This window comes from Balearica regulorum, chromosome 7 (genome assembly GCF_011004875.1).
Source record: "Balearica regulorum gibbericeps isolate bBalReg1 chromosome 7, bBalReg1.pri, whole genome shotgun sequence".
NCBI lineage: Eukaryota > Metazoa > Chordata > Aves > Gruiformes > Gruidae > Balearica > Balearica regulorum.
The window spans coordinates 35,054,664-36,113,105 of NC_046190.1; the positions used below are offsets into that span (position 1 = coordinate 35,054,664).

The 1,058,442-nt window shown below is 38.3% G+C and overlaps 15 protein-coding genes, 2 long non-coding RNA genes and 2 other non-coding genes across 64 annotated transcripts; 10 read left to right on the forward strand and 9 right to left on the reverse strand.

The window, feature by feature from the left end:
• Positions 1 to 91,603: 91,603 nt before the first annotated feature.
• On the reverse strand, positions 91,604 to 604,064 carry CTNNA3 (catenin alpha 3). 9 transcript variants are annotated; one of them, XM_075758849.1, is made up of 20 exons: positions 603,935 to 604,062; positions 599,366 to 599,583; positions 594,815 to 594,921; positions 587,388 to 587,580; positions 576,503 to 576,669; positions 564,852 to 564,970; positions 490,105 to 490,369; positions 483,630 to 483,833; positions 413,090 to 413,164; positions 310,377 to 310,457; positions 305,115 to 305,267; positions 276,121 to 276,213; positions 248,614 to 248,770; positions 221,353 to 221,553; positions 192,949 to 193,100; positions 164,856 to 164,948; positions 155,192 to 155,373; positions 114,701 to 114,806; positions 107,308 to 107,442; positions 91,604 to 93,925 (listed from the first exon to the last, which is right to left on the reverse strand). In XM_075758849.1, the coding sequence occupies exons 2-20, from the start codon at positions 599,388 to 599,390 to the stop codon at positions 93,638 to 93,640; spliced, it is 2,796 nt and encodes a 931-aa protein (XP_075614964.1). In that variant the 5' UTR covers positions 599,391 to 599,583; positions 603,935 to 604,062; the 3' UTR covers positions 91,604 to 93,637. The 9 variants fall into 9 exon arrangements, with proteins under 9 accessions (XP_075614964.1, XP_075614965.1, XP_075614966.1 ...); XM_075758850.1 differs by lacking the exon at positions 599,366 to 599,583 and having other exon boundaries at positions 603,935 to 604,064; XM_075758851.1 differs by lacking the exon at positions 413,090 to 413,164.
• Positions 106,636 to 125,995, forward strand: LOC142602647 (uncharacterized). The gene is made up of 2 exons (XR_012836405.1): positions 106,636 to 107,403; positions 125,139 to 125,995. It is a non-coding gene; the product is annotated as an uncharacterized LOC142602647 (long non-coding RNA).
• Positions 368,838 to 458,080, forward strand: LRRTM3 (leucine rich repeat transmembrane neuronal 3). Of its 2 annotated transcripts, XM_075758859.1 has the most exons (3): positions 368,838 to 369,358; positions 369,679 to 371,210; positions 456,079 to 458,080. In XM_075758859.1, exons 1-3 carry the CDS (start codon positions 369,355 to 369,357, stop codon positions 456,286 to 456,288), a joined length of 1,746 nt encoding a protein of 581 aa, XP_075614974.1. In that variant the 5' UTR covers positions 368,838 to 369,354; the 3' UTR covers positions 456,289 to 458,080. The 2 variants fall into 2 exon arrangements, with proteins under 2 accessions (XP_075614974.1, XP_075614973.1); XM_075758858.1 differs by lacking the exon at positions 368,838 to 369,358 and having other exon boundaries at positions 369,417 to 371,210.
• A 15,790-nt stretch (positions 604,065 to 619,854) lies between the features above and the next one.
• TRNAS-UGA (transfer RNA serine (anticodon UGA)) lies at positions 619,855 to 619,936 on the forward strand. Its single transcript has one exon. It is a non-coding gene; the product is annotated as a tRNA-Ser (tRNA).
• A 6,426-nt stretch (positions 619,937 to 626,362) lies between these two features.
• DNAJC12 (DnaJ heat shock protein family (Hsp40) member C12) lies at positions 626,363 to 638,856 on the reverse strand. Of its 2 annotated transcripts, none has more exons than XM_075758862.1 (5): positions 635,904 to 638,856; positions 633,199 to 633,277; positions 630,731 to 630,870; positions 629,336 to 629,438; positions 626,363 to 627,529 (listed from the first exon to the last, which is right to left on the reverse strand). In XM_075758862.1, the coding sequence occupies exons 1-5, from the start codon at positions 635,979 to 635,981 to the stop codon at positions 627,435 to 627,437; spliced, it is 495 nt and encodes a 164-aa protein (XP_075614977.1). In that variant the 5' UTR covers positions 635,982 to 638,856; the 3' UTR covers positions 626,363 to 627,434. The 2 variants fall into 2 exon arrangements, with proteins under 2 accessions (XP_075614977.1, XP_010296526.1); XM_010298224.2 differs by having other exon boundaries at positions 629,336 to 629,537; positions 635,904 to 638,654.
• A 2,618-nt stretch (positions 638,857 to 641,474) lies between these two features.
• Positions 641,475 to 663,088, forward strand: SIRT1 (sirtuin 1). Its single transcript, XM_075758861.1, has 9 exons — positions 641,475 to 641,985; positions 644,674 to 644,790; positions 646,187 to 646,428; positions 647,788 to 647,940; positions 650,640 to 650,787; positions 653,983 to 654,062; positions 658,226 to 658,412; positions 659,491 to 660,048; positions 660,977 to 663,088. Exons 1-9 carry the CDS (start codon positions 641,523 to 641,525, stop codon positions 661,297 to 661,299), a joined length of 2,271 nt encoding a protein of 756 aa, XP_075614976.1. The 5' UTR covers positions 641,475 to 641,522; the 3' UTR covers positions 661,300 to 663,088.
• A 6,989-nt stretch (positions 663,089 to 670,077) lies between these two features.
• On the reverse strand, positions 670,078 to 715,858 carry HERC4 (HECT and RLD domain containing E3 ubiquitin protein ligase 4). Of its 9 annotated transcripts, XM_075758868.1 has the most exons (28): positions 715,695 to 715,858; positions 715,530 to 715,591; positions 707,030 to 707,162; positions 705,039 to 705,205; positions 703,493 to 703,784; positions 700,578 to 700,737; positions 699,197 to 699,273; positions 696,620 to 696,841; positions 695,033 to 695,124; positions 691,566 to 691,696; positions 690,372 to 690,532; positions 689,906 to 689,982; positions 687,712 to 687,836; positions 687,141 to 687,200; positions 686,497 to 686,608; positions 685,963 to 686,152; positions 684,716 to 684,888; positions 683,230 to 683,346; positions 680,608 to 680,631; positions 680,003 to 680,101; positions 678,029 to 678,196; positions 677,776 to 677,919; positions 676,680 to 676,846; positions 675,793 to 675,859; positions 675,496 to 675,578; positions 673,036 to 673,219; positions 672,352 to 672,454; positions 670,078 to 671,438 (listed from the first exon to the last, which is right to left on the reverse strand). In XM_075758868.1, exons 5-28 carry the CDS (start codon positions 703,716 to 703,718, stop codon positions 671,230 to 671,232), a joined length of 3,171 nt encoding a protein of 1,056 aa, XP_075614983.1. In that variant the 5' UTR covers positions 703,719 to 703,784; positions 705,039 to 705,205; positions 707,030 to 707,162; positions 715,530 to 715,591; positions 715,695 to 715,858; the 3' UTR covers positions 670,078 to 671,229. The 9 variants fall into 9 exon arrangements, with proteins under 9 accessions (XP_075614983.1, XP_075614990.1, XP_075614985.1 ...); XM_075758875.1 differs by lacking the exon at positions 703,493 to 703,784 and having other exon boundaries at positions 705,099 to 705,205; XM_075758870.1 differs by lacking the exons at positions 715,530 to 715,591; positions 715,695 to 715,858 and adding an exon at positions 714,113 to 714,159.
• On the forward strand, positions 710,741 to 783,595 carry MYPN (myopalladin). Of its 4 annotated transcripts, none has more exons than XM_075758863.1 (20): positions 710,741 to 710,837; positions 734,990 to 735,928; positions 744,134 to 744,309; positions 745,690 to 745,741; positions 747,886 to 748,033; positions 749,544 to 749,615; positions 749,827 to 749,968; positions 750,915 to 750,938; positions 752,984 to 753,100; positions 753,833 to 754,202; positions 756,264 to 756,851; positions 759,155 to 759,302; positions 769,464 to 769,685; positions 770,216 to 770,365; positions 771,297 to 771,376; positions 771,893 to 772,019; positions 773,561 to 773,768; positions 774,475 to 774,640; positions 776,890 to 777,023; positions 779,087 to 783,595. In XM_075758863.1, exons 2-20 carry the CDS (start codon positions 734,991 to 734,993, stop codon positions 779,254 to 779,256), a joined length of 4,032 nt encoding a protein of 1,343 aa, XP_075614978.1. In that variant the 5' UTR covers positions 710,741 to 710,837; position 734,990; the 3' UTR covers positions 779,257 to 783,595. The 4 variants fall into 4 exon arrangements, with proteins under 4 accessions (XP_075614978.1, XP_075614980.1, XP_075614979.1 ...); XM_075758864.1 differs by lacking the exon at positions 710,741 to 710,837 and adding an exon at positions 723,871 to 724,328; XM_075758865.1 differs by lacking the exon at positions 734,990 to 735,928 and having other exon boundaries at positions 710,768 to 710,837.
• Positions 755,979 to 783,019, reverse strand: LOC142602648 (uncharacterized). Its single transcript, XR_012836407.1, has 3 exons — positions 782,896 to 783,019; positions 756,148 to 756,331; positions 755,979 to 756,047 (listed from the first exon to the last, which is right to left on the reverse strand). It is a non-coding gene; the product is annotated as an uncharacterized LOC142602648 (long non-coding RNA).
• A 6,083-nt stretch (positions 783,596 to 789,678) lies between the features above and the next one.
• On the reverse strand, positions 789,679 to 790,134 carry ATOH7 (atonal bHLH transcription factor 7). The gene has a single exon (XM_010301582.2). It carries the CDS (start codon positions 790,132 to 790,134, stop codon positions 789,679 to 789,681), a length of 456 nt encoding a protein of 151 aa, XP_010299884.1.
• A 16,954-nt stretch (positions 790,135 to 807,088) lies between these two features.
• Positions 807,089 to 825,634, reverse strand: PBLD (phenazine biosynthesis like protein domain containing). 4 transcript variants are annotated; one of them, XM_075758883.1, is made up of 10 exons: positions 825,123 to 825,634; positions 824,887 to 825,034; positions 822,526 to 822,625; positions 819,520 to 819,618; positions 818,876 to 818,985; positions 818,697 to 818,726; positions 818,071 to 818,159; positions 816,756 to 816,934; positions 814,897 to 814,959; positions 807,089 to 809,344 (listed from the first exon to the last, which is right to left on the reverse strand). In XM_075758883.1, exons 2-10 carry the CDS (start codon positions 824,968 to 824,970, stop codon positions 809,232 to 809,234), a joined length of 867 nt encoding a protein of 288 aa, XP_075614998.1. In that variant the 5' UTR covers positions 824,971 to 825,034; positions 825,123 to 825,634; the 3' UTR covers positions 807,089 to 809,231. The 4 variants fall into 4 exon arrangements, with proteins under 4 accessions (XP_075614998.1, XP_075614999.1, XP_075615000.1 ...); XM_075758884.1 differs by having other exon boundaries at positions 825,442 to 825,633; XM_075758885.1 differs by having other exon boundaries at positions 825,558 to 825,629.
• Positions 825,635 to 825,808: 174 nt separating this feature from the next.
• HNRNPH3 (heterogeneous nuclear ribonucleoprotein H3) lies at positions 825,809 to 832,450 on the forward strand. Of its 5 annotated transcripts, none has more exons than XM_075758877.1 (10): positions 825,809 to 825,937; positions 827,262 to 827,398; positions 827,919 to 828,057; positions 828,586 to 828,773; positions 829,170 to 829,256; positions 829,608 to 829,726; positions 831,097 to 831,232; positions 831,475 to 831,555; positions 831,640 to 831,726; positions 832,036 to 832,450. In XM_075758877.1, the coding sequence occupies exons 2-10, from the start codon at positions 827,281 to 827,283 to the stop codon at positions 832,110 to 832,112; spliced, it is 1,032 nt and encodes a 343-aa protein (XP_075614992.1). In that variant the 5' UTR covers positions 825,809 to 825,937; positions 827,262 to 827,280; the 3' UTR covers positions 832,113 to 832,450. The 5 variants fall into 5 exon arrangements, with proteins under 5 accessions (XP_075614992.1, XP_075614994.1, XP_075614995.1 ...); XM_075758879.1 differs by having other exon boundaries at positions 828,586 to 828,728; XM_075758880.1 differs by having other exon boundaries at positions 832,001 to 832,336.
• Positions 832,451 to 835,091: 2,641 nt separating this feature from the next.
• RUFY2 (RUN and FYVE domain containing 2) lies at positions 835,092 to 862,051 on the reverse strand. 6 transcript variants are annotated; one of them, XM_075758891.1, is made up of 18 exons: positions 861,918 to 862,051; positions 858,979 to 859,152; positions 858,375 to 858,492; positions 856,791 to 856,892; positions 855,378 to 855,501; positions 853,127 to 853,188; positions 852,442 to 852,507; positions 850,566 to 850,632; positions 849,277 to 849,378; positions 848,552 to 848,668; positions 847,772 to 847,939; positions 846,218 to 846,315; positions 842,169 to 842,288; positions 840,274 to 840,403; positions 839,602 to 839,696; positions 838,534 to 838,582; positions 837,508 to 837,585; positions 835,092 to 836,667 (listed from the first exon to the last, which is right to left on the reverse strand). In XM_075758891.1, the coding sequence occupies exons 1-18, from the start codon at positions 861,919 to 861,921 to the stop codon at positions 836,524 to 836,526; spliced, it is 1,818 nt and encodes a 605-aa protein (XP_075615006.1). In that variant the 5' UTR covers positions 861,922 to 862,051; the 3' UTR covers positions 835,092 to 836,523. The 6 variants fall into 6 exon arrangements, 4 of the variants coding, with proteins under 4 accessions (XP_075615006.1, XP_075615005.1, XP_075615007.1 ...); XM_075758890.1 differs by having other exon boundaries at positions 850,566 to 850,635; XM_075758892.1 differs by lacking the exon at positions 861,918 to 862,051 and adding an exon at positions 860,705 to 861,087 and having other exon boundaries at positions 850,566 to 850,635.
• Positions 862,052 to 863,411: 1,360 nt separating this feature from the next.
• DNA2 (DNA replication helicase/nuclease 2) lies at positions 863,412 to 884,458 on the reverse strand. 2 transcript variants are annotated; one of them, XM_075758889.1, is made up of 20 exons: positions 884,339 to 884,458; positions 883,282 to 883,461; positions 882,059 to 882,242; positions 880,549 to 880,694; positions 878,869 to 878,994; positions 877,801 to 878,020; positions 877,148 to 877,265; positions 876,677 to 876,842; positions 875,214 to 875,408; positions 873,998 to 874,228; positions 873,392 to 873,508; positions 873,184 to 873,293; positions 871,803 to 871,912; positions 871,069 to 871,293; positions 869,776 to 869,969; positions 869,580 to 869,669; positions 869,294 to 869,486; positions 866,365 to 866,454; positions 865,550 to 865,732; positions 863,412 to 865,422 (listed from the first exon to the last, which is right to left on the reverse strand). In XM_075758889.1, the coding sequence occupies exons 1-20, from the start codon at positions 884,347 to 884,349 to the stop codon at positions 865,222 to 865,224; spliced, it is 3,090 nt and encodes a 1,029-aa protein (XP_075615004.1). In that variant the 5' UTR covers positions 884,350 to 884,458; the 3' UTR covers positions 863,412 to 865,221. The 2 variants fall into 2 exon arrangements, with proteins under 2 accessions (XP_075615004.1, XP_075615002.1); XM_075758887.1 differs by having other exon boundaries at positions 863,412 to 865,425.
• A 3,629-nt stretch (positions 884,459 to 888,087) lies between these two features.
• On the reverse strand, positions 888,088 to 904,896 carry SLC25A16 (solute carrier family 25 member 16). 2 transcript variants are annotated; one of them, XM_075758894.1, is made up of 9 exons: positions 904,635 to 904,896; positions 903,610 to 903,702; positions 901,509 to 901,642; positions 899,748 to 899,811; positions 893,914 to 894,035; positions 893,313 to 893,379; positions 892,364 to 892,526; positions 891,421 to 891,489; positions 888,088 to 889,689 (listed from the first exon to the last, which is right to left on the reverse strand). In XM_075758894.1, the coding sequence occupies exons 1-9, from the start codon at positions 904,726 to 904,728 to the stop codon at positions 889,533 to 889,535; spliced, it is 963 nt and encodes a 320-aa protein (XP_075615009.1). In that variant the 5' UTR covers positions 904,729 to 904,896; the 3' UTR covers positions 888,088 to 889,532. The 2 variants fall into 2 exon arrangements, with proteins under 2 accessions (XP_075615009.1, XP_075615010.1); XM_075758895.1 differs by lacking the exons at positions 903,610 to 903,702; positions 904,635 to 904,896 and adding an exon at positions 901,857 to 901,980.
• Positions 904,897 to 912,619: 7,723 nt separating this feature from the next.
• TET1 (tet methylcytosine dioxygenase 1) lies at positions 912,620 to 986,854 on the forward strand. 3 transcript variants are annotated; one of them, XM_075758908.1, is made up of 12 exons: positions 912,620 to 912,932; positions 921,629 to 923,683; positions 930,945 to 930,995; positions 945,179 to 947,714; positions 948,961 to 949,051; positions 949,687 to 949,780; positions 962,587 to 962,795; positions 963,717 to 963,867; positions 967,369 to 967,458; positions 967,918 to 968,055; positions 976,336 to 976,675; positions 980,782 to 980,936. In XM_075758908.1, the coding sequence occupies exons 2-12, from the start codon at positions 921,752 to 921,754 to the stop codon at positions 980,796 to 980,798; spliced, it is 5,649 nt and encodes a 1,882-aa protein (XP_075615023.1). In that variant the 5' UTR covers positions 912,620 to 912,932; positions 921,629 to 921,751; the 3' UTR covers positions 980,799 to 980,936. The 3 variants fall into 3 exon arrangements, with proteins under 3 accessions (XP_075615023.1, XP_075615021.1, XP_075615022.1); XM_075758906.1 differs by having other exon boundaries at positions 912,624 to 912,932; positions 980,309 to 986,854; XM_075758907.1 differs by lacking the exon at positions 930,945 to 930,995 and having other exon boundaries at positions 912,624 to 912,932; positions 980,309 to 986,854.
• Positions 986,855 to 1,001,528: 14,674 nt separating this feature from the next.
• Positions 1,001,529 to 1,031,294, forward strand: CCAR1 (cell division cycle and apoptosis regulator 1). Of its 9 annotated transcripts, none has more exons than XM_075758896.1 (26): positions 1,001,529 to 1,001,661; positions 1,002,620 to 1,002,738; positions 1,009,518 to 1,009,690; positions 1,010,236 to 1,010,280; positions 1,010,955 to 1,010,987; positions 1,012,000 to 1,012,193; positions 1,012,745 to 1,012,859; positions 1,012,943 to 1,013,135; positions 1,014,304 to 1,014,436; positions 1,014,767 to 1,014,928; positions 1,015,373 to 1,015,598; positions 1,016,907 to 1,017,020; positions 1,017,914 to 1,018,080; positions 1,018,792 to 1,019,005; positions 1,019,808 to 1,019,888; positions 1,020,528 to 1,020,713; positions 1,022,354 to 1,022,545; positions 1,023,037 to 1,023,270; positions 1,023,599 to 1,023,710; positions 1,023,970 to 1,024,011; positions 1,025,425 to 1,025,507; positions 1,026,237 to 1,026,383; positions 1,026,784 to 1,026,904; positions 1,027,473 to 1,027,658; positions 1,027,882 to 1,028,087; positions 1,029,441 to 1,031,294. In XM_075758896.1, the coding sequence occupies exons 2-26, from the start codon at positions 1,002,666 to 1,002,668 to the stop codon at positions 1,029,498 to 1,029,500; spliced, it is 3,492 nt and encodes a 1,163-aa protein (XP_075615011.1). In that variant the 5' UTR covers positions 1,001,529 to 1,001,661; positions 1,002,620 to 1,002,665; the 3' UTR covers positions 1,029,501 to 1,031,294. The 9 variants fall into 9 exon arrangements, with proteins under 9 accessions (XP_075615011.1, XP_075615015.1, XP_075615016.1 ...); XM_075758900.1 differs by having other exon boundaries at positions 1,018,792 to 1,019,002; positions 1,019,805 to 1,019,888; XM_075758901.1 differs by having other exon boundaries at positions 1,010,961 to 1,010,987.
• LOC142602670 (small nucleolar RNA SNORD98) lies at positions 1,017,699 to 1,017,762 on the forward strand. The gene has a single exon (XR_012836435.1). It is a non-coding gene; the product is annotated as a small nucleolar RNA SNORD98 (small nucleolar RNA).
• A 5,676-nt stretch (positions 1,031,295 to 1,036,970) lies between the features above and the next one.
• STOX1 (storkhead box 1) lies at positions 1,036,971 to 1,057,896 on the forward strand. The gene is made up of 4 exons (XM_010309722.2): positions 1,036,971 to 1,037,053; positions 1,052,032 to 1,052,182; positions 1,054,108 to 1,056,427; positions 1,057,504 to 1,057,896. The coding sequence occupies exons 2-4, from the start codon at positions 1,052,050 to 1,052,052 to the stop codon at positions 1,057,541 to 1,057,543; spliced, it is 2,493 nt and encodes an 830-aa protein (XP_010308024.2). The 5' UTR covers positions 1,036,971 to 1,037,053; positions 1,052,032 to 1,052,049; the 3' UTR covers positions 1,057,544 to 1,057,896.
• Positions 1,057,897 to 1,058,442: the final 546 nt, after the last annotated feature.

The following is a 1,058,442-nucleotide window of genomic DNA, read 5'->3' on the forward strand; positions in this document are numbered from 1 at the left end:
TCTTTTAAGACAAAGGGTTTTGTGCTCTCCTTAGGTTAATCATCAACTTTTCAGTTACCACTAAGTTAAAATGAGGGCTGTGTAAATTGGAATCCAAAGGAGAAAGAAGTTGCAACATTGAATGTCTCATGTTGTTGGTTTCTACTTCCAACAACTTTCATCTGACTCATGCTTTCTGAATGGTCTCTTGCAGAGATCTTTCAGTGGGTTCTTTGTTTAATTTGTTTTTTAGCATTCTGTTGATTTATTCCTCTATTGCCATTTGAGTCTTACTTTATATGGCTTTTGACAGATGCTTCTGTTTTTAAGTTGCTGGAAGCTATGGTTAGTTTCATGTTGTACATTTCTCTGGTATTTCGTATTCTGGATTGCACTTTCATATTATTCCTTTTTGGTCTACTACTGCGAAGACACACATAATTTTAGCTTCAGTGTTATTAACTAGATGCATAAAACTTCACACACAGAAACAATTCCTCTATTTGAAGTAGTGGCTGTTTTTCCTGTAAAGTTGTCTGAATGATATCTTCAGATTCCAGACTAAATACCATGTATTTCATTGAACACTCTTCATACAACTCTTAATACAAGTAACATACAACTTTTATGATAGACTAATGTTGTTATTGTTCAAAAGAAACATTATTGTTTTGCTGTCAGTGCCTTTCTAATTATTTTTAAAATGATACCTGTATGCAATGCCATATACAATTTGATTTTAATGTTATCTAGGCTATAGTCAGGTAAGATTTGTTTAGTTACCTGAAAAAAGAATTTGGAAGTTCTAAGTTCTTCTGAAGTAATAAAAAATAGGTAGGGTTATTTTTTCTCTTCAAATCCCCTCAGACCTATGTAACCTCCTAGGATAAGAGCTGATGTTAGATAAAACTACAGCAAAAAAAAAAAAGACAGATAAATCAGAAGTAACTGCCCTTACTGATAATAGCTGTTGGTGATGGAAATTAAGAAAGCTTTTTCAGAATGCTGGACTCAGATGCAAGAGGATCAAGGAGTCTCTCAGTGACAACAGGTAGTTCTTGAACAGCTGACAAAGACAGCAATACTCCTGCCACATCACAATTCAGATCAAATATGTTTTCTGGGAATTGTGCAAGCAAATTTCCTGCTGTGGTGTATCTAGGTCTTGATGCTTGAGTTGAGCAAAGGAAAATGGACAAGAGAGACACTGATAGGTTTGCTAAAGGGATGGGACAAGATTTCTACTCATGTAACAATTAATTTCTTTTTTTCTGTAACAAAGTTATGAGGGCCTTATCTCACTGGTCTTTGCAAATCATGTAGATGAGGTGTGTTACAAGAACAATTAATTTTGTTGTATAGTCATGCTTGCCATATGGAAATGTAGCTGTAAAAAGGTCATGAGGGACAAGGGGACCCTTTCCTTATGGCCTTGGCCATATGAGTTACGGGTGGAGCTACCTCTTCGTTAAACTGTAATTCAGATACTTTTAACATGAAATCATCCAGATATAACAAAATATCAAGAAAGATATGATTTGGAAGCCAAAAATAAAGAAAAATCACATTTACAATAGAGGGATTACCTTAGTTTATAACAGCAGCGATATTTTGATCTTTTCATTTAATGATGACTCAACAGGGAAAAGTCTGTAATCGGACAGAGATAACACCAGACAAAATAGTAGACACTTAGGCATGAAATACATTGCATGCAGTGGTGGACTTGCTAGTGACCTTCAGAGGAAGTCAAATCCACATTTCTTTAGCGAAACTCTATGAATAGATGTTACAGTAATGGTCATAGAATATTTAAAAGGACCTTGCTTATGCTTTTTTTTTTTGGTGCTGATGTGGTCTATGACATAGGAGAATTTACTTCATATACTTCTTTTTAACCTTCACTTCAGGTTTAGATTGTAAAGTGCTTGGGGCAGGGCTGTCTCCTACTGTGCGTACCTACAGGATGAATGAAGCTTTGTTCACAGATAAGGCCACAAGGTACCAACTCACATTGGTAAAGAATGCAGGTACACTGGATAGAAATCAATGGTGTTGGTGCCCTCCTTTAGTGAGTCATGATTGCCTCTTGCTCTCAGCAGTTGAAGAGCAGAATACTACCTCTCTTCCAAGGACATTTTACAAAAATTCCTAAATTAACTGGATTTCATTATTTGTAGTTTTCCTATTCAGTTCATTATTCTTTAAATGTGTATTTCTATACTTGCGTATCTTAGCAAAAAATCAATTTGTCTAGAAAAATCAATGTAAGATCATCCTGGCAATTAACAGTTATTTATAGCATAAATTCCACCTATAATACGCTTTTACTGGATTATACTTAAAAATCATTTACTCGATAACTAATGCAAAAATGTATGTATACTTTGCAGTGTGCCTTGTTAGTTTATTATTTTTTTAATCTATTTCTTTCTCTTCTCCAAGGTTGCAAAAGTCTTAGAGAGAAGAAAAATATACATCATATGTAATCATTCTGTTGAGGGCTATAATCTTATAAATTGCTATACCATGTTATATTAAAAGAATATTAGGAGACTGGCATCTTCATTAAAACTGAATCCTGAAGAAGGAAGCTTCAGTGATTGTTTAAGCATTGTCAAAAAGGGCTAATGGAAGATAACAGTGGTAGTTGATGGCATAATAAATTATCGTATAATAAGTAATCACACTAAAAGATAAGACCTGGACCAAATTTGAAGAGGGTTGATTTGGTGTAGCAGTGTTTTTGAACTTAAGCTAGTAGAAAGAATGTAAGATTTAGGCCACAAATCAGAACTATAAAAAAAAATAATCAGGATTTCAACCATAATTTAAGTGGACCATAGAATGATCCGGTTCTTAGCAACAAATACTCAGATGTAGTAGGAAGTAACTTAAAAATTGAATTTATCTGCTAGACCTTTGATGACTTTGATTATTCTAACTGAAAATGCATTTTGGGATGTGATTTTGTGGTGTTGATTTGCATTTTTAAAAGTTTACAATTTGCAAGTGATCCTGAAAATTTAAAGTTTGTGTGGAGACATAGTGTCTTATATTAGATCAACAAATACAGATGAGAAAAATGAGGCATGCTTTCAAGAACACAAGGCTGCCTTTGAATCTGAAGAACCTGTATGTTATATTGAAGACATTGTTATCCTAGTTCACATTTTGATAAGTGTAGTGAAACATTTCTTTGAGTGCAGGCACATTAATGAGAACAAGCAAATTAAAAATGCTTGCCCAAAGAGCTCACAATTGTCTCATGTTTTCTTAATATTAAATTGATGCCATCTAGCAAGATTGGCACTAGCAAGAGCTTTCCAGCTCATTGCACTATCCTCCCGCTGCATCCAGAACAATTTCCTCTGTTTGAGCTATTCCTTTTCATTTTCTATTCTGTGTAACTGTATTTTCCATTCTCTGTCATTTATCATAGAATCATAGACTGGTTTGGGTTAGAGGGGACCTTTAAAGATCACCTAATTCCAACCCCCCTGTCATGGGCAGGGAGGGACATTTTCCACTAGACCAGGTTGCCCAAAGCCCCATCCAACCTGGCCTTGAGCACAGGGAGGGGGCATCCATAACTTCTCTGGGCAACCCGATCCAGTGCCTCACTGCCCTCACAGTGAAGAATTTCTTCCTAACATCTAATCTAAATCTACCCTCTTTTAGCTGAAGGCCATTCTCCCTTGTCCCATTCACTCCATGCCCTTGTAAACAATGCCTCTCCGGCTTTCTTGTAGGCCCTCTTTAGGTACTGAAAGACTATTAGAAGGTCTCCCTGGAGCCTTTTCTTCTCCAGGCTGACCAATCCCAACCCTCTCAGCCTGTCTTGACAGGAGAGGTGCTCCAGCCCTCTAATCATCTTCATGGCCCTCCTCTGGACTCGCTCCAACAGCTTCATGTCCTTCTTACATTGGGGGCCCCAGAGCTAGTACTCCAGGAATAGAGGGGGACAATCACGTCCCCCAACCTGGTGGTCACGCTGTCTTTGATGCAGCCCAGGATACGATTGGCTTTCTGGGCTGCAAGCTTTTCATCAACCAACAACCCCAAGTCCTCCTCCTCAGAGCTGCTCTCAATCCATTCTCTGCCCAGCCTGTTGTTGTTCTTGGGATTGCGCTGACCTACGTGCAGGACCTCGCACTTGGCCTTGCTGAACTTCATGCGGTTCGCATGGGCCCACCTCTCCAGCCTGTCAAGGTCCCTCTGGATGGCATCCCTTCCGTCCAGCATGTCGACCACACCACACAGCTTGGTGTCATCAGCAAACTGGCTGATTTTGTTTATGCTGATCTGCTCTCTAATTGCCACCTTGCTCAGAAGCACTGTCTTCTGAAGTCTGTGCTTTGATCCATATGAAGTGTAAGATCTCATGAAATAGCTATCTGGCTCTATTCTACCTTTTCTCTTCTAGATCTTTGAGTGTGTTTTCTCTCATCAAGACTTAATTTTTTTCTCTTTGATCTCTTCTGGGTTTGTTTTTATTCTCTCTGCTCTAAACAAACTGCCCTAAATTGCCCTAAAGGCAATTTTTCCTTCCTACTCTGCAGGATAAGTTTCCTGGCTTTGCACCCCATTCTTTTTTTGCTTTTTTACAGGTTAAGAATTATCATTAAAATATACATTCAACACAAAAACTGCACACACACTAATCACATCAACAAGGAAAAAGAAAAAAGAATTCCTCACACCAAAATCAAAACAACACCATCACAACACCAAACAAGAGTGGACAATACACACAGAATCCACCTCTCGTCCCTTCACCACTATTTCACTCTCAAGCTATGTTCAGTTCATGTTATCTTTCCAGCAATGTATTTTCTTCTGTGCCACAGGTTTAATATATTTGAAATTGTGTGTTATGGTATTTTTGAAAATAGCATGGTCCAAACCAATCTGGAAGGCATTCTTCTCAGCTGTCTACTCTTCCTCCTTATATGCCATGTGTTTTCTCTGTTTCTAGGCTTATTTCCGCCATTGGGGAGGGGACACAACAAAAAGCCCTTTTTCTTTTACTGTCCCACTGTGGTCTTATCTGTGGCATAATAGCTTAACATGAACCCTGTGAAAGTTACAGTCCAGGTTTCAGATAGTTTATTAGAATTTCCTTACCATTAGCAAGAGAAATGGACATTTGTGTTGGATAATTCAGTACATCTTCAAATGCATACAGACAGTTCAAGCAGGAGAGGTGAATCTCTTCCTGCAGATGTCTGTGATTGTTTACTAGAGAGGGATTCTAGCACAGTGTGTCTACTTGTTGTCAACTAGGCATCTACGTTAGTTACCAGAAATGAATTGTCCTCGTAATTTGCAGCCTGTGTACATGCAGCATAACTTCCACCAGAAGCTGTAAGAGAAGGTGAAATGAAAGTCATCAGTATTCGAACATGGGTAAATTTTCTTTCCTGTGTCCCTTCATGGAGAAGGGATGACTCTTAACTATGAACATGATATGATTTGTTCTCCAAAACAGTAAACTAATCTCACTTGCCCTACTGGAATCCATCAAAAACTGATTCCCTGTTTCTTTGCCTGTGTTAAATTTGAGCAAAGTTTCTCAAAGAGGCATAAGACTTGCAAAATAAAGAGCTCAGCTATCTCAAAGAAAGAGTCATGAACCAAACACCAAATTTAAGCAGGAATCCATCTTCATGTGAACAGCAAATGTCTCTTAATTTATCTTCTTTTTGGTTTTTTTTTTAAGGGAGGAGGAAAGCGAAATGAAGGGTGGTATAGGACATAATGCTAGTAAATGAAGGACACTTCATATTGAAGAAGAATGCCTTTTCAAGTTAAATGCACAGAAATAACCTCTTGTGGGCCATTTATACCATGGGTGACCAGCAAAGTACTTGAACTTTTGTAAGGTAAAGCCTTCTGTAATTGCCAATACTATGGAATTTGTATTTTTTTATAATAAGTATTACCAGAAATCTCATGAGTCATTTATTTATAGTTAGAAAATAACAGAAGAAGGGCAATCTCCTTTCTGCTTAGAAAAACACAAAAAATTAACAAACCACAGTGTAAGAGATCTTAGTTGCCATGAAATTCCTAGATTCTGAAAGAACTGTGATTTTCTCACCTTGAGCTTCCAGAGTTCATGTCAGGTAGGAGTGTTGAATGAAGGTTAGTCTTGTGAAATGGAGAAAGGGGATGGGAATTAAATGAGTAGATTGCTGCTTAATGCATTCTGGTGTTTGCTTGTAAAATATCATTATAGTTGTCTTACAAGAAGCTGCTTTCACATCAAGTGCAGAGATGATGCAGTAGTTGTATAGGCCTGCAAGACACACTACTTGGCAGAATAATGGAGATTGTCAAGGGAGAATGCAGCACTATGACACTTTCCTGCTGGATTTTCTTTTGAACAGTCCTTTCCTGTATCCAAATACATCATTGCAGGGACCCAGAGTAGGCCTGGACAAGTTGTCAAGTATGTTTTATGGGAATATTGCATTTATTTCAGAACCTGCAAATGCAGTGAAATGGAATTTTTGTTGGGAAATTATTGGTTTTCTAGTTGTCCTTTCAGTCTCTATTTCTGTGAATGCTCACCAACAGCAGGTTTTATTTGTTTAGGGCTAAACTCAGTGGTGCTTGAGCAGTATGTCTTGAGTTTGACCATCAGTGAACTGATTGGGAGAAGGAGGAGGGTTTGAAGTCAGATTTCTGCCTGTGCACTGAATGAGATGATGATTTTTGTGGAATGGAATTTGTGTATATGATATATCCTTGTTTCCTGTTAATCACCATCTGGTCTCCATGTAGAATACATGTATGTTTACACACACAAAGCTTTTTAAATTCATTACACAATGCTGAGTTACTGTTGAAACCATCTGGCCAGAGGCATGCCATTTAGCAGTTGGATTGATAAAGATGGTCAGGTTCAAAGCAAGTCAGGACTGAACATGTTGAAACACACTGTGCGAATAGCAAACAATGTGTTAAGACCATTGAGAGCAGACCAGAAGCTTTACCACTAGAGATCATCTTTCTCTCCATCAACTGGGAAGGAACAAAGTAAAATTTAGCCAAAAGAATAAAAGAAAATCTTCCAGATTTCCAGTAAAACCATCCCACATGGATTATTTATTATTTTGACTTAATTTTCCTGACATAACCAGGGCCTCAAAAGCTCATACTACTCTGCAGAATTGCAACAGTTAAATAGATGTATCTGAATAATGAGTTTTTAAATTTATATATTAAATATATACCTAATAGTAACTAGAAGAAATAATACCATATTCTTATTTTAGTGTCAAAATTTTCCAATGCTTTTACTAGCAGCTAAATTAATGAACAACCTCTGGAGTGGTATAAGTTCACTGGAAACTTTAGAAATCAGTGCAGTATATTAACAAACACTTATAAATGTGGGTCTATTTATAGACAAGTTTTGTACATGACATAAGACTAAATATAATAAAAAATTGTGTATCATTGTTCTATTTAGAATACTAAATAAAGTAGAATTTGCACTTAGCAATATGTTGGTATCTCTTAATAGATTTTTAAAAAGACCATTAAAATAATGTATTATATAGGTTTATCAATGCGTACTTGTTATGTAAACTCATTGTTCCTGTCCCTCAAATGTAGGCCTTTATTTATATAATATTTACATATTTAGTTATTTACATAACGTGCTGTATGCTTTCTTTCAGGAGATAGATCCCCTGAAAATTTGCATTTTAGGAGGTTACGAATTTCTTGTCAAAGCAATGCAGTTTGAGACAAATCATAGAAGCAGACTATTATTCAGGGGGTGTTGTGGGATTTTTTTTTATACCACTAAACCAGGTTTTGATATATAAGTATCACAGGGATTTTCAGACTTAAGCAAAATAGTCTAATGAACTATTCTGACACATAGGTTTCTCTTAATGTTTCTTAATGACAAAAAGCACCTCTTCTCTTAGACATCATGTATTAGAACCTGCATGCTTTGAAGAGTGTGATATCAAATATGGTTTTATTTTTTGAAGTTGCCAAGATACCAAATAATCAGCATAGATTTTATTACATCAAAAGCAATTAGCTGTCATCTACGGAGATGCAGTACCTTGTCATTGACATTGACGTGATAACACATGCATGCCCTGGGAGTGTTTAAATCAAAGAATAAAAGCAGTCTTTTGTTTTCATTAACTATAATTAATACTTGCTTTTTTGTTGTTGTTGTATAATTTAGTCATGGAGCTGTTAGTAAAAGATGCTGTTAAAAACTTCCACATTTTTAAATATTTTTGGGAAAATGCAGTCATCGGAACTACATGCTAGCTATGATATTGGAACTACAACAAATAACTACAATAAAACATTACTGCAGTGTTCTTACTGCTGGTGGTGTTCAATGCTGTGACTCAAACAGGAGTGTGAGACAGTTTGAGTCTATGATGCTATGGGGGCATCAGGTGCACCAAAAAAGCTGAACTGAACTGAACAGAGGGTGCAGGGAAGCCCCATTCTGCCTCTAGTCCTGGTTTGGTACTAGGTGAATACAACTATCAGTCTGACTTACTATAGAAATAAAGCTTTAGAAAGAATTGCATAGCAATCTGCACCTGCAAATTGAAGTTGGAATTTGTATCCTCTTTATCTAGGACACATTTGACGTTGTTTTAATATGCTACTTGCTTGAACTTAATAGATTATGGCCAGACCTTTTAAAGTCATATGAAAGGAGGAGGAGAGCTATGACCAAATGCTTTCCTGTGGCAAAGGTCAGACGCAATGTTCATTTATCCTGTGAAGATACTGACACGTGCTGTAATGTAAGCTCTGTGAATATCCTGGTAATTTCCATGCAACTACCAGCATGGTTTATAATTGAGAGCTTATGTATGTTCTTAGTGTTGAGCTTAATATGCAACTGGGTTAGTGGTTCTAGCTACCTTGGAGACTGAAAGTGTAAAACTTTGGAAGTTTTACTGAAAATTTATGTCAAATGTAAGAAGAAATACTATGAAACACCTATATATCAAAGTGCTTCTGAGTGATGCATGCATGTTGGAACTTTTTTTTGCAAACTGTGTTGAGTGATCAGTTCCAAAGCCATTATTGGATTTAGGCTTTTGTTAAAGAAACAAAACCCTGCAGTACAGATCTGTTGGGAACAGCACTAGAGACAGACCGCAATGGGCAGCTGAATACTTTTGACTGAACTAGTGTAATAAGCAGTTTTGACACTGGGTCCCTTTCTTACTTGCTTTCTAGTTATGTTTATATCTGACTTCTGCTCACTCTAGTTGGCTACTGTGCCTTGCACATATTCTGGAACTGCATGCTGGCAAGTCTAAGTGTATGTATAGGATCATAGGATACCTCAGGTTGGAAAGGGCCTCAAGAGGGCTCCCGTCTAACCTCCTGCTCAAAGCAGTGTCAGCTGTGAGGTCAGACTAGGTTGCTCAGGGCAATATCCAGTGGTGTCTTGGAAACCTTCCAGAAGGGAGATTGCACTATCTCTCTGGGCAACCTGATCCACTGCTTGGCTGTCCTCCTGGGGATAAATGTTTTCCTTGTAGGCAGGCTGAACCTCTCTTGTTCCAGCTTAGTCCTGTCGTCTCTCACCCTCCCACCATGTGCCACTGTGCAGAGCCTGGCTGCATCTTCTTGATGACCTTGTATTGGAGGGGCTGCTGTTAGGTGCCCCTGAAGCCACCTCCTCTCCAGGCAGAACAAGCCCACTTCCCTCAGAGTCTCCTCACAGGGCAAATGCTCCATGACTTGATGCCCCTCTGATGAACTACCGAACTTGCTTCAGTTGATCAAGCCTTTCCTGTATTGGGGAGGCCCAAAACTGGACACATTGTCTAGATGTGAGCCAAGCCCAAGGGGACAGTCACTTCCCTCATTCTGCTGGCTCTGCCATGGTTCATGTGGCCCAGGATACTCTTGGCCTTCTTTGCTACCAGGGCATGCTGCAGGCTCATGCCAAGCTTCCCGTCTGCTAGGACCCCCAGGTTCTTTTCAGCAGGGCTGCTCCCCAGCCAGGCAGCCCCTAGCCTGTGTTGTTTGTTACAAGGGGTTTTGCCTTCCCAGCTGCCAGACTTTGTATTTGTCTTTTTTTTTTTCTTTTTTTTTTTTTTTTAAAATTTCATAAAGTTCCTTACTGTTCTTTGTCCAGTCATGAATACTCCTTGCATAGATGTGATACCTTCAGGAAGGAAGAACTCTCTTTGATCTTCCTGTCCACCACCTGGAGTCAGTAATATTTTTCCCTTAGATAAATAGGACTAGCGAACATAATAGTCTCTTCATTAGGGATGATGACATTCATTGCTTCTGTTTTGAAATTTAGGCTAGTCCCTCAAAGTGGAGATCTTACAAGGTCCACGTTGCAAGAAAGCTTTAGTTTTTCTACTTTTTGACTTGTGGCAGCTGAAGAATAGAATAGATCCTTTCTTCCCACAGATATATTTAAAGTTAAGTACGAAATGTCACTGGAATGTATCATACCCATAACAAAGCAATTTCACTAGGAATAGTGAATCCGATGAGGAGATGTATAGCCTTCATCTGCCACCTGAGCTGCCTTCTGCTGTATGTTCTTTTTGGTGCAGCTGGAAGCTGTCAGGTTGTATGTGGGTTGTGACCACTCGCCCAATGGACACTAAGCTCGAAGTAATCCAGAAGCTTGCACCCAAAGTATATCTGTCAAGGACATGAGTCAAAGAACGGTATGTTCTATTCATAAACAGAACTTACCTGTTTGCTGCACACATTACCTTCATGTTGATACTCCAAAGAATTCTGAGTACTTCAAGTGCCTAGGATGATAGCCTTTATTTGGCATGCATACAAAAACTTCCCATTCATTAACTCAGTGCAGCTATGCTAATCAGTCCTTGAAAAGGTAGCCTTCTGTTTTTCTCACCCATTTGCCTGTCCAGTGCTGAGACTTATTTTTTATTGATATGATCTTTCCTAGCTTATTTATAACCCCTGATAGAGGAAGGAAACTTAATTTTAGCATTGTATCTAGCAATAGCAACCTTATTTTCTCCTTAATAAATTTCTGATGTTAAGATAACCAAATGATTTGTTTACAGTGGCTGGCCTGCCTCAGGAGGAAAATCCTGATCTAATTTTGGGGTTTGAAGCCAACCTGCCATAGAGCTGTTTGCTTCTAGGATCAGCAGTGTATATAGATGTGATGAACAGAGGTGGTTTACTTGAAACATTAAACTGGTAAAAACAGGCATAAGCTTAACAAATACGTAACTTTTCCCAAGAATTCTTCAAATACCTCTGAGGTGTTATTTCATTGCATTAATTCACTCATAGCACAAGCTTTTCAGTCATTATTTCAGCTGAATAATATTTACTCTTAACTGTATAATAAAGTTACTGAAGACTTTAAATTACTACTGTAAAGCAGAGTATTTCACTGTAAATATTGGAGTAAGTACTAGTCAGCATAAATAGCAGTTAGATATCTATGCTCTAATTATTCTACTGAAAATATTTTTACAAGCATTTAGCTAAGTTTAAAAAGTATGAATTTTTAATCTATTTAGGTAAATATCTACTTTTTCTCCATACCAGACATTTCTCTTCAATAAAAACGCACAAGCCAGTAACATATGCTTGTTTTGAAAACTCTTTTTTAAAAACCATGTTTCCTATTGAGAAGTACCATTTTTGTGCAAAGTAATGAACTATTCTGCATGCTGTAGTTTATTACATTGATTTGGGATAGGGGCTGTAACATGAACTTTCTTGACAGAAAGCTAAGTTGAAGTGGAAAAGAAAATTTACTGGATTCAGTATTGTTATCTCCTTGGAATGTGATGGAGAAGAGTATAAGGATAGTAGATGAGAAACTGTATATAGCTGGAAATTAATTTTTAATTGAGGCCAAATGACACGAGCGTCTTTTTCTTTCATGTGATAGCAGTGGAATAGGGGATGGAAGCAGAGGGTTGTTTGGAATACAAAGGGGCTCTTCTTACATTAAAGAGAGACCTTCATTTGCAAAACCAGAGAAAACTCAGAAGCTTTTAAATCTGAATGCTGAGTTGTAGAAATCAAATACCATTACTCAAAATCTAACTCGACATCTGTTAGGAGGTGAAATGTTCTGTGAGACTGCCATTTTGCCATCACGGACAGACATTTACTTGGTAGAATTTGTTTTGGAGAACAGAAGTTGTATTCTGATAATAGATAAGATGCTTTCAAAATCAAAGGGTTGTCAGGAAGTTTGTCATGTTTTGAAATATTAAATGCCATTAATCCATTGCTGAAATAATGGACAAAGACAATGGTAGCAGGGTGATCAGTTATATTGAGTTGTTTGGGTTTTTTTAATTATGCATTAGCTAGCTAATAGAAAATGTATATGAGAGCACAGAGGTGAGACCCACTTGTCGAAAGATTGATTTCTACTACAGTCATTCAAAATCTTAAAACATGGCAGGAGAATGTGTCAGGTATGTCCGTTTTGTGCTTAAGAACTTCATATATGGAAAAGCATGACTCCTGTTTTAAATAGGCTTTCAGTGGCAGAAAAAAGGGGGAGGCAACAACAAGGGGAAAAGATAAGAAGAAAAGCCATGCATATCTAGAGATTTCCTTTTCTAATCTTTATAATTAAATACAAAACCATCTGGATAACCATACCCAATCAACAGACTTAAATAAAAAACAAATATGCTAGATTCAGAAGGACTGTGCTTTTTTAAAATGTAATAAATTCATTTTCATGTCTTACAAAACACTGAGCATATTAATAGAACTCTCTAGGGAAAGTGTTAGAGAAAGTTTTAAATATATTTATGTTTAGGCCTTAAAGCCATGTTTCTACAATTTTCACTGGCATAATCTAGAGACATCAAAATTTATAACATGTTTTTAATCTGTATTAGATTCTATTGTTATATGCTAAAGAAGCAGCACAATCTGTCATTTAGGATTGACATTGTTGCCTGTGGAAATAATGGGTTTTATTCACTCTGTCCATGGTTCCAGTTAATTGCACGAAATCTCCTGGAAACAGAGAAAACTGGCTGTCATTAAGGCAAATCTATGTTTATCCTAACATCTATGCCAAAACTTTCCTTTTACTGTTTTTTTAAAATAAAAAATTCTGAGTTTTGTTCTCACCAGCAAGCCAGCTCCCGAGCAAGACTTCTCTATTAACATTTACAAATCTGGCTCCCCATGGCTCTGAGTCACTGTTTTATTTAAATTCAACTTGAGTTATCGCAGTAAAGAAGGCAGACATAGAATCTTTTTTTAAACTGCAGGTTAAATAATTGTTTGTTTGTAGAAAGAAATACTACTTAAGCATGAGAAAGTATGTCTGTAAACATGCAAAAATAGATACTAATGCTTCATTTACCCACCAAATGTAGAACAATGCTGGAATTAAACCTTTGGTTTAGCAACCCATCTCCACTGAACAGATATGTGGGCTTTAGTTCTGCTCCTGTTGAATTCAGTATCAAAATAGACATTGATTTTCTTGTATAGGATCAAGTGCTTGTATATTGTTGACAAGAGTACCTGATTTATATTTGTTGATCACAGTATACTTTGATACACATTTATTAAATTTCCTCTTCTCTGTGTGTGTGCAAGATGGCATATTATTATATGCCACATTTGCATATTTTACATGGGTTTTATGTTTTTTCATTCAATGAGGTGGACCTGCTTAAATGGATGAATCAAGGTTATGTACTAGAAGGTGTTTGCTATAGTCTAAGCCCTATTTCTTGCAGATATTGTAAGTTTTATAGTATATCAAAGAGAAGAGGAAAGGAGGAGGATCTCAGAGGTTGATTTGAGAGGTTGCCCTACTCAACCGGTATTTGGTTTTGTCCGTTGAACAGAGCATCTGCTTTCTGCAAATTATGTCACTTGGACCTTATTCTCACCCCCTGGTAGGGGACGTCAAGCTCAAGGGCAGCCTTGGCTGCAGTGACCACGAAATGGTGGAATTCAGGATTCTCAGGGCAGTGAGGAGTGCGCACAGCAAGCTCAACACCCTGGACTTCAGGAGAGCAGACTTTGGCCTCTTCAGAGATCTGCTTGGAAGAATACCATGGGACAAAGCCCTGGAAGGAAGAGGGGCCCAACACAGCTGGCTAATATTCAAGGGTCACCTCCTCCAAGCTCAGGAGCGATGCATCTCAACAAAGAGGAAGTCAAGCAAAAACACCAAGAGGCCCCCGTGGATGGACAAGGAGCTTCTGGGCAAAGTCAAACAAAAAAAGGTAGCCTACAGAGGGTGGAAGCGAGGGCAGGTAGCCTGGGAAGAATACAGGACACTGTCCGAGCAGCCAGGGAGCAGGTTAGGCAAGCCAAAGCCCTGATAGAAATTAGTCTGGCCAGGGATGTCAAGGACAACAAGAAAAGCTTCTATAGGTATGTCAGTGATAAGAGGAGGACGAGGGAAAATGTGGGACCCTCTGGAATGAAACGGGTGCCCTGGTTACCCAGGATATGGAGAAGGCTGAGGTACTCAATGACTTCTCTGCCTCAGTCTTCACTGGCAAATGCTTGAGCCACACTGCCCAGGTCGCAGAAGGGCAGGATGCAGAACCGCCCACTGTAGGAGAAGATCAGGTTCAAGAATATCTAAGGAACCTGAAGGTGCACAAGTCCATGGGACCTGATCAGTTGCATCCGCAGGTCCTGAGGGAACTGGCGGATGAAGTGGCCAGGCCACTCGCCATCATGTTTGAGAAGTCCTGGCAGTCCGGCGAAGTTCCTGCCGCCTCCATTTTTAAGAAGGGTAAAGAGAAAGACCCAGGGAACTACAGGCCGGCCAGTCTCACCTCCGTGCCTGGCAAGATTATGGAGCAGACCCTCCTGGAGACTATGCTGAGGCACACGGGAGATAAGGAGGTGATTGGTGACAGCCAACACGGCTTCACTACGGGCAAATCGTGCCTGACAAACTTGGTGGCCTTTTATGATGGGGTTACAGCGTCGGTGGATAAGGGAAGGGCAGCTGGCGTCATCTACCTGGACTGGCGCAAGGCATTTGACACTGTCCGCACGACATCCTTGTCTCTAAATTGGAGAGACATGGATTCGACGGATGGACCAGTTGGCGGGTAAGGAATTGGCTGGATGGTTGCACTCCAAGAGTTGCGGTCAACGGCTCAATGTCCAAGCGGAGAACGGCAAGGAGTGATGTTCCCCAGGGTTCGGTACTGGGACCGGCACCGTTCAACATCTTTGTCGGCGACATGGACAGTGGGATCGAGTGCACCCTCAGCCAGTTTGCTGATGACACCAAGCTGTGTGGTGTGGTCGACACGCTGGACAGAAGGGATGCCATCCAGAGGGACCTTGACAGGCTGGAGAGGTGGGTCTGTGCGAACCGCATGAAGTTCAACAAGGCCAAGTGCGAGGTCCTGCACGTGGGTCGGCGCAATCCCAAGCAGGACTATAGGCTGGGCGAGGAATGGATTCAAAGCAGCCCCGAGGAGAAGGACTTGGGGGTTTTGATTGATGAGAACCTCAACATGAGCCGGCAGCGTGCGCTTGCAGCCCAGAATGCCAACCGTGTCCTGGGCTGCATCAAAAGAGGCGTGACCAGCAGGTCGAGGGAGGTGACCCTGCCCCTCTACTCCGCTCTTGTGAGACCCCACCTGTAGTACTGCGTCCGGCTCTGGGGGCCCCAGTACAGGAGAGACATGGAGGGAGTTGGAGCGAGTCCAGAGGAGGGCCACGAAGCTGACTGGAGGGCTGGAGCACCTCTCCTATGAGGACAGGCTGAGAGAGTTGGGGTTGTTCAGCCTGGAGAAAAGGCGGCTCTGGGGAGACCTAATTGCAGCTTACCAGTACCTGAAGGGGGCCTACAGGAAAGATGGGGAGGGACTGCTTATCAGGGAGTGTAGTGACAGGACAAGGGGTAATGGGTTCAAGCTGAAGGAGGGTCGATTTAGATCAGATGTTAGAAAGAAATTCTTTACTGTTCGAGTGGTGAGGCACTGGAACAGGTTGCCCAGAGCGGTTGTGGATGCCCCCTCCCTGGAAGTGTTCAAGGCCAGGTTGGATGAGGCTTTGGGCAACGTGGTCTAGTGGAGGGTGTCCCTGCCCGCAGCAGGGGGGTTGGAACTAGATGATCTTTAAGGTCCCTTCCAACCCAAACCGTTCTATGATTCTATGACTAGACAACAGGAGGGGTTACTAATGGCTTGTACTTTAGTTTTGTTCACCAAACTTATCTGATTTTCGGAAGTTCCATCCAAATTAGGTTATTTACCCTTCAGTGCTAAGATGATTTTCACTCTTTTAATTCTTCTGTAAATTAGGGATAATAATTCAGTATTGTCTTATAGGGGTACATTACAGATTAATCCATTACTTTTTTTGTGAAGTTCTGAAACAATACAAGGATGAGAGACATGGAAAAGTTCATCCAGCATTAATCATTCTGTCTTTAAACTAATGGTTGAATAGCATGCAATAAATATTCTGACATGTTAACATGTCTTATAAAGAATAATAAGGATTAAACAAAATAATACATGCTGGGTGCTTAATTGACCAGCATTCACTCTCAGCAATAACTGAGGCTGGAGTTCTTTGGGAAAAACAGTTGTAATGAAAGATAATTACAACTCGCGCACAAGGGAGTGGATTATGTTTGCTGAGATATCAAATGCCAGAACTAAGATTATTTTTGCACCCATAGCATCTGGTCCTATGAGAAAGCAAATTAGACTAAATAGACTCTTGATCCTGTACAATGACTTTCTTATATTCTTATGAAATATTTTTAATCGGCAGATGTGGAATTCTTACTCCCATATGAAGAGAGTAATTTTTACGTGGAGCATCTGCCAGTCATTTAAGCGTCCAGGCCCATAGAATGCACATGAAAAGAGTCTCAGGAAATTTGACTTCTGGGATTGTAATGACGGATCTTAGGCCCATGCTTCAAGACATCTTTCCTAGATCAGGGTCATCCAGAAACTGATCTCTGGCTCAGACAGCAACAAAATGTACCAAGTCTTTTAATGCTTAGGAAGATTTACATCAGGCTCACAATCAGACCTCCTCTTATCTTAGGGTCAAGGTAACTTAAAAGTTGTCTCGCATCTGTCTGCATTTTTACAGTGTTACACACGATGAGATGGTATTCTTCAAAGTTGATTCCATTGCCCTCAGGCCAAAATACTGTTGGAGTGAGACTTCTTCCATGCCAGCAAGTACTCATAGGACTCAGCCACCTTTGCTCTTGGACTTATTTTCTCATACCAGGAGAATATGCAGCCCCTTCTTATCCCAGCTCTGCAGGATGATTAGCTGCACTGTAAACAAAGGATTTGCAACCAGGCATTATTTTCTATTCCATTTTAATGTGACTATGTCCTTAGAGTATACAATTTAAGTTTTAATTAGTTATTAACAGTAGCCATTGCAGTTAGATAATTCCATGAAGAAAAGGGAAAACAAATTACTTGCAACTAATCTATGTTCCATTTCAGCACCCTGAAAATGAAGGGTTGCCGGGAGAGCATGAGGGAGGAGGAGGGAGAAACACTGGTTGAATACACCCCATTTCCCCCCCCCGCAAATGTCAATAACAGCTTATTCAAATTTATTGTCTAGATTTCCAGGGGATTAAAAGTTTTTGCACCTGCAGACAGTACTGTGGTCGTCGGTGAAAGATGTGCCAGAAGAGGTTCATGTATATACAGCTAGACGTGGAAAACTATAATAGAAGGAGATGGAAGCTACAGGCTTCAGTTATGTAGTAGAAAAACACTCAGTCCAGAAGTTTGTTGAAATCTCTCCTTTTTCCACAGGAATAATAGAATGGTGAAAGTTGTTTTGTAGCATTGATGTGACATTGCTGTCTTATAAAACATGGTTTTATTTTTAGTGCCTTCTGAGAGATTGAGAAGCAAACTGTGTGATCCTCACTATAAAAAGATACAGATTTTTTAAAAATTCCTTTCCGTAAACATGCTATGAAAAATAACGTCCTGATACCAACTGGTATTGTATGTACTGATAAAAGAATTTTATTCAGTACTTTCATAAAACTTTGTGATGGAAACTGCCTTTTCACAGCCATAGTAAAGAAAGGCAGATACCAAGTGAAGCAGGCACCTGTAAGTTTGCTGGAAGAAAAGGGAGATCTGCTGGGATCTGTTAGGGAAATAGTTTTCCAGGTTTCCTATCAAAAATATTTTGGTTTATTTATATTGACTTACAATCAGCCTACCAAAAAACCTGCCTTTCTAAAATGCTCACTACATTCCTACACAGCATGTGAGTCCAGAGCCAGGTACAGAAGTGGTGGGCCATGCAAGTCAGCAGAGCTTAAGACCTGTTAGAAGTGAGATGCACCGATTAAAACATGATGTAGAATCTGCTATAGTGGTAGAATATTTTAGTCACAGTTTGGTACTCTGAGCTCTTCTTTCATCGTTAAATCTCTAAAAATATATATATATATAAGTTTTGCTTGGGTTTGGGTTGTTTTGTTTGGTTGGGTTTTTTTAAGAGAAAAGTAAATCGTTTTTTGTAGCAGACTGCAGGTCCCAAGGTTGGAAATACCTTGGGATATACTAAGTTGTACAAGCAATTGTGTAATGTAAACTAGGAAGAAGGTGCTTGTATAGTAGAAACTAAAACGTTCACTGTTGTATCTGTTGTGAAACAGGACTTTGCCTCTAGTCAAACACAGAAAACTGTCCTTCAGCTGAAGTAAATTGGCATCATTTGTCCTGAGCTGAATGTTCTATTAAGGTATTTGTCGTCTTTGATCATCGTGCTAATAGACTTCGGCGTTATTGAATCTGAATAACTGCCTGCTGCGTAACTCTGGTTTGACAGTGCTATGATTCCATTATTTTCAATGGAGCTGTATGATTTAAAAGTAATACTAATAGCAATTTGAGATATCTCCTGTATTTTTCCCTTCCTAACAGCACAAGAGGCAGCCTTTTACTCACTTCATTTGGTCATCTATTAATATATAAAATCCTTGCAATAGAAGACTTTCTGGAGTACTGTAATTATGATTGATTTATATTTCTGCTCTGCTCTTTTGAACAGCAGAAATTAGAAGAAGTTTTTTCAGTCTCAGTCATCTTTGTCAGCTCCTGGAGCTGAAGGAATTAGGACTCTTCTTCAAGTCAGTAAAGATTCATCTAGTGGCCTTCTCTGCCATGGTCTTGAGATGAGTTGAATCTCCATATTTTCAAATGCTATGCTTTCAAAACATACTCTCCTCCTTATTATCTACTTTCCCACAATATTTGAACCTTGCAGACTTTTAAGTTCTCTAGGACCAACCCTTGTGCTTCTGGGTACATTATTCCTTTTTTCTTCTTTGTGAAGATGATCACTATGACCTTCGATAAAGAGACGGGAGAATTTTCAGCTCGTAGGACTGGTCCCCAAACCTTCTGAAGAGTTTCCCTACACTCTCCCAAACCTCCTATACAAAGTTGTGTTAAGTCCATCGTAACACCCTGTATTTGAAGACAGACTCTGTACTTCACGCTCACTGAGTCTGTAGGACTCTCTTCTTTTCTCCACAGGTATAGGCTCTTTAGGAAGTCCCTCAGGCACGCAGCCTGCTTTCATTTTAATTGTACAAAGATACTGCAGCAAAATCAGACCTTTGAGAGCACTGCCATCTGACTCATGAAGAAAGGCCTAGTAGGAAGAAAAGAGAAATTTGATTGCTGTCTTATCCTACAGGGAGCTGAGGAGGCATACACACATGTTCTGACAAGAATGCGGATTTGCGGACAGATACCTGTTCACATTGTTTTGAATTTTTTTGTGGTTGCTGTTAATAGGGATTGTGTTTTGTTTGGTTTGTTTATATGGATTGAGATCAAATAGGAAAAAAATCAATAAAGAGAGGAGAGCTAGAGCTTCTTTTCTGTTAGAGTTGAGCTTACTACCCATTAAGTATATCAACTAGCTAGCAAGGAGGCAGAGCGCTGGAACCAAGAGGACTAAGGATATACTGCTAGCCAGAACTTAACTTTCAGAGTGAAAATGCTATTACTGGGACTGTGTGAATATGAAGATGATCTTGCATGTGAATGGTAATGATGTGAAGAAACTGGTAATATGATTTCTTTCACTGCAACTTGGTGGTGTATTTTGTAATTCTTAAGTTTTAGTGTCAGTGATGTTTGAGTGGTTTAGATTATTATTAATAATTGGCCTTAAGTGCCTCCAGTGAACCGCTCAATTTCTAATCTGAACTTAGGACGTATTTAATAATACTCTGCTGAAAAGTAGTGATGAAAAGAAAAAGAGCATATGCATCTAATCTTCTAATAAAACTTTTTTCTGCACAGAAAAACATTTTTTTTGAGTAAGTGTCAGTTCTTAATTAAATGATAAAATTGAGAAGAGGCATTTTATGGGCACTACATTTACATAGTTGTCTCACATTATTGTTTTTACTTAAATTAGCGTTCTGTCACCACCCGCTTGCCAGTTCCAGTGGTATTTTTGAAGAGAGATTTTCTCGCAATGTTCTTAATTAAAATCCAAGAAAGAAGAATTTGCTGCTTTGTGGTTGTTGTTTTGGTTATTTTTTTAGATGTTTTAATAGATCTAGCTGCAGCAAATAGGAAACATTGGACACAGGAAACCAGGTGAAATTTAAGCCATCTGAAAATGCAAATGAGTTATTTGTCCGGATCATGTAGAGTTATTCGCTGCAATGTCTTGAAGTATTCATTTCTAATGGCTTAGAGTGGTGTTAAAATTTTACAGAGACATTATGTGACCTGCAGGCATTAACCCTGGACTGCACTGATATTCCATGACTCAGTCTTCCATCATTAAAATAAGGGTAATAACTCCTTCCTTTTGGTTTTGGTTGTTTTTTTTTTTTAAGTATTTTTTTGTGGAGTTGTTTTGTTTTGGGTGGTTTTGGGGGTGTTTTTTTGGTGTGTAGCTTAAATTTGGAGGTCTACTTTCTCCACTGTGTGTGCTTGATCAGCAGGGTGGAATCCTTAAGTACTAGTCTTATACTAATCCTTGTAACGAATAATAGTTGTTACTTCATAAGCTGTCAGGATGTCTGTTCAATATTAAGAAGGTGATCCTCGTCAATGCATTTTTAATCAAACCCCATAGACATTTTTTCATTACTATTCTGCTCATTCCAAAAATCTGTTTCCTATACCTACTACTTTGGGGTTTTATTTGAGTTAAAGCTTATATTAGCTGACAAGACTTAGTAATTTCTTATGTAAAGCAACCCACCATTACTCACCTAGGTTTATTTTCTCCTACATTATTCTAACCCTTTCCCCTCCTCCAAAATCGAAAAAGTAGTGTCTTTGTGCACTGGCAAATGTATGACACTTTCTCAGGGGAATATTTAATGGTGTTAATTTTCAGAACCATAGAAATGAAAGATGCTTAGAGCTCCCATCATAAATATAGAAAGGTGGTTTTCTCATCAGCATGCATGCTGTCCTTAGGCTGTCAATTATGAAAGTTCAGACATAGACAGTAATTTCTGACCTGACTACTCATACTTGATATCTATCAGGCAAATAATCAGTGAAATATTTAAAGGTGCAGAGTACTTGCATGAAAAGTAAAATGAATGCTGGTAGTGTGAAGTGAAAATGATTTGTTTATGCTCTTTCACAGTAAAATATGTTTTAATTTTTTCAGCTGCATTGCTGCAGTGATTTGAAAGCCAGATCACGTTTACTAGGGGCATTATTACAAAACTGGAATTAAAGCTCAGCCTACTCAATCTATCTGTATCATAAAGCAGTCAAAAAAATGCTGATCACAGTTGAACTATGGATAGTTTATCAAGTTTTATGGACTAATGAAAGGTAGATCACCAGTACTTGTGTTAATAATGATTTTATAGTACTGTTTTTAAACAAAGACGTTGATTAAAGAATATCTGTTAAAGAATGTGTCTGATAGATGTCTAGAAAATACTTCTGTTTTTTTTTAAAGATCTTTTAACTGAACTATAGAAAAGAACTCTGAAATCTAGATGACATGCTAAGGAATGTATCTGAATGTGATACACAGTAGGATTTATTTACTATTTGTTTTCAGTCTCGTTTATATTTCAGAGGTAAATATCGAAGCTTTATGTCATATTTTGAACAGTATCCAGTGGTGTCAGTTTTCTAACTTGTTTTTTTCCTTTGCCACCTTTAAATCTATGATTGCAAGCAAACTGGAGACATCGGATGTTTTCAACAATTAGCTGATGTGATGCTGTCATCCTGGTGAAGCAGAACATTTATATTCCAGGGCAGATTGCTGTGCTTTCTGCACTATGTGGTACTCAAAGGTGCTCTCTAGCTTTGGGGAAACCAGTACATTAACAAAGAACCAGGTTCTACCATATGTTTTACACCATCCCTCCGAATTGGAGGGGCTGCTGTTAGGAACTATTAGGCTAAAGCCACCTCTTCTCCAGGCAGAACAAACCCAGTTCCCTCAGTGTCTCCTCACAAGACAAGTGGTCCAGTCCCTGACCATCCTGCTGGCCTTCTACTGAACTTGCTTCAGTTTATCCGATGCTTGCAGTTGTAGAATATAGTGAAGTATAATGCTGAGGCACATACAAGACCTGTTCAGTTCAACTTTGCTGTTTATTTAAGAATATAAAATTTTCTTTACCATATTAGCGAATACCTCAGGTTTCTCATTAGTAAATATGATAGCATCTTCTCTCAGGTGTGACCTGATGTTTGCTACCTCTCATAGTTAATCTTTTAAGGTCAGCCAGAGGGAGTTGCTAGGGCAGAAAGAGCTTTGCATTCCATTCACTGTTCTAATTTCTGATGCTGTAAGGATAGGACTACAGTGGAAGCAAAAAGATGAGAAGGAAAGAAAGATGTTTTAAGTGAAATTAACTGTTACTGTATTGAAATAGCTGAGTGTTATGAAAATCACCTTGTCCGCTTCCCTCTGGTAATAGATAAATCTTTTCTTTGTAACTTCACAAGCTGTGGAATAGTGCTTTTTCAATATTTTAAATCCTTGGAGAAAGATAATAAAAGGGATCAACTTGTAGCTATAAATTACATAAATAACAGCCGTTAATTTAAAGCTACATTAAATGGCAGTATCAATCTTCTCATAAGGTATGCATTTTGGATGTTTACTTCATTCTACATTTGCATTTAGATTCCTGTTCATCATGTCCTGCATAAGTCACAGATCTGAGAACTGAACCCATGTGGCAGAAAATGTCTTAGTATTTTTCTTTCTTCTGTGTTGCTCACAGCTAGAGAAAGGAAATGAAAAATCAAGTAGAAAACTCAGGTAGCCACAAGTAACCAAAAGTCCTGATCCTTCAAAGATAGAGAGGTTTTTACCGACTTCAAAGGATGCCTTGTGAGACTGATATTCAGCATGAGACAGAAGTCTCACAATTGTTGATGATGATATTCTCTAGAGGATTTCCTTGTGCCAATATCTGAAAACTAAGCCTGAACTAACTTATGTGATATTTTGCTATCAGTTTAACTTGACATAAGTGAAGAGTCAGTCCTACACAAGTCATTAAGTGCATAAGCCTATCACTGAGACCTCCAAACACCATATTTTGGTGATGCATAATCTAGGAAGTCTCTGACTTTCTCTCTGCAAGCTCCCTGGATGGTTTGACGTCTGATCACATCAGAGATGCCTAAATCAATGTTGCCAGCTCAGTTGGTACCTGGTGGGATATTTAAACCAGGTTTTTGTCCTTGTCCTTGACTTTCTGAGACCCAACAGCAACAATTCTCATGGAACAGTTGGTGATAAGATGGTTTACTACTTCTTTATAGCCATTCCACTCTACCCAGGGTCATAAAAAGTTGAGAAATGCATCTGGGAGAATAGAGGCTACCACTTGTAGGAAAGGGTGCAGATAGTAGAATAAGGGGTCATCTAGGTTGCTGGAGGTGAGTCCAGATGGAAGGCTGTACGGGGGCTGGAGTCTAGTACTTGGAAGACGTTTTCCCTTTTTGTTTATATTTTGAATTGGTTTTACTAGGTTAAAAATATGTTCTCAGGCTGTCTGCATATGAAACCTGCAAAGGTCTTTTTTTTTTTTCTTATCTATAGAGTCAGAATTTTAAGGACTGATTGTTGAAAGGGCATTAGAAACCAGGAGATAGATTAATTTTTCTCGAGCGGTTGTAGATATCTTTCTTGTGTTAAAGAAAGCTGACAATGAGAAATATTCAGCAAAATTTTGCAAAACCAGAGTGATACATGGATTGAGAAGAATCTGAGGATTTCTGTCCTTTAAAGGACTGCCTTCCAGACCTTACTGAATTCTTACAAGCAGGGGAATGCTGCCTGTTTGGATTCAAAGTTGCACAGCTCAAGCTGTTTGCCTGTAGTAACTCAATAACATTCCCTCACCTTTTATTCCAACCTCATGCGTTGTATGTTTCTTTATATTATACAGTAAAGTAACTGCACAAGTTTGGGGTTTTTTAGAAGTTTAGGTTTTTCACTCTGTACTGCTTTTTTATGCTTTTATAAGTTTTTTTGCCTTTAGTGTGATCTATGGACATGAATCAATGAAATGTAGATAACTCAGGATTGTATATAACTTTGGAGTTAACAGAACATGCTTGTGGTTTATTGATGTAATTCACGTAAGGTACTGAAGGTCAGTTTCTTATGGATTTATTTATGTTGGCTAAGTATCCAGCAGTTAATCCCAACAAGTTCAATTCTACCTTCACACCTCTTAATGATAGGTATTTGCTAAAGATCCTTAGCAGTAAACCTCTGCTAAGCAGTAGCACTGTTATGCAAGTTAGTATATTAAAGGTAACATAAAAAAAATGTAAACCAAGGAAAAAAGAATGTAATAGGATATGAAAAAACAACCTAGAAGTGATAGAAGTGTATTTAATGGAAGTTAATTGACATGGTATTTGTACATTAAGGTATAATGTCCCATGGATCAGGCACATCTCAGAAGTTATATGCGTCAATGCAAAGGATTTGAAGGTCATTTTTCTAATACTGAGGAATGAGACTAGGAAGGCTTTAAAGAACAACAACAAAGTCCCTACCTACCTAATTAGATGAGCTGCAAAGTTAAAATATCCAGCTTAGAGCCACTATTGGTGCAAAATTGGGTTTTGTTAACTGTTACTTGTGTGCACCTACTGTCATGCGTATCATCTGATGAAGAATGGCATCTTTTCTGTCATGCTTGTATTCTTTGTTATTAAAATCATTATCATCGCACAGGGCCAGATAGAATTAAGTCAACAGATACTTTTTCCTGGGAAAAGGCTTTCTGTTCAGAAGATGCTGAGATGTGCTATTGCTTCTTGTTCTGGTGGGGGAAAATCTGTTTTGAAAAATCTCTCCTTCACTATAAATGCCTAAATGGGAGAGAATTCTTGAAAACCTGGCCATATGAGTAATAGGTCATAAAAATCGCAACACCTGGAGTCAGTGCACCTTTCAGCATTTTGTTCTTAGTTGATATTTAACTGATCAAACAGAAAGTGCTGACTTGTTACTGTTTCTTATATTGAAAAGGCTGTTGGTGAAAGAGGAAGCATTTTCCATGCTTGGGTTTTGGTTAGTTTGGAGAAAGGCAGGTTGTGCTACTCTGGATATTTTCAGTAATTAAAAAAAAAAAAAAATCAATCAGGAATTTCCAAATATCCCAGAAAATGAGCTTTGAAGTTTGCAAGGCACAAGTGCCTTTCAAATGTCTTTATGTTTGTGAAAATGTTTCTTAGGGGGAGGAAATGCCTCAAGAATTTTAATTTCCTTTCATTGCTGTTAATGCAAATAGTCTCTTTTTCCTCTTTGTTCTTTCTCTCTCTCTTTTTTGTTTTGGGTTGTAAAGCAGTGAACTATGTTGTCTAAGGATTTTGCTAGTGCGAAGATAGTTTCTAGACCATTATCTCAAACCATTGTGATCAATATATTAATACTTTCTGGGGTCTTCCAAGCATGTGTAACTGAAGTGAATTTATTCCAGATGCAGTCTGATGCATATCATTCATCTTTATTCAAGTAATTTTTTCCAAAGGTGAGGATGCAGGTAAAGAAAGGTTTGCAGGGTTGACTTGGTTTTGTCTATCTTTTATTTCTACAGAGAAAACGTAATTCAGAATCTGCAGAGGAGGAAAATACTATAAACATTCTTTAGAGAATAATTTAACTACAGATGTTTGCTATTCAGTTATAGCTGTTTAAAAATAAGTAGCCAATCAAAAAAAGCTCACCATGTAGAGGGGAAGAAAAAGTGTATTTTTTAAAGTGGTAACATAGCCCTTTTTAGGCAATGAATTTGGCAAATATAGCAGGACGCTATTTTTATTCTCTTTTTAAATTTATTTTATTAAACATCTAGTAAATGTAATTAAAATGTAATCAAGCTTTCCTGTAGAATTTTCACTTTTATAATTACATTATGAAGATGCTAGTGTTTACTAACTCGACTACATTCTTAAGAGGAAAAGGAGTAGAAAAACTACTTTAATTAGTGTAAATTGTAGGACCCTTGCTGTTTAATTTCTAGTAAGGGTAAGTCTACCTCACTCATGAGTAGTTTGACATCTAGGAAAAACCCATAATTTATTGACTTCCTGAATAAGGGTCCCCTCATCTTCTACATCATTAAATAACAGACTTGATCAGGTGAAGAATTTATCTCCCAGAGTTGGTTTGACTGATTAACTTCTTTTCAGTGAGCATAGGCATATGAGTTGAAGAACATTGTAAATGTTCAACAATATAGAAAGCAGGAAGTTAGATGGTAAGTGCACTTCTTGTTATGAGAGCGTAAGAGCTCAATAGGAGAGAAGACACTATAATGGGACACCAAAGAATGAGAATCTGCTCTCATAGTGTATGTACCAATGTCTTATAAAGTTCTCTCTAAGGTTCTGATTTTATCTGTAATCTTATAGTTAAGTGACTTGCTTGATCACTTTTTCAGCTACATGGCTCCAAAAGTAGTGTCATTTGTCATGTAGTGGGACCTTTGGATTTCATGTTTTGATAGTAATGGAAAAAATGATGCTAGCAGAAAACAGAGGTTTCCTCTATGTTTGCCTATTGTAAGAAGCAGCTCATGGGAGGATAATACAAAAAGAGCTTTCCCCTACTTTACTTCCTTCAAAGACATGGCAAAATTTCAGGCTTTGAAATTGCAAATGATTTCCTAGTATCTACTGCTGTAGTGTAAAATTCAGTTTGACCTAATGAGCATGAGGATGAAGATGTCTCTTGCTCTTTTCTCACTCAATCAGGCCAACTGAATTAACCAGTAAAATTGTTTGCAACAAGCTGCACTGTTCAAAGTAATGTATTAACAGCATGATAGACTCTGTGCTGGGGAAATCTGTGAGAGCGAGCGCACATTACTTCAGGGTCAGTGAAACCCTGCATTTGAAAACCTTTATGATTTATAGCGTCTGGCAGGGATAATGAACCCTGTATACAGGAAATGCAGAAGTAAAGCAGTAAGGAGCCCACTTTTTGGAATTAGTTGCTTCACTGTATCAGCCGACACTTGGTAATGTGAAGAATGACTGGATTATATAATTACCAGCTCTTGGTAAGGCTGAAAACTCACAGAAACAATAGGGGGACAATTCATATAAAATTGCTCAAATGGTGCATGAGTTACCAGAGGTGTCTTGCTACATATACAACATCAATTCTTCTACTCTAAAAACTAGGCAAAATAATTATTAAGGAAGCTTCTGTATTTGATATTTGTATGTAACTGTTGGTATCTGTTACCAGTGCTCAGTTATGTGTTACTTAAAAGAATTGCTTTAGAGACCAAGTAATTAAGAGATTTTAATTACTATCTTGTGAATATTCACAGTTGTCTTACTAATTTGTTTGCATATTCTTGTTCAAACACAGTCTGTGGCAGTGAAATTGTTAGTACTATGAGTTTTGGTACTATGAGTACTCAAAGAGGTTCTGTTTGTTCTATTAGTAAGTACAGTAAATGTATATTAATAAATAAAATCGCAACATTATTTTTACTCGTAGCTTTTAGAGTCCTAATGTAATGTATGTTTTGTGGTTATTTTTTTTACTTTCTGCAGGTAAGGAAAATAAGGCACAAAGAGGTAACTTGGACCTGTTCAGCATTACAGAAAACATCACTAGCAGAACCAGCAATACTACTGAGTCCTTTTCATTATCAAGCAGGTAGGCCAGCTAGGTGAGTTAAGTATTGCTGTCATATGTCACAAATACGTAGTATGTTGACTTATCTTGCTCTGTCCCAAAAGAGTAATTACGCTTATAAAGCAGGATTTCAGTCTGTCAAAACAATCCATTACAATTTCACCATGTTCTGGTGACCCATCAAATAGTATTTTAGTTGTTAGATTTTTGTTTATGTATTCAGTGTTGAAGAAAGGTGAAAAAGCTTGGGAATGTTGAATGAATTAAAGTGGCTGGTTTTGAACATAATCTAACGGTACAAAGCAGAAAGACTGACTATTAAATTATTCAAGTATCTGCCAAAGGCTTTAAACAATGTTTGCCCCTCTCAAGGTTTGTTATGACAAATAATATGCCATTTGTGTACTATGAATCCTTGGAAAAGAAGTTCTGGCTCGTAAAATCTCCTAAGCTGGCCGACCCAGTTTTGGTTTAGCAAGAATAATTTATCTTACTCTGGCTACTGCCAGAGTAGACCAAATGTACATAATAACAGCACTTATATTACAGCAGCCACATATGGTGATGTTACTTATTAACTTGTCAATATAATCTAAGGAAACAGCTGAAACTGACTTGCTGGGTGCATTATTTCTTTGTATTTCCCTGAATTTCGTAAAAGTAAATAAATCTTGAACTGTGGAAATGCCCTGCTGGCTGTATAGTATATATGGCATTTATATAATTGATGAACAGACAGATTCTGTTATATTCATTTTTGTGGTTATATTAACATAAAATTCCCTATATTTGGCATTATTCCATATACATTCTTTTTTTTCTCTGCCACAGTAATTTTCCAGGGAGGAAACATCTCTTTCACTTCTAATTAATCAAATATTCTTGGCTTTTGAGATTTACAAATATTGTTTATTATCAGGAATAATGTTGTTTAATTTTTTTAATTCAAGCAGTTTGTATGCTGGTGACCTCCTACCTTTTCAGAACATTCTGTGTTTGTTTGATACATGACCATCAACAGACATAAAATCTTCATTGACATTGATAAAATAATGTCAATAGACACAATATAGGATTAATTACAGAGTTTGGCTTGTAGAAAATCAGTTTGTATACTCTTTCACTGTCTGCATTATCATTCTTATTGAGAACTACATGGGGCTGCTCGTAAACACTTGCCATTTGTAGGTGACGTACACTGCCAGTTTTTTCTGTATATGAGTTATCATTTATCCACATAAAGTTAAATAAATAATGTTCACAAACTTTGGAAACTTGACCCATTCAACAATGGGAAAAGGCAGTTACAGAATGCTCTGGTACACAGTCATTGCCTACTCCTGTCTTTCAGTACCAAGCATAGTTAAACTATTAGAATAACCAGCCAAAAGAGACGCAAATCCTCCTACATTGGCAATGTTTGAGTAAAGGTTGTATCCCTTTATTAAAGATATGCTCTTGCTTATGTAGAAGCTTACTGATGTGATGCAGAAAATGTTATGCAAGGTGACCTGCATTGTGCAGGAGATCAGAGTAAACTGTGACAGTAGGTCCTCCCGGCCTCAGATTGAATGAACCTTTTCTATTTCACCTGGGATATTGGAAATGGTAACAGGTGATGGTGAGGTGAGTTTAAAGCAAGCTGTTGCCAACAAGCTCTTAAAAAAACCCAACTTCCCCCCCTCCCCTGAGCCTGAACCTGAACCTGAACCTGAACCTGAACCTGAACCTGAACCTCTCTCTTTCAGGAGCACTGAAATTCATGATCACCCAAGGGGAGCTGATACTCTCTAGAAAGTGATGTGTGAGGAAAAGGGAAGACAAAGGTAATTATTTTTGTTTATTCCCCTCAAGACCAGAACATTATAATTTAGCAGTCATAGTGAAATAAAGAAAGAAAAAAAACCATGGAGCTCTCTGACAGTACTTTTACCACTGAGACTCTCAAACAGTAAAACACAGGAGAGCTAGAACTTTAGGGAAAAGAAAGGACTGTTTGGAAACAAATCACTGACATTCTGGGGGAAAAATGATCCCAAGTTTACAATATCCTAGGAGAGTCAATATAAACAAAATTGGGGAAAAGGAGACGATGATGGTGGGTGAATACCTGCTCCTACACCGAACAGACCTTGAGAAACATGCCTAGCTGTTCTAGTATAGCAGAGAGAATTCATTCATCCAGCTTTTATGTCTGCAAGTTCCTTTAGGGTAATATGAATAGAAGTGATAGCCTAATTTTAATACAATGGAAGAGACCAAAGGGTGACATTTTTAGGATCATAATATAAAGACCACTGTTTATTTAATACTAATTTCATTTTACTGCAGGTTTGCACAGTCAATGCAGTAGTTTACCCAGTATACTCCCTACACAGCACTCATGTTTCAACTGTAACTCTTCCTGGGGGACTGGAGCTTATTGATGGCAAGCTTCCAATGGTGTAAACAAATCACACAGAAACAGCATTTGTCACACATCCAGGAAATATGGCACGTGGTATTACAACATAATTTAAAAGAAGATAATAATAACTGAAAACTGTCCATCAGAATTTAGAGGCTTAATGGAGGATAAATGTTTTGTATCACAGAGATCTGGCTCCCATTTTGCTGTGATTTTATGTATGCAGCAATTCAGCCATGGGTGAGGGTGAGTTTGTTGGGGTGGAGAAGGGGAGAGTAATTTGAGTTTTAGAAAATATTTTATGTAACTTAAGATACTTTGTTAGACCAAACTAACTTTAAATAGATTTACAATCTGAAAATAATCTCTCACAGCAGGAACCTAATTTCAGTAATATGTTGGGGAATTTTCACTGTACTCATTGAGGTGAATTAAACACACATTTATGTTTTAAATATATTTTTAAAAAAGCATTGGACAGAGTTCTGCTGCTATAAGTGGTTCAGGTGGTGCTACAAGGAGTCTGCAAAGGTGCATCACAAGTTGATTCCTTTTATAGACTTGCAGTGGCACCAATCCTGTGAGCACTGGCGTGGGGTGCCTTAGCTCAGCATTGAGTCCATCCCCCAGTGCCAGCTCTGCTGCCCAAAGGTGGCCCCTGAGCACTGGCTTCCAGGACTTCTGCAAGACAATGCTGTGGCTGTTTCTTCTCTCATCAGCAAGGGAAACTTCACTCCCTTACAGGGAGTCCTTCCCTCTCTGACTTCCAGCTTCCAGCCAGGTCAACCCCTTCTGCAGTTGGGCCTTTTTGCCCTCCATGCCAGATCATTTCTGTGGTCACAAATTACCACTGGTGAGCAGTTAGAATTTGAATTTCCCCTTCAAATACTTCAGCAGTGATGCTAAGCCTGTATCTATATAAAGTCTCTTTAAATAACTTAAGTGAAAAAGGAAAAAGAAGTAAAGCTAGTACGTAGAACCCAAAGATAACCATCTAGCTCAGGATTTGGGGCTTATGGATGCATGCCCTTTCTATAATAGGTAGTGTTTACACTTTTTGTTAGTATTAAACCTGACAATAAAAATGAAATTAAGTTACATCAGGATACATGCATCCATGGTGTCTTAGGGAGGAAGGAAACTTGTTCAATTTTACTTCTAATGCCTTTTATCAGGCTGCTTTCATTTGAGTCTGCCTTTGCTCTGTATTTTATGCTTATAGCAAGATATTTGTGAATATTCATATTTCTAGGGAAGGCCTTGTTTGCCTTTGCAGCTCTGCATTGTGACCTAGTTGTATATCAGAATCTTAAGTCTGTCTGCTGGAAGCCTGTTTGCAGAAGTTAGATGTTACGATGTTGTCATTCTGAGAAGCTAACAGTGATACATACGGGATCTCCAAAGTCAGAATGACATCACTGATTATTCCTGAAAACTAGGTCAGTTTCCTAGAAATCAGGAAAACAGACAATAGGGGTCAATGAAAAGAAGGAGAAATAGGCATTGTCAGTTGCATATCTGAAAATTAAAACATCTGTCTTCCTTGTGACCTGTCTCATCAGATCTTGGAAACTACTTGGGTATTTTTCCCTTTTTTTTTCCTGCTCATTTCCAAGGTAATGGATTTCCTTGAAATCAGCCATGTCTTCTCTCCCTCTTCATGATTAACTGTGTCAGATTCAGTCATGGCCCCTAGAACTGCTTTGTAATCAATACAGAGCTGACAGTAACATCTGGAATATGAGGAGAAAAAAATGGCAGCAGTAGTGAGACCTCTGCCATACCATCCTGTGTAACTCTGTATGAGATACCACTAGTGACAAAGAATATGGTTTTGAGCTGCCAAGTCAGTTTCAGTTTTTAAGAGCGAAATATTTAATTACTGCAGGTTTCCATTCAGTAGTGTAATGCATTGTGGCCAAAAGCCAGTATGAAGCTCCTTTGTCAGGAGGGTGCTTGAAGATTGAGGCTTTCCAAGTGTCATGGGCTGACCCTGGTAGGCAGCTAAACCCCACACAGCCTCTCACTCACTAACCCCCAGTGTGATGGGGGAGAGAATGGGAAGGGCAAAAGTGAGAAAACGTATGGGTTGAGATAAAGACAGTTTAATAGATAAAGCAAAAGTTGCATGCACAAGCACAGCAAAATAAGGAATTCACTCACTACTTCCTGTCAGCAGCCAGACGTTCAGGCATTTCCAGGAAAGCAGGGTTCCATCACGTGTAACGGTTCCTTGGGAAGACAAACCCTAATGCCGAATGTCCCCCACTTCCTTCTTCCCCCAGGTTTCATTGCTGAGCACAATGTCATATGGTATGGGATATCCCTTTGGTCATTTGGGGTCAGCTGTCCCAGCTGTGTGTCCCCTTAGAACTTCTAGTCTACTCGCTGTTGGGGTGGCGCGAGAAGCAGAAAAGGCCTTGACTGTGTAAGCACTGCTCAACAATAAATACAACATGGTTGTTTTACAACACTGTTTTCATCACAGATCCAAAACGTAGCACCATACAAGCTACTATGAGGAAAATTAAATCTATCCCAGCCCAAACCAGTACACCAGGAAAGAAGGGGCAGGAACTAATCTGAGTTATCTGTTTAGAGGAAACCTGCAGCAGGAAATTTTACTCACCAAATCCATGAGGTTTCTCTTTGGATCTCTTGTTGAAAACAGCAGTACAATACATTCTCTGTGTAGCTCCCAAATTAGTGCATAAGACAAATCTGAGTTTACTTGTGGTTTCAAGCCATTCTCATCTTTTCCCACATCTTCTTTCTCCTCATAAATCCTTGACTCCTCTTTGTTAAAAGGGTGTTCCTTCAAACTGTATTGTTTTAGTACTGACACACCACATGCTGTCTTGGCTGAAGGAGGGTGTTGTCAGAAAATTCTTCCTGTAATTATCAGAAAGACTAGCAAACTCAGAGGATGTCTTCTGAAATAATTTCATTTTTAATGAACATTACGTATTACTAGTCTGTGCCTGCTTGCGTGTTCTGATAAAACATGGCATATTGAGGCTCCATCTGTTAAAGTTTTGATAGGAATTATTGCCTCTGAGGGTATACAGGTTTTTTCTTCAGCTATCCTGACTTCCTTATTAGTGTCACATTTGTCACAGAAAGAAGCCAAGCAACGTAGACCTTCTGTTCTCATCTACTGACTAAACTCTACTGTCTCCTGCCACTTCCCACTTCATCATTAATGTTCGTGTTGGCCACCATTTTTTAACTACTAGGGACCCTTTCAAGCCTCATTCCAGCAGGAATAAGAAAGACCCCCAGCATCAGACAGCTCAACATACAGACTTCATGGTTACTCTTCAAAGTAGGCATGGCTCCAAAATCACTGCAAGATCCACAGCTCCTGCTTTGAGAGGATACTTTTACCTTCAGATTTCAGGCCTCATTTTCGATGGAGCCCTGCCCCCCTTGAGAGGAAGAACCCATTTTGTTCCCAAGCACTTGAAGCACTACATTTTGCAGAGGCATCCTGTACCTTTGTTAAGACCATTAGGAATATTCCGAGATACTCCCAGGGAAGGATCCTTCCTACAGCCTTGCATTCTTGCAAACTATTTTGTTTCTCTGCCCTAGTCCCTTCTTATCATATGCTCCAGAAATTTTCCAGGAGTAAATAATGGTCTGCTGTCATCAGTCCTCAGCATCGAATACCTCAGCAGTGAGACAACTCTGCCAGAGAGCTGAAAGCTATTAATCCTACACACAGATCCACCACCCATAATTCCAGTCAAATGTCCTTTCAAGGATAGATTGACACATTTAAGTCCTGATGGCAGTCTATAAATTCTACAAGAGAGACTTTTAATATTCTAGTCTATAGCTATACTTTCTAATTCTTGAGAGTACTTCAATCTATTCCTCCTTCCCCATCCCCTTTCTAAGACACCATCATAGGATCTCAAAATCTTATCATTTTATCCAGGTGCTATAAAATTGATCCCCTATACACTTTGATGCAAATGAGTTTTTCAGAAACTTCTTCCCAGTTAAAAGAATGAAGGATAGAAAATGTTTTGAATTTTTTGATCAAAACCTACTCATTTGGAATGGTGCCTCTGGGCAGTAATTCTGCAGAAGGAGGAATCAATTTTCATTTCTCAGGCTGTAGGACATATATACATCTATATCTGCATCGGATCATTGCATTAGTTCTCAGCAGGTAAGAACCAGTATCAATCAGTTCAAAGCTCTCCTTTTCATTTTTCCATTTATAATGATTTTACTTCCTGTTGACAGACACCTGGATATCAGGTTGCATAGGACCTCCTTTATGTGCACAAGTGCATTATAACCAAGCATTGGTTCTGCCTTGATGCAGAAACAGTATAATGTTAGGTGAAGATCAATCATTGGACCTCTGCATAAATACACTAAAATTATACTGTACTTTTACCTTGCCATCTGTAACTTACAGGATTATTCACCTCTCAGTGTCATTTCCAGGCTTTCCCAACTCACCAGGTAATTTTACCACCAAGCACAAATTAAAACATCTACATTTGCTGGGAAGCAGCACTCAACACACATACTAGATGCTAGAGGATATGCTTACTAGCATCCCCAGTTGATCTGCTGACACAATATTCACACTCATATTTCGGGCATGTGTCCTGCATTATGTCTTCAACAGTGAAAAATTCCAGACATTGTCTACAAAAGATGTCTTTTCTTTTTCTTCTATCCAAACTGAAATCTCAGAAATATTGCTTGTAGGATAGAACACATTTTGTGTAGGCTAGAATACCTTGTGCAGAGCCCAGCTGCATCTTCTTAAGACCTCTCCTCATGGGTTTTGAAGGGGCTGCTGTTAAGTGCCTCTGCAGCCACCTTTTCTCCAGGCAAAACAAGCCCAAATCCCTCAGCCTTTTCTCACAGGGCAAGTGCTCCAGCCCCTGACCATCTTGATGGGCATCCACTCAACTCACCCAGCTGATCTAGTCTTTCATTTACTGTGGAACCTGCAACTGGACACAATATCTAGATGTGTTCTACTGGGTGCCAAATAAAGGGGGATAATTACAGTCTTCTGGCCCTGCTGTGATTCATACAGTCTAGGCAACTTTTGGCTGCCTTTGCTGCCAGGGCTCATGCCCAGCTTTGCTGTCTTGTCAAGATGCTTGGGTCCTTTTCAGGCAGAGCTACTCCTCAGCCAGGCAGCCCCTGGCTTGTATCCTTGCTGGGTGTTCTTCCTTCCTTCCTTCCAGCTGCAGGACTTTGCACACATCCTTCCTGAATTGCTTAACGTTCCTCTCAGCCTATTGCACTGTTTAATACAACTCTATGAGCCTCCTATAATTTCTATTAAAAAAAAAAATTTACCTTTATTTAGTGAGATCTCAAGAACTCAAACACACCTCAGGAGTATTCCAGTATAAAATCTAAATACTGTTATTCTGTTGTCCCACCTTGCTACCCTTAAATATATAGTTGTAAAATAAAAGGAAGCAAAATAAGAATTATTCTAAAAATAAGTGAGAGTGGAAAATAATTAGTGTAGCATTTGCATTTTATGAAATTAGAATATTTTTTTCTTCATTTAAATTACTTTTCCCAAACACTTTCTTGTCTAGCAGCACTTCCAGTTTGCCATTCAATTGCTACTTTTAGCATTTACTCCTTTTCAACCAGATCTAATTCTGCTAAACACTGTGCACATGAATAACATTTAAAATGTAGGATGACCAAGAGAAAGTGTGGGATTACATTAGTCCTGATGAATTTCATTACAAAAATGAGAAAGAAAAAAGGGGGGGGGGGACAGGGAGGGTGATAGGCTTTCACTTCCTCTCAATTATAACCCTAACCCAAGCAAAAGTTGAGCTTTAAGCAAGTGTCTCCCCCTGTCCCTGCATGCCCCTCCACCCCCCAATCAGTAGACATGAAAAAGCTCTCTCAGCCAAGTCCTCTTTGCAGTCTAACTTTTCCTTTGGCAGCTTCTTCCAAGCTCCATTCCAAATAGAGCTCTAGGCTTTCTCTTAATTCCAAACCTAACCCTAACTCTGATCCTCTTCCCAATCCTGAGTTGTAGGCTCATCTTTTGACCCTTTGCTGTGTAAAGAGGGAACCTAGGCAAGAAACTATAGCTGAAAATCTTCCCATGAGTTTAGTCATTCATCACCATCTAGCAATGCTCTGCCTCTGCTTGCTATTGCAACATCAGTACTGAATCTAAAAACATCTGTATACTCATTTGCCTCACTGCAAGGTACTTCTGCACCAATGCCCCAACAAGCTTTTTGTGATGCAAAAAGTTACTACTTTTGCCTCTGCACTGAAAAGTTGCCTTAGAAGTGGTGTTCCCATATTTATTACCATTCAGTGACTGAAGACCAAATGAGCTTTAATTAGAAGTATGGTTTTGTTTTTTCCACTTGCACCAGCACTGGAAACTGAGATCTGGGATCTGCATATCAGCCCCTATGTTCTAAACACCTGCAAAAACTGCAGTTAAGATACTTTGCTCTGGATGCTTCTAAATGAAAGATTCCTCAATCAAGATTGTATCTCCAGAAGTTGTATAAGATGGAAACATATGACATAGCCTGACATGCTCACATCAGCCCTTGCAGAAAAGCACCCATTTCCTCCTGTCAAAACACAGAGATATTAGTTAGAGTTATCTGTGTGAAAAGTCTTAGGGAACAGAGTTCTGGGCAAATAATTCAATTTATTTCTGTGAATATTCATTTGGATTTTTAAACTAATTAATGTTGAGTGCTTTGAAGTAATTCTGTATTTACTATTCATGTCTATCTGGGGAACCAATTTCTCCCATGCGAACTCTCACAAGTAGCCTGAGCAGGATCCAACTGTGAACTACAAAATGTGTATATCAAAATTCCCACTGCTCTTGTTATCATCTGAACTATTCAGTAAGGAACAGAATACCATTTAATTTCACAAATGATTGTAAAGAATGTGTTTGTCAAGATAATTTCTGAATTTCTTAAGCAAATTAATCTTGATTAATGAATCTATTGAATAATTTTTCACTATATGTGAGTTTTATCACATTTATGAAATTGTTCCTTTCAAATTCTAACATTTCCAGTAAGAATTCTTAGTATTCCAATAAAATCTTGCTGCTTAAGGCCATGGACTAGAACTTTGACCTCAGTCTTCCTGTGTAAAATTGGTCTTATCACTACCAGCTTTGTTGTAGGCTTCAGGTCAGGGCCAGTCTTTTATTCTGTGTTCATGAAGTGCATAGCGCAATATCTCTGTCTTCCACGTTATTCTTGTTATAACTTAGAAAAACAAAAAAAACCCCCAACACATTGAACAATAACATACTGTAAAATGAATAACCTATTTTGCCAGTACTGGTAAAAGCAATGCAGCTTATAGTAAATGCTTTTCCAAAGCATCTTTACATTTAAGAATGATAAATTATGTTATCATAGAATGATTTGGGTTGGAAGGCACCTCAGAGATCATCTAGTTCCAACCACTTTGCCTCCCTGATTGAGCAACCTAGTCTGACCTCACAGCTGTCCCTGCTTTGAAAGCAGGAGGTTGGATGGGAGCCATCTTGAGGTACTTTCCAATGTGAGGTATCCTATGATCCCAAGTCATTCGTAGTTTCTGAACTCAAGAGACTTGTTATGGTTTTGCTGAAGCTAATTATTTTTCAAACTTCCAGTGCACCAGAATCTCCGTAAATCACTATGATGCCATTGATACTGGTATTAAAACAGAGATAAATTTTTAAAGAATAGTTAGCTGAGAGTTCTTTCTCTTTCCTTCTATCCCTTTCTAAATGTTTCTCTCTCATTTTTTTACACAAACCTGTTTTTCATAGTTTTACTCTGTGGAGTTTAATACCTCTTTTACTTTACATCAGCATTTAGAGATGTATTTTTCATATGCAGAAGCTAGGATATGCCAAAAAAAAAAAAAAAAACCCAGCAAAAACTAACCCTCCAAATGTATTCCATTCTTTTTCTGACTGGTTAAAAGCACAGCAGTAGAAGTTAGCTGGCTGATAAGCAGAACACCTGGCAATCATTATGAAACCCTTAAAAAAACCCCCTTTAACTTTAAGGGCTTTTTTAGATTAGAGTTTTCATTTAGAGAAGTCTATAATTTATCTCTTCAAAATCAAATCAAAATTTAAAGGGAAAGAAATAAACAGTTAAAAACATGCTCTTAAAACCTGATTTTTAGCACTTCTAGTTTTGCTACAGGTACATCGATAGATGGAAAAAAAATCATTTCAAAGGACTGATGTTTAAGTAGAGTTGTGAAGGCAGTGTGATAAATAGGCTTGCTGTCTGTGTGTCCAACTGCTTTATGTTGTATACTGTAGAAACTGCCTCATACAGCCTTACTCTTTTTTGCTAGGACGGCTTTGTTTCTTTGTTGTGCTGTTTGTGTGCTTATTTAAGTATGTGCCACAGTACTTTTCTATTTATCATAGACTTCCTATTTAGGTTTCTGTTTGGTAGTTGAATATTCATACAGCACTTGGTATTTGGGATTACAGATACAGTGTTATCATAATGCCAAGTATGCATTTTTGCTTGTACTCATTCTTTTTTCAAAAAATATATACTTACTCAAACTTCTAGATTTGAGAGTATCTCCGCTAGATCTCTTAAGTATTGTCACATATTTTGCTATTTTTTAAACTTGTTTTCTGGTGATAGTTACTGTTCTCATTGTTTAAATCAAGATTGTCCTGGAAAAATTTAGTAGCCATTTGCTGATCATGTTTTTCAGCCCCAACACAGCAATTCCAACTTGGTTCCATGAAATTTTAGTTGTTTGTTTGTCCTGGGAATCACTGTGTGGGGTATGTTAAACATATACTCGCTAGCTCTTTGTCACTATTTATGTTGGCCCTGCACATGCTTTCTCTAGCTTTCTTGTTTGATTTGGCTGTTCCAAGGTGCCCTTTGTCTTTTTGCTTCAGTATTTTCCTTATCATCATTATTACACCTACAATTTTTGGACTTTAAGAGCACTGCTGAGATCCTTAAAGACTCATATTTACTAGAAATATGAGTAGAGAACATTGATCTTTTCCCTCCATTTTATAGTGTCATTACTTGTTAATTCTCATATTTATTGGTGGTTGTCTTCAGAGCACCCCAAATGCTGAAAGCTATAGCGTGTGATGCTTTTGTCAGTCATGTACATTTATCATTTGTTTGAGGTTAGTGGACTTGAATACTGCAAGTTTGATAATATACCTTTGACAATGTGCTTCCCATTACCAAATAGTAATCTACTTTCTTCAAGTTGTAGCCCATATTGAACAAAGGACTACAGAGGGAAATAATAGCCAAGCATCTGTTATCTAGGAAATATATTCTAAATTGACATGACAAAAAGTGACTTGACCAAGGCTGTAGAATATATATCTATGGCAGAGCAAGGCTTGCATCTGCTTCCGAGTCTTGGTGACAGCATTATCTTTTCTCCCAACAGTGTGCGAGATTGTGATCTTAGATTCTTCGTATTAACTGAAGTTTTATTTCATGAATCCCATCTCTACTACCAACCAGAGGAGAGGATGAACCACATTTAGGACACAGATAGATGGGTAGACTTGCATATAGAGTGCTTTTTTATTTGTCTAAGCAAGCACATAGGATAGTCACATCTCTTCATCAAATGAAACAAATAAAAAGATAATTTGATTAAACTGTTAAACCCAAGGTACTCCTAATATGACCTAAACCCAATATGGAATCATGTTTTATGGGATAGTTGCCTATGAAAAAGGCTAGAATTACTGTTTCTTTGTCAGTGTTTCTATTTAACTGCCAACAGTTTTTTGAAATACTTTCAGAACACATACTCATACCTGCCAAACAAACACCGCTGTACAACATTTAGGACTATTTCTTCACATTGACTTGAAGGATTCTAACTTTCCATTGCAAAGAAGCAATTCCATTTTTGCTTGTAATTTTTTAGAAGTGCTGTTAGCAATTCCATTTTCTTTAGTTCTGAGGTATTGTTAACAAAATAAAAAAAGACAGTAGTCCTCTCAAGTGGTGACCAAAATACTGTTAAAACCTGTATTCGTAAATTTTTGAAGAAATGCACATTATGCTCAGTAGCACTGCAGAAAACTGGCAATTCAGAACACCCTTTCCTCTGGAGACTGAGTGTTCTAAGTCTACAGTATAAACCAGAAAGATCATCTGATGCTGTTTACATAGGGGAAAAAAAAATACATTAAATCAAAAGTCACTCAGATGTCTTCTGGTCAGACAAAAAGTAACCTTCATTCCTGTTTAGTAACCATGAACGAAAAGCGAAAGTCTTGCAGAAGAATCATAAGCATCTGCACAATACAGCTAAAGAGTTTCCTGAGACAAGTGAAGTGAGAACAGGCATAGAAGTAAAAAATAATTTACAGAATTTACTGAGCAACTTGTCACTGGGTAAGATAATGGAGGAAGGTTTACACTACTGCAGGTTAGGAAGAATACAGATTTTATTTGGGCAGAAAGCAAAAAAGCAGCATGAAAGGGAAGCAAAAAATACACGTTCATAGTGTTACCTTTATAAGAATAATGGAGATGCCACACTTCCAGTATGCTCTCTGCCTCTGTGTAACCCAATGTGGTGGGTTGACCCTGGCTGAGGGCCAGGTGCCCACCAGAGCTGCTGTATCACTCCCCTCCTTCTCTAGACAGGGGAGAAAAAGTACAACAAAAAGCTTGTGGGTCGAGATAAGGACAGGGAGAGATCATTCACTAATTATCATCACGAGCAAAACAGACTGAACTTAGAGAGGGAATTCATCTAATTTATTACCAGGCAAAACAGAGTAGAGGAATGAGAAAAAAATCAACTCTTAAAACACCTCCCCCCACCCCTCCCATCTTCCCAGGCTCAACTTCACTCCCAGCTTCAACCTCCGACCCCCTCCAGTGGCACAGGGGGACGGGGAATGGGGGTTACAGTCAGTTGATCGCACGTTGTTTCTGCCGCTTCTTCCTCCTCATGGGGAGGACTCCTCTCATTGTTCCCCTGCTCCAGCATGGAGTCCCTCTCACAGGAGACACTCCTTCACAACCTTCTCCAACATGAGTCTCTCCCATGGGTTTGTCCTTCACAAACTGCTCCAGCATGGTCTCTTCCATGGGGTGCAGACTGCTCCAGCGTGGGGTCCCCCACGGGGTCACAAGTCCTGCCAGCAAACCTGCTCTGGCGTGGGCTCCTCTCTCCATGGGTCCACAGGTCCTGCCAGGAGCTTGCTCCAGCATGGGCTTCCCACAGGGTCACAGCCTCCTTCAGGTGCCTCCACCTGCTCCGGCATGGGGTCCTCCACAGGCTGCAGGTGGAATCACTACACCCCCTCATCCTCCCTCCATGGGCTGCAGGGGGACAGCCTGCTTCACCATGGTCTTCACCATGGGCTGCAGGGGGATCTCTGCTCTGGCACCTGGAGCACCTCCTCCCCCTCCTTCTGCACTGATCTTGGTGCCTGGAGAGTTTCTTACATCTTCTCCCTCCTCTCTCCAGCTGCAAAAGCTCTAACTGTTTTTTCTCTTTCTTAAATATGTTATCACAGAGGCACTGATTGGCTTGGCCTTGGCCAGTGACAGGTCTGCCTTGGAGCCGGCTGGCATTGGCTCTATCAGACACAGGGGAAGCTTCTAGCAGCTTCTCACAGAAACCACCCCTGAGGATTTAGTATGGGAGGGTGTGTCGTTGGCAGATGGAGATACCAAAGTGGAGGATACAGAGAGGGATATGCAGGAATATCATGAGTTCAAGGGTCTAGATGAGTATTCATAGTGTTTTGTGTAAGGATTGTCTAATCCTATCATCTGTGGTGGTTAAAGACAATAAAGGCAAGGGGGAAAGATGTGACTGCTATTTACAGTACTCAAACTATGACTGGTTTGATGTGGTACGGTCTCAGTACTAACGTCCTAATCAAAAGCAAGTTTTATGTAGAATTGGCTACATGTAAGAATTTGGAAACACCATAGAGAACCATATGGCCGCTGAGGCAGCCAGGCACTAATCCCATTTCTCCTCTAGGTAACATTGTGGGTCAGTTCTCACTTTTTGTGTGTGTCTAGGTTGTATCAGGTGCTGTTAAGTCTCAGGAGTAGAGGTAAAAGTCCTTGAAAGCTTTCTATTGTAAATAGGAGCATTTTGGCTTAGGCGTGTGTTACATGTCGCTAAATTATCGCAAATTAGCCACAGATACTGTCAGCATGTAGAAAGTTTGATCTAAAACCATTCCAGAGCATATTGGTTATGTCATTACCTAAACCTGCATTTTTTAGGTGAGACTGACACCAAAACAACATGCTATGAGGAAACTTTTACTAGAAAATGCACAGATAAGACATGTAAAATTTGAGCTTGCCTCCCATGTTAATTACCAATAAAGAATTATACTTTGATTAGGAAGATTTACTAAATCATTATTAACACTACATGAAGGTTATATTGGTAATGCATTTGATAAATAGGATGTATTTCTTGCTACTTGTTTGCAATGTGTTATTAGTAAGCTTAATCTTTGATTCCAAACCAACTGAAAATCATTTTCTGACCATATAAAAGAGTAACTACTTAATTTTTCTAATCTTAGTCTCTCTTTAATAGTTACTTTTATGGAAGGATTCATTTCATCATCTAGCTACTGGCTCTAAGTAATGTTTATTTATTTTCTTGAATTGGACTTAGAATTAAAGCAAAGGATGACAAAAATAAGTTTTGTGACTTCTTGTGAGCTTTCCATATCATGTAATTTTTATTGCAGCAATACATTAACCTTTCCTTCATACAGATTGCAGTAACTCAGTGTATCCGATTTTTTGCAGTCATGGCAATTTATCCAAATTTTGTTAGCTCTGAACATTCAGCAATTAAAGATAGATAATGTCACATACCTGAATACTTTAGGAAGCCTTTACTCATTGCTTATGTGTGTTCTGTTCAAGCTATTACTACTATCTAAATGTAGAAAGAAGTTTATCTAAAAGAGTTTTTTTTTCTTTCTATTCTAGTAAGTAATTCCTAGGTCTCATGCATCAAAGTAAAATGGTCAATTATTATAAAAAATATAAAAGAGGATAAAGAATAAACAAGGATTATTTAAAAATATCTTAAATGTAAAATATTTAACAATAAGAATTTTTAGTTATTTAGATTTTCATTCTTCTCTAGTGTTGGTCAGTGTTTTTCAAGATCAAGCATATTTTAACTTTAAAAAAAATCTTGAATTTCAAGTCTGTTTTCTTTTAGTATGGATTATGACTCTACCCTAATGCATTAACATTTCCAGTGAATAAGCAGATTTCATGTAGTAACTTCACCCTCAAAGAGCAGTTTTAGAAAAGATGATGCTAGGGAACATGCAACTTTGAATTTGAGGGATTTTATTTAATTGTACTGTCATTCAGGATCACTGTGGCACGTGCTGCAGAGAAGTTGAAGCTGACAAGTTGGCATTGCACTACAGTTAATAAACCCTTGTGAGAGGCAGGAGTTGTGAGTATAGACACAACACATCACTAACATGTTAACACTATTCTGTATTGACGTACCAGTCAGCACTAGCCTGACCTCTCTGCACTACTGTGCGCACTGCAGACATGCACTCAGTTTTGATTTGCTTTTTCAAAGTGAATTCCTAGTGGCTTTGGGTTACAAAGAGGCTTCAAGAAATTGTGGCCGAGACATCGAAATCTGGAATAGCAGCTTGAAAAGCTGTGACCTGCTTGTCCTTTTCCTTTCAGAGTGGTGCTAGCTCAGTTCCAGTGACATAGTCAGTACCATATAGTACCATTCCTTACAAAAGAAAATAATGTATAAAAGAATCACATGCTTGCATAAGGCTTGATTCTGGAACAAGAGAGGCCTCACAATAGCCTTACCACTGATCCAGCTCAGACAAATCCTGACAGTGAGGTAAGGTTAGATGGGAGAGAGCTAATTTAACCCTCCCATTCAGTTGAGTGTCAGTGATGCTCCTGTATCAAGATGGATCACAACTATTTCACATCTAAAATGCCCTGTACTAGCATGCAGGAGATCTAACAAAACTGGAACCAAAGAGACTATGAGCAGCTATTATACAAGAAATTTGTCCAGATAACACTCAATTGTAGTAGTTTAAATGCCTGATCTATGTAATAGAAGTTTGGCAGAAAAGGTGATGTGTATAGCAGTTTGAGAGAAATACTAACAATACAAGCAGGTTGCATTTCAAAGGTTAGAAGTGTGTGGGCAGGACAGGAATTAGCAAGAATCTTTGGTGATTAAGACAGCTTTCTCGAGAGATCCCTTCAGCCCCTCCAAATGACTTCCACACCAAAGGAAACAGAGATTGTGAATTAGTTCAACCAGAAGTTACAGTTGTGATGCAGGAATACTGAGTGAATTGCAGGAATTCTGTAGAAGACTTGTGAAGAAGGTCAGGCTAAATATCTAGCCATCTGGTTTTGGCATTCGAGTGTCCTGTGTGAAACTATTCATAGCTGTTAAGGTTTGGTTACAGACTGGATCATACCTGGTGAAGTAATCCATATTTCAGTAAGCTGAGTATGGTTATAAACTATGTTGTGGAAGCCATAGCAATACAGTATGGCTTGGGACTGAGAATTGTAGAGCTTGATCACTGTAATTAGCTTTTTAGTCATAAGTACTGTGGGGTTTTTATTGAGTTATTAGAAACAACAATAAAAAAACCAAGCTGCTATATATGTTAATAGATACACATCATGTAAACTGTGAAATTGAGATGGTTTTTACTCATTTACTATAGAGTAAATCATGTAGTGATGCTTAGCAAACCACTGTACGTACAAGTCTGCAGTCTTGTCATAAGTGAGCAATATGCAATGATAGCATAGCCTGTAAAAAACAAAGCTCATAGTAAGAACATATCACTTAGAGTTCTTTAGATCCTAGCTGACATGTTGTTGTGTTTTTTTTTGTTAGGAAGAGCTGTTGGATTAAAGTTTCTCAGCAATTTGCTAACTTTTCAATATTCATCCATAACTCAACAATATGAGAGTCTATAGTACAAGAAAATGTGTTCCATCAAAGAGTTCTCTATAAACAAACTCTGGACAGTTAAAGATGTCTTCAGAGAATCCTGTGAGCCATGTCCTTTACCTGTAAAAATAGTCTGGCTCCACTGAAGTTGCTCCATTTTACCTCATCACCTGTCTCTTGAGTGTCACTTGGCTGCAAGGGAAGGGAAGTTACTCCTTCCAGACCTAATGCTAGCCCACCTGCAGTAAACCAGAGTTCCTCCACTTCATCTACAGACACAAATAAGTGCCTCCTTTGTTGTTTTGTATCAAGTTTCTGAATGTTAGAAATTAGTATTGAAACAAAACAAAAACAAGCTAACATTGTTATTTGTTTTAGTACTGACTTTTTGAAAGCAAATGGCCACGTAGCAGTATTTGAGATAGCAGTTATTTTTCTGCATATTGCAAACCCTGTAGCACCTGAGATACCACCATGGGTAGCAGCCAATCCTGAGACACCTGTGAAAAGACAGGCAGCCTAATGTGGCCTCATCTCTTCACCTGTGCCTGGGTAGCTAACAGGAACCAGCTACATAACATGCACAGCCCACCCAGCAGCAGGTGTCTGAAGAACTTTTAGAGAAATTGTGACAGAAACAAAGAATGAACAAAGCACACTTCACACAGTGAGCAGGAAAAGGATCAGGGAAAAGCACTGAAGCAGGCTCTGCATTTGAAAGGCTAGTATAGAGCAGGATGGAGAGCCATGAGAACAGTTCTTCAAATTGCTGCTTGGACTGCCTGTAGCAGAAGTCACTCACAGTAAGGAAAAGAAAGGAGCAGCCCTTGTTGCAAGTACAGGTATTCTGGACTGGGACCTGGAAGAGCATGTGTAAGCCTATGGAAAACAAGGTAAGATAAACCAGAAGTAAAATGACACACACATAGGGACACAAGGACATGAAATAGCCCAAAATTTGTTTTAAACTTTTCATGAGGGCATGTTTGAAAGTTCCAGTAAGATATGTGGGAGATGCTCTTTACAGGTGTTTATATTCCTGATCATAGAGAAACAAGTCAAAGCAGTAGAAACAGTTTTGTCACCATAGCTATTTACAGTCAGAATTTCTGCTGATACTGTTATGGCAGGCACATATCATGCCTCATTACACACCTGACCTAACAGGGCTAGCAAAAACTTTATATTGTTTTAGCTTTAGTAACTATTGCTACCTGGCAAAGGATAGCAAACAACCCTGCCATCTTCTAGAGTAAGCTGATTGTGAATCGGAATGCGGAAATCTCATTTCTGCTGCACTGAAATATTCTACAGCAGGGAGTTTGTGATGTTGTATGTGTACACAGGATGCTATTTTGAACCAAATGAATAATAGTTAACTGTGTTGTTTCTTCCATCCCCTCCAGCTGGGGCTATTCATCTTATTGAAAGAGTCTGTCCTACAAGTGGTTAGTGCGCAAATGTTAGTGCAGCACCAGTCACTTCTGTACAGCTCTGTCTGCAGAAAATGTCCCCCTTAAACTGCCTTACATTTGCACCCTGAAAGCCATGTTCTGTTGGAGAAAGATTGGGACTTTTTTTTGAATACAGCTTTGATCACTAAAACTATACTTCTGTCAAGGGTTTCTGCTGGTACAAAATGCACATTTGTTGCAAACTTCTGGCACCACACCATAATGCAAGTCTGTATAAGAGGAAGAGGGGATGGAGCCAGAAAGTTACATAACATACAGCAATACTAAATATCACCTTATGTTCTACTGGGTGCTTACATCTGTGTGTGACACATCTCCTCTCACACATGCAAGGCCTAGCCTTGCAGATAGACATCTGAGACTCGGAATAACAGGCAAAACTATGAAAAAATTCATGGATTAGTTAGACTCCACAAGGTATGTGGCTTGAAATGGTAAGTAGTAGTTATATTCAAGTAATACTACAATCAAAAGCACGTCTTTACAGCAAAAATAGTATTTGAAAGTAAGAACTACTGCTGTTTAATCAAACTTCAAATTTTCTAATATTTGCTTTGTCTTTTTGATGTTTTAGATATAGGCAGTTTGGAATTGTTGTGTTTCTAAATCTACCACCTAATGTGGAGCTCAAAGGCTAACCAGCATTATCTTAGACTATGTTATGGGCACAATACACTTCAAAGTAATTTTCATGTAGGTTGGCTCAATAAAAATGGCTTTTACACTTTAAAAAGAAATGCATGTTCCACAATAACTCCTTATTTCTGTCATGATTAAGTTATATCAGCCAGATAAGGTAAAGTAAGCACTTTTGGAGACAAGAATTTATCATGGTTTATATGGCTTTGTTGCATATGACAACTACTAAAATTTCCCCAGGCTCATAATCAATAACACTGGCACTAAGAGAGAAGCAATCAGGAGAGGTAGCATTTTGCTATATGGAAACAAACCAAGATTGGTAAGGAGAAAGGCTACTTGAGGAAGAGTCATTTAAAAAATGAGGCAGCATGGGGACATTTTCATATTTTTCTCTAATACTAGAAGATGGCAGCTGAGAATGGACCCATTAGAGCTAAGAAAAAGACTTGTCCTAGGAATGACGGGGGGAGGGGAGGAATAAGCATTAACAGCTTAGAATTGGTAAGTTAATATTTTATACAAACTTTTTTCATAGCCTCAGTTGCTATGAAGGGATAAAATCAAGACTTCTTGCCACAAATAAAGTGTTTTGTAATTTTATTTATGATATCCTCAGCCTCCTTGTCGCTATCTGTAAGAGATATACAAAAGGTTTTACTGTTTTTTCTAGATTTCAGACAGCAGGACATCATCATTTTGTAACTTGGTAGCGTGGGGTCTTTTATTGTAGACAAAGGTATTATTGCCTTACAATTTTTTAAAAAAACATTTCTTTCATTAACAGTCTGCCTTAATAGACATTGTATTCCATCCAACTTTCTAGAACAGTGTTGAGAAAGCTTAGTTCTATTTTAAGCTAGACTTTTTAAAATACTGATTACTAGTACAAGTATGCTAAATTTTTAGATATATTTTATTCAAGATAACATAAAAGTTGTCTACAGCTGCTTCAGTAGTTAGGGTGAAACAGAGCAATCATCTGAAGTATTATAACAGGATAGCATTTGTCAGTGCACCACATCAGTTCTTTCTTACTTTCTTTTGTGCTTGGCAGGGCTACTAGAAGGTTTATTTTATCTTTTTTCAGTAGATTACCAATATACAATAAAGAATATTTAGTCCCTATCTAGAAATACCTGTATATTGGGGAAAGGTTGAAGTTCTTTTCAAACTCTTTAACTGTAGAGAAAGAGATGCCTGTGATGAAACATGGGCTAGGTAGCAAAACCAGAACATGTTATTCCCTTTACTACTACTACAGCAATAAAATCCAAGAAGAAACCAAATTACAGAGTGAGGGGAAAATTTCATATGAGAGTATAATACTAAAGTAGAACAGAAGTTCTACTGAGTTTTCAGATTTTTACTTATCTTTGTTTTTCAGAAATAGAAGCTAGAAGATACACTCTTCTTTTGTAGCATTTCTATTAGTGCTAAAGTACTCCAGTTGGTTGCTGGTTCATAGAAAGAACTCCTTCAGCTTGGTCAGTCCAACTTAGGAGTCAATAATAAGTAGAGAAAAGGGGAAAAGAAGGACCAAAAAAGGTATTATATCAACATTACCTTTCCTTTGAGCACACGCTGTTGTAATGGGATGAGAAGCAGTAGATACTAAAGCTGGACCCTGTAAATGATGTTAGCAGTAAGCACAGGAGAAGAGACAACATTCCAGCTAAATACTTTCTTCCTAATAGGCAAAAGTATTCAGCTGATGAACAGTACCAGCCTTCACACTTCTACCAAATTACTAATTAAATCCCCCCACACCCATAATTAATACAAAATTGCAGTCCAGAATCAGATGAATTCTATTAGTGCCTTCTAAATTACATCTAACAAAGAAAATACTCAGTGTATTAAACCAGCATTTATTATACCTACCACTCAGTCATTTGTCATTAAGTTTTATTCTTGGTCTTTTCTGCTCTCATCTGTTTTCTTATGTAATTGTAAAATCTGGTTGGTTAAAGCTGAACCATGAAAGCTTGAAAGTATTCATGGTATATTTGGTTTATTCCATAACTTTAGCCATATGGCAATTTTAATTTCAGCTCATAGTACTGAAGACAAGCAAATTATAATTTGAGGGAGGAAATGTTTTCAGTGTCAGATTCAGGGACTTGCTCATGGTTTCCGAATGAGAGAAATTTGAAGATACTGGTCTGCCACTATGGTTTCTGCCAAAAAGGCAGATGGAAAACTCAAATAGCTGGTCAGCCCAGGGACTGTAGCCCAGGAGCTACAGTGATGAGCAGAGATAGTTGGAAAATGCAGGCAACCTTGGAGTGAATTGTTTATGAAATGTTCATTTTTCAGACACCAGTACTTCTGTCTTGTTTATAGATAAAGTTAATTGTATCTGCTGTGGTCACATTTTCTTCTCAAACTAAGGTTATAGTTGCTCTTTCCTATGCATTTTTTTGCTAAAGTGCTTAACAACAAACGAGCCCCCAGAGTTACGAATGGAAGACAATGAATAGTCTCCCCTTGAAAAGTATAAGGCTAGCTGTGAATCATAGAATGGTTTGGGTTGCAAGGGACCTTTAAGGGTCATCTAGTTCAAATGCCCTTCAACTACATCAGGTTGCTCAGAGCCCTGTCCGATCTGACCTTGAATGTTTCCAGGGATGGGACATCCACACCTTCTCTGGGCAACCTGTTCCAGTGTTTCTGATATCCATACAGGCTAGGGGATAAGGGACTGAGAGCAGCCCTGTGGAGAAGGACTTGGGGATGCTGGTGGATGAAAAGCTGGACATGAGCTGGCAGCGTGCGCTTGCAACCCAGAAAGCCAACCGTATTCTGGGCTGCTTCAAAAGCAGCATGACCAGCAGGTCGAGGGAGGTGATTCTCCCCCTCTGCTCTGCTCTTGTGAGACCCCACCTGGAGTATTGTGTCCAGCTCTGGGGTCCCCAGTACAAGAAGGACACGGGGCTGTTGGACCGAGTCCAGAGGAGGGCCGCGAAGACGATCAGAGGGCTGGAGCACCTCTCCTATGAAGACAGGCTGAGGTAGTTGGGTTTGTTCGGCCTGGAGAAGAGAAGGTTCGGGGGAGATCTTGTTATGTGGGCAACTACATTTTTACCCAATTCTTTTACCTGTGACACTAAAGTCAGTGCAGTTACTGATTCAATTTTAGGAATAGTGTCTTTTTCTGTGTCTTTAAATATCTCTTCCTGTTTAATTTTGATTTGGAAAATTGTGTTACAGGTTTTGGAAAAGGTGGAATTAGAAGGCTTGTTAGCTTCAGCAAGAGACACTTTAGGTGGGGGTGGGTGTAACAACATGTAGATTATTTCTGTGGATACACGGCACATTTCAGGGAAGATTTTTTTTGGCTCCCTATTAACACCAATTATTAAAATAACACTCTTTTATTATGAAATTTATTAGGCGTGCAAATGCCAAGGGTAGGGTTTTTTTCCTGAATAAGCAGTTAAGTGATTTGAAACTATTTGTACAGTATAGACGAGTAAGAGGAAATAGTTTATATATGTATTTGCAAGACTGCTAGTTAGCATGTAAAACTTATTTTCAGAACAGTGTTCTGAATTCATCAATTGTTTATTGGGGAATTAATTATATAGGAGAACATTTCAAATGGAAATACTATGCCAATCATTATTGAGGCCTTTTGAAATGTTTTTCTAAATTTCTGTTTTTGGTTAAGGGATGTGTTTGTAAAACTGGCAAATTCACTGTGGTTGAAGCTTAACAGATATTTTAAACTTGGCTAGGAACAGTGTCTTTTACTGATGTGCATTATTAAAGAACTGCTCATTACACAGGCATATCTCTGACATTATGAAATTGCCCTTCCAGCAAAGCTTTATCCACACCACCAGCACAGTCTCGGTGACACTCTATACTACGGATAGCTACTGACATAGATGAGAGCTTTGCCTTAAACAGCCTAAAAAGCAGTTTTCTGTTCTGTACTTGAGGAACTGGCTAGTATACTCTTGTCTCATTTGTGGTTTATAAAATTGCACCAGAAATTCAATGCAGTTTGTTATTTTGCATGGAGGTGGCTCAAAGTTTTCCCATTAAATGATAAACACTGAAGAACTTTCATCCTGTGTTTGGTCTGAATCCCTCTTTAAATCAAAGCTCACAAATACTAGGGAATGCAAGTAGGCAGCTAGATCAAATAAATCATTAGCAACTGTCTTATAATTAGAGAAACAGGTGAATTCTGTGGTAAGCAACTTGGGTTTATTCCTATTTTGTCTGTTGGAAAGCAATCTGAAAAATAAAATCACCAGAGTAATGGGTCTAAAGTGGGTTATAAATGCACCAAATAATCAGGGCTTCTAATGAAGGAAGGGTCACTCCAAAGGGCCATGAAAGCAATTACTGTGCTAGGGTTATAGCATGCGACCAACAGTGGCCTGTGCTGGCACTAGGGACTGTGGGGTAATTTAAATCACTAACACGGTGGTGGCTTATTTTCTTGAAGTACTAGAAAATGAATTGCATGTTCCTTTCTTTGGCTTACTGGGTTACATAGTCAAGGGCCACATACTAAGATAACTCAGTGCTGATTTGATGGAGATGCATGAAACCATGGAGAGAGTAAACTGGGAGCAGTTGTTCACACTTTTATTTCAGTACAAGAATGAGGTGGATCAAGTGAAGGTGGTAAGAGCCAGTTTCAACACAAAGGGCAGGGTTACCTATGCAACAAGTAATTGAGCTGTGAGAAAAACCCTAGCAAAGAAGTTGTGGATGCTAAAAGCTTGGATGAATTTAAGAAATGAGTTATTGGAAGAAATGTCTGTGAAGGGATGCTAAATTAATAGAAACATCAACCAAATCAGGAAGTCCGTGGGACAAAAATAGTTGACAGTTAGAAGAGTGCTACTTTAAAAGCTAAAAGAATTAGAAGAGTTTTGCCTTAAAAGTGTTAATTGCCACTCTTGGAGGTAGGATACTGACTCTCTTGACCTTTGTCTGATATAGTACTGTCTTTCTGATGTTAAAATTTTATTTTCAGTTTGCAGCTTGTACTGTCAGAGGAGTTTGGGTCACTTCTGTAGCCCAGCTTATGTAAGATTTAGTATAAAACTAAGTCCCTTAGAGACCTGAGGGCTTGAAGTACCTGCCCAAGAAGGAGGAGGGAACTCATGATTTTTAAAAAAAAACAAAACCAACAGATGTGTTCTGATCTGGCTTATTTTATAACTATGATTTGTTGCCATTTTGCAGCCTCATCCACTCAACTGACCTGCTAAAATACATACTGAATTTCTGTCAAACTGTATGAACTTGGAATATTTTGTCAGCAGTTCTAGAATTTACAGCATCTTTATGCAGTTAAGTGGGAATTGGAATCTGGTTGTGCAGTTTTGCTAAGGTGTTGCTTTCATTGTTTTATTTCCTCACCTCTCCCCTTTCTTTAAGAGAGTAAAATAATCAATTTATGAGACCAGCAAGTTAGTCATAGGTGCTGTGATACCCAACAGATCTGAGTTTTCTTTGGCTCAAGAGTTACCTTGTTTTGGTTTGTGTCTTAATAAAAACTAGCTTTAGAAGTTGGAAGACTTCGGTGGCATAATTATACTCACTTTCCTGGTGCATATTTATTTTCGAGGGTAAGCACTCAGGTCAGGGGCTTTGTCTTACATGGCTATGCAGAGCATTTCCTGCTTTTACACTGGGGATTGTATAAATATTCAAGAATATAGCTTGTTCTCTATACAGGGTGCTGGAATGCTTTATATAAAGGTTAATGAAGTCCTCCCAACACATCTGAGAGCTGACATTAGCCCTATTTTAAAGTTCTGAACCAGAGGACATGTAGGTTAAACAGCTCACACAAAGTTGCACATTAATTCCGTGGCAGATCTAGGAGGTTTGGGCTCCCAAGATAACTACAAAGCTTTACTTTCAGTGCTAAGCAGCATGTACATAAATGTTAGTGAATGCAGTTAATACTTACCTAAAACAGTTTTGATTAAAAATAGTAGATTTCCCAGTTAAATACTCCAAATGAGCCTATAGGGATAAGGTTTCTTAAGCTCCAGAATAAAAAAGGATTTTTTTGTGTACCTATTTTTATTTTAAAATTAATGCTATGAAGGAGAAAACATAGATGCTTTCCACCCGATCAAGTTTACTATCACTGAACATTGCAGATATGGGGCGCTGAAGGGCTTGAAGTGCTGTAAAGTTCAGTTGTTCATTGGCCTAACAATCCTGAGAAGCTAGGGCTTAGATTCTGCTTTTATTTGAAGATTTGAAATTTAACTTTGGGAACAAATTATGACAGGTAGGTTATTTACATAAGTGCCATGCTTCTTATAGGCAACTCTGCGCACCTGGTTGAATGAGTCCAAGGTTTATGGTAATGTCTGGATACCTAGACACAGGAAGAGAAAGGATAGGAAATCTGCACTTTCCATAATGACTGCAATTGGTAAATACATGTTGTGTATGCTTATGCATGTATGTGGGTGCATGGATAAGTGGATGGCCATAGGTCATTTTCCTCACTGAGGAACAAATGTTATGCTTTTGGTTCCAGTGGAAACCAGCAGGAACATACGGATTCATCATATGCATACCCTACATTCAAGATCCAGAGCACAAGAATAATATCTGTCTGCTCTCCCTAGATGTTCAAAATCATAATCCCTGGGCAAAAGATTGAATGTCTATAACTTTCCTTAGTAACTAAAAAATCATCTGAGTAAGAGAGGTCCAGGCTTTGGGAATCAAGCTTTGTCCATTTTGTTATTGTTGTTTACACTACCAAAAAATGCCTGTGTGTGTAGAGATGGATTTACATGGAAATTCATTCTGATTTTGCAAAATATGGTCAGCTGAAAAAACTAAGATGGAAAAAAAAAGAGAAGAATGTGTTTGCTTATTCCAGGTTCACTGTTCCAGAATATAAGATTGTGGTACCTGGAGAACCTGTACTAATGCAAACTTGTAAGGACTTTAGGCAGCAACACTGTAAGTGGCAGCTGAGCAAGAGTTCTAGGGATTTACATTTTGGATTTAAGCACCTAAGTAATAATTAAGCCATATTTGCACGCCAAAATTCTCTACCAGATGGACAACATATATGACTAAGGTTAGCTTAACATTGAGGAGTAGCAAAGAAAAATATTGAAGAACTTGACAGAATCCAAATGCATCCATAGAATAGATGATTTTGTGGAGATGTTTTAAACAATGCTGAGAGTAAATTGGAAGCCCAAGCCATCAGAAATACTGAACTGCCCCAGGCAGAAGTGAGAAAGATGGACATTTTTGTGGGTAAGACTTGGATTTTTGCTGATGTCTAATAAATCAATAAGAGAGGAAATGCAACTTCTGCTTGTGTGATGGGAAGACACGTTTGCTGGTTTTCTTTGCTGTTTTCTTAACAGCTAGAGCTCTTTCAGAATTCAGTGAAGCATTCCAGTCCTAACAGAATTGCAGCTTGGTGCTGAAATCTCTCATGAGAAAGTCTTCGAGTCTCATAGTCCCCTTCCTCTTCCTCTATGGTGAGATGAAGGTGGCTTCTTTGGTGGCTGTCTACTCTGCTAGCTGAGCTCGAGATTCAAGTCATAACAACTCACCTTCTTTACCTGTTCTTTTGCTAGTGTCCCCTGTTCATTTATCAAACTATCAGTCAATTGAATTTAAGTCCAAAAACTCTTCAACTCACTGTATCCCTAAACCTTATGCTGTCTGAGTATAAAAAAAAATAATTCACGTCATATGTTTGGTGGTACTTTCCATTTCCATCTCTGTTGAACAGACATTTTGGGAGAGGCTTAACCTCTTTGTTTCCATGGCAGAAAGGCCATTAAGTTAACTAGACTCAGAGGCTGTTGCAGTGAATAGGAGGACTATATTAAGCCTTTTCTGCAGAGGTCAAGCTGCATCCATGACCTGAACGTTCTTCAGGAGAATACAGGCAACCTTAGAGCATCTCTGAGGAATGTCTTTGTTCCCAGGACTTGTCTGAAGTTTTGTACACACCTTTGCTAAGTAGTATGCTTTGTGGAAATTACCAGGCCTGATACAGCTCTCTGAAAGGTGATTTTCCAGTTACTGTTGTTCTGTTTATACTGGTAAGTCTCTCAGATGCCTATGTGAACAGTCACTGTGAAAAAAAGAGATAGGTTACTTTGACTTACCCTGACATTCTTCTGAGAATTCCGATCCCTACATGCATTTTTTTAGTGTCTTTCTGTTTTGCCTTGGAGTTCTACCAGGATATAATCCGGGGTCTAGGATTGAGCTCCGCTCATACAGGAGTGCACGTGTGATAATAAGATACCCACATTGTTCAGACAGTGCTAGGGCTAAAATGTCTCTAGCTTGTTTTGCTTTTGCCCACCTATGACATGAATGTATTGACAAGCTATGCATCCCAAAAAATCTCTTGATAATTTGGATTGCTATAAAACTATTAGTTGGCATTTATATTTTCATTCTAGCAACCACTGTTTTGAAGACATCATATCTATTATATACTTGAGGGATTGTTACATGGAAATATATAAATATGAAGATAAGGGCCATTGGTGTCACTAGAATAATTTTTCTTTAAATGTGTAAAATTTCTGAATTGTCAGAAGCAGGAATGTTTTGGTAAGAGGTGAAGGCACATTTGTTTTAGAAGAATAGGTAAAAAATGTAAACAGTTCATATAGTTTATTACTATCTCATTTTTACCTCATTCATTCTAAAAATGTAATAAAATCATCCTCTCTTTACTCAATTTTGTTGCTTTTTCATTTATAAAACTTTTTTTATCCTCCTGATGTTTGCTTTTTTGTCTCACACTTGCCTTGTCATATTTGCTCATTTTAATTTTAGGGCGAACGGAGAAACTCTTTTATTGTCTGTTTTCTTACCAGATCAGCTTCTTAGATTGTTGCTGCAGAATAGTTAAGGAATGCAGCTTTCATCTGACATAATTGACAGATTGTATCAATTCCTGGTTAAGGGAGAAAGGAAGTTGCACGTGCATATTGCACATAAATTGCTTGTAGTGTAAAATGTTCTTTGCCTGTATACTTCTTGGTTTAGGTATTTTCTGTGTTACTACTTTGATACAGCTGTACTTTCTAGAATGTATTCAGGATCCACTAGAGCTTCACTCCCCATCCATGATTTGCTCACGTCATTGAATGTCTTCATTCATGTCTGCATTCAACAGATAATCAAAGCATTCTTGAAGTGTTGCCATTTCATTTCTCTGTGCTTCTTCACTTATCTACTTGTCTCTGGTCCCAAATCAAGAATATGTTTAAAATGACTAGTATAAGAGGAGGCCCACAGAATTTAATGAGGCTATTAACAAACTTGAATCTAGGTAATTGCTTAAATACATTCCTGGATGCAGAGCTAACAAAATAAAAGGACTGTATTAATAGATCATTAAGAAGCAATTAATCTGTTTTTTTTCTTCTGACCTTGAGACCCGTGATTGTGATAGTATGTGTTATTAATTCCTTATAGCTAGCTTGAGATTCTGCCTATATGTGCTCTTTTCATATGATTCCATTCAAACATGATATTGAAGGTATGCTGATAATGTTTTCATGATGTACATACTATAATTCATAAGAAACTGTAACGCTAAGAGAGGTCACTAACTTTGGCATAGTTTATGGGCAAATTCCTGGTGTACATTCAACTTTAGTTACCCTTTTTTATATACCAATGTAACAATTTTGCTTCATTGGAGCTGTTCCAGATGCTGATGGAATAGAGGTTAGAATTTATTTGCCTAGCTATAAATGAATTGAATAGCCATGCTAAGTGTGAAGAATGGCTAAAACTCAGGCAAATTAGTACTCTAATAGAAAGTTGTCAATAAACATTAACAAGAATTCTTTCAATATGTTCTTGCTCCAAATACCTGACACAATTCTGATACAGCTGAATGTAATGAAGGAAAAACAACCTTGGAAGTACCACTTGTAATGGAGGAAATATGAACTGCTGTGGACCCGCTTATGATCACTATGAAGCACTATTGATTTAATTGAATTAAATGTTATTTAGCGGTTGAGTCTAACTTGTGGAAATGGATTTCCAATAATGAAATCATAAATTTATATATTTAAATATATATATGGATACATATAGAATTTATACATGCCTTAGTGAATATTTTGATATGCGATATATCTGTAGTCAAAGAGAAAACTACTCGGTTCTGTGGGTTTGAAAGAAAACCTGTGCATTGCAATTTTTTGATTGGTTTCTTTTACAAAGACTTGCACTCTGGTTAAACAACATAAGCCTCTTTAACTTTGTTGTCTTCTATATTTATATTCATGTGGGAAGTGCTTGTTTTGTTACATTGGTATGTTTAAATTTAAGTGCGAGACAGAATGACTGTCTAGTGCTGTCACTGGAAAGAATGAAACTTTAATTAAATTATTTAACTGAGCTTTACAGTTAAAGGCAAAGTATAGTATGTGCAACATCATAAAACTCATCTTTCCAGTGAAATAATAGTGTTCAACTAATCATTCTTTGACAACTTGTGGGATACTTACAAATTTCAAGGATCATAAAATGTTGAGATCTAAAACGTCAAATGATATACAGTCCTAGTTGTAAGAGCAAGATTAGTTGAAGCTGAGTGGCAGGCTTTAGGATTTAACTACTCTCAGAAAACTCCCAATATAATTTCGTTGTTTCCTTGCATATACTATTTTCTGTATTTTAAAACTGTATTTGTTGATGTAAAGTTTAGGAATATAATGAAGAACCAACAGGGAAAAACTAGCTAAAAGATAAAGCCAAAAGCAGTGCCTGTAAAAGAGCGCATCAACAGAAAATTGGCAGAGGATTTTCTTGTCCACACTGGTTTACAGGGGCTGCCAAGAAGCGAACTGCATTAACCCAAATAGGCCTCCATGCTGGCAGTGCTTTCCTGCTGGGAGTGTCCATGACAGCACAGATATATCTGCACAGCATTGAAGCCGTGTAATTAGGTCAACTGGATGACGAGGTTATGTTGTTTTTTATATCTGATTAAGAAGATTAAAGGAAAGATATTTCTTTTGAAAGACCTTAGAATTTTGTGAGGCTTCTATTTGAGGAATTTTCTTATCCATATGAATTACTCCTTAGCTTTATGTCATGATAACCAGTTGTTTTCCACACTTGTTTCTCTTTACCAGTCTTTTTGCTTGATTGTTTTGCAGTTAAACGCAGCAGTGTATATCTTATCCGTGCTTTTCTTGGTCTTCTTCTCTTCTTCCTCTTTTCAATACATTATTGAATGGTTATCTTCTTTGGACTGTTGCTTTTTTCTCCTCCTGATCACATGACTGTATTTTGTAATTTCTTCTGTTAATCATATTGACGGGGTGTTTTGTCATATCACTTTTTTAACATCCAGATTGTTGCTGAAACTGTAGTTACAGCAGCTCTGAAATCTGGGGTGGTTGTATTTGATCTAACATTACTAACCTCCCTCCCAAAATCTGTGTGTCTACTATTTTTCTGTAAAACAAGCAACATTCAAAATGCAATCTCTGAAGCACCCCTTTTTCTCAGCCTCTAACTCTCATAGGTATATGTTGCTTTTTATCAAGCTATCGTTTTCAAAAAGCATGGATTTCTGTTTTGCATGCTGACCTCTGTTTTGTTTTGTGGGGTTTTTTTCCAGGTTGTTGATACATTTGTCTTTTTTGGTTCTGTAGTACTTAATTTTCTTCAAGTATTATTTTGATGGGAATTATTTTGGTCAGTACTTGAGCCTAGATATAAAAACTCTTCAACCCACTGATGTTCTTTCTCCTCCATTAGAACCATAGAATGATCTCTTCTTTACTTAAAGAGATTAACTGACAATTGACACTCCTGTTATATATACCATGTTGACATGTTCTGTGGATCCTTGGACCAGCTGGTAATCAGTGTTACACAGTCTGCACACCTAAAGTCACAGACCTCCTCTCAAATTTTGTACTGCTTTCCTCTGTGCCATCTCTGCTACAATGCTGGATAGGATGATACACCTCACCTTTTCCTGTACACCTTTATTGTTTGAGAACCACTCTTACATTATTCTCTCTTCTAGTACAGCAAATTTATGACTGTGGTAAGTTTTACACAGTAGCTCGTCTGAGTGTGATAGAAAACCCATTTCAAGCATCATCAGCCATAACCGATCATTTCCCACTGAGTCAAATGCTTTAGTGAAGTCAACAAACAAGAGAGATGATTACTAAAATATTAGAACACGACTGATCATGGTCTTAAGGTTTGTCCCTTGTGCCTCTTCCAAGTGTGTGTCATACCAATTCACATAGATATTTTGAGGTTGTTTTTTTTAAATCTTTGAATCCTTTCCAGAATAATGACCTTGCTTCCATCCAGTAGCAATGAGATTGATTTGTAGTTGTATGTTTCTTCCAGTACTCTTTCTTGGGTCCTGGAATGTACATTGATCTTTTCCAAGAATCTGGCAGCCCTCCAGTTTCCTGTAGCTTCATGAGTATAGAAAGCAGCTTTTCTACTGCTGCTGTTCAAGAAGCTTTATTGGTGCATCATCCTGTCTTTGAACTTTTCCATTCTTCATTCTTTTAGCAGCGTGTGCTTCTTTAGCCTATAATGGTGGTGGTTCTGTTTTACCTGCTCAATCAATATCATTCATCTGCTCCTTATCCTTACATAGTTTCTGACAGTATTATTTCTGTCTGCAATTACTTGCTTCTACCTGGATTGTCACCTTTGACTGAGCACCTGTGATGAGAGCTCTAAACAACACTATAGTGACAGTGCTACAAATATCTTATCTGAGCCAACAGTTATGCTATCTTCTGATTTTTTGGTACACCTTTTGATCTCCTCATTGCAGTTTTTAAAAGTTATTATTTAATTTGTATAAATTATTCTCTGCTTATATTATTTTTTTCCTATCCTAATTAACCCTTAGTAGCTTATCTAGGAATGCTCTTTCTTAGTAATATTCTATTCTTATGTATTTGAAGACATTAGTAATTTTGTTTTACTAAAATTTGGTCTGTTACTTCATGTTTGTATCTTGCTCTTCTTTTGGTTTCATCAACGCTTAAAAACAGGCTTTAGTATCTTCTGTTACATACACAAAGTTGAAACTCAACAAATCATGGCCTTCTCTTCCTTTTACCTTTTAACTCTCAAATACAGCTAATGAAGCACAAACTGTACCAGAATAAATTCTCCTTTCATGCTATAGTGATCTCTGTCTGACTGAGTGTGTGCAGGTGTCCTTTTGATTTCCTGACTGTAGCTTTGGCAATGTCAGGGTATACACGTTTTGCTTGGACAGAGTCTCAATGCAGAATTCCACTAACTGCTAGCCCTTCCTTTTACTTTTCTTTTATTCTTGCCTATTCTTTTTCTTCTTCTTTCCCAACTTTGGTATTCATCACGATAAAATACAAGTATGTCTCCCTTTGAAAATATAACTGTATAACTCTTGCATTCATTCATAATACAGAAGTAGCCGTGTAGGTTATGATTTCCCCCAGTGGTATAAAATACTACTGTGTTCTTCACTGATACGTTTAAATTATTTTGACCTAGCTTGTGGCCACAATTCCCAGCATATCTGCTGTCTGTAATAGTAATTCTTTTAGGATTAATGCAATTACTGCAATGTAAGATGTTTAGAAGTTGATTTAAATTTTAAATTTCATTGATTTTGATTTTTGCACTCAGTAACCACAACAGCTGGATTTGGCCAAGTGACATCATAAAAGTGCTTTCTCAAAGTCCCTTCCATCACCAACCTGCTGATTTCATACTTTAATGAGAGAAGGAGAAGATTGAGGAGAATGTCAGTGATTTCTGCTGTATCAGGCAAAGTAGTTCAGTCTGCCCCAATGGAAAATTAATTTCCTTCACATTGATAAGCTTGTTGGAAAAGGCTAAGAATCTGCTTCTGCTTCTGTTGTGAAATCAGAAATTATTTCTCCTATTCATAGGTCTGTGTGATTTACAGCATGTATTTCATACACATCTAAACAGGATTTCTCCTCCATTAAGAGGATGTACCCACCACTGTTGTACTCCAAACAGCAATGTTTTTTTTCAGATTTTTTAAGTAAGGTGTGTTGTAAATACTCAAAATGTGCAATTCTATCCATGATATCGTAAGTCAGGCTGTTGGGCTAACAGTCTCAGCAAAACTTATTGCACATGTTCAGTACAGTACTTTCAGTATCTTTCAGTATCTTATTTTCTCAATTTAATGCCAGGATACTCTACATGTAGGTTACACAAATTGAAGTTTTAAACAGTAGCTTTTTAATAGCAGTAATAACAATAAAATTATGCCCCGAGTATATGAAAATGGAAAACACATTCTAAAATCTCAGATGTCTGAAAAGCAGCTGAATGAAATCTCATTCTGAGAACATTCTGAGAAGAAATATTTTGGTTTGAGGCTGTGTGTATGAAAGATTAAGTTCAAGAGAAAATATTTTTGAGCCACCTTGATGCAGAAGAGATGATGGAAGATAATTTAAAGCCATATTGATAGCTGTGCTGGAATTAGTATATGTATACAAATAGGTGTCTATAGACATTGACTTAAAAATCTTTTGTAGACCTCGTTCTGCAGCCTTAGAGTCACGGGTAGTCCTGTTTTTCTCAAGAAAATATTATTCAATGAATGTAACTATTTTCTCTTGAAACATTTATTTATCCTCTGAATGCGAGGGGTGAAAGATTTTAAGTACTAGAAATCTGGCCTTGTTTTATAGGTCGTATATTTCTGAATTACCACTCCTCAACATAAGAATTTATCTAGCCTTCTGAGCAATAGACTAGTGTGTGAAGCAGAGAACCTACATATGATTCGGTTTTTTCCAGGCACATAAGGGACACAAATGAGGAGAACTGAAAGAGCACAGAAGAGCAGAGCATCCCATATCACTGGGGTTAGCATCACAGATTACAGCAGGTCAAATGAAAAGTGAAATTGTATGTCCTCAATAAGTAACTGCCATCTGGCTGACTTTGGATCCAGATGTCACATTTCTTTTTAGCCTGAGAATGCAACAACTGTTTCAAGGTTTACTTGGGGGGGAATTCAGCCTGTATGTAGGAGGCAGATGTGAAGTAGACATAAAGATTTTGGAAAGTAATTAGAAAAGATTGGATATTCTGTTTTATTCTCTTCAGAGATTTGTTCCACCTGGTTTACTGTTATTACAAGCATTGGGAATATCCTTGAAATGTCAAATAAGACAAAAATGTTTATGCCTTTTTACTATATGTGCAAAGTGTTTGGATAAAAGCTCTTGAATGCTATAATTTTTTTTAATGCAGCAGTCTTTCTATAGAGCTGAAAAAGCAATAGTTACTAAACCACTTACTCCAACAGCATGCTTTAATTTTAGAGTATTTACAACATAAATGTTCACTGAACTGTTGATATCAATATAATACTTCATGTGACCAAGACCTAAAGACCAAAATTGGTATTACTCAAAGTCACTATTTTTCCCGGTGGGGGAGGAAGCCTCCAGGAAACCGCGTGATCATGCTGAATTCATTGCCCATCAGAATGTACTCTGCTTACAACAGAAAATGCCACTACACTGATTTGAAGTGTGGTTTATACTAATTTTTTCCCTGCTTACTTGTAGAAGTAGGGACTGGTGTTGATGATGATACATAAATGGATAACATAGACTTTGAAAAATAACACGGCATTAGAGGTATCGTAACGTCGATTCTGTAGCAGCATTGCAGACTAGAGGGAAAGGCATCTATTCTCTTCAGTCAGCCTGGGGCTAAACCTGAAGGTATCCCACCATCACTCTGATTGTTTTCATAAATTCTCTTTCAAGTTCTTGTTTGTATGTACATCACGCTTTGGGAACATCTACGCAAGAACTATTGATTGCAGAATTTTTTACTTCACCTGGATACACAGCACTGCTTTCTGAGCTTCCTCCCGTGTGCAGCATTTGGTCATTAAATGGGCAGAAAACATCACACACTTTCATTTCAGCTGCTGACTGAGCTAGACGTTCTTTTTTTTTGCTCATTGCAGTTGAGTCTAATTGCTGAATTTTGCTTTCAACTTTTATTGGTTTTAAGTCTTCTTTCAGTACCTTCAAGAGCATGTATTAGTGGGCTTTATTACGTTATGGGACCCAGGCCTTGGTTTCTTTTAGCATGTATGTTCTCATCTATGACAGTAACCTCTCCCACTAGTTCCAAGATCTGTGTCTTGAAAGTACTTGATGGGCATACATCCTCCTGTGCTCTCTAGAGGGAAACTTTGTACCTATATGATTTATTTCTTTAGTCTTCAAACGTAGGGCACCTCAGCACCGTGACAAAATTTGGAAATAAATTGCAGAGCTAAAAAAAAAAATATTAAAAATCTAATTCTTATTTCTGTTTGTTGCTGTTTATAGACACATATATTTTCAGGAATGGTCTGTTTTGTGTTTGTTTTTTTTTTTTTAAATTGGATTTTGCACCCTACAGTTTAAAAAAAAATGGATTTTGCACACTTACCTCATAACTTTTTATACTTCTATTATTAAAAATACACTACTCCCAGCCCTCCTTTCAACTGCCTCTGAGCCTCCCCTTCTTCCTTTTAGGGAATGCTCTTGTGAGAGTCTCCTATAGGAGGCCCAGTGCTAAAATGTTAAAGTCCTAAAACACAAAAGGGGCTTTTAGAGGTTTTCTGCATTCTAGCAAGAATAAAGGGTGGACAGCAATTCTGACTGAAAAACATTTGAGTCATTTTTATGTGAAAACAGAAGTTTGGGGTAGCAGCTTTTGTGCACAATCCATTTTTTCAAAAGGAAGATTGGTTTGCCACTCTCAGCCTGTAGGATGCTTACAACTGCACTTTGATCATCTCTTTATATGAGAAAAGTCTTTCTCTCTAGATAAATCAGATTCATTACTAATTCAGGGTCCTGCCTTTTGGTCTGTCCATTACTTCACCTAGCACCAATTCTTAGACGCCTAAGACGACAAGGCTTAAAGACTTTTCCTTACGTACATAACCAGCTCCTATAAGAATTCCTGTAATTCCCAGGTCCTTATTCCCACAAGACCACATTAAGGTTGTTGCACAGCCTGTCATATTGGCTGGTACAATTGATGTAATTGTTGAGAGAATAAGTGATATTCATGAGTTAGAGCTGGTAAATGGTGTGCTGCCTTTTTAAGAAGGGGAAAATTTCTTGTGAAGTATGGATTTCTGTTCAGTTTTGGGTGCTAAACCACATGTATGAAAAATCTGTTTGGTTTTAGTGATTGCTTCTTGGTTTGTTTGATTATGTTGTTTTAAAAATCTAACTGGTTTGCTCTCTGTTCTGAAACTTACTATCCTAGCAAGTCATTTACCTTTGGCTATGTATGAATCCCAGAGCCCTGGTTTTTCTACTCCATACTGGCCAGTGTAGCCTAAACTGTCAAATATTAGCCTCCTGCAAAGGCTGCCTTGAACTGAAGAGTCAGTTACACAATAGCAGCTCAAACTAAGACATCAGAAGGAGTGCAAAGGTTAGTCAGAAAAAGCAGTGATAGCATAAATTTAGCTACTCACAGATAATGCTGCCTGAAGATGCTGCTGTCTGAAGATAGGCAATCACTCATTGATATAAACCCAGCAGTCCTGATCCCACAGCCAGTTCCCCTGGTGGGAGGGAAAGAGGTCCACTGCAGAAAGTGGAGAGCTAGACTAATCCTTTGCTGGAGCCTCATCTCAGCCTGTGGGTGCCAAGTGCTTTACTGCCAGCGTCCTGGTCTTTGAAGTAGTTATGTCATCTCTCGTCTTGATTTGTGGAAGCTAACCCAGTGGTTCCTCTGCCTTACCAACCTTCCCATCTAATCTGCTCTTCTTCCTTGAAACTCCAGCAAAGAACATATTTGGTATGGTTTCTCTTCCCTTGCTCTAGTCTCCCTTCCATTGAATCTTACACTGTCACTTCTCTAGAGACTCAGGAACTGCATTACACACTTATTTAGAAACATCGACATGTTCTTACATATCCTGAAATCTATATGTTAACTTAAGGACATTTTGGGCCATATCCGTCAGCAGTATCATACATAGAAATTTAAATCTGACTGCAAGATGACTGTATGGAATTAGGCACTGTATAGTGCTTTAGAAAATAATATGTAAATCAATGCTTGCAGTGAAGATATACTTAATGAAAAATAAAACAATGTACTAGCTCTCTAGTACTTTGGATATATATAGCAGATCTTGTTACACATATCCATTGAATTTTTTGCTTACGTTAATTTTGTGTGTGATGAAGAGACCCAAGTAAAATTATTTGGAGCACTTGACATGCAGAAGCCAGCAGATGTGCGAAACCAGCTTGTTGGAAGGTTACCATATGGTCTGAATGTCCTTTGGAATGTTTTGTAGAAAGTTCAAATCCAGATCACATAGTCAAACTAATAAAACATAGATCTCACGTAAGTACTTTTTTAGAAATGCTTTGATAGAGCAGTCAGTGAAATATGGATAGCTCCAGGGGGCTTTTTTGTATAGAACTGGCAGAGAGGGGGGGGGGTCTGTGTTTGCAGTTGCATTATTTTTATGTTCTCATATTTTTAAACTGACCTAAACTCCCCAAAAAAATCTAGCCTCTTTGATCTGCTTGACCAGTTACTCGTAGTTCACTCCTTGCTGTCCTGTATCTATCCATGGCTTTACGTACTATTATCACTTCCACACGTGGTTGTGAATTAGACTTTGTTTTTCAGTTTTAGCATCTATTATGTATTAAGGTCATGGAATCACGTAATAGTGGGGGTTTTTTACTTCCTGAAAAAGTTTTTCATATAATTTTTGTCTTTTGGAACTTACCAAGCATTGATCTATAGTATGGTAATGACAGTCACCCATCTGTCGAGAGAACATTGAGCTAGGACAGAAAACCTCAATGGCTAAGCTTCGGAATCCAGTTCTGTTTTGTGAGCCTTGAAGTGCTGTCTTGGAATCCAGCAAAAAAATCAGTGAGTTAGAATGTTATACTTCATCTAATCAATGCAATGAGAGATACCAGAAGAAACAGAGTTATTTCATGGCCTGTATTTATTATTGGGTGTTAATTCCAGTATTGCTGCTTCCCCCTCCTCACTGGTACCTCTGATGTATTTTTATAAAGACAGACAAAGCCACAGGATCATACTTTTGTCTTGGCTGAGCCTCAGTGATCAGTTTGCACTTCTATAAAGTTAATGCTGAAGCTCCTACTTCCTCTCTGAGTAGGTGGGAAGGTAGATAATTATTCAAATATTAGTCCATTGTTGGTGGGTTTGTTTACATGAAACCTACAGATAGCAAGACACTGCAAACAGTATTTTAGTGCTACAGAAAAGAAACTAATGGTGTTTTTTTATTCACACAGCTGCCAACTTCATATCATTATGAGTACTGCTTTAATTATTTGGTATTTTCTTTTTCACTTGATGTGACATAAAGCAGAATAGCTCCAATTACATAAATACATGGTTAGGAGATTTTTAAAAAGCTCATTATGTACCATACATATGCATATTTTGCTACAACCGAATGTAGTCATGCCCTCAAAGCAGTAAATCAGTCCTTTCATAATCTCATTGACGACTTTTTAATCCAAGTCTTGAATATGTAGTCTGCAGGTGAGCGGTACACTATAAAACAAAATTACTTTTTTCGAACAATGATGGCCTACAGTGGAAGTATTTATGGCCTAGGTGGACTTATCTTAGTCTGTAGATTTTCATGCTGCTATGAATTTTTCTACCAGAGTATAAACTGCTGGAAACATAACTCCAAACTGTGGGAGCACTGTTGCAATATAGAACACTGCCACAAGATTATTCTTGTGAATGTCTCAAGTAGAATGTAATATAATTAATATTAGTTAAAAATTTGGCTTTGAAATACTGTGACACAAGGTCTAATCCTTATAGTTTGGACTGAATAGAGCTTTTAGTAAGCTAATTGGAAATTATTTTTTATTATTATTTTGTTTTAAAATGGCAGTGACTGAAATAAGTAATTCTTATGGATGTCTCTAGTGGCTAGAGGTTCTAAGATGGAACTGACTTTCCATAATTTGACCCATTAAAAAAACATCTTTTTTTTCTGCTTTGTTATTTTTATGTCAGCAATCAACATGGTTTTAGGGACATAAAAATCTACTGTCAGGACTTAGCAATGAAAGAAAAATGAAGTAATTTGGTCTCTATTTTCTGTGTTATTTTCATTTTGATAGTTTTTTCAACAAATAGGTGAAAAAGCACATGAACTATGCACCCTCTTACATGTGACACTGCCAAAGATATAACTGTAGGAAAGAAAGAGACACTAATCAATTAACTTTATCTGAAGACAGCTCAGAAGTACAGCAGCCAACCTGTACACTAAGAAACATTTCCTATATAAGACTTGATTGTACCAAGTTCCATGGCTCCAGAGGAGTATTTTACCAGATTTCCCTGAAGCCCTTGGCATCATTGAGAGCAAGTTAAACTTTGGCAGTAGAAAAATTCCCTTGTTGCCGTCTGGAGTAGGAAAAAATCTTAAGGGAAACAGGTAAACTTCATAATCGCTCAAAACACAGCTGCCTTCGGTGGAAGTAGTTACAAAATTTTCTGTATGAGTATTTGACCTGTGTCCCTGCTTCTGGAAAGAACTTTGATCAGAAAGCTCTGTGCCAGGAGAATGTGTTTTGTAGCTGTAGTTTGTGCTCCCAGGCAAGAAGCCTGCGAGAGGTCAGTGGTTCAGGAAGAAGTTTCATACTGTTTCCATTTCATAGCTATTTTATGTAACTACTTTATAAGCAGTAAGAGTCCAGCCTTTTTCTCATCTTCAGCTTTACTGTATGAATTCATAGCCTACTTGAATACAGGCATATGAAGACTACTACTTGAATACAGGGAAAATAGGAAAAAGTTCCCACTGAGCATGCATCATAAAAGTTCTCAAAGTTTTAACATTTTTGCTTTTTAGGGACTCCTTTTCATACACTTTTTACTTCTGCTGGGGGAGAAAGAATGAATAATGTGGGGCCAGAGAGAAAAGACTTAGTTACACGAGAGGAGCTGCTTTTGACACTGTGACTTAGAATCCAGTTTCAGTTTTAAGATATTTAATAAGCTCCTAAGCTGCGTTATGACCAACACAAATGAAATTCTTTAGCTGAATTTATAACCTACCGACTAGGTTAGCTTATTGCCACCTTTAGTGTTTATTAAGATTTATTAGTCATGGTATTAATCTTTTGATCTAATTTATTAATTTAATTCAATCAACATTGAGGCTAACCTATTGATGTATTAATTTGATCTTTATTTGATTTTTATTTAAATGTTCAATTGTATTATTCTTCATTACAGTGTGTTAGTAGTACTCAAGTGATGCTATTTGGGTGGTATATTTTAATTTGTTCAATTTTTTGTTTAAATTGTATTAAAAAAGCCAAACCCACCAACCTACTGCTTTCTTTTGTAAAGCTCAGTGGGTCCATACCCTTTGAAAATGTGGTTAGAAACATACCTGCCTCCTGGTAGTTAGCCTTTTGCTCTTACACAGGACAACTCAACATTTTATAAACTAGGAAGAGAGCTGAGGAAGAAAAAGTGTTACTAACTTTTCCATGCAGGAAAAAGTCTCATGAGCAATGAGTTTTAAGAATAAACTTAAGACTTTTCTCTGAGGAGATCATTTATTAAGATTTTAAAAAAGTCAGAATGGTTAACATTTAACCATTAAATGGTTAACAGGAGTAAGATGTGTATAATGGGATTCTTTGCTGCAAAGTGGGAAGGTATCCCTGAAAGAACTTAATTCTGAACCAGGGATTTGCCCACACATTATGTTAACATCTATGAGGCAATCCATTCTCCATTAATATTTCTCCTTTTTAACCCACTTACTTTTTTAGTTTCCACAACATTTTGTGACAGTATATTCCAACATTATATGCTGAATAAAACCCCTTTCCTTTTGTTTGTTTTGGACCTGTTACTTGGCAAGTTTATAATAAAATATTTTTATTAATATTGTGTCATTTATAATACATGCTATAATAGAAAATGCAAGTAGAGATTTTCAAATAGAGATGTCCAAAGTTAGATATCTGAATTAATCTTTGAAACTGCTTACGTATCGCCTTATCATTTCTTTCAGAAAGGCCTACATTTATTTTGAAAAGTGATGGTAGGTCAAGTGTTTGTTTCCGTTTCTAAAATTAGATGTAACAAAACAAATGTAATTGAGTTTTATTCAGTGGAAAAGTAATTTTCACTTTCTTCCTCACCAAAAAGAAGTACTGTTTTTGAAGTGGGGTATGCCCATTTCCGATGCATTAATTTTGATAGGGAAAAAAACAAATGAAGCATTTAATTTAAATTATGCTTCATCTGTTAATGGTATTTCAGCCAATTTTCAATAGCTAATTCTAGTGTTAATGCAACTTGATTTCTGAGCAATTAAGCAACACATTTCATCCTGGCAAAATGATTAATTGGGATCTTTTGTCGGGAAGCCAAAATAATGGCTGATACTGTGTGCGTGTTCATGTGCATGTGTGTGTAAAAGTCAAATGAAATACTGTAGTTTTATTAAATTCTCAGGCTGGACTCTAAATAGCTCAGACATTTGATAATGAAATACAGTGCCTTTCACCTTTGGGTGAAAGATGTCATCGCAGTCAGTGATAAAAGCAATAGTGATGGTGATCATTAGGGAGAGAGCCCAAGAACCCTACTGGATGTGAAGGCAAATGAACAGTTCCCTCATCCAGCAGCAATGGTTGCGGGCAGAGCAGCAGCACGCTGGAGAGGAGGAACACGGATGCGTTTGTTTGTGATCAAGCACACTCCAGTCTTTTTTTTAAGGAACATTGAATTCACCATGAAGTTGAACTGTAAAATTATTGTTCCCTTGAAACGCTGTGGTTCCAAATCTGCAGCCTTTTTTGTGTTAAGTAACATTGACCTATAAAATTAGTCTCCTCTGAAGGCAGTAGTCCATCTGATCTAAATGTGGTTAGAAAATCAAGTATGCTCAGAAACTATTTGTCAAGGCCTTGTTTTATCTATGGTGAATAATTGTCGCTGTCCTAAGTATAAAGGAAAAAGAAAGAGATTGACCAGCTATTGACCCTGCAACTTGCTAAAATACGCTGGATTTGAAGCCTGCCAGCACTGGATTTGAAGCTTGTAGAGTATGTAGTGGGGGTAACATTTGAAAATATTAGCTTCCAGGGTTGTCTCACTGGATAAGGAGCAAGAGAAAATCAAAACAGTCTGGGAACATTCATCTGGGAAGGGTAAATATGTAATATCTGAGAAAAAGAAAGCAATACAGGAAACAACATGTTTGTGTGTGTGTGTGTGGTTAGAAAGGGAAAGTAAAGCAAAGGAAAAGAAAAGGAGGGGGGAGTGGCAAAACACAGAAGCATTTAAAGTAAAATTGGCTATGAGTGAGATCTGTATTATCAGCTGAAAGATGAGCATGGTACAAAGAACATTTCTCAAAAATTCCATCTGCCACTATCTCTTACTGCAAATGTTCTTTGGGATGCTGCTTTTCAGCAGAAATCCTCTGCTCCATCACAGTGTTGCTAGTACAGCTCTGTGGCCTGAGACAGCAGGAAAGAACCATCAATTTTTCTGGGACCTGCAGAAAGAGAAAACTTCCATCAAAGGAGGTAAAGGAAGGAACAGTATCCAAAGATGCATATCAGTACCTGCCATTTACAGATATTCAGTCTTGGACTCAATGTACTAATGTGCATTTAAATACACATTGTTTTTTACTAGTTGGAGTGAGGCGGGGAGGGAGGAGAAAGAAGCAGTCAGGCACTAGAGAGAGATGTAGTTCCATTACAGAGGTAGTTTATCAAGAGCCTACAAGCTGAAAATTTAAATTGCCAATCTGCTCAGGGTAAACACTTGACTAATTGTTCCTTCTTGTTCCAGATACTAGTATTTTATTTTACCTTTTGAATTCCTTATATTATTCTTCTTTTAAAGTGCTACTTTCCCTAAATGGCATGAGAAGAAATGGAATTCTTTTTCCTAAATTGTTTCCCTAATGTTCCTCCTCAGTTACTCATTTTCCTACTTAGGTCTTTAGTCAATGGCCCAGAAGTTAGTCTGTCTTCTTTTTTTCTTAAGTGAATGCCTAATTTTTCCTCCAGTTCCTTTCCACTGTCCTCTCACTGCAGCTTCATGACTTAGTGTACTTCTGCATGTCTTCCTTGGCAGCTGCCCAGCTATTCCCTCTGGAGCTTCCTTACATCATTATGTGCAGTTTAGGTCTTGAGTTTGTTGGGTTTGAGCAGGGAGGGGTTGGTTTGTTTTATTTCCTCATGATTCACTTTTATAACCAAGTCTCAATCATATGTTAATCAAGTTAATCAATGTATGTCCAGAATCAATATATGTTTCAATATACAGTTTATGTCTAGAAATGACCAAACATCAAGTAGATTTGCTCAGATACAACATTACCGCTTTCAAGGTAGTGCTAGCTAGCACCTATACTTAGGAACAATACAGGTCCTTCCTTGTCCCTCTTTTAATTGTGAGAGATTGCCATTTGAGGTGTATTTACTTCTCTTGATGGTAAGGAGACAAACTTTCAGAGTTAAGTGCTGGCAGACTTCATTGGGATTCAGTAAATCCAGTGGAGCAATAACTAACCAGCGAAGTTATTAACCAATAGTTACTCAGGTTATTACAAATGAATGAAACATGCGCAGCCTTTCTGTGTGCCTGAGTTGTTCTGGGGCAGAATTCCCTTTGTACATTTTTCCACTGCCATTTCCATCCCCACCGTGCTTCATAGATGTTTCAGTCAATGTCCTGCACACAGAGAAACCTCTGCTGGATTCCATGCTCAAATGTAGTAAGTTTTGTCAGGACTCTCTTGGGGTTTTGAGAGTTGTGTTTTTCATTTCATACCTTTGATTTCCATTTTTATTTCCAGTTAAAGTATCTGAGGTACAGTGAATGTACTATGTTTAGTGGGTGATGCTTCCAGAATCCATTGAACTTTTAAAATGCACAGTAGTGCACATGTAGTAGACTTAGGTGCATTATTTCTAGCTTTCTGGTAATACATTTCTACATTTCTGCTTTGCTCTGTGGAACCAATTATTTAATATACCATGAAATGTTGCAGGTAAACCTGATGCAAGCATTCTGTGACTTCATTGCTAATGTATTCATTCTGAGATATATTAATCTGTTCTTCTACAAACACTACAAGCTTTCAGAGGTAATTTTAAGTTTAAACATTTAAAAAAAGGAAGTTTTCCCCATTGAGCTGATCTGGATATACAATCAGAGGCTGTGATTAACGTACTGCTTTACTGCCTTAAAAGAAATTTAAGTTACATATATGGTTATGAAATTTTATTCTTTACTACAGGTAATACTAAAAATTCAGCAAAATCTTGGGTATCTGCTTTTAGGTATTATAAAGAACCTAGAAATCTTTATTGTTTTGATGTCATTGATTAGCTGGCTATTCCAATTTATAATTACATAGGGTCATGGTAGAACATAAATAGTGCTGAAATATTCCGCTGTGAGCTGTGAGTACTGGTGAAGATGTTCCTCTGCTAAGACTTGCTTGATTAAATATTTAAGTAGTATATATAAGGATCTATATTTATGGAAGTGTCTAACCAGAAGGAAATTATTTCAATTTCCGTTCTTTAACAATCATTTAGTCAAAGAAGTGAGGTTGAAACTTGGCATTTGACCTGCTGAATTTCTTTCAATTAAACTTAAAGGGTGATTGATCAGGAAGATATAAAAAATTGGGGTTTATTTGGGCTATTTCTAAAGATACGCTGATGGGTTAGGAGTCATCTCAGCAAGCCATCTTAAATACTCATCCACAGGGAACATGCAGGGATAGATTAGGGTTATGTTTTCCACTGGGTGCCGTGATCCATGAGAGCTGGCCTTTTTTTTTTTTTTTTTCCAAATCTGAAGTTTTCTTCTTATATTGATCACCTTCTATTTTGCCAAACTCCACTTATGCTGCTATTTCCTGTGTTTAGTCTTTATTGCAGTTCAATAAATAGTACAAAAAAGTTTTGAGTATGGCATGCTTTTTAGCAAAAGGGTAGTTACAGAATAGTAATACCTTTCTCCTTTGAATATGTTCTAAGTGTAGTCCATTCATAAGCCTTGCAAAAATCACTGTTTTATAATCCATGCAACTTATGCTTTCATTGTCTGAGCTTTCCATCTGTTATGCTTATCTGTTGAAGCTGTTCCACTTTCTAGAGTAAAATGTATATACTCAGAGGAAAGAATTTGAATGAGAGCACACCCCAGAGTGTAATGCCCCTGTTACAGTGTTAAGTTTTGTTTGTTTATTTTAACATGATATGGAACAGCTTTGAGAAAACAGAGTAGCATGACCTCAGTCCAAATCAAACAGGAGAGAGCTGTGTCCTGTATTTTGAAGCAGTGTTTGAATTGGTTGAGCAGCTTAATTTACTCTCTGACATTGTCTTTTTCCTTTGCCCACCAAAAGAAGTCATAGAATCATAGAATGGTTTGGGTTGGAAGGAACCTTAAAAATCATCTAGTTCCAACCCCCTGCTGCGGGCAGGGACACCCTCCACTAGACCACGTTGCCCAAAGCCTCATCCAACTTGGTCTTAAACACTTCCAGGGATGGGGCCTCCACAACCTCTCTGGGCAACCTGTTCCAGTGCCTCACCACTCGAACAGTAAAGAATTTCTTTCTAACATCTAATCTAAATCGACCCTCCTTCAGCTTGAACCCATTACCCCTTGTCCTGTCACTACACTCCCTGATAAGCAGTCCCTCCCCATCTTTCCTGTAGGCCCCCTTCAGGTACTGGTAAGCTGCAATTAGGTCTCCCCGGAGCCGCCTTTTCTCCAGGCTGAACAACCCCAACTCTCTCAGCCTGTCCTCATAGGAGAGGTGCTCCAGCCCTCCAATCAGCTTCGTGACCCTTCTCCGGACTCACTCCAACAGCTCCATGTCTCTCCTGTACTGGGGCCCCCAGAGCCGGATGCAGTACTACAGGTGGGGTCTCACAAGAGCGGAGTAGAGGGGCAGGATCACCTCCCTCGACCTGCTGGTCATGCCTCTTTTGATGCAGCCCAGGACACGGTTGGCATTCTGGGCTGCAAGCGCACGCTGCCGGCTCATGTTGAGGTTCTCATCAATCAAAACCCCCAAGTCCTTCTCCTCGGGGCTGCTTTGAATCCATTCCTCGCCCAGCCTATAGTCCTGCTTGGGATTGCGCCGACCCACGTGCAGGACCTTGCACTTGGCCTTGTTGAACTTCACGCGGTTCGCACGGGCCCACCTCTCATGGCTCCTCATCAATCCCCAGGTGGAGTTCCATGCACTCCAGCTGGTCATTGACGTAGAGGGCAACGCCCCCTCCTTGCCTGCCCTGCCTGTCCTTCCTAAAGAGCCTGTACCCTTCCATCCCAACACTCCAGTCATAGGAGCTGTCCCAGCACGTCTCTGTAATGCCAATAATGTCATAGCCTTGCAGGCACACACACGTCTCCGGCTCCTCTTGTTTATTCCCCATGCTCCGTGCGTTCACATAGAGGCATTTCAGTTGTGCCCCCGATGAGGCTGACTAATTGGCTGGGGTGGCTGGAATTCTTTTGATGTATCTTCCCAGTGTTACCACTTTGGTTCCTGTTGCATCTGGAGCCCCCGGCTCGTCTCCTCTAGGCTTCACGCGTGCTGTAGTGCATCCAGCACATCTCTGAGCAGTAGGCCGAGGGCCCTTGCCAGCGCCCCGTCCCTCCAACCTGGGCACATCATTCCACAACATGTCGCTGGCAAGCCTGATGTTATCCCCCTCCCCCTTTGAGCCTAGTTTAAAGCTCTGTCGATGAGCCCCGCTAGTTCCTGGGCTTCTATGCTTCTACACTTGTTTAGATTATTGGTTTACATTAGATTTCTCTTTAAAATTCTATGCTTATAAAGACAGTTTGGAGTTAATTGTCTTGCACTCTTCAATGTCTGAAATAGTGTAAGAAAAAATTCTGTGTTTCATAATACTTTAAAACATACATATAAAGTTGCAATAATCTGTTTTCTTTAATCATAGCTTCAACATACAAATTGCCTTATTAAATATTTCTTATAGTCAGTCTTAAAGTTTTGAAGAAGGATTCTCAGCTGCAACTACTGTATCAGTGCAGGACGGAATAAATAAATACATAAATATTTTTGCAAAAAAGTAACACTAGTCTTTTTGCAGAGTTATAAATCTGCCTTCTGTACTTTTTCTATCTTCTCTCAAATGCACCATCACAAGTCAGCTTGTTAGGAACTAATGGTATATGAGAGTTTTCCTTTACAAGACTTCCTTTCAGTGTTTTCTCTCCATAGAGGAGACTGGTATTTGATGACCTTCTGAACCAGCAATTCTGTTTTCTGAAGCAGAAAATTAAGTTTTCTCTTCTTTACTGTGAAGAAGCCAATGTGTGTCTCATATTCATGCTAGATTGTCCTGACATACAAGCAGCAGAAAATGTGAAAATAGTGTGTCCAAGCAGCTAGGACAGCAGAACGCAGTTTTCCAGCAGAATCTATATCAGAAATGTCTCACAGGTCCTGATTCTTATTCATACTAAGATACCTTTAGATTGCTCTGGGAGTGCAAAGAGCTTTCCCGTGGATAAAGGTGTAATTTATACTCTTTGCACTGCCAAAAGACCATAGTGTAAATAAGAATCATATTCCATATCTATTCTCCCAAACAATATGGTATCCAGATTTCAGCAAGGCATCTGAATTTTCAAGTACAAACAAAGAAATGTCTAAGATAGTTCAGGTAAGAAAATAAAAATGAAATCAGATGCTGATCCTGGATATTACATGCACAGGTGCTTTAGGAAAAACTGAAAAGGGAGGGAGTGACAAAATTTATCCCAAAATGTCAGGTTGTGTATGATCACTGAAGGTGGTGAACTCATTTGCACAGGTGAATTCAGATGTTTACCAGGGCACCAGCTTACAAAGGCATCCTGGCAGAAGCACCCAGCCCTTTGCACTGGGATTCCCACTCAGAGGGAATGCTTCATCTTCAGAATCCTGACAATTGGGTTTTTCAGGTTATGCTGTGGATGATCAGCCTAAAATTTTGTCTTAGTGCTATTGGTAGTACTTCTCTAGATCCTGAATCTATTCTTTTATTAAAATAGAGTAAAATACTGGATCAACTCACAGTGTTATTTGTGTGGAATAGTCTTTTCTGTGGTCCTTCATTTAGCTATACTGTAAATTTGCCCAATAATGTAATTAATTTTTCCTGCTGAATGTTGTTCAGCTCCTCCTGTAATTTAGGTTGGAATAACAGGCAGAGAATAGTGCATCAGGCCCTGGAATACGGGCTTGCCAAGTGCAGGTAGTACACCAGCTGTGTGTCTCAAGTGAAAGACATAGAGGTACCTGTAAAACTTATTCAAATGCACTGTGTCCCAGTTTGCTTCTCAGTAGGTGGCACAGCCTTTCTTGTGTCTTACTTAGCTGAAGTAAATAAAAGAGATTATGCTTAGATTAGGCAGAATTTTGAAATAATATATATGTTGGTGCTTGCAGCAAATAGGGAGGAGAAAATATTATCTTTCTCCCATCCTGAACAGAAATGGAAAGAGAGCTAATCAAATGAGTGGAAATGGCACAGAAGAGCACTACACTCACATTAGAGATGGATTGAATCTTGTTATTCATGCTCTGTTTTTGGCAGATGGCTTAATGTATTAAAACGGACGAGAGCATTACAGACAGCATGGCATCATAGCAGTACAAATGGAGACTGTTCAGGCAGTAGCTCATTGCAGTTTGGGGAGTGACTGAGAAAAGAAAATGACTCTGTCACACTTAATTAGAAAAGTAGCAGAACAATACAGAGACAAAGCCCAGTGACAAGTATTGTCCCTGCAGATCAAGCATCAGATACCTTGCGCAGTCCATACAGTACCTTTCAGCTCCTTAGCTTACTGACTGTACAGGTGATAGGACTTTTTACTAATCTGACAGTCATAAAGAGAAAATGGCTCTTCAAGCAGAGATCAAAGGGAGGAAGACCTTGAAACTGGATGATTTCCTTCACTTCCTTCTTTCTTAGATAAATATAGGTCTGACTGCTGCTCTCACCTCCTGGATTTCAGTTTCAGTGCTTAAATGAAAGATGATTTCTTTATTTCTGTGCGTAACTGAATAGCAGAGCACCATTGTGAGTGCTTTCAGCAAGTTTTTGCTTATTTTCAGTGCAGGAAGCATTTTTAGAATCTTGTAGCTGCTAGGAGAAACAAGGGACTTCGTTTTTTCTTCCCTAACTTTCAAAAAAAAAAATTCTCCGTCTTGGCAGTAAGCTTTAATCATATTCAGCAGTGACTTCCTCTGCTTTAGAGTTCAAGTAAATTAATAGGTTTGAGATGTCAGGGGCATCCTTTCAGGTATCTAAGGTGTAGTGATTACATTAATGGATTTTCAGTGTGCTGTGATCAGTTTTTGGTTCATTCTCAGTATGAAGTGGCTTTGGGCCAGCTAGTGATTCCCAGCAGATAATTTCCCTTGTTCTGGCACCATTGTTGCATACATAGCATGGCATGGTCCCCTCCTGCGCTCTTTGCCCAGCCATACCCTGTTGCAGGCAGGTTGCCAGATGCAGATGGACAGGCAGACATAAGCTCTGCTGCAGTCACCAGCAGCTCCCTTCCCAGCAACGTGTGTGCACTGAACGCAGGGAGATGAGCCCCTCCCAAGTTTGGGACCTCAGCTAGCTAGGCTGGCTCTGTGGTTAATCTCCCTAGACCTGCTCTATCGTCATTCCAAAGACATGAGAGTGCTGCCACAGGGTAATTCAAAGCATACCGCTGTTGCAGGGGCTCTGAATTGCCCATGGGAGTTTATATCACAAGTGGAGATGTAGTTAGTTTGTGGTGTTAGCTAATTTAGGTGTCTAAAATTGGAACAATGTGAATACTTCCGAAGTTTCCAAGTGCTCTCCAGGACTCACCAAATCTTGAGGGATCATTCGCAGATGTAATCTTGGTGACTGCTGGATTCTGTAAGCTGTTGATTCCATTGGCCTGCAGAGCTTATGGTGATAGGGCAGTATATTATACCCAGAACTCTGCCTAAAACGGAAGTCTTCCAGGCTACATATTGTCCTTCTACAGCAGTGTGTCATGTATCCTACAGCAAAGGGGCTACACGGACATGAAACTTGAAGTTTTATCTTAAAGGTGTTATTGACTAAATAATTTTATATGATTTGAAAACTTTCTTAATCCCAGAAAACTTTGAACACAAATACAGTTTATCCAAACTTCTCAGAAATTCTCCTTTGTTCTACAGGAGCAGATCAGTGTTAATTGTCCATTCCCCTTCTGCCATTTGCCCAGTTTATTCCTGTTCAAGCATTCTACCTGCTGCTCCAGTTCATGGTCTCCCAAGAGGTTCCAGGCAGGTTCTCTACTGTTTTATCATATAAATAAATAAGAAGCAAAAAATATATTTGTTGATGTTGTTCTGTACAGCTGCCACCAAGATATGAAGTCAGAGTTGCTTTAGGATTAGCACAAAAGTAATTTTTACTTTTTTTACTTTTTCTATAAATTTTTTACCAAGTTTTATGAATGAGAATATGAAAGATCTGGAAGGAGAAGCCAGGCTTTAACTAGAAGACCTCTTCCAGAAGCGTATTTCCGATATCACTCATTGTTTGTTCTCTTCAATACCAAAGACACAAGACTTCTTTAGCAAGTTCTTCCAAGTAGTTGGGCAAGCTCACATTCAGCAGTGTTTTTCATGGGGCCCAATAGCATTGAAAGCATTGGCACAGTTATTTTTTTCAAGGCAAATTTTAATTTTTCTGGTTTTTTTTCTGATTGTAATGCAGTGTATCTACTCCATTCACAAAAATACCAAACGTTACACTACTGGCATGTAAACAAGATCTTAGATGTTGCTAGCATCTAAGATAACCTTCTTATCTTTACTGGCTTCAATTAACAGCTTTTACATAGTCTTGTGTATTTTACCTTTCTTTTCACTGTAGATAATCCAACTTTTCCATTATAAATCATCTTATGCATTTTTTAATTATCCATAGATAAACCATGTAATATTTCTGCACTTCATACTGCAGCAAAATTCCAGATGCTTTCATGAGGAACTTAGCTTGAATGAAGCAAATCACCAGTGGCCCAAAGACATTTAAGTTTGCAACTTCCTAGGGAAGTTTCTTATGTGTATTTACCTCTGTGAGACTTGCCAAGTCTTTTTTTTTTTTTTTTGTATGGAATCTTTAACAAATAGGGCATTTCCTCAGTATATTTAACAAGCAAATTCAACTCTCTTTCTAAACACTAATTACTTTGAATTCCTGCCATGTCCTTCTGCTTCTTCTCCGTCCTTGCATGTTTCTGTTGCAGTCTATTCTTCTGTATTGCTCAGAATTTACTCTTCACTTTTAAGAGCATTTCACTTGTTCTCCAGTCATCCGTGAATCAATAGAGTATGCAGACCTTCCACATCACATTAAGCTTGTCAATCATTGTTTGCATCTTACTTATGAGGAACTTTCATCTAAAGGTTTTGTTCTCTATGTTGCTGTTCTTAAGCTGAAATAAGTTCTATGTGGCTTTCTTCTGTTGTTTGTAAGCACTGTGTATGGAATAATGTTCATTTAATTATGGGGAGAGCTGAAAAAATGAGCTTGGTGATAATAGCATTTCATGGTGCTTAGTTACAGTAAACAGTTAAGGCATCCCTGCAATGGTGGGGTGAATACTAACTTTCGTGGAGAACTATGGAGAGCAAAACCATTTCCTATATACAGGCAGAAAAACTTGCTTTTTAAGGTGCTGACATACGGGGTAAAACCAAAACATCTGGTAAAAAATGGTTGCAATGTCAAAATCAATTACTATTGTGCTTTACCCTTTACATTTGATTTGAATTACTTTACAGAAGTTAATTACATACATTTTATAATTGCATCACTTGTGTTACTTCATAATAATGCTCAGAAAGGCCAAGTGACTTTCATAAGGTCATACATAAGAAACTGAGACATGAGTCTCAAATTATTGTATTCTGGAAAAAAATAAGGAGCTTCAGTGCAAAACCTTACTAAAGAATAAAATGTATCTAAAATGTGTGCATATTAAAGTTTATTCATAAAACCTACCATAGGTCCAGTTATTCTTTGTACAGCCTTATTAACTTGAAAATATGTGGATGTGGACAGAACACACACACATACACAAAGACACATTCATTCAAATGTCTCCCTCCTCCAACAATATTAAGCAGAATAAGGTGAATAAAAATTGCAGTTTTGCTACTGTACTGCCATGCTAGTACAAAAATAAATTTCTTCTGCTTTGGAGATGCCAGGTGCCTCCGCAATATGGTATTTAGTGATCCTGCTAAGATAGTGAAAAAAGTGAAAGAGACATCAAGAGAAAATGCATCTTTAGAAGAAAAATCAATATTTTTAATTCATTCCAATTTCTCATTCATTACATCCAATTCTATTATAAAAATCCACTCTCTCAATATGGCAAATAATTGGAAGAAGAAAGTTCAACTGGTTTTAATAATTCATTCGAGTCTTCAAATGTTTCTGTTTTCTTCAATAAAATATAACAAAATTATTGAAGATGATATTATCAGTCCAGATAAAGTCTTGTGCAAAAAAAAATTATCCAAATAATTCATTCTTGTCTGTACTTTATATAAATTCATACTAAACTAATTTGTCACAACCAAAACACAGCAATTTAAATGTTTGCAGGAGTTTATACATTTATAATACACTTACGTATTAGCTGTTCCTAATCCGTTCCTCTGTTTGAATAATACATGCTACGCTACAGAAGGTCATCGCTACTCAGGAAGCAAGGCATGGCCTGCTGCTTAGGTGGCCCAGTAAAATATGAAGTAAAATTGTCTGGATTTTGAAATGGAGTACATAAATACTGGCTTTGTTTTGTTGCCATGCATTTAATATGAATCCTTGTTATGATCTATATTTTACTCTTCTGCAATGAAATGTCCACAGCTGTCCCATTGTCATTCAGTTATTCTATTCCTGGGAGATGATACAGTTATTTTGCAGTGCATGCTGCCCTGAAAGCTGGGGACCCGGCCCCCTCAGGTGGCTGCCCCGTGCTGGCCCATTCAGTGCCTTCTTGCTCCTGGAAATCAGACCAGCCTGGGGTCAATTCTGCAGATGTGGGAGGCTGGAGTGAAGTTCTCCTGTGTAAGTTCTGCATCTCTGACACACATTCAGTCATCTCTCTTCCTCCTTCTGCTCAGTTCAGGCAGTCAGTAACATTTTGAAAGCTTCTTTCAGATGAGATAATCTTCCTAAACATGTTAGAGAAAAATGATAAGATTATAACATATCTGAGTCTGCTAGAGGAATGACTTCCCTTTCATAAAATAGACTGGGTCTGTTCACAGTAGGTTGCTTGACACGAGAGATCTTGGCAAGATTGCCTACGACCTATCACCATTGTGATGGAGAGCAATAGGCAATGGCCCTTTTTTCCATGCCAGATGTTTCTTGGAATTGCCCTGCAGTGTTGCACATCCATTACATTCCTTACCTACGTGGCTAAGAGAGAAATAAAATGGCTCCCTCTGAGATGCAGAAATAATTTAAAAAAAACAACAAACAAACTCTGATGGTCACTGTGCATCTGGGAAGAGCTAGACGTCAGTGATAACAGAATATTGAAACCAGTGTCCCTAAAACTCAGGCACAGCTACAGAAGTAAGCGGTGGCAGAGAGGTGGCTGAAGTCTTTGTGATAATTCATATTATCCCCTTTTTAAATGTAATTCTCAGGAGAGAGCAAATTTATTTGAGACCCTGTAAGACTAGCTTGTGTAACAAGGGATTGCAATGCAGTGGTTTCAGGAGTCCCATGAAGAATTCCTGTTTTTAAAGGAGAAAACTTGTTTTTCATCTCTCTTCTGTCTAAAATTCTTGTTTTATGACATGTGGTTTGCCATCTGTTCCCAGAGCACACAAGTTTAAGGATGGGAGTTTTAAAAAAATAAGGTAACCTTTTTCTAAACAAGGAAATACTATTGCTGTTGACAAATCACATTGTGTTTTGCAAAATTGGAGGGAGAAGCCTTTGTCCCCTGCAATTAGTTTGTTGACTTTGCAAGTGTTGCCTGATCTGTTTGCAGTCTAAGTTTTTGAGGTTTTGTAAGCTCCTCTGTGTGTGCTGCATTAATTCTTTAGTATTTTGCTACTAGTCCCTCTTTCATCCTTCGTTTAGATATCAGAATCTTTGGGCATCACAGAGGGCAATTAACACAGCTTGCTAAAACAGTTTGCCACTTCAGTAAAAAAAGTAAGTTGGATTCTTACTGCCAGGGAGGAAGTGTTGTGAATTATTACAATTAGGCTGAGGCTGTAGTAGAAGCTGGTCAATGACTCTTTTGTTTATTTATGGAGGCCCATCTGTAAGGGAAAAAAAGATGTGTTGAAAAAATATGAGGAGTTTATACCTATCTGCTTCTGCCAGGTTAGAAAAGCAGGAGGGCATGAGCAGGGCAGGATGATATAGATTAGACAGGAGGGAGAAAGACCTTTCACTCCAGAAGCAGGGATAGGGTTCAGGTAAGTACTGGATTTCTATAATACCAGTATTAAAACCACTGCAAAGTGGTCTGACTGCTGTCCCAGCTCATCTGCTTCTGGCAGGTTGGCCTGTTAGGATATTTGTTACATAGTATTTACAGATGCGTCAAAGAGTCCTTAATACTGCCTTTTTCCTCAGTGAACAGCAGTATGTCCCCTGAACCCCATTTTTAGAGAACAACTCAATGAAAATGAAAAGTGAACTTACTTAGGAAGGCGTTTGGTGATTACTTTCAAAATCCTTACTTTGTACTGATAATTGGTAGCTGCAAAGTGCTGAGCATAATGGGCATGTGTAGGAACTCCATACAAAGAAACTCCAGAGGCCTTTCTGGAGAAAAATAGTACTTTTTTCTGCCCGCTCGGGAAATGCTGACTTTACAATGGAATTATAAACCAGAAGTTTTCCGTGTTATGTAAATGACAGTTTCCTTCCTTCTCTCATTTTTTTTTTCCGTCAGGTCAGAAATGGGTAATGCATTCTCTCATGCAAAAATATTCTAGCAGCAGCACAGTGAAGACTAGTGATGGCTATTGGCACCCACACATGGTTGCTGGGTGGTGTCTGAATTTCACTAAGTGTTCTCCCAGACCATGGGCTCCACACTTAGAGTGAAGGCTGCTCAAAGAGCTAAGTGACTTGGAAGAGGGAGTGTGGCCAGCAGTGAAACCGCAAGGAGACAGTTGTGAGCAAAGTAGCAAGATGGTGAAGGTGAGACCAGGTGGCACACCAGCTGGAATTATTAGAGCTATGAGGGGAGGATGAGACTGTCTCCTTAAAGCTTTGTATTCCTTAGACACCAGGCTCCAAGGTATTGTAACAGAGTCTGGTTTGTGACTAGACTTCCAAAACCTCAAACTTTTGTTTCAATCACAAACTGAACCCATATATTGTGAAATCTATACCTAGTAATACCCAGTGACAGGCAGTGTCTTACGTACAAGCTAAAAGAATAGAGAAGAGCCTGGGACAAGAGAAATGAACACAGAATAGTTTGGCAGTTTTGATTCTTGAATTTCATTCCAATAACAGGGTTGCCTACACCCTGTGTATTTTTAGCCAAGATGATGGGTTTAATTCATAATAACTGTTTCAGATGAGATCTCTCAGGTGGATACACTTGCTGAAATGTTAGTACATTTGTACATGCTACATTCCTTCCAGAGCCCTGAGAACGAGGTTTTTCTGTGAGGAAAATACGGAAGAATACTTAGAGGATAGTATGCTGGGGGAAGTGAAGCATCTTAGTCATTCTTGTTAACATAACACCTATTTGACTTGAAATTATATTGGCTTGTGTAATGTTTGCAGCTAGATAAAAATGATTTCAGTGAAAATAGAGCTCATCGTTCGCCAAAATGTTATCTTGTTTCACTTTTTTATATTTTACCAAATATGAATATCCTATTCAAACTCTTCAGACGTTTGTAGACATATTTATTCTGTGCTCTGTTTTTAATTGCTGGGGTTTTAGGTTCCAGTTTACTTTCTGACTGACTAGATGCAGTTGCTATACTTTTGCCATAAGCCGCAGCTGATGTATTTTTGTCAGATTATTTCAAAAACAGAAAATTTAGTCTGAATGTGGAAATGCTGCACCTTTCTAAGGTTAAACATCCCCACGCTTCTGATAGTACTGACTATGAAAGCTATAACAACTTTAGTTTATCAATAGCTAAATATTATGTAAGTGTATATATATTAATAATGATATGTATAATATGTGAAATAATTACATTTATTGCGTGTTGCTAATATTTTATTAATGTACGCTAGTAATCATTACTGATGTTATGTATGGTACTACATATAATGAATAAGTAAATGATATAATTATATAAATAGGTAAATAATAGCAAAAGAGAGTTATTTTTCTGTCAGGCCAGAACAAAGATCAGCTAAGCATTAAGACAACCAGATAGGGTCAAATGGTTTGCAGTGTGTGCATGTGGTCTTTCTCTGTTTGTGTTTATTTCTGTATGAAAATTGTGGCACTTGTATAGTCCATATGTAAAGTAGCAGAGCTTCCCTGTAAGGTGAAATGCACCATTGGAGCTGTTTAACAGGAATGCAATCTCAGTCGTAAGCTACCACTTTATTTTCACATTTACACTTTCTGTAATAATCCATATAACTTTGGGCAATAAATGCTTCTCTTAGCAACCATACCTTGCTGATTCCTGAGCAGCATGGCTTTGATTCAGCAAAGCACTTACGTACAATCCTAAGACCAGACCTGCTGAACAGATCATTTAAGCACAGGCTTAATTATATTGTTTGCAATACTGGCAGATCCATGAGAGTTCTTTTCAGTGGAAATCATTGCTTATGCTCACTGTGATAAAATGTGATGAGGTATATTATATCAGTATGTGTTGGAAGGTAAAGCATGTTACCATTAATCTGACCAAATACTAGTAGCTGTCAATTCAGTGGCCATACCAAAGGTTACATTACTGTTTTTTGTTTTTTTTTTTTTAAAAAAAAGGTATTTCAACCATGGTTTCCCACACACACACTCAGTATCTTACCCAACGTATGCATGTTATAGGGAATACTACATCTGAAATGAGTAATTTCATTTTTCGTTACAACAAACTACATGAATGTATCAAAAAATACCAAGCCAACAAACAAGTGAGAAGTCTACCATATGCTATCTAATAACTTGGCATGATGCCTGGTTTAAATAAGTCTGTATCCATTGTCTAGGTAGCATATTGTATGTTACTTTTGAGTTTTTGTGAAGTCTGTTTATATAAAAGTCAAATACCAATGATAATGAGATTTAATTAGTTTGCAAAAGAAATACTAAATTGTAGTCTTTATGTTTCTAGAAGCTTTCCCAGCCCTTCTGCATTGGAAATAAACTTTGGAACCTTCAAATACTTGGTAGCAAATTCTGTGCCAAAGCTATTCTCATAGCTGGGTGTAGTTGGATAACCATTCTTCTTTAGATGATGCCTTATTTAAGGAAAAATAGATTGAAGTATCAGGGTGAAGAGTTTCTGGATAAGGAATTAAGATTTGGCCAGAAAAGGGGCTTTAAAAAAGGGGTTTTAAAAACTTCATGCAAATTGCTCCATTTAAAATATGGCTGAACATGCTTTTGTTAACAAAAAAAGACATACTGTTTTATCTGATGAGTAGCCAACCAAATTCACAGAAATCCCTTCCTAGAATGACATGTATCTCTTAATGCCTACATCACTGGTGAGGGATGCATTTCATGTAATATATACCTTAAGCAAAAACACAGGAAGAGCTGCTCACTTTCTCTCCTTCTATATCTTGAAAAATCAAAGTACATTTTAGCACATTCAGACCCTCAGAATTCACTTAGTAGTGAAAAAGTTAAATCTACAGCTGCTTGGAAGCTGAAATACAATGTTTCTGAAAAACAATATTGTAAGGGCTCTTATACTTAGGAACAATTTTCTTTCTATTCCTTCTTTTGCCCCATATTTTCTGATCTGTTATATTCTGCTGTTAATACTTTAGGAGGTGATGGGAACGTTTGTTTGTGCATGCGTTTTGCTTACACTGGACTCATGTATTATTGGCTGTCAGCTTTGCTTCTCAGCTGTTGGTGATGCAGAAAATTAATGGCGTCTTCAGCCCAGGCATTATGATAATACAGTGCTTGAGGATGTGCCATCAACACCCACATGACTCAATAGCTCATACTACCAATAAGCTCTTTGCCCTTTGGATTGCTGTATTAATAACCTTCATATTTTGTATTTTGGTATTTTAAAGTTGGCCCTGACATGCCTAAATAAAGACAAGTTGTTTGGAATGCAGCAAGAGGAAAGGGCAAGGAAGACATATTTTCTTTTGGGAAGCATATCTCTTTACTGGTGGTGTCCTGTCTGCCTGTTCAAAAGCAAACTCCAAGGTGACTGATCTGTCTTAGCCAACCTGAAGGAGGGATAGCATTTTTAGAGAGCTGCTATAGAGGAAGAACTACAGTAACTACTGTCAAGGGGACATTTTACCACTGAATGCAGAATAGCTGTGCCGATGTAGCCTCGCTGCTGAGCTGGCCACACACCGTTTCTCCTTGTTTTTTTGTTGTAGTGTTTTGAGAAGAAGTGAAACAGGATCTTGGGAAATAGAGGAGGAGGTGCTGAAAACCTGTATGCTGTCCCTTGGTTTAAAGAAGTTATAGTGTCCAGGACAGAAGACAGGAAGCTGAGGGAGAGCATAGATATCAAAATTATATGAAAATAGGGTAGATGGAACTTAAAAGGTGGATACAAGGGAATAGGGCAGGTGGGTTACTTTGTCACTGCATACAAATAATGGTAGGAAGTTATGGGGAAGGGATTCAGTGATCCTCTCCTTTCTTGGCTAACCTTGCAGAGAAGCAAGCGAAGCACCTCTGTGGAGCCGTTAAGGACCCACTCGCAATGAAATTCCTGAACACATATGAGCTGTGGCTCCTCTGAAGGACACAGAGTCTGCACAGTGTGTCAGATGGTGAGCAATAATAAAAGGTGTTAGTCCAAGCAAGCTCATTCCCACACCTGGTAGTAAAGGGCAACATACAGAAAGCTGTGAAAGCAGCCGCGTCCCAGATGAGCTGGACTTCAGCTACTCGTGCTTAAAGAGGCAGCCTGCCATGACAGCTTGAATCTTAATGTGTGATTAGGTACCATCTACATACAATATTACATCTAAAGTGCTGCTCCTTTTCTTCTAGAAGAGGAATGTGTTATGACTGTGTAGCAGTCCCTACTGAGCAGAGGAATGTGGTACAAATCACATAACATTTTTGCATGCAAAATATATGCACAAGTAGCAGTAGGAATGGCTTGTTGCCTGCTTCTCTTGGTTGCTGCCTGTCTGAGCTCTGAGAGACATCACCGAGGGTTTGGGCTTTGCAGCTTGCTGGGTGAGGTCCTTAGTACCTCAAATAAAAATAAGATGTTATCTGAAACAATTGCAACATACTGTTAGGAAGGCTTCCAGTATATGCATCAGTTGCTGTAAAATAACAGCTGGGTGAATAATGCAAAATTTATACTTAGATAATATGCAATTACGAGCAAGTTTAGGACAGAGAAAACAGATGACTAGATTTTGGGTTCCTAGAGGGAGTAGAAGGCATAAAAGAGCTCTTGCTGTTGTTTCCTTCATCCTTGTAGACCCTTGACTCCAGGGAAATTCTGCTTTCCTAGAGAAATCATTCCTTTGAATGATGGTCTTTCTCTACCGGAGAAGCTGAAAACACACAAAGAAGTTAGTTTTCTTCCTTTCTTGAGTCCCCTCAGCCATGCTGACTAGTTGGGCAAACAGAGCATGGTGCTCTGTTCAGTATTTTGAAAGCGTGGGAGCAATTTCCTATTGTGTTTCCATGTAATAAGGGAGCTCTGGGAACTAAGCAGACAAAATACCTACCAGCAGGCTTGCTGGAGCAGGTAGCACCCGCTCCCTTAACATCCTGCCCCCCTGCCTCCATGAAAGAGCAGTGCCAAAAAGGCACAGTCTGCCCCACAGCTAATGAGCTACATGACTATTTTCAGCTGCTGTTGAATCATTTGCTGTCTTCTATAAAAATAATCGAGAACTACAGCAGAAAAGTCAATGGCTCTAAAATGGCCAGAAGATTGAGAGTCCTGAGGAAACATCATCCTGCATGACAAGGCATCTCTGTAGTCTCCAGCCTGCTTAAATGCAGTCATTTTCACCATTGGGAAGTGGAATATGAGTATTTCCTATCCTGTAAGAAGCTCCTTAAAAATAAAATTGCTAGATCCATCTCTTGCACTGCAAGCTTTCATCTTAACTATTTCTTGTATGCCGGAGTCAAAAATTAGCCCCTCAGCTTTCAATTCTTTTGACCATAGCAGCAAGTTTCTCCTGTTGACAGTAGACAACAGGGGCTTTGAAGGATTTTCCTAGTTTGTTTTTACATGACTCTTAAGCTATTTCTGTTTTGGATATATTTTATTTCTCTTTATCCCAAGAAAGTTTCCACAGAGTTGTCGTTTATTCATTGAAAGGTGATATTTTTTATTGCAGCAATACCACTTTCAGTGTACAACACAAAATCCATAAGATTTTTTCGTCAACAGTGCTAGTGCATTTTTTTTCACTTTAAGAAATAGTTCTGCAATAAAACCAAGTCCACTAACCATCTTAGGAGAAAGAGTAAGCCAGTTCTAATGATCTCCCAGGGAAAACAAAAATGAAGTGTGTAGCATCATCTGCTTGATTTTAATTATTATTTAATTACTAATATTGCACTCTGATGGACAATTTCAGATGACTGCTTTTGTTATGTTAACTTTTTCTTCCCAGCAACCCAGTGGTTTTAGTGAGTTGTTAGAGAGGAAGCGGGTTATTCCAGTTGCATATAACGAGAGCTACCTCAGTGTTACAGGCAAAATTCAGTGGGATGCAGAGGAGACTCTGTAGAACAAGAATGGAGGTGGGAGCCCAGAAGAGGGCTGGGGTGAGTCCCTTGTGCCTCAAGTGACCACCAAGAGCTGCTGGCAAAGACAGGGAGGATGAGGGAGGTGAACAGTGCTTTTCAAGGGTGTTGGGATTCAGGGGGCTGCAAGGCTGTGAGGCAGAGAACAGGCACCGTTCACTTGCTGAATCCAAAGCGTGGCGCTCAGCTACAAGATCAGTATGTCCAGCACCATTTTATCAAGCCCTTCTATCTCTACAGTTTCAACTTGCATGTCCTCTGCCAAAGGTACCACCCCTGCTTACCACCCTCAGTTCTCCCCTCACTCCAGGGCCCAAGACTTATTTCCTCTCCTGCACACACACATATACCAGTCCCTCTCTCTTCCAATGCAGGGCATTGTTTTGTTTTGGGTTTGTTTTGTTTTTAAATCCAACCTGAGGGAATAGGATTTTATTTATCTCCTTATTTCCTGAGCCAAATATACAGGCAAGTCCCCAAAGTTTAATGAAGAGCAGTACACAAGGAATAAGTGGTACCTGGAAGCAAAAATAGCAGCTATGCCCACATAGAGTTTTACGGTCCAAAACTGGTAAAGACTTATAAATGTTTTCTTCAAAAAGAAAACTTCTAAAAGCTCATTAAAGAACTCGCTGTATAAACACATTTTTTCTTAAATGCTTCAATTGTTGACCCACAGAAAATAAAAAACACAAAATGTCTTTTCAAATGAGCTGAAGACCTTTTAAAACCATGTGGAACATCAGACCTGGATGATGTCAGGCTGCTTAGTTGTCTTCAGTAGAGATGCAGCTATAGGGCTTCACAAGTGATACCAGGTTAAGTGTAGTACAGAGAGGGTTACCACATCTGTTCCCCACCTTCCCTTCTCCCATTCACCTCCAAAAAAAAAAAGCCAATTATGTCAGAATAGTTACTGTGCACAAGAGCAGGACTCCAGGGGTGGGGAGAGGTAGAGGGACACATAGTTTTACATTTTCCTGAGGGCCCATGAGATGAAAGGACGCTGGTTACTTACCTGGAATGGCTCACTAAGTCAAGGCAATAATAAAGTAATTGGGACAAACTGCAGACTATGCTCAGCACATCTGCAGTGCCAGAAACTGCTGTTTACAAATTAGAATTGCTAAATACTAAAGGAAACAACATCAGCAGTGAAAGCAGAGTGACACAACCAAGTTGTTTATTAAAAAAAAATAAAATTCAGCTGCTTTGAGATTTGTGGCAATGGCTTGAATTGGCCAACTGGCTCTTGTACTAATGTACTTCAACAATGAAAAATACAATCAATCTCATTTTTTAGTGCTCCACTGAATTTTTTAAAATTGCCTTCAATTGTCCAGGAGTAAACTTCACCTTGTTTTCACTTGGGTTTGAACTTTAGCCAAGAAAAGCAAGTCTAGATATGATTAACTCATCATTCTTTTGGCTCTTCTCAAAAACCAGAAGTGGGTTGTAATTTTCTTGTTCATTTAGAGGGTTGGCGTTCATTTAGAGGGTTGTTGTGCATTTAGAAGGTTGGGTTTTGCCTAATAAATTCCTATGTAATAGGAATAATATTGAAAGTTGAGATCAAACTGGCTATTGAGTATGGCCAGGGTAAGAGAGTAGTGACTAGTATTGCAGGAAGAAATAGTAAATTAAGCAATAAACTGTGCTTTAGTCATTCTAATGCTAGAAGAATTCTCAGTTTAACCAGACTAATAGAGTACACTTGGTGTGCCGGAAGACTGGCACTCCTTTAAGCAAAGCTGGCAGGCTTTTGAACTGGCTGTTCACTAGTGTTGGAGAACAGTAAGGAGATACATTTAAAATAAAAAAAAAAAATAAAAAAAATCCCACAACACTAAAAGGTGTCGTCTTTGTAGTGTACATGCTTTTTATTAATAATGTGATAACAAGACATTAGTTACAAACATTTGATATTAAGGTGACCTATATCAGAGGTGTAATCCAGAGACATGAGGATTTATTAAGACACACCCCCCCCAAAACAAGGTTATGCCAACTCACCTGCTGGCTTCTGGACCTGAACCTCGCTGTGGGAGTAGGTAGTCTAAGGGGGTGGGCCAGCATCTGAAATACTACATGGAGATTTTGGCTTTAAGGTGTGACAATAACGTACGCCCTCCTGACCTCTGTGCCACACAGAATCTTTATCACAGCTCTGCTTAGTCTGCCAGCAGACCTACTGAAAGTAGGTTAGACAACCTGCTCTATATTAGCTCTGCCCACCCTGTAGCCCTAAGAGGACTATCAAAGACATGTACATGTTACTAAGATCTTGAAGCAAACATGCAGAGTGAATTTGAGTTGGAAAGAAGTATTTTTTCTTCCAAACTTCTTTTGTTTCATTTAACAAATAGTAAAGGTATGGAAGTTGGAATAGTGATCTGTAATTTTTTAAATTCATGATCACTGTAAGTTTCATGTGGTTTCTTAACGAACAGCCTAGAAATTATACTGCTCCACTGTCCTGAGCTTAGAAAGAGTGGCCCCCAAGAGGAAAAACAGTTTAAGGTTATTTTTGCTGCACTCATTGTGCTAGGTAGATGCACTGCTGTGCAAAACATGATAATAAATGACATGGAGGAGCAGCTTATATTCTGGAGCCACCTCACAATTGACACATCATGATGTTCTGGCATTTGAGGGAGTCCTTTCACCTTAGCAAATACAAAAAACATACCAAAGGATCTACTTAATTGCCAAGCAAAGACATCTTGAGGACCAAGTGGAGTCTAGGAAAACTTAGTGACATGTCAGGGAAGACAAGTTAGATTCTTTAAAAAAAATTAGTCCAAGTGGATTTCAGATTCAAACAGATTTAGAAAATTTTTCTTTCATTCTTTCTCTTACAGAAGCCTAGTGGTGGTAACAGATTAATAGCACTCATCTTCATTACATACTTTGAGGTATAGTGTGGCCATTTAGCAAGTCACTTACTGGCACCATCTTGCATTTAGGACTCTACTGTCATAAGAAAAGTAATTCAAATCACTGCAGTTACCTTGCAAAAATCTCATCATTCCTAAGATTCAAGATATGTGTATGTGTATTTCACATGCTGGTCTTAGAATAATGATGTATTTCATATTTGTTCTTTTGTGCAGTGATTAGAAAAGGTTTTTATTGCTAATAGCTGATTTATCTGACCTTCCAACAGTCAGCAGATTTATTAGGGCTCACAGAATAGAGTAGGAAGCTGAACACAGATTAATGTTCATGTTTCAAAAGGCTTTTAAAGAGCTGTGTATGCAGTCAATGCTTTTTTATTACATTATTACATCCACGTTGTTAAAACACTTTTGTTTCATCAAACATTTTCAAACTTACATTTCTGAGGCTGGGCCTTGGATGAGGGGAGATGTTTAGATCTTTCAATCTAGATACCAGTTAAGGGCCCAGACTCCCAGCCAGCATCAAGCAGTTCAGCTGATTTGATCACAGTGTAATGGTGCTGATAAAGCCTCTGACCCAATAAACACAATGTTTTAAAAGCTGTATGTCATAAAATACATGCAGTTTAGTGTTGGCCACATTCATCCCTGGTGAAGGATCGCCTAAGCCTAGTGAATACAGGACGACTTTGGGGAGGTTGGCACATTGCATCTTCCTTTCCAACTACAGCACAGTCCCATAATGTATCAAAGTGCTCTGCTGAAAACATGCCAGTATAAAGACATGATAGTTTCTCACAGCAAGAGAATGGATATTTTTTTTCCAACTGTGTGCTGCTAATTAATCCAACAGCATTTTCAAATAATTTAAGCAAGTGTTATCTTACAGATTCAGAGAAAAGCAAAGCATTAACATATATAATTATTAAATAAGTGAGGGAAAAGATGAAAAATCATCAGAAATTCACGATAGGAACACAAAATGTGGCAGAATATTAGACTATTTCTCTGCCTCTGAATTCGCTCATGACTTGAACAGGATGGATTCTCTTCTTTGCAGAACCTTTTCTGACAGCCGCATAGATTTCTTCTGGCTTCTCTCTTTTAATTAGGGGCTTCTTCTCTGGAGCCTTCATTCTCCACATCACAACAGGATGTCGTGGGCCAGTAGGACTCTGAATCTTGATAATCTTTGTGGATGCAATATAGGACATCTTCACTGTCTGCACCACAGCATTCATTAAATTTTTGGCAGCCTGAATTAGTGAAGTGACGCTATCCAACTGTAATAAGAAACAGAAACATTAGCCTAGGAAGCCAGTCTGCTTTTAATCACAATATGCTGAGCAATAAACAATGGTTAAAAAGGAAGACTAACATATCAAACCCTAATTTCTTTGTTTTCCCTTGGTGTGTTTGATCATTATATTCATGTTCCACTGCTCAGACTTAAAGTGATACACAGAAATTTGTGGTGGAATATATATGCTTATGTAGATGATGTTTCTTGTTTTCTTCTTTTAAACATGAATTCATAATGCTTGTCTTCAGGGTCTCATTGCAATTACTACTGACAGGTAATGAAACCACCTCAAAGAAGAGCTATGAAAACATGACCTGCTACTTCCTTTGTATCAGTATTAGGCGAAGTCTCCAGCTGCTCCCGTCGCCTTCCAGGCTCCCACACATGCTCCTGAGCAGTGCTGGGATACTGTGAAGTGACTGGCTTTGTCAGAGGTGCTGAACCTAGTCTCAGCAGCCAAGATTTTTAAGGGCAATTAAGAGCAGGATAGCACACAGAAATTGCAGTGACTGTGCAGCCTCTCGAACTGTTTAAGGAGTGCTAATGTAAGAGGCAGAATGCGTAACAAACTAGTCCCTATCACCTACTACCATCTTCAACAGCATACGACATAGGCATACTACCGTTAAAGCAAAGGCATTTTCCATCAACACTCATGGAAATAGGAAATAGCGCATTTAATTTGAACTGGAACAAAAATGAGAGCTTTAACAAGCGAGTTGGCTCTCCCATGCTGCTCTGTAGTGTAATACAAACTCACTGATTGCACTGCTCCCTTCATACATTTGAGGCCTACAGGCTGCAGAGGCTCTATGGGCTGAAAGTAGGGAGCGCTGGGGACACCTCACTGTCTTAGACACCTCCTCAGCCCTGAGGCCTTTGGCAGCCTAGCCAGAGGCTGACTCACTTACCAATGCTGCACAGGTGCACTGTGCAAATGGCAACCATGATCCTACGATGTGTGTCAAGCAGAGGCATTTTATTCTGTGTTTACCCCCTGCAGTGAATCTTAATTCGAAACTCTAAACACAAATCTGGTCCAACATACTCCAGAAAGAGATTTCAAGCAGGTTGGATGCAGAAGAGTTACTACTCTGATGGGAAGAGCCTATCTTGGGGGCTGTGGCTTAACAAAACCAAGAACGAGCACAAGTATTTGTCAAAAGGCCAACACTGGCAAAGAACTGATGCCTGGAATTGGCCATCACTATTACCTGAATCCTTGGAAATGAGAAAACACAGCCTGAAAAGGCTCATCCTTTCAGAAGCAATAGGGCCAACAAACACACAGAAGGGGAGGATGGGGGGTGTCATTCCATGTCTTGTGGTCTTAAGATCCAAGAGCAAAGAATTGCTGTGTGTGTATTTGCTACAGCTGTGCCTAATGTTAGGCACTGTGTGGCACCCTGGGCACTTCAGAAGGTATCACCACACGTCCAATGCACGCAGTCACATTTTAGGTGAAATGTTTAGGATTTTATTTTTGGTCATATGGGAAACTTTTTTTTGACAGGCTCGGCTAACAGCTGAATTAATCTGTGTTTCATTCTGAATACAGTGCTTTTTGCACCATTAAATTTCTTCTGGATGTATTTGCTTGAAATAAAGGCTGTCTTCCCCCTTCAACTTAAGGTACCTTTGCTGTTGTCATACTGCACTGAAGAACTGCGACGGACAAATACAGGGTATAAATCACCCTGGTGATCTAAAAGACTAGCTTTTTATTGTCAAAGAAAATACCACACTCCTACTTAATTACAAGGCTGACAATTTCAATTTGGAAAGGAATCTCCAGACTGAATACCTTAAGAAAGCCCTGGTTTACATATTTATTATTTATTTTAATATTATTTAGTATTTTTTATAGTTATTATTTGGAAATATTTGTTATATATATATTAAATAAATAAATTCTGCCTGAGCCGCCTGCCATTTTATGATATCCTCCCCGAAACAGGTGTTAAAAGTCAAATTTATATCAGTGTGCCAGGATGAGAACAGCTTTGGGTTTAGGACCATATATAAACTTCAAATGCGAGACAGTGTACTTTCTAGAGAGCGTGCGTATGCGTGCACAAGAATGTAACAGTATGCACACGTGTTTAGAACGTAATAGTGTGCACACACAATAGTGTGCTGCATGTTTTTCAGCAATGTTTATCACTTGCATATATGCTAGCAGTGAGGAAGCCCACTATGGTTTGGATGTAAAAATAGTAGGATTACTCTATGTTTCAATTTCTAACCATCCTCTTTGTTGAAACATTTGTCTTCTGTAAAAGCAATGAAGTCACTTCTCTACAAGGGCCATCAGTTTTAGCGGGAGAATTATCTTCAGCTTTGTCATCCAGCCTAAAAACCGTATAGTCTTTTGCAATATGCAGATTTGCAAACTGAGTTGTTAGGAAAGGTTTGAGGTCTTCTCCCCTTTGCCAGGTCAAATGAATTGATCAGGTGAGAGGAGTTGTTATTGTCTGCCTATATGTTGATTGTGCAACACTTTACACACCTTGCAAATAAGGCAATAATAAAAATGCAGCCAAGGGGCTGGATTTCATTGCATTTTTGGAAACACCTCAGAACTGGCAGAAAAACTCTCCAGTTAATATGGTGTTTACTGCTTCTCTCTCAAAGTGCCAAAAAACCCCTTACCAGCCCCGCCCCCCCTCAAGTTAAAATACTTTGAGGACTGGTTGAACACACACATATGTGTGATGGCAAACTGAAATTATACTCCTAGAAAAGGTGCAAAATTTACCAGATGGCCTCTAAAGTTCATTCCTTGCTGCAGCATGTGAGCTTTTTAGAAATGATTTGCAGTTTATAATAGTTGTGTAATCTTTGCATGGCAGGATTTTAACATAAGACAGTAGGTACACTTGGGGCCTGTGATTTATAAACTTAATTTTGGGGCCTGTAATTTTAAACTCAACTTTAGGGAAGCATGCTGCCTAGCCACTCTGCTAAGTTTAGCAGTACAAGATATTTTTTGTGATATTATTTGACATAAAGTTCAAAACACATAGTGACCTCCAAGCCTAAAGTTTATTTCAAATGCTGCTTTTAATCCAAACATTTTATAAACTTGCAGGCTGTCAGGAATGTGTTCTGCTCAGAGGACTGGGCCGTCCCCAGCATATCCCTTTATCTGGGGAGGCTGACTAATGGTGTAGCGCTAGCTCACCAGCAGATGAACTGCTGTCCTGTCTAAATTTCAAATTGCTGAATATACTCAGTCATAATATATATGTTTTGGTTTGAAGGAATGAGAAGGGGAGAGACACAAAGTTATGAACTTTTTTCTTTCATGCTAACTAGAGGAGAAATTGTAATTATGTGCACAGACACATGTACACACACAAGCTTGCATGCACACGCACATTTTAAATTATCTGTTGTTTTTCTAGAACAGCTGACACCACCATGACCCTGACAGCTTCTTAAGAGCTTTGAATAATCTTTTTTTCCCCCCACCGTGGTCAATATTGGTGGCATAATATGCACTCACTTTTCTAGCATTGGCTGTGTGGTAACACCACCATGAAGCTGCTGTGTGCTAGAGGGGGCAAAATAAAAGCTAGTTTTGGATCTATGGCAGAAGGTCTATGGGCTTAAGGGGCAAGGTGTTTTCCTGAGCGTGCTCAGTGACTTCGGTGTCTGTAATCCTACTTTTTTAAAGTTGCCTGGGGTTAGAGCCTTGCTAGGATGGCAGGCTGGGGAGCAAGCTGGGCCAGGGTGTCAGTGGCAGGTCTAGTGACTGCTGCTCTGGGAGCGGGGAGAACAGATCTGTTTGTAGGCCAGCTTCTCAAAGAAATTGGTAGCAACATCCAAGCAGGATATAATAAGGTTGTCCCAAAACCTCATCCAGTTTTTATTCTGACTCTAGTTTATACTGTGAAAAATGGATAATGATGTGGAATCCTTTTAGGAGACAATTACAACTCACTTGCTTTTCCTCTCCTGTGGAAACTTAACAGTTATCGCCTCATTCTGGTATCTGTAGCTCCTTTCACAAAATCGCTGTGGCTGTGGAACAGTCCACAGCTCCTTCACCACACCATTGTGATCAAGAAAATTGTATTTTTATTTCTTAAAGTATAATCATATATATCTACTATAAACAAATAATAAATAAACTTAATGGGTGTCTAATTTTGATGAGGTTGCAATTACAAAACAGTATGTGGCATGTTAGCCTCATAGTGTGACACAGTGGACACCAATCAGCTCCGACATTTTAAATGCTAAAAATCTGAAGACTGAATTATAAACCCAATTGTACAGCTGTACCAACCTGGAGTGGCTGAATTCCACTGCCCCCTTGCCATGCCAGAGGAACTGAACCTCTGCCATGTTATTTAGGCTGTACGGAAGATGCCCAGAGATACAAACAGGCTTGCAGAAAGAGATACCTAAACCAAAAATGTAAGAGCGCGCTGCTGTTTGCCTCCCTGTTGAAAAGCAATGACCTATCTACCGCTCACGTTGTTTAAATTAGGGGTTTTGCTGCAGTTGTTACCATAGTGGCGGGGGCGGGAGGGGGTAGGTGCTGTATGTCAGGACAGGCAACAATTGCTATTAATTTTACTTTGCTCTTCACATCTCTGCATAGGCAATGAAATACGGGGGCGGGGGGGAGTTAATGCTGCCCTTTAGGCTATATCCACGTTATTTGCAGTGTCTTACTGTCCACGTTCCCCCTCAGTCTTCTCTGAGACGATCTCACACTCGTCTTTCTTCTATACAGAAAATGCTATTTCTTAAATGCATTCAAAATTTTGGAGAAGATTTTAAAGATATTCTTGGATGCGTACTAAAGATGGTAAGAATCGGGCCATACACTTAGTATTTTTTTTTTGTCTCTAGAGAGCAGCTGTTTTTGTATTTCAATGCCAGTAACATTACGGAGTTTGATGTGAATCTACTGTTCTTCTATAAATCTACCATGCTCAAGGACTGTCTTCACTTGGACGCTTTTCTCTCAGATACTCAGCAGGCTCTTCAAGGTCTCATATCTAGGAAAACTGATGAAATGAAACTTGGCATAAATGAAAAATTGATAAAATAGTCTTTGAGCATTTAAGTTCGAGACGTGTAGCTGTATACTCTTCAATGTGTAGCAAGTGGTACATAAAGATCCACTAGCACAACAAACAAATAAACCACCCCCAAACTAAAAGCTGTTTTACTTTTGCGTGACTCCCACTTTGCTCTTTCAGCACTTTCTATGGAGACACAACATGACAGCCTGCACATTTCACAGGTCTGACTGTGTCAGTCAGGACAGTAACTCATTAAAGCATTTTGGAAAAGCATCCCTTGCCATATCTTTCCTCATTTAAATAGGTCATCTGTCCTGTGAGTGTTAGTATTTTGTTTTCATTGCAAAAGGAATACAGAATGATTCAATAACCACTGTAACTTCGCATCACCAAAAATCAAACTGGCAGCACTTATGCTGAAATCGCCTCTCTTGTCTCCAGCACTTGCATTCCTCTTCTGAAATGAGTCCTGTGTGCAAGTAAGCAAACTCTCCATTTGAGTAACAGAGCTGAAGAAAAGGGAGTTCAGAAAAAAAATTAATTTTGAAACTTTATTTTCAGTTTGTTTACATGCATTTTCACATTTGTAAAATAATTTAATGTCTTGGCAGTAGCAGCAATCCATTACTGAAGAAGTTCAGCAACATAATAACTGATATGGTCAGTTATTTTTATGTATTATTCAGAATGATTAAGAGAATCATGACTTAGAATTTAAACTGTTCCTCTGTCAAAGTATTTTTCTGTTAAGTGTACTATGAAATGCTTGCCTTCTCGTGTGTTTGTTAGTAGGAGTTGTTTCTGTAGCAGTTAAATACAGAATGTCCTTATTCTTAAAGCATGTGAACAAGTCAGTCTCCCACTCACATTCTTTGTGTAGATTTGTAGACGCTGTCTCTTCAACATAAAGAAGCGGCAGACAATTGCCCTCTGGAATAAAGCTATGAGACTACGCTAAACACTCACAAAACATTTCTTGGTATGTAATGTGCAAGTCTGCTAGAACCCCAGTTGTGGTACTCTGGATTGGTCTGTTGTGAGCATTAATTCTTTTTTTTGCAGGGGACTGAAGTTTTACTATTTGAGCACAGTTTTATCAATTGGCTGTTTACGATCTCCCAACTGCTATTTACAGTTCAGACTTTCATTTTTCATACAGGTGAAAACTAAGAATTGAGTATCATCAAATACACAGTTCCTTAATCAGGGTTTGAAGTCTGAACTTAAAATTCTTTTGGAAACAAGGCTCGTTACTAAAAATTTATCTTAATTGAACCACTATGTTTAAATTCTGTTCTGTGTGTTACCCATTTTTTGGGTGGGGAAATTGAATCTAATGAACTAAGTAACTAACCATTACCAGAATCTGCTTCAGGCTGTGTGAGATTCAAAGAACTGAAACTGAGTCCTATAATTAGACCAGGCCCTGTGTCCAAGTTAAATGATAAACAACTTAAGCACTGTAAAACTGTTTCCCTGAAACAGTATAATGAAACATGCTTAGACAGGCGGTTAGCTCAGTCCCTCCGAAGTACTGCTGCTTTCACTTGCAGGAAGGTTTTAAAAAAAAGGAAACTATTTTTTAAAAAACAGGTCCTTGAGAAAAAGAGAATAATGGTTTATTACAAATCCTTTCACTGCTGTTTCCAAGAGTTGCTTTAGTTCAGGAAGAAATGGAGTGCTTGTTGTAATAATCTTTTTACATGTACGGAGGCTGAGAACTATAAAATACATCCTGATTTTGCTAATTAGCAAAGTAATTATTATTAGGAACAGTTAACTGTCTCATAGTGTACATTACCAGTAATACTTTTGCTGCTTTAAATTAGTTCTCGGTAGCAGTTTAGAAAGCAATAGCAACTCAGTAACAGGAAAAAACATTGTTTTGCTACCGAAGGCCAGGAATTTTCTGTACATGCACCTACCAGCAATATGCTAGGCAAAAGCAGTGAAAGAGGTAGTGTTACTACATTAAAAAACTAAACAGTGAAACATTTCTGTCAACTCTCAGTAACAGAAAACTTTAAAATAACAAACCAGCTCTTAGGTGTTAACGTCAACTTTTAGAAAATAAGCATGTTATTATTTTCAGAATCAAATACTGATATAAGTAATTTTATGCATAGTGTAAGGCCCTACAAGTAGCCTTCCACCATTAGTTCAAACAAACTGAACTACAAGTTCCCAATGACGTGGAGAAATACCAGCAAGGAGAAAGAAACTGTCCGAACAAGGAGCAATAGCTGTACCTCTGGCACATGCAGGTGTCAGCTTTGTCAGAACAGCAGCTCTGGACTTAAAGCAAAGGAGAAATTTTTTCACTGAAGGTCACACAGCAGTAAAAGCAGGACAGCGGTACTGAAGTCAGTGGAACAAACTGTCTACCTGTAATAAATCAAGTGGGCTGTTACAGTAGCTAATATTTCAATATGATTGCCAGCTTGCCGCTTAGGCCTTTGTTCCCATTCTTCAGTCCTACAGGAGCTGCAGTTAGGAAGCCATTCTGCCCATCTTGACTTCTCTTTTAGGAGGAAAAAGCAAACCCAAACAGAAACCGTAACAGGAATGGAAATGCACTTTTCCCCATCCCCTCCCCTGCCAAAGGAGCAGCTCTTACTTAAAGAGTTCAGCAAAATGCCAGCTCTTGCTGTGTGGCTCCTCTCTAGCAGTAACTGAAAACCTCCAACTATAACGAAGGCGTTGAGCAGCTTGTCAGCTGCCACAGTCCTTGCATGTTGGCTGAGACAACATTTTCCTGGGCTATAGTTATCCAAGGATTGGGACTGTGTCAGCCAAAGGTGTGGCAGCTACAGATATCCTACCTTGTATTTTTCTATATGCCAGCTTATAACTTTGACTGTGTGTGTTTTTACCTGTGGTATAGCCTTAAAAGCTGAAACATGTTCATAGCAGTATCATGCAGGCAACTTTTGATTTAACTGGCATGGGAACTCAGTGCTAACTTGGTAAGTGAAATAGACATTTAAATCCAGCCCCGAAGCATGAAGTTAGAAGTATTAAAGCACCTACATTTGGCACAAATGTGGACTTATGTCCTGTTTACTTAAGTCTGGTTCTTGAGATAACAACAGGAAGAGTCAAAGATAAATCGAATGAGACATTTGCAGGAAAAGTAGAGTGAAACAGCCTTCAGTGCAGCAGTGAGGCTGGCTAACCTGAGAGATCCTTTCCATCCCATTTATCAAATTCTGTGAAGCTGTAACTCTGAAAGCTCGCTCTCTTCCAGATTTGTTTCCTTTTTAAGGCCAAAAGCTTTGTCTCCCTTGCCAAATACAATATAAAATTAAATACAAGAAGATAATGACTATAAATAGCACAAACCAGAATTGCAAGGTAGAAGTCAAGAGACCATGATGCTCACATATAAGATATGTTAATTTTTCTGCCCTGTGATATAATTCCTCTTATTTAAAGCCACTGTTGGGAAAAAAGCAAGCTGTTAATGTGGAAGCCTATTGTTGTGCAGTATTTGTAAATGAATTATCAGATTATCTACATAAATGAATGCAATTACTGTCAATCTGCATACTGCAAATGTTACTCCATTATTCTGTGCCTAAAGAGGCACAAATTTATTCTAATTAATAGAAGGAATTGTACATTTCCTGTTTAATCACACCTACTGAAGAGTTACTGAATCCTCGCCATTTTTACTTGTTCAGCTTACAAATTGGCAATGCTAGCTGCATTGTTAAAAAAAAAAGAAAGTATTTTATGGGAGCATGAAAGACTTAAATACTGATCAAGGAATTTTTAATGAATGAAAAAAACAAACCCACGGTGAATGATGAATTAGAAGCTAATGATTCATACATCTCTTCCTCTCTTTTTCTGTACATGACCCTTTATAACCACCACAACTCTGAGCATTCTTGTGCCACTGACCAGAATGAGGGTTCTGGAGCTCTGGGAAGGACTGTGAGAAAGGCAGGTGTCCACATAACTGTAGTAACAGACTACAAGATTATATGGCCCGAGGTCAAAAAGCCACTAATTGAGGAGAGCAGTTAGGAAGTCTGGCAGCTGGATACTCCTCAAGTGTGCCAGCTACCCCAGGCAAATTGGCCTATGTAACCTACACTAATGACACAGCAGGAGTATTCAGTAAGAAACTTTCCGGGGGGGGGGTTGTTAAGGGAGTGTTACAGGGAAGACAAAGACAAGGGCACAGGGGGACACATGAAAAACAACTAAAGATGATAATCTGATATAGACTGAATAACTGTGAGCTGCGTTTGTGGATTACAACATACTTTTTCATATGCATAATGCTCTGTTACTGTGGGAGTAAGTCCCAAATTGAACTATGCTGGCAGTCACCAGTACCTCCTTAGGTACAGTGCTTCTATAGATGAGAATCCATTTTCCTGTTGGAAATGAATGGAAATGAATATTCCAGAAATACAGGTGCCCTTATACTGTGGCATTGCTGACTACTGTTAGATAGTAGTAAATAAGGTTAATATGTAATTCCATTTTATGTCTACTTTACTTTTTCCTCCATAGCATCATCCAGAAGAAACTGGTAAGACAAATGATGTGTCTTAGCTGTGTTTCAAGATGATAGTTCTTTCTTTTACAGATCTACAAATATGTGATAGAGTAACACTACATTTTCTGCTCTTCATCCCTCTGTTCTTTCCTCTGACTTGGTCTCTAGGCTTCAGTAGAGGATTTTTAAATTTTTTTCATGAACCACTACTTGTGAGGAAAAAAACCCTTAAAATTGCTTGAGGCTGATTTAAATCCAAGATCTCTGTGCACAGCTCTTTCTTCCTATTGGATGATGGGAAGTGTGGGGTGGATGTAAGTGCCACATTACATCCATACAACTGTGCTTTTATGTGTGGATTTCTGGTCTGTCACTGGCTTTTGCTCAATCATTCTCACTTTGTACAGCAAAGTTGACTTGCCAGTGTGGAAGTTGGTATTAACCATCTGAATGTGGAAATCTGTAATTTCTCACAGGAGAGGAGCTTTCCTCCTCGGCTCTTCTGTTTGCATACACCTGAGCCAGAGAGGAGCCAACAGAAGGGAACTGTGAGGAGCCAACAACAGAGAGCTGAGGTATGACCAAAATTCAGGTAGTTCAATCTTGAACACACATGTACCTGGGTACAGAAGAGAGAAATCGCAGGGGAACAGTGAAAGCAAAAAATGGAGGAACCTGTAAGTATGACTATTTCCTAATGCCCTTTCTAATACACTTTTCCTATAGATCTTCACTATCCAGAGGACAGATAGAGTTTCAGATATTTTGAAACTCGTGACTTTTTTACTTAATACATAATGAAAACTTTCCTACCTGCAAGGGCATACACTCTTTTTTTTTCTTAATCATGCCTGATGTCGCTTTTTCTGATTCTCATTCTTTATTAACATAAACAGCTAAATGAGAGAAGATGAGGACTGGGGAGAATATAATCCTATTCCAACTACAGTTCTGACTCCTTGAAAAAAGAACTTTGCTGTTGATTTCGTGTGAACAAAATCTGGAGATTTAGTAGTGTTGCATAAACCATAAACCCCCTTTTGGCTAGAAGAGTGAAATTCAGCTGCCTGACCAGATACCTGACAGGTAATCAGGGCACAAATGTCCTGTCTGCCTATTTTCTATAGTTTTTTTCCTTACTACGCTCCCAGATCTCCTCGGGGCTGGGGAGGGGAAGCAAGAAAGAGAGAGCCTCTGTGCTTGCTTATGCAGAACTTTGTTTTGTCACTTGTTCCAAGGCCAGCTAACCTAACATGATCAAATTCTGAAGCCTCCACATGGACTTTTAAAGCCAGAATTTGCACCAGCATTAAAAAAAAAAATTCAATAATCAGCCTTTTTTTGTATCTGTAGTGAATTTCTCTCCCTTTCTGCTTATCACTTTATTGACACAACATATTCTTAATTCCTATATTCTCCTAAAATTGAATCAAGTCAAACACAAACAGTTCATTTACATATAGATTAGGACAAACCTTATAGGAAAGCCGTCAGAGTTTGGTTTGGTTGCGGTTTCACATAACCACAACTGTAATTGAAAAGGGACAGCTGAGCACAGTCAATGATGAATACCCTGTCCTTCCCAATAACAGACATTTGGACCAGCGGGCCTTTTTTTTTTAAATTTTACAGAATCTTTTTAGAACCACTGATACCCACCAGGTATGTCTCCACTGACTTTAAAAGGTTTTGTTTGGTTGAGAGCGTGGCTTCCTTGGAGCAGTGGCTGACAATTTTTCTCTCTTTTATAGGCTTAACTGTATCACCCATACTTAAAAAAAAATACAGTCACTGTTGGAACATTTTCCAAGATTGCTTTAACAGAACATCAACCAGAATTTACAGCATCTCACCTTGACTCCACATAACACTTCCACAACTGTCCAGAACTCTAAGCATGTTCTTAATTTCCACTGACTCCAAGCTAATCACCTGTTTAAGTGTGTTTATTGAACTGGGACTGAGTTAAGATCAGTACAAGTAACTGCTTTCCTGAACTGCAGTTTCTGGATGCACACAGTGTATGTTCTCATCCTCCTTTCTTGAAACAGGATTAAGATCTATAGCCATCTCTCTGGGATTACGAATGAAGTTAAGTTTGGGGTTTCCTTTTCAGAATTAACATTTTTGCACCAGGATTATGTACTTCCCCCTGTTGACATATGGTTGACACAATAAAATGGTAAAGAAAACAATGTGAGTATCATTACAGTGGGAGAAAAGATGAGCAAGAACCAAATTAGGCTTCCAAAATTTCTTGCAGTGAGTCCACCCATCGGTTGTGCTCAGTAATGGAAACAGGATGAAGATAATTACAGATTATATGTATCAGGTGGTATGCAGATTTTTGTAGGTCAGGGATCCATGTGAATCCAAATTTGCCGAAGTAATGGACAATTCAAATCAGAATATACAATGTGATGTGCAAGAAGCTCTATCTTCTAATTAGTTTTGCAAGCGAATAAGGTTTATTTATTTGTGTTGTGCATTCAATCACTTGTGAGCCCTCTGGTAACTTTTTAACTTCGAAAATAGCTGATCTCTAGCACTAGTACTCTAAGAAAGATGTAGTTTATGTGCAGCTGAGTCGGAGAATGAAGTACTGACACAAGGCCTCTAAGCACAGAGGGATACGTGGATTTCTGTTGTGTGGGACCACCAGAGGTAGGTTAAAGACAACACGGGGAAGTTGAGAGCACTGATAGCAGAGGACACATACACAAAGGGCATGAAACAATGAAATCAGGCTTTATTAACCCATGCTACTCATGGAACTGCTTGCAAAAAGGAAGAAGAAATAGATAATGAAGATAAACTTGATTAATTTACAACCCAAGTGAAAACAAGTATTTGTTTCAGAAAGTATACATTCAATTCAAAATTACTTAACTGTAGATTTCAGAGGTTTAAATATGGTCTCTGAATTATCATTTGAACAGCCAACAAAAAGATTCTACAAAAATCAGTGTTTCAAATCTCACATCAGCAATAGAGGCTTCATTGCTGATTAGCTTATAAACCACATAAAATGTACTAATAGTTTGAGAGAGATATATATATTCCAGACTATGTGAATGTGAAGTTAGCATAAAGACAGAAGTATTGAAATGGTAAGAATGTGGTGTGGGAGGCTTTTGTTACCTGGTTTCCATACCATTTATGTCTTGAAATCATAATCCCATGTGCTACAGGTAGTAACACTAATAATAAAGAATATGTGAAGGCATTATATGAATGCCTGTGATCAGATTTGTGCTGAGGACATATGCATAAAAGTCCCACAAAATCATAAACACTATCTTTTCTATGGCTAATGATACTTAGCTGTAATGGAACTAACGACTCTTAAATTAATGCAAAATCAAGACATCTACTCAAGAATCAAGTCACTTTGCTCTTTCCTTTATTGCTGTAGAGATGTAGAATGTCCTTCATCATTTCCTTGTGAACTAGAAGTACATCTCTGGGGATTTGCATACAGACTCACATACGTGCATACTCCATATATGTGAGTAAATGAACCACTATCTTAAAAATGGGTTACAGTACTTAAAACCAAATTACTCCAGGATAACAGTGAAGAATAATATGTTTTGAGAATTTAAAACAAAAAAACCCACAAGTGATTGCTATTCTTTTTAAGTCTTATGCTTCACTGTCTTAGATTCTCTATGTTAAGTGAGTGTAAAAAACAGTGGGGAATAAAACAAGATACAGGACTACACTGGAACATCTTGCAAGGAAAGCACAACTCAAATTAAATTTTATTTTGATTCACAGAGTAACTTACAACATTTTTCTACTTACAGCAGACATGATGAGCTCTCCACCTTGATTCTGGATTTCTGCTTTAACTTGACTGCAGATTTTGAGCTGATGGGAATAAAGCTTGATCTGTTCTAGGTAAGCCAACAAATCCTGTTTGCACGATTGGTCTGGACACTGAAGATTAGGAAAAGAGCAATTAATAAAGCACATCAGCAATTGCTAATTCAAAATGTCATCTCAGACATCAGATTAATACTTCACTGAGGAATATTCAGTTGTACATGAGTGTAGCACTGCTTTTCACTGCAGCTGTATCAGGTTGTGTAGTTCATTCCTCTTGTGAAGCTTTTCAACAATGTAACTGGAGAAGCTCTGAATAATCTGAAACTTCCCCGTATTCACTTTTTTATTTAACACCACTGCACTTGCCTTAGCAATATTTCTAAACAAATTCCTTAATGTAAGGAATAATTGCTGTCCCTTCAATTCCTAAGAGGTTATGATTTCAAGAGGATACCTACATTAACAGTGATACTTATGTGGGCAAATATAAACATAAATGCAGAGCACTGTTAACATTTATATAAAATTATGTTCTATAATATGATCTGTGGTTTTTTGTGTTGTATCCAGAGTTTATTCCAGCTTGATCTGCAGATCTTCTGTATCAGTGTGAACAGGAAAATAAGAATGTCTTACAAAAAATTTCACTGATTTCAATACTTGTAACACCACAGGTTTTTTAATAAAAATAGCATCTTTCTACTGTCACTTCTGTGAACTCCCAAAATACTTGGGAGTACTTGGAAGGGAAATACTGCTCTGTGAGTACCAGGCTAGACACCTAAAGCCTGGTATGCATGTATTCTAAAGCTGCTTTTCATTGCTCTGGCAGAATAAGGAGATATTTAGGTAAATGGTGAGTCCCTATCTTGTTACCACAGCTTTAAAAAGTGAGCGTGCTAAATAAGAAATAGATCCCTACAGTTTTTCAGAGATGTGTTTTTAGCCTCTGGGCTTTACTTACATTATAAATATGGTCACTTTCTTTTGATAGGAATTTGTGTTCAACTTTATATATTAAAAAAGAAAAGCTACATTCCTGCCAGCTGACAATCATCTATGGGTTTGTATAGTTAGTTATCCATTTTGTCTTACGGAATTGTGGTCAATGGATTTAAATCCAAACCTGACACAAGTCAGCAAAAGCACCTATTCTATTTTCCTAAACTACTGGCTTTGCTGAAGAAAGCTGATACTTTTTAAAATGCGAGCGTGACGATTCTACTCTTCATGACTACGCAATATGTATGGTTAAGCAAACAAGTTCATGTTTTAGACTTAGGAATGAATAACCAAGATTAAAGTGAACAATTCTGAATTAATATGAATTAATGTCAGTCCTTACCTCGTGTTCTGCTAGATCCCTTACTAAAATGTTTTCTGTACTCGGCATAGTTTGGAAGAAAAAGAGAAGTTTCTTGACGTTCTCTCTTTCGTATGTGTGACGTTTTCAAAGTGTTAGTGTATTACGGAAAACTATACTAAAATACGTCTTTGTTTCTTCCTTAATCAACACTGCTTTAAGAACTGCACAAACCAGTATTCAAATACTGATATCTCAGTGACTGTTTAGAAAACTGAAATACTCATTGTTTAATTTTAATTAATAAAAATTTGTCCTTCCAGTCAAAAGCAACTATAATCCCTTTAAGCATCAGAACTAATTATATCAAGACAGGGTGCATTAGTGCATTTCCTAGAACAAGATGCTTCTCTTCCATTTTTTTTCTTTTCTTAAAATACACTGTGATTTCCGCCCCCCCCCCCCCGGAAAAACTCAAGACATAGGCAGATAGGGTGCTGATATAGAGTCTCATCCCCTTCAAATAGTGACAATGTCAATTACAGAAGTTCAGAAACAAGAATAATTTAGCCTTATTATATAGTACTTTTTTATATAATAATATTGGCAGGCCAGTCACACTTACTGTCTTCCTTTTATATACCATTAGAGAAGAAATGTGTAGCACTTTAGGAATGCTGAAGATGAAATGCATCAAAGACTGGGAAATTGCCACTCAAGAACAAGACCTTGAGACTAAAGCAGTTCTGTGAAAACACTGGTTCAGTACTCAGTAGCATTCAAAAAGAGCAAATGCTAGGCATTATTAGGAAAAGACTTCTGAAATGTAATTATGCAACTGTACAACTCAGGGGATACACACAGCGTTACTACCCCATGTATATATGGTGCATCTTTCCCCTCCTTTGCCCACTACAAGGCACATAAGAAAATAGGAAAAGGACAACAAAGATTTTCATGCCGACAGGTATTCTTTCCTCCAATGCAAAACCAAAAGGTTGTTAAAAGTAACTAGTCTGAGTTCAAAACAAAAGGAGATGATTCTTAACACTGTGGTGTTAAGTTGCAGAAATCTTTGTTGCATAATAGTTACACTAAAAGCTTACATGGGTTAAAAGAGTTACTGGACAACTTAATGAAAAAATATCAAGGACTATTTAATGTATTAAGTGAATAAAAAAATATGTTTCATTAAGTAAAATTCTTGAATGGCTGCTGGAGGTTGGGAGACCATATTGTGGAAGTATCATGAAATGCATGCCATTATCTCACCAAGTTCTGTACATACTGATTATTAACTACTGTCAGCAACAGGGTATTGGCCAAAATGAACCTATGGTCTGACCAAGCGTGCTCATTTTTACGTACTTTACCCATACAACTTTACAAGACAATACAATCAAGGCAGGAACCAACACAATATAAAGAAGAGGCATTTACAGGAGTACAGAAAACATGCTACACTAAGCAGGATAAAGCACTACAAAAATTAATTAAAGCCTCATGCCTTATAGCATAGCTCAGTCAACCATAAACAGATGTTAGAAAGAAATGTACTCTGTTGAGAGGATACTCCATAAGGAATCCTCTACATACTGTTCAGAAGCACCTGGTACAAGCAACACTTGCTCACTAGTGAAACCAGACACTAGGCTGCAACAGAAGGACCATTAATAAATCCTGAGTTTAATCATCCCAAAGGCAATTGATGGTTACTAGTTCCGTGTCTCACATTCTCAGCTAGAGATCCTGGTAAATTAGGAGAGGTTCTTTCCCATACATATTGAAGGCAGTGAGGTGTTAACAAGGGCTTTCCAAAAGAACGGGATCAGAACTGACTTGCATCCAAAAGATGCAGTGGTGGTTTACCTAATAGAAATTATAGCCACAGAAACCTCCAAGTGATTTGGTAAATTATGCAGTGATTAAAAAAGACAGTGAAAACATTCATAATCCAAGTGAAAAGCATAGCAGTGGCACAAAAGATTAAGTAACACTTTGCGTTGCTTTAATTTCACCCCTTTGTTAACAAAGTCAGTAGCATTTCTCTAGAATCTGTCTTCCTGGTGATTAATACTGGGTACAATCACACACAGGCCCACTACCGTAAATATCAATGTATAATTTTTTTGTAACTATTTGTTAACTGTAAGCTTTTAGGTAAGAAGATCCTGTAATCAGAAGATATTTTTGGCACATTTGCTTGCATCACGTTTATCAGCTAATCATTTTAAAGGATGGCTTTTTAATGTTGTTTTCAGGAAAACTTTTCTAAAGTACATGGAATCAGCAGCTAAGTCAGGAGACTATCTGGTGCTATAGAAAGAGCTGTTTCATATTGGTAGGGATCAATTCCAGAAGTTAAAAGTAGTTAACATTTTAGTGCCTTGATGTATAATCCTGACTGAGCGACTACTGTACATTGAGGATTCGTGACCCACCCGAGTCAGGCCAGGCCTACTGCCATGCTCTGCTGCCTTCAGGCTGTGCTGTGGTGCACAAATCCCTTGGCTGTAGCATGCGCTTAGCTAACGTCTGGCAGCAGAGGAGCTTGTGGGCAGCTCCCCTTGGTTCTGGTGATTGGGACACTTGTGTATCCTTGCCTTTATCCAGGACTGCAGAAAGAAGTTCTCATGTGAACAGCCTGTTTGACAGTGGAAATTACTGCTTCCTTGTAAGACAATAATTTAATTCATAATAGCTTGAATGACCAAAATGGAGGAATCTCTTCAGTGGACAGGGTCTGCCCAGCATGCTCTGCACAGATCGGAGGCCTGTTTGATGCTACACCACCAGAGGTTCCCACCACTGAAAAGGATGTAAGATTAGCTGCAATAATCTTTCCTTACAGTGTTAGCTCTACAAATAGCATTTTAAATGACACCTCACAGAATCTGAGTGCCTTTCTTACTGGGATCGTAACGGACCAGCACCTCCTGGCGAAAACCAACAGGAATACTGAGGAGGCTTTTAATAAAGATCTTAATCGACAGCACAGTCCATTAAAATCAGGATGTACTAACTGCCCTAATTATCTTAGGGCTTTTAGGTCATGAATTTGACAATGAATGTGAAACAATCTTATTTTAAACTAAATTTATTATCAATGTACTTGTGATTAATTTGCTTAGGATTATGTTGATGCTCTACTGTGATTATTTTTCTCAGTTGTTAACTCTGAGTCATCTTAAAAGATGGAGAGGGAGTGTTTACAAGGGCATGTAGTGTCAGGACGAGCGGTAATGGTATTAAATTAAAAGAAGGTAGATTTAGATTAGCTGTAAGGAAGAAATTTTTTTACGATGAGGGTGGTGAGGCACTGGGACAGGTTGCCAGCGAAGCTGTGGCTGCCCCATCCCTGGAAGTGTTCAAGGCCAGGCTGGATGGGGCTTTGGGCAACGTGGTCTAGTGGAGGGTGTCCCTGCCCATGGCAGGGGGTTGGAACTAGATGGTCTATGATTCTATTATTAAAAGTGCTGTGAATACAGCATGAAATACAACTGAATTCTACTAATTGTACCACAGTGTGTCCCTTTCCTTCAAACGCAGGAAGAGGAGCTTATAAAAATCTGAAATGCAGAAAAAGGTATCAGAGAGGTGCTGTTGTGGCTGATGAGTTATACTGCAAACACAGTTTCGGGGTGGGGTGGGGTGGTGGTGTTTGTTGGGTTTTGGGGTTTTTTCCTCCCTACAGAAAAACTGTATGAATGATGTAATTCCACAGTTCTCAATTTTTAGTCTCTGAACTTACATGGAGTATGAACCAAAATAATTAATTTGAAAATGTTTTATGAAAAGGTCAAAGACATATGATTCTTCATTACGCAGTGATTGCTTCTTTTGGGTTCTTGCTCAGGTCTGAAACTAGAAGGAGAAAATAGAGCAAGATTTTTTTGCTTTTCTTCCCTGCATGTAGCTTTGAATACTGAAAATGCTGTCATACATTACGTGGTCCCGTTAACTGCAAAGACAGAGTAATAGTTGAGTCATGGGACAATTGTGAACAGTAAAGTGATCTGGCTTATTTAAATGCCAGTATCAGAAGTGTTGATACTTATTTATAGGGTAGTGTAAGCTCCATAGCAAGTAGCGGAAAAAGTGCCATGAAAAGTTTGTGCAGGAAGAAGGCAAGGAAATTGGTACAATGTAGGGCTATCTATTCTCACTTTTGAAGCAAATCATGCAAATCCATTTATACATGGAATAAAAATTCCACATAATTTAGATGTTACTAAAAGGCAACAGGTGAAATATTCCACTAAAAAGTATTAATACTGCTGAGAAAGGCACTCATAAAAACCTCATTTGAATTCATGTTTCAGTCTGGGCACCAAATTCTTGAGGGGGTTCCTTCAGTTTGGACCAAATTCAGAGAACAGCTACTAGGTAGCCCAGAGGAATCTAAAGTTTATTTTATTTTAGGACCCCAAGAGAGCAGGGCACAGGAAATTTGGCAAAACAACAGCTGAGAAAAGGAATTGCTGGTCTTTACAAATACCTTAACTTTCAGAGCTCTTCCCTGTGTTTTGTTTTTTTTTAAAGTTAAAGTATGACTTGGTGCAGGAAAAAAAGGTTATAGAAGTTAAAAGATTTCTAGCCATCTGAGGAATGAGAGGATCATACTGCACATCTTTGTAATAGGAGGAGTAAAGGCAAGATTGCTCTTGATGATAAGAGAGATGTGCTGGAAGAGCATCAAAATCAGAAATGGGGACTCAAGACATTTTACCTGTTTTTTTCCCACAAATCAGATCACAACTGTATAGATTGAGAATAAAAATTCTTTGTCTTGTTATCTGGAATTCAGAGACATATGAAAGAATACACTAACAGATTGTTGCTGCTTCATAGATATTAGAACAGCAAGCATTGTGTATGGGGGAAGAGAGACAGGACGTGAGGCTGTGGAAGACAGCTACCATGCTAACCTGAGCCTAAAAGGCAGTCACAAAGACTAGGAATGTAAATGCTTCAGATTTGATACTTGCACACTGACATGTCACTACGTTCTTTTCTTTGGCACTGTCTGACCCCAAAACAACCAGCCTTACTTAGTAAAGAGGGTGCATGTTATGAGTTGCTTGGTGTATTCATTTACTAAGCTACTAGGCAGGAAAACAAGCATGTGTGTTGATTTACATAGATCCTGGTTTGGTTTTTTTGGTGGGGGTTTTTTGACCTATCTGATGCTTTAAAAATCCAGTGGAAATAAAGTAGACCATATAGCGCTAACACTTTGCGTTTGATAATGATACATATTTCTTTTAAATGCTAAAAAAACCCCACCTCTGCAAGTATGCAGAGGCCAAAACTCTTGACTCATGGAAAACCATTTGATATCAATGCCCCACAGAAATGGCCAGTGTTGTGGGGAAGAGATAGGAAAGACAAGTTACAGGAAAAGCAGATTCTGTAACATACACACACAGAGATTAGAGTGGAAAACAGTTTTTAAAGTCAAAGAAGAAAAGTCAGTAACCTTACAAAGCACAGTGCTAGCACCTGGTCATGCCAATGTAACACCCCCCTGTTCCCACAGCTAAGCTGACTCACCTGAAACAACTCAAGTTGTTTCTGGGACTTTACCCAAGGACGTCAAGAATGGACTTGTGTCTAAAATGTCTAAAACACATCTAAAATATTGTGTTCATAGCTTAAAGGGACTATGAATGTATATATGTTTATATGTACATATATATTCATATATACTGCATCTCTAAAATGTTGCATTGATAGCTTAAAGAAGCTTACAAATATATGTACAAGTACATATGTAGATAAATATCCGTACATACCTATCTGTGATATATGTACACGTACCTTTATGTGTGTTTGTAAATGTATATAAACAGACATGTTGATATGTATGAAGAAGAGAATCTACACATACCATTAAGACAGGAGGTATGTATCCATCGCTTCAGAAATTGAGACCAAAAGGAAAATCAGACAGGTAAATCTAAAAATGTTACAAGCACTTTTGTAAGTGACCTTCTTAGGTTTGGAGGTTCTGTGGTTGGATTAATCTGTGACAAAGTTTAATGCATTGCTGCATAGATAACCTACCTGATTGGCAATCAGCCGTGCTAGGCTATCCATCCTTGATCCTGATTCTGAAATCATTTTTGCTGCATTAATTACATCAGATGTGTTTTTCAGTGGTCCTCTACCCCTTCAAATGAAACAAAGAACCCAATTACATTATTCAAAAACTGCAAATAAATCATATCCATGCAAATTAGGCACAGATGAGCTCAACTGAATAAAACAACTAATCCATACAGAAACAACATTAATTAAATCCCTCCCATTCCCCCTCCCAACTGTTTTGTTTTCATGTCCCACAAATTGGTATTTTTTTGGCATCAGTGGATGCAGAAGTACTAGAAAGATGTGACACAGATTCTTCATACTGTAGGCACAACACATGCCAAATCCTGAGGATGAGTACTTGTGCTGTTTGCTAGTCCTGTGGTTATATGAAGTTCCTTTCTCTTAGAGGAATTTTCTAGTAAATATGTTCAAAGAAAGTTGAGCAGAGTGATGTACTCTGAGAGTCATTATGGATGTCTGGTCAGAAAAACTAGGGTTTGGTGGGTTTTTTTATATTTAAGTGATGTGTACAAGCATGAGTAGAAATGTATGAACAGGGCTGCAATTAAAACTCATAAAGGTCATTCAAAATACAGATATACCATATCTCAAAGTACATTCCAAATACTTTCATAAATTGTTCAAAGAACAAATTTCAGTTTAGGAAAATTGTAAAGTTCTTGTGAACAGTTTGTCAAGAAGCCAACTTTTTTTTTTTTTTTGTACAAACGCCTCTCCCCACCCACCCCAAAAAAAAAAAACCCCAAAACCCAGCAACCACAAACCCTTTAGTTACATGAGACCATCTCTATAGCCTAAGAAGTAAAATGTGAATACTTAAAGGTAGGTAATATTGACAACCATTATCTTCACAGTGTCTTGTACTTCAGCTTTGTCCTGGTTTTGGCAGGGATAGAGTTAATTTTCTTCCTAGCAGCAGGTATAGTGCTGTGGTTTGGATTTAGGATGAGAATAATGTTGGTAACACACTGATGTTTTTAGTTGTTGCCAAGCAGTCCAGGACTTTTCAGCTTCTCCTACTGCCCTGCCAACGAGAAGGCGAGGAGGTGCCCAAGGAGCTGGGAGGTGACATGGCCAGGACAGCTGACCCAAAGTGGCCAAAGGGATATTCCATACCATATGACATCATGCTCAGTATATAACTGGGGGGTTGGACTGGGAGGCAGGGCAGCTTGAGAACTAAAGTATTGGCTTCAGGTGGTGAGCAACTGTGCTGTTCATCACTTGGTTTATTTTTATTGTTATAATTGCATTATTGTTACCATCTTCCTTTTCTGTCCTATTAAACTCAATCCATGAGATTTACTTTTTTTTTTTTCCCCCTTTTCAATTCTTTCCCCCATCCCACTGGGGGGTGTGTGTGTGTGTGTGTGTGTGTGTGTGTGTGGTGTGAGCGAATGGCTGGGGGGGGTGGGGTGTGTGTGTGCGTGCTGTATGAGCAAATGACTGTGTGGTTGTGTTAGCTGTGTGTTGTGTGTATTGTGCGTGAATGGCTGTGTCCATGTGTTGTGTCAGCAAATGGCTGCATGTGGGGTGCGTGTGTGGTTGTTAGCTGTATGTGCGGTATGTGTTCTGTGTGCAAAAGGCTGTGTTACCTGCGTGTGTCTGTGGTGTTTTGTGCTAGTGAATGGCTGTGTCTCTGTTGCCTGTGATGGGGGGGGGTTGGGTGGTATGTGGGTAGTGTGTGAGCAAATGGCTGTGTTAGCTCGGGGTGGGGGTGGGGGGGTAGTGGTGGTGTGTGAGCAAATAGCTTTGCATGTGGTGTGTGAATGGCAGTGCGTGTGTGTACTGCGTGCGCGAAAGGCTCTGTGGCTGTGTTGGGGTGTGCGTGGTGAGTGAATGGCTGTGTCTGGTGTGGGGGGGGGGAGGTGTGTGTGTGGGAGGTGTGTGCGGTGTTTGCGTGAGCAAATGGCGGTGTGGTTGTGTTAGCTCTGTGGGAGGTGTGTGATGCATGTGGTATGTGAGCGAATGCCTTTGCAGGGTGTGTGTGGTGTGCGTATTGTGAGCGAAAGGCTGTGTGTGGCAGTTGTGTGTGTTTGGTATGTGTATTGTGTGAGTGAATGGCCATGTGGTGGTGTTAGCTGTGTATGTTGTGTAAGCAAATATTTGCGTGTGTGTGTTGTGTAAGCAAATGGCTGTGGGCTCGTGGTAGCTGTGTGCGGTGTGTGAGTGAATGGCTGTGTCTGTGTGTTGCGTATGTGGGAGGTGTGTGTGGTGTGTGTGAGCAAATGGCGGTATGGTTGTGTTAGCTCTGTGTGGAAGTTGTCTGTGGTTTGTGGTTTGTAAGCAAATGGCTGTGTTCTTGTGTTAGCTCTTGGTGTGTGTGCGGTGTGTGTTGTGTGAGTGAACGTCTGTGTATGTGTTGTGTGTGAGCAAATGGCTGTGTGGTTGTGTTAGCTCTGGGGGTGTGTTGTGTGAGTTAATAGCAGTTTTTGTGGCCTATGAGTGAGCAAATGGTGGGGGGGGTGTGAGCGAATGTCTGTGTATGTGTTATATGTGAGCAAATGGCTGTGTAGTTGCCTTAGCTGTGCGTGTGGTGGGTTTGTGTGCGTGTGAAAAAAATGGCTGTGTGATTGTGTTAGCTGTGCTTGTGTGTGGTGTGTAAGTGAATGGCTGTGTCTGTGTGTTGCGTGTGTGGGAGGTGTGTGTGGTGTGCGTGTGAGCAAATGGCTGTGTAGTTGTGTTAGCTCTGTGTGTGTGGTGGGGGGGTGTGTGTGAGCAAATGGCTCTGTGTGTGGTGTGTGAGTGAATGGCTGTGTCTGTGTGTTGCGTATGGGGGAGGTGTGTGCGCAGTGTGTGAGCAAATGGCTGGGGGGTGTGTGGTGTGATGTGTGAGCAAATGTCTCTGTGTGTGCATGGTGTGTGTGTGAGCAAATGGCTGTGTGGTTGTGTTAGCTGTGTCTGTGTGTGGTGTGTGAGTGAATGGCTGTGCGGTTGTGTTAGCTATGTGTGTTCTGTGAGCGAATGGTTGTGTGTGGGGTGTGTGTTGTGCACGCTAATGGCTGTATCTGCCTGGTGTAGTGTGTGAGCAAATGACAGTGTGGTTGTGTTAGCTGTGTGCTGTGTGTGTGTGATATGTGAGTGAATGCCTCTGCATGGGGGTTGCATTGTGTGGGTGAATGGCTATGTGTGCGAGCAGGTGTGTGTGAGCTGTGTGTCTGAGCTCTGTGGTATGCATGTGGGGGGGTGTGAGCAAATGGCTGTGTAGATGTGTTAGCTCTGTGTGTGGGGCGTGTGTGTGAGCAAATGACTTTACGGTTGTGAGCTGTGTGTGGGGTGTGTGTGCGGTGTGGTGCAGTGTGCGTGTGGTGTGTGTTGTGTAAGCAAATGGCTGCGTGGTTGTGTTACCTGGGTGTGTGATGTGAACAAATGGTTGTGTGGTTGTGTTAGCTCTGTGTGTGTGTGTGTGTGTGTTACGTGAGTGAATGCATGTGTGGTTGTGTTGGGGGGTGTGTGGTGTGTGAGCAAATGGCTGTTTGTGTTAGATGTGGGGTGTGTGGTTGTGTTACCTGCCTGCCAAGTTAAATCACGACAAGCTGCTTCACTGCATAAACACTTCAGCCAAACTAAAAATCAACACTGAATTACACTTCACACAGGTATGGAGTGAGCAATCCTGCTCAAGCCAACTTTGGGTTTTACACCTTTGAGAAGAATAGTTTAATTATGTAAACAATTCCTGAAGGCCTCAGATCAATTTATAATCTCTGCAATGGACAAAGGAAATAGAAACGTTTAAAAAAATGACTATACTTCTTTGTTCAAATCAGAAGACTCTTTCCCTTAAAGTCAGTATGGTTTCATGTATAAAGAAAGCAAACCATCCAGTAAAAAACTCATTTGGCCTAAAAATATTTTCATATGTAGTTACAGAAACATTTCATTCAGTAAACAGACAGTGATGACAACACAACATGGCAGATAAGGTTTAATGTCTTCCTTTCCTGATTAAATATATTCCTTAGCAAGCAACGATTTGTTGCTCTTTGGGGGAAAAGCATACTTTACAAATTACAGTTCCTTATTCTCAAGTTTTGAAGCCCACATACCTAGAATCGGGTGTTCTATATGTTATTTTTCTAGAGAAACGTATCTTCTTGGTACGGAAAACCAGCAAACTGACCAGTTTATAGAAGAGTAATAGTGTACGTGGGGAATAAATTTGCAAGTGCAATCCCATGCATCCAGACTAAGTACTTCAAACTTCACCACACCCTTCACTTGCCCTTCCTGGTATTTTCCCTTCTAAGCCTTTGCCGCACAGCTGAGCTCTTACGAGCGCACACTGAGCCTTCCCACCACTTCGGTCCACTGGTTAGTTTTTCATGGTTATTCGTGTTCTGGCAAGTTCCAAAGGCCATAGCTACGTCAGTTGTTTATAACAAGTCCTTTAGGTGCTGTAGAAACTACAAGCAGTCCATACCCTCCTGTAAAGTTGCAACCCAGTCTACCAGTCAAACAACTGAAAAGGTTAACGTAATCCAGAGCTGAAGAAGCAGGAGAGATGGCTAATGGTGGAAGTAACTTCTGCTTAGGTAATTCTTCTATCAGCCAGCAGGTTTTTTAACATCTGAAGTTAATCTGGCCAAGTATTTTGAAGGTGAAGGTATTCAATTAAAGTAGCAACTTTCTTGTACCTGTGCAAGTCCCTCAGAGGATCTGGCTAATGAGAATGAAGCAACTGTACCCAAGAAAGATATTTCAAACAAATGAAAGTATTTCTTTCCACCACAAATACAGCCACCATGAGAGCCATTAGAGGAACACTCACCAGTGAGGACTGACAAGACTTCTGCTCCACTTGCCACCTAATTTGCACTGATGGTTCAAGTTCTTCTCTACTACATTAAAAAATGTGGGGCAGGATGCTTATGTGCTATAAATCACAGCTAAGTCTTGAAATAAATGCTTAGAAATATCATACAAGAATGCCTCAGGCTTATATTAAAGCATTTAAAACCCAGCGTGTTAAGTTAGACATACAAAGAGGGCTCCATTTCTGCCCAACCAACAAGAAGTATCTGTGCTCCTTTTTTTACCTTCACAAAAAATCCAGACCCATTTAAATAAAGTACAAGTTTAATTGCCTTGGGGTATGGCATAATGAGCCATTAGTCCCAATTTATGATGTTTGGTGATTCTATCCACTAAATACTTTTACAAGATTACTTGGGAAAGGACACCAAATCTGCTGACTCACCAGCCAAATGGAAGAAACAGAAAAAAAAAGGATGAAATTTCGATGAGGCTAACTGCAAACTCTAAATTTGGACATAAATAATCAACTGCATACAGAGATATAGCCTATATAGCAGATTTTAAAAAAGATACAGGAGTTATTAGTTGGTCAGTCTGCACAAGCGTCCATGAGGTAGTGCTGTTATGAAAATAGCAGATGCCACACCAAGGCACACAAATAGGTAGATACCGAATACAAGGTTTTTCCTTTTGCTTTTTCAGTTTTGCTAAGACTGCAGCTGCAGTTCGGGGTGGGTTTCCATGAAGAAAGTTTTGACATGATTGGAGACCGTGCAGATAGGATGATTAGACATGGGGTAAACACGACCAATTAGGAAAGACTGAAGGGTTTAAACCCGTCTGATATAGAAATTGCCAAGTAAGGAGTGGGGCAAAGGAGGAAGCATGAGCAAGAGAGGCTGTAGGACACACATGCTAACAGACTGCAAATGCATTTTGTGAATTCCCAGTTTTCCTGATTTAGCACCAGATCAGTCGATTTGGAATGCCACTAGCTCAGATTAACTCCCTGAATCCAGATGTTACAGACACAAAATGTCTATTAAATCATCTAGGTTGTTTTCCCTAGCCAGCAGACAGCTTCCTACCAGTTTTGTGTTTACTTGCATTTTTTCTGACAAATTTGAAGTATGAAAAAAACACTTGGCTTGGGAGGCTGTTTCCCTGAGCTAGCCATCTCACTGTCTGGAATTTTTTTTCAGATATTTCACTTAGCTCCCTCTCCATATCTCTGTACCAACGTCCCTTTCATTCTACAAATGTAGTCCATGCTTCTACCCACCAGGTGCTGAAGCATCCCTGCCTCATCTGTGAGACTACTGTGGTACTGGTCCAGTTGTTAAAAAATAACCGAATTACTACAAATATTAGTAAATATACATAATAACCAATTACTTTAGATAATACAGACCTGCATGCAGAACCTTAGGATGTGTAGCTCTGCACCTATAGCAGATGCTTAAAAACAGGTAAAAAAATACCTGCCCACCATGTACCATCTGCTGGTCAACAGCATCACAAAATTTCTCCTTCACGGAGTTTTCCACCTTTTTCCCTTTTTATAAGAGAAATACTGATTTCTTTGTTATGGTGTCCATGTACTTTTTAAGTCAGCCTTATCTTTTTTCCCCTGCTTCCAGTTCCTGTAGTTTTCAAAGCCAACACACACTCGGCTATGCATTTACTGAAATTTTTTCCCAATGATTTCATTGGGTTCACAGTCTATAGTTGGCTCTCAGTGCCTGATTTTGATTCATTGCATGAAGATCTACTACATCCGTTTTCCTCACACTGCAATATTTCCAAGCATAAAACCTTACTAGCTAAGTATGTCACAAAAACATTCAAGGCTGTGAAAACAAAGATGAGACAGAAAGTACTGTATTTACGAGCAATTATATGCCCCCAAGGTAGTGATGGATTGTTACTACATCTCTTTAATCACCTGCTCTATCCAATGAGGAAACTAGGAATAGATCATAAACAATTTGAGATGTCCAACTAAGTTCAGTTTAGAGTATCTCAACAAAGTTGTAGGAGGAAAAAAAGTTTCACAGAAATGTTTCTTGGAAGGTACAATCAGAAGAAGAAAATAGCTGGACCATGTTAACTGGTATGACTAAGAGTTTTGCAAAACTGTGAAAGAGCGATCTAAGCCTTTCAATCTAATCATTCTTGCTCCAAGCCACAATAAACAGTGTATCTGCAGAGTAACTCCATCCCCATCTGTGCAGATCTAACAACGATCAGCAGGCATCAGTATCCAGTATTATCTTCTTTTGTCCTTCACACTAGAATTTCACTCTGAAAAGTAACAACCGAAAACATTCTCTTCATTCTTAGATTAACAGAAACTTGTAGTCTTATGTCAAATCCTTTGCCAGCGCATTTTCCAGGAATAGAGTGTCTTTTGTCTCTGAGCAAAACTGAGTGGCTTACCCCTACTCACTATACTCACCTCGGCAAATGTTTTGTACTTCCCCTGCATCAGAAACAACAATAGGGAGCTCTACCAACTGGTCAGTCTCAAAAAATAAATTCCTACCTAACATACGTCTAACTAACACCATGAACTACCATCAAACATAAGCATTTCATAGCACTGCAAGCATTTCAAGGCGTGAACTTAAGCTTTACAACTACTGCCATCCCCAAAGCACAACCTGAGTGGTCTTTGTCACCTGAAATTCTTGAGCTTCAGCCACTGACCACTGCATTATCAGTCCTAATTACTAGCTCAGCAAATCCCAACAGCTCCCAATGTAATTCTGCTTTTGTGGAGACACTGCGGAACGCAGCACTGACTCCAAGCCAGTACAGACCAGCAGTACATCTATCTATTTGGTCCTTGCTGTTCCAACCAAAGCTCAGCAATGGATCCAGCCTGGCAACCCCGGCCGACCCCAGACCAATGTCCATCTGAGCAGCCCCAGCCTGCATCATCAGTTAGGGTTCAGGCTTGGCCTGGATGAGGCTGACTGTTGGCAAGGGCTCCTCTCTGATGGGAATGAACTGGAACAGCTCTTGACTTTGTGAAGAAGGTCAGAGCACTCATCCAGGTGATACGATGTTACTTAAGGTATGTGTCTACTCTTGGGGAAAGTGCATTAACTATATTGCTATCAGTTTGTTTAGTTTTATAAGGTACATCTATTATCTTATCCACAGAGATAGAAAGATATTCCTCAACAAATTAATTACATTTTATATACACTGCAGGATTTAGTTAATTCAGCTGTCACTACATTCTGTGGTTCCACTTGTGCCTTCTGTAGTTCCTCCCCAACGAAATACACAGTACATTTCTAATTTCTTCTACCTTCTGACTGCTGCTCTGGAAAATGCTTCTAATACTGGCATAGATAAGAAATCTGGATTCCCATCAGACATTCTGGTCTCTACTCCATTAGCTGTTTCTTAAGTTTTTCTTTTTCTTTGTTTAACCTAGCAATTGTGTGAAGTCCTGGGAGCAGGGATAAGGAAGCAGAATTCACACCTCACTCATTAGAAATGCTCTATTACCTTACTGAGTGAATCATTTTTTTTCTAGGAGAATTAATTTTGCAGTTTTGCAATCAATTCCTGGAGTAGCTTTGCTTCAGAAACACAAAGCAGGCACGCAATCAGAATTTACAGGTATAAGGCTCATGGCTAATGTGGATTTAACCCTCCAGGCTGAAAGGAAGAGAAACTCCCAGTTCCTGGGCAAACACCTCATCAATCCATCTCTAGAATACACTACTCTCCTAGCAGTATTTTTAAACAAATCTTTTTTCAACATTTTGCCTTTTTTTTTTTTTTTATTGTAAGGGATGACTGGAATGATACCTACTTACAGATCTCAACTGAAAAGAGGAGCCTAAACCGCACAGAAGGAGGGATGTAACCTCATGTTTAACATTTCTGTAGATCGTTTTGTCTCCTGCTCCCTGCTCAATGTGCACGGTTTTAGATGAAATTCGTGAAGTGCTTGGTGTTCAAGGGTGGAAAATGATGCCTCTTTGGAATCAAGGCTGTAAACAAAAACCCCTTTTATTACACCTGGCTGCATGTCTCTATCAGTTATACTTAGACAAGCAGCAGAGTTCCTCAAGAAAGTCAGTCAGGGAGAACAGAATTATTGATTGTACGGGTGGATCCTGGAGCTGACCATTACCATTTTATTACAGCTGTGCATGCAGGAGCAAGAAAGATACTAGTTTCAACTCAATTTCTATCCAAGTCTGAGTTTACAGGTTTGGAGGAGAGAAAAAAAACTCTTAATGCTAGCAAAACTGCTAGTGTAACTGATTAAAGGCCAAACCCACACTCAACATTTACAGATGCAATGGCTGAAGCAGTTCCATTAACGAAATAAATGTAATATAAATAAAAGTGTAGCCAGGTAAGAAAAAGACAGTGTGAAGAAACACTAAAAGGTATGAGGTAAATGACTGTAAACTCTCTGTATTAAATACTATTTTCTATCTATCTATAAATACCATTTGTGAGTAAAGGAATTTACAACTTACAAAAATATCTGGATTGTATGGACCCAACAATGGGTCAGTGCAGTTGCAGGCAATGTGAACACAGCACATATGTTACTAACTGTTCTATAATTCTGGAAATTGAGTTTAAAACAGAAGATTCTCTTCCCTCTTCTTTTTTGCCTTCCTGCCCTGGCAATGTATCAGGTCTGCATCTCCCTCAAAGAGGAATAAGGGAGAGGCGGTCCAAAAGGAGAGGTTTTTTTACAGCAAGAGTAGAGTGACATATATGAAACAAATATACTGTGTAAATGAGTATTAAATGGGCTGATCTGGCCAAGACTGGTTTTATTGGATTGGTACCTTTGAGTGTGTGGAAGTCAGCCACAGACCCTGTTGGAGTTCTGAGTGCTGCCCTTCAAAATCTCTTGGTAGAAATGTTGGCAGAGCAATCAACCTCATTTTTGTCTGTTGGTTCCAAACGGTGTCTGCTGGGAACCAATAAATCCTATCAATTCATAATCAAACAAACAAGCTGGAAGCATGCAGAATGTAACAAAGAGATGAGTAATAGTCAACATTTTTTCAAGGATAAATATTGTCAGACCAGTGTAAAATAAGCTTTTATGGCTACTGGAAAGATTAGAAGCTGTAAATACCATGCATCTTCAGACAGACTTCTGAAACTGTCTCCTGTTGTATTTTCATAAATTACCTAAAAAAAATATGTGGTCTAGACAAAGTAATTGCAAAGAAGATGCAAAATGAGAAGAAGAAACCTGGTTTTGCTGGGATCTGCCTTGGGTTTTGCACTGCTCAGTTCTTTATTTATGACTTCAATGAAGGAAAAGAGAGAATGTTTAACGAACTTAAACTTGATACTGATGTAGAAGGGGAAGGAAATAGGCTGGGAGGCCAGACTTGGAATTAAGAATTGAGAAAAGCATGGAATAAAAAGTAGATGCAATTGAGAAAGGGTATGTGCACTCAAGTAGGAAAATCAAATGCACAGATACAAGTGAAGAGTAAGTCCCTACACAACAGGAGAGTAAGAAGCAATTTGGAGTTTCAGTGGATCACAAATCCATCAGGAATGCTGTAAAAGAAAAGGCAATGGGAAAATGGTAAACACAGAGAAGTAACACTTCTGCTCTTTTTTACAGAAACAAGGTCTCTGTAGGAGAATTCCTGGGAAGACATAAGATTTAATTTAGAAAAGAGAAGACCAAGTGCCAACAGGATGGATTAAGTTTGGGTTTGCTTCTTAAAGCTTCAACTTATTATGGTGGAATAAGCAGTAAGGCTCTGTGAAAAATCTCGACATGGGAATTCCTCTTCAACTGCAGTCACTGGATTATGTGGCACAAGAGGATTATATGGCACTTACACACCCATATGGTTACTTGGTCTATCAACAATGACATCTTATCTTGCTTCATGCAAGTCTTATCCTGAAGGCTTCTATTCTGTCACAGCAGCCACCACCTGTTCCAGGGAACAGTAGGAAGTGATGCAGAATTTCTGGATGAACCTGTAATAATTAGCCCAATGAATTCTACAGTGCTAGCTTTGAAGAAACCAAAGAAGTGGGGAAAAATACTAAACATATAAAGAGTTCAAAAGTCCAGACCTTCCCTTTGAGTTAAACTGGCAGGAGGCCAACTCTAGTTCCCTCTTCTCCCAGACCTTTACAAAATGATAATGGAGCTGTGGCCAAACCAATATTGAACATGAAGGACAGTGTAATAATCCACAGGAGTAGTTAAATCCTTTACATGAGTGTGGTAGTTAAATGGGAATTGAAAGAAATGCTATTTACTGCAATTTTTTTTTACATCAATACAAGTTTATATCAGTACTATGATTTCTTTCATTTTCTGTTCTGGGACAGGTTCTACTATCTAGATACTTCATTGTTGATCTCATGTTGGTAATTTTCTTGTCTAGGTCATCCTTTTCCCCCCAAATCCCTTGTGCTTTCCCCAGGTTTACAGAATAAATAAAGCTATTATTTAGAAGGCTTTGCTCTAAGAGGAACCTAGTCTTTTTTTTTGTTTTGTTGCTTTTACTTCCTGTATTTTGCCACTCAATACTAAAATAGAGCAATCAAAATTTTTCTCAGCACTGTAGACAATACAGAAGTAGATTTTTTCAAAGGCCTTTAGTGTCTACCAATTTCAATTCTGATAGCAATATCCAAAATTCTCTGAATTTCACTAAAACCATGATCATGTCTTGTGGTCTCTGAAGAAAATCTGAGTCTTCTGGTAATTTCACGTAACATCATGAAGATTCCCGCAGTTCACCTTCGGTGCTGTGCCTGTGTAACGGTGATTATCATTCGCGGGTCACCACTGCCCCTCAGGCACTGCAACGCAGAGCAGCATGGCCCCGCCTCCCCCATCGCCCCTAGCAGCTTTCAAGTGGCATGGGCCCTGGCTACCAGTCTGCAAAAGCCTTCCCTGATGGCGCCTCTTCCTGACCTCTTCACATTTTTCCCAAAGCAGGCCATTTCTGACCCTGTAAAATACAATGTGACTGTCTAACAACAAACAAAATGCCCTTCATTTGTGTTAATATTTGATACTATTAAATTATTATTATGTTCTTAATGATCCACTGTGTTTTCTTCCTCTCTCTGCTTTGATTAATGAAGTAGGAATACAGCTACTTAAACATGAGAAGGGCAAAACGCTCTTGTTTCTACGCTCACATATCCTATTTTGCCAGATACATAAGCTTTGTTAGAAAAATCCAGGCACTGAAAACTTGGCTGTAGGGTCAAAGGTGAACACGACAGCATTGCAAAATAACTGTCACTAGAAGTGCTATTTCTGGTCTCCAATTTTAAAAAGCATATGGCTTAACACTGAGGAATTCTTGCTTCCTAATGTAGATCTATATAGCAGAGTGTTGCTCCATCATCCCAGTCATGACACTTCTGAAACTGAGAAATCCTGAAATAGTTAGTAGGGAAAAAATTCTGATACTACTTGCATAGTTACTGAACATTACATTACCTGTCAAAGATTCTTCAAATTTGGACCTACACCTTAAAACAGTATGGAAGAGAACATGAGGCAGAAGTCAAGCGGGAACAGAAGAGAAGGTATGTCAGGAGAGGAGCTGTATGTGTAGCCTGGGAGGTGGACGAGTAGCTGAAACCCTGACTACAAGTTCTTAGATCAGAAGTCTGACAAAACTAATCATAACAACAACAGAATGTGGGAAGCAAAGCATCAAAGCGACATAGTGGTACATGTCTGACACTGACGTGTATGTATATGCATTAAATATTTACATGTGCAACAACAAAACACAGAAGTGTCTGTACGTCTACATACACTTATAGAGATGAAAATCTAAGAACTGAGATCTTCCCATATTTACACATCTGCACACATGCAGACACCCCTTCCCTTTACCCACCAACCGAAAGTTTGGACTTCTCTTGGTAACCCTGATGAAATGCATTAATGAAAATGTACAATTTCTGTCCAATTTCAGCTGGTTGAGACCAGCTGCAGGAGGCGTATATATTAAAAAAAACCCAAACAAAACACCATATAATTAGATAAATACATATTTTTATATATGTAAAACAGTAACAATATAAAATTGTCATTGTAATCTGAAGATGAAAAGTACTTAGTGCTTCACAAAGCTAGCTGCTGTTACTAAATTATTTTATCAGTGGATTTTACACTGGACTCAAAAAAAAAAATCAGATCTCAACTGGGTATAAACTGGACACTTTGATGATGCAATTCAACAATAACTGCAAGAGAAGTCCAAACATCCAAAGGCGTCCATCTGTGTGCATATATGTAATTATGGAAAAAGCTTGCAATTCTTAGATTTTCAGCTCCCTAAGTGCACGTAAACATAGAAACACTTCTGTGTTTGGTAGCAGTTTATTAAAAATAGACATCAAATTGTAAGAAAAGCAGTGGTTTGTACAATATAGCACACCTGCATAAATTTGATGGTGTCATTACTGAGCAGATGCCATCCATGAAACACAATGATTTGTGTTTTGTTTAATTACGGAGGAAACAATTTACAGATGTAGAAACTGGTTCCCCATTAGCTATTTCATAGCCACTTCTTCCTGCGCCACCAGAAATCTCTCCCCAAATCTCCCTCCGATCTGCTTATCACACCCATACACAAGCACTGCTGGTACAATGTAAGAGAGTATCACAACATCACAAGCAAGTAAGTTCTGGATCTAAACCAGGCTGCAATTATTTCTCACCTCTTTTTCCTCTCATTATCTCTCGGATGTTTGTCTCTTTCTGCTTCCAAATCCAGCTTTTCAAAGGACACTTTTTTAGTTGCTAAGAAGGGCAGCAGATCTTACCAGTCATGGCCTTTAATTTGGACGCCTATCATTTTTAATCGCTATGTTACATATCTACAGTTACTGTTTTGTTGATTACAGGAAAAGTCTCTGCTACTTGCCTCATCAATCTCCTTTCTCCTATTTTCCCTGTCATGAACAGAAATTATCCAGAGACTTTAACATCTCTAAAATAAGAAACCATCCAACAGCCTCACAGACCGTATGTTTCAGTAATTTTTAAAATCCAAGCCTTTCCATAAGTAGAATCCGTTTGGTTATGAACAAATAACATTAAAATTGTACACGTACATGTTAATAAAGCACAGCTGCCTTGCAGTCTGACCTGGATTGTGCAATGAAGTAGACAATGCAAAAGAAGATGTCAAACCTTGTCCTTTACAAACAGGCCAGACACACTATGATATTCTGTAGGCACTGACAGCCTGTCTGCAGAGGCACGTAGGGTTGTCTCCTGTGAGAGCTGAAAGAGCAAACATGGAGGTGTCTGGCTATGTGGAATATGTTTCAAACGTAACAGCACTGCAGCTCCATATCTGCACCTTCTCAAAGCATAGAGGTGAATTACGGCCGAGTCAGAAAGTCAGCATTATCTCTAAGGCCTCCCACTGCAGACTGGCCCATCTGCTTCCCACTCTTGTGGACCATGTGTTGAATTTTCAACAGGAGTTATAACATGATCTAGAAAAAGCAAGTCTTAACAGCCTGGAAGCAGGAAAAAAGCCATCAGAGGGTTACTAATGAAACAAAATATGAATGTAAGCAGTACAGTGCAAACATAGCAATGCCACTTAACTAAGTCAATACTATCTTACAAAATCCTCTTGCTATGCTGTAATCTTTAAAAAACCGAAACATTCCTGTTGTTCTTCAAAGTGTATCTTTTCAGTTCTGCAATGAGAGAAAGCAAATGAATTGTTCTGAAAATCATTTTTTGCATCTGTTTTCTATTAACATTTTTCTTTAAAAGAATCCAGCCACATATATATCTGGACTGTCTCCTTACTGTTTTGGAACATGCCGTATAGCAAGGCCTGTTACAGCAAGTAAAACTCAGTGAATTCCAAAAGGTAGAGGTTAAAACTCAACCATTTCTGGATGGAGAAAATAAGCTAAAACAGAATAAATCGATGCAATTTAAAACCACAAACTACTTGAAGAAACTCATTAGGAACTCTGACAGATGCATAACTAAACACTTAACTTCAGAAGGGCTGAGCTAAAGGTTGAAGGTGCCAACTAGCCTCTGGACGTGGAGTTACAGAGAAACATTTAATTACATCATCACAAACCCACAGTAAAATATATGGTACACTTTACTTACTCCTGGGGAAAAGATGGGATGGTAGCAAAAGAAGATGTAGACACTGTAAAGAACTGTCTTCTAATGGATTTTTAGATTTTCAAACATGAAAGCAAACAAAGGAGATAGTAAATTCATTATCCCAAAATAAACATTAAAAACCTCAAACTTGGGAGTTCAAAGAGCTTTTTTATGAATATAAGACAAAAAGACTGTCATGAACTAGAGTCACAGAATGAGACCTCTGATTCGGTAATACGGGGTAATAGTGCCAGCTGTATTATATACCCAAATAGCTGTAATTATGCATTTATATATACTATATGACCAATCTGTCATTCTTGAGCTTACACTTTTGATCTGTGTCTTTCCCTAATCGAATTGACCGCAATCCCACTAATCAGATGACAGCAGAAATTTGAAAGGAAGGTAGATTAATGATTGCAGTTTGCTCTCACATATGTCACAGTTCACATCACTGAACACCACATATATTTTGTGGCAAGACAACTGGATACCTTTTGGAGTAACTGCCTGTACATGGAGCTACCTTGCAAGTATAAGTAGTCTATCTAGATTTCAATACCAGCCAAACAAACTGGAAAGTCTGGGAAACCTGTCTCGCACACACACACAAAACTGACCTGCTTTCTTAAGAAGTTTCTAGCTTTCATTACACCTCCCAGAATAACACAGCACACAGTACATAAATATATGAAATGCAGGATCCTTCTCCACTATCCACCACCTGACTTCCTTGGAAATATCTATGGCCAATGGATCAAACACAGGTATTTTATGCAGCTGGTGAAGACAAATCACGGTAGTCCCGCTCTGCCACAAACTCCAGCTATGAAACAAGGGTGAGGATAAGCAATGAGAGCTGGAGAATGTTCTCCATGCAATTCTCTGTATTCTAGCAGGCAAGGCACTATTAACGTGCCACCAGCTCACCTGTCAACTACCTTCAGTGCTTCCCTAGACCTGCTCATTGTCTGGGTGTTTTATTGACTCTGCATCTATTGCTGGGTGCACAACAGATACGCCTTGAATACACCACAGGCATTATGGTCCACTGCCATTTATGGTCTACTGCCATTTTCACGAAGAATTCCAATTTGGGGCTTTCAGGTATTTAGAAAACATGACTCCTCAATGGATGCTGGAGATAACAAAGCACTTTTACAAATTTAGGTTGTTTCTGTATTTAGAAGGTCATGAGACCCGTAAGATACATGTTTCCTGCTGAGGGTATGTCAGAGACTGCCTAAAGATAGAAAAGAAAGCCAGAACCTACATGTGCAATCCATCCAGGTGTGAACACAGCTGCTGAGAGGTCTTTTAACACAATTAAGCTAAGATGTATCAATGACATATAGTTTTAGTTCTGAACCCTTCTTATCTCAAATGTTCTCATTCCCCTTGACTATATCTTCAATCATAGTAATTAAAAACCTCACCCAGATTTCAAAAATCACAAGACTGGCCAAAAAGTATGCCACTCAGATTATTTTCAGCTTCTTTTATTTCTAAAGCTTAAGGTTGCACACTGGTCAGTCTTCAAGCTTTTAATCTTTTAAAGCCCAAACCATTTTACCTTTAAATAAAGGTTAAGGCTCTGTCCAACTCAAAACAAGGCCTTCCTTAGCATGGACAGCTATGATGAGTGGTTGCTCTTTACCAGGCCATCCTCTGCAGCATCCCTACTCTGCTGGGCAGTAGCAACCGGAGACCCTGTACTCACTGTGGACACCTCTGCAAGAACAGAGAGGAGAGATGATGGCTGGAAGAACAAAAAATATATTCACATGTGAAGCAGAGCCCTGAGAAGTTCATTTACCCACAGGTCTTCAGAAGCAGATACTTTAGGGAGAAAGAAACTCGTATTGCTAGATGCAGAAGAAAATTGGAAGAACTGGCAAAACTGATTAACAGTAGGGCTAGAAAGGAGTTCATGCTACAATCAGGTCTGTCTTATAGCATTATTTTATTCTATGCAGTTGGCCTCTGTAAATCTCTTTTTCACCTTCCCTCTTTCTTTGTATACTTTAAGCTGATTCACAGCACAATCATTTCACCTCTTTCTTGCCAACACTTCCTACTGTAATATTCTTTAATGAAGGGTTTCTCATTCCACTGAAATGTTGATTCCAAAACAAATCTTTCAGAATGCCTTTACTACATGTAACAGCATCTTTCTAATCACCAGCCATGCCATTTGCAGAGTTTACATGTGCTATCCTACTTCTGGTGTTAACATGTGCTATTAATAATATTTTTCAACACTTCTGCCCACAAGCTATCATTAATACTTTTTAAAGCTACTTCAAAGAACAAGACCTCTCAGTGGTACAACTATAATTTTAACCACCAGTATGTCACGACAAACGAATCAGTCTTCTGAAAAATCCCCAGAAAAATACAAATTAATACCAAAGTTTGATTCAAAAACTCACCTGGACTATCAGTAACCTGCTAACATAGGTGCTCAAAAAAGATGTATTTGACTAATGGTATATAAAAATACTGCAAAATTGTTTTTCAGAGTGCTCATCTGGTGTTTTGCAAAGAAAAAAATTCACAATGACCAAAGATTTTTCAATTATGATAAATGGATTTTAAGTTGAATGAAGTTTAGAACACAGAACATGGGAATGAAAGAAATTTTTGGAGTTAGGGAGTCAGTTTTCTGGTAGTCAAACTACTGTATCTTATAACTGTATTTATCAAGTTTTATCTTCAGAAAACAATGGCAATTTTTGCCTGATTGTGACATCTAACATTTAGAAAAGGCAGTCATGAAGTCGTACACTCTGCATGCCATGCATTATAAATTCAAAAGCAATTGGAATTAAAGATACTACTGAGCCTAGAGAGGTACCAAAATCAGGATTATCAGAACCAAAATGCTGCTCAAACCTGTAATGATAAGCTATAGGTCAGTAATGGAAGACAATAAAATTCACCTTTCAAAATTAGTTCATTCAATTAGCAGAGTCACATTTTAGAATGTATTAGAAAATTCTCCTCAGTTTTAAATAAAAAGCACTTTCAGAGTTGCAAAATGAAACAAATGGCATGATAGATAATGTAATTAAAACATTTTGTAGTAAAAAATAAGAAAGTACTCATCAAAAATTTACATTTTATGCTATATATACACCTAGCACATCTGCTATGCCATTTTGACAGATGTTTATTAATATGGATATCTAATCATATTGCTAGATTGCTAATGGCTCAGTAATCCGTCTTCTATATACTGCACAAGTTTCTGATTATATGTTGAACCAATTATCAAAATATTTCCAAAGAATTACTTCTTTACCTCTATGACCTCTGAAAAGCACCACTAACTTGCAGTTTTGTTTCAACAATATACAATTCTATCATAGCAGTATTTATGACATGTTGTGTTTATAATATGTATGTGGTAGGAAAGACTTACTTTAAAGACACTTCCTTTAACATGATAACTAGTACGAAAATCAGCTAAAATTAATAGAAATGTGTTTTGATATGAGAGATCTCTTGGAAGATTATGTTCTATGGTAAGGCTGGTGACCATGAAACAGGTGACTCCATTGGACAGTATTCCTGTGAGCTATCTTCAGGAAGGCATAGACCCTAAATACTACTTCCTCATGCATTAGCTCACCCTAAAACTTTTATGCCTTGCACCTGCAACCCGTTTTTTCCTCTCAGTTTGGTTCTTATGTCCACAGGAAAGGAGTACACTTCCCCACATCAAAATAGGATAGTGATTTTCAAATATTTTTCTCTTGTTCAACTTCACCATCTCTGAGTAGAAAATCTCACGTCTTCCCACCAGAGTACTACAGATCATGCACTTATCTGAAATGCTGGCATTTAGTTAGAGATTTAATTAGTTAGACAATTAGACAATTCAGTTAATTATTGAAATACTTGGTTACAGCTGAACATGAGTGTTTTAAGATTCCTCAAACTGTGGAAATAATAATCATTTATTAAATTAAAGATCATAGTATTCTTTTCTAATATCCCAGTCATTAAATACCAACTCTTAATTTTGAAGTCCTTATGAGTGTACAGATAGAGCTTACTTTATTACAAGTAAGTTCACAGCGATAAACAAGCTGGACTTGTTGGGCCTTAATTTTTGAATTCCCTTGATTTTTCTGATACTACTTTAGCCCCATTTATTTTCTACTAGATATTGTCTGGCCCACTGACAAGTTGCTGTTTCATGTGGCACTGCCACAGAATCAGACTAAAAGGCAACAGAAGCTCTTGAAAGTCTTGCCTTGGACACCAGGCATGATGAGAATCCTTCAGATAGAACTCTTCAGAGCTGAAACACCACCTAGCGTCATCCCACCTGTTGCATTTCAAGGGTTGGGGGTTTTGGGTTTGTTTGTGTTTTGGTTTTTGGAGTAAAAACAGTAAATATGGTTTTTTAGTTTTACTTCCTCCATATTACAATTGCCTAATGGGCATGACCAGCAGAAGCAATTTCAGTCCCATGTATTCTTCGTGCCTGCACAACTTGACTCTAACTGAAAAAGTACCGGACTTTAAAATGCTATGCAAAGAAGAAACTAATTTCAGATTTTTAGAATAAACACTTTGTGTAATGAAAAAGAACAGTTTTATATAAGACAGTGTTGTATTTTCTTTGTACTTTATCAATTTAATAATTTCCTTGTTCATGTTTTGAAAAAAGTAAACAAATTCTCATTTATACTGTTCACAACTCACCAAAGGGTCATGATGTTCCTATCCTCTCAAATCTCCCACGTTTTTCACTGTGGGGTGGGCTCTCCTCATCGCTCTTGACTAATGTAAATGCAGTGTAACATAGAGTGTGTGTGAATGAAATCTTTGTAGTGCCAGCCTCAAGCATTCAAATATCATGAGTCAGGCTCCAAAATATCACAGAACTGGAATAAATACCATGAGATCTGAAATAATAAATCTAAGGTTCTTTGTATTTACTTTGTGTTTTCCAAGCCTTCAGGGGTCACATTTTCAGGATTTGCTCAACAGCCAGGAAACTTATTTAAAAAGTGCTGGAGGTAAGTTTCACCTACAATAACGTATCTGAAGTGCCCAGACATGAAGTAATATGCATAGACAGATTTCTAATAACATTGTGAGTCATCAAAACGGACTATATGAGTCTAAGAAAAGAGCAATTAAAACATGGAAGGTCTTAATTTCTGTTCTGCTCATCAAACATCAGTAAGAAAGCTCTCTTGCAGCCACATGGTCTGAGAGAAGTGGTAGGAGGAGAGCAGGACATGGTCACTGGCTAGAATCCATCACAGATGCCATCCCCCCCACCCCCCACAAAAGAGCAAAGATTTGGGAAAAAAATATTAACATGGGTGCTGTTTGCTAGAATGTATACCGTCTGGCAAACAGTTATATTTGCTTATAGTGTTGTACAAAGCTGCTTAGCTCACGTTACTTTTTTTCCCCCTATGTTAAGAGTAAGGAATTTGCTACTGATTGGCAATAGAGAGCATTCATCATTCCTGCTGTAGAATGCTGGAGGTGAGCAAGGGACTTCCTTCCCTGCAGTGATGCAAGAACTCACCTGCTGAAATCCTTGGCTGCAGAGACTGCAAACTAGAGGCATAATTTGCGTTTTACCTAAGTCATTCCTTACTGTTTTGAACTGCCTGGTACTACCTCAGCAAGACAGGCCACTCCTAGTTGTATTAATTATGTACTTCAAAGGTTTTCTTACCAATGAAGAAGGCTAGAAACTTTTCTTAATGGACACAGAGTGTCTGCAGAAAATGATACTCAACACAATTAACACAATTCACTAGAGCAAGTTACTGGCCATCGGCAAGTGTCATTGTCACTTTGCTAGGTCAAGAAGAAAGCATTGGAAAAGATGTTTGGCACCAGGCTCTCTGGTAAAGGAGACTTAACACAGTAGTTGAAATTTCCTAGAACTGAAAGGGGAAGTTATCCTCTGAGAGTATTTCAGTTGAATACAACATGCCCAAAACCTAACATGATAGGCCTGAATAAAAACGCCACTTTGTTTTTTTCATCAGAGTTAAACCATACTTTATTCTAAGGCCTAAAACTATAGCTGCAGCTTGCTTCCTCAGCCTACAGGACTTAAAATTAAAGAGAACTTCTGGAGTAAGTTACTGCCTTGGCAGGCAATGCAATACAGACACCTGCTTGTTCTCTGAAATCCTGACAAAATTCTGAGGCTTGTGCTCTGTCCCAGATGATGAGAAGTTCTCTTTCTATATTAATAACCCCGCTGAGAAAAGCGGCTTTTATCACAGTTAAGCAACCCATTGACCAGCCATGCTTACTTATACATTTATCTTATATTTATTTATAATAGTCCTCTCACTGCATGAACAGAATTATGGGGCTGTATAGCTTTTTCGCATGGCTTGTCTTGGTTGGAAAGACAACACATTCAAATTTTGTTAAAGTACTAGTAATATTCACTCACTCAAACACTGCACAGCCTGACTTTAAAAAGGAAACACAAGATATAGGCTCCACACTGCAGCAAAGACATAAAGGAGAAGAATGGCACTGTAATTGAGAATCTTTGTGGGGACTTTCCTCTACAGTTTTTCCTAATTCTTCCATCCACCCACGTTCTGTTTGCCTTGCCTACTGTCAGCAGCCAAGGTAAGACCTTACCTGTGTGGTTCTCACTTGGGAACGTAGGAGAGCAAGGAGGTGATGTGCGTTCCCAATCTCAACAACTAGCTCTTTTTACTTTAAACATCAGCCAGACATCACATGAGGTCCACTGAGAGAGCTTTATGATTATGGTGGGGCCTCAGAGCCTGCCATATTGCAGACAAGAACTGCTCTTGGAAAAGAATTTGGTGGACTACTCTGAAAGTATCCTTTGAGGAAAAAACCCAAACAAATCCCACAGTGAGTTAAAAAAGGTGTAAGAAAAGAAAGATAAGATTCTCTAAGTAACTCATTGACTCTCTTATTAATCTAGACTGAACTGCAAGTCCCAAAAGCAAAATTATGGCTTCTGTAAAGAAAAGCTGCAAAAACCCCACGTGAGAAACAGAACACTCTTGACACAGATAAGCTGCAATGATTAATCTGGATATGGCCTACACATTTAAAGCTGCTGAATATTTAGAAATGCAAACAACACATTTTAGGCATAAAAGGAAAATTAGAGGAAATACTCAATTAACACTTGCAATACCCCTTCCAACAGCAGTAACTTCTTTGGCAGCAACTTTTTGTTGCCATATCCTGTGTTACCCACACCATGACAGCAAAAGCCCTTGGTGCAATATAGCACCAAACTCTCACAGCTGCTAGTAACAAACGTCCAGCATCTGGTGCCTGCAGCTCATGCCTTCCCATGTAAGAAATGAGAACTCTTTAAGGAAATCACTTTAGAATATTCATGTTATCCTCATCTGCTACCTGTGACTGGCCCACTTGAAAAGCAATATAGACAGAGAGCAGACAGCATTAATGAATGCACGCAAGAGAGAGAAATGGAATCATGTATATTCCAGTACAAAAACCCTGAAGTGCTAAATTAACTGGGAACTATGATCTGTTTATAACTATTTAGCAAAAAAAAAAAAAAAAAAAAAAAAGTTATTTAAAAGCAAAGCATTACAATATATCTAGCAATTACCACAGGCCCATACATACAGAAGAGGCTACTCAGCCATTATTCACTGAAGAATATGCTGCTCTGCATAGATGATTCAGCCAACAAGAAAAAGAGGATGTTTAAACCAATGAACAAAACTGGGAAAGTAAACCGCTGCCTAAGGCTAAATATAAATCAAAGGTGTTAGTGTAAACATCCAAAGTATTTTCTTAATTTTACTCCCAGCTTATACAGTGTACCTTCTTTCCCTAAGGGAAAGACAGACAGACCCACCTCAGGGTAGCAAGAGAACTAGTGATCAAGTCATCCAGGTGGAAGTGGGAAGCTGACCTGAATGGTGAAAAGCAGAAACTACATTCCTATACCTCCTTTTTCTCTGACACACCACTAATCAGAAGCACACTATCTCCAGAATACCATGCATTCCTGGGGGTAGGCATGTGGGACAAAGTGTGCTTATAACCCCCCTCCCCTCCTACTTTACAGCTTTCGTTGTATTTATTTTGCTTATCAGTATGTAGATGGCACGTGCCTTTCCATAAATCTAAAGACAACCTCAGTAACAATGTCAGCTACTTCTTTCAGGGGAATAACAGAGGTGCATCTGTAGGGATGATCTCAATGGTCTGTGAAACAAGTATGACTACAGTAGATATCTTTATCAGTAAGTTTACCAGCTTTTCAATAAGTTTACCTTGAAATGAAGATACCATGCTGACCTCTGAGACTCTTTCCATTAATTCTCACCCACCCAGGGTATACTGAACAGTGTCACCCTTTCCCTCTGCCATCCCAGAACACCCACAACTAGTGGAATTGTTTGATCTACTACTTGCTGACAAAAAGGATAGCTCTCAGATGACCTTAACAGTTCAGGATTGAGACAGGTATGGGAAAATATTGTGAAAGAAAATTTTATTTTTGCAATCTGTCATACAGATCCCTCCACATTTCTACCTTGTGCCATCTTCTACCAGGCCAGGTAACAGCTGTGATGTAATCTTTCAATAAAGAAATCATGGTATTACTGCTGGTGGGTGTATGCTGCGTGAAGACTGCATTTGTGTGACCTGGATATTCCCAAATACCCCTATCATGTTTACTCACATTAAGGTCACGCACTGTCTGTACCCCCAGATGCTGACCTCCAAGTGGTCAACCGGCTGTGATCATCCAAGGTAAATCAGCCTCAAGGCAGCAGTAATTCCCCTGGCCACATTGTCTGTGGCAGACAGAAGGGCACCTGCTCTGCTTGTACTTCAACTTGGCTGATGAAAACAAGATCTGGTGCAGGGAGGCAGCATCGTGCTCTGAGCAGGTCTTACCATATTTGTGTGAACATGCCTCACTGCAATAATGGTGACTGGTGGCCATCTGGCTTGCAGAAGATCTAGTGCTACAAGCCAGTCCATCCAAACACAAGCTTTGTCCATCATTTCTCGTTTGACCTTCCTTCCAGCAAACCAGAACACAGGCCATGACAAGGGAAATGCCACCTCTATACTAAGAAAACTGAAATCTGCTCTCAGCTGGTGTCAGGGCAGTCAGGAAATCCGGGCCAGAGGCTTGGTATGGGCATAACTCTTTCTGCCCTACAGTATTATGCCTCAAATGTGTCAAGAATATAGTAAGATGGAGAGGCAAAACTATTCGCTAACCTTTATGGACAGTAGTACTACATCAGCTCTGACGCATACTATGAGAAGCTGAATGCCACTACTAGTGCCATTTTAAGAAGAAAGACAGTTTTAATCCCCAAGGGTACCAAACCAGCAGCCACCAAAGGTACTGAATAAAAAACGTGTTAAAAAATGCTGTACAGTGTTGAAGAAATAAAAGCGTGAAAACCATTGGCAGGCTGTGTGAACCCTGAAAGGTCCTGGTTTAATTAAAAAGGTTGGAACAGACTCCAGTCATATTTTTAGCAGAAAACACAGCAGTTCAGCACTGGTTCTGTTGTTCACCATGCTCCCAAGGTGAGCATTTGTGAATAGTTTTTCTCAGAAATATGCATATTCAAAAAAGAAAACTAAACTAAAAGGATACTAAATAAAATTAATCATATAGAAGATACAGTAAGGCTGTTTGTAGCCCTGCAGCTTCTGGGAACGATTACATTTTATTAGATGGCAACTCCATCCCAGCTTGACTCTTGGCTATAAAAAAACCAAAGGTTCAACTGCAATTATTTCCTGTGGATTGATTGCTCGGACACAAGAGAGTCAGACATATGGTAGGGTGAACAGGGGGATGGGAAGAATACAGGTGATTTGATTTTATGAAGATAAAGGCCTTATTGCTCTGAAATAACCATGGCTTCATCTGCACAGAGGAAGGTGACTACAGAGAGTGCTACAGTATTGTCAAACAACTGGTCTATAACCCAGTTTAGGGAAGAGGGGAAAATCATAGTAAAATAATCCTTTAGGAAAGACTGAAGTCATATACTGAAAATCCTAACCATACTTCCTCTTCCCACCCTATAATGTACTTCTGATATATCAAACAACCAAAGCCAGTCACACAATTTGGAGAGCCTCTAGCTGATTTGGAAATGGCTGGGTACCCCCATAAAACCTGATTTTTAGAGTGTGCTGTGCCTTCACCTCATTTACGTGTTAAACGATATGGGATACGACCAGAACACAAATGGCCAAAGCCTAATTTTTCTCCAATGCTTATGACTTACTGTACATGTGAATGTAAAAGAATATAATTCGCTTAAAGTAATTGATTCTTATAAAAATATTAGAAAATCTCTTTGCTTCGGAAAATGTGACTTATGCTCTCAAATTTTTGTCATGTTTTACATTCTGATAGAGAAGCCTTGAAATACAAAGTTGATAGCATTGCTTCTATGGGTAAGGAAGAGGGAAGAAGATGGCAGAGAAGTCCCTGACTACAAGCCTTCCATGTTCCCCTTTCTCCAGACTGCCCACTTGCCTCCTCACTAAGATAACAGCAGCTGCCCAGAAAACAATACCCCTTTACTAAATTCATCTGATCCTGGTAATCATGATCAAACCTCTGAAGAGTATCTGCAAATTGTAGTGACCAGCACTGCAAAGCCTATGCAGCATCAAAAGCACTCCCTTTCGCTTTATGAAATAACATCCCACTGATCTGTTTCCTTTCTATTTCACTATCTGCAATTTCTATTTCCCTTCTCTTTTAACAGTGACTACTCGTTTTATGTACCCATATTGGGTACTAGCTGTATTATCAAGTTCACAAACTCTGCCTTGACAATTAAACTCCAGTCTTCCATTTCACAAACACCAGCCCAGTCAACAGGGCAGTAACTGCCATAAATCCCTTTTTTTCACCCTTGGACAAAAAATAGTGAAGAGAAGTGTAGGTGTACATCACACTCCGAATGTGACTGATGTCTTGTCCAAGTAAGCAAAACTTTCAGTTCAATCAGCATTAAATTCACAGGAAAAAAAGTAACTAATATTTTATGTCAAATCTCTGGTCATAATTAATTCACTGATGTGCCTACACTTCCAATGAAGGGGCTGATAACTGCAAAAGTTTCCAGTCTTTATTTCTTGGAAACCCTCCAAACGTTTAAGCTTCTAATTTCTGCTAATTAATTCAGCAGGAACCTGAACATATGGTGTTATAACAAAAAATATATAGCACGTACAAAATAAAGCAAATAAATTCCATAAAAATAGGCCTACATTTTCAAGAGGAAAAAAGCTGGGAGAGGTGCTTTGCCTTTTTAATGATTCTTTATTTCTCTAGGACACATTGCTGGGCGTTCTTACCCAACAACAGCTTGAGCAAAATAAACAGAAAAACAAGTCTCGCATCAAGCCATTAAAGTTCAAAAGGCAGGCTCAATGATGTGCAGTTGGAATGCTACAAAAACTATCCCTTCCCGGAACATTATCATAAGAACAGCAAATTCTAGTATGTCACTGATCATGATCTCATATCCATTTTGGACATTGTCTTCTTGGCTTCCCCTTCTGGGTCGCCCTGAGCCATCAGCATGGACCAAGAAAAGGGACAGAGAAGAAACAGCTCTCCTCTGCTCCAGCTGCCATGGCCCCAAGTGCACCAACAGGCCTTAACGGCCCTGAGCAGTCTCACCTGAGGCCTCCTCCCACAGCCTCTGCCCACTGGCCCCAGAGCACCATTTAAGCTCTGGCCTGCACCCCCAGCCCTGACCTGAGTCACAGGTATACCTGTGGCCAGTCCTGTTTCTAGCCATACCCTCTGGATGGACTTTGCACCTACCTTGCCAGTAGCTTATCTCCTGGATGGACTCCTGTATGCAGATGCTGGAGTTCGGCTTTGGCCTGCTGTCCTTTTGCTCCTGGATTGACCATACAGCTGCTCCACTGCTCACCCTGTCTGAGACAGCTGATGGATCTTGTTGCCAGCACCCAGAGCTCCTTGCTACACTTGGATGCTGTTGGATGGAGCTGGGCTCAGTGCAAGCTGTGTCTGCACTGAGATTACCCTTAGGGAGCAGCTGGCCCTTGCTGTTCCCTGACACTGGCCTATATCCTCACAACCAGGATCTCACTCCTGCTGCTGCGAGGACCAGGAGGAAGATGACCATGGATGGAAAATAAGCAGCCCCAGACAGAGTGGTGGTGCTGGTTGATCCTGTAGAAGCCTACAACTGAGCAGGTAGCTATCACCTCTGGGGTACTCTGCCTCCCCTTGCTAGGGAGCTGACATCACCTCTGTCCATCCCTGCTAAATGAATGTCTATGGAGCACAAGCTAAGCTGCTGTGAGGTGGCACTGCATCTGGCTTTATGCTGGGCCTAAAAAAACCCTGAAAACTGGCCTGGAAGCTGTTAAATTACTGCCTGAAGCCCTCTTATGCTCCTCATGTCTCTGCTGGCAGGAGCTAATGCTTCAGAGTCCTGAACTCATTTTGTCCTCTGAGTATAGTAATCCCTAAAGATAAAATGCAAGAGATGGTGCTCTCTGGCACAAGACTGTAGTTGACTTGCTTCTAGTCCTGGATGGTTTTATACTGATGGGCAGATAGATCAGTTTATCTGCCTTATTTGTGATTTTGCTGTATTTGAGTATATCCCTGTGTTATTAAGTTGTCTTTGGCTATGTACATGAGGCATGAACACTAGTTCCTTGTTAACCTCCTTGCCCAATGAACAATCATCTCTATCCCTTCATTTTTTTGCCTCAACTTTTATGGTAAGAATTGCAGGACTGGTATCAAAAAGTGCTAGGTACCTGGAAATAACTGTTAGACTACTTCCAAGATTGCTAAAAATGCAAGGAATTCCTTGAAATATTGCAGATGAGTAGAGGGTAAATAGCAAAATTGCAAAAAAAAGTTACTTAACTGGTTTCTTGAGGACCCATTGTTTTCAAGGAAATACTAGTTACATGCATTTTGAGACAGGGAGGTCTAAAATATTTTAGTGTTCCTATCAGTATATTGTTTTGTCCTATGTATACAATTTGTTTACCTATACATGAGGTATAACTAACATGTCAGCACAAACAAAGGATTTATACAGAAACAGTAGAATTAAGAGGCCCATTGTTTAAAATGGAACACATTTTCTTGGTGTTAAATTTATAAAATTTTTTTAGGATGTGAAGCATTTAATTGCTCTAATCAGAAGAATTAATCTTCACAGCTTCCATGACTACAAGGCATTCTACTGCATGAAAGAAACAATTCAGAAATGGCTTTGTACCATCCAGCAATAAGTCAACTAAAAATATCACAAAAGCAAACCATCACTAGAATTTTTAAGTTAAGGAGTTTTACATAGAATTTTAACCTGATGACTAGTAGAATTGTCTTTGAGAGACTATGTCTGAATTTCTGCCTTTATATATGAAATTTAAGAATTATTTTCTATTCCAGCTGGCAAGTCATTCTTTGTTTCCAATCAATTAAAACATTCTTTTAAAAGAACTCAATGTCTAAATGAAAAAGGCTCCATATCTGAGCCCTGCTACTTGTATCAATACCTGGTTTTCTTGCAGGAAAAATAAGAATTGAAGGAATGGTTTGCAAGCACTGGCAATATAAAAATTAAAATTAGGAAGGTCAAATGTCAAGCTAAAATACTCTTTTGCCACTTTTCCACCAAAACTCTGTGTTAAGCTCGATAATAAAAAACCATTGTTTTGATTGAAAGAAATCAAAGTTGCACAAAGTGTCTTTTTAAAAAAAAAAACAAACAACAAAACAATTGTTAAATAAAAGACCAAACTATGAATGGGTCACCTTTCCAAGGAAAGAGGCAATTAGAAAAACAGTGGAATAATTACACATACTTATAGTGTACAAAGATATCAACAAGGTAGGTAGTTCACCGAGAGAAGGAAAAAATAGTAACAGGACATCCTTCTGTCCTAATCTTCTGCTGAAGAGCTTGTGTTTTCCCAGTATAACTGCTCTCTCAGTGAACAACATGAGGGACTTAGAACTCTCCCTTTTTCCCCATACGGGGGAGAAAACATCAGCTCACACAGATCTAATAGTGATTCAATAGTAGAGCAGTTCCCACAAATTTTGTTAAATTAGCTTACCCCTAACCAATCCTTTCCATTAAAGGTATACTCTGGAATCATAACTTAACTCACATATCAGCATTTTTTCTTTCTTTCCAGAACTGGAAGCATAATAGCTTGAAGTGAAAATCAGGATTCAGAGAAGATATAAGCAACTGCCTATGCAGCAGTTTAATAGCCAAGAGTTACTAGGTAAATTATGTTAACTGAATTATTTGAAAGTTTAATAGTGTTCATGGGGGGAACTTAAGTACTGGATGTATTCTAGAAGCTTTTAGTTTTGAGTAACATTTGTAACTTAAAACTTTACAATGAACTTAAGAGTCTGGGAAGGAACAGTGACAATGTATGATTAAGTTTTCAAAAAAAGCAGAAGCTACTCATCAGATATCACTGTAGTATCTACCATGATCCTGACACTGTCCTGGACCCACTGGAGTACATGCTAGGCACCTGTTGCCAAAGAACTTGCAAGCTAACATAAAAGAAGAAACAACAGACAGCTCCAAGCTAGTCTTCAAGTTCACCTTCAAAAAGTTAAGGAGGATCTGCAGACCTACAGGCTAAGGCCTTGGGAAAATTATGGAGCAAGTCCTCATGGAAGGCTCTTTGAGGACAGGAATATGGTTAGAAAGCGCTAACTGTGGGTCTGCCAAACCAACTGCCTTTTGTGATGAAATGGCTAGTTCTATGGATGTGGGGACAGCAATGGATGTTGATCACCGTAACAAAGCTTTTGAGTCTCCTACAGTATCCTCGCAGATAAACTGAAAAGATGTGGTTAGAGAGGTGGACTACAAAGTAGGTGAAAAGCTGGCTGGATTGTTGGTCTCACAGTGTAATGGTCAGTGGCTCAAAGTTTAACTGATGAGTAGTTATAAGCAGTGTTCCTCAGTGGTTGATAGTGGGGCCAATGCTGTTTAATGCGTTCATCAATGAGTTGCATGATAGGACAGAATATACCCCCAGAAGTCTGCAGATGATACAACCAGTGGTGGTTGGGCTGCCGTTCAGAAGGACCTCAGCAAGCTGAAAGTATGAGCTGACAAACCTTGTGAAGTTCAACAAAATAAAACACATGGTCCTGTACCTGGAATGGAACAACTTCACGTATCCGTGCAGAGGCAGAACTAACTGGTTAGGTAATAACTTTGCATAAAATGACCTAACATGAGTTAGCAGTGTGCCCCTGCATAGTGAAGGCAAACCACATCATGGGCTGCATTACTAAAAGCGTAGCCAAGAGGATGAGAGAAGCGATGGCCCTGTACTTGGCCCTTGCAAGGCTGCATCTTCACTGTTCTGTCTATTACTGGGCGCTCAGTGCTACGGAGACACTGACAAACTGAAGAGAGTCCAGAGATTTGGGGCTGGAGCATATGATGTATGGAGTGGAGGCTGACAGAACAAAGCTTCAGCATCAAGAAAAGAAGATAAAGGAAGGGTCTAATCTGCATTCTTCTACTACCTGAAGGGGAGAATACAGAGGACACTGACTTTCTCCTCAGATGCACAGTGGGAAAAAAAAAAAAAAAGGTGCACGGGACACAAGCTGCAGCTAAAAAGTTCCTTTTAGCTGAAGATGGAAAAGTTCTTTACTGTGGGTGGTGAAACACTCACAGGACACCCAGAGAGGCTGGACATGCTGGAATCTCCAATCTTAAGAATTTTCAGAGCTTTACTGGATAAGCCCCTGAGCAAGTCAATGTATAGTAGAAATTAGTCTGCTTTGAAGAGGCTGGACTAGATGACCTCCAAAGGTCCCCTCTAACCTCATTTCTTCTATGAGTTGGTAGGAACAAACTGATAAGCAACGAGATGAGACAGGACTGCTGGATAGCAACTCACCCCAGCAAACAAACATGCCTGCCAGTGTCCATTTCTCAACCTGGAGTGTTTCTGTGATGTAAAGGTGAATGAGTTTCCACAGTACAGCACTGAAAGGAGCTGTTTAAAAGAGAAACCTCATAGGTGTTAAAGGAATAGGGTGGTATTATGAATGTTATGAGCAACTGGAGGCAGCAGCAGTACTGAGTGAGAGAGGTGTGCTTAAGGGTTTTGACAGTGAAGGCAGGTGCTTCATTTGATGCAGCAGAGGTGAGAATAGAAGTGTGTAAAAAGGGTGTCATTAAAGGAACAACAGAGATGATGTAAAAGAAACATGTAGCTGCAAAAATGCAGATTCAAAACAAAGCCAATGCATATAGACATGCATGTGTACCTACTCTCTTCCTACTTTGCTGACATGGAGCTTTAAGTTATCCATTCCCTTTAGTACCTCTAGTTCAGTTGTGAGCAATAGCAAGAAATTGTTTACTGAAGGTAGTTACACATGGTTTAGCTGTATTTTTTATCTCAGTAATGTTGCATAGGAAAGAAAGCATTGTTATGCTCATTATTTTGGTCATTAGCTATTCACTGTGTTGGCTTAAAGTATTTAACATGCTTTGTTAACCTGCAAAACAGCAAGCACCTTAACATTGTATTTGTTACTCTTCTCACCTAACCCCCTCTTTAGCTGCATACTGTTTATCCCTTTAGAACCTGTTTCTGTCACGGTCTAAAAGTAAATTCTGACTGTAATTCCTAACAAAAGTATCTAAAACAGACCATACATTCATGGTTTACCATGTTTGTTTAATAATACTACTGACATTAATTATGCATAATACAGGAAAAAATCCACTCAACTTGGCAAATTGGATATCTAAATACTTTAATACTCTAATAAAGAAACTGTTTAATTTTTAATTTTTTTTTTTTGCTTGAAACATTTCTCTTTTGGTTTTAAGACTTCATTCCACAAGGTGATTATTTTATACAACCATATATAACTAGTATGTTTGGATGTCTTTTTGTAAATATTTTTTAGAAATTTTACCATCAGAGGATGACTATTTTGCACTTGCCTTTTAGAATTATATTGAGGCCACCATTATATTGAGTGATTGCCATTTCTGATGAAATATTTGCTGATGTATGTCTTTAGGAATCACCTGAAACTCTTTTTACTATAAAAGTGGAAAAAGAGCATGCACATGAGTATCATAGGAACAATCACATTTTATGTAAATATCATTAATAAAGATATAGTAGTACCATGCATGCAATTCAGATGTCACTATCTCCTGAGATGGACAGAACAACAGATACTGGATTTTGCCTTAAATTCTCACTTATTTGTGAAAGTTGAATCTCTATACATTTTAGAAGCTCTGTGACATTCGGGAAGAGTAAGCAATATCAGCTGATTTTGTTACACGATACAATTTAACTTGACACATCTCAACAAGTCATCACAAATTTGAGAGACCATGTTTCTACTTGAGGGTAACAACTGCCTGAGGCTACTACATGTAGTTCTGGCAGGACAGTCAGTATCCTGCAAGTACTACAAAATCTTAAAATAACATTTACACTACTCTAATGCAATTCCGCTGCTCATTTTAACACTAACATTTATCTGCGTCATCTACTACGTTGTAGCAAGCAAATCCTGGTGGTTCTGCTCATAAAAGCATGCATGATAAAACACATGCAAATATGCACACACAACTAAATTGTACTTGCTTTAGAAATAAACTTTATCTTAAAGAACATCTTTATATCATCAACTCTAGTAAATGTTGCTCTTAAGACAAAACCCTAACATACTTTGCCCAAAGTGATTTTGTCCAAAATAACTCTGCCCTTTCTGATGACTAGGCTGGACAACATCACTGTTGACAAAACTTTTATAAACTTCAATTTTTGGGTGATTTTTTGATGGAATACATAATTTTAAAGTTATTTGCTCTCATACGCATCTTATGATGCATGTTCTTCTGGGATCTTATGATGCAAACATTAAGTAGCTATGGACTCTGACTGCTTAATGAAATAATGCTGACCTATGAATTCTCTGATATGAGCAATGAGGGGAGGGAAATGGGAAATTTTTATATGTATCTGAAGTTGAACTGTAGATGTAATAGTACGTAGTCAGTTCAGGGTTTTTAGTAATAAAGGTACCATTATTTTTTGTGGCAGTGACAGACTGGGTTGGTGACCAGGGAGAAGACTAAGTAGGAGAGCTGGGACATGCAAGTGATTTACAGATGTGTGAGAGGAGCTGGATGGAACAGATAGAAAAGGGGGGCGGGGGCAGCAGAAAAAAGACAAGGAAGTCTGTGGATTGTAGGGTGCTGGGGAAACGCTCCACAGTATTTCAGAAGCATCTGGCTGCTGAAGGGAAATTAGCAGGATCATGGATAACTCTGCAGTGGAAAGGGACACCAAGAAAGGTAAATAGTGAGTTATAATAAGGAGCTTCATGAATAAATGTGAATAGGAATAGAATCCCTCTCTTTTCCTCTTCCATTATCATCTTTTTGCCTCATGGTCTCTTCAAATCCCTTTAACTACAGAACTGACATCTTGACTTCCCATCTTTTTAGATCTCCCCCCTCTTGCTTTCCCAAGCAAAGATTAGAAGACCAGGGAGAGCAGATGAATTAAGGCTGAAGACTGTGGCTGTTATCAGGTGAGGAGACCTGCTAGATGGGGCAGCTGCACTTGGTCTTAACCAAGAGTACTAGAGAGAAAATTTTAGGCTAAGCTGCAGTCCTTGGAAGTACTAGAGGTATAAGCAGACTTATATTTAGGCTTACTGTAAGACTAAGGGGGACAACTTTTGAGGGATGACTTTGCCACATTTCTTTTTCCAAGTCTTATTAATTTGTTTTGCTATTTTTCTAATATTAACTCTGATATTTATGCCATTTAAGAAACAAATGTCAAGTATCAAGAGCAAATATGAGACACTTTCTGAACAGTTTGCTAAGAGCTGCACGTAGTTTTTGTTTGTTTTTTTTTTTTTTTTACAATAAAGTGTTTGTATGGCCCCACTTGGAATCCTAACAAACCTACAAAATGGGTAGGGGTAAAAGCCCAGTGATTATGATTTACTGTTTATACCACAGAAAACTGAAAGGAATTGTCATAGACACTTCAGCCAGGCCCTATGAATTCTGAATCCACAGACTGCATGCCATTGAGACCTGCTGTGAAAGAGTCTAGCAGAAGTCAATTACCGGAGCTGGTCTCTCCTTAGCATATCTTTAAAATCACCTCAGGGCAGCAAACTCTCCCATGTATGTCCGAATCTCATCTGAGGACCTCGTAGTATCTTTCCTATAAGCAAAGTGCTGTGAAAAACTTGCAGTAAAGATATCCTGCAGTTCTCTGTTACTATGAAGGAAATTTCCTTGGCAAGACTCCAACAGTAATGCTGACTGCTAAGCCTATTCTCAACAACTTCTTGACAGACCTTCCTTCCTGCTTAAACTACTGACTTTCTTGCTACTTTCTCAATATGAATTAACAATTGCAATGTTCTGACCCTAAGCATAGCTTGAAATAGACAGACGTTCCTTTATATGAGCAAAAGGCAATTTGTGTCTGTTCACTGGTAAATATGCTCAGTTATAAATCTTCTGTGGCAACAGAAAAAAATAAAATACCCTGTTCCATTTACACATACAGCTTAGGAAAAAGTACAATCCCAGGATTTTTCTTGTACATTCTTAGTCAATCAGCAGAGAAATTAAGACTATCTTCACCAAAATATTATTTAGACTATAATAGCAGATGAGGCAATTTCTTGCTATTTAACTCTACAGAAGACACAGCAAAAGGACAGAAGATTGACATGTGATTGTCCCATGTGATTAACCACATTTTTCGCAAAAAATTAAAAGCTCTAACTTCTTTTTAAACTGAGACATTTTAAATCAATGAATATTCATGCTTTTGTACCAGGAATCGTGGGAAAAAGTGACAGGACACAAGGAAAAAATTGAAATTATACAAGCACACATATATGTTTATACATACCAAAATCCCTGTTCTTTCACCCTTCCATTCCTTTTACAGGTGATTCTGCCTGTTGTACATTCCAAAACAGTGGCAGAGAATACAGATTATTGCATAGCAGCATTGCTCCGTAAGAATAATACATATATACACACATGTAACTCCCTCACCCAATGCTGTCTTTGGGGTATTTTGTCCACACTTTTTCATGTGTTTAAAAACACAATTCATGCCTATATTTATTTCAGATAAACATATAAATAAGCAGTTACTTCAAAAGCCCTGGAAGGTTTCTTACCAATAATATAATTTGACAATGGCTAGCAAGCTTAGAGGGAAAGGAAAAAAAAAAAAAAAGTATTTTCTTCTTGAGAATAAAAATGAGTACATTTGGGACACTGAATCAGTAATGTATCCAAGTCTGTTCATTAGCTACTTGTTCAGTTTCTGTAAAATACAGCTTTGAAAAATGCTAACTCTAAAAGTCAGAGGAGAGCTCTGAATTAATTGCTTAAAAAATGTAACCACCCTTTCTTAAGACAACTTTGAGTCATATGCTGGTAATACGCTAATGCAGTTGTTTGTAAGTGCTTCAGAGTTCCTTGTTCCATGAAACTCTGTTTAATGTCAAATCTTTCTAAGTTCTCTTTTGTTTGGGGTGAACCGACTGGTTCACAGGCTAAGATTTAAAACTAAAATACAGTGTACAGTATCTGCTTCCCAGATAGATCCTATGTCCTGAATCCAAACCAGCCTCCTCCTACTCCCCTAAAAGTCTGCCTGTTCAAATGCCAGTTCTGTTCTAATCTTTCATTTAGATACCACTCATCAATACAATGAAACAATGTCACATATACTGAAGTCTAAGTAGCAAGTTAAATAAATGCACTGTTCTATGTTTACATAGATTCTTTCCAGGAATTAATGTTCACTTAAAAGCTCAATTTAAAGGAAGAAAACTCATTCATTGCCAAGATGCAAAGCTATTCCTTTAAAATAGTATATTCCCACACAGCAGGACAGATTTGTCACTGCTGGAAAAGTGGAAACTCAAAACCAGAACAAACTACTATTTTTGAAACCAGTAGGCTTAAGTTTTGGACTGAGTTTTCAAGTCAGTAATGGTCTTTGTACAGCTATGGCATTTCATAGATCAGATACCTAAGACTACAAAGGAACTTAGGTGCAACTAAGTGAACATCACAGCAGTTACTTAAACACATCTTCAGCAATCATCACATAACACACACTGCACTGTTACACAGTGGGACACCCTGTAAATGAGAGTTAAGTAATTCAAAATGGGATCTACACGAAACAAAATGCTCATCATGAAGTCATCTAAGATGGCTATTAGGAAAAACTATGGACAGAGGAATCCTTATATCTCATCCTCACTCGGGAAACAGAAGCATTTCAAAAGCTGAACCCAGAACTGAAATCGTGCTTTCCCTTCTCCGTATCATAACCAATCAACACTCACCACGGTAGTAGAGTTTGGGCCACGCCTGACTACAGTGCATAGGAATATAAATCCATGTCTATTGCCACCTGCCACTATGAAATGTCATAATTGCTAGGCTACAGGGTACACTGTGTGTGAGGACTATAGAAATTATGGCTTGGTGGAAAGGAGGAACTTAACATTCATCTTCCTGCCCCCAAACTATCCAATGAGGATTTAATATTTAATAGACAAATATATATGCAGCTTTTGGAACAGGAACTGGAATCCCTAAACACTAGCCAAGCAAACTCCTCTTCTATATAGGGAAATATACATGGAATGGTGTTAAAGTATCTCCCACAATTCCCGTTAATTTATAGCCTGATACCCTGGAAGGTGAAAAGAAAAGTTTAAACTCCCTGTAGCGAAAGGTGTCCTGCTATCTTAAGTGAATCCCTAAGGTATCAGAAAACCCAGCAAACCCTATTCTGTACAGCTCTGCACAGCAGGCGTTCAAAGGAGATGCAGATAGGCACTTTGCATAGATCCTGACCCACTCAGGTGCTCTGAGAATGCCTAGCCCCTTTGAACAGAGAACTGACAAAGCACCTCTCCTGCATATTCAGAGGATGCCAAGTGACAGGCACAAGGGAACTGTCTCCCAGGCATTGCTCATTTCTGCATAAGGCCAGAGAGAGAAGTACAGGTTTCTGGTCAACCACTGGAGAAGCTAGCAGAGCCAAGCCAACATGGTATTTCATGAGAAAGGCAGGAATGGGGCTGCAGCTACACGCTGAAGACAGAAAACATCAGCAGACCCACTGATACCTCATTTGTTTCTCAGCTTCGCTGAATGCTGTTGAAGCCATGGCAATGTCATTCTTTTTGCCTTATTCACTGTAGCTCCCCCCCCCCCCCCAAAGAAACTAAAACTACAATCCACTTCATTGTCAGCAAAGTAAAATTCAGTAAAGAAACCTCTACCAAACTCTCTCATTTCTAGCAGCAAGAACTTTTAGCAAACAGATAGAATAAAATTGGCAGGAACTTCATATGTTATCCCTCAACAAGCAACAAGTCTGGTGGAGTCCAAACAGGAACAGGGTGCCACACTTTCAGCAGAGCAAATGCCTGTTATCCACTGCCTCCACCTCTGCCTGTCATGGCCAAAGCTTACTACTGCCAGTATGATGGTATTTTTACAGAATTTTTAACAGATTCCAGCAATCAATATAACCAGTTTTGCATAATCAGGCCTGATTTTTATGTTCGTGCTGCCGATTAGCAGCTGCTGCTAGCTGCTACAAACTTTCAACAATAGATTTCTGCTCTTGCTCAATTACTTTTCCATCTGTCAAGTATAAGTTTTCTATGACAACGATTTATAGGATGGTTCACTGCAACAAGGTTCTTCATCTAAGTTTCAGTAAGCTTATGCCATGTAGCACATACAAAGTTTAAAGAAAGCTGGAAAAATATGTGTTACATAAAATTACAGTAGCCTGGCCTAGCGTCTATCTGCAGAGGACATGCTCATGAATGTTCGGTAGGATAAGAATTGTTTCAAACGAGGTTCTGCAGGTCCCTTCTGCCAAGACTCAAAAAAAAGCAGAGGCATCTGCCTCTATAAACAAATAAGGAAGCTAACCCACAATAAGCTACTTCAGAGAGTTACTCTTTACACCAGTCCTAACTTCTGCTGAGCACTGACTATCACTGGCCTTCAATGAAGTCATAAAGTATTTTTGTTAATGATCAGAGGCATACACATTGATACTTTATGCCATCGTCATTCCCTTCTGTTTGAATAATGAGTTATTTTGATACCAAAGTTAACTTTTTTAGTTGAATATATTACTGTTGTATAAATGTTCAGGATATCACAAACACACTAAGACACCAAGATCACCTTGAAAAGCTTTGGAAAGCACTCATTGAGATGAAATAAAAATGGATGCAAGGTACTACCTTTGAAGAAAAACAGAAATCAGCTTGGGTACCAAGTGATTCAAATATGGAAATCTACTATTTGCTGAGTAGCCTCTGATCTAACAAATACAAAATGTCAGAATCTTTTTTTTTTTTCCTTCCATGTCCAAGAACTTGGAATTGACTGGAGAGATAAAACCTTAACATGAGCTGGTACTTGCTGTGGCCTCTGCACTATCCATCCTCACATTTTCAGAGAGAAGGAAGCAAGAAAGCCAGCTGTGTTCCTCACCACTTAACTGACACCTTTGATACAGCAACAATCAGAAGAAGAAGATACACAAGAGTTCACCTATTATTTAGATAGATACAAACCTACACTATACAAGACTTTGTATGGCATCATTAAAGAAGAAACAAAACTTGAAAACATATTGCTGAAGGACATATTCAAAACCAGCTTTCTAAAGATGTGAGGTAAAGTTATGTAAGATACACAAGTATCTTGCAAGACCATCATTGTACATACAGTGTTATGGGGTGACCCTGGTTTCTGTTACTAACAGTCCTAGAAACTGAACAAAAGACTTTTTTAGCTTGGTAGGAGAGCCTTACCCTCAAGAAACGACAACTTAAGCATCAAACACCTAATACAGTATATATATAAGTATACAAAGTTTATATATATACTTGCATATCTCTAATTATAGTCTAAACATCTATGAAGTAAGAAGATGAATACATTTCCTAAAATTTGGAAGAGAATAATCAAAAATCCATCTTCCAACAATGTAGTTCCCTACCATATTCTGACGTAAAGATTAACGCTTCCGCACTCTCTTCCCAATAGATTTTAATTTTACCTTCAAGTAAGTTCTTTTATCAGAGTCACTTCAGAGTTCTCTGTGGACTCTTCAGGTATCAGCAACACTGGACAAGAGCTGCTCTTCGACTCAAAACTGCAGATTATGCTGTGTTCTACAGAGAGCCACAGACACAAAACTATGAACCAGCCTTGTTAATCTTGATTAATCTAAACTAATGATTTAAAGAGTTTTGGTGAGGGAGGTGACTTTTAATTGTAAATACTGACTTTATGGCACAATATGTTCTTTTTCGAAGGTCTCAATACATATCATATACTCTTCAAAAGAATATAAGGATTGCAGAGTTCAACATACAGATCTTTAAATCTCTCTCACATGAAGGTGAATTTGGAAAGTGCTAGCATGAAAAAATGCAACAAATGCCTTCCCCAGAACAGGCCTAAGCAGACCTCAGCTTTGTTAGCTGGTTCAGCTCTATGCACCTCTGATAATTTACACATCTGAAGAATTTGTCCAAGAGGCTTGGATTTTTCTTCATACCTTGCAATGAAAGGACTTACTTTATGAGACATGAAGTGTCTTGCAAGACTGGTTGTATTTTAAGGCTTCACCTATCAGCAGCTATTTTATTAGTAACCAGGTGGGGAAAAAAACCCCACTAGTATCTCTCTTTGGTATAATTAATTTGATGAAATTTACTGAACGCTTATTCAGTGCATGGCAGAAAAAGCTCCTGAACTGAAGATTTGTTTCCCATATACAGGTGTCATAGAACATATACTGGCATCAGAGAGAAATACCAGCTTTGAAAACTATCTGCTATAGGACACTTCATTTTTTAAAACTACATATAGCAGCATGATACAGTTCTGATGAAAGCTACAGTAAGTAATGGGATGTAAAATATGCATGCATCTGAATGTGTACGTCCAGACATGCTCTGCACAGTATGTTTTATGCTTGACAGCATGGTATGGTACAAGTAGAAAGAACAACAGATCAGACAGAACTACAGCTTAAAATCAGGATTATTTTGTTACTTTTTTCCTTTCATTGAAAACAGAAATAAAGCGCTAAAAAATGTGCAAAAACCCCAACCAACCAAATGAATGAAAGAGGACAAAGAAAAATTACGGACAAGCATAGTTCAAAACTTCAAACCTCCCTTCAAACATTTCAGTACTACTAGCTAGTGTGGTAAATCTAACTACATTAGCTTAGCCACTCAATTTTATGAAGATGCTGTCACCTGACATTAAAACCTCAGCATTTCCTGCCGTAACAATATGACAATGACTTCCAACATTTATAAATATTGAAGACCGCTTTTTTTGCATAATTACCTTGTGAAGTCAGTCATCTCCATCATAATCACACACATCCTCTTGGCCAAAACAATGATGTCATTGCTGGTATCATCCCATATTTCAATCTCTGCATCAAGCTTACTCTTGACTTTTTTAAAGTCAGCCACTTGCTCAGCTATCTTCTCCTTTTCAGCCTCTGGCAGTTGAGTCATCTTGGCCTGAAACGCATCCACAACATCTATGTCACAGTGTTGTTGTTTTTTTTAAAAAAAAAGGTCACTGGATATTATATATAGCTTAAACACATTGTGTCCTGAGCCAACTGTTCCAGCCCGAGCACTTCTGAATTTCAAAATCTGTATGCTATCATTGGGTTGGGCCAAATAAATTACCTCAGTGTAATGGGGACAGTGGTGTCCATGAAACCATTAATATTAACGTAGTGAGAGAAGGAGTAATAAATTCTTCCAAAGAGCCTTTATGAAATATGACTGATAGATTTTCCTTTTTCTTAGGGATAAAGGAGCCAAACTGTTTTTAAGTATGATATATATGCAAGTTACAAAATGCAATATTCTTTCAAGTAGGAAACAAATGAAAAGGTTTAATTGTCCTAAAACTTTCAGGTATGCTTACCCTCTCTTCTGAGAAGGTTCTACCAACATAAATTTAAGAACTATGAAGTGGTCCAACTCTTGCACTGCAGGCCACCAGGAACTCACAGATACATACAGCAACTATTAACACACTGTAATTATGCTGCAATTAAACAATAAATATTTTGTGACTTACTCTTGTTTATAAAACATAATCTACCATCCATAAAATGGAAAGTTAAGGCAGTGGCTGTATTACTTATAATTAGTGTAACAGGTAAGCAGTTTAATATGTAATGTGTATGTTTTTCAAGCTATGCCATTTCAGAGATTTTATGCTCGAATCACTCCATCGCAAGGTTAATTTTCCCTTTTATATGAATTACTGGAAATGACAGGTCTTCCAAAGTATAACTAAGTTATAATTGCAGTCACAAAATTAGAAAGTGTAACTACTTTAAGGAATACTTTTCCTGTTTTGTTAAAAAAACCCACCCAACTAAAGAACACCAAAACACATTTTCCTCACGGCTGTAGGATAAGGTTGCTGGGAAAGGTAGGAAGCAGACAAAAATAAGAGCTGGGCTACAAAGTCAAAAGAACTTTTTATACCCCTTTTTATAATCTAATACATATTTGCTGGTTGGTGGTCGTTTTACGGTATTTCCTAGCGCCCAGCTTCAATACTGTTTTTGAGTTCAAGAACACAGGCCTAGATCTGGAAACCACAAGAAAGATGACATTTTAATGAGGGAGTTGTGACATACTATATCCTGCTACGTGCCAATAATGAGTTTCAGGTGGAATGAGACACATTATCCACTGGAACAAAGGGGCAAAGGAAACTAGAATTCTGACCTTGATTTTTCTTTCATTTCTCTTATACTGCTTTAAAAGCATGTACAGCAACAAAATAAAACAATTGTATACACAGCCTTTAAAGCGCAGGTATGATTTTGTATCAAAATAGACAACGTAATGGTAAATGAGAAATGAAGATCTAAACTGTTATTACATAAGTGCAGGTTTATATTGTCCACTAGGAGAGAATGATTTTTTCATTACTTCTAAGAGAAAATGTTTTTTATTGCAGTAGCAGATAATGGAGTTAAAACTTGGTGAGAGGAAACGTTATGTTTTTTATATTTTTCTTTCTTCTATTACAAAAAAACCCAGTATATATTTTTTTCTTTAATTTCTTTGAATTAACTCTTCAGAAGGCTATTTATCGCTGGTAGCTGGGGGTGTCCAGCACTGGGGTTGTTTACATCGTCCCATTTGCAACTTGACTTACCACGTGAGATTGGCATTTCTTTTCATTTCAGCCCCTTCCAAGTTTCAGTCAATTCGCTATGACAGATACTGATACTTTAAGGTAAGAACAAATTGTCCACATAATGATAAAAGTAGAGGACACATAGGGAGTAACTTCGTGGTGAAGATTGACTCTTCTATCACTGGTGTATTATTTGCCAATGAGATCTCAACCCAAAGAACTGGTCTTTTGCCTGCTTTTGTTCCTGGCTACTCTATGGAATTGACTTTCATACAAACTTATGATTATTCTCTCCAAGTCTTAGACTGACATGCTTTTTTATTTTCCTGATCCCCTAAAACGAATGACTGGCCAGATCCACACTACCAAAATTCTTACCGCTTACAGGGAGGAAGGAAGGAAAGAAAAGCAACAGAAAGAAGCACAATACATTCAAGCAATTGTTTGTGTGAGACAGAGGTGAGCCAGGAAGAACCTCCCTTTGAAAAGGATGTAACACTTCCTGCTTTGTAGGTTGCAGTGTGTCATGTAGCTATAGAGAAGGAAAGAGGAAAACTGTTTTTCTACAATTTTGTAGGTTACAAAGAAAACAAACCCCACTCTCTGGATGGAGCATATGAAAAACTTCTCAGAGCTTTTACAAGCAAGAATACAAAATAACATGCTCTTCACATTCTGTAGTTATAAGATAATGGCATAGATCCAAAAACACCCCATTAGTTGAGAGCTAAGTTTTTCATCCCACCACAGACTTAGCCACAAGAAGCCATCTCATTTATGTTCTTCCTCCCTGGCTGCAGAATCAGCTGAACATTTGGTGGAAGTGAACAAGATCCCTTCAAATTACTCAAAGGACAGTAATATATTTCAGTCAAACTTTTTTAAAAAGTTCCAATTGCGACCTTTAATTTTTTTTTCTTGGACGAACTTTGTAGATCACTGTCATAAAATACATCTGCATCAGCTGAGTCCATTTCATCAGGAAGGGGAGCGTAAGATAGGCGCTTGTAAAGACTATTACACAGATGTGTTTTGAACGTCACTATGGAAGTACATTTCTTGAATACAGCACAGAGTCAAAAGTGATTCTCTAAAAATGAGTAAAATGTGTTCATTAGCTTTTACAAAACGTCCTGCTTTTTCTGCTGAGTGAATTATTGCTCAAGTTTGGATAAAGAGGTGAAAGAGAGGATGGTAGATATTCAGCAATTCACGGCAAAGTGAATACACATGTTCCCCAGAGATGAACTGTGCAGGTGTGCGATACTGAGATTTGGCAGAAGCTGAATTTCTTTTGTTAAGTTTACTACCTGCTATCATCAGTTGACTTCTCCCAATTTTAAGAATTGTAGCATGCCAGCTGAAGTCCACCATTCTTTGAACCAGTTCAGAGAGTGTCTCATTTGTGCTGCCATGTCAATTCCTGTATATTTTTAGTTACGATATAAATGGATAAAGAGGTAAAGCCATCAGGAGATAACAGAACAAACTGTTTAATGCCATTTTTGCATCAGCCTTCACTAAAAAGGTTGACTTAGATGAGGCAATTGTGTCATATTAATGTAATTTCTCTTTTTCCCAGGCTAATAGGCCTACAGATGAAGCAGCAATATGTCATAAATCTGGGCTTCACTAGGGTTTTGTCGCCGATTCTCATGTCATCCTCATAAATAATCTAGGGAAATATGATTTAGATGTAATTGCCATTGGCTGGATGTGATACTGGTTAGAAAACTGCTCACAGAATACTTATTAAGAACTTATGTCAAACCGGAGGGATCTATCAGGCGAAATATTGAAGGGACCTGCCCTGACTCTGACATCACTCAGGATTTTCACTAACGGCATAGATGATAGAACCAAAAGTACACATCACAGATTTGCAATATAAGAGGCCTGGTTTGACATGTCAGAGTCCTGCTTTACAATTCAAAGCGATGTTGAGAAACTTGAGAACTGAGCTGAAAAAATAATAGGATGTATTTCAGCTGAGACAAGTGCAAGGTTTTACATCTAAGAAAAATCACCAATACGCACATGGAACTGAGACAAAACCGGTTATCAGCAGTTCTGTGGCTGGGGATTAGTAGCTCATCAAAATTATGTACTCTTGGCAAAAAAGCAAACCTCATACAAAACTCATTCTAAAGTATGCATATAGATGAAAATAGCGTAAACCTTACACTATTGTGCTTGTTGTTTAGACCACAGCTGGCATAAAGCATTTAGCAATATAAATATTCTGGACACAAAATTCAAGAAGCCATTAACCAGCTGAAGAGCATCCAGAGGAGAAGAAGAGAGCAAAAAGATATACAGAAACCATGATCTTAAAGAATAAATGAAGGGTATTGGCGTTATTTAATCTGGAGTTTAGAAAACAGACAGGACACAGAACAAGGATCTACAAGTACAAAAAAAATTATACACACACAAAGGAAAACTCACATCCTCTGTGTCCATTGCGAATAAGACTAGTACTAACATGCTTAACTGCAACATATGGGGTATAAAGAAAAAACTTTCCAATAAACAATCAATTCTAGTAACGGCCTAAATAGAGACAGCAGTTGCTCTTATACATATACGTGTCAGGAAGAAATTTATTTATTCTACCTTGGGCCAAATGGCTAGCTTGGCCTACTTCATGGGGTTCTTTCCAGTCCTACTTTGTAACAGTATATAGTATTATACAGCTACAACCTTGAGTCCTCCACTAACTTCATCTCTTCCCTTTACTGAAATTGGGGTAACTTAAGAATTAGCATGGATATTAAATGCTTTTGATAGATCATGAATCCTGACAGGGACTCTTTTATCATGTATTAAGTGTCAAAAACACTATTAATAGAACCTGCTCAAAATTATAGTAGTTATTTGCATTATGCTTGAATTTTTATCATCAGGATTTCATGCCTGTGTGTGGCTTTGATAAAAATTAAACTTACAAAATATTTTAAACTTGGCTTTTTTATTAACAAAATAGCATATGCTTCCTGTTAATGTATGCCAGCATTTACATTAATGTAGGAACTTAGATGTAAAATATCTGTTACTTGAATAAGAATAGCTGATTCATTTGCTGGCAAATTAACTTCCCTTCTAAGTATTTTTTTATGCAAGTATCAATAGGTGTTCTTGGTGTTTGCTCTTATATTTATTCTCTCTTCTTAGAGAGTTTGGTAACACATTTATATGGGCCTCTTTTCAAGGTGTGTTGGGTTTGCGTGGCAAGGTTTTGGTAGCGGGGGGGGTGGGCTACAGGGGTGGCTTCTGTGAGAAGCTGCTAGAAGCTTCCCCTGTGTCTGACAGAGCCAATGCCAGCCGGCTCCAAGACAGACATTGGCCAAGCCAATCAGCGCCTCTGTGATAACATATTTAAGAAAGAGAAAAACAGTTAGAGAGCGCTTTTGCAGCCAGAGAGAAGAGTAAAAAGATGTTAGAAACTCTGCAGGCACCAAGGTCAGTGCAGAAGGAGGGGGAGGAGGTGCTCCAGGCGCCCGAGCAGAGATTCCCCTGCAGCCCGTGGTGAAGACCATGGTGAAGCAGGCTGTCCCCCTGCAGCCCATGGAGGAAGGATGAGGGGGTGTAGAGATTCCACCTGCAGCCTGTGGAGGACCCCACGCCGGAGCAGGTGGAGGCACCTGAAGGAGGCTGTGGCCCATGGGAAGCCCATGCTGGAGCAGGCTCCTGGCAGGACCTGTGGCCCCGTGGAGAGAGGAGCCCACGCCAGAGCAGGTTTGCTAGCAGGACTTGTGACCCCGTGGGGGACCCCATGCTGGAGCAGTTTGCTCCTGAAGGTCTGCACCCTGTGGAGGAGACTCACGTTGGAGCAGTTCGTGAAGGACTGTCTCCCATGAGAGGGACTCCATGCTGGAGCAGGGGAACGATGAGAGGAGTCCTCCCCATGAGGAGGAAGAAGCGGCAGAAACAACGTGCGATCAACTGACCGTAACCCCCATTCCCCGTCCCCCTGTGCTGCTGAGGGGGGCGGAGGTTGAAGCCGGGAGTGAAGTTGAGCCCGGGAAGATGGGAGGGGTGGGGGGAGGTGTTTTAAGAGTTGATTTTATTTCTCATTCCTCTACTCTGTTTTGCCTAGTAATAAATTAGATGAATTCCCTCTCTCAGTTCAGTCTGTTTTGCTCGTGATGATAATTAGTGAGTGGTCTCTCCCTGTCCTTATCTCGACCCATAAGCTTTTCATTGTACTTTTTCTCCCCTGTTTAGTGAATGAGGGGAGTCATAGAGCGGCTCTGGTGGGCACCTGGCCCCCAGCCAGGGTCAACCCACCACACAAGGCTAAATATATTTTTAGACCTGTATTAACGATTGCTGTATTTAAGATGCAATACAAATACAAAAGTAAAATAATTCAGCCTGGATCTTCTCATTCACAATAACGCACAGAGTCAACTCTTCGCCAGCCCTGAATTGTTGCACAAACATAGTATACAACAAATCTGTATAAAAGAAGATCTTAGACGTTCTTGTCTATGTATTCACAAAACAGTCTGCAGAACTCTGAGGAAAAAAATGTGGGCGGGCAGCTGCCTGAAAGCATTTCTGCTCTTGTCATCTGTAAATGGATTATATATGAGCTACAACATTTTGCCTCTTCTTCAATATGAACACCTAACCTGTAGCAATAACTTTGAAATTAAGCTAAGCTGTTCTCTTCACTGATTCAATAACTCCAAACACTTGAAATAAATTTTCTCCTATCATCAGAATGTACATTGTCTTCTAAGTCTGAGAATTAACTGGGCAAATTTTTACTTGACCTTTTCTTCAACGCAAAATCATACGATAAAAAGCCACTAACTATCTCAGTGAAATTACACAGATCATGATGGCATAAATTTCCTCAAGCAAAATTACCGTGTGATAAACTTGCAGAGTAACTACACAAATGAGACACAAAACCCAGAGGAAGATCTAATTTTCAGCTCAGAAAAATTGCTTTACTCCTTGGATCCACAAGCATTACCTGTTTTTATAGTAGTTAAGGATTTGGTCCTAAGGATCATCTTCAGGGATATAAAAACACCCTACAAATAATAACCATTATTGCTATCCAGTTTAATTACTGAGAGATCTCACAGCACATTGCCCAAGGTAACCTGCATCCAGCAGTGTGGGACGATGCCATAAGCACTATCATATTCAACTCAGAGACAGGGAATTATCTGAAGGAAAGATCAAAGAAGTAACCTTTCCAAACTTACCTATATACTTGCAGAGTCAGGAACATAAATATGAGGTCAAATCTCAGTCCTGCTAATCTATACTCTCTAAATATAGAGACAGATTCTGAAGAAGTTATAATTAATAATATATGAATTTTTCCCACATAAGGAAAATGAGATTTGCTAGTTAGGTGTAGCCTTTGTTACAAGTGGCACACGCATATCACATCTGGTTTTACATGCTTTATATGCTGTGATAAAAAGGGAAAGAAAAAAAGGCACTTTCATAGGCACTAGTTCCCTGTTGGAGCAGTAAGAGATGTGAAAATACAACACTCTTGACAAAGCAAGAGGAATCAAAAGTGCTGTTATGCAGAACTAGTATCAAGACAGATATGTATAAATAAAATTGAATTACTATAGTGGAAATGCCCAAGAGAAAGAACTCAAGGAAGGGAAAGAAAAAAAAAAAGGTTACTCTGCAATCTTGCCACACCACTTCTGGAACACAGTCCTTCTTGGTGTTACCACTGCATGTAAAAGCCTCCACAACAGCACAGAAATTCACTGTAGAACACAAAACAAGACACTCCCTGTCTAAACCTTAAAATCTACCTTCCCTATACAGAGTCTTCAATTGCTGAATAGGTTCTAGATATAAATCTTCAAGTATCAATATCACTGCTATCTAGATCCCCCCAAAAGGAACATTTACAATAATTGTATTATTTTGGGGAGAAATGGAAGAAAAAATAGAAATGTACATCCTATACTGTTAAAATACTGTTTTTTCAGATGTAGTAACCATAGTTTATCTATAAATAAGGGTCCTTTCCACCTCTCCACCAATTCACTGACAGTGCAGATGACACATTGTGTAACACAAGGAAAAGCACATCCCAGAGACACCTCTCCACAGTAACAACCTATGCGTCTGGTTCTTGACGGCCAGCTCCCTACCAACAACAGTCTCTCAGCACGCACTTCTTGCTTTGCGTAGTCATCCGGAAGTATGTGTTATTCATGGTTTTCTTTCCAAAAAACATTCCCTTTAATGAAGTACTCTGGTTTATCTGAGAAGTGGAAGACCATGTGTGAAAATGTGATCTTTTAAAGCTTTAGTGGATCTTTTGTTACTACATTGTGATAGTAAACAAGCACAAACTACTACTACCGTTTTCCCAGCAAGAGAAAAACTTCAAATGCATTCATTACAGGATATGTATGAAAATATGCAAGCATACCATCTGTATCTCTTCCAAACAAATTCATAGCATCTTACATGCATAACGTTTTGAAGGAAAACCTTGCCTTTTAAACTACAATAGAAATTTTAGCCGGTAATGTAGGGAAATGTGCTGAAGTTGCAAAGAGTAATTTAAACTGAAAAGGGCAGCTAGTATATTTTAATTGCCAGTTATGTTTACTGAGTAACAAGATTGTATGAAGTGATCTTTCACACAGTTGTCACATTTGTCACAGTGTTTTAAGAATCAACTCACAGTTAATTAATGTATAACTAATATGCACATATGCAACACAAGTGAATAGCACTCATTTTGGCTGGTGTTTTTCGTTAGCGTTTAGAGTCTTAATAAAGAAAGTATTTGTGTTGAATAAAAAAAAGTGTTTCCTGAAAAACAGATGTGAATTAAAATGCCGTTTTCTTGACGTAATTCTTTTTATATTGAAAAGTTTTGCTGTTTCCCAGCTAGTTCTATCATTTGTAATTTCCATTATGGGAATAATACTAGAATCAAGTGTGAGAGAAGTTATTGCTCTAGGTATTGAGCAAACAAGTAATGAAGTAGACATTTCTGACCCCATGCATCTTTCCACTTCAGAAAGTTGTGAACGGGAGTACAGTTTTGCTGAATCATTATTTAAAATGGAAACAAAAAGAAGATTAATGTTAGCTTGCTAAATACATCAACTTTGTACTAAGAAACCTTTTGCTATCTCAAAAATGTTTTCAGGCTCTTAAAAATGTTTGAATGTCAACAATAAACAAAAAACCAGTAATGCAGTGAAGTCCTCAGGTTAAATGATGATACAACAGGAAAATCTGATTCGCAACATCCAGAAATACAGAAATTGTCAAATATTGTATTGTTTTTCATACTTCCTCATGAATTCACTAGTTAAACGATAAACTATAGAATAGGTTCACACATGAACACAGCAGGAAAAGTCTGTAAATCACACACTGCAGTGGCAAAGATTCCAGATATAGCCCTTTCTCTTCCGTGCAAGGGAACTTTCTATTATGTAGAGGTTATTTTTGTTTAATATGCATTGCAGGCTTCAGTAAGACCCAGATATAAAAAATTCCTTATTAACCTAGCTTCTATTAGACCAAGCCACATTTATGCACCTGTAGCCTGTTAGAATTTCATTCAGTAAGAATTTTTCTAATTTACATGTTCACCAAGTATTTACAACTTAATTACATTGTCTTTTTTCTCTTTCAGGTCATACACATCAGTTTTATGCCCTCTATACCTTTTCAGAAATCTATTTAGAGTTGAACAAGATTTTCATGATTCACCACGTGACTTTAAGTGGCTTCACAGTAACAGTTAACACAACAGCATTTTTTCCCTCATCAAACTGCTTTTTAAATAAACTAGTGTAATACATACCCTGTCAGTTTTCCCTTCAGTTTGAATACTTGTACGACTACGTGCATCATGGTCTTCTTCAAGGTCAGATACATCTTCTAACTCCTCAGGAGTCTGGAGAAAAAAAATGTGGAAATGGGTTATTCTCTTTTATGGTTAGTAACTTTGGTATAAATGTCAATTTATACCATATAATATGGTATATTATATTATACTATATATAATATACTATAATTTGGTCTAAGGTAATGTCTGACAAACGAAACTCAGTCCTGTTCTAGCATTGCACTGGTTACTAATTGCCAAATAAAACCAAATTGTGTCAGAGAGCTTTGACCTAGTTCAGAATAGCCATGCTTTAATTAAAGCACTGACTATTAAAGTTGGTACTTAGGGAAGTTATTTTGTATTTAAATATTGTGTTATTGCTGCTAGCAAAGGTGTCTTGCAAGAAACCTTTACACAACCAGAATGGATGTCACATTTTTAGAACCAAAAGATTTTTCTACTTCTTTTACAAGTCTTTCTACTACTTCACTATCCAAAAATACTCATATGCCCACTCTCCCATCTCCACATTAGACACAGCAGATCTAGTAGGCCTTCGAAAGGGTCTAATACTTTGTCAGTGGGTGTAAGAGGCTTCAGAATCCTGCTTATTTTTTATTGCTACGCTGACATCTAAGAATGCTCCAAGTCAGCTATGCGCTCTGGAAGGGAAAGAACACATCTTCCCCAGTTTTGAATACATCACTTCCCAATTCTATCAGGCAGCAGAAGTTCCTGCACTACAGGAAAAAATTAAGTGGCCCTAATTTGCTATTTGTATACATGGTATTTCATATGCCACTGTCTGTTCTTTCTGGTCACCCTAACTGCTGTTCAAGCAACACCAGTTTATTACAAGAATATACACACTTGCATTAGGACAACTTGCCATCCTTTTCTACTGATGTGATGTTTTCTTAGGGCTGTCTGGTTTTTGCCTTTAGGTGGATAGGAAGTAGTTCTTCTAGATATCAACTACTGATATCCAGCCATCTTCTCAACAAAGGAAAGTTAATCCCAACAGCATTAGGTAAATACATTTACACTTTATTCCGCATATAAGCCTTTCAAAAACCTTAAGCTATTATCCTTCAAAGAGTTATGTATGTTTGGTAAAAATGTAAATTCTGTTTTTAGCCTCCTCTCTTAACATGCTCTCCGAATTCTCCTCTTCTCTGTTCCTCTCCTTTTTTTTTTTTTTTTTTTTAAACTTCCCTCTCCCTCCCCCCACTCAAAAACATGAGTGATTTGGGCCAGTCTATGACTTTTACTGTGTATATTGTATGTACAGTAATGCACCCGCATACATTAATGTACCCACAGCTAAAGAATCTGTTTTGGTAATGTAGGTTTTGGGTACTAAGTTTTTCAACCATACACAACAACTCTATCAAAAAACACTGTTTAACTTATGACAAGAGCAATTTTCTATACGATCCATGTCTCCAGGTCTTCACGTTTATTTCTTCCTTCCCACTTACCAACACATTATTAAAAAAAAGAAGTCTTCATGAAGTCTGAATTTCATCATAAATAACTTAGTAAAAAAAGCATAATGAACATGGCTACATAAATGACCTCAAGAAAACAGACAGGCAATCAATTTTGAGGGCAAAGATGAACATAACGCTACACTGGTAAAGCAGAGAAAAGGAACATTTTCTTTTCAGGCAAAGACTAACAGTGTGATGAAGTCTTTCAGTTTTAGTCCTAGAATTATAGGTAATAAGAATTCCACAGTTGCCAAAAGCTGTTACCATGCGAAAGTTGTTTGAAAACCAGCATTGTGGAAGGAAAATCAGATTTTGTTGTGCGTGGATATCCATGAAATAAAAAAAACCAAACAACTTTCACAAGCTCACTTTAATTGAAACACTTACAAACAGTCCTATTAGAGGACCGATAACAGAAAAGGTATTAAACCGGAGTAACTTTAGCTTCTCAGGATTCACTGACCAGGGCCCTAAGGCAGGTAATAACCTTGATTCAGTGAGAGGCTTACCAAAAAAAGAAATCACACTCTTTTTAAAGCTATACGATACTTGGTTACTATAGAAATGCACTGTGATTCTTCGGGGTTGGTTTTTTTTTTTTTTTTTACACATTAACCTACAAATTTTTCCCCCAATGATCATAAAGTTGGATTCACAGTAGCAGGGCATCATTCCTTTCTTGGTGAACTTATACTTGTGAATGTCTGACAACCACACATTTCAAATATAGTTTGGGGTTTTTTTCTATAAAACATGGAATATAAGATGCTGTGACAGGGCAGAATGGTTAATAATTTTGAGACAGTGACATTATTTGTAAGTGAATTTTAGGTCATGTCAGCAAGAGCTTTACACCATCACCACCCCACAACAAATTACACGTATTTGCAAAAAAGTTTATTTTAGAAGACATTGAGTAAATTTTGTACAATTGTACTGATACTATTTTTCTGTAAAGTCAAACTGCATGAGTATTACCAGCCTGACTGTAGACACCTTAGAGAGCAAAGAGGACATAAAAACGACACTAGTGTAAGATATCTCTAAATGACAGTCTCAGACAAGCTTTCCATAGACGACAATGTCAATCTATTAATCTGGTAAGACACTTTCAAAACCACAAGTTGTAAAACAAAGATCTCTTTCCAGCTGCACTGACATAGGGATTCACTCTCCAATTCACCAGTCATAGGCAAAACACTGGATCAAAGTCTAAGTGCAAGTGGGCTCATCTTTGAGTCCCTCTTGGCCCAAATTTTGTCAGAAAACTATCTTTTTTTTCTTTTAATAATGCATGTGCCCTTTTCAGTTCAGTAAGATTTATTTGTGGCTGAGATGGTAAGTTTCTTCTACAAGCCCAATTTTCCTAGCCAGAGTAGTATACTCTCGGGTTCTTCCAAAGTCATTTTCTCCAAAGTCTAGATCTGCGAGGTTTTGAACTACAGAATTCAGGAAAAAACCTATCCAGTTATTAAAGACTAAGGACAAAGTTTCAAGCAGATTTATCAAACCTTACATCACAAAGCCGTAAACTACAGTCATTTTCAGACACCAAACATCCAAAATTGGGGAAAAAAATAACCCACCATAATTGCAGTGGGTTGACACTGGTCGGACACCAGGTGACCACCAAAGCCACTCTATCACTACCCTCCTCAGTGGGATGGGAGAGAAAATTAATGAAAGGCTCCATGGGTCAAGATAGGGACAGGGAGATCGCTCAGCAATTACTGGCATGGGCAAAACAGACTTGACTTGGGTCCCTTCCACGGATGCAAGCCTGTTTCTCTCACATATTCTCACTCCTCTCTCCCCGCTGCAGTTGCACAGCAGTTTTTTCCCCCTCTTAAATATATTGTCCCAGAGGCACTACTACCATTGCTGATGCACTCGGCCTTGGCCAGCAGCGGGTCTGTCTTGCAGCTGGCTGGCATTGGCTCTGTTGGACACGGGGGAAGCTTCTAGCAGCTTCTCACAGAAAATGGAAATAATCACTCAATTGTTTTCTCTCCTTGGTAGCTGCTACATGTAATTCAGTGCAAGATTTGTGATTTTTCATATTGCTTTCATGATCCACTATTTATTAAATACCTAACAGACATACATATCTACTTACATGAATATTTCATGTGTGAACACATGGATATTCCATATTGGGAAACTGAACATAATGCAACTCTCTGCTGGGTTTGAATTCCACACTCAGTTGGAGTTCTACAGTAAGAAAATGTTATTGCATGTTTGAACTGGTCTTTATTAAGAGTATGGACTACCAGGACTTGTAACACAAAATAGGGTGATATCCATAAATAGAAATTTTGCACAGAGGAGTTTGAGGACTGGAATAAGAAGAACGGAAGGAATTTCAAAGTACTGTTTAAGGTTGAGTATTTGGGGCTATATAATCAACCTCTGACATAAACTGGAGTCCCAGCAACTGCAAGTGACTGAAGAGGAAGTGACAGGATGTCACAGTGGTAAAAAGAGTTTGGAAATAAATTTAAAGAGGAAGAATTAGAAAAAGGTTTCCAGCAGCCAAAGGAGCAGAACTCTTGAATAGTCTCCCCTAGGGGTGCTAAAGGTGGGAAGACCAATTATAAATCAATTATTAGATAAAGGCTGAGCGGCCTACAAACAAGGTTATGCAACAGCTGGCTGGAAGAGCGGAGGTGTGGGATGGGACAGGATGAGATGGGATGTCTGCCCCAGCCTCCTGGGTCATGATTCTAAGAGAGATCTCAGTCATTTGGGAAAAGTCTTTGCTTACCCCAATGAAAATTCATTCAAATATGTCCCTACACATTTAAGATTATAATTACATTACTACTCCTGACATGTTTCACAAGCGAGCATGTATTTCTTCCCACATTTAAATGCTTGTAATAAATCTGCATTCTCATTGGTTTTGCTGCTGAAGTCTCTGACTATAGCCAAGTCTAGTATTCATGAATTTTACGCCTTCCTGGTATTCAACTTCAAGCCACAATACCAAGTCATTACTTTGCACATGGTTCATTTCCAGCTATGAATTACTTTCACATTTTCATTTATGAAATGAAAACCACTCTCTGATCACAAACCTTTTCATTTGCTCTTCTACTAGGCTTTTAAAGAGAATAATTAATAAAAACAAGGCCTGGCCTCCATCTTTAGATCTCTGCCAGCTTTTCCAAACTAGATGCAAGTATGTTCTTTGGCTTATTTGCTTTCTAATCCAAGCTTTGTAGAGCAATGTGTTTGACTAAGTTTTAAAGCATTTTCTCCAACACAAAGTTTTATATGCAAACCTTCCTCAAAAGTGATATCCAAACAACTTTATCTAGATCATTCATTTTTAAAGGTCACATACACCCGTGAAACCATCAATCCTGCAAACAAAGGGTCTCAGCTGTTAAAACAGAATGCAGAGTGAAGTCTAAAATCTTAAGATATACAATGTAAATGGACAAAGAGGCATTGTGATGTGAAAGAAGGAAGCTATCTTCACTTATCTAACATTCAATTAAATGCTGGCCTTTAAATTGTCCTTATATGCTCTTAGGCTTTATCTTATCTTCGTTTCAACACCCCCAATCAGTCATTCTTTTTCCCAAATGAATACTAAAATGCAGTGCAGACTAGCACCGTAACAGGAGCTAAATTGATGAGTGATCTCTTCATTATACTACTTCAAATACAGAGTTATTTGTGGTATGTAAATACCACAGCAGCAACAGAAATGCTTGTATGCACTCTAGGAGGATCTGAATTTGTCTATTATATTCTTCACTGAATACAGAATGGTTTAAAGAGATTATCTACTCTACTCTGGACATTTGACTAATGCCTGTATTTCAGAAATTGCATCACATCAAGCATCGTGTCATTCAGTGTAATGAACTATGGTAAACATGTCACAAATGGGCCTTCTGCAAATATTTAGCTAGTGTCCAGTATTTTTGTGTATTAGTCACAATATCACCGTTATCCCATAGTTAATTCTGCCAGATGACAGGCTGCCGGAGAAAGAATTTTGATGTGCTAGAGGGAGAACAAGAAATTGCAAGCATTATTTGTTTTTCCTGACTAATTTAGTAAGAATCTCATAATTGCTGCTATCTATTCTGTAAAAGCACTTTTCAGTTTTTTGCTAAAAGCAGTTATATTGAGTGTTATTTTGAAAACAATAAAACCCCACATTATAAAGGGCAAATTAAAATCTTATGTTCTTAATCTGTCAACATTCTGACACCTTAGTGCTATAGCAAATACCATCCCCCTTATTTATCATTAAAAATGATCATAGGTCTATTCTTCAATCTATACTTGGCACTTCTCTTAAAATGACATCTTTTGCATACTACTTTATTTGGGCTATTACGAATATAAAGCTAACAACTGATTAATTAAGCCAGAAATCAGAACTCTTGCCTTTGATAGAAGTATTGTCACCAACTGCTGGCAAGGAATTTATCTTCAAGTAACAGTAAAATCGTTATCCTGCCATAGCCTGTACACATTACAGATAGTTAATTTTTAAATGCAGGTGATAAACAGTTCTTGTTACTAACAGAGAAAATTGTGCAAAACATTTTTTATGTTCAAGCTGTAATTTCAAACCAGATTGGTGGCAAGAACATAAACTTTGGTGAAGATCAAACAGTTTAGTCAATGATGAGAATAAATTATAACCTTCAACACTGAAAGTATTTTCAATTAAATAAAAAAAAAAAGATTATGTTATATGGTAAAGAGTTGAGGTTTTAAAAATAATAAATGCTGTAAACTCATAGTATGGGGTAAAAGTTACCTTATTACTTCTGGATGCTAGGAGTTTTTGTTTGCTCATGTAACAATAAGTCAATTTATAACATTCCACTCCAGGAGATTAAGACAAAGAGGATAAGATTAATCACTATTAGAAACAGCTTAGACAGATCAATAGCCTGACTCCATGTGGCAATTCCTGTTTTTTCAGTTCTCACTGAGAATACATTAGGATAACAGTCTTCTCAAAAAATGGCCCCAGGAGATAGGATGTGAGCAGAGGGGTGTAATTGAAAAGTTTAAAGTGAAATTTTTGAGAACTGCCTTCTGAAAATCCTTCTAAAGTAAAAACTGTGAGGTTCTCACAGTTGAGTAAGTTGGCACAGAAAGTTTTAGCACCTATTTTCTATCCAAAGTTACACCTTTTTTGCTGGAAACATGTATTTCAGCCCTGTTTTCATTTTTTCTTGAAGTTTGGTTGTACCTCCTGAAGCACTGATGGTACTTTGTAGGTACGCCACTCTTGCATAATGCCCAGAACAATTCGAAAAGAGTTTTACTCCTGAAAATACTGACCTAGTTATGCTGTTGTAAAAGCACTGAACACATATTTAAATCTAAAAAGCTGGGGGAAATTTGAAAGTTGCATGAACATCACAACCAGTAATGGTATTGTAACCATAAGGGTCAAAAGATACAAGGAAGTCAGGTTTACAGAATAGGTAGCAGTTTTTATAAAATGAAAGAGCATGATCAGAAAAGAAGCTAAGATTTCAGGAGTACAAGTTCTTTATTGGGTACCCAAGGACTCACTTGGTAAACTGAAAGCTTGTTTACTTTTTTCCAGATAATTCATTTCAAGGAAGCACTTTTTAGGTATGACATTTTAAAAAATAATTTTAAATCCCAAATAGCAACAACAGAAAATAAGATCAATTACACACCTTTATTTGTAACCAAAGTCCCTGTCTTCACTCCATGAAAACCATGACAATGGATACACAGCTCCATGCAAAAGTGTATCCTTTGCTTCTGCTTATTAAGTTGGAAACTTCATCACATGGATTAGAAACTTCCATTTGAAACTCAGAAAATTAGTAATTAACAAGAATAGAATAGTAGGTTTTAATACAAGTGATTTGTTGTTTTGCTTGTCTAAAATATATCGCCTGTTTCCTCTGCTGGGTTGACATACATTTGCTCCACCTAGTGGGAAGCTAACTAAACATTTCGTTTATAATGGCAATACTTCTGAAGTTGTTTGAAGACAGATAGTGAAAAGCCAATTAAGCTGTTGTTTTCACTTTTGCCAGTAATCTTTATAAGGTAAATTGTATATGGCCTACCTATTTTATAGTTGTGATTTACACAGAAGACTTTACTTCTAAACATTTTTTGAGTATTTGAAAATAAAAATAGAACTTGTTCTCTCTACCACATCTGTATTTATTAAAAGTGGTCTAAAACATCATTACTGGGGGACTGGCTACCTCCAAAGGCAACCAAACAGATGCTTCGCATTTTGACTCTTCAAAAATTCATAATGGCTCCCATTTTCAAAAAAGGTCAGAAGAACAAACTGGGAAAGTACAGGTTGCCCAGCCTCTCCAGTCCCTGGGAAAATAATGAACTGCCTCCTCCTGGAACACACTTCTGGGCACAGTGGAGAGTATCAACAGTCATCATGGATTTCCCAAGGGTAAATCATGCCTCATCAACCTGACTACCTTCTCCCACATTTCTGGGTAAGGGAAGAACAGTAGCTATCATTTAGAAAGGCTCTTCATACCATCTCCCAGTTTCTGTAACCAAGTTTGGACATTAGATTTTGGATGGCTGAAGAATTAGATGGATAAAAACAGGTCAGATGATCAGGCTCAGAGGGCCATGGTTCATGGGTTGTGGCCCACCTGGTGGCTGGGAACAAGAAGAGTACCACAGAAGACTTATCTATACTAAGACCAGCTCTGTACGGTATCTTTACCAAGGGTCTGGAGGAGGTGATGGAGTGCACACTCAGCAAGCTTACAGATGACACCAGAAGGAAGGACCAGTCGATATGCTTAAGGGGAGGGCTGCCATCCAGAAGGATATATATGTTGTAGGAATGAGCTGACAGCAATCTTACAAAATTCACCAAGGATAAATGCAACGTCTGGCAGCTGGGAAGGGAGAACCCCTTGCTACAAACAACAAGCTGGGGCTGGGGAACAGATCAGCTGAAAAGGACCTGGGGATCTTAGCACCCAGCAAGCTGGGCACAAGCCAGCAGTGTGCCCTGGCAGCATGGGAACACCAACAGCATCTGGACTCTATGAACCATAGCACAGAGGGCAAATTGAGGGAAGTGACTATCTGCCTTTACTTAACACTTGTTAGACAGCATCTAGAATGCTGCATCCAGTTTTGGCCCCCACTCAATACATATAAGACACTTGATTAACTGTAGCGAGGTCAGCAGAGGACCACCAAGACGGTGGCTGGAACACTTGTCCTACAAGGAGAGGCTGAGGGGACTGAGCTTGTTCTGCCTACAGAGGAGGTGGCTTCGGGGCATCTAACAGCAGCCCACCAAAACCTATGAGGAGATCATCAAGAAGATGGAGCTAGACTCCACACAGCAGTGCATGGTGGGAGGATGAAAGGTAATAGGAACAAGAGAAGGTAAGTTGGAACAAGAGAGGTTCACCCTTGTCATAAGGAAAATCTTCTTCCCCATGTGGACAGCCCAGCAGTGAAGCAGGCTGTCCAGAGAGGTTGTGCAGTCTCCATCCATTGGAGGTTTCAAAGACAGAGCTAGTTATCACCCCGTGGATGGGACTGAGGAGTCCCATGGAAGGCAGGAAAACCCCCAAAGCAGAGGGCATCATTACAGTGAAGATCCATGTAGCTAGATCCAGTCACAGGTTCCAGGTACTTTCAACAAAAGCCTTTGCTTCCTTCCTCATCTTTCATGCTTGCTTGCTTTTGTTGGGGTTTTTTGTTTGTTTGTTTGTAGGCGTTTGTTTGCTTTTATGTTTAGTTTGTATTTTAATCTCACCTAATGGATAACTTTCCACAATGCTTCTTCCTTGTGATAGGGAGTAGTGAGGTGCGGTGAACAAGAGATTTGAAATTATGCTTTGAAAACATGCGATACAGCCTGCCCTCCTGCAGAAAGTCCCCTTCCTCCCTGGAAGACTCCATTTCTTGTGGAGAAGGAGAGTATATCCCAAAGTCTCACTCCCAAAGCCAAAACAAAACAACTGTTTCAAGGCAGACTGTCCTATGAAATGCAGATAAGAAAACTGAAACTGCTTTTGGAAAACATCAATATGTTAAAGGTAAAAAAGGTGCAGTGAATACCTCAAAGTTTGACTGTCTTAAAAAAACATTTCAGTGCTCAGACAGGACAAGTCACAAGAGACAAAACAGACAATTCAGAATTCCATAAGAAATCTAGGTTTATCAGATTAATAAAGTCTGAGCAATGGCAGCCCCTGCATCAAAGATTCTTCTCTAACATGCCAAATCCATCTGTTTCTGTTAAATGAATTATACTAAATGATCATACTAAAAAAAAAAAATAAAAAAAAAATTCTCTTTGATAGATGAATATATCCCTTAGCAGAAGATTTCTAATAAGTACATTTCTCAGACTGGAGGAGATGAAATTATTATCTACAACCTGAAGATCTGCTCAAGTCTCTTGAGTCTCAACCAACCCTCTCTGCTATCTGACCTGCAAGTAAAATATATAATCTTCAACAGAGGTACACAGAATAAGCCTGTCAATCAAAAACTTGCGCATAATTGTAAAAATATAGAATCTAATGCATAGCCCACTCCTGAATGCAAAGGTACCACTACCGTCATCCTGCCCACATATACCCACCTATGATTTATTTTTTGAAATGTAAACTCAGTTTTAGCAGATGTTCCTCCCAGACACTAAGACAGCGAAAATAAAATCACCCTGTGAATCCCATATCCATTACTTTCATTCCTGCTTTTAATTATCAAGAGGCTTCTGATGCCCCGAACATGCATCCACCCACATTTAGTCATTCAGTAACCAGTAAGTGTTCAACTGAGTGATCAGTGCCAGTTGACATGGAACTAAATAACCCATTAAGCACATCATTGTGCAAACCAGCCTTCATGTCACAAATCAGTAATTTGATTCTGCTTTAAGAGGCCTTTATTACTAAGTAGGCTCCCCAAGTGAAATGGAATTAAACACACACACACACACTCCTCCCAACCATCCCTCAAAGAACACTATTTCAGGTCTTGTTTCTTAACAAATGATTTCTACATGATTCAGTTGTAATTTCTAGAGCAGCTAAAGAGAATCATACAACAGCAGCTTTTTAGTTATATGTACACTGTCTGTTACGACTAACACATTTAACAGTCCATGGAAAATTCTTGGGTTTGTATGTGAAATGATTTCTTTAATTTGGGAAGGTTTCATGACAAAGTTATGTGAAATAAGGCAGCAAGGAATATCCCCCTCTAACACATCAAATAAGAAATTTATTCAGATTTATATTTCCCTTTGCATACTTTTTCACAATGTGCATCTTTGACAGCCTCTGCTGGCCAGTGAAATGGAAGGGGAGATAATCAACATAACTCTGTCACAGACTGCCACACATAAAAACGACACAGACACAAGTTCCTTAATATCTCTGAAAATTTAACAAAATCTTACTTATGAAATTTGGTTTTCCTAATGTTTAGCTGAATTCCCCCCCATATAGTCAGAGCTTATTCTCTTTGTATCCATTATGGACATGTAACACAGATTTTCTTTCTTGTGCAATATTTTATATAATTGAAAATAGCTATTGTATCCATGAATTGTAGTTTGTTCATTTATATTAATCTGCAACTCACAAAAGGTAAGGCAGCAGAACAGAGGTCTGTCCTGTGAACTGGGTGAACCTGTATTTTAAATTAAACAGTATACAATATGAAGCAGAGACTATGCTTCTATGAAATGGCAAAAGTCATACAGAGCAGTCTCTTCATCAGTGCTCATCTTTATACAGAGAGAATACGCAATGTGCTTTAATGGCACTTGCTGCTAAAAGAAAGGAAAACTTGAAAAGAAACAAGCTGAGTAACAGCAAACATGGATTTATCAAGAATAAATCATGGCAAAACAGTCAAACTTACTACTACATTGATGGGATAATGCCCCTTTGTGTATAGAGGAGCAGAAGTTTTTATACACTTTCACATGACCTCCTTTTAAGTAAGCGAGAAAAATAGGTTCTAGATGAACTTATGACAGTGTTTGTACATAACCGGCTAAAAAAAAATACTCCAAAAGTTACCAGAATTTGTCTGTCAAAATAACAGCATTTATCAAGTAGAATTCAACAGGCATCTGTATTAAGCCCAATGTTTTCATAAAAAACTTTGTACAATGGAACAGATCTGTAGGTGATAGCGAATTCCTGAGACTGTTATTATACAGCCAGTGTTAAAATGTAAAATAATCTTGACAAACAGATTGAGAGATAAAGGAAGATAGCACAGTAGGAACAAATGCAAAGTACTGAATTTAGGCAGGAAAAAATCAACTGTACAAATAACAAGATGGGAACTAAGTGGCCAAGCAGGAGTCTTACAGAAAAGCATTAAGAATTACAATGTATCACAGGCTAAACAGGAAGCAGCTAGGTCACATTCTTGAAAATAAAGGCAACCAGATTGTAAGTATCAGGAGGAGCACAGTCAGCAAGCCATACGAAATAAGCCTTCTACTCAACTCGGAGTTGAGGCCTCCACTGCAAGTACTGTATCTAGTGTTGGGCACCAGGAGGTACAGCGGCTGAAGGAAAAGACTGCCACAAGCATGAGCGTTTTAAGAAAAGAAACACTCCTGAAGTATACAAGAAGGAGGAGGAGACAGCCTGTTCTCCACATCATCGACGGATGAGACAAGAAGCGCTTTAAACTGCCATAAGGAGACATGGGGTGGATTTTAGGAAGAACTTTCTGAAAGGTAATGAAGGAGTTGAATAGATTGCTTGAAGACATCAAGGACTTTCCAGCTGTGGATTTTTTCTAAGAACAGGTCAGACAAATGAACACTGGAAATTATTTGAAGCTAACCCTGGTCTGCACAGGCAACAGTACTGATGGAGTACCACTGTGCTTGAACTGCTGAATTGTAACTGGAGAGGAAGCAAATATTATACAAGATTCAAGTTTATGAACACTGCTACCAAACATAGTTTTAAAAGCAAAAATACATTGTTATGCACAGATTACACTATAGAATCCCTGCCGTTAAAGTACAAGTAAGGTCTTTACAAGAATGATAAATTTAAATACAAATTTATATATTCAACAATGACACTTCGATTCTAATTAGTGTAAATCTTGAGAAATAAACGAAAAAACACCCAACAGTCACTGTGCATATCTCTTCATTAATGCAGCACACTGCTGTTAATTTTTTGTAGGAGTTGCTACCACTTGAAAATTTAGAATAGGACTTGCAATCCTTCATGTAATGTAATAAACAGACTTAGCCAATTCAATAGATTTTGCACATAATGGGTCACAGATCCTTGATTCAGAGGAAGATCACTTTTGAAAACAGTGATCACATAAATGATACACTAATTCATTTATATAAATTTGCCTTAATTTATATGTTGATCAGAAACCCAGTAAACTATTCAGAAACATTTCAATCATCCAAATTCTAAAACTTTCTCTTATCATGAATAAAAACCATAATGTACTCATTGATTTGTTTTTAAAGTTTTGTTATCTTTTATCGAAATACTAGCATATTAGTATGCACATATATGCAGGCAGTATGGATACTGTGTACTTATTTAATGCAGTGCGAGAAGATTTACTATTGTTAATTACTGAGATACCATGAAAAAACACCTCTGCTCAATAAATATACGGTAGGATCATATAATGACATATTATTCAGATACAGTGCATTAATTTTGCAGAGGGCCTCAACAGTGCTATTTACTAACTTTTAAGTGCTTGTTTCTAAAACATTCACAGGTTTTTACTATCATATTTTAATATAGATAGAGGCAACATAAGAAACAGAGAAGGGAATGAAATCAGGTGCAAACATCCAGATGAGTCTGAGAGATTAAGATTTAAAAGAGAAGAGGGAGAAAGCTTACTTTTGCAAATAAGAAATCCAATTCCACATCAGGGAGAACAGAATAAAAGATGACTTCAGAAAGTTAAAAGATAGGAAATAACTAGTCATGAATGCTCAAAGAACCATGCCATACCACAGGACCATGTGAAGACTCAGATACAGGCTGAGATGGGTAAAAGAGGTCTGCAGCTCACAGTGCTGGAATGGCCTTCATCTATTTCCTGTTCTTAATATGTTATCGACAAACTCTTATTTCTCTGTCATACAAAGTAATGTCAGACCTTCAAGCAGAGTAATTGCCACATTTTACCAATTTTAACATAGCTGCTCAATTTCTGTAAGCAGAAGATGTGGTCCATAACATCTACATCTATCAGTTCACAGTGGCCCACTCTTCAGTGGTGTGCTCCACCAGATGTGAAAAATACATTAAATTCCCTTGAGATTTCAATTTGCTTTCATGATATTTTTGATAAAATACATTTTTTACCAACTAGTTAGTTGGTAATTATTCTAGGTAATAGTACAGTAAAAAAATACCACCTAATGGCTTCCTTGGAAAAGCACGTATTTTGCTCAGATTTTCTGGAGTATATATAACAGAACAGAATAGAATAGTGTTTTCAGTTGGAAGGGACCTACAACAATCATGTAGTCCAACTGCTTGACCAAAAGTTCAAATATGTTAAGGGCATTGTCCAAATGCCTCTTAAACACTGAAAGGCTTGGGGCATCAACCACCTCTCTAGGATGCCTGCTCCAATGTTTGACCACCCTTCCTGGCCAAGAAATGCTTTTTGAATCAGATTACTGTATTATACAATTTCTATAAATAGTTTGGTATCTTTAAATTTTGTACTTGATTACAGTATTTATTTTACCCAAGATAAGAATCAGAGTTCATGCAGAAGTTACTCTTTTCTAAACAGACTAGCACCCCGTGGGAATTCCAGTTTTCATGCTTTACAAAAGACAATTCTTACACTACCTTAGTACCAGGCATGAGATTCTTCAAAGAACACTATCCTATGTCTTCACGGTAAGCTACTCATGCCAGTTGTTGAACAGTCTCTGACATGAATTTAAATTCTTTTACTTTCTCTTCGCAGAGGATGGTATTTTTTAGCAATTAATAATGCTCTCAACTTTTTTTTTGCCTAGGCAGTAGACAAATCTCTGAGCTCACCAACGTACCCAAGAATAAACAAAAAAAGAGCAGAGACGTATCACAGCTTAAAACCCAATTATGCCAGGTAAAAGCTGCCTGCCAAACCTCTGAGCTATCTGGCAATCCTACAGACTGCGTAAGAGTGAATCATTCTATCTCTAAATATCCACACTGCAGGTAATACTTGCTATTGAGTTTTCTGGAATGGAAAATATCAGGAGAAAATGAAGTTTTTTATTGATGAACTAAACACAGCCTAAAATTTCATCTGGATTTAACTCTACCAGCCAAGAAATGTGATAATTTCACAGGGAGAAAACAGCCCTATGAGTTATAAAGCTAGTATGTTCTAAAAATGTGTGATGCAATTTCATATTTTAAAAAACCACCAACACACAAACAAAACCAACAATACAGCAGCAACACTATCAGATAGGATAATCTTTTCATTCAGGAAAAAATAACTTCCTTCATGCAGATCCTTTCTGCAGTTAAAAGACAACTAGAATGAGTCATCTACTTTGTGATTTGTGAGTTTCTTATAAATGGCAAGAGCAAATCAAGCAGTCAAGCCTGAGATGGTGGAAGCTGTAAGATGCAAGGCTTAAGGCTATATTAATGGAATGGAACAGCAAAGGGGAAAGAAAGGGAAGCCTAAGTTTAGGCAGACACAATTTTAGGTTTCACCTCTGCTGAGGACTGGCTGCATTTCAGAAATAAGTGATTACTCTGCAAACTCCAACATATGCAAATGAAGGCACAGTTTGCACTGGTGCTGCTCTGTTTAAAATCGGGGTAAGTTCTACTTCTGGCTTTGCTTACCAAGGTGACAAGCTTGTTTTATTTGTTGGCCACTGACCAGTCACACCGAGTACATATACAGGCCCAGGGCACTGGCGAGATCTCACATCACTTCAAGCATGTAACTATGCTAAAAGGCATTTACCTTTGCTTGTGGTGGTTACGTCTTCCTCATTGAAAGAGCAAACATTTTTTCAGGTCTGTTCTTTATTTGCTGAATATTAATTAAGCCTCATACGTGTTTGTTTTTGTTTTGTTTTTGGGGTTTGGTTTTTTTACACATCTGGAGTCAAGCTTTCACAAACCCACAAACATTTTCAGAGCGTATTTGGTAGAACAGAACAAGCCTGTGGTGTCAGCCAAACTCACAGACATAGCATGGCATGCCATGTTCAGGTGGGATGCCAGACTGGTTTCTCATGAAAGCAAAAGGGACTGATTCCCATTTGTATAGCACATCAGCCACAAATACGAAGAATGTAGAGTTGTCTGACATCTGCTTATCTGATCTCCTCAGTGAGCAAATTACATGCTGATTAGGAAGAAGGTAAAAGGCACGCAGCTGTATGACTGATACAACAAATATAGGTGGAAGAACAACAGATGTCAGTTATCCATCTGGCTCTGACACCCATTACTGCAGTCAAGCATGTGGCCCTCACTGCAAGACTACACACAATCAGCCAGTGAATTTCAGTGTCCCTGAAAGAAGAGTGATATTCCCCTATCCGTTCTGGCCATGATCCCAGTGAAGAAAATCTGATTACACTGTAGTAAGGGGATGAGCTGCTGCTGGAATGGGGGCCATGCAGCTGCTCTGGGTGCAAGGGGGCTAACTAAGCAGTCATCTGTTGACAAAGCAATTCTCAGGGATACGTAACTGTACCTGTGTGCACCCCCAAGCTGTCACTGCCTCACTCTAGATAGTTACCATCAGCTCTTTATTCTGAGTACTTCACATGGATATGATTTGTTGCACCATAACATGAAAGTTGTTACTATTTTTGTAGGTGAATTTAACACTAACAAATTTCAGGATAATTCAAAGGCTAATTTGGATTAGCACATATGATCATTGTACAGATGATTATGATCAGTAAAAGCGATCTATGGCCAGATTTACATTGAGCAATGAAGATCTCTGAGCCAGAACTGGCACTAGCATTAACAGGGTTGATTTCAGAATAGGAACCATACCCTGAGCTATTAACACTATTAGGAGACTGCAGTCTCCATTTCCAGGCTTGCATTTCTCATACTCCAGTGAACCATGTGGCAGGATGCACACTTTCACAGAATATATGCGATTTGTAACATTTTGCTGTGCCTCCCAGTTTTAATTCCAGAAATTGAGTCCTTCCCTTTTAACAGAATAATATGTATTCCATTTCTCTGGGAATGTAGTTTATATTAGACAGCAAGCACCAAATAGCAAGGAAGGAATACACATCACTTTTCCTTGCTATAAGAAAAAAACCCTCAGCAAAGATTTTAATGTTCCAGAAAAAAATACTGCCTTGTGCTTAAGTTTCCAATGAGCCACTAAACTAGAGCTACCAAATCATTCTGGAAAGTTCTGTTTTCCTGAAAGAGAGGGGTAATTTTGTGAACAATTAAAAACATAAAAGTATGTGGCATAGATGCAATATAATTTAATCTTTAAACCTGGAAGACTTGAAATTCAAAGCAGTATGTAAGTCAAAAGTTCATGCCATCCATTTCTGTACAAAGCATACTGGCTTCTCTGTCTGAAACGGTAACCTAAGAGACTCTGATGGTAAGCCATGTAGCAATTTGCTGCTGAAAACTTCTTAATTCACAGCCTTGCATCATGCCTAAGGCTGTATAGCTTGGGCAGAAGACAATGCAGATTTGCCAGAATGGGTAATTGCAAATTTGTATTATAATGGTACAGTATGCAGCTGACACTTTCATTACTGGTCCCTGTAACAGTGTTTCTGAAATCATTCATTATTTTTGTCTATATATACACCCATAAGGCCTTTTTTTCTTCTTCCCCCTTTCTTTTTTACAAACCAACACATCTTTCCCATTACCTGACACTTTACAAACTGGTAACCTAAGGCAGATTTAAGAAAATTACATTTTTAAGTGGAAAAAGAATAAAAAAGAGAAGTGGGTCATACGGTCATGTGCTGAACGTAAACAAGCAGGCATAAACACAGTAAACAATGGTAAAAGTATTACCATCTAGTAGTTGCATGCAATGTAGCAAGCAGCATGCTTTTATAAACAAGATTTAGCACACATCATTGCTTTGTTTGCTGCATCAGTTCTCCATTACTGTCTTAACATTAATACATGAAAGAAAAAACAGATAGTAAAGTCAGACTTTGCTTGACAGGGCACTGCATAACACTGCTGTCAACAGGAGGTTGGACCAGATGATCTCCTGAGGTCCCTTCCTTCTCTGATCCTCTACACACTCTTCTCTTCTCTCTTTCCCCTCACTGACAAGAGTGTGAGACAAGTAAAATGTGTGACAGTGAAAAGTAAGGTCTGGTTCAAAAGATACTGCAGTAGTTTTGGTTTAGAAAGAAGGCTCAGCTAACCATAATGTTTTGGACAAAAAGAGTAATACCCAATAGCACTAAAAGAATTCTGAATAATGAAAATAGTAATAAATGTTACCAGACAGTAACTGAAAAGTGGTACAGACAGGCTTGAAAAGTGGTACTATCTCAGTGGTGAGCTCCTGACACTCCTTTCAAATATGTACTTCCATTTAGCCCTATCAAGTCACCTGGACGGCACATGTAAGCTGCTGCTTTGGAGGGGAAAGAAAATCTTCACCATCAGACCTGTACACAAGATGTAGCCCAACAACATCAAGTGCTTTCTCATATGCTTATATATGCAATTGGAAAAAGAGTCTACTCCTCCAACATATATACATAAAGCACTATGAAAATTCTACATATTCTTGCTCAGAAGGGGGCATCTGCTTTTGACACTCCTATACTACAGGATGACTTCTCTGTATAAATACATACACAGATGTAAAAAGAAAATTTTGGAATTGCACATATGGGGATACAGGGGGCACTTATTTTCCTACTCACTATTCATTTTATAATGTAAAAAGAACCTAGAATCTAAAATCAGAAATGTCCCTGTAAAAACTGAGCAAATGGCTGGAGCATGGGAACAGGGGCAGCAGTCAGAAGGATGTACAATGAACCAAAAGGTTAAAAATTGTTAGTATGAAAGGGTAGGAATATAAAAGCACAAAAGTCAGGTAGTTTCTCTTATCTTTTGTTAAAAAAAAAAAAAAAAAAAATTGGAAAAAAAAAAAATCTATCATTCCCCAACTACCCTGCTGACTCTAATTCAGTGGTTTAAGTAAAGGGGACCTGAAGATGTGGGAGGAGAAGGGCAATCCCTCCTTGGGTGAAATAATAATGCACCTGTGCTTTGGCTTCCACTCCCATGTCTGAGATGATTGAAAGGGTAAGCATCCGCTTTTTCCTCTTCTGTCTCCCTCCCTCCACCTGAGGTACAAACACACCATCTGTTTTTAAAAATCAATAATCTGTTTTTCTACTAACAAAGTTTAAATTTTTTTGTGGAAACACCTGAACTCTTAAGAACAGATACTTGTTATGGCAGTTGTGGCAACTCCAAACTCTAAAGATATTTCTTAGATAACAACCTGCCCACATGTTCAAGAAAGAAGAATGCAATTTTCAGGGGAAAATGAGAGGGTGAGTTTTATTTACAGATACACTCCTGAGCAGTTTTTTTGCTCTATAAAGCGGCAAAACCAGCAACATTATTACACAGAGAACTACAATGGTCATCTGATTTGTGGAAGATATTAAAGGCCATAAACGAATGAAATTGGCAGAAAATCAGACCCTTGAGAGTTTGTTATATGGTACATAAACATGAAATACAAGCAAAATGACATGTGTAGTTGTTTGCCAGAAAACAGAAATCGGCTTGCTTTATTTGGGAATACAAACTGCCCTGTTACTAAATAGAGATTAGCATTTTAAAAAACGTGTGTTAAATGGAAATGTATGCAGACTGTGTCCCAAAACTGTTACAGTACAGAGCATTTTTATAAGACATCTGCAAGGTAAAGTCATAATAATAATGACTGAGTTTATAATGCTAATACAGCTGTAAATACAAACAAGCAATTTCTACGCTATGAGATTACTTCCTAGGTATACTGTGGGGTAAAGAATGTAGACATTTTTGGAAAACATCTATGTAGATGAATTAAAATATGAAATGTAACCTATGTGGAATGGTGCTTTGAGTTAAGTTTTCCCCATAACGCTACCTTCAAGGTTGGTGAACGTGACTTGAGATGTTAAAAAGCCAAGTAACATGGCAGGGACAAATACCTGCCAGAAGCTTTTACTTGCAATCATGGCACTAAACAGTTTTAACCCACCTCTTACCTGGTTTCTGCAGCCCAAACATAACATTCCCCAGTAATACCTTTTAAGTGACTTGGGATAAAAACCTGAAAAGGAACAGGTATCCAACTGTCCTTAACAGATGACAGGCACTTCTTCTAGGCTCTTTTTTAAAGGAAATCAGATATTACATCCTTTTCCAGTCACATTGCATCTAGATATATCAATCTTTGGATGAGAGGACTGATAGAATAAGCAAGGAAAGCACCATTTGAAGAAGGTAGGGCATAGAAACATCTGCTTGGTAACAATCAGTACAGAGCACATTTCTTCCTGAATAACAAGGAAAGAAAATCCTCTCCTGGTTAAAAAAAGATGACAATGTAACAATGATTAACTATGTTTATACTGGAAGCCTAGTGTGTAAGGGAGCACAAGCAAAAATACCCAAGAAAGCTCCTGCTGTGTGCAAGCTGACAAGGAGCTGAGGGAAGGAAAGGTCAGCTCTGACCTACTTAGGTAAAGAAATGGGAAGAAAGTGATCAGAGGTGCAGGTCCAACTGGCTTGCTAACTACCATTGCAGAAGTTCTTCCTCTTGTGCAATTGGTGTAGGACAGAAAAATGAAGAAAAACGTACTTAACAAGCTTTCCAATATGTACTTGTAATGAGTTAGCATCACTCATAAATTTCAAACTAACAACAATAAAGTTTACCAAGACCATATGATTTGTTGTCTTTCCTCCCTGTGAGGTCTCAGGGCTCTCTTGGAAAAACAATTATAAGACTGCAGTAAATGTCTTTTTTCTCAAATGCTTCCCAGCTTTGCTTTGTTTTCTCTAGCTTTTAAATAGAGGTTCAATTCATGTGTGCTATTGCCTGCATCTGACATGATCTAACTCATTTCTACTGCAGAAGTAAAAACAGGTAGAAAACCCTGCATGTGTAGGATAATTCTGTCATTAATAAAAGCAAAGGTAGAATTTAAACTAGACGCTTATTAACTGGCTGAAAGAGAAACAGAGTGATAGGGAGGTTTTCAGCACTTGCTATCTTCCTTTCTGAGAAGTCCATGTTCTGAAAATTCCTGTAACTCTGCTGGATGCAAGAGATACAAGTCTGCTGTGATGTCTCTTATTGAGAGAAATTAAGGGTATTGAAAAGCTCACAAGCTCCATCATGCATGACCTCTTATATTTCTTTAAAACAGAATGAAAAACTACCCAGAATTTGCAACCAACAAAAGAAGAAAAAGGGAACCCATCCCAAGGGTATTCTGAGGTAGCCAAAACATTTTAAAAAGGGTCATGCTGTAGACATTTGAATGTGTAGCTAAGCTGAGTTTGATTTTGCAAAGGAAATTAAAACCCACAGTAAAAGACTATTAGATAAAGAAACAGGAAGATAAGGAATGGAATGGGGGTGTAGTGAGGATCTAGCTGAAATAAAAGTATCTAGGTATGATAGAAAACTAAAATGAATGCTTTGCCTCAGTTTTTTTGGGGGGGGGCGTGGGTGGAGATCATGTACAACATGGTGCAGAGGATGGATGCCCCACGGTAATAAAGTCACAATCTGTAAAAGAAACACTCAGAAAGCTTAACATCATAAGCTTCGAGAGAACCTGCAGTCTCCATGCCAGAGTTCTGAAAGAAACAGCACATGGAATATAAAATGAGCAGAAAGGATTTTTAAGAAATGCATCAAAATGATGCACGTATCAGATAAGAACTAGAATCTTAACATACATTTTCCACCTCTCATACAATTAGGGAACACAGGTTCCTCATTTGCTGCTTCCAGGAACACAGAGTACTAAAAGCGTTTTGAAGAGAGTATACGAACATTTTGCCCTCTTCTTCCTCTCTGGAAAACACACAGCAGTTCACTTGTTTATCCTCCACTAAGAACAAAGACTTCCATGAAATTTTGACTCGGTGAATTCTTTTCCACTATTCTTCGTGTGTTTTTTTAAGATGAGATTGAAAGGGTAAGCATCCGCTTTCTCCTTTTTTACTGCTATCAGTAGTTATTATTCATTTGAAGTCATTACCACCTTTTCCACTGTGTTTATTGCCTAATGGGATATTATTAGCTGTTACTTCAATCCAGCTGTCCCATATTCTTCAACAAACTACACCTTCATATAGAAGCTCCATTTTTTTTAAAAAAAAGAAGTTCTAGCATCAGTCTTAACATTATGCAACATTTAAAACATACGGTCGCAAAAACTGTCAATCTGTTTCCTTTGACTTTTACATGTATTTCACATGGCAGAATTCTTGTCTTTAATTCTATCTACCCTAATCTACTTCCATAACAGCAATATTCTGATTAAAACACTATCCTGATAATGCCCAACTGTTCCTGTGCAAAATCAAGCTCCCAAAGCCTCTAGAAGAGGCTTCAAGAGTCAAAAAAAGACTGAGGAACGTGGACACGTGCAGCTATACACCCCAGATCAAATATCTGATGATTTCACATCAACAGCCTCCACTGGATGAATTAATCCTTGTGAGTGAAACAATGAGAAACGTCTTAAGGAAGTGTCCTTCAGTTCCAGAGACATTTCTATTTCAGCTCATCAGTGCAGCACACCTTCCACTATTTAGTTGCTCTGAAGTGTTATTCACATTATACCTGCAGGACCGGAATGAATGTTTTATGTATCTATGGTTAAACTTCGACGTTGAAAAGCATATCTGATAATTTGCATTAACAACAGTATTTGGCAGCATTTTACAGTTAGGAGCTCTATTTTTACAAAAATTCTTTCTGTGTAATTACATGCTTGAAATGCTTCCTGAGGAACCGATCTGGAGAGTTTCTACTTCTACTTTGATGTTGAAAAATTGCCCCCTGTGAATCAGTGTCCTTGTTCACTTACACTTCTCAATTATATTTTGATCAACAATTTCTTTGCCTGATTCAGCCTTGCAATCCCCTGTAATCAGCAACGCATTGTTCTTTGGCACTGTATCAGTAAGCTCCTGTAAGTTGGCCACAGAACACTTCTTTCCGCACCCTGGCTGCTGTTGTAACAGCATATGTCTGAATAACCATCAGATGTACTAAAGCTTCTTACAGGCAGAGTGAAATGAAACTGGCATTGTCTGGAACGTATCTTATTAGGAATGCAAATACATCCTTACTCAAAAAACAAATGCCAGGGTTTCCTCAGCACTCTCTCTGTGCTGGCAAGTCAGTACCTATAAGGCATGGTGGAGTAGCTGACTATCATTTCACCAAACTTCAAAAAAACACCTCTTATGACAGTGTCTGAATAATGGTATTCATTAAGTAGAAAGCTACACAGGTCCTATTTAATGAATTAAAACTATTTTTTTTTTAAATCTCCTGTGCTTTTGTCAGGACTCTGCAATTGCTGGGCTGCTGAATACACTTCAAGCCACACTGACTTCTAAGGCAAACACACACACTGTCTAGGATAATGGCAGGTTCAGTATAGGTGGAGGCAGGCTCTTATCCCATTGCTCATAACTCCTCCAATTAATTCAAAGGAGGAGTACCTTCTCTTTGCTACCCACAGCTTCAGGTACTGCCAACAAGGTAATTTCTGATACTTTGGGGTTTTTGCTTTGTGAAATTCAACTTGCAAAGCAGAAGTGGAAGATGGCACTGATAGAAATCTTCCTATTAATGCTCTCCATTTAGGTGTTGTGCTATGACTTGCAATTTTACAGAGGTACTACGTATTTACATATCACTAGTACACACTGCACTTACTATGCATTATGCATATGTACAGTCTCTTCAGATGAAAGTACTTTCCCCTCATACTTCAGAAAGATGTACAGGGGATATAATATCCTTTTGTGAGTGACTGTCCACATACACACACACATCACAGAGGACTGTAAGAATGTACACTCAAGAATTTCCTGCAGAGCAGTGTCTCTATCTTCATAGAGACTGACTGAAGCTTTGTTACACTCCTCAGTGCATTTCCCAAAAATTAAAAACTCCATAAAGGAATATTCAGTCATGATCATCTGGAGTTCAAGCCCAAGAAGACTGGACATATAGAAGACTCAGATCTCACTGAGGAACAAATAGAAACAACTTTGTAATCTTAAAAAAACAAAAGTCCCCAAGTCACTAAGGGAAGGCAAGATGAGCAATGCAGACATTAAATAAAATTCAACTGACCTAGGGAAAAAAGCAGATGTCCTAATCAAAACTCTTAGCTTATGTTCACTGAATCAGGAACTGATCAGAAGGCCTAACAGAGGATTGCCCTCAATCTGTTTTGTTTTGCCAGATAAATCCAACTCATGTAAACTCCTCCTGCTATGGGCAAGAATCTTCTATAAAGTAAAGGAATGGAACCAGGGAGTACAACCCTGTAAAGTGAGGCATCTTGGGCCTGGGACAAGCACGGAGTTCTGCATTAGCAAATAAGGAGGGGTAGAGTCCAGAAAATTTGCACTGATGTGTTGGGTTTGTGTGGCAAGGTTTTGGTAGCGGGGGGGCTACAGGGGTGGCTTCTGTGAGAAGCTGCTAGAAGCTTCCCCTGTGTCTGACAGAGCCAATGCCAGCCGGCTCCAAGACAGACATTGGCCAAGCCAAACAGCACCTCTGGGATAACATATTTAAGAAGGAGAAAAACAGTTAGAGAGAGCTTTTGCAGCCAGAGAGAGGAGTGAGAAGATGTTAGAAACTCTCCAGGCACCAAGGTCAGTGCAGAAGGAGGGGGAGGAGGTGCTCCAGGCGCCCGAGCAGAGATCCCCCTGCAGCCCGTGGTGAAGACCATGGTGAAGCAGGCTGTCCCCCTGCAGCCCATGGAGGGAGGATGAGGGGGTGTAGAGATTCCACCTGCAGCCTGTGGAGGACCCCATGCCGGAGCAGGTGGAGGCACCTGAAGGAGGCTGTGGCCCATGGGAAGCCCACGCTGGAGCAAGCTCCTGGCAGGACCTGTGGACCCATGGAGAGAGGAGCCCACGCCAGAGCAGGTTTGCTGGCAGGACTTGTGACCCCGTGGGGGACCCACGCTGGAGCAGTCTGCTCCTGAAGGTCTGCACCCCGTGGGAGAGACCCATGCTGGAGCAGTTCGTGAAGGACTGTAGCCCATGGGAGAGACTCACGCTGGAGAAGGTAGTGAAGGACTGTCTCCCGTGAGAGGGACTCCATGCTGGAGCAGGGCAACGATGAGAGGAGTCCTCCCCATGAGGAGGAAGAAGCGGCAGAAACAACGTGCGATCAACTGACCGTAACCCCCATTCCCCATCCCCCTGTGCCGCTGGAGGGGGGCGGAGGTTGAAGCCGGGAGTGAAGTTGAGCCCGGGAAGATGGGAGGGGTGGGGGGAGGTGTTTTAAGAGTTGATTTTATTTCTCATTCCTCTACTCTGTTTTGCCTAGTAATAAATTAGATGAATTCCCTCTCTAAGTTCAGTCTGTTTTTCTCGTGATGATAATTAGTGAGTGATCTCTCCCTGTCCTTATCTAGACCCATAAGCTTTTCGTTGTACTTTTTCTCCCGTCTGGTGAATGAGGGGAGTGATAGAGCGGCTCTGGTGGGCACCTGGCCCCCAGCCAGGGTCAACCCACCACAACTGACAAAGACTGTCATATCAAAACTGATTATCTATCCTGGCATTTGGCTCTCCCTGAGTAGGTCGCACAGAATTAATTGGGACAGAGGAAAAGAATACAACGACCCTCCTAGTGTCCCAGTCATTTGGGATGCTGTCTAGCTTGCAGGTGAAAGGTCTGATGGTTTCTTCCTTGCGCTTGAGGCACAGAGCTTCACCCTAGAAGTACTTCCAGGCCTAGCAGGACTGGAATTGAACCCATCAAGTAGTATCTGCATACTGATAACATCATTCACAGCCTAAGCGCATGAAGTAGCTGAGGTCACCTGCAAGGATATTGAAGTTTGAAGGAGGCAGACTTTGAATTTGCTCTTGATCCACTTCCAAAACCTGCCTGCTCCCTTACAGAGAAGAGGACAGCATTCAAAACTCCACTAATGGCACAAATTGGAACAGCAGTGCCACTCATCACATCAATGTGATTCTCCTGGTAGATACTTGCCTTTCCTGTTTGATCCTGAAAGTATCTGTTGTAAAGCTTTTTTCCAGAGGTGTACAGAAAAAACATTTTATAATTCCCTGATTAGCAGAGAAATTACATCCTTTAAAATATATGGCTGTGCAAACACATCACCAAAAAGGCCTTTGAGCAGAAATGGTTCCAGCTTGGACTCCTCTCAAAAGGTACAGAGTTTGAAGGAGCAGCAAATTGAGATGTTGTTTCATCTTTGTTGTAGACATGTCCACTGCTGTGGGATCTGTAAATAGTGTCTGACCAAGGCAGGACAGCATGAAAAGTAATCACCCGGAAGATGCTGTGAGAGCAGAAGCCTAGTCAAGGTAACAGGGACATGCACAAACAGAAAGCAAGCAGATACATGATGATTCCTTGAATATATGTGGTAGAAGCCAAATAAAATTCAAATAGGATTAGGAAAATTCTAAATATATTTTTATTTCTTATCAGATTTAAAATGCTGCAGGATTGAAAATCAGCAAAACTGTAATAAAACTATTTCAGGTAGTTGCAATGAAATTAGATGGTACTAGCTGCATCCTGCATCATGTAGTTAGGTGCTGAACAAGACAAGCAGGCCAGACTTTAGTGAGCCTTCCAGATAAAGTATATCATTATCTAATTTTTTATGCCTGGCTACATGCACAACCAGATTAAAAAAACCTTCCAAACAATCACTTCAAGACAGAATCATTTAAGACTAACTTGTTGGCAACTAATCAAAAATCACTGTAGGTGAAGTGAAAGAAAAGTAAACTGTACAACAGTGTTTCAGGATCTCTCTTCACTATATAAACAATTTCGTAATTGACAACTGCAATAAGGATGACACATTTTAAAGATTTTGCACATCTGAATTCCTATTGAAACTGTTTAACTTACACACTGCAATTATGTTAAGACTAATACTTTCCTTATTAGAATCATAGAATGGTTTGGGTTGAAAGGACCTTAAAGGTCATCTAAGTCCAACCCCCCTGACATGGGCCAGGACATCTTAAATTAGATGAGGATAGTCAAAGCCCTGTCCTACCTGACCTTGGCTGCTTCCAGGGATGGGGCATCTACCACCTCTATGGGCAACCGTTGCAGTGCCTCACCACCTTTCACAGTAAAGAGATTCTTCCTTCTATCTAATCTAAATCTACTCTCTTTTAGTTTAAGACCATTACCCCTTATCCTATCACTACTAAAGTCTGTCCCCAGCTTTCTTGTAGGCCCCTTTTATGTACTGGAAGGCTGCTACAAGGTCTTCCTGGAGCCTTCTCTTCTCCAGGCTGAACAATCCCAACTCTTTCAGCCTGTCCTCATAGGAGAGGTGCTCCAGCCCTCTGATCATCTTTGTGGCCCTCCTCCGGACTCACTCCAACAGCTCCATGTCCTTCTTATGTTGGGGGCCCCAGAGCTGGATGCAGTACTCCAGGTGGGGTCTCAGGAGAGGAGAGCAGAGGGTGAGGATCACCTCCCTCAACCTGCTGGCCTCACTAGTCTATAATATGTTTTTGTATTTTAAAGAAAAGAAGACTCTGTTTCTTAATTTCTTCTCAACTGAAAAAACAATGCAGAAGATAACCTTCCTTTGAAAAATATATCTATATTTTTATAAATGTTTAATTTTATTTTAAGACAAAACTACTGAACATACAAGTATTGCAGCTCTGATGTTATATCATTTGAAATGGGATTTGTGGAGTGAAGATATTTTGGGGAAATTCTGCATCTGACAAAATTATCTTTCAAATTTAAAAAAAAAAAGCTGAAGTATTTTTTTGAACTTCAAGAAAAACAATAGGATAAGTACATTGATTGTGATTGTGTAAGATTGACAGAAATCAGGCTGTTAAGTCTTCTGGTGTAAAGCTGACAAAACTTCAACAAGATATTATTAGGATCACCTGAATATACTCTCCATTCCTGCATTCCACTAAATAAGGTTAAAGAGCTACAAGCAGATTTGGGTTTGTAGCCACAAAATGACCATTACTGAAGTGAATGAAGATCTTTATCAACCACACATAAATAAGTATTTTTAATAAATGAAACACATTTTTATGCAACACTCTGATCCGGCAGTCAACACAATTCTAGACTTCTTGAGTTATAATTATGTTTGTTTCATTGTAATCCAAATTTCCCAGATCAGTCCAATCTGGACATAAGCTTAGGGGCACTGTTCACATACACAATTCTAAATTCTCCTGAAAACGCACTGATCTCCTGAACTACCTTAGAAATTAGTATTAAATAAACAAAAAACTTACCCGAATCATCATGACTGAGCATCTGATGTTATGAATTGTATCATACACCTTCTTAGAAATGTCCACAAACTGGTTATCATCAAACAGATGCACTGTGTTCTTGCTTAAGCTCTCCAATGCAATATTTACTTGACTAATAAACTCTGGAATCACTATTTTAAAAAGAAAACACAAACAAAATTCAGTCATCATAAAAAGGATAAAACGTGATTTTTCTTTCTGGCAAATTGCCTCACATTGATTAAAACTTTATTTAAAAAAACCACATTATAGTAATGATTAGTTTTAAGTGGGAACACATTTGTAATTTGATCACTGATAAAAACGCACTTGGTGTTCACGTAAGCTGTGGGTGGTTATACAGTATAACGAAGAAGAAAGCTTTAAAAGGGGGGCCGGGAAGCAGTTGTGAAAACTTGCCAGTGATTTCAATAGCAATTTTACCCAAAGAATCAGGATGAATAACCTGGCTCAAAGTTGGAACTAATATTCAACAGACCACTATTTGTCTCCATTCAGATTGAAAGCAGATTCTGAAAACTACCAAAAGATTGATGCTTATTCTCCAAACTGAAAAGCCCCACAATTTTAACCTGGACTTACCGAGGCAGTTTACCTTGTTTGATTGAATCAAACAAATTGTAAATTTTGAGTCAGTTTGATATTAACCTGTGCTGTACCCAGAATGCCCTGGGAATTTTCTTCTGGTGCTCCATGGCTTTATTTTGCACGGCGACCTGGTACTACTCTATTCTTCACATCAATTCAAAGCAAAAGAATCCCAACACACAGAATTACAGCGAAGAGAGAATGCAGCCAAAAAATCCATCACACACACAAGAACTTCAAACAAGTACAGATCAAACCTATTTGCAACAACTCACTTCCTATCACTTGGAGACTGAAGACGCAGAAGACATGTAAAGTAAAGGGACAGAACTCAACTTCTGTAATATTCAATATCAATAACATATACGTTGTGGAACAGAAGCTTTTTTCAGGCAACGTGCTGGCTTCAAATACAAATATAATATGCTCTCCATCCCTTCCCCCAAAATTACATGCTGTGTAATTCATAAATTCATACATGAAAGCAACATTACCAATACCTTAAGTATGAATCATTTCAGGAAAATTTTGAAATATATAATACGTTCTTATGCAGACAAAGCTTTACCTAAAGTCAAAAGGACTTCTGAATTAGAAACCTGGCAACATATACTTTAATATTAGGAAAGACGCCACAATAATGCTTCAGACCCTAGCTTTACCCACATAATTCTTGGAGACATTTAAATTCACTCTTAAATTACAGTAACTTCACTGTCTTCAAGCTCAGCTGTTTCTCTCTAGAGTGCAGAACAGTTACTTCATGTGTCAGTTCTCAGAATAAACAAACTTCAGTTAATTCAGTGGTACAGGAAAGGTCCATTTTCTTCTGTAAAACAGGTCTTCACAAGTGTGAGACAAGCAGATGCCATTTAATTTGAAAAACAGGATGTTTAAAATCCTTTCTTCCCTCTTCAGATTATCACTTGAATTATCTTGCCTTCTGAAAAGGTCGGTGGAAAGAACAGATTTCTTAAATGGTGTAGAAAAAACACAAGGTACATTTTTCATTAGCAACCAAATAGAGTAATTAGGGAAAGCAAGTGCCTAATTACTTAGTACTTTTCGAAATTTTTATTTAAAGAAATACAAATATAAAATTGCAGAACATGTAATCTTTTTTTTCTGTTAAAGAAAGATCTTGGCCCTTAGACTATCAAAATGACTGCAAGCGTGACAATTTTGAACTAAACATTCACTTCATATGTTTACATAAAATTAAACATTCAGCACTTCACATCCGTGGCAAAAATGCTGCAAAGGAGAATATAAGAAGTTTCCAGGAATTCAAGGTTCCATTGGTATAGCCAAAACCATCAGGTGTTTTCCAGATCCTCCTACGTCCTTACTTCTGAGTTCATTGTACTTCATGTATTTTCACTGGCAGTACTGTAAAGCACAGACTCTCTACTTACCAGCAGCATTTTCAGTGGCTGCAAACTGCCTGCAGGCCTCTTCTACAGGACAGCCTATTTCTTCTCAGTTATCTATTCAGGCTCCATCCTTATTCCATATGCTTATTAATGGCCTTTTTACAGCTCCTTCCAAGGCCAAACTCATTATCACAGTGTTTTGTTTGTCTGAACAAATACATCACTTATGAAAAAGGATTTTACACAAATACATATTCTACAGCTCTTATGCTACTGATGGAGTCAGTGCTAAACCACAGGCTGCACTTGATTATAGAAATATGATCTCAGTGGTTTCCCTTTGATAATATTTTTAAGATGGTTGCTTTTCATCAATATCATTTTTACACAGACAATTAAAACACAAAACTAAACTGTAATTCTAAAACATGGACATAATCTGCTAAAAAAAGTATAAAAATACACTCGGGCTATTATAAGGTTATCAAATAGTTATTATTATTTGGTCATTTACCCTGTATCTGATTGGATAATTCCTTCAAATCCAAGCCTCCTTTCTTGACTGCATGTGATTTAATTTTTGAGTTTCCAGCCAAATTACTACTTACAAAGAGGTTTTGGTGAATATATGAGTTCTTATCCATGGATCACTGGCATCAAAAATACTTAAATTCATACACCCTCAAATGGTTCCGGCATCGCTCTGAAACACTGCATTAAGCAGACTAGAATTACATCAACAACATGCATCTTTGTTGTATTCTGCTTTAGTTTTCTAGGCAGCCTAAATAGAGAGAAGTGGATGCAGGTAAAAATAGGTTGGGTGAGATTGATTTTTTTCAATCTTTCAAAAGTGAAGAAAAGTTAAACAAGTTGTAAGTAAAATGAAAAATTTCAAGTGTTATAAACTGAGAAGTGTTATTAAATTTTTGTGATTTTAATATTAAAACATTTTTGAAGAAAACATGACAATTTTTATTTTAATTTTTGCCTTTTTTTCCCCCCTCAATGCAAATTATGAGCAAATTTCAACATGAACATCTGTAATCCTGCCTTTCCTAAGGGGGAAGGCATGGAAAGGAGGAAGATGTTTGGAAAATACCAATACTGCTCATAATTGTAATGCTGAAAGTCCCCAAACTAATTTACAGGATTCATGCCACCAAAAACACATTCTGCACTCTTCTTGAAATTAAGCTTACTTATTTTAAAATTCATCATGTCTTCCTCACTTCCTCTCCTGCTTTAAATAAACAATATTATTTGTCTTTCCTTGTAGGCCATGTCTTCTCAGAACTCTAATAATTTTTGCTTGATTTTGTCATCTTCAACCAAAACAAACTAATGAATCCTCTTTGTAGTTTAATAGCTGTCAAAGCCTTGCTCAACTCAGAAGCTACCACACCTATATGCCACATTCATACTAAGTAATATAGAAAAGTAAACTTCACTAATCACTTTACTCCAATTAGCAACTCTATGCCTGTTATTTTTAATAACAGAATCATCAGGACAACAGGTTTTCAACTTTGCAGGTGGCCAGTAACAACAGGTGAAAATGTCGGCCATTCTACTGGCATCGTTTAATGAAGTTGTGTTAAGTGATTAACATCACTTCATCAGCAATCAAGACAGTTTGATATTGAAAAAGCAACAGTCTCCACAGCTAAAACATTCACACGTATGCAGCACTCATGTAAAGAATGCCTTAACAAAATGAATATAACAGATATGATCTCCTAGAACTGATCAAAAAATAGTGACTTATCTTCAAAATATTTATGGTTTTTAATTGGGGGGTGGGGGAGGGAGAAAGGAAAAACCCAACAAAAACCCTATTTATTTGAGAAAAGAGGGGGAAAAAACCCAAGAAGTATCATCATAAAAAATGAAAACACAGCCTACTTATTTTTCACCATTCTGAAAATAAGACTGTGATACTCTGCCATCTCTGCAGGACAATCCCCAGGTCCCATTCCTTGTGCTTATGTTGGAATGATACAGGCAGGGTGTGGTCCTCCCTCTCAGTTCCTCTCAAAACGCCACAAGGCTTTCTCAAGGATGTCAAGGCAGAGCAGATGTAGTGGATTACTGAATGCGTATATGCACAGTCTATCTCAAGAAAAAAGAATTTGTGGTAAATAACCAAACTTTGACCTTTAAGGTTTATCCGTACGTATAAACACTGTGAGCAACTTACTGTATTGTGTAAATAGACTGGAAAAAGGTTCAAGACCTGCCACTAGAATGAAGACTGAAAAACAACTCTTTCAAAGGTAGCTTTGAAATGGAAAAGAAAACACAGTGCCCAGATGAATGAATGAAGCTCTGTGAGGCAGACCTACAGATCCCAGCTATAGGTAGACTCTGCAAGACTGCCACAACTGTTGCTTGAACTTAAGGTCAATGACCTTTCAACAAAGGAGAAGACTCTTTGTTGGGCAGCTGGCCATCCAGTGACATCATCTCTGCTCAAATAAAACAGTCACAGGATTCTGTGGTAGGAGATATAAAAACATGAGCAGCCTTCCTAAAAAGTCTAGTCAGCATACAAAAATACAGAATACCCAGCGTGAATAAGAAGTTTCAACTAATGAAGCACTCAGAACAAAGATCACATGAAGTTTAGTACCTAAACTGAACCTCTAATATCAAAGTGAGTAAAGACTGCAGGAGAACTTACGAATGGCGTAAGGAGGATTTGTGATAAGAATAGGAAACTCCATCTTCCACAGGTAGCTGAAGTAATTGCTACAAAAAAGATCTTTTTTTTTGAACAAAAAATGTAGGCAATACTGAGTGAAAAAAAAGTTTTCCTCCTGAAGATAGTAAAATCAGGGTCAGTTACTATTGATGAATTAGGATTACAACAGGAGGGAAAAGCCCCATGAGAACTTCCAAAAGCCCATAGTAAGACAGATTCTTAAAAAGTAAGGAAAAGCATGGTCCTGTAAGGCCTATAAAGATGCTGAATGAACCTAAGATGAAACTAGTAAGTCTGGAGTTTTTTCAGATCACAGAAATAAACCAGATTTGCAGGAAGGCAAGTTAAAAGAGATGAGTGCAACCTAGACCTATGTTAAGCCACACATTTCAACCACTAAGCCTAATACCATCGTTGTATTAGCCTCCAAGTAGGAAAGAACAGCTCCACTAAAATATTGAAAACTACCCACCATTTAGGCAGTTAGATGGCAAAAAACAGAGGCTCAGGTCTTGATAACGACCTCAGTTTGTTGCAAGAAGATCTGAAATCACAGGTCTCCAAGCCAAGAGACATACCAAGTCCTGAGACCAAAAATGTCTGGGTAATGCTGTAGCTCATACCAAAAATGCACTGTCTTCTGCCATCCAGAAGATAACTCCTGACAACGGAAAACCATTCCTAACTACAGGGCTAAGAGTGCACTTGCCAACAATCCTCCGAAGAGTCTTCTTACAGAGAAAAAAAAAGCTGTCATTTGTTGACTCAAAGTTAGGAAACTGATCTCAGGGCACCCATAAAACCTGCACAACAGTCTTCAGATCATCACTGTGTATCTCCCCACAGAGATAACAGTGGAAGTGGTCCACAGAAATCTCCCAAGTCTCCTACTTCAAAAATGAATTTGAAATTATTCTAGGCACCAAGAGCTCATTAGAAGTCATAAAAGTCAGAACCAGTGATCTTGTTTCTTATGTTACCAAGGAAATTATCCCTTGAAGATATAGTTAATCTCAAGATATGAATATGAAGAACGCTGCTTGAAGTGATTTTCTCTTCTCTTCTGAGTGTCAAGGACCTAGAAGGTCCGACCAACTCTGGAAAGCCCTTTCAAGTTGCAAGGTAAAAGATTATCTCATTTTCATTAAGTATTCACATTATGTCTATTAAAACTGACTGACATTTAAAGGAGAAAAAAAAATTCTGGTGACACTTTTGGTGGGCTTTAAATCTCCTGACGAGTAGTACTTTCTGTGCCAATGCACAACTCAATTTGCATTGCTGTGTAACACATACATATTTCAGTGTAACGCAGGTAACACAAAAAGGACATGACCCATACAAATAAGAGATGACATTCAGAACACTGCTCTCACACACTGCATACGTACAAAATGAATCACAACTCAAAGAATCATAGGAATTAGTGCCATTTCCTTTCAATAATCATGCATGGAAATTATTTTTTAAATGTCTCTGCCACATTCACCTCCAAAAATAGAGCGTTTATGTACTGTTCACCACTGTTTAAATATAAAGTATATTTAAATGTACACCTTATGCATTGTGCTTAATTGTACATATAAAAACACCCCTTTAGAGTGGAGGCCATTATTCACACATCAAGGTACCACAGTGAAACAGTATGAAAGCACAGTGTGTCTAAGTCAAAGAACAGTTATGAAATAAAAATAAAACCGCAAAAATACGAAAAAGCTTTCGGGAAAACAAAGGGTGTTGACAAAAAACCCCAATAAAAATAATCACTAATATTAAAAACTGTTCAAAAACACAACCCCACGTTTCTATTTAAAACTGTTGTAACCATGTTCTTTATTTTATTTACTGTTTAAATACTCTTCAATTGAACAATATGTATTTCTATCCAAAATACTCTCTAAACTAAAACATGTTTTTCCCAAAAGCATTGAATTTTACTCAATTGCTGGACACCATTAAGAGCATTTTTTCATAGCCATTTCAATAAATCCATTGAGCATTGACCCTGTTTTTAAAATATACCTTCTCTTATAGTTTCTAAACACCACACCCAATGATATGAAATACACTGGATTTATATTAAATCAGTTATCACAGAGCCAATGAGTTGGGTTTGCATGGCAAGGTTTTGGTAGAGGGGGGCTACAGGGGTGGCTTCTGTGAGAAGCTGCTAGAAGCTTCCCCTGTGTCTGATAGAGCCAATGCCAGCCGGCTCCAAGACGGACCCGCTGCTGGCCAAGGCCAAGCCAATCAGCGCCTCTGTCATAACATATTTAAGAAGGAAAAAAAACAGTTAGAGAGAGCTTTTGCAGCCAGAGAGAGGAGTGAGAAGATGTCAGAAACTCTGCAGACACCAAGGTCAGTGCAGAAGGAGGGGCAGGAGGTGCTCCAGGCGCCTGAGCAGAGATCCCCCTGCGGCCTGTGGTGAAGACCATGGTGAAGCAGGCTGTCCCCCTGCAGCCCATGGAGGAAGGATGAGGGGGTGTAGAGATTCCACCTGCAGCCTGTGGAGGACCCCATGCCAGCGCAGATGGAGACACCTGAAGGAGGCTGTGGCCCCGTGGGAAGCCCACGCTGGAGCAAGCTCCTGGCAAGACCTGTGGACCCGTGGAGAGAGGAGCCCACGCCAGAGCAGGTTTGCTGACAGGACTTGTGACCCCGTGGGGGACCCCACGCTGGAGCAGTTTGCTCCTGAAGGTCTGCACCCTGTGGGAGAGACCCACGCTGGAGCAGTTTGTGAAGGATGTCTCCTGTGAGAGGGACTCCATGCTGGAGCAGGGCAACGATGAGAGGAGTCCTCCCCATGAGGAGGAAGAAGCGGCAGAAACAACATGTGATCAACTGACCGTAGCCCCCATTCCCCGTCCCCCTGTGCCGCTGGAGGGGGGCGGAGGTTGAAGCCGGGAGTGAAGTTGGGCCCGGGAAGATGGGAGGGGTGGGGGGAGGTGTTTTAAGAGTTGATTTCTCATTCCTCTACTCTGTTTTGCCTAGTAATAAATTAGATGAATTTCCTCTCTCAGTTCAGTCTGTTTTGTTCGTGACGATAATTAGTGAATGATCTCTCTCTGTCCTTATCTCGACCCACAAGCTTTTCATTGTACTTTTTCTCCCCTGTTTAGTGAATGAGGGGAGTGATAGAGCAGCTCTGGTGGGCACCTGGCCCCTAGGCAGGGTCAACCCACCACAGCTAATTACCTAGTATCCTCCTAAGATTTAACCATGTCCTTGGCTCACCAACTCCTTTCACAGCATATATATTTTTATCACCATGAGGAAAACTCAAGGCATTTTGAACAATAGAAGACAGAACTTCAAAAGAATTGTTGTATCTCTATGAAACACCCTGAAAATCTGCACTCAGTTTTGCACTACTCTATCTTACAAAGCACCTACTGAACATTGAGTAGCTGTTCTAAAATCTGCCCATACCACAGGGGGCTCTTGCTTTGACCTCACTAGGTCTGGGATCACACTGGGATAGACACCATAGGTTGCAATAAGCTAACTCATATTCTTTCCTAAATAGAAGAACTATATTGTGATTCAAATCTGAAATTCCACACCTTTTCTAAGAGTAAAAATTTAACATTTCCATTTCAGAGAAATACACCATTGATGCTTTTAAGTTCTGTAGATAAAAATTATCAGGAGCTGTTGATTAGGATTATCCTTGTAACAGACAGCTAATAGATGGTAATTTTTTAACAGTCTCCTGACTCCCTATTTAAAGGAAGAAGCTTATACAATCCCAATAAAGAAAGAGTTGCCATGTATACTTATCCTGACACCAGGTAAATGCTACATGCAAGAAGCAAGCGTATAGGCATACCTTCCATCTCTGAGGTTAACATTCAAAGAAAGCAACAATGGTAATGCAAAAAAACCAAGACAAATTGGTTTGTAGAAAGAAAAGTAGAAACAAAAGTAAAATAAAAATGATGAAGAAGAAAAAAAAAGTAGTAAAGCAGCAAAGCAACAGTTACTTTTCCATCAGGAAAAAATAAATCTTTTTTTCTTCTCATGTGAGGTAATTCACTATTTCTTCTCTGTATGCCTTTTCATTTTCCTCTCTGCTCATCAGCATAGCTGGAGTTTAATTTTTACTGTGTTTGTCTAATTTTATTTAGCACTGAGAAAGCCACATAGTAAAAGGAATAAATGCTTGAACTCTACCCTCCTGAGGATGCTTTTCGACATCATATCCTAGAATTGTACACTATGTTAGACTGAATTAATCTAGAATTTAATCACAGGAATGAAAGATTTGCTTTACGGACATCCTTCATCTTTCACTAAGAAGTTCAGATGACTCCTCCTACGGCAGCATAAGCAGAGAGTTGTGGCAAGCGGTGTGTATCTCAAGTATTTTATTATCACCCATAATCTGATCACCTAGCATGAAAGTCAGTGTGATGCGTATAGATAGTTTGCTTTCTGAGGATTTAAACAGCTTTCCAGTTGCAGGAATTCTGCTAACGTAAAGCATAAGCAAACTATGGTTGAAAAGATTAAAAAAACCAGCTACCACTTAAATGCAGGGTTACTAGAGTAAGGAAGAAATCTAGTTAATAACTGCACAGTCTTTACTCAATACTTTTTTATTTCATTTCACTCTCTTGACATCAAAGTATAGTTTGCACCTCTTGTGATTTAAAAATATGCATTTCCAAATTTCTTCTGGAGTGGTATCTAAGAATTTCAGGTAGTAAGAACACTATATTCCAGTAACCCAATTTTACTGCTAAGTATTATGTCTATTCTTAATGTCATTTCAATCTAAAGTGGTACACAAAGAACTAGTAAATAAATCAAACAAAAACCACCTAAGCTAAGGCAACTGTGCTGGCCAAAGGCGTATCATCTGAAATACAAGGGCTTCTGGCAGAAGCTTGAGTTACACCACCCAAGGCATGCTACTTAGAATAAACTGTTTAATGACTGATGGAGACATCTTCATTATATGTGTTCAAAACCTCATTTAAATAATAATGGAATTACTGCAAAGAAAGATGATTCTGCACTCACTGCAAAAGGTTGAGCTGAGTAACATAAAGTTGTTTGAAACTCCAATCATTCATGACTGTTACAAAATCCACATAATACAATGCTAACATGAAGATCAAGTTGTTTCCAAATTTGATTTCACTATGGTACAGACACTAACTTCAAGCTGGTATTTTTGTGATACAATGTTAAGTTGGTGATATTTAATTATAACATTGTATCAGATGACTTGCCAAGACATGCCTATACATACATATATAATATGTATATTAGTGAGACCTAATTATTGGCAATGTGTATTACAAATGAATGGCAACCTAGTGAATTGCTGCTTTTAAGTTTGAAAAGGCCCTAATCTATCCCTCTTTTAAACACACCTATGATGGCAATACAACTTCCTACCTGGAAAACACAGAGTTATTTTCATTTGCACCAAGACAACTTAGACATACACAAAGTCACTGTGACTCTGTAAGACAGCAGACTGGATGGGGTCGGGTATGGGTAATTGCTTACGACTTTGGAACCTGTGAGCCTCTGGACTTTCCCCATCTCAAGCTCTCTCTCCACAGTCCTTGCACAGCCTGGCCAATGCACTAACACTGCAGCTGGGAATTAAGGCAGGGCCTGCCTACAATTAAGTATCACAGTTCAAGACTTCAGTGGTGACTTAAAGGGATCTTTTCCTCCCCACTGTACAAATATCCAGAAAAACCACAGAGAGAGGTGGTTTTGGTTTTGAGGTGGTAGACAGATTTCCCTGTATGAGGTATTAGAGACAGGTCACAGCAACCATAAGAGCAAAAAGATACTCTGAGATCATATCAATAAACTACCTTTTTTTGCTGCCATGCTCAAGGACAGACTCACCATGAGATCTCAGATGAGAAAGACATTTCACCCTAGGTCATACTGGCAAAGAGTTTCAGAAAACTTTTTTTTTTTTTTTGCATTTCTTAGTGGACAGTGTGGACCATGTGGGCCTGTCTTACCTCATCAGTTCCCTGCTATTGCAGGGCCTTTATGTGCTGTGGAAACATTCAACTCCTCCTGAACCAAGTTCACAGTACAGAACAGCATGACTTTCTTTTGTCTAAACAAAGTCACTGTGCATACTTTAAAGGCATCTACACTAAATATGTCTTGTGATACACATAGCTAAGACTAGTAACTACCCTAAGTCTGCATCTAAAAAAAACCCCCAAAAACCAACAAGAGCCCACAAGCACAATTACTTTTCAGAAGTGGATTTCATGGGGCACACAGAGGCTTCAGTTTACCTTCAGTCCAACTGCAGACTCCCATCAAACCTCCGCATGCGTGTCCTCACTTCAAAAGCAGTGATCATACAGCAGCATGATGACAAAGTTCAAAGAAGAGAAGCAGTTGAAGATTTGGGTTTTTGGTTGCCAAGCTAGTTTTGAGGTGATTCAGTATTCTAGTCCGACTGGCTACCAGGCCAGATAGTTGACATGCTAGTACTGATACAAGGAGGGTGGTAGGAAAAGGCAGATGGGGCAGGCAGGCACCACCACTCTCAATAGAAGCTGCATTTAGAGCTGTTTAAAATGTCTGTCAATTGCAGCCCCATTTCTATGACTAGAATTTGTTATCGCAGATTTCTAATGAAGTTTTTCATCACTGGCTTTTTATATCCAAGGTGAAATCTCTGCCAGCAAGAGCAGGGAGCTGACTAACATGAGGCAATTTCTAAAGGCTGCTGAACTAACACTCCTGAATTGGAATTGTACCAAAATGGACACAGGAAATGCAGTGCAAACCATTAAGAGGAAATGGAGGTCTTTCCTGCAGGGGAGTCCCTTCATTATACATAAGGGAGTCTATCTGAACAGAGAACAGCTGTTCATTAACTTAGGTGGGGAAGAGAAATCCTAAGAGTTTAATCTAAAAAAAAAAAACAAACAAAAAACTCTGTGAAACCCAGTTGTTTCTAGTGAATAAGCATTATGCTATATACTGCTTAAGTTAGAGAATGGTGTTAATTAGCAAAAAACCTAAACCACTCAGACTTCATGAGTACTATTACATGCTGGTTTTTGTTAATTTTATGTATGATAATTCTTATGAAAATTTGAAGTGATAAGAATATGCTTAAAGTATATAAAGGGATATTTTGGGTAAGTAAGACTATTCTAGTCTTTAAAAAGACTGACCTTTGAAAATGTCATTTAGAAGATATTTAAAATAATTTAAAGGCGTTCAAGAAGAATTACCTCTTTCGAACTATAATAGAAATCTTATTAAAGTTGATCTGGAGAGAAGTACTGAAAAGATGACAGAATTCACTTCATGCAATAAATTCACCATTGTACTACAGATTACGTATTTGGGAAACAGACACCCTGGAACACAGAATATATTCATACTTTGCCAGTTTGGGCTAAGGTTTTATACATTAACATTGCCATGACTAAAGTGTGGATTTCCTCACATACTCACTTATAAGTGCTAAGACTACCTGTAGACTGACAGTCTGCTTATTCCACATTTGCTGTTACATCCCAGAAATTACTGGTTAGCATTACCCAGGCCTATACCCTGAGCTTGTAACTCTTAGTGCATCTTCTCCTTTTCTTGAAGGCAAACCAAGCATCTTCAGAAGATCTCCAAAGCAATCAGGCTTCATCCAATAAAAAGGGAATTCCACAAAACTCTGTTGCTGGATAAGGTAGATCTGTTTGTAAACATACCAACTGTAGCATACCAACCACATTCCATATAAGCATTGTGTCCATAAATACCATGTTTTTTTAAAAAAGAAAAAAATATTGCAAAATTATTTTTTCACCTTTTGTCTGATAGATTTCAAGTTTTGAGTCTTAGAAGACTAACTTCATTTATTTTCTTGAGTACAACCGTATCATTTTCTCTACCATTTTGCTCTCCATCTCTGTAACTTCCTATTCGAGTGCATGAACGCTCTATGCACATACACACTGTCCTATCTATTAAAGACAAGACACACAAAACCAAAAGATTTGAGAGCTATTACAATCTCTTTGTCTTATTGCTTGCAACTGGAAAAAAGAAAAATGAAAACTGTTCTAAATCAGTCAGAAGAGAATTAGCAGTCTACAAGCATGGAGGATGATCTGGAGGGATGTTAAGAACTCTTTAACTAAACCGTTTCTAGGACCACATCCTGTTACCAAACATTATCAGTGTGACAGCAGGCTACTCTCACTGATTTTTCGCTGCTTTTATGTTAGGATAGACAAAGCACACTCTGATTTTTAATACTAGTATCTGATTTCATTTCCAATTAAAAACTGTTACAGTCAGTGGGATGTAACAAGTTACTGTTTTCACTTGGAGGATAAAGAAGATGGTTAATTTAAGCATGTACTGGAGAAAGCTAGCTAGAACAGTAAAATCAATGGAGAAACATTAACTATCTGTCACTAAATATATGTAAGCATATCTAAGCTCTGCTTAGTGAAAAGTCACAGAAAATCAACTGTATTTTTAAGGCTAAATTTATATTCTCATCCTATAAACTTCCCCAAACCACAGCTTATGCTGCATAAATGCCGCAGTGCCCTGAAAATACTAATATAAGGGGAATAGCTGATACATGAAAGAAGAGAGGGGGAAAAAAAGCCACAGGGCAAGGGGCAAAGGCTTGCCATGGATTAAAAGCTGAAAGTGATAGGAAAGAAATTTAAAATGAAAGGCATCTCCCCTGAGCAGCAAGGAGTTAAGCATACGGTGCTTCAACAGATCAGCAGGGGTGAAAACTATTATTCGTAGACACTTTCACATTCATAGCTTTAACAGTTATTGAGGCATGACAAGGAGTTGGTATCCTTCATTCTCTTAATGCCTTCAGCACAGATCAATGGACAAAAATACCTCCATCTGCTAACAGATACAGTAAGACTCATGGAGTTTAAAATTCATACTGTAGCTAACGTGGACATTTGTACAGGACAAAGCTAGACTCCTTCCTGTCATAACAAGTAATTAAATGTCTTCAAGACTGCAATAGTCTCCAGACATACTTAGACACTTGGGGGAAACCAGGCAGCACAATTCAGGACAAGTTTTACTCCAGTTAAGTTTAATTAAGTTTAGGTAACACATAGTAACAAACATGGCTGCCTCTCAAATGGGAAAATGGGAAAGGGAACAGAGACTCACATTAAGCTCAACAACAAGAATGGCACAGGGCTAGCTACTTTCTCTGTGTTGCCCTTGCTCTTGACACTCTGCCAAGGTCTCCAGAAACACTCTAAATTGCTATAGCTGCATAAAGACAGAGCAGAAACCAGAATGGGATTTAGCCATTTGTTACGTTACATAAATGTAATAATCACTGATAGTATATCTTCTGAAATAGTCACCTTTAGTTCTACCTTTTATCGAAAATAGGTAATAGGGCATAGCTTGCAAACCGTCCAGAAAAGGCTCTTCATGACTGTAAGAAACACAATGATGTGAACAGGACCTAGCATTTGCAAAGCAGAGGAGCATCTACTTTAAGGCACCTGGTGTGGGACTTGTCTTTTGTATTGAGCAGTGCTTATTGCATGGGAGTCCTAATAACAAAAATGAGTCACCATCTTCACAGCTGGGAAGCTTTTGTCACTTACACAGTGCCACAGAATGCTCGTTTCTACATTTTGCCATAAATCTGTAGACAGAGCATAAGAACACATTGCATCATTTTGGAAAGAAACAAGTCTAGCATCAGCCTTCTCTAGGCTTTGCTTACTGATCACCATATAACTTCTAATGAAGTCAATAGTGCAAGGATTTTGTTCTCGACTTCTCTATCTCAGCCTGGCACATGTCAGTTGCTGCACTGAAGGAGCACGCTACTTTCGTAAGCTGCAAAGTTGATTACTTCTACATTCTGGTCCCAATTACTGCACAACACCCTACCCACCTGAAGGAACAACAAGTGAATGCTTGAATCTAAGCATATTTGGTTTGCTGTATGAGAGTGGGTTTAAAATTCTATTTTTAAGGATTTCTTGAATCAGAGTTTCATTTATAAAGTGATCTAAAAAATTTGAAGATCATTCAACTAAACAAGGTCAGAAACTCTGAGACATTTCATCCCCTTTACAAAAGTAATGTTTCCACTGAACAGACTTTCTGAGGGACAACTATTGATGCAATTCAATGACAAACCGAGAAATCGAATTTCTCCAAATAATGTTTTAACTGAAAAATGTTTAAATTGTATTCTAAAGAAGCAATACTGACTGATACAATGTTATCTCATTTCTCCATCCTATTGTACTCCCTTTGGGGTATAACTATATAGACGCTTTTCAGGCCCTACTTTTATAGCAGGGCAAGGGACACCTCAATTTAGACAAAAGTCACCAAATACAGAAATAACAAAAAAATTAGGAAGAAACTATCTGATCCTGCCTCACTACTCCAAGAGGGACCCTCTGTCTAAAATGAGTAAGATGTTACTTAAGTTTGTAATACACACAGACAGGCATACATGTTTTCAGTAAAACACTGGAACTAAATATACAGTACTTTGACTAGTGGTTCATGCCATTACCTGTCACATCTTATTTCAGTTTGACTTGCAATGTCAAACTGCCAATGCAATCCTGCACTACTATATGTTTACTACAGCGAAAAAGGCAGAAAATCCATTTATTTCAAGGAGAACAAGTCTAGGTCACAAATGTGCAAAAGAACCCTTTGTACCATAACATATGCTCAGTTTGTATGATCCTTAACATTTCTCATTATCTAGCCACTTTTCTTTGTAGTTTTTACAACAGTTTGGGATTATTTTTTTTTTTGTTCTTATTTTACATCTAAAGGACAAAAGTTAAACATGTTTTTGTTTTTCCTTTGCATGCCACACTACGCTTCATGCAATTCATAAAATATGAAATACAGGAATGTAAAAGCAAGACCCTGTACCAAAAAAGCTATTTTTATTTCTATATTTGACGACTCATTTTGAGACACTGCACAGAATGCCTCTTTTGCAATAGAAAAAATAGTAAAATACCAGTGTTTCATAAACAATGTTTCAAGTAGAGACTGTGTTTTATGAAAAATGGCAAGAATTAATTTGTCTATACAGAAGCATTAAGCAGTGGGTGTGTACTGTCTTGAGTACCAAACATAATAGGCTCTTGAGCCAAATATACACCTCTAACAGAGGATCAGACTACATCCAGCACTCTCAGTTACTGAAAAAAGGGCCAGACCACGCAGAACGTGAGCAGTAACTACAGTCTTTCTATCTATCTCTTGCCAGAAGATTAAATTTAGAAAGGCACATGGGCATCAGAAATGAACACTTTTTTTAGGCAGAATCAGATAGTTTGTTTTTGACATATATGTTAGCAAATGACAAAAACAAAAAGGCAAAACTCCCTTTGGCAAAACGTGTTTCTTAAAAGGGTCACACTACTTTCTAGCACTATGTCTACTACAATAGTAACTTGGAATAACTAAAATAATCAAGAAGAATGGTATCTCATGGAAGATTGCTGACATTGAAAAAGCAAGTACAAGAAAGATACAGCTTGGTAGCCAAAATCCTCAGGTTCTTAATTACAGTGAAATACCAATAAATATGTTTTCTGCAGAAAAGATATTTTTCTGAAGGGTGTCAGAAAAATACTGACTCTAAATTTAATATTAATAGCTAGCCTCAAGTTGATTCATAAAATACACTTAGTTGCAAAGATAAACTTAGTGCATCTACTTCTTGTCTTTGCTGTAACACCTTAGTGTACTGTGCACTGGTACCCTACCTCTTCTTTATTGTTCAACACAATAGTGAACTATGGTAAAACTCAGCAGGTAAGAACTGGGACATATGGGTTTTGAGACATAATCAGTGGAGGTAATGGCAATCAATCCAGTGGTTTCAGTGGATCTGAAATTAAGTCCTAAATGCTAAAGCCCATGCTATAAGTGACCACACAGAAACTTTCATTACTAGAACATGGTATTACTGAAATTGTTTTCAATGAAAAGTGAAAAAGGAATGTTGGTATATTTAAGTATGTTCAATTATAGTATGTAAACATGTGAAGCCTGCTAGTTGCACAAAGTGAAATACTACTGGCTAGCTTGTTTGTGGCAAAGGTAATAAAAACTTAAGTGGTTCTCTCTAGACTTAAAACTAAATTTTATTACCATGTGTGGCCCTTTTGTTGTGTTATTCATAGGCTTTCTGCCTTTCTGAATTATTTTGTAATTGCCTTTTCCTTTAAAAAATGGAAATTTCTTCTAGAATACCTTATATCACCATATTGCAACTATGACTCACAGTCAGCCTTCACAATACTGCCTTCTGGACAACCATTTCTACTCCAGCAAGGTAAGACATGACTGTTCAAGCGGCAAATACTGTCCTAGCAACATTCTTCCAGTAGCCGTGCTTACTACAGAGCTTTGAGGCCAAACCACATTCATGGCCATGCGGGAAGACAAAGATGCGCTGGAAATATAGTTGCCAGCTTGAGACAGAGCCTGGAGTAGCTGCTACCATATTGACACAATCTATAGGAGGGTCCTCAATTTGAACAGCTTTGGGCTTCTCCTATTACATTCCTAAATACTCTGAAAGTATACATCATTCCCAAACTTACTTTGAACATTGCATTTTAATAAGTAAGGGTGCTACCTGTTAAGATCAACTATAAGAACATGAGTAAGCCTTACCCAAAATGTTTTATCTGGGTGGTCCTATTTGTAGTAGAGAGTAATTTTCAGATCAGGGACCTGCAATTAGATCTATAAGCAAATCAAATTGTTTGCACATACAAACACACTAAGCACATTTATCACAATCAAGCATCCAGCTATGTCGTAAATACAACTGTAAAACCAAATTAGCAATCCAGTCTCCAGACTCATAGATCTCTGTGTTTATATTACAGCCTTTAAAGACTTCCTGCCAGAAGTGTTGAAGCCTGAGCTCACCAACTGACTGAGCTAAAAAAGGAAGGCTGAGGAAGAAGACTTTATAACAAAGGAATGCAGGATGGAAATTGCTAGAATTCTGGGTATAATCTAAAACAGAAATTATCCTATCCTTCTCTTGCTGCAAGCAGCAGAGTAGCCCTCTAGACACACGGCTTCCATGAAGACTGAAGTTTTCAGTCTTGGGACACTCAACCATCTTGCCCACACTCCTCTAAAGAAAATAATGACAATTAGAGAGTTAGAAGAAAACACAGAACACCCTTCTCTTGTAGAAAACAATGCTGCTGTGCTTGAGCATCTTCTTTCACAAACAAACCTTAGGTCTAGATGAGGAAATTAAGAAACCCACTACTTCTGACTCCTGCTTGCTATGGGTTTGAGAAGGATCAGGTTCCCTAAATCTGTCTTAAACCACTCAGCAACATGAAATGAATAAAACCAGTCAAAGAGGCAGCAGTTTCAGGCCACTGAAACAAGCATCAGGAGGCAAAAAGTTAATTTCCTCTAAGTAGATGACTGCAAAAGCATAATAAGCATCAAAGTATGCATCAAAGGAGGGGCATCTCCAGGTGCTCTGCAAAAATTCTTACCTAGACAGTGCTCCAGGGAAAAATAAACCAACCCAAGAACTTGAGAAGTCATCTAGTTCACCTCCTGCTCAAAGAGGTACAAGTTGGGCCAGACTTTGTCTAATTGGGCTTTAACCAAAATCTCTCTGGGCAACATTTCAAAAGCTGTCACATACATTTGGATAGAACCTGTATATCTTTTTAAGTTATCAATACTAATTTAACTGTATCTACCACAAGGAGTACAGGTATTTTAGAACATTTTTAATATATCTAAAACCTAAAACCAAATGGGAAAGTCATTCTGAAATTTATTTCAAGTGGAAATTGAAGATAACCGAAAGCCCAAAAGATCAAGCATAGACACAACAGAGTGAGCACATGATCAGATACACAACGGCCCCCAAATCAAACAGTATTGATATGAAGAATGAAACTATTCACACAACCTAACAAAACTGCTTGTATCTTTCTTATTTTTATACTAAATGAAAAAGCGACAGAGAATATGATGCTCTCATGTACCAGTTCTCTTTCAAACACAGCAGGATGAGATACCACACAAAATAAAGGGGGGGGGGGGGGGGGAGAGAAAAAAAGGGTAGAATATTGAACTAATTCCCGTTGTACTATTCAACTTGGTCCTTCCCTTGATTCTTATCCCAGAGGTAAAAAAACATTCAAAGCAAGGATCTGAATGGGCTGTTTGCACTACTGACAATGATTGCATCTTGCATTACGTATTTTGCCCCATAACAGAAACCTTGCCTTAACCAATCAGCTACCAATAACATTAAGAAGAACATTCTTCAGTATTTACCTGAAACCTCTATATCAACTAGTGACTAATTACATTAGCAACATTTACAGATATTAGTGCTGATTCTAGTATTAGCAGCAGAAAGAAGTTCTTCAGGTAAGTTCCGTACAAGAACTCAGAGAAACAGAAAGAATAATTAATTATAGTTCTGCACATACAGTCAGGGTGAACTCCAACTGCAAAAGACTGCTGACAGACAAGAAAGTGATTGTCAATTAGATTTCCTGCTACTTTCAATTCTATGTAGAGAGTATGGAAAGGCTGAAAAAGTTCCAGATCTTTTTGTTCTTTACTTGTGGCTTAGAGTTTACAAAGGCTGACTACAAGAATACGTCCTCCTAACCTGCAATGCAAAACTAATTAACTTTTCTCTGAGACTCAGAATAGCAGACTTTAATATTCAAGAACGTCAGTTATCAACTCATGAACAATGGTTAGAAACCGAATAAAACTAACATTGCTTTAACACTATTAAGATAGAATCTCTGAAGGTGTTCTTACATACGGAGTGGTTGGGTACAAAGCAAGCAAGTGGCTGCGTGGTGCTGAGCTGCCAGCTGGGCAAACCCACGACAAGGTGCAAGACCATGAGAAAACTATTATGACAACAGTAATGGAAAAAAGACTGCCACAGAGGCTCTGGAAAATACATTCAAAATAACCCAAAAGGTTACAGAGCTGGAAGCAAAAGACAGACTACAGAATTACAAATGAAAGGTCCTTAACATTACAGAGGTTAAGGCACTTATGATCCTGTGCAAGAAAGTCACAGCTGAAACAAAAGTAATGGTTTTGATGTGGGCACACAGATAAAAACTGTCCAAGCTAGAGAGTCTGCTCCAGTTAAAAATACCTAGTACAAAGAGCAGTAGTAGTTCCCTGATCTTGTTATCAGCTTAAGGAAGGGCTGTCATTATGAATCGGCTCTACTGAACAAAACCAGGACAGTGATTCTTAAGATCTAGAAGAGAAAAATATATTAAAAGGGATAGATAAAGGTTATATACACATTGGAAAGTCATGAGTCATTTCTTAAAGTAGCCTCAAGTGAGGAGAAGCAGTGAAGATTTATCACAAAGTGTCACATATGATGAACACAGAATGGCAATTCTACTGAGGGGGAAAAAAAAACCCCAAAACACCAAGGAAAGAACAAAACAAATCCACCCAACAAAAATTGTCTCCTGGAACACACATAGATACAGATTTATTATACTGACTGGAGAAAAAAAAAAACCACCAAAACCCAACACTTACTGCACATTAGAATACTATCATCCTCACTTCACCTACAGGAATAAAAAACTAATTTTACTAAGGGCTTGTGGAAATTAAAGAAACAAAGACAACAGTGGTGTTCCTACTTTAAGGACGGCTTACACAAGTGTCCTCTGCTCCAGAATCAGACTGCAAGTAAACCTGGCTTCACCAGGGTACATGACAAATTCATTATCATGGGTGCAAGACTCAGAATTCACAAGAAATCCTCCCTTTTCCAATTTATTCCACAAACGACACTTAAACTGAGACTTTTCCGTTGACTCCCTTCCCTCTCCCTATATAACTAGCTGGAGCAAGACCACGTATGTCAAATCCGTGCTGGTAACAGGAATGTATTTACTATCCTAATTCAGGAAAATGATCTAACAACCAAAACCAAAATAAATCAAAAGTAAATTGGAAATTGTAAAAATAATTAGCTTATTCATAAACATAAATTTATTTTACATTAATGCTGTGTTTTAAATGCTACTCTTACTAACTTTTACCTTGAGAAGGAGGAAAGTTTTTGGAGACTCTGGGTTTAAGGACTAGTACCCTAGACAGTGAGTCTGCACTGGGCACTCTGAAGCTCCTACTGAACAAAGCCTGTTGGAACAGTGCACTGAATTTCTTCTCAGTACCTCAGATGATCATTAAAAGCAACAGCATTTTAAAGCAAGCAAATGTGAAGTTAAAGACATCTTAACTCCCGCACAGTGTTTATAATCAACATGGACATTACTAACAGTGAAGAAAAGCTATTTTTTTGAGCTACAGGACATGAAAAAAAAGATTGGTAAAACAAACAGCATGCTCAGGGTCATTTTTTCGTTTATCTGGAACATAAAAAAATTTAACGACATTTCCTCCTATTTTTCAGCAACACTCTTTACATTTGAAGCACATCTCAGTTTTTAAAGCCAACATTTTTAACATAGTTTCACAGAAGGATTAGAACAGAGCCTCACAGAAAAAAAAGCTAACTGCAGACTTAAGCAAATGGAGGTTATTGATGCTGTAATAGAGCAAGTCACAAGAATGAAGGGTTATTGCTTAAGTCTTACGATCATCACCTATTTATAAACAAAAATATTTTAGGCTAAGTCATGCAAACATCCTCACCATTTTTCTTAGTTAATGCTTCTTCCCCTCACAGCTCTTAAAATAATTCTCTGTTGAATAGTTTCTTACAAGCTGTTCCTTGTCTGAGTTGTACACCAATTTCACAAGTTCACCAATTCCATAAGCTTGCACACTCAAACCTCACTCCAGTTTTTCTATCAAATGTTTTGGGAATTTTTTTAAAATATTTTGCAGTGAAAAGACTCAGACTTCTTTAGCAGTCTTTGGGCTTCACAAGCAAAGGTAAAAATCTCCCGACACTAAGAAGACTCAAATCGCAAATATTATCTTTAAACCTCATTCTGAGGGTGATGAATGAGCAGTGGAAAATAGTTATTAAAAATACTTGTCTTTTAAATTAATGAAAACTTTTGATTTTGCATGCAGCACAGAATGAGTGAGAATCATCTGCCTCATTTTAGCTAAACCCAAATAAAACATTTAGAATAAAGTTGGTCATACTGGTATCTTTTATACTACAAGAAGAGGTAGGGAGCTTGAACAGCTGATTCATCCTATCTAATCTGAAGATGCTCTTAGGAAAAGCCAATGAAGTCTCTGGAGGTGTTTCTCTCACCCCATTTTGGCTTAGATGGCATACCAAAAGAGGATAAAATAAGTACCAAATGTCAGAGTGGGCAGGAGAAGACAGACCACAAAGCCTTCTTATGTTTCCTCCCTGGCAGGTGTCTTTGGGTGACAGAGAGCGTAACATTCTTGAACTGGATAAAACAGACAAGCCTTACTGGTAAAGACTCAGACAATGGACAAAGGAAACTGTCAGTCATCTCGCATAAGCTGTTGCAAAAAACCTGCACACTGTATTTGAAAAAGGCAAGTGAAGCAGCTAGGAAAATACAAAGTCATTAGCTTGTGCGCATAAGCATGCAAGAAATGGAAAAGCTAAATAAAAAGCAGAAGATGGAAGGAAGCTCAGAGCAGATAACACTACTATCTTTTATTGTTAAGATAAATTACTTTTTTCCCAGAGAAAAGCAATGCAGTAGATTTAATCCACCCTGCAGAATCATTTAATAAAGTACAGTACAGGAAAGCTCTGTTTCAGGTGGAGTAGATCACTATTAGTATGGAGGCTATACAACTGATCACACTGAAAAAAGCTATAAAGTGAGAGGAGACTCTGGAAGGTGGCCAAAGTAACACTCCTGAGACCAAGAAATAAACAAACTCATCAGTGACACTGGCAAACAGTATGATGTTAAAACATGCTGCCAGTATAGAACAGAACGACTTACAAATCCAACCTCTCTAGAACAGGTCTAAAAGTTTAATGTGTTTGGCTGACTGGGGCCAAGTGGTTTTAATCCAGGTGGAGGCAAAAAGAGTTGTGCACATTGACACAAGAACAAAATGTACAAAAGTGGCTGTGCATAAATGCTAGAAATGTGAGGAAAATCTTTAACTAGAAGCAATAGGCCTACAAAGCAATCAAGGAGATAACAGGGCCACAAATTGTCCTTGGTATCTCCTTACTATATCAAAGAATTATGATTATGTAATGCCCAAAATGAAGCTCCCTGAGCCTCTTAAGTCACGGGGACTGTTTGGATATGAGGTTTTTCCCTCACTGAAATGTCTAAAAACATGTACTCACCCAGATGATTACTCACTTAATAAAAAACAACTCTTACGTATTTTGTCCTTCAATCCCCAATTACAAGTAACATTGCTGGTATCACACCAGAAGAGTGGTAATCTCTTAAACTCTTAGATTTCAGTCAATTCAATTACTACACTTCATAGTCTATGAGTACAAATACCACATCAATAACAGTTTTAATGACTTTCAACGAGACTTACACAATTTAGGCATATGGGTATTTGTAAAAAATCTGACTTACGTCCCTCATATTGAGAAAGTATTTGGAATTCACAGTTACAGACACAGGTTTATAAACTTTTTCTGATGCAGGAAGAAATTTTCAAACCCACGTTCAACTTTATATTTGATATCGCCATTCTGTCTCCAAGATTAAATTCTGTCTTAACCCATACTTCAAGGGCAATGAAAACAGTATTGTGTGTCATACCAGTATCTGTCTCAGAACAATGCCTACAGCTGACCTTTATTTTGAGTACAGTTAAATTTGGTTTTCCTTCCAAATACAACTTCATTACTATTCCTAAAGTTAATCCCTGTCCCCATGTGAATTACAAGGTATTTCATAATTCTGGTTGTAAGAAACTGTGGACAATGGTTTGCTCTAATTCCATCAGCACTATTGGAATAAAAAAAAACATGGACTGAAAACTCCAGTGATTCAGAGAAAGATGCCTCCGCTAGTTCCTTAAGACAGTTAAAATACTTGGTCTCCAGCCTTTTCTATATTTTTTTTTTTACACAAGATCCTTAGATCTAAATAACTAGAGGATTTATATATGTGTATACATATACATATATATGTATATAGTATATCATTATACTTTGACATGAAAGCAAAATTGCAGACAAAATTTACAATAAATACAGGCTTTTTACTACATCAACAGGTATATGCCATAATATAAATTGTTTACTTAAATTCAGCTGCTGCAGATTCTGGCAGGCCCTAAAATAACAGAGTAGACTGATATTTGAAAACATAGTACAAGGTTACTCTTACAGTTCTGAAGTGGAAATACCTTAGGTTTTTATAAACAACGTCTCTGAAGATTTTATTTTGCTTTCATGCAACAGTTCACAAACCCTATCAAACTGTAAGAATCTGCATTTTTCAATCTAATCAACAGTACCACACATCAGGAATGTCTAATCAACAGTGCCAGACATTAGGAATGACAGAGAGGCACCAGTACTGTGTTGGGTTTGCATGGCAAGGTTTTGGTAGCGGGGGGGGGGAGGGGGAGGGGGTGTGTGTCTACAGAGGTGGCTTCTGTGAGAAGCTGCTAGAAGCTTCCCCTGTGTCTGATAGAGCCAATGCCAACCAGCTCCAAGACGGACACGCCGCTGGCCAAGGCCAAGCCAATCAGCGCCTCTGTCATAACATATTTAAGAAGGAAAAAAACACTTAGAGCTTTTGCAGCCAGAGAGAGGAGTGAGAAGATGTCAGAAACTCTGCAGGCACCAAGGTCAGTGCAGAAGGAGGGGGAGGAGGTGCTCCAGGCTCCGGAGCAGGGATCCCCCTGCAGCCCGTGGTGAAGACCATGGTGAAGCAGGCTGTCCCCCTGCAGCCCATGGAGGAAGGATGAGGGGGTGTAGAGATTCCACCTGCAGCCTGTGGAGGACCCCACGCCAGCGCAGGTGGAGGCACCTGAAGGAGGCTGTGGCCCATGGGAAGCCCATGCTGGAGCAAGCTCCTGGCAGGACCTGTGGCCCCGTGGAGAGAGGAGCCCACGCCAGAGCAGGTTTGCTGGCAGGACTTGTGACCCCGTGGGGGACCCCACGCTGCAGCAGTCTGCACCCCATGGAAGAGACCATGCTGGAGCAGTTTGTGAAGGACGAACCCATGGGAGAGACTCATGTTGGAGAAGTTTGTGAAGGAGTGTCTCCTGTGAGAGGGACTCCATGCTGGAGCAGGGGAACGATGAGAGGAGTCCTCCCCATGAGGAGGAAGAAGCGGCAGAAACAACGTGTGATCAACTGACCGTAACCCCCATTCCCCGTCCCCCTGTGCCGCTGGAGGGGGGCGGAGGTTGAAGCCGGGAGTGAAGTTGAGCCCGGGAAGATGGGAGGGGTGGGGGGAGGTGTTTTAAGAGTTGATTTTATTTCTCATTCCTCTACTCTGTTTTGCCTAGTAACAAATTAGATGAATTTCCTCTCTCAGTTCAGTCTGTTTTGCTCGTGATGATAGTTAGTGAGTGATCTCTCCCTGTCCTTATCTCGACCCGTACGCTTTTTGTTATATTTCTTCTCCCCTGTCTGGTGAATGAGCGGAGTGATGGAGCAGCTCTGGTGGGCACTTGGCCCCCAGCCAGGGTCAACCCACCACAAGTACTAACATTTTCACAGTCTTATCCATACCAAAATACAGTCTGAAGCTCAACCACTTTTGAACTTGTAAAATCAAGGTAGGAAATGTTGGTTTACACAATTGCCTGCACAGAGCATACAGACCACATGATTGAACACTCTTTTCTCCAGTGGTCTATAAAGATTTCATATAGACCCTGAAGCACTCATATCCAGGACACGATTCTCAATGCTGACTTCCAATCATGTCAGTGTGGTGCTCACTCAGATCCAGAGCTGGGAAGCATTCCTGCACCCCACAATTAGCTGTAGCCTCATGAACTTATATTGTACCACACAGGAACTCTGTACAGACAGTGGCAGTCCAAATGAACTATAAAATCATAGAATCATTTAGGTTGGAAAAGATTATTAAGATCATTCAGTCCAACCATAACTATCCTCACTATCAGATCATACATTCTCTTCCTGCAGTCTTCTGCTTCATTACTTTCCAAATCAACCCTATGGACATTGGCTTCCTTCAATATGTGACCATGGCATATGTCTAGAGCAGGTCCATCCAGTGACCTGAATTAAGCAGCTGTTTTGTAACATAACTGCGTATGATGACATAAATCATAATGCATGCCCACAGAGAGTGCAAACCAAGGCTACACACAACTTGAGTTCTGGTATTACCTAACTTCTAAGAGCTTGACTCCACAAAATAAGTGGTGCTCTTACATGGCCTTGGTGTTAGTTTGCTTGGGTTTTTCTCTTCTTGTTGGGGAAGGGGCAAAATGGAGGAGGATCATAACATAAGCCTGAGAAAGCAGATACTCCATTGTATGGTGCTGTAGAGATCCATTTGGCTGTCAACAACTTGTGCTAAGAAACTAAGTACCAGTTTTTAACACTCATTGTATGACAGTATTATGATGTTATTGAATAGCTCACTTTACCATCTCAAATATGTCTGATGTCTTCCAGCTGAAAAGACAGATTCAACGATCTTATGCTCTTTCCTTAAATATACAGTAATGTAGAAAATTTAACCTTTTTTTTTTCCTTGTAAATTACCTCAAGGTACATGTCGCAATTTAACCTCAGTCTTTGTTTTAACAAACAGTAAACGGATCTGTTCCATTTAACGCACAATTTCTCTGTCCTGTTATCTCCAATGTGCATTGTTCCCATTTCTGGCTCCCATTCTCTCTTTCATTTTCATTTCTCTGCAATTTCTGTGTACACTATTATTCTATAACTCTATTTTCACTAACTCTATACTGTGCCTGCAATAACTTCTCTTCAGTAACACATTACCTTTTCACTGGGCATAAAGGATGCACTTCACTGCCCTAGGTTACTCATGAAAGCTAACTTAAGAGCTAATGGCAGAATAAATACACAGTTCTCTCCTACTGAGGTGCACCTTGCAATCAGCTGGCTCCTGAAAGACCCAGCAGTGATAGAATGTTTTGGGTTACCTCTGAGAGTGCAGTCTACCTACATTTTCCCTGAAAGCTGAAACAGTTAAACAAAACAAAAGAAAATCACCAAGCAATCAAAAAACCTTGCATGATTTGATGTTTTTTTCATTGCAGATCATATAAATACAGGTAAGAATGAAAAGTACATGTTTCTGTTTTCCACTCCTATTGAATAATGTAAAGACAGTGGATTCCTAGGTTTGAAGTACTGCACAGACATTTAAGATGACACCATCTTGATGTCCCTTTGGACAGGCAAACATTCCAACCAAAACCAGTTTTATGTCTTCCTGTCTTTTGTAGATGGAAGGATTTACGTACATTATATATTACTGTCAAAGCAAGGCAACAGAACAGAAATCAGTGTCAACTCATAATGTGTTTAAACACTACCAGTTTCAAGAAAGAAGGGCTCAGCTTTTACATGGGAATCAAAACTATGCTTTCCTATAATTGCTGCTTCCCCTGGTATTTGTCATAGTACTTTCAGAAGTTATGAAAAAAAGAATGTCATATTCCAAGTTCTCAGATTTTCTCATCAAAGTGTCAGAAAAGATGATAAAAACCAGCAAGTCTATTTCAAACTCTTCTCACTATTCTGTCCCTTTTGCCACTTCATTGCGATGTCAGTTCACTCTTGTTTCACATGAAGACAGTTCTGTCCTAGATGTATTTGAACTGATTAAGAAAGAGCTCAAATCAAATTCCTGTCTTTTCTTGCAGTAAATAAAGTAAATGTCAGTCAAATGTAAGATTCTAGAAAAGTGTATACTCTCAGAGCTAGGATTTAGGCTTCTGAGTTCATGAAGCTAAATCCTATATTCCAGAGATGTACAGACTTGTCCTAAGACTTCTTAATGGCAATTTTTTAACTGCTCAACTACTAGACTTGCAACCACTGAAAACATGGAAGTCCTGGAAGCTCCACAGATAATTTTCTTTTTCAAGTATAAAATATGAAAGGTGAGAGATTCATTTATATGAACAACTGTTGTAAACATCAGAAACCATTTATAGAATAGTGCAGTTACACCCCTGCTGCCACTGCAGGGATATTGCAATACAGGATACCTTCTTTTTGAATATAATGAAAAAGGAAATGAACACTACTAACCATTTTAGGAAGTTCCAAATTTGCTTAGCAAAATTGAAGATAATTGGGGATATTTAACCACTGCTTAAAAGATCTTTAAGTGGTAAGTACAAACAAATCATGAACCTGCTTCTCCTTCTCCAAGTTTGCCTTTCATATGCTTAGAACAGATGTGATGAAGCCAGTAAAACAAAGTGCAAACCTGCTGCCTCATCAGTTACAAGTCTCCAAACGTTGTTACTTGCATTTATTTAAGAATTCCAATAAAAGTCTTCCATAACTTAAGAAACCTTACATAAATGATGTAATTCAAATACAATTTTGAAAATTACTGTATGCTATCATCATAATTGAATAGCATGCTGAAAGGAGATTATAGTGAATCATTAGTGCTTAGTGTATTAGATCAGAGAATCACAGGATTCACTTTAAATGTGGGACATAAAGGAAAGTTTATACCACTAAAGAAACTGAAAACTTAGCTTAGCAATCAGACTTACCGTTCTTGGTCAAATACTGAACATTTGTCATCACTCCTTCAGTGTAAGCCCCTGGTTCATAATTGTCCATCTCACCCGAAACAATATGAGCTACTCTTGACGCACGCCCTCGGATTGCACCTGCTGCACGATCTAAGTTGTCCACATTTTGCTCTCTCAGTGCAATGATACACTTGTTTACATCCTCAAGAATATGGCTTTCTGCAAATAAAACAACATTTCTTTTAAGATGGTACCTCTTACACAATCAGACCCATTTTACACACAGAGCTGATTGCATTTTTTTCTACCCTGTTGAAATGCATTGGCCAACACAGGCTTGGATAAAAAACCTACAATATGAAATCTAAACTGAACGGTCCTTGAAATCCTTAAAACAATTTAATGATTCCTTGAATTGAAAAGGACAATAATACTCTCCTATAACGAACAGTAATAATAAAATATTGAGTTAGAAAGTGCTAGAAAAATATGAAAGCCACAAAATCTTACATATTCGGTGAATATTTCCAGAATGAAGAAAAATTTAAAAGGATTAAACCTGTTACTTACTGTTGAAACCTTCTTAAGCCACTAACAAAAGGTTCCATGAGACGAATCTCTTGTCAACAAACAACTAAAGAGCTTAGTCCTATGTAAATAGAAAGATAAGGCTCGTCTCATCTCTACCAAGTGAAATCTCTATAATGGAAAAACATAGTTAACCGGTTATCTTGGATGATGTGAATCTCAAGTAAATTTAAAAAAAAAAAAAAATGTGCATGTGGCCTAATGGAAATACTGTATGAATTGAACTCATCAGGGAAAGCATTCAGTTTCCAAACCCTTCTAAGAGATGTTAAAAACAACACTTTCATGGAGAAAAAAAAAGCAAACTTGAGGCTAGACACTCAATGGAAATGCAATCAGACCTGTATGTTGTTGCCAGAGATCCCAATTAACTGCTTCTTCCCAAATTGGTAAGACTACTTTTAAGTCATTTTAGAATGTAACTATCAAAGCCTGTAATAATATCAGGGAATATAAATTAGAATGTGACATGTCCTTCCAGATAATGTTTTTCAAAGAAGACAAAGATGGACACAGATTTTATTAACTGGATATTGTCCATCCACCTTGTACTAGAAAAGATCTACATCATCTTTTTCTTGCTACATTCATACACTGTCACATGTAAGGGGTCACTTGAGAACTTGACAAATGCCATACTTACATCAAAAACTCACAAGCTCTTGTCAGCATGACAGAATGCACAGACAATAGGTGCACTCAATGAGCATAAACGACCTTGTCCCCACACAATGGTACTATACAGCGATAGCCTTTCTGAATATCCATAGACAACACACAGTCAGTCACAACATTCTAAAGCTCATCCCAGATGAGGTACTTCACAATCAATAAAACATTGCTTAATTTTCCCAAGGCACAAACAAGGTTTTACATTTGCCTTAGCACATCTAATGGATAAAGGAAAGAAACCAGCACTGATCACAGTCCAGCTGAGATTGTTTTAACCTGCATCTTTCTCACAGATGCTTCCTCCTCTTATTCAAAATGCATTTTGATTTTCATCCAAGTATTTCTACTTCCTAAAGGAGAAAAGGAAGATTAGAATGATGTACCATCTCTTTGTCATGAGTCAGAGTGTCTAGTATAGGAGTTAATTGTAACAGCAGATTGATAGATGTTTAAAGAAATTGTCAGATTGCCACAGTCACCACAGCAATTATCATGAGTAGAGCACTGTACCTTTTGATTTTCCTTTGGGATCCTGGTGTTAGTTGTACTGGCCAAAAATCATATCTCAGCTGAGCTAACTACTGGATAATAAAGCTGTCTTTGACAAAGCCATGACTCAGACTGTTTCTGGGACAAAATCAATAGCTCTCCCATTGCATGTCATCTGAAGAAAAAGACAGGTGATGCCCTTCCACTCCACTTGGCACTGATAAGGCCTCAGTTGAAGCACTTTTTATTAACGTTTCTCCACTCAGCTCAAGAAAATTGTGGACCAAATAGAGACATTACAGAAAAAAGAAAATTATTAGAAACTTAAGAAACACAGTATTATGAAGAAGCATTAGAAAACTCGGTTTGGTCTCCTGAAGACAAGGTGGAAAATAAAACATACTTTCCTGCAAGCCCTAAACCATAAAATTAGATGTAGAAATGTATGCAGTGACAGTTTAGCCTGACTAAAATGACTTCTTTTACCACCTGTTGGCATGTTGAAATGGGAAGCAAAAACCTTTGTATAAAAAGAAATCTTCCTTTTAGACCACTCCCACTCCCTGAACAGGGTACCTTTTAGTGCTATTCAGAAAAGGATTCCCAAGTTTTCCCATAATGGCACTACTTTCTATGGCAAAAGACTATGCTCCCATAGACTCATAATACTTTGGTGAACCTCAAAAATATATCTGAAAGCAAACTAAGTATTAGTAATATCCATACTTAGGATTTAGCAATTTCTGGCGCCAAACAAACAAGAGTGCTAAGTGGAAGATGCAAGTCCCAGTATACAATTCCCTGTTATCACTCCTCCTGTATTCAGACAAAAAAGTTGTTGTTTAATTCCCGTCTTTTTCCTACATGCCAAAGTTCAGAGAATACTCAAGGCTAAATCTCCATGAGCAATTTTATCAAATAGATTTTCTTGGAACTTGGGGCTCTTAAAATAGTATCTACATTCTACAAGCAAGACAGTGTTAGTCACTATTCAAAAAAGAAACCACTGGTAATCACTTAATGCTCAAAGCCCCTGGCAACTTCAACAGAAGAATTTTTAAATTAATAAGGAAGCAGAGAAAAAGAATTACTCAGAACAAGGAAAATAAATATCCTTTCTTCTCTGATTTTATTAACTAAATATATTTTATCTGCCAAAGCTAAGAAACTAGATGATAATTTCTATTATTTCTTGCTAATCTAGCTGACAACACTGTCATTCTGTCTCACACTAAGAGCGGTATGGAGAGGCGGGGTTCACAATGGTCTAATACTTACTCAAATGCACGCATGGTGCTTCCAAAACACTCAGTTTTAGGCACACAGAGCTATAATATAAAATGCACATAAATGTCTATTATTATGTCCATCTTAAAAAAGGCAAGGAGGAGGATCCAGAAAGCTATGGGCTAAGGCTTCACCTCAGTTCCCAGAAAAGTTATGGAACAAGACCTGACAGAAGGCACTTCAGGCACATGAAGGACAGGAAGATGATTAGGAACAAACCAGCATTGATTTACCAAAGGCAAATCAAGCATGGCCAAACTGACAGCATTCTGTGATGAAGGACTGGCTCTGCAGATGAGAGGAGTGCATTGCTTATTGCTTACTTCAAGACACAGTCTCCCACAGCTTCCTTACAGAAAAACTAGAGCGATAGTATCTGGGTGGGTGAACAACAAGATGGGTGAAGCAGTGGTCAGACCATCAGGCTCAGAGAGGAGTGGTCAGCAGCTCAAAGTGAAACTGGAGACCAGTTAGACAGATGCTCTTCAGGAAGGGCTAATGCTGAGGCTGATACCGTTTAACTTCTTCATTAACACCTTGGGCAACAACACAGAACAGACCCTCAGCAAGTCTGGAGGTGACATCAACTTGGTAGACCAGCTGGCTGGTACTCCAGAGGATACGGCTGCTGTTCAGAGCAACCCTGACAAGCTGGACAAATGCGCTGACAGAAGTACAGGAAACTTAGGACTTGATGTAAGGCAGGGAAAAACAAAACCAAAAAATCTTCATTATGAGCATGGTGAAACACTTGAACAAATTGCCTGTAGAGATCAGAAATGAACTGATGCAGAGAAACACTTCTGTTTTCAGGCGCTAGATAAAATAAATTATTATTACTTTTAAACAACACTGAGAAAGGCTGCCACAACTACAATCTCTTCATGAAAGGGGAATTATGATGCCAAGAGAGATCAAATTTGAAAAAGTTCATACGTGGTAAGTCTCCTGAGTTAACAGGTATGCCTCATGTTAATGGGTATTAGGCTGCAAGGACAAATTTTCCCGAAAGAACGACATGCCTAGAAAGTGTGCCAGAGTTCCAGGAAAGAGTGAGCTAACTTGGAGAAAGGTAAAAAAAGTGTCCGGTATCATGGGACATAAGGACAAAAATATGGTGACTATCTCAAACTGTGAGCTGGAGGCTGCATGACAAAAGCTACAAGACAACAGATCAATAGGGATGGAAAATGATGATAACTCTGGGCAGAGAAAAGAGGGGATGGCATAAAAGCACCCTCCTAGGCAAGGTACTGAAAGTCCTTCAAGATTTATTGCAATCTGTGCAAGTCACTATAGATGACTTTTGAAGGAAAAAAGAAGCAACACTTTAAATTGTGTAATAAATTTCTTGTGTATGTTTTCAGAAACTTCAACCTGAAGTAGTCTGAAACATTAACTGCAGTTTTGTTCACAGAAAATACTAACTGAAGTGTGTACTTCTTTCAGATTTTACCTTTGGGTGAACAAAGTATTGATTGAGCTGGCAGCCTCTCCTTAAGGTTCATTTTAATTCACATATGCACAAATGATTCCAAGACGTTAGCATTTAAACTCAAAAACGCTAAGAAGAAAACAAATCAACCAACCTCCCCCCAAAATCCCCCACCACATCACCACCAAAAAAGAATCTCTGAAAGTAAGAATGCTTCTTAAAGTGAGTGTCTATTGATTACAGAGTTGGCAGCCTGAAACAATCAGTTTAATTGGCTAATGAAGTTTCAGATTACCGAAAATTTCTCTACCTGCTTGAGTGAAAACGTTATAGCAATATTAATCCTTTCCTGAGTTTTATTTCTTTCCCTCTATCATTTTAACATGATTACAATAAGACTTGGTTGGTTTGAGATGCTAACTGCTTGTGCTTCAAGCCTTGTCCTCAATTCCTTGGGCACAAAATTCAGCCTACAGAGAGGTTCCTGGATTGTCAGCTTCCCCATTCAGCATCCAAATGTATTCCAAGATCCTGGAGAAATGAAGGAAGCAGAGTCTTAACTCTCAGCATGTTTAGAGCTGCTTTCTTAGAGCTTTACATGAGCCAGGCTCTGAGATCTCTGAAAACTGTAAAAGTATACAGGCCATCTTGATGTCTAGATAAGGACATGGAGAGAGGAAAGGCAGACAAAAAGCAGACCAGAAGCATGAACACCAAGATGGGCAAGAGATAGAGAAGCCAAAAAAAGCAGAAATGTACACAAACCCAGCTGGCTAGGGGTCACTTCTCTATGCACATGCTCCAATTCTCTCCTGGCCTACAAAACCAACCACTACCAAGGAAACACTTTCTTCCAGAAACATGCAGGGGTGACATGTGCTCATACAACTTGCCCCTAGCATCTTCATTGGGCCTAGTCATCTTAAACACACCATTCTTACATAAACTGAGAGAAATTACACGTTTTAGGGACAAAATGGAAATGTCTTCAACTGACTTGGGCCTTAGAGGTGCCCATTTCTCTCCTCTGGCTATAAAAAGCAGAGAATGCTTAGCTCAGTTTTGATTCTTAAACTTACAGGAGATGGCTCATACTCGCTTTATCCATGATAATGTAGAGAACAACAAAGAATTTTTTATGTATTAATACTCTGTAACATGATGCTGACTTTGTAGGACAAGAAAGGAAAAATAATGAATTGGAAACGGTAGGAAGACATAAAAGAATAAATAACGAGGAGGGAAAAGAAATAGTGTGTTCTTGTTTAATCCCTGAAAATCACCATAACCACAAATCATGTTTGCAGTATACCCCCTCGCCAAATGCTACTAACTTCCAGAACGTACACAGCAAATTTTACTCAGACTACCCATGTCTCTATGAACCTAGGTAACTATGTTAATAACCATTCTCTCCTAAAAGCATTCTCTTCACCAAAGTAACTATAACTGACAGAGTTTTTCAAAGAGTGTAATTTACCTTCCTAAAAAACAAATTCAACAACTTCAGCTTCACGAAGTACAATGGAATAAACCCCTTCAACTTTAATATGATCATGGCAAGTCCTGGTAACACAGACTAGAAGGCCATCTAGCCTAGACTATGAGACTAGGTAGACCTGGACCTTTTTTTGCCTCAACTACTTCAGACTGACTGATAGTTCAATGTGATGTTATTTGTATTAGAATTCTCATGGTACATGTACATCTCTTACATCTGATCACAAATGTGGGGACTGGCAAATGATCCCCCCACTTCCCTCCCCCAGCAAGTAGTACATTGGTGGACCTGTATTATACACCTAGGTTGGCTAAACTGCTCCAAAAAAGCGCCTCCACCATCAGTGCTTCCAGACAGATCCAAAAAGACATGAGTTAATCAGCATACATCCCTCATCTCCTGTATCACTTTTTAGACATTTTAGTGAACACGGCGTGCTGGAAGAACATTGCCAGGTAATCTTAACTCTGCATTAATAGATTCATTGACTGGTTGGAGAATGAAAGCTAACAGTCAAAATAAAAAGATCAGGATCTGAAGGGGAGGGTGGTGGTGTGGGGTGCGTCTAGAAATCACAGCAAGGATAACGAGGGTCACCAGACTAATGAACAGTTGCTCAGAGACATGAAATCTCTGTTCTTAGCCTGAATTCAGTGTTGGTCCAGCTGCGAGCAGTAGGATGAACTAGATCTTGAGGACCCTTCCAATCAGAATGATTTTATGATTCTGTGATAGAGGGGAAGAAACAGTAAGAACTGCCAGGCAAAAAGAACATGAGCAAAGGCTGACATATCCAGGCTTCACAAATTACTGAAACATGCCTTCTCTACATCAGCAAGTCCTTTTACAGATTTGGTCATAAAATTCTTCAGAACAGTTGCCACCAACTGTCAGCCTAAGATTTTTCTTCTCAGTTTGTTATCTTAGATGTAATAACTAGTTTTCACACTTCCCTTTAGCTACTGGATAATGGAGAATTACTTGCCTTACAAAATCATGTCAAATTTTCCTTAGTATGTGGCATCCGGTTCATAAAATACATAGGAAAACCACTTCCCTTCACATTTACACAGCAATGCATAACCAAAACATTTATTCTTCTCAAAAAATACAGGACTCTGTTTGTTTTTCTTCCACCTTTACAGACCTCAGGTAGAAATTCTGGGAGGCTTCTTTTTTCCAGTAGATGAACTACAAAAGGGGAGAGTTGTGTTCTTTGGGATTACCACCCCACTGTCCAATTTACTTCATTCCCATCAGCTTATCAGCAGTCTACTAGAACTGTCTCGGGGAGAGTTCTTAACTACAAGAGAGGATTCTCCTTCAGCATATGAGCAGAGGATTGTCTCATACACAAAATACTCCATGAGCCTTTGGTCTTCTGTACCCCAGCTGCCCCTTCTGAAGGCAGAGTTGCTTACACAGCAGATGAATTAAAGCAGATAGGAAGGAAGGAAGGAAGGAAGGAAGGAAGGAAGGAAGGAAGGAAGGAAGGAAGGAAGGAAGGAAGGAAGGATTGTGTTCTCAGTGATATGGAAGTAGAGATTCAATTTTCCATGCCATTTGCTCTGCCAAAAGAGAAGAACTGAAGTCTGCAGTTTTATGGCCTTAGGTGAAATATGATTTGGCCCTAAACAGGGAATAAATAAATCTGTTTGCTGCCCTTCTGTGGCTGGGAAATGGAAAATTTATTGTTGCTTTCTAAATTCTGCATTCAAAATCCAAATCTAGCTAAAATATTATCTAACTTCATGAAAATATCTCTTAAAAAACTCAGAAAGGCCTTGATAAATCATAAATCCTTAAGTCTAAAATGGCAAAAGCAATGTTTTCTGAATAACGGATTATCTAAAGGAATTAGTTTATGCCAGGAGTTACACACAGTTTTTCACTGAGCTCCAGTCTTATCTCATTGCAAATTATTATCTTTTGAACAGCGAAATAACTAGCCAGATTACAGGGAAATAGTTCAGAGCATCCATCTTAAAAATCAATGCATAGCTGATATCCTAGTTAATTTCAGGGCAGATGCTATAGAATGAAGAGCTGGCAATCTTCCTAGTTTGGACCAAACAGCACAAAAGAAATTTGCAATTACCAGGGAATACTCAAAGTCTGTCTTCGGATCAGCTGGAGGATTTGGTCAATTTATCACCTTCAGAAAGATTTAATTTCCTCTGGGAGGTGGGGGGGGGGTGGGGTGGGGGGTGAAGGGGGTGTACGGTGGAATTAACAAATATGAAAATGTATCATCTATTTCCTTCTGCTAGATTAGTAGTGTATAATTGGAGGCCTTTTGCATTACCTGTTTTACAATGTGTGCAACAAAGCAGACCATATTATGTTAAATGGTAGCTGTTTCATTTATGTCTATAAAATATTGTGAAAAGATAATAGCCATCTGCCATTCTTAGATAATTGTTCAGGTGAAAACACTGACTTTATGATAATACTCTCTTGTAACACCTTTATATTTACTATACTGAACATCTGATGAACACCTAATAATTCTGTTTGACATAATAGCCAACCCACAGATAGGGCAAACGTTAACAGATCAAAAACATTCAACTGACAAGAGATAATTTGGGGTAGGAAACGCCAAAGCCTCCTTACAAAAATGATAAATTCTAAACTATGATAAACTTGTCAATTTTCCTGGTGGAAGCACTATATCCACCTCCAAATTGCATTGTTTAGTGTTGAAACTAATTACCTCTCAAAGTATCAAACTTGCAGAAAGAAAAGCTGCCTTTTCATTACATCAGTTCTTCCACTGAAGTGTAAGCTAGTATCATTTTAAGGGTCAACACCACAGCAATGTAGCTAATGTAGCACACCTTTCCTCTGTTTATTATGCAGGAAGCCCTATAAGCTCACACAGCTGTACAGGCTATTTGCATAAGGCTACCTAGTATAATAGAAGTGCACAAAATAATTGGAACAGTACGATACCAGGAAATGTAGTTTGAAATTGTGAAACAAAAGTTAACTGATAAAGAAGAATGAGATAATGAGGTAAAAGGCTAATATTTACGATTTTAAAAACTGAAACAGAGAAGGTTTTAGTAATCAACAGTCTCCCACTGCTAAAAGAGAGAAAATTCAAACAAGTACCCAAGTTGTAAGCATTTAATACTTGATTTGACATTCCAAACAAAATCAATGCAATTTTAAAGGAACAAGAAAAGGCCTCCTGGCCCATCAGCTTATTATCCTTTTAATATTAAACCTCCCTGGTCATACTGTCTAAGCATACAATTTCAAACAGATTCAGCAATATTACCTTACCAACCATGCCTGGAAGGCCATCGCTGCATATTTAAGCATGCCTGTGTGAAAAACAGAGTTGCAGCATTTGCTCTGGTTTTGCTTTCCTTTATTGGTTGCAGTTTTTTTCCCATTGTTTTCATTAGGCAAAACATTAAATTCACTTTCCATTACTATGCTTACTTCAAAGTCTACTTCGTAGAACAGAAATCAATTTAGCTCACGGTGAAAGCCATAATAACCCTCTCCAATTAGTTGGCAAAAACAAAAAATTAAGAGGATTTTGATATTTCAGATAACTGTATTAAATGAGAGTCACTTCATCAGTAACATTTCATCTATCTTATCAATTCTGCCCTCCTCATCCCTACTTTTATCAGCATGTCACTGAAGATGACTAACAGAACTGGTTGCACAGTATATAACTTAAAAAAAAATAATCTACGGTGTGTGTTTACTAATGGTAACCACATGAATTACACTGACCAAACAAAATCTGCAACACAGAGACCCACTTCTGTTTCTCCTCATTTTTTGTTTTATTAATTCTTCTCTAGCTAAAAAAAAAGCAGAATTGCAAAACCAAGTTTAATACACCACCTTCCATACATGAGGCTTTTATCCCAGTGAGGTATTTATACTATGCAGTATTGAATGTTTACGTTTTACGGCACACCTCATAGGTATCCTGACTTGGCCATCTCTCTTCTTAATTACTTTACAAATACTTCTTAGGGACACTGACTTACCACTTCATCCACTATATAACCACACACTAGTTTTGGTGGTTTTGGGGTGTGGGGTTGCTTCATTTTTTTCCAGGGGTGGAGGTGGTGATGTTCATGACAAGGTATTAAACACACTTGTACAAAAAACTAATACATTTGGAAAAGGCCATGATATTATAGCTGCAATTCTCTAAGTACATATATAAGGAAATTGAAGGTACTTGCTCAAAGATACATAATGCCACACATGTAACGTATGTAAAACATACCATCGAACAAAGAAAATGAAGTATACATGTGTATGCACACATCTATATACATATGTATACAGAAGTTTTATACTGGAAGTAAGACTACTCCAGAGTACACCTTCTGCACTCACAGTATAATTACTGTCAGAAACAATGCCAAGAAAATAGTAAACCAACTTTCTGTGTCGTTGATTTGATTTTGATTTGATTTGGATTCCTTAGAAAATGTAGTATTTTCAGCCAACTGTGGGGGAACATCTCTTTATATTTGCCTTATTACAATCAGGATCCAAAATAACTCAATTATTGGTTTTATAATTTACATACAAATGATGGACAACTTATGCTGTTGCTTTTTAGCAGGGAGAGGTTGTTTTGTTTTCACCTTTTTGGGGAGTTTGGAGGGGGTAAGGTTTGGGGTTTTGTTTGTTCTTAAGGTTTTTTACACTACCACACACCACTTTTCTAGTAACAAATTTTAAAGTTATCTGCTAAACTTAATGCCAAGAGAACTTCAGACACATAAGTCAGAACTCTGTGCGACCCACAAACTCAGCTAGGCACTTTCCTTGATTTTGCTGTTCCCCCTCCCCACGTGCTAAGGACTCCCAGCTTTGTGGGAAAGAGATACATGTCCCGCCCAGCTGCTGGAGCTTCCAAAGGGCACACTGCCTTCTAATCATCAAGAAAACAAGCAGTAGGACACTAATGAGGCTATCAAGTTCACAAAAGGGGATCTTAAGGGAACATATCACATTTAACAATCAACTTTTGCCATCTTGTGCATGTACGTACGTCTGTTTTCTTAAGTTTCATTTTTAAAGAAAACATGGATTTGGCATGCTGCACACTAGCCTGGCTGGCTAACCTTCAGCAGTAAAAGCATACATACACCAGAAGTTTCAGCACTACAACACAACTGTGCAGTAAAACTTGCTCTCACAGATAAAGATTTTGTGTTATATCCTAGAAAGTCTAACATTCTGCACCATAGTAGCATCATCACTTTACACTCCTAGTGCCACTGATCAAAAATCTTCCTTATTGTGCTTATTTAGGTATCACTTGTTAGAACATTTGTGTATGTTTCCAGTAGGCCTCATTACAAAAAGCAAGCAAATCAATTCTTGTAAAGCTGCACAAAGACATTAGAAGCTACTGCCACAGCTGCAGCTGGAAAGCTATTAGCAACCAAGCTGTTAAGAAATAAACACACAAAAAGTTAATCCCAATCTGCATCAAACTCATGCATCTTAGACCATGCTCCAAAGGCTGGCAAATCCGAACTTGACCAGATCAAATACAAAGTGAATTCCAAATGCACTGGCCTTCAAAACTTTGGAAGACGCTAGTAGTTTGCAAAAGCTTGTGATGAGACACAAATATTGTGGATAACCTGGTCTCAACACCAACTTACTGAAATTCAGTAAAAAAGTGAGCAGGAATTCAGTATGAAATTTTAGTTTGGGGATGGAAACTTTAAATAATCCAAATCATTAAATCCACTGCTGTACTGCACTACCTAGCTCCTTAATCCTGCCTATTTAATGAACGACTTCACACATCATCTGATTTGCTTTTATCCTCTACAGCTACACAAGAAGTTCACCACTACAACGTTCCCATAACCTTAGTAATAGGTACAGAAAATCTTTAATTAGACCATGTTAATTTGAACTAACAGGTTTTCATGGGACAATGCTTGCCAAAATGGTTTCCCAAAATCAGCGTGTGATACGTGGTCCAATTCAGTGGCTGTGTATCACAAACTGGAGATTTTTAAAGGCACCAGCAAACAGTGGGGTGACTCATTTGGTATCAATAGACTGGATTTCCAAAATGCTTCCAAAATGGTCTTGCAAATATTATTCCTGGACAGCTCTGAGAAGCCATGGGATGACAGATTTTTCTTGGTGTTACTTCTTACAAACAGAAAACAAGGGATAGAAATAAGCAGAGAGTTTGCACAATTACTTAAGCCAGTGGTTCCACAGGGATACGCGCTGAAATTGTGATTCAATACTCTCAGGAATAACATAAAAAGAGAGTACTGAAGTACCAAAGGAGGGTTTTGTCTGTTCTCATTCAGGATAGTCAAAGCTGACAACAAAGAACTAAAGATGGCTATCACAATACCAAACAATCAGTCAATAAAACAGACCACATGCAATGTCAATAAACTCAAATTAATGTGTATAGTGAAAAAACAGTCCTAATAAAATACAAAATACTGAGCTGTAAATTAGTTACTACTATTAAGCATAGAAATTTCTGAAGCAAATTAAGAAAATTCTAGAATCACACTAGCTCAATGATGATTAAAAGATAAACAATGTTAGGATTTCCCAAGGAAGACCTGGCAGTAAAGAAAAAAGGGGTTTACTATGCCAGCATAATCCATATGCCAACATCTTACATGCTGCAAACAGTTCTTGTCCTTACTTCCATCTAAAAACATCTATTTCAGTAAGGAGCAGGACTAAATTAAAAAAAACCCCTACTTCTTCATAAAATAAATCTCTAAGTTGTTGCAACAACAGTTACATAATGTTATGGAAGACAAACAGGTTAAAAGAAAGCATAGGGGACAGCAGAGGATATGCCCAGCAAGGGCAATGTCTTATGACTTTGACAGAACTTTCAGAAGTTCAGACCCCAGAACTTGGGTCATCAAACTGATGAAAGCTACACCATCCAAAGTAAACTTTGCATGCTCAGTGACACACACAGAAAGCCTTTAGTCTTGAACAAAGTGAAATATTCAAAGCCATCTTCTTATACTCCAGGTGAGAGTCATGAAGCTTGACTGTTTTTAGCTTAGTGAATTCATATTTATCCTGAAGCATATTACAGTCAAGGCAAACAAACATGAGATAAGCCCTACTGAAAAACCCACTATGTAACTTACCTTCTTGTTTGAATACTGTTTCACCATAAATAAGCACATACTTAGATTCTTATGTTTATTCTCTTTCAAAAGCATGGCACGGTATTTTGCTATTGCACATGCCAAAAAACCAGCATGAAAACACTAAATTTAATCTTAAGTCTCTGGATAGCATATTGGTTTTTTCCCCTATCTCCATAGCTATGCTAAGAGTGAATCTATAATTGGCAATTTTTGTGATGCATTCATCTGTAAACATGCTACATAGACTGGAAAAATAGTTATACACTGAAATAGAACTTTGAACCACTGATGGAAAACTAATTATATCGAGAGATAAGCAAGCCAGAAATCTGAATCATTCCCATACTCCTTGCCCAAGTATTTACAGTATATTTTGCAGTTTACTTTGAGTGACTTCAATTGTTCAAACTGCCATCTTAATGATTGCAACTGTCCAAAGTAATCTGAAACAAGAGTCTGATCAAAATTTACTGCTATAAATACTTACAGACTGAGGCCTGGCCTTATGATTCATTGTGTTTGAGTGCTATTCATCAATTGCTTTAGAATAATAGAAGATGTAGCAACATTACAAGGTTAAAAGAAGGGCGATCTCAGCTTTCCAAACAAGCACCACAGAGCACCCTAAAACTCTTAATCCCAGAGTCACTATTGGATGAGAGCTTTCCAGTATCCATAAAGAAGAAATGGATGGTATTAGTCAATGGGCATTACAAAGTTTTTCTTTGTAAAGAGTAAAAAGAACATTCTCCCAGCCATAACTAACATGTTTGGTTGTTAAGGTTTGGGGGTTTGTTTTTAACTAAAAGCACTGCATTCTAGAACATGAAAAATGTTCTAGTGTGATTGCAGTTCACATTGCAGTTCAACAAGAACCAGAACAAGGGCTTCCCCTTCCTCCAGAAAAAAACCCAAATGTATTCACTATGATCCAAATCACCTACACAGGACGCACTGGACAACAAATTCAACTGTTTACCCATGACATGGGCAATAAACCCAGGAGCTATGAGGCCCCACTGACACTCAAAACTCACTCAGGAAGAGGTCCTTCTAACAGAGGCTTAAAGGCCTGCCACATTGCCCAGCAGCAGAAACCATCAGGGACAAGGAACAAGGTGGATTTTCCACAGCAACAGAATCAACAGGCCCAAGATTCTGTGACTTGTGCTTATGTGTGCACTTATGAAAATGAAGCAGAATGTCCTCACGCAGGGAAGTGGCATACAAATACAGCTACAAGTTGCCCAAGATTTTTAAATAAAACCTGCGTGTGGAATTTAAGGGAAGTACGCACATGATCCAACAGTGCATTGGCCTCTGCAGGCTTCAGCAAAGGAAAGAAATTTTAGTACACCCCTACAACTAGCTATAATGACAGAGACCTCTGATGGTCACAGGCCACCTCCACAGATGGACTTCATTCTACTACAGCCCACAGCAGAGTATTTTTAAGCCAAAGATAAACATACTCACCTATTACATTTGATACGGCATGAACTAATTTTATGCTTTTTATGATTTGATTTAAAAAAAAAAAAAAAGGCAAATCACCTTGTTTTGTTTTCCTTCAGGGCTTAATAAAAAAGCAACCGTAGTTAATAATTTCACCAAAGCAGGGTTCTGGGTTCATGTAATACCCATCTGCTCAATTACAACAGTCATAGGTGAAGTCAAACTACTACAAATTGAGAGCAATTAAAATTAGATACGAGAACACTTTAGCCACAGTAATTCAATCACACAGAAATGCACAAACATGCAATCACTCCTATAATTGCAGTGATGCATGACTTGAAGTCAACAACCTTAACAGTATTATTCATGGCTTTGATGAGTTCATAGTACTTTGTTATAGTACTACAACAGCAAAGTTACTGCAAATATCTGAAGCAGCAAAGTTTGACATGTTTCAACAGTCCTCACTCTCCCTACAATATACCTAACTATTTGCTGGCAGATACAGGTAGGAAATAAGTAACTTCTTCAGTGATGCTCCTCCCAAATCTACTGGGTGGTCTCTATGCAAGCTGTTCTTCAACGGAAGGAAGATTTCACTCATTAGACTTGCTCCTCTAAGTCAACAGTTGTTGCTCACACACAAGTTTTTAAATTGAAAAAAAAGCCCAAGAGAAAGCCATAACCTAGAGGAAAAAGGCAAAACCCCCAAGACAACGAAATAATGTGCCAATCTGATTATACTAGATTACACCCAACACTTTGTATGTGGCTTAAGCACAAATGCGTGTATCTTGGCAAAGACCGATTAACTAGTAAAGCATAAAAAGTTCTTTCTGCCTGGAGAAGTACCTGAACTGCAATAACCTCAGATTAGCACATTCCTTAATGCAGGCTTAGTGTAGGTGTTCAGAAAGATGAAAGCTAACATACATTCCTAAATCACTGAATAAAAACACAACAGAATAGAGTGCATCTGAAAGCAAAGCAGATGTCATGCACTATTGCTGTTTGCAAGTGGTTCCACTAAATTAGCAGACAAAACATTAAAGTTTTACAGCCTTACCTACAATGCACTAAAATGTTGCAGAAGTTTTGGGTTGGTTTTTTTTTTGAACATGAGAATTGAGTGTGGAAGAAGATGATTCTAGAGGTTTTAGAAGATAAACTTCAAAGGGACGAAGTTAGAAGATTTTTGAGTGGGAGGGGAAGGAAATGGGAAGTTTTCAGTGGAAATGCACAATACTATAGAACTGAAGAGATTTAGAAATGAAATGAGAAGAAATCACATATAAAATTGTTTCTAAATGTTGAACAACATTGAATATGTTTCAAAATTTTTAATTGAATTTCAGTAGTTGGCATTAAATAAATTTTCCAGTGCATCTAAAACTTCCAGTGGCATACAAGAGAAAAAAAGAAGTAAAGGTGAACAGGTTTTTACAGAGTTAGAGTACTATTTTTCAAAAGGCATCTGGACAATGTAGGGATTCTCTTCCACTAAACTTTCAAGACAGTTTCAGCACTTCTGAATGTTTTACCATTTGCCTCTATCTACGTATTTACAATGACCTTAATTATAGCACCTCTACAAAGAGCTCTTGCCACATCTAAGCTCCTATCTGTAGCAATTTTTTACAGGCAAAAATCCCAGATGATCAAAGCAGAGATCAGAGAGAAGACCGATTTCCAAAACTTTTTGGCAACATTAGTATCACAATTCAACAACACTGATGTCATCAGTATATTGCAGCAACTAGTTGTACAAGTTAAGAGTGTGCAAAGGATAAAAGTACTAGGTCTAACACATAGGATGCATTCTCTAGTAATGGCACAAAGACCACAAAAATACAGTCTATTTCCAGACACTGATTTAGTGAAGTGAAGGACAGATGATGCCATGAGAATTAAAACCTGCATTTTGGCAGGAAGGCATGATATACAAAGAGCTGAAAAAACTTTCATATCTAATCTCCATTCTCCTTCCAGTTGTCTCCTATCCAGAATTTGCTACCCAATTCAAACCAATGGGGTGGCAAGCAGTTCTTTTTACCGGCCAAACCTGGCAATTAACCTGGGGAAAATAACACCAGTTACTACATAAATCAACATGCCTCAGTCACTCCAAACAAAAAAAAAGTAAGCACAAAACAATTTAAAAACTTACTAATGAATACTATTCAGAAATTAACAGTGTGAACAGATAAGTTGTTTTCCCTTATATTAACTTGTTTATGGTACAATTTTTCTCTACTGCATGACCAACTTATTTATCGAACTCCATTTTTTTTAACAATTCCTGCAATTATGAAATGACTGATATATATTTAGAAGTGAAGAAATCATTCAGTGTGATTCCAGCATAACATGACCCCAACACAAAGAATAACCCATGTTTTATCACCTCCTTCCCTGTCACCCCTCAATCCATCAGCAGAAGAGTGCCTGAAGCTGGAACAATGACTGCAATTTTAGTTTGGATGCCAATTTCATTGCTGATCTGTGACGATCAGTGTCAGTCACCACATAGATCCTAAAAGAACCACGACCTCTGGTTAGCAGACAGAATGCACAGAGCAGGACAGGGTGAATTACGTTAATTACCTCTGGTGCTCAGCATCCTTCTCTCTCAACATGTCATCAATTAACCCAAGTTAAATCCTAAGCTATTTTCACCTTCAAGTTTGCTGCTTTTCTTTCAAACAAGAAAAAGGGGGGTTTATACTAAAAAAACAAAGCCCTTCAAATGTAACAAAAAAATTTTACCATCGCCTTCACATCTCCACTTGTTTCCATCCTCAGACTGTAATGGCTAGTATAAATTATTGTTTCAGATGATTTGAGGTCCCAGGAAAAAAAGAAAAAAAGCAGCACTGGGTAGACTATGACACAATCCCGGATAAATGAATATGATGAGATTAAAAGGACAGGCAGCATAAAGTTATTTCTTAAGAATCCCTTTATACAGAATGTCACACTGGATAATGAACAACACTGGTTCAACAGCAGAGTAACTACTATAGGGCAGAGATAAGGAAGAATATGTGACATTCGGAGAATATTAGAAAAAGTGGAAATGTAGTTACACATAATTGTATGTTAGGGATGTCAGAAGTCAGAGGAAGTAAAAGGATAGCATGACTTCTTTAAAAATACAGCTGAGTCAAAATCATTTTGGAGAAGTATAGGAAAGATGTGCTTTTATTGTGTGACATTGGATAACGCTAGGAATGTGCTACAGATTTGAAAAAACAAACTTCTAAAGTTATTAGAAACCTATCTACCAACAGGAAATACATCAGACTAGAAAATCAAGGGGAGAATTCACAAAAATTTCTGGTTTAGTCTCACCTCTACAAACTTTTCCTGTATTCAGGATAAAAAGACTGAATGATACAGAAGAACAACTGATGCTCTCCCAAATATCTATAAATGAGTATATCTCTGCCCACTGAGTACGTAAGGAAAAAAAAAGAGAGATTAAATTAAGCTTAGGAAATGCATTCAGCTGTAGATTCAAAAATAAATGCTCATCAGATTTTTGTAAATAAAGAATTAATTAAAAAATCACTTATTTAAGAATTGCTTTTGTTACAAACAGAGGTTCTTTACAAAGAGGGGCTTGATTTAATCCAGAGGGAACTATATGGAATGACTACGACTCCACAACTTAAGTCCTCTTATGGGTAAACTTTGGTAAGATTAACAGAACTGCTTAGTGAAATAAATTGCACTCATTAGTCTAGGGGAATGAGACAGGAAAGAATAGTACCAAACTTAAACCAACAATCTTCTGCAACCAATCATACAACAGAAATAAATAGCCTACAAGGAACACAATGCAGGCAGATAGAGTTGGGACACAGCAGTCCATCTCACACAGCTCTTCCAAAGGACATAAAAAAACCTTCCAAAATAGCACTTAAAAACCAAAAGAGCTTAGAGAAGAAAATTACCAAACAGAAACTGAGCTGCTATGAAATTCAGTCAGCAATGAGCCTAACAATCCAGGAGGTTTCTGCCAGGGACCTCTTACAGAAGTTTTCAACAACTCTGTTTTAGTACTACCGTTTCCCCCGCAGTACTTCAGCGATACCAGACTGGAACCCAAGAAGGTGAAGGATAATCACATGGGCATTTCAGAGCTTCCAAAATTACATGCATTTCGGTAAAAACAGGTAACTACACTCTTAAGAAAGAAGGCAGCCTACTTTTTTTCTGAAGCAAATTCTGAAACACCTATATACGGTCAAAATATTTTGAAATATGTTGTTATTTACATAACAACAAAGTTTTTTCTTTCCATCTGCTTAAATGTTTATTTAATGTACTGTAATATTTGAAAACAGAAGAGCTTTACAATAATGCTAATTGTAATTATTTTTCTATCAAAGAATAGTGTGCTCCTGTAACTTTCAGTTGCTCGGTTTAGTAAATATTTTTAAGTAAAAAAATTACAAATTAAATGCTTAGGTAAAATCTTTTCTAGTATAAAAAAGGGTGTGCTTTCTGACATAGATACATGGTAATTTTCACCACAACACAACTACTGCATTACCACAGGGCATCCACCCAGGAAGTCTTAGCTCCAGTCAGCATCATCGGCTTAGAAAAGCCATGCAGTAATTCACAGAGTTCAAATACATATAGTTATGTTTAAGTGTGCACGTGTGTGTATACATACACGGCCATAGACATGGATGTACACATACATACACATACATACACTTTTTCTGATTCATTTTAGTAGTGTGGTGGTTTCGATTTTAAAAAGGCACAGAGCTCCCCTTTCTACTTCTCAAAGAATGAGAGGTTTTTCCCAACTGAAAAATTAAACATGAAAAATCTTTTTTAAAGACCTATGCAATTTAATAATTGCTTTCAGTTTTTATAAGCAGTGTATTATTGCTGTTTTCTCATATGTATGAAATTGCATGTAAATGAAATAAAAAAAGTAGACACTATACCCTTAGTAGTATTTTGAACTTTGCCATGCTTTATATAATCCTAAAAACTTTGATGAAAATACATTTACATCAATCTACTTTAGTTGCTCTGACTCAGATGAATTGCATTCTTCTTTCAGTGATTCAAGTAACTTTTTTTAAATGTTATTGCAGTAGATGAATAACTGCTTAAATGTTGCATTGCTTAAGTTTTGCTGTACATTAATAATTAAGACCAAAGAAAAAACAAACTTGGATTACATGCAACAAGACATTTCAAATGACATTTCTGTAGGGAATTTGAAGTTTGTCCTGCTCTGCACAAGATGCTTTAGTAGATAATCCCCAGAGTTCTCTTCTAATGTCTTTTACTCTTTGATTCTATTCTCCTATTTTGCCATTTTGTACATGCTACACTGTGTTAATAAAGTTCACCTGACATCCTGCTTCCTAATCAACTATTAAAAATCTCTTCCAAGTGTAGAAACTGCAGTAGCAGCAGGGGCTTCAGATCTGAAGCTATAATGTTAGGAAAGAAGTGAAGCTGCATATTTGTGCTATCAGTAAATTACTTCCTTAAAACTGGGCCCTTGGAAAAACGACATAAAGTAAGTTTCTTTTTCACTGTTTATTTTTTTGCTAGTGTTAAACTGAGCAAGCTTCACTGAAATAAAGTAAAAGCTCTAAGATTATGGCAGCAAAACATGTGGCCCCTTAGCATCTTGTGATGGGGCCATAAGACCATTTGGACCCATGAAAATTGCCTTCTCCAGCAGTTTTATGATAATTTCCTATCTTCTGCTGCTTTCCATGAATTAAAAGTAGTTTCTGATGGTACAGGTTTACATTAAAAGGCAACTTCTGTTCTGACACTGTGGTATCTCACTGTATCCCATCTTGCTTGGAAAGACTTAACATAGTCTTAGGTTCCAAGGGAAGGATTAAGAGGCTGAAAACACATTTTAGCCTGCACAGTTTCAGATTTTTTTAAAGAATTCCTTGCACACTCCACATTTGGATGGTGTCTTCTCAATTCCATTCAGAGGGACAGCCGTGTCCCTAGATCTCTGAAAGTCTGTACACCACACTGGCACAAGAGTATAATAGGAAGGTGAACTATGACTCTCCTCCCTCTTGCCAGCAGTAACTGATTTGTGCCAATTCTCCAGTCAAAAAATTATTTCCTTTTGCCTTCTCAAGTAAGCTTGAATGATCTTCCTTCCTTATTACAGACCTTCCTTAGCATTCTCAGAAGTCTTTATCTATTCAAGACAGTTCAGTTCAATTTCTGTAAGGAGCTGAACTGGGGAGCACCTCTGTACACACTGTAGAATATCCTTCTGTTTACAATAGTAAAAGTGTGAATAATACTAAATCTTCTCTGGATTCTACTGAAGATGGATCTGCAGCTGTCCACATTTATCACTATCAGTTTAGCAGTGGAAACTGCACAGGGGAGTTACACAAACTCTTACCTGAAGCAAACATTCAAGTCATTCTACTCAGTATCACTCCATTAGGTAAAATGGCAAGTAACACAATTTCTGGTGGATAAGCAACAAACTAGACATCAGACAAAACCATCTCAAAGTCTAATGATCTATTACCCATTATTTTGAATTCATTTACCTTTAAAAAAAAATTGTTCAATTTAAAGTGTTGATGAGATTACAAGAGCCAAAATGCACTTTGGACAAATTGTATTTTAAGGACGTATCTTAAAGGGCAGACAGCAGAGACATCATTACACCAAGAACAAAACAGGAAAGGGTGTACGTTATTTGCATAGAGTATGTGAAGAAAAGGAGGATTTATTCATACATGAGGAGGGATGAGAAAAGACATGAAGGAAATGTTTTTATGAAAACACAAAACTTAAAAATTTGGCAAGAGCTAATATAATAAAGACTTAAGCACAGTGGTATTATAAGTAGCACAGACCAAAACTGAGAAAGTACGGAAGGCTGGAGAGAAGGTTCAGTAGGTGAAATAATCACTGTCCCACACGACATCCTTGTCTCTAAATTGGAGAGACATGGATTCGATGGATGGACCACTTGGTGGATAAGGAATTGGCTGGATGGTTGCACTCCAAGAGTTGTGATCAACGGCTCAATGTCCAAGTGGAGAACAGTGACGAGTGGCGTCCCTCAGGGGTCAGTACTGGGACCGGCACCGTTCAACATCTTTGTCAGCGACATGGACAGTGGGATCGAGTGCACCCTCAGCCAGTTTGCTGATGACACCAAGCTGTGTGGTGTGGTCAACACGCTGGACAGAAGGGATGCCATCCAGAGGGACCTTGACAGGCTGGAGAGGTGGGTCCGTGCGAACCGCATGAAGTTCAAAAAGGCCAAGTGCGAGGTCCTGCACGTGGGGCAGCGCAATCCCAAGAACAACTATAGGCTGGGCAAGGAATGGATTCAAAGCAGCCCCGAGGAGAAGGACTTGGGGGTTTTGATTGATGAGAACCTCAACATGAGCCACCAGCGTGCACTTGAAGCCCAGAATGCCAACCGTGTCCTGGGCTGCACCAAAAGAGGTGTGACCAGCAGGTCGAGGGAGGTGATCCTGCCCCTCTACTCTGCTCTTGTGAGACCCCACCTGTAGTACTGCGTCCGGCTCTGGGGGCCCCAGTACAGGAGAGACATGGAGGGAGTTGGAGAGAGTCCAGAGGAGGGCCACGAAGCTGAACAGAGGGCTGGAGCACCTCTCCTATGAGGACAGGCTGAGAGAGTTGGGATTGTTCAACCTGGAGAAAAGGCGGCTCCGGGGAGACCTAATTGCAGCTTACCAGTACCTGAAGGGGGCCTACAGGAAAGATGGGGAGGGACTGCTTATCAGGGAGTGTAGTGACAGGACAAGGGGTAATGGGTTCAAGCTGAAGGAGGGTCGATTTAGATTAGATGTTAGAAAGAAATTCTTTACTGTTAGAGTGGTGAGGTACTGGAACAGGTTGCCCAGAGAGGTTGTGGAGGCCCCATCCCTGGAAGTGTTCAAGGCCAGGTTGGATGAGGCTTTGGGCAACGTGGTCTAGTGGAGGGTGACCTTGCCCATGGCAGGGGGGTTGGAACTAGATGATCTTTAGAGGTCCCTTCAAACCCAAACCATTTGTGTTGGGTTTGCATGGCAAGGTTGGGGGGGGGGCTACAGGGGTGGTTTCTGTGAGAAGCTGCTAGAAGCTTCCCCTGTGTCTGATAGAGCCAATGCCAGCCGGCTCCAAGACGGACCCACCGCTGGCCAAGGCCAAGCCAATCGGCGCCTCTGTCATAACATATTTAAGAAGGAGAAAAAGTTAGAGAGCGCTTTTGCAGCCAGAGAGAGGAGTGAGAAGATGTAAGAACATCTGCAGACACCAAGGTGAGTGCAGAAGGAGGGGGAAGGAGGTGCTCCAGGCGCCCGAGCAGAGATTCCCCTGCAGCCCATGGTGAAGACCATGGTGAAGCAGGCTGTCCCCCTGCAGCCCATGGAGGAAGGATGAGGGGGTGTAGAGATTCCACCTGCAGCCTGTGGAGGACCCCACGCCAGCGCAGGTGGAGGCACCTGAAGGAGGCTGTGGCCCTGTGGGAAGCCCACGCTGGAGCAAGCTCCTGGCAGGACCTGTGGCCCCGTGGAGAGAGGAGCCCACGCCAGAGCAGGTTTGCTGGCAGGACTTGTGACCCCGTGGGGGACCCACACTGCAGCAGTCTGCTCCTGAAGGTCTGCACCCCACGCTGGAGCAATTCGTGAAGGACTGTAGGCTGTGGGAGAGACTCACGTTGGAGCACTTCGTGAAGGACTGTCTCCTGTGAGAGGGACTCCATGCTGGAGCAGGGCAACGATGAGAGGAGTCCTCCCCATGAGGAGGAAGAAGCGGCAGAAACAACGTGCGATCAACTGACCGTAACCCCCACTCCCCGTCCCCCTGTGCTGCTGGAGGGGGGGTGGAGGTTGAAGCCGGGAGTGAAGTTGGGCCCGGGAAGATGGGAGGGGTGGGGGGAGGTGTTTTAAGAGTTGATTTTATTTCTCATTCCTCTACTCTGTTTTGCTCAGTAATAAATTAGATGAATTCCCTCTCTAAGTTCAGTCTGTTTTGTTCGTGATGATAATTAGTGAATGATCTCTCTCTGTCCTTATCTCGACCCATAAGCTTTTCATTGCACTTTTTCTCCCCTGTCTAGTGAATGAGGGGAGTGATAGAGCGGCTCTGGTGGGCACCTGGGCCTCAAGCCAGGGTCAACCCACCACACCATTCTATGATTCTATGATAGTTTGGGCAAGGACATTGAGAAAAGGATAGCAGCATTGGGGTCTGGCAATCACGCTCTTCAAGGAGACAATAGAAAGCAAAATCACAGCTCCAGAAAATTTTGTATATATAAACACACTTCTGATGCTCTTACTATAATCCTGGTAGAAGTTAACTCTTCTCTACTGGTTTTCTAACACATAAGAATGTTAAAATACTTAAAAATTGTAATTAAGAAGTGATTGCAATTACACACCATCATCAGGAGAGGAAAACTATACAATGGAAGGAAATACTGGTATTTCAGTATTTCCACCTATATCCAAAAGGTTTAATTCATGTGATTTTGAATAAAGGGTATTAAAATAACACAGAAGAATCAACATTAGAAAATGAACGTCACAAACTATGTTTTCAGCCTAATTGTATCAGGAAAGAGACACTGAAGAGTCAGTTTACAAGAGCAGAGTTGAGGATAAAACTTAAGATTTACTAACATAAACAAAATTACAAGCAAATCAAAACTAGTTTCCTGGAAATTCATGCATCAAATGCAACAGCACATTTCATTTTACTTCCATGAATCCAAAAACTTCACGTCATGATGATAAATGGATGACAGTATTTGTTAAACTGAATGTCACTGGGTTATAAAGATTAATACCCACATTTTCTTTACATAAATTACCTATCCGAAACTGGTAAGCTGAGACTGATTCTCTGTTCATAGGAGGTACAACAGATCTATGAACAATGGTATCATCGTTTATAATGTTTCATAACTGTAACGACATTTTCCATACATTTCATTAGCTCTTGCTTTCTTTTATAAGGAACAGACCATCATTTGAACTGGCTATTTGCAATCAGACCTTTTTTTTAATTTGTGAAGACCTGATTCCATCTTTTTCTTGTCTTCTGTAGTGCTAGTTTTCCTTTGAACACAGTATCACATACAAATAAATATAAAAAATAAAGCACAACCGAAGCAAAAAAAGAAAAAAAAAATCCAATTTCATGACAGGTGAATCTGAAGAGACCAATACACTTAGAAAAATAATAGCATTATTAGCACATACAATAAAAGCACTTAATTAACACTTAAAAAAAGAAACAAAAAACCCAAACAAAACCCCCCAAACTTTCAAAAGCTCACAATTCACACTTTTTGATCTGCCACACAGTTCTCCTTCCCCCAGTGCTAAATCAGAGAATTATACATATCACAATGGGAGACAGACAATTTTCCTGTATGCATATGTTTTAGTTTCAGCAACCCCACAAGTGGCTTGCACAGAGTCACAAGGAGATCTTTTCACTGGGAGCTCTGTTCCTTCCCATCCTCTCAGCTATACCTCCCTTATTCAGCACATTTCAAGGACAGAAACATAACATCCAGGATTCAACAGAAAATAGGGACTAACCCACTTGCTACTGAGCTCTGCACAAAATTTTTGCATTGACTTTATTGGGAGTTACATCGTATCTTTAAAATGTCCACAGGAGTAACACAGCTAAAAGTGCTGAATTTACCCTCCAAATCATCAGTGACCCACAATAACTCACATTACTAACATTATTTTATAGAATAACTTGCCATCCAAGGCTCAGGTGACACTGTGTGAAAAGCAAATACACAATGTAAACCACAAAATAGGCATTCCAAACTCTTACCATGTTTGGAAAGCAGATTTTGTAGCTGGTAGAAAAATGTATCAAGCAACTGGAGATGCAACTTAAAATAAATTTTTAAGTAGGCAATTCTGTTGTATGATTTACAATTCTGAATCAGCAGAACTACCAGGGAAGATGTGTTTACTGTATTTACAAAAAAGTATACTGTATTTTTGAATATGATTTTAACACTACAGGAACTAATCACTTCCCTTGTCAACCTGGAAGATGCAGTCAGGGCCGCAAACTCAGCCATTCAACTCAAATGTGAGTATGTGACACTCTCAGCACAGCATCAATTTTGAATGAAGTATTTTATTTAAAAAACATTCCCCCCCCCGCCCATGACCATGATGGCATGTGCTGTGGAATACTATTTTCTGTAGAAAAAAACAGATCCATTATAGATCTTTTCTTTTCCCAGACCCTATAAGCAATAGGAAGGTTCATAATCACCTTCCATTAAAGACTAACACACATGGGAGAAAAAAAAAAATCCTCTGGTTATGTTTTTCTGTATTAAGATGCTGAGATACGCATAGGAGAGTAGCTCAATGAATAACCATCTTGTACTATTTGCACTAAATTCTTCTACATTCAGACCTAAATCACTTGCTAGGTGTAACAACTGAGCACTGTAAAGCAAGGAAAACATCCATGCTCTGAGGAAAAGTCTGTATCCAAGCACCTGGCAGACCCAGAAAGGGCCTCTGAACGGCCATCTCCGCTTACAGTTTTTGCACTGTAATATCCATGTCCTGATCACAAGAAAAAACATCACTCAGGTATGGGAACTCCAGTCCAGCAGCTCCCAGTTATCACAGTAAAGGAAGTATTTTTGAAGATATACAAGTAAGCTTTAGAGCAATGAATACCCAAGCTAAGGTCCCTTTTAGACAAGAGCCTACCCTCATGTTTAATGAGCAAAGAATAATTAGGGAAAATGAACTTAGATCTGACTTCATTTACAATGGTTTCAAACTACCAACATCTACAAAACTATTCATGTTCTATATTGCTGCATAAACCAAATAATCCTAACAAAAGGAATTAAGCCCAATGGAAATACCCAGAGAAGAATGGGCAAGCTCAGGGCCCACTGGCCATAAGGAAATACGAAAGGTAAAACACATTTAATGAAGATGAGACAATTTAGTCCTTCCTGTCCATGTTACACTAACGTAAGTCAAAAATGTACAACTGGGATCTTTAACCAGCAAGAACTAAAACAACTGTTTTCTATCTTCTGGTCAAATGTTGAAGACACTCACTGCTTCACTAAATAGCATTTACTGCTACCAAAGGCCACTTCAGTGAAGTGTTTTATACATACAATTTGCTTGAAAAATATTTTTTAACTTAAAATTCTGGAAATGCTACATTGCATCTTTTTTTTTTTTTATGAGGTGTTTTTAAACACATCAACTTGAAAAAGTAGCCCACGTGATTTCCCATTTCTGTGTCTATCACAGGAATTACTGTGGAACCAAGTTACACAGTAACTGGAACACAGGACATTGTGAGAATTTCCAGTCATGTGAATGCACACTGATAGGCACTTCCTTTTCTAGAAGGAGACTTCTCACAGCTGCAGAGAGGATTTTGAAACTTACGAGCTAAAGTAGCCATTCTGCTTCATGCACCTACAGCTTGGTCAAGTAACTTCTACTCAACTGTATGTTGTGCAGAGTATAAACACCTACTGTGTGGGGATGTTTTAAATAGCTGCAACAGCTTCACAAAACCTCACACAAACTAATCTTTGTTGGTTTCCTTTTGAAATGTTATAAAAAGTTTTCAAAGCATATAAAAGAATAATGAGATTCTGAAAATTATCATACCTGATACTGCAAGAAAATCATCAATACTTGTTATATCATCCACAGCTTCAGTAAGAACATGGACGTGATTCTCCCATGTACTCCTATACATCTCCATGTTGTTTTTCACAACTTGACTTTTTGGTCTGGCAGCAAGAGCTAAAGCAGCATTAATAACCTGTACCAAAAAAAAAAAAAAAAAGACACAAAACCCATCATCTAAATAATGTCTTCAGAAATAAAATGTTACATTTTACTTAAAATTGCAGAGCAGCATTTCTGTTCTCTAAACAAAAACATTGCTCAGCTTTTGTTTCTGTTCCCAGCATGAATACGAGTCAGATGTTATGTGGGCTAACTTCCATTTTAGCTTCATAAATTAAGACACTAATGGAATAGGACAGCAAAAATCCCAACATTTTATTTTTAGTTGGAGAATTCATGCTATTCCAGTTTGCAAGACATCAGGAATTTTTTACTTACATAAGGCACACACTTATCAGTACAGCACGCAGCACTTCAGTTACGAGTTTAAACTCTTTAACAACTGTTATCACAGAGCTTATTATGGAGTATCTTCACTATAAGAGATATTATCAGCCTCTGTCATGTGAAAGTGGAAGGTTTTGCCAGGACAACAGTTATCTCTCTCAGGATCAGTGGTATGGGACACAACACATGCTACATCTATATAAAAGCACAAGACTGATATTTCTAAATCAGCTAGGCCTAAAGATAGTAACTATGTTCACATGAAGAGTGTGGATTCCACCACTCCCAGGAAAGACTAAGTGAAAATGGAAACACTAAATCCTGAAGTCATTACTTCTATAGATACCTCTTCAATCACTTACTTAACTAGAGATGTTTTTTTCCTAATACAGCTTTTTGTTGATGCTATATCTATCTATAAACATTATATAAACTAATACATGTACCAGGTAGAAGCTGAACCTTACACTAACCTTTTTTCCCCTCCCAATATTGTTTATTTATCAAGGGGAGAATGGTTTCAAAAAGACAAAACACCATCTAAATCAAAAAATGGGAAGAATAAAAACAGTACCCCCACACTAATCCCCAGTGCTGACAGTATACATGCATAAAACATTCTTAATATCATGCCACTGTAATCAAGTGTGGGAGTTGACCCTGGCTGGGGCCAGGTGCCCACCAGAGCCGCTCTATCACTCCCCTCATTCACTAAACAGGGGAGAAAAAGTACAATGAAAAGCGTACGGGTCGAGATAAGGACAGGGAGAGATCACTCACTAACTATCATCACGAGCAAAACAGACTGAACTGAGAGAGGAAATTCATCTAATTTGTTACTAGGCAAAACAGAGTAGAGGAATGAGAAATAAAATCAACTCTTAAAACACCTCCCCCCACCCCTCCCATCTTCCGGGGCTCAACTTCACTCCCGGCTTCAACCTCCGCCCCCCTCCAGCGGCACAGGGGGACGGGGAATGGAGGTTACGGTCAGTTGATCGCACGTTGTTTCTGCCGCTTCTTCCTCCTCATGGGGAGGACTCCTCTCATCGTTGCCCTGCTCCAGCATGGAGTCCCTCTCACAGGAGACACTCCTTCACAAACTGCTCCTGCGTGGGTCTCTTCCACAGGGTGCAGACCTTCAGGAGCAGACTGCTCCAGCGTGGGGTCCCCCACGGGGTCACAAGTCCTGTCAGCAAACCTGCTCTGGCGTGGGCTCCTCTCTCCACGGGGCCACAGGTCCTGCCAGGAGCTTGCTCCAGCGTGGGCTTCCCATGGGCCACAGCCTCCTTCAGGTGCCTCCACCTGCTCCGGCATGGGGTCCTCCACAGGCTGCAGGTGGAATCTCTACACCCCCTCATCCTTCCTCCATGGGCTGCAGGGGGACAGCCTGCTTCACCGTGGTCTTCACCACGGGCTGCAGGGGAATCTCTGCTCGGGCGCCTGGAGCACCTCCTCCCCCTCCTCCTGCACTCACCTTGGTGCCTGGAGAGTTTCTTCTCACTCCTCTCTCCAGCTGCAAAAGCTCTAAGTGTTTTTTTCCTTCTTAAATATGTTATGACAGAGGCGCTGATTGGCTTGGCCTCGGCCAGCGGCGGGTCCATCTTGGAGCCGGCTGGCATTGGCTCTGTCAGACACAGGGGAAGCTTCTAGCAGCTTCTCACAGAAGACACCCCTGTAGCCCCCCCACTACCAAAACCTTGCCATGCAAACCCAACACATCTGTAAGCAACTGCAGACTGTGGCTATTCCAAGTGACTTTGTAAAACTGTAATAAAAAATACCAACATGCACAAATGAACAAACTAAATGAGGACAGGGCCAGCCCTAATATCCTTTCCCTTTCCTTTATCCCCTTTAAAATACACTGAGCTTTCAGTTCCTAAATACTGTTCTCCTAAGTGTAGACCAGAGGCACAAGTCCATCTTGTTAATGGCTAATTTTAACCCCCAGACATCGAAAATGAGAAAGAAAACATGGTGACTCAAGCCTTGCACATAGATCATGTTTTTAAAATAATTCTGCATTTGGTACTTCAGGAGTATCACTTCTGGTGACAGTACGTATCACATCCTTCAGCTCCTCACAGAAACTTCTGTGGAACACAAGAAACCCTATCAAGCTTCAGCTCAGTGCCCAAACCCCTTTGCTTAAGAGGCAATGCTGCCTGGGAGGCTCTTTCTAGATGAAGTTTAGAATACGCAAACAGGAAATTCAGTGTAGTAACAGTATACATCCATGTATGTTTTAAAAAAAAAAATATTAGCAGTTTAACCATTTTAGGAGCTAGTAATTTTAGGAATTAGTAGAAAAGTCTGTTTCCCTTGTCCTTGAGACAAGAGTCAGTGTTGGTTTTTCAAAGGTACAAGCCACACTGATAACCACTTACACTTACATAATTTGTCCTACTCTACCTTAAGCTTTACCTTCATCAACCAGTACACAGTAAGTCATGAGAAAAAAAAGAATAATTTCAGTAAAAACGCAGAACAAGAACTTATCAAGCAAGGGACATTCTTAACGTTGGATGCTTGTAACTATTCCAGAATATAATATAATGCCTAACTGAAAGGAGAGTTAATACGCACAAAAGCAGACTGTCCAGATAGACGCTAAACTCTCCATCACTGGAGATGTTTTAAGAGTAGGGTAGTTAAAATATCTGCCAGGAATGTTTTAAAGATCTAAACCATGGAAGAGCTGATCCTATATTAGTGGAAGAAAGAATAGAGGGGAAAGTGAACTACATATGACATCAATATGATGTCTCAAAATAGATCTAAAATGAAATGGTTTCCTGACTTGATAACAAACATTTGCTATATAGTACAGGAGAAGAGTGGAAGTTCTAATACTGCCAGTAAGAGAAGTCATCAAGGCTGGCATCAAACAGGCATCACCTACATATTGTGGGAGATTTTTAAAAGGGTTGGGATGATTAATTTGTAATTAATATTTTTTCAACACTAACTATAAACATTTGAAAATGTTATGAAGTAAATAATACTTGCCATTACTAGTTAAGCCTCAAAATTGAGTATTTTTTGTAAAGTATGTTTCAAGCAATGAGCACATAATTCTCCACAATTCATACATATTTTTTTTAATATGCAAAATACACCCAAAAAACAATTCACTGCCAATCCCTGTACATGCCAGGGATTTTACAATAAAGATTTTGAGCTTCTGTCAGGTGGATATCCAGCCTAAATTTTGATTCTAGGATATGGACTGCATAGATCTGCAGCAAGCAGGAAGAAATACTACTCAGCTAACACGGAAGGAGCAGATCTGTTCTCCCTTTGTCGCTCTGATGTTAGAACTGCTTCCTAAACCATACTGAGAGATGGGCAAACTTGAGACAGCTTTCAGAAAGAGTGTAACTGCTTTCTCTCACACTGCTGATGAGAAACATGCACTGGAGTCCTCACAAAACTAGGCTTTGCAGCACACAGACACAGACTTCTGAACAATTTGCAATTATTAGGTCCCCTCCTCCATCCACCTACATGAGCTAGTAATAAAGCATTGAGAGCACTGGCTATACAATTATTCCAGTGTCCACTGCCCAAAGGGTCCAGGACATGGGCTACAAAGCTCAAGGAATACTAGCACCCAGTTAAACACCCTCTGAGCTTGTTAAAGCAAACCAGGACCTGCACATCTGATCACATTTGGATATTCCACAATTGCCTATGAGAAATAATCTCTAGTTTCTTTATTTCAACATCAATATCAAAGATACAAGAGCTTTCCACATTCGGTGTAATACATGAAAGTCCATTTCTGTTTGGGTCTACAGCAGCTCCCCCAACACTCCTAAAGGTAAGAAGTTTGCAGGATTTGAGACTGCACTGTTTTCATTCCTATTATGCTTGACCCAATTTCACAGGATCAGTTTTCTGAACTAGGGGCTCAAAATTTCACCTCAATACTTCTTACATCACATTGGTCCTGTTTCCATTCACCAACTAAACAGTTCAGGTTTTAAAATGTGTTCATCACAACTGAAATACTACACATGTAATTTCTAACTTCTCTGTTCAAGCCTCCAAGAAGATATTATCTGAAAGTCAAAGCTTGCTTCTGATTGAATACAATAAAGTCTTTTTCTTCCTGTATTTTCTTCTTTGTTTTGGCGTATTTACCAGGCGGCTGGCTTTGCAAAAAATAACGAGACTATGTAAAAAGCTATTTCAGTAACAGAAGAACCATAAAATTTTTATCTTAGCAAATGTAGTGAGGAGATAAACTGCTTGGGAAGATTATCAAAACTGTTACAGAATGTAGTCTTTATTAAATAGGGGAATTTAGAAATTCAGATAACTCCAGGTATCTCCAGAAATAAAGTCCTGAAACCATGACTACATACAAATACTGCAGAGGCAGACATCCTCATCTAACAGTACAGAGATTGCACTGACACACAGACTGATGGACTCTAAGGCTACACAAATCATCTAGTCTGGCCACCTAAATACCACAAACCACAGCATTTACCTAAGGCTTCCCTCAGGAAGTTTACAGCTAGAGCTTAAATCAGTTACGTTCTACATAAAGGCAGTTAATCCTGAATTAAATATTTCAGGTGACAATACTCCTTATGGTTCCCCAAGGTAAACTGTTCTAATGCTCAACATCCTATTAAGAAAAGACTTAATTCCACTTTGAATAGACCTGGCTTCCACAAGTGTGATGATACCTACATTCCATAAAACAATTCAGATTGATATTAATGAAATAAAAATCCTGACATAAATAAGTTGCAGAGCAGGGTATAGACCATCTGCCTTTGTTTTGCCTGGGAACCATGTCAAGGTGAGAGACCTAAGTCTACGTATACTACTAGTTTTATTCTATCTGGAACTGCCCTGATAATTGGGAGCAGCAATCATGAAAGGCTCCTTTGTACAGACTTGTAAGTAGTTCCAAATCTGTAGTTATTAGAGTCTTTGCTGAACATTTCCAGTACGACTGAAAAAGGGGCCATTCACCATTCTGGTGCTCATGGTGTGGAAGCCTATCCACCTCAGATCCAATGGGAACAAAAACAGCAAGCAAGAGGCAACTGCCACTTTTGCTTATCCAAACAGTGCAATACAATGCTGTTCAGTAAGATCAGTCTCATGTTCTTTTTTTGAATCATATTATCCAATTATTATACTGCATTGTATTTCTGCACTACAAATCTCTCCGATCAGGTAAATATTACCAGAAAGTTATTTCTCCTGCTTTAGTGCTTGGGCGTATTGCCAGGAGCTAAATTCATAGTTTTCAAATATCTCCTTGCATTTCTGAGCAGAAGTTAGCTGAGGATAGCATTTATTATTATTATTATTATTATTACTGCAGTAACATACATATGTCCTCATCAAATATAGGATAAACCATACCCTACAGACTCCATTAAATGAAAGCCAGTCTCAAAAAGTTAACAGAATAGTAACAGAAGATTATACAATTTGAGGGAAGCTTGAGGATAGAGCAAAATTATGACTACAATGAGATAATCCTACATACCTTCTACTAACTAGCTTCTGAACAGCTGATGACTACATAAAAATACAGATAAGCTGAAATAAGACTTCAGGCATACACAGCAGATGTAGCTCTCAGGGAGCTACTCCTGTGCATAATGGGTTAAATTTAAAAAGGAAAAAACATAACAAACAAAAACCTAAATAAAAAAACCAAACCACCCTCCCCCCCCCCCCCCGCCAAAAAAACCCAAAAAACCCACACACCAAAAAAACTCACCAAACAAACATGAAAAAAAAACAAAACAAACCCCAAAAAACCCTAAAACCAACCTGGACAGCATTCATGGAGTAGCCTTAGACTATGGGACAGTTACTCATTTCTTTCAGAAATAACAGCTTGGAGCCCAACAGACATCAATCCTGTCACACAAGGGAGGGAAGCAATGTTCAATGAGATGGTTCCTTACGGTAACGACGAGTCATCCAGCTTAAGGTCAGGCAAAAGGAGACAACAGAAGAATCAGAAGCACACAGTAGGGCTGGAGTAACATTACAAGAAGATACTTTGATTCCGTGTTTTAATTAAATAAAACAAGGAAAAAAGCAGGGACAAATGTCTGATATGGTAGTGACTACAGAAGCAAACTAGAAACTTATTAGGAATAAAATATAAGGATATTGAGAATACTGAAAACTGTTAAGTCTCTCTACCCAAATCAAGAAAAAGTCTTGATTAATTGCTTGGGTTTTATTTGGTGATTATCTATTTTTGCAGTTGAATAGGAGCTAGCCGCCCAGCTTTAGATTCATCTGCACCTTCATCAGATGAATTTCCATCAAAATTAAGTGGCCAGATCCATCAACTTGACACAGTAACAGCAGAGCCAAATTCAGTCAAATATGTTTCAAAGATGCTACAGAAATTTACCTCCAAGAAAAGAAGGGTCAGTTCTGCCCTAATGTAAGCTGGTACAGTGTAGTTGAAGGAGCTGAAGTTGAAAGAGCTCACCCCAGGATAACATGGTTTAGCAATCAAATCAAAACAGGAACACGTATAGCTTTGGGAATAAATATTCTCAAATCATTTTATTCATCTGGGAGATTAGTAATACCTTTATAAATCTACATGTAATTACAGTCTAATTGTAACTGTGTATGATTTCAGGCGATGGGGGAGAGAGTGTATTTAAGCCTCCTCTCATTTATAACTGAATTCTCAGGCATCCATTTCATTTATCTCAATTTGTCAACATCTGTAACCAGCCTTTTGATCACCTACAGATTTGTAGGCCATTGTTACTCTTATAATCCTGCCTCTATAGAAGATTGCTACAAAGGTGAATGTGTCACAGTTCATCTGATGTACTAACAAACAAAAGTTGTTAGTCATTAGCATGCTGCCCTTAAGAATTACCCTACCAGAATTAATTCACTGTTTTCTGTACGCAGTATCTTCTCCAGTTACATGCAACAACATCTCAAAAGCAGCTACCACATTAAAAACAAAAACTGCAGAAATGTGTTTCTGAAATGGCAGTCTTTTCTATTCAGAACTCAAGTCACACTTTTCATAGTAAGATCTAAAGACTGGAGCCCCCATAAAAAGAGCCTTCTGACACTGAACTTACATTTCTGATTGTTTCACACTGTGGTCCTCATTTTGTTTTCTCCACTGGCCACGCTATGCCTCCTTTACTCACACTTAGCAGTAAACAAAGCTACAGTGTTTACAGTGACTAATATTTAAAACAGATTAGCGTGAAAAGCACAAACTCTAACCAAAGCATGGGCAACTTTGCTCTTCAGACTTTACTGTCGAGTGAGCAACTACTTCATTCTAGCCTTTAGAATGATGACATGTTTCATTTGCTGTGCATGGTTGGGGTGTTCATCTCTAAGGGAAAGGCATGGATAACTACACAGAAAAATAAGATCTCTCTATACAATTGTATGTATATGGAAAATGGACTGCACTCAAACCTAGTTCAGCACAGGTCTCATGGACTCAGCCAAAAGGGACTTTTAAGCACACACACCCCACACACACCTCAGAAGTGTAGTACTTGTGCATAGATTACTAAGATTTAGTACCAATCTCTACTGCAGAATTGTAATAAAACATGCTCACAAGGCAAAGTCCAGATGGGTACGCTGCCAATTTGTTACCTTCTGTAGTCTCACCAAACTGTCAAGTGCAACAGCCTGTAAAGCTGGCATTTCTGAAGAACTGCTACCGTTCACGGAAGATGTAAAAGCTCACAAAGTTCTCCCAATTTGCATGCAGAGCTGATGTCTCCAAAAATCCAATACATAATTGAGAACCCTGACCCCAAACATCAAACTCATGTTTTTAAGTATTAAAACTGTGCATCTATCAAATATATGTTAATATAATCTTTTAGGAGAAAGAATTATTTTGTGTCTTAATATTACAGGATAATTAAACGTAGTTGAAAACTGGTAGGTTTAACTAGCATCCTGCTCCCTGAAATACAGTAATAGGTCCATACCTGCTCCAAAGCAAAAGCTCCCAAAAATTTCATGTTCTGGCTGGGCTAAAAGGTTTTGAGCTGAATGTGGGCTGGAATTCCTCTGGAGCAAAAAGTAAGGAAATAGTCTCCAATCAGTTCTGCTATGTATAGAATAGCACTTATTCATGTAAATAAACATAAACAGAACTCAAAGCATCTGAATTTGACCACAGCTTTGTTACTAGAAAATGGAACTTTGTAGTTCCATATTTTTATAGCTAAAGTATAATGGGATGGTCATATTCAAGGTGAACAGTACGTCAGATGTGTCATTTGATTCTGTCACTTCTAGAGATCAGAATGCATGTCTTTGTTTAAAATCGAAATTATTTTGTACATCTTATATTAGTCCCAATTCATTTATGTAACGCGAACAATTTGTAAGCATACTTGACAGGATTCATTGAGGTATGTGCATTAATAACACACCAAAGTAACACAGAAAACAATTTTTTGAGCTTTCAGAAGGTGGATTTTTTCCAAGCTATTACTGAACTAATCATCTCATTCTACTTCACAAAAGGAATTGTACTGCTTGGGACAGTATCAGTAGAGAATAAAACTCATGTCCAACTATGTTTGATCTAAGAGAACCTAAGGTTTCTCTTCCTCCTTTCAAAAATGATCAACTGAATGTCTAAAAAACAGTCTTGCAGCTGGGATGGAATAACTACTTGTCATTATACAGTCTGGGAACTGACTGGCTGAGGAGCAGCTACACTGGTAAAGGACCTGCTATCTTGCTGGACAACACTTTAGAATGCATGTCGGCAGCATGCCCCAACAACAATGAAAGCTAACAGCATAGTGAGCCGAAAGGACAGGAGCATAGCTAACAGAATGAGAAAGGTGACACTTACTAGATCACATCTAGAAAACTGTGTCTGGGTGTCCAGTTTTGGGCCCTCTGATACAGGACAATCATCAATAAAGTAGAGCAAGTTCAGCAGAAAGCCATCAAGATGCTTAGGGGCTGGTGCTCTTACCCTGAAAGGAGGGAGAGAGAACTGAGCTTGTTCAGCCTGGGAAAAAGGTGCCTGCAGAGGGACCTAAGAGCAGTCCCTCAGCACAAAGGAGAAGATCACAAAGATTACAGAAATAGGCAGCAGCCATGCATGGTGCAAGGACATTCTGACAGTGGTCAGAAATTGAGGAAGGCTCTGATGAGAAAGAGTGTGGACATGCACAAGAGCACTTTCCACACCAAGGTCAGTCAAGCAATGAAGAGGTTGCTCAAAGAGTTTGTGCAGTCTCTGTCCTTGGAGATTTTTTCAAGATCTGATCAGTCAAAGTTTAGAGAAAGCCAGTTTGAAATTCAGCATTGAACTTGCTTTGAGCAGTAGGCTGTGGTATGGACATCCTGAAGTCCCTTTCAATCTGAATTATTCTATTCTGTTCTGTAATGCACAGTTACAGAATAATTATACAGTACGTACTTAATGACTGACTCCTTTTGCAACAAGAACGACTGACTTTGCAGGGATACTCTAAGGTAATAGAAATTTAAACAGATAATTATCAATAGATAATGCAGCAACATCATGAGATAGTATTTCCTGACACAAGAATTACTACTAAAGAAACCACAGGAATAAGCTGGCAGTCTAATTTTGTTCTTTTAACAGAAAATTGTGCAGAACTTTATTTCTGTCAAGCCGTGCCTTGTATTTCTCTCAAACAATTCAGTGGGGGAGCTTAAATATCCGGACATCCCCAAGCTCTGTAAAAAGGCATCTATTTTTACTACTAAAACAAAAGCCAAAATTGCACGCAAAAAAACCCCATTATTATGATAAAAATGCTCAGGGATATACCACCATTGCTTTGGCATCTGCCATAAAAATAACACACATATGAAAAACCACTAACAATTTAAAAGCTTTGAAAGCTGAGTATATTGTATATAAAATATTTAATCGTAAAATGTATTTCAGTCAATACAATTAAGTAAAATTGAGATTTTGATAATACAGCTCTAGACAACAGACAAATTCTACCCAAGAGATAAGTGCCTTCCAAAAGTAAATTAATTACTTGCTATGTTCATTAATAAAATCAACTTTAATTGTTCACTGAACTTAAAAGGTGTAATCTACCTGCATTGAAAATAGCTAAGAGGAGATGCAAAATTAGGGAAGATCTTTTAATCATTATATCAAAAATGACACATCAGTGTCAAAGCAAGATTGTACTTCCACAAGAAAACCTCCCTCTTCTGAAAACAGGAAGAGTTCCATCCATAGCACGCTGCTCTCTCTTACAACGTCCTGAAAAACTTCTCTCAGAAGCATTATCAAGTACTGGAAGTTATAAGGAGTTAGGTGTACAGGTGGTATGATAGGATAAACACATGACCGTAAGTTTTTACATTGCATTCAGAAAAGATTAAGACACCTAATGCTTCAGACAGAGACTCAAAAATTCCAGCAAGAAATAATGATGCAATAAGAAGAACACAGCAATCCCTAAAATACTAAATGGTTAAAATACTTAGGACTAATTATTATCCAACATTATTCAAAGCCCTATTTGCCATCTCTATTTTGGCAGAACTAGCATTTAAATAACTGAATGATTTTGTTTTTTCCTCCTTTCCAATAATTTAAAGCAGGAAGAAGAGTCGCATTGGAATCACTTGGTTTGACAGTGACACAGATTAGGTTTGGTAGTAAATTTTAGAAGTTAAATATGGATTTACTTCTTTGGAGATTATTACGTAACTTTAATGAAGTTTTGAGAAAAAGTCATTGAAAAAAAGTCAGTATATATTAACCCACTGTTCAAATCTAGCAAAGGCCTTCTTGATACCAACTTGATACCAACCAACCGACAGATTTCTACACTGTTATTTCTACAATTTTCTGTTATTTCTACAATTATTTCTATTTTCTATTATTTCTACAATTTTCTGTTATTTCTATAATTTTCTGTTATTGCAAGCTACTGGCCAAGAGTCTTGCAAATAAATTACAACTGCACAGCTAAAGCAATCCCTCAAGAATAAACAGAATTGTAGGGTAGGGGGTAAGCCAACAGTATTATGACCCTTATTGTTCTGATACTCCAAGCTTGAAATTAAATACAATCCTGCATAGCTTTATCCCCTGATGTCTGGGCAGTGGTTGCTAGTGATACACACAAATATGTTTATATTACATTGGGATAAAGTTTTTGTACTTTATTAAAACAATTTGTCAAGTTCACTCTAAAGCATACCCCCCAACACAGCTGAGCACTGCTGAGAGGCATTGTGCACACTTGGGGAAGACCCTACCAAATATAGTCCTCTAAAGCTCCCCTACCCTTGTACACAACTATGTCTTGGTTTTATATGGGGACTACATGCACTTTTTAAAATGCATTTGGAAGCCTTCTACAGGAAAGGCACACAAAGTTATCTTTAACACTTTAGGGACTGAGCAGAGATCCTAATAAAATATTCTGAGACAAGAAAATAAAAAGTAAATATTAACAAAGAGACATTCTCATTATTTTAGTTTAAAATGTTATGAAAGTGCGAAAGAACAGAAAATGCAGTAAAGCATTCAGCAGTCACATTTGAGTGGATAGTTTCTTTGCTTTTTTTGGAGACAGAGGACAAAACAGACCTAATGCTTAGAGACTGATTTTTAAATTGATCTGACAGTATCTCCATTCCAGAACTAATTCACTTGACCTGACAAGTGAAGCAGACAGCAGATCAGAAAATGGGTTGGGTTTTTTTTGCCGGTCAGATTATAGGTGCCTGATTTGCATGAAATCAGTAATTTCAGTTGTTAAGTACTTTAACTTTCTCTATTTTGTAATACTGAAACTGAACTAACCAGAGTAAACACACATTTCTGTTTCTATCTTATTGAATACAATGTCTGTAAATGACCCAGGGAATGTTTTGGATATGATATTCAAAGGTTTGGTGAGGTGGATTGCACAAATCCCCTAGTTTATTTCAAGAATCAAAGGTGTATTTTTTCCACTCAGCCAAAAAACACTGTTCCTCAAGCTGTACTTTTTGTACTAGACATACACACAGTATCCAGTATCTCACTTAGGATCAAGCAAATTGTAGCATGGTCAATTACTTTAAACAATTTTAGCTACAGTTTCAATTTTCTAACTAAAATTACTTTCTTGTGTCCCTGGTCTGTGCATGTGGGGGACAACTAGATTCTGCTCAGAAAGCACAGAACACTTAACAAAATTTTATCAAGCCTTGAGCAATGCATTCTCAAATGCAAATTTTAATTTCAAGAAAAGCAAATTATTGAAATGGAAGGCTAAAATAATCCTGAAGACTTACTGATATGTGACAATAATCAAACCATAATTCTGTTTATACTGTTTCATTTGTTATTGTACACTCAAAACCACAGTGGAAATCCTGTTTTCAACAGAGCTCCATCCAGAACTAGAGCTCCACTACCTGCAGTTCAGTATAAATATATTCAGTTGAGAGCAAAGCCTCTTCGTATAGCAACGCTTCTTAGAGATGTAAGCTTACAGTATTGGGACTTGATCTTGAAAGGCATTCAGCATTAAAATCCCCTCTGTCTGAATACAACACCCATAATTATCAGTGAAGTTAGTTACACACCAAAATGACAATATAAAAATGAAGCTTATGTTATTAACTTTCAGTTTACTGGATTTCATATATACATGTAAAACGTAACTGCAGTACAACTACACCACAATTACAGTCTTTGAATATTTGGTAAAATGAACACACATGTGGAATACGTTTATATACTAAGATTTAAAAAAAAAAAAAGACATCAGTAAAGCTCAACACGTATGCCACAACTGTTGCTTCATGTACATTTTGAAGTATATTATGCAAAAAACCCAATCAAAACAGCAACAAGAAAAAAAACAAACTTACGAAAAATGTATTAAATCCACCCGATTAGTTCCTCATTCCCTCTTGGGATTTCTAACAAAACTGTCACCATTACAGACAACCGTCTTCAATACTCATTTGTTTAAATGCCATTACCCTACACCTCCTGTAATACCTATGAGCTATGGTATGGCCTCAGCAAAAGAAATCAAGAGCTGAATACAACAGCGAGCTTTCAACTTGACACAAAAATGAGTTACTGAATAGACAGGCAAGCAGAAAGCTTTAGAAGAGTTACACAGAGATGGGGACATGGAGGTCAAAAATCCCTAAAATGCCCCTGGAAGGAATACGTAGAAAAGAGTCTGGTGAACAAGTGTGACTGATAGACATCCTCAAATATATTCCATGTCACTCACGCAGACAGAAGAGCCTCAACAGCTTCAACTTTTCACCTGTTGCTGTCACAGTCAAAGATCTAAGCTGCAGCAAGCCCTACCCTGCCCCTTCTGGTCCCCGGAAGTTTTTTCTGTCCTCCTGAGGCCTCACTGCATGCTACTTGCCCCTCACTGCAGGCTTCAAGGACATGGCTAGGCTTTCTCTCTCTGCTGCAACCTACAAACACTCAAACCTTCTTTTCCTGATCCTCTTACCCAGTTAATTTTTTAAGGGACCTAAAACAACACAACTGTGAACAGAAGAAAAAGCAAAAAAGCCCAGACCTACTATTTTCTTTCTCTCTCTAGTAGGATTGCTTCCAGAACATTTCAGGTGAGACACTTATCTTCAACAATAGCAGGACTGGCAATGGAGGGAGGCTGCTTGCAGTTAAGTAAGAAGAGTCAAGACTTGTAAGAAATACTTAAATTCTGATAGCCTATTAATTCATTGAAATGGTGTCACTAAAGCTTCAGCTACCACTGGTTTTACACATGAAGTCACATGGTTTTGTACTGTTGTTCTTTCTTTAGTCATGTGGTTAGAACATTTTCTATAGTACATCCTTTTACTGTTAGAGGTTAATACGGGTAAAAATCCTTGACCAGGATAAATACTACCTAATTTGAATTACTGGTTATCAGAAGTTATGTGCATTAACGGTTCAATATTTGAGGAAGTTGCCTGAAAGGGACAGTTAAAATTCAGAGAGGTAATTTGATGTCTATTTAATACCCTCGCAGGAAGAGAGGTGGACAATATATATGGAAAAAAAAAGTGAAAGCCAGCAACAGTAAGGTTTTCCTACAGGTCTTACCAAATCCAAAACATTCTATAAGTACACATCAAGTTAACATCAAGTTGTCTGTGTAGACTAGCAAACCCTAAGAATAGTCTTGAAAGTACTTCAATTGCACAATGTACATAATGGCATCGCCTCATTTGAAAAACTGAAATTTAATTCTCATCAATTCATCCTGTAAAGAGGGGAAAAAAAAGAGGTTTGAAAAACAACAAAGTAAACACTGAGAACAGTTGAAAGACACAGTAATATCTGGGAGCTAACAGATTAAGACAGCATCGTGAGCACTATGCAAATACATCACGACAAATCAGATACGTTCTATATATTCAGGAACAAGGGAGGACTCTAAAATAAGATAATTTTTTCCAGTAATATATTTTATATGAATGAAATTACCCTGTAAGAATCAGCATCACATGATTTTGTCAGAGAAGCGAAGATTTCAGTTACATTCCTATACATAAAGTGGAATACCATACCTTAAAGAGAATAACCGTTTGCCCAGGAGCATACAGCATACACTTCCATATGTAAGAGCATAAAACTACCACTAACACCTTGAAGATTTTACAATTTCCCTCAAAACAAATGTTACATCACACCACCAGATGCGTTACACTGAAGTAGCTGCGAAGTGAAGCTGATAAAACAAAACAGCTTCTTTGTCCCATTTGTAAACAACTGTAGTCCCAAAGATCCTCACTGCTTCATTGAGGGCTTTCTGTGTGGGGAGTTGTTTTTTCATCCCCAGTGAAATATCTCCCACAAAGAGAGTTTCAACTTTTTTCTAGAATTCTGTCGAGCAAAATCCTCTGCAGCCAAACAAACAAAAACCCCACCCTAAACCAAAAAGTTAAGAAAATTGTGCAAAGTGAAAACAATATATTGTCAGTATCTTAGCAGGTATGAACAACATTAAGGTAAGCTAAGCGTTTCCACATTTCCTCTGAGTTTTCATTTTCTGTCCTGTATTTCACATGCACAGTCTGTATACCTCATGAGCTGAGAGAAGTGCAAAAAACAACAGAAGACCCTTGTTACCTTCCAGAAGTGAGGATAGTTCAGGGCAGGTAATGAGAAATTCAAATAAAGAAAATCTTTCCTCCCCTTAGGAAAGAATCTTTATTCCTCCATTATTAAGAATCATTCCTGAAGCCCAAGTGCAGAGACTCATAATCATGAAATTAGGTCCATTCACATTATCATCCTGTAAAAGAAGAACCCAACACTACCTAAATTATATATCACCCACCATCAAATGACTATTTTTTTTTTTGCCCTGTTGTTGATATTTTTCTAGCGTCTTTAATCCTTTATTTTCCACGTGCAAAAACCCCAGCAGAATATTGACTTAAAATAGGATCAAGAAAGAAATTGCCTCCAATAGAAACATGTACAATTAAGGAAATGAGAAATGGGGTGATTTTTGAAGTGTCACTAATTATTTATATAACTCCATGATTTAGGAATGAATAAAACAAATGTCAGAAGGATGCAGTGCACTGTCCAGAAAAAAAATTCTTTATGAGAACATCTTTCCCAGAAAACTATGCATGTACAGGTAATAATTCTGCCTTGGAGATACAGATAAAGCATCAACAGAATCTATGTTCTTCAAGAATTTCGGTAATGCTAGAGTGGCACACAAAGTTAGTGTGACTGCAGTTATTAATTTAAAATTCATTTTGCATTTTCCCAGAAAAAGCGGAAAGGCGACAGAAGTGGTATAATGAGAAACCTTACCCCTAATTTTATGAATAAATGTGAACCAACTATCAATAGTGTTATTTTAGCTTCCTGCTTCAAGAAGAGGAACATGTTTCCTTGTCAACCTATGCTATTTACACCTATTACTGCACGCTGTAAGTATTTATATTGTTTGTTCTTTATTGCTGTCCTCCTCTCTCTCCAAAAAAACATGCAAAACTACATCTCTTAACAGTGGTATTATTTTGCTGTCTTGTACTACTCTAAGCTTTCCTACTGTATGACCACCCTCCTCCCTGGACTCAGTAGTTTTTTATCACATCATCTAATAATGATGTTTTATTGCCTTTCTTTCCTTCTCTGGCATTCTGCTCCAGGACTGTCACCAACAAAATGTGGCATCTCAGGAAAACTTCTAAATTCAGAAAAAAGGATGAAGTTGAAGAGATAAAAAAGAAATACCTCTCCAGGAAGAATACTTTCAAGTTTTAAAGGCATAGGGGAAAATAAATTGTTTATAAAACATTCATAACACTTTTGTGCAGTATGAATCTACAGCAAATGCCCTCCAGCAACTTTAAGAAACTTGATCATTCTCATGTCTTATGTCCACTAACTGCAGGTGGGGAAAGCAGAAGATAAAACAGAAGAGCTTGTGTGTTGCTACAGAAGTTGAGGCCACCCAGGGCTGGTATTTTTAATAGCACAAACTGAGAATTTGTTGAGGATTCTATTCTAACACAACAGGTGCTGGAAGATGAGAGTTAAGACTGAAAAACTCAAGGCATTTTGTAGTTAATTATTCTCTCTTGAAGTACTATCATAAAACAGCCAAGTGGTCGCAGCCAACATGAGACTTTCAGGGAAATCCTCCTTTCCCCTTCAAATTCTTTTTATTGGAAAAGTTCAAGCCAAAGCAAATATTCAGCTAAGTGTATTTGTCTAAGAACACAAAGCATGAGGCCTTCCAATACATTTTGGTAACCCACAGCTTTAGGATTCCATAGTACTCCAGCCATCTAAAAATACCACATGCTGTATAATCTTTTTAAAACAACAAACCTCAGTTTCCACAAACAGAAAAAGCTAACATCCTACAACTAGTAATGTCAGTGAATGATGCTAGAGGATATGAAAAAGGTTTTCTTCTTTGTATCATTTTCAGTCCTTGTCAGATACCCAGACTGGAAACTGGAACATGGCTGGTTTTGTATGTGCTCCTTTTCTGCAGATTGCCGGTCACATTAAGACTGCCGTCCTGATGGTATGAAGGATCATCCATCCAAACAGGATCATATATTATACTTGAGGACTAGACTAACAACTTTTTCCATGCAATGTCTCCTGGTAGCTGTTAACAACAGCTACCTACTAATGCTGAAAACAAACACTAACTTCTAACACCAAAGCTGCGCCACTGTCAGCTCAATCTGGCATTAGTCTGCATTGCCACCAAAAGCAGTGGCCTGCTCCTCCTTCAGACTTCTTTTTCCTCATTCCTTCCCTTGAGACAGCAAAGAGTGTTCACATAGCCATACAGCAAACTTCATCAAGCAACTGACTTGAATGAACATTAACCTTCTTTCTTAAAATCACAGAATTGTTCAGGTTGGAAAAGACCTTTAAGATCATCGAGTCTAACCATCACTCTAGCACTGCCAAGTCCACCCAGGTTAATTCTCAACTGCACCAGTTTCCTTGCTGTATACCTGTATGATTGCTATTGTTAGTCACAAGGGAAGGAGGCAGAAATAACAGCTTGAGAGTAGGGAGGGAAGTCAAGTCTCGAGCAGCACTGATGATGTATGCCAGATTAAACTGGTTGTGGAACAAAGGTGTAAGAAAGGAATTAAATGTAGGAATGTTCAAGCAGACTACCACAGCTATCAAGGTTGATGACAATTTCTTCATTAACTTCAGCAGCATTGTGCATGGACCTTGCTAACATGGTGAAAATCTACATGAAAAATGTATCACTTCCTCAAAATACCCTTCCTTTAGTTTCAGAAATATTATTATTAAGGCATGATATGTACTTTTAATTAATCTCTCAATTGAAAGGCTGGAGACAGTACTTAAGAAGATGTTAGAGAAACTAACATCTGTTTTATTTCTTTTAAAGCAGATGGTAAAGAACTCACTGATTTACCATGTTCTCCCCCATTACTTCTGCCCTTGCACAAGACTGCAGTATGTGAAGAAAATGGCATTAAGACAGATAAAAGGAGATGATGCCACACAGATGGTTCAACCAAGATGACAAAACAATTGTGGTTATTAAAGTGATATTGGTGAAGAGTTTTTATGAGGCTAATAAAAAACTTCCTCGGTGTATCCCACCATTTAATGTACCAGAGCAAATAACAAAATGGATGATTGGTTTTCTCTCATGAAAATGTAAATATATAGGAAATGTAAATCGCTAGCTTCAAAAATTCACAGCATCATAAAGGATATAATTAAACTCCAATACCTGAAAAATCTAACACATCAAAAGATGCTGCCCACTTATTAGCTATCAAGTCGCACTTCTGTGAAAGAGAATTTTCAGTTTTGTTCAATACAGTACCTACCTTTCTAGAAAATAACACAGAAGCAAATAATATCCATCTATCTGTATCAATCTGAAAGGGCTAAACAATTTAAGTGTAAATCAAAACATAGCTCAAAGGAAAGACTAAATTCCCCTGTTCATTTTTATAAAGGAAAAAACACACTGATAAAATGTTTAATTTTGAGAAAAAAATTTTATAGGATATTCACATTTAAAGCTTGAGCATAACTTACAGGAAGTATAACAAAGTTATGATGGTAGTTTTAAGAAAGAATGCAGAGAACATGCAAGCCTTGCTTGGAAATTAGAGCTTCTCAGTCAACTATTTGTACACCTGGGGCACAAGGTTGTAACTGTTAGGCTGCTGAAGGCTTCCATGATACTGTGCACCAAACTGTAGGTGTAATCAATATACTGTGGAAGAGGACAGAATACAATTGGCTTGTGGACTGGATTGGAGATGCTTTGTCTGGATCTCTTCTACAGACATACACACACAGTCTCCAGAAAACACTTGTTCCTCAACTCTTGGTTCCACAGTATTTCTGAATTTACTGATAAAACCAGACTACTTCACACACTCCAAAAAAACATGCAACAGGCTTAATACTGCCTACTAGAGAGATAAGAAAGAAACCATCACTGCAACAGCACTGAAATTACTAAAATTCAAAGAAAGGAAGCCTCACAGGCTGTTTTCTTGCAAGGAGTCTTGGCATTTTTTGCCATTCTCCTCACTGCAGGTACATGTGTCAATAGACAAGCAGATCCATAACATCAAAGTACAGCAGTCAGTTCCAGGCAGTCATGTTGGCATTGAAAAATGAATTATGTCGAACAAGCCAAATACAAAATGTTAAAGACAGCTGTCAGATCAGTATTTGAATGACCTGGAAATATGACATGTATAAATATATTCCCACTGATCAGCTCAGCATCTTGCTTACCCCAATACCTCTCCATGTTACTTGAACTACCACACTGATATATTTACAAACTCGCACAGCCAAAAATTCAGTTTCTATATTTAGTGGTATTTTAATAGCCACATACCAAGCAATATTAAAAATAACTAACAGTATACTAAGTTCCAAGCAGCAAGAAAAGATGGCACTGAGAATTAGAGCTGTATCTTCAACAAATGTGCCAAGTATTATGCTCTTTTCATTAGTGGGTTTGGGTTTTTTTGTATTGGTTTGGTTTTTAAGTACCGTAGCAGGGAAAAGAACAGCAAATATAAAAATAAAAACCAACTGCAACAATGAACCCAAGATACCATACACTAAGTATATTAGAGATCAGTGCTCAGGTAACACAGGTCAATACATACCCCACGATGTCTGTTCCAGTCTATGACTAGCAGGGTTGTAGAACAGCAGTCACTGTTTTCAGAGACAGTTATCAGCAGGACTTTTGACTGCTGGCCGTGTCTAAACTCCATTTTGGGAGTCAGCCATTTTATTAAGAATTTACTAACTAGATTATGATTTTACTGAATGGCGTTAAATAACATAATTCAAACAATTACTTAAAAGATGAAAGATAAACCTGCTTAGAAATAAACATTTTGATTTGGATTGTGAAAGTACTAAAATTTCACATGGAAAACTCTGCAGAGATAGGACGCTTACCAGAAACTTTTGCATACCTTAAACACTCTTAGTCAAAGAGTTCTCTCTGTGGCAAAGGGGAGAGCCCCCATTTTAAAAGTAGTAATTCTGTGTTTTATCTAATTTCTGCATTGAATTCTATATTGAAAGAAAAATTACATCTTAGCAAAATGAACCCAGCAAAGCCAGACACCCAAAACGGGTCCTAACACACTGCAAACTTTAAAATTGTATTTAGACCTGAATACCAACTAGGCTGTTTTCAGGAAAGAAACAAAAATAAATATGACCAAACATTTATCTTTTGTCCCTGACAGTTTTTAGACTGAAGGAAGATGAGTCTATACATGTATTTTTATGCTGTGAAATGTAAACAAAAGTGCTGGAAATTTCTGAGATATCCTTCAAGAGTGGGAACACACTTGAAGAACACTTTGTGTCCTTTCTAATCTATCACAAAGACAGAAGTCTCTCCCCCAAACCCCACATGACGTTGTGCAGGAGTTCATGAGTGAAATCACATGATTTGAACTCCCCTGTAAATAGCACTGAGAACTACAGAAGTATTAAGCAGTTTCTTACATTTTGATCAGTGAATTTAGGAGGCTGAATATAAACTGGACTCTTCTAATGGAATTTATGGGGCCCAATAAAGTCAGTTCATTCATCCTTGAAAACTGAAGTTGGAGTGAAACAGTAAAGTGTTTCTTTAAGAGGCATTTTAGTTTCAGAAGCATGGAATCTAACAGAGAAACACTCTTTTTTCGAATTAGATCTTCCAATATGGATATGTCATAATAATACAATTCTCCCATTCTAAAAGCTGTCAGAAATCCGGTGTGAGGTATTCTCAGGTTTTTGCAAGATCTCAAAACTAAGTCTGCTGTCATGAGTCATCACTTCAAGTCGCTAGAGTTTAACCTCAACTATTCTGCATTTCTCACTCCTTTTCATATACCTACAGAATTACAAATTTAGTTAGATACTAATTAGCTTTTTGGTGTTTGTTACAGCTTTTTCCTCACAGCTGAAACAGAAGTATTGTAGGAACAGGACCAACAAACTTAGGCCTCTTTTTCCAAGTATGCCAACTTAACCTCTTGCATAGTATTTTGCTAAGGCATAAGAACTCTAAGTGCAGATATACGAAACAGACAAGAGTTGGAGGGGAAGGGAAGTCTGGGCACTAAATGAACTACAGAAGACATTTCTACTGAATGAGAAATAGGATAAGGGAGAAACCAAACACACATATCCATTTCCTGAATATTACGAACTCAATAAAGCAGTATGAACAGGTAAGAGCAAAGCCTGTGACATGAAGCTTACTGACACTAAACGTTTTATTTCAGTAAAAAGTTCTGAACGAGCAGTGTGGGGCAGAAATGCTATCACAGGTATCAAACCCCACCTACAATTGGGCATTCCACTGTAGAACAATTTTAAGATTAGAAGCATCAAGGGATTATACACATCAAGAGAACTACAAAAGAAATATCATATCAAATCTCAAGTATTTGTTTCCAAACTGAGACGCTCTTCATACACTAGCAGTGAAGCTGATAGTCAAGACATGTTAGAAGCATGCAATTTGTTTTAAAAATAACATCTTCCCATTCACACTTTTCCTCAGTAATTAGTCATCCAGGCAAAACACTAGCCTCTACTGCTGTTACACCAGCATGTGAGAGAATACAGAACCAAATGTTGCATGCTTCTCAGAAGAAACAGGCCCTTAGAAGCTTCCTCTTAGTCCTGGGCACTCTATCTATCTAAGCAACAATAAATATTACACTAGACAAATTCTACCGTATTAGGATACAAGTCTTGGTCCTCAGCCTCCTCATGTAACACACACAGCATGACGTGTAGTTCTAGTGGACAGCCTAGTCCGTACTGGAAGTTGTCCTTTTTCAAAGCGAGATGGAAGGTGCTCTTAGCATCCTATCACAGGAGTCAACCACACCAATCCACCTGCATGCCCGAGAGCCATGAGGTCTTATAGTGCCTGTGTAGCTGATGCTCTGTCATTAAAGGTCCACTCAATCACCTCCCCTACTTCTAAATAGTTTCTTCAGAATGGTGTAGGGCTGTGGTAGGCAAAATGTAGCTTACACTGTGAACACTTAGAGGCAGCAAATAACCGGGTCAGGGGAAGAGGAACATCTGAACTCTTGAGCTCAAGCCTGCTACTAGCTAGCTGCAACTGCTATGTGCTGGTTTTAAATTCTGTTAACATCTCAACTATACAAGACTGCCATACAATTAATAAAGAGACACAAACCTGAGCCACCAATTAGGAGGTGGATGAAACTTCATGCTTCTGCACACACACTTACATTGGAAAAAATCAAGGGTCTAGGGGCCCAAAAAGAGGCTGATGAAAAATCTGGCTGGAGAAACAGTCCTAGAAGGAAGGAGACATCCTGGAGTTCAGGAAAATATGTGGAAACAAATACTGGGAGACACCCAGGGACCTTGGACAGTAAGGCCCAAGACAAGTGACCACAAGCAGATGTACAGGACAAAACCATCGTAACTTTCATCCCAACCTTCCTGGACTAGCAACAGTCTCCCCACTGGGAAAGACAGTCAAAACCTAGTGAACGTACCACCACCTAGTGAACGTAACACTGTGGGGAAAACAAATGAGCATGTGGTATCATGAAGCATCATAAAAACTCATGTCCCTGGTTCTTAAATAAATCCTAGTATCCAGACCTACTAGAGCTTGCAACTCTGTCTCACTTGTGACAACATTTCTGGCCTACCGCAAGGCATCCACTCTTCAACATATGGCACTACTTTTCAGCCAATAGTTTGAATACAAAGATAAGACTCAGGCAGACAGCATTCACAGAGCCAGTATCACTATCTGAGCATGTACACTTCACATCAGAAGTGACTGCAAATTTAAATGGCTCAGCATGCATTTCATATCCATTGAATCAATGTCTTCCATATAATACATTTTGCATTGACAATAGCTAGCTATAAAGAAGAACATGTATGTCTTTGCAAACTTCCTCCAGCGGCTTAGGAAGTAGTTCTGAAATACACTGTAGTATCTGGTTTAGGTTCTGATATATTCCTGGTTAGGTGCAAGTTAAGAAGAGAAATGAGGTGACAGCTTCACATACATTTAAAATAACTCAAGATGCAGACAGGTGGGGATTTTTAAGGATATTTTCCCTCATCTCCATTTTTATTTTCATTTTTTAAGCATAAAGAGCAACTCAAACTCTAATGGATTTCCTGTTACATAGATTTCCTTCTCATCTAATAGCTTTATAACTAGATGATGTCTATCTACCTCTCAATATTTAGAGAAAAAAACAGAACTCACTAAAAATACTAAGATCTGAGGTTCTGGTTATACCAGCATATACCTTGTCTTTTTTAAAAGATCTGATAAAAATATGATTTTTCAAGGTTTATTTATCACCAAATAAAGATTAAGCTAAACCATGAACATGCATGTATTTTTCCTGCATTTTGCTTCCCTGCATGATGTACCAGAACGGACATGGCTCACTGCAGAACTAATGACCCTGCACCATTTCAGTAACTAGCAGTAAGCTCTACCAAGATCTGAGTCAGCATGATCTCATCTTCAAAGGAAGTGAGCCTAAAACTCACTTTTTTGGGTATGGTTCTGCCAAAATAAGCCCAAACCTTCTGCTCCTTAAAACTCTCCAGAGATCTCTATGATCTCTACTAAAAAGTCTCTAGACAGAACCCTTTGACATGCTGAAGCTCTTCCCAGCTACTGCTTGAGACTAGCCACTTCTAATCTCCACTTTGAAACATATGTTTCAGCTTTCGGCTCAAGATCATTCTTCCCCTCAAAAATAGCAGCTCAGGGTCTGTTTGCATTAATGCTCTTGGCACTCCCTGGCTTCCATTCCCTCAGGGAGAAAAATATCATTATCTCTCATTATGTGCATCACAGTACCTCCACTATGTGTGTTTCTGACAAACACGAGTTTCAAAGAGAACAAGCACACCTTCACCTACCTTGGCTACTGTTCAATCTTGCTTCTCTGCTCTCCCCCAACACCGTATCCTTATCCCAGGTTAAGTCACATTATCTAAGGCCTTCAATTCCATCCAAGATCTCATCAATGGCTTCATTGATCAGATGAAGCCTCCTCTCTCCTTCAAAGCCTGTTGCAGAAGGCATCCTTATTCCTCAGGCTTATCCCTCAGCAGAGTTCCCCAACCCAGCAAAACCAGAGGCCTACCTTAAGAGAAGTAAGGACAGAGGACTCAGTACTAACACAGAAGCCAGGCCAAATCACAGGCTAGATCCTCCTTATATACACACAAGTTTTTCTGGGTCTTTTGTCCATTGTTCCTCTTGTTGGCCTGTTGTGCTGGGCATACTTGTTGAACCACTGGAAAGCTGATTATCCAAATATAAAAACCTATCAGGAATTTAGACAGAGAAGTCAGATCCCTGTCTGCTAATCTCTGGTTTCCTACATTGAGGGTATTTTTCCATCTCTGCATTGACAGATTTACCCTCTATGAGGTATCTTTGCCTATTCCAAGGATTAACTATTCGAGGAACCAGAGACTTCTTCAAATGTGCCATTTGAAGCATAAGGGGAACAAACCCAAGATCTGTATTAGTAAAACAGATCTACGGATTTATATCCTTGCTGTTCAAAAAACAGAATTAAGTTTGCTTTTGTGGGTTCTTTTCTTTCTCATGCATTTGATGAGGTCATGATTTTGTCTGCACATCAGGAATGTAACATGGACTCCCACACAGAACAAGTGACATTATAGATTTTACCTACCTGACAACACTCAAGAAAATTCTCCCAATCAAAAGCTAGTACCATGAATAGAAATAATTCTTCCTTCATCAAAACATACACTAGCAGCTTTTTAGTCTTTATTCTATTATTATTGATTTAACATTAAATATTCCTAAAATTCATTTCTCATGAAGTATTGATGCAATTTCAGGAATAGGCATTATGTGTTTCATATCAGCTGTAACATACATGCCCAGCTTATTTCATTTATTGAACAGTCAAAATATTTGCTAATAATCTCACTTGAGAAAAAAAAACATGGTCAGAGTTCAGAATCAGCTCTCTACATTTCAACTGTAGTACAGTATAAATAAGGTAACATAAGCATGTCCATGAATTCTAACTATTAAAAGGCTTTCCTCCAGGATTTGCCAATTCTGTATCTGCCTTTACCCGAGCACTACATGCAAAGCTTTGCTGGTCAAATCTGCAGAACTCCAAGGTGTTTTCTGTAGCTGTTGTTCTCCTTGCTGCTTTTTTGGTGGGTGTGTTTGGGAGGTTTGGGGGGTGGGATTGTTGGGGTTTTTTTCCTAATTCATCCACTTCAGATTTCGATCAAAACCACATGGTTCCCTTCAAGAAATGTATTTTTCAAAGCACGTAAAATCCCATTTTTTGCTCTAAATATTTAAGAACATTGGACAGTTCTAAATGCAAATTTCTCCATCCCAAACTCTAATTGATACATACTGCAGGGATCTTAAGAGATAATTATTTTCCCTGTGAAGAATTTTAAAATTATATGGCATAACCTGATTTACTGAAAAATGCAGGAGCTTTATTCTGCTATTTCCTACTTAGCTAAAATGCCAGTTACTGTCGCTGGGAATGGCCATTATCTAAGAAAGTGGCAAATCCTGCACAATGAACACATCGTTTATAGTACTATAATCTTATCATGTGCATACCCCATTATCTGTTTAGACAGATCTATGATCATCAACTAATTCACTGCTGTTTTACCTTGAGGTTAAAAAAAGGAAAAAAAAAAACCAACAAACAAGAAACTTCCATTTTATTATAAGAAATTAAAACCCTAGCAACTTAAATGGCTGTGGAGAAAAATCAATATTTTAGTCAAAATTAGATTTTAGGAGTTTCTGGTATCAGATGCAACACTGATAGTGTAGGTTTTCAATTAAAAAGCTACATCTGGATGCATAATAATGTATTATAAAGGTACACTTGTACCCCTGGAGGAACAAAGAAGCTGGAAGAAGATATTCATGAATTCTTACAACCCAGCAATCTTCTTACAAAACCCGTAACACATTAAATCAAGTAGAGTGGGAGGTGAAACAGAGAACACTAAAAGTTATAAAAATAGACATCGAAACTGAATGATTCAAGAGAAAACACTGATTTGTCATATTTTCAGAACATCACATTTCCTTGACAGAAGTTTCTTTTTCCCCAAGTCTTGCATTTATTCAACAGGCATAAAATGGACTTCTCAAGCTTGTAATTGAAGATATTATTAATATTTGCTCTTCAACTTCTATTTCAACTACATTTAGCATTCAAACACACAAAAGCGCCAAATATTTAGGCCACTGTGCAAACTACAGTGTTCTTCAAAGAATAAACGATCTTGAAATTATGCAGCCTCAAGGCTAAAACACTCAGATCAGATTCACACCAATCAGTAAAATCTTTGCTCTAAACAGATGTAACTGTGGAAGTTTTTGTATGGCTAATTCTGAACGTGACAAATACAGAGTGAATACATTTTTTTTAAGATATTAGGTACTAAAAATTTATCTGTAGCTTAGGACAGAAGCAACAGCTTTTGAATTAGTGATAATCAGAAGAACTCATACTTTAACATTCACACACACAAAGAACAAATCAAGTGGTAATAATACTTCAAGTTAAAGGTCAAAATATATATTGTTTTCTAAGAGTAAAAACACTCCCGATTTGCCTGTCATGTTACACTGTTCATTCAATCAGGTTTTAATTTCAGAAACAGAGCAGTAATTGTTTCTTCAATTGCAATTTTTACAGCTTTTTAAAACTCCCAATCAATACAGACTATTAACAATCCCTATGCTAACCATTAAGAAAAAAAATAAACTGAGTATTTGCCCTTGATTTATCATTTGGTCTCCATTTACTAGACTAAGCTGTGTGAATGGGATGTGAATGTAGACTTAAGGAGCATGACTAAACATCTATGCTGTGTGACAAAAATACAGTGTGTGTTTAGTGTGCTGTAATGGGAATTAATTGAAAAAGTCATACCTGTGGGCACAAAGTCTCGATGTGATTAGCTGCCATTTGGACAATTTTCATTCCATCTTCATTTGTTGACAATGAGCAAGCAAGATGAGCAACCTTAAACAAACAAACAAACAGTTTTGTAAGCAAATATTCATCCCCAGACTCTCAAACTTGCCAAAAACATCGCTGCTAGAAACCCTTCGTTATTTGGGGAAACTCATTTGTCAAAGAACATACCTGAACAAGGAAACACGGGGCGAAAAAGGAGCTGTGGAAAGGGGTCAGTAACAGGAAATCTCGTGACCTCTCCCCAGTTTAGGTTTAGCACGTAATAGCTGCAGAGCGGTGTTTAGATAACATCAGGAAATTTCAAAGATCCTAAGGCTTCAGCTAGATTGCTTGTGATCACGTCTGTTAATTTTTCAGAGCCCTTCAAATCATGTCCAGCTTTTTAAATTATTGTCTTAACTTACTTTTAAAACCTGGAAGATCAAATAGCATTTGTCTTGATTTGTTGTAATGATATACAGAATGATTCATGCCCTGAGCTATCCAAGGATGATTATTTTAATTTATTTTCTACTGAAATAGTCATATCAGTGCAACTTACACTGAAAATGTATAAGGAAACTTGAAATCTGGGAAAGAACAAGTCAATCTTCTCTTTTATTTCACTATACACCATGGAGATACAGCTTCCTTTATAGGAAAAAAGCTCCTCCATGACACTCCACAGTTCAACAAGTTTGCAGAGATGAAGGAAAAAGAGCACTCACTACAACTCAACATCAACAGACATGCTTGACAAAGGCACAAGAGAGGTTGGGATACTGGGATCCAATAGATCTTTTCATCCTACTGAAGTCACATAAGGTCCTTACCTAAACTACTACACACTTGTTAGTCTTCATAGCCTTCACTGAAATAGCTGTATTAGATATATATCACCCCAACGTTAATGTAGATCAAAAACTGCCTGAGAAATAGACCTCTGTAGCACTGCAAATACCAACAGATATCAACATAGATACGCATAGTTAATCTGTAATTATTCAAAACTCATGCACTGAGTTCTACCAGTCCAGCTGTTGCAAGATAAAAGCAAATCTTCATTTATCAACATTTTAGGACACTATTTCTAACAAAGAACAATAGTTCAATGATGATTTATTACCAACGGCTTTTATTATTCTTAATTAATATAAATAATTACAAGGAATTAGTCAGTGCACAGCCAAATTAATTACTTTTCCAATCCAAACTTCAGAAGAGACTGACACTTTCTGAAGAATGTAAGGGACAGAATGCATGGCCTTCCATGTATACCTATGCCTACAAACACTTAATGAACCTATCCCTGGTATTCCAGTACAACTCACTGGTTCCCCACCTGTGTGATGTGTTATCTTGTCTGCATAAAAATAAGGGTTAAGACTAAAGAAAATCCAAATTTCATAGATGCACTCAAGTTGTATTCTCTTTTATTTGAAGTCAACTGCCATGGTTTTTTTAACATGACAGTTGAGAAAAAAATGGTTTTGATCCTACACTTCCCCTCCTGACTCTTCAATTCTAAGTTACCTACCGATGTTTTGGTATCATCATAATACAACTCAAAGACATTATTTTCTCCTCTCAAAAAACCCCCCGTTATTTTTCTTTGGATCAAAGGTCAGGGTTTTTTCAATATTGGTTACAAAAACTAATTCACATTGGTTTGCATATTTTAATTTCTTTGCCCCAGTCACTGAGCTGCTTGTGTATCCCAAATGTAACACTGCATTCATTCACACTGCATTAATATATCATCATATGTAAAAAGAAGCACTCTACAAAGCTCAGTGCAAGTATTATTGATCTGTTTCTTAAACAGCTCCTCAACACCTAAAGCAATAACATTTCAAAGGTTAAAAAAAAAAAAAAAAAAAAAAAAGCAATACAAGCCATTCCGCCAGGACAAAACAAACTCTCTCAGAAGTTTTTTTCTCTTTGCCAAAATGTTCCTCAGGTTTTCCAATTTCATTTCACAGTTCTCGGAAAAATTTTACTTTCAATTTATTGGGATCTACTGCAAACATGTGCGATAGGTAGCTCCTGTTTATCAGTAAGAACAGTTTTAAGATTGAGTTCTCTGCTGTAAGCAATGTTTTGTCCTTCTCTTGGTGTGCAAGGCAGATACAAAGACAGCTTACAACAATTTTTTATCCTGTTTCCCAGTTGCACTGGCTGAAACATCTCGGTACAAATCCAGTCATCACAGTATAATAATTTAGGTTGGAAGACATTTCCAGAGGTCATGTAGTCCAACCCTCTGCTCAAATTATGAGAATGAACTCTAAACCAATCTGTGCCAATGGCTCTATGGAGCAGATCTGCACCAGGGGACAAATTATGTATATGTTACCAGATCACGTCAAAGATTAGAAGAGTAAAAAAGCGTGACTCTTCTCTGATAAAGCATGCTCAGGTTGGGAAAGATCTCTCAATCCACAAGTAGTCTTTTTTATTTGAAGTCAATAGCCATCGGGGGATTTTTTTATATAGAGAGAGGAAAAACTGCTTCTGATCTTATACTTTTCCTCCTGATTCTTCAGCTCAAAGTATTCCCTGGTGATGGCCAAATTCATAACAGTATTCTCAAAGCCCAAGCAGCAAACTAAGGATATAAGCATTAGGAATTTATGTTAAGCCACTTTACAAGCACAACCAGAGATGTGTCTTATTTAAATTAGATGTCTTTTAAAAATCAATAAAGTAAGTAATATTTGGCTACTTTAGTATAAATACATTTATTGTGTTACATTTCCATTGGGTATTTAGAATTCATACTACAGTGCTATACCAACACTGAATTTAGTCCTTTGCCTTTCATTTTGATCAACATTAGCAAATCTTTTGTTTCCATCAGAAAATGGATAGAATTTTCTTCCCCTGGCATTTAAGTAGCACCAGTTTTCGCCTAAGGGTTCTCTGCCAGTCTCAGTAGGTGATTAGACTAATAGCTGGTCCACCCAAAAGACAATCCAGATTCCAGTAAGTCATTAGCATGGTCTCAACCATCATTACACTAGCTGTTAGTATTTTTCTCACCAACTCCTGAAGAGATCTCCTTAACACAAATCCAAAACACAATAATCCAAATAAATCAAGTGGAAAGAGTCAAATGGGGGGGGGTGTGGTGTGTAATTCTTGCAAGCATAGGGCAGGACATGAGAAACTGAAGTCTCTCTGGAAGCCGTAATGTCACCAATAAAGATGACAAGCTCTTTCATCAAGAAAAATCAAGCCCTAGCTCACAGAAGACCTATAACCTTACTTTCCTGAAAGTATCATGCACATCTTGGAAGGTTTATCAAATAGCAAGAATCCTTTATTATGCTATAATCTCTCCCCTAAGCAATATAAGCTACACAGATACATCATACTTCTTTTGTGTTCTCAAAGAGAGATACTAGCTTCCCTTAAAGGGACTTCAAGCCCAAGTACACTGCAACTTCAGAAATAAATAAAATTGCAAAATGAAGAGACAGCAATTCCTCTCAGTCAGAAAATACTGATTTTAACTGCTAGTCTGCTCTCCTCCAACTATAAATGAAAAAAGGTACTTACATATTCTTTGCTTCTAATTTTGCCATATACAGAACTATCTTCTACAAGTTTATTACATATTCTTAGCTTCTCCCACTAGCTTTATTCATGAAGCCTTGAGAAAAATGACTGTTCATACAAAAAAAGCCATGGAAAAACTAGAAAGGTCAACAATAAGTGACAACTCTATATTTTTTACGGAAAAGGCTACATTGATGTATGTATGTCTCACAGCCATTGCTGCATTTTTATATGCATTTATGATTACTATGTGCATTTTTATGAGCTTAATAAAACTTACATAGACTAGAATATTTGTTTAGAGTGAAAAAACATATTCCTGTGGACTGAAAAACTTACCTCCAGTGGGCAATACAGTAATATCACAATGTTGCTTGGTTTCCAACCCATTTCTACCATAAAACTTAATTTCTTTCCAGATAAGTCAAACAGTAATACTGAGCTGACTCAGTCAGTAATACATAAGCTGCTGCCAAAGTTTGTATGTTATTTTTACATTGTTTATAAAAATGCTTTAGGATACTTCAGGTCAAAAGTTACACTATTCCTTTAATTTATTTTTTTTTTAGTTTTTACTTTTGTGGGAATAAAGTTAGAAACTATACTCAAAAATACATTTACGAAATATTATGTTGCTTTCCCTGTCTCTTTTAGCTTTTCACTTTTCACTCTTCCAGAAAGATTCTTGAATCTGCGAATTTAACTACTGTGGGGCACTACATATCTGCAAGCCTCTTCACTCATTTTTTGGTTCCTTTTGCACTTCTCCTAATTTTGCATGTCTCTATCTCTCCCATTTGCTGCAGAAATGAATTACATAGTACTGCATTAATGCCATAATCACTACTGATTCAACAAAATTAGCTCTACCTTGTACACTGGAGGCTTATCACTGCCCCTGTTCAACTGTAACTAACTACATTGTTAACATGAAGAAACTCCTTGCAGTATTATGTAACTTTAAATGTTTCCTGTAATGTTATTTGTCAAGCATGCTAAAGGTTCTATTTGTGTATTAATTAATAAAGGGTATTTGAATACCAATGGACAAGATTGTTCTTTTTTTTTTTTTTAACCAACATAAATGTAGAACAACCCACTGCAACTGGTTTATTTCAAGTTCCACATGCTCAAACAAGTCTTATCTCACACAAGTTCATTTAGGAGACTGTTTTGATAAACTGGGCCTCAACCAAAATAAAAATGGAAAATAAACTAAACAAACACAATACTCTGATGCAAAGACCACACCTGTGAGGGAGAATTCTGCACAGTAACATTTCAGAAATAATTTCCTTTTCAATAAAGGTGTCAGGCTTGAGGCAGAGCCCCATTAAGTTTTCTCTCACTGCTTTGGGTCACAGTAAAGACAGCTGAAGAACTAAGTTAAGGATTCCCTCTCTAGACCTCAGTGTGCCGAGCTCTGGTTACAACCAAAGAAAAGATTTGGATTACATTTGTGCTCTGGCAACCCAAGTTAGCTGAAGAGTCCGCTAAATAGAAACTGTCTGTAGGCATGACCTGTGTCTAACAGTTTCCCAAAAAATTTACCATCCACACCAGCACCAGACTTAAATCTACTGGAATAACTACAAAGTGGCCTTTGATATCTGAAGAAAGGTCCTTCCATGGGCCCAAACACAACAGCAGGTGAAAGATCTAAATGTAAACTACTTTATGAAACTTCTGCCTTAGCACCGTTTGCTGAAATGTTAGCAACAGGGCTTTCCAGCAGTACTACATGAGCACAGAAGTATAAAGACAATTACCCAAAAAGAAGAATAGGACAAGCAAAAAACTGACTAAAATCCAACTGGTTTACCACCTTGTCCCTACTTCTTCCTTCACGCAGAGAGAAAAAAAACGCCAGTATAAAGACAAAAATTTATTTTAGCAGTAGACAAAGATGTTGTATGTTATATTAAATCAGAAAAAAGCACGGTTTTCAAAAGGAGAAAGTGACTATCCAATTCTATAATCATGTAACCAATAACCACCTGTTTGATTTTCCTTATCTCAGCCTGGTAATAAACATGGCAAATAAGATGGCAGTTAACCATGGAGCAAGAGGCCATCAGTCATGGACAGAATTAGCCAATTCCATAAAATATCTAAGAGGAGTGATCAAAACTCAATGCACAGTCTTTAAGGGAACTGGGCACCATACACGCAGAAGTGCTTCTGAACAGATATGAGAGCTTAACTAGCCTGTCTGATGTTGACCTATCTGACACTAGCAGGATCTGATAAACATCTATCACCAGTGAAAGCCAGTAAGGATCAGTTCTCAAAACAAATACATCATCTCAAATGCCAAATATCCCACACATTCTCCAGTTTTTAAATAAAATACCATCTTATGAGAGGCAATATTTTGCCTGTTTCCCCCCTCCATCAACTAATTTTTTTGTATCTTCCTAGGTGGTTTAGTGTAAAACTTCCAAATATCTTTTCCCTTCTGCATGAACATTTCTTTTTTCCTTTCCTCCCTGCATGAAACTATCCCTGCACCTAAATAATAGAGTAATATACAACATATATAATAAACTGTTGTTAGAATACTCATGGTTTCAGGGCCTTTTCCTCTATAAAACAAAGGTAAGATCCAAACATATGCATGAATATATTCTCATTTATTTTCTTATTACTCATTATTCAAGTGTTCTACAAAACAATATCCATTACCCTTGTTTTAAAGATTTTTCTGTTAGACTAAATAACGTATGGTTTTGTCATACAAATACCCAAGTGTACTCGGGTGACCTTTGTTTCCCCGAGCCACAAAATCTTAGACTCTTCCTGTTGTCAGAATAAAAACCTTTACTTTGCCTGACTGGTTAACCAAGATGGAAATCAATCCCAGGAGATACAACTTATTTCCTCCAAGATGCATATGCCCTCTATTACTTAAATGAGTTTGAGCTACGAAGACTCAGTATGATAACAAAATGAAAGATCACAGCTCTCACTTAGCACTTCATAAATCTTAGTGGAGCAGGAGAGGAATGGACTTTTTTCCAGCAGTGTAATCCCTTAGTTACAATGCCAGAAAGTATTTATCTTTCATTTCAATGGAAATGTCTTCAATTTCTTTAAGTAGGACACCTGAGAATTTTTTTTTTTTGAATGAGAAACAAAAACACAGTTCATGTACCAGTTCTTAAAAAGAGTTCAAAATAGAAGCAGTCTCTACAAAGCCACAAAAATTAGTTACCTTTTACAAAAACAGCTATGATTTAAGCACACTGTTCTGATGTAACACCTGGACTGGTTTAACAGGCTACAGACTTATAATTTTATAAATAAAAGGTCAGTCATACTCAGCATAAATTAATTAAATTGACAATACATGAAAAACAGAATTTACCTCTGGAAAGTTAGAGAACAACCACTCAGAAATGTAATAAATACTGTATCACAAATACTTACCAAAAAATCGTTACATTGTCAACATCCAGGACACCCACCAACCAATCCACAGATAATCAAAGAAAATGAAAGATCAGTGCTACAAAAGATATCTTTAATTTATCTCAGGATCAGCCCTTCAAGAACTTTTGCCTCCACAGAAAGTATGGCAATTCATTTTACACCTAACATTAATACCAACCACCTGCTTCAGCAATATAGAACACATACAACAGTACAAGTTTCTGGAATAGGATTATTTTTGCACTAAAAAGCACTTAAAACTATATTCTAATTCATTCCCAACTATCATTAACTGCTGGTACAGAATTATAGGTGTGTGTTGTGCTTGAGCACTTAAGAGTCAAATCTAGGATGAGAATACTACGAGTAAACAATAACACATTGAGGGTTAGCTACAGCTGAATAAAGTTTGATGCGCAGAACGTTAACGCACACTACCTAGAAGCACAGATGAATACTGTCTTCCATGGTTGAAAAGAAACAAGACAAAGCGATACAACCATACCCTTACTCAAGAACACAAATTCAATTCACCAGTTTACCAGAAATAAAGCAGCTCACATCAGCCATTCAAACTTTGATATTAATTGTCACACATCTACCACTAACAGCACCTACTGCATTTTCTGCAGGACGCAGCACTGTCTCGCAAATTGAGCGCGACAAATTCAAAAAAAGTAAAACTGTTTATTCTCTAAAACTTACTACAAAATTCAGCATGTCCGATTTCTCTTGAAAAAGTAATCTCTTCTCGAGACAACAAACAAAATTTCATGATGAAGCACTGAGCTTTTGTTCACAGGGCTAAGAGTAAAAAGACTACCTTAGATCCTTAACCCTGAAATCAGTGCAGCAACTTTGTATTTCTCTGCAAACTACTAAAGAGAAGTTTAATGATATTAGCAACAATGAAAGGAATACTGAAATATATCAATGCTTAGGACAAGATGCTACTTTCACTTCCCTTGTACAAATCCCAAATACTATCACTGAATTTGGTTAAGATTTGCACCAAAAGGTGCCACTGACTTTCCAGTAACATGCTTTCCTCCCTACATATTTCAGTACTGCAAAATAAACACAAAAACCCATTCAACCATGTATACCAGCATATATGGTTACTAAACTGGGACAATACAGTTATCAATGGACGCAGTATTTGCTAACTTTTTAATGGTACAAATTGGTTAGCACTATAATGCTAATTATAAAAAAATCCATATAGAAAATCCAAATTAAAACACAGACAGAATGAATACAGAACAAAAATAGGAAATAGTATAAAGCTGTGTATCTTTTCATACTGCATGACAGGAAGGATTAGATATTAAGTTTTAGGCATTCTTACTGTCAATCCTGAGAAGACTCCTCCTGAAAAGGGAAAAAAAATGCTTTATCATAGAAGTAATTTTCCTGACATCCATGCAGAAGTGTGTAGCCGGAGGTCCTACTGCCCTCCAGAAAATGGGGGCGGGGGAAGAAAAAAAAAGAAAAAAATTATCATCCAAACTTTTTCAAGCTTGAGCTTGTGGCACTATCTGAATCCTAACACTTTGAAAGCCTTCCCAGAGCAAGTACAAGGTCCATCTCTGACTTTAAAAGAGGGTGAAATTTACTGAAGAAAGCAGATCAGAGCCTAAGGCACTGTACATGATGCAGAACCACCTCACACAAACACATTAGATGAGCTTAAAGAATTATTTTCAAATACTGGTTTTTCAGAAAAATTCCCATTTCAGAACTTGTCATCAGTTAAGTCTCTCTTTGAGTATTTCTGGAATCTTCCTCCAACCCAACTGTCTCCCTCCAACCTCTGGGACAGGACAGCACCAATTCAGCGCTAAATGGTGTGCAACCATCACAGCATGTTTGCACATACAAAAAATTATTAAACTTATTTTCAGAAAAACTTTTTGGTTTACATTTTACAATTAAATGGGTGACTCATTTTTTTCCACCAGGCTTTCCAACAGTTGAAATGCTCACAACTGCTGTTTCCTGGAATTAAAATAAAGGTGCATAACTCAGAGGAACCCTTACAGCAAAGGCTACTTCAATGATTACCAGAAAGCAAGGTACAGCCTTTCATATGGCCTCATTCAAGACAGGAAACAATCACAGAACACAGATGCATAAATTTATATCTGCCACAAACAAAAAATGCATTCATTTCACTGAGTTACACAGAATACAATAACCTTAATGCTTCCAGTGTTATTAGAAAGACCTTTAGTCTATTCATGTCCTGCTTCCACTGAACAGGCCTTGAAAAAATGACATCCAGAGAAGGGCAACTTTACTAGTCCATCACCAAACAGCTTTAAGGATAAAGATAATGCATAATAATTAAGTAAAAATACTGACCAAACTACTAAACTGGACTGTTTATCCCTCATTTCCACGGGCAAGCAGCTTCTCACAAAAGCGCTCCCAAAAGCTCATTATTGCTTAAATGCATCCTTCACTGAAAAAAAAATCCTAACACTCTGACTCCAAGAACTGAAACTGAAAATCCAGCAACCTAGGAAAAACAGTACTTCTTAATATATTGTCTTCTAGCTTTGCCTCACAGATTGGTATTTTAGATTTTATGCTGCAGAAAATTAGGTCTTAAAACAACAACCATTGAGCTTACTGCTTGCAAAAGCAGACCACCACCTCTTAACATTGACAATTTGATAAAGAGAAAAACCACAGACATTACTATTTTTTCGCAGCCTGCATGCTCTGGGCCGCACACTGCCCACCCGCGCAGTTTTCTCCTCAGCACTCCACAGCTCAACACTCCGAAATACCTCAGCCAGGAACGGCAGAATTGTCTTTCCAGAAGTCGAAAACGCACGTTTGGCAATCTACGTTAAAAGCTTGATAGAGAAATGTGCTACTAAACCCTTCTCCGCTGAGCAGGACCCGCCGCCACACACCCCATCACCGCCGAGCGTTCCGCCGCGCCACAATGGCCGGACGACCGTGGAACTTTCCAGAAGGATCGGGGCGGGGCGCCGCCGGGGGCAGGGCGCTGTCGCGAGACAGAGGCACGAGACGACAGCTGCGAAGGCCCCGGCCGGCCTGGCGGGAGGGGCGCACGCTCCGCCCTATCACACACCGCCATTCCCCGGCTGCTGCAGTACGGCCCCAGCGTCCCGTCGCCCAGCAGCGCTGAATGGGACGGCGGAGGAGCCGGCCGGGTGGCCCGGCCACCTCCCCGGAGGCGGCGCTCCCCCGCAGGGGTGCGGGAGGTCGCAGTGGGGAGCACGGCAGCGCCCGGCGCGGCCCCCGTGCCACCGAGGGCCGGGGCAGAAGGGCCCGTACCTGGAAAACTTGGGACAGCCTTTTCATTGAAAGAGTAGCTTCGTGAAAAGGCACTTTAATGCTCTGATTTCCTACTGCCGATGGTTTTGGCTGCTTCTCACTGAATACCGACTACCCATACAGGACAGGCATGAGGTCTGGGGGTGTGCTCACTGTATTCAAAAAACTTCCCCTACCAAAATGAATCGAAATTTTAAATTTAAAGCTGTAAACATGCTGAGGAAGCTTTTTATGAAATACTCAAGCCAACTGTATTTGTAGTGGCTATAAAGCAATCCATAATGCACTCAATGAAGTACATGCATGTATGTATAGTAGATAACTAAGTTGTCTGTAAAGCAAAATAAATGTTACACTGCTCCAGTGGTAAAAATCTAATCTGTGCCACAGGCACATAGTATATTCTTATGCATTACATTATGCCATTACTGCATTACAGTATATTCTTTAAGCATTCACTATAGGCTACCTTTCAAATATCTTGTGAAAATATAATTAAACCTCATTCATTTTTACCATTCCTTTATCCCTTAAATGAATATCTAAGTAATTTTTCTCAGGTTTATTAGTTTTCCTTCTCTTTGTGAATGGCATTGTGAGCTGCATTCCTGCAGCTCCTGTGAAAGCCATCTATAGACAGCGAATTCCAATTGCAGTGGAGCTGGAGGTAGTCTCCTAGCTACTGTAGTTTATATGGAATACATGTAGTTTATATGGAATAAATGTACTAACATAAAATGTGTCTGCAGCAGTGGAAGTCTTTATTTCACGTTAATTGAGTTTAAAGGTTCATAAAACATTTTATAAGAAATACTTGAGTCATTTTTGCAATGTGATCTCTGGTCTAGGAAAGGTAAAATTGATCACTAAGGAAAACACTAAAACTGTTTATAAGCCTTGCAACCAAAACTTACATACAAAATCATCCAGATTTCCAAACTGCAGATTGCAACGCAGTCTGAAGCATCGTGTGGGCTCGCTCTTAAGCGTGTGGATAGAATTCAAAGTGTAGGATTGTGAGCCTACTAAATGCACTGACAAAACGCCTATAGAGACTATCTCATTTACAGTACACTGGCCTTGAAAGAGGGCAAATGAATTCACTGTTAACCACTGTAAAGCAATGCACAGATGAGAAACAATCCTAATGCACAGTAGACATCTGTCCAACAACAGCAGAGATGCGAGGTTACTAATACGTTTCAAAGGAAAGGAAGTGTAAGGAAGTCTAGAATTATAACCTATAAATTATTTCTAATAAAGGGTTGACAGGGTACACATTAATTAAGCTAAAACTCAGAACGGTGACCTGAACTTCCCATCACAAAAGTACATGGGATATGGCTACTTCTGTTTGTCTGTCCCTTTACTGGACCAGTTGGGTAAAAGAGAGTTCACAGTGTCGTGACTGAGGACAGTTCATTATGAGAAAACATGCCTTCTGTTCTACTGAGTCTAGTAAGGAGGCTCCTGGTGTCTAGCAAGACCAGCCTCTGTTTTTCAGAAGAAGAAAGTTTTAGAAATTTGTCATGAACTCAATATTTTGAATCCTAGGCTACCAGTTATTAAAAAGCAGTTTAATGATGTTAAGATGTAAGCAACGTGATCTCCTTGGCAGTAACTATGTTACATTATTGCACATGGCTTGAGTTTGTTGTTCAGTTTCCTTTAAAGAGCTTCTGCAGAGGATGAATCACAGCAAAGGGAAATACCTAACAGTATGTGCCTTTTGACTCAGCCAAGTAGTCAAAAACAAAACCACCCAACTTCCCTGTTAAACAAAGATCACTTGCCTTCTTTATGATCAGAAATTCTAGTCTATGACTTCCCATAGTAAGTTTTCTTGATAATTTCCTTTTTCTTTTTTTTAAGGAGAGTTCAGCCACTATTTTATTTATGCGGTAAGTCTGTATTACAAAAGGATTTGTCCTACTTTTTGTTTTCTTGCCTCAAATACGAGATACTAGATAGCCTAATATTGCGCACAAACTGCATTTCAGAACAATAACATTTCTCAGTTATTTCAATATATTCAAGAATTCATGTTAAGTACAGTCTTGTAAAAAGCACCACGCTGGCAGTGGGGGAAAAAATATTAGTTCAAAAGCCATTTGACAGTGGTAAAATACCCAGAAAGATTTCTAAAGAAGTGATTAAACTGGGCAAACAATCATGTTGCCTGATCCTCTGGAAAATACTCTTAAAAATCGTAGAATGCTTTGGGTTAGAAGGGATCATCTAGTTCCAACCCCCCTGCCATGAGCAGGGATACCCTCCATTAGACCAGGTTGCCCAAAGCCCCATCCAACCTGGCCTTGAATATTTTCAGGGAAGGGCCATCCACAGCTTCTCTGGGCAATCTGTGCCAGTGCCTCACCACGCTCATCATAAAAAATGTCTTCCTTACAGCTAATATAAATCTATCCTCCTTCAGCTTAAAACCATTACCCCTTGTCCTGTCACTACAGGCCCCAGTAAAAAAAAAAAAAAAAAAAAAAAAAAAAAAAAAATCACTCTCCACCTTTTTTTACAAGCCCCCTTCAAGTACCAAAAGTCTGCTATAAGGTCTCCCCAGAGCATTCTCTTCTCCAAGCTGAACAACTCAGCCCATCCTCACAGGAGAGGTGCTCCACCCCTCTGATCATCTTCATGGGCCTCAAGTCTTTCTCATGCTGAGGGCCTCAGAGCTGGACACAGCACTCCAGGTGGGGTCTCATCAGAGCAGAGGCACAGAAACACCTCCCTTGACCTGCTGGTCACGCTTCTTTTGATGCAGCCCAGGACATGGTTGGCTTTCTGGGCTGTGAGCACACACTGCTGGGCCGTATCTAATTTTTCATATACCAACATCCCCAAGGCCTTTCCCATAGGGCTGCTTTCAATCCTCCAGTCTGTCTGTACTGATGCTGGTGATTGCCCCAAGCCAGGTACAGGACCTTGCCCTTGGCATTGTTGAACTTCATGAGGTTCACATGGTTCTACTCCTCAAACCTGTCAAGGTCCTTCTGCTTGGCATCCCCTCCCTCAAGCATATCAACTGCACCAGCTTGGTGTCATCCACAGACTTGCTGAGGGTACACTCAATCCCACTGTCAATTTATTAATAAAGATATTAAACAGTACCGGTCCCAATACAGACCTCTGAGGGACACCACTTGTTACTGATCTCCATTTGGACACTAAGCCATTGAATCCAACTCTAAACCCTTGGATGCAGCTATCCAGCCAATTCATTATCCATCAAATAGTCCATCCATCAAACTTATCTCTCCAATTTAGCAACAAGGATTTTGTATGGGACCATGCCAAAGGCCTTACAGAAGTCAAGACAGATGGACATCTGCCGCTCTTCCCTTATTCACCAACACAGTCACTCCATCACAGAAGGCCACCAGATCACGCAGGCACAATTTGCTCTTTGTGAAGCCATGTTGGCTCTCTGTAATCACCTCCCTGTCATCCATATGCTTCTTGACTTCTCTTAGCCTGCGGAATAACTTAGAACAGAACCTCATGTTTTAGGCTAGAAATCTGGTTTCCAAAGGATAAATTAATGCAAACCTATTCTCTATGCATACCTGCATATATACATACACACACATATATATGTTATACATACAGGTATGTTTCTCTGTCCTCAAGAACTTGAGATCCCATTGGCCAACTTGACCCAATACGGGCCAGATAATTTGACAGAAGGATAACAGCCTCTAATAGATTGACTCCTGACAATTTGCATAGGGGGTCGTGTAGAACAAAGAATATTCCGCACCTCCACAGACAAAAATAAACCTCCTCCTTCACCAGATATCACAGCATCAATATGCAAAGGGGTAAAAAAAAAGAAACCAAACAAACAAACAAAAAAAAAAAAAAACAAACAAAAAAACCTGAAAAACCAACAAACCCTAACAAGTACACACACTCAGAGAGATATTTGATATTTAAGAAGCACAAGCTTTAGTAAACTGATGTTAACATTTTGATGATGTGTGCTTTTTTTTAGCAGCTTCAGAATTATTCTTTTATAGGTGACTGGCTCATTACTTATCAGTCCTGTCAAAACTACAAGACTTCTGGGGACGTAAGATAGAATCACAATTATCATAACTTCTAATATTCTGAGGAACTTCTAAATCTGGTTTCATACAAGAAAAAAAGTCACTGCCACTGCACTTGTGTCGGCTGTCTTGACACTGTCAGCAAAAATGTTAACTGGGTGTATCATGATGAGGAGTCCATGTTGAACCAAGACAATTTCCCTTTTGGAGCTCACATAACTTACAGTACTCCCTGCCTCATCGTACTAGGTGGCTGACATTTCTAGCTGTTAAAATATGCCCCTCAGACGTATAAAGTCTGGTAAATCTTTGGGTTGTTTATCTTTTGTCCCCTTGCTTCACACTTATGCAATAAAGGCTATGATTAAGAGGATTAATGAAAATGTCACCTGAAGCTCAATCAGTACTAGCAAAGTTGGGCCTTATTTGATTAATTACATAAAGGTGCAAAAATTCTCATATTATGAATTCAGGACTTGCTGCAAGGTGCTGGAACTCTGTGAGGCTCAAAATAGCAAGGTTCAAAGTCTTAAAGTTTACATACACTTAGAGATACATGCTTGACTTTAAGCTAATTTTATTGAATTAATTCTCTTAATTCACTATTTTGACCACATTAGTTCTCCATTAAGCATCCATCTACCAGCCCCAATACATCGAGAACAAGTTACCTGTGTTTAAAGGCCTCCTTCCAGCTGCCTGCCACCTCACAATGACTGTTGCCAGGCTGCTTCTGTTAGAATTTAAAGCATTTTTGCATTTAAAGCATTTGTACATTTTTTCTGTGCTGCCTTTCATTTTAGAAATAATTTCACACACCCCTCACAAGTGCCATTGCCATCTTTAGGCTTCCTTTTTGCATGCTATCTGCAAACAACCAAATAGAGCAACACCTGATAACAGAGGGTTTGTAGACTGTAACCAGTAAGGCTGTCTATGCTGTTTATTGACAGCTGTCACATAATCTTGACAAGCAGGTCAGTTTTCTGAAGGACTTTCAGAACCTTCAGCACAGAAATGAATTCTGGCTGAAATAGGAAAGCAAGGGTTTAGACCTAAATCTTGGGCTTAATGGCATTAAATTTGTTTCAGACATTAAAAGTTTGATTTTTAAAAAAGTTGCAGAAAAAAGGTATCTGTAAATAAAATGAGCAAGGGTATTTTTTGGTTTTGTAGTTAAATTGGTATTGCTTGTTACAGGTCTGTCTAATCACAGATCTGCTAAAATTAGCAAAGTCAGCAGTCAGATTGCTAAAATGGATCCACTAAGATCTTTGGATTTAGCTGAACTGCAGTAATGAAGAACTTACGAGAAAGGAACCTTCACTGCCCATATCTCATGGATGTGCCGTTAACTAAACCCTGCCTGAACAGGCAGGCTGCACACTGGTCTGTCTTGAAAGTGAAGAAGTCAGACAAAAACAAGGGAGTGCTGAATAGGAATTCTGAATCACATAAACTGAGGATGCATAGAAATTAGCAAACTGAAGATAGTTTTCCTCTCAAAAACAAAGCATTGTGTAAACTAGCTAAATAAGAGTAAAAAAAAATAAAAATGCATGTGATAAGAGAGTTAATTTGTCAAGCATAGACTGATTCTAGCAATTAGTATAGCAATGTAATGAAAATCCACTTCCCATTCATAAATATTGATTGTGCTTAAAAGTGCTCATCTTATTTACAAAAAATGTCCTCCTAGTCTGCTGACAGTTACATTTTATTCCCAAAATGCTGACCAATATTCTGCATGCATATCTCTATACGCTAACTGCTTCATGTTTCATACTTAGATATATGCTTTTTCAAGCAGAAAACCACACTTAAGTTCTGTGCCTGCAGATCACATTGTACAATGGGATCCTGCATCCTAGTGACAGCTGCTATGTATGGTTATGTGCATGACTAATAGAAGTTAAACTGCAATGCAAAAATAGGGATGATGACATACTCGTCAACTTCAGGTCTTTAATGGCTATTTTGATACAGGTGTAATTATATGATGATATCACTGAAAGTGTACTATGGGTTAAAGAAGAATAGTAACAACAAATGTGCCAGCAAAAAAATCACAAGCGCTAGACTTGTATCTTATGTCTGGGGATAGAATTCCTTAGCATTGAACTGTCTGAAACTAAAAAGTGCTACATAATAGGATTCATGCTTTTTGTTTTCTGATTATGCTGTTAAGAAGAATGATAAAAGATTCTGCTCTCTTCTGATATCCTGAAAGTTAATAAAGATGTTCCATTAATCTGTCAGTTTGACCTCTACACATGCAGTTCTTGTGGAGTTTTGCCACTGTCGGAAGTAGTTTTGGTTTTCAATAGCTCAGTAAAATCAATACTAAAGAACTAGTAATGAAGCATTAAAATGTTATTTTTATTTAGTGTTTACCACTCTGGGATGAAAACCCATAGAAATGGGTGCAGTGCTGAGAAGAGTCAATTCTCCACTGTCCTTGAAGTGGTAGAAAGAAATTAAAATCTTCCAGTTGACAGTACTTTGTATTTATAGTACTTTAATATGTAAAGCAAAATTCATTAATGGATTATTAAATTCCATTTTAGATTAAGTAGGTACCTGCCAGGAAACTATGTAAGTGTTACTTGAGATGGTAAATTGGAAGGTTTTGTTGGTTTTCAGAATTCAAGTAGTTTTCTTCCCATGATCCTTAGCTCCAAGTAAAAGAAAAGTAATGTGAAGGCATGTAGCCCTTATGTACTGGATGTTCAGAGGTTAAACTAATAGCCATCACAGGCTGCTTGAAGGTTGGTTGTTGTAGACTAGACTCAGGAAAGCACAAGAGTAAGATGATTATTTTTAGGGGTTTTTTGCCTGCATCTTTCAGAGCTATGGTGACTTGCTCTCAGAACCCAATTTTCTGTGTCAGTATATTTAAAAGTTGACATAGAAAGATGTAGCAAATTACAAAGTGGCAAATAAGAGCTATCATCTTTTATATATATGTCAATAAAACAGATTGAAGTAGTGAGAATTTTTCCATTGTACTTGAAGAGAAATATTTACTGTTTGTATAGAAAATGAAAAGCAGCTTTTCACCATGAAGTTGCAGATTTCATGTTGAAACTGAATTTTGGCAGAGCTGTTTTCCACAAGAGGCAGACATAGAAAGCTTTATTTTAAGAGCCAGTGGCCCTGTGTTTTGCTTGTGAGAAAAGTGTTTTCTTGTAGTGTGCTTATTAAGTTTTTTGACTATCAAATACTTACTATTATTTCCACTGTGCTGGGTTTTGCAAACATTTTGATTAACATGTTTACCATACGTAAGTCCTTCCATACTGTTTGCCGAAATGACATTTTGCCATTTTGAAATGGTTTTCAATAGCTCAGTAAAATCAATACTAAAGAACTAGTAATGAAGCATTAAAATGGTATTTTTATTTAGTGTTTACCATTCTGGGATGAAAACCCATAGAAATGGGTGCAGCGCTGAGAAGAGTCAATTCTCCATTGTCCTTGAAGTGGTAGAAATGACATTGTAATAGCACTGAATGAAAAATAATTTTTATACATATAAAACCTCAATTTCTTTCTAGAATTTGCATCTATTAATGGCTTTCTAAATAGAAGGAGTTAACTCAGATACACCTTTACATAGACATTCTTAACTGAGTTTAATGGTGACTGATTTTGAGTTAGCTAAATTCACTTATCTCTGTTTTATTCCAGGCTCCATCACTGATCCACTTGACAGATTCATTCTCCCTTTCTGTCTCCTTCTGCAGTTTATCTGTCTCATCTGTTTTCCCAAATCTAGGGACCCAGATATTTCTTGGAGTCTCCAGAGTGCTACTGAAACACAAATGAAATAAATGCTACCTTTGAAGAACTAGTTTTAGAAGTGGCTGAAGTAACAAGAACAAGTAAGCTATTTTATTCAAGATCTGAATAATGTTTTTCATTAAGTAAATTAACATTAAGATTCTGTCAGTATTTGTATAGTTTGTTCCTATGCATCTTGTATCTTGTTCAACTTGTTCAAGTGACAAAAGAATTTATTTCTCTTTAGATATTTTTATAACTCAAGATTTTTTCTCCTTTACATCTTTTAACTTCATTTAAAAAGAATGATTTCTTAAGGAGAAGTCACCTTCAATAGATATGCTGCATTTCCAGCAGTGGAAATCTTTAACTGGCAAACTTGGTTTTTAACAACACCCCGTATGTCCTGCATGCCTTTGCTGTTCTATATCAACATATTAGAACACTGATGCACTTAAATATATGTGCTGTCTGTTAATGTCCATTGTTTGTAAGATTCAACCTTAGAAATCCGAATTGCTAGAAGCCAGCACTGTCATACTGCAACACAGTCAAAACTGAAAAAAACAAGAACAAGAATAAGGCAATAGGCTAAACCCTCAAGTTTATGTATCAGATTAGTAGATCTGAAATTAGTGTTATTAGATCGAACTACAGAGAATATTATATATTCGTGTACTGAGAGAAGAGATGAAGAACACAAAGTTCACTTCATCATTGCCTCCACTTCTCCTATTAAATCTCTCAGCCTCTGCTTGGTACAGCTGACCTTTAAACAGTGCAGTTGGAGATTTGCATCTGTGCCAAAAGAAAAGATAATCAGAGGATTCTTCCCTGCTCCCATCAAATTCCTTTTTTAATCTCAAGTTCACCCAGCCTATCACTCCTCCTCTCAGAAAGCATTACATCTCTTTGATAGATCAGCTCAGGAGAACAGCCTGTCAGCTTTCCCAAACAAGAAATTTCTAGTTACAGAGGACCTGCTTTTTCCTTTCTGTAGATGTGACATTTCAGTCTTCCTTTTTGCCTATCTTTTGTTCACTCTTTCATACTTGTTCTCTCAGTATCAGAATTTGTTTTGGTCTTTGGTAGAAGTGAACCACAGGTGAGAACACTATATTCGCTAAAAACAGATGTCTTATAAGGGACTATAAAGTACGACCAAGTCCCCTAAGGCTTTTCATTATTATTTTGTCACAATTTTCAGAATTTTAAATAGTGCTTATAATCAGATAAGAGCTAATTTTGAAATTTCCTAGAAGACAAGACTGTTCAAAAATGTTTCTATATAATCAAATATTTCAATTAGATTGGCAATTTAATTGTAACAGTTTAAATGAAAAGGCATTTCAAAGCAAAAACTAAATGTGTGAAATCTCAAAGCAGGTAATCTTCATTTTTTAAAATATTTCAATCAAAATTTCTGCATTATAATAATGAATTCCAATTAATAACAAGTATTTTCTAACAGAAAATTATCTTTCAGGAATTTATTTTAGCCAAGGCTCACAGACGACGACATAGAGTACAGAGAGAATCTTAACTCAAATCTGGTGGCTTTTTTCATTATACAACATATCCTGGTTTTTCAATGTCACAAAACCAATATTCAGACTTACACATATTTGATGCAGTATATGAGCAATATAAGGCACAGTAGCCTAGAATAACCTCCATCTGAAGAATGTTTAATGTGACCTTTATGGTACTCATGAAAATACTTCAGCTGCTGAGTCTCCATTTCATATGTGGGAAGTGTTCAGTATAGTTGCCAAAATGGGCAATTCGATGTTGTTTTTTTTTCTTTTTACTGTGTAACTAGGACTGTTTCACTTCCTCCATATATCTGAATATACTATTCACATCTACAACTAAGAGATTCTGTTTTGTGCAATTATTGTGCAGCTAGTGCAAAGGTGTTAACCAAGGTATCTCAAATACTTTGCCACTCTTTAAGCTTTTCAAATACTAGCACTATCCATAAAGCACCAGCTAATATTCCTGGTAAGTGTGGCTAACATCCCAAGTGTATGCATTTTTAACAGAAGCTAGAACCTCTAGGGGAAAAGCAGAGAGTAAACTCAGGAGACAGAAAACATAAGACAACAAGGAAGAATATATTACCTGTAGTTGCTACTACTTGTGGAATCATCATCGCCCCAGATCTGGTAGGATGTTCAGTCTTTCCATTTCACTGATGTTTTGTACTTTGCTAAATTTATGTACATACTTCTGAACTGTGTTATATTGTTATATCTTAAATCAGTTTTTAAAGGAAAGACTGTAACTTCCAAATGCTAATTCAGAAGAGAGATATTTGTAAGACATATTAATCCTCAAGCTGATTTACAAAGGTCAGTGGTCTATGAGGATATTGTTTGTTTCTTAAATTACCATATGAGCACTGAGACAGTGTAGTGGGCAATTTAGCTTAGCTCAATTAACATTTCATATTCAAAGAGGGGAAAAAAAAGTATGTTCTTTCTCAAGACCTATTATTTCTATTTGAGAAGTTTTCATTTTCAGATTAAAATAGAAACCACAGAAAATCTCTCTTGATATTTCAAGTAGTACTTCTAATTTTCACATCAAATTCATTGTTGAAGAAACCTTTGTGAGATGATGAATGTTTGTTTTTATAATGTTCAACTCAGTCTACTGTATTTACATACAAAGCAGTATCAGAACCTACTATTCAAACATCCTTGATCTTTCAAAAACAGATGCAAAAAATGCACCGAAAAATAGGATACACCTGATTAAAAACTGCTATACGGAGCATAAGAAAACGCAACATAACATATATCTCAAAACAGACCAACACTCATCTCTCAATGTACAATTCATCTCACCTCACTTTTCTAGAAATTAGACATCCAGACTAAACTAGTTATTTAGTCCAGGGAGAGACAGGCACTTAATGTAAACAAGATTAATCTTCTTTGGGACAACTTTATCTTGGGTTAAGAGTAAACAGGGTAAATAAGGTTTTAAATTGAAAAAAAAGACCAAAACAATCAAATCTCAGAATACCTACCTGACTTTTTCAACTTTGGAAAACAACAAAACAAGCAAAATGACAAGTGAAGGGATATTGGGGGAAGGGGAGGCAGTATTGTTCATGCATATTTTCGTAAGAGCAGACAAATAAATGCTTAAACTGGAAATAACATAAATATCAATCATTTGTTTTATTTAAAAATGGATTCACATTCTAATCCTGTAACATCAAAATCATTACATTATCTATCACTGTTGGACTTGCTGGCTGCAATACTAAAATCAATTTTTACGTGACTGGAGATCTGACTACACAAATACACAGGTCTTTGTGGACCAGATTCTGAAATTTATTTTGTACATTTCTGCAATCAAATGAAATATCTTGGAAGGAAAATTAAACACTGATTTTATCAATATGGCAACAACAGCATCATTTAAAACTGATGGAGTCATAGGATAACAAAGTGTATATTAACATTTACAAATGATATATTAGAGTAGGTAATAAAACTATGCTGATTCAAATTATGGCTCACCGATGATTTTAAGAATGCAATATCCTTTCTTTATTACAGTTTCTTGTCCTGTCTCCATTTTTTAACCGACATTATCAAATTCATCATTCCTGCAACACTAACATCATCACTCCAGCGCAACAATGTTGTTCTGAAGCCTGGTAGGTGCATGGGACACATTCAGCTGGAACAGCGCATTTAACAGCATAGAGCTCAGACACTATTTTTTAAAAAGGAGACTTAGTGAAGTTGAACTCATGACTGGATTAAGGAAAAGCTACATTTTTTAAAAACACTGTTTCCTTAGTTTGGAGAGAATTAAACTTCCCCAGTCAGTACATATAGCTGATTTCACAGCACATATCTCCAAGTGCAAAAAGTTACCTTTATATGATGAAAAGGAAATAGTCATAAAGCTTTCTTATGCCATAAATATCTTTTAGAAGAGCAATGTTAAAATCAAGCAGAAATGACCAGTTCTATTTCCACACATGGAGGCAGTGGAATAACGTCCTCCCTAAGGATGCCAAGAAAGAGCTAGACTATTAATTGTACTGTGTATGCAGTACTGAGATCCAGGCACGTAGATCCTACTCCTCCTCCAAGAACAGAATGAGGAGGAAATTTAGGGCTTTGCTAACAATTGGGGTGGCTGAGTAAATGGTAATTCTCAGCTGATACAGATAGATCAGCATCATTTTTTTCTACCTCAGGAACAAATCAGCAGGAAAGTGGGAGAAATCCATGAGCCAGAGATTTCCTTGTGGTCACAGTGTCTGCATTAAATTTTATTAATTTTTTTTAAGACAGCTTTTACACAGTTATTCAGAGTAGTAAACAAAAGAGCTAATGAAGATTTGCAAAAGGACTTCACGGTACTAGATGACTAGATGACAACACAGATGATGAAATTCAATCTAGAGAGATGCAAAGTGAGTAATTATTTGGGAAAAAAAAATCCAGTATTACATATATATGATGGACCTCAGTAGACTAGTACTAATCAGGAACAAGATTTTGGGATTATCGTATAAACTTTCTGTGAAAGTTGCAGTTTAGGGTTCAGCAGTCATCTGAGAAGAAACACTGCTAGGAATTAAATAGAAGTGGAAACAGAGAACATCATGAAAGCACCTGAGTATCTCAAATACAATGCACAGTTCTGACCTACCACCTCATGAGCTGGAGGTGCTGGAAAAGGAACAGGGAAGGTATCAAGGTGATCGTTTTATGGGTTCCAAACAAGGAAAATTTAAAGAGGCCAGAAATACTCAACTTGGAAAACAGACAATTGAAGGAGAATATGTCAGGGGTGCGTAAGTGGCATGGAGAAGGAAAATAGGGACTGGTGCTCATTTTCCCTTCTGATACAAGAATTCAGGGACAGCAAATCAAATGTTCATGTGGGGGTTTCACAGATATTTCTCTACATATGTGGTGGGTTGACCCTGGCTGAGGGCCAGGTGCCCACCAGAGCCGCTCTATCACTCCCCTCTTTCATTAGACAGGGGAGAAAAGGTACAATGGAAAAAAGAACTTACGGGTCGAGATAAGGACAGGGAGAGATCATTCTCTAATTATCATCACGAGCAAAACAGACCGAACTTAGAGAGGGAATTCATCTTATTTATTACTAAGCAAAACAGAGTAGAGGAATGAGAAATAAAACCAAATCTTAAAAACACCTCCCCCCACCCCTCCCATCTTCCCGGGCTCAACTTCACTCCCGGCTTCAACCTCCGCCCCCCTCCAGCAGCACAGGGGGACGGGGAGTGGGGGTTACGGTCAGTTCCTCACGCGGTGTTTCTGCCGCTTCTTCCTCCTCGGGGGGAGGACTCATTGTTCCCCCGCTCCAGCGTGGGGTCCCTCTCACGGGAGACAGTCCTTCACGGCCTTCTCCAACATGAGTCTCCTCCACGGAGTGCAGACCTTCAGGAGCAAACTGCTCCAGCGTGGGTCCCCCACGGGGTCACAAGTCCTGTCAGCAAACCTGCTCTGGCGTGGGCTCCTCTCTCCACGGATCCACAGGTCCTGCCAGGAGCTTGCTCCAGCGCGGGCTTCCCATGGGGTCACAGCCTCCTTCAGGTGTCTCCACCTGCTCCGGCGTGGGGTCCTCCACGGGCTGCAGGTGGAATCTCTACACCCCCTCATCCTCCCTCCATGGGCTGCAGGTGGAATCGCTACACCCCCTCATCCTTCCTCCATGGGCTGCAGGGGGACAGCCTGCCTCACCGTGGTCTTCACCACGGGCTGCAGGGGGATCTCTGCTCAGGCGCCTGGAGCACCTCCTCCCCCTCCTTCTTCACTGACCTTGGTGTCTGCAGATGTTCTTACATCTTCTCACTCCTCTCTCTGGCTGCAAAAGCGCTCTCTAACTGTTTTTGTCTTTCTTAAATATGTTATCACAGAGGCGCTGATTGGCTTGGCCTTGGCCAGCGGCGGGTCCGTCTTGGAGCCGGCTGGCATTGGCTCTATCAGACACAGGGGAAGCTTCTAGCAGCTTCTCACAGAAGCCACCCCTGTAGCCCCCCCCGCTACCAAAACCTTGCCACGCAAAACCAACACAACATACCACATAGTCAAGCTGTGAAATTCTTTACCACTGGATGTTATGGATCTCAAAGGTTTACAATGGACTCAGATCCACACTTAGAGTGTTTTACATTCAGAGGAAAAGGGTAATGAGAAAGTAAATATTTTTTTTCTTAGCTTTTGTTCTCCAAGACAAAAATTAGGGATTGCCAATATCTGAGCTGGTTTTCCCATCTCAATGCTTGCAAGCAGCTTTACTATGTCCTACGTTCCATAAAGGTTATTTGCAACTGACAAAAAAAACCCAAACTTTTTTCTTCTGATAAATAAAGCATTTTGTATTTACAAATATGGGTGATCTTGCTTGCATCACTGGCCTTTGCTGTATCTTTTGGTGCCCACAATCCATCCAACTCCTTGGACGTCACAACTACATATAGATGGTAAAACTGCATTCCTAGTTACATTACAATTGTCTGATGCCTCATCTACCTCACCTATGAGCCTTCTCTAGTACAGTTACTGTCATATGCCAATTTTTGGAACAATTTTTTCTTAGTTGTTTAGCTTTTAAAATATTTTACCTTGAGCTATTGTCTCTGTTAGTATTCCATATCCAGGTATATGCCACCCATGATCTTGCACTTCAATACCTGACTTAAGTTATTCTCAGTTGCCCACTTCTGCACTAGCGTATATGACTAGCTTTCCAGACTTCTGTTTCATAACCTGAAAGTTGTAAGGGGATTTTGTTTGCTTGCTTTTATAACAATGAAGGAAATAAATAACAAAGGAATGAATGCGAGGACTCACCTGCAAACATGCAAATCATAACTGTCATTTAAGAACCTTCTAATAAAATACAAAAATGCTTGACAGCTTTCTCATAAACTGGAAATGTTGCACAAGGTTAGATCTTGAATTAACCCATCATCCAACTCAAGACATTACAGATGCAGACAACATCATTTTATGAAACATATACCTGGCAAAAGGCTGGGCAGCTGTCCCAAACGGCACAAGTGATGTTTACACATCAGAAGCTTAACCAAGAAAAAGTAAATTCTTGTATAAATAAATGGATAATAGAAGTAGCAAGGATTCAAAGCTAACTCATCTCCTTTCCATCTGTCCTGTGCTTCTTGCAGGATTATGCTCCCCGATTTTGGTAGCACTTTTAGCGGTACCTTATTTCTATGGAATACCCATTACCCATGGCACCATGTTCAACTGGAAACCAAGCTCCATACATATTTGCCACTTCTGAGTTTCTCCAGTATATGTGTATTTCTGAAGCATGTACACCTGTGAAAACTAAGATTAGTAAGATCTAAATCTATCTATCTGTTATATTCCTGGACAAATTAAAGCAACAGTGCAGTGCTCTACTACTGTCAATTTAAAAAAAAATTAAATATTTACAGCTCAACAGATTTTAGGCCACAAAAACAATATATGCTTCCAATTTACAGCTCTAATGTATTTAAATGCTATTCCATTTATATCAATGGAATTGATATTACACTTTCCACAAAATAGCTGCCATAATTCTTCTTCTTTGATGATGCTGTTGGAAATGACTGAATTTTTCTTAAAAATCAGATAAATCTGTTTATATGTACAAAGCCCGTCTGTCACCACTTGCTTATTTTGTTTTACATCTGATAGGCTAGCAGTTGATGGATACAATGAAATGACTATCTAATTAATTTGCTGGAGAGTTTAGGAGTACAGTTTATCAAAAAAACACCAGTCAAGCTCTCACTTAGAGATATTGGTAAGTGCATTAAACCAATATAAGCAACTTTTAAATACGATACTTCAGTTCTAGTATATATCTAGAAGATAACTTCAATTTTATTTTATGTTAATTTTCAACAGCAGCATGTAAGCAACAATTTGGAACAACTAATTCAACTATAGGGGGTGGCACTGTGTACAGTCTCTGAAAGCCAGTTACTTAAAACACTTTTAAAAGTACATTTTCTTCACATATGTAGCCAGCATATTAAGTCACAGCATAAATATAAATACGTACACACACTATATATTTACACATACAGTAAGATCACTCTACCATGTAATAGAACACCTTTTACACAACAGTCATGAGACTTGCTTTTATCCCCTCACATGACTTGTTTATGATTTACTAATTTTCTTGCAAAATAAATATGTCTGATGTTCTGAAAATAATCTGGATAAATGAATCTCCACTAGTATTTACATTCATGAACTATAATCATACTTTCCCTCTTACACTGCTCTGTTTAATAGCATTTAAGAAGTAAGTTTACATAAAACCACAGGGTTCTGAAGTTAATCATTCAGTGAGGTGAATGAAGACAATCTCTGTAAGTTTTTGAGGCATCACTGTCTACTCTGGTTATCACTTTGCAAAAAGGACACTGCAAAATGAACTAGTAATGCCTTTTTTCCCCCACCCTTTCTAAGTAGTAACTATGCCAGAATCGCGAAACTTTGCTATAGTTTTTCCTACACCACTAAAGATAGCTATCTTCTAGGCACTTATGTCCACAGGCAGCTGCTACATGTCCTTGTAGATTTTTTAGGCAGTGTATTTAGGCTGTGCAGCCATCAGCCTCTTTAATCACAAACCTACCCTGATGGCCAGCTATTCCTTACATTGGGGAAACGAATTCAAACTCACAAAGGGAAATGAATATTGGATTTTTAGGTCCACATCTTCTAAACTGAATAATGATTTCGGTATTTCAGCTGACCTGGACTCCATTCCAAATTCAGTAAAGTTATCAGATCTTCAGAGATCACCTGTCCTTTCTAAAAATCAATACACTTCAGGCTGGTTTAGCCTCAGTATTAAAAGTCTGAAAAACTTTTAAAACTTTGGGTTTGTGTTTTAGCTTTCATTTGATTTTGCAGCATGGTCAAAATGAGACACTGCTGTGTATCGGAGAATAATAACTAGTCTTATTCTGTAACTAGATGACTATGAAGAAAAACATAAATGCTTTTACTTCAGCTGTTTATCTATTTGTCTTTCATTATCTGTAGATCACTCCAGACTAATGAATTCATTCTGACCCAAATAGTTTTCCTAAGTAAATTTTCAGCCACAAAGTGAATTCATTGATTTTTCCCATTTTTGCATTACTGCAGACAAAAGCACTAAAAGCTTAAAAAAATCCACAAAAAATTAGCAACGCATTCCTTACAGGCACTTGAGATAATATTCCTGCAAAATCTACAACTTTAGTATTCCTGCAGTGTTTCAAGCTCCAGTTTGAATGAGTTTAAGTCAGTGAATATTTAGTCACAATTACAGAACTGATTGTCCAACAAACTAAAAATCCTCCCTCCCCAATTCTATTTGCAAATTTCTAAGTAACAAAGAAGTATCATTTATAAGTAATAAAGAAGTATATCCTTTAGAAATTAATACTGAGTATACAATGCATGCAAGTTAATTTATTCAGCATATACACCAACATGCTTTCAGTCTGCAGAGGACCTTTATTTCTGGATCTTTGAGATTCAGAAGTCTGCTAGAGGGTTCATGGCTCTAAACTGTGTGTCAGAGCACCATTCCTATTCAGCATACTTTTGCACAGGCTATAAACTTTCAAATTGAGAAAGCTGGCAAACAACTAATGTTAATATGGTGTCTCATGTAGTAGTGGTAGGATTCTGAACACTATGAGCTAATACTCCCTAGAATCACACATTTGATCAAATTCCCACTAAATATCTTTGTGGAAAGGCTTACACTAATTTCTCAAATCAGAATTCCCCACCACCTAATTTCTATGCAGTGAATCACAGAATCATAGACTGGTTTGGGTTGGAAGGAACCTTAAAGATCATCTAGCTCCAACCCCCCTACCATGGCCAGGGACACCCTCCACTAGACCAGGTTGCCCAAAGCCCCATCCAACCTGGCCTTGAACACTTCCAGGGAGGGGGCATCCACAGCTCCTCTGGGCAACCTGTTCCAGTGTCTCACCACCCTCACTGTAAAAAATTTTCTTCCTTATATCTAATATAAATCTACCCTATTTTAGCTTAAGGGCATTACCCCTTGTCCTATCACTCCATGCCCTTGTAAACAGTCCATCCTCATCTCTCCTATAGGCCCCCCCTTTAGGTACCGAAAGGCTGCTACAAGCTCTCCTTAGAGCCTTCTCTTCTCCAGGCTGAACAATCCCAACTCTCTCAGCTCATCCTCATAGGAGAGGTGGTCCAGCTCCCTGATCATCTTCATGGCCTCCTCTGGACTCGCTCCAACAGGTCCATGTCTTTCTTATACTGGGGGCCCCAGAGCTGGATGCCATACTCCAGGTGGAGTCTCACCAGAGCAAAGTAGAGGGGGGAGAATCACCTGCTGGTCATGCTGCTTTTGATGCAGCCCAGGATGCGATTTGCGTTCTGGGATGCTAACTCACATTGATAGCTCATATTCAGCTTTCCATCCACTAGTAGCCCCAAGTCCTTCTCTGCAGGGCTGCTTCAATCCCTTCATCCCCCAGCCTATATTCATGTTCAGGATTGCCCCAACCAGGTACAGGACCTTACACTTGGCCTTGTTGAACTTAATGAAAACCAACTATCTCACTGCATACCATTACATAAAAAATGCAGTATGCTTACTCTTACCCTAGGCCATTTATGTATTCTTTCCTGAAATGCCAGGCTTAATTGTTTTATGATGTCTGGCAGCAAAGGAAATGTGCAGTGGCAAGTCACTTATTCCATAAATTGAAAAAAAGTGCAACTCCATCAAACATACCTCCACAAGCCTGCTGGTGTGTTCTCGAAAAATAGCAGCATATTCCTTTATTTCTTTTTCTCTTCCATTTTTAGCAGCTTCAATGAGAACTAAAAGTGGAACAGTGGTATCTAAGAAGGAGTCTGAGATGTGATCTATAATGGCTTTACGGAGCTGCAAAAGAAAGCATTACATTAGTATCTGCTAAGTGGTCTATTTATTAAAGTCTACTGTAATTCTTGTCCATTAGTATTTTATAACATAAACATGTACACACTGTATTCCTGCATTATTTGCAGGACTACGTGTCTGAAACCTACTGCAGCTACAATTTATGTATTACACAGACAACTCTAATTTTAGAGACAATTTTAATATACCACTACCTAAATATGTATGTGTGTGTGAGTACAAATACATAAAACATTTAAAACATGTACTAGTTCTGTTGAAATCAAGAGACTCAAAAAAATATTCATGTTCTTTGATGAACAGGCTCCGTAAACAATTCCACGCATGAAAAATTACTGTTAATGTCTCCTGGGTATTCTCTCTTGAAGTTTGGATGCCAAGATGCTATTTCACTTACAAAGAAAATATTCATTTAATAATGTTTGCACTCACAAAATACTCTATATCACAAGTTTTCATAATTGCAAAATTGCCCAAATATTTTCTACCTTGTTGGAAAACCCAACAATACAGTTTGATTAGCAAAATGGTAGCCTTCATGGTAATTTTATCAATGAGATTACTGATTATGCCACCTGATAATAGTTTAATAGAGCAAGAACTAGAAACGAGTGTGAAGTTCAATTTTCTCTATTTAAATTAATTGTTCTTGAACTTCTTAAATTGTTAAAGAAATGTAACAGTCTGCCACAAATTAGCTCTCTTAAATTGGGTTTCATGTAAGCTTATAACTGATCATTGGGACATTACTTCACCTCATAGGTTATTTTCCATGTTATAAACCTACACATGGCAATTCTTCATTTTAATCATAGAACACTATGAGAAATATACCAATTGTAAAAATACATGCAATGCAACTGAACTATCAAGTTCACTGAATTTCCTACTGCAAAAAATTATTTTTACAATATATAAAAAAGATATTGATTGGAACAGAAAAGAACACAAAAGGCTTTTAAGCTCTTACATGCTGACGGGTTTGTACCCAAAGGACATTTTTTCACTCGGCATTTTGCTCCAATATATCTATGTGAAAACTCACCAGAAGTAAAGACTCCTACAGCTAGAAAAATGCAAAACGACACAATCTTTTTGATGCTGCTGTCCTTCTAGGTAGGGCAGTGAACATGCATAGCAGAAATAACAGTAGAGAAATCTGTTGATTATCAAGACAAGATTTGGACGTGAATTCCACCACAAGCTTTTGGATGGCCTCACCATCTAAAGCCAGCTCTCAGTGACTCACCAGGCACATGGGACAAGACAAATCTTCCAAAAAAATATAGATAAGTTTACGTTTAGAATGTTTTTTTTGTCTTGTAACTTAGTGTAGCTTATCACAGTAGGATATACTATCTGGATACATTCTATGTTCTCAAAATTAATTTACAAAGACAAAGACTATGGGATTCCAATACAAAATTGCATTTTTACTGTCATGTTCACATTCCCAGCTTTACTCAGGCCAGAATTTTAAAAATTAAAAAGAGACAGATAAAAAAAAGTTGAACTACCAGGGACAAAATACATCAAACCTCCAGTCCTGCTAAGTTATCTGTTAAAATTTCTGTGATGGAAAAGTCTGACTGAAGAAAACAGACATACTCATCTGCTTAAAATTAAGTACATGAATGTGACCTTGATGAATCACAGTTTAAACATTAAGATTTCAGTATACAATAATCAGCAACAAAAAGCTGTGGAGCCATATCCATGGCGATTATTCGTTATCTCCAAGACAAATATTTCTGGGTTCTGCATAGCCCAGATTGTAGGACTTTTGCAGCCTTAATGTATTATTTGAGGACCAGTGACTGCAATGACCTTAGTCACATTTGTGGTGAGCTTGAGGCATCCAATTTTCAAGCCAGCAGCTTAATTTTATCTCTCATCATATAATTCTTTGCTGTTGCTTTTTACTGGTTTGCTTGGTTTAATTAACCTTTCACATACAAATTATCATTATTATTTTGTTCTAAGAAATCCTCTATCCTGCAATTAAACAAAGAGAAACACATCTTCAAAAAAGACAACACTATGTCTTTGCTGAATACAAACAAGTTTGAAATTGTGTTTCTGTTTCAGCTATGTGAAGGAGTACATGAAGCTGAGATTTTCAAAAGATGGCTTGTGTAGCCAAGAACAAATAAATACAATCTAGAACAAGGAAAGGAAAAAGACAAAAGAAAAAAGAAATATCCAAAGCAATATCTATTTGTCTTCAGCCTAATTATAACAATATTTTTTTTCCATGACTCAGTAAGTCTGTTTCTGACTTTGGCCATCTCTAAAGCGAAATGCTAAAAGCTAAGTAGCCATATAGGGAGATGTATAAACAAAGAACAGCACCGGTAGTGCTAGCAGGCAATACTAGGGAAGTTGTTGTGCTCTAATTAAAATTTATCTCATATTTCTAAGTGAAAGAGACACCATCAGAAGAGGGAAAGCAGAGGAAGGATGATGTCTGACAAATTGTTTTATTTTTAAGGTGCAAGGTCTTATCCTTAACTTTTGAATAGACTGTTACAGAAGCATAGGCAGGTTTTGTTTTATTGAAGTGCATTTAGAAATAACATAGAAACATGTTGTTTATAAAACATGGGGCATAAGGTTGTGAAAAACAAACAGTGGAGGGTAGAGAAGAAAATCCCAGCAGCAGTTTGCAACACTATTAACATCATTACCCTGATGAGTACAGAAACCTGTGTTTGCCTGTATTTGCCTATTGCCTCACAAGACTACACTGGCAAAAGTCCTGGAAAAACTAAAGATTCATTACTATTGAAGGATCCCTCTTTCCTATTTCAAAGGTATGTCAGGAAGGCAATCTCCTTTGTGTTCAGAAAAAGCTATCCATGATGAAAAAGCAACATGGAAATCTAACAATATCATCAGGAATAACATTTATAAAATAAATACTAACCAAAACTATGGAACAACCATAGGAGAAACATCTGTGCAGTCTATTCACAGTACACTGGGAAACAACTGGGAGGTACAAACTGAGTATGGTAAGTTCTCAGAATTAGAAATTGGAAAGACTAGGCAATTCCTTCCTAAATATTCATACAGCTCTAGTAGGCAACAAAGCAGTGATCTAGGTAAAACCGCACACACAGAAATGACATGCACATCTCTGGCACAATACAAGTAAAATCAAAACAAAATAAAATATGTTAAAATCCCCATAAGTACTGGCCAAGTTCTTGAAGTGAATACACATAATTTCATTTGAAAAGCCAGAAAATTTTACAACTTCCACAATACACCATTCTTGAGATAGATAGCTACTTTTGCCTTCATGTCTTGCCAGATACAAGCCTTTCTTCAGTTTTCTTACTGTGATCTACAAAGATGTTCCATAGGGGCCCATGGCATAGGCCATAATCAGGTGGTGACTGGGCCAGCACTTATATGATGGTTTTGTTCATTACGCACTATGCTGAAGAGATTTCAAAAATACAACTTCATAAGGTTTCATCTCCAAACCCAGTTTTGCAGAGGCAATCCCAGTAACTGACTGAAAGTAGAGTATATTGTACACACCATAGTCCCAAATCTGCTATGACAGTCTACTGTAATGCCAGTTATGCTACACAGTACCATTCAAAAAATGTTATTATAAAAGCTGTATGAGTGGAACAAATAACAATTTTCATGTTTCTCATAAAAGTGCTGGGAGACAGAATAATGAATGTTCATTAGTGAAAGCAAATAAGACTCTACTGCAACACCTGCAGGCACCGCACTCACAATTTCATGTTTCCCAGATAAGGAGTTAGACATGCAGTAAGCACTCTTCCTAAAACAATTCTTACGCAATTCACATGTATGAAGACAGAACTGGAGGAAGTAGATGAAATATTTCTCATAAATACCTTCCAGTGGAAAATGCCAAGAAACCATAGAGCTACTAGCAAAAACTACTGGTTCTAGATTGACTATAAATTAGGCATAATTACAATCAGCCTGAACATTTTAAAAAGGTTTATAGAACCACACAAATTGAGTTAGGCAACAGATTTTAAACACTGTTACAGAGTCAGTAAGCTGTTATAAGCTAGAGTTTAATTAAGTCATGGAAGAGTCTGTAGGACAGAATGGGAGAGTTCCTAGACACACTGAGCTTGTGATACAAGTCGCCAGGTTGAACAAGTCCAAGCTGAACACATTTTTGATAGAATGTGAGCAGAAATTGGATAGCTAGTTAGTTGTAAATACTATATTCATATTATATTCATCTTTCAGGGCTTCCCTTGGTTGATAATGGGAGACAGGAAGGAATTTATTCATCATCTTGAAGCACAGGCTGGCTTGTAAGACTGTACACAAAATTGGGAGGGATATTCTTCCACCAGACAGTTGATAAATAGCCACAGCTAGAGACAGGATGAAAGCAGCATGTACTCATGTTCTGTGTAGCCATAAATTTTCATATAGTTAGTTCATATACCTGGCTGAATAAACTACTGGCTTTTTAGCTCTCCTTTCTAAACTGGCAAGTTATATATTTTCAACATAATTTGCAATTTTTCTCAAAGCTATTCCTTGCAGAGAAAGGATGTAAACACAGCTGATGTCTACTGCTCACCTGCAGCACACTGAAGTTGTGGGTTTTGGTCCATGTCTTAGTCAGTTTTAGGATACTGGGATGTAAATTGGGTGGGCAGACTGTGGACCAGGTATTCCAAGGACCTTTTTCTGTTGTATGAGTTCTCACAACTGTACAGAACTAGACAGAGTGGCCCAGTGGTCCCTTCAAGGTATCTGTTCCAACAACCAATAATAATTCAAGCTTATTTAAAATAAAATTAATCTTGATGTCCAAAGTATATTACTGATCTATTTCTATAGCGAATATGTATTTAGGTATGTACACATGCAGAGTTTTGCCTATGTACATATATATATTCAGCCAAGATAATTTGGTAGGGATTTTTCCCAGAGTTTTCAAAATATGTATGTATATATGCTGTGGAACAGTGTAACTATCTGCAGTATTTTTTTAATATCGAAGAAATATTTATTCTCAAAACACCGTCCTAAAACCCCTGAAAATAGCAAACTCGGTAAGCGTCCTTTGTTTACCTGTCTGCGGAGGTCTCTTGTCTTCTTGCACATACTATCTATTGCAACATTCAAGGCATTACTTCTCTCTTTCTTGTCAGTCTGCAACAAATATGACAGAAAACACAAAAAGGGTTATTTGTGATCTCTTAGCAAGCATGTTCTTTGTGTCCTCAGTTCTTGAGAGCATTTGGTAAATCACACATGCTTAAGCATTTTTTTTGAATTTTAATGCATTTCAGGGGCCAGTACAGCAATATTCATAAAATGCCAATTTGTCAGGTTAAGCATAATCCACTGAATCAAAACATACGCTTTACTAGCAGCATATTGAAATTAAACACTTGTTATCTTCTGAATTGCTGTAATACTCTTTTTATAGTCCAGAGTTACTTATTATTATTGCCAATCTATTATCACCACATTCCTGTAAAAAAATCATGTTTTCCCTCTACAAGCAATTTATAAATTCAGATGTCCACAACGCAGTTTGGTAGTGCTTTAGTCTGCAGCATTCATTATTTTACTCCTGTAAAACAGAATGGGTGAATTTCAAAATGTCCAAGATGTTGCAATGCAAAGTTGATAAACATTGTCAATGAAAATGGACAATCTTTTCATTTAACAGCACCTTCACTCTCAGCATCAATAGAAGATTGAGCTCTTGAGATATTTGAGACATCTTAAAAGAATCAGTTGTATATTTGTCAAACAATCTTTTTATTTCTATCTGTAAGCAAAGTGCTTCTACCATTATTAGCTATTTGAAAAGTGTAGTTTACATTTTTATTGTACTGCCCAGCATTTCTTCTATACAGTATTATCATAGTAGTTCTGTGTCTACTAGTTGTTTTGAATAACCTTTTTTTCATGTTAGTACAGAAACTGTATGAAAATCCAAAATGTCTAATTGACCTTGTTTCTCTAAAGCAATCATTCATTACTCACTACCTTGGACTGCCCTGGTCCAAAGGAAAGAAACCACAAACAGTGAAAGTGTCTTTACACAAAGTCGTAAGTTAGTACACATAACATGTCCAGGGAAAGGACCAGATTCTCACAGATGTTAAAGAAATAGCTATGTATACTTATCATAACATTTGGCCTTCAGTTATAGTACACTGGGAAGTCTATATTACAAATATGACTGTCTCGCTTTGTAAATTGTACTAAAACAAATATTAGTGAAAACAAAAGTAGTAATATCTTGCTAGGCATCTAGGAGTATAATCGTGTTATATACAATATATCATACTTCAGAATTATTTCCTTGCTAAACAAAAATAATAATCTGTGAACAGAGTAATATGCTTAATATTAAAGCAAAGATTTAGAGATGATCAAGAAAGAGCTTGTACATTAAAAGTGAATAGGTAATGTAATAAATGTCTTTAAGTGATTAGTACATTCTCTAACAACTGAAAGAAACAATTACTTTAAAAATTTGAGCTTATATATTCAGACTGACTTAGAAATTTCCCTAATACTTTCAGTTTCCAAAATTGCTTACTGTCTTCACAAGGAATAGATGATCAAACACAGGTCTCTGAGAGAGGTCTGTACTTTACCTTGCAACCCTCAAGGAATCCCTAAAGGTAGATACTAACTTTCTATTTCACAGTAATGTGATCATTTCTCATACCAATACTTGCATAGGAACTGAAGTAAATAACGACTCTTACTGTGTTTTGCAAGCTGTTGTCAGCCTTGACAATAAAACAAAAATTGTTAGGTAAACAGGACCAGTAAAAACATTGTGGATACAACTCAGCTTGTGGCTATGCATTTTCAGATGACAACGATGCAGCTTCACATTGGCACGTCCCTTAAAAGCTTTACATTTAGAGACTATTTTTCTAAGATGACAGAATCAATGTAAAATATTGGGATTTTTTTAAAGTTCTCTAGTAAGCTGTAACTTCGAAGGTGGCAACTAATGATACAACTGGTGCTAAGCAGACCTAAATCTTTGAGGCAGCTAATATGAAATAACCTCACTCAGCAAGCGGCATAAACATATTGAACAGTGAAGAAGGAAAAAAATACTTTATTTGCAAATTCTTAACATAATTGTCAATAGTCAATGTCTAGAAAGCAAACCTAACTATATTGAGGTTACTCTTCACCTTGTGTTTTTCCCAAGAACTAAATACACTGTAAAACGTAGCTTCAGACTGTAGAATGTGGACAGGTCCAGAATGTGGGTAATGTCATAATTGCAGACTCTCATTCTTCCTTAAAGAAATATAAAACTCAAAAAACACATTACTGTTTGGATAAACTAAATAATATTTTTAAAATTGTGTACAGTCTGTTAAAGTCAGAGGAACACCTCACTACAAAGTCTACTGTGGGAGCAGTCTTAAACATCAACAGTCTTGCGTCGTGTTGTCCAGAGTCTGTAAGGTATTGTCCATTAGTCCCAAATACCCATGAATGCTGAATTACTCCTTTAAGTTAAGTTTATATTCCTCTGCAGAATTCCATCTCAAATATCTATGGGACAGTAACAGTTCAAGACCTATGCTAGATGATTACACTTTTTAATAGCTGAAAAACACCAGATTTAGTATTTTAAAAGTGTATATTAAAACAATGGTATAGTGAAACTAAACGTGATCTGAACATCTCTGTGCTATGTTCCACTCTCCAGTAATATAGCTAACACATCTGTATTTGCAATATTCTGCATCTGCTTTTTAATTAACATTCTTCTCGTGACTGCTGTACTTAAAAACAAGCAAGTCTATCCTGAAATAGTTTATTCTTGTACAACGCGACTGAATTAAGAAAAGGGCTAGGAAAATTATGCACATTATTCTAGGCGCTGGATTTCAAAAATTATGCATTTGAGCTCACCTCTTTCAGTCTTCCTGCACTCAGGTACCGTTTTATTCTGTAAAATATATTTAACAATGGCTATATGGCTCCCTTGTGAAGATATTACAAGCAATACCCAGCTCCTATTTCAATGCATTTTTAGCATATGAAATATTTTACAAGAACTAAGTCATATTGTTATTAATACTCCACTAAGTGAAAACAAGTATTTTTAGTTAACACCGTATAGCCTAAAGATAAATGCTGAGTATTGTCAATAATACAGGCCTATCTATTTCACACACTGGCAAACAACATTAGTTGAATGACTCAAAAGCCACATGTGCAGAAAATCTTTACTGTCGAATTTTCATTTAAAACAGCACATATCTAAGGGCAGATTCTCAGTTGAAACAAATCACCATATTTCCACTGTTTTTAATGGAGTTAATTTATATCAGCAGGGGATCATGACCTTCACGAGCATTACAGATCCTTCTGCACTCCAAGGTATGCGGATGCAGACTAATATGTTTGCATTAGCTACACAACCTTGAAGGACTCAAGAACATGTCTCCAGTGGAGTCTTTGGTGGGTATGTGCCAACAGTTAACAGTATTAACAAAGACAGCAGTAATTCTACAACCTTCATACTTCATTGAGTTGAAGAGATAGCTTACACAAAGGAATACAGTTATTCTGATAAGGTTTCTAATTTTGCTTTGTTTATACTTCTGAAGTGCTACAAATGTTTACGTAATAGTTGCAGTGTGTCTCCCATCTGAACACTGTTCAGTAGTTCATAAAGGAGATTTAGGCATAACTACTTAAATGATCATGTAAGCTCTTCAACTACTGAGGCTAATAGATATGGGATACATTTATAAAAAAATATACGAAAAAGGATACGTAAAAGGATACAACAGCCAGAGGTATTAAAACAGTAAATGCTATTAGTATTTATTACATGAGTGAGCCAGTTTATTTGGGTATGTACTGGTGATAAAGTATTCACAAGGATTGACTTAAATCTTGCAAGGCTCCCTTATAACCACCAGAGAAAGGAATCACTTCGCGTCACCTGTGAATGTCCTGAGCCTCTACTCACTGTAGAGGGTGCTGAGAGAGACCTAGTTTGGTAGGTTGAAGTTTTGTCTTGTGAATAGTCCCCAAAAATATTCATTTTATATTAAAAATCCCACAAACTTTTAAAAGTAAATTGTAATAGGCCTACATGAAGCACCTTGGATATTTTGGAAATATCCACCTGAAATAGGTATCAGGATTTCAAATATAAAATCATCATTTTTCCAAAGTAGCCATACATGTTCTAAAACACATCTGTAGACTCTAGCTTTTCAAGGTTGTGGAGTAAAAGGGAGCAATATGAATTTCGTTTATCGCATCCATGGTGAGATCAGCTGTCTTCTGAATTCTGTATTTCACAACACCTGGAGTCTTAGCTATAAAACTTTAAAACTATTTTACTTTAGTCCTAAAGGATTTCTTCAAGTATTTGTATGGCAACAACACAGTCAGGAGATACTATCCATACCATTATGCCACACTTCAAGATACAACAGCTGAAGTAGGATCTAGACTGCAAACAGCAGAAGTGGTCAGGAGTCCCCCATACAGGAAAAGCGATGTTGGAGTAGTGAATGCAAAACCTGGAGCTTGAGCCCCACTGAATTTTTAAGAGCTGTCCTCCTCAACCAAGTTGTCTCTAAAGGAATAAATATATGCAGGTACTGGGCAGTATAAGGTATATAAATAGACTACATCAATATAAGCCTAGTTAGATCCTACACATCTGTGTGTGCCATTGACTACAGAAACTACAAAGCAGTAAGTAATTTATTTTGAGAGGTATCCTGACTTTCCTTTCTTAAGCACCACTAAAAAGAGTTATTTGCAAACAAACAAAACAGGGTTGAGATTCAGAGCATTCCTGATGTTAGAAGACATTCAGATGCAAGTTCATCTTGTATTGCTGGGCTTACATATTGGTTTAAAATAACAGAAGTTAAAAGAAAGCAATGATACTTCACTGGAATGTTTAAAATTACATACATGATTAAAAACAACTTTATAACTTTAATCCATATGGTACTCAAAGGCTGTCCTGAAAATGGATTTCCATACTTAAAGGCCTATGGCCAGAAACTGAGCACGTGTTTTGTTTCCTGGGATGTGACTGTTCCCAAACACTCACTGTACAATCTTGGGAGGACTGAATAGAGAAAACAACAACAACAACAACAAAATCCAACCCACTAGCATGATTTTCATTGCTTATCTCCAGCAGCTGTACCCTGACTCTGTGATAAACATCTTTTGATTTAGTTCAAGGTATACAAGGACAATTTTCTTTTTAAAAAGACAAGAACATTTACTGAATTCAGTTCTCTATGGAAATATTAAAAAAAGTCAACCTAAAAGGTAAACACCAATCAATATGATGGTAAGTTAATAAATGTCAGAGCTCTAATTAAATGATTGATCATTTCAGGCTATGTGTTGACTGACAATAATCCTATACTCAATAATTATAGGGTCCTGTACATTGTACATTAATAAAAACCCCAAACCCTCACCCAACCTAAATAAGATATTAAATCAAAGTCACAATCCCTATAGAGATATCAGGCATTTTATGTCTGTTGTTACAATTCAGCATTTAACATTTACCATTTAGCATTTTTTTGGTATACAGTGCTTATAAATGTTCCCTCTTTTGAATTAGAAAGTCATTTTGAATTACAGACAAAACCATAACAGTAATGAAAAAAGTTGTATTTAGTATAAAAGCAGTTTCACAATTGTGTGTGTGTGTTGAAACAATGTTGCCATTACTTGGGAAAATCCCACACATGGATTTATTGTGCAAAGACAAAAATAAGATTTTCTTTCACATTCGGCTTATAGAAACCCTGATCTTTCAAATCTTGATGCACAATTCAACAAAGTAAAGACAACTGCAAGCATCTGTCTCAAAAAAAAACCCCCAAAACCATAAGCCTTTATAAGGGAAGATCCAATTCAATCCCGTTGCAGTCTTCATTTATATTAAAACAGATGATCTAATAGAGAAGGGCCAAGAGGTTTGTCAACTTGATTACAGTGCATTTACTTCTGCCAAAATTAGTTAACACCGTGCTTCAGCCATCAATAAGTAAATAAAACTAATTTCACTGCTTACATTCTTTGCTGGGAGAAGGCAAAGGACTTGTCGCCTTGAAAGGTCGTGTGAAGAGTGAAGAAATCTGAGACGAGTGCTTGGTATGAAACACCTGTGAGAAGTGCCAAGTCTGGGCAGCCACACCACAAGAATGATAACAGGGCCCCAGAAACATCCTGATGATGGGAACAACATAATACAGCATGGAAGGCCCAAAGCAGCAGTGTTTGAATAACCTGTCTTTTTCACAGTTCTTGTCAAAGTGAGGCCTCGGGGCAGCTATTTCCATATGGATAGCCTCCCTCCTTCTGACACCTCCTCTTGAGGAACAAGCAACCAGAACCATATAATCTAAACCATTCTCCCACCAGTGGGCCTTACTCTAGTCAATCTGCTTGCCACCAGGTTGCCACCAGGCTGCTGCATGAGTGAGCCTCCTCCCTGCCCCTTGCTCCCTGCGCTGCCCGTGCTAGCTGCAGAACGTGCACTGCCCAGCGACAGAAACGTCTCTGGCATTAGCCCCCCTGCAGTCCCTGTTTTTCTTGGGGCACTCTAAGTATACCATAACCAGATCATGAAAATCAAGCCTCAGCTGTCTTCTCATCAAACACCTCTTTGTACCCAAATGCATCTGGCTTCCTAGTTCATTCCAATATAAAGAAGAGACCGCTCAAGCAAGTTTTCTTTCTTACTACCTTCTTGTCTCATTTGAGACTGATAAATCCTTCAGCCCCATTATTGTTCAGTCCCTGTCCTACCGTTGTCAGCACAGTAGGGACAAAACCTCTTGTGATGAATAGGCAAATCAAAGGAATTTAAATGCTGTTAAGAACCTTCCTTGTACCAATTTGTTTATCATTAGGCCCTACGAATATTCACCCCTTACATGCAGAATTAATAGAAACAACATTTCACCCTTCAAATTTTCAACTTGCTCCTCAAAGTACAACTTCCAAGTATATCTCTCGTTAAATAAACCAAAGCTATGATCTTCTCCAAAGCTATAGATCTCAATGGACAAGTTTGTGTCAGATTCAAACACAAAAGGAAGCCAGTTGTTTACAGTTCTAGTTTTCAAGTATGTCTCATGCTTTTAAACAAACTTTTAAAAAGATTTCTTTGTTCCCCATCCTGGAAGTGGATAGGAATAACTTTTTGAGTGCAAATAACCTCATGGATACAATAGGACTATTTAGATGCATGAACAATTACATGCATGTTTTTCTATGGTTGGGGGGTTTTTTACAAAATCTTTAAGGATTCAGCAGTGCCATCTTATTAACTGCTGCATGAGAAATCTCTTAAATGAACATTTTAGAAGTTATTCAAGGAATCCTCTGACAAGACAGTAAAGGCAGAACTTGACATTTCTGACATTTTAAAGAACAAAAATTCTTTTGAAAAGCCAAAAGCTCCCAGGCCTTTTCATACAGCATTTCAAAGCATATTTTTACTGTACATCAAAAGCCTGCAAAAGGAAATTAATTTACAACTATATTTATTACCTTTCTTTGTTAATATAGGAAACACAAAGAATGAATAACCCACAAGTATTTTAAGTTGAAGATCACTACATTTACTCGGTAACACAAATTCCCTACTCTAATAAAACAAGTGTAGTGCACTTTTTTTTAATGACATCTGACTCAAGAAAACTTATTTCTGTAAAAAACAAGTCGGTATATTAAAAAAAAAAGGGGGGGAGGGGGAAGAAGCCAAGAAAAAAACCCAAACCCAAACAACAAGGGCATAGAAAATCATATGCAACTGAGCAAATGAGGAATATTTCATGTGGAACAGTTTCTCATTACAGATATTTTTTTCTCCTCAACCACTTCAATATGAGATTGTAATTTTTTTTCCTCTTCAAGCCATCATGGACAGCTCCCTATGGATCTAATGCCGTGAGATGTGCAGTACCTCATAAGAAATGAATTACCTCAACCTGTATCGATATCAATTGGAGTACCGAGGGCTCTCCTCACTGTGTGAATTACCCTTTTTCAATCAATATGCAGGAAAAGTCTTGAATTTAAAGCCTCTCAGTATAACTCTCTTTTAGCATTCAGTTATATCTAGTTCCTAATACTGCAAAACAAACTTAATTCTAAATGAGCATGCATAAGACAGCCTAAAAAAGCAACAGGAAAAATATTTAGAATCTATAACCCCTTAAAAAACCCCCAACAACCCAAAAAACCCAAAACACCAGAAATTTTCAGATCTTAATTAATAATAATTTCTCAGAAAGAATTATGTTGGTGGAATATGCATAATATTGCACATTCTAATCCACTCTCTGAAACATCGGTGTTGTTGGGGACGGTAGCCAGGGTGTCTCGAAGGACAGAGCTGGATCCCTGGTTTCTGGTAAGAGAATACGGATTTTAAATTCTCTTGAAAGTGACTGTGAGCAATCCAAGGGAAGGAAGGAGGAACCTATGCTGTTTTCAACTTTTATGGTTTCTTTCTGATATATAAGGCAAATATTTCATTATATCACTTTTTCTCTTACTTTTCACATTGACAATATTAGCAAATTTCAGTATGATTCCAAGGTAATCCTAAAAAATCCCATGGTTTTCTACTACTTACTTGCAGAAAAGAGTCACTGGAACTGAATGCATCATAATTGGTCTGTTGCAAAGCAAATATAATGATGACTGACTACTTCTAATGCAAAATCAAAAGCCACGGGTACTTCTTATTTAAAATATGTCAGTCTTTATACTTGACAGAGAAATCATAAAGGCCAATGGTACTTTATTTTGGTTTGTATTTCAACTTGAAAACTACTGAAGGAGTCTGCAGGGAGTAAAAAAGAAATTACATTTCTTTTAATCAGATGTTACTGTCATTCACTGCGGATGTAAGAAGGAAAGGCAAACATAACTAGAAACAGAGCAATATCCATACTATTGAACTGACAACAAGACGCATACTTAAGGTTAATCTGCTTTTTTTTTACTAAGAAGCAATTTTCTAAGTTCCTAGTACAGAAGTTTTTAATTGAATATCCATCTACCATTCACCAAAGTGTTCTGGCAGTTTTACAGCAGGAAAATAGGAAATTAGTTGGAGAAAAGCTCATCCTACAGCAGCAGCAGCATAAGACTTCCCTACGATGAACTATCATATAAATTGCTTGGAGATTATATGCTGTTATGAGAGGGAAGAAGGGGATGGAAGGGAAAGAAAATTCAGAATAAAATATAGTAGCATTGCTGAGACAGTCCTTCTCATCCAGATTGTTTAAAGGTCTTAGCTGTACTCTAAATCAAAAAGTTATAGTCTTAAACAGGAATCATAAACAGGTAAAAATGTCCAGTGCTAAGCCACTCGAATTCTTCCACACCTATGGACAGACTGAGTTGGCACAAGTTCCAAAGTGGTATTTCTGCAGCAAAGCAAAGGCACACCCTGCGTTTCTCAAGACAACAAAAACAATCTTACTGTGGTTTTAGATGTGGTAGTTTAATGTACCATGTACTACATAAACAGATTCCAATAGACTTAAGAGGAGCGTAACAGCATTCAAATCAATCAGCATAATATATATATACACACACACACACGTACACACACATGCACACACATATTTTTTAAAAAACCACACATATAATGTTTACAAATATATTTCTGAAAAAAAGATCTCTTTCAAGTCCTCATATCCACTCCATACCATCCAATATCATCACACTTTCCCTCCTCACATTCCCACTATATCAAAGAGTAACATGAAGAGATAAAGAAGGCAGAACAGCAAAACTAAGAAGGCAATTCCTTTTTTTTTCCTTTACGAAGTTTGCTATATTGACATATTTATTATTCAGAGATAATCTCTATGATACTATTCATGATCACGTATAGAACAGACATGCCATGATATTTCTTTTAACAGAAAACCAGCATACTCTTTTATCACCATGGACAGGTAATGAAGAATGACTTCCCTGATTCCCTTGATGTGAGATTTCAGCTATGCACATGTCCATAAACACAGAAAATTCCACTTGTCATTATTCTAAAAAAACATTTAGCTTCACTCACACATAACTCATACTCTGTAACATTTCTGTGGAATGAGTTGAAGGAAGCTGTTTGAGACAAACATGGGTGGAACCATGATAGAACTTGGTCTACAGACAGGTATCTTACAAAAATAGCTACTTGTCAAAGACTTCAGCTCTAAAGTAGACAAAGTTTGGTCATTTCAGCTAACATGCACGTTATGGATTTGGTTTTGTTTATAACCATACTTTTAAATAGAAGTTAAAGGCTGAAACCCCAAACAGACAAAAACTGTAATTCCATGTAATTATGTATTAAATGTGTTAGTTGATCCCTTTCTAATCCAGAGCAATTAATTTAACACCATACTGTGATGTTATATGTGAATCTAGGAGGCTGAGAGTCACTTAAGAACGTGCAGAGAATGAAAATCCCGCTTTTAGGGAGACGACTAAGGCAAGTGAGTTAAACATTTAGCTCTCAAATTTATAAATACTTCAATTAAACACTCATTAGCTTCCTGTACATATAATGAATCCAGATTGTATAAACTCCTTTATACGTGTCTTGTCTATACAGAAGACTACAAAGTAAGAGCTCGCAACATAGGATGTTTTGGGGATTGTCAGAGCAAATAATAGTTGATGCAATCACTTCACCAGGTGAATTCAGTACTATCAGTCACTCCTGAATAAAACGTACCATTATTTATAGCAACACAATGAAATGACTCCAAGGTGTTATTCCCAGAAGCTCGTGACTAAATGTTTTCAAAACTTAAATGTTATTTTAAAAAAATCACTATTGTTAACTAGAGAAAATCTATTCTACTTCAAATAGTTTCTGCTGTTAGCACGTACAGGGGAAAGAACATGAAAAAGATTGATAAAAGAGCACTTGAATGATCCTTTTACACTGACGACTGCCAGGAAAGAGGCCATTGCATAGCCATTTATTTAGCAGATTGATTTGGACAGTGAAAAACTGGAGCATTACTGGGGCTGTTGGATTACACTCTCAGTACAAGTTTGAAGGTCCTGGGTTTCTGTGCTACAAGAGAGAAAAAAAAGCAATTTGTAACATGTAGCAGCTAACAAAAGGAGCAAAGGAGACTGTATGTGATGGCATGCAGGGAAGACAACTGAAAATTAGAGTCTCCTACAGGGCAGGGATTTGCAGAATACTGCATGAGATCAAGAAATTCTGCTATTCAAGGCATATTCTGGTGCAGTTCTATGCAGAAATTCTCTATGCTTTTTCCCCTATTTATTTTTACACAGAAAAACTGTGGAAAAATTCAAACTCAGCATGCAACATTCTTGACATTCTAATGAAGTGATCATACATTATGTTGGAAGTTCTTTTTCTGCAGGACTTTTAATTTAAATATTGTAGAGAATTTTTTTCTAAAATAGATTTCCAAGTTTTATGTTTCTTTTTTTTTAACCATGTACATCCCTAATTAGCCAAAGAATGAATGTACTATAAATTAACCTAAATTTGCATACAACTGTCATCAGCACCATGAAAGAGTATAGCAAAAAAGAAAAGGAAACAGAAGTATCAAACTAGAAGAGAGTCAATAGAAAAGTAACTAAGAATTATGTTGGGTAAAGCTAGGAACAGAAAAAAGATTCATTAAAGGTTTAAGAGAGATGTAAGTTAGAATCCCGTGCTGATGCATTATTAAATGTACAGAGTAAGCTTTTAACTGACAGGCAGCAGTGAAAATGAAGTAAAAGGTAATGAAAACAGATTCAGATTTGGTTTTTAGTGGAGGATAACATATTTTAAAAGTAAGTTACTCATGTCTTTTCAAGAGATCAATAAAAATTACAAACCCAGGGTCTAGCAAAGGCTGTGTTGAAAGTAGGCAAGCATTCTGCATCTTTAAAACACTGTACCCACTTGGTATATCTTTATTTGTATAATACCAGAGATAGCATGGTACACTGTGACTAAACAGTAGGAAAAAAGGTGAGAAAAAGGAGCTTTAAAAAAATCAGACAAATATAATAAAGTTATTTCACCAATGCAGTAATATCACAGAGCTCAAAGAACATTTTTTCCATTCAGATATATACTGATACCTTCACTTTCAATGAAATAAATTAAATACATGGCTGAAATCTAATGAGTAACCTCTTCTTTCTATGAATGTGTGTTACTGATTTATATGTGAATTTTAATCAATGTTAAAAATGCACAAAGTCAGAAGATTAATAGAAAAAAGTTAAGTAGGATCATTGTAAATAATATTCATTAGTTGTAATGTACATGTAAATTCAGACAGATGCGGTTATATTAAGGAAACATTCAGGTTTTGTTATAATCACCTGTAACAGGGTCCTAAAAGATATGCTCTCTGTTTGCCTACTCTAAAAATGGGCACATTCATGCACCACTATGTAAGACCTGAAATCTTTCCTTATATCTACAGAGTGTTTGCTCTTGGACCTCCCTTATTGTTCTCTAAGATAGTATATGTAGGTGAGAGTAACTGCCACTAGTTCAGCTAGCTCTCAACCACATGACTGGCTCATAATGAAGAATAAGACAGGTGGAAGTCAAATATCTCCACAGACTGTAAACTTCAAACAGTTTATTGGTAAGAAAGACTTCTCTATTCTTTGCAAGTCCTTATATATACTCTACCACACAACAGCCACCTAAAGTTACAACCTCAGTCCAGCCACAGAAGTTTTTGAGGACTCTTACAACATGCTTTGACTATTGCAGGATGGCTCCTTTGAGCAGTTCATTAGCAGGCCCAGATACAGCTTGCTACTCACTTAAGTCTTCTTGGAAGTAGTTGGACATAAATATCTCCCAATAGTAAGCATTGGTAAATTCAAAAACTTCGGAAAGGGAACGTTTATGACTCGCTGTGGTGTATGAAACATCATTCATGTGAAGAAAACATAGTATTCAAGCACACATTTAAAGATTGTGCTAGTATGCATCCTGCTGATAGGACATGATAGGTGTGAAGGAGAATCTTAATTCTACCATCTCCCTGGTGCTTCAAGTTTTGTTGCTATTAACAATATAGCTATGCATTTGATGATACACATAGACATTACTCAAACACACCACAATAGACACACATACATATGCAAATATAAATACAGATAACAATATGTCAGACTGTATCTGGTTTACTTTATTAACACTCTTTGGATTGAAAGAACTGCCAATACTGCATGCTGATACGATAGAAATCTGAAAACACCAAGTGCACAAAACTGACTAACCTGACAGCTTACCATATTTGAGAACCACCTGTTCAAGCACTGCAAATCAAAGACAACCAAATTTTCTATTAATTTGAAATATAAATACAGTATAAGTTCTTCAAAATCTGTTAATAAATGCCATGGAAAGAGAGTTTAGTATATAGTAAAGTTGTGAATGAGATTCTGAGAATGAAGATAATGTTGACACTTATTAGATATATTTATCTTACTTCAGGTTTTCATGAATCAAATACTTTTTGCCATATTGTTCGTAGTATGACAGCAAGCAAGCTTTCTTCTGTAGTCCCTCCCACTCCACTCTTGTTGCACCAAAAGATATCCCTACATCCCTATTCCAAAACCACAAGGAAAATGATATGCCTATGTGTGTGTGTGTGGAAAGTTGAATTAGTTCAAATATCAACTGATTATGAAAGTATAAAACATATTTAAAAACTCAGTGCTGAAAGTTTAACTTCAGTTTGGCATCATCTTTTGTATGTAAATAAATATATTTTAAAATACATTTGTTACATCAACTACACTTCAGTGTTCTATGAAGCACACAACAAGCACTGCCTAAAAAACAAACATTTGTAGATATCTCCTTTATCAAACTACTTAAATTTATCACACTGAAGGTACACATTTAAACGTCTTTCAGGGATATTAAAGGGTGCATATGTTAATTTTTAACTAGTGTGTTCCAATGTAGGCAAAATACCTCTACAATCACATGACAGTATTATATATTAAAAACAACTAAAATAATAAGTGAATAAAAACACATTAATGGGATCCAAGAAAATATAAGAGCAATTGTACATGAAAGGGCTTTATGTCAGATTGTGCTGATAGCATAAGAGAAAATGGATGCTGTAGTAAACCCTATTACCTAAGGAGCAAATCTGATGTGACAGTGTGTCTGCCAAGAATGTTAATAAGAACAAAATCAAAATAAAGAGAGTGAATGGGACAGCTAAACAGAAAACACAGAGTAAATATTCCAGGCAAGGTTTGTTCTGTAATTATGAAAGAGAAATTAAATGATAAATTATGGAAGAGTTATTGTTTTCTACTCACAAGGCATGAGTGAGAAGGGTACCTGGAACTGAAATGAGATTGCAGACCTGGGGCTTGTTTCTTGTCAAACTCATGCTCGTGATTTTTTTTTTGATTTTTTTTTTAAGATTACTGATACATTTCTTTTATCTTCATCCACAACTGCAGCAAATTAAATATACAGCACATTTTTGCTACGCTCAGGAAACCTCAAATGGGAACTAACACAGAACTGCTACTACAGATATACACTGATGTATCTTAAACTCAAGGGTACTGAGATGAGAAAAACAAACAAAACACTCAAACATGAAAGTTACAAAGTTGAAGGCTTTTCTTATGAAAGACTTCGATCTTGGTGCTTTGCTAAGCTATGCTGAGTGCAGGAACTTGGGTGAGAAAAGCCAAAATGCTTCCAGATTACGTTTCTGCTAATCCAGGTTCAGAAAGACCTGGATCCTCACACAACATCTAATGAAACTATGGTAGTTAAAGAAAGCCATAAAGAACCATGCCACTGTCTGAAGTCAGAAGATGGCAATATATGACATGCCGTGATCCTTGTGCACTACTTCTCCTTGCCTAACAACATTAAGGCTATGGTAGCAGAGCAGGTGCTGACTAAAAGATTCTCCTGCTTTGGGGGAATCCCATTAACCTTCTCAGGGCAACTGCTTGTGGAGGGATCAAGAGAGAACAGAAGATAGAGCTACAGAGCACAGAAGCTATGTCTGATTTACGCTGCTCTGAGGAGACAATCCAAACCTGTTCTAAGAAAAAGGAAAAAGTAACTTTGTGTTTTAAATTACACAAACACGATCGCTTCACATATTCCATACTCACCAAGTCCAAACCCAAAAGCTGAAAGATGTCCAACGTAACAGTGATATCATTAAATCATCATTATTTATCAGTGGCAATCCCATGGCACTTTCTAGCATCTATGTCCTGGTTTCAGCTGGGATAGAATGAATTTTATTCCTAGTAGCGGGTATAGTGCTGTGTTTTGGATTTAGGATCAGAATACTGCTGCTAACACACTGATATTTTGGATGTTGCTGGGCAATGTTTATATCACATCAAGGACATTTCAGCATCTCACACTGCCCTGCCAGGAAGGAGACTGGGGGTGCATAAGAAGCTGGAAGGGGACATGGCCAGGACAGCCAATCCAAACTGGCCAAAGGGATATTCCATACCATATGATATCATGCTCAGTATATAACTTGGGGAAAGCTGGCCCAGTGGCTGGACTGCAGCTCAGGAACTAGCGGGCATTGGTGGCCTGTGGGTGGTGAGCAGCTGTGCTGTGCATCACTTCTTTTGTATATTCATTATTATTATCTTCCTTTTCTGTCCTATTAAACTGTCTTTAACTCAACTCACAAGTTTTATCTTTTTTTTTTTCCCCCCAATTCACTCCCCCATCCCAGTGGTGGGGGGAGTGAGCAAACGGCTGCGTTGTCATTTTAGCTGCCTGCCGGATTAAATCACAACAATCTAAAAACCAGCATTCTCTTCCTTAAATTAGTCACATTTGAAGAAAAACAGGTAGAGGCTATAGAGACTTGGACAAAAGAGAGCTTTTAAAACGTGTCAGTTAAATCCACCATAAGCAGCACAACAGCAATGTGCTCTGAAAAGTCCCTAACAATATATGGACAATGTGTACGTGGAGCTTCTGGATATTTTTACCCACGTTTCAAAAAGTTTGGAGAGAGAAGGAGGTTGTAGTATTTGCAAAAACATTGTAAAGTGCAGGTTTTGTTGAGAATACACAAGTACATACATACTCTACAAAAGTTCAACCAATGATGCTTATAGCCATGTTAGCTTTGTTACTGTTTTTGCAGTTAGCAGCCATCACTACTCAAGTGATAGAAATTAAGTGCCCAGGGTAGATTCAACTGGCTTAATGAAATACCCTGAATAGTATCCACTTCTTTCTCATACAATAAAGAGATAAAGATCCCATGATATGCAAAATATTTTTAACCATTTATCACTCTATTTATTAGTTATGGCACTTACTGAAAATGTTGCACTTTAAATTTAACATTATTTTAACATTATTAACTGTTTTAACATTACAGTTTGTTAGCAATTACACAGTTGTGAAATGTGCAACATACAAATAATTGCTATGCTTTTAACAAATTTCATCCACTAAAAAATTATCCTACATAATGGCATTCAATATCATTTTGAAAGATAAATACACTTAAATTTTACCTGTAACCTGAGCCTAAATAAAAACAAGACAGCAAAGCTGAGAGATTCAATGCATTAGTTGAAAGAGCTGGTAAACCTAAATAAACTGTAGGCGACTTTGTTGATAAAGCTAAAAAAGAAAATAAGAACAAGTTGCTAAGAAGCACAAACAACACTTTGCTTTCATTTTCATACATAATTGAAATACCAAAGAGTAGTATACTCAGAGGCTATAAATGATATATGATGAAAATCAGCGAAGAAACAAAAATCATGCAACTGGCACCCAGCATCAATCCTACAGAACATTCAACATAGGGCAGAGAATGACAGGAATTGCCAGTTCTTGCTAACTGTAAACTTCTGAGGTTGTTCCATGTCATCTCTGAATTTATAAAGTCCTAATCAGAATTAAAAAACACATCATCACTTCGAAGCCATTTCCTCATCCACTTCAAGTACAATATGAAGAGACATTGCCATAAAATGAAGCCATCCACCAACTCTGGAGACAGAGGCAGAAAATGAACAGCTTCCCACTTAGGGAGTAAGTTTAGTAATGGAAAATGGAAAGCTGAGCATGAACAAGCCAGATGACAGAATGGCATTGGGAAGGCTAACACAAGGAGCTCTGAAAACTGTATCTGCACTTTTCAACAGGTTTACCGTTGACTTATTAGGCAGCAATGTGGAATTGCAAAGCAGGGCTTTATCAAGCAGTTTCTTGCAAACTTTTGAAAGAGAAACTGAAGGTCAAGAAACAAACTCTTTGGTCCAAATATGTCTCTGTTGTTACAGAAGCAGTTCAATTAGCGTCCTCTGAGTTTCACTACAACAAACCTTTCAAAAAATATAGGTCATACTCCTTGCTACTTAATGATATGCACTGCTATAAAAGTTAAATTGTTGTAAGAAAAGACTGATCCACTTTTTAATCCATATTTAAATGAGACAAAAGTCTGATTCAACGCACTGATTAATAAGCCAGCAAATATCATAAATTTTATGTGTCCACAACATGCACTTACTTAGAGCACAAACAACATTGGTACCACTCTTGGAATTTACATATTTAAATGAATATAAAAGGTTGCTACACTGAAAAATGCTATCAAATTACTTCCCTTTATTAGCACATGTACAAATTTAGCAAAGTGATTGAAGTCATCACAGAAGACTCAGGCTGAAACTCTAAAAGCTGGTGATTGATACAGAGGATGCTAGGTACCATCTGTGACCTCAGGAAGAATTTAACTTCCACAAGTTTTTGCACCATTCACCACAGTTCTAACACCACGCTCCAAAAATCTCTTCAGTTTTTGGACATGTGCCAGAACAAAACTAAAACCTTTCTTACTCAATTTTGCTAACTGCAGAAACTCATTCACATTAGGCTCGATGATGACAACTTGATTCAATTGCAAATCACAATTAATAAGTTTTGTAAAGTACATTTTCTATCTGCAGACTGCAAAGCACTATGCTAAAAAAAATAAAGTTCTCTTTTTTAAACTTTTGAAATATCTAAGCCCCTCTTGTAGTTTAACAATATAAAAGCTGTAAACATTTCCAGACTCTGCTACAAGAGTCTGTTTAGATTCTGTCATTCTTTATAACTTAAATAAAACTTGGGTAGGTCAAAAGCTTTTGAAAACCACACCTTGTCATTAAGTGATTAATCAGACTCTTTAATACATATCTCATATGACATGGCCCTAGAAATATAGTGATGCTTGTTATCTGTGTCATGTTAACTAATAATTTCTTGCCAGATCCACATAGAGATTAAGGTAATAATAAAGAGAATGCCGAAGAACAGCTACCCCTAGTGATCAGAGAAATGGGAGATGAAGTTGAAAGTCTATCTTTGTTTACAGTCATTTCTCATTTTTCTCAACAAGCTTGTAGCCAGACACAGAACAAACACTGCACAAAGACAATACCTCAATGCGTATACACATATTTGGCAAAATCACTGAAATAATTTGACGAGAAACAGCTTTCTGAATAGGTTTGTGTCACATTATTACACCCAGGTCAGAACTCCAGCTTCAAATGCTAATGTACCTCCATCTGAGGAGTTAAAGCTCAATTTAAATTTCTCTGGTCTGATCCCCTGAAACACAGAATAGCAAACAGATCCTTCTCTGGGTCACTATGCAATATGAATGCACTTGAATGCACTAACTTAAGATCAGTCTTTTTTAAGTGCCTTGATCACTAAGCAAAAATACCTTATGTGGAGAGTCACACATGGCAGTGGTACTGATGGCAGAAGGAGAGAAAAAGGTGAGAATGCAGACTGGGCACCTGGGGCAGAAGTCCTCAGTCTGGTAACAGGAACACTCCAAACCAAATGGTGTAAGGGAGAGGACATCAATGTGTTTATACTGTACCTAGCAGAGTCCCAATTCACAACAAGAAAATCTAGATGCTACCACAGGAGAAATGTAAACAGAAAAAACTTAACATGAATGTTTTTTAGTGCAAGAACGTTATTCATCAGAAAATTTGGAGAGACTACAGCACATAGCAATCTTCCTGAATTTTTCTTCTGTGAGTGAATACACAGTGTGTAATCAAACTGGCTAAACATTGTCCATGAGAACGCACTCCTGATGGATAATTTAGTACAGGCAACACAGACTGTTTGGAGATGTTACTTCCTGGAGCTTTCTGAGCACTGTATGGGTTCTTAAGTTACACAATTGTATTACACAAGTGGGAGTTTGTCTGTGTTCATAAATATTATACAGTTACTTTAAAATATGCATAATACACTCTTTATAGACTCAATAGATGGATATAGGACTAGGAAAACAATTTTTACAAGGAAGCAAAGAAAAAAATTAGCATAAAGAATATTCATGTGGCAGGAAATTTAAAGCACACAAGCTGCAACCACAGGAAGAGATAAGAGTGAGGAAGAAATCAAAACTTCAGTGAAGGGAAACAAAACAGAGACAAATTACAAACACCATTATTTTCCATAAAGCAGAAGGCAAAATCACTACAGGTCTTGCTTGGAACAGTGCAATTTGCTATAAGCTTCACTCATCTTCTATACACATATCAAATCCTTTTCTGAATTGTATTTGCTTCAGGACAGTCCTGCTTGGGCATCTTCCTCACAGCTTCTCTCTATACACACACTGACTTCAGTCCTCTTTTATTCTCATAATAACCAAAGATGCTATACCAGCCTCCTGAATATCTGGCTTTTTTCAGACTGATAGTCTAGTTATTAGTACTTGTCTACCTTTGCATTCATTAATCATGGCTTTACAGAACTTTCATGTGGTAGACTCTGTGTAGGATCTTTGATGAGATTATTTATCTTAACATAACATGTAGCATTAGCTTTCTATGTAACGAAGAAAGAACTGCGTGAAAGGAGAAATTGAACATGTATGTGTGCAAGCATTTTGTTCTATACAACTCTCATCTTTTAAAAAAAAAAAAAAAAAAAAAAAATGTTTTCACTTCATACACCTTCTCTATGCCCCACAGTGAAATAAGTCAAGACAAAAAGAGCAGGTACACTACAGATGCATGATTTTCCACAGGTGCTCATCTCAGAATGAAAACACTCCTCTGAAAATAGCAGAAGTTAATAACATAGCATAATGGCTTTCAAATAAACAGTCTAATCCAGAATTAGCAAAAAATACTCCTCTCATTAACATTTCTGTTATATGATACCATCAACTCTCAGTTTATCTGAAATAAGGGAGAGAGATGTTTGAGAGCTCAAGCAGAGGAGAAAAAAGTTAATTATACAAAATATATTTAAATTATAAGAGAAGTAAAAGATAATGGGGGGGGGGGGAGGGCGGGGACGACAGAGAAGGTCATTATGTAACTTTAGAGTGTGTCTGCCACTGACCTGAGTGTCACATCCCAATGATCACAACAATTCTCCATTTATATCTCCTCAAAGGAAAGCCAGAAGGCAGGTAAGTGCTCCCAAAGTGCCAGAAGCAGCATGCAGCCAGCGCCAGTGAGGTCGTGGTATTTTTGACAGCACAAAGCTTGGTGCATGGAACCAGTCAGAGGCCTCCACACCTGACACACAGTAACTCTGCAGCCTGGACAACTCTCCTGGGAGTGACAGGGAGTTATCTTATGGTATTAAGTATGGACTATGATTCTGTGATTCTATGACTAAACTGAGAAATCACCAAAAAAATGTATAAAATGCCTGTTCATTTTAAAATAACTATTTTTGCAAATTATTTTCTACCAGATTAAAACCCTATTTCCATTCCGAAAGGGAAAAGAGATAAGTAAAGTGTGTTGGCCTGCTACAAAACAGGGAAGCATATTTTCATCTTTATCACTCAACAGAAAATAAGAAATAAATTTCAAGCATGGTCTGTGATACCTGCTCATCAGCAAGTATTAACTGGGCATATCTTAACATGAAAAAGGCAATATACGGATGGAGCCAGACTCTCAGAAACTCACTCTGAGTGGGAAACAGCTGAAATCAGGGAATATTACTTCTAGTGCCAAGGAAATGCATCTTCTAGGAAATAAAAGCAGGGTCAAGCCACAGATACAATCTCAAAAAAAAACCCAATTCAAATGTAACACTGTAGGTAATTTGGAAGCTGGCACAGGTAAACCCAGAACAAACAAGCTGGAAGACAACAGCAAACTGCCAAAGAGTGGACTGTATTAGCTATCCTAATGAATGTGTTATTATAGGACACATCACTGAGATGCACATACATCTGACCTCTGAAAGGGCCACCTTATATACAAGTGGAATTACCATCCTGCTTCGGTCTGCAGGACCACAGTCCGTCCTTTCTGAAGATTCAATGGTACCATGGCAAGCAAATTTGACTGATGAGTATTATCAAGCCTGATGGACAAAGTGTAGTTGCAGTTTATGTAACAAAGAGCCAATACTGTATTATTAAGACAGGATCAGCTGTCATATTAATTATGTTATTATCCTGGTTTTCTAACATTCATCTGTATATATTATGAACTCTGAAAATCCTTCTCATTTGTTTAGACACAATCAAATACAATGAGGCCCCTGATGGAAACAAGTAAGTGCTATGAAGGTAATAATAATTAACAGTAATGGAGTACTGGTATAAAAACGTTCTCATCAACTTTTATTGCACAGTAGTTAATGCTGTGAGATTTTCATGAAATGTTCATCTTTAGTCTATTGTAAAATACGGGTTATAATACTGATGTGGAAACAAAGAAGACTAGGCAAGAAAACAGTACATCTACAACTTGCAACATCTTTGAAAAGCATTTCTTAACTGATATACCAAATATGTTATAATAATAGTAGGAATAAGACTGTACCCTAAGTACTAGGTTTACTTTGAAATATTTATGCTTCAACATCACAGTTAGGTATTTCTTTGTAACTATACATCAAAATGGTTTCACAGGCTACACTGCAAGTGTTTTTATGTTAACTGGTAGCAAAGAACATTTATATATTCAAGCTGTATGTAGCAGGTTCTTTGAGATCCTTGAAAACTTGACTGGGTAATATTGGGCTTTAGCAGACAGGATGCCAAAATCCAGTGGGCCAGACTGTTGAACTCAGGAAGAAAATGTGACAACCATAACAATAGCCTATACAATAATAATAATAATAGCAGCTTCCTATGAAAGCAGATGAGATGGTGATACAACAATAAATGCATTAATAGATTTGGTCTCAACAATTTGGTAATACAGGAGTCTACGAGGGCAAGAGTAAATAAGGATTTGACATGAAACCACACCACATGAAAAAAGACAAAGTGCCTAGTCATATAAAACATCATGCAGTAGATTTAGCTTACCTGTTTAGTGTTTTATATCTGTGTTTATCAGCAAACAAGATTCACATGAAGACTCTTCAGATAAACATCTCTACTGTCTTGATGCTGTTTATCATATGGCACTAGAAGTTTACATGGAAAATACTGCAGAAACAGCAAGTGCAGTAGCAGTACTCTAGTACAGAGGCACTTTTTAGCATGGTTACACACCATAGCCAGTAGTTTGGCAATCACCTTTAGTAGAAGGAAGAATACAGGGTTTTGAAGATTTATTGCTATTCATTCTGCCAGTTTTTCAGTGATTTCTTTTACCAGTGCTTTGTGAGGAAGATCTCTGATATCCACTGTAAAGGTAGGAGTAAGAATCCTACCAATCATTCTCATAATGAACATGAATGAATTTGAACTCACTGAGCACTCTTGAAAACATTTCAGTCATTTCTGGCTCATCTTACAGACTCTCTTAAGACTTGCTGGACCTGATCTACTTGAAAGGGAGTTCTTTTCATGCAATTTTTGCAAGTTTTGCTGCATGATCTTAGTTTAAAGTCACGGGGATTTTATTTTGTTTGTATTTACATTCACATTATTGTTCAGCCACTTTAGCATTCTGCGGTTGTTTCAAAGTCTTCTCTGATAAGTACTACGTATTGGCTCTGGGCCTCTAATACGGTATATTTACACAGTCTCCACATAATTTTGAAAGATTTCATTCATAACTGATCTTTTTAGTTTCTTTCTCTTGTTTATTTTAATTCCTCTGTTCCAAATCGAGCACTAACATATCAGATGTTTTTACTTCTGCTGCTTCTACAAAGACGTTAAATAAAGCAGCTCTCCAAAAGGAACATTTTGATCTAAGTTAAGTGTGCCATTCAGGAAGATCTGAGGCATTTCTTCTTATTTTACACCTAAAAAATTACTGGGAGAAGGGCACACAACAAAGTCGCTGAAGAGTCAAAGAGATGCAGACTGCAATTCAGGAAATACACCAGCCTGTTCATGAACTCCATACAGGAAAAACAAGGGAGGGAGGAATTTGTGATATATCCTCAGGAGTGTTATGCTGCAGTCTTCAACAGCGTCAGCCGTATGTAAATGGGAGACTATTCCCATAAGAAACCTCTTTAGAAGTGAACATGGGTTCATTTATGGCTTCTCAAGAGGAGGTGCAATAGCACAGAAACCTGCCGATGAGGAAGCCAATGAGAGTTGCTGGTGAAGGAGTAACTCAATTTCTGCTCATTCTCATTTATCATTTGGCTTGTTTGACAAAACTGTCAATCAGTGTGTGACTTAGAAGTTTTCGAACATGGGCACCGTTGCTGTTTTCTGATCATTAAACATTTGATCAACAAAAAAATCCCTACATACACACACAAAGAGGAATCCAAGTTTAACATGGGCAGCACGATCATATAAGAGCAAAAACTGCGTTTGTTACAATAGCTACATTTCATCCACAAAATCTAACTGTGGTTCTTGCTGTTCCTGCGTAGTGTATTCTCATCTGCTATGAATTCATTTAAGAGGTACTACTACCACTTCTGCCTTTGCTTCATTAGTTTATAAATCGTTATTTAACTGTAATTTTTTAATGAGAATTAAAACAGGTAGATAATTATGTCAAAAGAATGATGCTATATCATAGTGCTTTTTATCCTAGCTAAAACTTCAGAATACAATGATATCTAACCTAGAAGGACTTAAGATTTTTTTTAAAAAACAGTCTTCTGGGTATCTAACTAAACCATAAATCTACCCAGACAATATGAAACAAGAACTTGGCCAGATTAGAACTATTTTTCACTATAGCTCTAATTATGAACTTTATTCAGTAGAGAGGTTTTATCATATGAATAATTCCATCTTTTTCACTGAAGCATGATAAAAATGGGCCTTTAAAATGAGCATATGCTTTAAGAGTCTGAAAGAAAGTCAACAGGATCCATTTCCATGGACTTCAATGGACAGACAGTAGAAAAGAACTAAAAAAGCCCAATGAAAAGAGGCAAGATTGCCCATGTTAAACACATATGTATAAGGCACTTCCGAATCAGAACAATTGCCATTATAATTCTTTACTCAGATGCTTTTTACTTTCAGTAAAGTTTACCTCTTTATACATCCATGTAGGTGAGCATGTGTGTACATATAATGGTCTCTCCCCTGTAAAATGCTTTCCTTAATATGTATTTAATGTTTAAAAAAAAATCATTAGTTTGCTGGAAAAAACGCCCCAAATCACCTAAAATCCACAGGAAGTGAATTCATAACTGAATTTCTCCGTGAATTCCTTGCATTTTCTAAAACAATTGCTAATCCCATTTTAAAGATGTCAATGCTTTTTCAAGAGTATTTCTGTTACAGACAATTTTGTATCATTAGTTTAAAAGAAAGGTATTTTTAAAGGCAAAAAGCCAAAAATGTGGATACTTTTGATATTCAGAGGCAATTCTATGAACTGCCTGATTTTGACTAGGCCATTCTTTACAATAAGAAAACAATTTAAGGATGTAAGTGGCATGTTATTACTCAAAGAGAAACCCCTCTTTGAGATACAAATCCACACAACACAAGCTTGTTCAGAGATAACAAAAAATACAGATACCACCTGCTACATAACTGCCCTAGCTTTACTAGGCATGACAACTGAAAATGTAAGGCAGCTTAGTCTAATACAAAGGCAGATCACTTTAGCTATGTTTACAATCAAAAGAGTAAGCTCAGTTGTACAGAAAGCCATCTCAGTAATAAAGGAGGGAGATGCACATACAATTTTAACATTGCTGTTAAAACCCACTCTAGTTAAAGGCTATGTAAACACAGTGTATCCACTTTGCTCCTACTTCTCTCATAACCTCCAAAGCAAATAATCAACATGAGCATAATCATAGTAACTAGATGCTCAGCAACATGAGATCAACGGTAGCTTTTCTCAAACTGTATCTTCTGATGCTTTTAAACACAGAAATGAGACAATTTTAAACACTCACCATCTGACAGACCCAATAAGCAGTGCCCTGGACTTCTCATTGAACACAGGATAGAAAACTACCAAGCCACAGCTTACAAAATGCATACAGAGACACTCCTGAGAGAGACTGTGAGCTCAGCCACTGATATACTACTTTGTTGCTTTATTTTACTCTTCCTGCAAAAGAATCAGATCTATAGCTAAAAGGTCTTCTGTGACTTGGGGGTCACACATTGACTCATCACTATTTATACTTCATTATTATGTCAATATAGTCTAATGTAATATATCGATATTGTAATGAGTACCACTGCAGAACTGTAAAATATAATAGCAATAATTAACTCTTACACTGAGCTTTTCTCAAAATGTTTTGTACAGAAAACAAGTACTCCTCCCTTATTGTCCCATGTGACAATTGAGGCATAGAATGGCAAAGTTACTTTGCCATTGCAAAGCCATAGGTAGAAAATAAAAAAAAAAAAGCAACCTTTAACTCAAGGGCTCACACTTGAAAGCACAACTGAATGCGTATATGGGGTAACCAACAGTGCAGACAATGCGACAGTCTTTGTTTCCTGTCACAAGACTCCCAGTGCAGGTCTGGATATCACCATACAAACTCAGTATTCACTGACACCAGTTGGTACTGTAACTTATTACTGTGAAGAAATGAAATACAGTATCAAATAAAAGTCTGCCGTTATCCAGCTAACAATCTTAAACTGAAGAGGCATAAATGGGAAACTAAATAGGCAGCCTCAATTTACCAAAAGCTGGATCACTTCGCCTGTGCATGTCCCTGGTTTTGTGCTTACAAAGTTATGTCTTAATCTTATAATGTTTCCCCCTTCATAAAAGCAAAAGTGTCTTCTACTTTTGCCAGTCTGACTTGATAAGTAATGGAGAAGTACCTTCCATGAGTTCAAAACAAGGTTAACAAGAAGGGAATCCCAACCTTGGGTTTTTTCAGTCAAAAATCTATCTAGGGCAATAATCAGTACAAACTTTTCATATTTCCAGGGAGTAATAAAAAGTTTCAAAGGGAAAAAAAAAAAACCAAACCAAAAACAGAGCTGTAGAGATGTCTTTTTACAGCTTATGGTTATCAGGCAACTGGAAAGTAAGAGCAGGATAACTACGGTAAGAATTCACTCTCTGTTGGAGAACAGTCATGCAAACTAGAAATTAATGGAATAGTTTAACCTGGATCTTGCTCTGTGTGGTATTATAAAAATGAATTAATTTTTAATTACTCATCCGAACAAGGACCCACAAATCAGATATATTTTCCTGAACTAACCCCTATAAATTCCAGAAGCATAATCTGCAAATGTTATGGAGTTGGGGCTATAGAAAGAATCTGAGTTGGCTGGAGTACTGCTGCACATTACAAACTAAGACACAAATATTACAGCAAAAGCTTAAATTTATCACTTCCAAGATGAATGAGTCCCTGCAAGTTGTTTCAATGTCTTCAGAATAGTGTACATCACATAACTGTATGAGCAGTGCCATCCTTGTCTGTCTTGGTCATCATTAAACAAGCAGTAGTGAAAATCACTTTCTGTTATTGTTTTGTTCCATGGATTTGGGGATGGATAAATCTTATTTAAGATCTCTAAAGTGACAGCTCAGAGTGTTTTGGATGAATAGCTCTTCGTTTAGCTATGAAACAGTCAAAAGGCAGGTCAAAGCACAGCCAGCTATCATTCATGATTTCTTCTTCTCTCACATTAGGGGTTAAGATAATAAACAAGGATGCCAGTAAATAAAAGCAAGCACTACCCTTCTGACTGCAGTTGATATAGCCTTTTTTCAGCAGACCAAACACTGCTGTATGTTTTTAAGTTTAAGTTTTCCTCCTATTTTCCAGGGACATACAACTTAACCTCAGAAACTCTTTTCCTTACCACTTATATCCTCAGGTGCTTCTACAGAGCAGTGGTGAATCTCCATTGTGAAAATGTGTGTATGCTGAGATCTGTCTCTCCAAAAAGAGGAAGGATGCACAACAAAGGACAAACTGTCTCGCTGTCCCTGCAACCTCTCCCTACACAGTAGCAATGGCACAGGGGAGGTGTATTAGCCTCCCAGGCTCTGGATCTGTACCCAGAAGGCTGCCCTAGCACCACCCTGCAGAACCACCGCACATAGCACTCACAGATAACAAATGCATCGTTGGAGGGGAGTCTGTTAGGAAAAAGAGAACAATGTCATGAAGATTTAAAGCTCTTCAGCTCTTACAGGGTTTAGAAGTCAATGGTACCCCTGAAATATACCATCAATACAAAAGCTGTCTGAGGACAGAAAGAGAACAGAGAAGTACTTTGTGGCTTAGAGAGACTGGTAAGAAGTGTTAACGCAGGATGCGTTAAGTATAGAATCATACGAAGTCTAAAAGGTGACAGAAACATCCAACCCAGGACTGAGGAGGCAGCCACTTGTACATATCCACTAGCTACCACAACAGCTAATCCATCCAGATTTTGATAGATTTATGAATCAATCTTTTGAATAGTCCAAACTATGATCATTGCTGTACGTGCACCAATGTTGAGCCTTCAGAGAGTAGGCACTTTTTGGTCACTAATAATTTGAGGATTCAAGCTACATCTACAAAAAAGCTGGGCAGTAAAAAGTTTATTAACTGTATTGTCAAGTCAATGCCTCCTCTAATTGAAAACATTTCATCAGGTGGGACATTCAGTACAATGACATCTCCTCTCCCACTACAGATCACCTGGCAGGAAAAAAAGTGTAATTCCATTATGCTGAGACCAAAACTGGGGTTTGCAACTCCAGAATGTCGTGGCTTACTACATGTCAGAAGTCAGGAGGGGCCACATGGATCCAGAAATGGAGCCAAAGGACTGTTGTGTCTTCATTTTCCAGTGAAGAAGCTGAATATTGAGGCTGTATAACCTGCTGTCATATCAAGACTGTAGAAGAAGCATCTGCAGCTGCTTTACAGGCCTGACAACTGGGATTGCCTTTCATCCCACATGCCTCTCTGGCTTTGCTATTCCACGGAGTAGCTTTGCCACAGAAGACTACAATCATGGAGGTAATAGGCCAACTTTTAACGCATTTAGTCATGATAAATACTCTGGACTAAAAGGCTGTTAGTATTATCCAGTTTACAAAGTGTACTTTGCAGTTGTGAAATCTTTATGACCAGCCAAGCCTTTCTTAATAACTCAGCAGGACAATCCTATAATGTAGAGTATCATATAATGTGAAAGGCAGAGTCTTGATACTATTCATACTTTGCTTCTGTATTCTATTTATGAGACATGCACATGAAATACTGTTTATCACCATTACAGGAACACAATTATTTGCTAAGTACAGAGAAATATCTCTGGACAAGATTTTGACTGGCTTCAGCATGAAAAAAACATAATAAAAATTCTCGGAAACCAGGAATCAATTACTTTAGAAGCAATAGCTATACAAATAAAATATAAAAACAAGCACCTTCAAGCTGTTCAGATTGCCAGGAAATACAAGGCCTAATTTAGTATTGATATATGCCTAATGGGAATTTACTGGTGTGTGTGTCAAGTAGATTTGCTTAAAGTAAGTAATTATTAAGAATGAACATATTTGTACGGTTTACTTGCAATGTCACATGGGATAAGGTTTTTTTAAAAAAATCCTTTTTAAGGTCTTTTTTTATTGTTCCTACAAAATGGACTTAACATTACAATTGCATTACACTTCACCATGATACAGTACCTTTATTACAGCCAAATTCCCTTTAATTTTCTCAGCCTTTAGGCCACAAATCTTATAGTGCTACACAGTGGTTATTTATTTCTTTTATTTGTTCTGTTTCTAACTTGGTATTCATTTTCCTCCACAGAGTATTTTGATTAGGTTCATAGTCATTCCAATTTGGATGAAATGAAAAACCCCAAGCTTTCACAATTTTGCACTTGACCACCACAAAACTTAAATTTATCTGCTTTCTTTTTATTTTAAAATGATTTGTGTAGAGTTCGCAATTTACGCCCAAATGGGCCTAGCTGACTGGTACGGTCATAGATCTTAGAAATATCAATTCCCTTTGAATGGCTTAAAAGCTGCACAGAATGTAAAATAGAAGGGGAATAAATGTTGCTGGACATCTAACATCACATTCAGAACTGCAAATTCATCTTTCTAAAACAAATTATCTTGTTTAGGATAGGCTCAACAACTCACATCTACTTTCCAGCTAGTTTATGAGACCTCAGAATTTACTGTTTGCATTATGTTGACAATATAGCATTTAACAGCTGGTGGGCTGAAGGGATGAAGTATATGTATAGGAATTTATGCTTCTGATCTTAAAAGTTAGTTATCTTCCAAATTCTATTCCAACCTCTTGTATTTTGATGAAGCTCATTGATCTTTAACAATATAAATTAATAAATTAAATTAAAAGTACTGATCTATTTTCTAGTTATTGTTGGTCAATATCTGAAAGACACTAGTGTATCAAATGTTTGCTACTTTAAATTTCAAGTCATCTCGTTTTAATATCTGGGTCTATTGAATCATCAACACCTGGCAATGCAACAACGAGAAAAGTCACACATGACAACACAGAAAAATCACCTTTCTTGCTCAGTTTAAATCATCTCACTTTTGGTATCTACAGTATTGATATCTACACCTGAATGAGTTGCTTTAAACTCTCACTGTGCCAGTGGAGACAGAATCAACACAGACAATGGAATTAAACTCAACCTAAATTTGTCATTTATATTTGATCAGACTGTAGAGTCCATTGACTATACTGACTCAGCCTCCTAGCACTACGATGGGAAGGTTAGATGTAGATCACTACACTGGAGATAGTGAAAATTAAGCAACATGAGTTCCACTCTGTGTCCAAAAAAGCAGAGGTCCATTTAGTTTTAGATGGATTTGATGATGTCATTATAAAAATTACTTTCACTGAATAATTTTAAATTAAAGGCTTCAATATTTTCTGTATTTCCTTTTTGCAAAGAAACATAAAAAGCGTGTCCTCTGAGTCAAGCAAACTTTTTATAGCTTCCCTAGGCACTAAATTAAAACACCTGAAATTGTTTAGCTATCAGCAAATCTGGATAAAAATGTACAAAACATACAAAAAATATTTCAAAAATTTGATAGAAAATAGTAGAAAACAATGCTGCATCCACTGAAGACAGCAGGAACAGTATCACTTGTTTAAATGGAAGCAGAACTGAATATGAACATTTTTTCACAGGAAAGTTTGAACTATTTTTAAACTAAAACACCTATTTTCAAAAAAATATATACTTTTCAGAAATATACATTCAATTTAGATTACAATTTTTTTTGGAGGTTTTTTTTTTTTCCAATTCAAAAGTACTTCTAAAATGAAAACAAAATGAAAACTGCAATTTCCTGCTTAAATGATTTTCAAATGAAAAGGGCTTTCTTAGAGAAATGTTACTGAAAAATCCATATTTTTCCTTTGTAAAAATTATACCAACATATTCTTTTTCAACAGTTCAAGCCAAATGGGAAGAGGTCATTGCACTACAACGACATGGAGAGGTTTGAAGTTAGAACACAAAAAAAGCCTAACATTTTATTTTCCTTCCAGTGCACTTAATAACTGGAACTATAGCTGGGATTCCATAGAAGACCTATGCATCTCCCTCACAATAATAAGAGAAGAGAAAACCCGTGCGCTGCACAAGAGGGAGCTGGATATCTACAGATACGTAACAGGAGGTGACTGTTGAGCCGAACAAGCTGATGCCTCCCTCCTTCCACACTGCTTACCTCAGCCTAGCTCTCCATCTGGTCAGTTATGCAAAGTAAAATATGCTCTTTTAATTTCAAAAGATGAAAAGCTTTCCCATGTGCTGGTGCTGGCAGCAGGGCTGAGAGGTCTCTGAGAGAGGAGGCTGGGGCTGCCTTGTGCTGGGCACAGCCGGTTCCGGCCAGTTCCGGAAGGTTCCAGAAGGTTCTGGAGCACTGCAGCCAGACATAGCTGAGGCCCTCAGCCACACTGGTGCTGCCCTGGGGAAAGAGACTTCATAAAGGGAAAAACCACCAGAACGAGAGGACTAAGGAAAAAATGTGAGGAACAGCCTGGTGAGCATGGGGGCAGGGGGAGGAGGGGGCGGTGCTGCTCCAGGAACCAGGGCAGGTACTGTACTTTGGGGTTTTTTAACACTGGTTTCCAAGACAGATTTCTGTACAAAAACCCCCCTCTCTCAGATCTACTGTGCTGGTTTTGGCTGGGATAGAGTTAATTTTCTTCACAGTATTTAGTTTGAGGCTATGTATCCCAGCCAAATCCAGCACATTTACAGATAAAACCTTCCCTTGTGGCTGTATATTCGTTGACAGAGACAAATATATTAAATTATCTCTAAGTTTCATAATAATTAAACTACAGGTACAATCTGTAACACTAGCCAAGAAAGAATATGGCAACTGAAAGCAAATATTAATTCAGTGAAAGCAGCAAATAATGCTTACCTGATAAAAAGCCAAAGATGAGTAAACAGGACAGAGGTTGATGCTTTGTACAGCCCTTAAATTCTGCTCACAAAGCTAATTCTAATTTTATTTCCTATCATAAATCCATTTGCTTTAAATCTCCCTTACTGCCTGTCATTAGTTTAGAGAAACGAGCATTTTTTTTGTAGCCAAATAAAAGCCTGTATTATGCACTAGACCAAGTCTAAACAAGAAATGCTAGCAATATACAGATATCAATTAGATGTGTGAATCTTAATAACATTTCACTGTTATACTTGCAAAAAACTGGGGGAGGTTTGGTATAATTTAATTCAAAGAACTAATTTAACACTCATTCTCTTTTTTGTGGTTATAGCTAAATTCTCCACAATATATCTTATAGTATTTCCTATAGATATTACCCTGATTGGTGTAGCTTAACGTAGAGCAGCTGGCCTAGATGGTTAGATTTAACCAATCCAAGGTATGAAAGAGAGAAACTGTGCCACTGTGTATGCAAATACACTGATATTCTAATCTCCTTGGTTTTCACTGCTCCTTTTGTTATTTTTTTCCAGCAGAATAAGCTCAAGAGCTTGGACTTTAATTACAATTAAAAACATGGAGTGAAAATATATGATAAAATTATGGCAAGTTATTTACCCTACTCCTCAGAATCAGCCTAATGCTTATATTCTGATTTTTAAAGATTAAATTCCTGGTTTAAAAGTGTTCTTTGCCTATCCTAAGTTTGGCTTTTTGGCTGTTTCAAATATGAAGTCTTTGAAAGAGAACAAGGACCTGACTGCCCTAGTGATGGACTAATCTTCTTAGAGAGAACATCTCCAATTGCGTCCCCAACAATAGCTGCAAGAATACAGGTGAGCAAAAGTCATTTCCTCAACTGAGGATGCTTGAAGACAGACAGCTCAGTGCTCAGGGAGCAGCCGAAAACTGCACTAGCAGCACATACATTTCTGTTTGTATCCAACAAGATACAACAGTACATTTCCCTTAAGACCTGAGCTGCTTCATTCTAAACCAGCATAAATAACATGTTTTTTCTACACAATTAAGTTAATTTTGCTTATTATTCAGAGCAAGAGCCCCGTGTACTCCACAAGTCACTCATGTACAGCCCCTCAACTGAACAATCTGAAGGAGGGGCTATATATTTATGCAGAGAGACTATAAAAATGGGGAGAAGTATAACATGATAGCATGTGCAGCTTTTGTTTACAATACATTTTACATTGATGGATTTCAAATAAACTAGCTATCGCTTCACCACTCACAGGAATAAAACAAAATGGCACATTACAGAGAAATGCTATCTCAAAACAACAGCTGTATGCATACTTTGGCTATGAATGTAACTGGCGCACAGTCCCGTAGCGTTGCCTATTCTGTCATCCCCCACAGGGAATCAAGGCCTGATTACATTTAGCATGGCCTCTCTTTTGCTACCTTCATTTCATCTGCTATGAAATCACGATTCTCTGTTTTCATTTCCTCCCCAAGCCTTCTTTGTCCCTGAATTCCTTGGATTACTAATTCCCTGTTCACAATCTTTGTATATCTTTTAAGAGCCAGAGCCCACACTGAAGGTCTTTTATGTAGGGTTTTCCCCTCCAGAAGGGGAAGGGGAGGATGCAGAACCTGCATCCTTTCATCACAATGACTGCAAAAAATCTCATTGCACCTAGTTTGGGGCCATTCCACTGCCTTAAGATAGTCACATGTCAATAAACACAATCAAAGTTTATTGTTCCGCCTTCACCCCTCATCTGGGAGATATGCAGTGACCACAAGAGTAGCCCCAGCCCCTGCATACCCCCTGTGAGGAAGCAGACTGAGCCCTCCAAATTTGGTGAGTCTGATCCCGTTGATGACTTCAAAGAGAACGCAGCAGAAGTTTCTTGTCACCCAAAAAGCTTCTTGAAGGCATCTGATGAACTTCCCCTTTGAAGTCATTCTAGATGCACCGCTGTCATTTTTGCATGCTGCAAAGGGTTTCAGAAACACCTTCGCAGTGCAATTAGAGGTGAGAATTAAGTAGGATATCAGGTTATAGAAGTCCTGTATCTGCGAAAGCCACTAAAGTTAGGTGACACTGCAAAGAGTATCCTGAGCACCCTCTCTTCCCCTCTCCCTCTCTCCCTCCCCCACCCTGCTGTATTTTATAAAAGCCCTGAGCCAGGAAAACACATTAAATAAGTTTCCAATTTTAAGTATGAAGAAGTCCAATCAAATAAGCAGTAGCATAGCAGAGGGCTTTTGAGTGCAGTAAATCTTTGCACAGCAACAAGTAAGAGAGCTCTCCTACTGGTCTCACTTTCTCCCACTACCAAGTGAAACCAGCACTGGAAGCCAATAGGACAGACTTAATTTAAGCAGAGACTAATGAGCTCGTGTCATTTCCTGCTCTGACGATGTAAATAAGACTTTTCTCCTTGTTTTTAGGTTTTCCTTGGTTTTATTTTGGAATATAGATTCTTTTTAACTGAAACAATGCATGCAGGATTGTTTTAGCACTCACACTAATCTATATACGTATATTTTTAATCTCAAGCTCAAACAAAATTTCAAGATGGGGAAAAATTGTTTTTGAGAGAGACTTCTTACGGATGACATAACCAGTAAAATAGGGCTTCACATTGCTCAGTAATGTAGCTAGAGTTGTGTTAATGACACTGCCTGCAGGAGTATACCATAAAATGTAAATAGTAGCATATAAAAATTACTTAAATTACTTTATACAGTAACCAATTATTTATAATACATATGAATAAACAATGTTAATGTACCATTAAAATGACATTGTATTTTTACTACCTTTTGCCCCCTTTTTCCTCTCAATTTTCAACAACACAAGAAAATGTAATGCCATGCAAAGAAGTTTACCATTTCTGTATAGGACATATACTGCATTTATGATGAAGTGTGGGAATAGACTGGTGTGCAGAAGCCTTTGACGAGGAAAGAATGGTCTTAAACAACAAATATGAAAGGAAAGATTCAAATGAACAGATATCAAACCTTTAGTATGTTGTTGTTACTAAGTTTCATTCATCCTGTTCAGCTACTCCAAACTATACTGAAAAATCATTTAAAAATACAAAATATTTTTATTACTTCCTGTTTCCCAGACTTCCAATTCACTGAATTTTCATATGACTTTCTCTCTTTTAAGAGTACGGTACATGTCCAATAAGAACCATTCACTTAGTTTATTATGGTAAAGTAGGCAAAAATAATCTTTGCCGTAGTTCAGCAGAAAGATCTACTTAATACAAAAGCAACTCTGTAAAAATGACCTCATGTATGATGTTTGTGCTCATGTGCAAAGCTTTTTCAGATGGTCCCCAAAAGATCAGTCCCAGTTAATTTAGTGTTACATTAAACCCAACCACATCAAAAAAGGTATATACACAAGCGTTTGGGATTTGATATAAATACAAGAACATGTCTAAGATATCAGACCACAGGTCCCCACTGCTCAGTATCCTATCTCTGACAGCGATCAACCAGGAACGGTTAGGGAAAGTATGTAGGACACACACAAAAATACACACCAATACTTTATAAATTATGTGCTCCTACCTATTTGCACTCCACAGCATAAGGGACTTTTTAAGCCAGAGGTGGTATCCACCTCTTACTACAAATCCACAGCTGCAGTGAATAAAAATGTGTCTATCTGCAAGCTACGCACAATTCATTACTCTTTAGTCATTGAATCTGAAAGCAGAAACCATACTCTGTGACCTAGGTGACCAACTGCACACCATGAACAATAAATTGAAAATAATTCAAGCAAACAGTTTATGCCCATGGGCTAATATTTGTTCACAAAATATTTCAACATTTGTGAATAATATATAAGTGAAGAGGAATGCCTGTTCATGAACAATTCACAAAGTAAATGCTACTTTAGCTAGATAATTCTTTTGTGACAAAGAGTTTGGCCAACTCCCATGCTCAGAAAACTGCCCATCTTTGGTGGTCTCCCCTTCTCTTCACCCCTCCAGGTCCAATTGGGGGAATGCCAATGATTGAGGGATGGTGACTACTAAATTGCTTGAAGTCTGTCTCATCATTCTGACTCCTTTACTCCCCCCCAACATGAGGCAAACAGAAATCAGCCAGAACCAGCTCCACAGCTAATGTTTTCTACCTACTGTAGCTATTTCAAAGAAGCTTCTCTTCTCCTCTTTCCCTTCAAGATGCCACCTACCATGAGAAGCAAAAAGACAATGGCATATATATCTCCTGCAATTTCTAACCACGTCTCAATACTAATATCTGAGAGAAAAGTGGACTACTAGAAACTATCTGCTGAAAAACATGCTACCTACTGCTGACACTGATGTTTCACTGATACACCAAACAGCAGAAGCTGCTTCTAAATGGTTGTCCCAAATTCCATGTATATCTTGTTAATCCCCTTAAATTTTCAGCATTTTCAAACTAGTTTTTAAAACAGCTAGAGGGTTTAACCAAATAATTTCTACTGAGTGGAGGGATAACCAAATTCATCCCTAAATACAGTATTCCATTCTGGACTGCAGATGGGAAATTTCAGACTGGATCCAGACACCCACATGAATTTCTCCAGGTAACTTCAATGCACAAAATTAGATGCCATCCAGTGACAGCACTCTACATTCCCTATATAATCAGTAGGGAGAGACAGCTAGTTCCCAGAGGGCAATTCACAAACATGATACACAAAAAGAACAGCTACCAGGAGGTAGCTAGCAGAAAGTAACAGAGTGTATCTCATTTCCCTCCTCACTCCAGAGATTGCTACCTGTCTCAGGATATCACACAACCTAGCCTGACATAGTTTCAGCTCATAACTCTCGCTTCCAGGCCTGACTACCAAACTACAGAATAGGTTAGGTAGGGAGGTGTTTTGTCCCTCACACTGAAGGAGGGTGACAATGCAGGTGCCATGGGGCCAGAGCACACTATCGACAGACTTCAGTAGACCACCTGGTCCCTGTTCACAGGACTCTCATCAGTCTTGAGGTGAAAAGCCAAAAAATTCATTAAGATGGAACCAGAACTCAGATGTCTCCTTCTTAAGCGTGCGCCCACAGACTCCACTCCTGCAGTCACTCCTCTGTGTGTTGCACCTACCTCACTCACCCCACACTTACAGATTCATTGTCTATGCATACGGAAACTCTGTGCTTTGGAGACTGGATTCACAATGGCTTTGTACTTCCAACATTTATCTAGGTCTCTGATTTAACTACTTGCTTCAGTAAAGTCAAGAGTCATCCCTCATTTAAATGCAGTGTACAGCTGTACAAGCTAAAAATTCCTTTTTGTTGGTTTTGTTTGTTTGAGATATCACATACATTGTCAGATGATTAAAATACAAGAGAAGGGGGGACTGATCCCATACTATTTGAGTTAACCAAATAAACTCCATGATGAGCCTTAGCTACTAGATATGTCATCACATTCCATAAGTTGTGTTTCTAAATCACCTGCACTGCTTTGAAAATTTCATATTGAAATACTAAAGATTCCTACAAAAGTCTCCTCCTCTATTATGAAGGACTAAACAATAACATAGTATACTAACTAAAATATACATTAAAAGAAATAGCCCACAGTAAATGAAGCCAGAGAAATAGAGTATTTCCAACAGGTCTGCCAGTTACTAAAGAAATTACACATTTATTCTTATTCTTCCAACTCTTGTTCACCAAAATAAACTTTGTAGAGGTTATCCTCTTTGTTTCACAGATCATGAAATGCGTATGCCATTGTAAGAGTATTCACTGTACATACCACTACCATCTTCAATCTTTGCCACATGACTTAATACAAAATATGAGTATCAGCAGAAAGCACATGTGTTTCTAAACACCACTTAGAATGAAGTATGTCTTAGTCCAGTAACAAATATACTGTCTTACACATCAGAATTCCTCAGTGTTTTGAATGGCAATGAAGACAAAAATATATCAGTGCTAATGATTTTGTCATCAGACCAACCATATTATGCCAAACACTCTGAAAATGACATTTTCCTTGGCCGCCTGGTCAGGGCAAATACAAAATGTGTGTGAAACACACACCTCAAAAATGTGATTTTTTTTTTTTTTTCATGAGTAAATAGCCCAAATACTTAACTATGAATCTAAATGTTTTTGAAAACACAAATGCATATCACCTGCATATCAGCAGATACACATGTCGTTTTATATGCCTGCTTAATGCATTTCCTGATAAAGCAAAGTTCTTAACATAGCTAATATTTGCCTTAACAGATATTTACACTATAATCAAAACTGAGATCTGGGAATTGTGAGAGGGTAGAAAACAGCCCTGGGAGGGCTATGAACAGAAAAGGAAGGACATATTCAGCAGTCCTGTGCTATAGGGAATAGAGGAGGAAGGATAGACACCCAGCTGTCCTATGGGGCAGTCATCTTTACACGTCCGCCTTTCCAAATGCCAAGTAAACGTTGCCCACAAATAATCCCTTCATTTCCCACCCTGTCTCCCAATCCATCCTGACCTACAGCCTTCACTTCTCAGTTCTCTTCCCTCAGAGTTTGGATCCCTCATGTTGGTGTTTTCAGTCCTCTGTGGTTCTCAGCTCACAAATCCACAAGCCCAGATGCTGTCTTTTCACTCCAAAACACTTCACTCTCAATTTTGAGACAGTGTCACATGCCTACTAGGGGCATCTAGAGGTACAAATGCTTTTGCTTTTGTTGCTGCCTCTCGTAACCGATATTCCAAGGATCTGACTTCACTTGAGAATGTGTTCATTTCTATAAAATTAATTTTAGTCATCACGTGTATATGTTGTCTCACACTTATGTCTGATTGTGCAAAAAATTAAAATCAAGTAATTGTGAAGTATAATTACTTTTGAAATGCAGAAACCTAAGCCTCCTTACGAAGAACATCTTATATTTTTACAGCCTGTTTCTGAAGTTCAGCATCTCAGCTCAAACTACTAGTAACATTCCCACAACTTACATTTCAAGTTTTGACTCTGGGATGACAATTCTGCAGAGTTGCAACATTTGTATGTTTATTTGCTCATCAAACCTAATGCTAAACACTGAAGCTAATATTTTCATACTTTACAGACTGCAATTACAAGTTTATTCCTATGAAATATAGTTCGGTTGTTAGAAATGTCTCATAAACTCTCGTTTTTTTCCTATAATTTCATTTCCAGCCCCTATGGTGAGAATCAGGCATTCAAAAAAATTATTGCTACTTTAAAACAAAGTTTCCAGACAACACAATGATAGACTTGGATACAGTTAAAACATCTAGGAAAATGACTGAGGAATAGAGACTTTAAATCTGGCATCCTAAACCTGATTAAACTCTTCTACAGTGCACAGAACTGCAACTATTTCTACTAAAAACTGAATTTGGCCCTGAGTGTGGAATAAGCATTTGAGAGCTGCTGTGGGATGGCTAACTGAAGGATCACAATTAATGCCCTCTGGCCCACAGAGGATTTAAGGAAAGCAGTTCACTGAAGTGACATAAATTTCTCCGATCATCTGAGCTTATATGGAAGATATAAAATACAAAGTTCTATTTCTCTGGCTTTCAGTGGAAATCATATGGCTCAGTTATTTAATCAATGGTAATTTGACAAACCAGTAAACCAAAATGCATTTCTACCAAAGCAGAAGAAACATAATTATTTTAATTTCATTTACAGCCTATCTAAAGGCAAAGGCATTAACCCAGTATTAATTTAACAGAGAAGTCTGCTCAACACAAACCATATAGTTCTGCCTACTCTGGTATTTACCAGTTGTAGAAGGAGTTGGGATTTTAAAACAGTGGAAGCATGAAGCTCGGCATACCTCCTTCCCCTAATTAGCTCCTTAAATACTGCAAATGCAGTATACCTTCAGGGAAAGAGTATTTGTCCAGCCCCATAAGCACACTGTGGATTAAAAATTGTACCTCATCACTGATTTCAGTATGTCACCTCAGCAGCAGCCACAAGCATGCCAGAGGTGATGGCTGCTGCTTATATTCAGGTCAACCAACCTTAAGAATTTTGCTAGCACTAGTGGCATTTAAAGCTGTAATTTTTTACCATCTGTAGGTTAATATGATTTATATTTATACCATCTTCCTTGAAAGAAAAATAAACCTCTCAGTAAAGAGACTTTTCTAAAGCATCCCTCACTTCAGCATCAAACCATTTGGCTGTCATTAACTGAGTCACATTTATGCAGATGAAAAATTTACCAATAAAATCTATGAACACGGTTATCTTGCTCTTTGTCTCTGATTTTCAGAATCTAAACAAAACAATAAAACTTCTGATTTCTTGTATTGTTATCAGACTATCAAATTTTGCAATAATGTTAAGCTGCTTGCAACCTCAGGGAATGTATGCATTTTCCAACATTATACATTTTAAAAGTCAATGTCATTTAACAGTGCTAATGCAATGAGTATAAAAAAGACTATTCTTTATATGCATTAGTTTTTATTAATTCCACATTTATTAGGAGTTAGTTAAATCCAGTTTGCCAATTGATTTTAAGGTAAATACCTTCCTATAGTCCTGAGGAATGAATTACCTTTTGCTGGAATAGCAAAACTCTGCAAGTAACATCTTCCTAACAGAACTTTTCTAATTATTTCAATTCAAATACCTTCCACTGTGGGAGAGAATTTGGCTGCCGTCTGAGAGTTGCATCACCACAAGCGTCCACAGAAATCACTTTAATACACACTCAGGAATGAACAAATGCTGTTTCTACAAGGTGTCATTCCCACTGAGACCAGACTGGCAGGCAAGTCTCTATGTTCCTATAACTCCATTCTTCCTCAGGGAACAATTTTTGCCATAAAAGTTTCATTCCCATTGAATAATTTTAACTTCACTTAAAAAGAGACCTTTTCTTGCTGCAAGATAAACACAATTTTAAAGATTCAGGACTGAAGCTTAACTCACTCCATGCAATGCCAAATACCGTCAGCCTATGTTACACTCCATCCACACAATGTATCTTGCTGGAGCCTGTTTACTCTCTTCCTCCTCTCTTTTTGTTATGTTTAATTGTTTTATGCAGAAAGACTCACCGTGCCTTTCCGTCTCCCAAGTTGTCTTTTCACATAAGCCTAACTACTGGGGAAGAAAACAAATGTGATGTTGGGTAGGACAACTATGAGAGACCTTCTAAAGGTGTGCAGTCTATACCCAATAAAGGAAATAGGTTAACACTCTTACATACTATCATTAAGTGAAACAGTGAGGATGGAGAAAGAAATGTGCATTTTCATTCCATAAACACAGTTATAACTCTGAAAAGAGAAGCAGTAATAACAACACTACTAAGTATTTAGCAAATTCAAAGAAATCTCTCACGAATCTTTCATCACTGTATGTGGACAACAATAGTTTGTGTTAAAGATGTAAATGTACTAAGACTGAAAACCAAAGTACAGTCAGATTTTCCTCTTTCTCTGTGATTCTCTATCTGTCTGTTGTCTAACATGTGTTTCCTATCTGTGCTAAGGTCCACCCTTCAGGTAAAGCTGGTAGATTACCCTGATTTATCAGTGTATAAAACACTATGAAACTGAAGCATTACAATTCTAACAGCAGTGAAGCTACTGTATGTACTTTCTGTCTGTTGTGATAGCTTCATAGCATTAGTTAAATAATGACCCAATTAATCTCAGCTTTCCAATGAATTCAATATAGGTCAATGATGTCAAACCATCAAGCTATACAGAAAGCCTATGCACAGATCTGAAAAGAACTACCCATCTTCCACTCTTCCGGTCTTTGGTAACACTTGTCATGTCTTTTCTCAGTGAGATAATAAACTCCTAGGGCTGGATTAACCCTTTCTGTATACTGTCCACTGTGGCTGCTCCAGCCAATAATTTAGGCATTAAAGACCTACACAGAATTTGTATTTTAATTTAAAATTAAGTGATACATCTAGAACCCTTTCATCCCTGAACACTCTCCGTTCAGCGGTCCTAAATGCAGAGCGCCAGCTACTCTTGCCTATAACAGCATCTCATTTTCTATTTTGTGATCCTGATCCACAATGGGCAGCCAAGCCTAATACTTAATACCTAGCAGAATAGAGTATTAAGCCAGAGACTTCAAGATCAAGCATTATACTTGACCTTTTGAATTTTGTTCCAATCAATACCTCAGAAATTGATTTTTCTCTTATTCCGTATACCCAAATGGTGTTATTAAACTGAAAGGTTACGTGACCTCCCAACAAGGAAAGGCCATCAGAACCTATTCTGTAGTCTGTGTGATATAAAAGCCCTAATCAACAACCAGTGAGTATCTGAGAATATCAAATACATCCACCTCAGTTATGATATGACAATCATACTAGCAGTGGTGTTCAGAAGAAATTATGTACAGAATATTAAATTATCAAATTTTTAGACTCGGTTAAATGTCTGAGAGCAGAACACACAGCTGGATTTAGACTGCAAGAAAGTACAACTTCAGCTATTACCAATTCATTGCAGCAAGGATGTCAGAAAGTTTTCTATATCCAAATGCATTCAAGGACATTGATACACCAACAAGTATATCCAATATCAGGTGACGACTTCCCCCAATTGCACTTTTAACCTAGAATAAATGAGGTAACCACATTACTGTGACTGTTAGGCCCAATCAGCTTGTAAATGCTTTACTCCTGTAGAGTCAGTGAGGTCCAAAGGATAAAGGTGATGTCAAGAATAGCCAACAGGGAGAATAAGCTTTATCATAGAATAATAGAATCATTTATGTTGGAAAGGGCCTTTAAAATCATTAAGTCCATTACTTGGGAGAAGAGACCAACACCCACCTCGCTACAACCTCCTTTCAGGTAGTTTTAGAGAGCAATAAGGTCTCCCCTCAGCCTCCTTTTCTCCAGGCTAAACAACCCCAGTTCCCTCAGCCACTCCTCACAGGACCTGTTCTCCAGACCTTTCACCAGCTTCGTTGCCCTTCTCTGGACGTGCTCCAGCACCTCAATGTCCTTCTTGTACTAGAGGCCCAAAATTGAACACAGTACTTGAGGTGCAGCCTCACCAGTGCCAAGTACAGGGAGACGATCACATTCCTAGTCTTGCTGGCCACATTATTTCTGATACAAGCCAGGATGCTGTTGGCCTTCTTGGCCACTTGGGCACACTACTGGCTCGTATTCAGCTGGCTGTTGACCAACACCCCCAGGTCCTTTTCCGCCGGGCAGCTTTCCAGCCACTCTTCCCCAAGCCTGTAGCATTGCATGGGGTTGTTGTGACTTAAGTGCAGGACCCGGCAGTAATACTTTCGTACTACCTGGACCCTGGCAATGGTCTAACAAATGGAAAGTCCTCCTCATCTCAAACCTTCCTGCCCTCATAATATCTGGATTTATGTTCTTCTACCCTAACCCACAATGACTATAATCCAGCACTCCATTTACGCTAGCCATCCTCCTTTGATCCCTCTTTCAGTACAGCTGTTTGAGTCCACCATACGCCTACTCCTTACCTCAATTAAGCAAATTAAGTTTTGTAGGGTGGGGTTGTTCGGGTGCAGGCATGCGGAAGAAGGGGAATGAAAGAACAAATTTAAAAAACTCTATCCAAGACAGCAATTATAAAAAAAAAAGTCTTTCCTGATGAGAGCACAGGAACAAGAAAATGCTTTGGAATTGAGTGGAGGAGAGGAACATTGCATGGTAATTTTCCCCAGTATTCATCCAAGCTCAATAGCAAATACCTCCATTTGTCTGTTTTCTACAGAAAAAAAAAAAAAGTCACTTTGCAAGATTTTTTAAACTTGTATTTCTTTAAATAAAATTAATCCTTGAAAATCTGAGTTAGGGTTAGCCTGGTGGAAAAGTGTGTGGACTTTTTCAAGCAGCTCTCAGAATACCAACCATAGAAAAATAATAAACAGAAATTTAAAAAAATGCAATTTAACAAATGCTTAATCTCAATGAATCACCAGTAAAAGGAGAAAAAAACCCCAACAAAACAAAATTTATTGCATGGCAACACCGAAGTGGTGGGAGTTTTATCTGGCAGAGAAGAAAGAAGGGAAGGAATATTAACAATTCTGTACCTTAAATCAAAGCTGTTCTTTTTTTTTTTCCCTCCCCCTTTTTTTTTTCTTTTTTTCATTCAAAACACATTTGTCTGATTACAAAGCTCTGGAAGATCCTAGATATGAAAACAGGCATATAATAGCATATACTATTTCTCAGTTTAACCTGCTATTGCCTTTTTTAATAAAGTTATGGCAATTACACAAAAATTCTTTGGCCATAGATGCTCAGATTTAATCTGAAGAGGGCATAATATTAGCATAGATAAGACAAACTCTTCTTTGGGTTGGACTAAGGGAAATACTCAAAGTTTTTCCCAAACAATGAATACCACTTGCCCTATCCTCACTCTGGCAGTACTGTTTAGATCAACCCCAAAATGGAAAGCTCCAATCTCTCCCTAACCCTGTCTACTTCCATATAGCTTCAGTAAATAATGAAAAGTCCATAAATGATGAAATGCCTCCTCAGTAAGAGCATTGATCTGCCTTGCCCCAACTCTACTACAACTCTGCTTCTGAACACTATTCTTAACACAAGAATCTGTAACTTTAATCCTCAGCACAACCCTACATTTGGCACATCTTGTCTGGGCCCAGATGTGACAGGCTGTGAAAATCCCAACCTCAACTATAACTCTAAAAAATATTTTATTAAAAATAACTGCAAGGAGTCTTTATGCTTCCATAATAGCCACAGAAGCCTTTAGCTGGATAAAAGACAAGCATATGCCAGTGTCACACAAAAAAAGTAAGACATGCCAAACTGGTCAGAAATTAGACCTTATTTTTAAAGTGGTAATGGCTGTTGCTTTGTGGAGGCTTGTATATTTACCGTAGGGAAAAGCAGGGAGAAACATCACGAAACTGAGCCACAAAATAATTTAAACTATCTAATCTCATCAGGTCCTGGGACTGCAGTACCCAGAAAAAACTAACAGAGTATGTTTTTCAGGCTGCAGCCCAGCTGAAAGGCACTTGAAACAATACCGAGAAGGCTTAACTCAACTGCTGTTTGATTCTTGCTGCGTACAGGGACACTGGAGTTAACAAAGAAGATAATCTTTGCCTCAACATTTACCCTTCCTCCTAAGCAAAGCTATTGGCAGAGCTGTAGCATTTGTCTACCTCCCACATCAAAAGGGATACCAATAGAGACATAAGCCCAAACATACCTAGAGCTGTGACTACTCTGAGGAAACACACTCTTACCTTTACTTCCTAGTCCCTATAGTTTCAAGAATACGTCTTGTAAATTTTTATTATATATAAAGAGAACAGCTAATTTGAAAAATGACTAAAAAAGAGAGCTAAAACACCCCCCAAAAAAATCGAACTAAATAATTCAACTTTCTGTCCCAAGATAAACAATAAATTACAATAATTACAAGAAATTATAGACACACCTAAACAATTTCTAGAGGTCAATCTCTAAAGACATTAATCTTTTTAAATTGCCAAAGCATAAAGCCCACCTACAAAATTTGCACAGACTGCAATGTTATCTACGAAAACTAGTTTTCATGTTGGCCTCTCTTTACCAACCTTTTTTAGATCAGTTTTATGTATCTAAAAACTCATAATTCTACGTGTATATGCACAATATCAATAAATTAGCAGATTAACTTTTTATCATACTTGTATTAAAATTCTCATTTATATAATCTGAAATGACTTGTGGGAAAACATCAGTCTGTATTTTTCATGTGTTGGAAGTTTTGACTCTTTTTACAAGAATCCAAAACCAAATCAGGCCAGTGGGTGAAAATGAAAACCATCCCAAATTCAAAGAAATTCAACAACTAACTAATATTTTAAGCACATCTTTAATAGAATTCCTATTTCTCTACATTCATGTATATTTAAATGATACATTTTTTAAATCATCAGCATAAAGTACTTCAAATAAACTAAACCAAATTTGTACTGATTTTGAAAATCATCACCTCATTAAATAAACCCTGAAACCTTGATTTTCAACCCATCTTGTAACTTTTTTAAAAAAGCAACCTTGAAAACGGGTAAACTTTCTCTGCCAATTTCTAATATATACAACACAAAATCTGATGTCAATTCACTAAAACAGCAGCTCCTAGAAAAAACAGTATTTAATTTCTATATGAATGCACCATACTGTCTAAGCAGTCCAAAAGCATGTAAAGAGGGTCACGGCTGGTGCTCCTCTGGGTGAAAAAAATCAAAATAAAAAAGCCAGATAGGGGAGAATAAATAAATGTAAGGAATGGAATTCTTCTTCAGAGAGAAGTGTTTATCGGTGATAACGCACTCATTTCACCTGTATTCTTGTTGATTTACTTCTTTGACAGTAACAAACGTTAGTGTTTAGACTCTCTGGCTTATTTGCACAAGTCCATGATGATGGGTAAGATAGAACCTCAGCCTCAGAGAGAGGAGACAATGCAGAGACACTGTAACAGACCTCTGGGACAGCAAGATGACCTGATATCAGTTGAAAAAATAAGTAAATCTCAGTTTCAAAATTCAGTGACTCCCTCTTTTCTTCACCAACTAAAGAAAGCACTGAGGAATTGCTACATGACTGACTATTGTCTTCAAACATGGAACGTCAGAAGTAGGAGGAAAAAACCCAAATCTTTACAAGGTTAAAAATGTAAGGACTGGAAACATAGGGTTATAGTTACTTCTTAAGTATGTTGTCCTTATTTGTAATAAGGATTTTCAAGACTTTAGAGAGGACAGATTTCAGGATTTTGAGTTAATTACATATGCAGAGAAATTTAATAATTTTAAATTAGTAAAATGTATTGCCTGTCCAGACAAGGGGGTGGGGGGGAAGCAGCTATATTATAGGTCTAAAGAATCTGTTCCCAGTTTAAAGCTGGTAACACTAAGGTAGGCTGACATACAACGGTGACCATCTGGACAGGAAATAAGATACTGTCTTATGGAAAGAAAGTTGAAAACATACCTTCACCTCATGAGATGGAAACCTGCATGGTCAGCAGCCAGCTAGAAAATCAGGTGGGTTTGTTTGTTTGTTTTTAATGGATGAAATGAGAATAGTAAAGTTCCTCAAGGTTAGAAAAGGTTTGAATCAATTAATAAAACTGATACCTTTTTATCTAGCTGCTCTATTTTCTTGCTGAGCTTCAAGCATATTTTTATTTTCATTTGCATTTCCTGAACAAGAAACGGATCCTGAAGAGACCGCAAGAATACCTAAGAACAACCTTTTTAGCAATCTGAAATTCACGATACTACTTTTTTTAAAAAAAAAATCTAACCTGTTAAACTCAACAGGTTAAAAATTAGACATTAAAAATAGAAATTTCCTTAACAACTTCTTCTGAATTTCTTATTAAGTATCCCATTGAACTGGTAAAAATAATTATATACCATAGGCTGAGATAAAGCCATTAAATATGGCAGTAAATATAATGCTATGCTTTGCTTTATGTAATAATCCCTATTTGGCTCAACTGAAACAAGAGGTCTGAGTCACAGGAAATGCATTACAGGGAAAAGTGCACTGAATTTTCATGAATGTTACATTATCTTGAAAACCTTTTTATGTTAATTTTTTGAACCATGATGCATGTTTCTACAATAACTTCAGTTCCTTTCCAGCTGTGTGCAGAGGAGCTTTGCACTTTTGAACAGCTCAGGAACAGCAGTGAAATTTACTTGAAAGTGGCACAAAACTGTTTATCTATACAGTGTTTGAACCACCTGAAGAAATGCTGTGAGCACAGATAGACCAACTGTCTTCAGAAGCATTCATTATTGTTTCAGCTATGATTAAATGGGAATGACAAGTATCTTGATAAAAGGATTATCGCATTTCCCTTGTAATCTTTTTCCAGAGCAATAACATTTTGCAACAGTCTTCAGAAAAATCAAAACACATCCCTTGTCTGTTATAGCAAAATTCCTATATATAAATATCAAATGGATGATTATTTACTACTATGTGCATTAGAAAGTGATTCAGCTTAGATTTATATATTGATTAAAGGGAGTAGCAGGGAGAAAGAAAACATCTCAAATCACAGAACACCACCACTGTCGCCACACTGTGATGAACCTGAAAGGCTGATACCTTACCAGCTGGTACCAGTACACTTGGATACACACACAGACTCACAGAAACTACTCACTTCAGTATAACGTGGATGAATATGCATGACTTAAACTGACCTTTAATAGTAGATCTAAGAAGGAGCTGAGACCAGTGGAACATGACATCCTATATTCTCATACTACTTCGCAGAAATGAACCTTGCAAACACAACTTTTAAGCAGTACCTGAGGGACTTTTCGCAAGGTGGTGAGAATCTGATTATCTCAGCCTCTTTCCCCGTGGAATACTAATCCTGAATAACTGGACACAAAAGCTCCCCTTTAGAATGTCAAATAAGTTATCTGCTTCAGTTCAAAGTTAATTAAGATGCAAATTGAACACACAATGTTACAGCATAGCTCCCTAACCCTAAATGAAGACATTTAACAGCATGAGGGACAGCTACTTACAGCAGAAGAACATTTTTCATGACAGTATATTTTGACTAAATGGTATATAAGTCTCGTGGCAACCAGAGCCAAGCAAAGCTTAACTGTATGGTGTCTACACGGCTCTTGACTTATGAAGGCAGTCTCCATTTAACAGACAAAGTCATACTGTGCTTTCTTCATATGAAATAATTCCCTTTCTTGGGGAAGCAAAGACAATGGGAGGCCTGTACAGCTGACTGATGAATGTCAAAACCCGTTCCATTAAATAAAGGTAATGACAAAACTCAGGAGAGGCAGCAGCACTTTATAGTGAGTTCTCATTTATTCCTTTTGTTTCAAACCCAGCAACAATTCCTATAGATTGTCTTAGACTCCAAGACCACAGAGTATTTCCATTTTGGATTTTATCAATCTTCTAAAAACATCACGTACAGCATACACAAGCATGTCTAACACATACTCACAAATTCTGTAAGAGTTATTAATGCTTAAATCAAAAATGCATTAAACAGAATCTTAGCATCAAATACGATAGATGAATCACCTTGAATATCAGGAGTAAAACCATCCAAACAGTGACTCTACATAAAATATTTACCTCTGACCCTTGTTCTAATCATGTAGAGTACAAATTAGAGACAAATAGTCATTAATTCCATAGGGAACAGAAATCAGCCAAACATACTCCTAGTAACTCTTTTGATAAAATCATGAATCTCATCACTAAGTTCCTAATAATGACCTCTGACAGACATATAAAACATGAAGGACACTGTTGTTCTGACCTACACATTCATATCTGACTGATACACCGATATGCCTATTCACTAGCACTCCTGCAAAGTGTTTAAATAGTATATCGCTCCATCTAACAAGGAGTAAAACTCTCCATAATTTTAAAATTCTTTTGAAGTTTGAGAACAAGAGAAACTCTCTAATGATTTCATATGTGGTTTCTACCTTTCGTGAATGGCAACGATGGAAACAATGGGAACTGAAACAAAGCAGATTCCTTTGCTGCTGCTGACTGCTTTTGCATTAAACTGTGGCAAGTAAAATAAGCCACTACTGACACACACGACACTTCCAGCCAGCCTCTGACAAGGGAGCAGCATACGGTACCAAGCAAATTGTGCAGAAAGCAAAAGATAAATACTAGCAGAGGGTGGCAGGGGCTGAAAACTTGTAAGGCACTGAAAGCATTTACTCTTTTTGAAATATATTCCAGGCACAGTGGGACATTCAGGATTTCATACATTTTTGCTGCAAGTGGCCTAAAGTAAAAAATACCAGGTAAGTGTCAATGTAAGCAAAGAATACAAATATACTAGACAAACACTTTAAAATAAAAGCACATAAAATAGCCATCAAGTACTTCCTCTAGTAGCTGTGAAAATGAAAGGCAACAGAAGAAAGGTCACTGGCATATCTATTAAATTATATGCTGAACATTTAAGAGGCTAATTTTACCAGACTTAAAAGGATCAGCACCTCCATCCCTTAATCTTTAGGATGCAACTTACTGTATTAGTTCATGATATGATATGGGATTAAATATTAAAAAAAAAAAAAAAGAGAGAAATATACCAACGGACAATCTTCCCCCACTGTGAAATTCTGCAGATGAACCACATCCATTATGTGATAATTAATACTGCCATCAGTTAAGACATTTGACTGTAAAAAACTGTGCTACAAAGAGTAGGAATTCTTTCCTTCTCAGTGTCACCTGATCTAATTTACAACAACCTTTTTTAAACAGAAGATCCAAGTTAGAAGTTTATCAGTACTATGCTAATTCCCACCATGTCGGTAATGGGTAATAGCAGAAGTAGGCTTCCACAGTTCTCACTAAAGGTACAATAACCGTCACAAGTGGATTTGGACTTTGTGCACAGACACAAATAACCAGAGTAATAACTCTTACTGGAAACCTTCTCTAAATCTGACTTTGGATAAAACTTGGTTTTATCAAAATTAAGGAGCTTTACAAAATCAAGTCTTGCTGTTCAACTGTTACAGAGCCTGGCATATTCACTCCTCTGTTTCTTTCATGTTTCTGTGTCTATGAAAGAGTGGAATGTTAAACCCTGGGCTTTACGTGAACATATGAATGATCAATTTCTTTAAAATGTTAATCTTTTGATCAGCAAGTATCTGATACAGAATTCTAAATATCATGGTATTTATACAAGGAGCAAATATACTCAAGGACATTTCTAGTTCTGATACAACTCCAAGACTTTTATCCATCTACAGATATCGCTATTCTAACAGCATATTTCTACTTGACTTTAAATCACACAGAGAAGAACATTGAAATTGCTATGTCAGATAAGAGCACTGGATCTCTTCCAGCTTTCTGTCTCAGAGTGGCAAGTACTGGGCATTTTGAAGGAAAATGCAAAGATCTTCATAGGAGACAGCTCTTATTCAGTAACATGACCATACAGTACCTTTTTTTTTTTTCTTTTCCTAACATCCATTAGTTACTTAAAACATAAGACGTTTTGTCTTTTAGCTTTTACTACCCTACGAGATTTTTTTTATGCGTGCAAACAGCACCAAGGTGTACCATCTGAGAAGGAATCCTACAGAAATTGTATTGTGGGGTTCAATTATCATAGTATAAACTAAACTATATAGCTGAAATGATGCATATTGATGAAGTAAAAAAAAAAAAAAGGTATATTCTATGATTCTATATCTAGCTTCCCCTGAAAAGTCCTCCTTTTCTACTTTTCCTATGAATTTCAAACTAAACAACATTTTGACATCACTCTATGATTGTTCTGTGGTTTAGATTTGTACACAGTTATCTTAAGTTTAGGGTCCTTTTTAGTTTTACATTGATGGAATAAAAGTACATTCCTTTCCTAGGAGCTTACAGTCTTACAAAGGAACACAGGAAACTGCTCAACACACAGCAGTAGAAATCCCCACAGGAAGTATTTTTGTTGTGTTAATTATATTGCTACGTTTCTATTCATGCTCTGGATTTCAATCTGGTCAATTTGTCCAAATGACAAATAAATGATGACACAAACATATGCTGTAAGATCAAATCAGCAAGCCATGTGATTTCCCTATTACACAGACAGAAGACTTTTCTGTCATGTATCTATGACAAAAGAGGTACCTTGTCAGAACAAGTGGACGGAGATGTGCCTGCTTCCTGTGTGTCTGGAAGCAAAATGTTTGGGTTTGAAACTGAGTTTATAAGTCCTCAATATTTCCTCCCAATTCCTGTTACCATTTCGGGACACAGAAATGAAGCTGCTGACTGACTCAGGTTCAGCTCTCCTATGTCTCCACTACGTGGGCTGACCAGAGTCTCTATTTGGTTTTCAATTGGCAGCATTTCTTGCTTTCTAACATTTTCTGTATGCAACTAAGCTGTAAGACAGAAAGGTGTTTCTAAGCCTCTTACCTACTTAGAAGATACAGAATACTGGATAGGAGGATTTACAGAATGCACAAACCACAACATGCCTTTCCCACTATTGTTGCACAAAAGAGAAGAAAGGGTGAAAACTCCAATTCTCCTCTTCATGTCAGCTTCCTCTCTTCCTCCTTGTGCCTGCAGCACTCTTCAACATTTTGGTCAATCAGAAGCTAACATTTTGCAGATATTTATTGCTTTACACTGTGACACAGCAGGCAAACACTATGTATAATATCCGAGTCCCTTTGAGTTGGTTTTGTCATTTGTTTGCTGTCCTGTCCACTGGGTAAAAGACATTTAGTTTTAATAAACAGTAGTGTATACTGTCACAGAAACCAAAATAGGTCAGCAGTAACCAAGACTTTTGTTTTGAAATTAATTATATGGGAGTCTGTTGCACTTTTGTAAATCACTTAAATATGCTGGGGTTTGGTTGTATGCTTATTTTTTTATTTAATCACATTTAATTTAAAACAATTTTCTTGGGTAGGCATGGCCTGAAAGGATGAGCTAATAAGTCATTTAAATCACATATGGTTTCTTCAGAGCTCTGTTTGCCAGACACACCAATGGGAAAAGAATAAGGAGGATGGCAAATACAGAATGGAACGGTCAAAACATACCTGCAACAATTCACCGTCTGTATTTTATTTTTTTAAACCAGAAAGTTCTGGTCCATCATTACTGGGCACAGCCAAGTGACCTCTGTGACTAAGTAGAAGCAGGTTACAGGCTGGTTAACTAACCAAGACTGCCAACATAATTAAGATTCTGAGCTTTCTCAGGAACACCAGCTACCAAAGCTGAAATCTGAAAAAACTGCTGTAGCTTGCTTAATTGAAAAAGACTTGATTGAATTATTAAAAGCAACAAAAATCTGAAACTTTTGATGAAAAAGAGAACAAACATTTTTTGCAGGAAAACGCCAGAAAACAGAATTAGGCTGAAGCCAGGGAAGGAAGTGACTAAGCATGCAACTGTAACCATTTGGAATAAATAATTTTTATGCTAGTCACAGTGTGAACGAACATAATTATATGCTTCTTAACTTTGTTCATGTTTTTCTCGTTCAGTTGCAAATCTGCTCAACTGTCATGTTTAGTTTTCTCTTCAAAATGTTACTAACACTGTACAGTAACACATCACTCTGGATCACAATCTCAGAATACCACACCTGTGTCCAAGCATAAGTCCTAACAGAGGTAAACTAGAATGCTTTTTTCTCTGTAGAGTTTTTCATGCATAAGCAAGTGAAAGGCAAAATTGGAAATTATTTTAGAATATTTCAACAGGTCAAATGAAATCAAGCTATTCTACACTCTTTAATTGCTTACACCTGTATGCTTCTTTACATTGAAGAGCAGTAAGACTAGGAAGCACAAGAATAATTGTCTTATCTACTAATCTGGGTCTGATCCTAAGAAATGCTACGTATACCTATCTTTCATTTCAACTAGCTGAAAAATGTTAGCCACCCATGACAATTTTTATATGGAAGATTAAAGGTAATATTCAGCAGATTTTTTTAAATAGTTTTCAAAATGGTACTCTTGTAACATCAAAAAGGTCCTACAGTGAACACAATTTGACAAGCTTATTAACCAAAGATTTGAGATAATTTTGCATTTTAAAAAGATACCTGTTTTCCTATATTTTTATGTTGTCCTCACATGGAATTTTGCTGTTTGGTCATTCTTGCTCAAAAAAATGCATCAAAATAAGTGATACCCATAGCAAGTAATAAAAATGACACGAGATATGGAATAACTTGTGTTGGAAGTCCAAAAAGATGGCTTAACTGACAGAAAAGACATAAGTTTGAAAATAACTAGCATCAGACAAGAAGTGAAGCAAGTCATCAGATTATAGGATAATTAAATGAACTATCCATCTCTTATAAGTGGAGACACTGAGACCCAAAGAAAATTAGGGTAAAAGCTGAAGTTTGGAAAGCAAGTTAGAAGATTTTATTTTTTTTTTTAATAAGATTTTGCACCTAATGTAGTCGTGTCTCCAGAGGAGGAGACTGAAGCACAGGCTGCTTGCCTTCAAACAGCTTCAAAATCAAAGGACAAAAAGTCAATCGGGGAACAGTTGAGGGTCCAATGCCTCATTAAGGATACAGGAGTTACGAAGGATCCAGAGTATCTAGCCACTGGATGCCATGAACAAAGGTTGTAAGCTTGTATGCAGCATTATCTACCCTGGGACAGCTTAGAGGCCCCTGTGACCTATCCACAATGCAGAGATTTAAACAGAACTGTACAGCTGGAAAAGCTTCATTATTCAACAGTGTGTAACTGTGCACAAGGAAAGCGATAGCCTGTGTTGCCCTGTGAACCATGGCAATGAGGAGATCCTCCGGGTATACACAAACTGACAGATGTGTCCCTGATGTCCTCTACAAGCAATCGGATGTTACGGAGGTTACTGACTCCTAGAAAGGGGGCATGACTCCTATTCAGCTTCAGATGTTCCTTCAGCTTTATCACAGAATTTGTAACACAGGATCCTTTCACCCTCACAGAGACCGCGGAGGCCTTGCAAAGCTAACTGTTCCTAGCAGGAGAGCAATGGGATATTTGCATTTATCCACCGCCCCCATCTACCACTTACCGCCACGGTCCTTAAGGTCAGTACTGACAAACGGCTGGGATAAGACCCTCCCTACTCTCAGTCCTCTTTCCCTGTTTCTTCAGAGCATTTTCTGTTGCCTCAATTTCCCTTGCATGCATGTTCCTTGAACATGGCTTTCCCACACTTCCCTTGCATTATGTCTGCCTTTGGCAAATCCTGCATCCTGAGTTTCCCTCTGTCTTCCCACGCTCTGATATTTACACTGGGAGTTATACTCCCCCAGCTCTAATCTGATCCTCATGGAACAGCAGGTTCATTTAATCACTGGCTCAAAAATTGCTAACACATTTTATTAGACTTATCTACTTTTAATGATACAGTGATAGCACACTACAGTACCATTTAGAACAAGCTACTATTGCTAACCCAGCTGACTCCTAGTTTTTTTATAGTGAAATAAAGTCAAGGGAAAGATATACATTGTCACTTCATAAACCCAAAAAGAACACAGTGCAGCACTTGTTAACTACGGTTCCCCAAAGGGACATACGATTACACACATAAAGGCACTCCTAGACCCAGGAGCTCTATGTGTGAACAGAAAAATGCTGTATCCAGAGGTCTGAATTCTGAAGTTTGTGCATATCCTGGTTTCGGCCGGTTTTCTTTCTAGTAGCTGGTATAGTGCTGCAGTTCATGTTAAGCTTTCCATAGAGAAGTTGCAGCTAGGTACAGAGACCACAGCTGGAATGAATGGAAAAAGAAAATACACTAGATTTTAACTACATAAGCAAAAACAAAATCAAACATGAAATTAAATTAAAGCAAATTACTGCAAAATCAGATAGTAATAAAAATTTATCTAGAACAATTTCCAGGCAGAAAACCTACTGAAAATTTAGTACCAAGAGAAAAACGTGGCCATCACTACCTTGGGATAGTGCATCATTTCCAAACAACTTTGAATTTCATTTATCTGTCATGCTGATGAAGAAAACAATGTGTTCATCACAGGTTCTGCCCAGCACACCGCTTTTCATCTGTATGAATGTTAAGACATATTTAGCACCACATTTGTCAATGTATTTTCTGACATATGCCATTTTTCCCCTCAGAAAAAGCCTGAAAAAACAAATTGAAGTTATCATGGAGGCATACAATTGAAAACTAATAAGCTTCCCAGGTTCTGTGGCATCTCAATTTATGTCTAAGGCTGAAATCCCAAAACACAGACTGTGTGTGAGAGTACATAAATAAATGAAATATTTCTCTTAAGAGTACCCGTCTTTGCAGAATTGCAAAAATGCTGTCTTCACAGGCAGAAGAGAAGGAATAACATTGTTCCTGAGCGCTGATACTCACTCAGTGTGAACTTCGACTTCCTGCAGAATGAATACCCATGAACTCACATGGAGTACAAGTTAAATTCACACCAAGCCTTCAACAAACTCCTGGATTTTAGGCACGCAGGAGTTGCGGTATTAGTTCTAATGAAAACTAGCTTATCCATAAGTTAACCAGTTTGGCCTTGAGTTCTTTTTTACTGATTACGTGAGTTAAATGGTAATGCAACACGGTTGCATAGATACATATGGTGTCGTATATACCATAGATATAAGACGGAGGTTAAACCACCTACAAAAGATGTCTACTTACCTAAAATGCAACTTTAACCTAATTCTCTATTTTCATAGTTTATAATGCAGCCAGACTGGTCTGAAATTTTGTATGAAATGTTTCATACTGGGAGCAGCTTTATTTCCACAATTTGAAAAGAACCCATTCAGCTGTATGAAGATACAGAAATGTAATTTAAAAAAACCTGTTTATCAGACACTGGCACTTTTCCTGCTTGTGTAATTCAAAAAGGATCTCAGTAAAGAAAATTGAATTTGGCAATCCATTAACATAGATTTGATGGTCTCTCTGTTCATCTCTTGATGTCTCACCCCTTTCAGAAAAATGAAAATAACTCACGGTAAAAGAGTGGCTGTTCCTTCTTATTTGTCCAGTATATTGGCAATTATTAAAACCTTGGAAAAGCTACTGAAGCTCTGCTGACTCATGGTGGCAGAGAAGTTACTTGTTAACTCCACAATGAAGATGGTGCAGGGAAAGAAGGGAAAAGATGAAAAGCCAGAGAACAGGCAAAGTTCGGGGAGAAGGCTGAGACTGAGCTGGTGTACTAAGTAGCACCAGCTTTTCAGGAGAAACAATTTGTATGTTATCTGAAGCTTTACATGCTGTGTTTGAATCAGGTGAAGATTTACACCTAATTTCATGCCATCTAAGTTTAGGAACCTAACTGAGCCATTTCAGTAAAGACTTTACCTGTCACAGACATCCTCTACTGTCAACAGAGGAAGAGCAGCAGTTCCAAGAGGCAAATTGGCTTACTGAAGGTCTGAATTGTCTTCTGACACTGCCAATCCTGCTCCGTCAAGTACAGAGAGCCCCCAAGGCAGTGATGGAGAACCTATAACGGGCACGTCAGGACTGGCACATGACACTCCTGTCAGCAGAACAGCTCCTCAGACTATCACAGTTCCCAGAGCAGTCTGTAGTTTGTCGCTGGCTGCTCAACCCTACAGATCAGATCTAAGAGCTGGAAACAAGCTCTAGTAGACAATGGCAGATGGTGACGGTGGCAGAGATTAATGGAGGAATTAACCCTTTCCCTCTCCCCAAATCTGACCCAAAGGGGAGAATTTTCACAGGATGTGCCTTGATGCAGGTATGTATTTCTGACTCCTGATGTGAAAGAGGTTCATAGTTGTTAGCCAGGGGCAACGGTGCTCCTAATTTAGGCACTATTGATAGGTGCATTAATACTAGCGGGATTACTGAAGTCATTCACAGACTAAGCACTACACAATGTTGGCATTTTAATGTGTGGAAAATTTCAGGTTTCACCTCATTTTAAGTTCTTCGATGCTCACAGCAGTGAATAATAAGGGAAAAGCCAAAGCACGTTATTCCAAGGGGTAAGGAAATCTGCCTCAGAAAGGAAAAGCAGTTCTCAGAGCTGTCTGGTTGCATTTGAGGGACTGTAATCTGTACTCCTCTTTTAACGAGCAGCACCCTTCTCTTCGGGCTCTAGCCTATTCTTGCACGACAAAGAGCCATGATTTTATGCTTCCCCACCATCATCTCTGATCGCGTATTTCTTGGTGACGGAAGACTGTCAGGTGCTGCATTTGCTGTAATGCCATCTTACCTTTGCTCTGCCCAGATAAGAGGATGTGTCCTTTCTCTACAGCACGCAGGAAAGAAGGGAAGAGTAAGGAAAGAGAAAAAGGCTCTTTATGCAAGATATGTATATAATGACTGCCCAGAGTCACACATCTAAAAAACTCTGCATATGGTACCTTCACATAAAATCCTGCCCATGTCGTAAGTTACAGTAAAAACAATTCACCTGATTAAGGTACTACACCAAGCCGCTTAGTCCCTATATGGTACGGGTTACAGAAGCCTGTGTTTGAAGTGTTAGTGTTGTGGAACGAAGTGACAGCAAGTTGGGAAATAAATGAGCACAATACTCTCTTCTAACCTCCTGGCACTGTGCCTTTTAACAGAGAAGAAAAAAGCAAAAAGGCAAAATGTCAGCTCCAAAACATTTTTCATGCTGTAAAATATAGTGTCCCCACTGAAACACTTGATAAGAGACACGCTGAGGGGGCTGATACTCCACTGAAAACCAGTGAGTTATTGCACAAAGGTCATGTGAACACATGGCTAATGCAGTAAGAAAAAAACCCCCAAAGACTGAAAATTTGTATCTATGTCCTACAAATGTCACGTTAGCCCGTCAGACAAAAGTCTCAGCAGTGCATGCTGAGCTATTAAGTTCCAGGATGCAAAACAGCTTTCACAAACAGCAAAAGAGGCTAAGAGGATTTGGGTATTTCAGCACACCTCACTAGTTTACACTGAAGCTGACCATTCGGCTTCTATCAGTCACTCAGAACAATCACTCTTTTCCCAGCAGAGCTTACTCATTTGCAAGATAAAAGGAAGACATTTCTGCACATGCCCATAATATTCTTCACCGCTGGGGGCAGCTTTACATAAGACTGCATTCGCCGAAACCAAAGCAACAGTCGGACGGAGCTTTCAGAATGACAGTATGCAGAAGTGAGCAGAGCTTGTTCATTGTACGGGCTTATTCCGCCTTCTATGCTACAAAGCAGCTTCCTAGCCGGATCGGGTACTAAGTGAGGGAACTGCTGTGCTATGGAATACAGATGTGTGAATTCAGATAGCTAAATGGTGCTTGGAGGAATCTAACATGCTTTCCTATACAGAGAAATTTTAAAAGCCAGGTTCCTAACTATAAAGATGCAAAAACGTAATATCCATGAAGATCCTATTACCTAGGAAGAATTTGACATTTTGCTGCGTATGCTGTGTTGGGATTGATTTATTCTTGGAGTGTTCTGCATGGCTGGCAAAGAATAATGTTCCAAAATCGGTCCATCTCCCAAGGGGTCCAATTTTTCTTCCTGGGTGTCAGCGAGCCCTGACTCACTACAGTGCAGCTGACAGGGGCTGCCATGCTTGTGGCACACTAAGCAAAAAACAAAAGACCTAAGGACGACCTTTGAACGACACAAAGGATGGGTATGTTTTTCATGTTATTTTTTTAACGTATAGTTCATAGCCACTGCATAGCCTGTGCTTTAATTACTCCATAGACTTACCTTGATGTGATTTGTTCTTACAGTTAAATTGCTTAGGGATTACACCTTTTACCCAACTGTTTTTCAGTATTTATATAAAGGCATTATTTTAAAAAAAATCTGAGTAAAGAAAACAATGTGAAAGTAGTTGAGTCGAGCTAGGGATTTTTAAATGATTGTTGAAATAAAAGATTTTAACATGATTGAAAGAAATGACTGATGTGTGGGGGGATAACTTTTCTAAGTTGTTTTTATTTCCAGGTTTCAATGTAATTAGGCTACTGAGCGGATCAGCTGTAGCTCTGGTAATAGCCCCTACTGTATTACTGACAATGCTTTCTTCTGCTGAACGAGGATGCCCTAAGGGCTGTAGGTGTGAAGGCAAAATGGTATATTGTGAATCTCAGAAATTGCAGGAGATTCCCTCAAGTATATCTGCTGGTTGTTTAGGTTTGTCCCTTCGATATAACAGCCTCCAAAAACTAAAATACAATCAATTTAAAGGTCTTAATCAACTCACCTGGCTCTATTTAGACCATAACCACATCAGCAATATTGACGAAAATGCTTTCAATGGAATACGCAGACTAAAAGAGTTGATCTTGAGTTCCAACAGAATCTCCTATTTTCTTAATAATACCTTCAGACCTGTGACAAATCTCCGGAATTTGGATCTGTCATACAATCAGCTGCAGTCTCTGGGATCTGAACAGTTCAGGGGCTTAAGGAAGCTGCTGAGTTTACATTTGCGGTCCAATTCCCTAAGAACCATCCCTGTTCGAATATTTCAAGATTGTAGGAACCTTGAACTGTTGGACCTGGGTTATAATCGCATCCGAAGTTTAGCAAGGAATGTCTTTGCAGGCATGATCAGACTGAAAGAGCTTCATCTGGAGCACAATCAATTTTCTAAGCTCAACCTGGCACTTTTTCCAAGGCTAGTCAGCCTTCAAAACCTTTATTTACAGTGGAATAAAATCAGTGTGATAGGACAAACTATGTCCTGGACCTGGAGCTCATTACAAAGACTTGATTTATCTGGCAATGAAATAGAAGCTTTCAGTGGACCTAGTGTTTTTCAGTGTGTGCCCAATTTACAGCGCCTCAACCTGGATTCAAACAAGCTCACATTTATTGGTCAAGAAATTTTGGATTCTTGGATATCCCTCAATGACATCAGCCTTGCTGGGAATATATGGGAATGCAGCAGAAACATTTGCTCTCTGGTAAACTGGCTTAAAAGTTTTAAAGGGCTGAGGGAAAATACAATTATTTGTGCCAGCCCCAAAGAACTGCAAGGGGTGAATGTTATTGATGCAGTGAAAAACTACAGCATCTGTGGCAAAAGTACCACGGAAAGGTTTGAATTAGCACGAGCTCTCCCAAAGCCAACGTTTAAACCAAAACTCACCAGGCCTAAACATGACAGCAAGCCCCCTCTGCCCCCAACTATTGGAGCCACTGAATCGAGCTCCGAGCCTGAGCACGACACAGAACACATCTCCTTCCATAAAATCATAGCAGGCAGCGTGGCCCTTTTCTTGTCTGTGCTTGTGATCCTGCTGGTAATCTATGTGTCATGGAAGCGTTACCCAGCCAGTATGAAGCAGCTGCAGCAGCGCTCTCTCATGCGAAGGCACAGGAAAAAGAAGAGACAGTCACTGAAGCAAATGACTCCAAGCACACAGGAATTTTATGTAGATTACAAACCTACCAACACTGAAACCAGTGAGATGCTGCTGAATGGAACAGGACCCTGCACGTATAACAAATCAGGCTCCAGGGAATGTGAGGTATGAACCATTGTGATAAAAGAGCTTTTAAAAGCTGGGAAATAGTGGTGCTTTATTGAACTCTAGGGACTATAAAGGGAACGTTTTTCTCACTTTTCTGGCACAGCTCTTCCATGTCACTTTTTTGTACATTCATAATACTGGTCATTTTACTCTCATACATAATCAACTCATTGAAATTTAAATACCGCAATCAATGTGAAGCCTGAGCTCTGGTTTAATACAATACCTATTGTACAAACCCTCTACTGATTTCATTAAAGTCTCTCTTGTTTTTAAATAGAAAACTTCTTTCATAAGTAATCCACTGCACCTGCAGCGACTGTGCCTCTGTTCAGGGAGAAAAATTACAACAATGAGAAAAAAAAAAATCCAACAGCTTCCCTCCCCCCTTGCCCCCCCAACATAACCCCAGCCCTTGCTCTGAAACTCACTTTTTGAACCACGAACAAACTAAAGACCCAGGTACTGTAGTGTCGTATGAATTCCGAGTTGTCTGAGGAGAGAGATGGTGCAGGAACAGCTCTGAAAGAATGCCTGCTTTCTGCCCAACACAAGATATAATAAAAAACCAGTGGGGAGTTAAAGTGCTGTCTTAGGACAGGAGGCATCAGACCAAAAAAGCAGAGCAGAGGGAAACCTAGGCTTAATAAAAATGTAAGAATAAAAATATACAATGGGATTCACTGTACTGCATTATAATACAGTGTTTCTAGGGCTGCTAACTATTAATTCAAACCTGTTTATGTGACTTCATACAAAAGGTGCCAGTGTTTATCCCTTACATCCAGTTGCCTTTCAGAAAGTAGTCAAAAGGCATTCATTAAATGAGGAGCAGAAATTCCTTATTGATGCAATTAGAGCAACTCAAATGTGCAGCAGCAAAAGCAAGACCACTTCCTGCACACATTTGTTTCAGTGCTCATTAGAAATTCTCTCTTCAAGACTGTCAAAGACATTAATGTAGCCGAGGAAACCATTAAATCTGTCATTTTCTTCTATTTCTTTTTATTTGCTGGGCTGAGCTTGTTAGGGTTTTGTGATGTGTTTTGCACACTGTCCCTCTAATAACTAAATAAAGCTTCATTACTTACAAAGCCAAACAGTGTACATTTTAGAAATACTACAACTGCAAAGAGCTTTCAGAGAAAATTGGTTACTCACTGATCTGAGAAGACTGCATCCAAAAAATCCTTAAAGAAATCACTGACAAATTATTTTTCTCTCTTAGCAAAACCCTAATGACATTACAAGAATTCACAGATACTCATTTTTAATATGTAGTCATTCATCAGTGGTTCTGGACAAAATACAAATATGAAACCCAGCTACTCCCTGCCCTCCCTCTCCCAAAGTCATGTATTTTTGTTGGTTGCAGAAGAATACAACATCCCCCATATTTCCAAATAAATCATACCTTCTATTTTGATTATCAGGAAGGGGAAAGGGGGGGATGTGTGTGTTCATTCTTGAAATAATGCAGCAGCACCTATAGAGAAGCAAGTCAGTAATTTAATTATCTCAATTTTGTAACTTGATTTGGCTTAGTAAACTGCACGTCTTCAATCACTTGGGAGGGAATGTTTCTACAAGCAGTTTCACTGCAGCAGATTAAAAAAAGCAAAACCTTAGAATGTTCTGAATTTTTACTGGAAAAAACCTAATCACAGCCAATCACCTTGAAATATGCTAGATACAATGAAAACAAAGCTAGAAAGCATCTCTTAAAAAAAACTAATACACTTGAAGGGTTTACGTTTTGTTGGGTTTTTTTCATAGAACGAAACCATTCTCATTTTCAAGGACTGTAGTGAGAAAACATCCGAGAGTAGAAATGTGAGATTATACTGGACCCTACAACACTGAGACCCCACAACACTGAGACCCCATTTTACTGAGTACAAAGAGCATCCCACACAATTAATAATGCACGTACTTGAGATGCTTTAGCACTGAGCTGACTCTGATTTTTAACCCGAGTTGTACCTTGAAAATTGTTACTAAAAAGTTAATAAACATTGAATTATCTTAGCTAGTACAGGATTCAGCTTTCTACCAGTAGGTCTCAGCTAGCTCTGTACTGAAGGATTACAGTTAGCTGTGAACTTCTTGTTAAGAACCATCTCTGTACTTCTACAGGCTTTAATGTCTGCAGTGGTGACTAACAGTAGGCACAGCCAAAACAAGAAAGATTTGGCCCCAAACATATGTATGTTCATATATACATATACACATATGAGTATGTGTATGTGCATATATATATTTAAAAGAAAAAAATTGCTATTTATTTTTGGGAGTCCTAACTACAATCAGAATATATTTTCATACTATTAATTTAGAATTTTTGCTATTTGAAAATGTTCAATACATCTTCTAAAACTTCTTAATGGACTGGGATTGTGAATGAGTTGTATATAACTGAGTTTGACTTTATACGCCTCCTTTTATGTTTCTTTAATGTCTTGTTCTAGCCATAACAATAGTCAGAAAGAACCAATCCATAACCTCCTTCAGAAAGCGATACCTGTAAAATTATTACTAGCTCCCTTTGAAAAATATTTAATTACAGACATGAAAAAGAAAATAAGACCAGTATGTCATTAATCATAGATGGAAAACAAAAATAATAATGAAAATCCAGCATGTCTATAATCAAGCACAGACACACTCAGATCAACTAATTCATTGATTGCCTGAAAAACTACAGATTCACTTTCCATGAATTTCCAAACACATACCAAACAGGTGAATGTGTAATTGCTGCTACAGTCATTGATAATGAAACCATTGTCTGATCACACAAAACAAGATGCTCGGTCTAACTCTTCTTGCACAGCCTGAGCAGAGTTGTTAAATCCCACTCTGGTAGCTATGGCTTAGAAAAGATTTTAAACCAGCTTCACGGCATGTTAAAACACATGACAAAACCCATGCCTTCATCTGTGCAAAGACTATATGAACTATGCTAAACTTAGCGTCACCATTGTCATATTAAACACTATAAAAGTGACTTGTTTTGGGCAGCTAGGCCACCAGAGTCACAAATTCTAATAATCTCGTAAGACACAACCTGGTCTTAGCTGAGCAGCTTTCTGTCCCTGTGAAAGGCTGCCCCTTTCCCAAATACAAGTGAAGTGTTAAAGCCTCAAAGATTCCAGAGCAGAAATTTCTCCTTTGATTCTCTCCAGTACAGGCAGCAGGTATCCAAAATTCTGATCCCACTTGGTCTTGGGTTTTAGATATTTTAGCGCTAGTCTCTCACAAAACTGTTAAAACTTTGCTGGGGTGATGCCGAGAAATCCTCAGAGGATGCGCAACAGCTACAATGGCTCTTACAAAACCCTAAGCCTTCATACAAGTATTTTAGGCACAAACTTGAGGAGAAGACGTGCCTCTCATGTACTGGCTATCCCTTAATGGATCTGATACTGCCTACATGTTCCAAGTTTAGGAGAGCAACAATGTATTTTTGAAGGTGTCTGGGGTTTGGTTTGTTGTGTGTTTGGGGGTTTTGTTTGTTTGTTTAAAATTAACTTCTATTCCTTTGCCTGAGTCGCACATAGTGTTTTGGGGCTACCACTTGAAGACCAGGGCTTTTCCAGACACAGACAGAACGCAGTACTCTTCCACGCCCATTTTCATTGGTTTTGCAGTCTTTTTTGCAATATTAATATTTATTTAAACAATGTTGAGACATATGTTAGCTGGAATCACCAAACAAGGTTTTTTCAGTTTATTGTAGCACCCCAAAAATCTTAAAAGTAGTCAAGACTTCCTCTGCTAGCAACTGTACAAACACCGTCCAACAATCTCTTACATTAAATATTTACAAGGGATGTTGAGAAGACTGACAGAAGATGGCAAATAAACATGACAGATTTGAGGTAATTTGCTTGAGATCACACACCAGCTGAGTACTGGGAACATAATCCAGTCTCCTCATACCAAGACATCCTCCTAGCCAGTGGACTACTTGGCCTCTCAACTAAATGACCTAGCTCCTGGAATATTCAAGTGGTATTTCAGAATAATAAACCACACAGAATGCACATCTTTAGAAAAAGGAAATAACTAATGTACTAAGCAAATTCAAGGAGACTGGTAATGTTCATTCACTGTGTTGAGATTACCTCCAGCAATTGCAGAGTAAGAGAATAATAATGAGAACAAGTGGCTTGAGTATAATGAATGCAAGCTTCTCTACTGGCTGGTAGGTTTTCATTACTATCTGCACTCACACAGTCATCACAGCTTAAGGTTTGGCAATGCTCTTTTTTTATTGTTATGAAATAGTGAACCTTGATATAAAATTCAATTGCAAAATTAACATAAATGTACAATATTCCTGCAAACACAAGTAGAAATTTTCAGTTTGCTGCAAGCTAATGGTCTTTGCAGTCAGCCACTCAACTCTAGATAAATATTCTCTTAGATGAATTTCTGTGGAACAATAGTGACATCCAGTGGGTAGTTAGCTTAATCACAGGTATCTATATTAATTCACATACAGATGTGTTTGCCTTTTTACTTTGCATTCTGCTGTATCACATGGTAGTAGTATCAAATCCTTTCAGCAAACTAAGTATTCAACTGTATTTTAACTTCATTTCTGTGTATAGGAGTCATAACCTGAATGTAATGAATAAGCGGAGAAAATAAGAGTAGATGAATGCTAGCAAGAAAAGGTCTACCCACTGTGTTAAGTCACTACTGTCAGTAAAAGGCAAGAAGCATATAATAAGTAAGCAAGGACAGGAGCTGTAACAAATTTGTGGCCACTGATTTAGAACTTATTACTTATAAACCACCACTAAGTGACTTTAAGATTCTATAAAATAAACTCAGACTGCAAACAACTCATTCAAGTTCCTAACAGCAGAAGACGTAAAAAAATTATATTTTTTCAGTTTATTTTTATGATAATGAAAGGTGTTACTAGACATCAATAGGAAGGGCATGCACCACCGGGGAACAAGTTAAAATAATAGCTTCATCTCGAAAAGACACAAGGTGCAAAAGAGACAAGAAGCAAATGATGAAAGATCAAATTCACAAGCAATAATAAAGCCAAAAATGGGAAACTCCCCAGTGACATGAATCTGCAACAACCTCTGGTATCTTTGCAGCAACTACTTTAGGCCTCAGAGTAACTCTATGCCAATGTTACTGGCAGTAATTTTAAACCACAGTGAATGACATAAGCCACCGAAATCAGGGTTATAGCTCTGTTGACAACGGACAGATTTCACTTCCCTTAAGAAAATGCACAAACCCTCATTTCACTCCACATTGAACGAAATACAGTCATATTTCTAACTTTTTATGTACTTAAGTGTCTTTGGAGGTCACCTTTCAGTCCATGATATGTAGCCTCTATTTTTATTCCTAGCTAGTCTTTCTAGAATAGGTGTTATCACAATGGTACAGTATAGGATTTTGATGTGATTCTCAGGGTTATAGCCAAACTATTTCTTGGTGTAATGGTGAATGGAACACAGTAGGGCACAAAAGAAGTAAAAAGTGATTGAGTTCAACAGCTATGAACAGATCGCCGAGGAGGTCGTAAAGTCATAAAAAGGAGTTTATTCAAGACACTCTGGGATGGCTAGCTGTGAGTTGATGGTCAACATTTTACCTACCAGAGAAATTGCAAATTCCATTTAGAATGAGCACAAACATCGTAAAAGCAATAATGAAAAAAGATTTGCAAGTAGTAGGTAGTAAATTTTATTTGACCAACCCATCATAGAAATCACATCTCCCTACAACTCTTGTCTTGCTCATATTGTTCGACTATCATGACCATAGCATTAGCATTCTAATGTAAGAACAAGCACTGTTTACTGAGAAGGGACAAAAGGGCAGTTCATCCCTATTAATTAACTTTTTCTTTCTAAACACCTTAATGAAAATTACTGATGTTATTACAGGAAATATTTTATATTCATGTGAAAAATCACAAGATTAGGATTCTTCATTACTGAAATCAACCAAACTCTTTAACAAAACAAAAGATTTCATTCTTTACTTACAGTTTCTAACTGTTTCTCACAAACTCTTTCACTTGTGAGGAAGAAACTGAATGACTGGAGACAATCTTGAAACAGAGTTCTCCAAAAAGCCCTCACATGTGTCGTCTTAACCACTAAACCCAATCACTTCCTGTGTTCCTGTGTGACTAACACACTGTGACCATGTGTCAGGGCTTAAGCTCTTGACTGAACGTTACATTTCTATTACTTCAACATTAGCAGTAGCATTGAGATCATGTAGGACTTCATAATTACAGTTCAACCTTGCAAATTCTCGAAGTGTTTTGTGGCAGCCAGACTCTATTAATACATCGTAAGGCCATATGAAAATAAAACATACTAATTACTCATCTACTTACACTCCAAACGAGATGTAAAATGCGTAAATGCATTACAAGGTTTATTGCTTCACTACACCATTGAGAAAATCATCTGCCCAGTTCTGTGTGCAGGTCCTTTTCTTCTTCAAACTAACAAAACATTTAACTAGCCAGGTCTCTCAGGAACCTAATTGCTTAATGCTGAAAGAAAAAAACTCAACAACTAAGCACCTTCATACTGGCAGCAGCCTGCAGAAGTTGTCATCATCAAGTTGGCCTTTATTAGTTGTTCCCCCTTGCAATCCAGCAGTACTTCCTATACTTGTCATGTATTATACCTGCACTATATTCCATAGTGTGAAGTACTAACTATATGAAAACTTTGCATTTCTATGGGCACTTCTGCTCATGTACATAATTATATTGAGAGATGGAAAACAGAAGAGACTCAGGAAAAGGACTGGATATGGCTTACAGTGCCAGTAAAAAGTCAGGGAAGGTCACTCAGCTTTTCCAGAAGTTAAACAACTGGTTTTAAAAGAGATAAAATCACATTCTAAAGCTAACCAGGAAAGTTAAATAAATTTTTGTGCATTTTTTAACAGTATCTTAAGCATCTATTTTTTAAAAATTGCTACTGTCTAGTTCTAGGTATGTTTAAACATCAAACAAAAAACTTCTCTAACTTTTATTTCACACCTAGCTTAAGGAGAGGGAGAAAATACCCACTTATAATGTAAGACACCTATATGAAGCTGTGGGACTGAGCTAATACGGGAATAATCAAAATACGTTTCAACTTACTATTTTGTTGTTTCTTATATGATTATTCTCAACATCTGTAAAAATGATACGATAATCCTAACTGGTAAGATGTACATTCTCCTGGCATTTATTTTGTGCTTCATGACAAATCATGAGTTGTATCGTTGGGTCTCACATGTGCCCTTTATGGTCAGGAACAACTTACTGAATGTTTGATAGTGTCTATAATAGTTGGTGCTGTAGAACTCATGGTTCTGATTTTAAATCAGGCACTTACATCTTCCGCTTTCTTAAAGGCTACAAAACTCACAAATCAGCTTCAGGATAACGTAATGAGATTAGCATCCCCTTCCTGGTTCAGCGGTAACTCAGGGGAGAAAGTGCACAAAATGTTCAAAGGTACAAAATGGAAGCTGGGCATCCTAATTGCCTTTATAATTCTTCTCTCCGTTGCCCTCAAGATTAAAAGTAGCTGTAGATGAAGGAAACATGAAGACTGAACATGTGTTTTGCTAGAGCGTAGATAATAAGCAATAATAATACATTAGTCATACAATCTCTGAGCCACTGAAAATACAACAATCATAAACAGATTCATTATTCCAAAATACAGACTTTATAATGTATATTCTAGCATACACATTGTTTCTTGGGGGGGTTTGGAGGATTTTTGTTTGTTTGTCTTTGGTTTGGTTTGGGTTTTGTGATTTTTTTTTTAAACACATTATGCAGAAGCATCTTTTTGGCTTGTGGTAAGTTGTGTAAAAGCCTCAGATGATAAAAGTGTAAAAAAGGGAATACAGTTTACAAAATGCAGACTGGAGTCAAACAGAAAAATACTTTAGACTTCATCTTAATTAGTGTTTTGTTACTAATTTTTCAGTTTCCTATAGGTTATCCTGTTTATTTTAAAACAGACTATAGGAAAGACTTTCAAAGCTGCAAACGGGAATTTAAACAACCAGATCCTAGCCACTTCTTGCAATAGTTGAGCACTTAATCTTTGTGACAGAACATTATCTCCTCTCCCCTTCTCCCCAGAATTTGAAATTTGAACAAGACCGTTTGTAAGGTCTACAAAGGGCTCTGACCAGCTTCATGAAGCTAGTCTAAAAAATTGCCTTCCTGGAGACTTTGGCAAGTTTTCTTGCAAGTGAAAGGAAGCAGCTGTATCGCAATGATGTGCAGATGGTGGCAGATGTATCTTATTAACATTGGGTGGGATGCATATTGAAAAAGGGTATATACTGGGAAATTGCCTTCTGACCTACTACAAAAGGGACTGCCACTAATTCCTGGCACACAGTTAAAATTAACTGACCTCAGAAAAATAATTACCTATGGTTCAGTTTAAAAAACAGCTACACATTCTGAGGTCTGTTCTTTAACCAGATGAGTTTATTCCCCACATTCCTCACTAATAACAATCACAGTAATCTTATATAAAAATATCTAGCCAAAGTTTGAGAAAAAGATCATCTTTTCCTCTTCAAAATGAATAACATCAAATAATCATTCGAGCACATCAGAGTTTTGTTAGCAGTGCACTATTACTTACAATATAACACTTTCATATCACAGCATTGGCCTTCCAGCCATCTGTAATATGAGTCATATCCTCAGAACAGCCCAGGCTCCGTTCTACATTGCTTCATACCAGCCAGCTTCTCCTGAGTCACACTGTACTATCCAGAATACATACGCATTCCATATAATAGCAATTTCCAATTCAAAAATTAATTTCATGTGATGTTACACCCATGACTCACAGTGTAATATTCTTACTATCCACCTTACAACAAAGGATCGGAATAGACAGGGATAGAAACCCTTCAGCTGGAACTTTTCCTAAGGCTAACTGTACTTATCATAGTCTCTGTACTTTCGGGACTAAATTTTTAGTTTTCCCTACCTTCATTTATCCTTAACAATAGCTTCCAGGCTACACTACTGATACAAAATGTGGGCCTGCAGCAAAAACTAGCAGTATTATTATACGAGCTCGGAAGCTCCAATTATTAGCCAATAACTTGTCCTTCATTAAAGAACAGATTCATTTCAAACACACGCAATGCTGGACAGCATATTTCTATTCATCTCTAGTGATGTTGACAACACAAAAATAGTTTTTCATTTTCTTAGTGAATTAGTCACAATCACAGAGAATATGGGAGGAAAATTTCTAACATTCTAAATCAGAATCCGGTATATTGAATCTTTATAACTTCAGTATTTTGCATAAGTGGCTTCCTATTTTTAAAATATGTATGTCAAAAATAAACTGTTTGCCACAAGGGAAGCAATAAACTCTGTGAGGCAGTCTGCATGTAATTGCCAGTAACCAAGTTCTTTTCACTGAGAGTTTGAACTTATACCCAGTGTTTATTTTACAGCTTAAGGAAGCCTACAGTACAGAGCTATGGCATCTCAACATTCTCTTTTTTATTAATTTTTGCATATGACCTTTCTTAGGACAAACATTGAAATATTTTAAAGTGAGAAGTTATTGCCTATCAGGCTGAGCAGAAGACAATAACATTGTAGGGGAAAAAGTGACTGAGTTGCCCTTAGTTTGCAGGTACTAAAATCCAGCAGTATTCATGGGGGTTTGGTTTTATGAAAGCTTAATAAAGTACAGTAACTTAAACAATTATGTACAATTCCTTGCTATCCAAAGGATACAGGTTTGTCTGTAGCGATAGCATATAATAGTAAGCTCTGAAGTGTAAGAAATATCTTGTCACAGTACAAAATAATGTGAAATCATAACATAATAAATTGCATTCTCAAATCTGAAAGCATGCTGTATATGGACTGTAACAGTATCCTAAATTAAAAACACCTATGTATCAGTAATAATAATAAAATGCATTTTTCCAAACCCGCAGAATTACTGATACATATGCTTTGGCTTCATGTATAAACTGACATGGCAAATTCTAAATTTAACAAAGCCAATTTCTTTTAAAGCCTCATCACACTAATTACATCCATCAAGTGTGTAAAATACATTTTGTCAGCTAAGAACAGAGGACTTCAATTAAATGTAAATCCTTATTCAGCACTCTAAGCTGTTAATGGCTCAAACTCATTAATGAGATGATGAAAAGAAAATGCTCCTACATACAGACTGTAATGAGAATTTATTACAAGTACTCATTATTTCCACCTAGTTCATACACTTAAGAAAGTGTCCCATATGTATGTCAACACTCCAATATCAACAGAAAAAGACACCAAAATAATCTTGTTTGTTTGTAAACGTGTGTGTAAACGTATTTGGGACTTGTCAGTCATTTCCAAGAGAGATGACCTTCTTCCCTAACCTAGAGGGCTCCCAGAACACCCAGTGTGACACACTAACCAGCTGTGATCTGCTGTTGATTCAAAATTCAAGACACCCTCTGCACAGAGCTTGCTATAGCTGTTTGTTAACTTTTTTGTGCAGTCCCAGCAGGTCATTTGAAAAAGTGTTCCATATTCCCAAACCTTTCCTCAGCCATCCAGTAGCATGGCTATCCAAAACTCATTAAAAAATTCACCTGGCAGGTACCAAAATTCTGCCTCAAAATCAAAATAAGAGAGTCCATCTTTTCAACTCTATGGGTGATAAGGCCTTAAGTAGGGGAGAGAAAACTGTCAAAAGGCTATTTTAGGCTAACTGTCCAGCATTTTAATTTTTCAAATAAGTAATATGAACACTAATGACAGACTACAAAGCATGCCTGGGCTTATAAATGTTTATAATGATTTTGGACAGATCCTCTGTTTGAATTAGTTCAGAAGAGCAGTGGAAAGAGGTTTACAGAACTACACGTGAAGTACTACAGTGGGACAGGGAGAGACAGGAGAATCAGAAGAACATACCCCTGTTCTCCAAAAATTGCAAATTTCATTTCGATTTAGCAAGATCAGGATTCATAAATTTTCATCCTTGTTGTAGATTGCAGGGTTTTCTGTATGTGCTTATATCCTTTAGTAAGGTTATTACAGGGATTTCCCAATTGCAGGACTCCCCTAGCTCAGACTTACTTCTCATAGAAAAGGAGAGTATTGTTATTTTGATTTCTTTTCCAGATTTCTCTCTCCCACTGCACTCCCTTTCTTTCCTCCAGTCTGGGCTCCTCTTTTGATTAACTATTTGCCAGAAATAAAAAGAGAATCCAAGGGCTAAAATAAGCATACCAGATGCCTTTGAATTTCTACCAAAGCCCTGCCCCTGCAAAGCCTTGTATACAAACAACCTCAGCTCCAACAGCAAGCAAGTTTTCAGCAACAAAGAAACATTAGAGACATTTTCACAATAGTTTTAAATTACCTCCCCCACTAGAGAAGACTCATTGATCAAATGACAAGTAAAATGAGATACAGTGAAGTGATTCATGCTCAAATACTAAGAAAAAAATAAAATAAAGCAGTGTTGAATATTTGTACCTTCTACAGGAACCCTATCCTATAAATCTTAAGTGAAAATTAACATAATGTTCAAAAATTGTTATGCATGAGAAAATAAAAGTTACCTCAAATTACAGGCCTTGCCATAACAGCATGCTGATTAGTCACAAAGAACTGAATTTTTTGTATCAATGCTTTATTTGGACACTATATGGATAAGACAGACAGGACATGTCCCTACACCGCAAAAAGGAAGCAGATTTGCCTAAGGTTAATTCCACACTAGCTTAATTATTAATTAATCTCTCCCAAATGCATTTTTAAAATGTACTTAAAATGGCCTTTGTAAATAGAAGTCCTCTGTTTATCGATAGGATAGTTTTCAAGGCTGACAGCTATGCTGCAGTATATAGACAACATTTCTTCAGCTGATCTGGTTAATTAAAATGCATGGTTATAACAGGCTCTCTTAGAACTGCAGCTGAATAACCCAGGATCCCTTTTTTCTCAGTACCACAGAACACTTTGCATCTATTTAATAGGGCTGTTTCAGGATTTAATCAAAGATTTCCAATCTACACTCTGGAACAAAGAGTCTTTCCCTTTTTAAAAGGTTTCAAATAAAACAGTCATTTTCTGAATATCTGTAGCCTGTGCCCCTTACCTGCACCTTCACTCAATTTAATGCTTGTTTTATACAATTTAACACCTCCTCTTCCACTTCTCTGCATCCCCAACACAAAGGAAAAACAAACAAGAGTATCACATCTTCTTTCCAGCATCAATCTGTAACCCACTTTTGGTGAATGAATCCAGGAGAACATGTTAACAGCTTTGAAGGGGGAGGGTAACTGGGAGAACTGCAAAAGCTGATAGAAAACCTGTGCCAGGCAGAGGATGGAGCAGGATTGAAAGTGGAAATCCACCTGCTATGTAGCTAACACACTGCAGTGGTGCTGCATGCTAATGTAAGGAAGAGAAAGAAGAAAGGGATTTGCAAAGGAATGTTAACTTTGAAGATGCATAGGCATTAGACTGTTTGGAAAACAGCCTCAAATAAAGGAATGCCTTCAAATCAACCACTCAAAACTGGCGGACCCTTGAAAACACAGCCCCTCCCTATTTCTGTTTTATACATTGTAAAATCACTGTGATAATTAGAAGGCTCATTCAGTCAATAGTGGTAAAACATGTCGATACCTGAAAATGAAACATCTTCGGTTCTGACTCTATCTGACTCACATGTGTTGGACTAGTTGGTCATTCACCCAGGGCTAACGTGGATCATTTGTGACAGTACTCAAAATGATCCTCTAATTTAAAGCTCTAACTCAGGATCTCTAGTGAAATACCTTGACTGGGTTGGCCTATGTATCTTTTCCAAGGAGTACTGGAAGTCTCTAGTAAGTTGATGGACTTCTGCATCTTTCAGATAGAGATTATATATTAGGTCTCATCTGCTTTACATTCAGCTGTCCAATGAGCCTACCAAAATGACTAAAAAGAAGCTGTTCTCTAAAGCCATGTTTTCCTTTCTAATAGAATTCAAGTAGACCTCCATGGTGCAGCCTGCAAAAGGGCCCCTTGCCGGCAAAGCCACACGCAGTGGATGTTCAGGGCAGTCCGATCACCTTTGCAAATACCTTTACATTCTTTTTATGCCACTGAAGCAACATAGATCAGTAAAGAACCACTGCACATCCCTCTTCTGCTGCTTTCATTCTATGTAGGAGTTTGTTTAACGAACAAAACAGCGCACTTTCTAGGGTCTTCAACAGTAGCATTAGCTTTCGCAGGTTAACTGTCAGCTCAGGTGTGTTATTTTTTAGGAAGTGCTGTTTTGCTTGACAGTAGTAACACCGACTATCAGAACAACAATATTTAACACCAACAGCCTTATGCTTCCCTATTCTATTAACATTCCAGAAATCAAATCTTGCAGAACCTGTGGGAAAGAAGCCAGTGGCCATTAACCTTCACTTTATTTTAAACTTTTCTAATTTTAGGAGTTTAATTTCAAGGCTTGCATACTCATGTCTATTTTTGCCACTCCTATGAATCCAGCAGAAAACTATACTGCTGTTAAAAAGCAGGAAATTACTCTTGTACCCTCGTTCTCTCCTTTTGTTCAGCTCAGATTGGTCCACTGGAACACAAGACAAATTAAAGAGTTTTCCAAAGAATAAGTGTCCCACAAAACTCAAAGGAAGACAGAGCTTATTAAGACTGCACTGGCAAGAGGACTTTATGGGTATGGTTACCATAAAGCCACAAGGATGTTTCAGAAAGTTTAACCTTCGTAACTAATTCATACATCAAAGCATTCCAAAAGGTTAGCTGAATTTTACAGAAGACTGTCGTATGCTGCAGTATGAAAGTAGGACAACGGTATCATGCTGACAAGAGGCCTTAGCATTTAACAAGTTCCTCGCTAAATAAGCATGGCTTGTGATGGCTGCAACAAATCCACTCTCCTCAGTATCAGCTTTTCAGCACAGCCATTGAGAGGGAGAAGGAGACAGGGAAAAGCAGTCTAACCTGCCACCTTCCTTTCAATGTATAGCAGTTGAGGTGTGCCCTTTCCGTAGCATCCACACACTTCTGTACGGCATGAGGACTGGGCTGGAGAAGCTGAAACATTATGCTACTGTTGTTGAGGGACAGACTTGGAAACCATGAGTGGCCTGCACTTCACTCAGGTCTTCACAGACATTATGCTGTGAGATGTGCAATGTTACTCCTGATGAAATTACAGTCCCTTATTAGACATACAGAATCATTTGGGTCTAAGATTTAGAAAATTCACAATGCCTGTACAAGGTGTGAGGGAAGCCAGCACTACAGAGAAAGGATGATTTCATCATAAACAGCCTTTTTTGCATTCTGTTTTTCAAAGGCTTGATTGATTAAATAATATTGATTAGCTCCCATTACAAAAGCTGTAGAAGAGGGTAAGCGGGCCAATCTATTCAGTGGAAAGGAAGATGGCACCATTGATTCTTTGTGTCTCCTAGAAATCAAGTTCAGGGGATTCAGGTCATCTTGACCTGTAGGTGAAAACCAGCTGATAACACCCTTTATGTCATGTCCCAAATCCTCCTCAGAGAGGAGAATCTTGAGCCACTGCACACTGTAAAAAGGGGGGTTTTTTTGTTCCTGAGTTTTACAGGCTGATGGCTTTCAGTAATGGATTCTGTAAATCTTTTATATCACTCTTTCCAGTGTTCAGTACTCCAGGTGGGAAGGTCTGGCAACAGACGCAGGCAACGTTCTGCCACGCTGCACTATGGCACTGCAGAGGAGTCAGGCTACTGCCCACCAGCCCCCAATTCCTCCCAAACCAACAGAGGCCACAAAACCCCAAGTTATTTTCACTTATCCAAGTCAAGTCAGTCCCCCAGTGAGCCAAATATCTGTAGTGACATTCGTCTGCACACCTTCACATTTGTTTATGTTTTAGGAAGGCAGTAGATAAGGTCATAAAGACAAAGATTTCCTCCAAATTATACCCTCAACAAGAACAAATTAAAACAGGACTACATCTCTTTCATTTTGTTTCTTTGCTTAGTGTACGCAGAAATAAAACTCATCAATCTGGCAAGTAATTATTCTTCTTCCTCAGAGTTTTAGTATCAAATATAAAAAAAAACCCACTTAATTTTCCAGGAATTTCTAACTGAAAATAAACAGCTCATCAAGTCAGGTATCTATTAATTTAATAAATTAAAGACTATAACATTCCTCCCCAACTGTTTCATAATAGAATTAATTAGTTGTAATTAGAAATAAATGTCACTCCTTAAAGTAATCTTAACAACAAAAATATTGAAGCACCTTTCATTAAAGAGTCTTGAAACACTTTACAAGACATTATTAATGCCATTTACACAGAAGAGACACCTGATCTGGTTTCCTTTCAGACTATGGCAGCACTGGGAGCCGATGCTCAGCCTCCCACCACCTGTCCCCAGCTCTGACCATTACATCTGGTGACTGCCAATTCCACGCAACTCCAGGCAACTTTGTTTAATAGAGCCAGAGTGGATTTCCATTTCTGTTTATGCCTTAAAATTGGTATTCAAATAAATGTACATTATCAGTATTTGGGAAAAGGGCTACTCTTCATTGCATTTTAAGAACTTTTTCAAACAATGATGTCTTTGCAAAATGGGTGGGAAGAACACCCATCACACACAGGGATGGGGCCTCACAACCATCACAGCAACTTTATAGGTTTTTCCCAAAGGCAGGTATGCTGTAACTCCAGATTTGTCAAACAGCTTTAAATGTCCAAGGGAGTCTGGCTCTCCTAAACAAGAAACCCTAATGGGAGTTGCCTTCACCCCAACATACAGGGTAGAAATTACGTCTTCATCTTAGCTCCTGCCTAGCCCCTACTTCAGCAGCAGTGCTGATCACATTTTTGCTTGTCAGATTAACATAACCTCATTTTATACAGTGAAAATTATATACTATTCCTTCTATATCCTTACTCCATTTCTTAAAGTTTATTCATTAATGTTATTAATTTTTCTTACAAAGAAAGTGGAAATTGGGTAGGAGAGATGAGTCAGATGAATTCAGAGCAAAGGATTAGGCAGCAGGAGGGAGCAAGCCCAGACAGACACTACCATCTGAATTTTGAAAAGCACAGAATTTTTTAAATTAAGATATAACCTTAATCCCATAATAGCGCACTTTCAGAAGTGTTGCTTGAAGATCTATAGCCTGTCAAACCATAAAATACAATTACTCAGAGCTTATAATCACCATAGAAATCCTGTAGGCCTGTTGTGGTTTGGCAAGCTTTCCTCCTACATTGACAAATATAAAACAGATGATGGTGGCCCACAGAATTTTAGGGAAACATAATGCTTGACAGCAAAACACCACTGCATTGAAAAGGATTGTGTATCTTCCAATAAAATAAACAAACTAAACCTCTCACAATCTTCATTCCAGCAATTATGACCACCATAATAAATCCAGACTTCGAGGTTTTTAGTTTTAAAAGACTCACTCCATTTTGTGAATTATGGCTCTCCTTTCTAAAGTGACTGATGATCTGATGTGAATATGTGATTGCTTAGAGATTCATGTTCAGTCAGATTATTGTAAAATTATTACTGTGACTGTCTATTCAGATGAATACTTTCTAGAAATTGAGAAAATTAGCAAAATCAGATTTTGTATTTAGCATCTAACAATCTAGTAATAATAAACCTTTTTTTATTAACAACAGCTGAAATAATAACTTTGTACTTACAGTGCCAGACAAAATTCAGTCTCATTGCTAATCCCTATATATTGATTTCTACTATTTGTCCTACTCAACATGACTTTGCAAGAACATGCTGATGTGGTTATCATTTCCAAAATACCCAAGTTTACTGTTTAAAAGCAACCCATTTTGATCCTAGTATTTATATTAGTACGAACAAGTAGCACTGAAATGCACCTGTCTATGATAAATTAAAGAAATCCAGCTTAAATAAAGACAAGAAATGATCTAATCCTGGCAACAACCACACGTCAGTATTATGCTTCACCACTAATACTACATACAGAAATCAAAGAGGTGTCATCCAAAAACCTGACATCTTGAAAGAAATAGTCCAATTTTTTTTGATGTAAGACATAGTATAATAGAGTGACATATGCTGAGAACACAGAGCCTGTCTTGCCCATGCAGAAAAAAACAGGTGATTATCCAGAAGGAACCAGATAACACCAGGGAACATGCTACTCCACCCTCTGCATGAAGAAATCACATCCTCTACAGCAGAGCTAGCTCAGGAGAGTTCTGCATTCCTAAACGGGGTCCAGCTACACACTGCCAAATGCTGCTTTTCTCCATCTCTCCCTGCAAAACATGATAGCAGGTGAGGAGGGGGGTATAAGTGGTGTTTCACAAGTCAAAAATTCTGTTCCAACTTCCGTTGACCACATTAGCATTACAAAGGAATTGGAATACTAATGAGATTATGGCTCTAGAGAAACTCAGAATAAAACTGAAGCAAATATCAACATGAAAATTGTTTTCTTTAATCCCATTGTGGCTCTGTTTAAAAAGCACAGATCACATCTGCAGAAGCACTGACAATTGCAATACCTCATAAAATTTAAGGCATTTATATACAGGGCATTTACCTATTTGTGCTTTTTCCTGAGCTAAGGATATCACACTCACACTAGGAAATGTCATACTAGACATGCCTAGCAGGCTTCTGACTGTGAGTAACCCATGTCTAACAACAGGTAGAAGTACATATTTACAAAAAACAAAATAGAAAAATAAAAAAAAGCTACAACAGAGAAAAAGATGTTAGTGTCTTAGTCCTTAACATATTATTCCTTCAGGCATGTGGATCACGTATCATACTTTTAATTTTAAATAACACACTTGTAAGTGTTCTCATTATACATTTAGAAATGAAATCTTTTTATACAGAAATTCTACTGAAACCTTAACATCACTGAGTTCTGGCAGGCAGTTCTACAGATGAATTATGGACTGTGAATAAAAAAGATTTTAATAGCCCATTTTAAAATCAATTCCCTATCCCTTGAATCAAATGCTTCTAAACATTTTGCTCAGCAAGCTCCAAACCATTTCTGTTTCAACTAATCTTCCCTGATATTACATAATTAGAATTGAACACAGACTCAAGAGAAAAGGTGAAATATTTACACAGAGGCATTTATTAAGTTTCGGTGTATTTTCTAGCCTATCACATATAAGCCCGTTTATGCCATCACGGTATGCTGAACAAGCCTTTTGAACAGTGTCTAGAGGGACACAACACACTCTTTTTTTCACTGCTAACACTTCACTTAAATACTAAGAGCAGATGTTATAGTTCAAATTATTCCTACCATTGCCAACAAGCATTACTTTACATTTGTCAATTAATTTTGCTTGTTACAGTCATGCCCATTCATCTAGTTTTGCTTAGTTCTGGAAGGTTCTGTTGCATTTCCTTGGTTTGACAGACCTAAACAAACTTACATTATCTGCACACGTTGCCATTTTCCCCTTCGCAGAGACTTCAAATTGTACCGCATGAACGCAGCCTGAATACCCGAGGGCTCCCTGCTGTTAACCTATTGCCATGTGGAGAACCGACTCTTCATTCCTTCTCTTTGTTTTCTGTCTCCAGCCAGTTCCTACTAGAGTAGTTCCCTTTTCACCTCGGTACTACTTAGTTTCCTGAATAGCATCTTATGAGAAACCCTAGCATAGGCTTTCTGAGAGTCCACATGAATTCTGTCAATGTGCTCTTCTGTACACTGTCAGATAGTACTGATTATATACTGCGGTAAAGCTGTTCTAGAAAATAAATTATTTTCTGGGTTCATGCTACTTTTAAGCACCTGAGACAGCAGTAGTTACCCCCATTTACCACATCTACTTGACATGACATTTAGGAGACTGATAAAAAGCAACTATGTGCAATATATCAAGTACCATCTCCCAGGAAACACATAAGGAGGACTTTCCAGCAGCGCTTCCAAATTTTTCTCTTTGGTGAGTTCAGGTGAACCCCACAATGTTATCCCTAATTCATTTGCTTTCTGATTTAATTATGTTTAGTGCTAGTTTCCAACATGATTTGCTTATATTAGACTAGATATACTGCAAAGCTTAAGACAGTGTAAAGATACAGCTATTATCTTCATTCATATGCACTGGATCAAATCTAGAAAAGTTTATTAGAAAGCTGTCATTCTGTAGGGAGAGTTCAGTCAACAGTTCTTTCACTTTCCCTTTGGAAATCAGTGAGATGAATATGAAAATCAAGACTTACTATGTTAAAAACTACCATTCAGTAACAGGTATAGAATTAAATTCAATTAGAGTCTTATTGATGTACAACGCAAAAGTATGTAAATGACAAAAATTAAAATCTATTTATTTTATGGTTGTAAAATAGAAGTGTATGTAATACTAGACACAAACAGCATGCAAGTTTACAAGCATAGCCAGTGTTCAGATAAAGGCATATTTACTTCAAGTAATGTCTGTTATTCTAACAATCCTTGCATGAATGCCTCCATACTGCAGTAAAAAGAGAAGAAAAATAACATTATATAAATCATTTGTTTATAAAACACACATACAAGATCAGTCACATTTTTGGCTATCCCATTAAAATACCATCTTACAAAAACTAATACTGTCTCATCTGAGCTATTTGCGCTCTTTATGACACAAATAGATACCCTATAGATTAATACATTCTAAGTAAACATATTTGTATACATCTTACATATATAAAACCAGGAGCCACTGCTTAGTAACAACAATAATTAAATACCATTAAATGATATCTCCAGGTATCTTCATAGCACTATAATCCAAAGAGAACTTTTGAATGCTAATCCATATAAAAACATACAAGCCTGTGTGCTTATAGCTAGGTTACCAAATACAAATGTGAGCACCTTAACTTCTGTTCCAGAGGTGTATTACTGGGGTGAGGTATGTAGGCGAGGAAAGGACAGGCAACCATTATCTAACTCTACAGGAGCAAACTCTATCCCTAAATTATGAATAAAGTCTCTTATCCATCCATCCATGCATCTAAATGAGACACAGTAAAATCTTAGTGGTATGAATAGTCCTGCTTAATTCCATTGAGTGAGGTGATGGATGGCCATAAAGTAATATTTGGACAACTACTTTAATAGAGTTTTTTTTAAGATTCAGGTCTCCATAGGCAATTTCTCTTCAGGTGGCTAAAACAGGGGTTTAAAAGTTTAGCTCTGGTTTGAACATCATTCATATACATTTTCCCTTTACAGTTCTGTATAGTGCTCATTCTTAATGTAATTCAAGTATTTGTAGATACATATTTAAACATATCTTTTCAAGATACAAAACCATTATAACACACCTGTTGAGAGAGAAGCTTCAGAAAACTAGCTGTCTTGTGCAAAAGTAGAAATACTGCAATTTTCATAGTCAATAAAATGCAGACCTTTATTTACGAAAAACCAGATATCTCTATCTTGTAGGTGCCAACAGAGTGGAGTATATTTTTTCTTTTTGTAATCAATTTAAGCAAACAAAAGTTAAATGAAAAACCATGTACAACTAGGTTACAGACATTTCCATGTAATACAGAATATTGTTAGTTCATCTGCCTACTATTATCAGATCAAGCTGAGATGTATTTGTGCTAATGCTGTCCTTACAGCCGCCGTAGAAGGTTAAATATTCTCTCACTTCTGTAATAATCAGTTGTTCTCCGCTTGCATGTAAAATGTTACATATTTGTAAAACAGCATCTGGTGGTAAGATAAAGGAGGGAAAGTGATTGCCATACAAGTCCAAATTTTGCTGTGGTTCAAAATCCTATTTCATTATATAGCTTTATGTATCTCACTGCAAAAATAAGACTAAAGATTGTCTCGTATTATTCCCTCGGGGATACATTATTGCCAATAATTTTAAGATTATTTTAGGAAACCACTCAGTCAAATTTCTAGAGCAAAACAGTACGGAAAAACATTTAACCCCAATTGTTTGGGATCTTACTCTTCACTAGCCAGTGTGCATAATGACACAAACATTCTCTTTTCTCACTAAAAATACTGCAGCTCTCACTTGTCCTTGTATCACTTGCCTTGTACTTCTAAAGTGAAACTGGAATAGTATACAAAAATTTATCTAATGCTATGAACAAGCAGCATGCTTCACAAAGTCCCATGGCCGCCTGCGGATTTCAGGGCAAGTCTTCAGCCTCAGCATCTGCAACTATGGTTCAAAATTAATCCCAGCAAACATTTTAACTAAGGCTGACTCAGGAATGGATTTAAGCAGCTAACTGAAATTTCATTAATTTGAATCACCTGCCCCCATAAACATAAATCCATAATAAAGCACAGACACTCATAAGTCTACCTGCAAAATTCATCTTAGTATTGTAAAAGAAGCAGAGGATCTCCCAATAAAGATACATGCATGGTGAGACCTCATGCTCCCAGTCTGTCCAGAGGCAGAAGGAGAGAAAAGACATCAGCCAAAGTCAAACGTGAAACAGTGAGAGCATTTCCTAAAAAAGGTATAAGAAAACCAAATGAAACGTACATATGTTTCTGTACAAATGCTGAGAAGGTTAAAAAAAAGATGGGTAAATTAGAACACCTATTCGTAAGTGAGTATGTTTTGAAGCATGTCAAACACTTGGAGGAAAGAGATCAATTATTGGTACATTAGTACCTGGGCATAAAGGATAAAGAAAAGATGCATCAATCATGTTAAGAAATCATATTACAAACAGCTTAGAATCAAATCAGAGATTTGGTGAAATGTAGCAAAAAATACCATAGAACCTCTACAACATTGAAAGTCCGTGTCCAAATACAGGAAAAACATATTATTAAGGACAATCTTATCTCTGTCATTTGGCAACAGTGACCGTGTCATGCCCAGAGAAATTAGAATAATTGCTAGCACAGGAAAACCAGCAATAACGGTAGGGTTTAGTTACTTCAGACATGCTGTGGTGCCAAACCTAATCTGTAGATTGTACTTCATGGAGCAGCTGGACAGGGAACCCACTGAAAGAAAACCAACTTGTGACACAGTCATCAGCGATGTCAAGGACCTCATGAGAATATTAGTACCAACATCTCTACAGTAGACAAAAGCAAAAATAAAAAATCCACTGTATTAGCACTTGATTTTAAAAAGGTCAGCTAAATAAAAATGTAAGCTTCTTAAAAGAAAACAAAATATCAGAAGCCAAGTATTATCCAGTAGCATGAAGGTTATGTAAGTCTAGCATAATAGAGGGTGAGAGCAAGGATATACCACCCACCTCAAGAAAAATGCTGAAAACTAACAGCAAAAAAGCTATTGTGTTTAAACGGCAGGTTAAGGGGGGGTGTAAGAAACAACAGTGTCAGAAAAGATTGTGGCATACACATATCAGTATAACAGAAAGGAATATAAATAATGGCAGGTTACGTGTAAAAAACATGGTATGACAGTCCATAAAAGAGTTTAAGGAGCAAGCTGCAACATACGGCAAGCTATAGCACACCTTCGTTATCCTTTCATCAAGAGCAGGAAGGCTGTCAAAGTCTGTGGGATCACCAAGGTGGGCTATCTGCAGAACACATAGTGACTACAGAAAAACTAGATGATGTTTTTTGCACATTTAGTGCAGAACATCTCTGTGAGGTTTCCGTAAATGAAAATCATTCCCAAAGAATGATGCAGCTGAAAATCTGACCAAAACACAAGTGACATTTCGTTGCAGAATAAATTGAAAAAGTAAACTGTAAGAACTCCTCAGCACCAGCCAGAATTCACCCTCAAATTCAAAAGAAATTCAAGGATAAAATAAGTAACTAATCACTGTGGCATGCCATTTAATGCTTTGAAACCACACCTGGATCAGAAGATCAGAAGGCAGCACGTGTGACAGGTTCTTACTAAGGAGCCTTGAACACAAGGAACTGGAGACCAGCACACACTATGTCCATTTAAGGTGACATGGTAGGAACAATAGTTAAGAACCAAAGTAATAGGCAAATGAACAATTACAGAATCCCGACAAAGGGTGAAGGAGACTTTTGTAGAGTCACACCTCACAAAGCTATTGAAACTTTATGTAGGTCTCCAGTAACAGCTGGGAAAGCTTTACAACTAGTTCTTAATTAAAAACCTAGAAACCTCTTAAAATTATATCCATTGTGGAGAGATTGGCTTTAAAATGTAAAATCAATACTGTCACACACATAGAATAAAATGCAGCTTTCTAGACTCTCAATCCCATATCTCTCAGCTAGGATTTTCAAAGGTTAACAGAATTGGGCACCAACAGGTACTTCTTTAAATACTGGAATTTAAGATTTTTTGATGTGGCTCTGTAACAAAGTGAGCTCCAGCCATTCCACTAACAACTTCCTCCAACTCACTTCTGTTATTTCAAGGTAAAATTAATTCCTGGAGTGGTGTTATTTTACTGCTTGAACACCATAATTATACAAATCCCGAGTTGCTATTCAAGTTTAAAATAGACATATTGTTTTTCTTTCACCGTCACTGTTCCCCCACCTTCAAAATTCTCTCAGCCATTATTCATCACACTCCAATAGGTATTTGATAGCTGACAACATGGCAGACACCTAGCACAAATACACTTTTAAAGTCTATGATGAGAAAGACAGTGAGTTTCCAGGCAGTGAAGATCTATGATCTCATCCGTTTCCTAAGCAAAGGGAAGGCTGTACGTAAGCGGATGCCTCCAAGGAAGACTGAAGGAAGAGCTCACCAAAAGAAGGAGACGGGCAGGTGGACACCCTGTTAAAAAGTCCCCCCAGGAAGCTCTGCTTCAATTTGTTTCCCAAAAGCAAAGCTGCCTGTGCCTGGTTCAGTAGGCAGCTCTTTTTCTTTTCCCCTTCAAGCTTCCCTGTTGCATGGGGCCCAAGGTCTGTGACCTCAAAGCAAGCTTCTGGGTTTGTACAGCACATCCCTATTGATGAGCTTTTAAATTAGGAGTGAAAGAACGAGTATAGTCAACAGAGTGGGGAGAGGTGGGGAGTAAGAGAGAAAGTAGGATAATGTGGAGGAGAATCCAAGCACTTTCAGAGACACAAAGAGATTAAAAGAAAAAAAACCCAGATGACTGTAGCTCCACAGTTTAATATAGCGGTGTTAAATATTGCACTGAAATGCAGGTATGGTGGCTGTTTTCTGCTTCTACCTTGTAGTAGTTTCTTCTTTGGAAGGGCACGGCATTAATCAAGATCGGGCACAAAAGCCTTAGAGATTCACTGAAGCACTGCAGTTTTATAAATCTAAAGAAAAGTTGTGCATAGTGTGTCACGCGTACACTTCAAAGGAAAAAAAACACAAATGGATCTTTAAATCTGTTCTAAAAACAAGAGTGAGGAAAACAAGGGATACACTCATTCTTGCCAAAACCAACCCTTCACAGCCACCATCTTCACTTTAATCACTATTTCCTTGAACAGAGCCTTAGGGGGGAATGAAATAAACTGATTTAGGCTAGTTTTAAAGCTACAACCTTAATATCTAAAGTTATACAGCATGCTTATATTTGGAGAAATTCTACATGTCCGTGGGTACCACCGACTCAAGTCCTCCCTCTCAGCCTGTGCACTTTCTGCAGCAGTCTGCATCTCTTCCTGCTAGCATTTAGTGTAGACCATTTTGCATGGCAAGCCAGCTTAACTGTGCTGCCCACGGTCTCAGGAGTCGATGAGATGGAGACCTTCAACCCTCTTCCTAGTCATGCCTGCCCACTCTTCAGCCTTTAACAAAGTGCTGGGAGAAATAATCTCCCCCTTTTGTGGGCTGTTCAGCATTGGAGGAACTGAAGGGCATTCATCTCCTGCCCAGGCATGTTAGGCAGCTCATAATTAGACCTTCTGCTGCAAAGCTTTTAAATTTTTTTCTATTAACTTCTACAAGACACTTTTTGAGCAGCTCTACTTATATAGTACCATTGTGACTTCTAGAAGAAAAGTTAATTTAATATGCTACGCTAGTGCTTCTTCTCTTACAACAGCAAGAGAAAAGGAAAAGCTTTATAATACAGAAGAGATTTGGATTTAGCAATTAAACCTTAATTTGTATTTCATTTAGCAATATGAGAATTCTGCCAACATCTTCAGAAGACTTTTAATACATCTGCATTAATGCATAGCCCATAAGCCACCAGTGATTTAATTTCGTAAGCGCTCTAATGCAGCTATAGTTGCCAGATCAGCTGGTGCATGGGAAAAAAATTTCCTCAGTTTGACTGGATTCTTCAGTCAGCTTCAATAAAATAAAAAACAAATAGCTCAAACCTTCAACTTCCGAAAAGCTCTAATACCTGACACTTCATGTTAATCAGAAGCATATGGTGCTTCAAATAACATACAGCCTTCAGTGATTCAACATTACTGTTCAGAGAAGCAAAGGTAGTACATTAAGCAATTCTCATGTCAAAACAAGAGTCTTTCAAAATACAGGGATAACTTTCTAATTTATCTATTTTTCATGCTTTAAAAATACAAAAAGTAATGATGCAGCGTTCCCTTTAAAGCAAAAAGGCAGCATGACAGTTCCTATCAGCCAACTACACAAAGGAGCCCCATGTTTAGGGTCTCTGAGCAAGCCAAACATTTAAGTAAAAATATCTGAGAGAGAATTTTGCTCAGAAAGGTATTATCATGAGGTTATTACTGCATCAATATACTAAAATAATTGAAAGATCAGCTCAAAGTATGTGTGCCCTGTCATGGTGCAACAGGAATTCATCCTGCTCACAGTGATCCTTGAGCAAACCTGCTATATGGAAGACCTGCACATTGATGCAATCTGCATTTCATTGGAATAACTACGGCTGCCAAATTGTGGAGATTTTCCAGAACAGACTTTTAAAATTGATTCCTTACTACCAATCTAACAACTCTTCTTCTGTCTACCTCCCATACATTCATGAGTGATTCTGCCTTCCTGGCCTGAGTCACAAACTTATTCTTTGAAAAAGAAAGTTTTATATCTGTATGCAAGCGAAAAATGGCCACCTCCTTGAGCAGTCAGGAAACTCAAGTTCCCCTACATGACTCATCCATCTAATACTAATAAAACATCCCTCATTTTTTTTATTTTCAGAATCAAACATCAAGAAAGAAAAATTGTATTACTGATCAGCATACTGAAAAAAAAAGAATATAATTTTATGAATTTGGCATTAGGATCCACACCCCAACATTCCAAGAGCAAAAATAAAGTCTAGAGCAAATGATTTGCTGTGAAAAATTCGCTCAGGTCTAGAATTAGCTAGGACAACACAGAATAACAAACAGTATTTCATGCAAGAGAACCAATACTCATTAGGCAGCAGGCTACTGGGCTGAAACAACAGAAGCCCCCAAAAGATTTACGGTGACTTGCCAGCACTTTAGAATGGATCTCTCAGGTAACTACTGTGAGGTCTGTCACTTACCAGTGAGTACTGCTGAGGATTCCCTTCTCCTGAGGGAATTTGTATTTAGATCCGACAAAACACTGGGGAGGTTTTGACAGCATTTTTGTTCTAGAGAAGGATGAAGACAGACCATTTAGGTATTTTCCCTGTGCCTGGGACACTGTTTTAAACATTTCTTAGAAAATCAACTCAAGTCCTGAGCTTTACCTAGGTAACTAGAGAGAGACAGACTGTTGGGTGGCTTTGGTTATTGGTTTTTTTAATAAATCTGTTATTTTCAAATTAGGCAGAGATTTAAAGTTTATCACCATTGTCCCAAATCAATGTCTGAATTACTCAGTTACTCATTCTCTTTTTTAAAAGATTTGGTTGATTCAATTCATCCAGCTGATGAAATGTTTCAATTTCAGCATGACAAAAAATAAACACATTTCTCTGTGATTTTGGTTTAGTTTGCTTGTTTGTTCTTAACTACCTCAGCTTCCAAACACAACTGCAGATGCAAAGCTACTCTCCAAGCTCCCTGACGACAGTAATACTTGTAGCTGCAAACTATAGTAGCAGTCAGATGCAAGATTAAATCCTAAGGACCAATAGGGTAGCTGACATGAGGCAAGAAGTGAGGAGAAAGGTGCTGATGAGCAGTACCAGGAGGCTTGGAGCATCAGGGGGAACTTCCAGGGTGCTGCAGGCAGGCAAGGATGGAGGAAAGAGGGCTGAGCCTTCAACATGCTTTCACCATACAGGCTAGGTTCTGCTGCCGACACAAGGCAATCAGAAGTATTGTTAGCAAGGCCTTCAGAAAAATTAGCAGACTAGATAACGAGAGAGAAACTCTTATCAAGGAGGAGAATTTGCTCATCTTTTCCACCCCAGGCTGCAGCTTCACAGTTACTTTAAACTGACCTAATTACAGGCTTGCGAAAGAAGATGGGAAAGGCAGTTGGGATTTTCTCTCCCTCTCTTGCACTGGCACTACATCTGGTACTGGGCACACTGAGCAGAATCTGGGGTTTCACACAGGGCACTAATTCAACTGAAAACTAATTTTTGTGCTGTTTTTAAATTATTATCAGGTTACTTCTAGGCTGGATTAGTTCCCTCCTCTGGCTCAGCCCAAGCACCTCAAGGTTCCACCTAGAAAGACAGAGAATACCCATGGTCCTGGGCAACTCTCCTGCCTTTATAGCATCTCCCTGCGGGTCTCAAGGAGTCCCATCCATCATTACTTTACAAAGATTTTCATCCTGCTCAAATCACTGAGGTTTTTTTATTCACAGCAGTAGGCTACAAGACAGAAAGTCTCTGTGTGCCTACCAGACTGCAAACAAGCAGTTACAACGTATGCAATGTGTAGCAGAGACAGATTTCAGACTTCCAGTAACATGACACAGTTTAGCAAGGCGTCAGGGAAGAACATTTGGCTATGAGTTTTCCATAAATAGCCAATTTGCAAAAAAGCTGTTCAAGTTCTAGAAATCTGTCACTTTTCTATTTTCAGTTCTTTATCTCATTATTTTATATAAATGTTCAGAACAGACTTCATACTTCTGAGATTTAAAGTTGATGTCTTTGTGCTTTTTTGCTAGAAGACCACATGCTTCACAGATACAAATGGACAGAAATTAATTCATGTCATAAACTAAAAGACGGATCAAATGTCAGCAGCTCCAGTTCTGCAAATACAGCAGTAATCATTCAAAAATGAAATAAGAACTTCTTCACAAGCAGAATTGCCATTTATATTTGTCTGTAAATAAGCATTTTTTTTTCTTTTCAGAGCCTGCTCAGGCAAACCATCTTTGAAGCTCCCCTTTGATGTTTCTCAATGACACTACATAGATGCAAGAACTGCCTTTTGGGAATTCTCTAGGCCCTTGTCCTTGTTTAGCTGCTTACAAGTTACTCCTTCTGGCTCATCTGTAGCTCCGTACCTGACAAACTTTTCTTTTAGGGTTTTTCCTTAGGTTTCATTCCTCCCTTTTCCCCCCAGTCTCTCTCATTCTAAACCGAAAATGTACAGAGGTATCAAGATAATAATTTAGGGGTCTCGCTGAAACAACCTGGCTTCAGACGCACGCAATTCAGCTGTAGGACCGTTTAGGAAGCGCATCATAGTTCATCTGGAAGAAGGAGAGAAGAGTAGGGTGAAAAGGAAACAAGGGCTCTTAGAACTGAGACTGCAGAAATAATTACAAGTCCAAGACAAATCCAGAAACAAAGTCACTACTGCCAAAAACTAGCATAAAACATTCTTCATGGAAGCTACCACTTAGCATATAGGTCTAACTGTCAAATTCTTCCACTGCTGCGCATCAGAAATCTTAATGAAATCTGAAAGGAACAGGACTACAGAAACAGACAGAGCAAGACCCATATAAGTCTGGAGTGAGCATAGAGCAACTCACAAATACCGTCTTTGATAGATCTACCCTTAAAACTCTTGTATCTGCCCTTACTTTTGCATTAGCAGTTTTTAAAAAAACTCTTGGTTGAACTTAATAATGAAATTTAGTATGTTCACTGCCAATCCATACATACTCTAAAAGTGCTATAGTCGTGCAGATGAATACTGAGAGCTCATCCTTGCATAGAAGGGTTTAGGAACTCACTTAAGACCAATTTTGCACAGCTTATCTATTCATTTCCTAAGCCATAAGTCTATGAAAAATTTTATCTCCCTGGTATTTCCCAAGAACACTGAAATAACAGAATATTTCAGCAATTTCTTGGATCACAGTTGCCATGAATATGCCATTACCATTCAGGTTCACTCAAACCTAGTTTAGGCTCCTCAGTACTTTGACATAGTAAGAGGAAGTACTTTATGCAGTAGACAGAACACCTTCTAAACAAGATCTTTATGAAAGATGATTTTTCACTTTATGAATTCCAGTAGAATTTGGTGTAGCACGGTGAATAATAAAACTAATTAAAGCACATGTCTCATCAAAACCAGCTTCTTGGGCTTCATGTAAAACAAATGAGAAAGTTATGAAAGATCACTTAATGAAGTGTTTTTTGAGAGTTGACAAATTACAGTCACCAACATAGTTGCTTTACTGGAAAGGGCAATCAGACTACTCTTATAAGAACAGAAGAGAAAGTAATATTTTCCCACATTTCTTAATCACCAAGAATCATTCTTCCCCTTTTTGTTTCACATTAAAATAAAGGTCAAGTTAGTAACTCAAAGAAAACTAATGCTGTAAATATTGACCTCCATAGGTCTGAAATGATGGCTGGTACCACTGAACCCTTCAAACATGGTTGGAAGAAGTAAGTGGAAAAGTTCTGTAAACTACTGTAGAATTTTCTAGTGCTGTGTGCACCTTGTGAAGTCTTAAATATCTGCCAGACAGTATAGACAGAAGTGATTTACAACAAACAAGTTCCATTCAAAACTAGCTAGCACTGTAGAGCTGACTGATCTTCATTTAACATGATTATGTAACCATGAATTAAAATAAGAACTGCCTTTTCAATGTGAAACTCAATTTGTCATAGAGTGTCTCTTTCATGCTTGACAACAAATGACAAGATCATTTCTGGGTTTTTTTAATGTAATGCAACCATAGTTAACAGATATTTACTGCAACATTTCATTACCCAGGTTAATGGGTAATGTGGAATATCCTAGTAGCATGTTTATAGAAAATACAACTTTTTAAATGTCAGTGAGTTGAAAGAGATAATTGAAATAGGATGAGTGACAAATTCATTTGTTCCTTCTCCCTGAGGACAAAGCCATTTTTTCTTCAATGGAAAATGAAGAGGAAAGTGGGGAAATAGCTTTCTGATGAACAGCTTTGCACATAAACAGGTGTAGAGATCTAATTTACAAAAATAATGCAAAACAGTTAATGCCATTGACCTCTGCCAAAAAGCAGCTTAGGTAGGATCCTTACAAAGCTTCAACTTCACAGAAACCCAGAGCTTCTAATAAGGCTGGATGAGAAACCCTAGCCTGCTTGTGAAACAATATATTCCCCTGTGGAGCTCTTAGCAGACTAAATGCACCCCGGGGAGGCTGGAATTGGTTGTGCTGCTGCCAGGGGCTGAATAAACAAACAAAGGAGCAGGCATGGTCACAGTTTCATTTATCATGCTTTAAAACTCTATGTTATCATATTTGCTCAATTAGTAGGCAAATGAGTTCACAGTGCCATCTTTCCCATTCAAAGATGAAAGAAAAGGAGTGGTATCTACTTGTACTGGATGTCAGGGCACACTCATTCTGCTGCCCAAAGTTCACACACACATAATTCTTATACCACCACAAGAGAAAGACAAGTAAAATCAACCTCATAAACATGTTTGAAAAGTGTTTTATGATGCAAGCAAGCCTTTTGTTCATACAAAAAGAAGTATGACTGTTTAATTTAAAAATATCACTAATTTTAAGTAGTACAAAACCACATAGCATTAAGAGGTATTTACTGATAACACACCAATTAATTGTCAAACAGAAAAAATCCCCAAGCCCCTAATATATTAACAATAAAGGTAACTGACTTCCATGGGAATCTTGGATGAAAACAAATACAGGATCAGACCAAATATAGTTCAAACTGCAAGGCTAGAGAAATAATCCTACTGCTATTTAACGGATAAAATTTGGTCTCACTCTGCAATAACTTGCATGAAAGTTAATGAAAGACTTGCTAGTGTTTTATCACGGGAATTGGATGGTGTCTTAGCTTTGTTTCGGAGTCAGAGATCATTAGTCCTTATGATTTCTAATGGGCCAGGAAAGGGCTGTGGGGAAAGGAAGAGATACAATTCTGATAAACCGAAGAAAATAACTACCTGAAAAGCTGATTCCTGTAACAAATATTTCGGAAATTTTATGATTCCCTCTAGTAATTCATTCAGAAGAATTTTAAAACATCTGAAATGCAGGTCAGAATAAGGGTTAGTGATATCAAAGCTACCTAATCTATGGTGCTTAAGTACTGTGGGTATGGGTCACTAACATTTTAATGCATAAGGCACTGTAACATTTCTTACTTAATTACATTTCAGGAGAACCGTGAATGAATGGGAGCATCTTTTTTAAAATTCTGCCCCACAGTTCTAATTAGCCTAGCACACTTAAATTTAGGAGAAAAAAAGGTTTTCAAGAAAAGCTGGAAATAGCACTGATGGGAAATCTGGATGAGATAGTACTCAAGAAGAATGATTATATAAAAAATGGAATTGGAGGGAGGAAAGAACGGATACCAGAGGTACCTTCAAATAGGATAAGCAATTAATGTTGGCCCCAGAATATTTTATAGCATAGTAAGTCTAGCAGAATTATTTCACTCCAAGTGACCTGAGCTGATACACAGCATCCAGTGGCAGATACTGCAGTTTAAGGAACACAAAGAAAAAGGTAAAATAACTGAGAGAAAATTCGAAGAAATATTGTTAAAATTACCCATTATGTGTTGAATTGGTACAATTTGGAAAAGATTGAGGGAAACAAGAGAACAATCCACCACTCGATAAAAATTTGTAGCAAAAGGACTAATAACATTATCAAAAACAAATGGGGAAAGAAAAAAAAAAAACAAGAAAAAAAATCCAGTCATTTGCAATAAAGATTTAGGCTGGGTAACAGAAAACACTTCTTCAAACTCCATGTGCAGTTTTTTTCTTCATCCTTCTCGAACAGCAATAGTATATACTGCCTCTCTCCCACCTAGGGAAGAAAGCCTGATTTGTAGAAAGACCACTGTGTAAAAGCACTTGGGCACTGAAGCAAACACAATTTATAGCTAAGAGCAACTTTCATTTGGTTTCATCCATGCTTCTGAGTTGCCAGATGTTGGCGAGGAATACATAAGCTTCTTACAAGCCACAAATAAACCCCACAATTTATCGGAGATTCTATGCAACTTTAATATTTCCTATATTAGGCTATCAAAAATATGAAGTGGTCTTAGGTTAAAGCAATGTAATGGATTAAAAATTTGTCAGTGGAAGTAGAAAACTAGGCTTTGAAAAAAACCAGATTTGCACATGACAAAAGACAAACAGCTAGATGTATAAATGATACGAAGGAAGATGGGCAATTGTCTAGAGGCTAGCAAGAGGTGAATGATGAAGTTCCAGGACCAAATAATGACAAGATGTCATACAAGTTTCTCTCCCCTGGATCAAAGAGTAAAATCAGCATCTATTCCAGTAGAGAGAGACTCTAAACCGCTAAGTATAAAAACTGCACCAATAAACTACAAATTACATATTCAGCACAATGACTAATAAAGATGCCTGAGAAATATAGGAAAAGCAGAAGGAGCCAGATATGATGTCATCAACTCATTTTAAATGTACCTAAAGCTAATTATTACAGGCCAAGCTCATTCCACCTTTGAGGATAAATCAAGTCTAAGCACTAACTGCAAGATGAAGAACATAACATAAATTGTTACTTCCTTGCATCTCCCTGAAACTAGGTATAAACTTAATTTTTCAAGGCACATCCTTCTCTCTAGAAATGGCAATATTCAGTAGCATATTTCAAGGCAGCTCAGTTAGGAGGCTGCTAATGTGGCGTGGAATTTGGCAGCAATACAAGTGAACACAGTAGCAAGTGTTTTAAGCACGCAAAGTTGTTCAGAGATTACTATGACCTTTTATCATGTGTAAATACATATGGCTGGAAGGTATTTAGCTTCTGGCAGATACAAAAAGATAATATTTGGGACAAGTGGTGTGTATGGCTCTTAGTTGTGGAGTCCAGTTTGATAGCTGAGATGTTAAAAACAGTTCGGGGCAGGGCAGGGGGAAGCCAAACATAAAAAACTGGTTAACACATCAGGGAGTTCTGAGGTGTGACTAAAACTTTACGTGAAAGGACTAAAACTTATAATAATCCTACCTTTTTTCCATGTCCTCCCCCAAATCTCTATAGCAAATGGAATCAGACTCATCTCCTATCTCCCCAGTATACAGCACAGGCTCCAGACGTAATGAGCAGATTTTAAATCTGACCATTATATTTAAAAATAAAGTTAGGGCATGCCATACGACTAAATCTTTCTGATGTTCACACCTTCCTTTCACCTGCTGCCAGTCAGTGAAATTAATTCAGTAAGCAGATTGTGTAAAGGCAGCAGATTATATCAGTTTAGTTTTCCTCACTTGTGCTGTATACTTCTCTCTTAACAGCTGATTCGAAATGCCACCTAGGGGTCCTGGTGAAATCATGAAACTTGCCAACACTTCAGAGCTGAAAAAAATGCAGAATATAAAATATGATTAGAAATACCAAAACCGTGAAAGAAAATACAGATGGCTTTTTCAAAACAAGTATACTTCATTAAATGAAATGTGAATAGACAGCATTTGTCTGAATTAAATGGATGGCTCAGCAGCACACTGACGGGACAGCCCATCTCATACAAAGGAGCATGATGGTTCTTAGGTCTTACATAGTGTTCCATGCCACTCTCCCACAGCCCAGAAGTCTTAGAAATCCTCTGAGAAGAATAGTTTTTGTTGTCATGCATGTATGTAAATGCTGCAACGCCTAATAGCTGTCCTTTGCTTGGACAATTAGGCAAATAGGGCTAGTTATTTTTTTTCCTGTATCAAGAGAAAACTCCAGCTCTCCACTTCCATATACTGCAGCTAGAACTGCTACAACTGTCTTATTTTTCAATGTTTGAATAGTTCCTCTTTTTGATCCTTACCTAAAATTCTCACTTCACAAGCCATCAGCCACAGGTCTTGCTATAACCAAACTCTGCTTTATGTAATACAGGAGAAAACGCATTTCAGTAGAAAACTGGCTTGCATCCGTCCTATAGGTCTCTCTCCTGTACCTAAACCAGAAGAAAAGGGTAGCTAATTAGCTTGGCTAATCCCAGCTCAGCTGCTACTGAGGCTCTGCCAAATGCTACAGGAGAAGCTGTCATTTGACAGTACACCACCTACCAAGAACAAAAGTCAGTAAGGCAGCTAAGCTTGTCTGATGCTATGCCTAAATAAAACATTTCAGAAAAAAGCAACAGCAGCAGCAAAGCTAAATACAAGTCAGAGATGCTCTTGAATCAAAATGCTGGACTTGATCAACATCCCAAACTTTGGGAAGTCCCAATACTGGACAGCAAGCAATTCTCCTAAGAAATATGTCTACAAACTTTCTAACCCCTCTCTTCTACTTTTAAGCCTGCTAGGATGTAAGGTGAGAAAAAGTAACTTCTACTCATTTGAAGGTGAAGCCATCCTCATCACAACTGATTTTTGTTAGCACAACTGGATGAAATAAGCATGTGCCAGTATGCCAAAGGGGACTAACAAATTAGGCGATAATACAACATAGTAAGCCCAAGATTTTCTACAAGAGACAAAGAATCTGCAGTTTTGTTTCCAAAAGTGTGGTCTTGTGGTCTTTTCACAACAGGTGAGATAGATAGATAGGAGTCATTACAGAATCTGTCTTGCAGCAATGAGACAATATTTATAGAATCACAGAACGGCCTGCGTTGGAAGGCACCAACCCCCCCTGCCATGGGCAGGGACACCCTCCACTAGACCAGGTTGCCCAAAGCCCCATCCAACCTGGCCTTGAGCACTTCCAGGGATGGGGCAGCCACAGCTTCTCCAGGCAACCTGTGCCAGTGCCTCACCACTCTCACAGTGAAGAATTTCTTCCCAATATCTAATCTAAATCTACCCTCCTTCAGCTTAAGGCCGTTACCCCTCATCCTATCACTACATGCCCTTGTAAACAGTCCCTCTACAGCTTTCAGTATTAGCCAATTTGTGAGCAGATCTGAACTAAAAAATGATGGTACAGATTTTACATGCCACAATTTAGTGCTAATAAAACTAGGCAGTATCAGTCAGCTGTGTTCCATGCGCATGAAGTGTATGCAGAAACCAACCACGAGGCCAGAAGATATTAAAAGGCACAATCTCCCAAGAACCTGTCCTCTAGGTTTGACATGTCCTAGTACCTTCAACCACTGAAAGCCCAAAAGAAAGCTTCTCTAAAGCCCCAAAGGTGTTCTTTTTTTTTCCCCTAACACAATTTTAAAATATATCAAAACTACCTCATTCTTGTGACTGGCATATTTGTCCAGACGCTGAATAGCATCACTTTCCACTGTGCCACATTCAGACAAATGAGACCAGTTCTCAAACACTTCGTAAGAGTTATGCTGCTCTGTCATGTGACCATCAGGAAATGGATTCAAACCAACGTGCCTACTCAGAGGCAATCACACAGCAGATGGTAATACCATTAATAGTTGCCACCTTTGTCTAAAAATGTCCATTGGTACAGACTATGCATCTTTTTCTTTCAAGACAACCTGTTCTCAAGGACCACGTTTGCTTTCCTTTTCTAACTATGTCACATAAAACCTGATTTAGGAAATGTACTAAATTTCCCTACTATATTACAGGTAACCACTATTGCCTTGGTATTTCTTATATAACTCATTGCTTGACTTGAAAATAAACACTTGCATTAAAATTGTCTTGTCTTAAAATTACACAGTACCCTTCCCAGTAACTTTATCAGACATTTATCACATTTTTAGCTGCAAGTTACTTAGGGAAGGCCTTATTCTGCTGCCATTATTATGGCCAAGCAGTTCAATCAAGTTTATTGGTATCATTTGTTTAATAAGATACTACCCAACATGAGAAAGAATGGATGAATCCAGCTACCAGTAAGGTATCTCCCTCATTTCAGCTAGAATTATACTTCTGTTAACCACATACACATTACATGGTAATTTTCTGCCAACTTTCCCCTGTGCTAGCTTTTCAAGTGGTTCTTAATTAACTCTGTTTTATTTATGAAAGCATATTTTGCTAGACTTTCCTCAAGAGCTTTAGTAAACAGCTATATGAAACTTGTCTTTACTTATCACATCTCCCGTAATGCTCTCAAAAAGGAGGGGAGAAAGGGAGAATGCTTAGAGGGGCAGAGCTGTGTTTGGGGTGTGAAGGTTTCTGCTACTTTTAGCCTATCGCTTAAGCCTGATTTCTTTAGGAAATCATCATGGGTTTCCATGTTCATATGTGTGTAAGTGCCAATTTGTCTCCTTTCTTGTTAGTTTTTAGCCAACTAGCCTATTTTGGCCTAATTTAGTAGACAGCAGAGCCCTTAAAAATATACAGTTCTTACAAATTCTGTGAATATTTGGAGCAGAATATAATATTAATATTCCCATTGAAGGAAAGATGCAGTGGACTATGCAGCTCATTAGATGCAACAGAATTGAAAAGATGTAACTTTTCCCTCCAAGGCAATAAAAGCTTCCATCAACACTGAACATCTGGGCTATGCTGTTTTACACACATATTTCAGTAGTAGTTGCTAAGTTTGCAAAAAGAATGGCTGTTTATTGTCTTGAAAGGATGCCCATCACTCTAAAGAAAGGTAGGAAAGTGTTTTCACTGGTACTGAACAAAGGAGCACTCAGATGGGTAAGAGTTGAAGCATTCTGGACCTCACTTTGGCATGTTATGCTTCAGTTTGCTGGACTGTACCAATCGCATTTAAAAAGCACAGAGAATGTTAATAAATATATTCACCTTGCAAATCACTTGTTGGTGAAATGCACTCGTAATGATAAAAAACAGTCATTTTCTGAAGCAAAAAATTACATACTGTTTTCATTCAACAGAGCTCACACACAGATTTGGGACTGTAAAATGAAAAGTGAATGTGCACTCATTTACTTCTCAAGCTAAACAAATCGTGCCCGGTTTTGAGTTTTAAACTTTTTGGTGTATACAGATCTGAGAACGGATGGTCCATCTAAAGTACAGTCCAGCAAAAATAACTACAGTGTCTTTCCATAAAGTGGAGGAAGAAACAATTAAGCCAGTGAAAATTTTGCTCTAGATACGTCAGGGTGAGGAGATGTGGTTCCATATTGGTGTGTGTCCATCTGTCTCCTTTCCTGACAGGCTTTAACCAGCTAGCCTCTTCTGGTCCGGTTGAGCCTCTGTCATTTTTTAAGACACAGGTGATTTTTATTTTGGAAAGATAGAAGACAGCACAACAATTTGTGTCATTAGAAATGTCAGTTCTATAGGAGAGTCAAACAAACATGAAGCTTAAAAGTTTGAATTTTTACAATGCTTGCCACTAAAACACTTAGAAATTAAATGAAAATAAATTGCTACAAAAATTGAGCTATGCAAATATTTTCACTAATTTTTAAATCTCTGAAAATTTCAGAAATGGAATAAAAGTTGGCTGAGAGACTGAAAAATTTTAAAATATTTTTCAATCTTTTAAAATTTTACAAAAATGTTATCATTACAAAGGACTTCTTTTTGCATCAAAGGTATTAATCAATGAAAAACTTTTTTAAAAATATGCTGACTAAAAATTTAACATTAGCTTTTGCATTAGTACAAAAAGCTACTTTTCAAACCCAAATCATCATTATCTTGTTTTATCAGAATAAAAAAATTGACACTGAACTCCAAAACGACCAACCTTCCACCATGATGTGACAATGACGTAGAAGTTACTAGATCCATTCCTAAAGCACAAAACAAATAATCTTCCAAAACAACAACAAAAAACTTGCACAAAGACAGGAGGACTCAAATACTCCTAATCACCAAAAGAACAGAGGGAAAGAATAAACATTCAGGGATTTGGAGTCTATGCTCACCACACTAGCATTAACATGAGAGAAGAAAGTGTTAAGCAAGGTTATTACTTTTAAATTCTAGAAATGGATGCACAAATATGTCTAGCACCACAAGCACACCATTTGTTTAGCTAAATGCTTATTTTTCTAAACGTGAAACCTCCATCAGAAGTCACAAATTTAGTTCTAAAAATATAAACTTTTTATAAAAAAAGTTTATATTATTTTATTATAATATAAACTTTTTATATAAATTTTTCATATAAAATATAAAAATATATAAACCTTTCAGGTTTGAATCAAAAAGTCTTTTTTTATTTGTTTTCTATTCTCTTTCCTGCCTACGGTTTTGGGTTTTTTTGCTTCTTCTCTCAGTTGTTGACAGTCAAGGTTGTATATTTGCTTTACAGCCCTTCTCTCCGTCTGTGCTAGCACACTGCACACAACCTAAATGCCTTGGCTTCCTATCATCTCATGAATCACACACAGAACTTTTGCATTAACAGCCACTATACTGAGGGCATTACAAAGTAATGTCAGTGTACAAAACATTTTAAATAAATATTCACCTTACCAAAGCTAGTTTAATTAATTCAGCATAGATCAATCTCTCTTCATTTTAGGAATCCAGGTTTGTGAAATAAAGTTTGAAACTTGGGACTCAAAACCCATTAATAGGGCTAGCTTAGGAAAGGAGCTGATAGCTGACTAGATACCCATTCTGTCTTTCACAGCCACTGAATTCATACAAGTAAAATACATTAAATACAAAATTTAGCAAACTAAAAGCATGTAATTTTTTCATCAGGTGTATAAGAAATCAAACCCTTCAACTGTATGTCCATTTGGCTTGGCAAGTGAATGGACTCAAAGGTATAAAAGTTCTAGACAGGAGTCAAATCAAGTAGGAAAACGTAGGTCTTGCCAAAGAACATATAATTGCTGTTATCTACACATCAGAAAACAGAATCTTTTACTTTTTGTACATTCCTGAATGGTCCCTTCAATACTACATACATTTCTGTACCACAATGATCATCATATAGAACACAGTATAAAATACAGCTTTTACATCTGTACATATTAAATAACAGGATCCTTTGGTTAGATCTGGCACTTCTATTCAACTGTGCCAATATTCTGCTTAAGAGAATGGAGTAAATAAGTTTTCTCTTATTTTTTGACCTTTTTTGAGTTATATTAATAAAACATGTGTCTGATAGACACCAGGGTTTTGTAAGCAAATATCAATATTTTCCACTTTCGCCTCCCTGGCAGACTTCCCATTGCTTCAAAAGAAACCCTGTGCATCTGCAGCATTCACTTGTGTTTTGGTTTCAGGCTACAGAAAAGTTAAAAGCAATGGCAGACACAGACAAAAATAATATATATATATTCTCGAAGTGCTACCTCCAAGATTTCCATGTAAGCTCACTGAAGATAAAAAAACCCCCAACAACATTGAATTGAGTAGGATTTCAACCAAGCAGTTATATTGCTTCATTCTTGTGGCTGAAGAGTTTTGGAAGACTTTTTATGTCTCCCAGTGAGCTAACCACCCAATTTAAGTTTCCTGTGCTTGTGTTAAATACTATTTGGGAAAATTTTTCCAAAGTTTTCCAAAGTTTTCAAATTTCTAAAAAAATGTCCAAGAGCAATTATTTACTTATTCTAATTGTCAGCATACCCTCTGACGCCGCACAGTGTCCAATACTGGTACAGTCCTTTACACTAGGAACAGTGGGATAAATACAGAAGCATCTGAGAAAAAGAAGGGATACACAGTCTAGGTAGAGGACTGAAAATTACTCCCGTGACTCCTTCCAAAGTCTTGGGAAAGTTATCTAACTTCTTTCCTTCAATTTTCCTCTCTATAAAATGAGAATATTAATACTTAACAACTTTGAAGGATATGATGAACATTAAGTCATGCTTGTATACTGGCTTGAAGGCAAAGAACACTATATGAAGGCTAAGTAGCATCCCCATCATCAGAAATTCATTGTGTACCCCTTCCTCCTTCATATATATGAAGACAGGAAATTATCTTACCAAGGAGATTGATGGCACCTGGAAATTGTAGGCAGCCACCCTCTAAATTACTGTGCATGAGTCACTCCAAAGTATTATAGTTCTTTACTCAGGGGGACTGTACTGAGTCTAGCATATATCGTCAGAAACTTATTACGGAGTTGTTTGTAAGAGGGGAATTGTTACTGAAGGCCACCTGTAACTGGTACATAAAGCAGGTAGGGCAAACTTCCCAATGATGGAAGAGACGTTGGCTGTATTTCAGTAATCCCATCCCAAAAGATGTATTTCAGGTCATGTCAGAGAGTAGCTGTGCTGATGTATAATACCACCATCAGTGAAGCTGGATCCAGACCTAAATTCAGCCTTGTTACATTATGCTGCATACATCTCCCCATTACTTCACACACAGACACATCATTACCAGTGTCTGCCCTTGTGAAAATAAAAAAAAAAAAAAAAAAAAGGCCAAGAAATTCAACTTATGTTCAAGGTACCCCGACACATCAGATAAGGAACTGCACTGACAAAAGAGATTTTAATCAAAAGCAAATTTAGAATAAGAACTATTTCTGGCTCTTTCAAACCATTCACAGCCATATCCTCAGCAAGTTTAAATTAAGATAGTTTTCTTGATATTAGTGGAGCTCTGCTGCTTAACACAGGATGAAGGTAGGTTATTTAAATTCTAAGAAATAACTAAAGCACCACATAAGGTATTTGAAAATGAATCTCCATTGAAATTTCTTTCTTTATAGCTTCATCTTGTGATGGTCTGCATCGGTTAGCCTTTGCAGGAAGCAACTTCACTCTGTTAATTCTATGACATCCATAGTATAAGGACATGAGCTGTTTGGGTTTGATCTTGTGTAAATCAAGTAATATTGAGTGACATTCTATGTGTCACTCACACATTTCTTATGTGCATAAGCACTGAAGAAAGTTAAGACACCCATCCGGTCACTCTCAATCGATATTCTGGAATTCAACGTGAGGCAATTAAGGGTTCACCCAAAGACCAAGCAGCTGTAGTGAAAAATATTTATCATTCACAACCTCAAATGTGGTCTCATGTATCTCAGAAACAGAGTACTAAAATGGAAACAATCAAATCTGTAAGTTTTTCCCATCTCACCTGCATAAGGCTGCAAAGTGCCTCTATCTTAGTTTTAGCCTTGAAGTGTGGCACTTTGACTTCAAGGGTTAAATTTAAAGTGCTAGAACATATATTCTTCTGAAGGCAAGAACTTCAGCAAGTTCAACGGTATTTTATGTATTGACAACCTGCTCATCACTTGTCATCTTCTAGTTTCTAGACTTAGCAAGCCCAGCTTTCAATCTTTCCCAATAGGTATTATTTTCTAAGCCTCTTATTATTCCTATTTCTCCAGCTTGTCTACATCCTAGGAGTGACGCCCAAACCCAACACAATATACTTCGTTTTCGTAACTAAGTAGTATCCAAACTGCACTCATCCTAAGCATGAGTACTGTAAATGTTCCAGCAGTATCTGTTATCTTTGTAAAAATATAACTGAGTCTCCCACCTCTTGAAATTTTGCTGTGTGTGTATTTTCCCAGCACACAACAGTGAGAAAAGTGCATTATATGTTACTAAATAAAAAAATCTATCAAGTCTTGCTGTCTTGGCTGTGAGAAAGAGACTGAAAATATAAGTCAACAGTAAGGATTCCAAAATGGAGGTGAAAAATAAAAACAATAACTTTTAAATGCATTAATTCCTAATCTCCTTTTCCCAAACCTCATATTGTGATTTTGGACAGTCCAGTTGATGACTTTTGAACATTTCCCACTTTTGAAAAATTGTCAGTGCTTCCTGTAACAAACAAAGCAAAAGGCACCCCTGAAAATTCTTTTCTCTGCTACATTTAGGATAACAAGACATGTACTGAACTGGTGTTTTCTCAGCACTAGCGTAATGAAAATCCTAAGTAAGGCAGTTCATACTATGAATTTTATAATTTGTTCTTAAGATCACTTCACATTTCCTGTTTCCAAAGGAAAATTAATACTGCCATGCATAGCTCATTAAAAAGCGTTCTAGACCAGTTTTTCTGCTTTACACATCATGATTGATGTTGGGAAGAATACTCTGGAAAAACTGAAGCTGAAAATCTCATTTGGATTAAGTTCTTTCACATGATCTCTAAAAATGAAAAATGGCCTAAGGTCAGAGAAAGCAATTTCCACATATTTTCATTGTGCACAAAAGATATATGGAGTTCTGTCTTCAGTAGATACAATTCCTCAATTTAACATTGATTTTGACTTGATAATTTTAGGGGTCACATGAGAAAAGTAATGTAAGAAAGTAGAAGACGTGGAATCCTGCCAGTAGAAGTTAAAGGCTCTAAATGCTTCTGAAGAGCATGAGGTTAAGAAAACCTTTCCATTCATCTTATTTAACACTGTATAAAGAGAGGTGCAAGCTATTCCTAGCAAGCTTTTTTCTTCAGTTATGCTTGTTTCCATGGGTGATAAAAACCAAATATATTTTAAGCGAATAGACAACTCAGCATAAAAAGACTGCAAAGAAGGTGAAGAACCACTTCATTCTCAAGCTATCACAGACGAGCATAAATTTAATTTCTATCAGGAAAGAAAAAGGCAAAACATTGTTGAAGGAACTGTAAAGTACCTATTCACCTTTTATTTTCACAAGTGTATCCAATGCAAGCCCTCAAAACCCTTTACAGGGAGTGCTGAGTTGTCAGGCATTTCCCATGCAGCTAATGCTTGCTTTGCTATAAGAGAGACTTTTCCATTTTTCATACGAAAAATAACATAACTTTGATGCTGGAGTTCTCAATAACTTGACATGTCAGTGTGTTCTCTGTGTTGCAAAATAAACAGCATACTCAGACACTCAAGGCATTAACCTAGGTCATTGATAGTGCGATTCAAAGCATCACTGTTCTACACCACATCAGAGATACTTGTACTTCCACTTGCAGTATTTTTTTTTTCTAACTTCCATGTGTTCTGGTGCCAGTTGCCTCTTTCCTCTATTGGAGCAGGACAACCACCACAGCACGGCCTGCATTTCTGCAGTGCTGCTTTCACAAGAACATTCCCATTTCGTTCACGGCCCTTCCTGTTGCACCGTACACATCAACTCTTGGATCCGATACTTCAGCGCATGATTTCTCATTTCATCATACGTCAGCCCAAAATTTGCAGTAACTACTTATCTCCAAAACAGTTTTATAAAGATGTGGTTAGGCATGAATAGGTAATGACGAAAACCAACACCTAGTTCACCAGTAAATTGAAAAGCACTGTCCAAAGGTCAGCATTCAAATCTATAATTGAGACATGAAGGAACTGAGTTTCAGAAAGGGAAGTCCCAAAGGTGACCAGGCCATTGGCAGAAGCCGTGTTTCCTGTACCTCATACCCTCTGCACTGGACTGACACAACTCAGAAATCCCGCCACAGTTTACTGATCCTTTGTAAACCCAGGCAATAGTGTTAAGGAAACATGTCAGTTCACGTAAATAAGTTGTTTAACTGTTCAGGATAATGTAACTAATATAGAGTCATCTGAACTTCCTCTTTCTTTGATTAGCCAAGACTTATAGCTAAAGTTTCAGGATTATATGGGCATAGCATACTATATCCTGTCAACTACTGTCGTGGTTTAATCCCAATCAGCAACTGAGCACCACACAGCTGCTCACTCACTCCCTCTCCCTCCAAGGGGATGGGGAAGAAATGGAAAAAAAAAAATAAATCGTGGGCCAAGATAAAGACAGTTTAATAGGATAACAAAGGGAGAGAATAATAACAACAATAATAACTGTAATAACAATAATATAGGTGATGCGCAAATGCAGTTGGGTACCGCATGTGAAAGGAAAATAAAACAACCTGATGCCCAGTCTGGTTCCGAGCAGCAATCCTGCCTCCTGGCTCACTTCCTCAGTTATATCCAAAGCATGACGTTCCATGGCACGGAACATCCCTTTGGCCAGCCTGGGTCAGCTGTCCCGGCGGTGCTCTCCCAGCTTCTCGTGCACCTGGCAGGGTGTGAGAAGCTGAAAAGCCCTTGACTTAATGCAAAGCATTACAACTACCCAGCAACAACTAAAAATCAGTGTGTTACCAACATTATTCTCATCCTAAATCCAAAACACAGCACCAGACTGGCTACTAGAAAGAAAAATTAACTCTACCCCAGCCAAAACCAGGACAACCATTAAACGCAAAACCAGCTGATTTGCAATAATTCCGCCTTTAAAGTGTGAGTTTGAAATACTCAGTACTAGAAGCACATTGCTAATAGAAGCACAGCTTTGGTGCATAGTAAATGTGGACACAAAACACAGTCTTTATGAGACTGAAGTATTGATACTAAGGAACAAGGTCAGGAGGGTCTTGTTCATGCATTTCCGTAGAGGTCTGTGAATACTCGTGAGTCCTAACCTCTGATGTGGTGTGCCTTTTCCAAGACTGCTCCTCCAGTGGATATTAAGTGTTTCACTCTTCACGAATTAAAAAGTAAGAAAGTTATTACTATTCATGACGTTTCTTAAGACTGCTGTTGATCAAGAAAAGCTAAGATGGAAAAAAAATTACAGAAATATGATTTCAGAACCTATACTGTTGCCAGACTTTTGCTAGCTGCCTTTATGTTCATTAAATAATAGGGCCAGCAGGAGGATGGACAAGTGCCCTATACAGGAGCATTAACTCTGATTAAATCCTCCCTTTCCACTTAGGCAAGAAAGTACAACCTGGCAATACTGATTTTTCTCCCTTGCAAATAGCCCCTGAACATGAGCATTTTTCATTAGCTGAAACTTTCTTTACACTAGCAGACTCACTGAAGGGAGGAATCCACTGGTCTTACCTCCCAAGCTGTGCCTTGTTTGCAGTAAAAGCAACCACTGCCTTGCTGATCATGACAGTTTTAAAAGGTGTTAGACTTACGAATTTAGCAAAAGAGACAGATGAAAAGGTGTCGTTGTCTATATCAACCAGATAATTCTATAATCCAGCTCCATAGTAAACAATTTATGACCAGTGCCAAGCAAGTCATTGCAGCAAACTCTAAAATTAACAGTGATCATAAAATAAAACACAAGTTCCATAACGCCTTTTGTTTCTTCCAAAAACAGTTACCAGCATTTAGCCTTATTCTTTTCTCAACTGCTGCAAAACAAGCATAGTGTTTCTCCACTGAATGCAACAGAAGTATTCAAGACTAACACCAGTGCAATCGAGCTGAAAATGTGAGGCACAAGTGCTGGAAATTCAGGACAAGAGTCTTTGCTGCCTAAAGGAAATACTGCGTAAAACGCATTACTTTCAAGCCTGTATGCAGAATCAGTAACATTTTCAAAGTAATAAATTTTATCGACCATGCCACAATTTTTAACACTGCTCTACTTCAGATCTTTAGGAAGCTGTCTTAATTAGGGCAACAGTCCATTAGTACTTTATGCTACCATTGGTCTTTATTCTTCATGTCTGATAACAGCATTAAAAGACATTGAAAGCCTTGGCGAGTACTACCTATTTCAGATTACTGACTGGATTTGACTAGTTACTTCTCTGTCATCTTACCCAATACAGGCATCTCTGTCAGTAGAAATCACTAGTTTATGATAATTCTGAGATTAAGTAGGTATCTTACAGTATTTTCTTTCAATAAAAAGCTGTAATTGGGTGTCTCAATCTCCCAAATAATTTATAGTGCCAATACAAGAAATTAAATCCTAAGGAACTAACCAATAACAGGCCAAATCTTTGGATGCTGTAAGTATCATCAGTGGAATTTTTACACTGGCAGAAAATTTGGCCCTACAGATTCAATAACGTATCAGTAGACATAGTTCAGCACTTTTGTGGAGGCATAAATTGGAACTCATCAGATTTCTGCCTAATGGAAGTAGCTGACAGCCAAAAAACTCATCTGGAGTATTTGAAAATTAACTTTACTAATCCCCTCCATGCACTCTTAGTATGCTGCCTTCTCCTCCAACTGTTAAAGTCATGCTTTTTGCAGGAGACAGAGAAACCAGAGGAACAAGGGAATGGCTAAACCAGAGGAACAAGGGAACGGCTAAAGCCAGCAACAATAGGATGCCTTTAGGACGTGACTATGTGTTAAAGCTCAGCTTTATGTCACATTTCTTTCTAATGTTTCAATGGTTAGGAATTTTATACAGGAAGGATAGTTTTGATATGTCAAAATGTTATACAGCTTGCTCATGTTCCCACTAAGTGTGAACTTCTTAATAGGATAAATTACAATATTTCTAATTTTCTTTCAGATTCTTACTATACGATTCACAACTGAAGTGCATTGTCTCTATTTAATCAATGTAATCAAATCTACAGCTTCTTCCACTCATTTTTATAATGAATATTAAAAAATAAGCTCAAACTTCCAATATGGAAGTTTCTTACCAAGTTTATAAGGAACAGGAGGAGCAGAAGACAAAAAGAAGGTATAGTTCATGCTGACTTGGTGTAATCTGAGTGAGGACTGCAATGAGCTACCAGACTGAGCCAACTTCAGGAATAAAAAGTTGCATCATTTCTTGATGCTGTGTTAATAGTTGGATAAAAACAGCCCAGTAGCCTGATGTTTAGACTGTTAGATCAGATAGATCATGAAGGTGGGACAAGCAAGGGAGTATCCCAAATTCAGACATTAACATCTAAACATGTAAATGCTCATCTAGTCCAAATCTGAAAGTTATGGATGCTGACTCATTGTAAAATTACTATCTGATTTTTAGTTTATAATACCAACTTCCAAAATAAATGGGAAAAGCCACAAAACAGCATGCTAATTCCATATTTTAGTCATATCTCTCAAATAAATCCAGCCTCCTGTATTCTACATGCATACAAATATAAACACAAAGTTCCTTTGTAAGAGTTCTCAAAAGGTTTCTGTGTTTAAAAAGGATTACTTCCTCAAAAAGGTGACTTAACAGCAGCACTCCAAACAAAACTGACCTTAATTCTTTTGGTTAAGATTCTGTGCATTCATGTTTAGCAAATGTCCACTAGTTTTGTTGTCTCAGGAGATGCCTGCTGAAAATGATTCCTTACTGCTACTCTCCCTTGCTCTGCAGAGACCACCTCCAGATTAGTGAACAAAACTCATGCCCGTTAAGTTGTTAGACTCTGATGAAACTGGCACAACGGGGCCCACCGGGGTGATTTTAAAAGAGTGAGAAGGGGGACTGCATGAAGGCTTCCAGCTGGAAGTATATTTTTAGGTGCTATTTATGATTCACTGCAAGCAAGAGTAGCTCTTAAAACTGCAAAGGAGCTCTGGAAGCTAAGGGAGCCCCTGACAGCTGTGACATTTGCTGGGGTGGAGAAGCCTTTTGAACTAATGCAGTTACACTTCTTAGGGGAAGGTGTGGGGGGGAGAGTAATCAAAAAAATAATGACACAAAACTTTTTCAAAGCAGGTCCCTGACATTAGATTGCTTATACATGGCCTCTAACAATAAGAATCTCACCCTTGGGATGTAAAACAGGTTCTTATGCAGTTGGATTTGATGAGCTTTCTAAGAGACACAGTTTCATAAATTCAAACAGCCTTCTGACAGCTTGCTTCTCCCAGATTATCCCCTGACATTTATCTTTGTCAGGATGCCTATATACACATTTTGATGTGACCATGATCTTGTGCTTCCCTTAACTGACTGATAATCCACCTACTTCTAATTACTTAAATAGATTATAAACGTGGAGAATAAGACTCAACATTTTCACACTGTGGTTATAGCATTTAGACCTGCTTAAACAATACATCAAAACCAAGAGAAATAAGTAAATCAGTCATTAGCAATGAATTTGTTGCATTTTTCAAGAAAGGAAGCAGATTCTGATTCCTAAATTCTGTCACTCCAGGACAAACAGTTTAGTTTCAGTCCAATTTCCTACAACATGAGATATCAGTTAAAGTATTTACCAAGTACCAACTGCAAAACGAGTAGTCATAACCAAACTGTATCAGCTAGTCTAAAGATGCAATGCTGGCTCCTGAATCAAAGAAAACAGAAATCAATTTTGTGCGAAAAGTACTTTCGCTGCGTGTCAGCCTCTTGATCAAGCCACTGAAGTTTGCTGATTAACATCTCAAGGGACTGTATTACTCCCCTCACCCCAAACACATAACATATGCATCTATGATTTCATCTAAAACGTTACCTGAGTCTAACAAGCAAGTGACTCTAATGACACCTTTGCCTTGACATGTTCCAGAATTAACATCTTTTATTCTTATCTAAGGCTTTTTCTCACCAATTCCACATTATGGGCCTGAAACATCTTCCCGTCAAAGTTACTACTTCTCTGTGCCACAGGTCCCATTTGGACTTCGATAAAACATCTGATATATTGCCTGGAAAAACTATTAGTTTTGATGATGAGATGAAGACTAGCAATGAGAATTCTGCAATGGTTAAGGAGCTAGTTAAAAGAGAAGCAAAAATTCAGTGTTAGAAGAAAAAGTAAAGGGCTGGTGAGAGATTGTAAGCAGGTTATCTCGGTATTGTCATTAATGATCTTAGCACAAAAAATTAAAATTATGCTAATAAAATTTGCTGGTACACGAATTTATGAAGAATCATCAATAGAGGGGGATTGGAGTTTTAATTGAAAAAAGAGAGATGTCAGAGAAGACTGCAGTAGTAGGAAGATTGTGCTATTTCCCATCAATTTTAAAGTCATGCATTAAGAAATGAATTCTTTTTTTCTGTAAACAATGGGCTTATCCACCAGGAATAACTGCAGGAAAAAAGATTTTAATGTATTAATCAATTCCAACCTTATGAAGGAGTAATGCAATATGGCTGTGGAAAAGGTAAAGCTGATCCTAAACACGTCACTGAATCATTAGGTGTTAACATTATTATAAAAGGTACAAGTAAGAGTTTCTCTTGGATAACACATAATTCTGTTTGGCTGTATTTGAGAAATAGATTCAAAGTGAATCTCTGATGCAGAGAACCACCTGTATGACAATCACTAGGATGGATGAAAGGAAATTAACAGCTTAGATTTTTTAGTATACAAAAATTAAGGACAAAGGTGAAAATTAGGTACATATCAGTAAATAAACCCCAGAGAAAAAGATGATTAATTTAAACTGAAAAGCAGTGAAACATGTTTATATTAACTATATAACATTGTAATCAGAAATTAAAGAATTTCTAACATCAGGAAAATGAAGTTCTAGAGCAAAATTAGTACAAGAAAAGAGAAGGGAAGAAAGCTGGGTTTCAATGATGAACTTAAGCAGCAAAAAGAAACCTCCAGATTTATGTTCTATTTATCCCAAACCATCGTGTTGTATGGAACCCTTCCTGAGACTTGTATCTTGTTGCTCTGTATCAACACAGCCTTGATGGGATTGCACAGAGACCTGGGCATTTGTGACAAGAATGCACACTGTCTTCTGTTAGCAACTTCTACACATTTGAACGTACAAGGAATGAAGGAATATTAGGAAATGAACGAGGAGGATATCACAGAAATACCTAATTCACTCCAACACAGTGCTATTTTGAAGTCACCTCTCTAAAAATTATCGGTGTAGGTTCCCAAGTTGCTTGGAAGTAGTTCTAGAGCCCTTTGCATGGGAATCAAAAGCTGGATTCAGCAAAGTGACATTCCACAAGTGTTTGCCCTTAGATAAAGTATCTTCTTCCCCAGGTTAAGTTTGATAGTACCTTGCAATTGGATTAATCACATTGGATTGTAGGCTAACATGCTTCCCTAGGTTTGCTTGACTAACTCATATTCATACAAAACAACATTTCTGGTTATATGGTCTGAATTATGGGAAACCTCAAACCTCTGACAGATGCTGTACCAAATTCAGTTTCGATAAATACAATAAATGCTTACTGAGCTATTTTTAAGGCATCTGTCCTCAGATTTTGGAAGCCATCACAAGGTTTAATCAAACAACTACCAAGAGGTAGATACATAGACCTCTCTCCTGCCCCTAAAAGATCCCCTTCTAACATGAAAAAAGATTACTAGTAAAAGGAGCAGAGTTAACTAGAGAGCCTAGCAATCTTGTTATAGTCCCTCAGTGAGACACTACCTTTTGACACACACTTGTTATACATTCCCTTTTGGACACAGAATGCTTAAGGTCATGGTTATGGTTTCTACAGTGAATCCTTGATTATGAGAGAGGAGTCAGAATAGATTTTTACGGCACTAGTCTATTCATCTACCAGACTCCTTAATAAATGTGAAATGTGCCCCAGCTGCTTTCTTGACTGTGTTGTTTCAGAAATTATGTTAGTATAAAATGTATTTTTATTCTTGGGGATTTTAGGAGATGAATGACAAGCCTTAATCATTAAAATATTCCTGAGGCAATGCAGATGCCAAATATCACACCCTGTAATGCTGTAACACTTCTCCGGAGAACTTTAGGATCATATTGAAGCCTGAAAAAAGGGGAACTGATGACTTTTCCAAATTCAGTGAGTTTTAAACACTCTTGTTTACAGAAGGTGGTGTCGCTTGCAGACATGTCATTGTAAATACTTAAGACACTTAAGGTACTCCTATTTGAAAAGGAACAATGACAATCTGGGAGGCACGGGAATCACAAAGCTTATCCATTTACCAGCAATATAGCTATTTTGTATTAGTTGTAGTTCCTATCACCTTTTCTCTGTGCTGACCCTATGCCCATTGAAAGGCTGCCATCCCTACCTCCATTTAACTCTAGCTGTGGACTGCTATATTGGTTGAATAAAAAGAATTTTAGTACTTCTGACAAAATCCACAGTTTAAATGGTGGGGAATTTCTGCTGTACCCATTTGAATGCACATGTGTCTCAGTGCGTTTAGACAAGCATTTCAGGAGCTTACCACATCTTGGCTGGTATTGTATAGTGGTCTCAAAGCAAACAAATTGCACTTCTTTTGCATGAAACTAAATCAGAGGATGTCCTTCAGGAATGTTTCAACTCCTTGTGAGTGCTCCCTCCACAAGATCATATATGATCTGAAAGAAAATACACACAGTGCAGACTCTGGGTCCTCCTCACCAACTGTTTCACCTTATGCATCTGCCTCTATTGCACTCCCTAATCGAGATGTAGCCAGTGGTTTCTCTAGAAGCTCCTCTAGCAAAAGCAATACTGGCCTGAAACTTTACCCGTTAGCCCTGACAGTTCTTGGAACAGTGGAAGCTGAGTGAAGCCAATAATTAGCCATATCTTTTTTTTTTCCCCCCTGCCTAATGACAGATAAAAGTAGTAATAATTTAATCTGGTACCATATCGCAAAGCTTCTGTAAAGCAGAGGAGACCCTAGGACAAGATTAAAGAGTAGAAAGAAAAAAGAGGTTGCCTTCTCCCAGAGGTACCCATCCTGATTGACAGAAGCCACTCTCCCCATGAATCAGGTCTAACCTTTCGAACTATTATGTGCATGCTAGGCTGTTTTATATAAGCAGCATGCATATTTTCAATTCTTTTCCCTGTCCCACAGCAGGATGAGTATGAAGTATAAGAAGCTATGACATCAGGCCACATTAATATTTCAAGTAAAATTTGACATTTGAATCAACTACATTAAATGATTGAATCTTAACATCAGCGAAGGTACATTAATATCACCTAATCACAATTTCCAACATTTTCATTTGATAAATTAAGAAATGCTTTCTGTTTCATGTCATATCAATTTCAGGCTTTTTTAATAACAAAATCAAATGTGCATCAATATCCATGGTTAGACAATACAGATGCATAGAAAGTCTACTAGTATTTTAAAAAAATTCATAGTCACAGGCCATGAGAGTCTTTGGGGATGGTACCAGGATGACAAGACCACATCACGGTTCTAGTAAAGTCATAATACTCTGAAAACTTAATTTGATTGTTTGGCATCTAAATAAATTACTCACACAGGACCAGCTGGAAACTAATCAAGCATTGACTCAGCAGCACTTACTCACCAGTGCCATAAAATGATAAATAGTGACTTTCAAAGAGAAGAAGGGAAAGGTAACAAGCAAATTATTTTGTATGCAACTGCTGTGAGAGACCTCCCTAGCAAACAAATTCTGCATCCATCATAACTACAAATAGGCGCAACCCAAAAATGCGTTTATTTTACTGGCATTTGAATTCCGAGCTCATTTGTTGATCCCAAGCACTGTTTCTAAAACGTTACAATACAAATAACACCTCCCAGAACTCTGAGACAAAAGATATTAAGAACCGGATGCAAATCTTGCAATTCAAGTCTATTTCTACTGATCTTAAATCTGCGCTTCTATGTGCACATACTCATAACATCAATTTACAGCAATGACTCCACACGGATGGACGTCCTGCAGAATTCAAAGCCTCTTGAACTATTTCCCAACTATGTGACTGAATTCAATTATCTCAATTTTTCTGCAATAAAAATTGCAGTAAAATTAAGATTTGCTAGGCCTGACACTCCTGTATTCAGATGCCTCCACTTTTAACATCAAACTCCAAACAACACAACTTCCTTTATATGGGTTTTAGTCCAGGGATCAGATATTAGCTCAAAATCTACAGATATCAAAAGTAGTCAAAAGTTTATTGAATATATACCGTCTTGGATATGACATACAATGTAAAAGTTAAGCTAAATATTAACCTTTATAATAAAAGCAAACATTTTTTACAGTGTGCTTAAGCTAATGACCTGAAAAGCCCCACTCTCCACCCCATGTAAACCTTCATTTTAACACTGAAACAAACGCAAATAAAATTGCAAAAAAAACCACGTAGAAGGTAAAATTATGGAGGTCCCTATGACTTTTAAATGAAATCTGTGGCTATAGGTTTGACCAATTCTTCTTTTTGTTGGTGGTTGTTTCGGGTTTCTTTACAGTCCTTCCAATCCTACCTCATTATCTGAAAAAAAATGTGATTTTTCAAATACATACTGCACATTCTCCAAGTAATACACATTAAACAACTGGAAAAAATGTTGCACAATTAAAAAACAAACAAAAAACCACACCATCCTTTTTGTTATGCCTAAATGATACCAATTTCAGAATAAATAAAATATGAAAAAAAGGGCAACAATAAATCCCTTAACTTGAAGCTACTCTTAGTAGGTTAGCTTTTCTCCGAATAAATGTAGTCTTAATGAAAACTGTCACTGCAAAATGGAATGCAATCATTAGACACACTATTGAATTATGAATTCTACCCACATATGAATGGGTACATAGGGTTTTCCCAATATTATAAAAGTACATTTCTGCATCAGGATTACTAAGGAGCAGAGCTGCCTGATTTTTCTTTCCAAATAGTTTATTAACCACAAAAGGCAACAATGATGTCCTAAAACTGGCCGAAACATAAAAAAAAATGGGAATATCAAAGATATGAATGTAACTCAAAACCTTTTTCTTTTATTTAGGTTATTCAAGTCTTCCCATAGCTAGCTATAATTGTTGAGAAAAGGCTGTGGTGAAATTTCGAGTAAATACAGTAAAAAACCAATATTGACAGGTAGCAAAATTTTTAAACACATTTACAACTTTTCCATATGCCATACAGGTTTTCTATTTAACATAAATGAAAAACTGAACTCCTACAACAGTCAAAAAATGTCAAGACACACTAAATTAAGTATCAGCAGCCTTGAAGTTGATTATACTGTCGCTTGTGTTTATTTCTTTGCAAAATTCCAGTGAAAAATTCTAGTTAGTGTAGTTTTACTCCACGATGTAATGACCAGCCTAATCTCTGGATGCTTCACACCAAATAAGAGCAAATATTAACTATTCCAAATCGCAAATTTATCTTTTTAGTAAATACATGAGACCTCAACCTTCTTTTCCTGAATGACTTCAGGTATATCCTATTTCTATTTTAGTTCAAATATGAAATATCTGCTTATGAAGATATCGGTGAGCTTTCTATTCACATTTAATTTATTGTATTCCTGTAACTCTATCATAAACACAGCCATGCATGAGATTAAATGCAGTTTATGAAATAAGAACGTCACTTGTTTAATTTGTTTCAAGTAATTCACTCCTAGTGCATTTAATAACATAATTAAGTTCACTCTAGTGCTGTTCTCTACCGCATTGTGTCAAGAAGTCCTGCATTTAAACCTGCATCAAGGTGACCTTCCCCTATAACTCTCATAATCCCAAATCACCACACAATAAAAAAAACTGCTGTCAGTGACTGAACAGATTTATATTATTTTTAACAGCCTAATAGAATTAAAGAGTTGTACCACCTCAAATAGAGGCTAGATTTTAAGTTGCTAGGCACGTAGGAATATTAGACATACACTTAAAATGAGCTACGATGCTTCCCACATTCCATAAAAGTCAGCTTCCTCCATGGCTTTTACAGGCCTTCAGAATTGCAAAAAACTTGCTCAGAAAGGAGAAATTGCTCATTATAGTAAAACTACCTCACTGAAATATATATTCTTTGGCCTATTTTTAATACTGTCTAAGGGTATTTACAAGGCACTGAAATCATACGAATACCTCACAGCAGAAAGTAAAGCTACAATATGTATAAAACATGGCAGGTTCTAATACTGCAATTAGCTTCACACTGGTAGATTAGCAGGGCTGCAAAGAGATCTCTTTCAGTCAGCTGAGCTCCAAAATGGCCACGTGTCTACCAGATGAAAATTCATTAAATAGGACATGTTATAATTTCCATTTTTGTATTTCCACTATATATGGAATATATGGAGATATAAACATGGAAAACTTTTGCAGTCATTTCCCCTAAATTGGCTTTTATTAGACTTTAAAAGACTTGAATATTATCAGTATCACAGAACAGTATTTGCTACATGAAAGGTCACAGTCCCTCAGACTTTCTCTGTCCTCATCAGTCTTCGTCCAACCCTGTCCTACCTTGGGGCCTAAATTATACTTCCAAGACCTGCTTCTTGAATTAAGGCTTGCAGAAACTAGAGATGCTAGGAATGGTACCGGGGCATTTGTCTCTACCCAGATTTTTCAGTCTAGCTAATAAAAGAGCATCTTTTATCTTTTCCTGCCATTTGAAATACATACCTCCCAAAGAACCCATATTCTGCATATTCTTGGATACTTGGATCTTAACCCACAAACACTCTGTATTGCTACTGACCTCTTCCTGCTGTAGAGCAGTGCGAGCAGGATCATCCGGAGGTTCTTCAAGTAATACCACCCCCATTTCACAGAAACAAAATAATAAATCCCAACACAAAAGTAGCACACTTTTAGAGATCACGCTGCATTGGACTATTTCATTCTCCAAGTTTGCAATAAAGGTAAATACAAGCTATTAAAGGGGTAAGTAATATTTTCACTGACTTAGCATTTCTGTAGCTTATATTTCAGGACAGTAGCCCCCGTGAACTGCTAACTTGAATAGATCACAAAGAACATCATCTTTTCGCAACAGAACTTAATTTTTTTTCACTGTATGATTAGTATAGAAAAGGTGGAAGAGAAATCATTTGATCCAGGAGGATAATACTTTAGAGAAGACCAAATGATATTTTCCTAAATTTCATCACTGGGCAAGAAAGATTGACTTAATCAGTTTGGATTTCTGGAACCACTCCATTTCTACTTTTCTTTTGATCAAGCTATACGTGTTAAGATGCAGTAACTCCAGGCAGGCCAAATTTATGCACAAGCTTCTTTGAACTTCAAACAAGCTTGTTGGACCCTTTAAATTCAATTTTATCTGTAACTCAATTAGGGAGAAGTTGTTCTCTCTCCTCCCTCCAAGAAAATATATTTCCATTTGCAGCATCTCATAATTTCATATAACCTCCTGTGGAATCCTATTTCCCTTGTCAAATGTGATCAGCTTCCCTAGGAAAGTTATACATTGGAGTTAGCAAAGTATTTATTCACAAAGCTTTCTCTAGTCTATGACCCACTAAAGATAATTTCAACATTTAAAATAATTCCTTTATCGTCATATATGAAAAACTGGAAATGTACTCTATAGGGTTTTGTACTACAATCAGTTTAGTTGTCACTGAGATCTCGCAAGAAAATCACCTGCTTTAGAAATAAAATAGCTTATTGTAACTTGTTATATGCTAGAGATGTGTGGGCAGCCAATCTTGTGAGGAAACTACTTACAACACAACCCAGACCGCTATCATTTAGCTATGTCTAAAAGCAGATGTACCTGCAGTGAATACCTGAGTATAACACAGGAAAAAACTGCAAAGTAAACTCTGAAAATACCGATGCTGCACAGATATTGTAGCACGCAGAACTCGAGCACAGTGGGAAACTGCTATTCCGATGTGATACAACGTCAAAAAAATACTTACTGAGTTGTCTTCTGCCATATTTGTAACTCGAATACAAACCCCAGATTGTTTCTACTGTAGGTCAAAATGGCAAAAATCTCCTTTTACTGTAGCACATTGCTCTGTTGTCAAGAGGTCACCAAAGTGCACCCTCAGCCCCAGGACACAATCAGCTTTTCCTAGATCACCCTGACAGGTATCTAGAAGATGTGCCCATAACAGAGAATCCACACCTTCCCTACACAACCTGCTCCAATGTTTTATACTTAGTATTAAAACAAATTATTTGTCCTATCAATCTCAGGCCAGGAGGGCAAAGCAGCTTTTAGGCCCCCTATGCGGTACACACCGGGATCGCTACCAGATTACTGTCAGTTCAGTTAATAATGTTGCTGATACAGAAATAGAGAGGGAAACTTCACATATCTTTGTGCTTGGAGAGGCAACTCAAGCTAACTGTGCTGCAGGCAGGCTGTACCTACAGATAGGTTCTGTTGCACACCATGTTATGCTATTTAGCCACACCAATGAGGCCAAAACTGTGAATCTGCTTTATTTAATTATCTGAGTTACAAAATACCAATTAATCTTTTGCAATAAAACTTCACTATCTTTGCCAATAACTCAGCACTCTAAAAGCCTGGGCAAAACTGTTGTAGAAGGATGAAGGCAAATCTTGAGGCCAGTTAACAACTCCCAAACTTCAAGCTGAATTTTTGCAATTGTACGGACCTGTGCTCTCGGGAAAAAGTATATGGAATAGACAGCACTTACAGATACCACCCACTGCTTTAGAAGCAATTACAGATACCCTCCTAGCAACTGAATGATTTTCTTTACAAATAGATCTGTCAGTGAGAACTTTTTAATCCTTTTTGAATTTGTCCTTAAGCAAGTAGCCTATGCCAACTCTACACTGCTTTGACGCTCATTTTGCTACAGTACTGCAGAACATTCAGCTCACTGCCATGTGTGGTATGAAACAGGGCCAGGCCAAGAACACATTGCCAGAGTTAAGGTTTCTGAAAGGAGCATTAGCAAAAAGATGCCTAGCTTCCAAAGAAAAACTCAGTAGCATAGAATATATACATTTAATTTTGCAAGTTACCCAAGAGTTACTTTGACAAGTGCGGTGGATCTATTAAGCCCCAGTGAAATATATCAGCATATATCGGATTGTTTTATTTTCCTTTTGCATATGGTGAGCAACTGCATTTATGCATCACTGTTGTTATCATTACTTTTATTAATATTATTATTCTCTCCCTTTGTTATCCTATTAAACTGTCTTTATCTCACCCCAAGAGGATTTTTTTCCATTCTCCTCCCCATCCGCTTGGGGGAAGAGGGAGTGAGTGAGCAGCTGCATGGTGCTCAGTTACCGGCTGGGGCTAAACCACAACAGCATAAACCCAGTCCAATCAGTCCTGATCTATGATGCTTTAAGTGAGAGAATAATTAAATGCATTATTCCACTCGCCCAGAAATAAACTATGATATATACCATTCTAAGTGGCTTGATGAGGGGAATAATATTCCATCTAGCCCAAATCTTTTGTAATTCAAACATGAAAGCCCATGTGCTATCCATCCCACAGGGCTGTCTCCCCCAACTACTGCTACCGCTTTCACCAAGGTCTCTTTCTTCAGAAGAGATAAGCCCCATTAGAACTATAGAGAACACATAGAGGTGGCAGACAGCTATTTTGAGAAAAATATTACCTCAGCAAAACCAGTTCAAGATAAAATAGAAATAATCTCTACTCCTAGGAGTGCCTCTCTCAAGAGGAAATATTCTCGTATATCTCCAATGAGCCACCAACAATCAACACAAAGAAGTATTCCTCAGACCTACAGGCCACCCACAAGGGTGCTGTGCTAAGATGCAAATGCAGAATTTTCAATGTTTTAAGCCTGCTGTAGGTGCTACCTTTCAATCACTCGGCCTCTAAACACATTCCCAGGCTACAGGCTACCCAGGATTTCCTTATGACAGAGCTATGCCATATGCTATCAGCTACATACTTATGACAGAGAATTCAGTCCTCAGTTTTCAGGCACATCTCTTCCCATAATTTCGATTAAGGTGAGATTTTTCCTCTTTCACAGTTTAACTTTTAAAGAGGAACATCATAGGTGTGATTAACACATACACTAAGACACACAGACTTTGCAAAGAGTCCTGAATGCAGGGTTTCTCAGTAAGTCACAGAAATTTTGGGGAGTGGAGTTGTCACCTGTGTCCGGAATAGCATAATCATTCCTTTACTTGCCCTTCATTTGTTAAAGACAATTTCTGAAGCTTTCCTGGATCAGAGCGCTCCTTACTCAGGTGACTTTACTCCATGAAAACTCAGTCACTATTTGTGACATCTGCATTTGAAAGACAACCAGCATGACTTCAGGACTTAACTTCAGTCAGTTGGCTATGTCTCCATTTGGAGTGCTAGCACAACAGAGAGGTGAAAAGAAAACAGAGCTGAATAAAAGCTGAACAGATGGAACTTTGGCAAGGACATCTTCGATCCCACACAAAACACAGATCTCTCCAAATTATCTTTTAGCCTACTTGTTGGCTCTATTTCTCTACCTAACAAGGCCTATCCTCACTCAAAAGTGTATTTCTTTGATGTATACCTTCTAATTCTGGAAACAATCAACAGCTTTTACTTATCTAGGAACTTTTCAAAGCTAAAAAGGGTTGGGTTTCTTTTTTGTTTGGTTAGGGTTTTTTTGTTTGGTTTTTTGGGGCGGGGGGGGGTGGTGGTGATGGTGGAATGCCAATTCCAACTACAACAAAAAGTCTTCTATCTAGAAACTTACTGAGAAAATGTTTACATCAAACCAGCCTTTGGAAACACAATAAGGGGAAATTTTTTGTTCAGATTCAATGCATCTTTGAAAACCTACATTTTCAAATAAGGCTGGAAGGACTTGGGGAGATCATCTTGTCTGTCACTTGCCCTGACAGGAATGGCCATGACACTGTCATCCTTGAGAGAAGTCTGACTAATCTACTTCTAACTTGCTTCCTGTGAAGTACACTTCACTATTTCCTCCGGCAACCTATTACAGTACTTAATTATTCCTAACATCAGAAGTTTAATCCAATTTAATCCTATTTAAGACCTGCTTCTTGTTTTACCCACCACTATGATGGAGAACAGATCTTTTCTTTGCAGTAACATTTTATATTTCTGAAGGGTTTTATCACATCTTCTTTTATCTTCTCTTAACTAAAGACCCCAAATCATTCCCCTAAGTCATCATTTCTAGATTGTGATTTCTCCTGATGCTGTTTCCTTCAGATTTTTTTTGTCTCTGATTATTTAGTATCTTTCTTTAAGCATGCTGCTCAATACGGGACAATATTCCTCTCCAGCCAATGCCTCATCAGTGCTGGACAGAATAAAAGCATTATTACACATGCCTTGGCGGTCAACTACCTCACATACCGTGCCTTTTTCGTAACAGCATGATAATGCTGACTCAGGCGCCCTGTGCCACGCACAGACACTTTCTTGCCGAATTGCCCCTTACCCAGTTGTTTCTGACCCTGTGGGAACATAGCTGACTAGTCCCACATGAGGGCAGAACCAGGTATCCCAGTCTTTTCAAACCACCTCTCCCATCTGCCAGTGCATCTAAATTCTAGTTCTGTCCTCCAACATACCCATAGTCTCCTCTGACAAATTTAATACTCAACTCCATTAAGAAGCTGCCTTATGATCACACATCTAGGAGAGAATTCTGCAGTACTTCATTTGCTACATTTTTCCAACCTGAGAGTGAAACTGTACGGCTCATCTGTTAGAATATTCCTCCTATTCCCTCACCTGCATTTCAGCACATAATGAGTAAGTTCACCCTCCGGTTCACATTCCCTAATATTTCACTTTCAGGTTTTTCCTACAGCATCATAGTCAAAGTAACATACACTAACAGATGTATGTTTAATAACATTTATGCAATGTGTAAACTAGAAAGACAGTCTATGCTGCAAATACATCAGAAATCTACTTTCTAAACACACTACTAAACCATATATAATATGCAAAATAGACATTCAGATTTCTTCTATAGTGTTTGTAGTTCATACGGCTACCAGGTAGAAATCTCTGATGATGACACTGCATACGAGTGCCATGAAGAGCCTGAAACATATAGGATATTTTGGTGTTAGGGCACATGCCCTAACATGGACCTGCTGAGCCAGATATGCTATGCAGATCAGTTGCAGGCATGCAATAAATGGAGGTATGCCAGCTCTACTGTTCACATGCTGCTTGGAAGCAGAGTGACCTCGTAGGAAATATTTACGCATACAGCTTTGAAATAATCTCTCTCCAATTCTAATATACATAAATTTGAGAATTCATGCAAGAACATGCAGAAATCAAATAGAAAGGAGAAACAACTGAGTATAATAAAAGCTAATTCACTTACCATGCATTTGTCTATAGCTACCGTGAAAATTGCTTTAACCAGTCATAGCTGCAGGCTGAGAATGAAATACACTCTTTTTAAAGCTTAGCAGAAGAAGTAGGCATTAATGAACACTTTGAATTTAAAAGTAAAGATAAGAAAATTGGAAATTAAAGTTCCCAAAGCAACTGGAACTCTGTCATATTTTATGTGTGTATTGAAATGAAAAATGAAAATATACATATGCACAAATGGAGAGAATGATAAGAACTGCCATGAAATAGTAAAACAGTACCGTATTTCTTCAAGGGCAGGATTCAGCACATTTCTGTTTCACTTCACTCCTGGAAATGCAGTGTACCCCAAGAGAACTGAGAGCTGTATCCAGGAACATAAAGGATTTCTTTGAAAAATTGAAGTATAAGGACCTTTCTATCTGGACAGTTTTGAAATCAAGATTAGTACTGTTACACTAGCCAAATGGACCATGGCTGTACACAGAGGAACAATTCTTCACAATTGGACCAGTTCTGATATTAATTAATGCCCTATTCAGCTTAAAGTGCTGATCTTGATGAAAAATGGCATCAATTATGACAGAGGCAGATGTTCTTTGTAACACTTTTACATACCTAACAGACATTATCACAACCAATTAACAAACACTTCAAAGCCAGGCTATTATACACACCAAACTACAGTGTTACTCAACATACTCATTTTGAAAAGGTGTAACTTGCAACTAGTAGACAAACACAACTATGCAGGGTGGACACATAGGAGAGTTTAACATGGGATGTTAGAAATAAAGCCAGTTTACAATCTGACTACAGCTTCTAAAAATTCACTTACGATTAACAGATGCTCAGTGCATGTATAAAATTGAGATTTTGTAAGTGATAACCCATTATCATGTATTAAGCCCTGATGTTACAATTAACTAGGAGATTTCTGAAAGGACACCAAATGATACTGAATACTCTTTCAATACTCTGAAATATTGATTTAGTAAATACTCTCATCCTGATTTCTACTGACTGATTTCAATTGCTATATATACACAAGAGGCCAGACTATGATACAAAGCCTAGATTTGAGGGATTATTCAAGGACTAATAATATTTTTTTCAATGAGAGTCAGTATATCTGTTACTGTTAATTCAGTACTCAGTTGAAAATATCATTTATTTAAAGCATCCATAATGCTTTAAAGGATAGTAACAGATTAGATATAATACCAAGATGATATATCAATCTTCAATTCTTATCATTTATTTGAACACAGAGATATACAGATATATATCGGATATAAGTAGATGTAACAAAAACATGAAATATCTATGAAATTGGTAAGACATTGACAATTAAAAGAGAACAGGAATATTTAATGGTGTCTAGTTTAAAGATCCCCATCCTATACTTCAAGCAAGATAATCTGGCAATTGGCACCCAATAACATAAGGAATAAATATGTATATAGTCCTCTTGCTGCTTAAACAAAACTAGTCTAAACAGCTTTTTCAATCTGAAGTACAGAGCTTTAACTTCTTGCATATTATACAGACACCACAAGCAACTGTTTAAACTTCAGCCAAAAAAAAAGTAAAAAATGGAGTAGGAAAATTTTATGCTAAAATCTTTCTGCACAGACTTTCACTCAAAAAAAAAAAAAAAAAAGAGGATGTAAATTAAATGGAATTTCTGTTATTTCAGTGCAGATTTATGTGTAACAAGCTGCCAGTTCCACAGTTCAGACTACAAAGACTGAACTATACTGGAGGCCCCAATTTCCCCTTTGGTGGCAATCAACTTTAGATTTGTTCTGAACAAAGCATTTTTGGATCCTTTTTCAGACATCTGGTAAAAAACTCTTTGCATACACTATTAACCGGTACATGAGAGAAGCACTTTATCCAAGAAATCAGAAGGATAATATTTTAAAATGTAACAACATCAGACTTTTATATTTGACATGTCTACATAAATAGTATGGTAATAATAGTACTGCATCTTTTCTAAGTAGGTCACCATAAATACCTGGAATTATATTACATTTGTCAAACCTGAAAATTGGGATTGCAGCTGGTAACAATCTCACTTTGCCAATTATGCATCTTGGTACAACCTTCAACCTTACATTTATAGCAAATACTTCTACAAACGAGCCAAAACTACAGATTTCAACATAGAATACAGACCAGTTGATTCAAAGACCCTGTAATGCCCTACAGTTATGATGTTTATATGATTACCAATCATGCTAGTATACAGTATTATAATTCAGGCAACATAGCAGCCTGTCTGCTTAGGTGATGGAGGAGTCCATTTGTTTGACTGGAAAGTAATGCTGACTCTTACTTGCCAAGAGTAAGGATCCTCGAGGTTTTGAATGTGGCCTCAAATTACAGAGGAAAAAAGTAGACATTATCTGCACACTTGAGCTCTTGCCCACATGAATAACCATTTCCCTTCCCTGCCAGTCTCAGCCTCTGAATAAGAGTAAGGAGGGCCAGTCTTTGACTCAGTCAGGACATTAGGTAAGGAGGAGAACATAAAGAGCCTGTCTCTCTCTGCCCCACTTTCAGTGGCCAGTCACTTGGGCTTTCAGTAACACACAATCCAAACATACACTTCATGCCCTGGCTTTGCAGTCGCTCAGTGACAGCATTTGCAATGTAAAGGTGGAACCATATGTTTGGGTTGGGGCTTTTCCCCCCTAAAACAACAAGAAGAGATTGCCATCTTCAAAAGAAACGTAGAAATAAAAAGAAACACTTTCTCCTGAGACACAGAAAGCAGGTCCCCCATCCCGTGTTATGGCACCTTAATATCACAATACATACGAGAAACGTTTAGGTAATTTGGATGAGACAGGGTTAACATTGGAGAAGTTCTTTATTTTATCGTTGCACATTTTGTCTGAAATGGTGGTGCAATGCTGAGCAAGGGAAAAGATGGCTGGCAGGAGCAATATGAGTCTTTTAATTATAAGAAGCGATATCCTGGCTGGGGCTTTATGTTCAACAATTTGCTGGTTAAGCAACCACCTGTTCCCTCAAGTTAGAGTTGGCCCTGATTGAAGAAAAACATTTAGAGAGGCAGCTGAGAAGTATTAATAATCCTCCAACACCGAAAAAAAATATTAAAAAGGGACACACAGTTCTACCCATCAAAGCAGAATTTTGCATATATTTTAGATATTAGAACAATCCACTGAACAGGCATATTCCTGATTATAAAATAAAAAGAAGATAGATAAAAAGCTCTGCCAATCCTCATGTTACCATGTCCATAAAACAGAGCTCTTACAAGCGAGGTGCTGTGCCATACACGTACAAAGGGACACCCAGTGAGAGAGTCACTTAACAAGCACAACTACATAGGAAGTAATGCTATATTATCTCAGGTAAAGGAGAAAACGAAATAAAAAAGCATCTATCTGAATAGCTACCATGATGTTGCACAGAACTCAATATATTACAATCACAGTACAACAGGGAGATTTAAAAAGGACCCCTGACCAAGGAGAACAACACTGGACAGATGTATCAATAAATTATACTATGCTTTAAAAAAATAAAAACACAGCACTTCTCAGGAAAACTGTTTCATTGATGGAGAGTTTTTCTCCAAAAGGGTGTTTTCAACAAGGAAATTAACAAAGATACATAGCTTGACAATGGCAAAGAGTCCCATAACTCTGCAAACCTACCATTAAGGCTCTCAAACACTACTGCTCTCACTGCACTAGTTTTTCCCAATCAGACAGCTAGACAAGGTTAGCTTTTTAAAACCTTCTTCTTGTGACATATACATTTTATTTGCTTTTCAGTGAAGATTCTGTCCCAGTAATATCATCATACTTCTTATATTTTGGCTAAGTTGCAATTTCCTTACCTTCCTTTATTTATCCAAACAAGTTGCAAGAGTTAATGATTTCCTTGCACTAGCCACAAGATTTCTGTACAGCTCACACTGGCTTTATTTCTCGGCTGTGAGCATCAGATCAATGTCATTCAGACCTTGGGGGCAGCAGAGCAGTATCAGTGAAAGAAGTACAGTAAATGCAGCAAGAATAACAATCCGGTTTCTCACATGCAGTAAAAATGCTATAGTCTAGAGACTGTGTGTTTGCTGCAGGGGAGCAAAGAGGTGATAGAAAGCAGTAGCACATGTTGCCCAAACATCTCCGGGGCAGAAGGGAATAGAAAGGACAGGTAGATTAGGGGTGGAGACTAGAATGCTTTAAAGGTTGGTGTTTTTTATCTCCTCATTTTCTTTTAGTCAAATAACATGTGTGAAAGCATCACATACTAATTGAATAAAAACAGAGCTTAAAGAACCACAGAAACTGAAAATCCCTTTAGGCTGTAGGTGTTGTTCTTATGGATTAAAACAGACCATTTCACGAACAACAAATGAACATAACAATTCAATGCAAATCATCAGCCCAGCAATACAACAACTTCTCTGAATGGCAAATAACAATTTTTACCCTTCTCATTTTTTGCTTGTTAAAGCTTTTCTTTCTAAACAAAAAAGATAATGTGTGCAATTTATTCAAAGGGCATAACTACTTTTCAGAAAATGAATTCATAAGAGTGTTTTGAAAGCTCTACTATGATTTTTACATTTTCTCCATAAACTGAATGATGGCATGTCCTGAAAAAAACAATGGATATCTAGGATGCTGAGTGGTGTATCTTACTGATACAACCTGAGTTTCAAATTAATTGTTCCTCCCTTCCTTGTTGCACTCTTTCCAAGTTGCTGCCTTATCTCTGGAGTAGGTTGCAACAGAATTTTTCCATGTCTTCTCTCAGTAACATCCAAACAACAGTGACACTCAATACAGTGTTCTTCATCATTTTGCTTTCTTACCTTCAAACCACAAAATTATTTCTGTATCAGCCAATTTTAAGTTATCAGTGTTACAAGATTTAAAAGACAGCACGTAAATCTGCGCTGTAGAACACAGAGCAATGGAGAAAGGAAGTAATCCAACCTTGACTGAGCTTCCTTATAAACAAAATGCAATGGGGCTAGCAGTGTTAGAGACACACAGACCTAATGTGATTATATTGTTTCCGGGATTTGAATTAGCAGCTCTGTACCACACTGTATAATGTAGAAACTCACTTAAGAGCATTTTCATTGGACTGTAAATTTACTTCCTTGAGTAGAATACCTTTGCTCAGTATTTTCAGATATCTAGAAGTCTAATCAGTGCATTTCACTACTGCAAAGGACACCATCTTCAGATACGACATGTCTTTGATACCTTGGGGAACGGTGAAAACATTGATAGAGAAAATGCAAAGTACTATTTTAATTGGCATGAAAACTACTGAGGATTACCTTGTGTTAACATTTTCTTGGGCAACCACTGCAGCATAAATCAACCCACACAGTAGTTTGCTTTAAAGTAACTTCCTTCTCAAGCCAGTCCTCACTTACTGCAGAAATTCATAGATGTGAAATTAGTGCATTTGCCTTCAATAATCAATAATTTGGCTGTATCTTCCAAAAATCATGACAACTCAATTATTTTATCACCTTTCTCTTCCAACAAAATGCCAAATCAAGCGTTTCTGCCAAGTGCTGAAATAATCCTAGGAAAAAGTAATCTTTTCTGGGCAGCACTTTGCCTTCTCCAGATTTATTTCCTCTCAATGCCAGATCCAGAGCACAGATCAAGTCAAAGATTGTGGCTGCCCAGACAGCTCTGTGGAAGGCAAATTACAAGTGAGGACCTGCCTGTGTGGCTGGGACACAAAGCTGCTGGGGAGGCACAAAGTCTTCTAATGGACTTCAAGGTGACAAAAGCCAGCTGCCTGATTTAGGAGCAGGTGCCACAGACTCAGTGCATAAAGGAATAAGCTGTCTCAACAGCACTGAAATCTATGTTAGCTTCCCTGTAATCAAATCCTTTCCTTGAACAATACTACTATTTTTAAATCCTTATGTGATTTATAAAAAGTGTTGCTAACATTCATGAGGTTGGAGAAAATTTGTCTGTATAAATGTGAAATCCATTGTTAGAAAACAAACATGTTGATCCATTCCAATTAACTTCACTAGCTTCAAGGTAAAAAGTCTTTCATAAGGAATTTTCCAATATAGATTTGAGAGACTGGCAGATTTCCGCACTAGCCATCTGCGTCTTTGGTTAGCCCAGCTGAATAGTTCTCTGTTCATCTATTTTTAATGTGCGAAGCACATTAACAGAAGGAACAAAACAATAAATAGCAAATATTCTTTAAAAAGGCAGAAAACATTTCTGTTATATGAAGTTACATAAAATATTTCTCTTTTATTCTAAAATCACCCAAAAGAAATTATATCCAAATATTTAAAAATTTGTTTTGTACATTTAATTAGATGATACCTGTGATATCTGATTGTTAGATTTGGTCAGATTTTCAGCCCATCTGGTGTGCATATTAAAGCATGCAAATCTAGATTTTGAAAAAGTTGTACTAGAAATTAATTATGTTTTGGTCATTCTCATGCAATTTCTTGTAGTGAAGGTTTACACAAAGGTCTTCAAAGAAGATGGATTTAGAGGGCGGTTTATAAGAGGTGAAGTTAGCCAAGACAATGCTCTGTGGAATCTCCCAAAAGATATAGGCTCACCAAGCACCTATCCTGGCCCTTCTTCAGGTCTATTCAGATTCTTTCGGTGAAATGTAGTGCTGTCAGCACATGTAACCAGTGTAGTAAGCAAACATCTATCTTCCATTCCTGCAGAGCTCAGCACCACTCAATCCAGCTTCCAGAGCCAGATCCCGCTTAGCCCAGCTGATGGATTCCCTGGTGATCAAATTAGGATGGTTCTGAGTCCACAGATAATGCTGAACTGCAGCACTCCTGGAACTTACAGGTCAAAAAAGCTAAGGAAGATGATGTGGGGCTGCCATGTCTGGTGCAGGTGCATTGGCATCCACTGAAGTGCCATTTAAGCTCATACATCCTTTTGTCAATGAGGCCTTGAATCTGCTGTGTGACTTCTAAAATCAGACCTGTAAAGGTTACTTTGAATATGTAGTACTTTCACAGAGAACGCTCCAAATGCATGCCAGCATTCTCTAATTCAAAAGCAGTTTTTTGGAATTGATCTTGTATTGCCTAGGATTGTAGAAGCACAAAGGCACTCCACAGTGACTAACCAAATGGAGGAAAACCCTATTCTTCCTTCCCTGACAAAACGCTACTTAAGCTGTGAATCGAAGTCAAGCAGATCCAAGTAAGCTGTTACCGTTTTATAGTCAGCAATCCCATGCAAGAGAACAACACATCAAAGAAGTGACACATAGTAATTGACCTTTTGGTTTCTTTAGGGCTAATTAATATTAAACCAGAAATTTATGATTACACAAAGTCATATTATTCATAACATCTTTTGCCTTAAAACTGCCAATACTATATAGAGTAGGTGGCATCAGAGCTCTTCATGAGAGACAAGTCAAAGTCCACACCTGTTTTTTAGCCCTGTACTCCAAAAGAGAGAAGCCAAAAATGCCACAGGAAGTTTAAAGGAAGAAGGGGATCCATGCCACATACTGGTCCATAACATACACCAGACAATGATTTGCTCAAGCAGCCAGACGATAAAGAACAACTGACATAGTGATTATCTGTATTCTTTCATGACAACTTAATTAAGTCCTTTAATTAGTAACAGCCACTAAGCATTGCATTACTACTATTAGTAACTCAATCTATTGTTGCTAGATTGTCTTTTGTGTCTGAATCTGATGTCTCAGAAGAGATGTGACAGTCCTTTGCGAACACCATCATGCTAATGGCACAATCTGGCCTCAGCAAAGGAACCACTTCTTGGAATTATTCTCAAGGTACTCAGAATCGGTCAAACACACGTGGATGGATTTTTCCATCAGAAAATTCCAGTTAATGAAATGCATTAAAAAAACAAAACAAGAAAATCTATCCACAATATTTCACTAGAAATTCCAGATATTTGGATTAGACAAAAATGTTCCCATTATGATTTTAATACACTGTTGCCATTTTTAAATGCTAATTGACTTTTCAAAAATCTATTTTGATAATTTGTGTTGTTGCAACTTTAATTATTAATACAGTGTGCAACAAAAATAGTTGGAAAATATTCTAATTCAAAATGAAAATGCTTCAGTGTTGTGAAAAACTTCAAAAGTCCTAAATTATTTTTCACTCTAATTCACTGTGTATCCAAAATATCTCAGTTTTTTTTTAATTTCCACCTAAGTGGAAGTTCATATTCTATCATCAGGAGCTGCCTAGAGCTAGTGCAGGTAGAGTAAGCAGGCTTCAGAATGTACTTTTCTCAACATTTTGAAAACCAGCACTATTTCATTATCTCCAACATGCATACACCCCCCAATAACATGGATGGCTCACACATCATCTTTGTATTTCTTAAATACAGTGGGTAATATCCTTTATTACCAGCACAGTCTTTTCCCGCTTGCCCCTGCTATCACTGCCTCCTGTAGGCAGTAAATACTCACACTAGGCCAAGCAGACTCATGAACATCTAGTATCTCTGTATTTAATTTTTCCTTTCACACAGCTGGGCTGGTTTACTATGCCTGCCTCTTGAGCCCTCTAAGTTTGGTATCTTTTCCACAGTTTTCTCACATGTTCCAACAGCAAATAAGCTATTTGAACAGAAACACATCATCTCTTGTAAATTCTGTGAAACTTTCTACATACAATTACATTAATGCAATATATTTAGTACATTATCCAGAATATTTTCACTTGTTTCAAAAAACATTCAGGTGCCATTCTTTTTCTCCAGGCCAGACCTGTTAGAAGTGCTGGCAGTGCTGCTCATCACCCATTTTGTTCGTTCCTTTAAAGTCTTACTGGGCTGCTGCTATATATGTGGGCTTTTTAAAATACTGTTTAACATCTCAGGTCGCATGTTCTGAAGACAGTCGTCCTCTGCCTACCCACAATAACAAAAATAGTACAAGCTGCTTCTTTTATCACACCAACATGACTCCATTTTGACCTAAAGAAACATGCTAACCAAAATAGCTATGCAGTAAATGACACGTGGATGTCTCTTTCCACAGTTAATATAAGAAAGTAAATATATTTGCATGAGTGGGTACTAGAAAAGATCCAAATGACTGGGCTTAACTGGCTGGCTCTAAATGAATATCCTAAACAGTTTTCATTTCCCTCACTATGTGAGGATTTCTTTAAAGGGGAAATGTACTTTACCTTACGAATCTGAAAGGGATACCACTGCTATCAACAGGAGGTGGGGTTTTAAGGTCTGCTTGTCAAAAAAAAAAGTCATGAAGGGGAATAACAACCCACATACAGACTGAGAGAGGCTCTTTTTGTATTAGTCGTATTCAAATTCCTGTACCATGAGGGCGATAAAGGAGTCAGCAGTACAGAGAGAACAGAGCAGCCTCCTAATGGCTTTTGGTAACTACCGCACTGGGCTAAGCAGATGAGTCACCTGGATATCTCAAACTCCAAATTCCAGTCCCAATTCTATGAGCCACACAAACCAGCAATTAAGGTCATCTCTAATGAACCAAAAAGGTCTACAACAACTTTTAGGACTTTTTTTTTTTTTTTTTTTTTAAACTACTCTATCCAGCTTTGGTCCCTTGCCTGCACACCTCTAATTCTGTCTCAGTGTGTTGTCTATGCTCCCTTGCTTACTATAATTTTCCTGAAAATCTGACACAGTAACTAACTAGTGCAGCATTTAAGAGTGAAAAGGATGATGAACAGCCTGGTTATCAATAAACTGCCACTTTATGTTTTGACTGTTTGGCCTGGATTTTAAAAAAATAATATTAAATTGGCCAAATAATGCTTTCCTGCCTTGCAAAATTCATAGTCCTACATTGAAGAATTATGGACAGATACAAGATCCAGCATACCTGAGTGCCACGCAAATATCTTAAGAGCAGTGCCATTGATACACATGACATAGATATTTTAAAAAGTGCAAATATTAATACTTCCTGTCAAAACAAATAATCTAGCATATACTTCTTGGGAATGTAAGACAGCTTTTTCTCTCTAGAATTATAGAGTGATAAAATATAACATGAAGGCCACAAACACACAGAGAGAAAGGAGTTTAAAAAAAAGAAAATTATTTAATTAGCACAAATATTAAACAACACATGTAAGGTCATGTCTTGGTTAAGGAAAAGAAATGCTATATCATTACTACTGTCACATCAGAAAATAACAATTTTATACCTGTCAGGTAAACACAGTGAACTTACTAAGATCCTTCCCTGTGAACTGAAAGAACCATACATCCCATACTCCCCATCCATGAGATATATAAATTACATTAACCTCTGCTTGTACTTTTCAAACTGCATCTGGTATTAGCCTTCTGTTATAATATCATTCAATTTTTAACAAACATCTTTCTTTAATTTACTTAAATAATTACACAGAGATTATTCACTAATGTAATCGGAAATACTTCATTCAGTCGAGTTTTATGAAATTACACTTTTTTGTAGAAATAAACAAAAAGTGCTCATTGCATGGTAAATTCCAAGAACTGAGCCTGTTAAAGCAGTATTTTATTTGAACATTGAATTTAAATTTGCCTTTTTTTTTCTTTTATATGTATTAATCTATTAATTTTATAAGTTTCCAGTTAGAAATTTGACTTTTAGTTTAATTTCTTCTGTGTTTTGGGTTGTTTCTCCCAATACCCTTTATGAAGTCCCTTCTCTCCGGGTGAACATGTCAATTTTCCTACCACTTAACAAAGAAAGAGAACTTCATTTGCGGAGGGAGCCTGTGCCAAAACTGGCATTGCCTGAGATTCAGCATAACATTCACTGTGCCACGCAGCTGCAAATTACCACAGGTAGCAATAAACTGCCTCTAGCCAAGCAGGAGCTCCCAGCTCTTGCTGCTTCAGCAAAACAAAGTGTACTTCAGAGCAACAACAGCAACAAAAATTAGCCTTTTATCACGCATATAAGAAAACATGTATTTCTGGGGTGAGGGAACAAGAAAGGAAGGATGGGAGAAGAATACCTGGAATTCTGCGCAGAGAACATATGCATTATATAGTGCAAAATAGATTTAAAAAATAAAGCATTTCCTAAAATAAACAAACCATTTGTTTCAACAAATTTTTGAATCCCAAGGGAATCTATGTCTTCCCACTAATTTAAAGATCTACATGCAAAACTCAGCATGAGCCGGCAGCATGCCCAGGTGGCCAAGAAGGCCAACAGCATCCCAGCTTGCGTGGTCAGCACGACTAGGGATGTGATCATCCCCCTGTACTCGGCACTGGTGAGGCCACACCTTGAGTGCCGGGTTCAGTTTTGGGCCCCTCGCTACAAGAAGGATACTGAGGTGCTGGAGCGTGTCCAAAGAAGGACAACAAAGTGGTGAAGGGTCTAGAGAACAAGTCTGATGAGGAGCAGCTGAGGGACCTAGGGTTGTTTAGTCTGAAGAAAAGAAGGCTGAAAGGAGACTTGATCGCTCTCTACAACTACCTGAAAGGAGGTTGTAGCCAGGTGGGTGTTGGTCTCTTCTCCCAAGTAACAAGCGATTACTTACAAAGGACAAGAGGAAATGGCCTCAAGTTGTGCCAGGGGAGGTTTAGATTAGATATTAGGAAAAATTTCTTCAGTGAAAGGGTTGTCAAGCATTGGAACAGGCTGCCCAGGGAAGTGGTGGAGTTGCCATCCCTGGAGGTATTTAAAAGATGTGTAGAAGTGGCGCTTAGGGACATGGTTTAGTGGTGGACTTGGCAGTGTTAGGTTTATGGTTGGACTTGATCTTAAAGGTCTTTTCCAACTTAAATGATTCTATGTGGAGCACATTTGGATTTCAGTCAGGTACTTCTAGGGACTTTGGGACCATAAAAATCAGCAAATGGATTAAATCAGTCTCAATATAGGTTTTCCATCTCTGACAGGTATGTCTGGATTAGTCACTGAAATAATATTACTCATATCCTAAGCTGATGAAAGCTATGAATGTAAGTTAGATTTTTTAAATTTTATTTATTAATTTGTTTGAGAACACTGTGAACAATAAGACACTACTCCATGGAAACAGGTTCTTTAAAAGGAGAAATTTATATTGCAAGACACTTGAGAATGAAATCAAAACCACATACTTAATGTTCTCATTCTTTATAAGTAGCTTCCTACATCCAAAGAGACATTTTCATGATATGCCTTCTTTTAAAAGAATCTACACATGCCAAATATATCCATCTAGGTATGCTTTGGCCAACCTCAAGTACTCATCAGCATTGCCTCACAAAATAATGTAGCAGTACAAAGAGGTATCAGAGAAGGGTAAGGTGAGGCTGGGGGGGAAAGGTTATTGGGGGTTTTTTAACCTCTCTTACACAATTCCTAGGGCTCTCGGGACTTGAAATTTCATTACACAGGAATATTCCTGATACCATATCACTGACTATTGAATGCATCAGTATTGCTCAAAGTCAGCTGAGAGAGCTGTAATAGCTTAAAGTAGGCTCATGACTTCTTCAGAGTGTCTTGCAGTTCTGAATACTCAGAATAGGTAATACTTCAACTTCTGGTTTATTCAGTGTTAATTATTTTGCTGCTGTTTTATCTCTCTGTAAACAAGCCTGATAAAAAGTAATGAGATTGCCTGTTATAGCACTTAGGGGATATTAAAATTGCTTGTTACATTAAAGTAATTAGAGAAACATAAAGAAAATAAGATCATATTAATCATATTCTACACAAGCCTATCCAACAGATGAGAATCTAACCTCTGAGGAAGAGAGTCCTCAAAAAAACCTACTTACAGCCCTATGATGGGCCAAAAAGTTCAACTAGCAACCAAAACAATCACGCTTAATGAAAATCTGTAAAAATAGCTGCAGTCTGTGCTGTAACTGATTAGATATTTGATATAGCCACTCTTCAATGATTTTTGCTCATTAAGAGGACCTTAGTCTCTAAGAGGACGCACAGACCTTACTCTCCACAGAGCAATCCTAACCTGAAAGTCCGCCCTTCACTTTCTGCAAGACATCCCGCATGACCAGGCCCTAGGGTATTTAACTAAACAAGGCAATCTAACTAAGCCTGGCTTGGACAAGTTTTTCTAAACTTTAATACGTTGTTTCATCAACTTTATGATACAATGGCATTGTTTTTTAAGGGAGACAGACGTCCTCTAAATATGAAACAAATCTATAACACAAATCAAAATAATCTCATTGGTTCTTTTTATTCAGCTCCCTTTCCTCTTACATATACCAATAAAGTCTAGTTTCCTTTTTAGTATTCTACAACCTTCAGGGGAGAAAGGAAGGAGCCGCACTGACCTCTTTTAGGGCTTGTCCACAAGACTTACAAGTGTATGCGTATAATATATACACATCTACCAACTTATGTGTAGCTTACAAACATTCTCTTTGAGACATCACTACAAATACATTATTTACTTTTCAAAGGTGTCTTTTTTCATGTTCTTTCCATTCATACAAATTCTTCATATTTTAAGATTATCTATTGCTTGCTAAATAATGAATTATAACTAAGATACAGTATGATGGCAAACTGCCACAAACTTTACTAAGACAAAACCAGGTAGCTTCTTCTATGTGTAACAAATACTTGCTATCTAATACTTTGAACTGAATCTATCATTTATCCAACATCTAAAGTAAAAGCTTTATCTGTGTTGATTTACTTTTTAGTCCCAAAAAGTTCAGAGCTGTCTTTTTTAAGTGATACTTCAGCAATTATGCCTTCAGAGCCTATCAATAAACACCAAGTTTTGTACACAAATGAAAAACAAATGAGAAACCTAAAAAGGTTAGTGTTCAAGAGATACCGATCTAATTGTGATAACATTTTTAGAAATACTTTAGGGCAATATTTACTTCATTATTAAATATTATGAAGCATATTTCAAACAATGCATCAACCAAAAGGATAAATTTCTATTCACAATCACACACTTTCATACCTACTTCCCTAATTCAATGTATGACATTAGAACTTGAAGGACTGTTATTTTAAAAAAAAAAAAAAAAATCCAAACCTGCAGGCTGTTAAAATAAAAAAAAACCCCAACAACTCCAAAACCAAAAAACACCCCACATAAAAACTCCCACAAAACTAACCAAAAAAGATGAAAACCTGAACAACCCACACACACAAATAAATAAAACTCGAAAATAAAAAAACTCAAAAAGGCAGGGCAGATATTTACCTTGTCAGGTGGAATAGTATCTATAATTTGTTCATTTTTAACATCAATAGCTTATATGAATGTCTAACTAAAATAAAATGTAATACATAGTGCTTTCAAATCCAAGCGAGCAATTAAAGCTAATCAAGTCACAAGTTGTTCTCATCCCACAAATGTCACATTCTTTGCAGTAAGAAAAGATGTTAAGCAAATGTCATCCTGTTCAAACTTTGAGAAAATGAACAACGTGCAAGACAAAATGCCCACCAACGAGGAAATCACAGCTCACTATTTCTTAGTCTGAACCCCAGTTAACTGAACCAGAATGAAAAATAAAACATTTTTAGTCCTGCTCTCTCCTTTTCCTTATCTTCTACTACTTAAAAATAAAAAGGATCATACTCTGTAGCAGTTAGCAGCCGTTCACTTTGGCATTTCAAAAACTGGTAAAGGCCATTGTCAAAACTAGTATATTCAACTTGCTGCAAAAATTTTGCCAATTCCTCCTACTTTAAAATTAAGATACCAAATCTACATTGACATAACTAAACAAAAAAATTGCATGGTTTTCTCATGGAACCCAACAGTGGCTGATTGCTCTCTGTACTCTCTTCCATCCCTCAGAAAAAAAACAGCTTACTGTTTACATGTCCAACATTCAACATAAAGGCTCAAAAGTACCAACGTTTGTTTTTAAAGGTGATTTTTACTTTCTAACACCACCCTCTTCTCCCAGTGAATATGCTGCATCATAAATTACTTAAAATTCATGTTAAACATTGAATGGATAAGAATACTATTACCGATGGACTGTAATTCTAATCATGCACTTACTAAAGCTTTTTCTTTTTTGGTATCAATATAAACACAGGGGCATTCAGTTACTAGAACAAGTGAAGTCTAGAAGCAGCAGCAACTTCAATAGGAGCTTTGAAATAATATGTTTCTTATATTGCCATGGAGACAACTGGTCCTCACGTTCAGTGTGACTGAACAGATGGTTTAAAAAGCTTAAAATACAGATGTGATGCAGACCTCTCATCTGTCCTTTGCTTCCTCACTCTTGTCTTTCTCTGATAAGAATGTACAGTTATGACACACATTAGTCTAACATGACAGCGAAGACTGGGTACAAAACAGATGCATAGTAATACATGTTTAGTTTCGGTTGCATTATTCCTTACAACGTTGGACCCCAATTTAGGTAAACAGAGACAAATATTTTGGAATAGAAAAATTACCGAACCCAAGCAGAGCACATGAAACCTATCACTAATGTACTTTATTGCCCAGATTTACTGCAGAGTAGGAAAATCACAGCAGAAGAAAAACAAATGGTTTTGAGCAACAGCAATTTTCATGTTGAAATTATACACAACATCTGGACAGATGTGCCCTTTGCATAGAAACCACAATTCTCCCTCACCAAGAGGGCATTAACTTAACATTTGCATGAAGAAAAATTTTGCTATTCAATCAAAACTGGTTACACTTTTGGTAGGTCTTTAATTACAGCCTGAATTGAATAGAAATTAGTTTTGAGAGAAGCAGAAAAAACTTGAAAACATCCTTCCCTTTGCATTCCTTCACTTGCACAACTCCTCCCTGCCATTCACCAGTAAAGCTGGGTGAGTTAATACCAATGCCTTGTGACATTTCATGCCAAAGTTCCCACCAGCTGATCTAACAACATATTGCCCTTTCCCAGGCCTTTAGAATTTAGATTTTGAAAGGTTGAAATATGCAGACAAGTTTTAAAGAACAACCACCTAAGAATTTAGAAGATTAAAGGAAAACTAAGAACTTTAAAAGTCACTAGCAATTTTTGCAGCCGTCCATTTTCAGCACTTTAAAGGTACCACAATTTATTCCGAGATATTCATTGGCTTACAGTAAGGCCTCCTAACAGCATATTGCAAATACCACCACCAACAAAAAGTAACTTCCAGTAACCTTAGCCCCATGGCTGAGTTACATTTTGCTAGAGGAGCTAGGAGGATCTGAACTGTAAATCCATGGCTATGGATTACCCAATAAATTAACTATAACAGGTTTATCTCTTCCTTTAACAGAAACTCGAGTTTAATTATCTCCCTTGTTTCACGGCACAGCACTTTTAAGTAAACACATGCTTGAAGAAGCAGACAATGAAAGAAACGGGACGAGATCATAATCAGATAGGTACTTTCTTTTCATAACCATACCTCCCAGACAGCTCTAGGGCTTTCACAGAAAGCCATTGGACATGCTACTTGAGAGACAAAATAAGGGTCAGGGACTTAGCTTCAAGGAGAAGCCAGTTAGGAAGTCTGAATGAGTGTTTAGGTAATTCTTGTGCAACTTTATCAATAAACCAGAACCCTGGAACTTCAAATATTCCAAGACCTACCTAGGTTATTGGAAGAAAAGAGGAACCACGAAGGAGCAGATTTATCTGTAAGGCTACAACACTGTGCCTGGGGTGTATATTCAACTGGTTTTCTCCATTCAGCACAAGAAGTAGTTTCTAAAAATGAGTCCAAAATTTCACAGAACTGCTATAATCCAGCAGCTCTGGAACAAGACTTTTTGGATTACACTCTTACATAGCATGTTCTCTGCATCTTACAGCAACAGAAGAAAAAGAACTAACCAAGTTAATCTAGTCCTCTTAGGGAAATAACAGTGTTAGAGAGCAATGGAAAAGGATTTGGGGAAATTCAGTTCCTCTTGAGAGAAAAACAGGAGATAGAAAAGAGGGTAAAACGTTCTGAAAGGTCTGTGGTACAATCTGGGATAGGCATTACAACATCCTGCAATGTCACATATGAAAACAACAGGCACCTACAGAGGACTGCATGGAAAAGAGACAGACAGGAAAAACTGAGAAACTGTGCCTATAGCCTCCATTTACACAACGTAGTTCTGGCTACAACAGACAGCTCTCAGAAAGGGCAGGATAAGCTGCACTTCAGTGGAATGAGCTTAGGGTAGGCCAGAGGACAGAACAAGTGGGTTGACAGAGGGATGGAGTCACTGGAGAGCAAAAGGCAGATGTAGAAGAAATCACCAGGCATTAGGTGAAGCAAAGACTTAGAGAAATGGAAGGGGAAAGCAGGGGACAAGTGTGGTGGGTTGACCCTGGCTGGGGGCCAGGTGCCCACCAGAGCCGCTCTATCACTCCCCTCATTCACTAAACAGGGGAGAAAAAGTACAACGGAAAGCTTATGGGTCGAGATAAGGACAGGGAGAGATCACTCACTAATTATCATCACGAACAAAACAGACTGAACTTAGAGAGGGAATTCATCTAATTTATTACTAGGCAAAACAGAGTAGAGGAATGAGAAATAAAATCAACTCTTAAAACACCTCCCCCCACCCCTCCCATCTTCCCGGCCTCAACTTCACTCCCAGCTTCAACCTCCGCCCCCCTCCAGCAGCACAGGGGGACGGGGAATGGGGGTTACAGTCAGTTCATCACGCAGTGTTTCTGCCGCTTCTTCCTCCTCATGGGGAGGACTCCTCTCATCGTTCCCCTGCTCCAGCATGGAGTCCCTCTCACGGGAGACAGTCCTTCACAAACTGCTCCAACGTGAGTCTCCTCCACGGGGTGCAGACCTTCAGGAGCAAACTGCTCCAGCGTGGGTCCCCCACGGGGTCACAAGTCCTGTCAGCAAACCTGCTCTGGCGTGGGCTCCTCTCTCCACGGGGCCACAGGTCCTGCCAGGAGCTTGCTCCAGCATGGGCTTCCCACAGGGCCACAGCCTCCTTCAGGTGCCTCCACCTGCTCCGGCATGGGGTCCTCCATGGGCTGCAGGTGGAATCTCTACACCCCCTCATCCTTCCTCCATGGGCTGCAGGGGGACAGCCTGCTTCACCGTGGTCTTCACCACGGGCTGCAGGGGGATCTCTGCTCTGGGACCTGGAGCACCTCCTCCCCCTCCTTCTGCACTGACCTTGGTGTCTGCAGAGTTTCTGACATCTTCTCACTCCTCTCTCCAGCTGCAAAAGCTCTAAGTGTTTTTTTCCTTCTTAAATATGTTATGACAGAGGCGCTGATTGGCTTGGCCTTGGCCAGCGGCGGGTCCATCTTGGAGCCGGCTGGCATTGGCTCTATCAGACACAGGGGAAGCTTCTAGCAGCTTCTCACAGAAGCCACCCCTGTAGCACCCCCCCGCTACCAAAACCTTGCCGTGCAAACCCAACACAACAAGATAAGAAACATGCAGATGAGAAAGACGGGAAAATAGGACAGAGAGGGACAGAGGAAAACAGGTAAATGTGTCTGTACTAAAGAGAACGGCACAATGAAGTTTGGAGTTGGCAAGTTGGGAAGTTGAGAGAGGGCTGAGAAAACAGAGGTGGCAAAAACAAAGCACTATTCCACAAGTAATTTGCGAATAAGAAAGCTTATGGGAAACTGAGGTATTTATAAAAAGAATCAAAGATATCCCAGAAATATTGTATAAGTATGAATAAAATGGGTTCAGTAATGTTTTGCTGAGAATACCATTCAATAGTGAGGTTCACAGGTATAGGAAACAGGAGATAAAACAGGAATTTAGGGGGTTCCCAAATGAAGACAGAAACTGCCTTCACTGGTAATTCAAATAAAGCATTTAATTCAATAAAGCATTTAATTTTGATTAATGCCAATAAAACCTTTATGGTTTCCTGGTATATACTACAAGGGCTTGTTCCTCTTTTTTTACCAAGCCAATCGCAAAATTCCACTGAAATAGATTTAATTCTCATATGATGACCATATGCTGATATATTGTATTCCCATGCCTATGTTGTAATGACATTCCTATATTCTGTACATTTTCAGAATGATATATTACAACTCCATCACTTCTATTGCTTCCATCCTTCAGCTCACTTCATTCTACTATTTCAGGGTACAACCTGGTTTACTTATTTTCATCCTTCCTGTGCATGATCTTCTGTTTTTCAGCTGCTTATCTCTACTATCTCCATAGATAATATTCCTTTGCCCTATCATATTTTACCATGCCTACATTCTTAAGCCACTTCAGCTCTGTGACTATGCCCTTATGCCTTTAGTTTCCAAGCTTTCATTTCCAGGATTCTGTGGCTGAGTCTTGAAATCTCCCCAGGAAGTCTGAACACCCCATGTCCATTAAATTTAACAAAATGCCAAAATCCTTAGGCTGAAAATACTGGTTCTAATTCTAAATACAATAAATTCAGAAAAAAAATGCAATTCTGTTTCTTATGAAAGCAAAGCCAAGGTCAAGCAATCAGATAAGAACACAGCCACAACACCAGAAGCTTAATAAATGCTGTATGCCTTTGCTAGAACCTTTCTCAGCTTTGCTGACTGCCAAGATATTTATCTGTAGCTAGAAGCATTCCCCTCCCCAACCAGTTCACATCTGTTTAGTAGTGAATATATTCTGCAGTCTGGATAAAATAGCCTATTTCCTGCAGATCTCTGTAATTGCTAGAGAGAAGCCAGAACCAAATTCTCTGTCTCCTTTTTTTTAAAAAAAAACAAACAAACAAACAAACAAACAAAAAAAAAAACCAAAAAACCCCAACAACTTTCTTTTTAATCTATGGTAACTTTTCAACTGCCAGTGAGGATCAAAACAGAAATGCAAAAACATAAACATCCCAAACACTGCATTAAATTCTTGTCAGGACGGAACAGAATTGTTTTTTTTTTTTTAATTCTGGTTTGCTATATAGTTTTGTAAATGCAACCTTTCAGCTACATTTTCTATGTAAAACAAGTCTGGAGTTTTAGACTTCCTCACTGAAAAGATATAGGGTTGCTGGAACTTTCCTCCCCACGCACACCGTACAGAAATTTAATAGTATGCAATGAAATTCAGCTTGCAGGACAGATGCTTCCTTGAATAGTAATTGCAATTTTAAGGCTTCTGAACTGTAAATCTGAGATAAACTGAGGCTTTTTAGGTGCTCATCTGAACCTGAACTCCAAACAATAGGAAGTTTACACATCACTAGTAATTAATGCAGTGCTTTTTTTACTCCAGAATTGCTGTCCAAGAGATGAGAGCTATCCTTACAAATGCTGTGGTATTACTTATTTGAATATCAAATAAAGTTCAAAGAACAGGAGGTTTATTGAGATAGAACTTTTACTGAGACACGTACCACTATCAGAAGAAAAACAGGAAGGAAAAATGCAAAGGAGGAAATACAAACCAGGATGTTCCTTGTTTAATTACCATGCCATGAGGGTTGACATCTCTGTTCCAGGACTTTAGCCTGAGAAGCCCAAAGTGATCCAGCACACCCAGACAGAAATAAAGCAGCAGCTGGCAGCAGCTTCACCTGATGGTTACAAATGAGCTGTGGTAGGGACTAGAGTGACCAAGAACTCTTCTTCCCCAAATACTTACACTAAAAAGAAACACAGCAGGGGGTCAGATCCTAACCATTCTAGGAAATAGAGACAGAAGGGGACACACTTAAGGAAGGGCAAAAAAAAGAGATGCAGCAAGAGAAAAAGAGTAGGTCAGAAGGAACTATCTGGGAGATTTTGTAACAGGCCTGAATTTTCTAAAAGGTGCAGATTTTGCATTCCACAGGAATGACCTGGTTACAAGAGAAACAGTGCAGATTCTTCTGAAGAGTGCCATCATCCCTGATTCGTATTTGCCTAGAAAAAGGTATAATTGCCAACACAATTTCATACATCACTTCAGAAAACAGCAATGGAGAACCACAAAAGCTAATTTTGTTCAGAATGGAAACTTCACCAGACTAAGGAAAATGTCATTAATCCAAAAGTTGATCTGTTTCTCTAATCTCAGCTAGGCCTTAGATCTCCTCCTGGGTGGCTTCCAACTCAGGCCTGTACGTGTATGCATGAAAGAATGCATGTATGCAATTGCCTACATTTCATGGCAATTGCACATATAGTTTGCTTAGCCCACCTTATACTGCTGACCAACTTCCAATTATGTAAGGCCTCATGTCAGCATCAGAAAATCAGAACAAGCCCATAATCATAATCAGCTTGTTTCTGACTACAGGTCTGTACCAGCCAATGTGTTCCTTTCCTCTCTTCTGCTTTCTTTCTATTCTGATGTTACTGAAAACAGAGTATGATCAAATGTCAACAATTTAGATACATGACATAAAAATTACATGAAAAAAGGCTACTGAGAATATGACCAGGCATTAAGATCTTAACACACATACTTTTTCCAATCCAACATACATACAAAAAAAATATTTTCAAAAATGTATGCAAGCCTCAGCTCTTATCGCAAACACACAGAGACAGATTTTAATTTTTATGAAGCGTGTCAACCTATATCTTCTATTTCGATAGACACAGCACTAAACATCTCTTCATTGACTATTCCAACCAAAATGCAGGCAACAGCACATTTGAAGCCAGATTGTATAACAGTTTGTTTGGTTTCCATGGAAGTGTGGACAGGAATTAGTGATGCAAGGCCATTCACCACCTTTTGCTCCTGTAAAAAAAGAGTAATGCAAATATGACTAAATTACCTGTGTGGGCAGAGATAAGTACCAGCACATCTACATGATTCCCTGTACAGCCAGAACCTTTATGTCACTTTTACTTTTGCACACTCTTTGGGATATCTCACTCCCTCTAGCCTCACTGTTTACTAAGGTGGTCAATTCAGTAAAAAATTCGGTACATCTCTCAGGCACATACATCTGGTTAACAGAATATGAGCAGAGATGGAAGTGGCTTTGCTTACATCCCATCTCCAGAATTTACAGCTGTCATTAGTTAGGTACAAGGAAGACCAGAGTTGTTTTTACCCTACAGTACCACAGGAACTGAAGGCACAATCAACCTGGGAGAGAGAGGATCAGTCCTGTTAACAGTAGGGCATAAGAATTGTGTTGGTTGTACTGAAATTGCTACTTGAGAAGATCGCTTAGGGACCAGGGTTCTGGATGTGATCACAGTAATGATGAGGACAAAGCGTAGCGCTGTAGCCTTTCCTCTATCACGACAGCAAAGCTGTAGGAGACAGTACACATTCATTGCATTGTAGCCTCCAAAAGTAATCCACGCCCACAGTGACACCATCCCATATTGTGCCACATTCATGAAATTAGGCTAGGAAATGCATTTTGAGCTGTTCAATAAATGTTCAATAGTTTAAGAAAAGATACTGTTAGTTTTTATGAAGGGGGAAAAATGTGGAGTATTTCTTCTAATTGCATTTATTTAAAACGCAAGAGTTCTTCCTCAGGTAAAGTATTTTCATTATTTTAAGAAAGCTTGAGGTGTTCATCTAGTGTTTCATCATTGCGGGGGGGGGGGGGGGTAGGAAGGACAAAAACCACTCAAGGTGGCTACATGAATTGCAGAGAGCTCATGAATTTTTGTGAGTGAAAAGATACAGATCACCAGACACCTATGATACACTATGCTGTCTTTATCCTTAAATCTTTCAAATACAAGAGTCAGGACAGAAAAAGATACATTCCACTGGTTTTCCAATTCTATCCTATGAAGATACAGTTTTGTCACCGGTTTAACTGATATTCTTCTGACTGAGACAGTACAAGCACATAATATGCTACATATGTCCATCTTCTAAGTCAAATGTTATTTAGCTCTTCATGAGCTATCAATCTCTCACACATAAGTGGAAAAGCCATCCATTTCCTTATATTTTTCAGTCCATCACCGTGTTTTGCATAGCATATGAGCAGTGTTTATAATGGAGCTTCCAACACGCTGTCATGAGCATGTAGAGGTACAGGTGGGACATCCAAATGCATCAACCAGTTGTGGTAATGAGAAACAGCTTTGGTTTGTATTATTTCATATTTCAAATTAAAATGCTTTTAAGTATTGCTTGTCTTCATATTTAGTTTTATTACATTTCTATCAGTCTTCAAAATAACAGCAAGAGAACAATAAAAGCCACAAATAAAAGTTGTTCTCTTCAGTTTTACAATGGACTGGAAACCTGATTTTTAAATACTTTAATGCATGACTCACACAGCCATTATAATATAGTCATTTTTCATCCCTCAATTCTCTTCATATATATAAAAATAAATCTAATAGTACATATACCTACAATTCAAAATATGTATTAATTCTCTGATTCTACAGTGTGTTGTAAATAATTCTATGCTGAAGTGTGTTTAAAATCCCCAAGAAAACAGCAAAAAAATTTTAATAACTTTTCAGCCTAAAGTATTTGAATTAAACCTGCAAGAGTGAAGCTTTCACAGCTACCATAGCATAACAGTGCATGAAGCCATCACCCACCATGGTCCTACAGTTACTGAAAGCTGCTAGATTCAAATCGATGTTTATGCTATAAATAATAGGAAAGGTGTGAGTATTTCCCAGCAGACCAAAGGTATTGCACTCACTGGTGTATTCAAGCGAGATCCACTAACCACTCTTATTAAATGTGAAATTTCATTTGAAATGTTCCATATATCCCCAACTAAGTCACTCCTCTTCCTCCGCCCTGACTGATTTTAGCAGAGGCTAATTACATTCTAAAGATAATTTTACTTCAATCACATCTTAATCCTCACAAACACATTCAAGCACATACCTAGCCCTGGGCCACAAGATAAAAAGTGGTACTGGTTAGGCTTAAAACACCCAAGTAAAGACCAGAGTTTGGGTGGGGTGGAGGGAGTAGGAGGACAGACAAAAGGAAGAGATATTTTACATGCAGCATTATATTTGGCTTTAGCCAATGTTCTTAGTCTGTTTCTTCAACACCAAATTCAGGCAAGTACAATGTCATTATGTCTTTTAGTAACTGGCTGGTTTTCATCTTTGTTTTTCTCCTAGATACCATTGTCTATGAATGTGTCAACATTTCTTGCCTATGATCAGCCCACAATAAGTTACTGTGGAGTACATCATGAACTGCTTGCTCACAAGCCCTATGACTCGAACAACCAGGAAGAAACAGTGGAAACACACCTAGAAACTGATCTGGATCTGAGCACAATAACAACCACAGCACGCATCAAGGAACACAGTCAGCAGCTGGCTTAACTCTTGGGGGTTTTTTGTTGTCTGTTTTTTTCCTGTAGCAGAGGCTGCAACCAAATCCTATGTAACATTATGGACAGAAGCGAGAAGACATAGTATTATGGATTCTAGGATCCCTGTGCAAATTAAAAAAGAATCACAACGATTAATTGTTTCAAGTCTACAATTTGTAATTAGTTAAGCTGTGCAGTATTTTTTTGACTTCAGAGTATGACCCTTAAAGTGAGTCTTTTTCAAAACTCATCCTACCTACCTGTATAAACTGTACAGATGTAATGTATTTTTCATATTGTAAAGTTTCAATTACCAAGAACAGCTGGTATGTACAGTACCATAATTTAATTACATCTTTACAAGTTTCAGTTTCTAAAATTTCAAATTAACAAAAGTTATTTCTTGTGTTATTAAGTTACTCTGTTTTGTAGGGATCATTTTGTTACTGCTTTTGTGCCCAGAAAACTTTAATCTAAAATTCTGTCCTTTGCAGAATATGCACCGTTTTTACCGTGTTTAACGTGTAGAATTTTATCTACTGGTTCCAGAAGTAAGGCATTAACCAAAAGGAGGGTTTAACTATTCAGACTTCCAAAAAATTCTTGAAATACCCAGCCAAGTTTTCTTATAAATGAAAATAAATTTTAAAAAATTAACAATTTCCAACTTACCTGTTGCCTTGAAATACAGACTGATTTCTAAATCAGAAAAATGTAATGATAACCAGACATATTTTACCAACAGAGTTTATGTACCAACTGTTAGCCAGCGCTGATGATGTTTTGTAAAGTTTCACTGTTCTGCAAGACAATATGGACAGGAGATTTCTATAGGCAGCTGTCTTTACAAAATCTGCTGTGAAAGTACAGTCTGCCAAATCAGGCACTCGTATTTCTACATAAAGACAAATGGGCCCAAAACCTACTTCTGTCAAAGACAGCTGCTGACAGAAGTGACAACAGAAAGAAGCCCTTAGAGTTATACTACTCCTAGAATGTAAAATATTACTCAAAAGTAAGAAACCTCTACTTTGCTGAAAAATAGAGTCATTCGGACCAAATGGTAAAGGTTAATAGTCCTTTAACATTATGATACATCAAGCTAAGAAAAAAAAACACCAAAATCTTTAAATAAAAAAAAGTAATGTTAAGTCTTTAACAATTACTACATTGCTTATTTGTCTACCATTTAATATCTGGATTGAAGCATTCTTATATCCCATTCTTTGGTTTTAAATCTTCAAGACTTCTCAATACTGTATGAGAATAACTTTTATGATACTACCCTCATGTTGTAATCATAAAAGATTACAGAAATTAGAAACACATTATATCATGCCAACTCGGTGAAATATAAAAGGGAACACGAGCCTTCCAAAATATAGGAGAAAAAAAAAGTTTCATATGTTGAAGCAACTTTTTATAATAAAGAGAAATTATATAACCACAAATCTATTTTTCTGAATGTTTATCCCACCATATTTTCGTGTAGCTTCAAAGCAGAAGACTGAAGTTTAAAATTACAGTTCAACTGTTTGTACAAAATATAAAGCAAATATAATGAAAAATAGCTTCAAAATATTGTTAACAAATGAATCTGCATTCACTATCTTTTAAGTGGAACAAAGTGTCAAAACAGAATACATTGTATTGGTTATTTATTTAGCATCTTAGATTTTGTAACATGTTTTGCATAAATTATTTGCTATTCAAAACATCACTTGTCTTTTTAAGACTCATCTTAAACCTCCACTCTTCAGTTTCTTATTTCTTTACTACATGGGTTCTTGAATTTCTGGTCATCTTCTACAGTGCTGGAATTTTACTATGCACACTTTGAAAATACAATTTGGTAATTATAAAATGAAATCAAAAATGCAGGTGTCATTCTGGAGTCGAGTGACTTTTGTACTGCAGGAAGAAGTTAACTGCTTCATTTTAAAGTTGTTTTTAAGGTTTAACGTTTAGGCATTCTGGTTATAACAGAAGGCCTGGGCTGTTATAGGATCAGATACCATCTTCCCAAAAGATTATTTCAGTTATCCTTACTCTGTCCTTCCTACTCTTTACCTTGACCCACTGCCCTCAAATATTTATGGTGCATGAACGTGGTCCTGGCACTGATACAGTTACTCAAAACACACAAATGTTCAAAGACTCCATGTACTTCTGACTTATGGAGAACTGTACGATATGAATATTTTCAATGCTAGACACTCTAATGAACTTAGGCTAAGGAACATGATAAAATATTTTCATATCCTAAGTGACACAAAATCTTTTTGACTTATCTGGTTAAACAAGCACAACTAGGTATATATTCACATACACACAACGTTTCTCCTTTTCTTTCTTCTCATTAATGAAGCATACATTAATGACTGCTTTGTCTTGAACCTCTCTTGAAAGACCGGTAGTTTCAGACCAACGTATGAATAGACAAATGGCAGAACAGGACGCTCACAGTAGTAGCGGCGATCCTGCACCTCCCAGGTACACTACCACAAGCAGATTCCTGGGCACTAGTGCCAGGCTCGCTGTAACCCCACTGGGCCACTCCAGTGCTCTGAAAGACAGATACAACATCCCAGGGCCCAAAGCAGCAGTGGAATACATACCCGCCCCAAATCCAGAGTGTTAAAAAATATGTTTCCATACATATAATTGGATGCCATTTTTTTAATGGACTACATCAACATGAAATCTGCTTTTCTCAACAACATGGATGTCTTCAAGAAAACTAGAGGGCAGGTAGGTACCTTCCATAAAAAATCCATACCATGAAAAAAATCTAGGTTAAGGTAACCCAAACAAGGACTCATTCCTAAGGTCCTATGCTAGTGTGTGTAGGCCTGCTTTCCAACAGATTATTGCCAGCCATATACTGACTCGGAGTGCAGAGAAATAGTAAATGCTCTAGTTATGTGGACAAAACAAAAAAGTATCAGCTAATAAAGCCCCAGTCTTCTAAGCTACAAGTTAGCATGAAGAAAGTAGGCTGAGCCTCTGAGTTCAAATATTTATTTATAGAGGATCACTTTCATATATCATTTCCCTTTGCAATAAGATCCCTAAGCCAGAAATAGAGGTAGCCAACAGCACCAATCTCAGTCTCACAGTTAAGCGACACTACCATACGCTGGTAGAGCATTTTATCAAGAAAAAAATGGGCAAATTCATTATGCTTGCAAAATACAAGCTGATAGAATACAACCTCTATCAATAAAAAATCCCAGACAATTTAAAAAATAAATCTAGCTACAAGCAACAGTTCATACCATCCATCAGTGGATCATGCTTCTACAGCAATTTACAGGGCTGAGACACCCACTAGGAAATTGAGCACAAGTATCTGAATGGAGATACTATCTAAAAAAAAAGAAAGTATATAGGAAGATTAATGATTAATCTGACAAATTACTGCATATGTCTCAAGACAGTATATAAAAAATAACAAACACCAAAATAACATCTATACAAGAAAGCAAATGACTGTTTCAATTAAAAAGTGATCAAAATTTGCAGTATAAGGCATTGTAAAACTATTCACAAGGGGTCTGAAAGCTACCACTAACAAAAAAAAAAAATATACACAATTTACAGAGATACATCAGAAATATCAGACTACTTTTGGCGATGCACAGACAGAAAACGTACCAGCCTCAGAAGTTATGTACTAGCTTGCTTCTTTACTAAAAGCCACTTGATTTCTCCCCTTCTCTCTCAAGGCTTTTTAATCTCTTATTGTTACGTCAAATCTGAGGATTGGACAAGAGAACAGCAATTGTGCAAAAACTATAACATGAATGGTAAAAACCCAAACAAATAAAACCCCCGAAAAAACCCCAAACCCCAAACAAACACCACTGACTAGAAAAATAAAGCCAGAATTCCAGTAGCAACAGAACTGTAATAAATTCTGGAAATTGCTTTATTACCAATGTAGGTACTCAATGATATTTAATGTAAACAAATCACATAACCATGTATAGTGTCACATACAAGCAGCTGTATTTAGCTCCCAACTGGTCTAGCAGAAATAGTCTGTCCAACAGGTGAGAAAGAACAGTTCAACTCCTGTTTCTCCTCTCTGGAGGGAAAGATCATTTTGCTCCAGACTTCTGCATGGGTCTCAGGGGCCTGGGCTTCCTGAAGGCAAATCTTACCAGTAAAGGCACAAATATCTGTAAATGAATATAATTGTTTTACTTGGTCAGATCAAAGGTACATCTAGGCTTGATAACCTGTCTCGAAGAGCAGCTGAAAGATGAAACCCAAAGAAGAACTAAAGAATGGAGCAAGCACACAGCAGTATTTCCCCAGAATGCTCCTACAGTCCCCAACAGTCTGTAGGTTGGGGACCTCCTCAACCAAATGTAGTGTCTTAATAGCCCCTCTCTGAATACATACATGGCTTCTTTGAAGCCATATAAATTTGTAACATTCACAAGTCCTGCAGAAGGGAAATGTACATTGACAAAGAAAAGCTGCCTCATTATTACTACTCTTATAGAGTAGGGCAATAACACCACCACTTTTCACTTCCATTTTTGACCCAGAAATATGATTATCACATAATTAATAATGACAGACTGTCAACATCCAGGTAGCTTGAGTAACATCCATCCAGTCATCTGAAGTATAGACATTATCTGAAACCCTGTAGATTCGATTATCAGATTTCCCTTGGGGGTGGAGGGTGTCTTAAAATCAAGATTCAGCTCACCAGAAAGCAGAATATTTTTTCAGCTTTCTCAAGTCCATCACAATGGTAAACAAAAAATAAACCTGTTTCTCACAAAGTACTCACTTTTCTCACTTTTCAACACAGAAAGACACACAGGAACCTCTTACTATATACAAGTTTGACTGTATGATCCATATTTAAAAGCAGATGCTCATTAAATTCCTCAAAAAAGGTCTAACATTTAAGTGAATTAATAGTTCTATTATGAAGTAACAAGGCCAAATTCCATTTTCCTGCTCTAATTATAGAATCTGATTATTTTTAATTATAAAGTTTCAGAATAAATCAACATGAACATCAGAGTTCATGATTAATGTTATTTTAATGAACACCTAAGGAATTAACATTTTGCCACTAGAACCTTGCCAAGAATTTTTATGTAGGCTGAAGTGCAGTGTGTACAACTGTGAAAATCCCACATGGTATAGAGCTTATATTCTACTTTATCAACATCAATTTTGCATGTAAATAACTTGTTTTTAAAGCTGTCTCTTTAGATGGTTAACTACAAAGGAGCACCTGCTGTGTAAGAGCAAATGAGCCTTCAACATGGAATTCATTACATCCACTCCTGTTACATTAAAGCTCTAATATGTTCGTAATAGTGGACACTTCAAAGTGTCACCACTATAGACATCATAAACGTAACGATAGTAATATACAAATGAGCATTAATTAATGTTGCATTAGTATGGAATTTCTTTGGATTAACATTAGTATTTGGTGATTGCCTTAATAATTGCTTTAGGTCAACTGACATAAACAGGATGGATGTTATTGTAATAAACACTAAAAGAATTAAAAACATTCAGTTATATAAGAATATGTTTTTTCCAGATTTCACAGAGAGTACCTTCAACTTTGTATTCTGTTAGAAATAGACTTCTAAGGTGGATGCAATTCAGCAAGTAGTTCTATCTACAATCTAATCATAAAGTGATTGCACCAATGAAACATATTTCAAAGTCAAATAATTTAGACTTTCTATATACTAATTCTGTGCTTCTTAGAGAACAAAAACTCATCAACTAGTGATGAGAATACTCATTAAAAGAAAACGATGTGTCCCTCCAGCACTGTACACTTCAATAATTTCAGTAGTTTTATACAAGAGCGTGTGTCATAAATGAGGCATGGAAAGCCATTAACTGAACTATTCATATTGAATACATTTTGTTGTCATTTCTTCTTTCAAAAGAAATAATGAAACTGATTCATTTTTCTAGTAACGATGATGCACCTCCCTTTTATGTCTTGCTGTTGGTAACTTTAAAGAACCGGTAAACTCACACAATTAGTCTAGACTTGACAATCCAAAAGACTTATTCTCAATTTCAGGAAAGGAAAAAATACAGCGACCAATGGTGTATCTGAATTTGCAAATAAGATTCACGAGGATGTTTTTTTTCTTGTCTTCTGCTTTAGCATTATCTAGACAGTTCATATTTCTTCCTCTTACCCTTCTGCAACTTGCCTCTCTCTCCAAGTTCTAACTGTCACAATTGAGAATGGCAGAAATAAAAAAGAAAACCACACACCACTACTCAGGTTGAGTTACTGGAGGGAAAAACCTCAGTGTTAAATGCTGAACAGATTTGCTGCTTACACCAAGCCCACACTAAAGCTTGTCTGACTCCAGTGTCTTTTACTTCATCACTAGATCTTGCAATTATAAAGTCATAAATATGCTAACGCTATAACATGCTAATAAAAATCGACCTTTTTTTCATTCTACCACTACAGAAGGTGATGGTGGGGTTGGCTGGGGTTTTTTTTGGTTGGTTGGGTTTTTTTGTTTGGTTTTTTACCTCTTTGCACCCTAAAGCCTTGAATACATATGATTAACAGATGTCAGTATAAACTGTCCTAATTCACTTTCAAGTGATTACAACACAAACTTTAAAAGTGGAACTGGAAGGGGTGAACATGATATCCTTCCCATCTCAAAGCAAAATTTTAAAAACTTTAACTTCTTCAAAAACCTTCAGTCTCTGCGGAACACAGTATCTACATCAATCTGCAACCACACTTAACTATCCTTGCTATTAGATTAACTTTCCTTATGCCTAACCTAATTGCTACTTGCAGGTGTTGGAAGTCTACACCCACATCTGCCATGGCCACCTGGAAAATGCCATACAGGTTACTACTGACTGAAAGTCTCATGATGTTTTAAGAGAAGTAAGATATTTTCCAAAATTTGAGCTTTCAGAAAGACAGATGCACTGCTTGTGAAGATGAGCGGTGCTTTTTGAAAAAAAAATTCTTTTTAAAAGTATATGCTTAAATAGGAATCGAGTTAGTGAACCTGACTGGGAATAAGCATTATTGATTACATTTCTATTTTCATTTTTAAGATGTTATAATTCATAAGATTTGTAAGACACGATTCATAATTCTGTCTAGTGTCTGGCTTAAATATAGCCATTTCTATGGTACTTCTTCCCCCAAAGCTTTCTTCCATTTCTTTATTTCTTTGAATGACTCCTTGAATCTACAAAGGATCTCACTGAAGATACCTGGATCCCAAAGAGGCATAAAGACCTGCCTCTGTTCTGCACTGCAGGATAAATTTCATGGTTTAAATTTAAAATGACATCTCAAATGTAAATGGCTGACAGTCTCTTCTACCATGTTCACAAGTTTTGGCACTTGTTCATTCTTTTCTTCCCTACCTGCATGCATTTTGCTTCAGGATTTTTGAAGTTCCACTCTTTCTTTATCAAAGTAATTAAGAAACCCACTGAAATTAAGAACTGATTTCAGATCATTTATACTGCTAAATTATATTCTAAGATTCCTTCATGTAATATGCAAGTATCTTACTAAAAACAAAATTATTCTTAGAAAAAGAATAAATTAATTTGTGCTTCCAGAAATAAGCATTAATGGCCTATCTTAAGACTTTCTGTTTAAGTTTTTCTTTTACAAAATTCGGAGGAAGGGGGGGAATTTATGCAGGGGCATTGCTAATACTACAAAAACACAACAGTTACTGAACTAAAACACTCACATTGCTAGTTAAAACTTGAAGTGATTTAAATGCAGAGAGAATTCAATGTTACTCCTGAGAGACGATGTAAAGAAAGAGGATATAAACATCACAGATGCAACTAAGTTATGCTGCAGGAATAAAAAAAAAATTCTCAAAAATTATATGGAGCTAGAATAGAAGGTATTTAAGGCTGGTTTTTAAAAGGAGGTACAGGCTAATAAGGCACTAAATAAAACAGGAAATAGGAAGGATTAAATTTAAGTCTGGACTGAATACATGCAGGCAAACCACCTGATAATGAAAAAGGCTTCTGCCTTCCTCCCAAATGAAAAACATTTTATTTCCACTTTCTCCAGTATTAAATACCTTCTGTATATCTGAGTAATCAATAAGACAGTATCCAAATGTAAATCAAGAGGGATAAAAAAAGCTGGCCTTATATACATGAACTAAAAGCAGTAACTGACCACAGCGAAAAAGCAGATAAGACCCACATATGCAAACATTTAAATCTCAATTCTCTAATTGCTCTGGGAGGCAAATAAATAACTCTACATTGGAGACTCGATCAAGTGCTTTTATGTTAAAAATAACTTATTGCTAATGACCTGTTTCACCTAAGAGGACTTCAGGGAAACCAAGGGAAGTGGAAAAGTAAATCAAAGACAGAATTATTAATAAATAAATAATCAAAGAATAATATATGTAAGGACACACAAATATTGCTCATATGAAAATTAATTCAATTACATGGGGCAATGAGGACTATCAAAATGTTGCCTATCAAAAGCAGAGGTCTGCTATGCTTTAGTGGTATATTTTTCCATTAACACCACAGTTTTCAAGACTCTCAGTTATAAAGGTAACCTTGGAAGATAATTAAAACACTAAGCAAGCTTTATAAAATGAAAATCTAACATATACATTGTAGCATCAACAGGTCAACTAAGCTGAAGTACTATGAGTTGGTTTGCAAGTTTACTGTCTGACTGAAGAGATGAATGAGCAAACCAGCAATTAAGTATGAGGGTGAAATGTGCTAACTACCAATAACAACTCTTGAGATGCTTACAGTTATTTCTCACACAAAGTCAGTATCTCCATTAAAGTTGTCCAAAATGAATCAGCATTTCACTAAAAAACATCTTCTTCTATGCCACAAACTTTAGGAAATACAACCAACTAGGAAAAATTAATTCTAGCTATACAGGAGATGGGTAGATGTGTAAAATGGAGAAAGAAAGGAGAAAAAACAGTAAGAGAAGCAGACATAAAAGGAAGACCGAAATTTTTCAACTATGAAGGACCTGAAAAAAGCGTGTAACTGATCATTATGCTAACACATTAAGATAAGCAAGTAAATAGGAAGTAATGAAAACGGGAAGGCACAAATTAAGCTGCTCATTCATACTGACTGGTCCCAAATCAGATTTCATCCTCTGGGGAAGGGGTGTGAACACGATGACATCTACATTCAACACGGTGTCTACCTCAGCTGCCACAGCAGTAAAAATAGGTGAATAAGACATTATGTTATGTCAGAAGGACAGGATGTAATACTATATATATGAAGACAATACTAACTGAATTATGTTATCTTTTCAGCTTGAATACTTCGTTCTGTTTGGACACCTCAAAGTAGATGCATTAATTTTCTTCTGACAAAAAGGGTTTTTACTTTGCAGCCGTAACTCTCAAAATAAATAGGTTTAAAAAAATGCATTTTTCATCCCTAGCAAATGAACACCAAAGCCCGTATAATTATCTGCTCCCAAAATTCTTATAAAAATAAGAGCTTTGCAATCAGATTTACTTGATTTAAGGATAATGAAGCACGTTTTGTGGGCTGCAGAACCTTATAAATCTTTTCTGATTTCTTTTGGGGTAGAGGGAAAAGGGGAATTGTTGAAGGAAAAGATGATAGATTACATTTGTCTGTGGGTAATAAGGCTTCCTACAAGGAGAAACAGCACACTCTGACTAATTACATGCAGTTTGAGGCCAAGAGAGACATACAGACTCTAATCCTGGACAAAAATTTCGGCTGCCACAAAATACTGATACAAAAATGCATGAAGAAAACAGGATGAATTCACACTATTTTTCAACATTTTTTCTTTTACTGATTTACTTGGCTTAAACAGAAGGTCAAACTACAGTTTCTTCCTTCTGCATTGCAGAAATTCTTCCATCTTGCATCATGAACGTCAATAGAAAAAGAAAGTAATAGTCAAACTCCATAGAGAGAATGTAAAAACATCAAAACCACAGCACAATTCCAATAAAAAAGAGATATAACCAGGACTGCATTTTAACAAAAATATTGAGTATATTTTTCAAAGAATGTTTATAAGACTACAATAAACATGGGTGTCTAGCAATACAGGCAACAACAAAAAGCACAGCATGAAATATTCACCAAAGACCACACTTTAAAAAAAAATTAATAACATCCCCTTCCCCCTCCCCCATTATTTTTACTAGATGCTACACAGTTGTCCTGTTATAGTCACAGACCCGAGCTTAACTCCTTGAAACAAGATGATATTCTGGCTCCATTAAAGTCAGCTGAAGTTCCACCACTGGCTTTAGAAGATGTGACCTTTTAACGTAGTGGGATTTTTGCACTTGTACAGATGACAGTCAGGAGTCAGCAACAGAAATAAGAATGAGTGTTTTACATAGCACAGTTTGACATGGGCAATAGCCACAACACACTAGCTTACCTCATAATTAAATACTCACCCGCAGTCGTCTGAGATATTCCTATACTTGAAAGAATATTTGATGAGAAGGTAACTCCTTCCTTCTCACACAGAAAAAAACCCAACTCATCCATATAGAAATTAAATTTTATGTGTCACTGAGAAGCAGCCATTAGGAGCTCCCCAGAGACTGCCTCCCTCTTGACTAGAATTTCCTCCACCTTCTCCTTAAAAGAATAAAAAATCTGAATCAAAGCTATGTTTTACTGCAACACAATTCTGAGCGCGTGAAAAAGCTGCCCTGCTGGATAAAAAAAATCCCTAAAAATCAAAGTGTCGGTCAGCAAATCTCTCCCTTGCTCATCACATACCCTTCCTTTCCTACGAAGCTTGTTCTCAGGCTAAGAATTCTCAGGGAGGGATTTTTGAGATTCAATAAGTTTATAAAACTCCCTTAGGATCCACAGAAATAATACCTTCTTTCCCTGAAGTCTCCTCCAAGAGATACCAGTCCCTAAGTTAGGAAACTCCAGAAATTTCTGTCAGCTAGGCACGCTCAGCCAGTTTCACAGGAAGCACCTTCCACCCTCCTTCCGGAAGGCTCCACCTGAACAAGGCCTACAAGGCCCAAGAGGCCCTGCCTCTGAGCCAAAATACAACATACAGTAATGTTCAGTAAACAACTGAATAACAAAAATTATACTATCAATCACATCATCCCAGAACATCAAAAGTCACAGCTTATATCACAGTTCACAGATCAAAAGCATCAGAATCACTTACATTTTTCTTCTTTGTAGTTTTAGGAACTTCAGGTTATTTTCTAGGTTGCCTTATGTATTACTTCAGCACAAGCTAACAAGATATTGAGTGAGAATTCATTAGCAGCTGGTCAAGTGTAAACAGTTCATCAATCATTTTTATTTCCTTCCTGTCAGCAATTCTAATTTCAACTCTGGAAAAAAATTCTGTTTTAAACTGTGAAATATATCACATAAAATAGTGACATTTGATAGTATGTTTTTAGATTCTCAAACTTATTGTGAAAAAGTCAGTTCAACACATAATGAAGTCATTCTTCCTTTGTAAACACCAAACCCAAAGGGGAAGGGGATAAAAAAAAAAGCTTCTTCAGCTAGAGCAGATGAACAAACTACAATCTATTCCAGAATAAATCCATCAATTTGTACCTAAAGTGCCAGTAAAAATCCTGGGAGAATTGCAAAGATCTCTTGTGTCTTATGTTTACATGACTTCTGCTCAATGAAAAATAAATACATATTTTGGGTTGTTCTTATATTCCAGTCATGCCATACAACCAAATTCTAGAAGGGTTTGTTTTTTTGGTTGGTTGTTTTTTTTACAACTTTCTTCAGAGAAAAATGTTAATATGAGAGAACAGGTCACATATTACATTACACAAATGCAATTTGGTTGCTGAAGTTTTAAATTTGTACAGCAAAATTCCAATCTTCTATTTCTGATACTTGAGTTCTAGTTCATCAACAGCTTATAAGATATAAAATTGTTAGGTGGATTGTGAAATACTAAATTTAGATAAATCTTTATAATGTAGTTATAAATTTGGCAGGGTAAAAAAAATCCTGCTGATACAATAAGCTGAATCACTGTTAACTGTACTACTTTCATGCAAACAGTTCGTAAGGAAACAGACTCATAGTATGCATACGACTATTAATAGCTTCTTTTGTATATCCAGCCTTCCCCCAACAGTAAAGACAAAATTATAGAAGGGACAGATTATTATCTGTAGATAACCTGGAAGTCTAAAAGCCCCACCAAATTTCAATCCAGTTTTGATCACTGCATACAAAAAGCATTCAACATTACGATTCTACACTAACCTGGGGAAAAAACCAATTTGTAATACAAAAATGCACAACGAAGACTGGGAATACTACTTCAATAAAAATGTAAGCCAAGAATCAGTGGGGCTAGAAGGGACCTCAGGGTGCCTTTTTCCATCCTGACCACTCTGAAACAGCCCAACTGTTCCTAGAGCTGCCCAAACAGATGTTTGTCTAACAAGTCTTTAACTGTCAATAAACAAATCTCTACAGCCTCCCAAGCCAGCTATTCTGTTAAAGAACAGATGTATTTGAAAAAACATATTTTGAAAATTCACATTTGGTGTTTATCATCACCTTCTTATTCTGAAGATTTTTAGGCAATGAACATTTAAGGATTTCCTCCAGCTTCTTCCTGGTTATCCAAGTTACAGGGACTGATCTATTAATTCCCTAGTTTCAAGATAAGTGTTGCTTTTCTGTTACTTGCAAATAGTCATTCCTCACTTTTTTCTTTTTTTTTTAACACAATCAAGGCCAATGGTTGAGAAACTCCTTTCTTAAATATTCTTTAACCTATTTCTGGCATGTATTTCACTTTTCCTATTAACTGCATTAAGCACTTATTCACAACTAACTATTTACACAAAGTCTGAGGCAGGTAGAAAAATCATAGTTACTCTCGCCCATTTAGAAAGGTCTTTACTTTCCCCTTCTTAGTTCCTCTTATTAATAATGGATTAATACAAACTTCTCTCCTTGCCTTATGCAACCTCTACCGGTTTTCACACACTCTATGCCTCAGCTTTTTTGGCTGTGTCCACAATAAATTCTTGTCTTTTTATTTACACTGCATTTCTATTTTATTTTTCAGCTCCTGATGCAGGCAAGTTGGTCTCTTTCTCTGCTTTCCACTTTTCCAGAAGTTTGTTCTTGTTTAAATAGCTTCTACCCTCTACTTTCTTTTGAACCTTTGTCTTTACTGCAAACTTTTTTAATGAAAGGTTTTGCTGTTTCATTTGTAATCTTTAGAATGTTTCTTGTTTTCTTATAGTATTTTTGACTAAATTTCTTCCAATGCTCAGATTTCCACCCTCTTCCTCACTATTAAAATTCACTAGTTAGTTCTTTCTTTTAACAGAGCCAAAAAGTCTCTGATGCTATACAAAAACTTGTTGGAGGGTGCCTTGCTGTATTATTTTTGCAATTGAACATTTGTTATTTGGACAAAGGAGCAAACAGCCATTGTGACCTAGAAACCACATATGAAAAACATCTTCATCCAGCCAACAACAGCCAGGACTTACGGAGCTGAGGAGAAGGTATGACTTTCACAGACAGATGGCAGCAATTGTTTCTCAGTACTCCCACAGGCCCGCTATGTTGTGAGATTGTCCTAAGCACGGAGCAAGATCTCACAGCAATCCCATGACGCTATTTTCAAACTCCTCCTCACTTACTTCCTCCTGTCACTAAAGATTCACTCCCACCACCAGCTAGAAGGAATTCCAAGGAGAGGATCATGTTCTGGCTGTTTGCAAGCAATGCATGATTCCAGATTTGCAGGCTGGCCTGTGGATCTACAGCATAGAGACACAGACTCTCCACTACAATAATAAACTAAAGAATAAAAAAATTAAAACTTCCACCCTGAATTAGTGGTCAAAACAAAAATCTAAAAACACTCCTCCTGGTTATTTCTTCAACCTCCCTGTTTTAATGAAGTTGTAGTAACTGTTTGGGTTTGTAGTAGTATTCCACTGGAGCTGTATCTAAATAAATGACAGGAAGATAATTTGAATATCTGACCTTTGCCAAACATCACTTTTACTCCAGACATGGAAAAGCCAAACTTTTTGGCAATGTTTATGAATACACAGACACCTGAATTACATCACCCAGTTCACCTCTGTCCTCACCAGCATTAAGAGTAGAATCACCTCTTCCTTATGATGCAAATTATACTACTAATAATAAAATTCACCTTTTTTTTTTTTCTTTTAAATGCTCAAGGGAATGTCATCTGCCTCCTCTAACCTCGTCCTTTGGAAGCTGCCATCACGTAGGTCATGCCATTCAGTTACAGTGTGTTTCTGGAAAACCCAGTTTCCAACTTGTCTAATTACATCTTTATTTTTTTAATTCAACCAAGAGTCAGTTATAATTTGCAGATCCACACAGAATATATAGACTAGCATAAAACACATTTCATACTGAAACAAATCAGTGAGGCACAAAAGCAGATTAAAGGAGATAAGAGGGCTCTGCTGTTTCTGAGAGAGTGAGCTGTTAATCTAAAAAGAGGTATTGGTAAATCCAAGAAAGTGAAACAGGCTCGCATTTCTTCATTAAATTAAGAATTATTTTTCCATGAAAGTGAAAACCAGAAAAAATTCAGGGAGAAACAACTCCTCTAAGCTTCCTAAGGAGGCATTAGCTGCAAGAACTAATAGGTGTTAGGAAGGAAGTTCTCTAATGAGAACCTCTCTATGGGTGCAACCTGAGACTTGAGACACACATTGAGAAAGAATCCGTAACATACACCTTGCCAGGAAAGGATGACAAGTCAGATGAGTAAGGGAGAAAGTGCAGGGGTCCTTCTGATTTCCCAGGGTGCACTGAGTTAACAGCTCACAGCCCACAAAAGGGACAGTTCTGCCCAGCTAGCCTGCTTCTGCACTCTAAGTTACTCATTCCTGTTTCCCTGGGGGTGTATGTAGAGCTTGTGTGCTCTTCTCAGAGTTTGACTCAGCTCAGTAACACTGAAAGAAAATTAATCAACAAGAACAAGTGCATAGTCAGTTTGGCAAGCTGGCCTGTCTGAGAGGCAGGGTAACTTAAGTATCAGAGCTAGCACAAGGAAAGGAACACGCCTGAGTGGCTGACAGCATGAACATGCAAGGTACACAATGGGACTACCTATTCAGGCTGAATCGAGCACTTAGATCAAAGCAAGGGGGAAAGGCAAAAACTCCGATTAGACAGAAGGAAAAAACTTCTTCACAATGAGGATGATAAAACACTGGTAAAGGCACCCAGAGTCAGTGTAATCTGCATCCTTAGAAACCTGACCTGACTGAACACAGGCCTGAGCAACCTGATCTAACTTTGTAGCGGGTCCTTCTTTGAGCAGGGACTATCACCAGATGTCAGATGTCCCTGATAGTTAAAATACAATCATGTAGTATTTTAGGTTAATAGTGTCAACAATTAAGTTAATATTGATGAAAGATACAGAGACAAAAGTGAGTAGTCAGAATGCTTACTACTTGCTTGCAATTCTATCAAACATTTAAAGTGGCATTGACAACGCTACAGACTAACTGGAAAAGAAACAGCAAGAATCAAAGCACATGATCAGAAATCAGGAATAAGGGTGACTGGAATTTCTTCAGAGGAATCTTTATTCTATTGAATTTTGCCAGTTTATCAAAAGCAGAATATTACATGGAAATAGAGCAAGTACAGCAGATCTTCTGATAACACACAGGCATATGCCCTGCCAGCTCTGCAAGATAGCCTTGGAACCAAAATCTGAAAGTTTCAGATCCGCTGCTCCCCATCTGTTCTGGCAATGAAGAACTTGGAGGCACCAGTCCCTGAGTAGTCTTCCTCTACAAAAGTTCTGTTCTTGCAGCTCAGAGATGCAGGTGTTCTGAGGATCACAATAACTAAGGAGCCAAACAGCCTAAGAACCCGGCAGCCTTACCTGGGGCTTATTCAGATTTTGAATGCTCACTCAGATGCAACGGAACTCTGGTTTCCCATTGGTATCTAGAATAATACTTCATCTTTCATCTCAACAGTCTGGACAGTGGTCCGCAGCTGTTCAGGAGTGGACAGGTATAAAACTGATAATAATCTTGGCAATGTCAGTCAGCATCATGTAAGACATCCCAGTGTATTTCATTTTGAAATCTTGCTTTAAGGTTTGCACAATTGGACACAGGAGGTGGCTGGTAGAACCCAGTTTATTAGGCCTCTTTTCTTCAAATTAGAAACAAAAATGTTTCCACTAACTTGAAAGCCAAGAAACAAAAACTGTTTCCTAGCCAATTGTGGCAAGGACCAAAAAACTCATTATGAACTTGCTTCCTTAAAAAATGGCTACAGACTGTCATACTGCATTTCATGATTCCTTTACCTAGTTATTGTTTGGTTTCAATTAGTTCACACTTTCTACTCAAACTTTGTAAAGTTTTAATGTATTTCTCTTCCTTATTATTCCAAACAGTAGTCTGGGAACATCATTACCAAACCAAAACGGTTCCCGCTTGTGCGCATATGCCCTCTCACATATACACTTTCCATTTGTGCATGTGTACGGTTAGCAAAGATACATAAATTATACAGCACCTTTTTTCTGTATTAAGGAAAAAAAAGTACCAATCAAGCTTCCAGAGAAAACATTTACCTCGGACTCCAGCTTCATTTTTCCATTAACTGCTTCCAGGGTGTATATAATTTTTGTATTTCTTATTTTCTCCTATTTATGTGGAATTCAAATTGATTCTTATCCTTCATTTCTCCTGGAAAAAGCTAAATATATTCAGTAAGAGAACAGAGGGAGGGATTCCTTTACCAGTTATCTCCTTTTACAGACTAATAATTCTTCCCATACAATATTAGGGTTTGGAAAAAATTAGAAACATTGCTACTTGATAAAAAAGATAATCCTAGATTATTCCTGTGTACAGCCCCCAGTTAAGTAGCTGGCTTATGCTTTCTTTCCTTCTTTGTATAAGTTTTATTTAATTTTTGCTACTGATAATGAAACAATGATTAAAAATAATCAGAATAACCTAAGATAGCAAGGATTTTCCAGTAAATAGAGTAATTAGAATAATTTACTTTATTTAATGTATTCTACTAAGCATTGCAGCTGTCTGATTTGAGACATTTATTTTCTTCACATAAACAGAAAGAAAATGGGCCAACTGGCAACAGAGGCATGGAAAACAACCGCGAGAAGCAGTTCTTGAGAAAAGCTGATCATGAAAGGACTTTTTTTCTTTCTTCAATTAATACGATGGTGGGGGTTGATTTGATTGTTTACTTTTCCAGCCTTCTGATCATACACATTGGTCACAAATGTAATGATACAAAAGACTATTTTTCCTTTTCATTTTTAGTTAATTAAGAAAAAGAAGAGTAGCACTTCACACAGAGAAACAACAACTGGAAATGAATCCACTGAAATGAAAGTTAAAATAAAAAGGAAGTGCCAATAAATACTGTTTATGGCCACAGTCAGAGATCTGGTTTTGTTATTTAAACCATGTTTTGATTTTCTTTTCAGAAAGAAAATGGAATTGCAGAATTTTAATTTAGATCCCCAGGTCTCCAATCTCTTTTAAATCACTGTTTTAAGATCCAGCTGAACAGTAAAGACAAAGCATTTGAATTTTTTATGCAACAGTTTTATGATACAATACTGATTGCATCAAAAGTGATCATAAGCTATTTCACATAAAACTCCACTGTTCATTCCTCATAAAAAAAGATCAATAGAAGTTAGGCAAGAAATTAAGTTGAAAAGCCAGTTGAGAATTATGCAGATATCTCCATTTCTATCAAAGAGAAGTCATCTCTGGTTCTATAAATTAAGAACGGCAGCATTTTGTAAGTTGCTAGATTATAAATATCTTAAAATTGTGTAACTACAAGAAAAAGCATTTGTTTTTAGCCACACAGTAGACCTCAGCACTCTCGCTGATGAAATTCATAGGGAGAGCCTTTAATCAACCACTACCCAAATGATTTCCACAAGGAATTCAAGGTGTCATTCTAACCTTTGTTTCATAGAGAGGATTAACTAGCATGGAACTTAACGTAGTAACTGCTCTCCCTTTTAACACCTCAAGATTGCCAGAGGTTATCCAAATTAAAGAAACCTTCTTTATAGTACTTTATGTAACTTCTTGTCCTACCCTCATTATCAGAGTATCTTTTTATCTTCCATTAGTAAATAATGTGATTAACTTCATATTAAAAGAAGCTGGAATGGACATCCAGGAGTTTACACAGACTTTGGAATTTATTCAAATGTTTAGAATCACAGACTCCAGTTATTGAAGTCTGCAGGGACATCTGGAGATCATCCAGTCCAACTCACTGCTCAAACCATGATCAACTACAGCCGTGCCCATTTGGATTCTGCATGAGAACTCTACAACCTCTCTGGGTAACCTGTTCCAGTATCCAACCACCCTCACAGAAAAAAAAAAAAATTCTTCTTGTTTAAACGCAATTTCCTGTATTTCAGTTTGTGCTTAATCCTCTTGTCCTGTCACCTGCTCCTTGTCCTTTCAGCCCACGTCACTGTCAACTTATCTAGCCAATACTTCATCAGTTTGTGTACAGGTGACAGTGTCAGAAGCCTGACTAAAGTCAAGTTCAACAACATCCAGCATGCTATCACATAGAACATGTGTTTAAAGATTGCACAGAGATATTTCGGGTGGTATAGGTTATATACTTAGCAATTAAGAGGGTTTTAATAAAAGAATTTAAGTAATTTTGGATTTATTTAGAAAAAATAATTCTTACGTTAAAAAGTTAGATTTGGATTTCATTTGTCTGCAATATCAATATTCTATTAAGAGTTCCCTAAACTACCAATGACTGGTCTTTTTAACAAGAATTGTTACATAAACAAGAAGTAAATACCTTTTAATGTGAAACAGAATATGATTTAGAAATGTATTTGGACAAAAAAATATCAGCTGTCCTATACAGAGATAAAAACCCAAGATAAATGCATTCTTATACACCAGACTTAAGTAATGTTCCTAGAAATGGCATGCATAACATTTAGAAAAATGATCGGTCTTCAACATCCTCCAGAAAATAGGAAACTGGTCAAGAAAAGCCTCATGTAATGACAATCACTTTGCATAAACTGTAAAAAACCCTCCTTGTAAATTAAACAGCTATGTAGGTGTTGAGTTAACAAATACTTTAATATTTATTTGTAATGCTTGTTTATTACCATAATCAAAGATTTATTTCATTTCGGAGAGAGAAAATGCTACTTTATTGAAGGTTCCCTGAAAAAACCCCTCAGTCTTCAGCAACCCCATATATTTCCAGTCCTGTCAGGTATACCAAATACAAATTACTAACTATTGTACTGAATCATTCTCTACAGAGCCACGAGTTGCTCATCACGCTACATTACTTCAATGCAAGCCTTAAGATCTGATTAATCCTAAAATAGCTTGACTCAGACCTGTTAAATGAAAAACAGGGCTCAGGAATATAAAATCTTTCATTATCTTTCTCTAGCTCACGTGCATAGATCACAGTATACTGCAAATTTTGTAAGACCATATATAATCAGGTAAGTTGAACTGCAGCTTATTTTTCCACTGTAAATCTATTTGGGGCATTCACTAGACTACTCTTGTCTTTTAAGCACACTAAAAATCTTCTTCCTAAACAGTCCATATCTAATTTCCCTACAAAACTGAATGTTTGACAAAAGTTAACATTTAGAAAAATAATTTTCAATTACACATACTGCATATAAAAAGTAAGAAAACCCACTGTAGAAGTTTTCAAAGTCAACTGAATTAAGCACTCGGCCAACATCAACAACAGAATTATGAAAGCTACATGTTTTCCTGCATAATTGCCAGCATAATATGCCATATAGGCATACCAATTCTACTCGAATAAATCTTTTTTTTCTGAAAACATAATACTCAATAAAGTCATTTAAAAAAAACCCTGAATAAGAAAAATCTGAACAACACTTTCCACCCACACATCACACATTGAAATTTTTATAGTTTACATTTTGCTATATCTGACTTCCAAACTTCTCTGGAATAGCAGTTTTTTTAAAATATTTGAATATTAAGAGGACAGTAAAGTAAGAACATTTGAATCCATTCTTTTTTTAAAAAAAGACGTAAACACAAGCTCTGTTTGTTCACGTTCCTACATAGAAATACAGAAAAAAGGATTTCAGGAAGTCAGTTCATTCAACCACTTGCATGAATAACCAACCAACAGCTATTCTGTTCTTGAAGACTTTAACAAGGAATTTCTTCAAACTCTGCTGTTAGTCTAGTCTGCCAAGTTTAGGCTCAGTTCTTCAACCAGAGAACAATTACACAGAACTTTTCCAGATACCTATTAGTCAAAGAAAGTGGTATCATACAGCTGTATCATACATGATTGTTTGGAATCATTTTCTTTGTATAGAGAAAGTTGAGAGACACATCAAGCTAAATAGATAGAGGTACCAAGCTGTAGGTGAAAATGCATTTCTTCAGTCATAGCTCAGATTCCTCAATTAATGAGCTGAATTATCAATTTTACTGATTCACAATATCATATAGAAACACAGACAATTTCACTGAAAACTACAATCAAACCACATTTTGGAGCTCTGTAAAAAGATGTACCTGCCTTAGCAGAACTGGACATGTCCTACCAGTAGTTTCACCATGAACAACAACAACAAAGGACAAACAACGTGAAAACAGTAAAATACGCATATTTAGACATGTATCAATATATGATCTGTGGACTGGTTGCAATACTTTTGACATCTGGCAAGAAGATCTCTTACAACAAAATTTTAATACACATCACCATAGTTTTCTATAGAAGAGCAAACAGTAGCTGGCAGGTATGGAGATGACAAGGTTTAAGTTTTTAAGTCATGAAAAATGTATTCATGAAGGAAATTATACATTCCAAATACATTTTCAGCATGCTATTAAAAATACTCATATTAGACTGCTCACTATACCCCCACTCCAAAACATAAATGTAAATTAGCCCAAAATTAATGAAACTTAAAAAGTGTCAAACACTGTGTTTCCTGAAATAGCCTGTGTTCCCTGAAGCCTGTCTGACAGGAACAGGTTAGATGAACCTTTATGTGAACAGAGAACATAAGCTTTACCATAAAGAGCTGTAACAGATATGAAAAGTGTCTGGAGCTTTTTCACAAGTTTGATTATTTGATTCATGTCATGTGTATTTTCTCTGGTAAGAGATACCATTTTTGTGGCCTAATTTCTTATTGATGGACTAGAAGTCTTTTCATATACATATTATTAACCATCAATAATCCACTTTTCTGCAGCTATAGCACATGGATAATTAAGGGAAAATAGCCCCAAGAGATGCAAATATCTAACAAAGACAACCAGGCAATACTTTAAATTAAAAATATGAAACATTCCCTTTTTAAGCTGAACAAAATGTTTTCTTCAATCTGAAATAACTCTTTTGGAGGAGTTCTTGCAATTTCCAGAACTACCAAAAACGTTCCCCCTAAGCACTGAAATGAAAAATCCACTGCTCAGAGCAAGATTAAGTAGTTTAAATGCAAGATACACTGCACTACTGTGATGATAAACCAAAGTGTCTGGTCTTCCCTCTATCCAGGGAAGTGTTAAAAGTCTTCATCAGGAAACCACAAGGTACAAGTAACATGAAGTTTGAGGTAGCTGTATGTTTGAGGTATCTATATGTCCTTCCACTCTAAAAGAGTAAGAATGGCAATAAAATAATACACAAAATGTTAGTAATCACAGGCAGTCTCTGCCTAGAGACAGTGGGTCAGATCTTAAGCTCTGGTGAAGAGTAGTCAATAAAGGGATAAAGCAAGGCATTAACACTCCAGAGCACTCAAATTTATGAGTAGAGACACAGGGTAAGGCCCAGCACCATGCCATCAATAAACAGAGACTTCTGGTTTTCCATCCATTTTCTGGTTTTGAATTTCCAATACTCGTCTTCCAGTAAGTGAACAACAATTGCAATTTGAAATCTAGACAGACACAACTGCACAAGTCCCAACTATCCACTGTATCATCTTTCCCACAGTTGGGCCTTGACCATGGCTATAGAGGGCTCTGTACTGCAAACCTTTTCTTTAGAGGCCTCAGCACAGTCCAGCTCAGGTGGACTGTCTGTCTCAGGTGTCCCCCTAATTTCAGAGATCCTGGCTCCTCTGCTCTCATCCTCACCGCGTTTCAGTTTATGTGCTCAGATCCAAATATGCCTCAAATCCAAATGTGTCTCTCATCCAGAAGTCGTGAACACAAACCTGTGGTGAAGCAACAGGCTTCAGAGAACCCAAGGAAATAAAGCTCCAGCAGCTGCATTCCCACTGAGATTCAGGTATGCCTTACACGCAATACAGGTGCTTCACCGTCTACCATCAACTACTTCATCTCCCTTGCAGCATCATTCCTGGAACGGTCTGATGCTGTCTGCCACAAAGCAGAAGAGATTTATAGTTAAGTCTCAGCTTGGCCTACCCTTAGGCTACAGGGATGGTCAGGGCTTGATTATCAGTACCCTAGATAGGTAATATAAATATACACAAAGTGGTCAACCTCAGCCCACTTCCTGATCTGGCCTCAAGGTAAAACATATCATTAGTCTGCTCCCATTTTCTTAAATATCTCATTAAGCAACTGAAACCACCACTGGTGTGAGAAGGGCTGGCTTGGCTCTACTCCATGCTACCCAGTATAGCAGTGCCACACACGGTATAGCAGTGCCACATACATGGTACAGCAAGCAGCAGCCACCACCACCTGCGGCACAAGAAGCACAGAGATGTCCAGAACTGCAGACAAAATTATTAAGTTGCTGCTAGTTTGCACAGTCACACATTTCTGTATGTGTGTGAAATATTCTGTGAAATATTTTTAACAAGAGAAATTATTCTGCTGCACTGATGCATTTTTCAAATCTGCATGAAGTTGGCTAATGTATTTAAAAAGAACAAAATAATATTGGTTTTATAAATGTATTTTCAGATCTCAGTGTTTCAGATTTTCCTTTGAAACTATTTTTAAAGATAGAAGTCTTGAAAACATGCAAAACCTTTGAAAATGACAATGGAAATGCAAACTATTTTACTGACATTATTTGACCCAAAAAACTTAGGTAATTTTAACATAAAACTCCAGTAAGGAAACAGAAGGCTTTGAAATACACAAAAAGAAAGAATGAAATCACACCCTATCAGAAAAGGAATAAAGTACACTGGCCCAGCACGCATAACAGTGTGTTATACAACAACCAATATTCAGAATAAGCTGCAAAACTAATAAAGCTCAAATATCATGAAACATCATTCCAAAAGTAAGGAAACTAATTCAAGAAAGCAGCTATCAGCATATCTGACCTTTCTTCATCAATCTTTTTTCAGCCTTGTCTGAACAATCTAGCCAGTGACCTTTATTCAAACCCACAGGTGGGTGCAGAATAATTATTGAGACATACCCACCCTATTTAATGAAGGCACAGAAAGCAGTGCCTGCAATCATCCTAACTGCTGCTCACAACAGTCACTTTAACCCACATTCAATCACAAGTCTATTATCCCTTCTGATCACCCAGATAAGCGCATATCCCTATTGTGACTGGGACTAAAAAGCAGACAGAGAACTCAAGAAACGTGGAGTTAGTATCGCTGTACTCCAATGTATTCAATAACTTTTCATTTAAAGGATGAGCAGAGACAAGACAAGAGCTTGTCATTAGGAAAATGCAAGTGCTTATTACTAGAACAAAATGATTGCTCCTACAGATGCATTATTATCCACACACCATAGTATGATTCTGCCATTAATAAGCTATCCAAACTCACAGTTGTAATTCCTGTTATTTGATGTCCTGAAACGCAAATATATCCCTTAACAATATATGTCTATGAATAAAATTCAAATAACAATAGTACACAAATAATTCCAAAATACCAGAAGAAAAATTGCTGCCTTTCAGAAGAATTATAAATGTATTTGCAATTTGCAATTGTCTGAATTGCTTTGTGAATAGAAAAACTTAAAGCTTCTTGGAGACAGACTGGGTCTTCATCAGTGTAGAGAACATTTTGCTTAACTTTCCATTGCATCACCTGTGATATAGCCTCTGTGAAAAACAGCCACTTACAGAAAAGGCAGTATCTGCTGAAAAGATGTTTCTCCCAGCTTGCAGTAAACACTCTGAATTTTATTACTGACACCAATAGGCCCCTTGTTTTCACTTGATGTCCTCAAAGCTTTTTAGAGCCTTAGAATAATTTAAAAAAAAAAAATTAGGAACCACAAAAGATATATTCCTTATACTGTTTCAAATAGAGCTAAATCATAAGTTCCTGTACATTTGTTCAGGCACTAAGGGCTAGTTTCCAAAAAAAAAAAAAAAAAAAAAAAAAAATCAAACGATGCAGAACTTACACAGAATTTAGGCACTCAGGTCCTTGGCAATGATCTCATTAAAGCTAAACACTTACCAGGCAGGCCACATGTACCATCAGCACCAGACCCAGGGGCTTTAGAGATAACTTTGGAGGTTACCAGTGCTACTGCAGCTCATACAGCTTCCCGGCTGTTAAAAGATTTGCAAAGGTGGCACCTACGGTATGTGGTGTCTCTGAAGCAATGCAGCTCCCACTAGCAGCACTCAGACAGCAAGAAGCCTTAAGAAAAGTAATCAAACCAATATACCAGCAAGAAAGGACAAACACGTATCCAGAAAAAAAAAAAAAAATCTTCCAAGCAGCTGACTACTACAACTCATGAAAGTGATTGAAAAGAACTGAAATGACAGTGGGTAGGCTATGTTTTGTGAACCATACACCATCAGGACGAAGACAGGAGCAAAAGCATGCCCTTTGTGGATAGTGGACAAGGAAAACTTTTCACCCTCATGTACAAACTGTTGTACAGAGCCTCTGTGTCTCACTCCGGGCATAGGGCACAAATACACATAAACTCACATGAAGTATTATGTAGACAGTGCAATTGCTTGTGAAGTACAACAGTGTTCCCAAGGAAAGGAAGGGAATCACAACCTAGTCCTTAAATTGTACTATGTTAACAAGTGGCTGGCATAATTTTCATAGCTCATTCAATTCACAGTCCAAGCTTATTGAAATTATTAATAGAAGAGCCCAGAAGACAGTGATAAATCTGCACTGTCTCCTGGATCTATCATCTGTTCTTCAGTGAGTTAGAGTTGTGAAATAAAGTGACTGACACCTGATAATCTTCTCACTGAAAAACTTACTTAATCCAGTCTCAGTAATAGCCATAAACTGTTCTTGGTGAGAGTTTTTCCATTGAGATCAATATTAATTGTCTAAGTAGATCAAGAGGACTAAAAGAAACTAAAAACTTTAATTTCATTCCTGTCATTTAACCCTAGTATAACACCTCATACCTTTAAATCTTTTGTATTTCTTCCTTTCTGCTTCCCTCCTCATCTTTACCACCTTGTGCAGACACTGTGTTCTGCAGCAAATTATATGACACTTTCCATTTTGGCATATTAAAATAGCTGCTTCCTGACTTTCTCAAGTCAGTGAGTGGGTTATATATTCTTCTTTTCCCCTTGGTCTGCATTAGGTAACCCTAAACCCATGATTATTTCTGAAATAGAAAAGATAACCACAATTTTGTTTCAAGAGTCCGAGAAGATCATTTGACTTACATTCATGTAGTTTTACTCCTGCAAGACACAGAATTCCCGTAAAGTGTTCTTGCGACAAACCCACAGTGATCTTTTGGACTATTATGGGTTGCGATACACCAGAGTTGCATCTTCCCACATGCTCCGGCTATGACAGGTTAGAATCACAGAATCATTTATTCTGTGGAATAGACCTTTAAGATAATCGAGTCCAACCACTAAAGGCTGATGCCTTCCCTTATTAATCTTCCAGCCCTTTAACAGCAAACCTGATGCACCCTAAAACAGACATTGCAATAGACATCTGCTACAAGAAGGTACCAAAGACTAACATTCTAAGCTAACCTACCAGAAATCTCACATAGCTAACCCATGTGTAAAACAAACAAACAAAACGCAAAAACCCCAAAACCACAACCCACCACCAGAGAGGTTCAAGAATTATGTTGCATTCAAATAGAAACTGCAGCTAAATTTTGAGTAAAAATATGAAAGCATCTTTATCTGGTATAGGGACTGAAAGAGCAGCTTGAATTCACAGAAAATTAAATAAGTCAGCTGTAAATTCCACCTCCACCCTGCCCCCAATAAAGAGAAAATATCCAAAAGTACAATATCTGTGAAATGAAAAAAAAGTCTGATATGCATAATCTTAGTCCCTACACTTCATTATCCTCGTGACAATAGGCTAAGACAAAGAAAACAGTCTCAAAAGAACAGTTTTAGTCTAAGTTAACTAGTATGACTTACAGAATAGAAAGAAATTTCAGCTTCCCAAAAAAAGAAAAAAATAGCTGTGTCATGCAATTATTCCCTCAATGTGCTTGATGAATCATCTTGAATTATCTTTAGGTAAGAACAGTATGTCTACAGAAAATGTTTCCAGAGGAAAATCATGATATTAACGCTATGCACCCATATTAATAGTATACAAGTCTCCACTGTTTTATCATTTAACTGCCAGACGTAAGACATGCCAAATCCATTCTTTAAATCTAGTAGTTATTTTTACAACACAATCAAACCATAATCCTTTTCAAACATTCACAGATGAATTGGCCTATAAGCATGCCAGACAACTAGATTTCTGGATTTACCAAACACTCCTCGCTTTCTAATTTAGCAATTAAATAATTTTTACAATTGCAACATGGTGCTCTTACACACATCAAATGTAGTGGTGTGAACACTCTACTTTAAAATAATACTAATGAGATTACTTACAATTTAACAAATTATTAAATTGTTGCATTCTACAGGAACAGAGATTACATTTTAAAACTCTGGTCTAGGAAGTGAGATTATGAAGAAACTCTTGTTGCTAGCATACAAAGGATTATGTCTGTTCTGTACTAGTGACAGTTCACAATAAGCATAAAATAACCTAAACGTGTGTACATTGTATCTGTAGTGCAGCATTTTCCATGGTCTGTATGATATAATACAATCCATACTCATTCTGGAGATCTGTATTTAGCTTTTGCTTAGATTTATGCAGAAAAATGCTCCTTTCAACCTTTTAAAGAGCATGTTGAGAAATACAGGTTAAACTCTAATTTACACTAATTATAGGTTAAATTCTGATGTACACTAAAATGGGCTTTGAGGCAGACATTAAAAATGGAAAAAGGTCTGGTTACCTACATTGTTTATGTATTCAGACAGCAGGTCTTGGAGAGCTTGGCGGATAGCATTGCATTCAGCAATGATGCGTTCTCGATGAACATCGCGTGTGCAGGAAGAATCAGCTAGCAAAGCAGCTCCACTGATAATAGCTTCCAGACGTTTCTCTAGTGATGGCCTTATTTTCTCTTCATTCACTACAAGAGGATCCAGGATAATTAAATTCTGGAAAACATAAGGAGTACAGGTAAGAAAAGTCAGCCCAATTAACTTGCTGCTTTATTTTTCACTTGCATGAACTACAGTGACATTATGCTCCCTAGACTTCCAACTAGTCTTTTCCCTTTGAAGTATCCAAAATACTTTTGACCATAGCAGATCCCATTTTCCCTACTGGGGCTACGCATACAGGTCATTTGCAGACAAAGCCAAGTTATCTCTGCCATTCAGATCTCACTAGTTCTAAGCCAATATCGATGATGTCAAATCCCACTGGCCAGGACACAGTGCTAAGACAGAACAGAGCTTTCCAGCTGGAGCTGGTTCACACCTAAGGAGCTCACAGAACAAGTAGAACAAGATCACATCTGCCTGCAAGCCATGTTGACATCTTCTGACTCCAACTGCCTTGTCTCTGAGTCTTTCCTCTGTTTCCTACTTTTGCTGCATGAGATTAAGGATTTTCACCCTCAGTCTCTCCTACACCTGTATGTGACGTTTTTTCTTCTACAAGGCATTTCACTTCCGGAAACAGAAATGATATTTGTCTACCTTTGTAAATATGCATGCATTCTTATCACTGCAGTATCTATCCCACTCTGCAACGGAAAGCTGTCAACCCCATTTTATAAGCAAAGAACTAAGGCCCAGACTGCCAGGTTCACAGCCACACAGAAAGTATGTCTTAAAACAGGCAACTGTGTGCCATCTTCCCAAGCTCTCAGCCAGCATTGTTTTTCCTCTTTAAGTTTTGTCACTGCGGTTGTAAAAAAAGTATTTCTTCTTTCAAACTCTTTCCTGTGTCTGTCTACACTTCTTGAGGGTCATCTGTCTTCCTTATCCACCCATACAGTGGCCCTGTCTTGTATATTCACCTTCTAAATTCTTCAAAAGAAGATATGTATCTTATACTAAGCTTGTAATTTCTATGTATGATTATGGCACGGTGTATGAGTTTACTACTCAGCAATATTCCGTGCTTTATCTAAGTATCTTACACCAGAGTCTCAGTTTTGTTTGGAAGAGGGGTTCAACACCTCCAAAATTTAGACTATTGGAGATCAAGAGGACCTCAGGATTTAACACAAAACCAGCAGTGCTAGCTCACAGCTCAGAATGTTACATCAGATTACATGAGCAGTCTAGTTCTGCTGATTTTTAGTCTAATGCAGTCCCACACTGGGGCAGAAAGTCACTGCTGCGACCACCTTTCACAGGCTGAATATGGGCAAAGATCCAAATAGTAGCTTACGTTCAACAATTGTTTTTTCAAAGGACATGGATATAAGTGTCCTCTTGCTTCTCACTAGCTAGGGTGAAAAAAGTAGATAACTGTTTAGGCATGATAAAATTAATTACATTTGTGTGTCAAGCAAATATTCTAAAGAGAAAGAAAAGGAGAGGTGATATTTTCATGAAACGTGAAAGTAAGTATATTCAAGCTTTAGCATTTAAAGAAATTCAAACTAGTAATTTTTAATCTATCTGAACATCTGAAACAGTGTCATTATGGTCCAGATCGCCAAGCCTACAGTCCACATAAATCCATTCACCTGTTACATCCATATGTGGTTCCCAGTTTTCAGAAGAAATATTAATCAAGAAAACTAAGCCATATACCCTTAAGTGGAATTTAGGTCAGGTAAATCAGAACTTATCTGTGCTTATCCAGTATGTGCTGGACTACTTTTAAGCTGGAGAATTTTAATTATTTTTTCAATTTTTATTTAATATCACAATTTTGGGCACTGTCTAGCTCTGGCAATTCTAGGAGCAGTGAAAGCGTTCTATTAGAACATCATAAGATAAAAGCTTAAACAGCTAGGAAAGGGGACTTCAGTCACCTTGACATTTTCTTGTTGGTTGTTTTTAACATTCTCTTAGACATTAGGTATGATTTAGGGAAAGGAAGACTTTGTTATATGTTCAATCCTCCCATGTTTTCTGAAATACACAAAAATTGTTTTGAGACAGCTGGGAGATTCTCCAGCAAAGCTAGAGAAAAATCAGACCTCATAATCTGAATATTTCAAAGGAAACCAGTGCAGGTTCTTCCTGCATTATGGTGTCGTTCAAATAGAAGCTTGTATTTCTCAACTTGCAGGATCAGTGTAGGTTTCTAAACATTCCACCTCCACTACTGTTTCATTGCCCTAAAGTATTCCATCTCATTTAAAAGTATTCCAGTTATTTAAGTACTCTCAGCACTTCAGCCCCATACTTAGTACCTACTAACACACATAAAATCAGTGGACAATGAACCTTCTTAAACAACCTCTGTAAGACCTTCTGGGGCCTAAAGTTCTAGGATTATGTTATGCTTTGTACCAGAAGCCGGGACTACATGAATTCTAGCCCTCAAATTTTCACAGACAATTACTAGAAAGAAAAGGTACTAGTGAATTTCTGTCTGTCTTCATATGTTCCGTGTTGAATTTGGGGATTTTCATACCACTGTAGAGTATCACAAAAAATCAGGCCAGTGCTACTGCTACTGCAATTTTCTGTTGTCTATTCTGAGAGACTATAAAAAGTCTAAAACTAAGTTTCACTTAGGACTTATTTCAACAAGTGACAGGATAGACCATTAAAATGGTTTATGCGTCTATCTATGTCAGGTGTTTATGTGCATCCAGCAGATGCAACCTTAGATTAAGTTAGAGTAAGATTCCGTACAATAGGGAGATTATGGCTGAATGCAAAGGAAAACCATACCCGATTTACCTGGAGGCAAACTAAGTTACTACATGTCTCAAACACAATGTGCATTGCAGGAAATTAGGGAAATGCAGTAAAAGAAATTGTAAAGAAGTGGTAAGAAGTGCCATTAAGGACTCTGAAATGCAGGGGAAATTAACCCCTTTCAGCTGTCACCTCTCTAAGTAAGAATGCATAACTTTAAAAGCAGAATCAAAATTCTCAGCAGTAGTAATTGTGTTTTCCTGCATAACAAGTGTCTAATGACTGCATTATCTAGGTCTTCGTTACTTTGGCTATATCCAAAGACACAGCAAAATTAAAAATGAAAAAGCATTAAGTTTAATAGCTAGCATATTAATATAGATTTGGAAAACTGCATAAAACTAGTCATTAATGTTTAATAATTGACCTTTTTAAAAAAAAAGATTATAATGAACTTACACCCAATAGACAATTTCAAACTAATCTTACACATGAAAGACTCGTCCATGATGATCTTCTAAGAATGACAAGATATATAAGATTCTAAGATACAGTCCATTTCCAGAGGTCAGGACATTCATTTCTGATGTGGAAGAGAGGTTTGTGTTATTTGTGTTTATTTTATTTATTGTGTTTATTTTGTCTGTCTCCCTCATTCACATTACAGTCCTTAATAGCAAAGTGTTCTGTGGTACCTCACTTCTGCTGGAGTTGTGCCACTTGATCACTATCCACTGGAGCAGCAACTTCATTGTTGTGCTCCTAAATCTCAAGTAAGCACCCTCAACACTAGGCTGTAGATACAACATCCATCATAATGTAAAACACACCTGCCAAGTAGAATATTTAAATGTTACTACAGAAAGAAATGGCTTCATTGATTGTGGAAGACACACCTGAAGGCTCCAGACAATTAGCCATTCAGTTCGCAAAATGACTGCCTGCAAATCTCAGACAAAATGGGAGTACAAATGTCTCCCTTTAGGAAACAGTTTGTAGAAAGTTCATGCAAAATGGAGAAATAACATTGGCAAAAAAAGCTACCACAGTTCGTCTCTAAATTTAAAAAAAAAAAAATCGAGGCAATAATAACCAGGAAAATATGACTTAAGATCCTGCCCGCAGATTTAATTCTTCAAGCAATTTCACCAAATATTTATGATCAGTACATCTATGCAGAAAAGATGATCCAACTTCCAACCCATCAGAAGACACCAAATATGCAACAAGCAATTCTGCGGTTTTGCTTTAACGGGGCTAAACAGTGGTTAGCTGCCTGAGTTCTCAAGCAAGCATGAGTGAGTATTTAAAAGGAGTTATTAGGTCCCTATTTTCTCTCTCATGGGTCTTCTGATCTGTGAAAAAGAGGGATCATGAGTATACAGAAACCTGGTTATGTTTCCTGACATTTTGGACTGATTTACAGTGTTTTGACATCTCATATGTAATTGCTCTGCTAGATAGCCATGGTCATTAAAGGAGCACATATCAGATGAATACGCTGACAGAGTCAGGCATGCAAGACCTGTATCATTTTGTGAGAAATCTCTTCTCATTCAGAAGATGCAAGACCAGTGAAAGGTATTAGATAACCTGCACCTACATGCTGCTTTAACACAGATCTTAATATGCAATTACATTTGTAACATTACAATTTTGTGTTTATGGTAGTTATATGGAGTCTTTAAGAGGAATTCTTGAAAGTCTACTGATTTAAGAGTTAGCGACTCTAATTTTACTGGTGGTTTCCCCACCTATAAATCTGTAATAACTTTCACACTGCCAGCACTGGCAAAGGAAGAATGACATTGCAAAACACCTAGATACTAGATTGTTGGGTAAGCTCTGTGATACATTTCCACACTATAAACATTTAATGAGATTTGTTCCCAACAGACTATTTACTACATCAATCTATTTCATGGCACTGCATTTGCAACAAGAAGATAGAGCAAAGGTTATTTCAGGTCCTCAGCCAATAGAACTTTCTGTAAGGAAAGAAAAGTGCAACCCTCTAATTCACAAAATCATTTTAAGAAGTTAAATGCTCTATTAATTGTGCCTTCTCTAACTCGCGCAGCTTCAATTCCCATTCACGTTAGCTAGGAAAAAATATATTAAAACTCCATAAACAAATGGCTTTTTACAACAGTCAGACTTCTATGTTCTTACCTTTGTGAATAAAAACAAATTAAATCCAAAAGACATTTCTTTCCATTTTGTGATTATCACAAACCTTAAAATTTAAAATAGTAATAGATTTAATTACACTTAAAAAAGAAAATCATTAAAATGGTACTGCTCACATACAGTCAAGATGAATTCATCTGCAGTCAAAAGATGCAATCCTTTTGCCAAACTTTCTTTAAACAATTTGTAAGTAAAACAGGTAAATAATAGGTCTCATTTGAAGTATATAATTTGTCATTCAGAGTTTCATTGTAACAAATCATGTATTACTCTTAAATGTTTCTTTTTTTTCTTCCATTCATTAAGAAAATAAATTAGAAACTATAATTTTGTAACCAAGTGTGAGAAGCAAGGAAGGATGACATGTAACATACAATTGCAACCTGTTCCTTTTTTGGGGAAAAAACTGTTAGATTGAACTTTGAGCATGACTGAGAGGTCTATTTTGATCAATCAACTGCTACTGCAAGATTTGTGTCATATTTCAATGTATTTCTCTAGCCTTTCATTGAAAATTTTAGACAAAATCTATTACCATCAGTCATAACATCAATTCTTCTGAAAACGTATCAACAATATTGGAGTTTCGAGGCTGAGATCTAGTAAGTTCAAGCATTTACCCCCCAAAAGACCCATATTTGCAAATGTGTTTAGAAACTTTTGTTCCTTTTGTTGATCCAGGCCTACATCAGTTACACTAGATGAGGAGCACAGTCTGTAACCTCATATGCAGGAGGTCTTTTACCATTTTTGGCAGGACAATGGAAAATAACACTGGAAAGAGCCAGAGCAGCTATGAGAAAAAGGGAAAGCTCCATACAAAAGCTTAGGATCAGGTCAGGAGTAGAGAAAGAACTGACTTTCTCCAAGTGTTTGCTTAAATAATCGAAATAGAAATGCAATTTGTGAAAGCATATTGGTTATGTCACTTTATTTAACGATAATCAGAAAACATAACTAAGTTTCTAAATCCTTCAGTTATATAAATTACATAACTTGCGTTGTACTAGTTCAAATGCAATGAAGGTAACAGCGATCACCACCATCTCATAACCACTGTTGTTTGTAAACTAAACTCACGGGCTCTGCCCACTTATTCCAGGATGTGTCTGTCTTCATCATTAGTGACGCATCTTGAACTAATTCTTCCCTGCTGTTTGAAGGAAGCCAAATGTGGAACATACATGAAGACTTAAATCCAAACTCTTCTGAAGGAAGTGATCCCTCCCAATGAAATAATTTAGAGTAACACTATTTAGACTAGGACTAAGCAGAACATCAATTTCTAATGCCTTTAGGTCCATCACTTATGATAGCAATAGTTAAGTAAAAAAACAAACAAAACAAAACAAAACACCCAAACCTAAGGATTTTCCAGAAATGTTGCAGTGTCCCATTTACATACCTCAAGCTCATCAAGTGCACTTCCAAGAGTAGCTGTGTGAGATGTAGGTTGTCCCATTTTATTTCCAACTCCTTGGGAAGCATTAGAAATTACATTGAGAGCATTCTGTATTTCATTGCAAATTGAATCTTTGCTGGCTGTAAGGGATGCAACATCTGAATGTTCCAAACAAGCTGAACATATTGAATGTAAGAGAGAGGAATTTTCCTTCAGGGATGCACGTGCTGCAGCAATTTCATCTCGCTGATTGCTAGATTTCAAATCCTGTCAGCAAAAGAACATGCTGTTTAGTTCCAAAAGCACTTCAAAGCTGACAAGTAATGTATAAACATTTTTTTTTCCTATCTCTACTCTGTTTAAGGAAACATCGAGTTAAATTCATCAAACATTGTGAAAATGGACTACAGCAGTACTTAAAATTGAATCATCTTTATCTCATGAGAAATGAACAATGTCTGTGTAAAACAACCCCCATTTTTATTGTGTCTTATAACGAGCACCATGAACTGTCCACATTTTGCTTATTTTTAAACACAATTTTCCTGAGAAAACTGGCGTGGAAATTAGATGTCTTTCCTCCCAGACACATCTTCCTTCATAAGCAACAGAGAAGGACAGAGGTGCAGACAGGGTTAAGCAAGGAATTCTGTGATTGTTGCAACTAAAATTTCCTGTGTTTACTTCCCTGTCCCACCAGCATATGTCCCGAGCACACTGCAGAAAGGAACAGCAGGTCAGTGATGAGAATTCTGTACTCCTGGAAAATAGGAAGTGTGGAAGGTGTGGAAAGGAAAAAGAGAAACCATCTCTTTGAAGTGCCACTGCCTGTTTCTCCTCCGTCCCTGTTATGTACACATTTAAAGCATTCGGGGACCTTACCACACTCACCTTGTTTCTCCTTTCTCCACCCAGATTTTCTAGAAACCCTACTGCCTCCTGCCAGCCCAAAGAACACACGGCTCAACAGAGCTGCCAAGTCAGATTTAACTGCTTCTAGTAATCACGCTTGGGAGCTGTTATTTGGACACCTGAAAGTTACGGACTTTGGGACAATCATATAGTCAACACCAGGATTGTAAGGAGCCTCCTGTCTCATCCCATTTTACGGTAGACATTCTCCCCACTCACCTTCTACATCTTGTCCCTTTGAAAAAAAGCCTAGTGGATATTTGCAAAATGGCTTGGATGGAGGAGACAGTTAAATTCAGGGGAAAAATAAAAGAGGAAGGAAAACTAGCACATCAGAACAATAAAAGCCTGTGGCACCAGCTTCAAATGATGAGAAGAGGCACAATGAAGAATGAACGACAAAATGCATACAAAACTGCTCACAGCATGCTCTAGAGCAAGCTGAAGTCTTTCTAATTATTTTCTTTTGCATTGCATCAGGCTCTATATGCATTATTTAAAAAAGCATCACAATATCCACTTCTCACTGCATAAAGTTTATAAGTTCATGGCTGAAGAAAAGAGCATTCAATATTAAATGAATCAGTCCTATATTTTTAAAATCTCATTTACTGCAAGGTATGCATTGGACACAGGATTACATCTTACTTCCTCGGGCTAACTTGGAAATCTCAGGGATAAAGTAAAAACCAACCAAACAAAAAACCCCAAAAAACCCACCACAAATGAGAGAGAGAGGAAAAGCCTTAAACAGAAGCAGACAATGGAACGAATTACAAAACTGAGTTATTTTCTTGGGTATATTAATATTTAACATACTTTTACTTTTTTCAATAAACCAATATATAAATGAATCACCACTGTGCAGGAATGACTTCATTGCCCAGTGTGCTCAAATCCAAACACCAGTGCACCTCCAACCTTGGTAAAGCATGTGCATTTTATCCAGTGTACTCTCAGCAAAAAGAGGGTTATTTATTTTTAAACACAGATTCTTGTTTTAATTAGTGAATCTACCTTTCCTACAGTTGACTTACAAGATAACCAGATGCCCTCTTTTCTCCTGTGCTGCAAGGAAGCCACAGATGTAGAGGTAAGTCAATACAACACCTCAGTCTAGTCGCCTTCTATTCTTAACAATTTCTTACTTTGCTGCATCATACACAATCAAACTCAAAAGTCCTTCCAAATGACTTTTTCCCTCTAAAACAGTACTGCCTAACCAGGAACAAGGGGTTCATAAGAAATTCAAAACTGACAAGCCAGCAGTCCAAAGCCAGTAATGGCAAGTCAATAATGCAGCATGTCTGGAAACAGTACAAAAAATTCAATGTGTTAATGTTTTAAAAACACAGAATCTTTTATTTCACACAATATTGTGTAGAGTTTCAGAATCCTGTTATTGGTAAATTCATCTATGAAGAGCCTCACTTTTGTTCAATAACACTTTTAAAAATAAATAAATGCTTAGCCTGATGAAATTCATCACTACTTTGTTGTTCAGTTGCAAGCCCTGGAAAGCCCCTAAAGAAGCTGTAAGGGTATTGCAGGGGGGGGGAATTAAAAAAATCTGCTCTTTATCACACTTAATACACGTAATATTTGACAGCACAATACCCCAGGAAGCCAGCTCTTGTTCACTGAGTATTCATATCAGCACAGCTCCTGGGATCCAGGCATCACTGTGGCTATAAATCACTCTGCCATATTCTGCATCGGCTGCAGTCATCAGAGGTTCACAAAGGCAGCTTCAAATAAAGTGCGCTGCAGTCCCCTAGCTCACTCTTTGCAGAGACAGTTGTCATTGAACTGAGTTCTACATCCTGGAAAAACACAGACATGCAAACCCCCACTTTTTCATACTTTTATAGGGCTGGCAGACAAAAGCATTAACTTTTACCAGAGCTTAAACTTGGGCTTTAGTATTCAGCTTTCAGCCAAAGTGACTGCCAAATTGCGTGTATTTGGAGAATCAAAGATAACAACAAAGCTCAAACTCTTCCGAGCGCATTCGTGCACTGTTTATCTGGGTGAGGCTCCAGTTTACATATTTCACAAGTACTGTGTAGTCTTCTTTACTGGAAGAAAATACCTAACCGACAAGAAAGTGAAAAAGATCTGGGGCTGATATGGACTGCCACATTGCTCTTCAGCCGTGTCAGTTCTTCCCAGATAACACTACTTTCACACACGTTTTGAAGGTTTATAACGGTCAGGGCCCTGAGAGCACTACTAGGCCTCAAAGGCCTCAGCTGTGGGCTCCATCGTCCCCTCGCCTTGGGGCCCCAGTTCAGCTCACTATCGGACTATCGGTCCCTGTCTGAGCTAGATCATAGGAGTGTCGGTCTCCAACTCAGCCACAGCTGCCCCCTAGCCTGGCCACAGGCCCCCCGATCCAAACCTCAGCCCACAGGCTGACCTCCAGAGCTCAGTCCTGCCCTGCCACCATGGTGCTTCTGTGGTATCGTTGGGCTGTCTCTCACCTGGTTACCCTGATCCGATCCATGGACTGGCTTCCCAGCTTGTCCTCTGACCTGCCACATCACCACAAACATTCCTGATGATCTGGACTCTTAGTTGAACCCGGTTACCATCACCAGGCATGCCCGGCTCATCTTGACGCAGGGCAGTGGGACAGGGCCCTGGCTGGTGAGGCTGCTGCCCCAGAGAGCAGCCAGCCCTCACTGCACCCCTACAGTACCTTCTTCTGAACAGATAAGCCTTTACCATCAGCGTGGATCACCTGTTATAAAAAGCGGACCCTGCCTACTCTACGAAATGCTAAGTTGACAGAAATTGAACACCAGCCCCTTCCCTCCACATCAGGCTTTTAACCATACCTCTGAGCTGACAACCTACACAAGTGTAACAGCACAAGAGAGACACAAACACACATTGGGAAAAAATGCCTGACTGAGGATAACGGCTTTGTCAGCACAAACAACACATCACTAGATCATAGAGCTGTACTAAAGGTCACCTTACACACACGTACAGCAAGTTAAACACCACTGAGAAGGTATGCCAGTGAATTCAGAACGGCACTGAATCAAAGGAATTTGTTTAAACACACCTTTGTGCATTTCTCATTGACTGAATCAAAATCCTGCCATTACCTCTAGAAAGGAAATATTAGATCTTCCAGTGTTACAGAGACAGAAACTCACTGGAAACTCTTCTTAAAAATAGCTCATCGGCTCCCTCACAGATAAAACATGGAGTCCCAAAGCCAGTTCATTCACCTTTTGTTTTGTTTTAAATACACAGGTTTCCAGAGATTATTCCAGTCCAAACAGGTAGATGGAAAAAAAATTAACACTGTTGCACTCAAGAAAGGTAAAAATTTTTCCTTTCCTACTTCTCTGATAGACAGACAGTGCTGACACACCGACAATCCTCAAAACAAGAGTGTTTGCAGAAGTAAGCCATTTTAAAAGATGTATCTTATAGTTTGACCAGGTCTGGAGACAAAAATAGGAACCTATTTTTACAAAGCACCAACACAGTATGTGCTCGATTGTCAGGCATTCCAAGCTAACTTAACTGGCCTCTAGATTTATTTTTCCTAACTTTAGAAGTCATCAGCAGTTCTTAGTGTCTCGTGCTAAACTATACTACAGCATGTATACAGAGTACATAAATAGCACATATATATACCCACACAAAATATATATACTCTGTATGGCTGTAAACTGTAGGTAGAGTTTGTTTGCATCAGCCTTATGCATGAATACACAAAACGAAGCGTTACAGTACAAAGCCATGTCAATGTTATTGTAGGACTAAGGCTTAAGTAATACTCTCTGACTCTAAGATGAGTCCGCACTGTCTTTATAAAACTGGAACTTTCAGTCAACTTGGAACAAGCAGGAAACAGATTTACAGGACTGAGATTCCCAGTAGAAGGGAAGCCTTGCATCTTTCTCTCTGTATCTATAGCTACTTACTATTAATCATCCTCAAACTGATATATAATACCACAGAAAAACAAAGCTATCTTATACAAAGTATCAAAACCTGCCCATAACTGGTTAATATCCCAGCTTTTTTAATTTACTAATTTTTTCAGGAATTTGTTGTTCAGCTAGGGAAGACACATTTTCTTTTGATGACTTTGTTGAACCAGATTGCAACCACTGCACAATATTCTGTGTATCTCATGCTTCAGCAATTTCTAGCCCAGTTACAGATGATAGAGCAACACCTTGCTGTCACTTCTCTATCCTTTACTTCACGATTTGGTCCCCACACTTCTAATACCCTGTTCTATTAACTTTCAGTCTCCTAGAAGTAGTAACTGATTTTGAAAGGTAGCAAAGTGATTTTTCCCTGTAAGAATTAATGTAAGAATTTTTCTTTAAGTCCAGCAAACCTTTTCTGCAAACATATACCACTTAATATATTAGCTCACAAAGGTTTTCTTCTGATACCATTATGGTCACATTTGCCATCAATGACCTTGGCTGGAAGTAGAACAGGAAACGTTCATCAGGAAGAGGGCTCTGAAGTTAGGAACGTCCAGAAGGTCTTATTCCCATATTGAAGAGAAGGAGATGGATAACGAAGATGTGAAGGAGAAGAACCGAAGAAAAAGAGGAGGAGGAAATACAGCAGAAATATAGATTAATTTAAAGAGAGGAAAACAGGAAACAGGGGAGATAATCTTCCTTACATTTTTTCACTCTCACTCTTTTAAGACAAAAAAAATAATGGATGGGAAGGAGTCAGTGATATACCAACCTCACTTGATTCCAAGCACCTGAAAATAGGATAGCCAGCATAGAAGCACCCAAAAGTAGGGCAGCAGCAGCCTACAATCCTTTTACGTAATTTGATGAGTAAAGCAGCAATCTTTTCTTTATAAAGAAAAAAAATTAGTAAAGCAGCAATTTTCTTCTTTGTTAACATTTCTACCTAAGGAATACCTTTTCTTTACGCTGCTGTCAAATAAAGTTGAAAATTTTCAGAAGTCCAGTGTTTTCATGACATAATATTCTTTTCCTATTTAAACTTGCTTTGTTTCCAGTGCTTAGTTCTTAACATGACTTGGAGATAGATCTCTTTCCAGACAGCTAAAGAAGTGGTAGGTGTAACCGTTTGTTTCAGAAGCACATTGCATTTGTTAGTTTGACCTATGTTGTTTAAAATTCCATCTTACACTTTAAGCTACATAATCTGTTGGTTAGTGTCCATCCTTGAGAGAAGGACACACATTTCTGGCAGTGAATATAATTTATCATTTAATGTAAAGCTTAAAATTAAGGAACCTATCCCAATTTTCAATAGACAAGGAATGTGTGCACACACCCCTGAGTAATACAAGGCAAAGAATGCAGAACATGGAGCTTACAGAAGTAGGAAGTTCAGAAGATGTGCCAAAGCAGGACCTAACTTCTGTCATAGGAGTAAAGACACCTGAAAACTGGCGTCTGTGAGAAATGACAGGTTCAAACTATTCTGTAAATATTCACACACACACACAAAAGTAAAACACATTGAGCAAGGCTCAGTACAACATCTTTCATGCTGTAGTTATTTCAAAGATATGGAAAATATAAAGTACCAACATTCATATATAGTGCAATGCACAGAATACAGCTTTCAAGTTAAAGCTTTCAGGAAGTATTTTGGCCTGAAATTTTTTCAATGGAAGATGACTCGTTGAGTAATGTGGCAACTTGACATGGATCCACAATTACTTATTTCTGTAATTTTATGAAATTCTCTTAATACCACATGCAATATTTTTTACTTGCTTCTTTTTTGAGATTTTAAAATTACAAGGGATTTTAGGATATTTATTAGATTGAAAACTTGTTTCATTCTCTGCCTTAGTGGTATTAGGCTACTTAGAAACAACTTAAGTAAAACTATTAGTAGTGGAAGATCATGTTATACATGGCATGTTATAATAGCATTGTCACTGATACACAGTTTAACAGATACCAAACAAATAGATCTTTCACATTTAGCCTGTTCTGGTTTAGCCTGTCTAAATGCATCCCATCTGCCAGAAGAGTTCAGGATCTCTTTCTCCAACAAATCAGCTCAAGTTCCCCTGGGTACAAGTTCCTCCTGGTCTTGAATACAGCGCAGTTCAATTTTCCTTGATTTAATATCTCAACATGAAGGATGTGAAGTCATCAACAATAAACAGGTACGTGACTCATATCAGGCAGCCTGTTCCAACTGCTATTTTCTCACAGATTCTATACTCAACAAATATTCATGACCCATGTCCCTATTCTTCTATCAAACTCCAGTTACAATTTATATATTTTCAACATTCATTATAAATACTTCCCAATATTTTAAATAAGCTAGTTTTCTTTTTTCCCTAATTAAAAAAATCCAAAACCAAAACAAGCTGAATCAAGTAAATCAATGACATAGCCTCACACAGATGCACACAATTCAAACACTGCAGGGAATATTAAGTTTCTGTAACATGAAGACACGTACAATTGACATGCGTAAAGAGTGGCACTCAAGCAAATGGAACTGAAGTGCTAATCCATCAAAACAAGCTTATTAGCATTACCAATTTCAGTAATGGTAACAGTAGGTTTTGGTTTTGCTGCTCAACTTAAATTGCAAAATGAGCTGGTTTCAAGTATTTATCATGGACAATATTGTTCCTTTTTTTTTTTTCTTGTATATCAGTTTAAGTTTTTTTAATGTTGTTTTCCCACATACCTGGCAAACACAGGACAGCAACTCAGAGCAAGGAATAAAATGCCCCAAGCCCTTGAGCTCTGTACTGAATGTTAATGCATTTGTATATGATAGATTTAATACAGAACCGAGAATAAATGACTTCCAGCAACTGCACTCTGGACCTATAAATCGCTATGAGTACTACAAAATCCATACAGAGAAAGAACAGCTGTATAATTTACAGCATCAGTATCTGTCAAAAAATGCTGCAAATACAGAACTTGATTTCTTCGTTTTAACATTCCTATAAAAATTAGAAATTACCCATACATAGGTTCTATTTAGAACTTTTATTCATCTTCCCTGATGGTACTTCAACAGAGAATGCCATTTAATTCTTAGCAGCGTTAAATGAAATTCAAAAAGTAGAAACATCAAAAGAGTTTTATAAAATAAATGCAAGAAATGTGTAAAAAGCTAATGATTAGCATGTTATGTTTTACATAGAATATGCTTTGAGAAAATCAGGAAAGTATAGTACTCTGATCAAATTATTTATAACCAAACAACAGATGTATGCTACACAAATCCACAAGAAGGAAATCTCAGGGGCAAAGGTTTAAATGGTTGGATTTTTCTCAAGATGCATCCTTACCAACAGTATGGACAGCCACCATATCACACACTCCTCTGTCTTCAGAGAGTTTTGCATCACCTTCATAGCATAGTGTGACCAGCCCAAGAGTATGACCCAATATACTATAAAATTATGTAGTATAACACAGTAGCTATAAAAATGGTATATGCTATATCCAGAATCTAAAACCTGCAGAATTTCACGGAAGAAATCCAAAGTTTTGGGTCCCAAAGTCATGTCCATTCAACAGTCATAGGATTGCTTATTTGTGAACACCAAGCAATGGATTTTTAAGGGATCAACAAGATCTGAATTTGTACTAACAAGGAAGTATGACTTATCAGCCTGGTTTGATTCAGAAAATGAGAAAAACTTCTGATTTTTTTTTTTTTTTCAGACAACAGATGTTTTAACAGTCGTATTTATAAAAAACATTCTGTAATAACATCTTCATTTCAAAATCCATGGAATGAAAATGATTTTGCTTTGTTGAAGGCACTACAAATAGTTCCTTCAAGAATGAGATCAGTATGGAACTGCATTGCCTAGTACATCTATTACCTTAATAAACTACTGTCTGTTAACAGTAGTTTAAATCCCCATTTTAGTTTATATATCAGTTTCCACCTTTTATAGTCAAAATGACCCAACTTTTGTAGTTGCAACAGCATGTTCCTGGTCTCCTAGCAAGTGACAACTAACCCTACAGTGCATTTCTTATATAGTGATAAGGCTGGTAAATGCAGTTTTCTTGATCTCTAAATATATAAGAAATCAGGTGTTCAAGTCCCATGAAAAAATCCAACTGAGGTAAGTTGATCTGAAATAAGACATTCCATTAAGATTTTTGACGCAGAAAATCAGAAAAGTTCCAATACGTAATTTCCATTTTTCTAAACGGAACGCTCTATCAGAAGTTCAGTCATATGAAAGCCCTTCGAACTGTCAGAATTCAGCTTCATCTCTGTATCGGACACATAATACTTAAACAGGCTTGCTGTTTCATTTTGTAGTATTATCTCACATGGCACTAGCTGTTATGATTCAGTGGGTTCAACACAGGCCATGTGCTCTAAGACAGCCATGTTCAGTAAAAACTACATCCAAAATATACTTCTCATTAATACACGAAAAAGCAGTGGAAAGCAGTCACAGTTTAAAGTTCATTAGGAAAAATTTTATGAGGACCCTACAGATGCTGTGAAACACTGAAATGTTCACATTCACCAAATTGTTCTTTAATATATTAGTTACAGAGTTGCACTATATCTTCTAAAGAATAAAATACGAATCCAGAGCGATAAGAGTAAGATACAAATCACAGTCATCAGCAGAAACAAACCAATCTGCTTCACTTTGTTATCACCATCCTACCTCAGTACAGATTAAAACAGCCCATAATGGTCTTTCCCCAGAAGAGAGGAAATGGTGAAAAACTTCCAGCTTCACACAGCAGTTTTGCCAGCTGTCCCCCACCCATTCATGTGCGGACTTCTCTATTTTTTTCACTCATCTAAGAGAGAGAAACCTATAAGTACCTGTCCTTATATTCAAAAGTTTTCCTTATTAATTCAATCTTTTCATTCAAAGTGGAAAATTTCTGTAAATGGCTATAAATTATCTCATTTCTGTAAATGGCTATAGAATTAGTTGGGTTTGTTTTTCCTTTTTGTTTGTTGGTTTGCTGTTGTGGTGGGTTGTTTTTTTTTTTATAAGGATAGTATCAACAACATGGAAGAACACTGATGAATTTTAACATCCAGAGATTCATCTAATTAAACTGCTTGAGAAGTTTTTGAGTTCAAGGGTTTTGTTTAAGTACAGTTATTCTCTGTATCAAGTTCTTTCTTTGGAGCAACTTATTATTAAAAAAAAAAACAACCTTCAGCATAATAAGCCTTAATAAACTACACTCATTTCTATGACGAGCGGTTTTGCACAAATGATAATGAGATCAGGTTTTTCCATTGAAGAAAGGTCACTGTCAAAGAAAACGTCCTCATCAGTAGCATTTCTAGTTAGAAACTACAGTACTGTAAGGACCTCAAACAATTTAGGGAGTCTAGGACAGCCTTCTTGGTTGGGAAATATTTACATTACTCAGACTTGAGTGTTTTGAAATAAGCCACTCTTTCCCCTGTTCAATCAAAAGACACCTCATTAGTATTAGTTAAACCCCAGAACCTTATAAATTGTAAAAGAAATGATACGATCTTCAGTAAATACTTCAAGCGCTCATGGTAAAAATCTTGAAAAAAACCAAATTCTTTTATTTAAGAAAGAAAATGGAAGAGGTTAAACATAACATTAATCTTCCTCTGCTTCCCTTGATCATCGTAAAGTACAAAACCCAAAACTTATGACATGATTCTGTTTAGAAAATTTTAGAAAGACAGGTATATTTTATGCTTCCTTAAAAATAAATTAAAAGCTTTCAGGTTTGTCAAGTTTTCAAGACTTCAGTGGAAGGCAGCTTGGACTGTTAGCTGTGCTGAGGCTGCAGGAACCAGGTTTACTCATGCTTGAAAAGCGGAGGTTGCACAAAGTGAGGGATCCTATTTACAGTCTTTCATTACAAAGAGGGACGTTACAGAGAACATGGAGCCAGACTCTTTTCAGAGATCCAGAGCTAAAGGATGAGAGGAAAACAAATCACTATCAAGACTTACAGGAAGGCATTTTTTTGGTAAGAATTGACTTAAAATTTGCTTTCCTTAATATCATGTCGAGTTGCAGTTGCAACAATAAAGATCAAGTACAAAATACTCTACAGCATAATGGTTAGGGCACTTTTCAGGGAGAAGAAAAACTCAGAATCCATTGTCCTGGGAGACTGCTCTGACAAAAAGCCACATCATGTAAGTCTGCCAGGGCAGACAAGGTAAAGGAGCAGAAAGACAGTATCTCCATCTCTTCCTTATTTGTTTTGTCACACTGAAAATACTTTTAAACTTTGAGCCTAGGTCACAAACTCAATGTAAAAAAGCAATTTTATCTAAATTGGTTTTAAAAACTATTCTTTAAGCAAGCAAGTTATTCCTCCGTGCTAATTATATGACATCATATTGAAGTAATCACATACTATTCTTCCAGTTAGTCACTCAGTGCATAATTTGGCTACTTCTCAGAAAATAAAAACAAAACTCTACAGAATTAAAGCAATTATCTGTAATTGCCATGGTAGCCTTCGGAGGCCTGACGGTTTGCTGTCTGTGGGCTCTTTTATTTTTTCTATCTGTATCCCACCAAAGCTCACTCATCATTAGAAGGCATACTTCTTATATATTACCTGATGCTTGCCACATACTTTTCTTACCAAAATGCTGTCCAGTATTTTGTTCTGCTCCACAAGCTTCCTGCAGAGACAGCCCCTTTGCTACTCACAGCTACAGCCGTGAGCAAGGCTTGTGCACAGAAGCCCATCTTCCCCAACCTCTAATGAGAAAAGACTCCACAATAATATGGCTACATACCACCCAGCAGAAGTTTGTCAATCATGACCAGTTAATATATAAATAAGTGATTTCCTCCAGTTCTCACATAGTCTCCACATGCTCTTGGGAATGAAAGAGACTGTGATTGGGATATAGGCTCTGACATACATTAAAGGAAGCAAAAATGAGAGGGAAAATGAAGGAAAGATATGTAGGTAAGTGGATAAGGAAGAAGAAAATATGGAAGAAAAATAAGTTTAAAAGCAGGAATGCTAAATTAAGGTAAGAAATAGGGGAAAAGTTAAAGGCAACAACATAAGGAATAGCAGATATAGCAGACTAGTATATGTGGCCATCAGGCCTTGGTATTATGCGTCTTGTGAGGCCTAAGACCTTCTCGAGGCGTGTGATTTGACAGGTAAACACCGCAGTCCCTCCTGGGCAAGGGGAAAAGGTGGGTTCCAACTTCCCAAGTGTCACAGAACATGGAGAGAAACCTCAGTTTCTCTGTCCCCTAGTTTCCTCTGCAAGAGGCTCCTTTTTTCTCTCCAGCTGTGTGTCAAGGAAGGAAAGAACACATGGTAGATGGGAGCAGAGGCTCAGCAACCAGGCATTGAAACTACCACCATATAGGCATTACCTTGAATTTTAGATTTCATTTTATAAGGCCTCACTAGTAAAATGAGGCCAGGTAAGTCACTCTGAGCAGCACCATACTTCACATGACCAAATAATTTATCAAGCAGAAACCATCTCAACACATGTAGCATTTAAAAACTTATTTTTCCACATTTCATGCAGAAACTTAGTTTCATGTGCCTAGCAAGTGCTGAAAAGCATTAGGACTTTGGGCCACTGTGTACTTCTTGCTAGCAGTCACTCCTCCAGATGAATACCATGTTACTGATGAGCCTATCATTTTCCATTGTTAGTTACAATTTGTCTAAACACAATTTGATGCAAAATCCCCTCAAGCCAAGGGGAAACAGCTACATGTGTCTTTGCAAAAAATTGTGAATAAAATACTGTAACATAAACAACAGCAGAATCTTCTTTTATATTTCTGGCTCTGTTTTTTAAAAAGTTAACTTAGACATTTCTTTCACTGACTAGCTAAGTATTGCCTGATTAATTTAAATTTAATTACTTTCATCTCATGACAGTATCAGTTGTTTGTTTGCAGCACACTCCCAAATTCTAGAATTTACAAGTATCCAGAGTGCTTTTCATTTACAATTCTCGATAAGTGGTGTAATTTCCTGAGTTGCTGAGACTAGAAGGCAGTAAATTATATTCTCTCCTTATCCACCCTAAGCCACACTGCAGTCAACATAATATCTTATAATTTCAGGACTGTGAATTACATTTATATAAAAGTGCAGTAGAGTTCTTTTGTCTTGGAAAGTTTATTTAACATGAAAATAACCTTTCTGAAATGTTTCCTTTCTTCTAGATTATTCTTGGGATATATTAATGCAGCATTAAAACTTTTTTCATAAGACAATACCTCACTGTTATAATGATAAATCACACTCAATGACTATCTAATCAATTTACTTTTTAGATTATTATTAGAACATTATTTCTGAAAAGTGAACAGAATTTTTTAAAAGTGTAATCCTTCAGAGACCTGATCTTCAAAGCTAAGAAGCATAACTGCCTTCCGAAAGGGAACAAATCTTTTGTTCTTCATAACAGTCTATTTTTACACAATATTGGAGAAGTTATTCTTGCTCAGGAAAAAAGCTCCAGCATTTCTAATATAAACTTCTTCCAGCATGAATGTGAGGTGCAGTTGTGTATTTGTGTATTTCAAATGAAAGTTTCATCGGTGTGTCCCGCTCCCAATAGATTTTAACTTTGTGAACCACATTCCGATATTAGCTCTTCAAGAGAGAGGTAAAGGATCTCCATTCCTCCACTGGCACAATTTGCTGTAGGATTGCATAGTGGCAGCTGGGATCAGAGCCTCAGCATACAGGCACAGCACAAACCTAACATGAGGGACACTTTGGTCCTGACACAAAACAACAGAAACAGGTCATGCTATAAATAGATGACAGAAACTACATGGAAAGGAGAAAATAAACATGTGAGCAGAGGGATACATCAGTTTAGATACACCTTCTGCTTTTTATTCTTTTAAGCATGATCAGGTTATGGGGAGAAAGGAATGGAATAGGAGGAAGCAGGAAGCATTCATAATTACATGGGACTGTAGCAATCTTAGGAAAGCTTATTAAATGTATATTCTCAGTATCTCAATAATAGTAATAGCAAAAAAGAAATCTCAGTCCTTTAAAGGATTACAGAATTGGAAAGAACGGCACCTGGCACATAAATCATCTACAAGAGAACAAAAGACTAGTGGTCCCAAAGAGGAAAAAAAGCCATATGGACTAGTGCAAGCCCACAGACTGTTTTGAGGCTCTGAACAGGCCAGCTGTACTGTGCGCTCACTCCATGGCTTGCGATAGGGAGCAAAGATTCTGCACACAGACTCCCACAGCACCTTGGCAACCATATTCTGCCACAGCTAAATAATCCTTCACTTCAAGCATTAGTGATGCTAACCAAATATCAGTAATAACTACTCCTATCTCAGTCTAAGAGGCCATATATTTCCCAGGTTTGGCGGTTCTTTTAGTATTGTGTTTGGGGTTTTTTTTGGTGGAGGTTTTGTTTTATTTGGGGGTTTGGGGGTTTGGTTGGTTGGTTTTGTTTTGTGTTAGTAACCATCCACTGAGACCAAAGAAATCTGTTTAAAAGTTGCCCAAGTCTCCAACATAATCTCAATGTTCTTTACCTCACATTTCCTCTGCAGAATTGTGACCAAACTGGAAACTCTATTAGGAAATTGTAGCATGGAAAATATTCTTCCATTAAAGTGCTACTCATACACTAACAAAAACCACCAACCACCCACCCAAAAAAGATATTTAACAAATGCATACACCTGCATTCTGTATACTTACTCAACTTCTAACACCCACACAACAGCTGTGGAATGTCTGTTATTACCTATTTTCCTGCTTTTTAGACACTCCTCCTCTTAGACAAAAATCATTTGTCCTTGTTAAGCAGTCACAGAAAGACAATTTCTAGATTTAAAATCAGTCTCATCAATCACTTCAGCACAGAAAAATGTCCCAAATGCAAAACATTTCAAACTCTTGAGTACTGTATTAAAAACTCAGATTTGTGAAATATCTTCGAGTCTGCTGCTGATTCAGCCTGTTAATGCCACAGTTAAGAATAGGAAGCTGCCAAAAATCCAACCAGATAATAACAATTCCCACTGGAAAACAATTTTGATAATTACAGTCTCTTCAGATAATCAAGAGAAAAAACATGTAATATCTCTATGAGAACATTTTCTTTTCTATCATAACAAATTTTTTCCATAGCATTTGTATGTTGCATTCAGTAGCTGCTATATTGCAAGGAAATTTTCTGATTTTAGTGAGAAACCTTCAAAAGAGAGAATGAGATGTGTAGCTGTCTGCCAATAAGTACATAAACTATGTATTGAGAATTCCAGTGATGATAATCATGACAGTTTACAGTAATTAGAGAGTAACTAGCAAAACCAAAATACACATTTTATCTGACCCGGCTAAACTTGCAGTTTCAGTAAATGGCAAAAATAGTGGTATGAATGGATATACATACCAGAAAATTGCATGAGAAAACTACATATCCAACTAGCGTATAAGGGGAGCAAAAGTTCATTATCTGTGCAATTAATGTATCTAGGCACCTTTTGCCCCACTGGTTGCTACGTGGCCAGCACTACTGCAAGAGGATGGTGCTTCACACGCTGCCTGAATAAAAGGGTACTCCACCAAGTGGAAATTCTGGGTCAAACTGGTTGTGCCAGAGAGGTTAGGATCTGTGGCTTGCTGTCACCTTGGAGGAAATGCAACACTCCTGACTCCCCTCCAGAAATGATGGGATAATTATCATTGCTTCCAAATGAGGCTGCTTAACTCTTCCAATAGAGATGGTAGTTTTCCTCCTCCTTTCCCTGAGACCTTGTACCTGAAGAATACCACAGCATGCAAACCCCTGTTAACATTACTACTCAGCACTTAAATGAAACCTACAGGGACTAATTAGTAGCTTTCAGAAAGCTCTGCAAAGGTGCAGCTCAAAGCAGCCTTCTGTCCTGTCTAAAGCGCTCCTTTCTGTTGTCTTCTAACTGTTGAAAAATCACACGTGGAATGGAAACTCGCTGAGCTCCAGCTTGCTCCAAGTTGCACATGGATGAGGTTAACAGAGAATGCTACAGAATCAGTGAGAGCTGTGACCTCCAACAACTGAACACTTTTCTTCTCTAATTAGAAGAATTTCCTAAGCTTTCACTTCTCAGTGAAAACCAGTCTGTGATCAGAAAAAAAAAGGGTGGGGGGTGGAAAAACAACCAAAACCAACCACCCTTCAGAGCACAAATCAGTAAAACAAGTTTTAGCTCCTTTTGATGTGCAAAGAAAAATTGCTTCCAAAATGTAGCAGTTTGCTTCTTAAAGAGAACAAAACCAAGAAGTAAATGTTACTAATATCTTGCTCTCTAAAAAGGCTCCTTATCAATACACAGACCAATGTACTGGCCTGTTGGTCCCTGTCGAGCTCAGACTTGGTTCTTATACACAGGGCACCAGTCCAGGAGAAATTGAAGAGGATGACTAAGCTTTTAATCATTGAGCTGGAAACAGGAGCAGCCACATCATGACCTTCAAATGAGGAATAATTTATTTTCAAAGAATTGACTCAAACTTTATTGTTAGCTTAAGTAATAATTTATTCTGCAATTTCTCTCCAGGGAGAGGTACAGAATTTTCCAACAGACTATCTATGTATCCTTTAACACCAGGAAAAACTATTTCAGTCATTAAAACTCATTCGTTTTCCACAAGGAACATTTTTTAGAAATAACTTTTATAAGATACCAAAGGGACCTGATTCATGAGAGACTTAGCGCCTACCCTCTACTGAAGTCATCCTCTTAGGTTTTGATTCAGCAAAGGACTACATAGATCTAAATGAAATCACGAGTGACGTCACCAACCTCCATGGGACTAGAGATATACTTTCTGCTTAATTTAAAATACCATGATGTGGGCATTGGTAGACTAATAAATGGACAGAGATGATTGCTGGAAAGACAGAAAACAGCTGTTACATGTCATCTCTAATCATCAGAAAAATTTTCATATTCAAACCTCTAGTCTTCAAATTAAGGCTCCATATACTGGTATATAACCCTTGGACCAAACAGTTCAAATACCATATGCCAAAAATCAAAGATTAATCAAGTCGTCCTAGTCAGTAATGAATCCTAAAAGAAAAATCATTTTATCACTTAGATGGAAGACATTTATCAGAATTTGCCCGATTCGTTTATTTTAGAAAAGATTAAAGATTTAGTTTTTAAAAGGAATCTAAGGCTTCAAATTGACAGCTTGTACAAACCACAAAGCAAGATTGCCCATTAGAAAAATTACAGGCAATGAGTTTATCATCTTTCTGTTGATCAGCCAAGAAAAAACAGATATTTTCACTCTGAAATCAATAGAATGCACTCAGCTTTTCATGAATAGACAATTCATGATGGTAATTATGAGAAAGCCAAGATGGTGTAATTAACATAGCCTGTCTTGTATATAAAAATCCAGAAATATTCAACATAAAATTCCCGTAATTTTCCACTTTCACATTAGTGCACAGGATCTCCAGATTTACAGATACAGTTACTTTTTTTTTTTGGTCAGGATTATAGTTCTATACACTAGCATAAATAGATTAACTTCTGTAGGACTCAACACTCCATTCTTAAATGCTGCAAAACTTTCTGAAACCTCTTTGCTTGCAGTTGCTTGGTGAAACTTTCAGTTGAGGGAGGATAAGAGTGATTAGAATAATAGCTGTACAGAACTACTTCTCTATACATCATCTGCAATTCTCTAAGTGATGTGGATTTGCTTTGAAGAATATTATACTTTTGCATTTGCAGTTTACTATCACACTAAAGATCAAATGGATAAGCTACAGCAACTAAATTACATTATGCTACTGCTTCATTAGGAAGCCTTATGGACAGCCATGGTGCAATGCACTACCCACAATATTTAAATCATTAAAGGAAAAAAACAACCCAACAACTTACCATACTCAGAAGTACTTCAATGGATAACGTGTGGAAAAAACCAGATCCTACTAACTCATTTTCACTTAATTTTAATTCAGAAAACTTCTGAACAGTTCTGGTTTCTCAGATTAACTATCAAAAGTATTTACTCAGGACAGTCAGCAAAAATATCTCATTTGTTGCAGCAGCTTCAGTGCCACGCAAAAACATGTACGAATGAGTAAACAAGTAAGTCCACTGAGGAAGAGTGCCACTAGAAATAAGGCTACTAAGCTCAAACAAAGAAGCTACTAAATCTAGGAGATACTAACACTTGATTATACAATGACTTACAACTCTTCCATACTGCTGTTGCTGTACGATGATTGGGATTACACTGAAAAACAGAAGTTGTTTGGTGAGCAGCAGAGCTGAGCATAGACACCAGACCTGCTCCACTCACTAGCCAACCTTCCAAAAACCCACTCAAGTCCTGTTTGTTTTCACTGTAATCCATGGTTTTCTTCCACAGTTGTTAACAAGGAGCTGGAGTTCTCAATGAAATAATTCTCTGGTGGATGCATGACACCTGTTACCATTTAGACAAAGAAAGAGCTCAGAGTGTTGCATCTTGGAGGCATTTTATCTCCACTTACCAATCCTGCTAGAAATGCTTCAGGGCTAGTGCATTTCAGCACAAGTTTTACAGGTCAGACATCATTACGTTTTTCACTTCCAAATAGCTTACAGTACAGTTCTTAATCTATTCCTGCACTGCTAAACTTTCTTCGACAGACCAAGGCAAGTCACAGGTCCAGTTTCTGCATCCCCAAAGACTACAAGCTTTCCTTCTCATACTAATGACCACTGATTCATCTGCAACCTAATTTGACTCTGGTATTTGCCACATCAGAGAAAAAAGCCCACAGGGTACAACCTGTTGCTGCTTTCTGCATCTAGGTTATACCCTCATATGTATGCAGGATGCCATTTGACTCTGCCATGATATAGTTTTGGTTACTTTTTTATTTTAGCAAACTAAAAAGAAAGGACTCGAAGAAAGATGACTATGACAAGCAGTCACAATGTGGGAAATGGAGAGAAAAAGACCAAATGGATTAATCCTCAAATATTTCTTTACCTTCTTGGAAGGATGAAGGCAGCCTATCCAAAATAAAACTAGGCCATATTACTACAATCAAATTTAAAAGAATATCACAAACCCATAAAGGACAAAAATCAATACTGGCAAGACATAAAATGAGCTAGAATTAGCCAGAGACACCAAACACAGCAAGAAGAGATTCTGGAAATGCTGAAGTAGTAGGAGGATGATGAAAGAAGTACTGGGGCACTAGAGTGAAAACTCTAGAGACAGATTATACTGTGAAAGACAAAATGTTTACTGCTTTTTTTTCTTTTCTTTCTTGGTTTTTTCTTCAGACTTGACTTGAAAGATCAGTTGCAATCATTAATTAAAATCAGAAAAAAAAATAGTAAGATTTCAGATTAATATTGGAAAAGAACACATTAAAGCCTGACAGCTTTCAAATTGCCTAAACCTGTTTAATTTCATCCCATGACACCCTGATCAAGCCTGAGAGTCCTAAGTGGTTCAACTGAGACCCTACTGGAGTATTAATGAGGTAAGTAGAGAACTAGGAAAAAATAAATATCCTTAAAAGTAAGTATTCCTTAAAAAGAGGAAAACAAGAAAGAGTAAGGCAATAGACATCTAACTGTAATTCGGGGGGGAGGGGGGACAGAGTTATTTGTAAGCACCAAAAAGAAAAAAGTGAAAAGTGAATTAAAGCTAATTTGGGCTGGCTCAGTCAATCTCATTTCTTTCTATAATAGGGCCACTGGCACATGACTAAAAGAAGTACACGATAACATACATCATTTCTCTAGCATGGCTTTTAACCCCATCACCAAGAAAGTTCTTCAAAGCAGGTTCAGAAAACATGCTCTAAATGAAACTAGTGTAAGAACTGTACAAAAACATTGGCAGTGGAGGCATCTGGGGGTAGATAACAATGGACCACTATCAAATGGAAATATGCATCAAATAAAACTCTTCAGAATTTTTTTCTGCCTCTGGAAAAACTAAATATTCTCAACCAAGGTTATGAAAAAAAGAGAGAAAGCTGAAAGAGAACACAAAGGTGACAAAGGGCAAGATTAAAACTGAAATAGTCTTGATAACTTGCAAAACCGGACCTAAACCTAAAAACAATTTAAAGAGCACACATTTCAACATGCACGAATGCCTGTACTCAAACTGAAAAAAAAATAAACTGCTGGCTATATTACAGTCCTACAAACAAGAATCACAATAGTGAATTCACAAGCTTTGTGCAAGGCAAATACACTGCCCTCTTGTAAATCCCTCTCCTGCCTGAAACAGCAAATATCGAAGTGAAGTGAATGAATAGATTGTAGCCTGTGAAACATCTGGTTACCTTTCATCATCTTTAACAATGATAACTCCAGAGCCAAAGTGCTGTGAATAGTTGTGGGCATTATAACCCCTGCTGCCTCCAAAAACTCTCTTCAAAACAATAGGGAAGAGCGCACTGAGCATGCAAAAGAGTCCTAAAAAAAACCACTTCAATTTAGAGTAATAACTGCAGAGACTGAGGCTGCAAAGAGTAGAATTACAGGAATTATGGATCTTTTTCAAATACATAAAAAGGAAGTGAATCATCTGTTCTCCGTGATCACTGTGGACAGTAGATAAATAACAGATTTAATGACAGCAAGGAAAGCAATTAAATAAAAGGGGAAACATTTTAACAATAAGGATAGTGAAATACTGGGATAGGTTGTACAGAGAGGTTGTAGCACAGATAGGGATATTTTAAATAAAAAAAAAATATGTGGGAATTGCTGACTTATTTTTAATTCTGGGTTGGGATGCACAGATACTGGATGACTTCCTGTGTTCCTCTCAGACCTACTTTTCTCATTCTATGAACACACATTTTCAAACAGAAAACAAATATCACAACTCTCCATCAGACTAAGCAAAGAGAGATTTCACGTCCAATACAGAAGGAAGTGTATCTTCCAGATACAGAAGAGCATTACAAAGGCATAAAGAGGTTTTCATTATGGGTCAGTAAACTGGATCTCAGTTTCTCTGGTCAGGCCCAAAATAACTGTCTTGTACAGACTCATGTAAAAACATCAGGCGTGTTGTCAGAACAAGCCAGAAGTACACAGGGTCCATGCTTCTGCTCTACTGGCCTTGTGGCTAAACAGACCTGTGCATGTGAGTTTTGCTCAATGCAGCAGCTTGCATAGCCACAAAATTAAATGCTACAAAATACACAGCAATTATAACTACAGTCTAATGAGTAAGCTGCATGTGAAGCACACAAATCTAAAAAGACAACATTAAAAACAACTACTTAGTGTGCATATCTGTTCTTCTCATTCACTATGTCTGAACAAGTTCCTAAATTACAACCTAACGTGGAGTATAATGCTTGTGGTTTGGTCCCAGGTTTTCAGGATCCTTAGTTCAGTAGTGTTGGCATCTCAAATTTATTTATCGAGTCAGTTTGAAATGATTCCAGAGAGCACTAGACTGCACCTGGAAGTGTTACTTAAGAGCCTGAATGCTAATCCCGTGCAGCGAAGCATGGTGCAGACATCTCCACAGTAGCACTGACCCAGGGTAATACATCTCCACAGCAGAGACACAGAGAGATAACAGCCTCAATCCAAAAGAAACTTCAACACATTAAGTACAGTGTTGTGCCATGCCAATGCCACAGCAATTTCACTGTCCCAGAACAGCCCCTCCAGATACAGAGGATCAATATTTGGGGCTGTCTTATGACGACAGCAGTGAAAGGAAATTTAAGTTTATTAGCCTCGTGCAAAGGTGTGCTGATGCAGCTGGACAGCGTTGGGATTCTTGACCAATTCTTGTACAGTTGTACACAGACATAACAGTTTGAACCAGCACTCATTCAGGGGGGTGTGCTACCATATTCCTTTGCTTACTTGTACTTAAATCTCTATTTCCTTGCTACATGGGAAATCCATTCCATTTTGTGTCTCTGCTAGATGAACCTCAGAAATTTTACCAAATATAAATGAACAGCAGTGTTTGCTGAAAGGTATCATGTGTTTTTTTCACATAGAACCTGTGAAAAAAAGTCATGAATCACAGTAATATTCATTTAATTATTAATTAAAATAATTTAGTGATGTATCTTCCAACCTTTCACATAATCTTTTAGAAAGCTATTACTCATATTCTGGATTCCATATTATGATAACAATCCTCAGGGTTAGCTCCCAACACACTACCGGGCCTAAAAACCTCTCACACACTCTTGAACATATCTCAAACTTTTAATGGAGAACTCTCTTGGAGAACACTGCTTACAACAGTTCCATGACTCAGCCACATACCCTGGCACACCACAGCTTTGCAGATCGTTAATCTAGAGGATTTTTATACATCACGAGAGTGCTGTAATTAGTGCTATGCAGGCTGAACAGTAGCAGAGCAAGCTGATTAAAGGTAAGCAGGGAACTTATTTAATAAATGTTAAAGGTTTTGTAGAATTCAACAGATACCCTGTCAAGTGGTGTTTTCTGTTCCCCACTGATTAAAAGATGTTCCTCTGCCATCACCCTCTTCTCCTCCTCTTCAATTTCCTCATCTAAGAGCCCTCTGTTTACTTGCTTTATTTGTCTTGTGAGGGAGGCAGGCAAATTATAGACATTGCATTCATCTATTCTAAGGAGAGCAGAGGTTTCAAAGCCTTGTTAATCTCTCCCTGCAAGCATGTGACAAATAATGTTTACAAACATCTGTTATTATTGGTTTAGACCACTCTGGGTCTTTTTTTATCTACACCAAACCAGTAATCACCCTGAAATATCTCCTCTCAGCATGTTTAGATCGTGCTCACGACAGTTTTGCATTTAGTCATTGTGGTATCTCTAATAATTACTCTCTTACAATGTCATACCACAGAGTTGTAGGGTCACGAACTGCTTTACTGAAACTGATGAGCCTTCAAAAATCAGCTAGGTGGTAATTGGCAGTGACGACCAGGACCTGCCTTGAAAAAGCAGGTGATCTCAGAAGGTCTGTCCTTTCAGGCCAGCCATACACTCTGCTGGGGTCGTCCACAGAGAAGTCCAGCAGTAAGTATTCATGGCTAAGGAACAGAAAGACCTTCCTGTAACTTCCTTCCCCCCAAAGCAATGCACTACATCAGCTCTTTCTAGTCACAGTCCAGTGCACAAAGACAATTGAGAATTCTGCTTTATTTTACAAAACAAATTCATCTACACCAACTCTACTTTAACATATTTTTTGTGTATCCCTAGTCATAATGCATGACGCTTTATAATACTCAAAAAGAACATTTTTCACGTATCTTCCTGCTCTCCAAATTTCACACCCACCATAAACTGTATTAAGCCACTTATCTCACATTTTACATCACTGCAACATTTTGAAAGATGACAAAGGGTAGGAAAGTTAAATCAATTAACATTTGAAAAGTCTGTCCATTTAAACAGAAAGCAGTAATATCTGCAGCACTACTGAACAGGCATTTCAATTAGAAAAGTATTTCTACGAATACTATAAAATCAAAAGAATCTCTAGAAATTAGAGAATTATCCCAACAGATCAGTTAACCCGCACACGACTTCAGTCCAACCCTTAACAACTATGACACCATACATTTTTAAATCCCCCAGATGATCTTACATTGGTAATACAGTTGAGCTACCATTGGCTCAAGCTAAAAATAGTATGTAACAGCAGACTAGATTAAATATTACGTTCCTTCACAAGTGCTAAAAAGGACAAAGAATTAGGAAAATATATGGAAAACATTTGGCATTTCTTGGGAAATTTTTCATTAAATAATGGAAAATGTGTTACTGATTAGTTTAATGAGAGTCAGATTGCTTTGAAACTGGGTTAATATGATAAAAAATTACATTCAGTAAGATAACCAAAAATGCCTATTTAATCAGTGACTTTGACAAGCTGTAAAGCTAAGCAATTTTTGAACATTTTAAAACTATTTGAACATTTAAAACTAATGAAAATATGCATTATTGAATATATAGACAACAAAATATTTATGAAATCTAATGATTGATAGGTAATATACCTTATATAAGGGCATTCTTCTTAAAGTACTCCATCAGAAAAACACTCTGTCAACATATAATACATACATTAATAAATAGTTCAAAGTTTTAACAAGGAGTACAGGCTCCAACCCTGTAATTTACAAACACCTTCATTCAGCCGTGTAACAATTCTCCATGGAATCCATTCTTCCACAGATCTGAAAGCCAGTCCTTATCACACCTAGCAGCTTCTTCATGGTGCCATGCAACTACTCTTATTTCTCTTGTAGCTCTATGCTCTCCTTTTCTATATCAACGGACCATTCAGCAACTCTGAGGAGGAGAAAAAAAGAGGGAGGTAGCTATCTTTTTGAGTAGTAGATGGGGAGATTCATGTACAGGGACAAAGAACAAACCCTGTAGTCCCAGTCATGACAGCTAGGAAGCTATCAGGGGCTCCTTAGCAACTGCACATTAATAACTGAGCTTTATTTCCCTATGGTTGCCAAGGGTATCCTACAATATTTCCTAGCTACTGTGCCAAGGATTAAAGAAGGGGTGGGGGTTACAGGGGAGACAAACAATCTTCCATTTCTATCTTCTTTAGACTTCTATAGGAAGAAGAAAAGTTTTTCATATCTCCTCTTGTTCTGCCGGACAGAGGAAGTCAAGTCCTCAGCCTGTGTAATGCACACCAACACGAAGGGGCTGCAAAGCAGCAGGAGCCAATGGGTTCAGCACAGTCTGGCCATCTAACACTTCCTGAGACCACTCTGCCACCCAAAAGACAAAACAAAAAAGGAGGATGCCTGTATGAGCCACTGTGAAAACAGCCGGGGCTCTTCTCCAATTGGAAGAGAATAATTAGATATTTCAGATTCAGACACTAAAATGTATTTAGATTAAAAAACTCTAGGAAAAGCACAGTTATGCCATTTGTTCTGAGTAAGCTAGGCATACAAAAAGGACAAAAAAGATTTTACCTACGTGTATCATCTTTTATGGTAATACCAATTTAACAAGAATATTGGAAGCATATATAGCAATACATTAAAAAGAGCTTCAGTTATTTCACAAAGCCAAGGAAAAACCTGAAAGGTTATTCATGAGAATTTAAATCCATATTTCTATTAGGTCCATAAAATCATCTATGATAGTGAAAATACTTTTGAGACTGCAAAAATACGTGACCCAAAAAGAGATCTATAAATATATTTAAACACTGCAAATGCGAAGTTACATAATAAAGTCAGAACAAAAATTTTAAGCACGTTCTTTTCTTCCAACATTTATACTTTTTTTGAATCTACAGGTCAAAGATGCTAACAGTCAGAATATCACTGCTCATCATACTTTTTATTTGCAGTTTGTCATTGAAAACAACCTGGTATAATGTTGTCTCACTAGCTTTTTGTTCCAAAATCCTGTAATATTACATCCCTAATGGTTGCTGTGATCAATCATGTGAAAATTATTGCAGCAAATGTTGAAATTGGAAAAAAATAAGATTAATTGAGGTTGTACTAGAAGGGATATGTAAAGCACATCACACTGCTCAGTTTTAAGTAGGTCATGACCTAGAAGGGAAATGAACACCTCTCATGTACCAGAGAATTGTGCAATGTTAAAAATTTACCATTTTCTCTGACACTCTAGGATGAACAGAAATCTACTGAATTCTGTAACACTGTAGTAATACTGAAGCAGATTAATTTTGATAAAATTTATTCATTAAAAAGTTAAAGACTGTGGAAGTGAAATTAATTTCTCCTAACAAAACAGAAGCTAGCCATATTCCATGGTACACAGGAGCAGTTAGACTACTCTTCCCATAGAACCAGATACTGTGCAGTTCAACTCTAAGATATTTTTCACACTGGATTTCAACTGCAGCCTGGAAAGATTTATACCCACTGCACATCATGTATTGACTGAATACTGCTCATTTATTTTTTTGAGAATGTTTTGGAAAGAATGGGTTATATTCCAACTCTTCTTTTCACAAGCTTCTGAAATGCTGTCCGTGAGGATTTAGGCCAGTACTAACAGGAACGCTGGCAACTTCCTGTTAAATCCAGTTTGATCCAAAGCCCAACAGACAGACCCTTCTCTGAGACCAACAGATTTTACATTAGTCCAATGGCTATATAGCTGCCCCTATTTTTTTATTTTTCAAGCACTTAATGTTCCAGTCATTTAACAGTAAATAGGTTATTCAGAGAAGGTTGAAGGTCCTGATATTCACGAATCTCCAAAATATTTTCTCTTTGTAGGAGATTATAATGTAACTAAGTAATTTGGCATCATACCGAGTTCTGTCTTCACTGATTACTGATTTCTTGCCAGGATAAGCTGCATGCCATTCCCTTCATTTTTCATTACCACATGACCACCATAAGCTTTAAAAGCAGTTCTTAAAAAGAGTAAGCGTGGTTACAACTTTTCATCACAGATGCCTGCTTTCTTCTGCACTTCTATACTTTGTTATTCCAAATAGGTTTAGCTTTTTAATGGGTTCTAGGCATGACTGCAGTTCCTGAGTAAACTCCTGTGAAGGTCTGAAATATTTTCATTACAAAGAACATTTCCAATTTATTTTTCAAAGTTGTTGTCAAGTATTTCTTGACAAGCCAGCTTGTCTCACAAACAAATGAAACAGTGTTAACACTAAACGGAATTTGTGTTCCTATATCTAGGTTCTTATTTCTGTCTGACCCCAGCTGTCACATCTATTTTAAATGCAGGCACGTCTCTCTGCACACAAATGGGGTATCTGTGCCCCTTGAACTGCATGCGACTTAAAAGCAGTTTAAATGCCCCTCCCATGTTGCTCACCACATGAGTAACCTCCAAAAAGGGGAGCAGGAATGCAAGGAAGGATATTAGATAACGAAAAGCCCCAACTCTCCAGGAAGTAGACTGCCATCACCCCAGGGTTCAGCTGTATCCTGAGTGATCACCAAATCCCCACTAGGGAACTTCAAGTCAGCTCCCCCTCCCTTAGGCTGTCCAAGGTTTTATGATATCTATCTCGTGGCTATTGGATATACATGGTTAGGGCATGCACTCAGAAGGACAGGAACTTTGACAACCTGTGGTACACTGCATTTCTTGATAGTCTTATTACTGCTACAAAATGGTGATAGTATTTCACTTACTAGTTTTTTTGTTTATTAAAAATGCAAGACGAAGATGAAAACATACACGAAAGATTACACTTCCCACCAGCAGTCACTTCTCTGTACCAAGGATTATTAGACATGGACCTGTTGGAGCAAGTCCAGAGGAGTCCACGAAGATGATCAGGGGGCTGGAGCAGCTCTCCTATGAAGACAGGCTGAGAGAGTTGGGGTTGTTCAGCCTGGAGAAGAGAAGGCTCTGGGAAGACCTTTTAGCAGACTTTTGGCACTTAAAGGGGCCTACAGGAAAGCTGGAGAGGGACTGTTTACAAGGGCATGGAGTGACAGGACAAGGGGTAATGACCTTAAGCTGAAAGAGGGTAGATTTAGATGATATATTAGGAAGAAATTTTTTATTGTGAAGGCAGTGAGGCACTGGAAGAAGTTGCCCAGAGAGGTGGTAGATGCCCCCTCCCTGGAAGTGTTCAAGGCCAGGTTGGATGGGGCTTTGGGCAACCTGGTCTAGTGGAGGGTGTCCCTGCTCATTGCAGGGGGGTTGGAACTAGATGACTTTTAAAGGTCCTTTCAACCCAAACCATTCTATGATTCTAAGATTTTATGATTATTAGCTGAGGACCTATCCCTGGGCAAATGTTGCAAAAACATTGACTAGAACTTACGCAGATTTAGAAATATATTTACATCAAATTTTACTTAAAAGTAATGTTGTTCTGATTATCAGTCTAAACTACTTCCCTAAATAAAATACTTTGAGTGCATAAGTGGAAGTATTGTTCCCTAAATTCCTCTATCTATTTTATCTAGAGAAAACCCAGCCAAGGCTTTCTGCCCTCATGCCTTCAACCAAGATCACTGACAAAAGAAGAGAAGTAAGGCTTCAGTGAGAGGTATGTACACCCCACTGAGAACACAATGGAGCTAGAGCAAAACCTTACGCCAATTCTTAAAACAGTGAGAGATTAGGCAAACACCTAATACAGTTACTGGGTTGGCTGAAATAGCTCTGCCTTAAACACAGACACAGAAAGCCAGAATTGCTGCAGGGAAGCACAAGACCTGAATGTCTCAAGTTCCACATAAGCAGTGGCTCTAAAATTTGTTCCAGTATTACTAGTTTATCATAGCCCTGGAGGACTACTAACCAAAACCACCATGAATTTCATATATATTCTTTTCTGGCTACTGTTTGAGGAAACTATCCATGGAGAAGCAGAAGAGCTTAATGTGTGTAATGAGAGACAATGACTATTTAGGCGAGGAATCATAAATGAACTATAATTACAGAAGTTACTAAACACATCCAGTTTTACCTAAGTAAAACTGAAAAAGTAAACTATATATTTATGCATATGTTTCCATCACACCTATAGATAACATCTCTGGATTATTTCTTACATTTCATGTGCTGTTCCAAAAGCTTTGGGTTACTATCTATGAAAGAATCCTTATGTTTGATTTTGAAGTCGGTGAGTACTTACAGAACAGAGTTGTATTATTTTCACTTGAATGTTTATTGTTTAATTGAGAGTGATTAAGTTGAATCTGCAGCAGTGTGCCTGCCCTATCATGTCTGTTGTTACCTGTTTTAAGACACGAAGTGACTCTAGGTAGATAGTACACAATCTTCTGCAAAAAAGATTATTCAAAAATTCCTTTTAATTTGTATGTGAGCCCTCCACACCACTCCTATGAGAAAAGCACAATGTCTGAAATGTCTGGAGCAGCACAAGCCAGAAGCAACAGTGGCAAGAAAAAGCTCATGTTTGATTCTTCTGTGTAGATTTAGAAGTGACTGTGTTATAATTTTGGCAGATGGACAATGGCACAACTACTCAGTGATGTCTTCCCCTCCCTGATCATAGTCAAAAAGTGATTTTGGTGGGAGTAGCATTAACAGATATTTAACTAGTAGGTCAAAATTAAGTTGCAGTCATCAGCATAGTCTCAAATGGCAGGAAATACTCAGGTAACTGAAGAAGGGGGGGGGGGTGTGTGAAATTGTATCTCTGCTTGCTGCCTCTCCACATTGCTATTCCCAACGTGGCAAAGCTACATGGCAATAGACTTGTAGAAGATCTTTTCAGTGCCACATTGTGCTAAAGTTAAAATTTGAATCCTGTTCTTTTACCTAAACCAGAAAGGTCTTGGTTAATGCTTTGATTTCATTCAATAGCAGGAAATGACCCCTTATACACAAAATACAAATTCAGTCCACAAATATCATCATCAGTCAAAACACACTGCATTTTGTTGCAGTTTAACATCACTAATAAAGTTTCTGCTGATTTCACTAACAAGCCAGAAACTAAAGAACTGTGTAAAATCAAAGCTATCCTGCAGGCTGTTTTAAATTTACATCTATATTGGAACATTCAGAATTCTTGCCACAATTTTTTAATAATTGCAACTAGACCAGCACATCAAAAGCAGGTATGCTGACCATACATGATGTGTACATGCCAGTATATAGTACTACTACTCAGCATAAGAGAGGGCTGCAGAATAGGTCCATGAGGAAGAAAAATCTTATCATTGCAAACTTGTGCAACGTGTTACAATTAGCACCACGGTATAGAACAGTTATCACTCATCATTGTCTTTAAAATCTACTAAAATCCACGTTAAAAAAAAAATCCCATTTTCCTCTTAACCATCCTGCTGTAACACAACTGGTTTGGAATTTTCAGCACTTGCTGCCTGAGCATACAAATACATAGCGGTTTTTGTAGCAACTTCATGAACTTTGCTGCTGCCAATGTTCTCAATAGGCATTTTTTTTTTTTTCAAGTGTGGTCAGCCAGTTAAGCATTAAGGTCTTAAGTCAGTGAGATATATTTATAACAAGTATTAGGCATGCAACACCAACCATTCAGTGAGAGAAAAGGTATGGCCAGCAGTTTGGAAAACCAGGCTATTGCATTTGAAAACACTGGTCTGTCTGCATGACACAAGGACCATAACTGAAAATGCATAATCCCACATCAAGACCTAGGCAACTTGAATTGTTTACAGAGTTTATCAAGTACAGTATGAAGATATTTGCAGAGAGAAGTTAGAAAGCAAGCAAAAAGGAAGATTTTCTAGATTTGGGATAGAGAGAAGAAAACAGATCTGTAGAAGAGAACCAAGAAAAACCAACCTGCTTTTAGAATACGCCCATTTTCTTCTCCCCAGGAAACTTAGTACAAAGCTTCTAAAGTCCCATCTTAAAATACACACAACACACCACCTAGAATTCATTACCTAGGTGGAAAGCCAGCTCTGGCTGTCTTTAGACAGGTAGTTAGTTTCAGGGAAAAAAATATGTAGGGCATGAAGTTTTGCCAGCATAACCCAAGAGTCACATTCTACTCTTGGAAATTTCAGTCTCACAAATATGTTTCTACCAAATGCTCCCCTTTTACTGCTATTTTTTGCTCATTATTTCATCACCATTTCCCACCCTTTCAGAACTGTGGAAAAGAAAAAAGAAAAAAGTTTGATGTTCCCTCTGCACTTTATGCCCTCTATTCCTTCGATTTTCACAGACATGTTGCAAACATTGGTCTACAACAGCAACACTTTGAAGGACATGATTTAGGAATCACTTGGAATACTTGCCTATTGGTGGTGAAAAAGGTACTCAGATGCTTGGCTGATTCAGGACCCCAGTAGTATCAAAGAACAAACAAAACATTAACAACAGTCTCCACATTTTCCAGGTTGTACAGATAAATAATTACTTCTTTTTTTGCTTTAGGGAAATTTATTTAAAAGAGAAATTGTATTCACCGGACTGCAGAAGCTGCTGTGATTAAAACATTAGTATTACATGAGTCAGCCAGGAGGGAAAACTGGAACAGACAATTCTTTCAAAGTTATCTTAAAATTATGTTCAAATGTGGGTATTATGGTTCCTTAAAAATTCAGGGATTGTTTAGAATTGAATCACAAAGAGTAATACAGAATCTCAAGGTATATATTGTCTGCCATTTTAAAAGGAATTTTTAAACGTAAAAGCACCAAAGCACATATCACGCTATACTAAGCATATGATATACTAAACATAAAGCTAACTTTTAAGAATCTTTGAGAGTAGATTAAATTTCTGCATCTTCCCCATAACTTTATAAGTAAAGGGACTAGGCAATGTTTTCTCCTGCATTCAAAAATAAGTTCACCTCTGAGAAAAGGTCATCCATGAAAAATTTCAGCCTGAAGGATGAATATATGGAAAGCTCTGAGCATATAAAACAGAATGCCAAAAGAAAAATACTATTGCGACTCAAACCACAGACTGGTGTTTTGAACCAGAAAATTTTGAAGGAGAATATATTCTACTGCAACTGCAAATTTTTATTTCCTCACCAAAAATAATGACCAAAGGAATTTATTTTCCTTGAAAAGCCACTCATTTTGGAAAATGAAAATTTTCTTGCTTAAATAATTTTATCAAAGACATATTAACTCCCTTCTACATAAATTTTTATTACATATAGCTTATCTAAAGTTATGGGAGAGCACATTTTTAACAGCATTCATAGTACCGATAAGAATATGGAATTCATCGATTAATATAAGGCACAAACTATAATAGTGGGTAACAACCTGACAGAATTTATTTCTAGAACAAATATTAATGGCCTGTAGGTAGACTTTTTCCCTCATAGAGAATTCTAATGAATCACATCCTCGTCTATTTTGCAGTTTCGTTTAATAACACACACCAGAGAGCTGGAAGTCTGTCTCTCAGCCACTCCATTCCAAAGATTATAACCTGAAAGTTCACTCAGTATGGGAAAGTATATGGGAAAACCTGTATAGAGTATAATTTTATTTATTTATCTATTTACTTAAAACCTTTTATAACATTTCAGGTTTAGTGTCTCCCACTCCAATGCTGCAATTAAATGAAACAAAATCTTCCAAATCTAGACTAATTAAAGTTGTAGTTTCTCAACTAAACAGTAAGTATACACAGATATCCATGTACATTTTCCTGTATTTCCATTATATATAAATTATACTTTCGATTTCACTACTGGTGGTAAATAAACTACAAGTACATTACATACATTAAAAACAGCAACATGGTTGAAAACTCTGCTCAGGCATTTTTAGGGATGAACTGTAAAAGGAAAAGCAGGCCAAAAAAAGTTCAAATATTTTCCATTTCAATGAGCATTTTAAATAATCCATTTGCTCCATTATTTGCACTAAGTGCTAACTCACTTTGTTCTCATGAAAATTTATACATAATTATATGCACTGCATACAGTTTACCAACCGTGCATCTTTGCTGTATATTGTACCTTCAAGAATTGTTTCAGACACTTACATGAGCCCATATCTATCCCACATTTTGGTCACATTTGACATGATTTTGTGATTTCACTGGCTTTTGGACAACCTGAACCACAAAGACTCTAAAATACAGTTCCACTAACATTTAGATTTAAAGGTTCAGTCAGGACTATAACGGAGAGCAAAATAAAACAATACATTGTAAATGTCTATTGGAAAGACTATAAATAACTGCAAGTTAAAAGAACTGTGAGAAGCAGCATTATATTTTTTTATCCACCAACAGTAAAGAAAAAAGTAGGAATGACAAGAAGAAGATGACTTCAGAAGTGTTTGGGGCTCAAATTAATTTTGAATACACCTTGATAAGTTGCCTCCAAAGCGTTTCACATTCATACATGTTTTGATTAGGAACAGAAAATCACTCCAAATACACAAAGGGCAAATTTATCAGCAGTCAAGGCTCACATCACTTTCATATGAACTATTAACATCTGTTGCATAGCAGAAGACTGGACATGCATGTGTAAGCCAGCAATGCCACTACATTACACCTGCTCCTCTGAAGGAGCTCCTCGGCATTCTGAACTACAGATCCTGCTTCTCTGGTTAAGTTACAAGAATTCATATACTTGGTCCTGAAGCTGGAAGTCCCTGATTCAGTCCCTAATACTGGCCAACACAGAGATTACCACAAATATACGCTGGATCAGCTTGATGGTACTTTTCTGAAACGTGCAGGTAGCCACTCCCACTAAAAAAATCACAACCATTAATGGTCCAAATAAATAATCTGCTGTGTGTATTGAAGATGGGTGATTATATTTGCTACTGATAGATAACAGGAGTTTTGCAGCTTTTCCATCAGGTGAGCATACAAAAAGATAAGACAGTGGCAGCCCTTTGGGAAAGCTGTGATTTAACACTATGCAAAACAGCAACTTAGAACATCTTCAAAAAGAGGAGGGAAAGAAAAATTAAATAAAAAAAACCAAACAAACAAAACCCAGAACTGTGCTAGCAGAGAGCTCCTGTATGAGATCTGAGAACCTGACAGCTCTCCAGCCACACTGTCCCAAGGCTCAGGCTATTGCTTCCTGTCCCACACTACCCCATCATTACTGGCCTCTCAGGAAAGTGCCCTCACTGCCTCACCTCTGTTCTTTTCAGGTGCCACTCAGTCCACACTGAGGCCATATCTGCTGTCCCGCTGTACCCTGAACCCTAGAAGTCACGTGCAAAGCCCAGCTGCCTCTTCTGTCCAGGAGTTTCCTCTCCACTTTGTGGTGAAAGCATTTTAACAGATTTGAACACACAGAGAAGTTCTACTGGCTACCTCATACTGGTTCAAGAAGTAGGCAAAAAATGAGATCCTTGGTAGCTTCTTTAGGCTGCAAATTGGAGCAAAATGGGCAAGAGCATGCCTGACAGTAGTCCATGCAATTCATTCACAGCAGATCTTGAAAAACATCTCTTGGATTCACAACATTCCACAATTCTTGGCCTTCTAGGTATAGCAATGGGAGGGAAGATGGGTTATTATATTTTTACATAAATCACTGATAAATTGTATACACCGGAATAATACCATTCCATCTTGTTAACAGCAGTCTTTCAGACTTATAAGATCATTCATGAAATGTTACATAACTGAGCTTTGGAAGATTAAATTATATTTCAAGAGAAAAGCAAGTTAACTTTCAATGTGGGAATTTTTTTAGTGCACTGCTTTTAAACCAAGCACTTCTAGATACTGTAAAAAAAAAAAAAAGCTATTTGTATACCAACTAAGACTCCATTAGAAATATTTGCACATGCTACTTCAAGTATATGAAGAGATCAACCAAAATGAGATTGCTTTACTATCAATCTTACCTTGAAGACCATACTCTCCAAGTTTACAGAAACATTTTCCTACCCAGATGAGTAGTGCAATACAAGACTCTGCATTGCAGCCTCCACTCAGCTCTTCTTCCTCAAGCATAATTCCCAGTGAAATCAAGGGAAACTACTCAAAACAGGACTGCTGAAGAGACCTAAAAGTAGCGATCCCTCCAGTTCAGGATTATTTCTGCCTGCCAACAGACTGTGATCAGGTATGAAATCCTTGCTCCACTGAAATCAAGAGGATCCTGCCACTGGGGTCTAGATTTCACCCTTTCTATTTGGTGTTTTTGTGCACTGAAAGTGTGACACCATTGATCTCGAGAAGAGGGACAGCAAACTGGCAAGGCAAAGACTATATTTGGTCTACAAGTCCTTCTTGTTTCCACATATACTGCACATTACTAAGATCACAGTTCTGTGCATGTCATCATAGCAGGAACAGAGAAGCAAAAGCAGTTTTAGTCTGTCAGAGATTTTTAGGTCAACTACAGGGCCATTCCAACATGGCAGGCCCTGGGGGTTTGCCTTCTCCAAAATATGTTAATGAAGATGGTTCCTGATCACTTAGGAGTCAGTTAACCCTGTTTCTATTATGCTGCATGCATGGTGTTAATGGCAGTCCATGAAGAGACATGTGCATCAATTAAAGTGCTTTGATGGAAATTCACAGAAGGAAAAAATATGGATGCCTGTGTCCAAAACAGTGGACAATGTAGAGATGGCTAACAAACTACTCAGAGAGCAAATAAAATGGATAAAAATAGATCTGATTATCCTAACAGTTATAATGAGTTATAATTTCATACATGTGAAATTCAATTTCCTTCCCAGCCTTACAATGCAGCTATCTAGAAATGATTTTTCTGAAGTTCTTTTGTATTTTATAGATTACACTGTATCAAGTATATTATATAGGTCATATAGATGTCTAAACCAACAAGAATTACCGCAAATGTTTTCACAGTAATCCCAATTATTCTTAGCTTATCCACACCTCTACAGGTTGCACTCTGGTTTATTAAGTGCTCCATTTATTTAAGTCCCTCTACTTCATATGCAAGAAGAGACTCTTTTCACCATAAAGCCTCATAATATAGACTGACTTTAAGAAAGACTGTAGAACTGCAGTTTATGCTGAATCAAGTTAAGGCACTGGTTTAAAAAACAAAGCACCATAAATCTGACATAGAATTGTGAACTGCACAGTACTGAACAGCTTCAGATTCACTTAACCAAAGTCACTGCTATTGCAGTAAGAAAATCACCAAAATAAAATCTCTTGCCAAAGAAGGCTGTTTAAATATGGTTCCTGCCATCAACTCCCTAAAGAAACAGAACCGTACTGAGCTACTGAATGTTTAAAAGGAATACAAAACTTCTCTCCATGTAAATTTTTCGTCTGGGTTTGTTTTTTTAACAAGGCTGGGGAGATAAGGTTTTACAGAAACCATCTCTTTCACTCACACATAAAATACTCTCAAGACTGATCATGGATGAGAGATGAACACTAAGCATCAACACTGTTTAAGGAAGCACTCAACAGATGCCCAAGGAAATTACAGACTAAGATGAGCGTGAGAAAAAGAACCTGCTGGAGTTCTTTGAAGATGTAAATGCTGAGACAGATAAGGGAGATACACTGGTTGTCAGAGCTTAAAAATGTGTTTTGGTGTCTACACACAGTCAAGTAACCCTTCAAGCCTGTATAGAAATCTCACTGTATTACTGAAGTTTAAAACTCTTGAATTTAAAAGGTAGAAAGGTTAGTTAGTGAAGCTTCAGTTTGTTATCTGGCAAGAGAGGGTACAAGGTGCCTATGCATTACATTCAGAGTTGTAATCAGTTCAAACACCATTTAAAAGACCCAACTCCAGCACTGCTGAAGGCAGTAGCATAATGGGATACAGCGTTATGGTTAAACATGTTTAAAAGAAAGGAGCAGGGAAGGTGTACTGCTGTTGATAACATGCACCCAATGTAAAGTCTTGAGTCCCTGACAGCTGTTTTACTAGAAGAAAACTACACTATAGAGCTGGATGCAGCCTTTGCTGCAGCTACCATGCCCTGCGTGGAGGGGAATGAAGAGCCATATTTTTGAAAAACGTCTTTCTCTGATTACTCTTCTTGCAAGTCATTCTGTCGTAGACAGTCTGATTTCACAGAGCTGGAATTGTTGCCAATCACTAGAATTATGCCTTCCAGAATTACTTTGAACCCAATGAACACTGTCCCAAAAGGCTTTTCAGAGCCCTTTGCAGGGGAGAGGGAAACAAAAGACAAAGAACCCACAACTCTGTAGAAGTTGTTCTACTTGAATAGCATATTGGGATTAGTTGCAGGTACCAAATAAAAACCAGTATGATTTTGGGGATACAAGTTTGTAATTTAACTGGATTTATAATTATAACTCATGCAGATTAAAACACAGTTGTCACACTGTGGCACATTTTTATTACTGTAGTAACATCTAAAGAACAAAGTTCCAACCAAATACTAGTTTTAAGATTATTTTGGCGAATTTTCTATTTTTGTGGTAAGGATACTCAATATAGAAGTCAGAGACAAATACATAGCTGCGTTGTTCCATTGTTACTAAATCACTATACAGAGAGGAAACACGCTCTATGATTTAGCTCCTTTCCAGTGTAGCTTTACAGCTCAGAACAAAGCAGCTAACATCCTGTGATAAACTCCCCAAAACGTGCTAAAGAACAACAGCAGGTACTTGTCACAGTTTATGAACTTTCTTTTTTGAAAAAGCTACAAGCACTACACACTACAAACTAGTGCTACAATAAATTGCTTTAATTTTAGCAATAAAAAATGCTAACAATACCACTGAATTTCTATCATTTACAATCTTCTATCCTTTCACTTATTAGAAGCAAGTCTAGCGAATCTAACAACTGTTGTAACCTCCGTTTACTGAATCTAAACTATCAGCCCAGGGTTTTCCTTGTTCGAATACAGATAATATTCCCCTGTTTCCTAATAATTACCATTTAAAAATTATTTGTTAACAAAGACAGAATTTTCACAGAGTTCTCACTCTGCTTGCATGCGTATGGACATTACTGATTTCCTCCCTAACTCCTTACTAATCTTACACAAGTTCTTTAAGACAATATAATCGAGGACTTTGACAGGTCTTTAGAGGTAGGGTCACTGGAAAGACTGTGCAGCAGGGTTCAAATATCAAGGTGACAGGTATACAGGAATTTATGAGAGGCAGAGTTGGGTTTTTTTGTTTTTCACTTGCCAGACAGCAATAGAAGAGGAAAAAAGTTTTAGTGTGGCACATACAAGCCAGGATATGCAAGGATATCTTACATGTCACATTAATAAGTGACTGAGCTATGCTTAACTGACCTTCCAAATTTGCTGTAGTTGTTTAACATTACCTCGACAACAAATGTCAAAATACAGCAATTCCATCCGGTCAACACACCCCACACACCCCCGCGCTTTTTTTTTTTTAAGTTTCTCTGAAATTAAGTGTTGACAATATTTAAATAATTTTGTGTAAGCTAGTTTCAATGGAAACACATTTTCAAAAAGAAAATTATTTTCCACTTTTTTTCAAGGTAAACCCAAGTTGTAAACTTTTGGAGAGCTGACTGGTTCCTGGAAGCAATTTTGCAACTTATAAATGTATTCTTGCTTATGTTTATGCCATGACTCCATGCATGTGAATCTACTTACACTTTTAAACAGCTTTATTGGATTATGGCCATGAAGACTGATGCTTTATGTCTCTGTACACTGAAGTCTCATTCAACTCAACAGGATTTTTATCTGCTAAAAAATGGCAGAACAAAAGCCATATGGCCTTTTGGCTTGGATTGCAGTACCATATGAATATTGACTTTTTATTCTCCTAAGGGAGAATTAATATAGTCATGGAATATGCAGTACCCTAAGGAAATATTTGTGCCCAAAAGCTGGAGCTGACTCTTTAAAATCACAAGGCCTGTTCTTTCACAAATGTTTCTGAAGTAAAGCATTGGAGTTTAGTCAGTGATTGTTAAAACATTTACAATTTCACTGTTTTGTTTTCTTTTCTTTACCTCCACACCAACAAATTCAGACATATACACAAAAATAATTTCATCTTTAAAGTAACCAGTTTAGAGGACAGCTATTCCACTATGCTACGGTGGTTAATACAGGACTCCAGTAAAATTACTCATGTGAGTAATGCTTTAATGAGCTAACCATTAACATCCTTCAGACTTTCACAGATATAGAGGAAAATAAATTATAGTCCATATTTCTACATGGTCAGTCTTATTTCTGTCATAAACAACTGTATATCATTTATATCCCCACCAATATTAAACTTTGGTATAGAAGTAAACTGTGGGGTTTTTTATAGTCTTCCCCAATGCACTGTAACTCAGTGGTAATTAATGACTTCCTTATTACAAAGATGTTAATGTAGTTCTTTCAGGTTTTATTACTGTATTTTTCAGAATGAAGATGAATGTTGACTTGTGTAAACCTCCTGCTGCTCTGTACACCTGCAGACTGCCTTATGCAGCCCTCCTATTGTCCAGTGCATCTGTTCATATTTTACCTTCAAAACATACTGCTTCTTCACATTTTGATCTCCCCTACAACTCCTTAATAAAATCTTTGTAGTCAAATGGTGAGAAACTGTAAGCCTAGCAAAGTGACTTTCCTTTTTTTTTTTTTCTTCCAATGGCAGGTTTTATAGTACCTCAAAAACTGTTCCACTTCATCCCCTTGAAAAAACTATTTTTTCTTTATTAATACTGTGTTTAAGTGGCAACTAGGAGCCACTGAAACAACTTATTTCCCAGATGATGAGAGTACATAAGCTGTAAATACTGAATGCTTGTCATATAAGGTTTATTCTACCACTGTCTTTTAATTCCTTCTTGAATTTCTTACAATAGCACCATCCATATAATTAAATTCCCAAGAACGTAAACTCATTAAAAATATAAATACAAGATATTTATAATGTGTCAAATATTCACACTAAATTCTGTTCAGTTTTACCTGTATTGCAAAAAAATACAAATCATAAAAAGTTCACCTGAACAAAGGTTATCTTATTCAAATTATTCCAGACGAAAAAATACAGTTTTCTCAGATAGAAATGCTTCTGTAACTGTATGCTATTTTCAATCACAGGATAAAGCTAACATCTGGTTTAGTGGTTTGCTATGAAAATAAAGTATTTTCTAACTATTCACAATGGAGAAATACTATCATCTTAAGGAAAAAGCCCTACAGCTAAAAAACTAAAAAATTGTGTGCAACAAATCAAATACAATTAAAAAATTCAAGGAACGGTGTATATTTGTTTGGTGTTTATGCAATATAATTAAATCCAATAATAAAGGCACACAGTATTTGACAATAAATTAACATCATACAATGCTTTTGTAGGTTTGCCAGGGGAGGTGTTGATTTTCAGAGACACCCAGTATATCATACCAGCTTTCAAAGACCAGGGTCTCCAGGAAATTTTAAATGGCTCACTGTTCCCTAATGCACATCCAGACCTGAGGCATGTCAGTAACATTACTAACAGCTGATGGAGGTTACTAAAATTTAACAGCAAGGAAAGTTTCCTAAATCAACACATGTGATGGCAAAATGGTAGTCCTCCTAGCTTGGTCTAGCAGGCTTCCTTAGTCATGCTGAGAAGCGAGCCTACAGGTCATAGTACAACATTATCAGTATTTACACATACAAAATACCACTCAAATCAAACTATAAAGCTTCACTTACACGTATAGCTCCCACCTCATCATTAAGACTATTCATATCAACAGAATCAGACATGTGAGAAGCAAATACAGAAATGACAGTTTCATAATAATGAGGATTGTCAAAGATAGGTAATTGCTACCATAAGCTCTCTGATTGAAAGCATGAACCAGTTTTTTTGTATTTTGCTCACAGAAGCAAGCCAGTGCTAGACTGGAATCCTTAGATCTCAATCCCACTCTGACCCAAGAAATTTGAATCCCAATTTAAAGTAAGGAAATGGTACATTAGGGAGATGAGAAAGAAACTAGATCTTTTTTAAAAATAAAATTTATGTTTCTGTTTTAAAAAATAGCATCTTTGGACTAGAGAAAACATTCATTTTAGATTTTTCTCAGAAGGCAAGATAAAAGAAAAAAGCAGTCATATAAACAATGGGATACTTTATGGGCCAGTAATGTATTTTACTAGAACAATTCATGGATCTAGAGAAAAAAGTAGGTGTGGTTTTGTTCAAAAGCATTGTCTATTAGCCTAATAAAAGTATTAGCTCTCCTACAACCTGGACAAGTTTTTATCTTCAGACTGCGACAGCTACAACAATCACTGGCTTTAAACCTTCATGATGGGACATAACTTTATGCTGCAAACTTTTGTACTTCATGTAGGTTTACCTTACCCAAAGAACAAGAGTGCATATGGTTAAAGTTTTCCCTGGGCACACAAACTGGTATTTTTGAAGATCCCTTTATAAGAGACAAATAGGAAGGAAGAGCTGACAAGTTTTAGAAGTAACATGAAAAAACCCCCAGTTATCAAATCATTATCTCATATTCTGATTTACATGCCAGAACATTTCTAGGAATACACCTTGTATTCAGTGCTTCATCTGTTAAGAGAAGAAACAGGTACAAAACCAAACTGATGTTAATATGTATTGATATATATATCTGTATCTAGGTATTATAGAAAATGATTGCTGATGTTCAGGAAGTGCTGACTTAACTAAATGACTGGGAAGGTAAAAAGAAAAAGTCCAATGAGGGAAACACAAACATATCTGTGAAAGAACATTCTGTTTAGTAAGACATTATCTACTCTAAAATCATTAGTTTTGACTGGAGAACCTAAATTATAATCACAGTCAAAGATTAGTGGGCTAAAGTAAAATAATTTCTTAAGTAAAATATTTGAAAGACTGCTTTTAAGAGCACATAAAAGAGAAATGAAAGAGAGAATTAAAGAGGAAAAAAGTAGTCTTAATTTGGTCCAGTTACATGTGGGGTTTTTTTTAATACTTTGGGTTGGAAGAGACCTTTCTACATGTTCAGAATTAATCCGTACTACAGAAATAAATCTAATAGATAATGTACATGACAGTGTCAGACATGAAACAGAAAAGGTACACATATCTCTGCATTGTCACTGTGTTTAAATTTAGAATGGATAGTATGTGCATATACACACCATCTGTTATATATGTTCACAAAAAGATATAGTTATAAAAATGTACTCAACAATATCATTTTAATAAGCCACTGCCCAGCTCATGGAGTAAAAAACTTATGGGAAACAGGTGTGATGACTACTACAGCTGTCCCAAAGTCCTGTTCATAAAGTATTTATACCTAAAATTTGCAATTTGTTCCTCTAAAAATGGTATTAAAAAAAAAAGGCAACAGTAAATGATTCTCTGTAGCAGAGAGACACTGCCATTCATTCGTCCGTTACTAGTGCAGCAGCTGCATTTGTCTCTTCCCGTCATGAAAGAATTACACTGAGTGGACATAATATGAAAATACAATTTTATATTTTCTATTACAAAAATAACTTTTCCTCTGTGCCACAGAAATTCTCATCAATGTCATAGAGAATTACAGTGTACAGGTAAAACTTGTCAATTCATAAACTTCTCCAAGTCTCTCCCCACATCTATGGAAAGATTTAACAGTGGAGGTGGCAGAAATTGTGTCTTATGAAAACTCCATTATTTTCACAAGGTATTTATTACTACACCACGAATAGGTTTACAACCACATAGCTGTGAGTTCTACAGCTCTTCCGAGTAAACATTTACACAGATAATTTTTGCAGCAAAGGATCATAGGTATCGAACTAGGACACCTGCTAAAAATTTTACTAGTAATAATCTTCTGAATAAAGGGGCAGACAGAACGTTTGAATGCCTATGAGAACCCACAGAAAGTGCAAACTGTCCCAAGGCTGCCCCTCTGCTGAGATGCAGGTACAATGCTTCCAAGAAGTTAACACAAAAATAAGAACAGCAGTGAGGAGAAAGTATTAAAACTAAAGTTTCAGAAAGGGGCATAAAAATAGATGGCCCCTCAGCAGCACTCAGGACTCCTCAAAGGTGCCCAAAGAATCGGATGTTTTCAAGGAAACAAACTCTTTCCAGAGAGAGGAGGGAACCGACACAGGGAAAAAAGACTGTAATCAGGTAGACTGCCTCTCTTCCTTCTCATGCCACCCTCATTACAATCATCACTTGTTACGACATCACGATGCCATATGGAAGTAACAAATATAGAGGAGTTGCCCACTGTGAACCAGTATTATGCATTCCTATCTAGCAGTTCCCAGTCCCATGGCAATGAAGAGCAAGCATTACTGATTTATTTATTTAGAATTCTTCTTACGAGTTACAAAACATAAGCCAGGAGATAGCATTTCTTTCCAGCCAGGCAAGTATTTGCTTCCTTGGTTTTGATACTCCTATACTCAAAAACCCCTATGGATTACACATAATTGGAAAATAATTCATCTTCTAAGACAACTGCAAACAATTAATAAGAGTAAAGTCTTTTCCACTGAATACAACCATATGTTGGATCAACCACTGATTCTACCAACCTACTGAATTTTAAGTCACTGGGTCTGCCGGTTACAAAAGGAAGAAGGTACAAGGTTGTAGGCAAAAGTGTCTTCATGTGTAAAGCAATACAGAAAACGGCTTTATGATACTGCCTTTAACAACATCCAGACCATAAACAGATATACCATTTTATTTATGGAATAGAATTTATAAAGTCTGTGCACTATATTCTATTTAAATGCATCCTCCACAGAAAAGGGATTTGCTGTATAAATTACACACACAATACAGTTATAAGGCCACGACCCTCCGAACACATACTTCACTGACACTAGTAACGCCAAGAAAGATATGAGCTTGGAGGTATAGCACCAAAGTGATTCTCTGGGAAGATTCTTAAAGAATTGAGGGATCAAAAGTATTCTGGGCTGTATTAACAGAATCATAGCCAGGACATCAAGGGAAGCGAATATTCCCCTTTACTTGGGGCTTGTTAGACCACATCTAGAAACTGTGTCTAGTTTTGGGCCCTCTGATACAGGAACAACACGGGTAAGCTGGGGTGATGTAAGCAGGGGTAGCTGCAGCACTTCCCTGTAAGGAGTAGCTGAGAGAACAGGGCTTGCTCAGCCTGGGGAAGATACAGCTTTGGGTGCACCTACAAGTTGCAGCCACTCCAGCACCTACAAGGAGGTCATCAATAAGACAGAGGCAAGGTCTGCACAGCAGTGCATGGTAGGATGATGAGAGACAGCAGGCATAAAGTTGAAAAAATAAAGGTCCAGATTAGATGTAAGCAAAATCTTTTCCCCAGAAGAACACCCCAACAGTGGAGCGGGTTGCCCAGAGAGGTTGTGCAGTCTCTGTCCTCAGAGATATTCAAGATGCAACTGCATAAAGCCCTGAGCAACCTCATCTGACCCCCAAGCTGACCCTGCTTTGAGCAGGAGCTTGCACTATGACTCTTCACGAGGTCTCTTCCAATCTGAATTATTCTGTGATTCTATAATTATAAGGAGAAACTAGAGGAGCTGGTAGTCATACATAAGTCATTGTGACATTTTTGTGACATATAAAATAATATTGCAGCAAAATTATCACACAAGAGTATAAAGACTTATAAAGAGTATAAAATATACAAGTTCACAAACCATTCTTATAGTATGTGTGAACATAGTAAAATTTATATGCATGGTAAAATGTCTAATTTAAAACTTTTATAAGATTTAACTTGTTACATTTTATTAGCATTACTTCCTTCCAAAAAAGAGGATTAAGTATTACAATTAAGCACATCTTGCTAAAAGGCAAGTATGCATTTTAATATTTAAGTAATGGATGTGCTTCAGCTTTTAACTTTGATTTTCTAACTAAATAAATCTTGTCTGTGCCAGAAAATTTTATAGAACAATTCCCACCAGTGCTAGTACTGCCTCTACTGAACTCACATTAACAATACCAAAGGAAGCTCTAATTCAAACAAGATTCTTTCACTAGGACCACTCTTTTCATTTTGTCCCCTAAGTCTAGCTTTCCAACTTAAATACCAGAACAGCCAATGTGCTGCAATAACCTGGAACCTTGTTACATTACAGCTAATATCAATTCACCTGAACCCACCAGAAGAGGGGTGCTTTCTTGTGGGTTGGTTTTTTTTAAAAAAAAAAAAAAAACCAAAACCAGTGACCGATGTGCCTTAATGTTTCTTTACCTGACTACACAAAACATGGTTCAGTTCCATCCCCAAAGCAGCTTTTTGAGAGCACACAGTCAGGTTTGTACATGTATTTCCTACATCTGTCAAACTGTATCAGAGGAGGCTGGAAAAAACAAGATCTCAGCAGAACACTTCACTTTCAGATGACATGTGCATAAAGCAATATCCATAAAGGAAAAAAAGAATTACCTATATGGATCAGACTAAATGTATATTTAGTCAAGCATCCTGTCTCTGACATCTGGATGGGACGAGGTCAATCACAGCTGCCTCAAAGAATATTGATGAATGCACCAGGGTCTAACTTCTCTGGTTAGGGTTTTAGGGTATTTCCTACAGTAGAATTTGGAAAATTAGAAATATTGGTGTGCATAGCTCACAGCATGCCTTTTTTTTTTAAATAGGTTGGTTGATCTCTACAATAGTCAGCTGACTAGCTGGAGACTTAATAAATATTACTTTTTTCTTGTCTAGTTCCCTTGCCACTCAGATGTGCACGAATACTACTGGCAGCCCTTACCCTGCACAGGGACTTCACCCTGGGCAAAGATCCATAAACTGTGGAACCATGAGAATAAGCGTAATATATACTAGCAGGCACAGATGTATGAACAATAGCCTTGCAGGTCAGCAGTACAACCGCACCTATGGCAGACTGGCTTACCAGCAACCCACAGACTGCTAAGACATGTGGGTGGTCGGTATCCTCAGTTCTGCTTCCTCCATGGGTACTGGTTCCCAGAGGAAAAGGTACCAGCACTCAGTGGATAGCTGACAGCTCCCTGCATAAATATTTGAAGGTGTCACCTCTAATAGCATTTTTAAAAATCTCATTCCTAGTAACACTCTTTTCAAGACTCCTGTAAGATGGGTTAAGGTTTATCTCCACTTAAAAAGATTTTTAAGAGTTGTCTTAACAAGACTACTAAAAGCAGCAAAGAAAGGATAGAGAATGCACTGAAATTATTTTGAATTTTCTTAAAATACTTCTGCATCATCTTTTGAGGGCTGCAATAGTGTCTAAATCTATTTTACATTATTTCTGTTCATATTTTCAGAATTGCTTCCTCTTCTCCCTCCTCTGACAACTGTTTTAATTTCACAACTATGTCAGAAGCATCTGTCATTTCTTCCCTAAACTATTAAAAACACTTGGAGGGGAGTACATTGCCTTTCTAGACTATCCTTACTGCTGACAATAGTGGTGGAAAAAGATTAAGCAAGATTCATGCAGTGTGCAGAGATACGCACACTTGTTTAAATTAATCTTCATTTGTTCTAACCTTTACAAGATTCTTAAGAGCTTCTCAGCTCAGTCTTTGAAATTCTAATGAATCATTTTCCAGGGCAACATAAAAACCTTCCCATTTCATTTCCAATAAGCCAAGAAAGTGGCCAAGGCCAGGATCAAGAACTCTTTAGCATGCTTTCAATTATCTTTCTCACTAACTCCTTTCCCTGACCTCCTAGGTTCAATTCTATACGTACCATAGTAATGAATCTCTCCAGCCTTCCTGAAATAAAATGCGGTCCACTTCTCTAACAGATGCTTCCCACTGAGTTCAGGGGGATAGGCTCAAGTGTATCAGGACACTTCGCTAGCACTTTACTTGTGTTTAAAAATAACCTACTTGTAAAATGAAGAGGGCAAAAAAAAGAAAAAAGAGAGAAGAAAATAAAGAAGTAATATTACCCCTTATAATGTCTCTGTACCTATACTCTCCTCTCTATCAATTTAGCCATAAAACATCATCATCATCTCCAAAGTTTTGGTCTGCAATCAAATTTTAGTTCCATGGACTTTAGCCCCTCCATTTAGGTTCAGATCCTTGACATACAAAGTACTGCTCTAAGAACACCAGGTATTACTATTAGTGAAACATCACCTTTGCCAGGAATCTTACCCAGAGACATATGAGCAGCAGCTCATTTCTGGCACATCTATTATTTATCTATAAACCAATAATCAGTAAGGAAGTTAAATGTAATGCTGCACATGCTGTTCAGATCCTGAAGCAATTTATTGGCCTCTACTAACTTAGCAGAAGAGGAGAAATACTGTGGTATTTTCTCAAGATGCTCAAGCAAAGGCTAACTTAACATTAGCTTGCTCATCTGAGTGTATGAAGGAATGTATAATACTTCTATCTAGTGTCTGTCTTTGCTAGAAGCATAGTATATCTGTATCAGTCAGTAAAAAAGAACCAATAACTAACCAAAACAGCAAGCTATTATTCAAAATATATAGCAAACTTATTGACAACATCAGCTCCAAGGACTTCTGCCTCATACTTTGCCTTCGACACTTCCTACAACGGTTGGTGAGTATGCGAACAGTTCAGAGAACACAACTAGTATTTCTGAGTACAACTAGAATTGGAGCACAACTAGGTTTCTGCATACAAGAAATGCAACAGCAGGCTTGCTGAGTTACAGAAGAGACTGGAGAATATCAGTGATATTATATAGTGACCAAAGATAGCTATGACATTCATTTATATCACTAATGATTGTAAAAGTTAATTTAAGCCATGCCATACAGCTGTACTAGCACTAAAATACATGTACAGAGAATATACTGTGGATGGAGTCTGACAGTGAAATGGCTGTTGTGTAAATACAATTACTTTCTTTTTCTCAACACTGTATTTTCATGGTTAGCATTTCCTCAATACAGCAGCATACAGAAAGATCTAGAAGACAGTACACAAGGCTCTGCCTTCTCCTAGCTTTTTAAAGATTTTTCAGTCCCTGATTAGAAATCATATACTAAAACTGAATCATGAATATGCCTCGAACACCCGATTTCTCCACGCTTTTAGCTCCCATTCAACCAGCATTTGCAAGAGCTGCTTTATTCTCAAATCTTTTCTGAACTGACTGTGCCTAAACTGACTGTTCCAAGCTAGATTTAGTATTGATTATACTACAGCACAAGCTGAAGTACTTGCCTGATAATATATCTGAATTATAACTTTTTATATATTCAGTCTATACTCACTGCGCACTACTAGACCATGTCAAGATCATGTAAGACAAACCAGTGGTTATGATTTTCCATAACAGCAATTCTTCTAGGTCCTGTTCTCCAATTCTGGGCCATGTTCCAAGTGCAAATTAAATATATCTCTTTAGTACAGTAACTCTGCACTTCAGACATACCATCTGCAGTAACTGCTCAGAGACCTCTTTCCCAGGTCCCAAAAATGAAAAAAAGGAATCATCATTAGGAGATCTTAGCCTCCAATTTTCCTTTCCCTGAAGGATATTTAATTATACTCTGTGACCGTGTGGTCTGTTAATCTCTTTTACACTTTAGTGAATCCAGTGCTGAATTTCTGGAGGGCAGATAACAACTTGGTAAGTTGATACAATAAAATGTGCCCCTTTTTTGGCAACCCTTTGTGATCTAGCTAAAATAAACAACTACATAAAAGTGTCTTGCAGTTCAGTTTGTACTTCTCTCCTAAAAATCAAAGAGGATGCTCATTTTTCTCCCAGTGATCACCAAGTTACATCTGAAATTAATATTGTTATTGCATATGTAAAGCTTGACTGAAGTAAGACTGTATTACATATTCTCTCTTGTTTTTACAATGTAAACCTAGATCCATGGTTAAATTCAGGTAGGGGAAAAAAAAAAGTCTTTCTTACACAAGAAAATAAACCTAGATTTAAACTGGATGTAGGAAAGTGTTCACTGTGCCATTACCAGCAGAATTTATTATCATTAGTTATAAAAACAGTGTTACAAGTATCAAAATCTTACCTACAAAGAAAGTTTTGTTCCATAATGACCATCCACAAAGCCACAAGTTCCCTAAACAACATGAATGCAAACTTCAAGGTAGACGAACTGAGTAATAAGGTCTATACTGAAAAGGAACCAGCTGTAGCACTCTTAAAGCATGAAGATCTTACAATACAGACTCATGTTTTAACAAAAGCTACGTAACAAATAATGGGAAATATTAAAGCCTGGTAAGCCCCATCAAGCAAGGGGAAGGTCTAACTGTGCTCTCCCAAGTCCTTGATTAGGGCAAGAATCAGTGATGACAGGCCTGTATATTGCAGACAATCAGATGCATTTCAGCTGGGCTGGGACAAGGACCTAGAGTTCTAGAGGGACAGGAAGGATGAATTCAGATCAGGAAGGTGAAAAGTAGGTTGGGGCAATGACTTCTGTCATGACCCATACTTCGCTCTCCTTCCTCCATGCACTGCCTTACCATGGTCTTCACCACGGGCTGCAGGGGAATCTCTGCTCCAGTGCCTGAAGCACCTCCTCCCTCTCCTCCTTCACTGACCTTGGTGTCTGCAGAGTTTCTCACATATTCTCACTCCTGTCTCTGGCTGCATTCACTCCTCTCTCTTGCTGCAGTTGCACAGTAGTTTTTTCCCTCCCTTCTTAAATACGTTATCCCAGAGGTGCTACATCTGTTGCTGATGGGCTCGGCCTTGCCCAGCCATGGGTCTGTCTTGAAGCCGGCTGGCGTTGGCTCTATCGGACATGGGGGAAGCTTCTGGCAGCTTCTCACAGAAGCTGTCCTTGTAGCTCCCCCCCCCCCAAAACCTTGCCATGCAAACCCAATACAACACCCAACAGTACTGCATCTTTTGTGTGTGGACAGAAGAGAAACGGTATGTGTGGGTGGAATTGCTATGTTTATTTGAATCTAATGCAATAAATATCTTTCCGTGGGCAAAATGAGTAAATGCCTTTGGAATGAACAAATAGAAATGAGGTGTGGATGGCAGATGACAGAAAGGCTTAAAGGAGGAAGGAGACAGATTGAACAACAATTGATGCAGAGTGACTGGATAAGAAATATAAGTGCTGAATGAGTTTTAGAGGGAAATTTCACATGGGTAACATTATTGAAATGCAAAATATAGAATGCAACTTTATGTAGAATATGTGATGAGGAAGGTGGCGGGGGGACTGGGGAGATAATACAAAAAGAAAGCACTAAGAGCCCAACTCAATAATGTCACAAACTACAAAGTCAGAATATTGTTTTGGATTCAAGAGAAGACTAACAAGTAATTTGTTAGTGTATGCAACACTGATTTCTCGATAGGGTTTTGTTTCAGCCCTGTGTAGCACTGTTCCAGCTTAGCAGTATCCTCAAATAGCTGGAATCCAAAGGCTGTATGGGTACCTCCTATTCAAGTGACACAAACCTCATGAATAGGGCTGATGAGTTCTTCCCTCAAAACAAGGTTGCTGGCCAGAGGTGAGCTATGAAGCTCACCTGTTACATAATCCTAACTGGTAACAGAACTGGAGTGTCATAGGAGACACAGAGATCCCTACCTCTACCTCCTAACCTGTGGCCAGTCTGTTAGGGGTATCCACATGAGAAAAAGAAAAATCTACATCCTGCATCAGCTCTCTCAGGTTCAAGGAGTGCAATAAAGTTTTCTATTTCCGATGTGAATGTTCTATCTACTAAAGCCAAGAAGTATGGGCGAGTATGGGTGTGGTAACTGCAACACAAGCTCAGCCTTAGAAAAACACAGCAAGAAGACACAACTGCTCCTGGCAGAGCCCGCTTTTGCTGTTGTATGCTAAGGGTTCCTGGCACAAGCACTTCAGGAACAGTGTTCCTGCAGGATTTGTCCATCATTCCAAAGTATTATGTTCTCAAAACCATTTTCTATTCACAGCTCAGTCATCTTGCAAAACTTTGAATTTCATCTAACCTGACTTTTATGAAGTGCCAAGGTAGAGAAACATTTTATAAGAGAATTTATTTTTTTGTGAGAAACTAGTACATGTCTGTCAGGCTTGGATCAATACAATATAACATTCCCTTCAGATACTCTTTTACCAAGCACTATTACTGTCATTTTCACCATGACATAACATCATTCATTAGACAGACTTTCCTAATCAGGGCTCTACATTCCAAACTGTTATTCCACTTCTAACTTGCATTATTTCTGCATCTGAACAACAGGGATTTCTCACATTTTAAAAAAAATCAAATGAAAAAAACCCTCACAAACACAAAAATAGGGGCTCAGACTATAAGTTTTATGCTGCCTCTGACCCTGTAAAGGTGTGTCAGTTGTGCTCAAACTGAACTCCACTGAACTAGTTCACCCAGGTGAGACAAATGAGAGCAAATTCTTAATATGAAGATCCCATGCCAGGTTGGCCTAATATAAGGGCCAACCTCCTATCTTCTTATCCTCCTATGCTGACAAGACTTACCTAGTCTGACATAAATCTGCATAGTTTAACAAGAGGAACTTCAAATATCCAGAGAATTGTACTGGCAAGTCCTTATACACCTATAGATTTTTAACTCCTGGATGGAGGTATTTAGTACCAGACCTACTGGAGGACATCACTAACACTCTTCTTCAAGGTCACACAAGAAAGCTGTGAGAAATCAAATTTGAAAATGTTTACAAGACATTATATACATACCTCCAGCTTCTCTTTCTTTTTCTTCCCTTTTCAGTAAAAAAGATTTATTCCAACACCACCACTCCCTACTGCTCCAGACTGGTTTACTTAAAAAAAGGAAGGTCAAATCAAAATAGCACATACATCACCTTTGATAGTGTTCAACAAATGAAGCATCATCTTATAATTCTTCCTGCTTCTGTAGCATATTCAGATATGTTACTTCCCAGAAAATTAGGAAATGTATCTTCTCCTTCAGTTATGGCTAAGAATCGTGCATCACTTTACTAGATGATGATTTCAACCAATAAAAACATACTGAGCTGTAGATCTATAAGACAGGCACAAAGAACTTGGCACAGTTTTTGAAAATAACATCCCTTAAGTATTTCAGACTTCAAGCCAAATTTTTATTATTTCCAGAGATATAAAGTCAGCACTTAGACCCAGTCCAAATATAAATATTGCTTCTCATGAACAAATATGAAAGTGTTATGTTTTATAATATTTTTGATTAAGGAACTTTGTCAAAGTTCCTTAGAGTGCAACACTTTACAGATCATAATGTTGCATAAGCTTTTTCACAAGGCTTATATAATATAGGAATCTTGACAGGTGTGTGAATGAGGACATTAAAACCCAGCAGTCCTGCGTCCCAGCAAGACCTCCAAGCAAGCTGCTGCAAGCAGGAGTTCTGTGAGAGTGAACCAGCAGGGGAGAGGAAGATCTGTACAGCAAACCATACCAAGAACATAACATAAAGGAAGTTTTTCTGTATACAGCTGGTAGAAGCATCCAAAGTGCAGGACTTACAATGTAGGCTTTGAACTACCCAGTGGGGAAGGGAATATAGTAACATAGAAAATGTTCAGCAAGATCTTGAAATGCATTCGAGTTTGATAAGGAAGGTGGAGCAAGTAGTGAGAGGGAAATTCTTTTGGATTTTATATTAACCAGTGTGGAGAAACTATATGCAGTTCTGAAAGCCACTTTAGTTTAAGGATGGCACTCATTACTCTTGGAAAGGCATGATGAAAATCTGTTAAACAAACAGCAGCGTGTTCCATTAAGGCAGCTGGGTTGAATGAACGTCATCCTATGACAACAGAGAACTCACTGAAGATGACAAAGCTATTTAAAGCTCCCCTGTGAGAGGGTGGAGATCTGCATGACAATGGAACATTGAAAGGGAGCACACTTGACTAGTCCTTTTTCAAAGAGAAAACAAGGAATTGAGTCAGTTACACTTAAATTCCTGCAGGAAAAATTAGAACAAATAATGAAGTACACTATTTAGTTATCTATAAACAAACACAGGAATGAGTAATAGCCACCATGGGTTTGTCCAGAGCAAGTCTTGGCAAATAGTATAATCTCCCTCTCCCTCTGTTCTTGTAGTCATAGTATTAGTAGCAAATGTCTCATAATATGACTAGGTTTTTGATAGTCTCATGTGACTTTCTCATAAAAAAATGGGAAAAAAATAGATTAAATTACTCTGGAATCAACAGAGATTTCTTAAGAGCAGTTACCAATGATTCACTGCCACTACAGAAGAATGCATTAAATGATTTTCTGCAGGGGTCTGTTTTGGGTGCCTCACTATGCAACATAACTTGGATAAGAAAACAGAAAGGGATTTCTTGGAGGAGAAGAACAAGGAACCATTAGTGCACTGGGGGGCAGAATTTGAACTCAAAGTGATGTTCATAAATAGGTGTGATGCTCTTAGATAGGATACAGTTCAGTAAGGATGAGTACAAGTCATCACAAGTAGGCAGGAACAGTCAGCTGCCCAATGTATGATTAGAAACAACCACCTAGGCAACACTTCACAGAAAGTTGTTCAAAGATCATCAAGATGACTGTGCTTACAAGTCAAATCACATACGTGTAAATAGAAGACACCAGAAGAAATCCTTCCGTTCTACTTATCAACAACATCCCCTAATAAATGGGTAGAACTATTTGAGCCCCCGGATATAACAGTTGTCAAAAGCATGACCTAGGAGGAAAGACCAAATGATTTGTGGCTAGTTGTTTTAAAACAGAGAAGCCTGAGAGACAGCATGATAAGATTGCAGCAAAATGAAAAGGAATTCTTACATCCATAGTAGAAAGTACAAGATGCAATGATCTTAAATGTAGTAAGAAGGATTCAGATTAGACATTAGGAAAAGGAACTTTCAGTGAAACATAAGGACAGCCAGAGATGTCGAATCTGTCACTGAAGGTTTTAACAAAATTTTAGATAAAGACAACTGTCATAGTAGGTCGTAGTCTGGCATTATTGATATAATTTATCTAATTCTGTAGTAGAAAACCAGAATAATGTTCTCTTGCAGTACCTTTTATATATATTTGAATATATTTTTTCTTTAGATTTTTTGCATACTTTTAGTAACTCCCAAAGCAATTTGACACAAAGACTATTACAACACAAAGGCTTTATCAATATATTCATACCAACTAAATTCTGTCCAGAAAAGGTATCATTTATATCACCAAACAAACTCTCCTTCTTGGTATAAACTGTACCCAGATGGAGAATTTTGCTTGTGTGATGTTCAAAAATTATTTTTAATGTCCTTAATATGAGAGGGAAAGAAAAATTTGGAGTGTCCTGTCACCAGTGATATGGAGATTCTGCAGTCAAATTCAGACACCACTATACTTTTCTTCCATGAAATTCTGAGCATTTTATGAAGCAAACTATGTATCACTGGCCTTTTCATTGTCCTGCATATTGCAGTCTTTTATTGTAAGAAAACTAACTCGAGTTCTTGAAATTCTGAATTTCACGGAGCAACTGCAAAGCGACAATTTTTTTGTGCTAAATTTATTGTTACCAATAAAACTTCTGTCCTGGCTTTGGCAGGGATAAGGTTAATTTTCTTCCTAGCAGCAGCTATAGTGCTGTGGTTTGGATTTAGGACGAGAATAATGTTGGTAACACACTAATATTTCAGTTGTTGCCAAGCAGTCTAGGACTTTTCAGCTTCTCATACTGCCATGCCAATGAGAAGGCAGGGAGGTGCCCAAGGAGCTGGGGCGGGGCATGGCACGGCCAAGACAGCTGACCCAAACTGGCCAAAGGGATATTCCATACCATACGACATCATTTTGAGCCAGGCGGTGTGGCTCAAAACCAGCTGAGCATCTGCTTCAAGTGGTGAGCAATTGTGCCATGCATTACTTGTTTTGTATATTCTTTTATCATTATCTCTTCCTTTTCTGTCCTATTAAACTATCTTTATCTCAGCCCATGAGTTTTACCTTTTTTCTTTTTGATTCTCTCCCCCATCCTGCTGAGGTGGGGAGTGAGGGAACAGCTGTGTGGTTGGTTTAGTTGCCTGCCGAGTTAAACCACAACAACTTCAGCGGTATATATCACAGCTTTATAAAGCCATTATCCCACTATGATTCCATGTAATGCATGAGTTTATTTCTTATCAGAGAGATTAGCTATGCTGTGGAAAGATCTACCTGGAAAGAAATTTATGATTTCCTTGCAAACAAGAAGATGCTTTCATGTGAGACAGTCTAGATAGCAGAAATGGGGGAAATTTACTCAAACAGCAACTATTTGAGCATCAACTCTGCTACCTCAACCCTTGGAAGATAATTTAAAAAAAGACTACTGACTTTTCTGAGAAAGCACATGCTTGTTACCCTGGCACGTAGTAAATAAAAAATAACCTTTTTTTTTCTGTCTAGACAGAGCAGAAACCTTTAAAAAAAACCCCAAACAAAACAACAAAACAAACATAGATATTCCTTTACCAAAAATAAATGGAAGATTGACAAACCAGTCTTGTAAAAATCTTTTCTTTTTTAAAAAAAATTTCCTAAAAAAAAAATCCCTCTAGTTTAATCTCTGAGCACTAGCTCTACCCACTAGAATCTAAGCTGCTTGCAGACATCCTGCTAGGTTAATTGATAGGGTAACAAGGACCATTAGTCAATAAACTTACTGCTTCCTTAAGCCTCACAGGCCTTGCACATAACTCTGCAACATATAAAAATATTAAGAGAGTTAGGTTGTCCTCAGTAGGGATAGCTGCTATCTTCTCTATGTTCATAAAAACCCCAAAGTCACAAATGATTTCACATCTGACAACCAAATTTAGTATCAAGAAGCAGCACCACTACAACTTCCAAGTTTCTCAGAGTTCTCATAAAAATGAAGATACAAACATTTTCTTACAAGCAAGTAGATGACTAGTAAAAGATTAATCTTCCACTTACGAAACACCCCACTCCCTTACCATACTTTATATACATGCAAATCTATTTGTTTTGCCATCACTGCATGAACAATGCAGTCTAAAAACATACAAACATAAACTCTTTCTTCCAAATCACTCACCCACACAAATCAAACATTTGCTCCCAGTTACAAACCACTCACATTTGAATAGCAATATTTATCTGGAAAAATCCAAGAGTACTTTCTACGTTATATCAAGGACAATCAGAACAGCTTGTTCAATAAATTTAAGTTTCGCTGCAAGTATCTGTGAAGTAAGTCTACATGGACACAGACTTCTGCACACCACTGAGAGGGCAAGCAAACCCAAGATTCTTTTTAATCATTTTAACTCAACAGGAACACAGAGAGTAAACCAAACCAAAACCTTATCACTAAATAAAACACACAAGAAAAGAAAGGTGTTTTTCTCTATGTTCTCCTAAATAAGGATCCCATAACATCCACATAGAAGAAAACATAACGAGCGTGAATACTACTTGATCACAATGATCTGCTGTGCAGCATTCATATTCTGAAAGTGTCAGAGGCCTGTACAAAACCAATTACTTTGTCCCATAAAAAAAAAAAACAACCCAAACCACAAATGCACTGACCCTATTACTGAAGCATTCCAGGACCAGCACTCCCCAACTCTTCTGGCAGAACAGCACTACCACATGCCCTCCAGGAAAAACAAACACGCACTGGTAGAGTGGGCATGCAAATGGTTCTCAGATACTTGTTATAGGGTAAAGCTGAAGTTGGTAAACCATAGAAGAAATAACTGAAACCAGAGAGAGATGGAAGCATTTCCAGAACACAAACATCTCTGGTTTACTATACTAGTAGGCTATTGCCTCTTTTTACCCCTGTCCATACGGTAGGGTTACAAACCAAAGGCTATATAAATGTCATTAAATAAGAATGCATTGCTGTGAATAAACAACTATATCCTAAATGCTGCAAAACATTTGGATCTCAGTACTCTGTTGTAACATTTATTTGAAGTAGTTTCAAGTTTGTATACTACAAGCTCTGTCTGTAATACATGCTGTAAACACGTTGGCCTAAACAGAGTTAGCTGGGGGGAATTTGACAGTGACAGTAAAATCTACATCCAAAATATATTATGTTCTTATCTGCAATACACGTCTAGATTTTTTTCTCTTTAGCTGGTCTAGTCTTCTAACTTAAGACTGCTGCTTTCATCTCTTTTGTCTAATTGTCAAGTGGATTGTTGCCCTACTCAGGATGTTAATTACTATATGCTCCATGACGTGGAAAAACAAATGAAAGAAATCCCTCTTTTTATTTTGCATTCACCTCTTCTTGAAAAAATACTCATTCCTCAACACCAATTTATGGGATTAAAATATGTTTTGACTCTCTTACTTGTTAATTTACAGAAGTCTCACATATATACAGTCTTAAAAAGTATTTGGAGGACTTCCAGAGAGGAAGATGACAAGAAGATATTAAATACACTTCGTTTGCATGAAAGCAAAACAGCAGTCTAACATTAATGTACCAACACACAGTCATGAATGACACCCACATGCAAGATAAAGGTATAATGCAGTTCCTCACAAACAAATGCATTTCTATACATTTAGAGCTTTGAGCAAATGTACTACCTAAAGTAGCACAATTTTTTATATAGCTAGTATTCTGCAACTTGCCTTAAGACAACATATCTGCATGAACTCCAAAGGACCAGATCTTTGCCATCTGTAGGAATGAGACAAATTTGAGTCGAAGGAACAGTATATGCCATGAATATTTTTCTAGGAGTACTACTATAAACAGAATGTTCTTACAAATTTAAGACGCTATCAGGGCCCACTACTTACTTTAGACTTCAGATTAGTTGATATCGGTAAGAAAAGCCTAACATTTGATATAAAACTAACTTGCTTAATGCAAGTTTTAGTAAATGCTTCACTCCCCCCATTTCTGACTTTCTGCATGTTCTGAATACAGCCTACTCCTTTTTTCCCCTCCTCATATTATATCTTTAGCTGTACTGAATTCAGCTGAATGCCACACTTTAAGACATAAAGCATCTGTGTCGTAACAGATTGAATTTAGTCAATCTGATGCCCTTGAAATGCAATTCTGCAAGAAAAAGAACCTCTTAATTTAAGGATGGAACATTTTTCTCCTATCAGATTACTCCAACATGAAATACCTGGCCAACTCTATAACTAATAATACATATATACAAGAAAAATGTGGTTTCAGTTCATTAGTGGAAAAAGTGTTGGCTTATTTAGGGGTTATTAGATCACCAGGGAGTTTATATGTTCATGTATTAATTCTCAGAAGATGGCAGATTTTTCAGTTGTACATTCCACAATGTAATGTATTTCTATTTTATCTTCAGTGACATCTAGGCTTGTGATTGTTTTTCTCATTCAGCAGTGAGAACATTCATTTTAGCACGACCACATTTGTACAAGAAATAAGATGGAACCTTGATGTATTTCATTTTCTTACAGCCTTCACTGCGGTGATTTACTGAGAGGAGAAAGTAACATGTAATAGCTGGTTCTCACAGTGGCAGCAGGAAGACTCATACTGGTTGGTATCTTTTTTCTTTTGTATATTTTCCTCTCCCTCACCTGGACCTATACGTTACAGGTAACTCAACAGTAACAGAAAATCAGGTTTGCTTTGACACATTACTGGCAAGGCTAAGAAGCTTGCCCAGCAATGGACTGGTAAATGGAAGGGGGGGAAAAAAAAAAAAAAGAAAAAAAATATATCACTAGCAGCCTGTCTGTGCTTGGCTCTAAGTTGCATTCATCAAAACTGTTCATAGATAGAATCTGGAAATTAGTTTTTCAGTAATGAAAATTGGAGTAAAAGTCATGGTAACAAACTTCACATATACAAACCTTATAGAAAATAACCAGTGTCCCTTGTTAAGTCATCCTTGTGCTCCATTATCACTGCAAGTATGCATCATGTGCACCAGTAACAGGAAATCACTTTGAAGCTGTGAACTACCTGCCAGATTTTAAAGATTTTTAAGTTATCTTTTGTAACTGATGAAGCTCATTGTTTCAGTACTTTGTTGCTGCTGATCTCCTGTTCTCTGGCAGTTTTCAATTAACTCTGTTCATGTATTTATCTTCAACCCCCCTTAACTACTAAGGGCCAAAAAGTAGCATTTTTGGCTATTGGGGTCCTGTAAGCAAGAGTTTGCCCAAAGCATATTCAATCCATTCTCAAAAGGGAGTTATCACTTGCCTCTTTCAGATTTCACATGGCTGTATTGGACATGTTGTCCAAGGCCTAAGAACAGTACAAGGGCAGGGAGGTCAGGGGCAGGTAGACACATTCTGTGTCACCAAAAACATTGAAGGGCCCCCCTTCTATCTGCTCTCAGAAAGTTATAGAGCATACTTGCTACCCCACCCCTCTCCCTTATACCCAGGTACATGAAACACTACAGAGTGCATAGTACATCTTTAGCATCACTGAACTTCCCCACGTTAAATACGTTAAACTTCTCCACTCAGATCTGCACAACAGGCCAGCATCAAGATGCAGAAAAAAGTACAGTGCTGTCCCTTTTTGATGAGCTATGTGAGAACAGAGAGAGAAGGAAGGTGAAAGGCCAAGACACAATTGCATGCTGTGGCGTTCCATAGGGTCTTGGGGATTCAATAAAAGCACAGTCTGGTACATGGAAATAACCCAGCCTCGCAGGGAATGCAAGAGGAGCTCTGCTCTTACACCTGACGCAACCTGAAGCACAGGCAGAGAGGATGTGAATACTACAATTCAGTCACCCAATCTCAGCGATTGCTTACAGTGACCTATGCCTAAGCTTGGCTCTGCAAACCTAGTCAACTAATAGTTGAGATACCAGGGGCTATAACTGTACATTTAAGGATAGAATGGAACCAGATTTATTCAAAGCAAGGTAAAGTATGGGTGCTTTGCTTGGAGTCAGTGTATACTGTTCCTGAGCAAGCCACATTCTGTAATACATCCTGCTGCTCTTCATGTTCATCTATGATCCCAGCAACTAAGTTTAGCACCTTGTTAGCAGAGTTCTCCATGTGTAGTGGCCCAATTACATTCTTTTTTACATAATTTTTGTTTTAATATTCTCTTTCTTCCTTATACACCAATCCCTTAGCAACATAAAGATGTAAGGGAGAATTAGGACTGGATACATGGGGTGGGGAAAAAAAGGGTGCCTCAAGAAAAAATAATCATCATCTGCTTTTTAATGGGAAGGAAGTACCCCAAAATCAAGATAGTTAAGACTTTCCTACCTTTAAAAAAAAAAAAAAAAAAAGAAAAAAAAGAAAAGAGCACTGGGTGAAAAACCATTCTCCAAAGCCAGGGCAAGCCCAGGAAAACCCAGAGAACTGGCAAGTGCTTGGCCTGTTGACTTTCACCATCCAGAGCATTATGATGAAGTTTTTGAAGAGTCAGATTATTTTAAGCACTGGATGCTTTTGGCATTGTGCAAGGCATATGGTATGTCAGGATCTTTACCCCAAGGTTCTTACCTAAACATAGGATAAAAGAGGATATAGTTTCCAAAGAGAAGGCAGAAAGCTTCTGACTACAGGGACCTTGTCTACTGGCAGAGCTCCAGGTTCAAAACCGTCTGGCATAAATGCAGTAGGACTAGGTCAATGCAGAAGAGCTTAACACTTTTATTTGCTGGAAGTGATTCCTGATGAGTTCACGATCCGTTTCCAGTATTCAGAATCTGACAAACACTACAGCATATCAACTGGGGGGGGGGGGCAGATGAGAATGGGAGTTAGGAAGACCACAATCCCGTGGATGCATGCAACACCATTGTTTTCTATAAACCAAAACAGCAGATACAATGAAGAAAGCAAACAAAAGCAGAAAAGAAAAATATTATTTGAATGAGATGGGTGTTGTGACAAAGGTACTACACCTGTCAAAACACTCAACTTTCCTGGAAAGAGTTTTGCATGTAGTTTCTCTGCTAATTTAATCACATGTACTTTGACTATACTTAATGTCTTTAATTTTTTTAGTACTTTCTCTTTCCTTTTTTTCTTTTACAATATGACTTACAAGAAGTGGAAAGAATGAGTTTTGTTTCTGTACAAAGAATAGATTGCCACAATCACAGAAACTTCCATTATCAAATAATTGACCATTATTTTCAGTCTAATTTAATTTTTAAGATTGTCCTGGGATAGTTCAGCTATATCTTGACATGAACAATAAGACATTCCTTCCAAAGTGTGCTGACTGCTTCAAACAAGCTACATATTGGTTTTCATACATATAATGTAAAATCTTTATTGATAGAATGGTTTTTATCAAGCAAAAAAGATAAACATGCTCCCTTGACATGGCACTTAGGGACACGGTTTAGTGATGGACTTGGTAGTGTTAGGTTAAAGGCTGGACTTGATCTTAAGGGTCTCATCCAACCTACATTATTCTATGATTCCTTCAAATACTTCTCAGCTACTTCTCTCTCAATTCTAAGATACGTTAATGATAACTTCCTGAGATGTGGTTTGAACTACAGGAAACCTAATTTATGCTTATTCTGGCTTTTTGAACATAGAAGGGTTTGACCCTCCTTGCCTGGTTCTGAGACAAGTTATACAGCACTCAACTCAAAAGTTCTATTACTCCAATAAGAACAGCCACAGAATATATTTTGCTCTCCAAGTAGAACGCCATAGTTTAGCAAAAAGGGAAAAATATTAACAGATACTGAACACTGTATAATTTACTCTTTTATAGAAGTGAAAAAAAGGCATTCAAGAAAACAGGAGGGAAAGTAAAATATTCCCGACTTTCCTATGCACAGTAGAAGCAGGTCTTAAGACCTGCACAGCCCACAACTGCACACCTTCCATGGTTCTGAGGCACAAGGGCATCAGGCACAGCCTTAGTTTCCAAGGGCATGTCCCCCACTGAGCACTAGGCTTGAAAGCTCATGGGTTCTCTGGTGACATTTACACTTATCTTTAGATTTTCCACTGGTTTAGATTTTTCTAATGCAAACCGCTCTTAGTGACCACCAAAGAAAACCCACGCAAACTTTCATATCCACAGGCACTCTGAGTTGCTCCAAAATAGCACTTAAAAGAAGAGATAATGCCTCTGATCCTCTCTCACCCATCTTCCCTCCTCATATTACTGCTGCTTCTTTCCTCCCTAATGTCCTCCATCCTAACAGGAGTCTTGCAAAACAGGAAAGTACATATATCCAAACTGTCTCCAACAAGCAGACCCATTAATTTTCATGTAGCTTCACACATATATGAAATGAGTATGATCTGATTCTGTTGAAGATCAGATCAAATTTCTTGTCCAGAATAATTAGAAACAACCATGAACAAGGATTGCGATCAAGTTTGAGGCTGTGCTTTGTCTTCACTTTGTTTGTACTTTCAATTCTTTGTTTACTCTTTTTTCCCACGTCTCTTGGATTCACTGATGCTACTATTCAGTTTCCTACATCTATGAGCATACACAATTCAACATACACAATTCAAAATACACAACAATTCAAAGTACTACATTTCTTCCACTATGACCATATAGAGATTTTTTTATTTTAACATCTGTATCAGTGCCTTTCTATTGCAAAATTCTTGCAGGTTGCAATAAATATACTTTGCCTGTGTATCTGGAAACAGAAAGAGATCAACAGAACAAACACAGCAACTCAGACAGACACAGTGGTTTTTTCCTGGTTGCTAAGCCCACTCTTAATCACTCCTGAACACACAGAACATTTTATTCTCTTCTCCAGTAGGTTATTATCTATTCCAAAAGTCCAGGATATAATTCATAAAGTTCATACTGATTTGCAAAGGAGAGAGTTGTGTGGTGATTACAGCTGTGTGTTGGTTAAGTTTACGTTATTCCATGCAAAGCTTACTGCTGATAAATCCTTCCCCGGCAATAGCATGAAGCATAATTAATGGAAATTACCACAAGGAATTTCAGAAGGAATGTTATTTCTGAAAAAGGAAGGCTAAACAAAGTAAACAAGAAAGAAAAAAAAAAAGACTGCTTGGTATCTCCTGGAACACTTCAAAGCATTTTTATTTTAGCTGGGTGTTTTAAAACACAGGGAATTGTTATAGAGCCCTCTTGATTCTACTAAGCTTTGGACTCTTCTTAAGAGGTAGAATGCTTTGTCTCTCTCTCCTGAACACAAAACTATTCAGGAAGGAAATAAAATTACAACTGCAGATACTCCGAAAAAAACCCAAACAAAACACATGCACACACTATCTTAATACTCTCTGCATAGAAAATATCTGTGGAAGAAATCTACCCATGCCACCAAAGAAAGACAAGTTTTAAAAGTTTTTCCAGTATGTCAATGTGAATTATACAGTAATAGTAATACTGCTGTGTCAATGTTCATTCTGAGTACAATCCACACGAATTGTATGCTGATAGTGAACAAAGCCAGGCCTAAAAGTAAGAGGCAAGCAATTTAGTTCTTAAACATTTAATTTACTGAAATTGCTCTGGTCCAATTAGAATAGATTCTGACCTTAGCTATATTGGTGTAAGTTTATAACATTATTAAGTTCCTGAAACTACTTCAGATTTAAACCAGCATAAATAAAGTCAGCTCAGAATACAGAAATTAAATATTGAAGTCAATAAAATAAAGTGGAAGGCAGATGACCTAAGATGGTAATTCTCAAAACAGTCTCCGTAGAGCACCTGGGTTATATGGATCTACAGATACTGACTGTAACAGAGACATTGGACAAAATAAAGCATTAATTGGAAGTAGGCAGGACAGTATAAAAAAAGTGCCCTGCAAAGCAGATCATTTATGATCCTTGATTATTTCCTCAATACAGAAGTTTACTAAAAAGTAATCCTCTATTCAGAGGAGCTTCCGTTAATCAGAAAATACATCATATAAACTTGAAGCATGCCTAGCTCAGATACGTTTCTCAAACCACTGCCCTCTTGCCATTTCCAATTATTCTCAAAAACTTTGTATACGTCAAAGCCATTTGGCTAACATTAGGATTATCTTATTGGACTCCATAAACTCATCCAGGGTTTTTTCTTAACATTTATGACTTGTTCACTGGTATAGAGAGAGTTCATGAATAAGCAGCTGATCACGTACAGAATGAATGAGATGACAAAATTTGCATTGATTATAGTTCGGATGTGGATCAGAAACTCAGCTTCTGTGTCTCATCCTCTGTGTATCTTGCATAAGGGGCTCAGAGGAGCCCAGCAGATCATCTCAGAGGCAAACCACTGTCAATCATCTGATGCACTGCATGCCCAGAGAAGCAAGCTGCCTCTCACTTGCAACAACATCAGCATGATTTTGTATGTGTAAGGAAACAGTATTTCAATTACCCCCGTGTTCCAAACTAAGCAGGAGCCTGCAGCCACTGCACTGTGTTGCCTCATCTTTCTCCAGGAAAGGCGGTGCCTCTCCAGCTACAGAAACTCCCTAGGAAGCCCAAGCAATATCCCAGAATGCAGACCCACGCTGACTGCCCTTGAACTTCCAGGTGAACTCAGGCTGCCATGACTATTATCAGAAGAAAGCAAACCCAGACAACTTTTCAGAAAAGACAGACAGTGGATAGTTTGCAATTCTTTGTGGTCTTACAAAATATTAGAGCATGCTGAAAGAGTTTAAATGCGTCGATTTCCAAAGTCCACAGCAAAAGGTGCCTGTTTGATATCAGCATTTGGAGGTATGAGAGCATAAATGAATTTTGGTTGCTGGCTGAATTCTACTGAAGTGATTACTTCAGTGCTGTTAGGACTTTAGGCATTACAACTTTCAGGCCAGCGTACCAAGAACCTTGTCTTTAGTCATTTTCAATCTAATTTTAAAAAAAAAATCATCCATTTAAAGTAATTAACATAGTCTGGATCACAAGACACAATGTTAATGCAGCAACGCATTGATTTCTCCTGCATTTGTTCATCAGAAGTGCTGGTGACCACTTGTAATTCTAAAATCATCCCAGAGATTTCAAGATTTTTCCCATTTTGCAGTGGACCAGAAAATGAAGCACTCTGAAAAACCTTTGCCAAGAGACACATTATGCAGAATTACAAATACCAAACTCACAAGCCTGTGTTGGTTTAAGCCTCATGAATCAAGTAGAACAGGAACTTCAACTTGAATTTGGAGCAGATACTGTTTTGGATTAGAAGGCAATCAGTCTGTCCACCTCATGCTCTTAAAAAAAAATATATATATATACCCAAACGTAACTTTTTAATAAAAAAAAAAATCCAACCAACTCTAGCAGTTACCTGTACCAGAAATGTCACAGATAATGACTGCCATTTCAGAGAGTCTAGGCTCTGTAGCACAGAATTCCTTTGTGCATTTTAATAAACAGATTCATTATTTCATGTTTACTCTCAGCTAAATCATATTATCTACTTTAGAATGCTGTATTTGTCCCACCCACAGTTAGTTCTCCGTATCAGATGCTCTTTATTTCTGTCTTCCTTGCAAGTCCGAGGAACTCTAATTATTTAGGCCAGAAAAATTATCATTTAAATAAGAGCTAGTAGTCACTTTGTCAAACCACTCTCTAATCCTAGATTCTCAACATGTGCACCCAAGTCTAGTTAATGTCACTGCATTTTCAGCAGATCTAAGAATACCTTTTTCTTTAAAAATCCTCATCATTAGGATACAGAGCCTGATCTTACAGTCTCTGCTCAAGAAAATCCAATATCACTTTAAAGTAGCAATAGGTTTGCCTTAGGAAAGGCTGAAGGAATAAGGCTCACAGACGTAATCAAATTAATTCTAAATCACTTTGCTTCTCTTTCAAGTGCTGAATGTTTCTGCTTTGAATCTCTGCATCATCCTAAATTTGCACTGTATTTTCTTGATATAAAGCAAAGAGAAATAAGCCCTCCTGGCCTGTAGGGGAGTGGTTCTCCAGTAGTTTCTCATCTGACCATTTTTCCATCATTAAAATTCTACTCTGCTACACAAGATCCTGCTTTATTCATCACGCTGTGTAATCCACAACATGCTTACTAATGTTGCAGGCAGTTACAACAACCATGCCCTGAACCATTGGTGGGTACAAATTAAGCTGTAGTAAAAAGGTTTAGCAAGTACACCCTTGTTGTTGAGCAGATTGTATCTGAAAGAAATTATCATCTGCTTTCCCACATCTTTGATTAGGGCTAAATAATTAAACCATACACTGCTATGGATTATACCTGAAGACCAATCAAAAGCTACTATTACTTCAAAACATAGTACGCTATCTGCAAAATGACGTTTTTCACTACTTGTACTTAACCGCCCAATGAAGTGTTGCTGGAGAGCAGGAGCAGCAGAGTGAAATGAAAGGTGTCCACTTTAACCTGTCACCTGGAACCTTGCCTGGTTCATCACTGAAAATTTGCCTCTTCCTTCCCTCCACCTTACTTCCTTGGTTGCAATTAAAGCAGTAGATGTGTGCTCCCTTAGAACTGCACTATACAAGGTCCTGGCTAGGGAATAGCCAATCCTTTTTGGTTAACATTTGCAAATAAATGGGAAGCAGCAAGGAGAGACTAGTGTTTCCACTAACTGTAGCATCGAGGGATTGTGGGACAGGAATTTATTAGGATGACATAGGCAATTAGCAGCTGATTAAATCAAGTCAGGGTAATCAGTCACTGTTTTTTTAAAACTGGCCAGGGGAGCTCAGCATGTAACACAGCTTCATCTAGCATCAACGTGAAACAGTTTTACTACTTAACTCTGCTTCATCAGTGATGTCAACCATTAAAATACACTTGACACATACTTTGCACGTTTTTTTTTGTTTAAATAGACTCTCCTGAGAAATCAAAAACTATTAACCCCAAATGATTTATTCCTTTTAAGGCTCACCTCACTCCTGCTGTATAAAAACACTGCTGCTTAAGAGAATAATGTAATTGTCATATTATCAGTTATTCTTGCATAAGTAACATTCTCTTTAGACTCTGACCCCATTTACACTACACAAATTCTGGTTTTGTCCTGCCTTAGAATAAACATATCATCTGAAGTATCAGTGTATTTCATTTGGGGAAAAAAACCCAAAAATCAGTTTCTAGTCTACTGAAAGAACAGGGTTCTAAGCCACTAGATACCACTGAAATAAAACATCCACACATCAAAATTCATATAGGACACATATATGGTACCATACCAAATGTTCAGGTACAAAGTCAGTGGTGCTTTCAAGTCCCCCATGCCATGCACTCAAAATTCTTTATTAGCTTTTTAAGTCATGCCCTTTTAGCATTACTTACTTAGTTGTTACTGTAATTTAATTCCTAGCTGAAGATCTCTTTTCCTTCCCACTGTTATACTCCATTTTGTATGGTTGGTTTGTTTTTAAATTGCCTGGGCACTCTGTGGTTAAACTTAAAGCATCATCCATCCTTGGCTCCCAAGACATTTTAGATACACTTAACAGAGAAAAGACCAGACTGTAATCTTTCACCCAAGCTGAGGACATCTTGGGCACAGGTAAACAGTAATTAGGTTTCAGAGAAACAGCAACAGACTGAGCTTTGGAAAGACCAGGGGGAGCCTTTTTAGCTCTCTGCTCAAGTCCCAGGCTCCCTACAAGTCTCCTTCTGTTTTCTCAAGAAAGTGAGAAGCAGGTCTAAATAAACTGCACACATTTATCTCAACCTCTTTACAGCACCACTAGTTTTATTCCTGAAAAATAAATAACTCTTTCAGAACTTCCCTTTTTCAAATTTTATTTCCATTCTAATATCAAAGTTTTAAGGGCTTTTTGCCAGATGGGCATCTCAGATAATAGTTTGACTCTTCATATCTTGGAGGCTGAAGGCTTTATGTACTAACTACTTATATCTTCCACAGGCTATATGAAAGGGGGAATGAAATTATTTCTCATAATTCTCATTCTAGATGCATGATAAACCAGAATTCTGTCCATTTCCCCCAAATTCCAAAACACTTACGCTAGCTCACACAAGAATATTTCAGACAGTTATGCTTTTACCTTCGTGACTGGATTTTTGACAGGATTTGAGTGATGACTACTCTCCTTTTCCATTTGGAAAACCAAAATATACCTGTTTCTTTAAATACATCTATTTATCACAGCTGTGGAAAAAGGAATTAAGTGCAAATGTTTCCTCTTTGAGTTTTGGATACAACTTTACTGGTCCAAAAGAGGAATCCCACCCACTCTTCAGTTTGCCAGTATTCATACTTTCAGCAGAAATTTCAATACATTTTACAATTAGAGTACCCCTTTATAATGACACTTTTAATTGCTTACTTCTTGTTATTCCCTCATCATATTGACTAACATCAGGCTGGATTCTGAAGCCATCAGCATCAGGCAGCTTTGGCACCAACCACAGAACAAGTATCAGGCACTGAGATCCAACCGTGACCAACTATGCAACTATAGTTCCTAGTTTACCCCCTATGGTTTCTTCTGTATTTTACCTAATTTTGGTGCTCTGATTTCTACAAGTAAAAACTGTATCTATGAGAAGACCAGCAAAACCTTTGTCCTGCTCCTTGTGCAGCTGCACAGTGAGCGTACCAGATCTCCATATCATGAGACACACACACACACAAAAAACCCACCCAGAAACTGCCAAACAGTTTTTTAAAAGAAATTCTTTATCATATGTGTTTTGGGTTTCTTTGGGGTTTTGGTGTTTTTTTGTAATTTGATTCTTCCTTCAAATGGAAAAGGCAAAACTCCCCCACCCAAAGTACTGTGTCCAGCTCTAGGGCGCCCAACATAAGAAGGACATGGACCTGTTGGAGTGAGTCAAAAGGAGGCCATGTAGATGGTCAGAAGGCTGGAGCACCTCTCCTGTGAAGACAGGCTGAGAGAGTTGGGATTGGTCAGCCTGGAGAAGAGAAGGCTCTGGGGAGACCTTACAGCAGCCTTCCAGTACTTAAAGGGGCCTACAAGAAAGCTGGAGAGGGACTGTTTACAAGGGTATGGAGTGACAGGACAAACAGGTAAGGGCTTTAAGCTGAAGGAGGGGAGATTTAGATGAGATCTGAAGAAGAAATTCTTCACTGTGAGGGTGGTGAGGCACTGGCACAGGTTGCCCAGAGAAGCTGTGGATGCCCCATCCCTGGAAGTGCTCAAGGCCAGGTTGGATGGGGCTTTGGGCAACCTGGTCTAGTGGAGGGTGTCCCTGCCCACAGCAGGGGGGTTGGAACTAGGTGATCTTTGAGGTCCCTTCCACCACAAATCAGTCTATGATTCTATGACTTTTTCTCAGAGGTCTGGCTTCCATGCATGGATGGAAAAGCTATGCACATGGAGATATGAACTGCTTGGAGCTTAAAATCATGCAAGACTAGCACTACAGACAGACAAACCCAATCAAAGAGCTGAGCTGTAAAACTATGGTGCACGTAGTGACAAAGTTGATGGGGCATACAAAAGTCTTCCACCTCACCACCCTGAATACATAATAAAAAATTGTAAATGGGCATATCAGCACTTTTGGGTTGGCATGGAAAAGGAAAAGCTCTTCACCCATTAAGCAAACCATATAGACACACAGGACAGACATTTAGCAATGGCTAAATGAAAGCACTATAATCACGGAACTACCAAGAAATGTCAGGTGGCTGAAAACAGAATTATCATAATTTTACACTCTCTTAGCTACTGAGACTGATTTGTTGTTTGTTTTTTTTTTTAAGTGAATGCATGAATCAATTATTTTAATTACACAACATGACAGATAGTTGTTCTTAAGTCAAAGGGAGATAATAAGCTAGAATACTGGAAATACAGCCTATACTTCGATTTTATAATTTATATTGTGCAACTAAATATTAAAGAAGAAAAGGAAAGAAGGCATTTTCAGAAAAGCCAATGGGAATCAAATGCCTACATGTCCTTAAAATTACTCTGAAGTGAAGTGCTAGGCGTGTTTGAAAATTCCTAAACAAGAACACTTAACACATATCCAACCCTGCAGAAGAATAGACAGCAGCAGAGTGGTAAATACAAAAGTAAACAAACTCACTCATTTATTGATCCAGGATGACAATTCAAAAGACATAATTCTGCTGTTACCCTTAAATATACAACCACATGTACTGTCATTCTTAAGTCTAGAAAAAAAAAAATATGAATTCTTATTCAAATTCAATGAATAGCACAAGCCTTAAGAATTTCTATAATAATTCCTGCCCTTTGATTTGCATCTCAGTTACTGCACATCTTTTAGAAGGGCATGGATTGTGGCTATAAAGGCTACAAGCAGTGATTAATGTACTGCACCTCTTAACTAAGCCATCTCAGTAGTTAATTGTCAAAAACATTCGTTTGCTTTCAGGTTTGAACTTTTCTGACTTCCATCCATTGGCTCTTGACATACTTCTGTGCACTAGAATAAAGATTTAGTTAAGTACCTCTATTTGTGATATTTCTAAGCCATAACCTTTTCCAGATAAGCTACAGTGACTGAGCTCCTTAAGTTTTCCATCATAACGCTTGTTTTCTTGACAACAAATAATTTACCTCTACCCTGAGCTCCCTCCAATTTCAGTGTACTTTTAAAAGTGTTTGTCACACAATAAACTTGCCAGTTGATAGGTGATAATCTCTTGAAAACTTGGCTCCAGCTTCTGGAGTAGAGTACTTTGGTGAACAAATCTCATGCTCAACATAATGCCATCTTAAAAAGTAAACTGATCAATCAAAGGTAGAGAATAAAAGTGTACTTATTCCATTTTAACAAAGAGAAATATCAGTTGACTGTAGAAACAAGTCTTCGTTCCAAAATTAAGAATTTTAAAATGTAAATTTGAACTGTATGATAATGAAGACAACAGCAGTACTGATAATGATGGACTGCTCTGAAGTAAAACAGGTTAAGGGCTCTGCTACATCTCCTGGAAGCATTATTTCCCATAAGCAAATTACTGTGTGCCCCATAAACATCTTTGCTACAGTCCTTAACTCCTTCAGTTTCTTATGCAACTTCTTAAAACATTTCTAAAAACACCAATCATCAGGAAGCAATCCTAAAAAGATTTTAAAATGGAATAATCAAAATGGTTTCACATAGATTCACATAACACATAATTTCCGAGGGCATACAATCAAAATCAAGTAAGTAAACCTTAAATTAGCATAACTTTACAATAGGATACTGCTTTTGTGTGTGTTCACATTCTAAAGTTCAGTTGTCAACTGTTAGATTACCACATTGCTGGAGACTTCTAGGCAAAAACTAGGTGTCTTTGAATTACAGCCAGCACTGCTACAGGCATCCTAAAGGCACTGTTAACACTAAAAACAACAGCAGCAGCAATAATTTTTCAGTTTGACAGGTGCTAAATACCACTGAATTTGACTGTAATTCCATTTTTATTGTAGCTACTGCCCAACACTCCCGAAATGAACTTACAGTAATATCATTATAATGAATGGCCTTAAACCAGTACTGTTCCAGCTGAACAATATATGGACAACTTGTGCGCCTACTACAGTATCCCAAGGAGAGTGTTGGGATCTATCACTAAGTCCCCTCTTATCTCAAAGTCCTTTACCATTTTGTCCTATCTCATTTCCCCTGTAAATATTCATATTGCGGATGTCTTAATACTTAGGTTGATACAAAACAATGCTCAATGTAAAGCTTACTTAACTCTTATTGGAAGCATTCCAATAAGTCACAGAGCAAGAGAATAGTTTTACTACTCATTGTGGCATGAAGCTATTCTTTTACAGTCAAATTTCAGAGATGACAGTCAGTATCAAGGAAATTAAAAGCTTGTTTTAATTCAAAGGAATTGCCAGACTATCTCCTGGACAAGAAAGAAAAACTGTATTTCTTGGAGACAGGTATCTACTGGACGGCTTCAAAATGGTAGATTGGCTATAAACTGATATTCTCAACCCCAAGAAATTTCTCTAGTGGATGCAGCCCAACCCTAGACACATGCAAAAATATTAGGTCACTGCAAGTTAGATGGATGAAGGGACATCCATCTGGATAGGGGGGAGAGAGACTGTTAAGTGAGCAACTGAGTAACAAAATAATGAGATCACCAAAAAGCAGGTAATTTTGAGTCAGTATACCATACTGAAGCATCTCTATGCAGGGTCAAACAAATGCCAGAATGGGAACAAAGAAAGGCACAGGAGCATGAAGCCCATGCCAGGGCTGTGGGTGGGCCTGCAATAGCCAGCACTTCGATGGCCAACCGAGCAACCATAACCTGAGTGGGAGAAGATCCTGTGCATTTCTTCCCTTGCAAATGTTGACAAATGATGCAGGTGGTAAGCCTACATTCCACTGTTGAGTATAAATGTTTTGTTTGTATTTTATCTTCATCTGATCCGAGTTAAACATACTTCCAACTAACTTGGCTAATAAGCCATCTCTCTTGGAAAAGTATGACAAGATTGAGATATGTACTCCACTAAACAATAGTAAGAAGGAAAGCTCTGACATGCAGCAATACACTTGGGAGCAGACTTAAATACGGTCAGAGTTCATCATAGACAGCAACAGTAAGTAGACCTGCAATACAGATGCAATTGAATACTTCATATTGTGTTGGGACACAAGAATGGCAGAGAGCATTGTTCAGGCTTCTTGACCACAATACTAGATGTCATCCACACAGTTCAGCCTTGCAACATTAAAGTCTCCAACTCCAAGGACTTCCCATCTTCCTCCAAAGAATTTGCCACCCTGATCAGTTCTATGCCAGCTCATACATACACTCAGCCTATTTGCAAAATTAGAATCTGAAAGCTCTGAGAAGTTTGATTGACATATGCTAACAACTTCAGTGGTTTTGTATAAAGAAAGCCAGAACTGAATTGTTGACCTCACTGATCATTTTAAAGAGACATTTCTGTTGGCAATCTGCTGGTTATCTGAAAACACAAGATCTTCTACACCATTCTGAAACTGCCAGTTAAAATGACTTAATATAAACCATCATCCCAAACATGTTTGCCTCTTGTATACTTCTACCACTCATAGAAGTTTGCTCTATATTTATAAATCAGAGTTAATGTGGGTCATTTTAAACATCCTTTAAAAAGCACAGTTTTAATTCCCCATCTGTCCTGTAAACTTCCAACACTGAAGAATTACATTGCTATATTGCACTTTATGTCTCAAGTCTAAAAAATAAGGACAGAAGAAGATAACCATATTTCGTTCAAAAGCAATATTCATTACTTTGACTACATAAAACACTTACTTTACCAGGAATGGATTCATATTCATATTGTATATAACTGTCTCCAAACAGATGGTAGTGACCCAACATTTTACCAGTGGGGCTATGAATATATTCTCAATCTAATAAGAGAGCATGTAAGTCATTATCAATTAAATGCACGCACTCCGCAAACTCAGACACAAACATCACAAACTCAATACAGCTTCAGTCCCAATACAGGTCTGTGATTTTTGCACAGTAATCAAACCAAATCTTAATCTTTTCACAGAGAGATCACTTTCTTTCCAAAGTAGAACAGAATTCAAAGCATCCTCTATAATAATAGATAGAGCAGCTTTTCAAATCCCTCACTGCAGATTCTCCAAGAAGGTTCTATTGAGATGAAAATGTTTGTATCAAAACCACATAAAATACTACTCAAGAAAACCATCAAACTACTGATCATGTATACCATGCAAATTAAGTAAGACACAGAGAACATCTCTAGCCTCCCTCATTTGTTTTTGCTTTTGGGTTGTTTGGGGTCTTTTTTGGAAATAATTTCAGCCTTTGCCTAGTTTATTTTCTTAATGGCATTGTATAACATTTTAGAAAGATTCAGTCACAGAACAGAAGATAGAACAGTCTATCTTCTGTTCTGTGATTGAAAGCAGGAAGTGATTTTCTATGTAATACACCTTTAGTACCTCCAAATGCAAAAGCTTCTGCCAACACAGTAAAATATAGACCAGAAACAGCATGGGGAGATATATGCATGCCTGATATTAAACAAGGATGTTGAGATTCTCCAAATCACAGAATCATGTGGGGGACCACGTCCAGGCAGGTTTATGAATATCTCCAGAGAAGGAGACTCCACAACCTTTCTGGGCAACCTGTTCCAGTGCTCTGTCACCCTCAAAATAAAGAAGTTTTTCCTCATGTTGAGATGAAACTTCCTGTGTTCCAGTTTGTGCCCATTGCCCCTTGTCCTGTCGCTAGGCACCAATGAAAAGAGTCTGGGCCCATCCTCAACACCCACCCTTTAGATATTTATAAGCATTGATAAGATCCCCTCTCAGTCTTGAAAGCATTGAGATGGGAAGGGTAGTGAAGATCTGAAAACAGGAGAAAAGATGCCTTGTTCAAGGTGAAATGAAGTATGTTATTGAAGCACATTCAGAGTCTGCCAGAGAAACAGACATGTATCACTTGAAATAATAACGAATTTTTCAAAGTCCAGAGTGAGAATTCAGACCAGAGAAAGCTACTCCCAGTAAATGGGTAACGATGGCCTGAAAAGCAATTATAGAATTTACACTTCCCTGGCTCAGAAATGCTCTTCAAGCCCTTGCGGATGTGACATTTATTATGTTCATCATAATTACAAGATCAGATAACATAAACCCACATTCGTTGCCAGTTAAAACATCGTCTTTTGGTTGCTGGCAGCCCCACATCAGAGGGCACAAAGAACTATGCTATATAGTGCTACCAGAATAACAGCTCCCACCACATTGAAATTCACCTAAGCCAGTTGCTCCCTGACCTCCCTATCTCAAAAATCAAATATTCATGTGTTCAGATACCATCTGTCCCTGAGTCCTTTCCTAATTTTTAACTATCTAATCAATTACCTGATATAAACAACTGTAAGTGATCTGTCCCCAAGCAAATGAAGTGTTTGACAACACTGACACCAAGCGACAGAATTCAGAAAAATATAAACTAAAACAACCCCCATGCAGAAATGTTAGAGCATTTCATTAGTATGCTCTGAAAGAGGCAAAGTCTTATTCTACCAAGAACACCAAAAAAAGCAGTGAAGACCTATTGCGAGAGTTGATATTTTCACAGAAGCCATGTGTAAGTGACAGAAAGTATGTCCAATGTTAAATACATGTTAACAATTTGATTTAACCTTGATCTTGCAAGCATGAGTCAAAGACCACGTACACTTGAGTTTTATGCAATCTAGACTTTTAAATTCACTTCTAATGAAGAAAAAACTGGTGGTTTGTATGCACAGTCAATATTTGATCCCATTAACTTATGTGGATTTAGTTCATTTTTCAAGTAAAAAAATCCAAACAGTACTTTTATACTTTTATTTTAAAAAATGTTATGTGTTAATGCAAAGTTCAGTAGTCTGCTAAGTCTCACTTACTTGCTTTACCTGTCGTCTTCTCTACTGAGAAATCAAAAACCTAGTAGTCCAACATCATGTGCATTAAATAGAACTGTCACCCCTCCTACTGGCTTACCTTGTGACATTACACAAAACATAAGACCCTACTCATTGAAAAATAACTCTCTCAAACCCGTCAGTTTTACCACCCATCATGTTTATACCCAGTATTCTATGTCTTCCTGCCAAGCTTTCAGTTCTTACCTTGCTGACGTTTGTATGCCAAATAATCAAGATTTTCCAGATCTTTTTGAAACTTCTGGTAGGTTTTCTGTAGATCAGATTTACTGGATACATTTCTTAAAGATTCGAATGTCCTTTGAAACTGTGATGGTAAAAAAAACAAATACCATCATTCACATGGTTGCTGTATTTTTTGCTGTATTAGGATTTTATTCTACTAAATACTAATGTTATGGAGCTGTGTCACCTCTTGAATATACCACCTTCTAGACATACCCACAATTTCATTTCGAAATCAATCCCGGAATACAAAGCATAGTACATATGCCCTTTTTAATTAAATTAAATCCTCTAACTTCATAGGTCAGACTTGCAGAAGACAAAACACTAGCAATCAACACCATCTCCAAAGGTTAGCTGTTTTTCTGTGTCATGTTACAGGATGGAATATATTCATATAGTTTTAATATTTTTTTCAACTAATAAAAGCATATGCAATTTTATAAAGGCCATGAATTCCTCATTCTATCAACAGTAGACCTTATACATAAAAGAGGGTACTCCTTATCAAGTTAATTTACTTAAGAGTAATTTGCAAGACTGGATACTCACTTTGAGCAATGTGCTCGCATTCTGTATGAAAGCTGTGACAATGTTAATTATACTTCATTACAGATTTTACTTTTAAATTTAAAACTTTTCATGCTTACACTGTTATTAAAAATAGTACTGGTATTTTTCAGAGAGATAAGCAATGCCAACCCAGTTGTAGGGAACTGTAACAGAAAGGCTACAAGGGAGCTACAGCTTCCTTGCTACCTTCAGGAAATCATGAACATTCTCCTCTGAATTTCTCTGTTTCCCATCTGTAAATATTCTTCTTCACCTCACAAGCATGTGACAGCTGTAAAGCTGTAAGTAGTTTAGAAATATTTTCTTATCACAGTGATTATCACCAGAAGCAAGTCTATAAACATTTATTTACACTGATATAATCAGGAAGAACTACATCTTCTAAATCCATCCAAAATATTGACTTAGCTTACTACATCTACAGGCCCTGTAGATGAAGTACCTACTGTAAGCTTGCATGCGGTACTAATGTCCTGGGAAGGAGGCAAAAGACCAAAATAAATGGATGACTTTCCAGTCAGTTCTGGAAAACCAAGCACTTCAGTAGTAACTACAGCCCATATTCTCTATACCTTTGCTAAAACTAGTCATTGAATTGGAAAAATGAGCCATAGGAGTAGAAGAGAAAATACATCCCCTCATCTTCAGTCCCTCTTTAAAAAGCAGAAAACAGAATTGACAGCTAGTGCTGATGGTGGATGTAGACTGCTCCACAGCATGATATAATTCAATAAAATAGATGGTTAATGGCCAGGATATCCACTTAGAAGTCCATCTTTAGGGGCAAGGGAAAAAACACTTTTTTAAAATTTAACTGTAAAGTAAATAAAAAAACAAACAAGCAATTTTAAGAAAACATACATATGCACTTTTCACTGCCATTAACAGGAAATCAGAAAAATCTGCCTTGGACATAGAAGGATTATGAGAACATGTTTTAAACTTAAAACCACATCTTGATCTTTGTCATTCTGCTATATGCATGAACCACTATTTTTGGGTGAATGGCAAAAAACCTCTCTCACCACCACTTTTTACTGTCTAAAGGTAAAAAGAAATACTAGTACTCCAGAACTTATTTTTTTCTCTCTCTCACTGATTACCAAATGTAAATAATCATAAGAGATCCACAGAAGCTCTTTTTTGTCTGACACTTTTTCAAAGTACTTTGAACATCGTTCCTGGAAGCTGAGAAGTAGCATTCCTTTACTACTTTTGCTCTCTGTAGCACTACTGAGTAGCTATTTGGAATGATTTTTCCTCTGAGAAAAGCTGGACTACAAGTAGAGAAGAAATAACAGTATTTCAACAGTTCTAAAGAGCTGCTTCTGTTTGTCACATTACCATAGAAAACTTCCTAGCACAGATAGTGCATAGACAACTTCATGACTTTTCAAAACACAAGAACATTACATTACCTTTGTGAACATTACAACATTCCACTCACAATAAAAAAAAGCCAAAAACAAAATCAACAACTGTAACACTAGAGCCAAGCACCCTGGCGCAGAAACACACAAGGTGGATAACAGACCAGACACTATGTCCTGAACATGCGCTGTCAAGACATTGCTGAATGAAGGTTGCGTGCTTATCCGACTGGAAACCAACACACAGTGGATGTCTAAGTGGAGCAACTCTCACAGTCCCATTTTAGGTATCTTGAAGCAACAAATACCATCACAATTTGAAAGTGATGAAGATCCAGAATGTGGATGGACCAGAAGAGTGTTATTAATATGGCCTCCTCATAAGTACGATGCCCCTGAGTAGTATGGTAAAGACCTGCAACCTCATCTCAGACAATGATGATGGAGGGTTCTATCTAGTTAGTAAGTAATTTTAGTCCTGTAAGCATCGGGACTAAAATTTCCTGTAGTCTCACAGCTTATTCATTGTAATGTCAAAGAAGCGTGAGCTCTGACTGAAGTCTCTCCTGCAGTAAAGCTGTTTATAAGGACTGAGAATCCTCTGGTGTCTTTATAAGTTCCTGATGTAGCCTTTTTCGTTTTTTTCTCCGCTATCCACCTACCTATTTTCAGGAACCTTGGAACTTCTGCTCTTCTGTCATATATAATGGAAATGAAGCAATAAGTTCAAAGAGGCAAGGCTGAGGTATAAACAGAGTGGTTGCATTATGTTTCAACAGGAAGTCATACTAAAATTTTGATATTATTTAAGTTAAAATTTAATATGTTTGATCTTCATTCAAATTAATTTATCCAATTTAATACTTAAAAGTCTCTTCATGTTGTAGCTTAGCTCTGCATCTTTCTGTAAAAGGTTAAGGTCACTGGTCACTGTTGCTACCATGTTTAGCTGTTGCAATCAAAATGGTTCACAATATGAGTATTTGTGAGAAAAGTAATGATACTAAAGGCAGTTGCTGTCTGATTTTTAAAGTCTAATTATAACACTTCGATACCATAACTTTGCAGCTGCACTTCATCGCATCCTTTATGGAATCCCAAGGAAATAGCTTCTGCACTAGACAAGTTTGAGCTTGTTTGAGGTTTTGGTTCAAGTCAATACCTAATTTGGGTCTTGGCCACATTCTTGAAGAGCCACAAGAATACCTCAGGAGGACAACCTTCTCTCCAAGTTTAATGGGATTCCTTTGACAAGCCTGGGAACCTCAATATGGGCCATGAAAATTAAAGGCTTGTCAGCTAAAGAAGAGGCCAGGCCACAAAAATATGAGAATATAAACATGCAGTGCAAAGTACTTTATTGCTTACAATTCAGAGATGTGGGAAGACACATCATTAAATATGGAGTACATAGTCTTATTCCTGGTATTAACCTTACAATCTCCATATAAACTGAAAGAGGCATGGGAGGCAGCAGATACTGCTTCTTCAGTCTGTGAATGACGCTATCTGACAAACCACATAGCTTTCATGTCACTTAACTGGGAGTCTAGCTAAGTTATAAGGGTGGCATAATCAAATGGCCTGCTGCACATCCTTTACTTGGTCTCCCTCTACATACGTGGTTCAGACTTAGGGCCACTGCTGCAAAAAGCCAGTCGTTACTCAAGAATAAGGATAAATGGCTCTTTTCTGGTTTGTCTAGAGCTGCAGAAGCAAAAGAGTATTTGTCTTTCAGAATATCAATATTATCATCTTCCACTGTGCAGGGCAGCAAAATAGCACTGAACTATTTTAATCATTTGTGAAATAGTTCTCTTTATTTCCATATGAATTTCAGTTGAATTAAGGGTGAGAAACAAATTTTATTTCCATTCTGACATAAGGAAGTCGTTCATTAAAAAACCTTCCTGTTTTAATAACATACTGCTTTTTTAAAAGACTAAATTTTATGAAATGTACTATTTTAAATCACCAGGAAATATGGTTTAAGAAAACCCATTCAAAACCTCTCTTAAATTCCCATTACTGAGCACACATATTTATGAGAAAATAGTTACTCTCACGGTATTTTGCTGTAATGGAATGGGCAACATGCCTCTTTGGAGAGGTTTATGGAGAGTAGGTCACATAGCTTTCTCCATTCAGAAAACATCAGATGATTTTGATCTTATTCTAAGAAGGTCTGAAGACATACATTTTGATGATAAAGCAGATGATAGTTTGTTTTGCATGCATTTCCTCATTTCAGCCTCCCAAAGCAAGAGCAAGCTATAAAATAAATTTCTCTAGATCACAATGATCTGCACATTCTTGGCAGACAAATAATTGTTGATCAGACAAGCCACTCTACATTACACTGACTTCATTACTATACAACCAATAAATAATCTGCCAAGAGAAACTGATTTTCCAAGGTTATTTTATCAACCTAGAATTTGCCTTCCAAGATTAGCATTCATAGAAGGAAATTTCAGACCATCACTTCCATATTATTTTCTTATAAGCACTGGACTTCAGTGTTAAGTAAGCATGGCTGTAGAAGCAAAACACAGTAATAACTACTCAGAAGGAAACAATTTAGCAATGCTCTTTTTTTCCTGATAGATTTAAAGAGAGGCTACTGCAAAGGAGTCCTTGTCACTGATTGGAGCATGCCGGTATTTATATAGACCAAATGATACTTTAAAATAGGCGTTGTCTTTTCTAATATTCCACCTTCCAACTTTCACAAAATAATTTTCAAACTTCATCACTGGACATACTACAGATTTGTCAAACAGATTTGTTGTACTTCTGGCAACTTTATGCATTCCATGTTAACCTATGTTAACCATGTTAACCTACAAACCTTTGTATCACAGATCTCCCCAAGCTTTATGCTTACAACTTACTTCATTTGGAAGTTATTGCACAACTCTACAATATTTATTTTGATAAAAAATTAGTGTATAAATATCTTTCATGCTTTGTATGTGAAACCAAACCAGAAAAATTCCATCTTTCTTAAAGCCTTATCCATTCAAAACAAGTCCTACTTCTTTTGCTCCCCCTCCTCTTATACCTGAATTGTGCAATCAGTTTGTATAAAGCTTAGGACCAACTGAGTCCAGATAAACTTGCTTTCATTACTATTTTCTCCTGGTTTGTGTAACTGACAGGTTGCTGCTTATATTCTCTCTCAATACCTCAGATGCACTGTTGTCTAAGACAGTTTTTCCCAGCTTTAGGAATCTTTTCCTTAACTCTTTTTCTTAATTCAAAATTCAAAAAGTTTATATCCTCCCTTCCCAGGTCTGTCTGCCCACCCCTATGTGTGCAGTTTTCAAGTGATGTCAAAACTCGCTCCCTCGCAGGCAGGAGTTTTAAGAGGGCAACCTATTCCCTCCTGGTAATTTTTCTCTCTCTCTCTCCCCCCCGCCCCCCCTCCCCCCCCCCCCCCCCCAGGCATGTAGATGGGCATGATTTTCCTTTGCTATTATGACCCATAACTCTATTAAAAAGGCAGTGGCTGAGCAATAGAAGAAAGGCTGCGTATTTATCTGCTCTGCTACCAGGGTGAGGGTCTGCTCCTACTGTACTCTAAATCGTGCAGACGCTCTGGAAGAAATGGAAATTATCTTCTCTCAAAGCTACCAAGTGTGCTTGCTTATGGAGAGCCTTCTAGGATACTGGGTAGGACAGGAAACAGTGAAAGACAGCAGACAGGGTGCCTGTAGCAGAAGCAAAAACTAGGAAATTTCCTGAGGGAGCTGACCCACACCTAAGTCTTAGATGTGACAGCAAAGAAAAGTTTTCAATACACACAAAGACGACGCTGAAGAGTCTATCGCAGACATAAATCTGCTGAGAGGTATTGAACTAGAAATAAGACTGAGGAGAAGCTCTACACTGCTAAGAAGTAAGGATTGGATTTCTTTTTCAACTCTTTTCATTTGAGTGTGTTTTTAACTCAGCAATTGTGTTTTTCTCTTGGAAATACAACCACTATATTCCATTTGGTTTTCTTGTGCTCTAGCAAAACAAGGTTTGGCAACCTTCAGGCTTGCTCACTTCAAAGAAATTCTGGAACCTGAAGCTGGCCAATTAGGGTCCCTTCAAAGCCATGTTTCTGACTGGCAAGAAAAGGATAATGTTCTTTTTTTTCAGTGATTTCCCATGCTAAGACCAAAACCAGATATTAAATAAACAGAAGTGCAGACACTGCAGACTGTTCCTTAGCAACAGTTTGTTAGAAAAGAGTCATTAAGAATATGGCTGTTTTCAAGGGAAGCCCTGGGGGTTGTAACAGCCACAAGTCATTAGGGAGTTACAAAGCAACAGCCAGAGGCCACTATACCAAGAACAAAAGTGGATCCAGGTTCCTGTTGCACTCAAAAGGATGTTCACTGTGAAAAGCCCAGCTGTTAAAAATAATTCTTTAGGAGCTGCTTTTCCTCTGTCATTTATTGCACATCACAGTCTGCCAGAGAATTTGCAGAGTGCAATGATAAACACTGTAACCCTGATTACAAACAACTGCATCCCACATGGCATATACTGGCCTCAGACTGGTAGCACGAATCCATCTCTGCTGGTTGATGAGAAAATAAATATGAGTATGAACCAAAGGAGAAGCCAAATCCTCTCCCAAAGATTCCTGTTATCTTCTTAACCCCCTCTTCTTTTCAGGGATTTCTCCTGGCCACGGGAGTGACCTGTGCCTACTCAGAAGGCGGGAAGATTCTGATCATTTTCAGTTTCGCAACCTGGCCCTGTACCCCAGGGTAGCCTACATCCTTTTTTGCCCTTTTTCAAATTTTTAATGTTTTACTGCGTGATGCCACAATACCAGAACAGTCAGAAGGTAATGTGGGGAGCAAGTAAAATTCTAGCTTAAGCACAGTACACGAGTCGAACCAAATATCCAACCTGAAGAGTAGATAAGCCCTGAGATGACTTACCTCTCTTCTTTTATGCAACCATACTGTTTTTCTCCTGCTCAAAACATTTTTTAATGCTGATGAATACTCTGCAGGAAGGGAGGAACAGACAGCAATATGCCCACAGGGCCCAAGTTCACAAGTTGCTTCTTATCCTGTAGCCACTCTCTTTTTTTTCCTGGCAAGAGTTTTAAATAACTCTAAGCAAGCATTTTATAAAGATCACACTGTCTGAGGCGTTCATGAAAAATATGAAGACTTAAACAGTAAATCTACAAGCACGACAAGAAGGGAAAAAAGGCAGATAAAACATGTTGGCTCAGCATGATCTGAAATAGATTAGAGAAAGACAGACTGCCAATGCACATTGAATGAAATTCTCAGAACTTGTTACCTTCTTGCTGTCCTCCTCTGATCAATAAATTCAAGCAATTCCATTAGTCTGTTAATTCACTTAATTAAATAATATCGAGCATTACTAACCATAATGAATGAGGCTGGTTATACAGCTCTGAATCAAAGAATGCAATACATGAGATCATCCTTTTTGTCTGACTACATTTTTTCACAACTCAGTTTTATGATTAGAGACTTCAAACTCTAAATCAAGTATGGAAACTCAGATATGGACAGCTATTTATTTAAACTCTTCTCTGTTAAAAAAAAAAAAAAGTTGTTTAAATAAGCAAAATGTTTCTTATCAGTGATGTACTTTATTTGCTCAGTCAACCCTAGAATAAGCTTGCTGTTTGCACCGCACCATCATACTCTTTCAAGACTGTAAATTCCACAAACGGCCAGAAGTGTACCGTGCCAGAATATGATCAGTCACTGAGAATTTGTACTGGCTTCTAATATGTATTATTTGATACACACTTTGCTGGGTGAAGATTATATAGAATCCATAAACCCAACAAAATTCTCTCCACTTTATTAGTGAAATTTCACAAAAGCTAATCTCATGTTCACAAAGGTTTGTTTTTGGACATCTGGAGTGAAATTCCTGCCAGGTTGATCAAATTCTTTCAAATAGACTGACCTGCTATGTTTAGTTTAAAAGTTGTATTTCAATATTTTTGTGACAAAAATATTCAGTATCTTCAGCATTATGCTCTGTTTTATATAAAGATTTTATTACATAGAAGTCAAAAATAGTCCAAAGCCTAAGTAAATTGTACAGAAAACAATACTCTTGTAGACTACATTAAACTGGAAGGAGGTAGCTGAGGTTCATCTTTTTTCCTAGATAACTTAGAATGGCAGATGTGACAGTAACACTAGACGACACTTTATATGACAGCTAGTCACTATTGTCATGGTTCCTTTCTATTTTATTCACAGATTACAGAGGAAATTAGAGTTTAATGATCCAGACTTGCATTCTGTCAGTAGAAGTATGGTTTCAAGCGTTTTGAATGTCAGTGTTGAATTAACCAGCTTTACTGAGTGAGAAAGACTAAAAACTTTCAGCACTCTTGATAAATTGTCTTGAAAAATATGAGATCATAGATAATTCCCCATTAAATACTTCCATATGAATGATCTGATTAATACTCTACAGAGTTCTTTGATGATGCTAGACCACTTCCAGTTTATACAAATAAAAAAAAACCCTTCCTAGGTTAGAATGTAAATTTCATTTATTCTACTATTAATTTTTTTTTTTTAATTAATTTTGGCTCGGTCCTTTAAATTTCTTCATTTTATTCTATAACATTATGGACCTCAGAGTTACGTAAATAAAGGACAATGAAATTTCTCATCTCTTAAAACGATTTAATAGCAGCTGTAACATTCATGTCTTTGTGAAGAAGAGGATAAAATGGTAGAAGTATTAAAATTTTAAAACAAGTTCAAAGAAAAACTGCTAATTACTTTTAAAGAGAGTTGATTTTCAAGTTATATGAACTTGCAAACATCAAGAATATTAAAGCTGATACAGCAAAGACAAGGTCTGGAGTTGTTCTACACTGCAGCCACTGTGAATACCATGTCTTTTTGTTGGAGCAAGTCCACATTGAAGAAAAACTGAATTCCTAAGGGAGTTTTAAAGATTAACATTAAGGACTTTGAAAAGTGCGAAGTTGAGACTCATTAAAATATTTAATTGTATTTAAATCTGGCTCAGTCATGACCAAAAGTTGTTATAATTTGAAGGTTGTTCAGTAGCATATGTTGAAATTACTCTAAGTCAATTCCCTAATTAGATGTCAACATAAAAAGACATCGCTACAGCCAATACCACTGTTGGCAAGTTCAGCAGCCAGGGCAGAGACTAAATAAATATGGAAAATGTACTACCCTCCTATAAGGACTAGGGTGAGTCTTTTTAAGTAGGCACTTTGGAGAGTGTTATGCCACACTAATTTATTCTAAGAGTAAACTGAAGAGTTCTCACTCCTGTTAACAGAACAAAAGTATGGAAGAAGAAACTATCTTCAATTCACTGCAATTAAATTAACTCTGCAGTGTTGGAGTTTTTCCTGAATGATTCTTTGCATTCATTTCTGATTTTCATTTATTGTTTCTTTTCATTTTCAAATGGAAATCTTAAGTTTAATTATACAGTTGTTTAGATATACTGAAACTCTAGGAAACTACCCAATTTTAGTTGTCTCATGTAAAACATACTGAAAACATTTTAGAAGGGCGTATGTAGGATTATGAAAATATATATGTATACATGTAATAGGATATCAATGAAAAATATCATAATTTAAGAAAATTTTCCACAAACAGAAACAAAAGACATAGGCACTCCTCTTACAGGTGACAAATTTCATACATATATAACAACATAAAAGCTTCTGCCAAGTCAGTGTCATTTAGCCTGTACTGCATCTCCAATAGTTGTCAATGTTGGGTATTTCAAACACAGCATTGAAACCCACACAACATTGGTTTTATGAGGAAATACTGTTCCTACTCTGATTGGGAAGCTAAATTTCCATTCCCCTGTCCTCACTAAACTGAACTTCTTTCAAAATGCTCCTCTAAGTCATTGGGTCCTCTTGTGGCACGAGGTATTATTAGAGGTGACACTGATTATTCACCTCTGCCCTGAAACATTAAGTAGTCATTAGAACTTTGAACTTTTACCAGTCTGTCACACATTACTAAAGATGTTATGGAAAAAAGTTAACAAAAATAGAACAATTCCTTGTTCTTTCCCAGCAGAGACACACCCCAGATTGAATGGAGTAAGCACCTATGGAAGAAAACATCAGTAAACACATTTTGTGGTCAGACATGTGATGTGGCAAGATTAAAATCATGCTGTTCAAAGAAGGAAGGAGGCCTGCTCACGTGGGACACTGTGGCTGACATTAAAGGAATTCGAGTTTATATACACAGTATTTTGATGTCGAACAATACAAGTGTGGATATTTTGCCTAATTCAGCAATAAGTGATACAACCATACGTGTTAGTTATGATATGGGAACAGAAGAATTAAACCATCCCTTCTGTATAATGAGAGTCAGGTGGAAAAAAAAGATGACCCAAAACATAGCACTATTATGATATGTGCTTCTGAAACACATTAGTCCCTTGAGAGAAAAAAAATTAAGTGGCTTCTGGAGAATATTTTCTACTGCACAATTTTTTAAAGCTTGCAACATGAAACGTGCCCAGTAGGTTGAGGGAGGTGATTCTCCCCCGCTACTCTACTCTCATGAGACCCCACGTCGAGCGTCCAGCTCTGGGGTCCCCAGTACAAGACAAACATGGAGCTGGTTGGAGCGAGTCCTGAAGATGATCAGAAGGCTGTAGCACCTCTCCTGTGAAGACAGCTGAGAGAGTTGGGATTGGTCGAGCCTGGAGAGAAGAGAAGGCTCCGGGGAAGACCTTACAGCAGCCTTCCGTACTTAAAGGGGCCTACAAGAAAGCTGGAGAGGACTGTTTACCAAGGGCATGGAGTGACAGCACAAATGGGCAAGAGCTTTAAGCTGAAGGAGGGGAGATTTAGATGAGATCTGAAGAAGAAATTCTTCCCCGTGAGGGCGGTGATGCACTGGCAACAGGTTGCCCAGAGAAGTTGTGGATGCCCCATCCCTGGAAAGTGTTCAAGAGGCCAGGTTGGATGGGGCTTTGGGCAACCTGGTCTAGTGGAGGGTGTCCCTGCCCATGGCAGGGGGGTTGGAACTAGGTGGGCTTTAAGGTGTCTTCAAACCCAAACCAGTCTGTGATTCTATAAACATTAGGACTTTCTATTCTTCTGTCTGCAATGTGTGAATATGTAGCTGGAGCTGGGGAGCTGCCGGAGGCCTCTCTCACCCATCTCCCTCTCTTTTAGCTGATCTCTCTCACAAACTGACTTGAATAAAGAGATGGACCCTTATCTACTCAGTTCCTTCCCTCCACGAATACCTACATAAAATTCCACCTTTAAGATCCTCTACAAATTAATTATTCCCCACTACTACCACAAACACGCAAGGTTTCATGCATAAAAAGCCATGCAAGTAGAACAATTCAAGTGAAAAATAAGAGGAAGTTAAAATATAATTGTACGGATAGCCATCTTGCTTCCCCAGATCAAATATGTTGAGTCTGAAGGAGAAGGACTTCTTTTTTTTTGGTATGTTCTACAAATGTCATGTAGAATCTACACTATTACTGATTGCCAAGGTGTTACGTGCATGAGATCTGCAATTCCCAAGTACCAAAAGAATTTTCAATGCAGAAAGAACCATCAGCAGACACTTCTCTGGCTAAAGGGAGTCTGAGTTAAGTCAAATTCTACTCACCACTGTTAAATGTTCCAGCAAGTATGCCACATCAACCATGTCTGCCAGAATTAGAAGCCTTGTGACAGCTGTAAGCAGAGATCGTGCTGCTTGGACAACAGCCTGCCTCTTAGGCAGATAGCAGGGATCGCTGGTAAATGCCTCTGCTGATACCTTTAAGGCTTGACCTGCAAAATGAAGACATAAATTCCTTCAGGCTATATCACAACGTCCAGGGAAAAAAAATAGTTAAAACTCAATCAGTTATTTGGCAAGTCACAAGTATTGCCAATAAATTTGGTATCTCTGTTGCCCTAATGCCTTGAAATGAAGGTCAATGATTACAGATCATGCAGAATGTTCCACATTTTGAATGATGTTCCCTTTCTGTTCTTCTGAATCATGTAATTCTGAAATAATTCCCTTTGCAATCACACCATTACTCTTAACTGTACACAATGAGGCCAGGGGCACTATGTTAAACCTTTCTAGTCACTGCTTTTTATATTACTATGTACTTTGCTGTCCTTGCTATTAAATAATTCCTGGTCACAGAAGGGAATCAAATATTGTTCTTTTCATTATAAGTTAAGGAATTAAAATCTCATACACTTGAACATCTGACTCTGGCATAAAATATGTGAAATGTATGCAATGGAGCTAGTAACTGTGCCAGCAGACAAACAATATACTGCTCTCCAACAAGCAAATGAAATTTAACAGTAAGAACAACGACAAACACCCAAGTTTACTTTCAGCAGTCTGTCACCTAGACTTACTCTGAGAAAAAAAAAATGCTATTACACTCGTTTTCGAAAGCATTTCAAAGTCTTTTATTACCTGAGGAGCCTTGCTAATGATGGCACAACCTTGAGAGAATTCTACACAGAACAGCTCCGGAAACTCTTGTCACACAAGCACAAACTGCTAAAATTAACGTTTTGACCCATTAAACTCTTCTATATCAGCTAGGAAACCAAAGATGGATAAAAAGTCACAAAAATTAATAGTTTTAGCTGTACTAAAATTAGCAAACATCATTAGTAAATGTAGCTATTAAAAGACTACATATTCATGAAGCCAGCCCTTTGTTGACAACTGCCTTAAGCAAGTCTTGGATTTTGGATGCAACAGTAAACAAAAATATGTCATTTAAAAAATTTGATATTGCTCCAGAGTTAAATCTTTTGTTTATTACGCAATATTCTTTCTACTTATATCTAAATTACCTAAGTCTTGATATAAGAATGGGGTATGTTTCTCCAAGCAGTCATTTGTATCGCAGTTTTTCTACATAGAGAGTACAGGAACATGTAATTTTTGTTTCATTTTGTTCTACAAATTCTGACCAAAAGTGAAGAGAGAATATTGCCTGCTGAAATAAAATTCACAGTACCCATAGCTTCACTCAAAGGCAAGCCTCCTGCAGGAACACTATTGGCACGTCTACTTCAGAGTATCTGGTAATAAAGTCAAAGCTAAAGTTATGCAGAGTTTTTCTACCTGAACCAAGTATGTGTTTTTCTAAGCTTTGGAGTCCTCAAATCAAAAACTGGGTAACAAGGTTTGTACAAAATACATACAATCAGTAATTAATGCATATTTATAGAAATATATATAAACATAAGGGATTTCCTGTAATTACATACATATAGACTTTTATGTGCTCCCTCAATCAGAAATAAACAAGAACTAATCAAAGTGCACTAGAGTTTGCCAGTTCTGTATGTGACTTCATTTCTCAAGATTCAGAGAAAAAATAAGTTTTACCACTCTTACTAGAAACTGCATTTGAGAAAAATATTGAGCAAAGGCTACAGAAATAAACCTACCAATTACTACAAAGTCCCCATACCAGCACCTGAGATAGTACTGGCCTGATTCTCAGAACACTGAATACTTCCAATGTGCTGAAACTCATCAGTTGTCCGGGAACACTCATCTTTAATAGCATGCTCTGGTTTTCTCTTGGATTTGCTAAAGTCTTTGTGCAAATCATGTATCTTAAGTACATGCTTAGCAAACTCCATAAATAAATACAAATCACACTAACCTGAGATCTGGTTCTAGCACCTGCTACCTCACAAAACAGTGAAAGTAAAAAATATCAACTTCTTGTGCTCAGGACAGCAAATGAGAACTTTTCTGTAGTAGTTGGTGAGATAATGCACCATAGCTGAGCACACAAATAAAAATACCATAAATAAAATTCAAACAATCAGAAGACTGATTTTTTTTTTTTTATTTCTGCATCTGCAATGGGCAGAAACACCTCTCCAGATGAGTACTGTTTTCAGTACTACAAGTTTCAAAGCACTAATTTGAGCCCAGTAATCCTTGGGGGGGGGGGAGGGGGGGGGGGGAGGGGTGTAAATATAGAGAGTAAATCCTGTTACATGCATATATATCTTTAGATGTATTTTTGAACGTGACTACTACAATCTCAATAGATTAATAGTGATTTGGAAAGTTTCAGTAGGAATTTAAGATACTTTGGAAATTCTTTGTGCCTTAATAAGGACATGGGAAATACAGTGCACACACACTATCATAAAATTAAAATCCTTGACCTGTCATTTATTTGATGACTTCAAATAGAAAAACTTTCCAAATTTCTGAGAACAAGCAATGTCAATGAATAACCAAAACTATCTCTATTTTATTTGCATAGTATTTAACTACCATCTGTTTGTCCTGCCAATTATTAGTTTTAAATACCTTAAATTCAACATGTTATCTTTAAGGCTGTAAAAGTACAAGTTAATATCACACGTTTTTGCGCATTTGGAATGTGAAACACTGCAGTATTAATTCAGACCATTATAACTGTCAGATTCTTTAAAAAATTACACAAAAACATGAAGCTTACACATGCAATGTCTTAATTAGACAAGAAAGCATAAAACAATGGGAATTTTTTCTTCAATTAAGGTGTATGAGTGTAGAACTGTCCACCTTGGTCTGTCAGGGATTCTTTTTAACAAATACTGACTAAAGCATCAGGGAAATGCTATTCCCAACAATAAATTAGCATCATCACTGCTTAACTGGTCACTTGGTAACTGTTGAACTTTCTGACCAACTTCAATAAAATTTTTACACAGAGGAAGATATTCAAAGTTAGCTTACTACTATTCCACAAAAATAGAAAATTGGGAAAGAGACGAAGTTAAAGTCCTTACTGATGGTAAGCTGGGGTTGGCAGTAAAAGCTTACCTACTACTTTACCTACTACTAAGCTTCAAAGAATCTACAGAAGTGCTGAGATGCAAATCTGAAGGAAAGACAGGACTCTCCTTGTTTCTCTATTTATGGACTGAATTTTTTTTTTTTTTTTAGACATAGAGAACATCTGAAGTGTTTATAAGGAGAGGAAGAAAACAGCACACAGTATTCTACTACCTGTTATTTATTAGCATTTACTTACAAGGTAAACAAACAGGACTAGATTCACTACTATTTTTGCTGTGTCTTGGGCCATCCAAGCAAAGGCAAAGCAGCTCTTAACTTATTTTCATAGAATCATAGAATGGTTGGGTTGGAAGGACCTTAAAGATCATTTAGTTCCAACCCCCCTGTTATGGGCAGGGACACCCTCCACTGGACCACGTTGCCCAAAAGGCTTCATCCAGCCTGCCTTAAACACTTTTAACTCAGCACTTTAAGCCAGATTTGCAAATAGGTTTGTAGCCCTAAGAATAATGTGGTCTGTTTAACATCACATACTTCCCAGGATAAAAGGGTAAGTAGCAAGTCAACTTGGTGACCTTTTGGGAACTTAAAACTTCTAAGGCACAGAATCTGCTGCAGTCCGAAGAACTTCTGTTGAAAAACTAGTTAAGTCTGGAGAAACAAGAGAATTAATGAAGGGAAGGCAATAAGAAAATAGAACTGGTTACTTTGAGAGAAAAATTGGGGGGGGAGTGTATTAAGAGAATCAACCAACCAGCGGAAGACCATGTGAAATCCTCAGTCCTGTGGTTCAGCTCTCTGTGATCCAAGGCCTAGTTTGGTGTAGCATAAACTGTGCAACTTTAGCTGAGAAAATATTTGGTAAGGTGCAAGAAAGTATGTTAGCTAACATCACTGAAGGTAAGGAAAAACAGACAGAAGTAGAGTTGGTAGAGACAGTAGTAATAGCAATCAAAGAATCCAAAAGTTAAAAATACTAACGTGAAAAGTTATACACCCTAGGCAAAAAGACCCAGGAATTTGCAAGAAAACAATTCTGCAAAAACTGAGCCACAGTTCCAAAGGAGTAACAGAGGCCAACATTTCCCCACGTGACTGATTACCGTCTGGCTAGCATTACTGCAGGTAATAAATACATTAACACTTTGCTCAGTCACTCATTAGTCTTAGCTATCTACTGTATGCATTAGCCAATAATCAACTACTTATTTTTTAAGATCTGTATATCCTCCTAGCAGAGTCTCTCTGTGCCACAGTATAAGTGGTCCAAACAAAAACTGACTGGGAAAGTGGAGCTACAGATTAGAAAGCAACTGGGTGGTTAGGAAGGAGTGAAAGTATTCAATTATGAGAAGCCCAGACAAGAGTGAATGGTGAGCCTGTAAGTTAGTAACTGAATGGATTGGGAGAGAAGCGAGATATAGCTTAGCTGAGGATAGGAGACAGTGCTATTATCAGGAATATTTAATAAAAGTTGGGAACAAAAAAAATAAATCTTCTGACAGCACAGCAACTCCTCAGAAACGTGGAATGTAAGGTTTCCCCTACCCATAAATACAAGGCTGAACTGCATGCTCACAGGCCCCACATGTGATTATTTGCCCAGGTCTCCACTATTGTGCCTTCCAGAAGAGAATGGTCATATGAATTTGGGTGCCCTTCAAGCACCTGAGACACTTCAAAACCTCAAATAGTCCTAAAATCTGAAAATGGTACCATTTCAACACCAGTATCTTCCGCGTACTTGAGCCATAAAGACGATTAAGGGACTACAGCACCTCTCATATGAGGAAATGCCGAGAGAGCTGGGATTGTTCAGGCTAGAGAAGAGAAAGCTCAGAGGGATCTTATCGGTATATACAAATACCCTGGAAAGGAGGGTGTAAGAAGATGAAGCCAGACTGTTCTCGGTGGTGCCCAGTGACAGGGCAAGAGGCAATGGGCACAAAGTGACACACAGGAGGTTTCATCTAAACATCAGAAAAACATTTTTTCACTGTGAGAGTGACTTAGGAGTGGCACAGGGTGACCAGGAAGGTTGTGGAGTCTCCGTCCTTGGAGATAATCAAAAGCTGACTGGACACGGTCCTGGTCAGACTGCTGGCCCTGCCTGAGCCAGGCAGTTGGACCAGATGACCTGCAAAGGTCCCTTCCAACCTCAACCATTCTGTCATTCTGTGATTGAGTGTATGAACAAAGACAAGCCAGAAGGGTCTGAAATTTGATGAAGCCCTTAGAAATGAGTTGGATGTAAGCTGGGATGGCTAGATGAACAAGTATAAAATTATGACCCTAAAACAGAGCTAAGAGATGCAACTTAGACAGACAGGAGCTACGAGTACAAGCAACAGAAAGTGACAACTCCAACAACAACATGATGTTAGAAGTTCTTAAAATGCAGTAGACAGCATGACAGTTCAATGCAATTTCATCCATTATATTGTAATTTCCCATCAAGTGGATATTCTTCCATAATTACATTTGTCACAAACAATGAAACATGAAAGACAGTGCCCTTTTAGTGGCACAAATAGGGAAGCAGAAAGATGGGAGCATTCATAGTATTTGAATTATTTTAGACATTCAAATAAGAAGCAACTCAAAGAACCAAAGTCAGGATATATCATAACTACATACATATTGGAAGGCAGACACTTCCAAGACTCTATTCAGCACACGTAGACAGATGACTTCCAAAGTAAATGGTGTTACTACCATTAGCTGATCAGCTACCGACGGTTATTGCTACTGTCAAATGACTGCTACTTATGCATGTGCTTACAAAAATCTATGCTCAGGCACAGGGAAAGGTAAAAACACAGTTCAGACACAGGTAATTTTTTTAAAAAATTAGAGGATTCCATGCACTTTATCCAGTACCAAAAATACCCAAAAAACTTACATGAAAATTCTTTAAAAACAAGTCAACTGTAAGCCTGTCGGCAAACAGCTGACACTTCTGCTGGGCTGCTAGCCGATGGCAGGCAATTTGTTTACACAGATATTTGCAGTACCACTAACTGCAGTCAGTGAGCACCCCTCAGAGACAGTGTTCAAGATGACACTCTCATGACAGCTAAATGTTCTTTATTGTTTTAGGCAAGACCTTCAGAATTATGCTTTCTTATTTTATTTCTTTGAATAGATTTTCTTTCTCCTACTAAATCCTATTTAAGAATCACATTTCTCTCCTATTTGTTTTTACATCTGGCTTTCTCCTCTCGTTTTTAATTTTAACTGCAGCAGTATGAAATCCACATGGAATGCAGTGAATTTTATGCCATTCTTGTGTCCTCCCACAAGGAGGTATTGCTGCCAAGAAAGTCCTGTCACCCAATGCTGTGAACTGCACCCTTAGAGGCTGGTGGATTTACAGTTCCAGAGAAACATAGTTGTCAAAGGGAGCCCATTGACTAAGGGAGGGAGGGATGTACTAGAGTCAGTAAAAAGAGAGGATTTCAAACGTCCTAGTCTCAAACTGGAGACAGAAAAAAAAATATCAACTATTTATACCAATAATAGAAAACTTACAAACTCTGATTTATACTAATATTTGCAGCCTCAAGTTCCACAGGCATGAACTAACACATAAGCAGAATCAGTACCAGAGAAAGTTGGGAGTTCAATGTCACATCAGAGCACAAAACAACCTATCCTTTCTAAAAACAAGAGATTAAACAAAACTAGTCACTAGTATAATCATCTGTTCTGCTCCCACAAATACGATCTCCATCTGCTCCAGCAAATAAAGGATTCTGCTTCAGCCGGCCAGCTGGAAGTGACACTATTAGCATCAGGGCAAAGCAGATTGATACCTCCTGCATGTTCCTAACATTCAACACCATAACAACTCAGATTCTCACAATAGCTTTCTGTAGATGTTAAAGGACATTTTTCTCCTGCCACACAGTCTCTTACCCCACTCAGATACCACTGTATTCTGTTGCATTGCAATTATTTCACCGCTGCATACCAGGAAGTTCCACATCTCATACAGTTCTTCCTAATGTGTAATCAGAGCCACCACACACCCCCTTCATGCCTTACATCCATCTCTTCATTCCCCCTTTCCCACCCAGGGACATCTGATCCAGCGATGGTGATGTCAGAAGCTTTTGTACAAGGGATCTGTTCTTCGTTGGATGAAAAGGGTGTACAGCACAATTATTTTAAGCCACTTGGATATCTAAATTCTGTCTCCCAGAATGAAAGTCCCTTACATACAGAGCATACACATATACCTCAATGTAGGATGAGAAAGCTAAGATCATTTTTAAGATTGAGGGGACAAATAAAGTATAACGAAAGAGATCAGCATCCCCTTCCTTTAGTAAATATCCCTACGTTACATGTCCCATTTCTTGCTGTCGAATGGTAGTTTCTTCCATGCCATCAAAGTCTTGCCTCCTCTGTTTAACATCAAAAAACATTCAATACAGACATTCAAAATAACAAATCATCTTTCTAATTTCCTTTTAAAGAGTAACTGAAGGCTCAAAATGTAATTCCAGCAAGTAACTTGTTTCAGTTCACTGTTTCATGTGATGAAAGGCTTATCTAGGAACACACTTGAGCATGATAACAGCTAAACGCATGAAACATTGACATTGCAATAGATAGAAACAACGCAGAAAACAACTGTTGTGTTTCTGACCATATATAGTCAGTAAGCAATGGCAATAAATACCAAACATTTCAGCTATGCTTGTACAACTGTTGAAAACTATAACCAATCACACCTTGACATAAATGCAAAAAATCATTATCCTAAGTATAATGCTAGACTTTAATGCAAATTCCTAAGATATCATTTCCCCACATAAAGTACATAATTGTTTTGTCTTAAAATTGATTAAATATCAGAATCATAACATTAATTATAGTCTGATGTTTAGTGTCAGAAGCATTCATGGTTGAACAATGCTTCTTATTCCTTTGTATAGGGGTCAGTTATTTTACTGTTAATTCACAGCACGTTATGAGTCAGAAGGCAATTTTTAAATACTGTACACATGAGACCCAAGTCTCATCTACTGACAGGGTTTGTCAAGATGGAACTGTAGTCAGTAAAGCCATACCCATGCCCCCCATTTCTGAAGACATTAGATGAGTCGCTAATGCATCAGATGAATTAAAGACGACAAATCTTCTATATCTTATCTCCACTGTTCATTTTTATCCTGCCAATTTGCCCCTTTATTCCCCAAAACACTAATATGAACAGGATTATCAGCAGCAGCTTGAAAAAGGTCTATCACTCCGCTAAAAGGAACCCCTATTAATGAACTCCAAAAGTAACAAAGCAGCATTTTCACACTAATGGTTGGCATTCAAAGGAAATAAGCATTTCATTCTCATGTCACAGTCTTCAACTCACCAAGCTCAGTGAGTGATACAAGCTAAAATGCAAGAAGAGGTGAGAGAGTATTTATTCTTTCCAGATGTTGGTGTGCAACTTTAGGACTGATAGTTTGGTTCACCTCTGAGTGAAATCTAGAGCATTGTTTCAAAAATTCCACTATACAGTAAATATAAGCTGTAACCATGTGCAAAAATTCATAATTTAAGAACATATTAATAAAAATACCTGCCAGTCACCACAGAAAAATATGCCCACGGAAAATTAAATACCATATGCTATGACATGCATGGCAGGTGACTGCATGCAAGCACAGTTTACCAGAATTTATGACCCACATCATTTCAAAGAGCTTGAAGTAAATAACATGAGACATTTAACAGCAGCGGAATGTGACTTGAATAACAGGCAATGAAGTTACATATGATGTGGATACCACAAATTAAAAATAATACACAGCTTCAAAGGACTAAAAATATCTGCAAAATTAACAAACTGCTATTTATTTTGCAATTGTTCACCAACTTCTTAAAAGAAACTTGTGCAGCTTGGCAAATCCTTGGAGGAAGACTCGCTGTGAACACTCAATTTGTCATTGCATAACGATAGATGATAACATGGACTTAACTTTCTTTTAAAATGTATGAGGTGGATATAATCTACTTTATGTATTATTTATTTTTGTAGTTATCTCTGGTCTTGGCTGAGAATCAATAAATAAATTGAAAATGTGAAATATTTTTATATTATCTATGTATAAAAATCAATAAAAAACTATATATTTTATTCTTGTCTTGTGTTATCGGCCTGGAATGGATGGGCTAACATTTTAAGAGTACTCCAAAATGAATGATTTTTTTAAAAGCCTGAGCTGATCAGTGTGACAGATAACAATGATATTTGCTGGTCATAATGCTTTTAATCACAAAGGACCTTAAGGTATCTCAGAAACCATATGCATATATCAAACTAAATGCAGCCATCTCTGGATCCAGAGGAAGCCAATAGCTAGTAATCACTACCCTGAACAACATCAGAGACTCAGAAACAGCCTCAGCTGCACAGAGGGGAAGACAAAATTTTTAAAAAAAAAAAATCCTCATTAAGTTGCAACTTTAGTAAAAGCAAGGTGATATAAAGACCTGATGTAAATGGCTGCCATGCAGTCCTTCAGGCACAAGCTGTCACATGACATAAGAACATGCACCTCACTGCACAGTAGTGAAAAAGCAACTGAAGCCCACTTTGCCCCTTATAAAATCAAGTCTGGTTGCTAGCTCATTTGATAACATGGCCTGACAATAACTTTATGGTACAGACCATTGTTCTTTACTTGTCTGCTCCCACTTGTTTGGGAAGGCTTTCATCAATCCCTCTTAACCTGACTCCAGGCAACCCTTGGGAACCATTTGTTTACAAAATTCACAGAGCTCTGATGAAAGGACATAGTTCTCAAATGACTGGCACTAAAAGCATTTCTTTTCTGTACCTTTTCCTGAATCTTTTTCTGTACCTTTTCCTGAAATCTTCTCCTGAATCAATTTTGAAGGTTGATTTCTGCAGGAATACATTTTGGATGTGTGTCATCTGTCTTATTACTATTTCAGCCTGCCTTCAAATTCACCCAATAGGCCCCAATTATCCATGGGGAGAGTAAAAATCAAAAAAGCTACAAAGAGCCTGAAAGAAAGTGGCTAATAGAGTGTTTGCAGCAGATTATAAAACCTAGTCCTATCCTGGGAGTCTGGTTGGAAATGGGGAGATAGGTCATGAGGAAATGGAATATGGTAAAACTCATCAAAGATGAGCTGCTCTATCACAAGGGGATGCCTCTTACAGTAGGTTAAAGAATCCATTTTCCTCCTACTTAAGTCTCGAAACATACCTCCAACCAGGACCATTACATCTTCCCAAATTAAGCCCTTACTACTGTACCAGAGGGAAGATTTCTGGTTTTAAATTTTTAACTAAAAGGCCTTAATCCCAGATTCAGGAAGACAGTTCTTTTCAAGAAGAGATTAAGCATAAGCTTAAGTTAATGCATGCTTTAACAGCCACTAAGTTAACAAGGGGAATCCTCTCTTCACTGGAAAAAAAGAAAAAAAAAAAAAAAAAAAAGAAAAAACCCACCACTACCAAAACTTCCACTGACATAAGTGTTTTTCTACAATGGGACCCAGTTTGCACACTTTACCTCTTTACAAGTGTTATCTGAGAACATACAATTAGACAACTCAAACTTCAGACATTTGCACAAAATATATTTCTCATGGATATCCTAGCTTCATTTTGATACCAGAGTTACATGGTTAAACTAATTCCTTGTGGTGCCTAAATTATTTATCATATACTTACTCTCTTTCTGGACATCAGCAAGTGCTGCATGAAGTTCCTCTTTAAACACAACTGCTTCCTTGGCAATTTTTTCCCCCTTGTCCAACAGATTCCAAGTGGCTTCTTCCACAGAAGCTAGCAAGACACGAGCTCTTTTGGAACGGCCCTTTTTCTTACTAGAAGGATTCTGTGGACAGTTTACTAGTGTTGTAACCTACATTTAAAAGAAACAAAAAAAAGACAATAGTGGTATAAGCTCTATAATAAGTAAATTTATATTGTTCTCAAATTAAAAAAAAAATCAAATTAATATAGTTGAGAATAAGCAATGAGATTTCCCCTGCTTTAGAGACAGACATGCAAGCTCAGCATACATACCGAGAACGGGCAAGACTACTGAATCACAGTTTTACTTAATATGCCTCATCTTTGTATTCTTCTTTCTGTATGATCAAAGCAAAGTCAATAGAAATCTCACTGTCATATTAACCCTGATGCAAACTCCCAACACTGCTTATTTTAAAATTTCCTCATGACTTAAAAAAAAAAAAAAAAAAAATTACTAATGCTATCTAGGGAGGCTTCAGCCAAGGCAGGAATTATAACCAGTGCTGAATCTTCCCATACTTCCAGCTTAAATCTCCCAAGTTATCTCAGAAGCAAATACCCAAAACAAGTATATACACATTTCAAAATGTTTTCTATTTTTACAAAGGAGGATCACAGTGGTCAGAACTCAGCACATCAGAATCATCTGGGGAGGGCTCTCAACATTAAAACTGTACATAATTTTACCCAGAATGTAGGTTTACTGCAGCTTTGTCCAAATTATGGTTTTTAACAATGCTCTTCAATGCCCATGAAGAACTTATTTTTATAGAGCATCCCACTCCACATTCCTCATCATCTGAGCACAGTCTCCACATTCCAACAGAACGTTTCTATCAGACTATTCTCTAAGGCACTGCTTGAGCAGTCACACTAAGGAAAGGCTCCTAAAAGATTTTAAAAGAAAAGTGTTACATAGATATTTTAAAGCATACTTTATTTTCCTTAAGTTCACTGATATTTTTTAATACTCCTTCTATTCTGTTCTCTGTGCCAGAACATAGATAGCATAATATTAAGTACAGATCTAGTCTTGGAGCTCAATGAACACATTTTATATGTAGATAATTGCTTCATTTTATTAAATGGCATTCCAATCATCAACAATGTTGTAGAAGCAAAGGGAAACTTGTGTATGAATTTCTCAGTCCAGCAGGCACACTTAGCTGATGGCTCCAGTACAGCTTGTAGTTTGAGCTGGTCTATGGAAAAGGGCTCCAAGCACAGGTATACAATGAGAAGTGTGCTAGCTGTGCCCTAGCTCACCTACAGATCGTGTTCATGAATCCAATGCACTTTCATGCTTTTCATGAACCTGTACTTCTAAAAGTAACTGACAAACATCCTCTGGGAAGCATTTATATAAACACGTATTTGAAAGACAAAAGCCCTGACCCCTATACCATTCATGTGAAAATTTGGGGGAAAAGACCAGCCACTTGACATCGACTGCTTTGGCATGTCGCAAGGGAGACAGCACATAAATAACTCTGGCTCAGTTGTTAAAGAGGCTTAGGTATTTTTCTGACCATGCTCAAAAGTGAATGAAATTATTTATTGCACATAAATCAGCCAGCTGGTAGAGAATGCACTGGGAATAAGAATCTTGATATCTTTTATTTTTACAAACTCTATAACATTATTTCTAGGGCATTTAATGCAGTTTCAATGATCATACTTTGAGGGCAAGTTAAAGAGATTATAGGCTGATACTTCCAACAAGAAGGACATAAAACATTGTAAAAAAATTAGAAGCTGCCCCAAAGACCTATCAAGCAAAAGACATTTTTAAAATGTCTTAATTATTTAATCCCTATTTCCAGAAAATAATATATTCTATTTCTCAGATTTTTACTGTAGTTTTCTTTTTATGTAAAATACTATTCTGTGTACTGCTTATTCATGCTTTGGAGGAGCAGAAAAGGAAACAAAACAAATGGAAAAATGTGAAAAATAATCATTCTTGCAAGTGAAAACTCTTGACTGTAAGACCCTTCATCTTCAGCATCACTGTCAGTAAATACCAGAGGCAGCTTCTGATCTCAAATAGAAGTTAAAATTTGATAGGTAGTTCTTGGCTCATGGAAATTAAGGAATACAGAAAAACTACTCTGAATTCTCTTACACAGAATCCCAACGTCAAATTCAAAAAGTTTATGCAGATCCTACATATAAATACTTGAACTACACTGTAACTAATAGAGCGTGCCCTTTTGATTCATTGTCAACACAGCTTGTACTGTAGTGGCAGAATACACAGTCAAATTGGTATCAATATAAGAAAAAGAAAAATATATCCCCATTAATCCTGTTCATGCTTGACTGCACTTCCCAGTTATTTACACCTTATTGCTATATATAACAGGTCTCACAGCATTCAATGGAAATCATTGTCAAGAGGCTATTTTGTATCTCTAGGAGGAGCAACAGCATTGTGCCAGAGGCGCAAGGCATTTTTAAGCGATATTTTCAAGCTCATATGCCATCACAGCTGCAAAGCTGAATCATGTTGTTATTGTCTGTTATTGATATTATTTGTTAAGCTGAAGGAGTGGGATTTTTTTGTCATGGTTATCCCAAATAGTAAATTCCAAAGGAACTGTGTAGCAGTTCTTCCAATGCTATATTCAGTTCCTGCCAGCCTTTACAATCTTTTAATAGTGCAGTAGTTAAGGAAACATGTCTTGGTATCTCAAATAGCAAAATATTTGGTTCACCTCTGATATTAAAAGTATTTTAAAGCATCAATCATAAAACATTTTCTGTTTAAAATTTAGTTCAGTGTAACTGCAATCCCTAGACATTTGAAAAAATAAGACATGAACTCAGTGATCTAATGACAACAGCAGAACCCCCTGCTCACTGTTTCAAATCCCAGTCAGATGTTTGAGGATAATAAAGTATTGCCCATACAAATAAATGCGGGTTAATCACTTTCAGTGTGCATAAAGTAAGCTCACCATACATAGAACTAAAACCAACAGTGCATGTTTTCTGTGTGAGCAAAATTTTGTGGGTGTGGATGACAGGTGAGAATAAATGCCTTTCAACTTGCCTGGTTTTCATCAGTGGTGCAAGGGACTCTAAAATACACAGATGTTTCTATACATTCTGTAAAACTTACCTATCTCTTGCAGCCATAAACTTTCCTTACCTCGTATGTATGTATAAAATATAAATAGATGGAAGAGGTTTGGCAAGGAGGTTTGGCAAGGAAAAGCTCTTACAAATATTGTGTGTCTGTGTGTACACAAATATATAGAGATACGATACAATATCCAAATAAGTGGCAAATTTACAGCTTATAAGATTTGTAATGACCACAGAGCAAAGGCAGTTATGAAGTGTTTTCTGCATGAATTAATAAAGCTACATGAATCTCATCAAGTCATATCTTTCAAAATTTTTCCTTGTACATAAATTCAAAAGGAAAAAAGTCTTGTAATAGTTTGCTACAGAAGCAAATTTATACCTAACCATAACTGTAATTATTACATAGTAGAGCAAACAGATTAAACAGACTTCAGACTCTGAGAATGAGATAAAACAAGAGGATATTTTCCATTACATTAATTGTTACATTTTGTGAGTAAATCTAGCACAAGCATGACAAATATTAGACATCAGCTATGCAAATGAAAATGCTTTATGATCTACCGATGGCTTCACAGTAATTGTTCCATGATAGAGTGCATCTCTAATAAAAGCCTAGAATTAGGGAAAGATTGTTTGTTTGAGCATGTACCAAATTTACATCAAGGCAGCTGTCAGCTGAATGATGTCAATTTTGACAACTATCATTTTTAATGTGCCGGATGCGTTGACAGAGAACTTTACCCAAAACCCTTCCTTTTAAAACTAATGTCCTGAAAGCACTTGGAATAAAATAAAATAAAGGCCACAGACAGAGAGAACCCCTTCTGGTGAGGGGGCAACTGGACAGGATTAAAGAAACTGTATTGCAATACATAGAAAACAGAGTGCCGCTAGTATTATACCCCCAGGAGAGTACAGTTTATGAGGCTGGACACAGAATTACACTAACACAGTTATGCCGCTTCCAACATACGAGTTTCTATCTCTGCAGAGCCCTGCTCAGCACTATTGGAACTTACCACCCTAGGTCAGGCCACTGTTTGCGATGCAAAGAGGGAAATGCCGTGAGACTGCTGCCCCTGCAACCTCCCAAACATTGTAATTTAGAGCCATTGTTTTATTCCAAGGATGGAGAAGTTGCCAAGTCAGAGAGGGTTTTATACAAAACAACATGTCATACTGTTTGACAGTTTCAAAGTGATCACCACTGCCAAATGCAGATTGCAGGGAAGAAAGAGAATCTAGCAGCCGTTTGCAAAGTTACTTCCACAAAGGCTGGTTTTGCCTTCATTTTCTCCCATATTGATCCTGTTAAACTAATGATTGCTCCAACACTTAGCCTAACTTGCTAGGACAGACTTCAGAGAAGCTCAAGCACTTCTATTGCCTCTTTTCTACCAGAGCATTACAAGCCTATTAAATAAATTAGAACATAAATCTCAAAATGAAGTTAAACTGTATTCAAAACAGCAGCTGCTAAGCGAATCAGGCCAGAGCATAATACCATTCACTTTTATCTGTGATTGATCTGATTCTCTTTCTAATCATAGATCAGTTTTCATTTATTGCCTGTCCAGCATCTCAATTATCCTTCATTGAGTATTAGTTTTAATCCCTGCTTTTGCATTTTCAACATTTTTTTATGTCTCCTTCCCACTCAAAATACAAGTTTCCCTTCCACAGTTCTGTTTTGATACAAAGCATTAAGGTTGAGAGCGGGAAAAGACAGCCAAAATCATATTCTCTTTGAACCAAAACATTTCCATTTTTAAGAGACTCAGGCTTTTTAAAGATGCTTGAGAAGAGCTTTTTAAAAAAAAGAAAAAATTATATGGTTTCTTTGTTTTGTTCTGGAACTATTTTTTGTTGTTGTTTTGTCGTGTTTCTTTGATCCTACAAAACTCAGGCCAAAATTTACATTTCTTCATCTCCTCTAAAAATATGCACAGTGTTATGGCTGCCTGAGCAGTCTGACCTACTGGTATACAACAGAAGGTTTTAAAATGCAGTCTATCAAAGACATCTATTCCTACTACTCTGAAATTAATTTTATAATCCCTTCACATACAATGCTCCAGCCTGAAGACTTCCCACAAACCACTGAACTGTTAACTAAGGTTTTATACACCATCAATCACACCCAGGCAAAAATAAATAAAGGCAGACAAAATGAGTGAGAGGCAGCTCAGTTAATAACAGCTGGAAATGAAGTAATGATAAAAAGAAAAGGTTACTTTCTGAAGAAAAGAATCTTCTAGAAGAGACAAATGAGTAAGGGAGGAAATGAAGATTGAGTCAAAAACAAGAGAAGACATTTCAAAGATGATAATGAAAAATGAAGAAACTGAATGAGTTAGGGAGAGGTAAAAGTTTCAAATGGGGAAAATATAACTTTATTTGTTAAAGAGTAGCTTATTTCAATGAATTAACTGATTTTTAAAAGTAACTTTTCCTAGAACTGTTATAAAACTTGATCAGCATCTCTGCTTTTCCTAGCTTTTAGAGCACATACAGCACTTCTGTAATAAAGGACTTTTCTGACATGAAAGTCCAAATAAACGTAAGAACCATCACACCAAACATATTCATTTTATTGTCCTCATCTTTCATCTCTGTATTCTTCCTCCATCCAACCATTATATGCTGCCTTTTTAATTATAATCTGACTGTTCCCCTTTATCTGCTCACCACCCGTCGGCAAGCCCAGGGAAACAGCATGCAAAGGACTGGCTCCCAGGACAAAGGTAAGATGTCATCAGAGCAGTGTGTGTGAAAAGAAGAGCATTCCTGGAATAACAAAATTTACCAGGTACCTAAGGGCCTGAGTACAGTCAAAGGAAGCCTGTGAGTGGTAAGAGAAAAAATATTTTTTCTTTAATATCTGTCCAAGTACAATAATAATAGTTTGAATTAAAACAATTTTACTTATCTCTTTTTTAAAAATGGAAAAGTTGCAAATTGAAAAAATGAAAACAATAGAAAACTTAGTAGATATGTCCTTACCTTTTTTAAATAAGCTGTACACCTCCAATTCTTATATGTGTATCAATAGAATAACAGCCAGAGTACAGTAGTCAATCTGGCTTTGCTCAATCATTCTCCCACTATCAGTTTTGTTAGTTGATTGTTAACATAAGCTATTTAACAAAAAGTTATTGTCTTTTAAGAGGCATTACTCAAAGTGCTTGGAAAGACCCTAATCAACCAACCACTGAAACTGTTTCATAGCCAGGCACTAGGAAACAATACTAAATAAGCAGTGTACAGCTGTGACAAGTATTTTGATCTACAACACTTTGGCAAGGCTAAAGGACAGCGATAAGCTGGCATCCTTGTGCTGCGTTTAATTGACTAATAAAATGCAGGTACCCCACCATCTTTGTTCTAAGGACAATGAAGAGAGAATTCAAAATAGCTTGAGTTTCAAAATTGAAGATATCCTTTCTGTTCTTTACCCTGTAGCATACTGCTACAAAGGCCTTTTAACACTTTCCTAGTTATACACATTATTTGCAAAATGAGATCATGTCTTCTGCAAGTAAGTCCTTTCCATTGTATTAAAAAAAGAGACATTTCTAATCCATGCCAAATTTAGAGATAATGAGGGAAACTAACACACTAATCACTGCATATTTAATCACTGAATACTTGAAACAGAACTGGAATAAGCAGTAAAATTGCTCCTCCTAAAAAGAAAGTTTTATCAACAAACCTGAAAGCATTTTTGTAAATCCCTTTTCCTTCCAGCTAACGAAAGCTTGGGCTAAGTAATAGGTTTATACAATACGCAACAATTGCACTGTTCTTAGGGCATCTCTTCTAAAATGCAACAGAATACAATTCTTTTCAAAATTCAGAAAAAGAAACTCACCTACAGAATTCAAGGCTCTTCTTTTCCACTCTGTCCACTACTCACAATATGAAACTTTTCATGTGTTGGAAATTCATTTGCAGTGTATTCTACATTTAAACATCCACTAGATAATATTGTACAAGAGACTAGCTAGAACATACAACATTTGCCATGATATACTGTGTGGCATTTGGAAAAATGGAATTGACTAAATGAATGACCAAATCTGGAAGAAGACAGATCCTCCTGGACAGTTTCTGAGCCAGAGTAAACTACAAGTACAGAAGAGCTGTGGGCATGCCTTTCTTAATAGTGTCCTTAGTCAAAGTTCTTCAGCCTTATTCCCTTCCCTCTTTGGTTATCCAATTTACTTTCCACAATACTAAAATACCTGAATTATCAATGGTTCCAATAACTTCTCCACTGTAAATGTCTGGATCTGCAGATCCCGAGGATCAATTTTCAGTTTAATGCTTGGCGCTTTTGTTGACATTTCACCTAGGTACAAAAGAAAAAAAAAATTGCAATAGGCAATTATTAGCCACAACCACACCTTTCATTGCCCTCTGTCAGAGCCCAGAGACTGCCTATAGGAGTAGAGACTTGATTCCATAGTAGGCTTAGGATTTCAAGAGATAAAATGAATTTTTCTAATTCCTCATTTCTAAATTGTGCAGAAAAAAAAAAAGATACTTGCATAAACTTTAAAATAATAGATTTAAAGTACATGTAATTCCTTGTCTTCTCTTCCAGATTTAAGTTGACCATATATTTAAAAATACACAAGGATAATTGCATTAGAAGACCTTTGAATATAAGTTCTTTAGTAGTCAATAAAAAGGAGCTTTAAAGCAAAAATTATCTATTACATTATTGAATTTATCATAAAAGAAAGACATTAGTGCTACGTGCACAATACCTGCATCTTATTCCATGTGCCAAATTGCAGTGGCCATAATAAACACTTTATGAACAAAAATATATACAGTAGCCCTTCAAAGTCCTGGCAATGAATAGCAGGACAAAGTGAAACATTTAGTTATTTTACACCCTGTAATAACAAATATTTTCTAAGTGTCAAGACAGATTAAGTCAAGAAAGCCTATTACTAAAGTCAATAAGATGGAACTAAAGCTAAGTAAGGTCTTTAAAAGTGAATAAATCATTCATTAGGAGCTTGATCCAAAGTCCACTGATGTTAATTTAAGGGTTTTCACTGAGTTCACTAGGCCGTTGTTTGGGCCTGTAGCTGCAGTGAAATGTGTGTGTGCCAACAAAGAATTATAACTGTGCTTTACTAGGAATGCAACTGATTATTGTCTCAAAATAAAAGACATTTTAAATTTTCCAGTAACTTAACCTCCCATAAAACATAGCTCAGCACAGCCTTTTTAGCCAATAAAGACTTCAAACACACAAATAATGGATATCTGTCCTTTCTAAGCAGGACTTATTACAACCATTGCTGCTGTATAATAAAGTAATAAGGTACTGCAATTGAGCAGGCTGAAGAGATATATTGTCACCTTCCAGTGAACCTAGCATTGATTTAATACAACACAGTAGGTTTAGGGTTTCTATAGTAAGTTGTGTAGAAATGGTGATCTCATCTGTTTAGCACAAAATAGTTATCCACATTTCACTTGCAAGCGAAGATAACATGAACAATAACTAAAGAATTCAGGTTAAAGGTAGTTCACAGTTTTGCTGTTCTTAGTAAAGGTTATAGAAGTGCCGAGTTTATTCTTTTATTACAAGCTATACTATAGGCAGCTGAATTTGTGGAAACTTAGGATGAGTCAGGTGATAGCATATGTAAAGAACTGATTTTTCAGTTTTAATTCCAAGTCAAAAGATAAAGAGAACAAAAACTTGAGATCAGATTGACCAGAATTACACTTCTCCTTTCATGGAAATTAATAATACAGAACTTGAGAAATGTCAATGCAAATGATTTGGCTGTATTTTACACATTTAACTTTTAGATACATGTAACAAAGCCCAAAGAAATAAAATTTGAGACTCCCAAAATTGCCAGTCTCAGTGGTTCTCTTTCTGTCCAATGAATCAGTAGATAGGATACTCCCAGTTTTGAAATACTCCAGTTTAACTTATCTCTCTGTTTGAAAGGAACTGAGCATACCTCCCCCATCATTCACTGCTTCAGAAACAAGTGGTGGAAAAGGACTGCAGCCCATTTGATAGCTCAAATTGTTATGTATTCTCCCTCACCTGATGAAGTTCTAGCTATTCAAGTGTACACACCACACCTCTTATTCACAAAGCCTCACTGCAGCTGTTACAAAGTGCTCTAAGATAGATGGCTCAGTATCTTCTGCTAGTTCTGTTCTACTCAATGTAAAATACTTACTTACTCACTGAGCTCAGAACAAAACAGGCTGAAAACACAGCATAGCTATAGAGGCTGGTGGTTAGGGCATGCTCCCAGGAGGCAAAATATTTGATTTCCAAACTTTGCTTAACTAATGTTTTCAGAATTTCAGACCAAGAACCACCACAAGACACAGAAGACATCAAAAGTCAACGAACTCACAATATCTACAAGCACATCCAATATAATAAACATCCTACTGAATCAGATAAATCGTCCATCTAGCCCAGTATGTTTGGTACAGTCAGGCTATCAATTCTTGATAATACACTGTATATACAACAAAGCAAGAAATAAGGTGGGCTCTTTCCATCTCCTGTTTAGTGGAGAAATCACTAAGAGACAAATTCACAATCACCTTAAACTGCCTCTCCCATAATAAAACAATAGCACACACACCTTTGGTTGACTCTGCAGTATTGGCAAATAGCATCGCGTCTGTGCCTACCTGTAATGTTGGTGCAGCCTATGAACATACAGCAGAGAAACACCCACACTGCTGAAAAGCTGTTTCTGCTGTGTCTACCCCTGAATCAAAAAGCCTTTCAATTCAACAAGATACTCTCCTCCAGCTCTTTGGGATTGCATCAAACCACATCATTTCACACTCCTGAAAAGACAGACCTATTTATTTATTATTTACCATCCGCAATTCACTGGTTCTCTTAATCTTTGGCCAACACTTCAATGAATCTGCCTTTTATTCACATTTTTAAAAAAAAGTCTTTATAATATTGCTGGTTCACAACCCTTATTTTTGACATTTTCACAAGTCTCCCAGTATACGGGTACTTCTTGAAACCCATCACAACAATTGCAAATAGATGGTATTGATTGTGCTTTGAATTTTTTTCTGGTCAAGGCATACATCAGTTGCAAGGGGACAGGTAAGAGCTGGATGGAGATAACACTTCATGCTTCTACTGAGATTTGAAGAAATCACTAGATGATTTTCAGCTTATTTTTTCTGCAGATACATGCATGCTTTAACTTCACAGTGGCTTCCCCTCTATTTGACAGAAGGGTATTAGCAACTGCTTTACTTAAAATTCAGAAATAAAACCTTTGCTGCTTGCAGTCAAGAGCTGCTCTCCATTCTCACATCACAACTTCCTATACTACAGGTCATCTACAATGATCAGATCTTTTCTAAAATTTGACAAAAATATGTAGCTGTAATTATAGTCACTTCCTCTTACTAGAGCTTACTGTGCTCCAGAATCCTACCACTGAGCAGTCTCAAACTTGAGAAATGTCACAAATCTAATCCCATTTTTGCAGATCAGAAAAACGTGAATCCATGTGCTGTGACTTTCCCTTTTCTGGGTTTTGGGGTTGTTTGGGGTTTTTGTTTTGTTTTGGGGGGTTTTTTAAACCTCAGCATATCATCTAACATAAGCATTTTTATTCTTTGCTTGAGCCATGGCTCAGCTGGCTTTTGAACTCAACAATAGCTTTTTAGCCTTGGGTCAGGCCCATAACTTATTATTCACTGAAAGTCAATTGCAAAAATTGTTTCTGAAAATTTCAATTATATTCTAAGGTATAAATAACCTACTTAAGGGCTCACTTGCTGATTCTAAGTTTGTTTTGTTTTGTTTTTTTTAAAGTAACATTCTAATGCTTCCTTAAACTTCCTTAAAGCAACCAAAATATGAAAACAAGCTTGCAAGCCAATGCAGCAAAACCTACAAAATCTTTAATTATTTTGATACTGTGACTACATATTTTTAAGTTACTAGGCTCTCCTTACAGTTATTTACCATATTTGGTAATCAATATTTAAATAGTGGTTTTTTTTTTTTAAATCAATGCAAGCGTAATAGGTGATAGAAAGAAAAATATGCAGTCAGTAAAGATCATTCTAGGGTTTTCTCTGATATTTCTCCACTTAGAAAGTGAACTTCTGTCCTTCCAGATCATCTTTATTAAGGCTAAAAGTTTTAGTGCTTGCCTTTGGAAAAAAATGAGAATCACAGTCCGCCTTCTATTTTTTTAAACACATACGTCTACTCCAGTGTAATATGCCCTCTAATTACAGTAGGGATCTTGACTGCGAGATATTTTGGTAAAAGGCTGCTATAACCTCACACTCACTTATATTAACCTTTACAGTAGGCAATTTCAGCACTGCAGACCAGCAGCTCTTAGAACACTTAGGAAGTTAAGCATGTGTCACAAGACACAGTTGTGTCTCCGAACAGTCAGAAAAGCAACCACCTGCACACCCCCACCAAGTGCTACAAACTTTAAGATAATGAGATTTTTTCTTTGTCTTTTCAGCAGACACATCCAAACTGAAACTGCTGAGTCTTTTGGTGTCAGAGAAAAAGACACAGGAAAAACAGTCAAAGTTTGTATCCATCTGCAATACAATGTGAACATAGCACCTGCAGCTTTTAAACAATCTGTAAGTACACTGTACACAGACACAGATAAAGTAATTAGCATCAGAAGCAGAGCCAAAGATATTCTGCATAAATTAGAAAACGTTAACTTTAGAATCCATTTCCTGCTAGATCATTAGAAAGCCAATAGCACATCACTCACCTATCCTAGAATATACAGGGTCCATATTCAGCACTAAAGCAACTGTCTATGTAATTTCCTTGTGTTAGGAACTTCAGTGCAACTGCTATGGCTCACTATTTGGCTTCGGAGGCATCTGCAAGGGACTGACAAGCTCTCCAGTGTATTTCAGGATGACAGACAGGACACAGTGGCTGCTGGAGGGGTGGCAGGGGGATGGGCATCCTTAAAGCTGTATACTAGAGCACAAATATGTCCAAAAGATTTAAAGTTTAAAAGCTTTTCAACAATTAGATGACATGAAACATACCATTACTGATACTTCTGGTGCTTATTGTTATAATTTTCAGCACAGCTATTGTTTTCCTATACATTCTGATTGTATGCCAACTTCTTTCTCAAGGCGATGACTCAGTCTCAGATTTTTGAGCTGGACAGCAAAGGGATTCATAAGGCTCTCACCCAGTAATTTGGCACCAAATTTGAGGGTTTTTTTTCTATTGTGTGTTACTCTACACTGACATACAATATACTATCCTATCGATTTCATAAAATGCACAGGCCTATTGCCTTCGGAAAAACAGGAAAGATAAGAAAAAAATATTAGAAGTAGTCTACATTAGTATTTTTAAACAAGATACACATGGACAGGACACCCGAGGACTTCCAAGACATGAAACATTACTGAGAATATATAATAGAATATGTTTTATTATCTAGTCTTAATTTCAATATTTATTATACAGCTTCATCAATTGGTTCCAACACCACTCTGGGAATAAAATGTTAGTCCTTTTGCTACAGAGTCAGTACAGCAAGTGCAAATCAGGTGTCATAGAAGCCACAAAAACAGTCACTGCATTTTTCTTTGATACTCTAGCTGATACATAAGATATTCAGAATGCTAAAACATACTATTTCTGTTTGCAATACAACAGTATGGAATTTTTTTGCTTGAAAACCTGCTATACTTTGTGGGTCAGATCGTGCCCTGGAATGGAGCAATACCTCTGACACCTGGGAAGGATCTGGCCCATTTAACATCAGGGAAAACCTATAATGCACCTGCCAAACTGTTTAAATTTCCATACAAAGCTGTCAGGTTACACTCTAACCACCTTAGATTTTATCACTTCTTATCACAAGTAACAGAAAACACGTTTGTCAATGCAAAGACACCACGAAGGAAAGAAGAGCTGGAGAACTGAAGAAGGTGACGGAATTCAGAACCGTTAATAACATTTATTCACTGAAGGCCACTTTATTTAAACGGACTTTGCATTTAGGTGTAGATTTGCAGTGAGGTAACTGGAAGATAATTTTTAATGCTGAGAGCAAAAAACTTTTTTTTTTTTTTTTTTTTTTTACACTCCCTTTCACTTCCCTCTGTGTCTTTCTCCCTAGAGCAATTTTTTAATCCATTGGCCAACCTAACTACATCTGAAAAGCAGCTGAAATTTCCAAAGACACAAGATTTCCACCAAGTTCTTCAACATAGTTCTCAGCAAAAATAGGGTCATATATCATTCCTTATAATAAATGTATCGAGGAAAAGAAAGCAGCATAAGCCTAGTTCTTACTGGATACCAGAGAATCCACATGGCAAGGAACAGGTTATAACTGACCTGATGGCATGAAAAGCTTTAATTAAAATTTATAGAAAAAAAATTTGAGATGGGGAAAGCATTACACCTCAATGAACTTGTCTCACGCAGACTATGTGATGTCTAGCGAGATAGCAAATGAAGATTTGTCCAGGGTTATAATATTCAGAACATGGTTTTTTTTCCTTGTTTAATAGTCATGCCTACTTTTTATGGTGTATTCCATCAAAGCACTTTTTCAAGCAGAGGTCATCTTCCAATATCACATAGGGAAATAGAATCACAGAGGAAAAGTTATTTACTCAAGATCACACAGAATGCTAGTGGCAGAACCAAGGATGGAGTGCTGGGATACAACCATTTAGTCACTACACCATCTTACTCACACTTTCTTTAACTGAGGCAAATAAATAGTCTAAGAAGAGCAAAACTCTTCCAAATACAATTTACACTATAAATCTAAAGAACATAATCTCATCTTTCATACTCATGTCAAAATCACCCAGATAGTAGAATTTCTCATTCTCAGTAAGGTCAGCTAATAAATTCTTCTCTCTTAAACATACTATCAAAATTACCGCCTTGGTTAAATGCATGCACTTCCAGCCAGTTGCAACACACTGACAAATTCTAGGAGACGTTCCAGCAGAGGTGTGAATCCTGCAGCCTGACCAGCTACATAACTTTTTGCTTTGCACTGACATACCAACAGCTATCCAAAAATGTGTGTTATGGTCCTGAGCCTACAGCCACAGCAAGAAAACTATTCTCCACTGAAGTGTAAACATGAAAACTTGTGAACCTGACAATGCTCTCAATATATTAGCAGTAAACTAAATAACTCCATTGATATTAAATTCTAATGGATATACTTCATTACAGGTGACAGCAGAATCAAAATGATCCTGCTGGTTTAGAAATGCTTTACCAACCTTATCTTCATAACACTTCTTCCAGGTACATTTTTGCAGGTACTGGAGGTTTTGGTGTTGGAACTGCAGTTGTAATATTTAAGATCTTGAAAAAAAATTTACTTCATAAAAGAAGGAGGTGTGACATCAGATGGCAGCATTTCATTCAAAAAGAGGTGGTTTTCATTAATACTCTTTGGACCCATTTCAAATTCTTAAAGAAAAAAAAATCCTTTCACATGAGACTCTGTGCTATTTTCATTGCATGCACTTCGAGTGCAGAACAAGGACCCCTCTCTAAGTGGCATACAGTTCCTACATGGATGGCTATCCTGTGCTGGTAATGATAGGTTAAGAAGGTCTGGCTCTAAGCCCTCACTTTTGTTATCACTTTTAAAGTGTTCCTATCTCTATTCAGAACCAGAGACTCTGTTTAAATAAAGATCAAGTTGACCTTCCACTAAAAATAGGATATTGTTCAACTTACTAAAAAAATTCCATGATGTTCTACTAAAAGGGTTTTAAATTTTATTTTTGTTAAATACAATCCACTCATTGCCCCTTTTTGTTATTTGCTGAGGGTTATCTATTGCAACATTATACTATATTGCTTTGCTTAACAAATGTCTACCTCTTACTCAGTTGCAATGAGGTAAGAACCCCATGTTTTTCCCTTCTCTATGTAGAGCTGCTACTCTTGCCATCAGATTTTGTTGTTTCATACTCATGCACTGTCCCAGGATGCTTCCCCATCATGTACCATTTCATGTAACTATTTTCAAATTGGTATAAAGGTTTGCATTATTTGTTTTGTCTAGTGACCCAAAATAGTACAATTCTTCTTCCCTGTTGTCTACAGACATGTACAGAACAACCCCAAAATTAAGGGTATACTTCTTAAGCATATGTTAATTTTGAGATATGCATGAAAATAAAAGATAAATGGTTCACAGAAACTGCATCATTTCAGAAGTTGGCAAGCAGCTACTTAGCTAGCACCTACAAAAGCACAATCTAAAAAAACCAGGAAACAGAAAAACAGTATTTAAGCAAAACCATAATCCCCCCCGTGCCATGCCTGTATATAGAGACAGACCTCTGACATGCAGATCAATTGTTCTAATGGAGCTCCTGGCACTGCACAGCACCCTATTTCCTCTATCAACTCAGACAACTGGTTTCAAATCAAAATGTGGCTTAGAAGAAAAATCTGACTTAGTTGATACGAAATGATTCACCAGCATTTCTGGTGAAACAGCTTCAGAAATAAAGACTAAACATATTCCTGCCTATTTTGACCTCCGCTGTCATTCCAGCTCAAAAGGATTTGGCTAAAGAACATTCCAAGGTGGAGTAGTTTTCTAACATTGATCAACAGATTAGGAATAGGAGAGAACAGCAACAATTCATTATGCGTTTTTTCTAAATGCCTAATTCTTTGCTGTCGGATGTCTTTTGGGCTTCACCAGCTCTGAATATAGCTCGTCTTTAATAAGAAGAATCCAAATGGATCTTACATAATGTAAAATTGTCTTAGCGTAAAGTTTTTTGAAATATGCCTACTGTTATATTGAATGTAACAGCCTTCCATTACCTCTCACTTATCAATAAGTGCCTTTTATATTTTGAAATAAAAAATAATTGCATAAAATTGCCTTGTACAGTAATTCAGTATTTTCAACAATGTACATTTACATAAACCTTCCTTGCACTAGATGCAAAATCCAGCAAAGTACCAGGAGGTAAATTAAACTGTTAAAAATAACAGTATTCACGCAACATTTTATGCTTCCTTTTCCAATATTCCAATATGTTTTTTCATATTTGGAAAATACACAAACACATTGCACTAGTTTGGCTACTGGCTTCAAGTGACAAGACTATGATGATTTAAAATATTCAGAACATTTAAAAAACCATGTTTAAAAGTTCTTTTTCTAGAAAGCTGGTTAAGAAAACCAGCTTTTTAACTCAAACTTTTGAGGCAATTATTTCATTGAGCAACTATAGTTCCATTCACTGCTTCATGTACTTTCACTAAGTGGAAAATTCTCTTCATTCCTCTTCAATCTTACCTTTTGAATCAAGAATCTAACAAGATATCCTAGAAACAGCTCTGTGAAGAACTCTTGATGCAGCTTGACTCCAGAGGCACTGTTAGTGAGACAGCAAATGGTTGCTTGTCATTCCTAGTCTATGAGAAACAAAATAGGAGGGGAAGAGAGTCAAAATGGGGAGGGCAGTACCCATTTGGGACCTCCTACTAAACTGACGACTTGCCACTGAAACTACCACTTAAAGAAACCCCAAGCTCATTCCTAGTCTTGCAAATAGTTTGGCACCAAGCTTTTAGACCCTAAATCACACATCATTGAAGTCAATGGCAAAGGCCTCTCAGAAATCAATGAGGTTTAGGCTGAACATGAGAGGGGAAAGGGAAGAAGGAAAGAAGAGGCCATTATTGTAAAACCCAGGTCAAATATAGTTGCAATGTACATATCATAAAAATTCATATAAACCATGCTGTACATTGAAGTCTTCTCCATTAACCTTCACAAAATACTCAAAACATACTTCCAGTTCAATAATCCCACATTTATAAGATTTTCCAGCAAGGCAGCCATTTAAGAAATGGACATGAGTGAAGTTTTGCTAATTTGCCATCATAGCAAATTTGAGTACCCTGAGGTGTGGTATGCAACAGCGTTCATGTAATAAAACTCTGCAAACTCCATAAAAGGCAGAGGTTGCTCAATACTTCTATCTATTCTGCTAGAGACTCTCTATTCTGCTGCTTAAGATCTTAATGGTCTTAAACCATTCAGTCTGCAAACTTGTATGAGATCCATGTGTCAGGCTGAATTTTCTTTTTGGAAAATTTCAACCACAGCAGTTTGGCTATTTTTAGTTGATTTAGAGGTAAAAAGGGCACAGACAGCCTGAAGGTTGAGGTAATCTGACACCAGCTAAGAGCACTGGAGAGGCTTAAGTAGAAGAAAAAAAAAAAAGGAAAAAAAAAAAGAGACCTGAAGAATGAGTACATATTGTGACAACTCAAGAGTGAGGAAAGAACCCAAGACTTGGACAGACATAAGAGACAGTACTGAAATAGCTGGAGGGAATGGGAGGGGGGAAAAAATAAATCAATCACATTTGGGCCCTGTCGTGCAATGGCCAAGCGATTTCAGTAACATCTTCTGCACTTAAAGCTGCATAGAAGGAAAAGATATGAAAGTCAGATAAAAGGTATATACAAAACATCTACAGAAGATTTTGTTCCCCTGCAAAAGCATCAAATATTATTCATAGAAATTAAGGTTCAACCTTGAAAGAGAATCCTTTCTTTGCTCACCTTCAACTCATTAATTTAGAAGGCATGAACAATAGTCAGAGAAGAAAGTTGCTGAACTAAAAAAAGATCTAATTTTCTGAGCACTCTATTAAAAGTACATGATGCAATCCAAGTCTAAATCTTACTAACTGCAGTTAGTATTTCTCAGCATTTCTTAGCTCTATTTACTTCATCAATGTTATCTGAAAGTTAAGAACAAACAAAAATGCAATTCACTTAACTACAAGATTCAATATAGACAAGTGGAGTTATGTAGATGATCCATATTACTTTTTTATAATCATTAGATCTTTGAAACTGTATCGGTGCTTCATTTATGAAGCAAATTACTAGAGGTGAACAGAGATCCTCCTTATTTTAATAGGTACACTAAGGAGAGGTGTGGAAAACGCTAGTTTTATTTTAAGTTCTTTGTCCTGTCATATGGGTTACCAAAAGAGGAATGGGATTCAGTTGCTTAAGCTAATCAGCTAGTGCTATTTTAGATACTGTAGGGTACCCATCATACAAGCCTGCAGGGTACTGCAGGTCTCCCATAGACTTCAACCACATATGCCAGAGCTGGATATGGGGATATGAGGCCAAAAGTGTCTAAAATTGGTCCTGTCACCTATGCTCAGGCACCTGAATCATTCCCAAGTTGCCTTTATCTTAACAAATCCTCCTATTAATTGTTGCTATAAAGCTTTTCCACTCGAACTTGGGTTTGGTAGGTCACTTGTGAAACAAAGTGGTAGGCACATGTCATTACAAGTAAGCACTGCAAATTTTGAAGTTATGCAGTACCCACCGCAAATGCCACTGCAACACCAATTCTTAAGTACCATTAAAATATTCTGCACACAATATCTAAAAATATGTTAATGGTATAGATTACTGTAAACTACCATATACTATACTTTTCCATCTTGGTTGTTTTCCAGATTTCCTTAACAGCCTTCTTGTAATGTCATTCAAGCCTCTTCAACAGTTGCTCTCTACTAACTAGTTGTAACTTCTTATCTCACAATTTCACATCTTGCTAAATTCAATCCTCTGACTTCTATACCTAGCCCATCTTTCAATAACTTCATTGAGCAGTTTTAATCTGTTTTTCAATGTTTTGCTGGTCAATCCAATCTGATGGCATCCACACAGAAAAATGAGTTCTCATCACAGAAATACCAGTCATTTTGCTGTGAAAACTACATTAATCACAAAATAGAACTTGTTGGAGTTTTTCGTCAATTCTCTTGTTCTATATTTACTTTTTTTAAAAAAAAGTGTATTTTTAGATAGATGAAGTTATTCCTTTGTTCAAAGATTTCTGTCCTTTACTGTTATATTTAATACATTTACAAAATAGGTGATCACTTGTTCAGATACTTACAGAATTCAGTAGCTTCTTATAGGCCAGCAGTTTGGCAATTCCTCTGACAAGCTACAAAAACTGTATGCTGGAGGAATTTCATTCTCTCCTACCACGGGAGTTGATTCTTCAGTTTTTTAAAAACAAAACGAACCAACCAAGCAGCATATCCATTAAGCAGTATCAAAAGATTTAATCCAATAGAGAAAAAGAAGCAAACAGCAAAAGGACACAAAGCCCTACTCTCAACCCTTCTTTCCCTCCATTTCTCTCTCTAATTCATGGGGTTTGTTCAGAGCGATTACTTCAAAAGCTCTAGTAAATTCAGGGCTGCAGTCAGAATTGGCAGGTTTTGAGCAAGGGTCTTACCATCCCAAATCAATTAAAATAAGCACCTTGTTACAAAAGGCCCTAAAAGCACTTTCAAATTTTGCTGAGGCAGTTGCTGGTAGAGGTTGAGAGGAGCATTTGCACTAATATGCCAGAAACAGGGCAGCAGAGACGAGTGCATGCATTTCCCTGACAAGCGGGCTGGCAAGATGGACAAGACACTACACTAGAAGGCATCTGTCAAAACACCTATATTGAATGTATTTTTGCGTACTTACATGCTGATACCATTCATGCCACAGAAGCGAGTTTAAAATCCCAGAACAGCTCTGAGCAAAAAGCAACCAGGTCCATGATACACCACTGTACTACCATTCTATCTAGAAACGCCTCTCTGAGCTGCATTCTCTCTTCAGTAAGTGGATATTCATACACCTCTTCTTTGCCCCGGGAGTCTTCCCAGCTTCAGCATCAAGAGGGCTGAATGTTGCTGTTACAACCTGCATTCTAACACACCCAACTCCCTGTTTCCACCTCTCTCCCCTCCCACTGTCTGCCCTTTCTCTCCCTCCACAGGAGGACACAGGTGCTCTTGCCCCATTCCTTGAGGCAGGCACAAAAACCCACCAGGACTGAGCGCAGACCTGAGGTGGAGGTCGTCCACCTCCTGCTGCCCTCTGCTCCTCACCCCGCTCTGACCCTGGTGCTGGCTCTAGCTCGCACCCGAACGGCAGCAGAAGACAACACAGCCCCCATTAACCGTTCACAGGAGAGGCACAGAGGTTGCACTACCACTTCGCTACGGGACGACGCTTCACGGCTCCGCGCGCGCCAAGGGCCGCGGCCCCGCCCCAACGGCCCTGCGCGCGCAGCAACCCCAGCGGTCAGGGCCCCGCCCCAACGGCTGCCTTCTCGCGCCGGTGAGGCACGCGGCCCCCTGAGGAGGCGTTTCTCTTCGCTCTCCGTTTGTATCCTGTCAGGTAATGTATACAGGAAATCTCAGGCTTTTAATTCACCCACTGCCCGCCAAACTGCTGTTTTACCAACAGAGTTTCTTCTTTTACACCGTGCGATCAGCAGCTCTTGTTCCGCAGTTTGTTTGCAAACGGCGCCTACCTACCGAGAAAGCTGTTTCTTAAACAAACTTGTGAGAAGACCTGCTACCACAATGCCACTTCAGCTCCCAAAATGAAATTTCCACAAACAGATGCTGCTGTTGGCAAATGTCCCTGTCAGATCCACTTCCTAGCGGTAGGTGTGAGAACTGAACATACAGATGTGCACTGAGCCTATTCCTATTTTTAATTTAGATCATTTTATGTTAGCGTTAATGTATCACTCCTTCTGACGTAAGCTGTTCTTCAGGTGGTAGGTTTTCCTGGCTTTTACTAACTGTCATGATTTTTTTCTTTGGTTCACAAAGCAAGGTGCTACTTTTATATGTGCTGCTGTATGACTCTGGATAGAATTTCACAGCTTTGAATGAGAGCTAGACCTAGTCAGACCCAGCACTTCTGGCAAAGCACGTTGGAACTTTAATAAATCAAACAAGGTATCCATAAAAATAAATCAAATTTCAAGTCAAACAAGGTATCCACATCTGCATTGGGTGGACACAATCTGTTGTGTATCCTAGTCTTGGTCTGTGATCAACCCGGTAAGGAAACTGGCTGATTCACATCAGGGTTTCATGCATCTCATGTACCTGGATTTCATTCCCACACAAGACAAGTCAAAAAGTCATAACTGGTGAGTGGCTGAATCCAGCCCCAGCATGGCATCAGGACATGGACAGAGTGTGTGACCAGACCCAGGGCCTCAGACTTACCCCTGTGTCCACCGGAATAGGTCTCATCATGTTTGCTTAAATAATTTAAACTCCACTAGGCTAAAGGAAATTTTTAAATAATTCTTTTAAAAAAAATTCACACTGCTGCAATAACTTCTGATGTTAGCTGTCACTTGAATCACTTCAGAAATAAAAGATTTTTTTTTTCTTTTACAGACAGCACATTCCAATATCCTGTCCATTTGCCTTCAACTATTATCTGTAAGTAAATTCAGTAATTAGTAATTTCATTCTAATTTCACTTGCTTTACTAATTTATTTACTTTTAATGGAAGTACTGAGGAGAGTTAACGTCACATTTGTACATTATTATTTAATCAAACTTGTCAGAACTGTAATTGAATCCATAAGCTATAAATTTATACAAACAATAGATAATATTTAAAGAGAGAACTCTTTAAAGACAGCCTGCTTACTAGGCACTACTTCCCACTGCTACTGAGAAGCCATGCAGTATGAAATTAGCAGTATGGAAGCTTAAATTGCAAAATAATAATATCACCATGAGCACCAGAAATGAAACAGCAGTGCCTGCAGTTCCTAAACCCATGTTTAGGTCTTCTTGGTATCCACACAAAGAGAAGACACAAATCTGAAGGCTTCCATTGCTTGAGGTTTATTTCTTCAAACCATCTTTTGGAATTTTCACGAGGAATATTTCTCTAAGGAAATGTAGGCTATAAAGGTAAGAATAACTAAAGATCAAAAAAGATTAGAATAGTCATGAAGATCACAAGGGTCTCGGACAATTCAACAAGAGCACCTTACCACTGTGTTTCTCCACATGCCACCCACCAGCACCAGAAATCAAAAATATAGACCTATAAAAATCAAACTTTTAACCATGAGTGCTAATATTATATACCATAGATGTCTGCACAAGCAAAATGCTAACAGCAGATGTGTAATTAGTAGAGTGTAGAAGCTTAGTTTGCAACAAACAGGACACTGAGCTGAAAAAAACGGGGCAAATATTGACTTTAAAGGGTAATCAAAGTAGCATCTATGCTATGTTACTGAGTTTTAGCTTTCCTACATTCAAGCTCTTATAATTCAAAATATATAAAGTATTTGATTTTACATGTATAAGAATTGCAAAGGTTTATTGGTACGATCTATCACTGAGGCTTAATAGGAATTAAAGTCAGAGCGGTCATTTGCCCAGGGTAATTGCAAACTGTCAATACTACAAATAGATTTTATGTTTAGGCACAAATGTATGTTTCAGGGTTAAGCCAACCACTGATCAACAGGGAGATTTTCTGATGAAGGGATTTTTTTTTTCATTATTGCCCACTATCTCATTTAAACTTTCTTCTAAAGCATCTGCTAATATGGAGGTACTAACACTAGATGCACCTTCTGGTTTTACCCAATATCGTAATTACTCTGTGTAATGACAATGAGGAAAATAGCCTGTAAAACTCCGCAAAATCACAGTTTTTAATTACAACTATTATATAGACTCTGTATATATTATTTTTATGGGGGGGAAGATCTGTCAAGCTGGAAAAACACAATGAAATGAAAAATGCAAAAAAAATGTATTTTAAGGCTTGAATCATACAAAAGGGAACAACTCTTTGAAGTAAATCAGGGCCTCCATACCTACATAGGGATTTGTGCTCAGAACAGGGACAGAAGTCAAGCAATACAGAATGGGAGCCAAAAGTATATTTTATTTTCATATAGGTGGTAAATATGTTACTCTTTATTTACAGTGTTGCTGATGCAAACCAGGTCTAATTAATAATGCTACCATGAGGGTGTTTTTGGCACATAGAGTAGCATTTTTGTATGATATTTAGCATACTCGGATTTTGAAAGCTTACCACTTATCTGCAACATCAGAGGTATTTGCCTATCCACTTACCTTCTTTCTGTTTTCATAAAAGTTTAGTAAATGTGTGTATAAAACAGTTGCAAGTAGAAACATGGAGTATGCTTTTTTGTATAAAACCAAATAAATCTGGTAACAATGCGCTAAGGAAAAGGGCTCCGATCCAGTAGTGCATTGCATACATGCCTAAATTTGCTAGGATTATTTATTTAAAAATAAGAATGCAAGTAAATATTTGGCTGCACTGACACCTACAACGATGTTCAGTGATACAATTTGATTATCTTGTAACACTGAAACTATAATTTCATTAAAATTTAAGTAGAACTAATAGCACCTTTCTAAAAAGGATCCATTACTGAACATATGAGAAGACTAAATGGAAAAGCAGACTCTATGCAGTCTGTTAACTTTGAGTCACATTTTCAAGAATTAGATGAAAGCTCCAACATAAAATTGTGTGCCTCTTTTTGCATATGCATGGATGTTGAGATACCTAAATTAATATTTAGCTGCATAAGGAGGATTAGCAAATGGTACACATTTATTCACATACTTGTGATAACAGATATCGTACTTCCTTTTAAAATGTTGCTTTAACTAAGTTGATTGAGCATCTGTGAGCAGAGCCAGACAGATGCACAGAAAACTGCAGCTATGTTTGCATGCAATGAACATGTCAGTGAAAAGCATCGCAGCACTTTTTCAAGACTACCCTGCCAACAGCCTTAAGTCCTCAATCAGAAAGGACCAGCACTAGAAGAACAGTTCAGTTTACGTAACTATTGGGAATTTCTTGTTGCTTTTCTAGATAATGTTTATAAAAAAATACCTTGTGATACAAATTAATTCTATGGAAGCTGCCACAGCAGCTATTACATGGCAACAAGTTTTGTCATCATTGACAATCAAGGAACAGTCCCCAGGTCATAACCAGGAACCTGAGCCATCTGGGTCCTCCAGTTCTTGGCATCCTCTAGTTCCAGATCAGTCCCAGAAGAAATTCCATATTCACAAAAATTACAGCTATGCATAGCAGAAAAAGAAAATGACAAAATAACATACATTCCATGAAAACCTTTCTCTGTTTCACGACAGAGAAGGTTTTATTAGACTTGTGTCTCAGAGACCATATTGGTACTCACTATTTATATCCAAGGGAAGCCAGAGCCCTGACTTTAAGTAACACGGTGCTAAAAGTTTCTAAAAATGCTACCATCCCCCAAATAGTAATTAATGTCTTCATCTCAGTAAAGGAAAGGGGTTTAATCTTTTCCGTTACCCAGATAAACATCTGCAATATCCATTAAATAGCCTTTTGGTTTAAGATACCAGGATTCCATTCAATATTTCTAACGTTAATGCATGATTACTAGATCAGATTGTGTCAAGTCTTAAGCACTTTGGTTGATTGAAAGTTCTCTTGCATTTTATCATACCAGAAATAGCATTTCAGTCGTTAGCAGTAGATCCTGGTGCTGTAAATGTGGAGTCAAGCAAATAAAGCGAAGCAGGTAAAATACTTTACAAACTAGCAATCAATCCCTTAATACGGAATTTTAGTATGCTTATGTCAGAATAGTTTCAACCAAACAGAAGGAAAGTGGAGCACCATTGTACTAGCCCCAACATAGAGACAGGAGCCACAAAACAAGGAAACACAATGCTAAATCAGGGGAAGGGACTGACCGTGTCTGAGAACGAACATTGAAGAGGAGCACAGTACAGGGTTTTGAACTAGGAAAGGAAGTAGGAAACATACTCATGTAATGAAAGAATTACCTAGGTTCTTTTTAAAATAAATTGTGCCAGTAAGCATAGTGTGATGAAATGCAAATTCCTTGAAACTTGACAACTTCATTGACTATTTCATTAGGGAAAATTCTCATAGAGCATGTAAAAAAAAAACCAAAACCAAACTATACTAAATTACTATCTGTTTCACAGGCAAGTTAATTTGGTGTAGTGCTTAGAATTATAAGTAATGAATAATAGCTTTTAATTTTATTTAGCATTCATATCTGAGAGTATCCAAATGCCTTAAAGGAACTAGCAACAAAAACTTGGAGAAAAGCTAGATAAATTACTCTTTCCCAAATGATGCTAAATGATTGTTAGGATATTGTAGTAAAAAAAAAAAAAGAGCACACCAAAAATAACATGCCTTTAACATCAGTCTTACACCATGAATATATCTATTACGCATAAGGTAGATGGATCCCTAAAAGACTTTTCAGTAATATCGGCGATGCCGTAAGAAATCCCAAAGTTTAAGACAAATAAAATACAGAATGTTTTAATACAGAGGAATAATGTTAAAAACTAATTCTATACTTAAGAATTTGAATAAGAGGACTAAGAGTAAGGGCATACAGCACAGCATGAACAAACAACTATGTGGGGGAATTTATGAAACAATAGGCTATAGGGACAGGCTATAACATGATTATATAGCTGCTCCAAAATGAAGCCACTTTTGATTCCATACCTGAAACTGGTCCCCAAATCCATTCTTAGGCACACCGAATGGAAAATTTTAGCCATATAGGGTTTTCTGCAGTAAATTCTTATTTTTATTGATGGTATGGTTTAGGCATTCAGCTTTGTTAAATGATCTACAAAGCTAATAGATAGAATGAGAGAAATACAGAATATACTTCAGTATGCAGCATTATTTTTGCTATTGTTAGTCATAAGTTTCTTCAGTAAGAAAACATGAAATGATGTAGTCTAGTGATGCTAGCATTATCTCTTGTAATACACAATTTGTGCTGGGTTCATCAATTCCTTCACATTCTTCAAGGGAGAAGTAAAATTTACTTTTGAATATTCTAAGTTACATATAAGCACAAAGTTACTGTTCCACTGACATTGCTGTAAATGTTTCTGGTTAACTTAGGCAGAATCTGATCTAATTTTTCTGTTGAAAGCATCACAGACGTAACAGATATTAATATATTTCTAACAGGAATAAAAGTTGAAACTATTGTGTTTATGAAGCTGATAGAGATCGATTACGTCAAAGGCCACAGAGCAAATGCGTGAAGAGGGATGGAATAGGCATTACCAAATAATCACTGCACTTGAGGTCAAAAAAGGCAAGAAAACTAAAGCATTGAAGTGCTTGGGGCTCAGTCCTGTATTTCTAAAGATGACAGTAATAATACAGAAGTTATTACATTTGCATGCTGATTATCACTTGCACATTTTTTTTCTGCTGGTTAAACAGTCCATATTCCTATTAAAGATTTTGCAGTATCTGTCCTCTTTACTTACAGAAGTTAAAGACATGAAAAGAATATGGGCAAACCTATCCTAGTACCATTATTTTATATAACAATCCTAAACCAGATTTTTCTCTCTCCATTATCTATTCCAGTGTCCAGCTCTTGCTACTTTTAAGTGACTAAGAAATGAAACTTTTAAGATTCCTTTGAGAGATAAACTTACTTTCCAAAATACACTTATGCATTGGGAAATTTTATCTGTTATCCTATGTTGGTTTTGACCAGTTAAATCTTCATTAAAAGCCCATGAGATACATTAAAGCTTTTTTTAGTGCTTACTTCACATCTAGTACTGCCATGAAGAAAAATTCTAAGCACTGATGGTTTTTGTTTAGTTTGCATTTCCAAAGTAAGTACATTGTAATTGCATTTTTCAGTTCATGAAAACTTTTAAAATACCATAATCCTTCCTGATGGCTGTCAGCTGTAATTTTTATTCCCATTTAAAACCAGGTGCCATAGGTTCAAACATTCTATAATTTTAGACCAATACATTCATAAAGCAATATTATATGCATGAATTCTGATAATGAACTAATTCTTTGGCTATATTACTGTATTGCAAGTTAACCATATATATTGCTAGCTTTTACCTGTGACATACCAAATGCTGTAGTTAGTCTTTTAGTCTCATATCTAGTCATCTTCAGGGCTGCTCAGTGGCTACTGGAAAGTATTTCTGAAGAATTCCTCATACCATTCTGAAATAGGTGAGCTTATTCTCCACCAGGGCCAAGGATCTCCCTCTCTGGTGTCTGTAAAAGATCCAAGTAGCTGGCTGAAGCATCTAAAAGTCAAGTGCCTACTTGAATGCTGGGGAAGCTCTGTCCTACTCAGCCTGCCAGAGAACAGTTTTCTTTTGACCTCTCTCCCCTTACATTGCTTCAGCTTCTTAAAAGGCAGCCAAATATTTTGGACTTTGCGGTGGGTTGACCTTTAAGGTCTTTAAAATAAGATTCTGGTCAGTAGATAGCATGCTTTATTAATTAAACACCTGTATGTGCAGAGGCTGTCCAGTACTTTCCAAACAGACATTCTTACTCCAGGAATTTCAGAGTTTTTCTTTAGGCTTGTATCTCAAGAGTTTAATTATTTATTTTTTTAAGATATTGTTGAGTTTCCTTATCTCAGTATCTAGGACTTAACACTGCAATGCTATTTGAGTTGAGGCTTTCTTTAGAACAGTTTCAGTGATTTGTGGTGTAGTAAGATCTCCTCCTGTCTTGGGAACACAATAGCTTCGTAGTGAAGTGCTAGAATTGAAATAGCACTCTGCAAATGATACCATTCTTCCCTAATCCCTTTCTGATCACTGCTCATCTTCAAAGATTATGATATGAAAGTGCTTAAACATGCTCCTTCTGGACGTAGTACCTGCACCGCATCCTATCTGCTCTTTTACTTGCAGCTTACACAAAGAACACTGGAGGTCACTCTAGCATTGCTCAAGTAACAATTTTCTCTAAAGAGAGACTGAGATGGAGGTTTTTTTAAGAGTAAATTGAACGTTGTTGGTTAAATATGTGTCATTTACACAAGTCAGCCAACTCTCATAGTTTACTGTGTTTTACTGAAATTGCACTTTTAACTCAAGTCCTAGATTCCTGTGAACACAAAATAAAGAAAACTATCATTTAAAGAAAAAAGTTTCTTAGTCCTGCTAGGAAATAAAGGCTCCTAAATTCAAAATATAAAAGTTAGGCATTGCAAATTGTGAGACACAAGGAACACTGAGTCCATTTCTAGGTCTCAATGGCTCAGGATACTGCATGTATGTTTTACATCTCTCTTTCCAAGCCCGTGTTCATTGCAACCTGGCAAAAACCTATGGGCCTGGAATGGTTAAGCTATAGGGTTTCAACTTTCAAGGAAGGCCTGATGGAGAACAACTGAAGTGTACCCTCAAGCTCCAGATCCAAACCCTCAGACCTCAGTGGTCTTAGAAATGCATTGGCTATTCCTACATAGCTGTCAACCACCGAAGGGTACCCAGGTAGACAATTCATAAGCAGTAAGTGTGTCTTTGTGTCACTGCATAAAACTGTGCTCACGTATACAGTACTCCAAAGGCTATGATCTTACCATTTGTGAGCCCAGACTGGGAACCTTTTTCTTGGCATCAAATAAGTTTGGTTTAAAAAGCACCTTGGCTTTGCGAACAGGTAGCAGGGGCATTTCCATTGAATCTAAAGGCTGCGTATAGGCTGAGCTCTGTATTCAGTCAATGCCCATAACCACCCCTCTCTTTCTTCCAAGTAAATAAGTTCTTTTGTTACTGAGACCACACTGTAATTTATTTTTGCTGTGTCTTGTTTGGGTTTTCTGCATTTTGTATGGCTTCAGAACATAATTGTCTTTCCAGCTGAATTTTCAGTAGATTTAAAATGTCTCAACAAGGAGATCAAATACAAATTCCAAAACATGATTCCATAATTTAGTATTGATGCCAATTAGCTTCATTCCCGAGACAGAGGAATTGTGCTATTATAGTTTGGGGCAGCTATTAGAACAGAAGTGAAATAGCATGAGACCTCTGGTGAGGTGAATATTTATATAGTACAGACATTAATGATACCATTCACAGTGATTTTGCTTGCTATCAAACCCATGTAAAACAGTAACAAACATACTAATTCATTTTCTCCTGAACATTTTCCTAATGCAGCTCAAGACCTCTCTGTAGATAGTAACAATTTCCATATTTTCTCAACTTAAAGAAGAATTATCCTAATTTAAAAAAAAAAAAGTTATCAAAAATTCTTAACTAGATAATTGTATTTAACATTTCAGTCAAGAAAAGGACCCTCCTTCAGTAAAGTACAGGAAAAAGTTATCTAGAGTTCTCAGAAGTTAAGTACTCAGTAGAATTAAGTGCAAGAATTGTTTCTGTAGTCTAAAAACAAGACCATTTTGATTTAGACTTTAAGAATGTTTTAGTGTATGACTCCCAGTAATACAATGGAAAATTTTTTTTTTTTTTTTGCACATTTCTTCAGTGAGAATAACAGAACAAGGCCATCTGGAAAAGCAGTGAAGGCATATTTAATATTTCATATAAATAAGGGGAATTTTTCCCCACTTACAAACTGTCCTTAATAAGTGGGCAAAATTAAAAGTGTAGAGCATTTAGAAGTTCTCTGTTAATGTTTTCTGGGTAAATAACTTTTTGCAAATAACATAGAAGACTCAGGTGATAACATGCCAGCACAGATCTCTAGGTCATTAAACAATGTGAAGTGGCAAAAGGCCTTCATTCATGACCAGAATAGATGTGTAAGTTACTGCCCTTTACTCATTCTGGAAACGTCATCTATTCAGAAGGTGCAGTTTTTGTGTAATCATCCAGGATTTGTAGATAACCCAACAGTTCACTCAAAGCTTCAAATTGCTGCTGCATGACTGGAAATCCGAGTCTTATCCATCATGTGTGTACTACTGCAAGGCAAATACATGTAAGAAGCATATGAAGACCAATATATAGCACATACACATAAATTTCTGTTTAAGGGGAAAAAAAACAAACCCCAACCAAAACCAAACTGCTGTGGTTCAATTTCTTCAGGAACAGTTAGAACAAATACCCTTACTTGAAGGAGTATTACCAAATCTGAACTTTAATGTGTTGTTATAATTTGGTTTCCTTTGGCTTTCAATAGTAAAAGTATTCCTGCATTTCATAAGATCTTCCTGAAATCCATACAAGTAATTTGTTTTAAGTAGTCTATTTTCTGTAAGGAAAAGAAATCTGCAGCAGATCAATTAGTGTAGAAGTAAACAGCTCTGCTCCTTAGTCTCAAATCAATTTAAAAAAATAAAATAATAATAATTAAAAAAAGACTTTGTACTAAACCCCCAAGTCTTTTCTGGCATTTACACCTGAGAAATACTTGTTTCTCCACCAGCTAACATGATCTCTCACTGTCTCCACTTCTAGGTCTGTTCTTTTAAGAAGTTCCCCTTGGCTATAATGTGGTATATTGCAGGCACTTCACCTTGCTCTTCACACATTTGTTCTTTACATAATCATAAAAATTTGGTATAATCATGTTTTTTCTTCATGTATATGAAAGCAGGTACACGTTGTGATAAAGGCAGCATCTTATCAGGCCTAGTGCAGCTTCTGAGCGCCTTACCCAAACATACAAAGCTACATGGACATCAGCAGAACAGTCCAGGTCACTTTGGGTATAAGAACATTATTCAAATTGTTGCCTGTTTAAAGATTATTATGATGCTAGACTACTGAATTGGATAGGGGGATACAAAGTAGGATACTAAGGACCATTTTATATGTTAATGTTTTTAAAATGTTCCTCATCTAAACCACAGCAAACAGCACAAGCATAAACTCTAAATTCAGTTTGATTTTTTTTTTAATATCCACAATAACACAAAAAGGCATCCAGGAGAGAAAGAAGAAGCATTGAACCCTATGTAGTTATGTGCAAGAAAAAAGTAATCACTAACATGTAGTATTAAGCTTTCTGTATCCATCCAGCTCTTTGCTGTCTGCTTTAGAGGGATGGTTAAGGGTCTGTTACCACAGCAGGCCTGCCCGCAGCTAGGGGCCATCCCTGCCTCTTTAAGTGGTCCATAAACACCGCTGTTGTTCTCCTCTCCCACTGAAACTAATGATATGAACTCTGTTGGTCTTCATAAGGTGAAACTGGATGGTCATAGCTGTCTGACAATGACCACAAACTAACCTAACTCCCAGTTGCTAATGAGCAATTAAAGATAAGGATTCAAAACCTGTTTTAAAAGCTGTATTAAATGGTAAATTAAATGGTTTCAATACTGAAATACAACAAAATAACTGAGTTCTTTTAAAAGATTACAGAAGCACCTTGTGCTTTCTAATATCTGTCCTCTACATTCCCCAGTTCAGGTTCCAGAGAAAAGTCATAAAAGACTAATTTCATAGGCCTATTTTAAGATCTTTATTAATCCAGCAATATTTTTGTTACTGAGGAAAGTTAAGGAATTGAGAGTGCTTCTTGATCAATAACTGCAGAGGGGAAGCACAATCATCAACATCACTCCAGCTATTTTTTAAAAAAAAAAGCGTTAACAAAAGCTGTGACTATAGGAGGGAAAATAGGGTACAATTCCTAGCATAAACATAGCCTGCAAGAGATGAAAAGGAAAGTGATTATTTTTATCTATTGCAGCACATGTATTAAGTCAAGTTAGATTTAATTGCCATTATACTACTGCTGACATAATTAACTATTGCTAGGGTAAAAAAAAACTACAGTGAATGAAATTACATGTAAAATTCTCACAAAAGAGAACTTTTGTAATATAGTTGAGAACAAAATTAGTAAAAACAAGAAAAAATTAAGATAACACTACTGTTAAATTAATGCAGTGCCTAATAGTTGCTGTATTTTGTAGTAGTTACCTGGGTGCATCTTCACTGGCAGACACAAGCGTGCCTGCAAACACTCCCAGGCACATTTATGACAGTACACGCAGCCTTTATGTTTCAGGTCGAAAAACCCAGAAGTATTTAAACTGACATTTATTTTTCCGAACCTGAAGAGCTGCATGGGAAGTTTATTCAGGTTATTGCGTACATTAGAGCGCGTACAGTGACCTGCACTATCATCCCAACAGCAAGAGCGGACCTCGATAGCGGGAAGCGGCTGTCGGACAGGCGGCACTCGCTTCAACTGCCTTTGCACTGACTCGAGCTACTCAGCAGAACAAAGTTCTTTTCACTGGGGAGAAAGGAAAAAAGGCAATAAAAAAGGTGGCAGCAGTAACTAACACTTCTACTTCCCCACGCACAAATACTATTTTTAAAATATCTATCCTCCACCAGCACCGGTTTTGCAGTACCCTCCGGCCGGGCCGGGCGGCCATTACAGCGGGGGTGGCAGGGAGACGCGCCGGCGCCCATTGGCCCCTGGCACGATTGTGGGCGGGAGCTTCCGCCGGCGGAGCGCTCGATAAGGATTTGAGCGCGGGTAGGGTGCTACAAGCAGCAGCGATGGCCGAGTGGTTAAGGCGTTGGACTTGAAATCCAATGGGGTCTCCCCGCGCAGGTTCGAACCCTGCTCGCTGCGGCCCGCTGGGGGTTACTTTTTTCCTGTCTTCCTCCTCTTAGAGCGTGGAGGTTTTATGCCTCACGTCTTCTCTGACTGTTAAGCATGCCTCTGCAGCGGCAAAAGGGATTATCTAGTATTTATCCTATTGCAACTCCTTAGGCCATGCCTACACACCCCTCCCCTGCTTCTGTCAGGAAACAAAAGTAGTACCAAAGCAGTAATAGGTCCCAGGGCAAGTTTCCAGTGTTGCATCTAAAACACTTGTGATAACCAGTACTTGGTGGAGTTGGGAGAAGGGCACATTGGGATCAGTGTTCTTTCCACAGCTCACCTTCTAGGTCCTCTGTAGAGATGACAGGCACTGTCCAAGTGCAAAACTCAGGATTAACCCAGTGCATTACACGTAGACAGTGTCCTGATTTGCCCAAAGGGCTATTGTCCTGCCCCCATGTCCTACAGCTGATACATAATAAATATAATCTTAGCAGCAGCAGGCTACTCTATATGGAATGCATTTGATCTGTCAGACCTTCCATTTCATGAAGGAAGCTGGTCTGATTAGTCCTAGACCTCCAGTGAGAGGGTCCTAGATCATCTTTTCCTGTCCTTCTGCACAGGCATGAAGCACGTGCACACACAGTCTGGCAATGAAGGGGAGGGAACAACACAGAAGTTATTATGCAACTAATAACTAAGAAAAACATAAGAACAAGGCACTTCCCCCTACACACATCTCCCCTCTTTCTGACTGGCTTAAACTGACCTTTCACCACTCAGAGGTGTCAATCTCCTCCTATGTGTGACCCCAGCATTAGTGAAGAGCTGAAAAATTTGCAGAGCCAGGTAAGAGAATGCAGGAAATAAGAAAAAGGTCATTTCCACAGAGGCCAAACATATACTAGAGTAGGAACAGCCACTTTTCTCTCCTAACTCTCTTAAAGACGAGGCAAAAACCCAACACAAACACACATACAAACCCATCCTTCCTAGCATCATGTTTTGTTAGTGCAACTGAATCAGAAAATAGAGGTGGGGGAAGAAGGCAAAACATTGAAATATCCCTGTTCACAAAGTAAAACAAAGAAGGATCAAACACTTGTTAAAGCTGGCAGCAAAATGAACATTTCAAAGCGCTCCCTAACAAGGGATTTCAGGTTTGGGTGTTTGTTTCTGTTATCACACATGCAAGTGTTAAGAGATTACACTTTAGAGGGAATCTTAAACTGGTAAATAACTGACAATGATACTGTGTAATACATGACCATAACATTAGGCATTTCCCTTAAGTTTTCACATGTGAAGGTGCCTGTCAAGGGATACTGGAATCAGACATCTTATCTCAGATACTACTCAGAGACTGTTTTTAAATTCCAGAGTACCGACTTAAGTATCCTAAGGTGCAGTGCATGCGCTACTTTCACTTTAGCATATTTGTATTCTAACAGCAGCTTAAAATTGTATGCTTAGAGTGCATGTTAGTCACTCTGCAAAATATAAAAAAAATTCAGTGAGTGTGCATGTTTCAGATAACAAATTCAAAAATATAACTTCTTTTCCACATCTAAGGCTTGATTTTTGTTTAATCAGTCAGGAATTTAAACTCTTTTTTGTTCTTTTATAACTTGAAGATCCCACCCACCCCTGTAATCTGGAACAGATGAGAGAAATTCTATTTTGTATAATGCAGTTTGGCTAGCATTCCAAGCTAATAAAAAGACAGTATAAAAAGAGTCAAAATACTAAACACAGTAGGCAAGCTTTGCATTAAGTCCTTCTTTTCCACTGCACCACTGAAGAAGTTGCCAAGTTTTTTACTGACCACTTTAAGCGTCTGATTTCCAAAAGACATGTTTCATTGCTTTAATAGATCTGAAGACAAAGCACCAACCTAGTAAATATTTATTAGGAAGTTTGCAACTTCAAGATGTCCTTTTCACTGGGACCTTGCTGGGGATGGAAATGTCAAATGACTGACACCAAGAGACATGGTTATTTTATTTTTCAATATAAAATTTAAGAGGCCAGTCTGTCAGAAAAGCAACAAAAAAAATCTCCGCTGTTTAAAGAAATAGTTGCATTCAGCAAACCTTTTCTCCAGCAAGATTTATGAAAGCATTCTCATCAAGGTACTGAAGGGGACAAACCATACGGTTTTAATTGCAGTTATTTTTTTGTAGTTACAGAAGAAAGTGAGAACGGCCTGCCAAACAGGCTACTAAAGCTATAGACACACATCAGCAGCACTAGCATTCCACACTCTGCTCTCCTCTTGACTCCTATCACTTTTCATCTCCATTTTGTAGCAAAGAATTAGTGTGTTACTGTTCTGATCTGCTTCCCTTTTTAAACCTCAGCTATAAGCATGAGAAAGAGCAAGGCAGCGATGAATCTGGTGCTGGAGTCCAGACCCCAAAAGGTACGTATGGGCTCAATGTGGTCCTGTTCCAGATCTTTCCCACTTGGTGCAATTCTGCTCCCCACACCTGGCTCAGGCCAGTACCTTCAGGGATCAAGGTGCTAAGCTCCAGTCAGCTAAGCAAAGAGGTGCTTAAGATGTCCGGGCTCCTTTTTATCATCAGCTATCCATACTGAAGCAAGCAGCCCAGTCCTTTGGCAGAGGCAGGCCAAGGAGAGACATGGAAATCCTCAGATCCTTTAAAAGTGGGGACCGCATGTAGCGGAAAGCGCCAAAGGTACCCAGGCCCAACCAGCTGCAACAGTCTTACTCCTTTGGACCTTTCTGCTCATTCTCCTGCTGCCCACACAACCCCCCATATCATTCACACAAAGTTGTTTATGAGAAAGAGGAGAAGCTGACAGTCCTCTACCCAGCATAAATTTGTTGGCTCCATGGAAGTTAACTGCTAGTAAAGGACCAGCTCTGACAATCTGACAAAGTGAATGTAGTTTCTGTAAGGATTGATGCCTGAGCGTCAAACTGCATCTCCTTGGAAAAGCAGTCTGCCTTTCCTTCCAAGAGTGCTTTGATATTTTCAGAGAAGCAGTTTTGACAAAGCAGCAAGCAATTCATTTTGTCCAAAGCACTGAGAACCACATCACACATGAAAATTGGAAACCTTCCGAATACTGGCAGCAAGTTTCATTTTCTAGAAGTAACCTCTCTCTCTTACTGCCCCACCAGAAGAAGGGAACAAGAGCAAACCACTGTGAAGATGGAATAGAGAGGAAAGAAAATTTGTTTTCTCCAGCATCCATCACCTATGACAGGTTATGATATCCATCAGAGACCTAAAACGTGGAGAAGTTCCCAGTCTATATTGTCCACCATTGTAACAGCTTGGACACAAGCCTTTCAGAGCCAGACAGAGCTCATGAGGAGTCTCATCTTTGCTAAACATGGGAGGGAGAAGAGACTAATATAGTGAAGATGAAAGAACAAACGTATGCAGTGCCTGCCATCGGGGAGGGGGAGGATTGGCAACTCTTAAAACAGCAGGATGAGCACGTCCACTGTGCTACAATAAAAATACCCAGCATAAACTAACTGATAAACATCACCCCATCTGATAGTGACAGAGGCTGACAACTTACTGAGTTGCTTTATCTTTTGCTGTGTAATTTCATCAGCTTTACAACAGCTTCACTGCTTAACTTCCCAGCAGTCTTTCTCATTTCAGGATATGAAAGTGCAAGATAGCAATGGTCATGCTCAGGAAATTAAAGCTACCCAGTATCTGCTTTAATCATCAGGATACTTGCTTCTATTATAGAACTGCCTTCCCCCCCCCCGCCCCCATCCTTCAAAGGGAAAAACAAGTATTCAGGAAACAACCCTACCTATCATTCAGCATTACTCAGCCTGAGAGTTTGTCAGTCACGTACTATCTGTATTCATCCAAACTTTAACATGGCCACTTGGGAAATGTTGGCAAAACAACTTGGCAAACACTGGCAAAACAAGAAGTTTGTGAAGAACTGGAACATTCTCAATCTTATATATTCAGCGTTTACACAAGAACAGACATGACAGCAGTAATTAAAGACATTAGTTTTATATAATTCAAGAACCACCCAGAGCTGTTTAGTTTCATTGCAAACAGCTGGCTAAATAGTTGTTTAATTTCTGATATTACAAAACTGATTGATACAGTTTCAGAGACCTAGAAACACAGTATTTAACAACATGCCCTATTCTCTGTATCTTATTATCATCATCCACCTGCACCCCCATCTGCTATCTCATAACTTCCAGCTGAAATCTCACCAACCTTCACAAGTTCAGTAATGGTCAAGTTTAATCAATACTTTTGGCTATACCCCAGAAGATCTAGACTCACTTCACAGGTCTATTTATTTTCATACTAAACTAAGCCAAGTAATTTAGAGCTCTAGCTTACAAAGCACTCAAGCATAGTAATGCTCAGTCACTGTGCAGCAGAAGCACACATCAGATCAGCCCCTCAGATACCCAGAAGGTTTGGGACCCTTTGTTACCTACCTGAACAACTCACAGGAAGGCCTCAGGAAGAAAACAGGACCTCACCATCCCTCACAGGTAACTACTCTCTCCCTCAACATAAGATTCACAGACCCTCATTCTAATATATAGTATCTGGGGCTGTTGCTGTTGTTCCCCACCCCACAACTGTCCTTTTGCAGCTGTTTCCACTTTGCAAAGAAAGTTAAGTTCTCTGTTGGCCACTGAAAAACCACGTATGCCTGATTCTATTGTCTCTTAATCACAGCTTCACAGAGCTTGAGAGATCCACCTTACAACCCCTGCTCCAATTAACATTTAAGCATGTCAAGTATGGTATGTGCTTACCAGTGCAGAGGCCAAGGCTCCACGTTATTGTGGGTAATGTCATGTGGGACATTTGCTGGATCTTTTCATGCTATTAGCAAAAAAACTTCTAGAAATACTATCTTTTTTTTTTTAAAAAAGATAAGCAGTTTATGCTTGGGGGGTGGGCCCTGAATGATCTAACACTCAGTAATTTGTCAGGTGCTTATTTCTTTCCTTTCTCCGTGAGGGAGAAGAGGGCTGCCCATTTATTCCAGTTAACTGTTCTTACTGGCCAAGGGGTCAGGTCCCACCAATGCTGTCCCAAAAGCAAAACAGGCTGCACAGCTTCCTCTTGCTTTCCAGTACCTCTGGGTTTGCTCTGCTAGGACTAGCTTAATTCAACTCTATTTGAGAAATACAGAAAGTTGGACCATTTCAAGTTAAAGGTATACATAAATAGAAACAGTCTGTATCGGTGTACTAGAGCACCAGTTAATAATCTGCCCCTTCACTAGGGCAAATACAAATGAGAGTACTGATCTCTAGTAGGTATGTTGCAAAACACAAGTTTTGCCATCAGCTTTCGCTGGGCTAAGGGTCTTCCAAATAGCTGCAGTTATTCATCCAGAACAAATATCTAGAGATGCTTTGGCAAAACAACCATGTAATAGTTAGCTAATAATGACATCAGTTCTAATGACATGAAAAATGAGTTTGCTGTTCAAAGGTATATTGCATACTCACTTCTCAAGGGAAACCAGCTGGTTAGGTGCTAAATCATCCATCCAACCTACCCCCTTCTATCTTTACAAGCAAGTGAAACAAGGAGAGGAGAATCTGAGCTGCCACCCCATTCAAAGTACTCCAGCTGGTTGCATTTCCATCTTTTGTTAAAGAGAGAAGAATTGGACTCTATTACTTAGTATCCTTCACATGAACTAGAGTTTCTTCTGTTACTACTGTTTGACATTCTTTCAAGTCCCTCCCCATAAAGCAGACTGAAAGTCTTTCTTGAGCAAATACCTTTATATAAAGGAAAGCAATATATGTACTAGAAGAAAATTTGTAATTACATTTAGCAGATATTACAGAGAATTATTAATCTCATCTCTATGATGTTTTCAGCTTCAAAATATGCAAAGGGAAAACATGTAGAATAAAAAGAAAAGATTTTGGATAAGCAGGATGATGTGCTGCAAAACTAGCTATTGCCATCAAATCTAGGATCAATGTACCTGTATCAGTAGAACACCAGTACTCTAAGAGTTTATAAACTGGTACAAACACAACTAGCATTAACACTGGCATAAGCCCCTGTAGAGACAACTGGCACCAGAATAAATATACTAATGAGGTTAATAAGATATATGTATTATCAGGGATCCGTGGGCAGGCACTTGTGTTACAATTTATAGCAAATAGGCACCAAACGGGAGACGAACAGTAGGTGAGTCAGCACATCATAGCCCTGCACAGCAGACCCAAACACGCCGCTCCGGGGAGAGGCAGACATTGTCATACTGCTTCCACGTCAGGAGAAGACTGTAGCGTTCAGATTAGACTTTCCATGGAGATGCCCAGGATTCATAACTGGACTCCCTTAGGTTTTTACCCACTGAGGGCACAAGTAACAAGAAATTCAAAAGGGAACTCTATGGTGGGTGGAAGATTTCAATTTAAAAAATGAAAGCAACTCCTTTCCATATGCATGCAGTTTTATTTGTTGCTGATGGAATGACTTGTCTACACAAAACCACAATGTCAATACCTGACCCGTTAGTCAGGTTTACAAAGAAGAAAGCAAATACAAAATAAATAAACAGTGTAGAATTTGCAAAATTGCCCAAAATATCAAAAAACCTTTCACGTGAGATTTTGTACATATTATTGCTGACTGGCCCAATTCTTCGTTTCTCACTATACAAAACCCAGATAAGACCCTGCCTACCAGGCCAGAGCAGAGAGGGAAATGACTGGTAAGCCACAGTACAATGCTGGCACACGTACAAGGGGTATCAGCTGTCCACCAATAAATCTGAAGAAGAAGAAGAAAGTTGCTAACTGGAGAAGTGAAGTTCTGGAACTCCCTTCCAAAATAAATAGCTGGTACAAAAAGTGTACTTGTTGAGATAGAAAACAAGTGATTTTTAATAGTGCTTGATATATCACAGTGACCTTATTGGATAATAAGCAGATTCTTATTTCATCTATATCATAAGATCACAATTCTCCAATAAGTTAAGTTTGTAATAGTATTGTGCATGCACGCATTATAAATCACTACAGTAAGTACAACGCAATGGAGAAGTGAACCAGAGTACATATAGTTTACAAAGAAGCACAGTTTGCTTAGTTCATTTTGGAAGATCATCACTGAATAGGATGATATGCTGGAGTCTAACATTGACTTTTGGTTCTACCAAGAGCATATACTTTATAACAGCACAGTATTAAGAAAAACATTATTCACTACACAATACTTAAGAATACAAGAAACAATATATAAGCTATTAGATAACTTCACAAAATCACTTTATGTTAATACTGAAAAAGGCTTTGCTTATTAAAGTTTGCTTATTAAACAAAAAGACCTCCATCTGTAATGCTCACAGCATGTGTGTTAACAAATCTGTACTAAGACATGTATTCAAACAACTTTCACATCACAATGAATGAATGCAAAATCCAAATAACTTATAACTGCTGACAAAAAAAAAAAAAAAAGCTGAATTGTTGAACAGATGATCTCACGCTCGTGTATTTTGCATTTTAGATCTCATAGTTTCTGAATTTCCTTAGAAGCTCTGATGGAGCATCCCCTGACCAGCGGAAACGCAAGTGCCAGTAATTTGCCTCTGAAAATCCTGAGGGGAAAAAAGGAGAAAGGCAAGTAAATTATTATAAATATGTAGAAAACTAAGTTGTCTGAAATAATACTTTATAATCTTCCCCCCCAAAAGGTATGTCAAAGATTGGTCACTTCCAGTGCTCTCCACTAGCAGGGACAACCTCTGTATTCTTGGCACCGTTTCAACAGGAGAACAGGAAGGATGATGGCAGTCCAGAAAATAGGACTTACAAATTAAAACTGAACAAATTGCATTTGCTTAGTATAAAGAAGAAGAGCGAGAGGGTGACACGATAATAAGTACGTGAAAGGCAGCAGCGTGGAGGGAAGGTACAGATGGCCCTTTCCACGCACAAGGGAGTAAGGGAATTTTTCAGACCCTGCACTATGTTTTTACGATCTATGGGCTGTTAATACTAAAATGGGATCTTATATCAGGAAGCTGAAACCCATCGCACCAAACTTAGTGTTAAAATCTCTTATTCAGGCTGAAATAGCTACATGGAGTTGTAGTCCATAATTCTTACAGACCAGCAGGAAGGAACTGAAAATATCCCAGTTTAAAAGTGGAATCCAGTATAACACATTTTCCTGAACCAAAACAAAAGCATTTTCAACATTCTAACATCAAGTATGAACACTGAAGTGCATACAGGCCCTGTCAAATAAATAGATTCTAATATTAACATTGATTAATATAAATAAATGCCCACTGGATAAATTAAGTAGACATTTGATGGGTTTGATTTTTTTTTCCCATTCAAATCTATGGAAATTAAATTAAAACTTAAAAAAAATATGAGAAAGAAGATGCCTGCAAAGAAAGCTCACTGTTACAAGGAACAAGGGGATGTTTTCTGTACTTTGAAATGTTACTATGAATGGATACACTGTTATTTAATTGCCAAAACAATATAAAATAGTATAATGTTATAAAGCATATTTTTAAAATATAAAATTTTCACTTATGCCTCACATACATTTGTTTGTAGAATTTTCTTATCTATTTTCTGCATTCCACAAACGTTTGGGATTAAATTAGGTTTTGCTACCCTCACAGTTCAACTTAATTTCCTGTTTGATCAAGCTGGGAAAAAATGACAGGACTTTGTTTAATAATAGTTCTCTGATAACATAAGCCTAAGATTATAAAACTCCTGAAGGACCAAGCAGAACAGAGGGTGACCGTTGTGGTAAGTAAACTTTGATTCAGACATATTAACCTAAACAACAGACAGGAGATACTAAATGGCCAGATGACAGCTTTTGAAATACACATTTATTGTGGTGCGTGCACTATTTTTTAGAAGACCTGTTCAGATGCAAAAGAAGCCTCCAAGTCTCAATTTTTAGTTCTCGTGAACTCATCAGATGCAAACTGTGCATAAGTACTGAATGCTGGCTTAAAAAAACCCAACAAAACACAACAATACCTGAATATTTTATTTAACATCTTTAAAAGTTATTTTAAAAAAAATAAACACACTGAAAATAATTGCCTTTTTTTTTATTTTGACATAGCAGCTAAACTGAACTTTCCATTTCAGTTTTAGAAGATTTTTTTTTTTCTTCTCCTCCAGTTTTTGGTTTTACTAGTAAACAAGCGAGCAAACACGGGTTAGAGAAGAAGAAAGGTCTGAAAGCTTCAAAATCAAATAAATAATAAACAACATAAAACCCAAAACAAAACCCCAACCCAAAACCACATTAAAAAAGCTACCAGTTAAACATATTATTCTGCAGAATTTCTCATGACTACAAGCCTCCATTTCAGGCCAATCCCTGGGTACTGCAATTTTCTGTAACTGCTGGTTTCACTTACTCGGGGAGTCTGGATTCTTTGAAGGCTGTGGTTTCACATCAGGAATTGCAACATCTTCTTGCTCCCTGTTCCCATCTGACAATCCGTCTTCATTGTTTTCAGTCTGTTGGGTCCAAATCTCATTAGTTATGTTGTTGGTATTATTCAAGTCAGGAGCTTCCAGCATTTGGTCCTTCTTACTTTGGACAGCCCAGTGCATTGACTAAAGAAATGCAAAAATAACAAACAAAGAACTAATTCCTATGCTTTAAAAGATTTTTAATGAACTTCTCTTTCATGATTGTTGTAATAAATCGTTAAGCAAAGCACATATTAGAGAGAAGCTCACAGCTCAGTAGGATAGGGGAAAGCAGGGTTTCATATTGCAAAGAGCATTTGAGAGGAACGTTTATGTCAGGTGGGGATGAAGAACAAAGTGTAAAAATTCATCAAAGAATTGTAAGGGTCTTTTGTCCAGTTTCTTCTGTCATGACTTCTGACACTTTTGTGAGAAGGCTTGAGTGACTTAGAAAACATCCCTTTCCAAAGCTGTCTTTGACTTCAAGGTGCCCTTTGAAAGCAGGACAATTTGGAAAGCTTTACTGTTACTGTCTGCGGGATGATTTCTGTTTGAAACTGAGCTAAGCTTGATAGGATACTTCCAGCAAACATTTAAGCTCAGCCATAATGCTTTAGTTGAAGAGGCTCTGAAATTTCAAATTTCTCTCCTAAATAGAATTGAGGCAGGCAGAATTGGCAAGGGAAACATTTATTCACCTGCCTTAAAATCTGACCATGCACATTTGTAACTATCTTTCACCCTAGTAACGGAGAACAAACAAAAAAAACCCAACACCAAACATTATGGAATTAGGATCCACTAGGAACATACTACCAAATTATTTCACTAGCAAAATTAGGAGGGAAAACAACCCTCAGAAGATGTGTCTGTCACAAATCACCCCACTAGCCTAGCAAGGACCCTCCAAAGACCTGTGCGAAGCCTGCCTACCTTCTGAATTTTTCAGTGAGCTCTTTATTTAATCAGATAGCATGATAAGCCAAAGGAGAATATAGTATACAAAGATCCTAGCTTTGAAAATAAATAAAAGGTTCCTACAAAGTGTACTGAAGCATTTGAAAACAGGCCTGAAGTTACTTAAACTTCATATAACGCACATAAAAGCAGCAACTTGATAAAATCACTCTAAAACTACTAGCCTAAACCCCTCTGTGCATGGGCTTCTATAGCCTTCAAATTTCCTTCGTGCAGGAATCACTCTGCACTGTTCCTATCCCCAAAACCCACTACGGCAGCAGAAATGGTGTAACTCATCACCTCACTCACTGCAACATTGTCTTTGGACCAGCCCTAGCCCCTCTCCCTCCCAAAGCCCAAACTTAGATAACGCCAACCGTTTTCACAGAATTGCTCAGGGCCTCCCACTGCTGGAACGGAATGGTAATTTTGCTTCGTCGCCAATAATCGTAACGTGCTCGACTCTCTTCATTAGTAAGAATCTCCTTAGCTTGCTGCAGCTTCTGGAAATTCTCCACTAGAACACAAACCAAAAAGTTACTAAAGCAAATATTTGTTTTCAAAGAAATTAATTCAGATGTGAAAGGGGAGCTGCCAGCAATGGCTTAGAGCAGACAGAGTTGAGGAGATAGGAGAGCCAAGTGACAAAGGTGTGTGATTGTTCAGCTTACAGCTTTGCAAAGTTTTAGTGGCTTTAGGATGATAGCACCTTCAGTGGACAACTGACATCCTTTTCAAATGAGGACCAAAAGGTCATTTGTCTACCGGCTTCAGAAATCTCCTAACTTTAAGTTCAGAGAAACATACAGAGTACAGCAGGCAAAAGGCATGAGTCACCCTGCCTGTAGACAACCTTAAAAAGGGAAATCAGAGTAATGATGCTTAGAAGGAACACACATCCACAGCAGCACAGAAGTCAGAGCAAAGCACAACACCAAGAAAATGTGAGTGGGGAAAAAAAAAAAAAAGACAAGCAAAAACTGACAAGCAAAAAGAGGAATCTAAATGCAGTTGAAATTAACTAACTTGTGCATTTTATTAGGTATGCCTTCTACATATGCTAAAATGTTATCTTGAATACCAGACTGCATGAATGAGAGCTCTTATTTTTCCCTACAGGGTAATTTTCATTAAGTGGTTACTAAGGGTGCAGCTGCATGTTACTATTTGTAGAAGGGTCATAAAGATTGAGATTTTATCTATGAGTCACCTATGTTACACTGATCTGTTGTTATTATTATTCATTTATTCCAGTTTACAAATTGGAGAGATTTCTTTTGAAATACACTAAGTTCAAACACTAACCAAAATTGATAACCATGAATCACACAACAAACAACAGGTTGAGAGGGCCATTCTATTAGGTTTCCTTTTTCTAGTGTCACTAGTTTTCAACAAATAAAAAGTCTACTTTAATTACTCTTTATTGAGCTTTAAGCTGATGAAATAAAAAATGTAAACTTTCACCAGTACTGTAAAAAGGCATTTAAAGTAAATAGAGCATGCTCAGGTAAATGGAGCATAAAATATTTCTTCTTGACAAACACAACTGCTCCAACATTCGGCAGTTGGCCTCCTTTTTGACATGTGATGGGGTGGCTGGACACCAGGTGCCCGCCAAGCTGCTCTATCACTCCACTCCTCAGCAGGACAGGGAGGGGAGAAAAATAAGATGGGAAAAAACCCTCATGGGTCAAGATAAATGCAGTTTAATAAAGCAAAAGGCTGTGTGCAGAAACAAAGGAAAACCACAAGATTTATTCTCTACTTCCCATCAGCAGGCGATGTCCAGCCACTTCCTGGGAAGCAGTTGCTCCAGAAGACAAAGATCATAAAAAACAAATACCACCCCCCCCTCCCTCTCAGCTCTTGCTGAGCAGATGTCATAGGGTACAGACTATCCCTTTGGTCTCTCAAACACCAAGTCTGAGGGCGTTCCTTGTCAGGGAATCTCCAAGTGAAAGATCCCACCTATTTCACCTTTCAACCCCACCTTGCCAACTCTCCGATACTAGGCTAGGATGGCACACCAGTCAGGAAAGCCAAGCCCTGCTGAGAGCTCTGCGCTATGCTCCCAGCCCTGCTGTCTCAGGGGAGGGCGTGGTTGAGGTCAAACTCTCACAAGTAGGTAGGCCATGGTGTTCAGTTTATGCTTACGTTATTCAGTTTGTAATTAAACTAAAAGGACGAATTCAAAGGAAAACCATTGTGCATTAATCAAAATGAGAAACATATTTAATTATTCTACAACAAATTTTTGGTGGGGACCATTAACTATGATCAGAACAACCTTTATTATAAGAATATAAACTATTCAGACATCAGGGAGCACTGGTTAGAGCTACCTTGTGGTTATGAATGGCTAAGACTGTCTCGAAGTAACTCAGGTGCTGCTTAGCTGTCACAGGTACGATGAGCTGCATGCTTTCATAAACGCAAATGTTAGCTGCTATTCTGCGAACAGATGGCTACTCATGTGATGCTGGCTCCTCTTTATTTCCAGTGATTAAATTACATTAAAAGAAACTAAAGTACACTTAATGTGTTCCTGATGGGCTTGTTCATGGAAGCAAATTAACTAGTTGACGCAAGTATGGCACTTGAACCCATTGAACATGGAAGCAGGCCAACTTCATAGGTCTAGAAAGGGATACACTCCATAAAAAATTTCTGGATTAAAAGATATTCTACCATAGAAAGAAAAAAAAATTGAAAGTCCTACAGAAAAAATAAAATATATTGGGGGAAAAGAATATTTAGTAAAGCTTTAAGGCTGAATTTAATATCTTAGTGATGTTAACATAAGAAAAAAATAGATTGTTTTTAAACAGGGAAGAATACATACCTGCCTTGGGGTTTCCAGGATGTTTGTCGGGATGACATGCAAGAGCTTTAATCTTAAATTCTGCAAGAATTTGTTCAACCTAAACAGAATGTCAAGATTTAAAGTGAGTAAATACATACACAGAGAAAAGATTTTCAAATTTGCTTTTTGAAAGGGGTTGGGAAGAACAATGAAGAATGCTGAAAGATTTTTCCTAGTCATTTTTACAGGCTTTAGTACAAGCAAAATAGATAACAACAATCATCTGTCAGTGACACCGCTTGTTGAATTTCATTTTCCATGCACTTATCCTTGTTTTTGTGAAGCTCAGTCATCCGATAAGGCAAGTTGGCTCTAAGAAAAAAATGCATAAAGATCATGTGTGCAAAACCCTTTCTTCCTATTTGATCACATAGGCAAAATGCATCGCTTCAGTTGCTCCTCGCTTTGTTTAATCAAGTCTCATTGCAGGAAGCAAAGACCTTCTGTGTTGTTGAAGATCAGTTGTGGGGTTGGGTGGCTTTCTCTACATAGGAAATTTAGCCAGTACCACATGACTTTCCATCTTGGATACCACAAAGCTAGATAACTAGCAGTTCACGTTCTTCCTCTCAAGTTAATTTTCTGCGCAAAAAGGTTGGCTTGGAATAGAAAAAAATTATAATCAATATTAGAATATTGGCATGGATTGGTTTATTTGTTAATTACAAGTTCTTACACAGTTTATTGTACCATAAAGAATAAAATTACAGTTCACTCAACTAGCTGGCCAAATTTTCTTGTATTATGCTGGGAAAAATATGGTCTACAGTAGTATTTTAAGAATTCTACACTTTTTGCTCTTCTTCTGGGTAACTTCTTCCAGAGGGACAGATACAAAGTGGTATAATTCCAGCAGTAAGACACTTAAAAATATATACATTTTACAGAGAACTTGTTGAAACTGGTTACTATATAGCTAGCCACCATCTCTAAAACTTAGTTATTTAAAGGGGAACTTTAAACTTAAGATATGGACAGTAGCAGAGGGGTAGTGTGGAAGTCTTCCATTTAAAAAAAAAAAAAAAACAGTAGAAAGAAAAGTTTATAAGACATTTCTACAAAATATATGAAATTTATATAAAATATCCAGTGATATGTTTTACCAAGAAAGGTATCCAATACCCACTACATATGAATAACACTGTTCCTAGAAGAAGGATATAGATTAAATCTCCCCTCTTCCTCTCAAGTCTGAAGATGAACTAGGTGTCCATGAGCTCAATTCTACAAGAAGCCAAGAATGACCATGGGTATTTACTTGGATACAGGGGAAAATCCGTAGAAATTGAGACTATTTGTGCTTAAATTTAACCCGGTCAGATCAACACCAGCATATTCAGCACCTTAGCTGAAAGTACTGCAGCTGAGAATGTGCTGTATACGCCTAAAGAAGCCTGTGCTGCTGCGTATACAAAGTATTGTGATTGCAAAACACCCGTAATGCTTCAAAATTCTGTTAAATGTTCAAAGTAGTTGTGTGTACCATCCTGAGAGAAGGCAGTCACGGTACTCAGTCAACTTGGGATCTGTGTTTCTACTCCCACATCAAAAACAATCTAGCAACATCTGCTGCTTCTCTCAACAATACTTGGCAGGTTGTTTTTCAGGACCTATTGGCATTTATTCCATCTTTTTAATTTCATTTTTAACCAATTTGAAAAATCATTATCATATGTACTTGAGCTATTCATGAATTGCTAAGCCCTTAAGGAATTAGCGTGAGGTAGAAAAAGAGAACTAGCATCTGGGAAAGAAGCCTACATCGAAACTTTAACACCGCCCTCTGCTGGGACGACTTCTTAGGTGTTATCTCAGGAAAAGCTTTAAATTGCCTTCCGTAACAGATCAAAGATGCTAACTTTAAATTTACTGAGCAAAATACAGCTTTTATCCACACTGAATACATCCTTCATTATAGCAGAATAATTAAAACTGCTTTATTAAAATCGAAACACATGCCCATTTAATATAAAAACTGAGACTATCCAAAAAATGTTATGTGGACACCTTTAGGAAGAAGAACATTTGTTGTTTTAGCTACAAATCATTCAAAAATTGCTTAGCTAGATCTCATTCTAAAGTATGTATCTGCTACCAAAACAAATTAATAAAACTAGTATTCAAATGTCATTAAAGTTAGCATTTAAAAATCATTAATATGAATGAAAAAGAGGGGTTTTTTTTCCTCTCAACCAATGAATAGTTTTTAAAAAATTAAAAATATGTATAAAGCCTGAGAAACTCAATAGCGTTATCAGTGACCTACAACTATGAACATTCATTATATTACTTGCATATAAATACCTTTTTTCATTTTTTAAAACTGAAAATATATTAAAAAATATTATTTGGATGTTGTCAAATTGATGCAGTTGGCTCATGATTCATAACCGTATCACATGTTGAACTAAACTAATGAAAAAACCATTATCTATATGAACTCAATCTTGTTTTATAAGACACTTCTAGTATAAGCCTTATTCTAAGCTCTTAACGTCGGTATACGGATCAGAAAATTAAGCTTTGCAAAGGGAGATACTAAAAGATAAGTGGCAAGAAAGAAGGTTCACAATGCATTTCAAATAGTCCTGCCTGTGGAGATAAACAACTTCAAATCCCCCCTATAGACAGACAAGCACATTCAAAATGTTATTAACCTGGAGGGAGGCAGGGAAGGCTCTTACCGTAGATAGTTCATCACATCCTAGCAAGCTGTAGTAATCGTCCAAGTCATCTGGTCTGCACTTCAGAATTGCATCCATCTGGACTAGCGCAGCGGGCTTTTTCAAGCCGAGGCACAGAGGGTGTAAAGTAGAATATCGATACAAAGCTCACACAAAGGTTTCAAAGTAGCCCAGGGAAACAGGGAATTTCCACTCAGGTCTACAGCTCTCTCCAGTGCTTTTTAATACTGGCAGCTGACACACATGAATTTTCTTCAGTTCTCTGCCTGCCATTGGTCCCTGCAGGATGCCAATCCGGTTGCACAAAGCTGCTAATGGCAATGCTCCCTGGGATTTGTAGTGCCCAAAGGCACTTCAACATTAAACTGTGGGGGGTCTCATCCAGACAGAAGAGAGTTCTGGCTACTAGCTAAAATCTAGCTGTATTTGAGATTTAGATCACACCATCACTGTATAGCCACTTAAAATCAGGCACATACTTAAAGGCTTTCCTGCACCTGAGCCTACGTACACTAAAATATATTTTCTGCTTAATTTTTAATTGCAAATTTTGCCACAGTCTTTGACAAGGGGATTATATATGGGTAATTATAGAGAGTAAGGATTACTTCCAAAATAACAGCTGCAAACTGTTGAGAATGAAGTACCAACCTTGCCAAAGCCTCTCGGAGTTCTGTCAGTCACTTCAACAAAAGGGGGTGAATCTTTACTTTTTGAAGGCTACCTAGGGTACATACATACTACTCTTCAAAAACAAACAGCTCTTCTTGTACATCAGTTGCATGTCTGACAAAATAAAGTCCATGAAAAGACAACATGAAATACTGTCTACTCTAAAATGAAATAGAGACTCCTTCTCATGCTAAATTACTTTCAAATTGTGCCTTGAAGGTCTGTATTGTGTGCAAAACACGTTCCTTGTAAAATTCATTTTACATTGAAGTGAAATACCTTTAATTTTGAACTGTGATTTATGGTCAAGGCCTCAGTCCAACAAAGACTACAGACATGTTAAACTGCAGTGTCTCCTATGATCCACTGATTTAAAAAGATGACTTCCTAGGTGTAATACTAACCACTTGCTGAAGTCTTTCCCCTGGAGCCTAAGGAGCTCTATTTTTACTTTTCCCATCCCTGCAAAAGCTTTGTAATCCAAGATGTTTCATGTCATTAAACATTGCTGATCCTTTAAACTAACACTTACAAATAGATACCTTGAATAGTTACACAGTTTTAGATGCAGTGACATAGTAGGAGAGTCTACGCAGAACAGATACGCAGGCTGTGACCAAGGCTAGAACAGGTGTGTGTTAATCAATGAAGGACCTAGTGGCCATTCAGAACTGTTTATAAAATACTGAATATATAATTCCTGCATTTATGACTGCTTTATTATCTATATTAATCTTCTGAAATTATCTACATATAGCATTAGTCTTCCACTGCTTTCTCTTCAAGGTTGTATTATATGAAATTTCCTATTTTTACTGTGTGTTCAGATAGCCTATTAAGATTATAAAATACATAAAGTACATGAAAAGAAGAAGCAATAATATTAAACAGCAAAGCACAAGCCTGAGTGAAATCATTTAAATGTTAGAAAACACTACCACCGTATTTCTGTGAGTAAATAAAACAATAGATATGCTTTTTCATCAAAGTGGAAGAATTAGCAATTACAAATTTCTCCCCCCACTCATAACTTAATAATAAACCAGGAAAGTATAGGAAAGAAAAGAAAGCCTTTTAGCAAGAGATCAGGTAAATATTTAAATAGATTGTACTTTGGGGGAGGATAAAAAACAAACAACTGTTCCTCTTCCCAACAGCACTCCTGACATATCATTCTTGTCCAAGTATTTCTTGCCTATTTGCATAAGGTGAAAGGGAAGGCTCTTTAACCCTTTCTCCCTCCAGCTTTTAGTGGTTATTTCTGTGCTGCAGGGTGAAGTGCAGGTCCAAGAGCCAGCTTCAGACGACAAAACCCTGAGACTTCCAAGCTGCTTGTTCGCAGCAAATTTGCTCGCTGAAGCCTTGGTCCCATCTGTACCCTTGTCTGTTCAGACCACATAAACAAGGGCTTTGATCCAAACTGCAGCAGCGACCATACGTACGTGCGTGTCCCGAGATTCCCAGTGCCTGGGGCACAAGGGGTCCCATAGCACAACCTGAAGGTTTGCGTGTGGAGGACACAAAATACTGATACTGAATAATACCTCAGGCTTTCACTGCTCCTGCTGACTTCAGTGGGGCAACTCACAGAGCAAAGCATCAGCAAAAAAGGGAGGACAAGAGAACCTGTATATAATATGCAGAAAAAATAAAGACTGCCTTCAGGAAGTAAACTTTATTTGAAAGAGAGTCACAGCGCAGGAGAAGGCACAGCTTGTGTGTCTACACATGTTTTGGTTAGTGTTGCTCAGAACGTACATACAGTACTCAAAGTGAGGAAATCTCATATTTGTTCTCTGTACCCAACCACGAACAAAACGTTTCTGCTCATTCCTAGCACATTATCAACAATTTTGCTTGTTTAGAGCCAAGAGTGGAACTTGCTGTGGTTTAACCCCAGCTGGTAACTGAGCACCACGCAGCCACTCACCCCATCCCCCTGCAGTGGGATGGGGAGGAGAATGGGGAAAAACTCATGGGTTGAGATAAAGACAGTTTAATAGGATAACAAGGGAAGAGAATAATAACAATAATAAACAATGATAAGTAATAATAAACAATAAGAAATAATAATAAAACAAGTGATGCACAAATGCAATTGCTCACTACATGTGAAAGGAAAATAAAACAACCTGATGCCCAGTCTGGTTCCGAGCAGCAATCCTGCCTCCTGGCTCACTTCCTCAGTTATATCCAAAGCATGACGTTCCATGGCACGGAACATCCCTTTGGCCAGCCTGGGTCAGCTGTCCCGGCGGTGCTCTCCCAGCTTCTCGTGCACCTGGCAGGGTGTGAGAAGCTGAAAAGCTCTTGACTTAATGCAAAGCATTACAACTACCCAGCAACAACTAAAAATCAGTGTGTTACCACCATTATTCTCATCCTAAATCCAAAACACAACACCAGACTGGCTACTAGAAAGAAAAATTAACTCTACCCCAGCCAAAACCAGGACAAAGCTAAATTCTGGTTCAGTATAACAGGAGGTTTACCATCAATGTCTAAAAGTCAGAAGTGGTCCTTTAAATAAAACAAGCAAGATCTGGAAATCTCTATTTGAATTTATTCCCATAAAACACATCAAATCTTCCAGTACCAGTTCCTCTCAAGTGACTTTAGTTGTTTTGCTTCCTGAGGGCTGAGACACATTTTCAGGAAGTTCACAGCACAATATAACTCATTTGAGTTTTGCATTTCATGCTCCATCCTTGTCCCCACGCGTGCTCAGAGTTGCAGAAACAGAAGAGGACCTAAGCACTACCAAACTGACCTCCCAATTCAGGGGTAAGTACTGCAACATCATTAACATGTATAAATGCTTGCAATATTAGAGGCAGCTTTAGGATCCTTGAACCATTTCCTCACCAATACCTTCACAGAAACCTTTAGATCGTACTCCTATCACTCACGTTTTCTTCCTTAGAACGCAGTCTTCACGTAAATAAGCACCAAAACACAATATTAAAGTCACATCCTCTCCTTTATATGCTGACAAAAGGATCTTGTATGTGCTTTTTAAGAAATCTGAATCTTGCCTCAGCTTCAGTAAGGAAAAAGAATGCTTGTATACAAATTTGCACAGAATAAAAACATTCTGATTCACATCTGGTTACTTCATAGCGTGTTTTTGAGAAATAGGTAGTGTGAGAAATGGCATGTACATCCTTTTTGGGGTTGTTAATACCTGAAAGAACCAGAAAAAAAATCCTCCCCAATACATATACCACCTATGAAGTCAGTTATCTATAAAATAATCTCTTTCGAAGCCAAAAGCCACGAATCAACAATTTTAACCCAAAGTTGTTACCAAGGCCTGCAAGAGAGAAATTCTACCTAATCTTGGTCTTACCACTAAACTTTGGAATTCAGTTGTATTCAATTCACTAAAACTACTCTGCAAATAAGTTTGTAATGTTAAGCACTGACTTTAAACAAAAGAATATTTAATTTATATCTATGAAGTTTGGATGAAAATTCTGTGCTGGTAGAAGTCCTGAAAGTGGTTGAGTTCTATCCCGACAAGACTTCCAGGTGGAAGGAGACTGTGTCTAAGGAAGCCCACACATGCTGCCTCTGTATTTGAGGTGAGTGATTGTGTATGACAGTGATGGTCCACAATTCGGCACTGAGTTCAGCCACTAAGGATCATCTCTACAATTTACCTAACAGATGACTGGAAAACCACAGGTCACCACAGCTACTAGCTGTGCATATCCCACCAAGGAACGCTGATGTAAAAAAAAAGAATTTTGAATGTCATTATAGCAAATCCCAGCTCTTGGAATTTACAATCACACCTCTCATACGCTACACAGGCTCTATTCTTGAAATAGCCATGGTTCGAGGGGTGCTGACAGCCCCCCAAAAAACCTTGATGACCTCAGGAGTTCAGGTACCATGGTAATACCAAAAGCACAACCTGCAGGTGCAAAACCTTTCCCAGGCAGCCAGCAGGCACACCAACGTCCAGGCAGAAGCTGTAACCCTGTAAACATTTCTCCTCTTACCGTCCACTCTGCTCTGTGTTTACAGCAAACGAGGAGCCGCTACGAGCCTCCCGGTACCGCTACCTGACTGAGGAGCTCACAGGGGAACTCGTACCAGCTTTCCCCGGCGGGTTTCACCTCACCGGGCGCTGTACGGCCCGCGACAGCCCCAGAGAGCGCATTTGAAACAGGGAGCCTGTGCCAGGAAGCACCGCTTGTTCCTCGGGAAGAGGCATTCTCTACCTGGTATTCTCAAGATCATTACGGAGAGGCCCAGGGGTTTCTCAAACGGCTTGTAGCGGGAGGAATACCGAAACACACGAAGCCACACCGGAGCCGCCATTTGCCAGGAGCGCCCCGGCGGAGGAGCGCACTGCGGGGTGAGCCTGGGAGGGGACGAGGGACACGGGACGGCCGGGCAAGCTCCACAAGGAGGGGGTTCCCCCTTCCTGCCTTGGGCGGTCACCCCTCCGCGGCAGGCGGCAACCCTCCCTTCCGTGAACGACGGGCAGCCCTGAGGGGAAGGCGGCGGGGGCAGGCGGATCCGGCGCGTGCCGCTCCCCTCAGCGGCGGCCGCGCGGCTCCCTGCCCCCTGCTGGGCGAGGCTGTGGCGGGGACACGCGGCCACGTGACGAGAAACCGCCACGGCGCGAGGGGCAGGGGCGGGCGCAGGGAGGGGGAGCACAGGGGGAAAGCGCCCTGCCGCGCGAGGGTGGAGCCGGCACGAGCGTCACGTGACGGCGACAGCAGCCCCCCGCCCCCTCCGCTTTCCCCCTCACGTGACCCGTTTGTTGTTGTTGCGGCCTCCGTGGGGCGGGTGCCCGCGTGGGCGGTGGCCCGGTCACGTGCCGGGTTTAAATCGCTCCCTGGGGGTGGGGGAGGGGGCCGTGGCGGAGGCGCTGCTGCGCGCTGCGCCAGGCGGGAGGGAGGGAGGGAGGGAGGCGGCGGTTGCTACTCCAAGATGGCGGACGAGGAGACTCCGCTCCTCCGTTCGCGCGACGGCGGCCCCGGCGGCGCGGCCGAGAGCGCCGAGCCCGCTCTAAAGCGCCAGCGCCTGGACTCGGAGGACGGCGGCTGCGGGCGGGGCGCGGCGGCCGCCCAAGGCCCGGATTGGGACGCCGGGCCGCCGCCCGCCGCCGCTCTGGCGGCGGAGCCGCCGGGCGAGGCGGCGGCCGTGAGCGCCGACGGCGGCGGCCGGGCGGAGGAGGAGGACGAAGAGACGGCGGCGGCGGCCTGGAGCGGCGCGGACAATAGGGCCGGGCTGCGGGGCCTGCCCCGAGAGGAGCCGCCTCCGCAGCCGCGGCAGCGGGGCCGGGGGGAGGGGGCGGAGGCGGCGCCCGGCGAAGACGCGGAGGAGGCGGCCATTGGCTGCAGGCGGGCGCAGTGTTCAAACGGGGCGGCCGAGGCGCCGGCCCTGCATCCCGGTGAGGACCCCATCCCTCCCCTCCTCCGCTCGGCCCGGCGGGACAGGCCGCGGGCCGCCCTCTCGCAGCCGGGAGGGGGCGGCCCGGCCGCGCAGTCCGCGTCGGGAGAAGGCGGCGGGCTCGGCTCCTCCCTGTGCGGCCGCTGGGGCCGGCTCCGCGCCGCCTCTCCCCGCGGGCGCCTCGCCGCGGCGGCCGCCCGGCTCTCCCGCCGAGCTGTAGCCCCGCGGGCCGCGTCGCTCACGGGGAGGCTCGGTGGGGTCTGTGCCGGTCCCGGGGGCAGAGAGCGCCCCAACGGGCGGGTGCTCCCTGCGGGGGGGGATGGCCGAACGCGCTGTGCGCCTTCCATCTCCTTAACCAGACGGCGAATGCAAACCGGAGCCGCGTCCGTTTTTCTAAACCTAATCAACTCTATTTCTAATCAGTCCTCGTCAAAGCCTGTTGTTCCTTGTGCTGGGCTGCGTGGAAGGAGACCGACTCGGCTCTCGTTTCTGAAAGCATTCATTTTGCTGTGTTGCTGACAACAAGTTATTAGAAATGAAAAATCATAAGCCCTGTTCTCTTTCCACAGTTTCTGTCATCATAAGTATTTTGTTTCTGTCTCTTGATAACTTGCACAGAAAGCACAGGAGCAGCAGTCTTGAACGATTCTTTAAGTAACTTCCAGTTACAGTCCTGGTTAAGATTTCAGTGACTGTAGCGCAGAACTAAACTATAGTCTTGTAAAAAGTTTCTTTGCAGATCATGTTTAAAGCATACTGTTTGGGCAGTATCAGTATGAAAGTACCCTGCATTGCATTACTGAAACAGATAGGTTTTGAGGTGGTTTTTTTTTTTCTTGTTCACTTTGGTTTTTTAAGGTAATGCTTTGAACAGACTTCTTAAAAGGTGTAAGAGACTGTATTCTGCCAGTAAAGTCTTTGCATTTTATCCTGGAATGCAGTTAAAGATGTTTTACCTTTAACTCCATAGTAAAACTCTACAGAAAATTTCTGCCTGTGCAAAAGCAATCCAGAAGGGAAGAAAGCTGTACAATAAGCTTGGAGCAGCCTTGGTATTTAAAAACTTGATTGGAACAGCACGAGAACAAAGCTAATGATCGTGCATCAGGGCCTTGTATGAAGCTGAGTTACTCAGATCCTCAGGCACATTTTGCTGGGGATCACTAGGCTCTGGCAAGTGTTCCCTGTAGCCCTTGGAGGAATCAAATGAATACACAGGGACTGTTACAATTTAACCTGTTCCTTCAGCCTGCTTGTATCTGTCACAGTGTTTTTTAAATGCAAGACAATGTGACCTGTATATGAGGTCATACTGATTTTTGATTCCTTATACAGTAGGCATAACGGTTGTTTCAGTAAAACTTGCGCTTCACACTTAACTGATGTGTGCTAATGAACTTTTTTTCTTCTTCATAACGCTTTTTGCATAATATGCTCACTGACTTCATGCATAATGAGATGGAAGTGAAATGCTGTAAATACATGAATTCATAAGAAATAGTGATGTCAATGAGCACCTGTGGTCTACAAAAGAACAAGACAGCAAGTACAAAAAGCAAATTTCTGTCCTCTACTTCTTTCCAGTTTAAACAGAATAAAGTATTTATGCCAACAAGGGAAAGAACAGGACAGCACAATCTCTGAATAAAATATGCTGGTGTTTTGTGGTGGTCTTTATTTAAGAGTAAAGCAAAGTAACCTAAAGTAAACCTAAAGCAAAGTTGTAGGGGTTTATTCAAATAGAGATGGAAAACTATATTACAGTGATTCTTTGCTTTAGAAAGCATGACTGAAACTTGTTCTCCTTTGTTCATAGTCTTAGATTTTCAACAAATTAAGCTAGAGTTGCTGTGGCTATTTCTAATAAAGCCAATAAAAAAAAAGTTTAGTGTCTGCTCAGGTTAAAATTTAAGTTTCCCCTTAAATGTTAGCTTAGTAATGCGTGCTCCAAGACAAGTATCTTGTTCTTCTTTGGACTCCATCTAGATACACGATGAAGTTAGATTGAGTTACACTGGCTTACGGCCACGAGCTGAGCCGAAGTAACTATGTGGTACTCTAAGCCAAAGCCAGCTGCAGGGCAAACCAGATGAGATAAACTTAGTGATGGTGGTTCAAGGTAGCACATTTTCTGTCATAACTGAAATATCATAAAAACGTGTATGTGGTCACCTATTGCAGCTCAGCTGCAAGACAACAGCCCAACACTTCTGTAACTTAGTTGTATCCAAACATGTACTTGTGGGTTTCTTTTAAAATGCTGTGCTCTTAAAACCTAGTCAAAGATCAGTGACATGTTTTCATTTTATCCAATCTCTCAGCTGAATGAAGTGAGAATTGTAAGAGAAAGCAATTTTTAATTGTACTTTTAAAATATTTGGATTTTTTTTAAAGATACAAAATCCTTAATGCCTAGCACTTTATAGAATGAAAGTTTCACTAAGGTTAACATCCATCCCACTAAAGCCCACTATTGACACAGCGAATCCTGCAGTAAATCTACTGAAGGCTTGAAAACATACCTATAAACTCAAGAAAAGTAGAAATTTTCTGTGTCTAAGTGACAAAACTGCCTATTTGTAATTCATTGTAATCAAAAGCATACAATGTTAGGTTTTGTGATATATTTAAATATCTATCTGTGCCATTTGGCTCAAGTGTAACCCGTCATTGTTGTGCTGTCTTGCAGATAACTTCCTTTTTAGCGATGAAATCATAGCCAATGGTTTTCACTCCTGTGATAGCGATGAAGATGACAGAGCCTCACACGCAAGTTCTAGTGATTGGACCCCAAGACCACGTATAGGTAGAAGCCTGTATAATGTTCTTAGATGCTCTTTGCCTTTGAACAGTTACTTAATTTTTCCCAATCTTTAAACAATTTCTTCTGTTGCAAAACAATTGGCAGTTACAACTTTTGAGCAGCTTAGAGTTGTTGACTGTATTCTGTATGTTATTTAAGGAGTTTAAAAATGAACCTCTTTAAACTTGCTGTATGTTGATTAAAACTGTCAATGTCTTTTTTTGTGTAGAAATCCTGCCGTGATCCATATTCAAAGCACACACAGAGCCTCGCTACATTGGACAGATTTATGGCACATTTCTAGCCTATTTACTCAGTATTAATTCTTTAAGGAACACAAAGATGATTCTTGTATGATTTTAGCCAGTCTGTTGGGCTCACTGTCCTAAGTGTTGCATCAGTTTGGGAATTATTAGTCTGCATATCCGTTGCATATTAGCAACAGATAGGTTAAGCATGGCAGTTACGAACTCGGTAGAAAGCTCTCATCTCGCACAGAGGCGAGATAACTGCTAAGGTCACTGGTGATTTGCATGGCACAGTGGCTTCCAGGGTGCAGCAGGGTTGGGGCTCGAGGTCTTTTGTCCTACACAGGTGCGATAGTATCACAGCATTCATTTTGCAGGTATTGATAAGAATAGCAGCAAGAAAACACATCATGAGAACACGATATTCCACTTAAAATCTGCCCACATGTTGTATATCCCTCGTTACTTGATCACTGTTGGTACCTTTTTGGTAAATACATGTAACAGTTGTTTTCTTTAATGTATTGTAACTACCCATAGTGATAGCTATTTGGGGCCTCTTAGTTTAGCTTCCTAAGATGTACCTATTTTTCTTCTACCAGCTCTAATCTCGAGTGTTTCTGGAAAGATTGCTTTGTTGGCTTTAGGAGGTCATGTCTGAAATCATTAGTGTTAGATGACTAAAAGAACAACAAAAATCCACAGATTGGTGGGCCCTATTTGTTTCTTTAGAGTGATGGTTTATAATGTGACTAGAAAGTATATGTATGTTTGGTGTCTCTTCAACTTATCACTGTAAATACCTTATGAAATGTTGATAAAATACAAATGAAGCCAAAAAATGGAGATACATTGTGAAAATCTTGTTGCTAAATAAGTGCATCTCTAAGAGCCATCCATGAACTGGGATTTCTAGCTTGACTAACTTTCTATGAAATCCTTCATGGGTTAACATAAAATAATAAAGTAAAAACCTTAGCTATACTGTCACTTGAGAAGTTAGACCAAAACATACAGGGGCTTTGGTGAACGAAGCATTAAATTGGATTAATGAAATTGTAGTTGCAAATAGCAATAAATGGGATGATGATGATGATAATCTGAAATACTTGACTCAATGTTAAATATTTACATTTTTTAAATTTTCTTAGGTCCCTACACTTTTGTTCAGCAGCATCTCATGTTAGGTACAGACCCACGGACAATTCTGAAAGACCTGCTACCAGAAACAATCCCTCCACCTGAACTGGATGATATGACACTGTGGCAAATCGTTATAAACATTCTTTCAGAACCACCAAAAAGAAAAAAACGGAAAGATATTAATACTATTGATGATGCTGTGAAACTTTTACAAGAATGCAAAAAAGTAATGGTCTTGACTGGAGCTGGGGTACGTATTGCTGCAATGACAGTGAGAGAATATATAGGCAGTTGGTTAAATACTTACCCGGTGCTTTACAGCACGCAGGTGATGTGACCCTCGTGGCGTTCATAATCACACAGTTGTGCTAGATGGCAAGAGGACGCACAGCCGTCCGCTGGAACAATGCACACTGCAAGACTGGAGCTTAAATTGGAAATTACACAATCTCCCTTCTTATGAGAAAATATTCTTTAACATTTAAACTCTTAAACAGTTGTTGCATGCAAAATAGTTATAGAATAAGATCACATCTGCCTGTTCCAGAACAGTTTCTGTCCCAGTCATTTTTTCATTTGAAACCAGAGGTAATGATTTTTTAAACAAAATGTTGGTGGATCTCTTGAAATACCTGATGGAGTTAGAGGGACTAAAAGAATAGAACTCAAAAAGAAAAAAAAAAGAGGGGTGGGGGGACACTATAGGGAGAGTTTGATTAGATTTCAGTAGACTGAATTTTACTCTTAACACATGCCACTCCGTGATGGTAGTAAGATTACTCACTGTTTGCCTAAAGAACATTTTTAAACTGTTGTACATTTGCAGCTTTATACCTATGTACCAGATCATGACACAAAAGTCAATCTTTTTTTGCTTCTGTTGTTCATACACAGAGGGTATGACACCATTCAGAAACTATGAGTAATTCAAGTCAGCTTGTTAGAAAAGCACTGCTCCTTCTATGACCCAATCCTGCCCTCTATGACCCAATCCTGCTCTTTCTTTAATTGCTATCACACACCTGTTTCTCCTCCTCTTCCCACAGTGTTTTGGAGTAGTCTCAGACAATAAATTTTGGTCTTTATTGACTGCTCCGATGCTTTGATAAACAATGTTTGTTTATCATCATCAAAAGTAAGACTCTATTCTTTTACTGCATTAGCATGTAAAAAAATAAATCAACCACCTTTTCCAAGCCTAAGTTGACAGATCAATGAACAATGACTAATCAAATTTAATGCAACGGTATTTGAAATTTTCGTTCACTTCTTACAAAACTTGCAGTAGTAAAAGTAAGTTCTGATGTCCTGTTACTGCCTGTACAGATTGTACTAAAGGGTTTTTTTGTCCAGTTGTCAAACTGTTTCTGTGCTGTTTCTCCTGCTTGTGATTTGGGAATTGTTATATTGGTCCAAAAAAAAAAAAAAAGAAAAGAAAAGAAAAAAAAAAGAAAAATAAATTCAGAGAACACAGACTGGTTTTGTTTTTAATGTCTCTGAGCACTGTGAGCATATAGAAATGTGGTTTCCCAAATAGTTTGTATCACAGCAACTCTTTATAGCCGAATATGTAGTTTTGCTTATTTCAGATTGCAAAAATATATTTCAGGTGTCTGTGTCTTGTGGAATACCTGACTTTAGATCAAGAGATGGCATCTATGCACGCCTTGCTGTAGACTTCCCAGACCTTCCAGATCCTCAAGCAATGTTTGATATAGAATACTTCAGAAAGGATCCCAGGCCATTTTTTAAGTTTGCAAAGGTATGGTTTTCCAACAGTTCTTATCTTGGTCAGTAAAGACAGATAACAATATTAAAATGCATAATTCAGATATAAAATTATTCTGTGAACAAAATGGTATCTTTGTCTTTGGTTATAAACAAGACAGAAAAATCTGTTAATATATTGAATTTAACGAGAGACCTCATTCAGTGGCACAACAACTCTCCTTGGGCAGGTCTTTACAACGTAGCAATTTTATACTTCGGTGTTACTTCAGTCATTGTATGCAACCACATAGTAGCCTTATTAGAAATAGCAGCATCCTCTCTCTTTTTTTTTAAGCTTATTTTTACTGTTCCTGTTATAAGTTCATTATATAAACAACCGTTCTAAACAGTGCCTCTAATTTCAGGGACGATATATAAAAACTTTTTTAGTTATTTGATCAAATCTCAATAATCTTTGCTGCTGTTACTCTCTCTGAAAACTGAAAGAACACGAGAAACTTTTGGCCAGCTCATGAGTAACGTGGAAAGCTACATTTGAATTTGATGTGCTGTGGCATGCTCTTCAATGTCATCCAATACACTCCCATTTTATCACTGTATTTACAGTAAAGAGGACTACAGCAGTTTCATGCACTAATAAGTTTGTTCTTGTTTCAGGCTTTGATATAGCCATCACAAGGATCTGTACATCTCAGAGAATTAAAGCCTTTTTGCAGGGACCCTGCTTAAAAGGGAGAATGCAGCAGGTTTTGGGAAGATGTCAGTGATGTTAAACAGTTTAACAAGCAGGGAGTACCTCTCCAAGGAATTGCAGAATTGGTAGACATATGTAGAAACAAAAAAATAATTGCATTTAGTCTGGAATTTCCTTGGGACAAAAAAACCCAAAACCAAAATATTGTAAGAATTACAACAGGACCAGTAAGGCCTTGTGCAAATCAATCAGTACTAGTTGTGTTCACTCTTTCTTCCCTTTGCTCACAATTTGTGCTACTGCTCTGTTATGTTATAAAGATTGGAAAAGAAAAATCTATGCATTCTTCAGGTGCCTGGCTTTCTCTGAAAGCCTTCTATCCAAATACTAATGTATTTTGGTGCTCATTAGTATACTCAGTTCCTTTTTTTTAATATTTAAAAAAAAAAAAAAACAAAACAACTAAAAAACCTCAAACCCACAGCAAACGAAAAATCAACTTACTTGAAGCCTGTCTATACTTATATTAGTCCAAATCTAATTTGGCTGATACTTTTTTACTAAAATAATTACTACTCCTCCTTTTCTGTCCATCAGCTCAGTTAGAATATTGATTCCTTATTCCATGAAATCTTAAGTTCCTTTAATTCTAGGGGCAAATAATGGCCAAATAAATTTGCAGAGCTCAGTGGCAGAATATGTCTTGCTTCTTTGGACTAAGACATAAAAGCTGTTCGGACCACATGAATAGGTGATTATAATTGTGTAATAGCCTAGTCATAATCTAGGTAATAGCGCTAGGAGCAATCATTGATCATTGCTGCAGTTTAACTCCAAAGACCCATGTAGCTTCAGCATTATGAGTAACAAAGTATTTTGGGGAAGAACAAATGCTTTCAAAAAAGTCTTTTTTTTTTGTTAATAGTTAGGCTATATGGTAGCTGAAGGCAGAGCTGTCCCAAAGATAAATTTAACATTCACTGTTGTGCTAGAACTTTCAATTCAGCTTTAAGTATCTACTGGTAAAGGTCGGCAGCAGCCTCCTCCTTGCTAACTTTCTTTTGGCCAGTGACTCTTGTGCTTTTTCTGTAAAAAGGCCTCACTTTCCCAGGTGAGACTCCAGTCCGGTTGCTGGCAAGAGAGTGACTGGAGAGCAGCGGGTCTGGAATTGGAGTTCCTCCCTTAAAGAAGTGCTCCTCAAGCAGCAGAGCGGTGCTGCTGCTGCTGCTGTCCTTGCCGCACAGCACCGAGGTACCACCCAGGGTGGTCAACTCTAGACCGAGGTTCCTAGCGTGCAGCTGTTAGCTGGGTGCCCACATTTCATTTTTCCTTTTGGCAGGCTCCTTGTTCACTGTGAGCAAGCATCGAATCAAGTGCCTAATATTGCTCTTTAGATCTACCCACCTCCTCTACTTTGATCTCATGGAAGGGCAAAGCATCTGTCAGTCACAGGGGAACTGCTCTGCTAAGACGTTTGGTTTTAACTCGATGACTGCTGTAACTGGCTACATTGGCAAAGCTGCTCCAAGTGCCACCTGTCTTCCCCTTTACATTCAATGCCATTCTGCTTTCTGGGCTTCTGCCTTCTAGGAATGGCTGCTGATAGTGCTGAGGAGTAAAAACTGCTTATCCCAAACCAAAAATACCAGAATCCAAATTCCTCATGAAATTTTTGTCGGACTGCAGTTAAACCATATGTTTCTAATAACAAATATTGAGGTTACTTGATGCTTACAAAGGAAAAAAAGCTGTCCTATTTCATAATCCTCAAAACCAAAAAAGATCTAAACCTTGCTTTTATGCTGTGTGAAGAACAAAATACCAACTTGCATGGAGCAATTCATCCTGATGTCATCAGAAACTCAGCTGTTGAAAGAAGAGTTGGATCTGAGAGAAATGGCAAAATGCAAAGGGAGTGACGTTAACTGCTGACATAACTATTATTGATAATATTTAGCTCTGTGTGAATTGCAGCAGTTGGAATAAAGGCATCATGTATCCATTTACACTTTCTGATGTGCTTCTGAATTCCCTAGGAAATCTATCCAGGACAGTTCCAGCCATCTCTCTGTCACAAGTTCATAGCTTTGATGGATAAAGAAGGAAAACTACTTCGCAACTATACTCAGAACATAGACACACTGGAACAGGTTGCAGGAATCCAAAGGATAATACAGTGTCATGGTCAGTGGTTTTAGTTTCACTTATTTTATGTGTAGGAATGATTTTTACTTTGCTATTGGAATGAATTGTTTTTCTTGAATTGTATCTCTTGGCAACAAATACTCAGTTTTTTAAACGTTTAATTATTTTTTTTAGGTAGCTTAAGTATTTAAATCAGGAGTGTTTCAAGTGGAAATACTGCTTTCAGAAATTAGGCTTGATAAACGATGGGCTTTGTGTATCAGTGAAGATCCACACCCTGTTCATGCAGGCTTAGACCTTAACTTTTAAAATTTATTTGGTGCTTTTTTATATTATGTATGAGAATATAGTGTGGAAATCAGTCTTTTCATAGGTCCCTCTCACTGTCTGTCAATGAAATGCTGTTTGGCTGTTACCTGATTCTTTATTTAGGTTATATTTGACTGAAATCTTAAAATATCCTGATACTCCACTGACTTTACCTCATGTATGAAGTATTGTGTATTAAATCACCAGTTCAGCTGAACTGAAGATCATCTTGTTACACATTCAGCATCGTGCACATTCTGTAATTATGATACAAAATTAAGGGGAATCTCTGAATTAATTGCTTGATACACTTTCCATTTCCAATGACTTGCAAATGTCAAGCTGAAAGTCCAGCAATTCATTTTTAAGGAAAGGACACAGAAAGTGAGTTCTTAAATGCATGTCTGGATCATTTAGTAGACTTCTGGCAAATAAATTGCTTAAAAGCCTTGTTGGCATCTTCGTAAGACCTATCTGTCCAATTCCACCTTTTCCAGGGACAAAACTCACTTGGTTTCCTTAGCTACAAAGCTTAGCTCAGTGCTAAGCAGATTCATCAACTTACTTTTTTTCAGGCAGAGCAAACATGGTGCTCTGTCACGGTGACCAAACAGCACAGAGAATCATGCCTGTCAAATAACCCAAATCTAGTGCTGGTTTCCATTTGTGCTTAGTGTGTCGTGCATTTTCTTTTTGGTCATCGTTCCATATGAGGTATTTCTCATGAACTACTTACATGGTTGTGGTTTTGCACATCACTGCACATTCAAGCTTCCCATTTTTTTCAGTTGCACACTACAGTACTTAGATTTCAGGCCATCTTTAGAGTATGTCCTGTATAAGCTGACTTTAAATTAGAAAGATTCTTTAAATATACGCTATGGATTTTGAGGCCTTTGGAAATTAGCAAAGGTTGTTTTAAGCATATCAAGCTTTATCTGATACACAGTTATGCTGTTCTTTAACAAATGCTGGTTGATTAATGGTAGCGGCTAAAGAGAAACTGAAACTCTGTTAGGCAAGGGTCCGCACTGCTGTATTTATTCTTACCTTTCTTGTCCAGCTGAGGCAATGGCAAGTTAATCATGAGTGTGCCAAACGACAAGGAACCTTGTAATGATTTGGGGAGTTCATATGGGAACCTTTGACCTGCAGTAAAGTTGCTACTATGAAAACTACAGCATCTTAGATGCATTTTCTGAATTGACAACAGCTATTACATTCAACTGACATGCCTGCAATTAGATCTTATTCCTTGCCACGCTGTAGCTGAATGATCAGAGGCAGTGGCCTGCTGGTCACACATGACTTGAGCATGCAGCAGCATCACTTCTTGATCAAGTGATCCTGCTGACAGTGAAAAATAACTGCAAGTAGGCAGCAACAGATGCCTCAGGCAGGGTTAGGTCTGCTACCCTGATAGACATGCCCCTAACACACTGTATAAATGCCTCGATTATTACTGTAAACAAATTATAATGAGCAAATAACTGTCATACTTCCTCTAGTCTTTGGAATCCCTCAAGTTTTGGAGCTGCAACGCTGAGCAAGTGTTTCAGAAGCTGTGCACTTTCCACGCCAGCAGCGATTAGCAGACCTAAACTGACACTTGTTCATAAATTATCTGCTCCAAGTTTTTCTGTGCTTTCACTCTCTTTGTCTCACCCAGATACAATATCCCCTAAGCATATTTGATTGTTGCACTTAGCCCCAGAATCTCTTCATTTAGCAGCGTGTTGGTTGGCTGCTGTGCGTAGGTTATGAGCAGGAAACATCCTTGGTTTGGGTGGCTTAAAATAACACTCCAGATAAAGTTTTGGTACCAGAGGTTTTGAGCTGTTCCTAGTGTCTGCAAAGCTTTCTGGTTACCTTTCTAAAAGTTTCCTTTTGAAGAGAGACTTTTGTATCCCCTGTACAGTACTCAGTCACAGGGCTTTCTTACTGCCTTCATATCACCATTAGAAATTAGAGAGCTCCAGACTTTTATTGTACAAATGACACATTCCAGTGCAGGATCAAAGATCCACAATGGTTTTTGGGTTTGTGTTTGTTTGGGTTTTTTAACACTTGTTTCATGATTAGGAGAAAATCTCAATTTTTCTACTTCATTCTTAAGCATTCTGTCAACTTCTGGCATTATTCCTTCCAGAGATAAAAGCCTTTGTAGGCTTATTTTTCCTGGACATGTGCAAACCAAAAGGCCACTCTAGTTTGCCACAGTGATGTCACACTGTGTATTAGACCTTTAGACTGATAGAGACATGCGTGCTCTACCAGGTGCTCTGGTATTACCTTCAGCTGCTCCAGAAACAGGCCAGTTAGAGCTACCAAGTAACTGACGGAGCAACAAACTTAACACTGTCTTGCCAAATAATAAACACAGTAGCCAAGCTGAATACCAAGTTCAGAGCAGTAGTTCAATTGGAACAATATAGCTGTGACTTCTCACTTCTGCTGAAAGGAACAGTATTGCTATTTACTTGCCTATAGTGAAGTCTTTACTAATGCATTTTCTTAGTTACTTTGCCCTACAGTTTCTTGAGTTCCTGTGGGTTCACGTTCTGGTGCTGCTGTTTGCAGAGCCGGTGACACTACTGTTAGTAGTGTGAAGAGCAAAAGGGAAGGTTCTGTTCTCCCCGCCTTGGGTATGCTTGCACAGGTTGGGGGAACGAGAGGACACTATGATTTGTGTTGACATGCATGTGGTATATCACTACTCCTACAACAAGATTTCTGCTGGCTAACATCTGGAAGAACTACTTTTAGTACTACAAGTATCTTCTCTTAATTTTACATTACTTTTTTAATGACTGATTTTCATAGCACAGCAACATAACAGCCTTTGTGTCCAAACAGCTTGGGCAAAAAGAACAAATCTGAATGACTGAAAATCCTTATTTCTACCATACGGGTTTTTCCCCTCAGGTTCCTTTGCAACAGCTTCCTGCCTGATCTGTAAATACAAAGTTGATTGTGAAGTTGTTCGAGGAGATATTTTCAATCAGGTAAAAAAAATTTACTTTAATTCACTGCAGCTTTCTAACAAGTAATTCTCTCTCTCTCAAAAAAAAAAAAAAAAAAAACCCAACCAAACTAACAAAAAAACCCCAAACCACCACACTTGGATTTCTTAAAAGATCTGCTTTTAAAGGCTACATATCTTTGCATGTAATTCATAAAAGTGCCTATCTGTATTTAGCATTTCCTCCAGTATTTAAAAGTATAATCAAACACTACACAGCAGAAATTAGGTCATGGGAAAAAGCTGAACAAAACTAGGAGAGTCCATTTTTTATGGCACCTCTGAGAAAAGTAGAGGTTAAAAGGGTTAGTAGAAAGTTGAATTTATACCTGGTTTATGTTAATCTGAACTCACAGTCACACTGAGCAAGCATTCTTAGCTATTTGTAACATCGGTTGCTCTTTGAGCATTTACCTACGTTAAAAACATGTTTAAACGGTAGATGATGCATGGAGAAAGTGCTAACTACAGAGCAGCCTCTGAGCAAGGAAGAGGATCGAATGAGATGCTGGACGTTGCTTTCTAGGACTTCTGAACTATTCTGTGTTCCGAAGTCCCCTCACCTGGGTGTGAGGTGCCCCAGGGCCAAGGCAGGAGTTCGTTCTGCTCTGTCAGAGCAGCTGAACCTTTGGCTTGGCCAGAGGCTCTTTGCTCTTTTTCCGCTTCTTTTGAAGGAACAGAGATGACAATTCTCTGATCAAAAAGATCTAGTTTATACAAATGGAAGGGGACTCTTTTTCTGCAGGCTCATGGTTTTTTGCTTAGAGTCCACAGTTGCAACTTTAGAGAAACATGGCTGTAAATCTTTCAGGTATTATATTTGAAATGGAACTCAGTGAAAGCCTTTCAGAAGAGATGTTTGAGGTAAAGCTTTAGGAAACATGAGTCTCGTAACACTGAAATATTGTAACACTGAAATATTGAATGTGAAATCTGGTTTACTTTGCTAATAGGAATATTATTTTTGAGAACTTTTTATCTTACAGATGTTTGCTGCTCCTTTACCTTCAAAGCCAGCTGGTTGGAGTTTAGGTTTTCTTCCTTCTAAACAACCTTCCTAAGCACGTTGTAATTTTCTGGTTTGATTGTTAGTGGTCAGGACTCCTTTTTAACACCACTTTATGTATGTTTATATGCCAAACCAAACTTCTGCCCCGATGGCCCATCCCTGCTGGTGGTCAGTAACGAAGCGTGGGGAAGTGGAGAGAAGCGGCCTGTATCAATACAACTGCGTAATGAGAACAAAGAGGGTTGTTACTCCTGAGATGAGACCGATGGAGCTTTTTACACTCAATCTCTCAGCGCTAATCTTACAGTACTATTGCCAGGTATATCTTTCCAGGGCAGGCCCTAGCTGTAATGCTGAATTATTTTCATAATGCAAAATAAATATGGTTATGGCCAAATATAATTTCACACAAGAAGAAATAGAGCTATTGAAAGAAAACATAGCCTTCCTCTTTTATGCCTGGGGGAAAAAAAAAATCGTTCTGTTTGCCATCGTTCTCTTTATTCCGTAGCTTGCATTTCCCAAACCAGCACTATGCAGTTCCTTTGTCTCTTGCCTCTCTAGAATATATAATTTGGTTCCTTAGATATCAAAAGAAAACTTTTCCGTACTTCTGAAACAAAACACTGTCCATTTCAACAGCTTTGTTCTTTAACAAGACCCCCTTCACAAAAATGGTTTTGGCACCTGGGTCCCAAGAGATGGTCCAGTTTCTGGTCTCTGCTGTCCTCCACTATTTGAAAGTTCAGTTACACATGGCGCCAGGTCCTTAGTTTTCCCTAAAAATACTACCTTTGCTCTCACAGTCACCAGTGCTTCAGCATCTTTCTGCCAGGATTTCCTTACAACATATTATGTATAGACTGAGAATTGAGATCATCTGTTTAGAAAACTACCGATTTCTTGTTGCTGCTCTTCATTCTTTTGCCAATTCAAAGATAACATGCTAGTTTCCTGTAGTGTGATTCTTTCTCTTTGTTGCTGTACACAGCCATCCTTCTGGATGAGAAGCAGCAGCAGTTATAAATGACACAGGACTTCTGAATAAAACAATTGTCAGTCACTTCCAAAAATACCACTTTTAGTTTGCTTTTAACTGTTTTAGGCAGCTTCAAGAAATAGTGGAAGGGTCTCAGATTTAGGATGTAAAGGCCCAAGAAATGGAAAACATGCGCCAGTTCTTGGATATTCTTAAGCCAACGTAATCTTTACTAATCTTGTTTTTGATATATGGATAACATCAACAGTCAATGAGAAATTCCATTTCTCTTTCATTAGACAAACACATCAGCAGAGGTGGTGGGGTTCTGGGGGAGTGCTGCTTCTGGAGGGAAAGAAGACCCTAGGCAATCAAGTGGCCAATTATCTAGCTTTAACTTCTTGGTATCAATTTCAGCTCTTGGAATAGATCCTCCCCCTTACTGACGACCTTTCTGAGGATTAGCAGACAAGCTGGTGAGTAGCGTAGTGTTGAAACGCATTTATGGGCCCATTACAGTGACTCAGATGATTTGGATAGGGACATCAGTTGCTCTACAGAGATACATTAAGTCACAAGTCATTGGACTTCCTGTGAGAAATGATGGAAACAGAGTTAATACTACTTGGTCTCTTTAAATCAAAAGTTAGAGGTCTTCATTTCATCTTCCTCCTAACACAGAGCAAATTATTTTCCCTTCTTAAGCTTCCAACTGAAAGTGCAAAGACATCACTAACATCAACAGAAGAGACAGCAGGATAAAAAGCTTCAGAAAAGTTTAAGCTCTTTGTGTGTTACAAGCTCTGATATGTAAAGATCTGAGGTAAAAGTTCAAGATTCATTCTACCCATCTGCTCCTTTAGTTGGTTTCCCTTTAGCATGGGGTTAGCAGACCTCTTTAGCTTTGCTACATGGTGAGGGTTTCCTCCATACCGCTTCTTAATTCTTATGCCATATTGCTTCTTGCGCATCCCTCCCACAAGGTTTTCTTCGAAGAAGGATTGGATTCTTTGTTCAAAACTAGAGCAAGGCCTTTTACTTGTGATGTTTTCTCATTTGGAAGGCATTGTCTTTTGTCCTACTGCAGGCATCCATAAACTAGTTCTTTGATTTAAACTTTACAAATTCTGTATTATTTTTTCTGCATGTTCTCTGTACAAGAGGGAGTTGTTACACATTTAAATGTCAGTTTTCATATATTTTCCTATTACAGTAGGCAATATACATCTCTTTCCACAGCAGTAATTTGCTTGTGATGACTGCTACAGGATTGCAGCTACATTCAGCTCCTTAGATTTATTCCGGGGTATTGTATTTTAACACTACAGCTGAGAAGACATGAACTATTTGGAAAAAAAAATTGCTCAGTAGTAATTGAAGTATTGTCTGTACATCTATTGCTCACCTGCTTGCTCGTCTTCTCTGAAAAAGTCTTAAGATAGGAAAGAGTTGAAAGAGGTCCCAAAGATTGTAAAATACTCTGGTTTCAGGAGGAGAGGGAGCCTACTTCTCCACAAACATAACTCTCATCCACTTTTTTGAGTGAACAAGGATTCTGCTCTGTTTTTGGAGGAATTGGAAGAATTTAAAATGGAGACCAAGCAAAAGTTCTTTCCTATGTTCTTGTCCTGGATGCTTTTTGCTAGCCACCTGCTACAGTGCTGTGTTGTTTTCTGTGCATAACACACATACCCTTTTGGAGAGGAGGAGAAAGTAGAGAGGTAAAGCTCTACAATACACTCCCCAGTTGGGAAGAGGTTTATATCAGATCTTACAGTGGCAACTGACAGGGAAATCTAAGTTTTTGCTCTGATTAAACCAAGAAAAATAGGAGGTAATTACTCATTGGCGCTTGAGCACGACTGCTGGACTTTGGCTTAGTTGTCAGACAAGAACCGTGGTGTAGATCTGCATGGTTTCTCCCTTTTGACTTAAGGGGACTCCCTCTTTATTCCTGCTGTAGTTTTATTTCTGCGTGCAGTTGCTGCAGGCTAGAGTAAGGAATGTACTTGTCTGTATAGCCACAGAAAAGTGAAACAAGGAAACAGCACTGAAACTTCCTTGTCCTTTGCCAAAGTCAGTCACTGTGAATTGCTAAAATCTGACGTTTTCAAGGGCGCAGCCTTGAATTGTAGTAACAGAAGCTGTTCTAATGCAGGTTGTACCCAGGTGTCCCAGATGTCCACCTGATGAACCACTCGCTATCATGAAGCCAGACATAGTTTTCTTTGGAGAGAACTTACCTGAGCAGTTCCATCGTGCCATGAAGTATGACAAAAATGAAGTTGATCTCCTTATTGTCATTGGGTCTTCACTGAAAGTAAGACCAGTAGCATTGATTCCAAGTAAGTGACTATCTCTGGTAATATTTTCTTCCAAAAATTTGGATCAAAAGTTAAATTCTCAGTAAAGAGCTCCAAGAAATGCTTTTGGTTTGATTCATTGAAGGAACTAGATTAAGCCTCTAGTTTTCCAAGATGAAACCTGATTGCCTGTGTATAGCCAAAATGCAAAATAGAGAAAGTAACAAATTCTAAGTGCTTTTTCCACATTCCAGTCAGATCTCACGGTAATGAAATGATAATCTGAAAAACTTCTCTGCTGAGAACTTGAATGACTTTGTTCTGAGATTCAATTCATTTCTCCCCCTGCTTGCAATACACTTTCAGAGTCACCTGAAAAATTTAGAAAGGAATCGCCTTTAAAGAGATAAATGTAGGATCAGAAAATCAGATCAAGTACTCAGATCAGTACTCAAGATCAACTCAGGTGTCTGAGTTGTAGCTTATTTTCAAGTCAGTACTTAATACTAAATGCTACACAGTGTGCACTGTACCTATATTTTTATATATATATATGTAAAGCCTAGAACTGGATTTCATGACTTGGTTACCTGATCAATCAATGCTAGGTTACCAGACCGTGGGATTTGGAAGCCTAAATGTCACAAATGGGTCGACGAACCCTGTACAGTGTGGATTGTACTGGGAAGTATTTTGAACTAATTAAGGGGATATCATTTACCAGCAATATATTCTTCATGTGAGCTTAAGTACATAAAATCAACGCACAAAATCAATGCAATTCTTCTAAAAGGTTATAGTACCAATTTTAAAAACCTTTTTAACACTTAACCAAACATTGCTGTGGTCAGTATTTCTGTGCACATGTTTCTCAGTGATGGAGTAGAGGAACTGTAAAAAAAAAGGGAGGAAAAAAATCTAGATAGGCTGCAGTAGGCATAGCACCTCAAACTACTGTTGTTATATCTGAGATTTGCTTGTCTTCTTCCTGATCTGTCTGATTTGGTCTTGTTGCAAGTGAATGTATGAAGGGAGGTCTGAGGAATTAAACTTTCTAAGTAGGTTTCTGCTGACAGTGAAACTGAAGTGACTACCTTGACATTCTCTTCTCTAAATATAGGTTCCATCCCCCATGAAGTGCCTCAGATCTTAATTAATAGGGAACCTTTGCCTCATCTACACTTTGATGTGGAGCTTCTTGGAGACTGTGATGTCATTATTAATGAATTATGTCAAAGGCTAGGTAGCGAATATACAAAACTTTGCTACAACTCAGTAAAACTTTCAGAAATAACAGAAAAGCCTCCACGAATGCACAAGGAGCTCGAAATGCACTCAGCCGAGCTACCGCCTACACCTTTAAACATTTCAGAAGACTCTAGTTCACCAGAAAGAATGACTCCACCAGATACTTCCGTGGTGTCTTCAGAACACCCAGCTGAATGTAAGCTAGAAAACTGTGACCCTGCCTCAGAAACTAAAGGGACCTGCACAGAGGAAAAGCTTCAGGACACACAGACATCATCAGAAAGCCCTGAAAATCCTCCTAGTGAATTAATGAACTCTGAAACAATGAAGGAAAATGGATCGAACAATGGAGAAAAAGAAAAAAATGAAATATTGAAGAAGTGCTGGGTAAATAGATCTGCAAAAGAACAGATTAGCAAAAGGCTGGATGGTAAGTGTTAATTTATTTCAGTATTTTGCATTTTTTGGCCGAGATGTTTATTCTAGACTTACTTTAAGGCAATAAATAAGTTACTCTTGAGGGAATCAGTGGGCTTTGGTGGTTATTTTTGTTCAGACAAGTCTACAGAACTCATCACTGTATCATTTCTTTCTTTTGATGAAGATGATAGGGCTTTTTTTTTGTAATTCATAATAGGCTTTATAATCAGTGATTACCTACTCCCTAAAAAGATCAAAGTTTAGGAGGCTGAAGGTAAGTATCAAAAAAATAAATCCATTTCTAACATCTTCAAGTGCATTTTCAGAAAAAAATAGTTTGATCCTTGGGTGTTAAGAAGCTGGTTACACTGGGCCATAGTTTGCTATGGCAGCCATCCTGTAGAGCTGACTGCTGAAGTCACAACAGGAGCTGAAAAGCAAATCTCACAGCTGGGGCCAGGCAGATTTTGAAGGAAACTTCAGACTTTCCAAGGAAGCCTTCCAGTATGTAGGCTCTTAACTGATGTCACGTGTTAGCACAATAGAAAGTCAGTGTGGATGAAGAACCAGGTATTAAATTGCAACTTGCTAAAGCAAAGGCTGGTTTTAAACTTTGTCAAGTAGTCTGTGCAGTGGGTTCCAGTTCCGTTCGAAATAATGGGGATCGAGCTGTGACTAGGTCTACCAATGACAAAAGCTGCTCAACAGTAAAGTTTAGATGTTCTTTTGTGTCAAAGGGGAGAAGGAACCGAGCTTTCCAGGGAAGCATTTGTTATGTGCTGTTCCCAAACAAATGGGTTTCTAATGTAACCCCATTTGTCTGTTAAGTTTCACTGTGGAAAATACATACATGCAGGTACCTTCTAACCAGAAGTCTGCAAGATTTTTTATGAATAATTTATTTTAGCCTTTTATTGACTTTTATAATTCTGTTTCAGGTACTCAGTATCTATTTTTACCACCGAATCGCTATATTTTCCACGGTGCTGAGGTATACTCAGATTCTGAAGACGATATCATATCTTCTAGCTCTTGCGGGAGCAGTAGTGAAAGCGGTTCGTGCCGTAGCCAGAGCTTAGATGTGGAGGACGAGAGCGAGATCGAAGAGTTTTACAATGGCATAGAGGATGAGGATGCTCCCGAAAGGGAAGAGGAACCAGTATTCGGGGAAGACGGAGTTGAACCAGATGAATCAGCAGCTGATGAATCAGCCGATACAAATGAAGCTGCAGGGACTGATCATCCAAGCAACAAGCTGTAGAGTGATCACTGACTGGTTACAGGAACTTCCCACCAGCATTAGGAGCTTTGGCATGTCAGAATGAATGTTTACGTCTGAATTTAGAACAACAAAACCATAAGGATGTAGTGTTTCTAAACAACTAAAAACAGATTTTCATGCTTAGTTTTTTACCTTTTTCAATAAAATTCTATTACTGCGCACTCAACACTAACTCATCTTTTTTTTTTTTTAAGGTACTAAGAATATCTAAACAGTTGTCACTATGTTCACTTTTAAGTTCATCTGTCTGATCAGGCATCCATGTATATAATCGTATTTTTGCTTAATGAATTTCAGCTTATATTATTTTTAAACAGTTTTGAAAAAGCCATTGGAATGTTAAACTAATATAAAGGGAACAGCTAATTTAGACCAAAGAATGGTATTTTCACACCTCTTGCTTTGTAACAGTTTAGTTTATTTAAAACCTTCTTTCGCTTCTGCTAAACCTTTCATTCTCGCCTAGTCTGTCATTAAACACTGGCATTTTCTAAGACCTATTGTGGCAGCTAATTTTTTGCTTTAACAGTTACTTTGTATGTTTGAGACATACTTAAATGTGAGTAGATAGTTGAACGGAAACAAGACAGCGAGCACTTGAGAAATACAATGTTTTTTAGGCTGATCACGAAGTGCTGTGAAAATGCTTGGGTTACCGAGTGTAAGGATTCCCGTGGACATGAAGTGATGTTGACATTGGCTCCTCAGTGATTATAACAGTGGCATTTTAAACAAAATGGATCCCCCACGGTGGAAGTTTTTCACATCGTATACAAAAGTCGAATATAGCACAGCTTGCATTAAAAATAGCACTTGATAAATTGCCAAGGCTCTAATGCAGAAGCTAGGCTGAGTTCAGAATAGCATTTCTACCAGCATGTGAGAGACTGCAAAAAAACCCCAAGCTCTTCCTCTGCTCTTCCTTTATACTCACTGATGCAACAAAACCAGGAGAACCTAACTCAGATATGGAGAGCCTCTGCTTACACTGCTGAGTGGATAAAACACCGCTTAATAACCTAACCTGGAAGCACGCTGTTTTGAGGTCATGTCTCGGGTTGGGAAAAATCATTTCCCACCTACCAGCTCCACCTTGCATAGTGAAAGCAAAGCAGCTACTCAAATTATTACATTGTATATTCGAGCGCTAGGCTGCCTTAAAACTGGATGTTGCAAACTTCCAAGCGCGGATTGTTTCCAAGCCTTTAGAACTATTTTGTAAAATTGCACAGTGCAGTAGTAAGTGAAACAGCATTTTTCTATAAACCACTTTTTCAACGTTGGCCCAAATGAACTCTACGATGTAGATTATTCATATACTTTGCTTTAATATTTATTACATTTTGAAAGATGTATAGTAGCTGTTCTTGGAACATAAGATACATCAGTGAAGAAATACTGAAGAACAGCCTCCTGTATTCATCAGAAAATGTTGGCATGTTGTCTCATTGTCCAAATTTAATACAGCTCTTATTTGGCTACACTAAAGAATGCAATATGTTTAGTTTTCACTTGCATGTCACAATGTATTAGTTTGTGCTATAGGAGATATTTTAAATTGAAATACTTTGTTTTAAATTATTTTTACAGTGAGGATTGTTTTCTGCTCTTTTATAATGTATATAGTGTCTTTTATGTAATCTACTGGCATATGTTTTGTAGAAGACTGTTTAAAATGACTGGCTATCTTCCTGCAACTTTTGAAATACAAAACCAGTGTTTTATACTCATATACTCTGTTCTAAAGTCTATTAAAATTGTCATTTGATTTCTGGTTTCTGTTAATTTCTAGTTACATCTTAAAAACTTAACAAAAGATGCCCCACAAAGTCGAGGTATACCCTAGCTAATGTAAGGCATTATACAGTAAATCACTTTTTTCCACCTGCCCCTTGGGGGAGGTGGGGGTAGAATCCTGAATGAAGCCAGTCTGCCCTGTCTTTGGTAAAGTGACCTGCGAAACCACAGTGCAATGGTGTCCCCCTCAGAAAACTGCATTTCTCCTCCCAAACCGTACATTAACTTTAGATGTATCTGCTGAACAAGAATGTTTATTTCTGCTGGTATTCCAGTCCCTTGCAGCTCCGCCGCCCTTCCTCTACCCAGCCCAAAGCTGCCCTGATGTTTGGCACTTGCTGCTTCAACCCAACCCCGAAGAACCACATCCGGGAGAAGCTTCCTGCAAGGAACCTGCACTACACAGGAGACAGGGGCATGTTTGGGCATCACACACACAAATATTTCACTAGTGTTTTGTCTTCGTGCAGGTAACACCGAGAGGGTAAAGCCCGTGTTTCCCTATGGGTGGTGGTCTCACCTGCCCGGCAGAGCTGAGGACAAAGCCCAGCTGCAGAGAGCCCTGCATGGGTCAGTGCCTGGCTTGGCCTGTGCCTTCTGGGGGCTGCAGCTGTACTGACCCCCCACCGCAAAAATCCACTCCTCGTGGCCTGCGAGGGCTAGGGCCAAGTTTAATTTGGTTTCACTGCATAACACCTTACTATTTTGATGATTCCTCTGTATTTCTGAACCACCATCCCTCAATTATAAATTACATTTGTATCAGGCAAAACAGAATTTGTTTATAAAACTCATGCACTTGAGACATGAAATAAAAGTATTAAAAATACTAAGTTTTTTTACACAGATGTTTCCCTATCAGTTCAGTACCTCAAGTTCATGCTTAAATACTGCATCAGAATGGTCAAATCTAAAGGCAGTCGCAATATTTGCATAACATACTTATCTACAGAGTGCCTGGAGAACAAAATCCAGTTCAAAATGCATACTTTAGGCTAAAAAAGCTGGCCATATCTATGTAACAATGGGTTCTACCTAGCTATAACTCATCAAGTCACGGACTTGTAACAGCACCCTTAGTATAGTTGCTCTTTGCTCACCAATTTTGAGAGGACATGCAGGCTACAGGACTTAGTAGGAAAAGTAATAATAATATTAATAACGACGCATGAAGGGAAAAGAGTTGCTATTTACTCTCCCAAAGTGAGATGCAAGGACCACTCAGATGCAGAAAAGCAGAGGCAATGAAGGAAACTGTCACAGACCAACTGTAGAACTCACTGCTGTAGGACGCTGTGGGAGCTCCCACTGGCCTCAAAAAGGAATGGGACAAATCCAGGTTGGACAGTATGACCAAAGCTGCTTGAGGAAGATTCCAAAGAAAAGAGTATTTTCCTCTCCCTATGCTGTCCTACAGGTGGAGACAGTTTGTACCTCAGATTAACCCAGTACAGCAGTTCTCAAGTGAAATACAGAAAGAGTGCTTCTGAGACCTGCGCTGCCACTATTTATACTGGACCTTTTAAACAACAGACCGAGCAAACACTTGTAAGGCACACCCTAAGCGTGTATTCATACTGCCTCAGAGGTGGTGGAAGCAGGTATGTGACTGCAGGTCTTTAAAGGACTAAGTTTCCTGAGAGACACAAACCCGAGTGCGACTACGGTACTGTTGGTTTTACCCTCACAGAGCAAGAGAGGGTCTGCCGTTCCTGCAAACCCCGCTTCCACAGGCCCCAGTCACAGCCCTGCGCTCTCACATCAGCCCCTGCACCGGTACCACCTGTGAAGGAGCCACTGAGAGCAAACACAAACTACAAAGCAAGCTATAGATTTTAGATACAAGTGACTAAGCTTTTGAAAGCCGCAAAGAAATGCGGTTCCAAAGTCCTTAAAAACAACATACACGTTTCAGTGGAGTTTTGTGGTTTGGCTGTGGTATTTTCACTCTGCGCAATTACCATTCCTAACGCTTTCAAACGGCAAAGCACCGCTCCCGAGCAGGAGCCTCAGCTGAAGGAAACCCTCTTTCCAACGGCCCACACGGAGCCCCGGGCGCCTCAGGTAACCGGATCACACTTACTGCAGCCCCGCACGCCCACACCGCGACAGACGACCGGTGCACCGGCAGCCCCACTTACCGCCTCCGCAGCAACGTCAGGAACCGGCGGGAGAGGACAAGGCTGTGGCTGCGGGACCCGCCGATCCGGGCCGGGGTCCGGCGATCCCACCCCCCGCGGGGCGGGCCCAGGTGCTGCGGGCGCTTCTGAGCAGGGGCTGGGCGGCCCCTCCCGGACATAACCCCGCCGTCGCGCAGCAGCCAGTCCTCGCCTAGCTTTAAACGCGCTCCCCTGACCGTGAACTCAGGGAAGCGAGGGTGCTTGGTGAGAGGCCCTTTGCCAGCAAGGGACAGGGGTTTAAAGCCACGCTGCACCCTTCGGGTGAGCACGCAATGACTGCACAGCTCCAGTCCCGCCGGCTGCAAGGATGGGTCAGATTGCAAGACAAGCTAACCCGCAAAGCTGGGCGCACAGGTGAGCTGCAGCTGCCGGCAGCCCAGCCCAGCCCAGCTCCCTCCCCTGCTGCTCGGGGCGCCGGTAGCACCGTGCCGGGCGGCCCTCAGAGGCACCGACACCAACTCAGCTCCTTCTCGCTCTGCACCTGTTCTACAGAAGCTGCTACGCATCCCCACGCCGGGCTCCACGCAACTAGCCCAGAGAAACGTTGTACACTAAAGAGGAGGTGCAAGGATGACCCTTAGTCCTTGTAGTGAGGTATCACTACATTCTTATCCCAATTTTAAAAACTTCTCTAGCTACTCGTTACTGGCCACCGACAGAGAGGCCACAGAAATATCAAATACCCTACGGAGCACTGGGCAACACGGACCTCTGCATTAAGAGACCCTGCTACAGAGCAGCGGAGAACTTCTCCAAACTGCCGTAGGCTGTTCCGACTACTTCCTCATCTACGGAATCTTCCTCATCTCCTCAGTCACCCCCCTCCCTTTGTTTACTGCCAATTTAATCCTGGCACCTCGAAGTGGAGGATGTCTGGACCTTGCCAGCAGACAGCCTCAGGCTTGTTGAGATGCTACATGTAACCCCCAGAGTACTCAAGCACATAGCCTCTCTGCAGAATTAAGCCACAGATAATTAAATTAGCTCCACCTTTAACATTTTTCAAAGACATGGCAAATACAATTTCTATAGGAAATTGGGGTTTACCTAGTCTGCCAGCTCTGTTCCTTCTAATGGAAAAACTGGCGTATTTACTCAACAAAGGGAAGGAAACCTAACTTTTGCACTCAAACTGAACTCTTTACATAACAATCTTTTGTTTCCTCCCGTAACGAGGCATGTGGGGGGCAGCCGTGAATACCTGTAGACATCCAGTCCCCCAGGCAGCGCACAGTGTGGGATTCACTCTGTGAATGTACTCTGGGCATGCACTCTGGATGCACTCTGGGCATGACCCGTTGATAAGACTAGCCTGGAGCACTGGTGAGATAAAGATCCCCACTAGCTTGAACTGACTATGCTTGAACATAATAGCTCTGCAGTTCGTATGAGGAACAAGACTTATAAACCTCATGTTCTTTTCTAATAATCTGAGACTGATGCATGTGTTTTTGGCTGGAGAAAAAAAAAATGCTGACTGCTACTCCAGCCCACGCAAGTTCTTTGACCACACTCCTGACATCAGCAACACATTATTTTGTTGTTTTGTAAAAGATGAATAAAGTATGTTCAAACCCAAGGGATATGCATGTACTCAGACTATTTGGTCTACTAGTAATAAGAGACCCATAGGGCTGCACATATGATACTTTTACACGGTTCTAGTACACACATAGTATTGTCACAGTTGTGTTTCGGTGCTCCCCACCCCCCCCCGCAAGTTGTCTTGTGGTCAGAAAATAAGATGCCTTTCTCTTTCAACAGAGCTGCATCAGGGCAGAAATGGGGAGGCAAAGGTTTGCAGTTAGAAAGTTTTAGCATACTGCACTTGCAGAACGAAGACCGTGTAACAGGTAGCAGAGAGTTAAATAACATGTATAGGCATGAACAGGCTCCTTTCCTCAATAAGAAGGAAAAAGAAAAGACTCAGTCAAATGGTCAAGGGAACTCAAGCATACAGAAACTATGGCTGATGGTGTTATTTTACTGTGTGTTACGTATTCCAGGAAAACAGTCAAGGGGATTTGTTGGGACTCTACGGTGTAGCATTAAATCTGGCTACAGCAGGTGACAGATAATGCTCTAAGCCTTTCGAGGTCTAAGAAAGGTTTCTAATGTTCCTGCTCCAAACCTGATCAACACAAACCTGAACAGCACATTGAAAGACAAAAATAGTAGCTTGATGATTAGTTCACCCAAACCCCACACTGACCTACCAATTAAGAAATACTCACGTGGTAAACAATGAGAACTGTCACTTATCATGAGTAACAAGTATTTTGTTCTTCCTCTTCCCCCTCCCCCCCAACAACCAAGACAATTGTACATACACATACTAGTTCTGATTGCACAATGGAGAAAGTCAACATGGCCATTTTCACGGTGCTAACTATATACCAGTCTATCATGCTGAAAACTGTATTATTAAAAGAAAGCTTTTATTCTGTATTTATCTTAACCGCAGAACCTCATGTACCTTTAAATAAAGAGCTCTCTTTTATACTGGTTTATATTTGATTACGTTAAACTTCATTTATTCCAGATAAATCAAGTTTATTGCCACAGAGAGCAGTGCAATGAATTAAAATCCTTTTTAAAATAGTGCATAAACCTTCTTGAAGGGAATATCGTGGCTTGATGCTCCACTTTAATAACAAGCTGCTTAGTAGTAACTCCCATAAAGAGCAAAGGAGATAAGTCATTATGCTTAAGCAGGGCTCACTGCTTTAATGGTTCTACACTGGCACAGGGCAACAGCATTCCTAGATTTTCTGTGGAAAATGAGGGACAAACTTCTGCTATACGTGTAGTTGAAACAGCCTGTGTGTTTGTGTCATGCACATTCAAGCTTTAGCCCCATACTAACATGACAGGTGCAATAAATACAGTCCACGACTGCAATGCTACAAGTCCTTCTTTAGTAACCATGATGGAGTGTGACCTGCAACTAGCATGCTACAGTGATAATTCTGAATGTTTATCAAACTGCTAATCTAATCAAATAAAAATACTTTCTTTAAAGATTTTCAGTTATTGTAAAATGCTCCCACTGCAGTCCAAACTACTACTATCCCCCGCTGCTTGCATTATTCTTTTTAAAAAGTGGTATGCAAGCTTTCCTGATTAACTGGAGATTTGATACAGAGGAAGGCCCTAGGCTTTCTTCATTAGCACCGTGGCTATTTTAGCTAAGCATAGAATGCAAGGGATCTCCCCCTCCCTCCCCTTTTTCACATGATGCACAGGATCAAATATTGTATGCAAAATAATACTCGATCCAAGAATGAGAAAGCAGTTCCTGCTGCCCAGCTTCTTCCAGCCAGAGGAAACACTTAAGTGTACAACTTTTGTAAAGATCCTTCACAGGGCTGTTACGACAGAACTAATGGCAACATAAGTATTACAGAAAGTATTAAACTGCTTGACAGAAGTAATATGACTATTAATTGTTCTAGTACTACATTAAAATCTTTTACCTTCTTACGCAGATAATGTCTGTTTTGTAACAGGGCACCTGTCTCACTGCACAGACTGAGCTAACACCTGGAAGATAATGAGGAGCATTTAGCAAATACAATCATGCTCTGTAGGATCCAACTCCACTTCTTGCGGAGGTGGAAAAAAACAAGGCCAAAATTGCAAAAAGAAGTCTCAGCTGAATGCTATCCTGAATGCCTCTAGCCCTACTCTGCCAGTGGGTTCTTAATGTGACATTTAACCAACCATTGAACACCCCCCACCCTCCCAGCACTTACCAGTGTCCAAGAGAGTAAGAAATACGTCTTCCTGATAATGGAGAAACTTCTGTAGCAACATGAAGTAATTGCCACAGCAGTTCTAGTCAACAATAACTGCACTTCAAAGACAAAGGACATCTAAGTTCTCTACACATTCTAAATTGGGCGCCAAAAATTTGCAAGTGTTCAGTAACTATGGCTTGGATTCTGTCTCAGACCCCCTCATCTACAGAATAAGGCTATTACTCATCTTTCAGATTAATATTGATGAAAAATCCAATACCGCAAAATCAGAGAAAATCCCACAGAGAAAATACATATATATAGTGCTGGGTTTAGATGATAAGGCACTAAATTAGACTTGGACCTGCACAACTGAACATAACCCCCCTCCCCCCCCATTATTCAGTGAACACCATCAACTGTGTACACTGAATGAAGCAAGAGTCCCATAGAAAAAAAAACAGTACTTGACCATGTAATAACACACCAGGGAAAAAGGAAGACAACAGCTTTACATTAGCCACTTCCTCATTTCTGAATATCTGCCTTTGCAATCTTGGTGTTTTGTAATTTAAAACAGTGTTTTAATATTACCTGGTAAAATGAAGGCATAATACTTTTTTTTGCCCCCGTTTTCTTTTCTCCTTTTCGTTCTTCCATGTATAGTAAGATTAACCTGCTTTAGTATTTGTTGGTTTCTTGTTTTTCACAAAAAGAACAATTTCCTAGCCAGGCAGCAAATGCTGAAAAAAAAAATGGAATATGGGCTGCACACAAAGAAATTACTAGAGGTTACACCACATGAGAAAGCTGTAAAAACAGTGTTCAGAAAAAGAGATTATTTTAACTGTACTGCTTTGTATTATATCCACATCTACTGCCAGCACCGAATTACACACTTTACAATACATGAATTTCCCTGCTTTTCGAGTGAGATCTTGGTATCCTAGCTGTACCCTCGATTTAGTGCATGCAAAACTTGCCCTACAATTGATGAAATATGCATGATGCAAGCATCCGTACACATAAACCAACAAAGGTTTTCATTCAAGTCTTTTATTATAGCTTGAATTTTTTCACTGCATTTAAAAATCTAAAAAAAATAAATATTTGTTTCACAGCTGCAAGTCACATATGCATTAACACCACAAAATCTGGAATTTCACCAGAGAAGGAAAGTCAAATCCAAAAGTGTCCAGCTAAGCACAATCGTCTCAGGGCAATTATACTAAAAATAAAGTCTTAAGAAAAGAGGAAGGGAGTGTTAAAGAGTTATTTCAAATGCATTTATCTGGAAAAAAGTGAAAATTCTATTAGAAACCATAAACTACGCTTTCAGCATTTAAAAATAAACGTTTAACCTCTTGACAGCAACAATTGTCTGGTGCATCTTTTTCTTTTAAGCTGTATTCTTGACACATGGCTGCAGAGGTTTAAAATGATAAATTAACCTCTTCTACAATTGTATCCACTTAATTACAGAATCAGTCCTTGAAAATAAAACAGTGTATTATGTCAGCTTGTCCATCCACATATTAAAAATGCCATTGTATGCAGTTTTGTATCAGCACTGACTGCTTCATGGATTGTACATTGTGAAGATGAATGTCTCTTAAACAATCACTTTCATTAAGGTTCTTAAAACAAACCAGAAAAATATATCTTCAGAAATCAGAGTAGTCACTTTTTTGTTAAAAGCCATAAAATAAGCTCATATTCAATTACAAGCAATAGAAACCATACTGCTATTGGAATTATTTTATCACAAAAATTTATTATTTACAAAATGAAAAGTTACCAGGTGAATTTAATCAGGGAAAAAGTTAAAAGTCCTTACTTAGTGATTTGAAAAACTTAAGCAAGTCTCTCATGCACTCACACGCCAAATTGTTTGCATAAGGTGAAATGTTAATTCATGTTAGTGAAACTTGACTCCCATTCACAATACTCTTGTTTTTATCGTAAGATGGCAAAATCCACATGGTTCTGTACAAGAAGGTATGTGTTAAGACAGTTCCTCATTTTTGTTAATGCTTTTTGGCTCCCATGAATATCCGTACCACTGAATGTTTTCGCAAATAATCAATTATATTATCAACTCCATCATTTAATCCACTGAATTTACCACCACAAGAAAGACACAGAAAGTTAGTTTAATGATCCCACATTACACAGAACTCTCATTTCTGAACTTATACTAAACTGAAACCTTCGTAGTGATCTATAGCCTGGATCAACTTAGATTTTAGGGTTTCTTTATCTGTGTATTTTGGAAGATCAAGAAGATTAAAGCAAGTGTGAGCTACCGGAAGATAGCCTTCTCCACCTCCTGTTGGTTGGATGACTAGTTTAAGACACTTCATTCCAAGAATTGGAATACGATCACTGCCTGTCAGAAACACTGCCAAGAAAAAACAAAAGTAGTTTAAGGCTAACATTGTATACGTCATATATGCAGTTCTAATCGTTATTGGCATTTTTTAATTATTCCAGCGGGAGTTAGCTTTTCACACTAAGTTGTTCTGATAAGCATGATAAACAAGAAATAATGACTTAACCCAATCTCCAGCTTACACATATGAACACTTAACAGCAACACAACAAGTCATATATAAAGGAAAATCTTTCATTTTAGCATATGAAACCAAACAGTCCTCAAAAAAAAGTAGGAAGTTCCTCATGCATCAGATTTTGCTATTTGAAATCCACTGCCTATACCTTTACCAAGCATCTTGCAAATACACAGAATTAGTTTACTCAGTAAGAAACTTATCTGAATTGGAAACTGATCTATGATCTATTCTCAACAAAAGTTATGGAAGCTTCCTGTGAATGAGCTTTGGGATTTCGCTGTACATTTCCACTCATATCAGTCCTCTGAGGTATTTACAATCAGTCGTAACTCCAAAATTCCATCTATGTGCAATAAGAAAACTGGAGGATATGAACCTTATGTCAAAACACAGAAAAATATTCCTAGTTATCAGATAAATGACACCAGCAGTTTAGGTTGTTGTTGGGTTTTTTTTTGGTTTGGGTTTTCTTTTGTTTGATTGATTTTTTTTAATGCTGTCCTGGTCTACTGTGATCTTGGAGCTGCCCACCACACAGAATTACTCAGGACATCCCCAGCAAAATTAGAGACATGCTCATGATCCAGTTCTTCTACTTAGATTTTTTTTTTTCCCCCCCAAATAAAGTTAAATCTCATCATTATGGACAAATACTTAAGTCTGCCCTCTTATAGCAAGAGCCTGAAATCACAGTGATACTGTTCAGTTAGCAACTTCTGCAAAGTGGTTTCAAATACTTACGCAAAAACTGTTTTTTCTTCTCCAAAGACAACTCATGAAAAACCTCCCAGAATATTTTAATTGTAGGATGATCTGCCCAGTATTCTCCTTTGTATTCTGTATTCTAAAATGAGCAGGAAATTATTGTCCACACACCAAACTAGTAGGATAACTGGACATTAAAGTAGAATGAACACAGTTTGTGTAAAGGGATACTGCAAGTGACATATTACTGTTTTCCTTGGACAGTTTTCTTCAGCTATTCAGCGTGACTTCAATTATATGGACAGATGCATGTACTCTAAAGCATTTCCAATCTCAATAAAGTAGTGACAAAGTCTCACAGTGAGTTTAGGCTAACAGGAATATTTACTATTGATAACTGCGTGCATTTTGTTCACTTCTCCCTTCTAATGTAAAATACTGTCTACAGCTGCCTTTTGTTTCTGTGGATTTTTCTTCATCTCTCTTTTAAGTCTGATTTCCTTCAGAAATTAGATGGGAAAACTTTAGGCAGGAAAGTAAATAATATTTTAGTGTCTTAACTCACTGACTTCAAAAAAAAGTTCCTCACTCATGCAGTCAATCCCATCAAAGCTGGAAGTCACATTAATCAAAATGGAGCTCAAAAGGACATGTCAAGATTTTACTTTTGCATCTAGAAATTAAAAACATATGAAACAAATAGCCAACTATGGCTCTTACCTTCTCCAATTCTTTCCAATCATAATTTGTGTTCCCAATCACCATTGCCTGCAATTCGCTGGGCTGGAAGAGCTGAAGAACTTTACCTCCACATACTTTGTGGAAGCCTGCATGGAATGCACTGAATAAGGAAGCCACAGACTTATTGAAGATGTAATCCACATATGCATCTACAAAATCTTGCCTGTACAAAAAAGAAAAGGAGAATTATGTTGAGAGGAAAAAAATAAATTAAAGGAAGCATGTCACCCTACTATCAATAAAACAGTAGCCAATTCTGTACAGGACACAGCACAAAGTTAAGCAAAAAGGATTCTAATATATTCTCTGTTTCACGTTACAACCACAGTGAAGAAAACCTCAGGGAAAATGAAACATAAATGTATTTCCCCTCCACGCCCCCTAAGACAGAGTCCATAACGTGCAATAGAAAACCAGTAACATTTAGTGTTATTTCAGCCACTATAAACATTTCCCTTATTTGTATGCATTGCAGTGAATGGCAACAAGTGTAAAGGCTTGAATTACATGCAGTGTCCTGAAACCAACTAGTCAAACTCACTGTTGTATTTTTAAATTAAAAAGATTACCATATCTGCACTGAAAATGCAAATCAACCTCAAACAGACATTTGAGCCCTATACAGTAGAAAGATCAGTGCAAAGGAGCTAGGATATTGAAAAACAGACTGCCTGTTATCTGTTCTCGTATCTTGGTGAAAACATCTTCTTCCACAGCATTTAGGGGGAAAACTAAAATTTCTTGACGTGATACCGTATTTACAATTATGTGTTTGGTTTTTTAATTACCATTTTAATCAATCCTAGTTAAGACTGTTAGTTTCTACACTGGCAGAGTGACTTCAGTTATACACTACAGTTCTCATCAACATACTTCCTCTGTGGAAACCCACAGTATTTGAATAACATCATCAATAATTTAAAGAATCACCTGAAGACATTTTGACAATGCATTTATTAAAGTTGTTGAACTGAAAATAGAGGAGATGAGCAAAGCGGTGATCATGTTCCTCCTCTTCCAGCACTCAATGAGATACCCATTTTATGCACACTATATAATTAGCAGAGGCAGGTAACTTGTACAATACTAACAGTGGAAGGAAAGCCTGCTCCAGAGAAAATTCATAGTAATAAACTAATTAGAATTATTATACTCTATGTTATTTTTAAAACTGAATTAAAGCATCATGGGATATTTGGATCTTGAGAAACAGGAATTCCTCATTGCGGCAAGACAACCGGTGACGACAGCGCAGCATACATTCCATGAGCACCTTGAAATTCTTCTCATAATTCAACTCCAATTTTACTGTCACTTTGTGACAGAACACCAAACCACCACCAGGGAACTTCAAACCTATCAAGCTTAAGATAAAGTATCACAAATCCTCAGCTATGAGCCAAGGATTTTAAAAAAAAAAAAAAAAAAGCAACAGGTATAGGTGGTGATTGCAGCTGTTAATGGTAGGATAAGTCAGGAAAATAAAAATCACTCCATTGTGGGAGGTACTGTCACTGCACATGGCTATGTGTGGGTTTATGATACCCTCAGAACCTTCTATCATCATTCTTTCCTCTACAACAGACCTAGCTAGTTACAGAAAATGTTGCCCAAAACACGTGCCTTCTAGGAACATGCCTAGAGGTACATTTTCTCCCTTGTTCCTACCACGCAAAAGCCTAGGTGCATTCTATTCTCATAGAGCATGCTCTTCCTGTTCGATTCCCCCTTTACTCTGGGAGAAGTAAATGCACAGAGAATTTGCTAAGAATAAAGAACGGACAGGGATACATGAGAGGAATAGACAGAGAGGGATAGGAAAAGGGCAGTACTCTGCAAAAAGGGATAAAAGCACCACCAGAGATATTCTGCCTATCTGCCAGGAGCAGAAAGGGAACGAAGGGTGGGAGAGGCTGCTTGTATAAACAGAAGTAACAGAATCCTTGACCACCCCTCACACCCTCTTCTGACAGTAACACTAGATAACATTAAATTTATCCACTCTACAAAGGAAAGACTTCTCTGAAATTGTATTTCATATATGAATAGTTGCCACATAATGACATCTAGGTTGAAGTTTTCATCATTACTAAATTCCAATTATATATAGTTTCCCACAGCACCACAACCATTTTTAATCTTATAAAATGAAGACCATGTAGTCAAAATGGGCCCTAAAAAGCTCCAAAATACTTCTAAATTCAAAGTGAAAAAGAAGTATTACACGTTCTGAGTAAAATTAGATAGCCTCTCCACAGCTGGAAAAGCCTTAAATACAATAGCTATTTTAACAATACACACAAGAACAGCTTGGAAAAACAACCAGAGCAGATTTGCCTCCAACATTGGTGTAACAGCTTGGCAAAGGATATTTACTGCAGCCCAGTCACATTCCCAAGGCAGGTAACACTCAACTACCCTGTGACCCATAAAACTCACCTATTTTGTTTCACTACGGGAATGTCAGCACCATTAGGAACAAGCTCTTTAATTTCTGTTGTACCAAAATTTTCCACAGTGATCTATTTAAAACAAACAAAAATAGTATAAATCTATCTTATTGCATAGAGGAGTACTTCCCCCCACTTAGCTAAAAGCAACATGAACAGCTTACACAGACGTTAAAATTCATGGGAATCAGCAGCTGATGCTTTTGCTCAAAGACTCTCTCAGAAGCCATTACAATAAATGGTATGAGATTGATAAGAAATACTTCAAAGAGTATATAAAACTTACAGTAAAATTAAGACAAAATGCTTCTTCTATGTCATCCTCTGGATAGTCCAGTAACTGTTGCATTCCCCTGCAAAATAAGTTAAAAAGTACTCGTACCAGTAGAAAGAAAGATGAACTTATTTTCCTGAAGTATTTTTTATACTTCGATAATTCAAGTTTAAAAAAGAAAATCTTTCTACGCTTATTTCATTTATAAGCTAGTTGACTTGCACCTTATGCAGCGCTGGGAAATCTCAAGTAATTGTTTTTCTATTACTTGTAGTGTTATTTCCTTTTGATTATCTCCAGGTGTGAATAGAGAAAATTCATACCCTACTCTTCAGCTAAGGGATTCCCAAACAGGAGGCGGTAAGTACTTAATAATCATTGATGGGCTCTTCCATTAACTTGTTTGATTTCTCCTTGAATCTATGAAAACTTCAGCTTTTGCAACACTGAGGCAATTAAACATCCACTTCGGCTCGTTTGAACCTTCTACCTGTCAGTGCTACTCAAATCCCTACTCAAGGGCAGATGTTTAGCATGTATTTGTTCCCAAAAATCGGCAAAAACATTTCCTTGATGGACTAAATAAGCTGTTCGGGACTAAAACGATGTTCACATTTAAGCTTATAAAATGAATGGCTAAAACTCAAAGGTTTTGAATGTCAAATATCATTTTCCCCTAAAATTGTTGTAGGATAATAAAACAGAAGACACAAATACTAAACCCAAGCATTTAGAAGCAGGTGATTAACAATAGCACATATCCTTTCTCAAATGACATAACGGCTGCAAGTTACTCTGAGCTGTTTATCCTGCTAGTGTGAAAATAACAATTTTATGTTCTTAAAGGAAAATATTGAATTAAAAATTAACCCCTAGTAACATTTTTCTGTCTTGCTTACCTGCCAACATCTGGCATCAACTCTTTTAAGTCATCCAGGGATGGTTTCTTATTCAATAGCTTTTTGTACAAAGCCAAAGGGAAATGAAGGTCTACAATAGTAAAATTATATATTGCTAGCCCACAGACAACACCAATCAAATGAAACAAGTCACTGTCTTCAAAGGTCTAAGAACAAAAAACAGACAAGATGGTTTAAAATAAAGAAGTTATTTTAATCTTGCAGAGTCCAGAAAAAAGTGTACAGTGCAGTATAATCTGAGTTTCATTTATATTTTCTTTAAATATTCATGTATCCATAAGTACTGAGGAAATCAGGATGAAGTTTTAACCAGCTGAGAGAGAGACTGAAATCCAAGGAAGAAGAACAATTTCTACTTGAAGGGGAAGAAAAAAAAAAAAAGGCTGAAATACAACATATTTTGTGTTACAGTGATGACACTGCTGAAAGTCCTGCAATAAGATTCTTTTTCTGTCAGTGACCTACTATTGCGCTAGTCAGTGCTTAAATGTATGTCAATTTTTTAAAAAACTATTTTTGGGAAGAGAAGCGAGGAACTCACTATTGAGTCCCTTGGAATTAATAGCTAAGGCTTAAAACACAAAATCACAACTGTAGAAACGTTAACGTTTAGGTATTTGTGACATAGCCACCCTAGTCAGTGTTTTCCTCTGAAAGAGGACTAAAAAAGTCAATGATCAAAACTTTCACGAAAAGATGACCAGGTGACTACCTACAAACAGACCCATACATGTGACTGAACACAGAAAGACCTGTTCAACATGCCACTTCAAGAATTTGTCTCTGCCACCTTGATTTACTGATTCTGCTCTTGTAACTAAGTTTACTCTGGCTGGCAATTCTTCCCACTAAACTTGTCTGGGTTGGGGTCAACTGGTAAGGAGTAAGTGAGGAATGGGGAAAAACAGAAGGGGAAAGTTTTGATCTAACAAACAACAAAAATAAAACAATTTTGAGAATAGTTATTTCAGCTTCTCCTCTTGAAATAAAACTACTACAAACTACTATGTTCATACATTATTAATATAAATATTTTAAGTTAAAAGAAAATTAATGACTATAGATCACACCCTACCTTATCAGAGAACCAGATCAGCCTGGACTCTTCATAGTACCTGAACATTCCATATTTGGGATCTAGCAACTCCCTCATGATGAGCAAAAAAAATTCTTTGCGAACACCTCCAGCATCAACGGCTTCTTCCCCTACAAAAATAACCTGAACCACACCAATTAAAAACAGATTGTGAAACAAGATTTGTCCAAAAATATTCTCAATTAGTTGCATGTCAGTGAAAGACACTTTGAGCAGTATGTACTGATAATACCTTGAGTGGCTTCTTGTAGTCTACATTCTTTGTTTTCCTCAGGACTTCCACAGCATCTCCTACAATATTGTCTCTCCGTACCATTAATATCAGGCATGGGTTGACAGATTCAAATACGGGCAGAAAGAGAGAAGACAAATTCTGCCTGTGAGCCTGATCAACAGCCATCTGGACAAAAAACAGAGTGAAAGTGTCAGCAGGTAACAGAATTTCTGTCAATGTTAAATGTCCATCAGTCTTGTCTTAAAAAGCACAGAAGACATGAATGAGAATAGCTATTATGAGAGCTACTGAATTTGCCCAAATTTTCTTCCTATTCCTTTTATCTCAGGAAATATTCTTCCTTTACCCATTAGCCTCATCAATGCTAATGTTTAGGGAAGTCTTAGAATACAGTTTTTGACATTCCAGTCAAAATACTTTGGATAACAAAAGGAAACAAAAAATTACTCTTTATTAGATGAAGTGCAGTAGCTGTTTAATATAAATCTGGCAAGAAAACAGCCATGAAAAACTAATTCACAGAATGAAAAGCAATTTATTCATCTATTTCACTTGTATTATAATTTCTGTATTACGATTGTTTAAAAACAAAATACTGTTGCAAATGTTCTGAATATGGCATAGAACTCTTGAAAGTTTTTGTGTTTTAACACTACTTAATATTCTTAACAGAAACATTTGATGTGAACATTTCCCTGAATTAGTCAAATGTTTGTACTGCGTATATACATTTTTAAAGGCATAAGGAACTGTGTCTATTATGGACTACAAAAGCAGCTACTATTTTTCTAAATAAGCCCATTACTTAAGCATGACATATCTCTTCTGTTTAATTTCAGACAAAGAACAGTAACTTTTATGTTAAACATTAAAAACATAGAAAAATAGAGGGGTTTTTACTTTTACTGCTTTTACTTTTTCAGTACCCTCCCCTCATTCTTCCTTTCATTTTTTAAGGATATGATTTATTATACCCTTACAGCAACTGAACAGGTATGGATTGTATGTATTTAAAAAAAAAAAATTACAAACATTGAACAGAAGTGTAGCTCACCACATCACACTAGTTTCAGTTCTACCTAGAGAATCATGAAAACACGTACGATCCTCTCAGTTACTTCAGGGTTGTCTAGTGTATCTACCTTTACACAAGAGATACAGGTCAAGATATACAATTGTTTGTATCGAGTATCTAATTTCTAGGGAAGTCTCTAGCTGAAACAGAAGCGAGCAGAGTAAGAGTAATACATAATTGCATTTAACAGGAAAAGAGCCAAAACCCACTGCAAACTGCAGGATCAGAAAACCCACTCCCACTAAGCAGATGCTAAATTTTCAAAGTAAGTTTCTTTTCTACTGCCTTGCAGACGCCGATCAGACTTCTGAATTTAGCAGCATTTTGAAGGTGGTATGACAGATGAAGTGAGAAATTAAGATGCGCACTAGAGATTCATGTGGTGCCAGCATGTTGCCTCTCTGATACTACCAATCGTAAGAACTAGCCTTTAAGTCCCATCAAGATAAGAAATCAAAAGTAAGTGTAACTGGCTGCTGCCTCTAACAAGATAGACTGACTTCAGCTCCAGGGTCTACAAACATATCATTTAAAGTCTGCTCACAGGGGAGGTGGGGTTGTTTTTTGGCTGGGGTAGCGGTTGGTTGGTTTTTTACACCTGTACTATGGGTTGTTAACACCTCAAAAAACCCATCCCATTAATGAAAGGAAAAGAAGTTCCTTCGAAATTTATGCAATTATTAAACAATCTTATTTCAGTGAGATCCCAAACCCACAAACCCACTAGCTTTTATCATATACATACAGAGATGAAAGCTACATCCTTCATTCTTATGAAGATATTACACAGAATTTAAAAAATCCACAAAACACCAACACCACCAGCAACCCTCCAAGACCCCAACTAAAAAATAAAATAAAGTAAAATTCCTAACATTAAAAACTGAGATTCTTACCTGCATCTGTATGACTGCATCTGTTTGTAGGAGAGTTGTCTTTGCCTGGGCATCAAATACAAATGGGTATGTGCAAATTGTAACAGGAATATCTGTTAACTAGAACAAAAAAGAACCATGTCATATCTCTGCTTATTTCAAAACCACAATCATGGTTAAAGAAGTCATTACAATAGTACTCATTTAATACATTTATTTTACTGGAAAGAGAAAGATATCTTTACTCGTTGCCAATGCAGGACCAAAGCATCTTAGAAAAATTAAGTAGATTCTCAATTGTTTAGTACTTCAGAAAAAAAAACCCAAAAAACCCAGCAAAAACCAACAAAACCAAAACACACACAAACAACACTCTCACTTAGTACATTTTAATTTCAGAACTTCTTTTACAGCTAGTGGATATCAAAGTAGTCCTTGTTCTCAAATGTTGCTCTGAATTTGCAATACAAAGAATTACATATTTTTGCCCCACAAAAAACTTTTCAAATTACAGCCACACTGACCTAAAGCTTTACTCCCAACAGAACACATCAGACAATCCTTGACATTCACATTTCTGATTTCCTTACATTCTGCAAAAGAAATCAGATTGCAACCAATCTTACCTCAGTTAATCCATGGTTGACATCCTATGACAGCATTTGCAAAAAGGTAGCAATAATTAAGATGAAAAAGCAGCATTAGTGTCTGCATTAATTATTCATCTCTGATGTAGAATTAAAAATATTTATCTACAGCTTCCCCCCCCCCCAAAGAGAATGCTTCCTGAGAAATAAATATCAACGATAAACATTCTAATTAATCTACCACATACAACCATGCCTTTCAACACCCTATACATCAGTCTTTAAAAAAGGACGATTAAAGTATCACGTTTTCTTGGATGGAAATAATTAAACATTTTAAATGTTTACTTCCATACACTAATAAATGAAAATACATAGGTAAAAGCAAATGTCATTCTCAAATGACTGCAGCATGTCAAATTAAATGCAAAACATTTTTAATGAGTAAAAATTTAAAAATACAAAAGAACATCACCACTTTATGATAAAGCCTCAAAAATCGTTTGGGTCTATGATAAGATATGAGAAAAGCAATTGACTCTTGTAATTTGAGACAGACCAATAGATATGGCTGGGACTGTGTGGAGCCTTCCACAAGAAGCTAGATCAACTGTGCTAAGAAATGAAGCTATCTATCTGGTGCCATGTTATTCTCCTTAGCTAAGGAAGCTTCCATCCAGCAGGAAAAAAAACCAGAAAAAGAATAAAATCTAATGAATGACAAACAAATACATTTTACATTGGACTATATGAGACTCAGAAGTCAAATATGTAGATATCCATGGCTCACAGAAAGTGATGGCGTGTATACTTTGCTTTCTATCTCTAATTCCTGCAGGAAACATCAGATTTGAGTACCCCACTCGTCACAGAGATTTATGCAATTTTGTACTCCTACTGCATCTGCCATTATTTATTCCTAATTCAAATGTTTTTTCTCAGCTCCTTTAGGTTGTACCTCAGGGACACCTCTTCAAATCTGTAGTTCATTATTTAGTACCTTCAGTTTTTCCCCCATTCATTTTTATGTTGTTGAAAGAGTAAGTTAGTTCTTCTGAGTTTCTCTCTGAGACTACTCTGGATACTTCTGAGATTCTCTTTCCTTCTATATTTTCCCTTCCACGTTTTAATTAAGCAAACAGTTTTGCCTCAAGTTATGACAATAAAAATTACACTAGCAAAAGAAATTTTGATTATTACTGGTTCAATAGGCAAGTAGGGCTTCTTATTTTAAAAGCTAGAACACAGGAAACTGTGGACATGAAGGCAGGAAAAGGCCAAAGCCATTTATGAAGGAGATCTGACTAAGGCCACTGAATTTCTTTCAGTCCCATAATAAATGTAACTTTTATCAGAATAATTTTTTTCTGCTGAACTTGAAACTGCACATATGCATGACAAAATAATGATGACTAAAGGGAAATTCAGCATCTCCTATTTTCTCAGTATTGTCAAGCTACTGCTCAATCTTCCAATTTAATTAACAAACGGAGCTTAAGACTTTGATTACAAAGCCATTTTCCAGCTCTTATTTTCCCATATTCAGTATTTTCTTCTCTGATCTTGAAATATGAAATTTGGGGTTTCTTACATCCATTTAAAGCATAGTTGCAAAGGTCATCATCTTTTAAATTCCACCACTTCTGTACCCTTCACCAGCATAGCCTTCTCTGTTCCAAATACACAACCCGTTTCTAATTCCAAGGCCCTGCAATGCTTATCCCTAGCTTCTACATCTCATTTAGTACACCACCCCTCTTCGCTACCACCACCAGCCTGCATCACACATCAGTTGTTTTTTCAGACAAGCTTGTCTGAAACAAGTGTCTGTCATGACTGCCAATACTGACTCATTATTTCTTTATGCTCCCCAATCTCCCTGCTGTTGTTATTGTACAGTACAATTTTAATTCTTTGGTAGACAGCATCACTTGCTTTGTATTCACAAAATACAGCAAAAATAGGTGTCTCATGTTCAGGACCTTCTAGGTACTGCCACAAAAGAATTAAATTTAGGTGGCTAGAAAAAGCATATTAACTTACTTGACATTCTTTCAAAGCATAAGGCAAAGAACTGTGTGGGAAAATCCTGTCCAACTCACTAATTCTCTGCACAGCCATTAATTTACTCACACTTACCACTCCTCTGTTTACAGATCCAGGAATTAATTATCTCAGTTCTTGCTGCTATACTCAAAGTAGAAAACTATGTTAGTTATCTGTCCTCTGTAACTCCCTATTATGCTTCTAGACTTAGTTTTCCAAGACAGCTTCAGCTTTCTCATTGACTGAACTTATCTTACATAGCAATTCAGGTTATTCTGGATGTTTTCCTATCATGAATTATCACTTTCTTAACTTTTTTGACATGGCAAGTCTCAAATGACAGCGTTCTAAATCACTTTTTAATTGATGGATTAAAATGTTGAACAGTATCAGCCCTAAAAATGATACCCTACAAGAAGGCCACCTATTTAACAATTCTTCCTTAGCTAGTACCTGACAGAAGATGAGTCGGTTCAGCATCAGTGATCTGTGAAGATATTTTTATGAAAAGGAAGTGCCCATATTTAGAGAATCTACAGGCCTCTAAAGGGACAAAACCAACCAATACATGGGGGGGGGGGACACGACACAAAATCAAACCTCAACAGAACTTACCATTCCAAATACCTGCTGCTGGACCCAGTTGACGTAGTCATTTCTGATATCTATCAAATCTTGTATCTCATGAATGTAAAATCTGTCATACTGTATAACTTGTCCTCTTTCATTTACCTAAAGAAATGCAATTTATTTTATTAGCCCTTTGCATAACCATTTTCAAAAGGACATTTTCCATGTTTTTCAAGCATTCGATACATCAGTCACAGATACCCAGCTACTAAAAAAAATTCTAGAAAAACAACAGTGCCTACAGGAATGCAAAATACAATGTTAAAGACATGGATACGCGGATTATTCAGAAACCCATCAAAGATGCAAAGAAAAATAAGATTAACTGGGCACCGTTAACCCAAACCACTGTATGATTCTGTGATTCTATTTCTACAATGTAGCTACATATTAGTCAAAGTTCGGTTTCAAAAAAAATAGGAACTTAAGAGAGGCACATTACAATTCTACAATTACCCACAAGACTCTAAGATTTTAAGACCAACTTCAGCTTTTAAGATCTACAGCTACTGCAAGCCTGAGCAGTGACAGAAATTCTAAAGGCAGCAAAATAATCATTATTATATACCAATAGTTTTCCACATGAGAATCTGTGATGGACATCCTGCACTTTTAGCACAAGATAGTTACTAAACAGACTTACTCTCAGCCTTAATTTGATGGTCTTCATAAAGACTAAAAGAAAAGCTGAGCAAACCATAGCATACAAATTCCAACTTATGAAGCAGAAATCTTTCCTGTCCTTTCTGACAGCTCGGGGAGGAGGGCCGTTACATATAGCACACAAAGGTCTGATTTACACACCTGTGCCCATATCGCTAGATTGTACAAATACAATACTTGACCAGCACCTTAAGGAATGCCTAAAATGCTCTTTTAGCATATAAACACAAAATGCCATAGGATCAGAATAAACTGCAGAGGGAAAAAAATAGGGGGTGGGAGGGGAAACCTCAGTAGCAATTAGATAATACACTGTGATGTGCAGAGTCTGGTTACTAGAAATGATTTAAGCTATTTTTGTTCAAAGTTCATAAATTCCTTAGTTTTCATTAAACCAGTTACAATACTAACGAACAGAATAAACAAATCAGAAAAGAAACGTTTGCCTTGGTAAAACTGTGCAGATCGATCTTGTTCAAAATACTGATTGCTCGTCTTCCATTTGTGATCTCATTTGCTATCATTTCAAGCTTAAGAGGCAATTCTTTCCAACATACCCTCACAGATGCAATTGACTGGGTCAGTCTGTGTTCCCAAGAAAAAAAGGTAATTCCATCACCACTCAGATTGGAATCCAGAATTCCAACGGTTCATAGGTCCAGATGGAACAACTACAGATATGTCTGTAGATGCAAGTCTAAGTATTGAACATTCTTTAGTAACTTAACTTCTTTTAACAACTACACAGCACACGGATGCTGACAAGAACAAACAGATAAGTAATCGATTAAAATTGACATGAACGTACTCTATGCAGTATTTCCAGAACTCTGAAAGCTGTGAGTAGAAAATTGGTAAGTATTCTTCTCTCAGAAGCTGGAATGCCAATCTTGCACAACTTCAAGAGGTGGACTACGACATCCTTGTAGAGTTCCACTATCTTGAGGAACAACGGAGGTTCAAGTACAGACCACCAATTTTCTGTCAAAAAGTGAACACACACTTAATACTTGCTACTATAACATTATGTTATGCCATCCTTTTAACTAAAAAGCACGTTTTGCTGGAAAGCGTACTTGTCAGTTACCAAAAACTCAAAAAAAAAAACCCTGAGTGGTGCAGACTTTTAAGCAACACACAACTCTCTGTATAAATAAACCTCTATTCAAATGCTCTACTGTTACACATGAACTCTTTAAATTAAGTCTGTTCATCCAGAGTACACAACAGTATCACAAAATAACTTTTGACATACAATCAGATGGGTCAAACCCCAAAACCCTGACTTAAGCAACCAGTCCTGAGCACAATGCAAAGTGAAGCAACACAAAAAAAAGACTCTACAGTTTAAAGAAACAATCAGTTTGCTTTTCTTTCAGCAGCTAAGTGCTGTACTCTCACCAAAATCTACTGAAAAACACAAGAGAGGGGTTACAAGGCAAAAAAATAATTGAGGAAGGAGGAAGCACTCTCTCAAAAAAAATACCAATTAAAAAGGAAGTATTCTGAAAATTCAACTCTAAGCTGAATTTCAGGTGACAGGAGTCACAATAAGAAGGTGTGAGGAAGTAGAGTTGAAAAAAAATATAGCTATTCTCAGCTGTGTATTTGAAGACCACAACTTAGGATCAGCGAGAAACCATGAACAGGTGCTACAGTCAAAACAAAGACAGTTTAACATCTGCTCTGCAACACTTCTGTGAATTGCTTAAAGCTTGTTAGCTGTCTGACCACATAATTTTCACTTTAAAGTGCGCAGACACATATCAAACCCACTGAACTACACCGTTTAATTCCTCCCAAATGGAAGCAGTCCAAAAATTACAATACCAGATGAATTCATATTGATGGCCAGTTAACTCACTCAGAAGCAATAGAATATATGTTTGCTTATGCATCAAACAGTGTTTAAGGGTTAACTTTCTCAGTGAGGAATTCTACAGAACTGTACATACGCAGCAGCTGTTGCTGAGACCACATCTTGACTGATGGAATTTCTATACGTTTTCATCTGGAGATCCTTAGTTTAAAAAAGCAAAAAGTTCAGTTTCTTACCAAGAACTTTCAGAGGAGCTTTTTCTAGGTTCAGTATAGCTGTTCCAAAAGGAATAGCTAATGTTGTGAAATTGTTTGCATCACTCATCAGCGGGCACTCTGGTAGAGTGAGATACAGCCTCAAAGCTTCAACATCTGGTAAGGAACTGGTCAATTTGGGAATAAGGTTCTTTTCCAAACTAGCTGCCACCTAGAGCACATCATAAAATTCAGTTTATTCTAATGCAATTGTGAATTCAGACAAATGCCCATCTAGATAAAAAATAATCTAGAAAACAATCATCAAGAGTTTAAATTAGACTGTTACACATTTTGGAAAAAAAGACTGTATATTACATATTAAAATACACATACAATATGCTGATGTGTTACCCAATTGGCACAACACATCAGAGTTTTAGATATTTGTAGTTGATATATTACTGAGTAAAGAAAGTTATTAAAAGGGTCAGAGCAAGCATAAGCAATAGTATTTCTGGATAGGTGTAACACAGAAAGATAATCCCAAACAGAAGGAAAACATGCCACACAAACCTGTTGTGATATATGAGCATGGTCAGGCTGTATGAGTTTGTGAAATAGTAGTCTAGCAGCATTCATATCAACCCCTGAGAATCTAGCGCTGGTTTTGTAATGATCATCATTGCTGCGGAAAAAAAAAAAAAAAAAAAAAATCAGAGAAAACGACTGAATCCTGTATTCTCAGCAACTCAGGAATTTCTTCCACATTGAGTTTTTAGCTCTACTTACTAAGGAATTAAAATGTGAGAGATCACAATGTCAGACTTCCATTTCTTAAATGACCTTTGAAGCAACTGAAAAAAAATAATCTCTAACTGCAAGACAATGGTGTAAAAACACTAGGATCTAAACCAGCCTGTGCAATGTATTCCCCTTGAATAGCATACAACCTGTGGCTGAGAAGTAATGACTTTTGCTGGCTTACATGGTAGCAGCCAGGTGACACATGCTTCCAAAGACTGGCAGAAGACACGCTGATACATTTGAGCAAGCTGACAAACCATATGGTAGTAAAGGAGCTAGAAGTTTAAACTGGGGGTATCAGAGTAACAGTAAGATGAGGAAATACTGGGAAGGTTGAACAAGAGACAGTAGGAAGGTAGCCACTATTAATTCTGTTCACAGGGGAATACTTGTTTCAAAGCCTGACCACTTACCTCAAAGCCAAAAAGCTCCCATTCAGGCACCCAGCTGAGGAGAATGTTCCATCAATTTCACTGAAATTGTTCATAGGAAGTAAGTTACATTTATTTTGTTTTCTTTTTACAAATCAGCATTTGCAATAAAAAAATCCCTAATAAATTACGTTGTACCTAGGATGGAACCCTGACTTTAACATGACTAAACACTAGACAAAACCTCCGTTCAAGACTCAATGCTTAAGACATTTCAAAACAAGTTTTGCAATTTGTTTTTAATTTCTTTGCATCCCCCTTTATTAAAGTAGAAACAATAGTCTTTGAGTTGTTCTCGTATTCCTTTACACGTATTGTTATTTGTCAATGTGCAACTAGATATTTAATCTTGTACAGCCATCTAAACTGTGACAGAGATGACACAGGCTAAAGGAAGTACTTGACAAGCATGACAATGAAAGCACAGCAAAAGCTCTGCACGTAATAAAATCAGTGATTAAAAATAGCTTTGCTATGTATGTACAAAACTCCATTAATGCCCAATTCATAAGTAAAATTATGAAAGACAGCTCCTTTCCCCAACATCACTTACTTAGCTATCTCTACAGGAAGTCTTCCAGATGGGAAAGTCAGCAATCTTTGAATAAATGTTTCATTCACAGTCCAGATCTGCTTCAAAAAGTCAGGATACCTAAAATCATCTGGTGGTACCATGTTCTAAATTTTAAAGAAAGCATACAGAATCAGGCACATAAAACTGATTTCCAGAAAATCAGTCTTGTAGTTGAGCTCTTTCTCTCTTCATTGACTGACAATTTGCCTACCCAGACTGTTACTGTGAAATAAGCCCAAGGATAAATCTACTATATCCTAGCAGTTCTGCGTTCACTATGAAAGCAGAGTATACAGTATAAACATCTAGCTTACTTCACAGTAAACTCCCTAAACATACAAGTACTTTTCTAGAAGATGAACACTAAACAAGCTCTACACAAGGGAAGCAAGCATCTCTTCTCCCTAGTCACTATGAGCCAGTTAGCTCACTGCCAGGCTGTGAGCATACAGAAAAAGAGCCATTCAATTTTTTGGACAGCTGCTCTCCCACTCCACTTCCATCAGACTCCTCTGAGAATGAATCATGTTTCTCTGAACATTTACTGCATCATCAGATGAGCTGCATTGTGATGTGCTGCTCATACCAAATGAATTCCAGTAACATTTCTAATAGTAAAGAGGAGCAGAAGACCAACGTTTTAAGTAGCAGCATTGGTTCAAAAAGAGACGGCAAAAAGCACCAAAACCAAGGTTAAACCAGTAAAAGAAACATATCTCTTCTGAGGTTGCAATCTGACAACATAGCTGACTCGGCATAATGATGACTAGCTGTTGCCAAAACCCAGTACTTCTGATCCCATCCTACATGATGAGGATGAGAAATCCTCTTGCCGTTTCCCTTGTGTCCAGCTGAAGTGTCATTTAAACCCACAACAAAACAACTCAGGGAACTGAGCCGCCCAAAAACTAACGAGAAAACAGATTTTAACTGAGACCCCTTAACTGGCAAGGGCACACAAGTCCCAGGAGTATAGTACTTGCATAACTTGGAAAGAATTCAATACAAACTACCAAACTAAGGAGTACTAAAAGGGATACTTTTGCAGCAAGGTTCATCTATTGCTAACACTTTTTGTACAGAACAAGCCACAATAACTGCATTCATACAGCCTCCAGTTCATCTCAATTAGTCAGTCAGAATCTACTTCAGTGCTTAGAAAACCGCACAAGAAAGTTTTTAAGACAGGAGTTTAAATAGAGAAGTTTTGAGCCTATATTATTAGTAATTTTTCCAGTCTACACCTGCTAAACAAGTTTCTCTCAAATACAATAGTTACCACAACTCAACCAGAATTAAAAACAACAAACAAAACACCAAACTAGAAAAACTGTTGATTCTGTGATTCTGATCACACAACTGATGTGTGAACAGTTGCTGCAAACCTGACCTGTACTCAGTTTGTCTTGACAACAAACATGTTTCTCACTAAGATCTGTTTTCCTTGGTGTCCAAATTAGTTTTCACCACACATATCCAACTCTTGCTGCTTCATTAATCCCTACGGTCTAATATCTGCTGGGCTATATTGGAAATAGTCCCTATACAAATCCAGGCATGTATCTTCATCTTGTTTTTTCCTCCCAACTCACCCTCTAATAGCATTTCCTTTCCATCATACTCCCACATTGCCATTTTTACTCTAAAGTACTTCTAGACTTTTTTCTGTACTAGAGTTTAAACAGATCAATTCTTGTCCTTTTAGACCTTAAGTTTTAAGACCAGCATAAAACTGTGTCACATAAACTATGTCACCAACTATCATTTTTAGTAAAAAGCTTAATTTGTTTCCTCATCACCGTGGTATCCTAAAATGGCTACCGGGCAGAAGACAGCATAGCTGCAGTCGGGAGCTACTCAGGAGGGCTGGGCAGGGGATGAGCTCAAATATTCAATCACCTTTTCCTTTATGAAAAGTAGTGCGTGAATCCATCACTCAGGAAAAAAGCTTATGCCAAAAAGCCTCAAGAGCTTACTGACTGCTAACACTCAATAACTGCATCCAAGTCCTCCAATTCCTAAATTGACTTAAGTGTCTTGTGCTTCCGCACTGCTCTAATGAACTTTACAACGTAGTCATGCACCTTCAATATGAAAATCTTTTAAAAAGCATCAGAAAAACTAAAATTTAACTTTGACAGTCTTTGGAACCAAAGTATATTTAATTTGTTACCTGTGGATAAAAGTAGTGTGCAAAACTTTGGTCCCCACCAGAGAAAATTCTCTTTACACAGTAACACTCCTCACTGTCTGCAATAGGAATAAAAACAGGCAACTGAAAATGTGAATTTGAGAAACAATTAAGACACAGCAATCAACACTCAACTAGAAAAAAGGTTCCTTCGTTACATAACCTTGCTGAAGTACATCTTTGCAACACAATAGTTAAGACTACTTTTAACCGAGGTAAATGTTAGCAGCTCCAAGTTTTAGCTCTAGTGCTAACAAAGGACCTAACTCACAGCACAAGTAACCACATATTTCCTATAGCAGAAATGGACTTTAGGGAACACAGCACAGTGAAAACAAACTGTTTGGAAGAAAACTATTACAGCCTACATTTAATTTAAATCTCAAGATATGTAAAACACTATAAAGGAACAGGAATCCAAGAAGTAAATATGCCAGATGTTGCTTACCTGTGATTATCGGGCATTGAGTACTATACGGAAGCCAGTTTCCTTTTACTGTGAAGGGACTTTTCCTATTACTGGTTGTTCCTGTACCTAATTGCCCATTACCTCCAAGTCCAAAGGAATAAATTCTTCCAGATGAAGGAACAAATGCAGTAGTGTGCTGCCTAGGGCAAACAAAATTCAGTAACAAAACCTAAGCATTGTGCAGGCTAGCATGAGAATTGTGTTAAACAGTACATTAAAGGTCCCATAGTATCAAAGACTCCACTTCTCTCTAGGCAATGCACTGCCACTGGCAATAATTCAGCTATACTCCAATAGGCCATATTCCATTTTCATGGAAAAGTTCATAAAATGGAGATACCAGGTTCTGCCTTGAACCTCTGCTTAGGCACAGCCTGATCCTTAGAGCGTATCTCTAGACATTCAGAAATTTGAAGTTTCTACCAGATTGGCTGCATCTCCTTTCCCCCTCCCATTCCCTCAACTCCCGATGCCTTCTCTCCTATCATGAGCCTGGGAAGAACCAGTATTGAATTTATGTAAACTATTAAAAGGGAATAGGTCTGCTCAATGTCAACCAAACTCCTAGAAAGACAGGTTTACATTTATTTATTCTTTAACCCAAGTAACAAAGTGTGCCCATCTCTTAAAAAATTATGTTGCCTCCCTCATTTCATTTTTTTAGAATGCAATTCTTTAGACAAGAGCATTTTCATGTGTGCCGGGAATTTTTCTGCTATCTTGGGTGCTATTATAATATACACACTAAAAAACCCATTAGGGACTGAAGTGCCATACAGTATTACAGATATTTCACAAAACTAGTTATGTTCCCAATTCTACACTTATTCTCAGTGATGCTCATGTACCTCCCCAAACACACTTGTTCTTTAATAGGAAATGACAAAGTGACAGCAATAAACAAGACCTTCACACTGATTACTCACACTTTCAGTTTAGAAAATCAGAGCCTCTCAAATAGTGTAACTTCCTTTAGTTCTCCCACTGGGAACTCCCATGTTTTTAAAATCCCAGTAGGGTCTCTAAGTATCTTTTGTTAGAGACCATCTTGTCTTCCCTAACCACAAAGGGTAAGGAAAAAAAAAAACCCACTTCATATTGGAATATATATGAAGTTTCACACAAAACAAGTTATTTATAAGATTCATAGTGCTAGCACAGAATAGACCTTACCTGCCACAAGTTATTTGTGTCACAACACTTCCCATAAGTTCGAAGACTTTCCTTGGGTTTATCTCATGGCTGGTAGAGTTATGACCCAACTGACCATAGCCTCCTGCTCCAAATGTAAAAACCCCACCTTCCTAAACAAATAAATTCCTTGCATTAAAATGACAGTATATCTCAGAACAAGAAACTTAACAGAAATAGGGGTTTAGTAAATCTCCTTGTCCGATGATTTTGGAATTGTGGGGAAAGGAGAGAAAATACACATGCACAAGAGGGCCCTGAGACACAGAAGGGTCACAAGTTAATTGCAGTTATGAAAACATGGCACAGCTATCAAGTATTACCTTATTCCTGTTAAATGGCGTTCTTGTAATTTCTGTATTATTATACAACAGTCCTGCCATTAATTTGTGTCATTAATACATACTAATCCTCATTTTTCCTCTTTTCCAGTTTTCTTGATGAACTACAACGGTATATAAACTCTAGGAAGCTGCCTTCCGCACGCAGATGATGCAGAGTATGATTGAAACAGTCAGCTTCATTATTTGAAAGCTTAAGAAACCAGAAAATTTAACATTGTCGTAAGGCAAGTCAATTTTTAAAAGTGTTTTTGATTAATTTAATCAAAGAAATTAACCAAAAACTGTAAGGAATGTTAAATCAGAAATATTTTCAGAAGTTATACAACTTACCTTACAACAACTTTGAAACTTTCCATTTTCAAATGCTTTGAAATTGTAAAGCTCTTTCAATTCTACTCTGCATCAGACTGGACCTTTGCTGGAAATCATCATTAAAATGGTAGTGTCCGCTGAGAAAAACCAACAGCCTCATTCACTGAATCAGGATTTTCTGAATTTCAGGACCTGAAGAATGCTCGCACACATACACAGTACTGTCTATGAAAGATATAAATCAAGACTCCTCGTTCTTCAAGGCCTATCACGCAAGGGAAAATGGAGCTATACGAATGGGTGATGTAAATAATTTGTAGAAGCATTTAAAGTCAGTATCTTAATCGAGTCCATCAGCTTTAAAGCAAGTTTGAAGTTAACTTTCATACATTAAAAAGGGAAAAAACATTTAGAATGCAAGTTACAGATTGCTGTAACATTCTGTATTTCCCTAACCTTGCACAATACAGCAATGTAATCCTGAAATTGATAAAGTTGCCACATCTTTTTCAGTCAAAACGAGAGAATATTTTAGGACAAAAAGCAATTGTTTGTGAACAGCCTTTTCCTTTCACTGTAGAAAACTAACTGTGTATAAACAACAACAGTATGACCGTTTAGGCAGATCATATTCTTCAAAACAACTTTTAACTTGTTACAGTGTAAAAATTCAAACACATTAAAAAAACCCATACATTTTCCAAAAGTACACACAGACATTTTCTTCAGAAATAAAACATTAAATATAGTTGCTCTCAAAATTCTAATGCCATCTACAACAATATTCTGAATTCAACAGATTCAGACATGAAATGGATGCTTAGTCACTTGCCCAAATCTTAATCAGCCAGAATTGTTTTCTACTACCATCAGTAGTAAGCTCAAAATACTCCGTGTATAAATTGCTACATTTTATTGAGAGTGATGAACAAAAGGAAGCAGTATGTATTAACATTTTTAGGATTTATACCTAAATATTGAAGTCTAATCCAACTATCAAAACACAGAAAGAAAAGCATATGAGTCAATAATTTAAACTAAGACATGTATGTATTGTTTTACCCACCACGAAATAAAAGGTATTTATCATCACTTGATGCTTAAAATACACTATTCATCACTAAAATGAATGTAAAAAAGAACACTAGCATTATGCATTCTGTTTTGCTCCTAAAGGTTTCCAAATAAGTTTAAAAGATTAAAAATTACTCCAAATAATGCCTTTAGCCAACAGTTACATACAAGGCAATTTGACACTTTTCAGCTCTCTATTTTAATGAATTCCTACATCTCTGTAAAGACATGCTGCACTGACACAGAACACTTGCTTTTTTCCAAATTGGCTTTGAACTAAATGACCAACTTCTCATAGAACCTCACACTATAATACTTACTAGAGGATTATGTAAATCTTTAATTTCTTCTATTGGTTTGCCAATAGTATGTAAATAGCTGCTGCGCAACAGCAGCCAGGAGAGAGGAGTGAGAATATGTGAGAGAAACCCTACAGACACCAAGGTCAGTGAAGAAAGAGCAGGAGGAGGTGCTCCAGGTGCTGGAGCAGAGATTCTCCTGCAGCCCGTGCTGAAGACCATGGTGAGGCAGGCTGTCCCCCTGCAGCCCATGGAGGGAGGATGAGGGGGTGTAGAGATTCCACCTGCAGCCCGTGGAGCACCCCACACTGGAGCAGGTGGATGCGCCCAAAGGAAGCTGTGACCCCGTGGGAAGCCCGCGCTGGAGCAGGCTCCTGGCAAGACCTGTAGCCCTGTGGAGAGAGAAGCTCACACCGGAGCAGGTTTGCTGGCAGGACTTCTGGCCCTGTGAAAGGGACTCACCCTGGAGCAGTCTGCTCCTGAAGGTCTGCACCCCGTGGAAGGGACCCAGGCTGGAGCAGTTCGTGAAGAACTGTCTCCCATGGGTGGGACCTCACACTGGAACAAGGGAAGAAAGCAAGGAGGAAGGAGCAGCAGAGACATGTTGTGACCTGAGCACAGCCCCCATTCCTCATCCCTCTGTGCCACTGGCGGGGAGGACATAGAGGTAGAGAAGTTGTGAGTGAAATAGAGCCCAGGAAGAAGGAAGGGGTAGGGGGAAGGTGTTTTAGGATTTGGTTTTATTCTTCATTATCCTACTCTGACATTTGATTCACAATAAACTAAATTGATTTCCCCAAGTCAAGTCTGTTTTGCCCAGTAATTGCTAAGTGACCTCCCCCCTGTCCTTATCTCGACTCACGAGCCTTTTGTTATATTTTCTCTCACCTGTCCAGTTGAGGAGTAACAGAGCAACCCTGGCCTCTATCCAGGGTCGACCCACCACAAAAGCAAATAGCAGATCACTAAGAAAACTTTAAATAATGACACAAACCGATCCTCCCAGCATTTAATTTAAATTCAGAATTAACTTGGTCTGATCAGTGATAACAGCAATGCTAGACGCATTACAGTAAGAAAACAGCTAATCTCTTTAGGATAAACCAACAAAAATTTCAATATCTGCATAATTTTAATAATGCAACATGCACCGTCGTATAAAAAAATGATAGCAATATTTGTATGCTCAATTTCACCAAATATGACAGAAAATGAAAACTACTGAAAGATTTCTTGTGTTTGGTAAGTTTTTTCAAATATTTAACCATTCTTCCAGTGTTTCCTCAATTTCATCCAATAAACTTTGAAGAAATTTTATGCGGAATTTTGTTTATTATTTTCTATTCAGGTAGCATATTCTCCTGAAAACATTAAAAAAAAACACACCACAGCATCAACATATCTTTGTAAGATATTGTACCTTTGTAAGGGCAGCAGTATGATCTTCTCCACAACATATATGAACAACCTTCTGACTTCTCAGTGACTTTAGCAGTGTAGGAACATATCTGTCTGAAAGGTTTAATACAGCAGTAGATCACTTATTTTGAAAATAAAAATGAGAAAACAAATAGTTTTTCTCATTTCTTTTAATTCGGTTCCAGTCAAACAAGCACTTTAAATTTGTTAGCATAATGCAATCATTGTGACTGAGTTTACGTATCTTTGAGACAGAAGTGGTAATACAGAAAAACAGATATATTTTTATATTGAAATATTTTGTAGCAAATAGTCTCATTTTCACTAGGATAGGATCCCATGTCAATACATAAGTCAGGAAATATGGAACAGTATGTTCCATCGGCCATCAGAAAAGAAAACAAGTTACAGTTGTTTTGAGTTGTTTATGTGCTTCATGTTTTTAAAGTGTTTATATAAGTTGGTATCAGTTGGTCATAGTTCAATATTACTAAACATATAATAGAATGGAACACTGAACAATTAGGAAGCACAACTAACTTCCCTCCATCACCAGAACAAATCAACTTTGTCATCTCATTGTACAAAGGCAGCTTTTTTAAATGTTAATGCTAATGTCTTAAAATTTGTTAGGTACACTAAGATGCCTGGAAGAAGCCCTATAAAGACATAAAATGGATTTTACTGAGAAATGATGCTTTATAAAAACCTGGAGTCAAACATATTCCAAAGAATACATAGAAGTAAATGAAGTCTCCCATGAAAATTTGATTTCTGAAAAGTACATGTAATTTTCTTATTACATGAGTGTGACCAGACTTAAAGCATTAATTCAGATATGCATTTTAACTACAACACATTTTTCTTATTTTAAATAGTGTTGAGAACAATGAACCAGTGAGAAAATTTGAATTCATTAAATTAGTTATCAATTATTCTATACTAAACTGTGTATGATGGGAACCTGATAGCATATACTCCCACCTTGGAGCCCTGCACGTGGTTAGTGTGCATGTAACAAAAGAAACAATTTTTTGTCTAACCTAAGCACTTGCTTAAAATTGTTAATGAGTATCAACACCCTAGTAGAGGAAATTTTGGAAATGGTTAGCTGAAAATTGTGAATGATTATCAGAAGTGGCCTGAGAAAGGCAGATACCTGCATGGCACTAAAACAATGAAGATGCCTTAAATATGTCTACTAAGGACAACCAAGTAGTTCTGATCAATTACTGGTTTTGTCAAGCAATTTCATCTCCCCAAAATCCAGCTCAAACTGTAACTACTGCACAGTATCTAAATTCAATCCCATTCAGAAAGTTTAAGCCACAGAAAAATCTACAACAGGGAAAGAAAACAAGTCAAGCAGGCTGGAATTTCAACATAACATTGTCAGAATTTTCACTACCAAACAGCTAAGGACAAAACCTCTATGTCTTCCTTATGCAATCTCACATGACATCAGCACTCTCCAACAATATTCAACAAAGGTTTGTTCTGTCTGCTCCTTTTCTAGGAATACTGCTGTCTTTAGATTCACAAACCAAGACCTTCAGCCTGAAATATTACTGAAGTAATCTTTACTTACCATTATCATCATTAAGACCCAACTGCCCAAATTTGTTGCGTCCCCATCCAAAAATGGCTCCAGAAAGAGTTAGAACAAAACTATGAGCTCCTCCTGCTGCAATCTGTGCAAAAGGGATTCCCAGCAGAGATTTAATCAAATGTGGTGAGCTCTGTTTTTTATACTCGTAACCTAAGCCCAGCTGGCCATATTTATTTTGTCCCCAGGAAAACACTTCACTTCCTGTTTAAAGGAAAAAAACCAACAAAAAACCCCAAGAAATACAATCAATATAGTTAAATTATATAAAGTTTATTTACTGTAAGACAAGCTAAAAGTTAGAGTTACTCTTCAGATATTTTTGAGTTTAAAAATGCATGCAAATTACTGACTTCTGAAGCTAAGCATTCTCATGTCATTTGCAGACATTCAACTCAAATATTTAAATACTTTCAGTCTGATTAAATATCACATTCAAAACCCTCAACACTGCTCTGAACAGTCCTGTTTCAACAGTGTTAGATAAGTTGTGTTTGGTTATTACAAAGCAAGATGGTATTCCATTGGGAGTTCCACTACTGCATATATTTTCATGCAGACATCCTGTTGCATACTGGACATGCAAAAATTTGCCATCACAAGCCTCATTTAAGCTTTTATACAGTAACATACTTAATTTTCACATACAATTTCAGTGACATATAGTTTAAATTTTAAAATATTGTATTAATGATATGATCAATGAAGTACAAAGTTTATAATATCACTTGATTCCTCAGGAAAAAAAATTTTGAACAATCACAAATCAGAGCGCTATTTATGTTAAGATCACCTCCAAAATAAAATGTTCTACTGAACAACCAATGTTTTGCCAAGGTAGTTACTATCCTAAAGATCAACATCTAATCCCAAAGATATTTTGCTTTTGCTGATGCGATACATTTCAAATAGAAACGTTACCTTTAAACAGTAATGTTTCCTATCTTTGTTCTACCTCCATCTTTCCAATAACAGTTTTATCAAGACAGTAAACAATGAAACCCATCCTCTGGGGTACAGGTCTCTCAGATTTTATTTATTTATTTAAATGACAACAACCAAGAAACAAAACCAAAACTAACTAGACCAAAAAAACCCAAAAACCCCACACCACTTTTATACAAAACAATATTCCTAACACCAAAGAGATCCCATGCCAATCATTTATAATCACATGAACTAAATCCACCTGAACAACATCCCATATATAGATCTAAAAATACTACAAAGTCTCCTCTCAAAATGCCCAATTCAAGTAAGTTCATCCCATTTTCCTCCCTGTGTGGGTCTATTTTTAAGGCCGTAACCTTGCTACATTGCAAGTATTTCTGCAGGTTCTCTTACAATCAGAAAAGAACCCCAAAACAAACAACCACCCTACAATGCATGTGAAGAACAGAAACATAGAGTTGCAAATCCATGAATTGGCAATAGGATAGTGATATTGTACTTGAAGCTTGTAACTATTTAAAACCCTGAATGAATTTTAAATTATGAAGTCCTATTACATTCTTGCACCTTTGACCAACAGAATGCTTAACAGCATGATTCTGATACTGCCCACATTCTACTGCTGATCCTAACCCAGGCAAACGGTTATTCGTAAATCTCTGTCTGCCTGTTCTGAAAACAAAGGAATCTCACTAGGTTATAATGGCAAAGACACCTGGGAATACATAATGGCACAGAAAACACTCAGTATGAGCCCATGAAAAGTCACACACAGAACCAAGGCACACATAGTCAGCATAAACTATTACCAAGAAAAACAAAAAAAGTCATTCAGCATACAATTAACATGTCCTTCCCCACAGCTTATTTAGTTTATATTTTAACCACACCTTGTTAAGAAATACTGTCAAACTTTACCATCTTTCTGGAATATTTGTTTTGAGTTTTATGTTTCCATTAAGCCCGTCCAGCAGCCACTTCTTCCAAATGGAAGTTTTGGCCGCAACTCTCCTTTGTTACAATAAAACAAAGAGGCAGGAAATTCAAATTTGTATTCATTTCTGGATACCTATACTAACTGGCCCCAGTAAAATTTTGAAGATGTATGTTTAAACCTTTCAAAAGGTGGGTTATAACGTGACATTACATATCAACTACAGAAGCACCAACAAAGCAGAGGCTTTGTAACAGAAAAGCAGACAAGGAGATCGTTGCCTTGCAAGCCTCAGCAACTTGAAGTTACAGGTTAAAACAGACTACTGACAAAGCAGCATGCTAGCAGGATGATAAAGAAACAGGACCAAAAAGAAAAAAGGAGAAAAACAAAAATGAATTTAAAATGGAAGTTACGTGAAAGCAAGATGATAAGAAGCAAAAATGTGTAAGAAAAAAAAAGCAGAACACTACATTTGTTTGTACATTTATTTTTAAATTCAAGCTTCCATCATTAAATTACACTTCTCCTACCAACCTGAAATCCCATCTGTGTTAAGTAGTAGTATGTTTAAAAAAAAAAACCTCCTTTTTTAAAAAGACAAAAATAAATGTTGAAACATTTGGAATTACCTGGTAAGAAATTACACAAAACTTCAGGAGAATTTGGCTTACCTTTTGAGAGTGCTAACGAGTGATAATAACCACAAGCAACTTGAACGATCTGGATCTCTGATAAGCTTTTAATATTTCTATTGGGGTAAGAAAGCAGAGAAAGAATTAAGCTACTGGGTCATGGTATGAAATATAAAGTCACTCCAAAGGGTAATATACAAAAAGTGAATCCTTTTCACTGAACTATGTAAGAAACTAGTTTAAATATTCTAACTTAAATTAGAAGCCATTTAGTAACATCTTAAGTCAAAACTGCTTCTTTTCTAACACCTTCAAGAACAAGTCCTGTCTTATTTTCAAATTAATAAAGTCAGAAAAGACCATAATGAATGTAAGAAAATGATTCTTACTTTCTAGTTTCCAAAAGAAAAAAATGTTTTACAATCTTCTTCATATCAATGAGATATAAGGACTGAACTACTTTCTGTTAAAATCTGAACACTCCATTTTTCATTTCTACTAACTTCAATCAAAACTTCAGTTTACAGAGCTATTACATATTGCGTAATATGATAAAAAAATTGCAAATACATACAAGTGTGCATTAAATCTAGTATGCTTTCAACTTTTCATGAGAAAAACAGGAGTTTCTAAAAGGCCTGTGGGCTTCTAAATTTAATACAGAAATAAATAACCCTTATATTAGTTATTTATATCTTTCATATTTATACATATGTCACAGCCATGATAAAGTCATGAATTTCTAATGTTCCAAGGAATTGTTCCTTTCCTGTGTCTTTTTCCTATATAAAAAAAAAAATTAGAAAAGAAAACCTCCAGCTTCCAAACATACAAACTTACTGCTACTGATTTCAGTGAACCTATTCATCACAGTAAAAATGTGGACTTCAGCTAGCTGGAATGCTTACAACATTCTGAAAACAAGCAAGTGAATCCAGCTAGCACTCATTTTTATCACTGGAAGGTGTATTATTTCATCACAGCTAAAAAACCTCAGGGTGAAAACTGAAGTACAGAGATCAGATAGCAAACCCACCTTCTTTAAATGTACTCCCACAACTGGTTTTGAAAGTTTAACATTCTACTTCTTTTAAATGGCAGTTATCAATCCCCATTTACATTCTTAAAATACCCATCCTACTTTTCCAACATAACTCATTCTTAGTAGATGACTAAAAAAAAAAAAAAACCCAAAAGAAAAAACCCCAAAACACCCAACAAACCCAACCAAGCAAACCCATAACATACTTCTCATATAAGCTGACATTTTGAGATAGGAAACTGTCTAGAGCATGCCAGTGCAATAGCTAAAATACACTTTCTAGGGTGTGTTTTTAATTATAACAGCAGAATAGCTTAACCAATATGATTTAAGCACATTTTTTTAAAAAAAATAACTTATATACTAATTATTTTTAACCTGGGCACTCTGATGCATTCCTCTGTTCCCGGCAAGCCAAGCTGTCCATCAGTAGCCAGACCCCAAGCATATACCTGACCCTTGTCATTTAATGCAAGAGTGTGGGCTTCTCCACATGATACAGCTACAATATTTTGGGCATCCAGTGCACCAACATGCTCTAAAAAAAAAAAAAAAGTTGTTAAAAAAAAAGCTACTAACAAGCTAGTGTTGTTGAAGACAGTTACACTCAGTACTAAGATATCAATTGAAATGAGAGAGAAGTAAACCCAGAAGTCTGCCAAAACATCCTTTACTTAAAATTGTAAGCATGCTATTCTAGGAGAAGCTGAATTTGACACCCCAAAGTAACTAAACAACAACTGTATTTGGAGCAATATACAGAAGTACAGAAAAACTTAATCATAATGGTTCCTTCTAATCTTGCCATCTGAAAATGAGTGCAGAAACTCAATTAACATTAAGGTCAACTAGATTATTGTCAAATGACTACACGTGTAGACATTATGTAAGAGGAAAACATTCCACCACAGCAAATTAAATTCACCTATTCATTATTAACAAAAAAGCCTGCAAAACAAGGCAGGGCAAATTAAAGACTGAAGCTACTGATTTTGCAATGAGCTACACAATGTCCTCTTTATAATGTAAAATACTGTAGAAACAGATCCCAAATAGTAATTTTTCTAGATATACAGTGCACGCTTCTGCAAAGCAAACACTAAAACATCTATGATTTTTTTCCAGTACTTTTAAATACATTTGGAAAACCTCAAAGTTTGCTTTCACGCTTACGATTTGTGATCAGAAGTCTAAAATGTCCATTTCAGCAACAGTAAAGTGGAGAAATATCATCAGGGTCTATCGTTAAGGCTGAAATTTTCAACAGTCCCCTTAAACAAGAACCTGCTTGGACATTTTATGCCCAGTTTTCAAACACATAAATTCTATTCCTGCCTAAGAATGGCACATCACTGAAAAAACCTGTGTATCATCAGCGTAACATGCACTGGAAACACAGGGTAGCACAGCCTAAGTCAATTAGCTAACAGTATCTGCAACACAACAGGCACTCAGCTTCCAAAACAAAGTAACACAGGCAGCAGACATAAGTTCATTTTTTAGAACAGCTGGTCTGATTAAAGAGGTTACCTCCCAAATTCAGCCCATTATGGCCTCCAGAGCTCTGCCAGTGGAAGAGGTTGTGTAAGCACTCTCCAGTTCAGGCAACAGCATGCAGATTAGCTCAGACTATCTTGACCAGCTGCTAAACTAGCCAAGATGACTTTGCCTAACATGGATTAAGGAATATTCACACAGTCCCTACGCAAGCAGAGCTCTGTGGGGAGGAAAGAGGGAAGGCGTGGCTAAACAGTGCCACTGGTGACACTGAGGTGGCAAAAATTATCTTCAGTTAGCAGAAATATATTCAATTGAGAACATCCACCCATTTGTAAAGATACTGAGCCTCTTTAGACTGCGCAAGTATGGTTTTCTCAATGCACTGACTTCACATGGGAACATTCAACAGTATTGTCAGTAACCTCTAGATTAAAGAGAAATCAGGGAGGAGGACATTACAATCCTCAACTGCTGTGTCTGAGCATGTTAACAAAAGAAAGATTATAGTAGGTGTTTGCTCTTTACATATGAAAGCTCATACAAGGCTGGTTTAAAACACCAAAAAGTTAAGAGTCAGACATTTTTACTGTAACTTTTAAAGACAATTCAGCATCATTTTCGAAGTGGGTAACAATTATTCAGATTAAGTTTGACAAGCTGAGTTTCTATTCATGTTCATGAAGCAGATGCTTGCACAGGATTCAAGTTTATCAGTTTCAATAACCATTTACTGTTTCCCAATAGAAGCCCAAATTAGTTTTAAAAGTTACGCATCAACTACATGAAAAATCTTTACTTGGCACCAAATCCGAAACTCTGAATAAAAGAGAACTACTAAAACACAGCATAATGCCTTATTTCCACGTGCAATATTTGTATCGATTATTGTGCCAAGTAACTTGTAAAATTGCTGTAACAGTGATTAGAATAAGCTCTTACTAAGGCTTTTCAGTTTGCTTACGTTATGCTTTAAGCACTGTCAGAAGCACTGTTCCGTATCTCTCAGTAGCACGCAGATATGACTCACATGCACAGCTCTGAAGGGAGCCCATGTGCACACTCCTCTGCAGTCCCTGCAAGATGTTTACCGATTTCTGCTATAGAACTGTTCTAGCAGGAAGCAGAAACATGCATGTAACAGATAGGAAGAAAAAAGCCCAAAGAAGTTTTAGATTGCATCCTTTAGGCTTTTCCAAATCCTCTTCCTGTAGTGCCGCATATGCTGAAAAGTCTTTTATCAAAAGTTTTATTTTTAGTTCTTAAAAAAAAAAAAAAAAAGAAAATTAAGAGCATTGCTTTAATCAGACCTGCTCTGCATCACATATTAGACGATTAAAAACACACAGTATTTTTCTCAATTATGGTATGCCAAATATTAATTGCTACCATATTCCAGCAGCCAAATCCGTACATACAGTACGATGCTAACCCATGTATTGAAGCAGGTTCCCTCCCCTTGAGACTAAAAACAACCACCGAGTCTCCCACGGCCTTAGGTACACTGAATCCATGCTGGAAATAAAAAATAGTGGCACTGTCCAGCTGTACAGCAGGCAAAAATACAGGGGGATGGCCATGTTTCACAGTTGGTTATTTCCAACTGTAATAAGATGCAATCCAAGCAAAGGAATGCTTTTCAAGTTAAAAATATGCCCATTCTTGGAAGAACTACCATACATACAATTCAGCACATACACCGACACTGGCAGCCTTGGGTCTGATGTAACATGACAAAACAAAAAATACACGCGGAATCACACGTATTCTCCGCAATTCATTACTTCTAAACTTACCGGGTCTTTTCCTGGCTTTTTCATGCCCTAGCTGTCCTAGATCATTGCATCCACATGTATAAACAGTCCCATCATCGAGGACAAAAACAGTATGTCTCAGTCCACACCCTACATCTCTGACCCTTTTATTTAAAAAAAAATCACTTTTTCTGGGTTCTAAAACAATCTCTTCATCAATTCCACCCAATCCAAGCTGTCCAAAAGATGCATTTCCCCAGCACAACATGTTTATGCTTCTCTTGGTCACAGAGATCTTCCAACTTCACTTTTCTAGAATATCCCTTCTGTGTAGCTGTTCAAAAAAAAAAAAAAAAAAAGTACAGTTTTTCAGTATCGTCCCTAATGTTTATGTTATCTTCTATACAGCCCATAATCCACAAGTTCACCTTCTATATACCAATATATTGAAACACTGAACAATTGTTAAGAGTGTAAGTTGCTTTCTTGGACAGTATTTACATTAACTGCAGTAAAATGCTTTCCTTCCCATTTCAGATACAACTTTTAAGACGTGCAAGTCCTCGGTTCTATAAAACTTTGTTTCAAAAATTTAAAATACCATTCTTTGTAAAACTTCTCTAATCCCTAATCCAGAACTATACAAATAGCTATCACAACTAATTCTAGCCAGTGGAAACAACCACAAACATCTTTTAAGAAGACAGTACAGGCTAGTTTATTTACACAAGGAGCTGCACAACTCCTGAAAGCACTGTGTACGGCCTCAAGATCATCCCCCGAAACAACAGTTGACTCATAGCTTGGAAAAAATTGGTCAGCTCTGATCAATCCAGTTATGCAACACAAAGAATAATATGATGTGTCAATCACTACACTTAAACAACCATGAGTCAACTGAACTTAAAATTTAATAGAAAATAAATAGCTGAAACTCAAGTCCCCAGCCTTGCACTGCAATCAACACAGGTTATAGCTTCATAGTTACTCTGCGGTAACAGGAAGCCACGTATACAAACTCCCCCGTGCAAATTCCCATCCCTAATGCCTAAACTGCAATTACCAGTATACGTGCTGACAGACTCTGCACCTATCGGGAAAGGACACAAAGCTACACTTCACTTTCCTTTGTAATACTGCAGATGATGAAGAATTTATGACAATGTCTTCACTGTTACTCACACTACACTTCGTGATAGTACATTTCCCCATATTTTCAGAACAATTTAAAAATCAATGCTATACCATATAAATTGCTATAAATTATCATCTGTGACCATTATTTGGAAGACAGCATGAATAATGGAATGTGGAATACAATGCACTACAAACGCATTCAGTCTTACATTCTGCAGGGTCATAAGACATATAAACCCTAAATGTAAAAATGCTCAGAGCAGCGAGCCAGCAGTTAGCACCTAAGTGTTACATAAACCAAAGGGCAGAATTCTTGCCAGCACAACAGGATGAACTATTTTCCTCTGCAAAAGCCAAAATGCAGGAAACAAGATGCTTATTTTTGCAATCTCATAACAAAAAACCACCCCAAAACAGCCAAACAGCTTATAATATATTTCATTCTGTTTACCTATCTCAGGAGATGATGCATGATCAAATATTTCCCTAGCTATCACTAGCGATATCCTACCACATTCAGAAGGGGACATCAAAAATGAAGACGTTTTCAGCTAAGACATAGCTATGCCACAGCAAATTTCACACATCTGTAGCAGCGACTGCAATGCAAACTTCAACCTGCAACACAAGAAGTTAGAAAAGTATGATTATGATGCTTTGAGATTTCTGTAGTCAAGATTTATCTTCCTCTCCAGTGGGGCAAAAAGAAGTTGTTTCTATTAAAGCAGCTATGCATTTCCGGACAAGGTGGGGGGGTTGTTTTGTTAAGTCAGTAGCCAATTAAGTTTTGTACTTTGATCTCAAATCACGACAGTATTTTATCCCTGTATGTAGTCGTTAAAGCCAACTCACATTGTCAGCTGCTGGATACTACCACGTGTGACGTCAAAAGCAGTCCAATGCCGACACCAAACACAGAACGCGAGGGAAACCACCCAACTCATTTTCTACTAGCAGAGAGTGAGTAACGGTGCTACAGGAAGAGTCTGGATGTTTCCCGCAGGCTAGAGCGGGCTGTGTAATCGCACCGTGCACGGCCACTGACGCGCTCTTCAATCGCCCCAGCCGCGGGCTGCGCGCCCGGCGCTCCCCAGGGCACTACCACACGCTCCTGCCCGCTCCGGCTGCCCCCTCCAGCGGGACAGCGCCCGCGTTCGCCCACCCCCTGCCAAACGCAGCCAGCCTGCGGCACGGGCTTAACTGGGTTCCCCTCCCTGGGGCACAGACTCCCCCGGGCACAGCCGCCGCCCTGGGGTCCGGGGAAAGCGGCAGCGCCGCGGGCGGGGCCGGGCCAGCCCCGGCGGAGGAGCGGAGGTCGGCGGCCGGAGTGGGGCCTCCGCCCGCTCCGAGGGGGCGGCGCCAGGCGCCGAGGTCCCCTCAGCACGCCCCGCAACTGCTGAGCGCCGTCGCCCGTAACGATCCTAACCGCCCCGGCCCACCGGCCGCCCCGCACCTGCCCTCCCCGTTCCCCCACGCTGCGGGCACTGCCGTTCGTCCCGCCCCGCTCCCACAGCCGCCGAGCCCACCGGCCCTGCGGTGGGGCCCCACGGGCCGAGCGCGGCCCCCTCCGCTTTCTCGTCCGCCCCGCGGGACAGCGCCCGGGTCCGCAGAGGTCCAGCGGCGCGTCACGGCCCAGCGGAACTCACCGGCGGCGGCGAGGTGCTCCGGTCCGCTTCTCCCGGCGCCGCGAAGCCGCGCCCCAGCCCGGCCCGGCCCGGCCCGGCCCGCCGCAGGCACCCACCGGCCACCGCCAGGGCGTGAGCGGCCCCAGCGCGGAGCGGTGACAGGGCCCGACCGCCGCTTCTGCGCAGGCGCCAACTCAGAGGGCGGGGCCGCAGACGGGCCCGCTCCGCTGCCTGCCTGCCTCCCCGCCTGCCTCCCTCCCCGGCCTCGTGCTCGGGGCCGGTGACGCAGCGGCGGCGCGGCGTGACGTCAGCCGGGACCTCGGCAGCGGGAGGCACCGCCCGCTCGGCGGGGCTCGGGGCCCCGGGGGGCGGTCTGTGCCCTGGGGCCGTGCTGGGGGCGGCGGTTTAGTGCCGGGGCGTGGGGGCTCCGAGGCGGGGGTGCTACCCGGGCCCCGAGCAAGGCTCGGAGCGAGGTGACTCTCAGAGTGGCTTCGGTTTCCGCTGTTGGGCCGCGAAGAGGCTGAGCGAGTTGCCAACGAAGAAGAAATTTAGGAGAATGACCATGAAGTGACGAATGCTGGCGTGATGCCTGCGTCCTCCCGGTGCGCCTGGAGGACGGCACTGGAGAAGAGCAGAGCTGGATGCGGGAGGGTGCTGTTAGCTCAGTGCACGTTCTGGGGCGGTGACTGCAGCTGTACATATTTTTGGCTTGCGAACAAGACATACTGCAGCTTTAAAGCGTACCATCGTTGTATCAGAGCACTATTTTTAAATCAAGAATTTAAAAAATTGAGTATGTTCTGGAGCAAATCACTACCTCTGTGTTTGCTGAGAAGAGGTCTTTGTGATGGCATATTTCTCCTTCCTTGCAGAGTGGTTAAGAGCCTTGGCTGGTGTTGCTGTTCCTTATCCGTGATCTACGGAGATCTGCAGAAGCCTCTGCTTGATCTCTGAGGGCATGAAAAGAATGAGATCAGAGAGCAGGAAGGAACTGGATCCGCCAGGGAGAAGCAGGCACAAACTGTTCTTCATACTCCAATTACCTGTCATTAACTTATGACACAACGGGCTTCTTCCCTGAGCGTGATCCAGACGGTGTAGCTGCACCTACATAAACACCAGCTTCAAGGCGGGTGGGGGTGGTTGCCGTACCCCTCCACAGAAACGTTTTCAGTTTTCTGTCAGTTTTCTGACTTCTGCATTCCGCTCACAAGCTTTTCTCAGTGTCAGAGCATAGACAAGGCGGGCACATTAAAACGTTTTTTTCACCAAACCCACGTCTCTAGCAGAGCAACTAAAGATAAGTTTACATGCTAGACACATTTTTTAGCTTTCTTCCTAGGATTTTGTGTAGTAGTGAAAGGAAAATCGTATTTGGACTGGGCTGGGATTCCAAATGCGGTTTCCTTATTTAGCAGCCTCCCTATAGTAGTTCTGGGATCCACCCTTAGGTAGGTGAGGAAGTAAAAAAGGCCAGGACCAAGCATACTTCACAGCAAGTGAGGGGTTTTTAACTGTGGGTAGGAAAGGTTCTGTGTTAGGTGTCATTTTGCCCTGTAGTGGAAAGCATTTTACAAAAATAGCAAATGGGATGTCTCGGTCCAGCCTTTAAACGCTCTTTTGTGTATCTAAATAGGTAAGATTCTACAGGGCTTCTCAGGATTTGTGGTTGTAAATTTATTAGTAAAGATCCAAACCAGAAATATTAAATTCCCACATAGAGAAAATGAGATAACTGCATAGCTGACAAAAGCCAAATGATGCAGCACTTTTCAGGGTAGCAAATACGCAGGTTTGTTATTTAAAGGAGAGATGGGAGTGATTTGCCTTTTCCACTCTGCATGTAAGAACGGAAGGTTAGCAGTAGCTGTTACATAGCAAACGGAGGAAAACATTTCATTTTCTTCTAAACTTCCATTTCCCTTTATTTGTAAGATCACCCAAGTAGTAACTGCGAATAATTACACTGTGAAGCACATTTTAAATACTGTCGTTCATTGTGCAATGTGTCCTCTGACCAGCATGTGGGGGTATGTCCGTGTACTTGATGAGAACATTATATGCCCAGTACAATTTTTACATAGCAAAGGATTTTGGTATAACTGACCTAACACATTAAATAAGAAATATGTAAAGCATGAAACAACATACAATGTTGCACAAATCTCAACTTCCTGCAGCAACAGACGTAGCTATTTTATTTAAAAGAGTTATTTTAGTCCTAAAATCAGATTGCTCTAAGTTAAATAATTCAAATGTGTCTTCAAATAAAGTATAAGCCATATTTTTCTTCCACTTACTACCTATCTTAGCAAATTTTCTTTTCTGTGCCAGAGAAGCCATATCCTGCCTGTCTTAATGCCTTGAGACAGGCCCTTCCCGCATGGCACCGTGGGGAAGGGAGAACCTGCTCTGACGCCACGTTGCCATGTGGACTCCCTGCCACTCAGTACAACCAATTCTGCACCCACTGGCATTAAATCTGCCAAAATGTGGTTCTGTAGTTGCAGTGGCCAAGAGAACCATGGGTGAGCAGGCTTGCACCTCAAAATTCCCAATGTCCATTCTAGTACTTGTAAAAAGTACAGTATTTTGCAGCGATGCAAAATGCAGTGAAAACAAGAAATGTAAATCTAGTTAACTTCGCGGAAGGGATTTATTCCTTCTAAGCACCTTAGCACAGAGGGTTTCGTATTGCAATTGCATGGTCGTCCTATTGATGGTCATAGCAAGCAGAAAACTATTTTCAGTTGCCCTACCATTATTAAAATAGCAATGCTTAGCTACTGCCTTGTGATTGCTGTCAGCACAACTGTGTTTTTTAAATTGTACCCCAGTTAATCACCCATTCAAATAATACAAAAATGAAAATAATTGTATATCGTGTTTACTAATGTATACTTTATGCTCTATTAGTGGAAAACATCATTCAGTTAATATACATGTTTTTGAAGGCTACTGTGTTATGGAATAAAACTTTCTGTACAGCTAGTAACAGAGATGGACTCTGCTCTCTGCCTCCATTTTCTCCTGGCAACACTCAGTACATACTTCATAAACATTAATTCCTTATTTCAAACCCCTTTGTTTTATACTCTGATGTGTCACAGACTACAGAAAATAGAAATGGCTGTCCAGAACAGCTGAGAACATGAAATTAAGAGATGTCAGCATTTTGCTGTGAGAAATTACTAACCTTTGTGTGAAGCCTTTGTGTAGAATATTCTTGATTAAGACAAAGGAAAGGCTTTAGAATGCAAATAGCCTTACAAATAAGGTACTGTCAGACCCTTTTATGTCATTTCAGTTTTACATTTTAACCTTATAGTCTTCACAGTATCAGTATTTGGATGTTAGTGAATTAATGAAAGTGCCTATGTAGACAGACGTAACCCACACATAACACACTGAGTATGTGGTTTATACGCTCTGCTACTTTATAGCTGAGCATGTTTTAGTTTTCTGTCTGCCCACCCTGCTCACTGTTATGCTTTTGGTTAGCTCAAATGCAATGTGCTTACCCGTAAGACCAACTATTTATTAACTGATGGCGATATGGTGAAAAAAAAACCCAACTAAATAGTTTTTGACCTGTTTGTGAAGGTACATCACTATATAAATACTAAATCGACAATATTGCAAGTTCTGTGTCTAACTCGAGGCAGCCAATTAAGGGAGCTGTTTAAGGATAAGCTGAGGAGTCATATCTTCAAATAAGATAAGCAAAACCAAAAACCTGCAACGTCCTATTCCCCTTATCCTCTCAGGCCACAAAATATAGCTGAAATAGCCAAAAGAATGTTATTTATAGGGTGACGGATGTAAAGAAAATGGAAAAGCAGTGAAGGACAAGGATGAATCCCAGACAGGAAGACTACAATGAAGGAAACAAGCTGACCTTTGCATTAGGTATGAAGCTCTTGCACAGATCCAATATCCCCAAGCCCACACAAACTGCAGCTGGCACTCAGAGTGACTACCCCGTGTCCTGGCAGTAATGGCAGAAGCCACACAAGTGCCCAGGCACCTGCAGGTTGGGGCTGAAGATGCTGAACATTTTCGAGCATCCTACACAGAGGGTTGGGAGTGCAGCCCTTTCCCACATGTGGCACGTTCTCTTCCTATTGCAGTGATGTTTCACACTATTACATGAATTTTTCTGTTATAAATAGATAATTTTTCTGTTATAAATAGATCAGCAGCCCAGGTGCTAACTGAACACCAGGCAATTCACACCGTTTTTACGGCTTAAGCATTGGATGCTGAGACACCAGTTCCCATGTCATTAAACTGGGCTTTTGGTCAGGCCAAAACTGATCTTTAAGATGCAATCCTACACGAATGTAACATCAAGAATTGAGCCAGTTCTGCCCTACAGAGACCAATTTGAGAACATGCTGAATCTCAGCTTATAAAATAGCAGCTCCAAGTGGTGCCACATGCTGCTGATTCTGACATGACACTGTGTCTTTGCATGGCAGGATGATGAAGCACCCTAAAATTAGCCTTCTTACTATTTCGTAAAGAGCAGGCAGAAAGGTAGCAGCCTGCACTGAAGAGAACAAAGAGGCACAGGAGAGGACCAGAACTGAGGCTCACACACAGGCTGGTCACACCACTTCATGGTGAGCACTCTTGGCTTCTTTGCAAATTTCCATGTTGGACTGTTTAGTGTTGTTTCTTATCCCAAGCACAGGGTGACCTGACTGTGAAAGGAGAAAGGTGCTCGTGTAAACAGAGGTGGGGTGGAGGGATCTGTTCTCTCAGGGGGATTGTGAGACAGCAGAGGGGAAAACTAACTGAAAATAACACAGATGGTCTCTTTTCTTAGAGGTGTGGTGGGAGCTGGCATTTACTTCACAGAATTAAGTTTGTTGTTACTGGAATAGAACTGGGAATGGAAGAAAAAATCATGCTGGTATGGAAACCAGAAATACCATGATAAAGCCCCCTCTCTGTTGAGCCAGACTGAATTTTTCCTGATATTCAGGTCTCTCCCCACCCTATTTCTTGGGTGATGAAGTCCTTGGCTTTACAAGAAGTAAGGAAAAAAAGGAAAAAAAAAAATTCCAGGCTGTAGGAAGATAAGCATGGATGTGTTTGGGTATAGGAACAGAAATAGTGAAGGAAAAGGTTCTAGACCAGAATAACACTTGCAGATGAGGAAAAAAAAAATAAACTGTAAGGAAACATTTGACTATCAGAGGTCACAACAGGCATGGCATGAAATGGATGTTAGGGCTGATTCCTAGGAGAGAAGACAATACAGCATGTGTCTTGAGGAGCAGAGGATTCCACCATCAGCTAGGTGTAATAGCCTGTGGCCCTGTGCCTAAACAATTGTCAGGACATGCTGTTTTCTCTATTCCTATGGTGGGACTCTGCGAATAGCTGAGAAGAAAATAACTCTGAGGCACAAACTGTGACCACTATGTTCAAACTATATCCAGCTGTTTCTGCTACTAGTTATTGCTCAAAAATATGGGACTATTTTGCAACAAAGATATTTCTGTTTAGTAAGATGATTGGACAGTACTCTGCAGCTTTTGTGATTTAATTCAGCGTAAGACTCATGATTTCACATGTTTTACTGAAACCCAGGGGGGGCATGATACTATGAGATCTATTTTGGTGCAGTTAGCAACTGACAGATATTTGGTATAGCATGGACTGAAATGTGGTGTCAAAGTGGTAATGAATCTGTGCCATTTGTATCAACTACAGTACAGGGCATCTCTGTTCAAAAAGTGGATTAAATATTCACAGTGGACGAAGACTATTGGACAGATGAAAAAAAGAGGTTTCTCCTGTAGAGGTTGTTAAGGAGCTCGACAGAAATTATACATGAGCAGTCAGAGCATGGAGTCCTTGGAGGACTGTAATTCTGAATTTCCTACGATGTAAGTCTCAACCTCAGCATTAGAATAAAAGATTCAAAAAAAAAAAATTATTTTGGAGACAGAAGGAAAGTGAGCTGTATGAGATGAGTAATCAAATCCTCACAACTGTGTGAAAAATAGAATCACTGCTGCTACCTACACACAATTTGTACGCAGAGAAACCTATTGACTCCTCATGTTCCTGGAGACCTCCTATGCTAATACTTACTAAGCTCCCATTTAGGGAAGAAAAATTGCCACAAACTTGTAATCTTTTGTTTCTGTTTACTGACACTGGAGTTGTGCAAAATGCTGACAATCTTGTTGATTTTTTAATATGAGTGACTTAGAGGCTCTTATTTCTCTCCTGAAGATCTTGGGGCAATGTTTTGGGGATAAGGTTTCTTTGTTTATTTGGTCTACCAGCATACAAAACACTGTTTCAATTTAAAACTTCAAGCTTGTAAAGGGGAGGCCAAAGCAACTGTATATCATTTGGAAGCAGAAACAGTAGAGCAGCCACCTGTGCCAACCTTCCATTGCATTTAGCTGGCTTTTTTTTTCTTGGATCGGGAGGGAGCAGTGATTCATCACCTATATCTGATTGATGAAGGCTTTCGTATCATTAATGTCAGCAAGCCACTAGGACACCACTAAATATGATCACTGGTCCCAATCAGAAATGACCATTTGAGGGGTACTGGATAGTCCCTGCTTAACACACATATATTTACTTCCATAAAAGAGGGCTATTTCCAGCTTCTGGGCAGGGTTCTAGAACAGCAAAATGAATTGTAAACATACATAGATACAAATTTGAAAGTAGTCCTAAGGCTTGGATCCCTGGAGATTCAAGAGAGATTGTTCCCCAGACTGTCTGAGGAAAAGACACAGCGTTTCCACAGTATCAAACTGAGACACAGCAGTTTTTCTTCCCCCCATGACCCAGTGGAGACACCCAAAATGCGACAGATTACAAGCAGGCAAGTCAGCTTGAAACTCCAATTTCATCAGAAAACACTGCCACAACATTTTTTAGCCCATAGACTTGTAAAAAAATATTGTGCCCAATGTGATAAAACTTTTGCAAATTCAAAGAATTAAATACAAACAGTATTATATGCTTACAAGCTTGTAGCAAACTCGGGCAAACTGGCTCTTGACAGTATAAGTATTACAAATTAAATTCCTTTGAGGATAGCTTCTTCTCTTTTTTAGTAAAATGAACGACAAAAATGCTTATTTGGCCTTATGGCCAAGTAATAAGCAGCATTAGGATTAAAAATCACTTTTCCTGAGAGGCATATGACACGTGACCTTTATAATTTTTCCTGACCGCTTGTTCAAGTTTGAGCCTCTAAATAACTCATCACCATTATAAACCTGTTTGTGTTATCTTCTGAGTTTATAATAACCGTAAGCATTAAAATAGTCTGTTCATAACTATAATAATCCCTACTGGCTTCCCTGCAGAATTATAATAGACATGAACCTAGAAGTGTTTTGTTTGTAACCATTACAAATAGTCATGATTTCCAGTGAGTTATATCAGCAATGATCTCTTAAGAATCTAGTATTGGGGATTACAGTGTCTGCACATTTTCAAGTAAAATTTACGAAAACTGTTATCTTTTGGCTAAGAGTTTAAAATAGTTAATAGCAATACATACAACTTTAAAGTCTTCACTTTAGAAGTTCCTACACCATTAGTTTCACAGCTAATTTTGACTGGATACGGAACTCACTCTTTGCCCAAGTAACAACAAAACAGATACTGTTATTACATTAATTTTCCTGATGTTTTCTAACAAAATCACAGCAAGTTAAAAGAAATACCATTTGACAAGTAGAATTAAAATGGTTTTTTAAAATATAATTTAAAATATAATTTAAATTTACATATTTTGAAGTGAGATTTAAAAGCTCAAGAATTACCAAATAAATTTATGTTTATAGCTATATTTCAGGAAACTTAATTTTTTAAATATTTGAGAAATTAAAGATTCAAATATCATACTTGCCTCTGCCATAATTTCTTTGGACATATAGTGATCAACATAACAAGAATAAAACTAGAAACTAATAATATATTCATCATCACATATTTTCTGATATAATCAGAACATTTGGTTGCATCAAATCCTGCATCTCAGGATCTAGACCAGAGAGATTTCTGCAAAAGAACCAAAGGTTTTCTCTTGCCCCACATAAAGAGAGAACAAGTATTTCAGAATTAGGAAGCATAAATTATGTAAAGAGTTTCTTTCCTAAGTTTTTCAAAACCAGGAAAGGAAACAATATTGCTTGGAGCACTGTCATCCCTCCCTAACTGGTTACATAATACAACCAAAAGGAGCCTGTGGAGCATACAGAAAGTAGCTATATCTGTGAGGTGGAGACTCTTATTAGAGGCCTCAGTCTTGGGAATCAAATTATTCATTGGTTCTTGGATTTTAAACTTTATTATCTTGACTAAAGCTGGGAAAACTCTGGAAGTTCTTCCCACTAAGTTCTTTCTCTTGGCCCTCCCTACCCAGTAACTCAAAGCCATCATTTTCCCTGTTTCCTCTAGGTCAAACCCTCAGATTGGTAAATTGTTTCTCAATGGAAGTCAATGGAACTAATGCCAATTTAAATCAGCTGAGTCTTGATGGGTTTATATCACAGCTCAAAAACCCACAACTGAGTAGGTCAAATATGAAAAAATACAAGTTTATACTCCTTTCATGCAGCGCCGCCAGCAAACTGAAATGCATTTCATGTAAACTCTATCCACCACAGCATCATACCAGCAGTTCTGGCTTCCCTTCCTGCTCCAGCCACCACTTAAACTTCTCTGTTCACTGAAACACCTCAAATCCTATTCAACAGCTCAATGCACAACAAAACAAATCCACTCAATACAGGAGGAGTAGTTTTCATATACAGTACCCATGGGTTATAAACATTATGGTTGAGACTTTGAGAAGTATGTGTCTTCAAAACAAGTATTCTGATTTTCAAAAAGCGGTGAGTAAAGACTTAGGTGACTGCCTCTAGTCACTCAGATGTCAAACTCTTGGACAGTATGAAGTTATATTAACACCTTGAATGAGAATATACAACTGGATCTACACAGGTAATCCCTTAGCTTTTCAACAAATACACAAGAAAATTGGAAGTATATCTTTTTAACCACTTAATGAAAACATAGGCTTGGTCTTCATATGCTGCCTTTGAATTTTCAAAATAGTAAATATTTCTTTATAAAATAGATGTTTTCTTGATTTACTATGTTGTCTTGATTTAACATTAAGCATACACTTTAAGAGCACTATGTCTAAAATGTAGTTCAAGTATTGAGTTTCCACAGCTCCACACCACCCATTAAGCATGCCAAAAAGGTTTTGCTGTGCTTTGAAAGGCTTTTGCTAATCAGAGTAAATGAAAAATACTTACCACAACATTCATATTTTCTTTCTAAGTGTCACAGTTTGGAGTCTTCCAATATTCTTCCTTTTCTGAAACAAAAAGAAGTGAGACATTTAAAAAAGCATTTTCAAAAGCACCCTAGGCAGAACAAAAATTCCTTTTGATAACTTGTGTGATAGCACATGGCATTACTGCATGTCACTGATGTACCAGTTGGTCTAAATTTGGCTTGTAATATGCGTGGTTTAACAGATCAGAATATATTTTAAATCCTGTGATATAACTTTTGACTCCTTCCATTGAGCAAATTAGTATTTTGACTGTTTGGACATTAGATGGTTCTGGAGACTGACAACTGCATAAGCAGAACCACTGGCTTAAATGTGGCCTGGGAAAGCAGTCATAAGCATATTTTATTACTAGGTGATTTATTTAAAATGAATTAGAGGTCTTATTTAGTTTCCTGTTAGGTATATCATACTCTCTTTTTTTCTCTCTCTCTTTCTTTCTCTGACTTACATACTCATGAAAAAGTCACATTTGGCATAGTTAACAATTTGCATGGCTAGTCAGAATGGTCAGTACTTCCTGCTATCATTGTTCTGAGGTAATTTTCTGGGTCATGATCCTTACTTTGGTAAGTGAGCTTACATTTTCTGAATACCACTTGTTCTTTAGCTAGACAGAGTGATTCTAATACTGCTGGTGTTTAATAAGCTGGTACTATCAAATTACTCATCTCTGTCCCTTCTGAAAGTTTGCTTGTGTTTTGATAAAAAAGACCCTTACTTTAAAATTAATTCTGTCAGTAAAGTCGTATCCTAAACAATCAGGTTTTCTGAAACTTCATCAGTGTCCATTGATACCATTTTTGCAGTGCATCTTCATATAAATTTTTACAAATTATGTTATAATGCAAGTCAGTTTAAAATTACAATGAAACAAGCAACACTTAAAGTGGTAAGGTGACTCAGTGGCCTGAGGGAAGGCGTTCCAGACAGATGAGGCAGCATAAGGGGAAGAGTGCCAGAATATTGGGAGGGGATGGTAAACTGATCTCAAGTCTGCAGAATAAGGTGACACATTAAAGTACTGGTAAAACAGTAACCATTTCTCAAATCAGCCACCTAATGAGATTCAGCATTTGGGAATGATATCCTAGTTATGTTTTCATTACAAAACAGCACTGATTTAATACAAAGGAGGAAAATTTTAAAACCCATGGATCTATAGAACTTCTGCAGAAGTTGATTTTTTCCCTTGTCTGTACAATCAGAGAGGTAGGCAGAGTCATTGCTTTCTGAATGCTACGCACAAGGGGTCAAATAATAGCAGCTAGCACTGAGTCTCCTAGCTATATCCAGACAACACGATTCCCCTAACTCCACAGGCCACTGCTGCATTTTGTCAGCACAAAGACTGCCATGCTTTTCTGCTGCCACCATGTGTCGAGATGATAGGTTCCTAGTAAGTATGAATATAATCTCTCTTCCCCAGCTGTGGCCCTTCAGACTGATCATTTCTCAGTTCATCCTGTTGCACCATTGTAATATACCATACACAGTCTCTCCTTTCCACGGAGTTTGCTTCTGCCATATTTCAGGAAATTGTTATCAAACTATGCTCTCCTGCTACCTAACCTACGCATGTCAAGCTCTCGTCTTTCGTTCCTCTAGTCACCTCACTGAACAATCCTGTTGCTGTCCTCCAAACCGTTTATCCCATCCCTACCTAGCTGAGGTGACCTGATGACCACCAGTCCAGAGATGAGCTGACAGCCAAGCACACTGCTGATCAATCACCAAAACTCTCATCTAAGTCTGCTTGGGAAGCAAGAGGTCTCAAGAAATTATTTTTAAAATGTAGACTATCCATGAATGCCCTCTCTGTGTTCTCTTAGAGCAACAATCCTTTAAGACACTCTAATTAGAAATGTGTCTCATGAAGTATAATTTTGGCAACTACGTTATTGAATGTTTTGTCCTATTAAACATCTGACTAGAAGTGATGTTCTCTACAGTTCTAGTTGTCTGTAACAGGCACAAAAGCCTTTGATGCTCAAAACACCAGCCGTGCATTCTGCTTTGGTTACTCTAAAACCCTAAAGGTCCAGATCTGAGCTGCCTCAGGCTCCTGCCAGCTGCCTGTCCCTTTGTGTTTAATCTGCTGTAGGCCTCAGGGCCTCTAATATAAAGCAAATACATACACTGGAAAGCCACTGTACCTGATTAGAAAAAAGATACTGAAGATAACCTATATTTCATACAAATGGTATACAAGTTCTTAGTTCAGACAGAAGGCAAGAACCTCTTAAGTATAATTTCCTCATTACCATGCAACTCATATTAATCAGGTTTCCACAAATATAGCCAAAACAAAATAAGCCAACTTATTCCGTTCTTCTATCTTAAAAGCACTTACAGACGGGTGCTCAGTGAAGTCACTCAGCTCTTTAAGGGGTTTGGAATTTCTTTGTAAGTAGTCTGGATGAAATCCTGTTCTCTGTTCTAGATGTGCAATGCCATTTAAGTGATAAGAATAAGGACTGCACTGTAAATCTCTGTTTGACGAATGTGTAATTGGAAATAGAGACAGTGTGGTTACAAAATACGCCTCACTAGACTGACTTTTAATCCACTTTTAAAAATACAGTCCATAATGCAGTGTGTGTTAATCTCAACCCCAAGTCAAAAGCATTCATGTATATGACCCTGTCTCTGGACAACAGTAAGTGGTTAACAAAGGCAGACAGTGTAGATGTCAGGTCTGCTTAATATCAACCATAGAAACAGCTACCAGGAGAAAAAAAATAAACTTTTATTACAATACAAATAAAGGAAGAAGAAGTTCAAATAATCAAAATATAAAGTATATAATATGGCTTTGACTTTAGTAATGTTCCTGTATTTCCTTTTCCTGTAGATTTAGGTAACAAGATACCTCCACTCTGTACCAGTCCCTCTGACAATCTGTTCAGCTGGTATTAATTATGGCTATAAACATCCTTTTTAGATGTTTTGGAGGTGTATGTTCTGAAGAAAGGTAAAGAAGCAAATTGAAATGGATCGATCTGTAGGTCTAATCCTGTTTTATCTGAAGAACAAATTAGACAAGCCACAGAAAAGGGGAAAGCAAAACCCAGAAAAGAACAGCAAAAGTACAAACACAGTGTTTGGCTTAGTGCCCTCTCTTACATATAATCTGACGAAAACAGGTCCATCGTTGTATCAGCTACAGCCAGATCCAGCAAACCTGTACCAGCATCTGACTAAGTTGGTGCCAACCAGTGGTCTCTTGGTTGGAGACCTGAAACAACATAGCAAAATGACACAGTGTCCCAAATTAGGTGAAGACAGTAGAACTGGCATTATCAGATCCCCTTTTATGGTCTGTTTTGGACTACTAATGCAAAAAAGGTCTGTTTGCAACCATTTTACTGTTCCCTCTGTAGTTATTGTTTTATTAGGTTCTTCTACATTCTCCCTTTTGTAAGGGAAATTATTCCTTTAAATTGGGATATCTAAACAACATTCTACAAGCAGCTGGGTTAATTTGCTAGCATTCAAATTTTAAAGTGGATAGTTTCCCTTTATGGTTCAAATAGAAAGTGCATGAGCTCTACCTGGAAGTGCTCACGTGGCTGAGTAGGATCTCCTCAAAGTTACCACCACCTCTGGGTGCAGGGTTGGCTCACATCAGCCTTCTTTCTGGGGTCAGCGCTACCAGACTTCAATGATTTGTAGAGCGCACACAGCAAATACTGATCTATAGAGACAAGCAGTTGCCCAAAGAAGCAAAAGTTTGATGCAACCTGTTATATAAGATTGTTTTTAAAAATCATTAGTCAAGAAAAGACATCATTGCTGTTGTCCAAAGCTGCACAGGTAGGGAGCAATTCACTGCCCTTGCAATAAGCTAGTATAACAAAAGACAAAGTGGGTATTTTATGAGTCAACATTCATATTTGACCAGCAAAATGGTTACAGGTCTGCTAAGCCTCTCTTCTGAAGTTCCTCTTTCAGCCCATTAGAGCAAACTTGTCTAACGCACTGTTTATTTCATACTCTACATAGAAAGAAATTAGTTCAGCCTTGGGATGAGCAAGACCAGTGGGTGGTGGGATGCAAACCAAAAGTGGGTACAACTCTGTGCTCCACAAGGCTCTGGAGAGATCTGCAAAATCACTACCGCACTCGAACTTGACTGTAAAGAACCTTAAGGAAGCTTTTAAAGAAATGGAACATTTAGTACTTTGGTTCCAGAATTTTCAATGGGAATTTTTATAAATCACAATCTAAAACCCTATCAGAAATCTAGGATCAATTACAAAGACAATATTTTTGACAGTAATTTGGAATTGGGTTACAACCACAGGCAAAAAAATGGTCTTCTAGAAGATCTTGTTTAGACATGGTGAGATTTTTTTCCTCCTTTTCCAGTTCCCCCCATCTGTCCACATTTTCTGTTTGTAAGATAGCTGTTTAAACACCGTCTTCCTGCTCTATATAACTAAAGGTCATATGTGGTAGTCACAAGAACACAATGATTATTGCTGCTATTGCACATATTTATGGGCAATAACAAAGTCTGCTGTTGTACTGTATATTGGGTGTTTCCCAATTATCGCTCAGAAAAAAATCAATAAAACTGGTATGCTAAGCTGGGTTTGGTGTCTTTTCTCAAAACTTTTATATATGAAAATTGAAGAGTAAGTGTAATTATTATGTAATTATTAGTATGATGTTATTGGGGTTTTTGATGTCTTTTCATTCGTAGACTGGGCTTTAATAAAGTCCATGTGAAACCTGTGATTAAGTCTTATAGGCAGTATTTGATTTTCAAAAGCATGTACTCTGTTCCTCTAAATCAAGAGCAAATTTCTATTGTGTTGTACAGCACCTTCATCAGCTTAATGGTGGCAAGGAGCACTGACAGTGACTGACCACCTCCTGGAGGAAACATAATTGTGGCAAACTCTGTGACTTGTGCTTCTTAGGACTCTTTGTGACTGGAACATCTTCTTCTGAGTCTGCACATGCTTCTTGACTGATGTGTCCACAGTATGCAATTAAATCATTGATAAATTTACATTTTCCTTAAGAATTCAGATCAAGTTATAATGGCTGAATGAGTCAGGAAGCATCACCTGAGCTACAGCACCATTTTACAGACTTGCCCTTAAAGAGTACCAGCAGAAACTCTCACTGCTTCGATCTCCCCACAGGCACACAGACAGCTGCTGTGTGTAAACTGACTGGACCTGATCTGCAAGCGGCTTGGTCTGGTCCAGTTGAGCTTAATTAAAATTAGAGTCACTTCACAAACCAGCTGTTAAAATGTGTTGCCAGGAAGTTTTTCTTTGTGGAACTGATGCCCTCTTATCCTGTAAGTTGCACTGCTAACATTCAGCTTGGTGCAGGGTTTTTTTCTCTCTTGGAGTGCTGGATGCTCAGTCTGGCTCCATGTGTATGGCCACTCCTGGTCCTGCTTCTGTCTTCTCTCCGCTTCCAGCCTAAATGTCAGCAGCACTCCGTTTTATGTCTTTTGTTCTAAGGTGGTATTCCTGCTCAGAATACAATTTTGAGGTTTGTCCAGCTGTTTTTCATCACTAGCTTCTGTGGTAAGCATCTAACTAATCAGGGTGCCCTGTAATGTATGTCCCAAAGCTTACTGCCAACTTGCAGCTGTCAGCACTATTTCCAGCACTAACCTCTAAAGCCAAAATAAATTTTTGTACATGTGTAATTGTGAGCTTGAGGTAGCTTGAATTGGAGAATTTCTTATTCCAAACTAATTAAGCAAATATATGCTATATGCTAGGTACAGGATACTGACCTGTATGTACTATGGGCTTACTTGTAACCTTGAAATCACTGCAACTATGGCAAGCATATGTCCCAGAGAAGGCTCATCTGCCTCAGTTACTCTGGGATAATAAGCTAAGCCCTGCTTCTTCTCTGAGCTGTTTAAAAAACAATGGTGGTAGATCAGTGTTTAAAAGGATAATGACTTCTGCAGATCTTCAGGTGCCTTGTCCTTCTTATGTTCTAAGGCTCTAAAACTCTCCAATGCTGTACTTCAGATGGCTTCTTCCAGCCCCAGCTGTACTCACAGGCTTGCTGTCAAGCTGGACACTATGTGTGGTATTAAGGGATGCCTCCAGATGACGCCCAAAAAACAGTGCAGACTCTTCATATAATTTTGGGCAGTCCACACATGTCAAATAATTGTTCTCTACCGAATAATGTGTAATCCATCTCATTTCTCAATTAACGGTTCAGCACATGCCATTAATAAGATTGTATTCATTTTATCCTTATATCTGGAAAATCAAGACTTTTCCATTTATGATAAATCCTGAAGGTTTACAATTACCGTTCGATAATCCTACTGTGGAATAACAGCCAACCAGCCATGTACAAAGTTCTATTCTAAGACTCACTCCTTCTGCTTGTAAAGGTACTCTGGACTTTGACAGACAAGATCTGGAGAGAATTAGTGCTCATGTAATTTATTCTAGGATACAACGCCTCATCCTAGAGAGGCAGATGTCCCCTTCTGCTGGCCACCAAAGACAAAAGGACAGAAAGCTGGAGGTCATGATATCCTGAAGTGTTTTTTTAGTGCTCAGCAGCCAAAAGCCTCAATTCACCATCTTCTAAAAAAGTAGGCAGAGCAACAACATTATTTTCATGGGTTATATGCTGTTATTTGCAAACTAGTGAATCTGAAATTCTCTGATGTTGCTCTATCAAGATGACAGCTCTGCAAGACCTGGCACATTTACTGTGAATGCTCTGATTTCTTGTGTTTCCTGGAAGTTTTGTCCTTGTATCACCTACTGTTACAATGGTCAGTCTGTTTGCCACACTAAAGGCTCATAACTTTTATGGTTTCTCAGTGCTGTACTTTCTGCATAACCCTTAGCTCATTTGTTGCACAGATTATTCAATGATTTTGCAATTCTAGCATCTTATATAAAACTCTCTCTTAAAGTGGAAAGTTTTTGCATATTTTTTTGGATCAGATTGAATAGTCACTTTGGATTGCTTAATTTTGCGTATCATGCACAAAGAGCAGTTCACAGCTCAGCAAGACTCCATGCACATTTTATAATAACTGCATCTCAGCAGAAGTCCACATGGATTTACAGTTATCAGACATAGCAGACTTTATTTTCAGGCTTCAGACTTTGTAGCCTACATCTACAGATACTGTCATGTCCAAGCCACAGTAGCGTGCAGTACAGTATCAACATGCAGTTCCTGTCAGTACTGTATGGCTCACATCTACTGTTACAGATATTATAAAGAACATATTAGATCTCTAGTCCCAGTATAAAGTTACATTAGACATCACCATAAAACGCTTAACCTGGCTCCAAAAGAAGGGCTGACTTCACTATACAACTTCTCCACATCACTGAAGAAACCTCACCACAAACTAATGTTCACAATCTGTTCTGACAATATTTTACAAAAAGAGAAACAAAAGAAAACTACCTCCAATGCATCAGGAAATTTTTCATAAAAGAATTGCCTTTACCTCTGATTTTTCATACTGTTATGCCTCATAAAACGTCTTTCTGAAGAACTACATCCCACAGGAGAAGCTCTTTTCTAGCGAAGTCGTTCTCTCAATAACATTTTGAGAGAATTGGGAGATGGTCAAAAAGCCAGCTAATTGCATCATTTGCTACGGAACTGGCTATATATCAATTCCCCATAACAAATGTATAAAATTTTATTCATCTTTTAAAACCAGAATTGTGACAAGCATTTTTAATAAAGTATCAACAATCAAGCAGCATTTTTGGTAAGATGAACTGTTTAGAATTACAGATTTTCTGTTGCTGGGGTACAGGATGAGTAGAAAAGAAAATCTAGTCTCTACATCTTCCAAGTGATGTGGTAGGTTTTAGTCAGTCAAGGTTTTAACCAGTAGCTCAGTTTTACGAAATGAAACTCTATATAGTAACAGGGTTTCTCTGTGTACTGCTTAAAATACTTTGAAATCATTCCACCTATGTTTATATCTCAGTTTTAGTTACAGCCAAGTTTCACTTGCTTCTTTTAATTACTTTTCCCCGAACAGTTTATTTCTGGGCATTCGATAACAAGTTTAGAAGTGCTGGCTTTTTGAGGACTTGGAAGTTACAGGCCATCCTTAAGGATTTCTGCATTTTTGCACTGTGTTTATTAAATCAAACGCTTCAAAGAAGTCAGGAATATTTTACTATTAAATCACACATTTGCTGAGTTTGCCTTTGGAGTTACAAAACGTTTACATTGTTACTGTCTGACGGGTTTCCCAGTGACTGTAATCTTGGAGTTCTGATCAAAACATAAAGACAATAGCAATAACTAGTAATTTTAAAAGGCTGAAGTCTAAACCGGCTGACAAGAGTAATACAATGCCACTACAGTGCCTCTTGGATGAATCAGCAAAACTCGTATAAGCATCTATAGGGGACGTTTCATGAGTGAGGAGAAGGCGCTCGGTGCCCATAGGTGCTGTCAGAGCAGTGGATTCCCTGTCCAATGAGGTGGAATGCTCTGCGGGCACATGGTTTACGCTGCTCAAAATAACTTGGGACCTGCAAACTGACAAATGCTATTGCTCCGGTGGTGACAGGTTGTCCAGCTCCTTACAGCCATCCTCACAATAACAAAGGTTAACTTCCTTCCCTGTATGGACTCCTAGCTGTTTCTGTTCCTGAAGACTCGAAGAATTCCCTCGCTTCCTTAACTTTAATCTCACACTTCTGGATAATTGTCATCGCTAACTGCAAGGGTTGGGCAGCAACATCTGGAGGAATTAAAAAAGGTAATCCCTCAACTTCAGATTTTGATTTTGCAGCACAGGTGCAGAAGGGTTTGATGAGCATGTATATTTGAATGCTAATTATTGCTGATAAGACATATACAGGGCACAAATCACTTTAAAACTGACTGACTTAAATTGTGCTGAAGCATGTGTATTGCAGTGAAAGAGAAACAATGTTCTGCAGCATTATATAGGGCTTGAATAGCATTGGTGGGCTTCTCAAAATCCCTCGGAGCCAGTCTGACTCCTCCGAAGAGTCAACAGAAGATTGTAATGACCTGAGAAGTTCCTTCCCAGGACCGTATTCTTCTTCCCGCTTATTTTCCCTCCACATTCTGAAATATTTACGTTCTGGTATTCACCCTTAAACCAAGATGCCATAATTTGGATTTCCTTCTTAAGCAAAATCAAACCTAATTTAATGTGACACCATAGTTAAATACTTTCTATTTATTTATTTATTTATTTTGTCGTGTAAAATGACCCTACTGGCTATATTTAGTGCTGGGAGATCTGCTCGCTGGATTAACGTACACAACAGCTGCAGAAACAGTCCTGCTAGAAGGGCATAACTCTCCCCCTTGAGCTCTCACTATCTCCCTCGCTCTCTTTTTCTCTCTCTCAGAAAAGTATTTGACTGTCAGTAGCAAATGTTTGGCCCAATATATTGCAACGTTAAGCAGTAATCAGAAGCCTATCTTAAGTTTTACAAAATAATGTCAACAATTATTTGACAAGAGAACAGACTATCTCTTGGGTTTAAGTCAATAGGCCAGTATACAAATCATGCTAAAGGCACTGATTATCAGTACTTTTGGTTTGGTCATGAGATTTGCATTTGTGAAGACCCTCTAGAGTTTAAGAGTAGAAACAAACTCAGCAAACAACTCTGCTCTTCTCCCTCTCCTACACCTCCTGAAGGTTCCTGAGGGCAGGATAATTCTTTCTTTTTTCTTTCAGAAAGGGCTAACAATAGGAAGTGTGTTAGTTCCTGTAGCTGAGCAGAATGATATTTACGTATCAGAAATGATTTATAGTCAATTCAGGAGTTAGCTAGGTTTTGTATGTGACAGACTATCAAAGACAAAGGAGAACTGTGTGCTCTGTGCCCGTTTGCTATTCCTGTGCATTCTTTAGAGATTTTACAGCAGGTCTTGCTGTGGTACTGAAGGAATGTTTCTTACCAACAGCTGCTAAGAATTAACAGTCTAGGTATATTTGCACATAAATACAACATTAAGATGGTTTGTTAAAAATTTCCACAATACCATAACAGCAACTGGGCAATGCAATCTAAATCATAATCTAAATAACTAGCAAAAAAAAAAAAGTTTACTTTTCTGTTTAAAACTTAACTGGTTTAGTACTTGTCTTCATAAAGAGTGCTATTATACAGGGACAGGCAAATTAATTCTGCCTAATATAACTCTCATTTAAACATTATAACTTGAAAATATGATTCAAATGTGAAGGTTTTTATGTTACGATGTTCTTAGGGAAGACTGATGAAAAAGCATGAGTCAGAACAGCAGACAAAAAGAAACAAATACAGTGAGAGTGTGAAAAAAGTAAGGCACAACTGGGAAAACCTTGGGGGTAAAAATGCAAGCCAGATTTCTTTTGTGTCTAATTTAAGGCTTGAGTTCCCTTTTTCACTAGGAACCAGCATTTGTATGAAAATTGAATCTCATTTTAAAAACAAAACAGCCAATAGATTTGAAATTACCAGACAAAACGATGTGCCATCTAGTTTGCATACCCCTGTTTTTTCAGGGCTTTTCTTTGTCCAGTTTGTGCTTGCTCAGTCTGGCTACACAAGCAGTTGGTTGTGCGGTCTTCAGATACACGTGCACAACTCCCTTGACATCGGTCCCACTTACATACACAGGCAGAATAGAGACATTTGCTCAGCGTTTTAAGTTGTGCAAATTCTCTTTACAGTACCTCATGCAGTGCTGTAATTTGTTAGTCTAGACTGAGCCCATGCAATACATAATTCACTTTTTAACACTGAGACCTAAGCTGTAGCTTCAGTCCCAAATTAAAACTTTACAGTAGTCCTCAACCACATGCATTTGTAGATTTCTACACTGCTTACACATCCTGTTAGCAGGAATAATAGAAATTACCTAGTTTAAACCACTTGGGTCACAGTCCATGAAAGCGGATTTGCAGTTTTAGCCCTGAAAGGCTTGCAGAGTGGTGTGCCTGTGTTTGGACCAGGATAAAATAATATTGTTGCCTGTTAGTTATATTTTCCATTGAGGACTTCTGTACGTACATTCAGCACCAAACTGTGGACCTCTGCTGTATCTCTTTGGACCTTTCATATAAACTCTTTCTCATATGGGCAATCCTGGAAGGAAACTGGACTGCATACATTACTTGAATCAATAAAAACTTGTCCTACATTACGAGCACCCAGAGCTTGCCCTGACATCTGAGACCCAGCCTTCACAGGTCAGTGGGAGAGGAGGATGGAGAAGCACCCCAGGCAGGCCTCAAAGACAGCCATCACCTGTTTTCCTTTTTGACCTTCTAATTTAAACATCAGATGAAATTTATTTCAGTTTCAATTTGACTTGATACAGAGTTTCTTCAAGATATTGTTTACCTTGCAGTTCAAGGAGATTCACTGAGGAGGCAAAGAGAACTTGAGACATGGGTAAGGAAGTGTCACAGTTCTCATTTTAAGAACTACCAAGGGACAATATTAATTATGAAAAAATAAAGACTTTTTGTGATGAGTTTTAAAAAAAAGGTCTTTCCATTATATGATTGTATGAAGGAAACCTTGAAAAAGTTAAAGAGCTTTGACTGTGCTTTTTCCTTGAAGAAGAGTTGAGTATTTTATGCTGTTTAGGCTGCCCACAACTGTAACACTAAGGTTACAGGCCAAGGCATGACACCAAGCGCACATAGGCCTCTTGCAGCATCTTCTGCAGAATGACTTGGAGAGAGGATTTATCCCATCCCGCTCTCGAGATGATGAAATCAAATTTTTTTTTTTCTTTTCTGGCTGTGTGATTATGCTGTCAGCAGGAAAGGGAAGATACATTAGGGATGAAATACAGTGGTAATGGAGAATGCATTTTACCTCTCACATTTCTAGCACCAGAAGGACAAATACCTCTATTTGCTTGCAAAATAGGTGCTCTTAAGGCTCATTAAAAGTTTCTTAAGGCAAAATAGGTGCTTTTAAAGCTTTAACATTTGCACACTTTGAGTTGCACTCAAAAGCTTGTGGGTGAAATGGTGAACACCTCCAGACAAAGGAAAAGAGCTGTGTTAGAGGAGACCAGTATCACTACAAAAAACAGCCTAGATAGATAGATACTCTGCTACAGAAATCTAAACTCTTAAATATTCCCAGCTTCAAATCACTTGCTTATGGTTTGATATTATTTACCTAATACTCATTAAATATTCACATGTTAAATTATATCTCTGTAAATTCAAATTATTTATTACTGCAGCATAATATTTTAACTAAATATCGATTATATATAACTCTACATAGATAATTCAATTCTATATTCCCTTTCTAATGAAAATCTAGATAGCAAGTTCAGCTTAAAAGGAATTTAGAATTAGTTTTAGCAGTTAAGGCCCCAATCTGCTATCACAAGTACTCCAAAGATGAGGCATTGTTCAACTCCCAAGCCATTAAAGATTTATTAAAAATAGTGAATTTTCCCTAACGTTCTAAATATTGGACATTCTATATTTATCTTTTTTTCCTCTTTCTTCCATTTTCCTTCCCTTTCTTCCCTACTTTTCCCTCTTGTCCCTTCCTTTTAGAAAACTGTAAATAGGTAACACTTTTCAAGGTTTAAGATTCAAGTTTGTAGAGGTAAACTTTGCATTTTACCTGAAAGCTACTTAAAAAATTAACTGTGAGGCATTTACAAATAGATGGGCTGCAAGGTGAGAGTTAGTAATTCTGTTCACAGCTACTTCAAGGCAGTTTAAGTATGGTTGCTCCAGATCTATACTACAATGTACCTAAGGACAGAAGGTGGACTATTACAGGTTTTATTTACAGAAGAGGGCTTGATTCTACTTATTTTTCTGACCAGAAGCAGTAGTAGCCATACATCAGTTATAACAGCAATTAAAAAATTCCTCGAACAGCAGACATTTACATTAAAGCAAAGAGCAGCAGTATGTGAAGATACTTAACACACCATCACCACAAGTCTTTTCACTATGCACAAAATTACATAACAGCAAGCAAGAAACAGCTACCAGCCTCTTTTAGACTTGCATGCAAATGAGAGTTTTAAGGTCTAGAGTTTATACAATGGATTAGAGACAGAAGAAAATGTAAAATATGCTTTGAACCTTAAAAAGATCGTATTGAAAAATATACATAAAGAAGCAGGATGTTTCCTAAATATGCACATAACCTTTAGCCTACTTGTTCTTAGAGGGATTTTGTTTCCATCAGAAGCTGTTTCACTCCTGCGCTTGGAGGCTCTCTCCTTCTTTTCCATTATTTAATTACATTACTTGGAAATGGGAGTTTAGTTATCTGAATTTCTTGATTCATTACAAGGAATAGAATTCAAAGCTACTAATGTGTCTAAAACAGAAAAGTAAATCACCTTCTTGTACATAGCTTTCTAAATACAATTATTAAAAATATCTTACATTCGCTCCCCCCCAAACACACACAAGACAGCTAGCCTTAGTCCTCTGCTCCGGCCTAACCTCTCCTATGCCTGGAGTCTTGTAGCAGCTACAGCTGGTCAACAGGCAGGAACAGAAAGGGTGACAATGGCAACTGCTAAGTGAGAATTCCTGCAAGGACTTAAGAATGTGATTGTGATCGTTAAATGTCTGCAAGACAGATCACTAGTGCCATCTCTTAGCTTGTTTTTCATAGCTGTAATCATACAGTTGAAACACCCATATAACTGTTAGAGTTCAACTGCGTACAGGTAAAAGCAATTTATGTGCAATTAAATTAAGTGGAAAAGGATATAGCATCTAATATCTGCTAAACTTTCAAGTTTCCTGGGCATACGGGTCCAGAGCCTTGCTGTGTAAAGGCCACAAAGGGGCCACTATGCAGAGACAGAAGCAGCAGTTCATTAGCTCTTCCGATACTGGGGTTTCATACAAAAGCAGTCTCAATTAAAATAATAGTAGCTTGAAAAGCCAGACAGGAACAACATGTACTGACTAAAATTACTCATTTTTAACTACACCTGAAGACCAAAAAAGATGTTTAAATGCTTTTTGCATTAAATGTGCTATTTGCAGATAACCTCTATTATGGTAAAGTGAAAAAGTGTTTGAAAAAAACATCCTAAGGGCATCAAGCATTCAATGCTGTCTCTCACCAAACACAACAGAGGGTCTGCACTCAGATACATCTGGGATTCCCTTCGGTTTTGCTGAGATTTCACTACTGCTGTTTTCTTAGGAAAAGCTCACATTCCTTCAGTGATGACTCAGCAATGAGTCTAACAAGCCTAAAAGAAGAGGAAATTAAAGGGTGTGGCGTCACACCGTGCAAGCTTCCCGCAGTGCAATTTTCCTGCCTTCCATGTAAGGATTTTCAGGTCAAGTCACTGCCAAAACAAACCGTGGAAACGAATTCCACCTTTGTGAATATTTTATCTTAAAGATCACTTGGAAGAGAACATTGCCATAAATTTATGCTCTTGAAAACTCAGAAAACTTGTGCAATTATTTGGCTAGTGGAAACTGAATTAGTAGACTGAAGAAGTTCATGCATTTGGTTTTGTTCATGACCTTCTCTGATGCCTCTCAAGATAGTAGTTGGTCACTGCTGTTAGTGTCCCCGGAAAGCAAACACGGTTACCTCAATGCACTTGTTTGGTGATATAGGTAATGAACTAGTCAGGCATCCCATTTTCAATCCTAAATAACACCAGTTTAGGGCTGTTATTTCTAACTAGCATTGCATTTCCTTCCCTTGATTCTGGTTCGAGACAGATTTTTCCAGTCTGCAAAATTATTGGTGCTTTCATTAACACCACAGATTGCTGTCTACTGTGTTTTTACTAGAGTTTGTCCTTCTTACTGCCTACTGAACAGAGTTATCTGCAAAGTTATCAGCAGTTATCTAGAGATATCTGCAATTACTATATACATTTTGCTAGTCCCATGATACAGCAGCAGTGTGCCATGCACTGCCACTCAGTGCCAGCGTTCTGTGCCGCTGCACACTGGGGGACTGTGGGAAGTTTTTTGTGCAGCCACAAAGACAGTTTTGTTCCCAAGTCCCAGTCAGGAAAAATTAAAGGGAAGGCTCAAGGCATATCAAAGCCAATTCCACATCTCGGTCTAAACAGTCCAGAAAGTCAGGCAAAGAGAAAGACTGGAGTCAAGACCAGATCTTAATTCTGGAGCTTAGATTCCAATTTTGGCTACAGAAAGGCTAGATTATTATTAATTATCATTAATCAAACCTGTAATAGCATAGTTGTTCTTCTGGTGATATCTTCTCGCTCACTAGAAAGGTGGTTTAATAAATATTTTAGAAAATATATTGAATTCAGCTTTATTGCTATCTAGCCCAGAGACCTTGCCAGGCTGTATGCTTAGTCTCATTTGAACCAAAGCTGCTTTCCCCTGACTGTGAAATCTGAATGGCTTCAGCCTACCCAGTGCTTCCCTCAATCATCAGCCTTCTGTAGTCCTTGGAAAGGATAACTCCTTGTAGAAAACAAAACAAAACAAAACAAAACAAAACACACACACACCCCCCAAACCCTGGACATCTCTCAAGGCATAAACAAGGCATAATTAATAATTATAACTGGATTGTCTGGTAGCTTCACAGCAACATTTGCTGAAACTCAACAATTTTCCATTTAATTAGAAATATCACATAATTCAAAGTATCTTAAAACTTCAGTAGCCAAGCACTGCCTCAAAGCGCTACATTTGACTAGTACCCAACTTCTTCCTTACTAAAAATAGAATAAAAAGTTATCTTCTACACAAGCTGAAAATAGAGAAGAGTTAGATATAATATTCTGACCCTGGGTGAGCTCTAAAGAATAGTGATGGCTCTCTGAGGATTAAGAATTTGGCATCAGACTCATTCTCATCAATATCTTGCTTCCCAACACCAGAAGGAGCACTCGGCTCCTTTCTACCTCTAATGCTGCTACGGGCAAAAGCAAGGAAGCTGTTCAGCTCCTTTGCTAGAGAACTGTTTGTTTTCTCCCATTCACATCTGCTCAACTGCCCTCAGAGGCGCAGAGACAGGGTTGAACCAGCAATTTGCCCATTTGCTTCCTACGTGTTCACTCAGGACTGTGACAGACAAGTGAGGTTTGCTCTTCCATGGATGGCTCTGCTGTCTAGCCTGGTCATCCAAATGGAAGATGCTTTATACAACTGCATTACACCTAGCCAAAATGAGCCATCAGTACAAGGAAGTTTTGATTTGACTAATTTTCTCTATCATTTTATATTTTCACCAGGTATAGGCAACCCTGGGTTTATTACTTTGCAGTAATTCGCACGTAATTTTCCTCCTTTTGCTATCAGACAGTGGCTTCTTCATTATACTTTTTGCAAACTAGAATTATAAAGCTATTTTGCCAATCTAAACACATCACCTTTGAAAGCATCTCCTCATATTGCAGTAATACTCTTTAAGGGAATTAGCAGAAATTATTTCTTTCATGTTTTAAATCTTTGTTCAAAAGATGAATAGAAGATATGCAAGACCCAGAACAAAGTCTCAAATAACCAGACTGAACCAACCATTGCTTTACTATGGTTATCTGCAGGAAAGCTGCACTGTGATTAACAATCTCTGTTCAAATAGACATAGCCCTTAAATGAGAAAATCATGCAATAGCTTTACAGCAGAGGAAAATGAAACCCTGAGTAGTCACAGTCATATGATTTTTATATACCCTTTCAACAAAATTATCTCAGGAGTTCTTTAACTTCATTTGACTTTGGCAGGTTTTTTTATCTTCCTACTTGCATTTCCTCCTTACAGTGCCCAGTGTTCTCTAAAGAACTGCATTGTCTCTTTTCAGCTCTGATGACATTTGCAGTCATTGAGATGAAATGAAGACGTGCCACTCTGAAATGTTTCAGAGTAAGTGGCCAAGAAATGCTAAAGCAAGCTAAATTTTGCAACTCTGTAAAATACATACCTCTCTAACCATGTAAAATACAGCCTTCTGCTGTAGCATCTAAAGCTACACAAAGATACATACAGCTGGATGTTGTCATTTAGCCATAGCCACATGTAGAGAGGTTAGTGTGGGGCTGCATCCCTCCAGAGATGTTCAGAGACACTGTACCTTCTATGACATCCCACTCAAAGCACACACTGCTCTCTTTTTGCAGGCTAGGCCAGCTGCATGATGCAGAGAAGAGGGCTGGCTATGGCTCTGCTTCTTCCCTTCTGTTTTTAAGTAGACACAAGGCGGCACATGGGGAGGAGGTCTAAAGCAAACTTGCCCTATGATACACTTATATTCTAGGTCTGCAGTTCATTTGTGTGGGAGGTTTGTCTTCCAGGCAGTAAACTCCTTATGTTAGAATGTATTTAAACTCTTCAGAGTTTAAACTGTAGTTTTAGCTGTGACCTTTACAGCACATAGCATGCTATCAGCACATAAACAAGATAATATAACCCCTTAAACACGTTCAGCTTCAGTAAGGTTGCACAGCTGTTTAAGTAAAAGCTGAGCAAGCAAAAGCAGTATCCACAGAGCAGGAACTTTAAGCCTCAGGGAGACCTCCTTGTTCTCTTAAGAGGTTAAATTACATACTCTGTCCAGTCATGAAGCAGCTTACAAAATTATCTCCTGTGGGCTTCCCAAATCAATGTTCTCTTATGTGCCACAGCTTCACTGAAACACTGTGCCAGATAATTTAATGCCAAGTGTTCAATTAGTATCGCAGACCCTGGCTCAGTTGCAGGGACTAGATTGGGTGCTTAAAAGCATATAATTTATATGGTATTTTATTTGTCATTTTTCATAAAAGCACAAACTTATCAATATTTTGGTTGGGTGCCTTTGTTGTCTTACTGATTTCGCTTGTTTCATATTACTAAAATAAAACAAAATCAATAAATCTAAAATGCCAAATCTTTACGTAAGAATTTCAATATAACATTGTGCCTCAGGCAGGGGGATTAAGGTCTCAAAATGCACATCAGAATATGACAGCATTATGTTCATTCATTGAAGAAGACTATAAACAGTTTAAATTGAAGCTTTCCTTTTTGTAATTAAGGAAGAAGGGCTGTCACACTCCAGGAAGAAATACTGCAGCAGCATGAGATATTACCACCTCATTTGCTTTTTAACAGCCCTTTTCCAGGCACAACTGTCCTGCTAGCAGAGCAGAAAGCCTTTCACAGCAGAGATACCTTTTTTACTTTTCTTTCTCTAGCAACTTAAGCTGTTACACAAGGCTCTGAATGGAAATGGCTGAGGCAAGGGCATGCATGTTCCCTTCTCCTGATGCCATGACAGGAACAGAACCTTCTGCAGTGTGACAAATCAGACGCCTTGGGGTAGGAATATTTGAAACCATCACAGCAAGACTTGCCAGGCCATAAATGAAGTAGAAAACAGATACTGGGCGCTGCATATTCTGAGAGACAGGTCCAGTAAATAGTCATGCACTTGTTTCACTGTCTGTGAGGTATCAGCTCTGTGAAGAGTATTTGTCTTAGTTGTCTTCATATTTAAGCCACCTTAAGACAAGTGTGTTACTAGGATGTCTGAATCCCTCTACGTTCCTAATGGCTCTTGTGTAAATAAATGGGACAAGATTATGCAGAAGTACTCACTGAAGTCTCAAAAGGGATACTTTAGCTTTGCTTATCAGGCATGCAGGTTAAGTATGGGCTTTCTGATACTGTCTTCTCATCTGTGGTACATTTTCTTAGAATCAGGATGACCTAAGATAATGATTTTGAAAGGCCTGTAGTACAAATGACATTCGTATCAAATAATTACATAATTCTCTACTTACTTCAAATAGCTTATTAGAAATAATGCTCAATTTAAGAAGGTATAGAACATTTAGCACCATTATTGCTTCCTACAATGCAGTATCTTTAAGAATTTTAAATGAAAAAGTTTCATTATATAATATTTTTGTTCTTCTCTCCCCTTCTCCTTCCTCCTCTTACCCCTCAAATGCTTTTGAGGGTTCATTTACTACCTCAGTGTCTTTCAAGCTAAATTTACTTAATTTAAAAGTACTGTTATTCTCTCACAACTTTCAGTCCTTGAAATACCCAGCATTTAATCTATCTGATGAGGTTGTTTCTTAGCTAAGAAACACACATCAGCAATGATAAAGATATGACATCGAAACTGTGTTAATAGCTCTGTAGTTGAAGTTTTGCCTGGAATGAAGTATAAATTACCACACTTGCAGTTGCTTTAGCTATGTAAGGCTACCAATGGAAGAAAGTGATAAAAGATGGACTTTACTGGGTAAAGCCAATAGTCTCTGGCAGTATGTACAGAAGCAGGCCTTTCAAACAAGGCCATACTTACAAGTTAATATTCAGCACACAAATGCACTTTGAAAATGCTGTGCTCTGCTTTTCAGAAGCCTGTAATTGTGTGCAATCAAAAAAAAGTTTGCTATTGATAAGGTGTGGTCCTATTTGTCCTTTTTGTTGGCAGCATGCAAGACGACAGTTTAGAATCCTCAACTTCAATATCTCAACTTCTGAGAGAAAGTTATTTAGCTGAAACTAAACATCAAGGGAAGAGTGAAAGAAGCAGATCAGAACCAGCTTCTCATAATTTCCATTATGGCAACGCTTCTGGTGATTTAGATGAGGTAGCTGCCCAAGATGACCTTCCAGACCTCTCCGCCTTTTTGAGCCAAGAAGAGCTAGATGAAAGTGTAAACCTGGCAAGACAAGCTATTGATCAGAATCCACCAGAAACTAAACAGGATGAGCTTCAGGCACATTCACAGCATCCCCCAGATCAGCTGAAAAACACAGGAAAACACAAACAAATGGCCCAGTCTACAGCTCTGAAAACATCAGACAATGGTCTGCACTCAAACTTTTGTCAGGACCATGTCAGAAGTACAAAGGGCTCCAAAGGGAGCTCTCAGGATCTAACGAAACACCACCTCCCTTCTGAATCAGAATCCAAAAAGGAATTCCTAAACAAGGCTGCAGATTTTATTGAGGAGCTCTCATCACTTTTCAAAGCTCACAACTCTGAAAGAATAAGACCCCGAACATGCAAAAACTACCGGAGCAAAATTGATTCTAAGAATAAGCCTGCTCAAAAAGGTAGCTCTAGCCTATCTAGCACATCAGAAAACAGAGAAAGGCTTTCCATTCCAGTACCTCAAGACTTGGAAAACAAAGCAGAGCAAACATTTGAACAAACAGATGATCAACAGGCGGCAAACTTGGAATCTATCAATCAATTAACAAGTGCAGAGGTAAAAACAGAGTCAGAATCTGCATCTGTATACTCTGATGAACCTATTGGACAACCACCACGCTTTACTCAAAAATTGAAGAGCAGGGAAGTTCCTGAAGGAACCAAAGTGCAATTGGACTGCATTGTGGTAGGAATCCCAGCACCTGAAGTCAGGTAAACATATTCTGCACTTGTAATTTTGTATTTCTGTAACAGTAGGTGTATGCCTTACTCTTTCCAGACATTTTGATGCATATGTTTCAGTAATCTGTAGCAGAAGTCTCTTGATCTTGGTTATTAAAATCGATTAAGAAAAAAACATGGCTTTCTTTAAATCATACAAAAGGTTGCTTACATTTTAAGACAACATATTTTGGGATACATTACTTCTTTGAATTTTAGAGCACTGTTTTTAAATACTGTACTTCCATGATTAAAAGAAAGTGCAAACTCCTTAGTGAGAAATGTTAGTTATCTTTTTCTCATCATTCATATATTATAATACAAAGAAAACAACTGAAATAATCTTCTTTTATGTATATAGACCTGTACACAAACTCAGTCTGGCTTTCTTTGTATTCAGAAAAGGTGAACACTGAATTGCTTGTTTATAGTCATAGACTCCGGCGCACAATGTTAATTTTATGTATTTCTCCAGAAGGCCACAACATCATCCTTCAAACAGCCCATCATGCCCACACCATTGTCACATACAAAAAACTGACAAGGTGTTCATGCCATCTAAGTTTAGGCATTTAACAATATCTGAATTAGAAGCTGACACTATAAAGTCACTGAAGCCTCGCAAGGGCAGATCAGAGAACCCAGGAACAATGACTCATCCCATGGAGTATCCAGGGATGGCCAAGATGCCTATGCACCCAATTCAGGGACCGCTTGATTCCACAGAATTGGATGACAGGTATCGTTGTAACTTGGGTCTATTTTTGTCCTAGCAATGCTGAAGCTTTGCCATTGAAATTTCTATTCCAGCATTTCATTTTGTTTATTTTAAATAGTAAAATAAGCTACTTATGTGAATGACAGTCAATACAGGAGCTGTTACACTTTTACAGAATAAGGATCCACCAGACTCTTCCAATGATAATCCACTGCTGTCAGGCACTGTACTGCTTGGAACAGAAATGCACACTTGGTTTACTGACTCATGCTGGTAGCCAGATCAGGAGGAGCTAACACAGAAGTCCAGAAATCACACGCTGGTGCCCCAAGGCCAAGGGAAGTAGGAACAGGAAGAAAGATAGGGAAAATCAGACCCGAACAGTCAAGCTCAAAAAAAAGATCAGGTAGTGCTTTCAGTTTCACAATTTAAACTAACAAATAAAAGATAAATCACAAGGGCCTAAGTTTGAAGTCTCTCTCCCCTTGTGTTTTTGTGTGTGTATGTGTATGTACATGCTGTATTAAGGAGAAAGCTGGGAATGCCAGGTGCCTGAACAGCATTTCCTGATCATAACCATTTGTTAACAAAACTTTCATCTTGTTCATCCGAGATTCTTTCAACTCCACCAATGTGTAGGAGTAACACTAAGAAAGGGTGTAAAAAAATTCACTTGCCTGAGCAATAAATATTCATGTGCTTCCAGTGATCATGGCCTTTTTAATCACTGCTACAGCATGAGGAAATCAGAAAATACAATGTATTTTGGGGTATGTGTTCCATTAATCATGGGCACCATGAGAATGCAGGTTTTTTCCACTAAAAATACTGCTTGTCTTTGATCTGCTGTGCAAAGCTTTCAAAATAGTGAAGGAAACGTCTTTTTGTTCATTGTTGTGGAACTGTGTCCAGAACTGGGCTCAGAACTCGCAACCGTCTTGCTTTGAGAGTAACAGTTTTCTAAGGTTTCTGGTGAGTTAGTTCAGCATCTGTGAAGCTGGGCAAGGAGAGTAGAATTCTAATAGATAAGCAAGAGAGACACAAAAATCAGTAGTCCCAGGAAAGGGCAAGGTGGCAACTGATAAAAGCAAGCTTAACATGGATGGCTTTAAGGCATGATTTCTTCTTCCTTCAGCTTAGCTCAATGACCACGTTCAGTAAACAAGCTTCGTTTGGACATATATGTGCTAATGCATGCTTGCCTTTGACTTAAAATGGACTTCCTAACTAGAGAAAGGAATCCCAAGTTACTTGTAATGCTTATAATACACACACTTACAATGTAGAGGTGGTACTGTGGGAACCCATAGCATTGTGAAACAAGAACAAGATTCAACAAGCTCTGTAATGTAGCTTCTCAGTCAACACTAGGAGTAATCAGACAGTTAAACTGATGTAATGGGGATTATAAGAGAGAAATTATAGACAGGAGATTTAGAAAGAAGCTGATCACAGGAATGGAAAGGATTGGAAAATATGATGGACAGATACCATGTTTGAAAGCAAGACAGCACAAAATAAAATTGATGATGTAAAAAATGGTGTGAATGACATCCGTGATGGATCAGGGTCAAAATATCATTGGCAATAATAAAACAGTGTAATTTATAGGCTTGGTAGGTAACTAGCTGGCATATATGAAGGCTCATTGAGGGACAGAAAATTGGATGGTGGAGCAAGAGAAGAAACTGGGAGCTGATTTGAAGTGTAAGTATATGGAAGGCTAAAGGTTTTGATGACCTCCTTTTCATGCTTCCTTCTACAGCTCTGTATCTGTATGAGTAATGATAGGTGTGACCGTGAGGAGAACACTCCTTATTCCCTCAAGTTCAGAGGTGCTCACATTTTTCCAAACTGTTTGGCACATCACTCCTAGGTTAATTTTACTTATGAATCACATTGCATGGTTTGGCATACACAGCTATCCTGGAAGTGTCATGAGGATTTGATGTTCTAAAAACAGGCTGTATGTCATAAGGTTTCCATGAAAACATTCTTTAACATAGGCATACAAAGCTTAAAAAGTGCATTTTAGTGCTGCTTTGTTTAAGGAGACTAAATCTGCAACTAATCACAGATTTTTAGAGACTGAAGTCACTTAAGATTGATTAAGATTTTATTTCCTGACTGCCAAATGCAAACATTTATCTGTTTTAGTGCTCAAAGCCTAGAGAGCCAAACTTCTCCTACATGCAACTCCAATCAAGTCAATGGATTAAGACCTAGGATGAATTTGGCACAGCGGATGACACTGCTTGTGCTTAAAGTGAACCTGCCTTGTATGATGAAGCTATCATTACAATTCATGGCAGGAATGAAATGTCAGTGACAGAGAGTACTGCTACTTCAGTCATGCCATGTATCTCAATGTCAGAACTCCCCTTGGAACTGACATTTCATTGCTACCACGTACAACTTTTTGATGTTAAGAATAAAATAAAATGTTAATAAGCAAGGAGTAGATATGGCCATACCAAAGATTTACGTAAAGCTTAATTTCACAAGCCACAATTGATTTTCATTTATAAGCATTGCAAAGAGATAACATACATGTAGCATGCTCTTTTTCTTGTCTTAATCTCAAAATACTTTAACATTATGGCGAAAATAGTGACTAAAGAACACACTGTATAACAGAACTAAACACAAGTTTGAAACAGAAGTTTATTCCTGAAGTTGTAAATCACTTATATTGCAAATTTTGGACTAGTCAAAGGAAAAAAATACCTGCAAAGAAAAGAATTAACTCAGTCCTGCTTCTAAAGTCTACTAAAGAAATATACTACTCACATACTACTAAAACAACTGGAAGAATTAGCTTACGTGGTGTATTTAATTTTGCTTATAGGAAATTAGAATTTTGCCTCACAAAGGCATGCAATACAGACTTTGTCTACAGAAACATAACATGTTAATTGTAAAAGCTGGTCAGTAGGAACACAGAGTTCTTGTATCTTACCGGTGATCGTATCACAGCATTTTGTGTAATATGTTTTGCTTTATGTGTCACATAAAGCAGTGAGGAGCCACATTTGAGTGTGTGTACTACATAAGTTATTTTAATGTTCTGAAAAGATGCTGCTGAAAATGAGATCAAATTCTAGAACACACATACTCTCTTTAATAGTTTTTCATATCTGCTAAAGCTAACATGCTAAAATAAGACTACATTATAAGGAAGAGGCATGAGGTGGGTATATAAAAAGACATGAGTAAGTGCCATGACTCAGCTGCCAAAGTACACAGTTGCCTACATGAATTACACACCTAAAAGGTGACTTGTGCATTCATATACCCAATTTGTGCTTGTAGTCATACAACTGTGCATGAACCTCAGGTCTTCTCTCCTGAAAATGTGACCACTGCCAATTATCATCAATTGCAAATCTTGAAAACAACAGAAGAATAAACCGTATTGTACATAGAATAAAAAAATTTCCCCCTTTGGGATCACAGGAATCCTATATGATTTCCTGGTCTGGAACTTAAAAACATCACTAATCCATTTCAAAGGACCTTTTCAATCAACCCTGTAATGCACATTACCATATTTCTCCCTTGGGACTGCTAAATGTTTCTTCTGTTTACTCATGGTAGAGTTGTTCCTTTATCCCAGGCACTGTAAGTTTGTGTTTGGGATACCAAGGACCCCACTACTAGCTATGGTGTCTGTATCTACATGTTTACAAAGAAATTACTGAACAGAAAAGCAAATATATCATGCACCTCCGGGGAGCCAGTCAAAAAAAACCCACTGTATCTAATTCTCAGTGGGGAAAATACCAGATTTGGGCAAGTCATTATGGGCAAAATCTGAAAGAGATGTAGCTTTTCCTTCTGTTTGAAGAGGTTTATATTAGAGGATCTGAAGTTTCCTGACTGGACTACGATGGAATATGAACATTACACTCAATCAAAAGAAGCTAGAAAGATCATTATTTTTGAAGGAAATGTATTTTGAATGGAAGTATGAACCTATTATTTCAAAATAAAGATGACACCGATAAAAAGCAGGATTTACAAACTAAATGTTAGTAAAGAACCATACAATCTGATCTACTAGAAAATAATGGTAATGGCACTGTGATAGTGAAATCCTTTAAAAGAGAGATAGTTTGTAAATAATCATTTTAAGACCAGTGATTTTGTCTTTTTAAAATTATTTTTAAGTGCTGCTTCACACCCTGTAAAAAAGATAAAGAGAATGGTAGATAAAAGATAAAAAAGATAAAAAAAGATAAAGAGAATGGTGAGATACCCCGGAGCAATATATGAATATACATGCGCATATATATATATATCTATATATACTCGCTTTGTTCTTATACTTTTCCATAAGTGTCTGCTTTTGGTCATTGTCAAGACAGCACTCTGGGGTAGGTGGGCTCATAGTCTGAGCCAGAACACTCAGGAAGTTCTTATTTAGCTTTTTACATGTGCTAGCTTACCTGGCATCCTAGGATATGTGCTGATGTTATTATTCCCTTTTGTATGATGACAGCTGTCTCTTAAATTTCCAAAGATGCCGCACATTGTAATGGGTTTGGTTAATATCCAGAACACTGTTTACACTGTATTGTGAAGCACTTTACACAAGTTCCACTGAGGTTTGAGAAGTAGCATGAATGGCTGCTGAAAGCTATCCTAGAGTAAAGTGTTGCCCTAGGCAGATTGTCCACTGACAGAAAGAACCTCGGAGCAACTTATTTTGCTCACCAGATTGGTAGAAAACCTAGCAAATGAACTATGTTGAACTTCAGAGGGACAGAGGAATAGTCCCTTCAAGCAAACCCCTGTGGCAATTTAAGATGCAGATGTAGCCTCCTGATTGCCCTTCTTTAATGGTTATTAACACTTACCAAAAGTGATATATAGGAGAATTTGTATGGTTCAGTTATCCTAGATCCACACGTCTAGTGTCCCAGTGCAAACCTATTTTCATTAGGCCAGAATTGGGGTGGCTGCACCTGGGAACACATCTGAACATGCCATCCTTGCTTCAGAGCAAGAAACCTCCAGCAAAGTCAGCATCATGATTTTAGCATTTTAAAGCACTCCTGCCAGATCTGCAAGAGCTTGTCTATCAGAGCCCTAAGGCTCAAATGGAAGAGAAATGAGTAAATTTGGTTGAAGTTCTCTGCATAAAACAGTGTCAGTTTCTCATTGGTAAAACCCTGCAAGAAAGATGTGGATGTATTTTAGTGAAGAGATGTACTTCAGCTGTGAAATGTCAGGGAAGAGAGCTGGGACATTTTACACCCTGCTGGCATCCTCTCCTAACACGATGATATTTACTACATGACTGTCCACTGCAATTGGAAATGCTAAATTCATAAAAGTCATTTTCTTAGACCCATTTTCAATTCTTACTACAATGGAGGCTTATAAAAGAGGATAAGCAAGCAGATACAGACACAAACCAAGACTTTTAAGTTCTAGCTCTCTAGCTACAAAGGTTTGCCTTTCTAAAAGGGGAAATTGTGTTAAGCAGTATGATTCATTACACAGTGCAGAAGCTTCCCTCTGTAACAGGCAGATTTGTACGCTTTCCAAGCTGTACATTCAAGTCAGTTGACTGTACAGCTATGGATTACACTAAAGTGCAACTCCAAGTGGACTGGGGAATACCCTGTCTACTTTAAGAAAGCCATGTTGGACGGCTAGGACTGATGGTGCACGAATAGTGCATGGTTTACTTCTTAGCTATGTCATCAGCATTTAAGTTCCCAATCCGTACTCCTTCATACCTCATAGTCCCTTTGAGGCTCCTTTTTCAATGCTACATTATACTTCTATTAAATTCTGGGTTTCCATTGGTATGGACTGTTTTATAAGGCTTTTTTTCCAAGATACTAATTTGGGGTTTTCTTCATGCTCAATTTGTAGCACAAACTTGTAAAAAGTTGTGCTTCCAAGAAGTGAATATAACTGAATGGTTAAACAAATTCATTGATTAATGTTTTTCTAAATTATCTGAGATGGAAATGTATCAAAGTACCTTATAGTATAAGCCAAGAAATATGAATTATTACAATTTATTACTCAAAAACTTATCCTTTCTACAACTCATCTTATTGGCTGTAATATATAATAGCAAATATATTTGCCATTGCTTTAATAGCATTTGTATGCACTTAAAAGCTAGCAGGTACTTTTACCAAGTTACCAAATAAAGATAGATGAAACAATTATTCATTCAAAGAATCAGTTGAATAAAAAATGTTATCAGTGTGACAGCCTCCATCCACACATGCATAAGACGTATTAATCAACCATACCTTGTTAAGAAAGCAGCAGTAAACAGAAAATCCAAATATTTCTGTAGAGTTTTATATCTATCTACATTTATGAGAAAAGTTTTGGTAAAGATGAATGTACCTTAGTTTGCGTTTTCAAATTTAGCTAGTTATCTAAAAACACAGGTATTCCTGAGTATTATCCCAAACATTTAAGTCTGGATCCCTATACATAGTACTACACCTTCTCTGTAAAACCTAGATTGTCTTATTAAATTTTAATCTGGTTCTGCAAACCCACCTGCTTTTTCTCTTTCTGTTCTGTCTTTTCCATATTAACAAGCAATTGCAATCAGGCCCGCTCTCCCCTCTTACTAGCTCTCAGGTTAAGCTGATGGTTACCGTTATTAACACATCCTATGGAGCTGTCTTTTCAGGTGCTGCTTTTATTTTTCTTTTGATTCCTGCATTTTCTACTGAAACAACCCTTCTGAACACTGAGGGACTTAGGAATGCCTTAGATGAGACCATGAAGTCTCTAAAGGGCCCAAGATATTCTTGGATGTGTAGCTGGGTTTAAAAGAGAAACACAGCAATATGATGCAGAAAAGAACTCAAGGTCCAGCTGTCTCACTGGCTATGTCCCTGTAAGGAAGTGCCTCTATGTTGTAATAGATCACTTCTTTCCTTGTGATACACTTATGCCATCTTTTATAAAAAGCAGACTGTCTTAAATATATGACAAAACAAAGAGTAACATTATAGTAAATTTCAGTCACATCCTGAATCAACGTGAAGTTTGGAATCACAAATTAAGGGAAATTTGTTTACTCAGTTGCTGGTTTGGGGTTTTTTTCGCTACAGTTTAAGCCACAGCACAGATCTGAATGTACCTCAAGAGAAATTCAGAGTTGGACTGATAGCGTTCCAAATTCAGAGCTCTTCTACTCTGCTATTGCAATCTGTATATCAAGAAAAAGATGTGCTAGAATCATTTACATAAACTGGTTTGTTAGTATGTTTAATACCGCAAAGAAAGGAGCTTAATTTATTGCTGTAACTGAATATTATGAAAATCATAAATACTTGACTCCTATGACTGTTGATTCAACACTTGTCTGCAGTACTCTGTCAGAATCTTCAGGCTAAACCCCACCCATTTTATCATCAGAAAGACTTCCAGCATTGTCATTCTAGTTGTCAAGTTGTTTGCATTGATAAACAGTATTTTTTGCCTTGCAGGTGGTACTGTGAAGGGAAGGAGCTTGAAAACTCACCAGACATTCAAATTATCCAGACAGGTGATCAACACTCCTTGGTTATTGTTGAAGCTTTTGAGGAGGATACAGGACGTTACTCGTGCTTTGCTTCAAACATCTATGGGACAGACTCCACTTCTGCAGAGATTTACATAGAAGGTAATGTTAGAATTGTTGTGGAAATTGGTTGTTGAAATTGGTCATACAGGATTAAGATACAGTTATGTATTTTTTATGTTAACTGTGTAATAGATTTGTCACAAAAAGTGCATAGCAAGGAGTTAACACTGTCATTATTAACAAAGTTGTTATTTTTCTGTAAAATACCCTTCAGACAAGTGACTGCCCTTTATATATAATTTTATTGTGTTGCTTCCCAGAGATTTTATATAACTCTCTGCATGACTGAAGTCTAGAAATATTCAGATTCTGATGCTACCTTTTATTTTTTGTCTGTGATTAGTCTACAGAAATATAAGAACCTAAACTTTGTGTCTAATTCTTATTAATCCCTTTTCCCTACAGTCTTAGAGGCTCTGTCAGGTCTATTTATTATATTTCTTTTTAAGACTTTTTTTGGTAAAATTTTAGACTGCATCCACCATTGTGCTTGCAGGATTACAAATTTAAAATAAATACACATTTTTTTAGTTTTTTTCTTTTTGTCTTTTTTCCATTTCTCAGGCAGAGAAATATACTATGAGTACCATCACTGACAACAGTGGGACCATTCATAAATTAAAGCACCTACCTTATTTAATACAAAGTTAATTTTGCTCTACTGTTATTCTTCTTTCACATCTCTAATCTGACAGTGAAAGGACAAATCCTTTTTTAGTATCTGCACTGCCCTGACATTAATGGGAGATGTCTGTGCTTGGCAGGGATTCACTAGTTCTCGAGACTGGGGCCAAGGCCTGCTTTTACCTAACTCAGTGGATGTTGGATGGAAGCCATGGCTGATGGAGATGCTCACTGGCAGGAACTACAGAGAAAATGCAAATTCCAAATGCAGTGAAGGCTCAATTAGAAGTGTAAAATGTCTCAGTAAGACAGCTGTTAGTAAACTGAGTAGTATCTTCTCCAAACTGTGCTACAAGGCACTAGTTTAAGAATAATAGCTATGATATCAGGTCTCTTTCTTTTTTGCCCTTTTTTTAAAAAAAAACGGTAGAATCAGGTGTCTGAGGAAAAAAAAAAGTTCTTACTTGATTCACAACAGCAATTACAGACTAAATCATACCAGCGGCATTTTAAAGAGAATGTGAGGAAGACCCAGGTGTACATTCACTCTTGGATGCTGTTTTCCTCATTTCATTTGCACCTCATCCCCAATCTGCCTCATGTCAATAGCAGTTCTGCATCTTACACAGTATGCAACGTTGGTTCATTTCCACTGCAACGGCATCTTGTCTTTTGGCCTAGTGTTATAATGTATATCCTCAGAATGCTCTAGAGGGAATTTGAATAAATGTTTGTATCATTCCTAGATAAACTCCAAAAACCTCTCTGCTAAGTGATTTTTTTTCTTTTTCATAGGAGTCTCTTCTTCTGACTCTGAAGGTGAAATCATCAAAGACGAAATGGATCAGTAAGTTTAAAATCAATTACATCTTCCTTATTTCTTACAGTTAAAAAACCCCACAAGCGTAGACATTTCACTTTTGATTACTATTTTGCGACTTTCAACACACTAGGCTTTTGTTTGGGATTTGTTTGTATTGTTTGGGTTGGGTTTTGTTTGTGTGTTTGTTTGTTTGCTTTACAAATAGTATGGAACAAATACACATTTGCTTGTGTGTCTTCAACTTTAAGTTAAGAATTGACACTTTAATATTAAATATAAACATAAGAAGAAATATGTTACCTTAAAGGTTAAACTACTAAAATTAATTTACTAAAACAGATGCCATTTGACTAGGCCCAACTTAAGTGCTGATTTAAGTATCTGACCTGGAAAAACAGTGTAGTAAAATTTCTAACATGAAAATATGGTATGTCATGAAGTTTTTGGCAGAAGATGGCTATACATGGATTATTTAGATTTAAGATAAGGAAATTAACACATATGAACTAGAGTAAACTGAAATGATGGGTATAAAAGACTACTTAATTATAAAAAGAAAGAAAAGGTGTCATATGTAATCTAAAACCTAGGAAATAATTTTATTTTTCCTAAATGAAATCCATTCCCTGTGCATTCAGAACCCGATCCAATGCTTTTAAAATCTACAGTCATTCAGAATCAAAAGTCTTTCTATGAACTGGAAAAGGAGTCAGACTGGTTGAAAACTAAAATAATCAATCCTTTGTATGCATTAATTCAACCCTCAAAGCATCAGTACTTTATAAAGAGGAAATTTTAGTCAGATAGACTTACGCACCTTGTTTTTTCCCATTATTTATTAAGGAGAGTTATACTCATCGCAAATGTAACTTTCTTTTAAAATGCAAATACAAAACACTGCAGTGTGTTTCACTGAAGACCTCAGGCTGACAGCAAACCCCATCTTAGGTGATTTTTACTTCAAAGTCATAAAAACTCCACATTGGATTGGTTTATGAACTTTGATAAATGTAAGGGGTTAATATAAAACTGAAAATCAAGAAGATCTCAAAGGTTTGGGGACAAATTGATCAGTTTTTCTTAGTTCTAGCTCAGACTTTTCTAAATGTCTCAGATGTAACTTTTTTTCTTATTCACCTCATTAGGTGCTAATGTAGTGTTGACCATGATCCTGATCACTTGATGGCATCTCTAAGTTGCTTACCTTATTAAATTGTGAAGTAATATGTACTGCGTTCTGCGTTTCTTAGAAAAAAAAGAATGCTGTTCTGACATTGTCCTCAAATGACAGAATTCTGAAAGATCAGGTTTGGGTATAATCAGAGTGTCTTTATTTTTGCTTAGCTTCTAGCTGTCATCACATGAATCTGAACACCTGTAATTAAAGGCAAATAATATTAAAACAGGTGCAAAAAAGGTCACAATTTCAAAACAGAAACAGTGATCACAACAACTGTATGTTCACTCTGAGTAAGGCTTCCTTTGGTTTGAAGGCTGGCTTTCCTGGGGGCACCTGTGGTACATTCCAGAGCAGCCGGTGCATACCTCAAACTGAATAAAAAGACCATGTCTTCATTGTCCGCATTATTTTATTTAGCAACAGAAATAAATAGGGCCAACTCTTTTACTTCCATATGGAAACAACCTGGATGAAGTGAAAAGGTGCCAACCTGTACACTACCAAAATCACATGATAAGCGATAAGTGGTCAGAAAGCATACCTCTCTTTTTTTTATTTTTCAGCAGTAAATTATTGAATCTGTTTCCAAGCAGACCATGGTATTTTCATTACCTTTTAGGCTCAAATCTTCATACAAGCTCAGGGACCAGTTAAAAAGAAACTAGCACTGTCCTCTGAGAAACTAGCATTGCTCTCATGCTGCTCAGAGCTGATAAAGGGAGCTTTCAAGCCACAATGGGGTTAATCCAGGCCATTTATTAAGTTTGGTGTAACTGAACTAAGTATAAGAGATTAGAGTGGCAAGATATGCGGCCTGATTTTCATAAAATGCAGTTTACGTAGGAGTATATATCAGTTTAGATCAATTAGAATTCATTCCCAGAAGCGAGGCTGGGGTTGACATGTAATTGGGACAGACATCACTAAGTGACACACATGTAGCTCTAGCTTCCAATTAGAGAACTTGCTTGTGGTTAATATTTCACAGCAAACCAAAGCCAGCTGACACCTCCTTGAGTGCAGCATCTCCTGCTGTTAGAACTGCAACCAAGCATCAAGAAACTTCGAAGGCAGCATCTGCCATGGCTCAGCCTGTGTCCGTACCTGTCCAGCCTGTGTCAACATCCGTTAATCAGGTAGGGGAGGCAATACGGTGAATTTCAAGGACCAAAAGCAAGCTCTTAAAAAGGTGTTTCTTCTACAGTTTGTGACTCAGAACCCCCAAATTTCTAGTTTTTGCTCTGCTGTTGAACTTCAGCTTTGAACCTTACAGCCATACAGGAGTTGCGTACACCGAAGAGATGCCCTGCCTGCCAGCTAACCTTTAGCACCTGGCAAAGGGAAAGGAACCTTTCATCCCCAGGTTACAGGCATCTCTGCGGCAGTGAGCAGAAGGAGCAGCTGCCGCTAGCTCGGCCAGCGGCAGGAATCTGTGTGCACTCCAGTGGGTCAGAGGCTGCATGCCGTGAAGGGCACTTGGATGCGTAAGTCGACTCACCGGCCTCTTCACATTGCAAACTGACTCATTCACTTTCAATAGCGGCAGCCTAGAACTTTTCCTCTCCCTCCCTACAGAACTCACTTCAAATCATTTTCTTTCAATCAACCTTATTTTTAAGCTAAATCATTTCTCTATGTTTACTTTATATGTAGATATGCTTGTTTAGCAAATAACATTTTCATATCCATATCAAAGAGTTTCTAATTAATGTTACCATGCATTTTGAGTCCTTTTTGTTGCAATCTATCAGAATATTCGTAACTGTGAATTCTTTCAAAATAGGGAAGAGCCATATTTACTTAAAAACAAAACTGAGAAGTTAATGAGAAACTCGTTTTACACTGTCTTTTCAATATTTACAGCCCAAAATTGGTGGTAACCAATAAACAGATACTGAATAGGTGAAGTAACACACATTTACTTTTGATTACAAAGAGAATAGAACCAAGCCTTTGCAACATTTTGCCATTTTGACAGAGGTTGCTTAAGTCAAGAGCGATAGTTATCTCAAAAAATTACTACTTTTAAACTTGTTGGCCTGTAAGACACCATCTATAAAATTTAGCTGTGTTTCCTGAGATACTGAATCTGAATCACTAATTCTGCTGTTCTGGGGTAGCTTTTATTTCACTAAAATGAAAAACTCAATTAATCAAGTTATATGAGGAAGTTTTCCAGGCAGAGAATAATTTCGTTCTGATTTTTCCACCTCTGTAAATAGTTTGGTTTTGGCAAAGGAGAAGAATTACAGCAGCAGTCACACACATGACTTGACTTAACTTTTCCTTATTAACATCCATAGATATTTATTAAGTAAGAATTTTTAAAAGGAGACTATCACCAAGCAGCCTACATAGATTTGCCTTAGTGAAGTACTACTGAAAGATGTTATAATACACTGCAGTGAAGTTCTTCCTGCCATGTTTAACTCAATAAGGCAATAAAAGCATTTTTGTTACTCAGGCAGTAACCCATCTAGGAAGACTGCTAGCAGTTGTCTACAACAGAGCAACTTTTATTCATTGCATTCAATACTTGACTTTGGACTTCACCCACCAAAATCTCTTTTCTGTCATTTCTCCTGTATATGGAAAAATATCCTCTGTACACCTAAACATCATCATATAATGTTTTGCAATCTACAGGCTCAAAGCCCCACTAACTATTTGCAAGGACTGGATGGAAGACCTATAATTGCTGCTCCTGTATTTACAAAGGTAATTTGTTCTATGACATATTTGAAAACTAAAGAGGTCAATTAATTGTATGGCGAGATAATTTAAATCTTCTAGCTATCAAAGATTAAAAAAAAGGAATTATGCATTTCTTAAGCCAAAGATTTAAGTGGCTTTATGAAATTGCACTGAAATCAGTATTACTTCCAGACCGGTAAGACATTTACTGACTGTCTATTCCTTTTCTTATTAGATGTTACAGGATATTTCAGCTTCTGAGGGGCAGCTTGTTGTCTTTGAATGTCGGGTGAAAGGAGCTCCTTCCCCAAAGGTTGAATGGTATAGAGAAGGAACACTGATAGAAGATTCTCCAGATTTTAGGATATTACAGAAAAGTATGTTTCTTGTGTGGAAATATTGTGTCTAATAAAATATAGGCAAGCAAAAAATTGCTAACATAGCAACACTTTGAATTTCATACTACAATGGTAAGAAGTATATAAGCCATATTTACGGCAATAAATCTGGGTTCCAGAAGCCAAAACTGTGGATAAATTGAACAGCATACTCCCAGGTAGTATTTGTCTGAGATTCCCCAAAGTATTGAATTGTTATGCCTTCTGCTTTGATCCCTTTGCCACTTCAATGTCGTCTTCTAATTCAGCCTTAATTCTGCTGCTTGTTTTTGGATTTGCACCATTTATGTAGGGCTCTATTGCCCATAAATCCCTCATCTTTTAGTTAAGTGCTTTTATAACAGTGCTTATGGGCAGCGGATTGCTTATTTATCGGTAAAAGTAACCGGATGCACACGTTAGCATGGTTACACATACATGTGTGTGCACATGATATATGATAGGTTGTACACATACTTCTACTTTAATTTTCAAATGCAGTCAAAACACCTGCAGTTTTCTCATACGTCACTGGAATGCTAAAATTGCTAAAACTCAATAGAAATTCCTTAAATACCACAATAAATCAACCCAAAATGAAACAATGTTTTATCATAACTTGATTTCATGTGTGTAATAGTTTCAGAAATTGTCTTCAAGACACACTATAGTAGTACTAAGATTGCAAAAAAATACTTCTTGCAGAATTTATTTCCTATTCATAAGTTCTCAAAAGTGTTCCTAAGTGTTCATATTGTTTGCTGGATTTGATGTACCATTGAGTACAAGCCCTGGCTGTCTCCACCATACTTTAAACATAAAATTGGATCAACAGGAGTATTCTGTCATAATAAGATCAAGCTTCATATCTAGTGCTTAAGAAAAAAAAAGTTATTGGCAAAAGTAAGTATATTCAATCTACTAATTCTGCTCTTCTTCCCTTTAGAACCACGATCTATGGCTGAACCAGGTAAGGATCATCAAAAGGCTCATACTTTTTGATTATACAAATGTGGTGATTTAACCTCACAAAATATTAATTATCTAAACTCCATAATTTAATTAACATAATCTCTTCTTCCCCCCCTGTTCTATAGCTACTAGTGAGTTGCATTTCACTGTAGACTGTTCCATAAACATATACTTTGAATTAATTCTCTCACATTTGAAGAAAATAATGTTTCCATTCTGCTATGACCTAGTTCTAACTTAGGATCCAAATGTTACCACCTTATGAGCTAAAGATTAACAAAATTAATGTATGAGGGTCCCCTGAATATCTGAGGTTCAGAAGTACACCAGATGATGTAGAACTGAGCTATTTTTATCTAGTTTACCCGTTAGGGAACATTGCATCAGATGTTTAGCCATGTCAGCCATTCCCTTTGCTCCCTACCAGCGTAATATGAGAGTATCACATCAGGTGTTCCACCCCTGATATCAGCAAATCCTACAAAAGTGGCTGGATTTGCTGATTTCAAGGGTCAGAGTGAATGTAGGCTACTCTGCATGATTTGAGCAAAGGAGCCTTATAGATTTTGATTATTTCTCCATGAGACAATCACCCTCCCTGTTCTGCTTCTCACGATTAAAAATATAAAGCTGCCCCTCTTAAGACAGAAAATTACCAAAGAAGTATTCTTACAGAATGTAAACTTCTGTAACTCTTCTCCTTGCCTTATGAAAAGGTTTTTTTACCCCAAAAAGTGTCTTAAAAGAGACTGCTCCTTTCTGCAATGTCTCTTGCTGAGACTTAGGAATGAATAAATGGAGCTTCTACCAGAACCCACCGATGCCGTTCCTTTACTGTCCAGTGGCATCACTGCTGAGTAATGTGAAGCAGTTTTTAGAGGGTAATCAGTTGGGTGCAGTTGTCACTGCCTCATCACCGGCTGCTCATTCAGAAGGAATCTGGATTTCCATGCATGCAGTGGTTGGCAAATCCAAGTATGATAAACTAGATACTATAATGCCTTAAACTAGTTCTATAATCCTAGTACTATAATAAACTATTATTCTCCTATAGTTGTTAGTAAATAATCTCTTTGTTGCTACTAGATTTTCCTCAGTGATGACACGAAACAATCAAGTTTAAGTGTGGTATGGTCTTCTACAGAAATACTCATAAAATATTAATCTTGTAGGGTTTTAGGAAAGTTTCTTGCAAAATGGTAGCAAAATAGTCTGACTAGTTGAAGAAATGCCATCAGCCCACATTTCAATACACTTTAGATGTTACTCTCCCTCCCCATCCCAGCTACCTGGCCAAATGAAAGATTTAAAATCCCACCACCACAGGTATTTACTAGCTTGGTACTGCTGCCCGGACATGTCAGATACTGGTCAGACAGGAATGTCAGAATCCCAGACTGACTTTTCAAGATGGAATTTAATTTTTGCTAGTACAATTTTGCTAGCACATTTTTGGTGCCCATTAGTCTTCTTCACAAAGAAGTGAAAAGGCAACTTTCTGTAAGTACAATTAGCACAATCCTCTCTATCTGCGAATCTGCACTGGTACTTTTGGAAAATGCCAGCCTATATGTATGTGTTTTGTATTTCTTCACCATACAGAGTGACTCCACTTGAATTGCTCCCAGTTAATTATAACTAATCTTTCAATCTGCAAAGAGATAAAAATACATGTGTTTTGGTGAGTTGTGAGTATAGAGTACACTATATTTCTTCAAATTAAATTTTAAGTTCTTCAGAGAGAAAGTCTGTGCTTCATGTGATTAGGAAAACATTTTCTAATGTTTTCCAAATACTGCCGACACCTGTTCTTCACTTTTGTTGGGCATGCTGGAGCACAGAGGGTACCAGTTGCTGCAGACAATGCTGATAACAGCTGCTGCACACAAAGGCTGCCAAAATTGATAATACTGATGAAACTAAAATCAAACTGAGCAAGGTGGAAAACCTTAAGGAAATGTCCCCAAGGGTAGTCAAGGCTTTGTGTGTTTGTTCAAAACGCATGTTCACTTCAAGGAATAATATTGCTCTGAAACTTTGCAGAGGAAATTTGTACTCTCGTTATTGCTGAAGTATTTTCAGAAGATTCTGGCAGCTTCACCTGTACTGCAAGCAATAAATATGGAACAGTATCTAGTATCGCTCATCTAACTGTCAAAGGTAAGATTTTGTTTCAGTCCTTTGCTTGCTAGTAAATACAAGCAGAGCATGCTGTTGCACTTTACGGTCCAAGCTGCTTATTGAACATATAGATTGGTGTCTTTTCAAAGTGTTCTTCCCCAGTTAGAAATGTGAAGGAACAAGGAACGTTAGGGAATGAATCCCACACAGCCCTTCTGAAAACACAACTCTTGCTGACCTCAAGATTTGGGCACTAGCCATTTTTGGAATCTCTATGGACTATCTAGTTTGCTGTTTCAAGAATCCTTTGGTGCAGAGCCCAAAGGAGGAAACCTCAAAACAGATTATTTCATACTGCTTACATGATTTCTGCTGCCAAGGTATGGAACAGTTAGGTGAGCAAAGTACAGTATGTAAAAGTATAGTGCACAGTTGACTCCAATTCAGCTCAAGGTCTGGCAGTGTTCTTCATAACTAAAAAGTCAGAGCATTCTCTGAAAAGAAAGTTTGTATTTCAAAGATGCTGGTAGAATTCATGGAGGACATGGCTGAAGACTGCTGCTGGATCTTCCAAAGTAGAACTGCGGCTCTTTTCCCCCCACCTTTATAATATTCCTTTGTTAAGGGAATTTGTTGTTAAACAAATGAGATCAAACAACTCAGTCCAACAGCTAGAAGACTAAGTTTTTCCAATTGTAACTTTTGTGATTTAATTTCACTATAACTTACGGTATTTACTTATCACCAAAAGTTTCGTATTTGCTATTTCAGCACCTGAAGACAGTAGTAATGCTGCTACTCTTCACACAATGAGCTCAATCAACTTAATTGCTGCTGAACATCAAGCTCCCCCACGTACTCCTACCCATGGTGTAGTAAACAAAACCCCCAAACCTAAACTTGAAGGCGTTCTTGTGAACCACAATGAACCCAGATCGAGTTCTAAGATAGGTCTCCGTGTGCACTTCAAGCTACCTGAAGATGATAAAGGAGGTGAATCATCATCAGAGGATGGACCTGGCTCTACAAACCAAATCAGATCCAACTATTTCCAAGAGAGGATAAATGGACAGCCAATGAAAATACCAGAGCCAACATCGCCATCCAAGGAACCCCCTCCAGTACTGGCTAAACCAAAGCTGTAAGTAAATGGGATTCTAAGTTGCAGGAGCATCAATGATATTATTTAGTATTCATAGACCAGGACAGTATGGCACGAGAGCAAAAAACTCCAAGACAGAACAAAAAGATAGTCAGTATCACATGGTGCTGGCCTAATTAACCATACTTCTAGAAAACATATGTATATCTCTCTTGGGAAAAGTGTTCTCCAAATTTAAAAGGAAAATGTTTTCCCTTTGAGATTTTTAATTACACAATGTTTTCTGCTGCAAACAAAAGGTGAACAAAAATGCTTTTATGCAGGCAAAATAAAAGCAGATTCTTCAAACATATCTCACTCAATTCTGAGTATGCAATTTTGCCAAAACTAGATATATTCAGTCTTACACATAGTATGGGCTAGCAACTAGATAGCAACTGTAGTCCCAAAGGCCTCATGACTTTTATGTCTCACAAAAGTAATCTCCTCCTAAAACAGATAAAATACTTGGAAATGTTTGGTAATGTGAAACCACTTGAACTAAAAAGTACCTGCGTGATTAATGCACTGACAGCTCAAGGGGAAAATTTCAGAAGTAGTGTAGTTTTTTTAGAGGACAATTTATGCAATTCATGCTGCACTTTATTAAGAAATATCTTTTCAGCACTTCTGAAACCTTCCAAATCTAGTTTAACAAAAAGCATGCAGAATCCTTCATCTCATTTCTTAAACAGGCAGAAGCTTTAATCAAAGGCTCAGGAAGGACTTTATAAAGTAAATAATTGGTACTCTTAACCAGGGATGTATTTCATAGCATAAACATTACAAGTGAGAAGACAGCACTTACATACCATGTCGCAGAAGAAGAACTTGGAGCAGTGTTTCAATGGTTTTTTTAATTTGTCAAGCCCAGATTCACAGCCCTATTTACTTTCAGAGCTACAGTGTTTCTAAGAGGCGAGCAGAAGCAGTATTTAAGTTGCCCAATGCTTGCATAAAGCAGAATTTCTCTCAACACCCCGCCCCCCCGCAAAGTAACAAAGGAGTGCACTATTATGCAGATGTATATATGAACGACGCAAAATCAGGATTGCACAACTTCTAACTCTCAAACATTCTATTTTTTGAAAGCTTGAAATTGCTATTTTTATTGACCTTTAATGTGATTTTTGTTTAATACCTTACAGAAACAATAATTCTTCTAAATAAAACAAAGTTCTGTTGACTTAATGTATTTGATTTGTCGCTACCAGTTGTGGTTGGTCTCTACTTCTACATTTTTCACTTTTTAACAATAGTTATTTAATACTTGACAATTTATTACATGATCATTTTCTATATCCTCTATGTCCTTTTTGGAAGAGGAAAAGTTAGCCTGGTTTCCATATGCTGTATTTCCATATACATAATAACTAAACAAATCACTTGACAAGGCAAATTAATTTTCCTTAATTGCAAAGTAAAAAAGCCCTGAAGACATATACAGTAGATAGCATCTAGGAAACAACAATTGCATGAAATGCAAGTCCTCTCTGAATGATGCACTCTTGTCTGTCACCGAATGTCAACACCACCTAAACTACATTGGTAGTATCTCCTTTGGTGGACTGTTACAAAGCTTTATTAGCCAAAATGCTGGTTTCAGAACCCACTTTAACAGGAGCTAAATAACTGCAATCTGGCTCATAAACGCTCATTTAAAATCGATAAACCAAATCCTACTCTTAGTTGCACAAGCAGAGAGGTACTAAGGTGATGTAGAGCAGAATTTAACAATGCTATCCCTTAAATATCTTCAAGTAAGATTTATACTTGCATTTCATGTGTTACAATGTAAGAATCATCTTCAGCCAAACAAGTGTCAGACAAAAAGCTTTTGTGCCTCTGGCAAAAAAGGGAGAAGGAAAGGTTTATTTTAGTAGCAAAATAATATTATGCTCTTCTCATAATGTTAGACAATATGTCATGTAGCAGTTTCCCTTACCTCTTACTGTATGACAGGACATAGAATTTTTCTCTTGCAATTCACATATGGAAATGTAGTCAGCCAGTACATTCAGGGCTCATGACCAATTTTGCTCATCTTTGTCTTATATGCAGTGACCAGACCCAGTTAAAACAGCTCCACAACCAGGTCTTGCTTGAACAACAGCAGGTGCATCAGACATCTACAAAAGAGTTGTCATTCAACACAGCTTTATTGAATTCTGCTACTTCACTCCATCAACAGTTCACCTCAACTACGTACAAACAAAGCAAAGCCTCTGCTTCACAAGCATTCAGCTATACCCGACCTAAGCAGTTCCTACCATCACAAACCACATCACCTACCAGCTCCTCTTCTAGCTCCTCAGTTACAACATTCAGCAACATCCCTCAAGGAGCTCAAAGAACAAATAACAAGGAAAATTTCAAAGCAAATCCTCCATCTGCACAATCAAGGTCTTCAGGAGGGTTTACAAGCAAAAGTGAACAGTCTCTACCAAGCCCTAAGGAATCCATGGTGCCTCCATTAACCCTTTCTACATCTAGTGTAAAGCAGTTCCAGCCGCAGAGTGTGACTCCTGCTCCTATCTCCCCAACTGGCTGGATTCAGAATCCAGTAGCTTTCCTTAGTGCTGTTCTTCCTTCATTTCCTACTGTGCCATCAACCAATGCTATGGGACTGCCCAGAAGTACACCAGCCACGTAAGTTGCATGAACCGTATGTGCAGAAGCAGGGACAAGAAATACTCATAAAGGAAACTAAGACGTATTTCTGTTCAAGGGTTCAGTGGGGAGTTTACTGAAATGCAAGTCATTCACAAAATAGAAAAGTGAGTTATTCATATATTCTGGTCATTTCATCTAACCTTTACATTTGGTTAAGAAAGGAAGGGGTAATAGCTTCTATAATAAGACACATCAAAGGTAAGATAAATTCAAGATAGAGAAATGCGAGTTTATAAACCTATATACACAAGAATTTGGGTGCTTAGTGATTCATAAGACTGTAATAGAGGGAGAAAAGAGACTTCATGAGCTTGCAGGATAAATCACTCTAAGACCATTTGCCTATATGAGCTAGAAAAACATTCTTACCTATTGTAATGAGTAAAGTTTTAAGAGGTACCTCATAATGTAACTTATTTCTTAGTCCAGGTAAATCTAAGAAATAACATATGTAAAGGCATTTTTCTGGTTGCAATACTTTCTATAAAGTCCCCCAGAAAATCTCAGGAGAGTTAATGGTTTGCACATAAATATTTTAATTGACAGATAGCATGATTTCTGTGACCAAATGGCTACCACCATACACTCAAATAAGGATGATGATGTACTGGAAAGGTTGTGGCCTTAAGAGTTCCTTCTTTACTAGTAGAGTTGAAATTAATATCCCTTTTGTGGACTATGTGAACCCAGTGTCAGCATGGCTAGCACCAGTAGATTGATACAACTTTTTATCCATAGAAGTCCACATTATGCACAAAGTAAGGAATATTCCCCCTTTTTACCAACGGTATACTTCAAGGTAGCGATAGCCATCAGTAAGTCACAATATCCTAACTATCCTGCTGATACTGTATCAACCAATCTGTAACAGTAACAGAAAAAAGTGTCCCTGTATACATAAGATTCCCTACTCTGTGGGCCAAGAAATCCTGCCTTCAAACCATTATTGCACTCCTACTCCCAGATTTCCTAGTTGCCCAGCACAGTCTCATAATCGCCATCACCCTGTGGCTCATGCCTGGAGGCCTTCACGGCCCTGGCATCATGGGCAGACGTAGATTATAAAGTTGTAAGGTTCATAGTGAAGGTTTTAACTACACCCAACTCAAGCCTTTGGCCTGCTTTCACAGCATTGCAACAGCAAGCAAAAATCAGCTGCAAGTACTCACCTGCTTCCCTTCCTCCCCTTCAGAGCTGGTGCACAAGTGCTCAAGCTCTTTGCATTAATGACACTTAAGTCCTGCAAAGTGCTTTACTTTTTCTAACTGTTGTACAGGCTTTACCAAATAAATCCTTACAATATGCCTACCAGGTAGAGTAGTTAAATATTGCTTTCTTCATTTCATTTTTCCTGGGTCCCAGCCCCAAGCTGAATTCCCACATAACTACAGCTCATCACGCTGAGACTCAAATCTAGATCTTTACATGGGAGAGAGCCAAAGAGAGGCCCCAAAAGATCCAAAAGGAACCTGAACAGTATCTGTGTATATCTATTGAAGTTTCAGCTTCCTTTTTTGGCATTATCAATTATAATACTTCTGGTTACAAAAGCAGTGAGAGATAACTATGTCTGCAGAACAACAAAAGGAAGATATCAGCAATCATCAGTTATGCCTTTTACCTAGACCATGTTACTAAAATGCCAACTCCTGGTAAACTACTAGAACGTTGCACACTCTCTAGTAGTGTGCTGCTGCTGTGCTTCAGCAGTGCACTCTCACAGTCTCCCGAAAGACTTATTTAATAATTGAACTATTTTTCAAACCTTACTAAAATAAAATAACTACATCTATCAAATAAAAAGAACTGTTGATGTTAGTTGTCATAAAAAAGTGAGAGAAATGAAACATGAAAAGTTTGTGGGAAGAGCAAATGATCATTGAAGATGTGAGATAAAGATTAGAGAGAAATTTTATTAGCTTTTAAATTATTGCCTGATACAGTAAAATGTAGAAATTGTATACCTATGGTAACACCTATAAACATTTCTTAGAGCATTCATTGTGACATAATTATTCCATGATAAATATAAATGGACCTTAGATACTCATTGTAGTATTATAATGCTTATTCTCTTTAAGATGTGCGTCCTTAATTCCTAGTGGCATGGGAATGGGATGCATCATTAAAATAGTACCAAAAAATAAAATTCCATGTTGTGCTCTGGCTTCTATGTAAATAAACAATAGGTTTCAATTGAAGCCTAACATCATATCACACAGACGACAAAAAAAATATACTGGTTGCTGCATGTTAGTATCAGAATTTTCTTTTAATAGCCCGACCCAGGGATTAACAAAGAAAAATCTGAAGCCTCTGCCATTAGCTACAGACGATTCTATTCGGGAAAATAAAGCTGCACTTGTAAAGGACCTGGAAAGAAAACTGCATTTCAGAGAGGATGGTAATCACCAAAGTAGTCAGCAGGTAAGAAAATTGAGTGTTATCAAAATAAATTTCACTCATGAACAAGATATATATTATCACCTGTGGAACAAAAGGTGTTTGTGTGGTTGAGCTGCTACGCTACTTTTCAGAGTAAGTGGCAAGTACTGGTTTGGAATAGCAAACTGGAGCTTTAAACAGGAAGTATGAGGGGAATCAGCTGCAGAGGGTTTACTTTGTGACTAAGTAGCATTTTCAATTTCTGATCATCTCTATTAAAGACCAGTAGGAATGTAAAACTTTTTTCTTTTCATAGAAGCTTCTGTAAATTTGATTTAATTTTTTCACTTTACAAGTTGCTCAACTCATTGCATGCAGACATATTCATACATCGTATATTTTTAAGACAAATTAAGAAGTAATCAAACTGTTTAAGAAAAGGTTTCTGGTTTTCTTTTGGTTGAACTAAAATGTGATATTCAATTTTTAGCATTAAACCTATTTTTCCAAATCTCCTGACTTACATGAATTGACAGGGACTTGTTAGGAACTTAGCAAAGTTTTTGGTAGCTGTTACTGGCATACACCCAACTTTAGGATCAGCATTATTAGAGTTTAGCAAAATAACAACCCTTTTACAAAGTTCAAGGAACTATCAGTTCATTCTTAACTGGAATCAATAAATTCACCAGATCTGGGCAGTGTCTATGAAACTAAAGAAGAAATAAAAATTGGAATAATGGTTTGCAGTTGAAATCACTGTAAATCAGGTCCAACCACCCTCAACAGTAGGACACACTAAGGACTGCTAGATAGCTGTTCTGTCTGAAGGTGATTACGCTACTCTCACCTTGGCCACGCAGCTCTCCATAGCTGTCCTGCCAGCTCAGGCTTAACACAGCAAATAATGGTTTCCCCTGATCTGTTGTCAACAAGGGAACTTTTCACAATGCCTGTTAGCCCTTCTGACAGAGAACACACAAAGATAAGCAAAAAGCCATGGAGTCGTTGGAGCAAATTATCCTCTGTGGACAACTGCAGTGTAATCCCTGTTTTTTTTTTTTAATTTTGCTATTGACCTTTCTTTCTGACAGATCACGCTGCCAAAGCACTTTGAGTAAAACAGCTGGCAAGTGGTATGTTTTGCAGATGAATCACAAGTGTTACAATTTGTACTTGCTATGGTAGTAAGACAAATTATTTAGAGAGCTACTGTGAAATACCAATCAGTCTTTTGAGTTAACTGCATGATAACCCCTTTAGAAACAATGATCACTACTAGTGTCAAAGTTATCTGCTGACAGCAAAAGCTATTTATACACTTATTTGCTATTCTGTATGAGACCAAACCAAAATCTTGATTCCCCAATCCCCAAAACACTTAAAAACTTCAAAGCTGGCACATGTCCAATTGTTACAGTAATTACAATGCCAATGGTAATGAACTAGAAAACAACAATTGTAGGATTGCTCAATAAAAGTCCCCTCATTTTCTCCTCAGTTCCTACCCTTAATCACTTCTTATTTTATTCTTCCACATCTAGGAAAATCACTGCTCAGGCTGGTTCCAGCAAATTCAAGTCTGAGTCTTCTCCTCAGTGAAAGCAGTGATTATTTAAAGACATGAGAGGATGTACAGTATTTTCCAAAATTCCTATTGCTTTGCCATTTATAGAACAATCAGCATCACGAGAATAGTATGTTGGAATGCTGGATTCACACCCATAGATTTTGTCCTGTTTATTCCTCTTGTAGTTAACGTAGAATTAAAAAGGACACATTTTCATCCTACATATAGCACATGTGCATTAAATTGATTATAATGGTAGAGAAGGGCTTCTTATTCACTTTCTCATAAATACAAATGCAACTCTCCTCTGTATGAGAGATCACTGCATAATGAATGGAGTACAGCATCCAATAAGAATCTCAAAGTGTTGGCTTCCTTGCATTTTCTACACGCTATTTTAAAAATTCCTTCTCATAAAATGTGTCCTATAGCATATTTTTATTTAGAGAATTGCACTGTAACCTCGTGTTTCAATAGCAGTATTTGGTCTCATTTAATCTGTGGAGGATGTAGCAATCATCCAGAATGAAAGCTGCAGAAGACTAGTCGGCATCTTAAAGTACTGGTTTTGTCTTTTATTACTATATAAAGTGCAGTAATGAACATGAATGATTTACATTCTGGTGCTCTATTTATTATCCATCCTTGACTTCCATATGAAAAGTGTTTAGCTTACAAGTCAAGATTTTCCTAAGTGTCAGCATTACACACTCAGCATGATATCTAATAATCCAGATGTACTCCTTCTGTTTCATCCAGTACATCATTCATCATCAACAATAAAGAAATCCAGAATCAGAACATAGTTGGTAATTTTGCTGATGTTGCACGAGACAGAACAGATTAGTCTCTGGTCTTCTACAGCTATGATAATCATGCAGTGCTGACAGAAATACAAATAAGATTTTGCTAAGATTCTAGCTGCAACTTTGATCAAGTAGATGCACTAACAAGCTGTCATTTTTACCAGAAAAAAACACCATACCTGTCATTTATGCAGATGGTAGTATGCTATATTGCCAGGTGAAATTTCATCACAATTAGGAGAGTTGAAAAAAGAGGGGTTCAGTTATACCAAGTGTCTTCAGTCAGATTTGCTCAGTTCTTTCAAACAGAAGACACATTAAATGAGGAATACCTTTAGGCAATTGCAGGAAGAGGTTAGGATAAATCCCAGGATATAGCAGACTTAACTCAAGTTTCTTCCTTGGCCAGCTGAATTTGTTAACTCTTAACTGCCGTAAGGACAGCCTAACACCTTGCCAGTGGGTGGTGTTGGTGATGTCCCAGGTTGCACAAATAATTAAGCATCCTTTATCAGCAGGATAAAAATCTGGAAATTCCACCTTTCAGAACAGTTCCCTTAGCAGGAGACCTGAGCCTTTCTCTCACCTTCTCCAGCTCAATGAATAAAACTTAAGATTTTCAGGCAGTGTGGAACAGGCCCTCCTTTAGCAGGACATTTCAAAGAGCATTTTGGCTTAACAGTTAGGGTTATTTGAGGAAGCTGCTAGAATCCTTTCTTCCAGTTTGTGCTGGAGAAAAGAGAGAGACTGAGAGAGACAGAGAAAGACAATCACTCTCCTACCTAGGAACTAGGACAAACACCTGGATTCTTGTCCTTGCTGTACTGGATGTTTCAGTATTTCTGCAAAGTGAAAGGACAAGAAGGTCAAAGGACTTCCCTGTTCACTCATCTCCACCTCCATAATGTTTTATCAGCATGGAGCTCAGAGCTTCCTCTGGGAGACCGAGGTTGAAATCCTGTGAGACAAAGCATCCAAGTCTCATAACCTCAGTAAGTGTCTGGGCTACTGCACCATTTGACGAAAGGAGAACACAGCCAGGGTTGTCTTCCCAAAATCTGTCAATCTAGTCCACTGGGCCTTTTATCTTCCTTAGAAGTAAAATATCTCGGTAATACTCAGTTAGAATAGGCCATGTAGAAACAAAAAGAAGTGTGGGGAGAAAAGGGCAGACAGAGACTTTGGGGGGATTTGGGCAAATGTGAAAACAATATCGATGTGTAATGCAAACTGATTCTTTTAACCTGGCATTTGAAAACATTTACAGGCTTCACCAATGGGACTATAAATAGAGGAAATTCAGCTTTACAGGCAAAACTTAGAAATTAGTGATATTATCTCCTCAATGGGAGGAGATATGGCCTGTAAACCCATATTCAGAACCTAACTCATCACACAGGCCACATCACCACAAACAATACCTCAGTGCTGATCAGACAGAATCATCTCCTCGCAGTTCCTATGCTAAGCAGTCAGCCTCAGAAAAGTCACAAGAATCACCAAGAACTCTGTTCCCCAGAGCGCAAGAATTACACTTAATTCAATCACTCCAAAAAGGTTGCTCAAAAACAAGCTTCACATTATCTCCCAAAGGTCAGCAAATGTAGGCAATTTTGGACTAAGGATGGGAACTAAACCCCAAGCAGTTCTCACGGAAGCTTGTTTGCTCTGTACTAGAAATGAGATTTAAGAACCTGACTAAGACCAGATCTTGACATTAATAGGTATAAACTCCTAATAATCGTGGGAATGAATAACTGAACAACCACTTGTAGCTGTCTTCTAAAGATCTAGATCTAATCAACAATAAAGTACAGACAGGTTTTCCTCATGAGGATCCTGTCTTCCAGAACTCATCACCTAGGAAAGGGAACCTGAGGTCCTCATGATTTAACACACACTCCTAAGCCGCTCACTCCAGCTGGCAGGTCTGTGGGAGTTGGAGATGCAAACCTCATTTGCTTTCTCTTCTGTTTTCCTCTTGCTCTATCACTTTGAGCTGAAGTGTATTTTTAATATTGTCTAGCTGTGTACCACAGATGACTTGCCAGACTCTTCAAGGGTTTGTGTTTACATTTGGATAGCATGATATTGAGTGATACCTCTCCCACTGCTGAAAGAGAGAGGGAGGGGAGGAGAGAGAGAATCCAAACATAACAGAAGATTTCAGTCAGAGTACCCTAGATTAGACATTGAAGCCAAGGAGTGTTACAGCTTGGAAACAGATGCCGAGATACAATATATGCCAGTTTCTTAGACAAACTGCTAACTGGATTTACAGTAACTCTGCCAAAAAGCCAATCTAGTAAAAGTTACGAAACCAGGATTAAATTGGGAAATTTGTCTGGAGTTGGCAATGAGTAGCAAACAGAATTATGATTTTATACAGTATATGAGAATCAACATTCAAAGTCCTAGCCTTTCAATTTGTGGTAATTTCCATGGGTTACTATGCTAACATCAGAATATTTTGATGCTACAAGCTTCTACTAACTGTAAGCATGTGTTTTCACTGAGATCTGAATCCTGCTAAAGTCAACAGCAAAATGGGGTTTAACTTCAACAGATACAGGATTTTAGAACTCATATTCACACACAAATGTGCTTGAAAACTTACAGGAATTACTACAGCCTATGCAATTTCCCTTTTTGCCAAAAAGGTTCACAGGTAGCGGAATAGCCCAGGAGCTAGATTACTTGTCTCAAGATCTAGGAGAACATGATCCAAGTACCTGCTCTGTCACAGACTTTCTATGCTACCTTAACAGATCACTGAGCTCCTTTAGGCCTCAATGTCTCATCTGTAAGATGCAGGTAATAGCCCTGCCCTGAAGGGTGCCTTGCTGTCAGGTGCTCAAAAAATGATGGTGATGAGGCCAAACAGAACAATCACAGAGACAAAATTATGTGAATCTGTACCTTCAACAAGACTGGCATAGAGAGAAGATTTTGTTTGCCATACTGGTCAAATCACGATTATCCAGCAGCACCCTACAACATTGCCAAGGCAGTGCAAAGGCGAGCAACTCCCCAGAAGAGAAGTTGCATTTCATTTCTCCACCTGCCCCAAATTCCCACCAGCACTTGCTGACCATTTTTTTTTTTTTCCTTTTGAGTTAACTTTCTTCTAGCTCACTCCTGCAGAACAGGTCGCTGTGGGATCGGATGACTGCCAGTGATGGCAGGAGGGACGTGTGGGAGCATATGAGTATGAGCAGGGAGGGATGCAAGGGAATGCTGCTGCTAGCACAAGCTGGCAACTAAACTGGTTCAGCTACATTGTCAAATCATATATTGAATACGCTACACGTCTCTGTGGCCATAAGGCTCTGCAGCTAGCTTACAAGGTGCTACTAATGACTAGAGAAAAATAGTACAAAACTACTTAAGACACATATTCACCAGCGCATTTCCTGGCTTTGCTCTGGCCAGTTTTAACAGTCTTTTACCCCTCTACATATACCCTACCACTATTAATGCAACCACCACTGTGTAGTCCCCTTTTGCTAATGTACGTAAATGAAATATCCAGGTTTCAAAAGTTGCAGTCTACTCAGCACACATACATATAGATAATTATATACAATTATAATATATATTATATATATTATAATTTGTACAGAACATTTACACCTCTAGATAGGACTTTGAATTTTAGTTTTTTAGCTCGGAGATAGCACAATTTTAAATATCTGGCTACTATATTAAACAAGTGTGTGAATTCCTGTCTGTAAAAATTTCATGTTCCAGGAAAGTTGCCAAAAAGCAGCTAGAACCCTACATTTTTGACCCGAAAATAGAGCTTGAACCTTTGTACTCTTTCCCTCAGCCTCCTCAGTACGCTGAACTGCAGCCTAGTTTTAACATTGTACCCAGTGATCACATGGACTGGTTCTTTGTGTGACGCTTTACGAAATACTTGCCTGAACCACAACCATAAACACTTTGCCCTAGTCCACTGATGTAATCACATCCAAAAATAGTTTTATGGCTTATGTGATAAATACTGTTCTTCAGAAAGCCACATTAACAACTACTTTCTGTTCTTGCTAATCCTAGAAGAAAATCTATCAAACAAGCAAAAAACTCCAAGACTGTATTCTCTATACAACTGTGTAATTCCATTTATTTCAGAGATGCCTGTTCTTTACAACAAGTTTGGTATAACACCTTCAGTCTATGTTGGTTGGCGTTAAAATTTTCACAGCAATGTTAATTTAGGTAATGCCTTCCTAGCCGCATTAGTTCCCACTGCTAGAGAACACTATATGATGAAGAATTCCCTTCAGGGACCAAGCAATGATTCCTCAATCTTCAACTATACAGTTGAGGATGTATTAAAAGTACAATACTGCCTTTAAAATTTGAAATATTATTCTTGTCATACGCAATTTTCATTTGCAAAACCTGCTTTTGACACAGCCACCAGAAAATTGAACTGAAGAAAAATTTAATCTAGAGATTAGTTACATCATTCTGAAAAAAGTCATCACATTCATGCATCATAGGTCTAATGAAACACGCATATAGCTCAATAAAGTTGAAGACTGTATATAAGTAAGATAGTCCAGTGGCGGATTTACGTACTGCCATAAAAGAATGATGTTAACTGTTGGTAAGGTTCACAGGGCAGTAAATAACTAGTCTGCTGACTTCCAGATTACACAGATTGAATGGTTTTGTATGCAAAAGCAGGTGCAGGCCCCCTACTTTCTCCTCCTTTGTTCTTCATCATGTTGCACTGAAAATCTAAAAGGTGTTGGCTCTTGCAAAAACCCTCTTCCAATTTTTAGTCTTCTAGTCTACTGGTTTTGGATTGGTATCTGACTCTGAGAAGTTTTAACACTTTTCAACTCCACTCATTTTATTCTGAGTTCAGAGTTGCCCTATACGAGTAAAAATTATTCACATACTTACTGTGTCTAGCTTCTGAGATAACCAATTTGTGAGTCACTTCGCCAACTCTGTCCATAAGCCCTGTTGCCCTCTAAATATATGTAACACTTGAAAAATGTTTTATCTTTACAAAGGCAACAGTGCTCAAAATTGCTCAAATATGATAAATGAGAAACATGTATGCAAAACAGTATATTTAGCTTTATAATTATGCTGTCATATAATCAACATCGAGAAATAATTACATAATTTTTGAGAGGTTCATTACACAATAAACAGTAACATGTTTAAACAGGCAGAAATGAGATTCTCTGTACCATACTTGCTATATGATCTTTATTAATGTGTCAAAGCATTAGACAACGGAAAGGGAAGGAGGGAAAGAGATTACCTCTATCTTAATTAATCCTTAATTAGCCTCCACATTTCCAAGGGCCACACAGCATATGAAATCCCTGAAAACAATTTCATTCTTAGAAGAACTACATATAGTATCTTCAGGTCCTACTAGAAAATTCAGACACTCAAGGTAATCCTTTCTCAGTAGGTCAATTTTTTTGCAACAGATTTTGCTCTCTGCTGCCAAGAGCTACCTAAACAACATGAAGGAAACTATAAAAAGCTCTCAAAGAAGTGGAAGGAAAACTATACTCCAAATACCTTCTGCAGTACATTGCTTGCAACGAAGTATTCAGGTTTGAATTCCTTCATTTATGGGAGACTCCAGAAACAAAATGTGACTGCAGTACATTCTGGTGACACGGCTGCTTCTTAGAACATAGTAGTCACTCCCTGATTTTTACTTGATTCTTCCTTCCAAAAACAGTCAGGCCTTTTCTCAGTATCAAGGGGTAAAAGATCAATTGCTTAACTTTCCCTTAGAACACTATAACCAGGTCTTGCCATCTAAATGGAAAAATACTAGCTTTGGTTGGTCAGAAATCAGAGAATCTCTGGTTTCACACTGGCTTAACTGATTAGAATTTGATCTATTAAAGTGATTTGTTGAGACACGCTGCGTGAAAGAAAAAAAGTTCAACAAGACGAAACTTTATAAGGCTGTTTGCTGATCACCAGCTGTTGGCCAGCCCACAGAGCAAGCAAAGCCAACTAAGAAAGTGGATGATACCATCTAGTGGCTGGCGCCCACCCTTTGGGGCATGTCTCGCACACTTCTACAGACCTGCATGCTCAAAAACTCCTGCTTGGCAAACCTGTACTGGCAGTGGTACATTTGGAGAGAGTATCTGTCCCCGTCAGAGTGGAGGGAGAGTGTTAGAGGTAAGGAAGGTAACTTGAAGGCGGGACCCAGCAACCGAAGCTCCCTCTGCACACTTCTGTTACCTCGTAATTATCAGCACTGCTCCAGAGCTGTGTGGAACAGCCCGGCAGCATCAGAGAAGCAGGGAGGAGTGGAAGGATGACTCAGTTTCCAGTAAAGAAAGTTCACTCACTAAAGTCCTTTCCTCCCTACTCTGAGGTGTCTGCCTTTTCCTACCACAGCTAACCTTTACTAGACCTGACCTTACAGCAACACCCCAAAAAAACATTTTAGATGAAGAGACCAACATACACCATCTACCATTACAGTACCAAAATCAGGTATTACCAGGGTATTTAGTCCACCATGGCAATTTCCAACTGCTTTTTACTCAGGCTTCGTGACTGCCATGTTTTCCTCCTCTCACTCTCAAACGTTTCAGACCCCTGTCTCCTCAAAACTCCTCTGTAACCTCTCAACTTTGGCCACTTCTGTCTCCTTGGTCTCCTGAAGAAATCAAAAGACTTTGTCAGCTAAAATTTTGTGCTGCCTCTCCACCTTTGCTCCTTACTATTTGGGAACTACTGGTCAAGAGCATAATCAGCAGTATGATGGAATACGTAAATGATCAGGGATGCAAGTCACAGTGATTTGGGATCTTTGCTGGTTCTTTAAGTAACTTTCTGTAAGATTTCAGACAAGATGTATTTTCTGAACCTTGTTTTTTCAGCAAATTGAATATATCTAAGGATAGGCTACATCCTTATTTACTATCCACTAATTTCTGGAATTCTATTTTAAAAAATGAGAATTGCACTTCTGGAATTGCTCAAGTATTTCCCTCCCAAGCCACAGGTTATTTCCTTCCTATAACAAAGCAACAAAGCCTATTGTAATAGGACTATCTGACAGATTGAAGTGAGATTCTGAAAATCCATGCTTGCCACAGAAGTACAATAAAACCTAAGGCTGCTCTCTGAGATGTCTGTGCCCTTCAACAGAAGCAGAAATGAAAGCTCTGGACTTACAAATGCCATAAATCCAGGTCTGAGCAAACTGATTTGGTTACTGCCACAGACCTACATATAAGCTTCCCCACAAGATGGTTTATAATGACTTAAGCAAGATATTCTTGCAGCTGTCTATGTTAGTGTAGCTAGGCAGTGTCTGCTCCCAGAAAAGTCCATTCAGGTGTATCTGTAGTCAAGTTTTAACCTGAAGGTATATTACTCTGGAAATATTTCACTTTCTTCCTAGCTTTCTCTTTTAGTAGGCATAGTTTTCCTTATTTAATTCTGAATTGAAATATTTAGCAGCATTTCTATAATTAGCAGGTGACATATTTGAACACAAAATCCTCAAAAATTTGGTATATTTTAATGATCTTTTTTGATCAACATTGTGCAAGAGTATAGCTTTTTCATAAGGACTTAGAGAAATTACATTATTTTTTAGCTGCCTTTGAAAAAACTCATAGCTACATTCTGCAAGCTTAAGATGCGGTGAGAATCTGTGTCTGCAGACCAAATTCAGACTGTTTCAGTATGTCCTAGCTTATGTAGGTTTTCTTATTTTCACTCATTTTAGAATTAGTCTAAAAGCACAAATGACTGCAAATACCACAGAACATGACTGGTCTTGTTCAGAACCATGCCTCTCTCATTCTGCAGGAATATAGGATTTCAAGCTTTGAGCAGAGGCTGATGAACGAAATAGAATTTCGCCTTGAACGTACGCCGGTGGATGAATCAGATGATGAAATCCAACATGAAGAAATCCCTACAGGCAAATACATAGCACCGATCTTTGATAAGAGACTCAAGCATTTTCGGGTAACGGAAGGATCTCCTATTACATTCACTTGCAAAATAGTTGGAATACCTGTTCCCAAGGTAGGTCATTCTGTTAGTGGTAAAGGAATAAAAATCAACTACCTGCTATTTTCTACACATCCCTCTGGGAAGTCTCACTGCTAAGAACATGGCTCTGGGGAGAGAGCTCAAAATTTTTTTCCCCTCCGCTTTCTAAAATACCAGTATTTGCTCCCGAGCATGTATCAGGCCTTGATGTACTGTACAGACTGCCTCACAACCATCTGATTCCAAGAGAAACAGAACTTCATAAACCCCCGAAACATTAACTTCTCTGAGAGATGAGAACTGATCTGAGATAACCAGTAATGTGTCTCTAGCCAAGAAAAGAGAACCTGACAGGCCCAGCTTTGTAAAGGAGATATGCAGCTTTCTGAATTCAACCTGGAATCATTCTATTTCACATTCTAACTGATCTGCAAATTTTGTAATATCCTAAGGTTTTTATTAGCAATTGATCAACATATGTCATGTTCTTATCTACATTTTCTCTAGTCACTATTCCACTACAGAGCAAGTGTTAAGTCACTGGGGGGGTCTGATCACTACAGGTATACTGGTTCAAGGATGGCAAGCAGATTTCAAAGAAAAATACTCATTTCAAAATGAGCAGAGAAGAGGATGGAACATGTTCTTTACATATTGAAGCTTCTACTAATGATGATGATGGCAACTATACAATTATGGCTGCAAACCCACAAGTAAGGTGTTTTATTTTCCTCTACAAAAATGCTTGTTTCATCTTTTTCTAATATAGGAATAATCTGTGTTAATAGGAACACAGATTGGGCCACCTAATCTGACATCGAGTAGTGGCTGTATTAAAAATCAGATGCTTCAGAGGATGGGAGAGGAAACCATGCAATGCAGAATGATGAAACTACTCCCCTATTCTTACACATCCCAGTCACAATCATTAAGGACTTTGTTTCACATTAGTAACTCCTGCCCTATCTTCTGACCCCGCCTCTGTTGCTGATAGATACCTTTTGAGATGTGGTGACAAGACAGATATGATATTTCAGGCAGAAAGAATAGAGCAAGGGGAAACAAAAAGTTACATCAAATTTGGAAGTGTCACCAAACACAATTACTCTTTATCTAGGATGCAAAGATGTGGACTGCAAATAGTCTTGTCCCCTAATACCATTCTCCTTCACCCGATGTGCTAGCTTAGTTGTTTATTTAGCAGTACATTCAAGTAGATCAGGCAACTTTTTTAAGTTTAATTTTTTCCTTTTGTCGAACTATATTTCAGTCCAACTACTACTCAGTTTCTGTGTGGCTGCACAAACAACTATGCTAGTACAGAGGTACTAGCAGACAGTGCCTGTGGAGACACAGTGGCAGGAATGAACAAGCAGGGACAGACTGCTTAAGCTGGTTTACACAGCACCACCGCTAAATGAAGAGTCTGAGAAACACACTGCTCTAGACACACAAAGAAACCCCTGCCTCAACTGCAGTCCACCGCATGCCAATAGCATTTGCTTTGAAAAAGTAGTACTTACACTACAGTTCAGCTACTTTATAAAAAGAAATCCTAATGCATTGTAAACATTAAATATTTGTACTTTAAAATGAAATGAGCTATTAACCAACTATTAATTCTGTTTCCATTGCGATTTGCAGGGGAGAATCAGTTGTTCAGGCCACCTGATGGTTCAGAGTATCCCTGTTCGGGGCCGAGTATCAACAATTCAGCCTCACAGGTAAAAGGAAAGACAAGTACTTCAGACCCTCTTTATGCTTCTTACTGAAGGCATTCAAACTAACTAGCTACTGTACTTCAATGCACTCTGTACTTCAGTTCTCAACCGTAAAATGGAAATAACAGCAGCAGTTCCCTCCCAGCAGGTCACTTCTAGAATGTAGTATTTTTGAAAGTCATCTTCAAATACAGGGAAGTTTAAGTGTAAAGAATTATTTTATTTACCTGTTGCAGTGGAGTTAAAGGCAAGGGATGCATTAGCAAGATGAAATTCAGCCAAAAAATCAAAAATAAGTGAAGGACAGCTTGGGAATTCAAGGATACTACACGATATAGTTAATTTGATAATCTAAGTGGAAAATATGCAAGTATTAAATTATAATCAGTCCATTTCTTTCTGCCCTTTTATTTAACTCAAGCTATCTGTTCATCCTGTTCCACAACGTCTTCCTTTTTTTAAGCGTTAGAAAAAAAAAGTTTGGCTTCCAAACATATACATGCAGTTTTTGTGTTACAGAACACGACCCCGGGCACCTGAAGGAGACAAAGAGGCAGTTCAAGAACGCTTTTTCAGGCCATACTTTCTACAGGCTCCAGGTGACATGGTAGCACATGAAGGGCGACTTTGTAGGTTGGATTGTAAGGTATTAACTGTTTCCTCTGTTCATTCTCACTTTCCCTACCTCCGTACATGTATTGCTAGGTGTTTTCATGTCCTTCATTGCATGCATGAACACTTTCTGTTAAAGTTTTAATGCTTCATTTAAAAAAAGAATTCTTGTTGCCATTGTCTCTGAGCTGATTCAGGGGGTTTCTTTTCAACACATGCTATATGGAATGAAGAACACAGAAAACACAACCCCAGAAATAGAAGGCTCACTTACAAGGTTGTTCAAATAACTAGGTATGTTCACCATGTCCTTTACTGGTCCGAACTCCAGAAGTTCATCTGGGAATGACAGGTCCTTCTGCTCCATTATCAGATTCTTGAACATAATTCAGAATAGCACAAAACCATGAGAAACAGAGGATTCAGCATGTTGCATTCTGTTCAAACAAATGTTCCCATTGTATTGGGCTGAATTACTGAAGATTAATACTCCCTGAAACGAGGGAACAGAGCCCAGTTCGTTTTATGCTTCCCCAGCATGCACAGATGCAGAAACATCCCCATTTACAGATTCAAATCCCCTCATGAGAGAGTTCTCCGAGATCTCAGAGAGTAGACGCAGTGAACATCCTGTTATTGAACAGCTTTAAGGAACTCATCTGCTCCAACATATTTTGGTAGTCCCTCTAAGTCCCAGTAGCACAGCAAAGGTGGTAGTGCTGACACTGACCTCTTCCACGCTCCAGAATGTCTCCTACCCTGCAGAGGGTGGAAGCTCTGAAACAGAAGTTAATGCCCTGAAGATCAACAACGTTCATTACTACTTAATTTACAATGTAAAGTTTACTAGGGAGCATGCCAAAGAATTTGGTTATTCTTAGCTCTACTATCCTGGCAGAGCTTGTGAAGCCCTAAAGCATGTCTGGTATTGCACAAACCTGGAAGACAGCAGTCCTCGTTCAGGCAAGTTCCAATTCCCTCTTTGGTTTGTAGAATATTGTTTGGAAAGCCGTATTTTAGACATGAGTAAGTATTTCCATCTATTAGAAAGATTTCTAAGACTATAATACAGTCTAATAATCTTTCTATAAAATACTTAATCTACAGTGTTCTAAAGCATTTAACAGCTACAAAGAATGATATCATTCTTCATCAAATTTTATGAAATACAACATCATTTGTATAGAACTCTCTTTCATCTCTATTAAACTCTGTAGTGGTTTAGATCCAGAGTGTTGATTTATACTCAGCACTGAAAAAAGAAGAGAACTAGTAGATTACTAAAAGTTTTTTGTGAATTTGATACATAACCAAGTTTCTTCCTCTCTGACTAAGAAAAATGCAGACAGTTCATGTATTTGTTGTCTTGGGATTTTGCTGCTTGTTTGTTTTGCTTTTCTCCCTTTTGGAACTAATCAGCAGAAATCAGAAGTTTAGAAATAAAAAAATTTCAGAACTTTCTGTTCTAGATTCTGACATCATTCAGATGGTATCTGAAGAAAGGCTTACCTATGAATTTACTAAAATCTATTTGTCAGTTTGACATTTGTCTCTAGCTGTTTCACTGTCTGTTAGGTGAGTGGGTTACCAACTCCAGACCTGACGTGGCTTCTGAATGGCAAACCTGTGCTACCAGATGGCACCCACAAGATGCTGGTCAGAGAGAATGGAGTTCACTCTCTGCTTATTGATCCTCTCTCACAAAACGATGCTGGAACTTATACTTGCCTTGCCACTAATAAAACAGGACAAAATTCATTTAGTTTGGAGCTCACTGTTGTAGGTAAGAATCACTGAAAAACTAGTCACAATGCTGTAGTTATTTGTATGCACTTCTTCAAAAGCAGCTTAGTTTCCCTACAGACAAGTATAAATACGTAGATCATCTACTGACAGTAGGAGAGTTCGACAGCTATAAAACTTACTTGATGGAGGAAAATGCACCTGGTGCTCAGTCAACAGGTGCACTCCTGTTATTAACAGAGGGCTGTAAGACTTCTGTCTCATCATCACTTCACCTCTCTTGTCTTGACAAAATGAGATTCTTAATTGTCTCCCCAGAAAACGCTTAGGCTTTGAATTCATAATATATGTTGAGGTGTCCCAGATGTCAGTCCCGATTTTATTGGTTTAAAAATGTTTTTAAATAGAAAAAACTACAAATCTGAATACTGTTCTTTATTAAAGCCTTACCAGATGTGAGCTATTGAAATCCATAGATCTGGCATTAATTTCCTGGGATGATACTACGTTAGACCCATTAGATATGCATACATTCTTTTATGAACATCAGTTCTGCTTATTATTTTCTTTATTTTCCCTTACGGAGACTATGCCATGGCATTTCACTTCCTTTCTAATGTCCCATTAAAAAGTCACAACCTGTTTTGATATCACAAGAATAATTTTTGGTCGTGTGCTTCCATATTATTCAAAGTGAAACAAAGAATAAAATATCTGTTGTTCAGTAATTCTTTTTCTTTTTCCAGCAAAGGAAGTAAAAAAAGCTCCCATGTTTTTGGAGAAGCTTCAGAACTGTGGTGTTCCTGAAGGGTACCCCGTCAGATTAGAGTGCAGAGTTGTGGGAATGCCACCCCCCATATTTTACTGGAAGAAGGATAATGAGACCATCCCATCAAACAGAGAGAGGATGAGGTACTGTACCATCGTACCCATGCTTGGAGTTTCTTGTGGCTGGACCAATCATTTCCATGAAAACCTGTGTGATAAGTACAGGTGGTGTTCTTAAAACAATTTCTTTCACCCACATAAAATTTTAAAAAGTTGGCTTCACAGTGCGGTGAACAACAGCTATTTTCTTGGCTCAGAATAAAGTCATGGAGCATAATACGCCACTGCTTCAGAGAGTGGTGACAGACCTTTCAGCACATAGAAGCCATCTTCCATCAAAGATACTACGATACGGTATTTTAATGCATTTTAGCACCTTCTTCTCTCTCTATTTTTTCCTCAGTTTAGTTCTAACTATGGATGAATTCAAACTCAGAACAGAACAAGATTTTGAATGCTCCAGAGCATGGGGATAACAGACAGTTCAGCATATCAGATACAGAGGCTGATAACAAGTTTGGTCACAAACACAGGCAAAGACTTTGATCTATGCTTACAAAACACAACAATGTTTGGGTTCAGGTCTTGCATTCAAATGCATCGCTATTTTTTAGGTTCTGCAAAAGAAAAGCGGATGAAATAATGTGCCTGGCTGTAATTAATGAGAAATTAATTGCTTTCACTTATTTTTAATTTTTTTTCATACTTCAGCATAAATCTGGTTTTTAATATTTTATTTTACTTGGCTCCAACTAATGATTTGATGCAGTCATTGGATCTCTGAGATCAACTTCAAGAAGTACTACCTTTACACATGCATACCCTGCAGGCTATCTGTAAAGAAAACTGGCTCCACAACAGCACTTGTTCTGAATGTACACCTATCATCAGTGAAAACTTACTTGAAAAAAATCTTTCAGTGGTTTCCCTGTCCCCACTCAGAGACTGCTGTCCCTCTCTGAAAAGCCCACTTGACTCTCGTCTTCTATAGTCTGTAGCCTTTACCTCTCTGCCTCTAGGCAGATTACTCAAGGATTTATTTCAAGTACTGATCCTTTCACAGGAATTATGGTTATACATAGGCAAACACTGTAGTTAACGTAAAGTGAACAACTGTCCTAAAATGCCTCATTTCCAGTTGTTTCACAGAAGCTTAGAAAAAAAGTTTTCGCTTCAGCTCAGCAGAGGAATGACTAAGGGAAACCTCTCACAGCTCACAATGCCAGGAGCTAACATCAGGCTTGTAACACCTCTGCTGTTTCAGCCAGTCATAACCAGAATGCCAGCACCCAAGGCTTCAAGTGGCTCCACACAGATCCACATGAGCGATGGGCAGCATTGTCCTTGTTTGTCCCTTGCTTGCCTCACTACTATTTTCTTGCCTGAAGCCAAGAGACCTTTTTTGTGTCATGATACAGACATGCAGGAGCTTCTATACTACCACACCCCCAGCATAAAGCAAATTACATAGTGCAGGGAGCAAAGGGTGTGAATGTTCCCTGTTTTATGACAGCTGTCGGAAGCCCAGAATGTCCTCTTGACCTTAAAATTCTGTGGTTTGATGTTTCATTTCAGTCCATAAGGAAACAAAATCTCAAATTTCGGAACTTCCTGCAACTTCAAATATTCTTATGTGCTCATCTCCCACCTCTCCCTTTATAATGAGGGAAACACTTGGGTTGATAAAAAGGATCAACCACAGCCTAGAGAGCAGAGGAGCCTCAGTTCTCTGATATACTACTGAATAGTTTTTCCTGGAAATTGTAGCCAGAAAGTCTTGGATCACTGAAGAGCAAAGGAAGAGGAGGGAATAATGAAGCAGTTTTCTTTTAGAGTGTTGGCCAAACGAATCTTTAAGATTTTGCTACTCAGTCATTTTCTCACAGAAAAAGGTGCCATAAGAAAGCTTCTGACTTGCTCTGGTTCCTGTTGTGAAAAATAGAACAACTTTGTACAAATGTTCTTGGTATTTTGTTATGTTATTCTTCCAGCTTCTGAACTAGGAAAAAATACAGTATGACCATGCAGCATGGGTTTAGTTCATTGGAAATCAATAAAGAATCCCAATATTAACACATACAGAGCAACAATTCAGCTCACACTGTCACACCATTTTTGCACAACTCAGAGGAGCAAGAACAGATTTCAGCTACTCTGATCATTGGTTGAGGCCATAGGGAAAGTAAATCTATTGACTCTAAATGTTTTGGGCTGCTACCTCTTTGAGAATAGAAGTTACGATGTATCTATTTCACATTTAATGTACATATTATAAAATCTCAAAGTTGATATGCTCTTGAGAAATACTAATTCCAAACCACTTGTTTTCCCAGCATGCATCAAGATACAACAGGGTACGTCTGCCTCCTCATTCAACCTGCCAAGAAAGCAGATGCTGGCTGGTACACCTTGTCTGCAAAAAATGAAGCCGGTATTGTCTCTTGTACTGCTAGACTTGACATATATGGTACGTATTGGCTAGTAAATAAAACAAATGCCAATTTATTTTCTTTGACTTGTCCCAGCCCTCACCTAGTTCTTAGTCCGTAAATTGCTAGTTTTGATGTGGATTAGAAATCAGTGTCACAGCATGGCCACAGCTTAATATGGCCACCAGGAGGAGGTAGAATGATACAGCTAAATAGCCAAATTAGCTCCCCTGCATTAGTTTAAAGGCAGGTAAAGAGAAAAAACAGAGGAGGAGTTTTACACAGTATTCTGTACTCCCATTTTCCACCTTCCAAATTCCCTAGACACATAAGCATATAATAAACATGTAAGTTGAACCTTAACTCTGCTCCCTCTGACACATGCCTGTGCTACAGCCCTGATCTGAGATAGAACAATAAACTGCACACGAGAAAGCAGACCCCTTCTTCTGTGGAGGATGTACGATGCAAACTATGCCTAATTGTCTAGGACTTGGAAGGCTCCAGCCCAGTTCAAAATTACGGCACATGATTTAATTACTCTGTATCTACGCAAGATGTAATAGTTAAGACAATTTATCTGAAGCAAGACAGTACTTTGATCATTTAAGCAGTGTAATAAAACAGAAAACATATTCCACAAACTACTGGATTATAGCCATACCCTCAAAGGAAAAAAGCCTACGTTTTCAACCTTGTATCTCTCATTTAGAAAACCTCAACAGTTAATTATCAGGGATAACCACAAGTCACCAGTGCATCTCTGTCAATTTTCCGCCACCTTGTGGTGATACAGACAATAGTAATGTAATGTTCAAGAGATGGCTGGTGAGAGTCTGATTCAAAAAAGGCCACAGAAAATGAAAAATAATTCCTTAGGTATCCAAATGTTGCAAGACATAAATTAAATTTTCATATGAAGGACTCAAGGTACAAACAGGAAAAAGATGGAAAGTAAGAAATGTTTCCTGATTCAAATCATATTTTCTAAAGACTCTGCACTCTTACACACCAAAGCAAGTGACAGAAATAATTTTTCTTTGTGCTATTTTGAATGGATGGGGTTGAGGGATTGAAAGCGTGGTCTGATATTTAAAATTCCATGTGCAAAGAAGAAAGTACAGTAAATAATGAGTGTATTGTTCAAATAGAAACAAATTGGGGGCTGCAAGGAAAAAGGAGGCTCTTTTTCGAATACTTCCAGATAGGCAGGGTGAAAATTCAGCATATAAAGCTAATGAACGTTTCCTATCAATGCTTAACATGTCGATTGTAGGCCTCCCACATCAAGCTATTCTGAGAGTATTGTAGCCTGAACTTCTACCCTTTCATTTTAATTAGTGACAGATATGTTTGTCCAGTATGGGTGCAAAGCTGGAGGTTTTGAATACTGGCAAAGATAATATCAATTTCCCCTTTCTTTAGTGTTTTAAGAATGATAACTGTTAAATATTATATAACAACTAAATATTCTTACAAAATTGTAATGGTATTTGTTCATATGGGAACATGTCGAATGTTACTTTTAAATGACTAAATATATGGGTTTCAATTACCTTTCACTATCTTTAAAAAAAAATGAGGAAACATGCTACTAGTTGTAAGTAGTAGAGGGAAATAAAACTTGTAATCACTTCTTTAAAAAAATTCCCTGTATTATAACTTTGAAATTAAATACCACCAAAAAAATTATCAGGAAGAAAAGTCCCCCAGAGGACGGAGCAGTACAAAATCAGAGCCATGTCCATTTGTTCATCTCTGTTCATGTGATGGTATGTTTTTAGTTTTGATTGCAAGAGCTTCGGAGAAGGGTCCAAAGATTAAATGATTAAATTTTGGACTTAGTGAAATCCATGTAAACGTTGCCATTGAATTCAACAGGGATGAAATTCCATCTGTAGACTTCAGTAAAAATGCTCAACATATAAACTATGTAAATGATAATATTTGAAGGCACAGACCCTAAAGCAGGGAACAGTAATGCTGTGGTCTCTCCAAGGACGTTGGAAGCAACTTTTTCAGCTGTGTGCATTGATTTATGTTGTTTCATTGCTAACTTAATTAGAGGTTTTTACAGCCTACTCCGTTTCTGTTGCTTCAGCTCAGTGGCACCATCAAATTCCGCAACCAATAAAGCTTCGACCTGGTAGCAGCCGGTATGCAAACCTTACCGGTCAAGGACTTGACATTTTTTCTGCCTTCCCAACTACTGAAAGCCTGATGCTGTTTTCATCCCCAACCCAAAAGGTAGTGGAGAGTGAAGAACTTTGAAAAACAAACAATTGTTCCAGTTACACCTGCAGAGATACTAGAACTGTGAAAAAAAAAAAAAAAGAAAAAAAAGAGGTACAAGTCAAGATGCTCAAGGTTTACAAGCAACTTGTTTGTAATTAAGTATACTGCTGCTGCAAATGTTGCAAGTAACATATCGTACAAGACTTTTGCATATTATTTTACTGCAGGATAATTGTGGTATGGAGTGTTGTGCAATAAATTCAGTACTGTGTAGTTTGCTAAGAATTACATAGTAAACATAGTTTTCAGCACTTAAAAGCCAATACCACTATTACTGCTTGAATTAAAGCTACTGTACTGTAGCAAGCCATGTTAAGGATTGATGATGTTTAGCTGGAATACTGCCAGTGAAAACATTGACATTACAATAACAACAATCCTGAATGAGAGTAAACAACATGACTTTGAATGTAATTCTAAAAAAAAAACATGCCAGATGATAATCACAAAGCACAAGTTAAGGGCGAAAGATGTAACTCATTTTTATATATTATTATGCCAGATAATCTCAGAATTTTTCAACTCAAAACTAGATAAATATAGCGTTTCATGTAGGTACAGCTGTATACCCTATATATTTATATTTTTGTGTGTGTGTGTGTACTCCATGAACTGTGTACTCATGGTGTAAGGACTCTTAAAGTAAGGTACAGGGCATGTGCATAGGACGCTAACATAGGAAACCAAAATTCCTGTTGTCTGAAGCATGTTCTAGAGCCCATAGCTGGAACTATTTTCCAGATGTGCTTCATATTTTCCTCTTTACAATGATAGTGATTCTCTGTCTTTAATCACAGATGATGTCAAGCATGTAACTTCACCGTTTTTAAATATCAGTCTCCTTTTCCTAATTTTTAACGTGACTAAAAGAAAAGTGCATCTACCATCTTGCTCATTTTTTAACTAGCTGAAAAGGAATTATGATCTGGTGGAATTTAAATTTTCACCATCATTTAGGATATAATCACAAGTATGGTGTCTACTACAAAGACAGAGAAAATTCTGTTAATACACAAAAGTTATGAAGTTAAGCAACAGTTAGGTGCAAAGAGCTAAAAACCCTACTGTAACTAATAGTAGTAATAAATAAGACAAATTAATGAAAGTGCAACAGAAGGTGTTAAGTGACAACACTTAATGATTGATTTAAATATATTCAGCATCTATACAGTTGTGTTAATACCTCCCAACACTTAGAATCTGAAATCTAAGATGATCTCCTGCATCTTTAAATTATTGCTATCCCTCTTCTTTGAACAATGTTTTCAAGCAGTTCTTTCTTACTGCTTCCAACATGGCTAGAGAATACAACGAAGTCCTGATCAAAGTCACAGACATTAAAAGAAAAATTAACAGATACTTTCACTTTAGACCTTATCTGGATTTTTTCAAAGTTAAAAATGTAACTTAAAAAACCTATATATGCAAAGAAAACAATGAGGAGTTATCTTAAGAGCAAAAGGATACTGGATATAGCCAGAGACTGAGAAAGTGTGGGAAAGCAGAAATACCAGTTGTTGCCCACGCTACCTCCTCCCTGGTAAACAAAATAAAACTAATAGCTCTTAAAAGCAATGCATTGATTCAAGTGACTTCAGTCATAGGGTGCCCAATTTAAAACACATTGTGGGTCTGATTTTCCAGGGTAGAGAACTTACTGCTCCTTCTGTCTTCACTTGTTTTTCGGATGGCTTAGGGATTCCAAAACTAAAGCTAGACTGAGCCAGAATTGGGCAACCCAAAATTTAAAGTTTCCCATATTAATAAGTACTCTTGGGAAAATAATCCAAGGAAAGTTACTGGATTTTGCTTATTTAATCCAGCGCTGATGGGAAGTGAGAATAGAGGAAATTAAGACACAAAAAATCAAATTCTACTCCCATCTACAGCCCTGGTCTTCCCATTATTTCATGCCAGAAGGGAAAAGCAGATTTTGATTCAAAGTATTTCAAGTTGCATATCAGCCATCAGGCTTTATACCTAGCACAGGCTTAGTCATGCAATTGTCTGCTCAGAACTCCTCTGTTGGGCCCCTTGCCTGGCTTTGAGTGAGGGGCCAGACCAGATGACCTCCTGGGGTTCCTTCAGACCTAAATCACTCTGTACTTCAATTATTTTACTTTCCACTGCCAGTCTGAATACTCTGTGTGGATTAAGTTACCTATTGACTGAATGGAAACTAAGAATTCAAGCAAGCACAAACTTATCCTTTTTAACTGGGATATATCCTATTAGGCAACTCTAGCTACAAGAATGATCACTATAATCAGAGTTCTTTATGTAGTTTAGAAGAAAGGAATACTAGTACTTACTATTAGCAAATATCTGGTTATCACTGCTGGAATCATACTTGTTAATATTACTGACAGTAGTAGCGGTTCTCACATTTTACAACATCAGACAACACACCCAAAAACTCAGTACAAATTAAAAGACAAAGTGCACAGATGAAATATGTAAACCATTATCTCTTCAACCTTTTCTATGTGATTTCAATGGAATGTCTCCAAATTTACATCATTATAGCCTGAACGGACAAGCTGAGGGTTAAGTGGTACAATGTCTTTTAAAATGTACATTCAGTTCTTTGGAAGTGGGAAGACAAGAAGCTACTGCTGAAAGACTCATCCCAAAAGTCTGTGTAAGAAGGATTAATCCTTAGTCATTCAAGAAGAGGCCCCAGAAGTCTCACTGAGAGGTAGGCTACAGAAAGTGGATCACCAAAATCTGTCAGCTGAACTACAACATTCTCTCCTTCACTGTATTTACTAGCAAAAGGATCAAAACTTTACCCATCACATCTCCCTACATAATGCAGAAGTCAGTAATTTCAATCACTTTCAATGCGTCTGATACAAACAAAATCAGAATCTGATCCTAAATGGTCTGTAGTCATTAAATTTTGCTCGTTAACTGCTACAGGACATTTCTCCTCTGCATATACTGAGCCCATAAAATGAGTATGTAAAGAAAGCTTATGTGAATGGATGTAAATGCTGTTAATTAGGAGTATTGATGTGCTCATCACAAAGACAACTTGCTAGAAAAAGACACAAAAACTATGTTTGTGTTGTTAACTGATGGAAAAGCCAAGGGGAAAAGGCTTGAGTAAGCAGCAGAGACAACACTGAGTTGTCAGAAACCATGTGATGCTGTTTGAGTTCATGTCCTGTGAAGGATGACACTGTCTAATCATACTGTGTCAAGATGTACTAGAGGCTATGCAACTGTGCTCCCTTCCTGAACAGCTTGGCTGTTCATTGTTTTTGTTTAATTGAATAACCAATTTGACTTCACACTAACATGCTATTTCATTCTCTTATTCAGGGCAGGCTACTGCAACAACAAAAATCAATGTTAGAACTTCCACTGAAGTCAGTGTTAGCTATTATCTTCTAAAAGTCCACTAAATCACCCCAATGTGGAACATAATATCAGTGAGATACAGAAATGCTCAGTTTTGTAACCTCTCAATGTTTTCTGATGCAGAACCTTGTAGGTTTATTTAGTTTCCTGTTTCCTTCTACTCCTGGTTTTGCATACAGAGGCACAGCATATTTCAAAGAGCAGAAATGACAACTTTTATATTGCAATTCTAGAAAGCAAAAGTATTACCTCTGCTTTGAAATTTTGGTCCAGTTTGGTGCAAACCCAGTCCTCAGCAGCATCACATAGCAGTTTGCATTGAAATCATTGGACTTCTTGCCTTAAAACAGCTGGATTAAGTTCTTGTGCTTCCCTATGGAAGGTGGAGCGTACCTTCTCAACACCTCATATCTGCTAAAATGAGGAGAAGATGAGAGCACACACTTCAAAATATGAAAAGCCAAATCTGCAGTCTGTATCTTAATATGTAAACAATTGTCAATTCCAACTGTTTACAGTAACCATAGGTACTTCAAAGCAACAAATCTGGAATAAGAATTCCTTTAAGAACTGTGTTGTTAAAACTACCAGGTTTAAAAGCGTTAGATTCTGGAAAATGTCTTCATACAAAATGATTAGCAAGACCTAATGGAATATTTTAACTGTTAAATAGTGGAGAAGTGATTCACTGTTAATTGCCTTACTATTTCCAATACGATGATGTTCACTTTGAGCCTTAAATTTCTATTTTATAATTTTTTTTGATTAAAGTTGATATTTTTTATTTTTTTGATCCACAGTCATTCTCATTGGGAAGAAAAATGTTAATGTCAGTTTTAAAGTATATTTTAAGTGCATATGAAAGGAAAAAACAAACACCTGTCTGTTCAGTAATGTATTTCCCTTCGTCTCACCTAAATTTGAATAAATGCTTCAGAGTTGCATACAAGAGTGTGTCCTTCATGCGTTCAAGTAATTGTGAAAGTGTGCAACAAGACCAGAGGTTTCCTCAGGACTTTGCTGTGACAGCTGATTAATGGAATCAGACCTTATGTTATTTAGAAGAAAATCATAAAATACTGTCAAGTTATACACTAGACATGCTTATAAGTAGGTAGTTGTGAAATACAGTTGTTGCTTTTTTAAAGAATTCTCACTATCAATTTGCTCTGGTTTTAAATTATGCTTTCTTTTCCTCATAACCTCAGCCCCTTCACCAAAGTTTGAAAAAACAAGTTTTCTCAGGGGTACCACAGCAGAAGCCAAAGAGTCTTTAGGGTAATTTGCATGTTTTAAAGGTCGATAGATTTGCCAAATTCTCACCATCTTGGAGAATCAGCCTCCAAAGCCTATGCTTGAGCATATACTTCTACCTACAGATACATAGCTGAACTCCATCACTTCTCAAAAAATTCATGCAGAATCGGTCCACTACATTGGTGGCCTAGCTCATGCACTCCCCCTGAAATACCTGTTTGCTGGGTCATGACCAATGCTCCTAGAAGTTTCTCTGTGCGGTAGGGCACTGGAGACCTGTTACAGAGGACTTATTTTTTCAACCTTTAGCTGTTTATCCAGCACTTGTTCAAGTGACAATTGAATGAGGGCCAAACGCACAAACCACAGAATTTCATTCTCCCCATACAGTCTTCACCTTGAATGATTTCGCATATTCTAGGTATGAGGGTCCATTAGTAGATGTTGGAATGAATCTTAAATGAGCAGTGGATGCAAACCCAACACTTGAAGGAAGCTGGATCTTATAGCTCGGATACAGAAAACAACAGGGGAAAAAAAGGATGCGTCCCATTACATTTGCTGGTACTGATTTTGCTTTCCCAGGTAACCATGTTTCTCCATTACCTGGCTTGATTTCTACGTACTTCTGTGCCCGCTAGGTCAGAGATGATGTTCTTAAGACTATTTTACCTCAGCTACAGCTCCATGAGCTAAAGCAGTTCCTACACATTTTATGATTTCCTCTAAGCAACACAATGCCTTTATACTTCAAGTCCACTAAAAAGAACAATTTATAGCATAATACAAAGAAATCTTGGGCCATATGTGCTGTGAATTTAAGTGGAGTTCTCCATTGATATCAGTGGGAAATTCTGTTCAGAAACTGACCATCCTTTAGGAGCATACAATCTGTTAGTAGCAGGCAACATGGTTTTGTAAAGAAATGGAAAAATCCTGAAGACATTATGAAATCTTGAAAAACAAACCCAAATATGCACCCCAGGCTGCACGAAGCCATTCAACAATGAACTCCTTATTCCTTGGCATTACATATGCAGACATTTTAAGTGAATTCCATATAAGATATATTTTGCATGCTAATTTTTGTACAAATGAAAACTGAATTACAAATTAGAAAAAAAGTAAGTAGACTATTAAAATGTGCTCTTTGTTAGAAAATATATTTAAATATTATACATGGGGCTGCTTTGGGTTTTTTAAAGCCATGTTTTCCTGAAACTTAATTAGAGTTAAAAACATAAAGAAATTTTTAAAAAGTGCCCAAGTACCAGGTGAAATCAATGTTTGTTACAAGGTATCTGTGTAGAGGAAACAGTGGACTGCTTCTTCAATGAATAAACATGTCTTTATTCTCAGTGCATTTGTTTTTTCCCTGGATATTTTGTAGAGATTGAACAGCTGAACATATTTAGGGCAAAAAGAAAAAAGAAAGTGTTCTGTACATTCTTACTGAATTTTAAAAATCCAGATAAATTTTACTCCTAAAGTACAGAAAACTGCATCCATATTGCTTAGCCCAAATAACTGGAAACCTAAGTGTAAGGGTACCCATCTTAAGGCAAAAACTTATTTTGGAAAATCAAAACTTAAACACATCACTATAGGGACTTCCACAAAGATTTCACCAGGGAAGTTCTATTTAACAAGGTATAGGAAACTTAGCTAAATATTTAAAAATCTAATGATACTCATGCATCCCCATGTGAAGACGCTGTAATGTCATTGACCTTACAAGACTACAACTAAGGTTAGCAACATTTTTACTTTTCAGAATTTGTATTGCAGCATCATTTAGGAATTCCAGTCAAGAACTGAGCTTTGCCCTGTATGTGTGTATAGTACAAAACGGACTGTGCCCTAAATACCGTATAAATGGTGAGATGGAAAATAGAAGCCTAAAAAGTTGGAATGATTAAAGTGGTAAGCCATGCTAATACTGATGACCTCAATACTTAGCCAGGAAGAAACCACTAACTTTTTGTTACTAACATACATTTAGGGAACGTGCTACCCTAGTTCCGCTTTCAGCCATTGAAAAGTCACTGCAGTTAAAAATCTCACTCCAGTTCCGAGTTCAAAAATAACTCTGGTCACCTTGCCAAAACAGGGTGATGGAATTCAAAGAATCACAGAAGCAGAGTATCTATAACCGCTTCAAATAGAAAAGCCTGCACTCTGAACTTTTTAGAAGAACAAAATTTCCCACAAATAGTTCATTAGAATTTCACACTGAATTTCAATAGTGAAACATATGTGTGTAGCATGCAACAAATATACTTAATGAAGCAAGCATTTCTCATCCCCAGTGTTTTCACAATAATGTGGTTCTAGAATTACAATGTACTGATACTACAAATATAAGTATTTCAGGTTTGCACTGCTGTTCAGTGGCACAAAAATTTATGAGCAAAGCTCAGGCACTAAGAATACACCAAGCTCTGAGCATCTAGGCTTTTGCTTCATTTGGAGGCCCCTGGAGGCAATAATTATTTAAGGGGAGGAAGCTTCAAATGCCCATACCAGTAAAGTCCAGTACAGAAGATGGGTCACAGCCATTTCCTGACAAGGAACAAACAGCCACTGGGGAACAAATATTTGGAAGCAATAATCAAACCCAAGTTAAACGATCAAGTTTACATTTCACAAAGTGCCAATAAAGTATTTGTAAAGGAAAACTATGAAAAGAAACCAATGACTTCCTGAGTAGCTGTTGAGTTTGAGAAGTCCAAACCAGCATGGATAATATCTACTTTTCAGAGTGCCTTCAGAAAGAATTTTTAATGATCAAACTTCCCCCTCACCTAATTCACTCCCCAAAAAGCTTTGACAAATCATCAATAGACAGGCACCTGTCTATACATTACAAAGAATTTACTCTGCTGCCTTCAGTGCTGTAGTAAATTGGAAATCCCAACTTCCAGCTCAATACTGCACCCTCCCAAGAAACAAAAATACTACAGCATTCTATAAAATGACAATATTTCCACTAGTAACATTACTAATTATTATCAATAGCTAGAGATCAACAAAACATTCACCCCCCACTAGCACAACCAAATCTAAGAGAATGGGGATTATAATCTCATCACATTGTTCGACAGCAGAGATTGACACAATGACATGATCTACAAAGTGTTCACAAGTTATCTACTGCACTAAAGTGCTCTTTAGGACTTTGGTTTCAATTCTTAATAATTTTTGGTAACATAACCACAGATATTTTATGGTTTGTGTTGTTTTGTTCCTCTTTATGTGAGATTACTATCATTTAATCATTCACAGCATACTAATCCATTATTTTTATAATTATATCTATCATCATATGCAGCAGACAGTAAATTACAATGCTGAATGGAAGAAACAAAATCGGAAGAGAAATGGATGTTCAGTACTTTACATAAATTACATAAAATCTGCAATGTCATGTCCTACAAAATCAAATCATATGCCAGTAGTGCAGAAATACATCAGTACTGTTGTTGCACACTACTCTGGTATTTTTACTTTCGTATTGTATTACCCTTCCCACCTAAAGTTTAGGAGGGTATCTCTCACTAAGTCAAGTTTTCCACATCATATAACTGCGATTTATTTGCATCATATTCCCATTTCAGGATAGAAAACCCACTACTGTGCCAGCAGTGCAGGTGAGACATCTGGCTAAAGTCTACAGCTAATAAATTAGCGTGAAATGGCACATAATTTCATTATTTAAGGATTGTATTGATTAGTATCACATAAACTTGTCACTACTTAATGATGAGTAATATTCAAATAGTATTAACTTGGCTATATGATGGAAAACAATTAATTCTATTCTCTCTCTATAAACTTCTGCAAAGAAATCAGTATCGTGCCTTCATATTCCCAAAAGGTTGAATTCACTGTTTGCCAATAAAGATCTCATGTAATTCATAACAAGCAAAAGCCCACACTTTAATAATTAACACCTTTAGAGAGGCTTAAAATATACTGAATGCCCAGTGTTTAAAGGACAGAGTTGCCTCAGATTATGCAGTGCCCGTTCTATATGTATTCAGTCTGGCCTGAAAGTCTGTCCTGGCAGCTTTCACTCCAGGAACAGCCCAGCTCCTGCCTCAGGAAACATACTAGTCTGCAGGATGGTGACCAAGGGCAAAATGTCAATGAGGGTTCTGAGAGAAGACAGGTAGCAAGGTCAGGTCGTTGTAATGTAACTGTTCCTGCAGCAGAGTCCCTCTCCCCAAAACAGGGCTGAGTTCCTATTGATGCTTTTGTTTTTCACTGATAGCTGCTTAATTGTTGAAAATAACTCCTACAAAAACCATTCGTTTGTCATTCGAAAGAATTCTAAAATATAAGCTATGGTGGCAGCCAGCAGGGAACTCGCCAGCCTTCCCTGCTGGAAACCTACCAACAGCTGTTTGGGGACAACAGTTCCTTTTCTCCTTCTCCCTCGTGGCTAACACTAGCAAGGGCTTGTTTCTGGAAACGAGCACCAGCAGAAGTTCCCTTCTAGCTTCATCATCTGCTGCCATCAAAACAGACATTGGCACTTGAACTTTTGCGGACTCTACATCCTGCTACAAACACATCTGCTTCTCCAGCTGTCCTGCTCCTACTCATTTTTCAACCTTCCCAACCTCCTTTCCTCTTCTTTCTACGCAGATCCCTCTATCCTCCACAAGTGAAAGAAGCAAACAAACAAAATGCAATTCAGGGCTGAAATCAACTCAACTGCTTCGCAAGAATGCTCTATAACTTTTTACCAAACTCTTATCTCTAAAGGCTGTTTTTCAGATAGTACGTAAAACAAACTTCTTACTCTAACTGGCAAGAAAGCATCATTTGCTAGTTGATTCTTCTGCACATTAAACTGCCAGGACTGTGATGGAAGTAGGGTAACATTTTGGGTGGGAAAGACACTACGTAAGTAATTCCTAGAGCAGGAATTTCAGGTAGTTGGTTAGGACATATCATAGAAAACACTTTATTTATGATTTACAAAATCTGTTATTGTTTCCAGGCAACATAAATTTTAAAAAAAAAATCCAAACATTGAAAGTCTACAAAAATCTAGAAGTTTAGATCCTTTTCATGTGAGCATTCTCATTTATGGTATATAATCACATATGCTTTTACAGCCATTGAAAACAAAAACATTCCTTCCAGGACTTGAAACTAGCTCTTTTTCGAGCATACGAGAGACACCATAAATTGGATTAAAGCAAACCTACACAACCTTGGAACCCAAACGTCAAACTTACAAAGTTTAAGAAAGCTAGTTCTCTGGAGGACTAGAACTCCAATACATTATAATACCTTTTCCATGGGAGCCATTTCTGTGAAAACAAACCAAAGAATAACTTTGAAGCTGACATAAAAATAAAAACATGGAATGAAGTTAATTTCTGGTGTTATTCCACTCAGTACACCATGGGTCAATTTGGCCCATGATCTGTAGAAAAATGCTGTCATGATTCATTACAGTAAAAAAAACCCAGCAAAAACTTATTTAATAGAAGAGTCAAATTAACTAGATGAACTAGGAAGCAATTATCAGAAAGATTTCAAATTAAAAGTATGCTTTCCACCAGCATTAAATAAGTTCAATCTTCTCAATGCATATCAATTTAAAGCTCTCAAAGCAAATTTATTTGTCAAATTAGTAATAAGATGCAAACAAGAATGAGCTATTATAATGCCAGTATTACCTTATTCAAGCAGATTAACTCTTGCTAATTATTAAATTACACATCTGGCCTGCTGCATATTCTTAGATTGTTAAAAGTTCTAATTAGCTATTTGAAAGTGTTCAGGGTGATAGCTGATTATTCGCTGTGCATAAGGATCACTGTCCGTTGCCATTTTTTGTCCCATATAATGGTGGTAGCTCTCCGGATGAAAGTGTTCACAGTGAAGGCTAATCCATTCTCTTTCAGTACTGTATCTTTCTGCTTCGGCAAGTATTCTAGTGAGAGCCATGATATAACTCAAAGCCATCTGAAGGGTCTCATACTTGGACAGTTTCTTATCTTGACCCCACTGTGGAACCACCTTTCTCAAACGATCAAAGGCTGTGTTCAGTCCTTGCATCCGTCTTCTCTCCCTGGCATTGGCAGCCAGTCTTCTCTTTGCAGCGTTCTCCATCCTTTCTGAACTGCACTTCACAACACAGCCCGATCCACTTCTGCACTGGACGTCTGATTCTACGCCTGAATCCAAATGACTGGATTTGCAGGTTTTCATATTCGATGCAGCTTCAGTTTAACACACACAAAGATTACTTTTTAAAAATTAGGTATCTAAAAAGTGGTAGGGAAAGCACTCATGTGAGTAGCCTGTGTACCTCTTGAATCTGTTTCCAGGTATCAATGATGTGATATTTTTCTTAGCATCTAAAAAAAAAATAAATAAATAAAAGGTCTTCTGGTTCTTCTGGAAATGTCTGGAAATTGCTTCTTATTATTTAAAGAAAGAAAAAAGAGTTTTTAGTGTCTTATGCTTTCATTCTTTTAATTTCTTTAAACTCAAAGAGATAGAAAGCAATGAAATCTCCATTCTCAAAATATATGTTACTGAAGAAAATGGTCCATTTAATCCAAAAAGAATCTTAATGGATTAAAACCACATCAATTCCCAATGACCATTTCAGATGAAAGAAGTTCTGATTCAGTTAGGAGAGTATTTTGAAATGATGAACGGTTGCGATCTGAAGACATAACTTTGTAAGAGAAATCTCTCCTTTCTTGACTCCTGCCGGCAAGCAGTGATCGTGTCTTACAGACAAGATGAGGCTTTATAGAAACTGCAAAAGCTAAACAGGTGGTAGCAGGTGGGCGGGCGGCACTCTGCTTCCATCTCAGTACCTTCCCACCCTGGGAACTACAGGGGGAAAAAAAAAAAAACAAACCAGTAAAATCCGAACATTACAGCTTTCATCTGTTGAGAAGTCTTCCAAAGCCATTCTGTCCAGCCCTAACAACTTGCCATCTGGAGTAGTGTCTGGCTGGCCCCACAAGACTCTGGGCAGTTAAGCAAAAGATCCTTTCAATGGATAATCTGTTGCAACTCAGGGGAAAAAAAATCTCTGTGCATTGTAGTATTTGTGCATTAAAACATGTGAAAATTCTGGTTAAACGGTATTAAGGGTAGAAGAAATAACTGTTGTAATGAAACAGAGGAGAATTACCTTAATAGTATATGGCCGAGAATACTACTTTTGTGCACTATACAGTACCAAAACAAGTAGACTCAAATTATTAGAAACACTTCAGGACTCACAATTTTAATATTGTATAAAGTACACAACATTGCAGAGAGAGTAGTACCTTGAGAAAAATGGGGATTATGTATTCGCATGTCAGCAAATCCATGTCATTAAAATAATTTAAAATATACATCTAAACAGTTAAAATGTAGCTATGGATTTATCTAATAAAGATTATAAAAATATTTTGATAGGTTGGGACATAGATGTACATAAAAACATGTAAGTATACAAATAGTCTGAAATCTGCCCTTTTTAATACACCATATTAAAGCATATATGTGTATTTTATTGGATTTTTTTTTTAAAGTGTATTTTAGTAATATCCCTAAATAGGTAAAGAGGATGTGAAAAAATAATCTGCTTGCTGCAATAAGGGATCATTTCTGCTACCAATTATAACAATAGAGAGCCCACCATATGCACACCCACACCCCAAAATCAAAACATCTTTGTTTTACTGTACTTGTATTATTAAAGCATTATGTATATAAACTTACAAGGAAATATCATACAATCATTTTATGATATACACAAAAGGTAAAAAACCACCCCACCTGCCACACAATGATTTATTATCTGTATTGATTTCAAACTTAATTAAATTGTTACCAGCATTCATAAATTAGTAACTTTTTTCATTAGAGACTGAACACTGTATATTTATTTAGAACTATAGCTCAATTGTTTTCAGTATGACTCCAAAACTTAGTGTAGTTGTAAACAGCTGATTAATCCCTAGCAGAAGCAATGACAATGAAATGAGGTTGAATAATCCAAAAACAATAGGATGCAATTGAACACTAATGGACTCCAGCATGACAGATGTTGAACGTAGGCTGTTACGCCCAGTTGCTCTGCTCTTAATATTCTGAATCCTAATGGTCTTGAACAGAGCTGATAGTTGGGGTAGGGAGTCTCCATTATTCCATTATCAAAATGCATGCCACATCTTCAATTTTTAAAGAAGTACAACTGCATCACGTTTCATTATAAATGTTCAACATTCCTATCTGTGTCCATTGACCTATTCTCCCAGACATAAAGAACTACTACCACACATTAAAATGCTACTTTCTGAATAACAATTTCTGATTATTTGTGTGTGTGAGAGAGCGGAGAAACAGCACACTCTCAGAAAAACCACAAAACCATACATCTTTTACATAGAACTTGTGAGATATTTCTTTTCTGAAGATGCTTCATGGGAAGTACTGCATGTGCAGTAGGAAAAAAACCAAACACCTCTGATCTTCATGCTATTGCTAGAGCATATTTTAGCACTACAGCCTTCTATTCCCAAATAAGTTTGTTAGTTAAATCCTTTGTCTCTTAATCTCAAGGCATTTTTAATGTAAAAGAACACAATACAGTTAATGTGTTTTGTAAGTTAATAAATATTGTGCATTCTCATGAGATAGCTATTACTCAATTCAGATAATTAATCACTCTTAGTGTTGAGTGCTATTAACTTCATACCAGAAATATGAAAAGCATCCCTTTAAAATATCATATGGTATAATACCATATTTTTAAATTTGCCAGCAGTTTTCCTATTTTTAACTTACTATGTCCTGCCAGTACGAATTTCAATGAAGTCTTCAAATATAATGAAAATCACAGTTCTTAAAAACTTTGTATTTCACTCCACTAATGCATAGTAACATACTACACAACAGTGCTGTTAATATTCCCCCTCCTACGTGATTCACCACCAATTATCAGGCTTTGACTAACACATTGAATATAATCTCCAGAGAGCTGTGATTTATCTCTCTTACTGAACAAACTGTACTTTACCTGAAGTGATTTACTATCAAATCACAGGACAAGGACCCAAATCCATCTGGATTAATAAACAACGCCACTACCGGGATTTATAGCTTTTAGGCGAGGCTAAAATTGTTCCGTGGGCAGATCAAATGCCTGCTTTTTCAATGCTATAGCAATTTTTTAAGTTTCTGCTTTATGAAAGAGAAATAACTATTAAGGTTTTATCCACACCAATTAATTTAGTTCATTTGCACAGCCCAACAGCCATATGAAAATATGTGATCTCAAACTAGAAAATAAACAGCTTTATTGCTCAGTCAATAATAGAAAGGGTATCAATGAAATTTTCCCAAGTTTCCTTCACCTGGTTAGATTTCCTCTGTGTTTTAGCTTACTGCTTATGTAATTCTCTTCCCTCCTCCATTTATTTTTAATCATTTCTCAGAGATCTTATTCCTTGAAATAATGTTTCAAATTATTCTCAAGATTTTTACGATACAAGTTTTCAAAAAGCTATTAATATATTCTGATGCGATGGACTGCTGTGGTGCTAAAAACTTTTCTAGATCCCAACTTATATTAGTCTCATCTTTAGTGTACATCAATCATTTCTCAAGAATTTCCCTTTTACTCTTATTTTAGTGTCATAACATAATCTCAAGCCAGAAGAACATTAGAATAACCAGAAAGAAGTTCTGTGTCTACTCAATCACTCAGATTTCATTCTTTGAATCTCTAACAGGTACAAATTTAGTGCTACTCCATGCTATCCTAGCAGCATTATTCTTGATTCACATTTTAATTCTGAAACAGTGCCTTTAATCCAAATATCAGAGGAAAAAAAAGACAGGTAAGAATGCTATTTCAGTCATGAACCAAATTATTTTAGCATCTTTAAGTCACCACTGATATTAGGAAAATAAGGGACAGTTTCAGTCCATCAAAGCAATTAACTAGGTTCAGGATTTATGACTACATACAGAAATACGTTAAAAATTGTCTGCTAGATATCCAAGTTAACAACTCAGATGCGATTATCACAGCACCCACTAAAAAGTGCTGGCTATCTTCCACCTGTACTACTATGCAAAACACAATCTCATTACTTTTGTTGTGGAATGACTGTTGCCAAATACTAATTTTAAAAGGAAGTGAAAGTAACATTTCTGGTAAAGTCTAATTCCTCGATACCTTCTCTAGTTGTACTAAAAATATCATATATGAGCAATATATCAAAGCAAGAATCTTACCTCTTCCTTCTAACCAGAACTCACTATTTCATCTCAGGTAGATCCTTTCTAAAAGCCTCATCACTTCTTACCACTGTAGTTTATACTGAGCAAAGCTGAAAAACTGGCATGCCGTATGCTGCTTAATTAAGAGCAGGTGGGTAACTACCAAAATATGACCATCCTTAAGGGCCCAATTTCTAGTAATATTTGACTCAGCTCAGGAGACTGGCTAGAAATCCACAGTGTGCAGAATAACGTATTTTCCTTCCTTGGTTATTTACATTGCTTTCACTATTATGGCTATAGGACAATCAGAAAACAGAACAGTTCACAAGTGAATGTTATATCGTGAACTGAATGGAAATTGAGACACTAACTCTTTCTGGGAAGTTGAATAGCAATCTACAGCAGTAAGATGAATTTACAATCATTTCACCTAGTGCTTCCCAACCTCATTCGGGACACCCTTTTTCTACAGAGTGCTTAGGACATTCCATTCTCCTCTTCAGTCTCTCTGGGGTGAGCTTTTCTTTCTAATAGTTCAACATGTAAATGTCCCAACCACACTTAAGGCTCTATTTGCCACACTACTCTCCAGCTATCACTTCTTCTCACTTTAACCATTTCTCCTTGCCAGTCATCCTTTTCTGTTTCAAGGTACCTTTCTTAAGAAGCTTTCCCTCAGGTGAGGCTCAAAAAGCATAGCTTTCCCCGGTGATCCGGCACAGGACACCCTTTCAACGTAACTTTGGTTTAAAGCATGCTTCTACAACAGGAGGTCTAAAACCTCCTTAAAAAAACAAAAATGAGAAAGTGTTCATTTTATCATGGTACTAGAAGAACATGTTTGAACCTTTAACTAAAATGTTTCTCACTATATTATGTATTGAATATGATTACTATTACACACCTACACAAGACAGCTCATGAAAAGAAAGAACTTTCCACTTAAAATGATACTGCAACCCATTGCACCACTAAAGCAGCAAAAACCAGCTTTGACATATGATTACAAAGCTAGCAAATTTTCTGAGTACTTGACGTCACATAGGTTCTCATACACTTAAAAATATAGTTATCTATCAATGTCAATTCCACCTGTGTGTGCTCAGCGATCTGCAAAAGCTGGCCTCAAGTTTTTCACAAAGGGACCTATAGGCAACACACAATAGGGGACACGCAGTTACCTGGCACAATGTTCACCATTCAGCTAGCATTGTGCAAGGAACCTCAGATAATGAAGTAGTACAGCTCTGTAAGTTTTGAGCTACAGCTGAACTAACTAGCCTGGGCAAAATACGGATTCTCTGTTCATATTTCAAACATGAATTAACTTGTTTGACACTAGCTTCAATAGCACTGGGCACTACAAATATGCCCACAGCAACCAATTAAAAAAAAAATTAAATTACTTATTAAGCATTACATAGGCATTCTGGCACAGGCAAGAGCAGAATCCATCTATTTAAGATGTAATTCAGTTTCTTTAACCATCTTTTATTTTCTGATATACCCAATTTCAATGAGGCAAGAGTCTTCCAAAGATGATCTTCCTTTACTGTATAGCTTGAGACTTACTAAAAGCAGTATCTACGCTATGCACTGAGAAACAGATGAGGGAAGGGATCTAGTTTACCCTCCTGACTCCAGACAGGAATTACTGTTTTTATGATCTCGGATAGATGTTTTTCTAACCTGTTCTGAAAAACCTCCTACAGGGTAACTAGCAGCAAAAGTGATAAATTATTATCTTCTAATATACCAGGTATCTCAGGATTAGAAAGACAAAGTAGGTGGTTGGGACATATTTCATCAGCTGATTTGACCATATTTCCTCACAGCAGAAGTAAGTATAAACTTGGGACTCTTGAGTTCAACTCCAGATTCTGGAAGGAGCAGTACTCCAGGGGCTATTTATCTCTTGGTCCTGACCTCCCTCTGTGGAGGCCCCTACAATCTCTCCAACTTTTTCAGATGTCTCTCATCCAATTGTCATCCTGCCCATTCCTCACTCGTGTGCATCACAATCACCACTGTAAATATAAGGGCGTCTTTGAGATTACAGGAAGATAAACTCCCATGTTTCACCTCCTGTGCCCACTGCCCTCCAAATAAAATGAGATGGTCCTTTTAACCTCAAACCAGAGATGTTTGTTCCAAATGGATTCTGCAGGGATGGTAACTGCCAAAGCCCAACAATTTATGAACCAGCATATCTGAACTAGGATTTGTGTGCTATTTTCGAAAGTTTATAAATGTAACTAAATTTAATGAGATCGCTGACACTGAAGCAGTACCAGCGCTACAAACAAAACAAAACCAAAAATCCTAAGCTTGTTACAAAGAATGGATGAACTAAAACTTCTTAATAGGAAAATCAGCTTAGTGTTCTTCCTTAATGAAAAGATACAGCCAATCTCAAGCAACAAAGGTAATGCAGTTTAGGATGCCATTCGAGCAGAGGGTGTGATTTGTTATTACATCTTATCTGCTGAAACTTCAGGTTTTTGCTGAAACAGGTAGTCTTCATCCTTTCCCATCCCTAGGTGCTCGCTTCCTCCCAAACACTGGCAAGGTAGGCAATAATGCAGCCACAGGGTGAGTCAGTTCCCCAAGCTGACTTTGTTAAAAACCACTCTTTCTTACATTGTAGTAAGTAACTGTTAAATTACCTATTTGTTATGCCATCTGAAGCATAAGAAACACATTAACGTTACTGCAAATTATCAGTTTTAAAAAACCCCAAACATAATTTTAGTTGTCCTACATTCAAAAAAAACTTTTTCTTTTTTCATTAGATAAAAAATACCAAGATCATTCACAAGTTAGCCTTTAAAATTGATTTTTTTTTTTTCTTTGGAATTCAGAATGAAAACCACAAAAATTCCTAAACACAGAAACTGAACAGGTAACTATGCTCAGAGACAGTTTGGAATTTCATCCTGGAATGAAATTACTTCCTTAGAAGTATCTATATCTTTTTTCAGCACAAGTATTAACTTTACCAAAATTCCTCCTAAGAATATGTCTAATCCTATACCTAAAATGGCAAATACTACAATTTCCAATTCAATTATGCCTGCATCCAACCTACTTGCTAATCAGTAACTATGTATTTTACTTGGGCTTTGTTGAGAGCTGTGGTGTCCAGCTTTCACAAGACCATGGGCAACAACACTAACTGTAAGTTGCAGACATCGTAGCAGGTTCTTAGAGTTGTGGGGTGTTAGGGCTCTCCCCAGCTAGCTATGAAAGATCGTTAATTATGAATGTGTGAAAAGATAACTCCTTTTTATTTTCTCATAAACATTTTTCTCTTAATATGTTGGGATTGTCTTGCTGATTCACAGGAGAAAACCAAAGCTGTTCATACAGTAGCAGACTCTTCTATTGGCAATGAACTTATTTTATCACAGCCTACGGAATCACACAGAATCACAGATTGGTAGGCAGTGGAAGGGACCTTTGGAGATCACCTAGTCCAACCCCCCTGCTAAAGCAGGATCACCTAGAGCAGGTTGCACAGGATCGTGTCCAGGTGGGTTTTGAGTATCTCCAGAGAAGGAGACTCCACAACCTCCCTGGGCAGTCTTCTCCAGTGCTCGGTCACCCTCAAAGTAAAGGAGTTTTTCCTCACATTCAGATGGAGCTTCCTGCGTTCCAGCTTGTGCCCATTGCCCCTTGTCCTGTCACTGGGCACCACTAAAAAGAGTTTGGCCCCATCTTCTTGACATCTGCCCTTTAGATATTTATAAGGATTGATCAGATCCCCTCTCAGTCTTCTCTTCTCCAGGCTAAACAGGTCCAGCTCTCTCAGCCATTCCTCATACAAGAAATGCTCCAGTCCCCTAATCACCTTCATAGCCCTGTACTGAGCTCTGTTCAGTTCCTTGTCTTTCTTGAACTGGGGAGCCCAGAACTGGACACAGAACTCCAAATGTGGCCTCCCCAGAGCAGAGTAGGGGGGGAAGGATAATCTCCCTCGACCTGCTGGCCACGCTGTTCTTAATGCATCCCAGGATACCATTGGCCTTCTTGGCCACGAGGGCACATTGCTGGCTCATGGATAACTTCTTGTCCACCAGGACTCCCAGGTCCTTCTCCACAAAGATGACGCTACACTTGCTTGTATTGAAGAGACAGCTGTTACACTAGCGGACCTTTCTGTTTACTATTCAGGGGAGAAAGAGAAGTAAAGAAAGAGAGGTATAAAAGATTCCTCATGGTATCAAAGGAGAGGAATGTTAAGAATGTGCTCCCACTGAGTTTTCCCAGATACATCAGCAGAAAAAATCTTATTTAAAATCAAACAAACAAATAGCTTGCACATGCAAATTTTGGTCAAGCAAGTAGCATCTAGCTTGACATGCTTGAAAAGGAGAACCAAAAAAAAAAAAAAAAAGCATTTTACCTATTACATTAAAACTTTTCTGTATAATTTATAACTGTTAAAAAATGCACTCTCTGAGTAAAAGCACCATTTCTGTCCCCGGACACCAACAGCTAGTCCACTTCACTTCTAGTGAGTTCTTCTTCCTCATATGCAATCTTCCAACAACAGACTCTATGAACATTCAGCTTTCTATTCCTTCCAGAAAAGTGCTGGAACATTCATTTTCTCCCTTTTTTTCCTACAGTGAAAAGTCACTGTCTAAAGTCTATTCTTTTCTCTATCAAGAGGCGTGAAGACTCTCAGACTGAAACTGGTATCTTCCCAGCACCTATAATCACAAAAAACTGAGTGCTGCAAGACAGGCAATCTATTTATGAAACACTATTACTTTTCTATAATTTCTATACCATAAAGACTTTGCAATCTGCAACCTGCTTCACTCGAAGTACAGAAAGAATTGCTGTGCAGGAAAATACAAGGCAGTTTAAGTATGAAAATGAGTGATGAAATTGTTGAAAATAGAAATACTTCTTGACAAGTAGACAAAACCCCAAAACCATAGAGAATGGTCCCTGTTTGAGAAGCAGAAAAGTGCACAAGAAAGAAGTCTGTAAGGGATAAAATATGGCGTTTAATGCCATGAACCTGTAAAGACCGTGTATGTTAATATTAAGCCCTGAGTAATCCCACTGAATTCAATGGCAGCCTGCTTACAATATTCAGATAAACACCAGCACTTGGAATTTCAGGGAAAAGAGAAAAAGCAAAGAAAGACAATGGGGAAAAACAAGGGCCACGAGATGAGATATAAGCAGAGATACATGCAGGAACAGAAATAAAGAATAAAAGGAAGATGAAAAAACAAGGTAAGGTTCAGTGGGCTGAGCTGCAACAGTTTACAGTGGCTGGAATCTAGTCTATAATATTAAGGAACTGTCTTTTTTTTTTCCTTCTCAAACCCTTTGACTCACTGTTGTAACATGAAGAAGAGAATGTAATGCACTTTGGAAATGAATTACAGTTACACATCTGGTTCCTAACCAATTAGGCAGAAGACTCAAAACTCCTCATGTCCCAAAACATAATTAAAGCTACAATTAGTGTTGCTTTGCCCAAAACAAAATCGTGTATCGATTGTGCCATATAGTTTACTGACTGAAATAAAAATATATGAAGCAACAATGGAGAGGGCAATGCCAAAGGATGCCGTAAGCTTTTTATAAAATAATTTTTCAGTTCGGGAGGAGTTATTTTCTTGTGCAAACAGGCATAAAATTACTACCCACTGCCCTGCTTCTCATTGATTTCTACTTGGCACAGTTTGCCAGATGCTGTTTGGTCTAAGTGTTGCCTTGACCTCCACTGGTGACGCTGGCCCCTTTTTGCTTTGTTGCGCAGTATTTTCCCAGCAGGGAGGTCCCACCCCTCTAATAGTTCAGTTGCAACTTTTGCTAAGGCTTATAGGTTACCCAATATGTTGTACTGGAGGGGCCAGCCTGACTGGAATTAACTCAGAAGTGGCGTCCAGCATTGTGGCTGAGCTGGCCCAGAGGAGATTATAAATGACCACCCAAAACTAATTAAATATCTTGTCTCCTGCTGGTAAACAAAAGCGAATGAGGGCAAAAATATGAAATGCCTGATTTAACTAGGATCTGTAAGTAGCTTGACAACAGCAACCCTGAAGTCAGTGATGCATGATTTAAAAGCCCCTAATGGGTCAAAGCTGTTACACAAATGAGACTTTTGTCGATTATCCTTCACTTTGTATAGCTGCAAAACTGTTATATAAATGTACTTACTATCAGTTTTTCAGAGTATTTCACATAGAATTTCTGGGGTAAGAGCAGTATAAGTCAAGGTACTTATTTAGAAGCATTCTTAACTTTCACTTTTGCCAACTGAAAAAATACAGGAAATTAATATGACCACCCAAAGAAATATGTTACAAATAGAAGTGACAGTATTTTTCAGTAACATTTTTCAAGGAATCTGTACTGTCAAGTGGTGCTTCATAAAAATGAGATAGATGAATTCTCTTATTTAATAACATATTTATTAACATTTAAAAAAAATTTTTAGCTATATGCCTTTTTCAAGGCACTTCTATTTAAAGAAATATATATAGAATACATCTAGAAGGATATATAAAAGAAATCAGGTTAAATTATTTAATTCAGAATAATATATAAAGAAATCAGCTAAATTATTTAATAATGAATCAAATGCTTTGGATATATATAATTCAGATTTAATGTATTCAGTTCTGAAAATTAGAAGTCGTCTCTCATAGGCATTTTAAATATCGTATGTCCATAAGGACGTACTATATTTTAAAATACAATATTGCAGATTTAACTTCTTTTCTTTTAGTAATGTATAAAGTTATCATGAATATGTTTCAGAATGTTAAATGAAGAAATGTCCTACAAAAAATCCCATTAATAAAGAAAATCAGGATTCTAATTAGAATGTTCTATATACTAATTCCACATACATGCTTAACTTCACAGGTTTATGTAACCCTACTGCAGTTAATGGGACTAATCAAGTGTCAAAAGTTAAAAATAGCTGTAAGTTTTGGTCATCCAGGACCTCAGTTCATAATGCTGTTTGTGTGAACTAGAAAGCGACTTGTTTAATGAAAGCATAGCATTCACCTTTTCTGGGAAGGCATGTGTTAAATCACAATGTTTTCCAGAAGCACATTTTTACTTACTTTTAAAAAAAGCCTTTACGATAAGGTTATCTTTACTTGCTGAAATTTGAAAACTTATTGAAAAGGATCAAATATACAGGTAAAAGAAAAGAAAATCTTAAAACAAACTGATAGATACGTATAAATACACATATACAAAAATATATATATACATGTCACTTCATTTTTTACATTACCATTAGATTTTTACATTATAATTAAACTGGTTATGGAAATTAAGTAATCCCACTCAGTTTAAGTAAAAGTTTTAGACTATTAACTGTAAGGGCTGATGTTGTCATTAATGCTTTCCAAATTAACTACGATTTTTGTAGCTACATTGGTTTGCATCCTGCCACAGACAGATGAGATGCACATGCACACAATGCATATAACACATCTGCTCTTTTGTCCAAAATGGACAGCAGGACACCACAGAGGTTTTTCCATCAAAAGAAATGCTATTCTAAAGATTAGAGACGTTCTAGTTAGGCACTTGGTAACATTTGATGTTTCCGTTTTCCATCTCCCAAGTGTCACATTTCCAAACTATAACGAATTAGATGTGACAGGTATATTCTAAAAGCGACTAGTAAGCTGGCTGTGAATAAAGAAATACTTAATATAGTGATATAGTGATGCTAATATATAATGGCTGGATTTAGAATGCACAAGGGACAATGTTTTCCCATTAGGTACATGAGAATAAAAAAGTGATAAACCATGACTAGAAGAGCAAAAAACTCACTTCATCCAAAGTATATAGAAAAAGGACTGAATATTTGGCATTAAAAACCTTGCTGGTTTTTTTCCTCCCATGAATCTAGTTGTTTCTTTTCATTCCTTATTATTTCAGAGATTTCAAGAATCTTGAATGACAGCATTCTATCAGATTTTAGTGGAGTTTTTCGCTTAAATTATCCAAAGTTCAGGATAGGGAAGTTTTGTCAGACTTAATTAATATCACAGTGGAAATTACAAATGAAAAGCTTTCTACAGCATATATGCAGCACTTGTGTTAAACAGGCTTCCTTTTAGATATACAAAATAAATTTCACAATCTTGCTCATTTAATTGCATTCATTGTGGTTTATGCCATCAACTACTCATGCCATCAACATACTCATCAACTTAATTCCTAATGCAAAAAAACGCAGTAAGGCAGCTGTATTTCTCTTGCAGCTGGTTGTCTTCATATACAAATGAGAAGCAAAAAGGTAAGTATTGCTTTGTTTTTCCTTACAGCTTAAAAAAAAAAAAAAGTGACTGAGCATAGTAATAACTATAGTTTTGTAATTCAGACTGGCTGAAAAATGTGCATTGAATAAAAAGTGCTATCAGTTTAAAGAATTAGTGATGCTTTTAGAGTCAAACCCTAGGAAAACTTCAGCCCAAGTTCTATAGCATCAAAAAATCAAGAATGCAAAGCTTACCGCAAGGGCTATTTAATCTAACAGACAAACCCATAAAAAGATCCAATAGCTGGAAGACAAAAGTTTGAAAACCATGAACTGGAAAACACAGAATATATTTTCAACAGAAAATTCCTAGATATTTTACCAAGCAATATGATAGATTCTTCATAAGCTTTCATTTTATATTAAATTTGGATGTCTTTCTACTATACCTAAATCACAAGTATTGGCTTCAGTGCACAGTTTGCTTTGTGGACTATTACTGTTTGTGATAACGTGTTCAGGTCATCAGATTAGATGACAACCTTATGTATGTGAATCTATGAAATGCAGAAAAGACTACCAGTTACTAATAATCCAAGATAGCATCCAATAAGAGTCTGAAACTACAAAGAATTCTGGAAAACTGCATGCAGATTAATTTCCCTTACTCTCTAATCTTTTTCTTTAGGGAAAGCATGTATCTTCTTGAAGGTGACTAGAAGCCATTGAACGTATCTCAGGCATTCACAGAATAGTTGTAAAATTCCAAAGTGCTCAATGAAGAGGAAACAAACCCAAATAATTTTTACTGGTATCACTGAAGCCCAACATGTATCACTGTATCACTCTGTCTTCCTTTGAATTTTGAGGAGTATGTGACAAAACAGGAACATGTAAGACTGGAAAGGGAACACAAGCTTGTATCTATTTTTTTCAGAAGGGTTGTTTTCTAGAAAGGGTGTTAATGTATTCTTCCACAAAGGATGCATTGATTAGACTGGTCTCAACACATTGTACAAGGCCTTTGCATAGGTACACATTGGAAGAAGCACATGAGAAAATTTGTCCTAGTTGAGAAAAGACCAGCATAATCAGTCTCAGGTCTCAGTAAGAGAACTAAGATGCCTGAAAACAGTTGAGGAGGGAAAAATTAACATCCAGAATTTATGGTCTCTCTTCTACTTTTTCTTAACTGGCAGGGAAGGCTAACTGAAATGATGAATTCATGTTGTATCAATTTTAAGGATCAAGATTCCACCTTCTTTTAGTCTATCTCAAAATCCTAGGGCATAGCACAACTTAATTCCACATTCCCGGTCAGCAGGGAAACCTAGCAAAGATTACACCTCCTGAAGTACCATTCCCTCTGGAGCTCTTCCTGGACCTGTCTGACCATACCACCTTTTAGTTGGTGCTAGTACTTGATGAGACAATTGAATCCTTTGTTACGAACTTCCAAAATGAAAGAAAAGTACCAATTAATTGGTATTCTGGCTGGGACTAATTCAAAGGTGTCTTCTAGTACCTTGGGATATGGTGTGTTCTACCTTTGGAGAGACTCAATCAGATCAGAAGATTGATGAAGGGGTGGTGAGGTCAGGTTTGCAAATACAGAACCATCTGCAGAGTCTCCTGGGTTGGTACCTGCACACAGTAATTTACAGGAGCAGTGTTCCTTTTAATCTACTTTTTTTTTTCTGCTGAAATTGTAACTTTATTGAGAAAGTGCCTGCAGTTTGTTAATAAAAAGGGTACTTTTGTTTATTGATGCTAACTAACTGCTGAAAGGTTTCTGAAAGTTTGTAGTAACCATACTCCTTAAAAAATACAGGTAAGAACAGAGGTTATGAATGTTAAATACGTAGCCAATTGGACACATCTTTGGAAAGCTGCTACACAGAAACATTAAAGTCCAAGAAGGTTGCTTTAAAAAACAGAATTATTCTGTTCAGAAAGGAGCCATTTCTTTCTGAATATGGGTGACTGAAATTATCATAGCCATTAAGATTATAATTTATATCATAAATATTTATGGAGAAAGGAGGCCTTCTGAAACAAGAAAAATTCAAGAATTCCAGCTGGAATTTCCCACCTGAATTGACCTTGGTGGGATGGGCACGCCAGTAAGTCCCCTTTTGTTTGGATCCAAATCATAGCGAAAGGTCAGTAGAGAACACATTTGGATTCAAATTCAGGTTCCTGGCTTTTTTGCACCTCATATTCTGCTCCAGCTCTACTATCACCTACATAATTCTCTTCTCTAGCCTAACATCTCTCAATCTGACTACCAGATCATACAAACTCTCTTTGCATCATTAACTTCAACTAGGGGCAAAAACTAAGGACATGCCCTTAAGCATTTTAACTATGCTGACATACTAGAGAGTCTCTACACAGGCATTACACCTCCTTCTCCTCTTCCTGCTCCTCACAAACCTACTTCATCTCCTTCAAACTCCTTCCTCTTCACAATTCTAGAAAAGTTCTTGAGAACTTTTCTTTGGTTTGCTTAATGTATCTCATCTACCCTGTAATTCTAAACAGGACAAAAATTGCACAGGGAAAGTGGTTTCTTGGTTTGGGTGTATCGCCAAAAAAAGTCACAGAACGCTGGACAGTGGGATAAAACTTAGGCTTATATGATTCATGACATTAAAAACCAAGGAATGTCCTCCTTTGCCAATCAGTGAGGCAAAAACACAAGCCAAAGTGAACCTTTCACTAAGAAACCATCAATTAGAAAATGTTTATTTTTCTTACTCGTTAAGTCTAAACTAAAGGCCTTAGTCTAAAACTGACTTCTAGTAAAGAAGTTTTTCACACTTTTCAACTATCTGGTAATTTACTGGATTTTGATATTCCACTTTCCCATTCTTTTGAAAATTTTTAATTATTGTTTTGTAGTAAATGTTAGGAAATAAAAGGACAGTGACTCAGCAACTCAGCAATTGAGAAAAATCCCTTGTTCTCTCTTTTGTTTAAGTCTGGTAATTATTTTAAAGACACAATCTACTCCTCTGGAAAAAGTACAAAATCAAAGAAACCCAACAAACTTAGAAGTCAAACTGCTTAATTGGCACATTTTTCAGTTTTAATTGAACTAATTTAATTTTTACCTGATTTGGCATCACCCTTAATTTTAACTTAGTTTCCTTTTTTAATTCTGGGAAGGCTCCCTCTGTTCCTGTCATGTTTCCCTGTCACTCTGATGAAATATTGGAGACAAAGACATCTTTCCTTTCCCAGAAATAACTGCCTCATCTGTTGCTAATTTCCCTTCCTATCCCTTATGGAACATATGGCTCCTTTCTATGACCTCTTGCTGTGTACACATTTGTGAGATCTTTTATTCCCAACTTTGCAAAATTTTCCAGTTTTGTAACAACTTTTCATATATGTTTTCCATCTATCCTCATCTAGATAACAGAAATGCAAAGTACTTTCATGAATCCTTCAAGCAAATCTGTTAAAGGGCCTATTGAATAATAAAAAAAAAAGGCTTCTCACTTTCTTTTCATTCCTTTTAGCTGTATATTCATTTCCATAAGCCACAAACTTATATGGTTTCTGTTGCTCAACATTTTTTTTCTTATTTTGCTTCCTTCCTCCTTTTTATGTGCTTTCTTCCTAGCCCCTACATGAGCTATGCCTCTGCAGAGACATGCACCAAAGAAGTAAAATGAGCAAACAGGTATTTAAATTTTCATGTCTTGGCTGTTGGATCTAGCCAGGGATTTACTCAAAACTTACAGTGGCCTGTAACTTAATGACCTCCTGTTGGACACTGTTGTGATAAATAACTCACACACAGAGGAATTTTTGGAATTTTCCCTTCACATAATTTGCTCTTGGTTCAACACATCCCGAGGCTACAGCCTTAATTAAGAGAGCAGCACAAAACAGTTCTGTAAATCCTCTGCGCAAGAAACACTAAACAAAGAGATACTGCATTTTTCCAACCTTCCACTTAGTATCTTCACTTAAATTAACTTGATTCAACATTTTAATTTAATCAAAACAATGCAAGTTAACTATTTTCTTAGAGAAACACTAAATTCCAAACTTGTATGTTAATAATTGTAATATTATACAGGCAGTTCCAAAAAATTCTCTCAAACTATTTTAATTAATGAGGAAGGCCTAGTAACTTCATTAAAAAGAATCACTGGAAAGCCCACAATGATGAAGTCTGCATGAAATTCTACAGCACTCAAAGGTTGTATTTAGCATTATAAGGACCTAAAAATTGTGCTGCATAGGTTGAAGATCAAGTAGCATTAATGTTTATTTAAATGATAGTAGTCTCTTCACAGAAACCTACCTTTAAGTAGTTTCCTTTCTGCATTTTCTGTGCAGACTTCAGCTCTTGGAAATTAATTTATTTAAACATCACTGTGTTCTTCTTTTTTCTTGATGTGAAACTCATGCGATTTTGAGTCTAAATTCTCATGTCAAGCATAATCAGACATCACGTATGGTGCTAAGGTAACTTAGCATTCAGGATCTTGCTCAAAAGATAGTTAAGTTAGAGTAACTATAAACAGCTAATAAAACCAACTGGCAAATCCTTTGCCTGAAAATGTGAAGCAAGGCCACAGAAATGCTAAATAATTTGAAGCTCGCACAACCTATTTTTTTCACTAGGAAAGATGGACAGAATTTGTCACAACAATTAATTTTCTTTACCGTTGACTGAAAATATACACTATATTAAGTCTTAGAGAGTTATTAGGATCACCAGGTCAACTACACAATATTTCATGAGAATAAAGTTGCTACTCAGAAAATGAGTGCTCTTTTTCTTGCCACTCTCAGCAGCCTTGCTTGTTTTGCATATGGTTGCATGTTTAATTAGCAATCCTTCTGTAAGTGTCTGCAATTAGCGCAATGATGATTAATAAAATAACTGCTTTAAAGCTCCATTTAGGCAGCAGAACTGCACAATCAGGTATAATTAATTCATCATTAATAAATCATGGCTGATTAACTAATCCGTTGATTACAAACATATTACTGCATAGGCTCCCACCTGAGCTCTGGTGATTTTTCTATCCTGAACAGAAATAGAGACTTAGTAGTAGTAAACTATTAAAAAAAAAAAAAATGCATTAAGCAGCAAAGATATTGATTTGGTCAGGAAATTCAGATAGCAAGTATATTTAAAATTTACTGGGCTTTATTCATTATTAGTCCTCTTGAGTAAAAAAAAATAATTGTACTGTGTATTTGTTAAATGTGGATGGGTGAACAATAATTGCTTCTTTAGTTCATGTATATGCTTAAGGAGAGGGTTTTTTTGGCTGAAAAACAGAATCTCAGATTATGGGCAGACTCACTCTTGCGTAAACCCACAGGAAAGTAGCAAATGCAGCAAAACAAGATTGCAGTATTGCTCCTCAAGAAGATCCAGGTCACTAGCCAGAAAGTAATCAACCTGCTTTGTGAGAAGGCAAGGTCAAGCTGGCAACTAAATATGCCACTGTAACACTGCTGTTAAGCTGCCTCCATAGCCGTGTGTTGCATCTGATCATGAGTCCATATTTATAAACTGTATTTCAGGTCCATGAACTTCAGCAAGAATGAATACAGAAGAACGTGCATTTCCATTTGGCAATTCCTTTTGCTTGCCATCTAGCTCTTGAGCTTCATAGTGCATTTAAATCATATTTTCGGTATGTTCTGTGCAGTGACAGGAGCTAGAAACTTTTATGTCAAATGAATCCTAGGATTCTCACACTGTTACTTGCCTCCAGCTACTCGGGCTTAAGAAAGATCTAAGTTACGAGTTATAAAATTAAAAGTAACTGGAAATAGGGAAACTTGGCACAACTAAGTTCCTCATGATTTATAAAGGGCTGACATCCAGCTGTTCCCACAGTATGAAAGTGCCTTTGAGTTCAAAATACTTCATCCTGAACTATCGCAAAGAGAAAGAACTAAAGCAAAGCTTAGGACAAGTTTTAGCTAGAGTAACTGAAACAGTTCAATATTCCTAGTAAATCCAGAGAAAGATGAGAATGCTAAAGGAAAAAATTACAAAATCTGAAGCAGTACATTTCATGAAGAAAATTACAGAAGAGCTTTTTAATTCAAGAGCAAATCTTCAGTCTTTGAAAAAGTAAATGATATTGCTGTACCAATAAAGTTTTCTTTCAGATTTTAACCAGTTTTATGTGCATCGCTATGTCCGTCTCTTACATCTTTCTGCTAAAATTTTAATTAAAAAATATTGACTAAGCAGCAGTACTACAAGCCATTGTAATACCATTCATATTTGAAAAACAGCGTTCAAGAGAACCATGAAGCACATTTCTAAACCTTTTTTCTTTTTCCATATTTTAATTCAAGTAAATTATGAAACATATGAGCATCACTCCAATCTATGGCAAAGATTTTTTTTAAAGGACTGTAGTCAGATTTCATGGAGAATGACTGAAAATGGAAAAAGTTTGATTATTGTATCAATCAGAAAGTTTACAATTCAGTGCAGGAAGTAGGAATGGCTGTTAACACAGAGTATGGAAATAAAGAAAGAATCGTTTAAAAGCAGAAAAACAAGATAGCTGTCCTTGGACAGTTTCTGAGGTCAGCATACATATAAGTGGCAAGATGAAAATGAAGAAACAATACTAAGGATCTTGAAGATCAGAAGTGAGCATTTCCAAGCATTTTTTTAAAATGGACAATAAGTAATCAAAGACTTTTGAGGACAGTGGCAATTCATTGCCTAGAGCTAAGATATAATCAGCATAATATGAATAATTTGACCGTGTAGGATAAGAAATTGTTAGTGTTAATTTCTTCAGAAAGTCAGGCTTCCTTTTAATACAATAGCAATTTGCCCCGCAATATCAACTCTTCCATCATTACGCAGTGAAATCTTCAACTCTCCTCCACGGCGGGAACATTGAAAAGCTAAATGGAAAGAAGAATCCACAGTTAAAACAATAGTATCTATTACAAATTATTTACAAATCCATGAAAACTCAGGGAAACGAGGCCTCCGTCTCCAGAAGGCAAGCAGCACCAAGGCAAGCACTGTACCAGGGACACCCTGGATGAATTGTCTTTGTGGATGAAGATTAGCTGAGCGTGTAACTCAGACTAGAACTTGTCTATTGAGTCTGACAAAGATGCTAGTTAATACGAGTAGTGAAAGATAGTTTGCTGTGATGTAGACAACCAAGTTTCCTTTGTGTATCTAAAGAAGTTTTGAATTCTTCCATTCATGGCACAGACAACTTCTGTAAGTAAGAAGGAAGAACATAAGAATGAAGAACTACTTTACTGGTATTGAACACTAGGTTGAAAGAATGTGTTTAGCTAATGCGTAAATAAAACTCAAGCAGCCAGTGGAAAAAGTCTACAAAAGAAACATAGATGCTGCGTCAGCTGTCACAAACTGAGATCAAATTCTTACATAGACAGGAACAGATACTGATCTATATAATCCTGAATGTATCATTTAATACAGCTGGATGAAATTTAAGCAGAAATAGTTTTCCACTTGTAAATAATTACAAAACTGAAGTTTTGCCTAAACTGTTTAGTCATATACAGGTGGGACGATAATGCTCACAGCACGTTGAGTCCATAGACTTGTTCAGTAGTTCACTTTTAGCTGCACAACTACTTGGTCAGAAAATGGTCTGGTTCAGATGTCATTTAGCAAAGGTCTGAGTTTCATATAGCATTGTTTTTGTAAAAGGCTGTAAATGGATGACAAGGCATTAATGTTCACAGTCTCCTTCCTCAATGAATCTCCAACTACTAAAAAAGTTGTTCAAAGCCAAAGGGCATGTTCTTCCTTACAAACCCACAATTTGTAAACTGGGTACAGATTGTATTCATATCCTGATGCAGCATAGTATCTCTTAACAGCTGGCATATACGCTGTGTGCTTTAAAACAATTTTCAGCCACGGCTGACAAGAAACCTCTTCCTTATAGCAGGATATTAGTTTTTCAGACAGGGAAAACACTCCAAAACAGTCGAAACAGGAGCTACAGAAAGATTTATATTGATACTTACTGGGTTTTTTTCAATTTATACAACTACTGGTTATTAACTTGTCAGAACAACATCTATGTATGCAGTAATGCCTTCAATTGGAATATTTTGGACACCTGAAGATCCAGACCATGCTAAATTTGTTCAATTATTATTGCCAAGTGGGGATACACAGCTAAACTCTCCCACTCCCTCATGACAGCAAATTTAAATAAAAGATATTAATTATCAATTATGTCAAATGTTCAGAGGTTGGTTGGTTTGGGTTTTTTTCTTTCTTTCTTTAAATGCGGAACCAGTGCTGGTTTCATGGCAGGATTGTTGAGACTGTTTTGATACTGGTCCATTTTATTTTCTTTTTAAAGAAACCTTCAAGGTAAAAGAAAAGAAGAAAAGAAAAAAAAACAAACCCACAAAAGAAAATTTTACCCAAGCTTCTATGAAAATAATACTTCACCTTTTCTTTCTCTCACACAGAAGCATTGATATTTCACACTATGTCTGAAAGTAAACAGACCTGCACGGAATATTTCATTAACTAGAGGATTTCATTTAATAGTAATGTCTCCAGAGACATTCAAGCCATCTCTGATGTGCACTTGCCTTTTGGATCACAAAGTTGTTGTACATCCATTCCATGTCTGTATTTACTAGGAATATCTTATACTACATACACTTCTTATACGTTTTATATACAAATATGAAAATTTTGATTTGTAGAAATAATACGTAACAGCTGAATTCAGTGCCCTGAATACCTCTGTGATTAATCTGAGACACAGGAAAGTTTAAGAGTAGGTACAAGGATGGTGAGATTGAGTGTGATGATATCACAGAATCATGCATCACTGCATTCACAAGGCGACCAGTGGCCTTGTACTAATATTACCCTGTTGTTTTGAGGAGCTTCTTATCAGCCTAGCTGTATCTAAATAACTATTGTTTACAGAATTTGAGGAGTAAGATTTTCTTCATGATGTCATCATAATGACATCATCTCAGGAACAAGTGCCACTCTTGTAAAAATACCCAGTTTTAGAAATCACCATTATGTTGGCTGAATTTCTAAACCCTATAAAAGGACCGATGAAAGAAGCACTTGTTCCTTAACTTAAATGAAGTTAAGATCTCCAGGACTTTTTTCTATTCTAAGAAAGCAGGTGGATAAATCTGGTGATTGATGGAGGGAAAGACATCCTTTGACAGAGATGTTACACTTGTGTATAAATCTGATGTGGTCAATCTATATGTTGAGATTACCCGAGAAAGATGAAAGCTGCAATTACAACTCTGCAAAACTCTTCACTTCATGAGAAGTAATTATTAATTCAAATTAGCAAAAACTTAAATACAGGTAGATTTATTCTACATTAATAAAGCAACTTCTTCACACAAAAAAAAAAAAAATTGAGGAGACTGAAAAGTTAGAAGCTGGGACAGACTTTGTATTGAAAGAAATCCTGACAAAATTTGTGAATGTATAATCTTACAGTTATTAAAGTAAGGTTGGGGTTTAGGGTACTTTTGTTGGGGTTTTTTTCTCCCCCCAAAAAACAACCCCTCAAATGCTATAAACCTGTTCTGTACTGCAAAGGAATCAGAGACATTAAAGGCAGTAACAAGGACAAAATCTCCCCACAAATTAATACAGCTGTTTGAAGTAAACGGGTACAGAAAGATTCCTCTAGCTTCACCTGCGATCAAAAACTGTCCTGGATAAAGCCCCTTCTCTTCACAATACACTGTTAAGTCCTCTGTAAGTCCTCTATAATCTGCTTGGTTATATAGAATTCCTTATGCATGTTTATAAATGTTATCTTAGACATTCATTAGCAATTATGAAAGTCTATAGATCTGATATGAAAGATTATATTTTTTTCAATATTGCAGACACTCTTCAAATAAAAAAAGGCAAGGACTGATACTGAACCTAAGAAAGATCTTCAAGAAAGATCATAAAGTATTTCACCTTGGAAAAAGACTGGAAAATTCTCTTTGTAGTTGATGGGGGTGGTGGTTTATTAGACAATTTGGTCTAATAAAAGTAGGAAGAGAACCCAAACACAGGAAATTATGTCTGATACTTCAGCAGAGATGTAGCTGACCTCCTCCTAGAGGTCACATTACCCAGAGAGATCTGACAATAGATGTAATGTTCCCCATTTTTATATTATTTCATATCTGATCTATTTTGGAACTAACAGATCTTTCACTTCATGGAAGAAAATCTTCTTTTATTCTTGCAATAAAAGGTATCGGCTATTACAGAAGCTACCGCAAAAGTTTCTTAAGAGTCAAAAAATGTTCTTATTTATTAATCTTTGGTGATATGGAATCTTCTTGATTGCCAGCCATCTTTTCCAAATAATCTCATTAGTAATGGAATTTGCACCAGTACTACCTGATACCCCTCAGTCACGTGCACGTAAGGTAGAGTTATTTCTCCTGAACACACATAGAGACCACATGTTGATCACATGTCAAATGAACTTATTCTCTTTAAATCTGCTTTGTATCATTTCTACCACAAAAGAAGTTTGAGGACATATATGCATGAAATTAAAAAAAAAAAATCAAACCCAAACAACCAACCAACAACCTATCTTGTGTGCAGATAGGACTTTTTTTGGTGCTAACCACATTAGAGAAGCTGATTACAGTATCAACTGCCTTTGCTGCTTGAGATAGTTACTCTAAAACAGGAAATGGTACAGTACATACAAAATACATGAAAATGCAAATCAGGTAGAAAGTATAATCTAAAAATACAGACAGAATTCCTGTCTGATCACTTAAAGAAGCAGTGTCTATAGATGGCATGGAAGAGTTTTAAATTCCCCATTAACCTCTGAAAATGTCAAAGTCTTCTGAGAAACAGCCAGTCTATAAGGATGCATTATCAAAGACAGTTTCTCCTCTTCAGAAAATATGTTGGGATTTTTCACCCCAACATTATGGATTTGTGCAAATAAGAGATTTTCAGAACAGAATGTTAAACCTTTCCTTCAATTCATGATGGAGGAGGTCTCAGTCATTGTGGATTACCATACTGAGCTATGGAGCACAAAGAGATCCTTTAAAGACTTTATCATTCTCAAGAAAATCCGTTTTGAGAGTCATTTGACCAAACATAGGAAGGTTTATATTCAAGGTAGCTGTTTGTTTGGAAAAGTGTTTACCTTTATAGACAAGGAACCTTATTAGATCAATGATCCAATCTCTGTTATAAATACTACCAAAGACTTAATTGTTGTCAGGTGCACAAAAGAACTGCAATTCCCTGCCCTCTCTTAGGGAACCAGAGGGTATTTTTTATCGCTTCTGTTGTTCTTCCATTCTCTGGCCAAGCACTAGAAACACAACAAGCAAACAAATACCCAATGCCTCTTTATCTAGTGTTGTCATGTGTCAACAGTTTCTCATTTTTTTTCTATCAAGTTCATCAGTTTCTTGCTTAACAACAAATATGTGATCTAATAAGCATCTCTCATTGAAAGGATGCCAATAAGTCTGTTCTTTGATTTCAGAGGTCCAGTCATCTCAATTTCCTTTAAGGCTTAATCATTTAAAAAGTAAGACTGCAAATAAAATCACAAATAAAATTTGCCAATGCCCATGTATCTTGTCCCCATTCTTATATATTTGTCAGTCACATTTTTTCTGTTCTTGTAACATGACTATTCTTTCTTATATCCTTCCTTGCTATCATGTAAAAAATAATCATCCTGAGGAAAACTGATCTTTATACCTAAATACACAAATGTATCAGAAACCAGGAAAAAAATCCTATACCATAAAGCACATTCTGTGAGTAGAATCTAAATGTTAAAAATACATCATCTCTTCTTATCTAGCTATAACAACACTAGCTATTCTAAGACCTAAGTTTCCTAAAGAAGTCACTGAAGGGATCAGTCTGGAGTAAGTCTCAAGAAAATTCCAAAATCAGGAAGAAACCATATGACTTTTTTCAATCTCACCTTAATATACCTGATAGGAAAGGAAAACACTGTCCAAATTCTACTGGAAAGTACACATTGTGAATAAAAATACCAATACCTTTTCCCAATACCCAAAGTGCAAGCCATAAAGACCAAGAAGTAAAATTCAATCAAAACACAAAACTAACATAATCTCAAGTTCACCAACCTTCAGTTATGATGAAAGGTCATAAGAACTAAAATCCAAAAGCTGAGATCAAAAACTAACTGCAGAGAGTTACAATCCAGAAACCGAGATTCAAACTCCCTGCAGGCATGATGTGTCATGTTGGTGGGTAGGAAAAGAAAGCAATTTCTTAAAGATTACTTCACACATAAAATATTACATAATATTATATTAATATTGAAAAAATGGATAGGGAGTTATTGCTACACTTTGGATTGTAGTAATAATACTCCTTCTTTTTTAGCGAGTAGCTCTTACGGGCAGCTTTGCAAGAAAACCATTTCTCTTACCGAGCATTTCTTTCTTCCCCAGCTGCTCTGACCAGTAGCTGCTTAAAACGGCATGGGCAGATCCTTACAAGAAATTGGAAAACAAAGTACAGAATTAAATTAGAATCACTACTTTATAGAGCAAGCACATTCCAAATGTAAACGCCATAAATACATCAAGCACCACATATGTGTCTAGGGCAAAAACACCTAAGAGTTTGCACAGCAGATAGAACTTCAGGCTTTAACATTTCATTTATTTACAATAAAGCAGTATTACTTCCTCATTTTCTGGCTTCAGTGTAAATTTTGGATAGATGAGGGCTTCGTAATTAGCCACAATTGGTAGGAATACCAGATAGTACCGATTAAAAAACTTGAGCCAAAGTACTCATTTGTTCACCTAAAGTGAAGTTTCCTAATAACAGAATCTCAAAATATTAAATTCAATATATTATTCATCTAAACATGATGTTATTCAATGAAACATGAACAGCTACCCATCAAAAATCTGAACAGGCTTTTGGGTATTTTTTAAGAATAGGAACAAGTGGATAGAAGTCGCTGTGTAAAACAAAAGCATTTCCTCTGCTAACAGTTTTCACAACAAAACCTCAGGTATTTTTCAGTCTTGAATGCCAGTAAATATCAGGAAGTAACTCAACATCTTTAAGGTCTCACCACAGCTTCTGAAAAATAAAAGACCAGTTTCTTGTTTCCTGACTGGCAGATGGCTTAAAAATTCAGAATGATTTCTCAGACTCATAGCTAGAAATGCTGCTTCAGTCTACATTAGCTGCAAAGACACTCTGCCAGAAACCCTACTGTGAAGTAACTACAATGATCAGGGCTCAAGGACACCAGGACACATAGCATTATTAAGAAATCATTACAAAAGAAATATAATAAAAAGCCGTTAACACTGCTAAAAGTATACTTCGGCAATACAACAAAAAGATTTATTTCTGTGAAAGAAAGGACACTTAAAGATGGAAGACAAGCAACAGTAAGCTACAATAAGACTAGAAAAATCTCAGAGGTTCAGGAAAATTCTATCTTTTCCTACATATCAATACTAGTCTTTGCAGAAATCTCAAGAAATGAGCTCTGGGATTAGATATGTCTACCAGACTGTCCCTAGCTTTATCAGGAAAGCAGGACTGAAAGCTTAAAAACCCCTATTATTGTATTTCTTATATTTCTTTGTAAACCTTTCTTTCAGCTAGCAGTGCTGAATAACTAGCATTACTCTAACAAAGAAAGTTTTCTCTTTATCTAGCAAAACACATAATGAGCATTTTTGACCAAGTTCTCAGCTGACTAATAATTAACCCGTGATTAACTGGTACCTAAGCAAACAGCACTATTCTGCAGCAATCATCATCACACCTACTGAGTGGAAATTCAAAGGAATGGGCAGAGAACTAGCCTTCCTCCCCCTAAACAGACAACTAGCTGAGTTCATATTATTCATAGGCCTGAGAATATCCACAATAAATGTCATGAAACTAGATATCTCAGCTGAAGCACAAAAAAAAAAAAATACAGAACACCAACAGAAGTGGATATGAACTTCTACTGCAATACTCATTCAATACCAAATTAGTCTCTAGCTTTTCTCTAATTGGAATACTTCAGGGAAAAAAAAGTGAACAAGACACAGGAATATCTGGCCTGATGACAGCCAGAAGCTGATTTTTTCTGAGTAAGTTGGCATCAGTCATGAAAGTTTTTAGTTTAATGAGCACACTCCTGCTGTCCATATAAAACAGTCATTTATAAGAGACTCCAAAGCACAAAACCAGAATCATGGAGTTTAATCAGAATCTTTTAATTGAACTGAAACAAGAGTAAGAATTGCTTATCACACAAACACATACCTGTAACAGGGTCTTCCAGAACTCCATACCAAGGTGCAAAATATCTGGAGTAAAAATCATGGCCTTTATGTTTTCCACTGGAATTTCCCTTAAGAGTGAGTATGAGTCCTTTCACCTTTCCTGTCTTTTCAGCTGACAAAAAGCGTTGTGCACTCACTTGCAGTTCTTCCAACACAGATCTTGAATATAATTATAGAATTTTAATAGCCTGTATTCTTCATTTTACATTAATTTAAGTATTGAAACAGAAAACTACAAAACCATCTTCTCTACAATCCCAAAACAGTCATGGGAAAATGTTAAGAGGAAACAAGATTTGTAGCATTGTCCTCCCAATGTCATTTGACAGAAGACTACCCTGAATATAATTCATTCTGAGTGAGTAGAGAAAAAAGCTCAAGCCATGCATTTCCTACTTACTTCTGAAAACAGAGCATCCTGGAATATTAGCTATAAAAACATATGCTCTTGTTTCAATGTTTTAATCATTGAAAGAAATACTTCATCGCTACAGAATGCAAAGAGTAAGCACTCCACCTCCTTTCAGAGCAACCAAACAACTAACACCATTCAGATCTTCACGGGATTCTAAAGCACTCTACAACAGTCTCAAGTCTGTGAAGCTGCAGATACCCCCCTACAAAATAAAGCCTGAAAGAGTAAAACCAATAAGTACTCAGCTGAGAATATTTCTATCTCCCCACTAGCCCAATCTTTAAACATTAGTTAGGCCAAATTTAAACTGAAAATAATAGTAATTTGGCCTGATTAAAGAATTTGTTTCAACAATATATCCAAATGATATTTAACAACGAAATTCAGCTGAGATTAACAAATGCTTTGAAATCACTTGAATTGGAACTTCCTCTGTAAAACTACTTATGGTGCTGTTAAGTACGTGTAAGCAGATTACAGATGAATGGGAATGGCATTCTGTCAATGTGCCCAGTCTCACTAAGCAGACCTCTACAGCTATGCACTTACTCATTTGAGAAGCAAGACTCCTAATTTCGTGCTAGGTTACTGGATCTTTTTTTTACTCAGATGGATGGGGAAAATACATGATCGTTAGAACTGTTTCCTACACCTCCTTTTCTTGGAGAAAGATTTCACATTGATCTTATTCAGCTTTGCAGGTTCAATAAGCTAACATGGGAAGATAAAATAACTATTTAACATGGGAGTTTAAATTAGAGTTTTCAATATCCACCTGTTTTAAACCTAGATAAAAGAGCCTAGTATATAAGGAATAAAGGTTAAACAAGCAGACTCAATTTCTGCACACTTGATTATTTAAAAAAAAAGTGTAAGACACCTTTCATAGGCATCACTGAGGCGGACTAAGAGTTTCTTTGTGTCAGGAGAATAACGGAGATCTTGAACAATCATGTCACCAACGGCTGCCTGGTGGAAAAGTTAAAGGAGACAAAGAAAAACATTGTAATTTGAACATGAAATATTATTTATTTCCTTAACATTTTCATCTAACAAATTCCCTGCTAGAACAGAGCTTATGCAAGGTCTTTCATGCAGCCCTCAAGTACAAGCAAACAAGAAAAGTAAACGCACTAAGTGCATGAATGGATATGCGTAGTTGCTAAAAGCTCTGTATATGTCAACTTGGAAAGAATTTCAGGGACCTACAGGAGGGCAAGGACACTAGATTGCCCTCAGATGCATATAATAGGCTGAAAATGCCACTGAAATAAAGACTGATGCTCCAGTCAATGGTAGTGGGAGACATAAGTTCAACTGCAGCATTTTGGAGAACTTCATTTCCTGAGCTGCATGACTCGGACCTTTAAAATTAAGTGTTTCAAGTGTTTCAGGAATACACCAAGCAATGCCATGTCACCACTCTTCAGCCATTTTAATATATAAAAACGAGTCTAGCTCTTATAAATGTGCTTCTAAGATCACATATAGATTCTTTTCTTTTACCTTTATTAACTCTTCTACTTCCTGAAGTACCTGAAGAAAACAAAAACCAAAAACCACACTGTAAAAAACAGAACATATATATGTAGGTACCTATCCAACTACAGACAGACAGATATACGCATAAAAACATAAACACATACTTTCCGTGAAAGCCTTTGATGAGTAAGTTTTTGACTGACCTGTGGGTAGGTTAAGTAAAGTGGTAAGTCCAGGACAATATGATCTTCCACTTGTCTGGCTTTTAATTCCCCACTCAGTGTCATAAATGTGAGAACTGAATTTCTGTTTTCTACAGAGAGAACATTGCAACATGATCAAACATAAGAATTTGAATCTAAATTATTATAGTGCTTGAAGAAGCTCAGTATATTCAACAAAAGTTAGTTATGCAGCTAAAATATAACTACAGTAAACCTGTATTCTGAGGTAAAATTCCCAAGTAAATAAATAATCTGCTGAGGCTAATAAACACAGAAACTGCCAGTGAATCTTTCCTGCATGTTCCTAGAATGAATGAGAATTTCCTTTTAACAGAAAGAACAATATTTTCTGTTAATCAAATTCTACTGTACCTTTCCCAGATGACATTTGCATACTTAGCACTTTTCTTAAGAGTAATAGTCGGGCATCAGAATCCAAGTGTAGGCATCAGACTACAACCTTACAATTACAGAGCAGTTGTAAAAGGCAATACCTAACACATACTCCATATGTGTTCTCTGAATGTTCTGAACATTTAATTGTCATTGATGTAGAAAACAGAGATCTTAATTAGAAGTAAATTTTCTAAAAAGTTCTAGTAATAAACAGCTTGTAAACATACTTTGTATGTGAAACAACACAGCAGCTGCTGCAAGCGTAGCATGACCACAGAGAGGAACTTCATTGGCTGGGGTGAACCACCTGAGTCCAAAGCAGGAACCTTGAAAATAAAGTTTATTTAACATTATTAAGCGGAAGGAGTCTATTTCTTCAATTTATCTCCAAACTTCATACAGAGTGATGACATTTCAGTTAATCAAAAGCACATTATAATCAGCCTTGCTCTTAAACACTCTTTTAGGAACTTGTTTTGCACTGATTTTTGGAATAGCTATTGCTTTTGAGTCAGGTCAACAACAGGAGTGTACTACTAAGAGGAAAGCTACTTTGTTACAGGAGCTGCTCTTGTAGAAATGCCTGCCAGCCTGGGAACCAGAAGTATCCTTGAGAAGCACAGCTGGCACCTTCGAAGGGCTGCTGGGTAGACAGAAACCGGAGACATGCTGAAATATCATCAGTAAGCACAAAACCAACAAACTGTAACAGCAACTCTTCACCTGAAAACGTGAAAATAGTCTGGAAAAAGGGGAAAACATCCTGAGAATATAAGAATCAGTCACTGTCACTGGTTGTTCTAACTGAAAGAACAGGAAAACGGTCTGGAAAAATGAAAATTGGTCTGAGAGAATAGAAAACATCATAATCTATTGGCTGTTCCAGGTGAAAAATAGAAATTAACAGCATCTATTGGCTTCTTGAAGTGGTGGTGTCCTACATTCTTTTACGTCTCCATGATGTAAAAATTACTAAATTTTTACTCAAAATGAAGCTTCTCTCTCCAAGAACTTTCTGTGCTGCATGTATTTTTCCCTTTCCTAAACAGGTCTGCGTGAACTTTCTACAAGATCATGGACCCTTGCCAGAGACACATGGCTGACTCCAAACTCTGTGACAAAGATCGCCTTTCAAGTGAGACTGTTATTTTACTGGTCCCCCTCTGGGCCCACTTCTGGGCTTGGTTTTGTCTTCCCACTTCTGGGATGGCTGGGTCCCCTTCTGGGATTTGTTTGTCCTCCCCCCCCTAGAATCTATTCAATGTGCTTGGTACCATACACAAATAATCTATCATAAGTATATCTATTGTTATATTATTGATGTTTGATTATTGACTGGTCATAAGTTAGCAGTAACTTGTAATAATATATATATACTTCTTGCTGCTATTATTGATTCCTACTATACCACTGATCACTGACAACACTTTGCAATACCTGGAGTTATATATATATATTCACTTTATTAATCATAGGCATACTTGCTAATAGTGATTGTTGTGGTATTCACGGTAATCTGTAATAGAGAATTTAGAAGATAAAGCCTCTGTGTCCCTGTGTATTATGGAATCCTATGAATTCACAGTCGCAATCTATACACCTGCAGGGTGGGTTACCCTTTAGGGGTTCAAGTTAATTTTGTTGGTATAATGGAATCTGTACCAGAGCTAGGTCAGTTATGCTCTTTGCTTAAACCACCAGTCAAGTCTGGTAAAAACCTCTAATGTACACTAACCCTTCATTTCACTAGAAATCATATTTCTATTTGTTGCTTAAAAACGTTGGAACCTTATACTTGGCACTATACTTGGTTTCCTATAGCTTCTGGAGAGTTCTTGCACTATGGCATTTAAGATAATGCTTATGAAAATATATTTCAAGTGATTACCATACAAACACAACTAAAAGATGCAAAAGAAACAAATGATATTTTAAAAAACCCAAACAAGTCTTGTCATTGCCCCTGTGAAAAATTACTGCATTAAAGTCAGAGTTCCCTGTCTAATGAAAACAAATAGAATCCCCACAAAACCTAGTGATTAAACTAATGGAGATGGCAGAGGAGTGCTCTGAGACAGGGCAGACACAGAACCCAGCTGTGAGCCGGCCCTGTGGCGTTAATGCACTCCCCCAAGTGGAAATTGTGGCTGAAAGCAGGAGGAAATGGAGTCAGCCATGACCAACTGGAGCAGACAAGCTCTGTGACCCAGAAAACCTGCCTGGGTGCTTGAGACATACAGCTGTACTCAGACTGAGAAGACATTTTGTACTCTTATAAATCAATGTATCCACAGAATAATATAGATTTTTTCTTAATGAAAATTAAAAGAAATGCACGGATCACAAACTCCTACTCCTGCAAAAGCATATTCTTTGTCCAGGAGCCCTTACTACACCAATTAATGTTCCAGAAGCAGACGATAGTCTTATGAATTAAATTCTGATGTTCCTGGTCTCCTCTCGCTTCCACCACCCTCTCAACACACACATTCTCAGATGTAGCTCAGTGATTAAATTCTTTCCAAAAAAATTGTGCATGTTTTTAGCAGCTGTGTGGGTCTGATGTCACAAACTCTACTCCCATTAATATCAAAAGCACTTTAATGAGAAAGAAGTTGGCGCTTTACACGCTGTTGGATATGGACAACTTGAAAACAAACAAATGTATTAAACATATTGGCAAAGTGTTAACACGAAAAGTGAAAAGTATTATCACTACTTGATTCAAGCATTTAGTCTAAACCTAAAAAAAAAAAAAAAAATCCAGTTTATTAACAACGGGAGTAAGCGATGATAGTTAATGCTTTAAGAAAATCCTCTTTAATTACAGAGACTGCAGAAAATCCCACTCCCTGAACAACCAACCAAATGATAAAGAACAGTTTATTTGCGTACTGTTCTAGGACCTCTTTCAGACAGCTGATAACCCCAAAGCTGTTTATCTCTCTCTGCCACAATGCCGTATCAAAGTGAGGGCATGCCAAGATGATACCTCAACCTGGAATCTAACCCCAGGCTAGCGGGGTTCCAGCCCTTTGGCTCATGCCACCACACAACTCCAAAGTGAGCAGATTCAGCTGAAAACTAATCCACGAAGTGATTTTGACTGGACTCTCTATTTGTCTGATACTTTCTATCTTTCCTAGTGTCTCTCCATTTCCTCTCCCATCATCACCCACAGTGTCTTCCTATTGCCTTGGAAGAGATTTTGGTGGGTAAACAGAACCACTCACTTTTGGTAAAGTCATCTCCAGGGCGCAGTTTTCTGATGAAAGCAGTTTCTGAAAGGTTCATTTCTGCTGCGATTTTTTGGTGCAAATCTTCATCCAAGTCCTAATGATGAAACAACAAATCCAAATAAAAGCAGGCCAAAAAATGCAGAATCAAACTCCGTCAAATAAATACAGTCATTTCATTTTCTATTATAATAAAACATAGATCTATTTTTATTTCAAAATACCTTCTGAGAGTAAAAAAAACCTTTAGGCACAAAATGGGATAACTAGTTCAATCATTGCAATACATAGGCATTTCTAATATCTGTCCTATTAGTTTACAAATTCATGGAATACATGGAAAATAAAATCACTAAAAACCCTAAACTCAGTCTTTCCCTGAACACAGATCTTTTTTAAAGTTATGATTAAAGTCACACTGAGAAATCATTATTAACGTAATCTAAAAATAACTACAACTCTCTTTTTATAACTCTGAAAAATCCATGCCAGCAAGAGGTATGCAGTAATGGCTACGGCAACAGCCAAGATGACTGATCAGCACTTATGGCTGTACCCTCGATACTACCCATTGAACAATGGGAACAATACAGTAAGTTAGTAGAAGCCGAGGGGAGATAAACTGAAAAACAAAAATGCTGGAGCTTGCTACATTCTGCTCTAACTGCCTGAAGATTTAAATCAGTGAACATTGAACCCAGGATACATGAGTTGCAGCGACTGTGTAAAATTCTACTTCACCCTTGTTCCATTGCTCTTTCTCCCTTACACTCACTGCCCAGGTTTGAGAATCTGGTCTTTGAAATAGTGAAATATAAATGAAACAAAGTACTGAGTGGAGTCGGTCAGGTTCAGGCTCTGATGGATAAAAATTTGCCCTGCTAACATTACTTATTTCCCTTAATAACGTTAATCCTTTTCAGCTAATGATCCCATACTACAGATACAAAACAATTACTGATATGTATCATAGACCTGTATTTGCAGAGTGAATTCTATGCGATTAAACAACATTCTAACTTTTTACCTCTCCTTTATTCCAGGAAAATAGTTCTGTCATTACTCTAAAAGATACTAAACCAGAACAAAGACCAACCAAAGCTTTATTAAAAATAATAGAACTTTATTGAAATAGTGCCATCCTGTGGTACTTCTAAAAAACAGAAAGGGCTTGTTTGGCATTCTTGCATTACTCTCAACAGTTTTTGTAAAGCATCTGCTGACTCTGAAGGGAACAGAGAACAGAAATATTGTTGCTAGCTGCACCATATTTTCTTTGAGCTTAGAATAAAATTATGCCTTAGAATATCTGCTTTAACTGAATCTCCATTTTAACTTTGACACTAAAGCCTCTATGGGCCCCAAGTACTGTAGAAAAAAAAACTTTAAAATCTTTCTTCAAAGGCAACATGCAAATAAGTTGCCCCCACAATATATTAATGTAATAAAGTAAAATTAATATAAAAATTCAATTAGAAGCTCATAGTTTTAAAATAAGTTCTAGGTTTTAGGGGACCAAAACTACCTCTGAAGTGAGATGTTCTCAGTCATACCTAGCTGATCTGGTAAGTAGGCTGTATTGTATGAGATCTAGATGGGCTTAGGAACATTTAGAAAGGATTCATATTGTCAGTACAAGCTATTGCCATTGACTGCTCTACGTGTATTTGTATACTTACAATTTTCCTCAAGTATTATTATACAAATAAGGCCTATAAATTTCTAATCTAGTTTAGTAATTTGGTTTTGGTAGAAATTGTCAAGTGTACCAATTAGTACCAACTGTTCAGAACACCTTGACAAGGAAGATGACTACTGTCAACTGCACTAAAACTACCACACATCTTTGAAGTAATAAAACCTGGCTGTTTAAACTTGGCTAAAGCTGAACCTGACTCAATAGCAGTGAAAGACTCAGAACCAGGTCTATATTCCTCCCCCTCTTTCCTTCGGGGGGGGAGGTAAAAAAAAAAGAAAACCCTCCCACTTTAACATTTGATTCAAAACCTACAGATTCTATGCTATTCCATTTCCTTTCAGAGATTTCACTCTGAATCCATTGGCTGAAGAAATTAAGCGATTACTTTTTGACTTAACTCAGAATAAAACCTGTATGTTCCTTTAAGAAAAACTTTAAAAAGACCCACAAAAAATACAAAGTCTGTCTTGTATGAAATCGTTATGATCGAAAATTAGTACCTGTAATTACTCTGCATTCTGAAGCAACAGCAAACACTTGCAAGCGTAACTCCTGAGTAAAGGAAGCAAAGTGTAATGCAGTGCTGAGTGCTCAGGTGAAGTAAAGAACAGTAAATGCCATTGCAGTCCCTCATAAAATAGTTATTTTTTAAAACTTACATTTTCAAGCAGGCAAACTGCCGCAGGATTTCCAGAAAACGGCCGGTTTGTAAACGCATCAACCGTAAAAATGGGAATTTGCATTGTCGTTTGCACCTATTTAGTCTGAAGCGGTTTTCTGCAAGGTACTTCCTAACCAGCTTTATCCCTAAATGAAATCAGAGCTCTAAGTTAATATTTCCCCAACGGCAGGAGGTGCCAGCGGCCCCCATATCCCGTCACTTCCGAGCACGTACAGGGACTCAAACCTCCTTCCACACCCCCAGCGCTCAGTACCGATTGCTCTCAATTCTTTAAGATTTTAACCTCCCACTGACATCGCTTGCTACCTGCTCCCAGAACGCTCTAACGGGCCCTTCTAACGCAACGCCCGGCCCAGCCTGTCCCGCACTGAGGCACTTAGGAGGGCAGGAACTGTGCGAGGTTCCCCGTGGGTCCGGCCTGCCGCACATTTACCACAGCTGCAAAGCTGAGGAGACGCGGGCAGCCACTGCGTGCGCCCATACCGGGCAACCTTCCCCATCCTCCCTCCTAAGCTGAGGGAGCCGGACGCACACTCGAGAGCACGACCAGCCGCCGGCGCCCCTGTGAGGGGACGCCTGTGTGAGGCGACGCCTGTGTGAGGCGATGCCCGCGAGCAGCCGTTACGGGCACGCGCCGCAGTCAGCAACCCGCGCCAGCCGCGCGCCCCCAACTCAGCGTTCGCTTGGCGCCAAGCGAACAGAGGAGTCGCGTGACCACAATCTCAGGGCGCATGCGCCCCGGCGTCCCTCAGCCGCAGTTGTGAGAGGAATAGGCGGGAACTGCCCGTCCGCCCCGCCGCGCATGCGCCGTCACTGCTTCTCCCCGGATGCGCGCATGTGCCGGTGCCGCCCAGCCGGGTGTGAGGAGCGCGGTGTGGCTATCGCGATACTTGCGCGGTCGGGGCGCCATCCTGCCCATTTTAGTTGCGTAGGTTTCGAGCCCGCCGGCCGGTTGGAAGTGAAGAGGAGCTTCCTTCCCGGCAGAAGCTCCTGCCGGGGCACGTCGAGGGGTGTGCGAGGGTCTTCTGGTGAGTGGAGAGGGGGAGCGGGCTGAGCGAGCCCCGGTTGGGCCCTCCCGGGGCGCCTGCAGGCGGGGTGACGATAGCAGCCGGGGCTCGGGCCCTGAGGCGGGCGGGCCTTTCCGCCCCTCGGCGCGGTGCCGGGGCCGGCGCACGCCCGCGGGCAGCGGCGTTCCCGGAGGACGGCGTGGGGGAGGGGGCGGCGTGGCGCCTTTCCGCGGAGCCTCGTTCCCGAGCGCGGCCGCCATTTTGAGTGGTGGAGCCGAGGGTGGCGGCGGCCCCAGGAGAGCGGCGGGCGGCGGCGGCGGAGGGGCTCCTGGGGGGCTGAGGGTGCGCGGGTGGAGGCCAGGCGGCTCCTCCGAGGCGGAGAGGTGGCAGCGGGGCGCGGCCGGGAGCTGGGCGGGAGCGGGGCAGGTGGGAGGGGGCGGCCCTGGGAAGGCGCGGTAAATGGCGCCGGGGAGCGGGCGGCGGGTCAGGGCCGCGATTTCGGCGGTAGTCGGCGCCGCGGGTCGGAAGGACGGCGGGGGGGGGGCGGGGCGGTGTCGCTCCATGCCGGGATAGGGCGGCGATCGCTGTTTTTTGGCGGTTGCAGCTGGGCGGCCGCCCGGCCCATTGTGGGGGCGCTCCCGGTACCGGTAACACACCCCCCTCCCCTCCCCTCCCCCAATACACCAACGGAGGGCGGCGCGCGCGCACCTGCCGAGGCGCCGGCGCGAGCCCGACACCCCCCCCAGCCCCCCTTCCCCGTCGGGGTCTCGGTGCGCGGGGCCCGTCTGGCTGCCCGGTGGCACCGACCCCGCTGCCCCTCAAGGTGATCCTGCCTTCTCCCGGGCCCTGGCCGTTGGAGGTAATGCCTCGCTGGCGTTCCCGGTAGGGGGAAAAAACCCAAACCCAAACAAAAAACAACGGGGAGCGTGGCCCGTGGCGCTTTGTTTGCAGACAAAGGAAGGCCTTGTCTTTCCACGCAGGAACCGTGGCGTGGTTCCTAGCCCTCCTTCAGCTGTCACGCTTGAAAAAAAAAAAACCACCCAACAAAAACCAACCCAAACAAACTACAAAACCTTATAGGACGGACGTTCAGCGTACTCTGAGTAAATAACGAGCTTCGTGTGTTGTGCCTACCCACGTGCTGCTCTCCCTACACGCTGAGTTTGGGGTGGGTTTAGATGGGGCCGTGCTGTCGATGTGATAAAGTGCAGTTTTAAAAACATAACAGAAGTAAAGTTCATTATATGTAACCCTAGTTATCTGAAGAAAAACTGCCAGATTTCTTCTGAGGGGGAGGGACTTGGGCATATGTGGAGTCTCAAAATTCTTTTCTTTTTTTTTTTAGTGTTTGATTGGAATAAAAGATGGACTGGAGTGGAAAACATAATGGCCCGAATGATACAACTAATGATGGAACAGTGGTACGACTTCGAGGCCTGCCATTTGGTTGCAGCAAAGAAGAGATTGTTCAGTTTTTCCAAGGTACCTCTAGTATAGTCAAAGTATAGCGACTGAATTTTCTTTTACACAATGTTTTGCGCATTTTAATTCGCACTAGCTATTAATGGGGTGGATGGGAGGGATTGTGTTAGATTATCTTAAGTAAGAATTATGCCCTGTAAATGAAGTACAAGTAACTGTAGACATAGTAAAACACAGTATGTATCTAATTCTGTTGAGGTGGTAAACATGTTATGCATATTGGGATAATCTGAATGTGTTAGCGCTTGGATCAGTTAAATTGCTTGATCGGTAGCTATACTTTCTTTGCGTAACTTAGGTGGTTGTATTTTTGTATAGCTTAAACAGAAAAGAAGTATGGCTAAATCCGTAAATATTTAATGAAAGATCATTGGCTTGTATTATTGGGTGATGGGGGAAAGAAGGTGGTTTTCTTTTTCGTTGTGTTGTTTAGATATGCTTTAAGTATTTGCTACAGATGGGAATGTTTCAGCCTTTAACACTGTTCCCCTTGATGGGGTTATTTGTCCTTGGGTTAAAGGGTTGGAAATCGTGCCAAATGGGATAACATTGACGCTGGACTACCAGGGGAGAAGCACAGGGGAGGCCTTCGTGCAGTTTGCTTCAAAGGAGATAGCAGAAAATGCTCTGGGGAAACACAAGGAAAGAATAGGGCACAGGTGGGGATGGAGAGTTTGGGATGGTGTTAAATCTTTATTTTTGGGGGTTGTGGGTCAGTAATGCTTTTGGGGGGGTTGGGGACCATTATATGGAACTGGCTGTTGTTAAGAATTTTTATAACTGATCCTAAGTTAACTTGGGGAATACAGTAGATTTGGGGGGTGGGGGAGACAGTATTGCTCTGGGTAGTTTGCTAAACTCGGAAAATTGTTTCAATCATTCTCGTGTAGGGTAATTTGTGATAAATGCTTTTCAACAGTATGTTTCTCATACTGGAAAGACATGTTTTTTGCTTAACTTGTACAGCTAGAATTTTCACGTAGTAATCTTTGCCAAAGTGTTTTGTGTCTTCTTTTATACACTTAAGATTCTTACGGTTTTGAGGAGAAACTTAAGTTGTATGGTATCTCTAGACACTTCTATTGGACTGTACGTTTAGTTATAGAAAACGTAGTATGGCCTTTTATAATATTCAGACAGCTTATGCGTGTGTTCTTATTGGTACCTTGAAAATCCTCTTTTATTAGATATATTGAAATCTTCAAAAGTAGTAAGAGCGAAATCAGAGGATTCTGTGACATGCCAAGAAGAATGATGGGACAACAACGACCTGGACCATATGATAGACCATTAGGAGGAAGAGGGGGTTATTATGGAGCTGGGCGTGGAAGTATGTATGACAGAATGCGTCGAGGAGGTGGTGGATATGACGGTGGTATGTTTTATCTAATGAATGGAGGTTCTGTTGTCAGTTTCGTGTTTCTGACATTTTTGTCAAGAAATAAAGAAATGGCAGTAGCTGCAGTACCCGTTAGGTTTGACACGCTTCTCAAAAAATTTTACCTTGTAATGTATCGGAAAATTTGACTCAGTATTTAAGATTAATGGAAGTAATAAGGAAACTACAGCAGAATTACATCTCACTTGCATGTTTCAGTCTTTTTGCTATATAAAAGGAATTTTGCGTTTGCACTCTGTTCAGAAATCCAGGTTTAACAGTCTGTAGAAGCCGTTTGCAAATTCTGGGTGCCCAAAGACTGAAAAATTGTGCATCGCTTGGTGAATTTTCAGTAAGAGTGTAATCATTGCTTTCTTTCTCTCCATTGCACAGGATATGGTGGCTTTGATGATTACGGTGGCTATAATAACTATGGCTATGGAAATGATGGCTATGATGACAGAATGAGAGATGGGAGAGGTAAAAAAAAAAATTACTTTTTTAATAGTTTGTTTAAAAAGATTTTTGTATTCTTTGAGTTGTAAGACATAGTATTTCCAAGACAGAAATAATAACTTTCTTCATTAGATTATTTTGTAAAGAAAGAAGGTTGTTTAAAAAAGAGGGAATTGGGGAATCTTAGGTAACAGTAAATGCATTGTGTAGGAAATCTTCTGGTTAGGTGTTCAGGTTGATACCCAGGAAGTGTAAACATCGTACGTTCGGTGGCATAAAGCCAGCACTTTGAGAAAAGCGGTAGTAATGACTTCCCTGGCTTTTCATGATGATCTTACAGGCGTGTGGTTTTGTTTGTTTTGGGTTTTTTAATAGGCATGGGAGGACACGGCTATGGTGTAGCTGGAGATGCAGGGTCAGGTTTCCATGGTGGCGGTCATTTTGTTCACATGAGAGGACTGCCTTTTCGAGCAACGGAAAATGATATTGCTAATGTAAGTACAACAGGAAAAGGGCTTTCTAAAGCCAAGAGTTTGTACGTTGTCTTTCTTCTTCCAAACTCAATTAAGCTCTCAAACAAGTGACTGATAGCAACTGCTGACTAAAGTCATGGCCCCTTGTGTGAGTTTCACAAAGCTTAGCAATAAATGAGCTTTTATAAAGGTGTTGTCTGAGGTAAGATTACTGAAGAAGTCAGCCAAACTATATTTAACATTCATCTCCCTACTCTCTGTGTGGTCATTTCCATAAAAGGTGTATTGAGAGAGAGAACAGTTGTTGCAATCAGTATCCTCATTTTAAGGCTTTCAGAAGTTTGTTTAAGCTTAACTGAAGATTTATAATTTTGTAAAAGAGTGATAGCAGATGTGAAACTCATAGTTTGTATATTTGTTTGTTGACCTGAGACTTGTTTCAGGAGGGGGAATGTGGGAAGACTGTAGGGAGCTGCATTCAGTTGCAGGGGACGGTATCGCGTTACTTGTAAGAGATCAGGGTGGCAGATAAAAGTACATCTGCAAGATTTTAGGAATATGTTCTTGTGCCAGTATAGATGTGGTGGTTGTAGAGGAAAAGTTCTCTTGGGATAGAAAGTTGTTTTTGGTTTAAACATAGGCTCTCTACAGAGGGGCTCCATCTGTATTGGTTGCACCTGTATGTTATATATGCCAAACTCCATTCTTAATCTTGTGCTTATTTTCTTTTGGGGGGGGGGGTTCTTTGTGTTTGTTTTTTGTTTGTTTTAAAGTGAGCTATATTTCCTTCTATCGGTTTGATTTGTTTTCTTTAGTCGAAAGACTCTCTGAGAACAAGGGCCAAACTTCAGGCATTGATTCAGAGCATGTTATTGCAAGTTGATGAGTAGTACTTCATTTGCACGTACTGTTTGGTAAAAAGGGTCTTAGTCAGAAATAACCATGGTGTGTCTTTGAATTCTGTAGCAAGGAAGAGCAGTCGTGAATTCCATAAACATGTCCCTGCTTTGAGAAATCTTATTTGGCTCTGCTTCTTCAAAAACAAAGTAATTACTTGCCTTTTCCAGGATGGCATCATATTAAAAATTGTTGCTTAAAGCGATGTGTGTGTGGGCAGGAATTTTTTTTTTTTTTGTATCTTTGCTTTTAAAAAGAAAGCTCCTTGAGCTTTGTAGCTGGAGCTCTTCCAAGTTGTGTAATAATAATAGATTCTAAGTGTAGATTGATGAAATGTTGAAGGTCCACTAAGTAGTACTTTGGAAATCAGTAATTTATGTAGTAGGATGAGATGAAATTAATGCAATGCTCCACTAACCAACCACTGGGATGGAAAAAAAAAGTACCTGCCTTGAATTCTGCATTAATGGGATTTTTTGGGGTTTTTTTCTTAGTTCTTCTCACCGTTGAACCCTATAAGAGTTCACATTGATATTGGGGCAGATGGAAGAGCCACAGGAGAAGCAGATGTGGAATTTGTAACACATGAGGATGCAGTAGCTGCCATGTCTAAGGATAAAAACCACATGCGTGAGTGTCATGTTCACTTAAAGCTTTCATTCACCAGCCTTTAGCAGGGCATATAAGGGTTTAAACTGCATTTAATTGTGCAGTTTAATATACAAATCTTCAGACTTTTTGCAATTTATGACATTTCAAACTTGCTTTTTGGGGACTTCTTTTATTTGTAAGTTGGGGTTTTTTTTGTTTTGTATCTCTGCTGCTGGTTTCTGAAACAAAATTCAAAGTAAGGCTTTTTTTGTTTCCTACAGAGCATCGATATATCGAACTATTCCTGAATTCAACTGCCGGAGGTGGTTCTGGAATGGGAGGCTATGGCAGAGACGGAATGGGTACGCATCAATTCCAGGCTTAGCCGACGCTTTGCCGAGGCTAACAAGTCCCAGGCTTGTAACGATGCGCTTCTGCTCTTTCAGATCAAGGTTACGGCTCCGTGGGTAGAATGGGAATGGGTAGCAATTACAGCGGTGGATACGGAACTCCCGATGGCTTGGGTGGATATAGTAAGTACAAGTTTTGTTTTAAATGTAGTCTTTAAACGTATGCTAACGTCCGTCTTCCAACGGACGATGGGGAAGGGTGGGGAGGCTTTGTGTGCCGGGAGAACAGGAAGGCGGGTAGTGGTTGAATTGAAACCGTAAATACTTGGAGTTTTACGCATTTTGCTACTGCAGCGAATGCTCATTTAGAGAAGTAGTGCTGAAGTACTGTTGTTTTAGTGTAAGTTGTCATATTCAACTGTTCTGTACTACCCATCACATTTTTTCTTTTTTTAAGGTATGTATGCGTGACCTTGTGTCAATTGTTTGCAGGTCGTGGCAGTGGAAATAGTGGAGGATACTATGGGCAAGGCAGTATGGGTGGAGGAGGATGGCGTGGAATGTATTGAAGGATAGCCTTGCTTCTACAAAACATCCTGGAAGAAACAGTCTCTGGTCTACTAGACTTTCTTACGAAATTTAATTTCTTTTGTATTTTAAGAACTTTATAATGACTGAAGGAATGTGTTTTCACAATATTATTTGGTAAGCAACAGATTGTGATGGGAAAATCTGTTTTCTGTAGGTTTTATTTGTTGCATACTCTGACTTTAAATAAATTTTTATATTCAAACCACTGATGTTGATACTTTTTATACTAGTTACTCCTAAGGATGTATTACATATTCAAGACTACAGTCGGTTTAAGATGTTGTACTATGGTTCAATAAAGGTGGTTGTACTGTAACTCCTATGAACACTGATTCAGTTCTATGTAATCTTGGTGTAGTGAATGAGTTTGGAAAATTCACTTGTTTAAGGGGAAAAGGGTAGATGAGTAGATTAGTTTATTTGGTTACGATCTTTCCTAAACCCTTTTGATAAGTTGTGCGTAATAATTTCTCAACACTGTGTAAAGCTGTGGAGGCTAAAATTCATCGTTCCAGCTTTCTTCCTTGTTACTACCACAATCTATCACAACTGCATAAAGGAGTAGTGCCCAAGGTTTCTGCCTCCGCAAAACAGAGCAACGAGGCTTATTTCCACGCTTTGCTGTAGAACTCTAGGTACTGCGTTTCACATGTGTAACTTCCAAATCAAACTAAAAGAAAGACTAGCGTAGCTTTAAGCTAACATGAAATGGGTCAAAACCTCATTAATTTGATGCTATCTGTGTAGGTTTCTGTTGGTTTTGGGTTTTTTTCCACAAACTGCTTTTGGGAAAAGTGGAGGATTTGGAAGTAAGAAGTTAGACTTTTTTTCTTTCATGAAATTACTGTATTTAAACTTTTTTTTTTTTTTTTTGCTGCAGAGCTGATTTGTCTGTTACTTGTTCAAAACTTGACAAGCCATTATATGGATGAGCTCGAGACACAAAGTCTCTAAAATAACTAAGCCCAATCCTTGTTAAATAACACGCAACCCAAACAAACACATTTATAAAACTTTTGTGCATTTGTGACATGTAAGATATGTAAGAAACTATTGTTTGAAGACACTTAACATAGCTGATGTGTAATGAAAAAAAGGTATTTATTCTTCTGAGCCAGTGTGATCTCCCAAATTAACTGCTTTGTCCTCAATGCCTCCCTTAAAATGTCAAATGTGATCTTGGGTATTGGAAGTCTGTCACCTGTTTTGCTAGTACTGTGTTATATATGTAATAAATGTCTTCTTGTGGGAGAGGAGAATGGAGTTTATTTCACTAGAGAGCGTGTCCTTGTGTCAAAGCAACTGGAAATGAGGGTAACCGCCACAGGAACCTTTCCAAGAACTGGAGTGTTTTAGGCTAGGAAGGGGAGGGAAGGTGACAAGATGTGACACCAGCAGTTTATGGGGCTTATGTTTTAACTCTCTGCTCCTAAAAACCAGTGGGTTCTTGGTCTGTTGCTGAAAGAGCTTTGCAAAACTAAGATGACAAAGGTTGGGATGAGTTAATCCAGTTGCAGGGGAAAAAAAAATCTTACAGTGAGGTAGAGGGCATCTACACATAACAGAAGCACGTTGTTTTTAATATCAGCAGATACCTGCAAAACATCATCAGCTCTGTACCATTGCCTTGCTCAGGAATCTTTTGTGTTCCATTTTATTAGAGGGAATGCTCACACCTGTGTAAGACTTACCTTTGAGAGCTGGCTGAGAGTTACACTTGGAGCTATTTTGTATAACCAAGCAATCTGCAAAAAATAAATGACACTTGAGTCTTGATGAACGAAATTCTGCTGTAAGGGACAGCGCATCCCTTCAGGCTCTCCTGTGCCCTCCACAGCGACACTGCACCCTGAAACAACAGCAGCATTCAGCATTGAACCTTTCAAATCACTTTTACACAGCGTTTAAAGTGCAGAGGAATTGTTTTTGATAAGAAAACCTGTGACAAAAGAGTGCCCAGTCAGTGAGGAAGTTGTTTCAGATGCAATCCCTGTGCACGAAGTTGTACGTCAGCCTTCGCTGCGGAGAGCACAAGATGTTGAGGTGTGCTTGCCTATTGATGAAGGGCTAAAGCCAGTAGTTGTGAGCTTACGTTTTCCCTTTGCTTCCAGAGCAGCAGCTGCAAATACGGTAAGTAGGTGAACCACCTGCACAAGGTGGGCACAGGTCACTCTGTGGGAAGGAGAGGCCTATTTTTCTGGTTCCTTGCTAATGCCCCTAGTTCGTTAAGTCATTTCCCAAGAATACAAACGAGGCTGCTCTGATACTGTGCGAACAGTTAAGAGTTTCTTTTGATGGATGGAGTACATACCCCACAGATCTTCCTACACGCAGTGTGAGGAGGATTTAGAATCACAATCTGTCAAAGAACAGGGCTTTACAGAAACACAAAGATACAGGATTAGTAATGGTGCGGTCCAAAAAACGGTTAAAAGCAGGCCAGGTACGTAGTTTGATGCTAAGGGAAATAAAACCCCGTCGAACATACAGTATTCACCATTTTGTTCAAGGCAGAAGTTTTACCTGGAGTAAGTAAAAGCAATCTGAATAATTATTCACTACTTGAGTGACGTTTCCCCATACAAAGAAGGCAGCACAGAAGAGGAAAGATTGCAGTTAAGGAATAGAGATGTTACAGAAATGCACTGTATTCTTATTTTAATATCGATTTTGTTCAGTTGCCTAATTTTTGAAGTTACTTCTGAAAGGAGTACAGATTAGCACCACCTCTATCCTAGATCAAACCCTGCTGTCCCCATACATAAAACTCACCTGCAGACACTCAGAATGCTTCCACGGGAGGCAGGTGAGCAGCGCTTGGCCTGTCATGGCACTAGCAGGGAAGCTCCCCCGCCCCGATGTAGGCACAGACTTTCTAAGCAACTTGAACAAGTCACAGTAAAATCCTCAAAATACTCCGAATTACAAATTTAAATAAAGTGACATTATTCCCACAGTTAAGTTGCAGATCAATTAAATTTATTTTTTCCAAAAGCTATATACAGATTTACAAGTGTTTGTTTTGTATTTTACAAAAAGTTACATTCGGTAATTTTAAAAACATTTTTCTTTACAAAAGCTACAGAAGCAACTACACTGAGGTGTTAAAAAGAACAGCTCTATTAGCTTTTAGAATATTAACTAAATGCCTATCCTTAAAAGACAAGGCTAAGCTAAACCACAGTGCAAGAACAATTAAAAGACCTGTTTCAAAGCCTCCCTTCTACTATTAGCAAGAATATTCCAGGCCAACGGCTGAAGGAACCACCAGGCCAGTAATTCTGCTGACAGCTCGTCAGCGCTGACCAGAGCGTGGAGGTTCCACGGCTGGACCCCATCGCACAAGTGGCTAAAGGGAAGAGGGTAGATTGGTTCGAGTGCAGTGACGTGGAAGCAAGGACAATTTATCAAAGGATGTGGGTTTTTTTTGCCTACAGGAAGAATAACGATTCGCGTTTCAGCAGAAGTTCCTGTCAGTGTGAAGAGTGGTCAGACCTAGACGTACTCAAAAGAGCTCTGGAAGAAAAAATGAAGTTTAGGATCAAACTCCAAAAGTTTGAGAAAGATTATGGCAAAATAAGGAAGAACCTTCAGGTCCAACACAGGAAGGACGTAATCCTCAGTATTTAATCCTAGTCTGTCCTGGTGGCAGATTCACTCTGCTTCTGGAGCTAGACAGTGACTACCCGTACAGGCTCGAAAGCAGGACTTACATAAAAATAATGCAAAGATATCTGCTCAATGACAGGCAAAAATCTTGTGAGGGACATCTCTCTCTTCAGGGAAACAACGGTATGTCAAATTAAGAGTTAATTTAAAAAAATAATTCAGCAAAATGCACCTTCCTTCAAGTGCCTAGAAGCACTGCTTGTTACCTGACAAAACCTCCCCTTACACCTGTGACTACAAAGACCAGAGTCATCAGTACAATATTCTTGGATGTATCAAAACAAATTGAGGGGAAGTAAACAAATACGGTATTTGGCAATAACTTACTGGACCACTGCATTAATTGGATCACTTTTTTAAAATACAATTTAAAACAGCTACCACACAGTTTTGCTTCACAACAGCGTATCACAGGCACATTCTGCAGCAGAATTAGGTTGGACCTGTTGCAGACTAGCCTGTAAAAGCAGGTAAGTGTATAGTCTTTTTCAAGGTCATCGTAACAACTAAGATACTCATCAAATACGTGTTAATGCTGAGTCTCCTCTATCAGCTGCCCTGCTTCCTCCAAAGGAGCTTCTGAGCCATTTGTGAAGCTAACATTGCCATCTCTAGACTGCTTACCTGAAATTCTGGAAATACTGCTGTACATTCTTTAATTGTTTGTTTGTTTTTTACAGGATTAGCTAAATAGCAAAAGGCAATGAATAACTGGTAAGGTTATGGCACATTAGAAGAGCACCTCTGTATAAGTATTGCATGGCAGGAATCACAGACCCGAACAGGCTTTGGTGAAGAAGGCAGAGGCAGTTCATTGTCAGAACAGGCATTACAGAAGATCTCACCACAGTTTCTACAATGGTGCTAAATAACGGGGAGAAGAGGGGGGAAAGGAAAGAAAATTATAATTTACAATGGGAATATATTTGGTAATTGGCTACCAATAAACAATATACACAGAGCAGTCTGAAATGGGATTCCTTCCACTTTGGTCTGAGCACGGAATCAGTTTTCAAAAGATAATTCATCTAAATCCCAATCTATGATGCAATAGACCATGGTCTGTCTAGGATTGCATCATAGATACATAGGTAGATATTCTGTCTAGGACTGTATATATATATTTTTTATATATATATGTGTGTGTGTGTATATATATAATGCTTTGCAGATTTCATTCAATCCTTGGATTGCGAACATACTCTGCTATATAAAAATATAATATAAGCAATGATATTCAAGACAGCGGATGATTCTGTCAGGTACCTGATTTTTAAAATAAAAAGGTAAAATAAAAATTCCTGCACACATTAATAAAGCACAGAAATTAACATCATATTTTACTGTAAAATGGCAATAAATTCCTTATTTCTTAGCGTATTGCATTTAAAAATGCCATAAAAAGACTTCTACACGTGTCAAATTGTAACAGTGCCAGAGCTGACAAGCGCCGGAGACCATGATTCCACAAAGTAGGTTGAATAATTTTTAAGTACGTTCCTTTGTGGCACTTCTCCAAAAGGCAGCATTTCATCTGAAATTAGGGCCCAGCTGCATTGTACATATCAAAGAACTGGAAAGACATCTCAAAAATAACTATGCGTTCATCTGAGTGTTGACATTTCATGCTGCACCTCTAGGATAATTAATGTTTTTCTCAAAATACATGTAAACAAGTTGGAAGAAATTTCGTTAAAGTTTTACCTTCCTTTTGGAAAGAGAAAATTCCTTTTCACATAACTTGCAATGCGTAGCCTCTTTGTCCTTCAACCAAACTTGGCCCTGGAGAAAAAGAAACGATCTTAACTATTTGTATCTGATGAAGTTAAACTCTGGAACAGGACAAATCAAGAGCAGTACATCTACTGCTTGAATCGCTTAATGTCCCGAGACCAGTATAATGTCTCAAAGACACTCTAAAGCAGTACCCGTCTGCTCCGAAACACTGCAAAACCTTCCAGACAGAGCAGGAATAGGTGCAAAGAGAGCGTGCTCCAGGTAGTAAAGCTGGTCAACGGCTGAGCTGGGAAAAGCGGAAAGTTATCCGAAGTCTCAGAGCTGAAACTATTTCCCTGTCCATCACATAGGAACAGTCTCAAGATGCAGGGAAGCAAAAAAAAAAACAAACCACCAGTGTCAAGTACTGTTAATTTCCTTCTGTCTAAACCAATGAATAAAAACAGGAATCTGCTCAACAAAACCATTTCACCTGTCTTTACTTGGACTGAAATAACACGCAAGGTGACATACCACGTGGTGGAACGTGTGCAGACACAATCTCTGCTCTCAAGTGCTCCCTGTGTAACTCTCTAAGAAAGTTCCAAACCTCTTGTCATTGCAGATCATATTTTATCAGCTTTGGTGCTACAAGTTTACTTACTTCCTAGGATGATCAAATATTTACTGATCACTGAGAAGCAGTACATAATTTGAACTCAGTAGGCCACATATTCTGTACCAGATACACTTTGTAAAATATAGAAGGGTGTACCATTGCAGGAAAAGTGTCAAAATGTATAGCTGTACCTCAAACAAGAAAAACCAAAAGCAACCGAGTACTGTTTTCCCATGAGGTTGCAGGGAGTCTGTGGTTCTCTCCCAGTGGAGGAAGTCATACAAAGAGTCTCTTCTCAATAGCTGCTGTTGGAGAGAAGTCTTCTCATGCTTACAAAATATTTGAAAGGGAACAGTAAAAAAATAATAATTCTCTTTCCTCCAAATACTACTAACCTGCAATGCTTTGTTTGCTTCTTTTATATCTTCTATTTTCAGCTTTGATCTGAAGAATAAGATAAAGCTATTTCAAACTTCTATATTGTCAGTTATGGTCTAACAACTTTAAAAGTTATAGGTCCTTAAAAATTCTAAGCAAAGTACTCTGAAACGTAGTTAGTATTTTATATTACAGTAGCATCCAGGAGACGCAATCCCTATCATGCCTGCTGTAGTAAGCACTATACAAAGACAAGCTCTCTCCAAAGAGCTCAGAATGCTTTGAATGGTGTAAATTTGCTTGGGGTTATGTGGCTAAGAGAAATTTGTACCACCAAATACCTAAAGCTAGCACACAGCACTGGTGCAAAACCAGAATTTAAAACTTCTGGACTTGCACAAGACCACACTGTGCCATTACGGAGAAACCAGCCTTCCCACAGCCATCCAGTGCCAACCCACTCAGAACTGAGTCACAGTATATATACTGTTATTCTATAGGGCATGAAAGTCCACACTAGTCACAGCAAAACTACTTAGATGAAACTTTAAAACATGTAACAATGCCGAGAGCTGTCCTCAGAGCTTATTGCTCATTGTAGTCTGAAGGGGTTTTGGTAAGGTAATGCCTTACATCCTCTACAGACTTAGCAACAGTGGCCTATGATTGTCGTACAGAGAGTCTTCATCCCTTCGAAGAAAGGAAATCATGAACATGCATCCGCATGAAAAGATACAGACTGTCCTGCTGGAGCCAGAGCTGTTTTCTTCTCCTTGGGTTCTTCTTTGGGAATGCCACAACATGCGAACTAGCCAACTGTTTTCAATGCAAAACAACCCCTAATGCCCCCAGGCCCTTTTAAACTAGCATTTTCTGTTCAGAGCACTACGATTACCCATGAGTTCACAGCTAGCCCACCAACCAAAAATAAGAATAAACGGAGCTGACCTAACTGGACACATTTCTTTCTGACAACTAGGTAATACTGTCGTATACAGTCTAATTAACATGACCATCATCCTATTATTTTTCTTAATTCAAGTTTATATGACAACAATACTCATCATCATGAATAACGAAATTACTCGCTCAGCTTGGATGCCAGTTCTTGGAGAGCGGCTTCTTGGTCTTGACATATCCTTTTCAGTTGCTTGTTTTTTTCCTGAAGTTTAAGAAACTCCTTAAAACAAAACACAAAACAAACAAATAAAAACCCCCCTCCAATTATTCTCAAAATTGTATTTGCCTACTTCACAAAGCTCATGTTACTGAGCAAGCCAAGTGAACGAACAATCCATCACACTCTCCATTAAGATTCCCAAATCCAATTCAAACAGCAACAACTCAGGATTAAACTCTCTTAGACCCCAAGAGATGAAGCTTTTTTGCTTCTGCAGGCCTCTCCAGGAAGAAAATAAAACCGACTGATTGCAGAGATCAACAACACTGTATAGCCACAGAGAGCAAGTCAGAAAGAAGCTGAACCACTTTCTGGCCTACTATGAGAAGACAGAATCTTCAATACAACTGAGAAAGGAAAACAAGGATTTCATTTTTCCTTATTCACAGCACTGAGTTCTGATCTGAGGACTAAACGGGGAGTAAAAAAACGAGGTTTTTTCCCCTAATCTATTTGTGAGAATACATTAATCTCTCTTATCTACCTGCAGAAATTCTTAAAAATACCATGTCTAAGTCCATCATTAACTTTGCAGTCAATTTCTAAATTATTAGTCAAGTTTTACTGCAGAATTTACTTTTTTAAGGTTAATTATTTCTTGGGTCTCTATTCTCAGATGAGATACAGTTTCTTTTTCCTTTTGAAGATCATCCTCTAAGGTTTGTCGCCACTCTTTTTCTATCTTCAAATCTGTTTCCAGCTGAAGCCTAGAATATGCAAAACAAACAAAAATCACTGTGCACAAGAGTATCATATTTAAAAAACAAAAGTTTATTTCTGGGTGCAATATACTATTACCATAATAAATTATCAACTGACATGTTTTCTAGAACAGAAATAGTGTATCTATATATTTTAGACATCGGCATAATAAATAAAACACTGTCACTTAGAAAATGCTTTTAAAGAGAAACGTGTTTAAAGGACCGAGAATACGGCATAATTTTGAAGAGCAGACCCTTGTGATAAATGAGCAAGAGAAGATTAACCACAAAATTCTAAAGTGGTTTTAAAATATGCATAAGGGAAACCCCCCTTAACCTTACATAGCTTGTTTCTAAAATAAAACCAACCACACTGCCATTGGTGATGCAGACAATGACTGCATCTATCTCTGGTGCTCATAAATGTTTTCTAATATTACACCCTTAGATGTGCATCTTCTATTTTAGACTAAGGCTTATGGCATTTTGAACAGAATTGAAAATAAAGGAGGAAGGACTTTAAATTACTATTTTGATTGAGCTTTCTACATAGCTGAGGTTCCACGTAAAGAAGTACCTAAATTCTATGAGTTTAACTGGAGTCCAGTTAAAGGAATTAGGGCTACTCTGATGGAAGAGCCACTCTAGCTGGAATTTGACTTTCGGTTTCGTGGAAGAGTTGGTGCTTAGAATGTTACAGAGAAATCAAAGGATGGAAGCACACTGCTCAACCTTCTCGATCTAATCTGTGCCAACACAATAGAAGAGGAAAAAAGCTGAGAGTAGTCATGCAAGGTTTTTTTTGATGGAAAACCTGTATCCACATTAACTTTCCTGTTGTACAAGCAAAACCATTTTTAAAGGAAAGACTTACATTTTGGGGAACTACCTCAGCATCTGGCTGGAAAAGATCAGAAGTGAACAAGACCTTGAGGTTTCAGAATTGCAGAATTCTAAGGCTGGGATCTGAACTGTTCTTTTGCCAAAATCTGCAAAGATGACTGTGGTAGTAAAGTGAACATTTGTCATGAGAGTTAAACAAGTTTATTAACATTCAGAGTTGTAAGAGAGGGTGAGCTAATAATTGGATTGGAAATCACTAATTTTTAAGCCCCAATCCTTGTTATGCCACAGATTTGCACTGTCTTAAATAATTTGCTTGTTATCTTTCCAAACAGGGAAATTACCTGCCCTTACAGGGAGCTTTTTAAATTGCATATTTATTTAAATCAGTACTGAAGGATTTAGCAAGGGAAAGGCTAGAGGGCTGGCTTTTATATTACTTTTTAATATTTATGATTCCAGTGGATTTTTATTTTTTATTTTCTGCACAGCGGTAAGTTAAACCACTTCTACCTTATTCATAAGCCTGATCAATTAAACTACTTTTATGCCATTTAAGTTTATACTACTACATACTTGTGGGTGTTGTTGAAAGTGTGTATTACTACTGCTACTACACTACATATTTTCCCCCACTTACGATAATTTCCTCATGAATTAAGCTGGCACTTTTAGACAAAAAATAATGCTGTTCTTCCCCCTCCTTTCAAGCTGCACACCATTTCAGAGACACCTAAAAGTAGTTTGACTTTGTTGGAATGGCGTATTTTCTTCCACCTTGCCAGTACCTAACATGAAGATCTGTAGTACTTACATTCTGTTCAAAACCATTTACCACCAACCAGCCTGCATTAAGACACAGGACATATTGCAATGTAGAATGTTTACTGATGTGTATTTTTCCAAACAGGAAAGATATACTTACAGCTGTTTCTCCTTCTGGGAGAATTCTTTCTGCAGACTTTCAGATTTATTCACATATTCCTGTTTAAGTTTCTCGTCCTCGGCCTCAGCCTCCATTTGAGCCTTCTCTGCTTGCTGCAATCTGGTGTAATTCAAATCAACTTTGGGTAAAACTGAAGCTAGAACTAGGGTGTAGAGGGTGAAGAAGACAAATAAAAGAAAAATGGGGAAATAGAAACATTTCTAAATAAAAACAAAGTTTGGGGGAAACTCACAAACTCAAACGAGAAATCCATACAATGCCTAGAGAACTAGCTCCTGTTTTTTCATACAGTAAGAGAATAATCACTGTAAGTAATCACTGTTTTATTTTATACTCATTAATAACAGATGCCAAAGCATGATGATACATATTTTAGAATTGAAGCATATACCTTAATGCTTTTTTTTTTTTTTTTTCCTTTAGCATATGTTCATGTGTTATTTTTGAAAGCTTTTTTCCCCCCCCACCAGATAAATCCTGTAAAAGTACTTGGCTTGTACTAATCACCCATTAAGACAGGGCAGAGCATGAGTTGTGCAAAAGCAGCTCAAAACAATTCAGGCATAAGGCTGAATACAGAGCACCGCAATCAGCAAAAACCACTTGATTAGCCTAATGCAAGACACACCCTGACAGGTCCCACTACATTTACAGAACTACCTCAACTACATCATATTGGTAAATGAATTTAAATAATCTGTATTAAAAATAATGCATTCTTACACTGGTTAAAATAGCTCCATACTATAGACAAAATAAACTGATTAATCAAGAAGTGAGGGATTGTGGGTTTTTTTAATTTAATCTTTCCTTTCTGAATTCCAGGGATTTGTTTCTGCTTCAGCTAGCACTTTCCTTGGAATCCAGTAGTTCACTGTGGTTCCGCTCTGCCTGGTCACCTCTTCAGTCCAAAAAAAGATGGATGTAATGTAACCAAAGTAAAGGTACTAAAATGGAACTTGTGCTGTATCATGACTACACCTGTCTCGATGAAAAGGCAGGAGAGTAAAAGAGCCTGTAAAATACCACTGAATGTCCCTACCTCCTGCATCGGTTTTAACAAAAGTGTTTCAAGGGCCTCTCAGGTAAGTGGTGGGAGAAATGTGTGATACTCTCTCTGTGCTTGATTTCTCACTTCCCAGCAGCTAGCTGAATGCAGAGTAACTCACAACTCCTAGTATCGGCTAAAAAGAAATTAAGTCAGCCAATATGTCTACATTTGTGCTTCTACTGATGAAGTTGCACCAGCAGGAGTTTCCACAAGCCGCCAGTGAACAAGTGCAGAAAGACTGGAATTAAACTACCTTATAAAGTGTGTACTTTCTCATTCAACTATACTAGTTGTTTTAAGAATGTTCCCAGTCACGTTTGCAATGGTAGCGCACAGAGGACCAACACACGTACGGAAAGGAGAATACTGGGAAAAAGCAGGGTCAATTCACTGAGCAGAAGCAGCTACACAAGACAGTAACACCAAAAGCAAGTTAAACTCCTAAATCACAAAATGAAACTGCAGTGTAGTTTCCACAACCAAGGCAGAAAGGGAGCTAGCCAACCCAAGCTACAGCACCATCCTCTAGACTAGCACCAAGGCTAACTGCCCCGCTGTAATTCAGACAAGTGCTGAGCTGGACCGAGTTTGCAGCGGGATTTGCGATTCAGGTGATACTGAGGCAGATACTTGTTTGCATAGATGACCATGAGATGGTTAACACCCCCATTTCTGCTATGGTCTACCTGTTGTTCTATTCAGTGTTTCTGGTTTGGGTTTTCTTTGAGGATGGGAGGTATTTATTTATTTTTATTTTTTAGTAGCCAGCCCATGTTAAAGGCTCTGATTCCAAACCAAGGAATAAGGTAATACATAATCATGAAGTAGAAGGCCTGTCTGCAATATTGCGTCCTGCCCCCACTTTTGCAATCACATCCCTTTCTGCTGAAAGACTCTAAGGTTCTTTTCCCAGTTAACTCCCCCTCCACACTTCAGAGCAAACAGCGCATCAAGGGCAGTCAGCAGCTAAAACTCTCTGATTTCTGCAGTGCAAACAAGCAGAAATAGGAGTTGTAAAGACTGCCTAATGATGGTGGAGGGAGGGAAAAGGGGTTGGGCAAAACCACAGGTTATGTTTACAGTGCAGACACAGCCACAGACAGGCAAAAGCCTTAGCTGACAAACAAGTTAGACAAGTTCAGGATCTGGGCCCTGAATGTAAATCCTATTTATTACTACAACTTCCACTGCAGCTATCATAGTGCAGCTGCTCTAGGCAGGAGTCACAGCTACAAAATTTGCTAGAGCACACTGCCCTCCCTGTCTGGAGCTCCATCCAAGTCCAGGCTCCAAGACATTTTAACTCCGTGAAAATATTTTACCCCACGTCATATCACTAAAAAGAAATTGTGCTTTAGCTGTTTTATCCCCTGTAATTCTTCCACTGTACATACTGAACATATATGTTGACACCACACTCTTTTTTTAAGTACGTTGTTCTGATATAGCACTCAACCCCCCTTCACCCAAACTCCTGTCACACTGTTTAAGAAAACAGTGCTAGTTACAACCAAAAAACCCAACAGAGAGCATGCTTTTGGGATAAATACAGCCTAAAAGTGAAAGAAATAAGCAGGGGAGAAGGGCAATACTAGTCAGAAGGGCTACTTTTTAAATCTATTAGTACCATAAAGAATAGGAAAAATCACTAGATTAGAAACAAATGTCATAAAAACATACAGTCAAAGTAAAGATAGCTAACCTTTTAAAATAAACTTTGTTTGACAATTAAGAAGTGATTAAATAGCATTAGAAAACTAGCTTACATTTGCTTAATAATAGTGCAATAGTTTACTTTTTTAACTTTTTTTTTTTTAAAGGGGGGTAAAGTGAGATCGGAGATGATGTTCTTTCATGTTCTTTCAGAAAACAAAATAGAACCCAGCTACGATCAGTTACAGTGCAAGATTTCTAATACCACTTTATATTTAAAATTGTAACTTTAAAATTCTTAAGGTGTATTTTATCGGTAATTATTTAAACACAACAGATCTGGAGGAGCTTTCAGAATGATATATCTTTGACAAGTTTATACTGGTGCTGAGCTTCACTGCTGGCACATTTGACGAATGACATTGCAATAGTCCTGGTTTGAGTTAACAGATCTTTGTCACTTCATGAATGCAGTGGACAAAAATCAAAGACATATGAAGGCAGCAAAATAGTAAAAAACAAAAATTGGGATAAAGGACAAAAAGAAAAAGAAAAAAGAGGAAAAAAGGATGTCAATAAAAGAATATTCATGTCACTGTTTTTTTAATACATAACCATGTTTTTCATAATCAGATTTAAATGAAAAAAAAGGACATGTCAAACACCAACATGACAGGGCTTATGGATATGTTGTATTTTACAGTTAAAAAGATCAATGTTGCATACAGGGCACTAAATTAAAACATATGAATCACATTTTAATGTCATGTAATACATGCAGTCTAACCATAATGTAAATTCACGTACTGGAATTTTAGTCTTTCACTTTTCAACCTTTCAGTGTAAAAACTCATTATGTCATTGAAAATAATGGTACTTCCAAAGCAAAGGACAATTTTAATAGCTTCAGCAAATACAGCAGTGATCCATGAAGGCATTAAATGTTTATATTAAGCACATGCTTAAGTATAAGCAAGATTAATGCTTTGGTTTCTATTGCATTTCATTCAGGTGGGGAAAAAAAAAAGAGGTAATAATGAATCAGAATTTGGAAACAGCTGAACGAACAACTTTTGATATCAGCAGAAAAACCTAGGACCAGAAGATGGCAGAGGAAGAAAACTGAAAGATTTTTTATTTAAAATAAGTGTACTTGTTAAAAAGAAAAAAAATAATCAAACCATAAAGCACTAGTTAAAGTTTCAGAAAGGTTCTTTTTAAATTTTCTCATTAAAAGTGACATTTCAGTGGTAACTGTGTAGGAATGCAGTAAAATGTAAGGGAATGGACACATGAGTGAAGAAAAACAAAGATAGGCCTGTACCTTTGTTCTAGTTGTTTCATAGTTGCATTAATTTGATTGGTCTTATCCTCTAATCGACCAATTATTTCATTCTTTTCTTTCATAGCATCCTCAGAAACCTGTGTTATAAAAAAGGGTTAAAATTGTAGTAGTATATTATACTGTTACCTCCTGGGGTTTTTTCTTCAGTATCTGAAGGGAGAAATATTAAAATGGCTTCATGTTTTGATTCTTTTTAAACATTCCCATCTAAAAAAATGTAGTTGACAGTACTTAAAATTTTCTGCCTAGCAAATTTGTAGTTTTGTACTTTGCAAGTGTAGATGCTATATAGTAAGTACACATTTTTCATTCTGGTTTCCTTTCTTAGTTAATCATTTTGCAAGTCAACTTAAAATCACTGATCATCTTTAAGTAGCCTGTCAGAACCTTACCAATAAAGAACTATGATGGAAATCACAAAGGTTCTCCAACTCTTATCAAACTACCATATGGGCCTAAAAATCTTTTAAGAATTTTACTAACATATTTCACAATTTTGATTGCTTGCAGAGCTGTTCCAACCGCAGCTTAAGGATCTAAATAAAAGGTAGAGCATTATCCTTGCTATACAGATCAACACTATCAACTGGTCCCTAACGAGTACAGATTGGGCATGATTAAACTGTTTTACTCTGCCCAGGAAGTGGGTCGGAATGTCATTAAGTGAAATCAGTGTTACCCACAGTCCCAAGAAGTACACCTTTAAAAGAAAAAACAAAACCCTACAGATCCTAACACACTGAAGAACATTCTCTTCTTATTTTTCTTTCCAGCTCTATTTATATTTCTTGTCCTCTGATCCAGTTTCCTCACAGTTGCAGGTGGAAAAGTAGCATCCTTTGTCCATCATCTCAATTATCTCTCTGCAGCATCCTATCTTTTTCCCCTCGTCCCACCACAGATTTGACTGGTTTCTTGTGCTGGTTTTGACAATTTATTCCATAAATCAAATGTATGTTCTCCATAAATAATTCACTGCTAAACTTCCCTGGTGTTTGCTCATTTGTTAACTGCATGTTGGGTCTCTGAGATCCACACTCTCCCAAGGAAGCATTGCATTGTTACAGATTTTCATTTGTTGACAGCTTAAAAACACCCCCAACCTGTAATTAGCCTTTTCCATTTAACACAACCCTGTTTTCCAACTACCTCGCCTTACATTGAAAGTTCAGATCTCCTCTCTACCTCCTGACCACCTGCCTACATTCTCTTGTTTTTTTATACAACGCAGGCCAAAAGTGTCATTATCACTGGATATACTATCACTCTCTCTATTCCACATGGCATGTTATTACGCCATGATCTTATTCTCATGCTCTTTTCTTCTATAAACCAGCTAATATTAAGTGACTGCCTTAGGAACTTCTCTGTGTGAAATCATGCTTGCATCAGTAATGTTCCAAAATGACCTAAGAAGTGGAAAGAAACGAAGAATTAAGGGAACAGCAGTATTTATCTGAACAAAATGGAAATGCATCTCTCTCACTCCGATCAAAGTCATTTCATCCGTTTAACAGCAGATTGTTCGTTTACCTGCAGCTTTTGGTACATTTCCATGTTAATTGCTTTAACTTCATCAAGCTGCTGTCGAAGGCCTATGAGGGTATCCTGCTTCTCATGGATGTCCTTCTCCAGCAACTTCATGGCAAGTTCTATCTCATGTTTCATACTAACTTGAACCACTAGCTCATTCTCCATATCCTATAAAACACAAACACAATGCAAAACAGAATATTTAAATAATTACGCAACATTTTATCTCTGCTTTGAAAAAGACACTAACTCTAAGAGAGCTGCAGCACCACCTATTTCACCACTGCAGAAATTCTGCCCCTCTTTAACTTTGCAAATTATGCACTCCATAAACATTACACTCTCATGTACTTAGTGACTGATGTGGTTTTTTTAACTTCAGGAGAAGACAACTCGCTTTATAAGAAATTACCTTGCAGTGTTGCATAGAGTTGCTTAAGTATTAATTACAAAAATAGAACTAAAGGATTTCTATTTCACAAGAATGATTTAGCATACATACTGAGCATATGGTATTGCTAACAACTTACCTAAAAATTTCTCAAAGAAAATGTACTTTCTTTACTATGCTTTAGCAATATTGTTACAGAAATATTGATGTATTGATTGCTCCGTTAAAAAACCCTTTTTATTACAGGCAGTTACAGAAAAGGCAATTAAAGTCGATTAAAGGCAGCATCTAAGCTCAGCAAAAGCAAAACTAGAAATATTTATATACTGACTCTTCTCAAGCATAATCTTTTCCAGAAGTGCTGTGTAATTCTAGAAAAGAAAACTTACTTGTCGAAGCTGTGATTCTTCTCGAAGCTGTCTACGCACTTCATTGTACATTTCGTCTAAACCCTGCCTGGAATGTTTGTATGTCTGAAGTTCTGCTTCAACATCCACTTTAGTTGCCTACAAAGATACACAGAATCTGTCTGTCTTCAACACAATGTTAGCAGTTAATAGCATAAATTTAACACTTGTGGGGAAAAAAAAAAAAAGCTTAAAAATACACTCTCCAAGCACAGTACAAACAGGGAAAGAGCTGTACAAATAGGAAGCTACATAAAGAGCTACAAATCGCAGCTTAAAAAAAAAATTCAGCAATTTACACACAATTACTCCAAATGATGTCTCATATAATGAGAAAGGTCAGAATAGACAGTTTGCCAACTAAAACATGCACTACTTTGACAAGACTTTCAGATAATATTGCCTTAAATGCTCTTAGATACAGCTTACAGTTTAAAGGAAAAAGGAAGAAGGGAAGAAAAATAGAAAGAATAAATGGAAAAATGCTACAAAATTTGCATATGGGTATAAAACAACCTACTGTCCTATAATTTTGATACATGTATGCCACTATAAAGCTTCCCAGATCTAATAGGTGGTCCTTTCCCGAATAACAGTTGTTTTAGATTTGGCCCAGCTACTGCTTACTTCAAGTTGCAATGTAAGAACATTGAAATGACAATGAATCACATGACATTACTATGTTAAATACAGTAAAACTAACATACCTCTAGATGATGCTGTGTTTTCATTAAAATAAGGGTATTTTCACTCCTTAATTGATGGTTTTCCTCCTGAAGTTTGATTATATTGTTTTTGGCTATCGCTAACTGGAAAAAAAAAAACAAGAAAGAAAGAAAAGTGACCACTTTTGTGAGTGGAAATAAAGAAAAAATGTTCTGATGAATGCAAGACCACAACATTCTCTGCCCTATTCTCACAGTCTACCAAACAGAGGTTTAATTCTTTTTAAAGAAAACAAAGCTCCTGGTTTTAGTAATGAGTCACTTTCATTACACAACAGCATGTGTATTCAAGATGTTTCATTATTTCTCGTCTGGTAAAGAATACGCTTTCTTTTCATTGCTTCATTATGACTTAAAGACCCCCAACTCCCTTTCTCACCCTCATCTTTTTCTTTCCATTTGGATTCAAATATAACCAGTTTTGTTCTTTTTTGTACATCTTAATATATCATACGGAGCAATTTACATAAGAACACCTCTCCCAGATGAAAAGAAATATATTTACAAAAGAGAAAACATTATAGTTGGGCCCTACAGTATATAGCTTAATGTCAGAATTATAAGCCAGGTGATCAAAATAGGTGAACAGCTGGGCTGAAGGCTTGTGAAGGAACTAGAATACTCTGAGAATTAACACTTAAAAAACCCCCATTTTCCCTCTATCTGGGTACATTAATACCCAGAGTGAGCTAGCTATCCCTTCAACCATTTCAGTTTTCCACTTCATTAACTGTTTCTCAAGCAGCTGAGATTAAAAAAAAAAAAAGTGCTTTCTCTAATAAAGCTAAATATATTGGAATCTAGTCAAGCATCAAAGATAACCAAAAATATAGGATATAAATACAAAACCAGATCTAAACAAGTCTAGAGACTGTACATAAATATATGGTAAACAAGCAAGAAACAATCCTTTGGCTAAAGCTGAGAACAGTAACAAAACTGCTTGCTGAACTACTTTCTCATTGTAGCAACTGGTGTCATCCATTATGGACTAGTCATCTGCACGAAATCAGACTGACAGCTAGCATTAAGAAGGGCTTCTTGGCTGGTTTTGTCTGAAGTGGGAGATTGCGATGTTCTGCAGAATTCATTTACTTATGCTGCAGGCTATCTAGGCAAGCTGACTTCAAATCCCTGCAGCTACCGCACCTTTTCTTCAAGCCAAAATAAGGGTATCTGAACATATTATACAGAACTTATGTAGATTAAAATAATGTAAGTGTATTTAGAAAAATAGTGTTTGGCAGTAATTACTAAAAAAAAAAAATTACCTCTTCGATCAGTTTAGTGTTTGATTTCTCTAGTGAATCAACTCTTGCATGTAGACTGCTAACTGTGCTACTGAAAAAGAAAAAACATTATTCAAAATTACATAAAAACTCATTCAACCAAGTTCAAAAGCTTTAATACAACATAAAATGACTAATGGTTAAGTGCTAAAAGGTCTGCTCCCATTATTTGAGGTTTTCCTAAATGTAAGAAAATAAGTCTCCTTTGTTGAACATTTATGTATTTCTTTCCAATTCCCAATGTCATCCCTGTCACTCAAACTCCTGTTTGGGTGTTACGTTACATGTATTATTTACATGTATTCTCCCCTTCCTTTATCCTCACAACTATATTGTATCCACACATTTAATGAGTTCCCTTAAAAGACAGTTTACGATCTTGTTGGGGTTTCCCCCCCCATAAAACGAAACCATTCTCCAGGTTCTCTTCCTCCAGAATCCATTTCTTCTATGACATTATTTGCTTTTCCACATTTTTTGAGATTTATCCTCAGGTTACCTCTTTCTTGATGCTTCTTGACTTCATTTACTGAAGTGTCATCAGAGTTTTATTCCCTTTTATTACTCTGTGTTTTTTTATCGTATCAAACTACATCCAGGCCTTCTCCATTACCTGATTGCCCATTTCTGCTGTAATTCTGCACATTTTTTTCAGACTGCACCTTACATGCAGAATAAAAACCTATTCTGTAACACTTTTCCATGCATTTCTACTGTGGTGTCCTCAGAAGTTACCATTTCACTAAGAATGGCAAGGTAGAGGAGATTAATGCATTCTAGGATGTGTGAAAACAAACAGCTGACCTGAAATAAAAAGAGAAGAGCTGCTGAACCACTGGTTTGCAAGTAATTCCATGCATAAACCAGCGTACAAGAACATACTCAATACACAGAAGCTCACCTGAATAATGATAGCTAAATTGTTGTAGTTCTTTTCTCCTCTTAACTTACTTTCACTTTGCTCATATTTGGCACACTCAGTTATTGTGTCCTGTTGAAGGTTTCTGCTCAGTAACTGACATAACTTCAAATCAGAATCTCTTTACCCCAATAGTAGCTGTATCTAGTTACTACTAATGATCAAGATTACTCGCATTAAAAATGAAAAAAATACAATTACATTTCAAAAAGGGAACAAGAAGATCAGCTACACTACAGATTCTACAGAATTTCTTTGTGTGTTTGTCAGGTTTGGTTTTTTTTTCTTTTTTTAGCTCCTTGCACTGTTTAATTTTGTACAATACTCCTTAGAGAATTACAATCACTGTTCCTCTATTCGTACAATAACACACACAGTGGTGGACTAGGTTTGCTCCATTCAGCAAAGTAAGGGGGAAAGGCTGCTTTCCTGAAAACTGTTTTTACAGGAACCACAACCTACTATTTATAAGTAGTTTCCAGCAAGCAATGCACCGATTTAGTTTTGGTCCTAGGCATTAAAGCTACAAACTAAAATACTATGAAAGGTAAAGAAACAAAAACATGTGGATTCACCCAGAACACTCAACAATACTTTCTGAAAACTGTTAAATGGACTGCAGTCAAAATCCAGATGAAGCTTTTCATTGCTGTAAAGTTATGAATTGTGAGGACATTGATCAGTTTTGGCTTGCTGTTTTTCATTTCTTTGAAGAATAAAGGTTCTCGCTGTCAAAAACAAAAGCATGAAACCCGAGACTTCCTGAGTCTCTCCAGAAGAGTGCATCCTTTCCAACTTCACTACATCCCCAGTCTAAACATGAAGAATTTGCACCCCTTTCTCTGAAGTTCTCTCTTCCAAAGCTGTGGTACTAAAGGAATTAGAGGTGTTTTACCTGTAAGCCTGGACTTAACATGCATACTTCAAAGTAATACTTACTTCAGTTGTCTGTTTAGTTCTTCAACATAATTCTTCTGGTCCAAAATTGCAGCAATCTGTACATTTCTAAAGCAAGCACATAATAAAATCCACTTTAACAAAATGATGTAGTGAACCATGTACTGAAAATATACATATCTATTCATCATATACAAATTTCCATCTCAATAATGCTTTTTAAAAAGAAGGGAAACAACTTCATCTCACAATAATGAAGTCAACAACTTACACGTTGTGACATCAATGAGAGACAAAAAACTCCAATGCCTTAACCGCAAACAATTTCTCTACATGAAACATAAGAACAAAGAACATAAGAGAACGTAAGTCTCAAAAGAAAAAGGATGTTTATTTACTCTGCCCTAATTCTGGTTCTTTGAAATACTGACTAGGTGCCAAGCTGAGGGCTTAAAGGTTAGCAGATTCTTTTTCACTGCCACCTTGCAATGCTCCAGTACTGTCCATCAGGTAATGGAAGCAGGTGATGTTGCCGAGGCTTGCTTCAGAGTGCAAATATTCATCCAGCTAACTAGTAATACAGAACAATGTAGCATACAACTTTTCTCAACACCACGAGACCCGAAAACATCTTTAGAGAACAAGAATTATTTCTACAGAGAAAAGGGCATCAGTCAAGAAATCATTTGTTAACATGCAAAATCTGAGGTATTTGGTGAGGACATACCTTTCTTTACCTCCAATGTCATCATCACTCTTTAAATACATAGAGAAATCGATCACCCCAACCTAGGGGAAAACAAATGTACACAGTTTCATATCATACAAGTAACTGCTCTTGATATTCATGGTCTTGTATCTACATAATTACTAAAACCTCAGTTACAACAGCTTTTTTAAGATTGGTCCAATTTCAGCCAGAAGCCCAAAAAACTGAACCATAACATTTTACACAAGATTCTTTTTTTTTTTTTTTTTTAAGTGTAGTCTTACATATTTGTTAAGAATTATGTTACCTTTGAACAAAATTAACAACGTGCCAGGTACCAAATCCCAAATAAAAGGTAACTTCTTACCTCTGACTGAGCTTAGCCAAGAACTTACAGGAAGACTTTCATTTGGAGAATTATCAGATACTGCTCAACTCGACCATTGATTGAGCAGACTTGTGATAATTTCTCTGTAGTGTTTCACATGATTTCCTATCACAGCACATCTCCCAAAATGATGTTTCCCCCATGTTTAGCTTTTCAATATTCCTTGCCAAATAATGCTACCTCTCCACACTTGCTGATTCCCAGGTGTGCCAACTCAACTGCATTCATTTTTTATAACCTTCTAAATCTGAATCTAATTTATTTTGTATTCAATTGTAATTTAATCATATATACTACAAATAACATTACCAGGAGTTCTGCTTCCAACTCTATTCATGAACCTCAAGCATAAGTATTTAACCACGTTTGCTTTACCAAACCCCTCATTTTTTGTCTCTAACAGCCTCTTCACAAAAGTATTTCAGTTTCTCTGATCTACTGCTTCCTTCTTGAGCCTCCTTTAGTTTTTGAATACAAGTACTTTGCTAAGCCTAACATCTCCTTGGTTTGTACAATGCCCTCCTGACAGTTTCCTATGATGGTCTTCTAGTTGTTCTTTCCATATATTTTCTAAAAAGTCTCTCCTCCAAAAGATTTTTAAAAAACATATTTTGCTTCTTAAAGCTAAATATTATGTCCATAAAAAAGTAAAATGTTATCTGTATAAAAGGTACTTTGTTTTAATTCTCCCTGTGTGCATACACACATTTCACCACTGAATAGCATTTCCCTAACATACCCAAACTATGCTCCCAGATGCGACTTCCATCATCCTTGAGAAAGTTTATCTTTCTCCTCAATACAACCTGCTGCTTCTGGCTTCTCTGAGAAGGTGCCTTATTTACACTACTCTTCCCAAACAGAATTACTCTACAATCTCATCTGAACAGCCATTAATACCTTCTCAAATCAAGTTTTATGACCCTTCATATAGCAAAGCCACCAAGTGACCTAGATAACAAAAGCGTGACTAGCAACAGATTTTGTAATTTATAATACACACATATACTTCTCAGTACTAAGAAAAGCACGTTGATAAGTTTTCTATAATTACAGGCCTTTCAGTATTATGTCCTCTGGTATGCAAGACTAGTGCCTAAAACATTAGATAGTAACTAGAATGAACAATTGAATGAACAAGTTAACCCCTCAACAGCACACATACCCAATTAGCCGTAACTTTTCTTTGCCATAGAAATTGCTTTTTCATCAAATACATGCTGCAATGCAGTAATATTCACTTAAACTATTACATTTTTTTCCAAAAAGAAGCTGGGAAAAAACAATCAGGACTGAACACAGCCTACATTTATTTAAAAATACTTGTGCATCTGCCTTTAAAAGGAATCCGTCGAGATTTTCTTGGAAAAGATGAGAGTTCAAAGTCAAAGCACTTTGCAAAGGAGGAAGAATTCTAAGTCTTGTTTTGCAGTCTAAAAGCAATCACCCTCTTATAAGGTCTTCTATTACGCTATGCGAAGCAAATTTTTGTTTCAGGTCCTTGAAACATTCCTATTATGTTCCAGAACAACAATAAATGAACCCAACGGGATAAACCGATCATGGAACTATACTTCTCCCGCAAAAGAAAAGGATGAGTTACGCAATTAAGATGGAAAGAACTCTGCACTGCTACTATTGCATCCATTTGATGACAAAGCATGAAACTTTACTGCTGCATTCTGACAATTAGCAGCATCTAAAGCTCTGACCCAACTGATGCTGAGGTTAATGCAACAGCCCCCACTGATCCAGGAGCTGGATCATGCCCAAGAGTCTCTAGTAAGACCTCTAACAAGTCACAACTCCACGGTAACAAAATTCACTGTAGCTAAAAATCTGATGGATTGCATGTACATTACTTTACCTGTACTGACTTACTTGTGAATCTAAGTCTTCTCCCTTCACACACAGGTTAGCATCTATCACGTTTAACCCAACTAATAACCCAACAATAACCGCTCCTTCTTCCTCCATCATTAGTGCATGGTACTCATAAAATTCACTGTTAAAGAAGAAAATTGCATCTTAGTGGTATATTCAGTATATTTACATCCAATATATTAATAATAAATGACTTCTAAATCTGAATTGTTTCTTTTATTTTAGCCTTACTCCAATATCGTTAAAGATGAACTGGGTCTGCCCATACTTTCACCTCATAAATATTTAAAAATTGAAAGTACATAGTTTATCTCAGAGGCTATTAAAAACAAAGATACTACCTTTGGCTCCAGAAATCTGAGCCACAAGCTGCTGAAGGGCTGGGAAATCTGGGGGGCAAGACTTATTTTGCCCTTAAAAAAAAAACCAAACACAAAAAAAGCCCAAAAAAGGCTCTTCCCTATACACTTGCTATTAGCCACTTTTGAATAGGATATTTTGCAGCAGATGGATGTTTGGCCACGCTTGAGTCAGACAAATCTTACGTTGTTAAGCAACACTAAAGAATGCAAAAGAAGAACGGTAAAAAATTTACCTTGTGCAAAAAAAGGTCAGGACTTTAATGAACACATGCTTGAAATTAACAAAGCCAAGTAAGAGATAAAATGGGTAAGAGAAACAGAAAGGCCTGAAATGCTAAAATGGTTTTTAAAAAGAAAAAACACTCCACTAAACAGCAAAATACCAACGTTTACTTCCTCCTCCTTGCATTTTTTTAAATGTTTAAAAGTTTTAGACCCTATGAACCAAACTGTGCTTTCAATGGAAAAGTCCATAGCAGTTGAACACCGATGTCACCCTGGCATACCAGCATTATCAAGGCATACAAGAAGTCTTAAAAATACGTACAGGTTATACAACTGAAATTAAGATGTCAAGATTTCTTCCCTTTGTGCTTTGACTATCCCAACAGAAAGAAGTTATACTAGAAGAGAACAATGCCAGCTTTAAAACGGTGAAAGGAAAGTTAAGTTCAAGGCAATCTTCCTCTGTGCAATGGTAGCTCAGTAGGAAACCATGCACATGGTAGGGGTGAATTCATCTCCTCTCCAGAGGTTTCTAGTCCATATTCTGCACGGCGGAGCAATGCAGCGGGAGCCATTCCCCATTGCCCCCATCTATGAAAGAAAAGCCAGGGACATTGCAGAAGGCCCACGTACACGACGGGGAGGCAATGGGCTTTGGTCCCTCTACCCTGAGGAGTGGAAGAAGTCAGCCCACAGGCCAGAAGCTACACCTTGCTACACTAAGGGTACATTAAAAAGCAGCAATCAGAAAATAATAGTATTTTTTTTCAGGAGACTAAACCTCTAAAAATAAATTATAAACAAAATCTACTTAATTGTTTACCTGAGAAGATCTCTCTGAATGATTAAACAGCGAAGATAGTCAGCCATTTTCTTCTGCATTAGTGCTAACCGTAACCAGGCCCGGGCACGGCCCAGTGGTGTTCTGAAAAAAAACGGCATGAAGACAAACAGTCCCAAATCAACAATATATCAATTAATTCACTATCTTAAACATCTTCTCAGTCTATTGATAAAGCAATTGGTATTTCTGAAAGGGTATTTTAAACTATTAGTTGAGCAAAGCAGTCTGGGAAGCCATAATGTCTAGGCTTTGACTCCAAGCTTTGGGGTAATATCAGAAAAATTTTCATCAACTCAGCTGGGCATGGGAGCAGACCCTGGAAAGGCCAGGAAGAGAGAAAGCACGAGAGCCTGACAGTAAAATTAACTGTTTTGCTCAGAGAGTGAAAACATGCAACTTCCTACACACTGTTGTATTCAACGTGCTTTGTTCTCACACGGTAGATGGCTAGCAGCAGGGAAAGAATTTCTAAGAGTGGTGCTGTTTTCCTGTAAGTACCTTCTTCTTAACCTGACAGTGCCTGTAAAGATAATCTTGAAGTCCTGTTTCTAGCTGAAGTAAAACATCTGCAACAATTCAGACTCCTTTCTGCAACTTGCTTATAAAGTCTCCAGAGGAATTGTGAGAAAAGTAACCAAGTTGTAATGTTCATTACAACTCATCACACAAGCTTGCCTTCCCAATCCTATTCTCTGGGTCTACACAACACGTACCAAATTCTAGCTTTAACACGTACTTGTTTACAAATTCAGTGGTATCTTAGAAAGACAATTAAAAAAAGATGCAAATGTATGTAACTGGCAAACTTATATCAGACAAGTTACACCTGGGCCTTTAGATCCTCCTCTTCTAGTGCTAGCATACTTAGCATGTAAATTAAAAAAAATAAATCCAAAACCCACATACCCTGTCAGGATAGGAAGAGTGTAACACACGTGGCAAAGGGTATTATTTCATCTAGCCTTATACAAGCCTAAATAATAATTTACATACCTATGTGCTTTAGATAAGGTCTCAAGCTATAAATTATAACCCTTATGCTGCCATATACAAATCACAACGTAACCAAACCATTTTGGAATTTAATGTACAGTCAATTATAAAGCTAAATACAAAAGCAGAGTGCAGAGGAATGGGAGAAGATTATAGTTCATGGCATCAATTTACATTTGAGAAGGATCCTACACACAAGAATTTGAAAAGCTGCCTAATACTTTTCAGTATGTTCCCTTTTGTTTTAACACAGCCTTTGCTGACTAGACTCATGCATTTGCTGCAGTTCTAGGCTGCAGACTATTTGATATACAACCTGTTCCTTTTTGCACCATTTTTGTCCACCATCCAGAAAACTCCCCCCAGGAACATCAGAAAACAACATAAAAATACTATTTTTAATATGTTTTGTGCAGAACATGAAAAGCTAGCAAGGTTCACCTGTGCTCTCCCCCAATATCATGTACTAGCTGTCCAAAGGCTGATTAATGCCAACTGACATCAGGAGGCATCTGTAGATTCTCAATCAGGCCCTTTATTTTCTTGCTGTATTTTCCCAAGACTACTTACTTAAGGCCAGGCAAATCTCTGACACTTGCTGCTATTTCCTCAGCTTCTGGATATAATTTCTCCACAAGTTCCAGAGGACCCCAGATGGTTTTATTGTAACTTAGAAAGGATTTTCTTACTATGAAAAGAAAAATTAAGTAACTGAATTAATTTAAGTTACTGGAGTAGCTTCCTTCAAAATAGCTGGTGTGATGAAAGGGTTAATTGCTGAGCCTAGACTTCCAGATAACAGATAAGGCACACTGCTCAGCTCACCAGTATACAAAGCCATCTTCCGAATTACTTTGCTGTGAACATAAAATTGCTGTGCTAGAACAAAATAATATAGAAAGGATGACTAGCTAAAAATATAAGCTACGTACGTACATGCAGTTGTGGTAATCCCTGGACCACTTACAAGAAATGGTATCGAAAGTGGGTAAATGTGAAAATATACGTTGTTAAGTATTAACAATGACACTATTAATTATAAAAGGTGACAATTTACATATTTCATTCACTTCATATAAAAACAATACACTTTGATTTTATTTCATTCAAGAAAGAAAGGAAGAAAATTGGCATGTTTGGGATGAGAAATATGCAGCTACAGCAATTACCACACCTTTAAGGCCATGCTTCAGGCAGTGCTCCATGACAACAAAGAACTGCTGCAAAGGTGGGTAGTCAGAATCCAGAGTGCGGCCAAAGCTCAAAGCTGATTCAATGAGTCCTTTGATACTCAATTTAGCCATGTTCAGTAAATTTGCTCTTTCTACGGCTGTAGGGTCCTTAACAGCTAAGACAATAAAGAAAAGGAAAAAAAAATAGTTATGGTTCAAGTTTTAGAAGAGACACAAAAGAATAAAATGCTTCATGGCCACCCTGTTCAAAGAAAAACTTATTCTAGATAAACTCAAAGGAATAATTAGTAAGTGCTAAAAGCCACCGTGTTATAGAAAAGCATCCACTACAACAAACACCCTTACAGATCTTACACTGTTTTAATAGGTGAATGAAAAAACAAGGCCAGAAATGTCAGTTCTCAGGTACTGTGTTGTCCCGATACCTCTCGGAAGCAGTCAGTAACTACAAATTAACGCAGGCTGTGTTCAAAAGCTCTGCTGCATAACAACGAGTGCCCTTACCATGATATCAAAGCAGTATTCCTATTGATGTAAGTATCTATTTGGTGTATTATAGTCTACCTACAGAAACAGACATCGTACTTCCTTATATTATAAAATGCTTTCTGCTGTAGACCTAATTTCACAGTGACATGAACATGCACTTTGCTTCTTAGGTTGTACATAGTTTCAGCCAATAAACCTGGAGCAGTTTCAGGAAAATATTACACATTGCATGCTGAAATGTCAGTTTTCATATAGCTACAAAATACTTTCTAAACAAGAAAGTTTAAGAACTAAAGGTTTTGGTTTAACTTAAAAAAGCTTTTGATAAGCTTTATAAAATGTATACTACGAAATTCACATTTGAGGATTAAATCTAGTCAGTACAAATCCCACAGCTTTTAAAAATCATTCTGCTCTGACAGAAAGGACAAGGTTCCTCCTCTTGAAGCTTGAGCTACTGAAATGAGAGTGTTCAGGAGATTCTTAGTTTATTTTCATCTGTAATGAAGCATTTCAAACATTCAGGCCACCCTCTATTTTTGCCAAACCGGAAGAGAAAAAAAACAACCCTCTGTTTATCCACCATGATCAAAGTAACTTAGAAAGAAGCAAAAAAAGTTGATGATGTACTGTTTTCTCCTATTTGTAACTAAATCTAACAAATGAAGTAAAAACCAAACAAATAAAGAACACGGATCATCTTTTTTAAGACACTGAGACACAAATGTCAAAATATCTACATAGATTTGTGTCTGAGAAAATATGTGAGCCTCTCCCTCTGCTAATTTGAGTATTAGTATATGACCTTATCTCTTTGCACATCAGAAAGCATAGAGAACTGTACACATTAAAACCCAAACCAACAAAACCAAATCATTTTAACAGGTGGACACTTTCTCGGTTCCTCAAACAGCAATAAAATGATTTGTCTCGTTTCTTGCATACCACAGCTTTAGGTATTTAGGTATTAGAAACGTAGAAAATTAGTTTCTAACGTTTTGTATTCCTAACTGCCTGTCAAGTATCAAATTACCATATTACCATACAACCTGTCTTAGTTTTCTAGAAAAAAAAAATAATTACTGAGATGACGTACCCAAGATAACCTTAAAAACTACTTTTATAGTCTCTCGATTTACCAGTACTTTAACAGAAAACACTAAAAGATGTTAGAAGACACAGCAGACAATTAGCAACAGTGCTCTGGCAAAAATTTACCCAGTTAGTTTGTCTCTTGACTTCCTGCCCGCCCAGCTGCCGGGGACTGAACCAACCCTACCAAGAGCAGCATCAGTCCCCTGTCCGGAACAGATGGAGACTTGCAACAACAGGAGCATTTCTGTTGGTAAAGCTTATGTCAGACTTCCTTCTTTTTTTGTTAGGTACTTGTGCTAAATGTGAGTGTTATTGTAGGAAAAGCCGTGTTTGATTCAGACTTCAGGTGCATAGCTCTCCCTCGCTATGCATTCAGTCTATTTCCCCAAAGGCATCTTACAAATTCCTTTTTCAGGTGACCTTATTTTGACTTCTGGAGCTGATCCTCCCCACAGACAGATTTCCACATCTACTGTCCTTTTAATTGTCATTCGTTCTGAGGCAGAAATGTGTGGTTTACCTACACACAGCTATTATTCTTCATCTGCTTCTTAAGAAAATGAAGGTTTAGGATTTCATGTGGCACATTTTCTAATAACTGCTGCTCAGGGATTGCATGGGGTAGATTGTAGATAGATGGAGCAAAATGAGCTACGAAGGGCTCTGAAGGGCTCCTCTCACCCCAGAGCAGCAGCCCCAGAAGGGACTATTGGCAGGTGGCACTGGTGTCACCAGCCTCACCAGAGTCTGACTAGCCAGGCTTGGCCCAAGAGGCAATATTCCTCTCCCAGTCTGGATGAGCAGCCAAACCCTTACTGCAAACAGTATCTGTGCAAAAATATACAAAACCCCAAGCACGCAGTCGCTATGGCTCCAGGCTGCACAAAGTCTCCCTGTGTCACCTGACAGCTAGCAGAGAAGAAGTCTTTCCCACCACTAAAGCATGCCCGCCAGCATAAACCCCTCAGCCTTCCCAAAGCACGGTCTCCCGGCACGCCGTCTGGTTCCCATAAGCGCCGGCCGTACCTCCCAGCGACACGGAGGGAGCGAGGGAGGGAGACCTGCCAGCACCGGCTGACAGACCGCGGTAGGCCGCCCCCGACACCAACGCTGCCACCCCCCCGATGCCGCGGGCCGTCCCCAGCTCCGCTCCCGCCGCAGCGGACATTTTCTGCCTGTGCGGGCGCCACCGCAACGCGGCTCGCAGCCGTTTCCCGGAGCGACTGAGGGGCGGCGGCAGCCGCCGCCGGCCCCTTGTTCCCCCTCCACTGGCCCCGGCGCGCCCCCCCCGCCCCCAGCCCGATCCCGCTCCCCGGGCGCCGCAGCCGCAGCTCACCCATGGCTGGAGAGGAGGAGCCGCCGCCTCAGCCGCTCCCTGCGGGCCCTGCGGCTCCTCCCGTCCCGCCGCTGCGTGGGCCCGACCCCTCCGCCCGCGCCCAAGGGCGCCCCCGGCGGCGGGAGGACCCGGACCCGCCCGGCGGCTGCGGCAGGAACGTGGGCTATGTCCTGTGACATTTATTAAAAAAAAAAAAAAAAAAAAAACCACCAAAAAAACCCAACTCTCTAGCGTTAGATAACGTGTGTCAGAACAAATACTGTAATTCTAGAAAAAGCTCTGAGTTCAGTACCTTAAAAAGTAGCGTGGTGGGAATAAAAGTTGGGCTTTTCAAACACACACGTCTCAACTACTTGCAAATTTTTTAATTTAAAAAAACCCTGAAATTTGAATCTCACCAGAAAACTAAAGAACACCGCAGCCCCTGAGCTCTGAGGTGTTTAACACCAAGCATTTTTGTCAGAGAGAGGAGCTCAGTTTGTAGCCACTGCACCCTAAACACTACAATTTGCTTTACTCAGTAATTATTCCAAGTCACACTCTTTCCTCTCCCCTTCTTAGGAATGGCTAACCACCAGCCAGGTGTAGAACAAAAAGGTGTGCTTCGTCTCTCTCTTCAGTGACTACACACAAAACAGCATGGAGGAAAAAGGATATCATTGCCTTGGCGTGCAAGGAAGGAGGAGCACAGGGACAGAACACAGCCCAGGGTTCTTACATCCACCATTCCCAGCTCTCAAAAGAAAAAAAAAAAAAAAAAGGAATCTATGTTTTTAAATATTGAACAGTCCTAATAGTCATGCTCTGACACTACTAATCTAGTATAAAACAACTTTTTTTAAAAAAAAAAAATCCTAGCAACACATAATGCACTAAGGCAGTGCTCAAGAGAAAAAGTGATTCTTTTTACTTTTACAAGATACTCCTTTCATATACATATATATTCATTAGAATGCAAGTGTGTTTTAGAGAATTGCATCTCAATTTTGAGGCTACCAGATCAAAACGTTTAATCTGTAGATCTCCGCTCAATCCAAGTTTCACCATGCAAAAAACTGCACATTTTAGAAGTAGCTAAGGAAGTACAGGATTGTTCTTGTGCCTGTTTTTCATGCAACTTTGTGGAGGGATGGAAATACCTCCAATTTATTTATAAACTTATCTGCATGCTATTAATAATTCCTGGAGAAGCATAATTTGATGTAAGAAAATAGATAAACCAAATCTTAAGACTTTTGTATACACAGATCCCAAAAATAGAAAGAAAAACTTTTCTATACAAGGATATGTTATTCTGAAATCACTGCTCTAATAAAAGTATATTTTACCCTAGTTTTTTTGATCTTTTGAAAGACTCAGAGCGCATACAGTTGATGAAGAGTGTATCTTCACCTGAGAAAGAGGATATCCTGTCAACTATTCAAATTATTTTCGTACTGTTCAAAATATTTGTATTACATAAAGCAAAGTATTAACAAAGTATAAACAACTATAACAAAACCAACATCAAAATTTTATTATTTCAAACATTACAAAAGTTAGGGAGCAGTTTAAAAAAGAGTGAAAATGCCCATATTTAACATCTAGAAGTTTGTCTGCAACTATATGCACACAACTACTTGACATTTATCCAAGAGAAAACAAATACTAATGATTCTGAAGAATCAAAAGAATTTGCTTCCACTAGCAAGCTCGGAAAGAAGCTTCTTAGTAATAGTCTAGAGTATGAGGTAGTATAAAGAAACTAAAACAGATCTGTCAAGTAAAGGATATTTTGTATTGTATAGATGCTATCATCTTTACAAAAACCAGAACCTGAGCATGTAAACTTCTTAGTCATCAAGCTGCATCTCTAGTGTTGTTTCTTGGGATTATTTTTTTTTTTGAAGATCAGATAAACTGAAACCAGAGTTTTATTATGATCTTCAGCTGGGCAGTGTTTCACTTGAACAGATTTATCTGCTAAATATCTTAGTTCATGGAAGGGAGTTAAGGGAATCAACATCACATTTCTCCCAGATGTATGCAAAATCAAGAGATTAGAAAAGTTGTCAAGGGATCTTCATGAGAGATTAATTACATTATGTATATAAATATAAAATATTTCAGTATTTAAAAAAACAGAAGCACACTTTAAAGAACATGAGGCTTGGAAAAAGCAAAGGAAGTTTTTCCTGATTTTTTTTTCCAAACAGCACAACACCACAGCATTCTAATTAGGAATTCTAATAAATGGAATTCCCGTATGTAAACTACATTTTAAAGTCTTTAAAACCAGACTGAGCCCAGAAAACTATGGCCCAATGCAGCATTGGTTTACTCCCCTTCTTCTTCAAGTGTTTCCCCAGTCACTTATGCAGATAACTGTTTCTCAAGATAAAGGTGAATATAGAAGTAGCTATCCAGTATCTGAAGGAACAGAGTATTCATATTTCTGGTTTGTTACAAGTACACTGGTACTAAAACAACTACCTCAACAATCGGCTTAAAGAAATAAATGTATGTCTTATTTTACTGAAAGGAAAGCTTTAAAATAATTGAATGTGATTGCTGGTTCGGCTTCATTCAGATTAAACTGTATGCATCAGCACTGATACCCCACTAACCAGTTATTTACATTAAGCAGCACCAGAAGAAAACACACAAACGCCTGTAAAAGTCTCCATCTTCACAATCATAAAATGTTACACTTGTGGATACTTTCATGAGCCCCTGCTGGAAGATTGAAGATGTACCAAGTTAAGGAAGCATTTTGGTAACACACGGCTTTCACAAAAACACAAAACCTGTTTGAATACCTATTGGCAGTTGCAAAGAAAGAAGCTAACAAGGTCTTTCTTATTTAAATAGGAGATGGAAACAGCCATAGCTAGAGTAAACTCAGTACAGTACCAGAGAGAAAGAAAAAAATTTACAAGTCATCTGAAAGTTACACAATTTTCCATTCTAGCAACATTATTCATGAACCATTCTCTCACCGGCTGTATTTAATGGTACTTCTGAGGAAAACAATCACACTGATATTAAGATGCCAAGAAACTAGGATGATTAAAAAAATGCAAAAGCATTAAACATTAAAAATTCAGGCCTCAGAATTAAAATAAATTCTGTCAAAGTTGACTCGCAAATCAGCATGGCCTTTTTCTAGTTTTCAAGACAGTGAAGGTTCTAAATCCATTTATTAGCTCGATCTCAAGTATATTTTTGGCATATTTAATTACCACATTTTGTACCATGTTGCCAATCAGTGCTAAAAGTATAACCTAAATTATCAAAGATCTTCCCATCCTTATCTCAAATCTCCCTAAGTCAACCTTACCTTTCCCCTTTCACAGAACAGCATGGAGAAAAAGGATATCATTGCCTCAGACCGCAAGTGGTGGAGTAGCTTCTCCAAGGGAGGATAGCGGCACAGGGATGGAACGCAGCCCACCATGATTAGTTTGTGCTTGGCTCTTGTCAGAGCAACATTAAGACGTCGCCAGTCCTTCAGGAGGGTGCCAAGCTGCTAAATAAACATAATTTGCTCTTATTTTTCCTACTTAAATTTTAGAGTTTAGATAGATGCATTTTGAAAGTGAGGGGTTTAACTGTTAAAATTGACTGAAACAAAGTTATTATGACCAACTTACATTTTCATCATTACTGTTCCTAACAAAAGAGACAATGATTATACTTTTGTCTCTTCCTTGGTATTTGTCTACTGTGTTGACTTCCACTCTGTTCTCCTTCAATTTTCCCATCAAATCAGTGATTGTTTTTAATTGATGTCTGTATGGCGATATAATGCCAATGTCTGATGGCTTACAGCCAGCCTGAATGAAGAAACAAAAGAAAAAGTGTCACTGCAGTTAGCTTGGGATACTCATTACTGTCAGAAGACCCTCAGAGTTTTGGGGGTTTTTTTGGTTTGTTTGGTTTTCGGTGGTTTGGGGTTTTTTTAAGCAGTGCTGCAAGATATTGTATCAACAGTAAGTCATCAGTGGAACTCTAGATGTAGCTGGTATTAACTAAAGAAAATAGAAAATATTAGTTACTGCAAGTTTCCAAGCTTTCTCTTAAATGAGCACAAAGACAGATATCCTTGAAATCCATATTTTTCTTTCTTCCTCAAACTGTGAGGTGAACATTCAGAACTCCTAGTCTGTACTACTCCTGAAGCTGACTGGGTGAAATAAGGAAGGCAAACTCTCTCCCCTCCTTCACAAGAAAACCCTCATCTCTTAAAAGAATTTGGCATCCAGCTTTTTTTGCATCCCAAATTCAACTAGGCAAGGGACAGCGAACTGAATGAAGAGCTCAGGCTCCTCACTATACCGATGTGTAGCCAACCTTTAAGGTTATCCCTCAAACCATAACCCAACACACAGTCTCCATTACTATAGCAATGTAGAAATGCATCATTATAAAGCTGCCCCTCTGAACAATGTAATAAAGTAAAAGATACCTTAATAAATAAGGATGTGAGGAAGAGTACTAGTTTAGCTTCTGTCACATTACTTACTCCACCTTTCTCTGCATGTTCTGGTGCTGGAACCTTTAAAAATATAAATGGAAAATAATGACTCTTGCTGTCTATAAAGGCATACTATATTCTGATCCCTAACTCACTGTATCAACTGTATCACTGTATGCAACATTTTCAGCATCCTGCTACAACTAGTTGTACTTCTCCAAACAGCCACACCAGTATCATCTGAATGGTTGAATTTGGAGATCACTATAATGTTTAACATGTGAGTAAAGTAATACATAGTTAATATTTGTGAGAATATTCCAGGTAAGTGGTATCTGCTTACTAAAGCAGTACCACTGCACGTATATAATCTGACAGGGTACAATATACATCAAAATCTTCACAAATCCAGAAATTAAGCTGACTGGGTAGCTCATTAAACGTAATCTATGCTCAATGCCTAGCACACTACAGCACTGCAAATGAACAAAAAATAATCTAATAGAGATTGACAAACCCATATGCGACACTGCTGCAACTCTATCTAGCGGTCTCCTCGAGGCAGCACATATACATATATATATATTAATAGTAGGCTACTGCATCCACAAGTTTATTTAAGGATTCCAGCCACATGCAAAAAAAAAGTAGTCTGTATTGTGTTGCTGAAGTAGGGTACTACATACTTCAGCAAGAAACCTATTTTTCTGCAACATCTCCTCCAAGCTTCTTTTACGTGACATAATGTGTTTTCAGTATGTTGCATAGATTATAGAAGCAGAAACTATTTTCCTTCATATCAGAAGATTCCATTGCTTTTTCCACAACAGCACTTTCTCCATAGCTTGTCTCAACAGCTACACAGCTCAATACTTACTGTAAGCTAACTTGTTTTTTTACACTGACATCAGGCAGTCTAATTGTTGTTATGACCTGTCATACCACAACTGAATTAAGAGCTACACTGTTGTGTGTTTTTTAAATTCGCTATTCTGAAAACATCACACTTAAAGACACCTCCAAACTTGCATGCGATCAAGTTTTCTTCAAGCAGAAAAGCACTAGGTTCATGAACAGTTAGTTTCTATCCACACTGGCATAAATGTAGCCAAAAGCTATACAAAAACTATTTTAGGTAAAAAGAGTTCTAAAAGCTAGGTCATCCTTACATGTACTTACATTTATATTTATTACGGTCACATAGTACACCAAAAAACCTCAACAAAAATAACTTTGGCCTAGAATTACCCAGAAGATTGGCATTAAATCAACAATATAATTTTTCAACATTCAAACCCAAGCTGTCAGAGGAAGCGCAGACTGACACACGATTTGGGAGAAAAGGAACAAATAGATTTCTGATTACTGTCACAAATATGTTACATTATTAAACAGAAAGCAATTGAGGCATTTTTCTTTTCTAAAAAAGTAAGCATAATAAATGCAAGCTTCCTGGTGGTGTATTTATGAATTTTTTCCCTCTCCTTTCTCCCCTTTTGTATCCCTCCAAGTATGTTTCTTCAGAAGCTTTTCTTGGTTACACTATGAACAACAATATACAGGGGAAAAAAACAAAACCAAAAACAAAACACCACATTATAAAGAAAACAAAATGCATGCTGGTTGTGTTTGGGTTTGCTGTGAGTTTTTGGATTGGGTTTTTGTGCTGCTTTCTTCTTCTTCTCGCCCTCTAGGACTACAACAATACATGGAGTTTTGACGGGAAGTTCAAAAACAGATATGACATTATGTCTCAACAAAACCAAGAGTATTTTGGAAGTGAAACTTTCCTACTGGTTCTACAAACAGAACAGCTGTCTTATACTCAAGATGGGCTTTCTAGGAAAGAAAAAAATTGAAATGGAACAGAAACTCTAGCTTTCACATTACCCATTTTGGTCTAATTAATAGATGAACAGTGTATCAGCCAGTTTCCTACTGGGACAAGTCTCTTCCCTGGGACCAACTGTCTCCTTTCCTGTGAAAGGGATAGTAGCTATTGAAGTATTCCTGGAAAAGGTTCCTCTGTTTAGTTTAGGCATTTTTAGAAATTTCTGAGTCACTCAAGTAAACACTGTGTTTCTTCTTAGACCATTGAAGAGATTCTATCAGAATTGTTATTAAAAAAAAAAAAGAGTCCTGGAGAACACAGAGACTGGAGAGTCCTTTCCAGGGTCAGCATAAGAGATCATCAGTTGATACAATTATTGGCAAAACACAGTATTAATAGGTATCAACATAAAACCTGTTAGAGAGGAATACAGACTCAAATCTTCATAATCCAGTCACGAACTACAGTGACAGCAAGTACTAGAGACCACAAATATGTGCTGATTTATTAATCTTTTTACACATGCATTTAAACTGTCATTTTATCTACAAGTCAGTTTCTTTACATAATTCTTATCCATTCTAGAGTTTTATTTTTCTGGCAAAAGTTTGAGTCTCTAAAAAAGGACATACCTAAACCAACTTACTCCTCCCTCACACTTGAGTGTCTAGAATGTCAGCAAAATTCAATGGTGAATTACAATTACTCCTGCCACTAGCACATGGCTTAGACACCACTGATCCCCAGCTACTGGAAATGATGTCATTCTATGGTTGCATGGGCATCCAACATGACTACACACTTTGAGCTACATTCTGCACGTGAGAACAAAGGTTTAGTACATTAAATATTATCTTAATTAAACTTTTCAGCTGCTCTTAGATGCAACGTTTCTAGCAGTGGCTCTACCACCCCACTGTGATATTAACAACAGTTTTGCATGTTGCACATTTTACATATTAACTAGAAAACCATTTTTTAAAGTTATATCTTTTACCCTACCTAAGCTGTATGAAGTTTTACATATTGACTGTATTGAAAACATGCATAAAAATTACAATTTTGAAAGGAGAATATAACAAACTTTACCTTCTCTGTGTTCAGAAAACACACAGGTGTGTCTGGATCAACTACTTCCTTCAACCATGCTTTTGAAGCATCTGCAAGCTCCAGTTTCAATTTTTTTAGGTTGGGCAAGTTAACAGTGGCATTTGATACCTTCTCTGAGCCACATTCCAGTTTGCCTTCATACACTAACATGTTACTCAGTGACATAATTTTACTAAAGATTTAAAAAAACAAGAAAAGGTGTCAAATCTTGTGGTTTCAATTCTGTATCAAAAACCCTGATGTAATAAATAAAAGTTTAAAATACCTATTCATTCTGTATTGCACAGTTAATTGGACAACAGCATTTTGGTTTTGTTCCAGCCTTTTAAATAAGCTTTCACTCATGCCAAGATCTCTGTTACAAAAACAAACAAAACCAAAAAATGGTGTCAGGCAAAATATTGCAAGAGCCTTCCCAGAACGCAAGTTACTACTAATTGTCCAGCGGCATTTCATCTCACCTTGCTTCCGCATTCAGTACAAGTGGAGGCAGCTGCTGATGATCCCCTACCAGCACAAACCGTTTGGAGCAGAAAAGTGGGCCCAGACAGATGAGCTGGCTTATTTGGGAAGCTTCATCAACTATACAGAAATCAAATTGCTTCTGAACAAAGATGGGGTGATTTACTCCCATGCAAGACGTTGCTACCACTGTCTGAAAATTGAGACACACTTTAAGGATAAGATACATCTTATATCCTTTAGCATTACATTTTCCAAGGTAAAAGAAAAATAGTATTCGCCATTAAACTAAAAACTAAAATGTGAAATAAATCAAATTATTAATCCTCAAAATCAAACTAGCACACCTTACATATATACTGGCCTCACATTCTTGCATTGATTGCAAATGACAAACAAAAAACAGCTTTAGAGCAGATTGTACTAAATAATTCCTTCCTGCCATGTGTTCAGTGTGATATCAGGTTCTATACATATAGAATTCATGGAGCGTGCTGGAATGACTACTGTAGAAAATGATGTGGTTTGGGTTTTTTTAATTCCAAAGAGAAGATAAAACAGCAGCACAGTTCTTCCCACCACTGTGCTTCCACTGCAATCTGAAATGTCTAAAATATGAAACGTTACATCACTTACGACCTCAATCATTCACCTGCAGTGCCTATCAACAAAAAAGTAAATGGCACCTTTGGCAAAGTTGGCATTTACTCCAACTACCATGAAGCTTCATTCTTTCAACTAATTTAATTTAAAGCTACCACTGACTCAGTTAACCCAGCTCCCATTATAGTTTGCATTGATATTCACACAGGCAGCATTAATCTTTCAAGCAAAAATTAGTGTTTGGCCAGGCCAGGTTAGTTCCGCAGCACACCACTTCGTCTTCCCCATCTGCTGATTGTACAAGTGGCACAACCACCACAAGTGAGAGGAGAAAAGGGACAAACAGCAGCAATATGTGAATAAAGACAGAAGAGGTTGCAGCAGTTAATCACCACCCCGCCACACAAGATCTCAGATAAAAGCACTGGCATCTTTGGGACTTACTACTTAAAATGGTAAGTTACTTTGTGTGGACATAAACAATGCTTTTCAACTTTCCAACTGTTAATGTTGGTCATTATTGGCTATAAAGAAATTGAAGCAATGCAGAGATTGATTATCTTTTTCAGCTCAGATTTCTTACTGCAGTAACACATCTTTGGGATGGGTTCCTTCTCTGCCAAACAACCATAATACAAATGTAATTATCCTTATCAACTTGCAAGGCTAGCAAAACCCACTTTTTTTACCTGACTGTTATAGACCTCTTCCAAGTCTGTTACAGATTTAATTGATTTGGACCTGCAAATTTCTTCTTCTGTATATTTCTGTATATCTGGATGAACCTTCTGAGCTCGCCCCAAGCGCAAGAAGCCAACTTTGAATTTGGCTAGCTTTAGCAGGATATTGTCTACAGCAGTGTGTGTAAAACTAGTCAGAAGAACACTGAAACCACAAGCAGAAAGAATTCTCACCTAATGAGTGGCAGAGGGAAACAAAAGAAAAAAAATATTAGTTAACATACAAGAATCATGTTTGACTGGGTTACCAGGTTGCACATAGCTTCAGCACCATGGGTTTATACAACTTACAATGGACAAGTTACTGGCTTCCCAAAGAAGTCCTTTTTTTGAGCTTAACTCAGGATTTGAGGACTTGCTAACTTTTGAAACCAAAGAATTTTAACACTGAAGTGTCACAGAAGTGATTAAATATCACACTTCTGTCTCCCACATATATTCCTACACAAGCAAAAGAGAATCCTACTCCACAAAATACATTTTTAGTTCTACCAAATATAAGTTCTTAAGTAAAAAGAAATCTGCAAATTTCTTTTTAATAATAATTTCTTTGAAATTATGCAGATACCAGTAGACCAAGTCATGACAATTAATTTTGGACAGTATGCTTTATACACAGTATGTTTAATGCTCTCCTCCAAATCTCACCAAAAAAATGTAAACATCAAGGTACATGATCTTACTAGAGCACATATAGTAGTGGTTTTTCCTGTTCCAGGCATACCCACAATAAGTGTGTAGTCTTTTGAAAGCAACACTTGTTTCATTGCCTGTTTCTGAGGCTTATTCAGACCTTTAAAGAAAAATAAAAATTACATGTTGATACTTTATAATCATTGTAATAATTGCTAGTTAATAAAACTATAGTTTCTTCCTCCATAAAGCTCTTAACGAATTGAGCAGGGTAAGTCTGTAGGCTCTACTGAAGTGATGATATTAAACATAATACACAGACAACTAGTACAGGGTCTGTACTACGGTCTTAGAAATAAATCACTGAAGACATCTTTATTCTTAGACCTTTTGTGACTCTTTCTAATATCATAAATGACCACCTCCATATGGTAGTCTTGTATGGGCATTTCTATTTTGTCATACCCATTTTCATGTTCAAAGATATGGCTCACAAAGGGAAATGAACTGCTCACATAGTATCTTGATTAGAAGAAATGTTATATCAGAGCTGATTTTCCCCACTCTGATGCAAATAGGCAACATGTTCCAGCTATTTGGACTAGGCAAAGCTTGAGCAAAAAAATTAGAAACATCTAGGTTTATCACTGCCTTTCTGTAAACAAAAATATATGGCTTGCAAGTAGGGGAAGACACTGTTTTGCCTGTCTTCTGGTACAACTTAATCAGTCATTGTTGAGTTTCAGAATAAATGACTTCTTCTCATTTTCTACCCTTTCAGTAGTTTTCCAGGAAGCTGGGCAAAAGTTCTTATTTGAAGTAGACCTCAAAGCAACAAGGCACATCTCTCAGTCTTCAGACTGAGTTTTTATAAGAAGTTCTATTTGCTTTAAGAGAATTCAGTTAAATTTCTGTTTTCACAGACAACTCTGTCAGAGAACAATGATTTTCACCAAATGAGACACTGCCAAATACCTAAACAAATTTTGGTTTAATGCCACAAAGCATCACACACTACAGAGTAGCCACTCAGCAAGTGATTATACAAGTGAATGCTTACACCAAAGCCCATCTCCTTCCACTCTCTCAAAGCCTGCTTCCTCTATCCCAAGAGCCTTCCCTGCTCCCTGTTTCTTCCTTTTATAAGGGTTAGAGAGGTAATCCTGTGACACTGTTTGAAACTGCAAGCTGCAGCAACTAACAAAAATACAATAAAGTTCTAATCAAATATCTGGTTATATCTTCTAACTAGTTTACAACCACTTTAGTCACAAGACAGCATGCAAGGTAAGAACTTGTTTTTAATTTTTAAGCTGAAAACTACCACTTAGACCCCAAAGTAGAAAAATACCCTTATATTTAGTGTGATAAATGCTTTGGTTATAGAGACGTACTACTAAAGAGAGAATTTTGAGGAAAACCACTTTGTACCCTTTAAAATATTTGCAACAGTTTCCTTTGCTTCTGGAGGAAGGACAGAGCTCAAATGCTGAATAAAACGTGGTTTGTGGAAGTCAATTATCAAGTTTCGGAGTCTTTCACTGCGGATAAAAAAAACCAACCAAGAATCAAGAGTTAACCAGTTGAGAAGCTTTATCTGGAAATATTCAAAGTGTGAAACTAATTTGATTTTTCATACCTGACTGGGGAATCTTTCATCAATTTAGAAAGGTTTTCAAAGGGGACTCCTACACCAAAATCTCCTTCTTCGTGATCTAACCTAAATATGGTGTTCTTGGGGAGCTTTGACAAATTCCTGAAGGATGATAGTAACACAGACAAAGTAATTCTGTTTACAAGCACCATGTTGATGATTAAATACTTACTACTAAGTGTTAAGTGATACCTCCTAGGAGTCCCAGAGTAAAGCCATAGCTAGAAGAAACACACTAACTGACCTAAATAAAACATGATCAGAGCTCAATGTAAAGGCCATGTAGCCTGAATAATGAAAGTGACCATTAGCATAGTAATCACAGTGTCCATATAGTCTCATGTTGGAGACGTAAGCAAATGCAGTTTGCAAGCATACTTTTATTCAAACAACCTAGTTAAATAGACAGGCATATACACTGGCCAAGTATCAACATTTTCAATCAAGATACAAAAATTTCCAAAGGGTACTTCCCCAAGCCCAGCAAGAAGAGTCAGACCCTGTCAGAGTTTTTTGGACACCTACAAGTACCCTTCCTGAAGCCAGTATCACAGTGTTTTCAAACAGGTATTTTTCCTTTTGTTCAATTACCTGCCCAACAAACAGGAGACTTTTGTAACGCTGACTTCTCTAACATAGCCAGTAGCCAAACCAAGTAAGCCATTTTCCTCTCCGCTCACAACCACTCGATCACCGACCAATAGGTTTGTTCCAGGTATGGCACCATTTTTACGTTGGAAAAAGTGTAGATACTGTCCCTCAGAAATTTCCTGCACTTCGCCAACTCTGACCATGCTTCCAACACAATCGCCAGCCTTCTCTCTGAAGATGTTAGAAAAAAATATACTTTAATATTTCTCTTACTGAGAGAATCTTAATATTAAAAAACCCCAACCCACAAGTAAAAAAGCCTCACACCACCCACAACCAACCACCAAAACCAACACAAAAACAAACAAAATAAAAATAAAAATCCCCAAAGCAACAAAAGAACCCTCAACAACGCAAACACACACAAGAAGAACCAGGAAGATTAAACAGTCGCTTGACAATAGCCACTTTGACCAGAAAAGTTTAGTAAGAATATGTAGAACCCTTGCACTTGTTCCAAGAACAGAGTCCAATATGTAGGCTAAAGTTATCTATAATATCCTGTTAAAAACTAAATACTGAAATTTATGGATCCACTTCACTAAGATGTTCCGTATTTGCTAATAGAGTTGCTTGTCTCACTTAACTACTCAGCTATGTTTCACTTCTACAGATGCCTTGAAATGGGCCTACAAACCGCCAATTATTTCTTCCACAGCTGCTGGACTGTGAGATGTATAACAAGCTACTTCAGCCAACAAGAGCCTTTAGTCTGCTTTTATCCACGTTCAGAGCCACACCTAGAAGTATGGTCCAAAACACATCTTTGTCAAGTAAACCCTCAGGAAACCAGCACGATGAGCTGGGATCACAGTCAGCACTCAGCCTCAGCCCCCAGAGACACAAATGAACAGAATTGTACCACTTTTGCTTCTGAAGACTGAGGTTGCAGTGTGCTGCTTCCTACACACAACTTAACAACAACAAAAACTCAAATATCATATTGCAAATACAAACACAATAAATCGCGTAGGCTAATGTCACCATTAGGTCACGTCTCACAAAAAACCTACCTATGCAAGTAGCATATTTGATTATTTCTACAAGCACTAGAAAACACCTGTTTTTCCTTGTGTTGAGAACACAAGTTGACAATGCCTCATTTCTAGTTAGTGAAGGGAGCATCGTTTGTACCAGGTTAGAAATTACATCTTACCTTTCCAAAGAAGGTGTCATCCATATATTTTTATATCCCTTTTTACCCTCTGCACTTTGCAGCTCCAAAGTTAACATTAGATACCACAGGCTGAAATACTCTAAGTGGGAGGGTTTCAGGTGCTGGGTCTCTCTTTCAATAACAGGTACCATAGCAGGAGGAAAAGACACATTGGCCATCTTCTGTTCTACAGCTCTGGGAGTAGAACCAAACACAGGAAAGAGTCAACTTGTATCTTTTTTTTTCTTGCAAGTCTATATGTACATAATGCCAATCTAAATTTATACTGTAACATACCATCTAGATTAATCTATCATCACTGAAATAAAGTTGAACCTGTATCCTTTGTTCATGTGAACAATCTCATATTAGTAAGTTTGCATCACCTCTATGATTTTGAATTATTAAGGATGATAAGTTGGTCAAAGACTAATTAAAGACATTTCAAGAACAGTACAGTATATATTTAGATGGTTTATCTTTTATTCCTTTTTTTTCTAAGATACAAATACTATAGTGAGATTTAGCTAAGCAAAGGGGAATTTAATTATTAATAAACAAATTGGCTTGAAGTTTGCTTATCTCAAAACTAAATATCAATAGACATTATACCTAATCAGGTATAAAGTTAGTTCAGAAGTTAATAGCTACCCAGTTAGTAATAATCCTGTTGCTGTAACAACCGAATATTAGAAATAGTATTTCACACAAAACATTTACAAAAACACATTGTGTATGCCCACAAAGCAAGTTCCCTCATCATATAATTTTACCCCTAAAAATTTTAAAAATATTCAGGAGTTACATTTACACAAGATCACCCCAAAAGCTCTCCTGTTCTAACATACCTCATTTGATCTCTTCAGTATATGATTTGGTTCTGGTTTTTTATGCAGCATAAAGAAAAGACTAAAACTTATAAAGTTATTGAATTGTTTTTAAAACCATTACATGAAAATTTATCAAATATTTGCTCATGACATCTCTAACAGGAGATGCAGTAACACTTCAGCAGAGTAATATCAATGTATCATTACTTGTGTGTTATCCTATAGGGAAACAATCATCTACAGAGTCAAAGTGACAGTTGTTGTCCAGCCATCATTCATCCTCAAAAGACTGCCCATTTCAAATAGTTGCAAGAATACAGCTTTTTTAAAATCATAATTAACTTAGGTATAACAGAAATCTGTTATTGTCATCAAGTATTTTGTTGAGACTTATCTCAGATTTTTGTCTTGCAGAAAGTGTACCTGACCAACCACATTAAGTCTCTGCAAGATCAGGGACTTGCACTATAAAAGTTACAGTGGGGTCTATGGAGCATTCTATTGGGGCGCAAGAGTCCTCAGTAAAGAAATAAGAAACTGTCAACCACAAAAATGAAATTACAGTATCAAAAGCTACAATAATTCACGCTTATTTAAAAAACACAAGTTTGTTTGGGTTTGGATTTTTTTTACCTGCTGTATAGAAAGCAATTGTGTATTTGGGAGCAATATTTACAGGCTTGACTGTCATCAACTACAGGAGGCAAAGCAGCAAGCTGCGACTGCTGTCTTCCCGTGGCAGATTTATAAGTACTGTGTGTTAAATAGAAGGCCACATGGTTTCTTAACTTCATTAATTCTGTCAAGAAAAACAACAAACTAAGCTGATGTTTTGGGGTTTGTTTGTAACAATTTCTAACTCAAAAGTAACTAGCCATCAACTTTTCAGCCAGATAAGAAGTGAGTATTCATATAGCAAAGTCCTAGTGAAGTATTAATAAAACAATTAGGTTTTTAACATAAGCTTATTGGAATTAGTAACATTATCACAAGCGATACATCTGTAAGTACAGATGTTCATGAGAGTAAACCTTACAACTATTACTAAAACGTTTCATTTTAATTAAGGTAATTATGGTTTCTGGGAAAGAGGAACAACTTTACCTCTTCGGTCCATACGAGCTCCAGAAACAGGGTACATAGTACCAGTTTTAAGATAAAGAAGAAATCCAGCTTCAGGATCTACTCTCCGTTCTAAATTCAACAACGTATACAGAATAACCTGCAAACATTATATATAAACTTATTACAATGTCTTAAAAACAAAATACGCTGCAAGGTGTATTTAGTTTTTCTGCAGTTTATATGGTTAAGCAGCCATTACTATCACAAGTAATCTAGAAGCCATAAATAGTAAACACCTAACCAAGAATTTCAATTAAAAGGCATCTTCCTTAACAAAAGTTTATACAAGGGTACTACCTCTAGATCAGACCAGTTATCTAGAAACATGTACAACAGTAATTCCTGAAGCAGTTTGCCTCAGCCTAATATCTGAATGTAGTAAGAAGAGACTAAAGAACAGATATCTCAGGATAAAAACTGCAAGTGTGATTGAAAGTAGTAAACGTATTTACTTCTCACTCATCAGTTCACTTTCATTTTATATCAGCAGCTTTGGGCATGCTAGGATCAGCCATCCATAAGTCTAGCTGATGCCACATACAATGTGTTTCACATTCACAAGACAAAATAGGTCATCTAATAAAAAAGTATGCGTAACCACTGATATGAACTTAGACATTTGGTTTTTGTACCTGACTTCTGTGTTCTATAGAATTAGATTCCTTGCCAGACTTGAGCTCTAATGGCATTATCCTAGACTGTACTCCGGACTGGCGATGGATTTTCACCCTGGCTGTAACATCAATCTTTCCCTTCAAGCCAAACCTTGGAGACCAGATGTTCTCTTCAATGTCTAAGATGTCTACAATCTCTATCTTAGAAGAGAAATCTTCTGGTTTTTCACCACTTGACCTAGGAAGAAAATTAAATCAGAAGTTACAATTTCCTTATATTAAAATGTGTTGCAATTAAATATTTAATATTTTTGCATTATAAGCACTCTTTAGGCACTAGCTTTAGAAATAAAGTGCATCAAGTCTCACTCAAACTATCTTCCCATTAACAGAGGAAGTACATCAACATTACTTTAAACTGCACATTGGCATGTAGTTTTGCTATTCACCTAAATTTTAAAGTTAAAAAAGAATCTTAAACTGTTTTTAATAGGTTATGGTCTTTTCTGAATAACCACACTTTAAAACATTTTGATTCTTCAAAAAGTTTAATGATATACACTGGAAAACAGCATAAAGATTTTACTCAGACCTGCCATTTCACTGAAACTTTAACACGCTATGGCTAATACTATTAGCAGCAAGAAGCCACAGACAAGAGCAGCTCAGCAGCAGTTGAGTAAAATCACCATTTCGCTGATAAACTGTTATCTTAGTGAAGAATTACATTTGATTAATAGTTTCATATCCTGATTTGTAGGTCTTGCACATACTTGCAGTAACTTCTAGCTTAGTCAGTAGATCAAACATGCTTGCTTTTCTAATTACTAAAATTTCTACTCTGAACCACACCATTTACAAGGATTTTAAGACCAATAAGATTTTTATGTCGCTCAGTCTTCCCCAGGATTCACAACAGCAGTTAAACATGCAGCTCTCAAGATCAGCTATTTTGGCAGTGAGGCCATGAATTAGCTCCATATCACTGAACAGATTTGCATAAAAAGTGCTGTTCTAAAAGCTAAAAGTGAACAAAACAAGATATACAACTTAGAACGGTTTTAACTTTTAATTCTGGCTTCTTACGGTTTTAGTTGCATTTTATTTTGGTTAGCTGGGTTGTGCATGAAGTCTTCCGCCCATTTAAAAAATGATGGCAAATATTCTTCCACTTCTTGCATTATTTCTGTTTGTTTCAGATTTAAGTGATACCTAAAAAATAAAGCCATGCACATTAAGGAGACAGAAATACTAGATTTGCTGCTGGTACTAACAAGATTTTGCCTCAAGTAGTAACAAGACTAATGGAAATAACTGTCAAGTTTGACTAAACATCTGTAAATTGTAGGTAGCGACAGATTCATTAAGGTTAAACTCAATTACTTCATAAAACTACAACTGACCATCCATTACAAGAGATAAACTACACTATGTTTGTTTCTGATGTAACTTTTGAGATGACAGGTGTAGCACAAAGAAAGCATCAGCATGGTAGATGTGATGAAACAAAACTAATAGACTGCAACAAAGGAGCACCAGACTCATGCATTTAAAAATGGCTATTCCTATGCTTTATGCAAAATTGAAGACATTAAAAAAATTTTCAGAAGACCATTTGCTTTTTGTCTGAATGCACTGATCTACTACTTGTTCTTCACATACATTTTGACAGGTTTCAGACCATTTTAATTGGAAAGGAATCACGAACCTCTTCAGTTGCAAATATACAAGAAAGCAAAAGTCTCATCACACAGAACATAATCATGTGGCATTAGGTAATTCAGTGGTGGCACTCACTGGAAATAATGTTATTATTCTACAGCAACAGAGAAATACAAGTGGGTTTTACACAAAAATGTTCATACAAGTGCAAACGATTGCAGCCAGCAGACTTTTACGTAACCTGCTTTTCAATTCCAACAAATAGTAGCCTACATATGCAAAGAGGAATTGCAAATCAATAGTTTCAAACACAGAGGCCCAGAGTGACACAAAATCCTTTAAGTAATCTTAGCAGTCACAATCCAAAATATCTACCTTCATAACAGAACTAGAGTAATAAATCTTGTTACCATTTTAACTTCCAACTCATCTGGAGCTAACAGATACTGTCATTGCCCAACATATAATTTAGAATCTTTTAGATGTAATAGCTTTTTTATGTGACTTGAATTTTATTTTACTCAACACTGCAGTAAAATCTTAAAACTGACAGCCATTCACCTTGCCATTTTCTGATGGAAATACGAAGACTATTTATTATGCTAGTGTTTCTATCAGCTTTGCAGAGAAAATAAGTTACAGGTCCTCTAACAACTGAGCCATTAAGTAACCTGATAAAGAATACAAAAATATCAGACATCTCAATGCTTGGTCAGTCACAAGTTTCTAGTTCTTCTCCCGAGGATTAAAGTGAATTATACTCATCATGTTTAACTCAGCTTTGGGAGATGCCTGGAAATCTAATGTTACAGGCACAAACACTCCTTGGCCTGAACAAAAAAAAAAAAATAAAAATACAGCTACAGTCACTCCAGAAACATAATTCAGATCTATAGAAGTAGCTCAGTGGGGCAGGCAAATGAAATTACATTATGAAACAGGGAAATATTTTACTCAAAGATACTCAAGTTTCATTAAAGCAAGGTCATTTGGCACAATATTCTCCCCATATTAGTACTACAGGTTTTAAAGTAATTTCTCTGCTAGTTCATATGTTCCTACCCTGTCTTCTAAACATAAAAATATACCTGCAATGCTACTTACATTTCCTTGAGATACTTTTGTCCATATACAACTTTATTTGCTAGTTCTTCAACTTTTTCTTGTGCCAAGTTATTTGTTACCGATTGTTGGAAAATGTCATGAAGAATTGTACCAATCAGTGTTTGGCGTGAACCAGACTCGGAGCCCTGCAACAGATGTCATATAACATATATACATGAAGATTTATGCCCACTTCATGCAAACTTTTTCTATAAAATTTCTGGGGTTTATTTGCTGCACATGATGGACTGCACTTATTTAATTGCAAGATCGTTAGTTTTCACCTCACTAATTAATACATATGCAAACCTGACTGTGAAAACAACCAAATTGAAATGTGTCCCTCCTATTGCTTTATCTCTCATTTTTAACCCAACCCTGATAATGTTAGGACACAATCCCTATGTGATTGACAGGTACAGATTAAAATTTTGAACAAGTTTTGCCTCTGGGCAGTATTAATAACAGCATTTCCTAATGCATATACTGACCTTTACAATCTTACAGATACTTTTTTTTTTTTTTGCATGAAGCAGTTTCCTGTGTTTTACCAATTTATACAAAATTATTCCAAGTATCCCCAGAATGGCTCAGAAACCCATCTAACCATCACCAGGACTGGGCTCTGTAGACTCATAAGAATTGAAAGTGGTGGTAAGTTACGACTTCTGCATGAGCCACCACCGCACAACTGGTAATCTAATCAGTATGGTTTTTAAGTACTTACAGACCCGGCACTTGTGGGTTCCACTCACAACTGGAAGGTGGTGTTATCCTGGACTCAGAACTCCCAAATAATTAGTTTATTCCTATTATTTCTTTAATACAGACCTGACACCATCTCACCCTGTACTTAAGTTTCTTGTTTCAGTCACAGGCTCCCAGTGGCTGTTTACCACTCCATTCCAGTTTCCTTGCCAATTTGGATTTACATGTCTGGAAGTTTTCCTCAGCTGAATCCACATATCAGCAAAGACACTTCCACAGGAAACGTTTCCTCTTTCCAAGTTCCAACAGCTAGATTCAGATTCCAGAGTCAACACACACAAACCCTGATTACAGCACATGTATATTCCAGCTTGATCTTGAACTAAAGCCTGCTTCTCGTAGAGTATTAAGAAAGAGTCTTAGCTGAATGGGCTGCTTTTTCAGAGGCTTTTAACTTGTCCAAGTGTGGTTATGTTTTCATATGGCCGACAAGAGGCACGTCCCTCGCAAAGGGTTCATATCCACACAAAATGCAGCTAGAGATTTTCAAAGAAGTTGCCAGAATTTTGTCCCATTAATTATATTAAGAATATAGGATTATTTTAGCCAAATTTATCAAAAAACACAAGAAGCCCAGCCACAGACAGTTTCCATTCTAAAATATTGTGTTGGAAACATTACAAAAAGCTAATAATAACATTTTGCAATACAGTATCTCAGCCAGTTTTAATAGAACCAAACTACTAGTCTCAGTGAAACAGTAACCCACTGATACGCTTGACACTCTAGGATTAACACTTACCCTAAACCTTTCACTCAGCACTGCTCTTCTCATACATCGAATACTATTTGATATTGTAGTGCCAGAAAGCAGCAGATCTGGGTAAAGAACTAGGTATCCAGACTGGTCATTTATTATCCAGGTACCAGAGCTACACTCCCCTTCTAAATGAATGATGTCTCCTGGAACAACTGGAACAGACTCCCTATAACGTAAATACATTTGAACAACCATTTGCAAGCTAAGGACACCACAAATTAGAAGTTATATATTAACATATATCAGATTCAACATACTTCAAAACAGGAGGTTACTGTGATTCTTTTTTTAAGTTGACCTAAATAAATTTTGAAAATGAATAAAGGAATTTTTACTGACAAAACTTCAATAGTTTTGAGTATTGGATCATGCGTCAGGACAGCCTGCACGTAGGGAAATCCTATTGACTTCACGTTATTCCAGATCCATGTATTAAGCCATTTCAGTATCCTTATGTTTTATACAGGCATACTACACTTTTTAATTACATGAGATTTACCTTCTTACTTAACAATTATACTTATTTCAGAAACTCAAAAAAAAAAGGCAAAAATATTTTTAGAAGTTTTAGGGTTCGGGATCTTTTATACTTGCTCCTCCAAGAAATGCTTAGACTGCTTTTCTCCCATCTTTTAGGCTTGCACGGAAAATAAAAAGCAGTGCCAAATAGCATGCACGCACCTGTATGTTTCAAAAGACTAAGCTAATCTTCTGTAACATACCACACAATGCACAAACACCTTAGAGCCCTCACTGATTCACACTTGAAAAAACTTTTGCAGTAGAGCTCAAGCTAAGGTGATTTTAACAGACTGTATAAAACCTCTTGTTTAACAGACATATCTTTGTGCATTTATATGTACAATGAGGGTACATCATTTAGAAGAACACTTCTAATTGTTGCAAGACAACACTGAAAATATCCCGCTCAGAGCTTATGGCCTTGCTGTTCATTTGTACAAAGACAAATTAAAACTTCCAGGTAGCAATATCTATTCAACACAAGTTACATGACATGAGTTCTCTCAAGATGAATATCCATTACACTAATAGACTGATAATATGACATTAGATAAATGTTGTGTCAGGATTCCTTATCACTTTTAAGTGAGTAAAATACATCTCAAAGGCAACACAAAGAAGAGTGACTTAGTAATCCAATATTTCATCCTGTCTTCAAGCATCTACATTTCTGTATGGATTACCAGCCATTCCTAAGGATGCACAGTTCTGTATCTTCCAGTGACTGAGATGATGTAATTGTCAAGCATTTCTCAGGGTCACTTCCATTTCTCTGTACGATGTTGACTTCCAACACACGGTATCTGTTGTTCAACCCATTCCTCAGTATTGTGTCAGGGGAGTCAGTCACTTTCTTCTGAAAACTGAAGTAACAATTCGTTACTGCAAAGACATGACACTATTTGAAAAGAAAATAGCCAACCCGTATACAAGAAGAGAGAAAGCTTCAGGTATAAACTCAGTTTTTATATATATTTAGTGGGGTTTTTAATTCTATACAGGCAGAGTATAGGAAATTTTCTCTCTGGAAATGTTGCCACATTGTCTCTTCGAATGGACAGGGATGAAAAATGAGCATTTGGACATGAGGCATAAGCAAGAAGATGTAAGTGTTAAATAAGTTGCTCTATATTGCAGCTAGTGCTTCCTTTTGGTGTCCATATACACATACTCATTTATAAGTTAATTATATCGTACTGCAAACCCTGTGCTTGCGAGAAAGCTTGTATCTCCCTGAACTCTGTAGAGCACATAAAAATTCCCACAATCACTCAAGTACCTTAAACAGAGAGAACTAACTTTTTCCGCCTTAACCTCAACATAAAGCTAGCCAGAAAACTGCTATTCGAGGTTCAGTTACCATCTAGCCAATAGCCAAAATTTAGAGCTCCAGGGCACAGAGAAGGACAGAGCTCCCACCAGGAGCCTGCACCCCGTCCCGTAGCCGGCTCTGCCCAGCGCAAACGGCAGTTACTCGCCAAGCAGCGGCGGGTACCTCTCACCGATTATTCCGGGCGGCGCCGAGCGCCTCGTACTCGCCCCCCACCCGGGATGAAGGTCCCGCTCCGCCGCCCCTCAGGACTCTGTTCCGCCTTCCCGCGCCCGGAGCCGGAGGGGCCGCGAGGCGGGGGAGCGAGCGCGCGAGGCAACCCGCGCGCCCAGCTTTAAAATTTCAAACCCCCCCCCCCGGGCTCCCAGCTGTTCTCCGCCCATTCGTTCTTCCTCCTACTCCGCCGCTACCTGTCTGCCATGAACAGATACTCTGCCGCGCACGGTTGATCCCGCCTCAGCTCCGCAGCACAGTCCGCACACCGGTCCCGAGGCGCACAGACAGGTAAAGCGAGGGACCCTGCACGCCCCCCCCCAAGACCCCGCTGGAGCGCAGGCGCAGTACAGCCCCTTTCCCCGCCCACCTCCGGAGAAGCCCCGCCCTCTCGTCCCTCCCAGCTCGGCCACTGGCGGAGAAGCTGGCGCAGCCAATGGGAGGTGCCGGAGGGCGGTTCTCCGCCGGGGTTGGGAGGGGCGCGCGCTTCCCGCGCGCGGGCAGACGGGTTGAAGGCGCGAAGTGGCGCGCGGCGTCGCCAGCCGCTGCCGTGAGGGAACCTGGCGGTCCTTTGGCGCCTGAGGCGTTAGTTTACACAGTATCAAGTGCTGTTACAACCGTGGCCCCTTTTCTGATACCAGTGCTGTAGTATGAGGTAAAACTAGATGTGCCTTTTGGTCCCAGATGCTCACGGATGAATCCCAGCCTGACGGTTAAACTTTTTCTCTGGTAAGAACTTGGGACATTCAGTGCTGTTCACTGACAGGCTTTCTGAGGTGATACAGAGGTTTCAGATACAGATTGCCTTTCTTTGGCCACAAAACCACTACTTCAGCAAAGCATTCTGGATCTGATACCATCACTTCTAGCAAAGATTGAAGGACACAAGTATTAAATCTATTCTTAATACACTAGGATGACTGTTCTGTAGTTTAAATGTCAGGAAAATGATGTATTAAGAGTTTGGTCTTGTATCTCTTTAATGTAGCCAAACATTGGGGAACTGTGAGGCTCTAGTCCTGCAAAGACGACAGTTTCGGCCAATGGTTGACATCCCAACAGAAAGATCAAAGCATGAATTTTAAAAGGTGAGAACATACTTAAATTAGCCCCTTTAGTTTTCTTTGGGATAGTCCTGAAATACATGCAGTAAACCACATTAATGTCGCTTTCCATTGCAGAACCTCTACTATAAGTTTATTTGTAATTTAATAGTTATATGTCAATACTATTAAATGCACATCACATAATTTATTATGGTATTAAAAGAGATTACAGAAGTACTTTTACTTTGTACACTGTAGTCTCTTTCATGTTGCCTATACATCTTTCATACACTAACAAAGAAATATCTTAACAGAATATGGTTATAAAAGTACATAATATGCTTTAAATATTTTTCTGAAGTTAGCCAAAATCCAAGCAATCTGGGGAATCCCTAGAGAGAGTCTGTGAAATCCAGAAAAGCACCAAACCTTACTTTAGTACAAAAGTTGCACTAAAGTGTTCAGATTATGGCTCATTTAATTCTTTATGGCATCAGTGGTTGAAAAAAGTGTTCTTACAATTTTAAGATACATCAGCATTCTCCATCAAGTTTGAACTGTGTAAATTCAGGAATTTGTCAAAAATTTTGTTATCACAAGACAATTAAATTTGTTCCTTCCAATCCTGTGACAAACAGGGAGTTAGCTATCTGTACTTACAGTTAACGTGCTTTATTTGCCCTCATTTTTTTGCACCACAGATTTATTCAGGGAAATCTATAAGGGGAACCTACAGCTGTGTCTTCTCCAGCAACTGACTCAGTAATACATACCTGCCTGCTGCCACCCCAGGTAGCAAGTTTATTTCTAAAGCTAAATCTCAGATTAAATTTACCTTGCATCAGATCTAGCAAGTATGCAACCACAGTGTGAGCTGGTTCAGTAAGGTGACGCCAATAAAATCCATTCCTTTGTTTTGCTGAGTTAACCTTTCATCAAATCAGCAGAAGCACCATGGTATCTAGTCCACCTACCCTGGCTGAGGCAAAATGTCAAACAGCACCCAAAGGTGCAGTTAGATAGCAGACTAAACCAGTATAAATTAGCTGCAAGGAAAACCATCAGCTTCCGGAACTGCTTTACTATGCCACCGTGTTAGCACTGTAGTCAGAGAACAGGTCAAATCCTGCCAACAGGAGCAGAAAGGAGAACGAGAGTACAGGAAACCTAACTCGGACCAGCTTAAAACATCCTGGGATCCACTCTGGGGATGCTCAGGGGGCAGTCTGTCACTCACGTCACTGAAGCAGAGATCTCAGCTGAACAGACTCACTCACACTAATGGCACAGAATAAAAACACAGTTAAGGACCAAGCACAGAGATATTTTTTTATACTTGTTTGAATTGAACAAATATGGTGTTTTGAGTCACAAACATAAAAGGAGGCTTGTTACAAGTGTCTTGGCACATTCCTTTTTCAGGAAAGGAGGGAAAGAATTTGAAGAGCGTCAATAGAACTTGTCCACCTTGAGGTCTCAGGTCATTTAAATGAGCAACAAAAAAACATCTGGAGAATGTTAGTAATGAAATAGAGACATAGGAATTAATCAGTGTAAAAAATGGTTCAAATAAATGAAACTTCTGTGTAATGACTGCAAACTGCAATATGGGTCATACATAAATGCCTTAGTGACAGCAGGCAAAATTTTCAATTGTAAGAATGTGGAGATGAAGGAGTCCTGAAATGGTGAAGCCTTCTTTTCTCATTTTATGTCATAGAGTAAATAGGTGGGTTTAACAGTTTAAAAATATTACCCAAGGCTACATAACCAATTCTTCAAAAAAATAATTACTTCACTGCATAGAACTATTAGTTATGAGATTATTTCCTAAAAACTCATATCAGAATAAAGACAAAGATATTCAAGCCCCTTTCATTTGCTGAAAAAGTAAACAGAAAAAATAATTAGAAAATATGTGATTAAGGCATGGAAATGAGCTTGGCTGGAGCCTAATCTTCTTCTTACTGGCTAGAATTAGATGTTGCTTGTTCAGTACACTGAAAATACTGAAGAGACTGGCAAGAAAAAACAAGGGAATAAATCCCTCAATAGTTCAAAATTAAAATAAACCCAGTTTGCATAGGGCTGTCACTGGAGAAAAAAAGGATTTACATTGAAGTTCCATGTTTCCATTGTGGTAGTTGGATATTCTAAACTTCTGTGTTCTGAGTAAGAAATACCTGAATAAGCTTCCAGAAAGAGTTAAAATAGCTGCTTAAAAAAATTAGAAACTCCAGTCTCCTACCATCTAGCCTCTGGACAAAAGTATTCTTTCTTAGTCCTTGCTCAAAAGTATTAAAAATACTTCCAAATTTAAAATTATTCATACACTTTTGAATTTTATTTTGAAAAACTAATCTTGAAAATAAAGCACAGTTTCATCCAATGGGTCTATTTTCCACATTCAATATCCTACTCAATTATTTAGGGGACACTTTTTACTGCTCTTTTCTTCTCATGACTGAATATGCTGGATTCTGCTTTATTCTGCCTAAGACACAGCTCAAAGCTATTTGAATTCCTTAAGTGTATCACTTTTAGCAAAATTAAGATGTAAAACCCTAAATTTAAACATTGTTAACAGGGCAAAGAACTGGCACCTGAGAAGATGCTTATTTGCTCACACAGTAAAACAATACAGGAAAGAAAAATGGCACATCTCTCTTTAATACAGTGGATATAGCTCTGCTGCAAGGACTTTAAAAGATAAAAATTCACTGTGATATTAGTTAGTTTTCCTTTAAAGGAAACTAAAGATCAGATGAAAAAATCTTATTTGTTGCCTCTTAATTAAGAATGACAATGTTACGTAGATTTTCCTACAAGGGCAAGCATACAGGTAAGTCCAGAATCACGCCTTCTTTCTGGCTGCCACACATACAAATCACACAAAGACATTACTTCAAAATTTTTAATAAAATAAATTTGAATACATCTCATTCTCTGTCCATAGGTACATTGTTTAATATCAAAGAAATACATACTTTTAAGAAATTGGGGAGAAAAAAAAATGAGCCACAAAAGTTGGTGTTGAATATATAACTCAAAATCCAGTTTGTCAAATTTGTCAAAATTAAGAAAATCAGTCTTACCATCCACCACTTAACCATTACCAATTCTTAAAAGACACTGCTAAAATATTTACAATAAATAAATAACTTATATCTCTTAAAGTAAATGCTTTACAGTTTCCTGAATCAAGTGAGTAAAATCAAGGCTACCAATGCAAATCAGGTATAAACAAGTCTGGAAAATAATTCCCTCTACAAAACGAATTGTAGGAGGATGAAAACATGAAATAGTCTATTGCATACCATAATTTAGAAACAGTACATATACACATCTACAGACTCCAACACAATCTTCATTTTCTTTTCTTGCGCAAGAGGTTGAATATGGTCCATATGCCTAAATAAGTAAATGCAGCAGCATGCAGTCTCATGTGTCACCACATTTTAAGGTAGGGACAAACCTGTTTACACAAGCTAGAACTGGAAAGTACGTAAAATAAGCCTTCAATAAACTGAACTGAGAACATTCAGCTCCACAGAAAAGGTGCAGAAATGCCTTGTAAGATTAGGCCCATGCTAACTGCCTTAAGGAGATCTTTTCTAGCACTTGTCACTGTAAAAGGTCCCCCTGGTTTTATTTGTGTAGATACAGTATTTTTTAGAATAGAATGTATGCCAAGAAACTGGTTTCCAAATTGCAACATTTCTAATAATGTTAAATACATATTGTCATTTTTTATTGAAATGGCTGAAGAGACTTTCATGTGTACCAATATGAAGATATATGCATTGTTCTTACACACAGAAAACTTGTACAAAAAAAGAATGAAAAGATGCTTAAGTTTTGGTCTGCTGACTTCAGCTTCTACAGAGCTGGCAAATATTTGAATAAGAAAATCATTGCGTTTTGTTCAGTTTATTCAATTTAATTTTTAAAGAAGAACAGATGTCTAACTACTAGCTTAAAAAGCAAAATAACCATGTGTGCAACTCCTGGAATGGTGCTAAAGCTAAATAACTAACAGCTTGAAACCCATATAAAATGTGGGTGTCATTTTAAAACTGTGTAATTCTTAACATTAATCTAATGAAGCCTAGAAGATCAAGTGCAAAAAAAAATGTTTATAGCTAAACTAATGTTTATTTTGATCTGTCTCCTGGTTTGACTCCAGGAAATTAATGACATTTTGGCAAATAAAAATGTCAGATGACAGCAGTTCCACAGTAACAGATAGCTTTTTTTTTTTAAACTTCAAGTAATTTACTCACCAATATAATTTCAGGACTTATAGTATAGTTTTACAGGAAAAAGTCTTCAAGAAAAAAAAAAATTAGTTGAGGTGCAAGAGTTGTTTCATAAGTTCATATGTGGTAAAAGCCACAGCTTGGGAAGGAATACAACGAATATAATTTAGCGATAAACCACGGTATAATCCTCTTCGTATTCCATGTTGTTGATACACGTATTTCAGGGTCTGCACCATTGTACTGGAAAAATAAGAAATCAAATCATTATTGGAGACACACATTCAATAGTCAAAATCACTTCCTTTAAATACAAGACACTTGTTTTACTTGGTTCTTAAGAGATCTATGGAGAAAAACCCATGGGACTGGGACAGTCTGAGCTTCTGCAAGAAATTTGGGCACAAGGGCAGGGAATTGGAAAGAGGACAGTGCAATCTCATCTAAAGAAGTTTCAGTCTGAAAACAACTGCACTAGAAAACATAATACATTTTACACCAGAATGGCTATGCATATTCTGTTGTCTGTCTGCCAGGAAGGAGTTGAGACGCATCAATTCTTCTTACAAATCTAATAGAGAGTAACAGAAACATAAGTTGCCCAATGTAGCGCACACTTCGTGCATTAAAGAGCAGTATTTAGGCTTGTGTCTCATTCTCCTTCCCTGTCCACTTGATCATACTATATGTCCTCCTAAAGCTCTGCACATAAAATTTATGTTTAGCTCTGTATTCTACATTTTGCATGTGTGTAGCTTCCTCCACCACAATAAAGATCTACTATTTTCTCTCAAAAGAGAAATGCTAGAATTTAAGTATATAATATTTGACCTTATTAAAAGCAGAATTTGCAGTGTATATACAAGGAGAATGATCTTCCTCACACACTTACATTGAAACTGAGCAAATGGACAGTAAATGCAAAGCAACATAAAAATCTGTGAGATGCTCAATATTTCCAAGCTATTAAAGACATTGCTCTTTGAGAACATCTTCCATATGCCTCAAAGCTTCAAAATTTCCTACTTGTTTTATCTTCTCATCCTCTAAAGGCCTATGTCTACTCTCTTTCAAGGCACAGCTCTCTCCAAATACAATCGCAACAATATTGATAGATCGGGAAACCTAACATCTGTAAAAGTACTTCTCACAAATGCAGAAAGTAAAACCACAAGAACAAGTAACACATTTTTATTTTAAAAGTATCTAGAGTGGAAAATAGCCAGGCAAGAACATTTAAGGCTGCTAAGGAAAACAGAACAGCAACTTTCACAGTAGGCAACATCTAGGTTGTTTATGAAAGGTCACTAAGACAGACTACAGTTAGTGAGATCCAATTTGCCACACAGGAGGTTCCCACTGAATCATGCTGGATTCAGACATACACAATTCCACAAGATTGAAAGTAACCAAGATAAAACTGTCCTGGAATTGAATTTGGTTCAGGCAATTTGAAATTCACAAAGTTTTTCAAGATGACAGTGGATTTCATACTATGATTTTAAGGATATTATGGTACTTCCACTTCTACTGAAGGAACCCCAACTACGTGTGGGGTGTGGGACATTACCATAAATGCAAGAAAGGTCAAATAAAACAGCATTATGCAAAATCATCTTATGGAACAGATTCTGTAAAACATTTCATTTCAGTAGAAGCATGCAGTCTCTCTCTTAGGGATCCTGCTGATATTAAAGACAGACATTTCAAGTTTAGTTAAAATAAAAAAAAATGTAACTAATACAAACAGAGTATTACTAACAAAAGTGCCATTGTGATTTCAGTTATTTTTTTTTAACCCCAAAGAGATAATGGCAGCTTTTGTCTGTGTGTGGAAGCTTATTCATTAAAAGAATGAAGAAATCAACAACATAGTACTTTGGGGTTGTTTTGTTTTAAACTTTAAAAATAAGAATTTAACTTTGCTCAGACATCTAAGAATTCAGTTACTACAGATGAAAAGAAAGTACTTACAGGCACTTTTCAGAATCTGGGAGAACCGCTCCTAACTGCATTCGCCTACGAGTTACATCAAGGGGATATCTACAGAGGAGATATTTGAACAGCAGTTCAACCAGATGTGTGATGACTATATGAATATTGTTTAAAAAAAGAATACAAAGTCCACGTGCAAGCTCCAAGCTGCCTTTTCAGTGAGTCAGGAATCCGGCTCAGATTCTCAACACAGCTGAAAGTTCCCAAAATGGGAGACTTCCCCTATACAACCAAAACCAGCAAATCAGATCTCTTAATAAATTCCATTTGGCATGAGTAAAGAAGACACATGAAGATCAGATGAGAGTATAAAACAGTCTGTAAAACGCTGGAAGGAGAAGACACCTGAATTGAAAGTAAAATTAACAGTTTAAGGTTTAATAGAAAATGACATTCGTAATGCAGTGATTTAGTGAAACACTGATGCCACATAAGTCCGTTAAATTATTTTATGGACAAAACAAAATATGACAAGGACAGCATAAGAATGGAGAAAGCAGGCAAAGTGATAAAAAAAGTAATGCCAAATACAATATCTAAGACTTGGGGGGGGGGTGGGGGTGTGTTTGTGTTTTTTTTTAATACTACGGCTTCACAGGTTTATTTTGAAAATAAATTGGAATAATAAAATTCTACAAATTATGTTCATGGTGAAAATTTCATAGCTTACCAAACAAAATTCCGACTGATTTTAGGAGGTTTGTCTGAATTTGTTTGACTCAATACATATATCTTTAAAGACCCTGAAGATTAAATAGATATTTAGTAAATGAAACAATAGGAAATAACTGTATTCCAGTGTCTGATTAACCTGATTTACAAACCTTTCTAATAACTAGACTTACATAAAATCATATTCTCAGATAAGGGTTTCTTTAGAATGAACAGCTATAGAGAAAAAACAAACAATACCCAAACTTACGATATCGTCTGAGCTATTGCTCCAGCTATGCCACCACACAGCAGATTTACATGTGTTTTCAAAACTAAGACATCAGGATTATCTAATGAAGGCCGTCCAAGCAAGTTAGGTGCTTGAGCAAGTCCAATGCTCTTTAAGGTACCAAACGTAAAAAATGAAAAACCTAAAAGGAAATTTAATTTTATGTACTTTCATAAAAAAGCAAACTATTTGTTGATGCATCATTAGAAACAAAAAGCTGCAATTACAAAAATTAAACTATTTTCCAATTCTTTTAGAAGTTTTCTTAAGCAGAAATACACAAATAATATTTTGAAATTCTACAGTAACTTCTGCCCAGATGAATTAGTGTTTACAATGAACATTGAAAGAATGCTTTAAATAAGCTAGACTGTAGGTTTTTTAATTACTGGATTGCTGTTAAGAGTAACTCCTAAGATCTTTTCAACCAAAGAACAGCTCTCATCTTTTGAGTGTAGTTTAGCTGGGCAGTTCTGATGTTCCTCCATCCCATGTCAGCCACTGCTTTAGCTTGTGTATTTACATAGAAGTCACCAGGAGATGGAGCCAATACAGAGGCTCTAAGTCTCCATCTATAGGGCACTCTGCTCTCTCATGGATCTACCTGTTTGAGAGAAATATTCTACATGCTTTCTTGTAGGAAAATCAGGAAGCAGAAGAGAAAGAACTACTACTTAACCTCTCTCCCTCTCAACTGCAATCTTCAGAAAAGCTAGGCTTTGCCTATCAAAGATGCTTTAACGCACATTGATCAATTCTAGATTAAGATTGAACAGTTACAAATGCTCCTACTGGCATCCCCTCTCCATTCAGTAAAAAACAGAATCCTTAGTTAATTAGCTCATGTTAAAAATCAAGTGTGCAAATATGTTATGTAAATTTAGTAGCACACAACTGCTGAAGGACTGATGTTCTGTTTTTAACTTACCCGCATATGGCGCCATTCCTACAACAGTTGGCATCAGCCCTCTGTAGAACCCACTAAAACCACCTTCCTTTGAAAGAAAAACACAAGTACATTTGTGGCAAGAAATACAACAAATGTCTTAAGTTATACGACTCTTCATACAGATTCACGTGACAGCAATCTGACTAACATCATCTAGCACCAAGGAGCTAACATCAAGTTCCATTTCTTTTGCCTGAAGAATTGAGGGGACAACTGCCTGGCTCCAGAGGAGATAAAGAAGCAATAATGAAGGAGAAAAATCTACATCCAACATCATACGCTAGGAGACATTTCGCATTATACACATCCCTCCTCCCCAGATTTTTTTGTATTGTTACTACTTGTTCTTGAAAAGCAACTTCTCTCTGCTGTTTTTGACCTCCCACTTACATCAGTCTTAGCTACATGTCAGCAGGCTAAGTAGAAGGAAGCATCCAGATAATTTTTTACATTAAAAAATTCAATGCGCACGCAATGAAGTCATGTTATTTTCCACTAAACCACTATTTTCAATGCAGTGCGACATTCTTTAAAGAGCATATTTTGCTTTGACAGGACTGAAGATTAAAAGAAAAAATACCTTTGTGTAAATCATCTTGAATGCATGGATAATTCCCATGTACTTGTGTTCCCCTTTTACTTGGAACGCCAGACGAACTCTAACCATATCAAGAGGGTAAGTACAAATCACTGCTGTAATACCTTTATTAAAAACAAAAACAAAACAAGCAAACAAAACTCACCTAACACCTTATCTGATTCTAGGATTATTTTGAAAGTTAGAATTTCCTTTTGTGGTAGTGAATATAATAGTATATACAAATTATTTTCTTAAAGAAACACTTAAAGTCACTTATAATCAGCAAATAGGAGGACTAGCTCCAGCAACACACAAAGGATTTATGTTTATACTTGGTGTTCACTGAAGCTGCACACCTAGGCCTTGATTTTCCAAAGATTGATGGGCCTAACTGTATTCACGTGAACAATCTTATTTAAGTCCGTGGCTCATAAGCATCAGGCTAGTCAAGTGTATCAGCTTTACTGGATTGCAACCATGAAACCTAATCCTACCACACCTTTAAAAAAAAAATCAAACCACCAAATTTACATGTTTAATTTCAAAAAGGTTGTGTCAGAAATTTATGTGATTACTGGATATAGATACATGTATCTACTGCATCTGAAAATACTAAATATGTTAAATGTCATTAGGATGTAAAGTCAAGATTGTACTGACGAAGAGTACTTAATTGCGTTGCATTACTGCATCTTAATAGTTCGTGTTACACCAGCACCTCCATTTTAACACTCTGACAAAAAAAAACCCCAACTTCTAGACTTAAGATGCCAAAAAATCAAATCTTAGGATTCATCCAGTTATGAACTGCTTCAAAACTGATTAGATGCTGACCAACTTGTAATTTTGGAAACAGAACTCCAGTACAGAGAACAACTCCTCTAACAGTTACCTGAATAACAAATTCTTTCCTGCTAGTTTTTGAGGTAAAGCACTTAATTGCTGACATTATTTGGAGAGAATAGTTAAAACTGTTTACTAAAAACAGAGGTAATTTTCCAGTGGTATACCACCAGCACTAAAGAAAAATTACTGGGAAAAGGAGAAAAAGAAAGCAAAAAGCTTTGTGATTATTGTTTTTTAGCAGCTGCTCTGATTTAGCTAAACATCACGCTTAAAAATTGGTTCTCCAGAAGATAGCACACTTTTTATGCTGGCAGGAAATTGCCACTTCCTCTTAAGTTTTAATGGTCTAATGATATCTTTTTTGTAGGTGTATCATTTCCCCTCCTTTCCACAAGGTCAAGGGAAAACCACAATAGGGAGGGGAAAAAAAAACAAACCAACAACAAAAAAAACCAAAACACAACAACTCCAGCAAAAAACTATTCTTAATTTTTATGTCTGGAGAGAAAAAAAAGCAACTTTAGTAAGCTGAATAAACTGACAGAAGATTCCAGGATTAGATAAGAAGAAAGACAAAAAATGAATACCATAAGTGAGCTATCCTAAAAGCTGACAATGGTCAACTGTCAATTGAGAGTAAAGTTTGTGGCCTTCTGGAGTGTCCTACCAGTAATTTATTTTAGAAGACAAAAACATCTCTTTCAGAGATTTTGGCCAATTCCTCTGAACAAAAAGCAGACATCTGCAGTTGATTTCTGATGTTCTCACCCATAGGGTTCAAAAGTTGGAAGCTGCAAAACACCAAAGCAACTTTAGGACTGTTTCCACTGACCTACATTATTAAATGCAATCCCTCAGACTACAGCGTTTTCCTAATGGATTGCCTGAGATGTCCAAAAATATTGTAAAATGGATGAATTCAAGCAGTTTAAAATAATAAAGAGGGAAAAAAGCTTTTACAGAGCTTAAGAGTTCACAGGAAAAAGTCATCACCCCTCAGAAAACAACTTTATCCCCCTTCTCATTCCAATCATGCACTGATACGTATCCAGGAATATTCTCTGAACAAAGACTAGCAAACAGACCGACCAAGAGCTCGGTGAATGCACTAACTAGTGAACACAGTCCAAAAATAGTACAATTAAAAAAATCAGATGGAACTGAAAGAAACCATATGTAGTAAGGATTTAAATAGGAATTTTTAAAATTTTTTTCCTTCTTAAAATCCTCTAGCCATGAATTCTGGAAAAAAAGGGATTTCTAACATCAGTCACAAAATACGCTGTCTTGAAGCAACTGGGATAGGCATGTTATTGCTTACTGTTCATATAAGCAAAATGTACATACAAGGGATCAAGATTTCATCTGGAGCTCAGAAGAGACACTACCCTTTCTGGTAAGAATGGTGGCCAGCTTTGGGACACAAAGTCATTGTGGTGAAGTTTACAAAATTACTAATCTCATCTCTACTCCTTAAATATGAGTTATCAAAAGTCAGACCACAGCATCTTAAGGCTGATTTCCTGTCTTGAGGAAGCAAAGCCTGTCCCAAATAATGAGAGTTGAGCCAGAAATCTCTCCCAGGGTTGATTAAACAGGACAGAATTGGAAGTATCCCAACAATTAAGAGATACATACTGCAATTCCCAGTGTTTGATCTGAAACATCATAATAGGGCAATGAAGCTCCTCTCTCCTTTAAGGAACCACTTCTTGAAAAACAGCAGACTTTTTCCATTGCAAATGCTGACTCGGAAGTCAAGGGAGTCAGGGAAAGACCATTCTTCACTTACTATATTGTCCTCAAGCACCTTTGACCACTCTTGGGGACAAGGTACTAGGTTACACAGACCTTTACTGAGACTTAGTGTCAATAAAGCACAACAGGAATTATTCTGTCCTTGATTTGCTTCCCAAGCTTTGGGAGTTAATGAGATTAGCTGTATAGGGATTCCCCTCTGTTTCCCAACTTCCCTACCATTCCTCCATTCTTAGTAATTTTCTTTCTTTGAAAATAAAAATAAAAAAACCATCTGCAGTAAGAAAAAAGTGAAATACACTTACAAAGATCAGGTACTGCAAACATATCTGATAGGCAAGTTTTTATGATTTCTATATCATGCTCTTTGTACTTTACCAAAAACTATGTAGATCAAATTAAGTACTACTAGGTGATTCAGAGGTGTACAGTTCAAAAAGTGATAAGCACAAGTCACAGCCTTGAACTGCAGAAGACATGCTGCTTAACTAGTATAAAGATTAATTTACCAAGGAAGCATCTTCTGAACAAAACAAAGCTTCAGGAACTATACATACAGAGAAATATCTGATGACAAAGAATATTTATCAGAGGTTAAAGAACTGCCTAATTTAGAAGTCCTAATATTTCTAGACCTCCAATATATAATTCTGTTTGTTTCTGAATTGCATCTGGAGAAATAAACAGCACAGATTCTTTTAAAATGTTGACTCAAACAGATAACTTAATTACATACTATTTAAAATTGAGACTGTATCCTCCTAGGTCAGTACTTTTTTCCAATCACTTTTACTAAAAGTAAAAAGATAAAAACAAAAATATGCTTTCTGTATTAGTTTCATGAAACTTTAGTTTATTCCTAGATAACATCTATTTTGGCTCTTTTTTAAAAAAGTTAATCAAGCGCAGGGGAAGAAAAACACATTTCTATGTTTTATTTAGATTTTTCAATTAGAAAACTAAAAAAATATTTAGATTTCCAAAATCATCCTGTGATACAAGTGTTATTAGATTATTTTGCTTCCTAAACCCCAGTAACTTGTATGATTTCTCTATCTTCTCCCCAGGTCTGTCCTTCCTTAAAAGTAGTTACACACCATTTATCTGTTAATGAGGTGTTACAGCTGAAATTTGAATCACACAAGGCTCAGGAAATTCAGAGTTAAAGTTTCCACAGTAACTTTAACTTGGCCTCCTTAAATCTATGCATTACAATAGTTTTTCTTCTTTTCTCTCGCTCCACTACCCCCATCCTTCTAGCATCCTTTTTTTTTCCCTGTGGATATGCTTTTGATCCTGTTTATCAGTTACAGAAGATACTCAAATGTTTCCCACTACTTTGAAGCTGATTCAGGTCTGTTGACTGCTAGTAATGTTGGAAACACTGACATAAGCAAGGTTTAAGTATCAGTAGTATACACAGAAGTGAAAGCAGACAGCTGTGTAGCTAGATGGTGTAGAGGGGACAAAAAGGAAAGGGAAACAAGGGTTATCCATTTTCCAAATGTATAATATTGCATTCCAGGAAACCATGAAGACCCCTCTCGGGCAACATTGGGGTGCATGCAGTGCACCATCTCCTTTAGTCATTTAAACTTGGAAGAAATGGAATACTATCCCTTAGTGGAGCCAGCAAGAGACTAAGCCACAGGAGTTAAAGCAAGAAATATGACCAATTGCTTTGAAAAGTCTTGTTTTGTTTGCAAATCTAGAGGACTTCTGTATCGGATTTCAAACTCAACGCTCTTCTTAGTGCCTCCTTCTTCATCTATATCTTCTTGGCATACTCTATATAAACCCTCCTCTCATTTATCTAATGACTATCCCAAAAAGCAGTTAATGCCATCTAGTAAACAAATAGTAAACCAATCACATGTGATACTATTACTATATGTGACTGCTATATTCAGTTCACTGCACACCCAAGTCTAGCTCATCTACTCAGTTTTGGGGTTCTCAATACCAGACTATTGAGTATATCATACTTAAGTGCACCACAAAGTATTTCATTTGATCATGGTTTCCAGTTAGTATTATATATTATTTGTTACTCTAACCACACGAAACAGATTTAACCAGTAAGGTGCTTACAGTGATGCCAGATGCTATTAATTTATTTGAGAGAGAGAGAGAGAAAGAGAGAGCGAGAGAAAGAGAGAGCGAGAGAAAGAGAGAGCGAGAGAAAGAGAGAGCGAGAGAAAGAGAGAGCGAGAGAAAGAGAGAGCGAGAGAAAGAGAGAGCGAGAGAGAGAAATCAATCTATGGATTTTTTTCCACTTCTTTCAGATAGAAAGGCAGCCAAGTTCTGGAACGTATCTTACCAAATGGGTTTTGCTAGTTTTTATGATCTCTGAATTGTTTCATTTCATTCTCTTTCCTTTTTCTCTGATGGCATCCAAAGCCAAAATACCTTCATGAGGGCTTCTTAGTTTTACTAAAGGTAGTATTAACCAACCCTGGTATTTTTATTCCAAAAGAAGCTAAATAGCAATACTCATGTCATAACTATTTAAGGACTGTCCCTAGACAGTATTAAGCCTGTTTTACAAAGTAAAAGCACATGAAGAACCACCTTGACAAAAAATCAGTCCGCTATTACTTACCTTTCCCTGTTTTTCTTAGCTACTTTTGGCTGAATGACTAGCAAGAGGAAAATAGAAATGTATAATCATACTATATACTGGCAGTTTACAAATGGGTCTTTCTACTGCTGTTGCACTAATTGACAAATGATGTTTTTTAATGTTCAGACATATGATCTAATGAGCATCATGACAATTCTGCGTTGGATGTTGAAAAGTATAGACATTTCTGGCAAATCCAAAGAATCCACCCATTTAAGGAGCTGCAGTTCTCTATTTCTATGGGCTTACATTCAACCTAGTTGCAACAGCAGACAGGCTGATGAGCCAATTCTACTAAAACCTGCATCTTTATACTTCATCTTGATGACACTGGATTTTTCATTTTTTAAGTGCCATGATAAACACTATAAAAACTGTGCTTTACAACATAACACAGAATTCAATGCTTGAACAAATACGTTTTAAAGAATACTCTTAGACAAAGAGTTTTCAATTAGGCAACTATTTGTTACATTAACCATTTACTAGTATTTTTGCTTAACACAAATATGCATCAGTTTGACTTGAAACCACATCAAATCATCCTCTAAACAAATATTAACTTTTCAGAAAAAGACATGTCTGAAATCCAAGTACAAAACTATACCTGCCATGGATCCAGCCATTAATCGATGCACATGCCCTGAAATCCCAAGTTGCTTCTTTATTACCTACAAAATACAGAGCATTTACCATAGTCATATATCAGAAAGTACAGGGAAGTACACCACAGTTTATTAGCACATTAATGCGAACTCTGTAGCTGTTTCCAAGAAGTTTACAACACTACAAATTCAAACCAGAGCACTTAATTACTGTTAAAAGAATTTCCTGAACATTGCTGCTGTTACCGATTTCTTATTAAAAACATGAATGTGCTAAAATTCTACTAACAAGGCAGAACAAGTAGCTGAAAGTATTTGTACTGTTTACTTCAGAAACTAGGTTGTTTATTTAGTTATCTTTAATGTGTGTCAAACAAGGCAAACTGAATACCATCCTTGTTGCATGATAGAGAGCAAAGGACACTGAGCAAAGTTGAAAAGTGACACAATTTGAGAAAAGTAAATTTTTCTTCCATGCACAGCATGTGAAATGTACTCCTATGCAGATACTTTTAAGACTTTTTTTAACTGGATTTAAATAAAAAAAAGGAGAAGAGAGAAATCAGACGAGCATTTGAGAGCAAGAACTTCATAAGTTACGTTACGTCCTGAAAGGAAGTTAGAAATTAGTTTCCAGGCTTTTGTCAAATAACTGAGACTATTTAAGAAGCAGTTTCTGCTACAAAGATCATTTCATAACTTCTTTCTTTAAGAATTGGGGTTTTGTTTCCTTTAATACATTCCTGCAAAACATCTTGAATGTTTGTTGTCAATTAATAGATAAAAGAAACTGCTATGATGCTAAATGGTTTCTTGAAATTTGCAGATTCATAAATCATTTCATTATAAAGCATGGCATGCAGTCTTTTATTCAACACAACATAAAACAAGCATGGATCAACAGCATTTATGATTACACCACAAAAAAAGAACATATGAAACTCATTACAGTTACTTCTTTGTATCAGCCTTCTGAAATTTGCTCTTTAAGGAAAGGAATCACAATTTCAATCTCACTGTCTTCAGTAAAGATCATGCAATTTACTTCGCTGGGTACTAAATCTGACCTTTCAAACACGGAATTCCTCATCGCTAACAGTAAAATGGTATTTTTCATCACAGATAAGCAACGTTTAAAAACATGTTCATGTTAACACCTGACCTCCAAAAGATGTTGCAGGGATTTATTATGTATTTATTATGAAAGAATAAATGCACAAGAGCAGAAAGGAATCCACAAATCTTATGGGACCCTGAAACGAGCATTTTTCTCTTCCACGTCATTTTTCTCTAGAGCCTGACATAGTCATTTGTCAGGTCAAACACAACAGTCATATCCAGGCAGACTTTCAAGTTTAAGTTATTCCATCCATCAAGTACTAAGAATCCCAACACAATATAACAAAGAGGTTCCATTTTACACTTTGGTCCTACATTATTCACAAAGGGCTACCTCGCAGCAATACATATAGCAGCAGACTTTAGATTACCTTTTTCTTTCATAAACAAAAAAAGTATTATTCTCAACAATACAAAGGTACCAAAAAAAAAAATTGATGGGAATTTTTTTCCTTAAGCAGCACTGCAAAAAGTTTCACTGTTGCCCTGACATTTTTAATGGGTAGAGTCAGATAAAATTAAACAACCTTAGAAAAAACATGCAGCTAATTAATAAGACAGAAGTTTCAGTGTTAGTTTCAGTCACTTAAAGAATCTGTATTCATTGCATGCATAAAAAAAAAAAGGAAAATAAATTCAACTACCTTTTTATATTGGTCAAATGCCATAAACTGAATTGCGCCATATGGAAAGATTCTAATCATCATTGCCCCATTTCCTTTATACAGCCCAAGGTAACCTTCCTTTTTGGGGACAGCACACAGTGTAGAAAACACTCCTGCCAGCAATACAAAAAGAGGTATTTAACAATTACACTGGGGGGTGCAGGGGAAAAAAATCAAGCAAATATTACGGACAATGAGAAAGTACGCATAGAACTAAGGCCGGATCATGTTGCTCGTGTAACTATGGAGAGTGGAAAATCCACTTCCAATGCCCAAACATTGTCAGAAGGAGGAGGTTTAAGGTTTACATTTTATCAGCTTTCTCACCTTAGTGAGCCTCTTTCTGAATTCATGTGTTCAGGCCCCATGACTTGCCTGGACTGCAGGTAATCCTACTGCAGATGATACTATTCACCCACAGAAGCTAATACTAGCAACAGGCAGAAGGAAACCGGTTGACTTGCAATTCAGTCAATTCAAAATAAGTAAATACTTAAAAACAACCTACATGCTAAATTACAGAGTAAATGCCATCACTGAGGAAATGAAGTAAACAAGTTTAAGACTCTCATTATTTACAACTTAAAGATCTCACACTTCCTGTCCCGGAGTTGTTGCAACAAGAAGCAATCCTATTCCCTTCTTAATAGGTGGGGAATAATGCAAGATCACACAAAGTTTGGGCAAAACCCACAGGTTTATTTTATCATATTATTAATTGTGCACGATTGCTATCAAATTGACTTTTTAGTATTTTTTTTTTGTAAAGGAATAAACTATAACAGTTAAACAGTTTTGATTCATATGCAACTACTTAATATTAAGAGCTAAACATGAAAAAGGCTTACACGTGTATCTTACTTTCAGGCAGAAAAAAGTAGGTGACAAACTTTCATTTGAAGTTTAAATAAAACAAGTATCAATTAGCTTCTGGGGTTCTAAGAATACAACATTAAATGTATTTTTAAGATGTCATGCTTATTACATGCCTCTGAAAATACTTATGCCATGGTTAGAATTTCTCTCTACCCTGCAATGATGAATTACTGTTCCTATTTCTCAAAACACATTCTCTGAGATCCACATGGCACGAACTCCACAGAGCAAGGGCACTAAAAACATTTAGTGAAGACTCTGATGAACTAATCCATCGTGTCTCTGTACTTATAGGTTTCCCATCCACATATTTTCCTTTTTGCCTACATGTAACAAGGACACGCATTCAAGTCAGACACATTTCAAGTAATCAGCATCATATCTAACACCCTAAATACGGAAGAATATAAGATTTTTACTTGTCAATTATGGCACAGTACAAAGCAAACAGAAAATAAGGATTTAAAATATCACTCAAACCAATTATTTTAGCCTTCAATTCTTAAACCACAGATTTGAGTGCATACCTCAAATATTGTGCACAAGAGGGCACTGTTACAGCCCCACAGAGAATGGTTCTGAACATGCTGACAACTCTGAGTTTATTCTCTCACCATGATGCAACGCAGGTGCCAAATAGAGATCGCCTGCACCTTACGCCAAGCACAAATCCACTTCCATCTTCAATTCGCATCAACCACGCCGCTGGCTGTGAGCACACGCGCACGTGAGTCTCGCGGGATTCAGTGGTCACTGTCTCATAATCACTAGTCCCTGTGAGGGCTACCAAGCTCTGCAAAGCACCAACTGATTCCCCCAGCCCATGGGAACTGGCAATCACCGTAGCAGACCGCAGCACTTACCAGCAGTGACGGTTGTTACAGAAACGATCCACGCTTTGAACCTGTGATCACCAATCTTCTGCTGGCTTCAGCAAGGGGAAGACAAGCCCAGCTCTTATACGCCTTACTGAGGATTATTCTGACATCTCAATCTCTAACACATCAACCAATACCACAACTTACTCATGCAGGGCTTTGTTCTTCTTTTTAAACACTGACACAACATGGCACAGAGATCGACCAATCTTCTGTCCGATTAGCACCTTTTTTTTTATCAAGTCCATCACTGAATAAATCAACATACCCAAAACCATATACATTGCACTTAAAACCAAAAACGAGACGCGCAGCAGTCATCTTACCTAGATGTTTGTAATGGTGGTTATGAGCTTGCAGCAAAATCTTTACTCGATCCAGTGGTGCAGTAGTTGTTTTGGCACAACATCCTGCAACACCTTTCCAAGAGGGGAAACAGAAAAGTGACAAGGTGCAAAAGTTCTTCACGTCAGCAGATAAATAAGGGATTTTTCTGATGTATTTTTAAATGGAATAGGGGAGAAACTAAATTTGAACCTCGAAAAAGCCCCAATGATGAGTAAACAGCCTCTATTAGAAGTATGTTACAAAACCCTTAAAGCCTTAATGAAACGTATAAGCTACTTTTCCTGATTATAAAAACCCAGGGCATCCTCTCCCAGCTGCTGAAGTCACAGCAGCAGCTTTCAAAGTTACTCAAGACTTTTCCGCCCTGCTTCCTCTTTCCCTCCTGCGGAAAACAGCCCTCGCTGCTCTCCCCAAAGGAGTGGGCTACGTGTCCGTCGTGTATCCTGCGCTACTTCAGAGATCCAACAGCAAGTGCAGCCTGACGTGAAAACTTTAAATAAACAAAGCATCTTCCTTGCAAACCAACACCCTATAGGAAGAATAAATAGGCTTTTTCTCTAAGAGGTTAATAACGTGGGGTTGTGCTTGCCAGGCTGGCACCACCTTAATCTTCACAACAGCAATCCCAACAGTTTCAGGACAAGGATAACCCGCCTTCCCCGATAGCCTAACGGGGGTTTGGTCTCTCGGAACGTTTCATCGGTGACCACCCGGGGCTCTTCGCTGGTGCCGACACATGTGCGAATCACTTGCGTGGACAGAGCCCGCCTGCGCTAGCACGTTATGGGGGAGAAAAGGGAAAAGAGAGCCGCACTTCCCCAGGTGACATACTCTCGACAGCAGTTTTACCGGGGATATTGACACGGAAGTGACCTCCGCCTGCCCGCCGCGCCGCCCCCGGCCCGGCTCCCCTGCTCGCCCCCGGCCCAGCCCGGCCGCCCGCCCCTCGCAGCCGGAGGGAGGTCCGCAGAGACCGGGCAGGGGCCCGCCCGGGGGCACCCACCTCCGGCGATGAAGGAGCGCAGCCAGTAGAAGTCGCGGCGCGCCGCGCCCGGGGGCAGCGCGGCACCGGGCCCCGCCGCCGCCGGGGAAGCCATGGGGCAGGGCTGGGCGCGGGCCGCAGGCGGCGGCGGCGGCGGCTCCTTCAGGCGGCGAACGGGCGGCTCACGGTGCCGCGCGGCGACCCCGCCGCGGCGCAGGGGCGGAGCTCGGGGCGGCCCGCGCCGTCACTGCGGTCCCGGCCGCGCTGAGCCATGACCGAGGCCACCGGGCCGCGCCGCGGCGCCTGCAGATCGCGTCAGAGGCGGTGGTGGCAGGGCGGACCGCCCCTCCGCCGCCCGCCCGCCCTCGGGAGGCCGCGCATCGCTCGGGTAAGGCCCGAGTTAACCCGCCCGGGGCCGCCGCAAAGGCCGGTTCTCACCGTGTGGAGCAGCGGGGCGGATGGCTGAGCAGGGAACCGGCTTCTCAGCCGGCCGTGTAAATTGTTAGGACCCCCGGAGTCGCTTGCTGCTGCTGCCTAAAAGTGGTCATCGATGCCCTGTTCCAACAAATACATATTTTTAGAGCTGTAGGTGCATGCAACCAAAACCTAAATAGCTTTAATGAGGCTATACAATAAAAGACATCGATTTTTTTAAGCAATTAAGTAGCTGTTCAAATAGCTACTTAAACTTTGTGCTAGAACATCTTTTTTCTTTGTCTACAATTACAATCTTGTCTACAATTACAATGTCATATCTAGCAAAAATTACTCTGTATTTTTATTCATATTCAAGTTTCAAAATGCATCAGAAAGGGAAGTAGAAAAAAAATGTTCAGCTTCGTAAGAATCAGAAAGGTCAAACCCAGTATCATCTCTGCAGCTGTCAACATTTTGCAATTTTTTCAGTTTTCTGCAATGTCTCTGTTGAATACAGTGTATAGGGCGTTCCAGGAGGCATTCAGTTAAACTTTTGTCCTCAGCCCTTGGAAAAAAAAAAAACCTGCACATGCTCTGAATGCTGGTGCATGGTATAAGGAGAGCATACCCAATTCCAGACACTGGTGAGAAAGTTAATGGCTTTTCTCTCAATTTTCTGCAGTTACTCATATTTCTCATACACATTTTGCCCCATACATCTTGACCTGAATTTTAAGTATTTCATACACCAAAATCCCTTTTTTAAAAGTCAGTCTTTTAACATGAAGAGAGTCAAACAGATCTGAATGCTCGCACAAGTAAAATGAACCCATTTCCAAACAAATTTGCTGGAACATTTTTCTTCCTGCTTGTGTCAAAGTGCCTTCAACAGAAATTACTCATTTTTTCCTTTAATAGGTTACATTCCTTAAAATTAAGTTTGCTTCAGCATTGGGAAAACTTTATTTTGCTCTGTTTGATCATTATGTCATTTATATATTTGGGAAATAGCTGTTACAATACGCATTTTTTTCCAATAATAAAAAACACATCGCAAAGGTGCACAGATTTCTTCCAGAAAATATGGAATAAGTCCTTTGTAGCAAAATACCCTCAAGCCTTTTTACATTTTTTTAATATACCTGGGAAATTAATAATTTTTGTGGAAGTCACTCTGATGTTTAAGTCTCTGATGGAAAAGCAACTGTTCTGAGTTATCAAAGCAAGCTTTGCAGTCCACTGTTGTGGTTTTCCCTTGCCAATTTGTATTCTTCTGGGATTCTGCTCAGGAAAAGCCTCTCCACACCCCACCCCACCCCCAGCAATCTTAATGCTTTAAGAGCTCCAACTGTAGAAATTTAATTTATTTACTGATTTCACACAGAAGTGTTGCAACTACACTCACAGCTGAAAGTCATCTAGTTTCTAGAGTTCCTCCAGTGACTAGGAAAATCGGATAAGTACATAAATGGGCTGTTACTTCTTTTGGATACAGGCAAGATATTTCAGGAAGGCACTTTGTCAACCCTTGCAATTTAGGGAAGTGTGCACCATAAGTGCATACTGTTTGGGAAAGCAATAAGAAACTTGCATTGCAAAATTAAACAGACCATTTTGTAGAGCTATACGAACACATAGAAGAACTCAGCAACAAGCTTTATGTGTAGTCTTTTTTTTTTTAATACTTTAGTGTTACTTCCTGGTATAAAATGCTCTGAAGTTCTGTTTTCTTTACTAGCTACTGTAGTAGTTCATTATTTGCACCTTCAAATCTTAACATCCTCACTGCTGTCACTTCTTTTTACCTTGAAGTGTTTATGCCCTTTACAGACTTTCTCTGGTGACTTCTTTCATGACCCATTATTAAAAGTCATCAGCATTTTTAATGTCACTCAGGTTACACTCATGCCTGACACTATGTCATCCTTCCCTGGCAGATTGATGACAAACACAGGAAGACATTAAAGTCAAGATGCTCAAGAGCTGAACTGCTAGCTTGAAGAAATATTCAAGCAGGTAAGTAGCTTTATCAATAGCTGTAACTTGTTTCTGAATTTTTTGTTGTTGAGGATGCTTGTAAACATGTTACAAATATTTATCAGTTTAAATAGATTATCAAGGGTAAAGTAAGCTATTCTCATGGCAGTTGCTGCCCAAAAGATTCTTTTCAGCGCTCTTAAAAATGCTGATGTACCTCAAGCTCTGTTTTGAGACAGTTGTACAAATTATCCTCAAGTGTCATGCCTCTGGGCTACAGGCATCAGAAAGATTTTTTTCCACTTTACACTTCTGGTCTTTACTAGTTAGTGCTCTGAAGTAACATCTATCTACTTGTCTATTCATTTGTCCCAAACCATATCCAAAACCACCAGAAGCACAGAACTTTTCCTACAAGCAGGAATTTGAGAATTTTTTTTTTTCCTTCTTCTACATCAAGAATTATGACTTGCAGATTCAGAATACTGAAGCAAATCTCAATTTCTTGCCAGTGTGGCATCTTGAACTCTATCTCTGTCAGCAAGCAGACATACCAGTGCTGCTTCCTGAGGTGAAACAAGCTGGGAGCCACAGGTGACCACAGCATGGGTAATACTCTCACCAACAGGGCGCAGTCCTGCAGCGGGACAGGCAGAGCTGGGTGCTGGGAAGTCTCCATCAACAGGCACCACAAGGGCACAAAGCAGGTCTAGGGTCCCTCCAGAGAGACAAGTCAGGAACAGCAGGAGATAAGGTCCTAAAACAAGACTAGAGACAAGTCTGAGGTTCATCTAGCAGCCAGGTTCAGACAAGAAACAAGACTAGAGCCAGGACACAAAACAAGCACACCTATGATATAACTCAGATAAAGAGTGATTGCCTGGTCAGGCCTGAGCTTCAATAGAGCTGCTGGGGCCACGGACCGGGGGTGTGGGTGGAGGACGCAGGTGAGGCTGGTCAGGGCTGTTAATGCCTGTTGGCACCCTGAGGACCCTGACAGTCCCTATCCTGTAGCATGTCAGTGAGGAGCAGAAATATTTGACTCTCTGAAGTCATTGAGTTTGCAAATACAGTGGTGCCAAATGTCTCTAGCTATGCAGGCCTCTTTCTTTCAGATACAGGGAAGAAGCGTGCAGTTCATGCCTTCTGGTATCACATGGCTTACTGAAGTATCCAAAAACGCTGGGTCAGTGCATGCAAAATTAGCCATGTCTTCCCAGATGTAGTGTTTACTGGCCAGACACAGTGCAATCATTCCACACTCATGTTTTATATTGCTCATGCACAATCATGCAGTGAAGTGAGGGCCACGATTTCCATTAAAAATACAAACTGGGGGAAAATGATGTCCAATGCAGGTCAGGAACATCTGATTGGAAATATTTAGAATAAATGCAATGGGCCTGTAATAATGGGCATCAGAAGATGAAATCATAGTCCCTTCTGGCCTTACTTCATGTAAAATGGTATTAATGCTTAAACTCTCTGTGTTCAGCATGCTTACAAATGTTAACTTATTTTCAGTGCCAAACAGCAGGTAGATACTATCTATAGAACCAGGGCCAAGAAAGACTAAATGAGGAAGTCATTGTCAAAACCACAATTAGAATTCAAGAGTTTCTGCATTAAACTCATGTTGTTCAAGACTTTTCTCTTTCAGATACTGCCAACTAACAATGCTGTGGGTGATTTATCTGATCATCTGTGTTACAAATACAAAGGCATTAACAGTGGTTGGCTTGTGTTCAGCTGGGTTTGCAGGCACAGCACCACATCAGTGCAGCATATGGCTTCCTAGGTCACGTCTGCTCTGGGAGCATGCTGGTCACTTTGTCACACTGGAGTCCGAGCTAATAAATGTGAGGGAGGCTTTGCAAGGTAGATGCTTTAATCCATGCTTTGTAATTGCACAAGGAGCCAGCTCTAACGTCTCAGCACCATGTTTCCACTACGAAGGAGGCAGGGGTAGCCAAGATAAGCCTGGTTAGATACAATCTTTCCCTTACAAAGCAACATGGGTGCCTTTGCAGTATAATTCCTAGGGTTTTTGGTTTGTGGAGGGCTTAACTTAGGTTCAGCGTCAGTGACACGTCTAACCTTCCCTAGCCTGGACTGATGCTGTGCCAGCTGCCCGGTCTGATCCAGATGACTGCAGGACTGATTTAGGGACAAGGTACCTGAATAGTTCTGTTTCCAGGGTCAGGGCCCTGAGGGCACTAGCAGGTCTTAATGGACCTGACCAGCTGCACCTGGGGCCTCCACCCACATCCTCTACCCAGGAGCTCTATTTAAGCTCAACCAGGGCTAAGTTGTAGATTCTGTTGAGCTGGAGCCTAGCCTAGGCCTTGTTTGGTCACTATGGATCTTGCTCAGTATCAACTTGGATTATGTCTAGCTTTGCTTGCCTGCTGGATCACCAGACCTGCTTCTGACCTGTGGATTGACTTATTAGTTCAACCCCAGACCTGCCTCATCTCTTGGAAGCTGATTTATTATCTGGACTCTTGGTGGAATGTGGATACTGCCCCTAGGCCTGTCCTGTTTGCCCTGTGTGTGTACAGTGGGGCTGGGTGCTGGCTAGCAATGTCCTTGTCCTGCTGGCTGTTGTGTGGGGCTCCCTGTTTCTCAGGGAGCAACTATCCCTCACCGGTCCCTGATACTCACCACAGACTCAAGTTTTGTTAGAGCTGCCTGCAATGCAGAACTAATACAGATTCATGCACTGTATTCCTTGGTACTATGCTGTCCACTTTTACTCATTCTGCAGGTATGTACCAATTTGCATGTTATTCTGGATAAAAACATGGGGGTGGTAGCACTGTGTTGGACCAAATGTCTGCCAGCTTAAAACTTCCCCCTGCCAGTAGTTGGTAGCACATACACAGGGAAGAAGGCTTGAGTAGCATATGGGGCTATTTCTTCAACACACTCTTCCAGCTGCAAGTAATGTATAGCTAAATTAGTACTTTTGTGTTAATTAGTTCTTAATTAAACTTTCTTCTGTTAATTTTGCTCTAAAAATTTAACTTGTAAAGTTTTTAGCATCTACGGTGTGTTGCAGCATTGAGTTCCATGGTCTGACAACATGTTGCATGAAGAAGTAGCTGTCTTCTGTTCTGCAGCATCTGTTTGATAAATTGACTTGATATCCTCTACTTCTGCAAAGCAGTGAGTCTTCACACTCTGATAACATTTTCTATGCTGTTCTTGTTTTTATAATATACTGGTTGGCATTTCACCCAGATTGTTGTCTTTAAAGGATGAAAATTTTTGTGTATTTAGCTGCTCCTTGTGCTTTCAGCCACCCTTGCTATGTTTCTCTGTGTCTCTTTAAGTTCTGCTTTACACCTTTCAGGCAGACCAGAACTGCATGCTACATTCAAGCTGTAAGCAGACAATAGATTTGGACTAAATAATGATGGTGTAGTGATGTTTCTTGTTCTGTTCTCCCCTTCTTTTTTAATGATTCCTAGCATTCCACTTGAGTACAGAGAACAGTTTCACAGAAGTATGTGTCACAGTACCAGGATCTCTATTTTGAATGGTAGCAGCTAATTCAGAGGCTGTGATTACCGTGTTTCCCCTCTTGTGCCTCGCTTTGTATTATAGTGAAAGGATTTCATCCACCATGTTGTTGCCCAGCCAGTCATTGCTGTGAGATCTTTCTCCAAACATTTATACTCAGCTTGTCTTGATAGGCTGACTATCTTAGTCTTGCCAGGAAAGATTGTCACTTGGTGCTACTTGCTTCCTAGGATATTTATTAGTGTTGAAAAAGACCATGAGCATAATGTTTGTGGCTGTGAAAATGACTAATTGTTAATTCTTGCTTGTTTCCTAGCCTTCAGCATGTTTTTAATGGAGCTGTGATTGTATATGTTGGTGTTCGGGTGCTCCCATTAACATGCTTATTCTAACCAAGCCTTAGCCCTCCTTGTCTGTTGCTTTCCTCCAAGTTCCCCATTTCTCACTCTGCATTTTGTTCAAGCCCACAACTTCCAACTTATTACCATCTTCCCAAGAAACATACTTGGTTTATATGGGGTTTTATTATCCAGTTCCAGTTCCTTCTGCTTACTTCTACTGTGTGCAGCACTTGGAGAGCAATAGTTCTTCTCAAATAATCTATTCTTTTCTCTTATAAAACCAGCTTGTTACCTCTTCTTTTAGCAGGGCAGGTCTTTGGAATGGCAGAAGTCTTGATATTCAGCCCTCTAGAAAAGCAGTCTTTTCAGGAAACCCTCAGATTGAGGAGGAGATGGTATGGCTACACCCAGCAAAGAGAACACTGATAAAATTAGCTGGCACTGAGCTGATCAGGCAAATATTCAAAATTCAGGTGTATGTGGTGTTGGCCTCACCTTGGTTGTGTCTGAAATGTCTGTGAGCTTGGCTAAGATTCCCAGACTGTATTCCTTTTTCACTGCAAGGAAATAAAGAGGAGGAAAGAAGAGGATGGAGGTACAGCTTGGTGATGGGCTACCTACCACTCTGGCACTGAACTGCAGCAGTAACAAATGATAAGCTGTGCAGAGCTGTGCCACTGCTGCTCTGTTCCCACATGTCAATTAAAACAGTTAGCAAAAAGCTGACATTTAAAGCATCCTTATAGGAATGGATGTGGACAGCACTGCTCTCTTGTATGTGGTAGAAAAGCCTCTCTGCAGGCTCGCATTTGAATGGGCCGGTTCACATTTGAAGTGCTTTATACTACAACAGCTAGGGACTTAATAATAATGAAGCTTTTTTCAAAAAAAAGTACTCCTAGGGTATATTGTTTCATAGGTCCCATTTCCAACATCTGCATCCCAATCTGAGGAGACATTAGACTTGGTGGCCTGCTTTCCACTCTGACAAAAGGCTGTTGTGATAATGAGTCGTGCAAGAAGGCTGGAGTGACTCTTCCTCTTATAACGTTTTGCTCATGGCTTCCCTCTGGGAAGGAGCAGCAAATATCATCAGTGGTGCTTAATGGATGAGGTGGGGGATGGGGAGAGAGAGCAAGGCTCATTATATTTTTTCCTCCTTGCGGGAGGGAGAGGGTGGCTCAGCAGCTCTTCCTCTCAAACAGCATCTCCCCACGCTTCTGGGTGCGTCCGCTCGTGGGATGGCTGGGCCCGGGTGGATGCGGGTGTTTGGGGTTCCTCCTGGGTGGCACGTGTAAGGGGAAGGGGGTTTGGCCCACTGGTGAACCCCTCACTGCTGACCAGACTTTCCCTCTTCCAGCCTAAAAAAAAAAAAGGGATGATTTCAGAGGGTGTCACCTCTGTTGTTGGTCGGGAGGCATGTGGTGTCAAACCGCAGCCTCCGCAAGTAACGGAATAATTTGCCTTTTCCCTTATTATCGTCATTTTAATTTTTTTGTTGTTGTTTTTAAATAATCCCCAGCGTTACCAGCCTGGCATGCCGACTGCGGCTCTGGGGGGTGTGTGTGTGGGGGAGAGAGCCGGGGAGGGACCGCCGCCACCCTCGCAGCTCTTCGCCCTCCCTTTCCCCGTGGCCGTGCCGGGCCAGCGCCGGCGCTGCTGCCGCCGGTGCTGCTGCCGCCGCCGGGTCGCCCCGGAGCGCGGGGGGCGTGGGTGGGGTGGGGTGGGGGCGGCGAATCCCGCTCCAGCCGCGGGGATCCAGGGCGCGTTTTGCCGCCTGCCGGGAGGGCTCGGTGCGGCGAGCGCCCCGCCGAGCCGCCCCCTCCCCGCTCCCTCCCGGAGGGTCCGGCCAGGGGCGACGCGCGCCGCCGCCGCCGAGAGCACGTTTCGCGGCCCGGGGCTCCCTCTCCCGCGCCTGGGCTCGTCGCGCCATGGGAGCCGCCCGCCCGCGGGGGCCCGGGCCGTGAACCGCGCCTCGTCCCCCTCCGAGCGCGGACCGCCAAGCCATGCCAGCATCGCCCCTTCCTGTGAGCTGCGGGCTGGCCGTGCCGCAGCCCTGGTACGTGTGTGGGACGGGTCCCGGGGCTGCTGCGGGCGGGGGTGGGGAGCGACGGGGACCTCTGCTTTCGGACCCCCCTTCCTTTTTTTTTTTTTTAACCTTCCTATTTCTCCCCCCTTCTCCTCTCGCTTAGCTGCTTGGCTCGTTGCAAAGTTGAGCTAGGGTGGAGTGGGGAGGGGGAGGCAGGGGCACCCCCGCGGCTGGGCTCGGAGCCCCGCGGGTCGGGCCCTTTCGAGGCGAGGAGGAAGGCAGGCGGGCAGGCTGGGGGTTATTCAAATGCAAAACGCAGTTTGTTGGCCGAAAGAGCGAAAAAGTCGGGTCTCCCTGGCTGTGCTGGAGCGTGTTTGCGCTACAGCAGCCAGAGCCTGCCTGGAAAAACCCGCCAGGCGAGAGAAACAGCCTGCAGCCTCCGCGGAGGGCAGGGAACAATTAAAGGGACCCCGTCCGGCAGCCGGGGGCCCCGGCCAGCCGGAAAAACCCCGCAGCCACCCCCCACCCCACCCCCCAAAAAAAACCCCAACCAAAAAACCCCAAACCGGACACCCAGGCGAGCGAGGGCCGTGCAGCAGCATCACCCTCTGGAGGTGCCGCTGGTCTGCGGGGCCGGGGGGAGCATCCCCGAGGGCGGCTCCCCGCCTCCGCCGCGGGAGCAGCCGGGCGCGTCCAGATGGGCGCTGCGGGACCCCAGCGCTCCCGCTGGGGCCGGGCCCATTGTCTGCAGTCCCGGGGAGGGCTCCTGGGGTTGGGGGAGCACGGCCAGCGGCGGGGCCGGGCCACGAGGAGCCGCTGCCTGCCCCCTAGGCGGGCTCTGCCAGCCCCTTCCCTTCCCTCCCCCGGGGTCCGCCTGCCTGCGCTAAGGGAGCCAGAGCCCGGCGGGGCTGCGGCCCCCGAGGTGCTTCTGGGCGCTGAGTGCCTATCCGGCTGCTCTCGGAGCTGGGGGAGAAGAGGCGGTGGCTTTATCGCTGCTGGAGGTTTGGTGCTGGCGGGGATGGTCCCTGCTGTGCTTGTGATGGAGCCGGAGAGAAGGATGTGTTTTGCCGAACGGGATGGGTAAGGAAAAAAGGACCAGTCGGCCTGCTGGGAGGCAGGACCGGTTAACCTTACAAAGGTATGGCTGCTAATGCCCGAGGAGCGAGCGGTGGAGCATGCTGGATTTGCAAAGGCACAGCGGTAGTCAAAGGAGTCGTGCTAATGGTGTGCCTAGCCTGTCCTACACCTAGCCAGCCTATCCTGCACCCCTAAGATGTTTAAAGAGCGAGGTAGTCTGCATCACTTGCTTCTTGGCCTACGTAGCAGCAGCCCAGTGCGGAGAGATGTTCCTTTAAGGAGGAGAGAGGAGTACGCAAGGATGTCAGTGTACACCCGTGTGTGGGACAGTGAGTGTCGGCCCCGGTAAACAAGCTGGCCAGGGCAGATATACCAGCGTGGGTCTGGCCAAAGAGCTCTCTTTCTGGAAGTGTTAATGTAGTATGGCAAAATGGGGTAAAGAAGCACTTGCAGCGTTAAATATTTAAACGTGACCGAGCAGACTTGTAGGGCAAAGGTATCTCGTTAAAATTCAAAGCCGATGGAGAAAAAATTTAAAAAAATGATCTTCCAAATAGTAGCTCTTCCTAGCTGTGCTCAGTACTGGTTTTAAGGTACTCTTGTGGAGAGGCAGAAGGCTATTCTGTGCAGTAATCACCTTATTTTCATTAACATCAGTCAACGCAAATTAGGAGTAGAGGTAGAATCCAGAAAACGTAGCATTTATTCTTGGTCTGGGCAAAATTGGGCAGATAGCCTGGTGGACCCTGTTTGTAAGGGAAGAGAAGGCTAGTTTACGCTTTTCAGATGCAGTTTCTCTGGCAGCAGAAGGCGGGTGGTGGTTGCCCTCAGGATGAAGCTCAGCCCTTCGGGACAGGAGGGGTTGCTTGTGCTTGGAGGAGACAGGGGAGGGCTGGGTTGCACAAAGCAGGTATTTGGGGGAGGATTCAAGGTGAGATGTACTAAGGAACTTTCTGATATTTATGGTTTCTGTAAGACCCAAGTCTTCACTGTGTAATAATTCAAAATCCTGACTGATAGCATTTTATTGCGGCTGGCGTGCTACCCGTGGTTGTTAAAGCTGGCCTAAGCATTTCCATCCTGCTTTCTGTTTTCAGTTACTTACATTTCAAAACACCTTTCAGGCTGAAATTTTCCAGGCTTAATCTTTGCCTGAAGGTTCTTCCCTCCACCTCCCCCTTCTTTTAATTGAGTTTGAGATAAGGTGATTCAGTTAGTGTTTTTCTTTCCTTTTTTTTTTTTTTTGCTAAGAAAAGGCAACCCCTCAAAGAATGGAGTCAAATATTATTAAAAAAAATAAATCAGTGTTTAAAACAGCATAAATACAGAATTAGGAGGGCATATGATGAGTTGAGGGTTTCGTTTGGTTTGCTTGCTTTTTTTTATTTTTATTCAAAAGTATCTGGAGCGTGCTGGTGGAAAGGACTTTCATTTGGTTAACCCTTAGAAATGACTTGGTAACTTTTTACATTTTAGCATTCCCCCTGTTAAGGTCAGTGTTTGGCTGCAGTGAAGAGAGGTTAAAGCAAGCCCATGCTCCTGCCTGGGCAGGAGGGAGGATACTTGCACATGCGGCGTGAGTCTTCACAATGGATTTTTGGTGCCAGTTGTTTGTCTGAGGCTTAATCTAGTTTTGCGGTTTAAGCACGTGTGGTTCCTTGCCACACTTTTTTTTTAATCGTTTTAATAGAGCTTTCCTTAAACCAGGAGGTTTTTTTTTTTGTGGTATTTTTTTATCTGTTTCACTCACTGTGCAGGCTCCAAGGTGCATGCTGAAGTCATGACATTGCAAAATGCTAAACATCGACATCTCTTGCTGAATTCATTTTGAGTGTGTATTTCACAGCTGTCTTCAGCTCCCCACGCAGCGGAGGGAAGTAGGATGTGGTGTCTAGCCTTATCCAGACTTATTCTCCAAGCACAGAGGTGGCCTTCCGGGTTCAGCGAGGACAAAAATTTAGGATGAAGGCTTTGGTGCTTGGTCTGCTTGACATCACCTGCTGTTACTGATGTCAGTGGGAAAAGGATTATGCTTTGAGTGTACACCGTTCTATGAGAAACTGAGCTGGCATCCTGCAGCGCCTGTCCCAGATTTGCAGTTATGCTACTGGAAAGTGTTAAGTCGAGGTTTAATATATGTGGATAAAATATGCTGTGAGTGGCATAGTCCTGGAAGGTAAAGCAGAAAACTTACACATAGTAAAATGGAAAACGGTACTCTTGAATGGCATGTGAGATTGTAGAAACACCACTTGAAACAGGACTGCAGGAAGAGAGCTGGGGGGTGGTGAGTGAGAGGGGACCTTGGGGTGACTCTGCGGAGGGAGCTCAAGGAAATCCCACCGCCTGCCCTGGCAAGGGGGAGAGGCCTCTTCACAGACTGCGTATGAAATAACTCACGGTACTGAGAAGGCAGATGAGAAGTTTCATTTTTATTTCTTAACCAAAACCAAGTGGGTACTCAAGGACTAAAGAAGGAGAGAAAGGGAAAATTAAAGCTAATTCCCTCCTCCTAACCCATTTCCCTTCTTTTCAGATACAAAGTGTTGTACAGAGCAATGGGTAGCCCAGGTAATTAGGTAAGATTGAAAAGCAGGTTGACATTGGTGCAATTGGGAAGAATATGCCAGATGATACGATGTAATCCTGAAATGACTGTGAAAAAAGCTTTTGCACCTAACTTGAGGGTCAGATTTTTCTAATGTCTGTATTCTCTGGTGTCTCTTGCGTCTTCCTCTAGAGCATTTGCTGCCAGATGAAATGCTTTTCAATTCAAAGTTGTAGATCTGGGCTTGTGTGACAACTTCTAAGTCAAATTGTGGCCCTTATTGCTTGGGACTTATGTATTAAGTGGCTTTTATGAAGGCTTCCAGGTCTTGTTTCCCCATCAGGCCAATCTCAAGTGACTTTTAAACAGATACCTAAACACTGAAACAAGATGTATTTAATTAGTGTGTCTGACTGTAGTGAAACCAGGCTCAACTAGTCCTAGCTGTGTCATTTTTTTCCCCATGCAGCTGTGTTTGTTCAGGGGTCACTTGCTCTCTTTCATGATGCCATAAAAAAGCTGCCACCATTTTATGAGAACACATCTTTTAATCTCTTCCCCCCCCCCCCCCCCCCCATCTTCCAACAACAATCAAGTTATGGAACAGAATCTTGATGGACAGTGCCTCTAAAAGGAAAACTTGCTGCTTTTTTTTTTAATCCTTTGGTGTTAAAGGGAAGTAAATAAGAAAAGCAGGGGGAGGTTGGGTTGGGTTTTTTTCTTTTTCTGGAGGCATTCCAGCAGTATGGGGTTAAATTCCCCAATTACCTTGTAGGCAAAATTCTCATGATAATTGTTTGGAATTTTGACCAAGATGGGACTAAAAGATTTAGCCCTTGATTAGCTTTTTAGCAGTATTTGTTGAGGATTATAGCAGTCAGTGGGATTGCTCCAGATTTATTACTCTGAATGAACAAAACTTAAGCAACTGGCCTTAAAGCCAGCTTTCAGCTTTGCAGATGAATTAGAAGAGATAAGCGAGCTCAAGTAACAACCAGCTTTGGGATGCACTGTTATTATCTAGGGCAGTTCCCTGCAAACCCTCCTGTACCTATTACCTGTTTTACTTCATAGAGACGCCTGTCTTCTGCTCTCGGGGAGGGTATGGTAGGTCCCACCTGATTCAGCTTTTGGAGGATAGCATAGAAGTAAGTTTGTTTCTCTCCAGGATGATGGAAAGCTGCCAAGTTATTATATTGCCCCATGAGCTTTATGTTTGATAATCCTGCTAAGTCCACATAAATATTTTGGAAATAGAATTAATTTCTTGTTATGAAATGTGACCAATGGGATACAGCCATTTGTTGTCCTTAAGAACTGACACGAGGCAATTAGCGACTGCTGCAGGCATCAACAGAGTCATTACCAGTGCTTTAAATGGAAAAGGGAAGGTAAAATATTTCCTGCTGTTACAGAAAACAAAACTTGAATACTGAGCTTGTGGCTACCTAATATTTTGGTCCTAAATGTGGAAGAGTAAACAAAGGAAATAACAATGTAATTTAGTTTTATTAGACTATTTAAAAGTGTTAGGTTTTGTCTAGTGGTTAAGGTTATTGTGGTGGACTAGTATTCATCAAGACCATGGGCTTTGTTTAAGGGAAGCAAAAATCTCTTGCTGACAGGCATTTCTCACAAGAGTGTACAGTCACCTTGGGGGTCAGGTGCTCAGAGTCCCAGACAAATATAACTGAAGTCAAGTATTAACTGAAAATAAACAAAATTTTCTTTTAGGGGGTCTGCCACCCAGATCTTTTCTGAAAAACCTAAATTCACTCTAGTGACAAAATTGAAACAAAATGGATAAAACTGTTGCTGTTGTTGTGCCTGTGTATTGTCTTCTCTGAGCAAGACAGATACTAGCAGCCTTTGCCATTTTCTTTAAGGCAGCATTTAAATGCCAGTCAGTTTCCTACAAATATCAGCATTCTTTGTTTACCAAGAAGAAGGGAAGTCTTCAACCACTGGATGTTCATAGCCTCTGATTTTGGCCCTGAAAAGAAGCAACACTTTGGCTTTGATACTTCTCTACATTCTTGCCAGACAGGTATCTTTTTCTGTATTGAAAGGAAAAAAAAACCCAACAGGATGGTCTTGCTTCTTCAGTCCTGAAACAACCACTTCGCAATTTCCAAATGCAGTTAAAGACATATTATCATGTAATTACAACAATGCTTTAAAAAAAAAGTTACAAAATTGTTATAAATCCAACTTCTAGTTGACAATTTTGATGATCGTACTTCTCAAACTTCCACAGCAGTAGTGGCAACTGCTTACGTAGAGGAGTAATGTGAGCAAAGCATTACATGCATTCCGTATCTTCAAAAATCCAGTCTCTGTTTCCACTCCAGATCTCCTTTCTCTAGTCATTCTGCTGCTGTCATTCTGCTGCTGTTTCAGGGCTGATAAACAGAAAAAAACCCTTTTATCTCTTCGGTTCCCCTCCTGATTCACACATTCCCATGTTGCCTGGCCTTTCTTGTTGTTTGCTTCCTTTCTTCCTTGCTCTCCTGGCTATAGTCTCTGAAAGTAGCTCGCATTTCCTCTCCTGCCACTGTTATGTAGTGCCGGCCGCTAATGGCTACAGACACGCTGCCTGCTGCTTGCTTCCAACTGGTTTTGCAGCCCTCCAGGCTATCCTTTGGAATGAGGAGCCCAGTCTCTGTCAAAACCACAAGAAACTGGGGAAGCTTTTTTGCAGGCTGCCAACAAGTATTTCATGGACCTGCTGACGTGATGCTGATGCCCTCTTTGACGTTTAGTTCATGGAGTGAGTAGTAATGGCCACATCCCCCTTCCCCCACGCGTCCCCAGAGAAGGGTAGGGGGAGGAAAGCGGTCAGATTACCTCCATTTCAGCTTTGTATTTACTTTGCTATTTTAGTGTCTGACCCAACTTTTATAGAGTGCTTCTGCGGGAGCTGTTCAGGTCTTTTCTGTGGCCTTTGAAGCCTTACCCGCAATTATAAACAACTACACGTGTCTATTTAGTCTCTCCAGGTTGGATGTTTTGCTCTGATGGAGCAGGGATGCTGTTAGCTTGTTTATTGTGAGTTTGCTGGGTGTTATTTTATGATCAGACCGTACAGGTGTGTTTAGCCTTGTCTTGTACAGCAATGCTGGCTCTAAAATGGTATTTGAGTTTATGGGAAAAACTCCTGTCTCAGTAATAATGTTCATCTGATATGTAATAGGAAGATATGATACAGAATAATCGCAGCGTGTTTAGGTAAGGTACTTGGTTTATATGTTGTAGTACACAGGATCAATCAGCTTACTACTGCTGAACAAACAAGACCTAGGCTTCAAAATACTTTAAGCTATTTAAAAGGAGTTAGAGGAGTTACTGTTAGCCTTGGTAGGTGCTGTGGCCACTGGGCAGCCCGCTCAGGGCCGAGACAGACGGAAACAAGCTTGCTGCCAGCATGCTGGCTTGGGGAGCGGCAGGAGCTGGTGGTCCCGCACAGAGGCAGTGCGTGTTGGCTGTGCGAGACCATCCCCTCAGCAGGCTAATGAGCTCATCTTGGCGCGGTGCGGATGGTTGTAAGCTTTCTGCACCACTTGTGCTGTAGATGTCTTTTTGTGGTCCAGAGGGTCTGTTCTGCTTGTGGAGCCTGCTCTTCACGTGCCCTGTGCCTTTTGTTTGCCCTGCACCAGCCAAACCTGGCTGGTGTAGTACCATTAAACATTTTTGGGATCTTAAGTAGACTGGGCTGCACTAGCCTAGCGCTCTCCACCTTCAGCAGAGCTCAGACCAGGCTGTGGGTAACTGCAGCCTCTGTAAGATCACCTTGTTGGCTTCAAGGTGGGGTTGAGGTCATAGGAAGGAGTGGTGTCGCAGGAGCCTGGTAGCACCTGTCTCCCCTTTTCTGCTTGCCTTAAAAGCCAAGAATCCCATTTTTTTTTAATTTACTTCCTTTAGAGGTCAGGATTTTAGACATTGTGTCCGTGCTTCTTGTTCTTTCTTTTCTTTCCCTCTTCCCATCAGTGAGGTGCAGGTGGCCTGTAGGCGACTTGATTTGGACTTAAGGAATTCAAAGGAACAATGACGAAGGGAAGGTACCCTCCTGCCTGAGATCACAGAGCCTCTTGCTCTGGCTCTGCCTGCTCCCATTTTTAGGCTGCCCTTGTGTACTCATCTATTCAAACAGCTAAATAAAACTTTAAAAGCCTTCCACAGGCACTTAAGTCACCATGTACTTAAAAACTATGTACTGATGGGAATTGCTTTACGTTTAAAATAACCCAATCCACCTTGAAGGAAATTGATTTGAAGCACGAAGAATCTGTTGTATCTTTTGAGATGACTGAATTATATTTGGGGAGTTGGGGGACTTCTGCATCGCAGTTGTGTTTGGGGACAAAAGCTTAGGACAAATGTGTGGTATTTTGTTGAAGGCAAATGTGTTAGTAGTCATAATGATGAAGCAGACACAACTGCCTGCGTAATCCATTTGATATAGCTAGATAGGACAGAATCAAGGCTTGGAATGTAATACAGTGTGCTGGTATGTTATCCTGGAAGATAACACTGGGAAAGGCAATTCTTCCCTGGCCCCGTTCCCCTGTAAGTAATACCACAAGTTAGAAATCTTTGGGGAGCTAGTTACTTCTCCCATTTTATCTGGAATTGTACCATGGTGGGGAGCTGATGGATGGTAAAAGAATGAGAGGTGCCCTGGTGATGGTGTATGAGTGCATATCTATCACACACGGTGATAGATCTGCTGTTGAACATAAAGCTATGGAGGTAAACTTTACCTGTTTTTACTCAAGGGAAGGGGCAGTTAATGAACTGTTAATAAGGTTGAGAAAATTCAAACTTCTTAGAACTGACATAAAACAGTAAATATGTGATGTTGCATGGTCGTTTGAGTTCCGTTTGCTTCTTCATTTGTGTTATAGGCGTTTAGGCAAGCTTTCCATTTTACAATATACTAATCTTTTCAAAGCTTTTGTGTTAAATGAACATAACATCCAATACCAGTGTTCCTAATTCTGCCTGTTAATATTTTAAATATTAAAAAATGATCAGTTTAATATATGTGCACCCTTCATGAATTAAAATTATATTAATGCTATTTTATATCTTTCTGTTTCAGAGTTAATGCTGTATCACCACAGAGAGCAGCAATGGGAGTATGCAGTTTTCTGTTGAAAAGTTCTCTCAAGAGCTCATGATTTTTTTCCATCTCTCGTCTTAACATTTCTACTACTCTGCAGACATGGCTCACCACGCGAGGCCTTCCAGATTGGTCAAAAAGGAAGAGTTAGGCAAAAGGAAAACTAACCAGGGCAAAAAGAAATCTAGCCAGGTGAGAAAGAAAACCACAAAGACTTCCACAAAAGCTGTTAGTTCTGGAAAAGGCAAAAAGCCAACGCAAGAAAAAGATGTTAAGAAAAAACAGCAAGAAAAGAAACCAATCATGAGCTCTTCAGGTAGACTTCTCAGGAGCAGTGTAACCAGAACCTTGTCTGGAGCATCTTGGGTGAGTTTGGAGAAAGCTGACAATATCCTCTTTCATAACCAGGATTCTTTCAACATCAATGGCTTTACAATGTCTCTCCGTAACAGATCGTTTTCCCGTAGATTGTCCCAAACTCCAACAATTGCAAAACCCAGGAAAGCTGCAGCACAAAAAAGGCTAGAAGCAAAGGAAAAACATGAACAAGAAGCCCTGGCAGTAGCAGAAGAAAAAAACGTTGAAGAAGGCAAAAGAATTCTGAAAGAAGATGTAGCACAAAATGAGTTAGCTCCTCTGCCTGTAGAAGATACTCCATGTAGTGTAGGCGAAGAGCCTCCTACCACATGTGCCAGTCAAGAGAAAGAGGTAGAAATACCTGAAACAAATGACTCCGTTCCAAGCAGTCAGGTAACAGATGACGATACAGAAGCATCAAAGGTGAAATACAAGCATGAAGACCCGCCCTGCGAGCAGACACCCAGCGATCTCGATACGGGTAGTTTGGCTGAAGCATTTGTTGAAGATGCTGCGCTTGTGCTTCCATCTTCTCCTTCTAACTCCATAATCACCTCTGAATCAAACTCGAAGGTGTGTGCAGAGGCTCCCTTCGATCTGGTGCCTAACAGTAAAGAACCTGACTCCAGTTCTGTCGATACCTCAGACCTCAGCTCAGCAGTACTGTTGGAAGAGTCGGTCCCACTTGCCAAATCTCATATCGAAGCAGAGTTGGACCTGGTGCTACCTAGTGAAGAACAAGACTCGAATTCTGTACCTATAGTTACCTCTGAGTTTAACTCACCAGAACATTTATTAGAAGATGCAAGCTCACTTGCAGACTCCTGCTTGAAGGCAGGCTGGGATTTAGAGTCTGAGAATAAAGATGTTGCTTCAAATTCCAGCTCTGTAGCTGCCACGGAATCAAATTCACTTTTACATTTTGAAGGTGCAAGCTCACTTGCAGAATCCAACGTGAAAGTGGTTGTGGATTTTGTACCTGTTCACAAAGAACTTGACTCAAATTTGGATTTGAACTGTACAAGAGAGAATTCAGAATCTGACTCAAAAAACATATTTACAGTACGTGAACCAGTTTCCGATACCTCTTTAAACAATATTGAAGTGGAGGACATTGAACAGCTTGTTAAATGTATTGATGCAGAGACATTAATTTTGAATTCAGGTTATGTCCCCACTTTATCTCCAGATTTAGAAAAAAGCACAGCTGATAAAATCTCTGGTGAAAGCTCTGGACAATTCTCTGAAGGTTTTGTTTTGGAGTTGCCTTCAAGCACGGAAATCTCTGCTCTTGCCTCAGAAAAAGCCATAAATGCAGATTTGCCAGCTGACTCAAGACTGCAGCATAATGATTATTCATCACAGCTGGGAAGAGTCGGAGTAAGCTTGAATTTGGTTCAGGACAACGTGAGAGACAGCACTGAAGCAGTTGAGGCCTCAGGGCCATCCTCTCTTAAAAATCCAGCTGGTGATTACCCTGTTCCATATTCATCTCTGCTCCCTATGCTAGAGAAAAAGAAACGAAGGCGTTGTGGAGTCTGTGAGCCCTGCCTGCGGAAAACAAATTGTGAAGAATGCAGCTGTTGCAGGAAACGCAAAACTAGTCACCGGATATGTAAAAAGAGAAAATGTGAAGAACTGAAAAAGCCACCACCGCCAATCACACTACCTTTTGAGGTAAGCCAAAGAAGCTGCAAATTAAGTCACTCTTTTGAGGCTTGAGGTACATCTTGAAATTCTGCAAAGGGAAATGCTGGTCACTGTACAGCTTCAGAGAGCTTAGGGTTACTGTTGGAGCTAACAGGTTGTACAGTAACTTTCTCTTGTCATCTATAGAGATGTAGATTAAAGTGAGCTGGAGTTATTCTTGTTCCTGCTGTGTAAATGCATAAAAGCAGAGGTAAGTGTGGCTTTAACTCTGTGTTCCAGATATTGGCCAAAACAATGAATTCATTGAGGGCATGAAGAGATGAGAAAGATTTAAGTGCAAAATGTGGGGTGGGAAGGGGAATGAGAGTAGTCTTAAGAGACTAAATTATTAGGGAGAGGGTCTGTATTTCAAAATACTTCAGGTTATAAAGCAAAGGCAGGCAGGCTGTTTGCCCTTAATTCAGATAAAATAATTTGCTTGTGATGACAGATTTGGTGGAAATAAAAACCTCAGGATCAAATTGTAGCTGCATTTCCCCTTTCACATCTCTCTGCCTTTCTAATTGTCTGTTCTTCTGTTTCTCTCATTTCATTTCTCCTACCTGTCTCCCTTTGTCTTTTACCACATCCCCCATACATACTTTCTTTTTCTGTGTTTCTTACTCATTTTTCTGATCCATCAGCCTTTTATAACCCAGGTTATTACTTTTGGAACACAGAGGAGGGGAAAGACAATCTGTATGCCCCTGTGATAACAGCACTGACCTTCTGAGAGATATCAGTTCAAGATCAGGCTTTAAATCAGGTAAGTAGGGAGTTGAACGTAGATTTCCCACATCCCAAATGAATTCCCTGACCTCTGAGCTGCAGAGTTAGCTTCTGCACCTCCACATCCTGCTGGAAGTGTTCTGCTTTGTATGATCCAATGGTACCTGAGCCGCGGAGGGGGAGACGCTGTTGTTCTTGGTAAAGTCACTGGGACATTTGCCTTGGGATGTGGGAAACTGAGGTTCAAGTCTCTGCACCAGCTTGTACTCCGAATGGAGCAGTTCACACCGGGCAGAATGCACCTGCAAAACCTTCCTCGGTAGCAGTTTTGTTCAAACAGAGTGTTCTTGCAGCAGGTAGAAATTCCTGTCAGCTGAGGAGGATCTTGGGAGACCTCCTGCTTTCACCACTCTCTGTCCTGTGCTTACCAGGGTTTGCAGAGAAGTCGGTTCTGGTTTTAAGGTAGGCAAGAAGAAAGAAAAGTCACTGTAGCGGTGAGGAGATATGATATATTCCCCTTTGTGGGGGAAGTATATTTTAAGTTAGGGAAATAGGCTTAAACAGGTTGGCTCAGAGTTCATTCAAAAAATATCTTTGTCTCAACTGCTCCTAAAAGCTCTTTAAAAAAAAAAAAGTGAGGGGAGGGACAGCTGTAATGTGATTAAAGATAGATATTAAAATGATAAAGGTGATAGGGACTGATCCTGACTTTTTACAACAAAAGAGTAGTGACATTATGTCTCTTTGGTATTTAGTCAGTGGGATTGAAGAAGCTCATGGGAGAAAAATGGTGGAGTTGAGGTAGGAAGTGATCTAAAAGCCATGTTTTCAAAAGGGTTTTGGCAAGGTCGGTGAAAGGAAGCACTCCAGCTTTTCTGTCAACCTTTGTTTTCCAGGCTAAACATACTTCTTTTCTTGTTGCTCAGGCTGACCTTCTCCTTGCAGATTAGCTTTGCCCCTTCACCTTTTGTCCTCTTTGGGCACTCCTTTTGCTCTCTCTGAGAGATTCCTTGTTTTTATCCTTTTCTTCGGCAGCTTTTTTTTGGTGTGCTTTTATTTTATTAGACCAATAGTACTTTGTACAATGCATTAAGAGCTGCACCAGAGGCCTCCTCCACTTCTCATTAAATTTTCTATGAAGTTTCAGAATACTGCATGGAGGAAATAAGGTATTCCTGACATTTAAGAACATGTCAGGTATTTTCTTATAAAGTTGTATTTGAATGAAACCTGGCGCCTTTTCAGATATTCCTAGAAGCAAGCCTTGCCTCATTTGTAATCTCTAGAAACTGTGCTTTGAGAAAATGAAAGAGGAAAGTATTTCTACAACGTAGATATGTTACGAGAGCTCTTTAAAGATGTTGAGATACAGGGGGAGGTGTTGGGGGATGGGAGACACTATATCGCTCTGTTCAGCAGCTATCCTTTAGATAAGATTGTAGCACTCCGGAAGGGAATCCCATTGTGTTTTCCCAAACTGGTAGGACTGGGACTGCAACGGCTGGGACTTCTATGACAGTAATGTGTTTCAAATAGAGGGAAGCTGGGGAAAACCCAAAACTGTAGGTCTCTGTCCATGGTATAGAAAGTGAACATAATAATGAAGAGAAATGAGGTTGGCTTCAGTGCATTCCTTGTTCGGAAGCGTCATGCATCTCTCTCTTGGTGGAATGTAAGCATTTTTTGGAGGTGATTCACTGGGAGGAGGGTGTAGGGGATAGACATGCTCTGCATGAGCATAGTTTAAACATTGTTTTTTGCCTTAAAGGGAATTATCTCTTCTCAATCTAACTAAACAATGCAAAAGTCACAATGAAGTCAATGAGAGCTTTCTACATTAAACGGCTGTAGGATAGTTGGCGCAGGGGTTGCCAATCCATTTGTACTGTTTAAATAAAGTGCTGGTTTTCCTTAAGAATTTATGTGGATTTACAGTTATAGGGAATAAGGCCTGGCTGGTAGAAGCCGTGAATATAGACTGAAGTGCATATTCCAACACACGCCCATGTGTGCACAAGCATTCAACCCTCAGAGAGTATCGGTTGCATGTTGGAGCTGGTATTAGTTACGTTACTGTTACTTTCGTTAATTCACACATAATCCAGATAAAGATTTGAGAACTATATTGGACTTGAAAAGCATCACTTAAAAATAACACCCACATAAACCTTCAGCAAGGTAAAGTATCACTGAATGTAATGGATTTTGCAGGGATGCAACATCATGAAAGTCTGGATAAAGCATCGTGGGCTCTCGTTCACAGCCTCTGTGCGTAGCAATACTGTTTTATGTAATGCCCCTCTTCCTGAGGGATTCACGCCGTGAATGCATGGTTAGGAGCTGGTAAAGAAAAAATTCAAAAATATATAGGGGAAAAATTTTTTTGCCTACTGAATTTTTTTGAAAGAGCAGCCTGGTAAATAAAAAAACGTAAGCAAGCTTTGAAAAGAAGAGGGAAGAGGCTTTATATTGGTTTACTGTCCCTTTCGGAATGAATAATGTGGGAACGTTTCACAATGAAAAGAGGATTTGACAAGTTTACGTACATGAGCGTGGTGCTTCCATGTTTTTGTCTTGTCTTTCCAAGACTGCTGTTTTCTGAAATAGTATAGCAGTTTACTGAAGGCTTATTTCACAGCTATTTTCTACCAAAAAACTGCATTCCATTTCAAGAAGTGCTCTGCTTTGCCACTCTTGCATTGTCACGTGTGTCGAGGCTGTCTGGATGCGTTGCAGTGTGGGACAAGGATTTTGTAGGCTTCAAAACCGGCACGTAGATAGGGAAGGTGGTCCATCATTTATTTTATTTTCTCCTTGGTAAAAGGATTCCTGTTTTGCACAGGCAGGTGTTGCAGATGTAGTAGCATGCGCTCGGGATGAAAATGCTGCCTTTTGGGCGCTTGCAGCCATCGATCGAGCTGACTCGTGGTGCACAGCAGATGTACTTGGTGGTGTGCTGGGCTCTGGCTGGGCGGGTGGACTCGCATCTCCTCTGGCTCCCCGCTGGTGAGCACTCTCCTGGGCATAGCCATCGCCCCAGCCCTGGCCCAGGAGGATGCCAAACTGAGCGGCTGCAGTTACTGAGGTGAACTTGCAGGGTTTCATAGCGTGCCACCGGAGCTTCGCTTGCCCAAAAGGCCGTAAACATACGGGGTTGCTGTAGAGCCGCTGCGAAACCGGCGGCTGCGGGGAGCCTTCGTCTCCAAAGGCTGCTTTCTGCAAGGCTTGCCGAGGTGCCTGCGTTGTGGGGTCCTACCTGGGCAGGGAGCCCTCTTGGGCTGAAGGCATCTGGCGGGGAGAGCTTTGGTTTGCGTTAGGTAAAGGATCGCTAAAGGTTTAGTGGGACCTGGAGTCAACAAACTGAGGGGGGGGAAAAAAAAAAATCAAGTCACTGAGTGTGAGTTTGCTGGGTTGACCAAGGTGTCTTGAGACGTCTTATTTAATAGCTGTAATCCAAGTAGCATGAAATATTAAATAACAATAAGGGCCTGCTTGCTTGTGGGTTTTTAACGTGCTACCGAAAACCCAGACATATTTAAAAAGGATGCTGCAATTAGAGTTGGTTGGGAACTTTCCAGTAAGCCATTCCTTGAATGGAAAATGCTGATTTAACAGAAAGATTTCACAGCTACTATCTGTCCCGATGCAACTGTTTTTGGGGGAAAGTTTCTCAAGGTTCCAAATGAGATTTCTGCTTAAAACTTGAAAGGGAGGAGAGAATTATTAGAGCAGCTCGGTGGTTAGGGCATTTTGCCTGATGCAGACCAGGGACTTGAACTTTGGTCTCCCACATCCCATCTGTCTCCTCTTGAATTTTTGAAAGGTTTGCTCTGCTTTTGGAACACAACCAAATGTCGAAATCTCAAAAAAATAAAAGCAAAATGGAATTCTTGTTTTCTAGCCAGACCTAGTTATAATCAAGAAATTTAGACTTTGTGGTATTTATTTTACAATAGACTCCAGAAATACTTAAACGAGTTAAATTTTAAAATGAGTGCACATAAAAACACTCCTCTTGAATATGATACTTGAGAGTTCTGTAAGGGGATAGCACATGGGCTAGAGGAGTTTGGTAACATGTGTGGCAAAGATGAGCAAAGCTGTGTACAGCCTACTCCGTGGGTGCAGGGCAGGGAGCTGGAGTAGTGCAGTTTACTCTTTATTTTACACACGCATACTCCGTGGGTGTGTAAAATAATTACAGCTCGCACTTTTCTTCGCCGTTCTCTGCGATCCTCAGCGTGGACTAGAATGCAGCTGAAATTACAGGGAAATGGGTTAGTTTGGGGTCTAGTCACTTTCAGAGGATGCATTTAAAAAGTTGCTTCTTCACTGCTCCTTATTTTCTGTGCCAGTTCTTACAGCTCTAACAGAGAAATTTTTATTTGAAGTTTCTTTCCTTCCTTGTGTACGAGGACACATCCTAACAGGAGGGGAAACTGCCTAACTAACAAAGAAACCTGAAACTACTGCTTAAGTGCTGTCCAGTGCATGCAACAAATTGAGGACTAAATCAGAATACTGAGTCTTAGGTTTCTAAGCAAACAAAATAAATATATTTTTAAAAATATTTTTATTTCTGGACCGTAAAGCATCCTAAGTAGCCAAAACTGCAAAGAAGAATCAAATCACCGAGTGTACGTACCTCTCTCTTGTATTATGCTTAAAGACCATTGCAGATTTGTGGTGTTTTAGGAAAAAATTACAAATCGGTATATTTTATTTTACCTGATCCTAAATCCTATTTAATATGGTACTCTGGTGAGGAGCTTAAATACATGGTAACATCAGAAATGAGCAATGGCTTTCTCTTGCTTGCACGATACGCTGCAGAATGAGTTGTGTCCTCGCATCGGAGCATTTGCGCTACTTAACCGATTTGTACCAATGACCAGGCAAGAATTACGCTTGTAACTTAGCGGTATATACAGAAAACAGTTTTAAATTGTAGTCTGTAGCAGCTGAGAAGATGTTCTTACGGTTTTTTCGTGTACAGCGCGTAAATCCATGGCGAACTTTCTCGTTTAGATGTCAACTGCAAATGGTTTCGGTAAACGCTTCGGTGACTGGTGGCGCGTTGGATACGTTGTCTGTGGCTAGCGAGCGTCTGTGTGATGCGTTAGGGCTTGGCGAGAAAACTTGTGGCAGAGCCGTGACCCCCTCCATCCTTCTTCCATCCGCATGGACGTTTTAAGCAGGTGGAGACGTGGGAAAATAATTGCATTTCCCATTGATACGGTGGCCTGCTCACATCGTAATCTGTTTGCAGCAGATGCTTTGTTAGGTGCGGTAGGAACGGATGAAGACGGAGCCTTATCTCGCGGCGGGGCCGTGCGGGTTGCGCGCAGCAGGCTATGACGGGCGGCAGGGGCCGTGCGAGCCTGCCGGTTTTCGGGGTCCGGTGGGTGTCGGGCACCTGGTCGCAGGCGGCTGGTGCGGCGCAGCGGTTCCCTCGGCTCGGGGCGGCCGGTGAAGGCAGGCCCTTGGCTGCGTGCTCGGCGAGAAAGGCGCGGCTTCCTCCAGTTGAGCGGCGATTTCTCCCCCTTTGCAGGACGAGCCGGGGCGCGCGGGGGAGCGTTACCAGCGGAGCCCCACGCGTGTCCCACCGTGCGCCCCCGCCCCTGCCCGCCACGGCGCCCGGGCCGGGGGAGACGCCTCGTTGCGCACAGGGCGTCCGGCCCTGTCCAACGCTTCGCTGCCCGGTGCCCGCCTGCGTGCGCACATGCGTCTGTACGGGCGCGCGCGTGCATCTCTGCGTGTGCACGGAGGCACGCGTGCACGCGCACAGGGGCCGTGTCCTCGCCTGACCCCGCGTGCAGCAGCCCTTGCAGAGCCGAAAGACCCCGGGACTGCTGCCCGGGTGGGTGCCCCACCTTCCCCCCCCCCCCCCGCCCCAGTGTGTGCGTGTCCCCCCTCCCCGGGCCGTGCACGCGCCTGTGCGCGCGGCGGCGGCGGCTCCCCATCCGCAGGCGCGGCGCGATCCGTGCCGCCTCTTGCGGGCGGCCGCTGCGGCGCCCGCACAGGAGACCCTTTGTTTGGGCAGGGCCGGCGCGAGCGCGGGAGGAGGCCGCGGGGGGGCGCTGCGGGACGCGACCTCCCCATTGGCTGGGGTCGGCCCGCGGCTCCTCGCGCCGACGGCGTGCCCGCCGCGCGGGCGCGCGCGGGCGGCGGGCGGGGGCGGCGCGGAGCCGGCACGAGGCTCGCGCCCGCGACGCCGCCTGGAGGAGGGCGCCGCTGCGGCAGGAAGCAAGATGGCCGCCTCGTGGGCGCCGCTGTGAGGAATGCGGGGCACCAGCGAGGCCGGCTCCAGGGGGGCGGCGGGGCCTCTCCCCTCGGCCGTCTCCGGCGTCGCCGTCTGTCGGGGTGGCGGCGGAGGGGCCGCGTAGAGCCTCCGTCAGCCCCTCCAAAGTGCCGCATGTAAAGCATTCCGGGTATTTGAGAAATATTGCAGTTTGATAATAAAATCGGAGGTGTCTGCCTTTGTGACCACAACTTATTCTGCAATTTGATGTTTTTTTAGGTTCTAACTGAAAACAAAAGGCCTCAGAGGAGGAAGCAAAGAGTTTTAAAGGTAACCGATAATTGCTTTAATATTTATCCCCTCCCATTTTAAGCAGCGTTTTCTTGTCATGTAGAGCAGGAATCCAAAGGGTTAATATCTGGGAAGCGGCGCTTTCCAGCTATTCAGGAGATTAGCTAATTTTAAAAGCACAGAACATGTTCTTTTTTTTTTTTTTTTCCTTCCGTCTTTCTCTTCAGCATGTTGTATACATATTTGAATCTTTCTGCACAAGTCTGCGGACCAAAAAGTTAGCTTTCCATTGCATTGAAGATTCACTTTTAATTTTCTCTATTCCTAGTTTCATACTTCCAAAGGTATCAATTGAGTGTTGGTGGGGTTTTTAGTATACAGATTTTATGGCATCTGAAATTTAATGCTAGAAGTCAATGTTACAGTGCAAACCAGATTTACAAAAGTGGAAATATTATGCTTGCCTTACTGTAGTTTTGATTTCCTTTTTGCTTTAAACTTTAGAACACCTCAAGTGAAACTGAAAATTCTGTAAACTTATAACAGCCTTCAGTTTCACGTGGTAACACATTTATTCAAAATTAAGATGGCTATCTTTCACCATAACAAAAGATTGGTGTTTCAAATGGAAACGTTTCTATAACAAAATACAGACTTACTATGCTGATGACTAATGGTTTTTAAAGTAACAGGTAGCACATTGATGTTGCATCTTTCAGTTAGTTTTTAAACTCTTTTGAATAGAAAGAAGTCATTAATTCTGTTGTTTCAAACGAACATGTTGGAGGATGGATTGTGCAAGATGGGTGGTACATACAGTATGAGGCAAAGGAAAATGAGAAAAAAATATGTTATTAAACTTAATTTAAACTTTACTCTTATACCAGCTAAATGTAATATGAGACAGTTTAGTATTGTTTCAGTACATTAAAATTTCAGAAGTTATTTGATACAGTAAATTTGATAAATGCTGAGTGTCTGTAGTGTAATTTTATTTGAAAACATCCCAATTTCTTACCAGTTTTGTCTTCGCTGTTACATATTACAGAAACTTGCTCTAAGGAGTTACGATTTTGTAAGACAAAGCAAAGTTAAAAGTTAAGCAAGGAGCAAATAATCTCATTTGACTTGCAAGTATGTCCAACCTCAAGGGTGTCTGCCTTCATGTGGGAGTAGTTGTGCAAACTCCCTCCCTGTACGCTAACAGTAATTGTGATTGTACAACACAAGCAAATGCTTTTTTCTTTCATTAAATAAATTAATCTATTAAATTAGCATTTTTCATTAAGTCATGGGTATGCTTTTAATTACTCATTTTAATTATTGCTGCTCTCGTACCGCATAGGTGTAGTGAAAACTTTAGCATTTGTTCATTCTACATTTTGTGTGGTTAAGTTGATAGTAGTGTGCAAAATAAGGACTGTTTGTAGATGAGTCAGTTTTGTAACGTGTAGTTGGTATGACACCTGTTTTGTCAAAGTGTGAAAAATCTTTTTTGTGTGTGATAAGCGTCTGTCTATAGTAAGGGTTCATAGCGGATCTTCAGATTTTTCTCTTTGAGTTCATTTTACCACTGTTTCTGATTTGATGGCAGGGCAGGTTGCTGTGTAATATGATGCTGTCATTCCTCTCCTTTCCAAAAAGCCTTCTGAAGAGTTTTGGTTTTTTACCTTGACTCTCAAATGGAAAGGCTTCTCTGGTTTTGTGTGCATAGTATCATATGGTAGTCACTGGACTTGTGTCTCTTTCTGGTTTGACTTTTCCTTTCCTGAATTGATTCCGCACTGTTTCCTCTTTTGGTTTTAAGTATTGTTCTTTGTGTTTTCTAGTATTTGTCTTTGTTTTGTGGTGCTGAAGTGTATTTCATACGAGTTTGTTTGCTTCCGTGTACCGAGTAAGGCATGGTATCCCTGAAGGTGTCTCATGAAATATCTAGGTTGGGGTTGGTGGGGTTTGCCTTTGTTTTTGGAGGGGAGGAAGGAGGTTGGTCATCTTAAGTTACATTGTAGCTCTCTGTCAGCTGCAGTAAACTTAGAAAAAAAATGCATAATTTGCAGGCTTCTTTACAGGGGCGTTTTTAGAAATATGACTTTCTGGTATATGGCTCTAACTTGATGGGACTGCCATGTAAAGTGGTATTGTTGTATCTATGGAATTATAACTTCAAGATTTGATTTAATGATGGGTAGTGATTGAAAGCATATGATCAGTGATGCTTTCAAAATTTTAACAGAATATTTCCTTTTTTTTTCTTTGTATTTTGCTTCAAATAGTATTGTAAACTTTCTTAAAGGACTATTTGCAGTACTTTCTTCCAGTAATACATAGAGTTAGTATTTTTCTAATCCTCCTAAGTTTTTTTAGACACACATTTATCTACTTGCATGGCTAGAACTCTTTCTAATTGTGCTTCTTGGGACCAATGTATTTACGAATTCTTCTGGATAGGGTGAAAATAAGCAATGCTTTCCTGTTGAAAACAGGTTGGACAGATATAAACATTAAGACTAAAAGGGATACATACTATTATACTGTACCTTTCATTTACTATTTGTCATTTTCCACACTTGTGTGTTGGTGCTCCTTTCTGGTTGTTGTAGGAGGAGTCACTTAGGAAATTCTTCTGTGCCATAAATACTGTATTGGTTTCTCCATGTTTATTTTCAAAGAACATCTGAAATATTCATTACTTCTAGCAAGCAAATGCTCATTGAAGAGTCTTTGTGAGTTCATAGTAATTGAATACTAAGGAAGGAACATACTCATGGCTTTTTTTATGGTTTATATTGTGTTTTCCCTAGTTAAGCAGATATTTCTTTAATTTTATTCCTGATAATGGAAAGTCTACATAGATGGGATTCATACTTAAAAATTAATTCGCCTGCGTTTCAAAAAACATGTTATATACCCTGCTGCACTTACTACCATTTTCCTTTTAGCCACTTAGCAGTGTTCTCACTCAATTTGGGCAGTGCAATGCACCCCTCCTTAAGAGTGGGGAATTGTTTGCAGTCACATGAAAGTTTATTAACACAGAGGTCAGAAGAATGAGACAGTTGAACATGGCATTATATTGTCAGGGAAATCTACAGTTATCAAGTATAGACAGCACTGGCACCAGTAAGGAAACTTCCCACAGATCAAGATACAGCTGATAAAGAAGTACAGCCCATGGTCTTTCTACGAGGTTCTGTGGAGCCAAGGCTACCGTTTGGATGGCCGCAGAGGTTTGCTGAAATGATGGAGACTTAAAAAAAACAAACAAAAAGGAAAAAAAAAAAAAAGACAAGGGGGAAGAGACTGTGGGAGAGATCCAGAATAATATATGCAGTGCTAAGTGAGTATTATAACTGCACGCAAATTCTTTGTTCTCTGACTGATTCTGTTTGCTTATTTATGCATAAACATTATAATGGTAATCGTGCGCGCCAGAAAAGTGCAAACGATGCCTGCTAAACTCTGTAAAATCTGTTCAGTTTAAGCCAAGCCAAAAGCCAGAGATGACTCAGTATCTAGAACTTTTGGGTTGTTTATAAACATCGTATTAGGAACCAGTAAAAGTTTCATTTCCATCAAAGCTACAAATATATACTTGAGCACTCTCTTAATTTTACTTCTCCACACATACAAAGCATAGGGTTTCTTATCAAAAACAACTTTAAAATACACAGTTGGTTTGGCAGACCTGCTGTTACCCTTTTTACAATACAGTTTTAGTTTTGCATCTTCAAGAAATTAAACATACACTTTTTTTTCCCCAAGCTCGTATATCTGTTAACAAGAGTTAAGGAACGTAACTGCTAATGTTCATGATAATGCTTTGAGCAAGCATGGATTGAACTGATTTTGACTGTTTATTCTAAATTGTGGTGTACGTTTTTAGTGCAAAATATCTGCCAGAACATTTAGCTGGAAGAAATTAAATTTTATTACTTTTTTCCCCCATTTAAAATAAGATATGAGCAAGTCAATGGATGGAATTGTACTGCAGTGGAATTTTACGGAGGAAGACGACAGAACAGTGTAATACAAGTTGGAAAGGATGTTTTCCAGAAAATACTTATCTTATTCTTTGTGGTTTTTAAAGGAACATTATCACCTTGGAACGTATTCCTTCAGGAAATACTGATTAAAATTACTTTGAGTACTGGTTGAAAGTGTCTGCCTATTTCTTACATGCCGTTTTGCTCCCTTTGATAGGGAGAGCTTACTTTTGGTATGTGAGTGTCCTACAGAACTCATTAGTTAACTTTTATTTTTTAAATTAAGATAAATAACTTAGCTGTTAACTTAGTTTAAAAAAATCTAGGTTTAATTTTTTTTAAAGTAATGTTCTTGTAATTTTGACCTTTCTCAAACTGGATGTGTGTCTGCCTAAATGGCATTAATTTTTTTTTTTGCCCTTGATGGGCTCATGCACCTCACTCGTTGTGCGCAGGCGTGATGATGGTTGTCATTTAGTAGCACACTTCCACGTGCAGCCTTTCCAGCCCTTCCACCTGAATGCACTCGTGAACATATGAAGCACTTCCATATTTTGTTTGTACAGTACTGCTGAGGCTACTCACGTATGTAGACATTTTTGAATGGAGTCTTAACAAAGAACGCCTTTGTAAATGGTCTGTAAATTATTAATCTTACTCTAGTAATTTTCTAATCGTTAATTTTTCCAGCCAGTTTCTGGAGGAGTTGAAGCTTGTCCCTTGTGAACTTTTTTCCTGTGGTGCAGAGTGAGCTGGATTGGATGCAGAGACGCTCTCCTTCCCTTGCCCCCTGTTCCTGCAGAGCTCCCTTACTTCACTGCTGCTCCCTCTCCCATCCACCTTCTCAGGACCCCTGCGCTGCTTGCTCAGCAGCACCATCGTGCTACTTTTCACCCCTAAACCCAACTCCCCGAAATGTTGAGGGAAGAAAGGGACACCTTCCTTTGAGAGGAGGACAGGGAGGAGTAGGGGTTTCTGTTTTAACTCATTTGTTGCTGTAGCAGAGCAGCGGTGAAGATAGCACTGCTCCTCCTCAGGGAACGGTGGAGGCAGAGGCACAATGAGGCTGGGAGGTGTTGAGTAAGGCCAGGCTGAACCTAGTGGTTATGGTGGGTTTGGAGGGTTTTTGCATGGTTTTGAATCACCATTTATTTGTAGATCTTGACTGCACTGTGTGTTTTAGTGCAGTGCTGGGTCTTTCACTTTAGTGGATTTAGAGGTGGAGCTTCTTAAAAAGGTAGAAAATGTGTTTGTGATCAAAAATGTCAGAAAATAGTAAAAGAAACATAGTTTGTGGGAAGGAAAATGTACCTGTGTAGATTAAGGTCAGATGCATCGGTTTATGGATACATTGTTTAGGAATTTTTAATGAAGTTACAACATTACAAAATAAGCACTGTTTTCCTGTTCCAGGTATGTTGTTTTGTTCATATTATTTGTATTTGGTACTGAATTATGAGCTTTGCTGAATATTTGTACTTGTTCTATGTAATGTAGGCATTGAAATAATTGAGATGGCTTTGCAAATTCCGGAAATCTGTTGGCAGTGTTTGCTGTTTGTTCATACATTTGTAGATAGTAATATCTAGAAAATGCTTTGAAATGGGCACCACTTGTTTGGAATCCAATACTGTATGGCTAAGCAAGTTTGTTTATTGCTTTTAGTAACTGATGTGGGAGAAAACCAATGAGAAGCCTCAAACTTACTTGAGTGGCACCAGATTTTGACTTCCTTGTTTTTTTCTTTCTGTGATGTTGTATTAGGATTTTTGTATTTAGTGTTACTGAGTATGAGAAAGTTAATTTAGCAGATACTACTCCAGCAGACTTTCCCATTGACATTAGTAGGAGCCTTGCCTATGTAGAGACCAAAAGATTTCATTCCTACTAAAATAAATTTGTAATTAGAGGATTTCATTTGGGAGGTAAGAAGGATCCATGCATTCTTATAAAGGTATTTTCTTTTTAAATGTCAAATACATGAAACTTAACCAGTATCAAGAAAAAAAACAAAACAGGAATTACGTATAAGGATCTAACAATAATCACTTTTCATTAACTTACGTAAGATTAGTATATAGAATATATTTGGCTGGCCTTGTTGTCCTAACAGCTATAATAAGCCTTTTGGAATAATAGGATTTTTCAAGGCTGACTTAAAATTGAGTGGTTTGTGCCTCAATGCTTGATTGTGAATTCCTTTCTCAATCAGTGTTTTTTGTTGTTGTCTGTATCGCATTATAATTTAATTGATGCTCTGTAGTAAAATTTGGGTCTATGTTTAATTTTCCTAAAATAAATATTTTCCTGAACTTGTGAATAAGAGGAAAAATTTCTGTGTATTTAAAAACATAAAACATTTACTTTTGTGACAGATGATCACTGTCTGAATTCCACAATGCAAACACCGTTGTTGTTGCAGTGCTGCTCCAGCACAACATTGCTGTTATTCCAGTGTGTGAGAGAGTTGGTACTCCTATAAAGAGAAAATGGAAGTTATGTGCAGTGTAAATTCCATTTTGAGCTTCATTTAAAGCCACAGGTGTGCTAGCTCTGATAGAGACAGAAGCAAAACGTCATTTGCCATTTTTTAAGACTTTTTTCCTCATGAGAATAACCAAAATATAAATGCAAAATCCTGAATAGTGCTGCAGCCTTGTAGCTTGATAGCTTAAGTGATCAGCATGACTATTTTTCTTTCTTTTATCTGAATTATCTTTAGCTGTTCCTCTGACATACCTGTCACCAACTTTTCTATTGCTAAAGAGTATTAGTTATTTCTTTTAGTCCTCATCAGCTTTAAAACCAGGATAGAATATACCCGTAATATAGGTGTTTAAATTTGGAGAAGACTTGTGTGTGACTTGTTGCAACGTGTATTTGGGACCTGTGCTGATATTTCCAAGTGAGGGGAAAACAAGATAGATGTGTGTGAGGGCTGGTTAGCGTCGTTAACTTACGGTGGTGGTGTGTCCTTAGCAGATCGGGTCTGAGAGCAGCGATCAGCATGTAGCAACTTGTAAATAATATAATTGGTTGTACAACAGATGGGTGGGCACTTAAACTGGGCCCTAGATTTAAGGAGTTGAATATCTTCCTGGTTAGATTATAGGAACTGAAAGGTTATATTTAGATCTTTACTGAACAGAAACTGAAGGAAAATTACTAACTTGTATCGGTTTGGTTCGCATATGGTAATGCCAGGCAGGATCACTGTGATCTTGTGTTCTTGTCCTGAGAGGTTGTAATACTGTATCAGTGTAATGGGATTAAGCATGGTGTTTTAAAGATATCTCAAAGAACTTGAATTTGAAAATTCCTGTGGATGAAAAGTGCATCAAAACACCTAACATGATGCTTAAAAGATTCTTTATTCTTTTTCTGTCCCACTGCAAAAATGTGCACCATAGTTCCAGTCCAGACTTCTCTGACCTTAACTTAAAGTCACTGAGTCTTGTTATACTTTTGTCTGCTAGAACAAGGAGCCTTCTGTTATCAGCTTTCTTTTCCACATAGATTTAGCCGCAGTTTGTGGCTTTTCCATTTTCTTTTTCTTTGGTAAATTGCAGAGTGAGTAGAGGGTGAACTTGAGGCTTTCACTTCAAGATACTTCAATCCTTTGTAATTCTCGTGGTCCTCTAAGCTCTTTCCAGCATATCAATCTCGTGCTTGAATTGGGTATGCCAGAACTGGACGCTTTATTCCACTAGCAGGTGCAAAAGTGCCGAGTACAGGATAGAAAGTAACCCGTCTTTTCCTAATTATATTGTTATTTATGCACGCAAGAATCTCACTAATGCCCATAAAGTTGCAATAGGAGTTTCTATAGTTACTGTGACCATGTTAATGTCCTCTTTAAAGTCATTGCTGTCTAAGAGAGAAACCTGCATTTTGTAAATATAATCCCATGTTTTTGTGGCTAGATACACAACTTCACCTTTAGCTGTATTGAAATGTGTGCTTGCAGCTGGCTTGCCAGTTAATTTAGGAAGCGTCATGTTTGATCTTTTCATTATTTGCTGTTTTTCTAACAGTATTAATTTCGCTGTTCTTTCAGATCATTGCTACAAATGTTATATATAGCTGTGATCTGTTCCCTGAAGACCCTGTTACGAACACTGTGATGATTCTCCATTTACAGTTAAGGGCCAGGCAGTACTTTCTTAACGCTGTGGTGATAGTTTCATAAATGAGTAGACCACAAGAGACATTAGCTAGGATGGATAAATTCAAAGACCGAATTTCTTTCATCTTTGCATTTGAGTTAAAGCACATTAGGGGAAGGTTGTATTAGGGAATACATATTGCTGCTGATTATACCATTTGTCTTTTGTGGCTTAATTGAGTGTTATATTTTCCAGAGCTGCCAGTGTCTCTTTGAGTGCTCGGCTTCAATGTTGAAGACAAATGATTGAGTAATTCAAAACACCAGTAAAAAAACCAAACTGAACCAAACAAAAAACACCGAGCAAGATGCTTGTTTATGTTTGCTTCTGTGGCAGAAAAAGTACTCTAATGTTTGGGTTGGTTTGAGTTTTTTTTCCTTTCTTAACACATCCACTTCTTGGGTGCCTGTGTAGGAGAATGGGGTGTCCTTCACTCTATTTGTTTCTTGTTCCTGTTTGTAGATTTCACAACCTAGAGCTCAGGGTTGACAGAAACAGTAATTTGAGTTTGTGGCTGAGACACCCTACTTCCATGTAGTGATGCAATAAATACACTTCTCTGGGGGTCAGCATTTGAAGCCTTTAGAGCCAGAATCAGCATCCTGTCGTTTTTGATTTTGTTAGTAAGTACATCCTTTAGGGTCTAATACTGTAGATCTTTTCTGTAAGTGGTCTCACTGAAGTTGTTACACAAGGTGGGCAGGAGGACTGGTAGTGGTGTAGGAGAGAAAATGAAGAGAGCAAAGATGTAAAGACTTTAAGGCCATAATGTACTAATTCCTCATGGAAAGACAAGATAAGGAACTTTTCTGGTGGAAAAGCTGCCTGGTGTTTGAAGAATGTAGCAAAGAGGATATAAATGTAGATAAAGTGGAGATGAAACTGAGGAGGAGAGAGCTAAGCTGTAGCTTGGAGAATGTTCTTTGTTACTGTGGCTACAGATATGGGGGGGGCGAAACCCCAAACCCACCATCAACTAGAGCAGGTTTTCCAGCTGCTGTAAGATCTAGTGTGAAATGGTACCTGCTGTGCTACTCCAGTTGGTGGCTTTGAGTGGATTTGATACTGAGGGGCAGAAAAGTTGGGAGTGAGGAGGTCCCTCCAGGAAAGCCCGGACATCCTGAGTGATCTCTGCCACGTGTCCCAGGTAGGGTTGCTTTCTCCAGATTTGCAGAACCTCTTGTTTCCCCTAAGTTTCCGTATAAAACAGCCTGTCTGCTAAAACTTGTCTATGCCATTTTGCCAAGAGTAGAGGTTATTTGCTTTGATCTCAGTAGCGTCTAAAATGCAGAATTATTACCTGTCCTGTCCCTCGGTGCCATCTGTGAATGTTGTTCTCTTGAGGAACGAAACATCTTGTATATGCAGGCTGTGTTACATTAATAAAGGGCCTCAATCTGTTTCTCTGCATGAAGACCTATAGAAAACATGCCTTACCTGAGCCGCTGAAGAAGTGCAGCTTACTAAGAGACTGTTTCATGTCCATGGTTGTTACGCAAGTGTGGTGGTAATTTCTTCATGCCTCTGGTGAGATTCGTGGGAATATGCCCCAGCTTGTAGCTTGGCCCCTGCTCAGCTCTTCTCCACTCTGTTGGTAGCGTGCTGCCTTGGGCAGCAACTCACAGCCCATTGCTGTTGTCTGCGTTATGGTAGTCAAACATTAAGTAGTGTGGTCCTAAATAGAAGTTTATCCTTAAGTGTATTGTTGTGTCTGCATTTATTTTGGACTACAAAAAAACATGGCTGTACTTACAAGGTGTCCTATACTTTCCACAGCATCCCGCCTTACTTTTTGTCTCTGTTCTAACCAGGGCACAGCTTTCTACATAGTGCTCAGCATAAGCAACTGTTTCTTCACACCTGTGCTCTTTGTCTCCCTATCTCCTGTCCTGTCCATATCTTATCTCCGTATCCCTGTATGTTGGTCCTGTACAGTGCAGATCCTGGATTCCGCTGAATTTCTGCATGTCCTGGGGAGCAGACACTAGCAAACAGGAATAAATTGCATAGGAGTAAATTGCTGCGCGTCAGCTGGCTGGTGCTTCTTATCTCTCAGTGAAGCAGTGACATCTGACAGTTGGACCATGAATAAAACACCCTGTTTGAATGTTAGATTAAGTATGTTTGAGGTTTTTTCCAAACAGTTTTTCTGAAAGAAAGCTTCTGTTGCAGTATTTGAGCTCTGAGGAGCTGCCAGCTCTGTGCCAACGTGGAAGGGCATGTGGGGCTGGCTACGTGGCTGCAGACACTGCAGCAGGATCCAAACTTACCCATTGCACCGCAATGGAAAAGAGATGCAAAGTGCAAGTACTTCTCGCCCACTCTTCCTTTTATATTGGTGGATGTTGTGACCTCAGAAGAACTGCTTTTCGGGTCATCCTGGTTATTGGCACAAGCTAGGAGGTGCAAGTATTTTTTGGTCTGTTGGGTACTGTATTCTCGTGGGGACCTGGGCACAATCCTGAAGGGAGGGCTAGTTAGGGGGACTTGGCATTGGTTATGGTGTAACTTGTCATGACTTGCTCGTAGAGCTGTTTTACCAGCAGTTGATCTGGGCATCATCTATTATTTCTGGTTTATGGGAGTAATTGTTTCTGGTTGTGTCCTTTAGTACGCTATATGTTGTTACCACCAATGGAGGTTTGAAACAAGAGACATAAACCTACGGCCTGCTCTCCGTTATACAGAAGATGTGGAAATGTCTTTAGGGTAGCTTTAGCATTGTATTTTGATTGTGAATTGGTAAAATCTTTGCATTACCTTGGAGGCGTCTTGTGTTAAAATAAAAGTTTAATATTAAAGTCTGACCCTTTTCAGAATGGTGAAATGATTTGCTGTAACTGACTTTTCATGTGTGCTGGAAGCATTGGCTCATGGAGTGAATTTGTGTGTGTATAAGAGATATTGTCTGGTTGATGTTTAAGTAATACAGCAATGGCTACAGCAGACTGTACTCTATGGTTCCTGTCTTAATAGCACTAACTACTGCACAGTCTAAGCTTGAGCGTGATTTGTGAGTGTTTTATGTCTCCAGATAAAGTAGTGCTCTCCTTAATGAGGAAGAGAGGAAATTACTTTTATTGATCCAGTTTATTCTTCAGCTTTTCATTACACTTGTGTAAAAGATTTAAAAATCAATCAGATCAGACTTACATGCTTAACTTCCATGAATTTTAAGACTTGCTTGGATTTGTGGTATCCTTGTCTCTAGTTTTCACTACGGTTTTTTTTGAGTCCTGATTCAGGACTTGAAGACAGATTGCTCCTAGGGTTGTTCAGCAGCAAAAGGTTTTTGCTGAGCTATTACTTTTGGTCTGCCAGACTTACATTGAGGAGAAGAATCAAACGAGCTCTGCCCCTGCTAGTATGTCTGCGTTTCTTTTTATGCTGGGAAACAATAACTTCACATACTAAACAGAAAAGGCCACTGGAAAGTCTGGTAAGAGAGGAAAGAAATAGGTATTTTTTAGGATTCGTTGCAGTTCAGTAGCAGAAGAGAAAAAGCAACATCGTGCTCAAAAGGAAGAAAGTTTGGTTTTTTTGAAAAAATCTGATTTTATGATAATATTTATTTTTTGTGTGGAAAAATAAAATATGAACCAAATCATGCCAATGATATGATTCATCTGGTTCTTTTTTCTTCCTCATTGCATGTGGGCAGCTTCCAGTAATATTAGTGGAAATTATGATGTATGCGGAATAATTTTATTTTAGAAGTAATCCCACTTTACTGCTGGGGTCTTATAGGGACACAGCACTGCACCTGTGCACTAGTAGCAGATTAGGGAATATCCTGAGTATTTTGGAGTGTAAGCAGTGCGTTTTGGTCAGATGACAGTATTTTATAGTTGAGAGAAGCAAGATGATGTTTTTGCACGTTGAGTGCTGTCAGTGGACTGTGTCAGATCTTCTCATCTCTGCTGATCAGAGGTGAACCCTCCTCTTCTCCCCCCACCTCTCATTGCTCTCAATTTACCAGACAGATTTTTTTTTTTTCTTTTAATGTGGTGACTAACACCCTCTAAAAATGAAGGGAATACAAAAATATGTTGTGGTGTTGAAAATGTAGAAATGCTGAGGAATTATTTTAATCTCTTTGCTTCTACCTCCTCAGCCTCCTAATTGTCCAATTAAATAATTTTTAATAATAATCTTACATGATTGGGACAACTTTTGGACTGATAGGGATCTTAGATACACTTTTGCTGAAGAAAAAACAGCAATTTCATATGCTAGTTCTTTTCAAAGTTAAATTAAGGTAATGGAAATTCAGCTTTTGCACAGGTATAGAATTATGGGGTTTTACTTTTCCATGGTGGACCCTTAAAATATTTTTCTGGTACGGTTGCAGAGGCCTATGTAATGCATTTACCCCTGCTAACAATGGAGCTGCTTAATGGCTTTTGTGGATCCCTTAGAAATTGCTCAGTGATCCCCTGGGTCTGTGGATCATTCATTGAAAATCACCAGGATCCAGAGGAGCTGAGGCTCACAGACCATTAGTCAGCATCTGTGTGTAATGAAAAAGCATTAAATAAGGTATCTTTTTCTTTCTTAACGTAATTTCCATAGGTTAGCTGCATTAGGTGCTGGACATGTTTTTGCATAGCATTTCCATGAGAATTTATGATGCCTCTCATAATATCTAGGACATGCCAGGGATTCCTGGTTTTGTTTTTTATCAATTGGGAATCAGTTGTGAGGTGAACACCGGGCTCCAGATGGAGCTGGATCCGTATGCCTTGTTTTGCCTGGGGGTTTCTGGCAATTCCATCTTGATGGTTATAATTAATCATAAATCTATTTTGCATTTGTTCTTCTGGGTTTTCTCAGAGCAGTCCGTGTACTTTAGTTGGTATGACGACAAAATCATGTCTGATTTAACTGAATGTTTTATATTAAAATGGCTGCTATTTTCTGGGAACTGCTAAGATGTACCATGCCAGTGTATGGTTAATTAACCAGCTGTATTGCTTCTATCTGATTTGAAAAGCAGTACTAGTTTTCTTGTTATAGGGCTTAAGGCTACAGATTATTTAGATAACTTAGATGTTACAGTAAGATTAAGTACCAACACTGTCTATTGTGACTTAAAATTATTTTTAAAAGAAAATTTAATATAAATAGAAATAAAATTTGATTAACATAATAAAAATTGGATTCCTGCCTTTATTGCTGTTTCTGAGTTCCTGTCTTTTTTTTTTTAAACTTAAATTGCACAACTCCTTACTTCATATCTGTAATATTATCTTAAGGCCTATATACATATTCTTTCAAGGACACAATATTCTGACTCTGTCTAGATTTTGATATTGCTTCAACCACATGAATTGTATCATATCAGTGAAGATGAAGAATATATTTAACCAAATATTAGAATTTAGAGTTTACTAAAATACTGTTAAGGGTAGCTGCGTGAGAGACTGTTCAGAAATCTGGAAGTTGCCATCTAAATACGGAAGCTAAACACAGTGTTTGGAGGGTAGCTTCCAGGTGAGCTAACATTAATTGGCTTACTATCCATGTCAGCTTAGGTTTTGTCATTTTTTTAAGGACTTGAAACTAAGCCTAAAAACCAGCCATTCTTGCAAGAGTGTCCATCCAAGTGTTGTATCAGTTTATTGATCTAGCCAAATCGGTGTAATTATACCAAATTACTCCTAAACTTTCTGTAGTACAAACCTTTAGATTTCAGTCCTGCTTTGAACTCAAGGAAGACTTTCATCTGCTTATGCAAATTCATTAAAAATTGAATTCTTAATTCTGATTCTAAATGCTGACGTCCTTTATGTGTTCATTAATTTCTTTACCACCACCACCACCACATGCACACACTTTTTTCCTCTGTCTCCCCAACAACAAGGAAAAATAGCTATAAATATGGATAAGGTCTTTAGGCTTCAGGGGGTTTTTTTATGACTTCCTGGGTTTTTTCCAATGTCTGTGCTTATGCTTAATTAGGATATTTCTCATATCTGTCAAAGTAGGGTTTAATTGCTGCAAATCTTATGCTTTTTATTTTTAATGTTTTTGAACAGCTGTTACAACAAATTTTTTTATTATTATTTTCTAGGCGAATTTAGAAAACAAACCAGTAAATGGCCGCAGACCAGAACTCATGGAATGCAGTATATGTGGTCATGGTGAAAAATACAGGGTGAAAACAAACCAAACAGTACCCATCGAAAATGTGCAGTCTAAGGAGAAAGAAAGAATGACAGGCTTAGAAGCAGAGAAGTGGGCACATAACGAGAAGCCATCTTTTGGTGTCCATGTCAACGGAGATATCCATGGAACTGTGACAGGCAACGAACACTTGAAAAACGTTGAAGACAGTGAAAGAGCAGTCTCTCCCAGTCGGTTAGCTGACCCCAAAAAATCATTTGCACAGGCCATCAAAAATGGTATAAAAACCCTACATTATTCACCATCGGAAGCAGTCGCTTCACTGAAAAAAGTATCTGTGGAGGAAAGGACAGAATTGACAAGCAATTCCCATATGCAATGGATGAAGGGTACCAATCTGAGTAACATAGTAAACACTCTGACAACTGGCGTTGGCTGTGTTCACCCAGAAAGACAAGGAAATGTTTTAATAAAAGAGGAAAACTGCACTTGCAGCATCTTTGAGGGTTCTGATCAGTCAGTTTTGCAGACGGGTTCCATTTCAGATCTGCAAGAAAGCTTGTGTTGTCCTCCACTGCCTGAAGAGGAAGTGCATGTGGGGAAGGATGGCTTTAAAGTACCTAACGCAGAGACACAGCGTGAGGATTCTGCACTCCAGCCGACTTTCTTGTCCCTGATTAAAACCAGGAATTTAACTGTAGAGCAGGTTGTAGCTATTGAAGCTTTAACACAGTTATCTGAAGCCCCTTTAGAAACAACTTCACCAGCTAAAACTGAAAGTGCTCAACGTACCGAAGAAACAACTTCCAACTTGCTCCATAGTTACAAAAGGGATATCTCCTCCTCCTTCACATCTTCTACATTAAAAGAAATCAAAGACACTTACTTACAGAATGAGCAACAGCTCTTGGCTCACTGCGCTCACTCACAGAAACAGCTCCCTAATAAGGCAGTGTTATACAATGGCCAAAGTTCAATTTCAGAATTGCGTGATAAGCCTGCCAATCTGGCTGGTGAGATGTATAAGCTGCAGTTATCCTCAAGAGATACCAAAACTTTATCTGACCTAACATCTAATGCAAAATCATTTTCAGGATATACTACCAAGAAAAATTATACTCATGATCCGGTCACCCTTGCACGGTATTGCAATGCTTCATGTAATGTCCAGCAAACAAGTAACAACTTGGAAACTCTTGGCCAGTTAGAGCAAAAGCCAACCTGTAATGATTTGAACTTGGAAGCTAGTTCTTTGGTTAAAGAAGGAGGAATTCACAGCCAGGATGAAGAGGATGTAGCTACACAACTAACTCAACTTGCAGCGCTAATTGAATCAAACCAGACAAATCCAGAGCAGAAGAATGACATAAAGGCATCACTGCTTAACCTAATATCACACGAGAGGCAGCCAAAATATAACCAAGATGTGTTGCAGAAAAAAGAATCTGTATTTTTTAGGCATAATTATAGTTCCTTACTGTTAAAGCAAAAGCAACCAACAAATAAAAAAGGAAATGCTGCACCATGGAAACCAAGACACAAAAAGAAGCCTCAAGAAGCACGCTATCAACAAAATAATCAAAACCAGCTAGAGCTGCTGTCATGCCAGCATAGTGAGTTACAGGACATTTGGATATCATCAAAACTGCACAAGTTTGGTCAAACCATGCCACAGGACTCCAGAATCGCTCCGTCTGAAAAAAAATCTCCGAGAACCAAAGTACAGAGAGCACTGAATCAAAATACTTTAGCATCACAAGAAAAAACTAGGTTATTTCTCCCGCAAACGCAGATAAAATTCCATAGATGTTTACCTGAGGTACCACAAGAGAAAAAAAAAGACAGGTTGTTTGCCTGTGAAGTGGTGAATGAGCAAATCAAAACTGCAGGCTCTGGCGACCCACTAGGCACTGATCCACTGAAAAATGAAGTTGTTGCATGTAACCAACACAGCGACCTGTCCTCCCGTAATCCTCTGGCTGTTTCCCAGTTGAAAACAGCATCCTTACTGAACAGACCAAGTGAAAACCTACCGATGTTTACAGAAAAATGTAATTCTCAGGTACAGCAAACAGCGAATGTCAGTCAGATGCATCCTTTGCCTCAAACTTTTAATCAGTCTAACCTGAGAGCTCACGAAATGCATAGTGAAGACAAAGCCTATCTTCAGCAGGGTGCTGTCGAACAACAAGTAGATCCGAAGTTACAGGTGCTGCCTGTTCCCTGTGGTGGGGCCCAGTTACCAGGTGCTGTTGAAGCTCTCAGGAATATGGAGTGCGCGGGCAAAGTGACCGTTCTGACGTCAACCAGTTTGGGTACTGACCACCCACAGAGCACAGGCGACTCAGGGTGTTCTCCAGCAAAAAACACGCTTAGCAGTTTCCTTGAATCACCGATGAAGTTTCTTGATACGCCTACAAAAAATTTAATAGATACACCTACAAAAAAAGGACAATCTGAATTGCCAACTTGTGACTGTGTCGGTAAGTCTTTTTGATAACTTTTGTCTGTACCTTTCAGGTGGAGGTGTGTCCATGTTGCTTCCTTTAACGTGAGGAGGTGTACTTGACGCTTACTTAGCTGTTGCAAAAGGATCAGTGTTTTGCCATTAGGAAATGGGAGGAAATTATTTTTTCCCTTTCTGTAACTTTTGCCTGGTGTTCTTTGGGCCTGCAAAGCGCAGCAGAATTGAATATTTTTGGTATTGCAACTGGCAGGTTTAAATTGTTTACTTAAATTTAAACTGAGGAGGAAAAGGGAGATTTTCTGTTTGTTGTTTTGTCATTGCTAACTTGTGCTCTACGTGAATTTATCTGCAGTACATCAGATTCTCATTTTTATGGTCTAGAACTAGTTTTTGCCTGAGGTGGATGGGGCAAAAATTTCCTGGTATATTGTCATTGTTACCAAAATGCCATTAGATAAATGGCATGGCATAGTCATGAGCGGTCTTGTTACTGTCACTGTTGGTCCTGATGACCGATGTCAGTGTGCCTTGAAGAGTCCATGCCAAAGGCTACTAGATGCCTCTTGTCGCAGAGAGGGAGAGATAAGGTAGAGTTCAGGCAAGGCCACATACGGAATAATTTGCATTGCAGGATGTCAAACCCAACTCAGATATGTCAGACCCAACTCAGTACTGAGGATTTTGCAGATACAGCTTGATGAATGGTGTTAGACATGCTGTGTTTTCAGAATATCAAAGCGCACAGATGGAAAAACAAGTCAGAGACTTAACAACAAATTGTGCGCAGGCAGATTGTTTTATCTTTGCTTTAATGTTCTGAATCAACAGAGTGCTAGTTAAGAGGCCTGGATTGTATTTTCTCTTCTGTAGTATATAACTATAACTTATTTATTTTCCCTCCATTCTCCTTTGTCTAAAACACATTAATAATGTTTTCCTACCATCAAGGATATTGGGAAGCTTACTTAGTCAATATACGTCAGCTCCTGTAATTACAATTTGTAAAGAATGCAAAATATTACTATAATTAGGATTATTTTATAACATAAAGAAAAAATACTAGCAGATTAATAAGAGGAAACAAGCATAAAATAATTTTGATGCCTCTGAGGAGAGGCTCTTTATTTGTTACATTTCAGGGACAAATTTTATGTATTTTAATTTAATTTGGGAGATGTTTCTGTGAACCATTTCTAAGCTTACTTGTAATGGTGTAAATAAATTTTGTATGTGCCAACTTAGTTTTCTTAACCTGCTTACAGAGCAAATTATAGAGAAAGATGAAGGCCCATATTACACACACCTCGGGACAGGACCAAGTGTGGCTGCTGTGAGAGAAATAATGGAGAACAGGTGAGGAAAATTCAGCATTTAATGTTCACAGTATTTTTGACTGTCTAAACAGGAAAGGAGTTATGAGAAATCAGGTGCTATGTTTAGCTTTGTTTTTCTAAACTTTTTGCAGTAGTCATTTGTAAAGTGTTTTCCTGCTCAGATGTGCCTGAGGTGAGCACTAGCATTTCAGTTCCAAACTCCTGTGTCTCTTCTGAGCTCTTGCAACTTCAGAGTTGAATTTCAAGTGCAGCGTGCTTTTAGGTGCTGTTGAAGTCAGTAGGAAGGATGGAGATCAGCAGCTGGTAGAATCAGGATTTCTGGTGTCCTACATGCGAAGAAGCTGTGGCAGACTGGACAGAAAGGTCACATCACATTAGTGACTAAGTGCACTACAATTTACATGCAGATAACATTTTCTTCCCCAAATAATGTTTTCTTAGTGGCAGAAGCTTGTAACCAGAAGAGATGTCAAAAATCACCTTGCAAATAGGATTTTAAATTTAGAAGTACTTTTTTACTTTATAAATATTTTTGTTTCCTTCTGTTCTCAGTCAAGTAAAAATAAATTTGTTATTCTTGTTTTATTGAAAGTGTTTCCTGTTTTAAAATGGTCTACAGCAGTTTGGTTTACTCATGGACTTTTTTTAATGCAGGTATGGAGCAAAAGGAAGCGCTGTAAGAATAGAGGTAGTGGTTTATACAGGAAAGGAAGGAAAAAGCTCTCAGGGGTGTCCAATTGCCAAGTGGGTAAGTTTTTATGTTACAGCAGTAAAATTGTTTTGTGTGGCTTTTAAATATCAAATGATGTATTGTCCTTGAGCTTAAATATGATCTGATCTTTAACAAAGATCTGATTCTTCATTTAATTGATCTACAAGTCTGCCTGAATGATGAAGCTAAGGAAAAAAAAAAATAGTATTTAATTTAAGAAGTGGTGCTATATGTGATGCTGTGGTTTGAATGAGTATGAGAGAGAGGTGCTTAACAGAGCTAAGCAGAGATGACCAAGGGTAAGAAGACTCTGACAGTGTGGGAGTGTCTAGTGAAATATCTTATTGGGAAGTGTGAAAGAGAGAAAAGAAGGGATGGTTGCTTGGGAGTGTTGGAAAACTATCCAGTAACATTTTAGAACCCTTCTCAGTTGTATGAACACCTGAAGAAAAGATAGTGTGATGGATGAGGAAGTTCAATCTCTTGTGCCATGGAGTTCATTACTATTTTTGAGGAACTGAACTCAGTATTTGAAAATGTAAATGTTATGGTGATAGTTTTCACCAAAGTTTTGTCTCACGTTGCTTCATAGGAGCCAGGAAATGAGGTAACAGACACAAGCTCCAGGAGAGAGCTTGGAAAGAATTGATTGTCCTTAATCTTTGCTGAAACCACCAAGGGAGGTAAAAAGTAGACTTGAAATCTTGTAAACTGAGTTTTGGAAAATAATAAAAGAACTTGGTTGTAAAAAGAAAAAAAAATCTTACTGCTGTATTTAGCAATTTCAGACTTGATTGCAAAAACGATGAAGATAACTGTACAGTTTGTAGACTAGCGTTTGTAACTACATGACAAAAATAAGTTTATTACATATTGTACGTGAATGGTATTGCATGCTAAACATTTACTGCTTATGTTTGGAACAGTCAAAATGTGTTTTTCATATTCAATACATAAACTTTTTCAGAAAGGAATCCCATATGTGCATGTTGCTTCAGATAATATTTAGTAACAAATCAGCATCCAAGAAAAAAAAGCTAATTTCATAAACAACTGACCCAAAAAGAATGGGATTATTTTTCTGTCTTTCGACTAAATCAAACACTCAGTTTTAATAGAGGACAGGAGTTAAAAATCTTACCTTAGAAATGGTTGTGAGCAGTTGAAAGGAAGAAGACATTGAAAACTAACTCTAAACCTTGGTTTTTCTGTTGCCAGTATCAACATACTGTCTTTTATGTAAACAGAAATGATAGATTTTATTGTATATCTGCATGGCTGTCGGTGTCCAACATGTGTGTACAATATGCCAGTCGGAAAGCACTTGGATGCATACAGAAAAGGCTTTTTTAAAGGTATGGGGACTTGCTCTCCAGTTAGATTTTCATATTTCTATATGTAAAGCATTTTCAAGGGTAAGCTTTAATGTTCATTTAACTTAAGTTCTAATCTTGTTTTATGCAGCAGTGACTTTTTTTTTGGTGTGCAAGTTTAGACCTAAAGAGGACGAATGCTTTTCCAAATCTGCTAACTGTTACTGTGTGACTGTTCAATACAAGAGAGGGAAGGAAATCACTGAAAACTCCTCTGTAGAACTGTTTCATCTTGTATAAAATCCACATTTTGGAGTTGGTATTCTTAATGTGTTGCATTAACTTTTCATTGGCAATGCTAATTTTAATCTTTATAACGGAGCATATTTGGATTTCGGCAATGACCAAAGAAACTTAATTGTGAAATTTGTTTGGAAGCATGTGGAAGAAGTTTGCTGTGCTCTCTGATAATTGCAGTCACAAGGTTCTGTGAGCTGCACAGAGACTTTCACTTACTCATTTACAGTATGCTTTCAGACAGACTCATTTCTGCTTTGCAGATGGACAAGCTGTTGCCCTTAGGGCTCCTGAGAGACTTGATGGGGAGAGCACCACGATGGAGCTCTGCTGAAGCAAACATAAGAAAAACTTGACTGTGTCTGTTGATCATACTGAACTATTTTTCCCAGTTAATTTCCTCTTTTTCCACTAGCTAATTTTGTCTTTCTGGTTCAATAGAAACATTTAAAGGAGGCTTTCTAAAATACCTGCTTAGGTGGCTCCATTTCTCTTAATGTGCCTGGTGAGTTAAACAGTTACTGAGATGGACTCCTTTCCCCAAAAGGAGCTGATGTTCTTCCTTAGATTTCAGGTTACCATAAACTTGCAGAATCTTTTCTCTTTCCATCGTCTTTTAGGAAGAAATAAACTTCTGTCTCCTCTGTATTTTTTTAATAGATAATATTTTAGGCTGATACTTTGTCTCTCTGGATGTGGATAAGAATGCTCCTGTTAGCTGAACCTAAATATTATCAGTAAATACTACCTTAGGGTTGAAACCTTTAGATTGACACCCCCATAAGCTTCAGCTGCGTGCAGTGAAGATGAGCTTGCTATTCTTTTCACTACATGCAGCGGCAAGGAGACTGCTTGACCTCTGATTATTTTGCATCGGGAATTTTATCGTCTCATTTTTATGTCAGAACAGAATTAATCCAGTTTTGCCAGAGATTTAAAATGTGTGGATATCTGTAGGTGATAACTGTGTGATTAGAAAATAACTTACTGTTCTGTGACGTATGCCAGGGTAAATGTACTCTTCTGTTTGGATTTCTTTCTTTTTTTTGCTTTGTCCAAGTTCATCATACTTCTTCACGGTACTTTAAAGAAAAAAACCCCTTTGAAGTACTGAAATTACTGGCCTGTCATTCTTAGTAGCCCATTCACGTAATAAAAAAGTTCCATGTTACTGTGCATCCCCTATAACCAGCCAGCGATAAGTGACTTGACCCATATCGGTCCCATTGTTTTATCAACGCTTTAGCTGATAACGGATGTGTTGTGGGTTTTGGTTTTCTGCTCTCGGTATGTCTGATGGTAAATTACAATTACCTCAATTTATGTGAAATGGTTTATGAATTTGTTAGTTGTTCGTAACTCACTGTAGGCATCATCCTCTTGCACTGAAGTCAAAGATGCGTGTCACTGACCTCAGAGGAAGCCAGCTTTGGGTCTTAATGTTTTCTAGGTTAAACCCATTTCCTATGGGTTCCTTCTGCTGATTTCAGTGGACGTTGGCTTGGATCAACTAAGCTATCATTGCTATCTGTTGTCTTTATTCAGAGTTGCATTGTAATTTTTAAGGCTCCAGCTCTAAATAAAGACAAAAGAGATAAGTGATAAAAATGGCCAGGTCGGGGCAGAGTTCCTTCTTGCCGATACCCTGTTTCCAGCGCTGACCGATAGGAGAAAGGTGTAAGAGCAAGGCAGTTGCCTCCCAGCAGGCTCACTAAGTTTCCAGTAATTCATAGCTCTCTGGCTCCCTGAGCTGGAGGCAATGTCTTTTTGTTTGGTTGCCTTTCATAAATGTTGTCATCTTTATTTCTCCTTTTCCTTCCTGTTCTTTTATGCTAGGAGTTAAAATGCTGGCATAATGTTTTTTCAGCCTTGTGCTCTATTCCCAGTAATTCCTAGCAGTTGTTTTTGCTTTTTCTCCATTGCAGAGCAGTGATTTGGCATTTTCATAGCACTTTCTATCATTATGCCAGATTCTCATTCCTGCATGGTAATGGGCAACTCAGAGTCCATCTCTATCTAAAAATAGAATTGTTTTCACCATGTGCATTAAATATGCACATCTACAGTGAATTTTATCTGCCATTGTGCTGCCTGCTCAGCAGTATGAACTACTTCATTTGTTTGCACATTGTGCTTGTCTTCACTACTCTGAATTGCTTAGTGTCATCAACAAATGTTGTCATCCTTTTATTTGCCCTTAACAAACATGCTGAAGAGCACAAGCTTGAGCACAGTTCTGCAGAGCTCCCATCGGAGACATACCAGGCTTTGTTTCGTGTCTTTTCACCAATTACTGGTGTGTGGTGTTTTGATTTGTCCCAAGACACGTTAGGGGTTTAAGAGCCTTTACTAAGGAACCTTACTGAATGGCTTTTGGAAATCTAAAGACCTGAAGTATGATTGAGCTGTGACTTCACTTCAGAAAAGTTTATTCGACTTCTCCCTGTGCATCACACTTTACTGTGTGATTGCTGCTTTGCCCCACGCAGATACCAGGCTAATGTGGTTAATGTGATCACTGAATCAACATGTTTCCTCTAGGGTCTCTTTACAAAGTGGTATCCTCTTGGTAATATTCAGGCCCTCTGGTACTAATGTATTATAAATCCAGACAATGCACATCACATTTAATACTTCAGTTGTTTCATCCTTGAGTTTCTTTGGTGGATGTCATCTGAACTTGTCAAATTGCTACTGTTTGGGGGGGGTGTTGTTCGGGTTTGGGTTTTTTGTCGCTATTGTCCTATAATCACTTTTGTCAGGCTTTTAACTTCAGGAAAAAATCCTTGGCTGTCCCTCGTGAAGAAGGTTTCTGACATAGGAATCTTCCCAAACTTTGTTTATGAACACAGCAGAATGCATTTTGCATCTTGAGCCTTATCTTCTCTGAGCACTTTTTTTTTTTTTTTTTTTTTTTTTAAAAACACTTAGATGATCTGTTGACCCTTCAGATTCTGTTAGCCTGCTGGTAGCCCTGACTTGTTTGAAAATAGTGCTATGGGATTTTTATGCCTTTTGCAAGTAGTTTCTCCAACATTTTCACTTGTGTACTGTCTGCCTTTTTTGGGTTTTGTATTTCTAACTTGTGAAATCTTTTTTACCTTTTCTGTAGTGTTGGTTGTATATTAGCAGAATATATAAATAATAAAAAAATAGGGGTGGATTAAAAATGAATGAAAAACCTGATTACAAATACTTTTAAAATATAGTTAAATTTAAAATTACAGTCCTGTACAGACTGGAACCTAATATTAGCTGCTGAAATTCATCAATTTTTTTAACATAATGGTTAGATAACCCACTGTAATAACCAAGATTTTATAGATCATTGAACTGATAGGAATTTGTAGCTAACTGCTAGAAAGTACAATTTGTTGAGTGCTGAAGGAGCCTTAATAACAATATTCTTCTGCGGATACAGAGATGACTTTTTTCAATCTGCTAGTTTAGCTTGAGTTGAGAAAGTGATTGAAATTGGGAATTGAAAAAGCAAGAAAACTAGAGTAACTAGAAGTTACTCCAGCTTCTAGGCTCTCTACGTGTAAATAATTGTTAGTATTAGGAGAGGTACGTAATTTATAAAGGAAAATGAACTGACGAACGAGCAAGGTACGTTGCTGTGCAGTGGCTGATCGTTACTAATCAACTGAACTGTCAGAGGACCACTTTATCAGGAAGTTGGCTACCTGTAAGCAGACTCTCTGATGCTCATTTTCTGTATCCTGCTTGGCAGTGAAACGGTCAGGAGGTCTGGTGTGGCACTGCTAGCTGGGGGATAGTGAGAACATGATAGAGCGGGGAATTTCCGAAATATGTTTGAAAAGGGCTTTAAAGGAAATTCTCCTGGACTGACTGTCCCCTGGCCCGAGGTTTAAGTAGAATGTGCAGCTCCATTCTGCTTGAAACAGCTTACTGTACTTCAAGCCTTTATTTATTAAACGGTCTTTATGATTAAATTATGTTCTCCATAGAAGTCTGGACCGGAAGTTAATTTTGGCACGTGGAGGGGATTTTGTTCACCTTTTTGGACAACATCATATTAGAGCTTCACTTTCTTGCCATAAGGTTGTAATATGTTAAGTTAGTACGTGTAGCATGTAGCACAGCTGTGCAGGCACTATTTTTACTGTTTGCTAGGAGGCATACCTGCTAAATACACAATTAGAAGACTTTATTTTGGATGAAAATGTTAGTAGTGTTATCCAAGGTAAAGCCGTTCTTCACGTGCCGCAATGCTTGGAGATTCAAAATTACTAGACACTTGTGCATGGTTTCTGAAGTAAATAGAAGTGTTTTAATACTGTTTAATATGAAGAACTACTCAAATACTTTAATAGAGTAAACATGAAACAAAAAAAGCTATGTTAAGGTAAACAAATTTAAGTATTATAAAAGAGCAAGCGTTTAAGGTGCTATTAAAGTGCTAATTAAAATAAATGGGATATCTGAACAAAGAGCGCAGATTCTTACTGTCATTGATATCATACAAAGTGCAGTTTACCATTGTCTGCAATAGAACAGAAAGGGAAGTTTGAGGGAATGAGGAGGGTAAGAGGGCACTGGGAGTTGAGACTTGAATTTTGTTCTCATTTCTGCAGTATTGGTTGCATGATTAGAGAAGAATCACTTAACTTATGTGTGGTGCAGTCTGCTCACTTGTAAATGGTACAATACTGCTTCCAGCAGCAACTTGAAAAAAGTGTTTGCCGATAATTGCAGATATCACACTTCAGTGATATTCCTGTAAAAACAGCTAAGTAACTTCAGAGTATTGTGATTGACAGTAACTGTTCTGTCCTAACTCTTTTGATGTAGTCTGCTAGCACTTGAGCAGAGAGAATTTAGGGAAGTGGAATTTATTTCTGCTTTAATGTCTCTTACACATGCTGAGAATAAAAGGATATATATTTTTTCACGAAGAAAAGAGTTTAATGTGGTTTGATGTGTGTGTAGGGGTGAGAGAGGAGGGCAGACTCACTTCTCTGGCAAACAAGAACATTTTTTCTGCTATCTGTTACACAGCATCATCTGCTAGACCAGCAGCGGGTTTTAACAGCACCGTGCTCTCCCCTTGCACTGGTGTAGATTATTAGGGAATTATAGCATAGCAGAGACTCTCATCCTGTGAGGAGAGGACTCCACACGTGGACTCTGTGCAGAAAAAAATCTGTGGGTTAGAAAACTTGGAGCCAGATTGTTCTAAACGAGTTGTCTATTTCAGGAAATTACAGTGAACAGTTAAGCTATGTTCTCAGATTAAAATCAACTACTGATATCCTGCAAAGGAGACATAGCTATTTAACTGAAGAAATTCAGAATGGACTGGAGGGAGTATTGCAGTGGAACCACATGGAGATGAAATAAACCTAAAAAAAGACCTTTTTGTTGGTTCCGTTATTTTTTTCATCCAGTAATTTATAGCAGTGCATTTAACTTGCAATTAAAATTTTGTACTATTTGCTAGTGGTGTCTGGTTTGTGTCATGTTAAAGTTAACATAACTATTCTGGCGATCCTAAATTGCGAAGTAATTTCTCATCCATGTGGTAATTGAGCATCTGGTGCACTGAGCTTCTGCAGTCTGACTCTTAGCTACTTACATAAGTCATGTACGTGCAAATTGAGATAGACTGGCTTATGTTTAAGGACATCCAGTAATTTTTATTCACAGTGTACTTATTCCTTGTTCTAGAGCTCCTGCCAAGGGTTGAGACAGTTGCTTCAACAATCTAAAAGAAATAATTCAAGTAAGTAGAACTCCAGCATTTGGACAGCTGAAGCAGGTTTTATTGATAGCATAACTTTACTGATGCTGTTCAGTAGATTCAGAAATTATTTGAAAAAAAGTGGGAGACGCTAAGATGATGATACAGAATTCTTCAGGGTAATGAATAGGAGGGACAGATATCATGAAGAGCAGGAAGGACTTGTGATCCAGAACAAATGGCTACTAAAATGATAGATAAAATTCACCTGATAAATATAAAGTTACACAAAAAGTGGAGTGTTGTAGTTTCATACACACAGTGATGGATGCTAGGTTGAGTGTTACTGCTCAGGATTCATTAGTTCATTAGACATGAGCTTCAGTGTTCAGTAGTTATGAAACAGCAAAAGAAACTGGTGAGAATTACTGGGGAGGAATAAAGAAAAAATACTATTATGCCTCTGTGAAAAAGCACGCTGTACTCCAATCTTGAATACTGTCTGCAGTTCTGGTCCCCCAACTCAGGAGGGTGCAGCAGAACTGGGAGAGACGGGTAGAGGTACAGACTCATCAGCCTAGAGGGCACTAGCAGGGGGTGAGCTCAGCATAAAAAAAAGGTAATGTTTTCTTTTTCACTTGGTCTGGAATTAAGCTTTGCTCAGGAATGCAGTGGGTGCTAAAGTGCTGCATAGATTTAGAAGGGAGTGGACAAATGGACAGAAGGCAAATCCTTCAAAAGCTGGGAGAGAGGACGTCCCCTGAGCTGCCAGCAGGTGGCTGGAAGGTGCGTGGCAGTTGTTGAGAAGCATCTCTGCATCCCCGTGCCTTTCTTATTCATCCCGAGGCAACTCCTCTCAGTCACTGTCAGGATCGGGATAAGGCCAGACAGTCCACTCTGGCCTCATCCTGCTCTTGTGTTCTTCAATTCTTTCATTTTTAGTATCATTTTCTACCTCTTTGCTATCCTTGTATGTGAGGGAGTGAAAAACTAATTTTTCCTCTTGTTTATCCCATTTGTTACTAAATTGCTGGAGCAAATTCTGCTGCATATGGCAACTCTTCAATAAATACACTAGTTTTTGGCTCATGCTTTCTATTAGGAAAATTGGGCAAACTTCTACCTTTGTGGCTTGTAGAAGCAGAGGTTTACCTGTGGTATGATGCCATGATAGCTGTTTGATTGTATTTCTGTTCTAGCTGGCCGGCTGTGGCCTACCTTGAAGGCTTGCTCAGATTCTCAAATTCTGCTGTTTGAGAATATTTGGGCTAGCTAATAAAATAAATTACTTGAACTGCTGCCTTCCTTTCGTTGTACATGTAAACAAGGACACTGGATAGCCATAGCAACACAGAACAGGCATGGTACAGAAGGTGGCAGTGGTGAGTGCCTGACTAACTACAGCACAGGAGGGATGTACAGAACTTGGTTTTGAAAATGATCAAAATAAATGAGCATCCTGCCCAAATCAGCAACCTACAAGGATGACACTTGGTGAGGGAGTGACTAGTGTGTAATGTCATATCCAGTTACTGTGAGTGCAGAACAAGGCCAATAGGTATCGGTCAGGCGTTGTGGGGGAGTTTGTTTCTGCTTTCCAGAAGTGCCGTGTTGCAGTTGAAGCAGATTATTCATTGCTAATGTGGGAATCTTTTGATGGATACTTAATACTGATGACAGCTAGTGTTTGCTGAAATGAGTTCAGGGATGATCTGTTGCTATATACCTGCGAAAAGATGGCCATATGACATTTAAGTCTTACGTAATATTTTACAAACTTATTATAGGTCTGTTTTTTTGATTATGTTCTTTTTCTATGTGAGTCACTAAGAAGGTGTGGTTATTTTGTGTGGAAAAGTAATTACAGGGGAAAAGTTTTTATTCTTCCATTTTAAAAAGCTAGCTTTATAGTTCTACCACTTAACAAATGTTTGTTTCTCGTTCCTTTTAAGTGCATTAGGGACCAAAATTAAACAAACTGAAGTATTAAGTTATTTACTTTATCACTGTTATTAACTACATCACAGAAATCATGAGCAACAACTTTGGGAGACAAGATTTGCCAGCTGATTTGTGTGTTGCTCATAGTCTGAGGAAACATTCAGGGACTTGCTCTGTTTGTTGCACATTTAACTTAATATTTGGCATCTTGGTGTTTTACAGGTAAACAATAAGTACGCTGGGAATGACGTTTGCACGTTTTCAATAGCAAATAAATATGCATTTTAAATTATTGCATAAAGAATTTATTAATAAATTGCATTATTATCGTATTCTCTCTGTCTGTGACAGTACACTAATTCCATTTGCCTTACTGAGGAAGACCACTGTGTCAAATGCATGCTGAAAAGCATAAAGTGAACTAAAGCATAGGCTGAGATTTTATATATGCTACTTTCCTGATGACATCATTAAGACAGTGTTGCTGTTGTATGAATTTAACAAGTGTGATGTTTCCATAAAGTAAATGGCAGGGCAGGGAGGGGCAGCTGGTTAAAACACTGTATGGTTTGGGGAAGTTTAAGGGTGAAAAGATCGTGGAATCATCCCCAGCAATTTCAAGCTGCAGAAACTAGAATAGAAATAGAGAAATAAACTGGAGACAGCTAAAGAGTAACTGAAGAAAGGATCAGTCAACTAAAGCCATACTATGTCCATTACTTAGAAAAATAGTAAGAAATCTGATCCATAAGCACATCAGGCAAAAGCTTGGTAAGTGGTACACAGCTTGTAGTCATATTTTGGATTGTGCCAATTACTCAGATAACCACAAGCTTAGTAACAAAAGCAAATGCAGTCAGTTTTTACCTTAGCTTAATATGTATGTACGTGTAATTTTTTCTAGAGTTCAAAAATTTATTTCATGTAGTCAGGCACTGGAGAACAAATGACAAGTTGGAAATTAACGGAGTTATATCAGTCTTAATGTAATTAAGCAGTCACCAAGTCAAGGAGTGCAGTGGCAGTTTCCCCTACTGGAAGAATTGTTAAATCATCAAGAATGACACAGTGTTTCTGAATGTATTCTATAGTTTTCAGTTGACCTGCTCAAATGTGCTTTTCTATATTTTAAGCATGGTATAGCTGTGGATTTATTATGATTAAAAAAGGGAGGCTGTGCTTGTTACTGCTTTGAGAATGTCAGCCACAGCATGAGAAGGGGCATCATCAGTTGCTACGGGAAAAGCAACGTGGCTCTGGCTGCCGTCACTGACTGTGGGTCCCAAGGAACCGTCAGTGTTGGGGTGCAAGTTGTGCTCTTCTATGACCATAATGGTCAGGTGAGAGAAGTGCCTGATCTCTGGCAACAAAAGGTCGGGAGCGTTCCAGCTGCAGTAGTCAGATGAGCATATGATGTAACCTCTCAAGAGCCACAGAAATTAAATTCAGACAACTAATAAATCCATGAGCTACCTTTGTCACCTGACAGATGATGGATTGTATAATGGTTTTGGGTCCAGTAGAGTATTGCATTCTCTATTGCATGCATAATGAAGCAAATTCCAGCTATGTTTTACTTCAGGGAAGTGTGGTGTTAGTTTAAAGGAAACTCTTAATTTCCTTCTTGTCCATTTGTCATTTTCCTGGACTGTGTATTTCCCATTTAGAACTATATAAGAACTCAAAAAGGGCAACCTGTTGTACTGAGAAACTAAGAGGTACCAGATTTCCTTACAGAAGTTAGGAAGTCTAGAAACCAAAGAGAAAAGAGATTAAAAGCATCACCCTTCATGCTGAGTAACAAAATCAAATTCTTCTCCTGACTCTAAGGAGCTGTGCTGCTGCTCAGGAATGTAAAACTCTCACTGGCACACATAACCTGTATTGTGTATCAGCTCAGCTGTAACAGATTTTCTGTAAACCTTTCTCAATGTAAATGAACTGCATTATTTTTCTTTTTGTATAAAAAATACTGTACTGGTTGGTCAGTCACAACTAAGATACCTTTTGAGGAATGGTATCTCAGATGCATTTGCTTGTTTTCTCACGAAGTTTAAGGCTGACTGTAAGACTGTATGATTAACTTTAGCAGGGTGATACTTTCTCCTTTGACACAAATTAACTTTAAGCTTGCTTCTCCCTGCTAAGCCTGCACAGATTCCCTCTGAGACTGTTCATCTATTGAAAAGCTTTTTCAGTTGCAGATTAATTGCAGGTGTACTTTGGTCCCCACTTTTAATGAGTTCAAATAATTTAGATATTCATAGCTGATCAGGCTATAGGTCACATCTGCAGCTGCATCTCTGGCAACAAAGAAGCTTTGACGTCAGTCTGATGGGGAATCTGCCTGAAAACTCAGATACTTGAAATATTCCAAAAGGTGAAACTCCATGGCCTTCCTGCTTTTGTAATCCATGACTGGTAACGTGTCTGTGGGAGTTTTGCTGATGGAGGGGGGTGTTGGGTGGAGAGCCAGGCTGTGACAGACCGTTTGCCCTCAGCAAGCCTATTGCTACGGAGCTGGCAGAGAATACCTGCAGTGTAAGGGCTCACCATCAGCACCCAGTGAGGGAGAGAGACCTGCTGGTCCCCATCCTACGTACGCCAGAGCCAAGGAGGAGGATTTATCCTCCAGTGCCTGAGAGGGGAGGTCCAGGCCTAATGTGCTTGAAGCTTAACACAGGTCTTGACACCTTTGGACGTGTTGTACAGGCTATGCTGGCTAAAACATGCTTGAAGAATAGATAAACATATTTTCAAAGATTACGTTCTTGTATTACTTTAATGCATTTTTTTGGGTTGTCTTACAATGCAACTGTGTTTCAGATTGTGATAAAACCCCTAAATATGTGGGAGTAGGATTGTCTAGCTTTTTTCTTTTTTGTTTTTAGTTCAGTGGTATCTTCTACTGTTCCATGTTGTGTCAGTCTGTGTTTTACGGGTAAGGTTGACAAAGATTGCTTTGCATATCATACAGTTTAATAAAAAACTTCAGCAGTCTGCTACGAACTTTAATGTAGGTTGTCTAGGGATATGTTCTGAAAAGTCTCATTGCTTCCTTCACTTAGAACGCAGTTTATTTTCATCACTTTCTTCTAATCTTACTTTGCAAGGTGGGAACCATTTTATGTACCGATACGTAGCTGTGGTAACAATCCTAACACGTGTACGTGTGCTTTTGTGATGTGCTTTATGTATCTCCATTCTGGGTTGTGGCAGTATGTTTTCTGTACTGTTTTCAAGGTAACTGTTAGCTTCTCAGTGGATCTGTTGTCTCGGCATTATTATTTCATGCTAGTTGTTATTTTCCTCTTAATGCATTATCGTCTTTATTGTTTGTGTAGAACACCTAAAACACTCCTCTTCCTGTAAAATGTACTGCTAGTTCTTCTACAGGTGAAAAGGCAATGCAAAATCATGTTCTACACCAGAGATCAGAGTGCAACGCTGTCCCAGTCTTGCTTGCCGATGGACATCCTTTGGGCAGCAGTATTTCCTACTCTTCCAGGCCTTGCCTGTCCCAGAGAAGAGCAGCACGTTACGTGTTTCCTACACTTATCAAAGAATAAACAAAATGATTCTTCCAGGTGATACGAAGAAGTAGCGATGAGGAAAAGTTGCTGTGCTTGGTACGTCAACGTGCAGGACACCACTGTCAAACCGCCGTCATTGTGATTCTCATACTGGCCTGGGAAGGGATCCCTCATCTCCTGGCTGATACGCTGTACAAAGAACTGACGCAGAGTCTCAGAAAATATGGCTGTCCCACCAGCCGTAGATGTGCGTTAAATGAAGAGTAAGTTACTTTACTAGGAAATGATGGTTGGTTGCCTTTTGAATGTTCTGCAATAAATAACATGTGGCTAATAAAATAAATATACCACAGCTCCTTTAAAACTACGAACCACTAGGTGTCATTTCAGCATAGAACTTAGTTCCTGGCTTTTCCTATAGACCAGGCTCTAAGTGATGGTTGTACATGCTACACCTAGGGAAAAGGGTGCCCAAAGACAGTCCGTGTGCCCATTGCACACACAGCCATGCTAAAGAGCTGCAAAGGTGGTGATGTGTGACTTTTTAAATAAATGAGAGACTGAACTCTCAAAATTAAGATCTTCTTCCCTGTGCCTCTGAGAGGAATTTAGTTTAATTGACTGGATGATACATTGCAACTGCGGCTCTGGGGCTGTGCTTCCTTTGTGCTGATTTTTGTGTAGCCCACATTTAACAGACTCTAATAGCTGTACTGTGACCTGAATCTAACGCTCGTTGTCTTAAAGGGTTGGGCTGAGTAGAATTGTGCAACTTGGAAAGTTAGATCAATTTGGAACTAATGGTATTGCTGCACATAACAAAATAATTAGTGGACTTTGGGGTAATCTTTAGTAGCAGTGGTATTTTCTTGGATAAAAATTTTGCCCAAGTGGAGAAGTCAAACTCAAAGTAGCATATGTATATTTATATAGTATAACTGAGTGGTATGTATTTCCCAGAAGTGGGGCTTTAGAGATGAGACTGTCTCTATGGAAGGGCAGAGAGTCAGTCCTCTACACATTAGTATTTCCTTAACAGAAAAGATCTGGTTAAACCAGATATTTTGTAAATACCTGTGTTGTTATGCTATTATAAAAGAAATAGCAAATAGCATTGACCTTAAAAAAAAATAAAAAAATTTGCATTGTCAGCTGACTTGACATATCTTTATTTCCTTTCATAGCCGAACCTGTGCATGTCAGGGACTTGATCCAGAAACTTGTGGAGCATCATTCTCATTTGGCTGTTCATGGAGTATGTATTTCAATGGCTGTAAGTTTGCCAGAAGCAAAAACCCGAGGAAATTCAGGCTTCTCACTGATGACCCTAAACAAGTAAGATTTATTTGATTTATTTTATTTGCTTTCCTCCAAATACTTATTCTGATGATTTTCAGAACTAGAAATTAAATCTACGGATATCCACTCGTTCTCTCTCACACGCATCGCTTATCACACAGGAACCTAACTCAATATTTAGTAACCATAGTATTTATAATTTTTCCACTGTATGAAAACTCAGTGTCATTTACTATGTATTTAAATACCCTCAAATGATCCTTGAATGCCTTTTGGCGTGCATATTAAGCTCCACTGTGCAATTCTGTATGAAACGTTAATTCTTTGTAAGTATAAAATACAGCTAAAGCTGTATTTTTCTAAGCACCAAGGCAGCACCTCAGAGATTCAGTCCTTTGCCTTTTGCCAAAAAAGGCACCTCAGAGATTCAGTCCTTTTGCCTTTTTGGTACTTTGGGTTGTGCTGCTTTCACGCTGCTGACAACCTGGTCGTGGCTCTGCCACCTAGAATAGACGGGTTTTTCTGCAGACAGCATGTTTTTTAAGACTCTTGAAGGTATAAATACACTAAAATATGATGCAGTGAAATTATACTGTAATGGCTACTTATGAGTGTTAGTAATGACATAAAGCTGAGATAGCACAGAAAATACAGTGATGGGTTATGTGAAGTAATGAAACCTCTAAAAGAAACCAACCAAATTTGTTTTTTACGTTGGAAATATTTTCAGGAAGAAGGAAGGAAGGTGTAAACTGATAACCCCTGCCTGATGAACGTACGTTCCTTGGGGTAACTCAAGTGCTTTTTGTTCTGACTGTAGCTGTCTCTAACCCCACTTCCCTGTGGAACTCCTAGATAAAACTATCATGCCTTTACCAGCACATCAGGCATGCTTTGAGACACGCATACCATAGGACAGTCAGTTGCCTAGTTCTCCGTTTGGATTACCTGGCCGATAACCTTTCTCAGCTCCTGAACACTGCTGCCAGCTACAGAAAAGACCTAGCTGCTTGAAGTCCAGAGAGTAGTAGAGGTAATTCTTGCGTTTTTTTTAATGTGTAGTGTACACACTTGTGTATGTACACACAATCTGAAACATTAATTGCTTCTTGGAAGAGAGAGATGTCAATTGATTCACTGGAGCTAAATATTCCTCCCAAGTCCTAATCTTTTCCTGAAAGAGTTGATGAAGCATCTTTTATGCATATGCACATGAATGCAAACTCCTCAATCTCCTCTGAGCTGTGCTGTGCACTCACACTGTGAGTGTTCACAAACTTCACCAGGGCTTAAAGCCGGGGACTTGTGCCTCAGCAGAACAGAGCACACCTGGCCCTTCTGCCCGTCTTCTCACCACCTCCGTGACTAAGGCCATACAAGGTGAAAATAGCCCTGCTTGTCTCGAGGGAGTTTCTTTTATAAATCTCCAATTTATAGGAAAGCGTATTTATTGGGCATTCTTTCATTTTAGGAATCTTGACCCTTTTCCATTCTCTCTGATCCTGTGGCTTTAGGTTCCCCCCTCTGTAATACTGTGCATGGAGCACTCTGTGCATGAGTTTTCTCTGTAGGTTTCTAATGTTTATAACAACATCAGCTGGGGAGTCAACCAAGGCAGCAACCTTCCTATGTACTGCCTAATGAAATACTAGGCTGTGCCAGGTCTCTTATGAGAGCTCAAATAGATCTGTCTTTGATCAGAATGCACTCTATGCACTGCGAGCTCTGTTGGTGGCATCACTTCCTCTCAGTCTGTGCAACGGCCACCCTGAGCCCTAGTCGGACGCTTAGTCGAGCACAATGGCATTCGCAGCAGCATCTAGAAATGATGCCCCGCTCACAAGAGCTGCCTGGCCTTGTCTGGGCACTTGACAGGTAACCTATAAATTTTCGGAGGAGAATGCCTTCTACCACAGTGTAAGAGCAGTTGCCTAAAAGAGGTTCCTTAACCAGGACATTTGCTAGATGTGTGACCCAAAAGTGCATTCCCTTATTTCTCCTTTTCCCTGGAAGTTTTAAAACCTCTTTGGATTCTGCAGCTGAGAGGGGGATGAGGGTTGTGCAGCGCACAAGTACTCACTCGGTGACTGTGCATGCCTGCGAGGGCAGCACACGCACCCTTAGCCGGCTGCCGTGCAGGCAACAGTGGTGCTTGGGCACTTGCAGTGTGCGTGCAGGCTGTCGTGCATCTCAGAAGTGAAATTACTGGTAAATAATTTTTCTCTTCGTTTGATTTTGTCATTAATTTTTCTAGCAGGTACTTCTTTTAGCTAAATGCTGGATATTGATGATTTTGCAGATGACATAAAGCTAGGAGGTATAGCAAATTAAGAAGAAGATAGTTCGAAGTCCAGAAAGATTTGGATCATTTGAGGCACTGGATGGAGTGAGATGAGGTTAAGGGTGTAATATACCTAGGTAAGAATAGTATGTAGGACAGATAATTAAGGATGCTTTATCTTCAATGCAGTTCAGAAAAACTTGTGGTAGCAATAAACAGTTGATAAACTGGCTATAGTATGAGTTAAAAAATACAGCATCGTTTTGTAGAGTAACAGCACATTGAAAGATGTGAAAGTATCCGTATATATTTATATACATTAGTATTTATGATATATGGTGATAAGTGGTTTGGGGTTTGTTGTTTTTTGTTTTGTTTTTTTTTAAACAAAACAAAGAAAGTTGGGGTTTGCCACCATACAGTATGCAAAACTGAAGCTGTGGTTGTCTCTGGTTGCCTGGCCCTTGGAGGAAAACAAAGTAGGGAGTATGTCACCACCCTTTTCTTCCCAAGTTGGTTGGTGATTTTCCTGGAAAAGCAAAAATTTAGGAAAAGAATTTAGGGATTGTTTCTATAAATAAGAGCTTACACTGCCATAGAAGCCCACCTAACTAGTTCTGTGTTTAGATGGCTTAACCCGAGAGAAGGAATATTATTTCCTGATCTAGCAGGTATTTCCAGAAAGCCTTGAGTTTTTCACCTCCAATGAACAAAATATTTATCAAATGTTCTGATAAGAGTTCTGTTGTGATGTTAGAAACACACCTCTTCCCCTAAGAGCTGAAATGAATGTTAAACGCTATTGGGAGTTACTCATACGATTAAAAGAAAAAGGCGGCGGTTAAGGCCCCACAAGCAGAACACTGAAAGAAGAGCTGGGGTTCCATCTCCACTCAGCACACTGTACAGTTGTTCTCCTCTGGATGTTACTTCTCTATTTTGTGTGGAACATACCTCGATCCTTGACTGCCTAGGTATTGGAAGGGGGAAACAATGTGGAAATTAGTTCCTTGTGCATTGGGTTTCTTTGCCCTAGCATATATATCCTCCGTTGTTATTTGGTTGATTTATATTTAATGATTTTGGCATTTTAGTCATGCAAAAGTAGGCTTATTTATGATTAGTGACAAAGGGCAGCAGAACGGAAATCAGATTAAAAAAATGTAAGACAGAGGCTGACTTGTCAGGCATCTCTAAACTGGATTAGATTCTTTTAAAGCAAATTACAGCACTCTAAATGTTGTCTTTCTCCACAGGAGGAACTTCTTGAAAATAATTTGCAAACTTTAGCTACTGACGTGGCTCCGGTCTATAAAAAGCTTGCCCCTGAAGCCTTCCAGAACCAGGTAGGTCTGTGACATTCCGCTGGTGTAGCTGTAGCTCTGAACAGGCAGTGTAGCTTAAAAACAAGATGAAACTCCAAAGTATGTTCATGGGTAGAAGCCGCAGACCTTGCAGATGTGGTGAATCCCGTTGCTTACTTACAGTGGTTGCTTTATTTGGTTAGTTTTAAAATACTGCACCTTTCTTGTTTCAGCTGATGGTTAGTTAAGCCTTGAGCTGCGCATATGTAAAAGGCTTAGAGACAATATCGTAAAGTGGTTTTATTATTTAAAGACATTTTGACTCTGAGCAATTATCTCATTGACATCGTGCCACAAGTGTTGCATCTTTCATAGGAAAACACGTGCTTTCCTGTTATTCGTACTGGCTGCATTTATTCCATCACAAGTGCCGCTGTGGCTCATGGGGTTCCAAGTTGCTCACTTTCAGTCCCAAGTACCTGTAGTTTATTTTACTTTCAGGTGGAAAATGAGCACATGGGCCCGGACTGTCGGCTTGGATCCAAGGACGGTAGGCCTTTCTCTGGTGTAACAGCTTGCATAGATTTCTGTGCCCATGCCCACAAGGACACACACAACATGCACAATGGAAGCACTGTGGTACGTACTCAGCATCTTCTCATGTGTACTGTTTACTGTTGCGATTACTGTGTGGTTTAAAATGCCATTTGATTGAGTGGGTACATTTGCATTAAGTTTTTGGGGGCATTATGAAATGAACTGCATGTTGCCGTTTATAAATTGTCATGTTATTTGCATATATTTTATTGGTCTACAGAGGACATAACTTCATCTTACTACAGAGCAGATCAAGAAAAGTCTGGCAGTCATCCTCCCACAAAAAACCTTAATTCTTTTAAGATACCTAGACCCCTTGGAGAGGACTGGCCTCCAGTCACAGTGGAGGTTTGATGTTCCAAGGCAGTAATTATCTAACCCAGGAGCTGTACAGACTTCTGTAAAGGAAGAGCTAAACCAAACTGAGTCGTCTTTAATTTACCTCCCCCAGGCTCAATTCTCATCAAATTCACCCTTTCTTGCACTGTGTGCTTACCAGGCTTCATGTTAGTATGGCTACTAGTCAGAAAGTAGAGTATGATATCATGGTGGAGTCAGGTGACTATTATGGCCTTTCAATCTCAGTATGAAAGGAGAACCCACAGATGCAGGGGTTTTTGGTGTGGTGGTTGTACAAAATACCTTGCGGGATTGCTAGTGAGAACATCAGTTAGGAATTACCCAGTTAAGTATTCTTTTAGACCATAGTCACGAAGAAAAACAAGCTCAAAGGATAAAAGAAATAAAACTGACAATCTGGGGTTTTTAGTAGTTAGAGCATTGTAATGCTCTAAATAGCTAGGATGTCTTCTTGTCCATCGGTGGAGGTAACACTCAAGAATAATTACTCTGTCAAAGGATGCATGTCTGGAAAAGAAAATTCTCTCTAAAATTTCTGCCCATTTATGAACCATCTTTTTTAAAATTTGGAAGTAAAAGTTGACTTACTAAGCTGCTGTGATTAACTAAAACATTGCATGTACACACGGTTAACATTTAGCATTTGTATGTAACACCAATTGCTTAATTCTAATTGTGTGGTTGTATGTTGGGCAAATGTCTGTTACTTTAAAGCACGGAAGCAGGTCTCGGAATTCACCAGGAAAGCCAGTCCGGAACAGACTGATATGTTTGCCCAGCATCGAATGCCACTTACGTGTGCATAATCTGTAAGAAAATGCTGGAAGTGTACTTTGCAAAATATTAGTAAGATGCTATGAGTAAGCTCATGTGTTAGGACAGTCATTACTTAACGGTTCTGAAGCATAGGCATTCACGCCTCTTAAAGATCCCGAATTTGAAAATGAGACTTCCTTTTCATGACAAACTGCATGGTATACTTTGTAATGAAATTTAATTTAGGTATTCCCAAAGTAATAACATCTTGTTAAATGCTGCATTACCTCTTGAAGACAAAAATGAAACAGGAACAGAGCCTGCTACTCATTCTGCCACGTTGGATCTTGGAAAAGTTGTAACTTACAGCCAGCAGTGGCTGGAGGGACAATTAGCCCTTTTTTTGAGGAATGTATTGAGGAATAGTTCTACGAACGTATTTATCTGTAATCATCTTACGTCATTTCAGCTTCAGATTGTGCGTGCTGGTGTTGAGACTTTATTTCTAAGGATTGCACATGGTGTGTTTGCGAGTCATTCCAAACCCAGGAAGCGTGGAAAATTACGACCTGTGTAAGGTCACTTTATAGGCCAGAATTTAAAATTCTCTTTCTATCAAGTTCTGCCAAATTTTGTCAGTCTTGCAGACGTTACCAAACCATTGAACTGCAGAAAACTATGCCTTGGAGTCTGATTTTCATCAGCAAGCTCGCTCATACAAACATCTATTGCATACCTGGTATTCTCTTTATTTAGATTTGATAGCTCTTTATTGTAATATACTTGCAACAAAGGGCTAGATGTAAATAGGAAATAGTTGCAAGTATCAACAATTTATATACTTGAATTGGAGCGTTTGGAAGGTGAATTAGAGTTCAGAGTTACCTAATGACCTATATACATACAGCCTTCCAGTGAGAAGATGCGGGTGTGAGCGATAAGACGTATAGTTTGCTGCCTATTAGTCCATATAGTTACGGTGGTACATATCGGAAGCCTAAAGCAAAGAATTTTGTTGTTTTGCAAACAGGGTAATAGGATGTGCTGGGCTTTCTTCAACCTAGATCAGTTTGAAGATCAAAATTAGGGTTGTTAATTTGAGCTTATAACCAAATCTGTTAATAAAGTAGGAAATCCAGCGGTAACACCAAACTAAACTATTACATGTGATTCTGTCACCTGTCTGGTCACCTCCTGCATTCCCGTTTAGTTCCAGAAGGTGCTTCAGGTACCTGTTCTGTTTAAAAAACACTCTGATTTCTTGTAAATGACCAGTGATAATGATGGAGGAGTCATTTACATCTTAACTATGACACATTTTGTCTGTAAAATGTATTATGATTATGCACAAGTAATACACCTGAAGTGACAGCTTTTGTATAGGTGATTGTTTTCTGATAATGTGGTACTAAGCAGAACGAGACCGATTAGCACTGCCTTACAACCCTCAAAGATCCATTGCTTTATTTACTATTTTTCTCCTGTATTTTAATTGATTTTTTCAAAAAAGCAAGTCACGCCTTGCAGTTCAAAGTCTGTACAAAGTGTATTTGTCACCTTGCACCTTGTTAGCGTTGGTAATGTTTTTTCCCTTCCTTCTTATTGTGACACAAAATCTTGATTTATCAAAGCTGAAGTTCCTCTAGACTAAAAAGGTTAAGATAAACACCTCATAAGATGGTATTTGCGAATGCTGCTGGCTCCATCACCACCACCTACGGCGTGAGACCTCTTCAGTTTCTCCCTTCAGTTGTTGGTGAATCACTTTTACCACAAATGCGAAAGGAACGCTGCACAGTGCGCTGAAAGTAAAGGCAAACCAGAATCTATTTAAATCATTTAAGCCAGACAGAGACATGAGTTCAGCAAAGCACTTAAATGAGTTTAATGATAAGCATGGATTATCTCATGAGCTGCCCAGAACAATTTCCTTGCTCTGTCTCTGACAGAATTGCAGAAAAGCATTTCTTGTATTTTCCTTGGTATACGTGTGTTGATGATCAGCTGCATTATTTGTATGTGAGGTTGTCATTTTTGTTAGCGGTGGGGGGGAAAAAAGTCTTGGGAATGTCTTCTGTGGATACAAGATAGCACAGCATGTCTTCACTTGCAAAAATTGGGGATTACTGTGGGAGAATTGATTTGCTGAACGTCTTTCCTGCCTAGCAAAATCACGCCCTGAATTTAGCAGAGCTGCTTTTTGGTAGAAAAGCTGAAAATAAAAATGAATATTCCCTGTTTGCTCTGTAGTAGAAGGAAAACACTTGGCAGTTCTAGAGAGCTGTAAGCTAACAGGTTTATTTGACAGAAGCCTATTAATTGAGTTTTTAAAGAACCTTTAAGTCAGTAAGTAGAGCATCCATACTATACACAGACTCTTTTGTCATCTTTTAATGTTCCCCTAAGGGGCACTGATGCACATGACAGCTGCAGCATTAGGGTGCTGTGTTCCTTGTGGATACAAAGCTAGACTATAGATGAGCAACACGCAAATAAAAACTTTATAGTTATTAATATATTTATTAATGGAGCCTGTGAAATGTAAGTATTTTTGTTTCTTTATTGGATTAGCTGCAAGGGATCACATTCTTCATACCTGTGTGAATCCATTTAAATCTCTGACATACAGGGTTTTACAGACTGGAACAAAATGGTTTAATGAAGACTTCGCTAGATCTGTGGCACGTATATGGGTGTTTCACGCTGCCCTTTTTGCTGGGGTTGAGGAAGGAGAGACCAGCTGCACTTCTGTGTGATCACTGGTGCCACGCAGTCTGCAGCAGGCACTGTGGAAGAAGGGGAGGAACATAAATCCATGCTCCAAGGGCAGCTACAACGTAAAATTTATTATTGGCAGCAGCGCTAAGTAGCATCAATCAGCAATCTGTCAACAAACTCTTCCTGATCTATTTATTTTAAAAAAAAATTACATTCCTCTGCTCTTCCCAGTAACTAACTGTATTTCTGTATTTATAGCTCATCACATCACTGTGTCTAGGTTTTTGCAAAAAATGATAGAATGTCTCCAAGCATGGTTAGTCTACGTTCTGGACCATGCCCACAGCTTGCTTTGTGAGGTACAGAAGTACTTGATGCTTCAATTGGTGGTTCAGATTATTATACGCAGAAGAAAAGATTAACCCCACAGGGCTGTAGAGGAAGGATTTTTGTTACTGCTCTTTATGTTGTGAAGATGGAGAAACATTAGAAGGTCACTCTACCGGCGTGTGAGCTCCCAGACAGGGGATTGTGTGCCATACCCGGGTTAGAGCACACAGCACAGCAATGCTGTCTGACACTTCCTAGGTGTGTATGCAGCGGTCATTTGGGGGTCAGAGCCGGGAACCCCAGGCTTACTCAGGGTGTAAGAGGCCAGTGAAACGACAGAGTTTCTTGGCTGTAAAGGCAAGGCAGCCTTGTTGGTATTTGTAATGGTAAGCAACGATGCCGCAGCACCTTGGAGTCCCAAACAGCACCCACTGCTTCCTTTCTGCAAAGGGAACGTGAGTGTAGGAAACTTGATTCCACCTTTGATATTTAGAAAGGCTGTTTGACTGCTTTGCTGAAACTTGAATTTAAAACGTGTTTTTACAGCATTGTGGAAAAGGCGACATCATTTCTACACGTGAAGTTTGAGAGGATGAAGGCAGATCAAAGAGTCCTGGAGTTATGCACTGGGAGCTGTGTGGCTACAGATGTTTCTTGGGAGATCTGTGGAGGGAATTGCATTGCGTTCACAGATACATCTTAAGTTTAAACAAAATAAATAAAGTTTTAGGAATATGTAAGATTTACCATGACATAAAGTTTTAGGAATATGTAAGATTTACCATGACATCACTAAACCCAGAGTAGGTAATGGTTTTGATCACCAAGCACACTGCCAACCTAAACAAACCACTTGGCCAACGTTTTCTTCAGCTTTTGAGCATCCTGGATGATTTAGCTGCACGTTCTGGAAAAAGTACTTAGAGGAGCGGGACATGCAGCTTCACTGTGTACATGGGCTTTAATGGAGTCTGTGATTTTGTCATGTTGGGGTTTAATTTTGGTCACTTTGCAGCACAGTGTCAGTACCAATGGAAAATGGCACTTTTCTCAATGATAGCTTCTCTTTCACCTTCTTAATGGAATATTTTGCACAGATTTGAATATTAGACTGGCTTTTGAAACTGATGTTTCTCTTTTGGTGGATTACTCAAGCTGTAAACTGCTAGCTTATCTGTAGGGCCTTACTTTACACCTGGTTTCCCCATAACATTAATTTTGCAGTTATCCACTTGCCATTGCATCCTTCCTTTTATATTAAAATATATTATGGGGGACACTGAGCTTGAAAATTTACATATATTAAATTTGCTGTTATGGTATTTAGGCTGTAGGTGTACTGGTCTTCAGGTTGTTAACATAATTTTTAATATCCACAAATTTCTTAATGTTATGTATTCTAATTCCGTATTTAATATATTGTGTGTGTTGGAGTTGACTGTACCTTCAACGTAGTTCTGCCAGTACACAGCAGCCCTCATCATCTCCAGTTCCTCAAAAGAGTTCTTTACTTTTCTTGCTCTAAAGAGGAGGGTGTTGGGTTTGTGATGGTGACAAATACTCAGTTTTCCTTAAAATAGGTTTTCCTTCAACCAGTATGAGCTTTGATTTTTGTCTCTGCTTGTATGCTCTCCTCTGAGCCAAGCATTGTGAAAATGTAGAGCTACTCTACCTTTGCCTAATTGTAAGTCAGATGAAAGATGGTTAACACATTTTTAAGAGTAAATCTTCTTATGGAAAAGAATAAATCTAATAAATGTACAAGATCATGATAGGGTCTGGTGAAATGCATTAAAATTTAGAACTGTAAATTGGATGAGGGTCTCAACTTTCAAAATAAGCAAGATTGTGGATTGAATCCTCAAGATTTGGACATTTTCCAGACTAGTGCATGAGTCCAGGCACAGGTTGGACAGAGTATTTTCAGAGACAAGTGAGAATCGTGCATTTTGTTTCTGATGAGAACAAGTGGGAGCTAGGCCCCTCCACAAAGCTTATTTTATTACTGCTTTTGTTGTTAATTTAGAAGGGGAGGATGTGCTGGGCTTTCTAAGAAGATGAGTCCTATTAATTGTGCTCTCTGTATGTCCTACTCTCTCTCACCCTTCCTGAATAACTTCATCTACTGGCAAATTTCAACCAGATTTCACCAGACTTTGCAGAAACTTAATTGTCTTTGGAGATTTTTAACCTCTTGATCCAAGTTGTGAAATATCAGTGCTGAGTGGCGCACATGGATCCAGGGTAGCTCCGAGGAGGAGGTGGCAGGGTCCTCACAGCCATGGCCGCAGGTTAATCAGCGTGTGCCTGCTGGCCCGGTAGCCGGGAGGTATGGAGCTTCAGCTGGTCCCTGCTTCCACTGGCTGGTGCCCAGTGGAGGTGGTGGCGGGGCACAAAAGGGAGCAGGGATAGTGGTGCTGGGGTTGGGCACGTGGGAGCGTGGGGACAGAGAAGTCCTTGGGAACCAGGCGTCATTCGCTGCTCATGGTACAACTTCTTTTTTCTAACTCTTCCTCGTAGTCCAAAGGCTGCGCAGTAGAGGTAAGTACGCATGGAGCAAGCACACAGTGAACGCTACCCATCAGCTTCTGACCGCTCCTTCACTTTGCCTTCTTCAGAGCCCTTCTCTTGGTCCTTTCAAAATGCCACCTGAAAAGCTCTTCTCCTTTGTTTCTGCCCCTCAAGTTTTCTCCTTTTGCTGCTCTGCAACTGTCAAGCTTTGCATATAGCTACTTATAAAGCCCTAACCGCCACCTTATTGAGTTAGGACTTTTAGTTTGTGATTCTGTAATTTTATTATTCTGGAAATATTGTGTGATGTCTTTATGTGAAAGCTGTGCTATAAAATAAAAAGTGTTTGGTTTTTCCCCCCCTAAATAATAATACTATTCTTCCCTGGGATGTTAGCCATGGTGACAAGATTTTGGGAAATTGGATGAATTGTTTATGATAGGCATCACATTCAGCCTACACAATGATGGAATGATAAGGTTTCCATTTAGGGAGTATCATCTCATCTTGGATGGCCCTCAAATTCCTGTGTGTGTGTAGGTAGGGACTCCCTGTGAAATGGGAGCTTAACTAAGCCGCGATACGAATGCCTGGCTTTTCTAGTGATGCAGTGTATTGTTGTGAAAATTAGTAGTCTCTTATGAATGTAACTAATAAAAACTGTAAATGGTGTGAGCAGCTGCACACTTGCTCATGCATGTCAAACAGTCGCCATCCCTTGGAAAGCAGAGAATGAAACCAGGAAGCAGACTGCTGGCTTTAGCGCTGCTTTTAAGGTGAAGGGTCACTATTAACAATGGCCGGGACTCTGGAAGTGCTGAAAATTGGAAGTACTGCAAAGGTTCAGCAGTGATACGGAAAAATTACAGTAAGAAAACTGTTGCAATAAATTTGACTATTTATCCACATTTCTGATGTGCCCTTATCAACCTGGATCTAACCAGCACTCTCCTCTCGGCTCCAGTATCTCACAACACATAATTTAATAACAGAAAGTAGGTCAGTGGCCTAAGAGAAACCAAACATTTGCTGGGGCTTGTGGCTTCATTGCAGCAGGCAGGCAGAGTTGGGGAAGGGTGTTGACTTAAAGTGTGTATAAAGAGAGATGGAAGGAGTTAGAGCTGAGATTTATTAAAAATACAAGGCAGTATGAGTGACTGTTTGTGTTTTGGGGGTTTTTTTATTCGCCAGCCAAAACAAAAACCAAAACCAGTTCCATGACATAGAAACTTCTTGTTTGATACAAAAATATTTTCTTTTTTCATATTTTTTTTTAGTCCTTAAAAATGAATCTGAATATCAAATATGTATTTTTAAAAAATTCTGAATGCTTAGGGATTTTCAGTATATTTACAGCTCAGATTACTTACCATGGATGGCATACATTTGTGGATAGAGTGAGTTGAGCCAAGGTTTCACTTTTCCTGTTCAGGACATGTGCCTTGGTCTTACTCTTCAAGTACCAATAATTTTTCTGCATCATCATAAATCAGACAATTTTTGTCAGATGTTTCCATTTGAAAGACCCATAGCATTGAGGCCAGCAAATATGAGAAACCAGTAAGTCCAGGGTGACTGCTTAAATATTTAAGTAACTTTTGTACCTTATGTATATGGTTGGATCATAAATGTTTCTGTTCTTGCCAGGTCTGTACATTAACGAAGGAAGATAACCGGAGAGTGGGGGTGATTCCAAGTGATGAACAGCTCCATGTGTTACCTCTGTACAAAATTTCACAGACAGATGAATTTGGCACCGAAGAGGGACTGGAAGCTAAGATAAAAGCCGGAGCCATACAGGTGCTGACAGCATTTCCCAGAGAAGTACGAATGTTAGCTGAGCCTCTCAGAGCTACAAAGAAAAAGAAACCAGACACAAGGAGGACCCCAGCAGAAAAGCAGCTGTTAATAGATAAAAAATATTCAACACCAGTAAAGCTGAAAACTGAAGCCCCAGAAAATCTTGGCAACACTTTGCATTGTTTAGGTGAGTGATGCCTATTAAATTCTGTCGGTCTCTTCTGATACTGTGTTGCCTCTTACCATCTGAGGGGAAGGAAAAGCTCCTTAATACTCAGTTTTGTAAAATACTTGTATATGCTGCATTTTAGAGGCTAATGAGCAAGTGATTGTAGTCAATATTCTCTTCTGGCAAAGGGAAAAAAACCCAGGTGATCGCCCAAAAATGAGTTTGTGGTGGTGTGTGAGCACCAGTGAAATATTTCCAAGTTCATTCTAATAAATAATGGCAGTAGGATGATCTTGAAATACTGTTGCAGGAATGTTTATCTAAATAACTGACGTGAATTTCTGTCCTTTGAAAGTACAAGAACTGTGTTACCCAGTGCCTATGAAAGACAATGGCGTTCACAGAATCTGAGTCAATGGTAATTTCCTATCAATGGCACGGACACTGCTGCAAAGCAAGAGATTTGCAAAAAAGCTCACGGTTTTATCAAATAAGACAGTGCTTCTAAAATTGCTCCTTGAAATATTACTAGCAAGGGTCAGAGCGGTGCAATCTGTCAGCTGCTAGGTAAAAGCTATGTCATGTTTGTTATGTTACAATGAGATTACTATGGCCAGAGTCTTCCGCTACAGTATGTATCTGTGCAACATAGAATGGTGACACGACTGAGCTGCGTGGAGGCGCTTTTGATTTACGCTGTTGTACCTGGGGTCAGATTTTGGACTGGTACGTCAGAGGACAGAACTATTCTAGGGGACTTTGCAGTAATGATAAGTAGAACAGAAGGAAGAGGTGGAGGAAGCCATGGACTTAAATTCTGTGATTAGAGGGGGGAAAAAGAAATAAAAGGAATTGAAGTATAGCCTGCCTGCCTTTTATCTGCTATAATTTTGAATTTTATTCCATGAGGGACATCCAGATAGATGTAGTAGATTTAAGGGGTGGAATAATAGTTAAATGTATTTAGAAGAAAAAACCGCACCCATCTGACACATTTTCATCATTTGCACTCAGCACCCTGCTTTGTCCCAGCAGAGGAGCCAGGGGAACCAGTTAACGTTGCATACAGCAGGATGGACTAAGAACAAGCAAAGCAGTATTACTGACACCCCCAGGAAATTAGACAGACATTCAGTTAATCTACACTCATGTTTGGGGGAGACAGTCCAGGCTTTGAAATGTAAAAGGAGTCCCTCAGGCTGAGGACGATGTCCAGCAGTAACTCCGAAGCAATGATTGGTAACTTCCATCGTGCTCAGGGTGGGGTGGAAGCCCTGGAAGCATTAGAGGGCTCTGGTTTGGGAAGGAATTCTGAAATTGTCTGATCTCACAGGGAAGTTGTTTTGTAACACTGAAAGACAGTTATGAACCGCCTACCTGTACTTGACATTGTAATTACAAATAGGCATGGCTTCAATATCTGAAAACCATGCCTTTAACAAATGGTACTCTATCCAGAGTTTTGCCATGTGCTTTAGGAACATAGAACTTTATTCCCTGAACTTGCAAAAATAATAAAATAACTGTGCAAGCAAGCCAATTTACTTAATCTGTTTGGACTCTAAGTATTTTGGTGAAGTCATTTAAAAGGGTTGCTGCTAAAAATAAGTCACAGAGTGAGGAAGAAATACTTTTATGAGTGAGAAAGTTGTTCAGAGATGAAAAAAATAAGAATGTGAATAGAAATATTCAGTTTCTATCATAAAAGTGTAGTTTTTGTCATGGAAGCTTTGACAGTAGAATCCCCCAAAATAGATGTCAACACTGTAATCCCCAAATCTGCTGATGGCGCATATTGCTGCGCTTGGCCATGGGAACCATTTCAAAGAGGCTGTGCTAACTGGGCAGCAGTGGCAGAGGAAGTTCAGGTTTGCAAAGTGCAAGGAGTTGTGCTCTGCAGGAGGTAAGTACCTTGAAGCATTTACACACATCGTTTATGTGTTTATTTTAGGCATACAGGCCGATGGGGGTGTCACTGTAAAGACATCAGCACACCACTGCTGCCCGTCCCTAACCTCCAATAAAATGCAAAAATCTGTAAATTATGGATTTAGAATACTACAGTATTGTACTGTTCCATACAGGTTTTTTGCAGTTATAGGGGATGAGTCATTGATTGGTTCTTTCCATTCTGCCAGCGGCAGGTATCATTTTCGTCCTGAGGAATGGAAAATTTTAGTCTAGCTGAGATTATGCTCAATATGAAAACAAACTCAAAGGCCCTGTGAGACAGAGGAGTTGAAACTAGACTATCCAGTAGTCACTCCTGATAGTAAACTAGAGGAAACAACTGGTTGTTTAAATCAGGGTCCCTTCACCTTAATAGTGGCATTCTCTTCAGAGATGATGGAAATAGCAATTCTCAAATGCTGTGTTTCAAATCTTTTGGAGAAAGGCCTTGGTCTGTGGTGGGGGGGCTTCTTCCTTAAGTTAAATGCTTGGTGTTTGATTTCATAAAAAAGGTTTTTAAAGAGTTGATGTGGTTTCCTTATGTCCCTCTACCATTTCGGTATTTGCATACTAACTAGGGTGTCCATAATTTATTCCACTTTTGCCTTTTTTGCATTCCTCTTGCAAGAATGTTTTTTAATCCATCACTGTTTATAAATTATTAGAAGACAGAATAGTAGTTCTCTATTCAGTAAAGCAGTTAAACATTCTGTCTATTTGTGGAACAAACACTGACAAAGCCAGTCTTTTATCAGACTATGTGAGAGCTCTCTGTGGGGTGCCAGTTTGCCAGCAGAACACGCGTAAAGCCATTTCAGGGCATGATGCAAAGCCCATCAAAGTCGATGGAATTCTTTCCCATGACTCCTGTAGGCTCTGGATTGAGTCTACCTGTGACAGGAGCGAGTCACTTGAGGAGAGTGTCCCACAAACACCACAACTGCAGGGTGCCACGACTAGAAATGGATTAGGGAGCTGATCTGAATTGAACAAATATGTCTCCACAAAGGGCTGTAGTAATTAATGTGTGTCAACTAGATGGAAGACAGCCAGATCACATGATGCAGCTTCGTAAGGATGGATTTACCTGCAGTATGTTGTCAGATACTTTTTTTTAATAAAATTTCTGAATAGTTACTTGCTAATGCACAAATCATTGTAATTCAGTAACTTTTTTGCCATGACGAACAAGATCTATGAACACACTTTTTCCTTCTATCATACTATGAGGTTAAGGCAGCCAAGAATTTTGATTGTTTCATGGGCTTTATTTCAGACAGACTAAATTTCATCAATTACGTATAAACTTTTACATAGCATGTCCTGCTAGCCTGGGCAGTGCTGAAGGCCAGCAGTCAGCTGCTGGGAAGCACTTGAGTAGAACTGGGCTGTGTGAAGAGGGACCGAGTGGGTATTTTGTTTTATCTGTTTATTTTATTCATCCCTCTGTGAACTACCTTTGTATTTTATATACTAACAGGCTGACTGGCAAAGGCTAAGGCGTTAATTCAGCAAGGTTGTTATGTATGTACTTAGAGTCATAGAAGTATTCCTAAAAAGCTAAAAACAACCATTTTGAAAAATCTGTAGTCATCATGTGTATCTTCCATATTGGAAAGCAAGTATGAAAATATTATAAAAGGTGTGTTTCATTAATTAAGTGAAGAAAAGTACTTACACTTTGGTGTGCATTTTTTTTAGGGAACAAAACAGATGCTTTAAAACCTGGAATAAAAACGGAGACATCCGATCACCTCTATGCCATGAAACATACTTCAAACACTACTAAAAATTGCTCTTTATTAAAACAGTATACGGCTTCCTCCCCTTTTAAGGTGGATAGTTTACATCCTTATTCATCTTTAGCACATAAGCCTGGCATAACAGCAGTGACTAATATTCAACAAGATTTTTCAGTTCCCTACGGGTATTTTGAATGCAGTAGTAAGCAACCTCATGTGACACCTTATGTTAATTGTAAGAACTTTGATGTGTCGGTCAAAGATTATACTGGAATTTTGCTGAATGATAAGATGAATGGTGTGCCACCGATTCTTCCAGAGGTCACTGCTCCAGGCCCCCCAGCCCATAAAGACCCCTTGCCCACTATACTTGAACATCAGCCAGACAAACAGAATTGTCAGCTTCAGTTAGACAATTCTCCTTCTTCACAGATGATCAGCTCTTGTGATTTGTCAGTACCGCTAAGCTCTCCGGCAAAGGATGCAGTCGGAAATGAAGCTGACTGTTCCCATGGATGCCCGATGGAAAAGGGCAGCTCCCATCGAGAACAGATGTGTGATTTTGACTGTGTTGACGAAAAGCAAAACAGTGCACTGGGACAACCGACTGATTCTGAAGAAAAAGCCGAGGAAATGTGGTCAGACAGCGAGCACAATTTTTTGGATGACGACATTGGCGGGGTTGCTGTGGCACCTTCTCATGGTTCTATCTTAATTGAATGTGCAAGACGTGAACTCCATGCTACCACACCTATTAAAAAACCCAACCGCAATCATCCCACCAGAATCTCTTTAGTTTTCTACCAACACAAAAATTTAAATGAGCCAAAACATGGTTTAGCCATGTGGGAAGCAAAGATGGCTGAGAGGGCGAAAGAAAAAGAAAAAGAAGCAGAAAGATTAGGAGCGGAGAATACTGAACTAAACTCTAGCAGCAGGAAAACAAAGCAAACAAGTGACAACAGAGATATTTTTTATGAAGACAATGAGTTCAACCAAATTCCATCACGCAGAGCATTAACAGTAACCAAGGATAACGTAATAACAGTATCTTCTTATGCCCTTACACGAGTCGCAGGGCCTTACAACCATTGGGCATAGGGTATAGTATCAAATGCCTCCTCTTGGTGCAGTGTTACACAGTGTTTCTTTAAGGTGCTGTTAAAGAACAAGTCTCGAGTCGTTTACTATTTGCTCATCTCAACCATTTCAAGGCTGAGGTAAAAAAAAGGGGGGGGGATTTCTTCTTAAACTGTGACTTTAACATTTGGTGGTGCTCAAGCACATTTTAAGCAAAAAAAAAAAAAAGAAAAAAGTTGTATAGTTTTAATACATTCTAAAAAAGATTTTGTTTAGGTTATTAACCTTGATTGAATCATTCAGTTTATTACCTTTAGGAATTTATATTTTGGTGCTTTAAATCAAGTCTGTTTACTACAAAAATCATTTATAGGGATTTTAACAGGTTCACATTTTATGGTGTTAAATCAAGTTATACAGTAATAGCTCTACACAGCTCTTGGTGCTTAACCACATCAAACAGTTAAAAATAAATAAGCTGAATTATTACTTCATGGTGCCATTGCTTTAACAACTTCCAACCATTGCTATATAGTCCAAATTACAGATAAATCTTTTAGAAAACCAATGAATTTTTTTCTCTAGATTTGTCATTATGTATGAAATGAAGTTATTGGTAATGATGGCTGGAAGTTGTTTTTAAGCTGTAAATATATATTTTAAAAGCACTTTCTATTTTTAAAATTAACTTGAAATAGTATAGTATAAGGATCATATTGTTTAAGGTTTGTGCATACTCTACAGAAGAAATCATTTTATTCTTGCTGTGTAGAGTTCCATATTGTTACAGCTGCAGTATGTATGCTAATAGCATATGTGATTGTTTTTAGACTTGCCCTTTTTCATCGAAAATTTTATGTTGCATATAAACAACAGTTATAAAATACAGAAACATTTTATTATTTTCAAGAGAGTGTACAAACATGAAATTAGGAGACGTCTTGTCAATACATGTGTTGCTATTGGGAGTTATGAATATTATTTGGGTTTTTAAAGGCAGCGTTTGTTATGATTTCTTTGAGCAATAAGCGCGTAAGTCTCACTCATTTGGAGCATTCTAAGTTAACACAACAACCAAATGTTCCTAATGCCTCAGGGGTAGGATTGTTTTGGGATAAAAAAAAAATACCCCCTAGAGTTGCCTTATTCTATTCTGGGAAAAAAAAAAAAAAACCACAATAATTTTGGGAAAATACAAAGGAAGTGTTGGAAAAGTATGAAATTTCTAGTATTTAACAGCAAATTTTTCATTAAGAATAACCTATCTGTAATATTCACCAGCTTTCTAAGTTCAGTTTTTTTACAAAAATGTTTTGTAAATTTTTTAAGTGATTTATACATTTCATGTAGAAAGGGTTGTATTCTTCCTTCCAAACATATGAAATCTATGTTCTCCATTTCTGTTGAAAAAGTGACATTATCATGAAATGAGTATTTGCTAAACCAGAGGAAATCCAGACACTCCATTGCTTTTAAATACTGTAGCATCCCACTCTTCTTTCTGATTCTCCTCTCCTATGTATTTCTTTTTTTAAACTTATTTATTTAAACAAATTACCAAATGACAATGTTAGCTAAGGACCAACCTCATCCTGCAACTTCTTCCGTAAGAACAGCTCTGCGTAGCCATACCTGCCCAGTCAGAGCCAGGAGGACTGCTCAAGCCAGGACTCCTCTTTCTCTCTCCTCTCTCTCTCCTCTCTCTCTCCCTCGTGACAGAGAGCTGCAGGATCAGGCCCCAGAGATGAAGCTGTACCTTAATTCTGCCTCGGAGTCCTCCCCGGCTGGGTAACCTGTAGGTATAACGAGGTCAGAGTTTTCCAGTGCGAAAATATCCTAATAATATACTTGATAACATTGTAAAGTAGTGGTGCTGTAACAGAGGAATATGAACTATCTAGATCTGCTTTATTTAAAACCTAGACAAGGTGCTTTTTCCTTGAAAAGTTGAACTGTAAGCGCTATATTTACAGTTTTGGTACGAAAAGTACATCAATTGTATTTTTAACACATAGTGCCAGTTAGGACCTTGGTGCTACAAATACTTCAATGCGGCTGTAGATCAATGAGACTATTCTCCTGTATATATGTATACACATGCAGTGCTTGCAGGAGCAAGGTCTAAAGTAGCAATCACTCTGTAACAACCTTGGGTTCAATTCTACAGATTCCTGTTGAAGTTAACAAAAATGTTGATGGCAGAGGATGGCTGATTTGAACCCGTTCTTTGTATCTTACCTATTTTAAGTAAAATTTGTAAAAACCGGGTATGCTGCAAATTTTAGTTCAAAGCTTAATATTAGCTCAAATAGAGGATATGAAGGGATTGTAAATATTAATAAACAAAATATTATGCCATCATTTTGTACCAGCAGTTTTATGCTTCTTGACTATGTAATATACAGTATACATCAAATCATTATGGTATTTTGTGTGCCTTAGATTTCCATTTTAAAACTTGTATATTTTTGGTGAGCCGAAGATTAGTAAGAATTCCAGCTGTCCATACAGTAAGTAGTACTGTACGTTCTCTAGCTGTTCCATTCATGTATTTGCTATCTGAAAACCCTTGTCAGACACCACAACCCACCATTTACAGAAAAGATTAGTTTATTGGTCTCACTGATAGTGCTGATAGCTTTAGTTTGTATACATGCAAATGGAAACAAAACATTTCTCATTCCGTGCTCCCATGTGAATAACAATTTTTCTACACAAAATTAGTAAGAGAGCCATTTCTTTACCTTGGAAAATGTTCAGATTATTAAAGTGGATCATTTTTACTGGAACTTTCCCCTATAAATTCCCATGTTTAACTTACATATGATTGGAAACTTCAAGATAAAAATGTTCCATTGAAAAAGCAACAGCTTCCCTCAAAGAAGTGAGAAACTGAAAGGTGGACCTAGAAGGATACCTCCAAACATAGCCCCAGCAAGTCGCTGCACAAGTCAGTCCAGGTCTACCTTCTTTGAAACGGCAATTTTAACAGAGAAAAGTGTATCTTAATGTAATAGTTAATGCTATTAACTGATAGGTGCTAAAACTCAGTTACTATTTTATTAAGATTACTTACCTGAGAAAAATGTATCATCTGTACAATAAAAGACCATTCGCGGTGCTCTTTCCCTGACTGTCTATGGCGTAACTACTTCTTCAGCGTGTACCTAACAGGCAGGTTAGCTGGCCGCTTCCTGCTGTGGCACACGGCAGGTTGTGATTTGAGAAGCTAGTACTTTCTGTTGCTGTACTGCGGTATAGAAAATGCAACTATTTACTGGTTTTACAACTGTGTGCTAGTTATAGTAACATTTCAGAATATTTATCAGCCTTGTACACCAATTATGTTCTTTGGAGCGAGGTTATCATTTTATAACAGTTATTTGTCTCTCAAAATTTGCAAATCTGTGGGTGTATTGCTTTCCTTTGCAGCCCACAAAACCACTTGTAATTTGCGCTTACCCCTTAATAAATTCCTTCCAGTATGGCCAGATCAGGAGCTGGATCTAAAATTAAGGTAGCTGGCTGCATCAGACTGGCATATTTTACTTGGTTTCCAACAGCTGGCACTGTGTTCTTGGTGAAAAACCAGAAAATGGATTTAGGTGTGGGCTGGTGGCGGGGTGGGGTTGTCTTTTGATCCTTTTTCACAGCACACTAGCAAAACCTGTCGTGATGCAACATGGGACACCTCTTGACTTCCCAGAAGAAATGTGTCTCATCCCCTTCTCCACTGGGTCCAGTACCACCGCTCCACCTTCACTCTGGAGGGAAGGAGTAGCACTTTCTGCAGGAGCCAGTTCTGTTTGACTCGCTCAGTCCCTGTTGGAGTTACTGCAGTCATGCCCAATTAAATAGTGAACTTCTACTCCTGCAGTTTCTCTGCGCTTACTGATTTGTAACATGCTATTGTATTACAGAAAATAGAAAAAATTATTTCTATAAATATTTTAGTCACAAGATCCAAAAAGCCTTTTAAGAACTTACAAATACTTGTCACTTTCTAGGTGTAACAGTTGTATTCAGATAGGGTTTTTTTTAGGGACTTTCTAAGCTAACTTTTACTTAGGAGTAACTGCTGTTAGAAGTCCTTATCTTACCGATGACAGTGTTTCTCTATATTTAGAACAGGAAGTAAGTGTAGTATCTTAAGCAACGTTTTATGTTAAGCATGGGTAAATGATGACTTCTGTAGTACTTAAGATCATTTGTAACATACAACTGGGGATTTTTTAAAGACCTTTTTAATATCATTGCAGTATTACGTTAATTTTGGTGGGCTAAATTTGGGTCCTGTTTACAGTGCTGCAGCCCCATTGACTGCAATGTGCTCATTCATCAAGCTCTCATGCCATTTTCATATTTAACTGGATGGATATGGAGAACAGTTGACCAAAGTCTGTGCCGACTCAGACCCTTGCAACCCTACAACTAATAGGTTTTGTGAGGGCGGATGGAGATTTGGAATAGACGTCGTACTTCTGGTTAAACACAGAGGTTTTATGTTGTTTGTAGCATGAGAAGTGATTCAAGGTCTGCAGAGAGACTAATGCCTTCACCTCAAGTTTCAGGCATGCAGGCAGGTCTATTTCAGACCACCTTCAGGCTTATGCTCTCGACAGCTTTTTTGATGTTTCTTATTGATAGGTTGTTCAAAGAGATTTAATAAAACTGCAGTTTCATGGGTTTGTATTTAAAATGTAAGGTCAGTCTTGCCCTTTCACTTCCCATGGAATGCCTCTCATGAAATTAGCTCCTTTTATCAAGCAGTCAACAGCTTTGTAATCCATTTTTATATATACATATATACATACACACACACATACATGTATGATTTTTCTCTTTTTTCCACAGAAAATTTCTACCTGTAATTTCTAGGTTAACAGGAGGAAGTAACTGTGCCATCAGATATATAAAAAACTTTGATATATTCAGATATATGAAAAATTGCATGTCCACTGCCACACTTCATGTACGTTACCAGCAATTCCATTCAGGCAGTGTGGAACAAACTATTTCAGGTCTGTTGTGGTTGCTAAAATTCAGACGAGGGTCTTTGTGACACATCTGCCATAAAACAGTGTTTTATTTCTTGTGTGAAAGGTGCCTGCCCAACTGTGACCCGTGGTGCTGTCTATGATCTGATCTTAAATAACACAATTAGAGATGAGGAACAGTCCAATCACATTTGGAAATGCTGGCCAGCTTCTTTTTATCAGGTGTCGATCTGACTTTCAGGAGGAAGCGTAGCAGGAATTCTTTCCGTGAAATTAAACTGTAGAGAAAGTTGCTATTGATGATGGGGACCGGATGGTGCTGCGCTGCAACGTCTGTGTTACTGCATTGTTTCTAACCAGCAAAGATGTGTCATCCTGTCACACAGCTGTGGATATACATGGATATACGTACAAGTCTTTCCACAGTTCCTCTGTTCTCTGCCTGTGTATAATGGTTTATGGAAAAAACCAAAAACAGAGGAGGGAGAGAGTTGGTCACCCTTTCTTTAGTCTGTGTAGACGAACAAGGTAGCGAGCACTGCTGTCATCACCAGTCTGCTGCTCCTTCCCACAACTGAGATAGAATGCAGAAAGCTGATGGGGGATGCATGGCATGGATAAGGCATGGCCAAAGCTGTGAAGGTACAATTAGCTGTTCAGACAGCCTTCCCTGTACACGTTGTAGTTGCCAAGGTACTTCTTTATATTGACACTATTTTTTGGTACATCTAACTTTAAATTTGTAAGCTTTTTATTTAGTCTGTGACACACTTCTCCCTTGAACGGAGCGGCCACTGTGAAAAGTCGTGAGGATGTGGCTACTTAGTGGAACAGTACAGAGACTGGCTTCAGTGTCTTCTGGAATTACCTGATGTTTAGTCAGCCAGTTTTCACAAGTTGTCTGTGTGCTGCTCCAGTATGTTGCTGCAACATTATAATAACATAAAGGAGAGAGTTTTATTTGAGGTTCTCTCAAAGACCAAGGATTTCTAATAGTAGTATCTAATCAGGCACCAGTGTACATATGCATCACTTTCTTGTAAAGAGCGGTTGAAAATATATTTTGTTTACTTTATTACTTCCCTGTTAAAACATTGTTTTCAGAGGAGTGAGCAAAACTTTTTGTTTAATACTGTCATTTACATACTCGACTAAATTGTTAAGACTTAATTCTACATAATGCTATACTGTCTCCCAAAAGAACACTTCGTTTGACAAGTGGCGATTAGTAGGTACTGCTTTCTACTCTGTACCGATGACAGTGACTACTACAGCCCCCTTTCTCACTCCGCGGTCTCTACGAATTGTCTGCTGTGGTTAGCTCAGCTATTTTCACAGTCAGCACTAGATCCCATTGTAACCTGCTGCTGAATGCTTTCAATGCTTGTAGCTACTCCAGAAGTTCTTCCTATCCCTCTAGCAGATCTGCTTCGGTACTCAGCATGAGCAGTGTAGCTGTTAGCCTACTTGCGAACTGCCCACGCACACTATCGCTGCTTTGTATGTAAATCAGCCAATCTTCATCTCAGGAATATTTTAAGAATTTATTTGCCTTGTGACTCTTTCAAAATTGATTTCTTTCAGTCATCTTTTATTCTATATATGACAGGTCTAGGGTGTTTTTTTTTTACTTCATGTTCTCTCATAGGGAGCTAGAATATTGCAGTTGGATATTTTTTCATTCCAAGAGAGAGAGACAATTCATTATCTGTCACAATCAGTGTTTTGTTACTTTTTATATCAAGTAATCAGTTTTCCGGTTAATTTTCAGATTTGTTGATGTAATTGGCACTCTCTGTTCTTATATCCACAAGTAACCCAATAAAAGAGACTTTGGAAGACTAGAAAACTGCTCACCCCCTGAGAAGGGAAAGTCATCCCTTCTCAGAGTACAAGATTTTTGCTTCTGTTGCTAGCATCTCTGTGGAATGTCCTCTTTTCTTTCGACTTACTGTACAAGCTCTGCTCAAATCTTGACAGAAGACAGATGCTGCAGACCCCGCACAATTACAAGAGCAGGAGTGCTTCTTTACATCTTCTGGTTATATCCCTGTGCAGAGATCCTTATGAGAAACCCAAGTATTGTGTAAGTAAAATGCCTTAACTATCATAGGACTGCTTGGAAAAAGAGTAGAACGATGGATTATTTTTTTTGTTCTTCCTCTGTAGCAGCAAGGAGAATTGATTGAGCTTGAGCAGAAAATAATTAAGTAGCTACTGTCTTTCATTAAAAGGTACAGGAGTGTCAGCATCACTGTTTTCTCTTTCTGAGACATAAAGACTTTAGGATCCTTTTTTTTTTCAGTCTAGTTCCGTGGTTCATCATCCCAACATTGTTTGCAGTTTTTAAGCACACACTCATAACTTTAGTTTTAAAAGATACAAGATGTTTTTCTATGCTGTATCCTTAATTCATCCTACAATAGTATCTTTTTTCTTCTAGTGGACCATTATGTATGTAATTTTTCCACACATACTTACATTAAAATGCTAGAATCTTCCAACAGCATACTTGCAGTGAATGCAAGACCGAGGTGCTAAATAACACAGAGGTGACTGGCTCTGTTTGGCGTGACTGATTAACAATGCCATTTTCAACACTTTGCACACCTTGCCAGCTTTCTTCATGAAGTCAGAGGATGCAGGCGTAGACCTCAAAAAACTACATATGTGGAGGAGGACAGATTTGGCAGTTAATCTACAGAGAGTTACCAGTTACAGCAGATGAACTGTATTCCAAAGAAGTGCTGTTGCAATGGAGCAAGGAAACTGCTAGTTTGATGTTCAGTATTGCAGTTGTTGCCCCAGAACGTTTTAATACTGTTGTGGAAAGTTTTGTGACCTCATGAATATTTTACATGTATATCTGTATTTTTATTATAATATTGTAATGGAAGAGGGTCTAGGGTTTTGGGAGTCGTCTTAAAATTAAGAATGAAGGCCCTGATTCTAAGTTATACTACTGTCCCTTGCATCACATTAAAAAAATAAAGGGGCCTTAAATAGATGTCGATTTAGCTTACATCCTTCGGACTATCCCATTACACTGATAATGGTATAAGAGGTCAGTAGTATAAATCAAAACCATTACCAAATGACTGATTTGTACAATCATCTGAAATCAATGTAATGATATCCCTATTGTGCACATACTGGCCAGTAATACCCAGATTATTCTTAGTTTAGAAATACAGGTTGAAAACAAACTGGCTTGGTTTTTATCAGGTTTTATGTGTTCACTTATATTGTGAATGTCCTTTTCCCAACATTGGCTACAAAGAGAGCGTAGTAAAAGATTTGTACTTCTAGGTAACGGCCTGGCCAGAAATCTCACAGAATTACCAATAATAGTATTTCAGACCTTTGGTAGTTTTTCTTAAAATACTTGCTTCTCTTTATCATAACTTGATCCCTTTTATTTGATTATATAAAATGGGGTTGTGACAATCTACTGAACTCCGTTCTTTTCTGACTTAAGACCCAGCAGGGCGTGCAGTATTGTGTGATGTTGTTGCAGTGGGGTGAGTTTTGAGACACAAAGCTAAAAGCCAACGCTTTCTGACTGCCTGAACTGTGGTGGTATTCAACAGTGAAACCGTTGGCACCGCCCTGCGTGCTTGAGTCTAGCAGAGCTTCCCTTGCTGCCAATGGAAGCTTTACGTAAGCATCAAGCCCCGCTACATTGCAGTTATGAAATGCAATGCAATGCAAACTTCTCCTTCAAAAAAGTTTGAGGAAAAGGAAATTGATTTTCATTCTTAAATTTCTAAACTGCAGTGATACTGCAGAGCCTAATGAGAACAGATTTTGTACTAACTTTGTGAATGCCAGTCTAATCCGTGCAACTCAAAAGGCAGTGTCTGAACTTCATCAATCTTTTGTACTCAAAATGAAAAAAAAAAAATAACTGTAGGCAAGAAAAACAAATGTGATATCCCAATGCCACTAAAAGAAAGCCAGTTCTAACCAATACAAACATGCAGACATTTCAGTCTTTAACAATTATTCTGTGATTATTTGTTCAGTTTGGAAGAGACAGCTCTTCATAATGTGACAGTATCATACTGGGTCATAAATACTGTTCAGAATTTGCTGTCGTAAGAAAGAACATTAATATGTAGGGACACAGCATATTGAAATGCTATGGCTAATAAATTCTTCCCTGCTTTGCAAAAGTAAAAGATTAACAGTATGCCAAAGCAAAAAAAAAAAAAGTCAGCATTTTCTTTCTTTCCTTCTCTTTCATCTTTTCCCTCTTTCTTTCTTTGGGATGCATTTGATAATTATTTTTCAACTTTGAATTTGAGGTTTTGGATTATTTCCAGTTGCCAACCTACTGAATTTGGATCTGGAACAGAAAATTAACTTTTTTAAACAAAAGATGATGTACAGGGAGAAAAAAATCAGAAAGAAAAAGCACTTCATTATGTCACAGTATTTACAGGAGAAACTATAAAAATTACTACTTTTCTCAAAAAACATTTGGGGGCTGATTCTTTCCTAGTATAACTGAGCATAGCTTCATGAGGCTGGTGGAGCTGTGAAGAGTTATGCTAGCTCAGAAACAACCTTAAAATCTTCTTTGCAGACAAGGGAACCCTTACCAGCAGTACTTGAAGACTTGTGAGTTGTGACTGCATGTTACTTGAAAGATCTAATTAAGCTATGTTTTTTGGTGCAAGCAGTTGTTGTACATGATTTCATGTTTATGTAGCAAGATGCATTGAAATGTTGATACTAGTATTGAAACATACATGTAAAAATTGTTGTTGTGGAAATTGTCTGTTCTGTTCTATTTTTCTTGTGTGTCTCATCTGTTTAGAACGTAAACTTTCTTTTTTTTTTTAATTGTCCTAACTGAATAAGGCTAAATGAATACTGTAATTGAAAATATATTTTAAATCTTGTCATGAGTTTTTAAAAAGACTATTACAAATTGTATCATTCCTGATTACACAGAACTTTGTGGGTGGTTTTAAATAAATTTTATACTTCTATTTTGCACTTAGTCGTCTAATTTTTCTTTCCTGCATTTTTCATGCACTTCTTGTAAACTGCTTTGAGAAATTAAAGTTGTTTTCCCAATACAAACCAAGACAAAGTCATGCTGAAGTATGTAAAGACTAAAAATTTAGGTCAGGAGAGCCTGTACGATACAATTTGCAGCAAAGTTAATGCTCTGCTTCATAATACAGCATATAATCCTACATATATGCCCCACTTAAAACCATTATGTAGCTTGAAATTTTAGACACAGAATTTAAGAAATTCATCAATTCTAAAGCTAGAAATAGTCAGGTCTTGCAGCATATCTGAGGGTGTTGCGAACCTCATCAAAGACGTTCTGACTATAGCGAGCAGTCATAGAATCTATAGACTAGTGTTTTTATCAGAGCATGTTTATATAATTTACTCTATAGTCATTAAAACAGAAGTCAGTAAAATATCTTGTGAAGGGAGGAGTAAGAAAATAATTGCTAATAAAAGTATTTTCATTTTATGAGCCATTTCCCCATAGAAATTTTGCTCTTATCACTAATAACCATTGTTACATGTAGAAAAATATTTATGAACTTACTCAGCCCTCTAGGACTACAGTAGTTTCACCTGAGTCAGCAGGGTTTCTGCACTGGAAGGGGATGGGCATAAATCATTCAGCTGTCTGGTCCCTGTTGTTAGTCTGCCTTTGCTTCGTGCAGGACTGACCTGTCCCAGGCAGAGCCGTACAGCAAGAGAAGCAGCCAGAAAATTCTGAACTTCATCTTCTGACTAAAAAGGACAAAGAGGTTTGTGAACACATCTACACAGCATTTCTTTTTTTCTACCAGCCCTGTTTGGCAGAGCAAGGTTACAGGAATTCTTTACTGTGGCTTTTAATTCCCACCCAGTGCAAACAGTACAGGTTTTATTTGCTTCAAATCAGAGGGTACCTTATTTTTTCTCAAAATAAAACAGACCTTGGCACTAGTCTGTTTTAATATGTGACATTTTAGTGTAGAACAATACTACACAATTCCTATTCTTTAGATCTGAAGGAGGAAAACAACTCTGTTTGTATTTGCTTCTTTGACTTCTACAGTAAGTGCAGTAGCAAAAACGGCTGTTACAATAATCTTCCAGACAACTGGAATCTCCTAGAGGGCAGAAAAACACTGCTTTCCTCAAGCTTCAATAATTCCCTAGAAATAAACTACATTATGCGATACGGTGCGTGTAGTTCCTGGGAGCTGGATGCAGTAATCCAACAGAAGGCCTGTACCCTCCTATGTAATTTGCTGCTCTTTTAGAGGATAATCATTACTGGGTTTTTATCACAACATCTCACAACTTGCCCCAAGCCTTCTCTAAACCATACTATCAAATCTTTCAACAGAGCTACGCATTCCACAGTTTGATACTAGAGTCTGTAACCTGTATAGCACAGGCATCTAAGAAAGCATGTGGATTTGGAACAGCACTGAAAGACTTGGGAGCAGATCCAAGAACATCATTACAGAGGGAGAGACATCAATAAGAAACAGCATTTTCCAGCTCCCTTTCAGGTACTGCCAGCCAACTGCATATTGCCTCCCCCGGCATTCCCACTCAGTAGTGTGTTCCCAATCAGAGCTACATTTCTTCATACATTATGGAGCATATAACATACAGAGATTTTAAAACACAGCTTCACCCATAGTTTGTGGGAACAAAAATCAAACCAAATTCACCTGCCCTGGCATCCCTGAAAGGTTGCCAAACGTGAGTTTATCTTGTAGAGCTCAACACCTGGAGGTGTCTTCAGTGCTTTCTCACACCTTTGATTTCTTAAATAAATTATACAGGTAGTGGAATATTGATGTAGTACAGTTGGTTGCTTTTAAATTCTTAAGATGTTATAGCCTTAAATTGCAATACCTATTACAATGGTATTGATGGTTATCAATAAACTGCAAGATAAACTTTTTTGCTAGTGCTACAGTTACAGTTTTCTGCAGTTCTCTAATACCTGATAAAGATCACAGAACAGCAGTGTTTGACTGCTGTGGGATAATGCTAACACTGATTACTGTTGTTATACATTATTATATAATATTAGCTTACATCTTCAAAATCAATACTAATTGAAATATAGGCCTTTCTGTGAATTCTCTACTTCAGAACAAGCATCATATTAAAATATAATTTAACCACAAACGTGATGGTGGTTCAATTAGTAGCATTCTGGTTCAAAAAATGGCCTAGATAGTCTAAAATGAAATAATTACCAGTAATACCCATCTGTGGTTTTGATCTACGACAAACTGGAAAAATATTTAAAATGTGGAAATTTAAACCCAGCTATTTCAATAACCACTGCCTGGAACACAATTCCTAAGATGGGCCTCTAATTCTCTGTCCAGTCTGCTTGCTTCTACATACTCTTTTGCTTTACAATCTATACCACTTACACAAAATTCCTAGCAGCTGAATTCTTGAAAATGTCAATGTCTTTTTACACAAGGCCAAAAATTACTTAAAATCCCTACTATACCACGTGCACATCTCCATTCATTCATAACATAACTGGGTAACACTTCTCCACTGTTTGATTCTGAGGTAGTCCTGAATTACTGCTGGAGGCATCATGACTTAGCCGTATTTTTCAGCTCAGAACAGTAAAACTTTTGCCTCCTGTGGCATAACAAGCTGGCAGTTCAGTTTCTTGTGACCACTTTGTTTTACACGTAGACTTCTGGTTTTGCATGGTGATGACTGACTCCCTTCATGTGAATCCCTTCAGGGAAAGGAAGTACTAATCCTGTGCGTCATGAAGCAAACACCTCTATGATAGACCCTAACTAATTTCCACAACAACAGAAAGCCTTGTAAGGATTCACCTGGGTTACAGCTGCTACAAATTTTAGGGGTGAGATTTGCTGGGCTGTTGCAAATTATCCCATTCTATGAGGGTAAGAAGCTGTAAGTGGCTCAGGTGTGTCACTGCTTAACGACCCTCCTAAGGCTGTAGCTCTTGTGAGATCTGACTAGCTATGCAGTCAAAAAAAAAAAAAAAAGAAAAGAAAAAGAAAAAACAAGAACGCTTTACTGTAGAGTGCTCACCAGCAAGCCTTCCAAGTGTTGGACACTCTGGATCACCCCAAGAGTACAGGCAAGTATTCCCTTTACATGTAACTTATATTACATCTGAGCAAATAATAAGAGTTTTAGTTTTTCTCCTTTGCGCTCTCACAGTGAAAGAGGCATTACTTAGGGCTGTTACTGCACACAGAAGTTCTCAAGATGTTCCCTTCTCTTCCTGTAAATCACAGCCTGCATGGTCCACAGCAAGTTAAATCTCTGAATCTCTACAGTCAGCTGTACTGCCCTGGGAATTATGCCTGCCTGTCCTTCAGATCAGAGGCTTGTGCTCTGCTATGGGAAGAGGCTAAACATTGCAGGCAGCAGTGGAACAGAAATAGGTTTTCAAAGGGCTAAGATTTTAAAGGTGGTCAGGATTTTTCTTCCAATTTGTCTTCTTTATTGCCTGTCTATAAGAGTGCATTAACTCTGTCTTTCATATATCTTGGTTACCTCAAGATTATAAGGAGATAGATGAGAAATCATTTCTCGAATACACAATCAAATCTGATACACCTAGAAAAGCAGGGCCTTCCTAAAGGTACCAACAACTTTCCTAAAGCACTCAAATACAAGTCACCTTAGTTAAGAAGAAAGGAATCCTTAAAACCTATGCCCTTGTGCAGGGCAGCTATTCCTCTGCTCCCTGGTCAACATGAATTATGCCTCTTTATCTGCCATGACCCATGAGGAACGATCCAAATGTCAGAGCTCTCCCTGGACAGGAAGTCTCACGTTAAACTAACATTCACAGTAATATCTTCTCCTTCAACCAACATTAGGTAAGAGCTACCCTGTACTCCCCTAAGAACTGTAAGACCCAGGTAAGTACTCTGGATTAAAGTCAAATGTTAAATGGTTAAGCAAAACCAAAAGTTATAGAATTTGAAATGAGATCTGTGATTTCAGTTCAGAAATTACGTTACTTTTAAAAGATAGTTACATTTTCTAAAAGGAGATTTCCCCCTTTTGCAATAAAAGTGTTTCTCTGAAATTTCATATTAACTATGATTATCCAAAACAATTCTGAAAAGGGTTTCCTTCTAATACATCTTTTTAATCATAAGAATGGGGTTTTTTTAATTTTGAATTGTCAAATGGCAGTATTCAGGAAAAAAAAAAAAGTATTTTATACTTGGTTAGGAAAAGATGTTTAGTTGCTGATATCAAATAACTGTGCCCAAGCATTGGTTCAACTGAATGAAAGCCAAGCTTTCATGGTATTGGCAGAATAGCTGTAAACACCACAGACCCTCCGGGTCTCTATATAGGGATCTGAGTTCAGAACTGAAATAGAAACGTGTTCAGTAGCTACTTCACTAGTGGTGAGCTGCCCCATTAACAGGGCACCAAGATGGTATTTAGCTTACATTTCATCTCAGCACCACTGACAATCTGTTCAGTCTTCTATTTACCTCAGGGTATCCTTGAAGTTATTAGCAGAAACATGTTAAGAGTTTCTTTTTCTTATTTTTACAGAAATATGTCTCTTCCTTGAATCTAGTCTGTGTTCAAAAATTTTTAGCTGTATATTTCTATGTATCACCTCAATTTATTTTTTTTTTTAATGTAACCACAGAGGCTACGGAAGGCTTTATGTGATAATTGCAACCAACAACTACAGTTCAGGTTACAGCAAGGCTACATTTAATAATATTCATCTCTTCTGCACTGCCGCTACCATTGCCTGCACTAAAGCAGTTCTGTAAGAAAAGCCTTTCATCACTTCCATCTGTAAAGCCCTCTCCAGTCCAGCTGTCACTGTGGGCAGCACTGTCCTATTAACAGACTCATTTTTCTACATATTTTTTACCTGATTTCAAATCCTTTTCTAAATATGCTACTGTTTCTCTAAGTATTTTTATTTGTTCATAAATCAACTTTGGAGATGACTACATTAGGATGGGAGTTGCTTCAGCTCTCTGTCAGCACTCTTCAGCCCTTGTCATACCTTCTCCATCACAGTGATAATTATAAACCTCTTGTGAAATATATTGGGATACTATTTGTATGAATTGTATCATACACAATGCAGCTGCGGATAACTGTGAAGTTTGTTCTACCTTCTAAATCATGTAAACTTCTAAAGACCTTTAAAGCTTACCCGAGTTAATTCTTGGTACTGCCGATGGAGTGCACTGGGGTTCCTTAGTGAAAGTATGCCTCAGCCCCCTGCACTACCATTTGTCAGCACCAGTAGTGCCCGATACACAACTAAGGCTCAATGATAGCTATGAACACCTACCAACCTTAATACGTTTTTTTCCAATGCCTGGGAAAGACATTCATTCCATTTACCTTCTAAATTCAGTGTAAATAAACATTGTACCATTTACTGAGATCACAGTGGGATTAAATGCTGTACTTAGTCTGCATAAACATTCTACAAAATGCAGAAACCCATATTCCTGACTTACAGATGTGCATGGCATACATATGAGAGGCAGTAAAATGAACTCTGTCAAAACCAATCCCCTAATAATTTCACTGGGTCAAACCTCTGCATGTAATACCAATGCAGACAGCTGTGCAATGCTCTGTAAAATATTCCAGGATTCAGCCCTCCAGGACATAGGGTCAAACCTGAATTTAAGAAGGACCAATCTCTTGTCAAATACATGTATTTTTAATTTAAATTTAATAGTTGCACATGCATCCAGTCTCACAAGTGTATAAAACAGACTAGATACATGACAGAAATTCTGTATTTAGGGGATGCACAGACTGTACTGTCCTTCCTGTGTACTGTAAGACTGCAGCTGTTTCACCCAGGACAGCAAATGTTCTGATTAAAATCTAAAAACAACCTATTCAGTAAAAGTCCTTACATAGAAATTCTAGAACTGGGACCTTTACCAGACTAGGATCTCCAACTATTTTTGCAACATCAACAAACGCTAACAACTTTCACCACGAGAGAAGATTCTCTTCTCCGAGCTCCCTGAAAGCATGATCTTAAGTCATTTTATCACTAGCAATTCCCTTAGACAGGGAGCTTTGCCAGTTCAATATATTGTCTGTGATGTTCATAGGTCACAGAACACCCCAGGTTGGAAGGGACTTCAAAAGATCATCTGGCTCAATCTTCGGTGGAAAAAGGAGTCTAGATGAGATTATCTAGCACCCTGTCCAGTTGCATCTGGAAAACCTCCAGCGATGGGAGGATCTCTGGGGAGGTTCTTGCAATGATTGATTATTCTCGCTGTAAAAAATGTCTTGTATGAAGATAAAAAATTTTCCCTGTGCTCTTGATGTGTATTAGCTTCAAATTAACTAAAAGCTGTTTTATTTACGCTACAGGATTTGTACTAATTCACACTTTGTCAGAAGTCCATTCTTTTGTCCCAATATAGTAGACCATAAAAGCCGTTCCTTCCTCATCCTGTGACTCTTAAAAACAAACAATAAATGTTATTTGCAATCTGCTAAGCCTGATCAAGTTGATTTAACTTTGATGTCCCTTCTATGTTCTTGAGGGGTCTAGCCAGTTCAGACACACTTTTGTCAACTACTTGGTATAGCACTATGTAATAAACTTACAGTACTGGATGTGTCACGTGTTTGAGAAAGTGTGAAGCTGCAGTACATATGACTACAGTTCTAAAGACCACAATAGAAATTTTTGTGCAAGCAGAAAACTATGATAATTTGCTCAGAAGGTTATATACTGCACTTGACTCCTACAACTTCAGTGTCAAAAAAGTCATTAACTGAACTGTTGTTATCATCAGGTACTCCTGGAGATCGAGAAAGCTAAAAATGTGCTTGAATCTCGGAATAATCTTTTCTGACCTTCTGAAAAGAATACATAAATAAACCCATCAACAGCTACAAAGAGCAGGTTCCAGTAATAACATGTATAGATCTGAAAGTTAACTCAGGAATTGAGCGGGATGTAGAGAAATACATTTCCAAGAATGTGAAAAAATCCGTAATATAATCTGTCATCATCAAAGTTACATCATCAAAACTGATGGAAATAACCATCTCCCTGTAATTGGCAAAGGTCTTACATTTAGCTGGATGGATACAATATGACCAGTTACTGATCATTATTAGTTTTCAGTCCAGTAGCTTCATGTTTAGTATGAAACACTAATTTCTGTTTTCTCAATTGTACAGATTGTCAAAACTATGTTTATTAGAAGATTATAATCTCTCTTCCAATTAATTCCCCCAAATACATAGTATGAATACAGTTCAATCCGTTTCTGGTCGTCTTCAACCAAAAATAAGCCTCTTTCACATCTTCTTCTACATTTTTCTTCACAGCACTCACTTAAGGTATCTCAAACTTGTCTTGTTCTACTTGATGCAAGAAATATCACAGTACCTCTGTTGCTGCTGTACAGTGTCAGCTGTTTGGTAAGTGCTTAATTTTTGTATAAAGAACATTATGTAACAGGTGTTCAGCCATTATGTATGTATTATGGTGTCAAACTCTACATATAGTGTCAACGTACAATTATTTATTAAAGAGGAACGGTGAAGCAATCTGTGTTAGTGTAGGTAACAGGAGAACTTGCCTCTAAAGCCTATAGTTCTTATAAATTCCTTACAACCAACCTTACCCATGTTCTCATTTTCAAAAGAAGGATAAGCACTATAACAGTTTCTCGTTTCACTGTATCTCAAAAACAGGACTTCTACTTTTCCAAGGCTGTAAGGCAGAACTTATTTCTCAGCGCAATGACAAACATCATATGCAGCTGATACCCAGTCATTCCTTTTAGACAGCAAAACCTCTGCAGCAAACACTTTTGTTTTGTGGTAAGTTTATGATACAATTACTGTTATGAGACACCTTAGGGGCGCTTTGAAGACAGTAAAGATTTGTTTAATGACAAACGTGATTATTTTTCTGCTTCTCTGACATCTTGGGGATCTGAAGTTGGAGTAATTAGTCAGGGCACGTGTGTTTCCATCTCTGAAATGAACTACAGGATTTTAGTTTTTTTTTCTTTCTCATCAAACAACAAATGTAACGTGGCAAATGTTGATACATACCAGTATCAGTGCAGGTCCAAAATTTACACCATACGCAGAAACAGTACAATTTCTTATTCCTTGAGCTAATGGAGAAACTCCTCTATCTCAAAGCAAACCATACACCAGAATGCTCACTGGAGACCTGTGATATCCACTTCTCAATCTGTACTCCACCTACACCCAATAAATATTGAGATCAGCATGCTTCTACTTGCTACTTCAGTGTTTATACTTTTTGGTGTATTAGCTATTGCTTCCACAGTGCTGAATTTGTGCTGGGTACTGTTGCGGTAGTGGAAAATATATTTACTTCTATGATTGTGTTAAGTGGTATACAAAGAGGTGGTGTTTCCGACAGCTCTTTTAGTCATGGATCCATAAAAAAACAAATCAGAAAGCTGTTAGTTTTAAACCTTTTTAAATATTAGTATTTCATCACTTACCAAATGAGCCTCTATGCAAAGGAGATATACATGTTTTCATTCCAGAAAAACTGGTTAGTAAAGAGCATGTACACCACTGTGGAAGGTGCCACAGATAACTTCATGGCTTTCCTGAGCAACGGTAGGCACCTGAGTACTAAACGCCAGAGATCCAAAGTATTAACTATTTGCGCTAAGAGATTTTACTATTATGTAGCGTTTCCCGATACCAAAGTTCTCTTTTTTGAGCTTTTCCTTCCGTCTTTGTTAAATGTACTGACTGTGCCAAAACACGTATGATGTTCTTTGATCATAAGCTCTAAAAATTATTTCTCTCCACAATATCCCCAGCTTGTTCTTCTGTAACCACCAAGGCGGCTAGAAGCAGGATATGCTTTAGTTCTTTGCCTTCTAATTTCTATCTTTTTTTTCAACTTGCCTGATTATTTTAAGGTAACTTGTAGAAATGTCCTATCTTTCTTCTGCCCCTTTGCAAATTTTGGATGAAATTGTCCAATGTACTTAAGATACTCAGACTCTCGAGTTATTTTATGAAACAAGACTAGAAGTGCTCACATTTTTCACTGCGATTTCCATTACAACTGTTCTTCATCATAACAGCACAGTTTGTCTTGAAAAGAGGGGAGACGTGAAGAATTCAAAAGGAGTCATTAGTGTACTACAGCTGGCACACTTTGTCACTGCCATTTAATGGTAGATGTCTTTATATATTATTGAGTACCAAACGCTGACAGAAATTTACCTTTACCTGGCAGTCTCCTGCTTCTTTTTCTAGTTGCCCTGCAACATAAGCCAGTCCACTGCAAGTGAGCGTTTAATATTGTTGCCTCTCAAGTGGATTTTATTTCGTTTTAATGACAGCAAACAAAGTCCCGCTGTCATTTACAAAATGGGTCTTGTTGACTTTACTCTCAAATGCTAATATCCTATGCATATACTGCACCTCAATGCAAAAATGTGTAAAAAACCCCCAAAGCCTACTTAAGGGATGGAAGGCTCTATTATAACATCATCAAGATGGAAGAGCAATTCCTGTTGCCCATTAACTACTTACTGCAATGATTCCTGTCTGCAATTTCTGTTACAAAGCATCTTAACTGCTTTGATGAGTCCCTCTGGTGAGGCTGTTCTCCCTTCACCTCAGATGATCCTGTTATCCCCCCATGTATCAACCTGAACACTTATGCACATAAAAAAAAAAAAAAAATCAGCTCTCAGGGGTTCAGGGGCTGATGCACAGCTTTGCTGAGGGCTCCCTACTTCCTACAGCGATAAGGCACCCATGAGGCGGCGTGAGAGGCGTCTGACGACTCCCCCGACTGACGAGTCGTTTGTGGGGCGGGAGAGAGGGTCGGGCAGCGCCGGCACCACCGCGCCTACAAGCGCTAGGCCCAACCGCAAGATGGCGGTCCCCCAGCCCTGCCCCACCTCCGCCTGCCTCGGCCAAGATGGCGCCGGGGCACCTCCCCTCGCCTAACGGCCTCTCGCACGCGGCAGGCCGGTCGCGCGCCCAACCGCCGGCCCAGCCCCGCCCCGCGCCTGCGCGCTCAGGCCCGCCGGCGTCGTGCGGTCGCAGGCCTAGACGTAAGCAGTGTGCGCCGCCGCCTGCCGCCGTCCGCGGGGGTGGGAGCGCCTGCGCAGTGGGGGCGCGCTCGGTGCGGGAGGCTCGGAGGGGCTGGCGATGGCTCCGGCGAGGCGCCGCTCAGGTACCGGCGGCGGAGGGGGCCCGCAAGCCCCGGCGGCTTCCGCGGTGCAGGTCCCGGCGGCGCCTGAGCCTGGGAGGGTGGGGGGAGCACGGCGGGCGGGGACACGCGCTCAGGCCCGCATTGTTGGCCGGGGGCGGCGGGAGGAGGAGAAGGAGGAGGGGCGGGCGGCGGCGGCGGCCTCGCCGCGGCGGGGGGTGGGGAGGCGCCTGCTTCCCGCCTGCCCGGCCTGCCGCCGCTGTGCCGGGCCGGGAGGAAGGGCCGCCTCCCCTTTTCCTTTCTCCCGTGCTGTGTTTTCCGCTCCTCGGCGGCGGGGCCCGGTTACGCGGCGGGTATTAGAGGCTGCGCGCACAAAAAGAAAAAAAATGGGGGGGGGGGGAAACGTTAGCGGCGCTGAGGGGGTTAAAGTCGTTTTTAGAAATAATCGTTGCGGGGCAGGAGCGGGCGGTTCCCCCGGCGGGTGCGGGGGGGGAGAGAGGGAGGCCCGCGGCGGAGTTGGTGAGCGGCCCTGCCATGTTCGCGTGGTGACTTGCCCTTGTTCGAGGGGAGGGAGGCGGCACCGTGGCTGAGAGCGCACCCGGGTCTGCCGGCAGCGCTTCCCGGCGGCCGCCTGGCAATAGCCCGAGGAGAGGAATCGTAATAAAAAGTAAAAATTCTTCGTCCTGCAGAGCCACCTTTCCCCGTAGTCTTCGCTGGAAAGTTGAATAAATTTTTGCCTTTGAATAGCGTTAGTCCCATTGTTAAGACGGGGAGGGTGGAGATCGTGCCTTAGGAAAACGTGATAACTTGTCTCGCAACTTTTTGTGTTTCCCACTTCATGCGTTGCCCGCCAGGTTTAGGGGTGTAAAGATAATCTTTCAACACTTTTTTTTCTTTTCTTTCTTTTTTTTTTTTTGACCCAGAATTAAAATAGCCTGACGGTATATATTTCAAAGATTGTAGCTGCGCTTTATTTTAATAGATTGCAGTTATAGAAGATAGACACCCAGGAGATTTTGCCTTTCGCCATGGCTCAGTTTGGAGGACAGAAGAATCCCCCTTGGGCTACTCAGTTTACAGCCACTGCAGTATCTCAGCCAGGTCAGTTTACGTATCACTTAATGTTTGAACCCTGACATCTAGTAGATTTGGAGATTCCGTAGCTGGGTATGCAGTTAAGAGTGGCGCCACGCTAACTAACTTCTTTAAATTCTATTTAAATGGTTTAAGTTGGGAGTTTCTCACACAATAGAGGCATTAAAGATCATTGCCTAATACTAGCTGTTTGTTGGGTTTTGGTGTTTTTAAGGGGTGATAAGTAAAATCCCAGGTGAATTTTTATTGATTTTTCTTGGTCAGTAAACAACATATCAAGTTACTTGTATCCAAAGATGTGTAAATTAAATTACCTTTCATCAAATAGCATTGCTCTAGATTAAATAATAACAGCACTAGTAAGGCATTACAGAATTTTTTAAGTGCTGCCAGAGTTGCATTTCCACGGCAGCCTAAATCGATCTTAAGAAGGTATTTTGCCTGTATTAATGTATTGCACATACTTCGCATAGTGAAGAGGTCTCTAATTTGTTACTTGAGTGGGGAGGGGGGGTATTTTTTTTTTTTTTTGATGCCAAGTTAGAACTCGAGGATCTCCATAACCCAAGGTATCCCCTGATAATGATAATTTAGGTAAGAAGGCTTACTTAATCGCAGGGTAGTGTATTCAAAAACCTAGCTGGCTAGATTTTCATGTTTCACGTTGGTGTATAGCATAAAAGGTTTTGAGGCAGGAGCGTGAAGCTTGCTGTGTGGTGAATTTTGGTGCTTCCGTTCCCAGTTCTGGGATGCCTTTTTCTCTTCTTAAATACAAAGTGTTTACTAAATATTGTAGTTTCATTATCTGATGTGAAAAGGCTTCACCAAAGCTGTGGTACTCCGAGGATTCAGGATGTCAAAATATGAGAATGGGCAGTAACCTTGTTGAAGAGATGTCTTTCTAAAGAGTTGTAGGTTTTTTGCGGTTGTCGTTTGCATCTTGCTCTAGTTTGATACGAAGTTGAATGTCGTACCTCCTTTGTCGGTGGTTTTACGGCTGGGAGCTTAGCAAAAGTTGGGAATGCCTACTGTTCTTTGGAGGTGCACGTCAGGGGGGCGGTGCAGGGAAGAACAATTCTTTTTCCTGACTCAGTTTTCTTTCCCAAAATGACTCCTCCATCCCCAGTTTTTCCTTTGGGCACTGGTCCAGTCTGAGTGCGTATCCTCAGGGAACTGCCACCCCTCACACCATGTATTTTACAATATACGTCCCAGCGTGCCTGTGCCTTTTCCTTCATACCCATTCGGTCCCTCTCTCTGCCTAAACTGTTGCTGTACCTAACCAGCAGCCTTCAAGCAGTTTTTCACTGATTAGTTTACACTTCCCTTCTCCAAATGGCACTACTCTCCTTCTGTAAGAAATTCCATAACAGTTGGAAAGGGTTGGCATTGGGAACACAGAGAGACAACCATTGCTTTTGGTTCTTGTGTCTGACTGGGTGATGCCTTGGAGTGATCAAAGGATGGCAGCAGCGGAGCTGGAGTATTGTTGATATGATGGCTTATGTGACAGCTAGTGCATCAAAAACAGTGGTGGAAGATGGAGAGCCAGCTTCATGTCCTGCTTCAGAGGGAAAGCTGTTTAAAACCTGCTGAAGGGGAGGAGCTGGCAGCCATCTTGGACCTCCCTGAGCTAGGACCAGAAGGGGGCCCTGGAGAAGAGGTGGATAGAGCGAGGGCACTAGAAGCACAAGCCAACTTCTTACCCATTTTTTTAAATTCCTGTGACTGTGCCTTTGGTTAGCCTACTTCTGAGCCTCCTTAAATGAAGTGCAAAATTTAATTGGGATAGACTGGTCAGCATCAGTTGCTGTGAGAGATTTTTTACCTGCTCAATGAGGACAGTATCTCCAGGGGTTTTTAGCTGTTCATCAGATCCAGCAGCACCTGACTTAAACATGAGAGCCATTAAAGACTAACTTTTGGTTGTACTTTTCCCTTCTTCCTATGCTAGCTCTACCATCCTTCACGTTTCTAGTGTCCCTCTTTACACTGTAGTATCTTCTTTCCAGTATCACTTGAAGGCATTCAGCTCCTTGCGTTCTTCTGTGCAATCCTTTCCTATTCCTACTGCAATATACAATCACAGTGTCTGCATCCTCTTTCTTCCCTGCCTGTACTACTGAATCCACTCCCTGGGTTTCTGCTGCCCAGCTCCTGTTTTACTACCCATGTACATACTTGTTATCCTGCTTTTTTTTTTTTAATTGGCAATTCTGATTTATAATGATTTATAATACAGAGCACAGGAAGCTTCTTTTGCAAAATATGCAGTGCTCTTTGACCTTACTGAGAGCCGAGGAACAGTGTTTACCGTTGAACTGCAGCTAAGTAGTCACCTTGCACCTTTCAGCATGAAGCTATCTATGACTGTCCAGCTCGGGTGCTTGCCTGATGAGGAGAGATGCTGTCAGTGCTCAGGCATGCTGGCTAGCATCTATTACTTCTCACCTGTGGCTGTGCTTCAGAAGTTGTGCAGATTGTGAATCTCTGTGTTTGTAAACTGATATTTAAAAAACTACATTTACCAAATTGTTATGTATTTTCAGAGGATTGCCTTAAGGTGTACATATACTTATGCATATCAGTTCTTCAGAGCATCAAGGTGCTTGGGTGTGGGGAAAAGAGGTCTTGATTTTTATAACACAAGTAACATGATATCTAGCTTTTTCCTAAGCTGTAATCAAAAGTGGTGACTGATGGTGTTATAAACCCAGTGCAATAATTGCAAAAAGGTCATTTCAGGAAGGGTTTTTCATGATACTGACTTGGGTGCTGTCTTGGCTGTTCCTGTTGAAGAAGTAACTATGTGAGTTAAGGCTCTTAATTATTAAGGTGTGACACTAAGGTAGTTGTAGAGTGACATGCTGTGTAATGAAGGGTTCCTGGGATCCCTTTGGGATAGCTTACTAATTACTGTCTGTGCCTGTGGTATTAGAAGAGAGACGGGTAATTCCAGGTGCCAGTAAAGAACTATGTGTGAAGAGAGACTCCTACTTGTAACACAGTGAAATTGTTTCTCTACTCCTTGTCTCGTGGTTTTGTGCATCACATGATTAAAACCAGAATAAAGTCCCTGCTATGCTGATTAATCATTGTGAAAGCATAAATTAAATCATGCCTACTACAGAAAATTAAAGTTTTAAAAATTAAAAATTATAAAATTCCTAGATAGCACAGAGTGGTTTTTGCAGGTGCTCTTTCTACTTTTAACTTGCACAATGATGTACAAGTTCCTGAAGCGCCTGCAAAGGAGAATCACCTCCTATTCTCTCAGCTATTAATTTTTGACTTGTCTTTGGCTTGTATCACCATGCTTGGAAAACGCTATTTTCAACGTTAAGATTTCTGATTGCATTTTTATAGAACTGTAGTCAAGGGGAAGTCATAGCTATACTGTATTCTGGCTGATTACTGTTGTTGTCTTTGCTGTATCGAGACTTCATTGCATTAGAGTAAAAAACAGTGCACCTGATGGAAGCAAAAAGTGCCTGAAGCTCAGTCTCTTGTTATTGCTGGTGGCTCCTGTGAGGTGACTAAAGAAAAGTGAAAGAGTAGGACAAGCACGTAATGGATCTCAGAGCCACTAAGAAATAGTCGCTGATGCACAATTTGCTGGCTTGCTTTAAACGGATGTCCTGTGATAAATACGCTGAGCCTGGTTTCTGTTATGTGCCTCTTAAAAGGAATTTTTTTGGAGTAGGTTGTATGGCATTTGTATTGCAAGTGTGTTAAGTTTGAAGAAACTTAAAAACCCAAGGACCCAAACACACTATTTCTGACAACTGTGAAAAGCATCCAAAGCCCTGGATAGGGTACTCCTTTATGGTAATCCAAATAAATCTGCATTACTTACCAAGGAGAGGTACGTAGCTACGTGCTTTGAAGATGTTTCCCTAATCTTAAAGGGTCTCTGGAATTTAAAAGCTGCAAGAGTGACTACTAAATAGTCAGTTTGTTTGCTACAACAGAAATTTCTGTTACGTAGAAAGATGCTTGAGCTGTAGCCTAGGACTCCCAATTTCTATCCAAGCCCTTTCAGATGCCATGCAGTATTTGGTGGGAGTGGAAGTGCATTTGAAGGAAGGCATCTCCATCGCTGTACTTACTGAGATAATTACAAATCCTAAGAAGCTATTGTTCATCACTGCAGATGCTAGTTGCCAATAATAATAATATGGCAGTTGGATGTCAATTCCGCGTTCAATCTGCGATTTGTTCTCTGTCTCTTGTTTTTCTGTGTGATTTTTTTCCTTTTTTTTTTTTTTTAACTCGTAGTACAAACACAGTTGTCTCTGTTTGTATTACTAGTAATCGGAGCCTGTTTGACCGAGATAAGTACATAGATGAAAGGTAGTCAAATTAAACTCCTGGAATACTTCGGGGCAAATCAGTAGGAACAAGATACAGCTTTGAAAAACTTGTTACTACAGGTGTTAGCCGATGAGGGGATCTCAGTAGTCTTTTGTCTTTGCCCTTTGTTAGTAAGTTGATCTGCAGTATTGTAGATTACATGATACCCAGTTAATTTTAAGTGCTTGTAAAGTGATGGTGGAGGTGGCAAATTTAAATCTTTTTCTGTCTTAATGGACAAAATGGGATGAGTCTTAGGGTGGGCTGGGAATTGTTTGAGATAATTATGGGTTATGCTGGAAGGGAAACTGTTGTAGTGGAAATTAAAGAGCAGAGGAACTCCAAGATCTGGTTTTGGGAGCAAGAATGTTAATATTTTTGTAGGTATCCTTTGTACAAAAAGTAGGAGAGAACTTGTGAAACTTGCTTGATGACACTTTGAAACTCCATCCCCCTGTGTTGGTACAACATTAGAATAGAACATTAGACTGAATGACAATAGTTACTGTAGTCAAACGGATTCAAAGGTAATAGCATGAAGTGAATTTATGCACTAGTAGGAATTTCTGCTTAGCGTGTGGAAATAAGAGGAGAAACATTAAGGCATTGGTTATTTGCCTTGGGTGAGCCAGCAAAGTAATGCAGCCAAGAAGAGTGCAAATTGTCCCAGGATGCAGCAGCAAAGCATTTTCATTAGATGTAAAGGTCTGTTTGAGGTGTGTTATGTGAGGCATTGGTGAGGTTCCAGATCAGAGTGTGCTTCTGGATGGTCAAAAATACACATTCAAATTGGAGCTGATGTACAAACAGGAGGCAAGAGGATCAAGAGACTGGAGGACCTGTCACAGGAGAAGCCTCAGATTTGGCTTGCTTGGCTTGTAAAGAAACCTAAATTTTGGAATTTTCAGGGGGAAAAGTCATGTAATACTAGAAATACTGTATTTTTGCTGTACTATAGAATGCTTGATTTCACTCTTAAAATAGTATTACTTCCTGCAATACTTATGTGACAATATTTGATACAGATCATGGTGATTGTTTTCACGGTTGCTTACATATTTCTTTCATGTTTCGTTCCAAACATGTAAGATGATATGTGCCATCAACTTGTTTTCTGCTGGAAATAATAGCATGGTAGAGGGGATTACCTCATTCAGGATCTGTTGAGTTGGTTAAGCGTTTTTGTGTAATCTATGGTGATGATCACCAGCTACAAGCAAATTCTTACTGCATCCCTGGGTCAGGAATCACAGCTTCATTTTGGATCGGTAAGAATGGTGTGGAGGACAAACTCTGCAGGAAGAATACTGTAAATCCATTCTTCATTCATTGTGCCTCTTAATGGCTTTGGAAGAGAAAGGAACCCTGTTCAACTTCAATGTTACTCAGTTCTGAAGGTGGCTGGCTGACCTGGTTTTGCTGGCAATGTGTTTCCCTGCTGAGTTTCTCTGGTTTTATTTAAACATGTGGTCTAGACTGATACGTTGACCAAGCGATATTTGATGACGCAGCTGCAGATAACTTTTTCAAAAATTCCTGCCAAAGAGGGAGTGGGTTTCCTCCAGATATGTTTGCAGTTCTTCACTTAGATTTGCAGTGTGCAGGGCTCTATGTCCCTAAAAGTTCCATCCGTAAAGCTTAAGCATACCTTGTTCAGAAGTATTGTATGAATAAGCAGCATAGCATGTGGATAGCTGCCCCTCATGGTTTGCTTAATCATCTGCAGTGAATTAAAAGCTGATATGACAACAAAATAAACTAATTTTTCCTTCCAGGCAGCGTGAGTCTGGGCACCACAAACCCTTCCTAGTAAGAACTGGAGAGAGCTTGACTTGGTCCCTTTATACATTGGGATGGGTTAAACTCCCTGTTACAAGGCTCTTCCTTCTCTACCAGCCCCCACATCTACAAAATCCAGCTCAGTTGAGGACAAAGACAGTACTGAGTGAAGCGAAGCCTTGTGTGTCTCCAGAGGGCACGTTCTATAAGCCTCCGTTTCATAGCTGCTATTACAGTAAAGATTTCTCTTGCCCTCAGATAGAATGGAATGTATTAATTGATTTACAGAACAGAGTAACAATCTTCGTTGGGCTCATCCAAAATGTGACATACGTTCAAGAAAGGATGCAGTGTGTGTATGTGTTGAGGATGGGTGCAGATGGGGATGACAACTACTAGAGCTATAAAATCTTAAGCAATTTGAGAGAAGGAAATAAGTGGTCCCTATGCCTCTGCTGTGGTGTACTACTTCTAAATAAATTTAGAAGAGAAGTTAGTGAGCTGTAATCCTTTACCTTGACTTTGGAATTGAATTTATCTACTTCATGAGCTTGACTCAGGAGTGAAGCATCACACACTGCATCTAGTATAACTGTCAGAAAACTCAGCTGTTTAAAATTGCTTAGTGCTTATTGTTTGTGTTCTCTTTTCAGCTGCTCTTGGTGTACAGCAGCCATCACTGCTTGGAGCCTCTCCTACAATATACACCCAGCAGACGGCATTGGCAGCAGCAGGCCTAACTACACAAACGCCAACGAACTATCAGCTAACTCAGACAGCTGCTTTGCAGCAGCAAGCCGCTGCTGCAGCAGCTGCGTTACAGCAGGTAAAGAAAAAAGAGCATTTGCTGTTGACCTCATAAACTTGAACAGTGTAAAACGGGAGAAAAGCAGAATGGGAAATGGTGAACATTGCAGTATAAACTTGTTTAAAAAACAGGGGGCAATAGTTGTATTAATCTGTGAAGGTGGGAATTTTGGCTTTGGAGGTGCTGACTTTTAGCTATGGGAAGCCTCTTGGGAAAAGGAGTTTTGCTGCACCTAAACTGAGAATCTCGGATTCCAAGTATCTTCCATCGCTATATGTATCCTTGATAGCATTTTGCATGATTTCATACTGTGCCCTAGATACTGTGTGTCAGGCTTAAGAAAAATTGCCGCTTCTAGCTAGAAAGAGTACATTGGAGTCTAAGGGCTAAGAATATTTGTTATGAAAGTAATATATGTTGATACTATTAGTTATGCTTTGTATTAGAATTGTTAAATGTGCATAGTTTCTGTCTAAAACTTGCTTAGCAGATAACTTGTATTGGGTATTATTGGAGTAATAATACTTCCTGTTTATGAGATATTTTGCTTTTATCTGTTTCAGCAATATTCACAACCTCAGCAGACTCTCTATAGTGTACAGCAACAGGTTTGTCTGATTCTTACTGTGTACATCACAAATAACTTTAAAAATAATGTTGATTGTGTGTCTTGTAGGATTTGTCTCCGAAACCATCCTCATATGGGAAGTTGTCAAAGAAACTAAGTAATATTTCTTTGTAGTGAAAGAGAGCTTGAAGTTCATAAACTTGGAGAGACGTATCCAGAATGGAAGCCTGCCTACCTTCATGCAAAAAGGAAATTTAGAAATATATACCATTCCATGTGTACATGATTCCTGCTAAACTTTGCTCTAAACAGGGCCGTGCATTTTAACTGCTGGAAAGATGCTGTCCAAAAAAAGTTCCCTTTTAGGTTTTTTTTATGGTCTTTGAACTTAACAGGATTTTGAAAAAGAATAAAAGGACATGGAAATTAAAGGCCTAAGCTTTTCCAGCTGCCAAAACTTTTTTTGGTATTGCTATTAACTTTCAGTTTCAAAAAACCCAGCATTTCTGCTTACTGAATAAACCTGGGTTATACAATCTTAAAATTAACCACATGAGCACAATTTTATGCATATGCAAACTGCTGAAATGACCAAACCCTAAAGGACTATTAACTGACTCAGATTAAGCAAAAACTCTTACTTGTAAAGAGGAGGTAAAATTGTACAATTTCCTTAAGCATATAAAATTAATTTATAACTTTATTTATTTTAAGTTGCAGCAACCTCAGCAGACCCTTTTAACTCAGGTTAGTTTGGTTTTATTGTTTGGTCTTCATCCCCAAACACAGATAATGCAAGAGTGCAAATTTGTGACATCTTGGGTAGTTTAATCTGTAGAATGAACTAACATGAATGGACGTTTTATTGGTACAGGTTTATTTTATCCAGATGTTAAAATATGCATAGCCTTGGTTTCAAAAATTAATGGCAACCACTTTTCCTTAACCTTGAAGGGAATATGTGTGTTGATTACATTATAATTTTTTTTGTTTGTTTGAACTTCAAGTGGTCAGTTGTTTTGCAGTAAGTAACAAACTGGGAAAATCGTTCTTTCTCTTTGAGAAGGATTTTAACTTTCTGTGTTAACAGTATTGCAGTGTGTGTGTAGAGAGGTTTAAAAAGAGTCCTGCTGAGCTTGACAGATTTAAAACATGCAACCATTTAACACACTAAATTGCTCTAGTTCCATTTTCACTTAATCTTTTAAACATGCTTTTTAAAAAAAGGTTAAAAAAAAAAGTTTCTTAATTTCATTATCTTACAGTGTTCTGCTTTTGTAAGAAGGCAAGCACATGAATTGCTGAGTTCAGGAAGGGTTTGTGTTAGCCTCAACCTTTACTGACATCCAGTGCTACAGTTGGGATATGAATGGGGAATAATCTCTAAGCGTGTGTTCCTAGCAAAGTTAGGAACTTAGCTTCTCTTCAGGCCTGCTGTATGGGTTACCTGTGAACAATAATGCAGTCATCTTTTTTTTTTTTTTTTTTTCCCTAGACAATGTATATATTTTGGGAAAGTTGACTTTTAAAAAACCAGAAGGATAAATAAAGCCAGTCATCATTCAAAATAGAACAAAGTAATCTAAAACCAAATAACCTAAAACAAAAAAACCCCACAACTTCCACTTTCTGAAAATCTCTATTCAGAATAATTGCTTTAGAGACATTTTAAACTCCTGTCTATATGGGTAAAGGAACTGTTCCTTGTAGGTCTGTCAGCTGGTTATAAGATTTATAGTTTGCTTTATTTTGCTTACAGCCAGCTGTTGCACTACCTACCAGTCTTAGCCTGTCTACTCCTCAGCCGGCAGCCCAGATAACTGTTTCTTATCCAGCACCCCGGTCAAGTCAGCAGCAAACCCAACCACAAAAGCAGCGTGTCTTCACTGGGGTAGTTACTAAACTACACGATACATTTGGGTTCGTGGATGAAGATGTCTTTTTTCAGCTTAGGTAAGATGTAAATACTTGCCTGCAGGTGTACTCTGTGATACCATCACTAAATAAAAGGTTTAGATTATTGCATTCTAATTCTGTGACTCCATTGATAGTGCCTGCAGTTAGTATGTTTTTTCTGTCGACACTGAAAGTCAATGGTCAAATAAGTTAATAGACACTAGATCTGAGTTCTTTTATGTGAATTTTTGAATTTTCTTAATGCAAAACCCAAAGCTGGGACACTCGGAAGGTATTGAGCTCCTTATAATAAGAAATAGCACGATTTGTGGGTGATTAATTGCATACAACTTGCCATCTGCCTATCTTAACTCAGTACTGTTTAGGGAACTTCTGCTTTTGGGCCAAAGAAAGGAATTAAATTCCTGTGCGTACTCCAAACTGAAGCAGATAGTACTTTCACTGAATTTGGGGGTAGATGCTGTAAAAAAAAGCTATAAGCTTTTTTTTAATGAACTTTATGTACTTTCTCTCTCCTTGAATGTAACTTGCAAATGCAGAACTAGCTACGTAAGACACTTACAATACATTTTCTGTGATGTTTGCAGTGCTGTTAAAGGAAAGACACCTCAGGTGGGTGACAGAGTTTTGGTAGAAGCTACTTACAATCCTAATATGCCATTCAAATGGAATGCACAAAGGATCCAGACGCTTCCAAATCAGGTATACAGGGTTACCCAGTGTAACTTGCACTGATTGCCTGTGGTTCAAGTTTGCTCATAACTCGTTTTCTCCTCTGCCGTTAGAACCAGACGCAAGCTCAGCCATTACTGAAGACTCCTCCAGCAGTTCTTCAGCCCATCGCACAGCAGACTGCATTCAGTGTTCAGGCGCAGCCGCAGCCACAGTCCTTGTTGCAGGCGCAGATATCAGCAGCTTCAATCACACCGTTGCTTCAGACACAGCCTCAGCCATTACTGCAGCAGCCACAGCAGAAAGGTGATCCTTTAGTGCACAGAGTTTGTTGTAGTCCTGATGCTTAGTGTGGGATTGTTATTTTTTGTTAGTCAGAAGACTGAAGTAATAGTTGAAGTAATACGAAAGGACCCTATAGAATTTTCAGTTTGAATATGCATCTTACTGCAGCTGTAGGCAAGGCACATTGCCTGCAACAGCTCAAGAATCACCTAGTTAGTGAAATCCCCATGGACTCCTGTTCATATTCAGATTTCATAATCTGAAAGCAAATTCAGTGTAGTTTTTTGTTCTGATGCTTTCACAGACAAGTTGGAGAGTTGAAAGTGTTAACGGGAGTTTAGTTCAGCATCTTCTGGAGTGTTCAACAAGATCAGGTTTCACACAGTTGTGTTGTTAAAACTATTATTTCTATATTTGTGTTTTATTTCAGTTAGCCAAATTGGGATTTGAGAGAAGAAACACTGCCTAACGAGGCAAATCTAAAACAAAGGTTGTTGAGGGGTCACTTGAACTTTGAATGGCTGAAGAATCAGTAATAGGATTGATAATAAATAAAATTAAGACTTGTCTTGCACACAGTAAAAGCAAGGGTAGAAGATCTTAAGTTGTCATCTAAGCAGAACTGTTTTAGATCAATGCTTTTTACAATCTAATTAGTCCTAGTTGTTCATTGGTGTTTAGTAATGTGTGCTCCATTTACAACTAGTTGTTTAAATGTCTTGAGACAGCAAAAGCATGTCCTGGGGGATTGATGCAGCAGTATAATAAATTGATTTAAGAATAATTTTTCAGGAAGCTAATTGTTTTTACCTATGAATAGCCTTTAAAATGTTTTTTTTGTTGTTTTCTTTAGTTCAATGAGTAGGTAGTATAGCTATCTTAAATTACTTTTCCAAGAAAAGGCTTAGCTATTTACCGTGAAAGCTTCTGTGTGCTTAGATTATATTAGCTTCTATCTTAAGAAGATAGTTTTAAACCAATTTCACTTACTTAAGTCTCAGTTTGCATCAGTGAAGAAAAGCATAGGTCTCTTGAGTTTTTTGGGATGGGTGTTATTAATAAATAGATTTATTTGACTCTAGAGTTAGTTTAGAAAATGTCCAAGTGAAACAACTGTAAAGCAGCAGTGCTTGTAAAGTGTAGCTAGTTGCCCCCTATGATGTATTGATCTTGTAAATTTTTGTTTCAGGTGGTTTGTTACAGCCCCCTGTTCGGCTAGTTTCACAGCCTCAACCAGCTCGAAGATTAGACCCACCATCCAGATTTTCCGGGAGGAATGACAGAGGAGGAGACCCTATGCCAAACCGAAAAGATGACAGGAGGTATGTTGTAGAAGACTAGACTATAATCAAAACATTCCATAAAGACCTGTCCTCAAACAGAGCTGGGCTGCTTGCTCCAGAGTGAGTCAGTGATACGCATAGGTGGCGTATCACTGTTAGTTATTAGTGAAGAGTTCTTGTTTATCTGAAATGAAGGAATTGCATAATCAGTCTCTTTTGTAAAGAGACAGTGTACTGAAACAAACTATGAGGAACTTCTCTCCTTTTTGCAAGTTGTCTCTCACAGGCCTGGCTTCTGTTGTGCTAGAAAGCTTTTTGTGTTACCAGCATGCAAAAATATTTGTATCTATCTTGTATGCGTTTTTTAAGTCGTGAGAGAGAACGAGAGAGACGTAGGTCCCGGGAAAGATCACCCCAGAGAAAACGCTCCAGAGAGAGATCACCTAGACGAGAGAGGGAGAGGTCGCCTCGAAGACCGCGACGTGTTGTTCCTCGTTACACGGTTCAGTTTTCCAAGTTTTCATTGGACTGGTATGTTTACAGGGCCAGATATTTACCTACATCTAACATTGTGGGCACCGATTACTGTGAGCTGTGTCAACACACGTGTGTGTAGTGAGTGTTATATGATGATCTTAGCTTAGAAGAAAGATTAAATATGTAATGACTGAGAACCTTGTATGATAAACTTTTTCTAGGTTCTTTGTTATTTTTGAATGCTGCTGCAGAATACCTTGATAACCCTGTTTAATAAATACTCCCTAACATGCACACACCTTAATTGGAAGAGTGTTTAGTAGTTACTTGTTTGTAAGCTTCAATCCATGACACTAACTTAAATACATTGCTCTTTAAATTTTAAATATATAGTATTAAATATATAATGGCTGTAATTCCAATTAATATACATCTTAATTATGTTTTGTTAATGCTTCTTTTATTGCTGTATCTTTCAAATAATGTTGTTTATTTCAGCCGTAGCTGTGATATGATGGAGCTGAGGAGGCGTTACCAGAACTTGTATATTCCAAGTGATTTCTTTGATGCTCAGTTTACATGGGTGGATGCTTTTCCTATGTCTAGACCATTTCAGCTGGGAAACTACTGTAATTTCTACGTAATGCATAGAGAAGTAGATCCTATAGATAAAAACGCTGCTGTCCTTGATCCACCCGATGCTGATCATCTATACAGTGCAAAGGTTGGTATGGGTTTCTAGTATTATGACTATTCATTAGAATTTTTTTTTACTAATAGGATGAAAAAGTGAGTATAACTGAACTGAAAATATTCTACAGAGATTTTAGCAAAATACAGCATTTAAAACTCTTCAGTAAAGAGCTAGTATTTAGAGCTTGAAGACTCATGACTGAAATTCAGTTTGTTTTTCTGTTACTGGAGCTGTCCTAAATCTTGTTTTCACTGAGGTCTCTTCCATTCTCTGCACCCTGTTGCACTGATCTGCTTATAGGAAAGAAAGCTAGCTCCTGCAAGATCTCTGAATTTCCTTTCTTAGGGAATTCAGTCTGAATAGTTAACGGAGGTCGTCCCCCCCCTTTTTTTTTTAATCATTCAAGGGTCCTTTCTGTGCAGTTCATGCTCTTCTGTCTAGTGATATTTTATTTTCTTCTTTCAGATTCATCTCAATATTTATTATTTTGTTGAAAATATATTGAGCATTTTGGGATTATCTGAACATCAAAAAATGCTACATCAGGGGCTGTAATGATGTCTAAAAGACCTCACTGTCAAAACCTCTTCCTAAAACCTGTTCCAATTGAAAGGAGCATTAAAATGGGTCTGAGATTTCTAGGTCAATCTGGTTTAGAAGTATTTCATGCTAAAGATAGTTTTAGAAACAAAACTTCCTGTAACCCCTGTATTTCTGAAAGATGTTACTTTGCCTTCTGTGTATAAAAACTTTGAAGCCTTGGCTCAAATATCAGACATACTGTTGTTTTTTTCAGTTTACTGATGCAGAGCAAGAGCTGTCTTTCAGAAGGTTAAGCTTCAAAATATATTCAGTAACTGAGGAATAGCATCCTGTTTTATAATATTAACCTCTTTAGGATATAAAGCAACTTTGTTAGATTTGACTCGGCTAACAGGATGCTACAAGGATGCAGATGAATGTGTTGGTCAGTTCTCTTGTGATTCTGACAAAATGGAAGGAGTCAGTTACCAAAACCAGAAACATACTCTGTGTGCTTCTTGGTGTAGACTATTTGGCATATAGTGATAACACGTGAAGCATGTTGCTTTTATATGCTTCCAGTTTGTTGGTTTTTTTAATAAGATCACGTGTTGCATCCATGTGGCACGGAGGGAAATTGGTTCTTGTCAGACATTTTAACACTCAGTTCTACCATTTTATTTTACATTTACTTGTTTTGATTTTTTCTGTGACCTTAAGGAAAAAGTACTGGTATGTATGTGTTTGCAAGTTGTGGTCGTTGTTTACCAGTCTTAGTGGGATACCTTCACAAGACTGATCTGACTTACACAACAGGTGATGTTGATGGCTAGTCCTAGTATGGAAGATCTCTATCACAAGTCATGCGCTCTGGCTGAAGATCCCCAAGAACTTCGTGATGGATTTCAGCATCCTGCTAGACTTGTAAAGGTAAATATGCTTCAATGCCAGACACTTTTGGCAATAAAGGTTGGTTATAGAGCTTTAAAATATTTGTCGATAAGGAGGAGTTTGTAGGCAGCTAAATGATGGCTTCATTTTTCCTCTGAAGAGACCTAGTTTATACATCAGTTCTTTTTCCAGTTTATAGGAGCTCCGTCTTCACTGCATTCACATATACTGCTTGCTTCAATGTAATCAAACTCAAACAATAGATATTTGGAGAAACCCATATTAATTATGTAATAGTGAATTTTGTTAGCCTTTTTTTACAAGCACTTAGAGTTTGTTTTTTTAAGGGCTCAGCTGTGAAGAGAATACAATTGACACAACAGTTACGGAACCATTGTATTAAGTGAAATTTAACTGTTGTTGAACTGAACAACCTGTAAATGCTCCGGTGTTTGGGAACAGCACAGACTTGTTTGCCAATTAAACCCCATCATCTTAAAGCAAATGGGAGTACTTGAATTTGTAGATATAATACTCTTGTAGTCTTGTCTTTTGTAGCTTTGCTTTATAGCTTTTAAGCAGGAACGTTTATAAATGTATTGGAATTAAGACACCATTTAAATTAGTATCTGCCTCTTGTGTTAGAAAACTTTTAATTGCAAAGGAACAAGCCTATATCAATAAAAAAACTTGATGGAAAGTCTTGCAAACAAGAATGAGTGATGATGTTTTAAACCTATTCCATTACTGAAATACTCTGTGGAAAAAAATAACTGAACTCTTTCTTGACTGACTTTCATTTTCAGATTTCAAAATAATGTGACAGTTTACTCATGGATTTCATTGTATGTGCTATGAAATATTCTTTGCGCTTTGGGAAAATGACTCTTTACCCCTAGTAGGGGAACATTCAGAAGACTCTTTTTGTCTAGTTTTTAGTGGGTATGAAAGGCAAAGATGAAGCTATGGCTATTGGAGGACACTGGTCCCCATCACTGGATGGACCTGATCCAGAAAAGGACCCTTCCGTGCTGATAAAGACGGCTATTCGTTGTTGCAAGGCTCTTACAGGGATTGACTTAAGTGTGTGCACACAATGGTAAGTACTGTACTGCAAAGCAAAGTATGCTGTAGAAATACTTGTCTGTTACCTGAAGTTTAAAAAAAAGATGGAAAAACCTCTTTTTCTTTGTCTGCTGCTCTTGGTAGTGCAGGTAAACTACTCAAAGGATGTTCTGTTTTGTATTAAGCTTGATTGGTGCCAACTGTGGTGAATACTGCATTAAGAACTAATTAAAAATTCTGGATTTATTTTGACATGTTATGCTGTAATTTTTTTAATGAATGTGCGTTGAAAATATTTTTCATTTTGTGCATAGCTGGAGAAGATCGTCAAGAGAACTTCATTTCATTGTTCTTTTGTTATAAATAAATAGCCGTTCGTTATATAGCCATATTTTCTCTTGATGAGATTTTGTCCTTTGTTCATGCTCATTGCGGTTTTACTAATACCAGGAAAGTCTATTGTGCCACACTTCAAGTGCTTCAGCAACTTTATTTGCGCGTTAAACTTATGTGAGCTAAACAACAAGTTATATAAAAAAGAATTATTTTGGTTTTCCTCCTTTTCAATTGTGATACCTTTTTACAGTGTGCCAAAAGAGAAAATATGGCTTCCATAATTTTTTTCTTTAGATAAACTTCAAGGTCTTGCAGCAAAGTTTCTTTACTTGATGTGCTACAAGTGATCTAGGCTCTTTAAAATGTATTGTAGAATTTTTTTTCCAACATGCTTCTTCCCTTGCAACAGGTACCGTTTTGCAGAGATTCGCTACCATCGCCCTGAGGAGACCCACAAGGGGCGTACAGTTCCAGCTCATGTGGAGACAGTGGTTTTATTTTTCCCGGATGTTTGGCATTGCCTTCCCACCCGCTCAGAGTGGGAAACCCTCTCCCGAGGATACAAGCAGCAGCTGGTCGAGAAGCTTCAGGGTGAACGCAAGGAGGCTGATGGAGAACAGGCACTGAACGCTAATCCCTTTTTCTATTTCTGCTTCTCACAGGCACAGGAACACAGGCACAAAATGCACACCACATACTACACAACATACATACATAGGAGGAACATAACTGGTAACAATGACTGGTAAACCAGCTTTCAGCAGTGTAGTGAATGTTGGTTTTTATTTTTTTCAGCTAGTTCACTAACTTTAAATGTGTATGCTGATATCACAAATGGAATTAAATTGTGCTTATGATGCGCAGAAAATTTTTTATCATAGACGTAGTTGCTGGAATCTGGGACCAGTTGTTGAGTGAGATGCAGTTTATGAATAGCTGTCTCTAAACATTTTGCCATTTTCTAAAATTCCTAAATTCTCTCTTGTGGCCAGTTCTAATTGTGGTATTTGAAATTGAACAAACGCTAGTCTGAAACATCTGAATTTCAGGCCATGTGGCTGATCAACATCTTGGAATAAGGGAAGGTCTGACTGAACAAAGTAATTTGGGGGACTTAAAATCTGGGGAAAGATCACACACTGTGTGGTTAATGGAGACCAGCAGTGTCTGTGTAACCCCGATATTCTTTGTGGTGTTGCTTATCACCCTTTTGTGTTCCACAGATCTGGCTTGTATTGGCTGAGTGGCACTGTGATCATTTATAAAGTGGTAGAATGTGTGTGTGAACTTGTCTAAATAATAACTTTAGGAGAAGACTATCTGAAACAGTTGTGACCTTGCACAGATCAGCAACAGAATTTAAAAAATAACTGAAATGCTTTCAAGCCTTCTGAATGATAATTTCTAAATTTTATTTGTCAGGACGAAGAGGAAAAGGATGATGGGGAAGCTAAAGAGATCTCTACACCTACGCACTGGTCTAAACTGGATCCCAAAACAATGAAGGTAACGCTTTTCTTAAAAATTAGTTCTGTCGTATATTTTCATTTTTAAGGCACAGCCTGAAACACAACTGTATATTCCCTTCACTGAACAAAAAACCTTCAGTAGTGTTTTATCTTCCTTGCTGATTTTACAGGTATTAGATGTGATAACGCAGTATGCAAGTGTGACTCCTGACAGCTAATTGAAACTATTTTGAACTTTGTACAATTAAAGTGTATCACATATGATACATTAACTGGAAAATGAAAGTTCTGCAGTAATCTGGTCGTGTCTACTTGTGTTAAAAAATACGGGGTTTAAAATACTTTAATGTTAGTTTAAAAAGGCAATAATTATACAAAAATGTATGTCGGGTGATGCAATAAAAAGTTTCCTTGAAAGGATTAGTAGTACGAAATTATTTTACTATAGTAAAATCTTTTCCCTGCCCCTCTGAAAAGTCCCTCAAAAAGGGGTTCTTTGAGAGCACAATTTTAAATGTAGTATGTTTGATATCAGTAAATATTAGTGGTTTTCAGCATGGATTTAAAAAATAGAGTTGACTTTTCAGTGATCTTAATTTTTACTTCACCTTTTCTGCTAATCACATGTTTTGCAATGTCACTGGTTGATACCACTTACAGAGCTTTTATTTACCAGGTAAATGACCTTCGCAAAGAATTAGAAAGTCGAACCCTTAGCTCTAAAGGACTGAAATCTCAGTTGATAGCTCGACTGACAAAGCAGCTGAAAGTAGAGGAACAAAAAGAAGAGCAAAAGGAGCTAGAGAAGTCTGAGAAAGAAGAGGAAGAGGAGGAGGATAGGAAGTCTGAAGATGACAAAGAGGTTAGGCTTTGGGCACATTTGCTTTAAGTCTTATTAAATATACATAAAATATTCTATATAAAATTTGTATAAATATATATACATATAAAAAGTACAGGAGTATGCCTAGTTGTGTTGGGATTTTGTAGTTCTCAGATGGCTGTACTGGGAACTCGTGCTGTAACTGGAGCTGCTGAATTGGAACAAAACCTTGGCAAGTTTGAATTTCTTTGTATCCACAAAGTCAACTGAAATGTGCGACTGCACTAAGGGTGTCTAAATTAATGTCAGACCTTAAATGTAAGGAAAAATAAATCCTGAACTCCCCAGAAAAACTATGCTCAAGAATGGGTAAATGCACTTAACAAGATCTTAACTTCTTAAACCTACATGAAAAGTAGCTGCTTAGTTATAGTGGGTTTTAGTGGTATACAAGCCTTAGGGAATTATTGTGGAAATGGAGGGGAGGGCAGGTTCCAGTCTGTAGAAGGTTATAGTGTCTCACACAGTCACATTTCTCCATGTGGCTAATGGTTTGCTTAGGTTTGTTTTCCCTTACTATGAAGCTTTAATTTTTGCTTTTGGATAAACTCCCTGTGTATTGAAGTTTCTCAGTTTTGCTGGTGGTAGTTTCAGTACTACTTAGTCTGTTTTGCTATTTCACAAAGATAGATAAGATCTGTGCAATAAGGCCACAGCTCAACCAGAGAAAAGGGGCGTAAATGTCTGAAGAATGTATTCTGTGTTAGTTGCTTTTGAACCTGCCTTTTTGTGTATCACTTGATAACCAATATGGGATGATAGGAAATGTTAGATATCTCTGCAAACCTTGTTGAGGGAGCAAAGGCCATGAGATTGCTGATTCTGTCAGCTGCTGCCTTCTCCTACAGCTTGGATGGGCTTCAACTGTCTTGGGGTTTCTTGCCACAGCTTTTTTTAAGATTAGGACAGGAACCTTTGATTGTGCTTGCTTTTTTAAAAAAGCACAGGCTCTGCCATGACTTTTTTCCATACTCATAAGACTTTAATATTTCTCTCTTGGTAATCTGCTTGGGTTTTTTTCTTTTTTTAACCTCTTGTTCCGATTTGCATCAGTTGTATCTCTAGACATTGTGTTTCCCGTAATCAAGAGCTGAGTAAATTGTCATCTGGTAATTGTTAAAGCTGTATTGGATATCTTTGGGAAGATGATGTATGAAGCCTTTACTCTTGCTATGTAAGGAATAAGACAGCTTACTGTACTATACAGCTCTAGAAACACCCCTAAACAAACAAAAGACCACTCAGGAGTATTGACTCCTTTGCTAGCTCACATACCATTTCTTGAGGTGAACCAGCTTGAGTCCTTCCAATGTCAAGTAAACATGCTGCAGTTAGCATCATAGGATAGTTGGAAGGCACTCGTTGCTCTGTGGGCTAAGCAGCACTCCGTGTCCTGCTTTGTGCTGCTCAAGTTTCCAGTCATCTGAGGTGAGTGTTGGCAGTAGAGACAGTATGTGTTCTGGAAATTCTAGTCTGTAACTTGTCTTCTGTGTTGCATTCAGCAGCTTAGGCTTTCCTTTGCTTTCTTCAAAGCAGTGAGTCCTAAAAACTAATATATATATAGGCTGAAAACTTAGCTTTGGAATATACTGTATGTTAATTTTTTTTACTCTTTTTAGGAAGAGGAAAGAAAACGTCAAGAAGAAATGGAACGTCAGCGGCGGGAGAGACGATATATCTTGCCTGATGAACCAGCAATCATTGTACATCCGAACTGGGCAGCAAAGAGTGGGAAGTTTGACTGCAGCATTATGTCTCTTAGTGTTCTTCTGGACTATAGATTAGAAGATAATAAAGAACATTCCTTTGAGGTAATTTAGCTATAGTACTTAGAGTTAGTCGTTCTTGCTTTTTTTTTAATTCTGTGCGATAACTGCAGTATTTTTAAATTGTAAAAGTTTATGATAGCATGACAAAATAAAACCTAAATAAGTTAGTTTCTTTGTGCGATACCTAGAAAAAATTGTCCGGGCTTTGGTACATGGTTTACAATAGCAGTGTAGTCACTGTATGATATTCAGATGAAATCCACAGGTTTTCAGATATGGAACTGAGTTTATAATTTATACAGCTAGTCTAGGTCCTAAACTACTGCAGTACAAGAAAGAAGCATTTTTTTATAAAGTAGTTTAAGATTTCCATATTCAAAGTGGACAGTAAGAAATCTGACACTACATAAAAATCTGACATGGTTCAAGTTGGTAAGATAGCACCTTGTAGCTATTTAGTCATAAGTGTACAAATTTTTAATATATATTTTAAAACTTTTTCGTTATTTCTCTTTTCATTTTTTTATGCGCAGGTATCATTGTTTGCAGAACTCTTCAATGAAATGCTTCAGAGAGATTTTGGTGTCAGAATTTACAAAGCACTGATTTCTCTCCCAGAGAGGGAGGACAAAAAAGACAAAAAAAGCAAAAAAGATGAGAGAAAAGAAAAAAAAGAAGAAAAAGATGATGAAACAGATGATCCAAAACCGAAGAGGAGAAAATCTGGAGATGATAAAGACAAAAAAGAAGATAGAGATGAAAAGAAGGTCTGCAGCTAGCTCACATGAAGTACTACCCTGTCTGGATCACAGTTAAACTGTTCCTATTTGAATTTTACTTAATTGCTTTGAAAAACTCAGGTCTTGTTGTGTTAGTTAATTGATTTGACTTGTTGATCTATTTTCAATCATATTCAGTAATTAAAAAGCTTTACAGATATATTGGGGTATTTTAACATTCAGCTATACCACATACATTTGTATTTGCTTGTGACTAAATATAAATATAAGCAAATTTTGAATGAATGGTAGTGAGGTTTTTACCTTCCTGGGTTTTAGTTCTGACTGGATAAACTTTTATGAACTTTTGTTACAGAGGGAAGATAAAAGGAAAGATGATTCTAAAGATGAAGAAGAAACTGAAGATGACAATAATCAAGAAGAATATGATCCGATGGAGGCAGAAGATGCTGAAGATGAAGATGAAGGTATCTTGAATTATGAATTTCATGGCTTTCAGAAAATTTTTTTATTGTCACTGTGTATGTTCTTTCAAGCTGGAGAATGCACTGGAACTAAATAATTTTAAAGTTGCATTATTAGACTAATTTTATTTTAGTAACTCTGACCAGATCTACTTAAAATGTAAGTGCCTTTATGCTAGGCATTGTATGAACATAGTTAATATAAACTAGCTGTGGTACTCAAAGTAAGGCATGCATATAGAAGTGGTTTTATTTTTTTCAGAATGCAGACCACTCGCAACTCCCATTGAAGTCAGTAGGAGATGTGAGTATTCAGCACCTCTGAAAAACCAAGCCACTTTTAAGTGCCTAAACTTCCTATTCCTCAGTTCTGAAATGTCATCCTGTTTTTATTAGGCCAGAATGTAGTGTGGGGTGCTCTTTACATGATGTTATGAGGAGTTGATCTCTGGGTGGAGTTGTGTTTGCCTGAAGAAACAGGGAAAGGGACGGGGGAACTTTTCTATCTCCAGGGAGCTGCAGTAGCCCTCTTTCCCTACTCAGAGATTTAGAAAAGTGTAAGACATGGTGTATACTCTTTGGTTTGTACTTCTTTGGGGTTTTTGTCCTTTTGTGGAGAGTTTTTGCTGGAGATGCCGGTTTTAACTGCTTAGATACTGTAGTCCTAGCATTTTCTAACCAGCATTTTTAGTTGTATTTTTGGCAGAGTACTGCATCAGCCTTAAAAAATTGGTGCTAATATGTGGTTCCCAAAATAAGAGTTATTTGCTTGTAATCTGGCTGTGAGATTGCCCTGGGCTTGTCTGTTCTGTACTTCCCATAATCTGTCCTTGTGCCATTCCCAGTCAGAGTTGCTGAGAACAATCCAACATGCCATGGAGGTGCAGGAGAAAGCTATTGGTTCTCAGAAACCTGTTGGCAAAATTAGACAAGTGTTGTGATATGTAGTTTTTTCCAAAGTTTTCCTCACAAGAAAGGTGAGCTTAAAGCTGAGCTTGGCACGTCATTCTCTCTGACCAAAGACTTGCACATAAGGTACAGAGCTGCATGCCATAATCCGTCCCTGCAGTTGTCTTATTCCTCTTTCTCTCTTGATTTTAGATGTAGTTTTACTGTACTGTCCACCTTTAAACAAAAAACCTGCAGTTTGTAATTCACATCCAATAAGTGAAGTGATCTGTAACTTCTTGGAGAATCTAAATCATAGGAGTAGGAATATCTCACTTAGGCATGAGTATAAATGCATGTTTTTAATTATGTAGTTCATAGGGGGTTTATGATAGAAAATATTTGAGAGTAAATAGTACTGATTTTGTCCTAATAGGAATAACCATAGCTGAATGCAGACTCTGCCAAGCCTCATTAGGGAGAGTTGTGGTAATTTTCTGCACACCACTTAAATAGATGGTGATGGTGGTGGAACTCGTTTTGGCCTAGTTTAGCATTTGTTTTGGCTCTTCTATCCTGTGTGTGTGTGAAAGAAACACAGCGGGGGTGGGGGAATTCCAAATGGCTTATGTTAAAATAAGACCAGAGAAAAGTCAGAATTTAACAGGACTCACTTAAATGCCATTTGTTTTTTTATTTTTCAGGGAAATACACTAATTTTGTATATTTGGGGGGTTATGTGAACTTTTTCAATGAACATATGTATTTTGAGATAGCGGTTATAGAATTGTTTGCTGTGGGTGTTTTGAATTTTCTTTCTGTTTTACAGACCGGGAGGAAGAGGAAATGAACAAACGGGAGGACAGAAGAGAGGGAAACAGGCATTGTAAAGAGAGGTCATCTAAAGATAAAGTAATTAACACCTTTCTTAACCACATATAACCTTGTTAGAGGTGTCCTAATTAAAGGTTAACTTCATTTTTTGTTATAAGACCTATTTGCACTCCTTGATTCCTTCAGCACTTCTGAGGACTACTGTGTGTGCACGTAAGAGGCAGCAGATGTGATTATTTTGTCCATTATTTTCAACTGCTGTATTCTTACATAAGAAACACGGAAACTTAGCTTGATGGATAAACAAATTTCTGATTATTTTCATTTTTTCTTCAAGGAAAAATGGGAGATGTAGGAATAGAAATAATGTGAAAACACAGTCTGCAGAACTGCTGTAGCTGTGAGCTGGATGCTCATTCATTACATGTTTGTGGGGATTTTACTTTGAAAACAGTTGTTCAGTAAAATGTATGATTGGGAGGAAAAGGGATGTTTACTATTCCTTGTTTAATTAGGTTAATTCAATTTTTTTTGCATATTAGCATGAAAAAGAAAATCTGTCTACCAGATGTTACTGTCCATTGTACTGTAATTCTTTTAAATATATGAAGGATTACTTGTGCTAAATAGGTTGCTTATATTTGAGCTCAGTAGGTAGATGCTGGTTATATTAATCACTCAACTGAAAGTAACAATAAAATGAACAGAGGAAAACATTTGTTAACTGAAAAGTTTACGTGGTTTTACTAGATGATGGGAAAATTATATTTTAACTTCCTAATGATCCCATGATGATTTTTTTCATAGGAGAAAGACAAGACGCAGATGGTAACTGTTAATAGGGATCTTCTGATGGCTTTCGTTTATTTTGATCAAAGTCATTGTGGCTATCTTCTGGAGAAGGACATGGAGGAGATACTTTACACTCTTGGACTACACCTGTCACGTGCTCAGGTTTTGTATAGTAATAGAATTCTCTCTGAAAATATTACAGGGATTATGTAAGTGGGAGGAATATAGTTTAGCTTCTAAAGACTGTTGCTTACATACTTGATCCCTAATTTTTATGTAGCCGCTTCATATCTAGGATTAAATGCTATTTTAATCTTTTGTAAATTGTCTTGGAATGAAAAGATGAAATTTGCAGCTCTTAATATGCCCGTATTGTATATGTAGCCTTTGTCTCAAAATTGTATCTTTTTTTTCCCTAGCTTGTTTTCATTTTAAGCCCCAGTATGTTAAAGTTCAAAAAGCAATTTCTCTTAAGTTTTTGAAGTTAAAATAATTCTTGTTTAGGTAATAGAATGTCTGTGTATTAAGTAACACTGTGTTTCTTTCCATGGCTGTGTTTTAGGTCAAGAAGCTGCTTAATAAAGTAGTGCTTCGAGAATCTTGCTTTTATAGAAGACTAACAGATACTTCTAAGGATGAAGAAAATCAAGAAGAGTCCGAAGAGCTACAGGAAGATATGTTAGGTGGTATTACTTTTTTTTTTTGCTATAGACTTCCAGAGAATTGTTTGTGCAAATTATAATGAGGGTTCTGAGATAACTTGCTTTCTTGCAGAAGCTAACTCAGGTCTGCAGGGAACCTGCCAGTTTGGAAAAGGAAATATTGGGTGGTTCACAAATTACAGTATTTCTGGCTTCCAACACATCTTGTTACATTTACAGGATAAATCTTACTATCTTGGAACAAGGAGGAGGACAGGGGTTAATGTTGCATATTGATGAACAACATTTTTCATTCACAGCAGTTTTTCATTCAAGAGGATCAGTGCTGTAGGTAGTAGAACATAGGCTGAGTTTTGAAGACAAATTACTGCAGAAAGGTGTGGAAGAACGTCATGAAAGATCATGCTCCATTTTTGGGGGGAGAGGCATTGGGGTAAGGAGGGAGGAGAGAAATGTGATGGATAGACCAGCAAACTTGAATCTGTATTTATTCTTCTAGGAATTTATTCTTCTGAGAAGCTTTTCAGGTTGGTCACTAGAACTGAAAAATAACAATGACTATTTTCTAATGCTACTTAATCTAATACAGGAAACAGATTACTGTTACCGTCGCCTACTATAAAGCAAGAATCAAAAGCCATAGAAGAAAATGTCGGCCTCATTGTGTACAATGGAGCTATGGTGGATGTTGGGAGCCTTTTACAGAAGCTGGAGAAGAGTGAAAGAGTGCGGGCAGAGATAGAACAAAAGCTTCAGTTACTAGAAGAAAAAACAGGTGGGACATTACTTTGAAGGTGGTACTTTGATGCAAGAGGCTAAGACTTTTTAAGTAGATAAACCAATTTGAGTAAAATTTGTGATCTACCTTTCTTAGCTGTTTGCTTACCATAAATATTTTCTATTTCCCAAGCCCTTTGAACTTGCACACCAACTATTGTTGAGTACCCTATTCACCATGCTGAAAGGCTTTCATCTTTTTTTTTTTTTCCCCCCCTAAGATGAGGATGAAAAGACCATGCTACAACTGGAGAATTCTAACAAAAGTCTGTCTGCGGAGCTCAAAGAAGTGAAAAAGGACCTTGGCCAACTGCAAGAAAATTTGAAGATTTCAGATGATAAAAATTTGCAGTTTGAGGGTCAGCTGAATAAGACAATCAAAAATTTAGCTACTGTTATGGATGAAATACAGAGTGTTCTTAAACAGGTTAGAGTTGTTTAATTCCATTTTTTATTATTGAACGTGGGCTTTCTGTAGACTAAATTATCAGAAAAAAACTTTAAAACAAAAAATTTTCACATGAATTCAGGGCAGTAGTATCTTAATATATATAAGATGCTCAATGTGATACTAATTGTTTAAAGATAACAAAATCTATTATTTTCTAAGCTATGAAACACATGGTTTTGACTTAAATGTTTTAAAAAAGGTGTAAATATTAATGTAAATCTCAAACCATCTTAATGATTTCCTGTCCTGATCTTGTCCATCCCAACAGTCCAAATCTGTTCTTCTGTTTCATCAGTTAAGAGTAATTTTTTCAAAGCAGAACTTAAGTATTTCAACTTACGTGGGGCTATGTCAGTCAAATGAGTTCTAAGCAAAACACATAATGCTCCAGAGCATTTCTGTCCCGTACAGAAAGATACTTGCACATTCCCTAGGAATGCTGTGCGGGCCTGTTAAGTAAGGCTGAATAGAAGTAGGTTATGAGCCTTGCTTCTACTTCTATCTACATTTATTTTGAAAAGATAATATAGCATCTACAAAAGCTCTAAAACCGAAACAAAACTACACACACCAAAAAAAGTAGAAAACTTAACAAATGTTAGAACATTTTCCCCTCCTTGTAGGATACAAGTGATGCATCATATAAGTCACTGTAGCTTATTAAATTGGCAGTACCTTGCAGCCGTTTGCTGTCAGTACTGTTATGCAGTCCTCTGCTCACTACATGTTGTAGACCTGCTACCGGACCAGAACCGGCAGCTGAAGGTACTGCATAACCCTCTTTTGCCATGCTCTTAGCTCATTTAAATAGCCTTGCTCATTCTGCTGTTACTTTTGAGATGAAAATGTCTTCTAAGACAAGGGTTCTCAGATGGCTTTGACCAGTATAAGTATGTTATGTTAGAACTGTTTTACGGTAAATTATTATCCTAATGTAATGGATTTTGCAAAAACTGTTTTCACTTGCTCTTTAAAGAAAAAAAAAAAAAAACGCAACAAACAACTAAACAAAACCCAACCAACCAAGAGGAGAAAAAAAAAACCCCAAACCAACAACCCCCAAACCTTTAGACTATAAAGTGAGGCTTCTGGGGATGTTTTGTGTGCTGCTCTTCAGAATTGCTTAGGTCACATTTAATTTCTGCCCCCTCAATTTTTTTTCAGGAAGATACTGGAAATATGAATTGGTTATAATTGAACTAAGATATCAGTTTGCATAGTATTTAAAGTTGACATCAAACAGTATCTTTGTCTCATGCTGCTTTACAGTTCACATGAGAAGTATCAGTTCTAGAATTCATGTTATCCTCTCCCTTTTTTGTTTTAAAGGATATTGTGAAGAACGAAGATAAAGATCAGAAATCCAAAGAAAATGGAGCAAACGTATGATAAAACTGCTGCTGTTTAGAAGAATGGTGTTACATAATGTAATATAAATCATGATACCAGAATGTATGGGAAGTGATGCATGTTTGATTTTAGTAGTATAAATATCTTAGTTCCAAAAGATGTATAAAGTTTTATGAACGTGAGTGTCTGCTTCTGAAGATTGCTTGTAATTCTTAGCATTCAATTTGAGACACTCCTCGAGTGAAAATAATTTTGCATTGCAAAATGTTTTAGGATGAACTTTGTTATAGTTTTAACCCTAATAAAGTTCATCAACGTAATGAACAGTAGCAAGTATTTAATTACCAAATGTTTTTCATTAAAGTCTAGTGAAATCAAAATTTTCATTATTTATAGAATTGCCATTTTTAGGTTTTTATTTTTATTTCGGTCTAATTAGTCTTTTTAAATACAAATATAAATCACAAAATAGCATGCTGCTTAATTTTGCAAGTAAAGATTTTTTTTTTAAAAAAAGCTTCTTGGATTTTTTTTTTACTTGTCACAACTTTCTTTCACTTCCACATGTAACTTTCTTCCCCAAAGCTGCTTGTATTAAAGCCTCATAATATACAGTAGTTCAGATGACTTAAGAAAGCAATAGAAACCTACCAAAATACAGGTAGGGTTGTGAGATTTATATGAAAATACGTGGGCCTGTTTTAAATGTATGTCATTTGTGTTCCTTTAATTGTTCTTATCTTTGGATTAATATATATGCTCCTTTTTAATAACAAATGCAGTGTATTAAAATGTATGGTAGGATACCAGGCCAGTAGATGTCAGAGTAATGCCTTACATGGAGGAAAAGCTACCATTGTAAGCTGCCTTTAATTAAATTTGGACTTCTTTCTCAGTATGTGTAATTACTTCAAAGATTTTAGTCCAACAAAAGAATGGATACGCAAGTACCAATACTCCATGTTAAAATTACTACAGAGCGGGAGACAACTTGTTTTGTTGAAAGTGGGTAAGATTGCCTTCCTTTTGTGTTCACAAATCCCTAGAGGTCTAAACTTAAAACTGACATAATTGTCAAAGGCAACTTATTCAAATAATGTGAAATATGAACAATTGTATTTTGGTGCAACTTCCAGGAAAATCAGTTTTGAAGGTTGGGACAGAAGTGTTTTGTTACAGAAATGGTTAATTTTAGTAGACCTTTTTTAGCCTAGGTGTCCTAGGTAACTACATACCTGTTAAGAGTCCAAGTGCCATAATATGTGTGAATAACCTACATGGAAACTCATGTAGCTTTATCAAGATACACATTAAAATGCCTGAGTTTATGTCCAAAAGAGTCTAAGCTGGTGCTTTTACCACTTCCCTTTCTTGGCTGTTTCGTAGCTAGGCAAGTAAAAGACATTTTCATTAAAATAACATGCATAAGCTTCCCCCTCATTCATCTCAGTTGAGTCACTGTATATCTTCACTGTTCACACTAAAGTAGGAAGTACTATAAAAACACTATTGCATAGAACTACACAGAACATGCATGCTTTATGAATTAAGAGTTAGCATCCCATTAGAATGGTGATAATTAATCTTATGAAAAGCGTTATCTGTGGTGTACAGATAGTGTTAACAAATTCTTTTGTAATCAAATTCTATTTTTCACCTTTTGTACAAATTGTTGACAGCATGTTTCATTTTTGACATTGAGAACTGTTTATTTAAATGGACTTGAAAGGATTGCATTTGAAATGCTTTGTTCATGAATTTTCAGCAGTACATGTGAACATACAAGAAAATAATTCTAGAATTCAAGATAACATCTTTTTAGGCACATTGAAATGTCTGTTGAAATATTTTGCTGGGGTGTTTTTACCTTAAACTGCTGAGCTGAAATCAGTTGTTGCAAGGAGCAGGCTTCATCTTGTGTTTCAGCGAGTGGCCCTGTGAGATAGTTGCTAGGCTGATACAGATTTTTACAGTATTTAAGAAAAGAGCATTTGTTAGAATGAGTGTAATCTTTATATTGCTTTGATGTAATAGTGTTTCAGATACTATGTACAGTCTGCATTTATGTTGGAAAGGAAATTAAAAGGGTTAAGAATAAAGAAAAAAAAAAACCAACAAGGAAAAGTTTTACAACCTACGCACAGCTTGACCAGTCTCCTGAAGCACAACTAACCTGAGGAAGAACAGACGTCTCTACAGACTGTTTATGTTGCTTTACAAAACAGCACAAGGTTCTGTATATACGTAGCATCAATGCTGGTTGTTAGCTAAAGCTTCTTTGTAATATTTGCAGAAATATAACTAATTCTTAAGAAAATTGAATAGAGTATCAGTAATTGAGGTTGGCAGAAGCCATCTTACGTTGTTTTTAATTTATGAACAATGTTTTTCCATTTCATGTCCACAGTTCCCACCTCACAGGCTTTCTACTTCTAAGTCTTTCATTACATATCAGTTGCTGGTGAAAGGCTAGTAAAATTGAGCCTAAGCCGGGTCTTTCTCTGATGCCTCAATGTCCAGTTTGTTTGTAGTTTTAAAATCATCATAGATGGTCTATGGAAAGTAGTAAATCTCAGACTGCCTTGTTCTGCAGCGAAAGCACTGCTACAGCAGGCCAGAAAATGGAATCTGATCTCAGTTTATAGATTATTTCCCTCCCCTTTTATATTTTGACTAGTTTGGGGGAATTAATGAGTTAAATCCTTACAAAGTGACATTCAGACTAGTGGATGTCTGCAATTAAGGCTAGGAAGAAAGTTTCATGTGATGCATCTATGTGCAAAGTGGTCTAAAATAAAGTAGACTCTGGAGGCACCTTTGCTTTTGCTCTGGTAATGAAAAGGCGGAAGTACAGCGTTTCAGCACTACTTAGCAACGGTGGCAAAAAGACCAGTACTGAATTAATGGAGCTGCTTCCACCACCGCTGCGTGTTCTGCCACTTAATGTTTTCTTGACTCGCTCAGTGCTTGATGCTTGTGCCTGTAGCGCCTGGGCACTGCTGCAAAATCACTTCCCAGTTCTTGCTTGCTTTATCTGGTGTCCTCTGGCTCAGCCTGGGGCGCCCTGAAGTGTACAATGGAGAAGTTGGAAATCTCTGGTGCCCAGTGGGTTTCCACACATTGAGCATTTACAATTGAATTGTTTCAGAATCTAACAATATGAAGCCTAGTCTTTTAACATAACTTTTTTTTTTTTTTGGTGTTTAACTGCTTTGAGAGAGGTGAATGGCTTTCAGTCCATCTTTCTGCTGAGTAATGTACTGTGTGAATATCTGTTTGGACTTACATAACACAGTTAACTTTCACTGATAATTTTATCAGGAATGTGCACAAAATGTGTTTTTTCTCTTGCTTCTCTGTAATCTTTCTGTACCCAGGTCAGGTTCTTACCTTGAATGCATTTGTTCAGTGCAGTTTATATTTAAAAATACAAAATATAAAATAATTCATTTTGAGTGACTGAGTCTTATGACCAGCAATAGATTGCAAAATGTGTAGGTAGCACAGTCAACACACGGTAATATTTTCCAGAAAGAAGTGGTTCAAGTAGAAAGTCAACTGGAACTTTGATGTTGCCATGTAATGCAACAATAAAAATGGCATAAATATTGAATACCTCTACTCAGCTGTCAAAATTGTCAGTGTTTTCCCACTAAGCTTTTATATTTCTGCATACTGGGTCTCGTTAGATCTATGGCACAAAAGTAGTTACAGTAGAAAGCTGTAATAACAAAATGCATTACTTTCAAGCAAAAATAATTTTCCCTTTTTATTCATCCACTATATAATCCATGGCATTATGATACAAAGTATAAATTCAGAGTTTTGGAACACCCCAACTATTGCCTGAAGTCATGTTTTGCAGCAGTGTTTCAACTGGTTAGGAACATTGCTTTTGGATTTCTAGATATCCGATACCTGAATTTGTATTGAAAACATGTGCCACTGCAGTTGCATGCTGCTTTTGATTTCCTGTATCATCCTGGGTTTTAAATTGTTCTCTTTAACAAGTGGATTCTAACTTGTTTGAGAATTCAGGTCAAGTACCCTACAGTAAGTGTGAGAACCAGTATCTTTTCAGGTGTGATTCAGTAATCTGCAAGGTGTTGTATCTAGCCCAATATTAGTTCAGTTCTCTTTATTCTTGTTTCTAAAATGACAGCAGGATAGTGGAGCTGAGTAGATTTGTTGCATGCCGCAATTTGATTTTTTTGGTGCCGGGTAATGAGGTTAAATTACTAGAGTTTTTCCCTAGTTCCTGCAGTGCTTCACTACACTTGGACCATTTACAGAGCCTGTTGAACCACAGGTGCATGTTGAAATACGTTGTTGATTGAAATTGTTGAAATTGTTCAGTGATGTCCTTCTATTTAGAACTAACAGCCTTCCCCCAGGCTGAGGAAGGAGCTTTTATTCTTGCTAATAATTTGGTCTGCAGCGTGAGGGCATGTTCATGTGAACTTCCCAAGGCAAGCAATCTCCCAGTGTGGTTGAGGTCTGAGTATTTTGTTTCTCTGTGGGAGGCAAATGGTATGGTCCCTGTGGCGCCTCTAAAAGTCCCTTCTCTCCTATGCTCTGGGATCTTCCACCTGAGCAGATACGGGAGCGTTGTAGTGATCTTTTGGAACAAATAGGTAATGATAGTCCTGCGAGGAGGCTCTGAATATTTGGAGAAAGTGCTTCAGCTGGATTTCAGCCAAGACAACAGATTCCCCAAGCCACATGTTTTGATGGGAAATTGATTCCTAGGTTATTTTTCCCTCAGTCTAGTGAGGGGCACAAGTGAAAGGATCCTGTTGAGTGAATCATTGTTCACATTTCATCATGAACAAACAGCTGTAAGGGGAAAAGGGGAGAGGAGGAGCTGCAGAGAATCTCAGCCTGAACTCTGCCACTCTGCTTTTCAGCAAATATTTTTAGAGTACTTATTTGCTTTATTACTGGCTTGCAACCTTTTTAGTGATGTACTAAAAAGGAAGGATTTGTTTGAGTGTGAGTTGTTTGAGGTTTTTTTTCCCCTGTATTGCTTAATTCTTTTTGGTCTCCCTGACACAGGGTCATCCAGTTACATTCCTGTTTTGTCACGCAAGGGGCAGAAACAGCTGGAGAACAGTAACCTTCAATTTTGGTCCCTTTTTAGCAGGGCTTGAATGGTAGCCAGCAGATTTGCATACAAAAAAGCAGAAATTGCTGCCATATGTCATATCATAGAAATGAACAGTTGGAGATAAAAGTACCTTGCTATGCTGGTCTCAAAAACCACTGTTGTCTCTCAGACCAGCCTGATTTACTGTAAAACAAGTCCATTGCATGTGTGCAGAGGGAAAGTTAAATGAGAAGTAGGCGATTTTCATTGTAAGTATAATGTACAGGCAGGTTGGGAAGATGGGTTGTTACGCTTTCAGCTTGGTTCTAAATAGGGAGTTTTGGAAGTTTTCTTAAACATCTGGAAAGACTCCTGTCTGTTTCACAAGAGTTAGTCCAGCTCTCCCGTAAGAGACTTTCCTTTTCAGCTTGTCTCCTGATGCCTTGTTTTATCAAAGTACTATTAAATCAAATTAAGTACTTCTATCAAGTACACTACATTAAATGTAACTATTAGAACACTCATGTTACAAGTTGTAAAATCTTGGGGAAGGGTTTCCAAATCCCACACAAGAATACTCTTAAAACATTTGTTTAAAGAGAAAAGCTTACACTTGTCAAGTATCTCCTCTGATATAAGGAAGCCATGTATAATGTGACTAAAAAGATGATAATGAGGATTACCATGGCTTACCAATATTGAACCTGATTTGCTGCCTTGGTGTCTTTTCTGAAATCAAGCTGATGACTTTTTTTTTCTTTTTTCTTTTTTTCTTTTTTCTTTTTTGCTTTTTTTCCTTTTTTTTCTTTTCTTTTTTTTTTTTTAGGGGTGGGGGTATCTTTTCATTATACTGAGGAGAGGAAAAATAGATGACCTTTAGTACTGGGACATGTATGGGTGGCAGCACATCTATAAATCCTCTGATTATCCACAGGACCCAGCAATATGCTTGCAAGGAATGTGCAGTCAGCTTTTTCAGTCTTGTGATTTGGGAATGTAATGATGGACAGCACAAAAGGGAACTTGTGGGGGTAATACAATGTACAATAATTGTGATCCATGGACAAAAGCAGTTGCATAGTGTGACCTTTGGGTAGCAGGGGCTCAGAATAGGTAAGATTGATAAGGGATGGCTGCGCAGATACTGTGAGCAGTGAATTCATTCCGATATATACTTCACGCTTCAAGGTTAAAGAAAAGAAAATGTAATCCATTTGAGGTCTTTTTTTTTTTTTTTTCCAATGAGGACAGTTTGGAAAAAGATTATTAAAATGCAATCTGCAATTTAAGAGCCTATGCAAATTCCCTAAAGAATGCACTGAATTTGACACAAAATAGATCTGTGAGCACCAGGTTCCAAAGCGAGCAGTCCCCTTATCATGTCTGACAAGGATTTTCCACGGTAGATGAGAAGATGCACTCTGTAGCCTTGCACAACAGGAACAAACTGCACGAGTAACAGGTAAAAACCGTGCGGAGCAGTGCTAAAGTGTGGCCTGTACGCCTTTGCACCCGTGTCTCCCCTGCCTGCTCTGCCAGGGCCTCCCTTCGCGACAGTGTAATCTGAGACAGCTTGCTCTGATCCTGGGGGAAAGAAAACACAGAGGTGGGGTGGGGAGGGAGTCTTTTGTCTCTCTGAAATTTTAGTGCAAAATAGAGCCAGGTTCCTCCAACTCAGAGTGGGATTTTCTGGAGGGAGAGTGCCCCATCCTGGAGCAGCAGGGATGGGAAGGGAGAGCTGAGGCAAGGCTGACGATGGTGGCAGCAGCACATAGCCAGTGCCACTGAATTTATTTGCATTCATCTTGACTATTTCTTATCTCCTTCACTGCCTGCCTGCGTGATCCTGATGGTGAGATCCTCTCCGTTTTGCAGAGCTGCTGGCTGATTCATGTAGGGCAGCCTGAGCTGCCATCAGAGGCTTTATCAGCTGGAAGCACCAAACCACTCTCCCACAGCAGGTAACTCCTGCCTGTGGTATTTTGTGATTAGCGGTATCAGTGTAAATCCTGGCAGGCAAAAATCCTGCAGTCGGGCTGGCAGAAAAGCGAGGAGCAAGCAGGGCATCACCACCACAGCTTTCTCCAGAGAGACAGCCTCCCTGTCAGTACGGACACTGGGACAAACTGAGTTTCAGCTGCTGGCAGTCCGGTTTGAAGTCAAGTCAGTGGTGACCTGGTGAGTCATCACAATGTAGACATGGGCACTCAGTTTTTAGGAAAAATGTGATAGGAAGCAGGTGTGCCGGTTGGTTTCAGTGTTTTGTTGCGGGTAATGTTGTTTCCTGGAGGAGGCGACTGCATGTAATGTGTTCAGAGACTGATACTGCAATGAATGGGAAGGTGCATTCATAACTAGTGGAAGACTAAATTTGTTTCATTCATCATGGATGTTTTTAGACAAAGGATGATGTGTAGAAAGAAACACTGGGGCTGGATATTATGGATGGACTCAGCACAAAGATTTCTCTGAGAAAGAGCTACAGAACGTGCTGCCACCGGAGAAGGTAAAGGTGGAGGGCGCGCAGCACTGCGGGTGGGGTGATGGCTGCCTGGGAGGGAAGGCACTTTGCTACCTAATGCAGAAGTGATGCTCTGAAGTCAGCAGCTGCTTTTAGACTTAATTCCTCTGGAAATGTTGACCAAAACAAAACAAAGAACTACAAAGAGATCTGGTAAATCTTTTCTAAAAACGCGTAAATTGATGGAAGATCTAAGAAGAAATCAGGCTCAGACACATTCAGGTTGCTACCTTAAATATGTAATTACTCACATTAAAAATTCAATTATGAGAATTTTGCAGAAGATGACATATTGCAGCACTTTTTTCCCACCTTTCTTTTAAATGGAATTTATTAACTTTGATGGGATACACAGAGAACATGTTATCAGATCTAGCAGTAGTAACAATAACAAAACAACCTCAAGATAAATTTATCAGTATTTTTAAGTAGATTGTACTGGTGAGTATTTTGCCATCATTTCTGTTTGCTACGTGCAATTAGTTCATATTCAATTAATTGTGCTAGTGACTGCACTCTAATGAGGCCAGGCTGCAGAGATGGGCTTAGTCTATACATAAAAGTACAGCTGCTGGAACTATCAAGTGCCACAAAAAGTCTTCTGAAATGTTAGTGGTTGCGGAATACACCAGCCAGCATGATAACTGTTGTTCACAAGCAGAGCAGATTAAATTTCTGCCCCTGGTATTGACTGCTGCCTCACAGCTATTCATTTTTTACTTGAGGCATTGGTTTTGGTCAGTAAATCCCTTTACTGTTTGCAGTTCCGGGAGGGGGGGCATGCAGACTTTTGTATGCTGGGGTCATTAACCCTTGAGTCTGTTTTACCCTTGGTACTGCAGGGCTTGTGTTGGTTCGTCCTGTGGAGCATCCTGGAAGGCTGCTCTTTAGCAGGAGGAGACAATGCTGTGGCACTTCTTTAGTTCTTTTCTGTCTGGGTTTGACGTGGTTAATTAGTATCACTTTCTGTTGAAGATGATTATAGGAGATACCAAGTTCTAATTACTGTGTGTAATGCAGGTAAGCGACATGAGCAGTGTAGTCCTTGCTTCATGGCAGCTTAGATGTCTCCTTTAACCATTTGATGTGAACCGCTTGTGCTTTAACTTTCCCAAAACTAAAGGATAGGAAGCATCAGCAGTCAAACCAGGAACGCTACTAACAGAGACCAAGTAGAAGATGCTGAAGTGAAGACTGACTTACCTTCAACCACATATTAACTACTAGGTACCTGGTGAAATGCAAACAGGTCCCTTTTCAATTGGATTTCCAAAGGTTAGTAGGGGGTTTTATATCTGTCATTATTTTAAAAGTTTATTGTTATTTTTCCTTGAGTGTAGCTCTGTAATCCTCTCTGTCCAGGGATCAATTATAGTTTAAGATACAAGTACATTTTACCTCAGGCAGAACTGGATATAATTAGATCATAAAAGCTTTTTGTTGAAGCTAACTAGCAGTTCTTCAAGTAAAAGTGCAGTTTTGAATTCTTTCTTGAAGCAAGAAATTTGTCAACTTTTGGAAGACCTGAGGAATTCTTAATGTTCTGTTTCAAAATTTTTAACAGGAAAATTTCTGATGTCTAACCTGTGTTGTCCTTGGCCAGGTCAGACTCTTTATGCTTCTCTTAATAGTGGCTTTAGCTTAAATCACATAGATTTTTATTTTTTTTTCCTTATTTCTGGTATTTACCCTTCTTTCCCAACAATTTGTAGAGAATAGCCACTCCCTGTTGCAGCCCCATTTTCTGACTAGAAAATTGATCTCTTAATGCAGTCTCATTTCTCAGGCACTCTAGTAACTACTAAATTGATAACATCTGCTCCAGCATGAGTTCATCTTCCCTGATCATGAGTAGCCTGCTGACCTTTTAACTCTTAGCCAGATGAGGTATTACAAGGAAGAACAGTGTTACACTTACAGGTCTCCATCTAAAAAGCAGTAATATCTCTAGGTATGTTGGGAATGGTTCTCTCTTACTAATCTTTTACATCACTGGTGAATATTGATATATTACTTGCCAGTCTCCTGGGGGTGATTTAGAGAGAGAGTTCTTGACTCCTTTGTTTTCTACCTCCTTGCTTCCCAGTAACCTCTTTTCTGATGCATAGCATGGCTGGCTGAATCCAAATGTAAATTACTTTGGTAAATGAATTACATAATTTCCCCTATCATCATCTCTCTTGCTGCAGTAACACCCAAAGGGGTTTCTAACAAGTTATAGACTTCTCTCACACTTTATTTAATGAATGCCTTTGAAGAAGCTTCTTTGTGAATTTCACTTTTGCAGACATTTGTTGTTGATGCGATGTTTTCATGGTTTTTACTTCATTTTCTGAAAGCTTAACTGAAACCAATTTGCAATTTGAGTGTCTTTATTTAGGTAATTTTCTGGTTAAAATTGATCTATTCTGTGCCTTCTCTTCCATCAGTCATCATAATGACCTTTTTCTGCTCTGGAAGGCTTTTCTCCCATTTCTTATATATATATTTTGCTCTAGGAAAGCAAGTGACAAGTTAGACAACTAAAATGCAAGAGACAAAGGTGTCTTGGTTTTTGCTTTTTAAATTACTTGACAACATTTAAAAATGAAGCTGTTGGTATCACATTTACTGTCTTGATTCTACATAGAGAGAGGTTTGACTCCTTTTTTTAATCTACCTGCCCTCATGTTGTCCTTTGCAATCATGTGGAATCCAAGCCACTTGGGTTTTTCATGCTTCATGACTAATGGCTGCGATGTTGGGAAGCGAGCAATGTCCTAAGTGGTTCTTAGGAAACATTTCCTGCAGCACATAGCAATAGCAGTGTCTGCAAACTCCAGCAGTGTTTGGGGAATTTTAAGACATATCTAGGGGGCACCAGGTGTCAGTGATGGGAATCACTTGGCCTGCGGTCTCTTTATCCTTGGCCATGGTACATGAAAAGTGTTGAGACTGAATTTTCAGACTCATGAGAAAAATCAGCTAACTGTTTTGAGGGTGTTTTGGTTTTTTTTTTTCATTTTTAATCCACAACCACTTGTTTGCTGGACAGTAAGTGAGAAGCAAGGGGCGCTGCAGTGCTAATTTTGCCCAGTCACATTTCAGTGAAGAATCATACTAGGGTCCTGGCATGCTCCAGACCCTGTTGCATACTGGTTTTAAAGGCCTCAGCACTCAGAAGTCCTCCTCACTGCTGTATCTCAAGGAACTTTCCTGGCTATTGCTCATCATCCAAAGACACTGTGGTCCCACAGATCTGAGTTACTCTTTATATCAGCAGTTTAAATGGGGTTTCTTCTCGAGAAACATACTGGGGAGTTGGAAATCCTGACGTTAGGGAATAGACTACACCTTGACTGATGTCAGCCACTGGAAGACTAATCAAATCAAGGGAAAAGCCGTTCCCAAAAGCTTATAAAGAATCACAAACTGTCCTGTATTTATTCCCAGGTAAAATCCAAAATCTCTTTCTCTATCCCTCTGATGCAGAGCCCAGCTCTGGTTTGCATGGTACACCCAGGACTGGGTAGGACCTGTTATATTCTCCTCCTTGGGGGATGGAAGGGAAGAAGGGAAAATCACGGTAATTCCACCCTCTCCCTCAGAGGGTGAAGTAAGGGCTAGTTTAAAAAACCTTCTCCTCTTGATCTGATAACGGAGCAGTCTCTGTCGAAATGCTAACTTCCCTCTGTCGGACCATCTCCTGTGCTTAGATGAGTTCTTCAGTCAATTGTTAACCAAACGAGGGGCAAACTGCTCCCTCCCACCTTTCCTGTATAGCCACGGGGGATGCATGCAGGGCAGTGCTGGGAGAGGAGCAGGGGGCTCTCAACTGAGATTTATAGATACAATTGGAAATACTCAGTTTGAAGGCACTGACCTCCAGAGCCTTTGAAGAGAAGCTGAGGTGATCAGTCCAGGAAAATGCATTTCAGTAGCTGCTTGCTTGTTGTCCTTGGTCATAACCAGCTCGTTTTTGTCAGCCCAGCCTGCCTTCTCCCTTGACAGCAGCATTTTCCACGTGCCTGAACTGCCCGGCTCCCTTTTTGTGGTTCCTGTTGGTTAGAGGCAAACAACAGAAAATCGAAACATTTTTGCTCAGCCTTTAGGGGTTGAATTTGCTGACAGTTCAGCAACTCTGTTGCAGGGCTACAAACTATTCACCAGGAAAGCTAAGAAAGCCCTGTGCTCTCCAGTTAGACTGAGGCTGGGATTGGCATGCAGACTGTGACTTTTCTGTGGTCATGTAACCTGTTGATCACATCTATTAACGAGAGGTCTGCTTGTTGGGCTCTGCTGAGCCTTTAAGTCCCTACTATAGGCTGCAAATTTATCTCACTTGGAAAATATCCTACTGAAGAGTGACATTGGAAGGACAGTACGCTCTTCTGTGAAGTGTTAATTTTTATCCATTTTTGCTGGAGGCATTGACTGAACTGGAATGAGATCAGACAAGAAATTGTTTTGTGTTCCTGTTGTTTGTGCATTTGGTGGAGTAATCTGATAGGTCTAGCTCCTCACTTCTTTACCTTGGGTGAGTCTCTCCCAGAACTTAGGGAGAAGAGAAGCACTCAGAAAAGTAATTAAAAAATGGGTAGAGATGGTCTCTGAAGCTCCTTGATTTTTTTGGGGGGGGGAGGTTAATGCTAATTTGATATTTACACAGAATCCCATGATAGGAGAGGGGTGGAACTGTATCTCTTGAAAAAAAGGTTCAGCAATGTCTTGAGGAGTAAGGAGCAAAATTTGTTATATTTATGTGCTGTAATTACTTTCCAAAGTGGGAGGCAAGTTTAGGGAACTATATTTGTTTCTGTGTGATGACTCCCAAGTGTAACTTATTTAGTGACCTCTGCAGTGCTCACACATGGCTCTGCAGACATTGGTCACCTCATTGTGGAGGACCTCATATGTTGAGCCTCTCTGCATGTTTGTGCCAGCTTTCAGGAACAGTTTTGAAGTGCCACCTGTGGAATCAGTACACCTGGAGTCCATCTATAACTGCATACTTGAGTATTCTCTACTTCTTAGCAATTCTCAACATTGCTTAAAATGAGAGACTTTTTTTTTTTTTTTTCCTGAAATGGACCTGGCAAGCTTTTAGGACAGATTTATTTTAATTTGAATAATTTAAATTTGTTCACAGCAATTAACGTCAGTATCAGCATCGTTCTGCTGCTGATTCCTGTTTTGCCTACAAAAGGTCATGACTCTGGAGTGGACGTTGTTTGTCAGGCACTCTGCAGTTACACACAGGAACACACAAACTTAATGAGAGTGGCAGCTCAGCAAGAGGCTGGGGATGTGCTTCATGGGATTCCTTTCTTTTGGAGTCCCTTTCTTCCAGTGCCTTTCATCCCGCCTCACAAACAGGGACGTAGGTTTGCAAGTCAAAAGAGAATAATTTTGTACTTCAATGGTGCTGGTTTCTGTGAAGCGTAACTCACAGTATGTGGTCATACTTTGTATCGGACTGTTTAGGATTATTTAGAGTTCTGTTCCTTTTTATTTTTGTCAGGCCTGAAAAGAGTGGATGACCTAAAATGGTGCTTTATTTTGCACTGCTGTGTATAAGCTGCCACAACATGAAGAACAGTTTAATTGAGTTTTTAACTGTTTTAATCTGAAACATTACTTTTAAAGTTATTTTCAGTAAGGTATCTGATACAGAATTTATTAACATACATATTCTGTTGTAATTGGGTTTTCCCGGTTATCAATCACAGCTGTTCCAGTGGTGACTCTTTTGATATATTTTCAGGAGGAAAAAAGGAAGAAAATATTTATACTCCTTGAAGGACAACTTTTTACCTACCTTGCTATTATTTGCTTACTAATTTAACTCTCTCCATGTAATGGCTATGTAAACCTTACATTATTTCATAATGTTTAGCACCTAATTTTAGATGACATTCAGCCCTTACCACTGACTTCAGATGAGATTACACCCTTGCATGTTTCATGCATTTCCATATCAAATTCTTACTAAGGTATTAATTCTGTATTATAACAGCCTGATTGAACTCACAGCAGCAAGGCACAAGGTACTGTAACATTTTTCAAAATCCTGATGCATGTACTAGATCTGCTCAGATCAAATTACCTGAAAGGTGTAATCTGCAAAAGCGTTTGGGTGTGGAATTTTTTTCACTATCTCAGCTAGAAGTCTCTAGTCATGCTGTTTAACAAGTACCATTGAACAGGAGTCTATAATACTTTCATAATAAGCTCCATTCAGTTTAATTTACTCTGATTTCTTTCTAAAAATAACCTCTAACAAGATTAGTTGTGAAGAACTTGATATGTTTTGTGTATTTCGCAATGCTAAAGATTTTCAGCAGAACCAGCTCTTGCTTCTGTCTTCTGAGTGAGAAAACAAAATTCAAGAAAACAGGCTGAGCTGTGCTATCCTGTCTTTTGAATTCTTGCACCTTGAATCCTGAATGGCAGATCTTAAATGCCTCGATGCTCTGTTAGGATAAGAGTAATTTGAACACTGCTCTTTTTTTCTCTGTCTCAGTCAGAAAAGACAACAGTTTGTGTTAATGTAGTTTATGAAATAAATTGATTAATTAGCAGTGTTTCTGCTATGGTCATTGATACAGTTTCAAAATCAGACACTTCAAGGCTAGTTTTAGCTTTTCTTTACTGCCATCTTGCATTAGGACATATCCACTCCATCACTGGGGAGAGCACCAGCTCTAACAATGAGCCTGTACAGATGGAGTTCAGTTATGAAAAAAAAATTACAAAAACAGTAGCTATTTATTTGAAGGTTGAAGAGAAAACCAATAGTTTTACCATACAGACACTGTTTTGCATGGCCTCATTAACAGCATGATGTAAGTGTAACCTTTTTTCTTCAATTTGGTGTAACCCAAGAAAATTTCATAGCTAGGGCAGGTCAAAAGTGCCATTGCATTGGGTTATGGAAAGCAGGGTGGTCAAAGTGTGGGGTGAGAGTGGCTGTGGGAGGCACAGGTACCGGTGTCCAACTAAACTAGATGACTGGACTACTATTTTATTTCTGGGAGCATATCCTACCTCACACTCAAAGCAGGGTCAGCTATGGGGTCAGATCAGGTTGCTCAGGGCTTTACCTAGTCACATTTTGGGAATTCCCCAGGATTGGAGACTGCACAACCTCTCTGGGCAACATGCTCCACTGCTGCGCTGTCCTTAAAGGTAAAAAGGTTTTCCGTATAGCCAGTCTGAACCTCTCCTGTTCCAACTGACGCCTGTTGTCTTTCATCCTCCCACCGCATGCTGCTGTGCAGAGCCTGGCTCCATCTTCTCAGGGGGCTGCTGTCAGGCCCCCCCAAGCTATTTCTTCTCCAGGTTCAACAAGACCTGTTCCCTTAGACTTGGCTCATGGGGCAAGTATTCCAGCCCTGACCATCTTGGTGGCCCTCTGCTGAATTTGCCCATATTTATACATGTCTTTTCTATATTGGGGCCCAAAACTAGTCTTAGTATGCCAGACATGGTTTAACAAGCAGCAAGTAGAGGTGGATAATAATTTTCTTTCATCTGCTGGCTCTGCTCCTGTTAATATAGCCCAGGATGCTCTTGGCCTTTGTTGCTATGTGAGTAATATGAGCCTCCTCAATAATGAGCAGCCTTGTTAAAAGGCTTACTTTCATTCTATACCAAATGAAAATTGATTAGAAGTATCAGCAGAAAGAGATGAGTGGCTTTAGTCAGACAACTTTGCTTTTTGTTTCATACTTAGAGAGTTTTAGTGATCTTTTGATTATACAGTCCATGAGCTAAAAATTTGCAGAATGAAGGGTGATGTGCACAGAAGAAGCTGAGGTTGATGACAGCATGATTTTCTTTAACCTGATAAAATTGCTGTGGTACTTGCATGAGATTTTTCTTGCTATCTGTTGTGGATTTTTTTAAACATCACATTAGAAAAATGTAGGTATCTGCATTTCTAAAACAACATACATGCAGAGGCGCTCTGCCCATTCCTTACTGTGTTTTATAAAAACACTCCTGGGAGAATTGAAGTAAAGATATGCTAGTAGTGTGTATCATTAATGTGACTCACACAGTGCTATCAAACTGCTAACAAACAGAAAGCTCAATATGCGAAACCCAACAAACTGCCCTCATTAGTGAGAATACAGTGAAGCCCTTGGGAATAGTTAATATATGATGTGAAACATTTTTTCTTTTTTTCCCCTACTATGCTTTATCTTATACTGATGCATCAGCAGCAATCCATGTTCCATTCACTGGCAGTGCACAGCTTCTCCGTAAGCAGCCCGATTTGTACTGAAGCAGAAAGATTAATGTCAATGAAACAACTGAAACTGCTATTTGTTTAGCAAACTCTGTCTATTTTGAAAGCTGAAACACTGTTTATTTGAAAAACTGAAATAAACTGAACCTCTGTGAACTTTATTTTGTTTTTCTAAAAAAAAAAAAGCGAACTTTATTTTTTGTCTTGTAGCAATATATTTTTTTCCAGATACTATGGACACCTATATGCTGACTTTCCAAGGCTGAAAACTCCATTGAAATTATGAAATATTTTGCTTGTTCCCAATAAAATATTGCAGCAAAGCTAGCCTGTCATTCAGGTCACTTGCTTAGGTACTTCATGGACTGCATAATTTACTTTTTCCCCTGGAATCGTTCTACATTTTCAACATCCCGCAGGCACCCGCACATATCTTGTAATTTCCACTGGAGGCTTCACGTTGGTCTGTGAGATCCAACAACCCAGTATCTTCACAGTAAGGGTTCTGCTAAACTGGCTTTTGAAAAGACATCTACTGAGTTTTCTGTAATACAATGGAGGTGCTCAGTTGCTCTCTTTGTCTTTTATCACTTACTTTTGGCTGAAATTTAGATGAACTGAAACATGGAAAGGGTGTTTAATAGAGCCAAAGCCATGGAGAAAGGGCTAAGGTCCTCAAGTCCAAACTAGTGCTGGTTAATTTACACTGTCCAAACAACTCCTCTGAGATCTCCTGTGGTGGTAAAGATGCTGCTTTTCATTTCTAAACTGGTTTTTGATTTCTAAAATGTTTTTTGATTATTTTTTTTGTGGTTTTGGTTTTTGTGGGCCATAAATTCCAGCCCAATTAAAGGGTGCAGAAACTTACTTTCTAGCAAAGGGAACATCTTTAAAGTTGGATATCCATTTCAGGAGAATGGAAGGAAGAGTGGATGTGCACATCCATCTACATCACGAACTCCTCAGGCAGGTGTGGTTACCCATATACCATCAAAGCTTTTTTTCAGCTGAATGAAAAAAAAAACCTCCCTGCAGTGGGATATGCCCTGAAACAAGATCTGAGGGCTGCTTCGCTCCATCTCAGTGTGTGATAGTGACTACTGTGCTCACTGCAAGCCAGAGGCCTGGGTCTGAGGGAAGCTACAACTGCACCAAGTTCTCTGACAGTCTGACAGCTTCTTCTGCGGTGGGTGGGATTTGGCCAAGTGTTGCCTGGGAGTGAGTTGGACATAATAGCTATCATGTGTCCCCTGATTCATGGTTTGCTGGAAACCCTCTGCAGGGGGCTATGTTCTCTTTTGAATAGCTCTGTGGGTGCTGTTTCTCTGAAAGACTTGTGTGTGACTTTCTTTGGCTGGGGTAAATGTGAGCTGAACCCAGGGAGTGTGCAAAGAAGTGAATTTTGGTCCATTCTGGGGAGAGGAGACATGACCGTAGGCATATCTTACTCCCATGACTGTAGCTTTGTATTGTATACTTTTTGTGACTGCCTTTTGTGTGACAGCATATTTCTAGGCAAAGGAGTCAGCCCTGGGACTGGGACTATTGCAGCAGCTGGAGTTGACCTTTAGCTAAGTAAGCACAGGAATGCACAACTGCATAATGATGTTTTTATAGTAAGTCTTTCACTGTATAGGTAAGCACCTAATCAACAGCCAGTAAGGCTTTCTACTTTGAACAAAGCTTTTGACGTTAAAGAGCTATTTGGATGGTCTGAGATTTATTGCAGAAGAGAGGACAGGGCTGGGAGCAAGGAAAAGGCAGAGCTGTTTTAGTGGAGAAATGCCAGGGTTGCAAAGGAGCTTTTTTTTGGACCAGGCCAAGTGGAAAAGATGTGCTTGTGTCAAATTTCTGTAGCAGTGGATGCCGCCGCCACCACCTGCAGACAGTTGAAAGAGCCAGAGACATCGCCAGTGACTTTTTTTATTCCTGTTCTGTTGTTTGGCTCCATGGGCTAGTTGTTGACCGTTTTGCAACTTGCCTGGGACTGTTTCATTTTGTGTTATTTTTATATCTCTGCAATGAAGCTTTTGACTCAATCAAGATCATAATCTTTTATGACCAAGCTTGACACGGAATGCTGAAATGGTTACAAATGATCCTCCTTGCTATCAGCTGTGCTGGTTATGTTCAATGCCATGTGTGAATTGATTTGAAAGCTGGACAGCGGGAATGCCCCAAAGGCAGATGTGTTTATATTATGGTTTTGCTTATTGGCTATTTTGCCTGCTGTTGCACATGAAAGACAGATCTCCACTGGACAACTTTCCTGCTAGTCTTCAAGCAAGCAGAAGTGCTGTTTTCTTTAAACAGTCTATTTGAAGCTGCATGCTTGCTCATGTGTTCAGTCAGTACTTTTGGAGCCTGAAACTTGCTCCCGAGATGGTCTTGGAGCATTTAAGAGGACATATTGGTGGCCTCCATAAGTGTTGAAGGGGTTGATCTCTCTGAAGATCAGAGATAACACGTTTCAATGGCAAAAACTTTCATGCTGTGCTCAGCTTAAGGAAAACTGTACTACACTGAACATATTGGTGTCTGCTATGTAACTTGTTCCTGGGGGCTTGAACTAAGATTGCAGGAGAGAGCTCTTGCCTTTCTTCTTGAATACTGCTTTGTTTTCACCATACCTGCCTATGGGGTTTTTTTTTATTGCCGATGAAAGAAAACATGGCTGTGGGTTGCCATTAGCCCTAAGATTAGAGTAAGGGTTTAATGGCTCTTGGCTAGGAACCTCAGAAAGCATTTACAAGTCATATTTTTAAAAGTTCATGTCACTTACAATTGGGACTAGACTTTTGGTAGTTATTGAGAAGGCAGAAAAAGTGGTTGGGTTTTGGTTGGGGTTTTTGTTTGTTTGGTTGGTTTGGTTTTTTACAAGTTGCATGGCATCATCCTCTGTTTGTAAAAACCAGCAATTGAGTCCAAAAGGAGAACATTGCTTGCCTAATTGTCCTGACTTGGGAGTGTCTGTTCTTGAAGAAATCAGTAGGTATAGAAATCTGACATTTTGATATGTTTGTAGCTGCTTCTTTAATATCAGCTGAAGACCTGTCAGTGACCTTAACTGACACTTAATTGTTTTGTTTCTCCCTTTGAGAATTGTACAAAATAATCAACAGAAAGATATTGTGTGCTGTTCCTGCGAGCTTTTGTTTGTATCAGTAACAGATTAAACATGTTACAAGATTTGACAGTTTTAACGCAGTTGAACTACTTACTCTTTGCTTCAGTAAAAGGTTTCTGAAAAGAGGATCTAGTACACATTAGTTGTGCCAAAATAGTTTCCCCGTTGTATACTTAAAATTGAAAATGTTTTGATGATCTTAATTCTGTCTGTATAATCTATATAGAATTTTTAGGCTTTAATAAGGAAACATCTTGTAAAATCTTCATTAATGTTCAGAAAGCATTTTACTGCAGTTCCCAACTTTCTATGATGTTCTTATTAACTTTTTGTTCCTTAAAATTCTTCATCTTTAATTATAAAATATAATTTTTCCTATAAAACGTGTGCTCGAGTCTACAGAAAAGCAGAAGCCTTACAGTTCTAGCAGAACTGTACTTCCTCATGGCTTTCCTGGTGCACTTCTGCAAAAAGCCAAGTACATCAAACATACTAGGGCTCTCATGCAAAGAGGTGCAGGATGTGTGGGATCTTTTGAATGTTCAGCTTCATAGAGCATACAAAGCAATTCCAAGATAGATCTTTCCAGCTACAAAACAGAAAAGCCAATCTTCTATTTCCAAGTGCTGTATCTTCTCTGTCTCAACAGATGTAAGTGGAATCACACAAGGGAGTTTATTCTTGATTTGCATTTGGGTTTTTTTTCTGGAATTAATTTACTGTCAACCCTTTATTGTTATATAAATTGTTGACCGGAACTTTTAAGAAGTTGAACGCTATTGCAATAAAATGCCTCTCTGTTCACTTCCCCAGAATTAGCCTGGTTTTTACCCAGATAAAACTTGTCTTATATGTAATTTTTCTTAGAGCCAGAAGATACAGACATTCTGCAATTGTTAAACTACACAGTGAAAAATGGTAAAGCTCACATTACAGAGATGGAACAAAAAAAATCACTTTGTACTAGTCAAGAATACCCAGAGGCTTTTCTGTGCGCTGAGTTTGGTTATCCAATGCTTGTATTACAGATGACTTCCCTACATTGTGACTGGTATGTGCTCCAAAAGGCTTTTCTTAGGTTTCAGGTGTCCAGATAATGAGCAGAGTTTGAATAGACAGGTAGACCAAACTGAAGGATAGTAATACATGAGTACTGACAAGCTGCCTAGATGGGTGTTGGTAAACATGATTCTGTAAGAGCTACGGAGCATGAAACAGGAACTGTGTTGTATTTAAATGATCAAGAGGATTAGCCTGAGTTCCTTGACTGCTGACAGGTACCTTGCACATAGGCACAAGCAAGTCCTTCGTAAAAACTATGAAGAAACCAGGAAGATGATTCTCATCAGATGACTTAAGCAGAGTAGGGAAGGGGGCAGGGAATTCTGCCATCTCTTTTTGAGCTGTACAGGGACAGGTACTGAAGAGCTTTAATGGGCATGGCATTTTGGTGATTTTGTATCAGGCCTATGAGACATAGCTTGCACAAATTGTTAATAGTGCTCCCTGTGCAAATCTGAGGGATGCAGCTTTCATGTATATCCATCAAACTTGGGAGAACATCTGAAGTGCAATCGTAATGGTTATTTAGTTATGGAAAGTAAATCAACAAAGTTTTTAATAAGAAATTGAGAGACACTTGTAGGGTGCTGCCTGGGCCTCTTCCAGCATTGCTTATCAGTGTTGCCAATGATCTAATTCTTGCTTTCAGTATTTCAGATTTTATTTCAAAGTCGGGGGGAATGATATCTAATATTCATGTTGTTCTAGCATATGTGTACTCTGGTGCTATTGATCTGCAACAATCATTTTAGATAGACTTGCATTTGAACACTGTTTTAGTGGTGGGTTTTTTTCCTTCAGTATTAAGCTGGCTTTTGCTTAATGCTTTGTTTTAAATATTATTTTAAAAGGACCTTCCTTGGATGGAGACATGGGATTTGAGGCTGCGAGACAGATGCAGACAATGATAGCAAGATAATAATAATAAAGATAACAAATAAATGTTGATTACACTTAGTGTTTTACTCCTTTAGCAGTTTGGTGCTCTGTAGGAACAAATGGTCAAACTAGCAGCAGCGTGGTGTGCCTACAGCAGAGACTTGAGACAACAAACTATCCACAAGAGTTATTGCTGAATGATCTTTTCCCATACAAAATGAAAGTTTGCAATGGTTTCTGCACCTGCAAGGAGTATCCTAGCAACATCACTGAGGAAACTGTATGCCAGGACCTTTTTCTGAGTGCTTTTGTTGAACATAGCAGCAGTTGTAAAACAAAGGTCAAGAGCAATTTAAGCTCTTAAAAGTGCTGTTGCTTAGTTCATTTACTCACAGAAATGTTTGTGGTGTTGTTTTCTGCCTAAAGGATAAATATTGGATTACAGTCATCCAACAGACTAGCCAATTGAAGTTTAGTTGAACGTGAATATAATTTAGTCTAAGATGTCACTTGTTACTTGCGGGAAAATTACTGTTAGCATTTAACTCTTAGTTTTTGCCTTGTGAAGTAACCAGGAGTCCCTGCTGCCTTCTGCCTGCTCTGGCAGCTGAGGATACGCAGGGGTTATCTGTGCAACCCAGAACAGGGAAGCACAGAACACCGCCAGATAGTGGGAACAGACCATCGGTCTAATTAAAAAACGAAAAGAAGAAAGCTTTTTTTTTCATCTGAGAAAGTGTACGCGGTCATTGTCTTTACTGTATACACAGACCTCAGGTGAGTCCCTGCTTTGTGCTTTGTCATCAGCTTTTACGGGAAATATTTATTTCAGGTTTTCCTACATCACGTCAGAAGTACTTGCTGGGCTTGCTCCTACTGGCCCTCTTGTGAAGGGGAGAGGGCAGTGTTTATCTTTGTGGTCTGTGGATGGGGGAGTTGAGGTGAAGGACTAAGATCCTTTTCAGCCCCCCGGGCTGGGGCTGCAGAGTTACTGGAGGAGCTGAGCCATGCTCTTAGCCCCTCCGAGCTTCTGCTTTTGTCATGCAGAACAGGGACAAGGCTACTGTCTCTCACCAGGAGAGATGGTGATGTAGCCTAAAAAATGCATGCAGTTGTAATAAGTTTTTGCCCTCTGCCCAGTCTAGTAGATAATCTCTAGTTCTAGAGCCCAGTCTAAAAATGGAATTTTTACCATTTCTATTAAAATTCGTGTGCTAGACAAGGGACAGAGCCTGTTGCTAGTCTTCCCCCCCCCCCCCCGCATTCTTACTCAGTGAAAAGATTTTGTACTTGATAAAGGTAAACATCCAATCTCTTAGCTACTGAGAGAAATACAGGTTTCATATGTAAACAGTCATCTAAAAAGTCAGCAGACATCAGAGGTAATTCTCTCTCAGCTCCCTGTTTATTAAACTAAATGATGGTTTAAGATGGAACTTAATCCCAAATAAACTAACGTACTTAAGGTAACCTTCATTACAAAGGCACTTGACAAATGCTAGAGCCATTTCCCTTCTCTGAGAAGTATTTCTGAGTAATTTGCCAAAGAAAGTAAGGCAACACAAACAATTTTCAGTGAAAAATCTGTCACAGCTAATAGAAAAAATGTAACATTATTCCTTTTTTTTTTTTCCCCCCACCCCCCTTCCTTCTGGACTTCAGGTGGTGAAACCTGTTTTCATGAATCCTCTCTCGCAGTCACACTTCATTTCTCTGTCAGAAAGAATATGCCATACTGTATCAGACATGAATGCAGATCATGTGATGGTCACACAGGAAACTTTAATGGAGCGGTTAGTGAAAAATTATCCAGGTAATGTGTTTGTTTCTCCCGCCTTTTAAAAGTGATTGTATCATCAAGCTTGAGTTTCTGATACTGGGCAAGCGATCACTGAATGTTTACAAACAAAGCTGGCAATATGAAAGAATATAAATTAGCAGGCAACTGGTAGAATACATGTATGTGCATACTATCCTCAGCGATCTGTGTCACTAACATTGTTTTGAATATAATCCTTTTTACAGATTTTAATGAATCTTCTTTGAGGATAAGAGAGGGAACTGAGTGCAGTGTTGAGAGTATGCCCCTTCTAGAGGGTGGGAAAGCATAGATGAGGTATTTAGGTGCCAGATATGGAACAGCATAAAATAGACTGTGTGTCAGATCACAAAGACTTTGAGTCTTCCTTTATGAGACAGCAACACAGCTGACTCTGATGGCAAAGGGACTGGGTAGGAGTCTACCTCTGGTGTTTGCTATCAAAAAATATAACTGACTCAAATTCAGATTTGTTGGTCAAATTCCAGCCCCTTCCTTCCTGAAAGCAAATTACTTACACTAAATGAGCTTTATTCCCTCTTTTCTGATGAGGTAGCAGCAACTTCCCTTAAATGCTGCATTTTCTTTTAATCTGAAAAATGTTCAATTTCCCTTAGATCTGCAATATTGAAGTGAGCATGTGTGTGCACGTGTGAAACTTTGTAAAGGCTCATTATTGCCCTCTGCAGGAGATTGCTTGGTTTGTTACTGAGCTTCCTCTTTTGTGTCTTCATAATATCATAGCTCTGCAAATATTACCAGTCGATCTCGTAGGCAGTTTCACTAGCGGGAAAATTTGTAATGCAACCCCATAAACTGGCCCAGAACCCTGCCAAGAATGTGGTGTAGTCCATTTTTAGGTCAGCCAGAAGTAGCACTTGCAAAGCCTGTAGGGAGAGAGTATATTTCTCGCTATTTTTTCACCTTGCTCAAAGTTTTCATTCTTGTGGGTAGGAAATCAGCAGAAACCTAGAGCAGTAGATCAGATGTTGCTAGACTAATGACCCTGGGACTGTGACACCTGAGGGCAAACTGGCAGCTGAGACCAGTCTCAGTGAGGTAAACTTAGGTAGCAATTGTCATCTGACAAAATTATACCAGAAGCTTTAGAAAAGGTGATAAAAGCCGCTGTTAAATAACCTGACAAGAAAGAAATGCTTTCAACAACACATTGTTTGGTTTGTACCCGGCAGAAGGGCTCTCCTAGGAATATCATATCCTGACAGACACAAAGAGCACACCCTTGCTTATTTGAAGGAGAACATCCTAAGCTCCATCACAGCAGTGCTGCAGTGACAACCAGAAATGCAGCTCACCTTTACCTTCTTCCTCAGGGGTGACCTTGCCTCATCAGCGAGGAATGGTCTTGGCAGAGTTAAAAAGGGTTTTACTGATCTGTAAGACACCGGTGGGATTGCACCTAGCAGAGCCCTCGGCTGGACGATGTTTCTGTGCTGCCCTCACCCGGCTGGCCCAGGAGGCCTCGCTCTGAGCCAGGGCTGCAGCCTGTGCGGAGTCCAAGATTTGAGGCTGCCCTCCACGTGTGGTCACCGCTGCAGAGTGGGGCTGTCCCTGTTGTGCAGGGAGCCCAATGCTGTGGGTGGGGACAGCTGGGTGCAACAATAATTTCTGGCCCCTGAAGCTCAGCAGAGTAGTGACGTATTAAAAAAAAATTTAAAAAAAATCCTGCCTTTTGGCTGGTGACACTGGACACTTTCATGTTGAAATTGAGTATGCCCTACTCAAACTTCAGTTGCCAGGTCAGTTTCAAACTTCTTTTGGAATCTTGCGAACTAAATATATTGGGTATTTAATTTTCAGTTGCTTCCAGATCTGTTGTATGTAAGTTATTTTTTGGCCAGCTCCCATCTTATTTGAAAACGTATTTCTGATTTGAAATATCTGTATCTTTGTTGTAGGCATTGCAGTTCCCTCCCACAATATCTTATATAATATCCTTGGCACTTTAATTAAAGAAAGAAAAATCTATCATACGGGAGAAGGATACTTCATTGTGACTCCCAACACGTACTTTATTACAAATGATGCCACAGAAGCCAATAGAAGGGTCCTGTTGGAGGACAGTTGTTGTTGTTCATCATCTTCCATCATTTACCTGGTCAACGTTGACCACTGTGCAGACCTAGTGAAAGAAAACATTCCTACGGTATCCCGTTACAGATCCTGCCATCATTTCCCTGACCAGAATATGCTCTGTGAACAAAGACATTGGCAGCTAATGAACCACGAACATTATGGAGGAGGTAAGAAAGGCTGCAGTGAATTGAAGCCTTCAATTCAAACTCAAAGGATCTCCACATCTGCTGAAAACCATTCCTGGGACACCATCAAATACCTGACATCTGTGAAAGAGAAACTGAAATGCAAAAGGTTTGGCCTTGGCCTTTTCTGGAGAAGTGCTTCTAAAAAAGAAAAACGTAAGGATGAGTACTCCACTTTTTCAGCCCAGTTTCCTCCCAAGGAGTGGCCAGTGAGGGATGAAGATGACTTAGATAATATTCCACGTGATATTGAGCATGAAATCATCAAGCGTATTAACCCTACTCTTACAGTTGATAATTTGATTAAGCACACAATATTAATGCAGAAGTTTGAGGAGCAGAAGAAATATATCAGCAAGGGTACCTCGGCTGAAGTGTCAACAGTCAGGCAAAACCATCTTTCAAAGGACTGTGTTCAAAAGACACAAAGTAAAACAGCAAAATGCACCAGCAAAACCAAATCAATCAAAGAGAAGCAGATTAGCTTAAGCAACAGGAAATCTCATGTACATGAGCTTACATCCCAAAATGAGAAACCGGAAGAGAACCTTTCACTGCCTCTCAGAAACCAACAGCCACTTGATGTAGCAGTGGAAACCCTTGTCATACGTAAAAAACAAATTACAAACCCTTTTCAGGGTCTGTCATGGAGACGCAATTTTTATGTGAAAGGGTACAAAGGTACTATTAACAGTCAGCTGAAGTCCAGGACTCGAAAGCAAGAAAGAGCTTTACAAAGGCCACGGTCCTTGGACTCCTCAAAAACCTTTGAATATGAAACTGAACAGCTGGCTGCTGAAACACAGGCTGACAAAGTTAAGCGAAACAAGCCAGTCCATGCTAATAGGTCTTCTCTCCATCTAAAGAAAGGTAGTTTAAGTGAAAACTTCAGTTATCCGCATGGCAGTACTTCGCAAATAGATAGTAAATACAAGTACTTTCTGGAGAATGATATTTCTGAAGAAAACATCTACAGAAGAACAGTAAAAAAATATCCTGGGGATATTAAAAAATACCCTCACTCCTACACTGATAATGGTGTGTGCAAAGAAGATGCAAAATTTTCATTAAATCTGAAGGATAAGTATTGCAGGTGCAAAGCTGACACTGTATGTGAGTTGTTAGATCAAACAGCAAATGAATTTCAAAATGTCTGTCTTTCAAATTATACAGCCAATGTTAACTTGGTAAAAAATAAAGGTGTGAAATACAGACAAAAGACTGATAAAAAGAGTGAACTTATATTTAAATATGACTGTACCAGCCATCCCGGATCAATGAAGCTGGAATGTGAAGTATTTACTGAGAACTGCCATCTTCTGTACCAAAAAGCACATGATGGTGACACCTGTAGCTTGTTACATCTGGATGACAGTTTTGAAGACAGTGCACCACCTCACCTGCCTCCTGGCCATGCTTTTTCAGATACAAGAGACTGGAGTAAAGCTGTGCAAAACCTGGGGACAGCTATGTCTCTAAAAAACTGTAAGGTTAATACTTACCCCGCCCAGTACAACACACCTGTAAATAAACATGACTCTGGAGAGGACGGACATAAGGAAAATGCTAGTTTTGAAGAATCAATAGATGGCTCAAAAGAGCACCCAAAAACAGATTTCACAGAAGAAAGTTGTTTGTGCAGTCTGGTTCTTCCAATAGTTCACAGAAAGGAAGAAGAAACTGGCCTTACTGAATGCGCGAAGGCTTCAGCTGTAGCAGATATCTGCCATGCTAATAAGGCTGACTCAGATGCTGACGCTTTGCAGAACTTCACCTATGAGATGGGTGAAGTAGTGGCATGCTGTGCTTTGGGCTCTCAGGCCAAAGAAATGAGAAACCCTTCGGGAAAAAAAGATCTGTTTTTCAAGAATGCATGTACTGTGATATCAGGACAGAAACACTCGGAAGGGACAGAAAACCACAGCATTACAGGAGACAGTGGAATTGAATCCCCGAGGTAAGCAAACACAGGTAACTATGTTAGATGTTTTATCTTCAAATTAACTATCAGATTTACTGAAGTGTTGCTGTAAGTCATAGCCCCTTTTCCCCAACAACAAAATTCTTATTATCTTTAAAAACTTCGGTGTTATGTCCCAGAACTAGTCAAACTATATAGTTCTACCATGTCTTTTTACATGAACATTCCCCCTAAATCAGCTATGCAAATGCTGCTGTTTATATTTTGCATTTGTTTTCATAAGGCAAGAAAACAGTAAGAGCTCTGCCTTGCAGATGGAGATGGCCAAGTGCAGAAATGTTAAGAAACATGGTGATTGATAAACTCCTGTTAGCAGGCAGGTTCAGCTCACATTGATCTTGCCATATGACATTACAGATAATGTCACAGTTTCCCCAGTTGTAGACAAAGAAGTGCTTTATAGAGGTGTTCAATCAAAATTTAAAGTACAAAATACCATCTGACTTGCTCATAATAGACAGGAAAATGTCTACATCACTTGAGCTAGAAGCTTCTGCTTCCTTTCATAGGGTACCTTTTGCCTGTAACTATACTTGAAAAATCACTTAAAACCAAATTGGTATGAAATATTTTTTTTACACAGTCGCATGTGGAGAAGACCTACAAAACTGTTAACTAAATTGGCAAGAACATAAGTTAAAATGCTCTGAGGGAAAAATCATATCCATTTTTTAACAGCATCACATATTCTTAAGATCTTAATTACACTTAAATACCAGTCATTTAAACCATTTGAATTCTCAATAGATGTGTAGTGTTACCTTGAGAAGTCAGTGCATGAAGGAACAAATAATATACTATAGTTTTTAAGGAAATTCTGCTGATTCTTTTTTTCCCCTTAAGTAGCTTTTGGTTGTGCACCTTTCAAGCCCACTTCTAGTGTATTACTTGGACATGAACATTTGAAATCTGTTGGATGCTCTTTAGCAAAATATATCTCAAAGGGTCATTTTGATTGTTTGCATTGATGCCATCTGTGGTACCAGAAGCCAAGCCAACTCAGTTCATTATTAGAATGTGAAGTCTGATGTCTAATAATTCTATTATTTTAGATGGACTGAAAAGAAGGTGAAGCTTCCTGCCAAATTCTGAAAGCATAAATACTAATGCAAAGAGGACAACATGCAAAGACAATTGCAACAAAATTCCTTGCTTCAGCTAACTCTGGTCGTGAATATTTGATCTTTTTAATGAGCTTTGTAAACTTTCCCTTTGTAACAACGCAACCACGTGATCAGTCACATCTGTGAGGCTGCCTCTACATCAAAGTTGTTAGTTGAAAGTTTTGACTGTAGTATTTAGAGAGCTAATATATATTTCTGTTGCTCTCATAAACATTTAATTAGTTTTTGCATCCCTGTGATAATAAAAATGAGAACTGATATACTTCATTCAGATCACACCATTAACCTGGAAAGGGTATGTGTTACTAATAAAAACTGTATCAGTTGGACAGCACTGTTTTACACTGTAATTCTTGAAAGTGTTTCCTACTTGTGCCACAGAAATAACAGCACCCTCCATCTCCCCTGTCAGAAACCAAACAGACCAGATTGGCACGCACCTACAAAAAACTCCTTGAATCTTGAGGTTCTCTCACTGTGTCCTGAAGAAATCTCAGCTGTCCTCCTGAATCTACGTGGTGTGTTTATATCTGGCAAGCAGGATTTGGTCTTTGCAAAAGAGAATGTCTTGGTGCAGGAGACAACAGGTAAGGCCGGTGGCATTGCTTTGAGAGAAACCCTGCTGCAGGCCGCCACAGTCCGCTCTGCTCCTGACCACCCCTTTCCTTCTCTTAGAGGAACAGCATTCTGGCAGTCACCAGGATCACTTTATAGCTTTTAGTTCAGAAGACTAATTTTGACTTCTTAATCCCAATTTCTTCCTGTAGCTAAAAGCACACTGTGCTGTTTTCATGATGCTAATCATCAAAGGCTTGTGGTCCTTTCAACTCTTACAGAGGCACTCGGTCACGCTGTTATTGACTATGG

What these genes read in the sequence shown, in the direction of transcription:
- STOX1 (XM_010309722.2), top strand. Translation starts at nt 1,052,050, where the DNA reads ATGAATCCTCTCTCGCAGTCACACTTCATTTCTCTGTCAGAAAGAATA. An exon ending in GTTAGTGAAAAATTATCCAG is followed by an intron (nt 1,052,183 to 1,054,107) that starts GTAATGTGTTTG and finishes TCTTTGTTGTAG; the next exon opens with GCATTGCAGTTCCCTCCCAC. An exon ending in AGTGGAATTGAATCCCCGAG is followed by an intron (nt 1,056,428 to 1,057,503) that starts GTAAGCAAACAC and finishes CTATTATTTTAG; the next exon opens with ATGGACTGAAAAGAAGGTGA.
- HNRNPH3 (XM_075758877.1), top strand. Translation starts at nt 827,281, where the DNA reads ATGGACTGGAGTGGAAAACATAATGGCCCGAATGATACAACTAATGAT. An exon ending in TAAGGATAAAAACCACATGC is followed by an intron (nt 831,233 to 831,474) that starts GTGAGTGTCATG and finishes TGTTTCCTACAG; the next exon opens with AGCATCGATATATCGAACTA. An exon ending in CTATGGCAGAGACGGAATGG is followed by an intron (nt 831,556 to 831,639) that starts GTACGCATCAAT and finishes CTGCTCTTTCAG; the next exon opens with ATCAAGGTTACGGCTCCGTG.
- PBLD (XM_075758883.1), bottom strand. Translation starts at nt 824,970, where the DNA reads ATGCAAATTCCCATTTTTACGGTTGATGCGTTTACAAACCGGCCGTTT. An exon ending in TGTGTTGTTTCACATACAAA is followed by an intron (nt 818,986 to 819,519) that starts GTATGTTTACAA and finishes TTCTCTCTGTAG; the next exon opens with AAAACAGAAATTCAGTTCTC. An exon ending in TTTACTTAACCTACCCACAG is followed by an intron (nt 818,727 to 818,875) that starts GTCAGTCAAAAA and finishes TGTTTTCTTCAG; the next exon opens with GTACTTCAGGAAGTAGAAGA.
- CCAR1 (XM_075758896.1), top strand. Translation starts at nt 1,002,666, where the DNA reads ATGGCTCAGTTTGGAGGACAGAAGAATCCCCCTTGGGCTACTCAGTTT. An exon ending in ATCATCTATACAGTGCAAAG is followed by an intron (nt 1,015,599 to 1,016,906) that starts GTTGGTATGGGT and finishes CTTACACAACAG; the next exon opens with GTGATGTTGATGGCTAGTCC. An exon ending in TACACCTGTCACGTGCTCAG is followed by an intron (nt 1,026,384 to 1,026,783) that starts GTTTTGTATAGT and finishes GCTGTGTTTTAG; the next exon opens with GTCAAGAAGCTGCTTAATAA.
- LRRTM3 (XM_075758858.1), top strand. Translation starts at nt 369,630, where the DNA reads ATGACTGATGTGTGGGGGGATAACTTTTCTAAGTTGTTTTTATTTCCA. An exon ending in CAGGCTCCAGGGAATGTGAG is followed by an intron (nt 371,211 to 456,078) that starts GTATGAACCATT and finishes TTTTTCTCCTAG; the next exon opens with ATACCATTGTCTATGAATGT.
- HERC4 (XM_075758868.1), bottom strand. Translation starts at nt 703,718, where the DNA reads ATGTTGTGCTGGGGAAATGCATCTTTTGGACAGCTTGGATTGGGTGGA. An exon ending in CTTCCTGTAGAGATAGCTAA is followed by an intron (nt 687,201 to 687,711) that starts GTAAGTGATGTT and finishes GAACAATTTCAG; the next exon opens with TGAAATTGATGGAACATTCT. An exon ending in AGCAGCAGGTATTTGGAATG is followed by an intron (nt 680,632 to 683,229) that starts GTAAGTTCTGTT and finishes ATGCTGTCATAG; the next exon opens with GATGTCAACCATGGATTAAC.
- DNAJC12 (XM_010298224.2), bottom strand. Translation starts at nt 635,981, where the DNA reads ATGGATGCAATTCTGAAGTGCAGACCAGATGACTTGGACGATTACTAC. An exon ending in GATGTGATGAACTATCTACG is followed by an intron (nt 633,278 to 635,903) that starts GTAAGAGCCTTC and finishes CATTCTGTTTAG; the next exon opens with GTTGAACAAATTCTTGCAGA. An exon ending in TCCTGGAAACCCCAAGGCAG is followed by an intron (nt 630,871 to 633,198) that starts GTATGTATTCTT and finishes TTTGTGTTCTAG; the next exon opens with TGGAGAATTTCCAGAAGCTG.
- TET1 (XM_075758906.1), top strand. Translation starts at nt 921,752, where the DNA reads ATGGCTCACCACGCGAGGCCTTCCAGATTGGTCAAAAAGGAAGAGTTA. An exon ending in GGTGTCCAATTGCCAAGTGG is followed by an intron (nt 949,781 to 962,586) that starts GTAAGTTTTTAT and finishes TGATTCTTCCAG; the next exon opens with GTGATACGAAGAAGTAGCGA. An exon ending in TGCACAATGGAAGCACTGTG is followed by an intron (nt 968,056 to 976,335) that starts GTACGTACTCAG and finishes TGTTCTTGCCAG; the next exon opens with GTCTGTACATTAACGAAGGA.
- SIRT1 (XM_075758861.1), top strand. Translation starts at nt 641,523, where the DNA reads ATGGCGGACGAGGAGACTCCGCTCCTCCGTTCGCGCGACGGCGGCCCC. An exon ending in ACCAGTAGCATTGATTCCAA is followed by an intron (nt 658,413 to 659,490) that starts GTAAGTGACTAT and finishes CTCTAAATATAG; the next exon opens with GTTCCATCCCCCATGAAGTG. An exon ending in GATTAGCAAAAGGCTGGATG is followed by an intron (nt 660,049 to 660,976) that starts GTAAGTGTTAAT and finishes ATTCTGTTTCAG; the next exon opens with GTACTCAGTATCTATTTTTA.
- CTNNA3 (XM_075758849.1), bottom strand. Translation starts at nt 599,390, where the DNA reads ATGGACCCTGTATATTCTAGGATAG. An exon ending in TGGAACCATTGATAATTCAG is followed by an intron (nt 587,581 to 594,814) that starts GTATTTTAGTAT and finishes TTTTAAATGTAG; the next exon opens with GTTACAACACTAGTAAACTG. An exon ending in GAGAGCTCATCATGTCTGCT is followed by an intron (nt 93,926 to 107,307) that starts GTAAGTAGAAAA and finishes TTCTTATTACAG; the next exon opens with TTGGATAGCGTCACTTCACT.
- SLC25A16 (XM_075758894.1), bottom strand. Translation starts at nt 904,728, where the DNA reads ATGGCTTCCCCGGCGGCGGCGGGGCCCGGTGCCGCGCTGCCCCCGGGC. An exon ending in CCACCATTACAAACATCTAG is followed by an intron (nt 901,643 to 903,609) that starts GTAAGATGACTG and finishes TATTGCTGGCAG; the next exon opens with GAGTGTTTTCTACACTGTGT. An exon ending in CATTTGACCAATATAAAAAG is followed by an intron (nt 899,812 to 901,508) that starts GTAGTTGAATTT and finishes TGTATTTTGTAG; the next exon opens with GTAATAAAGAAGCAACTTGG.
- RUFY2 (XM_075758890.1), bottom strand. An exon ending in GAGAAGACTTAGATTCACAA is followed by an intron (nt 853,189 to 855,377) that starts GTAAGTCAGTAC and finishes GTTTTCCCCTAG; the next exon opens with GTTGGGGTGATCGATTTCTC. An exon ending in AAACACAGCATCATCTAGAG is followed by an intron (nt 848,669 to 849,276) that starts GTATGTTAGTTT and finishes GTATCTTTGTAG; the next exon opens with GCAACTAAAGTGGATGTTGA.
- ATOH7 (XM_010301582.2), bottom strand. Translation starts at nt 790,134, where the DNA reads ATGAAAACCTGCAAATCCAGTCATTTGGATTCAGGCGTAGAATCAGAC.
- DNA2 (XM_075758887.1), bottom strand. An exon ending in CTATAGAACACAGAAGTCAG is followed by an intron (nt 877,266 to 877,800) that starts GTACAAAAACCA and finishes TAATGTTTGCAG; the next exon opens with GTTATTCTGTATACGTTGTT. An exon ending in AGCTCGTATGGACCGAAGAG is followed by an intron (nt 876,843 to 877,147) that starts GTAAAGTTGTTC and finishes TTTTCTTGACAG; the next exon opens with AATTAATGAAGTTAAGAAAC.
- MYPN (XM_075758863.1), top strand. Translation starts at nt 734,991, where the DNA reads ATGCAAGACGACAGTTTAGAATCCTCAACTTCAATATCTCAACTTCTG. An exon ending in TGTCAACATCCGTTAATCAG is followed by an intron (nt 748,034 to 749,543) that starts GTAGGGGAGGCA and finishes TGCAATCTACAG; the next exon opens with GCTCAAAGCCCCACTAACTA. An exon ending in ACGATCTATGGCTGAACCAG is followed by an intron (nt 750,939 to 752,983) that starts GTAAGGATCATC and finishes GAAACTTTGCAG; the next exon opens with AGGAAATTTGTACTCTCGTT.